Source organism: Arvicola amphibius, chromosome 14 (genome assembly GCF_903992535.2).
Source record: "Arvicola amphibius chromosome 14, mArvAmp1.2, whole genome shotgun sequence".
NCBI lineage: Eukaryota > Metazoa > Chordata > Mammalia > Rodentia > Cricetidae > Arvicola > Arvicola amphibius.
The window spans coordinates 60440982-61564185 of record NC_052060.1 but is presented as its reverse complement, the minus strand read 5'-3'; the positions used below and the strand labels follow the sequence as shown (position 1 = coordinate 61564185).

At 40.9% G+C, this 1123204-nt stretch overlaps 1 protein-coding gene across 1 annotated transcript; it reads right to left on the bottom strand.

Annotated features, from left to right (window-relative positions):
• Positions 1–182179: 182179 nt before the first annotated feature.
• Negr1 (neuronal growth regulator 1) lies at positions 182180–856843 on the bottom strand. The gene is made up of 7 exons (XM_038311658.1): positions 856686–856843; positions 568117–568349; positions 442277–442402; positions 390661–390792; positions 321714–321834; positions 307231–307382; positions 182180–182304 (listed from the first exon to the last, which is right to left on the bottom strand). The coding sequence occupies exons 1-7, from the start codon at positions 856841–856843 to the stop codon at positions 182180–182182; spliced, it is 1047 nt and encodes a 348-aa protein (XP_038167586.1).
• Between the last annotated feature and the right edge of the window lie 266361 nt (positions 856844–1123204).

The window sequence follows — 1123204 nt, the reverse complement described above, 5'->3', positions numbered from 1 at the left end:
GACACCTTTGATAATTGTAATATTTTGGTCATCTCAGTTGAAAACTGTTGGTTATCTTTTTATTTTGATAGTTGTTCACATCTTCCCAGTTATTTTGTATTGTATAATAATTGATTTTTTTCCCTGAATTTTTATCCTGGGTAATGTGGAATTTTTATTTCCTTTTAGCAAGCAATCCTTGCGTTGGCATCACAGGCTCAGGCTTGCGTGTGAGTACTGGTTCTATATCAGTTGACTCCTCTGAGTATTGCTGTGCTTTTTAAAAAAAACATTTTTTTATGTATGGGTGTTTTGTCTGCATGTATGTCTGTGCACTGCATGCATGCTGGGTGCCCTCAGGTCAGGAGTAGGCGTGAAACCCCTGGAATTGGAGTTACAGATGGTTCTGAGCTGGGAATCGAACCTGAGTCTTCTGAGGGAGCAGTCAGTATGAGCTGTCTCTTCAGCCCGTGCTGTGCTGCTCTCTTGAGTCTGTCCTGTACCAAAGCGCTTGGATTGTTTGGGTACCTTTGCAGTACTTTTAGCTGTAGTTTATTTCATGAATCATTTCCATCCTGCTTTGATTTGTTCTGCACACACTCAGTTGAGATGTGAGTGCAGAACTTGAGTGTGAGTTCATACTAGATTTGGAGGACATGCTTTATGCTTTTCCATCCTTTTTTTTTTTTTTGATGCTGCTCACATACTCTGTCTTGCAGTGTTATTTTTTCTGGTCATTTTGTGAAAAATATAAGGTTTCCCTTGAAGTTTTGGTAGCTTGTGATAGCTATGGCACTTGACCAGGGTCCTAACATAAGGTGAAGTGGTGAGGGAAAAGAGAAAGGTGTGGGATTTTTTTTCCTCCACACTTAAGACTACAGAGATTTCCTTTCCTTGCTTTTACATAGAAATATAATTTCTCCTATACTCTCACTCTGTGGATGGGAGGAGAACTGTGAAGCAGTTTAGTATTTCCTTACAAACTGGTAGCTCACAAATGTGTCTTTCCCCAGCTCATATGGCTAGAAAAAGATTATTAATTAATCATTACGGATTGTACTGTTAATACAGACTTACTAGCTGCCCAGTCAACTACAAGAGAGAAAAGGAAATGAAGCAACTGTCAACGAACCCATACCACTAAGTTCTGGCCCTCTCTGCTGCTATTTGCCCATTTTTATTTCCTTCTTGGTGCCCGCAGATAAGGAAGGGCTTTGAGTAGTTTATCCAGGTTTTCCTTGTGATCAATGGGAAAGAGAAGTAACAGTGGGCCTGCCCCATCCTCTGTTGCTGCGAGTCAGGGAATTACAAACTAAACCATAATGAGGTGCTAGTACCCATCTATCAAAGTGAGCAAAGGAAAGCTCAGGTAGCCCAGGAGCTAGAGGATGACTAGAGTCCCCGTGGACTGCAGGCCATGTGTTCCTTCACATGGTACCCAGGGTAGTAACTGAGATAGCATGAAGGTGGAGGACTTAATCTCTACAGTGTACAGTGTTGCTAAGCTATGGTGCTAGTCAGTTAGGTATAGTCAATGTGTTTTCAGCTTACAATAGATTTATTATATGATATTTTCAATCCAGTGAACTTTATGCAACCTCAGAACAAGTCAAGTAGCATTTTTTTCCCCCTCTGGAAAATACTTGTCACACTACTAAAATCTGAACAAATGCATGCACTATGACCCTGAAACTCCTCAGGGTGTTCCCTAAGCCCTGCAAATGTTTCTACTGAAGATGCAAGTAACAGTGTTCATAATTTCATTATTCACGATGTTCCCAGTTGGAAGTTTTCTGCCGTTCTAATGGTAGCCAGAGTAAAGAAATAATAGTATAGTTGTTTAGTGAACTACAACATACAGCAGTAAGAGTGACATTGAAGCCACACTGAACACTGATTGTCACCCAAAATACAACATTGAACTGGTAAATTCAGACACAAAATGGAAAAGGCTATAGCATTCCATTTATGTTAAGTTCAGTAACTTCAGAGTTAGTCTCTTACAGTGCTTACCATTGAGAACTGGAAGGAGATAGTGACTGGGGCTAGTAAAATGGCATGCACTTACTGTAATAAAGGAGTGAGTGTGGCCGGTAAAGCTGGGAGAGTCAAATCAGAAAAGTGGAGCTGGATTTTTCTGTCCCTCCTGCCAGCTCCCAGATCACAACATGAGACCTTGTTAATTATAAAAGTTCAGCTAATAGCTTAGGCTTGTTACTAGCTAGCTCTTACAATGTAATTCATTTTTATCAATCTTCTTTTCGTCTCGTGGCTTTATTACCTTTACTCTGTCCTGCCCACGCTGCTTCCTTTTCATCTGGCTGGCGACTCCCCCCTTCGTCTTTCCAGTGTCCTGTGTGCCTGAAAATCCTGCCTAACTGTTGGCCGTTTAGTTTTCTATTAAACCAATGAGAACGACACATCTTCACAGTGTACAAAAAGATTACTCCACAACAGAAGAGTCCTTTACAGTGAGTCTGGGATAGAATAAGTACAGTTGAAGTGTATGTCTGCCAGTAACTGCAGCAGGTGAGTTCAAAGACCATAGGGGGCTTTTCAGGGAGAGCCATTCCTAGAGTAGAGAGTGAATTTCTTTGTATTAGCATGAAAGAAATACCCAACTACCCATTGCTTTCATTCCACTTCTTTGATTAGTAATTTTGTCCCATCTCCTGGGTACACTTAACCTATCATGGTCAAACATTCAGAGTGAATTATCCATGCAAGTTACTCATACATGAAGCTATATTTATTGATTGATAATTAATCATGTAAATAACCTCGTAAGAGGTTAATCAGGTATGGTGGACACATCTGAGATTGTGAACTTACATAATAAAAAAAGTATTTATACTCCGTTAGGGCTCTCTCTACTTGCCAGAACCAACATCGAATACTACACTTAACCCCCTGACCCCCAAAGCCAAACAAAACAAAACGACAAAAGAGCTGGGGAGTGAAGGTAGTCCTCGTGGAATGCTGAGGCAGAAGCATCGCTCAGGTCTGAAAAGGCTAAGGAGAAGCTCTGGTGCTTTCAATAGCACATTTATCTAAGACAAACTTTTCCATCCTAGTATTACAAGATTCTCAGGGCTGTACTACCATGCTTAGACCCGAGCAGGCACGCCCGTAGCTTGTCCTGACCCCCCGTGGTGGCTTGGAAACCGTCCTTGTAGAGATATCCCGGTCTCACTGTTGTCCTTGGGTCACACAAACTGGTCCTTGGGTTCCTATGTGATAGGAATCCTGAGTGGTAGTGGTGGGGGCACTTAGGTGTGAGGTTCTCTCCCGATGCTCTCTTGTGGTTTGGGGTCCAGCAATGGTCCGTAAGTTCTGGGGCTGGCTTCTGTGAGGTGAACTAGTGATACATGGCCATGGCAGGCCCTGGAGGGAGGCTTGATTAAAGTTCCCACTGACCAGGGCAGAAGTTTTTTATTTGATGGCATCATACAGTTTTGGACCACTGAAATGGTGCTGATTGACTGATTGATAAGTGATATATTAAGAGGAGTGTATAGTGGGCAGGCCACTATACACTTCTGTGAAATACGATTAATAAAAACTCAGAGACTGATGTCGGGGTTCAACCTGAAGATCCAAAAAGCAAAACAGCCAGCCACTGGCTCTTACCTCAACTTAGTCTGAAATGGCGATCCTGCCTCTAACCTCAGAATGAGACTGAGTGAGAGCTATCTCCTCCCGTTTTATAGTCCTCTCTAGGTCTTAGATTAAAGGCGTGCACCACAGTTTCAATGGCAGACTAGTGTGGCTATTGGGATTAAAGGTGTGTGTCACATTGCCTGGTCTGTGAGGCTGACCAGTGGGGCTGTTTTACTCTCTGTTCCTTAGGCAAGCTTTTTTTATTAAAATACAAATGAAATGCCACTATACTGCTGATCTTTGGACCTGAAGTCACCTTTGTGAGGTTGTGTGGACTCTCCCCCTTCCCCAAGGGGAATACAGGTAGTCATAAGTCCCTTTAATTTGCCTCTGCTGCCATTATTTCTGCATCCAGGGCTGCAAGTGGCATGCTGGGTAGCATTTTTTTTTAATGGTTTTTCTTGTCTCTTCCCAGGGCTTTTCCTGACTGTGGTAGTGCAGCAGCTTGCCCCTTTCAGCCATACCTTTTCTTGCTTTTAATTGACACAGTATCTCCCTGTGTCAATTCAAGTCTTGTTCAAATGATGGGCATTGCTTACTTCAATAAGAAAGTGCTTCCTCACCTGCCTAGGGCCCCTCACCTGTCCTTACTGCTGGTAACTGTGGAGAGAGCCCGGCTCCCAATTGGCATTGCAGTATTCAAATTCCAGGGTTGCTGTGAGTAAGGCCCAGAAGGGACAGAAGACAATGTGGATGGAAGATGGATTGCCCTGTAAATGTAAATGCTACACATTCTATAAATGCCAACAATTATGTTTTTGTTCAATCTATGGGTGGCACTTGTATTTGTGGTCCTTGACAGTGTTCTGGAGGCCATTGTAAAGTGGCTCACACACTGCACAGTGGATTTGTGGGGTATGTGTAGTGACTCAGTAGGCACCGAGCAGATGCATCAGAGAACCAAGAGGCAAGCGAGCCGTACTGTCTAACTAAAAGAGACTGTAAGAGGGTGTCACTGGATAACAGTGTCACCATCTTCGTGCAGTAAGAGCTGTGAGATTAACCAGAATGGTATTTCAACAAAAACATAAACAGGTTCCTTCTGGGAATGGGGAAATCTTCATGTGTACTGACTCAACAGATAAATAGAATAGCCATGCAGTGCGTTTTTTCTTACCCCAAAATATGTATAATCAATAAGTGGTACACCTCAGGTGGGCCCCGTAGCTTGTAATTACTTTTAGATAATCAAATTGTTGTTAGAGAGAGCGATCCTCCCAAGTTCGTGGATGTCCTCATAGCATTGCTGGGCAAGGCACGTAATGCTAGAACAGTCTGCACTTCAGACCTCAGTGCAGTATCTTCCCTGTAACTATATTTCCAAAGGTTCTGCTTGCTCTGGTTGGTCTCTGTGTGCACCTGTGACCCAGTTGGTTATGGTATTCAGGGCCACGATAGCCACTAGGCAGTGCCATTTGGGGAAAACCACACAGGGAGAGGTAGCTTGTTTTGTTTTAATTAATTGATCTTTGTGTTTGTGTGCTGAATAGCAACTTAACACAAAATTAGCACAAGATGTTAATCTCACAGTTTTTTGTGACTGAGAGAGGTTGGGGAGGGGCTTATTTGGATTTTCTGCTCACCATGCAGCTATATCAAGCCGGCTGCAGCAGCTGTGCTGGCGGCAAAGTCCGTGGATGAGCAGTTATCTCATGTGTTTGTGCCCCACATTGGGCACAAGTGGATGTGCTTATCTAATTAGTTTTATCAATAAAAGACCAGGAGTCAGAGATCAGGTAAGAACCGGAAAGGATCAGAAGAACTGCAGAGCAGCCCCAGTGGCTTCCTACCTCTTCCATCCCTTCCTCTATAGAGGGCCGAAATCCCCCTCCTAACCCTGCCTTAACACTACTTCTTCAGGCCTCTTAAAACCTCTGAGGTTAACCTTGGTCAGCTAGTGGCTAACTCTGCCCTCTGATTCAAGCAAACTTTGTCAGAATGCAATCAAAAATCACACTACAGTGTATATTTGTAGTTGCAATCCAAGCTGAGCTTGGGGGTCTTTCTGAGCTATTCTGGTTTTTGGTTTTATAGAACTCTGTCTTTGAATACTGAGGTCATCGTTTTCTTTGCAGATTCTGGCCAGGGCTTTCTCACAGCTCCTAGCGACAGACCTCAGCCGTGCGTCATGTGGCCCTCTGAAAGCATGGAGCTTATTGCTCCGAAGCCAACAGGAGAGCTTCTCCCAATTCTGCTACTACTGCTGTTGCAGCTGCTTACAACAGCTATTATTGTTGCTAGAGTCTTATATTCAATGTGATATCATAGGCGAAATGATTCTACTATGTTTGCTGTATTACATAACCCAATAAAAGGAGGGACATCCCGTTAAACTTATACATGTGTCAGGAATCTTAAGAGCCGTTTTTAGGTCTCACCAGCCATGGTTCTTGGATGGTTAACTGAACAGATTGTCTGCTTTTTTTTTGACATTCTTTTGGGAACAGCCACTAGTTTATTAGTGTACTTAGAAAGTATGAATTTCCAATGTGAATCTACATCGACACTCATGTCTCACAGACTTCAAAGGGACATCTCTGAGTATGTTTTGTCTTACAGAGTTTTCCTTACAATTTAAAATAAATGTACTATAAGAAATGATTAAACAGTGTGTATTTAATTAATTTATAATTGACATTTCAGAAAGTCAGTGATAGGAGACTCGAATGCACACACATGCACACACACTTCATAACCCTTCAACTTAACAGCATTTTCCCATTTTGTAGGAATCATTGGTGGAATTTGTTTGCCAGCTGGTGTTTCAGAGTCCTTTATAATTAATTATAGTATTTACTAGCCATGTGGAGGTGAAGAAATCTAATTAGGTCAAGGAGGCTGGCCCTGCTGGAGACCCAAAAGCAAAGCTGGGAAGGTGTCAGCTGCAGATCCCTGTTGTGCTCTTGTGAGTACATGTTTAGGGGGTGGTAGTGGAACAGCAGAAAAGATACATAAAAGTTTACAATAAAAATAGTTTTGATGAAAATGATTGAAGCTGTCCACCAATAAATAAAGAAACAGGCAAAATTCAAAAACCTTTTCGCTACCAAGACCTCAGGTGTTCTATTACAGTGTAAGAACTGGATGTACAATGCTAAAAGCATAGCCATGAATTTGCTTCCTTGGTCAGTGAACACAGAACTGGTTGTGGTAGGTAAAGAGGATTGTATCACAGTCTCCTAAAGGAGTGCAAAGGTGGCAAATACATCTGTATAAGCATGAGGGAACTGGGTTTTAGGCAGACTTAAGGGTAGGGGAGGTTGATGCATTGACTTTACTACATCACAAGTGTTAAACAAACTTTAAAGTGTTGGGAAAGGAGCGAGGTCACTAGAATGCAGAGCAGGAGTGAGCCTGGGGCGCTGATCCTGGAGGCATTGCCTGGTTGCTGAGCCTTTTCCCACAGCTCCCATCCTCTGACACTTCCTCCCCCCCCCCTCTCTCTCTCTTAATGAAAGACCTTTGAGAAAACTCATTCATAGTGATGTAAATAACCTAGTTTAGCATTTACATTCTTATAAGGAATTTCCAAGTTACCAGAAATAAAATCTCAAAATCGGGGGTCAAAACCCTCAAAATTTACTGGGGCCTGTCATCAATATGAATGGCTAAGGGCCCGAGTAAGACACTGGGGAGTGAGGCGGACTGTGACAGACTATTTGATGATGGAGGCGGGTCTTCTATCAATCTGTTGATTTCATTGGTTAATTAATAAAACTGCTTGGCCTAATAGGTTAGAACATAGGTGGGTGGAGTAGACAGAACAGGAAGAAGGAAGTGAGGTAGAAGGCTCAGTCAGATGCCACGCTTCTCCTAAGTTAGTCAGACTGCTGTGCCTCTCCTCAGGGAGACAGATGCAATGAAGCCAGCCACCAGGTCAGACATGCTGAATCTTTCCCGGTAAGACACCATTCGTGGGTGTTACAAAGATTATTAGATATGGGTTAGTCAAGATGTGAGTAAGAGGCTGAAAATAATGGGCCAGGCAGTATTTAAAAGAATACAGTTTGTGTGTTGTTATTTTGGGGCATAAGCTAGCCGGTGGCTGAGAGCAGGGCGGCGGGAAGCGACCCGCAGCTCCACACTACAATTTGAGGACATGAAAGCCTGAAAATAAATGCTGTTTCAGCTGAAGCAAAAGTGCCCACTGGATGATCATATCAGACCAGTAGTTGCCCCTGTATCCTGCGTTTAGTTAAGCTATGTTTCGAACTTGGTGGTAGAGAAACAGATCCAAGAACAGGAGACAGTGTGACAAGCCCTGCATGGCTCTCTCTGAAAAGCCCCCTATGGTCTTTGAACTCACCTGCTGCAGTTACTGGCAGACATATTCTTCCTTCACCTGAATCTGCTGGGGAGGTTCTGGCCAGCATCCCCCGGCTCACTGTCTCTCAGGCCCCCAGCATCCGGCCCGCCTTCCTGTCTATTACTGGTATTTGTTTTTCGTTTGCTGTCACCTGAGAGCATCAGAACAGATATGGAGACTTTTTACAGACAGAAACTACAGGGAATAGATGAACTAACTGTAGGGGTTCACAACATCAGCGTTCTCCAGCTTCTTGTCTGTGCGGGAGCTGTGTGGTCAGCTCCCGCTGAGACCCTGCCTGCTCTAGCAGGACTCCAGGCTGTTCACACTTCTTTAGCCTCAGGCACAGTTTTGGATTTCGGGGGCCCATGAAGCACAGTCAGAATATCTAATCCCCTGATGAGGAAGAGGAAAATTAGCTTCTCCATAGGCCATTCACTTTCTTTTCTAGAAGGGCACCCTAGGGAAAAGAAAAGCAAGCTGACAGCCTGGTTGAATCCTTTGGTCAACAGAAAACCCAGCTAAATCGAAAAATAGTTTTAAAAAGGAGGTTTGGTTTTGTTTTTCCAACACCATCCTGAAGGGGTCCCCTGGAGCAAGGGTTAGTGTTGAGAGATATTTGACTGCACTGCAAAACTCTGAGACTTAAAAAAATTAACCTTGGATTGGGTGTGGAACCAATAAGCAGTTGACAGGATTTAGCCATAGAGAGAATGGAGGAGCCAGGAACACAGATAGAGTGATGCACAGGAGGCAGTAGGGAGGGACTTAGAGATTCCTGTCTTTTTGGTTTGTGATGAGTGGAGAGACACTTCTCTTGTTGGGTCTTCAGCCAAAAAGAAAGGTCAGCTGGTTGCTTCTGGACTTATCTGACTCCAGAGTCTTTAGAGCAATAGAGACTTAGTTAAAACCCACATTTGGGGACCTTAACCAAACTGATACTGGGAGAACAAAAAATCCCACCAGGGGGCACAGATGGAAGTTAAAATATCAGCAGACTTAGGTGTGGCTGCTTAGCTGACAGAGATACAGCATCTTAGTTCTGTATGGAATCTGTTGTCTCATGCAGCATGGCTTTCCTGGAGGATGTCATAGGATGTTACACCACCCTACACCTCTAAGATGTAAAATGGAGAAGTTTCAGGAATCACATGCTCCAGCTTTGTGAGACAGTGTGCAAAAGCTCTATAGAAAACTCGTACATTATTATAATTCACAGGAAGGGAGGATCTGGAAGCCACCTTCTACACTCCAGAACTTTCTCTGCTCTGTCTCTTGGCTGCTAGCACCCCTGAAATGATTATTAAAGCTTGAGGCTGTCTCTGATTTTGTAAGATTGACTTGAAGGCTGATCCAGGAAATACCAGTCAGAATGTAGAATTCTTTTGGGAACATTGGAGAGTTCTGTCTTCAGTGGAATTGCTAAGCTGATGTATGTGATTGTGAAACCTACTTTCTAGAGCGTTTACCCACAGAAGAAGCTATGCAGAGACAGTAAAGCTGATAAATCAAGGAAGAGACACAGGAAAGGGAAGGAGAGAAGGGGGCTTGAATACAGCTCTTGAATTTCTGAATTTAGCTTTGCATAAGTCATGTCTGCTCATTGGATGTTCTAGTCACACGGACCAAATTTGAGTATTTTCTTTTGATTTAAACTCAATTGTACAGGATTCTGCAACTTGGGACCACAAGTTCTGATTAATATTACAATGGCATTTTATATTGGCTGAACTGAGAGGACTTAGGACTTAGAACTTAGGACTTGGTAGCCTGCTAGGCAGGAATGGCTCTCAGGTGATTCTGTGATCTGAAGAATATACATGTTGTAAATATTTCCTGAAACAGTGAGCACGTATCAGATCTAATTCACACATAACCGTTATTGAATTTTAAACAAAATTGCAGGCATTATAGTAATATTTTAAGCATCTTACTCTGTCTACTTATGAAGGAATATTCTGCCTTATTCTTTTGCTAGATTTACTTTATGTGTTAACTTACTTGGGACTATGTGACCAGGTCATGGGGTGTTTTATAAATTTGGCTTTGATTTAGGAAGAAAACCTCTAACAACTACTTTTAAAAATATTTTAATTGTCTCTGTGTGTATCTCCAGTTCCTCATAGACAGGGAATAAGTTTTATGTCCATAATTGTGGCAACTGGAATATAGTCAGTGCTCAACACTTTTGGAACACAAAAGGAGAAGATTTTTTTTTTAACCATCACTGACTTGTAAAAATCTTTCTGTACAGCCAAGGTTTCCTTCACTGTCTTCCAAATGTGCATAATTATTTTACTTGTTATGAAACAAGGTGAAACATTTGCAGCAATGAGCTGGCTCACTCACACTGTCCCATAGTTTGGTCAGTGATTTAAATCCTGGCACTTTGGATCTAGAGAGCTCGTTCTGCCTCCTGATACCCTTGCAGCCACAGCTAAGGTCCAGGCACTACTTCTAAGCCCCCGGCCCGGCTACAGGAGTGGATAAACCCTGTTCTCAGTAGTGAGAACTGTCTGTAGAACTGTTTGCTGAGGATCATCTAGACACAGTCAAGGGCCAGGTAAGTGCCTGCTCTGTGGTCATAGTCATTGTTATTCCCTAGACCTCATGTTCATCAAAGTGAAATGGGAACAATACTATTTGAGTGTGTAGATTTTAAATGAGTAATTCTTATAAAAATGCCTGGCAACAACACACTATTACCAATTTTAATAACCAAAATAGGAGTGTTGAATATTTAGTATAGTACACACTCAGTAACAACCCCTGTAATGTTTGTGTTAACAGGTAGACATCTGTACCAATCTGCCTGGGTTCTAACCCAAGCTGTACTGCCCATTGTTTGAGTGACTGATCCTGATCAGGTTATATAATGTCTCAGGATCATCTGTAATAAAAAGAGAATAATGATAGCATCCGCTTCCTAATGTGGTTTGAGGTTTCATTGCCAAGGTTCCTCTAAAGTAATAAAGGCAACAGCAGGCGAACAGCACACAGCCAATAAACCTGAGCTGTCGGTACCTCTCTCAGCGTCAGCCACTGCCAGTGGAGAAAGTGATTATGTCTGCTTGTCCCGGCTGAGGTGTGGTAAAATCTGATACTGCTCATGGAAATAGCTAGTCAGTGGTGGGCACCTGATAAATGCCAGCTTTCTTTTCCTATTTTTGATTCAGTAGACAATGCAGAAGTTTATGATGCTTTGGGGTTACAGCATGAATGCCAACCTCATCTGTGTGTGATTACAGGACAGAAAAGATAGATGGAATTTTACCAGTGACATGTATTAAACATTGTTCACTCAATGGACTAATTCATTGTCTGGTTTTCTTCTCAAAGTGGCTTCATCAAGAAATATCCAATAATTCTTAATTCTTTTGATTTTCGTCACAGGGTGATTTATTCCCTACAAATAAAGATGGGAAAATAGGTTATTTTTCAAGTTTTTGGTGGCAAACCTTGACACACGGCCTGCAGGAGCTGCAGGAAGGTGCTGTCAATCACAGGGTAGCCAGGGAGCTCAGGACTCATTACTTCTGGTTTACTTCCAAGACTTACACCCGCAGCTTTCTAATGAGCGTGCCCTTTGGAGACAGCTGGCACTCTGCAAGGTGCATGCCTCGCTGAGCTGCTTCTTGTTTCAACTAACTTGTCTTCATGGCTCTGTTGGTCAAAGTCTTAAATGATGTGAGAGCCTTTGGTAAGGCTATAATTGGCTGAAACGGTTTTTAACTGGTCTACAGGAGCACACACTGATGGACCTGGTCTTCAGAAGCACACATTGCCAGACAAAGAATGTCAGGATTCAGGACAGTGTTAACAAAGGCTTGAGCCGGGGGAATCTTCAAGGCATTCATTGAAGAGAGAAGTTTATAGCAGATAATAAGATGTGATAGGCAAGAAGTCCAGCAGGTGGCAGCCTAGTAACATATAATCACAGGTCGTTGTGGGAACTTGGTGTTCAGGATCATCTTTTCTTAGAAAAATCGCAAACTATGTATCTTAAACATGACATATTTATGGTAAGTATGTGTGTGTGTGTGTGTGTGTGTGTAAAAGTTAGCACATACCATCTCTGCCTATGATCTATGCTAGTTTAGAAAATCAGAATTGTCATGTGAAGTAACCCAGCTGAAGTTTTCTGGGATTTTCTACTGTATTTAAACTAACACTCTATTATTTTGAAGCACATACATGTATTTTCCATGTTCAAAAAGATGGTAGACTTGAAATAATTTCTCAAGTAAAATGACATTGTAACCAACAATTGATCACTTGAGAACTTGGCTGTGATTTTAGTACTTCACACATATTTTCTTTAACAGTTGAGGCATTCAGGAAACTAAGGGATACAGCAAAAGAAGCTGAGACGCTTAGGGCAGCAGAATGAAAAGGCAGCTTTCCCCACAAGTTTTGGATATATAAAAAAGAAAGGCCAACTATTCCTAAGATACAAACTCTAGAACTTGGCTTCTTCTTATGCGCATTTACCACAATGTCCGGGTATTGGGGTTATCCTGATTCCAGAGCAGAACCCCACAGCGCCTGCCGAGACAGCATCAGACCATGGCACACTGTGGTTGTTTAACTGAGCTTATGTTACAGCCTTTGCCAGCAAACCTGCACTCTACCCTATTTTACCGGGTGCCAAGGCCTGATAGAGTCCTCACACAAGTAAGGCATCAGAAGTGCTGCGGCTTTGACATGAACTGGGTTTATATTTTGAGAGCCATCAAACAAGGCTTGTGTGCTTACACTTTTCTAATAAAATGAAAGTCCGTCTGTGGAAGGCCATTTTAAAATACATCATAGCATTTTAAGTGTGTAGGTCTCATGACATTCGTTCCAATTTCCTGGTGACAGACACTTAAGAGTTCCCTAGGAGATGTGTGGTTCTGGGTACTCACCTATCTCTCAAGGTGGCCCAGGTTCAGATCAACATCACCATTGTTCTGCTTTTGAGGCTCAGCTACTGCACATAGTTCAGCTTTGTTTAACTGAAAAGGATAAAATTCACAAAGTCCAGTTTATTTAAGTTAATGTGACAGAAGAGGTTAGTATGACCACTAAGTGCTGCTCTGTTCACTTAAAGCAGCCTGAGCCACATAATCCTACAAAAGAGACTTCCATCCGTTTTCAGGACGATCATAGAGTTTGGGGTTTGGGAGTTATGGTGGTTTTAATAAGAATGGCCCCCAAAGGCTCATCTATCTGAAGAGGAATTAGGAGGTGTGGCCTTTTTGGAGTAGGTGTGACCTTATTGGAGAGAGTGTGTCACTGGGGGTGGGCTTTGGAGTTTGAAAAATCCAAGTCAGGCTTGTGGATTTCTCTTTCTGTTGCCTGCGGATCTGGATGTAGAACTCCCAGCTCCTTCTCCAGCAGCTTGTCTGCCTATCTGCCACCATGCTCCCCACCGTGATAATAATGGACGAAACCTCTGAAACTGTGAGCGAGTTCCAGCTAAATTCTTCCTCTTGTAGCAGTTGCCACAGCGTGGTGTCTCTTCACAGCAATAGAACACCGACTAAGAAATAACTGACATTTAAAGGTACTCTATCCTGAGCAATGTATATTTGCAGAGATTGTCTCTTACATGTATCTGTATCTTGATTTCATCATCATTATTTTGTGTGTGCAATAGTTTAAGAACATTCTTCTTTAATTAAAAAAGTTTATTATTTGATAATTCCGTACATGCATATAATGCCACATTCAACCTCTCTCCTCCCCCCAGTTACTCCCAGATTATACCCTGCACTTCCCAACCCCTTCCAAACTTTGTGTCTGTTCCCTCTCTCTCTCTCTCTCCCACATTCAGGTTGTGCTGCTCATACACCTGTAGGTGAGACTATCCACTGGACTGTACTCTACCTATTAGTGTCCACACCCTTGAAGAAAACTGACCCTTAAAGAAAACTGACTCTCCTTCCCCCAGAAGTCATCGACTGTCAATAGTCCGTCAACTTGGGATGGAGGCTGGCAAGGCTCCTCCTCTGTGGAATATTGGCTGGTTTAAGGATGTAAAGATCTTGTGCAGGGAACCACAGCTGCTCTGAGTTCATGAGTCTAGTGGTCCTGTCATGTTTGGAAGACACTGTTTTGCTCAGATTCTCCCTGACCTTATGCTCTTCCAAATTTGTCCCTCAGCTCTTTTGGGTGGGTCCGTGACGTAGATGTGACTTTGTGGCTAAGCACCCCACACACGCTCATCCTCTGCACTTTGACCCGTTGTCAGTTTCTTAGTTAACTGCCATCTACTGTCCAAAGAAACTTCATCGATGAGGTCTGAGAGCTGAACTAATCTATAGGCAGAGAGATAAGAATTTAAAGGGTGGTATGTTGCTATATCTACTGAGCAAATTAATAGAAGTAGGAGCCTATGACCTCCCACACATTGAGTTCTTGACCAGACTTATAGTATCAGATATCAGATGTATATTTCCTTCTGTGAACTTGGCCTTAAACCAATCAGAAAGCAAACTGTTGTCCCCATAACATTAGTCCCACGATTGCACCTATAAATATGTCTTGACATGCCAAGTTCATATGTGGTTAAGACTGTTGATAATATTTTTCTCTCTCAGCAGCCTGCATAACACCTTTAAGTTCTAAAAAAGTAACCGAGTAGGGAGGAAGCTTCTTGGTCAGTGCCAACTTGATTGATTTCTTCTTGTCCTTTGACCAATATGTATGGTGTCTTCAGCAACTGGGTCTTACCATCAAGTTTTGGTGGGCAGCAGAAAGCAATGGCAACAGTCTGTATTGTTTTGGGATTCTTTCAGACTCCCTTGACTAACAACTTGAGGGGAGGTATATCACAGTGGGTATGGGTCTTTTTATTTATTAAACTAAGGTCACTAGGGCAAGCATTGCCACTTTTGTAAGGTAACTCAAATTAAACACATATATGCATCTTTCACGTATGTACATACACACGCATGCACACATGCAGTTTATAGAATAGTAGACTTCCTTTTGGCTTTAGTGTTACTGGTCCCTCTGCCCCACCCTCTCTTTCCTCTGTCCCACTCTCCCTTCCTTCAGCACACTTAAACTTCCCTCCCCATTTTGTCTCCTTTACCTTTTGTCTCACCCATTCTATATTCTCCCTACTCCCTTTAGGTCTTTTTTTCCCCTGTATTCTACAGGGCTCCAAGTTGCACACACAGATCCAAAGATTCCATGGTAGGATCCACATATGAGTGATAATCGTTGTTAATGTTTAATGATAACGGGAAGCATTAAGTTGCAGTTTCTTCATTTGTTCATTCATCTCAACAGACATTTATGAACCATCTCACATGCACTGAAGACTCTAGGAACCATGGCAGGGACTGTTAATGCACAATGAATACCCCACTATGTGCATCTCTTAGAAGGAGCTTGAGTTATGAAGACAGATGAGCAAATTAATAGTTATACATAGAGTGATAAGGGCTATGACATGTTTGTATATAGTTATATACAAACAGACTAACTTTCACACTATGCTCAGGGATAACTTCTTCAATGCATGTACCACCCAGGCCATATCCTTTGAAACACATTCAGGGCTTGTCACTAGCTCCCTATTTCCTATGGGAAAACACACAAAGGAGCAATATGTGTCTCTTGGGATTCTGTGGTGACAACAAATTAGAAATCACATTTGAGGTAGGCCTTGGATTAGAGCAGGAATTCTCATAAGACAAGAGAGCTCAGGTTGTAGGAAAGGGAACATGCAGAGGCAAGAAAGCATGTAAAGCGTGATAATGTTAGACAGGGGAAGGCAGGAAGGCATGGGCAAGACAGGGGAAGGCAGGAAGGCATGGGAAAGATGGGAAGGCAGGAAGGCATGGGCAAGACAGGGGAAGGCAGAAAGACATGGGTAAGACGGGAAGGCAGGAAGACATGGGTAAGACGGGGAAGGCAACCAGCTAAGACCGTAGACATCAAACACTGACGACAGGGCTGCTCTAGGAAATAGGGAGCTAGTGACAAGCCCTGAATGTGTTTCAAAGGATATGGCCTGGTACAGGCATTGAAGAAGTTATCCCTGGGCATAGTGTGAAAGTTAGTCTGTTCTAGGAATGGGTAGCACGTGGTAAGTTCGGGTCCTGTAGCATCACCATGGAGGGATGGTGGAAAAAGACAGATGTTAGAATGGGTTTTTAGAAACTGAAATGACAAATCTTGATGGTCAGTTGCCAGGGAGAGGCAGAAATTAAGGAGAAAAGTCAAGATAAACTTAGCTAGGTCTAGGTCACATGATTAATATTGAAGTTTAGATAGGCATTTACTGGATCATGTTCAAAAGTTTCTGAAAATCATAACACGAGGCCCTCCAAAGTCATTGCCAGTGGAAATGCTGTGAACTCTTGTGTCCTCAGACCATATGCTTGGTTCTAATCCCTGCACAATGGTGTTTAGAGATGAACCATTGAGGAGGTAATTAGGCTTGAATGTTGTCATGGGTTCTCACAAGGGGATTAGTGTCTTTACAAGAAGAGGCCAGACAGACAGCTTTCGCTCTAACATGTCAGGATCCAGCAAGGAGGCAGCTGCCAAAAGCAGGCCCTCGCCAGAACTGGAATGAACTCATACTGTAACCCTGCATTTCCAGCCTCCAGAACTGAAGTCATGAGATGTGTGTTATTTGTCACAGCAGGCTGAGCTGAATAGGCTAGAATTATCAAATTGTTAAGAACTCATGAAGGCCACACAATCTCTGACTGATTCTGAAATCTAACCTCTTCACTGTTCTGCGTTTAGTTCTGTATCTGGTCCAGGGAATACAGGACGAAAAGCACATTTTCCAGGGAGGATAATGTGTTCTTTAACATCCTGAGGCTGGAGGACCTTGTGGGTTAGGCAGTAGATATATTCAGAAGTGAGTCAGAAATAACAATTCAGTTTTGAATCTTAGGAAATAAACAGAGGTCAGAAAGTTAAGGTTTAAGAGATAGTGAACAAAGTCAGAATAGCGACCCTGAAGGCCCAGGAAATAGACTTAAAGTAAGAAGAGAAGGGAAGGAAATTGTTCTGAAAATTCCTGAGGCTGTGGAGCAGGAGGAGTCAGTGGAGTATATTGAGAGGAAACACATAGATAGGAGGACAACTCCCTGTAACTGTGGCACCCATCCATGTTGAGCATAAACTTGGACCAGAATCTTAATTGTCTGCTGTTTCTGTAGGAGCCTTATTATAACTTAAATTTCTCGTCTACAGTCTCTCTTCACATTGAGTTTCCCTCCACATAGATCGTGTAGTCATTTGAGCCCGCAAGCTCACACCTCTTTCATGATCCTCCAACCCTCCCATGAACTCCTTGGCGATATGTGACCAGTTTCACTCCCGCCAATTTCATGTCTTTGTGAAAGCTCAACTTATGGAATGTGTTTGAAATTCCCGTGGCAGAGCATGACGTATCTCTTCCGCTCGCCCACTGTCTTTATTCACAACATACTTCAGATGCATTATCGATATCCTGTCACTGCAACCATGCCCCTCATCAGACACCTCACAGTCAAGAAGGAAGCATGCGTCCATGTGTGATTAGTAAAACGATGGTGGTGTATTGCAGGTGCTGTGATGTAGGAAGTTGGAACGGTTGTACCTGAGTTAAAATGGGAACCGTATCATTTAGAAGTTTATGGTTTGAATTCTGATCCTCAGAACAGGCATTGAGAACGAATAGAGCAGGTCTCACTGTTGAGGGCCTGTGCTGTCTTTCTTTATTCTGCCCAGCCTCTCCTGTGCTCTTAGAAAATTTTCTCAGCCCATCCCCTCTGTGGACATACAATCTCATCACGTTTTCAGCCTTGTGCTTCGTAGATTATTTTTCTACCTCACCAAGACAGTCAGTGTTACACACTTTTACATCTCTGCCTCAAGGTCGTTTACTCTCATGGCTCTGCCCGTCTCCCTTCTGTCCTTGCTGACCTCATCACTGTGACAAGGTGTATCTGACCTCCTACCTCCTCTGAGGTGACTTGCAGCTCTCATCATCGTCATCTTCTGCCCTTCGGACAGTCACTCTGCTTTCTTGACTTTTGCTCCTGTTCCCAAACTTCTACCCCTGGTTAGATGTTGCTCAGAAATTATGCCATTTATTATCTGCTCGGCTTCTGTCTTTTTACAAGTTTCCTTTCCCTCCAAAGCATGTGAAAGTATTCCCTATCCCAGATACATCCGTGTTCCTCCTTAGAACATGTTTACTCCTTAACAGCCTGGCGGTTGACTTCAAGTCTTGACTGAACAGTAACTGGCCAGCACACACACTATGCAGGTATGTGTGTGTGTCTGATTTTCTAGTTGTGTATGTTTTCTCATTTCCATACTGTGATAGAGCTTTACTCTCCATCTTACTTGTAGCGGAAGGTGGAGTACGAATCCAGTCACAAGGAACCTGCCCTTAGAGCAGTGGGAATTGGCTAAGCCGTACTCACCCGAGGGGTGAAGCTGACAAGATGCCTTAAATTTTGAACTCCGTGGGTTTCTTTCAAAGCTCAATTGCATTTCGTGGACATTTGATTTTCAGAGCCTGTGCTGCGTCATGGGTCAGTGAGTTGAATATCCCTATCTCCCTCTTTGCTTATGCCTGCTTCTCAGGGCATAGGCACACTTTGGGAATTATCCCACTGTGCACAAATCATCATTATTTTATGACCTGTGCAAAACATGGTGCTTAGTTGGTCCAGGGGAATCAAAGACTTTAGAGTCTAGACTTTCCCCTGCGATAGACAGATTTCCAAAGCAGTAACTTGGCACAGAGGAAGAGATAGGAATTTTTTTTATGTATTTTAGAGATTAATATTTTATAGGTGACACAGGGAATTCCTTGCACACACACATAAAATATATTTCTGATATTTTAAAAGATATTTGTTATTACTTTTTAAATTTTTCTGCGTCTGAGTGCTTGTCTGGATGTATGTCTGTGCACCACCTGTGTGCCTGGTGCCAGAAGAGGAGTTAGATCCCTGGCACTGGAGTTAAAAGTGGTTGTGAGCCACCATGTGGATGTTGGGAGTGCACCCTGGTTGTTTGGGAGAGCAATAAAGCTTCTCACTGCTAAACTCTCTCCAAACCCTGTTTCAGATATTTTAAATAAAGTATGCAATCCATTGTTACGGCTGAGAATGTTCTAACATCCTGACTGTTGTGCTGTTGTTATTGAAAGGAAAATACAGTCTACAAATCAGGACAGCAATCCACAGGATTTGTTTTCTCTGGTAAATCTTATGTTAGAGTGTTGTTTAAATGCAGTCTCCCCACAAAAACATACTAAACTCATGAGGCGTTTGACCCACAGAAAGAAAGCTAGCTACGAACTGAACCTCACTGTATGTGACTTTCATCTCGTAGCCTGTGAACTCATTTAACAGTAGAGGGGCTGGGATCTCAATCTTTCCACCCCTTTGGGAACTTGGTCTCTAACGTTGACATTCAATACAGCCAACCTGATGCTAAAATGAACTATTATCCTACAACACTGCCGTGCCTTCTATTCTCCTCAACGTGCACACACAAAACACTTCATCAACAATTTTCTACATTTTCTGTTAAATTGTACTTACTCTTCTTACAGGAATTTCCCCCTAGGTACTTTTTTTCCCCCCAAATAAGACATAAAGTATTTGAGATAAACTAAAACTTTGTAATAAGAAACTTTGCGACTATAAAAACTGAAAAAAGAATATTGAAGTACTTTGGAAAAGTTATAAAGCAAAAAAAAAACTAGTCTAAATATTAAAATCAAAATTTTCCAAGAGCCAGTGCTACTTAATGGGGTTTCTTTGGTGCCTACCCCATAAAGTAGCTATTTTACCATCAGAATCATTAAGCAGAGGAGCTGGGGAGCTGGTTCTGATGGTAAAGTGCTTGCCACAAAAGCAAGAAGATCTGAGTTCAAATCCCTTACACCTGCATGAAGAGTTGAGCTGCTCACCTGTCATCCCAGAGTAGAAGGAGGCAGAAACAAGAAAGTCCCTGGAGCTTGTTGGTCAGCAAAAATAGACAGTCAGTGAGCTTCAGACTCGGGGAGAGACTATGCCTCAAAAATAAAGTGCAGAAACAATTGAGGAAGTTAAACTGACCTAATAAGTTAAAAAATTTCTAAATTATGTTCCTTGGAAGTTTTATCTTTTAAACACACACACACACACACACTCAATACAGTCAACCTATAAATACATATTTTATTGTAATGAGATCACTCAAGAAAACAGGAGCTCTAAAACAAAACGATGACAGAGTTCACAGGTACTTAAAGATTGGCTATATTTTTGAAGGTAAACAGCTCTTTAGATGCCCCTCAAAAGAAAGTTATTATCCTTCATCACAGAAGCATCTTGTTATTGTGAGATAGCTAATGCAGAGACTTTCGTATGGTGGAAAAGCTGTGACTACAGGGCAGTGGAGCACTTGGCCCTGAAGGCTTGGGGAGCACTGCAGAGGAGCCGCAGGGAGAGGGGGGTCTTTGTATGTAACACGGCCTCCGCCTCATGGACTTAGTACAGCTGCGGTTACCAGAACATGTCATCACAGAGGGGAAGGCTCATGAATGGACAGCTGGCCATTCATGGCATCTGAGGGAAACAACGGAACTTTCCTCCGTGGTAGAGCCACTGCAAAGTTGCCCGTGCTCGGGTAAAAAGCCTCCCAACCACAGTCATGCAGACAACCCTAATTAAGCTAATTAGTGAGTGAATGAAACATAATTAGACTCAGTGGGGTGAGTTCTTGAGGAAAAGGTAAGTTACAGCAGAAGGTAGTATGAGAGAGGGAAACGGTATGAAAATAACTACAATTCAGTGTGTGTGTGTGTGTGTGTGTGTGTGTGTGTGTGTGTGTGTGTGAATAAGAAATCGAATCCTAGCTAAGTAAATGAGACCAATCAGAAGGATTTTGGTGAAAAAAATTGTAGTAAAGACATTGTCAGAAAAGCACACAATTCTCTGTGAAAGTAGCTCAGCTACATATGTGAAGGTTGGGCGCTGCTACTTTTCAGTTCTGTATTCAGAAAGTCTAGATGAAATGTCTGAGCATAAACGACAAATGTCTCTCGCAGCTGACACTCACAGCCTCCGTGACAGGCGATGGTTTCATGCCTACTACCACCACCTCTCCTTCCTGTGTATTCCCTGGTGGACGATTCCTTTCGTGCTTCTTTGAAGTCAGGCTTTTGAGAAACCTCAGGACATCGTAGGAGGGAGTGCTGAAGCGTCTGACTGTGGTTCCCTGGATGCCATGCGACATGAGGACCTCCGGAGCTCTGCCCGTGCTGTGTGCTCAGAAGTTGGCCCTTCAGCAAGCTTGCAGAGTATGCTGGTGTGGCCAACCTGCTCTGCCCAAGTATGGGAACTGTCACTCCTGAGGCTTTCAGTCTTCATCAGCACCGTGCCTTCTTAGGTCTCTACAAACCATATGTACCCTAGAGACTCCAGCCAAGCCCTCTGTGAGCCCTGTGCTGTCTGCAGCCAGAAAGGCTTCTGTCCTGCTGTATTACTCTCCCCGCTGCTGACTGCCTACTTCTGACCTAACCTGCAATGAAGCCCTGGAGCCCTGCTTTTGGAGTGCACAGCAGTTGTGGTTTGGGGAAAATCAGTTCCTTTTAGGGCCACGTCTATTCATTCATTCATTCATTATTTATATCTCAACCACCATTTCTCCTCCGTCTTCTTCTTCCAGGCATTCCCCCCACCCCACCCTACCCACTCCTCCCAGGGAGATCAAGCAGCCATGGCATCCCAAGTTGCAGGAAGCCAAGGCACCTCCTCTCCTATTAAGGCTGGACCAGGCACCCTGTAGGAGTGGGTCCCAAAAGCAGGCAGCAGAGTCAGAGAGAGACCCTGCTTCTACTGTTTGGGGTTCCATAAGAAGACCAATTACAAAGCTGTAACATGTACAGAGAGCCTATGTCAGTCTTAGACAGCCTTGTGGGCGGTCTTTGCCATTTTGTCCTTGCACTCCCTTCAGCCCAGGGGCACTGATGAAGTCTGCTTATATCTCATAGTTATTCTCTTATCGTAGCTGACAATTTGTTGTGTGAAGCTTTCCTTGTTTGTCTCTCAGCGTGGCTTGTTTCCACACTGGATCTAGGCTGACAGATTTGGTGTCAGGCTTCCAAATGTATTGCTGGGATCAGTGTCCTCCTGGCTTTATCTCCCTTGGGTTGTAGCCAGCTTAGCCAAACTCCCTTCATGTGGTTTCACATTTATTTTATGACTTTGATGAGGTCAACATTCCCTTTTCACAGAAGCCACAAATTCCAGCAGTTTGCCTTGGGTTTCATGCACACCACACACCCACAATGTGAGCCGAGGACTGGACTTCTTCCTCTCTGCTGATCTGGACTCTGTGAGAACCACATTTCAGGGCATGTTACAACACACTGCTTCTAACATCAAATTTTACATCAGTTTTACAACAGAGCTTTACTGTTGCAAGTGGCATTAACTCACCCTAAATCAAAGAGAATTTACTGGTTCATGACCCCGAGAAATCTACAGGTGAACCTGGATTTGTGTGCTGCTTGATTCTGAGCTCAGATGATATCCGGAGGCTCCCCAGGGCTGCCCATCTTCCCATGCTGACTTTCCACATGAACACAAAGGACAGAACAGCTCCAGGCTTCTGAGCTTCAGGCACAAAGCAGTCAAGCCAGAGTTTCCCTTTTCCGAAGTAGATGTCTCAAGGTTTTCTATCGTAAGGTCTGAGTTAGGAGGTCAGTTGGGATGCTGTTATGGTCAGCTCCTAAGAATAATGTGGCAATAGACTAGCTAATCAAAGGTACTAGAAATGGTGGAGTTGAGGCACTAATTCTGTAGCATGTGTCTCCAAGCAGCAAGATTGTCAGTGAGCAAAGCGTGTAGTTGATGCAGTTATCACGCTCGTACTTAGGTAGCAGTCGGGATAAAATCTTAGTGGACCTGAGAAGGTGGAAGAATTTTACTGAGACTGTTTTGATTCTGAAAGACACTTCTTGACTTATTAAGCCACTTACCAGCCTAGTGTTTGAGTTTTTGACCCTTGTTATCTTCCAAGACTAATTTTCACTGTTGGTGTTGGAAGATCATTCTTGGAACATGTGGGGTCTTTCTGGGAAGGAAGACCTAGGGCAGTGATGGGCAGTTCAACCTCCTCTCCCTCAGTGAACTCGGTCTGAGGAGAAGCTTTGCTGCTACCCAGACCTGACAGTCACAGTGTAAGGAGTGACTGTGGCTTGGACTCACCTGGTCTGGGAGTTTGGGGAGCCTCAGTTATGTAGTTGTGAACGTGATTCTGGTCTGCGTGTTTTCTTCTTACACTGACATGAACTATGTTTTCTCCTGTTTTCACAGAGCACTCACTGTTTAGAGACAAGTGCAGAAGGGGGCACAGATCTGCCCCAGGACCAGCACCCACCTTACCTGAATCCCATCACAGCACAGATATGTTATTGCTCTGGTTGATTTATTTGTAGACACTCCGGGGTTGCCTGTCTAGAGGAGTCTATGCAATTATCCGGTGGCCTCATGTGCATTTCAGCACAGCCTTTCAGATAGAGGCTTGGTTTAATATCTTCAGTGATATTTCATCTGCTGCTGTATCTGGAAAAGTATGACTACTCATTAAACTGTTTATATTGCTTCTTCCAATGGGACGGCTTTGACAAATGCTTCATCTTAAATTTGTTCTTTCCAGGACTGTGACTGTGCTTTCATAGCTCACGGGTGACACTAACAAGAAACAGAATTAATAGTATCTTATATTTCCAGCTACTTTAAAATTTACAAAGCACTTTTTACATCCATTATCCTCCATTGCTTCATGAGTGAGGTGCTATTACTTTGTTTCACAGATCAAGAAATGCAAGCTCAAGGACATACACAGTGTCACAGCTACTGGTTCGTGGAGATCAAATCCGATTTCCTAGTGTGAGGCTCAGTGCCACTTGGCAGTGACTCTGCCGTGATTGTCTTTCGTATCTGGCTGCCGATTTTCCTATTATCCTCCCACTGTTAATCAGAAATATATTCTTGCCAGGTGAGGATTATGTGTATATTGAGTACATAGCATTTGGCAACAACAGCAATTCTCAGAATTAACAGGTTAATTTACTAACTGAACGCAGCCACACATTCATCTTCTCGCATGAACTGTGCCTCTTATTGTCTTTCCATTTGCTTCAGTAATCCTTGGACAGTATCAGCGTAACTCTCTGGGCAGTTCGGGTTTGGCCAGTATGACTGAACACCTGTTACGGCTTCTACGTGGCACTGATAAGAGCTGTTACCATGGCCTGACTGTGTCACTCGAGAGTTGGCTTTCATCCTAGTCTAAGAATAAAGTCAACACACACGCAACAATTTTTCTCAATCCTTTTTTCGAGAATAGAGTCTCCTCTCACACAATTCCTCTTGATCACAGTTTCCCCTCTGTCCACTCCTCCAAGCCCTCCCTGTCTCCCCTCACTCCAGGATCCACTCAGTATCCATCTAACTTCAGAAAAGAGCAGGCCTCCAAGAGACAACGAAGCATGGCAAAACAAAATACAATCAGAGAAGGGATTAATTTGGTAATAGAGTCACAGGCTCAGAATAGAGAAACCTTTCAGGGTGGCCCTGCTCTCCTTGGCATGGGGATCCTCTCTATCTTCCATGGAGTAGTAGCCAGTGTCTCTGCTGTGATCTCTGAGAACAGTCCATCGTCCCACTCAGTGGCCCTCACTTATGATTTATTTCTGACAGCACTGCATGGTTTTCTCTGCTGCCTGAGTGTAGAAAGAAGTGGCGGGGCTGTGTCCCGCCACCCGGCCGCCAGCTAACTTTACACCCGAAATAATTACACAGAAACTGTATTCTTTTAAACACTGCCTGGCCCATAGTTTCAGCCTCTTATTGGTTAATTCTCACATCTTTCTTTAACCCATATTTAGTAATCTGTGTAGCACCACGAGGTGTGGCTTACCAGGAGAGATCTTAACCTGCGTCCATCTCGGAGAGGAGAAGCATGGAGACTGCCTATGGCGACTGCCTGAAGCGTCTCCCCACTTTCCCAGAATTCTGTTTTGTCTACTCCACCTACCTAATTTTCTGTCTCTTAAAGGGCCAAGGCAGTTTTCTTTATTAATTAACCAATGAAAGTAACATAGACAGATAACTCTCCTCCATCACCTGAGGCTCAGTGTAAAAGCCAGTCGAGGTCCTGTGGCACCAGCAGCAAGGGTACTGATGAGACCTGTGCTGGATAGGGCACAGTAGTCAGCTTTCTCCCCCGAGAGACTTCGCCTCTATTTCCTGCTTTCATATTCTTTAAATGAATCACCCTGGCTTTTCTTAGTACCAAACCGAGTCTCCATCAATTCTGTGCACGACAATCAACTAGGGAATGTTTTCAGAATGAGAATTTTCAGACTCGCCCTCCTGAAGAGTGTAGTTTAGCTGCATAGGGTGGCACACGAAGCTAAATGACAGCACATTTCACGTGGCACAGATGCAGGCAGAGTCCACGCTGGACTGAAAACTCATGTTCAGATGCTAGAACTCAGATTAAGTTAGCACTTGTGAAAATTGCTGAGGGTAGAGAGGATTACCAGGGACTCCCGAAGGTGTGAACCTCAATTTCTCCCCTCATTCAGTAAGCCACCCACAGACATTAACATATACACTGTGAGCACAGGGTGATAATGTCCTCAAGACTGAGGCAGAGAAATCACATCTGGATTCCTGAGTCTCGTGTATGGCAGGCATTTTCAACAGTCTTCAAAATAAATGGTGCCTACGCTGTATGTCTCTATGTTCCATATTCCTCCAAAGCTTACAGTCTGGAAGTTTTTTTTATTATAGGCATGTTCCTTCCTACTGGTTAAAAACAAATGTAAAAGCAAAACCAGTAGTCTTCGCTCTAGCTGGTTGGGTTTAGAAAAATAATACTATTGAGTCACGCTAATCTACCGGATTTGAAGGAAGAAGTTCTGAGTTTTACTTCTCACTTGGCTCACAGATACACACAGATGCAGAAGGGCACCTGCGGGGCTGGGGAGGACATGAAGAGGTTCAGAAGCATCATTTTGGAGAGTGCAGGAAAACAAGTTCATGTGAAATTAGTCTCAAACTTCATGATTTTAGAAGGGTATTTTAATATAAATATCTGATCTTAAATTTGACGATACACTTATGTCCCTTTTATTGACCTCTACAATTTCTCATTCTAAACTTAAATAATTATATAATGTACAATCTGTGCAATTCATAACACAAAACTTATCTTTTGAAAAGAGTCTGTTTAGGATTAATCAAAGTCCAGATTAAAACACTTCAACAGATTCATCTGTAACAGGCATTGTATATTCCCTATGCCTAAAAGTCCTTCAGGGATCTTCGCCTTCCTGCTGTAGAAAATGTGTGCCCATGAAAAGGAAATTAAAGTCTTTGACCATGAAAATGTAGACGCTAACATTTCCTCTGAATTAAAACTTCAGTATACTTAAATAACACACAGTCTAAACCACCTAAATACTTTTGAATTCAGATAAACATGAAAGTGTATTTCAAACATCCATCCATCGTTCTGACAGTCGGGCTATTTTTGTTCAATAAACATATGCCTCTGAATATCACTTATTGCTAGAAGGAGACAATGACAGCATCAATCTATTCCACTTCTTTTTTTGTGGATATAAGATCCGAGAAGATGCATTTCCATAAATAAGTAGCTAGGAGTGGAACATCGGTTTAGCAGAGCCACTCAAGCCGTTGAGCTCCTTCCAAGTTCTATGCCCACAATCACATCACTATCTATCATCAAAATTATTTTTAATGATCTACCAGCTGTCAGCTCAATTAGGACTTCTCTCAACTTTATTAAAGACAAAGAACTGAAACAATTTCAGAGCCATTATTCAGTTATTAGAGTCGTTTTCTTTCTCAGCACAGTTCCAATATTTTGAGCCGTTCTACTGTTTGCAGCTAGAGTTTTCCCCACTTGCTGTCAACATCCATTAGTAAAGTGGCCAAGGGTATGATACACTCCACCCCTCCCCCTTTTTAAGTGTGACAAAGACAGGAGCAGCCAGCATGAGTATTCTCAAGAACACATCTTAAGTTCATAATGTAGAAGTTAATTTTTGAAATTACTCACACATCCATAGTATACAGATTGCAGTTTGAAATATGCTGGTCTGAGTACAGCCCCTTTGAGTAAGATAGTTATTACTCATATGTGAAAACAGAGACAACTGGGAGCCTGTAGAGTCAAGATCTCCTTTCCCGGGCTCCTCAGCATGTGCTGTTGCAACTAGAACCTGTCCTTCCTTGCTTTGGACTTGTGTGTAGGCTGTGTCTGTGATGTTGAATGACTGACTCATGAGGCTAGGTTATTAAAGGAAAGTTCTGTCTGATCTTGGAGACATACGGCACAAAAGCCAACCTGCAAAGCAAGGATGCCAACAGCTCTTTTAAGTAATACTTTTCCTCCCCTCCTTTTGTATTGACACTCCCTTCCCCCTCACCAATTAAAGGTCCCTTTTCCCCCTTTTCTTCTTCATATCACTTAAATCCTGGTATCCCCCTCTCTATTGTTCTTCCCATCGTCCTTTTTTACTTGCCTGGTTTCTTCTGTTCTTCCAGGCCATATACTCACATCTGAAGATTTGGAGCTAGGAGCTCCAGATGGGAGAGAACATGCTACACTTGGCTTTATGGTTCTAGGTGTCCGTACTCAATATAATGGGTTTTAGTCCCATTCATTTACCTGCAAAGTTCATGATTTTGTTTTTCTTTACTGCTTAATAGTATTCCATAGTGTGTTGACAGAGGCTGCTCATTCGTTTCCTGGCCTCCCAGACCTGAAATAATCCCTCAGAAACAATATTAATTAAAATACCACTTGGCCAATCACTTAAGTGTATTGCTAGCTAGCTATTATATCTTAACCCATTTCTATTATTTTATATTTTACTATGAGTCTTGTGGCCTACAGGCAAGGTTCAGGCTGGCAGTTTGTGTCCTTCTCCTGTGGTGGCTACACGGCATCTCACTGACTCTGCCTTATTCTCCCAGCATTCAGTTTAGTTTTCCCACCTAGAGAGAGCTCTGTTCTGCCCTATCACAGGCCAAAGCAACTTCTTTATTCATTAACCAATAAAAGAAACACATATATAGAAGGACTTCCCACACCAATAGTATATATGTACCACATTTTCATTATCCATTTCTTGGTTTTAGGACATTTGGGTTGTTCCCGTTTCCTAGCCACCCAGTGAACATGGTTGAGCAGGTATTCTAAATCTTTGGGTATGTGCCATGGAATGGTATAGCTGGATCAGATGGTACATTTATTTTTAACTTTTTGAGAATTCTCCACACTGGTTTCCATAGCGGCTGCACCAGTTTGCAGTCTGGGTCCCATTATTTCGACATTCTCTTCAGCACTTGTTGTTGACATTCTGATTAATCTTAAAGTTCTGATTGCACTTTTCCAATTGCTAAGGACAGCGAAATTTTTTATATGTTTATTGACCACGTTTTTGAGAAGTCTCTGTTTAGATCCCAGGATTATTATTTTTAATTAATTAATTTGTTTTTTAAAAAACACTTTTTTTCATTTTATATACCAATCCCCTTCCTCCCAACCCCTCCACTTTCCCTCACTACCTCCACTCCTCATCCGCTCCTCAGGGAGGGTAAAGCTTCCAATGGGGAGTCACCAAAGTCTAGCACATTGCTTTGAGCCAGGACCAAGGCCCTCCCCACTATATCTAGGCTGAGCGAGGTATTCATCCAAAAAGAATGGGTTCCAAAAGTCAGTACAAGCAGTAGAGATAAATCCTGGCCTCACTGCCAGTGTCCCCGTAGTCTGCCCAAGCCATGCAACTGTCACCCACATTCAATGGGCCTAGTTTGGTTCCCCCACTGTCAGACTAGAGTCGGTAAATTCCCATTAATTATGCTCAGGTAAGCTGTTTCAGTGAGTATCTTTTTTATGTGTAACTTTTGAACTCTTTTTGAGTCTTTACAATCTGGATATTGATCTCCTGTGGATGATACGTAGCTGATAAGATTGTCACCTGTCCTGAGGGCTTCCTCTTCCCCGTGTTGATTGCTTCTCTAGTTGTGCCACAGAGTTTTAGTTTTATGAAGTTCCCCCTTGTCAGTTTCTGGCCTTAATTCCTGGGCAAATGAAGCCCTATTCAGAAGGTACATCTGTTTCTTGTAGGGTATTACCTATGTTTTCTTCTAGAATTTTCAGCTTTCACATTTATATCTTTGATCAATTTGGAATTCGTTTTTGTGCAAAGTGAGAGATACTAGTCAAATTTAATTGATTCTATGTTCACAACTTAATTAAAATGCAGCCAGGGATAGAGTTTTATATTAGAAATATTTTTTCCTTAGAATTCAGAAAGCCTTTTCTCTTGTTTTTTTTTTTTCAGCTTTATATACTACAGTCTAGGAAAGCCAAGATTAATGAACTGTGGGTGTATCCCTGGGAAAGTGTCATGATTGTTAACTGATTTAGGTGGACCCAGCCTACTGTGGGTGGCAACATTACTATGGGGTTGCAGATGAAAGCTAACTATACATGAGGCTTTGAGGGAGCCAGTAAGTAGCATTCCTTCATGGTTCCTGCTTGAGTTCCTACCCTGACTTCCCTGGATGGACTATAACCTGAAGTGTAAGTCAAATCAGACCTTCCATCCTGTAAGCAGCTTTTGCTCACTGTGTTTCCACAGCAACAGGATGAAGCCAGGACAGCCTGCTTTGCTAGGTTCTGCCATCTCTTCCTGCAGTTGTTCAGTCTGACGCTCACTTAGATGTCTGATGATTGGTCTCCATTTATGAATTTTTTTGTCTTATCCTTCGTGTTTTGAAACTTAGGAGGAGCTTTGATATTGGTCTTTTAATCATGTACTGTGTTCAATTTCAGTGGTAAGCTTTCAGTATGAAAAGTTATTTTCACTATTTATGAAAACAGTTATTTTTTGTTAAGTTTGGTAACTTTTTCTTTCTCATAAACTTCTTTTGTTTTTAAGATTTATTTATTTATTTATTATGTATACAGTGTTCTGTCTGTCTGTATGCTTGCTGGCCAGAAGAGGGCACCAGATCTCATCTCATTATAGATGGTTGTGAGCCACCATGTGGTTGCTGGGAATTGAACTCAGGGCCTCTGAAAGAGCAGTCAGTGCTCTTAACCTCTGAGCCATCTCTCCAGCCTTCTCATAAACTTCTAGTTGGATGTTGGTCCTCCAGCAACAATTACAATTGCCCGATATAAAAATATATATATTTGTTTTTATACTTTCCATTCCTTTTCCTTTACATTTTCAGAAGAACATCCTTAAATTTATCACCTATCTTTTTATTGACTGTTTTCAATTATTTAAAAATTCCCATAACTATTTCTTTTCTTCAAGCCTTTTCCTCTTTCCCCTCTTCTAGTTTAAGAATCATTTTGATGCTATGTATACACTGATTACTCTTATCCCCCTAGAGATATTTAAAATTTAGAGAGAATTTCTGATTACCTCATTTTCTCTGATTTTTTCCATTTTTTTCTTTACTTTGATCTATGTATTTATTTCTAGAAACTTCTTCCTCGTATCTCTTCATGCTTTGGCATTTAAACCTGTTTGAGGTAGAAAGATCTGAGTAAAAATTTCTGGTTCTCTGTGTGGAGGGAGCTTGTGGACGACTGCAGAGCCATCTGCTTTGCAGGGGGAGGGGAGCTCTAAAATGTCAGCTCAGTGGATATTTTCTCTCAGGCCTCTAAGTTTCCCTGCTGGAGAGTCTTCCACTTTTCCTGGAGGCAGAACCCAGCTGGGTTCATTTGGACAAATTGGTTTGTTGCTCCCTGGGGTTGGGCATGCCGGTGTTTTTAGTATGAAGCATATTTTATCACTACCTCCAAAACAGGCTTCATTCCTAGAGTCAATAATGCCATTGTTCTGGGGTGTGGAGGTGCAGGCTCGTCTCTAACAATGACACAGGCCATGTGGTACAGTGGAAAAGCAAGTCTTCTGAGGATACACTCTGTCACAGTCAGTTTTCAGTCCCTTAGTCCTGCCTGCACAGCCACCTGGTTTTGGAACTTCCTGAGATGGTTTGGGAATTCTTCACTTGAATCTATGACTTCAGATGTTGATACTTAGCTGTGCCTGTCCATGGTTGATATGGAATTCCTCTCTATATGCTGTGAATACCATTGATTAGTAAAGAAACTACTTGGAACCTGTAGCAAGGTAGAAGTTAGTTGGAGGGAGGGATGGAGGGGGACTATGACACTAAGCTGAATGCTGGGAGGAAGGAGGTCCAGTCAGAGAGAAGCAACGGAGCTACCGCTGCAGACAGACATGCTGGAACCTAAATACTGGAAAAGGGTTAATTCTAGATGTAAGAGTTAACTAGCAATATGCTTAAGTGATTGGCCAAACAGTGATTCACATAATATTGTTTCTGTGTGATGATTTCAGGTCTGAGTTGCCGGGCGACCTGTTAACAAACAAGCGCCTTCCTACTACACACGGTGTTAGTATCTCTTGTTTACGATCTCCACTGCCTCACTCCTTCTCCTTCTGTTTTATTTTGTCCATTCCTCATTCCTTATGCTTATGCTAATGGTATTTCTGAATTAAATGTGTTTAATCATGTTTATCTCATATTCTAAAGCTTCTTAGACTATGAAGCCGTTCCATTAATTATATCTCTGTAAGTTACTTTTTAAATCTTAGGATTTTGAAGTCGTCAGTGAGCATGTGCTCCTATGTGAAAACTTAACAGAAACACACTTCTTTATTCTTGTGTCTTGATTCATTGTGTCGGAAAGATGGCTTAATGTTCAGGAGCATTTACTGTTCTTGCAGAGGACCTGAGTTCAGTTCCCAGCACCCATACTAAGTGGCTGATAACCATCTCTTACTCCAGCTCCAGAGCATCAACACCTTCCTTTAGTGTTTGCAGACACCCGCAAACACACACACACACACACACACACACACACACACACACACAACTTTAACAAAAAAGAAAGTGATGATGTAAGTTTCTTTTCAGGAAAATGGGAAAACATTTAAGGAGCTGCAATGATACCTCTAGAATGCAAGTCTAGCTGGACTACTCAGGACTGGATCACAGAGCTTAGAGGTCCCCTGTGACTCTCACATCCCTTCCCAGACAGCCAGATGCCCACACTCACACCGCAGAAGCACAGGGTGTCCTGTCACCGGGAGTTGGGACTCTCTCTGCTTCTGCTGGAGTCAGAGCCCAGAGCGTCACCACGCCTCAGCAGCAGGAGGCACCAGGTCAGCATCACTATGAAACCAGCTGCCTGAGAAGGAACTCCAGCCTGCGCTTGCCCTGGACCTCGATGGCCCTTCTGTGCACCTCCCTGAGCAGAGCACATGTCTAATGCATGCACACACACTTGTACACACTCACACTGACACACATAAACACATATATATTCAAATCCATGCACACTCACATTCATACAGACATTTACACACGCTTCCATATACATACATACACTAACACTCAAACACACTTTCACACACACACACACATATCCCACAATATACACAATCTCACACACATACACACACTCATGCACACTCACACACACACTAGAATGGTACCATGCTGCCTGGGAGGGACCTGTAGGCTGCATTCTTGGTCATCTTTCACACCATCCAGAAGACACACACATTTACACATTCACACACACAAGTACACTCTCATACCCACTTATATGCAATGCATACTGCCCTGCCTCCCATGGCAAAGCCCCATGGAAAAGCAGCTGGCAAGGAAGCCTGTCAGATGCAGTACCCAGGCTCCAAGCCATGCTGTGATACAGAGGAAATTCCAGAAGGCTAGGAAGGCTTCGAGAGCCAAATGACACCCAGCCAAGGCAGACGTTTTAAAGGAAAAGGCAGCAACTGACTTGTGAATCTTACTTTCCATGAAGGCGCGTCTACCTGGCATTTCCTCCCAGCGAGACACATTTCTAAACACATTGTGGGTTTTTTCTTTTTTTAATAGTCAGGGAGACTTTGAGAATAAAGTCTGAACTGCTTGTGGCACCGAGGTCTGGTATTTTTCCAGTTGTGGAGAAAACGTTACTGGTGATGATATTTCATTGATTATTTTAGCATTTTTCAGAACTTTTCTCACACAGGCTGTTTTTATTGACATTTGCAGAATTTAGAGCAAGCATAGCAACTTAACAGGTTGCTAAATGGGATTTTCCCATTGTCTCAGATTTTAGTGAGTTTTAAAAACTGAGTTTAAGAGTTGTTAACTTCAAGGCAGGCAGTGGTGGTGCACACCTTTAATCCCAGCACTTGGGAGCCTGAGGCAGGTGAATCTCTGTGAGTTTGAGGTCAGCCTGGTCTACAGAGCAATTTGTAGGATAGCCAAGGATTCTCTTGTGAGAATCCCTGTCTCCAAAAGTCAAAATAAGGAAAAGAAAAAAAAAGAGTTGCTAAATTCCTCATATTCTAAGATCACTGCAAAGGCAGCCAGAATTAGCTTCAGAAATGGATGACGTCCAGAGGCCTAGGACTGGGGCCATGGCTGTCAGTATATCCTGTACCCTCTCCCACCCCAGAGTGTCCTCCTCTGGCCCCAGCACACAGGTGAGTGGAAGCTGAGCAGGTTTCCTCCATGGGTTTTGTTTTGTTTGTTTGAGGCACGGTCTCTGTGTAGGCCAGGTTAGTCTTAAATCCACAGATTCTCCTGGCTCCACTTTCTGAGTTCTGGGATTATAAGTCCAAACTAGTCCACAGTTTTCCTTCTGACACTTGATTATTAAGATATTTTTTTAGATGAAATATGTGTATTTTTACTACTTAAGCAGATGGTGAATAGAATCCTGATGACCAGCCTGTAATCCTAGAAAACAGAAGTGTCTGAGTGTGTTCCTCACACTCCTCCCTCAGGGAATTCAGCCCACCACCCTCCTGGTGAGAGGCTAGTGCTTTGAAAAGGCAAAGGGGACACTCACTTCTACTTATTTTATATATTATCTTATTTTTGCAATTATGATTACAGCATTTATCTGATGTGAGATTTCTCTCTGTATGCTATGAATATGCTTTATTGCCATTTATTTAATAAAGAAGCTGTTTTTGTCCAATGGCTTAACAGAATATAGCCAGGTTGGAAAAGATACATATAGAGAGTAGGTGGAGTCAGAGAGAAGCCATGTAGCCGCCACCGAAAGAAACATATACCCGAGAACTTTACTGGTAAACCACGAGCCTTGTGGTAAAATACAAAATAATAGAAATGGATTAATTCAAGATGTAAGAGATAGCTAGAAATATGCTTAAGCTATTGGCCAAACAGTGTTGCAATTAATATAGTTTCTGTATAATTATTTTGGGTCTGGGTGACAGGGAAACAAACGAGCAGTCTCCGACAACATTTATCCTCCTTTTTCTTCCCTCCAAACCCTCTCATGTACTCTCTCTCTCTCTTTCAATTTCAGGATTTTAATTTACTACATGTATCACTTCCATTTCTTATCCTTTTTCTCACAGCAGAGGAATGAAGGCTTCTAAGAACCGATATCAATGTGATAAACAGGTGGGGTTTGGTTTGGTCCAAGGCTTATGGTATCTACACCTTGCCTTGCAGTGCCACCCTTCCCTTCAGCATTCTCCACAAGAATTTGTCATACACTGGCTAATAAGGACAGCTAAGCTACACTTACCAGCTGCTTGGGCCTTATTTTCGAGTGTACAGATGAACAAAAGGGAACTAACTGGAGGCCCACAGCACAGTCTGTAGTTTTACAGAGATCTAATGGCTGGGATCAAGGCCCAGGCACTGGTGATGATGTAGATGTGAACCAAGCACTCACACTCGTTCTCCTCACTAGAGTGAGTAGCAGAGGCAGGAGGATGGCTGGAGACAGAGTACTGCCATGTGAAAGAGAAAAAGCCTCCTTCATCCTTACTGCAGCCAGGGCTTCTGACCGGGGATGAGAACACATGCGTGTAGAGCTTCACCTCTTTCCACGCTGTCCTGTGATCCAGTTCAGAAATCAGAGCCTGATCTTCATGACCAGAGGGGAAACTGGGCTCAGCTTGGACATTAGAGTTATCTTCTAAGAGACCTTGCTGTCTGCTAACTGAGCAGTGCTCAGGAGCGGCCGAAAAGTCCAGGCTTCCACAGCGCAGGGGTCAGTGGAGTGAAATCCTTCCTTCCACCCGCCATATAGAAATTGAGATCCTGCTTTGCCTGTCCTGTGGCTGCTCATGTCTGGGTGAGTGTCTTGCTGTACAGTGTGTTCTGAATTTCTAGGAACCACTGAGTCCCACTGGGTCAGGGATCAGAAAAGTCTGGTGATGACGTTGTCTGGTTCGTGGTAAATACCTATGGGTTTCACTATGAGACTTATCCAAAATCACTTAAGAAATGAAAACTGTCTTCAGATGCTTGTTTTGAAAAGGTTCCTCAATATTTTTCATTTCAACAAAAACTGACATTGTTTTTTAATGCAGCTTGATGGGATTTAAATTCCTTCTTTGTCCTCATATTAGAACTTTAGATGCAGAAGCATTCCAGGAAATACCCTTTCTAGACTAACATGGTATCCGACTAGATGGACCAAAAGCTCTTGTTTTGGAGACGTTCAGCCCAGGCAATTGAAACAGGATGACAGGCTGTGTCCAAGGAAGGCCACTCTAACCATTAGCCAGTCTCCTAAGCGGTTTTCCAGAACACAGTGGAAAATAAAGGGAAGGTTGTACGTGCTTTCAGTCAGGATGCTCTTCTGCTGTGCCGCCTCGTTCCACCCACTCATTGGCTGACAGACAGCTGAGGCCCAGAGGACCTAGGGTGTCTGTCCACCTCCCCCATGTCAGACATGGCAGATGTAAACACATTGCGTTCGACTCTCTAGCTCTTAACACTGATCACCACTCTCCTCTGATGGCTGGGGAATGTCTTTGTCCAGGAGAAAAGGTGTCTTTCAGATGAATCTTTGGAAAATAAATGTCTATGCTTTGCAAGGGGGGCTTACAGTTTGTCAGTCTACACTCCTTTGTAGAGTTTAGACGCCCCCAAGACACTCCAGGTAGTACTGTGGCTATTGTGCTTACTATTGGGTCTGATGTCCATTCTCTAGTGAGAACAGTGACTCGCTTGTGTGTGTGTATACATATATACATACATACATACATACATACATATGTGTCTCTATGTATATGTAAATGTATATATATATACACACATGAGACCTATGATTGACTTATTGTTGGAAACAAATTTTAAAATGTTGTAATAAAGCTGGGTGTGGTGGCGCACACCTTTAATCCTGGCACTCAGGAGGCAGAGGAAGGCAGATCTCTGTGAGTTCGAGGCCTGCATGGTCTAGAAAAAAAGTTTCAGGACAACCAAGGCTACTACAGAGAGAAACCCTGTCTGAGAAACACACACACACACACACACACACACACACACACACACACACACCCATCATGTTTTAATAAGTTGACACAGGCTATTTTGAAGGGACTGAAAACCCCAGATCAGGTGTACTTCTACTCTCTATTTTACATATGTGCGTGATTTCATCAAAATTTGTTTTGTTTTGGAATAGTGAATGGAGATATTTTAACTGAACACGAATGTGGTGAGTGCCAGGTGAGAAATCCAACTGAAACGCTGTCACAAGATTCCTTTGTTTTCCTGACAGGAGGTGTCATGTTCTCTCAATTCCTGATGTATGGAGTACGAACTGACAAATAGTTGGGAGATGAAGCTGTCAGTCACCATTATCACACTCAAGCAATTATCTTTTCTGATGGCTTGCGATGTTAGCCATGAAATTTAGGTTCTGAGTTGTGGAAGCGAGTTGTGGAAAAAGTAAATAATAATGATAATAATGATGATGGTGATAATACAGATGTGATCAAAGACGGAATAAGGAGTAGGAAAATCAAGGGCTGCAAAAAAGGAAACAGCGCGAGAGAGAGCTGGACCAGGCTCCTAACGCGATGGAAACAAAAGCAAAGCCTGCAGGGAGACTAAGGACAATGAAGCGATATTTACCGCCACAAGCAGCAGCTCCCGGATTTTCCACTTTGGCTTCTCTCCCACTGTATTTCTCTTTCACGTTTTGGTCCTGTGGGAGCTCCATGCTTGTTTTTGAGGTGAACCTAAGGACGGGTGAGTGGAGTATACGTCTTATTTAAGTTCAGCGGGGGTTGCATCTGTGTATTTCTCATCGTTACTGCCTCCTCACTGTGGCACAGCCATGCTTCCAGACACATTCATGTGGTCAACTTGGTGCGTGCAGTTACTCCCTGGCTGTGGCCAGAGACGGACGAGTATGTGGCATGAGTACACCTTCAGGCTCTGAGCAAGCCTTGAAGGTGTATGCAATAGAACCAAGGTTTGAAATGAGCAGAGCTAGCAGCTAGTCTACGGAATATCTCTCTTATACTCAGATATAAAAAAAACTGTGATTGGATTCCTCAACTCCTATCAGTCATATCCTCCCCTGTCAGGCACATACTTAATAATGCACCATGAAAAATATATTCTTGGCTTTTGGAGGAGATAGGGGTTTATATGAAATAGAATCTGCCAGAATGGCTACAAGCCAGCTTGCCTCCAACCTGAGGCAGGTGGGACAGGAGTGGCAGAACTTTTTTGGTGCACGGCCGGGACCTGGTTTTCATCTGTGGACGGCTGTCTGCGCTTGAACGTGGGATGGGCCACTGATGGAGTATTGTCAGCATGATGGCAGGAGGTGAGTTTATCGTTCTCAGAACAATGAACTGCGCTCAAAAATGCCTTTACAAGGAAGCCAGAACAGGGACAACAGCTTGGTGGGATGCAGAAATGGGAGACCATGGAAGACAGCAGGAAGGGTCATTCATATTTCCGTACACTTCTGCCCACATTGACACATCTCACTACAGAGCAGCCTTCCCAATTTATCTGACACTCTATCGCCAAACCTTGACCTAGTGCTAGGAGGGATTCTCCCGTGCTCACAGGCTACCTATGGAAGCAAGGCCCAGCGTGCAGCACCTTGACCTCTCTATTCTAGGCTTTAGGCTTTCCTGTGAAGATTTGGGCTCCATGTATACTCCAAAGCCACACCAACACTGACTGACCCAGGGTGGGTCCTCTCTAGGCCAGGTCAGTCCTTGTGGCTAGAAGCCCACAGTAGATCCACAATGGAAACCATAGCCATAGGCTATAGCCAGTTAGTTCTTAGGGGCCTCAAACTCCAGTGAGTTCAAGGTTGAGCTACTCTGGGAGGTTCTGAGTCCAGGTTCCACCATCATGGACTCCAGTGTGCCATGGCATCTCCTCCAGGTCTCGGCTTCAGGATCACCCATACACTGCCTTCCTGCAGACCCCACCAGCCCTCACTTCCATTCCTAGGATGGAGTTCTGGGGCAGAAAAGTCTGTGCTTGACCACAGATGCTGAATGACACTGACAAACTAACGAAAGTATACACCTATACTTTACTTCACAAAACCTATAAAATTGCCCTTTCAGGAAGCCTGGGGAGCTGCATAACAACACTGACAGCTGAGTAAAATCAGAACAATAGTACACAAACATAGTGAGAAATTAAAAATGCTAAAATCATATGACAGGACCAAATGACTATTCTGGAGCTGAAGGTCCCAGAGCTTAGGTTGAAACTATGCAGAAAGTGTTCGTTGCCTACTCAATGGGGCAGAAGAATCAATAACTTTATTTTTATTTTTTTTTAATTTGCATTAGTGTTTTGCCATGGGTGTCGGGCATGTGGGTGCTGGAAATTGAACCTGGGTCCTCCAGGAGATCGGTCAGTGCTCTTAACCTCCGAGCCATCTCTCCAGCCCCTTAAGAATCAATAACTTTGAAGATGTATCCCTTGAAATTGCCAGCCATGAAGCAGGACAGGAGGAAAAAAAATAATGAAAAGGTAAAGAAAGCCCACAGAATATACGTGGATATGGAGTGAATATAATCTGCACTATAATCAGACTCAGAAGTAAGGACAGAGAGTTTCAAAAACCAGAGGAGAAAAAGTCATCCCATCTGAGGGAGTGGTCAGCAGAAACCTTACCACCCACAGGCAGAGAGGATGACATCAAGTACCTAAGGGAAAGGATGCCAAGGAAGATACTGAGAAAGTCATCAATCGAAGACTCTGTCTTAGATAAACAAAAGCTAAGGCCATCTCTGGTTACTGGACCTGCGGACAAGAAATGCTAAGTGGATCTCTAGACATGAAATGAAAACATATGTTACGGACATTAAAAACCATGAAAACAAAGAACCCACTTAAAGGCCAGAGTGAAGCAACTTCAGAGCATCCCCGTTCTTCAAGGGCGGTGCCTTCATTTATTCCACTTATAGCCCGAATACAAAAGGTGAGAGACGAACATGTTAAAATAACTAAAGCCACAATAACTTGTAAGTAGATTTGCAATATGTAACAGGCATGTAAACTGCGGGTTGAGGAGATGGCCCAGCGGGTAAAACCACCGGCTGCTGAGCCTGGCAGACTACTGTAGATCCTCAGGAAGGAGAGCTGACCCCTGCAACTGTGTCTCTTGTAACGGGGGGCCCATGTGCTAGTGGGGAGCCTGCACTGCAGTTCCGGGACAAACTGTTCCTCTTGTAGTAGAGACTGTTCCTCTTACAGCAGAGTAACAGAAATAAGCTGTACATTTATGAGGAATGCGACTCGTTATAAAGACTATGCAGTCATGTGTGCTTCCTGCGTGAAAGTATGCCTTGGACGGCTGAGAGGAGTTCAAGGAGCATCAACGCCCGGAGTTCATACACAACAAACTCTCCCAAACTGTAAATGGAGGCTGTTTAGGACCTTGCCAATCCATTTAGTCAGGAAAACTGGATCTCTTCCTGTCACATTTAAAGAAAGATCCTTACTGAAGGCATGGTGTCCTCTTTTTTTTTTTTTTTTTTTTTTGGTTGCCTGAGGAATTAAAAGAAAGTCTAATTTAAGAAAGCTTTTATGTCTTAAGAAAAATCAAACTCTCACTATGTTGGAAAGCATCTTTGAAAAGTGATCTTTATCTGCATTGCAATTTTATTGAAAATATAAAACATTGAGATTTTATGCATTTAATTTACAGTCTACCCACTCTATAAAAATAACATTACAATATATGTTAAACCTAGTGATTTGTTTTTCTCCTAGAGATGAATAAATTATGCTTGGGCAGTTGCCTAATGGAGGAAAAACACCTCAACTTTGTATCGAAGCTATAGTTTGGAAGAAGAGTTCATTTTAAATCCTATCTCTAAATTTGGTAATTGGTTGAATGCTGTGATTAAACAGGATATTTCCAAAAATACTCAGGGCACAGATGAGCTTCTCATTCTGTTTTTAATTAGTTGCACGGTCTACTAATGTCCCAAGGCTTTTCTGTTTATATTCCCTGAGATTTACAGCATACGTTGAAACTGACAAAGGCACAGTAGCTTTTCTGGGTGTGGTTGGGAGGACATGGGAGATCAGCATGATGACCGACAGCAAGACGGTAAAAATATAAGTTATAATGAGGAACAACATATTCTTAAATGGCCTCTCCACTTGACCGTGAGTTTTTTCTTTTTTTTTTTTTTTTGCTTATTTCAGACTCCCCATTTGGTTGTCCACTGGATGAGATTTTGTCTTTATTTTAATATTATTTTTTCTTTCTCATCTGAAATGCAATGTAGTGTTTTGTTGATCCACTTCCTGGATTGCTCTTTTATTGATCCATGCCTTTCTTTATAAAGTAGAGAATCTCTTTTTCCTTTCTCTTCTTGCCTGACTGATATGATTTCTCCTGCTTTGGCTTTTATTTTGAAAGATGGTTGAACCAAGATGAGCATATCTGTCTTCCTTCCCCAGATTGGTCTTCAGACAGCAGCTTCTATTCTGGCACCCTTTGCCTCCAGCCATATGATGTAACTGCAGTCAGCAGTGAGGTAGTCACACACAACAGGCTCACACTTCTGCTTTGTTCCTCCAGTTTCTCCTCAACTCATCCTGTTTACCCTGTATCATTAACTCAGTCCTCTCTAAATGTGATATTTTACAGAAAACACAAGTTGCAAAATAAAATGGATAAATTCCTTTAAAGTTCATGAATAAAATTGCTCCTTGAGAGACATCACTCATAAGATGAAAAGATAACCTATTTGGCAAAGGACTGCTAGCCATAGTAACAGGTTTTTAACTCAATAAAAAAAAAAAAACCACAATCCAACAAGTAAGTAGATAGAACATTTAATACTTAACCAGGAAGATCTACAAATGACGTCACTAATCATAAATATAGTGAAGATTAAGACCATGATGAGTCGTTAGTGTGACTGGACATGCTTGCGTTATTGTAAAAATGAAAACTGTCATTCGTCCTGAGTGTTCAGCAGGTGGAGTGGCCGGGATGCTCTGACAGCGTTGGTGGGAACACAAATTGCTTAGGTCAGGATTCAGAAAGCAGCTTGGCAGTGTTAACAAATGCATGTCATCAGACTGAGAAATTCCACTATTAGTCTTCCATGTAAGAGGAAGAAAAGTGCATCCCAAATTATTACCATTGATGATGACAGCTGAGAAAAAGTAGAGGGGGAGTGGAGAAGAGGAAGTTGAGGGAGATTGGGAAGGAAGACTTCTAAGGAACCCGATCCAAATAAACATCCATTGTTGCTGAATAAAAGCACCATGATACCTCCTTGCTCTCCAGTCCTACTGGGCAACAGCAAGGAAGGCCCATGGCCCATCTTAGAACATCCTGCTGGGCCCCAGAAGCCAGACAAGAATCTGTGCTGTGCAATCTCATTTATACCACGTTTTTAAGGAAGGTAAAACTGTAACAATGGGAAGCAGATTCGTGAGCAGCGTAATTGCAGGGCCCAAGAACACTAGGGAGCTCTGGGGAGATGGAGTATTCTACAGTCTGTGTGTGCTTATGATCACCCACTTTATACACTTGCCAGAATCTATTCAACTGCATCTTTAAAACCAGTCTGTTTTTTTTCTAAGTTTCTCCTTCCTTAAGCTGTTTTGATAAAGGGATTCTTATCATGGATAATTTGAGAAACCAGGAAATACAAAGTGTAAAAGAGAACTTCCCTTTACTGTTGTTTTCTGTAGTGATTAGCTGGGGGCCAGCTTCCCGCCACCGGCTAGCTTATGCCCCGAAATAACATCACACAAATTGTATTCTTTTAAACACTGCCTGGCCCATTATTTTCTGCCTCTTACTCATATCTTGACTAACCCATATCTAATAATCTGTGTAGCACCACAAAGTGGTGCCTTACCAGGTAGATTCTAGTGTGCGTCCATCTTGGGCTGGAGCTTCATCGCGTCTGGCTTCTCTCTCTGAGGAGAGGCACGGCAGTCTGCCTAACTTAGGAGAGGCGTGGCATCTTACTGATCCTTCTACCTCACTTCCTCTTCCTGTTCTGTCTACTCCACCCACCTAAGGGGCGGTCTATCAAATGGGCCAGGCAGTTTCTTTATTAGCCAATGAAATCAACTTAAACAGAAGACTCTCCCACATCATTTCCCCTTTTTCTGTTTAAACAATAAAAGAAAGGCTTTAACTTTAACATAGTAAAATTACATATAACAAAATAGTTATCAAGTAAGAATTAGTTACAATACTTATATCCATTTTATCTTTATCATAACAAAGGAAAACTTTAACTATCTATCCATTCTTTAACTCCATCAAAGACTCCAGAAGGATATAATATTACCTAGGTGAACAAGAAGTAAGCTACTTCCAAAACTCTAGAAATCACAGAGACATCTTGCTGCCTGGACAGTCACCCAAAGTTCCTCTGTACCGTTGGGGCATCCATCTTTGGCCTTCAGGCCCATAGTTTCCAGCAGACATTTCCATGATGCAGGAAATTCCAAAGGCAGTTCAGTCAGTATCTGCTGTGTCCTGCACAATGTCTCACAGACTCTTTCATGTATGAGGAAGCCTGAAAGATCATCTCACCTTTAGGCAAGTTCAGCAGTCCTCTTTCTGTGGGTTCTTTGTGTCCAGTTTATGCCAACAGTCCAGGAAAGAGCAGTTTCTTGCCCAAGTGGCTATCAAACTCCATAAGGATCCTTTTTGATGCCCATCTTCCTCTTGAAGTAGATTGGTGCTGCCAGGAGCTGACGTGTCTCATTGTCATGAAAAGTCCTAAGTTATTAAGACATTTAAAATGCCATATTCTGTAGTCTTTGGAAGATATGAAGTATGCCTATCTAACTGAAATATATCTCTATATATCTAGAAAATCTAATAACATGACTACAAGCTTAACTATTATCAATGATTATCCATTAACAACCTATATTTCCTAATTATACATTACATTTTTAAATGAACTACACAATTACAATACCTTAATCAAGATCAGAAATACATATACATATAACAAATTGACCTTAAAATCCATACCATTGCAAATTATTTATCTCTATATCATATCCCCCTTTAAATGTAAAAGAACATTTATAAACAATATTTGGGAAAATGGGCGCAGTAATTTCTCTCCAAACTGCTTCCTGCTGAATGGGGGCGCTGTTATTTAGGTCTTTCATGGTGTAACCTGTGTGCTAGGTTCCTCTCAGTTGGCAGTTGAGTGAAGTAAATTTTTGAAGATGTTCACAGCAACCTTTCAGGAGGGCGTGGTCTATCATACCATATTGGGATAGAAGCAATCCACATGGTTTCATTTTCTGTAAAAACAAAAGAAACTCCTTTCCAAAGCATCATGTCCTTAGATCCAAATTGTAAAGTCAAGGTATTTTCAAAATATCTATTCTGGAATAGTTTAGCAGCATTTATAAACAAATATCTTTTAGCAGCTGTTGCTCCTTCCTCAGCATTCAAACAATCCAAAGAGAGCATGATAGTATACAGCATCAAGATTCTTTGTGTATTTTCCATCTTTGTACGGCTTTATTTTAACCTCTATTTTGTTTATTTTTACTTTTATTTTTTGAGACAGGTTCTCTGTATATCTTTGTCCTGGAATAACTCTGTAGACCAGGCTGTCCTTGAACTCGCAGAAATCCGTCTGTCTCTGCCTTCCCAGTGCTGGGATTAAAGGTGTGTGCTACGACACCTTGAACTCACAGAGATCTTTCCGTCTCTGCCTCCCAGGCATTCGGATTAAAGGTGTGTCCTGCCACACCTTGAAGTCACAGAGGTCAATCTACCTCTGCCTCCCAAGTGTTGGGATTAAAGGTGTATACCACCACAACAAACTACTTCCTTTTTCTTTCTTTCTCTTTTTTTAACTGTAAGAACTTTAACTTTTAGCCTGCATGTATTTTTAACTCACTGCAAACCATTTAGAGGTTTTCTTTGTCTTTGAATCTCTATTTACTGTATATCTCTCTTTTTCTGACCACACGAGTCTTTAATTTACCAAGCAATATAGGTAGGATTAAAGCTGTGGCTTTGACAGCTAGATCCAGCCCATTCCTTAGCTTTCTGCGATTCCAGCCTTGTGGCTGAGGTACCGGCCAGAGCCATGTTTATCACCACAACTCTGTGGCGGTTCAAGGTCCCTGCCAGCAAGCAAGCTGCAACAGTGTTAAACAGCACTCAAAAGCTCCATAGTCAGGACCGCCTGCTTGAAAGAGTCAGAGTTTGCCCTGGCAGGACGGCCCAGAAAGCCAGTATTTTAAAACAGCACAACTTTTTTCCTGCTATGGCTGAAAACCAAAAAGCACACGTTCAGCTTTTCATCAACACCATTTAAGTGTTTCATGGCAGGACCTCTTAAAAGAGCTGCAGGGTTTTGCAGCTAAAGCTGAGTCAGGAAGCCTCTCTTAGATGAGAACGCTTGCTCAGATCCGAGAAATTGCTGCTATCAAGAAAACATGCTTTACTCTATTCTTTCCCAAGCTTTCTCAAACTTTCTGTGGATCCAGTAATCCACGTTGGGTGCCATTTTGTAGTGATTAGCTGGGGGCCAGCTTCCCGCCACCGGCTAGCTTATGCCCCGAAATAACATCACACAAATTGTATTCTTTTAAACACTGCCTGGCCCATTATTTTCTGCCTCTTACTCATATCTTGACTAACCCATATCTAATAATCTGTGTAGCACCACAAAGTGGTGCCTTACCAGGTAGATTCTAGTGTGCGTCCATCTTGGGCTGGAGCTTCATCGCGTCTGGCTTCTCTCTCTGAGGAGAGGCACGGCAGTCTGCCTAACTTAGGAGAGGCGTGGCATCTTACTGATCCTTCTACCTCACTTCCTCTTCCTGTTCTGTCTACTCCACCCACCTAAGGGGCGGTCTATCAAATGGGCCAGGCAGTTTCTTTATTAGCCAATGAAATCAACTTAAACAGAAGACTCTCCCACATCAGTTGTTTTTAGAATAGGATCATAATATAATTGCACAAGAAGTGCAAGAAAGATCAGTCTGTGCAGCCCAGTGGATGCCCACACATGTGAGATGGTGACTGAACACTAACATATCACTGCCCGCCCCTGCCTGCTACCAGATACCTCTGTGACGTGACAGCACAACTTAGCTTCTGGTTTCTTGATTTCAATTGTCATTTCTGTGGGATTACATGGAAGCTTCATTCCATACTTGGGTCCTTGAGCTGCAAAACACTGGGCAGGGTTTGTTCATTCATTGTCTGAAAGCTCTCTCTGTATTGTTCACAGTATTGATTGCTGTTCAGTGCCCCTGGGATCAGTGCAATGGTCTTGCTTTCATCCCCGTAACCTCTGCTATCTTTCTCTTTCCCTTGCTTAGTGTTGTGACTAGGGGGTTGTTGATTTTACCAATTTTTAAAACTACATTTTGGTTTGTTGATTTATTTTTTTTTTTTTACCGTTGATCTCTTGTTTATAAGTTGTGTCTTCATTTTCATTAGCTACATATTTAAACTTTTTCTTGAGATTTATCATTTGAGTCTCCAAGTCAGGAAATGCCCTAGCAGAGACTTTCCCTGCATTAAAAGGGTTTCATGATGGAAACACTCTTAATATATGATCAATCAAAGTGGTTAACACAGTGTTTGGAATTTAAACCCATATTGTTGTCATCTCCCAGGACTGTTGTGTAGGAGGAGCTTTCCATTCTTCTTTTTTAATTGATTTTATTGAGCTCTACATTTTTCTCTGCTTCCCTCCCTATCTTTCCCTTCATTTCAACCCTCTAACCCTCTCCCATGGTTCCCATGCTCTCAATTTACTCAGGAGATCTTGTCTTTTTCTACTTCCCATATAGATAAGATCCATGTATGTCTCTCGTAGGGTCCTCATTGTTGTCTAGGTTCTCTGGGATTGTGAATTATAGGCTAGTTTTCTTTGCTTTCTATCTAAAAACCACTTATGAGTGAGTGCATATGATGTTTGTCTTTCTGGGTCTGAGTTACCTCACTCAGTATGATATTTTCTAGATCCATCCATTTGCCTGCAAATTTTAAGATATCATTATTTTTTCTGCTGTATAGTACTCCATTGTGTAAATGTACCACATTTTCCTTATTCATTCTTTGGTGCAGGGGCATTTATGTTGTTTCCATGTTCTGGCTATGACAAACAGTGCTGCTATGAACATAGTTGAGCACATGTCCTTGTGGCACGATTGAGCATCCTTTGGGTATATACCCCAAAGTAGTATGGCTAGGTCTTGAGGAAGGTTATTTCCTAATTTTCTGAGAAATCACTATACTGATATCCAAAGGGGCTGTACCAGTTTGCAGTCCCACCAGCAACACAGGAGGAGAGGATGTGGGGTAAAGGGAGCTTTCCATTCTTGCTAGCCCACATTTAATGGAGTTACCAAAGTCATTTCTCCCAGTGGACCAGCCTGGCTCTCAAATTCCTGCCCCAGGCAAGGAGATCTCAGCTGAGATTCCTCCTACTCACCTGACTCTTTATGATCTTAACGGTTTTCCCTGGGACTGTAGTTCAGTGAAGGAACAACAACAAAGAATCCCATCGACTTTTAGTCTGGGTAGCTTTTCTCTTCTAGGAAGAATGGGATGAGGACTTTTAAGCTCAGCCTGATATGGTGCTGGGAATGAGACTGCGGTCCTCTAGAAGAGCAGCAAACATGTTTAACTGTTGAGCCATCTCCTTTTAACAGCCTTGCCTTATTGCTGAGTTTATTAGCAATTAGACTTGCCATTAATTAATCTGGTAAATCCTAACAGCTCCCTATCTGGAGAGACGGACTTGGGCCAGACTCCTGCTTTCTGTGCATATTCACTTCTCTGTCCTCCATTCTGAGAGTCACTGATGCTTTGTTTAGGTGATTTTGTGCCTTGTGATGCAGGGTTAATGAACTCAGCTGTGCTTGATGCAGTGGATTCTTTCTTTTTTGGGGGGATTGGGCTTCTAATGCTATCAGAACTTCTACAGCAAATATATTGATTATATTCCACTGCAATCTGCCAAAACTCTCAATTCTCCTGAAAAATATAAACCAAACCAAATAGAACAGATGGATGAATTTTTCATTGAATTTCACTATTTGCCTGTACCTGGCTAATATCCGTATTCCAACGAGTTCCATCACAACACATCACAAATTCTGACACTTCTTATGGAATAAGAACATTCTTATCTCAACCCTACAGGTAGGGAGCTAGGGACGGAGGCTGGCTGCCTTGGTCAAGGTCAGTAAGTGAACTGAAAGTGTGGTTGGCCAGGATACAGCCTAGGTCTCTTGATCTTGGGGCCCGCGTGCTGGCCTCACTCTGCCATCAGCAAGTGATTGACCCCACTGTCATCATAGCTGGCAGAAGACTCCTGAGCCAATGTCATTTCTGTGACTTTTATATGAATTGTGTTGCCATCCAGCCAACTTTGCAGCAAAGCAATATTTTCAGAATATGGAAAAAATCTTCTGTAAAATGCTTTTTAAAAGATAACATAGATGGGATAAGAGAATTCATAAAACATATCAAGTCTTACAAGGCATAGCTTCACAATAACAAAATAACTCAAATGTGCTTCAAAATAGAGCTGAAAACATCCACGATGTACATACCCCACTGCCCATTATAGATGTGCGAGGCCAAACCAATCTTTCTTTGGAGCATATTAATTATAAATTCCTCTGTAAATATTATGTCCTCACATAAACTCACTTGGTTTAGTGAAAATATTTATTATGGTCCCAATGTAAAACTTCTCTGCAGTGTTTGTAGTTCCTTCATGACCAGGGTGTGACTGGAAGAAGGTGTGTCGCAGGGGAGGGTCTTTGAGGACTGTAGCAGGCTCCGCCCTGGTCTGAGCTAGCTGCTGAGATGGGAGGAGCCCCAGCCCAGAACAGGGCTGTTCTCTCCCACATTGCTGGGAATTCTGCCCATCTCCACCCTGCAGTGTCTTCAAAAGTGACACCAGCACCCTCTTTTGCTTTGGCTTCTTATTCTTTGTCACTTAGATTATTCACGACAACGCCAAGCCTGACAAAGCAGATCTACTGATCTACTGTCCCTACCACCTCAGAACTCACAGGATGGAAAGGGTCATTCTGAAGAAGGGGTAATGAGAAAGAACTTTTAGGAGCCACGGGCAAGGCTGTTAACCTTAACTAGAGCTCCTGAGAGTCCTTGGTGACTTGGTTTAGCTCCTCAGCTAAATCAGGTGTGGTGACAGCTTGATCCGGAGCTGAACGGAGACCTCATGACTGAGGACTTGTTACAACATTTCTGGACTTTCAGAGGCTTAGTTCATAATATTCTCTAGTGGAGAAAACTGATTTTTACTTTAGTCTTTTCACTCAGTACTTCATGAAAATCTTCTCTGTCTTCTTCATCTATCTATCTATCATCTATCTATCTATCTATCTATCTATCTATCTATCTATCTATTATCTATCTATCTATCTATCTATCTATCATCTATCTATCTATCTATCTATCTATCTATCTATCTATCTATCTATTATCTATCTATCATCTATCTATCTATCTATCTATCTATTATCTATCTATCTATCATCTATCTATCTATCTATTATCTATCTATCTATTATCTATCTATCTATCATCTATCTATCTATCATCTATCTATCTATCTATCTATCTATCTATCTATCATCTATCTATCTATCATCTATCTATCCGTTTGTTTATTTATTTAGCACATCTGTGTGGAACCACACTGTGTGGAGGCCAGGTGGCAAGCACTTTTACCTAATGAGCCATCTTGCCAGCACTAAAAGCTTATTTGCAATGTTTTTGTTATTTATTAAGGGAATATGGATAGCATCTTTATATAGCATCCACATGAATCAAATAATCTCTGGATGAAGGCGTTTAGAAAATGGCCTCAGGAACAGAGAACAGTAAAGGGCTGGCCCTGAGAATGAATTCACAGGATGGCAACAATAGCATAAGCCAAGAAGGAAAACGTGAATGAAGTGTAGAGTAAAGGAGAACTGTACCAATTAGGGCTGGCTTGGATTGGGCATCTCAGAACCGAAAGATTGATCGGACCTGGCACACCACTGCAGAGACTGAGCAGTACCAGGACCTGCCATCTACCAGCTGGAGACTTGGGGAAACCGGTGATGTAATCAGCCTAGGAACCATGACCTGGAAACCCAAGAGCTGGTAATGTCACCAGTCCAAAGACAGGAGAAATCAGGCGCTGGGATGTTATATCCTAGGCGAGGAGAAGGTAGAAGGGGTCAGTTTCTTCACTCCCCCCTTGTTCCACTCAGGCTTTCAGTGACCTGGGTGGTGCTGCTTTGGTTCTGAGATGTGCTGAAGGCTTCCATCCTGGTCTGGTGCTATTGAGTGGGCATGGAAGCTTTAGGAACTGGGGCCTAGTGAGAGACATTCAGGTTGTTAGGAACTTGCACTTGAAGAGAGTTTTTGAATTTTTGGTATCTTCTTCATTCTGCTTTCTTTGACTTTCTGGGCATGAAGTAAGCAGATGTCTGCTGGACATTTCTGAGGCGTGAAATCTAATTGGTCCCAATAATAAACACCCAGAGTCACATATAGGGGCCAATGCTGAAAGATCAGAGAAGCAGAGCAGACTGCCACTAGTTCTTACCTTTACTGAATCCTAGGACCAAAGGGCTATCCGTCTCTATAAATTCTCAGACTGAATACGCTGAGCTCCTGTCTCTTCCTTCCTTATATTTCTCTCACTGCTGAGCTATATCCCTTCTTGTCTCTACCTTCCTAGAGCTGGGATTAAAGTCATGTGACTGTTTCTTAGACTGGATCAATCTTGTGTAGCCCAGGATGAACTCAGAGAACTGTCTGCCTCTGCTTCTTGAGTGCTGGGATTAAAGGTGTGTGCCACCACTGCCTGGCTTCTATGGCTAGCTAGTGGCTTAGTTCTGCACTCTAATATTCAGGCAGCCTTTATTTGTTAGATCACAAAAAATCGTCACCATATACTTCTGCCATGAGATGCTGCCTTTCAGAGACTTGAAAACAATAGGACCAGTCCGTCGTGGACTGGAAGTTCTAAGAGTCCGGGTAAAAATAAACCTCTCTTTCTAAATTACTTACCTCAGGCATTTTGTTACAGCAACAGAAAATTAACTAAGAGAAGTCAATCTACTCTGAAGATTCCACCAATTTAAATGCTTCTCCCACTCAAGTGTCCTCAAAGATGCACACATGTAGAAATCATGTTTGATCTGGACACTCCACAACCCACTCAGGTTGATATGTGAACTCCCAAGCCCACCCTTTGTTAGCCTGGCGCACACACACACACACACACCACACCATACCTCTTTAACAATACATAGCCTCCACGTTAATTCAGTAAACTCATGGAATCACCCAGATGATACAACTGTCCTGCGTGAGTTAAACATGTATGACCCTTCTCCCAGAGGCAAAAGCAGAGTCCTTACCTGGTGGTCACTTCTCTATTTGATGTCTGTAAATTAGTTACTACAGTGAAGAATTAACAATACTTAAATTATGTGGGCATAAGACTTTAAACATGCATGTCACATGATGATAGGCCAAGAGACACAGCTGTACACACCATCAGGGCTCCACCGTGAGCCACTGGCCAACAGAATACTGCTCTTATTTCAGGCTGCCATAAGAGAAACTTATTACAGTTGTGTTCAAAAGTGTAAGATGATGTATTTTAAAGGGTTGCTGCCTTGCTCTCTCCAGAGGTCTCTCTCTTTGGCTTTCAGATGGTCACCCTTCTTCTGTGTCTGCTCTTGGCTTTTCCTTTGTGCACACACATCTCTGGTTTCTCTGTGCATTCTGATGTGCTTGTCAGGTTGGGTTAGGGTCAGCCACCTTTCTAAAGGGCCTGTCTCTGATTACAGCCATGTTTGAAGTACAGGGGTTATGTCTTCAGTCTTTGGATTTGTGGGGAGTATGATTTCCTCTGTTATCACAGTGTGGCAGATCTTTGGAAGATAACACAGGCTTTTTCCTTACATTGGGTTATTTCCTCCTTAACTGAGAAGCAGTGATCTGGGACTCAGACCAGCAATGCGGGCTGATGTTGGCCACAATTCACTAGGTTTGCATCTGAAACAAGTATCTCAGTTTCCATGTACAGAAACTAGAGGTGCCAGCAATAATTATTTCCGTGGATTGTTGAGAAGTTTAGGTGGGCAAATACACATAACGTGTTTGTGAAAAGCACACAATGCATTCTCAGCAAGTGTGACGTTTAAAAAAAATCACAGAATCGGTCTTAAAATCCTATACTTTGATACTCATACGGAATAGTGCTCATAAATAAGGATTTGTATTCTGTAGAGTTGTCTCCATTTTTCATCAAATGTCATAATCAGAAAGAAAGATGTATAGTTCGAGATGAATACCACGGCTACTGTTTGTGCCACTCGCTGTTCACACGCTCCCACACGGCGTACATCTGCCTGGCCATCTGTGTTTCTAAAATAAACCCAGTGGTATTTCAGACACCTAATATTGTTAATAATGAGAGCTCTTTCTCTTGCTTCTGTGGCGATAACTTCATGCTTCAGCCCACTGCTCCATAGGCCTCGGCTGCCTTGTCCACCCCCACCCCTATCTTACTAACATAAAATGTTAGCTGTGTGGTCAGCTGGCCACTAGGCACTTTCTATATCTTAAGTCACTCAGTTCTTACAACAGTCCCTAACATAGATGCTATTCTCTCCGCTTTACAGATGTGCAAACTGAGGCACAGAGAGGGTAAGTTACCTGCCCTTCACATTGCAAGTCAACCGTGGGGCCATCAACATGCCTATATAATCCTGGTCATGTTTTAATTCTGGGTACTCTGTTTTTATTTGGCACATAGAATACCACAGCCACATACAGCCAAAGGATATTTCGGTCAATGACAGATCACATGTTCAACAGTGGTGCCTTAAGATCACAGCAGACACTGTCATCATTTCCTAATAGTGCCACTCCCTATGGGCCAAGCATCCAAACACATGAGACTATGGAGCCATCCCTATTCAACCACCAAAGTTGTATGTGCTATGACGCTCCCATGCTGAAGAGATGACCCAAGATCTGATCTCAGAGTGGTGTGTCCCTGTTGGTAAGTGACAGGTGGCAGTCCTCATCCTCCCTCCCTTCTGATCTCTCCTCAGCCTGGTTTATTCTTCCTCTTTAGCCAGCATAGCCCTAGAACACTGGAGCAGCCCAGAGCTCTACTCTAAGCTTGGTGGACTCAGGTGGACTCAGGTGGACTCTTGCTCTTTTGTTTCTACTGCCTGGCAATAAGCAGCACCCAGTCTTTCAGCAAGAAGCTCCCAATGCTGTGGTTAGCTCATCTCTCACCACCAACAGGTTGGCCGAGCCTGTCTTGTCAGATACTTGTAGGTTTTCTGTTACCTTATCCATTAGTGAATTTTCTTGCTAAGTGCTGCCACTGGGATGAGTTCACATTAGGGATCATCCCCTGCAGCTTGAGGTATTCAGTCATTCCTGCTGCTTCTCCATTGTCCCATGCCAGAAGGACTTTCTCTTGGGAGCTGCCTCTGCCTTCTTGCTAGGAGAGCGTTCTGTTCCCATCTCATCTCAGGGATGTTCACATGAGCACAGTTCTTCGAGGATCAAGGTTTTGCGGGTTTTAACAATAGATGGAGGTGTGATCTCCTCACTTGTCATCGCCAATGTGCAAACAGAGGCGGGATTTACAGGAAAGACTATCACCCTTTCCTCTGGACTGGTTCCCTCGTCTGTGAAATCTCTCCAGGGAGAGTGTTAACCACACTGTTATCTCCCACTACAACTCCGGCAGCAACCCCTAGGAATCTCTGTTTCCACTGTTAGCTCCCCTTCAATGCCATCCTCCTACAATGGGGGGCAAAGGTCCACTGCTGCCAGATTAATCCAGCATCTGCTGACTCAGGGAGTTGGACAAGTCACAGGACAGTGACCTCTCAGGCTCTGTCTCCTTCCTAGCCTGGTTCCTGAACTCAAGTTCTTTCAGTACACACCTCCACACATGTGTTTTTCTCTTTCTCTGGTGATGTATGTTTCTTTTATGTCTTACTGAACTCCTGACCCTGACATGACTTATGCATAAAAACCAACCTAATGACATTAACCTTTGACCATTCGTTTTGGGCTAGAACAACTCTGTCCTCCCGACCAGAAGCCTGGCTGCCCCTCACAGCAGATGGAAACTTCCATCCCCGCTCAGGCTCCTGGCACACATGCTTTAATTATCATTTTCAACTCTCCAACTTTACATGCTATGGCCTGACTTTCTTTGCTATTTTTTCAATGGAGTTTTAGTCTGAGTGTATCTTCAGGGTTGTTGGGCAATCGCCACATAGAATCAACTGTGGACATTTCTGTCAGTTCAGAGGCCATTAAAGGAGGGTGTTGAGTAGCAGAACCACTTGCTTCCTTAAGCAACCCCCAGGAATCCTCTACCCAGGCCTTCCCGGTGATGCTTCTTTGTGTTCACAGCCACTGAATGCCTAGGGGCACAGCCAAAGCAAAGAACATGGTTTTAACTTTCCTGACTCCCACTTCCACGGGCAAAGTGCATGTTCTTCCTGGTGAATCCTGCGTTTGTCTTAGCGCTGCTGCCCATTTGAGTGTGTTGTGGTTCCCTCAGCATGCCTGCCCCTGACATGGTTTTCAGAGGATGCCATCAGAGGATTGGGACACTATGCCCAGAAGCCCAGAGAGCCAGAAATGCCTGGGAGTGGCTTTCATCTCAGGTGGCCCTCAGCCAATGGCTGAACACCAGTGAGCACCCCCAGCCGTAGGACACTGAGGTACAGGTGGATACTTTTTGTGACACTTCACTTAAAGCTTTCATGTCTCTCCTCTATGCCTTGCTCCCCTTCCTTGGATGTATCCTCTCAGAACCTTCCTAATAATTTAAACACATTGGGAGCCTTGTTTCAGGCTGGTCTTTGGAGATCTCAACCTAAAATATTGCTCAGTCTCTATTTCACGTATACGTGTTCAATCTCAGGAAGAGTAAGTGAATTCTGAGTACATTCAGTCAGTTCTAATGTCTTAGCGGTCAATCCTGAGTTTTCTCCTTTAAGTCCAGGTTCTCTGTGGAAGTCATGATGCTGGGGATGTTCCCATGTGTCTTGAGTTTGGTGATCCCAGCTGTCAGATGTGTCCTAAGGGCTTGCAATATTAATGTCTGTTTTGGGGTTTATTCTCATCATTATGAATAATTTACAATGCCTAGGTCCTCATCAGTTTTCTTCTTGTTTTTCTCCCATGTCCGTCATCCTTAATTATTCCAGCGTAAGTACTAAGAAAGGAATAATAACTGGTGGTTCAAAGAAATAACAATGCCACATGGTTGTGAACTAGCAAGGCTCTGCCAGTTTCATAGGCTCACAGACAGTGGACCACTGAGGCAGAGGAAATTCTTGATTTAAATTAGTGGAATTTGAACACGAGTCTCCATTTCCCTGTGAATTTTCCCATATCACCCATCCTCGTGATACTGGATGTCATGGTTGTATCATTGTGCCTAGTACTGTGACTTTGTGGAGACATTGTGACTTGTGGAGGAGATCTAAACCATGAAACCAGTCACAGGCCCCATCTTATATGCCTCTTAGGCAAGCAAGGACTCATCCACAGCCTTCATCACTGCTGGAAATGGAAGCCAGCACCCTCCCTCCTTCTGGGATTTGTTGGCATCCTGTCTTTATTTCACAGAGGAACTTGGCATGCGGAAGCATTCCCAGGAGGCCTCCCTAGGAGGTGTGTTGGGGGCTTTGGACCCCCAGACCCTGAATTTCCTATAAACAACTTGCTATGTTTGCAGCTGCTCTGAGCAGAGAGCCTGATGACAGGGGAGTGGTTTCTGGTGTGTTTGGCTGGGATGTGGCTATCGGTTAAGGATCCCTATCTAAGCTGTCCTGGAACACAATAAAAGGGGCATTCTTGTTTCAAGGATGACTTGTGTCCCCATGTGTCTGTCTGTGCGTGTATGTGTTTAAATCTCCAGCTCCCTTTCCCGGCTCATGTCCGGTCCCGTAGTGCAGGTGCTACAGAGGTGGTCACCCATCAGTTCTGATACCATTTTTATTTTGTTGGTAAGCGATCTTCTTTGAAGAGTGTTTCGGACACAGTGGAAGGAAGAATTGAGTCTTTAGGGAAGGTACGAGCTTGTAGGTGGAATCTGCAAAAGCAGTGGAGGATTTATCCCACACTGGTGATGAAGAGATATCTTCCATGAAGGTTTGTGATTTGGACAGTACTCCTAAATTATTGATTATCACAATGAGCAAAGGTCTCTCTCAGCCTAGTACCTGTTCACTCTTAGAAGTTCAAAGTCTTAGAACAGCATTGTCTTGAAGTCTTTAAAGGGCATCTTGGACACCTCAGAGGAGAGGAGGACATATGACCTTGCGTCCCTTCCTGTGTGCAGACCCTGACCTTGTGTGTGTGAGTGTAGAGGCTGTGTGAAGGGTTCTGCCTGGCAGGAGGGAAGAGGGGTGACAGGGACGGCAGCATGGTTTAGTTAATATGCTGCCCTGTCTCTCAGGCACATCAGGGCCGGTCTTTTGTTATTCTGCTTGCTCCCCCTGACAAGGGTGTGATGGGGCAGTGTGGTAGGGAACGGCATGACTCTTTAAAAGAACACTTACCATTTCAAAACTTTTAACTTGAATTAATGTCATGGAGAGTATATTTGTTTTAACCTATTGACTCTTAGCACTTAAACACTGCTGGCAAGATCCATCTGTGGGTATGGAACCTGGAATCCTTCGCGGTTTGTTAATGTGTCTCATTGCAACATTTTGAATGCCATTGTGAATTAAACACAGTAGTATCATCTTATATTCCATTTTGAGATCTTAAAGTTGACATTTGCTTTTTGCATATAAATTTCATTTAAAAAAAAAAACCTGGCCGAGTGCTGAGTGCTTCTCTGCCTTGCACACCTATGCTTCTCTACCAAACACATCTATGTCATTTTAATCTATTCCTTAAAACCCCAAACAGTAACTTGGGGACAGTCGTTTCTTCATAAATGTATATCAGGGAAGAGGAGATGCCTCCGTTAGGAGATATTTAAAAGGTAAATGCAGTTGTCACTTTTAGGACAGCCTTCAAATAAAACTTCAAGCTTAATGACAATTGGTCCCAGCTGACTTAAGTGTTGCCTTCATCCCCAGGGTGACCTTTGTCTCGCCTCACAGCAGAGGATCCTGCTCTGACTGGTTAACAACGCCTATCTGCTGCTGGGAACATTTGCAGAGCGGGGTCCCCACGCTCCAGTTCAGCCCTTCGGTCACCATAACATCAGCCTAAGTGGGTCTAATTCAAAAACCTTTGACTGCATTTGACACAGTGTTGCTTGATCTCATGCTGAAGGGAAATTCATTGTCTCTTTAATGTGTCTCTGGCCTGCTTTTATTTTGTAAACCGGTGGAGTAACTGCACAAGTTTGGTTCACATGCTGAAGGTAGATGGGATTCCTGGTCTGAAGACTGTTGGACTTTCCTTACCTGACAGCAGAATGTAGCTATGTGTGTGTGCGTGTGTGTTTACTTGTGTACAAGTGAGCGTGTACATTTGTATATATATGCATGCAGAGGGCAGAGGACAACCCCTGGTGTTGGTCCTCAGAGAATTCCGTCGTTTGTTTGAGGCAATTCTTTCACTGGCCTGGAATCTCCCTGGGAAGGTTGCTCTGGGCCTCGGCTTCCCATCTTGCCATCTCAGGAATATGAGTGTGAGTTATAGGGATCAGAACTGAGGTACACACTGTTGGAGGCAAGAGTTTTGCCTGCTGAGCCGTAACCCAGACTAAAGTTTAGCTTTTGTTCTAGACAAGTGGCCTTAGGGAGTCCTGATTCATAGATCAGCTTGTCTCATTCAGTTAATTTGGAAAAGTGCCTACTATATGGTCTGAAGTATTGAAGGCATTGAAGTATTGAATGGCAAGCAAAACAGACTAGGCTCAAGCTCACACAGCTCATGTTCTGGTGGGGGCCGGGACCATGTTCAAACTCACATACAGTCACGTTCTGATGGAGCAGGGACCCAAGTTCAGGCTGTCATACAGTCATGTGCTGATGGGCTGGAGACTAAGCGCAAAACTCTGTGAGCAAAGAAGAGGGCTATTAAGGAATAGTTAAGGCAGGGTTCAAACAGAGGTTTTGAATGTGGTTAGAGTTGACGTTCATAGTCAGTGTGACTACGAGTCACACTGATCTGGAATCACTTAGAGAACATGCCTCTGGGCACATTTGTGGCAGCGATTCTAGGCTGGATTAAAGGTCCCTGGCTGACTAAAGGCGAGAAAGTGATCCGGGCACCAGCCTCCATCCCTCCTGCTTCCTGACTGCAGACACGATCAGCTGCCTCACACTCTGCCTCAGGACTCCCCTGCCATGGTGGACGCTGCCCTTGAACGGTGAGCTAGAATAAACCCTTCCTCCTTAAGTTGCTTCTCTCATGTTTCGTCACCGCGGTGAGAGGCACCGCGACGAGAGGCACCGCGACACCCACTGACCAGGGATGACTGAGCTCTACGTAGCAGCCCTTGCTTACACGAAACCTGCTTCTCACTAAGCCTCCACCGTCACTAGAACTCTAGGGATTGCAGCCGGAGTTCTGCTCAGAGATCGTGGGAGAGCAGCTGCGTGGATGTGAACGCAATCTCCCCTCACTCACCCCTCACGGCAAGTCCTTAGCACTCCAGTACAGCTGTCTTCGGCTGTTAAGAATGTCACCATCTTTGCTTCCTGCAAGCTCCTTAGATTTTATTAGGGCAAATCAGCTCCATTATAAAAACCATTTCTGTGGTTTGATCTTTCCCATCTCCTGTCAATGCTACTATAAAAGCTATTTTCACAAAGCTCATCACTTAAATTCTCACTTCTGAAGCTCATTCACCCACTGTATCCTTAGGTAGCTCATCAGAAGATGCCGTGAATTGACCTGCAAAACGATTAGTGATTCATCAGACTGTTGCCTCACACTTAGAAATCAAAGCCATTTAGAGTCAATTAGTTATGATGCATATAAATACTGAAGTAATCTTACATTATGCAAAACTTTCCTCAACCTTACAAAAAATATAATTTTATGGGCTTTTTTCAGCTTTATTTAAATAAGAAACAATAAATAAAGGCATATTTCAGAAGGTTGTTTATTGCATGCAGCTGAAACAGCAAAGCCTGCAGATAGCCAGTTGAGGCAGCGAGGTTCACATAGATTAGGGAAACACAGTATTTTGTGCTGAAGACGGCCAAGAAGTCAGGAACATGGTGAAGAAGGGAGTGTGGTTCAGTCCCCTGGTCACAGGGCGGGAAGAGTCAAGGATAGCAATGCCTCCTAACTGCCTCAAAAGAAAAACATTGAATTCCAGAGCCAAGAAAACACCAAGGACAGGTCAAGCCAAAACAGTTTTCTAGGGTTATGGATTTGAGATATTTTACAATGGAAATTTTTTTAGTGAACGGATTTCATAGGATGTCCTTTAGTTTAATTTGTGTGCGTGTAGTATGAACATGTGTACTTATTCTTGTGTGCACATGCATGTGGGTACATGTACGTGTGCGTGTGTTTACAGGCCAGAGGTGTGGGTGTCAGCTATCTTCTTTGTTTCTGTTTTCTTTGTCTTTTTGAGGCAAGGTCTCTCACTGAACCTGGAACTCAGTTTCACAAGACAGAACTCAGATCCTGATGCTTGCTTGACACTTTACTGAGTCATCTCCCAGCCCCCAAATTCCTTTAAAATGTGAGGAAGATACATCCAAGAATGCAACCTTTTTTGCAAGTATAGAATGAAAATATAGTATTAGAACCAAAAGGAGAAGCCCTCTCCTACCCTCCTGTCATTGAAACCACTTGAGAAAATCTGCTGTGAATGAGTGGAGAGGGCACTGTAAGCTTCACAACCTGATGTAAAATCAAGGTATGGCCAACTACATCATAAAAGAGAAAAATGCAGGAAAATCAGTGAAGCCACAAAATATGATTATAAATTTCAGTGGGAGGACAAAGGGTGAATGAACATTTAGAAAATCAAGAATGGTGCTGGTGACACAGAATTCTATGGTGCTGGAGCAGCAAGATGGGGTGAGCATGAGAAACAGTAAGGACAAGCAAGAGGAAGACGTATGTAGTATTTAGCTCCAGAAATGATCGCGAGGGTTTCTGTGTCCAGATGTAGCACTGTAGAATAAATGTCTCCAATGAGGACCACATCCTGAATGTTCCATGCTGGTGTGGTTGTTCTGCAACCCAAGGCAGTGTCACCATCACTACGGAGAAGGTCAAGGGGCCAAAAAATGATTGAGGAAAATGTAAACTTCCCACTTCTGGTTGTCTCTTCCAGTAAGTGACACATGACTTCATTTTCATTCTCTTGACCAAAGGAAGTCACAGGACTGTGCCATGAGCAGCAAGTGCAGTCTCTGGTGTCTGGGAACAATGATTTCCACATGCATGTTTGAGAACTAGGCTAAGTAATTAGTGCCAAATGGTTATCCCTGAAAATTTACATACAAGTAATATTATATGAGCAGGTTATATTTATGAATATATATATATATACATATATATATATATATTTACACATTCTGCAACAACTGGTGAAAGAAGAGGCCATGAACTTGAAGGAGCAGAGGGAGGGATCTATGAGAGAGTTTGGAGGGAGGAAAGGGAAGGGAGGAATGTAATTGTGTTATAATATCAAAAATCACAAAACAAAGAACCAGGCTAACAGTGTGAGTGACTGAAGAAGGCTTTAGCGCAGGTCCTGGATGTGTTTGAAACAGAATTTTAAGAGAAGCCGAGTGCCTCCCAGATCCGTGTGATGTGCAGGGGCAGCCATGACCCCGCTGAAAGTTTGATGTGTGAAACAGCAGAAGGTAAGAGTCTACGCAGCACATCTTCTGATGCGGAGTTCCCGGCCCCACTTCCTTCCATACAGGAAGCGTGCTGACTGATTGCACAATATGACTTCCTCCACACCCAGCGGTATGCACTCTAAATGACATAGCTGTATGAACAACTTAGAAAGACCGCTTGGGACCCTGTTTGCATTTGGATGCTCCGAGAGGAAGGTGTGCTGGTTTGAATGAGAAGGGTTCCCGCAGGCTGAAAAGCTTCATCACCAGGAACTGTGTGGGAGGGGTTAGATGTGGCCTTGTTGGAGAATGCATGTCACTGGGAGTGGACTGAGAATTTAGGAGCCTCTCCCAGGCCCAGTCTCTTGCCTGAAGATCAGGATGTAAGTACTCAGCTCCATGCCTGTCTGTCTGTCACCACACATTTTGCCATGGTGATGACGGACTAAACCTCTGACCTGTAAACAAGCCCCAACTAATGCTTTCTTCTTAAGAGTTGCCCTTGGTCATGGTGTCTTTCTCTTTAATAAGACAGTGACTAAGACAAAGGTTTTATTTTATATTCAGTAACAACTGTCAGTTCTCAAGGATGGTTCTCAGCATTGGTGCACATCACAGTTGCTTGAACCTGAAAGAGCATACAGGCACTTGAACTCTACCACAATGCATTCTATCAGAATCTCAGCGGGTGTGACGTGTGCACAGAACTTTGGGACGTTTGTGGGGCACATTGTAATTGGTGTTACTGTTTGACAGACACCGGTCTTCAGAGTACGCATGGCTTCAGGAAGACAGAAAGGCCAGGCCACCTCAAGGGGACCTATGTTCAAATCTTCCACCCCAATTCCAAGAAAGTAGATATTGGAATATGGGTGGTGGAGAGTTCACTTCAATACGAGTGAGTAGGGAGAAGAACTCGGAGGTGCCTGGAGTTCCAACGAGTAGTCTGGGTAAAAGGTTAAAATCAGAGTAGTGTTTGGCATTGTTATTTTGGTGATAAAGATAGAATCCATGTTTTTTTGTACTATAAGTCATCCTGGTTAGTCTAGAGACTAGTGAGCAGTTAGGCAGGAGAGACAAAAGGTGGATCTGTTCTCTTTCATATGCTTCAAAGTTGGTACATTTTAGGTGACATTTCGAAGGTGAATGGAGACTTCTGTATGCAAACTTTGGTGAGGAAATGTTAAAGGAAGCTGTGTCGAAAGAGGAAGTGTTGGTTTACAATGCTGGTTTTCAAATGCTTTGCTTTTCTGCCAACCAGTGTGAAGCCCAGTGTCGCTGCCAACCTGAGGTAGAATGCAGCTCACCTCTGAAATAACCTTCTATCCCACTGCTGTGAGCAGCAGAGACTTCCTGACAGCACCAAATGCCGAGTTCACTTTATAGCATGGAATCGGTCAGGAGTGTGAGCAGGAACTGCCTGGGGCTGAGAGGGCATATGCATGGGCCTCGGGTGACCAAGAGCGCCCTGTGCTCGGATGGGAAAGAGTAAAGCAGCACTGAACGATCTGAATGCTCAGCTTTGGGTTTGCCAGGGGCGTTCCATGCAGAATCCCACTTAATCTCTGTAATCACCCTCCTGGGCCAGAGTTATTAACCCCATTCTTCAAAACAGAGAGATGAAACAGATGTCGTTATCCTGGTCGCTCAAATTGTCCACTAGACACAACCTAGAGTCATGTGTGAGAGGAAAACCTCACTTGAGGAATGGCCTAGGTCAGACTGATCTGTGGGCGTGTCTGTGGGGGTTTGTCCTGAGTATAAGGAGAGACAAGAAGGCCAAGCCCGTGGTGGACAGCCCCAGATGGGTGGTCCTGGGCTATGTCAGAAAGCTGGCAGAGCGTGAGCCTACGGAGTGAGCTAGAAGGCAGTGTCCTCTGTGCTCTGACTGAAGTTCTTGTCCTGACTTTCTTCAACATAGCCTGGATGTGTCAACCAAATAAAGTCTTTCTCCACAAGTTTGTTTTGCTCAGAGTGTTTTTTAATCACACCAACAAAATGGGACTAGGACAGTTATGAAAGGAGAATTTGAACCCTGGTCTGAAAGCCTCAGAAGCCAAGCCTTTGCTGCCATAATGCATTGTTTGGAAGAGAAAAAGAGAATACACAGACTCTGACATCATGGTACTGTTGTCACTAGGACTTCCCCAACACTCTGTGCTTTTATTAGATTGCATCAGCATCATCAATGTAATGCAGGACAGTTCCAGCGTCAGAATTAGGTCCAAGTTTTCACTAATCCAGGAAGAAAATATGGCAAATCCCCAAACCAGCTTTTATCTACAGGCTGAAGTGGGTGTGACCAAGCGTGAGTAAACTGTGGCATGGTGACCCAGGAGAGCATTAGGACAACTGGGGAGCACACGCTGGAGGTCCATTTGAGAGTTAAAGTAGGTGCTACAAAATACCCGTGCATGGTTGGTAAATGGGCCTGGCTACAGACACACCAGCAGCGAGAATGTCCCTTTCTCTGGCTTTCCATAGAGATAGCGTTTTCTCACTAGACTTTTCTTGAAGGTACTTTGGAGCCTTCTGTCTTCAGATGTATCAAGGCCAGCATCATCCATGCCCAGCAGGGACACCCTCACAGTGTAGGTTGCCTTTGGCATTGATCAGCTTTCTGCAACCATGAAAAATACTTGGTATAATTAACTTTTAAGGAGGAAAGGCATGTCATGGCTTTAGAAATGCCCATAGATGATGAGTGCTCGAGAAGCCACTCATCCCCATCCGTTTGGGCCTATGGTGCTACAGCCATCTTGGTGGGAGTGTCGATGAGAGAAGGTCTGTCTACTTCATGGTTGCCCAGAAGCAAAGAGAGGATGAGGGGAGACTTAGGGTCCCAAATATCCTCTTCAAGGGCATGTCCTAAAGCACAGGACCTAAATCATGCCTGAAACACAAGACCTAAATACATGCCTCAGACACAGGACAGCGACTATCCCTACGTCCTGTAGGTTCCACCCACTCTCATAGCATCATGAGCTGATATCCGAGCCTTCAATATGTGGGTCCATCAGGGTCAGACCAGATCTCACCCATATCATCTCCTGTAAAACTTTTAACTGTCCTTCCCCTGACCTAGAGACCGGAGCTGACAGTGTCATTTAGGTAGGGTGTCGCATGACTGGATGAGCGGCAGTCCCATGTTTACCTTTGGGATAGTCTCAAATCCTCCTCTTTGACCCAGTCTCTTGATAACTAGCTGCTCTGAGGAGCTCTAGAAGCTTTGCCAGTGAGACCTCATCAGAATTGTGAACTGTATTCAAGACCGGAACGGAGGTGTGGGAAAAATGCTCTCGCTGGAGCAATATACTGTTTTTTTTTTTTTCTAAATAGGATCACATGAGAATATGTGCATGGCTCTTGTAAGTGACATGTGACAGGTCCAAGCTGTGACTGCAGACAGACGTAGGTCCAACTCAACTCCTGCTTGTGCTGCATGCCTAAGTTTGTGCATCAGACCTTACACAACTGTGGTTTAACGTCTTTGGCCTTCAGCACTGGAAGACTATGGGGATGGGGTGGGCATCTCTAACATTGTGTACACTGTATCCTCCCCTGACAAAGTGGTACCCACTTTAACATGCCTGAGTGTCCTGCATCGGGTCCCAGGCAGTCTTCCTGAGGCAACGCTCCTTAACTTCTCTGAGGGGTCTCTAATCAGTGTCTGATTCTGGTCGGTGACACTACTGTGTTCTCCCTAGATAACCTTAAGTTGTGCTTGCTCTGTGATGGCCATTCCTCTGATTAATGGGGTCATTCCTTTCACCTTGCCTGTGGGCTCTTCAAGTGTTCTCCCTGTTGGTGGTACCATGGAAGACAAAAGTGGCAAGCATCCAAAGAAATCACATTGGAAATACGGAAAAATGCTGTAGCTTCAACAGGAGACATGGTTGAAGAAGTATGTTCCTCCCTTTATACTATAAAATTTTGAACAATGAATTTAACTATCCGATAATGAATTATGATCCATATCTCTCTCAGAATTCTAGGTTAAAACCTCATCTGTGACCATCATCCCTGAAACATGCTTTGAGAGAGTCACCGGAAGCCAATATTCACAGGTGGCGCGATGAATGATGGCATTATTACATGACTAATGATGTAACCAACATTAAATAAATGGCATTGGGGAGCTGAAGGGGCAGGAAGATCTATCATGTTTCACCTCAAAAGGCACCAAAGAGTCCAGCACTGTGAGAAATAATAGCATTGGTACATTTTTCTCCTACCTAGGAGATGTGAAATTAACTTGGGTAAGAGCAATCAAAATAAGAAACACAGGAAGTGTATTTCTTGACTTGACTAAGAAGATCTGATTGGGCCTGGACACAGTAAAGAATCTTCCCATGCTCCAGTGAGACAGAAAGATGTTTCTTCCATCTCTGATGTTCTGAAGATAGGTATCTATAGGCAACATGGACTTGTGAACTTCTAAGCGCATTTGAAAGTTAGGTTGTTCTTATTGTGTATAAGGAGTATTTCACAATGGTAACGCACAATTTTGCCTCCTGGATGTGACTAAATAGTCCTGGGTGGAGCTAGAAACATCACAAGAACTGATATATGGCACCAGCAAAATGCACTTTGATGTATCCATCTTGTTATAAAAACAAATGCTTTTGGAGAGAATTAGTGACACCTGATCGGTAAGGTGAGGCATGGGATGAAGAAAGCACTGCCAATCATAGATCAGGGGAACCAGATGGAAGCAGGACTCTCAGTGCCAGGAATAAAAGTGCAACATCATTGTGAGAGTTCCATATCCACAGTGCTCAGCGTCAGTAGAAAGAAAGGAGGTGCAGCAATAGCCCAGACCCTGCTTACCTCTCCTAATGGGAGTGAACCACAGCACAGAAATCTGACAACGTGAGATCATTCACAATGTCTCATTAGCTTTGTGTTTCAATCTCTTTCACAACTGCTCTTCATAAACTTGCTAATGAGGAGTAAATTTGACAAGTTTTACTGCAGTCTGCTCCTTGGGCTAATCTTTAGAGAAAGGGCCTAGGCTGTAGTCCTCATGGACAGCACATCATGGTAGGACTCAAGTGGCTGGAGTTAGTCTGGGCTGTGCCATCCATCGTCTGTGTGGCTCTGGGCAAGGAGAGCAGATGGATGAGCTGTTCACAGACATCTGTCAGGTGCACCCACTCCAGGTCCAGGTGGGACCAGTTGACCAGGTAAGCCTAGAACCTTCCAGAGACCGACGTGTAGAGAGACAATTGGAAGATGTCCCGAGGAAGTCGTTATAGTCACAAGCAAAGGACTGTGGGAGTCCAGGGCATGGGTTGGTGTCACAGAGGGAGAGCACTGACAATGCTATAATGTGTCCTTATGGCTGTCCTTGTGAACAGTGCAAGCCATTCAAGTCAATTTCCACATTTTCAGGTAACATTGAAAACCGAAAAGGCACAGATGAGATTAGCCTCAATGTGTCTTATTAAACCTCATAGGCAATGGATACAAATTGTATTTCAATGTTTAATGTATACCAAGTTCTTCATTGATGAGATAGCTTATGGTCTCAGTTTGGAGGAAACACAAGTCCTGTCAGTAGGGTCATGTGTGCACAGAGCCTCTTGAACAACAGTGAATCTGCACATCTTTCCCAGAGGCCTCCAGTGCATGTGCTTGTTCAGTAAGGACTGCAGGTTTAATGTGGGGGACACACAGAGAAGGCCTGGATACTTCAGTGTTGGGTAGTACTGTTCCAGTTCCTGCCTTCACAGACTCACACTGGGCAGACTCCAAGATCCTAGAGGATATTATGTAAAAGAACTCTTATTATTTCAGGCACCTCCAAATTGGAGAGTATCGGTCAATCAGATCAATAGGAGTTATCTGTTGAAGTCAAGCCTTCATTGTGCATCAGGATTCTCTCAGGAGGGTGTCACACAGCTCTGTCCTGGCTGTATATCACTGCCATCTGTGCAACATGAAGGACATCTTTTAGAGACTCTTTCCATATTTACTAGCAGAAACTCATTGAGAGGGGCCCAGACCTCTCATTTATACACCCCAGGAAATTCTGTGTGTGGACAGATGTTTGGAAGACGATCCCCTGCAGACTTCCAGGGATGTCTGGGGCTGCTGCTTTCTCTGGACAGACTTTGTAGTCTTGTATCACCAAGGGCTGCATGATTAATGGTTTCTGCAATCCTGATTTGATGTGTGGGGCTATGTCTTCTTACCAAGTGTGTGGACTCGTTATTTACTATGTCGGAGTCTCTGTTTCCTCATCAGAAAAATGGGGAATTCAACACCTATCTCTGCTCACAGTGGCCTGGAGCTCATCTTTGTTCTTTCTTGGGTCACCACTATTCAGGAGCTCAGTTAGTCCGTGGCTCTACAGAAAATGACTCAAAATTAATCCTCCAATTTTCCCTACTTTCCTAACTTGGCTGATTGTACATTCCCATTTTTCTTTCTCCTAGTAGACATTTGTTGAACTTACCACTTGGTCTTCCATCTCTAGGAATGTTCCTCCTCATGACTCACATGGTTGTAGAAGCTGTTTGTGTTCGTAAACTATGCTCGTACCCTGTAAATGTGTTGGGATTGGGAGTGAATGTCTTCATCACAATCACTGTTCTCCTGTAGAGTTTTGACTTAGAGCTAAGAGAGCTGAGCAAGATATATGCAGGAACTTCTTGAGCAGATGCAGGTACTGAATTGCATCTGTAGAAAGAAACCCTAACCTCTTACATCTACCAATATGACCTAAATGGGAATTTCTCAAGGATAGTGAAATTAAATGGGGAGGTCTACAGAATAGAGGAAATTCAACACAAGGAAATGATGCTTCCAGGACAAGAGGAAGCAGAGAAGATCTGATGGCAGCCATGTTTCTTTTTTCTTTAGCCACTACTCAAAGTTCCTTTCCCTACTTTTTAAAAGAAATCCCAAAGTAAGCTTACAGTAAGTCTCCAAATTAGTTGCTGTTGGATTTTGTTACTTGCAATCAAAAGGATCTCAATCAATGCATGTGTAATTTAGAGAGAGATTTCATTTGTAAATAAACTTTTCCTTGAGGAATTTTCCATATTTAAAAATATAAACCTCTTGTATTGTCTAGTTTAGCAATACTTAAGCCAAACAGCTTACATTCCAGGACCCAGAACAAACCATTTGTGTGAAACTTGAGAGAGGCTGTACTCTCTGTAAATATTTTTTAAAAGTTTGTTATCACTAGAACTTCTCCAAGTAGCTCAGCTTCTTCAGAGGCATTTGCACAGGAGCCCCTTCTGAGCCATTTCTGTAACTGGCAGCATAGAAGAACTCTCTGTGGACTGGAGGAACACACACATGGATAAGGCACCAAAGCGTTCTCAGGAATTTGGTGAGACAGTCAAACAACACGTGAAAAATTAGGATGAGACAGAAATAGGGCAGATATTTGTTTTTTTTTTTTTTTTTGGTTTTTTGAGACAGGGTTTCTCTGCGGCTTTGGAGCCTGTCCTGGAGCTAGCTCTTGTAGACCAGGCTGGTCTCAAACTCACAGAGATCCGCCTGCCTCTGCCTCCCGAGTGCTGGGATTAAAGGCGTGCGCCACCACCGCCCGGCTAGGGCAGATATTTGTAACCCACACACTTAGGAGGCTGAGCAGGAGGTTACAGATTTTGAGGAAGTATGCGGTCTAAAAACAGCAAAAGCAAAACAGAACCATGGATAGCAAGACAATAAAACAAGAGTGGAGGGCTGTGTGGGGAGTGCTGCCTCCAGTGGCTCAGGGAAGTGAGATTACCGAGAGACAAGTGCACTGACTTTTGTTAGATGGAGACAGCTGGTCTACCTAACTGCAGCCAGCCTAGGTGAGGCTTCCCTGATGAGCACTCACCTGGCTTCCTTCTCTTCTCTCCACTGGACTGTGCGGTCTCTGAGAGCAATAATCATTTTGAATCCTCAGAAAGTGCCATTTGCTATGCTTGGTGGAGAGAAGCAGTCAATAAACGTGTCCCGCATGAATGGATATGTGCAGCTTTGTGAGCATGCCACACACAGGATGGAGCAGGAGGTCCATTCTCTATTTCTATGATGTTAAAGGCTATCAGTAGTGAATGTTCTTGCAGCTTTACTCTTACATTAATATAACTAGCTTGTCTCATGTTTCTTCCTGTTTGATTTGACTAGCAAATTCTCTCTTTTGCTCTCTTCATCCCAACAAAGAAACAAAAAAAGTTTGACTGATTGGCCCATCTTTCCCCATCAGGCCAGAAAGGTCACTGAGTATGTGGGTGTCAATCATGCAGAACTACATGAAGGTTCTGAAGTCCAAGCAGCATGATCTGGATTGAAATAGTTTTACTCAGAAGAGAGAGACAATGAATGATCCTCTTAGACTTTTCTTCCAAACACTAGCCTATATATAAAGCCATCCTATCTCATTAATTTAGGCCCATTAGAGTTTGGTAGAGAATCCTCAGTGAATCAGTAGATAAGCTGGCCAACCTGGATAGAAATACTGGTTGATAGATCAATGTGTTCAACCTAAAATCTGGCTTTAGACCCAGCTCACTCTTTCTCACACATAAGATAATCTTTTTTGTTTCACCCATCTTCCGTGTTTTCTACTCCCTACTTTCTGAAAAAGAACATTTTTTTCTAGATAAAAATATCCTCACCATTTTGCACAATGATAAAAACATCAATGACATTCAGAACTCACACATTAGTACATAGTCAGTTTTGTCCATTCCTGGCTGTGTCTGGCCTTCTCCATCGACATAAGCACATGAGTTCACACTCTGGTGTTAATATGGTTCTGGGTATGAGGGAGTCCATGCTTTCAGGTAAGTCACTGGACGTCTCCTCCCAAGACCACCATTGTGGGGAGGGACTTCAAGTGGCCATTGACTGAGCAAGTACCAATGGCTTTTAGAGATGCTACAATGAAGTGAAGAGGAGGCTGGGCTGCCCTTTGACACACTGAGGAGCACTTGAAATCCATCAGGCAAGCTATTTCTACTCCATAGTTCTTGAGTAACTTTTATTTTTTGTTACAAAGTCTCAAGTATTGTATTCTAAGTTGGCTTCAGATTTCCTATGTAAACAAAGATGGCCAGGCAGTGGTACCCATGCCTTTAATTCCAGCACTCGGGAGGCAGAGGCAGGCGGCTCTCTGTGAGTTCAAGGCCAGCCTGGTCTACAAGATCTAGATCCAGGATGGACTCCAAAGCTACAGAGAAACACTGTCTTGAAAACAAACAAACAAACAAACAATAACAAAAACAACAAAAAACCCAAAGATGACTTTGAAGTTTTGGTCCTGTCACCTTACCTCCTGAGTCCCGCTTCTATGGTGTGTGCCATTGCACCCAGTTCATACAATGCTAGAGACTGAACATTTGCTAGGTAAACACTTGAACAACTGAGCATCCTTTGTCCCTCTGGGTGATTTTTACAAATTCACCTTGTAGGTCTACTGCCAATAAGAAAGCAAAGCCAGTTTCCTTACCCTTGGTCCAAGGCAGCTTGGTCTGGGGTTTCGGTGTTTGTTCGACTAACGTTTTACAGTTCTGCTTGACTATGTTTGAAGACTGCTGCTTCCCGCATCTTGCTATGTGGACAGACTCAGGGTAAGAGAATCATCCTGCGCCACTTCTGCTCACACAGACCATGGCCACAAAGCAAAGAACTGAGATGTGCAAAGGACAGAGTTAGGATTCTCCCCAGTCCAGTGTAACACGGGGCAGTGGCGCTGAGGCTTAGGTTAGGCTTTTATCAGGATAATTTGCACCCCCTTGACTGTGCTCTGTGACTACAGATGCTCCACGGGAACAGTGCTGTGCAATTAATATACAGTTAATTTTTGTTTTGAGTTGCTTTCTTCTGTTTTGATTTTGAAAGATTTAAAAATGAGGACATCAAGGCGTTTGTCTTCTCTGAGTTCCGCATTTCCTGTTTTACTCCATCACCTGCCCTAGATGTAAGTAAGCTGAGCAGCAGAGGGGTGTTTCTCACAGGTAGATATTTTAGCTAATATTTACCTTTTAAAACAAGGTAGGGCAGAGGAGCTTTTCTATGAAAACAAGATCTCAGGCAATTTAATCTCATTTTATCCTCACAGGCGATTTTTGGTGTAATAGTGTTGGCTTTATTTTTGTACTAAATAAATTGAAAAAGAAGTATAAAAATACTGTTTATGAGATTATATATATACGTATATATGAAGTATACATATAAAGATACAGTATGATGCATTTCACAAATGGAAAAATCTATATAAGCAGTCCTACTCTGAAAATAAAATATTAATTTGGTATGTTCAGAGACCTGTTGACTTCTCTCTAATCTCTGCTCTTCTTCTCTACAGAGGACACCAGTTTATACCCAGAATCATTCTTGGCTGTTGTTCTTTCTTGCACGAACCTTAGAACATATGCTGTTTGTGTCATGGTTTTTTATCCAGCATTTTGTGAATTTCACACATATTATTTTATGTGGTTTACAATGGATTGTTTTTGTTGTTCTGTAGTGTTTCACTGAATGACTATATTACAATTTCTTATCCATTTCGCCTCACACTATTTTAAAACATGGCTTAAACTTCTGGACAAATGCTCTCAAATTTGAAAGAACAAAATTCTCATGGCAGAAAAATAAGTGTGGTTGACATACAGGGAAAAAGTTCCTAACTTAGCTCTTGCATTTTTGTTTCAGATGCACGTGTATGTCAGAGCAGTGAAGGATTTGTCAACTATTTGAAGGGGTTCAGTATAATGTCAGCATTCAGCTCCCGATTAGCGTTCAGACTCAGGGCCATCATCATGGCCCACTGAGGGTCCTGTGCTAAGAAGCACCAGGCTGGTGTCATCTCATTCACTCCGACTCTTCTGACAGTCCTCAGCAGGACTGTGTTGATCTCATGCTGTGGGATAATGCTCTTGTACGCCATAAAGATTTGTCACTCATATTGGTTTAATTAAATGCTGATTGGCTAGTCACCAGACTGAGAGAATTCTGGGAAGAGGAAAGGCAGAGACTTAGTCACAAGTCAGACACCGAGGAAGCAAGATGAGATGTCTTACTGAGAAAAGATACCAAGCCAAGTGGCTAAACATAGACAAGAATTATGGGTTAATTTAAGTTGTAAGAGCTAGTTAATAATAAGCCTGAGTTAATAGGCCAAACAATTTATAATTAATATAAGCCTCTGTGTGTTTCTTTGGGACTGAACAGTTGTGGGACCAGGTGGGACAGAAACTTCCATCTATTGTTTTTATTATCACTATTATTTTGCTGTTGAGTTGTAGACATTCCACATATGGTTTTGTTATCAATCCCTGATCATATACATGGTTTTCAGTGTTTCCACCCCAGGCCTTTTCTGTAATATCTTAGCTGTGTTTGTCAGATCCATGTATGAAGCTTTTCACTTGCATCTTCTTTGAAGAGTTTCACAATTTCTTTTCTTGTATCTAAAATTTTAATATGTTTTTGTGTGTGACATGAACACAGCATTAAATTTCATTCTTTTGTATGTAAATATTTAATCTTCCCAGAACGCTCAGTTACAAAACAAAACAAGCTAATCCTGCCATGCTCAGTATGGTGAATGATTCTGGAAGACATTATGGTAGATGAAATCAGCCAACCCCAGAAGGACGGATCCAGCAAGATCCCCTGCATATGAAATATTGGAACAGCCAAATCAGGAAACAAGAAGCGGAAAGGGACAGCTGGACTGGCAGTGGAAAGCAAGGAGTTCATGCGGTGCAAGTTTCAGTTGGTGAGGTGAGTAACTTGTGTAGACCTTCTGGGTGGTGAGGTATGCCTTCTCAACAGTGAGCCATGAATTTAAAACTTTAGGAGTTGGGTTTCATTGTGAGTGAGCTCACACAAAACATGTATGAGGAATGAAGTAATTAATACATCAATTAATTAATTATCCTACATGCAGAGATACGCATGAGGGTCTGGGCCAGAATTCAAACCCAAATACTGTGTTTTTACCACCTTGATAAATGAAAGCTATAACTCATTATGGAATTCATAGGCCCATAGAATGCTAGGAAAACATACCAAAGAGACAGCACTGAGGTGGGGGACACTTAGAACAGAGCTTACTTTCCAAAGATCAGAAGAGGAGTTGCCTGTGCTGAAGCGTTTACTGCGGAGTTGGATTCGTGGCCCAGAGCTGATGCATCATCAGGCTGAGTGACATCATTTCTGAGTTCAGCCTGTTGAGACCTTCACGGTTTCTCTGTCTTTCCTCTTAGGTCTCTGAGTTCCACCGTCTAGATATAAGTGGTGGATTTACAGATAAATAGAAGCAATGCTTAATAAATAAAGCAAAGTTCTGTTCTGCTTTGTGCTTCCTAAGTACTGACAGTTTATAGAGTAGGGGTAGAGTCAGACGCATACAACTAAGCGTCCAGCAGATGTCAGCATTGGGCTGCTTCTATTCATTCAGTGGTCTCCATGTTGACGTCGAAGGACCATCAATATTCAGCGTGGAGCAGACCGAGATGCGAAATAGCAGGTGCAGCAAATCTATGGCAAGGATGCATTTGAGGGTGAAGGATTCAATATTCCATCCTCTAAGCAAACAACTGTATATAAAACCCCATCTGTAGCCTTTTAAACTGTGTCCATTAAAAAACTCCATTTATTTCAAGATACCAGTATCTTATTTTATAGACGATAGCTTTATACAGTTAGGTGACAAAATGGATTAAAGCTATTGACAGAAATATAAATATTTGAGTAATTTTAGATCGCATCTGCTTACACCAGAAAGAAACACAGAAGGATTAAAAAGATCTCTTTAGGATATAATTTCAATCATTAAGTTTTTGGCAAAATGGGTTTTTTAAAGTCACTCTTCCCTCCTCAATACTAAGACTCTTGAGCAATTTGGAGCAGATTAAAATCACTTCTGGTAAAATGCATCAATGAAGGCAAATGGATTGCTGACCAACCTCAGGTGAAATGTTATTTGTATAATCCATACCCTACTGGATTGTTTTACAGGTGGTCAGCACATAGAACAGACGTGTCCCCAGTCACATCTCAGTTCGTGGCTGTGCAAGATCAGGCCTTGCACCAGATGTAATCTGACTACTGTATTCCTTAATTGGAGAGTCTGACGGGCCCAGCTTATGTAGAGTCACTGTACTTAAGCCTATAGCTGTCCATAGAGCACCCTCATATGGACACTGAGAACCAAAGAGGCAGAGTGGCTGGCAGGAGGGTCCAGGGTGGGCATGGGGCACCAGTCTGCTTTCCCTGGCCCCTTATTTTGGAACAAAAGATAAGACATGAGAAAATTCTACTGTTAGTTCCAGGGGAACTAAAAGTTGTCCTTGCACCACCCAAGGACTTTAGATGAAAGGATAATTGAGTGAGTGGAAGCAGTGAAAGTACCTCAAATGGCATTTTTCAACTCCAGCAGCTATGGTACTCCTGGGGTGTAGATCAGGAACACTTGGTTTATCCAGCACCGTTATACCTCCTATACACTAAGCTATTTCTTATTTGAAAATTCTTCCATAAAGCATGTGAAACAAACTCAGAAATAAGTTTCACGACTGGAAGCATTTCATTAGTAAATAGGATCCGAAGTCAAAGTGACATGTTTTACCTTTTTTCTTTTTCTTAAATTTGAGGATAACGCTATCTTAATATTTACCAAATGCTAGTAGTGTCTGTATCACAGTTGTTTCAGGGATTAGGATTCAGAAGATTGGGTGGCCCAAAGAAAAGAAAAATCAACAGTAAAAACATCAATTCCAAGGCACAAAACCAAAGGAACGGCTGCTCTATTCTATAACCATGAGACCAGGAACATGCACTCTGTCACTGTGATGAATGTGATTTCAGCCCTGTAAGAGAACAACATTAGATAGTTCATACAGGAATCAAAACCATAACCATAACCCCATTTCCAGTCTGTCCTCATGCACAAACCCTTAACAATGTGCAGTGACTCCATTCAGAGTGAGTGACCTGAGACGTTAGCAATGTGTATATACAGTCATATTAATATGTTTAAAATGACATTAAAAGCCTGGTCCACTTCACATTTTGTTAGGTGCATTCAATGATCATGCAATACATTGCTTTCTAGAAATGATGGCTTTGTCAATCTTTTTCTTACTTTTATCTGAATGATGGCAAAAAAGGTCCTTTTTTATGGACACTATGTCGTTATTCCAACCATCCATTTTCATCTCCTTGGGGCACTGCCGGGAAACACATTAGGTCATAACTCAGTACTGGAGGGAAATTCTGATGATGAACCTTACTTTCGCAAAGACTCGCTGACATTAATCTGCCATATGTGATCACTGTGTGTGAGATTGAAGATGGTATTTCAGGTCTGTGTACCAGAACAAGCCCATCATAGGACTTCCTCAAACCACAGGAGTTATGCCTCTCAAAGCTGCAAGCAGCAGCAGGAGTGTGGGTAGGTTCCAGGGATGACAATTACCCGTCTTCCAGTTCATTGTGCCAGGATCAGTGACAAAAATTATTTTGTATTTCCTGGATTTCCGTGGCCTGGATTTATCACATCTGTGGGAGGAAGAAAATGTGCTTTAAGGCCCAAGTATATTTGCATTTGTATTAACTAGGAAGCATTCAAAATGATACCTTTGGCACACATTCAACACCTCAGCGTTTGCATGCCCGGGAAGAAGAGTGTGGGTGGAAAGATGAGAGATGGTCGGTTGTGTGGTACTCGTTATTCTTTGTGTGATAGGCTTTTGAAACAAACCAACTTCACATCTGAATGAACTCATGTGGATTTTTTTAAGACTTATTTTATAGGCTTTAAACATTTAACACCTAGGTTTTCTGCATCTGAGTCTATTCATTTATACTGTTCCCATCAATATATATCTCTCTCTGTGTGTGTATATGTTTGTGTGTAGTCATGCATATTTGTGTATAGGTTCTTCGGTGTGCTTGTGTGTTGCATGTGCTATGTGTTTGTGTAGGGCAGAGTCAATCTTTGATGGTTCTCATCCTTCAGGAGCTGCCAAACTTGTATTTTGAGGTAAATCTCTCCCTAGCACCTAGGACTCACGGGTCAGGCTAAGGGTGGCTGGCTGGCTGGTGAGCCTCATGGATCCTCCTGTCTCCATCCATCTCCCAGCATTGAGATTACAAGTGTGTGCCACAAAGCCCTGAGGGATGGACTCAGGTCCTCATAAAAACACTTTACCAACTGAGCCATCTCCCCAGCTACCAACACGAATTATTTCAAGAACTTCACCAATCTTATCTTGTTTTTTATATAGGGCACTTTCTTTTGAATTGGAAACCCACAAACTGACAGAATATTAGAGACTTGGGAGTTAAGACTTCTAGAAATCAAATATTTTCTTACTTGGATATAGCAAAAATTCTAATTCGTATTAATAATACAAACCTAGAATCAGATATAGGGGTTAATGCTAAAGATCAGAGAAGCAAACCGGCCAGCCACTAGAGAGTTCTTTGACCTCAACCAATGCTCAGTCCGAAGGAGCGATCCTCCTCAGACTGTCTTGTTGTGTGATGTTTTACTCCTTTGGTTTTTTTGAGGGGCCCACCACCCAGCTCTCAAATAAATCACACACAGAGGTTTATTCTTAGTTATGAATGCCTGGTCTTAGCTTGGCTTTCTTCTTGCCAGCTTTTCTTAAATTATCCAGAATACCTTTTGCCTCTGGGCTTTTACTTTTCTCTATTTCTGTATACCTTTCTTTGCTTCTTTCTCCATGGCTTGCTGTGTAGCCGCGTGGCTGGGCCCTGATGTCCTCCTCTCCTTGTTCTCTTGTTTTTCCTCATTCTCTCCCCTCCCAGAGGTCTTCTATTTATAGTTTATGCCTGCTAGGCCCACCTATCCTTGCTACTGCCTCACTCTTGGCCATTTTTCTCTTTATTAGGACCATCAGGTGTTTTAGACAGGGATAATAACACAGCTTCACAGAGTTAAAGAAATGCAGTGCAAACCAAAGTCACACACCTGAAAATAATATTCTCCAATGCTGTCTTCTTCATCCTCTGACTGCAACTGTCTCCACCATACCTCAGACTGCACTGCTCTCCTGTCTCCTTCCGCCTTATATTCCTCTCTCTGCTCAGCCATATCACTCCTGTCTCCACCTCCCTAGTGCTGGGATTAAAGGCAAAGGATCCCAAGTGTTGGGCTCACCTTTGTGTGAGCGCTGTGTTTCTTTTAGATTAGATTCAATCTTGTGTAACCCAGGGTGGTCTTTAACTAACAGAGATCCCTCTGCCTCTGTCTCCTAAGTCCTGGGATTAAAGGTATGTGCCACCACTGCCTGGCAGCTAAAGGTATGTGGTTTAGCTCTGCACTGTGGTGTTGTCCTACCTGGTCTCACAGCCATTTAGTCCCAAATAAACACACAGAGGTCTACATTAATTATAAACTGATTGGCCTATTAGCTCAGGCTTCTTATTAACTCTTATAACTTATATTAGCCCATAATTCTTGTCTATGTTAGTCACGTGGCTTGGTACATTTTTCAGCGAGGCAGTCACATCTTGCTTGCTCTGTGTTTGGGTGATGCCTGCAGACTGAAACTTCCCTCTTCCCAGAATTCTCATTGCCCCACCTCTACTTCCTGCCTGGCTACTGGCCAATCAGTGTTTATTTAAAATACAAGTGACAGGGTACAGACCATGGTCCCACAGCACTCTGGTCTTCAGGCAAGCTTTATTTGTTAAAATTTAAACAAAATATCACAATACTTGGAGCATGAATTCCACTTTTTATATTAGATTTTGATTAGCTTCTCACATTCTTGCTCAATGATAGATATTGATTATGAGGTTGGTGACAATGGCTATAATGAATGTAATCTCAAAGAGAATGTGGGTTAGAGCCCATTGTCTCACTGTTATCCAGAGAATCATACAGATACTGTTGTCTGTTGGGATGTTATCTCTAGGATCAGTCTGTTTGTTTGTACTATTAACCAAAGTGGCTTCAAAAGGTTTTTTTTTTGTTGTTGTTCTTGCCATTAACTGGGAAATGTGTATGCATGTGTATCTGTGTTTGTGAATCAATCTCTCTGTGTGCATGTGTATGTGTACGTATGTGTGGTGTCTGCATGTGTGTTTATGTGTTATATATTGGCCTTTGTGTGTGTGCATGTGTGTGTGTGTGTGTGTGTGTGTGTATGTGTGTGTTGGGGTGGGGAGGGGTGGTTCAGGACATCTTATGTGAAATGTATTCATCGTAAAAGCAAAAGGTACCGGCATACATTTTCATTTGGCACTAATTTTTAAAAACTTGATTTTCTTTGCAAATCTTCTGTCAGTACTTCACAATAATGAACAAGTGGTTGACTTCCATACAGCAGTCCAGGTGGCTGTAGTGGCTTGGTGTGGGTGTGCCTTTATAATCCTGAAGTCTCTACTTAGGATAACAAGGAAAATGAATAGGTTTTAAATACATTTTTGCCATGCTTTTCAAACGTTGTTTTGAGAACGACAAACGGTAAAATATTCACCTTGCTGTGGCTCTTTTGCATTGCTGGTTCTGACAAGGCGCCCTTCCTTCACACCCTGCTTCTCTCTCTTCTCTCCCTCTGCCTCTCCACTCCCTTCCGCTTTCTCTCTGTAGAGCTCATTATGACAGCAGCCAGGAGACCTGGCTCTCAAAGCCAACACTCTAATAAGCACCAAAGGGCTGCTCTAAGAACAGACACATTCCTGCACAGTAGATGCAGGAGTGGAAGCCTGTTTTGAATTTTTCCTATGTATGTTCTTTTACAACACCTAGAGGTTGTCTCCTGGGTTTAAATGAGACCAATCACATCTCCACCTATGCTAAACACTGCAGATGACTTTGGAATCATTTTAATGTGAACATGAGATAATTATTTACTAAAAGGATAAAGCAGTGCTGCCTGACTGTTACTATTATTCATTTAAAATACAAAGAGTAGGTGACTGTTTTTTTATTAAAAATAAAAATGGACAATTACTTACTAAGCAGTAAACAGTGATTAGAGCTTTACTGTCAAGCGTAAGGCAACCGTGTGTGGACTGACTGCCTTTGGCCCCAGTCAGGGGATGAGCTAGAGGCCCAGATGTCATTGTTGGGAAATGAAATATATTCTAGAATCAGTCATATGGGGTCCGTAGGCTGCCAAGAACACCCCATGTCAACTGTCACATAGGCGCTCACAGCACAGAGGAGGCGAAGGGAGACCCCTCCCCCACCAGCAGAAGGCTGTGGTGCTTCTTAAATAAAGGAAGCAGATTTCAGAAACTGCTGTGTTTGGTTCTGGGAGTCCTTCTTAATAACAACAGTGAATAGCCATTAACTTTTTCACTTTAAGTCAGTCTTTCCATCTGAGTACTGTAAAATCCTAGGGGAAACTTTGCAAGAAATGACAGCTTTAGAGGAGATGCAACTTTAAGTACCACAAATCCTTAAGTGTTTAATCCTTTGCATTAAAAATGCAGTTTCTTGAACAACATCCAGCAACATCATAGACCCATTAGAGTTCTGTTTGCCCTGGAATTGTGATGGTCTCCTGTATGTTTCTTAATCATCCACCCTCAAGCTTTATGCCAAGAGACTTCACTGCATGCACAGCTTCCTGAGAATGAAGCTTTATGGAGATTTAGATTTTTTTCACAAAGAAATGAACAGTAATTAACTTTAATTAACAGTAATTAATTAATAAAAATATGAAGTAATTAAATAGCTTACTATTCTGTCTCTTGGGTTAGTCTGAGTGTATGCATCAAATATAAAGTTTCTTAGCTCCAAGGGAGGCTCTACACCCATGACTTAAGTTAGTTCAGGGGCCTATTCACTATTCATATTTTACCCATGGACCAACAAACTTGAAATGTAAATTTTTTGAGTTTTTGAATATAAGAGACAGAATAGACATCTGTGATCCTGTAGAGAGACATGTCTTCCGTAGTACGGAAAGCAGCCAAGCAGCTCCCAGACCTTCTCTTTCCAGAAGAATGTGACACCAAGCATCAATTAGAAGTCATTTCACTTAGTCAAGCTCACTTTGGTGACACTGATATTGTTTAAAGTTGTTGACAGATAACATGCTTGGGGACTTTTCGGAGGTTGTGTGAACCTCAGACTATCACCCGTACACATGTTCTCCCAAGCATGCGGTGTATGACGCATATGGTGTATGACTCAGGTGCTGCCAGCACTGAACCCCATGCTCATTTCTATTGTAGCTGCTTTTAGCTTGGTGCTGAGGATGGCGATTCTGTGTCCTGCAGTTAGGATTCCTCTGAAAGTAACTTTTTCCAGAGCCAAAGACTCAAGGGTAATTCACTCCTCAGTGGATCCCAGGAAACACTCTGTGGGGATGAAAAAGGCATTAGACAAAGCCAGTGTGTAAAATCCAGCTTCATCAAGCAAGTTACCATTATTCGTAGTTTGCAACTGTGGGGACACATGGAACATGTACCCCAGAATTAGCCTCTCATCTGTTCTGTCCTGTAGGTCCTTATTACAGGTGCCTCTGTCGTTCATTAATTCCCTTGTACATCTGGCCAGCCCCTGTGCATAAGCCCAGGTTATGGTAACAGCTGCTTCTCGGAGAGGACAGTCAATGTGCACCACATATGGGAGGTCACAGACAGCATCTGCCACCCTGGGTCAGAGAGAAAAGGTTCAAAGACCTTGGCTCCATTTGGTATCAGGATAAAATCATGGTTTATATCTAGGTTAAGTTTCACAACCAGATTATAAGGCAAATGTTACATAGAGCAGAATTACCTTAGGAAATATATAAAGATGATTTGTTTTTAGATATGGGTACATAGCTTTCAATAGATCCAGCTTCTGGATTCATGTTCAGGATGGGCACATAGTACTGTTTCTGCCCCCGAGTTTTGATGAGGGACTTGTCTTCCATATGGGAGCAATGTTATGTGAAAAGAATGCTATATTTGAACACTAAGATCACACTCATTTTGTGAGATGCCCATGAGACCTGAGACTGAAGAAACACCGTAAGTCTTGTTTTTCACACTTAATTTAGGATGTGATTCTTGGGTGTGTGGCAAGTAGAATCACCCTCACTGTTTAACTTCTTTCTCTAGGGGAATGAAGTTAATTAGATGCAATTTAAATATGCGTATGATGTGACTTTTATATACATAAAGACCAAACTTAATAGGATCATCAATGGTTCACTCTGCGGATGTAATTGAAAAAAGTTGTGTGCTTGGGGGTGGAATGGAATGGATTCTAATCACATCTGCTATTAATAACAATCAATTAAAGCTCTTTTTGACAACACAAGTTCAAGAACTAAGCACGTATAAAGGTTTAGCCACTAAGAGGTAAACTTTAGACTCTGCTCTTCAGGATGGAGCAGAAGGATTAGGAATTCAAACTGTTTATTTCCAGTGAGATGTGGAAGCAACCGCAGATTTTAAGGCAACTCTTATTTCCATGAATGGACATTAGGGGAAAGATAACCAGACTGGAGCAGCAGTAACAGAGAAAACAAAGAGAGACAATCAAAGAGGGAAACACTTCATATGCTCAGCACCTCAAGAGTGACCCTGTTGACCTGCTGTTCAGAAGGGGAACCTAAATTGTTTTAAGGAGAAAGATCCTCACATAGCTGCCCAATAGCTTGCACCATCCTCAGCAGTCAAGATGTACTCTGCTAGCTACTTTGTATCCCGGCTGGATTATAGGACAATGGGGTGCACAGCACATAGAGGTTGAGATGGTTGCTTTGCCCCTTGCAGCATTCCCAGGTCCCAGAGCAGTGTTTCTCAAAATGTGGGTTGAGACACTTTGTGGGGTTGAATGACCCTTTCACAGGGGTCACCTAAGACCTTTGGAAAACACAGATATTTACATTATGATTCATAACAGTAGCAAAATTACAGTTACCATTACGAAGTATCAACAAATATAGTTTTGTGGCTGGGGGTGTCTGATTACAGGGGGAGTTAAGAGCTTTTGGCTGGTGTGCTAAGGAGACACCTTGCCGAGTTCCCCAACCCCCCTGTTCTAGGGGTCTCTTTTGAAAAATGTCAGCACCTGGGTATGAAAAATGAGGTTCTGGGACTTTAACCCAGTGAATTAATGCTACAATGTGTCATGGAGAAAAAGGTTCTGTGAGAGGAAATAAATAAAAGATTCAGTTTTCCAAATTCATCGTTGGTCTTGAGTGAAGGTGGTTCTACAAGGATGTGAGACGGAACCTGAAGGCACTTTGCACCGTCTGGGCTGTCTCCAGACCTCTGTGTTCTGTTCTGTGCTGTTCTAACGTGTGCCACTTTTAAAAAATAACTGTCTCTTAAAAATTCTCATTTTTTTGAGATTATAATTGCACCATTTCTATCTTTCTTCCCTGCCCTCACTTCCAGTTTTCCTACACACTCTTTATTGCTCTCTGTCAAATCCATGGCCTCTTTTGTCCATTCATTATTGTTACATGCATATACATACATTACACATGTAATATATATATGTATATATATATTCCTAGATATAACCTGCTTAGTTTGCATGGTGATATGCAAAGTCCTTCTGTATATGTGTTGCTTTTATTGGTTAATGAATAAAGAAGCTGCTTTGGCCTGTGATAGGGCAGAATAGAGCTAGGAGGGAAAACTAAACTGAATGCTGGGAGAAAGAAGGCGGAATCAAGGAGAAGCCATGTAGCGCCTCTGGGGACAGAGGCACAGAAACCTTGCCCGTAAGCCACAGACAGGTGGTGACACAGATTAATAGAAATGGGTTAAAAGATGTAAGTGTTAGCCAGAAATATGCTTAAGCTATTGGCCAAACAGTATTGCAAATAATATAGTTTCTGAGTGGTTATTTCCGATCTGGGCAACCAGGAAAGAACAGCAGCCTCCTACTACAGCATAGTGTTACTTTTATGTACATTTTCAGGGCTACCATTGGCAATGGACAACCAATTGGTATGCTCTTCCATGGAGAAGAATATTTCTGGGGAATGCCATTATTTTTTTGCATCCTTACTTTTGATTGTTGAGATAACTGTCCAGGACCTGGGCTCAAGGGAGGTGACTGAGTGAGCTCTCTAGACACTTTCTAGTTTGCACAGAGGATATTGCCCATGAGGAGGAAGTGTTAAACTTCAAGCAGGCTCTGTCTTAGAGGTGCCCTGCTATTGTGCCTCAGCTCTACATTCTCCCTGGGGAATGCAACACCTCCTCTGTGAGGCCTCTCTGGCTTAGGAGCTCTTCTTGGGCTCTGGCTGCCCAGTACTTACCGTGCTGTGCTGCAACACCATCGTGGTGCTTCATGTCCCCAAGGCTGGAGATCACTGCAAACAGTTGACTCCAAGGCTCACTAAAAAGAATTTCCCCCAAAGTCTTCAGAACTCAGTGATGTAGGTGTGTCTTCTATGTATCAGATGATTTCATTGGTTAATTAATAAAGAAACTGCTTGGCCTCATAGGTTAGAACACATGTGGGTGGAGTAGACAGAACAGCAAGAAGGAAGAGAGGTAGATGGCTCAGACAATTGCCCTGCCTCTGCTCTCTGAACCAGTCGCCATGAAGCCAGCCACCAGGACAGACGTGCTGAATCTTTCCTGGTAAGACACCGCTTTGTGGTGTTACACAGATTATTAGATATGGGTTAGTCAAGATGTGAGTGAGGCTGAAAATAATGGGCCAGGCAGTGTTTTAAAGAATACAGTTTCCTTGTAATTATTTCGGGGCATAAGCTAATCAGGCGGCCGAGAGCTGGGCGGGATGAAAAGCAGGCCTGCCCGCAGCTCATCACTACAACTCAGTATCTGTCTTACAGCAGTATGCAAAATGGAAAAAGTGATCCAGAACCTTGGACCTGAGTTCAGGCTTGAGTATATGCACTATCCAGGGGCATGCCTTTGTCCCAGGTCAGTAACCTGTATCCATGCCTCCTCCAGTTCATGACATTGGTAACAGTCCTTCTGCTTCTGCCTCAGCAGTGATGATGGGAAGTAATGCTTTGAAGTACCTCAGTGCCTCAAAGCCTTCATCTCACCTATAGAAATAAGATCGGTGGCTTCTTAGACTTAAAATAGAGGAAGTTTCCTATTTTAATGGTTGTCTGGACTTAGCTATGTGTGCTTTGGTTTCATGCTTTTTTTCCCTTTTGAAACATGGTCACCTTCCACGTGTTACCTGGTCAATGCTAGTAACTTGTTAAAAAAAAAATAAAAGGCAAAGGAATGTTAACAGTGAGGGATGAACAGGGAGATTCTCTGAGTTTTCAGTCTTACTGCCGGTTGGTGACACAGACAGAGTGGGCCCATGAGCTCAGCTTGCTTTAATAAATAGATAATTAATTTTAACACTTAGAACATTTCTTCATTTCTTAACGGCTGTCAGGATTTGTTATGAGTAATGCTAATATCAGATATGGCGGTGGCCGAAAGACAGGCCCAGTTCTCAATTCCACAGTACCCTCTGGTTCTTTACTACATCCTGGCTGGGGCCGCACTGTTCGAGGGGCATGCTTCTCTACCCTTGGTTGTGTCTTTCCTTGTTCAGCGACTTGTAGGTGGAAAACCCAGTGTACTGCCCCTAAATATAAACCAGAAAGGCTTTGAATGCTTCTGTTTCCTTGAGGACACCACAGAAGATGCTCTTCAGAAGGAGGGACATTCCGTGAGTCTGCATCCCCTCATCTGACAGCAGCCTTCAGGAGTACCAGCCACGGCAGCTCGAATTGGGAGCACTTCTGCTCCCAGGCCAAGGCAGCAGCCCTTACTGCTTCTGATTATCGCTAGAGGATGTGGGATAAAGGGAACACTCCTGCATTGCTGATGGGAGTGCAAACTGGTACAACCCCTTTGGATGTCATTGTGGTGATTTCTCAGAAAATTAGGAAACAACCTTCCTCAAGACCCAGCAATACCATTTTTGGGTATATATCCAAAGGATGCTCAATCGTGCCACAAGGACATGTGCTCAACTATGTTCACAACAGCATTGTTTGTCATAGCCAGAACCTGGAAACAACCTAAATGCCCCTCGACTGAAGAATGAATAAGGAAAATGTGATACATTTACACAATGACACAATGGAGTACTACACAGCAAAAAAAAAAAATCTTGAAATTTGTGGGCAAATGGATGGATCTAGAAAACATCATATTGAGTGAGGTAACCCATACCCAGAAAGACAATTATCATATGTACTCACTCATATGTGGCTTTTAGACATAAAGGAAATAAAACCACCTTACAAATCTCAATCCCAGAGAATCTGGAGAACAATGAGGACCCTAAGAGAGACATACATGGATCTAATCTACATGGGAAGTAGGAAAAAGACAGGATCTCCTCAGTAAATTGGGAGCATGAGGACCATGGGAGAGGGTAGAAGGGGAGGGGAGAGGAAGAGAGAGGATCAGAAAAAATGTATAGCTTAATAAAATCAATTAAAAAAAGAGTTGGGTTGGGCAGTGATTCAGTGGCAATAGCTTACAGACACATATAGGTCCTATTATTTAATATTTCTAGTTTATGGATCAGGAGACTTTGAGGCGTGGGAGGCCAGGCCATATGTAGTTGCAAAGTCATGGGTAGTTGCTTCTGGGACTTGAATTCAAGTCCACGGTGAAGAGTTCTTCATTTGTCATTTATTAATATTAATTCTTTTTTTTTTTTGGTTTTTCGAGACAGGGTTTCTCTTTGGCTTTGGAGCCTGTCCTGGAACTAGCTCTTGTAGACCAGGCTGGTCTCGAACTCACAGAGATCCGCCTGCCTCTGCCTCCCGAGTGCTGGGATTAAAGGCGTGCGCCACCACCGCCCGGCCTATTAATATTAATTCTAAGGCTAAATTTAATTGTTAAGAAATTCTTTTTGATAACAGAAATAGAAAGGCAGAAAGGAGTTTAAAGTTATGTGTTCCCGGATTTGAATCTCAGCTCTCACACATTGTGTGAATGTTCTGATGTTTGCTAACTGTTCAGAAGAATGACAGGGACATGGGCTACATCATGAGTATTAAACAAGTCCCTACCATAGAATACTGACCAGTGAGCTAGGGCTCTAGATGCTCACCACACTGATGTGAGTAACATTCACTGAAACTGCAAAGTCCAGAACAAAAGCAAATGGTACCCAGCAAGATAAAGAAATGGAGATGTGTGGCATCAGGGTCCTAATCCGCATTAGTTAGAACCTAGTAGGCAGCCTTGCAGTTTGCTTGCTTGCTTGCTTGCTTACTATAGAGATTTGTCTGAGAAGTCTGCACTCAGCCAAACTAGAGTAGAAGAGCTGGGATGTGCTTTCCCCCGAAAGCCTAAAGTCCTGAGAACAGTCACACCCATGGTGTGAGCTCCAGGGTCCCATCGTGTGAGTTCCAACCTGCGTCTGAGCTCCATGTTCCAGCTTAAGACAATATACCAGAAATCCTGCCTTACCTTTCCCTCAAGTGATCACTCTATATGAAGTTCCGTTGCATGGGAGAGAGTCTACAATCCAAGTGTGAATCTTTCTTGGGGTTGGGGAGATGGATCAGTCAGCAAAGGACTTGATGTACAGCTTGAAGACCCAAGTTAAGCCTCCCAAAACTCTGAAAAAGGCTGGATGTCAGTGCACATCTGTAAATCCACTCTAGGGAGGCAGTGACAGAGAGATCCCTGGAGTTTGCTGCCTAGTAGGTCTTGCAGAATTAGTGAGCTCTGGGTTCAGTGAGAAACTCTGTCTCAAAAAATAATATGGGAACAATTGTGGAAGACACATGATGTTCAGCTCTGGCTTCCACACACAAGCATGGACACACACACACAAACACACGTGCGCGCACGCGCGCGCGCGCACACACACACACACACACACACACACACACACACCCCAAAACCAAAACTCAAACTCAAAAGTCATCTTATGCAGAAAACAATCACAGTTACATGTAGAATAATGTTTACCCTGGTCCCCTGGCCTCCCTGTGGCCCATGCAGACTGGCATGCAGAGGGACCCATCACTCTCTGACTTGGGAAGTAGCCAGAGCAGGCTTTCCAGAGGGAGCTGAGAGTTATATTGAGTCTTAGAGAAGAGAGCATAGATGATATACTGAGTACTCAGTAAAGGTGGCTTTCTTTCCTATCTCCTTCACAGGTCATGAGAATAAACGCTACTTACTGCCCAGCGAGAACTTTCTGGGACACAGAGCATGGATGACTTCCCTGCCTTCTTTCTATGACACAGGAAAGAATTTCTGACTCCCGTTGTGGGGAGGGTGACTTCTGTGGTTTGTTTATAATTGCTCATCATAATTCCACCTCAAACAGTATGCTTTCTGGTGTCTCAAAATCTCCAGTTGCTTTTTACTTACGAAGAGAATTTACGGTGTATTATGTTATCAACTAGTCTGACCTGCAGAGACGTACCACACTGGACATTCCCAGACACGCCTTTGCTCCCTGGAGGGGAAGCTGTGAGGGTAGACTGGTAATCGCTGTAACAGGATCAGCATGAGGGAGATTGATCACACCTAGGAAAGTGACCTCTTTGAGGAACTTTGCAAAAGGCACACCTTTCCTGTTGATTGATGACACATCAAGGGGACCAGCCCTGGCTGAGAGGCTCAGTGTGCGACTCACCTTCTGCTGGCACATGCACTTTTTTCGGTTGGTGGTGTTCATGCAAGATTGATGTGGAGCAGCTGTGGTCGGAAGGGCCCAGAAATTCATACCATGAAAACACAGCCAGCTTTGAAAGGAGAAAGGAAAGGAGATTTATTATCCACAAGCACGATTACAATAAGCTCTGTTTAAAATGACGATTAAATTTTAATCAACCTATAGAGGGTGGTCCTCTTGCTGAGAAAGGGAGCGAGGTGGATTCACGGGAGAAAGTCTGCTTCCATCTATATCCTGATACACAGCTCTAGATGTATATCATGTCAGTGGCTGTCTTGACTCTCCAATTCTCATTCCAGACCACAGCTCCCATTTTCCTATAGAAAGTCTATTTCCCAAGGCTGCCTCCACCTCCCACTCCATGTCACCAGGGTCAGCATCTAACCAGCGGCTGCTTCCTCGTCCCTCTCTGGAAGTCGACATGGTCTCCACAGCCTCACCCACGGGCTCTATTTCTGAGTAAGGCCATGAACACAGGTGAGTGTCTCCAGGTGGCCTGGGCACCTTGGCTCCTCAGTGCAGTAATCCTTACCTCATTGGCCAGCTCCCTCAAGGGGTCATCTCTCCCTCCGTCACTTCAACTGTGCAGTTCTGAAATGTTAACTCTGACCACATGTTCCCTTCCTCTCCGATCCTAGAGTCTCCTGCTGTAACTGTCTTCAGATCTGGCTTGGAAGTCCTTCCGTCTACTCCCTTTCCTCATTTTCTTCCCTCCGTCAGCTCCTCCTGCTGTCCTTTTCTGCTCCCAATTTGTTGTTCTTTTCCTCACACCCTCTGTTTTGCTTTCTAACACCTCAGCCACGTGAAAACCTTCAACTTTAGATCAATCTGATATCACTTTCTTTCCTTCCACTCTGCTTAGGAGCTAAGTATTAAAATTAAAAAAACAAACAAACACACACCAGATCTCAGTTCTGGAAATCAGCTTGGTTTGCCCGTCATCAACAGTACTTAATTCTGTGCTTTCCCAGTTCCTGTGGGCGGTGCCATCTGACTCCCCACCTAAGGATGTCTCATCACCTGTGCTGGATAGTTTTATGTCTGCTTGACACAGCTAGAGTTATGTGTAGGAAGGAAACCTCAACTGAGAAAACGTCTCCATAAGATCTAGCTATTAGATCAAGCTCAGGCTGTCATAATAAACTACCAGACGTGGCGTGGCTTAATAACAAAAGTTCACGGTTATGGCAGGAGGAACTGGGGGAAGACTATCTTCAGGGTTGTTGATGGCTGCTATTTCCCTCCCCACATCATGGTCTTTTTTTCTAAACATATGCATCTTTCCTCTTCCATAGAGACATCATCTCTAGGCAAAAGTTCCACCTTTATGATCTCACTTAATAACCTCCTAATTATGGCACCACCAAAGACAGTGGCACAGGGGGACTGGAATTTCAACATGTGGATTATGAAGGAGCAAGTTCAGTCCACAGCAGACTCTAAGTTGAATCAACCAGTTAAAATGTAAGTCCAAAGTTTAATTAAAGCAAATACTTTACAGAGCAATATTACTTTTGAAAGGAGAAAGAATAAGTTACATGTGAAGATAGAAATGCCCCATGTGTTGGTTCTTCAAGGAAGGCCCAGCCGCTGAGTGCTGTCTGCCGATGGGCTCAGCATTAGAGCATTGGTGCTTTTTCTGCAGAAAGCCTCTTGTTCAGGTTCCTCAGTTACTAGGGTGGTCAAAGTTCAGAGGCAAAGGGATGGCTGTTTGGAGATGGCAGATGATGGCTCTGGAGGATTCCCAGTGGTTTTAGGACCTTGCCTCAGCCTCTGCTTTCTGAAGAATTTAGCCTACTACTGGTTTAATCCAGTGTCACAAGACTTATTTTTACATACTTCTAAAGGATGATCAAACACCAAAGAATGCAGCCACGTCTGCATCTTCACTAACACCGCTATTGCAGCCTGTTTCGCTGGACTTATCACTGTTTCCATGAATTCTACATTTTTTTAGTGTAAAAACTCACTGTGGTGATATTTTGTTTCTGAGAATCAAAGCTTGCCCGGAGATCAGAGGGCAGAACTAGCCACCCGTCAACCATAGAGGCCGCAGCACTTGGGAGGGTGAAGCAGAAAGATCAAGGTCACCTTGGACCACACAAGATTGAATCAGTCTGAAAGAGAAGCAGAGCTGGGCAGTGGAGGCTCACACCTTTAATCCCAGCACTAGGGAGGTGGAGCCAGGAGTGGTACGGCTGGGTGGAGAGAGGAATATAAGGCAGGTGGAGACAGGTGCTCAGTACAGTCTGAGGATTCGTAGAGACAGGATTTTGTGCAATTTAGTTTAAGGTAAGAAGTTTTTCTAGTGGCTGCTGCTCTGCTTCTCTGATCTTTCAGCTTTCACCCTCGATACCTGACTCCGGATTTTTATGAATAATTCTAGTTAGGACTGCACTACAACTCACAATCAACATTGTATAAAATTTCAATGTGTACATAGCCATTTACTTACATATTTTGATTAATACTGGACTTGTTTCTTACCAGTTAGTACATGGTTTCATGGGATGCAGGCAGTTTCTATTTTCCTTTTATTCTCCCCACTGCTTTATCAGCTTTGTCAATGTTAACTTGACAAACACAAATTTGTATACAGTCATTTTATACTACACGATGCTCTGCTTTATGCATATGTGTATAAGGATGATCAGGTAGATTTTTAAAAAAAAATCATTTATTTATTTATTAAAAATTTCCATCTCCTCCCATCCTCCCATTTCCCTCCCACTTCCTCCATTCTCCCTCCCCCTCCCTCTCCAGTCCTAAGAGCAGTCAGGGTGCCTTGCCCTGTGGGAAGTCCAAGGCCCTCCCCGCTCCATCCTGGTCTAGGAAGGTGTGCATCCAAACAGACTAGGCTCCCAAAAAGCCAGTACATGCAGTAGGATCAAAACCCAGTGTCATTATCATTGGCTTCTCAGTCTGCCCTCATTGTCAGCCACAGTCAGAGAGTCTGGTTTGATCACATGCTCATTCAGTCCCAGTCCAGCTGGCCTTGATGAGCTCCCATTAGATCAGTCCCACCATCTCTGTGGGTGGAAGAAACCCCTTGTGGTGCTGACTTCCTTGCTCATGTTCTCCCTCCTTTTGCTCTTCATCTGGACCTTGGGAGCTCAGTCCAGTGCTCCAATGTGGGTCTCTGTCTCTATCTCCATCTATCGCCAGATGAAGGTTCTATGGTGATATGCAAGATATTCATCAGTGTGGCTATGGGACAAGGCCAGTTCAGGCACCCTCTCCTCTGCTGTCCAAGGACCTAGCTGGGGACATCCCCTTGGATGCCTGGGAACCCCTCTAGAGCCAAGTCTCTTGCCAACCCTAAAATGGCTTCCTTAATTAAGATATCTTCTTCCCTGCTCCCATATCCACCCTTCCTCCATCTCAACCATCCCATTCCCCCAAGCTCTCCCCAATCCTCCCCTTCTTCCTTTTCTCTCCCCATCTCCCCTTCCCCCCACCCTACCCCCACCCCTGTGCTCCCAACTTTTGCTTGGTGATCTTGTCTACTTCCAATATCCAGGAGGATAAATATATGTTTTTCTTTGGGTTCACCTTCTTATTTAGCTTCTCTAGGATCATGAATTATAGGCTCAATGTCCTTTGTTGATGGCTAGAATCCACTTATGAGTAAGTACATACCATATTCATCTTTTTTGGTCTGGGTTATCTCACTCAGTAAAGTATTTTCTATTTCCATCCATTTGCAAGCAAAATTCAAGATGTCATTGTTTTTACCGCTGAGTAGAACTCTAAAGTGTATATGTGCCACACCTTCTTTATCCATTCTTCTATTGAGGGGCACCTAGATTGTTTCCAGGTTCTGGCTATTACAAATAGTGCTGCTATGAATATAGCTGAACAAATGCTTTTGTAGTATGATTGGGCATCTCTTGGGTATATTCCCAAGAGTGGAATTGCTGGATCCTGAGGTAGGTTGACTCTCAGTTTCCAGATCAGGTAGATTTATGACCTGCCATCTCACATTGTAACCTGTTATCTGTGTGTGACGAGGATATTTAAGATCAACTCTCTCAGCCAAATTCAAACACACAACGTATCTCTACTAAGTCTACACAGCATGCTGTCAAAAGTCTGTGTTAGTTATCTATCCTACAACTGACAGCTTGGGTCCTTTGATTACCATGTCTGCACTGTCCCCTAGTCCCAAATCCTATAACCATTTTCTCTGTTATCTTCACTTTGATGTCTTCAGATCTCACACATAAGTGAGATCTCACAGTACATACCTTTCTGCTTAAGTTTCCACCCATAGTAACACCTTCTGGGCTCATCCACGCTGTTACAAATAACAGTATTTCTTTTTTCTTTTCTGAGGCTAAAAGATATTCGATTGCATTCACACATATTTCCTTGTGATAGTTCCTTTATCCACTTATTCGTGGACTGATACTTAGGCTGTCTTTACTCTTGTGAACGGTATTACAATGAGCATAGAGGGGAAACTACTTCTTTGAGGTAACAGTCATATTCCTTTGGACAGACATACACGGGATTGAGATGGCGTGAGAATGTGGTATTTCTGTTTTCCAGTATTTGGGAAAGTTCTCTATTGGAAACATGCATTGACATTCACTGCACACACCTTTAGTCTTTGAGGGTAGTTTAACATTGTCCTTTATACTCTTCCTCAGGTTCTTTCGTCTTTTATGAAATCACCCATGCTGAAGAGTCTAAGACAAATTGTTTTGCCAAATGGACTTATATTCATACTTGTTTCTGGTTATTTCTTTATAATTAGTTGGTATTAATGGATAGCATGTGTCTCTTTGACAATGTTAATGAGCAGTAAGTCTTTCTGCAATAAAGACTTATTTACACGAATCAGGTTTTGGTAAAGATTTACAAAGATGAAAGCTCTTTCTCTCACATCTGAAGAAGTCCTTTGTTTTATCTCTCAGTTTCCCTCCTCAAGTCATTCCGCCACATCTCCTGAACATGATGGAGACCTTGACAGAAGATCTGGGGACAGTGAGCTTACAAATGGGCATCCTTCCCCAGTGGAAATGCTTGACCTTTAAAGTAACATCAAGTCATCTTATCTTTATATTGTGGCTGCCTTTCATCTGATGGCATGCAGTCTGACTAAAGATACTTGTACCTTTTCACCATGGATTTGAGCTTGTCTGACCTCCTGCGACCTGAGATATTGCTTGCATCTGTACATGTCCTCCACAGTATTTAGGAAGTCAAAGATCAGATGGGCATCCACATCACATAGGTCCTTTGTGTCCCTAGAGATTTATGAAGCAAACCTTAAGAGGGTGAGAGATACTGCAATGCAGATTACACCTGTGGCCTGCACCAAAGTCAGGGCTACAAGGATGCTACAGATGATCAAGGAGATGAAAAGTGGAAGCATGCACGCTTGCATGTGTGCCTCAACCTCCAGACTATCCCTTCCCAATGCCAGTAGTCTATTTATTTTTTATTTTCATTAAGTTTTTTTTTCATTTATTTTACATCCAAACCACAGTTTCCTCTTCCCTCTTCTGCTCCAGTTCCTCCCCCCACCCACACACACATCCCCTCTGCAACCCCAATCCACTCCTCTGTTTCTGTTCTGAAAGGGACAGGTCTCCCATGGGTGTCAACAAAGCATGGCATATTAAATTGAGGAAGGACTAAGTTTTTTCCTTTGTATTAAGGCTGGACAAAGCAACACAGTAAGAGGAATAGGCTCCCAAAAGCCAGCCAAAGCGTTAGGGAAAGGCTCTGATCCCTCTGTTAGGAGTCCAGCAGGTAGACCAAGCTGTACAATGATCACACATATGTAGAGGACCAGGTCTGTCTCATTAGGACTCCCTAGTGTCAGTTCAGAGTCTGTGAGTTCCTATTAGTGAAGGTTAGTTGTTTCTGTGGGTTCCCTTGTGATGACCTTGACCTTCCTGGCTCATACGAGAGCTCTGGTCAGTATTTGGCTGTGTATTTCTGCATCTGTTTCCATCAATTCCTGGATGAAGGTTCTCTAATTGCAATTAGGGCAGTCATCAATCTGATTACTGGAGATGGCCAGTTCAGGCACCCTCTCCATTAATGCTAGGAGAGACTGAGTTGGACTCAGTCATTTTGGATTCAAACTTCTGACTTTTTCTTTCTATAGATATATGAGGCTGGACATAATACTTATTAACTCAGAGGCTCTTTCCTCATCTCCTAGATGGGATAACAACACCTACACTATGAAGCTGGAGTAGATGCCCTATTCCTTGTTCTAGTAAATATCAGACACACAGCATCTACCTTAATCAGTATAAAGGAACCTTTCTATGGTGTTTGCAATGTACAGATAACATTCATGTTACATCACATTTAAGTCTTGCAAAAACGCCGGGCGGTGGTGGCGCACGCCTTTAATCCCAGCACTCAGGAGGCAGAGGCAGGCGCATCTCTGTGAGTTTGAGGCCAGCCTGGTCTACAAGAGCTAGGTCCAGGACAGGCTCTAAAAGAGCTGCAGAGAAACCCTGTCTCGAAAAACCAAAAAAAAAAAAAAGAAGTCTTGCAAAAACTACAGTAATAAGTGGATTGCTAATATTAGCAGATTGCCAAGTCATGTGTGTACAGAGGATCACCTCTGACACTCATGCTGTTCACTAAACTCCCAAGAATTCACTGAGTCATGGCATAGTGTTATCTTTCGGCAGGAATTGGTTTAATATCCCTGAAGTAGATCAAGGGTTGCATACTCTACGCAAATACCAACATCACTAAAAGGAAACCATCAACTCTAAATCAAAGAAAAATAAACCATCAAATGGAATTGTAAGAAATGATATTTCTTAGATGCAAACAATTATATCAACACCGTATCACAAAAGACATGGTCCTCCAGTGTGTCTGCAGACCAAACTGCCATTCCTTTGTCTTTTCTATGAGCTACAAGATAGTATCAGGAACATGAGTATTGTGTCCTAGATCGGCTTGGCAGTTTTTCATGCTTATAACAAAATCATCTGCTGTTCTACTTGGCTCACTGGGTACTTGTTTATACAAATAGGAATTAATTAATTATTCAAGCAATTAACTATTTTAATACATATATGCTGGCCTCTACTTCTGTAAAATTGTTGTATCTACATGGTTTTTAAATCTACCAAAAGATATATATGTATGTGTGTATATATGTATATGTATATATATATATGTGTATATATATATATATATATATATAAATAATTAACCAAGTCTTAACTGTGTTTTTGTGCTGTGTTCAGCCTGAAAGGAGACATAGCTAAAGTGATTGCCATTCATCAAGGAAAACATGGATAGATAAAGATGCAATTAAATGTACAAAGCACAGTGACAGTTAGCTCATGACAAATGCCCACATTGTTTCAGGACCCCAGAGCACTGGGTTGGGTAGAGAGCTACTTCTACCAGTAGGTGTCAGAGTCAATAATAATGTGTCACCTCCATAAAAGGGAACAGCCACTCTGTGAGGCGTGCTCTTTGGATGCTTCTCCACCTGTAGTCCTTTCTTTGTTGCTAGGAAGGAGTTTCCTCTGGAGAAAGCAGAAATGACTCTAATCCAGGCTGGTGCTGCCTTGCTCTTCAGATGGGAAATTTTGGGTTATGTGACTTCTGAAAGATTCATCAAGCTGCTCACCTTTGAATTGGTACCAAATGAAATAATTGCTTTCATAGCAGGTTTTAGGTCTCTTGATTTGCTTTTCAGACAGGATAAAGATGGTATTGGATAAGGGTACTCACCGCAAATCAGGTGCCAGTGAAGCGTGTTCTGAGGGCTGGGGCTGCAGCTCCGTGGATGAACAGTCAGATTTTGTGTGCAAGGGAAGAAAGTATTCTGGTGTCTGGACAGAGGTGTCTCTTCCATATGATTTTTTTCTTCAATCACACACTTTGACAAATCTGCCAGAAAATTAGGATTTCTGTGTTGCAGTTCTCAAGAGTTTATCAAATACTTTCGGGGATTGCCTAAGCTGTCTAGCAGGGAAAGTAGGGTGTGCAGCCTTTGCTTCTGAGAGATGGGGAAATGAAGGAAAGGCTTATTCAGTTCACCAACAACTACATAGAGAGGAAAGCTGAGCTGAGAGCAAACCTCATTCAGGCTCCAAGCCCAGCTCCACACAGTGCCTCGAAAATGCCATGGGCTCAGGGTCTCTACTCCACTTTCCCCCAACTCACCTTTCCTCTCATTCCCCTTCTCTCTGCTCTTCTTTGCATCCACACTGTGTTCTCTACCCCAATCCACACCTGTCCTCTTTTCTTTATTTTCCTCCATGATCCATCTGCTTGGGGTGTGTGACTACATCGTCACTTGCCAGATAAGGGCAGGGACCTCCATGAAGCTGTCACACCACATGGTTTGAATCTGGTCTCTAACTTATAGAAGCATGCGGGGTGTGAGGTCACCTTGTAAATAGTAAATTAGCATATGGGAAACATAAGGCACCTTCTATTTCCATATCCATGCTCCCTATCTCTTTAAAATCAGCACTTGTTGAGATTTGTGTTTGAAAGTATTTTTGGAAATAACGGGTGCAGGCAAGAGCTTGAATAGCACACAGCCCTATCTCTCCAGAGTTCTGGAATCAGTTCCCCTGGAGCGAGCAGCTCCTTTCCCCATCTGTGCATTTGGTCCCCAGACACCAGTGCACTGCCAGGAAAGGGAGATTCACTTCAGGAGCCTCCATCCGCCGAACACAAAGCCACTGGACACTGAGCGAGAGAAGCATCTGGATTCTAAATACAAGGTTGTGCACCCTCAGGTCCTGGATGAACGATTGTTTCTCAGAGAGCCGGGACTAAGACATGGCTCTGAGACACTGTAGGCAACGTCTGTAACTACAGAGCCTGTACCTGGCCCTTGGGTGGATGGGAATTGTGTTCCTGCTTTTCTTTCATTGCTCTCGGCAATGACATGAGAGAACAGATGTTTTCCAGGACTGAGGAACGATAGACCAAATTGCTATAATAATGTTGCTTTACCATTCCATCCTGGGCCATTAAGTGTCATTAAGCACACCATGTGCCTTGTGTTTTGCCTGTGCTGTGACGCAACTGCCCAGGCACTGTTTCCTTCCCCCGACAAAGTTCCCTCAAGCCTGTCATTTGAGTCAATGGAAGTGTGAAATTTATTTCCAGGCCACTTGTGGAGGAGACCACAAGGTCATTGGCTCTCATCGAGATGCATGGCTGCGGAAGTCAAGACACAGAGCAGAAAGAGGAGAGATGATTCCCACTACACTTGAGTTTAAACAGTCCCCCCGTGGTCCTACCTTCAGCTCTGTTCTGCTTTCAATTTAAACATTCTCTAGCAGGCAACTGAGTTTTGCTTGTCTCTTGGGTGGTTTTCACCGTCCTCTCCCCTTGCGAAGGCACTTAGTTCCCGTTAGTGATAATGGGCGCTGTTCATGTATAGTGCCCATTAACAATAATGGAAGCTCTGCCTGTGTATCCACAGACTGTGTGTTCTCCGGGCTGGGACATCTTCAGAAAGACAACTCCTTCCCAGGCATTTGCTATTATCAGGTCTTTACCGTGGTGACAGTTCGTGCTGTCAGGAGTGACCATGGTACAAGATTCTACGGCTTTTCCATGGGGAACCTGCACAACAGACTAAAGAGTCTTGGTTTATAGTGTGTATGTGTGTGTGTGTGTGTGTGTGTGTGTGTGTGAAAGAGAGAGAGAGGGGAGAGTAAAACACATTTAAGCAAAAACTTGTTAAGAAATATAAAACAGATCCAAATCCCTTAATTCAGGGCCAAGAGCTGGCTGAGTCAAAAACTTTAAGGCTCGTAATTAGGGCAGATAATATTGCCTCCTTCAGGGTAATAAATAGCACAGATTTGAACAGATGGAGAAAAAAATCCATTAAAATATAACAGAGTGCTATTTATGTCGCAGTAACGACATCTCTGCAGATACACGTGCCTCAACCCATAGAGACTATTTCTACCACAACGCGTCGCTGAAAAATGGTGGGCCAAGGGTGGTTTTACAAGGGGCATGAATCACCAGCTCATTACACTTAGAACGAGCTATGCAGAAAGAGAATGATTCATCACTGTTTGTAGGAGTGTCGGATGGACCAGCATCAATGCATCTCAGCGGTCTGAGCATTCACCTCTGCTGCAGGCATTTCCCCAATGTCTGATCATAGAAAGTCTCAGGCCCCTGGTCTGGGGGCGGTGTGTCAAGCATTGGGGTCTGGGTGCTTCGGAGGAGCCCACCTGGGCTCAGATGTTGCTCCTGCCTCCGGGGACCTTTTCCCACTTCTGAACCCATGCCATCTCGTTTGTGAGGTGAGGATTTTAATTCTCAGCTTGTGGTTGTTGTGAGGATTAAATGATATCAAAAACTGCATTCGCAGAATTGTTATCAGCAATTACCTTTTTCGGGGAGATAAACTCCTGCAGCACTGGAGCACCGGTTGTCCTAATCTGTTGTGGATTTTAAAACGCAATTTTAATTTTTAATTGTTTAACCATAGACATGCCTGTCATAGCCCCTGTTTCTGCTTTCAGGGAAAGATCCACATAATATTCCCAGGTAAGGAATCCCAGTACTTAGGTTGATGCCTGTCCTCTGCTCTATGTAAGTAAGAGCTTGTATCTCCTCCCTTTCTAAACAGTGAAGTTCTTTAAAATTTGTCCCATCATCCCTCAGCCCCTGTGGGGAATGGCTACTAAGAGTCCCCTCCCTGCCCGCGAAGATACTCCCTTCCCATATGCAGAGCAAGACAGCATCTAAATCCAACCCACCCACAAGCTCTATATGCTGTCCATCATCTTTGGTTTATTTATAATCCTGAATACAATTTCAGCACAACATGAAGAGTTACCAAACTATATTGTGTGGGGGAACAACAAGAAAATATCAGTGCTTAATAAAGATGCTTAGTAAAACATAAAAATATGTTTTCTAGCATTACTTAGTTGAACTCATGGACACATGGAACTTATGGGAACAGAGGGAACTAACTTTGTGTGTGTGTGTGTATGTATGTATGTTTTTATACATACATATATATGCACATATCACATGATGTATCATATATAACATATAAATGGCACACACATATACATATATGTATTTAGTTACTCCCTTAGAGATATTGAGCTGTCATTTAAAAATATTGAATGAAACTGGGCATGGTGACACACAGCTTTAATCCCAGCACTGGGGAGGCAGAAGTAGGTAGATCTCTGAGTCTGAGGCCAGCCTGGTCTACAGAGCGAGTTTCAGAACAGCCAGAGTTACACACAGGGAAACTCTATTTTGATAAACCAAGAATCTATCTATGTAACTCATGGAGATCCTCATGTCTGAGCCTTTGGGCTGCTGTGACTCCATGTGTGGGACGTCATGCCTGACTACTCAGTTAACTTTTGGTCACTTAGCATGTGATAGCGGAAAGGTGGCTACAGGCATGGCCTTTGGTCTCTGTAAGCCCGAGTCTCTCAATCTGCGATACGAGGACTGTAGTATGTCAGGGTTTACTTGAGCAAACTAAATTTCAAATAACACAAAAGTACCTACAGTAGCCCTGATCATCTAAAGAAGCTTTTGAGATTGGAGTCAGCAGCCTTTAGAAGGTCCCAGCTTCACCTGATGAGGAAATCAGGGTGAATGAATAAAGGGTTGTGTGAATGAGGATGGTTCTAGAAGGTGGCAAAGGGCAGGCATTTTACTGGTTACTTCTTCTTTTCTCTTTGTTTGTTTAGGCCAACATCACCAGCTGTAATCAGTGCAATCTAAATTTTAGATGATGCCCCTGAGTTTGGAAGGATAAAGCTCATCTTCAGAACTTCTCTGCTTGGTCCCAGGATAGATGGAAAATAAATAGAGAATAACCACTTTCTCATGGCAGTGCCTACCCTTAAACCCCTCAGTTTCGGAGAGATGGATTTTATTTTCTATCAGGAAAATTGCATTTATCGGCAGTGGTTGGGTTTTTCCTTTTCTGACATGTCTATTTGTTGAACAGGAGTTATCAAGATGATAAACAGCTTCTACATTTGATACGGTCTGTTTTAAAAGTTTGTAAAGGAGTTAGTTTTCTTTTAGGAAATATTCAATTTATACTTTTCTGTTTAATCGTTGAAAACACTGAATGTAGCTTTTGCATCTGTGAGTTCAGGCTTCTGACTACAGCTCACAGGATTCTGCGTGTTATTGCTGTGTGTTCTGACCTGCTCAGGAGGAGACAGGGTCCCTCTGAGACAAGTAATTGCTACCCCATCTCCTTGTTTTACCTTTTGACTTTTTAAAATTAAATTTTGTTCAGACAAGGTCTCACTGCATAGCCCCTGCTGGCCTGGAACTTGCTGTGTAGATAGGCTGATCTGGATCACTGACCAGCACACAGGAGGCGATCCATTTTCCGTGGGGTTGTGTCTACTTCATGGCACAAGAAACCACCTCAGTCTGCTGGACAGATGCAGGGGTGAGACTTGCCTTTTCCGTGAACTGTGTAGACATGTCAGTTAAGTTCCACAACCTACTTCCCCTCCACAGCACTGACTTCCCAGTTCTCTGTAGACTATGTTGTTGATCTCAGTTAAATGCAGTGAAGCCTACATTTGTAACAACTGCGTCTGCCTTGTTCCGGCAGCTTTGCCCAGTTATGGCTTTGCTCTAGTGAAGGTCACTGAATTCCAGTCCTTGCAGGCAGACAGCAAGTCCGGCCAGCTGCATCTGACCCCACAAGTATACACTGATCCTTCCTCTGAACCATCCGACCCCACAAGTGTGCACTGGTCCTTCCTCTGATCCATTTAGCTTCCACTTTCAGATCCTTTGGCACCAGAGCAAAGATATTTTTAACCTGTCGTGGCACACAGTAAATGTTGGAAGCCTAATGAGTTCATACATAGTTTTCTATCTTTTGTTTGTTTCAAATTTCTTCATACTATTAACAACTGTTTTACTTCCTCTCTAATTTACGAGTATTGTGTTGTTGTAGATCATTATTTTAACTGTGTAAAGATGTGTTACATTTGTTTAGGCTGCAGAATATTACTTCAACTGTGTAAAGTGTTTTACATTTGTTTATGCTGCATTTTTTAAGGATGTGAGAATGTTTTGAATGCAGATAAGAGAATGACAGTTGCTGATTGGCATGAGATTGTAACAGGGACTGCTAAATTAAATCAGCCTAGACACTTTAGGAGTGCCTTAAACTTTAAAATGGAGTTAAAAAATTGTATTGCTCTGGGGAAGAGGTTATGCTTTTGTTTCCACAGGAAGTGAAAGGCTTTGGGTTCATCCAAGGTTGGTAGAGATCAGGTTTGACTGGGGGAGATCCCCTGAAAATCTTGGCTACAGACATAAAGAAATAACCCTAGAAAGCTACAAGAGAGCTGATGTGTATTTTTTTTTTACCTGCTCAAATATAAAACAAAAAATAATCTTTAGCTGCTTGTGTACAACTCACAACCCATATTTGTGTTAATGCAAATATGTATGTTACCTTTGAAAGTTTGAATGCTTTCATAGCAACTGGACCACACACCAGTGACAAGGGGTGGCTTAGGTGATCCATCTCCTCAGAGTTCTGCACGCAGAACAACTCTGAGGCTGCTGACTGAGATGGTCCAGCCTCCTAGACTATTCCATCCAGGACTGCAAAGCCTTGTGCTTTCCCATTGCACAGGGACTGGACAACAAATGTTATAGCAAGTTTCCTTCAGAATCAGGTTTACTAACAAGGTGCCTTCACCCACAGACAACAAGCTGTCAAGAGAACACAATGCCCATACTCCCATGTAGTGGGTGATTTTTGGTTATTCAGTGGGTAATGAATGTTTATCAGCACTTTGTGGGAATATAGGATAAAAAAACAACTATCAAACTCAAATATTTTGCATTGGTTTGGATAGTTGTATAGTGATACAAATTTAAAGTTATTTTTGTTTTACTGTATATGTGTTTCTAGTTTAAGGTATTGTACTTAAGCAATTCCTTTAAAATAGAATATATAGTTAAGAAATGCAAGTTAGTAGTTAGTCATCTATAATAATGAAATTTGTAGTCATATTATTATGTTTTCAAGGTTAAATAGATATATTTAGATAGATGGTTTTCAACACTTCTGTATGCTGTATTTGTTTAATGATGTAAGGATGTGTTTCATTATGTAAAGATGCTTGCATTTGTTTTACCTTGCCTGCCTAAGGCACCTGACTGGTCTAATAAAGAGAATGTCCAATAGCTAGGCAGAGAAAGGACAGGCGGAGATGGTGAGCAGAGAGAGTAAGTCAGAAGCGAAATTGAGGCTCAAACAGAGTGAGAGGGAAAGAAGAAGGGGAGGAGAAAGAGGGGGAACATGCCCAAGAACTCAGGCAGCCATCAACAGGGCAGACATGAGAATCAGTGAAAATTAGATATATAGAAGAACAGAAATGTAAAAAGCCCCAAGGCAAAAGGTAGATAAGGAGAAACAGGTTAACTTGAGTTAGAAGAGCTGGACAGAAATGAGCCTAAGCTGGGCTGAGCATTCATAACTAAGAAGTCTCTGTGTCATGATTTGGGAGCTGGTTGGTAGCCCACAAGAAAAAGCCTGGTCCATTGCATGTTTTACATTTATTTATGGTGAGGATGGCGTGGGAGACTCTGCTCTCTCCTTCCACCACTGAGTTCCAGGATGGAACTCATGTCATACTTGGCAGCCAGAGTCCCACCCTTGTGTTCCTCTCCAAGATTTCCTAAAGGGGTTGCACAGCCCAGGCTGCAGAGTGGTGTGCTGTGGCAGGGTCCCCTTCTTACTTTCCTTGCCACAATTTTTCTGATAATTTCCCAAATGTTTTTCTCATTTTGAATTTAATTAACAAGGCAACCTCTTCCCCCAGGAAAGTGTCCTTAGTTCTTAATTTATTTAGATATAACCACATCATTAGAGATTTAAGAAATACAACAAGTATGAATGACAATAATTTATGCTTTGTGTGGATTTCTTCCCAACGTGGTGTTTAAAATATTTCATAGAATACATTTAAAGTCATTTCCTTGGATATTTTCTTGAGTGTTTCCTAATCCATCTCACTTAATTTTAGACATGAGTAAGATGAGACAAACGTTCATTTAAGGAATTTTTATTTATGCAAAAGTAGACTGTAGGGGGCTGGAGAGATGGCTCAGTGGTTAAGAGCACTGGCTGCTCTTCCAGAGGTTCTGAGTTCAATTCCCAGCAACCACATAGTGGCTCACAACCATCTGTAATGAGATCTGGCGCCCTCCTCTGGCATGCGGGCATACATGGAGGCAGAATGTTGTATACATAATAAATAAATAAATTTAAAAAAAGTAGACTGTACAACAGCTGGGAGAAAACTCAACATGAAGAATTAAAATACCCTAAATAGAAGGATTACCTGCTTTCTAATAGCTTGTTTTGGTTTCAAAATGAGCTTGTACTTCTTCTGAATTTGGTCACTGGCGGGAATGACACACAAGGCCTTTGGCACCCTGAAGTCAGACTCACCTCTGGTGGTGCGTCTGTCAATCCTGAAGTGGGCCACCTTGAACAACATATTTAATGGTCCTGCCCTGAGATTTCTCCTGCGTGGAATGTATCTACTTTCATGTGAGATTTCCACGCTTTAAACAGTGTTAGCAGACAACAGCACTTGGCACAGATTGAACACATGCCAACCCCAAGCCTGATGCTCTTGTTTCTACATGCTGACTAATGCCATATCAGCAATTGCTCCTTCTGAGTCAGGAGCCTGAGCCTTATTAACTGAACTGCTTTCTGGTATCTGTAGGACTCCATGTGAACTAGAGGAGAAATGTGAGTTTTGGCCATAATCAACACCATAAGGAGACCATGAACTTGTGCTCTCTTCAGCCTTTTGCCCGAGTGTGGGGCAGCAGGTGAGTTTGTTCTGAACTCAGCTCATGGTCAAAGATTCAAGCACAATATCACAACCAGATGCCATGGATACAGTGGCAGGGGAACATTCCAGAAGTCTAACACTCTTTATCTGCAGCTTATTTGCTCATCTATCTAGTGATTGTTGGGGACCTTCTGCGATCTTAGCACTGTTGATGCCTAGATATACAACTTCATGAGAAGGGACAGAATCACCTGCTGTGGAGCTGAGATGCATAAAGATAGGTACTCAGAAAGAGAGATGGGGGCAGGGAGGAGGGCAGAAAACAGAGCAAGGGCAAGAGGGAGCACCTTAGATACAGCCAAGTGGAGTCTCTTTAAATGAGTGTTATTTAAAATAAATAGGGAAGAAGGGGGTACAGCTGAGTTCTGAAAGAAAGAGCCCATTAAAGTGGAGGCTGGTGTGGGCACACTGGAGACGAGAGCCCCGAAGGCATGCTAATATTCTGTCACCTCTTGGAATGGATATTTCAAAAAAAATGACTTGCTCAATATTTATTTCTGTGGGCCGGGGGAAATTGACTTTTCTATTAAGAAAAATTATATGCAAAACACATTCAGTTAGTAATTCGCCTCAGCTGGGTCAAAGCAGGGGTGACTGTGGAGCTATTCAACAAAATGTTCCCGGTTTTCTTCTCATTCTTCAGTGTGCTTGCATTTTCAACTAGGGAACTTTTTGGCAGCTGCATTAAAAATGAACAGTTTGATAATGAAACAAATTACTGGCCACTGATAAACACCACTGTGTCACAGGTTATTTGGTTTTAAAATCCAGCTTCATGTCAGCTTTCAACAGTTACTATAGGTTTGTTTTGCTGAAATACTAAATGAGTACATTTTGGGGGACTAGTGGGATATTTTTATTGACTTTTAGGGGTGCTGGTTCCTTTCCCAGCAGCAATGCCAAAGTCGATTTTGTTAGAAATAAGTGGAGACTTACGTTAGCACCACAGCTTGTCTAGACCCTCAATCAAGTTCTTAAATAAAGGTCCTGGGTGATGGTGGGAACTGGGTAAGTGGAGCCTGGCTCTCAAGGTTCTTATGTGGTGTAAGTGGATTTTACCATAAGAAACCTGAGACCCCTGAAGAGTGTAGAGCAGGAATACTGAAACAAATCCCATAGAAGGATCTTGTTTGCCTCAGAGTGGCCCAATCACTGAGGGAAAGCTGGATCTTTAAAGGGAAGATTTCTGAGAGGATCTTTGGGATAAAGGAGGGAAGAAATGACAGTAGGTGACATGAGGAGTCCAGATGTTTTGATGCAGGGTGCTGTGACCAGAGGAAGGCATCATTGGGTGGAAATTGTAAGCTGGTAGCAAAACTCCAACTCCCACATTGGAGTTCAAAGCAAGACTCCAGTCTGGGTTGTAGGTATATGCTAAGATGATAAACCCCCAAAGGGTTCTTACAGGAGCCCTGTGGTGGACTGGATATGCCAGGTGAAGACTGGGTGAGATCTAGAATTACCTGGGTGTCAGGTTCTGAACGTTCTGGGGAGATCATTATGTTAACTGAAGTGGGAAGACCCATGCACTGTAGGTGGCAGCATTATGTGGGTGGGATCCTCGGCTGTATAATAAGCAGGAGATGAGTTTTCATCATTTATTTGCTTCTAATAATAGATGTGATGGGACCTAGGATCTAGCTGCTATACCTTTTTTGCAGTGATGCACTAGAACCTCACCCTGTGAGCCTAAGTAACCCTCCCTTTCCCGGGTACTTTTCTCAAGATCCTTTGTCATAGGGGCAGAGAAGTAATTAAGACAGACTTTTCAGGAGAAAGCTAGGAGGAAGACAGATGAGTAGAGGAAGTTCTAGGTTCTGAGAGGATGTGGGTACTCAAGGGACTCTCTGTCTGAGGACTTCAAGGCTCACATTCCTGTATCAACAGGTTGAAAGAACTGGAGAGACTAGAGCATTAAGAGCAGACAATGGTCAAACATTGTACATACTCAGTCTTTGCTTTCCTTCACAGAGAAGCCAGAATTGGACATGATCTTTCCTGCCTTTGATCTAAATGATGGGGACTTTCTGCTCCATCCATCAGGTTCAACCCATTGCATGTTCAATGACATCTTTACAGTTCGGTGCCAAGGTAAAATATTCCCCATTTTAATGTGTTCAGATGCATTTCTTTCCATGTAAGAACCCCACTCTACCTTCGAATCCTGCCTCCTCAGGACATTCTCTACCACAGCTTCCATAGCTCTCTCCATTTCCTTTATAACTCTTGGCATTGCGATTAATCATTTTGGAAATGATTTCTTCATTTTTGAATTTTTGATTCTTGAAGACATTTGTCTTCAAGAGCAGATTGTAACCCACTCTCCTGGTCTGTTTTCTAACCCTATGATGCATGCAATGACTGGAGTGGCTTAAATGGGAATGGCTCCATAGCCTCACCTACTTGTGTGCTTAGTCCCCAGCTGATGAACTGTTTGGGAAGGATTAGGAGGTGTGGCCTTGTTGGAGGAGGTGTGTCACTGGGAGTATGCTTTGGAGTTTCAAAACCTCACATCCTTCTCAGTCTCCCCTCTGCCTGCTGCCTGTGGATCAGGACTTTAAGTTCTCAGCTCCTGCTCCAGCTCAGTGCCTGTCTGCTACCTGCCATGATGGCTAAGGGCTAATGCTCTGAAACTGTACTATAGGCTTTCTTTTAGAGAATTGCTGAGGTCATAGGGACTCTTCACGAGAGAATAAGAACTAAGACAATGACCAAACTTGAGGAGGAAAAGGATTTATTGAACTTTGCAGTCTATCATGAAAGGAAGTCAGGATGAGAACGAAAGGCAGGAACCTGGAGGCATGAACTGAAGCAGAGACCATGGAAGATGTGCCTTACAGGCTTGCTCCCCATGGCTCTCTCAGTTTTCTTCTTCTTCTTCTTCTTCTTCTTCTTCTTCTTCTTCTTCTTCTTCTTCTTCTTCTTCTTCTTCTTCTTCTTCCTCTCCCCCTTCCTCTTCCTCTTCCTTTTCCTCCTCTTCTTCTCCTTCTCCTTCTATTAAAAATATGTGTCTGGGGGCTGTGGAGTGGTGGCACACACTTCTAATCCCAGCACTTAGGAGGCAGAGGCAGGTGGATTTCTGTGAGTGAGAGGCCAGCCTGGTCTACAGAATGAGTTCCAAGACAGGCACCAAAGCTACACAGAGAAACCCTGTCTCTAAAAACAAACAAAACAAAACATGTGTATGAGTGTTCCACTGTATATATGTGCATATGCCACATGTTGCCTGGTGCCTGGGAAGGCCAGGAGAGGATGTAGGATCCTCTGGAACTGTAGTTACAGATAATTGTGATATGACATGTGGCTGCTAGGAACTGAACCCATATCCTCTGGAAGAGTAGCCAGTGTTTTTAAGTAATGAGCCACTTCTCCGGTCCCCCAGTTTGCTCTCTTATACACCCCAGGACCATAAACCCAGGGGTGGGACTGCCTATGTAGTGTGGGGGTCCCTTCCACATCAATCATTAAACCAAGAAGGCCGCACAGGTGACTGACCAACGTCATTTTCTCAGTTGAGGTTTCCCTCGCCCAGATGTCTCTCTTTTGTGTCAAGTTGACAGAAAAAAACCAGTACAGTCACCATGAAGGTCCTGGGTTTGCTTATTGTTGGTCTCTCACCAGTGTGGTGTATGACTTGTGTCTGTCTCCAATAAATACTTCTAGAGGGAATAGCTGAATCCTTGGATATTTTCATATACATTGTAGTCATAATTTTCCCTTAATATTCCTTTCCCTGAACAGGGCCTAGGGTACCATCACGAAAAGCAAGCACCTCTGGGTATGGCCTTTTCCCTGCAGATATTATTTTGAATCAGTGTTCAGCCGCTTGCTTCATGTGAACAGAATGTCTTCTCTATTTCACAAAGAATAAGTGGATGGCTAGGACAGAAATGCACCCAAATCTCAAGTTACATACTGAGAAGAGAGTGAGTGGGCAAGATCCTGTATTTCTTGTTTCAAGTTAGTGAAATCTCCAAATGCAAATATTCCTAAGCCTAAGAAAGCTATTGGTCAGCGAGTTTGTTAATATGGGTATGTTTTCCTGAGATGGTGAAGTTTCTCTTTGAAACTTGGTGACTCTGTTCCTGATGCCAGCGGATGACAACTTCGGCAGCTCCTTGGCAGACGTTGGGCCGTGGTTTGTGACTTCAGCTTCTCAGAGCTTCCAGCTTGCCCCCCACCTGGTCAGAGTTTTTTTTTTTTTTTTTTTTTTTTTTGGTTTTTCAAGACAGGGTTTCTCTGCAGCTTTAGAGCCTGTCCTGGAGCTAGCTCTTGTAGACCAGGCTGGTCTCGAACTCAGAGAGATCCGCCTGCCTCCCGAGTGCTGGGATTAAAGGCGTGCGCCACCACCACCCGGCCCTGGTCAGAGTTTGAATAGAGGGCATTGATGTTCCTGTGTGAAGCCAAGAGAGATAGAAGGTTCCTGATGGGGTGAAATAGGAGTTTTCTCATGATCTGGGTTCTTCCACATCCACAGCCAGCGGTCAGTTGTGAGGAACATCGGCTAACGAAGAGGAGGCCTTTAAAGGAGGTGAATTTTGTTCTGCACACCAGCTGCTTCCAATCTTTGTTACAGATGTGTTTAGAGCAAGACTGTTGCTACACCTGATGAATTTGCTTCACATAAAAATGAGAAACGAATGGGCAAAAGGTCTATTGTAAAAGTGATAGTGGAATACTTAAATAAAATTTAAACATAATATCACACAGGCAATTGACCACAATCCAGTTTCCTATTACCTATTTCGAATCATGTCTCATGGGAAGGGGCATTGTGTATTGTAGACATTGTTCCATCTGAAATTTGTGGATTATAAAGCATTGTGGCCTATTTGAATAAATCCTCTAACTCTCTAATTGGAAAATCGCACAATGCGGCAATACTGAGCCAACAAGTTTTTACATATTCCAATCACAGTTCATTGCCCATCCTGTCAGAGATAAAAGACAAATACTGACAGATACTCACAGAAATGGGAAGTGAAAGGTTGGTTTTATCCAGAAGTCCCGCAGACGTCTAATTACGCAGAATGCCACATGATTAGCAAAGAGATAGGATTTCATTTGCTCTCCAGACAATCTGTGCTCTAGAGAGTTTGTCAAGGGAGCCACTAGGTAGAGAATTGCAGGTACAGGGTTCTTGAAGCAAGAGAGAAACTGAACTCCAAAGGGTCTTTTTATTCAGAATATGGTTTTGGCTCACATCTTGTCTAGTTAATTTATATTCTGATTAGAAATTTGTTCTGATAATTCTGCTTTAATTGAGTCCTTTCTACCAAAGAGATTCCCAAGAATGCTTCAGGTCTCCTGTCTGCCACGGGCCCCATTGAGCTTCAACCTTCCATGTCTAGAGTCTGGTTAGTGTGAGGACTCACGTAGGAAGATTCTGGCCTCCCAGGGAAGGACATACGGATTCCTCAAGATTGCTTCCACAAAAGACTGTCCCCTTTCCTCTGGGTTTGTGGGGCCCTGGCCTGCTGCCCATTCAGATTGTGCTGGCTCCACAGACTCTGTTTCTGCTTCTTCTAGGTTCACCTTCCCGAGATTTTGCTGACTTGGTAGTTTTCAACTCTATGCATTTTCTTTTGCTCAACAAAACGAGTTTAAGCACCTTCCGCATTTGGTCTGAGAAGGAAGATGTTTAGATGGAAAGAGCCTGAGGAATTGAAAACTATGAAATTATTTATAGAACGAGGCAGGTTCCTAACAACATTGGAGTGTAATGTTGTCAACATAATTCATCCACTGGGGATAAATATCATTCCCACAGGTATAATGTTTCCAGGGATGACTCTCTTGGACTAGGCTCAGCTGAGAGAGGGAGGAGGCTGCCAATATTCTTCCTACCCACAGTCTACAAGTCTTGGGAGAATAATTTTATTTTATTATTTTATTCATTGTTCTGTGTAATTTAGATTTCAGTGCTGAAGATGCCACTTTTTAATGGACAAGAATGGATGATTGTTCCTTTACAGTTTGACAAATTACAGCTAAGTGGGTTAGTTGGTCTGAGCCTGTTTTGTGTGTAGGAGTGGGGGTGAGGGCGGCTATGAGGTAAGTGTGAATTGTTCTCAGTTTTAAAGAAATTGTACTTAGTCTAGAGAAAAAATGTCTAGTATTGTGCACTTTGCTGACTCTTGCCTTAAAACAACTGGAACAGGAATAAGGGCTTGGCTTAATGATGACATCTGGACTAGCACATTTAAGGCTTTGGGTTAAATCCCTAGAGCCCCAAACAAATAATCAAAAATTGAGAATATAAAAATTCAACAATTTTCTGTGCCTTAGGGATCTCATGCATATTAACTCACAAACTTCTTGAAAAACAAAACAAGAAAGAAAGAAAGAAAAAAAATAGAGCAGTTTTGGTTCCATGTCTTGGATTCCTTCTAAGGAGCAAAATCATGAGTAGTTTATAGAAGAGAGACAATGGGGCAATAAAGAATACAGAAAAAAGTAAAAAAAAATTCCTGTGATTACCCTGTGATTAGGGAGGGTTCAAGGAGGATCAGGGAGGGTAAGGGTATTTTCAAAAACAAGTCCAGGTCATAGGTTGGGGAAGGTCAGATTCCAGGAAACAGAGAGCAACTGGGCTCTTACAGTAATAGAAACTAATTGTTTAACAATACAGCATAATGGCTCCTTCCTTCATAATGGAGTCAGGCAGGTTCCTCACTATATCCAGTACTGGTAAGTAGAATCCATCAAAATTTTTGTGGCCAGCAAATAAATACAAGAACATACCATCAGGTTTCTAGCAGTCATGCTTTATCTTACTTCTTCTCTAACTCTTTGGGAGGTCTTTCCATCGTCTCTGAACTTATGACAGAAAGAGTATGCAAGCAGGAGCCACATGTATAGCAGAAAACATTTGGGCAAATACTGTATTTTTTGTCCCATGAATAGGTAGAAGCCTGTGCAGTGAGAGGGGAAGAAGAGGCATAAAGAGTATACCATGATGCCATGGTCAGGCCAGTCTAGCATCCCCAGTGGCTAACCCCAGGGGTAACTGGGACTTATGGACAAAGCTTGGCATCTTCAGTCTCTAATTTAGAGTGGCACCTATTGATTATTTAGGCAGCTCTTCAGAGTCTCTCTGGTTCATAACCATGAAGGTTACCCATTGGTAGCAGTCAGTGGGTGCTTGTAGATCTTTCAGAAAGTTGGAGCCCAATGGTTTGTTTAGTTTATAACTCATCCAGTCGAAGGGAGTCTTGTTTTTGTGGCCCAGAGTGGGCTCTGTCCACACGAGAGAACTGGCATAAATATAACTGTAGATCAGTGAATGGCAGAAAACAAGCAGTTCACTTAGACGGTTAACATTTAGAGTGTTTTACACAGTTTTGAAGGCTTGGACAAGCTTAGAAGAAAGAGTTCACAGAAGATAGCAACAGCAGGCTTTACCATTGAAGAGCTGAAGGGTCAAGGGGAGGGGGAGGTCCCCCCCCCAGTTACCTCAGGAGGGGGTCAGGGATCATTTGACAGCAGCTAGTTTCATCAATCTGCCCTCACTTCTCCCTAACCCTCTGAACTTCCTAAAGTCAGTTCCTGCCATGACTGTTTATTTTAGGAAAGAAATATCATACAGCTATAAACTGTCTCTCACAGGATTTGACCTAGAGAAGTCCTTCTCTGTTCTGGTGGAGAGGGGCCAGTTCTTCAGTTTCCAACCTACTGAGAACGAACGCTGTTGTAAAATTAAATCAAAGCTAACAATAGAGAAGAACCAGGCATGCAAACAAAGCCCGGAGTGTTTCCCCAGGTTTTTGTGATTAGATTCATAGAGACAGAATCACTCTGAAAATATTGCAGAACACAGTCGCGCAGCTTGTAAAGTCTGTTCTCAGGAACATTTGATAGATCATACAGCAGGGCCCAGCAGTGGCATTTAGACAGGAGACCACAGCAGGATAAAACAAAACCACAAAAAGGGACATAAGCAGTGTCACCAAAGGCTGATGTTCACTTTTCTTTATCGGCGTTCTTAGAAACACAACAAATTCCTGGTTTGATATAAATACCACAGGTAAATCCCTTCAAAGTCCACAGTGGACTCCTGCTCAGTACAGGTTCTGAGAAGCCTAGCACTGGAGAATTTTTGTACAAAGCCAGCATTTCTCAAGCTTATGTAACTAATGCTTCTATTTATTTGTTTGTTTGTTTTATGGAATTAAAAGCCATTATGAGCTTTGAGAAATATGAGGATACACAGACTCCTGCCTAAGGAGGGACAGCGTTCTCTTGACAGTATTCCTAATTTCATGAATCTATAAAATGTTCAGAATTAGACCTGTCATCAAAGATCGCCAATTTCTTAAAAGCAAACTTGTTTAAACTGAATTTTGCATTTCATATCCTCCACTTTGTATGCATGCTGTACTGGGGAAGAATCGAGTCAGATATTTGTCAGTGCAACAATTTCCTAATTCCTCATTATTGTTTCTTTGCATAGAAAACCTGTGATTTAGGGATAACCTCAAATATATTAGTAGAGGCTTGTCTGTTGGCATGCTTCATATGTGTCCGATTCTGAAAATGTATCTTTTCTTAACTGTCTTTGAAAAACAGAACTGTTGAAACAGCAAGTTGAAAAGGATACACCATTCACATCACGCCAGGAATAAACCAGTGTGTGGCTCACTTGTACAGAGGAAAAGCTCTCAGGTCAGGTGGGAGTGCTTGGGCCATGTGGGGGCAGAGGACAAACCTTGGCAACCAAGTTCAACCAGTCAATGTGGGGAGACAGTTGGAGGATGTTTGGCTCCAATTCTGCTAGTTACATCTTAATACCCAAATCCTCCGGGAACAGTCTTGGTATAAAATCTTCAACACATTTCATCTTAAGTCTCTTTTGGGCTGCTATAACTGTTACTTGAGACCGAGTAATTTATGAGCACCATAAATTATTTTCTTACAGTTTTGGAATCTAGGTGTGGGCAGACTCTGTATATAGTCAGGATCCCACTCTGCTTGGCAAGGGAACACTGTACCCCCTGGGGGTTGTCACTGTTCCCCAATATAGCAGAAAATAAAGGGAAGGAACACTCTCAAAATCCTCTCCCTTGTGACAGAGTGGGCATTAAAAAGACACTCCTCCATCAACAGTGCCACAAAAGAAACTGATATAGTTTTCAAAAACATTACATTGAAATATCAATTTCCCCCTTGCTCAGAAAGGCCATTTTAGGGGCACATCAATCTCTCACTTTATTGACCCCTATTAAGTAATACTCTTAGTATATTTAGGCATCTGGAAGTCTGTAGGAAGCTGGAGAAAGTGTGCTTATTTCCCTGAGTATGTGACATGTAAGGATGTGTGAATCCTTAGGTCAAAGGGGTGAAAGATTATATGGTAGTGATTGTTGCAGGAGAATTATCCACACTGCTACCTTACTGTGCCAATAAAGCCACCTTGAATCATGAATGGAGTCAATGATTGGCTGACCAGGATCAGCCATAGAGCTGGAAGACTGAGAAAGTCAAAGAGAGAGGGACAGGAGAAGAGAAGGAAATTTCTGGGGCTTTGAATGGGAAAAACATGGAGAGTAGGGTTAGGGCCATTATGATTCAGGTCAAAATTATCAAAATTATATGCTATTCTCATGATATTAGATTTTTCCAGAGCATTTTAATATAGTCACTGCCTGTAAATATGCTAAAGAGTTGTTTTACATATTGAACCAGTAAACTTATTCCAGATTATTCATAATTAACTTTGTATTTATTCAATCAAAAAATAACCAGGAATAGATTTTTTTCTTATATATAACCCTTACTTTGTGCTTAGACAAAAGGGGAAAATATTGTGGGAGAATTGTTCCCATTGTCACCCCCACTCTGCCAGTGATTGGCTGACCAGGATAAGCCATAGAGTTTTTGGAGGACTGAGGGGGTTGAAGAGAGAGTCATAGAAAGAGAAGGAGGGGCTGAAGAGAGATTTCCAGAGATTTTGGATGGGAAAAGTGTGGAGAGTAGGGTCAGCCAATTTCCCCTCCTCTGTTTCTTGAATTTATCAGGGTTTTGTCTCAATTTCTCATTCCCGGGTTTTTGTTACTACTAGACCAGTTTAGGAAAATGCTGCTAGTGATTCGATCACCCACAGCACGAAAACTGTGGTACTACACTTCCACAGCGAGAAATGGCATCATTTAAGGGCAGAGTGTTTGTAATAAAGAGTATAATCCTTAGTAACCAGCTTGTGTGTGATGGTGGAGGGGATGATAGCTAATTTTCTACTGCAAATACTTCCATCATGGCTACTTTCAGAAGCAAACACAAGGCTAATGAGCAGTTTTAGGAAAAATGTCTTCATTATCAAGGTGCTCTCTTGCCATGAAGGAGAAACAGACTCAGAAGCTCTGACAGCGATATAACATAACCAGATACATGGATAGTAATGTGCTTTTAGTAGGTATTAGCAACCTTTAACTTTTTAAAGTTGGCTCTGGGTGTCAGACTCAGGTCTTACAGATAGCTACCTTGACACACACTTTTCTACCAGCTGAGCCATCTTCTAGCCATTCCTACATTTTTTAATATGACATTTAATTGTAAGCTTATATAAAATTTTTACTAACAGCTATGTTTGACGTACAGCCTGGAACATTCCTGAAAATGGTTGTCTGATGTGGGATTCCCCTTTGTATGCTATGAATATGTTTTGTTGGCATTGATTAACAAAGAAACTGCTTTCAGCCAGTGGCTTAACAGAATATAGCCAGACTGAAAAAGATATATATATAGAGAGAAGGCGGAGTCAAGGAGAGAGGCCATGTAGCCGCTGGAGAATAAGATGCCTATGCATCTCGTGGTAAAATATAAAATAATAGAAATGGGTTAATTTAAGATTTAAGATCTAGCTAGGAATATGCTGGAGTCATTGGCTAAGCAGTGTTGCAATTGATACAGTTTCTGTGTTATTATTTTGGGTCTGGGCAGCCAGGGAATGAACAAGCAGCCCTTAAAGGGGTCCTCATATGTCCCTGGGTAAGAACACAAGGCTGAGGTTGGTTGGATGTGATTGAGAGTCTGCTGTTTGGACCTGTGCCGCCAGGGGAAGTCTCCTTTTCTTTTTCACACCTTAGTTTTCTTGTGTGGGAGATGAGAGCAGAAAGTAAGCCTTTGGGTTGTCTTTAGCATTAAATTGCATTGATCAAACCTGCTCTCCCTAGAAAGTACGGTTCCAATGCTAAATATTTCACATAGCCCATGCATGCTGGAATAATGCTATGATGCATCTTTTTCTTTTTTATTAATGAAGGACATACGTCTTCGTAGGTCTAGGCTCGGCTCTACATAATGATGTGATTTACATAATTCAAGGGAAGAGAGGTTTTCTTAAAGGGTGAAGACCGTGTTATCACTGAGAACAAATATCTTTCCTCAGGATGTGTTTGGTTTGGTTCCAGCAAGGATTTCTTTTGCTCTTAGAGTTAGAAATGTAAAGAAGGTCCTAATTATGGGGGAATTTATCATTTCTTGAGACCAGAGACCCACAGGTTCCTGGGTCTGATTTCTTTGTGGACTTAGAAAAAATAGTTAAAATGTGAGCAGAAACAAAGATCATGTTAGAAAAGGAAAGGGGCAGCATGAGGATGGTGTTAACAGGGAACACAATGAGGAGCATAAAGTCAACACAAGAGGAACCCAGTGGAGGGTTCTATTCCTGGGTGTTGGGCTGTTTCCACAGTTACAGACTGTGCTTCTCATAGGTTTTGCACTTGGCTTGTGAAATTAGTAAACAAATATTCCTTATATACTGGTGAGTCTGGTTATTTGATGATTCCCCCTTTCCCTGTATTCAGGGAAATATGGCTCAGGACATAGCTAATGTATCACCACTGGAAAGTGTTTGGATATCAAGAACCTAATGGGAAGTCCTGTGATTGGGTGTGTAGCCTGGAAGGGGACTTAATGACTCTGGTCCCTTCCTCTCTCTCTTTCTTCCAGGCCACGTGTTGATGTTTGTCCTGCTACACTCTTGTGATCATTGCTACCCCTCCCCTGCTTTACCCACTAGAGAAAAAAAATTAGCAGTTGTCTGACTCACTGAGTTAAACTGAAGCCTCGATACAATGAGCTAATATAAACCTTTCATCTTTATAAAGTAATTTTTCCAACTATTTAATTGTAATGATAGTAATTTGACTAATATGAACCTACTATGTGTTATACCTGGTGAATAATAGGAAGGACACTTGATACTAGTGAACAGAGAATGACCCTCATCTGCACTGAGCTTGAATTTACTGGAAAAATGGATTATCAGCAAGTAAATTGATAAAATAATAATTGCAAGCAGCAACAGGTGCTTCGAAGAAGAAAGATTTTGTAAGATTGTGAAGGACTTTATCTTCTAAGAGCAATGAATATCACTAACAGGTTTAAAGATGCCTTGGACTTTGGCATCGATTTTGAGTGAAGAACTGGTTGGAGGGAGGGAGCACTGTTGGATGCACAGAGACATCGATGTTGAGTGAAGAACTGATTTGAGGGAGCACTGCTGGATGCACAGAAGCATTGATAAGAAACTATTGTCATGATCCAAGAACATTTCACAGTGAGCTGTGCCAGTGTGGCCACCAGAGACAGAAAAACAAGTTGAGGGAGACTCAGACAAAAGCGCTGGAAACAGGAAAGGTGACTCAATTAGCTTCAACAGTTTTGTAAACAACTTGAGCGTTACCATAGAAATTATATCCAGAGGCTTACTTAAGAAGCAAAATATTTTTGTGTAGGTGCCTACCAGAAGCTTAGAAAGACATCTAGAAAAATCTCACAAGGTCTTTTATTTGTATTGGTTTGTGAAAACATGGCAGTATTTACCATCCCCGACTCCATATCTCCTTTGTTGCATACCCCTGAGGAGTCTGTGCATTTTGGATATGGAGGCAGAAGGAAGTTTGACTGGGTATGGTTGGGTTCAGTGATTTAAAGTTATGACAAGCTGCTCTTGCCCTGTGGAGCTCTAGAGAACCCCACCCTACACAAGGACAGGTTAGAAGTATAATGTTGTGTGAAGTTGCCCTCCAGCATCAGCTGGAGAGGTACTGCAAGATACTGTGAGAGTCAGGCTTGAACACGTGGAAAGCTGGGCTATGGAAAGCTCTTCTAATCTCAGTGCTATGGAATAATTCTTCTGTACACTGTGAATATATAACTCTCATTAGTTAGTAAAGAATTGACTGGTGAGTAGCCAGGCAGGAAATATAGGTGGGACAGACAAACTGAGAATAATGAAGAGAGGGTGGAGTCGGGGGAGTTGCCAGAAGACACAGAGGGAACAAGACATGCTGGAGGACAGGTAAAGCCAGAAGTCATGTGGCAGTACACAGATTAATAGAAATGGTTTGACTTCAGATGTAAGAGCTAATTAGTAATAAGCATGAGCTATCGACTGAACATTTACAATTAGCATTAAGTCCCTCAATGGTTGTTTGAGAGGAGCTGTGGCACAGAAACTTTCACCTACGTATCAGGCATGAACAATGGTTCTAGTGACAGAATTTCATGAATATTTACCAATAATAAAACATCCATATTATAAGGAACCTTAATCTACATAATTTATTTTTAGCTCAATGCAATAGAGTTGTCATTTGAAAAGAACATTTTAATTTAATGGGGAGGGCTTAGTGGTAGCCAGAGACATTAGTGGAAATGAGCAAAGTGGATGTGATGTCACCATTTTGAAAATTCTATCATAATATTACCGTAGGAGCAATGACCTCACTGTAGAGATTATGGAGAAAGAGAAAGAAATCCGACTGCGAACATTTAGATGTTAGTGATGTCATTCACTCTTGGGAGGCTGAGGCAGGAAGATGGAAGGGTTAAGTCCAGCCTGAGCTGTGTGAAGAGGTCTGTTTCAGGCAATAAAGAGAGAAAGGAGAGATGAAGAAACAACAAATGAAAGGGCATCTCACTAAAATTATGAGGGTTGTAAAGATGGGACACCTCTCCACAAAAAAAGCTGGCCACCAAAATCTCCAAATCAGAAAAACTAGTAATGAAAAGTAGAATTTTATGATCATGAAAAGCTACCATGCTGTTTTGGTGAAGGAGTCTTGTTTATAAGCACAATAAGCTCTTATTATGGTATGTCCTGTTGAGAAACGATTTTACTCAACCCTGTCTAAAAGTATAAGCATATATTTCAAAATTATTTCCAGTAACTTGCTAGAAAATCGGTCTAGATGGAAGCAAGTGCCGCTCAGACAGACGTTCATGAGCAACAGTTAGGATGCTTGTGGACCCAGACTGGTTCTTCCCACAAGAAGAGGTCTCATCTAGTGTGTTTAAGTTTCTTTAAAAATGTGTGTTTTTACATTTTTATGCATGTGTGCAGGTGCCTGTGGAGGCCAGAAGTAAGCAGAGATCCCCAGGAGCTTTCGTGAGCTGCCTGATCTCAGTGCTGGGGTCTGAACCTCATGATTGAGCAGCAAGGGCTCTTCCATGCTGAGCCCTCTCTCTACCTCCTGGTTAAGTTGCTTTTAAGGACACAGGCTAGGGGTGCTTCCTTTGAGAGAAGAGCGTCCCCGCTGGATGTGTAGAACTAGATCCCCTGAAAGTCCCAGGGACTCTGCAGAGCACACGAAATCCGTATTTACTGGGATCACAGGTAAAGCAATCACAATGTCTCTCACCTGTAGCTTGTCCTGTGTAAGAGATAAGCAGGGAAGAGGATCCGATAGAGGATTAACACATTCTAAAGTGGAGCACACTCTGTCAGAAGAAATAGGAAGACTGGATTTCTTCAATTTAATAAATTTGATCCCATTTTTTAATTCACAGTTGTGAAAATGTCAAAATGTAGATGTTAACACACCCAACACAATTCAAGAATTATTGCTAATTATAAAATTATATGAGAAACGAACTAGTTGTTATGCCCATATCCGCGAAGCCCCACAAAAGCCAACAAGGAAACCAAGAGTCCTGTATGTAAAAGCAAAGAGCCTTTATTTTAATCAAGTTTGCAAACTCGGTCTGTTTGCATGTCCAACGTATTGGAATAACCAGACATCCCCGAGCTCAATTAGAATTGGGTTTTTATAGTAGTAAAGGTGGGGATGAGGGACCTCTGAGGTTCAGGACCCCTGCTTGGTTGACATTTGTCTAGAGTTTCCTGGTGAATGTGCGCTGGCAGGTGTTTCTATCTACAGTGGTTGGAATGCCAGGCATTTCCTTTGAATGGTCTGCTCTTGGGTGGGGGTTGGGTTATCTCAGCTTGTGGTCCCCCCCTCCCCATCAGGTATTGCTTCAGGGTAAACTACTGAGACTTGGGTCTCTTATTAAATTTGTCAAGGGCCGAGTTCTCCTCTGGCAGGTGATAATAGTTGGAAGTAAAGAATTTCCTTTGGGTGACCTGTGCATACTTAGCTGGTCCCCACCCTAGTAAACGTAAAGACACAAATGTCAGGTCAGTGTTTCAGAACTGAACACAAAACTAAATTGTAAACTTCAACTTGAATAACTTTTAAAATCTCTCATAAGTACGTGGAAAATGCCTGTGAGACAGGGGTTGCAGCTTAGAAGGAAGGAGAGAGCTCATTCCAGCCTGCATCAGGCTGTGTAAGGCTGGAATCATCCTTGACCAACCCAGAAAAAAACAAAAGAAGAGGAGGAGAGGAAGGAGGACGAAAATGGGGAAAGTTCTGTAATTTTTAAGTTAAAAAAAATGAACAAATTTACCAGCTATTGGAAGCTGAAGCTGTAGCGAGCATCTCAGAACCTGTTCAGAGAGGTGGGGGTGGGCGGTGGAGGGTAGGGAGTGGAGGCTAGGGAAGGGCTGATTCCCGAGTTCCTGAGGAGCCTGCAAGCTCACTGGCATTTGGCTGCTCAGTCCCTTCCCTATCAGATGGTAAGGAAGACCTGTGACTTGGTCTGAAATTGCTGACGGCTTCAGTTTCAACAGGCATGCTTTCTTTCAAGATTTACTTCATAGATACAGTATTGTAAACAAGGAAATGTTGAATCAGTTTATATTTTTCTACTAAGTCTCAACATAAAAGAATTTCTGTCATTATAAAGAGGCTTGAGCTTTAAATGATTGATAGTTTTTAAAATCTACTTTCCCACCCCTTAAAAGTTTTATGTAACAAGCTGATCTAAACAGCTGATGAAGCTTGATATGCCATTTTAACCGTGCTATTGAAGGCATTCTGAAATGTTTCAATAAAACAAGCAAGAAAATACAGCCTCTTGATTGGGGAGCATGTAAGATGCACCATATTTTAACATCTAAGTTTTTTTTAAAGTATTGAAAGAAAATTCTGAAAAAGACTTCAAGGAATCTGACAATAGCTGAAGGATGCCGTTCGCAGAAGATTCTCTCTTGTACTGAGAGGAAAGGCAGAGCCCCCACTGTCAGCTCAAGCCCCTTGAGGGTTGGCTGACATGTTCCACATTTGAGCCATTTCCTCTCCCCAGCTCATCTTAGACGCTGGGAAAAATAAACCTTCCAGGCAAAGGCCCCAGGATGGAAACCAAACTCACCTCCTGCTTTCACCTTGTCACTTCTCCGTCATTACCTCCTCCTGCGGAGACCTGTTCCTCCCCTTTCTACTTTCATGTCATATATCCGAGTATGAAAACTTAAGTCTAGATGCCACATTCATGGGGAGCAGGCACGGCTTGTCTCTCAGAGTCTGACTCATTCTTGAGTTCTGGACTTCATACACATCTTCCCTTGCTGCTAAAACGATGTGTTGAAGGACCTCCAATCTCAGAGGTCCTTCAGAACATTCCATCAGATGGAGACCACACAATCCATCAGACAAGAGGCTGCCCAGGGGCCATTCACAGGTATGACTGATCTAAAGCACACAGGGGGAATGCATTAAAAAGGGTGCAGGTCGGGGCTTGAAGTAGGTTTTTCACAGCCCTCTTTCTGAGATAGCAGACCTTTGTAGGAAATGGCCCTGAATCTGCTCCCATCAATAAGAATAATAAAACTTGCAGCCAGCTGGCAAGGTCTCTTGGGTACATCTCAGTCCTCTTTGTGTTCCTGCAGCCGGTTCTTGCTCTGTGCTCTTTTGCAGGAGGCTTCTTTTGGTGCATAGTGAGAGACACAGATTTAATAGCTTCTGTATACATGTTTCTGCCTGGTTTATAATTTTATTTAATCTTTGTCAAACTAGTACCTTCATACATTCCAATAAATACTTTTTGGTATTAAATCATGAATATTTCTTCATTCTCTTAGTCCCTTTAAAATATAGCCACACCAGCAGTAACTTCTGTATGTAAGAAATTAGCGCTTGAGGCTATAAGATTCTTTAGTGGGATAGGGGCTTGTCACCAAGCCTGATGCCCTAGATTTCTAGGATCCACACAGTGGGAAGGGAGCCCACCCCTGAAAGCTGTCCTCTCACACAGTGAATAAATAAAATGTAATCAGTTGAAAAGAATTTAAAGATACTTCAGTATTTGGGGACCAACACGGTTTTAGACCTTTCTACCATATTCTGACTATGGCGTCACCTTCTCGAATGCCACCACTACTTGGCAGTCTGTCACTTGCCAATGGGCTGCTGCTCCGAATGTAACAATTTGTCTAACATCCTTTCTTTGGTTACTGTCCACCCCTTTCAGGTTAGTCAGCCTCCAGACAAACTTAGAAATTTATACCATGCTCCAGGCTCACATCAGAGAAACAGGGAGACCCTGAAGTTTCCCTCATCAAATTGAATACATGCTACATAAGTAAAAATAGCTACAGTTAATTATAAACTCACATTGCAGTTAAAAATCAGTTCCTGCAATATTATAGAAACCAGGGCGAATATCTGAGAGAAAGAAAAAATAGATCAGGGACTGCCATGAAATTCACAAAATGAACATGATTCCGCAATTGAGGCTGCCCCACTGAGTTCCCTGCAGAGCTGCTGTCCTCAGGTACGTGAAATAATTAGGATTTCCTATGCAAAAGCATTTGCAGACTCCTGGGATGCACCTGGCAGACTGGGGGAGTGTGAGCTGAGCGCTTTGTTTCCTGAGTGCAGCAAATGGCTTGATAAGGAGCCTGTGCCATGTAGTCACGGAGTGTGAGAGGAGGAGGTACGTAAGGGAGAGTCTTTAGGGCTTCATTCAGTCCGTCTGACACGTAGATACTCAGTAAATACAGGTCTGTCAGTTGAACCGAGCTGTACTGATTATGCCCATATAAGAGGACACAGTGAGGTAGCATGCTGTGTCTTGTCTCTCAGCACTCTGGTGACGGACAGATGCAACTCTCTGGAGCTAATTCGTCATTGAACACGCCTTCATTCAAACACTTAACTCGTTCTCTGGAACGCTGAAATCTGGGGCCCACCTCATTTCTGACACATAACTTTCTTCTTTAATTTCACTAATTTGTTGAAAAAGTTAGCTGCCTGGTGCTTCCTGGGGAAAGGTGAATAGCTGTCCATTTACCCAACACAGGGTACCAAGGACAGACCAAAGGAATGCTTCCTTTCCAATCTGCCATGCTGGCCCAAGGAGTTTACCATGGTCACTTACAGGACCACTGGGTGACTGGGCTAGCTTCTGCTTCCTTACCCAGTCCCAAAGGCTGCATCCCAGAATCATTGCTTGCAGGCAGCTCCATGGAAGTCTCTTCACCCTCACATGGTACTCATTGTTTGTATAGCTCTGGTGAGGCCCTCTTACATCCTTTCTTGATTTTAGCTTCCTGGGGGAATCTCATGAGTGTTCCTCTTCCAGGAGGGAATGTTTCAATTCAGAGGGGAAAAAACCCTACAAAATATACTCAAAATAAGTTATATGACCTTACTTTTTTTATTTAACATTTAGAATAACTTATTAAAAAACTTTGACACTGAATGTAACCCCATTTAATATTTCTGAACCCATCACTTTATAGTTATGCAAGCCAAGACACATTTCCTAGCATGCATATATCAATTTTTTTCTTTGTTATATAACAAATTGCCACAAAATTAGAGGATTAAAGAGTCCACATCCCTATGGTCCAAGTTCCCATGGACTTCATGGAAGACAAGGATTGCCAGGTAGGGTGTCTGGCAGGCTGTAATGAAACTTTCTGCTTGGGTTTGGTTCTCATCAACCCTTCCTAGGTAGGGATTTGGTTACAGAGTTTATCAGATTTTGATGAAACAATGGAACAACTTGTTTGTAAAAGTGAAATTAGGAAGAAGGCACAGATAGCCCTGGAAAGAAGCTGTACAATGTGAACACCTGGTGTGCAGTGCAGAAATCCGAGGGGCTTAAGCTCAGGTCAATTGTTTTGTATGAGGTTATGTTAAACACTGGTTCATGTTCCATTTTCATTGTGATAAGCAACAGCAACTTTCAGAGATCATTAAGGACCTTGATAGGTGCTTCTGCCCTTGGCATGCAGAACACGAGGGCCTGAAGTTGTCATCCCTAACCAGTGCCTATGGATTTCTATTACAGAAGTTCATCCACTCATTCATTCATCGGGTTCTTATGCTTTCCTTGAGGGAGGAGTTGTCCCTCGTGATGTCTCATTGTGAGCAAACAAGGACCTCAGTTCCAACAGGGGCATCTCCAGGGTGTTCAGGAGCACTGCTCTCTCAAATCCCTCGGAATCTAAAGGCCTCTCTATCTTGTCAACAGGAAGAGTACTGAGGTGGTGAGGGTGATATTAGAGTCATCAAAACCTCTGTGATGTAGAACTCTATATCTGAACTTTCTTACCCCTTCTCAAGTTCCCCAAAATTCTAAGGAGGCCGGCCACAACTACCTCGCAAGAATTTACACAGCTGTGCACAGCCCACTTCCTCTCTAAGGGCTGCTGACAACTCGCCAGCCTTTCCTTGTCTATTCCTCCATGGGACTCTTGGATGAAACCATCCACTCATGGAGAAAGGTAATCTGTGACACACGTGTGAAGCTCCCGCCTTGTAGAAGGAGCGGCAGGGTGCATCCTGCCACCCGGCTAGCTTTATACCCGAAATAATTACATGGAAACTGTATTCATTTAAACACGGCCTGGCCCATTATATCTAGCCTCTTATTGGCTAACTCTTACATATTCGTTTAACCCATATCTAGTAATTTGTGTATCACCATGGGGTCGTGGCTTGCCAGGAAAGATTCCGCGTGTCTGACCTAGCCGCTGGCTCCATGGTGTTTGCCTGACTCTGCTTCTTTCTCTGTTCTGTCTACTCCACCTATCTAAGCTGCTATCAAAGGCCAAGGCAGTCTCTTTATTTGACCAATGAAAGTAGCACATAGACAGAAGACCCTCCTACATCTCTGCCTTATCACTTTTAAATTTTATTCTTGGTCCCGGAATAATTACAGTGACAACAGTCCCATTTGCTGCAGAAAATAAAGGTGGGGGAGGGGGGATCTGCCTTTGTATGATTACATGTGGATTTAACCAGTGTGCAGTGTTTCTACTTTAAGTTTTCAGGAACCTGAGAGCATGGCCTCCATGTTATATACTTTCAACCCCTTCCAAACCAGCAGAATTGCGTATTTATTAACTTACGTATATCTTATGGGTTATTGTTGACCTTATCACACCCGCTAGACACTGAATAGGTTCTAGAGATAAGTGCTACGGATCTGGAATCAGAACCTGAGGTCCAATGCTAGGCCTGCACGTACTGGTTCTGCGCAGGGTGTGCTCCCCTGAGAGTCAAGGTCTTTGCTTCCTCACCAGCTAAACAGTGAGATGTGGAATCAATCAGAGTTCATGTCCCACTCCCTCCCCTGCTGCTTAGCTGACCTTCTGTAAGTTAATTCACATAAAATGTCTCATTTTCTTAAGTTGTTATTTGGCTAATTGTTTTTTTTTTTTTTTTTTTTTTTTTTTTTTTTTTTTTAAATATTTATTTATTATGTATACAATATTCTGTCTGTGTGTATGCCTACAGGCCAGAAGAGGGCACCAGACCTCATTACAGATGGTTGTGAGCCACCATGTGGTTGCTGGGAATTGAACTCAGGACCTTTGGAAGAGCAGGCAATGCTCTTAACCTCTGAGCCATCTCTCCAGCCCTTGGCTAATTGTTAATAAGTTTCTTATTTTAAGCTCCATGCTTGGCATTCAAATCACAACCACCCTGGGACTCTGTGAAGATGGCTCCAGAATCCCTGGGTGCCAAAATGTAGGTGCTTAAGTATTACACAAAATGGCACACTATCTGCACATAATCTACTATCCTCTTGTGTGCCTTAACTTTTACCTGTATTATTTATAGCATGTAATTACAATATACATGCTATGGAAATACCCAATGTAGTATTTATGACACGTGACTATTTATTATGCCATATTGTTTATGCAAAAATGACCAGGACAGATCCGAACACTATACGTTTGTATACTTTATACATCTTTTGGCCTCTTATAGACTTCTCTTACACAGACACAGGGCGGTCCTTCCCATCTTGGAGTCATGTGCTTGGTTTTACACATTGCATGTTTGCCTTCAAAGACTACACCATTCTTCTCTCAACTTTCTGTCATGATAATTTTGTGCTTAGGAAATGCTTTCTTTTTAAAATATCTGCAGGGCTCACTGTGGTAAACAAGAGCGCTCCCCAAACTTCCTGACGAGACCCATGCTGGAGCAAAGCAGGCTTTCCTTTTCCCACGGGGCTCCCACCTTAGTGTATGAAAACTCCCTCCCAGAGCGAGCGGCAGCAGGAGCCTTTTCCTTGCTGATCTCTCTCACATGGGGCATGTGCACAATCAGGGGCCGAATAAGAACTTGAATTGTATTTGAAAATATGGAAATTGACAAAGCAATAGCTTGGTGTTTTGCAGAGAATCGACTCCTGTGAAGGGTGTGTGTCACCTCTTGACATTTTGAGATTGTTAGCTCTGCATTCACACAAGCCAGATGATCACACAGAGTAAGTGACCTCGCTGACCATGATCCCCTGAACTTGGAAGAGTCACTGAGAATCTGTGCCCAGGCTGTGAGAGGGGTAATGGGCCACTTGAAAGAATGCAGGGAGAGGAGCGGCTGTGTGAAGTCTGGGTAAACAATGCTTTCAGTCAATCAACCTTTAGAAGGAGTGAGATCGGCCATAGCCACCAGGTCTCAGATTATCAAGCAATAGATTTCCTATGAGTGACTTCACAAAGAGCTCTCCTGCCTCGGAAGAAGCTTAAGAGAAAAATCCCACAAAAAGAGGACGTGTATCTGCCAGGACAGATTTCAGGTGGTAATTACTACAATAATTATCACACCTTCTGGAGCAGACAGTGGACAAACAGCAAAATAAAAGCAGGCAATATCAGAGAAGGTGAGGGGCAGGCGGTGGCGGCTGAGAATCACTTGGCGTGTAATGAGAACTTTCATGTTCATTAGCTTATTAATTCACACAACAAATGCAAAGATAATGAGCATGTAACAGAGACAAGAGGTGTGAATCAGAGGGATGCTTTTCTGAGGCCACATTTTGAACCACAATATCTGTTGCTGTGATGGGGTAGCATGGAAAGGAACTTAGGGAGTAAGAGACACTTCATCATGGAAGGCAGTTAGGACAGGAACTGGAGGCAGGAGCTCATGGAGAGGCCAAGGAGGGGTGCTGCTTACTGGTGCTTAAGGGTGCTTGCTCCTTGTGGCTTGCTCAATCTGCTTTCTTATAGAACCTGAGACCACCAGTCCCTGGGTGGTACTACCCACAGTTGCCTGGGCTCTCTCACATCTGTGGTCAATCAAAAAAATGAACCACAGGCCAATCTGATAAAGGATTTTCCTCAGCTGACACTCTTGACTGTCGGGCTGACAGGGACCTGGCCAGTACACTATCCTATTTCTTCTGTCTGCCCGTACTACTGGTGCTGGGTGAGGCAAGCCCTTCCCCACTCTGTAGCTCAGAGAGCTGATGTGGTTGTTTATCTTTCCTACATCCCCGATTCCAGCAAAGGATAGGGCCATGATGCCTTGTATGTGGCCCTTTGAAAACCCATCACCTCACAGCTTCCTTCCATCTTTCAATGGCAAGAAAGTTCAGGCAGTGAAGTAAAACCCACCCAAAGCAAAAAAAGAGTAATCTTAAGAAAAAACCCCAACATTTTCTTCTCAGGCTTGCTCTATGCTCATCAGTCACTTTGGGGGGCCATTTGGGCCAGGACTGTTAAAGATAAAGTCATTTTCTGTTCACATTCTGGATCTCCTCGGGGTTACCTGGCTGGGGTGGGATTATGGTAACTGGTTCTCCCATTGCCTTTGCAGTTTTCAAGTCTAAATCACCCGGAGTGGCGTGGAGGCTGTGGCGCAAGTCAGGAGAGGGAGGCAGCTGGTGCTGGGGCTGAAGGGGGAAGAAGGGGAGCGTCTGCCGGGCGAAACATTCTAGATTCCTTCTTCCCTGGTTACGCATTCTCTCTCAGGGAGGTGGCCATCTTCCTTTGCCACTCAGCATCATCCCTGCCATGCAGCCCATGTCTGTGTACAACTGCAGTGTACTGCCCGCCTGTACTATGTGACAGTGCAGTACTACTCCGGTATTGCCGTGCCTGCACGACAGGACCATTCGCAAGCTGGGCAAGGGCCTAGAGATTTAAACACAGAAAGACACCCAGACAGAGACATGGGTCATCCTTGAAACAGGAATGCCCCCTTTATTGTGTCCAGGGGCAGCTTATATAGGGATCCTTAACTGATAGCCACACTCTAGCCAAACCCACCAGAAACCACTCCCCTGCCATCAGGAACTCCTGAGGGTCTCGTGCTCAGAGCAGCTGCAAGCATAACACGCTGTTTATAAGAAATTCAGGATCTGGGGGTTCACAGCTCCCAACACTACAGTATGCACAGAATGGTCTCACTATGTAGAAAGCCATATATAATAGTTTTATGTCTGCAGTATATTACATGGACTATGTATTTCACACAGACAAATTGGGGGATCTTTTATGTATATATCTTTATTGAGGATTCATTCTCTGTGGTTCCCAAATGCAGAGACGACTTTCAGAGGATTAAACTCCATTGGCCTTTTAAAAATTGTTATTTTTATATTTTTCATGGTAAATCATCCAAGACTGAAAGAAGCAAGCTTGGAGAGTGAAAGCTTGAGTCATTGGACATTTTGAGTTGCTTTTTTCCTCCCCTGATTCTACATGAACAGTGAGCTACCATGTTAGCACTCTGAGATTCCAGCGTGGGAGATGCCTGTGCCCTGGCGGGGATGGCAACCTTCTTGTCCCTCCAGCGCCTTCCTCTCACTCTCCTTTAGATAACCACAGACGTCAAGACACATATGTATTTTTAGGATAAACAGTTTACATTTTTTTTATTGGCAGAAGGCATTCTGAACAGAACCTTGTCTTGAACAGGCCTTGGTGCTTTGGCTGCACCTGTCTGTCTGTGTGTATGTCATTTACTCATGTATGGGAAAATATTTTGACACCATTTTTCTCTCTTTTTTTGGCTTCTTGAATCATTTTATTACCAGGACGACTGCTCTCCAGGCTTCTGTATAGCTCTTGATGCTTGTGTTTTTCTGGTCCTGGATTTCTAAAAATTTCTTTTTGTAAATGGAAATAATATGGAAGTGACTTATTCAGTCTGGTTTTCAAGGCCCATTCTGTATAGTTGCTGCATCTGAACCTTCAAGCTCACACATTTAAGACAAATCAAATTTAGATTCCTATTGTAAGACTCAAATAAGCCAGTCATTTCCGTAGCTGAATCAGGTCATTCAGGGAAGCAGACTCCCTGGCCTGTGAGATTCTTAAATGTGTTTTTTTTCCATCAACAAAGGATGAACAGAGTACAGGAGGCATTGCATGTGCCTGGGTGACACCTCCTTGACACTCTCACTGTTGCGCAGAGATTTTAAGTGGAGAAGCAGCCATCAGGATGTGAACTTATGGAATAGATTTTAGAAGCTTCCGTCTGTTCAATTACTCATGTTCAGATGCTAAAATCAGCTGCTCTCACAGGGCAGTGCCTGCCCCTGGAGATGTGGCATGTCTTCACCCATTGTACAGCATGTATCCTGGGCCCCATCTCCGTCCATCCTGATGAATCACTTCTGCTTCATTTGTGTGTATATATTTTGTGTTTATGTATTTTTTATGTCAGATGCCAGAGGCCAACTTTCAGAACTCAGTTCTTGCTTCCCCTGAGGATCCTGGAATAGTGATCTCAGGTCATTAGACTTAGAGCAAGTGCCTTGACATGCTGAGATTCCTTCTTATAGGCTTTGGAAAAGCTTCTGTCTGATGGGACATTTAAAAGTCCAACACAGAAAAGCCCAAAGACCTGTCTTAGTTTTCTTCTGGTGTGAGGAGGCACCAATGATCAAGGCAGTTTATTTTAAAAGTGTTTAATTGGGGGCTTACTTATAGGTTCAGAGGGTTAGTGATCATTGGAATGGAAAGCAGACAGGAGCTGTGGCCATCAGCCCACATTTTATCTGCAAGTTGGAGGCAGAGGCAGAGACTGGGCTTGGTGTGGGCTCTTGAAACCTCTGTAACACATCTTCTCCAAGGTCACATTCCTAATCCTTCTCAAACAGTTCTACCAACTGGGGTAGAAAATATTAAAACACACGAGCTGATGGGGCCATTGTCTCTTGAACTTCAACAGCTGTGTTGACCAGTCAGGCTCCCACATGGTCTCCTGGAAGCACCTTGGCAGCCATTGCTGCTAGGGAACATTCAGAGAGGCCACGGGGACAGGGTGCTTGACATTTGGCCTATAGAAAATTCAGGAAATGGAAGTTCACAGAGATTTTTATCAGGCTTTACTGGAGCTGCATTTGCTATAGTTGCAAGATTTTATAAGTATTTCCTAAGACATCGATCTTATCCAGACGAGCCCATTTTAAATTGGACTCATTAAATCATTTTCTGTCACAGCCAGCAGCTGTGCGGAGGCTCGTTAACAAATGAAAAATGAGCCTTTTGGACTTGTTTACTTTATATGGACGCCTTTTTTTAAATTTAGTTTTTCTTTTTTTTAATTGTTGTTTCTTCTTTTCTCCGATAACACATCCACACAGGGATCTTGTTACACTCTTACCTGCAAGAATAAAAAGTGTGGATGTTGGAGATGCTCTCCCTGTTAGCTTTTGTTTACATTGTTTTGGCAATTCTGGAGCAGAAGGAGAATCTGAGCTTGCCTTCTCCTTTAAAGAAGGGAGCCAGTTGGAACCTCATTTACCTTGCTGAAAAACTCAAGAAAACACCAGATCCTTGGCACAGGAAACAAGGAATGATGATTCCACATACATGTTTGAAGTTTTTTCCTCCAAGACCTGGGTTGGGATGGTTGCCGATCAGGGCTTTTGCTCATTACCTCCTCCATTAATCAACCCTTGTGAGATGCTTTTGGTAATGTGGTGTTTCCCTTCACTACCTATGATAAGTTAATCTGGGTTTGATGTTAGCCTAGAAGGTTCTGTTGCCCTCGGGTTCTTGCTCCCCCAACCCCGCTGCTTTTTTTTTTTTTTTTTTTTTTTTTAAGAAACACGTGCTTACTGCTAGCTCCATTCCCTTTCTCAACCTTTGCTCTCAGGTAGTTAGAAGGCTGTGGCCTCAACCAGACATCACCTCTGTTTTCAGTGGGAAGAGAGATCTTCCCTAGGACACTACAAATTCTTTGGAGAACCCCACTTTATCTTCTGGCCTCTGTACTCATGTGCCCACATACAAACACACGTGCACAAAACTGGAAATAAGGCTTAAAAAAAGAGAACTGATCACCTCCTCTTGGTTTGACGCTCATATGGGTGGCTTTAGTGTACTTGATGGTGGATAGGGCTGCTTTGTGTTCATACTGTAGGAAGGAGCATCCGTGCATATGGTACCAGCAGCTTGATATGTGCAGTGGTAGCAGTTTGTTTGCTCTGAGTCAGCCCTCCAACCTGGTGATGCCAACCAAAGAGGACATGAGGGAGACGTGTGTGTGTGTGTGTGTTTTGTTTAGGGGCGATGAGGGGAAGGCACCATACCATGAGCCTCAGGAGCATTCTGGAAGGATTAGCTGTTTTGTGCCCTTCTGTGCATAACCTTCTGGCTGGAGATGAGACACAGTGGTTTATTTTCACAGGTGTATTAGCCTTTCACCTTATTGTATCTCAGTTTTTCTCCGAACAAAATAGCTTCAAGATTTGAGTCCTCTATTCACTGGTATTTGTGGTGATGAACGGTAAGAATCTGCCGTTCTGGTTACATATTGTGAGGTGTCTCCTACATTGGAGGAGATGCACCTTCAACTCCAATGTCACACATGCCCTTCTTATCTCTCTGTTCCCAGCGTTTACCAACACTTTTTGATGCAATTGTAAGCTCACTGCTTGAACGACAAGTAGATCATACAGAGAATTTTTCTGTCCTTCTCTACTGACTTAGAAAGGAAAATTTGTTTGAAAATGATAATTACAGACTACCCAAATAGTATAAAGAGGAAATTGCCGTTAGTCCCTTGGCTTCTTGAAAAGGTCTTATGAGTGAAGGTTTTGGCCTGTGGTTTTAAAGTTTGGGTTCTTTCTGAATTTGAATTCTTTCACCTTTTGGGTTGGAAATAAACACTGCGTTTCCCATGGCGTTTCAGGGAATCAACTTGATAATTCTCGGCAGTGCTATTTTGCTCTCTGAAGGCATTCCACAGCAAACACAAGCCTGTGAATAAATATTACCATGCTTGAGATTTCTATCAGGATTCGGTGCTGGCATCGGGAGAAGAAAGACTGGATTTGGCAGTTTCTCATTGACCTACCTCATGATAACCACTCTGTCCGATTTTAATGATCCCAGCTGCCATTCTGGCCTTCTAAGGGTTAACTGCTCAGTTGAGATATTGGACAATGGGTTATAAACGGCTCCTTACCTTCGTGCTCTTTCTGTGGAAGAAAATGCAAAAATGGACGGCTCAATCACCCTTACCTCACAAGTGGCTGTGAGAGCCCAGAGCAATGAAGGCTCATTCAGAGGAGCCGAGAGACTGTGGGAAACACAGCATCTCAAACTCTGGAGAATATTCTTCTGCCATTTCAGCTCATTCTCTGTAGCTGGAGGGAGATGGGTGAAAGGAAGCACGGCTCAGGACCAAGACCAAGTTCTCATCGCAGCAGAGATTTGTTTGCTCCAGAGGGGAAAAGGGCAGGAAATAAACGACAAAGACAGAGACGGAGGAAGAAGGGAAAAGGAACAAGGGAGAGGGAAAAGGGGTATTTGTTCAGGGAGTGGAAGGGCAAAGGACTTCCTCTGGGTAGAGAGAAGACCCACATGGCCTACAGTGCTCTTGTACACTGTAAAGATTTGTCTCTTGTATTGGTTTAATTAAACACTGATTGGCCAGTAGCTGTGCAGGAAGTATAGGTGGGGTGACCAGACTAGGAGAATTCTGGGAAAAGGAAAGGCAGAGATGTAGTTGTAAGCCAGATGCAGAGGAAGCAAGATGAGAAGGCCTTACTGAGAAAAGGTACAAAGCCACATGGCTAAACATAGGTAAGAATTATGGGTTAATTTAAGTTGTAAGAGATAGTTAATAATAAGCCTGAGCAATAGACCAAACAGTTTATAATTAATAATGGGAATGGAGGAGAAGGGCAAAAGGTAAAAACTGTCAGTACCATGTTTGCCATGTAAAGTTCTTCAATGGGCACTGTGTTTTGTTGTGTTGTTGGCGTTTTAAGGACCCTTGTTCCTTCTAATCTGTCTGCCTCAGAGTGTTGGGGTTGAGTACACACACACATATATCCCTATGATGAGCTTATGGCAAAATCTACACAGTACATTTATCTGGATGAATGCTTGCAAAACTGATTAATAGCAGAACGGGCTCCAACTGATCCGAGCAATAAGCAACGGCTTCCCAGTTAGCAGCCATCCTGAGGACCCACAGGTGTGTGGCATAAATCACTACAGTGTTCCCTGAAAGAGCTTCAAAGCTTCTCTTACTGTCTTATTAAACGGTGCCATTTACAATTCAGTAACATAATCAGAACACTCATTAATGTAACACTTAAAAAAACAGAAATCAATTACATGTGTGAATATGTGGAGTTAATGATTGGCATTAAAGGGACAGGTTGTCCCTTCATCAGCTCACATTGAAGCCAGAAAGAGGACAACGTGGATACTTTCAGGTGAAAAGGTGAACAGAAAGCCACTTGCCGACACATCTGGTTCTCGCCTGCTCCTGATCTGCATTTCTTGCTGGGCTTTGCTTTCATAAGTGATGCTCAGGTGTAGGACAGAAGGCCACAGAGTGAGGGTCACCTCACCTGCACCCTGTGAGTCCCTGGCCTTAAAGTTTCCCCCAAGGCAGAGCCTTCTAAAGGGTGACTTTGGAACTGAATTTGAACCACAGCTCGATTCTTATTAGTACTATGACTTTGAGCAAAGACCTTAAATTCGCTGACATTTGGCTTTTTTATCTATAAAACAGAAGTAATGATTACCATCTTGCAGGGAGCTTGTGGGGATTAAGTAGGATGTAAAAATTCCTTTTATATTATAAAGGTTGAACCCAAAAGAGAAACCACTGCACAGCGCATAATTACAGGAGTGCACTGTACAGGGAGTCGCTTTCAGAGAATGTTCTACTGTGTAATGGAAGAGCCAAGGAGCCTCAGGGAAGGTTTCTAAAACTCGGTTGATTGCATCGTCAGGCTCACACTAGATAGAGAGGAGTCCAGACTCTGAATTTCCCTGGTTTCAGAAAACCAGAACTACAACTGGGTGAGTCTTGGTGCAGACCAATACTCCTAGAAGGAGATGGAGAAGAGATTTCCTATTTCATTCTCATCCCACCCCTAATATCCTCAGCTGGGACCCAGCAGATACTGAAACCTGCTGGACACAACTCTCTGAGATGCAGAGAGGATTCTGAGAAGGAAGGGCATACAGACTCTGACCACATAGGGGCTGGCTGCTGTCCACGTAGCCTTAAAGGTTGTATCTGATTGAGGTGACATTTCCCTCAGAGGAGTCTTCTAGATCCCCAATTTTTATTGTAAGTGTAGCAGATTTACGTGAACAGCAGGCACCCCAAACATTTGATCACATTGGGAGTTAGAATGCCTTCTACAAAACAGTGCCACTTAAAAAATGTGGCTTCCCAGGTCACCAACAGCTGGTGTTCATAGTTTACATGTCTGGCTTTTCTACCTTATGCAGGTCATCCAAACCCACTGTGTGTCTGAGCATGAGAACAAGACAAATACACGTGTGTCTTTACAGGCACGCCAGTTTTTCCTTGGTGAAGTGCACAGTGAATGTTCCATGTGCAACCATAAATGTCTTTCTGATGCCAACTGTAATTCCGTGGAGCTGATGAAAGCCTATATATTGTCTCTGGCTGATACGTAACCCACTGCATCACATCAACAGCGAGGTGATTGCAACCAGGCAGTCCTTGGTAGCTTTCAGTTCCTGCCCTGGCTCATGTAGCTTGGTGTAGCTCGAATTCTAATTAATCTTAGCAATAAAAATCTGAAGTCAGGTATTAGGGGGTGAAAGCTGGGAGATCGGAGTAGCAGAGCAGTCAGCCACTAGAGAGTTCTTTCCTCTACCAACGTTCGGACCAAATGGGTGATCCTGTCCCCACAATCCTCAGACTGCATGCTGTCTCCACAAAACCTCAGACTGAATCTGAGCTCCTGTCTCCTCCTGCCTTATATTCCTCTCTCCACCCAGCCATATTCCTTCCTGTCTCCACCTTCCTAGCACTGGGATTAAAGGCATGGAACTCCCAAATACTGGGATTAAAGGTGTGAGCCACTACTATCCAGCTCTGTTTCTCTTTTAGACTGGATCAATTTCATATAGCCCTGCATGGCCTTGAACTCACAGAGATCTGTCTGCTCTGTCTCTGAGTGCTGGGATTAAAGGTGCATGCCACCTCTGCCTGGCCTCTATGGCTAACTAGTGGCTTAACTCTGCATTCTGATCTCCAGGCAGCTTTATCTGTCAAAACATAAACAGTCTGGCAAACCCCACATGCTTGCTGCTCCCAAAGGTGCCCCTCGCAGTTGGGTCCTGTGCTTGCCTTGGCATCTTTCCCTGCTAGTGACATTAGACCTAGCTGTCATTTTCCAGAGCTCCTTCCAAAGCAGCTTTTCCTGGTGCTCTTCACTGGGCTTCTCCCCTCCCCAGTGTTTGTCCTTCTCTCTGGGTCATCACTTGACTCAGGCTTATGTTCAAGGTAAGCCTGGCTTATCTTTTTTTCTAGACTGTAAACACCTTGAGACCAAAGTCTTCGTCAATTCTTGTTTTTAAAAATTTCCTATAAATTCTAAATGTATTTCTATGCATTTAATAAGACTTTAAGAATACTGGTTTGAAATTTGAAATGCAAATCTCATTGTAAAAATTATGTCAATGTCTTAAAATTTGATTACATGGAGTCACAACATTTTTAGTCTAAATTTAATATACACTTAACAACTTGTCTGTCTCTAAGTGAAGAAGACCCACAAAGTCTTTGGTTATTATTAGCATGACAGAAAATGAAGAAGACATCTGCTTAAGAGACATTCCTGCAGAACTCAGGCTGAACTTGAAGCAGAGATCAGCAACTGAGCAGGAAGAGAACAGAGACCGGGTCTCCAACAGCAAACCACAGTTCTCAATGCCCTTCACCCATCCCCTGCCTGGCTCTGGGCTGAGAAGATGGGTTTATAATTTTTGAAGATTTGACTTCTTTGAGACCAACACACATTTCCAGGTAACAAACAGTATTTCTCAGCATCACGAGGCAGAATGAGACCGGGAGATTTCTTCATCCTGTTCACTTTGTGGCTGCATCAGCAGGGAGAATGAAGCAAATCTCCCCTCCCCTTTCTGCACACGGTGCACATGGAGGGCAGCACCCCGTCACAAGTCTCCCCCTCCCCTTTCTGCACACGGTGCACATGGCGGGCAGCAGTGTGTCACAAATATTTCCCTTCTTTCTGCACATGGTGCACATGGCGGGCAGCAGCGTGTCACAGAGAAAACGAAAACATTGGAGAAAGTGGCTGAGTGGTAAAGAGTACTTGCTTTTGCAGAGGACCCACGTTGAGTTCCAGTCATACACGTGGTGGTACATACTGTCCTATAACTCTGGTTCCAGAGGATCTGATGCTCTCTTCTCTCCTCCACAGGCACCTGCAATGCGGTGCACACACAGACATAAAAACACATAGATAATAAAAGTAAAACTTTAAAAAATATAGAAAGATGCAGGAATAAGTGTTTTAAAAAATTAAGCAAGGATAGATCCACATAATAGATGCTAACAAATATTCACTTAATAGGCAGCAATTATTGCTCTAAATCTAGCCCTTGGTGAGTACACGCTAGTTCATAGTTATAAAATGACCCAAAGAAGCATTAAGAACTAATGAAGCCCAGCAGTGGTGGTGCATGCCTTTAATCCCAGCACTTGGGAAGCAGAGGCAGGTGGATCTCTCTGAACTTGAGGCCAGCATGGTCTACAGAGAAAGTTCAAGGACAGCCAGGGCTACACAGAGAAACCCTGTCTCAGGAAAAAAAAAAGCTAATCAAAATACGTTTGGGGGCGTTCCAGGATCCTGTCCATCATGTAATGTAAGTAACACATTAACACGAAGTTACTTTTATTCACAAAAGTACCTATCAGGAGGGCTTTTGGGTTTCAGAACCTGAGCCTCACTTATGCTAGGGAGGACCCTGTCACTGAGGAACATGCCCAGCCCTATGTACTGGGGACCTGACTGTTGCAATTGTAGAAGTGCTTTGTCCAAAGACAATCAGTAGACAGTCAAGACTCCAATTCCAGGGTGGTTTGTCCTCCCACCTTGCTTCTCTCTGCACTAAGCACAGAGTGGCCCTCTGAAGCTGGTTTCAGTCAGGATGATGCCCAGAATTCTCTACACAACCCTGCACAAGCTTATCTTATCTTCTCCACACTACAAGAGTCTGCCTTGGTCCAGCTGCTGCTCGTTGGCCTGTCCCCGTGGTCATCACCACAGCACTGATGAGCGCAGGCTCATACAAACGCAAATGCAGATGCTTCTGGAAAACAAATAGGTTTGCTAGACACAGCGCACCGTTCTGTTTTACTTGACAGCTTTTCCTTTGCTGCTTTCATAATGACCAATTTTCCTGACACTTACATCAGACACCTGGAGACCGAGGGTCACAGAGGCCTCTCACGTGGTCAGTATACCAGAATCACACTGTTTCAGGCAAGGGCTCAGACCCAGGTAATTACAGAGGCGATCTCTAGGATTTTAAGGAACACTGTCCTCAAAATGTGTGAGAAGGTAGATCTTAGTGGTTTACCCCTTTCCAGAACATGGCTGTTGGGTAGTGATGATTCTGGAGTTTTCAGGGACATTGTGCCACTTGTTCCTTGTAGCTTTCATGATTATTAGGCAAAGGCATAAGAGTCATGACTTTGCCTTTCTGAGTGAGTCTCTAGGTGGTTTAGTGTGGTTCACTGGGAGAGGATATAGGATTGAGTTGTAGTAAACCTAAACAAACCGCAGCAGAAATTGAAATGGTCGTCTGTAGCCCAAACTGTGTCCCTGGATTAAGCTAAAATATCACCAATGTCCTTGAGGAGACGACAAGAGAGTTGTAATCTCAGATTCAACCGGCTCTGCCCCCAGCGACCTCTGTAAGGAAAGGAGGTAACTGATGCCTCCTGAGGAAATTCCAGTGAGCAGGGCATGCAGTCCATGGCAGCAATAAAATAAAGGAGAGGGAAAATTATTTGCTATCTAAATTATAAAATTATGAAAAGCTGTTGTCAGGGAAATGACCCTCCTCGCAGAGTAACAAGCCTGCTTGGCTCTCCTTCCCAGTTCGCACTGAGTAAGCCGAGCTCACACTGTTTCCAGACACACACTTTATTGTTTATTTCTATAACTGGTGAATAAATAAATTTTCCCGAAGTCTGCGTGGCCTTATTTAGTACATACATATTAATGCCTTAAATTACATTTCTGCTGCATATCCAATGACTACACCAATAAAATCACAGTCTCTTCAATGCATGTTCAATGTTCTTGAGCCTGAACCTCAGTCCTTCACTGGCAGAACTTAAAACTGAATGTAGAACAGGCATGGAGAAGATGGCCCAGGAATAGATGATTCAAGGCATACACTTATCTCTGGGAGTATATGCTCCTGAAATGTTAATATTTAAATGCACACTTTCTGAAAGAGGTACTCTCCAATACTCTGTCAGCTAACAGAGTTTTGCAAGCTGCCAGACCGCTTGACTCAGCTAATGTCTGTAAGAATGACCACCAATCCCAAGATCCTTGATTCTCCAGCATGATTTCCATGTACAGCCAGAACCCTCATGCAATCTTCAGAGTGCTGGGAAGAGAGGTGAAAGGTGAGACCGAGTGACCAGTCCTAGAACTGCAAAGGTGCACAAGGGCCAGGGTCAGGAGCTGCAAAACCAAGAACCCAGTGTCAGAGACGCCAGCTTTGGTTTCTAGTACTGATGACTGGGGCTGACAGGTGGAGGCACTGAAGCCCCTCTAATGTTTGGTACTGCACTATCTGATGGAGCTATTTCCCATCCCAGGAGTTGGGAAGGAGGTGCCAAGGCTTGGTTTGCGACTGATACAGCACACAGGTCCTGGGTTTAAATCACACTTGTTACTCAAACCGAAAGAAGAGGACCAACGAAAACCGGAACTGAGGCAGCTCTGAGGTGGAGATGGTTTTGTTTCTGCAGTATTCCTTCTGATGACCCCTAAGCCACTGCCCCTCAGCGCCCAGAAAACCCTGGGAAGGAAAAGATCCACTCTGCAGAGACTCCTGCTGGGGAAGCAATGCAGGAATGTGTGTGTGCGTGTGTGTGTGTGTGTGTGTGTGTGTGTGTGTGTACGTACATGCGTGTGTAGCACACGTGAATGCGTCTGTCTGCCCTTGCATTAAAGCCAGCTATAAGCGTGATTTCCCATCTTTTCCCAGCCCTGACGCTTACACTGGGGGATTTTGAAAAGTGAGCAGATAAAGAAGCACTTTCTTGGTAGTTGGTTTTAGTCCATCTGCTGGTTTGAAGAAAATGACAACAGAATAAGAAAAAAGGATGTTTTCCAATTATTTGCATTAAGCTAAAACACCATTAAAAAACCTGCAAGTTATGTTCTGTTTAAGACTGAAGCAGACAAGATGGAAATAGAACAAGAAATAAATTAACAAGATCTATATTTGTCAAAGAGGAAGGAGACAGAAGAGAAGGAGTGAACATTTTGGGTACTAATGTGTTCTGCTTCTAGAAAATTCTGAACTAAAACCTCACTGACTATTTCAGACCTAAAAGGGTATCAGAATTATTTTATATGACAGCATCTTCGTTTGACTCCAGGACTCACAACTTTTTATAGATTAAGGTTACAGATGTTGGAATTTTGCTTACAATCAAAAATATCTTACTGACATTGTCTCAGATTTATAATAGATAGTAATCTTGGGAATCATGAATGAGAAATCATAATTTCTTGGAAAGAATGATTAACCACCTATTTTTTATTTTCCCTACATGCTGGTTTAAATAATGTTATATGACCACAGTAATAAGTAGTGAATTCTTTTTTAAGTTACATTTTAAAAAAAAATTTACTGGCATCATAAAACAAGTTTGGGGATCTTTCTTCCTTTTATTACTTATTTATTAGTTTTTTAAAGACAGGGTTTGTTTGTATAGCCTTGGCTGTCCAAGCTCTGTAGACTAGGGTGAATCTTGAACTCATAAAAATCTGTCTGCCTCTGTCTCCCAAGTGATGGGATTAAAGATGTGTGCCACCATCACCCAGCTGACTTTTCTTCTTCTACCCAGTGGTATAATGTGAGCAATATCTGTTAATCCTTTGAGGTTCTTGTAGAACCCAGAGTCCATCTCATCCTGGGCCTTTTCCCTTACTTAGTCAGGGGATCTTTTATTTTCCTTACCTAGTTAGGGGATCTTTTATTAGTGCCTTTCTCTCATAGCTGGCTATGGAACTGTTCAAATTATTTATTGCATCTTGGTTTAATTTTGGCACATTGTATGCATCTAAAAATTCCTCCATTTCTGTTAGATTTTCTAATTTCACAGAACACAACTTTTTAAAGTATCCTTATGAATTTCTGAACTTCATCGGTATCTGCTGTAACCCCTTCTCCTCTCGTCCTCGTCTTCCTCCTAGTTTCTCCCACGTCCTCTCCTATCCAGATTCACCCCCTTTCTGTATCTTATTTAAAAGATCAGTTTTCTAAGAAATAACAACAAAGCATAATAAAATAATATAAGATAAAACAAAGACAATCACATAAAATTGGATATTGTAAATCAACAGAAAATAAAAGGGTCCCAAGAGAAGGCACAAGAATCAGAGACTCCCTTGTTTACACAATCAGAAGTCCTATAGAAGGACTAAACTGAAAGTTATAGTATATGAACAGAGGACGTGGTGTAGACCTGTGCTTGCTGCTTCGGTCTCTGTGAGTTCATATGAGCTTTGCTCAGTTGTTTTAGAGGTCCTTATTCTCCTGGGGTTCTCTGTTCCCTCTGTTTCTTCCACTCCTTCTGCCTCCTCTTCCACGGTGTTCCATGAGCTCTGAGGGGAGGGAAGAGTTTGATGGAGACAACGCTTTTAGAGCTGGATATTCCAAGCTCTCTCTCTCTCTCTCTCTCTCTCTCTCTCTCTCTCTCTCTCTCTCTCCACACACACACACACACACACACACACACACACACACACATGCATCCACACACAGGGAGACACACACACACAGGAAATTTATTGTAATGACTTACATGATGCAGGATGCAGTCCAACTAACCCAACCTTGGCTAGCAGTAAATGGAGAGTTCAAGAATTCAGTATTAGCTCAAGCCCTAAGTATCTCAGCTGGTCTTCTGTTTATGCTGGAATTCCAGAGTAGGTTCCAGTGCCAGTAAAGGAATGAATGTGCTGGCAAGGCAAAGGAAAGCAGGCACAGAAGGAAACTTTCTTTTTCCTTTGTCCTTATATAGGCTTCCAGCAGAACATGTGGCCCAGATTAAAGGTGCGTCTTCCTGACTCAAGACCTGGAATAAAGGAGTACATCATCTGGACTTGATGATCTGGATCAAAAGCCTATGTATTCCAGTCTTAAGATCCAGATCACAGGTGTTCTATCCATTTCTGGATTGTAGTTCATTCCAGATATAGTCAAATTGACCACCAAGCAGAGCCATCACAATGCCCAAAAGTGGTGTAGCTGAATCTTGAGGTAGATCAATTCCCAACTTCCCGAGGAACTGCCATATTGATTTCCAAAATAGCTGTACAAGTTTGCATTCCCATCAGCAGTGGATAATTATTCCCCTTGCTCCACATCTTCATCAGCATGAGCTGTTATTTGAATTATTGATCTTAACCATTCTGTTGAGTGTAAGGTTAAATCTCAAAGTATTTTTGATTTTCATTTCCCTGATGGGTAAGGACGTTGAATATTTCTTTAAGTATTTCTCAGCTGTGTTACTTTTCTTTATTGAGAATTTTCTGTTTTTGTACTCATTTTTAATTTGGTTATTTGGGTTTTTGACATTAAGTTTCTTGAGTTCTTTATATATTTTAGATATTAGCCTTGCATCAGATGTGTAGTTGGTAAAAATCTTTTCTCATTCTGTAGACTGATGCTTTGTCTGAATGATAATGTCCTTTGCCATGCAAAAGGTTTCCAGTTTCTTGAGGTCTCATTTGTCAGTTGTTGATCTTAGTGCCTGTGCTATCAGTGTTTTGTTCAGAAAGTCTACTCCTGTGCCTATGAGTTCAAAATGATTCCCCACTTTCTCTTCTATTAGGTTTAGTGTACTTGGTTTTATATGGAGGTCTATGATCAACTTGGCTTGAGTTTTGTGCAGGGTGATAGGTATTTTCACTCTTCTACATTCTAACATCTAATCATGTCATCACCATTTGTTAGAGATGATCTTTTGTCTCATTGTGTCCCCATTGTTTAATTTTAGCTTCTTTGTGAACAATCAGGTATCCAGATTTATGTCTGGGCCTTAGATTAGATTCCATTGATTCACCTGTCTGTGTTTATGCCAATGCCATTCAGTTTTTATTACTATAGCTCTGTAGTTCAACTTGAGATCAGGAATGGCAAGATCTTCTACAGTTTTTTTTTTCTGTTCAGGATTGTTTTAGCTGTCCTAGGTTTTTGTTTTTTCTATATAAAGATGAGAATTGTCCTTTCAGGATCTCTGAATTCCATTGGAATTTTGATAGGGATTACATCGAATCTGTAGATTGCTTTTAGTAGGATGACCATTTTTACTACTTTTTATATTTTAATCCTACTGATCCATGAGCATGGGAGATCTTTCCATCTTCTGATATCTTCTTCAATTACTTTCTTCAAAGACTGAAAATATTTAATTATACAAGTATTTAACTTGCTTGATCATAGTTACACCAAGATATTTTATGTTTTCTTTGGCCATTGTGAAGGGTTTTGCTTCCTTATTTTTTTTCTCTGACTGTTATTGTTTTTTTGTGAGTTAATTCTGTGTTCAGCTACATTGCTGAAAGTGTTGATCAGCTGTAGGAGTTCCCCGCTGGAATTCTTTGGTCACATAGGTATTCTATCATATTACCTGCAAGTAAAGATACTTTGACTTCTTCCTTTCCAATTTGTGTCCCTCCAGTCTCCTTCAGTTACCTTATTGCTATAACTAAGAAAAAGTATGGAGAGAGTGGACAACCTTGTTTTCTTGTTCCTCATTTTAGTGGGATTGTTTTGAGTTTCTCTCTATTCAAGTTTATGTTGGCTATGGGCTTGCTACATATTGCCTTTATTATGTTTAGGTATATCCCTTGTATCCCTGATCTCTCTAAGACTTTTACCATGAAAGGGTGTTAGATTTTGTTAAAGGCATTTTCTGTATCTAATGAGATGATCATGTTTTGTTTTTCTTTCAGTTTGTTTATATGATGGATTATATTTTCAGATATTCATATATTGACCCATCCCTGCATCTCTGGGATGATGCCTACTTGACCATAGTCAATAATATTTTTGATGTGTTCTTAGTTTCAGTTTGCAAGTATTTTACTGAGTAATTTTGTACCTGTGTTCATAAGAGAAATTGGTCTGTCATTTTCTTTTTTTGTTGGGTCTTCATGTTGTTTGGATTCCAGGGTAAATGTGACCTCAGAGAATAAATTGAGCAGTGTTCCTTCTGTTTCTGTTGTGTGGAGTGGATTCTAATTTTTGTTGTCTTCTAGATTTGATAACACCTCTGTGGTCCTTTAGTTCCCTAAAGAACATGTGCAAAAGTGTCCATCACTTCAAGTACAGGCTTTAAAAGAATTGGAGGGTAGATTCCTGTTCCTCCATGGGCCTCTCTTGATCATGTTCCTGAGTTTTAGTGAGGCTACATATGTTTAAAGGTTCTGAAGAGTGATGGAGAGGCCAGAAAGGCCTCTGACATAAAGAAGTCACCTCCAGAAAGGAGAGAGTCACCCATCACAGGTCAGCCACAGCTGTGAAGAAACTTTGGAATCAACTTCCTTTGCTGTTTTGTGACTTTAATGAAGTATCTGTACTTTTGTCTTATTGTACTGTTGTGTGTTTCTGTGTGTCTGGACTGAATAGTTCCCTCCCTGTGTCCATCTGGGAGACATGAGGCCTGGAGGCATCTGCTAGAGTCCTCCAACTGCTCAGGGAAGCTTCTTCCTTACTGCAACAGGTGCTCACAAACCTACATAGATGTCGCTCCCCAGTCTGCCTGTGTCTCAGAAGCCCACAATAAAGTCTATAAGTTCTTCTAAATTTAGGGCTCATTATGGAGGTAGCTATAGGTTTGGGGGGAGGGGCTGGCTTGTAGACCTTGGGAGGAGCAGATGCTTGTCAATACAGCATCTTTGGTAGAAGCTGCATTTGAAGAGGTAGACTCAGCTGGGCCAAGGGCAGCAAGGGAGACAAATGATGCAGGAAGGAAAGCCTGAAGTTCCTACAATACTACCTGCCAGAGGCACCTCACTCCCAGAACTCTGAGGTGCTCAAACTAATATGGTCTTGCCTCAATTAAACAAAAGATTTGTTCAAAGAAGAGGTAGATGAACCCACAGTTAGAGCTGAGTGTGGAACAGCTACTAGGAGGCCAGGGCATGGAACAGCATTGGGGCCATTGAGAAGACTCAGAGAATCTGCATGCTGCATGCTAGATGCTGGAATAACAGACTGTGAACAGATAGCTGCAGCGGGTCATTTGGGGAGCGAGGGTGAGGAATAGAGAGGTGGAGGACCCAGCACTGCACTACTATTAGATAGACAATGGCATCATTGAGGGATGCAGGACACCAGACCAAGGAACATGGGAGAGAGCTGCATTTGGGAACATCTTCCTGGAGCAGGTTGCTGTGTTGTGTGGAATTTTATTAGCATGGGAGAAACACCAAGGGTGGTGGCAGATGAAGAGTTAATACTGTAGATGGCTAAGAATAGAAGATGGAGAATGTCGTAAGCCTGGGCATGAAGAGGATGCAGGAGATGTGGTGAAAAATAAGGGGTAAAGCAGAAGGGGGAAGATCTGGCACTGTGTGCTTTGTGCTTTGTGGAATTAGGAAATTGTATCTCAGAGATACTACCTACTGAAGGGATACACTAAGAGTAGGGTTATCACTGACTAAGTCTATAGTGAGTAGGACCAAAAGAAGGTCTTTACTGGTCCGTGTTCATTCACAGTACGTAGGAACATATCTGAGTATCAGAAACCATTATGCATGAGGATATTGGCCATGTAGTTGCATGTCCCAGTGGCCCATGAAGGAGGTCTGCTCTTAACACCTCAGACCAACCTGAAGAAATGAACACGATGATCAACAATGGTCAGGGATGACGTGGCACACCACAGCCACCCACTCTGTTCTTGACACTGTCTGAGGGAATTGTTTGGGGGGCTTCAGTGGAGCAGTTGTGCAAGAGACAGGTATGTGTAGGTGGCAAGCTCCCCCAGGAAGCTTTACCACATATGCACTTTGTGGCTGTGACTGAGATGTTCCTGCGAGATTCTAGGTGTGGGCACTATTAGGTCAGCTGGAGACCCCAAGCAGCCAGGGGACACTGGTGCCAGGCATGACTCCCTTGGGTGATGATCCCTTTAGCCTGGCTGAGAACCTGCTAGGCATAGGGCTCCTGCTGGCTCACTCAGCTGTGTTGCTATTTAGGAAAACGACCCAGTTTCTTCTCCTTGGTCCCTTTCCACGCCCTGCATAGGACCTGCTGTGCTTCTGAGGAACTTAGGGAGGGAATCTGGCGCCTTGCCCACGTTCTTCTGCACCCATTCTTTCCCCACAGCACACAGAAACTCAGTTACTTCACAGAAATCCCACTCTGCCCTTCGTTTTGTCTTCCCGGGCTTTCACAAACAATCCCATGCTGTTGCCTCCTGTTCTACCAGGCGCACCGTAGGGAGGTGAGCAGGCTGGGCTGAGGAAGCTCCTGCACCTGTTTGTTGTTCGAATGTGGAAAACGGAGGAAAAGGCCACTTGTAATTTCCATCATGTAGCCTTTGAGTAGCTTCACTTTTCTTGCAAATGATGTTCTAGCTGGTTTTCGAACCGCACCAAAGCAGAATTTATTAACATTTTCTGTCTTCATTTTTAAATTAAGGCTTTGTTTTCAAATACACACGAGACCTCTGAATCTATTAATAACCAAAATATATAGATGCTATCATGAGTACATTGTAAGTAAATCTCAAACAAATGACCCTAAAGACACAGGAGAACAGCCTGATAAAAATCAACCAAAAAGGTTCACAAGTGTCTCTCTTGAGCGAAAAGAAAAGCTAACTATCTAGTGATTTAAAAGCCTTGGGCAGAGTAAGTAGCCCTAGCTGGAGGGTTTAAGTCCAGTGGGCTCTCTACAGTGTTTTTAAATAAGAGAAGCATTAGCAAGTAAAGAAGCCCTAGGAGACATGCAGAATTAGGTGGAAAACAGGATGATTTCCTTGTTTATAATGAGGAAGAGAAGGGTGGTCTTCCTTTGTCACTCACATCCCTAACTGCTTTCATTAAAGCTGAGCTGCTTTCATTTGCAAGGATTTTTCACTTCTGATAAGAGCCCACTTTCCCTTCTCCAGTTCATGGAGCACAATGGAATGGAATCTTAGAAAGTGTCTGATTTTAAAAAATAATATTTTAACTTGACGTTCTGCAAAATAATAATTTTTCCGTGATTTCCCTTTTTATTTTGCTTGCTTCTTCCCCCTCTACGTCTCCTCCTTCTCTGCCGTCTTTCTCCTTTTGCTTTTTAGCAGATTTATTTTTATTTTTTGTTATGCACATCTGTGTCTGTGTGTCTGTGCACATGAGTTTGGAAGAGGGCACCAGATCTCCTGGAGCTAGAGTTAGAGGCAGTTGGGTGTGTCCAAGTTGGGTGTTGGGAAGTGAACGCCAGTCCTCTACAAGAGCAGCACCCGTTCCCAGCAGCCTATCTATCTGTCTCTCCAGACCCTTAGACTCTTAGTTCATGTTTTTAAAAAGGCTCTTGGGATAATGTGCAGGTTGACAGGACCAGAAACTCATCAGCAAAGGGCTTTCATGTTCATGTGTCTGGGTCGGGTCATTAAAGGAGGAATTTAGAGGTGACCAGACCTCAAGGACAAAGGATGGAAAAGGGCTAAATGAAGACCCCAGTGACCTTTTATAAGTCGTCAGCACAGCACTCCCTTCTTCAAAGTTCCTATACCCCACCCTTACCCCAGCTTTTCAGAGGGAGCTCCCTTGACTGGTAGACTGCAGGCTACCCATCCTTCCCCCTGATCCTCCCTTGCCAACCTCTGAAACATTCTTCCTTACGGTTCTGGGTTCTTCTGCCTTAACCCTGCCTGGACACCCCTAGTGCTAGAGTTGTTATGTGCTAGAACCATTTCGTTTAACTTTTTAACTCTACAAATGTTGGTTGAGGCTTCACATTTTTTGGGCACTACAAGCAGAATTCAGTTAAAAAACAAAAACAAGCAAAATAAAACCACTCGTTTGTTCTATGCCAAAAGCTACCAGCAAAGCAATTTTCCTGTCAAAATAGTGTGAGATTATAACTTCTTTCTGTTTCTCCTGCTGAAATACTTTATCATAAACATATTTTCACTTTTGACAAAAGAAAATAGGTTTAATTCTCACCACTGACAACTCCGGAGCTTCTTCTGAGGCTCTCGGATTTGTTTGCATGTGGCTGCTTAGTCTCTCAGTGTGCTTAGCTCTGGAGGGAACCTCCTTGTCTTCAACCCCTCCCCACTGCCCCTTGCTTTATTCTGTTTCTTTCTTTTCTAGACATTTTGCCGAGAACTCACCTGACTGAAGACAGCAACTCCGTCGATCTTTCTAACCTTTTTATCAGACGCTAACAACAGTCACACTAGAGACTGTCTTACCCAGTGCCTTGGTGGACGGCTGAGGACTCTGGATGCCTCCTTAGAATGTGTAGAAGGAAGAAAGCAACATCTGTTACATGAGGTGGGATGTAGCATGAATAATACAAATCCAGAGACAGAAAATGGGGTTCATTCCCCAAACAAGAAAAACAGAGCAGCTAAGCTACTAGAGAAGTCTTACCTCTACCCAGGCTGGGTGACCACAAACTAAACAGCCTAAGGCCCTCTCTCCTCCCATTTTATATTCCCTCTAGGGATGGGATTTAAAGTGTGAGCCACCACCACCTGGGTTTGTTTTTGCATTGATCTTGTGTTGCCCAGGGGGGCCTTGAACTCACAGAGATCCATCTGCCTGTCTCCCAAATCCTTGGCTGGGCAACCAGGAGTTTCCCTTTCAGGCTCCACTGAGACGAGTCTAGCGGGAGGAATTCTGGATGGCACTAAAGTTCCCTGTGTGGTCCTCCATGGATCATCTGTGTTCTTTCCACCTTACTTTCTATACCAACAAGAAAGTTTCCATCCTGATTTTAAAATTTATAATTTTTATACATAAAATTTTAGTCTGTATATAGCTCCTTAAACACTGACTGGATATAAATATTATTTTATATGATGCTATTTATAGATGAAGGACAGTATCCTCTAAGTATTCACTTTCTCCTTATGTTGGTATTTTTATGTCCTTTGCTTTGCCAGCTCAAAAGGTACCTGGGTTGTTTTATTGGACGTCAGGTTGATCCTCTCTAGTGATTACTGAGGTAAACCATCTGAGAGAAATTCTTGGCAAATATTCTATTTTATCCCTCACTTTTAATATTAATGTTGGTGTGTTAGTTTGTAATATTCTGGCAATATCTTGTTTCCTGTTACATTTTGTTGTAAATATGCCTTCCAGGTCTGAGTCAGGCTTCTCATCTTTAAATGTCTTTTGACTCATAAAGCTTAAAAGTGATGAGGTCACTAAATTTAGCTATAATTTTTCTATGGCTTTGTGTCCTCTAAAAAGTTTTCTCTCTTGAAATTATGATAGCCTCCATGTAACCCTCTAGAAGTTCTACAGCTTTGGTTCTCATATAAAGTTGTATATCCGTTGGTGTAATCAGAGAAGCAAGGTCGCTAAAATTGTTACAGAGTAAGGGGTCCATTTAGGAATCTTACCTGTGTCATTATGGAGACTGATAAATTAGTCTACATCTGCTTCTGAGTCCAAAGGCACAGGGAAGCTATGGAGGGGAGGTAGGAGAGAGGGAGGGAAGACGGGAGAAAAGGGAAGGGAGGGTGGGGGAGGGGAGAGGGGGGAAGGAAGGCAGGAGGAAGGCAGAGGGAGGGAGGGGAGGTCAGGAGGAAGGACCAGGTGAGATTTCTCACTGTGAGGACCCATCTATCATGGATGCCTTCAGTTCTCAGTGGGTCAGTACTGGTTTTGCCACATTTCCAAACCTCTAGCCTTGTAGGTAAGGATGTCCTAAAGGAGATGACAGTCACCCCTCCACAGAGTTTCAGGGCTGTCGGATGGGATTTGGGGGCCATTTCTGCCATTGCCCTTGCCTGTAAGGCTGGCCAGTGATTGCAGAGCAGGGACCATAGCTGGGCCTAACCACGGTGTCCTCTGGCTTCGGGCACTGATAGGGCACTGCTGCTTTCTTTGTCTCTGCCATCTTGGTGTGCAGACTTAACTACCAGGAATCTACAAAGAAGGAATTCTGGGTAATAGTTTGGCGTAACCATGTCTGGCTTTATAAAACCATTCACGAGATTTATCCTGTGTATTTAAATGCTGAATAAAGTATTTTCCAGATACTGAAGATAAGTTCCCAAAAACTCACACTGGAGTCTCATAACCGAAATGGATCTGATGCTCTCTTCTGGCTTTCTTAGGAACTCACATGCATGTACACACACACATACACATATGCACACACACACACACACACACACAAACTTTAAAAGAAAAAAAGCTCACTATATTTGTCCTTCTGTGTGTTTATGCTTACTTATTGATTTCTGTGCTTTTGAATCTATTCTACCTTCTTAAAAAGCTTTATTTTTAAAATGTTCACTCATGTGTATGTCTGTCTGTGTGTGTGCCTAAATGTGGTGCTCGTGGAGGCCAGAAGAGGACAACAGGGACCCTGAACCCGGAGTTACAGGTGGTTGTGAGCCGCTGACATGGGAATGGAACCCTGTCCTCTGGAAGAGCAGGAAGCCCTTGTCACCCCTGAACCATCTCTCCAGCCCCATCTGTGTGACCTTTAAAACATTGCTTTATAAATGCAGCACTTTCAGTAACAAGTGCTGAATATTGATTTTCAAATATGTGCAAGACTTTCAGTATGTAGAACAAACTGTTTCAAAGATTTACTTTTACCTTATAGAGACATATGTAATAAAAAGCAACAAAACTATGTTTGTTACAAATTTTTACAAATTTTTATCCTCAAGTATACCTTCATGCACTATAATAAACAATTTGAAAATAATTTACAGTAGAGTCTATGTTTTATGCTCACAGCAACTACTGGATTTGGAGATTGGCCATATTTTACTAATGCCACATCATTTGCTGCTGCTGAAAATACATGTTTATAAAAGGCCGTACTTTGCTTCAAGCATGGACCTGATAAATTGTCTATGGTCCACTCAGTACATCCTTTTAAGTGTTAAGCATCACTTTGAAAGCATGGCATGCTGACCCCCTTTGTATCTCGAGATGCAATTAAAAATAATGGCCTAAATATTCATGTCGCGGAGAAAGTTGGCAGCCTGACTCCAGCGCTACCCATTTGACCTCTTCTGTGGCTTGCAGGAGTGCAGCTTGTTTTTAAATGGATGGCGTGTTTAAGATCTGAAGTCACGCCATCTCCCCCTGACAATTAATGAGATAAAGAAGGAAAGTTTCATGAAGAGAGATTTCCAGCTGAGCTACTGTCTGCCAATCAATAACACCCAGTCTCCCACAATGCAAATAAGTGGGGAGCCCATCTCCAGGGACTGTTCTGAGTCCCTGTCCACCAATCAATACCCTCCTGTCTCCCATGATATAAAGATGCTAGAAGCCCATCTCAAGGAACTGGGCCAAGGCCGGCTTTGCAAAAACAGAGGTTTTTTTTTTTTTAATTGAGTAGATAGTCCATGAAGAAAAAGTGTTTTGTAGTTCTTCATAGCGCCTCTGGGGGTTAAAAATGAGGTTTGTAGATAGAATTTATTAATCATGTTAGAAGAGAGGACTTTGAATGTTTTCCTATACGGACACCAGACATGTTTAAGAAGGATTATGCTAATACCTTGATATGATTATTGCTCATTGTGAATGCGAATTGAAGCGTCATATTGTACTTTGTAAGTATGTAAAATTACACATCAATCAGAAGAAAAGAGAAGAAAGTAAAGCGTGCTGGGTCATGCCTTAATCCTAGCTTTTGAGAGTGGAGACAGGAGGATCAGCTCAAGGGCATCCTCAGCTGTACAGTGAAATGAGGGCTAACGTGGGCTACATGACAGAAGAAAATCTGCCCAAGGGTAGTTACCCTAGAACCCTGGAACATTCTGGTTAAATGTCGTTCATCACTCATGTATCTCAAAGTTTCTGGTCCTATGTTCAATGCAAACCATTTTCATCTTATATTCTTACCTCTTTTCTCTTTTTACGGTTCACCATGACTTAAATGTACGTTTTGTTTGGTTTCTGATCATATGAATAAAGATTAGCTCCAGACCAGCATACATGTTGCTAGTTTATCTATCTAGATAACTGCAAAAATTAGCACAATGGTTGCTAAATAAATATAATGAATTGATGAAAAAGGACGAGCAAATAACTGGTGTTGTTAACTGGGAAGTAGTTTATGTTTTTAATCGCAGTAGCACAAAACCTCACTGTGGTGGAAACCTTAGTGCCAACGAAAGCCGTGCGTAGACGTGGGCAGCTTCTAGGATCCTTGGGCGACTGAGCTCAGACTGACTTAGAACTCACTCTGTAGCCCGGATGACCTTGGCTGTGCAGTAGCCCTCTTGCCTCAGCCTCCCCATGCTGGAATTACAGAACCATAGGCTTGAGACTCCATGACTGGCAACCTGAGCTTCGTAAAACTATTGCTTTCTTTGATTACCCTCCTCCATCCCTCTTCTTGTCCCCACCCTTCATGCCTCCATTTTAATTCTGAGTGGTCCAAAATTTGATCTCATGGTCCAGATGCCATTTTCCTAATGGTGTCATTGTTTGATATTTGAAGAAACAAAAATACAAATCCACCGAACTCTGGTAGGTTCTATAGCATTCCTCACATCTCTCTTGTCAGCTTTTACTAACAGCAAAGGAGATACTGCTCCGTCTTGATTTCATTCCCCTACTTACCTATCAGACACAGTCTTCCTACATCAGAGAAAGCAAACGCGTTGCTGAAACTGCCTTCCACGGCAAGGTAGGAGTTCTATCCTCTGATAGCTGATGTGCTTTCTTCTGTTCTTTAAGTGCCCACGTGGCCTCCTCAAGGCCATGTGCGTCCTCCCTCCCCAGGGTATGTGCAACTCATTGACAATGATGGTCTCCTCAAGGCCCGCTCTCTCAGTCCCGGCACAAGTACACACAAGTACACACAAGTACACACAAGTACACACAAGTACACACTAGTACACACAAGTACACACTAGCATCTGTCTCGTCTCCCAGCTTCACAGTTTAAAGCAACGGAAAATACATATTATCTTGCTTTTCAGCAAATATGAAGAGAGATTCATTTTGGGGCCATGGAAGATCATTATTCTGCTGCTGAAAGATGTTTATTTATTTAATTCCTTTAAGATAGCCTGGTAGGTATCCCAGGCTGGCCTAAAACTGTGGTTTTCCTACTTCAGCCACCAGAGTGGTAACAAATGTGTTGCCCATGCCTGCCTCTAGAATGACTTAAATTTCTTCTGAGGAACTGGATTATTTGTAGCCATAGAGGTATATGAATTATAATAAATTATTTTAGATCCATTTTTTTCCCATAGGAAGAAAGTCAGAGAAATGCAAAAGTTTTGTTTGTCAAGAACTAGAGAGACACAGGTATTATTCAAGATTAAACTTTATAACTTTAGGTGAACCTTAAAAAAAATTCTGTGTTCATTTTGTGTGCGTGGATGTTAGACGAGCTGCTGATGATTCCGTCTGCGTTTGCTGAAGGAAAGCCACAGGGGTCATTTGCTAAGAACTATCTACTGGTTGACTGAGAGAATGGCCAGGAGTTCAATGCAGTTTTTTTGATTCTGGATTTGGTCATCGCAGATGAGGGCATGGATAGGATGCAGTGGAATGATGCGGATAACCTAATTAATTAAATTTAGCGGCCTCTTTGAAGAGTGAGTGCAAGGCTGGTCTTTTGTCTCTCTCTGGAAGCTGAGACGCCCTGCAGGAGCTGAATAAGAACAATAGATAGTTCAGGCTCATCTCATCTGCACTTCCATCTGATGGAATGGGAAGATTTAATTAAAGCTGGACTTCATTCAAAAGGAGGGACTATTGAAGCAGGCGTAATGAAGCTGCTTTCCCAGGGTGCACGGGTCAGGCATTGCTCCCTTTATTGTGTTTTACCTTTAATATTCCTGATTGCATATTCATAACAAACTATAAATTTTCTACCTCTGTACCAGGTGTTACTCATCAGCATCAGTGCAGATCTCTCTAATGATATTCCACCTTTAGAAATCTCCAGAACCTTTCTCTTCCCTAATCATTCTCATTTTTTTAATCAAGTAGTAGATAAGAAATCATTTTCTTTTTTGCAAAAAGTGTGTGTTACAAAGTTAAATAGTGCTCTGTGTTTATTTTCCTTTCATCAAAATAAAAATTAAGTAACTATGGATGCAACTAATTAGTCCTCTTACTTTCACAAGGAATAGCTACTAAAAACAAATAAAAACCCTAGAGATGTATATAGCAATTTGAATTGTTTGAAGGCATGGAGTACAATTGTAAAGAAAAATATTAAATAACAATACAACTAGATCAAATGATAATGCCTTTTAATTGAGGTAATCTTGTCAGAACATATCTGTATGGAATAACTCTCTGCGATGCGGTGCAAGCTCTCTCTGGCTGCTTGTCGGGGCAGGGCTGGGCTGCACTCCAGGTCCTTCAAGGTAGACTGTTGGTTGTTTATTGTTTATTGTTTTCTTCTCTATCCCTGGGTCCTCCCCCTGAAAGTCATCTTCATGAGAATTTCCTAATTCAATTACTCGGGGGTTTTAATTTGGGGTAAAACATGTAAAAAGACAACACAAGGTTCTCATAGTCTCCCCAGTTGTTCTTCACATCCCCATTACTGTTTGACTCCCTCATAATCAATATGATGATGCCATTCCCAGTGAACCTGGCTGTTTTGAACTTTGTAAATTTGGCCCTACTTTTTGATTAGGAATATTTCTTAGAAGACTAGTTATAAATGTTTGAGAAGAACATTAATGAGTACATGAATAATTGGTCTTGTTAGTTTAAAACTGACTTAGCATTTGATTCTAGACATGCTCCCTTGGCTGTATTAAAGTAAGACAATTATTTCTCTAAAACATACAGTTTTATTGTGGAATGTGTGTGTGTGTTAAATATAAAGAAAAATGGGGGAAGACATGAGATTTTTTTCTTTTCAGAGAGATCCTGTCCTATTAACTCTAAGGTTTAATCAAGTAAGGAGGTCCCTCCCATAGATGTGTCTGAATTACATAGACTCCAGTTTAATATCTTTCAGTGTCATAGTGATGTCTTTTGGCCATACCCTTTGGCCGGTAAGACATCAGCAGGATGGATACAATTTAAACTCTACCTCCAGGTGGTTGTCCTTGGGAGCTTATGTGTTTAGAAGGTCCTGCTCACATGCTGGAGATATAGGCCCAATGGACAGGCTTCCAGTGAAGCAAAATTGCAGGGTGCCTTGAAGCAGTAAGAATAACTAAAGCCACGGGCATCTCAATGTCAAGGGCCAAGGTGTGAGAAAGTGTCTGGAACCTTCCATCAGCTTGTTCTGCTCTCTATAGTCCGAGAGTGAGCCCAGTGGTCAGAGCAACACAAGCTCCTAGGGTTTGTAAAATAATGAAAAATAATGTTTTTTTTCGTTTTAAGTTTTGTATTTATTATATGTAAAAATCCTTTAGAAAAGTTTATTTTAGACTTCTAGGAAAATTTCCTTTTTCACCTAAAGTCATTGTTATGTAGGAACCAAAAATGCATACTGTGTTCACTCTACAATATAATTCATTTCCAAAGTATGTGAGAACAGACGTTAAAGTGTGGAATTGAGACCCTTGCCATACCCTTTCCTTCACCGATATACAGTAACTGTAATGAAACCGTTTGGTAGAACTCAAGTCATTCTTCATAGTATTAATTTGATCCGTGCGAAGTGAAGTGCTATGCAAGTGTCTACATTACCTCCTCAGAATGGTCACCAAAGGATGTATATCCTAAACTGGAGGAATAATGCCAGGCTGTGACTCGGGTCCATCAGTTAAATCCCGGCCTTTTGTAATCTTCAAAAACAAACAAAAACCAAACCAACAACCACAGCAAAAATTTCTGCTTGTAGAAATTGAGATTGTGATGAATAATTCTCAAACGGTGGGGGAGTCCCAAAGTGCAGGGTTGGCTGCACCTGGGGTGGGGAGCATTCAGCTGTTTGCCCGTTCACGGTACAGCCCTGCCAGTGCCGTTACACAATGTAATTGTAAACTCACGTCGTGTAAAGGCCATGCATGTTAAATATACAAAAGCAAATGCTGTGTGTATTTAAGGTTATACTCACTAAACACCGAAGTCCTCTAGAGCAATGAAAAAATAGTCTCAGTTACAATTAGTATTTCTATTATTTGGAACAAGATTTTATAGTGTTTTATTATTCTAAAAGAAATATTATAGAGTTTAAAAACATGTCTCTATATCTTGGGATAACCCACTTAGCTATTTTTATCCTGTTAATGAATAAGATTGATTACTCTAATTTGTATCTGTTGTTTTCTTCTGAACAGCTTTTTTTTTGTGTGTGTGTGTGTGTGTTTTCTTGAACAGTACAACCTGGTAAACAGGTCTTTATAGATCTTTGAAAGGCGATCAATTCTTTGAATTTTAGTGTGTTAAGTGACATAATAGATTCAAACTCTTTGATTCAAAATATGTCTCTCTATAGTCCTAGAGCCTGAATACTGAAAAGAAACCAGTGTATCTAGCTTGGTATTGTGTTAGGTGTTGCTAGGATAGTTATTCAAAAAGATGCTTGTTGAGCTGGGGAGGTGGTTCAGATCCTTAGCCATGGAAAAGCTAGGTGTGGTAATATGTTTCTGGGCTGACTAGTTCTATATCAACTTGATACAAACTGAAGTCACCTGGTAAAAAGGACCTTTAATTGAGAAAATGCCTTCATGCAATTAGTCCCTGATTAAGCCAAGAGGAGCAAGCCAGTAAGCAATGTTCCTCTATGTACTCTGCTTCAGTTCCTGCCTCCAGGTCCCTGTCTTCAGCTCTATTTTTTAAAAATATAACATTTTTATTGGCTTTTTGGAAATTTTACATCATGCCCCCCATCACCCTACTTCCCAGTCCTTTTAGGTCCACCCTTGTCCTTGTTCCACCTCCCCCACCCCCCCCCCCCAAAAAAAGAGAAGAAAAACGGTTTAATTTGTGTTATCTCCATAGTCACTGGAGCGTAGTCAAACTTCCAGAGGCTGGTCCTTAAAGAAAAGCGAGTCCTTTCCCACCCGGATACCTGCCAGTAGCCATGGACTGTGGAGAGCTACACATCAGCATCTCTGTCACAATTTTAAGAGTTCTCTCCAATGGCTTCCTATCTAAGTTGTTAGTTTTGGAAGGTGGGGTGAAGGTGGGCGTTGTTATAGAATCCTTCTATGTCTCTCAACTGTGAGTCTGTAGTCATCGATACTACTGCAAAAGAAGCTTCCTTGTTCTTCACAGTCAACAGGAGCACTGGTCATGGACTTCCACATGGTATTTGGCGACAGTATGAACTGCAAACATTCACCTGGCTTCCAGCATCAGCATGTACCTCGGACCTCAGTGTGGTCCCCAGTGGCAGTATGGGCCACATATACCAACATAGCCCTTAACTGCAGCGAGACCAAGACTCAACATAGTCTACATCAGGGACAGGACTCATGGACATCAACATGGCTTCAGGTGGCAGCATAGACCATGGACTCTAGGTGATAACACAGGCCATGGGCATCAATGTGGCCCCCCAACTGCAGCAGGACATTGGATCCAAACATGGCCCCCAGTGGCAATATGAGGTCACATACATCAATATGGCCTTAGGTAGTAGTACAGGCTGTACACATCAACATGGCCTCTTGGTGGTAGCTCAGACCTCAGACATCACCATGATTTAGCCTCTCTCCACTGGATATGCACCACTTCATTTCTCCATCCTTCCCAGTCCTCCATTGCAAATTCATTTATTATGGTGGCATTGGAAGCTGCGATATACTACTTAGTATATTGCTTGCCCACACAGCTCTCTATAAAAATACTCATTGCTACAAGTCATTGGTCTGTCTCTCATCTCTGAAGCACCATAAATATTGGACCATTACCAAGGCTTGTTTAATTACAGCAATACTTTAGGTTTTCATCTTTAGTGTCGATGAGGTGATCATGGATCTGATTCTGCAGCAGCACTGGCTCCTCCCTGAGAAGCAGCAGCTTGTAGATGGAGTATGTGTTGGGGTTGACTGACTCCCAGTGCTGGGTTTGGGCCCAGATGGCTGTTGAGTTGGTCAGTTTACCCCAGGTGGCGCCCTACTGGGTGGAGGGCTCTTCTAGTGCCTTGCTTGTGTTTTTATCTTGACTCCCCTCTGTGAAGGACTGTGATGTAGAACTATAAGCAAAATAAACCTTTTCCTCCCCAAGTTGCTTTTGGTCACTTTGTCTTAACACAGGGAGAGAAACCCTAGCTTGACAATCTCCTCATCACAGCACTGGGGCACAGGGCAAGAGGATCTACTGGACTCCATGGACAAACAGTCAATCCTAATGAATAGGTGAGCTCCAGGCTAAGTGAGAAACCCTGCCTGAAAAATAATGTGTAGAGCATCTGAGGATGATTCCTAGCATATGTGTCTTTTGTAATATGCAGATGCAACACACACACACAAACATATACACACACATAGAGATTCTTTTTAAAATGTAGTTAATTAATTTTTTTTTGTTTTTGAGAATATTCTGAAGTTGGCCAGGTGCTGATATACATCAATCAGGAGACTCAAGCAGATCAATGACCTACAAGATAATCAGGAGGCCACTGGTCTCTGTGTTTAGAACATGGCAATTTTCTCAGAGTTGCTTAATGTTCCAAAGACATAAACTTTCATTTAATGGTGAACATTTTCTACCAAGGAGTTTCTTAACAAGGGAGTTCTTAATATGACCTTATGATTCAAAATCTTAGGTACATATCTTCATATCTGAGAAGAATGTTCAAAACATCATGAAACTCTCAAAGTAGATTATTAAAGTAGTTGACCTACTCAAAATATATGAAAAACTCTCCATTTAGAATGACATTATTCTAACAATTAGGAGAAACTGGACAGTTCTGGTGGTTTGAATGATAATGACTCCTTTAGATTCATGTGTTTAGTCACCAAGTGGTGGAGCTGTTTGGGAAGGATTAGGAGTTGTGGCCTTGTTGGATGGGTATATGCCACTGAGGGCAGGCTTTGAGGTTTCAAAGCTCACTCAATTTCTAATGTTTTCCCTCTGCTTCCTGCTTGCGTTGAGTTATGAGCTTTCAGATGACCCTGCTGCCACCTTCACTCAACCATTGTGGACTCCAACTCTCCGGAACCACAGCCCCATTAAACCCTTCTCTCCTAAGGTCATCTCCGTGATTTCTCACACCAACAGAAAAATAAGGAAGGCAGAAATCAAACAAGCTGAAATAAATGAATAGGGAAAATCTTTACATTTAAACAACTTGAATTGTTACACTTGTCATTGTTTAAGCATTATTTGTGAAATTAGTGAAAACGATTGGGAGTGGCAGAAATATGTCCATCTACAGCATGAATGCATTGCTAACTTTTTTCCTCTATCTTAAATTAAAATGGAGATGGAAAGCTCTGGGTGTGATCTTGTCAGAGGTTTTGTTTCACTGAAAGTATTTTACCACTGATTTATGGCTCAAAGATCATCCCAAAAGAAGTCTCATCCATATCCTAAGTGACCCCATTACTTGATTTCCTCCGGCTCTACTGCTAAGGACAACTCTAGACACTTCTTCTTTAGCCCTTTCCTTGGAGACACGATTCACCACAGACCTGACTCCTGCCGTGGGTACAGTAGCATTTGTAAGGCACACACCCCAGAAACATTCCTTCTCTACCTTCACTTTGTGTCTTAGCACACTCATTTGGTCAGTGTGACTTCCTTTCTGGACCTTAGTGTTTAAGCAGAGACACAGTGCTGCTTGCTGTTGGCTGGTGAAGCTGTCAGTAAGCACAGAAATTCTCAGCCAAGAAGAATGATCTCTGAACACTTCTGTTTCCCCTCGATGGTCTTGATTTTGTAGAGAATCTGAGGAGAATTGAGTGGAGGGTCTTGATTTGAGAAGTCTGGGCACAGCTCTCTGGTGAGAATGAAGACACGTGAGGATCTCACCATTCATGTTCCTCTAGGACATTCTAAACCAGGAGAAAGTGCTCACCGTAGCCTTGAGTAACTGGCCAAGGCATCAGAAAGCAGCGGAAAAAGGAACTACGAGCAACACCTGCACCTAGAGCAACACACTTAAGTTCCTTGCACAGCAGTTTACCATCTGATTAGAAGAGAGTCACGGCCTGTTTCCGCACGTCTCACTCACTCACACTCATCACACGGAGACTCTGGGGCACAGGGATCACATGGGTTTCCCAAAGTCTGAGGTCTCTGCAATGCAGTATGGCCATGGTTTGGCTCATGATATCTGAAAACTTACTGTGTTCATTTGCTCTCTCTATACATTTTTCTTTGAAGCTATACTTTTAATTAAATGTAAAGATTAGTTAAAAATATAAAGGGAAAGGGATGTAGGTAGATGCTAATAATTATTCAGAAAATTGAAACGTATTATTTTTTAAAGTATTAAAAAAACACCAAACCCTTGTTACAGAGTACCTCCAGCCATTTTTCTTGTTTTGAAGCATCCCTCGGACACAACGCCCCCAGTAGGGACTGCTGCTGGAAGTGTATTTGTGGATGTGCTTGGAGTTCACTCCTCTCTTCTGTGTAGCATTGTTTGTGTCAGAATCCAAGCTGCACCACTTTCAACATTTAGTGAAGAAAATATTCCACAAAATACCCTTAACTACTGAAATGTTTTTAAAAATGTTTCACTAGGAAGATTTACTATTTCTGGGCCTTAAGCAATACAAAGAGGCTTTTGGAATTACTGTAGCTCTAGTAGTTGATATTAGAAAACTTATTTACGTGTAACAATGGGAATTTTGACAGAATATAACATGGTATTTTGGGGATAGACAAAGTCATCTCACGCGAATATCAATATTTAGTCGGGACCTTCCCAACAATAATGTCCATAATAAGTAATATATGAATGAAACTTAAAATTTTAAGGACATTTTCCCATAGAACAGCAGCTCCTTTGTTGTCAAGTTGCAATACCTTTTTGTTGATTTTCATGTTCTTGACATTTCAAGTCTTTGTGCCTGAGCTAGACAAATGACAGATCCGCAGAGGTCTTTACCCTGCTTGGTAACCACCCTAACGACACTGTGTACGCAGTGAGGGTCAGAGGGATGTGCCAGCTGAGGAGGGCACGGGGTGTGGGCACTGCTGACAGAGAGCCCTGTCTTAGGAGGTTAACAGTGGCTGTGAAGCTGGCGGTGAAAATCAAGGCCGATGCCTAGAATAATGCCTCAAAGTTACCCTTCACTGCCCGATTAGAAGGAAGCGTAGCCCGTCTCTACACTGCTGACATGGATTCTGTTTAAGGAACAGCTCTCTTTCTCCTTGAGCTGTTTCTGGAGTTAGGTGAGGCGTTTGTCCATCCCATATTTGACAGTGCAAGGAGGCTTGCTTGTTATGAACAGTTGTTTCCATAGACAGAAAGCTCCTCCCGTTGTTTCTCGTGTGACTGCAGCCCTGAGCTCAGAAAGGTCAGTGTAGAGAGATATAAAAGCAGCAGAGATGAGGTAAGTGTGCCTTTTGATAATAATCTTGACTCTTGCTGTCCAAACTCAGCAGTGATATCCCACCCTAGATATAGACTGCTTCTTATACAAAAAGGGGTCACTCTTCCATGATGGCTGCCATGTAACCCCAGTTCTCAAGCCAGCCTGACAGAAGTGAATGACCCTCCCTCAAACCCTCCCCACAAACAATAATAACACTCAAAAAAATTAGTCTTTTGATTCACTAGTTGATTTGTTATTCCGGAGGAATAAATTGGCTAAGATTCTGCCTTGTGAGTTGTGAGTCTCTTGGAATGGTGGCGTCTTACTCATACGAGAGCCCCTCTTAAAGCACAGCACTCTCTGGAGGCCTCGGTCCTCACGGCCTTCGTGCACGGGCTCCAGGTTCTGGCCTGGGGAGCGGGGCAGAGGCTTGATGATGTTTCCTACTCTCCTGAGTCACCTGGATTCTGAGTCTTTGCTTTATCTTCACGGATTACCTCCTCCTTGATTCTTGGCTTTTCCTCTCTGCTCTCCTTGGCACATCATAGGTATTCATTCTGAACTGGTACACTCCCTCCTGAAGGAGGAAGAGAGCGCATATGATTCAGAAAATGAACAAAACTCTGAACCTCTGGAAGTTCATGAAGGTAGAGATTCACAGGGGTGCTCCCTAGAGCACACTGAGAAAGGAACTGTGAGAGAGGAGAGTCTCCGGTGGACTGTCTGCCGGATCAAGAGGGTGCTTCAGGGTGGAAGATTTTATACATTGCCACCAATTTTAGTCATCTGGCTGTCTGAGTCACAGGTTCTCCTGTAAAAACCCAAACAAGCTCATTGGCTATCCACACTGTCACTGGTGCCATGTTTGAGGTAAATAAATGTCCCTCAACATCTCTGTTCTTGTCATTGCTAGAAGAATCTCACAGAGCACTTTTAAGTAAGTACTACCTCACTCCCAAGTCTTGCATTAAACATTTTTAGGACAAGTCCGTGTTTTTGCTTATCCTCTTGGAAGAAATAAAATATTGTAATGAAAAAATAAACCTTCTTGATTTCTGTAGTGTGCCTTGGAAAAATGTTGGGTGGTTCACAGTAACAAGGAAAGGTGTTTGTTACATCAGACATATCTGCAGAGGAAAATGAAGGCTTTCCTTTTTAGATCTTCAAGGAAGTACAGCCACCATTTTGGTAAAACAGGGGCATGTTGTTTAATTTTATACTTGGCAGGAAAGACTGGATCTCAGTCTGGTTATCTGATATAAGCTATTGCAATATCCATTAAAAAGTCGTTCTGCTAATGACAAGGAACGTGAAAACGCTCCTTCGTTTACAAATGATGAAGCGCTTGTGATTATCCCATTAGCCGGGACTCCAAGCAGTTTTTATTTTGTGTTCTTTAAAAAAATAATCTACTGTTAATTCAAGACCAGGCTCTCCTGGACATCTGCGAGAATTCTGCAACAGGAATGCTTTTATTGTCTTAATGGTGGTAATTAATCAATCTTTTTAAGGTGCTCAATTCAGACTTGATTTTTACAATGGAATTGATGAAAATTAACATTATAATTGAAACATAAAAATATAACTGGCATCAAAACTAATTTGTAGCATACTCTTTCATTAGACTTTTTAGTAATAATAACAAAAAAATTGAAAAAGAGCCCCTTAATGCTCTTAATTCATGTTATGATTTTAGTTTTAAATCTGATTGGCATGAGGTGAGGGTCGTTATTGCAAAGTGAGATGGTCTTTATCTTTCTTCTGTTTTAAAACCATGGACATTTGATACTGAGAGTTTGGGGTGTGTGGGGGAAATGTGGTGTTCTAGGGTTGTGACATGGTGCTGTGGAAATGGTAGCACTGAACTTCCATTTAAATTCCAAAATTTACATTTTAATTTCACTTGTTGATATATTTCGCTGTGTGTGTAGAGAACGTAACAAAAGCAGAAAGCATGCCACTTTAAATGCTACATAATTGCCACCTCCACCAGCGTTCCTGAGAGAAGGAAGAATGGCGCGTGAGCTGACTGCTATGTATTTTGCCTTTTAGTTGTTGCGCCCAACAGTGAAAATCATACTATAGTTATGAAGGCATTTTTATAAAAATCTAAGTTTTACGTCAATTCTAAGTCATGTTTATAAAAGAAGACCATGGGTCTTAAAATTATATAGATGAATATTTAATGTTATAATTGCATGGTATTCATGTGGCATTTATTACATCATGTTTTCATTGTGTTGCTTTTCTTAAATGCTAATAGAAAATTGCACACAGAATACACAGTGGCAGAGCTGTGTGTGTGCGTTGGCAAGGACTTCTGTATTATTTTCCAGGTGTCAGCTCAAAATAACAAGTGTATAGTCTGCATTCCAAACTCTCTGTTTCTAAAACTTAATTTTAAGACGAAGAACCACATAATGATGCATTTAGAAATGAAAACCACTGGGAGTAGACTGACCACTGCTCAAATCAACCAGAGAAACTCTTTTCTAAAGAACAACGTAAAAAACCAGGGAAGAAGGAACATGGGAACAGTGGAGGCTTGAGTTGCTGTCACAGGGTGCGGGCTGTGCTGGTGTGGAATCACAAAAGTGTTGCTTTCGTCCGTAAGAGGTTCTAAAAACCGGTAGGTTCCCAGCCTTTCCAAGCATAATGGCTCAAGATAAGGGGTGCTCATGAGTCTGGACACTGCTGGAGCTGGGTCAAGACAGCTGAGCATACTGGGGTGCTCATGGTAGTTGTGTTGGTAGTGATTGTGGTGGCAGCAGCGGCCTCTGTTGGTCTCCATCCTTGACAGGTCCAATGTGGCCCCTGGAACTCAGCTGGCCTGGGAACTGTTTGTCATCGTCCTTAACAGATGAGGGCAGAGGTCGAGTGTGGGCATCCATAGCACCTTAGCCTTGTGGCAAAGTCTAAATGTGACCAATGGGATTTTTGTCACTGGAAAAAAATATTTTAATTGAATAATTAAAATAATTGAACTGTCTTATGTATATCTTACTTTGCATTTTTTGTTTCATTTTGTAACAAGTGATTTTCATCGCATTCTAATATAGTAATGATCAGAGTGTTGGAAATGAAGAGAGAGACATAAAGAGGGAGAGAGAGAAAGAGAGAGACAGTGAGAAAGTTCTCACTATAGATGGCTTTGAGAAGAGCTAATCGAATGCCAAACTTTCCTGGAACCTTTCCAGGCCTTTCCTGGAACCTTCAAGTCCTAGTCTTAGTGGACATGTCAGGGTTGTCAACACTGAAACCCTGGCTGGCTGGCTTTATGCAAGATGTTGCTATGGTAACAACGGGGGTTGCCAACCCTGTAGCTCGCCATTTCTCCCCAACTGATTTCTGGTAGAGTTTACCCTGCTGTGATGGTGGGAAGTGCCCGATGGAATCTGGAGCCCCCTAGTCTAGGGTAGCTCTCTCTTCCCAGCTCATCCTTGGGGATCCATGTCTGTAGCACCGCCTGTGTAGGTTGTGGTGAAGACCAAGAACTTTCCAAGGACCTGACACAGTAAGGATGAGCAAAACATCACATTTTCCTCCTTTCCTGGTTGAGCATGCATACAATGGTCAGAGCTGAAACTGGCTCAAATAATCCCAACTAACAACTTTTACAAATGCTAATTTCTTTCCAAGTGGAAATGCTATATTTTCTTGATTTTTTTAAAAGGCAGATTGCTGAGAATACACAACTGAATGAAAGATTGAAATCTGTTAGACTTTTTTTCCTGCCCGCTGAGCCCTACTTGAAAGCCACGACAATGGGCAGGGATAATATCATAAGCCGCAGCTATGATCTCATCAATGAAACAATATATAATGATCAGGGGGCAAGCTGTGTGCTAATGATGGAGTCAGCCATGCAGTCTGGAACAGCCACATGTGGTGAGGAGTCACATCCTACTGTTCTTTGCCTATTTATAACTCAATTATCTGGTGTTGCTGGCAAGGGGGGCTGTTTTCTGATTGAACAATAGCTGAGCTATGCTGATGGCAAGAATAAAACCTGTACAAATGCATTTATTGGTTGCCTTATGTCTGACTGTGCAGCCCGTGCATTTGCTTCACCAAGGAACTGGTTAAATGAAGTGTTTGCTTTCCTTTACTGCCTGCGTATGAGAGGATGCCGAAATCTGGTGTCCCCAGTAAGAAGGTGGCTGCTCCATCTGGTGGAGGAATGATTAGCTCTGCTGAAAGAGATGCTGTTGGCTACTGCCATTATTATATTTGATGCCCACAGGAGTCTTGGTGCTGGGCACAGTCCCTGCCCACTTTTTCAGTGGCTCACTGGACACGGAGGTGGGCAAATGTTCACTCCCATTAGTTCAAACCCTGTGTTTCCCTTTAGTCTATTGTATGTTTGGGCACACGTGTAATACAGATTTTTATTTTAAAATTTTATGTATCTGTATAAAATCTAGGATCCACAAATGCTAAAAAAATTGACATTTGTGTTTCTAATACTGAATTTGCTTAGCATCTCCAGGTGCATCCATTTTCTGACAAGGGATAGGACTTCATTCTTCTTTAAGGCCAACAAACACCCCACTGTGTGCATAATTTATTTCCTTTCCCATCCCTTCATTGATGGGAATCCAGGTTGGTTCCACAACTTAGCTCTTATGAATGAGCAAGTGCTCCATGTTGTGTTGATGTAGAGTAGATGAGTGTGCAATGTGTACACTTGGGTCATGTGGTAGCTGATGAAGAAAACAAATGAGAACACATGCTGGGGGCGAAATGAAGAAGATAGAGTTCTTACACCTGTTCGTGGGGACATAAACTAGTTAGCACAAAGGGTCCTCAATGACAGAAATAGGCTTCACATATTTAACAGCAACTGAAAACAGTAACTTTGAGCATTAACAAATTAATTTTTTTAATAAACTACCAGTTTTAATATTTTTCTGTCCTATAAGATTATTTGGCTGTGAAGTTGAGTAGCAGCAGCAGGGCACTCGAGAGATTGGAATGCTCTGGAGAAGGGTTTTCTCCAAGAACAGGGAGGCCACTCAAGTGCCTTGTGCCGTGGCACTCTGAGAAGCCGTTTCTCATGGAGGCACACAGTGTCACTTTGGTCTCGTATAGCTCAGCTGGAGGAAATGCTGTAAAGCTTGCCGTACAAACAGATCTTCAGAGGCACTAGCATCTGACCCACAGAGGAAACTGCCTTAGTTGGGCATGGGTAATTAGAGTCAGTTAAATAATGACTCATTCATCAAGCCTTAAATTAGAATACATTTAAATAATTTTGTGTCTTGGAAGTGCTTAATACATTAAATAAACGATGTCTAAGTCCTTTAAAGTTTACTTAAAATTCCCCAAGACATAAAACACTAATAAGGAACAATGTTGGAAACCTGGACCCATTACCAGACTGATAAATGAATCAGCTAATCAAAAGTTTGAAAGATTTTTAAAGCAAGTACTTATTTATGTTAAGCTTTGTTCTGCCAAATTCGACGGGAAGGCCATCATTTGATTCAACTAAAAAATGTCACTTAGTGTACCCTAGATGTTAATGACCCACACGCCAAGTCATGGTCTCCGTTATGTTGTAGCTCTGGTATCACTGGTATCAGAAGTTTCTGCTTTTTTGCCTTTATGGCTGACAGCAAACAACTTGACAGAGGAGTCATGGAGTACAAAAGAGGTACATATGCCCAGGGCAGGGAATGGACTTGGTGGGGGAGTGGCCATCAATTTAGCACACCCTCCCTGCCCCCCAGGTTCTTTTGTGTGTATGTTTTGGTTTTTCAAGACAGGGTTTCTCTGTAGCTTTGGAACCTGTCCTGGAACTAGCTCTTGTAGACCAGGTTGGCCTCGAACTCACAGAGATCCGCCTGCCTCTGCCTCCCAAGTGCTGGGATTAAAGCCCCCCCTTCTTACCCTCAATGTCTGCATCATAATGGGGCATCTGCTACAGTGATGGTGGAGTTTGGAAAGCTTATAGTGACCTACCCATCATGTAGCAACATACCAAAAAACGTTACTGCCCTAAAACTCCTTTCTCTGCCTTCCCCACCAACCTGTGGGACTTCCACAATTTCACGGGTTCCTTCTACTGGAAGAAGAATCCATTACACTTGGACTTCTCTCACTTAACAATTTTCATTCAACTCTTCTTTATATTTCTTCATGACTGGATAACGTGTGTGTGTGTGTGTGTGTGTGTATTTAGAGGTCAGGTGACAAAATTGGATATGGTACCTTAGGAGCTGTCTACCAGCAATGGAATCCCAATGGTCTTCCTGTTTCTGCCTCCCTAGGAAGGGGATTTCAGACATGAGTCACCTCCAGTTTGTCTGTTATTTTTAAATAGATGATTGTGATTTGTTGGAATGATAATTTAGTATTGAATTTTCATAGATGCCATTGAGCTAATGATACTGATTTGAAATATGGCACACACAATAAAATTGTTCCAACTTCTTTCGAAAGTTTGCCCAAGACATCTAAACTGTAAAACCTGTGCAAACATTTTTTCATTTTAAACGTCATGTTCATCCTAAACAAAGTACCTGATATCGACGGAAGTTGGTGCATTAACATAAAAACTGTGATGGCCTCTTAATCAGAAAATGTGCAATAATTAATTGTCTCATGCCTTGACTGAAAACAATGGAATAAAACAGCATTCTGTATTTACTCTTTCATTTGCGGAAAGGTTCATATTGGGTTAAAAATGCAATTACATTTTATAGCAATGAAATGATTTCAACAGGACTGTTAAATCACCTCACAATGTAACCAGGGCACTTTACTGCTAGCAACAGCTTGTTTTGCAATTATCACATGGGGCATTTTTCCTAAACTCTAATTCCAAAAGATATTGGTTTAATTTATCAGAATTTCCCATTATAGAGTTTCCAGGTAGCTCGTCAAGTTATTACTCAGACACAATGGTGTCTGGGTCCTTAAGTATTCCAGACTGAATGAGTGGAGAAGAACAGAATCATATGTCATGCTAATGGAAGCAGCGAAGCTTCTTTCACGGCTTCCTGGGGGAGGCCACAGTGGTCCATGCTCGGCTCTCTGTTTGTGTAGTTAGTTAATCCAGAGGAAGCATTCATTAACTTTAACTTTTAAAGTCTGTTTAACTTTAAAGTTCTCTCTTAAGATCACATAGCACCTAGAACTCAAGAAGCAGAAGGAGGAACCAAAAATTTTCTTAAGTGTACGTCGATAAATACCCCTAAGTGCAGAGACTTTTACCTTCCTCTCTCCTCCAACTTCTCTGCTCTGTTTCATTCTATATGTAATATGTACGGGACAGGAAACTTATGTGGTTGCTTCTAGTGCCTGTTTCAAACTGATTGCCACGGGTGTGGTGGAAATGATGCAGGATTGTCATTGTCTGTTATTTTTTACAGTTACAGAAGTCCAAAGTGACAAGTGGGTTTCACTGGGCCGACCTCAGGTACAGTTAAGGTTGTTCTTCCCCGGAGCAGCTCAGGGGGGAGGCTGTTTACTACTAGATTTCTAAACAGCATTAAAGTAAGAACATAAAACAAATTAACTGGTAGCATCTTGTCTCAAATTTCAAGTTTTTTTTTTTAACCAAAAACTCATGATCAGACAGAGTTTCAACGATTCAGAAGTTGGACACTGGTGTTGTAGGTTTTAATGCAGAATAATTTTAAATTCACTAATGCGCATAAAGTCAATGTAGAACCCACTACGACCTGACTCTTCATCTCTGGTATCTATAAACACTGGCCTGAAAGTCACGTATGACAAGTATCTTGTCACCTCAGGAAAAGCTTTGTCAGTGTAAGCTCCTGACATCTGTGACAGATTCCACGGGAGAAGAGCGGGTCACTCTCCCTCAGAAGGTAAAGTTGCTAGCAGGGGTGTTCTAGGGCCCAGGGTGAAGCAGCAGGTTAGGATTTGAAGGTCAGCCATGCAAGGTTCAATACTACCCCATGCACACTTGAATGAATTCTTTTGCTCTGTTTGTCCACTACAGTAAGTTCCCGAGTTCCCTAGAGGTAATAATTTACAACTAACTCCCTGTGGCTGAGATGCCAGCCCTCAGCAGGCTGAAGTGAACTGGGTCAGCCTCGTGATTATTTTAGAAATGTTAGGATTTGCAAACACCCCTTAGGAATGAAACATAGATTGGCAGGATGGTGAATTGTTTGGCCTGCTTTAAACTGGATTAGTTCACTTGCCCAAGTCTTAGAATCTTTATTTCATACGACCCCTCTTAGGAGATTGTAGGGAAAAGAGAAAGAAATTGCCCGTCCTTTGTAAAGACCCCATCCCAAATACTACTATTTCAACGAACAATTCAACATTATTCTGTAATTTTAATCCAGAGCTGATGTGGGATTCCCCTCCGTATACTGTGATTACCATTGGTTAATAAAGAAACTGTCTTAAGCCTGTGATAGGGTAGAGTAGAGCTGGGGGGAGGGAACTAAACTGAATGCTGGAAGAAAGGAGGCGGAGTCAGGGAGAAGCCATGGAGCCACTACCAGAGACAGACATGCTGGAACCTTGCCAGTAAAATATAAAATAATGGAAATGGGTTAAATTAAGTTGTAAAAGCTAGCCAATAAGAAGTTAGACTAATAGACCAATTAGTGATTAATTAATACAGTTTCTGTGAGGTTATTTTGGGAGTCTGGGCGGCCGGGAAACGAACAAGCAGCCTCCTACTCCACAGAGCCAGACCATAGTCAAGTTTGTGCTCAAGAAAAGAAAAACAGTTTAAACTTTTCTTTCAGTTATAGAAACTCACAAGCCAGAAGTAGCTGTTATTTTTAAGACACCAGTGTTTAGATGGAGAACTCCAAGAAGAAAGAAAAGTAATAACCCTGATTTTGTTGTTAGAAGTAGGCAAAGAGACAAGATGTTCTTAAATTTCATTAACAAAATATGTGCATTGAAGAGTTCAAAATTTCAATTCACTAAACTTTGGCTTTCGTACTGAAGTCTGCTTTTGCTTTCACAGAGCATAAATTTAAAAGATATTTGCTTACAGAAGTTGACTCTAATAGGCAATCTGCGTCATTTTGATGCCAGGTGCAGATATTTTTATGGTTAGAACTGCATCTAAGTAGAAAGTGAGATTCTAGATTGAATATGAGTCTTGGTGTGGTGTGAACACCTGAGTGTGAATCTCAGTATAGTGTGAACACCTGAGTGTGACGCTCGGTGTGGTGTGAGCACCTGAGCATGCATCTCTGTGTGGTGTGAACACCTGAGCGTGCGTCTCTGTGTGGTGTAACATCTGAGTGTGAGTCTTGGTGTGGTGTGAACACTTGCAAATCTTAGTCCAAGAATGGCATCAGGGAAGCAGAGGGAGACCTGAGGTGGGGTCAGCCCAGGATCCAGAATCCCCTGGGACTTGTTCTTACATAGAAAATGGCCATTTCCCCTTATCTTGTTGCTGTAGTTCTATCTCTCTAGTTCTGTTGCTGTGACAAACCCCTGGCAAGAAGCAGTTTAGAGGAGGTGGGGTCTGTCTGGCTTCTGATTCCAGGCCATCATTCTGGAAGGCAAGGTAGGAGCTTGAAGCAACTAGTGCATCACATCCACAACCGAGGGCAGAGTCTAATGAACGGATGCATGGACACTTATCCATGAAGCTCACTTCCCTTGTTTTCTAGTCCAGGCGAGGCTCCATGAAATCATGGATCCACGTTCATGTTGATCTTCTCACTTCAGTTAACAAAATCAAGACACATCTCTGGCTGAGGTTCTCCCCCAGGTAACTCTAGATTGTGTCTGTATTGACTGTTAAAACAAACATCAGAACTGTGCTTACTGTGAGGTGCCTGGGTGCCGTCCTGTACCAGACCCATTTCCTTCCTTGTCCTTTTGATCAAGTAGAAAGGTCAATCTCAAGTTCGTCATGAAGACTGTTTTTCCCATATGCCAGAGTCAGTTCGGTATCTTTTTAATCATATATAATCATGTTGTGAGGGGAGATAAAATGGATCCCATCGCTAGCAGAGAGTGGAGCCCTTAATACCAACAGCAAAGGCAGCTGGGACAGGGTGGCCTGGCTGTGCAGAGCTGGGCTTTCAGATTTCTTCCTCATGATGCTGAGTTTTGCTGTGCTCTTCAGATTCTGATCCTTGTGGCTAATGTAGCCATGAAAACTGATGTTTAGACAAAGAAAGGATGTGGGAGATGCATTTGTTCTTTGTGCCAATGGTGGATTTCTCTGGAGAGTCATCTCAGTATAAACACCGTGGGGGAGAAAGTTACGGGTCACTATGAGGCCACCTGTGGGTGCCTATGAGTTGGTTCTATTGTAGGTTTTGTAACTACATAGTTTGACTCTCTTAAAACACATTTATAATTTATCTTCATAGGGCACAAGCTACACTTCTTTCTGCTGTGAAACATATGAATCTCCTAGGTGGATGGAGATCCTTGAATGTGCATCCTTCTGAGAAAATGGCTGCTATTTATCTCAAGTTTATGTTTTTCCCCAATGATAACTTTTAGTAACAAATGGAACTTTCTAGAGAAATGTCATCAGAAACCGTGCTGAACACTGATATAAAGTGCTTAGTTAATTAATGAGAAGCTGTAACTGCAGTGGGCATATGTCTGGTATTCCAATTTTAACTTCTGAAAGAAAAGTTTTATGACAAGTTCTTGTTATACTTAGCTTACCATGTAATTTTATTTAATCTGTAGTGATGTTTTCTAATATTAAACGGTGCTTGGCTTGACCCGTGTCAGATAAATTTCACAGCTAGTACTCTAACAATGTAAAAGCAGGCTGTTTCAGGGTTTGCTTTATCTCCTCCTTCTGCATACTCCTTCCTCTCCTCTTGGATACTGAATCTTGCCTACTTATTTCTAGTTACACTTGAGTTTGTATATCTATAAATAATATGCACATATGGTCCATGCTCATACTGAAAACTACCAATTGTAGTGATGTATTTATCCACTCTGCAGTTGTCGTCCGTTGAGGGGAAAATCTTCCGTGTTCACTTTTTACTTCATCAAAAATCAATTAGAAGATTATTAGGAACCTCAACAGCACATGTTTTCCTGTAAATAGTCAAGCTATTGATCTTGATTTGTGTTAAAGCATCTTGCCAATATTTCCATTTTCATCAACAAATTAGTATCCGTTCTCAAACACAGTCATCGTTTCTGCTGGATGTTTTTAGAGGCCATTTTAAACCAACCTCACTCTTTCTCTTCCACATTGGTTTAAAATCCCGCTTTCACATTCTACTCAAGTATTTATGTGTCCACCTAGGACGGCTCCTTCAAAGTTGGCGCGATTGCCTTTCATGCCACTGGCAAGGTCCGTGTCTGTTAACCTTAGCAGAGCTGTGTGGTTTTGAGAATGCTCTACTTGGATCTGTCGGTCGGCACATGGGCACATCAGATAAAAGCCATCAACAAGTCTAGACGCTCGGCCAATTGGAAGTTCGTGGGTGGTAGCGTCAGCGTATCTGGTACCTGCCATTTGTCAGATGCCCTGGTGTCGACCTGATCCATGAAGCGGCTGGCAGACAGGGGCAGTGTAAGCCGCAGAGTCTAGAATAATATGTTCTCCTGGCACCAGAAACACGCCGTTTGCATCCTTTCATTTGGAGAACTAATTACATAGGATAATTCTAGGCATCGGGTTCTAAAAGAACTTACACGTATAGGGAACTGCCAAGCTATCCCGTTCACATGTCAGCCCTAATTAAGACCCATCTCAAAGTTATTAAAATCTGGCCCAGCTGTTTGACATCTCTTTCAATAGTTCACCTTTAGATGAAAAACATTGTACTTTCTAATTTTGTCCCCCATTTTCACTTTTTTGTTGTCTAATTAATAGGAACCATTAGTTTGGAGAGATGATTTTAAAAACGGAATGAAGGGTATAGCCTTTGTGTAATTCCCTAAAGATTTTCCCATGCCGTAATCAAGGTGAAAAATGCTTATTGCAAGTGTTCTGGCTGACAGAATTATGTGTTTAAAACCACAAAGTCTGTGGTAGCTAGGTTAAATAAGATTTAGAATGAGGATAAAGTAGAATAGGCAGGGCTGGTAGATGACTTACACAAAATGCTTGCTGAGCAAGCGTGAGAGCTGGAGTCCAGACACCCTGTGCAAGATGAACAGTCATGGGGGCCTCCTGCAGTCCAGCTCTCGAGGCAGAGGCGGGGCATTCTCAGAGTGAGCAGGACAGCTTAGCTCGTGGAACCAGAGAGAGATCCTGCCTCAGCACAGAATATGTACAGCATGCGGAAGGCACCTGAGGCCAACCTCTGTTATGCACATGCACGCATGCATGCACAACCACACACAGGGACACATACGTATACATACACATGTGTACTCACACATATGAACATGCACACACTTGTATACACAGAACCAGCTACATATCACACATACATACACACATGCACACACATGCACACACAGATATGCACATACCACATACCACTACATATACAGATAAAGAAAAACGAATTTGGGAGCCACTTGTTCATTTTTCTGTAGTCAAAAGGAATAAGCTATGTGTGTCTAGTACGAGTCTCCAGGAAATACATTCACGTCTTAGCTTGTCCTGGTCATCTTTCTGCTAAAATTCTAGTAGGTACTAGAAGCTTGACCCTTTGACATTGGAGTTCATGCACAGGGCTCTAACTCCTTGACATCTTCCAGCTTTTCCTCCATCTCTGTCTACTCCTTGACTTCTGCAGGAAGAATCTGAGTTCCAGTGATTTGCATGAAGATGGGAGAGTACTTGACTTAATGGTTTATACTTTCATTAAACAAAGTAAATATTGTCATAGAAAGTATTATTATTTTACTGCTTAGTCATCCCTATAAGGACCATAGCTGACTTCTGTGTTCTCATGAATCGTCTCATCTTTAAAATATTCATTTTCTGCATATACTTGTTTAATACTCAGATTCCTGAACACTTACACAATGGAGATTGTGCCATTAACTCTTCATGGATGATGACATCACAGAGTAAAGAAAACTGATTCACAGGGCTATTGGAGAAAGCACGGGGAAGAAGCATTTGCACACCACGTGAATCAAAGTCTATGCCAAAAATATAAGGCACAAGGAATTATTTCTGTCCCTCCAAAGACACTATTTTTCCATATTGCCATTGGCAGTGAGGACAATTCTCAGAAGCTGTTTTCATACTGTCATCGTGACATCCTTGTCTCTCTGTCACCAAATACTAAAGTTAAATTCAACTCCAGCCCATAGTAATCCTTCAGGTTTAATAGTTGTAGCAGAAAATAGCCAGATCCATAGCCAAACTGCGTCGCAGCCTTTCTTGAAGATGGGTGTGCTCACGTGACCACAGTCTGGCTCACCAGCCCACAGGCTGTAGAGGAAGGGACATCTCCCACTCCCAGGTCTTAATCAAGAGATCAACAGAGTGAGGAAACAAAGAAAAAGAAGGTGGAAAACGTGACCCTCACTATCTGTCTGTAGCAAGAGAGAAAGCTGGCATGGTTGGCAAGACTACTCAGTGAGGTTGCTCTATTGTTATGTGCTTCTGCAGGCTGTGTGCTGATGCTGTATGCACAGGAAGTTGGATCCACATTTGAGCTTAACAGGGAGGTTTTGTGTTTACTAAGACACTGAACTTGCATCTGGTACAATTAACAGAAAGGACTTTAGGGGAAAGAAACCTATAAGGCAAAGGGAAATGGCTATTTAGTGACAGAACAGGTTTGGTTGGTAAATCCCACCAAACCTGCCTCCTTCTCTCTGACCTCTAACTTGCAGCCTTATTTGGCAGCAGGTATTGCTGATAGTGTGTGTGTGTGTGTGTGTGTGTGTGTGTGTGTGTTTGTGTGTGAACTCCCCGGGGTGTGAACAGGCCGTAGGCCACACCTTAGACTCATACATGAAAAGTTTCATCCTGCTTTTTCCTCTCTCTCTTTGATTTTGTAGCTAGATGATGTCAGTTTAAACACACATTTCAAAGAAGTCAGAGCTATATACTGGAGTCCTACAGGTCCTACAAGGGGAGGGAACCTCTGACTTCATCTTTGATGAAGCGTTCTGTAACAGGCTGTCTTAGTTTGGGTTTCTATTGCTGCAAAGAAACACCATGACCAAAAAGCAAGTTGGGGAGGAAAGGGTTTATTCAGCTTACACTTCCATATTGCTGTTCATTACCAAAGGAAGTCAGGACAGGAACTTAAGTGGGCAGGAATCTGGAGGCAGGAGCGGATGCAGAGGCCATGGAGGAGTGGTGCTTACTGGCTTTACATGGTTTGCTCAGCCTGCATTTTTATAGAACCCAGGACCACCAGCCCAGGGCAGCTTCACCCACTATGGGCTGGGCCCTCCCCCACTGACCACTAATTGAGAAAATGCCTTATAGCTGGAAGCACTATGGAAGTATTCTCTCAGTTGAGGCTCCTTCCTTTCTGATGATTCTATCTTGTGTCAAGTTGACAAAAAACCAGCCAGCACACAGGCACTCCAGCTGAGAACAGCCAGAGAAGCCAGCATTCGTAAACCTTTTAGCTATAACAGCTAAGAACACATTGCTCAACATAGCTTTAAAAAGACTAAAGAGAAATAGCATTTTAAAAGATTTTTAAAATCATTTTTAATTGTTTGTAGTGTGTGTATGTGTGTGTGTGTGTGTGTGTGTGTGTGTGTACATGTGGGTACATGTGCATGAGTTTAGGTACCTGCGGTCCTCAGAGGCATCAGATCCCCTGGAGCTGGGGTTACAGGTCATTATTTATAAAGTGGTGCTGGGAACCAAGCTCAGGCTTTGGGAGAGGAGCAACTAACCGTTCTTAACCACTAAGCTATCTCTCCAAGCCGAGAATCCCTCAATTTTAAAGTTAAGGAGTCCAGCATAGTTTATTTCTGCTTTTAGCTGAAATTATATTTAAAATTGTGAAACTTGGGTTTTGTGATCCACTCAGATCAACAATTTTCTTCAATATCTAACTATTATTGGAAAAATGAGTATTTTTTTTTGTACCCCAGTGTGCTGTGATCTGAAGGTCATAGTCTCCTAACTTGTATGTTGAAGACCTAATCCCCAAGATTATGGTGGGTGGTGCAAGACATCGGTAGATGATTGGCTTAGTGGGAGAAGCCTTCTTCACCTGCATAGGTACGTAGGAACACTAAGAGGCCTGTGCTTGCTTATTCGTTCATGAGAGGTCACAGCAACAAATATGTGTGAGGAGAATCACTACCAGGTCAGCGTTGCCTGTTACAAAGGCACCAGGAGAAAGGTGCATTGGCACACAAACTCCCCACTTTACAATGCTCTGCTGCTGCACTTCAGAAATACTCAGACAAGGCAGAAACATGGGGCTGCAGAAATGGCAGTGTTACGTGCAAGGTCAATCACGGAGGTCTGTGTAATTTTTTCACTAGGGTAAGCAATGTCAATTAGAGATGTGAATGCAAATGAAATGGGAGATTGATGAGGCTCAGCTGAGTAAGGCTTTACAGACAGAGACTTGAGAACATCTTTCAGGGCAAGAACGCTGACACCTGCTAACATGTCCACGGTCCAGCTAGAACCCCAGCCTGAGCAGAAGGGGCTTGAGTATTTACACTCCAAGGACTGCACTTTGTCATGCTATTTAGAGAGAAAGTAGAAAACGTTAAGAAGTAAGCAAACAGGCATTAAGAGGAATGATCAGAAAGATAAGCATGCAGGCTCCATGGGAGCCAGGTAGATGATTCCGGGAGAGTGTGGGCTATGGTGGCTCCCACTACTGACACGTGGAAGAAGAAAGTTTGAGAACTTGTGGTCAGATTTATCACAGTTCAGATTGGAGACGATGCTGAGTTTTGCCCAAGGAATAATGACAGTAACCTGACTGTAGTGGGTTCCATGGGGGTGAGGATAATCATTGCATTCAGTGATGTAAGGGGTGGAGCACAGGCCATACATTAAAATAAATTTCACTCTCTTGACGTATGTTGGTCCAAATGAAGATTCCAGATCAGGTTTTCCAAATATTTATTACAGTTCACAGGGGCCAGGAACTCCTACATCCCAAGATCTAACATTTGATGTCAACTCTTCACTGAAATTCCTCCTGTCTTCCAGATGGTTGGTTAATCGTTGTTTCTGTCCCCAATATTTCATACACACATTTCCAGAGCTGTTTTGCAGTGGAATCATTTATTTATACACACATCCCTCTGATTCCACACAGAGAGCCCCTCTTTACCCATCAGCCCAGTGTCATTTAGAGTGAACTCTACAGGTGTGGTGCTGGAGGGGACGGACGAGCCTCACATTGTAAGCCCATCTAAAGGACACAGGGCAACCCAGATGGGAAACTGATGAAGTGTTAGGGTGAGAGGTACGTGTGTTGTACTCAAGATAAAAATCCAAGCTAAAACCCCTGTGTGCTAGGGAGACAGGGAGGCCTGTTTTCTAAATGTAGCCTTCCACTGTCTTTATCGATATAAAACAAAAACAAGAAGCTGCCACCCAATACTCTCGGCTTTACATGAGCACGTTCACGTCTGTCCTCTTCTCATTGCGACATTTGTCCACACCAACTCACCATGTATGATAGCAGAGAATCCAGGTGAAGGCATGGAAATCTGGAATTCGGCTCATGCAAATGTTTTAGACTTCTGGGCCCTCACACTAACATGTCTGTAGCTTCACTTTGAAAAGAAAGTTGAGAGGAAATATGAAGCTGCTGGGTGGAGATTCTTTTCTTTTTTTCCCCATTGGCATTTTGCCTATATATATATGTCTGTGTGAGCGTGTCAGATCTTGGAATTACAGACTGTTGTTAGCTGCCGTGTGGGTGCTGGGAGTTGAACCCAGGTCCTCTGGAAGAGCAGTTAGTTCTGTTAACCTCTGAGCCATCTCTCCAGCCCCCCTGAAGATACTTTTTTAAGGTGACTTTTTTTCTTTGTAGATTTGAAAGTTGAAAGTTTTTTTTGCATGTGATTTTCTTCTCTAATAAAAAATACGTTATTAAATTTATAGAACCCTTTCTGACCTCAGAGCCAAACTGCTCCAGCGAGAGGCCTCTCCAGGGCCTCAGGGACGACTTAGTGGGCAACTCCTGCAGAAGACCTCAGGTTTCAGTTCCCAGCTACAGGGTGGGGAACAAACACCTATAATTCCAGTTCCAGGGTACTCAATGCCCTCTACTGACTTCCACGGGTACCAAGTCACATATGTAGTACACGGATACATACAGACAAAACAGACATACACGCATATGTGCACGCGCGCGCGCGCGCACACACACACACACCTCTCTAACACTATGCTCATTCCTTCTGTTTATACATATCTATCTATCTATCTATCTATCTATCATCTATCATCTATCTATCTATCTCTATCTATCATCTATCTATCTATCTATCTATCTATCTATCTATCTATCATCTATCATCTATCCATCATCTATCTATCATCTATCATCTGTCTACCTACCTACCTGGTATTTAACTATATATTTTTACAATTAAAATCTAAGTCTTTATAAGATGTTAACTTTATAATTTCTATCAGTTTTTTTCAAGTTTACATCACATAAAATGTAACATTAGGAGGAGATGCTCAATATATTTATTTGAAGAGCAAAGAATTTGTATATAGAACGCACTAAGCCTATAGGCATTATTGAATCTTTTTCTCCAGTTACAGTTTAGGAAATTGTTACTAAATGATGGAGAAGCAAATTTTGAATGACTTTCTGTGTTCTATCTACTGCACATCCATGTGCTCTTGGGGATAAGTTATGAATAGATAAATAGTAACACAGGTGGATATGTTTGGAAATGTATGTGCATATCTTCTAGCAAGAAAGGGCTACTATCTTCATCTCTAAAGCTAGCCAAAGTCATAGAGAAATGGAAGTTTGCTCTTTTTCATTATCTCTTGTGACTCAATGAACTGTCTCCTTATGTCCTTTAGAAGGAGGTACGACTGCCGGTTAAGATCTAATTTCAGATGAATTAGCAAACTTTTAAGGAGTCAAGGAGTGACATGACGTAAAACAGTACCGACACTTTTTATTCATGTCACCGCGTTTACTAACTGTAAACGTGGAAACTGAAGCCACTTTGCAAAGAGAAGCCTTCGCTTTCACTCACAAAGAGCCACACCACTTACACACCCCTCATTGCTCTATTCCCTCCTCCCTCCCTCTTCCCCTTCCTCTGTCTCCGTCCCTGCCCAATCCCATCCTCACGTCCTCTATCTTCCCGCCCACTTCAGCCTGTCACTCTTCACTCCTCAGTCTTAAGGTGAACTTGAACGAGAGAGGCGGCTGCTTTTGTCGGCGGCTGGGTCTGCCAGGCCACTAAATCATTCTTGATTATCTTTGAGTGAATGTTGCCACAAGAACATTCCAAGTGTCGGAGAGAAATTCAGTCACTTTTCAGCCTGTGTTGGTCAGGGTTTTCTAGAGGAACAGAACTGATAGGATTAATCTATTTGTCTGTCTGTTGGTCTGTCTGTCTAAGGGGGGATTTATTAGAGTGGCTTACCAGCTGTGGCCCGACTAGTTCAACAATGACTCACCAACAGAAAGTCCAAGAATCCATACTTGTTAGCTCCACAATGCTGGATGTTTTAATTGTATTTTAGGCTCTAATGCCAGTGAAGGATTGGAGTTTCTGGTGAGAGCCAGAGCAAGCTTCCTTCTTCTGTGTCCTGTACATAGGCTGCCAGCAGAAGATGTGGTCCAGATTAAAGGTGGGTTTTCCACCTCAGAAAAACATATTTCTCAGTAGCCTATTAAATCAAAAGAGGTCCTCGCCATGATTTGATGTTTTGTTTGACCCTTTACATAGTTCCAATTTATCTGTAGTTTGTTAATGAGTATTTTAGTGTGTGTGTGTGTGTGTGTGTGTGTGTGTGCGCGCGCACACACATCTGTGTGCATGTGTATGGGTATCTGCATGTAAATTCAGTACCTGAGGAGAGTAAAGGAGGGTATCAGATCCTTTGAAGCTAGAGTTACAGACAGCTGTGAGACACCCATTTGGGTGTTGATCATCAGACTTGGGTCCTCCATAACATCAAGCTCTTACCTGCTCGGCCATCTCTCCAGCCCCAACATTCCAGTTTAGTTTGTTGTGATCAGAGCTAGGCAGACTTAGGGAAGAGGGCTTAAGTCCCTCTTGTGGAATGGCCTCATTTGCATATTGTAGTATCCATAGACCAGGTTTTGTTTAGAAAGCAAGATGTGTGAAGAGATTTTACTTAGATGCTCTAAGGGGTGTTGCCTTGTTCTCATATTCCTTAAGAAACCAGGTGATCTACAGGCATTTGACTTGTCAGTTTGCACGACCATTGGATTTTATCCCCAGACTTTACCCAGAGACTTGTGCCTCTTCAAGTAAAAAGTCCAAAGAATGATATATCTCCAAAAATGCTTTTTGGACAGATGACATGCATATTGTCAGACCTTTAGGGAATCATAATAGATCCAGTGTGGAGCCCTTGAGAGCCATTACATCCAAGTTCTCATACCGTGTTGGTTTGCAGTGCAGGACAGATGCAAGACCATGGGGCAGCAGCCTAAGCTACCATGTATTCATTTCTCTAAAACTAAAAGAGTTTAAATGAGTCAAATACATATTTTAATTGATAAACTGACTTTATATTCACCTATTGGAAACAGTACAACATATTTTACATCAGATTATGAAATATGGATTTTTACTAAAGACAGGAAGGGTGTTTTCCAGTCTTTAAAGTAAGTACATTTCAGAGGATCTTAAGGCAATACCATTTATCCATATTCATATCTATTGAGATACTGTACACCCACACACTTCAATAAATAGTTAGAAACCTGACCTCTTTTTAAAATCATTTCTGGATTTCAAAAAAAACACATTTTTTTTTATTGAAAAGATTAAATAGGTAACTTTCAGCTGTGTTACAAAGCTAAGCACAATGGGTAAATTAACAATTATTCAGTAATTTGACCAATATCATTGATTGATTTTGATAGTTCAGTTGCTCAGAGTGTTCAGACTTCACAGATTGGGGTTCTTGTCTATATATGTGCAGTTTTGTCCTGAATTATCTGGGTACTTCTTTGCTCTCCAGTCTACTTTCTAGACATAGCATAAATATTATGAGAAGTAATATTTCAGTCAAGTTATGAACCTCAAAATTACTTTATATTTGAAATACTCTCTGTCAAACCTCAGTGTCTGCACAAAGAACTCAGTAATCTGGCCTGGGCAGTACTGATCATTAAGTGAATTCTGACCAGCAGGATCTCAGGGAATAACAAGACTTAGGTTTGTAATACGGTCATTGGGAAAAAAATTAGGCCATTTTCAGTTAAACCAAGAAGGCAAGCCAACAGGCTCATTATCATCAGAACAATCTGGCTCTCCCTCGCTCCCCTCCTGTCTCTTTTCTTCTTCCAGTCTTTTTTTCCTTATCTCTCACTATTTCTTCTTCTTCTCCTCCTTCTTCTTTCTCAATCACAATTTTCTTTCCTTCTTCCTTTGAAAATTTGGGGGCAACAAAAGGAATCCCACAGATGGGTATTTTGGAAAACACAATGCTCAAGTGAACAGCTAAGAAACCGTATAGATCAAAAGATAAATTAACTTCGTAAAACTGCTGTTCTGAAATTGCAACAATCTTGTACAGTCAGGACTGATAAAATGGAGCAATCAGACATTTCAGATGCCTGTAAATGTAAAACCACCTACTTGAACATTATATGCAATACATCCACACAAAAAGCAAATACTGTAGCCTTATTTGAACAATACTGAACTCATAAATACTCATGATTTCACTCTGTCCAGGAGCCTAAGGACTATGCTGCTGTAACACAGAAAAACATAGTGGATGCCTCCTCTATTAAAATGTCACTCAAGAAAGTCTCTTCTAACATAAAGGCAAATACATGTAGCTACTGAGCTATGACTGTCCTTTGTCACACTCTATGGGAAAAACACCGGACTCCACGAATTCGGAATCATGACGACACTTAGAACTAATTATTTGGTTCATCTGTATTTTATACCTCAGTTTACCTCACATGTACCCTACACACCTTACAAAGAGGAGGCATTTTTATCTCTAGGGAAACGGTCACTGTATAATATGCATTCTCCGTCTTTCTGTCTCCCCGCACAGTGGTGCAGGTGGCCAACACTCCGTGGTAGCACCGCTGTCTTAAGAAGTAGGTTACTGTGGATTGCGCTACGTTAAAGCTGCAATACAAAGAAAGCATTTGTTGCTCGCTCACTAATTCCACAAAGAACATTTTTTAGTAGCAAATCAGCTAGAAATTTAAACGCCATATTTTTCAAAACTCACTTTTAATATACCAGTTGAAATGACACAAATTTATTACAGCTACTAAATTTAATTGCAGAATGCCACGTTATTGCCATTTCATGGGAAGACTGTGTATTTATGTCCCCTCACTTATGATTCATTTTCCTAACTAAAACAGATTTATGGTGTCTTTTGGGGTCTAAATTTCATTTAGAAAAAATAATCACCATTTTAAAGCCATCCTTCTAGGGCAAAACATGAACTATCTAAAATAATCACTGTGAAATTTCTTGCACGTGGTTTTGAGAGTAGGTCTATAGTCAGTGTGTGCAGAAGGTCACCGTAGAAACTTCGGCGTGCTGAAACTAGCACCTTCACCAGATCTGAAAAATGGCTTTCAAGGCTCTGGCCTTTCTTTGGTCAAAAGCAAGACCATGAGCCTATTCCTGTAATATAATAGACTAACAGCATTTTCCTCCAAAAATGTAATTTTGTTCTTTAAATAGAAAAAATGTAATATTCACAATCATCCAGTGGCTAACATATCCCATGATGCCCTCCTTCTGGTGTGTCCATTTGATCACATCTCACGTGTGTCTCATAGGATGTAGGGGAACATGGTTACATCTTCAGTTTTAGCATCCGTTTGAATGGAAATGACTACCAAGATTTTGAATGGAAATGGTTACCAAGGTTTACCAAGGTGAAGAATTAGATCCTTCAGGGATGATCTGTTTTGCACCAAATGTACGGTATGTGTTAAAATGCATCTTGGAATTTTAAAGAACAGAAAATGCATTTCTATCAACTGAATGACAGAAAATCAGGTGGAAAATTAGGGTCTCTGTCATCCTAACTTACTGATGTCAAACCAGATTGATTTGAGCATTCACCACCCCGCATTAGTAGGTGATAGGACCGCAGGTCCATGTGGAGAAGCTCTCTTAGGACATCAGCTTGCCTTGGTGCAGGAGACTGTTGCATTACTAGGGGCCTTTTGAACAGGCTGTGCTGTCCTTGGACGGCTCAGACTTTCCCACAGTGGGCCCAACGTTTCGCCTCAACTTCAACTATGCTACTAAGCTGTTTTATCAAGAAAACTGAGATGCTGTGGGCAAAGTTCTCAGGCTTAGCTTATCAGTGTAATTTACTTTTGCTTCCAAATTGCAAGGTTTAGGAAAACATTACGTGTTTGTCAGAGACAAAGAGAGGATTATTTTGTGAAGGCACACCCATGCTGAACTTAGAAGGAGAAGCACAGCGAGTTATATTACAAGGCTCATTTCCAAAACCTGGATGTCATGCGAGCAGGGACATCTAGATATGTGTTATATTTTGAAGAAATGATTTGAAGGCAATATTATTTGATTTTTTTATCAAAAAAAGAAAAAAATGCATCTTTGTAAATGTGGGTTGACTCTTATTGAAATTGGGCACTGAACCCTTGTATTGCGGCCTTAAAGAATTGTGTGTTCACTGCAATATTTGTCATGTAAACTACAGCCGGAAGCCTGGCAGACCACGACTGAACGCTTTTGAAAAGTTGTAGATTACAAACATGAAATCACAATTAATATCCTCTAAAAGTAAGTTCAGAGCTTTCACATCTTAAAAAAGGACAATGTGCAGTGCTTCACAAGGTCGTGTGTCTAATCAAAAGGAGAGGAGAATGAAAGTATTTACACAACCAGCGATTGCACAGACGGCGTCACCCTTGTACAGACAGCAGATTGTATCCCACGCTGCGTCCAGCCAACCGCACCAGATTGGATCCAGCATCAGCACTCTCGGAGACTCCTTAAAAGCCATTCATGGGTCTTTAAATTCACTGTAGGACGGCGTTCTTCAGGTAGGATATACTGATGACCGAGGACAGTGTCAACACAAGGCTCCAGCAGGAGAAGAGGTCGCAGGCGCTCCCAGTAATTCCATACTGGGCTGTGCTTGGAGCTGGAAAGGAATGGAAAAGATTCAGTCAACGATAGCTCTCATCTTCTGGTGTTCTTGACCATTGCCAAAATAGCAGTGAATGTTTTGGGGGTGGTGCTGGGGCAGAAAGGGTTAGACTCACAGTACCTATTTGGATTAGCCTCTTGAGTTTCCTTTCTCAAGGGTGGAAGAGTAATGATTTAGTTCACCTGGTAGAGCTGTGGTGTGAACTGGAGATGAAACACACCACACTGGTGTAAACCAGAGATGAAGCACATCACACTGGACCTGAATGCTGCTGGACCCAACCAAAGCTAATTGACATTCTTACTCCTCTTACATGTGCTGTATTTGTACTCATGGGCAATGTTCACTTATGCATTTATCTCAAGAGGCGTTCATCCATCAGCCAAATGCTACCATTAAATGCTAGAAAAACAAAAACAAGCAAACAAACAGAACAGATTCTTTTTTTTCCAAAGACCTGGTTTTACATGTGTGTGCACATAAAGACACTTAAAAAACTGTAAATATTATTACAATACCATGCAATATTAGGCTTGCATATGCAGAGTCTACTGATAGAAAAGTATCCTATGAAGCTGCCTGGGCAAGGAGAGTTGCTTTTTAAAAGTTTTATCAAAGGGAACTGCTATTTGGATGCAGGAAGTAACATCCTAATACTATGAAGAAAGAGACTACAGCAAGAGCTGGAGTCTCGACTTAGGTGAATCTTGCTGAGCCATAAAGCTCAAGGTGAAGGAGGTGGGTTTGGAAATGCAGCTTCAGGCAAGGTAACAGGGCCTGTGATGACACAGCTCAGCACCACTGAATGCGCACATTAGACATGGATAGGTTGCATGGGTACATTGGAAAGCACAGCATGACACACAGCCCCAAAGAGCCACCAGGCTTAGGGCAAAACTGTTGTCTGCTAAGCAGGTCCACTGCAGCTCCCAGGAAGGATGTTGTTGTGGGCTGTGTGGATCATGCTCTTCTTGAAATGGCCTCAGGAGTGCTTGGACTGGCTTGGGACTAATACTTGTTCATCCCCATGTAATAGAAGAACATTCCTGCCAGCTTGCTTCTCACTGCCTTCTGATAATGAATGCTGCATTTCGAGTCCTATGTTCTTGTTGAAATCGAATCCTGTAATAAAGATGTATATTTCATCCTAACTCCCACATCTCAAACCCAGGAGCAGTCTCCACGGCTCTGAGTTTGGATCACCAGCAGTACAGTTTGAATGAAATCTTCATGAAGGTCTAGGTTGCCATGGAACGGGAACAATTGTTCTTATACTTCTAAGAAATTATAGCGGGTGAGGGAGACACTGGCTCCCACAGGGGAAGGGCAATGTGGCGAGTGTTGGTTCTTAGGGACCGAGTGTTGGAGGTGTAAGCAGAGATCATGATGCCAAAGCAGCCACTGAGTTCAGCACGTCTATCCCAAGCGGGTGTTTTTAATGAAAAGAGGAGGAACCCAAGTGTGTTGCTAACAGAGCTTTTCCGTGTGTGATACTTAAGATAGCTAACATAAAACATGGAAATCCTTATTTTCTCTTGATGAAGACCTAGAAGAGAATCTTAAAATATCATTATTTAATTGTTATCCTACTTGTGAGGTTTTTTTTTGTCATTACATATTAAGGATGGATCTGCAGAGTGAGTGTGAATGATGCTCAGAGGCCTGTCTGTTCACTCGCACATCAAAGCATTCTTTTCTAACTTTTGACCAGCCTTTCTGTGCAGCATCATATACAATCCTCTATGGCCCCACTATCATTCGTCATTGAAAAATATTTGCTTGTACATTTATTTCTAGCATCATTCCTATTTCATTTATGTTTCTATTGCTCAAAAAGAATCTGGGCACATAACATGCCCAGTAAATTCTCAATGTGCAGTTTCAATGTGTACTTTGACCTTACAATGTTTGTTCTCTTCTGAAGCAGGATGTGTGTTTATATCCCAGATCATAACTGGATGTTCTTCCCTTAATTAATTCAGTATTTTTTAATTGAATCAGGCACCAAAGAAAATATGAAGTGTCTGGGATATAATGGTAGAGTGCTATAGCCACAGTCCTGGGATTAGTTAGCTCTACAAACTCCTATGTACATCCCTATTTTGGTATCTATCTGCGATGCCATCTTTCTTCCTAATGCCCCATTTCTTATTTAGCTTACATCACCTTTATTTTCTTAAACATGACATGTATTTGTAAATCAAATCAACTAGTTTACAATTAAAGCAACATTCTTTTACACACCCTTCATGGCACATAGCACATTTTTACTTTACAACTTGTGAATAAAATAGTATGACTCTCTCTAGAATAAAACAGAGGCTGGCTGTCTCCTTGTCTGAAGAATAGCTACAACCAAAGAAGTATAAAATGGAGGGCAGTTAGCCCAGGACTTTGAGGCATTATTCCTAACTGTTCATGACGATGTCACCATTCAAACCTTAGATCAAGCCCCAAACCTCTCTTTCTTGCTCTCTCATGCTAGGATTGACACATACAAAAGCAACATGTAGACAAAGATATGTAGACTCAATTCTCTCCTTCAAGAAATAGTGCTTGTTCTGGCACTAGTGAGGTGGCTCAGAGGGTATAAAAGTTCTCGCTGCCAAGGCTGATGACCCACGTTCAGACTCTGAGACCCACATGGCAGAAGGAAGGAACAGACTCCTGTAAACTGTCTTCTGATCTCCACACTTGCTATATGGAATGTGAGTGCACACACACACACACACACACACACACACACACTGCACATACACACACACATTGCACACACACACAAATATAAAAAAATCAAGCTTACAACTGTCGCTCATTAATCTTAACATGTCTGCATAGAACATCCCTAATTTTATTAATAATGAGTGCAGAGGCATACGAGATGCATTGGAAGGGACACTCAGGCTTAGTCTTACGTAGACCTCTGCAGGTTAGACTCCTCTTCTAGCTGACCGCTCAGTCAACTACACAAGAGGAGACCTGCACATCATAAGAATTTCACTGCAAAAGACACTGAGTGGGTCACAGAGGGTTGGCACTGACCTGGATTCTGTTGGGTGACCTAGGTTGCTTCTGGTTTAGCGAAGGATGCTGCAGCTTACTAAGGAGAGAGGCCAAATGATCAGAGGCTGAGCTGGGTTGTGTAAAGGGCTCTTATTTATGTGAGCAGCCATGCGAGGGGCCATCTGTTAAAAATCATGATTTTATGACTAGGGTTGGCAGGTTTTCTGTAGGAAGAAAGAGCCCAAGGATACTTTGACTTAAAAAATCTTCCTGACTCCCAGTGGGAATTCTCCTGGGGGAAGCTAAAGCTTTCCTCTTTCCCCACCTCCTTTGCTTCCACATCTTTCTTCTGATTTTTTTCTTGATGGTAAACGGACAGGGCCTTACTAGGTCTAAGTCAAAGCTATGGTCAAGGATCAGGACCGTAGGCCTCTTTTCTCTGGTTACATCTGGTTCAGGCACACACTGAGTGCCTGTCACTCAAGCCTTTTTCTGAAGACATGGGCTGCTTATCACCTCTTGCCGTGTGCACAGGCTGCAGCATTAAGCCTGCACCTTTATGTCCTTCTCATCATCAAATACCAAACGCCACCTCCTGTCCCCATCAGACTTTCTGCTCAGCTCATACCCTTCCGCAGAGCAGAAACCTTGCACTTCATTGCTTACCAACATGTGTTAAAACACTATTTTAACAAAAATGCTCTTTATTGTATTGTACAAAAACTAGCAACTCTTTGAGTTTGTTTTCTTGCGTTCTTTGGTTTTTATTTTAAAAGGTGCCCATTAGCCTGGCTAGTCATCTTCCCACACTACAGGTGGGGCCCATTCTGCTCTAGATTGCCACTTTGCTATAGAAAACCCCAGCACATGGGGTTTTCAGAGAGCCACCCTAGTATGGCCACTCTCAGGCAGGGAGAGAAATGTCCAGCTTGCATGGTGTGTGAACTTGGTGTCTCTCCTCTGTTGTGAACAGAAGGCCTATCCTAGGTTCTAGCTCACCCCACAGCATGTCTGACTAGAATGGTCATAAACAATCACTTTAGCTACTTTGTTTTATTTTCAGCCTTAGTGGTTTTTCTCTTGTATTGCTCCAGTTTTTACTGCAAGGAAAGAGTAGATGTAAGTGAAAAATATTTAGTTTTGGTTGAATACTAATTTACTCATGAGGCAATTTTCTTAACTTACAGAACCAGCTTTGAGTAGATGATTAAGATTCATGTGGTAATCTTGGGATTACTTAAGTCACATGAATTCTGCTTCTGCAAGACAAAACTGGCCTCCACTTATATATTCCAGAGGAAGTTACACCTTAGTGGGATCGAATGATTTACACTTAGTTAGGTCTCATACAAAGGAGAATGATGAGTGGGGACCCAAAGTAGAACATCCATTAGACACAGAAAAACCAGACTCCATTGGGTGGGTCATCCTGACAGCATGACTCTGCCTCACCACACAGTGCAGAGTTTACTCAGATATCATTCTCCTGTCCTAACCCATGTTCACACCTTACACCACCGGCGGGTGCAGGGATAGCTGGAGGTTGTGATTACAGCTGTGTACCACACAGCCAGCTAAACTAGGCTTCTCACATTTCATCTGATAGTTGCAACACCTTGACCTCCTAAACCAAAAATTTACACCTTGGAACCTCTGGAACCTTATAGTAAAGAAGGGTGCTTAAAAGAAATCCCATACTAGCCCAGAATTGAGAATAATATTTATTTAGGGGTAGATTAACAAGTCACAATCCTCTGCTGGAACAGAGAACAGCGACTGAATCTGCAGCTGGAAAAGAGGTCGGATACGTGCTTTACAACGGCATAAATCGAATAAGAAGCCACATCCAAGTAGGCATGTAACTTACAGGCTACTGGCAGTAGGAATTCCTACAGCATGCTAGACATGGTGTTAGGGAACCTACCATTGCAGTGTAGTGGCTGTGTGGTGGAGTTAACAATGGCCGCATTTCCAGGGTTTCAGCCAACACACCATCGTTATACACCACATCCTCACATACCACGTACCACTTTGTAAACAACTCTCAGGTTGGTAGAGTATAGCCTAATTTACAAACCCTAATTTACCACAGAGGGTTCTTGTGGTGTCTAACAAGGTAATGCAAGAAAGAGATACATGGCCACTGATTTCCAACAGCCTCCTCTGGTGTAGAAGGAACTGGGTTGACAAGTTTGGGTTGGTGTATTTTTCTTATATTAGGGGCCTTGGGTCATAGGAGAAGCTCCCAATTCTTTAGATTTTTGTTTTCAAAATGTCCACATGGTCAGCAGGTAATTTTCCCTATAGAAAGACTCAGTATTAGTCACTTTTGTGTCTCTATGGCAGAACCCGAGAACGTCTTATTGAAGGAAGGTTCAGCTCATGGTGGAAGAGGGACTAGACTCTGCTCATGGTGACCAGAGATTCTGATGGAAGGCATCCACATGGTAGTGCATCAGAAAACAGAGAAAAAAGCCAGAACCTGGGGAGCTCTGAAGGGGACCAGCGCAACCTTCCACATAGCCCCAAAGTCAATGACCAAGTAAGTGCTCAGGACAGAAGCCTGTGGGAGACTTCCAGGTTCATATTGTACAGTATTCTGTACTGCATTGAAACAACGTGGAGAAGGTTGGGGGAAATCACCCCATTCCTCTCTATTCCTCTCCTCCTGAGCACAGAATTGGCCTCCCAGCATGTTTCTGGCAGTGGCTATGTTATTGTGTTTCAGATCACTGTCCTTAAATCCCCGTCTGCCAAAGTTCCTGCTGTATCATCCAGTCTCTTGAGTCTCTGTGACACAGTGGTCTTAAACACAAATTCATCTGCATTATTGCCCAGATTCAGAAATATGTCCATTTGTAGATAAATACTTTTATCTACTCAGAGTCACAGGAAACTCTTAGTCTGTTACCTTCAATTTGGAATAAAGAGAATTAAAAAACAATCAACTAACCTTAGACAGGTTCTGCTTATTCTATCCATTCTAGACATGCAAATAAAATCTCAATAGTTTAAATTTCTCCACAACATCCTCTATTTAGGCTGGTTTTTGTTTACTTCCCCAGAACCAGAAGTAATTTATGTGGACATGCTAGCTCTACATAATAGATATATGAAGTGTCTATCAGTGTAGGCTGCTTTGCATAATCCTAAATGGCTCTGAAACTGGCATGGTCCAGTTTTGCAACCTTATGCATCTCAGATTGGCTTGTGAACATTTTTCTAACTGTGCTGTGCATATTTTGCGGTGTGTATATATGTGGCTGAAATGCAGTCTTTATTGTACACATACAAAAGACAATAATAATTGTATTTAGTACTTCAGTACATAGCCTCGAGTTTGGGCCTTTAAGTCACAATCTTGCTGAAAAGCAAAAAGAAACAAAAGAAGACTTTACAAAGACGAAAATAGAAGCCCAGATGTGTTCTTAAGGTCACTGACCATCCTGCCACCGAGCTGTGTCTTCACTGCTTTCATGGGAAGAGTTGGTGGAAAATTCGAACTGGCAAAGAATTTTTTAAATTTATGGGATTTTAAAGAGTCTTTCTCTATATACTTATGGCTTTTGGGATATGAAATTATTGAGGTTATTATATAGTGTTCTGAACACAGAGTCTTAATGATAACACTATCTTCTTGATCATTATCAATGCGAGAAGGTCCAGTCCACTGTGAGTCACACCATCCCTTGGGCAGGTGGTCCTGAGATATATAAGAAACCAACAGTGTGTGAGCCTGTGTGTGGGCCAGCGGGTAGTGTGTGAGCCTGTGTGAGATCCTGTGTGGGAGCCAGCGAGTAGCGTGTGAGCCTGTGTGAGATCCTGTGTGGGAGCCAGCGAGTAGCGTGTGAGCCTGTGTGTGTGAGAGCCTGTGTGGGAGCCAGCGAGTAGCGTGTGAGCCTCTGTAGGAACCAGCCTGCACTATCCTCCACAGTTTCTGCTTCAGTCTCCTGCTTGAGGTCCTGTCCTGACTTTCCTGCATTATGAACTATGACCTGGAAGTACAAACCAAACAAATCTTTCCCTCTCCTAAATTGTCTTTAGTCAGAAGCACAGGAACAAAATGAAACTTGAGCAGGGACCTTAGATGAAGACACTGCTCTTGCATGACAAATAGGAAAATGATCCATGATAAACACTGTCCGTTGCAGTATCCTGCCCGATGCATGGCGCACCACACACAGTAGGGATAGAGTAAACTAATTTTGTGTAACTCAATCAATTGAAATAAACAATTATCTGCTCTTGACAACAGTCTCATTGACTAACGATAATCTTCAGAGCAACCTCGTTTTTATGAGGTCTACATTAACAATGCCCTTAGTGGGCACATGCTCTCAGTCATAATGACAGAGTTTTAAAATTTTAATTAAATCTTATTTTTCCTCATAGACTTTATCCCAAGAATGCCACCCGCTGTTTTACGCTGCATCTCTTTGGTTCCTGCTACCCCAGCAACATTGAATAATGAAAAATCCTGTCTCTTGCTGTATTTCTTAAATATTTAAAGGCACTCATGGTTCTTATACTTTTTATGACTTCAACCATAAAATGCTCCCTTCCTACAACTTTCAAATGCTGGTGCTTCAACGTTGCTTCTGCCTACAGCCAGGTGACTTGTAAGACAGGAAATACAGTGGTTAGGGAGGGAACTTGAAAGCATATGCGGGAGTCAAGTTAGGCAATTTTCATCCAAAGAAGGGGCAGAGATGAAAAGAAGAAGACCCACTTTTTTCAAGGCCCACAGCAGGAGGGGTTCACACTGTGGACTGCAGCTGGTTTCTGTGTGTTGACAGCAAACAGAGCTTATGTGTAGCTCGTGGTTTCCATGGATGATGGTCAGGATTTAGTAACAATAAAAGGGCCTGCCTTTGTAAGCTTCTGTACTGAGATGCCAGAACTCTGAGCTGTCTTTGTGGATATTCAAACTTGGGGGTTTCCAGCACTCTTTAGAAGGTGTTTGGCTGCACGTCCTATATGGGGTCTTCCTGGCTCCTGCCTTCAGCTTTGTACTTATGATTCTTATGTCACAGGCCATTAGGAAAATCCATGATCGTTTATGGGTTTGTTTCATTGAGAGCTGCCTCTGCTTTAGGGTTTGTTCAGTTATCATTCACCTAAATGTGTACCTTTAAGCCTAAAATTTGGAAATTGGGCTTTTAGACTTATATCAGAAAAATCTTCCATTAAAAAATGGCTGCTTTTGATAACTGTGATCACACTATGTGCTTGCTGGGTGCTTACTGGTGCACTCTGTGCCTGGCTCTGTGCCTGCTGTTGAATGTATGGAGACAGGCCAGATTCTTTCTTGGCTTTAAGGAACTTGAACATCGCCGGAATAAAACACTCTTCCCTAGAAGAAAAGGAGTCGTTTAACTCAAGTCACGTGTTACCAGAATTCCAGAGCAGAGATGAACTTTGAGTCTATTCTTTGTCAAAGTACAACTAAACCAGGAATCTAACAAGGAAAATGCACTCTAGACTCAGGTCCTGTCAAAGCATCACGAGTCCTGGAGTGGAAAGGCAATCGTTTCCGTCTGGATGTGGGGTGCGACATCCTTCCCGGGCTGCTGCACCTCCCATACTAACTTATTTAGCATCTTATTTTAGCCTCTCACCACTCTTATTGTTTTTAATATTAAATGCTAGTAAATAAATCTTAAAGTACCTATAAATCTAATATGATCAAAGTAATTTCCGTCTTGTAAATTATCCATCAGATGCGTCTTTAGGGATTTTAAACTATAAATAAAATATAAAATGAGTTTGTTCTATATATTTATATCTTCCCGTTGAATTCAGCTTGGACCTTTCAGCATCTTAAACACAGGAAGCCAGGGACAAGTCTTTCCTGGTCAGGTAAAAGCAACAGCTGAAGAGCCATCCTATTAGACTTTTCCTGTTCTCGATTGTCAGGAAGAACTGTCTTTGTATTGGAGTAGGTCAGGGGCACTGTCCTGACTGATTCATCTGTCTCTGAAGCCCAACAAGACCTGATCCCCAAACTCAGCATGGTGTGCACAGCCCACAGAAGATGCAGCTGTGTTTCATGTTTGTTGTTTTCGATAGAGGAGAAACTTTGTTTTATTATTCATGATGGAGGTCATGATGTGAGAAGCTGAAGAATGGGAAAGGACTAGGGGAATGCTCTGTTCTGGGGAGGAGGGCGTACGTGTGTCAGTCTGGCTTAATTGCAGCATTTTCCACCTCCCAGCCACCAGTAAGGAGTGCCTAAGTGCAATCCTGAACCCAGAGCCAAGTTTAAACACACGTGTTCTAGTGTTCTAATATGCTCTTCATTTCCCACTCACTTTAACTAACCTCATCTTTACAGGGAGTATGTGAAATCGTACATGTTGAAAGGTATTTCCAAAGTCCCCTGTTAGGTTTAGTTGCAAGACTTAAAAGAATCAAATATTTTGGGATAGTCTCAGAAACAAGTCGTTATAAAAAGGTTCGGATTGCATCTTCGTATTTTAGTTAACTCTTTTAAATCATGAAATTAGACTTTTTCTCCCTTCACCAGAAAGGGAAAAGATGTTAAATGTTAGCATGTCATTGCTTTAATCCTGCCCCCACCAAAGATAACAGATGTTAGAAGGATACATTTCCATCCCCTCCACAGATACAGGATCTAAGAAGAGTGCAAGACACCCTGGAAATTTCTTAACAATCTTCTTGAAATTTCCTTTGATATTAAGCTATTTGTTGTCTACGGCATTTCGGTCACTCTTTGAACAGTCTCACGGGAACAGGGTGGTTGTGCGTCTCGTGCAGTGTTCAAGCTTCATGACACCTGTCATCATGACACCTGTCTGCTTACAAAGAGACAGTGGGAACGGAGCTTTTCATCAGGTCCAGTTCCGGCTTATACAAACTAATGTTTTTAAAATTTCAATTTAACACTGGAAACAAATTCCAGTTCCCGTATCTCTTTGGCATAGTTTGTTGTCCTGTGCATGATATATAAAAAATGGCATCGATGTCAATTGTTACTGACCTGGCTTGTCTGTGTACAGCTCTGATCAAATTGACAGGGTTCATAGTGTTTGATGAGATTCATAAACTGACTAGTTCGATATCCCTCAATTGGTCATTATAGTTTTAGCTATTTTTCTTGAGATTTCTATAGAGCAATTTCTTCTTCCTTCTCCTTTCTTTTTGCTTTTGTTTTTTTATCTTACGGGCTCTTTCTGCCAGAAATGCTAAGGAAAGGCTCTAATATCAAGTACAAAGTCTCTTATAGGACCAAGCACATCACAAGTTGAGTTTTACCCCAGCAGTTGAGGGTCTTGCTTAGGAGAGGCCTCCCTGAATTGCTATCACTGACCCTGAAATGGAAGGCAGTGTGAAGGATTTTGCTGCTGAAAGTCTGAGAAGATGAGGAGAAAACACGAGTATGGAAAGATTGCCTTGGGAAGTTGGGAGACAGGAGGTCCATGATTGAAAACTCCATCAGAAACAAACACACTCATTTTTTATCCCCATAATTACAACTTTTCATGCTGGGCCTTCTGAGTTCCTATTGATTACTAAGCTGTGTGAGCCTACTAAGTGTAATACCTTTGAAAGCCCTTAACAACAGCCCACTCTATTGAATTGTACATGGAGGGACATTAAAGGTTTAGTGGAGAATTCTGGCCATAGTATAAACCTGCTTTTATATCTCCATCACTGAATCATGAAAATAAAACTATTTTAAAGGTATCCAGCTATTTTAAAGATAAAAACAAAGCTACAAACTTCACAGAAGAATAGCAAATTTTCACTTCTTTGGTGCCAGCTTGTTTGAGGATGTTGCTTCTCAGTCGCTCTACCCTGGAGGAGAGACTGTGGCTATTTTCTAGGGGGTGAGACAGAAATGCTGAGAAAACTAGGCTTCTTTATATTTTATTCCTGGGGAGACAAATTATCTGTGTTTAGTACAGAGGTGAGACAGCTGTCACATCACGGTTACCAAACTTGAAAGCAGGGCCGGCAAAGCACACTGCAATACAAATTATGCTAGTTCTGTCTTTATGGACAGACCACATTCCTTGTCCAGTTCTTCATCCTTCTCCTCCTCTTCTTTTCTTTTTTCTTCTCTTCTTTTCTTCTTCTCCACTTCTTCCTCTTCCTTCTTTTCTTCTTTGTCAAAATAGGCTTATATAGCAAATTTTAAAAATAAAATAATTAAAAACAACAAAACGCTGAAGTATGGTGAACCTCAAATTTCTACCCCCACAAAGAGGTCACTGATAACTTTAAGTTGCTGTGACTAATGATGGCATTTGTATCCATCTTTACATATAAGGTTTGTAAACGGATCTGATCCTAGTGTGGAATTCTCAGATGCTAAGTGGGACTCTGGGTCAAGGGAATTCCATAAGACCTGGTCCCCTGTCTCTCTGACAGCCCTTTGACTTTTAGTCTCTAGCTCCAGCTACCTAAGGAGGAATGGTCCGTTCTCAGAGACGCCCATGTGAGGAAGCTGATCCTTCCCCCTTGTCTCAAAGTCAGCTTAGACATCAGCAATTACAGGGAAACCAGGACCCTAATCCCACAATCACATGGAGGAATTGGATCCTGACAGCAGCCACAGTGAGCAGGACGGTGAACCCACAGGCAGGAGCAGCCAGGCTTGCGGAACAATGATCTGATCAATCTGTGAGCAGATTGCCTGTGCTGATACAAGAAGCCCTGGGCATGACATGAGCAGGATGTACCTCTGGAGTGAAAGCAGAAAGGGCAGAAGCTCAAGGTCATCTCCAGCTACATAGCATGTTCCAGGTCAGCCTGGGCTACACAAGACCTCATTACTACACATCACACAGTAGCTCTTGGCTCTCAGAAGGAATGTCTTCAATAGATGGCCAATTCTGAGCAATTCTTCCTACACCAGGAAGTCTTGGCAGCTTAGAAATGGTGGCAGGGCAGATATTCTTGTGGTTTAAATAACACCCCATAGCCAGGGCTTTGTTTAGATAGCATCCCATAAATCCAGGCTGTATCTGTCGCTCATGTATTCTACAAACCTTTCCCCACCCATGAAAGTGATATCCATGAAGGTATCCATCAGAGACTCAGATCAAGCCGATGTTCTGTTGAAAAGAAGCAATCACCAGCCACTTACAAAGCCAAGGTTACTCTGGTCCCTTACCACACTCTGGAAGACAGAATGTTTCCATATACACATGTGCTTTGCACAGAATTTAGAGAGGAAGCTTGACTTGAACCCCATAAATCCATACATTCCTGCTCCATGTAATAAACCCATATCTGAACTCTGCTCAATGAGAAACTAACTAATCCTGGTCAGGACACAGTCATGCTTGTTTTTCTAACTCTTTTTTTTTTTTGTCAGATAGCAAATGCAGATTATATAAAAAAATACAGCACCGTGACAAATTTGTGCAAACAGAATTGAAAAAGAATGACATAAAGGTTAGTCAAACATGGTGCTCACAACATAAGGCAAAAATTAAGACAGAAATCAAACATTTCCCAGAGGCTCACGATTGAATAAGAGGGTCCTGGGGATCCCAGCACTCCCTCTTCTTTCCCTAGTGATCACAAGCCTATAACTAAAAGATGCTCCACTTGGAACACTTATTGTTAACAGCAACTAAAGCATCCATTTACAGTGTGAAAGAGGGAAGGCCCTCAGCTCACTTCACACACACACCACACACACAGACACACAGACACACATACACACACACCCTAGAAAGACTCATTCTTCCTGCAAAACCTCAAGTTTAACGTGGTATCTAAATCATCTTTCCATTTCAGCTGCTCTTTAACGCTTTTGGCAGGAATAGAACAGGGACGGAATGAAGGAATGCAGTTTGGATCCCAGTGTTCCTGCCACGTAAAATAACAGCACATAAACCTCACAGAGGGACGTATGGAATCGACCTAAATCTTTTTATGTAGAGGTAAAATGTGGCGTTCTTTAGAATTGTTGCTTTCGATCATAGCAGTGATTACTAAGTCACCATGACGAATGAGCTCATCGTTTATTTTGAGAAGTTAAATTAGAAGACAATGCACTTCTCTGTAGGTGGCATTTCATCTCATCATAATAAACACTCTTCTCAAACATAAAAGATACTATCCACAGTAGAGTTCTGTAAGCAAGCAGAAAATTATGTAAATCTGATTTTCTTACTGTGTGCTTGCTATCTCTTTAAGATTACCAAATCAGATTCAGGTCTGTAAACACGAAAGCTCTGGATCCAAGATACATTAGCTTTGCAAACACTCAGAATGAGAACAGGTATTTTTCGAGGTGTAATTGAAAAAAAAAATCCTATCAGTTTTCAAAAGCTAACAAATCAACGGTTGTGTGAGATGAAGAAAGAAAAAAAAAAACCAAAATACAGCATCACCTCTTAACTTATCATAGGCTTAATTGCCTCTCTTCATTGCCTTCCAATTGGTTAACAGTAGGAGCAGCACCTGCTTTGAAAGCCACCCTCAAAGGCACACCAGTCAGGAGCTGTGCTCACCTTCTCCCCAGCTCCTGCACCTACCGGCTCATATTTACCTGGGGTTTGCTGTCCTCGTTAATCTGAAATGTCACTCCTGCCTGGGCAGGGGCACATGTGTAGGATCAGGTGTCTCTCTGAGACTCTACTCATGTATGGAGTTCCCTGCAGAGTGGAGGAGATGGGACAGGGTACCAGAGACACAAGTTTACATCATCGATCACCTAGCAGAAGGGCTTCTTCTCAGCCTCCCTTTGCTCTGGAGAACAAAGCCTTTTGGTGCTTATGTTAAATCATTCAGTTTGATGCTATTTTAGGCACAAACCAACATATTCTAATTGATTTTGAAATTTGTGTCTCATATTTTGTATTCCTCTAACACTAACCTCTTACCATGTATTTACAGAAGGGCAGAAATACCTGTATTCTTTTGTATCCCTATGAACTGCTGATAAAGTACATTAGTCAATCAGTTTAAACTGTACTGAAATTGCTAGCTCTGCTTTAGTTAATACAAATACACAATGTTTCTTTTTCTTGAGACTTGTGGGAAAAGAAAGCCAATGTTCTCACTCCTGGTGTTACCAATGTAGTTAAATGTGTGTTAAGGAAAGCATTCTTATTCAGTAAACTCAGGAAGCAATACACTTAAATCTGGTTCCATTTTAATGAATTGTACCAACTGTAAGATGAGACTGTGACATTCTAATTTGAACATTCTGGAATTTAAATTAATAGACAAATAATGATTTGCACAGAATACATAAAGATAGAACACCGAGCGTGGTATGGTGTCAACTGCCAGAGACAGCAACCTGCAGACATCAAAACATAGCAAAGAGAGATAGTTCTCATGCATGATGTGCACATTCATACATGGGACACAGAAAGAGCAACACCAGACACACCCATATCCACAAACATGCATAACAGTAAACACGCGCGCGCACACACACACAGATATACACATGTGCCTACTCTTCAGACACAGGCAAGGGGGAGATTGGGACTCATAGCCATGACTGAGGGCAAAAAGGATCTGGATGGTCTCAGAATGCGAGTCTCGGGGAGGCTCTCCAGAGCATGGCAAGAGCCTCCCATGTTCACTGCAGAAGGAAGGGTGGGAGGAAGGCTTGCCCTGGTGCATAGCCTTCTGTCAAGGGGCCTGGAAGTTGAGGGCCACGTCTATTCTGTGGGCTTAAGGTTTCCCACTGGATGCCCATAGAGCCTGTGTTGAGTCCCATGTAATAAGTGTGTGTACACTGCCACGTTTCAAGCCAGTGCTTCACAAAACAATCCAAAACAAAAGCCAGCTCATTTTCATTTGCCCATAACATCCCCTTGCATCAGGTCAGTGAGGATAAACTTTAATAAACCGGGGTATCAGGCATAATTTTAAGGCATGTTCAGTGGAGAGAAGATGTAGGGAGATGGATGGTTAATTGATTGATTGGAGGCGGCTGACATTAAGAACAGATCAGGCAGCTGGTCTTACAGAAACTTTTACTCAAATACTAGTCTAAGAATTCTGCATATATACATGTATTTATGCATGAAAATCCCATGTACAGATAGGAAAAATTGAGATATGGAGGTCATAGATTTAATCCATCCATTGTAATGTTGAGATCTCTGTCTTCACACTCTTAATATGCTGGTCTTTCAACGAGAAGCAGAAAATATAAAAACCTTAAAAAGCAAGAGTAGGACTTTTTTCTGTGCATCCCACTTCCGTTTCCATTGCTGTGATATGTGACCCCGACAGTAAGCAACTGAGTGGGAGAATGGGTTGATGACAGCTCACAATCTGAATTCCATCCATCACTGTGGGGATGCCACAGTGACAGCGGCAGGAAGCCTCTGGCGACATCATACCTACAATGGAGCAGGGAGAAACGCAGGCATACCTACTTGCTGGTGTGTGAGTCAGTTTCCTCAGTCTATTGCAGTCCAGGATCACCCACTTAGGGAATGACGTTGCCTGCAGTGGACAGGATCTTCCCACATCAGTTCACTTAAGACAATGCCCCATAGACCTGCTCACGAGTCAGCCCATTGTAGAGAGTCCCTCACTGAGAGTCTTTCCCCAGGGGACTCTGGGTTTTGTTATGTTAACAAAGACAATCATAGTATTGGGTAATTTAGGAAAACTTTTGATAAACAAATATAATCCAGTTATTTCCAGTGAACTTAAACTCAGGGAAAAATGGTTTCCTAAGTAGAGGGAAGCCCGCATTTTGTATTTAAGTTGGTTTATGTGCTGTAGGAGCTTTTCTTAGTTTGCAAACCATGGCCACAGCTGAGGCAGCCCTCCGATCTTAATGACCACTTCTTTATGAGAACAGCATTTGAAGACATTTCCCTTGGGCTGAGGAAATGGCTCAGAAGAAGAGGTCCTTGCCTTGCAAGCCCGAAGACCTGAGTTTGATTCCCAGAATGTCCATTTTATAAAAAGCTTCTGATGAAAGCACTAAGCATTATTTCTAGAATTTCAGGCCAACTATAAATGGATCAAGAGCAAGGAAAAAAATATATTAAGAGTAGGGAATATATTTGCCTGAAAAAGCTTCCTCATAAAGACCATTATGAAACTTTACAATTCTTTGTCTATGAAATGTGCAGTACAAGCTAACAGAGAGGTAGGAAGTTGGTGACCTGTGACTTAGGGCTATGAGGAATGTGGTGTTAGGGATATTTACAGAAAAATAGTCCTTTTGTAGGTGATGTTTCAAATTAAATGCTGGGGATATTTGCATAGCTTCATGACTAAATTCACCGAATTGTATTTTTTAGTGGGTGAATTATATGTGCATCATATTCAATAAAACCACAGCCCCTGCAAGTGGAAAACCATGAGATGACCCCTCTCCATCAGAAGTCACAGTGATGGCACTGGCCCTTGCTCATGCCTAGTGCTTATGCAAGTTTGTTTAGAACACTTACAAGCTCCCTGTCCACTTGGTGCTGGTGGATCATCATGTCTACACAAGTATTCACATGTTTTGTAGTCGGGGAAATGCGAGTGTGAGGGTCTGGCCAAGTGTGAGATATTTGGAAAGAAGGAGGCTGTTTGTCTAAGCTTTAATTAAAAGTTTTGCTGGCATGTTCTCAAAGCTGCTGCCAAACCAGCGATCCCTGATTAAAATGAAGGATGGATTTCTATCAAGGTAAAGGTAGGAGAACTAAATGGAATATGGATTTCATATTTTAATTATATTTTATTTCTATCTTTTTCTATGGTACTGGGAATTGATCCTTAGCTCTGGGTATGTCATTTAAGCACTCTGAACCAAATTATTTCCTTAGCCCTGAACATCCATTTCATCAAACAACAGGCTTTCAAGGCATGGGTAAGATTCAAGTCAGCAGGGTCTTCCTTTTGGAGAGGCTTTCTCACAGAGGCTGCATGCCTTGTAGCACATGGTGGCTGAGTCCGGTTCTGGTAACTATGGCCGCTGCTTTGCGCTTCTAACCATGCAGCTACTAAACCATGTAACACAATGAGGTTTACTGGCAACAGATAAAGCCATGTAAATTGTCTGGAGGGATTTGAAGGTGAACAAGTGTTTCCTTCCAAGCCTTTAGTCAAAGATTGCTAGGCTAGCAATATACAAATACAATATCACAGGTGTCCTCATATCTGGGGTTGTGTGCAAATTTGGCATGGGAAAATAGATCTTTTGCAAAGATACTTCAGTTTGTATCTTATGAGAGAATCCATCAGCACCGAGACCTCTTTCCCTTGTGAAGCATTTCTACCTAGTTATGAGGGCACTTCAGGAATGATGAGTCCCGGAACCTTTATTTTTTTGCATGGTGTTGAAACAGTACTTTGCATAATAATAAGCTCCCTAAGCAAACATAATCATCCTCATCCCACTGAAAGGAGGGATGAAGAACTTCTTTCAAGGCAATAAAGAAAGACTTTTATGTGTATATGTTTTTTTTTTCAGGCTGAAGAATTACGTAAGTGCAGTAGAATTTTATAGTGTCTTGAAGATTCAGAGACCATAGTTCTAAGTTAAGGATCTGTTGTGAACTGGTGAACCCCAAGCTTATAATTCTGGCTGATGAGAAAGCCTAAAACTTGCATATTATTTTTCACAAGAGAAATGAGGCCATGTAGTCATGAGATAACTTGATACCAGCTAGTGAGTGTCGTCTTTGTCAAAGCCTGAGCATGTTGAACCCAAAGGTATTGGGGTTGGCTGGGCAGTGATGTCACAGTGGAGCGGAGTCCATTGGCATGTAAAGGAATGAGGAGTGGTGATGGCCAGGGAAACACATGGATAGGTGTGGACTCTCATGTTCACTGCCCAACAGCATCAAAGTACCCCACAGCTTTTCAAAGAGAGCACATTCACAAATTTTACTTTTCTCTAATCTCCATTCTTTATTGTGTTCTTATCATTTATTTTATTCTTTTGTGGGCAACAAGCATCCCATTTTCTCAGCAACATACAAGGCAGCAGGAGACTATGAGTGAGTCTCTGTGTATTCAAAGATGGACTTACCTGACAAGCCCCAACACTTCAAAAGGATCCTGGAAGAGAGATGCTCAGGCAGGAACAAAAATGGGAGGTGTCGACTACAAACTATCAAGGGTTTCTTGTGTTCAAACGGATGCTGAGTCATTGCCTATTCTTGGGTACACTTTGCAGTACATGAATGCATGTACCCAAGATGGCTGCACAGGCTTATCTTTGAAATTTTAAGAAAAAGGGCTCTGCTCAGGGATTCTTATATCAGCCAATCTGCCAGTCCCCTGCCCCTACCCCCACTCCTACCACTCACTTTGGTTTGTTCTGTTTTTTTTTATTCACTCTCTAATACTTGCCCTTGTTTAGAACTTGTTTGAGCATCATTCCGAAGGGATCTGTGTGTCACCCATCACCGTGTGATGTGCAGCGCTCTGTCCCAGGAAGCACTCAACATTTCATACCTTCATAGCACTACATTGTACTTTATTCCACGAGTAAATCAATATACTCTTTAGTCAACGTAGCTGATGATTTACTGTGGTTTGAGAAATTACAAACATATTCTGAAAGTTACTTTGTACATTTGTCTAATTGACTTTCTGCATGTAATTCACATGGCTAGCAACTGAATCTAAGATCTTTAAAGTCATTGCCCTTGCATGAATAAGGTGTCATTCTGATAGGTGAAGTGTTCCCAGAATGTTAATTATACTAATTATCAGTGAAGGAAAGTATAGCTGGCCTCTGATACATCAAACGTCTCAGTAGTAATATACATATTGATGTTAATTCTCATGTATTTTTTAAAGTGAAATTACTGTTTGTCTCACTAATTCCTTCAGATCTCACATAGTCCAGGCACCAGCAGCCCTGGCAGCAGTTGGAGCTTGTAGCAAGGGACAAAGTTCAGGTCTCATTCCGATGTTTGCACACGGATCTGCATTTTAACAAGATCCCCAGATGGTTCAGATGAACAAGGTTTGAGAGACCTGGCATTGGTCTGCATTTCTGCTATTGGAACTAGAAATGCCATATTTGTGGACAGTAGTCTTGTGTCCGTGTTTTTGATTGGCCCTATAACCTCAATCAACTTGGCTGATGCAGGTGGGCAGCTTCGTGAGGCTTTGAATATTAATATTCTCAAACAATCAGAGTCATGGAGACCTATCAGTCATCCAGGTTTTAGAACAGGACAAGGCAGTCAGTTAAAGGAAGCAACTGTGGGTTGTTCCCTTTGTGTATTGTATCTGCATTGCTGCTCAGGAACCAGGCAAGTGCATCTAGGACCTGCAGGTTTGTCCAGGAGTCATGTTTCTAGAAATTATCAGCAGGATTGTGTCTTAGCATGTGGCCACACACAAGACCAGAATGTAGGCAGATCAATAATTATTTTAGGTAAAGTGAAGATAGCAACTAATTTGAAATCTATGTGGCTGAGCACACAGAAGACAAATTAGAAGCCAATAAATTCACAGACATTCATATACCATCATATACCATATATGTATATGAATATACATTCTTATACCATCCAGTGGCTCAAGCCTCAGTTTACCCTTTATCTGTGATCTTCCCCATGCACCTTTGAGGACCCCTCCATGGAGAGAAGTGTGTGCTTTTTTGACTCAAAATTTAGTTTAGCTACGAGGCTTCTTTGGCTAAAGGCATGGTAAAGAAATGAGAACTTTCACTTCTCCATCTCAGCCACGTGGAGAAGCACAGTCTGGAAGGTCAACAATTCCATGAATTCATGTTTATTTTCCAGCCTCTATTGAAAGCTTATTTATTTATTCATCAAATGCCCTGTGTGTTTTCCACACTTCACATTCCTTGTGTGAGTTGCTTCCCCACAGGAAGCCTTTGCTAACCACTTTGGGGCGTTGAGACCCGCCATCTCTTATTTTCATCTTGCTTATTTGACTTTGGGCAAATTTCTTGCTTTCTGATGTCTTTTATTCTAAATCTACATAAATTCCCTTCCATTAGTTATGAGTGATTTCCTCAGTTACAGTGTGGCTGGGGGTCAGAGGTCATCCCTTATACGTCTGCCACCTATGATCCTTTGGCACTAGTATGTCATAGACACCAAATGCTTATTACTTTGGGAAGGTGTCAAAGGCAAACGTGAGAGAATGTACAGATTTGTGGCCACCACCATCACTTCCTGAGTGAAATTATTAAATCACTGAGCATACAGACACAGTTGAGCTGGAAGCCTGCTTTATAGCTCAGATTGTCTCCAGAGAAAGCTTGCAGTGGGCTGAACCTTGTCTAATCTTGATAGGAATTTTTTTGTGTGTGTGATAAAGATATTTTCCTTTTCTGATGATCACAAGTAATCCCCTTCTGACTTGTACAGTTTATAGAAGATGATAACCTACAGCCGGCTCATGATCGGCTCTTGTACATCTCCTAGTTTTTGTCGGCACATCTGACTATCAGGATAAAAAGACCGTGAGTGAAAAGTTCATTTTGATTTTTGTGTTAAAGCTGACAGAGACAAGATGCTTGTCCGTCCTGATCACACACATCTTTAATTCCACCTGTCAGCATCATTTCCATGTTTGATTCTTGGATCAATAATTACAGGTAACTGTTTCACTAAGGAATATAAAATAATGTCTTTTTTCTCCTGTATCATTATCAAATTTAATCATAGGATCCACAGTTTTCCCCAGACTAGGGTTTTGTTTTTTATATATTTTGAGGACATAAGGATAAGGATTGTTATGACCAGCGAATATGGGGATTCCATGTCATTTGTAGCTACTTTGTCAATACCGAACTCTACCATTACCATGCAAATGTATTCATAGGCAATATGCAAATGAACAGGCATAGCTATGTCCAGTAAAATTTATTTATGAGCACTGAAACTGTAATCTCATATAATTTTCAAGTGTCATGGGATATTATTCTTCTTTTGATTTTTAAAAAGCATTAAAATGTAAAACCTATTTTTATCTCAAGAGCCATGCAGAAACAGAAGAGGGATGGATGGGTACCTGCCTGCTTATTCATTTACATGTTATCTGTGGCCACTTTCGTGTGACCATTTCAGAGCTGAGTCTTTGCAGAAGTGTTGCATATTTGTCATTGATGCCTTAAGACCTGCAGAGGTAAAGTATTTGCCATTTGGCTTTAGGAGAAAAGTTTGCCGCTTTCTGGTCTAGACACTGATGTCCATTGGTGTTCACCTGCTCTGCTGTGGAGAGTACGATGGAGAAGTAAAATGGCGGAGTATGATGGTGACATTTGGGGTCCATAGAACAGACACACCCCTGACAAAATCATGGTCACAAGCTCAGGTGGCTGTGCTCTGAGCTGCTGCATGGACCATGATCCCAGGGTTTAAGGAGTCACAGCACAGTCTGACAACATATGTGACTCTGCTCTCTCCCTGTTTACACTCATTGACAGGAATATATATATATATATATATATATATACACATACACACACATATTGCCATGTAGGAGCATGGTTCATGAGTGTAGCACTCCACCAATGTGACTTTCAAATGCTCTGACATCTGAACCAGATTGATGTGGGATTCCCCTCTGTATGCTGTGAATATGTTTTATTACCATTGGTTAATAAAGAAGCTGCTTCAGCCTATAGCCGAGTAGAATATAGCCAGATTGGAAGCCTATAGCAGGGCAGAATATAACTAGGCTGGAAGAGATATTCAGAGAGAGTAGGCAGAGTCAGGGAGATGCCATATAGCTGCAGTAGGAGACGGGCATGGGAACATTACCCAGTAAGCCACAGCCTCGTGGCAATACACAGAATAATAGAAATGGGTTATTCTAAGATATAAGAGCTATCCAAAAAGAAAACTGAGCTAAAAAGTTGAACAGTGTTACAATTAATATAGTTTCTGTGTCATTATTCATGTCTGAGCAGCCAAGAAAAGAAAGAGCAGTCTCTATACCAGATGAGATGGCAAGGACCATGGTGAGGGTGTCCACAGACACTAACATTTGTCTGCAGGTTACTGGTCACATTTCTCAGCAACAGCAACATATTAATGATGGAGAATAATCTGGAAGTTATGACATCAGCTCATTAAAAATATAAAAATAATCTGGGTTGCCGAGATCGTCTTAAAGCAATGGCGATTGATGCCAGGTAATATAATTGCAGAGTCTGGAATTATTTGAAGAAATAAAAATCTCAAATATTGTTCCACTCCCAGTTAGCCAAAGATTGATGACTTCTCAGGAACAGGCTGTGGACTATAAAATCCTGATGTAGAAGTAACGTCAGAAAGGAAAGGAAGTTATCCGCACAGATCACTGTCCTCACACAGATGTGGAGCGTTCTAGGGAATCCTCCAAAGGTGACATATTCCCCTCAACTGTGAATCCTAATGGGGAAATTAATTTAAAATGCTGGGAGAAAAAGACCAAGGAAATGTTCACAAATAAAAGCAGAAACCCCTGACAGGCCTTTTCTTATGCTGCAGCAAGCAGGTTCATGGTGAAAACCTGTGGAGACAAGCCCAGTGGCCAAGCCACGCTCAGCACCCTGGAGTCACCTCTGCTACCCAAGCCAGGAGGCAACATCTCCCTGGTGTAATCCCTCAGTCCAAGCCCCAGTCACTGAAGGTCTCAGACTCCTGTGACAAGAATCATAAGAGAGGACAGAGACCATATCCTATCCGAGCTTCAAGTTCTCCCTTACACTTTTACATATTAAATTAACCATGCATAAGAAACTGTCATAATGGCCCTGAGATGAAGACTCCTATTGTTTTTAAAAACCAAAGCAACTCAGAATATGAAATTTGAATCGCACTGCCACAAGACAAACTTCAAACCCATTAGGAGACCCTTTCTGTCTCCTCCCAGAAGCCGCACTGCCTCGATGGAGGCCAAAGCCATTGTAAATCATTTCTCAGAAGCCCACGGGACAGAGGGCACAGGAGGCATCCCTGTTGCTTGTGTGCCAAATGGATTCTGTTTGTCCTAAGAAAACAGACAGAACACAGCTGGAGCTCCCCCGAAGCTCTAGAAACAGGGAAAATACACCACATTTTGCTAAATGTCAGAGGATGGTGAATTATTCCGGGGAACGAGGAGGCCATCCTGGGCGACAGGCTCATTATTTTGAGGTGAGAAGAATTGATTTTGACAATGCTGGCTTTTAAGACTTGTGGATTCTACTACCCAGGAGATGCAGTTCAGAATGGACATGTGGGACATGGGTCAGGTCTTTACGACCAATTTAAGGGGCTACAGATTTAGCTGACAGGTTTAAATTTTAATTAAAGATAAGGCCATTAGGCTGGTGTACATCTGTGAGAGAAGCTGGCCATTTGCATTCTTATATTCAAAGTCTCTTTTTTTCAAGTTTTTAAAATACACACTTTTAAACTGCAGCATGACAGAAAAGTACATAGAGTGTAACAGTATAGCTTGAAAATACAAGCTATTTCACAAAGGAAATGCTGCCACACCCTTCAGTTGCTTCTTCCCCTTCTAGTAACTTCTATTCCAAGAAGTAACTATGGTGCTAATTTTGTCTCTGCTCAAAACTTCAGCAAATGGGACCAACCCGTGACAGCTCGTCGGCACCGAGGCTGAGCTGGGCAGAGGTACCCTAACCACCCCGCAGAACCCCGGGGACTTCCGGTTGTAGGAACCCTGGGGCATGGAGCGGCTGGTTCACAGGCAGGCGCACATGTCCTTGAACTGTTATGAATGTTTTATAAAGTTCAGAGTTGTTGGGCTCTCATTTTTCACTTTAGACAATCCCGTAATGAGAAAAACAGAGATTTCAGGAAAAAGCCTAGTGGAACCACGAGGTGCCCAGCTGAGCCACAGGCTTCGGCTTGCTCGTGGCGCTGAGGGTGGTGACGTTAGGCAGTGAGTCATCACCAGGGCTCAGCCCCACACTGGTGTGCACGTGCGAATTGTAACATGAGCTTTATGGCAAGTCTTTAAATTTCCTTTAAAACAGTATATTTTGTATCCAATTATACCACTGAATGATACGTTAATCCTATTTCACATTCTAATAAAAAAAACTTCATAAAATAGTGAATCTCAAGTGGTTTGATTTTTGAAAGTGAAAATTTTCACTATACATTTCAGGGCAGGGCCATGGTCATATCATACAGGGCTCTAGGCTCATTGAGGCCTTATATCTCCAGAACTGAGAGGGACTTGAAATTAGCTCTGATGAGATATATAAAACTCATTCTAAAGTCTTAGGATAATTCTTTCCTATTACACTGAAAGCAGTTGTAATTTTCTCACAAGGTGACATTGCAACCTAACAACTGTCAGGTTATAAGTCCCCCCCCCCCCCATGGGTGTGCCTGTGTTACACACAGGTAATCGCCAGAGCCACCCTCTTCTAGTTTAAATATTCAATGACTGTTTTCCACTCCCTTAGTTATTTCCCTAAGGTGCACAGGGAGGGGCTCTCAGGGGATGGGAGAGGAGATAGCATTTACCAGCATATAAAGGAATAATGGAACAAGAAGGGTTAAATGGAGGTGGGGGAGTAGAGGGCAGGGTGGAGTAGGTGACGTGGGGGAGGATTAAAAACTCTAGACAGCTTTTGATGAAACACACACACATACACACACACACACACACACACACACACACACACACGTATATGAGCGCACACAAGAGAGAGATTAAATGGAGTTACCCTATACAGGGCAATAATGTGCCTATTAAATACCAGACGTTAACAAATAAAAAACCCAATATTAGAAATGGGTTAATTCTTTTGGTGCTACTGGGCCATAATTCTGCAGACCCCAAACACCACAAGTTATTCCCACTGCTCTAGGTCACTGTCCAGAACACGGTGGTGTAAGACTCCACTGCTGACGCTACCACATCCTTGATTGAGTCTAGAACATGGTGAATTCAGGACAGCCCTGACCTGGACGCTTACTCCTTATGGTTAGTCTTCATGGTGCTGGAGGGTGCTATGCACCCACCACTGGAGAATAACAGCTCTCATGACTTTAACCCAGCTATGAACTCTGAATGCACATTAATTGCAGGCCTGGCAAGACATGGCCAACAGTGGCACAAGCATCAGGGGAGTAAACAACCACTCTATGACTGGATTTAAGTCCTGTTCTACAAGATGAAACCCATCTGTACCTGGCAACATTGTTGGGCTAAGAAGCTGTGAGTGGACACATCATAGGCCCTGGGGAGGATATACCAGTATGGTACAGAATACGTGTATAGTAAACTGACTCTTAATGACTTAGCCTTGTAACACTACCAGTATGGTACAGAATATGTGTAACAGTAAACTGACTCTTAATGACTTAGCCTTGTAACACTAGATAAGTGAACCTCTCAGCCTTCACCAGAGAAGCTTCTATTTGTGGCAGATGGTGATAAACATAGAGACTCAGAACTGGCCAAGGCACAGAGAACAGCAGACCACAGAATGCTCAGCCTTAAAGGGAACATATATACAGTATAGATACTGTATAAATACTGTACCCTTCCCTAAGGCTCAGAGATCATTGCAAAAGAGGGGGTGGAATATTTGAGAAGCACAAATTAGTCTCCTTGAAGGGATTTTTTAAAAAAAGGACATAAAGTTGGGTGGGTCAGGAAGAGGGGCTGCACCTGGGAGGAGCTGTGGGAGGAAAATATGATCACAGCATATTGTGCAAAACTGGAAACTCTCAAAGAATGACTAATATTAAGACAATAGTGATGTACATCATAATGATGCTTGGAAGTAATCCCTAGCTTTTGTAACTAACGTACCAGAGGTTTTCAGTGACCGCAGTGGACCTAGAAGGATTTGCACTGAAATATGCTAAATGAGTTATTTTAAATGTGTTCAGAGAAGACTATGCTGTGAAGGTACATGCCACAGACCCAAGTGATTGTTAGAGCCATGCTCTTGCCTCAGGACCATGTGACATGCATGCCTATTGCCTCCTCAATGAGATTCAGAAGCCTTTTCTGACTAATGTCCCCATGTAAGTATTTCCTAGTTTGTGGATTAAATTATGAGATTTCTGGGGGGTGGATAATGAATTATTAATGATGAAAAATAGATCCCATTTACGCAAAATTACTTGGAAGTATACATAAAATAATTGCAAGAGAAACACAGAAGATAACAGTGCTGACTCTGGGTGCAATGCCACTTGTGCTAACAGCTGCTGTAAAACTGTCTGCAGCAGATTTATTTGGGCATCACAAACACAGGAAGAGCCCTTTGGCTTCCAAGAAGATGAAATAACACATAAGTTGTGAATACCTAAGTTTTATTCCTATAATTGAAAGTATTTCACCAGTTCAAGAAGTATTTATGAGGCAAATTACTGGAAGAGTGCAGAATTAAATTCAGTTTTATATGGCACCTTTCATACCCCAAGTATCTCAATAGCTTTTGAAAGTACAGCAGCCTGGTAACAAGGTAACAATATGACCTGCAGAGGTCATTGTACATCTAGGGGCAGGTGGTACAGGTGTAGGTTCAGAGCCTGGCATTATGGATATAGCATATTTTCTGATTCCTCCCTTAGTGTTTCTATGACATCTTTACAGGTCTGTGTGAGCTTGCCCCATGGACAGATAGGGAGCTGCCAAAGCTTTCCACAGTACAATCTGTAAGCGGGATTCACCTCTGGCATTTCTATGCTAGCAAGCTATTTTTTATCTACTTAACTGGTTTGGGAAATCCTTCTGTATATGTGTTGCTTTTATTGGTTAATGAATAAAGAAGTTGGCTTGGCCTGTGATGGGGCACAGTAGAGCTAGGCAGGAAAAACTAAACTGAATGCTGGGAGAAAGAAGGCAGAGTAGTGAGATGCCATGTAGCCACCAGGGGAGAAAGATGTGAGCTGCCAGCTGGAACCTTGCCAGTGGTAAAATATAAAATAATGGAAATGGGTTAATTCTAGATGTAAGAGCTAGAGCTAGCAATATGCTTAAGCTATTGGCCAAACAGTATTGTAAATAATATAATTTTTGTGTGGCTATTTTGGGAGTCTGGAATCTGGATGGCTGGGAAATGAAAAAGCAGCCTCCCCCAACACTTATTATTAAAGATTTATGTTTTAATCATGTGTATGTATTTGTCTGTGCATATGTGATCAGAAGAGGAGACATTTGATTCTCTGGAGCTGGGGTGTACATGGTCATAAACTCCAAAAGATCACACAAGTCTTAGTCTCTCTCTCTGCCTGCCTGCAGGTCAGGATGTAAAGTTCTCAGCTATTGTTCTAGAGCCTTGTTTGTCTGCTCCCCACCATGATAATCATGAATGACCCTTCAAAAACTATAAACAAGTGCCAATTAAAGGCTTTCTTTTATAAGAGTTGCCTTAGCCATGGTATCTCTTTACAGCATCAGAACAGTGACTAAGACATTCCTTCCCTTTCCTGTCCCTTCCTAATTGTGATAGCCAGACCCTTTAAATCTCTCATAGGATAAACAAATAGTTCTAGGGCACTGAAGAAGGAAGGGGGATTTCATCTCCAGAGGACTTTTTAGCATGCTCTTGCTTTGTAGATGCAACAAGGGAGTGAACATTTCAGAGGTGGGAGGATAATGTTCTGTCCGTTCTATCCTACCATGTAGGTTCTTGTCAATCAAACTCATGTCACGAAACTTGGGCTGTAAGCATCTTTATCTGTAGACCTATCTTGCCGGCCACATAGTTTTTAATCCTCACAATAAATGTGTGGAATTGGATGTGGTTTTATTTTATGAAAAAGGAAATGAAAGTTTAGATAATCTACCTTATCACCAAGCACACAGACAATGCTGCCCAGTGTTTGCAGACTACAGAGCTGGTGTCCAGTCCTTACTCACTAGCTTACTCTAAAGAGTTCAGGCTCATTCCTGGCCCAGGTGTCTTAATGCCTTGGAAGAAGAGAACTCAACAACACCATCACATGGTCCAGCTACAGGTCTAGCTGCTCCCAGAAGCCTTTGTATCTTTTTTTAAAATTTATTTATTTATTTATTATGTATACAACATTCTGTCTGTGTGTGTGCCCGCAGGCCAGAAGAGGGCACCAGACCTCATTACAGATGGTTGTGAGCCACCATGTGGTTGCTGGGAATTGAACTCAGGACCTTTGGAAGAACAGGCAATGCTCTTAACCACTGAGCCATCTCTCCAGCCCCAAGCCTTTGTATCTTGTAAACGCCCTGAGTCCCCATGTTATCTGCACAGTACTACCTTCATCTCCACATTGTATTTTGTCATGTTTTAATCTGGTCATGTCTTTCAGGCTTTCAAGTTCTTTGATGATTGCAACTGAGTTACATGTTTAGCAATAAGCCCTGAAATCCAGCACACCACAGCATTCTGTAAACAGGTTCTCATTAAATATTCATTTTACTTGGCAAATGTTGCATTCTACATGTTGTTATTTAGTTTGTTACTTTGTTGCTTAGTTTTGATGTGGCTCTAATCACACAGAAGTTAGAAATGTCAGGGGGTTGGGACTTAGGGATCGAGTTCCTACCTCATGGTATAGAACATGGGGGGCAGAGCACAGTCACCAAGCAAAGGAGACTCAAAGGAATGGCTCCACCTTATTCCTGGTAATAAGAGACACATTTTCCTAGGGCCAATTTCAAGTGTTAATCAAATACATCTCTGTCATAGAATTATATTAGGCCCAGAGCTTGGCCATTTGTTACTTAAATGACTTTTGCTTTTCTTTATCATGCCTCAGTATCTCCCAATGTCCATTGGCCCCATGTGTCTCTGACAGAGTTATCTTTTCTCTGCCGCTTCGAACAAGTCGTCTCATTACTCAGAGCCTTCCCCTGACGCGCAAATGTCACCAGCTCACAGACTTCAAGCCTTAAGTTCTTTATCAGCTCTGAACATTTTCTTTCTTTTTGCTTCTTACTGTTTGGGTGCTGTGGTTAAGTAAAAAAATAAGCCCTACCTCCTTCACCTTTGAGTCACTGCCCTGAAAATACTGCCTCAACTAACTGACACCTTAACTCTAAACATCAGTTTTGAGATCTTTGAAACCATAAGGTCTTCTCTGACCCTCACAAAAGACAGCAAAAACACATTCTCCCTGCAGACCCCAAGCCAATCCAAGATGGGAGAAACCTCAGTTTCTTTTTATAGGGTTTATACTTCTAAAGATGTGGCTTCAACAGCCCAAAGATGAAAGGATGTTTCTACCCATGAACTTCACCTGATAGTAACCATAGATGATTGGTCTGGTCTCACTTCTGTCTTCTTCCTCCCCTTTCATGCATGACCCAGGCAGCCTTTCCCTGAGCCATGCTGTGAGTCCATATTCCCCGTCAGAGCCAGGGCCAACAACACTCGCTGAGAAGATGGGGTTCAGGCTGAAAGACCCTGTCTATTGATGGCAGCTGTGTCAGCATTTGAGGAGAGCTTGGAGGAGAGTGGAATTCAGGGACGGGAAACAGAGCCTGGATTTCCTCTGAACTGGTTGCTAGAATGGCCAGGCAGACTCCACACTCTTCTTCTTCTAGTTCTTCAGAGGCCCCTTTGTGGGACGGAATCAATCTAAAAAAATTCAAGTCATCATTAAGCTGCCACAGTGAGGGGAAAAGTAGCAGAATGAGATTTGAACTCTTCTATGACACTGAATTCTCATCCTCCAGCCTCACCATCCTCCATGCTGGGATTATGAGGAATTAGGGAACAAACCCAGGCTTTGTACATGGTACATAAAGTGAGCCCAACCCTAGCCCCCTACACCCTGTTTTGGGGTGACAGGGATTGTTTACTTTTGTATGTCTGTCAGTGTTTATTTTCACTATCTGTACAGACACAGCATAAACACATAGTCTGTGATAGCTTATAAATTAATACTCAAGAAGAAAGTAAGATGGAATTGCTTTCAGAAGTCAGGCATTTGGGGTACACATGAAGGTTAGTTTTTCTTTCTGTCAAGTAGACAACAGACCAGCCTAGTAAGAATCCATGGAGAGGCCCCAAGTCTGCCACAGTGTGATGGTAACCTGCCTATACCTGCCAGTTTCAGGTGTCAAAACTGAAAACTGGACACGAGATGAAACCTAGGTGCTCTGAGGCCCATCACTCACCATTTGTTGACTTCAGGTGACAGTGATACCACAGGAGTAATTGCTAATTGAGTCCCTCGTTTCTCAGTGTGCTTTAGGAAAGTAAGTACTTTTTAATATGAAGAAATTTTAACAAATTATTTCAGTTTAATAGAATTTTTTTCTCATTTGCATTTTGACAAATATTTGTGAGTAGCATGGATAATTAGAGGCTGCATTTCCCAAAACCACTGGAGATCTCAACTAAGGATCAAACATTTGTGGCTTTTGACCATTTATAAAATATTATCCTGTTTGAACCAAATTGCTTGTCATCATTATTGCAGTCTGGCCAAGGGGGATCTCCGGTGTGTCCTCAGGTTATTTACAGCATATTTGAGCTGTGGTCATCATTGATGTCCTTGTAAATCAAACTCATTGGCTTTTTTTTTTTTTTGTTTTTTCGAGACAGGGTTTCCTTGTAGTTTCTAGAGCCTGTCCTGGAACTAGCTCTTGTAGACCAGGCTGGCCTCGAACTCAGAGATCCGCCTGCCTCTGCCTCCCGAGTGCTGGGATTAATAGGAATTGTATAGCAGACTGTAGGTAATACATTGTTACAATAGTCTAGTAAACTGGGAGCCATTCATACATTGTTACAATATTCTAGTAAACTGGGAGACATACATTGTTACATACATTGTTACAATAGTCTCCTAAACTGTGAGACGTTCATACATTTTACAATAGTCTAGTAAACTGGGAGACATACATTGTTACAATAGTCTAGTAACATTTTACAATAGTCTAGTAAACTGGGAGACATACATTGTTACAATAGTCTAGTAAAGGCCAGCGGTTCAGCTCGATTAGTTAGTACCCCCCCCTTCTTCTTTTTTTTTTTTTTTTAAAAAAAACACATCTGAGGATGAACACCTCTGGTTGTTTTCCTATAGACTAAAACCAGAATAGGTTACGAAATAATATCATATAATGATAATCTTAACAACTTTAAGTGACTTGGTAACTTTTCCCTCTTTTCTAAATAATCAGAGAGGAGAGGCTGTATATATTGTAGTTGAGTCTTTTTTGTGTGCTTTAAGGAGTCATGTTTACTATTTTCACCTTGTGCTGATGTGTGCATCTGTCTGTGTGTAGGTGCCGGGAAGACCAGAGGCATCAACCAATGTTAAAAGTCTTAATACCAGAACCAAATAAGGTTCATTCTAAAATGGAGTCATCCCTGACCTGGAGAAAAATATCTTGTGAAGAGACCTGGGATGAAAGCATTCCCCCTCCCTGGAGGGTGTGTGGTTCAGTTTGGAGGGGACCTGTGCTGTATGTGTTTCATCTGTGCTGGGATAGACAATGAGGCAGAAGGGCACCACCTAAGTCAGTGCTGTAAAACAGATCCACAGCCCATGGCACACGAGATTTGTCTAATTTATATTTCTTATGAAACTACCCTCACATTATGTGGTTGCCAGCATAAATAATAAAGCATGTTACTTAAGCAATTTTACATTTACTGTATTGGTGAGTAAATGCAACGGCCACCCTTATTCTCAAACAATAAAACCTACCCGGCCTTCTCATGAAAGATGATTGCATATGCAGTAAAAACCATAACTCATCAAAAGTTTAGCTATTTTCTCTTAAGATGGAAGAACATTTTGCTTGAACACTGAACGTGATATTAAATATTCATGGAGCTGAATAGAGTTTAAAGACTCGCTGGAACTCTTAAATTCTTTTCAACTAGATGGAAGCTCTTTGAACCAGGTAAAGGCTGCTGTGAGCCCGAAGCTGGGACTGGACGCGGAGGATTGCTCAGTGCTCTGCAGGCTCCGGCCATCAGGATCGATTCTCCTGAAAAGCCCAACATCCTTTCAAAGTGATTCATGATATCGGCCTCCGTTTGGGTCAAACAGCATTTAACCGCTTGTAAATTTTAATTAAAAGATTTGTCACTTGAACACATAGTTTGTCATCTTGCAACTAAGCGATGTGTCTTTATCGGAAAATGACTCCGGGGAAGGCATTTGTCTAATTTGTCATCTGGACACCCATTAAGATAATTTGGTTGTTGCCTAGGAATAGTTAAAATTTGTGAAATAGAGCCCGCTGTTGTTGGTAAGCAGGACGACAGTGGAAACTACTTAAAAAACATAATTTGTACGCTAATTAAATTCTAATAAGCACCTTACTTCTGGTTATTTTTCATTAACAGATGTTTAACTTTCTCAGTAGAGAAAAATTCTTCAGTATCTGCAGGGGAACAGGTGGCTGCACAAGTTACAAAAAGTGGAATTAGAATTATCTAGAGAGAAGAAACAAGCCCTATTCAGAGGCACTCAGCCCACTGCAAACCGAGCTGAAAATCCGCAGCCTGGGACACAGTCAGGGGGGATTGGATGGCCCAAAAGGGATAACTGAGAAACGAGTTGAGAAGACGATGGAGGTTGGACTTCTTCCTCTAAATTAGTGTATATGTATATGAAGTAAAAATGAAAACATTAAAATGCACTAATTTCAAAAGTAACATGAGAAGACTTGGAGTTTTTAAGCCAGTTGGGCTAAGTCAAGCTAGCAGCTACTTTATGCATAGGGTAGATGTTTTTCTCTATTGAAAAATTAGATATAAAATATATATTTTCATGGAACTTTAAAATGAAATCTGCTTTTGTTGTGTTTCGAGCATCTGTTCCCACTCTGCACGTCCTTTCGCATCGGCCTTCTGCCCACCTTCATACCCGGTCCTCCGCGGCCCCCAGCTCTGGGTTCTTGTCCTCCCTCTGGTCGCACAGCTTAAGCTCACTGTCCATCTACTCAGTGCTCACTTGGCACCCACGCTGAATCCTCTCTGTACCACCTCATATCCATCGGAACCCACTCCGCACGCACTCCGCACGCACTCCGCACCCTACTCTGTACCCACTCCGCACGCACTCCGCACCCACTCCGCACCCACTCCGCACGCACTCCGCACCCTACTCTGTACCCACTCCGCACCCTACTCTGTACCCACTCCGCACGCACTCCGCACCCACTCCGCACCCACTCCGCACCCACTCCGCACGCACTCCACACCCACTCAGCACGCACTCCGCACCCTATTCTGTACCCACTCCGCACACACTCTACTCGCACTCCGCACCCACTCCGCACGCACTCCACTAGTCCCAGGTCCAAATTCTTTCAAATAATCCTGCTCCCTGTGAGCCAATGGTGGTCATTTTCATTCAAACTACCACATGACAGATAATAAAAAAATCATTGTTTATATTTACTCAAGTAAACTATTAGGTAAATTTATCTATCTGAATACTTGTTCATTTATGAGTATAGAATATAAACACGAGTCTGTGTTTAGGTACATGTGGTGTAGGTCATGGAATCAATAACACTGATGGCTTGAATGACAATGGCCCGGTAAACTTGGTCCCTGGTCGTTGGAACTATTCTGAAAGGGTAAGTATGGCTTTGTTGAAGGCGGTGTGTCACTGTGGCCAAGCTTTGATATTTCAAAGACCATACCATTCCCAGTGAGCTCTCTCTCACTCTCTTGTGCTTCCCCATTCCCTCCCTTTCCCTCTCTCCCAACTCTCATGGTTGTTTACTTCACATGTAAACTTCACAACCACGTAAACTTCATGGTTCTTTACTCAGTTACTGCTCCAGCACCTGACACAAACTCCTCTCCATTATGGTGATGGACTAATCTTCTGAAACGGTAAACAAGCCCCCAATAAAACACTCCCAATAAAATAGTGTCTCCTCATAGCAATAGAACAGTAACCAAGACAGAAGTTAATACCAGGACTGGTTATTGCGGTGACAGGCCTGACCACGCTGCTGCTTGGTGGAATGCAGACTTTGCGACTTTGGACCAGAAAAGGGGCTGAATGCTTTAGATGGGGTCTAACGAGCCATCCTAATAGGAGCATGGAAGACAGTAGTGTTGAGAACAATGTAAACTATTGTTTCCAGCTAAGCAAACAATAGTGGCTGGGATAGAGATAACGCTTTTTATATTTTAGTGAAGATGTGGCTGCTCTTTCTCTTTTTTGAAAAGATGCTTGAGGCTTAATTGAAGTGTTTTTGGATTGATATCATTGGCAAAGGGGATTTCAAGACAGTTTAGTATTGATAGTGTCATGTGATCATGAGGAGGTTGAATTGTCTAGGAAGGATTAGGAGGTGTGGGCTTTCTGGAGGAGTTATGTAACTGGGGGTGGGCTTTGAGTTTTCGAAAGCCCACACTTGACCCAGTCTTTCTCTGTCTGCAACTTTCAGATTAGAAGCAAACTTTAAGCTACTGTTCTAGGACCATGCCTGCCACCACACCCCTTTCCATGATGACCACAGACCAATTAATTCTTTGAACCTATAAGCAAATTCCCACTGAAATGCTTGCTTTTACTAGTCGCTTTGGTCAAGGCATCTATTCACAGCAGTGTGTGGGAAGACCATGCTTTTTTTAAAAATAAACATTCATAAATTATTCCTTGTATAGCCTGGTCTAACTTGAAAATAATAATTAGGTGCTGGATGGGTTTTCATTTGAGTGGCAGGAAGAGAATGTGAAGAACATCCTGAAGTCTTCACAGATAGGAGCAGCCATCCCCTCTTCATGAATATCTGTCTTTTCTACTCTCAGCTATCAGTTTTGGCAATAAAAATTAAAATTCAAGAAAAGAAGATACAGTTATTTTTGTGCCAAAAGATGTATGGCTTTCATGTTGTGCTGTGCCAATGTCCTTAACCTTGTGTGGTTCACCAGCTCTGATATATGGCAATAATGTCATTTTGGGGAAACTTTGGGTTACAATGTATCTTCATGACCCCCTGAGGACTGGAAACAGGTCAGCTTTGGGTTACAATGTATCTGCCTGACCCCTGAAGACTGGAAACAGGTCAGCTTTGGGTTACAATGTATCTGTGTGACCCCTGAAGGCTGGAAACAGGTCAGCCTTGGGTTACAATGTATCCGCCTGACCCCCTGAAGGATGGAGACAGGTCAGCCTTGGGTTACAATGTATCTGCCTGACCCCTAAAGGCTGGAGACAGGTCAGCCTTGGGTTACAATGTATCTGCCTGACCCCTAAAGGCTGGAGACAGGTCAGCCTTGGGTTACAATGTATCTGCCTGACCCCCTAAAGGCTGGAGACAGGTCAGCCTTGGGTTACAATGTATCTGCCTGACCCCCTGAAGACTGGAAACAGGTCAGCCTTGGGTTAACAATGTATCTGCCTGATCCCCTGAAGACTGGAAACAGGTCAGCCTTGGGTTAAAATGTATCTGCCTGACCCACTGATGGCTGGAAACAGGCAGCCATGCTGACAGTCATGAGGCTGCTTGATGGAGTCATCACAGTCAGGTGATGTGCCTCCAGGGTTGGCACAGCTCCAGGTGGGCTGGGAAGGTGACAATGGGAAGGCTTCAGGGGGAGGAAACAACAGGAGACTCACCCATGAACTTTCTCTGAATGAAGCCTGCCGTCCTTCCCTGGACTGATTTTACAGATTAAATTTTGTTTCTCCATTCATGTGTCTGGGAGTGGGTTTGCACACAAGAATGTGAGTGCTGGCAGATGCCAGAAGTGGGCAGCAAGGCCCCCACAACTGGAGCTACAGATTGTTGTTGTGTCCCCCATGGGTTCAGAACTCTGGTCCTCTAGAAGAAGAACAGCCAGTCGTAGTCTTTACTGTAGAACCATCTCTCCTATTCTGCCTCTTCATATGTGTTCACCAGCTGTACTAAACTGTACCCTCTGACTCGGCTTCCAGTGAGTCCTATAAAGGATTTTAGTGAGTTGCTAAACCAAGGGTCCAATAGGGATCCTCCAAAGTTATTCAGGCAAAAAAGAAAAATTAATAGTTTCTGCTCATGCCTGGAAGAAGGAGTCCCCTCACAGCGCATGTCTATAAGAAGTGAGGGTTTCTCTGTAATAACTTGATATGAATCATTTAATTTTAGCCACGCTTTTGGTGAACAGCCCATATACTAAAAAACTGCTTGATTCATTCAGCTTAAGAAATATTAAAAACAGGCAGTCCTACTTAATGGTGGTGATATGAGTAACATTTTGAAGACTGCTCTGTGTGTTTTTGCAGTAAGTTTTGTTGGTATTCACTGGAAATCCTATCTTTAGGGCAGAGAACTTGGCAGGTACTTCTGTTCATCAGGGTCCTTGACAACTGGGCATGAAAAGCTATTTTTTTCACCTTTCACAGGGGCTGGTGACAGTGCCTTAATTGTCTCCCTGGAGACTGCAGAGCGCTGAAGGCAGGTTAGCAACTGTCTCCTCTAGAGTCATGCTCCTGCCCGCTTCCTCCGCTGTCATTGCCTGAAGCCAACACTCTCCCTGCACTGGGGCGAAGCCTTCTCCCCACCTCTAGCTCAGTCCTGTCTGTAGAATGGAGGTGTCTGGTCACCTCGGTGTAATTGCTGCAGCTGGTGGCAGTGAGCCTCAGGGAAGGTAGGACTAGCAGGAGGCTGAGCCCTCACTGGAATTCCAGAGCCTTCTGTTTGTCCTTTGGGTCCCTTATGGGTGACTGGAGTCTCACTGCCTTTGTGCCCTGTATTCATTTTGACACTTGTCACAGACATCTTAGAGAAAGATGTGGGAGTCATCCCCATGACCAGATAATGATGGTATTTATAGAAAGTTTCTTTCGGAATCCACAGAGGTAAAGATCAACACCTGTAGGGAGCCTGAGGGTGTGAGACATAAAAGCCACGGAAGCTGTCAAGATCCTTGCTGCCGAATTACAGCCTTCACAGGACCCACAAGACGAATGTATGCTTTCTCCCTCTGTCCCATTTTTCTTTGTTCTAGAAACCAACACTTACTCTGTTGATCCCTTTCGCTATAAAAAGACATGATTACTGCAGCTAAGAGGCAAATGTACAGCTTTGCATGCACATCACTGGGCTACTGCAGCTGGCCCTGCACAGCCTGGAGAGCCTGGGAGGGCGGTCCTTTCGTGATCATCCTTCCAGATCTCCAGTTTGAGGCAAACCCTAGAAAGCAAAATCTAAAAGTCCTAGCATGATGTTTAGGGCATTTCATGACCTGGCCCATGAGGTCCCTTTTCAGCCTGGAGAAAAATAATGCAGTCTGTGGGGCATCTGCCGATATATTGACTCGCCACCACCTACAGCATCTGTGGATATACTGGCTTGCACCCTAGCTTGGGATGCTTTTAGAGGCCATTAGCCTGGCCTCCAGAGGAGGTCCTTGTGGCTACCTAAGTCCTGAGATATAGTTACTCAGGGTTTTTTAATACTTGCTTGGAAACTCAGCTCTCCTGCTCAAAAGGTTGTGCAGAAACGACCCTGCTCCTCATTCCCTCTGCTTGTGGTAAGCAGTTAATGAGCAGGAAAACAAAAGACACCAGCATCTCACCAAGGCCGGCTGGACAAAAGCCAGACATTCTCCCATCCAATGGGATCAATCTGGAAAACAAAGCTATCAACAAAGTGGATCTCACCTGCTTGTTTGTCTTCCAGGCAGACTAAATATTTAATAGGAATCTAGGCGTTATTTATTCACTTTTATTAGATCTTTCTGACATCCAACCTTGCATTGTGATGGGCAATTAAGATAAACACATGCTCTAGGAAGAGCCATTTTCACATCAATCCTGGTCAAGTTGAGCAATAGCTTAAGCAGCTCTGCGGGCAAGCTTTATCTGCTGGATTTCAATGTGGCTTGGATGATCTGTACCCTCTCACTCAGAAGAAAATCAGACTCTTGTAGGTAGGGATTCCTTTTTGGTGCATACATGCATTTACTATTGCCTTTGGTTTCCTTGTCTACAGAGGGTTTCTGCTTCTTAAAGTCTGTTGACTTTCTCGATATGCTGTACATATTTGTAAGTGTCCATGGCTCATGTAGATTTAACTTGGATATAGAATGTTCCAGTAGGATTCACTTAAAAATATTCTCAATTCTTTGTAATGATCAAAATTAGTTAGGTAGAATTGCCTGGAAGTAACAAAATTGCTTCAAACGCCTTTCAGACAATTAAATGAGGAAACTGGACTCATGACAGTGATTACAGCCAATACCCACCGGGTTTCTGTGCCCTGCCCACCATTGTTCTTTACACTCTCTTTCTTTTGTTTATTTATATGGCCTCACACTCCCAAAGTTCCAGCTGCCTCCCACTGCCAAGTGCTGAACTGAAGGCCTGCACCACCACACTGGATGCTTGTGTCTCTTTGAGATGGGGTCTTACATAGCACAGTCTGTTGTATTAACCCAGCATAACACTGAATGCCCGGTCCTCTTGCCTCTGCCGTCAGATTTCTGGGATTATAAACCTGTCCTACCACATCCAGGTTTTACTCTTTTAACAAACAGACACAGCCAATACCACATTAAAAAAATCTGTAGTCTAATAATTGTGGATATTTACGGGCTGAAGTGTGGTGGTTCGATGCATGTGTGCATGATGGAATCAATCAAACTGTGATCTTCCACACATGCCCCCTCACGCCTTCATTTCTTCCACAAGCCCCTAGGGAACAGGTGTCCCTTCTGTCCAACATCAGGCCAGGAACGTTCCATTCACTACAGCATTTGCACACACTTACGAAGCTCTTCTTGGTGCATCCCCACCTTCTGCTCCTGCAGCCCTGGCTCTGCTTCTGTTTCAGCGAAACTGCATATGCGTAAGACTACATTGCCTGCTTCATCTCGTGTCCACTGGGGCGTAAGTCACACCGCAGGTGGGAAGAGCAACACACAGTGTCTGCCCCACAGTGTCTTGGTCTATTTGACTGCTGGCATTTTGTTGGCTCTGTTTGGATTCTGGAAACTTATGGGCGTTTATACGGTTTGATAACAACTAAGCAAAATGGGTGAAATCATACTCACCCATTGCCTTTATGTGACCCTCCTATTTCCTCCTCCCTTGTTCTGCAATAGTGCCTGCTGCTCTTTGCCTGAATGTGGTCCTTTTTATTGTCTGGTAATCTCTGCAGAGAGACCATGAGGGCTCCGTCCACATTCGTTGCTGTTATCAAAGCGCTCAGTGAGGTTGGCACAGGTGGGCCGCAGTGCCTGATTGCTAACGGAATGAATGGAATTGAGGCCCAGAGAGGAAAACATCCACTGTCAGAAACAGGTAGAGTTCCAAGAGTTCCCAGCCAGTCAGGACTATATAGAAAGGCCCTGACTCAGAAACAAAACAAACAAACAACATAAAACAAACAACCCCTCTTTGCCCCCCAAATGAACAAAACCAGGAATCATGCCCACACTGGCAACACTGTATCTTTGGTAGAGGACTGCAGAGCCTCCTGGGAACACTGACAGTGGAATGTTTTTCCTAGATGCCGGTGAATGAAACAGGAGCTTGCAGAGGCCAGACAGCTTACTTGAACAACACGTATTAGGACCAGAGTGGAGATGGTTACATCCTTCCTCATGAGAGTCCTTCCATCACAGCTTAATTCCTTCATTTCAGTAATAAAATGGGCAACATTATTAAAGGGCAACTTCCCCATCACTGTTTTCTGTGATTATTTCAGGTAACAAATTCTGCTTCATAAGTGAATGAGGTATGCATTCTTATTAAACCTTTCTCAGAAAAGGAGGTTGATGTGGCTTTAGTTTAGCTGGCAGACTGCTTGGCAAGCACATACCAAGCCCTGACACAATCTCGAGCACATATAAGCCAGGCATGGTGGGATATCCTGTATCCCCAGTACTCAGGAGATGGAAGCAGATGCATCAGAAATTCCAGGTCACCTTCAGGTGCATAGTGAGTTTGAGGCCCGCCTGAGCTACATTACACCGTCTCTCAAAACAAAACAAAACCTACAATAAAACAAACTACAACAGCAAAGCTAGTCAGGGGCTCTCTTTGGGCCAGTGTTAGTAGAATCTCAGATGATGAAGGCAACCCTTCCCGTGTGGTCCTGTCCTTCCTTTCCCGAGCCACCCTGAGAGCCTGGGCATAGAGCTGGGGTTCAGAGACAGAACATCTACCTGAAGTATTGAAGAAAAGTCTGATAGGAAAAGCTTGCAGTGACAGCCCTGTAACAATGGACATCTTTCCTCTATTATAACAGTCTTTGCTTGCTGTGGCCTTTCCTCTGTTGGTCCACACACTCAGAGGGCCTGTCTGAGTGAAGCTGTCTTTCCCCATGGTTTTCTTTCCATTGTACCATGAGTCAGACGAAGCAGCACTTGAAGCAGCTTGGAGCGTTGCTGACATAACTAGTCCAGGTACCCCTACCAGTGAGCACGTTTCCTGGTGTCAGTAAACATTCTCTAGACACTCACTCAGACATGGACTGTGTTTGTGTGAAAGGCTGCTTTGTGATGTCTGACTTTCCAGCCCCTTAATTTCCATTGTTCATCTGGTGAAGACAGGACCCCGAATGAAAGCCATAGCCATGCTTCTGGCTTACAGTGCTCAATCTTCTCTCCACTTTTCTTTCACTCACTGAGGCTTATTTTCTCTCTGGCTTTATATTTTTAGTGGGGGGGTGGGGTGGGGTTTTCCAGATTCTGAAGCCCCCAGATCCAGTTTCTACAGCCAACCTGAAGTCAGGGCTGGTACAGTCACTCAGTGTCAGACCATGATTGTTAACACGGGGAGGAAAACACCAGCCAGAGATCATCTTTCTAAGCAAAATAGAAAAATTGTTAGGTGCTGAGAGACAGCAAAGAAAGGTTTACTAAGCTCTCTGTCTCTTTTGTAATTAAGAAATACTTGTCAAGCAGAAATTACCATTTTAAACAAATCTGAGAACTGAATGATAAGCCTCAGCCATTTTTATGTTTGATTTTCTATTTTTAATTTTCATTTTAGTTTCTTTTACACAGGGATTTTTTTTTTATACTTGGAGGGTGTTTTGAGGTTGCTCATTATAAATTAAAATCTTTTCATATAAACGATTTCCAAGCCTCAAGTAGAAGGAATGAAGAGGGGACATAGAGAGAAGTCACATTTTTGGGGGTGGTGATCTGATGTTATGCCACATCCAGAAGGGTTAACCAAGCGAGGGCCTGAAGTACACTGGAGCTGTGTAGCAACTTGGGCATGTGCCGTAGACTATAGGCAAGCGACGGGAAGCGGGAGGCCACAGAGCAGAGTCCCTTGCGTGGTCTATCCCTGGACCTGTGCAGAAGCCACCCTGAGTGGGAGGCAGCAGGCAAGGGAAAGGCAATGAAATGACCACGGGATTTGTTGGTTTGTGGCTGTTGCAAGGTCTCTGGCCTCTGTTCCAAGTGAAGTGAGCAGTTCTGGAGATCTGTGAGACAGGAATGGGGTGATAGATGTCAGGTTTATAACTGGGTACTGACTTCAGAGACACGGCAGAATTGGTCTGAGACCCCGTCAAGAAACACCAGAGCCACAGCTGACAGAGAGTAGAAACCACAGTGTCTCCGCCTCCACTGAGGACCAGACTCCAACTCAAAATTATTTGTGGGTTGTGGGTTCATATTCATTGTGAATTGCCAACTGTGGTAGAGTATGCCAGGTATTGCTGGCAAGGAGGAGTGTGGGCTCTCAGAGGGAAAGGACCCAGCTGTGATGACAGTGCCACTATCTCTGTATTCTGTTAGGTGACCAACAGTGTCTGGTTTTGGGGTTTAACAGATAACCTAAACCGAGTTTCCTCATCTTCAATAGCAATTCCTGTAACAAAGATTTCAGATGTCACTCTTATGTAGGGCATCATTCACTGTAGTTTTTACTTCTTTGTAGTAATTCAATGAAAAACCCCCCAGAAAACTACAGATTATAATTTATACTGGAAAGTATCATAAAGTTGGAAATCAAATGAGTGCTCCTCTTTTTCTTTCCTTCTTCCTTCCTCCCTCCCTCCCTCCCTTCCTTTATTTCTTTCTTTTCTTCCCTTCCTTTCCTCTTCCTCCCTCCCTTCCCCCATCTTTTTCCTTCCTTCCTTCCTTCCTTCCTTCCTTCCTTCCTTCCTTCCTTCCTTCCTTCCTTTCTCTCCTTCTTGAGAATTGATCAACTATTCCTGTACCTTCTAGATCATGACTTTGGACACTGACCCTCGGGGGGAATGGTTGAATGGTTTTCCAATATGAAGCATCCACCCTATCTCAGCTTCCCACATAGAGATGTGGGCACTGATTTCCAGGGTGATTTGCCCCTTCTAAAGATGACTATGTTTGGACACATGGATGAAATAGGAGCCTGGTATTAACTTCTAGAACAATCCAGGTATAATTTGCCCTTCATGCAATGTTTTGTTTTTCACACCCCAGTGGCAACTTATTTTATTCATGGTTATTGTCTCTAACCCTTAGACAAACTAGAATATCCACGGCTCTGTATCAAAGAGAGCCTTGAAATGCTTTTCTCAAAATAGGGATCATTTGCATTTAGTTGGCAGTGTAAATTTATCTTTCTGTATAATGCTTGCTCCATCTTAAAAAGGCAATATCATAAATGAGATTATCCCTTCAGAAAGCAATCCCAGACTGGAATAAATCACCATCAGGAAACCTTACAAATGGCCTTTAGTATAATGGATATTACCCGAAAGTGTGTGCAAACTGAAGTGTTCAAAACAAGAATTTATTGCTGGGTTCTCAGTGTGGGCTTCCCCTGGAGGAATGTGCGGTTTGTCTCCACCCAGGGGTCTTAGTAACCTCCCACCATTTTGCATCTGAGAGAGTTGGCAGAGGGTCTCAACCACAGTCTCCCAGTTCAACTCCCTTCTCAGAGAGGAGACACTGAAGGCTACGGTACTCAGAAAAACACAGTCAATGGGGAGAGGAAATCCAGAGAGCATTTTACGGCCACTGTGATGAGCTCCACATTTCCCTGGGGCACTAGAATCTTTGCTTAGTTGTTCCATAACTAGACATGCCAGGAGACCAAGAAATGCAGGGGCTAATGGGGCTTATGTAGTATCCTCTTGCCTCTGACTGCGTCCTTTGCCTCTAATTTCTTTCTTGATCATTTTGATTTTCTAACAGATTTTATATTTTAGAGAAGTTTATTGCTTCAAACCAAATCAAGTGGAAAGTAGAGAAATTTCCCACGTGCTCCTGGTACACATACACGCGCAGCCCTCCCCATAGGTCTGCCTGTTCTGCTTCACAGTTTATAGTTCCCGCATATGCCATGGTCACATCAATTCCAAACGTCTATCAGAAGTAACGTCAGTGCGACACACATTGTAGGTCTGGGCAGGTGCAGCAGCATGTGTGATCACATATGTGTGATCACACGCATCCTCTCTTATGCTTTCTCAGCCCCTGTCCTTCTATGCATGCGGTTCATTTGTTTTGGGGTGGGGGTTGATCAACAACCTACTGTCTGGGAGTGACATATTTTATCATTTGTGAGTGGATTCCCGCTTGCCTCCAACATTGATTACTCATGAAGAAAACTGCTTCAGACGTGGGCAGTGTGGAAGTCTTTTGTGAATATTTTCAAGAGATCAGTGGATGGATTTTAATCTACTTTTATGAAGCCCTGCCAAGCTGTCTCCCAGGGTGACCAGGCCATTTGTACCCCTTAGCCATCAGTGAGTGTTTGTGTTGGTCTATGTCTTGTCTGCACTTGGAATAGCCAGGTTTTGAACTGTGACTGTGGTAACAGGTGCACACCCATTGTATCATTTACTCTGCATTCCTGATGACAAATAGTTTGGATCATCTTTTCATACAGCTTCTTTGGTGTGTGTGTGTGGGGGGGGGTGAGGTCAGTCCTTTTCTTAAAAAGTTGATTTTTTTTTCATGGCTAAATTAAAAATAGCATTATTTTTGAAAGCATTCCTTTTTCTGATATGTACTTCTTCAAAATTTATCCATCTGCCCTCGATCATATATGTAGTGTCCAGCGTGAGGGAAGATAGCACCTACCCTATCTCTTCTGATGTGGGGAGAACAAGAGGGTGTTGAGGCGTGCCCTACTCCTAACTCCCTGGCCCACACTTGTCATGGGAAAGCACATTGTCAAAGGAGGAGGCAGACATTCAAGTCAAACATACCATGTGGTACTGCAGATCTAACTAGCAAGGCTATTTTTCTTTTATTTTAGCATGAGATTGTTCTTTTAAATACATGACTAATAATGCATAGACATTTTAAATAATGTCAAGGAAACAATGGGGCCCTTACCCTGAAGGGTATTTAAAAGCCCTCTCTGTGTCTAAGAAAACCACTTGCAGCATGGGACCAAAATCCAAGCAAGGGTCTGTTATCCAACTCATTATTGTCTAAACAGTGACTTATTATTATTATTACTACTACTATACTAATACTACTACAAATAGTAGTAGTACTAGTATAGTAGTAGTAGTATCCTCCCAGAAGCACACAGTCACTAAATTCTTGAGTCGCTTCTTATCTCCACTGTGCTGAGACAGAGAGGTCAGAAGCACAGCTGTACTGAGTGTCTCATGTAGCATGGAGGCTTCACAGTGGTGAGAGCCTTGATTGATCCCGCTCTACACAGACAGAAATGCAAGAGGAAGAAACAAAGCTGTAAGGAGTTTTATATCTCTTAAGTTATTTGAAAGTGAAAGACTTTCCCCACAGACCTAGCCGCTGGCCAGTCGGACCCTACAAATTGTCCCTTTCTGCTTGTGAGACAAGATCAATTTTTTAATGATCATGCTCTCATTTGAGTTGGAGGTCCTGAGTGACTTTGGATCTTCCTGAAGCTATTTTATTCCCTGGATCCCAGTTGCTCTTAAACATGACTGTGACTTTTGACCTCATTGTCACTTGGTGGATTAGAGAATCAGACGCTTCGTCAAATGTTTGTCTAATTAACTAAATCCGTTCACCATCTTTACTGTGGCTTCCCATGCACTGCCCTGATTCCCACATTCATGAGTCCCTCTTGTCTTCAGACACCCTTCACATCATGTTAGCTCATCCCAGACAACTGTCCTTTGCTTAGAGCCATCGGTGCCACCAGAAATGCTGAGTTCAAGAGTCACTGAAAATTGAGATCCTTTCTTCCACCCCCATAAATACGACATGGTACAATTGAACAAAACTATAAAATGCAGAAATAAATGGACCCAGATTTAGAAACTGGCTTCACCATTATACCATGTGTGGATATTTCCAAGAAAGCGATTGGAGCTTTTCAAGTTTGTCTTGTGAGAACCACAAGCTTTTGTGAAGTTTAAGTGGCATGCTGTCTATGAACACTGGACACACTTCTGCAGGAGAATTGCTTCTCCATTTGTCTTACAGGAAATAACATTTTCTTCTGGCTAAAGCCAGTTGGAGTTGAGTTTCTCCATTGTTTGCTGTCCACAGCAAGTGTTCCATGAAGCTTTGAGCCTAGTGTCTAGTCTTGGCAACTAGCCAACTGGTGTTTATTAAAGGTGGATTACATCTGGCAACATTGCAGACATGAAGAAATACAAAGGCATTCACATTTATGTGTGCTTAAGATGACAACTGTGGAGGGATGTCCTGGGACAGGAGATGAGAAACAGGGAGTTCCTGGGGCAGGAGATGAGAAGGGGGGAGTTCCAGACCCCTTCCGACTTGATCTTTGAGATCACGAAAAACTCACTGTGAGGCCAGTCATCCCTGAATGACACAGCTTGGCCTATCCGTATTTCCAGTTGTGGTTAAATGTTCTCCACCCCTAAAAGATCGCGTCTTCAAAATGAGAGAGTAGGGCACCCATCAAACATAGAGGAAAACAGAAAAAAAATAAAAACAATCTGCATATTTCTTTCTGTCAACATTCTTGCAGGCAGAATGTTTTTTGACCATTTGTTTCACAGGACACTGTGATTTGAACACAGCTGCTCTCTGAAATTCTAACTGCTGAGCCGTCATCTCCGAGGGTGAGGCCTCTGCAGGGCTCTAAGGATACAAGCTCAGATCTGGAGCAAATGAACTGAAAGAAGTTTCTCTGAGTAGTGCCATCCCTGTCACTGCCACTTGAGCATGCAACACTGAAAGAATCCACCCGTAGGGAAAGACCAGCCGTTACCAGGTGCCCAAGCTGCTGGTACATGACTTGTACTTCACCTCACTCATGGTATGCGGTTATAGCACAGCATCAAGCTAACACAAAGGGCATAGATGGAATACAGACCATAGGCTTCAGGCTTTTCAGGTGTTACGTGTCACTCTGGGAGAACACTCCTCACGGGAGGGACTTACCTACCTCTGTGAGTGCCTCTTTGTAATAGAACACTCAAATAATTTACAGGATCAGTGCCCATCAATAGAACTTTATCAAAACACTGCACGTCTTCTCCCCATCCTGATACCACACTCTTCATCAGCCAGTTCATCCGTCTAGGATGGTGTCTCTCCCTCCGAGTGTCCCCAGTTTCTCCAGCTCCATCAGCTATTTCTGTTCCCGTGGGCTCTTGACTTCCTGTGCTTTTCGCAATATTCTCCTGTGTTCAGAGGCATGGTTTCACTCAGATTTTTATTTCTGAATAATTTAGTACATAACATGTACTAAACATGTACCAGACAATGGTTTAAGTTTTGTCAAGGATCTCTGAGTTGGTTTTGAATCAGACATTTAGACAAACTGGTAAAAACTATGGCGAAAAGTTTTCAGCTATGGAGGCAAAACAGCCACCTTCACGAGGGCACTGCGTGACTTATTTCTTACCTGTTGCCCACAAATCTACCTTCCTTCTACTCTCACCATGCTCAAGAAAAAACTCACCATCTGCCCTGAAAAAATTATTCTCATTGTGACAACCTGTCTCTACTAGGGGTTTCCTGACTAGCCTCCTCACCAGAGCATGGGGCTGGATGCCTTGGCATTTTCCATATATTTAAACTCCTGTGAATGCTTAATCACTTTTCTTTTAAAAAACAACTCTTATCTTTCTTGTCATCATTTTCTGTCATTTGTCTCCCAAACTGGATCAACCTGTGTCCATGTCCCTGCTATTGCTGCACTGTCTTAGGGAGGTCTACAACCTCAAGGCCTCCTCTGTCTGTCAGACATGCCCAACCTATGCATTCTGGGATACCAATGAATTCAGCCTAATGCAAAACCATAAACTTACAACCTCGTATGATATTTTAAAATTTTAATTGCATGATTGTTTTTGAGTGTGACCTTTGTAGATGACAATATAATGCCAAAAGGTTGGAGACACCACAAAGAAAATCTCTATGAATCATCTCTGTGTGTAGAATAGCTGTACACAACATGAGCATTTACCGATGGGAAGTCTAGTTTCTAAAACTTTCTCCTTTGGTTACAGATTATTTTAACTGGTGAAATGTCCTCCTAATTGGGTAATTCTGCACCTTTCCTGTTCTGCTTGCCTCCTCAGAAGCATACTAGCTTTGCTAAAGTATTAAACTTTATGCTTTAAAGAAAACTAGTTCATGTCTTGGAGTCAAATGCAGAGGTGTCTTCTTCCCTGCTTTCCTTTTTGCTGTCTGTGGACAGGACCTCCCACTGTCCAGCTGTAGACTAGCCATTCTCCTGTCTCTGTGCCCAGTGGTGCAGCTATGGATGTGTACAGTCATATCCAACCTCTTAGGTGGGTGCTATGTCCAGCTGTAGACATCATTCTGCTGTCTCTGTGCCCAGTGGTGCAGCTATGGGCATGCACGGCCATAACTGGCTTCTTACCCGGGTGCTAGGAATTTAAACTAAGCTTCAGATGCTTGTAGGGCAAATGCTTTTACCTCCTGAGCCAGCTCCCCAGTCCCCAGATAATGAATTTCAGATCTCAGTGTCTGGGTTGCCTCCCTGTTGGTATTTTAGACTTGCCAGTGTTGTGAAAAAATGTGGCATCTGTGGGGCTGCCATGATGACTCAGTAGGAAAAGGAGCTTGCGGCTAAGCCTGCCGATCTAAGAGTGACACTAGGAACCCACATGGTGGAAGGAGGGAACCAAGAGAGTTGAATCTTACTCATTGTCCTTAGACCCACTTCCAAGATAGATGACTGTAACTTTAATTAATTAATTATTACTGTCAGGAAATAAAGGAGCCACTTCCCGTATTCTTTATATATAACTTATAATTCTATTCCCTTCCCAAATCCAGCAGTCTTAAGTGTTTCTAGGTTTTATTTCTTCTGAGCAAAACTATTTTGGCTGAGCCTCACTTGATGTCCTAAGCCACCCAGCATCCACGTCCGCTCTAGCTGAGCTCACTGTCTCTTCCCTAAGCACATTTGACCTTGGCAGAGGTGGGGACATCTCCTCAGATCCTCCTTATTGATTCCCTCACATCCCGAGTGGCTTCTCTGAAAGGACATCTCTTCACAGTGCCTTGATCGCCTTTTATTTCCCTTACAGCCTCACTTGAGAAGGTAAGGAGAGGACTTTGGTTTCACCCCAGGGAAAATCAGACCACTGACTATGTCTGCAGGAAGGCATTTTCTAGCCCTTGTGTAGCCCTTCTTATGGTGCTGTTTTTATCAGGGTCTTTGGCCTCCAGGCTAACATGTGGCTGTCAGTGAGCACCCTCTCTCCAGCTGTATCAGCATTGACGTTGTAAATAATCTACAGTTGAAGGCTGGCCCTTATGAGGGGTGGAAACTCAAGGGCAGCCACATGGGGCACTGGGACTCAGTACAAATGCTGGACAGGGACTGTGATATCTCATTTTCTGATCTTTATTCTGTAATAAGTGCCGAGAGAAGCTTATGCTAGTGTCTGGAGTGCAGGGAGACTCAGTGCTCCGTCTTCATTTGGCCTAGGTAGCAACTATCAAACTCATAGCGTAAATGCACAATCCCACTTTGAGCACCTTGTATTATTTGTATTAAATTCCTTCATTGTTGCAGAATATTTGCTTAAGTATGTAAAGATGTGCTGCTGTTTCACCTTGCTTGCCTAAAGCACCTGACTGGTCTAATAAAAAGCTGAATGGCCAATAGCGAGGGAGGAGATATAGGCAGGACTTCCAGGCAGGAAGAGTAAGGAGGAGGAGGAATTTAGGCTGGGGAGGAGAGAAAGAAAAGAGATAAAAGAAGCAAGGAGACAATAGGGGCCAACCAGACACAGAGAAAGCAGAAAAGCAAGATATACAGAATTAAAGAAAGGTAAAAAGCCCCAAGGTCAAATTTAGATGAATAGAAATAGGTTAAAATAAGTTAAAGAGCCAGTTAGGACAAGCCTAAGCCAAGCATTCATAATTCTCCATGTCTTTATCTGGGAGCTGGTTGGTGGCCCAAAGAAAATTCCAACTACCCTACATTACATATTATTATTAAGAATGAACAACTATGTTAATCTTATTAAACATCAGAAGCTTGTAGAAAATGTAGACCATTGGAGGTAAGTTACTAGGTAGAAATTGCACCAAATGATCAACAAAGTTTAAATTTTGTAAGATGGAAAAGACATAATCTAGAAAGTTCTGAGCTCAGAAGTTTCATGGTTGACCTTGGACATCAACTTGACAGGATTTAAAGTCACCATGGGAACAAGCCCCTGGACATGTCTGTCAGTGCATTTGTAGGCAATTAATTGAGGTTGAATTACCTTGCCTAACTGTGGGCAGTACTATCCTATAGTCTGGAGTCCCAAATGAATACAAAAGGAAAAGCAAGGTGAGCCCCAGTGTTCAGCTGCTCCCTGACTGTGGATGCAGTGTGGCCTCAGGCCCCTTGCCCATACGATGGACTGCATGCATCTACACATGCAGCTATGCTTGTGAAAACCAAGCATTATCTTGACATCTTCAATAGTATTTCCCAAGAAGACCTTGCTTTAAATGAAACAGTTATTCAGCCAGCATTCACTGATCTCGAGCTACCACGTCCCAGGGATGAATGTCTGATTGATGTGTGTGAGAATCTCTTTGCCACTTGTCTGTATGTGACATAAAATTATTCCAGAGACTTCATGCTCAGGAAGGAGATCTCTCTTTTTCCGTATCTCACAGTTGTGGCTGACTAGAGGAGTCTGACAGCTTGGGACCTGTGATGATAGTTTACCTTGTAATTATAATTTTTCTGACTCCTTTTTCCACAAACAGAGTTTGGCTCTGATAGCAAGGGATATTTCTAAGTCATGTGACACACTAAGTCATGTGACACACCCGAAAACAGTGAGAGAAGACAAAGTGTTGCATGAGCCAAGCAGCGCAGGAGCAGAGCTCAGGACCAGGAGGGAATGGAGACATCTGAGGCCAGAAGTGGTTCATGCTAACCTGAGACTAGCTGTGGGACAATTGCAGCAGTTTCAAAGTCTTGGGATTAGAAATGCTGACGAATCTGGGTTTGGCTTCAATGTAGCAGCAGTTGGGAAGGGAGGGGATAGAGAATGGGGTGAATGTGGATCAAATCCTGACATCCTTTCCTTGTCAAATACATCCTGTCTTCTTGGAGTTACTCTGACTTCCTCGTAGATGATGAGGAGACATGGATTCATAGTCTTTTGTGTCTTGGACTATGATGATTATGACTGCATTCTTTTTTCTAATCCAAATGTAATGCTTTCAACAAAGAAAAGCATCTGAAGTAGGCATTCTGCGGGGGCCCTGAAAGACCCTAAATTGGAATAGTTTTATCAAAATGAATATTTGATTATCTTCTATTCTGTTCACATGACAGGAAGATGTGCGGTAACAAGGTACAGATTCATTATCTACCACCAGGGTCTCATGACAACCTGTCAGGGGAACCAGCGCACAAGCTTCCCATCATCATCACAGAAACTCCACATCACACCACCTTTCATAGCCCCTTAAACTGCCTGCGACTTTGCGAACATCTCTTCCTAACACCGGAGAGGAGAGCCAATCAAAACAACGCATCAAGACTCTATGTGCTTAATCTGGATTTTCTTTAACAGTAACTTCAAGGGATCAGACAACCAAAATATGATGTGTCTGGCTTCCATGACTCTGGCATCCCATGTTATCAAGAACTGGTAAGAAAGCTTTTAAAATCAAAAATGCCAATCACCACTGGAGTTCCAGTTAAAGTGGTATCTGCTAGATCTTCCAACAGGGGGCTGATGTTGCCTCGTTCCTGTTTTCAAGTATATACACACAGAGAGAGAGGGGGGAAGAGAGGGAAAAGGGAGAGAGAGAGAGAGGGAGAGAGAGAGGGAGGGAGAAAGAGGGGAAGAAAGAGGGAGAGAGGGAGAGAGAGAGGGAGAGAGAGGAGATATATATATATAGAGAGAGAGAGGAGAGAGGAGAGAGAGAGGGAGAGAGAGAGGGAGGGAGAAAGAGGGGGAGAAAGTGGGAGAGAGGGAGAGAGAGAGGGAGAGAGAGAGAGGAGAGAGGAGATATATATATATATATAGAGAGAGACAGGAGAGAGGAGAGAGAGAGGAGAGAGGAGAGAGAGAGATATAGAGAGAGAGGAGAGAGGAGAGATATAGAGAGAGAGGAGAGAGGAGAGAGAGAGGAGATATATATATATAGAGAGAGAGGAGAGAGGAGAGAGAGATATATATAGAGAGAGGAGAGAGGAGAGAGAGATATATATATATATAGAGAGAGAACATCCTCTTTCTGACCACAAGAGCTGTGTGAACACTGCAAGAATTATTGGCCATTTTTGTAGTTTTCTCTTCTCAAACCATCTTCTGAAATACTATATGTGTAACTGGAAATCACAAAGTTTCTGAATTGCTTTTTAAGAAGAAACAATACCATTCTATAGTTTTAGACCCTTTTTTTGGCAGCAGGGTTTTGAATCTATTCTTATGAATAAATTACTGTCAGTGCAGTTGATTTCTGGGGAAAATGATGTGTTGGTCCTCTAAATTTCATCTTTTAAGAACTCATATTCCTCCTCTACATATATAAAGCGTGGGTCATAAAAAGATAAATAAAGAATAGAATAGAAGCGTAGAATATTGGGATGCAGGAACACATGCAGTGTAGGGGAGACCGTGATGCACACACCTAACAAGCATCTCAAGATCCCAAACAAAACCCCTGCTGTCCCCAAGTTCTTGCTAGAGCACTTTTCACTATGTGTTAATATCTGGTTGTCTTCAAGGTGGGTATGTAATTCTATATGCTTGGGTCTTGTCGACAGCAAGCACCCACCTTATAGCTCCATCTTTCACAGAGACAAACTATAGTTAAAACCTGTTGTTCATGAGCATGGGCTGTCACTTAAACCAAACCATGAAATACAGGAACAGAAGCACATGGTAAACTCTAACAGCCTAGAGGTGGTCCTCACCCCAGGGCCCCTTCCTCGGGAGGGTCCAGCAGGTGCCTGCTCCCATTATGATGAAGTGTATAGCCTTCAGACTCACAGCATTGTAAAACGCACCAGCACATCCTCCAGACTAAGAAGGTTCTAGCAAGGAAGGATGTGTCCTGAACTGGTTGTCATCCATGGGTCTATTAATTTATGAAGTGAAAACAAACATCTCATCATCATAGAGACCTGGGCTGCAGTCATTAGGGAACAGCTGTACATTCTCCCTGCCTGTCTACTGCCCTAAAGAGGGATGGCTGGGATCTGCAGCTCCTGCCTGCAACCCCGCCAAAACCGAGAGATGGGAAGCACAGCCGTGAAAGGTCCAGGCTTGGCTCCCTGTGCCAGTAAATTATGGGAATGCAACTCCTCCAGCTGCCTTGGCTACCTGTCCTCTGCCAGAGCTCCCCACCCCCCACTTTTGTATCTTCTGCCCAATGGGTCTGGCCATTTGTCTCCAAAAGCTAATGTGTAGCTGATCATGGAATGCACCAAGCCCAATCAGTGTGCTTACTCATGGCCACTCATGAGCTCATTTGCCGTAATCACAGGAGACCCTGGGGTCATCCCTCAACCACAGGAACACTTAGTGGAGAGAGCCGTGGGTGCCTCTACCCAGCTGCCTGCCAGGTCTCTTGGCTTCCATTATTCTCGTCATTTGGATGTAGCTGGTTGTACTCAAAGTTGTTTCAAAGGCAAATGAGTTCCTCCCAGTAGAAGTCTTCTGCCCACAGCTGCTTCTGAGGCAGCAGAATAAACAAGAGACCAGAGACACCACAGGATCCGGACTCCTTTGTTTCTCTGTAATATTACAAAATCTATGCAGTGTTAGTTTTAAACAAGAGTTTGTTTTATCTTGGAGAAATGAACTTTCCTTGGGTGACTATCAGAGCAGTCTCTTTAAATCAGGGCTTGATTTGACTTCTGACGCTTCTCTGTACAACAGTTTTTATTCTCTCTCTCTCTCTCTCTCTCTCTCTCTCTCTCTCTCTCTCTCTCTCTGTGTGTGTGTGTGTGTGCATGGTGTGTGTGTGTGTTTGAGAGAGTGCATTTGTCTCTCTGTGTGTATGAGCGTGTGTGAGTATGAGAGACAGTGTGTGAGTTTATAAATAGGTGGAGGTCAGGTGTCTTCCTGTTGTCCTTCACCCTAATTTATGGGAGAATCTCTTCCTTAACCTGGCCTTGCCATGTTGGTTATACAGGCCGGTCAGTAAGCCCAACAATCCTGTGATCCCCTGTCCCACCAGGGCTTGCCTGACAAACTCATACCACCGGGCCTCACTTTCACTTGGGCGCTGAGGAACTGAACCCTGACTGTCCTGTCTGTGCAGTAGGCACATTATCCACCAACCTGCCATGTTTACAGTTTTTAAATTTTGAAATCTCTCCAGAAATGGAGCCACTCATTATATTTCAACCCCCACTCGAGGATTGAGACTCAGTAATTTTGGAAATATACAAGACCCACATCGGAGAAGGCAAAACAAAGTTTCTACCCCAAGGCTCTCTATGTGAGGGTGGAGAGAATCTCTCATTACAGCATCACCTCCCCCTGAGCCTTGCAGGGCTCTGCGATGCTCTCCAATTTTTGCTGTAGATAGTCACCGCCAGTCAAGGTGTTTAGACACACAGATAAAATTTTGGCAATCTCTCACCTGTCGTCATCTACTGCTGAGAGAGGAATAAGTAGCTCACAAAAACAAATAATGCAGTGTGTTTTACTCAAATAAATAAAAATTAATCAAAGTGTTTTTCCATCATAAACTCCAGGTCAGCATATGTGTGGGCCACGACTGTCCGGCATGGCTCCTACTGTCTTATTAACTCAATAACTGTAGAATTCACAAACAATAGCATTCTTGGAGTCTTAATGGTCAACAGAGCAAGTTGTGAATTTAGAAGTGAAGAATCCAATGCACCGAGACTCTGTTGGGCAGGAGTTGGGCTCAGCCTGCGAAAGTGTTGACTGTTTAAGCCTGGTGACTGAGTTTGAATCACCAAAATCCACATAAAAGCTGGCTTCAGGACAGCGAACCTACACAATGGAAGGCAGAAACAGCATCTAGCTGGCCTGGTGTGAGCTGTGGCAGAGACCCTGTGTCATGAAGGTGAGAGTTATAACCCAAGGTTCCCTCTGACTTCCATGTAGATATATGATGTGGGATTCCCCTCTGTATGCTGTGAATAGGTTTTATTATCATTGGTTAATATAGAAGCTATTTTGGTCAATGACTTAGCAGAGTAAAGCCAGGAAGGAAATCAGAACATAGCTAGAGAGGGAACAGATGGAGTCAGAGATGCCATGTAGCTGCCAAAAGAGAAAGACACCTACCAGTAGGCCACATCATTGTGGTGATACATGGGTTGATAGGAATCAGTTAATTTAAAATATAAGAGCTAGCTAGAAATATGCCTGAGACATTGGTTAACCAGTATTTAATTAATATAGTTTCTGTGTGATTATTCGGGTCTGGGCAGCTGGGAAATGAATGAACAGTCTCTGTTTACAGATGTACATGGCCACATTCACAGAGCATACATCCTCCCCCCCCCCACAGAGACCTGCAGAACAAAGTCAACGACCTGAGCTAATACAAACGAGACAATTCTGTAATAATTGCCTCCTTCAGTACCACTCCAAACATCCCACCAGGGCCTTTGTTTTGCTTTCCAAAGGTGAATGCTTGAATTTGTCCACGACGAGGGAAAGATGGTTTTATTTAAATTTCAGGTTTATTATAAGCTTGAATATATAGTTAGGTCCACTCTATGGTTATTGGAGCAGAGGTCAAGTCTTCCAGCAAAGAAGCACTATGAGTGTCTTTGGCTAGCTCACTGTCTCCAGAGGCATAATTTAGCTGTAAAACTCTTACAGCTGGCAACTGGGTTAAAATGAGTCTAGGACCAAAGTTTGGACCTAGCAGGTGATTACAGGTAGAAGCAAGAGTGCACTTTTGAGTTGCTCCTTGGAGGGTAGGGAATCAAATGAAGACAGCATTTTGATTATTTTGTAGTTATTTTTTTTTTTACTCCAGTTGACTCCAGCATACACTAAGTGTACTGTCTTCTGCAAAACTAGTTGTTAGATACTGAAAGGAGGGTATGTACTTGCCATGTCAGTGAGCTTAGAGAATCCCATGTACAATAAAATTTTCCAGATCTCTTTATTTTGGGGTGTGAAACTTGTACCTTTAAGAGAATGATGCAGGGGCTGGAGAGATGGCTCAGTGGTTAAGAGCACTGACTGCTCCTCCAGAGGACCCGGGTTCAATTCCCAGCACCCACATGGCAGCTTGCAGCTGTCTGTAGCTCCAATTCAAGAGACTCTGACATCATTATACCAATGCGCATGAAATAAAGTTAAATAAAGTTAAAAAAAGAGAATGATGCAGAATTCTAGGCCCTGGAGTCTATTTAGCCAATAAAGCCATATTTGTTGAAATGCTCTACAAAAGGAGCATGGTTGTGAAACACACTAACTCTCTTGTGCGCCGTGTAGCCTTTGCTCCAAAACTGTGCACATGCGTTGCTTCAATTGCTCTTTGCAGGGTCAGCCCAGCAGGGTAGGAAATTAAGCTTCCATGCACATGGCAGTCTTGATGGGCCAGTCTGTATGTTGAATCAATATTTTAACATATTTTTCTATGTAGCTCATGGTTGGCTCCGTCATAATGAATTTTTCTGATAAGAACTACAGTTATGGCTATGTTGACAGGAACTGAGATCAGAGTGGCGTGTCCTTTTCCTAATATTCTCAGGCTTGCAAAGTATTACCAGCTGTGTTTTCACTGAGACAGAGGCCTATCAACCCACTGCTCAATAACAACACAGTGAGAAAATTAAGAAGGATTTCTCTTCTTTCTATACACTCAAACTGGCCAGATTATCAGGGTTCATATTATAACTTCATAGTATAGTATATTCTGCCAATATAGGCAATTATTGGAAATGCATCAGAAGTTGCAATTATTAAAATTTTAGAGGAAAGCAAGTGACATAGTCAACTAGTGAGGCACTCGCTAAGGTACCATGCTGTTCTTTATTCTCAGACCCAAATGGTGAGTTCCTTCTCAAAATACAAACATTTCCTCTTCGGAGTATAGTCAAATGTTTAGATTGTTTTTACTTACACTAAAATGTAGCTTTGTTTATGTAAAATGATCTCTACTGGGAATAGTAATGTAAAAAAATGGTTAAATAAGACTCTGGGAATAAATGTATGGATGCTAACATTTGACATGATTATCAATAAATTAGTCAAGTTATTTATATAGTTAAATCAGATGAGAACTATCACATACATATTATATACTAATAAATATAACACACTAATTTCTTACATCAAATGAGTTATAATTCAATTAAAATATACAATTTAGACCCTGTGAAGTCAAATGAGTTTTGTATAAATCTGCTTTATCACTTTGCAGACTTTATACCAGACTCTAAACTCTGAAACTCTTCTATCTTTGTTTTAACCGGCTGTATTCAGTCTGCCAGGTGTTGAGTGATTTTCGTTCTATTTGACTTGTACAGAAACTTACCCCACTCGTTAAAGAGTGTAAGTCATAAGGAAAAGCTCACAGAGTGGTGAGCATCTCTGTGTACCTGCCAGCTCCTCATCAGCATCACGTGTGTGAGTGTGACAGGAAGGAGAACACGGGACAGATGGGGAAGCGGGGAGGTGGTCAGGTACGGCTGTGGAAGGAATAAGTCAGTCAGTTTTCATGTTTACCGGGCTTTGGCAGTCATTTCATCCCAATCTGGACAGAGCTGATGTTCGCACTGGCCAGAGATGAGGGATGCACTGGCCAGAGCTGATGTTAACACTGGACAGAGATGAGGGATGCATTGGCCAGAGCTGAAGGACTCACTGTCCAGAGCTGAAGGACTCACTGTCCAGAGCTGAAGGACTCACTGTCCAGAGCTGAAGGACGTACTGGCCAGAGCTGAAGGATGCACTGGCCAGAGCTGAAGGATGCACTGGCCAGAGCTGAAGGATGTACTGGACAGAGATGAGGGACGCACTGGACAGAGCTGATGTTCACACTGGACAAAGTTGAAGGACGCACTGGACAGAGGTGAGGGATGCACTGGCCAGAGCTGAAGGACACACTGGACAGAGCTGAAGGACACACTGGTCCATGCTCAGATGGACTGACTGCAAATGTCCACATGTGACCCAGACCCATGCTTCTGAACCCACACAGATTAAAAGACAATTTAACTGTAATTTGTCTTCTGTGGATATCCTAGTGAATACCCCTGTAACATGGGAGTTCACAGACTCGTTTCTTCTCTTGTGCACTTGATTCGAGAACCTTTGATTGAGGGGTTAGATATTTGTGACATTCCGAAATCCTAGATTCCATGCAAATCCCTTAGGACACCAAAGTGCTCCGGTCCATCTGACTGGAAACAGTCAATTTCAGTAAGCTCATAAGGGATACCGAGGCAATTTCACAGCTGATTTAGGCTCGCAGAGCTTTTACACCTGCTTTATAGAGCTCTCATAGAAATTAAGAGTTGAAAGGGAACTTTAAGATTATCTAACCTCTCATTCCCCTTTAGGATGCTGTGTTCCCAGGGGAGTGGAGGTTTGCTGGTGAGGAGAGCATCATACTTTGTTCTAGTGCATTTGAATGAGTCCTGGCATGCCTGAAGTTCAAACGGGACTGACAGGACCGCAGAACTTGTGGATGACTAAGGATCCTAATTGCTGTGCTGTATCGCCCAAGTACATCAACCTATTTCACTAAGACTGATACAAATGAAACATTAAATACAAACAGACTGTGCGGGACAGCTTCCTCCACAGTCAGGCAAGAGGACTGATTTTTTCCAGTTTTCATTTGGCAGCGAGTTAGAACAGTTTCAATATGTCACTATTCCATTTATAGAGGTGATCCTTGCTCGAGGGATTAGTGCAAATCACAGGTTGATGAAATAAATGTGGCTGCAGAAGCCGAGATGTTACCAGATCCTAATGCAAACCACAGCTCACACAGAAAGGTTGCTTGTGAGTATTCAGCAGGAGACAGCTCAGAGGTGCCACCTAGTGACTCTGGTTTCCTGGCTGTGAAAAGCAGAGCGATACCTTAGCAGAGATGGTTTGCCTATACTTCAGGCCAGAGTCAAGTGCATAATACCAACAGCCTTTTCGCAGCTCACTCTGCCTGATCTAACTCAGAAGATACCACGAGTACCAGACTGAAAGCATTAGAACGACACAAGGACAACAACTAGCCCCACAGGCTGTGCCTCAAGGGCTTTGTGCCTCACCTGCACACGGCTCTTCAGCGCTGAACAAATACAGCAAACATCATTTCTCCACACGAGATGACAAAACCACATTCCTGACTCCACAATTACATCTTCAGATTGTTTTTTCTCAATGGCTTGTGTATTAGTTATGTTTTTATTGCTGTGAAGAAACACCATGACCAGGGCAACTTGCAGGAAATAGGAGTTTCTTGTGCCTTTAGAGTTTCAGAGGTTGTGAGTCCACAACCATTGTGGCAGGGAACTTGGCAGCAGGCAGGCAGGCATGGTCCTGGAACAGCGGTTTGACAGCTTACTTTATGAGGCACAACCACCAGGCCAAACGAGAGAACTAATTGGGAATGGCAAATTTCAGACTTTCCTTTAGAACCTGAAAGTTTACTCCAAGGGACACACCTTCTCCAACAAGGCCACACCTCCTAACCCTTCCTAAACAGTTTCACCAACTAGGAACCAAGTATTCAAACATATGAGGCTATGGGGCTGTTCTCATTGAAACCACCACAGATCCCATCATGTAACACAGTGTAAATGGTAATTGTGTGTATGCTGTGATAGATACTGTGTGTTTCTCTCAATTTAAGGAACTCCAACAGAAGGAGGATAGTGGACACACTCAAATTATCCTCACTACCTATAAACCATGTAAGAAGACTGTCTGATTACAGTCTCATTTTAAAACCTGAGAGAAATCAGAAATCAAGGGGGTTTGGTGGTTCAAGTGTAAGAGAGGGTAGAAAAACATACAAATCCAGAACTGCATGCTACCATGTATGAAGTAATAAGTCAAGAGCCACATGCTATTAAGAATAAAGTAAAAAGTCAAGAGTCACATGCCACATGTGGATTAACAGGTGGATTCAGTTATGTATAGAACCCAGCCAAGTTGTCATTTTCTCTGGTGACCTGGGAACAAAAGACTCTTTCTGATACCCAAGCAACACAACAGTAAAAATGCACACTCCCATGTATGCATGCTCACACACACACACACACACACACACATACATATACTCACACACTTGGTTAAACAATGGTGGCATCTCACTACTGGAGTGATGGGTGTGTCTTAGGTGGGTTGGGATAACCATAGATCAAGGATAGAAGGTCCATGAGCCACACATCAGCCAAAGCTTTTCTGATGATTACTAAGAATGTCTCTTTAAAACATCTAAGGTACAAGGCATGACCTTAAAAATGGTAGGTTCTGTCTGTTGAAAAGCTACTGATCTACATGTCAAGGGGCTGTTTTTGAGAAGCGCTTTAAATACACTCAGAGTAATTTAAAACTGTAAATCAACTTGAAATGTGGGCACAGATTCTATCACCTTCAAGCAAAGCATAGATCTGCCCTGTCTAGCTTCCTCTTTAATGTCATTATATAATCTATTGAAAAACATCAACAGGGTAAATGCAGTTACTTCTTACAGGTGCCCCTGGTGATTGACAGCAATGGAGATTCCCTCCTGACCAATAAGCTCTCACCAGTCAACAGTGCAACTCCCACTATTGGGAATAAATAGGTAACTTCTTTGAAAATCCCTCGGCAGGTACACACAGGGTTATTGTCATCAGGCTGTTGCAGAAGCAAGCATTTGTTTAACAATTGATCAGCTGGACACTAGATAAGCATTGTTCAGTCTGACCACAGGCACCATTGGGCCTCCCTGCACTACAGTGTGATCTGGGGGATCCTGGCAGCTGCTCCCCGCAAGTCACCCTGAAGTCGTAGTGGAAAGCAAAGACCCAAGGGCTCACCTAATTTTATTCTTTAAATGTAAAATTTCAGCTAGAACATATTTCTCCTTTTTAGTTTGCTTTTGGTATTTCCACAGTTAAAGCCAAGTTAGGATCTTCGCATTTCTACTTAGAACAGCTACAGACAGGCGTCTGCTCACTGGTGTCTAGAATCCCAAGTCCAGAAAAGGAACCATTTCTTACATGTTCTATTGGAAAATGAGCTAAAACATCATCAACTCCAATCCTCTCAAAATTAGCTTGGTTTCTGGTTCTTTTCTCTAATTGATCCATTATCCATCTGGGATTTACCTCTTACATTAAGATTTTGTACTTTTAGCCGGGCGGTGGTGGCGCACACCTTTAATCCCAGCACTCAGGAGGCAGAGGCAGGCGGATTTCTGAGTTCGAGGCCAGCCTGGTCTACAAGAGCTAGTTCCAGAACAGGCTCTAGAAACTACAGGGAAACCCTGTCTCGAAAAAAACCCCAAAAAAAATTTTGTACTTTTATCTTAGTATGGGCAGACACGTGTGTATGTGTGTCCATGCAGTGTGTGCATGTGTGTTTATGTATTATCTAAGATTAGTTTATGTAATGTTGAAATATTGTCAACAATGTAGTATTACAAATACAATCTTTCTAATGTCTTTTTTTACCTTTTCTGCAGTGAAATGGCTGATAATAAATACAAAATATAATTACTAAATACGTAGAAATAATCTGGTCTCTCAAAACTCATGACCTAAATACTGCAAAAATTCAAGGAGGGTGGGTAAGCTCTGAGGCCAAGTTTTAGAACTAAGCTGAGTAATTACTTGTTCTGGTATGAGAGGCAGAGCCGCAGTGGCCAGAGGTTGAGGACCTGACTTCTGGAGCCTGTGGTTTCTCTGCCTTGGGTGGTGAAGAAGAATGGTAAGTCTATTTGGGACTCTTAACCTACTAAACACTGAGATTATAAATCTGTGTTGTTTGATGTTTTCATGGCTATAATCGTTTCTTATAGAACCAAAAGAAAACTCATACATTTATAAAATCACTTGTCCATTTATCCATCCATTGATAATCAGCCAAAAAAAAAAACCTCCTTGTATATTTTTAAATGTAAGGTACAAACACAGACACATATATCTCATCTACAAGAATGCTCATCTTGTTGGCTTCTCGGCCACATATTAAATATCTAGTCAGTGTTAGCTGAGGGGAACTGCCTTGTGTTGCCTTCGCTGTAAAGTAGGAATAATAATATAATGAATAAACTGATTTTCCCTCAGAGATTTTTGGAGAAGTTCTACTTTCCACCTCTGGTCTCTTTTCAGGAGGATCACCATGAACCCCCCTCCCACCCAGTGTAAGCTGGGCTGTGTGCTGGGTGTGGAATAAATGTCTACTATAGACAAAGTACACATGAAGTATGAAGGCAGGAACTTATGTAAAATAGAGACATGAATTCCAACTGTCTAACTCCTCACATTGACCGCTCACTCATCAGTTGGTCCTTATCATAGTCCCATCAGCCTGTCAGATATCCTCGAGAGAAAGGCAGGAAGTGGTGAATGTACAAATCCCTGAAGGGTCTTGCAAACCATGGGTGTGGCAGGACCTCTAATTTCAGATACAAGGTGTGAAGGGTACAATAGATGGATGTAAAAACATAATTTCTCCCAGATCTTGGGGTACCTGGTAAGTGCTTCACTGAGATTCACCATCACAGCCGTGTGTGTTTCATATAAAGAAAACAGACACGAGAAATCACTTGTAACTGTAAAGCGTCTGTGCTCTCTACACACAACAGTGGCCTAACATACTAAGAACATGTGATTATAACAGGCATATTTCATGATGATACACTAATTGATAATGTTGGTGGTACTTAACACTAGATGTAACAGAAGAGTTTAAATTATCCTTTGGGGCAGACCTGAAGGTCTGACAACAGGGCAGGACACAAGTGGAGAGAAGCAGAAGCTAGGGACCACCCTAGTTTCTCATCCTCAAAAGCCATCATGTGCTAAATTATATACAAAATTTTTTCTGTACTTGTATCTGGAAATTAATCAGCTAATTATGGATAATTATAATTAATATCTGAATTCATTATTTTGAAGCATATTAATTGGAATTTGAAATATATTCTGAGCTGTCTTAAATTTCTCTCACGCTAACAATCAGAGAATAATGGAAGCTTGATTGTTTCAAATTAGGAAAAATCTTCCACAAATCTTAAAATAAATTTCAAAATAACACTATGTTTGTTAATGATGCTGTAGGAACCAAGCTCAACTTGCAGGGAGGTGGCCTTCACAGATGGCCATGTTCCTAGGAGATAGTATCAACCCGACTCATTTTTCTTCCGTGGGCCTCAGTCCTCTTCACCCTCATTCTTCATTTTCTTACGTGTGCAGAACTGTATTTACAAAACACATCATTCTATGCCTCTGTTTAGGGCAGTGGTTCTCAACCTTCCTAATGCTGCAACAGTTTAATACAGCTCCCCATGCTGTGGTGACCCTTGTGAAAGGGTCGTTTGATCCCCAGGTTGAGATCCAACTGCTGGTTTAAAGCAAGACAAAGCAAAGCAAGTCTTTCCCCAAACAGAAAGATGGAGTCCAAAGAACCAGCATGATGTCAGGGATGTGTGTGTAGGTATTCTCACCATCTGCAGAGAGAGCTAGGAATAACCCTTGAAGGGGAAGCCTAGCCAATCACCTTGTTTGTAAGGCGTGTCCCCCTTAGGCTAATATTTACTTATAAAATCTTGCGGGACTGTGGCCCGCCAGCACTTTGTTTTCCTGCACTCCTCGCTGGAACCTTGGATTTGTAAGTTCCCTTTTTTTTTCCTTTATTAAAGCTGAATTATATATATATATATTAAAGCTAGTCTGGTGAATCATAACTGCCAGTCAACCACGCCCCTTCAAACCCTGGTTCACCCTGTCCTCCAGAGCTCAACAATGTGATAGGTTTTTCTTTTGACAACCTTCCCTGCTTTCTTCTTGCCCTGACTCATACCACACATCAAGTCTTCACAAGACCATCAAAGTACTGAGCAACCCAACAATCAGCCTGTGCCTGAGGTTGAATAGACCAAGGTTCCAGGCAAGGTGTGCAATACCCTCTGCATCCAGTACCATGGAATCTCTGAGTGCCGCCAAGCTTTCTGATCCATTTACATTCTGAGTGTTCTTTTTTTTATTATTTTTTATTTCTTTTGGTTTTTCGAGACAGGGTTTCTCTGCAGCTTTTTAAGAGCCTGTCCTGGAGCTAGCTCTTGTAGACCAGGCTGGTCTCGAACTCACAGAGATCCGCCTGCCTCTGCCTCCCGAGTGCCGGGATTAAAGGCGTGCGCCACCACCGCCCGGCTTACATTCTGAGTGTTCTTATAGCTCTATCCAAGAATAATGAACTGGTTTACATCTCCTTTGATTGTGTTGAGCGCTCTGCATATATGACTTTCTTCCCTTGTTCCATACTTTACCAAAGCCAGGAATGACTTTGTCTAGAAAACATTTTCTGGTAATCTTCAGGCAGGAACACAGTTCCCCAGTTCATGTTAGTTCTATGATATCAGACACTCATGATACAAACCTCTTCTACATCCCTGTCTCACTCACCTACTAAAGTGTGGAAACGAAAGGATAGTCGTGGGAAAGTCACCTTTGCATGCCTACTGCAAGGCGTGCCATGTGCTTTGCTCAGATGCTCAGTGAAGTCTTAGGAAGCTGGCCTGATTTGTTTCTATCAGTTCCGGAGACCAGCCCTATGCTCCAGATGGGAATCTGTACTGTTTTCATCCAGCCAACCAGCCGTCTGCCATCCATGAATCAGTTCATCTGTTTACTCAAATATTCATCAATTATCCACACACCCATCCACCATCCATCTTTTCATCTTCCCACCCATCCTTCTACCCATCCATCAGTATTCATCCATCCATCATTTATCAATGCACTCACCCATCATTTATATATTCATCCATCTATTAACTCATCTTTTAATTATTTGTCTACTCATCCATCTATTCACTTATCCATCCATTCATCCATCCATCCATCCATCTATCCATCCGTCCATCCGTCCATCTGTTCGTCCATCTGTCTGTCCATCCATCCATCCATCCATCCATCCATCCATCCATCCATCCGTCCATCCGTCCATCCGTCCATCCGTCCATCCGTCCATCTGTTCGTCCATCTGTCTGTCCATCCATCCATCCATCCATCCATCCATCCATCCATCCATCCATCTGTTCGTCCATCTGTCCACCCGTCCATCCGTCCATCCGTCCATCTGTTCGTCCATCTGTCTGTCCATCCATCCATCCATCCATCCTTCCATCCATCATCCACTTGTCACAGGGCTCCTATCCATGGCTAGTGAGGCACACACATTCAATAGAGTCCTTGCAATATATAACTTTTATGTTTAGTAATGAAATGACCAAATTATTAGATTTTCATACTAGACTGAATTTTGATAGATTTTACTGCTCTCCACCTCTGGATGTTTTTACTGAGGCTCCCACGAGATTCTTTTCATGTTCCAGCTTTAGCTTTTATAAGCAACTTATTCATTTGTTCATTCCTCAAGGAACGGTAATTTCTTAATATTGGCTTTTTTTCTACCATAGAATGTGAAGTTGTACCTTACAAGCTTATATAATATCCTACTATAAATGCATATAAAAATTCTAGCGTTCTAGCATAAATAGTATTTTAGGAGCTGATACAAGAAAGTGAGTGTTGGTTAGACTGGTAATGAATTAACTTCAACTTTTGTTGAAATGACTATTTTTTAGATGAGTGTTAAAGAGAAAAAAGTTAGGCATCACCCATTGTGAAGCGAAAGGTGTTAGGTTGGTCATTGTAAGGAATCCTGGGGTGTTTATGACCATGTGTTAGCTCCAATATGCCATTAAAGTGGCTCGCTCAGTGCTTTCATTGATACCATCTGGTGTTTGTGGAAGACAGAGCATGGGATTAGCTCATATGGATGAAGAATTCAATTATCCACCACCCTCTGCCTTCTACAGTCCCTAGCCATTGACTTTAAGCATCCCCTTTACTTGATGTGTGTAGTAATACCCACGTTCGGCATAGCTGTTCCTAATTTGTGAGGATATCTCACTCATGTGAAGACTCTCTCCAGGCAAAATCGTATGCTTTTCTCCCTGAACTGGAATTATGGAATACATTATATTATACTAGTGGTTAATAATATGCTGCCTCCTAAGTGGGCCCAACCACCCTAAGTTATTCTTATGCTCTCAGCACTTACATTGAGCCCAGCACAGTTGTAATTCAATGAATGTTTGCTGTATGTTCGCCTGTGTTGTTCAGAGGAAATGGGAAACTGGGAATTCCTGGGGTAACGAATAAAGGCAATTTCACTTTTGAGAAACTCAGCCAGCACAGAGAAGGTTGATTTGCCAAGTGGATGAATCCAACAGGAATTTATTCAGTTTGGGAGTTGAGTGACCTGGCATCTCCCTGTGATGCAGCCCTGTTTACAAACATCAGTTTTTTTCATGTTTTCACTAATACTTGCTATTGTTTAGAGCTGAGCATGTGCACTTGATGGCAGAGTTCTGGGTGTTGTTAAATGGGGTTCTGCCACATATCTGCTGAGCTCCCTTTGGTAAATGTTTCTTTCTCTCCTTGGCTGTCAATTGGAACAGTTTTCATTAATGGTTGTAAATTCATGTCTAAATTCTAAAATACACTAAGCTTAGCAATAGCCATCTTTAAACAGTGACACTTCACAAAGGTAGTGGGAGGACTGAGTTCTTAAAAATAACAAGTGGCTGATTATTGTACAAAAAATTGTATTTTTACACTTTCCCGTTTGTCTAAGGATAAGTAGATTCATTTTTACCATCAGTGGCATGCACTTATTAATAATAACAGTATTCATTTGATAGCTGCTAAGTATCATTTCCTGGAGCCAAGTGAGGAAGTTTCCAGGTGGGGCCTTGCTGGCGCCTTGAAAACACCCCACCTTGTTCTTTTTCTTTCTCCCTAAGTGTTTGCCTGCATGAATGTTTGTTTTGAGAGATACGCAAAGCCAAGCAGATGCCGGTTTACCTGAAATTTAATTTTCGAGGGGCCACCTTGAGGCTGGGTGGGTGTGACCAGTAAGTGTACAGTCAGTGTGAAGACATCACAGTGGTTGGTTCTGGCCTGGGAACTTCAGCCTTGAGCTGCCAGAACTGAATTCTCAGCAGAGAGCAGTGTGGGCTTAGATATTCAGGCTGCACTAGGAAACCTCTCCTAGTGTTAGGGACAGTAGCCTGTCTATTCATTGCACCCCACCTTATCCTTTTTAAAAAATTAAGTTCTACTATTAAAATATACTTCAAAGATAATTACAAAATGTGTTTGCTTTAAAAACATTAACTAGAAATGGTGTACGTGTTTGAATAGACGCTGCTCTTTCTGCCTAATGACGGGCATGCGTCAGCCTGGACCATTACCCAGAATAACACATTCTTCCAGGCAATTATCATAAAAGGAGACTGGATTCTCAAATTCACCGCACGTCTCCCTCATCATGAAAAATGGCCTTTACCTCTCTGACGCTGAGACTGAGGTGGATCAAAGAAGAGTTTTCTTTTGTTCTTATTGCATCCTCTCTTTTGTGGCCTTTCCTTGAATAATGACGTTAATAATTCAGTTTTCACTCCCGTCAATTGTGACACATTTTGACTTTTCAAGAATATATAAAAATATAAGTTATGACTTTGAGACCTTCATTTCTTTAGACTGTTCAGAACATGACCGATATAAATCTGCTCTCGCCAATCTATCCTCAATGTGCCCTGCATCCCTGCAACTACATCTGCTTTATCTCCGCTTTAACTCTCTTGCAGTGATATCAGGAATTATGAGATCTGCTTCAATTCTGTTTCTATTCTTTCCCCTACTTATGTAGAAGCAGCAAATTGGATATTTCTGCTGAATACTGTAGTGAGAACTTTCGCTTTCTATTGTTCTTTGGAAGGCATTCTCTTAAAGCTTGGTTCATTCAGCTGGGGCTCTCAATGTTTGGCTTCACTTGTAAAAACCTTTAAGGAATGTTTGCTTAGAGCCATGCATTGCCGACCTTCCCCACACCGTGCTCAGCACAAGCCTGTCCTTTTAAGGTCATTTGTTTATTCTTTAGCACCCTGCCAATCCTGCTTAAATCACACAACTTTTAAATCCCTGCCCAACCACTCTGGTCCTGGGAGCCTTTATTAAAGGCACAATTAACAGAAGCCAAGTTTCATTGATAGCTCTGCTTGTTTTCTGTCCTTCAGTTCATTAATTCAATTCAATTCAACATGTATTTATTAACTTTCCCTATAATGAAAATTTTTAAAGCTTACATTTTCCTTCCAAAGGTCACACTGTGGGGGAATTCAATTTTACAGCAATGGTTTTAAACCCAGGCAGCTGGTTGAAATTCTATGTTCTTCAGCATTATATAGAGAGATAGGAATCTTTATACCGATAGAAACAATTTCTTTGTTTGCTTAAAACAGGCTTTTAAAAAATGAGTCCCCACTACTGACAGTGTGTGAAACAGTGCCTGCTGAGAATTACTCTTGGAAGTTTCCACCTCCAAACACAGAAAGGAAGTATGTACTTAAATGGGACTAGATGCCACTTTTCAAAGTGGTTTGCATCCCATGCTTTACTAGAGGGACTGAGGAAAATATCTTTACTTTTCTTCTTTTCTTCTTTTTTTTTTGGTTTTTTGAGACAGGGTTTCCCTGTAGTTTCTAGAGCCTGTCCTGGAACTAGCTCTTGCAGACCAGGCTGGCCTCGAACTCAGAGATCTGCCTGCCTCTGCCTCCCGAGTGCTGGTATTAAAGGCGTGCGCCACCACCGCCCGGCATACCTTTACTTTTAAATTAGCAAGTCTTTATGCAAGAAATAAGGCCATGGCTTAGGAAGGAGCAAGTGCATTTTTTTTTTATCTGCCAAATAGCTGACTGAACTATACAGGAATCACTTAACATCTTTTAGAACTGATAGAGAAAAGAAGATCAAAAGCTTGATTCATACAATTAATTCTAAGACCGCATACACCCTGGGAACATGTCACCCCGTGAAGGTTATGGGTACCCACAGGAATCAGATCTTTCATATGTTGTTATAAGGTAATGGGATGGTCTGGTTCGGATTTACTGTGAATGTTATGCTCAAATTTCAGGGTTATTACTTTCATCCAAAACGGGACACCGTGATTAACACTGTCATGTAAACTTCGCCTACATTAGTGGTAAAATAGTATCAGAAGGTCTATCCAAATACGCTTCATTTTGAGAAGTTAGGAAAATATATCCTATAATTTGAGCAGAAAGTGTTGCACTATGAGACTCTTTTAATCGTAAGTATGATCTAGCTCGTCTCCTTGTGGGGGCGGGGCATTCATAATCACCCAAGCCAATTTAAAGCATTTTTGATTGATTACAATTTGAGATACATTTTTTTCCTTTTCTAAACCTCTCAGTTTCTCAGATCAGCAAATCTCATTTTAGACTAAAATTTAGTGCCATTTATGGAACAAGAGACAAACAACTATTTAACTAACTTATACCTCCTCATGGTAGGAGGCATTCAAAACCCTTTTACTCAGCGGTTATAGAAGTCCATATAAGTTTTCAAAGCTAAATGACTTCAGTATGTTTGACTTTCTTCTTGAAATAGCCGGCAGACAATGTTCAGAATGAGCCACTAAATTTCGGTGTAACAGGATAAAGGTTGTTTCTAATATCAATACTTTTATCTTGATTTTTTTTGTGTCATTCAGAAATGTTCCCAGTTGAAAACAACTCTTAAAAACACTCTTACAGCAATAGCCCATCTTCACAGATGAATGTTTGCAGTTGAATTGGGAACAATCTGAAAATAAAGGCCAACAGCCAAAATCAGTCCTTTTCCTTGACAGTTCAAGAGACCAAAGTCTCCTTTTGGAATTTAGTGAAAATGGGAGAACCTGCCTTCCCTAGATGACTCCCTGTGGAAACACTAAATGCTTTCTTTCCTCATAATGATTTTATAATAATATAATACCAAGCTAAGTAAATAGTTTTTAAATAGCTACTCATAAATCCTTGTAAACTCTCACTACTCTGTTTGTGAAGGCAGAGCATACCTAATCAGCTTGCATGGCTTCAAATGTGACGCAGAGCCTACAACATGAATTAACGATGTACACCACCAACACGTTAGACACCACACACATGACCCAACGTGAGAACACATCTGAGAACCAGAACACATGACAGACACCAGAGCCACACCCATGACTGAAGCCCAGAAGAAACTGGTTGTGTTTCTGTGACAATGTGGAAATCTTGGTTGACGGAAGAAGTACCCAGACATACTTTGTAAATGTATGTGGATACTGACCTGGACTTGTGACAGGACTAGAGGTAGTAGGCTCAATAATTTCTACAAAAAGGGAAAAAGGAAAGAAAAGAAAAACATTGTGTGTATTAATCATACATAGAGACAAACACCCATGAAGACAATCAGCAAGCATGCAACAGGTACTCAGCAGGACTCTGACGTGTGACTTCCCTGAGTGCAGAGCAACTGGTAAAGCCTTGTGTCTGAGGCTTACAAAATCCCTGTGATGCACTTGCTGTTAGGCCCTTTCCTGTCCTGAGCTAACATCCAGGAGACATTTCTAGCTCAGTTTACAGAATCACATTTACCATGCCAAGGGCCAGAACCTGCTCTTGGAGTTTTCAGGCAATGACGTGTGAAGGGTTTTCACATATCCTACATATCATGTTCTGAGAGGGCACACTGGCCCCTACATAGCACTCAGTCGAGATTTGCTTAGCATCTTCTGAGAACTCAAATCATGGGGAAATTCCAAATGATCCCAGCTTGTAATTTTAAAGATTAAACCTCATTATTTCTAAGCACAGAACATGACTGCCCAGTTATTTCCACATTTATGTTTTGGAGTAAAAATTAGGCCTTTACACACATACCCATTGTGGTGGTCAGTGCTGTCCACTTGACTCAAACCAGAACCAGCTGGGAAGGGAGTCTTAGTGAGGGACTGTCTAGATTAAGTTGATTGTGAGCATGGCTATTGCTATGCTCTTATTCAAATTAATTGAGGCAGTGAGACATGTCCACTGTGGGTAGTATCATTCCCTAGACAGAGGATCCTGAGTTGTATAAGAGTAGAGAAACTGAGCTGAGCACTATCAGGCATGCATTAATGCATGGCTCTCCTGCTCTTGACCATGGATGTGTCTCGCTCCTTCAGAGTCTTACCACCTTGACTTCACCTTCATTGATGGTAACCTGGAATTGTGGGCCAAATAAATTCTTTATCCCTTAAGTTGTTTTTTTTGTCAGCATTTTATCAGAACAGCAGAAAACAAGAATAAGACATCCATACACTGTGCACATAGACATACAACACATATGGAACCAGAGTCCCTGAATCATACGGTCCTACCACCAGATGCACAGATAGCTTCCCAATGCAACCTCCTTGCAAGAGTCTAACCAACTGTGTAGCACTAAGATCACTGTCACACCTCCACTCTAGATGGTCCTCTTTTCACCTTCTGTTGAAGAAAGTCTTTTCAGTTGGCATGTGTTGGTGACAATGAAAATAGTTATACAAAGGTCAGCTTTGTCACTGGCAATCTAAACGACAGCAGAAGACCCTTAGTGACTATTGCTGAAGAGACAGAACTCAAATATTAGTGCATCTTGAATTCTTGAGGAACTGTGGCCTGAATAAACAGCCACATTTTATTTTTACTATAGAACTTGGTCAGCACCAATTTGTCACAATATGAAAAAGACAGCACTAATTCTTACAACTGAATACATGGAAACTGACGGTGGGAGTAAATGTAGAGACCCACATTCAAGACCTTGCAGCTGGGAACAGTTGTGCAGGGTCCCTGGGAGATGGTGCTGAGCAGACAGGAAAGTAGTGTCTGTGCATGTATGTATGTATGTATGTATGTGTGCGCATGCATGTGTATAGGTGTGTGTGTGTGTATTTGTGTGCATATGTGAATGTGTCTCTGTGTGCATATGCATACATGTGTGTATTTATATGTGTGTTTGATCTGCCACTGTTTGTGAAATCTCTTTTTCTTATAGGGCAAAGCAAAGCAATCTGCAGTTCTATTCACAGCAAGCATGTTAAAATGGGCAATCTCTATGAGTCTACTTTGGCTATTGGTTTTAATAATGAAAACCTTATGTGGCAGGAGATATAAAGTAAGCCTTCCAAAGAAAACATTTTTTGATGTTTAGCTACTTAAAAAAACCCAAGTATGTGTTTGTCCCATCAGCAGGGTGACTCATCTGGGATATGGGCCATTTTCTGTTTCTGGGCCAATAGACCCTGCAAGATATTCAGACAGATAGAATATATGCTAACCAGATCTGGGAGTGTTCACACCCGTCAACAGAGGCGTCCTCAGATGGTGAAAGACTGTACGCGATAGCTAAAGTGTGGAAGCCTAGCCATCTGTCTGACGGTGGGAGCTGTGCAATTGAGAAGTTTTGAAATGTAAGAATATTTAGCAATTTCATTAAAATTCTGTTATTGATCATAAGAACTAACAAAACCTTACATAAAAATCACAATAGAAGAAAGACAATGCAATGATAAAAATTAGAATACTTTCCTGACTATTATGCTTTTAAATTTAAAATATTCTCCAATGACATCCTGGAAATGTTAGTTTAATGTTATAAAATAAATTCATCAATAGAAACTTATTGTACACACTCATATAAAAGAATTCTTTACATCAAAAGAGAAAGGCAAGCATTACATGGGTCGGACGACAGCCTAAAGGAGTTTTCATGGGCAAACTGCATTCAGTGGGGCAGAAAAGGAGGCTTCTGTGGTCAGTAATCAGGTCAAGTGGACTTTATTTCTCTATTTGTTTTGAGTTTGTGACACTGATCTGTAAATTCGTGGAGGAAGACTAGTGACCCCCAGCAAGGACGTCATCTCAAAGAGAGGATGGGAGACACAAAATGCTATATCCCGCACCATCTCTTCACATGCTTGTATAAAGCCACATTGTCTCACAGAGTGGGTTTGAAAAGAACGCAGGAATTTAGCGCATGAAAAAGTGTTACAGGTAAGTTCTGTCCTGTGGATTCTGCTTCACAGCCAATTTGAGATTTGTTTGTTCTCAAATAGAGTCAGACAAGTTAGGTTCCCTACTGAGGCGAGTTTATGAAAAGAAATAATTACAAGCAGAGAATTTAGTTGAGTGTGAAAAATCTAGAGGTCACATGTATGCTGGGAGTCATAACCAAAGAGAAACCAGGGTGAGACAAAGTGCTAGGTGTTGGAAACCCTGCTTCCCAGGAGGTGAGACCTTGGGTGGTTCCTGTGTGGGAGAAAGCCCATGAGTTACACAGACTCGGCTCAGCTAGAATCATATCTCTTACCTGCCTCCATTCTGCATGTGATATCCAGAAGTTAATGAAACTCTGAGCATAGCTCTCTCACTTGTGAAATTTAGCTAGAATTCCCCATTTTATAGATCCTGGGAGATGGCTAAGGGTGCCCAATAAACAATCAAGCAAGAGCGGGCAGGGTAGGGATGTATTTGACTGGGAATCCGAAGAGCTTTAAGTGAACTTAGGGGCATGAATTTGCCACCGAGAAGAGAAAGTGGGGAGCCTGAGTTGTGAGAACTGCATACATATCGTCTACTCAGAAAGTAGTAGGTGAACTATTCCCAATTTAAAAAGTGAATGTGGTGGTCCACCCACTGAGGCAGTGTGCCTGATCAAATCCAGCTGGACCGGAACTGAACGAGCATGGGATCAAACCGGACTCTCTGAATGTGGCTGACAATGGGGGCAAACTGAGAAGCCATCGATAATAGCACTGGGATTTGTTTCTAATGCATGTACTTGCTTTTTGGGACCCTAGTCTATTTGGAGGCACACCTTTCTAGGCCTGGATGGTGGGGGGAGGGCCTTGGACTTCCCACAGGGCAGGTGCCCTCTCCTAAGGAGGGAGGGGGAGAGAGGAGGGGAGAGAGGATGGGGAGTGGGGGAGTGGGAGGGGAATGGGAGGAGGGGAGGAAGTGAAAATTTTTGGCTGGAAAAAAATAAATAAAAAGTGAAAGTGGGTATTTTAGCAGTTCTGACTGAGATAAAGTTTACATTATAAATTTATAGATCCAGATATAAAAATTGTTTTTTTTTTAAAAACTTTTTTGAAAAAAAATTTTAAAAAACATTTTAACCCGAAAATGGGAGTTTTGTGTCAAATTATAGGGATACATTTCAACACATATAAAACATGATTCAAAATGATACTCTCCTTTGTATCTCTAAACATGGGAACTAGCTGCTGTTTTTTAAAAGGGAAACAATCGTTTAGAAAACCTTTTGAGTAATAGGTGAATTAACTACCTCCATTAAATCTACCCTGGGTTTCTTTACAGGCCATTGATTGAATATTTCAGCAATTATTTATTCTCTATCTGTTATGGTAACAGTAATTACTGTTATATTAGCTAAAATTGGAAAAATTATAAATTCTTAGTATATGGCAGGCCTGAATACATGACATGTAGTATTACATGCTGCTCTCCCAACATCTCTGTGAGGCAGATGCCATCCCAGGTGCATTCCCAGGTGAGGCAGATGCTGTCCCAGGTACGTGCCCAGGTGAGGAAAAGGGGCTTAGAGAGGTTAAAAGTTGAGTCATAGTCAGGACCTAATGAAACAGAGACAAGTTGTGTTTTTGTTTTCTGCTTGCAACATTCAGTTGCATCTGGAATTACTGCAGTAGAGCATTCAAAGCAAAAAGCAGGCCACCACTATGGCCTTTGTACCAATGACTATTTTCACCAGCCTGGAAAACAGGCAGATTCAACCCCTGCCACTTCAGGCAGCTTCCCTAATAGATTTTTGTTTTTTTAAAAACCAACAGCAAGATTTACCACTACTATCCTTTGTACAGTTGCTGGGGCTTATCCAGTTGGCATAAGGCTCAGTGCCACAGAGAGAATGTTCAGTGAGTGCAGAGAATGTCATCAAGACAGAAGCGCACGGCTGAGGAAGGCCTTTGCACTTACAAGCTGCCACTCAGCTCGCAGTGGTTTACTGAGAGTGCTTAGCTTTCAAGAATGTCGCTGTTTTTATGGGGATCAGATGGGAGCCACCGTTCTGCACCTTAGTCATCAACTTGTGAGCAGAGAGATATCTTTCTCAAGGTGGAGAGTGCACTCTCCTGATGAGCCTCAGAGGCCCCACGAGTCTTCTTTTAGCTCATTAGCTGTAGCTTCAGAACGAGCCGGGGAGGGTTAAGGGCTGCATGTATCATCCAAGTCACGGAGGGACTATGGGATTGGCGGTGGCAGAGGGGCAGTTTTGATTGTACATAAAACAGGGTGAAGATAAGTTCACCCAGACAGACATTTTAAGACAGTTATTCAGAAAACAGACAAGGTGTAAAAACAGAAATATTTTTCTTTATTAAATGTAATTTTGTCCAGGACAAGAAGAAATCTCAATTAAGAAAGCACAGAGGACCAGTGAACTACTGACAAAGAATCTCTCTGTAGACTACACTAATTATTGTTCACTACATATGTGGCCTGGTACCAGATTCTCTGGTACCTTCACGTCTACTTATTTTAGGTCCCAATTTGATCCTAGGTTGTTTTTAACGCCTATACTGTGATATCATGGTGATATGTGTGCGCTATCTTTTGGACTGTGGAGAGATAACAAGACTGAGCTGCAGAGACAAGGCAGAAATTAATCCTTTTGGTTGCCATGGTTTCACTGAAAGATCTGATTGCCGTTCTCTGTGGTGCCGAGGCAGTAGGATGAAGAGCATGCAGCTCTGCCGCATCCAAGGTTAGAATTTATAGGAACACAGAAGACAGGCTCTAAGATCGACCCAGAAGGCAGAGCAACCATCGGGACCCACTGTGAGCTCTGGAGTTTCCCCTTGACACACAGGTCTGAAAACCATCCACAGGCTGGACAGAGAAACAGGTGGTGTTGGGACCACAGCTTTACCTCCAGAAAGAAACGCATGAGTGATCTACATTCATGTGGTTTAGTGGATCCCCAAGAGCGGGAGCCTCTTCCCAGTACAGTCTGCAATTTTCAGGCAGCCAGGAGATGGAGCTTTCATCTCTGGAGCTCTGAGGGTGCGACACCATGCCAGCTCTGGGTTGCATGGTTCTGATATATCAATTGGCCTTCCTACTTCCCTGGGTGACTTTGTTTCCAACTCAAGGGGATTAAGTATGGACATTAGAGGGAAACTGACTATAGCCAGGCCTTAGATCCAACACTCTGAAGCCTTCACTGTATGTACGTTTGTGCATATACAAGCACAGGTGGAGCCATTTTCCAGCGAGGAAAGTAAACACACACAAGGCACATAGTGCATTTACCGCAAATAGCTATGTCATTGTGAATGGTAGTTTGTTGACTTTTGGTGTGTGTATGTGTGTGTGCATTGCACATGGGTGTGTATGTGTGTTTGTGTGTGTGCATGTGCACATGTGTGTGGGCATGTGTGTGCGGTATGCATGTCTGAGTATGCATGAGTGCATGCAGGTGCATGTGTGTGTGTGTGTAATTCAGGATTGATATCAAGTATCTTCTCCAGCTGTGCTCCGCCTTATGGAAGTCTAGTCTCTCACTGGACCTGTGCTTGGCACCTCAGCTCCTAAGCTAGCCAGCTTGCTTTACCCACACCTGTCTCTGTTTCTGGACTGATGGGGTTATAGGTGGTCACTGTATCAATCTGGATTTGAGATAAATTCTGGGGATCTGAACTCCTGAAGTGCCCATGCTTGCTGAACCATCTCTCCAGTCCCATAGCTTATTATTCTTAAAATTCAAATGATAACAAATGTCTTTAAAAATCATCGTAGCACTATTAACACTTTATGCTGTTATAAATGACTAGCACAAAATTCAACCTTAAAAATTCATTTTCTCAAGAAAACAATTTCTATTAATGAAATAAGAAGAGTATTCTAAATGTCTGCAGAATAGCAAGGCCTCTGTGTCACCCTCGGCTGCACACACACACACACACACACACACACACACACACACACACACGGATTTCCTGAGATTTAAAAGGGCTATTGACACTAAAATCAGCACAGAAAATTGGGTTGCAAAGCAATATAATTCCTTCTAATCTAGAGGAGATCTGAGAGAATTTTTTTCCCATAAAACTTATTTGATGGTAACTGTAAAAGCCAGCAAAAATCCTTCTACAGACAGGCCTTCCAGCGACGGAACTCAGCTGAGGCCCTGCAAACCCAGCAGGGTCTTCATACAGCTCCCTGAAGAGCTTAGGCTGCACTGGGCACTGTATCCTTCCCTGTGTTCTTTTTCTGATATCTAATAACCAGTAGTCTCTGTGGTGTGTACTAACGAATAAAGGCTGCAGATGGAGCCAGATGACAGCCACCTGCTCACACAGGAGACCTGACCTGGCATACAACATTCTGAACTCTTATCTAGGCCCTGACCCAGCTCCCTTTGGAGTGACTGGTTTGTCAGCTGCTTGGTGTGCTACCCCATGTGTGGGAAGACGCAGCCTTGAAGAGGAATGTTCTCCCCCACTGTACCTTGATGTGTGCTATTGCAGAGCAAACTGAACTTTGGTGGAGTTAAAAACTCTTCTTGATACCGCGTCAGCCTTATCTTGTCAGACTTCTTCCCACTCACATCCCGCCAAACCTTCCATTCTGGGCTGTCACTAGGTAGAAAACAATGATGATTGTAATCTTTGGTACACAATAAACATGCAGTCCATCACATTAACTATCTTTAAAATGCCCATCATGGACCAGGGACTGTACTCAGATCTTTACAGAGATTATCTTATTTTTACAATCACCTTGAAAGGTAAGATGTTGTTTTTCTTGCTTTGCAGCTCGGCAAACTTAAGTTCAGAGGAGTTTAATCTACCTAATATCACCACTGTGGCATAAAGTAAGCAGTTAGGACGTGTTTTTCTTCTTTATGTAGGTGACAAAACAGGGCCCGACGCATGTGTGACTTGGCCACGTAGTCTAAGCAAGTGAGCATGCAAGTCATACTCATACACAGAAGCATCCACAAAAGACACCAGGCAAGTGGTTAAATCACAGACATGTATAGGTGCTTGGCAAATGGGGACTTGTAAGTGGCTAAATGAAGGGTACTTTGACAGTACTCACTCCAAAGTCCAAGTGTGCAACCTCCAGCCCAACATAAATTTTATTTTCTAACACCTATGGCCTCTAGACACATTTAAATAAAAGCTTATGTTAGTTTAGCAAAATACACACTATTAAATGGTTCAGAACAAATGAACATCAGGAAAAGATCATTTACCTAAAAGATATATGGCTGAACATTTAGTGACAACACAGGAAAGGAGAGCCTGTGGTTGGAAGAAGCTTGGTGACTCTCCAGTCTGGGCAGAAAACTGTACAGATAAAGTTGGCTCAACAGCTGCAGCCTCCTCTGGCACAGCCACTAGGAAAAGGGGATTATAAGCACAGTGGTAAAGAAGCCTGCCTTTAGGGATTCTGGATATCAGCTCAGTCTGCACAGTCATGCCTTTCTTTCAGGCATGAAAACTTGAGTTTGAGCCCCAAGTATACATATGAAGCTGGGTATGGTGGTGCATACTTGCAACCCCAGCACCAGGGCCATTGAGTCAACTTACTGGTGAGTTCCAGGCTTGAGAGAGACCTTGCCTAAAAGATCAAGGTTGATACAGAAAAAGACTGGAGGAAGGAAAGGTTAATGGTATGGTACAAGTGATCTGATGGGGGAGGGGTGGAGGAAAAGTGGGAGAAAAAGAGACACAGAAGAAGGAGGGGTGGCTAAAAGAACAACAAGGACTTCTGAAAGAGTCACAAGGACTCGCACTTTTAACAAAACAAAACAATAACAACAAAAGCAACCTTATAATACATGTAACTTTACATGTAGGTGTGTATTTGTAGTTTTAATGAATTTTTCTCATCTGGGCAGACAGTGTTTCCTACAAGAGTCAAAAAACCATTTAGCAAAACCCCAATAGCAGACATGAGAAGCCCTGTTTTGAGTGGTCAGCCAGGGATGTCTAAGAGACCCTAAAACTATGTAGCCTATTGCTGTTGTCCTTGGTTACTCCTCAGAAACAGAAGGTAAGTCCTTACCGCTGTTTCAGAAACAAGGCCCTAAAGCCCAAAACCCTGAGCTGGATCTGACTGGAATTCCCTCTTCCTGAGGACTAGCTTTCATGGTACTAGAAAGCTCCACACAAGTTTTTAAAGGATTGAGGCGACCTCAATTCTACCCATCCATGGTGCCTATGAACAGCATCAATGACCAGCATGGCACAATAAACTTAAAGGTTCACTATTGGCACTCATACCATGGGGTAACCAACAGCTCTCTAATTGGATTTAAGGCTTACTCAACAGGAGGAAAACCATACCTAGAACTCAGAACCTAACCAACTACTCATTGTTAATGAAGTCAAGGTTATTGAAGGGGAAACAATGGCCAGTATTTACTAAACCAGCATAATCCCTACCAATAATCTACAAATATTTACTCTTAGACCTACAGTTGAGTAGTCTTTAACCCTCACCAAAAACCTTCTCCTTGCAACAGAGACCACTTCAGAAAACCATAATCAATCAGCATGAAGAGCTGTGAAGCACAGTCTCCATGGATGTACATACAAACATTCCCACACCTAAGGCCCGGGGAACATTGTTGACGAGGGTGGGGGTATAAAGGAGGATTTGGAGAGAGAAAGGGAAAGGAAAAGTGTTGTAATTAAATTATAATCTCAAAAATAAAAAGGAGAACAATCAATGTGGACCGTTCCAAAAGAATAAGACTGAGATTAATCCTTAGCTGCCACATGCACATAAACACAAGTGCCTGGTATATAAACACATAAGCCCCTGTGCACACATATCAGCACAAGTGCGCGCGCACGCGCGCGCGCGCGCACACACACACACACACACACACACCTGCTTTGACTTCTTATGAGACCGAAGATCTCATGGTGTTCTAAACACTACATCCAATTTACCCACTTGCCCTCAGGTCCCATGAGTTTAATTTTGTGTGCATAAGAAAAACTTGTTTCTTTGAAATATGTACTTTGGGTAAGGATAAATCATCACTGATATTTTGCTCCAGTCAATTGTTTCTGGGATGATTAAAGGTCCTGGAATTTATGGTTTCTTCTGAAAGAATTCAGACCAATGAAAATGTAGATGTGCTGCATTGGATGGAGCGTGGCTCTCCGGGGTCCAGCTTATCTGAGATCATGTGTGTTTCCTTTGTGTCTCTACAGTAGCTTTGCCATTAGGACATGTTTATGTTCAATCTTTATGGCTCCCTCACATCTGTCTTTTCTCTGTTATAACAAATCATTTTATAATTAACTGAAGGGGAATGGGAAAAAAACATGCCATGGCCAGAAGAGCAGCAATTATCTTGGCTAGATGTTACCATTTGAATTGCACAGTGAAAACTGGTTTAATCAGGTCTTTACTTTTAAAAGACACTAAGAGAAGCCCACGTATGTGAGTGCCAGGGCCCGCAGGTGCCACTGTTCATATAACGAGCAATCATCGAGTATTACTGTGCCCCAGGAATATTTCAGTCCCTGAACATGAGATTGTGAAAAAATCTGTTCCTAACTTTGTGAAGTTTGCATGTGGTGAGAAAGAGAATAATAAAAGACAAAGTGACTTCCTTGTCACAGAACATACACATATGATTTCAGGAACACGGAGCACGGTCACCTTCCACACTGGTGGAAAGGTGTGTGTATGGGTTGGTGGTGCAGTATAAGGGAAAGAGGGCACACTGCCCTGTAGTTAGATGTCTCCCAGAGTCAGTGGGTCAGAGAGCCTTCAGCCACTGTTCTTCCAAAACTGGGAGCAACCAATGGTATCACGGAGAGAGATGGTGAATGTTTTAGCCTTGGTGTTTACCATGGGGACTTGGCTCCAGTTGATAGTTAGGGTGATATTGCTGAGTAGTACCCTGTGCCCTCCTCCTCTCTGTTTCCAGCAGCCTAGGAGTGTGGAGATGATGTTTCTACTTCATTCCTGTGGCTCTCTGAATGTACAAGCTGTAACTGCATCTGCCCAAACCTCACTAGCATCATCTGTCAGAGGAAATGGTGGGATCAGAAAAGTCTCTAGAGTTCCTTTGGCACATCACTGAAGACATAGCATCTGCCTCCTGCCTCCCAGCACCCCATACCCTCCAGAGCTCTTACCAGTGCAGCATAGCTGAAGCCCGACTTTTCAGTAGGTTTGAGTAACACCCAGCCAGCATGCGTCTGCCTTCTGCTGTCTCTCAGTATAGATGAGCACATTGTTCAAATACAGATACCATGATGTGGGGAAGTCCTTCTGTCTATGTGTTGCTTTTATTGGTTAATGAATAAAGAAACTGCCTTGCCTGTTGATAGGGAAGAAGTTAGGTAGGCAGGGAAGACAGAACTGAATGCTGGGAAGAGAAGGACGGAGTGGGCGAGAAGCCATGGAGACACTGGAGACAGACGTGCTGAAACTTTGCTGGTAGGCCTTGACCTTGTGGTGATGCACAGATTAATGGAGATGGGTTAAACTAAGATGTGTTAGTCAATAAGAAGCTAGAGCTAATGGGCCAAGCAGTGATTTGATGAATACAGTTTCTGTGTGATTGGAACAAACAAGCGGCCTCCTTACTACAGTACCATGATGTAGGAGGGTCAATTTGGAGAAGTCTCCCTGATCTGGGGCCTCTTGCCCTGGCGTGCCCTGAAGTCACTTCCCACAGTTCTTACCGATGGCCAGCAGGTCACTGCTTTGCTGTTTGAACTTGGTGCCTTTCTCCTTGTGGAGATCAGAGGAAGTGTCCTAGATAGTTCTCCAGCACAGTGTCGGGATGATGGGCCACTCCCCTCAAAGGCGCATTGCAAAGGAACAGAGATCCAAAGACCCTGTGGCCATGCAGCTCCCCTCTCCTTAGTCACCTATTGCCTGGGACTTGGTTATTTTTCTGAAACTAAGCCAAGAGAACAGCTGTCCCTGGCAGACCTGGCTTCCTGCATGCTGCGTCATGGCCTCATTGCTTCAAAAGGAGCTCCAGGAAGCCTGGAGTGATACAGTCCTGACAGCCTGTCCTGTTCCCATGGCTCCTCCTAGAATCTGCCCTTCTCCTCTTGCCTCACAGACACTGTCCACGATAGAGCTGAACCTTCCTGCTCTGAACCTGTGTCCTTGTAACCTGTCTTCAGTAGGAGAGTTCGCTGCCCAGTCTCACACTGGCCAAGAGCTCGACTTGCTCTTCACAATGGGAAGGGTATCTGTGATATTGGGTTTATTTGACTTATAGCACTTATAGCATGAGGGGCATTTTTTTTTTGGTTTTTTGAGACAGGGTTTCCCTGTAGTTTCTATAGCCTGTCCTGGAACTAGCTCTTGTAGACCAGGATGGCCTCGAACTCAGAGATACGCCTGCCTCTGCCTCCTGAGTGCTGGGATTAAAGGCGTGCGCCACTACCGCCCGGCCTGAGGGGCATGTGTTTTTCATTTTGTATTCTCCCATGCATCTGACCCTGGCTTCTTCTGCTGTGCCAGGCAGTGTTTAAATGAATATAGTTTCCATGTAATTATTTCGGGTAAAACTAGCCAGGTGGAGGGAAGCGCCCGCCGCGGCTTCCTTCTACACACACCCCAGGGTCTGCCTCTTGAGACTCATCCTCAGTGCTGATGCCAGGAGTTCTTAGGAGGCTCCAGGTCAGAACAGAGTTCAGTAAAGTAAGTAAAAAGACAGCCATGTAACTTGAACGATTGTAGCACATGCTAACACACAAATCACCTGCAAGTTTCCTACAGAGAGAGGCTTCAGTGGCTGATGCCTCCTGGAACATTTCTGGCCCTGGTCTGTGGACAAAGAAATAATTGAGTGGGACCAGTGAAATTCTCTGGTTAAATCTGCTGTTCCAGATGCTTCTTCTATTTTTGGCACAACTCTTCTGAGCATTTTCGAAGGCTGATATAAACTGGTGGGTAGATGTGACTCGGAACTTTTATCTTTTTCTTCTTGACCATTTTGGTGTTTTTGATGTATTCAACAGCTAAAGTAAAACCACTTTTACTTGAGTATTCATTTCATTGGCTTTGCCTTGTTTGACGCTGCCCATATAACTTGTTTATTGGTCCACATGGTGGACTAGCCCTGGAGGGATTTATCTGGGGTGAGATTGCGAAGGAGAGTACATGGAGACAGGACAGCAAAGTCACCGGAGAGGCTAGCCAATTGGTGGGTTCTGGGCTTAGTGAGACCTTGACTCAAAAGATAATGTGAAGGGTCATAGTGGAAGACACCCAACATTGACCTTGGACATGTGTACTCCTTACCTTTGCACCTAAGTGTACATGCATACATACATGACATGTATACATACATACATACACACACACACACACACACACACACACACACACACACACACACACACACAAGAAAATCCAGCTCAGACAAAGGTAAAGCAGTAGACAGATACCATCTTGCCTTGGCTTCTAAGACAACCTTTCAGCATGGGTCCCAGTAACCACAACTCTTGTTATTTATGATGGTGTAATAGTGTTGATGTGTTTGGTTGATAGGACAGAGACTATGGCTTGTTACTTTGCTGGCGTAAAAGAGACATCACAGCCTCTTATGTCCTGTCGTCTCACCCTCTGATCACTCCCTAAAGAAGTATATTGGGGAAAGGCACCCCATGATCAGCTTTATTATCATGGAAGCATGTCCTCAAAGACTGTTTTATGGCCCCTGCCCCATCTGCCATTGTGATTGCAGTGGTCTGTGTAAGACCCCAGTCCAGAGCCACCCAGGTAAACACTCCTGAAATTTGAACCAAAGGCAGATGAGTATGATTTGAAGCTACTGCATTTGGGATAATTTAGCATGCAGTAAAATATAATAAAAAGGGAATGGAGAAATAGCTTGATGGTTCTTGTTGTATAAACCTGAGATCCTAAGTTCAACACCCAACACCCACACCAAAAACTGATTATGGCAGTGTATCTCTGTAAGCCTAGAAGAGGGGACATGGGGTTAGGAGGATCTCTGGGGCTTGGTGACAACTAGTTTTACCAAATTGGTGAGCTTTGGGTTTCAAGAAATAAGGTGGAAAATGACAAAGCAAGACACCTAATGTACACATGCATACACTAATCAACAATAACCCCAACACATATACATTTTAGCATCTCTTTCCTGGAGTTTGGACTGCATCTACAGACACCATTAGTTTCTCCACAGTAGTGACTTCTCAGAACAGCAGTGTTCTGTGGCCCTATGCCCTACACTTCCCTGCCATTGTTCACTATCCAAGGGCCATAGCATATAAAGGATTGCATCATGGAGGACTTAGGGGCTCAGCTTCCAAGCCCCACTTTGTGCCCTGCATATCTCAAGTTTCAGAGAAGACGACAGCTTTTTAGGGATCGAGCTCCCGTCTGGATTTGACTTCAGCTTTCTGTCGCTGTTGCAACGGCATCTTGCATTCTTGGATATTTTTGACGTTTGAATCATGTGTCAAGATGTTGTTGATTCTGGTGATGGCAACGCTTCCCCTCATATGCAGAGCAGATTGTTAAACATGCCCAGGCTCGGGCTCCCTTCATTCTGCTGCTCCTGATTTTATTGTCACTTCAGAAATAAACCACAACACATAAAGGCGCCCCGAGAAGGCAGCTTTAAGAGCCCTGGGGTAGAGCTAAAAGCGGCTCCTTGATTTTATGTTTGAGCATCTGGTGCTTACATCAGCTACCACTTGTTTTCAAATATATATTATTTGTGACTTTGTTGAGCTGAATAACATGAGCCCCTTCGGTACAGCAAATATTGTCAACGTACAGTGATTTAAATAAAAGAAGTAGCTAGTCATTTCTTATGAGTCTGCAGATCTAAGGAGAAAGCTTCTGTAGACCCAGAGGGTGGACACTCACAGAAGCAGCTAAACCTCTGCTCTCTGGCACAAGACACAAGTTAAGTCCTCTTAGAGAAGGCACTGTGTCTGAGGTCAAGGCTAGCATGTATAGTGTGCTTACCATTTCCTAGGCTTCAACTTAAACACTTCAAATGTTGTATCTAATCAGCCTATGTTACCATAAATCAGACAAAAGGGATCCCAAGTTTTTAGGCATTAACCTAGCAGACCTTTACCTATTTAGGTATGGCTGGACATAAACATTGGCATACACAGAGGCATCCTTCAGAGGCCAGATAGCCCATGTTGCTACTGTCTCCTGTGGAAACTATCACGTTTCTGTCTTGTGTGGGAGAGTAAGGGGGCCCAAGCCATGGCTCATTCATGTTTCTGTCTAGAAATTCCATGGGTCAAATTCCATGTGTGACCAAAGCATTATTGGTCACACCTTAGGAGGTGATTTTTGCAGGCAGAAGTGGGTCACTTAGGGGTTTCCTGATCTGCTCATATGTGACCAGTCATAGACAGAGAGCTCCTGGCTCCAGGCTTTCCTAGCCACGATGAACTTTATTCCTTTAAACCGTGACCCCAAATAAATCTCTCTTCTCCTAAGCTGCTTCTGTTGGACTTTGGTCAAAGCGAGAGGAGTAATTAACACCCATGTTTAACTAACATGTGCTAGGCCTGTATTAACCTAAAACACAAAGCTGGCAGGGGAGTGGTTCAGCAGCTGAGAGTGTGCGCTGCTCCGCAGAGGGCCCAACTTCAGTTCCCAGCACCCACATCGGGTGACTCACAAAGGCCTGTCACCCCAGCTCCAGGGTGACTGATGCCTTCTTGAGGCCCTGATGGGCATCTGTACGCATGTTCATAAACCCACACACATGCACGTGTGCACACGCATGTGCATGCAAATGTGCATGCACACACGCAGAAACACAGATAGATTACACCTTTGAAACTCTCCAGATCCAGGGCTGGAGAGAAGGCTCAGGGATACAGCAACTGGCTGCTCTTCCAGGAATCCTGAGTTCAATTCTCAGCAACCACACGGTGGCTTCCAACCATCTACAATGAGATCTGGTGCCCTCTTCTGACACATAGGCATACCTGCAGGCAGAACACTATATACATTATAAATAAATAAATCATGTTTTTAAAAGTTGAACAGGATTCAAATATATTTTTAAAAAAACCCCAAATCTCATGTTCTTCACTTCCCAATTGATTTGTTGTTACTAATTGTTTTAGTTGGTTTTTGAAATAATGGGTTTCTAAGACATTTCAAACGTACATATTATACTCTGCTTATATTCTTTTGGTACCCAATCCCCGATTCCTACTTCCTCGTCTGGGATGTGGTGGACCCCAGGGTATCTACTGTGCCTGAATACATGCTCTCTTCGAGGACCTCGGGTACTTATTTCACAGTCCTGAGTGAGGACAGGGTCCACTGGCTACCACAGGAAGCTCCAGCTCCCAAGGTAGTGAGTGCCTGGACCTTGACAAGAGTTTGGTGGATTTGGTTGGAGTTTGCTAGTTGGATGCTGCCCTTCTGTAGTCTTACTATGCAGTACCGTGCACAGCAGGGTACACAGCTTCTTTGTGGACAACCAGGGTGTTTCTAATGATAGACACTTCATTTCTTGCTTACACGGCACAACAGTAAAGCCAACCTGCACGACAAACCATTCTCTTCTTATGAAGGCAGGGGCACGGTGACAGCAATCATCTGTGCCGTCCCAGGCAGGATGGCAGAGTCTCAGTCTGAACTACCCATGAGTGGTGCTGGCAGCCTCTGTGCTCAGTGCTGTTGAATTGATCCATCTGTGACATTTCCAACCCTTTTCACTGACGTGCTGTTTTGCAGCCTTTCACAGATCTTTTCCATTTGTTTTAATGTTTAGGTGACATAAGATTTTAAACATGAAGTTGAAGATCCTTCTGTCCTCCTAGATCCTGGTGTGGTTTCTTTCTAGAGTCACTGTGCCAGAAAAAGGGCCTTTCCAACTCCCTCTTGCTTCATATTCCAATTATCTACTGGCCTTTCCCTATTTACTGTTGTAGACTTTTATTAAACCTGACTCTCCAGGCAGAAGTATTGTGACCACAGGTATGGGGCATCCACACTGAAGTCCAGGATGAGATACACAGCGTACTATGTCTTTCCCTTTTCTGTAAAGGACTCTCCACCAACCAGCTTCTCAGATTGCACTATAAACATGGTGTAAGGGATGCCTCCCAACACCCTGCTCACATCCTAAATTCTGCATCAGAAAATTCAGACTACAGAGCAGCAATCTGCTTGTTGGAAGGGATGCATGAAGTTGGTTCTTCGCGAGATATGGAATTGTACTACCTGATGCTGAGTAACGCCTGCTTGCCCAGCTGCTCTGTATGGACACAAGAGATCTCTGAGAATGACGTGAAATAGTGACATTTATTCATAAATGACATGGGCATTTATTCTGACTCAAAGTCCAGTGTTATGAGGGAATCCACCGTCCCTCAGTGTTGCTCTCTACACTTCATACATATTGCTTATAAGTTCTTCAATAAATAATATTACACTTCCCACCACGACTGCCCGTAGAAACATCTACCTTGAAGGAGAAACTTCATGCATCATTCTTCTATAGTATGCAAATGTTACCCCATATATTGATAGGCACACACATGTGCACGCATGTTCCTCGTGTATAGGTATGTGTATAAAGACAGTTTAGGCAGTTTTGTTGTGGTATACAAGAGAAAGATTGTAAATCAGGCAACCCAGAGTCTTGCCTTTCTGTATAATTTTATTCAAGTTCTTAACCGAATGATTTTGTACAGCAGCTATTGAAAGCTAATCAGGAAAAAAATATGTTTGTTGAGTAAAACCTCCCATACCACTAATTAGTATGAGTGCTCATTCCTACTGGCTCGGATGCTGTTCTCAAAACATTTTTGAAGGACTTTGCACAGGTACTTCAGCTGATTTGAGTTTCTGAGGAGGAGTTTCTTACTGAGTCTGGGTCTCACCCATTCAGCTAGGTTGGCCAGTGAGCTCCAGCCAAACACCTGTCTGTGCTGGCCCCACAAACTTGATTGCACACCTGACCTAAAGTTCATCAGCTGGCTCAGACAGAGATGCCTTTGGGTGGGTATTTTCCTCAAGCTCTCTTTTAAGTATACACATCAGGCTGGGTGGTGGTGCTCATGCCTTTAATCCCAGCACTTGGCAGAGGCAGGTGGATCTCTGAGTTTGAGGCCAGTCTGTTCTACAAGAGCTAGTTCCAGGAGAGACTCCGAAGCTACAGAGGAAACCCTGTCTCACAAACAAACAAACAAACAACACAAAAAAAACAAAAAACAAAACAAAAAGAACACACATCAAAACCAAAAAGATTCAAACCTGGAAGGACCCGTTCCCCACGTGTAGAACAACTGAACAAGTGTACAACCTTTATTTGCTGTTTCCATTCTTCTCCTCACCCCAGAATGCAGCAAATGTCTGCGAAATCTCTGGCTGACACCTTCAGGTCTCCACCTTGGCGTTTGTCATTGTTGCAAGGGCACTGGTAGCAAGACTCTTTGGCAGTGCTGAAGATACCTGTTGGTGCTAATGACTTTCCATACCTGGCCAAGTCCTCACACTCTGGTGTTATCTGGCCATCCCTGCCTAGTTTCCACATGAATTCTGTGAGGTCAGCTTAACCACAAGTCCTCACACTCTGGTGTTATCTGGCCATCCCTGCTTACTTTCCACATGAATTCTGTGAGGTCAGCTTAACCACAAGTCCTCACACTCTGGTGTTATCTGGCCATCCCTGCCTACTTTCACCATGCATTCTGTAAGGTCAGCTTAATCAGAAGAGCGGCCCACCTGCTATCCCCGGATAATTTCCAGCCAATGCTATGACACCCCATTTCAATGTCCGTGAGTCCCTGTGCTCAGCAGCCACCCCGTTCCATACTGAGGCCTTTTTCATACTGCCTGGGAGAGATCTGTTTTCATTGCTTCAGCAACTGCCAGCTCTGTTTTTTTCCCCTACCCTTTGATGTATACGTAAGCAAAAATGCATTTTGCTTTACAGCAGATTCTCAGGAGAATTCAGCATCGGAGCTCCCAAATCTCCCCACACAGCAAGAATCACATTGCTGGGAAGAGGCAGTTCATTGCATTTGACCTGAATATGGGATCTGCATTGGGCTTTCCATTTTTAGGTTTGTACAGCACACAATTTTATTTACTTAGCATATATATTTCCAGAAGAGAATCATGTCAGCCAGCTTAAACTCCATGTACTTACAATGTGATTCTCTCTTCCTTTTGTTCACCTATTAGTAATAATTATTAGTATAGACTTTCTAAAATTAAGATTATATTATAAGAAAAATTCTTTTTGATAGCATGTGTTTATCAACGTATGTACCAGAGCATATTAAACTATGATTTTTACTTATTATCCTTAGAATGACCAGTCTCATCACTGTTTTTATGTCTTTAAATAATAAGGCTATTTAAAGCATGTTTGAATGAATAATTAATCACTTAGCCTGGAATCTGTCTGTTACCAAAGTATTAATGCCTGAATTAATTCTCAGCTTATAACTGTTTTCATTTACACCTACTTCCTCGGTAGTTATTTAAGGCAATTTCATCTTCCCTGTCTGGGGCTTATATGTTAATGTATTTCATTTTAATGAACACGTTTAAGCTGCGGAAGTAGGCCAGACGCAACCAGACTGTGTCCTACGCGGGGTCTATGTCTTAAAGTTAAACCCTTTAGATGAGAGTTCTCAAAAGGAATATTTTAAATTAGTAGCTGAGACATTCCTCATCTGACATAGATGGCTGTCAGAGCTTCTGTCTAGTTCTTGGAACTAAACACAGGTGACGATTTGTGTCTCTTATACCTGAGACTCTGACAGGACTCAAGCAGTCTGAAAAAACAAAACAAAACAAAACAAAACAAAAAACCATTTTCTACCTTGACGATTTTTCAAAAGACCCTTTTAACTGAACTTACAGTTTACCTGAGTATATAGTGAGGCCCAAGTATCTTAACACACTTAGCATATTAAAATTATTCTTACAAAAGGCTTAACTAGTACAAAAGGCTTTCAGTAGTGAGCAATCTCACTTTTGTTAATATTGAGTATCTTTCTCTTAGGATGTTGATTTAATAGTAAGCTAGGCTGTGGAGAAGAGCACTTCCCTATACAAACTAAGTCAGCATCCTGCATGAAAACGCATTGTTTTAATAATATTTCAGAGGATTAATAAAAATAGTTTTAATTTTTGGCTTTATCCTTTAAGCCCTTAAATTATTTTAGGTACTAGGGAAGTAAAAATGGTTTATTGTAATAGTTAACTTTTTAGCCTTAAAGGAATTTCATTTTCACAATATAACTTTTTATTATTGAAAAATTGTTCATTAAACAGGCATAAATGACGCAAGTATCAAACAAGTGCTAATTGCAAATATTATTTTGTTAATTCGACACTATTACTTGGCTAATGAAATACAACTCTATTAGGGTGGAATGCGGGTATAAAAAAATCAAATGATAGTATTGCTCTCGCAGGAAATGACACCACTTACACATCCAAAATGAGGTGCCTGTAGAGCTTAGGTAGCTTTCGGTTGCCAGAGAGCTCCTCCAGATAGAGCAGGAACGCGTCACAGGTGTGTCCAGGATGAGGTGTTTGTGATTACAGTCATACCTGTGCTGCAAGTCTTCCCCCTGTACCCTCTTCTTGCCCTGAGGACCCAGCACTGGGCACTGCCTCTCCGCTCCTGGACAGACATTACCAGAGACCCCACTGTGCTCATGTTTGCTTTTGCTAAGAAAATTAGAGAATCTAGAAATAATACTTCAGGTCTGATTTCCTCTTCTGCTGACCTGAGAACTGAACACAACATCGAACACTTGGTTTCTTCTCCTCAGTCACACACAGGCTGCCTGGGCTGCGGATGGAGAATCTGCTAATGGGAACAGTTGGCATATTTAAAGGGGAAGCTTTGGACTTGCAGGCCGTCCAGCCAGGACTGCTATCAATGAGCCAAGCACATGGCAGATGACATCAAACAGCAGGGTCAAAAGTTGTGCACTCGTGAGAGAGTGAAGTCCCAAATGCCCAACAGAGGCTCTCTCCCAGGGGAAAAACCGAAGAGGCTGCCTCAAAATACTCATCTGTCTTGCTTTTTTTCCACTCCCGCCCAAAGTAGTAACAGGAATCTTTTCTTTTTTCTCCAAAATTGACTAGTAACTGGCATCGTATCTCTTTAAGGGCAGACACTCAGAATTTCATTTCAGACTATAGTTAAGTGATAATGGTCACAGGACTTCCATTTGGATATTTTGCCACTTCCTTCTCCCCAATTTCATATTGTTGATGTTTTATGTGGTGTCCCAGTCCCAGCCACCTTCAAAGCTCTCTAAGCAAGTAGGCACTGCAAAAAGAAAGGGTCCGGTTGCTTTGCAGTGAATATGAACCACTGGGTGAAGTAGCATACAGCTCAGAAGTTGATTAGCAATGCCTGCCTGGGTTGAGGGGCAGCAGGAGGCTGTCCCCAAGCTGTCCTCCCTGCTCTTGAGAGTTCCACTCTTCTCTTTGAATCTTGTTCATGATATAATTTGTAACCTAAATTTAGACAATTAATTGTAGAGAACACAGAAAGATGACACAGATATGGTCTCTGCTCTCAGGCACGAAGGACAAATTTCTGAACAACTGATAAAAATGAGAGAAAGATGTCCTCTCCCCTTAGCTATTACCACCTGCTGCAGTTAAGAGAGCTGGCCCAGGGGTCACACGAGTGGGAGACTCTAGTCTTGACCCTCACTGGCTGCAGCACCCAAGAGAGTAGGCTCTGTACCCTGTCTGGGCAGCACACTAGAACTGACCTTTATTTCTCAATCTTAGCAGCCGAGAACATCTTCAAATACTCTTCACTTTCACTGCGGCATCAGCAACAGACGGGCTTGAGGAAGGCAAGCCTCTTTTTTCCTTTGTTTTCTTTGCTCAGATAGTAGTGTATTTGATAATATTCTTACCTACCAGCCAGAAAACTCAGAAAGACTTAAGTCCTAGGGAGAATATACAGCCCATCATGTGTGATGATTTGGGTTCTATTCCCTACACTGAGACATAAATAATTAAATAACAAACAAGCAAGAAAATACATTTTCTGTGATGTTACCTATGCAAGAAAATCTGAACACTGACAGTTAAGCTGTGACTAGATCATGAAATATAAAAAAATTCTGACATGTTTACAAACTATGAAGTAAACTCTAAGATGTCATTTTTTCTAGGTCGTTTGTCTTTAAATGAAAATAAAATATCTTTGGATGAATTCTGAGAGCTCAGATGCATAAAACTTTAGTGTATGCTATCACTCTCACTTTGATGAGAGGTTTCTCTCCTGGGCTTCAGGTTCTGAAGCATAGAGTTAGCATGACCATGAAATACACCTGCACACCTTCCTGCCATCAGTGTCTGTAATCATCGGATCATTTCCCGGCTAAGAGATTAACCAAGAAGTTCAGAGCAACGGTGACACGTGAACTTAGTTTAGTTAGATATGGAGAAGACTTTGTGAAGGCCAGAGAATTAAAACAACGTGACAATAGCATCATATTAATTATGATTTACTTGGTAATCCCAGACGCGTTTGCTGTGATAATGTGTGAGTCTTCATGTGCATTTTCTCTCATGTATACACACCATCCTAATAAGGGCCATGACAGTGTGGTTTACCATTCTGTCTGGATTCTGACAATGTTTAAAGTGGGTTTCTGTCCACATCCTACGAGTTTACATTCGTATATTAACTCATACACAACAAGCAGCGGAAACAATGCACAGAGGCAGAGAAAAGGAAGAGTGGCTTTACTAAAGCCAACCTTGCTGCAGAAGGAAGGGTATGTATTGTTTTGGAAGAAGATAGGAATGTTCGGTTTGCTCATCTCCAGTGCCTGTGTGTGTGTGTGTGTGTGTGTGTGTGTGTGTGTGTTTGTGCGCGCGCGCACGCGTCTACGTATAGTAATAAATACAACCAATGAGAAGGGCCTCGAGACAGCAGATGTGCAGGAGAGCAGAATATGCACATCTTTTATTCTAATGAGCAGTATGTGAAGAGTTCAGCACACTACAGAAACGTCTTGCATTGGGAAAGGTATGGTTTGGAATGGTTCGCACAACACTGTATGGATTCCTTTAAAGCATCTAGGAGGGATGTCCCTGAATACAGACCCTCAAGTAGTCTGAAGCCAGGTGGTTTATAAAGAAGCAGTCACTTAAAGGAAGTGTGGTTCGTTTTCCTTTGGGAACACAGATGCTTTTGGCAAGGATGTGCATGAAGAATATCACAAGAAATCACAGGGGTTGTGGGAAGCCAGGGAAATTCAGCTCAGCTCCAGACAAAATTAGCTCTGTGATATGTAGAATGTGGAGAGGAGGGGCATCAGATGCAGAATGATTTCCAGATTAAAGTCCCCCCATCCCATACATTTGAAGGAAATAAAGAGAGGGAGAAATCCAAATCTGGTACTTCTTAGTCTATTGTGCTAGGCCAACCTGATCTTTTGATATGACATCAGACACCAATACCAGGGTGTTGGTTGGTTGGGTCATTCCTGCTGTGGCAGTGTTTCTGGGTGCTTCAGCAGACAGTGTCAGGAAAGGTGTGTATGAACATTAGCCATGAATAAATGTGTCCTCTGATCTCTACTATCATATGTATATACATGTAGACTCATAAGATTTCATATTTCTATTTCCAACTTGAATCAAGTTCCCTTTGGTTCATTCTATCATCTTCTATTGCTTATTTATAACTTTTACCACAGTAGAAAAATAAGTTCTATACTAGTTATACTATAGTTAGCTATTTATTTGTTCAACCTAATATACAGTTGATATTACTATCAAGCTTGGTATGGATGGGGCTGGAGAAATGGCTCAGTGGTTAAGAGAACCGTCTGTTCTTCCCGAGGACACGGGTTTGACTCCCAGCACCCACATGAACAGTGGCTCACCAGGCACTCCTGTGCCCTCTTCTGTCTTTTGTGGCCACTGCTTCACATGGGGGCACAAACATACATGCAGGCACTTAAACATACACATAAAATAAATCTTTAAAAATTACTAGCCATAATTCTATAAAAATGAATTTATCAACTATGATGACATTTTTTGTCTTCAGTTTGACAATATCAAATTTAAAGACAAATTCATCAAATTGCTTAGGTAAGCTCCTACCTTTTTTTTTTTTTATCTTAGTGCTACACAGCAGGGCAAATTTATCAGGGTCTGAATTCCACCCCTGTTTCTCTGAGATCCTGCTTGATTTTTAAAATTTGCATGCAATAAGGTTTGGCTTCTATGGCGTCCATGTGAATGGGGTTTGATAAAGCAGGGTGCTGTATATCTACCGTCAGACTACAGCATTGGTTGTTTGGTTTCCAGGAGACACTTCTGAGAGAGAGATAACACAGACAGACTCACAACAGTACCTTCAGCTTTCACCACAGCCCGAAAGAGTGAAGAATGTGACGGCATTGACTTACTGACCCCACAATTCTCAGAGTCTAGTAGCCCCCAAATACTGCCAGCACAGTCACCACTAATACATCTTAAATCCTAAGATCACCATTCTAGGACCTAAATGTGTCTATTTCTTGATACTTAAAACAGTCACAAGACCTAGGGTTGGATCTACTTTACCAACCTATTGTTTTAACATCACCCCTCATTGGCTAGTCTCAGAATTGTCAATATTATCCTTCAAACAGCTGCACCACCTCCCCTGAAATCTGGTGTCCATAGTAGTCACCTACGCAGCCATCAGTTTAGTGACTAAGGTTAATGTTGTTGACGATGAAAATATAAACACACCTATGTTCGAAAGTCTTCAGTAATAAAATATCATTACAGGCTTCCAGCCATTGCCTCAGTGATCTTAAAGGACACCACAGGCTCTTACATTTCAATCTCTAAAGGAAAAGATGAGGAAATTGAGCCCCAGGTTAAGTCAAGGCTAAAAAGTTAATAAATATCAGAGCTACAATCAAACCCAGTCTTCTCTTTCAAATTTCTTACTCTGTTCATCATGTATGCTGAAGGTTTCAGTGCTCTTGGGGAAGGAATACATATATGACCCCAAAATGTCCTAGGTGGTGTCATTTTACCCATTATGTTTCTCATTCTCAGCAAATTTTCTGTCATTCTTTAAGAAAAAAAATCTACCTACTCAGAGACAGAACTGTTTGTCACATCTTCAGGCTTCAGATCTTTGCTATTTAAGAAATTTTTAATAAAAAAATAAGAAAAAAAGAAAAAAAGAAATCAATAAAGAATAGTGAATCATATGGTTGGCTGAAATGCTGAAGTTGTTTCATTGATACAGCATGGTTTTCTATATTCAGCCAAAGAAAGACAAAGCATCATAAAATCAGTCAAGTGTTACACTATAGTTGTTATATTCTTTTAGTTGGAAATAAAATACTAGAATTGATGAACAAAAAAAAAAAGAATAAAGTCAACTTCTTCCCAATAAAGCACCCATTTTTGGTCTTTGGTATAATATTTAGTGTTATATTTATCTCTCAAGACCTGTGTTGTTTATTGCATGAGGTCTTAATCCAGACCCTAACTTTACTAGCTGAGTGTGGGCTTGACAGGGAAAGTGTGCTGAGAACCCACCATCTTACCTGACATGGGAAAGAGAATCTTCTAAGATTTGCTTTCAGTCCCCAAAATCTCCCAAATCGGGCAGGGGAGCCTTAGTGAGGAATAGACATGAATCCCCATCCTGTTTGTATATTGTATGGATTTGAACATGTCATTTTGAAGCTCAATAATTATTTAATGCAAACAACGAGAGCCTATTTCAGAGACAGATTAAGGATTAAGCAGCAAGGCTCATGATGTCTGCAGTACATGTCTGTCCCCATCATGAAAGCATGCCCGAGGGCAGTGACTTATATTCGATCTTCCTGTTAACCCACAAGGGGTCCAAAGAAGTTTTGCCTGGTGCTGGGTAACATGGACCTTGAACATGCTAAGCAGCCATACAGCTGAGCTACATCCAAAGCTAGTGCTATGAATTTTGATTCAGCATTAAAATTCTACATTCTCCTACAGTATAACACACAACCTCCAAATACTGTAAATTTACTTATTAGTGGGGGTCACACCATGATGCATGAGACGATCAAAGAACAACTTGCAGAATTTGGCTCTCTCCTTCAACCATGTGAGTTTCAGGTTGGGTCTTCATGCTTGCTTCCTGGCAAACACTTCTATACCCTGAGTCATCTCACTGGCCTCATATAAAAATTTTAAAATAGAATTATATCACTTTCTCCTTTACCTTCCTTCCCTGTTTCTTCCCTCTGAGGTACACTCCTTCTAACCCTCCCACTCCTCCACTCTCATTGATGGCCCCCTTTATTTTTATTATTATTGTTACATATGTATGCATGTATGGTTAAATAGACAAATATAGTTTACTGAATCTGTTTTTGTTGTTTGTGTCTATGGTTTAAAGGCTAATCAATCTGCATTGGGACAACCAATAAGGGAGCTCATCCTCAGAAGAGCATAATTTTCCTTCTCCAAGCAGTCACTTGTTACCTGCAGTTCTTTGTCTGGGGTTGAGGCTGTGAGATTTTTGCCTTCCTCATAAAAATTTTGTTGGATTCTCATTTCCTTCAACATTCTTCCTAGTTGGGATGATAAACTCCAGGATAAAGCAATTAAACGGGGATGTTTTGACCCTGAACTCACTATCTCCACCAAATTTAGCTCCTTAAAAGGAAATTAAAAAACTTAATGCATAAAATTGTATGTATGCTCACACTTATATAATACTAATCTTAAGAGAAACTTGAATGAATAATCCTCATCTTTTTGTTTAAGGAAAATTATATGGTTAGAGAAATGGTTATTTGAGACAGAAGCATCTAAGGCTGGTGCATGTTCGCATCATGATCCTGTGCACAACAAAAATCCTGGAAGCATAAAGCATGGTGTGGACCTGCAGGCTGAAGTCCAGAGTTTCCAGCATTAAACAGATGGCAATGGTGTACTTTTAGTTTCTGTTCTTCCCACATCAAAAATTGGGGGGGGGGTAATCAGTGCAAAACATTCTTTTTGGGCCTTTCTTTCATGGATATGAATAAATATAGCAGTGTGAATGACCCGGTGTAGGAGACTAATTGCATTCTTGTTAGAGTCTTTTAAACACACGAGTAACAATACTTTTGAATCTAAGCAGTTTTGCTTCCATCTTTGAGGTCATGTGTTTTGATCAGTTGCATTGCAGGGTTACAAATGGAAGGGAAAGAGAGGTGTGAAGACAGGCTAAAGACTGATTCTCGCGCTTCTTTCTGTTCTGCTGTGGCTGAAAAGCTTCCAGGGATCAGGTAGGTGCTAAGGCTCAATTTATGTTATTAATAAACATCAGGCAGAATTTGGTGCGATAACAAGAATAACGGGTGTCGGTAAAAGGAAACAATTTCTCCGTAGAACTTGCCCTGCTCCGTCACCTTCCTGTCTTTATCTTGACCCCCATTTCCCAGTGTGAATTGCAGGAGGCAAGGCAGAGATCTTATTTCTTTCTTCAAAATATTGTGCACATGGCACCATGACACCTTGTGGCCTTTCTTGGATATAAGGCAAAAACATTAAGTATACAGCATCATTTACCATGACCCCATCACAGAAACACAGATGTTAAGCAGCTGTCCTGCTGCGCTGACCCATAGTGATCTCTACCCCAGCACCCTGTCCTTCTGACCCACAGTTTACTGTACCCCAGCACCCTGTCCTTCTGACCCACAGTTTACTGTACCCTAGCACCCTGTCCTTCTGACCCACGGTTTACTCTACCCTAGCACCCTGTCCTTCTGACCCACGGTTTACTGTACCCCAGCACCCTGTCCTTCTGACCCACGGTTTACTCTACCCTAGCACCCTGTCCTTCTGACCCACGGTTTACTCTACCCTAGCACCCTGTCCTTCTGACCCATGGTTTACTCTACCCTAGCACCCTGTCCTTCTGACCCACGGTTTACTGTACCCCAGCACCCTGTCCTTCTACAGTTTACTGTACCTCAGCACCCTGTCCTTCTGACCCACGGTCATCTCTACCCCAGCACCTACAGGCTCTTCCTTAGCTGTACTCATGTCTTTATGAAATGTATATCCCTTCCTGAATGTTGATTTACTCAAGTAGAAGCCAGAATGTGACTTGGGGATTATCATTTACTTTAGAAGTCACTGTTGGGAATGACTTAACAGTTAACTAATTCATTTTATTTTCTGCAGTTGAAGGGCTCCCACTTACCTTCTGTAAAGCTAGTTTATATGGACAAATACTGATTCACCATTTGTAACCAGATCGATTTGTACCACCAATCAAAACTCTGTATGTCCAACCATAAAATATACTTCTTGTTCATCTAGTCTATGAATACATGTGTGTACGTGTATATTTGTGTGTGTGCATGTGCACGTGTGCATGAATGCATGTGTGTACGTGTATATTTGTGTGTGTGCGCGCATGTGCACGTGTGTGTGAATGCATGTGTGTTCTGGAAATTGCACTCAAGATCTCACACATGCTGCTCAACTGCTCCTGCACCTCGGCGATCACTGGTCATGTGCAGCTTTGTCAAGATTCTGGTCGTTTTGCACTGGGCTCACATGCACCTTGTCACAACCTTCTTATGGCGGAGAGGAAGTCTGACACACACCGTGAGGAGTTCTGATGGCTTCTGCTTACACGGGGCACGCCTCACTTCTGTCATCTCATTGGACAAAACAAGTCCTCTGACCACTGCGGTGGCAGGAGATCATGCCTATGTCTGCAAGTGGATGGAGATACACTTACGATCCTCTTACAAGGGATTAAGTGATTCTTGTTGTGTAAGAGTCTCACATAGAGCACAGAGATCCTCTGGGGCTTCCCTTCTCTGGTTCAGCACGAGAGGATAAGTCTGAGAGATCCTCTGTGTGAACTCACAGAGGATTAGATCTGCTCTGAGCTGGTGGATGAACGGCCTGTGTGTGAACTCACAGAGGATTTCTTCCCATCAGTGTGTGCAGCTCTGCACCTGGACTCTGGGCTGGATCAGCTTAAGCCTGTGAAACATTTTGCAGGATAATGTCCTAAATGCCACATCATTTTAATTACGGACCAAATGCAAATGGATAATTTAAAATATGTTCCAATCATACCAAGGGAGAATAATTTATCATCAATTATTGGCTGAGGAAAATGCTTGCTCAGTCTTTGCTATTATTTAGAAAAAGAGAGTTTTAAAATATACTCAAATTATGGAAGATGGTAGCAATAGAATTTTTGTTGTTACATATTCTTTAAGACTTAGTGTGTGTCTGTGTGTGTATGTATCTAAGACACATGTGTGTAGGTGCACATAGCGTCCAGAAGAGGGTATTAGGTCCCTTAAAGTTAAAGTGAGGGTTGGGTGCTGATTTGGGGTCCTTTACAGGAGCAGCAGTGCCCTTAAACACTGAATTTTCTCTCTCCAGCTTCTGTTATATTTTCTTAACAGAGTAGTTTGAGACAAAGAAAAGATAATTTTACTGGAAAATACCTGACTAGCATATAAAGAAATGTAGAATTTAACCAATATTTTCAGTCTTTCAACCTGGCACTGATGGCTAGAGAAAGAGACGACAGTGGCCTGCATTAGATCCTGCAAGCCAGAACTGAGGCTTGTAAGTTGTAATCTGATTGTGTTTTGGGGTGCGCATGAGCACACACACATGCATGCATGTACGCATGCGAGCGCACACACACACACATACACACACACACACACACACACACACACACACACACACACACACACACACACACACACACACACACAATCAGCCAACCAATCAATCAGATTTAAAAATTCTAAGGAGCAGCTCAATCAGCGGCTGTTTTGCATGATATTTTTATAATGCGAAGAAGAGTCCTGGGCCCCTCTTCTCAAGGCAGCCAACAGTGCCCTGACTGCAAGGAATCAGGCAGCACGGGCGGGGGGTTGGGTGGTGGTGGGGGACAGCACAGGCCCTCAAGGCTGTCGGGGAGGAAGCTGTACTGTTGTTGTTTTGAGCTCTTGTGTGGGTTTTATCCACATGCATGGCTGGATCAGATTTCTGCTGTGTTGTCACTTGACTTAATCCTTAGCTTGGTGTGACTGGAGAGTTCAGGCACATTCAAAAAAAGGAAAGAAAGGGAAAATAAGCAGCTGGAGTGTGTGCTTGTGCATGCATCTCTGTCTGTGAACACAATTGTCTAGGACTTTTATAATTCATATCATTTCTTGTAAATAGACCCAGTGGTTTGGGGAACAACCCACATCTCCCATTGGGAAGCAAGTGTCTCTCCCTGTGGTTTCCCATGCTGTGTTGGTCTCTGTTCTTCCTTGAGAGCACAGGCTTTCTGCACAGGATGGAGAAGCAATCACAGGCATGCAGGACCCAACGGAGCGGCCGCTAACGCTCAGATTCTTCGCCAGGTACAGAAGAGAGGCAGAAGTGGCTGAGCTCAGTGGTGGGGCACAAGACAGGACAGAGGACTTAGTATTCAGATTGGAAACAGAAAATAATGTTGGCATGAAGGAGCCACTTTAGGCTCAAGGGGTTAATAGTTTTGAGGGTAGGAGAATCATTTTTAATGACTTTATAAAGCTCTGTATCATTTAATCATCTATGCTAGCCAATCTGCTCCCACATAGGTGATGAATTAGAAAACTATATGCTGGGTGTTCATGTTGTGTCTCTCACACGGAAGGGAAGGCCTTATGAGGAGAGTGGTAGAGATAAGACTGGCGTTGGCACAAGCCAAGGAATCCGAAGGTTGTCGGTGATCCCCACAAGCCAGGAAGCTTTGAACCAGTTCCCCTGGGCTCAACTGTGAAAGGATCCAACTATCACTGCCACTTAATTTTAATATTTCTAAATTTTTATTATGCTATTTCACCATTAAAAAGGGTTATGAACGAAATGGAGCAGAATATTCTGCAAGGTTTTGTAGACATTAGACATGGAGGAAGCAGCTGGTTGGATCATTCTTAGCCTACTTTTAAAAAATTATCCACTTAACGCTGTTCTCCATCTCACTGAGCTGGAGGCATTCTTGGATGCCCGGGTGCTCTCCTCCATGAGATGTACTTTGTAAAGTGGACAGCTGCTTGGAAGAGACACAGGGGGAATGTCACAGGCACTGCCTGCAATCATAAAATCGAGACACAGTTGTGGAAGAATCAATGGGCACAGAAAGGCTTTAGGAAACAGAAGGTAGGTGGATGCTGGGGAGAAACCAAGGAAAGAGAGGCTGGCGGCTTCTGTGTTGAGTGGATGTAGCTGTGCCCTCAAAATATCTCCACTGCCACACAAGCTGGTGGTGGCATCCACCAGCACGAAGGAACCCCACTTCCTTTCTGATGACGGATGTTACACTCACACTTAAACCACGAGTTCATGTTTCCACAGCTGTGGAGCTCCATGGGCCTAAACTAGGCCCTCCATATGTAGGAGATGGGGTGAAGCTTGGACTATCTGTGATGAACCTGGCAGTAGGACCAGAATCTATCCCTGGTGCATGAGCAAGCTTATTGGAGGCCATTCCCTATGGTGGGACGCATGTCCGGCCTTAATGTAGGGGGGAGGGGCTTGGTCCTGCCTCAACTTAATGTGCCAAACTCTATTGACTTCCCAAGGGAGCCCTTACCTGTTGGGAGGAGTGGATGGGGTTAGGGTTGCAGGAAGGTGGGAGGAAGGAGGAATTGGGGGGAACTGTGGATGGAATGTAAAATGAAATTTAAAAATAAATAAAAACAATTATACCATGAGTTGATCATTCTTACAGTGAGCCTTTTTAGCTGACATGCACACAGAAGACCATGATGGAGTAAGACATTGAAGGGGTAAGCATCAGGGAACCGTCTCAGTCTATTGGGCTGGTAGAACAGAACCCCCCAGACTAGACATCGTATGAACAGCAGGGTCAACCTACTGCCATCCCAGCAGAAGATGAGTGAGCAAGCAAAAGTAGAGGACTTTTAAGGGTCACCTTGACAGGCAATCCTGTGGCAACGGCAGATAGGGCCTCTTTCAAAGGGGCATGGATTCCATTTGGTATTTGATTGCCCATTGGCAGTCAGGACTCCTGATATTGGTGCCTTGGAGTTGGAATTTTCACACGTGAATTTCAGAGGGACATGAGCATCACATGAGTCCCAAGAGTGTTCTGATTCTTGGAGGACAACTGAGGGATAGAAATCACATATTGATTTTACGTAGGCCATGTAGACCCACACCGCCCTTCTTTACTCTCTTTCCTTTGTCCCTCTTATCTGTGCGTCTGTCATATTTGCCAACTATGAGCTTGGGATAAAACTGATTCAGTATTGTGGAGTTTGGTGCAATTTCAGAAGTGTGTTTTTATAAAGTCTGCTTTAAACGTAGTTGCTGAGTTTTAGAAAAGTATCTTGAGGGAAGATTGTTCTAAAAATAATATTTCTAGCAAAAGGCAGAAATGATACAGGAATTGATAAGCCTTTCTACTGCCTACACTTTAATCTAATGGCCCTCACTTCTTTTGAGCAGTTGAATTCCTTGGTAATAATGCTTATTTGTGACTGTTTTTCTGGTTGTTTGATACGTAGGACAAATTTCAAGTAAGCTGTGCACATACATTTCACGTGGTGGCATTATGTGTATAATATACATTAAGTCTATGTTTATGTGGGAATTCAGTGTTCTCTATTATGCTTTCTAGATTTTTCCATTATTGATCACTTCACAATAAAGAACATCAGTAAAATAAACACCAAATGCTTGCATCACTCCACATTTATGTGTTGAAATCTCAAATCCCAATAGAGAGGTATGAAGAGGTGTGACTTGGGTGACTAATGAAGTCATGAATCTCGGGATTGCAATCCTCGTCTTCCTTGTGTCTGGAGTACTAGAGACCAAACGCAGGGACTAATGCACACCAGGCAAGCACCTTACAGTCCTAAGCATCAAGATTTTTGTCTCTGTAGAAGAAATCTTGGAGATTTCCCTGTCTTCCTGCTGTGTAAGAACCCAACCCAAAGTCAAGAGCCTGTAAGCCAATAAGGGCTTCATCAGAAAGAGCTGTGTGGCATCTCTGTTTCCTTGTCTCGTTTCTCACCCAAAGTTACAGTCTTTGACAGAGCAGCTCCAAGGAAGGTAATAAATTTATATAATATATAATTGCGAAGACTCACAATATGGCAGCATTCCATCCCACCCGTCCAGCTACATCGGACACCTAAAGAAGAGGTCTCTTCTGGTCACTATCAGGTGAATTATTGATTTCTTTAGGTGTGAACGGGGAGTCGCTTTCTTTACTGGCCTGTGAAATGGGTCTTTTTGTGGGAATGTGCCTCCAAATCATTTCTGTTCCATGTCCAGTCTGTGTTTCCTGTTCTTTTCTCTCGAGAGACCCTCTGGAGACAATACCCTGCGTAAACCTGGGAAGTAGGAACAGACCTGGGCTCCCAGGGGTACCAGAGGGCCTTGACAATCACTGTGTCCCAGATGAGCAGGGTCATAATGTAAGCAATGTGCTCATTAGTCATTTAATGCCTATTGGAGTAACTAAGGGATGATTCCCTGACAAGTGTTAAACATTCTGGAAGTGAGTCATCCATAATAAATATAAGAAAAAGTACATGTATGTGTTTGTGTATAATCCCATAGAAATACATATATGATGTGTATATGCACATATGAATATTCAAATTATATATGTGGTTATTTACATAGAATACCTTTGTTAACTTGCTAAAGAGTAATATACACATTTTAGAGAAGTTAATGAATCACTTCATATAACCAATGAGCTGGTAGGTGGAAATTTCCAATGATCTAGTGGTGAGGGGGGAGGTGAGTGGAAAGGAAACAGTGGATTATTGAGCCCGGAGACTCCTTTAGTCTGACAAAAGCCATATATGAAAGGACATAAGGTTTGGTGCAACTTGGGAGGAAACAGGTGAAGTTTATTTCTGTTGCCAGAATAATTTAGCATCTCTCATGCATCCTGCAAAGCTTCACTAATGAAGTAGACTTTGGTTTAATGTTTTTGATTTTCAGATAAATGCAAAATAACCCAGCTTTGCTGGGGTGACACATTCTTGTCCCCCTCAACGAATGCAGAGACATAACAACAAATACGTGGTGCCTGAGCTTTATCCTGGCTCTGTACTGATTCTGGTTATTAGGAACAAGATGCAGTGCTCTCTCTTGGTACACGACAAAGAAGGCATCATTGCAGGGGAGACCACTCCCAGCAGGGATGGAGACTTAACCCACATTTTAGGTGCTGAGTGAACAGCTGAGGCACAGTGTCAACACTAGGGTCTTGGGTTCTTTTCCAGTGAGGGGAGTGAGCATCACACTCACCAAACATACTTTACGTTTTTGCTGGTGAGTTCCAAGACATGGATAACTCCTCAAGAAGCAGTGGTTGTGTGTGTGTGTGTGTGTGTGTGTGTGTGTGTGTGTGTTTGTCCACATGCCCATATGTTTGCTTGTTCATAGTTCATGTACACATGTGTACTTGTGGAGGTCAGACATCAGCCTCCAGGGTCTCTTATTAATATGGAGGGTCCAGAGCATGCTAGGCTTGCTGGCCTTCCAAGCTGTAATTATAAGCACGTACCACTGTGTGAGCCCTGAGTGTTGAATCATTCCTTCATGCTTGCATGGCACACACTTTTCCAGCTGAGCTACCTCTGAAGGTCAGGAAGCTGTGTTTGTTGTTATAGACCTGGGCTCTTTAGACATAGGTGCTCTTTTTCAGCTGACACCAATGGCACCAGGTCCCATGGAATGATATGTTCATCCTTAACATCTCAGACCATAGCTTGTCAACAGACTGAGTTTATGCTCCAGTTATTGTCCATTAACTGGAGTGGTGTCTGATATTTATATGGCTTCAAAGTAAACAAAACTGTCTACATTTAAAAACTGGGAAATTACATGTAGCTACCTCCTGGTAGCTTCTTATTTTACAAAATATAACACAAAGTCAGTATATAAACATCTTTCTTATTTAAAACATATTCTTCTGTAGTTACTTTTATCTTATTATACAGTAATATGTTTTAAAATACTATAAACTTGTTTATAGTAGTTATTTACCATTTCTCAAGGAAAATTCTCTGAGATTTTTTTGTATGTCTTAGCTACTTCTTTTAAAAATATATGAAGATGTTATAGTTAAGTCTAATAAACAAGTTATTATGGGCCTCTAAGGAAGCTAGCCTAAAGTTTAATCAAACTGATGATGATGATCAAAACTCCTATCGTTATTCCTTTGTTGTCAATATCTTTATGCGATTTTCACAGTTCTAGTTGCTTTTTTCCCTTTATTTTCTTTTTATACAATATATACTGTACAGTTTCTCCTTCCTCATCTCCTCCCCACCTCTCTACCTCCTGACCCAAGCAACTCCATGCCTTCTTTCCCTTGTTTTCATAATTTACACAGACACCATGAGGTGATGCCTATTGTCTTATTTATTTATTTATTTTTGATGCTGGGGAATCAGCTGAACCCAGACCAAGAGGCAAAGTCTACACTGCATCATTTCCAGAGCTGTGATACCTGTCATTCTGGGAAGGTACGGTGGCCTAATTGCTACACTAAACTGATGGAGTGTCAGATAGTCAAGGGAGGCTTCCGTTTTAGACCATGTATTAAATAAAATTTATTACTGTGTTAAGGCCTCATATATCTTGTGAAAATTAATAACAAGTAGGATACATTCTGTGAACAGAATTTATCACCCTGTCTTTCTCATTCGTGCATATATTCCGAGACAGACTTATCTAAAGTTTTCTGAAAGCCAAGATGAGGGAGCCGTGTGTTTGGCTAGGAGGCTAGGCAGCCTGGCATCACATTGCTTAGCCCATGCCCTCCAACTTTGTAATTCCCTGAGGCTCAAGTCCATCCACAGTTAATCACACTCTGAGCTGGTGTCACAATTTGGCATTCTAAAAAATACAATTAAAAAATTCAGCAGGAGTTTTCTATACGATCGATCAATTGAGTCTGCCGAGATCCATGTTAAAGTAATTGTCTAAAACACACAGAACTACCAACAACAGTGAGCTTCAGCATCTGAAATGGGCACTCATTATACACGGACGGCACAATGCATTTGCATTTCTCAAAAGTCAATGGTGTGAAAACAGCAAGCGCTCTACTGATCTGTCTCCCACACAGCTGATTGTCACATGATACAGGACAGGGCAGGGTGAATGATCACCCACACTGAATGATAGGGACAAGTCCCAGCCACACTTTGGGGCTGATGCAATGAACTCTAAGGATTAGCCTATCAGCCTATCCCTTTTATATTTGAATATTGGTCATTTCTGGGTTTCTATAGACGTGATTTCAGCCCTACTGCAAGTTATTCATTAGGGTTGAAAGCTCTCGCAAGCCATGGATGCTTTGCTGGCCTCTCCCACCTCCATCCTTTATCCTTAATCACAGCCATGGAAAGCGCCCATTAGGCTCATGACACGCAGCAAACTTCAACAAAGGCGGAAACGAGCCTTTGAGATTCTGAGAGATTCTAATTGTTCTTAGGGAAGAAGTCAGTAAACATCCAAAATGTGAGGCTCTGCTTGGATCCTGACCTGAGCAACCTCTGCAGTGTGGAACTTGAGGACCAGCTTGGAATGCTCACGACTCAAGCGTTCTGACCGGGAGGAGCAGTGCTCCATGGTGCTTCCACCATCATGCATTAACTCTTTCTCATGACGGAGAAAAACAAATCCGCCAGAGCTTTCTACTGCCAGGTGTTGTAAATTGCTGCCAATCATATACATTGATTTCTTTTTCCAACATAGAGCATGTGTGTTTGAGGTTGGACAGCTTTACCTAGCAGGCTTTTTGAGAGGATGGTTGCTGAAACACATCTGTGTGTTCAAGCTTGTTTTGCAAATGCTAAGCACATTAAGCTTCCTCGGTGTTGAAGTTATTGCCATGGAAACACTGCCAGTTAATAACTGTGCCTGACTTCTTGTATCGCTGCATGAGATACTAGTCAATGAATAGAAACGGCACCTTCGTGTTTGCTGTGTTCCATCCTCAGAGGGACCCTGGAGCAGAAGCTAGTGTACACCTGATACAGACTGACCATGTTGGTCTGCTGACTGATATCATCTTAAAAGTGGTTTTCTATTACTAAGAAGCCTGGCAAAGAAAGTACCTTTGAGGAAGCCTGGGATAGAAATACTCAGAGGCCATGTTCTTACAAGGAAAAAGAGATTCCAGACTGTTCTCGAGTCCTCCTGTGTATAAAATTACACAGTGATTCTGCCTCTGATTGAAGGACATCTGGTTGTGTTTCATTGGTTATGGAGTCATCTGCTAAGAAGGAGCAGCTGACGCCTTGGGTTCAAGTTCTGAGGGAACAACCTCTCATGCTGAATCAATAGACCAATTCACACCATGGTGTGACTTCACCTGTGGTTTCATTTTGAGCCGATGGTGCTCATATGTGTATCATACTTTGGGCTGAGCTGCCCCAAATTATCAAACCTGTGCTCTAGGGTTTCTCTGCATGCATGCTTTGCTCTTCTTTACTTTTTCAGGCTGGGTCAGTTCACCACTGTCTCCTAAATTCCAGGGTGCAAATAGAATCCCTGGATTTTTGACAAACATATTCAGAATGTCAGAGTCTGAGCAAGCCTTCTTGAAGAGCCTAGCTGTGTGACTCATTGTGGCTCTGGAACCTTCAGTGTCTCCTTCCCCAGGACCTGAAGGGTAGAGCCTTCTGCTCCCACAAAGAATTGAAGCTTCAGTCTGCATTTTTCACAGAGGCTCCAGCGCATTGGAACAAGAATTAGAACTTGAGAATACAGCCACCATCTTTATCTCCTCTGACCACAGGTGGTTGGGAGCCACTCGTTCCTGGCTCTCTGGCTAAATGTTTTATTGTTACTGATTTTGTTGGAAATGTCAAGTTTAAAAAGTAGATGGCCTGTTTTTCAGGCCATTTCTTGTAAGATGAGGTAATGTCCTGAAGACAGAGAGAAGTCACCGGTTGTTGCCCAGCCCTGGTTCTCTAGATTCTGTGCCCCCCAACAGAACCATCAGCCTGGCAAGTGGTTGCCGAGGAACTCTTGCTGCTCCGTTGGCATCTGAAGCTAGTTCAGAAGTCTCACTCTACTGCAGCTGTTTCTGCTTTCGCTCTGAGAAACAGTATCTGACCCAGGGGTCTTGTGCTTTCTCAAGTATCTATGGGCTTGTGTCAAGAAGACATCACTGTATGGGAAGGGAAAACACTTCAGAGACTCCACAGACACGGGCACAGAATTCTGTGGTCTTCTTAAAACACAGTTATAAAAACAAATGTTAGGAGAACTGGATTCTTATCCAAGTTCTACCATGGATGAGTTACAGCAAGCATGGCTGTTAATCCTTCTCCGTGGAGTAATTTCTTCTCATCTAAAATGAGGGGAGGGCCTAGAAAGTGGACTCACTGATGGAGGTTTTCTGGACAGTATCTTATGGACATCATGCCTTACAAATTCGTTGTTGTATCCTTTCTTCTAAGAGTCAGCACATTTTGTAAATCCCGGCAATATAAATTTTATATTCTACTCAGCCTATGGGACTTGGGAATCTTTTAGCAAACTTTAATAATTTATTTTCCTTAGCACACTCCAATTTTATATCAAAGGCTATGAATATGTTCTCTGTATGTGCGATGCCTTATTTAGTGAGGATAATTTCTCAGTTGATTCAAAATTCAGGACTAATTTTGACTATCTCTAGGGTTAGTTCAGTTTTGATAATTTTCAGATCCTGATATTTGGAGTGCTATATACTGCAGACATGTTTAGAAGAAGAGCTATGTCCTCTCTTTAACACAAAACCCTTCTGAGATTAAGTCTATGGTGGGATAATTCTGAAGAAGAAAAACAGAATTGAGAAGGCTTATGTGGACCCTGAGCTGTGCCATTTTCAGTGTCGTGAGCTATGTGCTGGCTGCTCTTCAGAGGTGTTTTCCTCTAAGGCAATGCCACTGCACTCTACAGTCTATACTGATGGGAAGTCTGGTCATTTATATCCGGAAACAATCAAAAAGTAACTATTTTTATCTCCACTGAAACAATAAAGACGTGTACATAACACAAAACTCAGTATTAAATAACAGCAGCATATGTTCTGTGCAAGCTTGTGGGCTTTGAGGACACAGGCAAGACCAAAGTCACCCTACCCCACCCTCATTATCCATGGTCTTGTTTTCTGATATTTCAATCACCACCAGTCAACCATGGTCTGAAAAGAAATTTCCAGAATGGAAAAGTATTGAAAGAAACAACTCACAATTTTAAATTGCATTTTAAATTGCATATACTGCTGAGAGGATTATGTAAATTTGTGCTCTCGCTCCATCGTCCCAGAGGACTATCCATACCGTGTCCCAACCATCCATAAGTCACATAGATTCTGTTGGTCCCCAGATCTCAAGCTGTTGTCTTCCAGTGATCCCTAGTTTAATTCATGATGGTCCTAAAACTAACACCAGCATATTATCACAGTAGAAGTGATGGAAGGAAGGCATGAGGCACTTCCGTGCAGCTAAGCACGGCCATGCTCCTGAAGATCAGAGATGTCAGTGCTGACTGGAGAGTGCAGGGTTTCCAAGCATTTACAAATCATGCTCCTGAAGATCAGAGATGTCAGTGCTGACTGGAGAGTGCAGGGTTTCCAAGCATTTACAAAAGGAGGGCTGGAAAACTTCCCTCTTCCCTCTTTAGCAAGAAACATCAAAAACAACATCCAGACTGTTATGTCCTTCTTTGACCTTGGTGCGACCTTGGGAAGGGATGCTTGCTAAGGGATTAGGAATGTGGAGATGGGAACTACTGACTATACACTGTGATGTCATTCTTGTGTTGAGCTATCAGCTGTAGACTTCCATGCATGAGGGACACAGAGCTGTGTTTTCCTAGGTCACTATTACTTTTGCATTTCATCGCTTGTGACTCTTGCTAATCTCAGGAAATGCAGCTGTGTTAGAAAACCGGTCTAACGTGTTCTTCACCGAATTTTAACTTCTCTGTCAGTTCTTTCCTAGCCTCACAGGGTTTTAGTATTAATGAATAAAAATGATGAATTAGGTTCTGGAAAATCCCTGCCCTTCTGCTTTGCTTTGATGGAATCTTAGTGGTAAAATAGAATATCCGTAGTAATTTGTCTTTTATTTCTAGACCTTTGGTTTTGACATTGAGAGTCTTAAAATCATTTTAAAGAAGAAAAATGTCAGAATTTTAAAGCTGTACAGGATCACCCACGAAGAAGCCTACGGCATGGGCGCAACCTTCTGAGAGCTGTGCCTGCACTGGGTCCTCAGCCTCTGCCCTGTGAGGTGAGGTGCATGAGTGAGTCGGGATGTGGTGAAGGAAGAGGTGTCGTCGGCACGCGCAATGCTGTCATCCACCTGGGGGACGTTAGTTCTTTAGCGCGCTCTCAAACACATGCACGCACATAGGGCATGGTAATTGGCCCGCTTTCCAGCTGACGTCTGACGTCATCTAACTTTGTAGCTCTGCTGCACCCTCTTCTATCCATAAACAGCACTGAGGATGACGACAAGCCCACTGCCTTCACTACTGTGAAGTCGCCAGTGCTGACTCACTTGCTTGGGTGGAGCCCTTTGCACCCTTGTGGCTGTGCACACCTTGACCTCCTGCAGCCGTGGCTAGCTGAGTCCAGACTGCGTAGTGATTCACTGGGTATTGCCTCATTCACTAACTGAGCTTAGATGGTGAAGCTGACTTGGCACCAGCTCACCTTAGCAGAGCCTTTCCTTTCCCCACCTCGGTGTGTCCACACAGGCATCTGCATTCTACTTAACTAACAAAGCAAAGCAAAAGAAACATCACAACAAACACCCTTTGGCCTGCTTAAAAGTCCCTCTTGGTCTGGATCTGGCAGCAGTGCACACTTGGCCAGAGAATTCTTTGGCTACCATAAACCATAACTAAAATGATAAATGATCTTTATGGACTATTTGCTGAGAGACATAAATAACATTTATTAATCAGCTATATTCTTGTCATTATTAATCAGAGAATTCTTTAATCATAAGACAAGGTGTTATAAATCTACATATTGAGGTTCTCTCTTGATTCGTTCAGGGTCAAAGGTATTGAGTTTTATTACATCACTCATAGATGAAGACTTTTGTGCTTAAGTGTCTTCGGAGGGCTTTGTGCCACTTCCTATATCATTTGAAAGCAAGAAAGACTGCCCCCAACAATTACAGTATGGATTAGTGAGTAGACTCATGGCAGACTTCAAAAAAGTTGAAGAAGCATACATTAGTAAAAGGTTACATAGCTCATTAAGTAATGCAGCATTAATTAAATCACTCTTTGATCAGCATAAGAGTAATATAATTAATTTCACAAAAGAGTAAAATGACTGTCCGCTTTAAGTAGTGATCAATGAAGGCATACACACCGCTAGACCACTACCCGGCACACGAGAGAATTGCCAGAGTGGGACAGAAATGAAGGCAGGGATGCTGTGCCGTGGGAGGGTCACAGCAGGAGATGTCTTAGGAGCCAAAGTATTAGAATATTCTAGCAATTATGTATTTCTATATGGCCACTCACAGTTTGAAAGCTCTTGATAGTATATGAATAGATGTTTAGAATGTGAACATTTTCATAACATTGTTAAAAGCATCATTTCCTCCCAAGGTCATTCACTGCCTTCCTTCCTCCTGGGGCTAGGGCTAGTGTACATTTAGTGAGAACCCTGCCATGCTCAGGCCTCACAGGGTTTCCGTCATTCACTCCTATAGAGAAAATTCACAATGACACTGGAATGGGGAGGTCTATTTCTGGACAGGACACCCAAAAACACAGAAAAGAAAGGAGAAATAGATTTTTGCCAAACTAAGAACCTTGTGTCAGCAAAAGAAGCAACCAAAAGAATGAAGAGACAACCCACAAATGAATGTGTTTGCAAACTACACTTGCAACAAAGATTAGTAGCTAGAATATATAAGGAGCTGGAAAGCAAACAGCGGAGAGAAGCAAAAACCCACAGAGTGGGAGAAATGTTTGCAAACCACACTTCTAACAAGAGACCGGCATGAACTCCCAAATCTTCACAAGCAGAATAAAATGATGGTAGATACTGTTTTCAAAGGAAGACATCTAAATGGCCAAGAGGAATGTTGAAAAATACCCATCACTAACTGCCAGGGGAATGAAAATCAAAATATAAAGATGTACAAGGCCCCTCAGTGAGAACAGTTATTATCAAAGTGAGGAAGGCATTTCCGGAAGACGGCATGCGGAGGAGCCCTCACAAACAGTGAGGCAATGACTCAGCAGCGTCACTGTGAAAAGACTAGCAAATAACTTCACAGAAGCTTGTTTGGAAATGCGTGAAGCCATAGATTCCATACCTAGAAATATGGAGGACAGGGAGGGAGGGATGGAGGGAGGGGGAGAAGGGAGAAGGGAGGGAGAGAGAACCAGGATCACTAAGCGCACATCCTAAATGAACTATACTGGTTTGCTGACTGTTGGTTCATCCTTTACAGCAATGAAATGAATAGAAATGCCCATTGGCTAATAAGCAGATGAGGAAAACATGTATCATATATGCAGTAGAATACAATCCAGCTCTAGAAGGTGGAATCTGCTATCTGTGCCCACATGGGTGGACCTGGAGGTCATTATGCAGAGGAGTGTGGAGTAGGGCAGTGGTCATCAGAAGCCTGGGGGAGTATGTGGCACAGAGTTCAACAGTGGGTCTAAGTTACAGCCTAGGAGAAGCAAGTACTTACAGCAGGACCATGGGGACAATGTGTGTATTCCAGGACACCAGTGCAGCGTAACTGAAACTGACCACTGTGACAGCGGAAATGTGATGGGGGAGGCAAATATTCTTAACCCAACTGAAACATCTATGTTTAAAATACTCATTGGTATCCTATAAACACACATGATATTTATCAGGTAAAAGACACAGCCCTGAAGCACCAAAAGACATAATTCAAGCCCACTTGGCTTTGGAAGAGTGTGGCTGCTCCCTGTGACACTCTGACCACACATTCCAGAGAGGAAGTGAGTGGAGGGTTGCTATGGAGCAGGATTCTGCAGAGACTCCTGGGAGAGTCTCTTGCTTCCATCACAGTGAAAACGATTGCAGTCTGCTTCTTGACCTTCAACCTGCAAGGTGCTATAGTGTCTCCACCTGTGTGATAATTGCACTGTCTTATTTTCCCACAAATTTTCTTTCTACTAGATTTTGGCACATACTTGAAAGGACTAGAAGTCATTTTCTCTAAGTCAGAAAATATTCTCAGCGGGAGGAAAGTTTTATTCAATTCAAACAAACTAAAAAAATAATCTGGCAAACAAAATACCCTTTGGGCAATCAGCTTCATGATGAAGTGAACATTTGAAAAGTAATTCTCATGGCCCCCACCACCCTGAACTTAGGAGAAAAGCTCCTAACACATTTGAAATAAAAACCTAGTCACTTCTCAAATTGGCCATTTGCACTCTAGGGCCAAACTGTGAAAAATGCACAGATTGCTTGGGTAATTCGATTGCTTGTGGGATCAATGCAGGTGTGAAGAAACCTGGTCAAAGGTTGGCCCTTAGGCTGTCACTTAAATCAATTCAGGGTAAGTCAAGTCTGATTACATTTTCAGTGATGAAGCTTCCAAAAACAATTTTGAACTTGCCTATTCTGAGGCTGTTTGGTTCTCCCCAAATCTATACTGCTGGTTACAGAGGCAGTTGCCTACCTGCCTGTCTTCTTTGGAGTTGATTGACTCTTGGAGTTTAGAGAAAATGAAAAAAAAAAAAACAGAACAATGGGAAAGACCCTAAAAGTACCAAAGTTAAACAAACAAACAAACAAAAAACCAAAATAGATGAAACTTTGATTAATGGTATCAGAATGAGGAATATTTTCATCCTCATCTCATTTCTTTTATTAATTTAAACAATGAGAATAAAGAGAAGAAAAGAGAAGGAATATACTGGCAAAGAGAAGTCTAGGGGAGAGTCTCATGAGGGTTTGACCAGTGACACACATTGATCTCGGCAAAGCAATCCTGTTTCTTCAGTTGTAGCTGGCAGGTGATTCTGTGTCACAGTGTCAGAGACGAGCATCAGCATGTGCTCTGCTCTCTGCACAGAGATAAACCCACTCAACATATTCTTCCAGGTAAGCGAAGTTTGAAAAATGTTGCTCACATCTCCTAAATCTTTATGTAAGCCAAATTTGTGCTAACTCACACAACGCCACTGGATGCGTGGCTTAAGATTAATTTGTTTTTGTTTACACGCATGTGCAAGTCTGCTCACATGTGTGCAGGTGCCTGTAGAAGGCAGAAGGGGGCAGTGAGCCCCCTAGAGCTGGAGCTGTAGGCTGACGTGAGCTGCCTCATGTCGACGCTGGGAACCAAACTCTTAAGAACCAGCGACACTCTTGACAGCTGAGCATCTCTCCACTCTGACAATAGTCTTTGTACATTGAACAACACACATCCACCCATAGACCGCCACACTCCTAAAGGACCATGAGTCTTAGAGAAAATACAGGAAATACAAATGTCGCTGGAGTTGTAGCTGGTGATTCTTAAACTGTTGACCAGATTCCTGCTGGTTTCCAAGAACTATGTTGTTCGTTCTTCCTTTAAGAAGTTTCAGAAAACTATAATTCCTTCCATGTGGCTGACAGTGACCTGCTTGGCTCTGGCAGCAATCTCGGTCTGCCTCACTAATTAGGCATTTCCACATGTGTGCTAATTGGATTGAGTCTTTTACAAACTCAAAGGAAGGAAGGGTAGGAAGCGATCTAAAGCCATGTCTCTGAGCTAGGAGCTCAGTTGCTTCTTTGCATTAAAATTCTTGAACACTGAAGCTTGTTTTTTCTTTTAAAGGTAAAATTGGAAAAAGTCCACGCTATCTAAACGCTGGTGATAGCAAGGATAAAATGGCATTTTTTTGTTTGATGTATCACATCTCATTGAAGTGCACACCGGGCAGGAAGTTAACGTGAGTCTGTAGAGAAATTCCAATAGCACACTTTTGCATAAGGATGCCTTGGCCATGCTGGATAGGCTCTCAAGGGAGGAGCAGAGGTCTCCCGTGACCACCCTGGCAGCTGGGGGTACTACAAATGAATTCACGGTAGTCTCCCCTTTCTGCCTTTACCTGGAAATTAAAAAGGTCTAAAGGGAAAACAAAAAGTGAAGCCAATTTCACTCCACTCTGTCTTTCTGAAGAATGTTTGATAATTATGTCATATACTAAGCAAAGTAGGGGTTTGGTTACAGCGGCACCGACAATACTTTTGTTGGCATATATGCCTGGGTCTCTTAGTAGGGGGCCACATTTCCATTTTCAGAGAAAATGAAAACACAGGGGTACAGGTTGAAAAGCTGTTTATCTGCCGCTTGCTGCATGTGGCCATGGTCTTTAGGCCATGCTTCAGGTCTGGTCACAGCTGTTGGGAACATGGTGCATTTTGGATTATGGTGGTGTGATTCTCCGAGATCTCTCATAAATAACAAGAAAGAAATATGGCAGTGTCCTCCAGAAGGACACCCGGAAACGCTTGGCTGTGGGAAGGGTCTGGCTATGCATTGACTATGGACTCAAATGCTGTCATGGCTTCATTCTACAAGAGGCCTCATAGCTGCGGCCTCTTGCATGTTCACAGGGATGCATTTGAACCTCACTGTTCGTGGACTAGGGCTGTGTAAAATGACATAGGAAACCATTAGGTCCAAAGCAGGTCTTTTCAGAGACTGTAGGCTGGCAAAACATCCCAGCATCCCAGGGAACAGAATTCTCTGGAGAGGACAGAAAATTAAGGCTAGTGCTGAAGCCACCCTACAAACCCTGAAACTCACCACAGATTGTAACACATTCAAACGTAAAATATTTTCAGCCAATAAAAGTAATTTTGAGTTCACTGATAAAAACAGTATGGGAAATATTAGTATAAATATACCTTTAAAATAATCAATACATTCTACTCTTTCTCTAAATATTCAGTGTGCATAGCACCTTAGAGCATTACATCTGATGAATACTGAGGTTCAGATAGCCTTATCACTTATGGATGAGGAGACAGAGACCACATAGGTGAACACAAAGGCCTCTTCAATGTAGGGCAGAATATCTCAACAATGGACCTCTGGGATCTGGGTATATGGTATGAATAAAGTCTTACGTTTTATGGTCCTTAATTCCAATAAGTTTGCAGCCTTTCAAGATTCATGGATAACAGTTGGAAAATATCAAAGTTCCTTCTCTCTCTCCCTCCTGACTCTTGGTCAACTCTGGGCAGCGTGTGTTGTTCACAGCAGATTGAAATGCATTTGTCAAACTGCTTCTTAACCCAGAAGAAAAACAACGGTAGAGTAATTAATCTCCTACAGCCCCTCTAATCAACCTGCCCACTCCCTCCACTCATTACAAGTGAATACTTATGTGCATGACTGATTTAATTAATAATTCTAATAAGGATGGTATCATAATTATATGCATTGGCGCATTAAGAAACAAAGTAAAGAACCAGCTTTGTTTGCTTGGATACCTAGAGAGACAAAGTCACAGCTATCCAGCTTATGCAGACTTTAGTCTGTTTATGATTATCCATACATATTTGTATAATTTATAATAAAAGATGAAAAAGGAGGTAGATGTTTCATGCATACTTACTTTGTAATAGGTAGTGTAGGGGCTATTGAGAGTGTTCTGTTCACTTTTATTATTTATTTTTGTGATATATGTAGTGTGTGTATGTGTGTGTGTGTGTGTGTGTGTGTGTGTATGTCTGTAAATGCCTGTGTGCAGGTATTCATATGCATGCATGGTCTTGTTTATAGAGGTCAGAGGTTGACCTTAGGTGTCTTCCTTAAGTTTTATTTACACATCAAAATTTAACCAATTGAGACATCTCTCAACCTTATTCTATTTAATTTTAGAACCCTCCATAAAAACAAGGTGAGATGTATAAGACTCAAAGATTGAGAGAACTGTCGTAAATCCTTCAGTTCAGATCTGCTTAACTCAAAGCGGAGAGTGTGTGAGCTTTGGATGCTTATGTGTGAGCACTGGTTCATCTCCTTCAGTCTCTTCTGTGAAGAAAATGGTTTGTTCTAGAACACAAATTTCCAAATCCAATTCTTTGGAATTTCTTGCATTTTGGCAGGCTTCACTGTCCCGGTGCCTGTGTGAGAGAGCAAGAAGGGAGAGATCTCCCAGGCTTCATTCCACATCAACCAAGCTAGCTCCAGTTCTCTTTGTTGTACATCCTCGACACTGTGACCTTCAGCCAATGTTGGACCATAAGGGAGATGACTGCCCCGTAATTCTATTAACAGTGCCAACGTCTAGTAATGCCAATGTTGTCATAGCATCATCACCGTTTTGCATTCTCGCTGGCTTTTAGTGGTACGGATGGGAAGCACCCTGTTGCAGAGTGACATAAAAGTGTCACAGTATAATGACAAACTCCATAGAATCCTGGAGAATGTTAATGAATGACTGTGCTTCCTCCTCTCTCCCCTTTAAAAATATGTAACGCATATTAGTGTCTTGCCTGTTTGGTATCTATGCACCGCGTGCATGCAGTGCCCACAGAGGTCAGAAGAGACTTTTGCGTCCTCTGAGAATGGGGTTATTGATGGTTGTGAATTATCATGAGGGTGCTGGGTCCTCTGCAAGAGCGGACAGTGTCTTTACCACTAAGCCATCTCTCCTGTTCACTTCTATGCTTCCTAACCATTGCTTAGAATTTACTCCCCTCTACTCAGGAAAAATGACCATAACAAGAAATATTCTGTAGTGTTAGTCTGGCAGAATTCTCATATACATCTCACAGTTACTATGTCTTGATTGCTATCTTAAGTCTTCATGTTTCCCTTGGTTGATTCGATTTAACCTCATGGTTTGTTTACCAGAGTCCTAGGAACAGCATACTGAACCACAGAAGGACTGCATAGCTTAGATGCGTGGTAGCTTACATGACTGATGTTTGTGTGAATATAGCCTGTGAGAGTGATGAATCATGATGTCTTTCTCAGAATTTATCTTCACCATTAACTTATTTATTACTGGACACAGCAAGAATTTGAAGAAGGCTTCATTTGGGAGAAGGAGGGATTCTCTTGCTTCACCAAATGGAATCTGTGAGGTCTGACCCTCCTTGTCTGCATCTCTACAGTTCTACCATGGGTAAAAATGGCTAAATGTTGCCAGCATCTGTGCTTGCTTATGCTGGTAGCAATCTGGTAGCCTGGAGCACCCCAAACTCCAGGAGTCTCTTCTGTTGCCTTGGCTCAGGAGGGGCCATCTTTTTGGTGTAGTCTGCGATGGCTATGTTCACCCATCTTCTTGAGAACTCATCCCAGCTCTAGCCATCATCTGGGGAGAAATGGTCTTCTTGTCTCCATTCCCACAAAGTCAAGTGCTCTCACTGTGTGTTGATCTTGCTGTATGGATCCAGATGCTACGCCATTGCATAGACTCTTGTTGCTATATCCGAGTTTGTGAACAAGCTCCAAACTAATTCTTGTCAATATTTACTTTGAGAACACCTAGAAAAACCTTCCTATTAACATCTCAAAGCCACAAGGATAAAGGCCTTTGAGGTCACACATCACAGTGCATCCTCAGAAGTCTCCAAAAGTAAACTGATGACTTCATCTTTTAGCAAAAATGAAATCCTACCCCTTTTAAGTTGTAAGAGTATTGTTGGGCTTTACTCTTTACTTTTTAGGAGCCCTCCACCCAACACTCAAATAAACCACACTCAGAGAGACCTATTCTTACTTATAAATGCCTGGCCTTAGCTTTGCTTGTTTCTAGACAGTTTTTCTTAGATGATCTCATCTACCTTTTTGTCTCTGGGCTTTTATCTTTCTCCAGCTTCTGTGTATCTTACTTTCACTCTTACTCCATGGCTGACTGGTTACCTGGTGGTTGGCCCCTAGCGTCCTCCTCTCCTTGTTCTCTCATTCCTCCTCCTTCTCCTGTTTGTTCTTTCCGCCTGCCAGCCCTGCCTATCCTTCCATCTGCCTCACTACTGGCCCTTCAGCTCTTTATTGGACAATCAGGGATTTTAGGCAAGCAAAGAATCACAGCTTCACAGAGTTAAACAAAGGAAGCGTAAACAAAATCAACACACCTTAAAAGAACATTCTACACCAGGAGAGTGGAAGCATTAGTTTCCAGTGAAGCTAATCTGAACCCGGCACACCAGGTGACGAGAGCAGCTGCCAGTACCAGTCTAGACCTGGTTGTCACACTCTGCATCCTTATGGCTTCCCTAGAGAAGCTATTGACAGAGTTTTCATTTCAAATGAAGACATTTCCCATCAAATTACATAGGCGGAGAACAAATACTCTCTTAGAGGTCTTCTGGAGAGTGGAAAAGTAATTCTCATGAGAGCATTTAATATTGGAAATTCATTATGGTCTCTAGTAAGGTTGTCGAGGTTGGGGAGTTTTGTTGAGTCTTTGGAGGTTTTAATGTACAATGTTTCTAGAGAGAACACTGTGTGTCTTTGAACAGATGTAGGCACATAGGCAAGAAGGCTCCCTCCCCCCAAACATTGCCAGGACTTATCTTCTAGCATGGGGGTGTTGACACCCACATGCCACAGAAATGTCCCTGTCTAGTCTGTAAACATTTTCTATGTTGCTTTTCAGACTGGGTTGCATGGGCACACGCTGGGTCTCAGAGAAAGCTGTATTGATGCAGACTGGATTTGCCCATGCATGGCCTCAGGAGAAAGCTGCATTAACGCAGAGCCATGAGGATCATGACTGCATTTGCTTCTACAGCTTTCTTCTGCTCCAATCAACTCTTTCCTCAACTTCTCCATAGATGTTCAACTTTTGCAAAGACACACCCTGAAGCCAACATATGCTTTTGGTGAATGCAAGGAGTGAAGTTCTTGCCATGGGTGGTCCTCAGAGACAGGATTATGGAGATGGAGACCCTTCTCACACAGCAGCCAGTCCTTGAGGAATGGGACCCACAGATGGCAGGGTGAGATCACTCAGTTTCCTTCCTTCAAGGAGCAGACACAGAACAATTCTGCATTTCTCAGAATACAGGTGAAAGCCAACAATAAAACATGCGGTTTTGAGTCCCAGAGTCTGCACTTAATAAGAAATTCTATGATGGATACCTGCCACCAGTCATCCTTTGTGAATTATGTTAGAGCACTGAGCTACACAGGGCTGTAGAGTGCTTTCTCTCTCTCTCTCTCTCTCTCTCTCTCTCTCTCTCTCTCTCTCTCTCTCTCTCTCCTGTTTCTCATTTTCTCATTGTCTATTTTCCCTCTCACTTGACAAGGAGTACTCTTGTACCTAAAAGTTTAAAGTAATTTTATTGACAAAATTACTAAAATCTCTGCTTAAAATTATAGCTTCCTTTATAGTTGCAACCTAAAGCCTCAAGAGAAAGGGTTCCGAGAGGGCGACTTGTGGAAATCAAAGCCCTTCTTTATTTATGTTGGAACTCAATTAGGAGAGAGAAGCGTCAGGTGAAAGGGGGTGGATGCAGATAACAGCGCTGATTCTGAATAGGAAACTCACCGAGGCCAGGGCAGCAGCTTTGCAAGTCAGAGAGCCACCCATCCGCACTGGACAGGAGGCCATTGGCCTCAGCAGAGCAGATGCACGGCTGTGAGTCTCCTTTACACAGTCTAACCTCCAGACAGTGAGCATTTTACCCATCTCACTCCCACATCTCTATGTAACCCCAGTCTATAGAAACTTGCCAGCTACTCCCGGATTCCCACAGAAATTGCTCTAGAGAAACTGCTAACCACAGTGGCTCATCATCAGTCTTCCTGGTCTGAGCGGTAGACGGCTTGGCTGCCCCTAGCCTTCCATGGTTCTCCTCTGCCTGGTGCTTCTCCCCGCTGTTCTCACTTTACAGGGATGTTTGGCTATCTTCCCTTAATGTAGTTCAGTGTTCATGTGTTTATGAGCAATCTGACCTGTTCTCATCTCTGAATCTTCATCCTGTCCCGATAACTTCTAGAATGTCTCTTTCTGAAGCTCTAGTCCAACTGCCTACATGATGTTATCTCACACTAAAATGTCTGAAATGAACTCCACATCTTCCCCAGTGCTAAAGTGATGGTCCTCTATCAATTCTCTGCTGCTGGTTAATGTCACCTACACTAACAACCGGGAGTCAGCTAGAATCCTGCTCCCTACCGGTTCCTATTCTCAGCAGACTTGGCCACGACCTCCCACCAATTTATTATCTCTCAATTTGCCTCTTGGCAACTTTGTTCTGCTCTATTTTTCTTTACCCACATTATTTGAAGTTTATGTGTGGCTTTAGAACTCACACCATCTAACAAAGTCTGTCATACAATCTGCTTATATAATTCCTTTCTTACAACCATCCAATGAATCCAAGCATAACGTTGAAACACCTATGCGAGCCTGTCCTTGCCCTTGTCAGTTAGTCCAGGCTTCCTTCACAGCCCCACTGTTCTTACCCTTCACCGCAGTGTCTGGAAAGCACCGGCAAGCTCTCTACTGGGTCCGGTTGTTCCATCCTCCCCACCATCACATGAGCTGTTCCTCATGACTCTCTCTTCAAGACCAACTGAGTTATTGCCCCTAACTCTGGGAGCACAGACTCCTGTCTGGTCTCCAGTCATCAAACTCTCATCTGGGCCATTGTACTCTATGCTCGTGATTATTGTTAAGTGAACTTTTGAAAGTTCTGCCTCGGAGAAGGAGAAAATGATGGCTCAGATGGTGTTTTGAGCTGTATATTGGTTGCTTAAAATTCAAATAGAGATCCCAGCTTCTCTAGGGGGACAGTCTCTTCAGGGCCCTTGGGACTGGGTTAGGAGCCCCTTCTCTACTCCAAGGTGGTACTGCTGAGTGTTCTGCACTGGACTCACTTACTGTCCTGGTTCTCTACTCTCACTTGTCTGAACTCCTGCAGTGGACACTATCAATATAACCTCAAGCGATAAGTATACTCCACTCTCTCCAACACGTGGCCTCTGGCTTTGAACACTGCAGGCTGTCAACACACGTACTTGAAAGTGGTTGCCACGACTGAATCAGCCACATGAGAGCCACAGGAACTGTGGGTTATTCCATCTTCACACTTTGAAAATCCCAGATGCCTGAACTGTTGTGCTGTGGACTGGTCATTTAATGCTGATTTAACATCCACAAATCCCTGTCACTGCATTAAGAGAGCATGAGGCAAGCTTATGAGCTAGATTTAGGAGATTATTTCAAGCCTACTTTCCTCCACCTTCCCACACAAGTGGATTGTTTACCAGAGAAGCCCTCGGGCAAGCAGTAGATAGACAGCCATCAGATGAAGTCGTTTATCACCAGGATGTCATAGTGTTCTTTCAGATGCACTGAACTAAGCGTTAGTATATATAATGATACAGTAAACAATGACTATCTCCTGTGTTCCAGACAAAGGGACTTTAAAGACATTATCTAAATTCCTACCCTGTGAGGTGGGAACTATGATTGTTCTCAATTTAAAAATGAGTTAACTAAGGATCTGAAACCCATGTAACTTACACAGAGCCACACATATCCAATGTGTAATAAAACTTAGATTTGAATAAAATCTGTTTGACCCTCAGGATATAACACACATGCACACATTCACACATATTCTGTTCCTCTTCCCCTCCCCTCCCTTACACATGTTCATGGCCCAGTGCACTGGCTTCCCTCCTACATAGTCTGCCCTATGGCTCACCCTGAACTTTTAGCTTGTCCTGTATCTCTTTGATGATCTGGAAAATGAGAGATTTTGCAAACCAAAAGTAGACTGAAACAGTCTCAAGTTTTATCCTAAAGACTACAGACAGTAGCTGACTAAACCTATAAGAAGAACAGTTATACACAGAGATTATTTTTAAACTATGTTTAAAGTGACCATGATCATCCTTCATCCTGTGGGTGGTTTTATGCTCTTAGATTTAGGTAGCAGGGTAGCATGACTCAGAGCTTTGAGGCTGAGCAGCACATAGCAAGGGGCTCAAGCTTTAACTTCATCATGGTTGAGTCTGACGACCTCGGCCACCTAACATACTCTTTCTAGGTTTCCTTATCTGCAAAGAGGAGATAGGAGAACCTCAGCTTTGAGTTGTGTGAGGATTAAATGGACAAATTCCTGTACGAAATTAGGATAGAATCTGGCAGGGGCCCGAGTACTAATAAATGTCATGGGTTGGCATCTCCAGAGGCTAACGAGGAAGCCCACAGCTGCACAACTGCTCATCCGTTCGTCTTCCTTACTCGGTGCTTAATTTCTTTCTTCATTAAAAATTTACTAATTATCTCATAAATAGTAGGCGCTGTGCTTGATGATATGGCAGCTAAACTGATTGGTGGGACAATGATGTTGTTTAAAAGACCACAGGGCTCAACAGACAGCTACAAAAATGTGTAAAAATAACTATAGCGGTTGGAGGTGTTGCTTCCTAGGATGTGGGAATCATGGATTTGATCTTTATTCCCACACAAAATGAAATAAAGCTTGAAACAAGAACAGCAATTATAGCACAGAATAGAAATGCTTAGTGCAGAAGAGTTTCAGATATTGCAGGGCAGAGTTCTACAGACAGAGTCACATCATCAACTTCCAGGACCGGCTCTCAGCTACAGACCAAGTCTGTCCTTTCTGTCTTTATTAACAAATTATTAGAAACATGTTCATGGTTAGGAGTGAAAGATGTGTGCGTGTGTGTGTGTGTGTGTGTGTGTGAGAGAGAGAGAGAGAAAGAGAGAGAGAGAGAGAGGGGAGAGAGAGAGACAGAGAGAGAGAGAGAGAGAGACAGAGAGAGAGAAGAGAGAAGAGAGAGATATTGATTCTAGCCTCATTTCCATATTTGAATCACTTTTTAAAGTCACATACATTTAAATGAGTGACATTTGTTCCTAATTTGTCAGCATTATTATTACTTGGCTTTTAAAAATAGGCTGTGATTTACAAATTTTGGTAGCTAGTTAATGTACTGTTAACCCTCAAATTTTCTTTGCTTTTAAAATTCACATATTCTTTCAGTCTTTTGAGTATTTGAGCCATATAAAATGTTTATAATATGCCACAGGAGTATGACGATTTACATTAAATCAGGACTCAAATGGCTCCTGATATTTTGTTACTAATCATGACACCATAAAAATTGTCTTCAGGAGAAAAACCTAGGAAGGATTTTACAGAAGGCCATTACATGTCAGAGAATGTTTTCCTTTCATAATCAGGACTAAGAAATATTAGGAAGTACTGAGCTTACAAATCATAATGTAAGCACACTTCAATGTGGTTCTAAGTGAGATGGAACATTTTTATCCCCTTTTGGTTTCTGCAAAGGCGGAATGTCCCTGTGTGTGGCTTTCCTAGGTGAGTTGTCACGACAGGCTAACATAAGTGTGTGTGCCATGCTACAGTTAGAAAGCTAACTTTGGAAGGAGAGGAATTCAGATGACCTTGTGGAGCTGAGGAAGCCATTGGGTCTGCATTCTGCTATGAATATTTTGAAAATGACTCAATTCAAAAATGAGTGGTATTTTATGGCTGTAACCGCTTGTGAATCACTCAGGTTCCAAAAGCTACTAATCACAATTGCTGAGAAGAGCATTAGTGTAGTTTTTGCCCTCCTGCTGCTCCCCAGGCCTGCTGCTCATTCACTTTTAGTCCCTGAGATGCATTAGTGTGAGCTCTGAAGACAGGCAGACACCTTGAGGGCAGATACACTAATATAGTTTCAAAGTATCCCTTCCTTTCATCTGCTACCTTATGGAGAAAATGGAGCATGCCCAAAGGTGCTCATGTCTGCTTCTTCAGTCTTTGGAACAGAAGCCACCGACCCCGAGCTAAGCACATCCCAGATGGGCTCACCATCTTACCTTTAAAATCTCTGACCTTAAGCTGAACATGCTCAAAAGTATTCTGCTCAGACATGGCAAGCCTCAAATTCTTACCCATGTACATAAGTACAGACTCTTTAAATAACAATCTCACACTTCCTTTGTTAGACAGGAGATGCTGCTTTGTGAACGAGCCCACACTCTATAGGCAGCAGTGAATCCATGCTCTTTCCATTTTGACCGCTTGGTCCTGCTTGCTCTTGGCTGAAACTCACCAAGAGACAGCACATTGTGTTAAGATGTGTCTACAATGCAGCATTTATCTCAGTCAACCCCTACATTGTATTTCACGATATAGTTTTGACTAAACATGCTGTGTAGGCAGACTGAATACTTTCTCCATGATTGTTTAGCCATTATTCCATTTTATTTAGAGCATGTGAATGTTTGGTGACGGCACAATGAGTGTCTAAAAGAACATCCAAGAGTAAACTCAAGTCATGGCTTATTCCATGCCTCAAAAGAGAACATTTAAAAACCAAAACCAAAACCAGACAATCCCTATTAACCATGTTCAATCAGAAGTGTTTCAACTATTTCTGTGACATCCCCCAGGGCAGATGTTACAGAACTCTAAGACAGTTTTATATGTAGAGGTTTACAGGTATTCATTATAAGGTCCTCAAACACCCAGATAATTTCAGAACAAACTTCCAGCTTCTAAGGTACTTGTATTAGGATAAGGCCTAAGGTGAGCACACTTCATTCTTGGGCTTCATTTCTGCTCATGCAGAGAAGCCTTGCATTCCTGGAGTATGCTTTATTACTTCATTACTTACGGTTGAGGGGCAGGCTCGCGTTTGTTGTGCCCAGTTTATTGGCAGCCACACAGGTATAGTTGCCGAAATGCTCCTGTGTCACATTGGTCACTGTGAGGATGGACCTTGTGCTAAAATTCTGAATGATGATTCCTTGTTGGCCATTGAAGAGCCTGGAAGACAGAATACACTCTAGTAAGTATGGATCTTGAACATCAGTTTCAAGCTCAGGTTACGCAGAGTTGCTATGGAAACCTGTAAGCTACAGTGTAACCACTTCTACAAGGATCTCAGCAACATGGTGCTAGCTCTGTTCTGTAACACTTCTCTTACTATGGTGGATTTGAAAAAGGCAGGCTTAAGTTCTGTCCTTTGCTCCGATGGATTAGCTTGCTACATGACAAGCCAGACCTTTATCTTCATGTGTACTCTCCCTAGTATACAAATTAACCCAGCAGAGCAAATGATTCTCATCTGTCAAAGCCCAGGAAGAAGAAAAAGGACATAGATAGAGACACTGGCCCAAAAGCTGGGTCAATCACATCTGCATAAGTTGACTGGTTTATAGGAGCCTAAGACATTTTAGATGACATTCATGGGTAACTCCTCTAAAATCATGTTACAACTGTGATAGGATTCAAGTCAAAAGTCAATGCCATATAGCTGTTGCCATGGACAACCAAGGCAGAGATGACATCCTTCAACCTAGAGAGAGAAGCATAGCAAAGCAGAGAGCATCCAGAAGCCAGCAGCACACCCGTCCCATTTTAGGATTGACTTCTCCTTGACATTACTGACTTCCTGAATGTGTCTTGCCAAACACAGCATCTCAGGCCCTCACTCAAGTGAGCTGGCCTGGCTCCATGTTTTAGTAACAGATAACATCTCTCCGTTTCTGCCTCTTCCTGATTCGACCCTTGGTGCTCACCTCCTACTGCTCCTGTTGCTCAGACCTCATGTCATCTGGTCTGTGTTTTTCTATTGTTTCTTAAAGGACTCTCTTCCCTGTGCAGCCTACTATTTCATTGTTCTTCAGTTGGCACATACATGAGGTTTCCTGGACAGACTGAATTTTTTGAAGCTCCTAAAAAAGTCCAGAGTACAGGGGCATGCTTTGTATGATGTTGGAATTGTGCGCCATCCACAGTGGTGTCCCAAGTACGTGTATACATAGGTCAGTGGAGTCGGGGTACAGGAGATGAAGCCAAATGGAAGACGTTTTCTTTATAAATATAAGTTCTGCCTCAATGAAGATAAAACCAGTTTTTACCTTTTGTTTGGATAATCTCAGACTTATGTAAAAGAGACTCAGTAATACAGGGTGGGTAAATTCCCCCTGCAAATGGCCAGGTAGATTTTCCTCTCCTGTATGTTTCTGTACCATACGTGTCTGATCATGAAGAAGCTCATACATGGCCTCCATGGAATATGCACTGACTTATGCTCTCTAGCTCACACTGAATCATCACAAACCATTCTACTGGTAATAAAAATCAGAAGTAGCAAGATATGATTACTCTGGGCATTACTTCAATTTCCTTAGTGGTTGAATTTGACTTATTCAAAATGTAAACTTTAAACAGATTAATAAAACTTTAGTAGAATAAAGATTAAACAAAACTTAAACTTCAACAGTAATAAAGATCCCCAATTCTAAATAAGAATATAGGATGCAAATATTTCAAAACGAAAATGTGTGATAAATTCCTAGTGCCTTATTATAAGCTTTCATGCCTTTAACCAACGGATTAATTAAGTAATATAATTTGATGCCTGAGATTGAACCCAGGGCTAAATGAACACTCTACCATGTTCTATATGCATCCCTTTAAATTCTTTATTTCAAATGATTGTATATAATACATGTTCAGGTCAGTTTCATTTCCCTGCCTGCATTGGTACTGGGGTTTAAGTCATTGTGGCCATGTCTGTTATAGACACATTTTCCAAGGGCTCTGAAATTTCCTGGATTCCTGAATTCCCAATGTGCCCCAAACCAGAACTGTCTTGTTGCTACAGAACTGAGAAGAAATGAACTAGAATCTTCTGCTTGAACTCTGAGATGTTCTCAAGGGAGCGCATTCAGAAGCTCTCTTTCTTATCTTTGCCATGGCTTTCTCTCTGGGTGCGTTGGCTTTCAGTTTCCTGCTCTACAGATGTCGCTGAGTCATGCACTAGTGTGCCCATGCTCTGTGCAGCCCCTGCTAGAACATCCCAGCAGGAGCATCTGCACCGTTACCACAGCAGCATTGGAGAGTACCAGCCCACCAGCCGGGAGATGATGAGGACTTAGAGAGAGAAGCGTCTTCCCTCAGGGCTGTCTCAGGGGGAAGCTGCTTTCCTGAAATCAATGAAGTCTATAGCTAACTTCCTTCTACAACTGGAAGTTGCAGAACTGTTGATCCCGTAAACACCTTTTAAGACATGCTCCTCACCTGGAGTGCTGTGCAAAGCTCTCTCAGACAGTGCAACTACCGAAGTGGTTTGTGTGTCCAGAGGATGTACCTCGGTGATTTTATCACAGGGATCTTGGCCTGAGAGTTTTATCAAATAGTCAATCAATTCTGAAAACATTTGCTAAGTCTTTATGGAGGAGGGGGGTCCTCCTCCATATGGAGTCAAGGGGTCAGAAACTAGATTATCATAAAGTCTGGCTTTCTAAAGGCTGAAACCAAGGAGAAGAAGCAGCTCTGCCACAGATGAACCCTACCCTAGGCACTGAATGCCAAACTGAAAGCCGTCTTAAAAGCTCTAGCATGTATGATATTAATGTGATCAAAACCAAATAGTCAATATTTTAATTGCTGATTTATTTTTCTTTTTGAAAATTTATTTCAAGATGATTCTCTATAACTATATTTTTTTTTTATGAAGAGACTTTCTTAGGTGAGAACCTAGGGACATTTGTAGGGTCTTGCTTGAGAATTCAAAGCTGGGTTTGATCCCCAGCATTTTATAAGAGGGGTGTGACAGCATACACTTCTAATTAGGTGGTGGAGACAGGGCAAGCCCTCTGAAGCTTCAAGGTGATCCTTAGTCATGGAGGAAGGTGGTGCCTAGCTTGGCCAGGTGAGGTCCTGTAGATAAAGAGATAGAGTCAGGTGGTGGTGGCGCACACCATTAATCCCAGCACTTGGGAGGTAGAAGCAGCTGGATCTCAATGAATCTGAGGCCAGCCTGGTCTACAGAGTGAGTTCCAGGACAGCCAGGACTGTTATACAGAGAACGCTTGGGTAAAGCTGAAAGGACAAAAAGAAATGACATAGAGATAGAAATATAAACATTCTCTTATATTGTTTTATACTGCCTGATGATTGGTTTCTTGTACCCTTTCCCTACCAGGAAGAGAATCTCTGCTGAAGGAGGAGTTAACATCATGCACCAGGCTTCCTGTTCCTGACAAGAACAGCCAGAGCCTGTGGTACTTACAGGAAAGTACCTGTCCATTTATCCTTGTTAACGTTCACCAGGAGAACTTGGGTATAAGATCCTTCAACTACTCAGACCCTGCTGTCCTCCACTCCTGGTACCAGGCGAAGTTAGCTTCAAATTGAGGGCCATGGCTCTGACTCTCTGTCTTTTGCCAATGCCTGATAAATCTGTGAGCTGCAGGCTGTTTGCTTTGCCAGCATCTTCTGTGGGCTGCTGAGAACACAGCCCCACAAGGAATCACTGTATTAGAGCAGAGTCCTGTAGTTTCCAGCGCCTGGGGTAACACATGGAAACCAGGGGTACTTAGCCACCACATGATCACAAATTATGGGCTATAGCTATCTAAGGTGACCAGGAGAGCCAGTAGCAACGTCACCAGAGAAAACTCAACAGCACAGTATCAGTATCAATGGCTAAGATTGCAAACACAACTGGGGAGGTGGCATTGTGCCTTGCTCGGTCTCAGGCCTCGCTCTGCTTTTAGGACTATTGTCCGCTCTTTCTTTCCAGGCCAGAATTAACAATAAATGCCATGGGCCCAGAGTCATGGCTGTTTTTCTATTCTCACCATGCATGGAAATGCTTCACATATATGTGGAAGGTGGTAATTGTTCTCAATACATAACCGAAAATCTCCAGCATTTGTATATGAACGTGTGGTGTCAAGATATTCATTCAGTGAAAACTTGCTGAGAATATGAATGGATGTTCTCAGCCACCATGGGAGATAGGTGTTATTAGTCCTAGTTCAGAGAAGAGGAAACAGAAATTTAGAAGAATTAAGCTAATTCATCTTCTACCAATGTTCAAATCAGGCTCTCCTCTGACTGCAGGTGTACACCCAGCACAGCAGTTAGTGTTGAACTCTTCAAGAAGAAACTGGGTGTTGTGTTTGAGTCCAGGAGACAGATGCTTCAGGAAAGCTGAGTTGGGCCATGGAACAAAACCAGCAGAGCAAAAGAACGAGCTGACATGATGCAGTCGTGCCAAGAAAGCTGGGCTCTCTCCAGGTGGAGAGTCTAACGGAGTTGAAAGTCACTGCACAGCAAGCTTTGATTCTGGGGGCTTCCTGGATATCTTTCTGGGCCTCGTGACAAATTCTGGAATTTAGTTTTGCCGTGAGTGAGGCTATGCTCACAGCTGCCACTGGCCTCCCCTGGAGTCAGTCTCTCAGGCTTGGGATGAGGAGCTACAAATGCTCTCTTCCTCCCTCTGGGAGCTGTGCCCCAGCACACACCCCACTGACAGGAGTGACTGCTTGTGGTTTCATCTGTTGGCCCATTGTATAACGGGGGGGGGGGTGGATAATCTCTCCTTATGCAACATGGTCCAGAATGGCAGCAAATCAGTCATGAACCAAAAATGTGACTTCTTTAGTTATTAAAACTGTCCCCAGAGTTCAAGTTCTAGTAAAGTTGTGGTGTGGCTGAGCTCAAACCTGGCCTGGCTGTGTTACCAGATGAACGTCAGTCACCTCTCCTCATGTGGACTTAGCTGCACATCTTCAGACATTTTTGTGCATACTTTGGATTCCTGTCCGTCTTGCTTATGAGTGTGAAGCTGTTTAGTGAAAACATTTCTCAATGCCTTTCTTATGTATTGTATCCTAAGCACGTTGTAGGATAGTGCTGGCCAGTTAAAGCATGGCACTCAGTGATTGTCAAGCTTGGCTACGTGAATTAGGCTGTTATATCCTTATAAACCCCCATGCTTTCATCTGTGAAATGGGAGAAACTAGCCCAGTAGCCAACCATGGGTGCAAAAGTTGTTTTTAAATGGCCATGTGTACTCAAACGTGTACCTCAAATGTAGCAGACCAGAGTAGGACATGTGAAACCACTGTTCAGTGACAGGGTCTGCTCCTATGAGAGGACACACTGCTTCTCAGACCACAGCCACATATTCAATACTGGATATACAGGAAATTGTTTTTAAGTATTTAAATTATTTTTAAAGCCAGGTAAGCGATGGCAAATATCACAGCATTGTGACTTCAGGACATGCCAGACTCAGTATCAGCCATGTGCCCATTATCAATCTCATCCAGGCTTTTGGGAGATCCCCATGGCAGGCAAAAGAAACCAAAAGTGAAAAGAAGGAATGAGAGCAGCAAGAAAGCCGTGGGGAAGGGGGTTCCATGGCCCGCAGCTGTGAGAAAGCCTTGGGGAAGGGGGTTCCATGGCCTGCAGCTGTGAGAAAGCTGTGGGGAAGGGGGTTCCATGGCCTGCAGCTGTGAGAAAGCGGTGGGGAAGGGGGTTCCATGGCCCGCAGCTGCAGCCTCCTGTTACTTTACTATGAGGCTTGACACTTGAGGCTGGAGAGCAGTAAGGCAGCGTTTATTCCTGGGAGCATTCTGGAGACTATTATGCATCACTGTCTGAGCCCTAAGTGATATCTATCTTTAGTTGTGCATCTGAATAAATTAATATTATTATAATACATTAGGATACTTTAATGATTTTAGACTTTATTAAGCTATTTAAAATGTATGCCTTGTTTACTCTATCAATTTTAATGAAATTAATAAATTTAGATCAGAGACTTTTGGGCTGCCTTATGAGGGACAGTTTGATTTACTTTGGGAGGGACCCTTGAAGCCCCACATGGAATAAACAAAGGCTACAGAGAATAACAGTGGGTCCCGTGCCCTTGACAACCTCGGCAATGACTGAATCTCTTCACTCTGCTTGAACTGTTTTCTTTTTTATTGATTTTTGTTGAGTTCTACACTTTTCTCTGCTCCCCTCCCTGCCTTTCCTCTCCCCACTTCAACCCTCTCAAAGGTCCCCATGCTCCAAATTTACTCAGGAGATCTTGTCTTTTTCTACTTCCCATGTAGATTAGATCTATGTGTGTCTCTCTTAGTGTCCTCATTGTTGTCTAATAGCTGCTTGCCCAAGAGTTTAATGCTCAGTTTTTAGTAGAAATGTATTGTCGAGATCACAGTCACACAAAAGGAAGTCACAGGTGAGCAACAGAAAGTATTTTCTTTTTTCTCATCATGTTGGGGTTGGGTTGACATTGACTAAGGCGAGAGGATCAATTTGGATGTACTCTCTTTCCCATTTAAAAGTGACTTTTGAAAAAAAAAAATAAAAAAATAAAAAAAAAAAAATAAAAGTGACTTTTGGGAGATAGATCCCTGGGTAAAGTGTTTGCCTTATAAGTACCAGGTCTTGAACCTGATCTCATAAACCTGTGTTAATAAAACCAACGAACCAAACAACAACAAAAGAGAAACAAAGCCAGGCATGGTGACATACACTTAAAATCCAAGTGCTAGGCACATGGAGACAGGAGGATGGCCATCTAGACTAGACTATCTGACAAGATCCAAACCCCTAAGAGACCTTGATTCTCAATAACAGTGTGGACAGTTTCCTCTGCAGTGATCAACACAGGTGACCTCTTCTCCAGTCACACGTGTGTACTTGTCTATGGAGAACCACACAAATGTGAGCTTGCATACAGAGACGGGGATGGGATGGTGGCCTTAGAATTGCTACACCCATAACTCACTTGTGCAACACATAGTTGCACACACATCATAGCAGGTGCCAGGAAGAGGGCAAAGACAGAATCCTTGCTCACACACACTGGAGCTTAAAAAGAGAAGTTAATACATTGATAGATCTGAGGATGGGAGAACATCCAAGAGTCCTGTTGGAGCACCTCCTCCTGGGGCAGGAGGCATTGTTCTGGAGGTATCAAGGGAAAATGGCTCACAGTAAAACACAGTAAGGTCTGAACAACAAGAGGAGGAATAAGAGGCCTTGAGGGTTGTGGTGGTCTGAAAGAAAATGAGATCACCATAGGGATTGGTACTACTAGCTGTGAATTTGTTGGAATAGGTGTGACCTTGTTGAATGAAGTGTGTCACTGTGGAAGTAGGCTTTGAGTTCTCATATATGCTCAAGCCACGCCCAGTGACACAGTTCACTTTCCGTTGCCTGCAGATCAAAATGTAGGACTCCCAGCTCCTTCTCCAGCACCATGTCTGCCTGCATGCCGCCCATCATGATGATAATGGATTAAATATTTTGTTGAGATTTTTAAAATATAATCTCTTCTCATTTTACATAGCCATCCCTGTTCCCATGCCCTTCCCTCACCCCACCCCATCTACTCCTTAGAAAGGGTAAGGTTTCCCATGGGGGGTCAACAAAGTCTGGCACTTCACTTCAAGGCAAGACCAAGCCCCGCCCATATCTAAGCTGATCAAGGTATCCCTCTAAAGATAATGTGATCCAAGATGCTAGTTCAATCACTAGGGATAAATCCTGATCCCACTGCCAGTGGCCCCACAGACTGACCAAGCCTCCCAAGTGTCCCCCACATTCAGTGGGCCTAGTTTGGTCCTATGCAGGTTCCTCTGCTATCAGTCCAGAATCAGTGAGCTCCCTCTAGCTCAGGTCAGCTGTTTCTGTGGGTATCACCATCATGGTCTTGACCCCTTTGCTCATATTATAAGTCCTCCCTCTCTTGGACTGGTCTCCAGTAGTTCAGCCCAGTGCTTCACTGTAGATCTCTGTATCTGCTTCCATAAGCTGCGGGAAGAAGGTTCTATGATGACAATTAAAGTAGTCATCAATCTGATTATAGGGGAAGGCCAGTGTAGGCATCCTCTCCACTGTTGCTTAAAGTCTTAGCTGGGGTTATCCTTGTGGATTCCCTAGTACCATGTTCCTCACTAGCCCTTTAATGTCTTCCTCGATCAAGGTATGTCTTTCCTTTCTCTCCATCTCTGTTCTTCCCCCTTCTTGAGCATCCCATTCCCTCACATTCTCCTCCTCCCTGGAGAGAAGGGAAGGGAGGGAGACTAAATCTCTGAAACTGTAGGCAGCCCCAGTTAAATCCTTTCTTTTATAAGAGTTGCCATGGTCATGGTGTCTCATCCTAGCAATGGAAACCCTAAGACATATGTAAACAAGACTTGCACCTATATGTGTGATAACTGAGCAAGACACACAAGAAGAGTCTCTCGGTTTCTCTCTCCCATGGGAAACCCAACTCTTAGGAGCCTCTCTTACTTTTCCTTTTTTTTCCTTATTGTGATTTAACTTCAACTTTTCTCTTTTCTGTAATATTCTTATTAAATCCTGTTTCTGCTCTACACACTCCCACAAGGGTACAGATCACTAATTTTCTTTGGCATAACGTACTCAATTTGGAGATATTTTCTAGATTGTCTTTGATTATCTTGTGTGTCCAGCATCTTTGGCCCTTGGGTCATTCCCAACTGGGCATTGAGGATCCTGCTCCATTCAGAAATCCTGCAAATTCCCAATAATGAAAGACTCTAGAGGCTTTGCTGGAGACAGGGGTATCTGCACTGGGACTAGAGACTGGGTAGTGAGAGGAAACATGCAGGAATATCAGGGGACAGGGTATGTTAGTGTGCACATGAGTGCATGTGTATGTGATATGCATGCATGCATATGCATATGTGCACACATATGAGCGCATGTGCACACGTATGAGCGCATGTGCATCTGTTTGTGTGTGCATGTATCTGTGTTTGCATATGTGCATGTGAGTGCATGTACATGCATGTGAGTGTATGCACGTATGTGCATGTACATGCAAGGGTCTTACCAGCAAAGGTGCCAACTAAGGAGAGGATTGTGTTGGCTCAGGTGGTGGGAGGCAGAAGTGTTAGATTATAAAATCTGAGAAGTAAAGTGAGGCCAGACTGTGATGGCCTGTCATGTAGTGGAGAGAACACATGGGAATGTCGTCAGATCAGAGCTTGACTTGGAGTTTATAGCTATGAGTCTTAAGAGCACAGAGACACTTGTTGAATGGTGAACTCTGCACAGTAGTGACGCCTTGATCCACTGTGTCTCTCATCATCCCACGGACAAATCACAAGCCTCCTTCCTGTGTCCCAGTCTCAGATAATGACACCAGATTTCACCTTGATTGTCATATGGGTAGGAAGCTCTTCTTCCTCTTACATTTTATCCTTCAATCAAATTGTCCACTGAAATATTTCTTCATGCATTCTCAGTGTGCGCTCTCTCTCTCTCTCTCTCTCTCTCTCTCTCTCTCTCTCAGATGTGGATCAAGTGGATCAAGATGTGAAATATCCTTTTGTTCAACCGTCATGGACTCTAATCCTCTGAAACCACAAGTCAAATTAAACACTCTCTTTTATAAGTTGCCTTGGCTTGGTTATTGTGTTTTATCACAGTCAGATAACAGTAAGGCACTGACCCTACAAGGTCATCATATGTGATAAGTCATCTATGTGGTTAATTTTCTGCATTTTTCTACAGTGATATCTGCACACATATGTGAATCTGTGCATGCATTTGTATGAGTCTCTGTAAACATGTTTTGTGCATGGAGGTGACTCATCCTTCACAAAAATGCTAAGCTGGCCGCAATGGTCATTTTTATTCTTTGGTGAATGTTATAAATAATACTTACATCTGCACAGACTAAGCTGGGAACGTGTTGTGTAAAAAGACATGATGGTACAGTCCCTAAGGTGTGAAGTCCTAATAGCACAGTTTTAAGAGCACATTATTTTTTTTAACTTATCAATTGATAGTTTTTAATGTTGCACTGTGAATTTCTTTTGAATTCATTGGAGTCATTTGTTTTGAGTTCATTTGTAAATTTTATATTCCTATCTTAAGTTATGGTGATTGGTCAGGAAGGACACACTCCTAGAATTAAAGACCTTAATGCATGAGTAGAATTAGCCCCTGTGCTACATAACTAGAGTTATATTTTTAAAATGCATTTATTGATTTACCATTCTGTTTTTAATTGGTAAATATAAATTTATGGAGTATAGTAGATATTTTGACTCTCTCACACACACATGTGGAATGAACTAATAAATATACCTAACATCTAAAAGCCTCAGGCAGACTAACTGATCATGAGAAAACAGAAAGCACAGATTTCTGGGCTTTGGGCTTGAATTTCAGGAAATCTTGAAAAGGAGGAAAAAATTGTACCATGCAATCATGCAAAAAGTTACGATCTAACACAAGATGTTAATGCTATCAAGACAAGAAATTTTAAGTGCTTGGTACTTTATATCAATTATCTCTAATCCTAATTTTCCCAATATTAAAATGTACATAGAATAAAATTTAGCTTATTAGGATTGTCCCTGGCAGGTTGCTGAGAGTAGGCTGTTTAAAGATGACTACCTTGTTCCACTGGATGATGATTTAATAAAAAGTATATAAATGTAGTCGCTCTCATGATAGTTGCTAAAACAGTGCAACAAACTAAATTAAACTGGCAATATTTCTAGTATAAACCCAACTAGATTATCAATGGGACACAGTGTGTGTGGGAGCCATCTTTGAAGATGGCAACTGATGATCTCTCCTCTTGATGGCATTGCCTGCAAGTCCCCTTCTGTGGACAGTAGGGCTGTCCCATGCAGCTAATAACCACTGCAGTACAGACAATGCCAGTCTAACACAAGGTGATGGGAAGTGTGGTAAAGGTCATGAGAAGCATGGTATCACAGCTTGATTCTGGAGAAAGCCTGTTGCCATGGCGAGAAGTCACTCAAGTAGTCCTGTGGAGATATTATTCACATGGCACAACACCAAGGCCACCTGCCAGGAACTGCCACCAGCATCATCTCCCTGGCCATGTGAATGTATGTGTGCATGTGTGTGAGTGTGCATGTCTCTGTGCATTTATCTGTATCTCTGTGTGTGATTGTGCATGTCTGCATGTGTGTATCTTTGTCTTTGTGTATCTACCTGTGTGTATGTATCTCTATATGTGTATGTTCATGTGTGTCTATGTGTGTATGTGTTTGAGTGTGTGAGTGCATGTGTGTCTTTGCACATTTGTGTGTGGTTGTGCATGTATGTACATGTGAGTGCATATGTGCATCTATGTGTGAGTGTATATGTGTATGTCTCTGTGTGTATCTGTGTATTGTGTAAGTGTGTGCATGTGTGTATACATATGCAAGTATGTTTATCTGAATGAAAATTTATCTTTGACAGTCGTGAAGTAAGAGATATGGACATTTGTAAACATTTTCTTAATTACAAGTAATATTCTGTGTATATTAATTTTGAATGTTTATAGAAGGGTCACAGATGAAAGATTTCTGGGAACCAAAGAACTTGCAAGAACTATTCCATGCTGGTGGAATCTCTGACAGAAACTTCCTCCTGGATAGGGTCCTGGGGGCTCAAAAGAAACTCTGAAACCTGATATATCTGATATGGCATGCACACCTAATCCCATTTTGTTTCTGGGTCCTTAACTACAATCATTGGGAGTTATTAGTGAGTGTTTCTCTGAGAATCAGTAATTGACCTGAAATGGTATTTCTCTTGGTGTTTTGTCTTTCCAAACCATTTCTGATAGACTGCGGAGCTATCTGAGTGTCAGAGTAACGGGGTTGACCCCATGGACCCTTCCTGATGATTTATGAGACCCAAGCTCTGCCACCAACTGCCCCAACTTGTGCAGACACTTAGGAAATGCTTTGCTTTCTGCAAGCAGAAGGAAGGGCATGGGCACCTGCTGGCACTCTCTCTTAGGAACTAGCATCTATTGGCAGCTCAGAGAGCTCCTCCATATGGCAATGGGTGAGCTTCACTCTGATGAGGTGAACATCTGAACAGCCCAGGCTCTCAGGGCAGATCACCTATGTGCAGCCATGTACTGTAGGAAGATCCTTGACTCTCCTGAGTTCCACATAGAAACTGCCTTATGGTTGTTTGAGAGGACATTATTGTAGCATTGGTAGGGAGTTTGAGTATTTCTTTATCTATAACTCCAACAGTGGTAGGTGTGCACTACCTTCTGAACTGTCTGTGTTTCTACCTTTCATATGTGCATCTGATTGTGATATATACTACAGGTGTGTGAGTTTTGGAAACATTGGTGGGACTAAAGCTTCCTGCCTACATTGACTATATCCCATTGCTACATTCGCTATAGGCTGCAAAGGTCCCCCAGGATCACTGGAGCCTTTTGGCTATGCTTAAAGGATTTGGGAGGGGCATGACTCCAGAGCATTAGAGGTGATTGGAAATGAGGTGAGCACTGACAGGACCCCATATTTGGAGGGCAAGTGATTCTTACTGTTAGCTTTTAGGAGCTAATGGCTACAGATCCAAATCTGAGTTTGAAAGACAGGTAAGACAATCTTAATCAGCGTTAAACTACCTTTTATGGAGAACAGGAAGCTCAGGTCTCTGGCAGAGATGTCTTAATGGAAGGAAGAATTGAGGCTTCATTTACTACAGATGTTGACAAGATTGCCTCATGCTCATGGATATTTCTTGGGCAACCAAATGAGATTATATCTGAGCAGAGGGCTTTGTGACTTTCAGAAAGCAGAGCGGCACTCTCCAGGATAACAGTCACACAGATGACCACAAATGAACTTTCCAACCTGGGTTTTCAGAACCACATACAGGCTATCTCAGAGGATGCACAAGCTCAGAGAGTGGAATGAGGGGAACTGCACACCAGCCATGTTTAAGCCTTGGAGTCTCCTAGAAAGTCATTGAGAGGAAGATATAGAATTGTGGACAGCATAAGTTAATTAGCGAAATGATTGAGAAACTGAACTCTCCCTATTACAAGACATGCATATAAAACATTTCCAAACATTGAGGCAAAAACATGGTAGCTTAGAAGGAGTCATGCTGGGGACAGCCTTCATCATTGAGATAAACCTTCTGTTGGGATGGGAGGCTGTTTTCAGCATACCAACTTCTGATTCTGATTTCAAAAGCAGAAGGATAAAGAAACAGCTAAGGGGTAAAGTGCCTGCTGGTCGTTAGGGTCTATGTTCACTCCCCCAGGAAAAGCCAGGGCCGTGGGAAATGCCTATAATCTCGGAACTGGGAAGATAGGGGTAGGAGGCGCCTACCAGCCCAGCCAATATGGCGAATTCTGGTTAAGTGAGAGGCTGTGTCCAAGAAACAAGGCAGAGAGATCTCCCTGCCTCTTCTGTGCAGAGGGAATGAACCTGGGTATAGATATTTGACCTCCACATGTACACCCAGGGGTAAGCACACTACCCACACATGAACATGCATACAATGTTCACGTGCAAATGCAATAAAGCCCAGACAACTGTTTGCGTCACACTCATGCTCATTCACTGTGACCATATGCATGTTCTTGCGTGGTTTCACGCATTTCCTTTACAGATGTCAGCTGAGTAGTTATGATTGTGATCTGCGTGTGTAAATCCCACACACAGTGCTTCAATAGAATGGCAGAGAGTATTTAGTTTAATATTTAGACTTAAAAATGGCAGCTTCACAAAGTTCCACTTACCATTTTTCTTGGTTATATTCTTTAGATTTGGAGGAAAATAAAAATCTATAGAGATAATACACACCCCCTCTCATATTGTAGCCTTCAGTTAACCCACCACTGTCTTCACTTCTGGCTTGGTAAGAGCTACTGAAGAGGTTTGAGTGTATCTACTACTGGGAAATAAAGTGAAATCTCTTGGCTCATATATTTCCTTGCTCAATAGCTCTTGCCAAGATTTCTGGGACATCCCGAGGGCACAGCCATACCAAGCAGAAGTTAAAGAATGGTATTAAACCCCTTGCTTAGCTCTCTGTCTGCATGCACGACTTCTCCTCTACAGGCCTGACAACGAGAGAATATTAACACACAAGCCTATAAAACAAAACATTAAACTTTCACGTGGTGGAATAAGGTAGGAATAAGACTTATTAAGGAAGCAGAGTACAGACTGCAACCCCTATTGCTTTTGAAGTGTCCTTGTGTAATCCATGCCCAGGCCCTTGAGAGGCATGTTGCCTCTCAAGTAAACATGGTTTCTAGGAAGAGAGAGACAGATCAGGGAGAGGTATCAGCAGTGGGACATCTGCAAGCATCTCTGAGATCACAAGAGGCAATGTGGACGTTTCTCCTGGAAAGCTATTAGTTCCTCAGCCCCCGTGAGGGCCCTCCATCCTGCTTGCCCATAGGGGATGCTGAGGTTCATTCAAGCAAGTTGCAGAAATTGCTGAGAGTTAGTATTGGCACACAAACATTAGCACAAAGTGCTTGAAACACAGTGATGCTCACAAGGCCCTTACTTCTTCTCTCCTTTGTACCATTCGAAGGCTGGCGGTGGCACACCTGCACCCTCGCATCTTATCAATCCACTGCGTCCGGGGGTCACGGTGCCAGACTTGATTTCCTGAATCGTAGGCGCAACTGAAAAAGAAACAAAAACACCTTGGTGGGTAAAGAGAAGTAATCTTCGGCAGAGATGGCACAGACACACACACACGCACGCACACACACACACACACACACACACACACGCACGCACGCACGCACGTATGCACACACGCACACGCACACATGAATGCGCACGATTCTACGCCTTCTGTATTCAAAACAATCTCATGCCTGGCAGTCCAGTGCATACCAGCCCCTGTGTTTTATGCTTCAAACACCAGACTAGTCCTTTTCGGCTCCATTTTTTAAGCTGGACAATAGATGAATGTTCTCGGGGAGTACAGAGTAAATGCAATACATTTTGGCTGGGTTTCTATTGGAAAAGTAGCACAGTGAGACGACCACCTCATCTGTATCCCGGTCAAACTGCACTCCATCTAATCCTCCTTTATTGAACAATCACAGGCAGCTGGCACTTGCCAGCTGCTGCAGGTTCTTGATTTCCTCACATAACTCTCTGAGCTTGGATGACATTATTCCCATTTTACCTACATGAAAACCTAAGTGCAGAGACATTAAACACTGAATGAGGGTGAAACAGCTACTTCCATGCTCAATTTGAAGTCGACCATGGTGACTTTCGTGATGAGCGACGTGATGTTGTCTTGTGTATCCCGATACTCTCCATTTCCAAAGCTCTGGAGTCCGTTTTGGATGCTGTGTCCTCCCTACTCCTCACTGTGGCTCTGGCTAAAACAACTTTCTCTTCACTGAGTGATTTATTGGAATTTTTCTCAAACCAGAGACTTTAGTCGCTGAATGGTTATTGAGCCTTCAACATGTGGCAGACAGTTCTCAAAGAGCGACAAAGTCAAATTCTTCACACAACTAAGCATGAGTCATAGGGTGGGTGGGTCAGAACGAGATTACAAAGATTAAATGTCGTAGCTAAACGGCTTAGATAAAATGCGCAGTGTTAGGAATTGGCCAATGGACTGTGGTGTGTGTTGTGCATTGGTAGCACACATGCTAGCATTCGTGGGCCCCGAGTTCACAGCAGCATCACCAAAAAGATATCAAGGAGGGCAGCGCAGTTTCACGTAGGCATCTCAGGTGCTCTTTCTGGTGTGTGTGTGATTGCAGAAACTGCAAGTCCTCCCCGAGAAGGAAGGATCTTGACAGTAGATGTGTGTGCTAGCTTTGTGGATATCTGAAGGAAGCCTCCCAGGTAAAGAGAATCGCTAAGCCGTGAGACCCTGAAGCCACAGTAATTCTCATCTCGGTGAACAGAGAGGAGATAGGGTTAAAATGGGTGCAGGATGGAGGCCAGGAAGGACCCTACAGGGATCTAAAGGAATGGCGCACTGCAATACAGGGATATCACCTGACTTGTGCCTCACAAGGGTCATGGGATGCTGTGCAAAGGAAGGGCCTGTCTGAGGTCAGAAGAGATGAGAAGGGAAGCTCTGGGGAAGGCTGTGGGGGAGGGGCGCGCTGTGCTGACACACGAGGATGGGGAAATAGTTTGGTACAAATTTGCTGGGTTCCATCGAGAAGTTGGGGCCAACAGAACTTCTTGACAGAAGGAAATAAGATGTGAAGACAACAGGAGGCAGGGGTGATTGGCTCAGGACACTGGAAGATTTTCCAGGATAGCTGCTTGGTATGATGGGAACGGTCAGGAAGAAGAGGATATCCACGCAGTATGATGACAGTCGGGCAGAAGGGGATATGCATGCGGTATGATGGGAAAGTCAGGCAGAAGGGGATATCCACGCAGTATGATGGAAATGATGAGGAAGAATAGGCTTAGGGGGATCTTAAGAGCTGAATGAAAATATTTTTTCATGAGTATTTGCAAGGTTTGGATGTAACAGATTCTAGATGACACCACACAGAGGAGGCCCTACAACTAGAAACTTGATGTACAAGTAACTTAAAAGTATGTCCTGGGTAAGTGTGTACTAGCGATACATTTGAGGTTTCTGTAGAAAGCAATAAACTCTGGAGACTTTAATGTTTGATTCCAGAATCTTGTGACTATGGAAACAGTAAGCACTCTTACAAGAGAATATTGTCTATCCTTTAAAAATATCTGCTAAATTCACCATTTTCTGTCTCTGGTACTTAATTTTGAAAGAATAACACCTCTATTATCTGCAGTAATTTTATTCTCAATAGTAAAGTTTAAGTTATACTCTAAGGGAAAAAATGTAAGGTAATAATTTTAATTGCTTTAATAACAGTGAAAATAATGAAAGAATATATATCAGAAATGTTTGAATGAGAAAATAATATGAAATAATATATGTGTGCATGTAATTAAAGATATGAATGTACATGTAGAGGCAGACATACAATATAAGGAGCAATTCAATAATCCGTTACTTTTATTTTGAGTAGAGACGCGTGCTGCCCTGGAGAACGCAGCTGAAGACAAATGAGGCCCCTACCACAGCATCAGGAGCTCCATGCCTGCCTGCTTGAGAGACGTGGAGGTAAGGCATCTTGCCGAGCTGCTTTTCTGAGCCTCTCGTCATCATGATAACAGGCTATAGTCTCTTATGATCTCCAACTATCATTGAAGACAAAAACACCATATTCAGAAGTGGTCAGAAGCTTCTGCTAATGGTAGGGTTAGGGAAATTAGTCTCCCATTTGTCAAGGGGGCCATGACTCATTACAAACAAATGCATGAAATCCCAAACATTGCCTGAAAACCCAGGCGTAATGAACCAAAATAAGAACCTAATTCACCATTAAAAGGTTTTTATACAGTCCAGTGTGCAGATGGCTGGGCACTGGGTGCTTGACAGTCAATGTTAAAGAGACAGTACCCTATCTTGGATTATGTAGACATCTCTGCAAAGACACTCACCATGGCACAAAAATGCATCAATAATTAATAGAAATACACATTAGAAAATGTCTCAAGTACTTACTGTGTGGTTGAGAGACTCAGAACTGAGGGCTGTGGGGTCCTACATGTGTAGAGAGCTTCTCATCGGCATTTTGCTTTGTGTCTACAGCTATAAAGTAAATTAAGTCTCTACTGATTTTTCTTAGGAAAATGAAAATTCATATTACGTTTTAATGCTATTGTGCATCTTTTGCAAAGACTTTGTGGGGAACATGATTCACCTAATTATTCATTTTCCCATCAGTATTAAATTAAATTAAAACTTCTTAAAACAATAAATGATAAAAGTCCCCTTGTACAGCTGGACACAAACTCCAATGCACGTGAAAGCAGTTTGAAGGAAGCTCTTTTATAAGGATCATTACTTGTGTGGGAGGAGTTGAGTGGAGAATCAAACTTTGGGAAAAGTAGCCATGAGTGGGGTCTACACGTAAGTGAAACAGGTATAAGAGTTGGGATTGTCTCCTCAAAGCCCAGAGGATGGTCAATGACTTCCATGGGATGTTTGAGAGGACACAGTGTGCATGCTTCTGTGAGCTGGGTCTTGAAGCATGTGAAAGACCAGCATAGCAGCTTTGGATGCTGTGCTATGGAGACGAGCCTTGGCAGATGTTTGAGCAGAAGAGTGGCATTTGCTTAGATCCATGCAGAGTCATGGGCTGCTGGCTGGAACAGCAAGCCAAGGGAAAGGAACAGAACAGGCAGACTTGTCAGGAGCTGCCCTGAAATGCCTCAGAATGACAAGAAAGCCATAGAGAAGGTAGAATTTGTAAAAAACAATTAACTAGATCATTGGCCATAGGTGGACCTAACTAGTTGTTCAGTAGCAGCTAGATGATCTAGGGAAATTCTAGGTTCACAATGCTTCTAACCCCAGTAGTTTGTTTAGACCCCAGAAATTTCTGGGGAAGCCAAGAAGGATTCATCCCCACAGTGTTTCTTGGAAGTCCCACTGGCAACACAAGTACAATGGTCATAGCATTCCAGAAGGACTTGTATGGGATACTTGTGGGCTTCTTATTTTTTAGGACATATTCTGGCCTGTCGGACCTATACCATGCCATGGGTCACTGGAACCATAAGTTGTAGCAGAATTGGCTTCGATGTGCTTAGGAGCCATGTGGCCTTTTATGACTTTGAGTAAAGAAGAAGTTGCAACTATTTGCGTTGAGGAGGTAGGGTTACCCACTTGCTCGACAAACCTTATGCCCAATTAAATTTCCAACTGAACCTGTAACAGCTGAAATCATAAATATGTTGGGCCAACTTGCCCAAAATAGAAATTCTATACAAAAACGTTCTAACTTTAAGAAAATGGATTTGTCTCTTCCCTGGAGAATGATTAAATGGGGTGACCATTCTGTGAGTTTCTTTCTGTGCCAGCCACGAATACAGTGTCTAAAGAGGGGACACACGTATTGTCAAGTGCTTGTGTTTGAAAACCATTCCTTTTTTCACAGAAACTCTTTGGACCCATTCAAATGTAACATTTCTAAGACCCTAAAGTGTCAAAGAAAGCCAGTGCTTAAGCCCTCAAATGTTATGGGTACAATGGTGTTCCTTGTGACTGCATTAGGCACATTGGAGCACAATGCTCTTTGCCAAGTCTTCCTTGCCTGTAAGCTGGAACAGAAGCGCAGAGAAAAACAACTGATTTCAGAACAATTTCATCAGACAGATGTTAGGTACGCGCTAAGAGCAGATGCTGGGAAAGCCAGCACAAAAGTCAACCAGGGGCCGTTCAACACTTGTATGATTACATGTTCCACAAAGAGGAGTCTTTCCTTTTCATTGTCTCTGTGGGGTTAATTCCTTGTGTTGTGGAGCCAGTCACTTCAAAAAGACGATAATGAAAGGTTCTTCATCAAAACTCCAGGCTGTGCAGGTGCAGAAAGCAGAAATGCTCTACTTGGCACCCAAAAGCCTAATCAGACTCATTTGCCTAGTGGCGTGACAACAGCCCAAAGGCCTCCTTGTCTTTTGCCATCCTCAATTGGTGACCCGGCTACTTATAGCCTTGCCATCAAAAACACATGCATGCCAAATCATCACTTCAGTAGACTTCCTAAGCCAAGGTAGCTGAAATGCAACTTGGGAGACTCAGTGCCCAAATGCTGCCAACTCTCCACATACCTCAGAATGATGAACAGTGGTAAAGGCGGAGTCTTAAATAACTGCAACAAGGAAGCATGCCCAAGGAGGAATGGGAAGTGCAGGTTCACCAAAGAATAGGACACCAGGAAGTATCATTCTGACAGAAGCTATGTAGACAGGAGAACAATAATGCCTTTGACTTGGATTCCAGAATTAATGAATCAAAATAAGGCAGTCTTTGAAAACAAAGTCTTCAGAAATCACTGCATAGAAGACATGTTCAATCCCCCTCCCCGTGTGTGTGTGTGTGTGTGTGTGTGTGTGTGTGTGCGCGCACGCACACACGCATGTGTATGCATGCACACAGTTGTGGAATTCTTGCCGAAGGTTTGGGCAATTGGAAATGTAGTTTAACACATAGCCGTACCATAGCCCTTTGCTATATCACTTATCACAGACAAGGAGAATAATAATTGAAAATATTTTCTCTGAAGACAGCAGAGTCTCAGTGCACAAATACCAACAATATTTCAGTGTCTATTGATCCACAGAGGAAAGAGACGGATCAGGAAACTTCAAAAGAAAATGCATTTTTGGTTTATAAACAAATTTAACATCAAGGGGAGCCAAGAACTAAGCATGTTATTGCTGATGGGTAAAGGTTGTAAAGAATTCATATCATCATAATGGTGACAAAAATCAGATCAAGATACAGCTGAATCTTTAGCTGCATGATCTGAGGACTTTAGCATTATATTCAACCTCTGGTCAGCATTCATCTTCAGCTTTCTAAGAGATTAAACTTACAGACACTGGTGAAGTACGTGACAAGAAACCTCCACTTGCAGATGTATGTGGCCTCATTAAATTAAATGCTTCTAAAGCTTAGTTTCTTCATTTATAAAATAAGAGCTACCCACTTCCCCAAACTGCAGCATTACACGACCACCTCTGAAGAGTTTAGCTGAGTGGTTTGCACTGAGTTAGAAGTAAATAAAAAACACCCAAAGCAGGATTTATCTCAGGGGAACAAGAAACATGGCCACACTCTCTTACTGAGAATGCACTGTGTCAAGATACAGACAGGAAGCAGAGCTGATTTGTAAAGGTTTTCTTATACTAGAAGCCACCAATTAACTCAACTGGAAGGTGGTCTAGGATATCATTTCTTACTCTACCAGAAATCCATATGCATCTTCTTTTTTAGCAGTTGGTCTACTTAGCAGTCAGATAGGGTAGACTTTGCCTTACATTTGTTTGGCCAAGGAATAAGAGATTTGGCTTCAGAACGAGACAGAACACGAAAAATGCATGTAGCTCTAAAGTACACCATTCATAAAAACATGCACAGAGCTGTGGAATCCTTTGCTTGGGCATTTCAAAATCAATGCATTGATTCAGCTAAATATTTGATGAGGTCACTTTATTTTCCACAGGTTAAAAGTATGGCCCTAATTAATACATTTACAACAAAACCCCTACACGTAAGCTTTGGGGAGCATTGTGGAAGAGGAGGTGAAAAGATTTGAAGAGCAGAGGATCAGGACACTCAGTCAAAAGGACACTATGGAAAGCAGAAATCTCTGAGGATTTGGGGGTAAAACATGGAATGCCTACGAATGAACAAAAGTGTTATAAAAAATTCTGCTTATTGTTCTAAATAACACAATATTTTTAATGAAAGACCAGTATCAGTTTCAAAATGAGGTTGGTCTGGATTTCACATATCTAAGATTCTTTCTTGTTATCAGTCTGAACAACGACACCAGTAATATTGGTGATAAATGGACTCCTTTCAGCTCTCCTTTCAGCTCCTCATGGGATCATTTTCCGTCTGACCCCAGCTTTACCCAAAACTGCAAACACAAAATATCAGTGATGGAACTGCAGGCTGGAGTGGTTTCTGCCCTCGTAGAATAAGGACAGAATCAGTTTCTTAGCTGACTGAATGCTTTATTATTTCCTCTGGTTGCTGTGGCCTTCAATAATCTTAAAATAGAACATTAAGAAGTTGATTAAAATTCAGTTATTAAATTGTTTAATTCTGAGAAATGAATAATTCATACTGCTAATGCATTCTAAAGAATCCCCTTCCACACTCAGTCTTACAAGAAAAGAAAAAAACCCTTTGAGTGTCTAGAAAGAAAAAGAGAAATTAAAGAAAAATGCAATTTATATCATAGGAAGGGGTTGTAAACTATTTATTTCTCCCTTCTGCCCTCTACATCAGATGCCTGAGGAAAGAGAATAGAAATCTAACAAGATTACAGAAAATGTGCCCCATGAAGAACATCTCCCTCCACAATAGACACCAGTTCCTGAGGGTATTTGGTTACTTTCCTCAGTTCTGTGATCAGACACCTAATGAAAAGTCACTCTGGGGAGGGGAGATCTCTGGCTCCTGCTTTGAAAGATCACAGTCCATTAAGTGGGTGTTGACATGGTTGTTGGTGGTAGCTACCACTCACACGTGCAGGAATCCAGAACATTGAACCATGAACATTGCAGGCATGAACTCAAGGTCAACTCCACAGTGACAACGAATCTGGCCCTAGGAAGAAAAGGATCCTGTTAACCAGAACCACATTGGCTCCTGTATGTTGAGGGGTAAACTGTCCATCAGCTCATCTCTGTCTTCTTGGGGAAGCTGTCTTGTGGTGTTTCCACGGGTTTGGAGAGCAAAGGTACAGAAGGGTGCACAGGCTTGTCATGAACCCACAGACAAGAATCTAGTAGGAAGTGGGATCAGCTGTAGAACAGAGAAAGAGTTTTTTATTCTCATCTCAAAGATCACATGTTTGCTGTTCTGCCCATATCGGAAGAGAAGCAAATGAGAATAAACTTAGGGAGGAATGAGAAAACAGAAGACAAGGAGGAGGTATGTCACCCATAAATACTGAGTCACAGGAAACCAGAAGATGCGGGAGGATGGTGGGTAAGAACACTAGAATTTTCAAAAGAGGTGAGTTTATTTGAGACTAGGAATATTTTACAAGGAAAAAAAAAACACTCTTCCTACAGTGATTAAATAGAAACATGGCATGACAAAAACCGCCTGACTGCAGAGTAATTTGACAACTGAAGAGTGTGTCAAGAAAGAAAAAGTCTGACTGACAAAAAGAAACCCCATGTCAGCAAGAACAACACATAAATAAGCTGCCGGGAAGTGCCCAGGCGCTGCTTCTCGCAAGGATCTGTGTAATACAGCTGACACCCTCTCCCTGATCTCAGTCTTATTCTGCACCCCCACTGCAAATCCCCAGGTCCTTTGTTCGCTGTTCCAGCTCTGAAAAGCTTGCTCGACAGTCTGTCTGTGACCAGTTCACTGTTACCCTCAGAAAACATTGTTAAGCTCTGAGAGACTCAATTCTTGTGTTTAAAATACAACTGTTTTAGGCACAGAAGGGCAGTGGCAAAGAAATGCTCTTCGCAGGCCTGAGGACTGAGTTAGGACACCTTCCTGGCCGACATCAACATAGCAAGCATTTTATAGAATAGAGAACTGAGTGGCTACTTTTTAAAAAAAAAATCATACAACGATCATGATATATTAGGATTATTCAAGGTCCTGATTTCAACCATTGCTATAAGGACCTGGGATTGAATGAAGGGTCTTTTTCTGTGGACTACATGTTCTAACAAGGGGTAATAACTACTAACGACTGTGATGCATTGATTATTTGTTTTGGGAGTGACTTCTTAGTCAGAAGAAGTCATGGGTAGAGGTTATTGGTGTTCTTATTACATATGAGGGTGATGGTCTTTAAAGGGCAGAGGTTACAAGGAATGAGGAAGAAGGCCACCATGCAGAGACACAAACAATGGACATTCCAGAATGAGGGGTGTCAAGAATAAAGGCCTTGAAAGGGGCTTCTCAAATATCATAGTTTAAATGACCTCAGAGATGGTGCAAGAAAAATGACACAGTGTGGCCATGGGGACAGTGGGCAGCACAGCACTGGGGCATTACAGGTCTCTGTGAACTGAACCCGAGTTCCGAATAACAGAACAATGTCATGAGCTCACGAAGAAGATGGTGCTCTGCAGGGATGGAGGATTTTACACGCGTTAACAGAAAACCTGGGTGTGCTGTGCTGAGAACAGTGTGTAGACACAACAACAAGGTTGAAAGTATGAGGGCCAAGCAGAAGCCAGCAACTCAGGCTGAAACAATGTAACTGGGGAGGGAGATGGAAATGGTGGAGCGGTTAGCATACTGAGTCCAGTTCACAGACACAAACTTTGTGTCAAAGTTTTAAATAAAAACAATAGTGTTAGCTTTCATGATAGCTGTAAGTATCTAAGTGGAAGACATCCTAAGGGCAGTCCTCATGCCTTCGACAAATATTCCTGCTACATTGTGTGCTTAAATAAGCATCTAGTGTTAGACAAAACAAACAAAAACCCACCCTTTCCCAAATTCTCTGTCATTGTGTGCCTTGGGAAGGACCAATGCAATGTTCACATTTTAGTAAGTCTTACTGTACAATAATGTCTTACATTTTGATCTCTTTACACATGCACACACACACACACACACACACATATATATATAATTTAACATATTGAGCATAGCACTTAGGAATGACATGAATCAAAGGATTTAAAATAAAACACCTGACATTAGACTCTTATTATTGTTTCTTACATGCTATTGTATGGAAGACTATCAACGGGGATGTTAGAACACCACACCCAGGTAGCAAAAGTCTAGAAAATTCTTGCACTTTGGTTTTTATATGGTTCCCACTGATATGTTTCAAGAGGAAAAGAATCACAGACAACCATGTGGGGAGAGATGATCTTTAGTCAGTCATGGCCACAGAAATGTGACTTTAGTGGCAGATAATAACCAGAATCTTCCTGTCACTCTGGTGTCTGTGCTCTGTTGCTGCAATGCTGTAGCTAACACATTAGTAGCATGACCAAGTCATCATCTGTGGAGCTGGACGGGGAACAACTCCTACATGTTTGTGTGTGTTTGTGTGTGTGTGTGTGTGGGTGTGCTGGCGATATTTGCCAAGAAATTATGCAGACTATTTTCTTTAGGTAGAGATTTCCAAAGGCACTCGTGTTCAGTGTCTCTTCTACACCAAAGGCAAAGAGATGTGTGCATCTGCCCTCAGAGTTTGTTTTGTTTTTCTGTTACGGTGAAATATGTAAAAGAAATAGTGGACTCCGGAGTAGTTCAGAGTGGAAAATATGTATGTGAAGATGCACATGGAGAACAGCCTGGCCGTGGTGTCAGGAACGACAATGGGTGTGTGGTTTGGGAAGCAGGGATGGTGAGGAAGAGCTCCTGAGGTCCTGGGCAGACACTGATGAGACCCAACATGGGGCATCTTCAGCGCCATGAGATCATGTGGATTGCACTTGCAACGTAAACAGACTTTCATTTCCTCATGTTTTCCAGTAACTCCAAGTTTATTTTGCTTATTCTTATTGCTTTCTTCTCCTCACTTAATTCCTCTGTGGCCAAGGACTAAAGCCATGGCGACCATAGTGAAGCTGGAGGTGCTAATGGGATGAGGGACTTCCTGGTGTGGGCGATAGCTGTGGGGTCATTCAAGTCCACAAAGTGTCAGGAACACTGTAGACACTGTAGGTGTTTGCTGAGTAAGTGAGCGATGAAGGGAAGCCTGCCACTCTGGCTCCTTTTTATAATTCACCCTCTCCAGAACCTCCCTTTTCAAAATTATTTTACATTTAAGTGTGTGTGTGTGTGGTGTGTGTGTACATGCAAGTGTGTGCCTGTATGTAGACACCACACACAGTATGTAGTATGATCTTTACAAAGTGTGTGTGTGCCTGTATGTAGACCCCACACAGAGTATGTAGTATGACCTTTACAAAGTGTGTGTGTGTGTGCCTGTATGTAGACACTACACACAGTATATAGTATGACCTTTATAAACTGTGTGTGTATGTGTGTGTGTGTGTGTGTGTGCCTGTATGTAGACAGACATCACAGACGGTATGTCGTATGACCCTTACACTGTCTGTGGAGGTCACAGATGACTTAAAAGAGCCAATCCTTTTCCTTCCATGTGGATTCTTGAACTCAGGTGGTCAGGCTTGATTAGCATGTGGCTTTATGGTTTGGTCGACTTTGCCAACCCCCTTTCCAGATCTTTTCAACTCAATATATAGCCCAGTTCCCAGAGGAGTTCTGATTACTATAGGCTGTGTTCAGCGAGTAAAATAATAATCAAAGGTACTTTACTGTATGCTTTAATACGCATAACAATGCCATTTTCTAATAATGTACATTTCCCAAAGATGTTTAACTAGTAAAGATCTAGAAATGGAATTCCTTTTTTATTATTAGCCTATAATTTCATCTAAAGCTAAAGCTTTTCCTGACAGTGCATATTATAGACACAGGGAGCAGTATTGCAATTAAATAAATGGATATGCTTGTTAGAGATCTAAAGTTTATTTTGACCAAAAAGTTCTTTTATTAACTGAATCTGAATTGTATTTGAATTTGTGGAATCTACTTCATGTGCAAACAGAAAGGTGGGGTTTAAGCCCTATCTGTGTATAATGAGAGTATTAGAAGCAACATGTTCGCTTATCCAAGAGTCCAGGTAGAGGATCTTGAAGCAGGGTGAGCCATGATGCCCTGCCCTTGACATTCTATTTATGTCCCCAATGTAGGTGTTCTGTCTGGATTCGAGTTCACAGTATTTTAATGTGAAGTTTACAGTGGGAGAGACGTGTGACTATGTTGCAGACAATGAGGTCTGGTTCGATGATGCTCACAGCAAACTTCATCTACAAATACTTTTCAGTGTGCCCTGTGGTATGCCCATAGCCTAGTGGCCCAAGGTGGCTTTACATTATTTTCCTGAAGAATTATTTTATTGTAAAGATTGTGCATGTGTGTCTTTCTGTGTTTGTGCACATGTGTGTGTGGGTGCCCATGGAAGTCAGAAGAAGGCAATGACCACCATAAGCTGGAATTTCAGGTGGTTATGAGCCATCTAGTCCAGAACTTATCTCCAGTCTCCTGCAGAAGGAGCTGGTAACTGCTGAACCATATCCCCAGGCTCTAATTTTATATTCGTCATACTGAGGAATCCTATGAGGTGAGCGGGCCATGATATCAGATAATACATTTTACTGTGATCCCATGTAGAGTGTGTGTGCATGTGTGTGTGTGTGTGCATGTGTGTGCATGTGTGTGTGCGTGTGTACACACTTGCTTGCATGTGCGTGTGCACAAATGCCCACACATGTCTTCTATTTCTTCCAGAATGTAAATAAACCTGTATTTGGTAACTGAACTAAGTGTCCAAATACATAATTCATAAGAAAAGAAAATTCAGATTACCCAGCGCTGACTTACCTATACAGAATAAGCAGGAATGTTGGGTAGAGCAGCTTTTGTCTTTAGCGTTTTTAATGAGCTTTGGGACTTCCGTGCATACTTGTTATGTTGCCCTAATTACTCATAATAATTCTAATGTGCATTTTATATTTAATTACAATGCTTATAAAGATTTGGTATGGACAGTAAGTTATTACAGCAAGCATGTACATAATGATTATGAACTGAATTTATTAGCTTTTACACCAGCACTCAGTGTTGGTGACTTCCAATTTCACCTCAGCCATTAACCACATTGTCTGATTAGGCAAATATTTGTGTGAAATTAATTACAAATGCCAAAGCAGTGTCCACATATTTTTGCTTTTGCCAAACTTCATCAAGCCACATTTTCAGTTTCCAGAACATTCCATTACCAGAGAAACTCATTTCACAATATTAAATATCATTTTTCTCAATTATTTAAAATATCATAGTCTTACACTATTTCAGTAGAAAGCCTGAGATCAGACGTGTAACGTTTTGTGAGATTAGCTATTTATATTCCAAACACAAAGATAAGCAATTAAACAATCCTCCCATTTGTTAAACTCCAAGAATAGTTCATTTCTATCGATAAGAACTCTCTTTCCATCTGGCACAATACATTTCTAGAAATCAGATGGGATCTTTTTTCCTTGCAAAATTGTGCATATGACAAAGCAGAACAGAAGCCAACGCAGATTCATTTTCTGTCCTTGCAGTTTAGTGCAGAGCATGAGACCAGTGGGCATCCAGGACATGCTCTTCTTAATGAGGATTGCCGTAAGACTTTCTTACGACAGAGCCCAGTTACATAGGAAGAGAACTCTGGCCAAAACTAACAAGTGAGTGTGACTGTGCCTTCCCTCAGGTGAGTCTGTTTCTTTCTTCCAGATGGCTGCGTTTGAGTCAGGCAGTAATTAACGTTACTGTGCAGAAGCACATGTAAGAGACAGGAAATAATGCCAGAATTAACAAGGAGATTTTTATCTGAAAAATCACACATATTGATATCTATATAGTATATCAATTAGGAGCTTTGTTTTAAAAATAAGTCCATTAGAACGCCAGCTTAGTGGTGGGAATGCAAGCTAGTACAGCCCCTTTGGATATCAGTGTGGTGATTTCTCAGAAAATTTAGGAAACAACCTCATTTTCTCAAGACTCAGCAATACCACTTTTGGGTATATACCCAAAGGATGCTGCTCAATTGTGCCACAAGGACATATGCTCAATTATGTTCATAGCAGTATTGTTTGTCATAGACAGAAACTGGAAACAACCTAAATGCCCTTCGACAGAAGAACGGATAAGGAAAATGTGGTACACTTACACAATGGAGTACTACGCAGCAGAAAAAATAATGACATCTTGAATTTTGCAGGCAAATTGATGGAGCCAGAAAACATTATTTTGAGTGAAGTAACCCAGACACAAAAAGACAATTATCACATGTACTCAATCATAAGTAGGTTTTAAACATAAAGCAAAGAAAATCAGCCTACAAATCACAATCCCAGAGAACCTAGACAACAATGAGGAGCCTAAGAGAGACTTACATAGATCTAATCTACATGGGACATAGAAAAGACAAGATCTGCCGAGTAAATTGGGAGCATGGGGACCATGGGAGAGGATTGAAGGGAGGGGAGAAGCAGGGAGGGGAGCAGAGAAAAATGTAGAGCTCAATAAAAATAAAATAAAATAAATAAAAAAGGCCAGCTTAGGACATAGGAAGGAATTAGACACAGGCAATCATGTCATTTTATAGTGTATGTGTGTGCACATGCGTATGCACACAGGTGCACACTCAAGTGGAGGTCTGAAGACCACCTGCAGGAACTTATTTTCTCTGTCCAGTGCATGCATCCTGGTGATTAGACTCGGGCCTTTTGGCTTGGTTGTGAGGGTCCTACCTGTTGAGGCATCTTAATGGCCCCAAGTATTTCAATATTTTGGAACTTTATCTCTTTCCTCCACAACACAAGAATGATGAGATACACCCTAAAGACGCGTGGAAGCAGATGAGAGTGTACAAAAAGCAATCATAGCATGTAACGGGTACCAACATCCTGTAAAAGTTCAGTCACCTGTGTGCTCCCAACCACCGAATCAAACAAGCACTTGCTGGTTTGATAGAGGTCAGACGTCACCTTCCTAAGAATCCAAAACAGTCTATGTTGGGCTGGTTGTGATACATGTGAAGTGTGCTTGCAGGTCACACGTAGAATAGTCATATACATATGTGAGTGTGCATGCAAGCTACACATAAATGTTCACATGTACACACAAGTGTGCATGTAGACACATGGTTATCAAGGCCTACCAACTGCTACCACTGGGTATAGCGGTGTCACATAGGATAGGCGTGAGTTGCTAGGCTGCCTTTCTCATACCTTTAAGACCAAAACCATTTATAGAATCACCTGATGCTTACTGACCTATGCATTGAACTGATATAAGGTTTTTTTATAGTACCCCTAATAATAAAACATTTTAGATAACTTATAGAAATTATATCCCAGAATTATAATCATTACTGTAGCATATCACTGCAGTATGATTATTAAAAATTAGAGCAATTGTCTCCTTAAATGCATTATCACCTCTGAGGTTGGGTTTAAGTCCTCGTTATTGGACATTGCCGAATGTCATTACACAGAACAGGTCTTGCTGCTGGAATCCATACATACTCGCCATACAAAGCACACTGATGAACGGATTATGGGGTTTGTGGGATTCATTCTACTGACTTAAGGAAGGATTTTCTAGGGTTATTTTGACTCTGGGAAGCTATGTCTGTGGTAAGATGGAACAAGGAAGGTATCTGGCAAAACAAAAACATTCTTTGATTATTCATTTAGTTTCACCAGATGGCTAAATGCGTGTTTGTATGTTACTATACTTGTATTAGTGCTGCATCCAGCCTTCATCAGAGAGGCTTCTCACTGTGGTGGGTGGGGTTGATGCAGAAACTCTAACTAGCCAACATGCTGACAGTAAGTGGTGGTAGGGTACTAAAAAAAAAACCCCTCCAAGACTCGGGCCATCACAGAAGACATGCTAGGATGAATCCAGGAAGCAGAGGTTGGGATATTTGCGACAAAATGATGTCTTTTGAATATGACATAGTCATCACGTGTATTGACTCAGTGCAGCTGTCGTTTCTTTCACACGATGTGCTCAAGACTGGGTACCTCAATGTTTCCACATGGAGGAGGGAGGTGTGGAACCATGCACACCTCCACTGAAATCATGGGCAATTAAAAGCTGTTGTTGCAGGTGTCGCGTGAGGCAGTCCTATAGCTGTTTGCCTGTCCAAACAGCTCTGAGCACAGCAGTGTGTGCTCCCCATAGGATTTCCACGCTATCTTCTGACAGCTTGTGTCTATTTTATGAGTGGACAGATGGAGTCATTTTGTCCAGGAGTGGCCTGAGCAGGCCTGTGGGCCATGCCTGACCTTAAGTGAACAGCAGGTGGACCCAGTGTGTGGCTTGGCAAATGACTCTGCCTGGCAAAATTGTCCTGGCCAACTGTTTGTGAACACAGACAGCAGGGGGTGGTGGTGGGCACCATTCACACCTAACTCTGATGTGTGGGCAACTGAGGGTTGGCGTTGAAGTTTCCTGGCACCTGCCACCTGGTGGGTAGAGGAACTGGGATCATCCTGTTGTCATTGTATTTTTTCAGCCAAGTCTGCAGATTGAAGGCCAGGTTCTTTGAGCCACAGTGACTCTGTGTCCCCCAAGGGCAAATCCTTCAGTTCCCTCATAACCATTTCAGTTTATATTTTGCTTTGAATTGTTATGATAACTGAAAGAGGAGATTACAAAAGAGATAAGCTAGAAGCATGAGACTTTTTTTCACAGATCTTAAAGGCATTGCTACTGAGGTCTCCACTTCTTGAGCTCTGAGAAAAAACTTAACAACAGAAGAATGCAGATAGCAAGATTTACTAAAACAACAGCATTTCTGAAATCTCTGAAAGATCCATGGAAGGGAGGAACCCACAGCATCTGGGGTTCCTCTACATGTATCTGGCCAGTTTTTGTCTGTCTTATGTCAACTTGCTCATTACTAGTGAATGTTTCCTTCCTACTGTATGCTTGCTCAGAACCAATCTGAACTAGAAGCTGTCTTCTCCCTTTAGACTGTTCCTTGTCTCGGGGTTAGTCCTGTCACTGACTGTTGGTTAGGAAATTGTCACCTCACTGTGAAAACATCCCATTATTTTAAAGTTGAGGCTTTACAAGGAAAGCTAGGACTGGGAATTCAGGAGTTTCTTAGGTACATAAACAGGAAACAGGGCTTGTATTGTCTTGTAGCTACCTCGTTCCTTTCTCCCAAATCCATCACTCAGGTACAACTTCTACCTCCCAGCTCCACATTATCGTGGTCTCCAGTTGGGTCTGTACTTAATCTTATAAGATGGATTTTGATTATTGAGATCCAAATGCACTTTTATTCACTAGTTTGTCTTTATTTCCCTATCAGAAAGAATGAGGATCCTTATTACAAGGGGAACATTCTATGGAGGTAGAGAATCTAATAACATTGCTGCTGAGTTAAAGATTTTAAAGTCAGGCAGAAAAGACTTGGCAGAAGAAAAAAATCAGATTGGTTCGAGTAGTTGGCAAAGAAACGCTAGATCTATCATGTAACCTGAGAAGCAGTAGATGATAAAAACATAGAGAAAGCCTGAAGGATGGAAGAGGGAAGAGACTCTGAACAAGTGTGGCTGAAATTGTAGCAGGTAGTCCAGGCAGGCGTTAAGGGAACAGAAGACACTGGAAGCCAGAAGGCAGTAAAGATGAGGAGAGAGTATCCAGTTCCTGCTGCTCTTAATCAGGAAAGCAGGGATGGGCAATGCACTGGGGCAGAACAAAAGAAACAACCTCCCACAGACAGCAAAAAATAAACCGGCAGAACAGCGAAGATAAAATGGGCCTTTGGATGCAGCTCAGGACTACTCCTGGAGGGGAGGCTGGTACAGAGCTGGAAGCAGGAACACTGAAGCAACAAGCTTAGCGTAAGAAGCAGGGGAGGGTCTAGGGACAGGTATGCAACATGAGAGAGGGCTTAGAGGAGTCAATGAACAGGAAAAAGGAACGGAGTGTGTAGGGGCAGGGTGAGGGTGCAGGGAGGCTGCAGGTGTTATAATCACTCCTGAGTTTTCAGTTGGGTGCTCACGCTGGATCACTGCAGAACACTAGGTCCTCCATGACACAGCTTCAGCATGGAGTCTGACATGGCCTTGAGACACCAGAATCAATATTAGATGAACACACGTGTAGAAGAAAGGTCTGGAGCCCGGATGAAAAGTCTGTCCTGGTGTTAAGACTGTCTGAGTCACTAGTGTTAATTGAAGCCATGGGTCAGATCTCAGGAGTGACACAGAGCTTTTAAAATGAAAAAAAAAAGCATCTTCTATTTATTTGACACATTTAGACTGTCTCATAGTATCTGATTAATTCTTGAAAACTGACAAGGGTTTTAGGTTCTTACACTGTAAGGCATATGATTCTATAAAATCAGAGAATGGTAAAATTTTTTAAGTAAACGTGTAAACACTCAATGATGAATCATCGTAAAGATGGAATTTTAAAGTGTTCTTAACAGCTTTCACATAGTCATAATGATTCTGCTAGACAAATACTGGCGATTCATTTTTATATCTTTTAAGCTCTTTTGAATAGTAATTCTTAGACTGTGGGTATTATGGTAGAATTGTATTACTGTAAGTTTTGAGTAAGATATTGGCTTTAACAAAGGTGATGTTAAATGTGAAAGTAGTTTTACAAAGAGGTATGGACACAAACCATTCTTATTTCTAATTAGTGTCATCCAGATATTATTCTGTAAGCCCACCCTACTTCCATATTAAGCAACTTTTATTCATTTAGTTTTATTTTTAATCATCAAAATTATAGAATTGTTCTTGAATGGGAGGGCAAATAGAATTCCACGGGACAAGTAAAACAAAAACAAAACAAAAAAACTCTTGAAAGTTAAGACTCTCTACCAGGCAAAGATTAATCACTGTATGAGAGACTGAGCAACTGACAGGAAGTAGTACAGTCACTGCCATCAAAAGCAAGTGCTTCAGTTATGAGAGGAAATCCATACCAGTCTGTAGATCTGGACGGCTATTTGCTAAGAAATATCACCGAATAATATCTTTCAGACAGTTAGGGTCCATTTTGATGCAGTTTTATGAAAAGTCCACACCATCTTGAGTAATCATACTGTCAGCTATTTTTTTAACTTGCAGAATGGTTATTTTCATAGATGAACGCTGCTCAGGGGAAAGATTAATAAAAGCTATAAAACATGTATCAGAAAGGAGCACATTCAGTGGCAGACTACATGGTGCTCTTTTACATGCCCTTAGGTCACTGGTTTTCTGACCATATTTTGGTAGCTTGAAAAGGGGAGAACTGAATGAAGCCGATATGTAGACCCATACAAGGGTTTGTGTGGGAGAAGGTGACAAGCAGGGAGAAATTCATGTGTGACATTCATAGCATGGCGAACACAAGAGTGATGTATTTCCTCCCCTGTAGTATGATGGCAAGCTAGACTTTTCAGAGCATACCTTCACTTGGGTGCACGTGGCTGTGGTGTGTAAATCCCATGTGTCCTGTTGGTAAGCAATATCTCACTGTCCTGCCTCTCACGCTTATGCAACAGATGCATGTGTGCACTCTTGGAGTTCATGTTTGCTTGCTGTATATTCAAAGAGAGGCATACATTCTTAGAACTTTTGGCCATTTATGGATAAATGAAGCAGGTTTCCTCCTTCAAAGACCCAAGATTTTCCCCATTGTTCTGCAAGGTACAATTACATCCATTATAGAAAGCTACAGTTCCCTATTCTAAGCTGGCAGTCATTTTGCTTGTCTTATGAAATTCTATTTACCGTTGAAATACAAAAATGTCTCTATCATTTCAAATAAAAATAAAACTCCAAATATGCAAAAATAATTTAATTAAACTCAGTAAAATTAAAGGGTGCTTAATTTAACCAAGGTAGACAATAGGGTCATGACTGTCTCCATGCAGTATGTATTAGACAATGGGATTTATATATACTCCAATGTAGCAGTCATAGGATAAAAGTCTAAAGGGTTTTCCCTATTGAAGTCATATTGAATTGTTCCAATACTATGTGTTATGCAATTACAGTCTTACTGTGATGACCCTAGAAATGATGACCCTAGGAAAGCTGTCTCTAATATGTCACAATGGTTGGTCAGAATTTGCCATGCATATATTTCTCTAAAAGCAGGAAGAAGGAAGAAAATGAATAAGGAGAAGAGGACTCAGAGATTCCCTAGTTATGGGCTTGGGAGAGGTTAGCACAGATTTCCACACGAGCACGACACACTGTCTTTGCACTCACTGTGCCCCAGCTGAGCAGCAGTACTGGTGACTAATTACATGTCAGACCCAGCACTCAATTCCTACAATGCACTTTCTTACTTAGGAGCCTGTTGGGAGCAGTGAGACCCCAGATCCTGAATTTCTTGTAATTCCCTGATCTGAGTGCCTACAGCTGTTCTGAGCACGAGACCTTCAGGAGTTCCTGATGGCAGAGTGGTTTCTGGTGGGTTTGGCTGGGACGTGGCTATCTCTATATAATCGGCCCCTGAACACAACAAAGGGGGCATTCTTGGGGAATTCAAGGATGACCCGTGTCTCTGTCTCTCTGTCTGTATGTGTTTGTGTATTTTAACCTCCAGCCCCTTGCCTGAAACTCAGTAACAGGGTTCAAGAGCACAGAGCGCAGACACGGGGGCGTGGTGCGTGGCAATTGGAGGTCTCCACCAAGATTTCAGAAATTGGATGTCTCCACCGAGATTTCGGCAGGAGCCCATGTGTCCCATGCTGCTTATTTTCAGCTTTAGATGAGACACTAACGAGGTTAAGTCATCCAAGCTTCCTCTGTTGGAAAGATAGATTCACATCCAACCTTATTTCCTCAATATATTCTCACAGTCCTGACTAATGTGGTGCTTTGACACAGGTGCATTTGACAGGGCAACCTCTGCACAGCCAATGCCATCTTGAGAAATATTCTTTCCACCTCAGTTAAGAGCCCACTATTGCTTGGAAGCCCAGCTAGGACCTTCCACAAAGCTCCAAGGTAGCTCATTTGAGACTTTCATGCTGATGGTCTGTTAAGTTTTTGTTTTAGTTACTTCTCTGTTGTGATGAGAGACAACAGGGCCAAAAGCAACTTATGGAAGAATTAGTTTTGGCTTATGGTTCCGGAGAGGTAGAACCCATAATGGCTGGGATAGCATGACATGGCAGCAAGCGCATGGAGCTTGCTGACCACATCTTTATCCACACAGAAGCACCAGAAATATAGGGGACAGGAAGTGGGTTGAGACTTTTAATGCCCAGTCATGTACTTCCTCCAACAAGGCTTCATCTCCTAAACTTCAAGACCTAAAAGGTTGTGTAATCTACCTAAACAATGCCACCAACTAGGGATCCAGTGTTCAAATACATTAATTTATCAGGGATATTTCTCATTCAAACCACCACAGTTTTGGAAAGGAATTGAATGCTACTCAATACTCCAAGCCTTTTCTGTAACTATAATTCTGTTAATTCATTACAAGGTCATTTAGAGAGTGGTAAAGATTATAGAGCAGAGGGATGAGACATTTAAAAGAGCAGGGATACAAGGAAAATACCTAAACATAATCAAGGCAATATACAGCAAGCCAACAGCCAACACCAAACTAAATGGAGAGAGACTCACAGTGATTCCACTGAAATCAGGAACAAGGCAAGGTTGTCCTCTCTCTCCATATCTAATCAATATAGTACTTGAAGTTCTATCCAGAGCAGTAAGACAACAAACGGAGATTGAGGGTTTACAAATCAGAGAAGTCAAACTCACTATTTGCTGATGATATGAGAGTTTACCTAAGTGAGCCCAAAAATTCTACCAAGGAACTTCTACAACTCATAAACACTTTAAATAATGTAGCAGGATACAAGATTAACTCAAAAATATCAGTAGCCCCCCTATACACAGATGACAGGGCTGGAAAAGGAATCAGAGAAACAACACCCTTCACAAGAGCCACAAATAGCATAAAATATCTCAGTGTAACTCTAACTCTAACAAGTGGAAGACCTTTATGACAAGAACTTTAAATCTTTATCTGGCTCTAGAAAGAACCCAAATGAGAACAATATGTGTTAGCGTTGATGCTCCAGGTGGGATATGAGCTACTCCATAGGAACACAGACTGAATCCTTAGTCTATGCCATAGATCTATGTCTTTTCACTTGCCAACTCATTTAGCCTTCACAATCCGCTAAGTACTGTCATAATTTCTATTTTAGCTGAGGCATGGGCATGTTCAGTGTTCAAGCTGGAATCTTAGCCTCTACTGTCCTATGGATGATAAAGTTTTGAGTTTAACAACTTTACATTCCCTGAGGATAATTTTGCTAGCCATGTCTGTAGGGATAGCATTTGTGTTTTCTAGAGCCCTCCTCCCAAGGTATCCTTTCCTTCTATATTATATCATTCAGTAATAATGCCATAGTGATTCAATATGGAGAGAAGACTCCTCCCTCTTAACAGATATGCTTATATTCACTTCATGCATGCAAAATAAGAATAAAATGAATTATCATAGATAAATTAGGCCTATGCTCAAATGCACACCCCTAAGCTGATTCACATAGCCAGTGTTCCTACGCCCATGCTCAGCTCCTCCACCACACGTGCTGACGTCAGGCTAGACTCTGAGTAAACACAAATATCAGCCATCTCTGTGTAGATGAACAGATGTGCATGAAAAATAAAAAGGTCAGCATGCAAGTCCCCTGTGCCCAATCATGGGCTTTGTCACTAGGTGAGTTCACGCTTCATGGCTCTTAGCAGCTGTGATTACCGAGCGCTTCTCAATTCTTCAGTGTGCAGCTACAAAGAGCTGGCTCAACAAAGTCCCTTTTCATCACAAATGTTTGTTACTGGGTCCTTTGTTGTTGCTCTTGCTGAAGGCATTCTGTCAATATTTTCTCAGCGACTGTGTGTCAGATGGCTTACAAAAGACAGTGTATGATGACCTGGTGACATAGTGGCAGGAAACACACACACACACACACACACACACACACATACACACACTGTATATGTCTGTGTGTACACAGACATGTGCACCTATGGAGTGAGTTGGAAGATGGGGGCAGTCCTTGGACACTAGGTATAGTATAATATTTTTCAACCAATATAGTGCTCTGTTGAAGAGGGAGCTAGAGTCACTGACCATTACTCCCTTGTGTTCGGGCTTCAGGCATCTATGATTTGCTAAATAAAGTAGTGTGGGCCCAACAGACCTGTGTCATCCATGAGTCTTGGTACCAAAGTCAGCACAAATGAGAAGCATGCTTTTATTCATTGTACCTTTATGATGTGCAGAGGAGTGAAGGGAGGAGATGGGAAGACATGAAGTCAACAAGATGTCCAAGAAGAAAAATTAGGTCACTTGTCATAGCATGCATTTCCTCTAAGTCCCAGGAACTACTGTTCTTCCATCTCTAGGCAAACATTATGTATCAAAGGCTGAACAATCATGCTTCTTGTTCTGAGGGCTGATTCCAGCCTTATGTGTTACTGGCTTCCGTTCACACTGTATTTTCATTACCAACTGTGGATTGAGGATATTTCCTTTACAGTCACTCTAAGAATGAATAAAGTCTATTCTGAAAATGGTTGCTGTCTGGCCAGGAGTTTCCATATGGGTCACACTGCAGGTATATTATGTGATAAATGTATTCTGCTGGGAAATCGCTCATGCTTGATGTGTGGCCTCACCATTACCATTGTGAAAGGAGGATTTCTGCCATTGAGAGAGCTGTGCAGTGTGCAGGGGTTTAACTATGTGTAACTTGTGTTACAGATTTGCAGCTGCCTGGAGCATGGGGCTTCCTTAAAGCTGAAACAATTTTGGCTTCCAAAAATTCTTGGTGACAGAGAAGATCTTTTTCAGAGTGTCAAAGTGAATTATTCTTCACACCCTTTGCTAGCCTTCCAGCCACCTGAAGCCAGAGAAACAACCTGAACAGAGTATCCTGGCAACAGTGAAAAGTAGGAAGTTTCTCTCTTTGAGAAAGTGGTAGAACACAATGAGCTGTTGGTAGTGGCAAGGGTCTGAACTGGATGGTCTCATTGCTTTAGGTCTTTCCCAGGTTGACCTCTATGAAGACTTTCCTCAGTAACAGGTCAGCATTGGACTAGAGGAGTTATCTCAGGAGCAGAACATAAGTCTCGAACTCAAGCGGAAGAACACTGTCATTTATTACATTTGAGAAGTGCTAAGTGGATTTTGTGGGTTATGAAAAAACCCATGAAGTTGGAGGGTGTGTTTGAGAGCTATGTGGTGAGTCAGAGGGGGAAATGTGGGGTAGGGATGATCATAGTCCTCTGTATTCACATGATAAGCACTTAAAATAAAGACTTCTTCAAAAATTGAAAAATGGAATTTCTGACCAGACAGTGTCTAACCACTGTGGCTTGGTTGTTCAAGTATGTGCTCTGTTTATGAGGCCAATGGGTGAAAATAGACATTTTTATTTCTCTGTATTCATGTTTCCTAGAAGAGGGTTGCATATGTCACAGGAGCTCAGTCCAGGATGGTGGGGTAGATGGCAGATGATGGCTCACCTTTGGATAACTAACCAAAGTATCCACAAGAATGAAGTTCACCGAGAGTCTCCCCGAAAGTCACTGTTTCTGCATATTTTGATTTTGCAGAAACCTTGAAATAAAATCTGAAATTTGCCAACTGAGATGCGGCTTCTCAGGATACTGCTCATTACCACCATGTTATAAATGCGAGCACACAAGTCGCCATTAGCACAGAACAGATTGTTTGGGTAGCAAAGACAGCAGCTGCTGTGGCTTGAGAGTGTACTTATTAGCGAAGCAGCTTTACTGACAGACGCTTGATGGAAAAACCACAGTTCTCTGAGCGTGTTACAGTCAATGTATATACACATACATCTCAAGAAAGATCAGACAGATGCTGAGCACCACGAAAGTCTGTGGAGCCACAGCTCTGTGAACTATGCAAGAAGGGTGAAGTTCACAATCAGCAGGATGCTGACACATACACACACACACACACACACACACACGCACATACATTCATACACACGCACACACATATGGACATACACATATGGATATGCACACATATACATGGGCACACATATACATGCTTATACACATACATGTGCACACATATGCACATACACATATACACATATATAGTGGCTGGAGAGATTATTCAGCAATTAAAAACACTGCCTGTTCTTCCAAAGGTCCTGAGTCCACTTCCCAGCAACCACATGTGACTCACAACCATCTAGAATGAGATCTGACACCCTCTTGAGGAAGAGACGTGGACAGTCACCTCATCAACTTAGACCATGACACCCAATATGGACAAGTTCAACAGAACCCCATATATGGACTACCCAGGCATGCTTCAGCATTGCCAGGGAATAAATTTCATTCAATTTCAGATGTATAAATGTGAACATATATACACACATAAATATGTATGCACACACATGCACATAGGTGCACATATGTCTACACACATGCATACATTAAAGCATGTACCATATATACACGCTTATATGTGAACACACATGCATTGGCATATGCACGTTTACACATACATGTGCACACACATATGCACAGATGTGCACATACACAAACTCCTGCATAGACATACACATGTACCTTACCCGCATCCCCCCTCCAACATACATGGATACATGTGAGACAGCAGCATGGGTGCTGTCAGTTTGCTGTGTGTGCTCTAAGCTGGCTTTCTGTCACAGGGGCTTTATTTGCAACCAAATGAGGCTGAGGTGAACATAAACCCTCAGGAAAAGAAAGCTCATCACACCTCTTAAATCTGCAGACTGTCACACATGAATCTAGGGGGCGGAGGAGATGTCACTCTCAGTATTAATTCTGGAGTGGAGGAGCAAGGGCTTGGTGTGTGTGGTGGGCGGTGGGATGACATCAGGAAGCAGCTGGTTTTTTGGAATGCAGGCAGGTAGCATACACTTGACAGGGCCCTTCAGTGTGGAGCAGCTTTTGCAGTAGCAGCAGCCGCAGCAGCACAGGGCCTGTGCCTGAGTGGAGCCCTGGGGATAAGAATAGTTCAGATGTTCTTGGGTTACTTGAAAAGTGACAGGATGACATGCCACAGGAACAAGCTGGCAGACTTGCTCATTTGGGCTGCTCTGCGAGGTTCACTAATTTGCATTCCCTGAGCTCTTCCTTAGAGTGATCCATATGCTCTGGGCTGTAGGAGATACAGCCAGCGAATGCGGTGCCTGGTCCAGGCTCCCATTTGTCATCATCATATAATTGGCAGCGTTTCTGGCCTCTATTCAAATGATAGGCGTCAGCGGGATAACCAACCTGCCTAAAAGCCTGTGAAGGGCTTCAGGAAGACTGGGGCAGCGCAGGGCCGGGCGCTCAGTTCTGGCAAAGCCAACCCTCCTTAGCAGGCGCTGCTGCTAATAACTGCAGCATGGCTCAGAGAACAAGTGTTTGCATTGACAGCAAACTGCTTCAGCGGTGGGATAAAGCAAAATGATCAAGTTCCACATGCTTTTAATAGTGGGGAATAAAGCACCAGGACTCTATGCAGATCCCTGGATGTTTGCCTCATTTTTCCTTTGACCTGACCTGACATTTCCTAAGCTCTTGCTGTGACATGAGGTTGCGAAAGAATTGCAAGAATGAGACACAGTTGGCAACACATATTAATGCCATCAACCCAAGGCAAGAAAGTCTTAGGTCTTTGACCAAACGGCCTTTTTGAGGTGACATTGGCCATGCAGTGGGTTCAGAGACTAGCTTAGGATAGAAACAACAGAATGTTCAGAAACTGGTAGTAGAATTTGAGAATATAGTTAAAATTTAGGCTGCGAAAATATAATTAGATAAATATTGCTCCAACTTTTCAGCTCCACCCTACTGCTCTCTGAGAGACACCCATCACAGCATCTGGTATGCTGCTGCAAGGTGTGGCCAGGACCTCGTCTAGAAAGTGGGATTGGCACAGGAGAGAATCAGATACAGAGAGGGAAGACAGTCTTGTTTTTGAAATGGTCATGTCTGCTAGCATGTACTAAATACACATGTCTATGCATGTGGGTGGATGCTGTAGACTGTAAACTCTGGGCTTCTTGAAATTGAGGCTCAGAAATACTGTAACTTTCCTAAATTCAAAACAACCTCGCAGAATCCAGAGTCATTTGAGGGTCAGCTGAAAGCTTCTAGGACTGATCCTTGACGTATTTGGGAATAGAAAGTAGAAGTAATTCCTTAGGTTTCCTCGTGGAATTTCGTGGGAAAGGGAATGAAATAAAGGTATCAGTTGCTGTTACAATATGGAAACAGAATTTTAAGTTTCCTGACGAAAACCATTAACTAGCCACAGGAAGTAGCAGCCAACACTGGGGTGTCCTTTTCCTCTAAGTCACAGGTTCCTCCATTTGTCCAGCACTCATGTGCTCCCAGCCACCCAAAAGAGTGCTACTTGATGCTGGGAGCAAAAGCTGAACAGCCTCGCACAAGCTCTCAATCTAGCACTGGGCCACTTATGATTGGCAGCCTCTGATGTTCTTTAGACCTGTTTCAGTCACATGGATCTTGTCTGTGGAATATACCTGGAGGGAATGGTCTCCCTAGATGGGTCACAGCAGCCTCAACTTGTCCCTGCTCACATACAGCCCTGCTCAATGGTTCTGTACTGAGTAGTTCATGGCAAACTCTTTCCTTCTTCTTCTGATAAAGTGAATGTTCCAAGAATCTAGGTTGAGGTTGATTTCTTATTTATACCCTAATCTTCTACCAGGTAGTTACTAAGAGCTTGTTGAGTGAAAATAAAGCGTGTAGGGTCTTTAAAAATGCAATTGAAACCCAGGTCTCAGTGCTTACATTGTTTGCACGGTAATTCCGTCATCAGAGTGTTTCCCCTCAAGTCCTGATTGTTGTCCTGTGGACTGTCGCCAGGGCTGATATTCTCATGCCTGCCCAGCAGCAGAGAAGTCCTTATCCAGGTTCCTTTCTGCTGACTCTCATAGCTCACCATCTATGCAGACACTGTAGATGAAGAGTTCTGGACAATCCCCTATGATGTCCTACTCGCCCACTTGTTTTCCTGCTGACAACTGAATCTGTGTGCAGCTCTGGTTGCTCAGTTTGCTACCTTGACAGTCAGTCCAGCTAGAGGGTTCTCTCAGGTCCCAACCCTCACCTCAACTTAGAAACCACCAGATAGTAATTTTAGCTTATATGGTACCCTAAAGTTTTTCATTTTTTTCAACTTGAGGAGAGTTACTATTTGAGTTATTTATTGAGGAGAATTATTCCCAATCTGGAATTATTTTTAGGAAAAAAAATCACACTTTTTTATTTTGGAAAAACATGTCTTAGAATGCTTCGCACATCCAGTACAGGAAGGTCCTCTTGTTGAGGGTTACGTAGGCTAAACCCTCTGTTTTGAGCACAGTTTGGTGTCCTAAATACCCAGGAAAATGTTAATTCCTCAGAAAATTATATCTTTGATGCAGAGAGCAATTGGGGCTTAGTGAATCTCAGTTGCCTCCACTAACTTATCCTTTCAGGGTACCTTCTTTAAAACATAAGATGGTCCTGAACACCCTGGGTTTCCTTATTCTGAAAGCCTGAAAAATAGTCATCTTTCAAGAATTATTTTTTATAATGCAGCAACAAATGAGGGGAATATATCTTTACCATAGGACTTTCTCTTTTTTGTGTGTTTTTAATATACAGAAGACCCATTTTGAAACCCTTGGTAAGATTTAGTATCTGTCAGAGGAAATGGCGGTGTGATGCTTTTGACTGCTTGAAGAATATACTAGAAATAAGAGGCTCCTATATATCTCCATGATATCCTTAGTCCTCTGACAGATTCCACAGAGCAGGAAAAATAGATATTCAGTTTCCATCAGTGTCAATCAGCTGACACTGTGCTGTGAAGTGCGGTAATGACCGTGAACTTCCATGCTCAATCATTGCCTGGCTGCCTTGCGCCGCATAGGTCACGAACTTTGGGTGTGCAATTCTGGAATGCAATATTAATAGGAAAGAAGAATTACTTCAGAATTTTATGATATTCTTTTATTGCATCCTCACCTTATATGGTGAAAATACAAGCAATGGTTTGCTCATGGATGCGGAAAGCTTGCCATAGCAACATTTTTATCTTTCTAGACTATTGCTGTATTCTTTGTTACTTCATGTCACATGCATGTGTGTCCATGTGTGTTTGTGATGAACATACATGTAAATGATTATGGATGATGTGTGATGACAGCTAAATATTTAGCAGAATTTATTTTTCTCCTGTGTTACTTTATCAGGTCTGAGACCAGGCATAACAGCTCCTTTAAGAAAGGAGAAGTACTAGTGACTGACACCACCTGGAAACTAAGATCTTCCTTACCCTGGAAGATCTCCCAGAAGTATTCAAAATTAACTGATATCCCCAGGTCAGATGGATCTTAGGACAGACATCTTGATGCTGGTATGTGCTGTCTCTTACATTATGATGCAACAAGACAATCTACTGAAGAAGGAATGGTGACCTAGGGGTTTGAAGAGTCAGCTCTCTCATCATAATGGGAAATGCCTGTTACTCATGGAACTAATCAGTTGATCATTGGCCAGAGGTGGAAACAGCTCCAGTGAAGAAGCTCACCTGGTTACAGCTGCATCACGGAGAGGACAGACTTTCTAACATAAACAAGAGCTTATGACGGATGAAGAAAACAATTTCTAGACAATTGGAATGCTCTTTGAACTTATAACATGGTTGCTTATTAATAGTTTAATAATAATAACAATTATAGAAACAGACTGTGCTGAGTTTCATTAAGGCGTGAGTTAGCTATGGCTATGATGCTCAATGTGAAGCAAAGGTATCATTTTTAGAATATGAAGGTTTAGCCTTGTCATCCTAGTATCATGGAAAAAAGATAACTCAAGGGGATGGCTTATCTGACAAAGAAAAAGCTAAGGGAATTAACCCTTTGTGTTCAGGCTCCTGTTGACTGATTCACTCTCTTGTGAGTTCTACCCAGTCTCACATCTCTGCTAAAGGAGACTGTCTTTAGAACACTTTATCATTTCTAGTATGTCATATTGTCATACACACACACACACATATAATATAATATAATATAATATAATATAATATAATATAAAATGAGAGTTATGAATTATAAAATACACCTCTGGTGAACCACAGATTCCAATCAGAAGGAGCTGCCCTAAGGACATAGACAACCACATGTCAAAGAGCAATGAGTAAGGCTTGTCATGAAGTGGCAGAAGCAAATGGGAGGCAACCATCAATTTACAAGGTGAAAAGCACTTGTAAATTCTAGCAGTTACACAAACACTAGTTAGCCACTGGAAAACACTCTCATCTGTGAACAGGATATAAATGCCATCCAAGTAAACAAGGTACCAAGCCTCATGCATAAATGTGCAGGGTCGTAAAATCCAAAAATGTCTATAGGGATTGTTTGGAATAAATAATCTTTTTCTCTTTACCCTCTACTTGCTAAGATGGATAGCGAACTTGCAACAGTAAGAAGTGAGACGATAAACATGGATGCTTTCTTTTTTCCAGCAAACTTTTCCTCATCCAGACAGTCTAACCACTGACTGGGGACTGGGCAGTTTGCACTCCTGGTCCTCCTCCACGTGAGCCTAGGCAGTCAGACAGCCTCCCTGACCTTCAGTCTCTGCTTCTTAAATCGGCTTAGTAACGGATTCTGAATTTTACCTTGATAGCATTCTTAATTCTATTGTGAGAGCCAAAGTTACATTTTAAGTTTTAATGACTGTGTCTTAGAGATCCATGGAACAAAAATGCCTCTGATCTGTAAGCCCCTTGCTCAAGGACAGACGGTTCCTGAGATGGTGGAGGATATTATTTATAGAAGATAACAAACCATATTTTTACTCCCCTAAACAAGTTTGTTTGACCCATCTACACTGGGTGTCCTTGATCACATTGTGAGCAGGAGGTTCACAGGCAGGAAATACATCAGCATATATGTTTGCCCCCAAACTGAATGTAGGCTGTGCATCAGGATATACACTTGCCCCTGACTGGGCATGATGGGAAATGCAATGAATTATGGGTTTTGCTTCTTAAGTTGATGCAAACCATGATACAAGGACATTTCTTAGGAACCTGGGTATGCATCTGGCCAGAGAGCATCCATCTGGCCAGTATTTAATTAAAGCTTGCTTCATATTTGGCTTTAAAATATGGTAGTGTTCTTGGTCTCAATCCAAGGGATAAATACTATCAACCAGCTAAAACCAAGATGTATGATGCAAAGAAGAACATTGAAAGTTACATATGTTCCACACAAGGCATGAAACACACTAATAAACATGAAGGTAGGGGTTGGTAGAATTAGAAAATATTGCATTCTTAAATTCAGTAGTTCAGATCTGTGTATGGGTGCATGTGTACATATGTTTGGAGGCCAGAGGTCAACCTCGACTCTCATTTGTTAGTTTCTACCCCCTTTGTTTTTTTAAGATAGGGTTTTTTCTTTCCTAGCTCTTGTTGAGTAGGTCATCTGGCCAGTGAGCCCCAAGGATCCTCCTAGTCTTGGAATTACAGGTATATTCTACATACCCAGCTTTTCCTGGTTTTGGGGATCAAAACCAGGTCCTTATGCTTGGGCAACAAGCATTTTTCAGACTGAATCCTCTCCTTATTCCAGCACTTCACACCTTAGCCAACTTCAAACAAAACAAATAAATAGATGCACCACACGAAATTCTTGTTCCTGTCTTTCCTGCTCACTAACAAGGAAACTGTAAACTTTGGAGTCAACCCAGGTACAAGGCTAAGGTGGACGGCAGGAACATCAGTGACCCTGGACAGCAGGATCTGTGACCCCCAGGATTTCTGGTGCTGACTGGAAGTGAGAGCTTACACTATTTATGCTGAAATGACTCCAGACAGATGGGGATGTTGGATCAAGTGGAGTCAGAAATTTGGATTCTAATTAGACCCAGCTGTTCCATACACACACCAGATCTTTATCTTCGGGACTTACTACCAGTAAGAACAAGTGTCACATTTTAAAACTCAGTTTGAACCTGTCAACATGGAAATACAGAAATGACAAATCTTGAAACGTAGCTGTGACGGCCTCATTACAACAGAACCGGTCAGAACTAGTGTTCTCATCTCTGTTAGGGAGCAAAGGTCGAGCAAGCGTTCTGCCTGCTGCGTGCTCACGACTGTGTTTACTTTCTTTCCTTTTGGGCTTTTGAATTTTTCAAAAAACAAACTTTGAACAACAGGGCTTTGTTTTTTAAAGGTCTGTTTCCCTCAGCTTTGATTTAAGTAAATGTCCTGTTATCGCTGTGTTCTCTAAAACAAAATCATATTTAGGATAAGAGGGAAAAGGCTATTTAAAGAGTGGATCTCAGCTGACAGTGGCTGTGTGCTCAGGGTGGCTCTTAATGATTCGAGGCTTCTCTGCTTAATATCTTTATTTAGGGAACTGGGGTGATAATTAGGTAAGAAATGACTTTGTTCCTCCAAGGGAAATATTAACATTGTTTAGCTAATGCATTTTTAGCTTGATCTTAAAAATACTTTTCCAAAAAAAAAAAAAAAAAACCAGAAACCAATAACTGTGTGGTAAATATCCTTACCCATTTCCTTTATTGAGATATATCAGTCCCCACACAGTGCCTGGTCCACAGTTGGTGTGGAAATACTTTGGGAATGACAAAGAAAATGAAATTTAAGGCTAGGCTTTTGTTGGGAAATGAATTTGGGACAAATATTTAGAGTGAAATAGAACACTTGACCTCCTCATAGGGATAAACTTCGCTAGGTTCTGAGTGCTCCTCTAATCTGCATGGCTCAAATCAGCTTCAGGAGGAACTGACTTCTGTCAGTCTGCTCATCCTTCACATGACCTCACCAAAATCAGCTGACCCTCACATGACCTCAGCCAGCTAGTCTGTCACATGACCTCAGTACAGCCAGGTGACCCCACGCATGACCTCAGCACAGTCAGCTGACACATGACCTCAGTACAGCCAGATGACCCCACACATGACCTCAGCTCAGTCAGCTGACTTTCACATGACCTCAGCACAGTCAGATGACCTTCATATGACCTCAGCACAGCCAGCTGATCCTTCACATGACCCCAGCACAGCCAGCTGATCTGTCACATGACCTCAGCAAAATCAGCTGACCCTCACATGACCTCAGCACAGTCAGGTGACCCTCACATGACCTCAGCAAAGTTCCTGATCCTATTGGGCAGTGTTGTTTTAAGACCACATAAAAATGTGTGAATTCCCTAGACCAAGAAACAGGCACATCCTTGCACACTCAGAGTAACTTCCTGCTTCTCTTGCCTCTGCCATCACTTTGTCACTGCAGCCATGGTTGACATCTCTCATGTCATTTCTCTGTGTGTTCCTGCTTCCTGCAACAAATGCATTACTGCATCACTGAGTTATGGCATTTGTTGCATGCCGGCATATAGAGTCATATAGAGTCCCTCATGCATACCTCTGCCCTGCACACTTCTCTTTTAGTAACAGCCATGCGACATTGGACAGCATGCAGGGGTCATAGCAGGTGGCGCTAGGTGTCACCTACACATTATCTAACACCAGTGATGCTCTGAGGTGGAACCAATACTTTTGATTCCTCTTTCTCTGTGGAAATCTAAGTTCTTCAACAAGCGAATGATTTTCCTGTAAATTCTTGGAGTAGGGAAGCTATATTCCAGAAATTGTACTGTGGTTCTTAGAAGTTCTCTCATTTGGAGTCAATAACACTTTCGCGATGTCAGCTGTTTTATAGAGAGTGAGATGAAGGCTTAGGGAAGATAACACACTCTTAGACTCCAAATGAAATAAGACGTAAAACAAAGCCTTTCTAGCCTCAGATCTAAGCCTGCACTCTTCTACTGTGCAAAAAGCAGTGCTATCTTATTTCTACCAAGTTTTGAAGACATAGTTATTTATGAGGTTTTATTTCTGTTAGGCTTAGTGGCTCATGGCTGTCATTACAGAACTTGGGAGGTGGAAGCCAAAGGACCAAGAAGTCAAGGTCACCTTAGAGGACACAGTCAGATTCTGCTTCAAAGAACATGATAATGAAGCCTACCTATCTTCTCATAGATGCAACTCTCATTATATGTCATAATATTATCTTTGTCATTATTTACATAAATAATTTGTTAGTCTTTAGTGCCATTTGTCATTTTTTTTTTTTTTTTTGCAGAAAACCGAACAAAATATTTCCTGGTTAATTCTGCTTTTTTTTTAAAGTTCTAGATCAAAAGTCAGCTTATGGTCACATGCAGTGTTTGACAAATATCAATAAATTTTTACTGAAAAACAGCACTTCCATCAGCTTGTATGTTTTTGTGGGTACTTTGCTAAAAAGTTATGAATTTACCATAAAGCATGCAACACATAAAATTGTTAACCATTTGGCCTTTTGAGATGTGGACTAACCTTGGCTCTAAACCATGCTGGGTTCTGTCTTGAGATTGTTTGTGTAAAGTGTCTTTTGTGTAAATTCACTGTTGGATGTCACAATGTCAGAGTGGAAATGAGTTGAGTCGCTGCCATCCCTCCTTCCTTTCTGTCTATGTGGATCCATTAATTCTGGGTTTCAGAATGCAAGACTTTGCCTCAGTTGCTCTAAATATTTGATTGGTGAAAATGTAATTATAGTTTTTGCATTATTGAAACTCATAACTTCGTATGAGAATATATACTCATTAATATGGTCCTGTTATATAACATTTAATGCATATTTATGGCTTCATGTGTTATGCCCAAATCTGCAATCCCCGACAAGCAGACGAGGAAACCAAGAGTCCTGTATGTAAAAGCAACGAGCCTTTATTTCAATCAAGTTTGCAAACTCAGTCTCCTCATATTGGAATAACCGGAGGAGCCCCGAGCTCAATTAGAATAGGGTTTTATAGTAGTAAAGGTGGGGGTGAGGGATTTCTGAGGTTTTAAGACCCCTGATTGGCTGGCATTCATCTAGGGTTTCCTGTTGACTGTGCGCTGGCAGGTGTTTCTAGCTACAGTGCTTGGAATTCCAGGACTTCCCTTTGAATGGTCTGTTCTTGGGTGGGGTCGGGTGATCTCAGTTTGTGGTTTCTCCTGCAGCCTGGCTCACCTCAGGGTAAACAATTGTGACTTCCCCTTCTATTGAAATTCATTGATGGCCAGAGTCCCAGTGATAATGGTTGGAGGAAGTAAAGACTGGGCCTTCAGACGTGCAGTTTTCTCATGGCCTATCACTTGCTGTTTAATGTTTGTGATAAGAAACTCTGTCCAGCAAGCTATAGTTTAGAAGGATGCTTTCCCATCTCAATGCTTTTTACTGTTTGGTTGTCTGTGTCTTGGGATTCTTGGAGGTATTCTGAATTTTCTTTATTGTGGCTGTGTAGGCTGACCATACAGCTTTGCCTGACTGTGTGTGTCATTGCTGGTCTAATCTATGCACACCATAATTGATCTTTTTAACCACGGGCATTTATCAGTCAGAGGCCGCACCCTTGAATGCTGCATCTGGTGTTGCATCTGTACCCTTCACAGCTGCCACTTATGCTGCTGCTGGCAAGGGCTGCCCTGAGTGTTCATATTAATTTCTTATCACAAACATTAAAGTTAGATATGAATACTTTCCATTTGATAGGTGACAACTTACAGGGCTAAGATCTTCAGAAAATCACAAAAACCCACACTGCTAAAACATGCCAAGCCATTTTTTTTTTTTTTTTTTTTTTTTTTGGTTTTTCGAGACAGGGTTTCCCTGTAGTTTCTAGAGCCTGTCCTGGAACTAGCTCTTGTAGACCAGGCTGGTCTCGAACTCAGAGATCCGCCTGCCTCTGCCTCCCGAGTGCTGGGATTAAAGGCGTGTGCCACCACCGCCCGGCTATGCCAAGCCATTTTAAAACCCCTGACTATCACTTAAGATTTTAATTATTCTAGTACAGGGCACAGTAGCCCCTCCTTCTTCACTGTAGAACGTTATTGACATGGACTTAAAAAGGAAGATCCACTGAGACACAAAAACACAGAACAAAATTAAATACATGCCACCAACTGCAAGTAACTGGTCTGAAAAGATTATGTGTGGTTCGTGTTTGTCTGAAGTATGTTCTTCAACACCCAAAGTGGTAAGACTATAAAAAGAGCTGCAAATGGCATATATATTGAACATGTGACTCCCAGAAGCATTGCTGCCCTTTTGTGCACATTGCTGCTGGAAACCAGCATTCTGCCTTCACCAAAACCTTAATAAGCACACCACTAAACACGATTCTAAAATGAATGTGGGCTTAGCTAACACGAATGCATGAATGTCAGTTTACTGATTATAATACTTATGCCACACTGATTTGAGAGCTGATATCTGGAGAGCAAGGAGATGGGATGGGGGTGAAGAAGTTTGCAGAAATTCTATAGTTCTGTAAGATTTCTTCTAAACTGAAAACTTCTAAAAATAAAGCATATCCAAAATAAACTAAGCAAATAAATCATTGATAAACCGAGTCTTCCCTTACAAACTGATCACATTCCTTTGTCTATTTTAGGTGCTCTGGCTGTTGTTTCTGTACCCTCACCATAGTCAGTATTGCATGGAAAAGCAGAGCAAGGCTCAAGTTGGGACAGGGGATTTATGGCAGTTGATGTCAAGCAGGTTACATGATAGACAGTTTTCAAACTGGACCTGAACAGAGATGACACGTGACCCACTTAGAGCAAGTGGGAAAATTCTAAGCATTAGTTGTATATACTCTCAGATGCTGGCTTTCAGTGAAACAGAAATTTCAGAGGGGTCCAACAGGCATGTTTAGAAATGGGACGCTAAGGCCTTTCCTACTGACGAAATGCTCTCTTGATAGGCAGTGATTACGGAGTTTACGGCGGATCCCACGGTGTGAAGTCTGACCTTAAAGTGGCAGTGAAATCACCCATTAATGTCAATCCATCTAGACTTGAATGTGGGCATTTGTCATCATCAGGTCTGTTTTGGAGTATGTGCAACTGAAACTTCACCCACAGAGGAAACGACAGGTCAGCTCCTCTCAGGGAAGTGCACTAAGTTCATTAAGGATGCTTCTGTTCACCTGTTCCAGATTATTAACTGTCTTCATTAAGGCAGAACCCAGAACTAATTACTTTAAAGAAATTATTCCGAACCATTGATGAGTTTTCAAATGAAGCCATGGATCTTTCACAAACAAAGGGGTGATAGATGTCCAAGAAAGTGTGTGCCCAAGAGAGGGGCACACCCAAGACGCTGAACACGGGAGCCTATGAAAATGAAATCACCTTCAACTTCTTCAGTCAGTGTTCAAAAGCACATTCAAAATCTCAGGCTCACTGGAGAAGGAGGTCAGAGGGCAGGAGTCCCAGCTGAGGAGCTGCTGGAGAGGGAGAGGGAGAGTCGGATTCCTTCAGGAAGACAGGCCAGGTAGGTTGAACATGCTGTAGTGAGTGACCCTACACCTATGAATATATGACCAGTACTAACTCGATTTAGTGAGTTAAAGAGTTGGGAGGGAGTTTCAGTTGGACCAATATGTGGAAGGAGTTGAAGTGGGAGAGTGGCAGGGCTGAGTATTCAAAAATATCCATGAAGTTATGTGCAGTTTTCAGATGATAAATGTAAGATGTACTTTTTTAAAAAAAGTATACTTTCTAAATGAAAAGTTCATGCAAACATCTTCCACTTTAAGAAGCTTGATTATCCCTTTTCTTTCTATGGAGATATTCCTTTCATATTACAAAGCCCCTGACATTGCTGTATACAATATGGGATTTAAAATCTGCAAAGAGAACGCATCGATCACCTGCATCATAGAACAGTCTGCCTTCCTTATGGAGGAGGCATGCCTGCTGAGCACCACTCCCTGATTTGGGTCTTGGGAAGGCTCCAGGCTGGATGGAATCAAATTTCTCTGCCTAACTGATCCTGGGGTTAGACATGGCTTGCATTGAGAGCTGGAGTGTGAACCTGATGCATCTATTCACTGAAGCCACTGCCATCGCCATTTCAAGGGTTTGAAGGAAGGATATGGTTTTACCTGAATGGAATTACCATATATATATATATATATATATATATATATATATATATATATGCACTATGGTTGTTTTGGGAGGAATATGATAGTGAGCAATCCAGGTCTTTGATCTTGTGGGGTTCAGAGACTTCAGTACAGGAAGCACAGGAGAGGATCTCTCTCACAATTAGTTACAACATGAATCACACCAAGAGTGAGAGAACTAAGAAAAATTCCGTAATGGTTTATTCCAGAGACTGAGGCTTAATCCTATACGAGATTTGTTACAGGGAATGCAGGAGGAAGCAAGAGTGTTGAGCAGGGATCCCGTGGAGCAGGGCAGTCTGATGAAGGAGATCTGAGACAGCGGTCCACAAAGAGAGTCTTGAAATAGCTTCACACTCAGACAGTGAGTCACAATGGTATAAAGAAAGAGTGAATTCGTCAAAAGGCAAACACAAGCTGATGCTTCTTCACAGGGGCCAGAGCTGAGATTGGGCTTCAACAATGGTTCAAAGGGACTCTGTCTCGACCTTTACAAAAACTGTAATAAGTGTGGAGAAAGCCTAAAGATCAAGAGCAAAATGACATTCTCTGCCAAACATCTGTTCTATGGGGAGTTAAATATTTGGCTTTATCTATAAACACCATACGAGTAAGCAATGTGAGTACACGCTCTTTATTGCCTTGTGTTTCTGGAAAAGCAAATCACAAGCTGTGAAGATGTCCCTAAGTTCTTTGTCCATATTTAGGAAGAAATACTGTGTTTCATTCTCAGAAAATGTTCAACATGAAAAGCTCACCAGGGAAAGCAGATTTGAATAATGGCTAAGATTAAAAAATCATGTTATCATTAGGGTCTGGCTTATATCAACAAGTGGAAAAACAAGTTTAGCCAGGAGGTCTGGGACCCTGTGCACAAGCTTTACAAATTCAATGAAGAGGGCTTGATCCTCCAAGGTCGCTGGCCTCCTTTGGTAATTGATAACAAGGGGAAAGTTTGCTACAAGCTATTTGTACTGCTTAACCAATGCTGTCACTGTAAAAAATACAATATGTTTTCAAAATCTGTAGCTGAGTTTGAAGTACATAATTAAAGCCGCATGGCTGATGTTAACCAGAGGAGTCTAGAGTTCCGTCGGCAGACATAGCTCCTTGATTGTGCTTCCCAATCACAATTCAAAGGTCATCTCTTCCATGACCTCTGCACACCCTATGGAATGCATAATCCATTGCTTCTTACTCCCTGCATCTATTACATCACTGGCATACCCACCTCTATTACATCACTGGCATACCCCACATCTATTACATCACGGGCATACCCCACATCATCTATTACATCACTGGCATATCCCACATCTATTATGTCACTGGCATACCCCACATCTATTACGTCACTGGCATACCCCACATCTATTACATCACTGGCATACCCCACATCTATTACATCAATCACTGGCATACCCCACAGCCCACTGAAAGTTATCATTGCTACCCTTCCCTCCACATTGAGAATGGGACGTTGGGAACAATAATTGTTTATTAACCATTAAATCCACATAATATCATATTTCAAGATGCACAGAACATTAGGTAAGTTGAAAAGATAGTTGGTTTGCTTAAATAAAGTGGAGAAATGCTGAATACTTCACCAGATACACTGCTCTGTAATGGTCTGCTCAATAATATGGCAGTAATTATCTTCCCTGTACAGGAATAAAGCATATCTTTGTTCCTGTGCTGAAAACTATACAGTCCTGCATTTTCAAGACTGCCAGAAATCCCCTCTAACGGTGGCGTCTCTTCCAATCACTTAACATGGGTTCAGGCTGAATTATCCACAAGGCCCAATGGGAGACCATAATCTCCATCTCTCCCACGGACACAATTTACCTTTATTCTGGAAAGAACATTTTAATCCTGATTATGTAGGTCTACTCAATAATTTACTGATGATAATAATCAGCAATTAGAATAGAACAGAAAATTAAAAGTGTAAAATAGCCAGTGTCTCTAGAAAAAGAACAACCCTCACTTTATATATGTGATATATATGTGATATATATGTATATGTATATATATATATATATATATATATATATATATAAAATAAAGCAAAAAAAATAAAACTTCAGAAACTCTTTGGAGAAGTTCTGAGCATATTTCACTTTTCTGAAAGTTTTACACTTTAAAATCACACAAAAATGCTATATTTTTTTTAGCTATGAAAATACTACACAAACTGTTGAAAAACCACCTACAAATGTGAATTAAGAACTCTTATTTAATAAGGAAATAAGGAAAGCCTTTGGAACCATTTCTTTAAGTGCTCAGGCTTCTACCTCTTTAGCTTTTTGCAGTTGCCTTGGCCTGTTTGAAGCCCTGTGGTTGTGGTGGCAGGTCATGCAAGACACTGGCCTGCAGATGCTGGCCCACTCCTGCAGGCCATCCTTCTTATTTGCTAGCAGTTTGACCCAGGTCAAGCCTTGCTATAAATTACCTGAGACTTGTAAGCTTTAGTGTTATTAGAGCAGGTCAAACACTGTGTGCTTATACAGAGGCACCATAAGGAGGATAAGCTATTTGAACAGCAGATTGTTCTTCAGTGGCCAGAGCACCCTTTTGGACTCCCCCACCAGGCACAGAGGGCTGGTTTATTCTGTCTCCTTCTGCCTACTGATACTTACACTGAGGTCTGTGTAAGCATCGCTACACTGGCCAGCTGATGCCCTTATTACGATAAACACGATAAAGAAACAAAAGATGAGAGAACCTCCCTGTCCCCAGAAACCATGACTGTAGGATTCTACACATATGGCACAGCTTTAAGCATCTTGAGCTTTCTGGGACAGTTCATCACAGTGAGCACTACACAAACAGAATCAACACAGCGTGGGGCAGCTGATCAAGCTTTATTCTCCTTGAACAATGTAAGTGATGGTAAGCCCACGGCTACTGCACATTGCCTCTTCTAATTCTGTAAACTGCTGAGTGAACGGTCCAGATGTCTGTCCAAATGATGGGTCAGCAAGAACGCATGACAAGCTGTTACTACGGACCAGGCATTTACAACACACAGCAGGTTCCACGCAGCCCTCTCCAGTGCCCATGAATATCTCCTTGTGTAGCTGCCACTTCGTCCATCTAAGACGGGAGCTGAGCTCAAAGAAAATAAGTAAACACTCACAGGCAGATGGGCCGCGTGTGGAAATGAGAACAAGAAGATACTTGATGCCAGGTTCTTGCCTTTCCACCCTGACATCTCACCAAACTGTTACGAGATCTAAAACGTTTGCCTTTTCTTTCTGCTTTTTCTAAGCTCTATCGACTAAGGTTGGATTTGTAGAAGGAATGCAGCATGAAGCTTAACATTTTAGCATCAGGAATAACTAAGAATTAGATTTAAAGCCTATTAATCAACTGTGTGGCCATGGAGAAAAAACAACAATCGCTTTTTGTAGCTCAAGGACAATGGGGACATTCGCATTTTCGATTTGTTGAAAGGAAAAAGAAAATAGAGTATGTAGCGTGGTTAGCGTCCAGTAGGCACACAATAGGTGGTCAGTGTGCATGTAAGAAAGATTACAATTTGGAGTTGAACTGAGAAGTTTTGGGAGGCTCAAATAACCTCTGCTTAAAATCCACATCTGGCCACTGATGGTGTGAAACCCTGAACAACTCTGCGTGCCCCACAAGACCTGATTTTTCTTCTCAGTAACTGAATTACCCAATGCACCCTACACACGACTGCTTGTGTCTAGGATGCTCCAATCCTGGACACTTTGGTCATTTTCACTGGGGTCAGTGGCAGCAGGAGGGATGTAACAGCAGCCATGTCTGTCACGTGGAACTAATTAAACCTCAGCTGAGAAGGCCTCGCCCTATTACTGTAAAGCTGCAGACACTGTGGGACATTCAGGTGTGACACGCCCCAGATTGACAGGCTGAATCTTTCTTCTACCTCTTCCTAATAACGCTTTAATATTTAATTGGACAAGTGCATTAATAATGGGAGTATCAAGGTAATTAGTCAATCACAACTGCCTTTTGGAGCTCTTTGCATTTACAACATAAATGTGATTATCTTTATAACTTATGAAAATGTACAATAATATTATATATCATACGATAAACAAGAAATGTTCAAAGCCATTTGTGTAAAGTGGCATTTATCTGATGTATGTGTGTTGTGTGTGCCATGTTGTGTGTGTATTTGCTAGTGCACATGTGTTCAGGGTCTGCCGTGCGATGCTTCTGAGCTTTGAAAGTGTGGCCACCTTCTTGTGTTTATAACTTCATTATTTTTCTATTTTATCTTTATTTTTTTCATTTCAACTGAGACTTGTTTGTGACATCCAGCTTGCTTCTGTTCTCCTTTTCATCCTGGGACCCTAATGATTATCACATGTTAGTGTTATATGTGACTTCATTTCTTTAATACTTTCTGTGGGGATTTAAAGAAGAAATAAGAAATAATAGATTGTGTTAGATTTGCTACTTTATACTATATATGAAAGACATTGCATGGTATGCTAATTTTGCCCAAACTAAAAATGTTTAGGTGTCTTAGATGGCATCACTTATGATTATTAAATCACATAAATTAGTGCCATAATCAGGCTAATGGAAGAAACCCAAAACACAATTTTACTTCAAAATTAGATCGATAATTCAGCTGGAATTCACTGGACACAACGCCGATGTATTTTCTGTTCTCCTTACTCTATAAACATAACCAAATAGCATGCACAGGTGATTTAGAAGTATTAAATCTACTGAATTTCCTTTGGTGTATATTTTAAATGAAATCTTGTGAGAATTTGTCAACTTCCTTTTCTTTTGTGTATCAAAACCTTGCCTGTGTTATTTAGCCTCTTAGGGAACAGAGAAGATCCTATCTCCCTGGCAGGCTTGGGTTTATTGTACACAGTATCTCTTTGTGTTTCTGACACTCCCCTTGCCTTGATCTGTCTAGCTTGATCCTATTATTGCCACAGAACAGTGGCCTGCCATTTGGACTTATTTTATCTAGAGAAACTCAAGTTTCTGGGATAGATAACCTTTAATAAGAAAGTATAAACACACGTTTTCTATCAAGCCCTTCTTTGGAATAACTACCCCAGTGTGGAAATGAATGAAATCCAACAATATCAGGCCAAAGGAAAATAACTGTCAAAGGTTAGGTCAGTAAAAGAAAATTTAATAACAGCATATCAAATATTTACCAAAGCTATTTGCAAGGTTAAATCATTCATGAAAACGTATTAAACACTTTAAGATGGGCTTTCATGTGACAAATGAGTACCGCTTAGCACAGTATTCGGTGGTAATAAAACTAATTTTTATAAGCCTATGCTGTGCCCCTCAAGTATGATTTTTATATATCATGACTATCTGGAGGCAAAATACATATGAGTTTAGTTACATTCTTAGCTCAGAGGACTTGCTACTTATCTGCAATAGGGAGTTGGTGAGGCTCCTGGAAGTAAAGCAGGTGTGTAGGTTAAGCAGGGGCCAGTGAGGGGTGCTACAACCACCAGCAAGGCTCCCTGTGATCAATGGTCAATGCTTGACTCACCCCACATACTTGGTTGACTCTTTTTCACTCTGTCGTATGGTTACAGAGGCAGGATATTTCGTGTGCTTTCCTTGAGAGGAAATTGCCTTCAGCTCACCTTGAAAACCCTTAGAAAAGTGATCTTCAGCTCTGGAGTGGAGCCTGCTCCAGTGTGGCACAAATCTAATTTAGAATATTCTTTTTCTTGTAGGTTGAACTCTGTTGTTCTCTATGAAGCTTGTGTTCTTGGTTCTGACTCTTCTTTGGATCCAAATAGATTATTTAGTCTTTGCTTCTTGTAGAAGAACCTCATTTATTTGGAGACCAGTTATCATTTTTAAAATGTTTCTTTTTCTGATAAGTTATTCTGTGTGATTAAATTGTGCCCCCTCAGAATGTGTCTTCTAGAAGCTTGACCACCATGTTCAGTCTTGGCACATGTTTGTATATATGTCTATGAGCTGTGTTCCTGGTGCCTCTGAGCATTCAAATTCCCACAGAAGCTTGTCATTTCAAGTTACTGAGTGTGCTTATTTCATTGACCCTCTGTCCTGAGTGTTTCAGACAAAGCAGTGAGTTGGAGATAGTTTTGTCCTCAATGAGTCAACAGTGGAGGAGCTGGTTGCATTTCTTGTCACATTACAACTCCATGAAGCAGTAATCCCAGTCCCCCCAGGAAACACACAAATATATCTACAAAAACCTTGTTTTCCTAAACATCTCCACCCAGGGTCACACAACAGCTCTATCTTTTACACCAGTTTCCTATTCTGAACACACTGAAAATAATTTTAGAGTTTCTAATACTACTTTTAAGGATACTCATTTGCACTCAGATCATTGTATTTAAGCCAAAATAATTCCTTTATAGTCACATGCTGAAAAAATCTTCTCAAGGGAGATTTATTTGTCTAACTCTGATCATAAGGAATAGAAAAAAGACCCACCATGTATCCAGAAATAGCTAACCCTTTTAGAAGCCTAAGTGTAAGGACCCAATCAATAATGGAAATGAAATGTATGGACTCCAACCAGAATTAGTAATGGGAGGCTGTACATGTGCACATGTGTGGTTTTAGGAAGACATCCTGGACTCTCACAAACACCTGCTCTGGACCAAACCCTGATGTGGGACTCAGTATGCTGTGAATACAATTGGTTAATTAATTAAAAAAAAAACCCTGCTTTGGACCTATACCAGGGCATAACTTAGGTAAGTGGGACAAACTAAACTGAATGCTGGGAGAAAGGAGGTAGAGTCAGAGAGAAACCATGTAACTCTGTTGGAGACAGATGCCAGAACTTTGCTGGTAAGCCATGACCTCGTGGTGATGCACAGACTAATGGAGATGGGTTAAATTAAGATGTAAGAGTTAGCCAATAAGAAGCTAGAGCTAATGGACAAGCAGTGATTTAATTAATACAGTTTCCGTGTGATTATTTCGATGCTAAGTGGCCAGGAACCAACAAGCAGCTCTCTCCTCCTACAAAACCCAAATTGTCATTACATTAGAACTGACCTCAAATCTACCTACTTAGAAGTAAGAGTTCCAATGTCTTTTATTATGCAAATCTATTTAAAAATTGATAGCTCTGGGTGTGGTGTTATCACTTCCTCAGGAGGGATATACAACTTCTGCGCTTCATCTTTCTCTAAAACGTAACTCTGAATGATTTTCTTATTTTAAAAATAAATATATTATTATATACCTACATTGTAGTTTCCCCTCCCATTCCCTCTCCCCCAATCTATTCCCCCTTTTGTTCCTGTTTAGAAAAGGGCAGGCCTCCCATTGAGATCAACAAAACATGCATTTGAAGTTACAGTAAGACTAAGTACCTCCCCATGTATTAAGGCTGGACAAGGTAAGCCAGCATAAGGCCTAGATTCATAAAACTGAGTCAAAGAGCTGGAAATAGTCCCACTCTTACTGTTAGGAGTCCTGCAAGATGGCCAAGACACACAGTTGTAATATATATGTCTAGGGCCTAGATCAGTCCTGTGTAGGCTCCCTGGTTGTCAGTTCAGACTCTGTGAGGTTAGTTGATTCTGTGGAATTTCTTATAATGCTCTTGACCATTCTGGCTCCTCTAATCCTTCCTTCTTATCTTCAGTAGGATTACTTAGCTCAGCCTAGTGTTTGGCTGTGGGTCTCTCATCTGTTTCCATTCGTAACTGAATGAAGAGCCTCTCTGATGATGATTGGGGTGGGCATTAATCATATTTATCATTCTGGGTCAGGTTTACCTCATTCAGGATGATATTTTCTAGGTCCATCTATTTGCCTTCAAATTTCATGATGCCATTGCTTTTAACAGTTGAGTTACACCCCACAGATATCTAAACAGAGAATTCTCAAGAGAAGAATCAAAAAATGACCAAGAAACACTTAAACATTCAACATCTATAGTCATCAGGGAAATGCAAATCAAAATGACTCTGAGATTTCATCTTACAGTTGTCAGAATGGCTTAGATCAAAAACCTAAGAGACAGTTCCAATCCAAGAGGATGTGGAACAAAGGAAACACTCCTCCATTGCTGGTGTGCATGTAAACTTGTACAGCCCTTTCATAAATCAATATGGTGGTTTCTATAAAAATTGGAAATTTATCTACCCCAAGATCCAGCTATACCACTCTTGGGCATATACCCAAAGGATGTACATTCATACCACAAGAAAACTTGCTCAACAATGTTCATAGCAGCATTATTTGTAATAGCCAGAACCTGGAAACAAATGTCTCTCAACTGAAGAATGGATAAAGAAAATGTGGTGCATTTGAATAATTTTCTAATATTGACTTGTAAACCACATTCCATTATGAGATTTAGTTTGCTTCTGGGACAGTTCCATCATTTCTCAACTACAGAAGCCAAAACAATATCTTATGATCTCATATTTAACAAATCCATTTGCAGTATTCTGCAGGCATCTGTCCGCAAGTGTTAACAAATACTTGATTCACAATTAGCATGTGTAGGGTCACCACAAAACACCATTCTACAGCAGGCTCTTCATGATCACGTCTAGCCATAAGTGAAGTACACAAAGCAAAGGGGATGGGCATGGGCTCTTCAGTGTCCCCCAGTGGAGTCATGTGCCTGGCAAACAGAAGATTAACAGATCCCAAGAATGCAGAATGCATTCCAAGAGAAGCCTTTACTACTAGGGGCAGAGGAGCTCCGTCTCTGATGTGACCCTTGGAAGTCAGCTGAAAAGAGCATCCTGAATGTTTTGAGTAATTGATCATGATGACTATTGAAACCAGGTTCTCAATTTCCATGACAAATTTAGTACTTCTGTATAACTACGCTATAAAACCAAGCTCTGTGAAATGCAAGGGAGAATGTGACTATCAACTTTAGAAATATTATACCAGATGGAAAAATTACGACTGCTACTTGGCTTGATGAACAGAGGTTGTGATGGGGTCAGGACATCAGAGTTTAAATTCTGGTTTACATATCCAAGTCTGGGGCAGAGAGAAAGCTGTCTAAATCTAAGGAGTGAGTCCAGGAACACTACTCAGAAGATCTTAAGTAAAACATTATTTTGTTTAAAATCTTGTTCATGGTAGCATTAGCTTGGAGTAATGTGTCTTGAGAGTTTATTTGACAAAAATCTTACAGAAACATTTTAATTTCATTGACTAAGATTGTGGCACTCAAATCAGACTGCCCAGATAAAATGTGTTATGCTCACTGTTGTGGCCACCAGAACAATTCATTTGCCTTATCTTAGTGACACCTGTAATGAAAGGCCAGCCTGAAAGAAATGAGTATCTGCTCTGTGCTCAGGGACATGCTGGGTGGGCTCAGACACAAATGAACTTTAGCTGTTTTCATTATGATTAAGAACATTTATAAAGGTCACAATGGGTTATAACTAAACATTGGGCTATCTTTAATACTTTTCTTCATTTATTTGTTTGTTGCTGAGTTTTTAAATTCAGTTTTTATTTATTTCTTCTTTATTTATACATCTTTAACCTTCATGGTAGGCACAAACATTTCAATTCATTTTTTCAACTGGCGTTAGCCCATCAATCCACCTACATAGAAGGACTTGGGGGTGTGTGTCGTCTGGAAATTTTGCAGGGCTCAGACCACCACACACAGGTTCACATTGGTGGTCTGCTGTCATTTGCTCACCCTTCTCGAAGGAGAGCAATGGATTCTCACTTGACAGGAGAAAGGAGAAACAGACTTTGCTCTATTTATTGGAGGATGAGTACTGAACCTGGGTGTTCCCAGCGCAGAGGTGAAGCTGTCTTGAGTCTTTACTCTTTGGCAGCTCCCTCCTGCTTGCTATTCTGCTCAACTCTTTGGTTGCATTCTTAGTCTGGTAACCTTTTAGTGATCCATGGAGGTCTTTAAAGTTTATTTAACTACTCTCACTGAATTCATTTTTCATTTTTAATTTTAAAGGGAACTTTTTTGTTTTCTGTTTATTTGAACACTTCTTTGCAGTAAATTTTTCACAATGTCCTTGGGTCAGTTGATAAACAGGCTCTATATTTTCACAGAAAGAGGCTACAACAATCACATATGTGTACTTGACCTCACATGTTAACACATGCTTATCTGGTACTTGACTCTGAAGTCTGTTAGATATCCACTGAGTTTAGTGCTAAGTTAAAGAATACTGTAACCATGTGCTGGAAACAAATGTATAGATAGGGTTGACTTGAGGGAGCCTGGCACACAGGACCCTTCCCAGTGTGGTATTTACTGTTCAACACTTTGACAATATGGCTGCCCAAACAAGACCTGAAGCAGTATGCTACCAATAGACATGACATTATCTTTTTTTCACCAAATACAAACAAGCATCTTAGGAATGGTTTATTTTGAATTCTCTGTGGATGTAACACTCTTAATTTATGGAAGCAGAGGTGAATAGAGAGAGCTTTGCAGTTCCTGTTTACATGTGCAGCTGTGGTCTGAAGGGAAAGGTAGGCCTAGTCTGCTCAGTCAACACAGATGAACATTGAGTTTCAAAGTCTTGAGACACAAAATTACATGCTTGAGCCCAGTAACAGGGTCACACCCATCCTACCACCTGATTTACATGTGAGTGCCTGGAAAGCCAGGCCCAAAAGCCCCTGAAAGGAAACCTCCCTCCTGTCTTGTACGCTGAGGGAGCAGTATAAAAAGCTTGGATTGGGCACCAAGCTAGCACCACAGGGGGCTCTGTACCAGGAGCAAAGCCTCTTCTTGCTTCCTAGCTCTCTGTGTTTGAACTTGGGATGCAAGTTAAAATAAAATTAGTAAAAGAAAACTAATGTTTGCTACTGGGAAAACAGCTCAGACACAATAAATACATCCCACGATGCCATTCGACCCAGATTTGAGCGTAGTGTGTAAAATGGGGAAGATGGCTTCCAGTTCTCTGGAGTCTCAGCACTGAGACTAACAGCTAGCTCATTGAGAGCCGAGTTCTCCTATTCATAAAAGAAAAAAAAGCATTGCTTACAACAAATCGCTTTTTTGGGTGAGAATTAAAATAGGTTAATGTGTGTGAAAATGCTTCGTCAGGTCTAAATTTTAATGATTCTTATTTTCCTACTTGAGCTAAGTGTCCCAAGCCACCAAGAATGTCTCTTGTATACAGCATAAAATAAATCATTACATGCAGGGAGATTTGTAATGACAAAATTTTTTCAGGCCTCAAAAGTTTGTTTTTTTTTTAATTATGAAAATACGGGTAATAGATGTACTGTAAGTCTTCTCTCAAATAAATACTGCTGGCATCTGATCAGAGAAGTGGCCTTGGGCTTCCATTCCTATTTTCTCTAAGCCTAAGGCACAAGTGAGCTATGGGCAGCAGTGGCAGCACCAGGAGGAAATCGCTGGCAGGCAGGGACAAGAGCAAGACGGCTGAGTCAGCTCAGGACAAGCAGGAATCCTCCTCTACCCCCAGCAGGACCCTGCTTGCTGCCTTCTGGGGAAACTCTGTCTCCCCTGCCCTTTGAGATATCTAACAACATGGAACACAGCGTAGGAAACTTGACTTTCTCAGACCACCTTGCCAGTCATGAGAGAGAAAACAGACTGGAGAAAGTCCTCCAGAAAGTAGGGTTTTCTCGGCAAGTGACTACACCTTGACTGGAAGAAACCCAATGAGCCAAGAAGAAGGGCGTTGGCATCTGCACCTCCCTTTCAATGACGCAGGAGAAGCTCCAGGCTTGTTCTCTCTGTCTGCACACAGTTCCTGCTCCTGCATGTGGTTTGTGCCGGGTGGTTGCTTCAACTCTCATCCTTTCCTTCCCTTCACCTGTGAGATGCAGATGCGGTTTTGACTGAAGGCTGCACTAGAGATATTCACGAAGGTAATGCATTTTGTGATGCGCTGGCACACCATGAGCCTCCCCGGTCCTGTTGGTGATGCCCACACATGCTTCCGGGGAAGCCTTTGCCATTTCTCCCCATCCTGCTGCTCTCTCTCCGGCCCCCAAGATGCATTACTGATGGTTCCTGCTTACGACAAACTTGTAACCTTCCATCATGTGGTGGCCTCATCCTTACCATACTCCTTTTAGTGATTAACAACTGACTTCAATATCATCTTTTAAATCCAGTTCATGGCACTGTCAAATGATTATGTTCTATAATTAAATTAATGGTATTGAACTTTCGTTTTTGCTGCATGGCTGCCTTTATTTGGTGTCTGCTCTTTAATTGAGTGAGTGAGTACTTGGTACTGGTGTGAAGTCACCGTATTTATTTTACAGCTGCAGGGGAACAAGCCTTTACTATAGTTTTAAAAGGTATCGATAAACAAGATTCCCCCCCACCCCGCATGATCTTATTTGGGAGTTCAGATTTGCTATTCATTAATTTAGGGTTAGACAATTAAACATATTATAAAGTAAAAGCCTGTCTCACAGATTGCACGTCTCACCCTTCTCTATCTCGGCTGAACCACATTGACATGGATGTTCCATGATGTCCTCGACACCCGAGGTGATCCGCAGAGCCAAGGAGGCCTATAAATGCAGCCTTTTGTCCTGTGACACTGAATCTTGTGATTCAGAGAGTAGAGATGTGGAGGAAGAGGGATTATCAAGAAGAAATCAGCATTTGCCTCATCAAACGTAACCAAAAAAAATGCTAATGTGGTTTCCCAACAATAGGAAGGTGGATTATAACTTTATCTATTCATGTCAACTTGAAAATCATCGCTACAACTTCTCTTTTGACATGGACAGGGTCAAGTGCTCCCAGACCCTTCTCACAGAGGGCAGACGTGGGCAGGATAGTTGATTTATGAAGCTCAGTAATGAAATAATGCACACACCTCTAAAACAGTTTATGTTAACAAATGAGGAATATGTATGCCTTATTATATTCCCAGCATAAAGAAAGACAAAGAACCGGTTATTTATATCCAGCTGGAAATAATGAGGAGATAACGGGAGCTTTAAGCCAGATGATTTTTGTATATGCCCCTGAAACACCGTGGGACTGTGACATGGGCAAAAGGAGCCCTCACAGTGGAGGTTTTCCTCTTAGTGTATCACTCTGAGACTCAGCATGAATTTCATTTGTCAATTACATGGTGTGGCAAGAATGTGATTTATTCCATAATGAAATGAGTATAATGCTGGAAGGAGGGAAGGGCTTATTCAAAGGTGTTAAATGCCACACATGAACACCTTCAGAGTGACTGAGAATCAACACGTTTAATAACAGCCCTCACTCACTGGCTGTCAGTCTGCCCACAGCAAGTCTACAGTGGCCACATCAATGTCGAGGTGAGTACACACTGTGCCTGCATGGCAGGTCTTTCCCCTCTGAACCAACCGCCAGGCATGAGCCTCTTTGGACTTACTGCTTCCCTGTTTCACTGGAGAGCTGTTTTCCAAGTGCTGAGGGAGCAGTACAACAGGGAAATAACGAAGGGGATTATTCATCCAAAGGAGAGTTTAGCCCAGGGCAGAGGTCTAGAGCATCAGGAGCAAGGTGAGGGACAGTGAAGGGCATGGAGAAAAGGGCCAAGCCAATCAGGGATTCCAGTGTCTCTCATGGGAAACTATCCTAAAAGCTAACAGGGGTAGGAGCAGGCCCAAAAAGTAAGTGGTAAATAACACTCTGCAAAACGCGTTGAAGGGGTTGGAAATCAAGCCAAGTACAATTTTAGTTTCTGCTGAAATTCCTGCCTGCTAGGTTTTTGTTTCGCTTTACTTTGACTACATTTCATGCATTCCAGTGTGGCCTTAAACTTGTGGTGCAGCCAAGGATGAACCTGAACCCCGGACCACCCTGTTCTCACCTCCCGAGTGCTGGAACCATAGACTGTTACCATCCAGTGTGATTTATACAGTGTCTGGGATCCTGCAGCGAAGCGTCTTGCTAATGGAGCCACAACCTGAGCACCACACCTTGCTTTTCTCCCTGTCTCTATTCTACTCCAGTGTGTCTCCCACCAGTGTAGAAAGTCTGCTGACTTGAGGCCACTCAACTTCATCCATTGCTCTTCCTTCTTCGTGCTGCCTTTAAGGGCAGTTAGTAAAGCTCAACAAAAATACTTGCTGAGACCTTCATCAAAGCATTTAATTTGCAGATTATTTTGACAATTGATCATTTTGGCATTTCCATCAAAAGATTTGGATATACCCACTGTGTAGGTAGGGTTGGTGGCTCCCTTGTGTGTTTCCACGACATAGTCATTCCCCTAAATGCTCTTAGTATCAGTATGGCCACACAGGGACTATGTCTGATGTGCATTCTGCAGGGCCATATGCAAAATAAAGACATTTCTTCTTCCCTTTGCTTGTCTTTTTCCTTTTCTGAGAAATTCCACTGAAATATTCTCTATAATGATGGACAATTCTTTGGTTTCTTGATGTGAAAGGGAAACCACCTAATTCTTCAATAGTAAGCAACATATTTGATGTAAATCTTTTGAATGGGTCTCATCAGGTTAAATTTCATTCTGTTTACATTTCATGAGTTTATTGGTTATGGAGTTTCACCAATTCACCCACTGAATCTGTTGAAATTGCCTATGCATTTTCCTTTGATCTGTAACATCAACCAATTGTTGAGCTTAGGATAGCATCAGCCTGATCGTGATTTTCCTACATTGCTGGTACTAACATACTGTCTTGTGGTTAGTTAATATTCTCTGCTTTCATTTTGAAACAGGGGGCTCGGCAGTGCCCCTGTCTCCTTCCCTCCCTGTGTGATTCAGTTCTGAAAAGCTAGTGGGCTTTCAAACATCCATTTCTTTTTGTACTGTCTCAAGCTCTTTTATGCACATCTGAATTTCACACTGTCATTTACGAAAGAGGCCACAGTGACCATCCTTACAATTCTCTCGTTATTGTAGCTGTTAGAAGATGAGATCTTTAGGATCTCATTCCAGCATTGCCGCATATTCTAGAGATTTCCTCAGGGGCAGCCACTCCAGAACTTCAGAAACCCCAGCTACATCATTCTGCATTCTTTCTTCTTCTCAGTCTTCATTGTGCCACTTGATGGCTTCGTTCACTTTTGATTAATTTCCATTTTGTCTCTTATGTCGGCCCTCAACATAGTTCTTAACTTGCCCTATTCTATTACATGCTTCTATTTTATTAGCTTTTCATCTACAATAATCAACAGGTTTGCTGTTTTCCATAACAAGGACTTTAGAACCCAGACCACCACTCTCCCCCCATCTCTCGTGTTGTGGTCTCACACTGGTTCTGATCTGTTTTGTTCTACAGATTAGACTTCTAAAAAAATGAAGTTGGGAAGGAGTGGGGGTCCTCGGCGGAGTTGGGAGAGAAGAATGTGGGGTGGAAATGATGCAAATAGATCAATCATACACGAAATTTCTCAAAAATGATAACAAAACAAATGTGTATACATATAACTAATGATTTAAGCACGAAAACACTTTCCAATGGCATCTCCTTACCCAGTTATCTGCAGAATTGTCATGCTGCAGTAACACAAATGTCCCCACTTTCATCTGTTGGTTCAGGCAAGTCTCCCAAGAGCCTTCTGTACACAGCACTGTGCCTCAAACTTCAGCTTGTATCACCTCTGTATCAATACACAAATTGATCATATGATTATCAGCTTTGTTCAGGATGGGGCTAGATAGTGGATGCCAGCATTGAACTAATTCCATCTAGAGCAATGTATGCCACTTGTTTTCCTTTAGCAGAGATTCCACTCACTGGAGGGAGGCAGGATAATCTCCCCTAGAATTGCCTGAAAAATGGAATTGGTGTTCAATACAAATGCTCCTGTCAGACGCTGGGGTCATTTCACGACAGTCTTGGGGATCTGCTGCTCCTCTGCTTTCTCATGTATTGGGCATTGTGTGTTCTGAGCCATCTTCTGGGACAGCAGTAGCCGGCTGTCTTGTTGCTGTCTTCTGGCATCTATTGCTGTTCAGCATCAACCATCAGTTAGCATCCTGTTCCTTCCTAGGTCACCAGTCTTCATTCCCTTTGGTTTCCTGTGGCTTCCATTGCAATATCTACACACAGATGTGCCTTATTTATCATTTGTATTCACTTACACCGAGTTAGTTTTCATAAAAATGCTTCATAAATATCTAGTTTAGTTTAATTACTTGTATGTTAGTGTGTCTGTGGGCAACATGTGCATATGCGTGCAGAGCCTACACAGACCAAAACATGTTCTGTTCCCTGGAGCTGGGGTCCTAGGATGTTGTGAGTCACACATCACATAGGAGCTGGGAACTGAGTTCGGGTCCCCAGGAAGTGAAGCAAGGGGGCCTAAACCACATTAGAATTGGGATATATCATGTATTTTCACCAATATTTCCATTTCCTCTCCCGTCCAACTCGTCCGTCTACTCTTACCTCTCTGTTCTTGAAGAAAAAAATAAATGAGTAATGATGAGTATGTAAATTAATACAGCCATTATGGAAACCATCAGGCTATGTGTCAATATTATGTGTTAGATTTCTAGGGATTCTTCAGTTTGATAATTAGAATTTAATAATTACTGTAAAAATTCTATTTTCCCTGACAGTTCCCTATTCCTTCTCTCCTTTTCTCTATAACTTATACATATGTAACCATACTTATGCATGATGCATAGTAACGTAATGTGTCTTGAATCTCTGCAATCCCTTCTCTGTATGTTGTTGGGGATTGAACCTTCTGCACCCAAGCTATGCCTTAGAAGTGTATGTCTCTTTCCAAATTCTGCCTTCAGAATTCTACAATTGTTTCCAGCTACATCTTCCACTTTCTCAATTCTCTGCTCAGCTCCACTGAGCTAGCTATACTGTAATGCCTCTGATTTGCATCTTTGGAAAGTCTATGTGGACACATTTCTGAAGATAACACTTCCACTCTGCTCCCTTGATGTTATACCTGGTAATTTTAGCATAAAAAGTCCCAGTTTAACCTTTTTGTCTGTGTTTTTAATTCTAATTTTTTAATACAAAATATGTGAATTCTGACTCTGAGATTTTTCCGGGCTTTGCCAATAGAGAGCTTGCTATAATTATAAAATTACACTTCTCTAGAGATTTATTTATTTACTAATCTTCGATGGATCCCACTACTTACGTGGAGGATAAATTCAATTAATCATTATAGAATTTTAGAAAAATCAAATCAAAATGTGACTCCATGCTTATTTGGGACCTAAGTTTCAGATTCCACGCCCCTGCAAATCCCCATGTGAAATCAGAGCCTGGCTGGAGACAAGACACCTTACACCCCCACCCCCACCCACTGCCATACACACAACAGGGGGTAGCAGTTGTGGCTGCCAGGGGTGCTGCATGCTGGAGCAGGGTTTCAGGGTGCAGGGCTTTGTGTAACTGGTCATGACTGCCCCAGCTCCCTTTGTCCTTCACTATCATTAGAATGAGTGCATGGGTCTCAAGCCCTTCCCAGTGCCTCTTGAGGAGGAAGACAAAGTCTTGCACTGCCACACGTTGGAGAGGTTTCATGCTGATTAATTTCAGAGCTCAGTGTGTATTTTGTTTTAATTCTATACCTGCGAGGTATTTTCACACATTTCAGTCATTTTATCCAGCTTTCTGGCTGTTTTAGGCCTGGGGACCTAAATTATCAAAGGGGAAAAAAATTTCTTCAGGCTTTGGTTTGGACTTTTCAAGATGAAAACAGGTTGTTTTCTAGAATTCTTCACTTTTTTTTGATATGAGAAGCTAATCAGTTTACAGTTCTGCTCCTGTGGTTCCCTGTAGCACAGCTGTGCTAGGCATCAAAGCCCCTCCCACTGCCCACTGCCTAGGGGCTCCCTCTTTTATTGGGTATGTCTAGTCTTTGTGTCCATGGTCCCACACTTGTGGGCTTTCTCAATTCTCTGCAGCTGGTGTGTTTTATCCCTCATGTAGGAAACTCTTGATTGAGAATTCATGGTTCCTGACTTCTCTCTGTGCCAAAGTCTTGGATCCTGCTTTAAAGTGTAGCATATACAGCCTGATGCCTTCTCTTCTGTCGAACATGGAGGGACTCAGGCCGTTGGATCAGCTTTCACCATAACTTGGTATCCTTACACTCTGCAAACGGTGTGAGTCCAGACCCAGTGAGCTTCATAGCTAGGAACCCTCAGAAAGATTTTTCTTCACACAAGCTCTCTTCCCTCAGCCTCACATGTCACGGTTGGAATGGGTGAAGTGGGACAAAACATTGATTTTTTACCCTGTTTTGCTTCTGGAACATACTGGCCTTTGATTGCCCCTCTTTATGACCGAGACTGACTGATGCCATCTTTCTCTCATAAAGAGCCAACATTTTGCCTCCAGTCTCTCAAGACTGATGAGTTAGCACCCAAACCTGCACCTCCACACAGAACAGCAACTGGAAGATGCCTCTCCCAGTTTGTGTGCTGTCCTGGGAGAGACATAGCCCTGGCCCAATGCAGTTCTCAGCAGTGTGTGTTTAACCACATGAGAGAGTTGTCTCTATTTCCAGTATGGTCTGTGGCAGGAGAAAACATATCATCTTTCTTACTACCACAGTGCATCATTTCAAATATAATGCACTCCTGAGTTTTTCTGTAAGACTTCGATCTCAGTTTCATCCCCCCCCCCCCACTTCATCGCTCTGTTATATTTCTGTGGAGGAAATATCCCCTTGCTTAATACTAACTTTTCTTAATTCTAAGAGTCCTTCCTTTTGCTGCAGTTAAATATGATACTTCCAAGCTTTGAAGAGCCACCTTCTTTCACTGTTTGGCATGTATGTGTGCATGTTTCCCTTGTTCCCACCCTTGGCCTAGTCCTAGTTTGAATGCACGCTCGGCAGTGTGTAGACCTACAGTGTATAACTGCACCATCCTGCAGTTGGTCAGATGCATTTCCCAGACCCAAATACAGAGCAAACCTGTGGCCTATGGCCTCCTCTCTTCTGCATCTAACAAGATTAATTAAGCAGAATTCACAGGACCAACTCAGTTCCTTATTTATCTCTGTCCGCAATGCAGGAGCCAATGGAAAGTCACAGTTCCCAGCATGGTAAAAGCATTCCCCCTGGAACACAAAGAGACGGTTGATAAAGGAGCTGGTGACAGCTGGACTGCCTTGGAGGCTGTGGTCTCACACAGGGGAAATAGTCTGGTTGGTACATTTTTGGAAGTTTCTTAGGCAAAAGAAAGGACCTGATGGAGGAAGGTGAAGTCCTCTGTCTTTGTCAGGGGCAGGGCTTTCTTCCAGGAGGTAAATCAGGGAGGGCGTTTTTCGGTTAAACTCCTGAGCCTTTTGCAGTTTGTCTAAATCCCTCCTGGACTCTGGCTCTGTAGGTTTGGTGCAAGCAAACACTGCTCTGTCCCCTGCGCTTCAGTTTATTTTGTCAGGAAGGTTCACAGAGGCTAATAGTCAGATGTTATTTTGAATCCAATTGTGCTTTGAACAAAATCATACTTGGCTTCAAAGGCTTCCAACGACTCACAAAATCTGCAAACAGAAATTCAGTTGGTTCTGTTGCTCTGAGGAGGCGGAGGGACCTGTGCTCCTCGAAGCTTTTATGGTTTCTTGTAGGCAGAACGTTTGAAGTAGGACAAAAAGCATAAATGTTACATTTTATCCAGGGTGTTCTTTCCTGTATCCTCCATTACCTTAGTCAGAAGAAGCTGCATTCTGTGAACAAAGAGACCCAGGCAGACAATCTGTTGGTAAAACAGCTTAGGGCTCACTCACCTGCAAGTCAAGAATACTTTGTCTCAGCATAGGCGGAGGAGCAAGATGGGTGGGGAATAACAAGAATCCACTTCTCTTTGCACTCAGAGCCTTGGCGGTAGTCTAGTGTAAACTTCAAGTCATGGCTGAGGTCCTTGGTATCAGGAAGGGAACAGCAACAGGGCAGCTCACATAGCAGGTGAGGAGGAGCCCTGCCTTGAAGTGGCCTCCAGGTGTCTGGTCAGGCTGAGGGTCAAAGGTCCTGCAGCCTGGCGAGACTACATAGAGGGCTGAAACAAGACTCCGAAGAGCCATGTGATGTTCTAATGTCACACCACTGCAAGCATTCCTTCACAGTTCTGGATTCTCGGTGTTATAAACACCGAGCAGCAAACACTCCTGACTATGATTCCTTCTCTCTGGCAGAGCAGAAGGGTTAATGAGACACTTTGGCAAAGAGTGCATGTGCAGGTGGATCATATAGTTTCCCAAGTCCATTCCCATCAGCAGAAAGAAACAGAAGGGTTAGTAGAACCAGTTTGCCCACATAGATGAAGCGGCATCATTAGTGAGGCACTGGTGAACTTCTTCTAAATACCAACAGCCCTCCACGGGCCTGCCGTGCAGTGTGGGCCAGAGGGTTGCGGTACATGCATGGGCGCGCTGACCTGCCTGTCATGCAGTGCGGGCTAGTGGGGTGCAGTACATGCACGGGGGCGCTGACCTGCCTGCTGCGCAGTGTGGGCTAGAGGGGTGCAGTCCATGCACTGGGCACTCTCAACATTGCTTAGGGTGCAGAGTACTCATTTGTTTAAAGTCATAATAGGATTATTGTAGAAAAACTCACTTGTGTGAAAGGAATAGATCCTGTTTTGTTACTTAATAACTTAAGAGATTTTATACAAATTACTATCCCTAACTTTGAAACACTTGAGGGTAAACCCACTGTTCTACAATCGCTTCCAATCCACTTCTAAACAGACGATGCCTTGAGGCCATCGGAGCAGAGCAGCACATTCGAAATGACCCACGCTGAACGTGTTAAGTAGGGCTCTGTCGTCTTTCATTTTACCTATGAAATCTACAACTGCTTTATGCTCCTGGCTCAGTGGGAATTTTTCTAAAGTTTTTGTTTTATTTTATTTTATTTTTCAGCACCGCTGTTAATTTCACTGCGAGGCAGCAGGCTGCATGGGGTTGAAGCTTCGTTATGTGCCCCATTATACAAAGGCTCTCATTTCTGGAGATACGTGAACAAAGCTTTCGGAGTGCCACATGATTCCTAAGGATTATTTATTATGATTGTTTTCTTTATTCACGGAAAATGCTCATCTTCTCTCTCTCCACAATTTTTTTCAGCCCCAACCATTCCAGCAGCACCTGTGCCATTCAGAGGAATCAAATCTTCCTCTCGCTCGGCAGTCTCGTCTTCTCTCCTTCAACCTTCATCTTCCTAAAAGTCTCCAGAGTTAGCAATTTATAAGAAATAATTAGGTTCCCTTTTCAATTTCCTTGGAGTCGGGAGTTACAATGAAGGTAGCCACAGCCTTAAAGTCAGGCTTTTAAGGCTCAGTTCCAAATCCTTCTGTACCACCTGAGCTGTGGTTTCGAAAGCTATTAAAATCTAATTGTATCCATCCATTCGATGGAAAAACTTAGCTGGTTTTCAGGAATGTACTTTTTAATGTATGTATTTTTATTTGTCTATTTGGTCTACAGGCAATGTCTAACTTCATGGTGTTAATATCTATATTCGCCGAGTCACGGTGCATGAACTCAGTCAATCCCCACAACCCCAACATTATGGTTGAATAAATTATCACACAAAAGAATCAGTCAGTTCACTTGGTTCCAGTAACAGCCAATGGCAGGACTTGGATTGAAGGCTGAGGTGACCTGCCACAGGTCCTGTGTGTGGAACCCTGTGCCTAACTGCCTCGAACTTGGGGTGAGGGCGTGGATTAGAGCGGTCTCTTTTGTTTTCATATATTTTGCTACTTAATCCTCAAGAAGTTTCTAAGACTGTCACAATTACCTCCGGGTTTTTATGAAAGGAAGCCCCTGGTTTCCTGAGCACTCCAGCGTTAGCAAGCAGCCAAGGGGTGTTGGGTCTATGTGCGTGTGACTCCAAATTCTGCCTTTGTCACCTCACATGCCGCTTCACTGAGAGCTGTCATACTAATTGTATTTACTCTGAACTTTATTTCTCCTTTATTATCCTTGCTGCTCCCAGGAATTAGTACCAGGGAACAAACAGGCTGTCTAAGATTTCTGATGAAACATCAAAGAAGCAAATTATCACACTTAATTTCTCTCTAAAAAGGCACCAAGCAAAATTACAAGGTTAAAACACCATGAAGTTGAAAAGTGTTCTTAAAGCTTTGACTTGCTACCTGTTGGGTGCCTGTCCACGCTTCCAGAAGTATATCAATGCACATCAAAGGAAGACATCAGGATCTCAGGTGTGGGTGAAACCAGAAAAGGGCTCCATTATTTTATAATGGAAGAATGAATTCAGACCAACATGCTCAAATATCTCCTCCAAAGTTGTATGGTCAGTTAAAATACTAAGATAAATATATAATTCAGATGCTTAATTTTCTGCTGGATCTTAATCTCTTTATCCTGAAATCCCCTAATTTAAGATTTTATTATGACTTAGTCAATATTCAAAAAGCAATTGCACCCATTTATTCATAGTAAATATAATAGGATCAATAATTCAGTAATTAAAATAATGTATATTAAATATATTGTAATTCCTCACAGCAAAAATTATTTCCCAGTGTATTTTTAACATTTTTTTTTCACATGTGGGAAGAAATGCGAGAAAAGGAAAGAGGAAAATTTTAAGTGTATAATAACAAAAGAGTGTAATGGTGAGGGAGAGAGAATAAGGATAAATAAACGCCCAAATAAGTGGGGAAGGAGCATGCCAGCTTATGTACATAAAGGATGCTTCCCACCATATGGGTCCTGTTGTACAAGTTCTAATAAGTCTTAATAATAAAAGCCTGGAGTCAGATACTGGGGAAAATGCTAATCAGAGAGACAAAGGAGTAAAATCTCAGCCACCTTACCTACCCAACTTCCCAGCCAAAAGAGCGACTGAGTTTCTGTTTCCTCTTGCCTTATCACTTCCTCTTCCCCTTCCTGTCTGTCTGTACAGACCTCCAGACCTCTATGGCTAGCTAGTGAGTAGCTCCACTTTCTGATCTTCAGGTAAGTCCCTTCCAAACCTTTGGGCACATAGACATTACTGCTGCAGACTCTTCCGCTGGCCATTTAATGACTCCTTCACACACATTCACATACTCTTAGACACAAGAATGTCAGCTATTGTTACAGTGCTTAATCGCATCAGCGTCAATGTAGTGAAGACTCAAGGCTGACTTGGTATCACCCTAGTCTACAAATGGCTCTCAAGTGTTGAGTTAAAAGTTTCAGCACTCTGAATTATGTGGCAAGATACACATGCTTCCAGGGTAATCTGCTGATCAGACAGATTTAAATAAGGCCAGGTTTATAAACTGCTGCTTTGTATTGGTTGATGTAAAGTCTGAGGCCTGTAGGTCTTTGAAGAACTTACAGTGAGGTTATTGGTTGTTTTCAGAGTCTAGCCTTCTGGCAGCGAACCAGGAGACCATACATCTGGATGAGAAGCCCACACTGTTGTTATCTTTTCCTTAACTTTAATATTTCAATTTAGCATGGAATAATTTCCAACCTCAAGCATCTCCCTCCTATATGAAATTGTTTTCTTACCGCTCCTGTTTGTTCTGATGCCGTTACATCTACAGTTTTTTTTTCTGACTTATATATGTCAACCTAAAAAGAACTAGAAATGAAACTAAACACATGTAATCCTCATCAAGAAAGATTTGCTCTTGTACTGAAGCAATAAAATTACTCTATCTTTTATTTTCAGAAAACGTATATTTAATCCCCATAGAAGTGTTCTGATTACAGCTAAGGAGGGAAGATCCTTCACAGGCCTTTATCCCTAGAGACCCTTCCAACATTCACTAAAGGGCTTGGGAGAACACATTTGAGTTCTGGACTCATGTTTTTAAAGTCTCCACATATTTAACTGAATATTTAGCTGCATTGCAGGAATATATGCACGCAATGACCTTGGACCTCTCTCACTGCGAACTCCACAAGGAGAAAAGGGAAAGTTCAGTTCTAAGTTCTCTTCAATATTGTTCTTTGGGGGGAGATTTACTGTTAAAAATGTTCCCTGTGGGTAATGAACCATTCATTGTCAAACCTTCTGCAGTTTGTCCCAGACCCCTTAGCTGCTCACAGCTTGTAGCCCTGTGTTTTGCTCTTAGTATTGCAATTTTGCTCAGCTTTATCCTTGCAATGTCAAACCAGAAATCTCTCAAGCCTTCTCCACAGATGTAGGGAATAAAAACATGTAAATGTACTTACTTAATATGCAGATGTTTCTCTGAATAGTTAATCACCCCAAGTTATTCTTTCTTTGATAGCTGAACACTGGCTCTAAGCATCCCTACTGAATTCACAAACTCCCAGCTGTGTCTCCACTGAGGTGCCATGCTCCTAAGAGGAATCCATCCTCTACTAAGGTACACTTCCTGTGAGGTAGCCATCCTGTTCTCCACTGAGGTTCCATGCTTCTCAGAGGAATCCATCATCTACTAAGGTACCCTTTCTGAGGTAGCCATTCTGCTCTGAAGGAGTGGTCTTCCTCCCTTCTGTTGGTGCCCTTCTACACTACAGCCAGGCCATTGCAGGCTTCTGACAGGGAACTTCCTGTCCCCTGCCTCCTGTCAGGCTAAGCACACACTGCTCTTGCTGCTTTCATGTAGTGGATCCTCTAATTTGTTCTTAATAACAATAATTTATTTTAATGTCAAGTTCAGTTTTGCCCTTCAGGGTCAAGGCCCTTTGGACACTCCAAGGTTGTGTGGTTTGTTGCTAACAGTCATGCCTAGCAACTTAGGATTGGTATAGTAGCACACTTGCCTTGTACTATAAATAACTATTTATAATTATAAATATACTCCCCTTTTCCTCCCTTTTCTACATATTTAACTTCTTGAAGACTTGGTCTTGGCCTGAGCCCTTGACTGTATCACAATAAGTAGAAGTTAAAGAATTAAGTGAAAGCATAGAAATATCAAGGTGCTGAGAAGTTCATAATTCTTCTGGAGATGATACATGAACCTGTACTTTTATTGGGAGATATTCCAATTTTTTATGCCCCAAATTGTTACTGTTAAAAAGTTGGAGTTTATTAGCCATAAATATAAAAATGTAAAATGTACATTCAATTTGGCCTTAATTATCATCAGATGTAAAAGAAGAAATAAATGAATAGGGGCTATTATAGAGGAAGAAATAAAAGCCAAAAGACTAACTAGTAAATTAGTGTCCTGCTGCAGGTATCTGTAGTCTCCTTGCTCCTGTCAGCCCCTGAATGTTGAGTCCTCTCTGTATCAAAGTGATGGCTGTTGACAGCTCCAATTTCTTCCAGTCACAAGTTTGACATCTGCATAAATTGCCCAAGGTTTTGGGAAGAACTTTACAACTAGTCTAAGATCATCAGTTGCATTCCTCAGAGCTTCTTCTACTACCTGTGCCCTGTGGCCCCTCACTACAAGCTTTGGAACCATTGTACTAAGTCAACCTAATTGAAACACTCTAGTCCACATGTTTGGAGCTAGTTATATTGGAAGATAAAGTGCACATTTGCATAAATGAATATGCAGAAGATGCAAAATTATGCACAAATATGCACCTTTGAAATGCTGGATCAAAGCTTGGTACCCAGCATACCCAAAAATGTCTTTACTATTTATTTTTATCAAAGAAGAACCACTCAATTCTATTTACTGCAAATTGTGAGATAAACCATTCTAATACTGACTGAAATGGTCAATACATGAACCTATCTTTGTCAAAACTGAAGTCATAGACAGATATCTTTTCACTTTGATTTGGTTGAATTTTGTATGTTTATAGTTAATCATTGCATTTCTTTATACTTTATATATTTTGTCAGATCAGGAAAGACATTAGATATTTAAATTATCTATGATTCAACTGTCTTATCTTTATAAAATAGAATTAGTGTCCCTTCCCTCTGAACAAAAGCACTGTGTGAATATCAGGGTATCTATATTGACCCCACTTGAAAATACTGATATAAAAATGGTGTTAGAAATCCTTGGTGTTCTTGTGGGACACCCAACCCTTCGAGTGGGATTGTCTCTGACTCTTTCACCTGCTCTTGGGGCCCTTTTCCTTTCACTGTGCTGTCTCACTGGGACTTGACATGAGGGTTTGTGCCTAGACTTGGTATAACTTGTCATGCTGTGTTGGGAGCTGCTCCTTTCTGAAGGGAAACAGAGGAGTGGGTCTGGGGTGGGGCAGGAATAGGAAGAAGCAGAGGGAGGGGAAATAGTGGTCAAGATGCAATAATGTAGGAGAGAGAAATAAAAAGTAAATAAAATAACGAAATAAATACTTGGTCCATATGCTACCTATGTAAAAGGTTCTGGGAAAGCCTGACAATTCTCTTTTGTTGGTAGGATGATTGGACTGGGAGAATCTAGACTAATAACACAGTCACTCAGCAGCTCTGTGCAGGGTCTTTTGTTGGTTCTGTGCTGCGCAAAGTGAGATTCCTGTTCACATAGACCTCACTTTATACAGTCAAACAAACAGTCTTTCTTTCTTTCTTTCCTTCCTTCCTTCCTTCCTTTCTTCCTTCCTTCCTTCCTTTTTTCAGCCCTTTCTTTCTTTATTCCTTCCTTCTTTTTCTTTCTTTTTTTAGACAAGTTTCCTCTGTGTAGGCCTGGCTGTCTTGGAACTCAATCTGTAGACCAGGATAGACTTGAACTCACAGACAACCACCTGCTTCTACCTCCCCCATGCTGGGATCAAAGAGCATGGACCACCATGCCTGGCTCTACAATCAAACCCACATTTTCCTTTTTTAAAATTAAGTTTTAATTTATTTTACACACCAACCACAATTTCGCCTCCCTCCTCTTCTCCTGTTCCCTTCTCCCACCTCCTTTCTACCCCCACATCCATTCCTTCTCTGTCTTTCAGAAAGGGTAACCCTCCATGGGAGTCAACAAAGCATGGCATTATCAAGTTGAGGCAGGACCAAATTCTTCCCCACTGCATCAAGGTTGAGGAAGGCATCCCGCCCATAGGGGTAGATGCACCAGGGATAGATCCTGACCCTACTGCTAGGAGTTCCATGAACAGACCAAGCTAAACAACTGTCACCTACCTATAGACAAACTCTTATTTACAAAATATGCACATAATTTTATATGTACATATTTTTTCTTATAAGTTTTATATGTATAAAACATGAACTACTTATTACAATACATATAAAATACATGTCCTTGATTTTCTAAAAATGGAATTTGAAGCTTAGATAGGTAATATAAAGCTTTCCTACAGGGTCGGAGGTCAGCTGGTCATGGGAAGGCAATTTATCTGATAATGTTGAATCGTAATAAAATTCCATGAACTCTACTGGACTGTGAGGGCTACATTTCCAAGACCATCTCCACTAGAAGATCCCCTCCAGAAGGACAGAGATTTGGCCGTCTCTGCCCTTGCCACTCAGTACCAGCATGGCCAGTGAATAGCAGGTTTTGGCCTTCTACACCCTGAGATCTGAGACCCATCTATTTTTCACCAACTTCCATTGCAATATCTGCCTTGACTCATCTCTATTTAGAGGGTCCACTCTGCTGTTTTCCACATTCTGTTTTCTCTTCTCCTGGCCAGAGTTTCCCTGGTTATGTTCCTCCTTCAGGTCAACCCATGGACTTTCTGAAATTCAATCAGCCTTCTTCTTCATAATCAGTAACACAGGCCTGGAACTTGCTAAGCTGTCAGTGAGAATGGAGTACAAATGCCAATAAGAAAACAAACCTGTCCACATAGAAACTCACCATCTACTCCTAGGTTAACAGTGTCTCCACTCTCTCTGCCTCCCCAGTGGTATTCAGTGCACAAGTGCAGTATGTGTGTGTGCAGGGTGTCACCGCATGTGCATGTGCTTAACGTGTGATACAGGACTCCTCCCGCATGGCCAACGTGTGTGAACAATCATGCATGAGAGGGCACCTGCTGCCCATGCTTCTAGGGGCATCTGCCTCTTATTGGGAGTTTGTGTTTCTATGTCTGCCTGCCATACAGCCCTGCTGGGTCTGTGATTTTGTGAAATGGGCGGCATTGGCTGCTTTCCTGTGTGAAGTCAGCTCAGTAAAATCCACAGGCAGCTTTTGGGTCTTGGCATTGGAAGGGAAAATTTCACAAGATTACTACCTTGGAGCTTTATCACAACCAAGAGACACAGTGCACATATGATACTGCGCACACCTGCGCCTCAGACGGTACACAGATCTGTGCAATGCTGGCTTGGAAAATAGTGAAATTCAACCAAACCAAGGTGAAGCACCTTGATCATGGGACATTTGCAAACATCTGAGCGACTGAAACTATGATTAGAGAGACCTAAAAGATCAAACTTCACAAAGGCAGCAAGGATACAGGAAAGAGGATCCCTTATCCACACTCCTGTGAGTGTAAACTGTTTCCTGTCCCTGCTGTGGGATTCAGTGCAGAAGCCCCTCCAAAGCTAAAGACAGGTTGACCTTGTGACCCAGCCACCCCACACCTTGGCCCATACCCAAGTATTCTTTGTCTAATGTGAGACACTTACTAATCCATGTTCACTGCTTCTCTGTTCATAACAGCAAGGACATGGAGTCAGCCTCAAGGTCTATTGACCCATGAGTGGATTATGAAAATGTAGCTCAGATACACAATGGGATTTTATTTTTAAGTGATAAGATAAAATGCCTTATTAGGTAAATGCTGAAAGCAGAAAATAAGTGTCCCATATTCTCTCATATCCATGGATCCTAGCTTCAGCTCTTTATATTTGTGTGTTTTACTGGATTATCAGAAGTTGGTAAAAAGCGTTAGAGGAAAATGACGCTTTAAGGAATGGGAGATGGGATGACGCTGAGGGGCTGATCAGGGTCACCAAAACCAAGGATGCACGAACAAGTCACACGGAAATTTAGTTTACTTTGTATTTAATTGCTTTGTAAATCAATAAAAATTATACGTTAAAAAGAATCTTGTCAGTTGTGCTCCAAGGTGAAAGGAATAAAGTATTTCTTTAGTAAAAGGTACACTTCTATATCAATGTTAAATTAGCTATTTTAAAAGGATTTTTTGTTACTAATTAAAAACTAGTTCCTCATCTTCCTTCCCAGTTCTCTGTTTCCATCCTGATGTGACTTTTTTTATGTGATCAAAGGTTTTTTTTTTTTTTTTTTTTTTTTTTTTTTTTTTTTTTTTTTTTTTTTTTTTTTTTTTTTGTCCCAGCTGTCCCGAGATCCCTCACACACTGACTCAGCTTCCTTCAGCCCGTGGATTTTTGCAAGCCTCTCTCACTTCTATCTTGTGCACAGGAAGACGACTTTTCATGGGCCCTGTCACTTCTTTATCCATTAAGGGCAGAATGCTGGTTTATAATATACTTCCTGTAACCATATAACCTGGAGACAGTGCTGCTGTCTCTGTGGAGTAAAGGGGAGACCTGCTTGCAGTCTAGTGTAATAAGGACATGACTCTTGGTGCATGGGAGGGTTTTGTTGGTGAACTGTGATCAATCTGTATCCTAAATCCAGGTTCTGTGACTGTGGCATGAAGCGCTGTGTGCTTAGTAATAACCCAGTCTTCCAATTAGTGGTGGTCACAAGAACCAGGGCAAATGACAGGCACTGTCAATACTCCTGCTGTCATAGTGTGGTGGGGAAGAGATCGACTTTGGTTTCTGCTTTCTCCAGCACCCTTGAAGCTGTCAGACAGCCTCAGCTCTGAGTTATGACTCCTGCTCTTTTGCATGGACTGGATCCTTTTCCCCACACAGACTTTCAGAGGGTAACATAGTTTAGTTTCTCTCTAGGCCTAAAGTTTCTATTTGTCTAGGAAAAAAACAGAGAAGAATAGAAGAGTTGAGTCACAGTGAACTGGAGGTAAGGTGGGACAGACAGGACTGTGTGAGGAGAAAGGAGGAGATTATCCCGGGCAATGGGATTGCCCTAGTCCACATAGCCACGGGCCTTCCACATCCTCATCAGAGACATCCTTTCAAAGACCAGGTGGACCAGAGGATGCACTGAGGGCCCAACGTTTCTTTGTTGACAGGTTTGACTGTATTTTCATTTCTTAGCGCTCACTCCTTTCTTGTCTCTTTCATCCCAAACCTGTAATAATCAAATCAGCAAATACAGCTGATGACTTAATCACCAGGATCTCTTGTCTGGTTTGTTGTCTTCCACTCCTGGATTTTGGAGGGATTAAACAGCAACTCTCTGCAATAAAAGTCCTGAAAATCAGTGGGAATCTTCTGTAATAAGAGTCTCAAGAATCTGGGAACTTGTGAAAAAGCTGAACTTCATGGCAACAGCCATGGGATGCTGATTCAGCTGGAATGAGGTGGTGCTGGAAGTTGTGAGCTCCTCAAAGTCTGCTTGAGTGGCTCTGCTTTTTCTCTTCACAGAATTCTAAACATTTCCTCCAGAAACTGCCTGCTGGTCAGGCATGGTGTTCACTTGCTCAGTCTCAGTGAGGTATTTGCCCAAAGAGTGTAGATTAATGGCTAACAAATGCTGGCTAATGACTGTGGTCTGCTTTGGCAGGCAGCTCGGTGCCAGGAGTGTTTAGAGAGCTAGCGTTGGCTTCACAAGACTGAAAGGGTCCTGGTCACATAAAGTAACTGCTGGTTGGCATTAGTGTTTATAGATATGTTTAGAACAGTTCCATGTGATCTGGTTGGCAATCCTACACAGACATTACCAATGGTCATATGTAAAAAAGCACATAAACGGAGTGAAAACAGAAGATAAACCTTGTGTATTTTGGTTAAGAAGCGCTTATCCTCAAAGTACTTTCTTTGAAAAATTAAATAATTAAAAACAAACCTGAAAGAAAGACCTAGGGTATATGGTGGATAAGAAAAGACAGCTTTACTCACAGGTCAAGAGAACTTACAGCTGCTGGTTTTATTTTCCCATTTTGAAAAAGCGTGTGGTGTCACAGTGTTGGTGACTGTGTGTACATCCAGCTCATGTGTACCTTTACAACGATAGCATTTGTGGGAAAATGATTTGTCAGTTTCCCCAGTATCTCCAAGCAAAATTGAATTCTGTATCCACCTGACCAAGCCTTACCACCCTAGTCTTGTCTTTGTGTGAAAGGCTTCCTCCCTGTGCCTACCGGGTCAGACCAAGTACTGGACCCTGGAGCTCAGGACTGGTGTCCAGCAAGTGAGAGCCAGGAGGAAGGCACAGTGTGTGTGTGCAGTGCTTTAGAGACAAGAGTGAGGTCACTTAGAGTGACGGGCATGAAGACGACCCTGGACAACTGCAGTCTGCACAGCATCCAAACCATGGCTGGGATCTGCCGAGGCCATTTCTGTGCAGATATCTGGCCTAGGCAAGTGAAGTCACTGGTAGGACACCCTGAAGGAAAGCAGTCACAGCCATCTCAGACACTCCCCAACAGCTATGGCGATAAGTGGGAGAGACTTACAGTTCACGACCACCTTGACTTTCTTCACGTCGGGGAACGAGACGTCGTTCTGGGCGCTGCACTCGTACTCCCCAGCCTGGTCCCTGGTGATTCCATAAATGTCCAAATACTGTCCATTTTCAAATGGTTTTGCTACAACAACAATAACAGAAAAGATACGGCACATTTAATTGTTGCTGCCATAGGCTTCCGTCAAAGAAAACAACAACCTTAGCAGCTCCTACCAGATGCTGCCAATCAGACAACTCCGAAGGTGGGGGAGGGGAAGCAGCAGCAGGTCAAGGGGCCCTAGAATGGGGTGAGCACGAGTTCTCCTGAATCATTGGTACTCTCCAAGCTCTTCACACGGCGTGGCCCCGAACCACGTTCTTGCCGTGTGGACGGAATTTCACCAGTGGGGCTCGGTGTATGCCGACTCGCATTTGTACAGTGTAAAATCGCAGCTGGACACTTCACCTAACGTAACGTTACTTTTCTCTGCGGGAGCCTTCCCTCCACTCATGGTTTCAAGCCAGATGGTTCGATGAAAATACACAGGCCTATAAAGCCAGTGCCAAGCTCCCCCATCCAAAATTGCCAACGCTCCCAAGCAAGTCACCCTGCAAATGCTATATGCAAATCATTCAGTGAATCCCAGGAAGAAAGCTTAATGGCTTTCAGCTAAGAGTTAAGTGGTTATACAAACAAACCAAATTATCCTTATTTTTTTTATTATTCTGTGGGAAAACATTCTGTGTGGCTAAAAATAACAGTAGATTAACAATATAAAGTCATAATCACAGATGGAGGAATATTCCCAAGTTAGTGAGATTGGAAATCAAGACTTCTTTCTTCAGTAAGAGGGTTTGTACTCAAACAAAAGCAGAGTCATTGGGCAGCCAGGGTCCTGATAGTTAAGAGTCTCAACAGAGAAGCTGTGGTGCCTAAAGTGGGAGGCCTCCCTCCCTGTCCTTTAGCTGGTTATGAAACGCATTCACGTTTCAGTGCCCACAGACGAGGTTGGCAATCAAGGAGTTCTCCTACTAAACAGCGTTTCCCAAAGTCAAGGCTGCCTTTGTTGTCATTTTGCCATGCTTTCAGAAACACAATGATCCAGAAGTAAGAAAGTTAATGGGATTCACTTTCAATAAATCTAAGGAAATTCAGTTACAGCCTTTCAAATCGAGAATGCCTGTCAATTAATGTATCCCCCTGTGGGCTTTGCCCAGGGCAGTATTTGCCATCACAGTTTGCCCTCCGAATGATCATGACTGCCTCGAAGAGAAAGGAGTATTTTCAATAAACACAACTCTTTTTTTCTATTTATCAGGTTTGCAGAAGGTGAGACTTAAACCTCTGAGTTGGTTAGTTGGCTGACAAACTATTTGAGGAGTTAAGATTAAAAAGTAGTAGTTAACTTCACAACCCAAACTGCTGAAATCCAGGCATGGTGAGTATTTGTCATGAAAGCTGTAGCCTTGTCAATCACTCTGTGCAAGGACACAGTGCCCTTTCCCATGGCTCCTTTTCTGTCCTAATCTCCCAAGGCCACTCTGTCCAAACAACTGAAACTTGGAAGACGAATCCGCATCCACACCAGGCACACATTGCCACCTACCTGAATGGTCCAGGTTCACTCAACTCATTAACCAAGCAATTAAACATGGAGTCTATACACACATGTTCTTTGGTTCTTGCTGCTTAACCATAGCAGGAATAAGAACACTAGCCTTTAAAGTGTTGAAGGTTAGGGATAAACACAACAGACCTTTGATTTTCATTTTAATGGTTTTATTAGCATATATCAATTATACATGATAATTGGATTCCTCCACATGCTTTTTTTTTTTTTACATGTATTTGATATATTTTGATCGCATTCACCCTGTTATCCTTACTTGCCCCTCTGCCATCCCTATATGTCTCCTTCTTCCCCTCCTGGTAGCCTCTCCTCTGCTTTCATGCTCTGCGTAACCTAGTGCCCTTCAGTGGGGTTGTTTATAGGAGTGTAAGTGGCGGTTTGCTTACAGCAGCTTGTGCAGCTGTACTGCTGAAAAGAACATCCCTCACTCCATCATTGAACATTATCACTGTGCAAATTCTCATGGAACGGTATATCTCTTGAGCTCTTCTCCCTCCCAGGAGAAGATAACTTTATAGTTTATTTAAAAAAATACATACCATGATCAATAAATACAATGAAATGTGAGAAGCAGTAGGTTCATAGTAAGTATTACAAACAGCGAGAAGAAATATAGGATGCCATGTGTGGAAATGTCACCATTGCATGAGCTGGCTCCAGAGATGCCATTCAAGCCTACTGTGTATGTGTCCCTGGCATGGGCATGGATGACACAGTCTACAGAATCACCTTTGAGGTCTTTCTTCACCCTGCCACAGAGTGAGGTCTGAGCTGACAGCAGCCAGTGAGTGGATGTTACAGTTAGAGCTCAGTCAATATAAAGGTGCCTTACAGGAGGAAAACATAATACTGGGGCATCTTGAGATTCCCACCTGACTATTGGAACTTGATTTTTTTTAAATTAATTTTATTGAGCTATACATTTTTCTCTGCTTCCCTACCTTCTTCTCCCTTCCCCTTCAACCCTCTCCCAATTTACTCAGAAGATCTTGTCTTTCTCTACTTCCTATGTAGATTAGCTGCAAGTAGTGTGCAATACCAGTCCCCTGGTCATGGTGCCTCCCCTCCCACCAGGGAAGCTTCTGTTCTGCTCATTCTGTGTGCTGTCATGTCATTCCATGTGGCATGTACTTAACACATATCTATTCAATCAGTACTTATAACAACAACTGAGAATTAAGTCCTGTGCACTAAAAAGCCACATTTGAAGAACTCCCCACTTCACTTTCACAGTCAAGCAGAAGGAAAAGAATCTTCCAAAGAGCTGTCATGTTGATTGACATCCTGACATGACAGAAAGTGACCAGTTGAGAGCAAATCCTGTAGAGTTATTGTCCGTTCTTTATAAGATCACAAAGACAAGCAAAATATTAAACACCTCACTGTGGGATGAAGATAAGAACTGACTGTAGGGGGGGGAAAGGTTTACTTGCATATAATCTCTTCCAAGTAGGGACATACTTGTCTAAATAATAGATAAATTAAATAATGAATGAATGAATAAACAAATAAATAGATAAAGGACAGGAGAGATGATTTTTTGGTTAAGAGCACTGGCTGCTCTTGCACAGGAACCAGATTTAGTTCCCAGCATCCACACTGTGGCTCATGACTTTCTTATTCCACTGGCTTTACCCCTAAGAAATTCTCAAATCTCTTCTAGGAGCCCCCGATTCATCTCTCTTTAAACACAGTTAATATTGTGGTGCAACAGTAGCTACAACTTTAAACAGTTTCCAATTTTTTTTTTCTCAGAAACACTTATCACACTTGTTCAGGGTTTCTTGCAGAGAGATATATCATTAGTCTTCCAGTCACCAGAATTCAATGAATTTGTAAAATATCTTTAGAATAGTTCATTTGCCCACAAAGGAATAGTTATTTCTCAACTGCCTGTTATCTAACCTCATATTTGAGGTCATGAAGTGTCTCTTATAGGCAACATCTCACGCTGTATAGTCAGGGATGTGGGCCAATATCCCAGCTTCATCATTCCTGAGCTATGTAACTCATCTATGGATTCTTCACTATTGGTTAACCCATCAGCGGTGTTTGAGGACAGCGATGGATCCTGCCTTTTCAGGTCATTCTGTGGAGCGAGTTATACAAATAAATCATTTACATCATTGTATGGCACACACAGAGGGTAAAATACACATCATCTCTTATGATAATGCACAGCATTGGGTGTGCAAGAGAGTTTAATGTGGAGATTGTTTCCACACTGGCAGGTTACAGTATTTAAAGACTGACTTCTGCCTTATCAGGGTTTTTAATAGATGTGAGAATTAGGAGGCTGAGCAGGAGACACTACAGCAATGACCAGCCCTGCTCACCTGTAATCTCAGCAGTTAAATAAACACACACATCTTGTCAATCATCTGTTAATAGGACTGTAGGCTTACCCATCCTTGGAGTGACTTCTCAGGGACTAGGTAGTCTTCCCCATTTTTGTATGTGTGTTTATGAGTTTGCATCTGTATACATACATACGTGATAGTCTAAAAATCTTCTAGTATAAAAATAGCACCTTGAGCAAAACAAGCCTGGAAGCATTGCTTTTCTGATAAGACTGGTAGAATGATTTATCAGGCAATAGGGTCCCCACCAAAAACCTTTGGCTAACAAATAGCAATCCAGTGCCAGAAATTGACTATGTCACTTGCTGTTGTTAGCTAGTGAGATCCCAATGACTATCAAACACTACAGGCTCTGCCACTCTTTTAGCTTCCCTCCAGATCTGAATCATAGCTGAAGCTGTTATGTCTTCAAGTCATAGGACACGGAAAACTGTCCTGAAAACACTATCCCATAGTGCTGCGAGGTGCTTTGCTGTTTGTGATCTTGGAAAAGAAGTCACCAGTCTTGCATAGCTGTGTGCCCTTTGAGCCACAGTAGAGTCTAAATTGCCAAGTTAGGCAACAGTTGCATCATGGAGTAACCAACCACTTCTGATAGGAACGAAGTCCTTTTTCACAAGATGGAACCCATACCATGCACCCAGAACTTATGGCTCCAGAGGCCATAAGCCCTAGGGGAGAAGCTAATTCTATTATTCTGCTCCTCCATGCTCCCAATTTTCTCAGGAGACATTGCCTATTTCGCTTTCCTGGGGGATACATGTATGTCTCTCTTCCATTTTTCATATTAAGGCCAAAGTTATTGATTATGTTTTCATGGGAAAACAAGAAAATAGAAAGTCCTGAGCAGTTACTATTTCATTTTAAAAGATGTTATCGTTGTTATTAAAAATATTGTGAAAATCAGCCAGGGCATTCTGGATTAAAGCACTGGCATGCTTGGTGGCCAATGTTCTGGCAAAGTTTTCATTACACCTTGGGAATCTGCTTCCACATCTACACTGTACTTTCTATATAATTCTCAAAGACAGTAGGAGATAGAAAAGTTCTCATGGTGTAATTTATGAAGTTGCTGAGGTCATTAATCCTTCCGAATAATACAAGTGGGTCTCAGAAAAAAAAAATGAATTCAAAGAGAACATTCTTTTTGAAGTGAAAATCTTTATGAGAATGTACTAAAAATATATCAGTTAATGCAATTCTGGGAAGTGTTGTTTGAGCACAGAAATAATGGAATTTGAAGGTGCAATAAGAGAAGGGTTATTAGGAAAGATGAAATTATGGAAGTTACCCCCCGAGATGATTCTAACAGGGTTCAGAAGCAAATAAAACAACCAGTAAATAAAAAGCTCAACTTTTTCAGTTTTTTTTTCTTTGACATTTTCATAGTCTACCAGACAGTGGCGAGGGAAATCTCAGGGCACAGCCATTACTTTCCTTTCCTTCCAGATTGGCATTTGCTGCTTATGGTTCCACCATGCGTTCTTTCAGACTACGGTGATTGCACCCCGACATCTGGGAGGTAGACAAGAGTCTTTTACTTCAGGAAGTGCACAGTTCATTGTGAAAACAAAGGATACAGAAGGTCATTTTAATAGAGTCCAGTAAGTGCTGCCTTTGACATAAATGCAGGGTGCTATTCGTCATCATCGTGAGAAGAAATTATCCTGAGAAAGACACTGGAAATTGGATTAAGTCTGGAGATAAGCTTCATGAAAATGGACATGAGTGAATCTCAAGCTGTAAGTAGAAATCATAGGCTAGAGGGACTTAAACTCTGCAAAACTAATTCGCATTCCAGCTGGGAGAAGTATTAGATCTGTAAGAAAAGGAGTGCTTAATATATTTAAATATTCTAATTTTAAAATTCTACTTCTGGATTTCCATTCCTTACTGTGTTTAGGACCAATGATCAAGGATATGATCTTAATATTTACCCCTCCATGAATGATCAAAACCTGAAATCCGAAATCCAAGTCTTTCATACCTTAGACAACAGAAAGCATCAGGTTAGAATCCCTTGGCAAACACAGTTGTCTTTCTGGAGGCTAACTCTACTCTATGGAAGCCTCACTGCCTTGTTGAGGAGAGGAATGAGGAATCAGGCAGCATGGGTAACATGAAGGTTATTCTGTCTGATGTGGCCATCAAATCAGCAATGTCTGTTTGTAAGAGCTCATCATGAAGCCCAATGACTGCTGGCATCCACTTAAGGAAGTGAAGACTGAGACCCTTTGTCCATTCCAGTCATTCATAAGTTGATATTCTCCTTTTTTTTCTTGGCCTTCAGGACTTGGGAAATGCTGTGCTGATAAGCTGAGGAGGTTAAACAAGGGAGGAGGCTCCATCTGTGCAGCTGTAGGGAGACCATAATCCACATCGATGGAATCTTACTTTGGGTTATTATTGAGACCTTTAGGAAGAAGGAGGTATTGTTTGTATCTACCTAGGGAAGGGATTCTCATAAGTTCTAAGGGAATGAACCTACACAGGCAAAAAGTTTGAGAAATCAACAGGTCATGCATATTTTTTTTATTAAGTGTTGTGTAATAAAGTCACTGGGAGGAATTCTTCAAAGCTGAGAAAAGATAAGATTGTACCTTTTTGGTTTTTGTTTTTGTTTGGGTTTTTTGAGACAGGGTTTCTCTGTAGTTTTGGAACCTGTCCTGGAACTAGCTCTTGTAGAACAGGCTGGCCTCGAACTCATAGAGATCTGTCTGCCTCTGCCTCCCGAGTTCTGGGATTAAAGGTGTGCACCACCACCGCCCAGCATCTATCGTGCCTTTTTGTAAGAATACAGAAATAGGAAAAACTTCTGATTGTTTGTCTGAAACTATGTAAGCCAATGATGGTGGAACACCATCCCACAAGCACAAGATCCACTATGAGTGTGGTGAATTGCAAATTAAAGCAACAACAACAACAACAACAACAAAAAAGACACACTTTCAGTCAAAATAGATTTAATAATGAAAATAATAAGGAGAACTAATAAATAAAATTTAAATGGACAATCAGCAGAAACTAAATGGAACAAAAGTTGATCCTTTAAAAGATCACTGAGATAAATCATTCTCGACTAGACTGGCAGAGAATAAAGAGGAAGACAGTCAGACTATGACCACTAACCACGAAGGAGACCAGCACCGCTGTCCCAAGAAAGTTTGCTTCTGAGAAAAGAGATGCTGATGGGCTTCATGGGCCAGATCAAAGGACTTCTTGAAAAACAAGGAGGACATAGAAATCTGCATATTTAACAGATTTCAAATGTAAGAAATCAAATTTCCTCTTAAATAATTTTGAGTATATATATATATATATATATATTCAGTTTTTCAAAAGAAGTAATACATAACTCACAGAAATTCTTTCTGAAAGCCCAGAGGACCACTCTCTAACTCATTATATGAAAATGTTTTCATACAAACATCACAACAAATGACATAAGATGCTAGTCATGAACACGGGCCTGAAAGCCTTTGAATAAATATTTAATAACAAATCCAATACTGAGAAAAAAATTATGTGACCAGACTGTAGATTATCTGAATGAAAAATTTATACAATGTGATCCCCTATACCACCAAGACCACCACCACCACCATGACCACCACCACCATGACCACCACCATGACCACCACTACCACAAAACAACCACTACAATAAATTTTGTATTTTCATATAGATAAATCATTGAAAGAATTCAGTACTTAAGTAAAGAAAATAAAATTTCAGAAAATGGAACAGAGCTTTCTGGAGTTGATGGCTTCTATGAATAAAGGACCCTTCCCCAGGATGTGATGACCAAAGGCTAAATGCTTCCCATCTCCTGTGATCAGTTACTGGGGTCTACGCCAAACCCACTCACATTCCACTTTATAACAAAAGTGAGCATTCACCATTGAATTCTGACTCGAATTCTGACAGAACTTACTAGGAAGAAAGCAAGGGAGATCACTATGTCTTTGCGATGGGCAAAGAGATCTCATAATCCACCTGAGAGATATTGTTAATCTAGATTCCATCACAATTAATAAAACTTGTTTTGGAAAGGACTCAATTAGATTAAAAATCCAAACCACATAGGAGAGATAACATTGGTAAATCACAATGTCAGACAAATGTCAGAGAAATCACAAATATCAGGACTTGTATTCACAAATGTTAAAATAAAAAGTCACATAAGAAACCTTCAGGCCAGGTGGTGGTGACTTATGCTTTTAATCCTAGCACACAGGAGGCAGAGGCAGGTGGATCTCTGTGAGTTGAGGTGAACCTGGTCTACAGAGCAAATTCCAGGACAGGCTCCAAAAGTACAAAGAGAAATCCTGTCTCAAAAAAAGACCCCCAAACCAACCAAACAAACAACCCCCCCCCCCAAACAAACCAAACTAAACCAAACCAAACCAAACCAAACCAAAAAAACCCTTCAGAACTCAGTAGAAATAATGCAGGCTTAGTAATGTGGCAGAAGTGTAGTCTTATGTAAGTTATGTGACCTCACTAGCTCTGGGTGGTAGGCTAGGTTTCCAGCACCAGGAATTATTTACCTCCTATTGAGAAGGTCACAAGTCCAATTAGACAGCTGCTAGTTACCACCATCATGTACCACATTTTGTTCTTTGAGAGATATCTTGCCATGCTGGTCACTGCTATGGTTCATAGGTATCACAGCTGGAATATTGGTTCCTTCCCTCCCTTGGCAGTTTACATAGTATTTCTTTTTTTTTTTTTTTTTTTTTTTTTTTTTTTTTTTTTTTTTAGCTTTCGCTATAAAAGCAAGACTGCAGGAACAGGAAGAAGGCTTTCAGGTCAGATTCAGCTAAAGGCATGCAAGTCCTGTGTCTTCAGCAATAGGGGGCCCTCCTCAACCCCTGAAAGACAAACAAGGGGAAAAGACAGTCTACGTTATTTTGGAAGTCGCTTGAACTACCCGACTAAGTATTCAAACAGACGTTTTTCATGCCTGATACTGGGGTTTTGTTAGTCTGTGGCTTTTTGGTAGAGCATTGTCAACTCTAGTAGTTTAACTTCCTCTCTCTCTCTCTCTCTCTCTCTCTCACGCGCACACACACACACACACACACACACACACACACACACACACACCATGCATAAATTCGGACCAGTGTATTTCTTTACTACACTGTTACTCTTATCTTTACCTCACAGGGGATTGTAGCTTCCAGTCCTCACCAAAGCAGCCTCTCTTTACAGCAAATAGAGATGATCACAGAAAACCTCAATGGGGCTGAATGCAGAGAACAACAGAACTAGTCCAGCGACAACAGATACATCTACACCACAGATTCTGCATATGTGACCCAGAGAGCATTGTAGAAGAAAGGACAGAACACCAGGAAGTCTGTTTTGAAACAGTTTGTCCTGTCCTTGTCTGCATCAACAAGGCTGGAGCAATGGCAATAGCGATGGACATGGTAACATGGAAGAGATGATTCTGTGGCGTCTCACAGTGGACAAAGAAATACGGGAAACTAATTACTCCTGGGAGAGAGAGAATAGTCTCTTTCAGGAATAAGCCCCAGGGTTTTGGTTACCCAATGCAGAGTGAGCAGCCCTGATACCATGTTCACACAAGCAACAAAAATGGGTTAAGCAGATTATATTTACATGTTTGTACATATTTATGTATGTAACAACTATAATGAAAGAAAAAGAGGCTGTTGATTTAAGAGCGAAAGTCTTTAAGGAGTTGGGGAAGGAAACCTTAAAGGTCTGGGAGGATAAAGGCAAAGGAAAGTGATGTAATTGTATTTCAATTAAAAATGTATAGAAAACTCAATCTTTAAAAACATAAAATAAAAATTTTAAAGCCTCAATAAAAACACAACCCAGCCAAGAAATGGATAAAATATTAGAGTAGAGACTTATTAACATGGCACTCATGTGTAGGTAGTACTTAGCTTCATCAGTAGACATTAGGATGACCAATCAATCACTCTGAAATCAATCATCCGGAACTCATGTATAGGTAGTACTTAGTTTTATCAGTAGACATTAGGATGACCAATCAGTCACTCTGAAATCAATCATCCAGAAATCTGATGGTAGTCACACATCATATGGTAACTGACTAGGTTTATCAATAGACGTTATGATGATCAATCATTCTGAAATCAAAGATGGCATTCACATATCACATAGTAACTAGGTTTATCAATAGATGTTAGGATGACCAATCATTCTGAAATCACAATGTCAAGGACAAAGAAATGCTACCACAAGTGATTTTGAAAGACTCAAACAATAGACAAGAGGACTAATGTCCCCAGACAATAGAAGTCTTCTACACTGTTGAGTTGAAGTCAACTTGGAAGGCTGTCACTTAACAGATCATCTAATACCTTCATTCCAGTATCAACTGAAAGCTTTAATAGTTAAACAAAACTATACATGAATGAATAATAACATTACTGATGATTGCTAATAGCACAAACAGCCCCAATACCCTTCAACCTATAGGGACTGAGGGAACTATGTTGCCTCCTTTTCCCAGCTAACACATTATCATTTAGCTATAAAATTATCCACTCATACATCATGGATAAATTACAAACATACTTCACTAAATTGAAGAAACTAGACTCAATGGACTATATATGATATAATCTCACTTACATTAGAATTTGGAAATTAGAAGAGTATCAGGTTGAAAGCATTAATTTTTGTCAGGTGCAGGGGTAGGCAGGCTGACTGACACTAGAAGGGACATCATGAGGGGGTTTCACGACAGCAAGACTTGAGTGACTCCATCAGAGATGTGGGTGCATGACTGCACCCCTGTCGAAAGCCTCAAACCCACCCACTTTAAAGATGACTTAATCAGACAAAGGCTTATGGAAACATGACCTCACATCCACTAGCATCCTAAATCGGAAAGATTTCAAACTTCAAATGTTGGTTAGGATGCAGAGTTCATAGCACAGATCTTCTAAGTAACAGGATATCCCCCCTGCCTCGGTCCTGTTGGTCCCGCAGGCAGTGAGGGGATTTTTAGTATTCTAATTGGTTTTTGGTTAACAATGCTTGAGACGGTCTACAGAGGCGATGTGAATTACAACCCATGTCAGTATCTGTCGCCTCAGGATCCAGAGGTTTCATGGTACTGTCCTGCTGTATTAGTTTTGTGACCCAGGGCTCTGTGTGAGTGATGTGCTCTGCTCTTTGTGGTACACCTGGATAATGGAACCCGACCCTCTGCTGCTCTGTTTGTATCGTGAGTTCCTGTAGAGAAACAAAATCATTGGAGATCGCCTGTAGGAAACCCACTCACTTCTTTACCTATTTTAAATTTTCTTTTCAGGGTATTAGAAAACTGTGACCTTTGAGTGCCTTACTTAAGGACACTTAAAAATTATCTTTAAAAGGCTGGGTCTGGTGGCGCGCACCTCTCAGCCCAATATCCAGGAGAAAGGGCAGGGTTATTACAAGTTTGAGGTCAATATGTGCATAGCAAATACAAGGTCAACCAGCGTTACCTTGTAGCAAGATAGAAAGTCACTGTCTGAAAAACTAAATAAATGAAACCACATGCTGGGGCCACAACTAACACCACACTACATTGCCCTTGTCACACGTACAGAGCTCTGGGCACTATGATTAGCATTGAAGCAGGTAAAAAAAAATCTCTTTTTAAACAATTATTTCAACAAAGGATATCCCTGTGTATCCCAGGTGGGCCCCAAATTCTAGCTCAGCCTGGCCAAGAATTCACTTTAATTTTTTGAGGAACATTCTGACACTGAACCTAGGGCTATCCAGTTGTATCCAACTGAGTCAGGTTGGCGTGCAGACTCAGGATACTCCACCCTGATTTCATCCCATGGTATGGGATTACAAATGTGTACTAGGACCATTGCACCTGAGTTCTTGTGTTGAAGCTGAGCATCAGACTCAGGCTCACAGGTACTTAACAACTGAGCCACCTTCCCCACTCGTGAGCTAACATTTGACCTCCTATGGTCACTTTCTTCCTAAGGTCAACATCTACTTTATAGTGTCATTATGAACATGGAACTTGAGAGTATTATAAAGCCCTAATTAGAACTTTTTTTTTTTGGTTTTTCGAGACAGGGTTTCCCTGTAGTTTCTAGAGCCTGTCCTGGAACTAGCTCTTGTAGACCAGGCTGGCCTCGAACTCAGAGATCCGCCTGCCTCTGCCTCCTGAGTGCTGGGATTAAAGGCGTGCGCCACCACCGCCCGGCCCTAATTAGAATTTTTATTGATATAAATATATTGATAAAATTAATGGTGAACTTAATGCAGTTTTGTGCATTGGTTAGGGCGTCTGCATCTAATAGGTTAGAATTGTGTTGTGAAAGCACCCAAGAGAATTTAATCTGTGTCAACCAAAGCAGCTCAATGGCTCCCAATTCATGCCAACCCTCTAACTCCAGGTCCTAAAATCCCCCTGTGTCAACTTCCTTAGGCTGGGTTGATGGGCATGAAATGTGCACAGGTCTTTCTCTGTTTGACTAGAGCTTCTGATTTGTGAACTACGTCCATTGTAAGCTTTTCTGCTTCTACACTCCCTGCTGTTTAAGAGTACTGTGGCTGGAAGCAGCTGTTGTTACAAACCCTCGTGTCACATGAAGGAACAATGACAGTAATGCTATAGCCTGCTGTATGCACTTCCTGTAAGGCCTGGCCAAACACCCTGTGAGGTAAGGAAATTATTGACTTTATTCAACAGCCAGGATGTTTATCTTTGACACATTTGTTGTGCCCAAGGATCTGTTCATGAGAGACAACATTTGGCAAAAATAAACTAGGCCCATATTTCTTATGTTGTTTTGTTTGTTTGTTTTACCAAATATATGTTTGGGTGTTTCTAAAATTCAAGTTTGTTGTGATTTGTATAAATGTGAGCACAGTTATTCACAGTCTTTATGCTTCTGCATCTTTTTGCTTCATGAAATCAACTGTTAAAACTATTTCCGTGGACCTGGGAGATGATTGCTAGTAAAGTGGTTTCCATGATAGTGGGAGGTCTGGGTTACCCAAACCAAATAAGAGTCCAGGCACAACAGCACATGACAATAACCCAGCACTGTGAAGCTGGAGATGGGAAGTCCAGCAGGTGACTTGTCAGAGACTCTAGCCTAACTGGTGAACTTGAGGTCAGAGAAAGACCCTGCCTCAAAACACGAAGAACAAATAGAGGAAGATTCCTGACTGTCCTCTGGCTTCTGTGTGCACACAGGTGTATGCATGTACATGTACATACACATGTGTGCACACACATGCATGAATGCACACGCACACACACACACACACATACAGAAACAACAGAGAATTTTAAAATGTATAAAAAGTTCCCCTTGCTTTTAGCAATGGGGGCCGGCAATTGGTTATGCAAAGGAAGAATATCTTTTCACTGTTGGAGGTGAAAGGAACCTAGGCAGGGTGGGGAAAAGTGTTAATTTATTTATGGATGACAGAAGTAAATCAGAAGCACTAATATCTTACTAATTTACACAAAAACCACTGATCCTCTCAGAGATATAAGTAAGTCTATTTATCTTATAAGCTACGAAGAGAATTTCAGTAACAAAATATGTGTTTATAACCCCCATCTTACAGAATGCTGATCCCAGTATCTGCACGAACTTTCCTTTAAATCTGTGTCCCTTATTCTCACACCATACATGGGGATTATGTAGTTCAGTGGCAGAGGAGAGCTGCACAAACTCCCTCTAGGTTGTACCTGACTTGACATGGTAGGTGTCAGGAAGCCATCTCAAAACCCTTACTGATAAGCAATCTGTCCCAGTTTGGGCAAGATCCCTGAGTGCTCTCACCACAGGCACAGACAACCAAGTGAGAAGCACAGGCTCTTTACAGAGATCAGGGACATGTTAATGTGTGTCTATGTGGGTACATGCCTGTGTACTGGGTAAAGTGAGTGTGTGTGTGTGTGTGGTGTGTATAGGTATGTGTGTGTATGTGAATATGTTTGTGTGGTTGCCTGTATGTGTATCTGTTTATATTGTGATTCTGTGCATGTGTGCCATTTGTGTGTGTATGTGTGTGTATGTGTGTGCACTGACCTGTATATTACAGTGTCCACAGCATTTTTGGTTGTAACCCACTAACGACCATCTTGTTCTGTCCTTGTTATCTCCAGTGGTCCCTGGCCTCTACTTTCCTCTGACTTGAGGGACAACAGACTGATCACCTAAGCAACGCGAGGGGTGATGGCCATAAGGGGTCACTTTGTTGGAGATCTGAGCATCAAGGTTGGGGTACCTTGTGAAGACCACAGGGAAAGGGCTCAGAGTCAAACAGGGGGCAATGTAGGCTCTGCAGAAGAGCAAGAAGGAGCATGGGGGGGCAGAAGAGCCATGAGTGGGTGGATGGCTGTTCACATGCTGATTATACCAGGGTAAGATGTTTGCAGGCTCAGTGTTTTCACTGGGTGACGTGTAATAATGTGGGCTTTGATGGGCATTGTTTTCAAAACCTTCTTGGCTTTTAAATGCATTTAAGTTATTTGAAAACTGGCTTTTAAGATTTTTTTTCTCCAGTGGGACCAACATAAAGGTCAGTCTAGACCTAGGAATCCCCCTCCTACACCAAATGACACAATTTAGACCCTGCTGTGAGTTTCTTCTGCAGCCGTTGTCAGTGAAAGGGGTCATTCTGCAGGTGTCCACCTGTTCACTTTAACCTCGCTCCCTGCCTCTGTCCCACTGTGTCTTTTCTGCTACTGTTATCTGAAGTCTGCTCCCCCTGGATTCTGCTTTTCCCCTCAGAGAGCCTCAGGGGTCTGTCTGGATCTCACTCATTACCTCACAGGCTCTCAGTACAGGAAGCTGTGGCCACAGGAGTCTCATTTTTTCCCTGCTTCTGTGGAATCAGCATCTTCTATTACTAAGTCTCCAGTGTCTCCCAAACTGGTATTTTAGATGTTTGGCCAACATTTTGGTTATTTGATTGAAACACTATATATGGTTTTTGTTATTTCTTGGCTGGGAACACAGCAGGGTGTTTTGAAAAGATGCAGCCTAGGGAAGCTTCTCAACCAGCCATAGACGCCTCAATTCAATATGGGCCAGGCCCAAAAGCTTGGTCTAAAGGACACTAGCCTCTTTGTGTGCACAATACTTTCTCCCAGTGTCCCATTTTCAATGATTCACTCCTTACGAATGCAGCCCCAGCATGATGGTCCCGATGAGAGCTCGGGAAATGGATTGGCCACTTGTCACTTGTCAGGTATTTCTGTGACCCTTTTAGCTTTCCACATAGTCTTTGGTTAGGAACATGTAATTGCATTATGAATAAATCGACTATGGTTAGCTTTAACAGTAAAACAACCTTTGGTTTAATTGGCTTTTATTTGGAATGAAATCAAAACACACTAGGGGCTGGAGAGCTGTCAGTGCTGCTCTGGCAGAGGGACCAGAGACGCGTTCCCAGCACCAGATCAGATGGCTCATAACCTCCAGTAATGCCAGCTCCAGATGACTCTGGCCTCCGTGGACACCAGGACTCACATACAGACACACTGAAAATTAATTTTAAAAGTAGTCTTGTAAAACGCAATGGTAGTTTGTCCAGGATCTCTCAAAACTTCACACGGAGAGCCTATTCTCTGAGATCCAGAGTTTGGGTTTCGTTATTATTGTTATTGCTCTCTCAGGAGATAATTGCTGTACTGGTCAAAGCTCATCATCCTTTCTTTCTGATACATCCCTTAATTAGTATGGGCTACAACACATTTTTAATAGTTGTAAAGTTTAGCTGAATGGTGGTGGTGCACACCTTTAATCCCAGCACTCAGGGTGTAGAGGCAGGCATATCTCTGAGTTTAAGGCCCGCCTGGTCACAAGAGAGCTAGTTCCAGGATAGGCTCCAAAGCTACAGAGAAACCCTGTCTTGAAAAACCAAAAAAATAAATAATAGTTGTAAAGCTTTGGAGAATATGCCAAAGGAGGCCAGTGTCTCTGTTGTCACCACAATGATAGGGGAGCTGACTCTATCTGTTCAATGCCCCTCTTCTTTTAATAAATGGCATTTGCTCTTGTGTCTGTCACCTTCTAATCTGGAAAAAAATACCAGAAGGGCTGTCATCAGCAAGTGGACATGTGCTGCAGAATGTAGTGAAGTCAGCATCTGAGTACTGATGTTCAAGCATAATGTCTGCAGCTTGGAGGTGACTTGGGAGACGCAGAGAGAACTCACGGGGTCTGTAGTGAACTACGGCTGTTTCTGTCAGGCGTTAGTTGGACTGTGCTCCTGTTTCTATGAAATCCAGACTCTGAGATTCGCTCTTTTTTGTCAGTAATCATACAGTATGGGCTTTCTTTTTTCCCTCTGTCTAGTTTTAGTGAGCAGAAAGTCCTTTTCTGAGCCTCTCTGATTGAGCTCGAGTGCTTTCGTGGAGGGTGTGATTCCAGGAAGGGTGTGATGCAGCAGCTGCTCAAACTACAGTTTTCTTCCTTCAGAAAAATGTTATTTTCATTTTGCTTATGTGGGTCTGTGTGCTCACTTGTGTGCAGTGTATGTGCATGTGATGTGCATGCAGCGTGCATGTAGGCCCTGTGGATCTTTACATTCAAGATATACTAAAAGATACACAGAACCAGTAAATCGCGGGTCCACCTTTCTGAGGAAGGATTGGCTCCACCTTCACACTGTAGGCACCTGGTAAGAATCTAGGAGGAGCTGGTAAGAATTTAGGAGGATCTAAATACAGCACTAAGCTATTGGTGGGAGCACCAAGAGATGTCACTACCTACATCACCCTCAGCATGATCATTAACAGATCTTAAAGATGCATAGGCCCCAAATGAAGCACAGGGACATGAGGATTTTGCCAGTCCTTTCTTGGTGCTGTGGTATAAGAAAGAGTGGCCTGCAGTAAATTCATAAATGGATGCAATTCTCATAGTGGGCCATCACAGTAAGCACAACAAGGCTTAAAAGACAGAGAGAGATGCACTCACGACACAATAGGGGCCAGTGGCCCTGCTTCACTTCTGCTCGTTGGAAGCTCCGAGTCTTGTAGAGAGAACTCTGGGTGTTTGTGTGTGAAGACCACACAGAGGGCTTCCGGTAGAACATGAGCCCTTGTCGGTATGAAAGCCTTAGAAGTGACAGGACTGGCCAAGATTACAAAGAGATGGGGTGGAAATAAGAGGAAACAGGGAGCCAACAGTCACAGTCGGCTTCTCAGGATTGAAACATTCTCTCAAGTCCAAGCAGAGACCTAAGCACAGCCTCTCAGTGCCCACTCAGAGCGGTTACATCCAGACTAGAAGCACCTAGTGACTAGGAGGCACTGGCTGTGGGTGCTTACAGGGGCAGGGATCTGAGAAACCCACAATCGATCCAGTTTATCAATGGGGCATCCAGGTTCTGGAAGGAACAGAATTGTGAAAAAAAAAAAAACCCCGGAGACAGTAAGAACGACAGAGCGGGACCCAGGCAGAGGAACCTGGAGAAGAAAGAGAGCTGAACAATACAAGGCAAGACTGCCGCTGCCGTGGAGCGAACGGTCTCATTCCTATGTTTCCTCTTGGCTGCCTTCTCCAGAAATGACACGGCAGTCCCTAAGGAGACCACAGACCTCCTACCCTAGCACAGATCTGTGTTCGATAACCTAGTTTTCACACATGTTCTCAACATATTTTTATTGATGTTTTGTATAAAAATCTACTATTATCCATCTTTACCACACCTACCCACACCCACTCCTTGATGTCGAAGTAGCTGACTGACTTTGGAGGAATGGTGCAGTCTCCTCTGGAGGGATGAAAACCTTGGCAAAGAGAGACGTTCAGAGCAACAAAGCCACGCTACGCCCTAGTGCACAGCACCAGGCTGCACACAGTGTCCATTCCCTCCAGCTCTTCACGGCTATGCTGTCTCCTCCTCACTTCCACTCACTGACACTGAGTTCAGCCTGGCAAGGGCCGCTGAACCCAGCTGCCCTTTCTATGAGTCTGTTCCTTCCCAGAATGAAACCCGGTGGAGAGATCACCTGGGAGCCAGGCGAGTTTTGAAGTGACAGCCTGGGTAAGATGTAATGCGAGAGAGACTGGAAAGTTTTCCCCAAGGCCCAAGGCCTCTTGATCAGCCTTGTGCATTCTCTTGGGTCGCTGCTGCTGTTCAGACTCTGTCCCTTCCCTTCTACTCCAGCCTCCTCAGCATCTCCATCCCTTCCCAAGTGTGAGGCTCCTGCATCATGGGCCAGCCTGGCTGGTGTCTCTGTACTGAATGCTTCCTCAAACACCTGTATGCCTGAGTCTGTTCCTGCACATGGTTGGCCAAATGCCACCTCCTATGCCGTGCAACCCTAGAGCCATGTTTAAACAATAGCTCTCTCACCCTTGCTCTCAGTTGCCCTTCAAGACGTCACCACCTCCATTCCCTGTCCCTTCTAACATAGCACGATTCACTAGAATACTAGGCATTATCAACAGTCTTCCCTACAGCCATGAAATTTCCACGAGGAAGGGAGCTTTGCCCATTGTGTTCACTTTACAACTGGACTTTGACTGTAGGTTCTCACACACTTATTGGATTAATAGAAGATGTGATTGACCGGAGAAAGATGAGACCTTTACATTAGCAACTTTACAAAACCCATTAAGAGAAGAAAGGAACAGTTTCAACAAAAAATTAAAATTTGCTTTTATTGATTTCAAGATTCCAACGCTAACTTTGAAATCAATCTGATAAAAGCCAACTGAGATGTTGTGGTAGAAGGCACAGGAGATGCTCCCGGAGATGGGCAGAGACTCTGAAGTCGAGGGTCACGGCTTTACTATAAAGTCACACAAGCAGCTCTCAATTATCTGTTGGAAAAGGAGCTGCATTGTGCATAGTTGAATGTGTATGGTTTCTGTAGAATAAATACGACGTGGTCCAACAATGAGGTGTCAATGGAAGATGCCAGTGCTTGCTTTTCACACGCACAAGGGAGAAAGTTGACGATGGCGCTGTCATACTAAGGTATGATGTTGGCAAAGAGATAAAATCACAGCCTGTGCATGTGGGGCTACACAGCTGACCTGCAGCTCCTTCTGAAGGGGTCATGGTTGCTATGATTTTTCAGTACTCCTTTGAGTAAGGCTCGCAGGCTGATTTTGTCTTCTGCCTGCATCAGATGTGGATTTCACACAGCCACCCTTTTTTACATATATTCAGACACTATCTGGGAAATACATAAGGCTTCTCAATCTTTTAAGGTATATTTGAAAAGTTTTTAAGTTCTTCCAAAATGTTACAACATAGAAAAATTTATGTATTGTTATTATGATAGGTCATGAAACATAATAAAAAGTTTTCGGTTTTCACAGATGTTTTAATATAGTTTATTGTTTAATTATATTTAAATCTCGGTTTTCTTGACATGTGTGCAGTGCATGTGATTATGTCTCTGCATGTTTCGGTGTTGACTTATATGAGATTGTGTCTATGCAAGTGCTTTGTGTTGAGTGTGTGTGCATGCTTGTTGTGTAGTGTAGGTGATTACCCCTGTGCATGTGTGAGTGTTGAGTGTGCCTTTATAATCTAATTATATAAAAATAAATCATATAAAAACTTGATCATGAAAAGACAAAGATCAGCAGCAATTAAGCATGCTTTTTGCCATGATTAGAGTTTTCACTTCTGTGTTTCTAAGAAACACTGGGGACCAGAAAATATGAAGCTGTCGGATTTTGTTCTTTACAAGGATTAGTGATTTCAGGAAATTAATGAAGAAAAGATCACGGTTACAGTTCATGTTAATGAAGCCTAAGCCAGGAGGTGACTTTGCTGTTTGGTCTTCACGTGGTCTTATTCCCCAGCCTCCCTTCTGGTTTTGGAAATGACTTAGGCTGTTTGGTAGAACAGGGCAAGCATTGGTGCACAGCACCAACACCTGTGGACCGTAGACCCAGCTCTGTGGTCACTGACACCTGAGATCCGAAGACACCTGTTCCCGAAACCACTCAGGGTCTTCTCTAAGAAGCAGAGAAAATGCAACAGCTATGCTTTTGTGGTTTCTTTTTAATCTGATACAACTGTTGCTAATTAGGGATAATACTTTTGGTTAGAACGATAATAGAAATAAAGAACAATGTATTTGTGTTACAGGAACATAAGTTCTTGTGTTTTTTTCTTCTCCTTTTTAAATTTATATTTGTATATACTTTTAGGAAGAAATTTTATTTAAAAATTATACTGCTTCTTTGTTGGCTCCAGCCAGTGGAGCAGGCAAAATTGGATTTCCCTCTAACAATTGCTGCCGGAGTCCTTTGCAGGGACAGGTGGCTATGACATACTGTTTTCATATACGGGGTCTCCCGGAGGCTTCTGCTCTGCAACACACACAATGAGAGAGCCCTAAGGTATCAGCTAGGACTTCACACCAGGGTGGCCTGCAGGTCAAAGCTATAACTCCGTTGATAGTTCAGTGTTTTATTGTGCTTATATGTGAACAAGGGTGAGAAAAGGGAGACACACTTTAGACAATGATCAGAGGTCTGCTCTACACCAATCATGAAGGTATCAATAAATCAAGCTCATGTCTCCAGTCTTTGTGATACCTGGGTATCTATCAGTAACTGTAAAGAACTGAAACTCCACAAATGTGGTGCAGTGTTCAGCTTGACAAGGACATCACGTGCTCTCCTCCAGGCTCAACAACCATCATAAAAGCATCAATAATGCATCAGGTCCACTTTACTAACTTCCACTCTATCTGGGCAGGCAACATTTGCAGCTCTCACATGCGAGGCCTGGTGAAGAATAAAGGCATGTCTGAACCAAGGCAAACTGTGCTCAGAAAACAGACTCTGGGCACAGCAGGACCTCTGAATGCACACACGCACATCAGCTGCCATTGTCTGCATGTGAGCAAGCCAGTCAACATTCTAGCTGCATGTGGAAAGAGGCATCACTCCTAGCTGAGAGACTACAGACAGTTGGTAACTTCTGGGGGGCCGGCGAGTCAGTTTTCTTAAGTGGTATGACTTCTGGTAGTTTGATCATGCTCCAATAGATGACCTTATCTTCATGTATATAAGGGCAGCACAGATTGGACTCATTGAGGTATAAAAATATGGGGACGGCATGAATTTTGGAGAGGGACATGAGGAGGGCTTCGGAATTTAGAGGGGGGAGGTAAGGAGGGGAATATGATCTAACTACATTGTATGTGCCTATGAAATTCTCAAAGCATAAAAAGTAGTATAAAAGAACCCCAAGGCAAAATAATATAACCATCCATAATATTTCAGAATTCCATATGAAACTGATGATATCTGGGTTTTACTTTTAAATTAATTATTTATGATTTAGTAAATGTGTGACTTACAAATATAATATAGAATTGATGAGTCAACTTTCTTCTGATTGTTGTATCAGAAGCACAGGGCCAACTGACATGTTGGCTGCATGCTCACCACTTTTTCTCCTCTTGCATGTTGGCTGCATGCTCACCACTGCCTGCTCTCCACTGCATGTTGGTGGCATGCTCACCACTGCCTGCTCTCCTCTTGCTGGAACCATGTGCAACACACAGGACTGGCTGCTTGGCATGTGTGAACCAAATTCTGTGTCACATGCTAGAGACATGAGGCATGGCACATTGCTTACTAAGTTAATTGATAATTTGGAAATGCATGAGGGGACAACCGAATGCAATATCTCCCTATGAAATTAAAACTTTCTGTTTAAATTTTATTAAAATTTCTGCTTGGTGTCTCTTTGTTTTTTTGTTTTTTTTTGTTTTGTTTTTGTTTATTTTTGCAATATGATTCTTACCCAGGGCCCTAGTATGCCAGTCAAGCATCTGAACCCCTGAGCTGCATTTCCTGTCTACGAGCTTCAGGAGAAGCTCCTGTGCCAGCACTGACAGGCTGCAAATAAACTCCAGCTCACTGTCCTCACAGGTCTCTGAGGATTTACTGCTTTTTAGGAGAAATCAAGTTTAGGTTTCTGACAGATGCGTTCCAAAGATTTACCCATATGCTATAGCTAAGGGTGTGCATTGGTATGTCTGAGAAATAATACTGAGGGCTGTTGGGTTTCTTGTTAAGACCAAAGACTGCAACAGGATAGGCAGGTTGAGAATACAACCAGCAGCAACTGATTTTATAGGATGCTTATATCAAGATTACAGAGAGAGCAATTTCCAGAGACTCGCAAAACACTGGATTAAGGAGAAAAAAAATCACAGCTCCTTATTGCTAAACTTCCAAGACCATAAGAAGCTGCTGAGCTATGGGCATCTTGAGGACAGATATGCTCAGTTTCTCAAGTCCAGTATGTCTCAAGAGAGCTCTTTATTTCTCTGTTTTGTGCAGGGCTCCTGTTGGAATCATGGCTAAAAGGATTCTGAAATGCTGTTGAGTTCTTGTAAAGATTAGACAAGGACTTAAAAGGCCAGTGTACTTCCATGTAATACTCCAACATCTGATACATCTGGTTTTCTTTAGAAAACATCATCTTTGGGGAAAATGATCAAAATCAACAAGAGTTCTGCAGGGGGCGGGGTGTGGACTCCACGGGCACAGACTACAGATGTGCATTTTAACATCCAAGTCTGGATGTTTTGACTGTGAAGCTGAATTGCATATATTATCCAGAAGAGAGGGAACATTTCCTTGGGATTTTAGTCTGTTTTCTGAGCACAGTTTGCCCTGGTCCAGACATGCCTTTATTCTTTACCCGGCCTCCCATGCAACAGCTGCAAATGTCGCCTGCCCAGATAGAGTGGAAGTTAGTAAAGTGGACCTGATGCATTATTGATGCTGCAGCTTCAGGTCACACTGCCACCCACAGGCCCAAGGCGCTGAGAATGTTGCAGTAAAGCAAAATTCCTATGAATTGTTCAGATAGAAAAACAGATGAAAGAGTCAGGATTTTGGAAAAAGTTTACTAACACAGACACGTCTATCAGAATTCATATGCTAAAAACCAATGCAGCCTCTCTCTTTTAATCTGGGGATCTCTGTACCCTACATCTGACTGCTGGGGTATCGATGGAAGACTCTAGTAAAGTCACCAGCATGCACTTGACTTCCGGTGCGATGGCCCAGAACAGTCCTGTCCTCAAGTTTCAGATGGTCAGAAGGCACAGCCATGATTGCTTCTCTTGCTGCCACCTCTTTTCCAGTAATACTGCCCAGCTTTTTTCCCATAATTTCACCTCTTTAACAGTCATTTCCCCAAATCTCCCCCAGAATCTTAATGAGTATACATTCGACCATCTCAGTGCCCCCTCAGTTGTACTTTGTCAGCTTCTGCACTTGCATCACCAATGCCAGATGCGTCCTGCTTCTTGGCTTTCAGTTAGATTAACATGAAGTTTCCACATTGACACTTGACTGCTACCTCCAACTCAGCATGAATTTATCCATTCTGGATATTCTGAATCATCCACTACAATGATAAATTTATTTAGTCAGCTATGTGTGTTTATATTTAATCTGTGTGATGTGTATAGTATGCATATGTTGTATTGTGAGCATATGGCAATCAGATATGAATGTGTGGATGTGGGTGGACACCATGTGTGCACGCCTGTGCACAAATATTCAGAGACCAAAGGTGGATATTGGGTGTTTTCCTTTACCATTATATTTTGAGACAGCATTGCTCACTGATCTGAAAGCTTACAGCTTTGGCTAGGCTGACTTGACAGTGATTTGCCCATCTTTACCTGCCAATATTAGGACTATGAGCACACAGAGTCAGGCATTACTTCATACATGGGTGCTTAGAATTTGAATATATCTTTATGCTTGCAAAGAAACCACTCTTAACTACTGAGCCATCTAGCCCAGTTCTAATGGTATGTCTTATTATTTATGTTTCAAAAACATATTTCATTTTGAATCTCCATCACAAAGACCCCTCAGTTTCAAGTTAAATATTATAATTACTACAAAATTTGCTTATTTATGGTTATTTTTACCCATGCAGTAATTTTAACCACTGGTAACTATAAACTGTTGATAAATCAAGACATATGATGTAATTTCCAAAACGCTTAAAAAACGAAGTGAACATAAATTTGATGTGCAATGAGAGGGTTTGAATTAGATGAACCAATGAAGGAGACATCCTCTCCTGTGATGATGGAGAAGATGCACCAATTACGTGATTTGTGCAAAAAATGCACTGGAGCATGATAATTGCAGATATTAAAGTAAAAACGTAAGCAAGATTTTAGTGAAGACTGCCAAGTGAATATTTTACATGGCATATCTACATAAAATTAACTGTAAAGTAAACAAAACACCAATTAGCAATACACATACATGAGTGAATACATGTAACATTTAAATTTTATTTGAGGTTGCTTAGATCCAGCCTCTGTGTTGTTTTTGTGAGCACAGTGCCAGGGGGCAGTAGCTGAATAGAGCTCACTAAACAGTAATGCTTTGAGCTCACAGGCATCTGAGAAAAATTACTTCAGGATTGTTCCTGTGAATCCGGGGACTTTGGGAAAGATGGGGAAACTCATCCACTTTGGGTTTAAAATTCTTACATTCCATTCAAATGACCAAATCCGAGGGGAGGGTAGCCACAGAATGTCTGCCAATACACTTAGAAGTCTACCTCCACTGTTACCGCTTAAATATTTTCTTCATTTTCAGTACAGAAGGCTCAGAATCATCAAGAACAATGTTCAAAGTCAGTTTCGCTAATGTACAAAGTGTCTTCTATCTCATATTAGCTTAGGAATCTATTATAGTATGTTTTCTTCTGTTTGTATATCTATTGAAAATATGTTGCTCCACCACAGGATCTAGGTTCTGATATTTAATGGTCTACATCTTCATGAAAGTCATTTTGTCTTCTTTTGTTTGCATAAAGTCCACAACCAACACTTTCCCTTGAATGAGTCCAGTTCCTTCAATCATCATTTTATGTTTCTCTGACTCACACCGGTAGCGATACTGGGAAGGCCAGGATGCTTTATGGGATTCAGTAATGAGCGAAGAGTGACGTAATTAACACAGCACACAGTTTCCTGAGGACTTGGATTTCCTGTGTGGGCTGATGGCAGCTGCCACCTCACTGAGCAGGCTTACAAATCCCTAGAAGGACGCTTGAGTGGAATGGAAGGTCCTGCTGGACCTGGGGTTCCCCGAGACACAAAAGCCCCACTTTTGCCCACACAGTTCTTGTCAGTGTCAATTGGAGAACTGGATATTTGTTGAGGAATTAAATGTATTTTGAGACACAAAGGAGAAAATAAATATGAACAAATATCTGCCTCTTTCACAATCAAAAGAAAAACAGAATTCTGCAATTCTATTCCAACCATGGTAAAAAAAATACAAATGATATTCAACACCACAAAGGTACATTTTGAGTGGACTTTGTCAAAGGGGTCAGGTGGGAAGAGCAGAGGAAACAAAATGATAAAGTTACACAGGATGGGAAAAAAACCAAAAACCATTCATGCATAAGTTAAGGAAAAAAATCGTATGTAAAAACTAGTCATTTGGTTGTAATGATTCTTAAGAGACGTTAGAGGAGAAACCTGAATTTTAAAAGAAATTTCTTTTCTTTGATTTTTCAGTTTATGAGAAAAGAAATGAAACAGCCTGGACCATATTACAACCTCAAATGACTGCTAAATCCTACTCTTTTATTTAAGCAGCTTTTCAATCGTTTTAGAACTTAAAATTCATGTCTTGCTTTCCCTGTGTATTTCACAAACAATCTCGCCCTAGGGCAGAGGTGAGAAAACTGTTGTTTTTTTCTTTCTCAGAGGCGAATGTTAGGGAGGCTGTTGTTCCTCCCTCGCAGTGGACATGAAGTCACTGGATGGTCCTCTGACAGAACCACGGAGGAGCACACTGTGGGCAGTCAGAAGAGTCCCCTCATACTGTGAGGGGCTCATCTATCATGTCTTCAGCTGGCTTTTTATGTTTTAATTGGGAGGCATAAGCACACCAGGACGAAAAGAATGTAAACACATTTTTATACATTCCAGTCTCTGTCCTCACGGGTGAAGAAAAGACAGAAATAATTTCCTCATGGACCTGTGTCTCTGGAAGTTGCAGTTGGATTCAATCACAGGCTGGTAGCTTCCCTGTACTTTTCTGCCCTGCTTTAGGCCCTTGCTGGCTCAGATTCTTGGGCCAATGGGTGACAGGGACTGTAAGTCACTTAGCCAACCCTGCTCTTTCCCAAAGCTGAGCTTGCTGAGCAGAGTGGTTGCCTGGCAGGCTCACAGCCACTTCCCAGCCACTGTGCCCACTCACTCTCCTCTGAAACAAACCTCTGAAAAGCTTGTCTGGGTTACCTGTCCCCTTTATGAATTTTGGGCTTTCCTTACTTAAAATATTTATGATGGCATGATGCAATCTCTCTTCTGTTCCAACTCTAATCTGTGTTTATAACTGGGGGTTAAAGCCAGCAGCACACTGATGCGGGAGATTTGAAATAACCAAAAATAGTCTTTTCAGGATAAATCAATTTTAATAAAAGGAGAAAGAAAGACACACTTACAAAGCCAAGGCTCCAGCGAAGCAGAGAGTCAAGCCGGGGGAAAAAACAGGGTATCTTTCCCCAGCCCGGTTCTTTTTAAAGGTACCTCTCTCCCCTGAGGCAGCCATCCCCCTGAACTCAGGGATTGGGCCAGCTGCCCCAACAGCACACAACTTAGCAGAGCACAGGTTTTCTATGATCATTCTCTGTTCTCTCCACATAGGTGGCAGTTCCCCCCACCTCTCCACAACTGCATTTCTCCCACGATTTATAGTTATATCTCAAATAAAAGTTGACTTTCCTTCCATGGCCCTCATAGAACCAGGAAATTGATTCATCCACTCAATAAGGATTTTACTGAGCGCCCATTGAGATCTAGGTGACAGGAGAACAGGTGGACCGAGCTGGGAAAAATCACCGCCTTTATAAAGTTAATAGATTCTTGTCTTCTGGTACCCACGTCTCTGCAGGTTTGATCTCTATAAAAGCGTGCTTCTGCTAATACTATTCAATGCTCAGAAGCCTTTAATGGCTTTCAATCTTCACTGCATAAAAAAAACCCAAAGTCTAAAATCTCCTCCAAGCACTAAAACCCTCATGCTGTTCTCTAGCTCTCCTATATCACTACTCCTTGTGCTCAAGCTCCAGACAGTCTGCCCTTTCTCCTTACCATCTTAGCAAATTTCATGATGCCAGACTTACATGTGCCTTATGTGGACAGGGTCCTCTCACCTGTCATAAGACTTGGAACATTCATTTCTTCAGCATGGGTGCTTACGCCCTTATCTTGCTACTGAAGCGGTCAGGTGTGGCTTGTTTCCTTCCACACTCCTTTTCTCTATTTGGGTCTCTGATGGAGAACGATTTTTGGCAAATTAATTCACCATTACAGTGTAATATTTGAAGTATTCTTTAGGCATTTTTGTCCACTTGTGCCTTGAGCAGTTAGTTATCTGACACTCGGGTGAACATACATTTTAAAAAGAAATAATGGAAATTTTAGAATTTAAGTATCTACTTGAAAAGTGTTGGGGCAACATTGCATTTTGGACACACGATTAGTTTGGCTCAGAGGCTCGGTGCTGGAAAGATTTTCCTCTGGGAAATCCCACGTCAAGTCTTACTCATGTTTGATTAGAGGCACGTTTAGAGGGAACTATGGACTTTAGGCTTAAGAGTTGACCTTGGAACAATGAAGTCTTTGGACTCTGTTGAAATGAAAGAAATGAATATAGCTTCCAAGCATGAAGGGCATTAGCATGAACAGCACATGTGGGATGATTTTATACCCAGATGTTCACTGGGGAGGTTCTAAAGCCCCAATGGGGACATTTCAGAAGCTGTAGCTCATACGCCACAACTAATCCTTGAAAGTAGTGAAGAAGAGTCAGGGGGAGATGAACCCCCTCTCTAGAGCATGTGGATCTAGCAAGAAGGTATCCTTGGAGAATCAGGAAGACTCCACCAGAAATATAGTCAGCCACACCTTGATTGAAGCTTCCTGCTCTCCCCAACTCAAGAAGTATTCATGGCTGAAGCAACTAGTCTGTGATATATATGTGTTAACGACAGAGGCCAAGAGGGGCGGGGCCCATTGCTTCTGAACCAGCAGTTAAGAGGAAATCAGAATTACATAGAACAGGGCTACTATTCTCTGAGGGAAATACAGCTGGATATTCACATAAAAACACAGTGTCTGGACAGCCTGAGCAGCCCCAGTGGCTCTTGTGACCTACCCTCCAGGGAGACTTTGATTCTTGTTATCTTCAGCACTCGGTGATTCTCCCAAAGGCTTGAGGAAAATTTCACCCAGAGTTTTCCCAGCATCAGCCTCTCTGCTAATACAGGATTTAATTTTAACTGATGCTGAGCACTTTGGATTGGAAAGTGTCTGTGAGTATGTTGTTTTCAGAAATAGTTTCTTCCATGCTGAAAACAGAATCTTATTTATAGAGTGCCTTGAACGGGCACAGTGGCACTTCTGGGTTCTGCTATGGGGTCCTCATTCTCTGGGTCGACTCTGTTCCCCATCTCTGTGCTGCTGTGGCTGAAGCTGGAGGCAGAAGGTCTCTGCCGCCATTGCAGATTACCTTTGGTCTTGAAATGGCTGAGACTCTCCTCTACATAATCGCTATGGAATCCTCATGAATTGAGTTCTCCTTCAGTCAGAAACTGAAGGCTTCCACAGACTCTGCTGCTCCTTCCTTACACCGGGAATTTAGTATAAAATGAATATCTTTTCTGTTAAAAGTTGGAAACATGTTTGGCATGATGCAGATACCTCTTTTCTTAGCTCTAAAATCTGATTTTACATTGGATTTATGTGGCCTAAAGATTAATTGTCAAAAAAGTGATGATGGTGTGTGTTTTCAACTGTAGGTCCAATGCTGTCAAAATATGGCAGGGGGGCATTTGGACTTATTATTTCATTTTCTTTTCTATTCTCAAAGTCTAGCATGGAGTTTGAGAACATTGCCTTTATACCAATAAGGCTTAGGGTCCATCACTAAGTGCACTCTTTGGCCTTAATTTTCTCTCTCTAAAAAGAAACCTGTTCATTGTATGTTCCAGGCGGTTAAAGAAGATGTCAGTACGTCATTCCCGCAAATATGGCCCCACAAAATACTGGCAGAGAAAAGGTGCTCTGCAAAATAAAACCATGCAAATAAATTGCAGACACCCATATTCATGGCACACAATTTAGTAGGCCCATCACATTCTCATAGTTCATCCAAATCTTTAAAATCCAGATGTGAAATTTCCCACTACGAGCCAGTGAGCAAATATAGTAAAATTTGAATTTGTGAGGTATGTGGTATCCACTGTACTTGAGTAGGTAGCTGTACAGCGAGAGTGGGTGGGAAGAATATCCAGAACTGGCCATGGATGCCCGTTTGTGGATTGGGACTTTCCTTGTTGGTGAGCCTCCAAGATGTGTTTTGCCGACCCTCTTCTAAATCTCTGGGCAACATCTGCAAAAACCTCTAACCCACCAAATGTTCCTAGATCCAGTATATAAAACGGCTAATGCTGGTCCATTACTCTTCAATTACAGAAAATAAGTGAGGTGAGAAATTTATAATGATTCCTTTCAAACATAAAATTTATTTTTTTTTTTTAGCATTTAGCAATTGGCCTCTGATAGATTCTGGGAGAGGGAAGTCATCTTCTTCACTTGCGGCCCTGCCACTGAGCCCACCAGACACTAATTGGTGACCTCATACCCAGGGCCACACAGGCGGCACTGGTGATACGGTGGCTGGGAAGACCAAATGGGTGGACAAAAATATGAGAGAGAGATTGGTGTGAGACCCATGAGACGGGAGAAGTCAGGTATGGAGGGGGAACTGGAGAGGGTGGGGGTGTGATGGCCAGTGTGTGTTTACCTAGTATACGTCAACATAAAGACAAACTCAGGAAAGACATGTTTGGGAATGATGGGGGAGGGGACAGGACTGACGTGGATGAGGGCGAGCAGGGTGTGGGAGCAATCAGAATGCATTATATACACGTATGAAACCATCAAAGAACAAAGGAAGTTAACTGAAAATAAAGATTAATTGTGTAATATTTTCTTTCCTCTGTCTTCTTTCTTTTCCATCCTGTTTAGTTAAAACATTTAACCGAAGAACTGCTGTAGGTTATTTTGAACAATTTGACTTGGTCCCATAAACTCTGCCCATGCAATCATCATTGATGATAAAAACAACCCATACAAATTCAGGACCCACAGAATACAAATTAATATCTGACTCTCTGAAAGAAAAACATTTCATTACTAGATGGTAATGAAAATCTACTCTGGCATTGGCTAGAGCCTCGGAGGACTTTCAGTTCAGCTTTTATGTCCAAATGGCTGCTCTCCATGCCTCATGTGTCCCAGACGAGAGGAGCATTAAAGACCAGCTAGAGAAGTGGTAACTTCCACAAGGGCTGGTGAACTGGGATAACCTGTTTTTGAGAGTACAAAATAATCTCTGTCTACTAATCTGACTGTATCTGAATGCTATAAAATAGCCTAGTTCATCATTTTTAACAAGAGGAAATGCCCTTGTGTCTGTCCACCGCTCGTTACTAAAGACCATTGGGGACAGCCACCGGACACTAGTCAGATTTCATCACAGCACAGACACCAGTTTCCTGTCTCAGCTCTATCCCTTCCGTCAGAACCAAACAGTGTCACCCCTCCAAAAGGAAGGCGCACATGCAAATACATCCCCAAGTTTCCCAGATTTAAATGTGTGAGCTAGCGCTTCCTACAGTTCCATTTCCCCTTTAATTGCACAGCAAGTTCCGCCTCCCACGTGCCTCTCAGGCAGCCTGGATATTAGTCACGAGGGATGGAAGAGCCCTTGTCTCAATTACAGAGAGAGCTTATCTGATTGTAAGGGTCACTGGAGTTTTCAACCCTCTTCTGAAAATAACGGCTACAGCCGGTGTGAAGTTTCCAGCCACATCGCTCGCTCTCACGTGACTATCAAATTGAGCGTGGGCGGGGAGGATCCTTCCTTAAGACTAATTCCTCCAGTGAGCAGTGAAATACCTAAGCTTTTTATCATAGGAAGGGGCAATTGACTCGGTGACAAATAGATACTCTGGAAGAGAGCTATTCAGAAGTCAGGCCCATAAATCTTAGCAGCAACTAAGAGAGGATGGAGCGTTTCCTCAGTGGGCAGATATTTCCTGGATGGGATGAGACTCAGAAAGCATATCAGTCAGCCTTCTTCCATTAAACCCACCTTGTGAACAGCTCGGGATCGATAGGAAAACAGAAACAAATACCAGAGTTATTTAGCGTTCTTTTAAAGGCCAAAATTTCTCAGAGAAATTTCTTAATAATCATTATAAAATAATAGAAGTAGTGGACCAGGAGTGACAATAGGCTCCGTCTGTCCACAAAAGTCTTGTTTTGCTTCCTATCATTCTGTACTCTGTTGTTATTCTATATTTGACCAGGAAAACAATAGTTTACAAAGTTTAAGGGGAGGGATGGAGGGTTGGTAAAATTAAAGGCATGTGCTATTATTCAGGGCCTTTTAAAATTTAAATGGCATAATGAGTCTACTGGCAATGTTTTTAAGACATTTCAAGTCTCCTAGGTCTGGATGTGTGGTAAATGACTGTACTCTTGATTTTACAAATGTATCGATGTCTATTATGGCTGATTGCCATTAAAACAATCTGGAGAGGTAAGTGTGACTTTGCATTATCAGAAGATAAAATCTCATGGATTGACACCATAAAGATCCCCATGAAAACCCGAAGGCAGCTGCCTCTAGTGTTCTCTTTGCTTCCCATCTTTCCTGGTGAACAACAACGTATTCGTTTCAATCTCTCCAGTAACACTGATAAAGATTGTATTGATTCACAATGGAGTTTCTTTCCTGCAGGAACTATGAACTTCAGTATTGATTAAAACTACATGAAAGCCAGCATTACTGACCCACTAACGTGTGTGTGTGTGTGTGTGTGTGTGTGTGTGTGTGTGTGTGTGTGTGTGTCAAACTCACTCTTGTTCTTTTAAATGAAAAGGCAGATTGTTAACTTCTGGTGTTTTAAACCAATGCACATGTGCAGGTAAAGAGAAATGATATGTTGTATTCCCATCTTATCAATGACTTATGGCCTCTGTATTCTGGGAGGGAAATAGATGCAAAGTTCAGAGGCTGTGTGCATGGTTTGATATTTCTGCTTTCTAAGTAAGCACATAATATATATATATATATATATATATATATATATAGCACCTCTTAAAATATTTTATTATCATTTTCAGAAAGAAAAAGCATCTATGTGGTATTTTATGCTCATGTGGTGACATGATTTAAAACAAATGAAATCAAATATGAATTCTCTTTGACATGAAAAATGGACAGCATGCCTGAAGCTTTGATACACTGAGAGACTGAGTCGTGCAAAGGCAGTAATACATTTCTTACGATTCAGTGCTGGAGAAGCAAAGAAAGCCATTTAGAGACTGATCAAAGAAAATTATCTAAGGAAAATAGGACAGAAATATTGCATGTGGAGATGGAGGCAGTGGGAAGAGGTTTGTGTAAACAGGGCCACAGGATCATAGCATTCTACATTTTCTGACAATCAAAGAGGTTTGTTTAAAATAAGAACAATACTTTCGTTACACCCCCACCAACACACATGCTTCCACAACCAAAAACTACCAGAATAATTTTGCTTATGACCCAGAATCAGGGACTGAGTCCTCTGAAGCAGGTATGTGGGGGCATATTTAGTCTTGGGAATTGGAGTGCCACTGTATTTACGGATAGTTGTTTAATTTAATCTCGGGTAAAACACTGAATGCAGTATAAGTCATTCCCAATGAAAAACTTATTGAAATTTTATACAGAGAAGTGCTATATAGTTTCTGAGTTTAATATTTTTACTTAGTTTTTTAAAAATAAATACAGCTTATTTTTGAATAAAACAGATAGGATGATAAGCCACCATACTTCTATACTAGCCTGTGGTATATGACATTGTTAACTACTTACAGGTTGCCTCCTCCTTTCCCTCAGCACAGGACTCTGCTGTGTGATTAGTCACGAATCCTGCCTTCTAATCTCTGTGTCTGATCCCATTCTCTCAGCTTGACTAACATTACTGAAGCAGTTACCCTGGGCAGGAATTCCCAGCTCCTGCTTGTGTTATGGAGCCTCCAACTTCACCTCTGCTCAGAGCTTGCTACAGACCGCTGTTGTGTTAGCTCTTTATCCCACAGTATCAATATAGCTAGCTGCTCCCCCTTAGCATCTACCAGGGATTCAAACAGCAGTCTCAACTATGCTTTGCTGACTGCTGAGTGTCCCTTGTGAAATGCCTCTGTTACATTTCAAACGTTACACAAAAAAACATCTTTTCTGATCAAATGGACAATGCACTAATGCATAATTCTGTGCTCCATGGACCAGTGTGTTTCGTACTGAGCTTCTGATTATCCTGGGAAATGAAATGTTATTTAATTTTGTATTTAAAAAAATGTTTACATGCACTAAACCTGAGATTTCGTTAAATGTCTGAACCTCTGAGCATATATACACACAAAAATAAACCTAAGTTTCTATATTTAGGACAGTGCATTAAGAAGTGATGCTGTATTTACAGTATGAATTATATATTTCCAGAGTCACAGAATTAATGGATTTCTAGGTACCTTTGGAATTGTTTAATTTCTTTGTTTTAGGTGTGAGAATGTGTTTGCTATAAATCTACCTATGTTTCCTTTTTTCTGATATCCTGGGTAGGAAGCAGCACCCACCTGACTGCATTTCAGGTTCAGGTTTATGCTCTCTCCAGAGAAAAACTCAGCACCGAGGTCAGCTCAGCCCCAGATCTGTCATCTTAATCTGCCAGTTCAAATTTATTTATATAGTTTACTCATTTCACCCCCAAAGCATGGAGACGGTGCTTCCTGCAGGTTAGATTGCAGTATAATTTGAACACATCAAGGGGAGTATCGGACTTACGGGACCGTGAGTGATGAACATTTAACACAATGGGTTCCTGAGAAGGGTGTAAGCGGCTTTGCCGAGGACATCACTGAGGATCAATACTATTAAATCACACATTTTTCCATTGTTTGACTTCCCAAATCCCAGGCAGAGACCCTATTGATTTTATTTGACAGTTTTTCCCCCTGCTGTTTGTTTCTTGTGCTTTCTCTAGCCAGTGGGTGTTATTCAAAGAGTGACTTTTATCTTACTTTGCAGGAACTCTTCAGCCCAGTGCTGCTTTGGTGGCTGTCACTCAGTGGAGCCGACAGGCCTCCTGGGCAAATGTGCTAGTTCCCAGCTCCTTCTCTAGCAAAAAAAGAAACAAAAAAACCCTTCCTAACTCATAAGAGGCTACATAAATTGGCTCAGAGCAGCACTGTTCCTTGAGAGAGGTTCAGTGATACATTTTATCTATCAATAGAAAAATACAATCAACGATGTATCCCTTTAGAATTGTGTAATAAAATCTACCCTCCCCCCACATAGGCATAGAGAAAAGTGTATGAGGGAAATATTAAATATCATTAAAATAACAGGAGAATATGAAATCAGATTCAGAAAAGTGGAGAGAAGTGGTCATTATTATGAGGTTTGCTAGTTAAGTTGAACTTGGCAAAATAAAATGATGATTTATTTAGTGGATTTGTTGTATAACACTTGGAGAAGTAGATTGTTGCTGAGATTACAAATACAGTGACAATTCTAACCATCCAAATATTGGCCTTGTCAGATGCAGTGGGAATTCAAATACTGTGTAAAACCCAGATGGGAACAAACTGAGAATAGGGGTGGGGACTTTGGTTATCTGCAGGGTAAGTCAGCAAACTATTTTTGCGATTGCAGGACAGTGTATGTCTTGAGATGTGCGGGTTCCAGGTTACTGTTGTAATGCACAACCTGCTGCTGTAGCCTGAGGTCAATGAGACCAGGGACCTGGGGCTTCGTCAGTGGAACTGTTTATAAAGCAGGCAGGAGAAGGGATGTGTGTCACAGACAACACTGTCCCCAGCATAAAAAGATACACAGCTCCTGTTTAACTGCCTAGCTAGACCAACAAGATGAAGGGAATCATCTCCCTCTATGGCCACTCCCATTTAAATTTGGATTTTCTAAATGCAAGCCCATTTCTCCTAGCGCTTCTGCATCCTTTGTTCTGAAATGTCATAAACTAAGGGAGAATTTTTGTTTAATAAATTACTTTTCTTGCTATTATGAAGGTTTTGGCCTCTCTCTATAGAAAAATTCCAGACATATAAATCAAATGCCATTGAGCCCATCACTGATGGACCTTCTGTGTTTCCTAAGCACCAGGACTCAAGAAGGCAGCAGTCCAGATAGGGCACATGCAGCCTGTATTTCCACATAACAGTAATGGCTGCCATATTAACTGGATTGCAAATGTATTTTGCACTATCTCTCATTGTTGGAAAGTAAGAAATCTCGGCTGCTCTGATGTCAGCATCAATTCATAATATGGAGTCAACATGCAGAGATTCTCTTCTACTGATCAGGGTTTGGATGATGTTACCACCCCATTAAAACTCAACATTACCCATCACACTTTGGTATAGATAGTGACGAACTGTAGTGACGAACTGTAGGTTCGTCAGTTGTAGCTAACAATTTTTATTTATTTTTTTCCTATACTCAAAGAACAAAGAAGCAGAGAGGGAAATCAGAGAAACATCACTTTTCAATATAGCCACAAATAGCATAAAGTATCTTGGGGTAACTCTAACCAAGGAAGTGAAAGATCCATTTGACAAGAACTTTAAGTCTTTGAAGAAAGAAATTGAAGAGGATATCACAAAGTGGAAGGATCTCATGTTCTTGAATTGGTAGGATCAACATAGTAAAAATGGCAATTCTACCAAAAGCAATCTATAGATTCAATGCAATCCCCATCAAAATCCCAACAAAATTCTTCACAGACCTTGAAAGAACAATAATCAACTTTTTATGGAAAAACAAAAAAACCCAGGATAGCCAAAACAATCTTATACAATAAAAGTACTTCCAGAGGCATTACTATCCCTGACTTCAAACTCTATTACAGAGCTATAGTAATGAAAACAGCTTGGTATTAGCATAAAAACAGAGATGTTGACCAATGGAATCAAATCGAAGACCCGCATATTAATCCACAAACCTATGAACACCTGATTTTTGACAAAGGAGCTAATATTATGCAATGGAAGAAAGAAAGCATCTTTAACAAATGGTGCTGGCATAACTGGATGTCAACCTGTAGAAGAATGAAAATAGATCCATATCTATCACCATGCACAAAACTCAAGTCCAAATGGATTAAAGACCTCAATATAAATCTGACCACACTTAACCTGATAGAAGAGAAAGTGGGGACTAGCCTGCAACACATGGACACAGGAGACTACTTCCTATGTATAACCCCAGTAGCACAGACAATAAGAGCAACAATGAATAAATGGGACCTTCTGAAACTGAGAATCTTCTGTAAAGCACAGGACACTGTCATTAAGATAAAAAGGCAACCTACTGAATGGGAGAAGATTCTCACCAACCCTGCATCAGACAAATGCCTGATCTCCAAAATATATAAAGAACTCAAGAAACTAGACATTAAATTTCTGAATAACCCAATCAAAAAATGGGGTACTCAACTGAACAGAGAATTCTCAACAGAAGAAGTTCAAATGGCCAAAAGACACTTAAGGTCATGCTCAATCTCCTTAGCAATCAGGGAAATGCAAATCAAAGCAACTTTGAGATACCATCTTACACCTGTCAGAATGGCTAAAATCAAAACCACCAATGATAACCTATGCTGGAGAGGATGTGGAGTAAGGGGAACACTCATCCATTGCTGGTGGGAATGCAAACTTGTGCAACCACTTTGGAAATCAGTGTGGTTGTTTCTCAGGAAACTGGGAGTCAACCTACTTCAGGATCCAGCAATTCCACTCTTGGGAATATACCCAAGAGATGCCTAATCATACTACAAAAGGATTTGTTCAACTATGTTCATAGCAGCACTATTTTTAATAGCTAGAACCTGGAAACAACCAAGGTGCCCCTCAATGGAATAATGGATAAAGGAGGTGTGGCACATATACACTTTAGAGTTTTACTCAGCAGTAAAAAACAATGACATCTTGAATTTTGCATGCAAATGGATGGAAATAGAAAACACTTTTTGAGTGAGATAACCCAGACCCATAAATATGAATATGGTATGTACTCACTCATTAGTGGATTCTAGCCATAAACAAAAGACATTGAGCCTATAGTTCAGGATCCTAGAGAACCTACATAATAAGGTGAACCTAAAGAAAAACATATATTTATCCTCTTGGATATTGGAAGTAGACAAGATCACTGGGCAAAGGTTGGGAGCATGGAGGTGGGGGTAGGGTGTGAGGAAGGGGAGATGGGGAGAGAGAAGGGAGAAGGGGAGGATTGGGAAGAGCTTGGGGGAATGGGATGGTTGAGATGGAGGAAGGGTAGATATGAGAGCAGGGAAGAAGATATCTTAATTAAGGGAGCCATTTTAGGGTTGGCAAGAGACTTGGCTCTAGAGGGGTTCCCGGGTGTCTAAGGGGATGTCCCCAGCAGCAGGTCCTTGGGAAGCAGAGGAGAGTGTGTCTGAACTGGTCTTCTCCCATAGCCACACTGATGAATATCTTGCATATCACCTAGAACCTTCATCTGGTGATGGATGGAGATAGAGACAGAGACCCACATTGGAGCAATGGACTGAGCTCCCAGAGTCCAGATGAAGAACAGAAGGAGGAAGAACATGAGCAAGGAAGTCAGGACCATGAGGGTTTTTTTCCACCCACTGAGACCGTGTGACTGATCTAATGAGAGTTCACCAAGGCCAGCTGGATTGGGACTGAACAAGCATGTGATCAAACTGGACTCTCTGAATGTGGCTGACAATGAGGGCTGACTGAGAAGCCAGTGAAAATGGCACTGAGTTTTGATTCTACTGCATGTACTGGCTTTTGGGTAGCCTAGTCTGTTTGGATGCACACCTTCCTAGACCTGCATGGAGGGGGGAGGGCCTTTGACTTCCCACAGGGCAGGGCACCCTGACTTCTCTTAGGACTGGAGAGGGAGGGAGAGTAGGAGGGGGAGGGGGAGGGAAATGGGAGGAGGGGATGAGGTGGAAAACTTTAGTAAATAAATTAATTAATTAAAATATAAAAATGTAATGTATAATTAAGAAATACAGGTTAATAGATAACCACCTGTAATAGTCAAGTTTGTAGTCATGTTAGTTAGCTTTTCTAGATGTATAGAGATATATTTCAGCTAGATAAGTATTCTTCAAATCTTTCAGAGAGCTTCAGAATATGGCATTTAAAATGTTTTAATAACTTAGGACTTTACATGACAATGAGACACATCTGCTCCTGGCAGCACCAATTACTTCAAGAGGAAGATGGGCATCAAAGATGCTCTTTATGGAGTATGTTAGTCATTTGGGCAAGAAACTGCTCTTGCCTGGACTGGACATGTAGAGCCCACAGATAAATGACTGCTAAACTTGCCTAAAGATGAGATGATCCTTTGGGTTTCCTGCTTCACGAAAGCATCTGCTAGACATTCTGCAGGACACAGAAAAAAGTGACTGACAGACTGCCAATATGATTGGAACTGTCTTTAAAATTTCCTGATTCATGGAAAAGTCTGCTGGATACTATGGGCCTATAGGCTGAAGATGGATGTCCCAAAGGTACAGAACAATTTTTGGTGACTGTCCAGGTAGTGAGATGCTTCTGTCAATTCTAGGGTTTTGGAAGTTGCTTATAATGCACCTCCTGTTAACTTAGGTAATATTATATCCTTCTGGAGTCTTTGATAGAGTTAAATTTATAGTTATAATTATAGATTTCCTTAGTTATGATAAAAGATAAAATAGATATAAATATTGTAATTGTAATTATTGCATGATATCTGTTTTGTTATCCATAATTTTACTATGTTGAAGATAAACCCTTCCTTTTCATTTAAACAGAAAAAGGGAGGTGATGTGGGCTTTCTCTCTGTATGCTGTGATTACCATTAATGAATAAAGAAACTGCTTTTTACCTATAGCAGGGCAGAACTAGTTAGGTGGGGAAGACAGAACTAAATGCTGGGAGAAAGAAGGGCAGAGTTAGAGAGATGCTGGAGATAGATGCAGGAATTTTAGCCAGTAAGCTACAGCCACATGGCCAAACACATATTAATAGAAATGAGTTAAATTAAGATGTAAGAGTTAGTCAATAAGAAGCTAGAGCTAATGGACCAAGCTGTGATTTAAATAATACAGTTGCTGTGTGATTATTTCTGGACTGAGCAGTCGGGAACCAAGCCCTTCCCCCAACAAGGTACCTTATTTTCCTCTTTGTTTCTAGAATTTGCTACAGTTGTAACTTCAGCATCCTTTACTGGGTACCCTTCAGATCTGTGAATGTTTGGAGATATACATAAAATAAAAATGTTTCATTAATGAGTGTGAAAACCCATCTTCAAGAAAACTGACGTAGAAGGACAATCTGAATTGCATCGTAATCTTGCTTAATGTTTAGTCTAGACACCATAATTAAAGATGATTATGTCAGGGCCTTAACAAGCCCAACATATGCCCTTCAATTGTGTGGGTTTGTAGAAATCACATTCTATTCAGCCCCATCACATCTGATTACCTCCCCATGTAGGAAGGAATCCTAGAGAGGACAACTTACAAATTGAAGCCCAACAAGGGTTGAGATAGGATTCTATTACAAAACTACCTATGTCAGAGTTCAATTTCATCTTTATAGTTTCAGGCAGTGTTGTAGGTCTGACATAGCACATGGAGGAAAATGTTGGGACTTTCAATATGACTTTAAAGGTGGAATGGACACACCAGGTACACTGAACTCTTTTTTTCCAGGTATGAGTGAATTGTATTTAGCTAAGAACTTTTGTCTTAGGATGTGTGACTTTTCTTGTACCTGCGTACATCTGATTCCACAGGTGTGAGGCTGGTCGGACACATCTCACCTTGGTGTTTATCTACAGGCACCTGTTTCTTTTCCATCTTTCTATTTAACATTTTGGAGTATCCAGGGGGAGCTGATGGTTGTACTGATGGCTGTAGACGACAGAGAAAGGTCTCTTCTTTAGAAGGTGTCACTGCTCACCACAGATCGTAGGGACAGAAGGGGCAGAGACTCATCTTGGTGGTAAACTGACAGATGAGAAGTGGTGACCCCAGGGCTATGGGCCGGGCATAAAGTATGCACCTCATCTAAAAGAAAAGAACATGGGTCTGGAGATGGTTCCGTGGACATGAGCCCTTACAGAGGACCCAGGTTCAGTTCCTAGAACTCATAGGGTGGCTTACAACACTCCATAACTTTAGTTCTAGGGAACGTGAGACACTAATAAACTCAGTGGCTCACTAAACAAGACTTGGGTGTTCTTGGTTCTACTGTCTGTCATCAGTACCCTATCTGGTGTGAACATGTCTGTTCACACCTCCCCTGGAGAACTCACAAAACAGTTAAAGATAAGCCCTCAAAGCTGCCCTGTTTAGAGTCCGTACTTAATGTGTAGGTGTCTCGCTTTCTTGTCTGAAGCTCAGACATTGTAAATTCTTTGAAAACACTAGCTGATTTTCTTCTTGGCACTGTGCTCCTATCCCCTGTGGTCTGAGGCGTATATTTGGTAGATAACTTTGGAGGAGAATAGATGCTGCAAAACTGTCTATGATATATATAACCTCTCTATGATGATTTTAATTTCTTTAATAACATAGTTGTCTTTTCTCACAGACTTGTAGATTAGAGGGAGAGCTGTATACTATATTTGTATCAGGATGAAATTAAGCCGCTCTGCTTTTTAATATACCAGAGACATCTAAGAACAATTTTCACGAGCAACAGGAGTTATTGATCACTCCTGACAGCTCAGGCTGGAATTAGCACATGGCTGGAGAGTATATGGGTAGAGCTGGTTGATTTGTTGTGGTGGATCACATTCCAGTCATCTTTTGTCTCTCTTTCCTTATGTCTGGATATTGTAAAATGTCACCCAGGAATTTACTTTAAAAGATTTCAGTCCTTTCAGCCCATCACATTTGAATACAGTAATCTGTTGGGCAACAGCAGAATATAGGTTTATATATTAAATAGGTAGAATCGCTCATATGCCCTTTCTCTGAATCAATCCAGTGCCTCAAAGATGTATCAGGCCTGCACTGAGTTACAGGCAGAGGTCCGGAAACAACATCTTATCTTTCAGATGTGTCTTTAAAACCCACAGTTATTCCTTATCATGCTACAGAAGGAAAACGCAGAAGAATTCCGCGAGGCGCCCGGCCTCACAGAGGCTACTGCAGGGTGGTCTTTTCTTCCCCTGCACTAGATTTTTTGTCATGTAATTGAGTTGAATTTGCTTCTCAAGCCAATCCTCCCCGACAGCTCCTCATTTGAGAGCTCTGGAGATGTATTGCCCTAAGACATCGTCCGGATGACGATGTTACGATGATGCATGGGAAGGATCCATCTTGAGAGCTCCAGCCCAGAGACGAACGCTCGCTCGGCAGCACAGGCCTTCAGGCCCATCGCAGACAGAAATGTTTAAAACTGGCCATGAGAGAAAGGGGGAGGAACTTTAAAGGAGAGAATTCTTTTCACGAATCCCATGATCCTCTGCACGACCAAGACCAGTTTTCAAGACAGTAATGTGGCTTGCTACTGGTTGGTGACTTTATGAAGGAATGCTCTCTACACACTCCTGAGGTCTGTGATGAAATGCAGCTATAGTTACACACACACACTGCCGCCCGACCTACCCCACTCACCCCACCACTCACTCACATCCGTCCCCACACAGTACCCATCCCATTTACATCCACACCCATCTCCCACCCCACTCCCACCCACGCCTCTATACCCCCACATCCATACACTCCCATCCACACACTCACACCCCCCCACAGCCCACACTCACCCAGACACACCCCAGAAGTAAGAAATACAGATTTTGAAGTCACAGTATCTCAGGCAAGATTTACACACAAACTTTAGTGCAATCAATGTTGTAATTTAACCTCCTTGGCCAGCCTGCTAAAATTAGTCTTTTCCTACTTCATGAAACATTTCATTTTGTTGGGAGACATTTCACTAATCTTGATCCTTTTGAAAAAAAAATCCCTTTTTAACAATTGCAGAGAAGGTGGAAAAACTGTATCATGGTAGAAAATGCTCACTCTTATGGTGCATAGTAAACTGATATCAGATCATTTAGAGATGAGGATAGCACAGGGCTGTGGTTGGCCTTGCACTGACATCTGCTCGTGCGATTCTTGCCATCCCCACACATTAGCCCTTTCCACCGTTAAGGACACAGAAACCTTAAGGAGATTTGGTTTCTTACTCCGTTGTTTACCCCTCAGAAACCTGTGTGCAAGAATCTTTTCTTCTTTATTTTATATTTTTTTCTTTTCTACAATACAGAATAAAACTTGGAAAATATTTTCAACAAAAATGAAAACAAAAACCGACCCCAAACAAACAAAATTCCATGTCCTTGGTCAGTCTTGTCCTGTCTGTTTACTCATAGACTGTTAGATCTGAATGAATAACACAAAATTTATTTCTCGAAGTTATTCTGGACCTTACTCAGTATACCTTTTGTCCTCCAATTTATACTTAGAAAAGACAAAGTTCCAGATACTACCTCATCAGCTTCTAAATGAAATTGCTGCTTCACATTGATCTATTTCATCATACAGAAACATTGTATTTTATTGCTCCTCCAACAGCTTTGAGGGAAAATGAAATATATGAGAAATGCTAACAGTGAGAGTTGATATTGTAGATTCTTAGTTGGTCTAATTTTATTTACGTTGATGTGGTAAAATATACTGACAAGCAACAACGTAGGGAAAAGGGGGACTTATATTCCAGTTTACTATACCAGGTTACAATCCATCATGGTTGGGAAGCCAAGAAAGGAACTTCAAACAGCTGGCCTACCTGATCTGCCGTCAACGGAAGAGTAAAATGGATTCATGTGTGCTTGCTTGCGCTAAGTTTTATTTCTGGCTTTCTCCACTTTTATATCTTTCAGCGGAACTCTCTGCCTAGGGAATGATGTTGCTCACAGTTGGCTTGGTCTTCCTACACCAATTACACAATTAACATAACCACTCATTGGCCAACCCAATATACAGAATTATTTATTGAGACTCTCTTCCCAGATTAGTCTAGGTTGTGCCAAGGTTGACAAAGTTGACATTCGTTTGGAATGAATGTCCTTTTAAATTCTTTGTCTATAATATCTCTGGTATAATTGTCGATTTATGATATTATCATCTCCATTATGTAGATGAAGAGACTAAAGATACAATCTACTTTAAAAACCCTTCCTAAGTTAAGCCCTGTGGAGTGGCATGGGAGGGAACTGAAACCATGTGTTTAAGTATTAGCAAGGTTCTTCTAAGCACTGAGTTATGCTGTCTCTTTAAGAAGATCTTGGTAATTATAAAAAACAATGTTTGCTCCTCTACAGTCTTATTGGGAAAGATGTAGTCACGTATGTGCTAAACGCAAAATTAGCTCTCCATCACATTAGCTTTGAAAATATTAACCACTAAATGTAGGTTTATAAATAAATGGTAAAACTATGGAGTCCTGAATATTTATCACTTAACAAATTCAATCAACAAATATTTATTAAACGAGTTCTCTGCAACTATAACTTCCTGAACCATATCCAAAACTGAGTATGAAAAGAACAACATAAAAGTAGGGTTTATTAGAGAGTCAATGACCCAAGATGATTAGAGCCATTCCAATTCCCTAGTACTGATATTGATTCCTAGTTGTGTTTAAATAAATGTGTCATTTAAAACATGTCAGAGTGCAGTTAAAATTCAGAATTGATGTGTGTTGTTCATTTGAAGAGAAGGAAAATGGGCTTAGTTCTCTTTTTAGGAAAACTGCTCTAATAAAATCCTTACTCCAAAGTGATCATATGACCTTTCTACCATCTATTGTCTACTGATGACTGTCTACTGTTCTATTGGCATGAACACTTTGGGTCTGGAGCTTTTTAAAAAATAAAAATGCTTGTTAAAGTATTATTTCTTTATTTCTCATGAAAATCTCAGTGTAGAATTAGGAACACTGTAGATCTCCCTGGCAATTCCATTGTTTCTTTACTAAAAGCAGCTTTGAAGAACACAGTCTTACATTTATGAGGGTGAAGGATCAAAGTGTATGTTCTCTCATTGTATTGACCAGTGTACCTTGGGGTCAAATGGACAGTCTAGGTGCTTTTCTCTGTGAGCATGGCCCATGATTTATAAGACTATATGAAAATCAATGAGCAGATGTTATGCCTACGTGTTAGAGCTTTTCCTGGAATCAATGAAGTAATGAATAACCCCTGTTAGATATCAGCACCGCACACATGGTTTTTGTAGGGTTACTCTGTTTTCTCCAGTTCTTCCTGAGCCTTAGAATGTCTTTTTCCCATGTAATCTGAACTCAGCTTGAGTTAAAATAAGATAACTCACAAGAAAATAAAATTTAACCAAGTTAATTACTGCTTTATACATACTGACCTATGACCTAAACATATAATTTTGAACATATAAACATGACATTGAAGTATCAATGGGAGACTCTGGCAAATGCTTATTTTTTTTGCAAATTTCCCTTTATCTTCTTTTCCAATCCAGGACATTGAGGAGAGACATCACCTCTGATGTCTCTTTCTTTTATATTACCCTGCTCTTTCAGCCTTGTACAAAATCAAGTTCCACAAAAAGGGAAGAAAAAAGAAGGGAAAAGAAAAGAATCTTCTGCAAAATGCTTGATGGGTTTGTTTTCTTGTATCATGTGGATAAGCACTTTCCTCTGAGAGAATGGGAAATTATTTTTATATCAATCCATTGTATCATCAGGCCCATTGTTTGGTCTTATATATGTGTTAAAATACTAAAATTTTCCTGCTTTCTATATTTAAATAGCAGGCATTAGCAATTCTGAATACAAACAATCTTGCGCAACCCACCAATAACCAGAGGAAAGTAGCGGGGACTTTGCAAACAGACGAAGTTAAAATTATAAAGAAAGTCTCAGAACAAAGAGGTAATTTTAACTGCATCTATGAATTATTGGTGTGCAATCTTATGGTAAAAGTTTAACTTGGCATCATTATGCAGATTCATTCTTTATATAATTATCCATTATGCAAAGCCATTATGGAAATTCACAGAAGCCCCACATCCAGGCTACTCTACAATGGAGCTGGAGCCACAGCCTGCAATCTGAAGATCTAGTATTGTTGAAATATCATCAGCATAAATTGCTAGTTTTACTGATTTTTTTCCCCTTCCTTTCGAACATCAGTGAGCAAAGTGCAATGTCAGGGCTGCAAACCTGAAACGGTGTTTGGATGACAGGCTGCACCTTGTCAGAGCACACGAGGCTCGGCAGAGTGCAGCCTGCGTGGTGTTGGCCCAGGACTCTCTTCCACAAAACAGAAACAGAGGATTGGGAACACTAATGAAAACTAACACTTCTGGATTGTGCCTGGGGTGACTTGAGCTAATTTCACAATTATTTTAGATAAGATATTGCCATAGTGTATATGGTTTTTAAGGAATCACTTTCATTTTTTTTAACAGTCTTCCATTTTTCTTATAGCTAGTAATTTGCATCTTCTGTCCTTGGGTTTTATATTATACAACTTTGGAAGCTGATATGGGAGAAACTAGAAAACAATGTTTCATGCCCAAGTGTCCTCTGGTGTGAGAGCCAACATATCTTTAAATTTTTTCAAAGATTTATTTTATTTTTAAACATGTGTAGGTGTGTGTTTCTTTGTAAGGGTGTATGCTGCAGTATTCATGGAGACCAGAGGTGCTGGATCCCTGGTGGTTGTGATCTGACCAACTTAGTGCTGGGAATCAAACTCAGATCTTCCTCAGGAGCTGAATATGCTCTTGACAGCTGAGCCATCTCTCAGCCCTGACGTTTTCTTAAAGCCTAAGACAGTAAAGGTTGCTGTTTCCCAAGTGTTCTACTCCAGTACACACAGTCGCCAGAGTCACAAAGAAGGTAAAGAGCCACCTACACCTTACCAGTAGTAGTAGGAGGAGGGCAGGTAGGCACAGAGAGGTGTCCCACCATCTCTCACACAGGAATTCATTCATGGTTTATCTAGAAAGTGCTCTCAACGGTACTTTTGCCTATGCAGTAGACACCTATCTGGTTCTATGTGCTATATGCTATTTTGCTACCCCATCCCATGTCAACTTGACACACAAACTAGAGTTACCTGAAAGGAAAGAACCTCAATTGAGAAAATGCCTCTATAATCTGGGGCTGTAGGCAAGTCTATAAGGCACTGTCTTAATTAGTGATTGATGAGGGAAGGCCGTGGTTGGTGGGATCACCCCTGGACTGGTGATCCTGGGTTTTATAAGACATCAGGCTGACAAGCTATAGGTTTCTGTCCTGTTTGAGTTTCCATCCTGACCTCCTTCAGTGATAAAGAGTGATCTGGAAGTGTAAACCAGATACTCCCTTTACTTCTCAAGATGCTTGGGTTATGGTGTTTTACCACAGTGATGGTCACCTTAATTAAGGGCAACTCTATGCTGTCTGCAATGGACTCATTCAAAATACCATGTCCAGATTTAAAAATAAACACAATACTTCATAGATTTATTTTTATGTGCAAAAATGAAAAACGCAAATATTCTACAATAGGTGTTTAAAACTGCACCTGGAGTCCATGATTCATCCGGGCAGGTTGCTGTGCACACCCTCAGGGCACTCCTCCCCGGCACCAGTATCACATGCATGACAGCTCTGTGTGAGTTCAGGGCGCCCCAACCTACATCCTCACGCTTGGACAGCAAGTATTTCACTAATTGACCCACCTCCCAGAACTAAAAGTAAGTTTTGAGTTTGCAGTCTCATTTGGGTGAAGCTGTACACCCAAGAGCCACCAATTGGCTGCTCAATTTTAGGGAACTGATGGGAATTCTATGTGGCCCAATGTGTCTGCTCTCAGCCTTGTGGAATGTTTCCTCAGGTCATGGCCTCTGTCGTGTGCTCTGAACTTGTCATTTCACTGGCTACTGTGATTTGTGTAAAAGTGTTACCAACATCTTATATTGGGAGCATAAACAAGTTCACCCGTTAGCTTATAAAACTAGTGTTGGTCAGAGGAAGTGCTGGCTCTCAAGCTCAGTGTTAGTGAGGCAAAGTGCAGATTCTTGAGCTCCCTGCTGCGTGTGCCCTATGGTCCTGACAACTCTCAGGAAAGGAAATGGCCAAAGAGTGGAGGGAGCAGTCACATCATCCGCATACATCCACATCAACTGTCTATAGCGCCAGCAACTCCTTTCTCATGTTTTCTTCACCTTCACATAACAGTTTTTTGCTTGTAATTCCACACATGCTTACACAACACACACCACACACACACACACACACACACACACACACACACACACACACACACACACGTCCCTAGGACACCCTTTAGGGCTTTTCTATCAACTAAATAAAATGCTTTTCTATGTTTTCTTCCTTTATTATACTTCAATTTTTTCCTTCCATAGCCTTCTCTTTCTTTCTTCCTTCCTTCCTTCCCCCCTCACTTTTCTCTCTTTCTTTCCTTATCTCTCTCACACACCTTTCTTTCTCTTTAGTTTAATTAATTAATTTTTACTGAAAGAAAAAGCAAATGCTTGATTCTGGATGGCCTCCTCCCACCTCCTCCTCTCCCTTTCTGCTTCACTCCCAACCCCACTTAAACCCTCCCTTCTCCCGCACTTTTCATGCCCTGTCCTAAGGTCATTTACGTTCTGCGTTGTACTAGAACTTCAGAGGAACTCATCTGGAGAGCCGATTCGCTGATTACTTTACCATTAGAGATCAACGGTGCCCCGTGTGTATCCTGTTAGTCAGAGTTAAGTACCTGGTTTATCCCAGAGCTGGGGCAGGACATAGACAAAAGCCCAGCACTCTGCAATGCCAGGTCACACAGACATATGACAGGCACATCATATAAGATCATAGACACACAGACACACCCCTCAATGGCTAAGTAAAGAACAATTTGAACATCTAAATGATTAAACAGCAATGAATTATAAACAAACATGAACAATTTTCTAAAAGTTGCTAAGATGCTGGCTGCACTGAGTGTACCTGGTTGTACGATGTGCTCTTCCTATGACGGGTGATCTGAGTGTAATGCTCTCATAGGTTTCAAGTTAGCTTTTTGTCAGTGTGACACAGCTAGAATCATCTAGGGAAAGGAAACATCGCTGAGGAATTGCCTCCTCAGATTGGCCTGTGGTCAAGTCTATGGGGGCATTTTCTTTAATAATGATTGATGTGGAAGGACTCTTAGCCCCTGAGGGCAGCACCACCGCTGAGCAGGTGTCCCTGGAGTGTATAAGAAAATAATCTGGGACGGGAGCAAACCAGTAAGCAGAGTTCCTTTGTGGTCTCTGCTTCAGTTCCTACCTCCGGGTTCCTGATTTGAGTTCTTGCCCTGGAGTCCCTCAGTGATGGAATGCTGAGCCAAATGAGCTCTTTTCTCTTTCAAGCTGCTTTCAGTCACAGTGTTTATTACGCCAGAGAAAGCAAGATGAGGCATAGGCTGAGCAGCTTGCAGAGAAAGAAGCCATGGTTATAAATGAATTAAGAAATTCATTGATTTAAAATCTCAGTGAAGCACACAGCAGATGGAGGTACAGGAAGGTGGAGACTCCTTCTGCCTCCAGGGCTGCCTGGGGCATGATCATACCAATACACAGCTATTGATCAGGGAAGATCTAGAGGAAGCCACCTTCCTGAGACCTGTGAGGAACCATTCAATCAATCACGGATGCGACAGTGGGAATTATTTAAAAACTAGTAAACAGAACAAAACAAGTGTATTGCATGTGTACAGAACCCAGCCATGGCTTCTGCAGAAAGCACCAGAGCTGGTCATGGGCTGACGGCTGTTTCAGGTGTGTACTCTTCTGTTACACAGTAAAGCAGAACAGCAGATAATGCAGGACATTCACGTTTTCCAGATAAAACATAAATAGATAAGTGAAATCCACTTTTTGCTTTCAAGTATAAATATATAAGATAATAGAATTATTAGGCATGCTTCCTGAAGCAGCATTGGAATATAGAACCCTTAACACATTATAATTCTAAATTTATGAAAATATTCTCAGAGTCCAGCTATTCAAAGATAATTATTAATGTTTATGCTAATTTTACTCATTTTCTTGGTATGCCAGAATCAGAAAAATGAATCTGTGCTGTTTAATTTATAAACCAAATCTGTCTTCCTTTCAGTTTGTGATGCTATCTGTAATCTTTATTCTAATAACTTCAGTAACTGGCATTCTTGTTATTTAATTAAACTAAAGTATATCTAAGGATGTATGAAAAAGGCAAATGTGCACAGCGAGCAAGCACAGTGAAATGGGAGCGTTAAGTCCAAAATATTAATCTAAAATTATATGTGATAGAAATTGTGTACTTCGTTCTTACAAAACCCATAGTGCCATCAGATTTTATCCATGGAGAGATGATTAAGAATTATTCGTACATTTGAATATCACCTTCTAGTTCTCAAGGCACAATTACGTCTCTTATTTCTCTCCAGTCCCATCATATCTGGGACGCTAAGCTGGAAAAAGAATGCTGGGTACTGTGAGACGGGAGGACAAACACAGACGTCCGCTGCACACTGTAGCATATTCATGTTCTGACGTCTTCCTTTCAGTCTTCCTTTCCTACTTTAAAATGTATTTACTTTTTAATTTTATGGGCAGTGGTGTTTTGCCTGCAGGTAAGTCTCTGTGAGGATGTTCGTTCTTGGCATTACAGACAGTTGTTAGCTGCTATGGGGGTGTTGGGATTTGAACCTGGGTCATCTAGAAGAGCAGTCCGCACCATTAGCCGATGAGCCATCCTTCCAGCCCTGGTACTGTTACATCCTGCTCTTAGACAATGCAAAGGGAATGGATGCTGTGGTTCTCGTGACGAAAACAATGGCAACACACTTATTAGCCGGCTGGTTCTAACTCTTCCAGGATGCATATGCTTCAAGCTATCGCATACCTGATAAAGACACGTGATTCTTGTCAATGTAAACAATAACTAGAGATCATTGCTATACAGTTTTGGAAAGTAGGAAACACCTGAGGACATCGGAGAGCCAGTCAACGACTGGATGAATGCAAGCATAAGCATTTTGGGTTAGAAAGTGGTGCATTTGATGCTGGGTCTCAGTTTCTGCGTCCACTTCCGGCCTGTAGAGAACCTGCCATGTGTTCGACGTTCACATATCCGTTTTGTGGCTTATGTCAAGGGAGGTGTTGTCAGTCAATGGTACACTTGAACTTCAGAACTGTTACAGGAGCTTAATGCATGCCACATAAATGTGTGATGCTAGTATATTGATTTTTCTCTCCCATTAATAGCAATACTTAGCACCCGGTGTGGGTGATTCTCATTAGACCCACTGCACAAATGAGGCAACTGGAAGGCACTTAAGGAATGAGCAATGTTAAGTAAAGCATTAGCAGATGAAGTAGATGTTCCAAGTGTGCTCTTTTCTACGCCTACATACAATGTTCCTTTCTGGTTTTATTAAGAGCAGTCTCATTGTTCACTCCAGCTTTGTGGAAGTTTTTTTTTTCTTTCAAAACTAAAAGGAAAACAATTGAAGTAAAATTGTATTAATCTAAAAATGTGCTGTGTTCCTAGACAATAAAATAATATCGTCACTTTCAAGAAATTCTCAAAGCTACAGGTGAAAACTTTTATTTCTTTTTTTTGTTGTTGTTGTATCTATTTGGGGTGGGGCTGTATGCACAGACACGTGTACACACCGAACTCAAAGGAAGAGTTTTAGTGCTTGCTCTATCACTGGCTTTCTCCTCCCTAGAAACAGGGTCTTTTGGTAAAGCTAGAGCCAGGCCCTTGTGAGCCTGGGCTTCTCCTATTACTCCAGACTCCCAAACTGCACTCACGCTTTGGCATTCCAAATACAGACACGAGCCTATTTGCATGAGGATTGACTGTCACTAACATGCTAAAATTGACTTCAAGTCTTCTGGGTGATGTGCACAGTGTAGTCGTAGAAGCCACTGGTACCTAGAAACATCCCACAGACCTCATGCCACCAGTTACTTGATCTCTGTGTATAAATCACTTCCATGTGAGGACTTTTGGATCCCTTCATCAAGTAAAGATAATTCTAACTCCCAAACCCTTGATTCTGCACAGCGGCTTGGAATCAGGCCTAGCAACTCACAGTCTGTATAATTCCATTCTCTCCTGATTACCTCAGCTGTGCCTGCTGGCTATCAACATGTGGATGCTGCTGAATAAGTCCTGCACACATTTAAATGAACAGGTTTTTTTTCCAGTAGTAATAATTCCATCTGAGCCTTTCGAATTGATTTGTGATTACTAGAATGTTACAATGAAAACAACGTTGCCTAGGAATCAAGAGGCCTTATTATGACGACTTGGGCAGTTCATTCCTTCAGTTTCCTTTAGCCTTGCTGTCTATAGGTACCATCTCATGAAGGAAGAGGGAAATGAAAGGGGGTTCACTCACTATCTGAGCCGCCAACGCAGCAGGTCAACACTCACCAGATGGGGAGATATGCCTCCAGGAAATGGCAGGCTCTGGCTTCCCGGTGGCCAAACAAGTGAGGGTGACATTGGTCCCTTCATTGATGGTCATGTCATTTGAGATGTCATATATTTTCGGAGGAACTGGAAAGACAAACAAACACACATAGGTGAGACTCAGTATCTGTAAGACATTGTTGGAATACCCTTGAGTAACCCCGAGAGGTTTGCTGGTCACCATACTTCAGTCCTCTGATCTTGTCTCCTGGAGAAACATTGGTTAGATTTATTTTCTCTAATTTTTGACATTAAATGCTTCAATACAAATGCAACATTTAACCATAAAGTTTTAGTATTCACTAAATTTGTACTAAGGATGACTTGTGCTGAGTGATTTAGAATCTGGGCCCATCCCCCTAGTCTACCTAGAATCATGACCATCATGAGGGCTCTGCTTTGAAAATGGATAATAACAGACCCACTATGCCAGCTTGCTAACTTCTGAGCTGCATGGAGCAGTGTGGGGATGAAATGGAGGGTTGTCTTAGGGCCACAGAGGTGTATGCAGCTTCTGCTGTGTACTGAAAATCATGGGGCTGTACATTCTTGGAGCCAGTGTTCTAGGGAGCACAGGTTGTTTAGTAAAGACTCATATCAGTAAGATGAGTAGGTCATGCCAGGGTTTGCCTGCCTGTCATGCCCTTACACATGGGATCTTCACAAGAGTGATGGGGAAACATACTGGGAGCTTTCTGATGCATTAGACTTGGGAAACTTTTATCCCAGACTTTCTTTGTGAAGTAAAATTTGTTAAATGAAAAGAAAGAAACTTTAACTAAACCATTAATCAAAAAATAAAAGAAATCTTTTAGGATTAAATTGTCCTAGTCTGACTAGCCAGTTGGTCTGATTTAAGACTCTACAGTATAGATCTGTGGTCTGAGCTGGTGCCTAGTCTTGCAGAACAAGCACTGTGAACTGTCTTAGCCTCAGAGTCTTCAATGAGACTCAGAGACAAAATTTGGACTGATAGTCCATGGCCATGGTGGGAGCACATGGGTCAGCACAGGTTCAGAGGTAAGAAAGGAACCTGGCATGAACGTCATGTTCTAATGGAATGGTGTGAAGCACACATGTGCCACTGGGGTTCTCCAACATCACCATCCTGGCAGTGATGATGTCATCGCTGTGACAATATCATCATTATCACTTTGGCAATGATGTCATCGCTCTGACAATGTCGTCACAACTTAGACAATGCTATTTTCACGTTGACAGTGACGTCATCTCTTTAATAATGTACACAGCTGTCATGTAGCAACGTAGCTTATGCTTGACTTTAAATAACTGCAGTATTTTGATGATGTCAGGGAAATCTAAGTGAAAGAGAATTAGCCACCCTGATGGATTAGAAAACTGTCCCTTCCTGAAGGGTTATTTGAATTATTCCATTCTTGCCTATATTTTTCAACAGTTATTTTAAAGTCCAGTAGCTAAACATTGCAATTTTATAACTTATCCATATTTTTTTATATTATCTTTGATTACTTTTTAGAGAACCAGAGCTCGACCACAACAAGAAAATCAAGCTGCTGTATTTGTAACCATAAGGCATTGGTTCAAGTGACTGAGGAAGAACATGGCTGCTGAGCATATACTGTGTGAGCGTGTCCAAATGATACATTTTAAATACATTATCATCAAGATCTTTACTTAGCTCTTCTAAGGCAAACAACAACAATAACAACAGTTCTAAACTGACTTTTATTTTCAGTTTAACTGGAATGAACATAGAGAACAACGTTCTAGAAAGATGAGAGGCAGAAGAGTTACTAAAAATGAAGCTATAACACCAAAACCACGTCATTCGGGGTTCTTGAGGTGGCTCAGCTCTAAAGACCTTGCTGTATGAACAGAAGGAGCTGAGCTTGCATCTCCAGCACCCATGCAGAACGTCAGGCATGGTAGTGCATGTCTCTAAATGCCACTGCTGGGGAACAGGAGACGTGGGGCTCCCTGGGGTTTGCTGCTTACTGCAGCTGAATTGTAAGCTTCAGTTACTGTGGAGAGGGAGGGAGGAGGGCACTGGAAATGAACTGCTGGCTCTCTCTCTCTTTCTCTCTCTCTCTCTCTCTCTCTCTCTCTCTCACACACACACACACACACTCACACACATACAAATATATACACACACACACAAGTATATGTATATATTCACATATACATATACACACAAACAAGCACACATATATAAAACACATGCACACTATGAATAATATGTAGATATATTAGGTTTAGGTATAAGTTTGCTAAACTATGAGATATTTGTATATATTTATATATATATACATACTTATATATAGGCATAAAATGCCAATGTCCTCTACAGAAAAATGCAAAATAGTTCTTACACAGAGTTTTAATAAACTATGGATAACTTATTTTACAAAGTCAGATGTGCTAACTGATTCAGTGTTGGGCCAGGGTATGTATATTTCATAAAAATCCTGTTATCCTGTCAAAATCATGCTCTCTCTTGTCCTCTACAGTGTCCCCTTTCCATCAGTGCCATCTGAGCCTATATCACCCGCACCTCTGGTGTTCATCAGCCCACTGAGTTCATGCCAAGCATTAGTGTTTGACGAACTGGGAAGCAACCCAGTCTCTTAGTCACACACTTTGAACATTTCACGGCTAGACGTCTGTGGTGAGAGGAGGCGCAGACCCATGGAGTCACCTGTCATTTCAGAGATGGCGATCGCCCCCCAGTATGTGCTACAGAGAAGGCATATCTGGAATACGGGTACTAAGAAGAAAAGAATTCTCTGGCTGAGTTCTTTCCTGGGATGTGTCTAACATCAACAGCAGGTGCCTTGTGGAAATATTGGTGACCCCCGTCTGTGTTGTTGCTGGTGGAGGTGAAAACAATTGGGTGAGTATTGTCGCTGAGTATTTAAAACCACTGCCTATCCAGCTTCCAAGGCTTCCAGTTTCTATCAAAGAGTGTGGAGAGAATCAGTCTAGACCTACAGAAGATGCAGGAAGTTAGGAAGATAATCGCCAGCCCTAAGACATTTAAAGGAGAGAGCGGATAAGGACATCGCCGAGAGACTGGCTTCCCACATTGCCTTCTACATCTTTGCCAGTGCTGGTTTTTATAAGTCAGTTGTATAACCATTTATGTAGCTCACGCTTAGCCTGTAAGGGAGGAAATGTGAAGGATGGGTCAAATGGAGGAAAGTCATAGTGGTCAGCTCTGTGACAGAAATAAGGTGCAGAGAAGGGGTCAGGAGCGTCACAAGATGCATCAGCTAAGGAGGAGGAAGGGAAGGTCGCTAAGGCTCGACCCATGATCAGAACAGGGCGGAATATCACAACCCTCTGAGGCTCAGCTGTGAGAGACGATTCCTCCAGCAGCCTGGGTGTCTCGGTGACAGAGGCCGCATGTGGGAGGAATCTTGAATCTTCAGAATATCTGTGAGGCTCATAGTGAGCCCAGTATTCTAAGTGCTTACCTGCTGCCACAGAAAAAGACAAATAAAAGACACTTAATATTCTTCATATGCCTTCTTTTCGTTAGAATTTTACTTAATTTTTATTTTTTTTGTTCTTATTTAAATTATCAATAATTCTCTGGGAATTTTACAGCATGTGTTTGTATCCTATATACCTAGTTTATATTAACTCAGGTTCTTTCCTACAGATGTACTCAGTCAATGAATGATTTCGAAAACATTAGTTACATAGCTATAGATTTTAAAAAGTATCTTGGATTGCTATGCACATTGTTTCTAGATTCATGATTTGAAGCACAAAAATAATTTATCTTTGCAAAATTTATTCTTCTAAATGTGAACCATCAAAGCATGGCAGGCAAGACGCACGTGGGGGTGCACACCAATTTCTGAGCCATGTGGAGATCCATGGGCCACTTTATCTTCCTCCATTTAAAACTGAACTCAGGTCATCAGGCTGAGGCCAGTATCTTTATATATCTCTCGCGTCCAAGGTTAAGTATGTTTATTTTTTTTTTTAAATTTATTTATTTATTATGTATACAATATTATGTCTGTGTGTATTTCTGCAGGCCAGAAGAGGGCACCAGACCTCATTACAGATGGTTATGAGCCACCATATGGTTGCTGGGAATTGAACTCAGGACCTTTGGAAGAGCAGGCAATGCTCTTAACCACTGAGCCATCTCTCCAGCCCCGGTTAAGTATGTTTAAACTCACATCCATTTACAGTAACATAACCTGTCTTGTCCCTGTGTTGTGTGTGGTCCTGGAACTCAGTTGCTCATTTATACCCCTTCTTCAACTGTTCATTGGCCCTCAGACAGGAGATGAGTCATGTGTAGAGGCCTTTCTGGATTTGGATTTTCTAAAGGTAATTTACTTCCTGTTGTAGGTTTCACTTTACCAAAACAAATGAGTCCATCTGTCCTGCTGCTGCTGAGTCATCTGTCAGTGTTCTTGGCAGGGCATTTGGCTCGGAAGAGTTCCCAGCATGCACATTAAGACTGGGAGGTCACATGCTCCACACAGACTTGGGCATTACCCCACTACTTGTATTGAATTCATGAATAGATGTCATTTCATGTAATATACACATTTTTCCAATTTTATCTCTCTTGGGGGTTTGATACAGGACCCTTGTTTTATTTGTGACAATGGATACAAGTCATGGTGTTCATCCTCATTGTCTCTGTAATGCCACTCACACTCCCGAGCCCCTTCCCTGAGAGTCCCTTCCTACTTCTTTGTCCATTTTGTGAGTAGCTGAGTTTAATTAGGGTGCTTATATAAACACGGGTGGGAGCTTCTTGACTTTACACAGGTGATTCATTTCACATGCTCGGCATGCACTCTGTCACCACACTGTACTACCGGCCCACGCTTACTGACACATGAATAAACATGTTTTTGTAATGACCATCCTTCATGGATGCAATGCAAACTTCTTTCATGAACTCAAAACAGATCAGTAGTGACTGGAGAACCCCTATGAGGGCGAATTAGTCTGTGGATCAGTAGAGTATTTGTGTGTTTGCAGATGACATTACAAGCCCATGCAGACTTTTCTAGAAGGAACGAATTAAACATTTGCTCTGAGGCAAGGTTACATGACACATGAATCTGAGTCACGCATGATGCTGAGAGCTCTTACTAAGCACACGAGATGGAGATTCTCACTGTTGGCATGTCATGGGGACCTCCAGGGTCTGGCTCATAGTGTTGGGTATCTAGGGACAAGTCAATGCCCCAATCAGTCTTGTGCTGTGAGGTCACAGCTCCCCACATAACTTCATTAAAGAATGATGACTTCGAAAGTCACGTGACTACAGATTATCTGGGGCACTGTCCAGTGTTCACTGCAACAACCATATCCGTGGCATCAAAACCGTTCCTCCTACTATTACCTAATATAATCAGGGCATTGTTTCATAGACAAACACACTTCATCATCTAATTATCTGAGGTTACAAGCTCTTCTCCAAAATCCTCAGGGTCACGATCCCAATGCCTCTGATGCGACTGCCAAAAAACACTATCTAGCTCCTCCTAACTTGCTCGCCAGAACAAATAAGAAATATAAATACAAGTGATTCTGTCTCTTGTCACCATAACTTATTTCATTCTCTATACCTTTACACGTTCTACCCTCAAAACATGTCACATGAACAGTGACGTGAGTTCCTGAGAGGACTTCTGTTTTTTGAGACAGCGTTCCTCTGTGTAATAGCTTTGACTATCCTGGAACTAGTTCTTGTAGACCAGGCTGGCTTCGAACTCAGAGAGATCCGCTGGGATGAAAGGCGTGCGCCACCACCGCCCGCCTCTGAGAGGCATCTCTGAGTCATTGACATGATAGATGTGGCCAAGTGCATGCTCCTGCTACATGTTTTCTCCTTCCTCAGATTTGCACACTGAAGTTGTAACTCCATAGTTGATGGGGAGAGGAGGCACTTCGCGAATAACATGGCCATGAGTGTGATGAGGGCCACTATAAAAGAGACCCTGGCAGTTTACACCCTTGCCCTCTAAAAAGATGCCACATATGGGGAAGGGACCCTTTTTACCACACATGTTAGCATCTTTGGCCTTCTCAACCTCCAGAGAAGTAAGAAATAATTTCCTGCCACTTACAAGTGACTCTTTGATCTCTGTTTGTGCCATTGGTATTCTATCTATCTATCATCTATCTATCTATCTATCTATCTATCTATCTAATCTATCTATCTATCATCTATCTATCTATCTATCATCTATCTATCTATCTATCTATCTATCTATCATCTATCTATCTATCTATCATCTATCTATCTATCTATCTATCTATCATCTATCTATCTATCTATCTATCTATCTCTTTATTTATTTCCATCTTCCTTTAGTAGAGCAGAAGTCAAGGCCTAGAGTAGAACCCTCTTTATTTATGTGTAACTGGAAAAGCTCTGGCATCTGTAAGATGAATATCTGTATTTTTCACCTGTATAATAAGCTAAAATCTCTTCAACTTTTCTGTGAAAATTCTCCATGAAACTCTTACCAGAAGTTTTCAGTCGGCCTACAGCTCCCAAAATACCAACACAGAGGCTTATATTCATTATAAATGCTCAGTCAATAGCTCAGGCTTAATTCTAACTAGCTCTTACTACTTAAATTAACCCATTTCTATTCATCTACATTCTACAGGTAGCTCATGGCTTTACTTGTCCTCCAGCATATCCTAGTCCTTCTATGGCTCCTGGTGACTGCTCTGATTCTGTCCTCAACATCCCAACATTCTCTGTCTTAGGCTGTCTCTCCCAATCTCTTCCTGCACAGTTATTGGCCAATCAGCTTTCTATTAACAATAAAATCAATACATATTTACAGTGCACAGAAATATTGTTCCACAGAAGAAACCTCTGGTCATCATGAGAAAGACACAATATAATTTTGAGAACATGCTGAGGAGGCCAGTATCTTCTTATCTTGTGGATGAGCCGAGCACAGGGTCCCCTTTCAACTCATTCATTCACATGGTTTCTCCTGCTCAATGCCTGTCAAATCTTTGTCTCTCAACCTCTGAGCTGAATGGGATGTTGAATTTTAGGCAGTATTATCACTAGCCACAGTGATTTTTGTTTATTTGGTTTGTTTTTGAAGCTGTGCAATGGTAGACTAAGAAAGCATGCTTGGGCTGGGGAGATGGCAGCGTGGGTAGAGTGTCAGCTGTGTGAGCATGGGAATAAGAATTTGATTCCCAGCACTCATATGAAAACGGTGTGGTGGCGTGTGCTTCTGTTCTCAGAGCCGGGGCAGAGATTGAAAGACCCCAGGGGCTTTCTGTCCAGCCAGTTTATGGAATCAGCGAGGTCCAGATCCAAGTCTCAAAAAACCAACCAGCCAAACTCACAAAAATGTTGGTTAGTGACAGAAGAAGACCCTGACACTGACCTGTGCCCCACATGTACACACAGGTCCAGAGCACATGCATGCCTCCACGTAAGAACACAGCTAACAACTTCATTGTGTATTCTCTGCGCAGTGTAGCGGCTGTTAGTTCAGAAACTGTATTTCTGATGCTTTTCCAAGCCTCTTGAGTCAACAAGCTAGACAGAGCCATATATCTCGGGAGAATTGAATTTTTTCTTTTCACTCTTGTATCTGGCAATGTCTGGCAGTATCAAAAGAACATTCCTCCTTCCACAGGGTTGGCACCTCCTTTTCCCTCTTGGCCAGTCCCCAGAAGGTGCAAGCCCATCTCCGCTTCACAGTCAACCTTCTGGAAAGGTGTTGTTCTCAAACTGAGAGAAGAAATTGCTTCATGACTTCTTTTCAAAATGTGCTTGCGGGTGCTTGATGGCTTCATGGCCCACATCTAAGCAGCAAAACCACTCTCCCAGCTGACAGACTGCAACTGACTTTATAGTTTATGGCATTTCAGAGACGTGTGTGGCTTCTCTCCTCATCCCATCACTCAAAGATGGTGAAAAGAAGAAAAAAACCCACCAGAGCATAAGTTATAGATGTAAGCGTGCCAGATTCATGAATTGCTTACTGATGGGATATGCCAGAACGACTTAGGAGGTAAAGAACATGTTTGAGAGAAATACGTCTACCTCCTCCAGCTCCAACTTTGAATCATGTTGCAAACTTTAGTATTTTCCTCATCTAAAAGTATGCTCAACTATTTCTCAACCTATCGTGTTCTTCAGCACACAAGCTATTAAACAAGACAAAACAGCAATCACAAAAGCACCCAGATGGCCACCCTTACAACTCACCGGTGGATATTTCCCTAGTACCTGCGGCATCAGAAAGGCAGTCTCAAAAGGTCTATTTCTGTGGCATTAGAAATTCATATCGTTAGTAATTATGATATGAAGCCACAACACCTACAAAGAGGTGCCAGCACAATGTTTTGGGACTATAAAATTACAAACTGATTTTTTTCTGAAGGTGAGAATAGGCAAAGATGCTAATATTTGACCACATTTTGAAACAGAAGGAAGAGTGAAGAGGATGTGCTGATTAAAACTGTATTGTCTTGTTCTCTCTCCTTCTGCTCCTCATTTGGACCTTGGGAGCTCAGTCCAGTGCTCCAATGTGGGTCTCTGTCTCTATCTCCATCCATCGCCAGATGAAGCTTCTATGGTGATATGCAAGATATTCATCAAAGTGGCTATAGTATAGGGCCAGTTCAGGTGCCCTCTCCTCAGCTGCTCAAGGAACAAGCTGGGGACATCTCCTTGGACACCTGGGAACCCCTCTAGGCACCGATCTAATGGGAACTCACCAAGGCCAGCTGGACTGGGCCTGATGGAACATATGATCAAACTGGACTCTCTGAACATGGCTTACATGGAGGGCTGACTGAGAAGACAAGGACAATGGCACTGGGTTTTGATTCTACTCCATGTACTGGCTCTGTGGGAACCTAGTCTGTTTGGATATTCACCTTCCTAGACCTGGATGGAGGGGGGAGGACCTTGGACTTCCCACAGGGCAGGGAATCCTGACTGCTCTCTGGACTGGAGAGGGAGGGGAAGGGAAAATGGGGGGGAGGGTAATGGGAGGAAGGGAGGAGGTAAAAATTTGTAATAATAATAATAATAATAATAATAATAATAACAACAACAACAATAATAACTGCATTGTCTTATATCCAGGTAGTGAAGGGATAGAATCTAGTGAGCTTTTCCCAAACCTGAGTGGGAGGAGTAACAAACAGAAAGATCTGAGAACATGGGTATGTGGTCTAGGTAAGGAGAGTTTGATGCAACCAGATGGCTTCTCCTTAATATCTGTCCTATGGTAGGACACTCATTTCTCTGTGACTCCTGCCACTGTTCCTTGTGTTCATGGTCTAGACTGGAGGGAGCTTAGGTGTTTGCGATTTGTTTTTGTTTGTTTGTTTTTGTTTTGTTGTTCAAGATAGGGTTTCTCTGTAGATTTGGAGCCTGTCCTGGAACTAGCTCTTGTAGATCAGGTTGGCCTCAAACACACAGAGATTCACCTGCCTCTCTCTCCCGAGTGTTGGGATTAAAGGTATGTGCCACCAACACCTGCCTGGCTCTGCAATTTGTTTTTAAATGGTAAGATTAGCAAGGTACACGAGGAAGGGCAGCCACCTGAAGATCCTGGGCAGCTTTTCCCATTAGGTTATTTCCTCCTGAGCAGTCAGGAACAGGTCCTCTGAAGCAGTACAGAAGGTGTGGGTGAGGATGGGAGGGGGTGGGCTCCATGCAGCATGGAGTGGTAGGTAAACCCAGCATGCACATCACTTTATCTTCCTTTCTTGCCCTTGTCTCTTGCCAGTTTAACGTGGGGACAGATAAATTCTCGGATAAGAACACGAAGGATCTTTAAATTTTAAGACACTTTCTCCACTGAAAATGTTCTTAGATTACAGCTCTTCAAGGGCAAATTGAAACAAAACAGGCTTAGGAGAAGGTTGAGTATACATGGAAACTAAACATGGTCAAAGAATTTGAATAGTCCTTTGGTCTTCAGAAGACTAGAAGCAGTTGAGTAACAGTTTTCGTATTTTTATTGAGAGGCAGACTTCATACTTGCTTTAAAATACTCAAGAAGTAAAATGAAACATTGCCACAATTAGAGTTTTCATATTTGGGTGGGTATAGGATTGTTATTTTTGTTTCATTTGGATTTTAGTATCAATAGCGGCTGGCTCCTCCAGGGAATGTTTGCCCACTGGAGTTCAGACCCCTGGTGTACCTCAGGGCGGCATCAGCATTAGTAGCGTCTTGGATGTTCAGACATAAATACAGGATTGGAATTACTGCAGCAGCAGCAGCAGCAGCAGCAGCAGCAGGAAGGCCAGGACACACTGGGTAGAGCTGGTGTCACAGGCTCAGGGAAAAGCCTGTGAGTCTGGGTGACCACTGAAACTGCCCGGGAACCAACCCCAAGTCTCCAAACCTGCTGAGATGGTAACATTTTATATAGAATTGATAATGAGTATTTTCCTGGAAACCATTTGGCAAAGTATTTTAAGAACTTTAGAAAAACTGTCTGGGTAGCGATGATGTGTCCCTTTCCAGGAATTTAGATCCAGGAAAGAAGGTGCCTGTTTTTAGTATGGTTATTCTTCCCATAAACCTGCTGACCAGTTTTGGAGCAGAGCCATAAAGTGCCCTCTGCATCAGCTGAGAGGACTTCTTGCCTCCTCCTTGGTACTTGGAGTGAACCATTTTCCTAAACCAGAGAAAACAGCACATTTGTGTAGAACTAGAACCCAGATGCCTGCTTTGCAAATATTTCCCATAGCAGAAAGCTTGCTTCAGGCTTTTTAGAACCCAAGGGCCCGAATGCACCCTTGGAGCTGTGGGCTACTTATGTACCACCTGCCTTGATTTCATGAAGAATGCCCACTCTGCTTCACTGGGTTCAATGTGCACTCCTCACACGCCCAGGGCTCGGTAGCTGCTTTATTTTTACGCTTTTTTTTTAAATCAGACTCTATGTCTAAAAGCTGCTGTGGTGTTCTTTTGCTTGCAAAGCAAAGGTGCCATTTCAGCACCATTAGACAAATAATGTCTTCTTTGAAGTACACTCATTCCTTTGTTCTTTGTAAATAATATTTATTATCCTAATTATGAAGATGATACCTATTTGCTGAAATTAGTGGGTGAAAAAACATGTAAAGAATACGAAGGAAAATATCATAGATTGTAGCATCTGAGATGCACTTTGGTTGTTAAAACAAAGTAGTGTTGCACTGTCATGTGACTGAATATCATACCACCATTAGGGGTGATCATTATCAGTAGCTTAATGTATTTTATGTAGGTACTTTCAGGAATCCATTTTTACATAGATCCTCATTATTTCCATGGGGCCCAAAAAGCTCACTGGGAATGAAGCTTTGGGTGAAAATAAATAATGCCTCCTCTGACTGTACAGTTTTGAAAGTGAGCTGGAGTGGTATTGGGTAGAAATTGAAAATGTTTGCCTTGGCTCTCTGCCTTTCTTTTTGTTGGCAAAGTGCCTGACAGAGGGTGCCTACAGCAAGGGTGAAGGGCTGGTAGCTGGTGCAGCATGTGTCACTGATCAGGGTTCTCGGCGCCCAAGATCCTACTCCTTCTACGCACTCACAGGCCATGGATTCCTAAAACCCCTCCCCTAAGGATGGGCTTCACCCATCCCCACTCTGCTTGCTCTGAATTTGGTTTGCTACTGATGATTCCAAAAGGAGAGCTGGAAGCTGAATGACTTCCAAACTGGGTTATAAAGTAATGGCATTTGTCTCCTGTCCTGATCTCCAAGAACACTCATTCTTGGAGGATTGGGAGACTGCGTAGCTCGTCTGACCACCCTGGAGCTACCCAGCTAGAGACAGCACATGGAGACGCCACATGTGAAAGCCACATGGTGAGATTCTAAGACATCGGGGGGTATAGCCCATGATGGTTTACAGCTTATTGAGGTGGGAATTAGCCAGGTCAGCCTGGTGAGACTGTAGATGATAGAGGTCCAAAGAGCTCAGACTGTAGTTTTGCTTGCAAGACAAACTGTCCTCGCTCTTTGTACGCATTCAATTTTAGAATGGTTTTCAGATTAACACAAGTTGGAAGGTTTATGCTGCTTGACTTCATGGCATATGAAACTACCGCAGAAGAGTGTTTTCTGTAATATAGGCTGTAGAGAGGAGACTCCAGAAATAGATGCTCAGAGGTGGCTTGGTCAAAGCTGATCACTCACAATTGGAGTAAAAGTAGTTCTTGTAAAGTAGGGTGCACAGAAGTTGGTCATGCAGAGTTCATCTTCAGACCAAGCTGTAGCTGCCCAGTGAAGAATGCTACACCACAGAACAGCAACCACTCGTGATTGCCATCTGAAGAAGGAAATCTGACTAGGTCCTCCTGCTTAGTTTTTATTGTCAAGCAGACACAACCTCTATCACCTGGACCTTTGTTAAGAATTGTCTCCATCAGATTGGCCTACAGACATGTCTGTGTTATGGTAAGTAGGAGGACCCAGTCCACTCTGGGTGGTACCATTCTTAGGCACTCAGTGCTAGACTACATAAGCAAGCTGGCTAAGCATGAGTCTGTTAATAAGGTAGAGAGACAGACAGAAAAAGACTGTCCCTCCTTGAATTCTGCTTCCTTTAAGCTCCTGCATAAGATTCTGCCCTGGCTTCTCTTGGGGAATAGGCTGTGATATGGAAATACCAGCCAAATAAATCATTTCCTCCTACGTTGCTTTTGATCAGTCACAGCAGTTGAGAGCAAACTAGAACCCTCAGTGCTCTTCCGACTTGAAACTTTGTGCCCTACAAACCCCATCGCACTATCTATGGGATTAGCCTGACATCAACTCAAACTGCACCTTCAGTGGCTTCGAGAAGAACCTTGCTCTAACAGAAGACCCTCAACCTTCACACCTGAGACCATTCCTCATTGCAGAATCTTCCCGTTCTCTGAGAATAAACAGCACCTATAGAGTTATGTGTAGAAAGGTTTCATCATATGTTCTTTGCCCCGTATGGTCTAGACGCAGCTGGGAAGTCATAGTCTTCCCACCTCTCTTAAATTCATAGAAGCGTTTAACAGCTTTCACCCTGGAAGACCCAAGAACCCATTTCCACATCACAATTACCTGACTTCTTATAAAAGCAACACTTGCACTATACACTGGTGTTGTGGCTCACCTGTCAGGGAGTGTGTGACTCGACCCCAGGTGTGACTACAGCATCACCTAAGGAAGTGTTAGGGAGTGGAGTTTATTCAGAAACATGAGTGATAAAACCATGGTTGGTTCCAGTTAATTTTCTGCTTCCAAAAATAAATATTCCTATACCATTTTCATGATTCTTCTTATCTCCTTTTCACAAAGATAATGAGTTGTATTTTTTTCTTATGTTACAACCAAGCGTTATCAAGCAACCATATGCCCACAGATAGCAGTGCTGATGGCTATACGCACAGATCTTCTACAAAATTGGGTTAAAAGGTAATTTTCCATGCTACTGGCCCCCAGGTCATTAGCCACAGTGGCCTAAGTGCGTTCTCTTATAATTCAATATCAAAGAAATTGCTTTTCTGGCATTAACTGTATTATATTCAAAATTATATAAATTATTGAAATACTATGCCTCTGCCAAGATATAAGACAGTTCACATGGGAAAAAGAAGCTGAGTTCTAAATTACTCATTGGGGAAAAGTCAGTCTCCCGACAGAAATTGTTTTATACCAGGGCCAGCTTCTGGGACTCGCTTTAGGGATGAGTCACACAGCTGAGAGCTTCTGGAACTAATGATTTTGTTAGCCTTAAACAGGAACTTGTGTGTCTGAATGCTTGGTTTTCCTGTGTGAGACAGCATGACACAGAGTGTCTTGTGCCTCAGGGCTCTTTTAGGAGCATTTTCATTGGTCATACGATCTCTGATGCAATCATGATAAGTCATGGTTCAATGCAGTCAGGGATCTGTCCAGAAATACTGAAATTTGGTGATGTTGCTTTAGTATTTTGACTGAAATATAATTCAGTTACATACGTATACCTATATAATTAATGAATTAAGTATGTACACGTACTTAATACAGGCTTAACATATGTATAGTTCTGTGGACACATGTGTGTGTTAGTGACAGTTGAACATTTATTATATACTTATTATATTGAAGTTGGTCTTTGTGCTTCTGTCTGATAAGAGAAGTATAGTATAGGAGAGTCATAAATCATAAACAGTGTAACCTCGAAAGGGCTCTCTCTTTTATACTTGTAACACATTCATTTGGGTTGAAAATTTTCATTTATCCCTTGGTATGCACTGGGGATTGCTCTAGATGTTAGTGATTTCAAATTTAATAACAGAAAGTTGCTGTTTTCTGGCAGGATACAGACTGTGGGAGGAAACAAACACAGAAATAGATTAAAATATAATTATAGCAAGCTTTGCGAGAAAAAGGCATGTGAGCTATCCTCCTGTTAATGAAAATTCATCCAGACCGTATACAGATGGAGGCAAAGTGATGGCAGAGACACACGGGGCCATTTTTAGAATAAGATACTGAAACCATCTAAATGTAGATGCGCGCATAGGTGGAGACACCTCACTGTTGGGAGACGTCAGACAACTCAGTGACCCCTAAAATATACTTATGACCCGACACACTTAAACTTAATTCCTTTTCAATTATACTACTATAGAATTATATCCCTTTCTAAAAAGAATAAGTTTCTTCTCTTTCTGCCTGTCTGTAGAGAGCAACACAGAAACCACTGAATGTTGATTCCCTAGTACTTAGTAGGGCCACACTTCGCACACGGTATCATCATTTCTAAATTTGTCCTATTTGAGGATTTGGTTCTTAATGCGATGCTAAAATATAGTTTCCCCTTCTATTCACTACATTCTGAAACACAAAAGGTTTTTTAACAAATTTTCCCTTCTGAATTAAAAGCGCACCATATGTGAGGACTTCCCAGGGCAGCAGGATGCTTGGGTTTTCTACATTCCAATCTCATGTGTGCCCAGTGACAGGCTCCCCAGCTACCACCTAGTGAGAAGCTCGGGAGGCAGGAGCCACATAAATTTAGGGCTGACGGTGAGGACAGGAGAATGTCAAGGGCTATGTCAGCACAACCTAATTTACCTTTTTATGGGTTACTACTTAGTGGATAAATGGAATGCTGTGAGCACAAAGAGTGTATCTGATTCCAGGGCATTGAGCACCAGTTCCTGATTGTCTGATGGAGGCCACGCAGCAAATGGAGTCATTTCTGACATTTTAATATAGGCAGCACTGGCTGTGAGTGTTTCTGGGAGCTGAAAAGATCTTCGAGGCATTCCAGGGCAACTGTGGGTGGTTTCTTCCTCCACTCAACTATAACCAGTTGTGGGTGTATGGGAAACAGACTGACAGGACTACCCTAGGGGTTTGGGTTCATAACAACCTGTTTTGTAATGAGAGGCCATCACCAATGGTAAAAAGTTCAGAGACAACGAGATGCAGGACACCTATGAAGGAAGTGGGGTTACTGACAGAAAGCAATGCTCAAGGGTGACAAAGCACGGTTTGTTCTGTGCTAACCTGGTGGACATAACGAAGGTAGATAATGAGGCATCCTGAGTAAGAAACGACATTCTGGAAAGAGTATTTACAGAGGATGCAAGCTCCTTGTGAGTTTCAGACATAATGGAAGATTGTGTAAGGAGAGAAGGGATGGCTAGATGCGGCCAGGGACAGTGATCTCAGAGATTTTCCACTGTCAGGTCCTGGATCCTGCTTCACTCTCTGGATGTGTAAAGGAGGAAGAAAACTGGAATAAAATGTCACAAGCACAAGGCCAAGGAGATGAAGTGACTGAGAGTGTGCATGAGAGAGGTAAGTGATGAGAGAGAGGGAGACAATCCATCGCAGGCTGGTAGAGTGGTGGGTGAAGAAGAGGAAGAGGAAGAGGGAGGAAAAGGGAGGGAGCGAGGGAGGGAGGAAGGGAGGGAGAAAGAGAGGGAGGGAGGGGTGGAAGGTGGGAGAGAAGGAGGGAGAGAGGGAGGGAGGGAGGGAGAAAGAGAGGGAGGGAGGGAGGGAGGGGGAGAAGGAGGGAGAGAAGGAGGGAGGGAGGGAGGGAGGGAGAAGGAGAGGGAGGGAGAAAGAGAGGGAGAGAGGGAGGGAGAAAGGGAGGGAGGAAGGGAGAGCCGAAGCCCTTCACACGCCCCTGGATTTCCTGGCAGGTCCTGTCCCCTGCCGTATTCCTATCACACCGACATAGCCTTGCATTTCTTCACCAACAGCACATGAATGCAGGTGACAGCTGCATCAGGAAGCTAATGCTTTGATTTTTAGTAATTTTGTGACTCACATTTTAAGCATAGCCATCACTAGACATTAAAATGATATTATATTAAACTTAATATATATGTAATATATTAAAAATTTATTAAAGACAAGAGTTGTAAACACTCAACAGTTGGAGGCTGGGGAGATAGTTCAGAGGCTACGAGCCATGGGTAGTCTTGTAAAGGACCAAGGTTCAGTTCACAGCCCCCACATGGTGGCTCACAACCATCTGCAACTCCATTTCTAGAGGTTCTGATTCCCTGTTCTGGCCTCCCTGGGCAGCAGACATGGATGTGGTTCACATACACACATGCAGGCAACACACACACACACACACACACACACACACACGTTAAATAAGGTGAAAAGAAGTTTTGGAAAACTGTCGCAGGTACCGCTGCTGACACTGTTACATCTTATTTTATCTGCTCTCTGTGTCCTCCACACGTGTGAGAACTACGCGGTGGGAACCACTCCACCACTTCCCTCTTCTCAGCCCTATATCCGTGATGCCATGGTGATAGCTGTGGAATCAGGGAGTGAATTAGCATATGCTACACTTCATGACATTTGTTGAACTGCTTCTTAAATATTGATCAACAGCCTAAGGACCATTACCTATCCATATGCAAAGGCTTCACCTACGATGAAGGTTGTTTACAGAATAAGTATTCAAATGTCTTATAGCTAGAGTATTCTATAGTGCTTCATCTCTTTCTTTCTGGTACTGAGGCGATAAAATGGAATCAAAGATACATGGTTGCCTTCAAACAGCTCTGGGCTTAGCTAGGAGGGATGAGGATGCTAACACCTGTATAACCAAGTGTGAAAGCCCAAGATGATAGGGAAGTGCCAGAAACAGAGATGAAGGCAGGAACAGCAAGACTTTATGGGTAAGAAGAACAGGTGGGGTGGATGATGGGATAGACTTGGAATAAGATTTGAAACTTAAGACTCAACTTAGAACGATGGAATCAGTTTCCGAGTATGGGAGTTATGTGACCACTATCTGGGATGAAAAAGAAAGGTCACATTAGCTGTGGAGGAACGTGGATGGAAACAGGGAAATAAGGATGGGAACATCTTGGGGACAAGATGGAGACATCGAAGAGCAGAGGAATCACAGAGGAGTTCGAGGCAAGCATGACTAAAACAGACAAGTGCAGATACAGGCATTATACATGGTGATTTACTGTGTTCTGTGAGAGGTTAAAACTCAACCGCTCCACAGAAGTTCCTGCTTGATGCCTAGACTGGAAATAACATCTTAAAATTGAGTTAACAGATTAATAAGCCAATTAGCTAATTAATTGCTTGTAGTGACGTTTCAATTGTATTTTAATAAATGAAGACTGCCTGAAGATCTGAGAGTAAAACAGTCCCACTGGTCAGCATTATAGACTATATTATGGTAACACACACCTTTAATCCCAGTAGCCACAATGACACGCAGCTTTAATCCCAGTAACCACCCTGGTTGCCATAGAAATCAGGTGTTACATATCTTTAATCCCAGTGGTGCGTGCCTTTAATCCCAGGCCTAGAGATGGATATAAGATAGGGGGAGACAGCTCTCAGACACAGTCTCATTCTGAGATTCCTGGAGGCAGGATTGCCATTTTTGGATTGAGGTAGAAGTAAGAGCCAGGGGCTGGCTGTTTTTCTTTTCAGATCTTCAGGTTGGACCCCAATTTCTGACCCTGAGTTTTTATTAATTGTGTTTCAGTTGTTGTGTGTGCCCGTGTGAGTGTGCCATGGCACAGGTACGGAGGCCAGACGACAACTTTCAGGATTTGATTCTCTCCTTTAACAAGTGGTTCCTGGGATGGAATGAGGTTGGTGGGTTAGCAACAAACACTCTTATCTGATAAGCTGTATCACAGGCTCACAAATGACAGTTGATACACATCCGTATAGGAGATTATTTTCTGTCCTTGGAAACTCCACTGGCCACTGTCCTTCTCATTCATCTTTAACATGAATCTCTTACACTGCTTTTATGCCTAAGCAAGTTAGGATTCATTGTATAGCTCACACTGTATGGATCCAGATTGATGTGTTAGCATAAACACAGGGATGTGTTCCTCCTCTGATGAGCAACACACAAGGCCTTCCGATCCCGCTTCTCCAGACACCAAGCCCACACACTTTCTGCTCATCCCTCTTTTTCTCTCCACTTGCCTCTGAATCATTTTGAGTCTCCAGGGGTGGGCGACAGACAGTCCGCCTTGCAAGCATCTTGCAGAAACAGCACTGACCGCAGTTGCTTTCAGTCAGTTGCTCACTGTTCGGAAGAAAACAGTAAGCGGAAGACAGCCAGTCCCTAGTCGGTGGGATCTGGTGTCTGGCAGGGAGGGCTTTGCATAGGGAGATGGCAGAATTATGCTGTGAGGGTTCAATCTGCCGTCACTATCAGGCTGGGGGCACACACAGTTCAGGAGAGCCCTTGGGAAGAGAGTCCTTTGCTTGCTACTGACTGGTATTTTATTTTTAAAAGGATTAAATAAGTTGTGGGGAAAGCAAAACCTTCTGTAGTAGATTTAGAAATGTAGTCTGTTCCCTTTGGGGTAAGTGTTCAAGATCACTCCCTCTCTTGGTGCACAACTAGACAACTAGATTTTGTTCTTCAGAATTCTTTGTAGTTTCTCCATACCCAGTTTCAATCAAGGGGTTTTGAGCAGAAGTGTTTTGTGATTCCCTGTTCTAATTGCCATGAATTGTGGCATGTGAGCTTGGAAACCACATACTGAGGAGAGCAGAAAGTGAATGTAGAAGGTGGTCAGTCTAGACAGCATGCAGGCTGCCTGCAAGGAGCACTTGTTTTGAATGCTCGATGAGTGAGAAATATGTGTTGGAAATGTTGAAAGAACTAGCATATATATATATATATATATATATATATATATATATATATATATATAACAATTCATGTGAAAAGGAGTCAGAATTCAAAATTTATGGCAACATTTTTATCTTATTATCCTCTTCTCCAAAGTATAATGAGGAGCACACTGCCAATTCATCTGAGATAAAATACGTAATGTGATATTAAATAGGTAAAAAAAAATTACTGTAAATGAAAAGCAATTTCATTTGAGAATACAGAATAGTTATTTTTCTGACCGAAGTCAGCAACTGACTCCAGCGAGGTAGATAAGCATGGAGTCTAAGTAAGATGCCTCACGTTAAGGGTGAGAAGAATCTTTAACAAGTCATTAACTTAATGCTTTATAGAAATTGATCACAGGAGAACTATAAACATACAATCATGTCAACCCACGGGGGAAGCATTAAATAAGAAAGAATACTGTCACTTGTAACAAAATGGAAGATTGGCGGTAAAAAGTCCTTGTCGTGTGGTAAAGAGATATAAACTGCACAATGCCTGTCCCCTGGGATTATGGTGGTGGAGAGATGTCATTAGAAGCAAGGCCAGCCCACATTCTTTGCTCATCTGAAGTTTCTAACCAATGAAAACTCTAAAGCAAGTCAGAAACTTAAGGGTCGGAAGTTGAGCAGATCAGCAACTCAGTGCATAATGTAATTTCAACAGAAACCTCAAGCCATCACCAGGAGAATTAACTTAGATTAGGATGTTAATTCTTCACAAAGTAAATCTATGTGTTTGATCTAATTATGATAAAAATGAATTTATTAACAGAATCAAACAAGAATAATTAATACTGTAAGAAGAAAGAAAATCTGAGACTGCCCTAAGGAAGAAAGTACAGAGAAGAATTTATTCTGTGATATCCTGAAGACTAACACAGAATCTCAGGTCTGGGCTAGAGAGATGCTGGCTGTTAAGAGCCCTTGCTGTTCTTGCAGAGGACCTGAGTTCAGATCCCACTACCAAACTGGGGAGCTCACAATAGCTGTAACAACAACTCCAGGAGATTTGAAACTCATTTCTATCCTCCATGGCACCTGTATTCATGGACACACATTACCACTTAGACATACAGAAAAACACACACTTTTAATTAAAAATTTAAAACAACAATAACAAGATTTCCTCAGGTTTGACACTCAGACTAGAATGAAAAAGGTATACACACACACACACACACACACACACACACACACACACACAGAACCGTTCAACAGAAAAACTATGGGAGTAGGATAGGCAACAAAATTTTGAATAGAAAATTATTTGAAATGCTGGTAAGAAAGTCTTTGCTATTAAAGCACTTAAATAATTAAAAATCACCTTGAAATCTATAATATTGCTACAACTTTAAATATTAGATCATACAGGATAAAGGATATCAAAAGATGAAAAAGAAAACCATACAATTGAAAGCAACCTAAATCTTCAAATAACTGAAATCAGGAACTGAGACCAAGGCTCAGGTGTGACACTTCACTCTCAGTGTTTGCTGACGTACAGCCTTGCTGCCCCACCCCTTTAGATCATCTGCTACTTAGCAGCCTCCCAGGTAAGTCTCGGTGTGGACAGGATCCCCTGGGATGTCCTTAAAATTCCCAGTGGAGATGTCTGCCGCAGACAAATGGCGTTGTATCCACACATCCGCGCAAAGCTCTCTAGATGATCCCACTGTGTACCCGCATAGCAGTGGCTTGCTTCAGTACCACCATTTGTCACCTCAGGACGCGAAGACACTCTGTAAGATGTGTGTAGGGAACACCGTCAATGTGTGAGCACCAGAGACCTACAGACACAGGACTTCAACTCTCAGTTGTTGAAGGGAGGAGCCACTTGTTGGTTCCTGGCTGCTTGGCTAGCTTAGACGTGAAATAAACACACAGCAACTGTATTAATTAAATCACTGCTTGGTCTATTAGCTCTAGCTTCTTATTGGCTAACTCTTACATATTAATTTAACCCATCTCCATTAATCTGTGCATCACCACGAGGTCGTGGCCTACCAGCAAAGTTTCAGCACGTCTGACTCTGGCAGCTCCGTGGCATCTTTCTAGCTCCGCCTTCCTCCTCCCATGCTATAGGCCAGCCAGTTCTTTATTCGTTAACCAATAAAAGCAACACATAGACAGGAGGACCTCCCACAACACTCATTGTCATCAGATATGGTCAGCACACCACGGATGGGGCCGCCGTTGACATAGCAGCTACTGCATTATAATCAACATGCTCCTAAATACAACGCTCACAAATAGTTAACGAAACCAGAGGATGGAACACATACACAGGGTGGCCTCCTCTCTTGGAGTCGTCAGGTATGATGAAGCACTGAGCACTGCTCTGTAGCTGCAGCTTCATCTAGCGGGCAGGACGGGAGGTCTGGTTCCTCACCATGTGTGCTGCGAGGCCATTTTCCAGCCAGCACAGCTGTAGTCTCACTGTGGAGACAGAGATGCGGACACCCTGCTGGAACCTTGCAAAGCCAGTGCCGTCCGTCTGTGCAGCTTGTCCTTGGGACAGATGGCCACATGGCAGAGATTGCACACTTTGCAGAAACTGACACCTGCCCTGTGCTAAGCATCTGTGGAGCTGCACCGTGTCAGGGTCCACAACCAAATCTTCAAGCACAGATGAATGCAGCAACTGGGTCTCTGTGAATCCATGTTAACTATTCTAAAAAGAAAAACTCTGTGGGTCAAAGCCAGTTAGGGTTCCCGAGTGTAAAGTGTGATACAACTTATGAAAAATGGAACACTCTAAGCTCTAGGATGAACACCCAGTCTCTTTTCCTTCCCAATCCACCCCCACCATATACAGCTTTTCTAGTGATGACTGAGTTTCTCTGTTCTCACAGCAGGGGGCAGCACAGAGCCTCGGCGTGAGGCTGGACAGTCACACCACTATGGGAGATGGGTAGAAAGAGGGGACACTCTTCAGTGTACTGCAGATGTGATCCACGAGGTGTTTGGGCTTTGAAGTCTTGCAGGTGCAGACAAAGTTACTTTTTAAAAGGCATCAGAAATGCATTTCATTCCAGTGTGCATACGACGGTTTAATATTAGAAAATAGCACGGTATCAGAAGTCAAAGGGTCAAACCATGTGGATGCATGATAGACTATGAAGGCCAGATTGCTCTGCGATCGCAAACACAATGCTATGTAGATAATATGAATTGGGGGAGTTGTCAAAGTGAATTCAAGAATGACAACCTCAAGCCGGGCGGTGGTGGCGCACGCCTTTAATCCCAGCACTTGGGAGGCAGAGGCAGGCGGATCTCTGTGAGTTCGAGACCAGCCTGGTCTACAAGAGCTAGTTCCAGGACAGGCTCCAAAGCTACAGAGAAACCCTGTCTCGAAAAACAAAACAAAAACAAAAACAAAACAAAAACAAACAAACAAACAAAAATGACAACCTCACAACAATTTTCCCCAACAGAATGCTGGCAAATATCTATGTGAACAAAGTCGCCCAATAATGGGTCCAGTGGCTTGCTCCTTCACTGTCCGCCTTAAAGACTTGGGAACTGTGCCCGTAAAAAGAGGCAGCAGGAAGAAGCCAAGAAATTCAACAACTAAAAAAGCAAGTGGAGAGTTTGTTCTGAAAGAGTCCAGACGGAACTTTTGCTTGGAGTGTCAGGAAGGTTCAAGCTGGGATCGCGGAGATGCAGTTGTGGGGTTTTCGCTTTTAACACAGGCACTTACAAAACTGCCCGTTATTAAATACTTGTCCAGTGGCAAAGAGAGGATCTGTACCATCAAGGAAAAGAGGAAATAGCTTCAGAGAAATCCCCACAATTTCCAGCCACAAACCTCACAAACTGTTTTCATGCTGTAAAGGAGGAATTATCAAAGCCATTCTAAGACAGGTGTGCGGCATGGTCAGGCCACACCTGGACTGCTTCCCATGGATGTGCTTGGTATAACATGCATGTAACCTCTCCTGGGATCCCGTTTCCATGCAACGAAGTTCCCAGGGAACATGTACTGCTGACCCAGAACTAGGTTCCTTGAAATCTTATTACATCGCTTTGATACAGGGAAACCAAGGTCCCTCTTCAGGGTTCCCTTCTTTATGTTCATGACTAAAAGAATTTAAGAACAGAAGTAAAAAACACGAAGCCTATTTTTTCAGAGTTTGAAATGAAAAACCCCAGAGCAAGCAAACAGTATGCCTCAGCCGCTTCCCACAGGAGGAGAAAGAAGGCAGGGGGAAAAGCTAATTCACTGAAGCAGGCATGGGGGTCAGAGGCAGACAAAAAAGAAGCCACTCAATGAGGGGGGAGCAAGGCTTCAGAGCAGCGAATCTCAACCTGAGCGTCGCAACCCCTTTGGGGTCGAACGACCCTTTCATAGGGTTGCATATCAGATTATTTGCACCACGACTCACTGCAGTGGCACAATTAGTAGTAACAAAAGTAATTTTATAGTTGGGGGTCACCACAACATGAGGAGCATTAAAGGGTCACAACTTCAGACAGGTTGGGAGATTAAGTCTCTACCCAGACTGTGGATTCTATTCTTTTGACAAAGAGTTTTTTTTCTACTCCAATATCATTTGTGGCTTATATTTTCTGATTCTTCATCTAGTTTGTAAAACACAGATAATTGCAAAATATATCATGACACTTTTGCGAAAATATGTAATGTAAGGGCAGAAATAGAACATCACTTGACATGAATTATAGACATGATAAATGATAGCTTTGTGGAGGCAGAACTTAAATACTCTTGCATTAGACACCCCCCATTCTTTCTTGGTTCTATTTTTTTTTTTAAATTCACAACAGTTCTGAATAACCTATATATTTCTCTTTATCTATCCAGCTGTTTTTATTTCAATCACACTCCTCAGATTCCACTCTTAGATTTGTCATAAACAGGCATTTTAGATCTGTACTTATCATTTTTATTGAACACCAAATAGGACATATAAGCAGAACTGACTTTGTTCAGGACCTGGCTGTAGAAGTTGTCTGAGCAGAAAGTCTTTGCTGCTGCATTGGTATCTTTTCTTTTCAGAATAAAAAGCCTGAGTTCCCCAAAATAGCCAATCAATAGACGATGTCAAGGGATACAATAGACAAACACCTAGGAGATTTCTCCTTATATAGAACAAGCAACACAGCTGGAGAGGAGAAATCGGCAGTGAAGGCAGGTGCTGAAGCTGTAGTTAGCTTTTCAATAGCCTAGCAGAGACTCTATCAGAGACTCAAGGATGGTCAGAGACCTGAGAACAGGCAACTATTGAGTGGTTCAGCTTTAGGAAGCTTTAGCATGCATGAAACCCTGCTCCAAGGGTCAGAAACACTGGACGATGCAGCAGAAAAATCATGGGAGCAGGCTAAGGTGGAAGAGGGTAGGGAAATGCGGCTTTAGGAACATGGTGCCACCATGGTATGCAGAAAGTCAGGGCAGCTGTGGCCGTTTGCACAGGCCATGCAGGAGACCAAGGCTCCACACATGGTGTCATGACACTATTAAATTTTAAACACTTAACCTGTTTCGCAGATTAAATTGAATCTGACCTCAGGTAGGGTTCTAACTAGTGTCTTGCCACCTCAGAATTAGGTTTTATGTAAATGAGACATTGAATTTAGAACTGATGCTAGCTAGAAAGAGATGATGTGGGTGTTGAAATGGGGTGAACGCCTTTCAGTGTGAGGCATATGGTTTTGGTGAGGGTTGGGGGGGCTGTGGGAAAGATTATAGACTCAACTTTAGTACTTACTGAGTCTATGTGCTAAGGCTCCCATCCTCAATATAGTTTCTTTTATTTTTCACCTTCCTTCCTTCCTTCCTTCCTTCCTTCCTTCCTTCCTTCCTTCCTTCCTTCCTTCCTTCATTTCTTTCTTCCTTCCTTCTTTCCTTTCATCTTCTTTTTTATTTTTAAAGACAGTTTTACTATATAGCTCTGGTTGTCCTAGCACTCACTCTGTAAATCAAGGTAGCCTTGAACTCACAGAGATCTGCTTGCCTCTGCCTCCCAAGTGCTGGAATTAAAGGTATGAACCATCACCGTCAGGCCCCAATATAGTTTCTAGATTAAAGACAAAGAGAAACTTTAAAAGATGAGGTTACAGGGGTGAGAACCTAAACAGAACATGAGCAGGGATCTTAAAAGATAAGGAAGAGGAGGTGTCAGAGCTTTTCAGAATGCATGGAGGATGTGCTAAGCAAAAACACATTAAGAACAGGATAGCATGAGAGACCTAGAGAGGAGCACCAGGGTCCATCTCTACAGCCCTCTGGTCTTAGAACTCCCTCCTCTAGAACTGCAAGAAAACAAATGCCTGTAGTCATAGTCATATACCAAGTAGACTTCTGCAGACCCATGGCCAGAGAGAAGGAAACATTCCATCCAATGACAGGCTGTGTCTTCTTTCTGCTTTTCACCAGTCCACGGGTGTCCTGAGCTTCTCACATGGCCTTTCCAGGGCCAGTAGCATTTCCTCAGCTTGGACTCTTCCTTATGAGTCATTCATCATTTGTCCTTCAGTCTCTTAAAAGTCTTTATACAAACGTCACTTCACCAAAAGCCAGTTCCCTGCTCACCCTATGTGTGCACGTGACCTGTCTGTGGTCCCTGAGAGATCATTTTGTAGAGCTCATCAACTTCTAATGTATCATAATTATTGTTTAACTTTTTTTTAACTTTTTCTTTCACACCCATTAAAATAAAAGTTTCTTGAATCACAAATCTCAGCAGCTTGGTTGCTGTTAGCTCCACTGAACACCCCACAGTTTCTGTCATATGTTGGGTAAGATGCCAGTGTAAATCATTGAGGTGCATTTATTTTTTTCTTAATAAAGAACAACAGTCTTTAAGTTAGCATTCATAGCACTTATATAGCAAATATAAGATGTGTTATATTTGTTAAATTTCTTATGTATTTTAAATATAATTGGACTAACATGAAATAATAAACCATTAGCCTTAAATATTGGAGATTCATAATATGAGGGAGAGGAATTAGAAGTCGAAGACTCAACTCTACCATTTTAGCCATTTTTTTCTATTTATGTGAATAAGTTTTATTACTGAAACAGTTGGAAATCATTGCTAGGAATGATGGCACTCACCTTAGGCTGTGTTTGCATGTACATGTGCTACAAACCTGGTGACAGACAACCATCAAAAGTCCTGCTGCCAATACCCCACCACTGGGAATGCTGCAAAGTGAATTAATTAGTGAGAACAGATGTCGGAACACGTTCTAGTCGATTCGGGCAGGGGTCCAGTGTCTGGCCTCACTTAGAGTATGTACATTCTACACACAGAGATGCCATCCAACTCATGCTCACATGTGAACTGTAGAGATGGAAGCACACACAGAGATGCCATCCAGTTCATGCTCACATGTGGATTGCAGAGAGGGCCTTTCTCTCATTAAGACTTCACTTTCTAGAATAATAATACATACATAGCAAAGTCTCAGCAATAACTGCATATTGTATATCACTAGAGATTTCACTGGTCCTCATCAAGGTTTGCAAACACGACTTCTAGTTTCTCATGTTTTGAAATGTGTATTCACTTGGTGTATTTAAATGGAAATTTTTTTTAGTCTACGTTCTAAGTAGCAGGCATTGGAAAAACAACCAGAAATGTAATGGCTAGTGATAGAAGAACAACAGAGGAATTATTAGAGAAAATATCTCCACTTCCCTTTATTCAAATAAAATGATAGAAAATAAACTCGTTATGATCAAAGGATATGAATTTATTTCATTTTTCACACAGAAAGTTGTGAAAATTATCCACATCACATTTACCAAGAAATTTCCACTGTTGTTTCTGAAATCAAGCAAGATATGAAGAGTCAGTAACAACAGCAGTGGTGGGGGCCACGAAGAACCACATAGTTTCGTGAAACACCAAGCAGCAGCAATGAAAGCTTTTGTGTTCTTTTGTGTCCAAGACTGAGTTCTCTATAGTGTTTAGTCAATTGTTGATTTAGTCTGGCTACAATGATGCTGAAATTCTTAGATAGAATGTTGTTTTAAAAAAATCTAAATTCTGAGTTTCATGGGAAGTTCTCTTTTCAATGATAGGGCAGCCAGTGTCCCAATGCAGCATCTTTCCAGTTTTGCAAAGGAAAAGACCATATTAGCTGTCTCTCACTACTCCACCTAAAAACATCTCCTACTCCACTGTGCACAAGTGGCTGAATATTATCCTTTAAATATTTTAAAGATGTCACTTAGTTTTTCCAAACAGATCATGACTTAAGTGACTGTAAGAAAAACCTTTGTCCCCTAACATACAGAATTATGAACAGCGTGATGAAACCGAACACCCACCTGAGCCCCAGGAATACGCCTGTAAACACTAAGACGGAGTCTTTGAAAGGAAATTCACGGTGAGCTCATCCAGAACTGAGGACTCGTCACCTGGACTCGTCACCCGGCAGAGAAGGCCGACACACACACACACACACACACACACACACACACACACGTCATGACTTTTCAAACTTCACGCAACTCGTTAATACTTCAAATTCTCCACCATCTATGGAGGAGGCATCTCCAGACCCTGCTAACAGCTCATCACAGGTAGGTTCTCTGCTCCCTGTCGTTGGCTGGTTATGGTGGAGGCAGCATACATACCCCTCCATTACCTGGGTGATTTATGCCTTCCCAGGATCGTAAGCTCAGCTCAAGGAGAGCGGCAAGCCTGTCAGCACTGCACTCGGTTCTGCGGGGTCATGCTGCAAAGAGTGTTTGTTATCTATGGGGTCACATGCCTTCTGGAAGACAGGAGAATGCACCACTTGCTACCATCCCAAGTAACACCAATCTTGAACTTGAAAACGAGCAGGACTTTGTCTCCTTATTACATATTGTCAATGAGAAAAAAAGAGAGATTTCCTCAGTGCGGTAGATGCCCCGAGAGAATGTGTGATTTCCCCCCTCTTAAACTATCTAAAGCTTTTAAATCAATGCTCAGCAAATTAGCTCAAAGCAAATAAAGATGACAATAGCAGCCCCTGTCTGGCTGTCGCTGGCTTCCTGTATGTGCCAATTCGTCACCGGCTTGCAAACCTAATAAGAGTCTGTGTTTGGTTTTCTCCATTTCCATAATGAAATCTTTAACAGCGCCGTGATTGAAGAGCGTCCTTTAAGGAACTGCACCTATTGCCTATTAAACACACATCTCCGCGTGTGCGCGGCTGTGGCAGCAGGGCACTGACAAGATGAGTGATAGCTGCACAGAGAAGAAAAATAGCAACGCCGCCCTCTCTAGTCTGTTTCCAATTTATCGGTGTTGTGGGAGCCCGTGGGCCCAGGTAAGAAGTTGTGCTTCTGAGAGGTTCTGATTAACCTGTATCATCCGGCTTCTCCTGTCATCCTTACACAAGGCGCCTAAGTAAGCAGGCATAATAGACCTCAGTTTCATCTCTAGGAATTTACTGCCATGTAAATCCACCCATCTCTCTCTCTCATTTGTCTCACTTTTCAAAGAGTGATTTAAGGGCCACCCACGTGGTAAAATAACATAAGCTAAATTGCTTCCATGGTTCATTCATTCATAAAAGGGTTTCCCTCCACATCGTCTGTTTGCCAGGTCTCGTGCTAGGCACCAAGGCTATAAAGATAAACGTGCCTCTCAATTCCTTGCAATGCGATAAATCTAGATCATCAAAATATACTAATTAATATCTGAAAAATCATTGTATTTATTGACGGCATCTGTAGCAATAATAGGTAGCAATAAATCAACACATGAGAATGCCCCTGTTAAACACACCTTGTTCAGATGGACTCCATCATTGCATTTGGCATGTGACTTTCTCTTAACACAAAGCCAAAGTGTATAATTTGGTGTGCGTGTGCATGTACATGTGTGTGTGTGCGCGCGCGCGTGCGTGTATGTGTTTTCTGTACATGCCCAAGACCTAGAAATTATTGAGTAATTTGTATGCAAGCTTGATACAGGGAAACAACATAACATAATTTTCTAAAATAACTTTTCTTCTTGTGATCATGAAGTAGTGCTTGGTTTGAACAAGCCAGGTGAGCAAACACAAAAGTGTCCCATGTTGAGAAACTTAAACCTTCTGAGACACAATCTTATAAAAGCTTTCGAAAAGGGTTTTATTGTCAGTTAAGTGGGGCAGGTGAGCCAAGCAGTTTGCTCATGAACCAAGAGCTGCTTTACATCGGAGGAAACGAAAAATCTTCACTTATCCAAACTTCAACGCACCATTATTAGTTATAAAACACACCGGGAACCAGCAGCAGGAGAGAGTCGTGGCTCTAGCGGGAGGGGAGAGGGTCCTGCACCTGTGTTAGCTTTGCTCTGCATCCTAGGCCTTCACAGCTACTCTCTGACTCAATGTAGATAAAATAATGTCCATTTCTACCCGAGTCACAATTTTAAAATCGGTTTTCCTTCTACTGAGAGAACACAACTGTAAACATAATACACACCTCCCTCTCCCTCTCTCCGGCTTCCTGTCAGTCATACACCTGAGAGTGAATTTAGGTTCTGACCGTGCTCAGTTCCCAACACAGGAAAAGATTCTAACCGCAACACCATGTCAAAAATAGAACAAGGAAACGTTAAATACTTAGCAAGAAAGACTATCATTGACATCCTGTTTGTTTCCTGGCAACAGATGCACTGGACAAAAGATTCTGCTCTTGGCCCTGAATCTGCCCCATGGAAACCCCAGTGATAAAGTAAGCAAGCAGGCAACTCAGATCTGTCTTAAAACTTCCCAAGAACCTGACACGCACAAAAATCCAAACTCCGGAGAACTGGGTCACATGCCTTTCACTTTTTATAACAACATTTGGGGGCATACAATCACCATTTATTAAGAATAAATGAACAAAGGCACAGAAAATTTCAGTTAGTCATTGGGGAAGGCAGATTCCCCACGCTGCAGCACCTGTTGGCATTGGAGGCTGCGCACTGTCAGTCAGCTCTAAGCACCGCCTTCTCCTCCTCAGCGTTTTCAGGGTTCTGCCCATCGGAGGAGGCCTCTTCTTCCAGCTCATTCAGTATCTCAGTACCGAGTGTGTGATGACCCTGAGGCGTTTCTGGCAGGGCTCACAGGTGTTGCACCGCGAGACGTCTCTGTGACCTGAGCTGTTGACCCAGAGTGTGCACAGTTGCTCTCAACTTGTCACCCCACGTGACTCCCGCGAATGCTGCCTGCAACACCTGCAGCAGGTTCAAGACTACTCAACGCTTACCGCATACAAAAGTTGTTTCTGTTGTGTAGAGGCCTATGGTCTAGCGCAGAAGAACAAGGATTTTACACACTCATCGTTCCTCAGCTTTTAAGTATTAAATTATCGCATCTTTGTATTGCATTATGACAGAATTCAAATTTTAAAAATTGTTGTTTGGATTGTTGACTTGATTTTTAAACAAAATTATTAAATGAATTTCGGCATGATATTGAGAAATAATTTCCAACTATCTATGAAGTGGCGCTAAACACGCGTGTTATTTTATACCACATATTTACATAAAGTGGCATTCTCAGCACGACAATTAGAAAATGGAAATATTAATCAACCTAAAAAATACCGAAGATGTTCTGCACCCTTCAGCACCAAAATTCAACTGGGAATTAATTCAATATATAAAAGTAATCATGCATTTCTGCCTTAAGAATTCAAATGCCCTTTTATATTTAATAAATGGTAATTTTATACATATACCAAAGAATTGTTTCAAGGTAAATTTATCCCTAATTTATTGTCAGTCAATATTTGATTTGCATACCTATCTGTTATGCACTATTTTAACTGGGCTACATGAAAATGTCTGGGTCAAAGAAGGATTGGTAACTGAAAAGTCTGAGGCCCTCTGCTCAAACCATGTTCTCCCACAAACCTCCTGGATGTCACCTGCCACTTGCCACTGCATTCCTCTCTGTATTCACCTGCACTTTCATGTCTGGCTCTGCAAGTTCTCTCCTGTCTGCAGCAGAGCGCCCAGACTTCTCTTCAGGGCACACACGCTTTCTAACTTCCTTTTACCAAAAACACAGCATCTTTTTCCTCTATCGAAGTCCAGCTTTTAATCCTGCTTGTACTACATCCCCACGTCTTCCCAGAAATGCCTTCTGAAATCACTTTTACATCAACCAACAGGACTGTTTCTTTTTCTTTTTTTCCTTATTCTTTAAAATTGACAAAACTGCCTTGAAGCTGCCTCCTGTCTTCTGTCCCGCTCTTTTTATTTGCCAGAGTAAACTGGCTTTCTGAGTTCTCTGTTCCCACCTCTCCCCAGTCAACTGCTCGTGCCTGGCCTTCCTTTCCTCTGGTGGACTTCACATCTGAAGACCCACTGGCCTCAGAGTCCACACGGGGAAGTCCTGCCTCTGTTCTTCAAGCGTGGGCTCTCAGATTTCACAGGCACAGATGGAATAAGGAAGTCTGAGATGGTCTGTATTCATAGACCCCAGACACAGATGGAATAAGGGAGTCTGAGATGATCTGTATTCATAGACCCCCAGACACAGATGGAATATATTCACTGCAGTTGGATAACTGGTTTGCCACTGGACTCCCAAGACTATTTTTTTTCAAATGCAGTAGGAACATAAAATGGAATAAGAAAAGATTTATTGACCTGGGTGTGTCTTCTTAAGGTACCAGAGCTAAATAGTCAGCATCCACCCCGAGGGATACCATGAATTCTATGTCAGGATGACTCCTAGAATCTTGGCTAAAATGGTGGTATAAACTGAGCGAGCAGACATAAAATGTTGATATTGTCACACAGACTATAGGGAAAGGAATCAGACAGTCATGGACCAGCTGGGACAGATATCAGATGCATCCTTGATAGACCAGTAGGTGATTTTGTTCCACAGAAAGCTAAAGGACAGACCGAACAAGGGGATGCAGCATGTGCCAAGGGGCAATGCCAGTGTCAGCATCATGTGGCAGTTCTCTGGACCAGGAATAGAAGAAGCTGTTATATATTTTGAATCATTAAATTCACTGGGAATTATGACTTCAAGATACAAAAAATGAAGTTTTTGTAATGAAAGTTATATCTGAATGATAGCCAAGGAACTCTGACCCATACCAAGTTATGAAGCTTTAGCAGAACACAGCACCCACAGGGGAAATCGCCAGATTGCCAACAGAGCACTGCTCAGCTATGCCAGCGAACATCTCCAGCCTGTATGACCAGAACGGTGAGAACTATATCAATAAAACTCATCAAACTTTGCCAAGTTTCCAGAAGGAGTCAGCTTTCAATCAAGTCCTGCTACATCCGGCAGGAGAAAAAAGAAATCCCACAGTCTAATCAGCACAGGAGTGATTCCTATAGTCTTCCCTAAGTGGACTGTTCATTTCATTTCAGAAGGCAAATACACAGTTGCTCATGGGACTACTGGGCACAGGATGGAAGCTGGTGTTAATAATCCAAAGACAGTCATTATGGTCTCTCTCATAGTTAGAGGATGTAAAGGAAGCAGAGACGGATAGAGCACACTGGATGTGGTGACTGCCAATCTTACAGTTTATATTTCTCTCATCTTTACATGTGCAATCAGGAAAACCACTAAGAAGTCAGTAAAACACCTGCATCGCTCTTAGTAATAACTACATAAGAACTATAATCAGACAGGTCTTCAACTTCTTCCCTCCTTGATAAGTCAAGATAGAAAATCAAATTTAGCAATTTACCCTGGGAGTGGGAGACAGATTGGACATTAGTATTACCTTCACAAATAGAAATATTCCTGAGGTATTTCTTCTCATTGTATCAATATTTAATTCAGTAGTCTGAACTCCAGATAAACAGGTTGGGCCTAGGAAGATAGCTGCAGGCTTGCCCCAGTAAGAGTCCCTCTGCAGCTGCTCTGCCAGATGTGGTACATTTACTGGAGCAGATTCATGTAGCCTCAGGATTTTTGGATGAAGCCATCTTTCTGAAAAAAAAATCTGTTCTTTTCTATCTCAATCAGGAAAGACAATCATAAACAGTTCACATTTATATGATTCAACCATATTAATTTACAGTTCTGCCCTGGGGCTGTGTGAACTCTTCTTCCCTCTGTCGTAATATAGTCTGAGGAGATTGGCACCATCTGCACAGCCATGGCACTTCCCATCAGTCTGTTCCTCTGCTGGAGCTGAACAGGCAGTAGCCAGCACTCTGGAGGCCTTGTTAGAACATGCACATTCTAGAGGGTAGGAGACAAACCTGTGAAGGTTTGAAGCATGCCAATCATGGGCGAAAAGTTGCTTGCACCAGTTTGTCCAGCCATGTAATCATGGTATTATAATAGGGTCTGTTGTGTCCTAGAAATGAGCCTATTGATCTCATACCTACAAGCACATGGCTTAGCATGGCAATTTGACTCAGACTCTAGTGAAGCTCAGAGCAGAAACTCTTGGGGTTGTTGCATAATATCCCCCACATGATGGTCCCATGATTGTATATATTTTTGTGGTAGGAGATCTATCAGAGGTGGGGAAGGATACTACTTGGAGTTTGCAGTAAATCCTACTGGGAAGATCAGAAAGCATACTTATAGTGTTCTGATAGGATGGAATGAAGACCACTACATTTCTTGCGGTTTTATAGGGTTCTAGTATATGCAGAACACCTGGCCATGATATACCAAATAATGCTGACAGGAAATGACATGATTATGAATTTAGTTCATCCAGACTCAACATTGCTGTTGCATTCCTTCCCACAATCTTTGTGCAGAGTAGTTCATTTCAGATAGAGGAGTAGCAAGGCTGGAAGACACAACCAGTCTACATGAGGAGGACCAGAGTCCAAGGCTACATCAGTACACCTCCCTACACAACAACTAGGCTAGTTAGGAGATATTCACATAGGGGAGGAAGCACCAAACTGATTTCCTTCCATAAGAATTCTAGCCCCAGACTGACAATCTCTACAATGTGATCCTGTCACACACCTGGATAAGCAGTATTAAGGAAATATTTGCTGCCTTAATGAGTATGGCCTTCAGGTATCAAGTGTGGCCATTCAGTTCATATAGGAAAAGAACTACTCAAAAAATGGAGAAGAGAAAACCCAGACAAATGGCCCAGAAGTAACAAACTAGGATGGTCCTCAGAGAAGCATGGAGACACAGGCTCAAGGATGCTATGGGAATCTTTGAACAACAGGCTAATGTTCACCCACAGGACTTATTAGTAGAGAGACACTAAAGAACACAGCAGTTAAAGTGATCTGGTCAGATATTGCCAGCCAGTTCCTAGCGCTAAATGAGCATTGGCCTGATGAGCACAAAAACCAAGGATCATGCTGGCAACAGGAGTGTAATGTAGGTCTGTTAGTACCACTTACCACAATTAATCTAGCTCTCTTACTGTCAAGAGCTCAACAGACCACAACAACCAATGCTGAGCCCTGGATCTGATGCCTTGCTGTTAAAGACCACTCACAACAAGGATGGACTACAAGGATGCCCTTGTATCCTGAGAAATCAGTGGTTTATTCCCAAAGAAACAGACACATGTTCCTAGGCTGACTCTCTTGACTTTCGTTGGCATATTGACCATTTATCGTGTGTTCAGTCTACTTCCATGGAACTCTAGTGAACAGGAAGGCTTCTAATGGCAAATGGGACATGACCTCATCCTTGGTTAGGACCTACTGGCTTTTTCAAATTTTTTCCTTTATTTAGACCTTCTGATCTGTTGGGACAGCTCACTGGGGCAGAGGAGAGGTAACAAGTTATAGGAAATATTTTTGAAGGAGAGGTGCCATTCCCTAGGACCCAGGATCTTATCTGTATTGAAAACATTTGTTGCAGAGTCCCATATGGAAAGAATACATGGGTCTAAGAATCAAGAGACTGAGTACTTAATGTTACTTTGTGAGAAACTACAGTTCCCTGTGACTGTTACTATGTATCTTATAGGGTATGACTCAAACAATATACTTCTAAAGAGTAGCAGAGGGCTAAGGGTATAGCTCATGGATACAGTGTTTGTACAGCATACCTAAATCTTTGACTTCATTCTCAGGCACAACCAAAATTAATTAACGAGTTAAAGGTTAGTGGAGACATTTCCTCCAAAATCCAAATTCCCATGACATTTCTAGCAGCATTACTATTTCTATATAGGACAATAGACAGTAAATATATGCAAACATATTATATTATACATTATATACATATATTACTATTTCTACATAGGATAATAGATAGTAAATATATGAAAACATATTTGTACCCATAATGTCATCTCTAAATCATCTAATCTTTCATCATCCCATCCTGTATAGAAGCAATTATGATAGGTAATAAGAGTTTGAGTATAAATAAACTTTTACTATTTAGGGACTATTTGCTTTTCTGTGAACAGAGAAAGAAATCAGACACTGTATTTCAAGGGTGATTTTTTTTTCTGTAAAAACTGGTATAAAATGAACTTGACCACTTTTATCTGCTTTTCCTTCTGTCCTCAACCTCCTGATATTCTCCCCTCTATTTCATAGCGTCTGACATCTCAGTCTACAATACAAGGATGCACAATCTGAATTTTAGAAACCTTACAGCTTGAGTTTGCAGGCTGTGTTTTGTTTCTTCTACAATATTTCCAGAATTTTTATTTCCTTAGGAAAAGGCTGAACAGATAAAGTGTTGAAGAAGCAGTCATAATGATAGCAGACTTGCACCTGCCCACGCTCGACTGCAGATTTATGGCCAAAACAGCCGATTTTGCCATCTGGGTCAAAGTCATATGTTCACTGGAAATATTTTGGTAAGTTATTGCTGGTGTTTTTCCACATTGCAGGTGGTGATCACATGGGTTTATGGTACTTTCGTGATGGTGTGCCTGCCTGGGGTACTCAGAATTTGTGAATGCTTACTGAAGCTACCTGAGTAGATGAAATGTGTTCTCTTCATCCTGTTCAGCCTCATGAGAGATACTCCCTAAATATAAAATCTAATCCTGAGCAAGGTGTCAACAACAAAACCACCAGTTACTCTACATTGAAGAATTTATCCAAGAGAAGAATTCAGGTAGGAACTCATACGTCTGCTAGTACAGTGAAACACAATTAGTTACATTTGAAGGTTCAGATTTTAAATTATTCTTAAATGGAGTAATTTTTGTTGCTGAAAATACTATAGGTGTTTTTGTTTATTTTGTTAATTATATTAGTATATTGGGAAGGAGGAAGAGGATTATAGGAATAAAGCTAGAACCAGGAAAAGTAGGAGAACACACAGGGCCTGAGTATGCTGGTGTAAATTCTACAGTGCGCTTCTCAGCATAGCCACTGTCTGAATTGGAGGATAGCAAATACACTGTTTTGAAGTGTAATTCCAAGGGACCTATTTTATGCTGTAGGCTAATGAATCCTGACAGCAGCAAGCACACTGCTGCTCACCCACTTCCCACAATGATGTTTGGAAAACTCAGCAGTCCCAGAGTTGGCCAAAGTGCTCTCTCTCTCTCTCTCTCTCTCTCTCTCTCTCTCTCTCTCTCTCTGTCTGTCTCTCTCTCTCTCTCTCCCCCCGACAGGGCCCGCCCTCCCACAAACACTGAGGTCTGTCACAGTCATTTCCTTATCTCGTCTACCTGTGAGGCTTTTCTTTTACAATCTAATATTTACTTATTCCCGTTACTGAGTGTTATACGAATATAGAATATGCAAGGATCTGCTAATCCCGTTCCACTGACGGGAATTTGAGAGGAGCTGTCTGAGTCTCTGTTATTGTGTTGGTATTCATTCATAATGTTTTGTGGATACGAATTTTCATTTATCTTCAGGTAGAGTTTATGTGTGGAAATTCTAGGTTCCAGGGTACATGTCTGATTGATGTTGTACGATACTGCCAGACGGCCTCTACAATGACGGACAGGGGTTCAATTACTGTGCATCAGGCTTCCTCTGCTCCACTCTGGAATGTGTGCGACTCTACCTCCTTCTGTCCTGCAAATGCGTCTCCCAGACCACTGTGAGACAGGAGCTTCTTCTCATGTGCATAGCACACAGTAGACGCAGGATAAGTGTGTTTTGCTTTCCCTCAGCAATTTACAACTGATCCCTGTGGCTTCTGAAGCCCACAGAGCTTCAGTTGCCCTTACAATTCAGAGGACCTAGGGTTGGTCTTACTTGATGAAAGATTCTGATTCAGAAATGAGTTATAGGCTTGTCCCATAGATATCCTGTAGGTTTAGGACTAACATTTTTGTTGTCTTATGGAATGGGAACATGGAACAGTTATGAAAAGTATTGATTTAAAGATAAAGAAGAGAAAATGCTAGCCTGTGTTGAACCACTAGGAGATTTTGGGATGAACATCTTTGACCTTCAGCCTCTACAGTTTCCTCAAATGTGCCTATAGGCTTACAAGGGCTGTCTGTGCATTTAGTGCACACAAACTCTTGCATGTACATTTAGTGCATATGACAAACCCCTGCCTGTAAAACTAGTACACACCACAGACTTCTGCCTGTACATCTAGTGCACACCACAAACCCCTGCCTGTACATCTAGTGCACACCACAGACCCCTGCCTCTGCATCTAGTGCACACCACAGACCCCTGCCTCTGCATCTAGTGCATACCACCAACCCCTGCCTTTGCATCTAGTGCACACCACAGACCCCTGCATCTTCATCTAGTGCACAACACAGACTTCTGCTTGTACATCTAGTGTAGACCACAGACCCCTGCCTGTACATCTAGTGCATACCACAGACCCCTGCCTCTGCATCTAGTGCACACCACAGACCCCTGCATCTTCATCTAGTGTACACCACAGACTCCTGCCTGTACATCTAGGGCATACCACAAACCCAGCGCAGATCAGAAGAAAGGGAAAATGAAGAATTCTAATTCTAATATATTAATACATTTAATTCTAACATATTAATATATATTCCTAATTAGGGAAGTGGTTGTCACACAAGAGTTTAATTGTAATGTATTAATATATTTTTTTAAAAATTACACCTGCTTGGGATTTTAAACTAATCACAGACTCTGACCAGCTCTCAACCAGCCTTCTGTAACAGTTTCATCTGACTTGTTCACCCATAGTGTTTTCCTAGGTCCAGATCTCGACATTCTCAAACTTCACAAACCAAGTAGACAATGGGTGAGAATAGGTGGTCTGGCAGCTTTGTGAAAATAGGGATCTTAGGATAATCTCTGCCTTCCCTCAGGTGGCTGGTCTAGTGTTGCAGGGTCTGTGCTGCTGGATTCTCTCTGACCCTCACCTGCTTCTATCTGTTCTGTAGCAATCCTCACAGTGAGAGTTTTGATTATGAACTTAAACTTTTCTTAACACAAAAACCATCCCTCTACCTGCTAACCGTTCCTTTTACTGAAACTTTCCTCAATATTTAAGTGAAAAGAAGTCATTAGAGCTTCCGGCAGCATTTCTCTTTTTGCTCTTTCCTGCTTTGTGATCAGCTGCAGGTTCTGAAACAGGCCTCTCATGCTTTAACAGCTCTTCAAAAACATCGCTATGCATGCTTGCACAGAAGAGGTATGGGTTCATTTCTGTCACCTTCTCATTTCAAGAGACTGCAGAAGTCAGGAAGGAAAATGTCTCAGGCTTCTCTGTGAAAAGGAGGGATGTGAGGCTTTGGCTATAACATCACAAGACAGCGCACGGCCAATCATCCTTGTTCAAGGGATATACCTCAAAATGTAAATTGGTTTTGAGTTGTTGAAATTTCTGCTCATTGACAAGGAAGGGGTTAGTTCGTCTCTAATGTAACTGCGTTCCCTCAATGTCAAAATAAAATGACTTTTTTCATAGAATATTTTGACACATTTGTGAGACGTGGGATAACGACCAAGGTAAAGAGAACACCAATTAAACTAATTGGACATTTGTCTACAAATAAGCCTTTATCATCAATGACAGTTAACATCCCTTCAGTGAAAAAGGGTGCAAACATCCGGCTTTCATTAGTGGGGACCTCAGCAAGCCTCCCCTTCGAAGCCCACATTTCTGCCCAGAGCATTTGCTGTCATTGGCTTTTCTCTTTGGACAAGGGTTTCTCAAAACACAGGCTGAGATGCATGGTTACTTACAGCAAATAGCCAGTGGTCACACTAAAAAAAGACACAAAAAACAAAGAATCTTCACTTCTGTGCCCCATTGTATCTGATTTTAAGGGCAGATGGAGCAGAGGAAATAAAAGAAAATCTCCCCCTGGAAACACAGGAAGCCCTTTGCTCCTGATGGACTCCTCCCTCTCCCAATTTTGCCCATGAGAGGTGAGACCTTGCAGGCTGTTGGAAATTCTCAGGAGAATGGCTGCCTTTTATTTTATAAGTGAGTTTTGGGGTCCAGCACTAGGCAACAGCCATTCTGTCAAGCGACCCTCTCAGTCAGTGAAGGAGCTGGGATTCTAAGGCAATTGTCCTCAGTTTCTTTACCAGCTGTGATTCAGGTTTGTACCAGAACCCAAGAGAAGACTGGGGCTAGCACTTACCTAATGTTTCTTTAATTTCTGTTGTGTTTGTTTCAGGGTGTGTGTGTGTAGCTATGCCTGTGGAAGATTCGTGTGTGTGTGTGTGTGTGTGTGTGTGTGTGTGTGTGTGTGTGTAGAGTGTGTCCAAGCTGCACAAGCCAGCAGTAAATATCCATGCGTCCTTTCTCAGGTACTCCACACCTTCTTTTCTGAAACAGGGCCTCTCACTGAACTTGAGCTTCCCTCATTTGGCAAGGCTGGCAGTCAGCGATCCCCAAGGCCCTCCTCCTCTGTCTGCCCCAAGCAGTAGACCTAACTTTCTCCATGTGTCCCGGGGAGAAAACACAGCTCCCAACACTTACGCAGTCACTACTACCCTAATGAGTTCTCTCTCCAGCCCCTAGTTCTTAATTCATAACTCAGAAAAAAAATAGAAAATGAATGCAAAAGAAAACATTTATTTCAAGAGTAATTATCTCAAGTGAAACAACAGAAACAAAGCCAAAGCAACACAAGACCTGCACACACAGTCCTTCCCTTCTTTGCCCTCAGATGAGAAAGAAATTTTATGTAACCAAACCCAAAGGTAAACAGGAATTTAAAAGGTTTTTTTTCTTTGTTGCAACTAACACAGGTAGAAATAGAAATCTTATTTCAACTCTAAAGATACAAGAGGAAAAGAACAACATCTACAGAGTCAAACTAAAGCTTAAATAACGAAGACAAAAAAATAGGTATTTTACTGTTGTCAGCCACTTCAAGAAATTCAGATTCCTTTGTAGCACACCGGAAATCTCAGCATCAGACAAAAGGGCAGAGATCCGTGCAGTCAGAGGGCTACTGGATGATGGGAACACACCCCGAAAGAGTGTGTAATGAGTACGACGAAGATTATGTGAACTGATATTTTGGATGAACAGAAGTAGGATAAATCCTACTGCCCCACCGTTATCTTTGCTCACTCCTCCATGATGCCAGGGCTGCTGTATATGTGTGTGTGTGCGCGCGTGCGCGCGCATATACATATATATGTGTACATATGTGCATATATATGTTTGCCTTTTTCTGTTTTCACTGCTTTCTTGGTGATGCAGAAGGCAGGACTACTAAGGGAGGAAGGAAGAGGAGTTAGAGCTGTACTTTGACTTCAGTAGTGAGCACCATGGAGCACGGGGCATTGTAACACAGGCTGTTGGTCTTCTCCAATAACTGACCGTTTCCCTGACCCTCTTCATTGTCCCTCTACCCTGGGGTCTCTCCCTTTTCCGTCTCTCTCCTCCTTCCCCTCCTCACCTCTCCCCTTCGGTTTCTACTTCTTTCCCTCCCTGTTTAGTCTGCAGCCTTCACAGCTCCCCACATCTTTGCCTGTCTTTTCCTTCTCCCAAATGTTAGTCATATGTGAGTGACACAGTGAACCTTCCTAGTGTTTCCCTGGTAACCAAGGCTGACTGACACCAGGCACAGAGTGTCTGGGTTTCTAAGTTTCTAGTGCGGATCTACTTTTCTGCCAGCTACAGTAGCTGTGGCTTCTCCCAATCTGGTGCCACTATTTACCACAGTGGGAACTGTACTCCTTCAAGGAATAAAAGGTGTTAGGTCTAAATCTCCTTCTCTGAACAGAGATGAGACAAGGGTGAGAACAGAGAGGTCTCTACTCACTGGAGAGAAGGAAGCATGGTCACAGCTGGACATTGAGTGACATATGACATTCCCACCTCGTATCTCTTGCTGATACCTGAGGTCTGAACCTCAGGGAAGTTGGAGCAAGACTCAGTATACTTTGTGATCCCTCCCTCTTTCCCTTCTCATCCCTCCTATCTCTCTCCCTCCCTCTCTCTCTCTCTCTCTCTCTCTCTCTCTCTCTCTCTCTCTCTCTCTCTCTCTCTCTCTCCTTTTGATTAATGGCTCCTGAGTTAGTTAGACACAGGAGTTTTTTATTTTGACTTGGCAATTCGGTAGATTCAAAATGAAATCAATTAGTATTAAATCCCCAAAGATGTTTTTTTTGTCATATCACAAATTCCTTCTGGTTTTTCCTGAAAAATTAAACTGCCATCTCCATCTCTTTTGAGGTTTAACAGATATTGGATCCAGTGAATCTCTGGCATCACCAACCAGTAAGTAAGACCCGATACATTCCCAGTAGTCTCCAAATCTCAACGCAATAAGCTCCTATCAACTTGACAAGGCAGACAGCCAGGCCTTCTCGGAGATATCACACTCCAATTATTTCAGGCAGGAGCTCTGGTATGTAATCAGGACTGCTGTGTGCGGCTCCACAGGTCCTCAGCTTTTTGGTCTAGGGTTCTGAAGATCCTTTCTGCTTCAACCTCTACATCTAGCCCAAGCCTAGATGATTTCTACCCAAACCAGAAGCCATAAAAGCTTCTTCTTCTCTGTCTATCACAGATGTCAGAGAACAGACGGTTGTGTTGGTCTGCTGTGAAAAGTCAGGAGTTCTCCATCTTTCTCAAGCTGGGAGGTCAGGGATATATAAGCCCAACCATCTCCTTTCTGGGCTCATCCCCCTTTAGTCTAACAGAAACAGGCACTTTCAGTTAAGAGAATTTTATTGAAAGAAGGTAATTAATCATTTCCTCCAGGCTGATCACTAGGACACTAGGACACTGTGAGAGGTTTATACAAATCAATCCACAGTACAGGTTAAATTCTCTTCCATAGCACTAGCCTTTATACATCAAGACATGATAGCATCTACCTCAGCATTTCTGAGCGTTTCTAGACACAAAAGACACCTGGGATGGGGTGGTACAGTATCTGCTGAGTTTTCTCTGACTCATTAATTGTTTTATCTCATCCATCATTTACCGAATCTACAGGTGTGAGAGATCGCTTGACCGAGACTTGAAGATTATTTTCTTGAAGTGATTAATAATAAGTATTTTCAGCTCCATGGGGCATAAAATCATTGTTACAAGTGTCCAATTAGATATTGCTGAAGCTGCGAAAACAATATCTGATATAGGAATAGTGATAATAGTCAGTAAAACCCTAAGGAAAACAAACAGGCCTTGGTCAGAGCTGGCCCATAGTATCCTGTACTGGCCTCTGCTTTCTACATCAGTGGCAAAGAAACAAACACCCCTGTGATGTGGGCACTTGGCATCAGTTAAGTATAAAGAAAAAATAGTCACACCACAAAGTGCCTGGAACCATGACTTCTCCAGGGCGCCCTATGCCTTCTTCTGTGCTGACACTGCCGTCTCTCAGACACCACAAAGTTTTGCTCTTAGCTTTGCCTTTCACTGAGAACATATCAACTTTGTATTTATCATGTGCAAGGCTTTTATATTACGCGAAAACATAATTACATGAGCCACATTCCTAACCTTTAAAAGACCACATCATCAGTGCAGCAAACAGTCTGTGTACCACCAGCATAGTCTGGATACACATCTAGGGATTTGTGAACCTGCTGAGTTAGGAACAATTTCTAAATGTTGACGTCTGTGCTCCCTAGTGTAGCTTTAAACCCACATCCATTACATCGAGTAATAGAAATAAAACATACTATAGTTTCCTTTGATTTGACGAATCTATGAACATAAATGAAAAGCCTCACTGGCTCTCCTAGGACCTTCTGTCGGCGAGGCTGCTCTCCTTCCTCCTCCTCAGACTGCCCTACCCTGCCATCTTTTACCAGGGTTCCTTGAGAAACCTGCTGCAAATTTTGTGATTGGTGCTCAGCCCTGAGACTACTCATAGCAAGAGAACAAACTCATTATCACTCTCCCTCTGCTTTCCTGACCCAGGGATTCTGTTCATGCCCTCGGCTCTATGACATGAGACCTCCTCAGCCAACTTTGACTCAGGATACGAGGCTGCTTCCCACAGTGAAAGGCAAGAGACTACTTGCTTTAGTTCCACCCCTCACCATATCTCCAAACTGCCCACCCCACTGTTCCAGTAAAGACTCTTTAGTTAATCATGGGGTCCTGGTGAGAGATCTGTTCCCCTAGCTCCAATACTTTGGGATAGCCTGCCACCAAACCTGATGATTCTGATATGATAGCTTAAAAATTTATATCAAAAGACATAACCAACAGTCCAATTCTAGATACCCGAATAAAAGACAATATGTAACTACTAAAGACCACAAACCAAGTAGTAATTGTCCCCAGCTGGATCAACTTTAAAAGACATTGATTTCAAAAGAACAGTTATAAACATGTTTGAAGGATTAAAAGAAATCAAAGAAGACATGAAATAACATCTGAATGAAATCAGAGAAGACAAGAATAAACTGAAGCCCAGGAAAATACAAATGGATGGCTGAATAAATAACAGGAATAATGCAGGATATAGGAATGAATTTGATAAAGAAAGAGAAAGAAATATTGAAAGAAACTCAAACTGAAAATAAGTTTAAATGTGATATATTTAAAGACTCAGTGGAAAGCCTAACCAACAAAATAGATTATGTAAAAGACAGAGTATTGTGTCTTCAAGCCATGTCATTTAAAGACAATGGTGAATTTAAAAATATGCCCCTGAATGGAACACACAGAAAAAATAAGATACCATAAAAGATGGAATCTATAAATTATGCACTTGGAAGAAGAAGAGTTTAAGTCTAAGGCAAAGAATGAACAGGCAATGGAGACATAGAAGAAAACACCCCAAATCTAGGGAAAGAGATGAAGTGCAAGCATTACATATAAACATATACTCATTGTGGCACAAGCATTACACAGAACGCCAAGTAGTAAGACCAGAATATAAACTCCTTTTGAAACATCACAGTTACAAAACACTAAATATAATAAAACAGGGATGGTGTTGACAACAGCAAGAGGGAAGCCCAAGTCACATGAGTGTAGTCCCATCAGTATAATCCCCGATATCCCATGGAAGCTTTAGGATCCAGAGGAGCATAGAGTTTTCAAATTCTGAAAGAACACAGATGCCTGTCCAGACTGCTTTGCCCTGGAAAACTATGCATCATGATAATTGATTAGAGAACCATTGTTCTGTGTAAAAACAGGCGAACAGGAATTTACAGACACAAAGCCAGCATTATAAAAAATTCTAGAAGGAACACTCTTCACTGAAGAGAAGGGTAAGTGCACCCAAGAAATTGTACAGAGAAAGAAATTATGCTAAGATACAGGACTGTGGAATTTCAACAATCATTGGAATGTTAATGATATCAATTTTCCAACCAACAGACACAGGTTAGCCAACTGGACCAGAAAACAGAGCCCACATTTTTGCTGTCTACAAGAAATACTCTTCACCCTCCATGACAGAGGCTACCATATAAAGAAAGAAGGGAGAGTAGTACTCTAAACCAATGGGAGCTGCCAGCAAGCAGGTGCCACTGTTCTAATAGCCATTCACTACCACTTAATATTCCACACATAGATATGGAAGAGAAACTTCCCAACTTTCTCCAGAGGGTGAATTACTCTAATAATAAAACCAGAGAGAGACACAACAAGAGAACTATAGCTAATATCTTTGAGGAATATAGATGCAAGTATTCTCAATAATACACTTGATAAAACAAAGATATGCAACATAATAAAGATCATTTTTCATTGTTATAATGGCTTTATCCCAGAGATGCAGGGATGGTTTAATATAAAGAAATCAGTAAGCAATAATGAATCATATACATGGACTTAAATACAAAAATCATATGATTTTATCAGTAGATAGAGAAAGGTCTCTTGGCCAAAATCCAACATCCCTTCATGATAAAAGTCCTAGAAAAAGCAGGATTGGAGGGAGCATATCTCAACACAATACATTTATATATGACAAACCCAAAGTCAACATTCAAGTCTCCAGACGCCAGGGTTCCTTCACACAGCTAATTGCTACTAATAAATCAAGTCACAAAACATGGTTTCCACACCTAGATAGTTTTAGAGACTAGTCCCTTAAGTAGGCTGAAACTTTGCATGTAAGAAAGCAACTTTCATCTGAGGTCATGCATGCTGACAATTGCATTCATTATCACACAACATAAAGCAAAGCACTTCTGTTCTCTTTCAGGGGTAAGCATTTACAAATGGGAAAATGTACTAAACCTCCTTATGTATTTGTAAGGAGAATATTCTGGGAATCAAAGGCCTGTTTTGAATGAAGGACACAATTCTGTAAGGGAGCATTCCCAGGATCATGTAACATGGCCTGTGGAAGCAAGCATGCCACCAAGGCAGAGTGCTGGGATCCCACACAGCTCTATTCATAGACATGAGGAGGAATGTGGCATGCCTCAGTCACCAAGCACTCATAAGCTTCTATCAGACAGGGAAGACAAAGAAAATCTGAAGGTGGTGAGAAAGCAGAACAAAAGAAATGCAAGAGAGGTGAGCATGCTGCTTTTGAGTGCAAGAAATGCAGCAGAGGTGAGCACGCTTGCCTTTGAGTGCAAGAAATGCAAGAGAGGTGAACAGGTTGCCGTTGAGTGCAAGAAATGTAAGAGAGGTGAGCAGGCTGCTTTTGGGTGTGGCTGGCAGCGTCAGACGAGTAAGACCCTGGTATGCAAGGACTAAGATACCAATAGAGATCAATTTTGGCAGAGTACGTGGTTCTGTGTAGCAGAAGTGGGAGCGGGCAGGAGGAGCCCCAAGAGTCTGGACTGGCATGAATGTAGAAGTCAGGCTGCAAGCACAAAGCCCCGTGAGAACAATTGTTCAGCCACTGCAAGCCTCCATACCTGTGACCACAGAAGGAAGAGAGACACACACGGGGACTGAAAGACAGTTCAAAGGCAAAATGACAGGACCCGATGACAGGCTGAACGGTAGGCTTGAATGAGAGGGAAGAGCATGAGATAGTGTGGAAGCATGGTGACAGCAGTGACAGAATCAACACAGCGCTCTGAGCTGACAAGCCGATGATCAAAGTGACAGAGCGCTCCCTCCTGCCATATGTCAGCGCGCCGGAGACGCCCAGCTGAAAGGAGTTTTTTTTCCCCCTAGATCCTTCTTGCTGGGGAGTACATGGGCGAATGGCAAACTCTTACAAAAAGAAGCTCTCTCAGGTACTTGCTGATGTGACCTCGAGTGTCAAAACAAATTAAAAGCCCACAGAGCGAGGGTCAGCTCTGATGTCCACACAGTTTAGAACTGCAAACGGCCGTCGCTTTCCCCTGGCGAACTTTCCCGAAGCTCACCAGCAAGCCATAACAAGGATTCAATAACATTTGGTTGCTTCTCTGTGAAGATTTGCTGAATGGGTGTAAGGATGAGGGGGTTAACAAGAGGCCAATGAAGACCTATTCTCCACTTGTGTGGGTCACCATGTCAACAGAGTGGAGAAGATATGTAGCAATTCACAAAACCAAGGTGCGATCCTGCAAACGGGACAGCTACTTCTGAAAGTCCCACGCCCAGCATGGTGGAAATAACAAACAGAAACATGACTATCACCTGATATCATTTAAGGACTTAGTGCAAGCCCCTATCCTGTTCTTATCAATGCACACAGCTACAACAAACTTTCAGCCATGGCCGTGGGTTTTTGGGGGCAGTGCCAATTGGCTGCACTATAAATAAGCATTGCAAAAACAAACGGCCACCTTGTCTTGGGGTTTGTTTCAATTTCCGTATCCGTGGATGGCTTCCCTGGAGCTGCACTAATTGTAACTGACAGACCAAGAGCAGAGACTAATAGTAAATAGCTGTGTGTCTACTTGTGAGAAGAACTGAAAGGAACCAGCCCTACCTTGGGCCTTGACGTTGCAAGGATAATTCATGAGAGGCTGACCTGTCCGCATGACTCGCAGAAAGATATTCTTACCATTTCAACTAAGAAGGAGCACACCTGACCTCCTCAAAGCAGAGAGCAGAGAAGACAAAATTATTGTTTGCTGTGCACTAACACCAGTAATATAACTGGAAGTCAAATATTTATCAAATTTTATTTTATTTTTTTATTTGAAAAAAGTACTTCTGTATCTGTCGGTGATGAGGTGCTGGGAGTTTTAACAGAGAAATAAAATCAGCCTCATAAAGTTCTGAGCCAGATAGTATTGTCTAAAACAAACACGGCTAAGTCTTCTCACAGAAGCCTTCCCTCTCCAGGGCACTAGGAACATAGCATTACACACCAATGTTTTTCCACGGTTGGTCAAGCCTGGTTCTCTAGAGCAAAGTTTTTCTGGAGGAAACCTGTCCTTGTATGAGCTGCAGGTCGTGGAAAAGAACCTAACTCTGAGGCCAGATTCCATGGCCAAAGTCACTCTGCACTAACCCCATCCTGGTACTTAGGGTGAGTCACTCTGGAGCCTGTTTGATCGTTGAGCTCTTGACTTTGGGCTCTTGACACGGACCAGAGCTATAGACCAGTTGTTCTGATTTGTAGCTGGTCTCAAAATGGTGTCTGAAGAAATGGGGATCCACGTATCTTTTCCCCGTGGTGGGTGAGACTAAAATTTTCCTGGACCTTTAGATTCATTTCCCCCTAGATCTGTGTTCCCCTCATTTTGGTACATGCATAGATTCAGCCCTTATTCTGTGCATCTGCTTCAGGTTTCTGCTTAGTCTGTATTCTCAGGATGAGACTACATCCCTGTGGATGAATCAGAGTAAAGATGTTCCTGAAATCTTAGGTTATTTCTAAATGAACAGCATCTCAGGACAAGCACTGGGATCAGCAGGTTGCAGACACAACAGGCCTGTGGGAGATAAGCATGTGTCTTTCAGCTCTGTGCTGGGTTTGTGTCCACCTCTCACACTGTGAACCTGACCCAGGGCCATGTGTTTGGTGTGATACTGCCTTCACTGGTATCAACATTCACTTAAGACTTGTCTTGATTCAGAGGTCAAAACTGTTGACTGGCAATGAAATATGGGTTGAAGCCATCCTTTACTGATCTCCTGTTTAATGTTTTCCATTAAGGCAATAGGATTGAGTGATGCACAAATTAAATATGTCTAGGTGTATCAATGGAGGTTTTTGGGAAGAGATTGGCACTCAAATGTAGGGATTTGGTTAATGAGCTGGTTCTTCCCAAATGTGTGTGAGGATGTTCCAACCCATCTGAGGCAAGCATAGAACCAAAGCATGGAAGGGAAAAATCCACTCCCTTTTCTTTCTCTCCTGCTTGAGCTGGGGCAACATTTCCCATCTTCTGTTCTCAGAATATAGTTGAATCACGAGTTTCTTTGGCTCTCAGGCCTTCAGACTCAGGGATTCCACTGTTACTTTTTATCACCGTGATAACACGCAATGACCACGGCATCTTATGGAAGGAAGGGCTTATTTGAGGATTAAGGTTCCCAATGAATAACAGTCCATACCATTGTGACAGTAAAACATGGCAGTCAGTAGAAATAGTGACCTGAGAAGACTCTAAGAGCTCACTTCTTGGCCCTCAAGCATGAGTCAGAGAGAGCTCATTGGGAATGGCATGGGCTTTTCAAAACTCGAAGCTGCCCTGGCAATACAGCTCCTCCAACAAGGCCACATATCCTAATCATTGCCTCCAAATCCACTAGCTGAGGACCAAGTATTCACATATCTGAGACAACGAAGGGCATTCACATCTCAACCACCACAGGCAGGATTGGGACACTTGTTTTGCTGGCCTCCAACATTAAATATCAAGTCAGCTAACATCTCAGATGACAGCTGTGTGTGCCACCCTGCACTTGTCTCCTTGTGAAGTCTGCCTCTTTGGAGGACATTGACCATGACCAAGCAATTGTTTGACCATTCTCTTTGAATCAAGAAAAGACCTGGACTTAAGATTCAGGCCGCATGATACTAAATATAGATGCCACCCATTGCTGTTAGTCCAGCAGTGTTTGCTTGTTTGATATAAGGGTGATCATAATTAACCTCTGTGTTGATTTATGACTTCGTGAGACAGAAGACACATCTGATGTTTGTCCCTAAAGGAAAAAGCACCCAGCAGGGCCACTCATCTCTATCTTCTCAAAGCACGTGGCCAGCTTTGTAACTCTGCAGGTCTGATGTTATAGAGCAGTCTGGGCGACTTCAGCAAGGGTCCTCAAGGTCTTTTCTCATTAGCCAGCTTACTCATATGCCATGTTTGGGGCTGTCTGCTAGATAGAGTCATGGTGCTAACGGAACATCTTGTTTCTGTATTACTTTTGCATGACGTATAAGCGATCATTAAAGAATGTGTGGATATTCCTGACCTCCATAAACCAAAGGGAAGTTGATGTAGTTTTGCTTCTGCTGCCTTGTGTTGGTTAAAGCCAATCTCAATGCAGGCAGAATGAAAGGACCGGGAGACAGACTCTTGCTCTGAACAGTAAAGTTGCAGGGAACCGAGGATAGAGGGGACAGGGGAGAACTCACACTAATGCCTGTCACTCACCCTGGCAGAGCACACAGGCATTTAATACATAGCATTAGTTATTATCATCATTAACTCTCACTTCACTTTCATCTCATTACATTCATGTGTGCAGCACCAAAAAGAGGGTGGCTGGGCTGGGCCTGGTGACACCAGCTATTGCAGCACTCAGGAGAGTAAAGCAGGAGAACTGCAGGTTCAATGCCTGCCTGGGCTACAGAGTGAATCCCATGAATCTATAGTGAGATGTAGCAATGGGAAACTCATCAAGACCCTGTCTCCAAAGATAAAAGAAAAGAGAGCATCATCGTCGACTGCGTCTCTGTGGTAGAACACTGACTTCCAACTGGGTCAGAGCTGTTTAAAGACAAAGGTCTCTTCCCATCACGCAGTCCTCCAACAGCCAATTCAAGCAGTCGTGGCCACGGATTGCTTTTAGAACTTCATCGGATCCTATGCTTTCTGAATACGCTAGCTGCTTATTATAGACAAGGAAGACAGAAAGTCCTCGTGGTTGGAAAGGTATTACCTGGCATGATTTGTCTGAGTTATAACTTGCCCAGTTATAACTATAGAACAGGCTTGTCTGCTTGTATTTTGGTCCCTAAGTAATTTGTTTGTTTTTTTTTTTTTCCCCTTAAATGCAGTTGTGAGATACCACAACCGTAACATCCACGTCGGTCACACACGAACTGTTTTTCTGTATCCTGTGTTGGGCAGTATGAGCTGTGGTAGAAACCATGAACCCATGCCAATTTTTGTCTAGTTCCCGTCATATTGTCTCATCTCTCATCTGTGCGTCACAGGCTGCTGACTGCCGAGTTACATTACCTGTGCATGTGAATTGTTAGTGTGTGTGTGTGTGTGTGTGTGTCTTCATTTTAAGTTCACACATGTGTGTGTGGGTACCCATGGGTGCCAGAAGAGTGTATCAGTTCCTGTGGAGATGTAGTTACAGGCAGTTGTGAGCTGCCCTGATGTGGACACTGGAAAGAAAACTTAGGTCTTTTTGGAAGAGCAGCAGGCAGTTCCTAACCACAAAGTCATTGCTGCAGCCCCTTCTAAAGCACTTTCAAGTGGAAGCAAACCATGGATATTAACTCTATAAACCTTTTAAAGGGCATTCTGGGTACATGATGAACTTACTGCTTTGTATTTTGTATTATAAATTATTTTGGTATCTCTTATTGTTCAGATTCTGTTTTGGTTTTTATAGTCATGGTCTTATATAACTCCTCTGTAAAACCACAGAAATAGATTAACTGTATAATTAAATAGCACATAAACACGTTGGCCCAGCCAAAGAAAAAGCAACTTTGAGCAATTAATTAACTTGTAGAGTAGCAAAAAAATATTTACCATTACTATCTGAAATAAACACTCCTTTGGCACAGAGAGTCGTAGAAACAATGTATGCTGGGAAATGTTATTTCTCCTGGTTGCTATCACAAGTGATTGTGACAGAGTGTCGGTGTGCCACTAAAACCTAATACTCGGGAAGTACAGCCAGCCCCAGCTACATACACACACAAAAAAAAAATTTTAAATTGTCTATGAAACATCTCACTCTTGTCTAGGCAACCCTGTGCTAATATTTACGCCCACATGAAAATGTGTACAGCACTCCTTGCTGTCGGTCACAAAGAGCAATAAATAAAACATAACGAGGTGGAATTCCTGGCTTGTTGCCTTTACTGCACATCTTAGAAAAGACAGAGTGTGAAGTCAGGATTGATAGCTCAGAGCCCTGAAGGGTCACATAGCTGCATCCAGCAACGTTTCTAAGGAGGAAGGATGGAGGGGGCTTGGTAAGAGGAGGGAATCTAGGGTGTGACACATGAATTTCTTGGCAAAAATCTGAATTGTGTTTACCATCGTTCTTGCCTCTTCTGTTTCTCTGTTTTTCTACGTCCATCAGCACTAATCTACTCATGAGGGACCCATGGTTAATAATCACCCAAAGGGCTCTTGGAGTTGGCTGGGTAATTGCTTGTTCAAAAAGTCTGATAAAACCACAGGATAACTACAATTTAAATAACAATGTCCATGCCAGGAATGCTATCCTGCCACCCTTGTTCCCAATCATTATAAGGCAAAGTGGATCCCTATTACTCCACTTTTCAGACAAGAGAGGTCCCTGTTGGCCCAACTGGGAAGAGGATCTGGGGCCTTCTGAACTTTGGCTCTTTATCATTTGGACATTGGTGCCATATCTCCCCTCAGCCTCATTCTTTAGTCTTACCTAGGACACCCTGTCAGGCTTGGTGCCTCCTTAATACTTTCTACATTTTCTGCTGTAATAAAGATTGTTCCAACACTCTGCTACCCATCTATATTAATGGTGGGGAGATGACTCAAGCATTAAGAGTACTGACTGCCTTTTTAGAAATCCCGGTTTTGATTTCTAGTGTCCATAATGTAAGGTGACTCACAATCACCTGCAACTCTAGTTCCAGGAGATTCAGTGTCCTCTTCTATCTTCCACAAGAATACAGATCCATGCACAAACACCCGTATCCATAAACTAATAAATGTTGAAAAGAAGTAGACAAGATCTCCTGAGAAAATTGGGAACATTGCGGGTGGGGAGAGAAGGGAGGGCAGAAGAGGAGGAGGCAAAAAAGGAGTGGGGAGAAGAACTCGGGGGAATGGGATGGTTAAGATGGAAAACAAGGAAAGAGATATCTTGATTAATGGAACCATTATGGGGCTAGCAAGAAACCTGGCACTAGAGAAATTCCCAGAAATCTACTAGGATGACCCTAGCTAAGACCCTAAGCAATAGTGGAGCAAGTGCCTGAGTTGGCCTAGCCCGGTAGTCAGGTTGATGACTCTCTTAAATGTCATCATAGACCCTTCATCCATCAATGATGGAAGCAGATGCATGGATCCACACTGGGGCACTGGGCTGAGTGCCCAAAGACCAGTCAAAGAGTGGGAGGAATGAGAATATGAGCAAAGACAACAATACCATAATGGGGATACCCACTGAAACAGCTTATTGGAGCTAATGGGAGCCCACCACCTCCGGCCTGACAGTGAGGGGACCAGCATAGGGCCAAACTAGGCCCTCTGAATGTGGGCGACAATTGTACAGCTGGGGCAGACTGCGGGGCCACTGGCACTGAGACCAGGATTTATCCCTACTGCTTGAACTGTCTCATCTGAGAACTAGCTATAAAACTGCAAATAAACTCTTTCTGTAAAGGAATGCTCTCTCTTCTCCAAACTGTTATGGAGACAGTGCTATATCACCAAATAAGGACCTCGTAGCTTTGGATAAAGTAAGCACATTTATATATCAGGAAAACGAGGACTTTCAGTATAGAACTGAGGTCATGGCAGTGGTTATATGAAGTAGGGCTGTAGGCCAGTTCTGTGGGAAATAGAAAGGGATACTGAGAGCTTATGACATTGAGCATGAGGTATTTTGTTTTGCTTTTAAAGGTCCTCAACTCTACTGTGCTAAACATCGTCACATATGGCATGCATTTTGTTTGTTAGTGACATTAATTAAATTATTAGATGAGACAGAATATCAATTGATGAGATGTCATGTAATTGTACAAATAGCTTGGGAAACAGGTTTGAAATTAATCAAAAAAATTAATCTTGAATTTAAAGCCTGGTTTTTAATTAAAAAGATCCAATAAAGGTTGAGGTCGCATTAAAATTGTTTTTGATAATAATATATTTCCAATATCTAATATAAAATTGATTTGATATTTTGTAATGGGATTGGAGTAAAAGAAAGTTGCTTTAAAAACAACATGGAAGCTGGGCGGTGGTGGCGCACGCCTTTAATCCCAGCACTTGGGAGGCAGAGGCAGGCGGATCTCTGTGAGTTCGAGACCAGCCTGGTCTACAAGAGCTAGTTCCAGGACAGGCTCCAAAGCCACAGAGAAACTCTGTCTCGAAAAACCAAAAAAAAAAAAACAATGGAAAAAAAGAATTTGAAATTCTTATAATTATTGATTACTCAAAACAGCTCCGGTGGCTGGTTAATCAGATTTCGAAAGGTAAAATGCTATAGACAGATTTGTGTCTTAAGAGACTACGTTGTGGTTAGATGTCCATATGACAGAGGGACAAGACCTGCAGAGAAGAGCAAATAGAGCTGGAAAGGGAGCGCGGAGTTGGGTGAGGAGAAAAGAGACTTGGCTGTGGCAATCTCTACAAATTCTCCACCTAAAGAACAGTAGTAATTAAAATTATGGGACACAGAATGAGAACAGCAAAGCTCCGTGTCTTGGATGGGAGGAAATGATTGTGCCTGTAATCACACAGGGTGCTGTGGTGATATTTTGATTGTGATCTAACAAATAAAGCTTTCTCGAAGAACAGAGTGCAGAGCTAGCCAGCTGTAAGCCATAGAAGCCAGGCAGTGGTGGCAAACACCTTTAATCCCAGTACTAGGGAGGTGAGACAGGAAGAGAGAAGGTTGGGCAGAGAAAGGAACAGAAGGTGGAAGGAGGCAGGAGTTTAGGATTCAGTCTGAGGATTCATGGAGACAGCCCCTTTGTTCTGAGGATTTGGTAGAGGTCTCTCTAGTGGCTGGCTCCTTTACTTCTCTGATCTTTCAGCATTTATCCCCATGTCTGACTCCGGGTTTTATTACTAAGACCAATTAGAATTTGCGCTACAGGCTGCTTCTTCACAGAACTCACCACATTCTTAGACAGCAATTCAGAGGGTTTGATTCTAACCAGGGCATTTAAACTTTTCTCATAATGGAAACTCCATCCACATTTCTGTAAAACTGATCTATTCTCACAGAAAATGTATTCTTCAGTGTGCATCCCTCACAACCAACATTCCCAGAGCCCTGCATTGTTCTTTGAAGGAGACTCTGAAACTAGAGTTACATAATTACAGTTTGGAAAATAAGGCCGCTATTCTGAGATCCTTGCTGGCGATTTCTCCCTACTGGTATTAGAAAAACGGCAGCAGAATTTAGCTGCAGGTGACGATGTAAAAAGATACCAAACAAGAATGTAATGAGGCTTTTCCATTTTTAGCAAATGTGATTATGTGTATTATCTCTAGAGTGGATTTCTCTTTTTTTTCTGTAAATATAATTCCTGGAAGCGCTTGCTTTAGGGAAGGGTTATAGAAGCAGCTGAGTTGAGCTTCTCTATAATGCCTGATTTAAGAAACCCAGGAAACACTGTGTGTCAACATCCACTGGATGATGCACAGAGCATAAAAAGCCACTAAACAGATGCAAGCTTGTTAGGCATTTGCCTGGATAGCATTCAAAGATGTTCACAACTACCCCATCACTACAAAATGTTAAAACTCATTACTTTTATATATCTCAAGTGAAGAATGTATTTTCAACAGTTCACTCTGGTGCTGAAGAGGGATAGGTCTGTTCTCAGCGGCACATGTGTGTCTTTGTTATTTCGTGTATGAAAACAAAGGTTTTGTCTGTCTTTGCTGTTGTATACTGAAACACAATGCTTTGATATTCACAGCTTATTTTGGTTGAAGAATGTGAACCCTACCAATGTGAACAACACCAAGGAATTTAGAAGACTTGCATATTTTGACATTAACTACAAATCTGCAATAATTAATTTGCTAGGTCAATTTGGCTGGGCTGTGGTACCTACACATTTGATGGAATAGTTCAGATATTTCTATAAGAGTGTTTTAGATGAAAATCATATTGGTGAATTTTGAATAGTACACATGCTTCCCGTGCTGGTCACTTGAAAGACTGACCAGAACGAAAGATTGACACTCTTGCTCTGGAGGGAAGTCAGAACATCTCTAAGACCCAGATAAGTGCAGGAACTCTCTCCCAAGTCTCCAGTCAGCCAGCAGCCAGTCTCTATAATCACGTGATCAATCACTAAAAATCTTTCTGAACATATGCAGGCTCAACTGATTCTGTTTCTTGTTGATTCCTAACTGCCAAATACTGCATAGCTGTAGCACACCACGACCATCCGCGCTCTATGCGCGACCATACAGTTCGTGAACAGGGCGAGGGGCTGGAGATTGAAACACACAAAGACATACAGACAGAGACACGAGTCATCCTTGAGACAAGAATGCCCCAAGAATGTCCCCTTTATTGTGTACCAGAGACGCTTATATAGGGATCCTTAACTGATAGCCACGCCCCAGCCAAACCCACCAGAAACCACTCTCCTGCCATTAGAAACTCCTGAGGGTCTTGTGCTCAGAGCAGCTGCAAGCATTATAGTTGTTTACCAGAAATTCAGGATCTGGGGGTTCACAGCTCCCAGCACATAGTCATCAGACATCTGTACAATGGAGTGAGCAAAGGTTTAACTTAGGTTACCGGGCTGGGATATTGATCTGGTCCATTAATCTAGTAACAGTGGATGAAGTCACCCTATCACTTTATTTTTATGACATATGGTATACTTCACAGAGTAGACTCTTAAAATTATCACAAGGTTTATCGGAAGAAGGTACCAATGTACCCACCCACAGGAGGAACCTGAGGAGACTTTAAGAATCAGCACTGGAACGGTACGCTGGGCTCCACAACAGTGATCTCATTGGACACCATCTGAAGCATCTGAAGGGGCACATGAGCAATCTTTAGTGGGGTGAAAAAACACAATCACTCTTCTGCTTCTGCAGAGTGACAGGACTTCAGGTGTTAATTTACACTTCAACCTTGTGTCATGTTCAAAAGACAAGGCTCTCCTTTGGGTGTGGAGGTAGGATTAGTTATGACAATTGTGATATACAAGGAATGGTTTTCAAAGATGTAACTCACCCTTGGATTCTATTCATTTGTTCTATAAATAGAATTGTATCAAATCTTGTGTTGATTAAAAGATATTTCCTCATTTATTATCCTTTTCAATAACTTGTGTGTGTATATATATATATATATACACACACACACACACACACACACACACACACACATGTATACACACACATATATCTGCAATTGGGAACAAAGCACTGTTAAGTTAGTATAATGTCTTGGCTCTAAGGAACTATTCTGAGCACAAGCAATCCCTGAGTGCCTGGGGTTCATCATCTGCAGAATACAAACAAGACACCGACCTGAAATGGCCAACATAAACACACACACCACACTCAGCATCCCCCACTGCAGGACTACAGTCCCTGCTGTTATCCCCCTTTCCAGGAAATTTTCCAGCCCACACACCACCTAGTTTAGGGATATTTATCTGTTTAATTTGTTGATAACTGTTGATAATAATTCTCAGCTATTGTGCTCTTATAATACACGGAGTGAAGCATTAATACTGTCCCCAAACTGTTTTGAAATAGTCACTAGTATCTTGCTTTTGATTGAAGAATTTGAGGTGATGACCTATGATAGAGACAACACTGAATTCAGGTCTATATCAAAACTATTTGAATTTTACTCTGCACCTGATTGCCGGCTTTCATTGTTTGATTTGTTGCAGGCATTTTCATCTTGAGAAATTCTACAGGAAGGCCCCCTTTGTCATGGTTAATTTTCATTGTCATGATGGAAAGATCTACTCTGAATGTGGCTGGTACCACCCCACAGGATTTGGCCCTGGACTAAATTAGAAAGAACCATGAAGGATTGAAGCTAAGCTGCAGCATTCATCACCCAGCTTCCTGGGCACAGACAAAGTGTGCCTTATGCGCCTCTGGCCACACTGTCCTCCACAAGAGATTGAATCCTCACATATGAGCAAAAACAAACCCTTCCTTCTTTCCATTGCTTCTCCGGTGATTCACCAAGGCAATGAGAAAAGCCATGAACACACCACTGACCACAATGCTCAGGCCTTTCTTCCCTCTGCACACTGCTCAAGGACCTCCTGTTGTCACAGTCTGGGGGCCAGACTGCACCTGGTCTGGTTCCTCAGATAGAGGGACGGAGTAAAACTGAAGGTTATGGAAGCCTGGTCCCTGCTGATCCTCATGAAGGAAAAAGGACTCCCTACCCCTTAAGCTCAATTTGAGAAGCACCGTGGACCAGTCATGGGTAACATTCATCTCTCAGTGCCAGTTTCCTGGAACAATAAGACGGATTGCTCTGAAGAGTCGTCCAGCCTCTTGAGTTTGAGAACTTAACCAAACCAGGAACCACCCAGAAATGTGCTTAAAACTTGAAATATATTTTAATATAGGCGATAAAATCTTTCCTAAATATGCTGACAACATTTTTTTTTTGCTTACAGCAATAAATGTGTCTTTCATTTTCCCATTACATCTTCTTGGATGCAGCCTCGTCCATGGCATCATCAGAAAATTCATGCCAGACATAAATACTTTTGCTCGATCTCCACTATTATACCGTGGGATGACTTCATACATCATCAGATACCCTCCAAGGCAACTCGAGTCTGCCATTTGAATTCTAGGATGTACTTAACCTTGTGGTCGCTCTGTGGCTATCATTATCCTCTGGCGACGCAGGACAAAGTGTTGTGGTATTTACGGACCGATGCTTTGCAACCCGCAAGATATGTCATCCTCAAATATGGAATTATGCTGCTAAGCTAAATGTGAGATGATCCTAATATCATTTGTGAGACGGAGGATTATTGCATTTTCTGAAAACCAGCCTAATACTGCTTGCTATTTTTAAAACTCCATGACTATGGATAGAAATTCTGCCTTTTTTATTTTGTAAAATTTTTGATACTTTTGTTTTTAAAAAAGAAAGCAACCTGAGCATTGCCTTGGGTGTCACACCAGGTGGGAGCACATATCAAGTGGATTTTAGCGGCGCCCATTAGGTAGCTCACCCTGACGAGAAGACTGAGATAGTGCAGCTCTAGCTACAGACATGCAAAGCCCTGTCCTACAGAACGTAAGCATGGGCTGTCTAATCGTGGGATTCGAACAGTAAAATGAGAAGCCAAACACGTGAGAGAAGTGCAAGCAAATGGGAAGGAAACCTGCGACTGGCGGAGAGATCCAGATAAATCAATTTACGATAAGGCAGTACAAGAGCAGACACCGAGCACATTCATTGCCTCCCAAACCCTGAAATGGCACCAAACAAGGAGACTTTGGCACTTTCAAACCAAATGACATACAAGGCAAGAGGGTGCCCATGACCAGCTGTCTACCGTCTGTGTGTTTTGAGAATAAAGAGGACTCAAAAGCCCGAGTTATATCCAGAGATTGTAACAGACAATAGCCACCAAAGGTAGAACATCCTTAAAAATAGGTTCAAGCCCAAAAGAAGATTGGGGGAATCTAACTGGTGAGGTCAAAAGCCTATTTGAAAACTCCAGAAACTTCTTTATATACATTTAGGTTTGACATTTGAAAGTTTGAAATTGGCCTATTTTCACACCTCATTGTTTGTCTAATTGGAAAGACAACTTAGAAAGCTACCAGGGATGACACCGTTCTGTTAGCACAATATTCCACGGGAAGCAGGACCTGTCTAATTGACAGGAGACTCGGAGTTTAAAAGCGGTGGCTGTGGTCCCGTGCAGGGATTTTCACAGCCTCTCGCCGCCTCGCTTCGGTTTCTCCCCAAAGTCAGGCCATCTTTTTAATTGAACTGAGAGGGAGGAAAGATGCTGTCTGGCTGTCTTCTCTGATGAGTTTCTTCTGTGGCTGTCACTCTTTCCATGTGGATGGCAATGGCGCTAAGGGGACAGGTTCAGTATTTTAAAAAATTACCTGCCATGTATTTTTTTCCCCAAATGTCAGGTGGCGGCCTCTATTAGAATTATACCATTCATCAAATTAATGAGAACTATGGATGTAACCAGCTCCCCACAAAGACACAGTACTGCAGCGGGGAAAGGCAGAGAATGGAGGGGCTTTCTGCAGCAGCCTTCCCTGGTGGCCACTTAGGTTTGAATCACGCCTCTGTCCATGAGGGGGGGGGCCTTTTGTAGCAGTTTAGTGCTCTCTAAAGGGCAAGAAACTATTGCCAAATCAAACTCAATTTCACTTATGTTTAAGGGAAGACCATCCCACTATCTTTGCCATATTTGGGCATCACAAAGCCAATCATAACGATCAGCACTTGATGATCAAAATCTTAGATTCCACAGAGTCCTTTAGAAAAAGGGGGAATCTGAAAGGAACCGTGAGATTGTCCTTCAGTATTTGAACATGATCAACATGTTTGAATTCTTCCTAAATATTAAATGTAGTCTAATAGGGACATGTAAAATGAAGACCCATGTTTTAAGAATGAATAGGATGAAGAAGTTCCTTGACAGTATTTTCGACATCTCGTAGTAGCTTATGAGGGTTTGAGAATGGTTAAGAACACTATAGAATGAATATCTTTTTTTTTTTTTTTTTTTTTTTTTTTTTTTTTTTTTTTTTTTTTTTTTTTTTTTTTGGTTTTTCGAGACAGGGTTTCTCTGTGGCTTTGGAGCCTGTCCTGGAACTAGCTCTTGTAGACCAGGCTGGTCTCGAACTCACAGAGATCCGCCTGCCTCTGCCTCCCGAGTGCTGGGATTAAAGGCGTGCGCCACCACCGCCCGGCTAGAATGAATATCTTATACAAAGAAATTTTAATGGAAATTGTTCTTATGCAATAATCACATTATTTTAATTGTCGAGTATTCAGCCATAAAGGAACACATGCTGTGTTAATTTCCAGATAACATTCAGAGAGGGTAGCTCATTTTCTATCCTATGTTTTGGTAACTGGTGGTGTGGTTTCATATATTTGCACAAAATAAATTTCACTCCATAAAATCATTTTGTATACACATAAGAAGCTATAAACAATAATCAGATTAGTTGATAATTGAAGTGAAAATTACTGTTACTATAAATTCAGATACGGGGTGGGGGCTGAAAGAGCATATAGGAAATGAAATCCTGTGTTAGCGAGCTTGTTGCTCTGGGGAAGTCACTAGACTCACCAGTTTCTTCATGGTTATCACCAGAACTAAGTGAAGCACTGAGAAATAGTATGGGCTATATTTGCCCTACACCTTACTCTGCCTCAGCTACTTGACATTCAGCAGTCCCACGGTGCTCCTGGGAACAGGCCTTCTTATGCCTTGTTGGTTATGGAATGAGGAAACTGAGGCACAAGGAGATGAAGCTGACCCAGTTCTCACAGCAGAAAGGCAGGAGATCAGATTCAGACAGTATTGTCCCACAGCCTCATTCTCTTTGCTGGAGTTGGCACTTAGAAGAGTGATTCCTCCTTTCTCTCTGGCTCTCTTTGAATGTGCAGCTGAATGGAAGGAACGTCTCTCTTCGTTGGTAAAAATTCTTCCCACAGAGGTGATTTCTAATCCTCAGAACAGAAGTGTTCCATCAGCCTTGTCTATCTAATTCAACAAGGACTCTTTAGAACTTGAATTGATAATGACTGAAGCCATACGGCTGGCTAGAGAAAGCCTGCATTCGTGGATCTTTTATGAGGGGAATCATCTTGAATAAGAAATAAGGCATATCACTATTTATTTGTTATTTCCTTTTTTTAAATTAGAGATTGTGCTTATTCATATAAAATATTGTGTGTATGTGTTTATGTGTACAGGGACACACACATGAGTGTGTTTGTGTTTCTGTGTGCAGGGACACACGCATGAGTGCAGTGCCCATGGAGGCCAGAAAAGGACGTCAAATCCCCTGGAGCCAGTGTTACAGGAGGTTATGGACAACTCAATGTGTGTGCTGGGCTCGGAACCCTGGTCCTCTGGACGTCACCATCAAGCCATCTCTTCAGCCCTCACTTCCTCTTTCTTATGTGCTTCTGTATCTGTCCCATCTTGTCACTGGGTCACACAGCCCTGAAGGACCTCGGACATCCAGAGACTGACTAGCCACCTGTGCTTCCTTACAGCCACACACTTCATCATAGTCTCTTTGGCCTGTGATAACAACAGATTTGGAGTGATTTACAAATAATAAATTTCTCACAGTTCTGAAATCCAAAACAATGCAAGGTCAAAGTGATGTCAAATTCTGTATCTGGAGAGTCTGTTCCTTAAGCCACCATCTGTTGGACCCTAACACAGTTCACCAGGACACTGAAGTACCACTGGGCCCCTTAAAGGGCTGCAAGTTCATACCCATGGGCAGAGCCCTGACCCTTTGAGCTCCTTTAGAACTAAGGATTTGAGAGGAGGTTTTCACAGCCGGGCTTTTGGAAAACGCTCCTATCCAGGAAGCACTACACTCTGGAGCACCTCACACCCAACGTGTTCCCCTCACCCAGTACTCCACTCTCAGAAAATGAATCCACTTCATTATCCGACACCCCTCCTTCTCCTCCTGACTTTTAGTATCAACAAAATCCCCCAATACTTAGGACAAGACATATGCTTTAGATCCCAAATCAACAGCATAAAGCCAAGAACAGTTAGCTACCACAGGGAATAATATTGTGACCTCATTATTTCTGTTTAGATTGTTACTGAGAATTTATTGTTCTCTTATTTTGGGAAGATTTTTCTCCCTGGGGAAACATAAACATGTAATCCCTCCTCATATGGCCCTGACACTAAACCAACATATGATTTCACCAGAATTCACCTTGGGTCTTGTTATAGAGCATAAGTAAGGTTGATGGACAGGAACATGGGGGACCCCAAGGAGCTACATTGGAAGATCTACACTCAGGATGAATGATGTTTCCCCAAAGCCACATTGATGGAGCCCTATCCCCTATCCTTTCCCAACATATATACTGGAGCTTTTCTCTGAGACGTAGAACCATGTGTAATTAAGATAGCCATGCCAACGTCTGGGGGGAGATGCACAATTAGGATAGCCATGCCAACTACTGGGAGGAGATGCACAATTAGGATAGCCATGCCAACTACTGGGAGGAGGAGTTGGGCTCTAGGTGCTCAGGGTCCAGTGAAAGAGACAATGATATCAGTCCACACATCCATGATGGACTCTTAAATTAAACATAGCTCATCTCCTGATTATGGTCATCAGTTTAGTTCACAGGACAGCACCAAAGATCACTGTTACATTTCAGTTGACAAAGATTTGCATATATTCCAAAGGCAGAGCAAGACATCCTGACACCAGCAAACCCAGAGGAAGAACTGAGTCAATCTAGCCAGCACCAGCTGCCGTGTGTATGGACCACATATTTGCATCCGATGAGAACACTGGCAGTATACTGCCTTAGCACAGAACTTGTTAATTATACAAAACAAACTCCCGCACTCCCCAGCTGGGGCACTCTGTACACAGCAGTTTTTAGGGAGCTCACGTGCAGTTGCCTACATGTAACTTATTTACCTCATTCACGCTGGAGCAAAACAGAACGATGTAGATTTATTTCAATTCTCATACATTTGCTTTTATAATGATTTCTCTATCTCTCTCTTTGTCTCTGTCTCTGCCTCTCAAGAGAGTAGCAAAGTTGGATAGATTTGGCATCTGGCATTCTGGCAGTTTGACTTGAGGACACCTAGGGGGTATAATCTTCATTATTATCCGGGGTAAAGACCATGACAATAATTGGGAGACTTTTCCTGTATAAAGTACACTTCAAAATCAGTCCAATTCTGAAGACCTCAGGCTGAGACTTCGTAAATACTCAGGGTACAGTTTAAAGTCACTTGTGAGTCAAGGTCTGGGACGGTGCTAAGGGCCCAGGGGACAACCGGAACCTCGGTTTATCCTGAGGGTTTGAAATGAGCCTGGTGTCTGGGGTACTCTGAAACTGCAGATTGTTATTCCCAAGGAGAAGGGAACCCTCCGCCCAACAGATAGGCTGGCCATCTGCGTGACAGCAAAGGAGGCTTTGGCAGCAAACCACACAGCACAGCAAGGCATCCTGGTTTGAACAAAATGTTTTCATGCAATGTGTTGCCATGGGGACTGTTTGGCAGTTGACATTACCGCCCACTTGTCGGCCTGGGTTTACTTCCTGACCAAATGAAGGTCTTTGTTTTTTTATTCCTTCTTAATATTTTAGAAATACATAGTGGTTCTGTTTTCTAAATGACTTAATGAGCAATGTTGATGGATTATACTAATTAAGACTTTCAGTCACAATCATTCAGAAGGGGCTGAGGATGAGGCGTTTTCTTTAAAATGCCCTTTATTTTTAATTAATATTTTACTATACTTAGACACAGCACACTGCTTCTATCAGAAGGCAGAAAACATTTAAGTCGTATGCATTTTGCTAATCTCATTCACTACTATTTTGTCAGGGTCTGTACGCAAGTGTCTGTCCGTGGGCTGAGAAGCTGGGTTAGATATGCCATGTGGGTTTAACAGAACAAACAGAGAAGTTCAGTAATGTTAAAAAAATAGGCTCTGGGAAAGGGGGAGAAACATCGAAACAGATTGCTGTTGACTGATTTTGCAGTCTCGAAATCTAAGCAACAGCAAAGGGTCCAGGACCACACACCCTAAGAGCTGGCAACCCGGTTTCCACATTCTATCTGTTCCAAATGACACTTGAAAAATTAGAAAATTAAAAAATAATATTAAAAAGCGTTTTTACAAAAAAAAAAAAAAACCCAACTATATCATTGAATACAAAAGCAATCAGCGTGAACTAATCCCCCACAGAGATCTGCTCTGGCCCATGCCAGTGTGGCTCTCTTATTCCCTGTTGCCTCAGCTTTACCTGATTTCAAGCATTTTGTTACCAACATGGCCCAATTAGGTTCTCAACAATGGGCCTGGCCTGATTGCTCAGCATGAAAAGCACAGGTATTTCTGGAAATGTTGCCCCTGCGCTGGTGGATTCGGTCATAGAGGCGCTGGAGTGGGCAGGTAAACACAGGCTTCAGGTTAGTGCAGGCAATGCCAGAGAAGGAGGTAGTATAAAAGAGAAAGGCTTGAGAGGGAGAGACAAATAATCACCCTAAAAGATGGGGTCCTATAACGGTGAGAGCATAAAGAAGGGGAGTCCATAACACAATGGTGTCATCCAGAGATTAGGCCTCTCTGTCTCCTTTTAAAACTTGAGTAGGGTTGCTACTCTACAATTCCATACACACATGTGATGCCTCTGCATTACTCGCCACTACCGGCTCCCATTGGCCTGCACCCCTCCTCCCGACAGACCATTTCCCATATTCAAGTCGTCCCTCCTCCCGACAGACCATTTCCCATATTCAAGTCATCTTGCTTTGCTCGATGATCACTGAGTTTAACCAGGGGAGTGTAGGGTCACGCCCTACTCACAGCCTATTGCTTTTTTATCTTCTATGTGGATGCAAGAGCTCCATTAAGTCCTCACAGTGACTGGATGAGGCAGGGATTGCACGTTGGGGTGGAGTCAAGTTGCGCATATCAACTCGAGGAGACTTCCAGGAATCATGAGTCATGATGGTAAAGCTTTGCTGACCTCTCCGAGACATCTGCCAGGACTGGTCGATAATGATAAAATGAGAATCTTCAGAAGGAAGATGAAAATGTGTCTATTACTGTGATTTCAGAGCTGTGTAAAGATGTTCTCCTTGGTGGATGCTCCCAAGGCAAACTTGGGGGACACAGATGAGAGACAAAGCTGCATCTCACTGATGACTCCGAAAGACTTGCTGCTTCTAGAGCTTAATGAATTGTCTGGTATTGCTGTTCTTTTGTTAATTATTCCAAATCAATTAAATAATGGGAAGTTAATGTGACTTTGGTGAACAATAACTCCTCAAATACCAAGCTATGTTTAAAAGCCCTCTAGAGACATGCTGGTGTTGAAAGTTCATGTCCACCATAATGGGGTGTACTTCCCCCAGATTCTGTCTTGGAAGTTCTAGAAGGCACGAAGTATACCAGAGATTTAATTCACACAGAGTAGCCTGAAAGGAGGGAAACATAGGTGCATTCTCTAGAGAAAACAGATGGTTAACTGCACACCCTGTTTTGATTCTCTTTAGTACATTCTTTGCGTCTCTGAATTTAATGACTTTTGTGCATAAACAGCCAGACCTATAAACGGCTTGTGACTTTGTAGAAGAAAACAAGTAGGTTTATTAAAGGAACTGTCCTTATAGGAACTACCAAAGTCTCCTGTGACTTCTGGAGAGGACCCCTTGGTAAGCCCGTTCCTCTGGGCTGCTACCACTGTAGGAGCCACGTGGATGTAGGAGCAGCGGTCAGTTGTACAAAGGCAATGGCTAAGTGGTGGACTGATTCCTCAGCATGAGTGTCTGGCATGGAGCTCTTGAAAGGAGCTGAGGATTTGATTTTTCACTGGGATGCTTTCTGGGAAAGTTGATCCATCCTGGAACTTTTTGTGCATTCATGCTGTGTTCATTCTGCTTTGGCCCATCCTGTTAGCCTGGAGAACTCTTACCCACCCATTAGGAACAGGATCTGAGACCCCGCTTTTGTTATGAAAGTTCCCTTAACTATTCCTACCAGCATGTGTGGGCACTTTCCCTATGCCCTTACTTCTATATCTAGTGTGCTGAGTTTTTGACTATTAACCTATTAATAGTCTATTGATCTCTCTTGTGGGCTCTAGAATCACTTCTAATTCTGAGCTTCCATTGTTCAGTCCAAGATTTTATTTGTCTCTATATTATAAAAATGGATAATCCTACCAAGAATACATTCTCTTAGAATAATTTAGTAAATCAAATAAAAACATATATGCACACAAGATTCATGTTTCTTTGCAGCACCTGATGTGTAGCAGACATTAAATGTATATGAGACCCAATACCATACATAATTTGGCCAGTCAGGAAATTTTACAAACTGTATTCTTTTCTCTGAACTGTGTCCTCAGTCTGTAGCCCAGGCTAAGCCATAAATCACTATGGAGCCTAGGAAAACCTCTGTCCCGAGAACATCCTTCTGTCTCAGCTTCTGTGGTTTATAGACATAAACTATCAGGTCATGTGTCTGTGGGAGTTATATTATTAAGTATCCATATAGGACTTTCCACAGACTGTGTTCACAGGCCTCAAGTTTCAACAATTACTGTATAGTAGCACAGGAGCCCTTTATGAATCCTGGAACCCACAGTGTGCTGGGGCTGGGATGTAGGCTCTTCCACAATTACCTTTCAAATCCTCTGAAGTGAATGCACACTTAAGCACACATAAGTTCTAGAAATTGCTTTCCTTGCATTAAGTCCCCATCAAAAAAATGTGACTTGGATATATACTTCTTCCTGTGTAGCCTGTCAGGTCAGATGGCAATCCGTTTCATTTTCTCTCAATAAACTCAAACCCCTGACTTGCCAAGTTCCTCCCAGGGAGGTGCGGCCATCAGGAAGCGGACAGAGTTATTCAATCGATACACAGTTGCTGACAAACAACATTTGGATAATCTCTGGCTTTCCTGAGCAGCCCAGGATGGAACTTCATTTTTTATCCAAGGGTGAAACTATTAGGAAGTCCCTCCATTCTAAAACCGAAATGATTGAATCTGGGGACTTCTTTGGTCCTAGAAGAAGAGCGGTTGATTTACCAAACAAAAATAGCCAACTCCAGTCTGGAAGAAGGCGCCATAGCCATTTAACCTCTAAGGAAAATTAAAATGTCCTTTATAAGATATGTGTATTGACATTTGAAAAAAGCTAGAAATTAATCGAAAAGATGCCTAATTCTGGACCTGAATGTTTTAAGAACAATAAGGTTGTGATTTTGATTATACCAATCATCTTTATGCTACAGTAACCACAGCTCTGAATTATTCATTCTTAGCAGTCTTGAAATTAATATTGCTCTCTTAAATTAGCATTACACTTTTCTGTTAAGGTCCTCTAAGCAGTTTAGAGGACGCAGGCAATACTTGTGGCACCATGAAGAAAACCCGCTGTTCTAAAGGTGAAGAGTAGTGTCTGAAGTCACAGATTCAGGAGTCTTCTGCAGGGATGTGCCAGTGTCCTGTACCATCCTGGGTTATAGGGATCCTGATTCGGTACCCAGGTCTCCCAGCACCAGGTTCCAGCCGCAGAGGTGCTTCTCAGCTCCATGTCCTGTCTGCACCTGTGATCCCAGTCAGCTCTGACTTCCAATCTCACAGGGCTCTCTGGCTGTGACTAAGCTGGGGCAGAACCAAGGCTAAAGTTTATGAAGTATCTGTATTCAGAGCACTGAGCTCCAAACCTGTGAGAAATGGTTATCTCTAGTCAAAGAATGCTTGATCTATCGGGGAGTCTGTCTCCTCAGGGGACACGTTGGTGGGCAGAAGAGCAAAGCACCCATAGACATAAGGAAATGCCCCCGTGCAGTATCTGAGGGGAAGAACAGAGATAGAACAATGGTTGTAGACAGAAGGGATGCACCGTTTATAATGTCCTTCAGTCTCATTATTTTATCTGCTTACTTGCTGATCCAACCAACATTTTTTGACGTGGTCAGTGATCAGCAAGATTTAACTCCCTGTTTAAAGAAACTGACAGTGGGATACCCTTCACACTGTGGAGATAACCCTGAAGCTGGCAGCGCCGGCTTCTGCAGGGGAGGTGGGGAGGCAATAGTGAGTTGGACAGAATCCCCCACCTGCTATGGACACCACCCCACTCCAGTCATTTACTCTTTTGTGCATTTAATGATTCTATTTGACAGTGTGCCAACTCTTGTAGAAAACATATAAATCTACATGATACAGTTTGGGTTTTATTGAGGGGAAATGTGAGGCATATGGGAGACCTTCAGAGTAGGAAAGGATGTTTTATATTTTGTTAAAGTTGCTATCTCTTGGATCCCTGCCATACATGGCAGGCATCTTGGGAGAAGTAAGCAGATATAGTTTTTTTATTATTATTTCATGTGTGGCTTTTCATGGTGTGATAGAAGAAGTTGGGCCTTTGAAGTCAGAAAGCCAGAATTCCAAACCTCAGAGAATATCTTGGATAGAAGAGGGAAGAATTCAAGAGTCGGAGGATGGGGAGGAGTGCTGAGAGATGCTGGTTTGTGGACTGAAGTCACAGCAGCTGGACATGGTTTAGCCATTGAACCCACACAAGCTGGAGGTGACTTAGATACTGAACTCATAGCAGCTGTGGTCACCTGAGTAAGATCAAGCAAGATGAGCCAACATTCCAACAGAAAACACTAACTAGGCTCTCTGGGTTACAAAAAAAGAAAAAAAAGATAAAATAGGACTTGAAAGTGGTGTTGGGGGTATTGGGAGAGGTCATGGAAGTGGCGGGAGGAGTTTGTGCTCATATGATCAAAATGCATTCCTTGTATGTTTGGAATTGTCAAAGAATTAATAAAATGATCCCTTCAAAGGTTAGAGTTATATTCTTCTCTACTCCTGACAGAGCACCAAAGGCATTTTCTCACATTGTAAAATGGACAGAGCCCATGCAATATGTGGGGATCCGGGGTACTGCTAACCCATTGCTTATGGGCAGTTGCAAAAAATACAGTACTGGATATTAGCATAGCCAGCTTCTCTGACAGGATAGGAAACACAGTACTAGGATTACCTGATGGAGGGGATTTCAGAAGCCAGGTTCTAGGACTCAGCCCATAGCTACGCCACAGTTCCCTGACCCATAGACAACAACTCCTGTGGAAAACATCTGTACGCACAGATGTCTTTGGACTCCCCAGGTAACTTATATGAAAAGCTGAGTAAATTATAGAGCTCTGTAGGAATACACGGGATGATTGTTTGTCTCTTGGTAATGACATACCATCTCCACGGAGCTAGTTTCCACACGGTGTATACTCTCAGCCTACTCACATGTTTGTAAAACTCTGCACCAACCTATAATTTCGGTAGAATAACTGATGGTTTTAAGGATTTCTGGGTGAAGCCTTTCCCTCTTTCTTGGAAGATGGGTGAGTCTGTGGCGCTAGGCCCCAAGTGTGGCAGTTTTCTTTCTTTGGCTCTCTCCCACCAAGAGTTGTTCTTGGTTTCTACTTTCCTGTGGCTGATTATCATCTCTGTAAACATTCCTCCCAGTGCATGACTGAAGTAGCCCTCACAATGGCCACTCTGGCAGTACAAACACGCTAACGCCTGCTTGATCCCTCACCGCCCACAGTCTGCAGAGAACAGCTGAGGTCTCCCTCAGTTTCCCAAGATAGAAGATGGTAGTCTCACCTTTCATTTCCTTTTTGAAAATATTCTTTTGTGAAACTCATACTGAAGTTTCCAGTAATCCTTGCAGGTGGACACTGAATGCCATAGCATCTTCCACACAGGATAGTTTGGCTGACACAGAGCCACACCTATGTATAACCCACCTCTGAGCCCATCATTCAAGCCCTGGAGCCTGTGGGTTCTAACAGGAAATTATTACAGTGCAGCCTTGTTAATTTATGCCAGTGACGGAGACTCCTACTCCAAATTGATGATTTTCTCAGTGGTAACTGAAGAGACGGAAAGAACCTAAAGCAACTGAGCTGACGCTTCCTCCAATTCCAGGCTGCCTGAGTCCCACAGTGGGTATCGCTGTCCCATGATCCTTAAGGAAAACAAATGAACAATTTTAAAACCCTGATTAGAAATGCCTGATTGTTGGTCCAGACATGTGTGTATAAAAATTATCACATTCAAAATGGCATGATTTAACTATCCAAGCTGAAGAAAAGCTGCATTTAGCCATTTTTTTCTATTTTTCTTTCTGTGTGTATTCAATAAAAAAATATGTAAAATGTAGCATTCCTCACTACGTGGGTTTCTACTCCACAGGCCAGCATCATCCAGGACCTGGATTGCCTAGACTTTTGCTACAAAGTCTCCTCTACTCAAGCCTCCATCCGGACCCAACCCTTCAATGACTGCACAGCTGCCTGGCAGCACAGACCCAAGAAACTGATGACCCAGAAGGCCCAGCTGCAAAAGTCTGACCCTTCCTCCACCTTCTGCCCTTCTTCTGTTCCAGGGACGCTGGCCTTTCTTCTAGATATATAAGACTCTGAGCATTCCCCTGTCTCAGAACTGTGAACCCAGCTTGCCTCCTTTGTGGTTTGCGGTCTTAGCTCTCAGCGGCTTGCCCACTGGCTCTCCTGGAGCATTGCACTCTTTAGGCTTTTTCTCCTGATGTTATTCCCCATCATTGCATTCAGAGGACAGCAGAGAACACAGGTGCAGTCATGTGCTTGCTTTTGATTATGCACTAACAAATTTCCCTTAGCCCTGCTTGGGGTTTACAGATTTGGTTCATGATTGTATTTGCTGATCTCAAATATAACGTAGATAACTTCTTTATCTGTCTTATTGTAGTCATATGTTTCATGAAGATTCCATAAGAAGGGTTTGGTTCTCTACAACAACACCTAAATCATAGCTGTTATGCAACAAAGTGGCACACTCACACACACACACACAGACACACACATACACACATACACACACATACACACATACACACACATACACCAACATACTCACACATACACATACACACACACACACACACACACACACACACACACACACACACACACACACACCAGGACATGTTTTAAAATTTGTCCTTTTAGTATCAACATTACGAACACACTGCAGAGGAGAACATTAGACAGGCCCCACCTCCACCACCTGCATTGGCTTTCCCTTGGAACACAGACAGGGGCCATCTGCCACACTCAACAGTGACTAACAAAGGAGAACGAGATGCCAACAGTCTGTTTTTAGAGCCTTCCTCTTGCGTGATCACGACTGAGAGTACTCTTCCAAGTTCAGGTCAGCCCTTCCGGGACACACATGGTCCTGGTATCCTTACAGGTAAGTCAAGAAATCCCAGGAAGATGCACTGAAGTGTAGAGGGTGTGAAAGACTCGTCTCCCAAAGAAACAGCCCCTTACGGGAGAGACAGAGCATGCTGCATTGCACGGTCAGAGCTGCCTCAACCCTGTGTCCTGAGGTCCTCATGAGGATTCAAGCTTGTTTCCCGTTATGTCCTCTAGGCCTCACCAATGAACACGTGACTCATCAAGACCAAGAGAACAGACCTGTACACTACCCTAGCCTTAGCTTCAGTAGCATAATACGATAAGCAATGTGGAAGGAATAACTCATGCTCGTAAAGATGGCTAAACTTTTTAAATAAAGTCATTGTTTTCAAGCATAAAATGAAATTAATTTTGTTTTATTGCAGAGAAGACTTGAGTAAACTGGTTATTAGGGTTTAAAAAACCAAAGTAATTCAAGCTAATAATTATTACCACCCATCCCCAACTTTCTTTTCACCATGTGACTCTTGGCTGGATGGGGTGAAAAGAGACCCCACCCCATAAGGAGAAGCTGTCTGTTTGGATGGAGGAACCTTTACTTCTTCCTCAGTAACAAGTGCTCCTCACATACTCTGGTACATTCCATGAGTTTACAGACACAGAAGTAAAACACTGAAGAAATAATTTAGTTGTTTTAGACAAGGGTCAGAACACATCCATATCTCAATACTTTAATATTTTTTCTTTTACATTTGTGTGTATTTTATGACAACCTACATGTAATCCATGATATTGCCTTATTTTTCTCTCATTATAAGCAATAGTTATCTTTTCTGAATCATTATTTTATGAGAGTCCTCTTCTGGTCAGAAAAAAATAAATAGAAACTGTAACTTTAAATCTTTGACATTCTAATTAATCTTTAGTAAAGGAAAGCTGAATCAAAAATAAAAAATAAAAAATAAAAAAAACAGCTGAAAATGGATATGAGTAGGAAGGAGGGTCACCTAATCGCTTGCCCTCCCAACCCCCTTCTCCCCTCAATGTCTCTTTCCTTTACCGCTTAGCAACGCTGGCCTTATGCGTTTGTGAAGAAGCTTCCCCAGGAAGTGGGTGCCATTCTCTAAGGGGGTTGGTGGCTCTCATTTATGATCTGTGCACTATGGATTATATTTCATTAAATTCAATCTATGTCTCTATGAGGAGGGGCCCACTGTCTCCATTTTTGAAACCCATCGTTTGCACCCACAATTATATTTGATTATAAGTGACTAAAAGACATATAATTTTATTGTCTCTCTCTTTTCAACTAGGTATCTCCGACACCACATATTGATGGGATCCTTCTCTACCGAGGTATTGAAGTACCACTTTTTCACAGCACCCCCAGAAAACACAGCACAGAATACAGAGGACACAGAGTGATTTTTGCCCACAAAAAAAAATAGACACTGAGTTAATAGCACATTAGATTACCAGTTTCACATTGATATACTTAGAATTTTATAGCTACAATAATTTTCTTTTAAATTTGGCATTTTATTTTGTGTGTATGAGTATCTTGCTTGCATATATCTGTGCACTGTGCGTGTGTCTGGTGACCGTGGAGGCCAGAAGATGGTTCTGTAGCCCCTGGAACTGGAGTCACAGAGAGCTGTGAGCTTCCACATGGGTTCTAGGAAGAGAAATCTGGTCCTCTGCCAGAGCAGCTGGTGTCCTTACACTGAAACACCCGTCCAGCTCCTTTATCTACAGTCTTACGTAATATCCCCCCATAGCATTAATGTAACATTGTTTTGACTGACATGATTAAAACTAAGAAAAAATAAGTGACTTTGCTCAACAATACAGAGCAGGGCTCAGAAGTCATGCCACATAGTTTTTGCAAGAAAGTTTGGTCAAGAATCACCGTGTTCTGTCCCTTCTCGGTGGTCAGCGCCAAGGGGCGCCACCTGGCCGTCAGTAGGAGAGAACACAAATGCTGCAGGGTGCACCAGATCCAGGAGTCTTCCTCCGTATCAGTCACCGTCAGTCACCTAAGTCTGTTGGACTCTGCATGTGGAAGATAAGGCCATGCATCTCCTTCCATTGACCATTGGAATCAGGCTTGTCCTTTCCCCTCTCTCAGACTGCCTGCCACTCCAAAGGGTGTTTTGTCATATTCCAAATGGGTTAGCATGTCTGGATCTTGAGACACCATATGTGTATTTCAGGATAGTCTGATGACACCCAGAAGGAGGTCTGAGTAAAATGATCCCCCCCCCCCCCCCACACACACAAATCACTGACAGACGTTGTGTTCCAGGCAAAAAAGTGGCAGATAGCATTTTTCATACCTTAACTTCATGACTGGTGCCCCCCAGCCTCCACAGCACCTTCATTTGACAGAAGCTAAAGAAAATCTCAAAGCAAAGAGCAGCACAAGACTGGAGCTGTTTCTAGTCTAAGCAAGAATGGCAGCCATAAAGAGAATACTCCCTCCCAGAAACACACAATAAATAAAACATCAAAAGCACAAACAGAAGAACTCAATTAAAATATAAAAGTTTTCAGCCCTTCCCTGAAGGACACAGGCATTATTATTTATTATTTATACATTGTTCCAGGTGTAAATGGCTTTCTGTCCCAGGATGAATGTCATCTGAGAAACAGAGCAGCGTCTTGAAGGAATGATTGAGGGAAACAGCCAGGACAAGATTTGACTATTTTGCGAAAAGATAGGAAAATGCATACAACATTTCTGTTTTTAAAAAGTTTTGTCTTTAATCAGGTGTATATGTCTGTGTATACATGTGTATATGTATGTGCATGTGTGTATATGTACATGTGTGTATGTGTGCGAGCATGTGTTTGCATGTGTGTGTGTTTGCATGTGTGTGTGTGAGAGAGAGAGAGAGAGAGAGAGGGAGAGAGAGAGAGAGAGAGAGAGAGAGAGAGAGAGAGAGAGAGAGAGAGAGAGAGAGAGAAAGGAGAGAGAGAATTGCCAGCAGAGGCCAGAAGAGGGCATTAGACCCCCTGGAGCTGTGGATACCATTTGGTATGGGTGCTGGGAACTGAACTGGGTCCTCTGAGAGAGCGGTGCACACTCTTAACAACTGAGCCATCCCTCCAGCCTCTTTTCAACACTCTTATGCGACAGTCTTTAGGGATAATATCCCCCGTCCTATGTTCCAGTGAAGAGCTGGCCATAGTCAGATCAGGATTGGGTGTCTGTGTTACTTTGACAACTAATCACATGCAGAAAAAAATGATTAACAAGGGCTAAGGTTTTTGACTTCCACTGTGACCTCCTGATATCCTCTTCAATTATTCTCAGTTTTAGTTGTCTGGTGGGTTAGATTTGAAATGTTCTTCTAGCCATTTCTGGAAGGCAATGTAAAACATGTCCAGCAACATTTTGAGCACTTAGGACCAGTATAAGAACCTTTCAGTGACAGAGTGATCTTCTCTATGCATGACAGGCACCAAATGCAGTATGACTCATACAAACCCAGAGACAGATATTGGGGTTCAACCTGAAAACCAAAAAAAGCAAAGCAGCTAGCCGTTGGGTCTTGCCTCTACCTCAGTCTGAACATGGCGATCCTGCCTCCAGGATTCCTCAGAATGTAACTGTGTCTGAGAGCTTCCTCCTCCTGCCTTATAATTCTCTGTAGTGCTGGGATTAAAGGTGTGCACCACTACCAACTGGTTTCTATGGTGACTGGGATTAAAGATGTGTGACACCATTGTGTAGTCTGTACAATTTACCAGTGTGGCTGTTTTACTCTCTGATCTTCAGACAAGCTTTATTTAATAAAATACAAATGAAACATTACTACGCATGAGGCCCTAGATCTATATAGAGCAAAATCCCTCCTTGCAAAAAAGAATTAAAGAATAGCTTTCATTAAAAATTACCTTGAACAGTTTCTCTTGCCCTTCCCAACAATGCACATGTACATCACATGTCTTGTAATAATTACTATATTGTTCTTCTTTACTTACATGTGTATGCATGTAGACGTCAGAAGACAACTTTAGCTGTTATTCATACATCATAGTCAATATTGGTATTTTGCAACAGGGTTTCTTACTTGCCTACTGTTAGCCAAGTAGGCTAGCTGGCTGATCACCAAACTCCAGGGAATCCATCCATCTTTGTTTCCCAGCACTGAGATTACAAATGTGCAATACGGCACCTAGCTTTTTACATGGCTCTGGGAGTTGAACTTAGATCTCCATGCTTGTCAGGAAAGCAGTCAGCTCAGTGAGCCATGCTCAGGTACCGCTGTTTCTATTCCATCAGCGGGTAGTCTTCAGGAGGACAGCATTAAACCACCCTGACTGCTAAGGTCTGCCTACCCAAACCACATGGACTGATAGCAGCATTTAAAAAGTCAGTCCTAATTAGGAAAAGTAGCCCTCTGAAGAGGAATACATTGATTCTCAGGAGAGCGGATATCACAAAGCAAAGACACCCCTAGTGATTGAGTGTTCTGTGTCCTTATCTCCCCACACCTCTGCAATCTTTCGACTCAACAAAGGAAACTCCACCAAAGCCAACAAGCAGCTAATCTGATTTTAGGCTTTCAGCTTCTGAAAGTCTGAACTACACAACCTCTTTCCTTACAAAGGGACAAGCTAAGGCATTTTGTGATAGCTACAGAAAATGGACTATATTGACAACCTGATTTGAAATATCTCCATTTTCTGCCATGGGAGTGTGTGTGTGTGTGTGTGTGTGTGTGTGTGTGTGTGTGTGTGTGTTTGTACATATAGATGTCTACAAACAGAAACCTGCCATTCCAGTTAACATAAAGAAAGCTGAGAAAGAGAAACTGGCTGAGGAGAAAGACCATTAGGTACAGTACTTCTGAAGCAAAAACTAGAATCTGAGGTCAGATCCCAAGACCCAATAAAACCCAAGAATGCTCGGTGTGGGTACCTTGTGCACATAATTACAACTGATAAGCTTCATGTTCAGAGAGAGACACTGTCTCAAAAATAACATGGAGAGCATTTGAAAAAAAGACACGGACAAGGACCTCTGACTACCATACATGTGTTCATCTGTGCATTCTTATTCAAAGAGGCACACAGAAACATGAATGTGCACATATGTTGATACATGTAAATTCCCACACATTCTCATAGATATACACATACATTCATACCATGCCATACATATACACCAAAATAAAATGAGTAAGATACCTTAGATACTCAACTGTGTGTTACAAAATAGATTGGAGTCACTTTTAAATCTGCTTTGAACAATAACTAAAACTAGCTTAAGGATAACAAAATATCTCCTAAGTTATCTGCTGGCAATTGGGAACTGGACTTCAGTCAATGACGCCATGGTTTCTGACATTGTTATATAACATATCACCGTTGTCAATTCCAGTGACAAATAGGATGGCATAATCAAATCCTAACAAGGAGAAGATGTGCCCCCACCTACTCAATTCTTTTAGAATTTTAATGCTTGAAAACCACAAGAATCCACAGCTGCTGTGACGAATGTCAGCTGGACTTTTAACGTCAGGAGGTTTCACACATCTTCATTAAGGGGACTGCAATGCTATATTCTTCCACCACATTTTTTCTGCAATATTATTTTAGAAAGACTCTTGTGAAGCCCAGGCTGGTGTAGACTTCCTCATACACCTGAAGACGATCTTGAACCTTGGGCCTCTGCCATCACACTTGGTTTTGCTCAAATAATTATAACTCCAGACTTACTCTTCCTAATCAATCCCTTTTCAAAATGAACCCTTCCTCCACCCCATCCTCCATCATGCTGGCTTTTAAAATATCTCTCAAAGGGTAGTTAACTTCCTTAAGGTTATAGGGAGGCACAGGTCTGACCTGAGAGGAAGGAGTGATCTTGCTCCTTAGTTCACAGGGGATTTTCTGCAAATAACGGGGTGTCCTTTCAGGAGATAAGTCAATGTGTCTCATCATCCAGCCTCTCCGCGTAGCAGGTGTGCTCTGAAAACAGAGACATCTCCCCAAGATGTGGGACCAGGGAGCATCATGGCAGAAATCAGAAGAATGCAAGCGTCAGAGGAGGGAGATGAGTGATCTGGACAGTGCCTTCCAGACATGGAGTGGCTGCTGTACACATGAACTCACAGTATGCGTGGTTAACTGCACAATACCGATACAAGATCAAGACAGTCAAAAATTCCAGCATGGAAAGCAAAGGAGCTACTGAGGTTGCATCGTAGTTGAACTATTGTCATCTAAGAGAGGTAGAGTCACTTCTCTTTGGGGTTTGGCTACCTTAGTGGAAGACCTAACACCCATGTGCACACGGGTGAAACTAATTGGACTTAGTAGATTTTTTTTATTATTAGACACTCTTATTAAAGAACTAGGATAAAAAAAATGCACAAAATTCAGTAGCACGTTTATATACAAATGACAAATTTACTAAGAAAGAAACCTGGGAAATAACTCTAGTCACAACAACCACAGTAAATAATACCCTGAAGTAAATATAACCAAACAAACTAAAGACTTGCATAATGGAATTGGAAAAAGAAATTAAAGAAAACAGAAGATGTAAACACCTCCCATGATTGGTAGGATTAATATTGTGAAAATTGTTAATCTACCAAAAACTATCTACAGATACAATGTAATCCTCATTAAAATTCCAACACAGCTCTTTAAAGAGATTGAAAAATATGATCTTTCCTCCATTTTAACAATAAACTATAATAAGATAAAATAAGAATTATTACATTGGAATTAGACAAAACAAGCAGCAGGAAGACAGCCTAAGAGAAGGCACAAGAAAGAGGTCCACTTGTTCACACACAAAGGAATCCCATAAGCATACTGAAATAGAGCCATAATATTACATGCAGAGGACCCAGCAAAAATGCATGCCATCCCCGTGAATGCTACCAGAGACACAGCTCAACCATGCTCATGGATGGTTTCTAATCACAGAACAGAAACTGGAGCCAATCTTGATGTCCCTCAACAGGGAACATCTTGCTGTTGTCTTGGGCTTTTTTTTTTTTTTGAGGTTTTTTATTTTTTTTTTTTGAGGCATAACTTAAAAGTGGGTGGAACAAACTTGGAAGAAAGGAAAAATATGATCAAAATATATTTAAGTTTATAAATTATTTTAAATAATTAAAGTGGTACATTTACATAATAGAGTATTACTCAGCCATTAAAAGATAAAATCATTAACTTTTTTTTAGGTAAATGGGGAAAAATCATCCTCAGTGATGTTCATTAAAATTAAATAAATTAATATTAGGTAAACAATTACAAATTCTCCAAGCCTTGATTATATGAAGAGTCAAGTAGATATACATTTAAAAGGGTGAAGTCACAAATTAATCTTATGCTAAAAATAATTAGTGATTACTCATGAAATAATAACTTGTATAATATGGCTAATAGTTAAAAAAATAATCCTGACAGGAACTGTTGCAGGCAAAATTAACCGCCTGATGGAACGCTGGGAGAGAGAAAATAGTCCACAAGGAAATGCAGTTACTCTCCATCCTATTTGGTGTGAAGGACACTGACTCCCTAAGGATAGGACCACTATTTTAAGGTATTTCATTGTGGAAAAGGTGGATGAGTGGAGCAAAGGTTGGGGATTTTTCCAGATCACATTTGTGTAGACAGAGGTCAAAATTTGATTAAAAATAAAACATACAGATTTAATAAGAAAATATTTTCTGTAAAGAATAATTAATCCTTTTCCTGTCACCTAATGATGTTGAAAACTGTTAACATCCTTACAATACACTGTTATATGTCACAGTGACCTTGAGTGCTACTGGATTACTTAGGCTCGTTCTGAGAGTTTTATAGCATGCTTATATACTACATTTTTAACTTATTAAAACCAAAACCTGTATCTTTTTGGACATAGTAATCATATTGACAAAGATTTGCTTGAAACACTATGGTTTTATAAATATCAATTTTTCATGCAAGGGATTAAAATAATTAGTGCATAATTACATTTAGAATGTCATTAATGGAGATAGGATTGATACATTCTTCCCTAAGAGCAAGTGAAAAAGCCAACATCAGTCTGAAATCATCACCCCTAATCAGAGAAAATCTTCCTAAAATTTAGAAATCTGTCATGAGACTGAAAATCACGGACTGAAACAAATTCATCCTTTATTTGGGTCCCAATTAAAACTAAGATGGAGGCAGGCAGGGACTGCTACCCGATTCCTAGTTCTAGAATTTGCTATTGTAAGATATGAAGAATTAGGTGATAATTTTATCATCCATTCTGTTACACCGTGTGAAACTATGTTGGCCTGGAGCGAGGATGAAGAATCAGCCTATGAATGTGGCTATTACCTGTCTCTGCAAGTCCCTTTTTATTCATTCAAATCTGTGTGCAAAGTGAGCTCATCTCAGGCTCACGAGAGGTTTTGTAATGAATTGCTAACCTGGAGGGGTGAATGCTGGAAACACTGCAGAGGCAACATGCGCCCAAAGCGCAATAAACCAACACATTTGTGTGTGTGCCTTGCCTAAGCAGGATTTTGAAAATTCACCCTGGAGGCTGGACTGTTCTGTTTATAAGAATCTTAGATTGCCAATGAGACCTGGGGATAAGAGACCGGCGACAAGCGCAGCTAACAGGAGCTAAATTCTATTTCAGGGTTGCGTTGAGTAGAGGGCCCTTGGAGAAGTTGCATTTCTGCCTTTTTTTTCCCCCATTGCATTACAAATATCAAATACTCTATTTATCATCAATGTTTCAGTAACTCAAGGGTGAAGCAATGTCTTCTAAAAAGTCATTTTTTTGAGGCTTACTAATGCAGGTGATATGTCCGTTATACCGAGAAAAGAAAACACAGCCCTGTAGGAGCCACTCAGAAGAGAGTGACAGTCATTATCAGATCTTCTCTAAGCCTGGGATCTCTGAATGAAAGGTCAGTGTCTCTGTATACGCTACATTGACGGAGCAGCAAAGCAGCATTTTGGTAGATTTTGTGATGCTGTTGGAAGGTTGACGATAGTTTTGCCTTGTTGAGGAGTTTTAATGGCAGGATTTTAAGTATCACAAGAAATTTAATATCAGCATTACTCATAACCAAGCCCTTTCTCTTGTCACTTCCAGGGGGTAAAGGTCACTGAATGTTCATTTCAGGGTCAGAATGGTACTATCAAAATGCCCCATCACAGCACAGCCTGAAGACTGGTGTCATACTGTCAGAGGAAATAGCATGCTTTATATTGGTGTGTCAGTATAAGTTAAACCAATCCACTCATGTTAATAAAATCCTATCTGACTTTCAAATGGACAAGGAGGGATTTAACTCACATGATGTTCACACTGTTATGATAAAAATATTTTATTGAGATTCATATGTATTTTTGTTTACTTAATTTAGAAAGTGTCATATACTCTACCACTTAACCCAGTTCCTTTTGCTACACTGGGGCTATCCATTTGGTTATGCACCGAGGTTTCCCTCACTACCTAAGATGGTTGATTTAGATTTAGGGAGAGCAGAGATAACAACTTCTCCCGGAGAGGGGAACTGTGGGAAACAATCTTATCAATGCTTGGGTTTGTTTACACTGGATCCTCTGCAGTCCTTCAACATTTGGACTGTGAAGCCAGTAAAGTTGCTGCTTGGGCCAAGTAACAGAGAGAAATGAGGGCAGTCATAGACAAGTTTAAAATGTTACTAAATAATGATACAAATTGCCCCGCACCACGCCCCCGTGTCTGTGCTCTGTGCGCTATTACCCAGTTACTGAGCTTCGGGCAAGGGGCTGGAGGTTAAAATACACAAACACATACAGACACAGACAGAGAGACAACGACACGGGTCATCTTTGAATTCCCCAAAAATGCCCCCTTTATTGTGTTCAGGGGCAGATTATATAGAGATAGCCACGCCCCAGCCAAATCCACCAGAAACCACTCTCCTGCCATCAGGAACTCCTGAAGGTCTGGTGCTCAGAGCAGCTGTAGGCACTCAGATCAGGGATTACAAGAAATTCAGGATCTGAGGTCTCACTGCTCCCAACAACAAATAATGTTACAAATGTTTCTAAATAATGTTACAATAGATTGTCTGAACGCTGGCTAAAAGTCACATCAAAAGAGAGACTTTTTTTTGAACATTCACCTGTGTGGTGACAGCTTTTATGTTCTCTGCCCAGGTACAGGAGTGCCTACTCTATTCACTAACGCTGCATCTCAAGACCCTTCCTGCAGGCTTCAGACTGCCTTCCACACCATGCTTCCCATCCCCACTGAGCACTGGACATGTATCGGAGCTCAGACGTGTGCATCTGGGGTATGACAGCCAAGCTAACATGAATTATTTTTTGTCCCTCCTGATGTCATGAAGGGCCACCATTACAGATGTTCTTTCAAGTTCTCAGAATATGCTCGTTCTTCATTAAGTGAAGAACTCACATTTTTTTTCTCCTGTGACAGAAAGCCATGCCTCACTTCTCTTGGTAAGCCACGGATCACTAACACATCTAACGCTGTGCTTTGGAGTTACTGAGCAAGGCTGACCTGAAATAACTGTGATGCCGTGAACAGCCTGTGAGCTGAGGATGAAGAGTGTAGGCAGACTACCCCTTGCAAAGGCTTAACTCTGCAGGCTGGACAGAGATGGGGGTCCCACCTAAAAAGCCATGAACACTGTATTTCTGATATCACAGAAAGCAAACTTGAACAACCCCCCTCATTCTTAAAGGTCTGTGTGTTCCAACACACTTGTACCCGCTGTTCTGAGAACTACAGTGGCTCTGCTGAGCTGCGGTCTCTGGCTCTGTGTGCGTATTCTATAGAAAGTCCATTACTGGGATGTCGAAATTAGACAACACAGGAGAGTGATGAGTGCCCCTCCCTTCTTTGGAGGAGTCTAAGCATTCCCTCCTTTTCTGACAATGGGGTGATGGTTTTCTAGCACCCAAAGCTCAGAAACTCTCAGGAATGAAGGTCCTTTGTGCATCGTGGTCCCAGCACATCGAAGTAACACTGAGTATGAGCACAGACCGTGTATGAGTATTAGACCATGTCAATCCTCAGTGTAGTGCTCCTTCTCATAAGAATGGCAGTGGCGTGTGGGGATGACGGTGAACTTGGCAGATGGCCACACGCTCTTTTCTGTGTTTCTCTGTCTATACTCCATTTTGTCTCTATATTTATCTTGTTGAGAGTTAATGGTAACTGCAGCATCCACGGCTCCAATGATGTTTTATGTTCAAAACAAAAACAACCTCCTCTCGCAGGTCAGATTCTGCCATTCCTTGCTATATCTCTGTCCCTGTAATTTACAGCTGAAAGACTGAAGTACATTGAATTTCTAAATGAATAAAGAATACAGGATGAATTGAAGGTGCTATTTTTTAAATTTTTTTTTCCAATGCAAGTGTTCACACATCCACTTCCACAGAAGAACAACCGTGCCCACAAAGTGATTTGGGCTTAAGTCTGAAGAATATTTAAATATTTGAACAACTACACAAAGCTCATAAAGCCCATGGCTGAAAATCATACCTGCATTTTGCCTTTCATTGTTAAGTTATCAAGTACATGCTGGTAAGGAAACACAGCTGCTAAATATTTTTAAAAAGAGATTTATTGAAATGTTTGGGGTGCAAACGCTTTGTTAAATTTTAGCAGTTGGGTCACTTGAGGGACCTTGAACCAATTAATTAAGGCATATAAAACGGTGTCTTTCTTTGTACTATAAGGAAACGACATCGAGATATTAATAAGCATAGCTACAATGAAGGCTGCACATAAACCTTGTGTTCTAAACAACCTGCACACCCTTGTGCAAGTGTTTCCGTGTGCTGCTGTTGTGCATGGCTGCCATTTCCACATCAACCTTCTCACACATCCTCCTCCTCCCAAAGCAGTGGCAGTGCCTGGGGAGAATGCGATGGGCGACTCCGACAGGGAGTCAAGTTGCAGTGGGTGTTGCTGCAGCTCCGCCGCGGCGGCATTCATCATCATCGCTATGGTTGAAGATGTGCATTTAGCTGTGGCTGAATTGTTCCCATCAAAACAAAACCTCATCTGTATTACAGAAACTCTGCTGTGTTGGGCTTTGAACATAATCCAAGACACTGACGATGGGAGCAGAGTTGGGCATTCGGAGAAACCCGAGTGAGGAAGGCGTTCTTCATTTTTGGTGCTTATTTGCTTCAAAGGGCGCTCTGATTTTGCTAATTGCTCAAAGAGCGCTTCGATTTGCTATTTTCTGCAAACAGTATTCTAATCCAGTTTAGCTTCTGGGTTGCAGCTGTGTTCAAGTGGCCTAATAGGTTTGCTGCATGCCGCACTACGCCGCAATTAATTCACTTGGGTTCTTCATGTGAAATGATTTACACCTATTTAGAAGTAAATTGGAAGCCATTCCACTATTGCATCTGAAGTCATTAACACAGCTTTTAGGCAACATTAATATGCACTTAATCCTTTTCGGATAAGGATCTCAAAGCGCTCCGAGTTCATTATCATTAATGTGGAGAGAGAAAATTGAAAGCTGTCTTCAGAAGTGACTTGAAAGGTAGGAAATAAACAGAAATTCATTTTTAAAAGTATGACAGTTATGGTTAATTTTATTTCCTGCAACTCCCAACTTCTTGCTTTCTTGAAACTTGGCCGTCTAAGTTTGTGAGTCTGCTTCTTCAACCAAGTCTTAATGCTCACATCAAACTTATGGGCCCATATTGTCTGAGTTTTGAACCTTATATCTTCCTCAATACCACTTCCTGACTTGTCTCCACCTAATATTATAATACTATAATTTTCGTGACAGCACTGAGTAGCAACGGGCTGAGAGGGCTGAAGCGGACCAGTCTGTTGTGTATGTGGTTACCATGACAGCAACTGTTACTGACATAATCTAGAATCGCCGGCAGACGAACTCTGAATGCGTGTTTGACAGTTTCTAGGTTGTGATTGGAAAAGTTATTAAATGACATAACTCAAACCTTTGAGTGAGGATCCTGGGGCTGCCTGCATCTTGGAAGGCAAGCGGCGATGGGAGGATGCTTAGAGCAAGCAGGCCCTGCAGGAGGAGTCTTACAGTAGGGTAGAATGAGGGGCGGGCAGAGGGGTGAGGGGCGGGCGGAGGGGTGAGGCGCATGTACTATCAGAGCATCAAAGAGTTTTATAGGGATTGACAGGATGTGCATCAGAAACAAGAAGCCTGGCCAGGCAGTGGTGGCCCATGCCTTTAATTCCAGGATTTGAGAGGCAGAGGCAGGCAGATCTCTGTGAGTTCGAGGCCAGCCTGGCTTATAAGAACTAGTTCCAGAACAGGCTTCAAAGCTACAGAAAAACCCTATCTCAAAGACACACACACACACACACACACACACACACACACACACACACAGAGAGAGAGAGAGAGAGAGAGAGAGAGAGAGAGAGAGAGAGAGAGAGAGAGAGAGAGAGAGAGAGAAAGCAAGAGAGCAGGAGAAAAGCTTACATAGCCTAGACCAAGCAGAGACTCCAGGGTGCAAGGGAGAGAGATGATTGGTCCATTAGGGCTGACTGACACACAGCATGTTTTCATTCCACGTTCTATAAGATTAGGACATGGGGACAGACTTGGGCAGAGGACTGTCTCTCAGGCTTATAGATGTGTATGTTTTTTCTTTGTGACATATAGTTGTCCCTCTGTGTTGGTGCATGTCCTCATCTCCTCTGACAAGCTCACTGTCATACTGATTAGAGTTCACTTGTATGGGTGCCTTAAATTAAAACTAATAAATATTCTATTTCCAAACACAGCTATATTAGGACAAAAGGATTAAGACTTTCCAGTATAAATTCAAGGAGAGCACAATATACAGTGGCCAACAAAATCAAATGAAAAAAGAGGAGGTTGTGGTTTCAGTTTTATTAGTATTATAGGTATAGTATTTTATTAGTATTATAGTATATAGTATTTATAGTATTATATTAGTATAACCAGGATCATAATGGGTTTGGGGACCAATGGTCTCCATCCAAAGATGGTACTCATCCTTTCCAGTGGGGAAAGACCAACTCATTTGACCTAGATTGACATCATCCTGTTTATTTTATATCATAACTTAAGAACTGCAGAAAATATACTGCTGCCTCTCTGGCCCGAGCTCCATTCAGAGATGGCAGAGTAGGACAGAGGGGACTAGAAAATCTCACCCCGTGGAGATATTTCAGGCAAATGAGAAAAAGCCTCCTCTTGCCATTTGAGTTTTCTATTCTGAATGCAAATTTTCTTAGGTACTTCAAAGTGAAGTTGATGAAATCGATGAAATATGTTGCATCTCTTAAGGAATTTTTAATAATATATCTGGAGAATAAATGGCTGTTCATAGATAAGACATGTGGGTTTGAACAAAAGAAGCAGAAAAGTTGAAAACAGAAAGAATAGGGGACGGCACCTTACCAGTTGCCCACCCTTCATCAGATAAATAATAAAAAGTTCAGGATGATAGTGAGATGTGCTTTATGGTCTCTAGCTAAAGACCAAGGTGAGGAAACTAGATATCCCTCCTAACCCTAAACACCGAGGAATGGGAGGGATGGAAGCATCCCCTTCGCAAGTAAGTGAGTCTGTGCATGAAAGGGGCAGCAATTCCAGAGACTGAGGTGCCTTTGGGAAGTCGTGGTCTACCAGTTAGCTAGGCTGGATGAGCTGAGTGTGTGTGTAGCTGCTAACATGCTGACCAGATAGCTTCAACACTTATGGAATACACCCTGACAGTCGCACAAGAAACTCCCAGATTTAAGAGTCTAAGATCCCTAAATTTTCACAGACTTCTAATTCATACACAAGCTATGAAGAATATCTTCTTTTTACTTTGGGAAAAACAATTTCACTTTCTCTTCCCTGAGGAAAAATAAAAGTCACAAGAAAAGATCTTAGAAATGCCAGTGTTTTCATGTGACATTTGCAATTTTCCTTGAGACTGGATGTCTTTGTCTCTATCTACATTCAGGTGGATCATTGAATAAGGCTGTTTTTTTTTTTTTTTTAAACCTAAACATTAGTTTATAGGCAATAGAAGCATAAAAGCATTAAAACTTGCTTTGCTAACGACCCACTTAAGAAACATTAGTCTAACGAATAAAACTCCCATGAGGAACCATGTTGACAAACACATTTTATAGCTGAAGCTGTCGTGGAACTTCTGCAGGAAATCTTACCAGGGTGGAGAATGACGTCAACGCATTTCCTCCTTGGTAGTTTCAGAAGTATATGCTTTCCTTCAATGTAACCTCAACATGAAGAGATACTTCAGGGCTTGTGTTTGAAAATACCCCATATATAAGGGAGGGAATTTTGATTATAGGCTTCAAGCTCATATAATAGTTTTATGAATAAGACTGTGTATAATTTTAAACATTTTATTGGTATATTTTCTGAAAAGTAGACTGTTCATATTTCAAGGAAGTATCCTGAGTTTTGAACTGATATTTGGTACTACCCGCTTATGATTTGATAAAATTATTATTTTTAGTATGTTTAAAGAGCTATATTTTTGACAAGCCAGCATCAGTGGGTGAGAAGGCACTTAGTGTACTATTTTGTTTGTTTTTTCCTGTTAAAATCTAAGACATCCCTTGCTTCTCTTCTGTAAATGTGTTTAACTCCTTTGAAATGAACTCTGAGCACTTTGATACAGAAAGAGCCTTATACTTGAATGGACCTTTGCAAAAATAGTCTTTCACCCTCTGGTAAAATATTATTTTTCTGGTGTATATGATGATAACCCACTGCCTTCAATCCCGACTGCATGCATAATTTTTTTTCATACTTTTAAAATGCAACATTTCAAAGGGAGTGAGGAGCTGTGAGGACAGAGTGCTTGCCTGCTGGCAGCCGCTGCAGCTCCCTTGAAGATGCACGTATCACCGCACTGAGGGCTACATAGGTGGAGAGGATTAATATTTATTTAATTATTGACTAGTATTTTTAGATTCAATTTATGGCTTGGAATTAAGCTTCCTGGAATTCTGTAAGAGTGATAGGCAATTTATTTAGTCAGCGCAATAATAATGTCAAGCATGGAAGCCAAAGATGAGTTGCTGCCAGGTTCTTATGTAGGAGAAATTTATTTCCCAGACTCGCACCCGCCTGGAGTTTCACTCACAGTTTTTTTTACCTAAGAAGGATTTTTCAAAGGAGTTCTGGTTACTCAGAATCCCTCTACAGTGTGGCATATTTCAAGCCTCGAGGGAATCGTTTCTCTAGAAAATTTAAGGTAATGGGATCTTGAAATATGCAGATGTTTTGTGAGGAGCTTTTGTCATGGACAAAAGGTTCTGATTCAAAAAGGAGACATGAAAAGGAGAGTGGTGGTTCAGGGGCGAGAGCGTCTGCCCTGCAGCAAATTCAGCTTTTGATGAGGATGCTATTGATAATTTCTTTCTTCCTGCGCCAGTGACGTCACCAACTCTTTTGACACTTGCACACAGATTCCATGAAGAGTCTTAAATCTCGTTCTAAAGTACATCTTGTCTGCTAATTGCCAAGCAATTAGTTCTTCCGACCAGTTCTGCACCTGTATTTCCCAACTCATCTCCAACCATGCTCACCTGCTTTTAGAGTTACAGTATGCTTCAGGGTAATGTCATGAGCAAACCACTTCCAACAAAGGCTCTGCATGACGGCGTGCTCCCTCTGTTCCCATTTGCTTAGCCACTGCTACATTTATTGGTGTTTTCCTGAAGATGCTGTCATGTGACTTTTCTCATTGGAAATGATGTCAGATCTCTCTCTCTCTCTCTCTCTCTCTCTCTCTCTCTCTCTCTCTCTCTCTCTCTGTGTGTGTGTGTGTGTGTATGTGTGTGTGTGTGTGTGTGTGTGTGTGTGTGTGTGCTCGCGCGCATGCACATGTGTGTGTGTGTGTGTGTGCGTGTTGGCCATATATTCTCCCTGAGTATCTGTCCTCCAAACTGCTTTTCACTTGTGCTTTTAAGGGCACATGCTTATTCTTGCTCTGTAGGCTACATCTGTTTACAACATGAAGCAACAGACTCTTGCCTGGCTGATAAGCTGGTGGACTACTGTAACCTCCATTTTAGAGAAATACATTTTAGCTGCAGATGTTTCCAAAGGTAAGAGGATGTGTGGGGAAAATTAATCTGTACCCAACAGATGTGCTCCTGTGAATACAGTTGCGGATGCACCTTTAGAAACCCATGCCTCCCTGTGTAACTCTACATCACTGCCTCTCTGTGCATTAGACTCTATCCTTCTGCCCAGCACGGACATGAAGAGGGTGTGTCACCAAATCAAGAGGATGCCAGCCTGTGGGCTTGTAGGGGACACTTAAATCTACTGATTTTACACCCTCTTCTTTCTATTTAGCAGTGTAGCTGATGATGAAATCTTGGTCATTCCTTACCTAGTGGATCAAGTTGTCCATATCTAAACCCAGAGAAAAGATAAACCTTGGCTGAGGATTTCGTCCTGAAACAGCATCTTCGGAATAGCCTCTTTGGGAATGGTTCCCCCACAGGACTTTTATTATTAATGGGAACTGCCCACACGCTATGAGGGAAGAATGGACTTCCTCAATCAGAAGACCTTTTGAGAGCATTAACAGGGAATTTATTCTTTCATTTAGGGAAGAGAATGCTTCCCATGAGAACACTGAATCTTTCATGGCTGGCGTTCTTGCAAATACAACGTGTAAAACTTTCAGTACCTTAAAAATTAAACAGACACTGTGAAATTTAATAAGACTTAAAGGGGACCTGTCTTTAGCTTCCCTGTGTTCTCACCGCCCGATTTTTTTTTTGACAACAGGGTGTGGGCTTCACAGAGTGAAAGATCTTCATCTTCAGGGGGAAAGGATGTTGAGCACTCCTAAAGGACTCAGTCAGAGCAGGTGAGGCTAGTGAAGGATGAAGGGATGCCCTTCACTTGGATTTACTAGCTATGGGATTTGTGTACAGTTTCCTTTGCTTTTAAAGGTTCTGAAATTCCATTTGGGAGGCAAGCTACCTGCTCTGTAGGCTGAAAGATTAGAGAAAATATATGTGAAATACCAAGCACATATGTAGGTATTTACATGAACACTTTGCAATCATGTGCTTGTTGGCACATGTTTGCTTATATTTAATATAATATACCATATGTAAACAAAATACTGTAATTTGTTCTTTTACTATGCAGCCTCAGGGTATTAGTCTTTCTGGGCCTCAGTTTCCCTATTGACAGAGTATTATTAAATGGTCAGAAAATCACATATGCTTACCTGGTAACCACCACTGCTGTCAGATTTACTAATTATGGAGATATGTTTTCTCACCTATGTTCTGTTTTGACACAAAACTCACATCTTGGTTCTGTGTTAATATTTAATATTATAGAAAAAGATAATGTTGATGTTGTCCCATACAGAGGAAGGCCCAATATCTGTAGAATTGATTAATATCCTACCACTGTTGATAATCTTCATGTTTACAAACCCTGGATTTTTTGTTAATAGAAAACAAAAGGAATAATTTTGTGCTTGACATGAAACTGTGTTACAGGCAGATGCCTCACACAGAAATCCTCAGCAATGGCATTGTCTGACTATCAGAGAAATAATGACAGGCTAAGGTACAAAACCATATATTTTTTGTAAAGCAACTTTAAGGAAAAGTTTTCTTAAGCTCACTTCAGATCAGTTTGATTAGCACAAACAATGCAGAATGGATGGCTGTTTGGAGTGAAGGTTCCAGCAAGATCGATGTTCTGAAAATACTTGGCAAAGCAGTTAATGAAATTAAAATGGTTTTCCCTCCTCTCTCAGGTTCATAACTCTTGTGTGTCCTCAACCACAGCACACTTCTCTCTTTATGCTTTTCTCTGATCAATGAAATCAAATTGCTCACTCTGTCTGCAGGGCCCCTAAAGTTTCACAGAAAGTGTTTGAGCCCACCCCTTCCTGCTCTGCACCATTCTATAACTCTGTCTTGGTGACCACTGTCCCCTTTCCCCTGGGTCATCTGCAGACTATACCTTGCTTTTCTTTACTCTTATCTTTGTTTCAAGATTGATCTTTCCTAGTGAGATGAAACTTGGAATTTCTGATGTTTCGGAAATGACCGTGCCTACAGCACATGCTACCCATCCGTGTAGACACTCATAGTCTGAACACAGCTTTGTGTGACTACAGCACATGCTACACATCCATGTAGACATTCATAGTCTGGACACAGCTTTACAGGCCACTAAGCGTGCAGCAACTAAAACACTAGTTCCTTTGGTCAATTTGCTTTTAATTCACTCAGTTTTGGTATTTGGCTAGTAGGTCTATAGAGATACAAAATAAATACTAATTAAATGTAAAGAATTATATATGAGGAGGAGCAAAATTAAATGTCAGTAATCAGTACCAACAATATATGTCTCCCCACATGAAAGGCTTTGGTTTCTTACTGAAGATCTCTGGTACCCAAGATATTGGCATGTGAACCTGCAGGCGGAGTGACACAGTCTCCACTTTCAGCGTGATAACTCTCCAGGAGAAATGGAATCGGAAAGAACATTTAATGACATTCAGCAGGGACAGGAAACTTGCCACCAGCCGTGATACTTGAGGATTCAAGGAAGTTGCTGATAGGTGTTTTAAACGCACATAGACAAGGTCTAAAATCTTCCTTCATTTCTTCCCATCAACACTTCTTTTTGTATCTGAGACAAGAATGCGAAGGACTTGGAAGCAAATTCCAGAGGCTCCCTGTTTTACTAAGGTGTGTCCCCCACCAAGCATTAACCTTAACCTTTTGCTGTAAACCTATGATGGCTTTGAGGCCTGCCTTAGTCAAAACAGACTCACAGGACAGCAATGGGAATTCATAGAAGTAAAGGTATTAGTGATTTCAGTCTGATATCCCCCACCTGGGTGATTTGAAAGATGTCACCGAGTAACAAGCACAGCAAACAATTAGCTTCATCCAAGAAACAATCCTCAAATAGTCCACAGCATCTGTTCGTCCCCAGCTCCACAGCTAATCAGAGCCAGGACTCCCCAAGGCATCCTGCTTCTCAGCTTTGAGTCTAATTACGCTTCCTGAATTCCAAGCCAGTGAGGTGCTTGCGGCTCCAACTGGAGAAAACGTCCATTATTCATAGTAGAAAAAAAATTGAGAATCCCTGCCTAAGTGAGAAGAACGCCGCTTGCAAAATCTCCCCAAAGACCTGATGCACAGAAGCCATGCTTCCTGTGGGATTTCTCCTTGTTCGGAGCCCCCGCCCCAGTCAATGTTTTTTTTTTTTTTTTTTTTTTTTTTTTTTTTTTTTTTTTTTTTTTTTTTTTGGTTTTTCGAGACAGGGTTTCCCTGTAGTTTCTAGAGCCTGTCCTGGAACTAGCTCTTGTAGACCAGGCTGGCCTCGAACTCAGAGATCCGCCTGCCTCTGCCTCCCGAGTGCTGGGATTAAAGGCGTGCGCCACCACCGCCCGGCCCCAGTCAATGTTTTTATCATAAGAAAAATCTGCACACTAGCTGTGTTTAAGTTTCTATAGTAAAAAAAAAAATAGAAATTTAAGTAAGAGAGTTCCAGTGAATTAAAAACACATGCAATTCACACACGAAAACTGAAATACGGAATAAAATGCATAAATGTCCTAACGAATGGTTCACAAGAGATTAAGTAATCTCACGAGCAGAATGTTTCCTGTTCACACACAGAACACCAGAGAATAGAGTGCTCATATTTTAGGGGATTTTTTGGTTGATTACATATATTAGCATTATTGCAATTTATCCAAATATCTCATGAAACAGTATGGATTTCTTTTCATTTGTGTCTATTCTGGAGTTGTAAGAAGACTTCTTTATTTTACAAACCAATATCTTACTTATAGTCATTGTGGAAGTAGATAAACCATGTTTAGAGCCATGTTTTTCACAAAAATATCTTTATATGATAAAGCATGTAGTATATAGAAAGGCTTTTAATAAGCAGGTCAAAGACTCAGATGAAAAGATTTGTAGTTAAAATGCTAATTAAATCTTGACATAGGTTTCTATGTCTGAAGCTGACAGCTTTTTTACTTCCATGCTTCAGGGAAAAGACTACCAAGCATTGGCAGTCCCAGGACAAGCATGAGCCCTAAGGTCTGTAAGCTTTCAAAACAGTTGATAATTACATATCAAGCAACTAAAGTTATTGAGGTTGGGAACAAAAGGGCTCAGAGTGGTCCAGGGACACTTCCTGACTTCAAGTTCAGCTAAACATCTTCTCCCCAGAGAATCACAACTGTTCTTTAGGCTCTGAGAAGAATAGCCAATGAAAATCTGTTGGCTTGAGAAGTGCCTAAGAACAGTAAGGCACAACAATTCTATCTTCATTTCTTTTCATAGTATTAACCTGGGATTCCTATGAGAATAATTGTACATTATTCTCATTGGAGGCCTCAGACTGCAGGGTCCACATTAAATTAAAACTTACTGAAAGGTGAAGAAGGGAAGGAAGACATGGAAACAGAATGTAGTTGTCAGCGGTGGGTTGGTCCTTATTTCTTCACATCCAAAGAAGAAAAGATTTTATTTTATTTTATCTTTTTTCTTATTATTATCCTGTCATATCTCCTGTTTCCAAGGCTCCCTCAAACTCACTATGTGGCAGAGGTTGGCCATGAATTTTTGAGTACTGACTGAGGGAAGAAGACTAACTATAAATGTGGACAACACCATCCCCTTGGCTAAGTCCTGGATTAAATCAAAAGGGAACAAAGGAGAAAAAGGTGGCTGAGCATCAAACATCCACTATATGCTCGACCTGCAACAATGTGAGCTGGCAGTCTCACGCCTCTGGCACCGGAGTAACGAGCCAGGCCCACTGTCAGCCTTCCCCTCTGTGATGGATCGTGTCTCCTGAACTGTGAGCTGAAACCACCCTTTCCTTTTTAAGGTGATTCTTGTCAGGGATTCGGTCAGAGCAGTGACAGGACTAACTAACGAGGTGTGGAGATTTCCTATAAAGCAAGCTAGTACTATTAATTAGACTGGCACGACTCTTGTTTTCCTTTTAAAAAGCTTGCTGCGAAGCAAACACACACCCCCCTCCTCCCCAACATGAACGTTTTAGAAGGAAGCTCAAAGTGACATAAGCATCAGAGAGGAACCTATACGAACAGAAGAGAAGCATTCTTGGCTGGGCACAGAGTGGTGAGGATAGCTCTCTAATTACGGTCACGTGTGTGCTTGTCCTGAGATAAATTCTTCAACTCCGTTCTCCTCCTCTTCCTCCTCCTCCCTCTCCTCCTCCTCCTCCCTCTCCTCCTCCTCTTCCTCCTTCTCCTTGTCCTCCTCCTCCTACTCCCCCCTCTCTCTCTTGGTTTCTCGAAACAGGGTTTCTCTGTGTAGCTTTGGAGCCTGTCCTAGAAATCACTCTGTAGACCAGCCTGGCCTCAAACTCACCTGCCTCTGCCTCCCAAGTGCTTGATTAAAGATGTGCACCACCACTGCTCAGCATTTTGTTTTTAAAGGAGATGTCCAGGGAATGGGGAGTAGCGTGTTCAGTAAAATGCACGCAATGTTTGGAGGTTTCCATGGGAATGGCCATTATAGGCACATGTGTTTGGATACTTGGTCCGCAGTTGGTAGAACTATTTGGCAATTATTACTGGAATGATTTGTTGTAGGAGGTGTCAGTAGGGGTGGGGTTCAGGGTTTCAAAAGGTCATGCTATTCCCAGTGAGCTCTTGCAGCCCCACAATTGTGGCTCAGATGTGGCCTCTCAGCTACTACTCTTGCCTGCCTGCTTCCATGCTCCCTGCCATGATGGTCATGCACTCTAGCCCTCTCAAACTGTAAGTGCCCACCCAGACTCTTTTTTCTGTAAGTTTCCTTGGTTAAGGTGTCTTAGCACAGCAATAGAAAAGTAACTATGACATCATGTAAACATGAGGACCTAGAATCCTCAGGGAGACAGGGAAGTTGAATTCCTGGAGATCAGTGACTGGGCAACTCCACCTAATTTGGAGATGTAGGTCCATTACAAGACCCTGTTTCAAACATAAGTAGATAACACACAAGGAAGGAAGCTGATGGTGACTAATGCCTTCCAGACGCAAGATGCATATGTTATAAATGCACCCACACCGACATGTATAATACCAACTTGAAGACAAAAATATCGTAGGTACATCACACACACACACACACACACACACACACACACACACAAAATGATACTGAAATATTTAATATCTACACTTTATATTTAACTCTAATTTGACAGATATTTTAGTAATCTTATAAATTTATATTTAGAGTTTATCTGAAATAGAGACAAAAGCATACTAGCCCTACAATGTTAATGGGATGGATTCAGACCTTAGATCACAGAATGGCTGCACAACTGTGACTGACAAGAAGAAAGGTGGATCTACAAATGAAGACATACGGAGGACCCAAAGGACTCACTTACCTTTTTTTTTACTCAAAATTTTGTCAAACATTTGTGCTAAGTCCATATAAAAGGTTGCAGGAATGTTTATCAACAGACATATTTAAGTAAAAGTTTCATCTGGCAAATTTTAGTGATACTAATTTTCGAAAAATTTTAATCAATATTGAATTTTTAAAGAACTAGCCACAATTTATCCATGAATCCAGGTGAAACAAATTCCAGTGTATTAGTTTTAAGTTAACAGTACTAGTAGGAAGTCAGTGGACAGTGTTTGGTTGGGAGTAGCGTCTTTTCAACAATATGATGTGTAAGTTCTGTAATGTCACAATCTTTATTGACTCCTGGCCTTTGATGGAGGGCACTCACTAAGTAGGTCTCACTGACACTATGAGTAGATGAGACACGCAGTCTGACATTGTAAAATCACCCTGGTTTGTTCACAACTTCCGTTTTCAAGAATGTTAATAAGTGCCCTCTCAGTAGAACAGCTATGCCTTTTAATTTTTCATCCCTTGATGCATTTTTACCCAGTCGGTCTAAAATGGGATCATCTCATAAAATGTTTATATTCATCAAAATCACAGGCTTTCCTCAAAGAAAAAACTGTCAGGCAGCTTTTGTAAAAATAGAAGTCTTCGTGTTCTAATAAGTTTTTGAACATTGTAAACATTTCCTACAATAATTGAGACTAAAAGTTCTATTCTAGTGAAAAATAAAGAACGATCTCCTCTCTAAATGTCCAGAATACACAGAGAGATGCTGGTGATGCTTTACACAGTCCCTTAGGGAGGACATTCGGCAGCTTTCAAAAAAATTTAGACATTAAAGTTTTGTCTACTGCACCAGTGCCTGCTAACAGTGCCAAGTGCTAAAGCATTTCTCACTGCTTTGTAAACAACGTATACAGATGTGGGACAGGTAACAAATAGACATATAGATGATGCATGTCAAGAGACAGGTGATAAATGATAGACAGATATATAGGATGATAGATGAAGGAGAGGGAGAATACATATATGAATACAGTATACAGATCCCAGCTGGACAGGAGAAAACATGGGTTCATGGCTTAGGTGACACAATGAATTTCAAGATATGGAGGGTTTGGGCCGGGCGGTGGTGGCGCACGCCTTTAATCCCAGCACTCGGGAGGCAGAGGCAGGCGGATCTCTGAGTTCGAGGCCAGCCTGGTCTACAAGAGCTAGTTCCAGGACAGGCTCTAGAAACTACAGGGAAACCCTGTCTCGAAAAACCAAAAAAAAAAAAAAAAAAAAAAAAAAAAAAAAAAAAAAAAAAAAAAAAAAAAAAAGATATGGAGGGTTTAAGTAGGCAAATGATAGAAGTAGGGAATCTTATATAGGATAGTTCTGTGGAGGGCATCAGCTCTTAGAAGTTCTTGTACTAGGCAATATCAGGAAGACTGGTAATCAATGGCCAGAGATTCATTTGTAAAGATTCCATTACTATTTTACTCTCAAGATAGACTGGGAAAAACACCATGACAAGTATTACCAGCACATGTGCATTGCAGCATGCATGCATTGCAGCACACATGCATTGCAACACACATACTTTGCAGCAATGCATTGCAGTGCACATGCATTGCAACACACATGCACCATAGCACAATGCATTGCAGCATGCATGCACTGCGGCACAGTGCATTGCAGCAATGCATTGCAGCGCACGTGCACTGCAGCAAATGTGTTGCAGCACACATGCATTGCAGCACATGTGCATTGCAAGCTCCAGCTCCTTGAAGGGTTTGAAATGCATTTTAGACTTCAGTATCTGCAATGAGCCTGATTTACCCAAATTAAGAGCAATGTTTATATTCTAATTAAATGTGATATAGTTTCATTTGTGGAAATGCTTTTGAATTGTGTGGGGATGTGCCTTTTCTAAGGATAGGCTATATATAATTATAAAGGACAAAATCCAGTGGAAGCAGAAAACATATCTTCACAGAAAATTGGTTCAAAATATTCCATTTTTGCCTGCTAATCTCATCCCAAAATTAATAAAGATGAAGTATTTCACCATATGCCCAAATGGTAGAGGATGCTGTTCAGGAGCCTCTTAGTGACTGATGATCACCTTCCAGTCTGCATTTCTCCCTGTCCTTCAGATGGAGCACTGGTGGGAGTGTTCACAGTACAAATATGTCCAGGGGAGGAAAGCCCTTGAGGTGCACACAACCATTAAACCCTAAGACTGATAACGGGCTGCTCAGAGTTTCCATTTCTCCTTTTAGAGATGAACAGTACAGTGGCCCACTGAGTATGAAATCCTGCATATGGAGGCTGTGATGTGATGTGGTTTCTTTGGTTTGATCCATGGGGCTTTTGTCACGTGACATATGGGGGATTTGTGATCATATGTGGATGCCAAAGAGGGACTGGGCCGACTGAGCTACAGTAAAGTGTGACAACCCCTGAGGTAGAAGCTTAAAAGCATAATAATCCCCCCATTAGTCTGTTTGGTATTTATACAATCTATTCTTTATCACAACCATGCAAATAATTCCATTACTTATTGTTATTATGACTTTATTTATTTTACTCATTTCATTATATTGAATTGTCCAATTATTTGTTGAGGCAATTTCACAATGTAAAAATCCCTCAGCATATTTATTTAGTTTTTTGAAACAGAAATAGTTCATTTTCATTTAATAATATTCAAATCATCTTAATTGCATTCACTGATACATGTAATGTTTTGAATCTTAATAATTAGAGTTATTTAACTTGCAGGGTAGTTGACTATGCGCTGGAAAATGAGGGCAGGCCTCTAATTAATGGAGGAGAAGAATGTTTGCATGTTTTAATAACTTTTAAGAGGAAATATAAGATTTAAGCTGTTCACTCAATTATAGATGCTAGAGACAGAGGCACATTTCTTTGCTTAACTTGTCTTTAAACATGCACAGAATTATTCCATATAAAATAAGGTTTTCTTTAATTAACATTAGTTAAATATTGTGCCAAGGAAAATACATTGGAGAGAAGAACTCTGTAAAACACTGAGGAAGACCTATAATGGGCTATTGTTGTACTTAGGTATGCAATTAAAATTAAAATAATGTAGATGCCCACTACCATGGTCATTGTATTGGCTAGCTGAACAAAGTTTCAGTGATCCAAAAATTTTGTTTTGTCAAGTACTGGGCTGATATATGATTCAATTATGTATCCATCTGAGCTAAAAACTAATTTTTTGTAGGATAAACTCAATTGTGATGATAGCATTGACACTTATTGAGGATTTGCTGAAGATCCATGTAGAATCTAGCAAACATGTTTCAAATTCTTTTTTTGAGAATAATAGAGAGTTTTTATTTAGGGGTAGACTTACAAGTCACAAATCCTACACTGGAACAGAACAGTGACCGAATTCCACAGCCAGAAAAGAAGCTGAATGCTTGCTTTACATCAGCATAAATAGTATAAGAGGCCACTTCCAAGTGGGCAGGTAAATTAAAGGCTTCTGGTTGTAGGATTTCCTACAGTATCTCCGCTTTTTTGTTTAAATAAGAGAGCTCTAAGCCTAATACAAAATTATATACAATAAGAACAAATATATCAAACAAGAAACATGTGATAAATGTTTAAATAATTATCCTATCCTAATGAGTGTAAGTCTTGTATAATAAATAACTTGGCAAAGTCATGAGAGGAAAGTAACTACAACTATCTAGTCTTCAACCCCATCAAAGATCCGAGAAGGGAAATAATATAACTTGAGTAAGCAGGAAGTGCAATCAAGCAACTTCCAAAAATGTACAACAAATGACAGAGACAACTGGCTACCTGGGCAATCGCCCAAAGACTCGTTTGCAACGTTGAAGCAACCAACTTTGGCTAAGGTTTAGCATAACTGACAGACCATTTTCAGAGGCAGGAAATTTTTCAAAACCATCTTGCCCTGTTTTGGCAAGATTTGACAGTCTTTTTCCTTGTGTCCTGCTTATCTATTTCCAGATACCATGTACCTTGTCAGTGGTAGAGGCATAGGCAGTTCCTTGCCCAAAGGCCAATTTTGCCAAGAAGAAAACAAGCTCCAAGTGGAGTGTCATCAGTGCTCAACATTCTCTTGGGAATAGATTAGTGCTGCCAGGAGCAATCGTGTCTCATGTCAACAGAACCTTAAGCTGTATAAATGCCATGTTCTACAATTCTTTTGATGTGCTTGAAGATTACCTATCTATGCAGAATACAATCTCTATGTGTCTAAAGAACCTGATTAGTCTAACTATAAGTATGACAAACATAGATGAATATTGATCTGTAATTCTGAATACCTATATAAGTTAAGACTAAGACTTCATATTAAAAGATCATACAATAAACAACTGTGCAACAAATAAGGACAATGACCTCAAAATGTAAACAATGTATAAGTACAGAAATTTAAAAACAATACATGCGTTCCAGAAAAAGTAGGTAGAACTAAAATGATCCAAAAACAAGGAACAAATTCTGCACTTATTTTTAGGCTGAATATCTTTGACATTATTGGTACTGCTAACCACAGTACCAGAATTTGCCTCAGGATGAAAATCTCTGAACATTTTAATAACTTTTTAGAGAAAAGAAAAGATTTAGGCCACTCCCACAGATACAGATGCTAAGACGGGAGGCACATTTGTTGGCTTAATAAGTCTTTAAATATGTGCAGAATTATTCCACTTAAAAAGTTCCAACATCTTGAGGCGATTGCTACAAGCTGATTTCCTTTTTGTCCTACATCTATTGCTGCTGAAATGTACATCCCACATAGGCAGGCTCCTGGGGGTTTCCTGTAGAATGCTAAATTAACAGCTCTCACTATGCACTGGGTAATAGTAAATGATAAGTGATAAATATGTGGTCATTGGTAGCTTGGTGAATCTATAGCATGAATGACTGGATTTCTGAAGATCATCAAGATGTCTCACCAAGATCACAGTCCTCCAAAACAAAATGTGATAGTAGGGTTCTGATGACATCCTGTGCATAGGTTCCTTCCCTAGGAATGAGATACAGATACTGTATATGTGATTCATGAACATAACACACAAGAATGGAGAGAGAATTCAATAATAATGAATCTTCCTTCAAAGTAATTTTTATCTTAATAATTATATTTACAGGGAAAATTAAGCAAGAAAAACCTTATTTTATCTCACAGACTCAGAAATGTGAATCAGGCCCAGAGGATGATGTACCACTACCACCACCACCCACCGTTGATCTCCTCAATGATAAACAGGACCACAGTGCCTGTAACTGTATGATTTGATGTTGGGCAGGCATCAGAACATATGTCAACTGAAGCTTGTTTGAATACAAGACACCTGATAGCTCATGGATTTTTATTAGCACTAAAATGTTGACAAATCAACAAAGTTGAAATGCTTTTTTTTCTATAAGGTTTGTTTCTTAAGTTACATTTTAAATCACCTCAATATAATGTACTGGACTGATCCAGCATACATCATAGCCAGAACATTTATGTCCACTGGCATATGAGTGGAAATATTGACAAATATTTACCAAGATTTTATGCTCATTAATCCATGCCTATTTAGTATCTACACAAATTTTTAGTTACATTCAAAATAAACATTGTAAATTTTAATTTTATGTCAGGAATGCTTTATTGCTCCCTGATAGGTTATCTAATACTAAGCAGTCAGCCCTAAACACATAAACATACAAAGTAACACTCAGCAAGCTGTATCTATAACTATCTTTATCTATATCCATATCTATCAGATCTGTCTCTCTTTGTGTATGAGTGTTCCTGTGTGTGTGTGTGTGTGTGTGTGTATGGTGATATTACATAAAGAAAAGATCATAAATTTGAGATGTAGTAGGAGGGTAATGGGAGAAATTGGAGAGGGAGAGGGTAAGATAGGAATCATGTAAATATATTACTCATATATGAAATTCAAAAAAATTAGTCAGTAAGTTCAGCATTGAAGTTAACTCCTGTGTTCCATTCAGTGCTCACAGGCCAAGTGCCACAACTCTGATTACACTTGAAAGTTTTCTTGACTGGTTATTCAACTCATATGTCTTATAAATTATTTTTAAAAATCTACATGTTAAATAACATGTTCATCAACTGATCTTATTGGTAATTTAAAAGTATACTTTTGAGGGAGCATGGGGACTATGGGAGAGGACCAAAGGGAGCAGAGAGAAAGGGAGGGAAGCAGAAAAAAAAATGTATTGCTCAATAAAAATTAATAAAAAAATTTTAAAAGGTATACTTTCGAATATAAATTAAAGTACAAAAAGTTATTACTATTTTCTGGGTTATCTTCATGCAGAAGTTGTGATTTTTTTAAAACTCTTTTTTTTCATTAGCAGAGTCATCAGAATAAGGAGTATTTGTGATGATGAATTACTGAAATATTGCCCTTCCCTCTTCTTATTTTCCATTGTTAGTTTATCTGTTTGTGATCTCCAGGTTTTAAGTGTAGGGATTTTCAGATTTGATGAAAATGAAGACACTTGTTCAAGATCAGAAAACGCATCTTACTTCAGGGCATTGTGACTCAAGCCCACGTAGCCCTGTCTACCAGCACAAGTGTGACTGACTTTTGAGGCCACTGTGATGGAGTCTAACCAAATTTTTAATGTGCTTAAGTCATTAGTGTGCTTAATAAAAAATATTTATATGCTTTTGTTTGAAAACTATAGAGAGGACTTTAGCTTTGACACTATTTCTATGTACTTCACACTAGAATACTCACTAAACTCATCAAAAAAGTTTTCTACATTAATGGCAGCTCACTAACTTAGTATGTCTGATACTATTATCTTCAAATCAGCCAATGAGCATTGGTGTGATTTCAGGCTTTCACATAAAAAAGCCCTAGAAGCCCGTGGCTAGGGCGAAGATTTAATCCTGCAGTAAAAGTCATCAGCTATAAATTTTGGAGTGTCCAAATTTATTCCACATATATATATATATATATATATATATATATATATATATATATTCTTAGGTTTTGTTATGTAGAGTAAGATCTCAAAATGTGCATGTATATAATCTCCAAGTATACTGGCATATGTAATATTTTAATTCCCAACTCTCTCTCATGTCTATCTATACATTTATATTTATGTCACCTTTCTCAATGTCTTCTCTCTGTCTCCTGTATGCCTATGTATACAAAGCATTTTTTCTTTCCATTACTCAGGGATACATATAATCTGCATGCTATTATTTATTGACTTTAAAGTTAGTCCACAGAGCAGATTTCTGCACTTATAATTTGTATGAGTCTCATTCTTTCATTTAATAAAAGTTGATTTATTCCTTGGCTGTCCCTATCTGCACAGGATGAGAGCTCACACCGATCAGTCCATGTCATCATATTATATTACAGTCCTTTAGTGTATCTTTTATCTAGCCAAAATGAAATCCACTCTGAAGCTGTGCCTCAGGGAACAAAAGCAATTGTGGCTTTGCTGAGGGGAGGAATTGTATCCATCAGCATATACAAAACCAGGGAGATGGAACTTGTTTTTTTTTATTAATAACTGGTTCTCCAGTAGATACTGTTTAATGAAATTAATTTATATTGTTAATCAAAAAATGCACTCTAACCCTGTAGGCTGTCACTATTAATGACTCTGACATGCCAGTTCCACCCAATGGACAACAATATTTGAGATTTTTAGTCTTGCTTTCAGAACACAGTTGCCTGGTTTTTGGTATTCAGCATCTGGACAACTTTAAGATGATGTGGCTGCCACAGGACAGAGTGTGCTGTCAATTGATATGAACTTAGAGAAGCAAAAATTTTCCTAAAACTTTCAACCGCTGCACTGAGGATTTAGCTCCCCTGTCTTCCAATATGGGATCTGGCGAGAGAGGCGAGGTGTCTTCTCCAGAAGATGTGTGAACATCTGCCCCGCAAAGGAGGCGGAGTCGTCACAAAGCAGCGCAGTACACACCATGACTGACAGTTTGCCTGGAACTGCAATGACGCCCTAGTGGATGGTCACATTTGGGGGCGGAGTCATCACAAAGCAGCGCTGTACACACCATGACTGACAGTTTGCCTGGAACTGTGATGACTCCCTAGTGGATGGTCACATTTATTGGGAGCTCAATGCATTTGCTACCTATCCCTTAGCTCCACTTTATAAAAATTCGACACCAGTATGCAGTTGAATGCAAGTATTTGCTACCGAGGTACACATTTCACAGGACACAGAAATGAGATCTGACAGCAGATAGCATGCATTTTCGTGTTTCTTGTGCCTAATCTCCCATCTTGGAATTCCTTCCCTTCTGGTTTTGGTCAGTTCCTCTCTACTGCCACCAATCAAAGAACACTGCACTGGACAACTCAGTTCTCTACAGAATGAGAATGTTCTCAAGACACTGAGAGGATTTTCCCTTTAGCCAAGGCATTTTCAGATTCACTGGCAGGTGTTTTCCATTATCTGTGTTCTGAGTATAAAGATACAAAACCAACATTTAACTTGAGATGTTTGAGAAGGTGCTCATGTGGATCAAGTATCTCAACTCAAGCAAAACGCTTATTGATGGACAACTCAAAATGCACTTCAGCGTTTCTTTCTTCTGCATATGTACAGAAATACTTCATTCATTTTAAAGTACACTTTCAATGAGATATATCATATGAACCAAAAAATAGAACTCCCATGTCATAATATTCTAGGTAAATGATTTTACTCATGTTTATATATCATTCAAACTAAGGAAATTATTTCATGGTAATTCTGTTCTTTCATTGGCCCATCGTAAATAGAATCAGTAGAAGTGAAAATCATGGCAGTTATTATTGTTACATCATTCATATACTTTGATGTCCAGCTGAGAAAATCTGTGATTCAAGCTGCACACAGGGAACTCTGCAACCTGATAAAGCTGCTGTGTTGACGAGCCCTTCTCTATTCAAATAAGCACTATCAAATTTAATTTGTATAAGGATTTTTCCTTTAAGCATTTTCACTGGAAGTATCTGTCCTATTAACTCTTTCCAGTTTACTAAGAGACGTGAGATCAAGAGAAGTGATTATTTCACATTCTGCTCCCTTGGTTGCTTAGATTCAAATGGCTTTGCCTATGAGCTCAAACCAGCTTCTCTTTATACCCTCCTCATCCCCACACTTGGGGGCAGTCAGTGAGGACCTTCAGGATGAGGCTGGCTGGATTTATAAAGATGCTGATTTTCTGTCAATTTTAGGAGCCACCAGTCTTGTCCTGGCACTCACTCATGCATTTCAATTCTGATGAAGCACATGGCCCAAAGCTGGCATTTCTATGAAGATTTCACTATAAAGTCTAGGTCTGGCTTCTGCTTCCTTGCATCTTAGTCTAGAAGGCACAGGGCCCTTACTTAATCACAGTCAATATGTTAGTATGATTGATAACGAATATTGAATTTGGTCATTATTGGAAGCATCAAATGATATATTTGGAAGATATATAAAATTATGGGCCGAGAGTATTTGAATGAACTATCAATTGGTCCCGCAGGGAACACTCCCCTAAAGAAGCACTCCTCTGTGTCATCTACAGAAGCTGCCTCAGCTCTTCTCCAGAGTGACCAGCACTCCAGTATACTGTGAACTCTTCAGAAAAATGAATGCAAGCTACAATACTGAATTATGGCAAAATATAAAATGCTGAAAGAAGTTTAGAAAATGTGTCACAACTGAAAGATGAAATTCTAGAAAACAAAACACAGAGTAACGGAAACTGCCTGGAGTTAAAGGGATCGAGGCAGTGTTTTGTGGACTTTCATGGACTCCTCCAAATGCCTTGGAGAGGGGAAGACCAGGAAATGACCACATTCTCAACTTCCTGTCTTGTTAACTGTGTGAGCCTCCAAAGTCAGCCAACTGCAATGGGACTCCCTCTAAGTTTAGAAATGTCCATTCCAAACCTGCAACTGCATTGTAAATTATTACAATTATTAACTACCTGTGGAATCATATAAATGATTGGTACTCTCACTTCTACATAAATTCATGTGTGTTTTGTGGTTATTAAAGAAAACATTATTTTCTTAGAATGTGTTTCTATTATTTTCTTTCAGCAGGTAAATGAGCCAACTGATTTTTTTAATGATGTGTGTGTGTGTGTATTCACATATATGTGTGTGTGCATGTGCACATGTATGCATGCAGGCATTTGGGGGCACACATGCATGCAAGAGCAGAGATATGAAGATCATAGGAAGAGTGGGGTTACAGAGAAATTCTTTGACACATGATGGTTTACATGTGTTCTAGGGATTAACACTCAGATCCTCAAGCTTGTACATAGAGTGTTTCTCATATGGAGTCATCTCCCAGGTCCTCCTCATTTATTTATTGTATTTTTTTCTTTAGAGAGTATTATATTTGAAATTTTTGGTGAGAGGTGCAATCAAGTTTAAAAAAACATACAACTCTCGGTAGAGTAACTGGTTCAGGACTCTGACCTGGAGAGACACTAAAGCTCCCTCTAAAGAGCTTGCAGGACTCTCAAAAAACATTAACTTTTGCCACAAGTCTCTATTGGCACAGTCCTAGGGGAAGTAGTCTGCTAACAGAGAACTTCGTAAAAGCACTGCTGTGTGCTGTGCAACACGCAAGCATGATCTCCTGTGGTAGATGCTTGCTTTCCTCCCTCAAAGAATTTTCCAGGAGCCTGGAAGATGAAGGGTGTGGAGAAACTGACCAGGGTCTTGAATATCCCATTTTCAACACCTTTGCACACACACCCAGCATGTAATGCTCCTCAGCTTCATCGATGATAGTAGTTTTGTTACTGATTAATCGCTACAAAACAATTCTGAACTTGGTATGGGAAGTCCTTTTATATATGTGTTGCTTTTATTGGTTAATGAATAAAGAAGCCCCTTTGGCCTGTAGTAGGGCAGAATTGAGCTAGGCAAGAAAAGTAAACTGAATGCTGGGAGAAAGTAGGCAGAGTCAGGGGAAGTCATGTAGCCCCACCTGAGACAGACACCTGACAGAACTTTACCCAGTAAGCCACAGTCACATGGTGATACAAAAATTAACAGAAATGGATTAATTTAATATGTAAGAGCCAGCTAGAAATATGCTTAAGCTATTGGCCAAACAGTATTGCAAATAATATAGTTTCTGTGTGATTATTTTGGATCTCAGAAGACGGGATCTAATGAGCAGCCTCCAACAACATGAACTCAAGAGAAATTTCTTCTTTTTTTCTTTTGTGTTTTCCCCATTGTTTTTCTTCTGAGGCTGGACAGGATGATGGCTGTAGCTAGAACAGGTGGGTAATTTTACAACCAAAACTGACATCATATTCAAGAGCTTGCAGTTTAAGAGAGTGACTGCTGTCAGTTTTAACTGGAAAGGGGGATGCATGCATTTAAATCTTTTGAGTATTTACTTTGTTCCACTTTGCACAAATGTTCACATGATTTATCTTGTTAGTTCTAAATGTAAATCTTCCTTGGACAGATTTTGAAAACAAATTAGACTTCACAAACATTATAAAGACTGGATCAATATAATATTAAGGAGGCATTTGAAAGATCTAATAACTGTAAACAGCAAATATTGTATCTGAAATCGTAAACATGCTTGGGAGGGATCATCAACTATTGTTCTGTACAGAGGTGGTTCAGTGGTTTGCCACTGAGTCAGTCTAGTCCATCATGAGATCAGGGCTTAGAGAACAATACAATTGGGGATGGAAAGTGAACTTAACCGATGGAATTGAACAGGATCATGTTTTGAAAATTTTCTTTCCTTCATCATTGATTTTATTCCATGTAACCCATGAACACAGACACAAAAAGCTTCCCAGCTGACACTCAGTGGAGGCTCTCATTCATTCTGTGATAACTGAACAGGCTCTGGAGGCCAGATACCATGGTAAATTCTCTTTAAATACAGCATCAGTCTCAATATTTTACAGACATTGATTCTAGTGCTGAGGACATTCACAAGCAGGGATATCTTATAAAGGCTTTTAGTTCTAACCAGTTTTGTAATCTAGGGTCAATCAAGTACTTATATCTTCATGGAGGACCAGCAATCCAAGGTCAAGCAGAATATTGTCATTTTACAGCAGAATGAACAAATTCGATTGATGGTGCTTATTCTAATTGTTTGCCCAAGATGATGGTATTAGCCATGGTAGAACGGAATTTAGGCCCAGACATTTTAAGTAGCAAAATTAATTATAAAGGTTGACAACAATGTCCACCATTCAGTTCATTTAAATGTTATATCCAAAGTTGTATTTGAGTTATCTACCAAAGTCCTAAGCTTCCAGAGTAGGTTGAGAGATCTTATGAAGACTTTCTGGAGCTTTGGATAATGGTCAGGAGTTTCTCTCAAGCTTTCAAACTTTAAATATCACTCTGATGGGAGAAGTTTATTTTATGACTTTCTTAATAGAATAAAACCATTTTGGTTGATATGTAAGATACATACATACATTAATTAAATAATTAATTTAAAGAGAGAGGAGAGAGAGAAAAGAAAACATAGATCTCCAATGTGTCTCATTGAATTGAATATTGCCTGTTGCATACTACATCCTTCAGCAGACAGAAATAAGGTCTTAGTAACCACTGTGTACACTGACCTGATTATAATTACATGGAGCACAGTGAAATGAGCTGCATGGGAGGCAGAGGACACACAGACCTGGCTCCTCTCTGCTACTTCCTATTTCTCTGTCTGGGCAAAAAGTCCAGCTTTTCCTCACTTATTCTTATCTGAAAAATGGGAATAGGATCCTTACTCATGATAATTATAGATGGATGATCTATAAACAGACAGATGATTGATCGTAGATACATCATTGATGATGGATGATAAATAGAAGATATAAAGAGACAGTGCCTAGATGATAGACAAATGGAGTGATACTAAAGTAGACAGATCAATGATATATATTTGAGAAATTAATGATCAATAAACAGGTATGCTATGTGCACATCTCTCTGTATCAATTTACTCTTATACTGAACATCTTTATAGAGTTTATGATAACTTTCATTTTTTTTCTACCTAAAATCTTGTTGTCTAACCTTTAAAATATATTAACTGATTTAAAACCATGTTCTCTAACCTTTCATTAAAATATATTAACTGTTTGATTTTAAAGCATCTTCTCTAACCTTTCATTAGACCATATTTCACTCTTTTATGCTTTGTAGTTCTCTCGTGTCTTGGTTTACATGTGAATGTCTCCCGTAAGTTTCCCATAGTTGGAGCTGTTTGGGGAGGATGAGGAAGGGTGGCCTGGACGGAGGCTGTGTCACTGGGGAGGAGCTTTGGGGTCCAAATGAGTGGCGCCATTCCTGTGTGTCTTCTCTGGTTCCTGTCTGCTACCCGACGTGATAGGCATCGAGTTCCCTGCTCCAGCACCATGCCTGCCTGCCTACACCACCACGCTCCCTGTCATGATGGCGATGGAATCCTTCTGGAGCCATAAGCCTGAATAAACCCAACCTGGTCTAAGGTGTATGAGTCTTAGGGTTTTATTCCAGCAACAGGAAAGTAACTAATATGCTTGTGCACACTGGAAACTCCATCCATGCATTCTCACAATTCTTTCTTGCATGTCCTGCTGCTGTTTACTATCCAAAACAAAAGAAAGGCATCCTGCATGCTGTCACCTCTAAACTCATAACTGTGTCTGACATCCCCATGCTGTTCTTGCATTAATGGAAGGAAGATCCAAGGCCCAATAGCTTCCTTGGCCTATTAGACTTTTCCTTCTATTATCTTATCCTGACTCAAATTTTAATTGTTTTCTTTTTAATTGTTCAGCACTTTCTAATCTTCTAAGAGAAACAAATAGATAATACACATGCAAAGTAACAACAACAAAAAGGAGCTGGCATTCCTAAGGGCCATTGTTCCTGAGTCATTAATGCATGGTTGCAGAGCCGAGTAACACAAAGTATTTCCTTGGAGGAAACAGAAATGAAGGCAGATGGAGCCTTCATCTGCACTCCCCAGTGTTTGCAAGACAGTATTTTCCCAGCTTGTCCCAGTGCCTCTAATCCCTCAGTGCCAAGTGATTCTTTTTGAAGGGTTGATCACAATACCATCATCTTCTGCCATTAACATAAGAATGGTTAAATTTGAAACAATAACATTCTAATTTCAACAATATAAGAAGATTGTGAGATATTTTTGGCTTTGGAGACTAGTGCTCATGGTCAACCTACTGCATAATTCTGAAATGCCAAACCTGAGTAGGAAATTAACTCCTTCTGTGCCAGACAAACCATGTCACATTCTGTGTCCACGGATGATAGAGGCAGAACAGTCCCAAGAACAGCACAGCAGGAATATACTGTTTTCCTTTCTTCATAACAATCCCAGTTTAATCTCACCATAAAAAGATTAACCTTGATTTCAGCCATTAAAATTGAGCTGATGTGTTACTAATTTTGCTAATTTAATGAATCCCTTTTCTTTTTCGCTCCCACACTGAATATAAATGAAGATAACCTGAAGCTGTTGGCTCTAAGTAAGTTAACTGGAAACCCACTTGCAGGAAGTTATAGAGTTAATAGAAGCAGCTACTTGCTGACATTGTCCACAAGGCTACCTCAAAAACCACATGCTTTTGCCATGATGACGAAGTTCATTAAAATCAAGCCTATGTAAGTGCACATTTTTATATTAACTGTGTATGTACTTGCGCACACTCTACTCTGGTTGTACATGCTCTCCTCATCCATAAAGTTTCCAGGATTATTTGAGACCTACACGGATGTCATTCTGGCCACTAAGTACCACTATCCTGGGACTATTCCACCATACATGAAACTTGCCTTAGGTACACTCTTGGTGGCACTGCTCCCACTAAATGTTCAGGTACTTTTCTGTTCAGGCAATTTATAGTTCATGCCCTTCTTCTTCTCCACAGAAGTGTGGAGGTGTCTGCTTCCTCAGGTCCCAGTAAGGTTCACAGCAATCTATTAACTACATCCAGACCCAACAATCAAATCATAACACATTTTAAAAGCAGCACTAAAAGACCTCCCTGCTGTGTAAGTCTCGAAAAACCGAAAGAAAAAAAAAAAAAGAAGTACATCACAGACACAAAGTCATTTAGGCCTTGAGCATATGCCATGTAAACTTTAGCCAAATCTAAAAGAGTAGGACATTTTCTGCCCTAGAGACCAGGGAAACCTTCCTAGGAGTGTGGAGTAGACGATGCTCCAGGCAACAGGTGAGCCCTGCAAGTCTCCTGCCTGCTGGCAATTGTTCCAAGCATCACAAGGCCTCTTCATTAGCTAAACAAATGCCTTTGATCAAAATTGTTTCTGTTTTTTTCCATTTGTCTAGACAGACTTTCAAGGGAAGTATATCCAGGGATCTTAGTAGGTCAAAAGCTTCAAGGATGACTCTATGGCACTTTGAAAGAGCACACACGGAATTGCTGGTAATGCGCTGTCAGAGTGCTATCTGTACCATCCAGTGAGTTTTCTGCTTCCTGTGGGCCTGACATTCAGTCTTGGTCACTCAAACCGCAGTCCACTACATATCCAGAGCCAAGGTCACTACACTTCATTCTACTGTTCTTTCAGTGCGGACCATATGACAGACAAGGGCTAAGGTCAAGCTGATCGATTAAAATTCACAGCATCTGCATCTCTAGTAAGCCAGGGTAACTGACTCCCACACCGCCTAATCCAAAAGAATTTTTCTAGATGCAGCAAGTTTGACAAAATTCATTAACTTTGCATGATTTCAGAAAATTACTAGGTGTAACTGAGACATTGGTGCTCACTTTTTTTTAAAGAAAAGTTTTATATGTATTTATTCATCTACTGTTTGTATGCAGACACATGCATGCTATAGCAGGACACACATGTGAAAGCCAGATCACTGTAGGAGTAAATTCTCTCCTACCACGTGGAGCCTGGGATGGAGCTCGGCTCGGCAGGCTTGGCAGTCAGCATGTTTCTGTACCTGTTGACCAACATCCCAGTTCATCAACCCACGTTCTCCTTCAGAAGTTACACGTCTCTGTCTTACACCTGTTCCCCACTTCCAAGGTCTGTACACTAACTCTCACACTACTGTGCGGGTGGTTGGCCAACTGGGACCCTTTCCTCAGGAATTTCTACCATAGACTTTTATTCTACCCACATCAAAACAGTTGACACACTGCTCCTATTCTAGGCTCATGTGAAAAGGATACACACGGAACCCCCTTTAGCCCAAAGCTCCCTCTGTATCGGAGAGCTGAAGCAGGTAGTGGCATCCCTTGCCGAACTAGCTCTGTGTACACACCTAATGTGTGTCTCCTTGATGAGATGTTCACTGTTACCAAGTTCTCTCTTGGCCCATATTCTCTTCTTCCTTCTTAGCATAGAAGATTTAAATTGAACTTATTGCTGGAAGCTTAGAAAGCATCTCCATCATCATCACCATCATCATCACCATTAAAACCATAGCCACTTAGTTATGGAGAAAGAAACTATCAAAAAAAAAAAACACTGCAATTTACTTACACTTTAACATACTTTTTGGCTAAAGAATCTATTAATTTCAAGTTAAATTTCCTTATTTGGACCAATATAGAGCTTTTTTGTAGTAATTTTTTTCTCATTATCTGCAATAAGAGATACAGCAGCAATCAAAGAACCTCTATTTGGGTTTGAAAAAGTTGTTTACAATCTCAGGTTTATATTGTCGCCCTCATCCGTGTCCCTCAGACCCTCACCAGCATCATGATGTCCTGTAGCTATGTGTCTGGGCATTCCTCTTGCCGTGATCTTGTACACACACCACTAACGCTGCTGTTGCCCATGCCTGAAGAACCTTTATTGTCCCCAGTTGTCCCCAAGCCCTCATCCCCTCTGTCGGTGTGATGTCACACTTCCAATGTTTCCTTGGTACCTTCAGGATATCAAAGTCTTTGCCTATTCAGCTTTGTATCATTTATTATCTCTAAGGGTGACTTCCAAGAAGAGCCTAGACTTTCATTTATTATAATTAAATTTCTCTCTCCACCAATTATTTGATCACAAACATTGGTGATGATGCTGTGATAAAAGACCTTGACCAAAGGAATGTAGGAGAGACAGGAGTTTGTTCCTATTACGATGCTAGGTTACAACCTATCAGAATGAGGAGAGGGCAGGAGTTACAGTGGTATGGTCTTGAAGCATTCAGTTACAGTGAAGAGCAGAGAGAAGCGCACATAGAAAGGTCTACTGCACTGATGGCTTCCATTCCTAGAGTCCAAGGGATGCTTCTGTGGCCTGTGTTCTATCCAAGTGTCCTCACACTGGTAAAGATAGTTAAGACAATTCCCTTAGGTAGGTCCACAGGCAGGCTAATCAGTTCTACACCATCTTCTTGGAGACTCTCCTTCCAGGAAATTCCAGGTTGTTTGAAACTGACAGTTAAACTAACCATAATGAAGACCCTGCACCAAATGTGGTCTACTGCTTGTCTCTGTCCTGCCATGACACCACTTAGTCCTCTTCACATCCATTCATTCACTGATCTCTAGCTCTAGGAATCATGCCTGGGTTTAAGCTCCTTGAAAAGAAATATTCAATCTGTATGTTGTGTTTCAACACCTGCAGCAACACCCAGCACGGGAAAACATCCAGAGAATGTGCGGTGGTGATAGAGCTCCTGCCCAAATTCAGTTAGTCTCTTTGCCAGAGAAAAGTCCCCAATTGCTCTTCAGTGTTTTACCCAGAAGGCGCAGGTGCAGCTGTAAAAACCATGGGCCAGCATATTTCTGGTCAGCCCCAGGTTCCAGGTAGATAACAGACTTACAGTCACACTGTGTTGGCCTCTTGGGGGATTTTTCCTAACGTTGCAGTCAGGGCATATAATGGAAGACTTCTTTTTCTATTCATACCACATTGTATTTGTATCTCAAATATTCATTAAAGAAGCGACTGAAATGCTAATGATAATTATACCCAGAAAGGTAATAAACAGAAGCCCAAGGCTCACATAAATGCCAACACTTAATAATTATGCATACTTTTAACTTTCCTCCTACATTTATCTTAATTTCTGATAATTAGTTTAGTAAATCTGAGTTCTCAACATATGTGTACTTAATTTTAAGATTTGTTTTTAGGTTTGCTTATTAGACCTAGGAACAATATATACTTTTCTTTAATGTGAAAAATAAATTACCTTTACATAGAACAGATGCCTATATAGAAGGTTTAGAAACACGACTGTTGAAAACAGTGACAGGAAGGAGATACCAAAACCATCAATCACTACCAACCAGAAGTCATTTAGCCAAATAGAAACAACCCAAGTATTAATTAAAAGGGAGCTGTTTCTCAAGGGAAGAAAACCTCCAAAGACCATCCGTGAGGGAAGGACAGCCTGGGCTTGCTGACAGGAACAGTTGACATCCCTGAACATAGGCAACCCAGAGTCCATAGGGTAGGTCTGCCCAGGGCTCCATCCTTAGTCCAGCATGAGTTGTGCCCGAGGCAGGATGGACTGTCCAGCCAGAGCTGGGGCTCAGCACAGTCACGCAGGAGCCCTGTTTCTCAGGGAGGAGGCAAGAACAGGCCTCAGAGTTTACTTCCTCCTGCCTGCCTGTCTCCTCTTCTGGGTGAGACTTGCCCAAACCCAGAAAACACTGTAAGCTGAAGTCTACTCTTGGCAGAGACACAGAGCAAGAGAAGAGCGCAGGTGGGTCCGAGAAGTAGACGGAGGTCAGTGCACAATAGCTTTCTCTAATTTTAGAATAGTAATTTGAGTTGAAAATATGGAATTATTTCCAATTAGTCTAGCTCAAAACCCTAACATTAGTATGAATTTATTACATCCCACTTTTACATAGACTTTCCCCAGGAGAAAAGAGAGTAATTAATTTTACTAATATTTTAGTTTAACTTTATTGTCTATCCTGGTAAATGGAAATCCCTAGGAATCAATGGGGGCAATAACAATGGCATCCTGATTCACAGAGAAAGAGGAAAGGGCTTGCTTGCACGAGGCTCCCTCTCTCGCGGGACAAAGGAAACTCTTAACATTCTCTGAATGTGTTCAGTGAATGGGAAGCTGCTAGAAACGTCTTAATGCCCAGCTCTTTCTGACATTTCCACTGCAAACCCGAACACTGGCTTGTGTTTACACCTCGGAGAGACAGGTGCTTCCAGGCAGGAGGTTGGCATGCCTGTTGCCTCACACGACGTTATTTGTGTTTGTCAGATAGCCAGACGTTATTTGTGTTTGTCAGATAGCCAGATGAAGGGGTGTGGCATGGGTGCTTACTAAATTAAACACATTTTCTGGGGTACTTCTTGGCAAAAGCAGGGAGCAGGTAATCACAGGATGCACTGGAAGTGGAGCCTGGAGATTAACATCACGGCCCTTCTTCCAGTGAGGCTCCTGGCCTTAAAATTCTACTCCCTTCACACAGCAGCAGCAGCAGCAGCAGCTGGGGACTGAATGCCCAGCACCTGAGGTCATGGGGACCCTGTTCATTTAGACCATAGCAGTGGGCTGTGTTGCTTTGGAAGACCCCTAAGTAGAGCAGACACAGGCTGCAGTGCAAATTTGACAAATGGATTTCTGTGGTGACAAATGGCTCAGGATTCTGTCCCTTTTGTCTTCAGCATCCTGTCCCCGGGTTTTTAATGCATTCCTCCATCCATGTGCTTAAGCGAAAACTGCAATAATGAGTAGAACTGAGAGAAATTTTAATTGTGTGTCTTTGGCGTCTTTCCAATGTAAATCTCTTCTTGTGTTTGGTTCTAAGGCCCTTGGCTATGACCTTTCAAACTAACTCTGTTTTATGTAAAGCATTTCTTTTCCCACCTAAAGAAAACAGCATTGCTAAGACATTTTGTCAAATGCTGGTATCTCATTTATTATTTTTTTTTACTTCAATGTGCAATCACCAGTCTGTATTTGTGAATAGCTAAGGATTAGCAGAGGATAAAGATGCAGGACCCGGAGTGAAAATAAGCAAGTCGAGTCGTAAATGCAAGGCTAATCCCTTGAATTTAAATTTTTCTTGTTATGTCAGCATTCCTGGTACTAATGCCTTAAAGATAGAATCTCTACATTAAGTCAGCTTAAGCAATGGTCTGGCAAAATGCCATCCAGGGAGGAAAAAAAATATACCTGTGCCCAATCAACGAATGTGGCTGAATCCTTGCGTTCCCAGGTCCTATCCTACATGTTTTGAGTTAAAAAGGATCAGAACCCTGGTTCCTACCCAACAGTTCTGACAATGACAGAGCAGGGTGTTTTGGAGGTGCGTGCCAATGCAACATTTGAAATGTCTGCTAAGAACACAGAGACAGGAGACACAGGTCTCACACTGCAGATTAGTTCATGACCACAGAGGGCCAGGGACGCACTGGGTGGGAGAGCGGGCAGCTGGGTTCCTGCACAGCCCACCTTCCCTGAGACTTTCCACTGCTCTGTCCACGTCACCCTGAGGCAGAGGTCACCCTGACTCTCCAAAGTAAACTCTGACAGTGGGCATTTCTGCACATCTTCTTTTTAAAACTGCACACGGTAAATCCTTATTTGTCACAAACCACGAAGACACACTATATATAATTAACTGTTTTTATCCTCTCATGTATTTTATTTTGACCACCAAATAAAGGTTATAGGAGGCCTGGCGTTAAAGATTTAACCAAAGAAAATAGCAAGATTCTAATCGCCTCCAGTAACAACTTAATTACACATATGAACTGAGAAAGAAAGACAGATAGTATTTCAGAGATGAAATTATGTTACAGTGATCCTAGGAGAAGGTAATTTATTCTCCTGACTTAGGTTTTATTTGCAGAGTTTCTTGAAATAAGGGCAGGTAATGTTTGGTAATGTTTTATTTATGCAGAAATTTTCATAGCAATAGTGCACTTTGCATTGGGATTTGACAAGTATAACATGGTTATTTTTCTCCTTTATAGAAAAAAAATAAGATATTATAAAATGAGTGGAAAATAACCATTGTAGAATAGAAATGCAAGACACAATTAGTGTTAACACACACAGAGACGTCACACATGCATGCACGCACACAGACATAGACACAGACACACACATGCATGCATGCATGCATGCACACACAGACAGACATAGACACATATGCATGCATGTACACACAGACATAGACATAGACACATATGCATGCATGCACACACAGACATATACACAGACACACAGAGACATCACACATGCATGCACACACACAGACATATACACAGACACACACATTCATGCATGCATGCATGCACACACAGACATAGACATAGACACATATGCATGCATGCACACACAGACATATACAAAAACACATGCATACATGCATGCATGTACACACACAAACATATGTACAGACATACCCAAAAAACACACACACACAAGAATGTATACATACAGACATATACACAGACACACATACACAAGAAGACACACACGTGAACCCATGTTCTAAGCATAAGAAACTTTCTAAGTCATGAGTCTCAAAAATTGTCATAAATATCCACTTGCCATTAAAAGGTTTCAATGGCCGAAAATATTTCTTGAATATTTAATCTAAATTTCACTGAAAATTTTATTTGAAATTCATTTTATTTTGTTTATATAAGTGTGTACCTGCATGAATGTCTATGCTCCCTGTCCATTCAGTGCCCATGGAGAGCAGAAGAAGCATGGGATCCCTTGGGACAGGAGTTAAAGACAGCGTGAACCACCATGTGGGTGCTGGGAACTATGTCTTCTATACGAGCAATAAGGGCTTTTAATTCCTTGGTTCTCTCTCCATCCCAAGTCTAAATACTTTAAAATATATTCAAATGCTACTCTGAAGTACATGTTATCAGAAATGGCAGCACCATTTTCCTTGGTCTCTAGATGAATGAAGGCTGCATCACGATCCCTCTCTGCACACCCATTCCCAGATACTGTCATTTCATTCTAGCGGAGAGACTGAAAACTTAAAGAGAAGGAAGACACAGGCAGAACTTCTGATCAGCCCTAATTACAAATGATAAAACCCACTGGCCTCTGCCTCTGTCACTTCCACTGTCTATTATCCAGCAATAAAGGTGCCAAGGCACTGAAGTGTGACCTTTCTTATTGGGGCAGTTCCTAGTTAGCAAAGTGATGTTGAGAAAGCTCTGTAAAGATTTGTCACTCATATTGGTTTAATAAAACACTGACTGACCAGGAAGTATAGGCAGGGTGACCAGACTAAGAGAACTCTGGAAAGAGGAAAGGCAGAGATAGAGTCACCAGCTAGACGAAGAGGAAGCAAGATGAGAATGCTGCCTGAGGAAAGGTGCCAAGCCACATGGCTAAACACAGACAAGAACTATGAGTTAATTCAAGTTGCAAGAGCTAGTAAATAATAAACCTGAGCAATAGGACAAACAGTTTATAATTAATATAATCCTTTCTGTGTTTCTTTTGGACTGAATGACTGTAGGACTTGGCAGGGCAAAAACTGTCCGCAGCAAAGGAATTACTTTCACATATTTTGCATTATCTCCACTTCCTTCTATAAAACATCATATGGGAGCTGCACTGTGTATTGTCTATTTATACAGTTTGGATTGCTCCATTCCAATGGCTCTTGCTGTCAAACGAGTACAAACATTTGTAACAGTTTCCTGCACTCTTTATACCACCTAGGGAACAAGGTTTATAAGTAGGTATATAATTAAACGTTACTGACAACAAATTACAAAGAAATTCACTTTGAAGGAATTATTAGTATGACCATAATTTCATCAGTTTTAAGGACTAAACATCATATACTAATGAGGCAGATGTGTTTCTTAGTTTTGCATAAAGAATTAAAATTCAACTGAACATTTTATATGCCAGGTGTGTGTCTTCATCATTTTTCAGAGTTGACCGATTCTTTGACTCTGAATATGTTATCCTCCTCATACAAGTATGTAGTATAAAATGGCAGCACCATACTTATAAGATCTCAGAAGTTGTTGGAGAGTCTATCCAGATTGCAAACTAAGATTCATCTATTTAATGGTTGTTTATGAAGCTTAAGCAGGCAACACTAACAGCACTTTCATAATCAAATACTCAACAAAGTTCAATCCACAGATACAATAATTTCGCACTTATGTTCTGAAGCACAAGGTAGTAGTCCTGGTCTGAGCTGCATGTTGTGTGCTCACAACAAATGCTGATGTGAACTCACGTGATGCAACACAGGCAAAAACACTAGATCATTATGAGATTTTTTTTTTCTAGAATTAAGTTTTGGTCATTGCACATTCAGAATCCTTTTGAAGTCTGCAAGGTTTTCTCTGACCCCACTTTCAGCTAAATGATTCAAGATGGGCCATGGGAGCTAAACTTATAAGAAATCACACCATCACATGTGCACTTTGCGTACAGCAGTGGTTACAACCTGTTGGTCACAACCCCTTTGGCAAACATCTATCTTCAAAAATACTTGTGATTAGCTACAATTCATAACAGCAGCAGCATTACAGTCATGAACTAGCAACAGAAATAATTTTATGTCCAGGGGTTACAGCAACATGAGGAACTGTGTATACTAAAGGGTTACAGCATTAGGAAGGGTAAAAGCCACTGGTGTATGGTGATTGGTACATTATATATTTTTAGCAAAAGTTTTCTAATATTAGAGCTTTTGTTACTATTTAAATTTTTACAAACTAGTTTTTGAGTGGGGAAAAATGATCACAGCACTTACAGAAGAAAAATTTTTGCAAAAGAAAAATATCAGCTATTGATATAAATACCCTTTCAATTTTGATCTTTTATCTCAATTATAGAAAACTAATGCTTAGTAATCCTACTTTCAAAAATATAAAAGAAATAATATTTAGAAGAATGTTTATCTTGTGGATAAAACCAATGTTTGAATAAGGATTTTACTAAAAATAACCCCACTAACTGTTTTCTTTGTGGGTTGTTCTAGTTAAACCAAAAACTTCAGTGATGTAGGTGCATTTGAATAGACGGAAGAGAATGTTTCTTAGAAGCGGATCTGGGCAACCTGCCTTACAAGCATAGCTATTCTCTTAGGGTGGGCTGTGTGAAAGGGAAAGCCATAAATGCCAACCAATGCGTTTTACATTTTAGTAGTTATACAAAACGCCACTGCCTAAGAACGCGAGCTCTTTCTAAGTGCAGATGATAGACCTGAGCTAACTAGGAGGGGTTTAGAGATAGCTCTGCTGACGCAGAGTTCACGAAAGGACTGAAAAGACACTACCCAAAGATTCATAAGTCAGGCATCATTTATGAACTGTATTGTTATCTGACATGAGCCCAACAACAAGGTCCCAGATATTTCAAATATTCAGTATTTCATAGGAGTCCAAGAACCTCAGAATGCAGGTGGGGAGGCCATCACATCTTACTCTACTGTTTTACCTTTTTAACTAAGCTGTAAAGATGAGGATGTGATCTCATTATGGGCAGGGGGCATGCACAGACCATCACCAACAGTTACTGGTACAGAGAAAGCTATCTACAAATACCAGAGTGCCAAGGCAGATGCATCCCCAGTGTTCACTTACGGTTAATCCACCAACCAATAACCTTTTCTTGTGTCTAGGAGTCTACAGGGTAAGTATGTCATCTCTTTGGCACAGCATGAGATTATAATGCTTAAAGGTAAAGGATCTAGGGGTAAACAAATAGCATTCAGCAAAGTTATGAAACAACTGATATTTTTAACTTTTAGCTATTTGACTGTTTGCTTTTACACTGAAAATACTGTCTTGTCTTGGGAATATTTGCCCATTTTTTGTGTTTCAAGTCATATCTAACCTCGGCTCCTGGGCATGAATATCTTTTCCCCATATATATAAACTAAACTTCAATGCGGGGTCATGTAAGTGCCATCCACGAACGTGGGGTCTCTAGTATGCTTTCCTCATGCTGGTAAGTTTTCTGTTTCTTCTTGTTATTTGTAGAAAAGTTTGAGGAGTTGGCTGCTACAGAGGACAGTCTGCCACGACCTGATGCACCCAGCGTCTACACCTGTGGTTTCAGTGCTAGGGTTTTCTTCCCAATTGAACCTCTCAGGAAGGCAGGCCATGGCACTAGGTTGCTCTTTGTGTATCCACCTTACCTAGATGTGTGCTGTCACTCATCCTGCTGTGCACAGCCAAGCTTTTCACATTCATAAAAATGTTGTTAGCATTAAGTTTAGAAGGGCTTGTCTTTAAACACCATGGGTTTACATCCATGTCCACGCTAATAGCGCTTTTCTGAAGCTTGATGGTTAAGCAGAGTTTTAAGACACCTGTACTTGGTACATGGAAGAATCACTGAGATAAATGAGCTGCTGGAAGGTCACCTGGAGAGCATTAGGTTCTGAGATTTATTTCTAGGTTAGGACAACAACCAAAAGATATCCGTGTGTTATTAAAATGGTATCTTATTGAATTTTACTTATTTAATTTTTCACTTCTCTGCAATGTATGACCCAGGGGCTGACACTGTGCATCCTGCCTTCCTTACTGCTGAGATGGTCCTGATTTCATGAGAGTCTCCGAGAAGTTTCTTTCTCTCTGAATAACAGGATCAGGGAACCAAGAAAGTGTTTAACCTTATGGACCATGAAATGAACAGTTGATCTTGTTTTCCTCCCTGTACTGACTGCTAGGAATTTCAGGGCTAAATATTTTATGACACTCTAATATATATACACACATATATATTCATAATGCATGTATTATATATATATATATAAAATCACACAGATATTTTACTCTGTAGGCGATAATGCACATATAATATATATGTATATATAATCACGCAGATATTTTACTCTGTAGGCAATAATGCACATATAATATATATGTATATATATCACACAGATATTTTACTCTGTAGGCGATAATGCACATATAATATGTATGTATATATATCACACAGATATTTTACTCTGTAGGCGATAATGCACATATAATATATATGTATATATCACACAGATATTTTACTCTGTAGGCGATAATGCACATATAATATGTATGTATATATCACACAGATATTTTACTCTGTAGGTGATAATGCACATATAATATATATGTATATATCACACAGATATTTTACTCTGTAGGTGATAATGCACATATAATATATATGTATATATCACACAGATATTTTACTCTGTAGGCGCACCTCTGATGACATCTCACTCTCACTTCCCTTATCTTGGCTCCTATTTTTTCTGTTTGTTCTGGAAGAATAAATACTTCTTGATAAGCCACTTAAAATCCCTTCCATAATAAAAGTGTTAATAATGCATGGTATTTGAATTTTCTATCTTCCCAAATGCATTTGCCAAACATTGTCTCGGCTAAGCACAAACCTCACGATTGTTATAGTTTTGGATCCCGGTGTAGAACTCTCTGAAAGAAGGGAGAGCAGTGGTATCGAATGGGAAGACCCTTGCACCTGACCACTGCAACAAAAATGAAGACACAGACAGAGCTACAGAGACAGGGAGTAGAGCTGCTCTGTGCAATGGACACTCGCCAGCTGCTTCAGAAGGCGCTCAGCCTGACACTGCCAGGATACTGATCTCACAGTGTGCTCAGGAAAAATGTCTTGTGCTCACTGCCTTAAATTCATGCATTGACTCCTGGGCCCTCTAAGCAGGCTCTGATGAGTCTGAATTGGAAATGATCCTCGAAAGTGTCCCACCTCCCCCCGCGCTGTCTGCTGCCTGCATTCCAAGAACCCAGAGATACCCATGACAAGTGCCTTTTGCCATTCTAACAAAGATTTACGTGTTTTCACGAAGGCACCTAGAATATATCCTCCGGAAAGGGTGAAGAGATTGTTAATATTTTGGGACAGTTTGATCGGATTGACAAGAACCCAGGTGCTTAGTGAAGCCCATCTCTGGTTGTGGCTTTGAGGGCATTGTTTAGAGATGATTAGATCGTGAGGACTCTGATGTAGTGGATGGTTCAAACCATTGATGGTTTGTAGCTTTATGAAATTCTTGAGGAATAATGAGACCTATTTGGTGGATATGACTCACTAGATGTGTCCTGATGGAAGGCATCTTTCAATCCCTGTCCTCTGGTCCTTGAATTCCATGATGGGAATGTTTTTGTTCTACCAAGACATCCCACAGTGAAAGACCCATCAACCTTTGAAACTGAAAACCCAAGTGATCCCCCCACATGTTTCTCTTTAGCCACAGAGATGAGTCACTAATGTAAAAAATTGGCTCCAGGAGTTGGATCATTGCTGTTTCAGAAGCTGTATAGTGCTTTGTAAGAAGGATTTTTAAAAAATTCAGGCTAGATAAGACCTAGAATATCTTAAGGAGGGGTAACATGAAATTTTAGGATATTCAGAACCCAAATGCTGACAGTACTGGGAACAATAAAGGTTTGTGTTCACAGAGGACAGAGAGACAGCCCAGCAGTTAAGGCATACCCTGATCTTGCAGAGGACCTAAGTATGATTCCCAGCACACAGGAGGGGGAGGGGCAGCTCACAAACACCTGTAACTCAGGTTCCATGGGATCTAATACTTCTTACCTCTGTGGACACTCCACTCACAGTTTCAAAACTTTTAAAAGCTAATGTTTGTTCTGATGGAGTTTTGGTCAGCATAAAAATCTTAGGGAATTAAACAAAAAGTCCATATTAAAATGAGGATCAGAAACTATCTTTTCCATGTCTTAGGTGGGTCTTTTATTTTTAATTAGATTGAAGTTAAATATAGAACTCAAGAAAACATCAATTTGAATAGAATTTGGGACTTGGTGTAGTGACTGCTCTCCACTTTCAGACATGTTTCTGGTGATAATTGGGTTTAAAAAGCATCAAGTAAATGACAAGCAGTGTGCCCAGAAAATAGGTGGTTGGAATCTGTGGACACGGGATGATGGCTGACAAAGAAATTAGTTCAACAGAGGAGGATCCATGTCCTTTTCATGGGAGTACATCAGAGATGACTGAGGTGCACTCGGGACCTGAGCAGACCCCATCTAACGCAGGATGCAGGGTGCAGAGTTTTCGGTGCATGTGGGAGCCTTTCCCTCTGCAGCACAGACTGCCTGGATTGCCTGTCTTGACAAGTGGCTGCCTTTACATGACTGTTCTGGGTCCTATACTCAGATATTCAGAAACTCAGATAAACAGATATTCAGAAATTTAGCCTTTTGGGAACAAGAAGCCACCACTTCAGTGAGTCTGTTTTCACTTTCTTGTGTACCTATGCTCCTCTATGACCCCTTCATTTATCCATTTTGGAATGCTCAAAGTAGAAAAGATTAAGTCATATATCCAAAATCAACAGATTGATAGAACACCCGCCTCCATCATAGAGATTTCAATTTATCCACACTATATTGTATATAATCAATGAAAAATTAACTTTTTATTGTCCACTTTTTTATTTGCTACTTTTCTATATTAATATCAACTATGACATCACATTCTTTGAATTTCATGGGTGTATGAGTGTAACTCAAGTGGCTTGAATAGTTTTTCAATTCAGAAAACTGGCAGTCATTCAGTTATCCACTTTTTAAGGGAAATTTGGGATTAGAATTCAGATGTGCTGAGTTTTACCTCTGTGTGTTGTAGGATTCCCCTCTGTATGCTGTGAATACTATTGATTAATAAAGAAGCCATTTTCGGCCTGTGATAGGGCAAAAAAAAATGGCGTTAGGTGGGGGAAATTAAACTAAATGCTAAGAGAAAGGAGGCAGAGTCAGAGAGAATCCATGTAGTCCCACCGGAGACAGACGCCAGAACTTTACCTGGTAAGCCACATGGCGATACACAGATTACTAGAAATGGGTTAAATTTAGATGTAAGAATTAGCCAATAACAAGCTATAGCTAATGAGCCAAGCAGTGATTTAATTAATACAGTTTCTTTGTGGTTATTTTGGTAGTCTGGGCTGCCAGGAAACAAACAAGCAGCCTCCTACAACAAATTGGCACTCAATGTGGGGCCAACATGTGCTCATTCCTCTATTGTTCATATACATAATTTAAAGGCAGCAACAGCATCAATAAATTCCTCATGTAGTTTCTGTGTTTATAAGAACCTCTATTTTTTAGTCTACTTTCTAAAATAATGTTTTAAATCTAGGTCTCCTAACTACAAGGCTACACAATGAAAATGAGGTTTGCTGACAGGTGTGTGACAGAGGAAATGGATACATTCTTGCTTCAGTTGCTCAGTTTCTTTATTTTGGTGGATGAAGGATAGACAAAACATTTGGCAAAGGGTATATCCTTCAAAATTATCCAGATAAGCCCGAGTGTCTATGACTATCCATTTATTTTTGCTCATTGAGAAGAAATGTAACTTAAGTAGGATTAACATTTTATGGCATTTATTTAGTTCTGGAGTTGACTGACAAGCCTATTAATGTGTTCCATGAGCTTTATTACTGTAATTGGAAAATGGCCCACATGTCAATCAACTTATAATAAGTAATTACGTTCATAAATGCTGTAAAATTATTAGCTTTTAATTTGATCTCATGGAATACCTTCAAAACAGTTGCATGGATTTTTTTCTATTTCTAAAGGAACAAAATATACTGACAAACACTCAGCAAGCTCATTCTTAACTGCTCAGAAGTTCGTGATCATCAAATGACCTACAGAAACTATCTGAGAAGGCAGTCAAGCTCTTTTAAAGTGCTTAACTGTGTAAAACAGTCTCTGCAATTTGAAAATAAACACCAAGGGAATTAAATGGGTGCTGGGAAAGGGCACAAGTCCCCTTGTCCAGTTTACACACAGGTGTGTGACATGGGAAGATAGAGAATAAAATCAGGATGCATTTCCTATTGAGAAATGCAGCGTGGAAGCCTACAGGTGGTAAAGGACAAGCCAATGTCACAGCTTCACTGCCTTATGCATTGCCATCCAAACATTTACTCTTTTTCCCCACTGGAAAAAGCTGAAAGGTCAACAGCTAGGCAGAGGACGGATAGTCAGGTCTGGTGAGTAGAGAGAAAGCAGAAGCCATGTAGACAGCTGGAGGAGTTAGCCAGACATGGAGGAGGCAGGGAAGCAGGATGGGCAGTACATAGACTAATAGAAATGGGTTAATTTAAGTTAAAAAAGAGCTAGCTAGCAACAAGTCTAAGTTAAGGCTGAGCATTAGTAATGAGTAACAATTGTCCACATCATGATTTGGGAGTGAGTTGGTAGCCCAAAGAGAAAAGCCTACACATGAGTAGACCTTGTCGTCATCCATCCCATTACTACTTTTACTCATGATTATCACAGCATCATTTTGAGATCCAGAAAGCAAAATGTTTTCATGCAGCCAACACATATAAACTTAAGAACAAGTGCATTATGTAAGGTGCAAAAATATGCAAGTTTCACCCTCTCTGATCATGGTCCTACGTTTTCTTGAAGGATGTTTGCATTGGCAAACTCGGGCTCTCACAGTTAAATATGAAAGTTCAAAAAATATGTCATTACAGATTACTGGTTGACCAGCACTGTTATCCACTGAAGTTCAATCAATCAGAAGGCACCAGGGAATATCTTTCCAATGACTCTGTATTTATATCTAACTTGAGTTATTCCAGAGAGCTATATGTCACATTGTCACTCAAATGCAAGCAGAGAGGCAATGTGTAGGAAGGATGGGGAAGGTGACTTTTAGAGTTACCACCCACAATTCACAAGGCTTTCACTTTTCAACTTATCTGCTCTGGGTTTTTAAGTATTTATTTTAATGCACCAATTACGGGTTCCCCAAGATTTATCTCAGAGATGACTCCAGGGAGGATATGTAATATATCATATACAAAAACCGTAATGTGGCATTAATGGCCATTGCTTGTTCTTGTAAGTGGGGATTCCTGGATCTAAACAGCTATTATCCTTTAATGGCTCTAGAAGATAATTCATAGGATAATGACAACATTTTCAATATTGGTAGCTGCTTCTGAGTCATCTCGATATCAGTGTTAAATATTTCACACATCAAGTTTCACAGGGCAGCCCTCCTGGAAACATATAAGACACACATTTTTGGTATCTTAACAATAGACATTTTGAGCTCAGCCCTCCACAGCGGCTCATCAGGAATCACTCACCTTGCACAGTGAGGTGGACCTGCATTGTCCTGGGTGTGTGCTGGGTCTGCACAGAACAGGTGTATGGGCCATCGTCCGTCACATCCACATTCTGTATCTGGAGGCTGTAGTCTCTTTTATTCAATGTGGAAATGGAAACTCGAGGATCCACCGACCACTTGTCACCTCCAGCAAAAATGATACTTGACCTGTTGAGCCAGGCACCCTTTGAAGCTCCATCCTCCAAGTAACACCTAAAAAGGGAGGGATGGGGGAAGGGTGAGGGTGATGGAGGGAGGAAGGAAAGAGGAGGGGGAGGGGGAAGGGAGAGAGGGGAGGGAGGAGAGAGAGACGGAACTGTTATTCAAAATGAGAATGGATAATATCATCTTTGTTATGTATGTCCTTTCCACGCAGTGAATAGCAACAGAGCAGCAGATGTAATAGCATACATTTAGGAGATGTGAAGCTGCTGATGCTCACCCATCCTGGATGCACTGTGCACTGATGCTCAGTACAATTCTCCGTGTTTATGAAATTTATTATGCATGTGTGTGCCTGTCCTTCAGTTCAGAGCCACACTCTCATCCCATTCCCTCTGTTTATATAATGATTCCAAAATATAAGCAAAGTCCACACACTTCTACATGAAATACTGCTTCTTTGACACTATAGGAGGAGAAGAGGTCTGAGTGAGAAAGCTCTGAGCTGGTCTAGCTCTGAATAAAATATACCATCTACAGAAAGCCGAAGAGCACCACAGAGCTGATAATCCTAAGAAAAATCTGCTGAGTAGCGAGCTTGTAAAAACTTACTATGACCTTCAATTTACAAGATATAAGCTGCTTTTACCAAACAGCTGCTGTCATCAGTGTGTGGCTGACTTTAGTGACAAAACTGTGTTTTATTTTCAGTAAAATGTCAACTAGGTTGATTTTTTTTCCCCTGTAAGACATTTACTTATCAACAAACCACTATGTAGCTGGGAATGTGCATGGTCCTTGTTCTCTAGAAGTTGGCACCCAGTAACAAAGACAGGCAAGCCAGTCTTTAGCGGCTGCACAGAGGAGAGGAGGTATAGATGAAATCAGACAAGGTACACGAGAAGCCCAAGGTTCTCAGGCAAACAGAGGGTGTGGAGAATGGATATAGCAAGACTTTCTGCAAGGCGGGCCGAGATGTACAGAGGGGTGTGGAAGTCGTGGTAGCACAGATATCACTCTGTGGACCTTAAGGTGGGAGAACCAGCTTCACAGAAGCAAGAGGTGTAGAGTAGGAGAGCAGAAGGATAGGACTGGGGACAATCCGGAGACGGCCAGTGGCGACAAGCTTGATACAGCAAAACCAGAAGCTTGCTACTCAAAGTGAGATTCTAGAACAAATGCCTAGGAACCCAATTCTATGTTCAATAGAAAGCGGCAGGATGAGACAGGAACAGAAGGCTGGGGTCATACGCCAGTGATTTTGCTGAGGCCTGAAATTCAATGTTTCATTTTGAAAAAGTTCTGTTACAAATTAAAGACTAGTTTTCTTAAATGAGTACAAAGCACTGCTACAGAAGGAGAACACATTCATCCGATCAGTCTGACAGCCTTTCCAACGGAACACCTTGGGGGATTGAACACAGAGTCTGAGATTGCTACAAAATTGCAAGCTGAAGGCAACTGGCAGCCACTACCAAGTTTATGAAACTAATCAGGGGGCGAACAAAGAACAAGGTTCCAGAAGAATCTAATTTGCAGCCAGCTTCCCCATCTACAGAATCCAAAGCAGTAGGGTTGTAAAGGTCATTTTTAATTGAAAAGCTATTCCTTATGTATTTAATGAAGAAAATAAAACCCCTTTAATGCTATAATTAAACATTTGTAGTATGTTATTAATTCTTAATAATATACAGAAAGAAGATAGAGGGGACATATTTCTCATTAAACAAGATCATATCCATGCTGCTGTCAGGTTGAACTCCCTATATTTATTAAGTGGGTCCTTCAAGTGCTCCTTGTGTGACCTCTGCATTCCTGGCATTTTATATAGTAAGGTGCTTATCATAGCCCTGGAGGCCATGGCTTGCTGCACCATTTCTCCCTATAAAATAAATAGAGATGTGGAGGTTATGAGTTCCCCAAGACACTCCATTGTTGGGTGGCAGGATTGCATTTGCAAACAAGTCTTTTTAAAACCCACATCTGATGCCCTTTCCACAGCAATGCAGATCAAAGACTTAAACATTTTAGATATGGAAAGAAGATTAGGATGTTGCAGATGTTATTGCGAGTAATTTCTTATTTAGTGAACGTAACAGATTACTTAACCTGTCTATTCTAAAGGAAGCAGAAAATTCATTAGGGATGGGTATTTTGCCATGAGATTTGGAGACTCTGCTGGGCAGTTCTCTTTCTCTGGAGACAGGCAAAGCTTTGCTTGCATCTGAGGTCAAGAGGACCCCCCACATTAGCTAGCACAGTCAGACATAAACGCCATCTCTTGTTCTGGAGCTGCAGAGGACACCACAGAAGAACTGGTTGGCCTTTACCAAGGAGAATAGCGAAAAAGGGTTCTGTTATGTATCCTTGGCTGGAAGAGTAACAGACCATACCTATCATTGGCTCCAACCCAATGCTCTTCAGGGAACATGCTTAGAAAATTGTTCAAATGAGAATCAGACAAAAATACAGCTTTTGATCATTTCCATGTATTTCTACACCTTTATTCTCAATCACACTTAACAGACCCTCATAAACTAAAATTACTGTATGTGGAATTTTACAAATTGAGGATAATCAGGCTTGGCAAGGCATGGGGTTTTCTAAAGCAACAGGCTGCAGGTAGTAAATGCATGTAGCGTTAAGGCTAAGGCAATGGCTACATGAAATACATTAAATAGGCCAAGTACACAAACACACACACACACACACACACACACACACACACACACACACACACACTTGTTTTTTCGAGTATTATTATATGGAGTCCTTGCAAATATCGACATTTCATAGTCACGCTTATTTGTCTTCCTCCTCCACCAAAGCAGTTTCCTTTACAACACAGGGAGCTATTTTTGAGTTAACAAATCCACTAAGGAGTTGAGGTACAGTAGGTATAGTGGGATGCGGTTGACAGCCACGTGAGGGACTGTTATAAGTATCTATTTTTCTGAACTCTGGTGCTTTAATATTTTGATGTTGTTGTTACTTTGTTTTATGATATCTGGAATCCACAAATAAAAGTCTCCATAAAACCTGATCTATATAGGATTTATAATGTGAATGGCACAGCACGCCCTGAATTGTGAATGGTCCAGAACAAGAAGTGGGAAATATCATTCTGACCGTGTATCCCTGCCCCCAACTGACAAGCAGCCTCCTCCAACACCCAACACCTGTAGCCAGGGCCCTTTTCCCCCTACAGAGGGAACTTGTAACACTTCAGTCAGGCCAAGTGGAAGCCTCCTATTTCACTCTAAAGAAAAACACAGTTGCCTGTGGTATCCAAGACATTCTGGGTAGTGAGGTCCTCCTTGAATTTCTGACCTGGTTGTTTCTCTGTAGCTGTTCTTTGCTACTTAATAACTGTAATTTTGCTATCATGAATTGTCATATAAAGAATCTGATATATAGGCTATCTCATGTGTGAACCCGAAAGGGGTCATGACCCACAAGTTGATAATCACTGCTCTAAGCTGATGACATGCTTGCGAATATACACAAATGCACTGTTTGACTTAAGGAGCATTTCCAAACCACGAGATGCTGTGTGGAATGTTACAGACACTTCACACCATCAGATGTGCGAGACCTGCCATCTTTGCTTCACAGATGCAGAGAGAAAGAGACAGATGGGTTCTGACCTAAGCAAACGAGCCACGAGCCACAGTGCCATGCTTGCCCTGTGGCATCGTGGACAGTTTGGTTCATTCTGCAGGGACATTCTTACAAAGGACACACGGTAAAGTGAAAACACAAGGTTGAATAAAAATGTGGTGCAGACCTGGACAGAACTCTAAATAGAGGAATCCAAAATGGCTGAAGGACACTTAAGGAAATGCTCAACATCCTTAGTCATCAGAGAAATACAAACCAAAACAGCTCTGAAATTCTATCTTATACCTCTAAGAATGGCCAAGATCAAAAACACTGATGACAACTTATCCTGGAGAGGTTGTGGGGTAAAGGGAACACTCCTGCATTGCTGGTGGGAATGCAAGCTGGTACAGCCCCTTTGGATGTCAGAGTGGCAATTTCTCAGAAAATTAGGATACAACCTTCCTCAAGACCCAGCAATACCACTTTTGTGTATATACTCAAAGGATGCTCAATCATACCACAAGGACATTTGCTCAATTATGTTCATAGTAAGTAACATTATTTGCCATAGCCAGATCTGGAAACAACCAAAATGCCCCACTACTTAAAAATGGATAAGATAATGTGGTTCAATTACACAATGGAGTACTACACAACAGAAAAAAGTAATGACATCTTGAAATTTGCAGGCAAGTGTATGGAGCTAGAAAACATATTGAGTGAGGTAACCCATACCCATAAAGACAAATATCACATGTACTTACTCATATGTGACTTTTAGACATAAAGCAAAGAAAAACCAGCCTACAATTCACAATACCAGAGAACCTAGACAACAATGAGGACCCTAAGAGAGACATATATGGATCTAATCTACAGGGGAAGTAGAAAAAGACAAGATCTCCTGAGTAAATTGGGAGCATGTGGACCATGGGAGATGATAGAAGAGAAGGGGAGAAAAATGAAGGGAAGCAGAGAAAAAATATATAGCTCAATAAAAATAATTAAAAATACATATAATGGAAGAGGTAAAGAAAGAAAACATCAGGGTTTTACTGGGGTGAGATAAAGCCCATCCTCTGATCAAAGCCCATCATTTTACCTCTCTTGATTGCAGTCTCAGAATCTCTTTGACATATAGTCCAAATAAAATGCTCCATACTAAATGTATATTTTTTTGAGTATAGCATGTCTTTTCTAGAAAAAACATGTGTTTTTTTTCATTTAAAAGAAAACTACTAGACTACTGGCTTTGTGGGGAGATGAAGAAAGACACTCCCAAAATACATTCATCAGCACAAGCTGTGTTAGGGCACACCAAACACGAAACAGAGGCTGGCGTTTCCAGTCAGTCATCTGCGTGTTTCATATTCACAGTGACAAACATCTGGATATTGGGAAATGTACAAAAATTAGCTCGAAACATTTCCCTTTGCCTCATGGTTGTTAATTGTACAAACCCAGGCTATGCTTCCTCCCTCTGAACTCTTTTAGGAATCTTCTTTGCAACTGTTAAGATAGGAATCTCCAGGCTGACTGGGTATGAAATGCAAGCTGATTCCACTAGTGTAAGATTCTAACAGATATCAACTTTGTGGGGATCAAATCCTGATGGCAAACATCAGGGAGCTCAGAGGAAATTAGCTTAATGTGTTATTTATGGCTTTCTAAAATTCTATTAAGGAACAGCCCTGTTATTGCTGAAAAACAACTTTGGCAAACTAGGTCTTTTCCTTAATTTCTGTATCACATTGTCATGATGAGGTTTCCCATCATACGATCCCATGTAGGAAGGCTGCCCAACTCTGGGAAGATAGTTTCCTCACAATGTGTTGACTAATGAGGTCATCTATTAAAAACAATAATTTATGAAAGAAGGAAGGAACAATTCCCCCCAACTCAGATCTAAGCTATGTGGAAATAAATTTCTAATGAATGGATATGCCAGTTACCTAGGCTGTTCTCTGCACCCTACCACAGAGTGCCTGCCACATAAACACCTCTCTGTGTCTGTATTACAAAACCCATGTGTCAGATAACTTTCAAAGGCATACCAAAAATTTCAGAACCCTATACAATCTCCATGGAGCTTTTCTCACACGGAATTATATTTTAATTAGAACTAAATTAAATTAATGAAAAAATACCATGATATCATGACAGTTGGGCCAAACTGGAGTAAAGGAAATAAAAGGGAAATGAAATAAAATAAATTCTAAACTCATTCCTCTTCCTCTCCATTTTAAAGGTATACCCTTCTTAATGACTTTCAAAATCACATATCTGCATGTACATGTAAGTTTGTACACATCTGCCTGTCTATCTACCTATCTTCTATGCATAATTTACCTCTACATTAATGTGGAATTCCCCTCTATATGCTGTGAATATGTTTTATTACCATTGGTTAATAAGGAATCTTCTTTGGGCCCATGGCAGGGCAGAATAAAGCTAGGCAGGAAATCTGAACTGAGATATAGAGAGAAAGTAGGTGGAGCCAAGGAGACACCATGTAGCTGTGGAAGGTGCCAAGATACCAGAACTTTACCTGGTAAGCCATAGTCTTGTGGCAATATACAGAATAAAAGAAATGGGTTAAACCATGATGTAAGAGTTAGCTAGAAATATGCATAAGCTATTGGCCAAGCAGTGTTGTAATTAATATAGTTTCTGCATGATTATTTTGGGTCTGAGTGGCCAGGAAATGAACAAGCAGCCTCCATCTACAAAATGGCACCCATACTTAGGCTAAGCAGCATGGCCACACACTTCGGGCCCGGGTGCTTGTATGCCTGCTTGGGGTCACTAGGAAAGTAGCTGAGAGCATGCCAGCAGCTCAGCATACCCATCTGGGTAAACAGCTGGATTGGATCTGCTCAGCATACACAGGCAAGAGAGGATGGTGTATTCCTGCTGCCATACACAGAGATATTTCCAGGCCCTGAGGTAAACCCCATGGCAGATTTGGCTTTTACTCAGATAAAAAGGGTTTACATGCTGCACACTCCTTCCCCGAATGAAAGTGGTGAGCATGGCCCCTACGTGGCAGTCTCAGAGCTGGCAGTAAAGGTAATTCCACCATATTGAAAGTCTGAGAGAGACAGAGCCAACATCCAGGGCTACTGCAACCACACTCGATACCATTTTAAAAGCACTCCTGATCAGAAAATGAGTAGAGATGTGCAATAAATACAGATTCAGACAGAAATAAACCTCTGAATAGGTCACAGTATATTTAAAAGTGTGTGTAGGCTTGGGAGAGAGAAGAAAAAGAATATAGACAGTTACAAAAAGAAATAGTTTAAAAAAATAGAACAAAGTCTTTATAGGGACAGAAAACAGACAGTCATATTTTAAAGCAGTAAGGAAAAATAAGCCACTTAAAGATAGAATATTCGCAGAGAGTCTGGATTATGTATATCACTGTGTTTTCTTTGAATTTGTTTGACTACAGAGAGATAGTTGTTTCTGGGGGCTGCTAAGCTACAGTAACATAAAGATATCTTGACTTCAAAATTTGAGTATAAGGGTATGTTGCTGTAGAAAAGAGGTTCTGCTTTTGTTTCTACAGGAAATGAGAACCTGTGCATTCCTTACCAACTAATGTGTTTGATCAAACAAGACCCCCTGAAGCAATGGTCCAGATAGTTCAACATCCAAGACAGCTTCAGGACTGGTGGCTGAGATGGACCTGCCACACAGGATACCTATGAAAGGCCTGATGTATAGTACCCCAATCATCAGGAAGTAGTCTAGAGATCAACACACAAATTCCGTAAATGATTATTTACAAATATTTGTTTACATTTAATGGGGGATACAGAGATAAATAATTTGCTTTGGTATAGATCTTTGTTTATTGATATACATTTAAGGTCAATTTTGTTATATGTATGTTTCTACTCTTGATTAAGGTATTGTGTTTGTGCAGCTTATTTAAAAATGTAAAGTATTATTAATAAATACAAGTTAATAGATAGTCATCTATAATAGTCAAGTTTGTAGTCATGTTAGGTCTTCTAGATGTACAGAAATACATTTCAGATGAATAGGCATTCTTCAAACCTTTCAAAGATTAACAGAATAAGGCTTTTAAAATGTTTTAAGAACTTAGACTTTTTATGACAATGAGACACATCTGATCCTGGTAGCACCAATTACATGAAGAGGAAAATGGGTATAAAAGAGGCTCCTTATGGAGTTTGTTAGCCGTTTGGGCAAGAAACTGCTCCTGCCTGGACTGCTTGATGTTATGCTTCATTAACTAGACATGCAGGACCCACAAAAGAATGACTGCTGAACTTGTCTAAAGCTCAGACATTCCTTCAGGGTTCCTATTTCATGAAAGAGTCTGCCAGACATTCTGTAGGACACAGAAGAAAGTAACTGACAAACTGCCAATATAGGTGGAACTGTCTTTGAAAATTCCTGCTTCTTGGAAAAGTCTGCAAGATACTATGGGCCTGTAGGTGAAGATGGATGCCCCAGTGTTATAGAAGAACTTTGACTGTCCAGGCAGCAAGATGTCTCTGCCAGTTCTAGTGTTTGGGAAGTTGCTTACAATGCTCTTCCTGTTAACTTAGGTTATGTGATATCCTTCTGGGGTTTTTGAAGAGTTGAAGAAAGATAGTTATAGTTTTCCTTAGTTATGATAAAGGATAAATTAGTTATAAAACATTATATTCACAAAGATAGATGATAGAGTACTTTCCTTAATTTGCCAAATATAAATGAACTAAATATTATAACTATATTCTTGCTTGATACCTGTTTTGATATATGTAATTTTACTATGTTAAAGTTAAAACATTCCTTTTAGACAGAAAAAGGGAGGTGATGTGGGATTCCCCTCTGTATGCTATATATATGTTATATTACCATTGGTTAATAAAGAATTTGCTTTGGGCCTATGACAAGGCAAAATAAAGTCAGGTGGGAAATCAGAACAGAGATACAGAGAGAAAGTAGGCAGAGTCAAGGAGACAGAGGCCAGAACTTTACCCGATAAGTCACAGCCTTGTTGCAATACACAGAATAATAGAGATAGGTTAAGTTAATATGTTCGAGCTAGTTTTAGATACACTTAAGCTATTGGCCAAATAATATTGTAATTAATTTACTTTCTGTGTGATTATTTCCAGTCTGGGTAGCCGGGAAATGAATGAGAAGTCTGAAGTCTCTGCCTACAATAAATTAACTAAAATGCAATTATAAAAAAACTAAATCATACAATTGGTTGTGGATTTTGGGTTTTCTATAACTGCTCTCTGACATCATCAAATAACAGATACTTTTCTAAGCATATTATGTATTTTTTTTTCATTTAGACATGACAAGTCTTTAAAGTATTTAGGTCTAGCCAACACTATTATGCCCATTTACAATGAGTAACATAGTCACAGAGCCAGAAGGTGACTTCTAGGTGGCATGCGGTCCCTGATCAAGTGAGTAACACTGAAATGTGTGATGCATAAAAGTGGCATTAATACTGCACATGTATATTAAACCTCCAGTTCTGTTCTCAGTGTTGTTGATAGGGTCACACACATACTGTCCATGGGAATTACAGCACATGAACTGTGTGTTTGCTTCAACTAGAGTATCAGGAAATAAAAACATACACTAACACAAATAGCATTGGTTTCATGTTCTGTGAAGGAAGAACCTATACATTTTATTCAAGACCTTCTTTGTGATAATGCTTTAAGTATAAATTGAGTAAAAGATCAGAAGCCACCATCCATCTACAAGCAAAAACAAATTTCTAAACATCTGAAGCATTTCCCATTGTGCATTAGAAGGGACCGTGAAAAAATAAAATGTTGAAGGGTTTTCTTGATTTGTTTCATTTATCACTCTATATCATTAACTTTAAAAAATGGTGGAAAATAGATTTGTAATCTTCTGCATCACTGAAATGTACATGTATAGGTATTTTGCAGGTAACACTTTGTTACAGCATTTCATAATTTTCAATATTTAGAGAAGCACTGACGTTTTATTATGAATTAAAACCATAAATATTCAATCTATGTTTAACTAGAATAACCATAGCACACAGTGAAGAATTTTACTTTAATTTTTCTGTATTTAAAAGTGATAATGTCAATGTCGTAGAGGTCATCATGCATTATTTGCAAATAATTAATACAGCATTAACTTCTCTTACGTAAAATGACAGTAAGTGGTGGGAAAGCCTCATATGCTAAGAAGAAAGAACTCAGGAAACTCTGGATGAGCAAACGTATTTTCTTTCTCCAAACTGTGACAGAAGAAACCATCTTGTCCTGATAACAAGGATGTATTTCATCAGGCGCGTGGCCACCGTGGGCAAAGATACATGGGAAAGGCTTTCCATATTATCTCATTTGACGCTTGCAAACAAGCTGAGAAGTGACTCTTAGCACCCCAGTTTTCAGGTTTGTGTGCTCGAGCACATGAAATAATCTTCTAGAAGGGGAGGCCTTCCATACGGAAAGGCCCACTCATGGCTTCTAGTTCTGATGGCTTTACACATGCCTCACGTCAGAAACACCTGTCATTTCCACACTTCAAATGTTGGATTCAGTGAAGCCAGCTTGCCTTCTCCCCACGTGGACTCAAACGTGAGATATTCAAATCGGGAAGAATGTCTAGTCTTTTGCTAGCTGGCAGGTGCTCCAAACTTCTGTGGGGATTTTTGTCTGTATTGCTGTCTCCCTGACAGATGCTTCTGGAAGAAATTGGACTTGCACCTCACGCTCTATAATGGGGATGAATGCTGCATTCAAAATGCCTGCAGGAGGGTTTGAGGTATCAGGGACTGGCAGGAGAGATGGAAACTCAGAAGACTGAGATTTAGTTCTGGTCTGCAGGGCAGCCTCGCTGTTCCTCCAGCCTTCTCTGTAGACCTCACTCCAGAAGCAAAGACAAAAGCAGGACATGTACTTGCAGCAGCTTCTCTCACTCCCATCAGCCACCTTTATATCTAAACCATGAGATGGGTTGCAATTGCATATAAACAATGCCGGTAAAGCAAGCAGTTTACAGTGTGTGGAAAGCCAGATGCTAAAAACCAGCAAGAAAACGCTGCTTTCCGGTATCTGTGAATATTGATGCTTGAGAACAAAATGAATTTGCTTTTCTCTCCTACAATTTTTCAGGTAAAAAGTATTCTGAGTACAGATTTCATTTTTTTTTTGTTTTGTTTTTCGAGACAGGGTTTCCCTGTAGTTTCTAGAGCCTGTCCTGGAGCTAGCTCTTGTAGGCCAGGCTGGCCTCGAACTCAGAGATCCGCCTGCCTCTGCCTCCCGAGTGCTGGGATTAAAGGCGTGCGCCACCACTGCCCGGCCAGATTTCATTTTTAAACAAGAATGGCTCACAGCACAAGTGATTAAGGCCAGCTTTGTAACTGCTAACTAAGAGGCTGCTAATCCATATTTTTCTGTCCTTTCAAGAAAATTAAATAAGCCATAATTCAACATGAGCTTTGTCTTAACATATAAACGAGGGGTATCACCCAGAGGAAAAAGTGAGTGTGCTTTTTTTTCTATTATCTCAGACATCATCCTGGAAACAGTTTAAAACTAAGTATATCCTCTCCCAGATAAAAAATAAAAGTTGAAAAAATTCCAAATTTAAGTTTTATTATATTATTTTTTGACAAAGGCAAACTGTACTCTTTAGTTAACACAGAGGCTCAAATATCTTTCCTATGTTTTAACCTAGAGAAGCTAATTTTCCCTAGTTTTCTCACCTGTGCAATGGGGTATGATGCATTGCTACCAGACAGTATTGTCATGAGGACTAAGTATATCAGGATTGAGCCAGATGTATGTATGAATATAATTAACTATTATTATATTGCCTTACTGTTGCCAACTTTACGCTTCAAAATATGACAAACATGACTGTTTAACATACAAGAAAAATGATATAAATATCATTAGAACACAGGAGAACACTCACAGAGCAAGACATGATTCCAGGACATTTGCTCATTTCTACGGAACACAGGTCTGTCGGGTTTAGCACTTCTTGTCCTCCAAATTCCTGGAAGAGTATTTTTGGTGCTTTTCTACTTTCTATGCTAACTACATAGACAAAGGCACCATTTTAGCCTCCTCCAGTTCAAAACTTGCATAAAGAAAATAGCACCTGGTTTATAAGCAGTTGTTTGGGGCAAGCCCTTCAATGTCTGCAAAGCCTTTATTCCTAAAATAGAGATAACATACCTTTTAGTAAATAACTTTGCATTTGGAATGGGATTAAATAGTATGTAAAAAGAGTGTGGTTCTTAGCGTCAGGAAGTCATAAAATGAGTTATGAGCATATGTACATTATCAGGCTTTGTGGCTTAATTCTTCCTAAACCTCAGGCTATAGTCAGGAATCTCCATTCACAGAGGGGATGGACAGAAAAATCTCAGGTACCCTGAGGTGAGCTCAGGAGTTAACTGTTCTTTCTCTTGCTTCTATGATACATGACATAGGTCTGCAATCTGTGCACAATTATAAACTTGACATCTGGATTTTACACCATATTTTGGTCTTTTCAAACCTATAACTTCATATTAATATAACTATCTCCATTTAAAAATTATTTATTTCACTTGAAGTAAATCCAAAGAAATCTGAATAACTGTGATTTGATGTTTATTTAAGTTATTTTGAAAAGTATATAGATTATTTCCAATGGAAATGCTAGATGGTTTATTTTTTGCCTCAAACTAAAATGACTTCCACTCTTAGCACATAATTCATTACCAAGTTAATTGTTTAGTATTTAACACCTTTTATTGATAGGACTATCTTCTCCTCTTAAAATTAAATACACAAGCCAGCATAAAAATAACTGATCATAAAAACTGATAATATTGCAAGATAAATATCTTATTATTAACAGTACGTAACTAATCAAAGCACATATATTACGGTAAATATTTGTTAAGTATACTTGTGCTTTAAGAAGTTAATAATGTTTGTATTAATGATGACATTTATCTAGACACATGGAGAAAAAAGATCTAGATTTTGCTTGTACAAAAAAAAGGGCACAGAATCAAATCTTCCTAGATTTTGCATTCATTATTTGGAAACTCGGAGGAAACCTGTTTTCTACCGATACACCTGCCACGACACTCGTCATTCCTTCTCCCTTCTAAGAGCGATGAAGTAATAGCTCTGCTGTTGGTGCCCACTGCGGCATGGGTGCGCCCTTCCAGCTGAAGATCCCATTTTATTTCTAAAGGGATTCTTGCTAAAATTACCCATAGTACAAAACTCCTCACAGTCTCGGGTATTTACCATATTCTTTTTTTGTTGTTGTTGTTGGTTGGTTTTCCTTTTCTTTTTTGAAACATGGTTTCCTCCGTGTGGCTTGGAGCTGGTCCTGGAACTCTAGACCAGGCTGGCCTGAAACTCAGAGAGAATGATCCTGCCTCTGACTCTCGAGCGCCGTGACTAACGGCCTGCACCACCACCACCCGTATTTACTGTCTCAACCACAGTGTCTTCCGTAATCTCTGCTACATGTCCATCTGTTCGTCTGGCTCCAAAATCTTTGGACTGGGGTTCATAAAACCCCTTTCTGCTCCAGAGGTTTTATGAAAAATGACTCTGAAATAGCATGTGAGAGCACTAGCCACCACGTACAGGTGGACTTCCAGGCAGGCGGTGCAACTTAGGAGCAAACCTTCCCTTTGCCGCTCCCGCAGTCCCCAAGAAAACTCCCTCACCAAGGAGCAGTTGGTGCTCCGTGCATACTGCTTCCTTCTCTACGTTTTTTGCTGTCCCTATATTTCCCTCCAGACTTCCCCCCTTCTAGGGTATAGTTTCAGCCTACACAGGGGTTTAAAAGTCATGTGTGGGAATCAACATGATGTCTACACACAGACCAAAGCAGTGCCGGGAACACTGTGAAGGAAAAACATGGTAGCTCACTGCTCACACCATTCTGACCTAAGCCTGTGTTGAGAGCCGCATTTCTCAAAATTCAAACACAGCAAACAGGGTATTGCAGCTTCGGCTGTAATTGTCCATGTGCACCAGCTACTAAAACCTAATCTATTTGGATTCATATTTGATTCAGACAATGTGATATTTTTATTGTTTTCCCCATGACCTCCTGAAAGTGCAACTTGGTAGAATAGTCGTAATAGTGTGTCTCTCAGGGATCCTACTTTATGGGTCAAGGTTCAGTCATTCATGAGAACAAGGTAGTTACTCAATGTCTTCATGTTCACCCACTTTCCTTGCTAAACTCACCAGTAATCACTTTAGCATAATTTATAATTAGTATTACATATATCTGAGCAATGTAATTAACTGTAAATTAGCAAATAAATGATGTTAGGGAAGAACAATAGACTTTCTTAAAATTAAAAACCACAAAACATCATTCCTTAAATTTAAATTCTTTTTCCTTTGAAATATTCTTATCCCCAAATGCTGTTTTATTGTTGAACTGGTTTCCCATGTAAAAGGCCCACACTGTATTCTCAACAATTCCCTACCTCAGCCATTAATCTCTCCCGGGAAGCTGTCAGAATCCTTTATGAAAATCGAAATGTACTGTATTCACTTTTCTTATCTTTCACAGTGTGTTATTTTGAGCAGCCTGGCAAGTTGGTTAAGCACAAACCACAGTGTAAAATTACGTTAGGAATACATCCACACTCCGATTCTGCTTCTACACCCATGATGGTCTCAACGATCGGTGCCAAGCATGCAGGTCTATTGTTTCTTGCTTTTCTTTTCTCCTGGGCTTCTTCATTCATGATTTTGTTTATTTCAAAATACTCCATGGATGCTAAACTGTTTAGACACACTCATTTTTTTCTTTCTCTAATTGGCCTCTGTAATTATGTACCCTTGGAAGAAACATTGTATTTCCTTCTCTTTTTTTCATTAAATAATTAGTTAATTATTTCTATGTGTTCAAGATTTCAGATCAATTGTGTCCAATTCTTTCAAGGCCTATCTTTTTTTTTAATGTGTATCAAGTTCAAAGGAAGAGAGATAGGTTATAAAATATAGACTTTATGGACAGCTAATATATTTTAAAGTGGTATTTTATTGAGTTATAAATAAGTGGATGGATAAAATTTTCATTTTTAAATACACACTAGTCCAATAATTAAAGGAAATGGATTTTGGCAGATTATGCTTTTGATTTTGCCAAATGCCAAATTGTCTGACACATAATGGGAAACATTTGCTGCCATCTTTAGCAATGGCTGAAAGTCATCATTATCTAGCAGATGCGGGGTGAGCCTGGAGAAATGGGTTGGTCATCATCATGAGGATCTGTGGACAGAGATCCTCAAACTCCAATTTTATATTTAAACAGAGAAAACGGGGTAAATCAGATGCACTTTTCTTATCTACAAAGAAACTAAAATGTTCCAAATGAGTGAAATTGCTCTCTGTATCCATTCCCACTTCAATTTCCCTCAAGTACTTTCTTTTTGAGACCTCTGTGAACAAACCAGAAGATTAAAAGATGTAAGAACACACTTTACTTCCAATTTACTGGCAGTCTTAGAAGAACTTAAGCCAAATATACCCATATGACCACCATGCTACAAGAAGCATCCTAAGATGCTCCATGGTTGATGAGCACCAGGAAGACAGGTCATGTACCATGGCAGCAGAATGAGAAAACTAACTAGAGAATGAACATGGGAGGTGGCTTATGGTAGACAGGAATCACCTTCAGAAATACAGATGAGCGTGGAGTGTGAAAGACGGGCAGGAACACAGAGTGGTGGGGAGAAATATGAAGGGCAGCTGTTTAACTGCAATATGACTGCACACAATGGTGAAGAAGGGGAAAGGAAGCAGCGTCCAGGTCACTTCTGTGTGTGAAAGTCGGATGGGTGCACATGTCACAGGCTTAAAATGCTTTCAGTAGGGACTGTAGGGACAGTCTTGGAAAAGCATTTATGAAGACAGCTTTTAGAAAATACATCACAGAAATGGGACAGTAAACTAAATAGAATTTTAAATTTTATATAATCTTTTTATAAAATTAAATTCTATAGAATCATTAAGTGTATTACCATTGTTTGTTTTCTATGCTTACAGAAAACAAGTCTCCAGAGCTAGAAGGAACTTCCCCCAGTGTAGGAGAACCAAAAGACATTAAGGCTGTGGAAGCTTTCTTCATCTACCTAATCCATCCATTCATCTACCCACCATCCACCCGTACATCCATTCATGGCCACACCTATCCATTCAGTCATCAATCCACCTACTCTCTCTCTCTCTCTCTCTCTCTCTCTCTCTCTCTCACACACACACACACACACACACACACACACACACACACATCCAGCCATCCATTCATCAATCCTTATTCATTCATCCTCCATCCATTCGACCACTCATCCATCAAACATGCCATGTGTATCCATCCATCTACCCATCTATCTACTTATGAATGCACCTATTATCCCATTTATTTAGTCATCCATCCATCTACTGTATTATTATTTTTACCCAATTCCTGTTTGCTGAAGTAGAAATGATCCCAGAAAAATCAGGAAGTCAAAGAATAAGGAGACTCATATGCATAAATATATCATAAGAACATCCCAATGAAGCAGTATAATTACACAGCTTCACATACAGTCTATGATGAAATTAGGATTTTTAAAAACAGAATATTGACTTAGAAGAAAGGGTGATCATCTTGGCCAGTATCCATGACAGCCTTGATTGCTTTGCCAACAACAATGCAATTATAAAAAAATTTAAGGTTGGAAATCCATAATCAAGATCCAATGTCTTGTCCTGAAAGCAAGTAGAGGTCTTTCCAATCAGCAAAGTGTAAATATGCAGACGACACCAGTGCTCCTTAAGTCAGAATAGGCCAGTGGGGTGGATGCCAGGCACAGACAATGGCTTTCTTCTAAAGCATTTCCTGTGAGATACAGGCAGCATCACCAAAGGAAACAGTCATCAAGTAATTATGAATCCAGTGTTTAGTAAAGAGGAAGGTGTGGGATTGCCTAGGGTAGACATTAGTACAGTGATATCACACACTAGAAGCCTTACAAACAGAAACATAAAGATCCAGCAAGCTTTATGTTGAGAACAGGAAATATCTTTCAACATAAAATCCAAGTTTTAAGCAGGCACACTGCTCCTCAAGCAGAGGAGCCAGGAGATTGATGGCATCAGTCAAAAGAATCCATCTTGTGCAGCTTCCCAGAGCACTCCCAGTGCATGGGTGACAGAGTGAGAAAGGAGATTTCAGGGAGGGTATGGAAGGCGGGGCAGGGACAGGAATACCTGCTCTCACAACTCATCAAGCTTGGTCTTTTTAGGAAGGAGGAGAGTTGTGTACAGTAGAAGGTTTTAATAGTTTTACAACCTCAGCTGGTCTCACTGCATTCTAATGAGTCTAAGTTTGCTTCCTCTGCTGTGCTAGTGGCATACAACAGGTATTATTTAGAGATAAAACCAGCTTCTGATATTACCTTTGTAATTTGTGGTTTGTAGTATTTATAGTACTGAAATCACACATTACAAATGTCCTGTTTGCCTTTTGTTGAGTTGCCAAATGTCATTTGATTCTTGAGAATTTCATGTTAAAAATTTTGTTTACAGTGTATCTTCCACACCTGATATTATTTGCACTAATTGATGCTTTGTTATCAAAACACAGTTAAGAAATGTTTTTCTTCCCCGTCTTTTAGCTTCGGTTTATGCAGACATGAAGCCACCTGATACCATGGGATCTCTCTGAAGAAGTTCAGCATTTTGGCTGTTCCAATTTTCAAGCCGGTTCTTCAAGTCTGCCTGTCTTCACTCTGCCTGCAATCAGGATTGCCCACAGCCAGGTGACTAGAGCAATCAAGATGTTTAAAACAAAATCTATATCAGCACACCCCTGCAGGTACACCGTGCAATCATAAACCACTTACAATAATAATAATAAAAAAGTTTCAGTCTGGTAGCTGTCAATCACACATGATGACTGAATGAAGATTACCATTAATTTTTCTACAATTTATCTTATGAAATGTACTTTGTAATGCTCTAGACTCTATTCAAATATACAGAAGCATGTTATAAACTTGGTATTGTTGCTAAATTTTACTAAAGAACACATGCCTCTCAAGAGAATTAATAATCAAAGAAACAAACTGGGTAGAGCTAGGACAGGAGCCTAAATGGAAGGACAAAGGAACCAGAGTGACCCATGTTTTCTACCACTGTACAGAAGAGACCAGAAAATGAGAAAGGAACCCTATCTACCTTCATGCCATCGAGAAACTCACTGTCCCGAGTAACAACTACATCAAAGCTTCTTGGAATGAAACCAGGATTTTCCATAGTTGGTCAGTTCATGAATTCCATGAAGACATCACACCAAGGAACGGGAGAACACAGCTCCGCACGAGAGGCAAGCTTTGAAGTCTTCAACATTCCCTGTCCTGCTACAGATGTACCTCTAACAGGTTCAGAAGCACCTCTGACCCTGGGCTCCAGGCCTTTATAAGGTGACAGATCTCAGACTCACTGAAGCCTGGACAGAAGCACCATAGTCGCCAAAGAATGAACATGCCTACATATGTGCAGTCACATGGATCTGCATGTTGCTTGCCTGTTCACCTGAAATCTAAGACACCGTGGGCAGTATCTATCCTTCATCCTCCCCGAGGGACAGCCATCAGCAAAGGCATAGAGGTCTGGCTTTAATTTTACCATTGAAAGAACAGAATTCAGACATCTATACACTTTTAATTTATCACTAAAACTGTCAGCGTCTGTCTGAAAGAACATTCCAGAGGCATATCAGCAGCCACACTGGACATCATACACAACTTGCTAAGATTCCTCAGGTCTCTTTGTGGCTGAGGGCACAAAATTATTTTTCACAGAACCTCCCACCTGGGTCAGTCAACTGTGGGCACACCAGGCACGGTGTGGGGACCTATGCATACAAACACTGAGCCCAAGTCACACACACACCGTGAGCAGGTAAGCTGAGGACACACTGAAATGGGCCCATCAGTTCTTCTCAACAGTTGTTCCCAGTGAAATAGTGTTAGAGACAGACCTGTTGCCTCACGGGAGGCTCTCTAGGGAAAGGCAGGCCTTCTCAGACATAACAATAATAAATGGACATAGAGTGGGTAATAAGATTCGATTCATAAATTTTGCCATCAAGTCGAGGTTAGAAGTGAAGACCAAGGTCTCTAAGCCTCTGAACTTCAGGATCTACGGTGAAACCAGCAGCATATCCCGCTGTTTTACCTTCTGTTAATTTTTATGGTAACATAAAGCAGGAGGTCTAAGGAACAACTACAGGGAAGGGGAACCTTCAGTAACACAGCCTGCTACAAAGCAGCTGAAGAGTTGAACCTGAAGATCGGGATACTGTGGAATTCTCACTATGGGCTTTGCGGATGCCAGCCCTCCACAGGTGAATAGGACCAGTCTTTTCCAGAGGATGCCCATGGACCAGCACCACTTTAAACTATCCCTTCAAGTAGACAAGAGAATCAATGATGCTTCCTCCTTATGGGAATACTCTCCTCATTCAATAGGAGAAGATCTATGCAGTCTCTACAAGAGAAAGGAATAACACAAACATACCCTCTTATACCCTAGACTTCACACTCAGCATCTGAGGTTAATCTAGGATTAGTTTCTGGGGCGACTGTGCCCAGCGCACACTCCGGTTCTGGTCTCACCTTGTCCGTTACACTTCATCTAGAGATTCAGTCTGGAGAGAGGAGTGAGTGGAGCCAAGGGTGCACCAGGACTAACCTCAAGGTAAGCAGCACGTCATCCCGTGTGCTGCACACAGACCATCTCATCCTGTGTGTTCCACACATGTCACCTCATCCCATGTGCTCCATACAGGTCATCCTAAGCACTGACATAACCCAGACACTTCCAGGCAAAGCATTAGCTCATGATCTACGAAAAAAAAAAAAAAACTGAGCCAAAGTGTGTGCTATTGCTTGTTTTATTAATTAATGTAAATCGTGTATTATTGCTTTGTTTTACTAATTAATGTAAATTAGTATAAGGATTTATAGTAAAAAATGTAAAATAGGCTTAAATATAATACTCTGGCAAATCAGTGGTCTAGTAAAGGTGAGCCCCTTGGTTCAATGTGTATGTGTGGTATTCCTCTGTGTGTGTGTGTGTGTGTGTGTGTGTGTGTATTGTAAGGACTAAAGTTATGTTTTAAGTTTAAATCACTGTGTTTAAGAAATGTATAAATATATAAAACAAAATACCTCTAAGCTTTCAGCCCCATTTGCCCAAGGACAAATAATTTCCTGGAATTCTGGGGGCTGTTGCTCATGTAAGGTAACACACCACATTGCTTTCATGTCTGTAAACAAAGAATGCTTGCCCAACTGCGCAGAATATGCTCAATTGCACGTAGACAGGAGGTACATAGGTAGGAACTATGCCAGGATGCATGCTTGCCTCCAGTGGAGAAAGACAGGGAGTATGGAGCCTTCTCAGTTTGCCTTTATAAGCAATGGACTACAGAAATTCATGGCCATTCTCTGGGAGTCCTGGGTATGGACCTGGCCAGTGTCTATCTTCCCAGCCAGGAATTAGTAATTGCTACAAATTTGGCTCAAGAATTGTGGTAGTCATCTTATTCTAATCTGGTGGAATTAATTGTGTGTGTGTGTGTGTGTGTGTGTGTGTGTGTGTGGTGTGAGGAAGGGCAAGAGCAAAGATGTAGAGTCTGCAATCCACGTGTCCCCACATTCCTGCATCCCTCCCTGCCTCTCCTTGTTGGATCTGGCAGCAGGCACCTTTGCTCACTGAGCCATATCTCCAGCCCCAGATTCTATGTTCCAATATAATAGCTGTGTAAGAGCGATATATAACTAGGAAGTGCTCATGCTTCTGCAGTTGAGCAGAATAAAGTATGGACTTTAAAAGAGACTTAGACTACTAATACTTTGCCCCTGTCTGTGGTTAAAACTGTTCTCCATAATTATGCTCACACAGTCACCACACTGAAAATGCTAATTGGGTTTGAAACCAATTGAACATATCTACTTATCTCATTGTTAATACAAAATTATTTAGCATGGATCAAATGTCCGCGTGAATAAACTATTTCTGGCAGATCTTTGCGTGTCTGGACAAAAATGCTACGCCTGACTCTGCTGCGCTCAAGGGGAAAATTCACAAATAAGACACCATTTCCACAACGGTCCCCCCTTTCTCGCCACCATTCTGCCCACTGATTAATTGTCTTGAAATTCTACTCTGGTTACACAGTAACTGCTAACCATCAAACAACCCCTCTTAGCATAGAGAATCAAATTCAAGGGCGTTGTCCTGGAGATGACGCTATTTTATGACCTGACTTCTATTTACTTCTGATCCATTTTACCTTAGAGCCGTTCCCCACGACCTTTATGTAACTCAGTCCTGCATAGTGACCACCCTGAGCTGCTAACGATGGGACTCAGTTCTGCATAGTAACCACCCTGAGCTGCTAACGACGGGACTCAGTTCTGCATAGTGACCACCCTGAGCCGCTAACGACGGGACTCAGTTCTGCATAGTGACCACCCTGAGCCGCTAACGACGGGTTTACCTGAAATACCCTCATCCTATTTGCCACACTTTTGAGTTTCACGGGCTTCTTTTAATGTCCATTTTAAATTCCTCTTTGACGTTCTCCTTGCTCATTTTGCCATATGGACAGCCTTTCTGCTGAAGTATGTGTAATTAGTACAGGTCATGGAAGACCTTTCTAGAAGGTTTCTCTCCTCCCACATCCGCGTAGCATACATAACCAGGACATTTTAAAAACGGAATCATGAGATGCGTTTAATGCTTGCACACTCCTTCCTACCACAGTTCCCTTATGGCCACCATGCTCTTAGCAAACGCACGGCCGTGGTTTGAATGTGAAATGTCCTCTACAGACTTCAGTGTTTGGACACGGACACTGGTTCTCAGAGGACAGGATGGTTTAGAAGACTGGGGGACCTTTCAGGGGCAGATCCTTGCTAGAGGAAGTGGATCCTGGGGTGGGCCTTGAGATTTTATAACCCAGCTCCTCTTCCTAGTTACTCTCTGCACCCTGACCAAGGGTGAATGTGACTGACTTCCACCCTCTCCCGCTATCAAGCTCGCCACGCAGTGGGCTACTTCTCCTTGAGCTGGGCGCCAAAGTAAGCCCTCCCTTCTTCCAGGAGTTTTATGTCAGGCAGTTTGTACAAGGAAAGTAACTAATACACAAGTCTTCCTTTTCTTATCTCTTATGAGTCTGTATGTTAGCCAGGCATTTGCTGTTTATGCTTAATGCATAAATGGAAGTATGGTCTGAATGGAAATAAACATTTTGGGCATCCTTAAAAAGGTCTAGATAAAAAGAAATAGAAGAATGGGAAGGAATAAAGAGACTTGAGTTCCAGGGAGTCCTAGCACTCCCATTGTGGTGACCTAACCATAGCCCTGATCCATCATTTCTCGCATCCGGGTGAACAGAAATTCCAGGAGCTTGAATTCTCCCAGCATGGTCTTTCCCTCAGGGCTGCTCTCAGCTGACAATCTCCCTTTATGCTTTAGATGCAGCCTCTTGGATATGAGGCTGTTATCTGTGTGAGGCCATCCTTGCCCCCAGCCTTGCCCTCCACTCTTGAATTAACTCTCAGTGGGCATTTCCACAATACTGTTAATTTTTGTCAATACAATAAAAGTCAGTTCTGTTATGTCAATAAAATGACAAAGCTCTCACCTCTGTTACTGTTGATAACATTTTGGTCTCCAGTCCATGCTTGCAGCTAAAATCCCCTTCAAGTCTAGAGCCCTAGACAGGGGCTCTCAAATCACAAACAGAGTTAAAGATCTCACCACTGTTTCTGCCGTCTAACCTTCTCCATCTTCAAGATTCTGCCAGCTGCTATAAAAGTCTACCATTTCACATAGCACTTTTTTTTTACTGGTTAATTCTTAATCAATTACAAATATCAATAAATCTAAATTATAAATATTTTTCTTCCCCAAACCTCCTCTTTTGGGAGGGCAATATTCTTTACTGGAGAAAAGAATTTTTTTTTGGTGAATAATAAATTATTTTAATATAACCCATTAGTTAAGAAGGCACTAGACAGAGTTTTTTGTTTTTCTTTTGTGATCTATTTTAGGTTTAAATAAATTGAAGTGACCATTTATTTTTATGATAATTTTTAGTATTTATTTTATGGGTGTGTATATATGCCTGAAGGTATGCCTGTGTACCATATGCATGCAGGAAGTCTGCAGAAGTCAGAAAAAGGGGGTGGGATCTCCTGGAGTTCCCGCCCTCATAACAGGTGGTTATGAGCTGCCTTCCAGGTACTGGGAGTGCATATAATGTTTGGGTAAAAGGGACACCATGAGTGGATTCTACCACACAAACTTCTAAGTGAATCTACAACAGATTTTAAACAGCTTTCAAAACCCCATATTCCCACAGTGACCTTCATTGTTTCTCTCTAATCATGTGGACCCCAGGGACTGAACTTGGATCCTTAGGTTTGGCTGTTGGTGCTTTACCCACTGAGCCATATCGCCAACCCCCATCACTCAGACTTCAAGTTTATACTCCTGCAAAATGTCACTATTAACATATACCTTAAGTACTTGAGACTCTATGAGATAATATACACGAAAACCTCCGGCAAACGACACCTCCCCTCTTAATAAAATGTGGTGAACAGCAGGAGTTTGAGTTCAGGAGATCCAGATGGAGATCTTATTTTCCAATTATCATTCTATGCCTTAGAAAGTCATATGGCTTGTCTGAGCTCCATGTTGTTGTTTTTGAAAACCACACAATTGGGCTAACTTGGCACCATGCTCCTGATGTCATGGTGATCTCTGTTTTGGGGATGTTTTGATTCCTTTTATCCACAAGTAAGTCATGAGAACGAAAGCAACAAAGCTGACACATCAAGTCAAAGCAACGGTTCCATGAATGCAGCGATGTGTCTCAGAAAGTGATGAATGCCAAAATGTCAGGACCGACTGAGGGAAGCGTTTCATATTACCACCCCTTTCCTGAGGTAGGAGCCAAGTGCACACTTGTCAACACTAAAGTTTAGTGAGAACATGGGCATCCTCTAAAAGGTTATTAGAAACAAATGAGAAAGCATGAGTTTGCTCCGGTTTTGCATGATTATGTCACAGGGTTTAGGTGGGGGAAGTATGTAATCAGTATGACAGAAACCCACAGGGTTTCCTTTATAGACTGTCTCTTTAAGATGATTTCTTCCCTTATTAAACTACCATTTTGCATTCTCTTAAGTAAAATGAGCAGGAATGAACATTTACAAAGGAAATTAAACCCTCTTGATCTAGCCTGGTCAGTGGTCAGGCTGTATAAGTGGGGAATTAGCCTGCAATCATAGATATAATGATACTGCACTATAATGAAAATCTGCCCTGGTTGGCTCCTTTCAATATACTTAAAAATCCTTTAGAAATTAAGTTGCACCTATCTCTCGGATAATGATATGTTAAATCAGATTTGATTATTGCATTTACAGATGCTAATTTGGGAGGATAAAAGTGGCTTCTATGTATTTTTCTCAAAGGATCCACTGTTTAAAAGCCCAGATTTCTAGTCTGCTCTTTCCAAATTTTCCACATACTTTTTCTAAGCCTGTCTTTTATCCCCTCCTCTCACTTTTGAAATGCGTTGCCTCACTAACCCCAGTCCTAAAGGGACATCAGAATCACACATGGTTTAAATAATCCCTGCTGCAAAGTAGCCTGTCGAAGGTCTGGTTAAAAAATGAATGCCTAGGGCTGGGAGGATGGTTGGCAGACCAACCGTCCACGCTGTCCTAGCAGAAAACCTGAGCTCTGTTTCCAGCACCAAGTCAGGCAACTCCCAACCTCTAAGGAATCTTCCGGCCTCCATGGGCACCCAAATGCTGGTATAGACAAACACACATGCACATAAATTTTAAAATCCTTTGAAATGCTGAAGGCTCATGATAAGAAGAAACCATGTAGGCAGAGCCATCAGTTAAAACTTTTAGTGCCCTTTCAATGAATTGCTTACTATTTCTTGCATATATTACTAAAAGTTATGTGAACAAAATATTCTTCCACATGCACACTCATTTTAAAACATTAGCATAATAAGAATATCTCATGTGTAATGGACGGTAAACAGCTCACTTTTCTCCTTGGTACATCCAACCCAATGGTGACCGCCATCATTCTGAGCTGCCTGTATGTAGGGATCCTTCCTTTAATGTGCTTGAGTGCTCACCCACAAACAAATGCAGGAGCCAATTGAGATAATCCACCTATTGAGCAGGGGGCACAACCAGGAGGCAGCTGCCTCTGAGGCTATCCAGAATCATCCTGTCTAGGATGAGGAATGAAAGGCACTGAGAATCTGCATTCTGTTGATCTGAGACTGTTTGATGTGCCATCAACAGTAGCCGTGAGGCGACCCTGCAGTCTAGGGCAGAGGGGTGCTGCTGCTTTCTGAGGCTTTGTAGACATTTCCCTCTCTTAACTGACTTCTCAAGTGGTATGTTAGTTAAAAGTCCTGTCAGCCTGGCACTTTTGGAGTAATTTATGAAGGTATAAATACACACATATATACTCTATTGCAAGTAAATACTTTTGTAACTTATTGTCTGGATATTTAGAATTGTGTGTGTATGTATGTATGTGTGTGTGTAACACCAGTTACAAAGGAAGAGGTAATGAATTTGAGAGTGAGTGAGAGATGTGGAAGGGAAAAAAGGAGGGAGTGCTATAAACACAAATATAAGATTGTCCCCCATAGGCTTCCATATTTGAACACTTAGTTACCATTGGTGGTGCTCTTTGGGGAGGCTTAGTAGTTGTGGCCTTGCTGGAAGAAGTGTGTCACTAGGGGCTGACTGTGAGAGATTCAGGTTCTGCTCTACCCCAGGCTGCCCTTCTGCTTTATGCTAGATGTTCCAGATGTATGCCCTGTTAACTGGAATTTTGCATATAACTCTCTATGCTATAATATAACAATTCACCTCAAATGAACAAATATTCAATGCTGCAACAGAATCCAACATAATAAATTAGGGAGAATTTGAAAACTTGCCTTTGGGAAATGACTTGAGCTCAGCTCAATATATGCTGGAGAGTATATCAGGATAGTAATAGTTATTTCTGCATTAGATATCAGTTCCATTTGATCATGAGGAAAGGCAGAGAGAGAAAATTAAAAAAAACCATCTAATATATTTATGGGGTAAAGGTCATGGCAGCGTGGACATGGAGGGGTTATGTATATGTAACATGATTAAAAAAAGTCATTCCGAGAACAAGGCATTGTATTTGTTGACATATTAATTCAATAGCCATGTACAGCACTGTTGCAGAACACTAATATGATGCTATCAGAATCTAGGACTCAATATCAGCCATCCAAATATTAGATTGAGAGAGCAGAAATAGTGTTCCCAGCCCATATGTGTGCTGGATATTTTAATCTCAAAATGAATACTTCTCATAATACCCAGGCCAGTAACTCCTTGCAGCCTGTTAGTAAAACAACTCTTTTGAGTGACAGCTACATTTGTGAACTTATTCAAGTTAAGATGTAAATATGAACTTATTAATATATATTCCCTAATGCCATAATATAGATCGTATATGTGTATAGGACTGGAGAGACAGCTCAGTGGTGAAAAGCTTGCTGCTTGAGCATGAAGACTAAGTTTGACCCTAAAAGACACATTAAAAAGTTGGATATGTGGTGGGTACTTGCAGTCTCAGAACTGGGGACACTTCTGGGCCATAGCCAAACCAGGTATCCTGAGAACCTCAGACTCAAAAAGCACAGCGGGAGGTGTTCCCACAGATGACATATAAGGCTGTTCTTTTGCTTCCACATATATGCGCACACACAAACACACACACAAACACACACACACATACACACACAAAAGCATGCAAACATACATATGCAAATGCACACGCATATGCTCACACACACACACTCACACACACACACAAACACACACACAAGCAGGAAGATACATATGCAATTGCACATGCATATACTCACACACACACACTCACATACACACGCCGTGTTTATAGATGAAAATTTCTTAGATATCAAGAGCAAAATATCAGAATAAGTCCCATCTCCTCCCCAAGTCAGACCAGGAGTTCTGTTTCTACCGTGGGGCTCCTGGACCATAATTTCAATTCTTCAGAAACTGAAGTCCAATTGTGAATCCCCTGTTCAGATGTCTAAATATGAGCTTGCCTCCTGATTCCAACCACAGGGATTACAGGTGCTGCTACCATACCCAGATTTTCTGCATGTGTTCTGTGCAGTCAAACATTTACAGACTGGGCCATTTCCTCATCCAAGTGTGTCTATACAAAGCATTTGGCAAATTATAAATATCCAATTGTTTATAACTTACATAAAATAATCAAGTGGTTATTTAACAAGCCAAGTGTGATCACAAGATTTCAAGGCTAAACTTCATGTGGAATAAAGACATCTTTTACGGCATGCTGAAAGTCAGCCCTGCCTCAGTCCCATGGGAGAGAAAGTCAAAAGTCCCTGCCAATGATGCCTGCTGATGCAGGTGGTGGAGACTCAGTCTGACATTCTGCACTGTTGCAGAGAAGCAGAAACTAATGCAGGCAAAAGTGACATATGGTTTGAAAACATAGAAACATGGCTGGACATGCATAAAAGACACAAAAGCAAACAGTCTTTAAAAACATACATAATGGGCAGGCAAGGAAAGATGCTTGTCCCCACGTTTGACCACTTGAGTTCAATCCCTGGTGGATTGAGTTCAATCTCCTTCCACACGGTGGAAGGAGAGACCTGACCCCTGCAGGCTGTCCTCTGATTCCCGTTTGCATGGTGTGGCATGCACATAGCCACACACATTGACACCCATGTGCATACATACATATGTATGCACACAAAAAATGAGTAAATAAGACCCTCATGATGCTTAATGTGATTATGCTAGCAGAGACCGTGTGAGTGATTGTTACTTACTTTATTTATATTCTATAGGCTAAATCTGGGCTCAACCAACTGGGTTATTAATGCAGGTCTTGAAATAATTGGCTCCATTTGTTTGTCTTTTAGGAAATCCAAATGGAGTTGAGAAATGTTTGGGGCTGAGAAAGAAACAAAATTTCTCCACAGGTGTAAGAGGGTCTGACTAAACCCAAGAGCAGAGAGTTGCAATTGCTGTGCTGCAGTGCACTTATGAAGAAGTAATGGATGGATAACTGATATCATTCTAGAATTCACAGAGATGCCACAACCCTGCCGGAAGTGTATGGTGATGGCAGGGAAAGGCACACGGGGGTGTTCCCTATCACAGCACAGAGTCAGGAGAAAGCAGAGAGCTCAACCATCCTCCTCTCCTGGGCCACACACAGGAAGGTCTGTCTCCATCAGCACAGAGCTGTGTGGGAAAGAGAAACTTAAATTTTTTAATTTTGAAGAATAATAGCATATTTTCCTTTGAATTAATTTAAAAGATGGGCCAGTTTCAGAAGTGACAGATGTGCATGATTTAAAATTTTGCCACACAGAAAATTAATAATAGTTTATAAAATAAATAATTATGTTTTCTCAGTAACTAATAAGCCTAGCTTGGTAAGTTCCCAACGAAACAAAAATATGCAAAATGGTGCTCCATTCTGAGGCTGTGCTTGCCAGTATTCCTCCTCTGTGCACGCACTTCATTTCAATGTGAATAATTCCTAAGTTTCATATTTTTCCTGAGTGTTTGCATCACAAACATTTGATGGTCTGCACGGGTGGTTAGAGGGGAAACGGCAGCAGGGACTATACAGAGTGTTGACGGCCAGTGTTTTCAATGTCGCACAGCACACTGCTGTCACTCAGAGATCCGTAGGCTGAGATGGAGCCACTTTACAGGACAATTGCTGGTCAGGTGCGTAGATGACACAGCCAATGGCCTTTAGTAAGGAGAGAGACCTCAAGCAAACATGGCAGATTTCTCAGGCTGTCATGATCAAACATGTTTCCCACAATCTCCGGTTCCCCCACCAGCCTAATATTTTACCACAGTAGTCTGCTGCCCTGAGTAACCATGGGACTTTACTGGCGCCCCCTTCAGAAACTGAGTATAATCATACCTTGCACAGCAAGGGACTCAGACACACATCATCGAGCCATCAACTGTCCATTTTAACAAAGACCCACAGAAGAACCCACCCATGTCACCCTCAGAAGAACCCCTCCCATCTCCACTCATAGGTCAAGCGAAAACACAGCCTAGTTTAAGTAATGCATAATGTGTGCTGAATAATAAATATGAAATAATGCTGGTATATCAATTTACTGTGTTTCTCAGTGAGTTATAATTTCAGTGCATTTATTCCATAATTATTTATTTAATAAAATATTTATAGGGACTCATTAAATACTCACTGTGGACACTAGAGGCAGAATTATGGGGCAACACATAAAAATGCAATGACATTGATCCACTCAGAGATTCCTGATTCATGTTATAGGGAAATAGTCTTTGATGTGTTCCTTGATATTATTAGGGACAGAGATGTACCGTATTGAAAACCATTATGTAAATAGTCTAGAAAAAATACAAATATTGTGCTTTTTGTTGCTGGTGTTTGTTTTGTATAGAGGAAGCTTTACGGATTTTAGTGCTAACACCAGACAAAACATTGCTTAGCTAATGTTTAGGAATGCAGACTGTCTCTATCCAAGCTTATCTGCTATCTCTAATTGCAAACAGCTCTCTTTTAATATGTGTAAAATTTCTGGTTTAGACTTGTGGCCACTTTGCAGTTTGGTAAAGCATTTTATATATTTAATTTTTTTTGTCAAGAGATCAATGAATGACAGGCCGTGCTTGGGGCAAATAATTTTGTTTTCTCATGAAAAATGAGCTTGCTGAATTGAAAATGCCGTATTTTAAAATGTTGCTCTCTAGCACAGAAGAAAAAGGCTTCCTAAGAAGATACTTGGAGAGAATGATCATGAGCTGCTATACACTGGGGCTCTGAACCACCCATGGAAGGCTGTGTGTACCACACTGCTGCATGGACTGATATTGTCCCACTGAGCTGCATCATACAAACCATACTGTGTCTGCCTTCATATGACCTCAGTGAATACTCCAAGCATATGCCATGTATGGACGGGGCTTCTGCACAGTGTGACGTGGGTGGCCCATGACCAGGAGACTCAGCCAGTCCAATTCTTCCCTTACTGCTCTTCCATGAAGATCCATTTCTCACCTCTATGCTCTGGGCTTGGTTTTTCAAAACTTGCAGTTGGAATGGAAATACTCGGCATGAGAAAAAACAGCATTGTTCCATAATTCCCACAGCCTGATTAGGAGACTCAGAGCTTGTGAAGAAGCAGTGACTAGTAGATGAGCCTTTGGTTCTCAGTTGCTCCCTGGGAAGCCCAGATGTTCCTTCCTTCTTGAGGAACAGAGAACCAGAAACTCAAAATAAGCCCCTCCAGCACCAGATGACGATGTGAGTCACGCTAGGAGCCATGCTAGTTACTAGGAGCATATATAGCGAGATTATTCTGGTGTCAATTGGTCTTTCATTCTGATCATTCTTTATATGATATGTATTCTAGTGGCAGCTGATGCCCTGTCACACAGTACTTATTGGAATGTATCGAGCAGCTATGTTAAGGATGCAGCTGAGATAGGAGGCAGGGCGGGGGTTACTCCCATGCATTAGAAGGCCATTGTGCATGGCAGGCAACCACAATGGTCAGGATAGATATTACCGCCACTACTGTGTGAAAACAAAGGCCATTCATCAAACCTATTGCAAAACACCAGAAGAGACAGTCCTGTTGAAGACAGTGTGTGAAGAGACAGAGTGAAGGGTATTGCAGGCAAAGGGAGCACCATGGGAGAAAGCTTGAAGACCAGGGTGGGCAAAGCATAGACGATACTTAGGAGGACAGACAAAGTATAGCATGGGAGGCCAGCAGAAGCCAGATCCTCCTGGGTCCTAATGACCACCCCATGTTAAAGATGGTCCCAGCACATCAAACAGTCCAGTCAGGGAGCAGAGGTTACCCTTTGGGAAAGTCACTCTGAATTTAACAATAGAGCCCAAGTCACATGATCTTGGACATTCTTACATTCAAAGGGAGCAGAGTCACCTGGGTCACTGGGATAATTTTTAAGTGAAATGTATCCCAGAGCAGTCACAAACAGAGAGGGAACAGATTCTGAGATGCTTCGTGTTTGAATTTAGAGTCGACATTCACTGTGGCAGTGATGTGAAGCAGGCCGCCAACCTTCACACTAAACTCTGCTTAGAGCTTTAGATCAGCACTTGGTATAGAAAGGGGTTCTTATGAGATGTCATTGCTTTCATTTGCTGAGATAAAATGATTCTGGTTTTCCAAAGAACAGGTACCAAAATACAGATGCGTAAAAACTAAGGGAGAGATCAGAATTATGTTGCCAAGGGACGGGAACCTGCAACCACAGAACCAGAGATACAAGGGAACATTTGTTCTCATGAGCCTTGGGGGGGGGGGGGGGGCACCAGGATAATGGCAGATTTGTGCCCTGTGGATCTGACATAGAATAGTGCATTTCTGCTTGTTTAGGTCTTCTGATGATGGTATTGTGTTCCACAAACCTCAGAACCTCAAAATACTCTTGGTGTTTGCTAGAATAACTTAAAGCTTTCTTTGCGTCACATTGGTAAAACGAGAAAACGACTTAATCCCCAGTGAGTGGGGCGATTTGGGACTATATCTGTGAACTACATAGAGCATGTGTGTAAACTAAGCAAGTTTCCTTATTGCAACTGGAGTGGAATGCACAGGCAGGAAGTGAACAGAAATGATTAACAATGGTGCTCGATCCCAGCCAAAAGGCCAAGGAGCGGAAAAGTCCAATGGTTCAACACATTGTTGCTTACCATCCATCACATCTGGTCTGATACTTTGTAATTAAGTTCATTTGCCAATGACACATTCCATATTATTGAATGTGGGAATATGCGGTTTTATTGTCAACTTAATAGATAAAGTACTTCCAGTCTTTAATTAAAACATGACCATGCATTTTTAGGAGAATCATTGGCCCCTCCCAGCTGTATATTGAGCCTCTAGGGCCACACTTCACAGTATGTCTGCTAACACTGAATCAGTCACCCTTTTGCCCTCCCCACCCTGTAAGGACAGTCTCTCCCAATGTCACACGTCACAGAAATCCTCACATTTCTACATAACCCTCTTGAGGTTGTTTTTAGGGAAATAATAGCATAGATGACAGAAATGAACTACCCACTGCAGCACAATTTGCCGTGGAGGGTTGCATGTCATTACCTCAGGAACACGCAGTGTGGCAATCACCCTGAGCAGTGATAACGCATAATTGTATGCTAGTCATAAATTATAGGTGAATGGCAGCTAAGGAGTGCCAAGCTGCAGCGTCGGTGCTGTAGTGATTAGAGGAGATGTGGCTACGAATGCATTAATTGCTGATGTATTACAAAGCTTTTCAAATACAAAATGGCAGGTTACATAAGTAGACACTAGGCTGGGTGGACACTTAGATGAACAAAGTGTCACACCTCAAAAAGCCTTGCCCTCTTGTGGCTAGGAGGGGCTAACAATGTAAGGAAGGCTGTATGAGACAGAAGTATCAGCTGAGACCCAAACACCCCATCTGTGGAGAAAATTTCCTCAAAAAAATTCCTGCCAGATTTAATTTATTTTGAGTCAATTTAGAAAGAAATTGGATATCTTTAATCTCACTTCTGTTTTCACCTTCTTTTACATCGTAAATTTTATTTATGTTCTTCTCTAGTGAGGAAAATACCATTCTTCACCGACTAGCAGTCAGTACCTATTCCTCTAGAGGAGATTTCAAAAATCTTTTTTTAAAAAAGCTATAATTTTATCATTTTATTTCATGTTTCATAGATATGGTATAAAACTGGCATGCTCAGGGTGCTACAAAATTTCTGTTTATCCTGAAGCAGCTAAACTCTGCGGTAATTTATGAGTTAGAACTGAGACTAACGATCTCACGACTAATCTCTCCTCCCCAGTAGACAGATCATTGTAAGATACATTGCAGAGTTTAGCACCTTACTGTTTGCTTTTGCTTCGGATTCGGAAATGCAATAGCTGCGTATTCCTAATGTTTGAGATTTTAAAAAGTTTTCTCTGAAGTCTCGTAGTAACAGTTATCACGAGATGACTGGAATCTGGACACAGCCAGAGCCAGGCACACAGAGTGCTGGGGATGTGTAAAAGTTCCTCTCGTGTTGTAATAGAACAGAAAGTGTCCATAGATATACCTAATCAGTCTGAGTTGTCTGCATCAGGTAACATTTCCTATCTAATTCTCGTAAACTGCTTTTCTGGGATATTCAGAGTCTCTCTAGTAATCGTTTGTGCAAAAAAAAAAAAAAAAAAAAGACAAAGAAATATGTCCCAGTAATAATGGCTTTCCTGGGATTTCCTATGTCTGTAAATTAGCCTTAAGTCTTCAAAAGCTGTAACCTTTTCATGACCTCACTGGAAATGCTGCTGCCATGGGTCATGTCTTTATCAAAACACAGTTTGGGAACTTTTATTCAATGTTTTCTTCATCATAAAATACATAAGAATTCTATCATAAAATAACCGATTTTAAAATAATAAATTGATTTCTTTTTCTGCTTTGAGTTTCTGTGTGCCAAGAGATCACATCTCCCTGTGTTCTTCTCTTTGAAATATGACTTTCTCATCACCAGCCCCTTAAGGACAGAGCTTTGTTACCGGAGTGCCTTTTCCTGTTGAACACAGCATCTTCAGCATCAAGTGTCTCATATTATTTATAGAATGAAACATTTAAAGTACAGTTAACTTTTAACAGACACAGAGCTCCCCAAAGCTGACATTTCAGGAGACTGAAGGCTGTTTCCTCTTTTCATCTTCCGCCACACAGACTAATGTTTAAAATCCTTGCTATCAAGCCAACATACACTGCGGGGGGTGGGGGGTGGGGGAGGGTCTTGTCTTCTCCAAAGCAGAGCAGGAGAAAGCAAACATTTATGTCACCTTCATAACATATATTCAAGACCATATATGAAGGTATTTTGAATTGTTTAATAGAAATCACTACACTGGTGCTAGTACATTTATAACAAATACTATACCTTGAGATATGTTTTACTCATCAACTTGTCTAGTAGACATGGTACTAAGATCCTTATAGTGGCTCATTTAATATTTGCAACTGCCTTATGTTATGGGGAGTTGAAGACATCCAATGTCAGGCCTTTATCATGCCAGATCACACATAGGGAAAATACAGAAAATTGTGTGATCAAGAAATTCCTTGAAGCCACCACAGATGGTAAGAACTGCATGAGTCTGCAAGTGTGTGCCAGTGTTCTAACTTTGCAATGACTGTAGGTGATAACATCACACATGCTCTAAAATGAATGTTTTCAGCCATTTTTGCACTACTGCCTCCTAAGGTATACTGACAGCATCTCATTAGCTTGGATATAAGAGGAGAGATTTTGAATAAGAAATCCAAATGTTGGTCTCTAAAAAGACTTAATCCCTAGACTACAGGAATAATATATCATTTGGACAAAGATTCCATGCAGATAAATTTAAAGAGTTTGAGACACAAAGATCTACTCTCAGCTGATCTGGGATTTCCCTCTGTATGCTGTGATATCTGTTAATGAATAAAGAACTTCTTTGAGCCTATGGCAGGAAAGAACAGGACTAGGTGGGGAAGACTAGGCTGAATGCTTGGAGAAAGAAGGATGGAGTTAGAGAGAAGCCATGGAGCCACTGGAGAATGGATGGCAGAACTTTAGTCAGTAAGCCACAACCACGTGATGATACACAGATGAATAGAAATGGGTTCCAACAAATTGGCACCCAACGTGGGGCATCTAGTGGACCCGGGATGGAATGGCAGCATTTTATAGAGTAGGTTCTCTCCTTGTACCAAAGCGAAAATGGAGAAAAGCAAAGAAAAGACTGAATATTTGACAGAGCAGTGGAAGGATGTTCCAGGGAGGCAGAACCAATGAGGAGAGGGCCCAGGCCAATGTACAAGGAGGGCAGCAGAAGGAAGAGGGACTAGGATAGTTTGAGGAGGGAGTAGTACTCGGGCTTCACTTTGGTTTTATACAAAAATACCTGTATAGTTTAAGACAATAGTGGCCTCCACTAAGGCTTCGTTAGTAGGACTAATGAGGAAATACACTCCATAGCTCTTCTCTCTTCCTCTCTTTCTCCCCCACTTTCCTTGCTCCTTTCTCTGTCTTGATTTCTCCCCTTTCTCTCTCCTCTTCTCTAGTAGGTGATTCTAAACTTCATGCTATATTTTCTTTTGGTTTGCTTGTTCACATTTTATGATAAATAAACTTTACTATATGAATCTATCCTTGCCCAGAAGGCAACCGCAGCAGTGAACTTAGCAAATGTGTCCTCTCTCCTCATCAGGGAATTTTATCTCCTCCCTGCAGACACTCACATCTCCTCCTAGGCAAAACCTCCTGAAAAATATGGCCCAAACCTTAGCCAGGTTCCCTCAGAATATCCAAAATATGAGTTTCCACACAGTGATTTTTTTCTCTTGAAAATTACCCATTTTCTGTTTTGTTGTTCAAGATAATTTTGGAGTTTTCCTATCTTAACAATATTTCAACCTAATTACAGGACCCCCTGATGCATAACATATTCTTATGTGAAGAAATAAAATGAATAAAATAGCAATTATGTTTATTTACTTTGAGGATTATAAATGCTTTTGTATAGATTCTGAACTACATTATTAAATTTGTTTTTCTTAGGATTTTAATAACTATTAAATATAACTACTTTAATAATAGTAGTATTCAAAATAAAAAATATATTCTACATACCGACGAGGTTTAAATTATAAGCACACACCACTTCCTAGTTTTGTATACAGCACTAATGAAATAATCACTAAAATTTATAAACTTAAGGGTGGCATATCTCAATCTGTTAGCAGTATTTAATAATTATTCAAGAGCAAGATACTTCTCAATCTTATATAATTAATCGTTCTTTTAAGAAGAAATTAACCTATTTAGTATGCAATGGCAGAAAAATCATTTTCGTGAAGTTCTACAACTGATTTCATTAAAGATTAGCATCTCTGTGTATTCTATAAATATGACAAACTAATCCTGTGACATATTGAGCATGTACACCTGGCTCATTCTGCTCAAGTTCTCACTGAATTAATGGTGGCTGCAGTGAGCATCAGAACAGCACTGGCAGAGATGATGTCTTCATGGTGTTCTCGATGTTCAGGGCGGAGAGCAAAGACGAGACATCAGATTTACGAAGCTCCAGTAGGATGCCTGACATCAGAGACCGCATTTCCGTCCTTCACTGTCTGTCATTCCCTAAAGGGCTGTTTTCTAAGAGATTTAAGTTGGATCATTCATTACACAATAATTATGAAGTTTAGTTAAAAGAGATTTTATAATTTTTTTCCAGAAAAGCCCCTAAAACACTTCAAATGTTTTTGATGGTAGGGATGTAGTACATGGTCATCATCATTTCAAAAGCTGAAAACTAGTGGGGCTTTGTATGGAAGGCACTGGGAAGCCATGGAAAGTTCCTGCTTTCTTAAGTCTTATGTCTTCATAGATACATCTCCTTGTTCCTCAACCACATCATTAGGGTGATTCCTGATGAGATTAGAATGGATATCAGGAAGGATACTTGTTGTATCACAAAACCCAAAATAACTTCAAATCTTCCAGAAGGAAGTTGATGTTTTTTTCCCTATCTTTGTATTTGATTGTTTGTTTTTGTTTTTCTGAGACAGGGTTTTTCTCAGTGTAGCCCAGGCTGCCCTGGAACTCTGTAGACCAGGCTGTCCTGGAACTCTGTAGACCAGGCTGTCCTGGAACTTGTAGACCAGGCTGTCCTGGAACTCTGTAGACCAGGCTGTCCTGGAACTCTGTAGACTAGACTGGCCTGGATCTCTGTAGACCAGACTGGCCTGGAACTTAGAGGGATTCACCTGCCTCTGCCACCCAAGTGCTAGGATAAAGACGTGCACCACCACTACTACCCAGCAACCTTGAAGGCTTTATAAAAAAAATGAGTCCTGCCTGGCGGTGGTGGCACACGCCTTTAATCCCAGCACTCGGGAGGCAGAGGCAGACGGATCTCTGTGAGTTCGAGGCCAGCCTGGTCTACAAGAGCTAGTTCCAGGACAGGCTCCAAAGCCACAGAGAAACTCTGTCTCGAAAAACCAAAAAAAAAAAAAAAAAAAAAAAAAAGAGTCCTTAAAGTTTATTTTCTTGGTATGTTTGGCATGTTATACTAGAAAGGATTTTGTCCCAACCATGGGTTTCTCTGTGTAACAGTCATGTAGACAAGACTGGCCTCGAAATCAGAGAGATTCACCTGCCTCAGCCTCCCAAGTGCAGGGATTAAAAGCATGTACCACCAGTGCCTGGCTTGAGAAGTTGATATTTTCATTCAAACATTTTTTATTTAAGTGTTCTCTTCCACTGTTTCACTTCAAGAACTCACATGAACTCAGTATAAACCCCCAAACAGTCAAGAGTCAGCAACTCCTCCACCCTTATCCGCTTGTGGGAGGCACCTGGGAACTCAGAAAAGAGCGGCAGCTGGGGGGGGGGGATAATCCTTCTCTGAAATCTCAGCTTTTTGAATTATAGATAAATTTACTGGAAGATTTCCTGTGACTATGCAAAATCTAGACACAGGGTTTTCTTGGTTTTTATTTGTAATACCTGACAAGTAAATTAGGTGGAAGGAAATTGACGGGCTATTGGAGATGCTGGCAGAACTGGGGCGAGGTATACAGAGTGTTTGCTAATGTGTGTGTATGTCTGTATGTGTATATGTGTGTATAGTGTGTGTTTGTATGGTTTTGTGTATGTGTGCTTCTATGGTTTTGTATGTATGTTGTTGTTGTGTGAGTGTGCTTGTATGGTTTGTATGTATATTTTTTTGTGTGTGTGTGTGTGTGCTCCTTATGTTATCTCAAGTGCAGACAACTATTTATCTTTCAGTGTTTGGATTTAGGCTGTTTTAAAATTTTTTCCTCTCAGACATAATTTCTCTATGGTTTGCTGTAAAATGAACCTGCCTTCAGGTCTGTGTCTGTGGTGGATTCTATTTTGTGCTGTTTTGCTGGGAAGCCTCCCCTTCAAATGTTCTAACTGCATCTCCTCTGAGAGCAACAGATATATTTTGAGTGAAAAGTCACTAAAATAAAAGGAAACTTTCAACATATTTTTTAATAGATTTGAATGGAAAATTTGTGCAAATTACTTCAAAGTTGAGGGATAAGGTTTGCTCAGCTTCCTGTTTGGTAAACTAATTCTGAAACCAGTGCTAAAAATTGAGTTTACTATGGAAAATTTATAAGATAATTATAGATGCCAAGGCCAGGGAGATATAAAGGCTAAAACTAGAAAGTTCCACTTTTCCCCCTGAATTTCAAAGTCTTTGGGATAATGCAGGCACATTCTGCTATCACTGAGATAAGCCCACTGCCTGAGGAGAATCTGTGAACCTTCAAAATGGTCCGAGAGGAGTGTCACACCCTTTGTAGCTGGTCTCTAAAAAACTCCCCGGAAGAGCTGCATCTAAACGACCTCCCTTGGTAGTTATCTTAATTTCAGGTGATGGAAAGGTAGCGTACGCCCACATTCCCCACCACCCCACAACAGAGCATTATCAGGTTGCAGAATTTTCCCGTCTTATTAAAAACTTAAAAAAATACATACTAAACTCATCTTTTTTGGGTCTGGGTTACCTCACTCAGAATAGTGTTTTCTATTTCCATCCATTTGCATGCAAAGTTCAAGATGTCATTATTTTTTTAACCACTGAGTAGTACTCTAATGCGTACATATTCCACTCTTTCTTTATCCATTCTTCCACTGAAGGGCATCTAGGTTGTTTCCAGGTTCTGGCTATTACAAATGCTGCTGCTATGGACATAGTTGAACAAATGCTTTTGTAGTATGATAGGGCATCTCTTGGGTATATTCCCAAGAGTGGTATTGCTGGATCCTGGGGGTAGGTTGATCCCGATTTACTTTGTAAAAATTGTAGTGGAAAAGATTATAAGAAATAAGTGCAAGGTAAAAGACAAAATAAAAACAATTCTTAACAGTAGGATAAAACAGAAGAAGAAGAAGAACAAAGGTGGCAGAGCATCCTCAGACCACACAGCCAGTGTCAAGCTTTGCATGAACACAGTTCTCTTAAGAAGTTTCTCTTGGCTATTGCTTGGAGTGAGGTGGGGCAAGCTTGAGTGGTTAGGAATGACAGGACAGTCCAGGAGAACCATCTAAACTAGCCTCATTGGCCCTTAATAACCTAGTAAGTACCTTCAGCTGCAGTAATCAGGGCTGCTTCATCATGGTGATAGAGAAAGGTCCGGGCGTATATGTGATTTGAGAAACTATTTGAAAAACAAAGACCAGTGCATACAGGACAGAAACATTTCATGTTGTTTCCTTGAAGCAATGAGGATTAAATGTAAAATTTAGATGAAATAGATGTATCTTTGCATTTATGAATTTTTCCTTTCTTTCTGATGCTAAATTCTCCCCCCCCCCCACTTTGTGTTGTTTGGTGATGAGTTCCCAACATCATGTCCGTTTTCTACCCTGGCTTCTGTAACACACTTCAAAGAGAAATGGAGATGAGCTGAAATGTCAGTTCTGAGTGAGTATCTAATACCCACCAATCTCAGCCTGAGAAACCGTTTCCTCGTTCACCACAGAGACAGTGCCCACTTGGTGTGCCAAGTGGAGGTGAGCTTCAGAGCAGACAAACCCAGCAAAGAACTGTGAAACTTTTTAGTTCAGGGTTAGAATTCTGAATTGCCCAGGAGCACGTTACTAATGAATCTCAAAATTAGGTGAAAATGTTAATAAAACAAAAAGAACAAGAGTAAATAGAACAACATGAGCAGGACAGCTCCATACGATAGTGTGATGGCAAAGCCTGATCCATACAACAAATAAATTAAAATGAAAAAAAAATTCTTTCAGGTTAGGAGGAGATTTTGGATCCATGATGAAAAGTTGCTGGATGAGAACAATACAGTGTTTAAGGAAAATAAACAAAGCATGCATAACACAAGCAGAAAAGCCTGAAGACAACTTAGAATAAGATTCTATACACAACAGTGCAAGTGAACATGTAGCATTCATCAAATTGGAGGGTTTAAAAAAGCTTTAGTTTAGTTGTGGTATCCTCTCCTTATTACAAGTGGTTTATAGCAGTGATATTGAGGATGCTGGCATCCGACAGCAAATGGGACAGGAAATGAGAAGAGCTAACTGCAAACAGGACAGCACAAGACAAAACCAAAAGGGCCAGTGGAAGAGTAGATATGTTGATTCTTATCGTTGTAACACACAAGAAACGCTTGAAATTGAAAAGTCCCTAAATAGCACATATGCTAATTATTTCGAACAAGGTGTCACATGCAGGAAGAGACAGAAACAGGTGTTGCAAGAGTAACTTCTGAGGAGCCCAAAGTAGTATTGGGAAGGCTTTGATTAATGTATGTGGATTGCTTTGATAAAAGGAAATTTTTATCTAAAAATAAAACAAAAATTCAGACGTAAGCTGTTACTATTTGTGACTGTTCATCGTGGGAGCTGTGCTGCTCCACAGAGACTATGGTTTATGAAGATTACTGTAAATGCTCTGTGTGTTAAGTGTGTGAAGATTTGCTGTAAATTATAGCGGGGAAGACACGATCTAAATACCAACCAAAGCATGCTACAACCTCCGTGTGACGTCATCCAGCTCTCTAACAGTGAGTGAAAGACCATAAAGTGTGTTTGAAATAGGGTCACCTCCTCACCCCCAAAATAGAGCATATGGAAATATAGGACATCAACACACCTGTGCTATGAGCCTTGCATTGTGATTCCTGGGCATGTCAATTACAAAATGAGGTCCAAGTCCCTTATCTCACAGGAAAGTGTGATGAGGTTCAACTTCCAATAATCCAAATACCCAACTCTGTGCTGAAACTTTAATGTTCTGTGATCCAGTTCCTCTACTAAGTACCAAGCACCCATCCTGAGCCCAAGGCCTCTAGTCTCCAGAATAATCTTACATCATTCCTCACTCTGAAGGGCTTTCCTGTCCTGTACTTCACTCTCCCCAACTCTATAACATTTAGATATCCCTTCCAAGATCCTCCTGACTCTCCCACTGAGTTTTCCAACCTGTTTCTTTTAGCAGCAAAAGATGTTAAATTTAGTGTTTTTCCCCAAGAACTTCTGTGTACAAACTTGCCTTGTTCTTTGCTGTAGAGAACATAGAAACCAACAGATAGCACAAAGATCACAGGGAAGCTGTCATTCTAGACAGCCATAAGAATTCCCACAGGAAATGGAAGGTTCTCATTCTTCGAGAATGTGTAGGAAGTGGTTATTGCATGAGGAGCTTCTCGGGAAAGCTTGGGGGTCCATGATGCAGTGTAACCAGAGGATGCACAGCTCCATGGAAGACACAAAAAGGTCTTACAGGGGAAAATTAGCTGCATTCTGATACTATGTGGGGTGAGGAACTGACCTTCATGTCCTGGAGTATCATTCACAGAGTTGGGCATCTGAAGAATTATCTAGAGGGTATACAGTGGATAGCAATGGAGCAAGTGATAACAGAGTTGAAAAGGTGATTGAACAAAATATGTGCAACATCACCATATCAAATGCAGCAGAGAGAATCAGAGGAAGGCTATGGAAGGCCCTCTTACTGGTGAGGGACTTGCTGAGGTTTGGAGAAAGCTGGGGATGGAGAGGTTGCCATGGCTGCAGTGCCTGAAGGACACAGCATGTGGCTAAGAACCTGGTCCGTGTCCAGTGGCTCCAGTCTCAGTGGAGCAGGAAGTAGAAAGTATCTGCTGAGATCTGGACAGTGGAGAAAGTTTTGTAGAGCACAGGGGGAAGATGAGGTACATGTATGCTTGTTCCTGCAGTACACCTGGGACAGGACCATGCAGTCTTCAGTTGGGTTAACAAATCATGTAAGGGCCTTCTTTACACTGGGGGTCAGCAATAATATTTATATATTTTTATGAAAAAAGTTCTATAATATAGTTAATTGTGATATTATTAAAATCTAGCTCTTTAAGTCATAAAATGTATACTTTTAAACACTAAGAAAAATGTAAAAGAATTTCAGGATCAGTCAAATATTCAATACTATTTAAATCTTGAATTCCCAAAGTGGAACCTTTTCTTCTTAAAGCACTAAAACTAAATTTCAACTTGCAATATGGGATTATTGTCCAACTTTGTTTTTTTTTTTTTAAAGATTTATTTATTTATTATGTACACAACATTCTGCCTTGATGTATGCCCGCACGCCAGAGGAGGGCGCCAGATCTCAGTACAGATGGTTGTGAGCCACCATGTGGTTGCTGGGAATTGAACTCAGGACCTCTGGAAGAACAGCCAAGTGCTCTTAACCTCTGAGCCATCCCTCCAGCCCCTATTGTCCAACTTTGAACTTCTAAAGTCAATACTGAACTCACAAATACTTCTGTGCCTTTTTCTTGTGGGCAACTTCCATCAAGCAAAACAGTGCTCTCTTGCACTCCTATGCCCTTAATCACAGAGCCACAGTTCCTTCACCGTGATACATTGTGTGGGCAGTGAGCAGAGTGTCTTTAGATTCTGGTATGCCCAGTCTAGAGTTCTGACTCTGTTCACCTCAGTTGAACATTCCATGCCTGAATTCACACAGCTATTAATTTTAAAATGTCTGGCTTTTGTTCCCCTTTGTTTTCCCAGCTTTGTAAAACTAGCCATGGCATCTTTGACTTCCTTCTAACAATCCCCAAATTCCTTCGTCAAGGCTGAATGCTTATCTGAATTTCATAAATGGTGATTGATTAGCCTGGAACAGGCTGCACAATGTTTGGATACAGTTAAATCTCCAAGTAGTTTCAGACACTCAAACAGAGGGACATAAGGAACAAGACAGAATTAGCTCACTGAACTTTGTTCAATTAGAAAGTGCCTGTCACTGAGATTAATTTAGGAAGATAACAGCAATTATAAACAAAGTGTAATTTACAAAAGTATCTTTTAAGGGGAGAAACCCTTGAAGGGATTAACATCCAGCATGAGAACATTGTCATCGTTTATTAGTACAGATGGAAAGATGAGTGTTTCTATCTTGCTTGTGAGCAAGGGGCTGGCATGCTGCCTTCAAAGAACATTCATTTCTATCTCTGCGGATATACATGCAGTCTTCATGAATTCTGAGAATACATCAAGATCCATGTGCAAGATACAGGCATTTGGAAAATCTGATAGAACTGTGCCATCATGCAAGAAACATGGGTCATGATGATCCTTAAAAAAACCACTTTGCTGCAAAAGGAGTTTTTCCTGCTCTTCTTGGGAAGTGTCTGCAAAATTCAGGCAAAGATGGATTCAAAACTGGAATTATTTCAAAATATAAGTTACCATTTTACATTGATAAAGATACAGATAATTTGACACATGTAGCCTGAAAGACAAAATAGCAGAAAATACTTATTACCACTCCACAGCAGCAAAATAAACTATTAGGATTTAAAATCTCAGTAGAGACTCACGAGAGTCTTGAGGATGGGGGATTGTCCCTTTGGATCATGGATAAAGGGTGCTTTTCCTGCATTTGCAGGGCACAGTAATGTTCACTGCCTCCAAGAATCTCTGCGCCTGGAAGTTCAGTCAAGTGTTCTATTCAGCAACACAATCAAAAGCAGTCACGCCATCTCCAGAGGTTTAGTCTGTACATTGAACACATCATGCTTCAGACACAAAGACCTGGACAGAAGGGTCACAGTGGAAAGTGAACAGTGGAGACCATGTGTAATGACAGAAGTGTCTCCACACATGGGAAATGCTGATCTCAGCTGTGGCGCCTACACAGATGCAGTGTGCGTACACAGTGTCTCCACACATGGGAGACACTGATCTCTGCTGTGGCACCTACACAGCACACCGATGAAGTGGGCGTACACAGTGTCTTTGTTCAGGAGTGGGCTGCACTTCCACCATGTTTGTTTGTGATCAATTAGCTTTTCCTCTCTCGGTAACTTCCTGCTATCTATAACTTATCCTAAGGAACTTCCCTGTCTGTCATGTATTTAACTGAAAATAATCAACTATTCTTCAAATAGTTGCCACTTAAGGCATTCATGAAATTATTCTATGAGTCACAGACTCACGATGTCAAGACTTCTATAATGCATCCTGGTTGACTACGCTGTGCTCTTCCACTGAGGTACAAGTGTCATTGCAGCCACCACCCATGATTTATGCATCTTTCTCTTCATCCCTGATCCATCCTGTTTCTACCCCGTAATCTGGGTCGTCCTTTCGCTCCACAACTGAGCTTCCCTAGAATGGCCCTAGTCCCCAGAATTCTTTTGCCTAGCAGAATAATCAGCTATACTCATGCACACATGTGAGTGCACTCTCACATATAATATACATACATATACAGACATATACACATCCAAACACATACATATAAAAATACAGACGCACATACATACACACATGCAAACGTACACACACGTGCTTTTAAAACTAACATACATCCATAATTAGCAGCTCAAAGGGCAAAGAGAAAAACAACAAAATTAAGATTCACACAATTCTAATGGCTGCTTTGGACTTGGACCAGTTTGAATGGAATTTTGGGAGCTTTGGCAAATGTTTCAGTCCTTTTCAGTATCAGTGAGATTAAATGAGTACAATGTCTCACCTCACCTATCTTCAAAGAAAAGACATCACAGAATTCACAGAAAACACTTGAGAAAATGCCCAGAGTGAACTGAGCATCCATTGAATGTTCCATGATCTTATGAGGGAAATTTCTCAACACTGATGTTTCTGAACACTAATATTTTTCCTAGCAAGGACATGGTTCAGATCTGTCTTAACTATGCTCTGCTATTATTAACATAATTATGCTAGATGATAATGATAATCATATCAAATTTAAAAGTACATGCTAGAGTAACCCCAACATTACTATAAACCTGTATTATGTTTTTAGCTATTTATACTCTCCTAAAAACCACAGAGGAGAAGCCTGTCTTCTCCTAACATTGTATAGGAAACCTCTAGATAGAGTAGTTTGGTGACCCAGAACTCCTATTTAATGAGTGCCATGGCCAGAGTTGGACCCAGGCAGTTTGTCTACTGGAGCTAAGCTCTCAGTATGTGTTAATACTGTGAGAGGCACTTGGGCTCTTCTCCAAAATATAAGAATAATATTTTCTTCATAAGAGAAAGCATAACCCTACCTACACATCAGCATGAGTCCTAATTGTCTGGGAAGGACCAGCTCTGCTAAAGTGTTCGGAACACTACAAAACACAAAGCGTGCTGAGTTTCCCTTTTGAACCGTCTCCATCCCTTTTCCTTTTATGTCTTGAAAATATTTCCTTATGAGTCTATGAAATAAAAAAAATTCTCACATCAGTGTGGTAAGCACTTTCTGTGGGGAAGGTCGTTTAATCTTCACAGGGTTATTATGTAAGGAAACTGGGGAATATGGAGGTTAAGTAACTTGCCCAAGGTAACACAAATAGACATCCCTTTAATTGGAGTTTAAATACAGACAGACTAATTCTGGATTCCACATATGGCTGATAAATTTTCAGGATTTTTCACTGTGGTGAGGAAGGATGCTCATTCATGAGTTTGTTAAAGTGGCAGCTTTGAAAATGTATAGATGAATACAGTGAATTACATATATGCTCATATGTTAATGACTTTTTATTTCCTGCACATGAATATCCTGCCTTTGTGTATGTTTGCATATCATATATTGCCTAGTAATTTTAGAGGCTAGAGATGGAGTTGAATTCCCAGAACTGGAGTTACAGATGGCTGTGTACCACCACGTGGGTGCTGGGAACTGAACCTGGGACCTCTGCAAGAGTATCCAGTGCTCTTAACTGCTGAGCCACCTCCCCAGCCATATGAACAGTCTGATGATGTCTAGACAAGGTCACCATGGTGGAATAGACGCAGTTAAAAGCAGGAAGGATGATGTTGAAGCTATCAAGGATTCCATTTATTTTATATCAGCAACTCTCCAGACGCTCTAGGAATATGGGTATTTAGAGATTGCTTAATCACTCTCTAATTGGTAGACAACTGGCATTGTTTTAACATCCTTGTCAATGTGATATACTCAATAAAATACATTTCTTTAGCCATCAGTTTCTTGTGTTTAAATAGGGGTAATTTCCTGCTTAAGAGGGAAATTAGAATGGGAAACAGTTGGAACACATTAGCTAATGTAGAATAGAAAACACTGCAAAAGAAGAAGGTGGGGAACCTGCAGGATATAGGAATCCTGAAATACTTTGTATACTTCTATTCTTTCACCTCAATCTTATCTGAAGAGACACAGCTAATTAAATTTGGTTTCCATGTGTGAGAGTTCTGTATGTGGAAAAGGTAATTGTTTTTTATCATTTCATAAAATATAGCTCAGCTACAAAAACATTTAATCCTCTAAATCCAGGATATTTATCACTGGCTTAAAGTTGGGCTCCAGGCCTTCCCCACAGCTGGCCATTAATCTCCTAGATACGCTCCACACAGCAGTGCATTATGGGACTTTAAAGAAGCATTTGTCTTGGCTGAGGTAACGCTAAAGTGAGACTCTCCTCTGCAGTTCTTTCCTGTCCCCCGAGCATGTATTCTACCCCCATGTCACCTGGCTCCACTTTTTTTTTTCCACTTTTATTTTTAAATTTCCTTCCTGGAACATATGCCATGAAGGATTTTCAAATTCCAGACACAGGCAGAGAACTCCAGGATTGTGATGTGTGCTATCGAGATGTTCTAAGAAGGGTGCTTCAAAATATCCCATCCTCTCAATTTCCTGAGCTACCTCTAGTCTGAAAGAGATCTCTGGCAACACCCTGGTGTTCCAAAGATGCTTCCCTGGAGGATGCAGAGGATCCTCTGTCCACTCAAGGTCCACTCTCTTGTTTTCTAGTATTGTGATTCTTCCACAGACAACTCAGAACCCTTCAACAGCTGCAATATCTGAGGAGCAGGAAAGGAATAGTAGACCCGTAGCAGTGGGTGGCTGGAAGAGTCCGTCAATACAATAATCTGTATGATTGAAATCCAGAATATATGTTTTGATATTATCATGAGGCAGAAATATTTTATGAAGTAAGTTTAGTGCAATAGAAACAGAAGTTTTCATGTTTTGGGGTCATGTAATTTCCAGAAAGAAACGATTTTACTGTCTGGGAGTCACACTGGAAACAGCAGCCCTGCCATTTTGGTAAAAAAAAAAGCCTTGTTAGCCTCGAAGTCTCAAAGAGTTAAGGTCCAGTTCTCCCCGATCTGCTCAATCCAATATGTTCTTAAGTATTAGCTAGCTGAATCCAGAACAAAGAAACAAAACAGTGTGGGCAGGCACTGAAAGAGCTTCTTGAGGGTCTCAACTGAGGCCTGACGTTAGCTTCATGTCTGACACAGGAGATAAAGAGGCAGAGGAGAGAGAGACAGAGACAGAGAAAGACAGAGAGGGAGAGACACAGAGGGAGACAGACAGACAGAGACAGAGAGACAGAGAGAGAGAGGGAGAGAGAGAGACAGAGAGAGCCGGGAGTATGAGGAAATACAAATCAGTCACATGGCAGTGATCCAGAGATGGGTTTGGGAATTGATGAGTATACAACTGACCAAAGATGGAGGGAGTAGGAGACAAGGAGCCAGTGGCCTCCACACTCCTGCTGCGGGGGCAGGGATGTGCCTAGAGCGTTCCACAACCCCCTTTTGATTGAGCAGGGATAGCACATGTTGGAGAAGACACCAGCTGAAGTAAGTTCCCCACAACGATGCAACTACTGGGTACCAAGAAAATAAACAGCCCTGTTTGTGGCACAAAAGGGAAGAAAATTACATCCATTCCTGGCCAAGGGAAAATCTTGAATGTGGGGATGAATCAGAAAAATCAGGAGATTTCTATAAAATCTGGTTTATCAAAGCCATTTATTTTCTGAGTCTCTTAGCTGCTTTTCTGTGTAATTAACTCTCTGTGAGTTTGTTTATAACATAATCAGCTTTGCCACATGGAACTTGAAAGAGTAGTTATTCATTCCAAAGACATGCATCTTGGGTATTTTAAAATCATTAGGAGATTCTTTTCCAGTCCTAAGCTGCTAATGAGAAAAGACTCGTGTCTTGTTCACTAGGCCGCTCTGTTCCAGGCCCCAGATAGACGTGAACAAAAGAGCAGTTGGACTCCTGTGGACGATGCCCTGTAATAGCAGCGGCAACTGTGGTCCGCCCAACATAGCACGTTGGCCACCCAGGCATCGAGGGTCTGCTGGTCACTGAGATGCTCTCAGGTTGACCCCAGTACTCACCCTAAATCACAGAACACACAGAGGTCAGATGTCACAGCCTCCTTTGTGAAGGAGAAATTAAACACAAGTGAGTATAATATGAAAGGAGAGAACAAGAGAGAGAGAAAGGGGACGGCATTCAGGTTAGGATACTATAACAGGGGTGGGAGCACAAGGTTAATGAGGAGAAACTGGAAGGTCCAACATATACTACTACATTTAATATATGTACAGATCTTGCCATGCAACACACACAAAATGTGTCCATTGTAAGTCTCCGAGGGTCTAGGGAAAGCAAAAGAAACACAAATCTGTGGTAAATGAAAATAGCAGAATGTCTGAGGCTAGTGACATCATAGTGTCAGTGGAGAACCAATAAGTGACATAAACCACAGACTCCCTAACTACTTTCTGAACGTTTGCCCTTATACCCACAGGTGTGGCTCCTCACCCTTCATCAAGGAATCTTCTCTTTGCAACAGATGGAGATCATTACAGAAGCAGAGTCAATGAAATGCAAAACTGTGGGGCCTAGTCCCAGTGAATACGGCTACAAAACACTCTTGCACCTAAGGATCAGGGATCCTCGCTGAAGAAAGAGTAGAAAGGTTATAAGGGCTCAGGGGTTGGGCAGTTTTCTGTTAGACCGTGTCTCCTAGCAATGTAAGAAATTATCTCACAAAGTCTTATTATTATTATCTCATTCCTAAACATGAGCTGAGTGAGGACAAAAGCCATCATGCTCACAAGATTGGGGAAAATCCCACCAGGCCCCAGCCCTGGTCAAAAACTACAGACATCTATGGAATTCAGAGAGTGGGGGAAATAGTCTGCCCCAGGGGACAGTGTACCCACTGGTTTCCAACACCAAATGACAGCTTGTGTGGTGGAGGAATATGTATATGTGTATATGTGTTCTGTATATGTGTTGCTTTTATTGGTTAATGAATAAAGAATCTGCATTGGCCTGTGATAGGGCAGAGTGGAGCTAGGCAGGGAAAACTAAACTGAATGCTGGGAGAAAGAAGGCAGAGTCGAGAGAAGCCATGTAGCTCTGCCAGAGACAGATGCAGGATGCTGGACAGAACTTCACCCGGCAAGCTACAACCATGTGGCGATATACAGATTAATGGAAATGGGTTAAATTAAGATGTAAAAGCTAGCCAATAAGAAGCTAGAAATATGCATAAGCTAATAGGCCAAGCAGTGATTTAAATAATATAGTTTCTGTGTGGTTATTTCAGGGCTGAGCAGCCGGGAACAAACAAGCTGCCTCCTACAAACATGCATACAAGAATGTATATATATATATATGAAAAAGAGGCCATTAACTTGAGGGAGTGGGTAGATGACAGGATTTGAAGTGAGGAAAGATAACAAAGAAATAATGTAGTTATTGTTTCAAAAGCTAAAAAGTTGTAGTAAGATAATAAGAGATAATAAGGAAAGGGTACATAACCTCCTGTCAGGCTACACTTGAGAGTTGAACTCATGTGAATCACTGCTGCAGTGATTTCTGTGTGTTTTGAAGTTCTTAACTATTTCAACCATTTATAACATACATGAAGGACCCAAAGGCTCAAGCACGAATTGATTAGGTGCAGAGAATTGAGTTACTGAATTCAGAGAAGAAAGAAGACAAGTGTGGCTGACAATGGCAGAAGAAAATGGCATTTAAGAGTTTAAAATCCCTAGAGCAACACCACAGCTCCCTCCGGTGAAGCTGCGCCCTGGTCCTCGGTCCTGCTGCTTTATGAAGGCAGCACTGACTGCAGGATGTGGACTATCAGCCCAAGGCCACACACTCCACCATGCTCAGAAAAAAACATTTCCACTCACTATGAAAGACTTCTAGAAGGCAAAGGAAAAAAAAAAAGGTACTGCAGTTTTCTTCTCATTTCAAGTATCCAAATTATTCGGAACCAAGTGGCAGGAAGAGGAAGATAATCGGAACATGTGGGTCGGCTCTGAAAGAGAAAGCAGTGGATGGAAGCAGCAGAGGTGCCAAGCACTGCCTTCCTGTCTAGAGATGTTTGCCTGAGCCGTTTCTGGAGGAAGTTCTCAGAGTGGACAAGTCCCCAAGCGCACACGAGCCTCAGCCCTTGTTTGCCGGCTTTCCACTCACAGATGTTCAATGAGAACAACATAAATTAGATCCGCATTATAAAAATGCTCCCAGTAGCTGTTTGCAGGGGGAAAGCAGACAAGTGGCTGTTTCGAAATCTGATAGAATGGGTCAGAATCCTCAACATATGATAAAAACTAATGAGCCGCTAAGATCCAGCTGCAGGTTCGATCAATCCAACAGCAGTGTTTTGTTTCCTGAGTGGGACGAATGAGTAATGACAGCCCCTAGCTGTCACGTACCAGACTGCAAATGTTATTAATTATTTTAATACATCTTTTTAAAATGACCCAAGTCCATTAAATATCCTACCAGCTTGCTCCTTAAATTTCTGGGGAAAAAAATGAAATTTACAGCTGACCATATATTGCACCAGTAACTACATTACAGAGAACATTTAATCATATGTTCAGTGGATGAGTCAGTATATTTCCCACCAGCCTAAGGAGAAGCCTCTACTTTTCTTTTGTAAAACATAAAACAAAGACAAATTGGAAGCATTTTATGATGTAGCAACTACATTGGTATTTCTCAAGCAAGGTTGGTTTTCTCACTGTTATATCTGAGACTGTTTTTCTAGATTGTAGTCACACGTAAATCCTAACATATGTCTAAGTATCCTGGCTGTTTTCTCTGACCCTTTTTGATCTCTGATGTATACATTAAGACCGATTCCCTGAAGTTGGACCCTCCACTTAATGTATGTACATTGTGTCTGCACAGCACAGTGCCCATGCTAACAACTGGGGTACAGTCTGCATGAGTCTCCAGTGTGTTTGCACAGCACAGTGCCCATGCTAACAACTGGGGTACCGTCAGCATGAGTCTCCAGTGTGTCTACAAAGCATAGTGCCCATGCTAACAACTGGGGTACAGTCTGTACAAGTCTCCAGTGTGTCTGCACAGCATAGAGCCCATGCTAACAACTGGGGTACTGTCAGCACGAGTCTCCAGTGTGTCTGTAGCACTCCGTTTTCTGTCAGAGCGAAATAGCTGTGATGTAGTTGCAATGGCTTTGTTGACATTGGCTATCCAGAAGTTCTTGGTTTCATATAGGAAAATGAAATTAAATCTGTCAGGGATACTGGAATACATTGAATTTGCAGGGGAAAAGATGTTACTGTTTAACAGAGATAAACAAAACTGCTGCTTTTGCCTTGTGACTTGTGTGAAATAGTTTCATTCATCGAGTTTAGGCAGCAGTTGTTACAACTTGAGTGGTACGTACCCACATACACTCCCATTGAGTCCATCGTCTCTCCCACTTGCTTTTATAGGCATCATCATAACTGATGCTCATATCTATTATGGTACTCTGCAAAAGCGTGTTGGTCATAGACTAAAAATTCCTGCCCAAATGGATTTTTATAGTTGATTTATACAATTTTGAATAATATTGTGTTTCTTGTCATTTATCACTTCTGAAATGATGATAATTTGGTGAAATTATATTGTAAAATATGTCTTTTATGACAGCCCTGTTCTTCAGGGTCAGAGCTTAAATTGGTAATTTGATAAGATAGACAATCAGAGTTCTGACTGGATATGTCATTAATAGTCTTTTTATTTTCACCAGAAGGTTTAGTTCCCACTAGGGTGGCTGACAGGAAGATCAGGGACAGTCTCAGCTACATAGCCTGTCACACAGACAGGCCTACACAGACCCTGCCTGAGAAACCCAAACAAGGAAAGAAGAGCTTAGTTCAAGGCTGCTAAGTCCTCTCTGTTTTGTTATGATGGCTAAAGAGTTGCGAGTGTTCTCGTCACTTCACCGTCATGTGACTTCTACAGTGATGACGCTGTCCTTTGGCATGCCCACGCCATCATCGGGATTCACAGCCAGATGGCTCATGGATTCTCCTGGTTCACTTCATACCCCCCAACAGTGTTCTCTGGAATCAGTATTGTTTATTTCCCTGTGTCTATCGTCTTTAGAGCTGTTGCCATATTAGAGAGACAAAGAGCTGGATTGCCGTGCACCGCGCCCCCCGTGTCTGCGTTCGGTGCGCTGGCACCCAGTTACCGAGCTTCCGGCAAGGGGCTGGAGGTTAAAATACACAGACACACACACAGAAAGAGAGACAGAGACACGGGTCATCCTTGAGTTCCCCAAGAATGCCCCCTTTATTGTGTTCAGGGGCAGATTATATAGAGATAGCCACACCCCAGCCAAACCCACCAGAAACCACTCTCTTGCCATCAGGAACTCCTGAAGGTCTCCTGCTCAGAGCAGCTGTAGGCACTCAGATCAGGGGATTACAAGAAATTCAGGATCTGGGGTCTCACTGCTCCCAACACTGGATACCCTCTCCATTACAGTGTTTGATTGTTCCTGCCCACTCCTAACAGAACACAAACTTCAAAATTGCTATCTGAGATGCTGTGGTAAGCTCCTGAGGAAGCTGTTCACCTCCACACCCGGGTCTCTCCCGTACTCTTCAGCTGGAGTTAGCACAGTCACATAGCCAGCCTCATCTCAACTGCCGTCTCGGCTATCGTCTATGTCCTCCTCTGAGGACCAGAACAACCTTATTACACCACACAGCACATCTCACTCCCGACACATCATGTTCTGACCTTCTTCCCTGGCACCTTCCATACCTGGGCTGCCTTCCCTGCTCATGTGACAGTTTCCAAGGGTTCTCAGACCTCTAAGGAACTGGGTTCTGCTCTCAGGATGAGTTATGTAGAACAGAACGAATTTACCTGCACTCTATTTACTCATTTATTTAACTCAATGGATTACAAATGATAATAATAATAGCCAAATATAAACCTTTATATTCCAAAATGTACCTATTAATAGCTGTTTACTGAATGGCAATAAATTAAAAAACAGGGGAACTACTACGTTTATAGCATTATTCTTCACTTACTACAAAAATAACTGGCTTAGGTTTCATTTTGGGGAAGAATATTAAAATCATAGGTTATATTAGTTAAATATTATAGGAACACACCTAATTTTATTGTAGAAAATGAATTGCATGTGATGTTTTGCAAACATGAAAAATAATATAAAAATATGAGATTTTATAAACAATTGCAGGATCCAAAGACTTTACCTTTAAAAACATTTTAAATACGTGAAGGATACACTAATATGTGATAGTCTTCAATGTGCCTGTAATTACATGTAGAGAGTCTATTTATATAGACTCATGCCATTTATGTAGGCATGAGTCACACTTCTAATTTTAAGATTTATACTAGTTTTGGTTAAACCACAGACAATGAAACAATTCAGGTGACATTAATTTTCGACAATACACTTTCTTTAGCTCAGTATATCTAAAACATTATTTCAGCATGTAATGACATAAGATTATTGATGAATTAATGAACTAATATAAAAACTATTTTTACATTAGTTCTGTAAAATATAATGTAAATTTTACTGACACTGTGTAGTTCAGCTCAGAACACCCACCTATTTAACACTCAGTCATCACAAATGTCAGTGGTGTTTCAGAACACATGAGCAAAACAGTGTTGTTAATTACATTCCCAAAGAGCATGTGTCGAACACCCGAGGTCTATAGGGTGTTTATAACAATAAACTAAAGTCACGTCACTCAATTGTGCTAATATCTCAACCCCTAAGTCTATCTTTCTCCAAATTGTTCAGTGCCAAGTGTGCAGAAAAGTTTTTTTGTTTCTACAGAGTTTGAGGGTGACTGATTTTCCAAGGTGGCTCCTGTCCACATCCTACAGAGGGAAGAACAGTGTCAGCAGAGTTCCAGAGCCATGTCCAGTGAGACTGAGTGCCTAACACAGTGCTTGCTGTGGATTCCCTGCTGCAGAGTCAGGTCCTCCCCGAAGGAGAAGTCCTTGGGACCTGTTCTCATGTTTTCACACTTGCCTGTGGCCTTGGTCTCTGGCCCTTTTCTCACTATACATGCCCTGTGTTCACACGCCAGAAGGCATCCAGAACAATGTGAGCACTGGAGAGATACCAAGACACACAGAGACATCATATTTATAAGAACAATCTGCTTGGATCCCTGGGGGCTCCCCTGGAAGTATGGTCGGGGTCTGGAAGAACATCATTAAAGTCAAAGCCAACACATGAACTCAAAGGAAAGTAGTGCATCCTAAAAGGCCATGGCTCAGGATAAAGCCATCTCTGTTCACAACAAAGCCACACCCAAGAGCTAGGATCAAGCCTTTACAACAGGACACAAGTGGATAGCCCTTGAGGAGGCCTGTGACTCCAGTGTGAGAGATGGAAAGGAGCATTTAGACTCAACAGAGAGTCCAGAGTGCCATGGATCCAGAGACCATGGGGGCAAAAATATCAGTAGGCATGTGATTTAGCCTAACTGTAAGAGAGTGCATGTCTTCTGAAGCAACAGACCATGTGTAGGGCTATCCAAGCACATCTGAGCCCAGCTCACACCACCATGTCCTGGATGGCAGCGGTGGGGCTTCACAGTGTGTTGTTTTTCCTACTGCATGCTATGGATGTTTATGAAGATGTCTTTTCTAACAACACACCTCATGCCTTGCTTTACTTTGTGCCAGTCTACATTGTGGTTTGGTTTTGTAGGGCTCACAGTTAAGTGACCATATCTCAGAAGACAATGAAACTTAAGCATGGCTCAGACCATAAGAATATGGATACTTGAAGTTGGATGGTCAATGTAACGTGTTTTGGACTCACCCGGGAGACTGATGCAAACCTCTGGCTATGACTAGGAGGCATTTAAGAGATTAACTGAGCATGAGGAAGAGCCACTCCACATAAGGTGGGTTCATTTCATGGACTGGGGACTCAGTTATAGTGAAAGAATGAAAAGGAGTCAGTCAATAACATGTATGAAGTTGAGTCCAAGAGGGTCGGGTAGGTGGGAAGACAATTATGGGCATTTTCATCAGAGTGTACACCTTCTTGATCTCCAGTCAGTTAATGGGGAATTGATGAGGTAAACTCTTTTGGGCAGTATTGCCAAAGAGTAGCCCAGAGACGTTGTTCTTGGAAACACCTTATGTTTGATATCACACTAAGAATAACAATGCTGTTACACACATCTCAGAGGTGTATTAAAATCAAAGGAAGGAGGGCTGGCAAGATGGCTCAGAGGTTGGGAGCATTGCCTGCTCTTCTGGAGGTCCTGGGTTCAATTCCCAGCAACCACATGGTGGCTCACAACCATCTGTAATGGGGTCTGGTGCCCTCTTCTGGCCTGCAGGCATACACACGGACAGAATATTGTATACATAACAAATAAATAAAATATTTTAATAAAATAAAATAAAATCGAAGGAAGATTTGAGATTAATATTTTTGAAGAAAAATCGGGATATAAGCAAATATATCAGTTAAATAATCAAGTAATTATGTATATGAAGAGGTGGGGATTACTAGATTTATAACCTTTTCCATTGACAGCTTCACCCTACAGAACCAATAGAAATCAGTTCACAGCACCAAAAGCCTTAAGATGTAAATTTGTGTGTGGTGTTGCCCATCTTCCAGCATTTGAAAGGAGTAAGGTCATCCTCTACCACTCAGTGAGTCAGATGCCAGCACAAGCTACATACGACACCACTATAAAAACTGAAACCCACCAACCTAAATGTAAACGTTTTATCTTGCCTTTTTTGATCTGTTTGATCTTCCATGCTGAAACAGTTTCAAACAAAAAAAAAATACTGGAAAGATACAAAGCCTACTTTCTCTGTGTAACTAGTTATACAGGAAGGCTCATCTCATTTCCTAATGCCATTGACAGTCAACAATGTCTTTCTATGGTCACTTCATCAGCCACCAATTTCAATTCCAGCATAAGATTCTAGAACAATTTTCTAAATGAAATTAAACTGAATTTCTGTTTTAATGGTATTCATGAAATTCTAATTTTATTTCCTGTTCCTACTAGCTAGCTTTAATCTCGGTGGTTTGGCAGTGATTTTTTAAAAATAAATTTCCTTTAGATTAGAAATATCTCTGTACGTACATCAGTCAGTTTTGCAAGTTATAAAAAGAGGTGGGGAGCAGCCATTAACCCGAGGAAGGGATAGTACCCAGTTGAGCCACCAGGGAAGTCCTGTGGACAGGAAGCTCTTCCGTGTGTCTTGGAAGACGGCTTTGGTTGGGTGTGTGTAGTAAGGGAGTGAGCAGCAATGTCAAAAACAAGACAAAAGCAGGGAGTCTTTAGACAGCAATCAGTTCACTCAACTCCAAAACATGTGCTGTGCTTGTTTAGGTCAGGATGTGAGATTCTGCCTTCAGTCAAATCAGCTGTAAGACATACAAGACACAATATTGTTTTCAATGAGATGTTAAGACCGTGCTCTGCTGCAGGACTGGGTCTGTGCTGTTTCTTCGAAGGCAGGGGCTCTCAACCTTCCTAATGCTGCCCCTTTCACACAGTTTCTCATACTGTGGTGACCCCAAACCATAAAATTATTATTGTTGCTACTTCATAACTGGAAGTTTGTGACAGATAATGAAAATATCTGTGTTTTCAGATGGTCTTAGGCAACCCCTGCGAAAGGGCTGTTCACCCCTCAAAAGGGGTCTTGACCCACAGGTTGATAATCAATACTCTACAGATCCCCACTTAGAATCTAGGGCTCCACTTTGCTCTTCCTCACACTTCCTCATAGTGATGCTTTGAAGCTTACCTGAGACTCTGGTGACCCCAACCACCCATCACAGAAAATGTTGTCGTCCTTATGCTGAGTATGACTCCCTTTTTAATCACCTCAGACACATCTTGCATTTTCCCAAAGGCTCCCCTCAAGCAGCTATCACCCTCTTTTCCAAGGCTGGGGTAATCTCACCCCCACTATCTTTCTCCTCCTCAGCAGTCCTTCCCTGGGTGACTCTTTAATCTTTTATCCCCACAAAGTTCCCGGAACTATAAAAGGATCAAGAGACAGGACAATAAATAAGAGCATCTTTGCTTTCAGATGGGGAGCCTGCTGTGCCACTCACATTCTTCACTGGTGAGCTTTGACCCCGTGCATTCTGGGTAAGTGCTTTCCAGAGCTGGGGCTGGGCTCCCAGCAGACCTCTCTCCAGTCTTTGTTTTCCTTGATCCTTTCAAAAACCCGTTTCTCCTTTTAGTCTCGTAAAACTGCATTTTCTAAATTATCACCGCTTGCTTCCTCCAAGATGATCGTGTTCTCTTTCCCTCTCACTCCGATTAATCCTAGAGGACAGCTGCATGGCAGGAAGGTCTCCTCTACTTGATGTCTCTCAACACGGAACTCTTCTGTTCTTCAGTTCTATGTTACAAACAAGTTTCCATTATCAGTCAATATGGCTAAAATCAAATCACTCCATAATTTCTTTACTTTTGAGGCTTCTAAATATCAATACGGTCCCAGTCACCCAACCTGGAAATCTTGTTGCATAACATGAATTTCTGAACTTTTAATCTAAAAGATTTTTTGCTGTTGTTTTTTTTTTTTTTTTAAAAAAAAAAAAAACTTATTACCGTCAAAATTGTTGCAAAATGAACAGAAGAGATGCCAAGTAAAGGAGGCCTGGCTGCCATGCAGATATCGTCTAAGAATAGTCTGATAATTTTTACATAAGCTCCAACACCATGCCTTTACTTCTCCATGGTTATATCAAGTATTCCTCTTTAATTAATATTCTTACATTGAAACATTTATTTCATTTGTAGAACTTAACAATTTTAAAATAAAGGTTTAATATCCTCAAATTTAGAAATGAATATCAGGGCTGGAGAGGTGGCACAGGTGTAATAGAGTATGCTAATTTTGAAGCAGACATAGGTTCAGTTCCTAACACCCACATGGTCACGCACGACTAACTGTAACTTCACCTGTGGGATCCAACACCTTCTTCTGGCTTCTCCACGTTCCTGCATGTATGTGGTACACGTATAGTCATAACTCTCTCTCTCTCCCTCTCTCTCCCCCATGTGCGCTCTCTCTCTCTCTCTTTCTCTCTCTCTCTCTCTCTCTCTCTCTCTCTCTCTCTCTCTCTCTCTCTCTCTCTCTCTCTCTCTCACACACACACACACACACACACACACACACAATACAGCTTTTAAAAAGCAGAAAAGAGCCGGGCGGTAGCAGCGCATGCCTTTAATCTCAGCACTCGTGAGACAGAGTAAGTTGGTGGTAGATCTCTGTGAGCTCCTGTGAGTTGAAGGCCATCTTAGTCTAATTCCAGGCTCCAAAGCTATAGAGAACCCCTGTCTCAAAAACAAACAACAACAACAAAGAAAATTCAAATTGTAGAGGGTTTCTATCCGAGGGGTAAACACGAGGATGTATTTTTCAGTGGAGTTTGAGTCTATATTTAATCACTTCATATTCAAATCTTACATTATATAATGCAGTCCATATGAAATACAGTTTGTGATTACATTATAGAACATACATAAATACTATGCCAATTAAATGCATACATATTATACATGTCTATCCAGTATTACATATTATTCCATATGTCTAACAAAGCATATCCACTTGGGATGACATAACTCAGAGGAATGACTCTTCTGTTTCTGTGCTCTGTGAGACAAACATCTTGATGCAGGATCTGAAACATCACATGATCAGGATTATTTTCTCGAATGTGGGAAACATGATTGAATGGGTTGGGTCTTGTCCTTCCCATCTAGGAAGCGCACATATGGCAGAATTTTATCTCCTTTTCAGTTTTGCATCAATGGCGGAAATAAATTTCTAAGACATTCTTTCTGAGTTCCAATTATTTTGACAGCACAGAATTACAGTGCTAGAAAAGAATCTAAGAATGCCCACTCCAGGATTCAAGGAGGCCATCATTACTCGGGGAAATCTCTTCTATTCTTAAGAATTCAACTTTGTGATCAAGGTATCTCCCCTGCCAGGTAAGTATATAGGGTTTTACACCCTATCCTATTCCCTCAACTTTTCAGGTTTAATAATACCCATCAATTGTTCCTGCAGACAGTCTGAAGATGACTTTTCATGCTAATTGAACCATCACCCCACCCTCGTCCAACACCTTTTCTGCCCTTTTCTTTTCCAGAAGATGACACAATACCAGAAATTCTAGGAGATGTGTATTGGCCAGAATATGCAGCAGGGACAAGTGGGTCTGAGCTCCAGCTCAAAGCTGTGTCTATGTCTAAAGCATCTGTTTTGCTCACATTAATTCTTCCTTCTGATAATGTCTAAGGTTTATGTTTCCAGTTTCCATGGGCCGAGTGTAGGTGTACCTAGAGCCCATGGCTCCCCTCTCATCTCTGGGCTGAGGATTCATTCCTCAGAGGTCATATATCAACAGACACTGACAACTTCCTTGTGTGTGGAATCCAAAACATTCTCCCTGAGCTCCAGGCATTGGCTATAGACCTGGTATGCTGTGGGTTGTGACTAGTGAATCTGTTTTCTTTGTGTCTCTGTGTCTGATTCAGTCTGTTTTTGTTTTTGTTTTTTTTTTTTGTTTGTTTTTTTTTTGTTTTTTTTTTTTTTTTTTTCAAAGTCTTCTGTTGCAAATGTCAACTTCATGACTGAAGCCTATGGTATGTTGGCCACTGTTATGTGAGTTGTGTGTACTCTGCATGCCTTAGTTATCGTGGTGCCAAATTAAGATGAACCCAGCACTGAAGGCAGCACTCACAAGAACTGTGCAGCACAGCCTAGGTCTTCAATGTGCATTCAAATCTAAGCTTGAGCCTCTGATTCTGAGTGTGTGCCTCATTCTGAAAACTTCAGCATCATTTTGTCCACTCTTTGAAAATGGTTGTGACTTGTGGTCATTTTCTTCATAAACTGTCTTTAGTTTCCATGTAACTTTGAACTTTGGTGTAAAGTTAATTAAATATTAATACAATTAAAACAAGTATCATTGATTGCATCTTTAGTCAATATTAAATACTTATAATAATTATGTTTGATTCTCTGTAATAATGTTTTCATTTACAGATACAGTAGATCTGGGAGAAATTGTTTAGAAAAATTACACCTTTTAAGCTCTATCAACTTACTGTAATCAATAATATAATTTGAAACTTCACTTCCTCCAAAATATATTCCATTGCTTTTAGATTTAAAAGCACTTTTTGTTAAGGTAAATGGTTACCACCATACATCAGAAGGGGAATTGCATTTAATTTTATCACACCTAAAGTTTGAAAAATTACTTTATTAATTTTTTAATGTTATATGTCACAAAGCCCATTTTCTATTTAAATAGCACCTATCAGGGAATCGATGAGAAATTTGCCAGGCCATGTAAAGGTGATTTTTTTTTTCTGCAGAATTTGCCATTTGCTTTAGTGTTTGCTTTATTCTTGGGCTCCATTGGTTTCAGCACGTCCAGCCTTTGAGACCCGATCCTGCTCTGAGAACAGAACCTGAAGTTTCATTCTGGAGCAGAGTCTGCATTGCAGGAAATCAGTGTGCCTGTTAATACCGAAAAGCTTTCTTTCAAGCGTGGTGCTTTGCGAGATCACAGCACATGGTGTTCTACAAACAAAATCCATGGAAATGTTGAAAATAGAAATATTAATAACATGCTATCTAATAGAGGACAATGGAAATAAAACTTGATGAAAAGCAGGTACTGGGCACTGGCCAGCTCGTTGGCAGTGCAGAAGCTTGCTGCAAACACTGATGGCAGTCCATGCCTGGAACTGTCAGATATCAGGGCCTTGAAGGGATGGAAAGCCAGCTTCCAGGGGCAACAGGGAAGAGGGAGGGAGAAGTTCTGGATTCCGTGGACTCATGCTCCATGGAAGATGTGGCCTCAAAATACAAAACATGCCTTTTCCCCAAATGTCCTCAATGCAAAATCAACATTAGAATCCACACTACAATTTTTCTAGTTGTAGAAAATATATAGCTTTTAAAAATAAAACTTTTGACTTTGAAATTAGGAAAGTAATAAAAAAAATTCTATTCTCTTCTAGTTAAAGCTTTTTTTCCTTTTTGTCACAGGTTTTCTAAGATTAACATGATGTTTTTTCTACCTGCATTAAAAATTAGCTTCTTTATAAGAAGATTAATTTGAGCCTGCACTTATACTCGCCCCAACTTCACATCATTTTACGTGGGAGATAAGCCACATTAGGAACTGTCAAAAATCATTTTTATCGATGAACAATATTTTTTTAGTGAAACATTTTTTAAAGATGTGGAAATTGTTATGAAATCATAAAAAAAAATGCATCCCCGGTATTTTAAAATGGGCTGGATGACTGCTGACAACTTCTGTGGTTCACAGCATCCTGTCATTACCTAGCTGTGGATGAGGAATGCCACCTCAACAAGGAAAAATCCTGACTGACATGAGGGAGCACAAGCTACACATCTCCTCATGCCGTCTCCAGGGGCCTGCGGTCCAGTGAAGATGCAGACATGGTTTCTGTGAGAGACTGGAGAAACGTGCACCTTGGAATAAATGCTCCTTCCATAGGAGCCTGAAGGATTAGGTGGCAGAGTGCTGGAGTCACAGAACCACATAAGATAAGGAAATAATATAAAAATTTCATGGCTTTATTACTAATCAATAATGCCATATTGATTGTCTACTCTTAAATGCAAATCGATACTAACTTTTAAAAATGCAACTCAGCAATTCATTAATTATTCTTTGCAAATGGCAACGGAGAGTTTACCACAGATCTCTTGTGGCTTCCTCAAGCCAAGGCAAAGGACGCAGTCCAGAGCTGTATGTCCCTAGGCTTGCTAGCAGTAATGGCTGCTAATTGGTCACAATCTGAGAAAGCACATGAAGAAAAAATATTGAGGAAGTTGCACCTGCTATTCACCCATAGAGTGGTTTGCAAGTAGCACTTAGGAAAAGACAGAGTTCAAATAGCTGCTTTTGAGGTTGCCAAGTCTCTCTCTCTCTCTCTCTCTCTCTCTCTCTCTCTCTCTCTCTCTCTCTCTCTCTCACACACACACACACACACACACACACACACACACACCAGTGATGCAGAGACAGAAACTCAGATCTGCACTCAGATAGTCATGTGCACAGAGCTATATTTACAGAACACTAAAAAGGTAGATCTTCTTTCCTTGGTGAGAGTGTCAGGCTGACAGGTCAGGCTTGACAGCTCGGCCTCTGTTCTGCTCTGCTGGGTACAATATTGACTTTTGCAGGGAGCCTTGTAAATATCACACTTGTGTACCCGAACCCACGTTGAAGCAGTGTGGCGGCATTCAGACTTCCAGCAGATACCAGAGCCACTCAGAGAGCAAGTAACACTTAATTAGAAAGCCAAATAACCAAGGGCTGGCGGTGGTTGTAGACAAAATAAAACTCAAGGAAAGAAAGTAGGGTCAGTGTATTAAGTAACCTTAACAAAACCTAAAAGGTAAGATTTGGTGTTTTTAAGGAGGTGGAAAATAGGAGGCTTAGGAAAGGAATGGTCTAAGGAGAGGCAGTGATGGCTGCGCTGCAGGACTGAATTTTCACTTGCGCACACAGATCTCCCCCTCATTTGGAGCAGGTTCATATAAGCTTGGGGCAGAAATGACATAAAACCAGCATATGAATAGATAAATAAATAAGTAATCAAAACCATGTACTCTGTGGAATTTTCCAGGCTCAGTTTAACACAGAGGAAACTCAAGTGTAGGAATGCCAGAATGGAGTGTTTTATTCTATTTCATGATTGTCATAAAGCCTATGATTGACTTTTTTTTAAAAGAATCTTATCACTATCCTGGTGCTCGAGCCCCTTTCATGGAGTTACAGGTCAGTCCACAGACCAATGAATCAGAAAATAATGGGTAGGAAATAAGGGCATCCTTTATCTCGTTTATTGATTTCTGGGTGACCAAGCAAAGCTGAGACAGTAGAGAGGAAAGAAGCAGAGGGGACCATTGGGTGACCAAGCTTCCCATACCAACAGCGGCTTTACACAGCAACCTCCGTGTCCCTTTCCATCCCTTCTTTGTCCATTATATATTATATTCATAGTCATTTCAGTTATGGCTTATTACATATATAAGTTTTATATATACACACATATTGTATATGCATGTTTTATATATACATATATAAAAACATAGAGATGTATGGATTCTGGACAGCAATAAAAAGACGACAATTTATAATAACTGGAAGCATTTCAACCTGCATTATAGAAATTTTATGACATTTATGTAGACAGTTGTGATATACACATATACCATCACCTACTTGGTATGATAAAATTTAAAAAATGTTTTAATATCTGGAAAAAAATCATCAATAGTGCTTTGGTTTAGAATATGGCATTTGGGAAAAATGTGATTCCATAATCATTTCAATGCCCTGGAGATCTGTGTACTTTGAGTCTAAGGACTCAGCATTGGATTAATAAGAAGGGAACAAAGACAGCTTACAATGACTGTCGATGGCACACCTAGACATAGACTCTAAGGTGGTTATATGAAGAAGCACTCACAACTCCTTCTTCATCCTGGATCCTGGATTCCAGGTAAGAACAGAGATGAGTGGATTCCTGTTGGCCTCACGGACTGCTCTGTGAGGGTCAAGCCCTGACAGCTAACACAGCTATCATTTTACAGCATGGTCACGCCAGGAACAAGAACGGATCTGAGTGCTGACAGCCAGCCTCTGTGCTTCTCAGCTATGTTTGCTGGCCTGTGACACTGGTTCTGTATAGAGAACTAAGAAGAGTGAGAAACAAGCAGGACTATACGAGCACCGTGAATTCAGGATATCCAAGACAGAAGGGATGCTGCAGTCATTACGACCAGGACGCCTGCGGCAGGACGGTGCAAACGTAAGCCAAACTCACATTCTAACAGAAAAGATGCTATCTGTCCTTAAACTACAATTATTAGAGACCATGCCAATCCACCTTATCAATGATTTTTAAATTTGGTAATTCATGTTTTAACCTTAAATAGATATAAAATTTCCTTTTTCAGAAATATATAATGTGTGGTGATATATTGTTTGTGCTATAACAAGTAGAGTTTGATTGCAGATCTGAGGGTGGAGCTAGTCACCAGTTAGCCATAGAGGCCAGGCAGTGATGGCACACACCTTTAATCCCCACACTTGGGAGGCAGAGGCAGAGGCAGGTGGATCTCTGTGAGTTCAAGGCCATGAAATTGATCCAGTCTAAAAGTTAAAGAGAGTTGGGCAGTTGTGGCTCACACCTTTAATCCCAGTACTTGGGAGTCACATGCCTTGAATCCCAGCACTAAGGAGGTGGAGACAGGAAGGGATATGGCTGGGCAGAGAGGGGAATATATGGCAGGAGGAGACGGGAACTCAAGGAATTCAGACTGAAGATTTGTAGAGGCAAAATATTCCCTATTCAGTCTGAGCATTGGTAGAGGTAAGAACTAGTGGCTGGCTGTTCTGCTTCTCGGATCTCACAGCTTTCAGCCTTTAATATTTGACTCTGGGTTTTTATTTAATAAAAGCAATTAGGGTTGTGTTACAATAAATGACTATTTTAAAAACACAGAATCTGATTGGTTTGATGAGTTATCTTCCATGTAGTTTTGTAAAGCTTGATTGTAATGAATGTTGAGTAAATCAGGATTACATATCACCACCATTTGTAAAACAACTTAGTGACCCGTGAGAGGCTTTCAGTGATATCAGTGATGACGTGATTTTGTCAGGAAACAACCACACATATAGATTCAGGAAAGATGTTTGGAAGGAAAATCACTGAGGAGACCCAACTGCATAATCAACCGCCTCCATTGTCACCACTTCCCTGTACCTCTCGGATGTCCCCTCGTGAGTGAGTGCTGCGTGCGGTTTTTATCAGTCATGCCTTTCCGTTCCCAGCCATCTCCTGTGCCCTGGTCCTCATTTTCACAGGGCAGGTGTCATTATCACCACACATATCAAAGGTTTAAATTCCTTTGGAAAGCTAAATTCACAATGGGCTGCCAGGTTTGCCATTATTATGTCTGCCGTTTAATCATGTCATTTATTTAATTTCAAACCTCTCCCAGCGAACTCACATATATTGAAATAAAATATGCAAATAAATTCCATCTCTGGAGAAGAGTAAATTCACCCGTGAAGCAGAATGGATTTCCATTTCCCTAATGCACATTGGCACTTCTGGGCGTCCACTTCCATTAGCCTATAAAAGTGTCCCAGCTATGTCAGCACCAAGAGCCTGTGAAGACGATAAGCTTACCTAGCAAAGGACTTCCAAACCTCACGGGCAAAGAAGAAACACCCAGTGCATTTAAAGTCCTAGAATTAAAATTCTCTACCACAAATGTGATACATGTTCTACTAAAATAATTACTTTTCTTCCTGAATGTTAGCACCACAAACCAAGTGGCCTGCTTATATTCAGTCCTGGCAATACATGGCTCAAGAGGGTCACCTCTGTGTCAGGGAGGAAGGACAGGGCCACATGTGTCAGATAGGTTGTCTGTTTTGACATCAATCTCCAGATAATTAGCCAGGAGTCTAACTGCATAATGAGATGGGGAGTGGGCATGACAATTACTCTCAGGAAGCCTTTCAGAAAAGTTCCACTGAAAATGGTAACATAGCTACTCCAATCCTGTGTGGTGAGTCCAGTTTCTATTCTCCTGACTTCCTCTGGACAACGATGAGAAGATGTGTAGTGGGGATGCTTGCCATAACTGGACTAGGCTGCCTTTAAAGAGTTCCTGCAGACCTGGATTAATTGCCTCTCACAGAGGCTTGAGCATGAACGGATGATGGCTCCTTCATGAAGGTAAAACAAGGCAGCGGAGGGTTGTGATGGCCAGTGTGGGTCGTCAGCTTGACTATATCATCTGGAGTCAACTAAAACCCAAGCAGCGGGGCACACCTGAGAGGGGATGTGGGTCGTCAGCTTGACTATATCATCTGGAATCAACTAAAACCCGAGCAGCGGGGCACACCTGAGAGGGGATTTTTTTTTTTTCTTGATTGGATCATTTGAAGTGAGAAGACCCATACTAAATCTGGCCACACCTTCTGGTGGCAACCCACATAAGAAGACATGCGAGAAGGAAGATTTTGTATTCTGACTCTTTGACATCATTCATGTAGGCAAGTTCATCTATCCTGACACTGAGACATGCCTTTGCCGGAGTTAGGAGCTGACAGTTGAAAATATTACTACAATTGAGCAAACAACTACTGGATTCTTGGCCTATCCATCAATGATGACCATTTCTGGACTAGTCGGACCATAACCTACAAGACACTCTAAAAGGATCCCTTTTGAGATACACACACACACACCACACACACACACACACACACACACATCAGAACTAACAAATATATTAGACCTTATATATAGTATATATATATTCTGATATTAGTTTTATTGTTATTGTTAGTTTTGATATATTTTATGTATGTTCTCTAGAGAAACAAAACTAATATGTTATATATATGTATATATATATATATATATGATTATACAAGGGGGTTAGGGCACAAATTTTGCTTTAGTTTTATGTATTTTAATGAGCTTCTGCTTCTCCATATTTCTCTTCCCCTTCATGGGATCTAACTCTACTCCTTTCAATGTTCAAAATGTTTACTCTAAATAAATAACCAGTTATTTGCACTAAAATGGACTGGAGAAGCTCACAGTTAAGGGAAATGCATGTTCTTACAGAGGACCTTGCTATAAAGGCTTGCATTGGTATGGATCTTGGTTTATTGATACCAAAAAGTGATTTAAGATCACTTTTGTTATACTGTGTATATGTAGTTCTGATCTTGATTAAGGTATTATGTGTGCAGCTCACTTAAAAATGTAATGTATAATTAAGAAATATAAGTTAATAGGGAGTCATCTATAATAGGGAAGATGAAGTCATGTTAGGTTTTCTATATATATGGAGATATATTTCAATTAGTTAGATATTCTTCAAATCTTTGAGAGACCTCCAGAATATGGCATTTAAAATGTTTTAAGAATTTAGGTCTTTTCATGACAGTAAGACACATCTGCTCCTGGCAGCACCAATCTTCTTCAAGAGGATGATGGTCATCAGAGAGGCTCCTTATGGAGTTGTTTAGCCATTTGGGCAAAAAACTGCTCTTGCCTAGACTGCTTGATGAACTGGACATGCAGGACCCACAGAGAAATTACTGCTAAACTCAGGGTTCCTGCTCCATGAAAGAGTCTGCTAAACATTCTGCAGGACACAGAATAAACTGATTGACAAACTGCCAATATAGGCGGTCTTGTCTTTGAAATTTTCTGCTTCCTGGAAAAGTCTGCTAGGTACTAGGGGCCTGTAGGCTGAAGATGGATGCCCCAATGGTACAGAAGAACTTTGGGTGACTGTCCAGGCAGTGAGATGTCTTTGTCAATTCTAGAGTTTTGGAAGTTACTTATAATGCACTTCCTATTTACTTAGGTAATATTATATCCTTCTAGAATCTTTGATGGAGTTGAAGAATTTAGTTAGAGTTATAATTTTCCTTAGTTATGAAACAGATAAAGTAGATATAAATATTGTAACTGTAATTATTGCCTGAAACCTGTTTTGTTATATGTAATTTTACTATGTTAAAGTTAAAAACCTTCCTTTTTATTTAAAAAGAAAATGGGAGGTGATGTGGGCTTTCCCTCTGTGTGATGTAAATACCATTGGTTAATAAAGAAACTGTCTTGGGCCTGCACAGGAAATAGAGGTAGGTGGGGAAAACAAAACTGAATGCTAGGAAGAAGGCAGAGTTAGCAAGAAGCCATGTAGCCCTCTGTAGACAGACACTGGGAACTGTACCCGTTAAGCCACAGCCACACGGCAATACACAGATTAACAGAAACGGGTTAACTTAATATGTAAGAGTTAGCCAATAAGAAGCTAGAGCTAATGGACCAAGCAGTGATTTAATTAATACAGTTTCTGTGATTATTTTGGTGCTAAGCAGCCGCAGCCGGGAACTAGCTAGTGGCCCTATCCCAACAGGACCTGGGGTAGGTTCCCAGCGCTCAGGATGGATCACAACCAGGGATCCACCACCCTCTTCTGGCCTCGGTAGGTACTGTACAAAGATGGCACACAAACACATGCAAGCAAACACCCACACATGAAAAAGAATGAAATAAACAACACAGGGGATGTTTAAAAAGATACAATTTTTAAACAGAAGTTTAGACTGCATCATATCTCATTTACATGGGTTCATATCCTGGAGTTTAAATAGACAGACTGGCCATTTCCTACCTAACTTTTTACACATTTCTAGAGTTTGGGGTTCCTTTTTGAAAAGAGTGTCTCAGAGTGAAGACAGGCATTAAATCCTTTTAAAACTTCTTCTGCTCTTTCTAAGTCCAAAGAGTGAAAAAGTGCACAGAAGAACGGGGGCCAGCGGGGGAGCAGGAAGAAATTTTCTCTTTTCCCGTGTAACCGATTTTCTGGGTCAAGCTCAGTGTGAGCTTTGCTGATTGGCAGCAGGGAGGCCAAGGTGCTCGGAGGAGGCTCTGGTCTCCAGCCAGCACAGGTTTCTTCTGGCTGGGCCATGTTAAGCTGCAATTGTCTGACGCCACTGGCGTGCAAAAGTCAGGTATTGTAGGCGGCAGGAGAGAGGGGAACAGGGCAGAGCTGAACAAGTTCCTACACAAAAGTAAGTTTTTGAAGAATCCACTATTATTCCTTTTTGTTAAAATCCTGTATGTTTGGAACTGATAAGATAAGAATAATTCTGTTTAATTTGTCCAGGGCATATTTTGGAGATCCCAGTCATTACCTACCCATCTAGGAATATTTCTGGTTTATTTTTCATAATACACATTAACATCATTAATTTGATACTCTTTGCTTTGCTTTTTTTATTCTTTCCGTGGCTGACAAGTCCATTGGACGATTTATTATTGAGTCATAGGAGGCTTGTGGGACAGAGGGGAAGTGTTTCTGTGTGGGGGAGAGAGAATGAAGGAAGCACACTACGTAGGTAAATGATCTAATTGCATAAATAAATGGAGACATTTCACCTATAATTTCACTAAATGGAACTGCAACATCACTCTATGTAAAACTGGGGTGTAGATGTCTGAGTTCACTAGCGATTTGAATGGATGCCGACTGTTATGAACCACCTCTATAAAAGAGTGTAAACTGAGTTTAGCAGACTCACTGTACCCAGGTCTCAGCTTAAAAACAGACTTGTTAGAAACGTCCTTGCAGTGGCCCCAGCCCAAAGACGAAACCGTCAGAGCCTCTCTGCTTCTCTGTTATTAGCATCTTTCTCTTCTAACACATCACTTTCATTTCCCTCTCACGAGTCACCAGTACATGTCAGCACACCCCATGTGTTCTGTGCAACAGTCTGAGGCCCAGGCCGAGCAGCTTGACTGCTATGAATGCTGGGGAGATGGCGCCTCCTTCACTGGGAGGTTTGGAGGATGCAATGAGATCACAGATCTGACTACAGGGCCTGTTGTAGGGTCACAGCTCATGTACAGAAAGACCATGGCTTTGGGTTTCTCTAAGATGTGCCATTGTGAAGTGGCTAAAGCTGAATGGTGGTCTTTATGCTGCATTGTGTGCAGCTCCATAATTAACCTGGCACTTAGCATAGCTTGTCCGGAGTGAGAGGTTCATGGTAACTCTGAGAACAAACTATTTCGCCCTGGGCCATTTTCAGTATCTGCCAGGTGACCCGCTGGGTTGAGTTTTGTACCCTCAGCAATCACTTTGGGTAGAGTACAGAACTGACAAATCTTCATTGGAACCTTTTCCTCGGGCACACCACTGCCAGGAATTGCTAAACCCACCTGCCTGCCATGCTGTGTAACAGACCATCAGCTGCTTTCACAATTCCCTGTTGCTGCCGTAAGAAAAAAAAATGGAACTCAATTACACAGGCCCTTCATCATCATCATCACCTCAGTCATCAAGGTAGCAAGTCATCTCATGTCCCTCACATGTTAGGGACGTTGCCTTTCCTGGGTGCTCTATGCTCGTATGAACACTCACATATGGATTCTTACATAAGATTCTAATTTTAGTTTCACTTAAATCCAAAAGAAGCATACTTCTTCCAAACTTCTGTTTTTCTTCCTTCTTTTTAAAAAATCATTCCACTTTTAAATGCTGTTTTGCTATATTTATCAAAAGCACAATCTTCAGATTAAAAATAAACTCTACATAGCATACTCCTCAGAGTGCTTACCAGCTGTCATCTGGGAATGGACATGTGTGTCCTAAAGTCTGAGGCACTGTGAGCAACCCATGAGGCTCTCCATTCAAGACCCCAGATTCTGCTCCCATTTGCAGTCCACTAACGCTTTGGATTTAGGAGGTGTTACATGCCAAGACACTCAATAGTGGCAATCAGGTGCTTTTCCTGTATTTGGCCTCAGCATCTGCCAACACAGACATATCAAAGGCATTGTGATCTTAGGGCATTAATGAAACAAATCCAGATATTGTAATTTAAGGACAGATCTAATTGTAAGGTCAGGCACAGCAAGCTACTGCTAGTAAATTTGGGTAGGTGAAGAATTCCTGTCTCCTAAAAGCACAGACTAGATATACAATAAGAATCAGCTGTCAAAAGACACATAGAGGAAAGACAAGAACAAAAGCCCGTGTGTGTGTGTGTGTGTGTGTGTGTGTGTGTGTGTATGTGTGTGTGTGTGTGTGTGTGTGTGTGTGAGAGAGAGAGAGAGAGAGAGAGAGAAAGAGAGAGAAAGAGAGAGAGAGGTATTTAAAAATATAATGAATGAGAACTAAATTTCTTATGCCACCCTCCTGCCCACCTGTCAGTCTTATTTGCCACTGGACAAAAGGAAGGAACAAGAGTCAAAACGGGTGTTTTCCATTTAATGGCAAAAAATCAAATGAAAGCCAGTCTCTGACATCCATGAAGAACTCTGACCACATAGGTAGGCCCACATTGTACACTTGTAAGTCAGGTAAGATGTAGTTAGAGAAAGATGAAAAATGATGCTCTCCTCCTGTATATAGAAGGGGAACACAGGGTTACTGGAAAGTAGCAGAAGGGAAAAAAGAAAAAATGGTGTCCATAAAATGTTCAATTTCAGAATGCCTATTTTTGTTTCTATCTTTTTAATTAGTATAGTCATACTCTTTCTGTTTCCTCCTCCTGTTCCCTGATGAGAATGTGATGAAAATGGATAACAATGCCTCTCTGCCATACGTGCAGTAAACAACTCTACATACCTGCCAGGCTCAACAGAAGCACTGTGAGTTCTCCCCTGGCTAGTTATATTTCCTCTCTCGGAGGATGGTGGGGGATTTTCTCTGCAAGCAGGGCTATCTGCAACTCTAAAGAAACTTAGCTTAGGCTAAGGGGGTCAGTCTTAGGCACTAGAGGGACTGAGGTGTGGCATGGCAAATCTTGAAAACATATCCCTGGCTTTCCAGCCTTGCCGCAAGGAGGTGCTAGTCACAGAAGCCCACTGCAACAGATAAAACACATTGAAGAGAAGACCGTGGAGTCCTGAGACAACAGTGAGAATTCAGAGGAGCTCAGCACATCCAAGATGTTCATTACAGGCAAGGGCCTATGTAGCATACAGTGGATATTAGAATAATTGAAAGAAAGCAGGGGTGGAGATAGTTCCAAGAATGGAGAGTTTAATTTTATGTAATAACACTAAATTTACTTATTGATGACTGAGCAGATCAAACACTCTCAGAGACTAGATGGTAAACCTGGAAAGCTCCCATACCTTCAGGCTAATCCCCTGGATGGAAATACTTCCTAACAAACACACAATGAGGTCATCACATCCAATAAAAGAGCTCAAGCAAGAATCCACAGACATGCCAGGAATTAATGAGCTGCAGTGTTTGCCGTCAAACATCCGACACTTCCAGGCATAGAAAGGAACTCCTACAGATGACTGTACAGAGTATGTGCTCTACAGATTGTAGAAATTAGAGCTTGAAACATGGCATGGTGGAACTCGATGGCATCCTGGTTTACGTAAGGACAAATGACTTATGTTCTATAGACAAAACCATGGGACTCAGAGAAAATCAACTTTGGCTCCAAATCTAAGGAGCTTGGATGCTTCCAGAACTGGCAATGGTGAAGTGGCACCCTGAGTGGGAGATCAGGTACATGAGTGCTCCCAGAGGAATAGATGTAATTACGATGTCCTGGAGTAGGTAGGGACGCACAGGAGTAGGAATTTCAGGACTTTGGAGATGCTTTGGAGCATAGAGCATGCCCAAGGCCTTACTGTGTTAAAGAACTTGGAATAACACTGAAAAAAAAAAAACAACCAATCAACCAACCAATCAACAAGCAAACAAACTACTGTCTGTACTTTTGCATTCATAGTGAAGAAAGTGTGTTTTCCAAAAGTGTAGATCGCTAGACCCATTACACTAAAAATAGGACAGAAATAAACTGGCTTGTTACTATATAGCCCAGGGAAGAAAGCAATGAGAAGAAAGGTCACCACTTGGATTGCTCTGAACTGAACTTTAACCATGGAAAGACTTTGACGCAAAGAGAATGACTCAAGATCTAGTACATTCTTGAGGCAAAACAGACTTGGACATACTTTGTTATCAACCTATCTTTCCTTTATTTAATCACTTCCTGTTCCCATCACCCCCTGAATTATTCTTAAAGCATTCTTTACCCACACTCCTCTACGCAGAGATTTTCTGCAGCTGTGAGTTAATAAATTGCTTTGTCTTTTCTCATGTAATCTTTGTCCTTTTGTCCATGGTGGGAGGGAAATTTCCCTGGGTAAATGTCCATGCTGAAGTATATGTATTTTTGATAATATATAGTGTTTGCAATCAAACAGATCTACAAAACCAACAGTAGCAATAGGTGATATTACAAGTTATCAGTTAGAGGTTATGTTAGAACATCTGGAATGTCCTGAGATACAGTGATTTTGATGGAATTAAAATTTTCTCTAAAATAATCTGGTTCCCTGAATAACATCATCATGACCACTCACTTGTGAACCATCCTCTACTCTGATATTTGATAACTAGCCTGCATTTTGTTTAATTCAAGCAGTTGAAAACTAAGCATTCTGAGTTTTGCATGCATGGTGATAATAGTTATACGTTTTCTTAAGGAATCATTTAAAAATTATGGGGGATGCCCATTACAAGAGATGTTTTGTGGGGAGAAAATGGTGTAGGGTTTTCATAGTTAAGTAAACTTTGAGACTAGAATTTCAAGAGAGTCACAATGCATGTTAACATTTTTAAAGCTCCAGGAATCACTGAAGGTGGTTTTAATAAGCAGTTCTACTATCCCGTAGGCAGCATTTCTTAGATGTACCACTTACACAACATCTCCCTCGGAAATGGTATTTGTCAATACTGTCATTGTGATAACTGGTGTTTATTGATTGCTTAGTGTGTGCTGTTTAGTCTGCACTGTAAACACTATACTGGTTGGCATTTCTTCTACATTATTTTACCTGGTTGCATCTAAGGAAGGCTTCACTATAAAAGAAACTACTAGAAAGCCCCCAACTTGAAAAATGATAAAGTTTGACTCTGTTAGGAGCTCCAAGTTTTACCTAATAAATACCATTATTATTTTACACATTTTCATTTCTTTTCTACCTTACCAGCACATTAAAAGATGTGGAAGGGATGATATCAAATCTCAAAGACAAGGCAGGAAAAAAGATACCTCAGTCAAAGAAAATATTAAATTAAAAAAAATCAGGCACGAAATATCTAGGAAATCTGGAACACTATGAAAAGACTAACTCTATGAATAACAGATATAGAAAAAGCAGAAGAAACCCAGGTCAGAGGTACAGAAAATATTTTTAACAGAATTTTACAAGAAAGTTTTTCTAACTTAAATAAAGAGATGAATATCAAGATGCAGAAGGCATACAGAAAAGCAAGTAAACATGGCCATAAAAGAAATTCCCCAAAACGCACTATTAAGAAAAACCATTAAATGTACAGAAATAAAAATATTAAAGAATGCAAGGGAAGGGGCCCAAATAACATAAAAGATGACCACTAAAATAATACCTGATTTCTAATAGAGACTCTGAAAGCTAGAGGGCCTAAATGAATGTTCTACAAACACAGATGCCAGTTCAGACTACTGTACCCAGCAAAACTACTTATCTTTAATTAAAGGAGAAAGAAAAACATTTCACAATTAAAACAAATTAATTCACTGGAAAGAAGGTATTCTTAGACACTGATACCGTAGTCTTTAGCTGGCATTGTTAGTACTGTTTTAGACTTGAGTTTAAGCTCCTCAGGAAGCAGAAGAGGGATTATTTTCAATTCCCATACTTGATACCAAGGCTATCCAGGAAGACCCCGTCTCCAAAACCCACAAATAAATATTAAATAAATACTTGTATTCTTAGGTTAATTGTTATGTCATCTTGCACAGGAATATCTACTAATTATAGGGGGTCTGACATGTAACAGCTCTTTCTATTTGCCTGGGCTTAAGCTGTCTAGAACAAGCCACAAGGATGAATTCTTTCACACAGCCCAAAGCACTGGCTTTTAGCTGTCATTTACACGATATTACAATGCTGTTTTGTAAGGATGTATTCTGAGAAGTTCAAGTTAGACTGGGTTGCACACAGTACTATGAGTTCTCAACATTGCTGATATCCACAGAGAAATCTCAGACAATCATACCAGCGATTTTTGCTTCTCTTTTTTTAAAGAAGGAAACACAATTATATACACATGTGTGTGCATATGAATATAACGTGTATATGAGAATTTGTCATATGAACATACTCAGAAGCTACAATTACACTCATTTGGTACTTTTAAGTGAAATCAGAAATTTATTTTGCCTTAAAACAGTATGAAATATGCAGTGTATTAGTGTGTTTATCTTCTTTTAAAATAAACATATTTTTAAAATATGGTGATAAAATACATATTTTATTATCCTATAAGCCTGAGTGTCCACATCTAGAATGTTCTAAAAGCCTGTGATGGGCAGCCAGCACACTGTGAACATGCTCAGCCTGTCTTCTCTTCCCATCATGGGCAAGATGACCGGGGGTTCACACTGTAATGTCAGAGAACTATGGTGGTCTCCTACTGAATACTACAGACCAAAGTGAGAAAATGTCTGGTTCATAATAGAGCAAAATCAGCAACTGGGACTTTTATTTTAAGCCAATTTTCTCTCAATTTAGGGAATTTGTCTTCATTTTGGATCAATTCCATATTACAGTTTTATATTTAATATCTGTTTAAACCCAGCAAGTTTTTTTGTAATGTTCCCCTGGCTGATTTGGTTTTGTACTTACATAAATAAACAAGCTGACCTGATGAGAAGAATAGGAATTTAAGCTGAAAGGTAAGAAATAAAATCCAAGGAAACAGAGCATGAGCAGGACTCACACTGGCTGGTCGAAAGGACTGGCAAATACTTTATTACAATCATTAAAGATCTGTCAGTGCATGACTGAGTTATGGCAGTGAATCACTGCTCACCATATGCATGCCCTCTCACGGACAGAGAAACTGATTTGAGAAGTTGGCTTGCCCAGGTGATCCAAGTTTGAGAGTGATAATCACACTACACACTAAGGCCTAGGTGCCTCTGCAACCTCCTCTCCCTCCTACAGCCATTGGCCCACAAAACACAAAAGGCTTGATAACCACCTGGAAGATGACACACACGGGGAGGCTGTGGAATTTAAAATTCACAGAGCTGTCCCTATCAAGATGAAGGTGGGATAACCATGATATATGATGCTTTAACATCTAAGTGCTTTTACCTATGGGGACATTAGCCCTAACAGTGGGAAGTTGGTAACAGCTGCTTATAGAAGCTTACACTCCTAACCCTGAGGCGTTTGGGTTCAACTAAAGAGTGTTTACTGTGTACTATAAGTGGTTTGGTCTTTCTAGAAATTCCATTTTTGTGCCCACTTAACTTTAACTTATGGTTTTGTTATTTTTTATTGTTTTTGTTTTGTTTTGTTTTTGCAATTAACTAAATTATCAACACAATTATTCTTAAGAGGATATTATTAGCTTTTTTTCAGCTTTAAGTGTGAAGGACAAAATAGTGATTTATTGAATGAAGCGTTGCATGTCATATTGCTGTAGGTATAAACTCCCATTGTTTCATTTTATAGGGAGAACATGAACACTGTGCCATGAGTCAAGAATACATACAGCTGTAAGTTTAACATATACATTGACATTCAGGTAGAAGTCAAGGGGATTTAGAGGAGTGGGAAATACAAACAGATAGATGGCAAGAATGAAAGCAGTGTAGGCCGGCTGGTATGGAGCAGCCTCAAAGCATGCTGGGAACTGGGGGGCTGCAGGGCAGACAAGAGTCCGCCTTTGCCAGCCTGCTACATTGTACCAGCCATCAAAAGGCCTTTGACTTGTGTTTGTCACCTCGATAGCTATGCTAGAAGACACTCCACAAAGGCACCAAATGTGGGAATGCCTTAGGGCTTGACAGGGTACCTGGAAGCTTTTCACTTCGAAGAATGTTTACTGAGAAAATGAGTTAAAAAACCCGAAGAATCGGTTTTTGCAAAATTCAAATAAAGTTTTATACAATCCAATATTTTTATCTTCTACGGTACCTTAGGAGTTTCACCTCAGCAGGATTTTTCCCCTGTGGAAAAGCTCACAGCAGACACATGCAGTCGTTATTTCTAGCGACTCTATCACAATCTATTCTCTTTTGCACATAATTGGTTTTCTATTAATTAGTCATAGTTTAAAGGGAAAAAAGTGTCTTCTGAAGTGACTCTGAGATGTTATTTTAAACATCTTCACAAAAATTGAAAAAATAAGTTTCAATTATATGAATTAAAGAACAGGGATTATTTAATTTCACGATGATTCCCAGATTGGCATAGATATTCCTATTTACAAAACAAAACCACAACAATCTATAGGAATTCACCACTTTGGTGAGAATGGAAGACTCTTTAGGATAAAATTATTTGTTGATCCCTGAGTTTTTGACAGTTTATATTTGTGTATAGTTCATTTGATATATATATATATATATATTTATATATATATATAAAACACATGAACAACTGGATGTAGAAGCACAAATTTCAGAGCTTTTCACAGTCACTAACAATGCTGCACATTTTTTTGTTTGTATTCTGTGTGGAATGGGAAATTAAGGGTTTAAAATTGTGAACAACCTGTATGAAGTCTACTATACCACAAACAATGCTCAAAGTCTAGTAATAGAGAACAAACATTCACAAACATGGTTTGCTGCATGTAGAAGAAAACAACCCAAATCAATCAATGATCTGTACTCCAGAGCCATTAAAAAAGAATTAAAGGCTGAGTTCTCTCAAACTCCTTTCTATTGAGTTATTATTGAGTCTTTCCTGGAATCAGGTACTGAAATAGTCTACTGTGTTACACACACAAACACACACACACGAAAATACACATACATAATTTTCATAACACCTCAGGCAGTTGTGATGTACAGTTATTCTATGAAACATCTAAAATAAACAATGTCAAAATGATAAAACAAAAATCCCAAATACGGCAACTGTCATGAAGAAGCTAATGCAGAATAAGAGAAAACTTATCTTGAGTGGCTGAAGAGCAGATGGAAGATGATATTAGAGAGAAATCTTGGAATCCTGGGAGGCTGCATGGCTGTCGGGGACATATTTTGTCATGATTTCATTGTGCATAAGAAGGCATTTGGAATCTAAGTGGAGAACAGGTAAGGTAGCCTCAGTTCCCAACACAGTGTTTAGTTGCAAAGAGCATGGACCGGGACTGGAAGCAAGAAATCTCCTTGGAAGACAGAAGGAACAGGCGTCAGTAAGGCGTTTAAGTACAGAGGGAGCCTGTCATCGTGGACCAGATATGATGTGTGGGAAAAGCAGAAGTGCTGATGTGGATACTGTGGTCTTCACTCTAAGCCATGAGACAGTGGGTATGAGTGACAATGTGTGTCTAACTTAAGAGACAGAAGATGGGTCTCGGCGACTATAGCACTGCATGACAGTCACATGTGAACCTGCAGCATTCACCACAAGGACACAGGATACAAGGCCATCAGCATTAGCAAATCACCCCTACACACTAAGAACAGAGAAAGCAGGATGGAGGGCAGTGACCACACCTGTATCAAATTAACTAAGAATAACTAAATGGGATTCTTTTACAAGTAAAAGTACCATTGGTGGAAAAAATAAATCTAAATGAATACATCTCCACCAACAGGGGAGTTTCAGGCAGAAAAGGCATCTCTGAGCTGACTCTGCCGAAATGCTAAATTTGGCACTTCTTTCAGGAGATCTGGATCAGTGGTTCTCAGCCTCCCTGACATGATGGCCCTTTAATACAGTTCCTCAGGATGTGGTAACACTCTAAACATAAAATCATTTCTGTTGCTACTTCATAACTGTAATCTTGCTACTGTTATGAATCACAATGTAAATATTTTAGAAGATAAGGAGTTTTGAGAGGGGCCACCACTCACAGGTTGAGAACTATTGATCTGGATGGCCATTCAGATTCATCACTCAGTTAAGAGGCCATGAATCACATTTCTGCACATGGTCCCACACGTCACTGTAAATCCGAAGGGGAACACACTTATTTAAACTATTTCCAGAGCCATCAGCTTGCTTCTTCATAATAGTCATTCTTTGCCTAACTACAACAGGCTCCTCATGGATGTGAGCTCACCACTTCAGGTACTGAAGCTAAGTCACAGACTTCATGCTGCACAGGACTCGTGGAGTCCCTGCTTTTCCAGTGAGTACACCGAGGGACTAAATCAATAGAAATCAGAGGAAGGCACTTACAAAAATCATTTGAATGCAATGCTATGTTACTTGAAAGGCCTTTTCAATATTCCCTATTTGTTTCCAGCAAAAATTATTACAGATTGTGAAGAAAATAATCCCCAGGTAGAAAAGATAAAATATTTTAAGTATAGTTTAGCAGGAGGAAAGAGAAGGAAATCCTCAGAGGCCAAAATCACAATGCTGTATAAGGCAAGGGAACTGTCTCCACATTGTGAATATCACAAAATTCCTAGGACCTGGGAAAAATGAGAGGTCAAAATGAAAATCAACTCCCATAACATAATTCTAAAAAGAGCACTTTTATTACATTTGCCAGAAAAAAGAAATGTCCTTCCGGATGAAGGGATGGTGAGGGTGTTTTGCAGCATCATCCATAATCATAGGAAACAAAACTGTAATAGATAAAACCTCCTTAGCCATCAGGGAAATGCAAATCAAAAACAACTTTGAGATACATCTTACACCTGTCAGAATGGCTAAAATCAAAAACACCAATTATAGCATTTGCTGGAGAGGATGTAGAGTAAGGGGTACATTCATCCATTGCTGGTGGGAATGCACACTTGTGCAACCACGTTGGAAAGCAGTGTGGCGGTTTCTCAGGAAATTCGGGATCAACCTACCCCAGGATCCAGCAATACCACCCATGGGAATATACCCAAGAGATGCCCTATCATACTACAAAAGCATTTGTTCAACTATGTTCATAGCAGCATTATTTGTAATAGCCAGAAACGGGAAACAACCTAGATGCCCCTCAATGGAATAATGGATAAAGAAAGTGCAGAATATGTACGCATTAGAGTACTACTCAGCGGCAAAAAACAATGACATCTTAAATTTTGCATGCAAATGGACGGAAATAGAAAACACTATACTGAGTGAGGTAACCCAGACCCAAAAAGATGAATATGGTATGTACTCACTCATAAGTGGATTCTAGCCATAAATAAAGGACATCGAGCCTATAATTTGTGATCCTAGAGAAGCTAAGTAAGAAGGTGAACCCAAAGAAAAACATATAGTTATCCTCCTGGATATTGGAAATAGACAAGATTTCCAGGCAAAAATTGGGAGCTTGGGGGTGGGGGTGGGGTGGTGGTAAGGGGAGATGGGGAGAGAAAAGTGAGAAGGGGAGGATGGGGAGAGCTTGGGGGAATGGGACGCTTGGGATGGAGGAAGGGTGGATATGGGAGCAGGGAAGTATATATCTTAATTAAGGGAGCCATTTTAGGGTTGGCAAGAGACTTGACTCTAGAGGGGTTCCCAGGTGTCCATGGAGATGTCCCCAGCTTGTTCTTTGGGCAGCTGAGGAGATGGCACCTGAAATGGCCCTATCCTATAGCCATACTGATGAATATCTTAAATATCACCATAGAACCTTCATCTGGCGATGGATGAAGATAGAGACAGAGACCCACATTGGAGCACTGGACTGAGCTCCCAAGGTGAAAATGAGGAGCAGAAGGAGGGAAAACATGAGCAAGGAAGTCAGGACCAGGAGGGGTGCGCCCACCCACTGAGACGGTGGGGCTGATGTAATGGGAACTGACCAAGGCCAGTTGGACTAGGACTGATGGAGCATGTGATCACACTGGACTCTCTGAACGTGGCTGACAAGGAGGGTTGACTGAGAAGCCAAGGACAATGGCACTGGGTTTTGATTCTACTCCATGTACTGGCTTTGTGGGAGCCTAGTCTGTTTGGAAGCTCACCTTCCTAGACCTGGATGGAGGGGGGAGGTCCTTGGACTTCCCACAGGGCAGGGAACCCTGACTGCTCTTTGGTCTGGAGAGGGAGGGGGAGGGGAAGGGAAATAGGAGGAGAGGAGGAGGTGGAAATTTTTAATAAATATATATATGTACACATCTCAACCTTACATTATAACAAAAGACAGACATAAATTTGGAGAAAGGAGAGGGTTAAGGATGTACTGAAGGATGGAAGGAGGGGAGGGGAAAGGGGAAGGAACAGGAGAGGGGGAGAGAGAAAAGAGAAACCATATAAGGACTTTGGTAATTAAAGTCAAGATAAGAAAAACGTTAGGTAAATTCTTAAGAATATGCCATAGTTAATACCAAATAAATCGAAGATTAAGAAACAAATCAAACCATCACATTACCACCAGCGAAGCCAGAGAGACTGAGTTTGTATTTTTAGGTCTGCAACCCAGAAAATATACAAAAGGTCTAACTATGTGTGGAATAAAACACAGCAGGGGGAGATTTAAACATCAGATTGGCACGGTTCCTACGATGCAATAATAAACACCATGAAAGCAGTGGGTGCCTCCACACTTATTCTGATAATTACCAAATTAATCAGATCTGAAAAAAAATCAGGTAAGTACACAAAGATGTGAATGAGTTAATTAATTAATGAGATTTAGTCAGTGGTTATAATTGATCAGTGCTTCAAACAGAAATAAAACAAATCCCCAAGAGTCACGGAGACGGTCACAACTTCAGTACACCCTCTCCCCAGGATGTCCGCAGGAGACCGACAATGGGAAACAAACTGGACGCTCAGCTCCACAGATGTCCAAATCTCTTAGATAAATGACATCACGTTTGAACATAACCTGTCCACACACCACAAACAGCTCTACTTCACGCAGTCTACAGTTGTGCAAATATAACCAGCCCATAACATTCTTGTTCTGAACTCTACAATTGATCTTGCATACACAGAAATGCAAAATAGACATCCCCAAAAGTTCCCAGGGAGAATTAGGGACTACAGCTGACGTCAAGTGAGTACAGTTGTCTAACAAAGAGACATAAGATTCTATGCTGCAATGGACAACAATGTATGCTTAGGGCAAGCACAGCTTCACAGAGCATGACACACTATTCCCCTGTTATCATTCCCAAACAATACAATATCCCAGCAACTTACAAAGCATTCATGTAGCACTACATATCACGAGTAATTAAAAGATTATCGGGGATCCATGTGAGAGTGAGCAGAAGTTGTTTGTTAATATTAAATTATTATATATGTGAGGCTTAAACTTTGGAGTGTGGAATCCACAAGGTTCCTGAGGCCCCCTCTCCTGCACAGCTGCTGAGAACCTGCAGTGAATGTACTGGACATCTCCTCTTCCGAGCACATATAACCCTTGTAGGTATAACTGGACATGCCACTGAAACCGCCGCGCCAAGCTTGCTTTCTTTGCAGGGGCACCATGTAGCTAGCCTGGTGCTCAGAGGGTGGCAAATTCAAGTTTGGAGTGTCAGAACCGTGTAGGTCATAGTTTCTCTGGAGACTTTAACCCACAATTGGTTGAGTCAATAGTGTGTAGTGCAGAGTTATTAAGTGCTGACAATATTTATTTATTATTAATATTCTGGCAACAAATAAATCTTGAATAAAAAAGAAGTTACATTTGTAAAACCTCCTTTGTATTGAAGTGTCATAACAGAGTTCTAACAATATATGATCAAGGAAGGAACTATAATGGGAATTTAAAAATAAATAACTGAACTCAGTAGCCAAACAAAAACAGAACCTATTGCACCTGAACATCATATTATTAAAGAGAACACTTTGAGAAAACAATCATTCCCTAATCATAACTGAATACTGAAAAGTGATGGCCCAACATCTATATCCATAAAGAAACATGAGATAATAAATTTGAGGGAAGCAGAGACTGATTTCAATAGCAGCAGAAAACGAAGTATTAGGAAGTCAGAAATGAGAGTATTGTAACATCTCAGAGCCTAAGAGACACATGAATCTGCTGACAGGAAGAAGTTATCAAAACCATACTGCAACTGAGAAAGAAACAATGAAAAATAAAACATTTTTGACAATTTCAGGAACTCACTTTAAGTACCTATTTAAAACAATAGTTGTTCTATATTTTTTTAACTCAAAAAAAGTTCACTCAAAAGGAAGCTGAAGAAAACTAATAATTTTCACTGAACTGAAGAAATTAAATCATAACCAAAGGTCATGTTGGAAGACTAGCTGGCTCTCTGATTTATGGGAAAATCCCATCCATTATTTGAAAAACTCTAAACCATTGTTAAATGAATTCAATTAGATATAAGTACAAGATTGTGCACTTGTGCTTTGATTAACCATAATTTGGATACCCAAAGCAAACAAGGAAACAATAAGAACAGGAAATTATAAATAATTCTTTTTATAAATGTAAATTCAAAAATTCCACAGCAAAGTAAATCAAGCACTACAAAAAACAAAATTCAAATATTTATAACCTAGTTCCAGATTCATTTTAGATTAGTTAAGCACTGAAGAAGAAAACAAAAAATGATTCATTCAACAATTCACATTTATTTATAAGAAAAGATGTGCAAGCTTCTAGGAGGCACACTGTTGATGAACAAAGGCTTTCCTTCAGAGAATGGCATGATATCTGCCATTGCTTCTTAAATGCTTGGAGTATTTCATCCATAGCAATATGGCAGGAAAAGTAAATGGGGACTACAGCATCATCAGTATGCAGTTTGTTGTTAACTCAGCGATTTTGAGGCACTATATGGATATGTATTTTCATAATTAAATAAAATGATTACTTCATAGGGCTGTTGGTTATTAATTCAGTACAAGAGAATCCAAATAGCTTTTATATAGTTGCAAAAATACGTAAATTAATACTAAAATGTGACTTACATGACATAGATATTAATCATAATACAAGGCATCTGAGAATAATTTCACAGCATATCTAAGAAACAATAGTCTTACTTTTCAAGGCTAAACACTTAAATCTACTGATCTTGCAAGATTCTTGAGGTCTAGCAACCACACCTAGGTCTTTAAATTTTATCCAAATATTTGGAGACAGCAAAGATGATATAAGATGATAAAAATACATAAAATTGTAAGAATAAATTGCCTGCCTACCCCTTTTATTAACCATTTTTCATTTCCACAGATCATTTCCTCTGGCTTGTGATGTCCTGAGACAATAAAACACCTGGAGATGTAAGAATGGAATAAGGAATAAGGTACCTTCTGTTGCTACAGGAATTCATGGTCTGTCACGTGTGTCCCGCCCCTGTGTACAGCAGTTTCTCTGCATTAGAAATCAGCTGTCATACCAGACCCTGTGCAAAGACCACTGGTTTCATCTTTTTCACGGTGGGATTGGAACCTGAGCAGAGCTCAGCACAAGTCCGACTCACATTAAGCCCAAACCCTTCACACAAATAGAGTTCCCTCACTTTAATTTGCTCATGTGTCTGTTACCTCAGAGCTAAGTGTTCACAGCTTCTCCCCGTGTCTATCAGCTGAATGAATCCTAAAAGTTGATGTATCAGGGGAATATTAAAGAAGCTTACTGGTCTTTAAAATGCACATTTCTCCACACAGAGAGGCGGAGAGACTTGTTTTCCAGTAATGAGAGTCATAGCACTTAATCCCTCATAATAGAATTAGAAACATTTTGTAAGCTAAAGCAGGAGCTTTTTTAAAGTTAATGTAAAGCTTGCATGATAGATTATACTTCATGTTTAAAACACAAAGTGAAAAAAATTAATAAATAACAACAACAGATATTAGAATAACAAATGAGAGTTGAGCTATGTAAAGCTTTAAAGTGAAAGGGAAAACCATTTAATGAACCAACGAAAAGAGCATCCTTGGGGTACTGGAGCATACCACACGCTGGTATGTGTTATTCTATCCTCCTATAAGATCACACCATGCTCTCCTGCCCTGACACTCTGAGCAGAAGAAGGATGTGCTCAGTCCAAGACAGAGGCAGAGTCAGGAGGATGCTGGCTGACAACCAGGGTGTAGGCCGCTTACCTTTTCATGTTGCAAATGATCCTAGGGTCTCACAGATGTCTCGGTAGATAAAGGCACTTGCTGCCAAATCTGGCAACAAAGTTCAATCTCCTGGACCCATGCGGTAGAAAGAGAGAGCCAAACCCTGCAAGTTGTCCTCTGACCTCCCCAGACGCTCTGTGGCACAAGCACACCTGTCTACACATCTGCATGTCTACAGGCATACACACACATGAAATAAGATAAAAGAAGGAAGGAACAAAGAAAGGAAGGAAGGAAGTTAAGAAGGAAGGAAAAAAGGAAGGAGGGAAGGAAGGAAGGAAAAAAGGTAGGAAGAAAGGAAGGAAGAAAGGAAGAAAGGTAGGAAGGAAGGAAGAAACAAAGAAAGGAAGAAAGAGGATGATGATGTTAAACATAATCTTTAAAAACACTAAATATGTGCTGGGCCATGGTGGCACATATGCCTTTAATCCCAGCACTTGAGAGGCAGAGCCAGGCAGATCTCTGTGAGTTCGAGGTCAGCTTGGTTTACAAGATCTAGTTCCAGAACAGGTTCCAAAGCAACAGAGTAAACCCTGTCTTGAAAAATAAAAAAGCACTAAATATGCTAACATATAACCTAAGACATTTTTATAATGTGTTCTTATATGAATGCATTTTCTTTCAGTGAGAAATTATCATTGCAAACTTTAGATTAAACTATTTTATTTACATAGGTGATTCTCAGATATACCTGTCTGGCTACATGTGTCATGGCTACATGGCCGCATTTACTTGTGGTTGCTCAATTTTGAAGCAAGTTCTTTTTAATAAACTACCAGTGAACAATAGAAGCAAAGCAACAAAATAATCATGAGAAATAAATGAACGAATTAAATAAAAATTTCTTGGTACATGGTGTCACAAAAGAAGACAATACTGTAGTCCATTAAGGATATATCCTTGGGAAGATTTTAATTTACTGGTCCACTTTCACACCCTACAAGCACAGTGCTTCTCAGTTCATTTCTTAATGACTATGTTTCCAAGTATTTTCCCAAGGTTGGTATGAACTTCATATTATAAGTAAATAAATAAATATAATGTTCCCAGAGCCATGCTGTATTACAATAAAACAATTTCCACACCCATCTCTGTGTTTACTCAAGGGGAAGAGTCTGCCATCATGAGATTTAAAAAGCTTTATATGTCCCAAACCTGACACTTACAAATCTCAGGAACTTCTCCTAAGGCAAAACCTGACAGGTATAAATTTACCACTTAGTTTTTTGTTTTGCTTTGTTTTTTTTTTTTTTTTTTTTTTTTTTTTTTTTTTTTTTTTTTTTTTTTTTTTTTTTTTTGACCCAGGGTTTCTCTATATAACAAACAGCCTTGGCTGTCCTGGAACTCACTTTGTAGACAAGGCTGGCCTCAAACTCACAGAGATCCACCTGTCCTTGCCTCCTGAGTGCTGGGATTAAAGGCGGGTACCACCACCACCCTCTGTGGTTTTGGGTTTTTTGAAATTTACCTGTTAGAAAGACACTCTGTACTGACATTACACAATGGAAAATATGTCTCTGTGATCATCATATCCATGTGAGTATGACATAACTAGATCTCCCTTCAGGGCAACCAGTCAGCTTACGTTAACATGCCTACAAATAGTTTCTTGAAATGATAACACTTCAGAGATATAGTGACAATTTTAATGTACTTTGATGTGGATGAGCTATGATCTAAATCTCCAAATATATAGATGACTCAGCATTTAAAGGATATGTGTCAGTTTAGACACCAAATGCTACTCGTGATCCATCTGGTACACTTTTCTGCGACATAATGACTTCACCACATTAGCCAGAATGTACTTGCATTTCTGTGTATGTTTAACATTTAAAAATATTACTGTAATGAAAAGTAGCTTTAATACTGAGCTAAAATGATTATAAGCAAGCACAATAAATTATTGTTTGATTCAATAAATAAATAGGGAATGTTTTTCTGTTTTCCGATTATATGCTTATCCATAGGAATAAAAAGTTAACGGAATTAGCCTAATTAAGTTCAGAATCAACCCCAGACCAGTCAGAACACCGTACTCATGTGTTACTAAAGTTTGTGTTAGTCATGGTTGAAACCTTGAGAATGAGTCAGGTCTGATCCCCTCTGTCTACCTGCAGACATCTGCCCACTTCTGATTCCTATTAAAAACCTTGTAACAAATTACTGGTGAGAAAACATACTTAGGGTCTCATAACTTCCTGCCAAAAATCATGGTTCAGTCCTAAGGCCCAATCTCCCTGCAAGTCCTGATACACAATCTCAGGCAGTCACCGAATGCTTCTAAGACTTCAGAACTCAGCGAGGTAATCACACAGTCTCCACTGGCCGCCATCCCCACCATCAGGGCTGCACTCAGATCCAACTGTATCCCCCTTTATTCTAGATTATCTTCCGCACTCTCTGCAATTGTTTCGAAGAAAACAATCTTATTTTTATTCTCTTGAAGAAAGGATTTTGTATACAGGATCTATTTTGACAAAGCAAAACCAGCATCCATGTAAAATTTGCAGTTGGTCTCGTCAGAGGCTGGAGAGCTAGCTGGGCCTGAGTACATGAGCACAATTATTAGTTTTCTCTTCCTATAGGATAAAGGTGAAATTACAATCCTTCCCTTCACCCCTGTCTACCTCTCTGACCGCGTCACCCCAAATTACAGCTTCCTGAACACATCACACTGAGTTCATGTCATTAAGTGATTTCGGGTCACTGTCCTTACCCACACAGACACCTTTACCTAGAGGGACTTCTGCCCTCTTGCATCTGCAATGTCTACATAACCTTCACAGTTCTCCTCGGAGAGTTCCGACGCTGCCAACTGGGATGACCTTCTCAAGTCCCCTCACCACTTACATCCTGGCACCTCACTTTTCCTGCATTACCCTATTAAACCAGTTTGAAAACTGCCAGAGTTTCAAAGTTTCTTCCTTTGACTGAAGCCATATTTAAAGGTATGAATCATGTCTATCTCTAACTCAATGGGTTATTTCTTAATAAGAGAAGTATTTAAAAAATAAAGTAGAATGAAGAATCGGATAAGCATTAAAAATATAAAATGTTAATATGAGCCCTTCTGAAACAGCCAATAACAATGAATAAAATAATCCACTAAAGAGTACCCAGCTATTTACATTGACATGCAAAGATTGGTGCTTATAATTCACAAATATAATTTGAAAATACAGAAAAAGAGCTAGTGATAAAAGATAAAGATTTGGAACATGAAAATATTCATTTGGGGACAGATGAAGAAAAGGAAAAGATCAGAAGCACTTGGGGTCTGAACCAAGGAGGAGAGAAAACAGAGGCCACAGTTTGGGCACCTGCAGCAGATCTGCAGCTGGCATGGCACTCAGAGCAAGGTCTTAATGATCTATTACAGAGTCTGCCTATTAATTGGCAAATAATTCCATATCCTAATGAACATGAGCACATTAGAAAAAATGGCTATTTCAAGAGAGAAAAATGCATCAAATTAAAAAATTATTCAAACCATTACTCTGTATAACAAAATGGAAAATAAAGGGGCTATGAAGGTATAGAGACTGTAAGGTTAGTTGGTGTCAAGAGATTGCCAACAACATGTGGAAAATTAAGGCCAAGTAACATCTTGTTAAGGAATTAAAAACACCTAAGAGATAAATAAGTAATAAAGTCAAATTTGAACAATTCTAGTCCACCTCTATTATCTATTTGTAAAATAACATACACAAATAAAAAGGTTTTTTATTGAAAAGTGTAAACTCCTCTTAATAATTGATATGATTTGCTTTCTTACCCCTGAGAACTCTGTAATAATATGTGCTCTTGAGTCAAGTGGGAGCATTGCAGGGAGGGTGGGAGGGGTGGGGAGTGGAAAAGAGGAGTGGGGAGAACATGAAGGACTGGAAAAGTTGAGCTGGGGAAAGGACAGAGACGGAGAGCAAGGAAAGAGATGTCTTGATAGAGAGAACCATTATGGAGTTAGCGAGAAATGTGGCACTGGGAAAATTCCCAGGAATCCACAAGGATGACCCCAGCTAAGACCCTAAGCCATAGTGGAGAAGATGCCTTAACCGCCCTTCCCCTGTAAGCAGATTGATGACTACCTTAATTGTCATCATAGAACCTTCACCCAGTAACTGATGGAAGAAGATGCAGAGATCCAGGGTGACGCACTGGGCCAAGCTCTTGAAGTCTAGTTGTAGGGAGGGAGGAGCAATAAAATAAATGAAGAGGTCAAGACCAAATTGGGAAAATCCACAAAAACAGCTAACCCAAGCTAGTGGGAGCTCATTGACCCTAGGCTGATAGCTGGGGAACGTGCATAGGACCAAACTAGTTCCTCTGAATGTGGATGACAGTTGTGTGCCTTGGAAAGATTTGGGAGGTCACTGGCACTGGAACCAATATTTATTCACTAGTGCATGAACTGGCTTTTTGGAGCCCATTCCCTATGTAGAAATACCTTGCTCAGTGTAGATACAGCAAGGAGAGCCTTGGCCCTGCCTCAAGTGATGTGGACTGCCCATGGGAGGCCTTGCCCTCTCTAGGGAGTGGATGGGGTGTGGGGTGGGAGAAAGTGAGAGGGGAGCAGGGGAGGGAGAGAGGACTGGAATAGTATGTAAAATAAAAATGATTGATTTAAAAATTTAAAAAAAAGGAGTGGAAAAAAGTGTGGAAACGTGGTATAGCCAGGCCCAAGTCACTTGGGAATTCCTGCACTGGGGAATGAAGAAAGAAAGACAAACACAGAGCTTTGGCTGAAGTCTACCTACATTCTAAGAAAGAAACCATTGTGTAAAACAATAAGGAAGAATGGCTGAAAAGTCTGCATACATACCAGGAAAGAAACCATTGTGTAAAGCCATAAGGGAGAAAGTAACTTGTTAAGAGACAGCATTACCCAATCTTTGTGTATAGCTTCATAAAACTGAGCCTTTTTAAAAGCTCAGGTGTGTTCATTATTGCAACGAGTTACCTGCAGGCTCTTCTAGACGACTCTCGACAAGTCACCAGAGTCCTCAGTTCTGTCCACAGTGCAGTCTGCATCTGCATGGACAGGGCCTTTTCTGCCTTGAGCTGCTACAGAGAGGTGCTTATGCCACTTGCTGGAGTGATTGCAAGATTGTCCTTAAGTAGCAGGACTTGGCTTCCTGCGGTGGGTTTAAAAATATATCTGTGAATCTCAAGTCTCCATGGAGCTATGGAAGGACCCCTGGCAACAGGAATTGTTATGGGAAGAACGGATCTGATATCAAGAAAGAAGGAAAGAAAGGTCCTCAGACTGGACCCCTTAGTCCAACCCTTTTTACTCGGGGGCTGTTCCAATCCATGAGAGTTACTTGTTAAAATTCTGCTTAAAATTTCATTTGAAATTGAATTCATATTTTACTGGAAACATGATCTTTAGAATTGTCTGCCTAAAGTAACTCCTGACATTAAATGACAACCAAGTTTGGAAGGAAAATTCCTAGCTGCATGAACACTACTTAGGACTTCAGAGCGTCTAGTAAAAAGGAAAGACTCCAGCCAGTGAGTGAAAAGCAACCCCAAATTTCATATATGAGAAGAGGTAAAAGAAAAAAAATCTTGTGAAATCTACTTCATCATTTAAAGTTTGACGAGGGTTTGTAGTAGTTTGGCAATTTGGAAAGGGCTTTGTAAGTCAGGCCCAGTTGGATACAGAGGTGAATGAGGAACAAGAGACATGGCCTGGACAAGGTCGGTAGAAGGGAGGAGCATATCTAAGAAGTCTACGAGATGTACTTTCAATAGAAAGACCTAACTCACCATGAGGCATTGCTTCCACCATAGGAAATATTCAAGAAAGGCTGAAGGATTTTATTATGGAGCATCTGTAACACATCTGTAAATTCACATTCGGCTTTAACATTAACATCCACAGATCAGTTAGCTGTGGATGTGTCTTCATTCCTCACATCTAATTTTATGTAACCGACTAGAGCAGTTTTAGGTAGCTGGATGCAAGAACTCACAAATCTCTAACATCAAGATTCAGAGTGTGAGCTAAGTACAGTGGGCCATCCTAGCTACCCCAAAGAGAGGAAATGCAGGTGATGAGGACGCCGGGATCTGACAGAAGGAGGAAGGGCTGAGGAAAGCTTAGTGTGGAGAACAAGGAGCAGAGTATGCAGCTGGAAACACCATACGTAATACCTTCTAGCTTCAAAATCATGCCTATCATTTCCCTCCCTAGCTATTCCCAGGGTATCTCAGAGAAGAGGCTACAGAAAACACATATCAGCAAGCTTCTCACACTCTACTAATCATTAAAGAGTCTTTCATTGACACCCCCAACATATATATTTGGTTATTTGAGACAAGGTTTCTCTGTGTACCTTTGGTTGTTCTGGAACTCACTCTCTAGGCCAGGGTGGTCTCAATCACACAGAGATCTGTATGCCTTTGTCTCCCAAGTGCTGGAATTAAAACCACATGCCACCACACCCAGCTTGACTTAAATTTTGAAATCAAGATATTTTTAAAATATGTAGGTTGGTTTAATACAGTCACACTTATAATCAAATGTCTTTAAGTACCTGTTGCTCCTTCCTCAGCAATTGAATAGTTCAAGTACAACATAATAACATATAACGTCCAGAGTCTCAGTGTATTTTCCATCTTTATTTTTTTAAAACTCTATTTCTTTTATAATGACTTTATCCTTTTTCTTTTCTCTCCCAAAGCTATGTATATTTTTACACTCACTGTAAACTGTTCGGAGGTTATTTTTAGTCTGAATCTGCCTTTACTGTATATCTCTATATTTTTCTGACCACATGAGCTTTAATCTGTTAAGCAGCATGGCTAGGATTAAAGCTGCAGCTTTGGTGGTTGGCTCTGTCCCTGTTCTTAGCTTCCTGAGAGTCTAGCTTCATGTTAGATATACAGACAGGAATCACATTTATTGCCACAACTCTGTGGGCTTCCTAGTTCCATGCCACCACCAAGAAGAAAGCCACTGGCTGCTCATAAGCACCATTTAAATGTTTGGTGTCCAGCCCTCTAAAAGGAGCCACGTGCAGCTTTTGCAGCTAATGATGAGTCAGGAAGCCTCTCTTAAAGGAGCCACACCTCTACTAGTTGCCAGCAAATACATCCTACAAAAGTAAAGACAGTTACCCAGAAGTTGCCCTTGACTCTGTTCTTATCTGTCTAGAATCCCTTTTTAAAAGGCTTTATATGGAAAATCTTGCCAAAAGTTTGGGCACCATTTTTAGACAGAAGTTTCTGTCCCACCAGGTCCTGCATCCATTCAATCCCAAAGAAACACACGGAGGCTTATATTAATCATAAACTGTTTGGCATATTAGCTCAGGTTTATTACTGACTTGCTCTTACAACTTAAATTAACCCACAATTCTTGTCTCTGTTTAGCCACATGGCTCGGTACCTTTTCTCAGTAAGGCATTCTCATCTTGCTTCCTCTGCCTCTACCTGGTGACTGGATTACTGTTTTTCCTCTACCCAGAATTCTCCTAGTCTGGTTGCCCCAGCTATACTTCCTTCCTGGCTACTGGCCAATAAGCATTTTATTAAGCCAATATAACAAATCGTTACCATGTACAGGAGCATTATCCCACAGCTGACAGAGTGTGCCTCAAAGCCTGTTGCAAGGTATTTAAACAGAGCCTTGTATATAATACTCACTGTGTGTTAACACTCTTATTCAATAGTTTATTCTTAAACTTGTACCAGTATTCCTAGAAATCACAAGGAAGACTGTGCAAAGTTTCTGAGGGTAAGCAACTGGCATAATCAATATTTTGTTACCACCTAAGAGAGAGTCTGAAAATAATAGCAAGGGCATTTCCATAAGCACTAAATTAAACTCCAGGCTTTGACTCCATTATAAATTAATATATTTACTTAGCTTAAGTAACTATGAAATCTCTTAATATATGTGTGGGGCACGCCTGGCATGAAGAGAGGAACGTCGTTTTTCAGAATCACATATTTTATTGAAGAGCCTTTAGGCTATTTTAATATTCAAATCAGCTGCATATTAGCAGCAATAATGTAAGATGAATATTTGTGCAGGCACCTGTTCCTCTAACAGCATGCATTACAGCTATTACCCTGCGATAACGGAGGGAGGTTTAAAAGCTCTGCTAAAGGGAGATCTTGGTGCAGGTCGGACTTTTATTCTGCCATGAGTGTCGTGCTAACGGCACCTCGTCTTCAGGTGAAATACACACATTGCCGCTTTTTTAGTTCTCCAGGTGCCTGTGGATCCACACCTCTTACATTTTACCACATTACTGGAGATAATCACTTCAGAATCAATGGCTTAGCTTTTATCTTTTAATTGGTTGCAAGAAATCTACCAAACTTTTGATATATCAAAAATAGACATCATCTAATTGGGTTTATGAGCAAAGTGGCTTTCAAGAGCTGGTCTTTCAAGACTCTGTTGACACAGGGCTGAGTGCGCTGCCTCACAAAAGCCTGGACCAACTCAGGCCCCTCTATTTGTGAACTCCATTTCAAGATAACTAATGCAGCCATTCCAGGAAGCGCATCTCCAGATTGTCTCATGCCACAAATGTGGAAGAAGACACCTGAACTCAGCTTAGAAACAACCCCCAAGCTGTGCTGTGATTATCCAATATTACTGACTGCCCAGAGATAGTGAGATTTTGTTTGTTTGTTTGATTTTTTTTGAAAAAAGCTTTCTCTGTGCATCCATGGCTATCCTGGAACTCACTCTGCAGACCAAGTTGGCTTGGAAACCAGAGATCCACCTGCTTCTGCCTCCCAAGTGAGAGCATTAAAGGCATGCACCATCATAACTGGGCTGAGAGTTAGTGTCTAATTTTCACATAATTTTTACTTTAAACAAGAAAAACAACAAAAGGAATTTCCTCCACAACAGAATACATGTTTCAATCATGGTAAATATCTCAGGAGGCTTGGTTGAAGCTGAGTTCCCTCCCTGTGTCTTTTTTGCTTTTTAGCTGTGAGGCTGAGGGCCTCTCAGAAGCATGCAGGGTGCAAAGGCAGGCCTTGGTTTGTATGTAAAGATAGATTCAGAATACTCCTGTTTGGAACACTTGGCCATTGAGTACACAGATGTCTTGCCCAAAAGCACACAGGTGCACTGCCTCCATCTCTTACTGTTTTATGTCTTCCAACCTCAGAAAACACTAGAAGGGCTCTACTGTGCATGCAGGTGTGACCATCCACCATGCTGTACAGACTGCCTCTCTTCAGACTAGCAGGACAGGAGGTGGAAAACATTTTTCGATATTTACATCTTGCCTTGTCTCTAATTAACTGGGTGATTACTTTGGAAAAACACAAGCTGTAACTCTTTCTCCTCTCTCTCTCTCTCTCTCTCTCTCTCTCTCTCTCTCTCTCTCTCACTCTCTCTCTCTCTCTCTCTCTCTGGCTTTCCCTCTGTATGCTGTGAATATGTGAATATGTTTTATTACCATTGGTTAATAAAGAAGTCACTTTGGGACTATGGCAGGGCAGAATAAAGCCAAGCAGGAAATCTGAACAGAGATATGGAGAGAAAATAGGTAGAGTCAAAGAGATACCATGTAGCTGCTGAAGGAAACAGGCACTGGAACTTTACCCAGTAAGACACAGCCTTATGGCGATACGCAGAATAATAGAACTGGGTTAATTTAAGATGTAAGAGTTAGTTAAAACAGGAATCCTGAGCTAATAGGCCAAGCAGTGTTATAACTAATATAGTTTCTGTATGATTATTTCTGTTCTAGGCACTGGTCAATGAATGAGCAGCCTCTACCTACATCTCTCTGTGAAAACTTCTTCACGTTTTATGTTACTCACCAGATTTTGCTATGTGACAATGTTAGACAGAACAAGCTGAGAATCTCACTGGTCAGGAAACTGAACACTTGAAAGCTCATGCTGCCCCTTACATAGCTAAAAAGGCCTTTGGGAGAGTCAGTACAGGCATTTACCATACTAGGCCCACTGCAAATCAAAACTAAAAAAATCAGGTGGGTTACATTTTACCAGCAATTTCCACAAAATTACCAGCATCAAGATCTGTTTACACTGATCACCTCCCTGACCTACATGTTATGTTCCCTTTTCCAGAGGATCTCAGTCTTAGCAAGCCCAAACGAAGCATTTACTTAAACTCGGGTAGTCAGCAGATATAAAGTTCAAACTCAAGCAGCTTACGGTTCCATCATGTCGAGACATTTTCCCACAAAACATAATGCTAAGGTGAGGACAGGTGACCGTGATGGGGACCCATGGACAGACAGGGGAGAAGCAACCTGCTCCCATCACAGCATTTGATAAAAACAAAATCATAAAATCATTGCAGGACTCAACAAGTCCATGTCCTCAAACACAGGGTATGCTGGGCAATTTGTCAACATTTCTTCACAAACCTCAGCCGCTTTTTTTGTTTCTGTTTTAGCCTACAGCAAAGACAGAGCCTGAAGGCAAAACAAGTGTTAGAGCATCACATGGCCATGGAGCCTGTAGAATCAGCTGTACCTTCACACCACGTCCTATGAGCTTCAGAAGTCACACACTTTTAAAATGACTTTGAACGGAAGACACCTCGTTGCTGTTGAAAATATTAAAGGTATCTGACTCAAGACTTGGTGAGATTCCTTCAAACACCAAGCCAACAGCTTGTTATTTGCAAACCGCTGTCAGGGTTAATGTCCGTGCTGAGGAGCTGAGAGGAAGGAACCTGCCCCTGCAGTCTGTCCTTCCTGACAGATGATGCTAGGATAGCCTGTGTAGCTTCTGCATATGTTTAGGCACAGACTTAGCTTTGTAGCTCAAATGTCCACAGAAAAATCGGGAGAATTCTTAATACATATGTAACATTTGTGGATTTCACAACTGTTCAGATGGCCCTGTGGCTACCTAGGCTATAATAGAAAAAAAAAAAATACATACCTAAGTCACTGTTAAAACAATACTAAAGTAAAAATTTGCAAAACGTTAAAGATCGTATTTGAAAAAAAAAACGTGTCTATTGTGACATAATATTTAAGGAGAAAATGTGAGTATTTTTAATTGATTGCTCAGCTGGAAAACTTAATACTCGAAGAAAATGTCTCCCATAAATAGGACAAATAACTAAATAATTAATGTGACCTTTTATCATTTTAGTCTCTGTTATAAGATGAATTAAAAGTGGTCATAATTGTGGAAAGACCATAGAAAGCTGAGACAGACACAGGAAAATCAAAACCTTTAAACAAAAATGATGTTATTTGTACTTGAAGGGATGCTTGTGAGCCAGCTCAGGGCTCTACCAACCATTGCTGCAAAACCCATTGCTCATAGCCTGCCTCCTGGAGGAGCCCCTGCGGCCCTGAGCAGCATCTGCCTCTCACACCACTGCTACCGCCACCTGTGCGGAGCAGCTCTCACACTGGGCTCTGCCCACATTATAAATCAGATCAGACTAGAGTCTTTCACCTCATGTCCCGCCTCTACCTCCGACATTTTAGACTTAAAATCTAATATACAAAGAGCAAGACTGACTTTGAGTAGACAGGTTATAAATATACCTAGGAATATATATTTAATATGAAAAATGCAAAGACATTTGAAGAACCCATTTGACAAGAATAATAGTCACATTTTATTCAGCACTTTCAAAACCCCGGCGCGGCTAACAGGGTATTTTGTAGTTTCCTCACTAATAGCTACAACCCCATCAGAAAATCAATAGCATTGTTATTGTTACTTCTCAAATGAGGAACTGTGCATGAGCCATACATCCAGTAACGAGTTCACCAGGAGATGATCGGAGACCCCTGCCGAATAGGCCGGGGTCCTCTGTACACACTACACCTTACTGTGTTCTGTCAGCTTTTTGGAAAGCTCCTGGCTTTTCCATCTCTTCTTTAACTGCTTAGTGACACTCATTTTCCGGGGCTTCTGCTTCTTACTAACACCAGAGACAGAAGCAATAGGATGAAATAACTGAAACCAGCCAACCATTCCCTGAATTTGTGAAAGACTGGCCCACTATGGAAGCATCTAAAACATCCTCACTATGTGTGGTAAGGATGTTCAGCACTGCATAACAAATATCAACAAAGCAGAACCTCACTAGTAAATGTACAATGAGGATATAAGTTCTCCAGGTCATTAGTTGTTTTTACTCCCTAGATACTCTGGAATCAGCTGCTCTTTCCTGCGTTCTGGTGGCCCCACAGTATCACCACTATCTGCTTTGTTCCTCATCGTGTTTTCCATTATTAAAGAATACTGGTCATACTGATCATTTTCTAGATGCTAGGGCCACGTATACCTAGTTTGAGCACAGGTAATTGGTAAGTAGTCAGATTTAAGTGTTTTAATGCAAATTCAAGCAACACTGCACCCCAAGTAACTCAGAGGTCTCCTGCTGTGAAACTCCTTTCATCTCATTGGCTCCCAGGCTTTCCAATACTACCTCTGAGTGCAGGAGCAGGCTCTTCACACAGCTGTGGGATGACTGTCCTGGAACATCATTCCAAGAAGACTCCAGTGAGAGACGTCTACTTAAATTCAGCCATGGTCACCTAATACACTGAGGGTTTATACGCCTGGATCTGGAACAAGGTCCTTTCCCAAGTGAATATGAAGTGCCTTTCACTAAAGCCCTATGCCTCAAAGTACAATCGCCAAGGTCAGGGATACAGAGTGGGTTTGCACCCAGTGAGTCTGCACACAGTGTGGGTCTGCACACAGTGAGTCTGCACACAATAAGTCTTTACGCAGTGAGTCTGCACACAATGAGTGAGTCTTCACATAGTGAGTCTGCACACAGCCTGAATACTGTGCTTGACACAGAAGACACATTATTTCTAAATCTCTTTCACACAGAGTCACCATTTGAAAATTTTTCCTGTTCACAAACCATCAAGGACAAAGGATAGGAGAGAACATCCCAACCTCCCCAAAGCTTGAGACCTGTTTTTTTTTTAATTTTATTTTTAAATTATTTTTTAGAGACAACAAACTATCTTTTTTCATTATACATGCTAATCCAAGTTCCCACTCCCTCCCCTCTTCCCAGTGTCTCACATACCTTCCCACCCCACACCCATCTAATCCTCAGAGAGGATAAGGCACATTGCTTTGGAGAAGGGATGCATGCTTCAAGGCATTGGGGGCTTTTTGACTAACAGACAGCAGGAGTATCTGACTGGCATATCAGCCAGACTGTGTTAAGTTCTGTTGTGATGTAAAGAGAAGCTGGGGTACAATGAAAGAGAAAGCTTCCTCTAAAGGAAAGCAAGGAGGGAAGGCAAAGCTGATTCAGGGAACCATCATGAGGTGACAGAAGAAATGGCTGTCTTCAATGGTCAGCAGAGAGTGAGCCCGGGAACCCACAGGGAACAAACAGAGAAGTGAGGAAACAATGAACCCTGTGGTGTGTGTCTGACTCAGTGATTACCCAGAGTCCAGTGGGCAATACCATGCCAACTGCTCGCTATGAAGGAAGTGGAACTTTAGTCTCTGAAATCTTCCAGAAGCAACTCATTGGGGTTTCTGATAAGGACAAAGGCCTATGCAGTTCCAAGACTCAAGACTGTGAGGTAAACAAGGTACCAGGTGGACCAGAGGCAATGCAGGCCTCTGCCCGAAAGCACACACAAGACTCTCAGGCAGAGAGACAAAGAACCAGCAGGAAAAGACACATCCACCTAAGTCTCACACAGGAAGCAACAGATAGAGAATTATGATTCTCTGGCCTGTATATTACAATGTTAATCTGCTTTGTGCCAACAGTAAGAACACAGTGCACACTGGGGAGAAGAAACATGGAAATCCTATGTGTTACCAGGCACAGGCCAACACTGAGATCAAGACAGAGAGGAAGACTAGGACTGGGACTTTGCAGAGAGCCGGAAGGATGTGAAGGAGGCAGGACAACTGCTCAGCTGCTGGGTAAGGGGAGCAAACACTCAAGGCAGATCCTGTGGGGCAGGGAGAAATTACACTGGTATGCAGAACACAGGACGTTCTGCAGCTTCATTCAGATCGAGTCCCTTGATGGCTCCACGGCCCAACATTCACTGAGCTTTTACTAAAACAGATGCCTGCTGATATTTCTAAAGTATTTAAGAATATATATCATGAGATACAGCCTTGATATTATGCACTTCATAAAAAAAGAGCATTTTTCACATATTCCAAAGTGAAAGAAACAGGCAGAAAAAAGCACACAGATGTATAAAACAGTAGTTTATGCCTTCGGTGCAGCTGAGAAGACGTTGAGAGATGCTCAAAGCCTCTGATAATTTCAAATATGAAAAATTAAAAAGAAACTAAACATCTATGTAACATATTACTTAAAGCTGTCTGGAATATATATGAGCCTTTGTTCTATTACATGTAATAGAACATTTCAAGCCCCAAAGGCAGGAGAAGACCCTGATTGCAAAGACTTTGTCACGGCCATCACCTAAGTGCCACATCGGAGCTTGCAAAGTGCTGGGTAACACAAGCCAGAGAAACACTTTTCACAGGAGAGGTAAGGGAAGTCCCTGACGAGTCTGCAGCAGAAACGACAAGAGCTGGAATCACTGTAGAGGACTGTCCTCAGCATTCACACGGGGCAGAGCCAGCACTTAAGTTCCACTTAAATAAAAACACTTTCTTGAGTGAATTGACAACAATAGACCCTGAGTATGAGATGGAAATGGAGTCGATGCTGATTATGATGGACCTGTCAGCCTGCTCTAACCCTTGGCAGTCAGACCGAAGTAAGAGCTCTGACAAGAAATCAGAGAACAAAGCCATTGGCTGGGAACCTTCTTGAAAGGGAGGAAATAGAATGTGTGTGTGTGTGTGTGTGTGTGTGTGTGTGTGTGTGTATGTGCGCGCTTGCCTGCCCATGCATGTACAATTTGTGCGGGAGACATACAAACAAGAAAAGTAATATCTTATTATCACAAAGCTCTTTCTGTAAAATATGCACCTGAGTAAAGCCTACGATGAATATCAAATGAATTCCCATGCTGAAATCTATAAAAGTGCATGGTAAATTTGGTCAAGAGTAAAATCCAGATCCTACTACAGCTGGGAACCATCTCCAGGACATGAATTTCACAATCTTTAATGTAATATTTTTCTACTAAGGGCTATGGACTAAAGGTAGATACAAATGGGAGGGATCTAGCCCTCTCTTGACATTATATAATAAATAGGGTTCTGTTTGGGTTTCTCTATATGTAAGGACCATGTTCCAGGTACCAGATGCCAGTGATGCCCAAGTGCCACTCACTACAGAAGAAAAGTGTGATTGCAATGATGAATTGCCCCACATGTGGGGTATTACTAATTTAATCTAAAAGTTAACTCATTCATCAGACATTTTAAGCATCCCTTGAATATGCCATCTAAGCTTTGGGCCCTAGATCTTTCTCACACTCATTTGGGATGTGTTTTTGACTCTTGTGCCTAACCTCCTAGTCATCTGTTCCGGGCTTCCCTCTTCAGGCCCCTTAGGTCTCACACAAATGCTTATCTTTTTTATTTTTTTTCACACGTAGTTACAAAGGTTCATTGTATCAGCAATGCTTACACTTTGATTAAAATCTCTCAGATTAGTAGGCATTGTTTCTCTTTATACATTTCCTGCCCCGTACCTTCTCATCCCCTCTGAAAGATTTTCTCCATTTTGTCACCTGAAGCACATACACTAATGAAGTTTTCCCTATATTGCAGTTCTTGTGTTATCCAAGTGTAAAGACAGGAGCCTGGCTAGTGAGGGCACCCCTGATTTCCACTGTGAGATGCTGACCACCCCCACTCACCAGGCAGATTTTCCTAAGGAATAGTCTAGTGATGCTATTAGACTTTGTCACATGCCTAACTCAGAGTCACTAAAGGGTTGGTGAAGATAAAGCCTGCAGTGGGTGGGGAAGGGGACAGTCTCCACTGCAGGTCAGGGGACAAAGCTTTCACTTATCAGAGGTCAAGGGGTGGGTCTTCAAGCCACAGAGATGAAGGATTGCTAAGCTGCCATTCTGTCCTTCAAGGAGACAGTGTGGTTAAACTAGGAACCCTGAACACTTTTTCAGGTTGAGTTTACTTCAGACAGACCTCTTGTGGCCTGGATGTAGACAAAGACAGCCTGGTATGGCAGTCAAGTTCTCCCTCAGAGAACTGCCCACTGAGTAATGCAGGAGGTATAGAAACTTCATGATGCAGAGAAACCAGAGGAACCCAGCCAAGAACACTCATCCTGCACACAGAGAAAGGCAATCGGGTATTTCAAGCACAGATATGTCTAATAAATCTGAAGTGTGAGCTTCCATTGCCTGCCAAGACCCGAGCCCTCATATGCAGCACCGAGCACAGATTTAAAGCTCTTGCCTCTTTTCCCTTCTCGACTTGACTTCTGACCTCTCCCCTGGTCATTTTGGGAAGTTCAGATGCTATGAAGGTGCCAGTCACCAAGAGGAAAAGAAATCAAAGCTGTCTCCCTTCTTAGGCACACTGCAGATTTTTGAAAGAGGCCAACCTGGGGATAGAGATGGGAATTTAGCCCATTGAGCCTTGCACTGCTTTGCGTTGCCAACACATCTGAGTTGTCCAGCTGCTACCTACTCTCATTGTCCTACACTGTCTAGAAAACTCTACTCCTGCTTCCCATCATGGTCCTGATTCCTCTGGCACTTCTAGCCAGATGCACACAGAAGCTTGTTTTCTGTTATGGTGTACAGACACTGTCTCTTTCCAAGTGTGTCCACTTATATACAGAGATTAGCATTTCTCATTTTGGGTCAACCTCATAGAACTCATACCTCTTAAAATTGGCATTCAGCACCAATCTACCCTGAATCAGTGAGGACGATGCCTCCTTTTAAGGGTCAAAGACTAAGGCCACATATATCCCCACGCTTTTCTTTTGTAACTGCTTCACCTTGAATTAATTATCCTTGATTTTCGCATCTGCCTCTCTTTCCTGCTCTACTCTTTTAATACTTTTATAAAATATTAAATGCCCCCAACTTTTCTCTGCTTCTGTTTTACTGTGGCTTAAATGATGGTGCACCCTGGATCACTCATATCTGAGTAACAGCAGGCTCCAGAGAATATAGTTTATAAGCATGTACTGAGACATTTTTCTTACAGATCATTCACAAACAATTTAAAATGACTTCAGGATAAATATCGAAAGACTAATTTTAATTCATCCTAAAAATAAATAAAAGTCACATCATAAGCTACACCCTCTGAAATGAATTGGAGAGTCTGTAATAAAAAGATGGAGTAATTGTTTTGGCATTACACAGAACCAGATGGCTATGTGTTTTCAATTACATATTATTTAAGGCTTTTAAATGTGGGTCTTCCATCACATTCTGAAATGGTCTGAAAGGCACTGGATAAATGAGCCCTGTATTGACTTTCAGGGCAAGGTGCTTGTAGCATTCAATGGGATGTGCACTGTTCACCACCGGAGCTGCAGGTACTAAATCTGGCAGGGTGACCTAGCCCCGAGACGTCTCTGTTGAGTTTGCTGTGGTTCTTTCACCACAGATTAAAGTAAACTACCTTCTTCTGGGGTCGGGGAAATCTCTGTTTCATAAATACCTAAAACTAAAAATTAACCTTATAATAAGCAGAGTTAAATGTAATATAAATGTCTTGTACTTGTGTGTTGTGACGTCTCTCACCGTGATTCGTGTACAAGAATGATTTCACGAGCCAGGCGGTGGTGGCGCATGCCTTTAATCCCAGCACTCGGGAGGCAGAGGCAGGCGGATCTCTGAGTTCGAGGCCAGCCTGGTCTACAAGAGCTAGTTCCAGGACAGGCTCTAGAAACTACAGGGAAACCCTGTCTCGAAAAACAAAAACAAAACAAAACAAAACAAAAAAAAGAATGATTTCACAAATGATGCTTCGAAAAAATGTTGAATCTCTCTGAGCTTCAGTTAATGCACTTTGTTACAACTACAGTGCTCACTGGACAGATTCCAATCACTTGATATAGAATGGCTAATATGGATAAGATTTGATGACTGAGCATGGGCTGAGAAGAGAATGGAGAAGAACAATGTCCTCGGAAGGGAAAGGAGGGCTATGGTGCTCTCTGCAATGCAGGCTGGTCCACAGACACATAGTGATGGCACTCGTGCCCACAGCACTCTATGTAGGTCTGGATTTCACTTAGGCAACACACAGCAGTAGGCATAGATGAGTTGTGTCAATGACCACTCAAACAATTCAGTTATTATGAGCAAGTCACAGAATCATGATCTCACTCCCCAAAGAAGCAGAGACCAATGTTGGCCCCTGAGTAAATTCCTTAGGTTCAAGGGAAAGCACCGCCTTGTAGACATCACCGACTAAGCCCTGTAGTGCTTGGTCATAGAGGGGAATTATCAGATACATGTGGGTCTTTCAGTCTTTCAATGAATGACTTCTGAATAAAGTCACTTGATTCAGAGTTTTCCACCAGAAAGAACAGCAGAAATGAAGAACTATTTCCTAAAAACACACGATTGCCATCCCAGGGTACTCAGAATCAGGGTAGGCACAGAAATCTGGAGTCCGGGAGTCCTACTGTTCCTCTGACAAGAACCAACATCATGAATGTCTCCACAGTACTTCCTGCTCAGAAGGATTAGTAGTCTTGTCTAACACAGTTCTGACATCACACCACAACATGTAGCTCTGCTGGGATCCTGTAACTCTGACATGATTTCATTTCACAAACAAGCTGGGAGGTCTTCAAAGTCTCTTCAATAGTTTGTAGGTAAAAGGGTGCTGTGAGCTGGATTCCCATCATGATTCACATTGTGGGGTTTCCATCAAGGTCCCAGACATCATGGCACTCTAGGAGGGGTCTCAGATTGTCTTCTGGTTTCAGAGGCTCAGCACCCTGTCCATGGACCTTACTCGGGTGCAGTCTGGGTCCTGAGGCTGAGGTGAGGATACACATGAAGTATGTGGAAAAGCCCACTCGCAGTGGCCAAGAAGCAGACAGGGAGACAAAAAGAGCCTGTGCAACAAGACACCTTGGAGGATTTAGCCTAGTGTGACTCAGTGACCCACCTTCTGAAGTTCTTGAAAGACATGAAACATTATTTTGTAGATGGGGACTTTGTGTTGAGAACACAGGCTTTGCCCAGAACAAATACCATATGTGAGATATAACCCTCAGCCTGTAGCCCACTCCTAAAACGTGAGTGCACAGATCTACAGTTGAAAGTATTTTCCACAGGAAATATAAAACAAAACCAGAGATTGACTCCAGAGAAAACAGTCTTTACATCATCTCAGTGACTTTGAAACTGGGGCATTCTAACTCCAACACAACAAATAAATCACTGGGTCAAAATTGTCCCCTGACACATGACTTAAAGCAAGTGGCGTCTATTTTAGTTTAGATTAAAGCAGGAAAGGGATTCATGTATTCATCAGAAAATGAAGTCATCTTAGTTGTTTAAAAGTTTTGGCCAATAAATTAAGTATATCAGAAGAGGGTAACAAATACACCTTTTTTGAAACAGAAAGAACTTTTACAGAGGTCTCTAAGTAGTTTGCCTGTTTCTGAGTTATTGCTGAGTTTCTGGAAGTTGGTCAATGAGAAAGTGGCCTCCTTTCAAACCTGAGGTGTGCTGTTCAGTTACAGGAGGAAATGTGTCTTCTAGAACAGTACGCCATCTGTGATGTCCAAACACAGGAATTGGTCATCAAGAAAATACATCTTTAGCATAACTTTCTAATGGTTTGATAGCATCATTACTGGGATATTAGTGAACTGACATTTCAGTTGTTACAAATAAGCAACTAAAATGTAGACGCTGTAGATTATAATAGTAAATCTTCTGTGGACCAGGCTGCGTGTTTCATAAGGCATAGGTATCATCCTCCAAGCCAATGGCCTGAGTTTGTTCTCCAGGATCCCCATGGTGGGAGGAGAAATGGCTATCTGAAAGTCATCCTCCACAGCCACTCAACAGGATATGTGCCTCCTCCACTCTATCCCTTCCCCATTACACACAAATAAAGGAATCTCATATTTTTTAAATTATGAAATATATGTCATAGTTCTTTTTGAATGACAAGTCTTGGTCAGTGTTTGTTTTAAATCCATAAGCAGTTATTTCTGTCTTAACCATCACTAAAATTCATGAACTAGCAGTATGAAAAAAATGAAGAAATACAATCTTCAAACTGAAAAGTCTATATTTTTTACTGTGTGAAAAGTTCTTATTTATTGGTAAGGATTTCTCTTCATATTTTGAAAGCATTCTTTATCAATTTGTATCACTAAGGTTTTATTACACTTTGGTGTGCGTATAGTCTTTTATTCTTCAGCAGGGGAAGTAAAATGTAGGATTTTATTTATACGCAAAGAAAATAAAACCCAGTCTTCTGAGCTTGACAGTCTCTGCGATCCAGTGTTGTATGTAACACAGGAGCAGGCCACAGTGAGACAGCTAGGGCTTGGGCTTCTGCTTCTCTCAAATAAGCTTCTGTCATGGCATGAAATGCAAAATTGGAACCAAGTTCAAAGCACATGACAACTAGAGGACCAGTCGCCAAAAGTAAATTGCTAAAGCATGCTCTTAATAAAAAAGGAGACTCTACCCATTCCATTTCCTCACAGTCCTTTCTACACTGTATTTTAAGGTTAATAAAAAATCAGTGGGCTCATGTGTGTGAGGCTCATGTGTGTGTGTCTATGTATGTGTGCACACATGACTGCAGCTGACCATGGAGGACAGAAGAAGGAGCTAGACACACTAAAGCTGGAGTTGCAGGCAGGTGTGAGCTCCATGTGGGTGCTGGAAACTGAACTCATCTTCTCTGCAAGAGCAGTAAGTGCTCTTGACTTCTTAACCAGAGTCATCTCTCCAGTACCACTCCTCCCGCCTCGTGTGTTGAACAGGATCTTCCTATAGTCTATCACTGCTGTAAAAGCTCCAGCTCCTTCAGGCTTCACGACACATCAATACATGTTTACAGAGGGACATTCTCACAGAAGACGACAGTTGATAGAGTGGTGAGAAGCTACATCAGGAGCGACGGCTAAGGGCAATAGACAAGATGCTTTCTCAGGCCTCTCTGGAAACAATGGTCCTAAATCCTAGCACATCTTCAAAGTGAGCACTCAGAAGTTCAGTTATTTTCTGCCTTGACCATCTTCTGTACACACTGAAATTGAAATCAAGCAATTAAGTAATTTTTATAGAAGCAAAACAAGAAGTCTGAGAGTAAGGGCATGCTATGATAAGCATCTTCATATGGCTTGCCCCAGTCCTATATGCTGGTTTCACTCTCGGAGGAAGAAACCAGCAAAGTGCTCATGATTAAACAAAAGCACAGTTTATATCATTTTATTAAATATATACCTGATAATTAAATAACACATAGCTATGGGTCTACGTTAGAATTGTCACTAAATGATCCCTGAGGAACATACTTCAGGGGACACTGGAATATGAAGTTAACCAGCCTCAGGGCACAGATGGGGAAGCCATGTCAGGGATTTTGTTGTGTTCAGGCAACCATGAGGAACTGTGTAGGTTTGACCAGAACCTGAGGATTCCTAGAGTCTGAGATGAAAGAAAAAATGCACACTCTCTCACTTGGAGGCAGAGACAAGCTTTTCCTCCATCTCCCGTGTGAATAAACCAGCCTCTCAGTCTCCCCCACTGAGGATGAACTCTTGCAGATCAGCGCCATCTCTTCCTGCTTTTTGCAGCTCGGGTCTTGGTAGATTGTGTCATTAATAAAAGCTGAATTGCTTTACTTTTAATGTAAGGTGGTCTATTAAATACAGACTGGTTGAACCTTTCAAAATAGCAGATTGGAAAATCTAAGTCAGTATCACCTTCTTGATAGGGTAAGCTGAAGGGAAGGTCTTCTATGTCTTCTCTGCATCTTTTGCTAATTCATATGTAGTTTTGGACTATTTTCATTGAGATGAAGAAAACTGACTGTTAATATAGGATTAGAAATAAATGATAATACTTACTCAGATAAGATAATATTTTCAATACTACGATAAAAAGTAATAGTTTCAGAAAGTAATAAAAACTCAAAATTAAATAGTATGCACTAAGTGAAAATAAATTTGTCGATAAGGTTTAATATTAAAAACCATCTCAGTCAGGCATGGTGCTGCACACCTGTGATCCTAGAATTTGGGAGTCTGAGGCAGACAGACAGTAAGGTCAAGGCCAGCCTGAGCTACATGTTAACTGAAGAATCATCTGAAAAATACATTAAAATCCTTAGCACACTGAATTATTGCAACAGAGCTAGCAACACACACACACACTATTCACCCACTGAGAGACATTATTTTATAATAGTAATATTTTAATTTTTCTGTTAATAAATGAGAATCTTATCCATGTTATGCATGCCTACATATACCAAGCTTGCAAGTAAAGAATGTCATTTAAATTTATTTAAGTCACAACTTGAGGTCAACCACTCTGTCCACACATCTTCACAATAATGACCAAGTAGTTACTTGGCTGCTCCTGTCTCTGCAAGTTCTCTAACACTGACTTAACCCACAGCTTAAAGAACTAGATTATCCTCTGGAGATGCATCTTTTGTCCATTTCAACTGCAGTTCACTTGGGCAAAAGAGCATTTCTTACCTTCTGCCCTTTCCTCTAGCTATTGGATTGTATAAAGGCAGCTCTGTATGTCAGTCATGTGAGCCAGACCCCCAAATCTCTCAGCAACACTTGCCTTCTGAGTTCATGGCTTTCTATCTCACCCCATCTCAGGTAGCAAAGCTGAGGGGACACAGCAGGATATCAGGGCAAGGACCACAAGTAATAAGACACATTGAGTTCTGCATTGCTATGTTGAATTGCTGACTGCCAGGAGGAAGCAGGGGCCATGGAGGCATGCAAGCCGCCATGAAGAGAGGTCAGCACAGAACAGACTGGGTGCCTTCTATGAAGATAGCACCTGCTGTATATGAGTCATTTTGGAATTGCTTCGGATCCTCAGACCAGTTAGATCTTGAGCTTGGAAACTACACAAAACTAGCTATTCTCAAAATATACAATACAAACAGAATCACATGCTTGCATAATACAAACCCACTTTACCCAGCTAAGGGAAGTAAAAAAAAATTATATACTTCATGGATAGACTCTTGGTTCGTGGATTTCAGAAACCTTTCACTGAGCTCTGATTCTCGAATTTTCACTTTTGTTCATTTTCCCTAAGATGTAATTTTCTACCCCATCAGTCTTCTCACCGTCTTTACATTCCCAATGTACTTTTCATTTCTCAGTATTGATTGTGATGTTACCTAAGTGTGTCCAGCTTAGGTCTTCTCTGACCAGACATTCATCAGTCAGCTTCAGGGAACATAATAGCATCAGTGCACAGCAAGGTGCAGATCAAAGATCAGACAGTGATACTACACCTTTGCTCGTTAAGAGTCTATAAATAAAATCTTGAATGCTATATCAGAACAAGACCACTTGCTTGGAGAACAGTATATTTATACTTGAATTTACTTCTTTTGATTTTTAGGATCTAAAGCATGTTTGTTCTCAGCATTATATTTACAAACAAAGGAAGAAATAATTTTTGGGTACGATCATGACCATGATGTAATTCCTGCTCATTAATTCATCTTACTGAAGATTTTATAGTTTCTAGGGACCCTTTAAAAATCATCCTTGAGCATTTAAGAACTTTCCTGGCCCAGGAATGACCAAGCTTGGAAGCAGAAGCCCTATAACTCAGAGCTCTCAGTGCATTCTTGAAGCTTGGAGATATCTACAGCTCCCCAGCTTTGGAGAAGAAAGGAATTTTGCACTAGAATCAGAGAATACTGCCAACAATGCTTAGGCACTTTGGCCTACTGTCCTGTTGGTTTTCAGGGGTATGAGAGTCAGGCTGTTGAACAGTGACCTTCAGGAACCATTTCAGGGCTATAGAAATGGAATACAGAGTACTCCTGTCCTATGTAAGTGTTAGCACCCTGACCAAGGCTGTGGCTCACCTTCAGCAAAGCATCCAAGTCATAGAAATCATTTTGGAACCATCTATGAACCAGTCTGTGCCAGGAGCAGAAGTGGCTCTGTGAGTACTGAACAGTGCTTCCTAGATAGAAGCTGCTGCTTCCAAGGCCAATGGTCTAATTACAACGTACATGATTCTTCAGGGTCGGAAGGGTCCAGAGTGAAAACATTTTGAGCTATTTTTAGGCCGCTACAGAGCCATATAGTCTGACTCTGTGTGTGAGTCAATGTCCTTGTGGCTAATAGGCAAGTCCTTTGGAATATATGACAGACACTTAGCTTCCAACAGTCCCAAATCTAAGAGCCTCACCAGCTAACAACTGAGACCTATAGCAGAGACTATCTGCTTTAATATAACATCCTACCTTGTGATCACACCAACGGGCTAAGAGTGTTGATTCCTGAGTTTCTATGTTATGAACTGTAATATCTTCATGAAATATCTGCCTCTCTGAATCATGGAGTTAGTAACAAAGTAAATCTTTATTCTAGGGCCATGGTAACTCCAAATTTGACCCAGAAAAAAAAAAAACTATCTCCTATATTCTTATATCTTTTGAGGTGAAAGCTGTTTGTTTTGTGTGTGTGTGTGTGTGTGTGTCTGTGTGTGTGTGTGTGTATGTGTGTGTGTGTGTGTGTGTGTGTGTTTTGGCAATTGCTTTCTTGGCATGCAGGAAGCCTTAGGTTCTACCTCTAGCCCCACACTAACCAGAGCCCACATTTTCATTACAAAGCTCAACAGGTGGAAGCAAGAGAATAGAGGTTCAGGTACAAGAGTGAGTTCTCATAGTAGCCTACACTAATGGAGACCCAGCCTCAAAATGCACACATATACACATATTCACTGAATATACACATGCATATACACATTCATATGTATATATGCATATACACACAAGCCTATACATGTATGAAGGTACATATATAAATGAATAAAATAAATAAAAATCAAGAACTTCTTGATGTTTTCATTTACTTAAAGGCTTTGCTATATTTCACAAAGAAAAGATGAGTGATATCATTGGGCTCAAATCTGACCCTTATCACTTGCTCAATGAGCACAAATGAAAATAACCTTAGAGAATGCTTCTGTCCTGGAGAAACAGCTGATAAGAGACATAATCTCCTTCAGGAAAACTGACGCCCAGTCATGTCCTCCCAGGCTCACGCATTTCTAGTCCAGAGAGACAAGCACATAGATGTCAAGATGATGTATGCATTACCAGTGCCCACGATAAAGCACAGGCTCAAATATATAACCAAGCAGCCATCTTATAGAGAAAATTAACTTTAAGCTGAGTTAAGGTTTAATTTATTTTTAATTTGCATGAGTTTGACTTCCTGTGTTTTCATCTTGTTTTTAGAATTGGGCCATTAACTTTTCCAGAAGAAAGTGTGACAGTATTCAAATAGTTCAACATGGTATGGAGCTAAGCTAACGCGTGTGCTAATCCATCACAGATTTCATCATGGTCTTGCCCTTGCACTTCGGCTTCTTCCTCTCTAGTGGGGGTCTCCACAGCGACTCCACCACAGTCCCGGTGGGTTTGGCAGTGGCACTAATTAAGAACATATATCTTAGGCTTTGCAGTGTTTTCCTTCTTCCCAGACTGAGCCCACACGGCCTATCCTTATATGGCCATCACTTTCTCTCTCACTGTGTTGTGGTTTTCCTTTTTATGTCACAGGACTGAGGTTTATTCAGGACTAAAAGGGCCTATTTCTGTTTTGGTTCATGCACACACTAATGAGTGTTTCTTGGAGATGGTGAAGGCTCACACAGCCAACAGGTGGATAAACACAAGTAAATAAGCCCACTTCTTTGTTTTGATATTTTGGGGGGAAAGCTTGTGTGTGAGAGACAAATGGCTTAAAGCAGGAAGCATTTTCCATCTTCTTGTTTAGTGAAAAAACATTCAGCTGGAACTCAGGTATAGCCGATATGCAAGATGCTTGAAATAGTTTAGGCTTTCAGGACATAATACCAGACAAACTATCACTTTTAAGTAAAAAATATACTTAACATAATTTTTAGGTTAGATCCCAATGGCTCATATCAAATATAAACAGTGATTTTACTATTGCCAATTAAACTAGGACTCTGTACAGCTTGAAGGTGTTTTTAAATCATCTTTTAATTTTAACATCATATAAATCACACTTGGCTCTGGATATAGTCAACCTGATCAATTCTTTAAAAGCAATTGCCAAGAAACATACAAAGTAATTAACATTAAACTCAAAGGCCATGCATACTCAGCCAAATTCTAACTATAATTAGGGAACGTAGATAAATTAGAGAAAAAATAGAAATGGTTATTTTCTGCCCTCATCCACTCAGACTTTTCCAATCAGATGTTAGTTCTGGGCTTCCTATTTACAGTGTCAAAGGACGCCAAGTGAATCTAAAATTAACACGAACATTTTTCCTACTTTAATTCTACTTAAGGTTTTCTCCACCTGAAACATATTATAACCTCAACTAAATGTTTGCTGAACATGATTGAACAGTCCAAATATTCAGAGTGAAGCCATCTCTTTTGACAGAAGGCGTTGTTCGAGCAATTAGAAGAACATGAAGCCTTAAGATGGCAGGCTACGATCTAAGCCTACTGGAGTTAATTAGCTCTGGGGAATAATTTTGAAATAATAGGTACATTAGGTAGAGAAAATTACAGCGAAATATCTTCTGCATAAAAATAAAGCTTCTGCAGCAAAAAGAAAACTAAAGAAAACTGCCTTTCAGTCTTTCTGCTGATACAGGAGCCATGGTGTTGAAGCTGAGGTCTACAGAAGTCAGGGCAGGACCTATGGAGGCTAGCTTCTACTTAGGCATTTAGTTCTAGCTCCAACTTTCAGATTTTCATATCTCTTTTTTCATGGTATTGCAAAAAATATTATGGGAACTTTAAGTTTTAGACAGCAGACTCTGGAAGAGATGATAGATGGTTACTTCCCTTGCTGAAGTCTACAAGCTACAGATTGTAATTCTAGACATCTTATCTGTCTGCCTGTTTTTTTGCAGCCCAGGTTGGTCTCAAACTCTTTATGTGATTAGTCAGTCTGGAACTCCTGGATCTCCTCCCTCCAGCTCCCAAGTCATGGCACTGCAGGTGTATCTTATTATGCTTGGGCACACAACTAATTTTTGAAAGAGAATTTTGTTTTAAACATATTTAATCTATTGCTGCAATGAATTGATAGTCCACTTATCAATACAAATATACTGCTTTGAAGACAGACTTGTCCAAATCATGCTACTATGGGCCCATGTCCACATTATATTCATAGTGACTATTCTATTTATCTGCATCTAATATTTGACTTCTCATCTGTAGTATGCACATAAAATGGTTTTGAAATACTTGTCCCTTTCCTTATCCATTTATAAAATAAAATTCTCCCTACTATCCATACAGATAAGAATAAACACAGAACATAATCTCTGTACAATAGAACAGAGTCCTGCTATAAACTAAGGAGCTATGGTTTACAATTTCAAGAGAGGGCAGGTGGACACTAATTATCCTCTGAGATCAAAGAGATGGCTTCATCACTGCAAATTCATTCAATTCAAGGTGGTCATAGTATATAATAATGATAAAGCATATGGCAGCATTCATCTTCAAAGGCTTTTTTCAAACACGAAGCAATTAGCAAGATTGCACATTCTGGGGGTGACACGAATTTCATAGTTTTCTTCATAACATGATTTGGCTATGGAAATCAGTGTATATAAAAATTCATTGTTCAAGACCAGTACTTGCTAAATATTTTATCTCTGTTTCCTGTTGTGAATAGTTATACAAGCTATATAAATTGGAAGAATATTTAAAACTTTAAAGCTAGAGATTTATACTGAAGACAATGTTTGCATCTTATCTTTGATGATATAGACTTGCTATTTTGAAGGAGAAATTTTCAGTCATTTTTTTTAGCTATTTGAAAAGATAAAAAAAATTTTCCCATTACAAACAAGTGATTATCACTTTTGTCGATGTCTGTCTTTATTCCCCCTCTCCTGATTCCCACTGCTGTGTAGCTTCCTCTAGAATTCACGACTGTTTAAATACATTCTTTCTCTCACTGTGTACTGGAGACAAATGCAATCTTTTTGTAACTACATGGGAAAATGACAATAGGCAGAACATGACTGATTATATAGATTGTACCTTGTTTTCTGAATTTATAAACAACATTTACAAACAAATCTTGGATAAAAGTGTGCTAGGCTATCACTACATGCATGAAAGGCATATGCAAAAAACTTGGAAAATTGGAAAACAAATATCAGTTTGGATGGGTTGGGGAAGTTTTCAATACAATTGGGTCACAACCTATTTTTCAGCAGTATTCACATTATACACAATCCCTCTCAGTTTTAAAAGCCCCTTTGGAGACATAAAATACAAGTACAGAAAGAATGATTAGGAGCTCAGTCATGCCCCTGTGCCTTCTGTGTCCTTTTTCTGAAATGGCTGTGCGCCCTGTATACTCACAATGCTGGTTACCACTCCCACTGGTCCTACGATTCTGAGTTAATTCTACTGCGTTCTCATTGGAATGCTTGTAACATTTTTTCAATAGGTTTCATGCCTGTTATTCTTGGCAACTGGGTGCATCAAAGGGTTCTTTGATGCCTAGATACAGCCGAATCCCCTGGTTCTGTTTGAACAAGGACCTGTCCCTATAACATATCCATCACTTCTCAGAGTCCACATCCACAGACCAAGAGATCAGGCCACACATCTGTAGCTCTTTCTGAGGTAGAGTCAAGAAATCATCTGTGCTGGAGCCTGGTGGCAGGTCTAATCTGTAGACCTAACCAGCACCTGGCTGTTCTGTGCTTTTTTTCCTGTCATATGGGCTATGTTAAATTACATCATGTGAACAAAAACTTCCTGCTGACCCAAAACTTATAGAAGACTAATATGCCCATATTCGTTGGATTGTTGAGGATTTCTCAGAAGGCTGATCCCCTTGCTGCATGGGTACTTTTTCTGTCAACATAAGGGAGCTGAATTTGCTTATGACTATGCAGAATTTTGTTGCCTTGGGAAAAGAATCTAAAAGGGCAATTTCCCCATCTCACCATCCCAGTGTTAGTCCTGCTGGCATCCTTCCCCAGGCCTGTGTAAACCAGGGTAAAGCAGCTGTCTGTCACTAAGGCGCTGCGGGACCCACAGTGATGGGGGCGGGAAGCTCAACATTATCGATGACAATGTAAGCTTTTCACCGTATTACCATATTAAGAAACAAGTGCTCCTATTGTTCATTAATAACATTATTCTCACTGATCTATGTCCTTAGATTATATTTAAACTATAGCTCAGTAGCTAGTAATTTGTTTTTAGTAAATTAGTTCCTTTTCATTACACACAATACTGTTTTACATATGAACTAATAGATTGTCAAAGTTAACTTTGTTTTGAAGTCTATTTACACTCTACTTCCTCTATTTACCACTAATAAGTTCCATCAATCACAAGGTTTCTCCTGCCTGTCTGCACACTGATGGTCTGATTCCAGTCACATGGGGGTCTTTCCATGTTCACAAACTACAGGACTCACAGGCCGTTCGGTACCAAGCCTCTCACCGTCCACCATGAGAAGGCAGAACCACATTTCTTTATATCTCAAAGTTGTGGACAGGGAGTGTTCATATCAGCAGATTCTATCCTGATCCAAAGTTGCCCTGTTTTCCTTCAATTTCTAGGATTTCCCAGCAGCCATACCAGTGTATTATGAGCTTACCACATGCTCTGGGGAAAGAGGCTCCTTGGTGTGTAATTCAGTATTTAATGATAAAAGGAATGAGAAAATAATGAGTGGCGCCATCCACGCTAAGAAGCGAATTCCTATCTAAATGCTGGAGCTGGAACGAGGGCTCATTGACTGAGCGCACAGGCTGTTCTTTACGGGGCCCAGTTCACTTCCCAGCAACCACATGGCACTCACACCATTTCATCCAGTTCAGGGGATATGATGCTCTGATGGAGGAGGGTCATCTGCAAGCTGCCTTGGCCCTTTGATAGGACAGGAAATTAGATAGGTGGAGTAGACAAAACAAAATGCTGGGAAGAAGGGAAGTGAGGCAGTCGCCATGATTCTTCGACCAGAGACGGATGTAGGCTAAGAGCCTTCCTGGTAAGCCACCACCTTGTGGTGCTACAGAGATTACTAAATATGGGTTAAAACAAGATGTAAGAATGAGCCAAAAAGAGGCTAAAACTAATGGGCCAGGCATTGTTTAAAAGAATACAGTTTCAGTGTAATTATTTTGGGTAAAGCTAGCCAGGTGGCGGGACGCAGCCTGCTGTTCCTTCTACTGAGTGGCGCCTCAATGTGGTAAACTGGATCCATGCTGCTCCTTCTACAATGCTCTCTCCTGGTGTCTGTGGGCACTGCATGCATGCAGTGCATTTATGCACACATACATACACACATACATGCATGCACTGCAAGCATGTGGTACACATACATGAATATATACATATATGCCTGCACTGCATGCATGTGGCATATATACATACATACACATATACACACATGGACTGCCTGCAAGTATATAGCACACATACATACATGCACACATACATGAACACACTGCAAGCATGTGGTACATATGCATAATACATATATGCATAAATGCATGCATGCATGCATACATACATACAGGCAAACCCTCATATATAAAAATAAAAATAAACAAGTCACTTAGCTGTGCCATGTAGATGGTACATTATTGGAGTACCTCTTATACTTCTATTTAGTTTCCCCACTTGAGATTGGCAAGGATGCTACACTGGTAGCAGACTTCCTCACAAACTTTTCTTACACCTGTCATAACTTCACAAATTCTGAGGTTCTGATTATGAGAAAGAAATTGTTTGCAATTCACTTAGCATAACATTTGGAAGGAAGAAAAAGATCCATGTCGTTGCATCCTCAGGCTCCTTCACTCTCAGGCCAGCCTTACAGGACGAGGGCAGAGGAACGGGGAGACGCATTGCTGTGGGTGTCCCACAGCTCCGAAGCTGGCCTCTCTGTCTTGGCAGCTCTTCACACAGTCACGGAGTCTCCTGGACTGGGTGGGGGTGGACTGAGAGGTTTGACACGGCACATTTATTTTCTCCCCGGGAACTGGAAGGCTTGGGCACTGTCTGGTGCCTTGGGGACAGGTGCCATCCCTCAGGCGGAAGGCACTGCTTTGTTTGCCTGCTCACGGCAGTCAGATCTCTTCTGTCCTCCTTGAGATGTAAGGCTGCCATCCTCCTGTGCTGGGACTCCACCCTGCTGGCCTTCTGCGGAGCCACCTCTTCAGTGTCTCACCTCAGCAATCCTACTGGGCCAGATTTTGTTGACAGATGGTTCCACAGATAAAATACTACATGTGTTCTCCTGGATAGTCCCGACTTCTGTGGATAGACCCACATACTATCAGCCTAAAGAACCAAATTCATTTTACCCGGGATGCCTTTCTCATTAAAGCTGGGGTCTTGTGACTCCCTTCATGTGAGTTTACACCAGGCTTTCTCCAGCAGAAGCCTCTCTGTGATTTGACTATCTCCATGGGTGCATAGCTGGGTCATGTCAGCAACATCATCCGTGGTGCATGCTGCAGGTGATATCTTACTGTTGGGGCCTGGCCTGGTTTTACATGGGGATATGCTGAGGCCGCTGTAGGCATCAAGCCTGGAACTAAAGCTCACGTCAACATCCTGTTATTCTTCTCCCGACCTGGGTGTGTCTGGCAGCCTTGCTTGTGATTTTGTTATGAGGTTTGCAGCTGACTTAACCATGCGAGGTGAGCTATGCCCCCAGCAACACTGCCTTTTTATTGTTCTCAAACAAATCAGTATATATTTCAAACTACACATATAATTGTTTTGTGTTTTGCTGTCTACCTCTTCTCCTTAAAATGCATGAAAAAAATTAAAATGTTTAAATTGTTTCCTTTAATTCCCTCTATGCACTTCAGTGGGAGGAATTAACCTAAGCACTCTTTAACGGGACTGCGTGTGTAATATTAAAAAACAGATCATTTCCTTTCCTTTTTATTTCTGCTGTGGGGATAGTGAACACCAGAGGGTCTAATGAAGACTCTGCTTTCATAGCAGCATGGAGTGAAAAAGGCAGACTGGAAACAAAATGGGAAGCTTGTCCAGATTGGTCCCAAAATCTCCTGCAACACACTTTCTTCAGCCTTCATTTTCCTCTTGGCCTTACTCTCGCCTCTGAGGTTGTGAGCAGAGACGTCAAGGCAGTAGTGTAGAGTCCAGCATCTTCCTCCAGCCTGGAGCTCTGTGGTGTCCTCCTCTGATACGCAGGTAAGGGGGTGGACACAGCTGACGCCAGAGGGCTGACTGAAGGCAGGATCAAGTTCAGAACGTGGTCTGAGCATCATGGTCATCGTGGGCTGTGTGATTCTGTAAGCTGGTGTTCTGGGGCATACAAGAAGGACTGCCACACATGACAGAAGCCAAGACGCAGGGGCTACTCAGGCCAGAGCAGCCCCAGCCTGACTTGAACCTGGAGGACATCCAGGGAGCTAAAGGTCTTTAGTTCAGATTAGGGACCCAAAGGAGCTGGGCTCAGACATCAGAGAGGGGATACTGTGGCAGCAGAGGAGAAAAGTTGCCAGCTGGAGTGAGGACAGGCAGACAAGGAGCATGGAGGCTCTCTCTACACTTCCTTTCCTTTGGACTCCTTTGTGTCTTTCTCCACTTCAAATAACCTGATCAAGAAAATCTCTGACAAGAGTGCCCATGGCTTGCCCTTCAGTGGACCCCAGATCAAGTCACACTGTCCATGGACTGTCTGTCCTTCAGCTGACCCCAGATACAGTCAAACCATCCTTGGCCTGTCTGTCCTTCAGCTGACCCCAGATACAGTCACACTGTCCTTGGCCTGTCCTTCAGCTGACCCCAGATACAGTCAAACCGTCCATGACCTGTCCTTCAGCTGACCCCAGATACAGTCAAACCATCCTTGGCCTGTCTGTCCTTCAGCTGACCCCAGATACAGTCACACCGTCCATGACCTGTCCTTCAGCTGACCCCAGATACAGTCACACCGTCCAACAATCATGGATAGGTTCCACCATCTCCTTACTTCCCTCCATCCTTCCTTAAGCCTCCCTCCCTTCCTCGCCTGCATCTCTGAGATAGGGACTCACTTGGTAGGGCAGTCTGGTTTAAAAACATTGGCAATCCTCCTGCCTCATCAAACCAAAGATGTCATTGCAAATACAAACCCCCACTTCCAGCCACAAATCTATCCTTTATCTCTTTGTTTGCGGATTCACAGAGCGCTCCACATTTTGTGAGCAGGGATCAAATGTCGTTTTTCATGACAATTTGTTACGTATTCAATCCTCCTTCAAATGAAACCTTACTTTCTTGAGTTAAGAGCTGTAGAATTTAGTCAGTGGATTACTTACACAGTTGAACATTATATGTATTTTTATAGCTTATATGACAATGTACAGATCCACAGAAAACAACAGCCCTCTCTATTTGGTCTTTTTCTCAGACACAAACAACGCAGAATTTTCGGCTTGACTCTAAAGCAGATTGAAAACTCTCATGAATATTCATTCAACAAGCAGGCCTCAATCATTATGAAATCAAGGACTAATACATTCAGATACTATGGATGTTAATTTCTTTTTTATTTTTATTTTTTATTTTTTTAAAAAATAAGATTTATTTATTTTTATTATGTATACAGTGGTCTGCGTGTGGATGTTAATTTCTAAATCATATTTTTATCAATGGATATTCTATACATAAAACAATCTGAAAAATGCCCATGACAGAGAAGAAGGGATGTCCCTACTAGACTTTAAATCTTTGTTTCTGTGTGGCCCTGTGATCTCCAGGACAGCACCTTAAGCATTTTAGATTTTATCATGATTTGGTCAGAAAGTCAGGCTTAAAGAATCCATCTTGTAGTCCTCTGACAAAGTAATTGGCTAGAAAAATTATAATAAAATTTTCATAAAGTTCACATTCATGAAGTGGCAAAAATTGCTTTTAGGAAATTACCATATTAATAATTTACACCCTTGTCAATAGCATTTTCCAGATAACCCCTAGCTCTCTACCTTCACGACTAGCCGCTTCCTTGACCCCAACACACACACAGTTAAATACACCGAGGCACACTGAGATCTGCGTCCTGATTACTCACTTAAGACAGCTCCTTGTTTAATTAGAGATTTATCATTTTAACTAGCCACATCACTGTTCTGAATTAGTTTTCCAGGGTTTGTGGAATTAAGGATGGTAAAAATTGATGAACACTGACTGCATTTCCCCCTAAAGGGTACAAACTTTTATTACATTTCAGATGCAAAACACTGTTAGCCTGTAACCTCACCCAGTTAATCTCCTCATTTTGGGCTTATGTGTTTCAGCTTGGCTTGAAATTTTTAATGAAAGATCTGTGACTTTTACAGGCAATTTTAATAACCTCTTTATTCACACCACTACCCTTGTTTGGAAGAATTAACACAAGAAGATCCTGGATTAGAGAAAACTTTTAAAATCGGGCGTAAGTCAAACACCGTGACATTCAATTGGGGAGTTGTACTCAGCTTGAGACAGACATGAACAATGAACACTCCGTTTCCAGAAGTTTCCATGTAATTAACTAAGAAGGACAGAGGAGTCATCTGTTATGCTCAATCCTGTGGACTACAGATGTCTGGTCAATAAGCTGGACTCTTGATACAACTAGATTCAAAAAGAGAACAGATTCATTTCCAGCATTAGGAGCTCTTTAGAGGCTGAAGCTTCCTTTCTTTCCCCAATCACAGATTAAATGCAATTTGACCTGAAAATTTCCATAGAACAATGCACCCCACTCACAAACTGTCTCTCCTTTCACCTCCTCCTCCTCCTCCTCCTCCTCCTCCTCCTCCTCTTCCTCCTCCTCCCCCTCCTCCTCCTCCTCCTCCTCCTCCTCCTTTTTTTGTTTATGTTTTCCGGTGTGAGTATGTGCACCTGCCTGCTTGCCTGCTTTGTTTTGCTTCTTTTTTTGTTTGTGGCAGGAGTCTTTACATTGCCTGGATCTCAGCAGGGAGCCCAGGATCCTCCTGTCTTTGGCTACCCAGAGCTGGAGTGTCATGTATTTTACCATGCAGCGTGTTTTGCACAGTTGGAGGACTGTACTTGGGTCCTCATGTTTGACAGGAAAGCACTTTACTGACTGGCATCTCCCCGGGATTTTAACTATACTTTTCTGTTGAACAGAAACTATGTTGAGCCAAGAAGAACTTGACCAAAAGTGGATAAAGTCACCTTTGCATGTTCAGTCAAGGTGGGATGTATACAACTCTGGCACACAGTGAATTGCCTGAATGTCATCTTGGGCCACTGAGTTTTAGATTTTAGAAAGGATTTAACTCAGACGAAAGAAAAGAAAAGAATGCCTTCTCTTTCCATTCTAGATGAGGTATTTCAAAGTTGGCTTCTGTGGTCTAGAACTGCCTAAAATATAGGAACACAGTGACACATGTAACCTCTCTCTGACTGTAGGGATGGGCTAGTAACAATAACAGATTCATTAGAGCTTACATCTATATCTATATATATTATATAATCCAATAATATATGATTACAGATATAATATTCAATATATATCAAATAATATATATTCAATATAAATTAGTAACAACAACAGCTTCATTATAAGCAGTGTATGAATATTTAATGAAATTAAATACAGAGACTCTGCCTCAAAATTGCACTTATATGGATTACCTTGGGACATTCAATGGAGATTGTCTTCTCCTAAAATGTCAATTTTAAAAATAGAACCACTATGGTTTATCTTAATATAGGCCACTATAAAGTGAGATGCTCATAGGCAAAATGGACCTCCAGCACACAGTGAACAAAATCAAATACATGGTTGAATAGACAGCTTTACCCACTGACATACATGTAAAAGAGTAACTTAAGAAAGTAATCACAAACCACTGAGTGCTCACCTTTGAACTTAACATGCAATCCACCCTTTCTAAGACTCACAGAGAGGGTGTGGAAAGAATAAAGTACAGAGCAGGGAGAAGGGCTGTGAAATGCTGTGTGCTGGGCATGGCACAGCCAGTGATATCATGAAGCTGTGGATGCTTGCACAAGATCAACAGCCAGTCATGGATGGGGCAGGACTCATGGGGCCCTGATGTGGGGGTCCCCTCTATGTGCTGTGATTACCATTAATGAATAAAGAAACTGCCTTGGACTGTTGATAGCACAGAACTTAGCTAGGCGAGAGTACTAGACTGAATGCTGGGAGAAAGAAGGGTGGAGTCAGAGAGACACCATGGATTCATCCACTGGAGATAGACATGCTGAAACTCTGCTCGTAAGTCACAACCTTGTGGTGATATACAGATTAATAAAAATGGGCTAAATTAATATGTAGGGGTTAGCCAATAAGAAGTTAAAGCTAATGGGCCAAGCAGTGATATAATTAATAGAGTTTCTGTGTGACTATTTTGGTTCTAGGTGACCAGGATGAACAAGCAGTTTCTTGCAACAGTCCTTTCTCAGAATGGTTTAGGATTTCTACCCCCAGGGTCCTTTCCCTTCTGTCTCTGCTTCCCAGTGTTTTCAGTGATCATTTTCTGCTGACTGGACTCAGCCTCGTTGTTTCCTGATGTCTGTTTCCAAACAGCTCCCATGTCACTGCTCGAGAAACAAAGTCCAAATTACTGTGTGTTATTTGATGTGTTTGTTTCCCAAATGGCTCCTGAATTACCACTCCAAGTGATACATGTTATGTGCTTACAAGGGGGTGGCCCAAACCATGACATTGCCATGACACTGTTTTTCTACCTTTGGTATGTCTAGGAAGCATTTTTTCTTTTTATATGCTGCAAACCTCTTGCAAGGTCATCCATTCTTTAAAGGCTTTTAGAAGATCACAGCCAGAACTCACCATTCCTTCATTCTGTGATGCCATACTACACACTAGGTCCATTCATTTTTGAGCACAGCTATGACCTGCATTATTAGCTGGAGTTACTTGGTGTTATATTGTATACACTGTGTCATTCCCTATTATGGCATGAAAAGTATATATTTATTTGACTTTAAACATCCAGCATGCAGAGTGGTGTAAGGAAGCAGAATTAGTGCAATATAAATTCAAAAAGAGAATGAAATAAAGTTGCTACAGAGAACTTTGGGGACTGGAGTGACAAATCACCCAGATATTTGTCTCCCCGTATTCCTCCACCCCAAGCACTGGGGCAGGAAAGCTTGGCTCAGGTCTTCTGGGACATTATTTTGATCTGAAGTGAGTTTAGACTTGCTGATTCTTCTATATCCAGTGATGGCCCATGAAAGGAAGTCAACAAAGTGGACTCTGCCTGCCTGTGAGATCCCAAATTGCTCTTTTAATGGACACAGATATCAGTCATAGATCAGGATATATTATTTGTTTTGAAATAAATGTCATCTATTTACTCTCAGATCACTTATCAAACTGTATCAATAGAAATCATTTTATAGTATCTATTTGTGCATTTTGAAGATAAACACCTTCCTTTGCAGGTCCCCTCTCCCAGTGGCATGACAGATACTATTTTACATGCACGGTCTCTAATCCTCTAAAATTTTGTAGGATAGATGACAATCCGGGGACTCAAATGACTTAGGAGATATGTCCTACATCAGACAAGCTTCATTGATTTTTGAGATCTTTTCCCCCAATACTTTTTTTTTTTTTTGGTTTTTCGAGACAGGGTTTCTCTGCAGCTTTTTTAGAGCCTGGCCTGGAACTAGCTCTTGTAGACCAGGCTGGCCTCGAACTCACAGAGATCCGCCTGCCTCTGCCTCCCGAGTGCTGGGATTAAAGGCGTGCGCCACCACCGCCCGGCTTCCCCCAATACTTTTTAAAGTAAAGCCCGATAGCTGTTATTAAGTTAGCTGTGTAGACTTGAGACCATATATCAGAACTCAGCTGCTCCTGAAAGTCTCTCACAAGTCTAGGGACATACCTCACCCAGGAAAGTCCTACCTTGCAATTCTGAACACCAGAACCCACAATGAAAAGCTGGGTATGGTGACAGACACTTGTAATCCAATTTCTGGAGAAGCAGAGACAGGAGGGTCCTTGGAATGCATTTTGCAGTCAGCTCAGACTACATGGTGAGTTCTAGGTCTATTAAAATTCTGTCTTAAATATCAAGGTAGACACTGCTCTAGAAATGATGGCTGGGGTTGAGTTCTTTCCCTGTGTGTGTGTGTGCAAAGATGTGTGTGTGTGTGTGTGTGCGTGCAAACACATGAATGTGCACACTTAAGTATCATATATACTGTTACAAAGAGGAACCCAGAACTAACACACCTTGTATACCACTATATGATTTTTCCTCTTCTGTGGACTCTGTCTACAGTGTTCCTCATGCTGGCTACGTGTTCTTCCTAAGACTTAATTCTCGCAGAATCCCTATAGAAGATGGAGTCTCCAGAGTGTGAGGTTTAATGCAGTTTTTGACAGCTACTATACTATAAAGTAAGGCTTGGTGATGAAATGGCTTACACACTCAATTTCAGCTTAAAGAGCAATCCAACAGGCACATTCTTATAAATTTTTCTATATTGGAACAAAAAGACATATCTGACAAGTATATAAAAAAGAAAGGATCATTCCTTCTTGCATTTGTTTTACTCAAAGGTGCGTTAGGTAGAAGAGCAGGGCTTTGAGCCAATGCTGAGAACTGGTGGGTAATTAAGATTCTTCCACTTACTTTGTGGAGAGAAGAGTTTATCAGAAATCACACTGCCTCTCCAGGCTCCCAGGACGAACAATTTTACAATGCCTCGTTCTCTCCATTTATTAAAAATAAACCCTCCGTGTAGAGAATTGAATCCTTTCCCTGGGCGTGTTGAAGAAGCAAGGGTCCTTTACCTTCCAGTTTTTTAACTTCACCAATAACTGGAGCAAGACAAACTCAGACTGAACAAGGAATGTATAGACAGTGTCTAAGCCAACATCTCGTGGCTCAGTCAGCTGGGCTTGAATCACAGTGCCCTGGCCTTGAGCTCCAACAGCGCAATGTATATTGGTCCTATTTTTCATCACTCATGACAAAACATGGGCATTCTTGCAAATGTAACAAAGGAATTGCTTAGTTTAAATATCTTTCCAGAATACACTTTCAATAGGCCCTGTGTTGTCAAAAGATGGGTTCTATGAAAAAAAGTCGGGTAGACACCAATTCCCAGAATAGGAAACAGGACAATATTTTATGCTTAAAACTGAATCTAACATGAGATACTTGGGCCACTCTTTAAATTTAACAAATTATTCCAACATGGTCACTGTTGCTTTGGTATATGCTGATCTGTGTATATGCATTCCATGTACACACATAATGCAAGCAAGTGTACAGAAACTACCGTTTTCTAGTGTACAGAAACTACCATTTTGTACGAGGCTTCTTCACACATGAACTCAGAGTAGTTGTGACAGCACACACCGGGTGTGTGCAAGCCCAAGACAGACCAAGTCCCAGCACGAAGAGGAAGTGGACACAAAATTCCACCCTAACCATGGAGCGTCATATGGGCAACTGCTATGGGCTGGAAGAAGGAGAGACAGTTTTTTTTCCTAAGAATATGGCTCTGATATATTAACCACTCTCCAGTGGAAGATCACAAACCCGAGAATATTGGGGCAAAACAAAAACAAAAACAGAACAACAAATCATAGACATAAGGTTCAGTGTTTATGGAGTGGGGAAAATCTGGAAAGAGATGGACATCTCAAAGAACTAATAAAAATTAGTGTAAAAATAATTGTAGTATACATGAAATTGTTTAGAATAAGTAGAAAACACTGTACTACTACTACTAATAATAATAATAAATAATAATAATAATAATAATAATAGTTTCCAGGAAACTTGGAAGACTAATTTTCAAGGAACTAAGTCTTTCCAGGAGACTTCTGTAAAAAGTTCACACTGTGAACTACATTTTGATTCCATGAAAAGATGAGATTCATCTCACTGAACCTCTGCCATCAATCAGAAGACAAAACAATATTTTAACAGCATGATCATTTCTTACTGCATGAAAAAAACTTGCTTAGATGTCAACTCCAATTTTAAAAATTACAACTTACTCAACTTATAAAATTTTGAAGGTGCTAAAATTTACCATTGATTTACTAGCTGCAGATCCTACACGAACTAAGGTTTTACACCCAGTGATTTTTCCTCATCTTAGCTCTAGCTTGTCAATTTTGTTGTCCATTCTAACAAAGAACATAGTCAGTGATGCATAGTAATATCAGCTTGGTGGATTTGATTAGACCACATCGGAAGAAAAAAACTGTTCTTAAGATGTTTCATTTCCATAGACCTGTTAACCTGTGTATTTCCTCAGCACAGGAATAAACAACCAATAGTGCTTTCGAATAACTGACATGGATATAATTGCAATAAGTAATTTTATCATTCTCAGCATTATAGTCATCACAAAATGTTTGGTGCACACATCTTCACAGGGAATGTGGCTTCCTCTTGTTCTTAGGCATTTTGGCCCTAAAATGGATATGGGAAAGTTCTTTAAACATGAACAATTCAAAGGGAATGCGCTTTCACCTGGAAGACTGTCTCTTGGCAGCTACTTTAAAAGCTTAATTAGCGGCTCACTGGCTACTGTTCCATGGGCTGTGGCATGTGGATGGACAGGTGGACTATGAGAGTGATGGCCTGAAAAAGGCATGAATGTTTAGCGTCATGCATGCACATCAACGTTCCTAAAAGATCTCCCATGACAATGTAACTGCTTAAAACAATTCACTTTAAGTGAGCAGAGCCTACTCTATCAGGGTGATTGGCAGTGTGGGAAGAACAACCAACTTCACCTGCACTGGTCGGGATGGATGGTCATGTACTAACAATTATACAGTCATTTTCTTATCAACAAACCCTGAAATTCCCATTTGGGATTACCATTTAAAATGTTTATTACAATAATTTGATTTATGGGGGTAGGAAGAGGGGAGCAGAGAGAAATTGACTGATTGATTGAATTTTTGGATACATGTACACAGGCCATGAACCAAATACAATTATGGAGGTCACAGGACAACATGTGGTATACAGCTCTATTTATCCATATATGGGTCCCAGGGACCTAACTCAGGTCTGCAGGCTTCGCAGTGAGTGTCTTTACCTACTGAACCATCCTGCTGGCTCCTATTTGGGATTATTCTTGAGCGATTCACTAACTGTCTGCATAAATAGTCATCTAAATAATTCCAGCTGTGGAATGATCAATATCTGTTATCAGAATCATATTATTTAACAGTTAAAGCTAAAGATATATTATTCTCAAATAATGATTTTGCTTAGAGAGACCACCATATTTCTTAATACAGAAAGCTGAATATTTTGATCATTATCTAACCATTATTTAATTAAATAATTAGCCTAAATAATGCTCACATTTCAAGTATTGCTGAAGGGCATAAACTATGTTTGTCTTGAAGAGAAATATTAACTAATGAATTTATGTGGTGCTTGATATACATCCCATCCAATGGACCTTCTGTCAATGCCTGCCTGCCTGTGCCCCTTCTTCCAGCACACACAGGACACACCCACCTCCCTTTCTGACACCTTTGCTCACTCTGTTGAGAGGCCTTTCCCAGAACTCACCAAAGTGACATCCTACAGCCAAGGAAATTGATGTCTAATTAATATTAGCTGTGTCTGTGCCTATATCTGACCCCAGTGTCGTGACCCTGAAACTGCTTTGGAACATGTCTTTGATACTCTGGAATTCATGGGGGGAATACATGGACCGGAACAATCCAGGCACATCAGAATTAAATGTGTATCTTTCCACATTTACTTCAACAGTTTTGATCAACTAGACAGGATTTTAAAACCAAGATGGTGAGTTCAAGCACTTTTATCTTTATGTTTCATCCCAATAAAAATAGAGTTTTGCTAATTTTTCATTACCATATGTAATTCTTGGTAGTAATATTATTCATTTATTTCATCTACATTTGATGACAATTAAAACTGAGTCTTATGCCATAGATATAACTTTAGGTTCTTTTTTATTTCATGGAAAATATACAGAGGTTTAAAAATATACATTGCAAAATACCATAAATGATGAAAGTTGATTCTCAGGTTATGGATTTTTCCCTTTAAATATACCAAAAAGTAGATTGCATTAATTAAATTGGCTTCAAGCTTTCTAAGGTCTCTAACAACTTCTGTAATTATCACTTGTGTGTTTTTCCTTGCACTTGCAAAATTAAAATCTTAGTCCCGATGGCTGCTCTTGAACTTGGCCTCAGTTTTCCCCAAAGAGTAACTCCTTTCCCCAAACAGGACTCTTGTTCCAAGTGCTGTCGATATTAGCTATCAGGAGTGATTCACTCAAATATGGTTTTTTGTTTTAACACTTCAATTTCCTGTGCTTTCATTTTATTGTTCTATATGGTGGGAGTCTGGGATGTGATTAAAAAAACTTTATGGTAAGTAATCAAATATACAGGCTCAAGCATCAACAGCCAAATATTGAGTTGGGAACACTAAATCATAAGGTATTTTTATTAAGTTCCATGCCACTGTGACGTTAAAAGCAAACAAAAACTGTGAATAGATGCTGGTGTCAGTGCTGATGGGCTCCGCCAGAAGGAAAATAATCACTCTCACCTACCACACACAACCACACTGCCGTAGATACTGGATAAAAGAAAATTATTTGATAGCATAGTTATTAGCATATTAAAAATTAACATATCTCCTCCAGAGGCAGGGCAGAAAGAGCTCCGTGAAGTGATGTTTGTCTGTTCTATGCAGTGAACTACAGGGCAGCCAGGGCCACATAGTGGAACCTTATATAAAATAAATACTAAAACTTAATGTATCACAAAATATAAAATCATGTTATTAACCTAAACATCTGATGTAAAATTCATATCTTCATCAATAAACTGTTCTTTCTAATTATCTCACATTTACCCTCCATGTGTTTTCTAACATGTAACTGTAAATAATCACTCTCTTAAGCACTGCTGACATAATGTGAGATTACTAGGGAAGTTGCTTTTGTTAAGCAGTCGGGACGAACATCCAGAGCTTGAAGATACGACATATACCTATGTCCACATTGTCATCAGCATCATGAGAAATGGGCTCAGATGGAGAAACTATGGCAGGTCTGACATCACTGTTCTCTCAGGACAAGAGTACTAAAGTCTAGAACTGCAGTTATTGAAGCAAAAGAAAAAAAACGCACTTCATATCTTCCAAAACCATATTAAATTCAGCTGAAGAATAATTATATAAGTTTAAGATATAGATCTAAAGAAATTATTCAGTGATCATCAAGAAGAATCAATGGGAAACATTACAGAGAAGCTTAAAGACGTGGCAGAAAGGAGTACAAAATCCAGAAGCCTAAGAATGAAAATGAGAGAGGAGAGGCAACATTTGACCAGATAATGATCCTTTTCCTCATTGGTATGCAGATCTTTAACTCCTAAGTTCAAGACACACAACATATTCCAAATGCATAAATAGATAAAAACACACCTAGATCCAACACTGTCACACCAGAAGACGCCACATATTTCAATGAAAACAAAAGGAGAAAAATACCATCAACTAAGATTCTGAGAATCATCCATATTCACAAAATGTGGCACAATAACCCCCAAAGCCTGACAAACCAAAGCAGTACTTTACAATTCTAAGTACCAACTCAGAATTTACACCAAGAAAATATGGCATAAAGACTGTTTGGGTCTGGAGGATTTAGCATAAAGCGATTTTGTTGAAAAAAAAAAACATACAAAGGGTGATCTTCAAGAAGAAAATGATTCTAAAACTGCATTTATCTTTTGCTTCTGTCTTGTTTCAGCTAAAATAATAAGAGACTCCACATCCTCCAATTCAACATCCTCCCATCTACATCAATAACTGACTCACGAAAAAAGAAAATACAGCACACACACAAATGTTGACATTTTATTTAGCTAAGAAGAAAAATGAAAGCAAAAGATGTGCTGGAAAAGGAACTGGAAAAGAGTCTTTCCATATACAGTGTCTTTGTTAGGAGTTGAAATTTTCCCAAGGGCTCTTGAGCCTGACTGAGATTGGGCTCATGGTGGCGTTAAAAGGTATTATGGCCCTTCAATAGAAGGGGCCAGGAGCATGGCCATGGGGGGAATTGTAGACCCTGCAACATTCCATTCTACTGAGTTCCTGGTCCTGAGGTTACCCCATCTGCTACGTTCTCCTCATGTTTTTATGTAATGTCTGTAACTACGGCCAGAATCTCATCATGGATGAAATCTCTAGAGCTGTAAGCTAGGGAAACCGTGTTTCTTTTGAATTAATTGTCTTAGGTATTTCATTACATTAATATAAAGCTTGGTGCCTAAGGTAAAGCTAGGATTTTGACTTTCATTATTTGAGATTTGTGTGGTTAAATCTTGTGAAACCAGTTGAATGACAATAACCACCAATTTTATTCATTATTACATATGTTATTGGCTCTCCTAAGATACTTTTACTTTTTAATTCTATAATTTCAAATTATTTAAGGCTTTGTGTATAGGAGGTAAAACTACATTTTTATGATTATAATATAATTACGTCTTTCCCTTCTTCCCTTTTCTCCCTTCAAATCCTCCACAAATTCCTTCTCACTTCCTTTCAAATTCATGTCCCCCGTTTTCATCAATCACACCCTAATAAAGTCTTATTTACATGTATATATATGTACATATATAATTCTCAATATAACCTGCTCAGTCTATATAATGTTAATCTGTATGTATATGTTTTTAGAGTTGATTGTTTCTTATTGGAAAAGCAATTAGTGTGCTTTCTCCTGCAGACAACTATTTCTCTTGCTCCCAACACTCCTCAGCTGTCTAAAGTACTTTGTGAGGTTGAGATCTTGTGGACTTTCTTTCCTCCCTCTGCTTTAGCAGGTCAATTGGCACCATCCTCATACAGTTTACATCTGAGCAGTCAAGCTGCTGAGACTGTACGGGTGTAGAGACTGACGTTACAAGGATATAAAACCTCACACCAAACTCCCTGACTCTCTTGTTTTACAGTCTCTGCATCCCCTGTGTGTAATGTTCCCTGAGACTTAGATGTGAGAGTATTCATATGTGTATCCAGTGGGACTGGGCTCCAAAACTCTGCAGTTGGTTTGGTTGTGGTTTTATGTAATAATCTCCATATTTTCCAAAGGGAAGTTTTCTTGATAAGGGTTGGGGACTCTGTTCACATCTAAATATCTAAAGCTAGCCTCTTACATACAATGCGATTTACAAGAGAGATTAATATTCACATATTGTAAAATTCAACAAATAAGATTTCTCCATTTTTGGGCTTACAATATTTAATTCTAAATTAATTTATTTATAATTTCCATGGAAGTCTTCCTGTTTCTGGAAGAAAATAATCTGATAAAAAACAACTTACAGACTGAGAACGCGGCCAGTTATGGCAAGGAGGTGAAGGCGGCTGGAGCTTGAAGCAGCTGGCCACCAGGCATCCACAGTCAGGAAGTGGAGAATGAGGAGTGGTGGTACTCAGTGATCCTATCTGCATTCCATAAAGTCCAGGATTCCCATCCAAGGAATGACCCCACCCATCTTCAATTAACCTACTCAATATAATGGTTCCAAGCAACACTAAACTGACTCATGGGCTGTTTTTATACATTTTACTCTCTCTCTCTCACTCTCTCTCTCTCTTCTCCTCTCTCTCTCTCTCTCTCTCCTCCTCTCTCTCTCTCTCACACACACACACACACCACACACACACACACAAAGAAAGAAAGAAAATGTGGAAAACAGCATACATTTATCAATTTGAGAGAAAGTGGGGGTATGGGGGAAGAGGACAAGGAAGGGGTTGGAAGGAGGAATGGGAAGTAGGAAAATGCTATAATAATGTTTTAATTAAAATAAAACTTTAAGAGATAATTCTATACAACCACCAGAGGCTAACTTTAATCTAAATAATCACTCCCATGTGCGCCTGGAGGCTTGTCTCCTGGCTATGTCTATATTCAGTCAAAATGAGAATTGATGATAGCCATCAGTCCTCTTAATGTTTCTAATTTAGGTGAGAGTTTATTATTTCCAGTCATGTATCTAAAACACACATTTTGTCTGACATCCCTATGTTTACCTTTAAGGACATAAATGCAAATGAACTTCAGCTTCAAATATTGCAGTTGGTTCCATCCCTAAATATAATCCCAAACCACTGAGCATGTTTTTATTTTTTTTTTGATGAATTATGTTAAAGCTCTGGATATTCTTGAAATTATTATCATATTCTAGGCAACCAAACAGTCACAGGAACACTTAACAAGCATTCAGTTTTTCGTATTAGAGACCAGATGATTGCAGATGAAGCATAGGCAGCATCGAGGCAGCGGATGGGTTTTCCTGGATTTATAGGGAAGCTTGTGTTCTAGCTGTCTGCCTATAGCATACCTAATTCAGACAAGTGGTTTAGGTGAAGTAGACTGTGTTCATTTAAATCCTGCCAGACACATTTTTCCATTCTCCTGCACCTAAGGCTCAGAGAACACAGCAGAAGAGAAGGGAAATATTGTAAGAGCCAAAGGATCAGGTTATTTGGAGTGAGGGTGTGGTTCCTAGTAATTTCAAAGGCTACACCCATAAAAATCTCACCAACATGACTACGCAGTCTGAGCTGGACAAAGATAATAAGAGGCATGACAAAGTGGATGTGGCAAAGCCCATGGAGCCCAAACCCAATAGAGAACAACAGGAATCAGGGAATGCTGGGACTGAACAACACGGTCCCCCAGAGAAGAGACTACTAATTGGCTGTCCAATACCAAATGCTCAACCCTGAAGACAAATATATGAACAGCATTATACAGATTGAGCAGGTCACTTGTAGAAGTATATGTGACATACATACATACATACATACATACATACATAGACACATACATACATAGATGCAAGCAATAGTGATTAATGAAAAAGGTCATAGGAGAGGGTTTGGGCAAAAGAATCAGAAGGGAGAGATTATATAATTATAACATAATTTCAAGAACAAACGCTTCCAATAATAGCTTACTAAGCATCGTGCAAGGAAATCACGAAGAATATTAACTGGAACTAAAGAAAACGTGTAGCAGACTAGCTTTTCTCTGTTTCAAAATAATAAAAACTCTGAGCTTCAGGCATGATTTCTGAAATTACTTTAGCAGTGTCAAGCTGTGAACCTTGTATAGATCATCTGCATATTCTAATTTTCATCCAGATTTTTACGATGCTGACCATCTGGAGGGATGAACATGAGTGGGGACCACCCGAGTCCTTTACACAGAGGCTAAAGGCATGCCTAGTCCTTGTAACCATCTATCTCTGCTGAGCCTAGGAAGTGTCCTCATCACTGTGATGGGAGATGGGAGCACGCTGGTGTGTTCTGGGCAGCACTCCTCCTCTCCGAGTTAAATCCCATCAGCGCTGTGAACAAGAGTAACAGTTCCCAATTACTAAAGAGAGAGCAAGAGGCCAAGATGGGGTCAGCGTGCTAGATTTTGGACGATGTTATATGGTTTTCCTGATATTGGGTTTGTGAATCTTTATTTTCATGAACTCTTGTTTTTTTTATTACTCATTATTATCATTTATTCGCTCACCTATTCATCATCATTATCACTTGTACGTGTGATAACTGTAAAGAATTAAAGTGACTTATTTTAAAGCATAAACAGAGAACATTATAGACAAAGTTATCCTGGAGTGGCTAGGAAACACACATTAACTGTCAAATATTCACACTTGCTTAATGTTAGATTATATGCCTCAAGTATATGACATTATTTTTTGTTTAATTTGTTACATAATTTAAGCAAGAGTAACCTGTAGAAGCAAAAAGAGCTACAAAACATATGAGCGGGAAAGAGTCATCCATTCATAGATGTCTAAGTTGATGTGGGGTGGAACAGTCATTGGCAGCAGCCCACACTATTCAAGTCTAATTTCTACTCTCCCTTCCTGGGGAACACACATAGGTCCAAAATTTTATGGACTGGGTCCAAAGTACAAAGAACATTTTTTTACATCTTTCTCTCTGAGAGAAAGAGAACCCCTATACATTTCTAGAAAATAGAAATCATATGGTAAGAAGGAAGGGCCCTCTCTTGTTAAGGAGATAAAGCAATTGGCTTGGCGGACCACAGGCATGGCAAATACTGCATCACACTGGAGGGTAAATGTAGAATTAAAGTGTAAACAGAAAGAAAGAAATGCACCACACTCCCACACAGCACCATCGAGGATGGAGCCTTTTGACGAAATTCCAGTCTGTAGACTTCTTGGCTGATTCCTCTTCCTTGGGGACCACTAAACCTGTATAACCCAAGGAGCACCTACTGCATTGGTAACTTCAGGCCTCTCATAGGGTACAACTTAATTAACAACTTTGCAGGGGGCCCTGATCTGCATTATTGCGGTACTGTTCATGATAAATGATTTGAGAGAAGTCTGCCCGGTGGGACCATCCCTGCCCAAACTCATCTAAATCTCTCTACCTTAGTGTTCCAGAACTGAGCCTAGTGACAAGGGGTCTGCTTACCCAAGCCCTTGATCCCAGTGAAGAGGGAGCTGGTGAAATCACTTCCTGTTTGGGCTGCTCTATGTTCTGAGAAGAAACCTTCTTCCCTATCTGATGGAATCCTGAATGATCATTCGTTTCCCTCTTCTAAGGCCAGCACAGATTCCACACACTCCCATCTCTTCCCTCTCAATGGTTAGCAGAATGGTTAACTCACCCTCACCAGCACACAGCCTTACACGGGGTCCTTCAGAAGATAGGCTGCAGCCAAGGAAAAAGACTCCTTTGCTGTTCTCCACAACTGTCACTCATCCCACTTCCCCACACTGCTTTTTCTAGCTTTTTACTCATCCCCATTAAAGAGAGTCTTTTGTCTACTTACACGTTGAGATATTGGAAGGTGTAACAGCTTGTGTGCATTTTGCACAAGTCCCTAGACTTTAGGAAATGGTTCACATCCCCTTATTTTGTAATGATCATTTGATTATCCAAACTTGGCCCTGCCTTTCCTCTACTGTCTGTCACAGAAACCGCCGTCCCCCTGCCACATTGCTCCTTTTCCTAGAACCTCTACCTGTGCAATTTGAAATTTAGTCCCAAAGCCGGGCGGTGGTGGCACACGCCTTTAATCCCAGCACTCGGGAGGCAGAGGCAGGTGGGATCTCTGTGAGTTCGAGGCCAGCCTGGTCTACTAGAGCTAGTTCCAGGACAGGCTCTAAAAAAAGCTGCAGAGAAACCCTGTCTCGAAAAACCAAAAAGAAATGAAATTTAGTCCATATTTCTTATCATCTCTTACAACTAGTAGTACCAATACAAAACGGATTTGCTATTTATAGTCTCATAACTTTTACAATAAAATTTACCCCCAAGTTGAAAGAATAAGGTGGAAGAAGAAACTATTGGGAGGTCATAAGGTTATGAGAGTATGGGTCTCATTATATGACAGGGCCCTTTTAAAAGACACCAGAAACTAGGCAGCCTCTTCTACCTAAAGAGGAGAAACATGGCAAAATATAAAACAGGCTCTCACAGATAAAAAATCTGTTGGCATCTTGAATCTGGATTTACTTTTTGCTGTCCAAAATTGTACAAATAAACATCTTTGTTTTTACGATACATAGTTTATGCTATTTTGTCCTAGCATATCCAATACACAGAGTAAGAAATCTGACCTGCTTTCCCCTCTCCAATATCATGCTCAGACATGATTGACAGTGGCACCTATTCCAGATTTCCATGATATTATTCACTCAATAAATAATTATAATTGCGCAAATATTCCATCATTCATAATTGTACACAGAACATATACATATATTCATATTTACAGGATATGCATGTAAATATATGATAGACAATTGATGGATAATAGATGATTGATATATATTATGTAGGTTGATAAATGGATTGATGCTAGGTATTGCAATAGCTTGAGGTGCTAGATGATATCTGATCATGGATGATAGCCGACTGATGATAGCTATCTAGCTCGCTCGTCGCTCTCTAGCTCGCTCGCTCGCTCGCTCCTCCTCGCTCGCTCTCGCTCGCTCGCTGCTGCTCGCTGCTCTCGCTGCTCGCTCGCTAGATGATAGATAGATAGATGATAGATAGATCGATAGATAGATAGAGACAGTCAGACAACAGACAGGTGATTGATAGACAATTGATATATAAACAATAGATAGACTGTATTTATTCCTTTTCTTTAGAAATCAAGACTGACACATGATAAAACAAATCCTGGTCTATGAGAGCTAGGCAAAGCTGTTATTCAACATCCAGACACTATGAACCAAAGGAAAAGTGTACTTTCCTCATATCTTCTTTGCTGTTGTTGTTCACAGTCCCAGAATGCAATGTCTGCAGTTGGAGCAGTCACACTGGACACCAAGATGCATTCCCTGTGTATGCACAGAGAGGCAGGACAGAGAGGATGGAGTGAGGCCCCAGGGAGCAGAACTAATGCTGGTGGCAGCACACGATTTCAGCTCTTCTTTCTCCACATAAGATCACTACTAAACTGTTGTGAAGAAAAAAATAAATCAAAGCGCCTATCACCTCGGGGTAAATCTTACTCACTCATACTGAGAAAATAATTTTAAAACCATTCTTTCTCAAGCTGAGTATAAAGCAAATGGAAATGATCTGAATGGTGCACGGTCCTTAGAAATTAAGATAAAGTGGCAGTTCTTTTAAGCCTTTTTCTATAGTTCTGATGTGGCAAATGATTTCAAATAACCACAGCTGAGTACAGATATGGGGCAGACACCTGCCCTGTTGAAAAGATGAATTGCTTACTAGCTCAAAGTTTCGTGGTCTGGTTCTAATAATATAATCCTGACATCTCTCTCCATTATAAATTGTTTGTTTTTGTTTTGGAGACAGAGTCTTGTAATACAACCCAGCCTGGCTTCAACAAATCTTCCCCAGCCGCCCAAAAGCTGAGGGCAGTACCATCTCTACATCTGGGAAATTTTGATCTTTAAAGTGAAATCTCATTATAGTGCACATATAGTTTTTTTTAGAAAGTACACATGCACAAATACATGTACACACATTTGTGTACACAATTGTGCACATGTATACATAGGCATATTCTAATATGTACTAGTTCATAGTATATATGCACTAGACAATCTTCCTACAGTAAATGACATATATTTAGAACTAAAGGTACATAAATTAAAATATGTCATTCATTACCGTATTTGAGATTATAACTGATTTCTGTGTGACATTAATTTGTTCATTATCAGAGTTAAGATTCACAAACAACTTCACACTGTCATCTCTAGACTGCAGAATTTTTACCTAATCATTTTGTCAGTGAGAGCAGAAATCTACCAATTAAGTCTCTGTCCCAGTGATTAGAAGTCATATAAAAACAATATGCCAGGTGACTTATTAGTATTTAAACCAGTATCAGATATGAGTATCAAGGTCTCCCATTTCAAAGTCTAAGTTAAAAAGACAGGAGAGAGAGAGAAAGAAAGAAAAAAAGGAAGGAAGGACTCCAGAAAAGTATAAGATTTTCCTGAAGACTGTGAAAACATAACAGAATCAAATATTGTAATAAATATGTATTTCATGTCTAGTATTCAGCCAATACAGATATAAGTTGGATAGGTCACCTGTGAGCTATTACAGAAATAATCAAAACTTGTTCTGCCCAATTTTCTTTTACATTTAGAATAATGCAAAAGAAATGGCCACACTATATACCCCTGTGATCTTCTATTATATTGAGGAGAATCCTAAATTTTTCTTTTAGATAAGAAGAGGTGCTTCTTTATTTTTTGATGTAGTCCTTAATGGCTTAAAAATTAAACATGAAACATTTGAACTATGTGACTTGTATTGATGAATCAATATCATTTAATCCCTACTATGGTTCCTTTCTTCAAACAGAAAACCATTGTTTTTTTTTTAAATCAAAACAAATAGAAGGTTTCGCTGTGTTCACTGTTGAGCCCATATTCCAGGGTACAAATGGCTGTCCTCTGAGGCAACCCTGTGCAGAACCTCTCAGTGCACAGAATGGGTGGGGGAGGGTCAAGGGAAGAGAAAGAAAGTGAATTGTAAAATAGTCTTCCTTGGAAAGTGGAGGAGATCTGCATGCATGCTCACTCTCTGCCACTGATACAACATTCCTAAGAAAATGCCAATTATGAAAACCATCAAGACATGGGATAAGGATAAGAACAGCTTCAACACAGACATGGAGACATGAGCTGATAAACACAGGTGTGTTTGGGAATGCTTATGAAGGCTCTAGCCCATGCTGCTGGATGGCCATGAAGTGGTATATCACAGAGAAACTCCTGATAGTGTAAATCCACTCTCTTCATCAAAAGGTGATCCAAGATAGCACCACAGCCTTTGCATGCCTACATCTAAGTGCCAGTACCTGCTACGGGATGCCAGCTCTCAGAGATTATACTACTTCACAATAATACCACCCTGGCACCAAAACTCTAACATATGAACTTTTGGAAGAACATTCACAGTCAGAATTGCTATCTAGTTGTTGTGATTCAGATATTATTAATATATGCAATATCCACATGCAGATTCTCATTCATAGTAAAGACATAGCCATTATTCTCGAGCAACCATACCTTAGCTAGAGGCTACAGCCACAGAAATGGCTCGGTCAGCAAAGTGCTCGCTATGCAAACAGGAGAACCCATGTTCTAGTGATCAGCACCCCACAGAGAAGCCTGGCTCTGCCTGCATTTATTACCATCAATTCTAGGTGCACAGAGAAAGGGAGTGCCTGGTGGTCACTGGACAGGAAGTTTACTGACTCCATTTTCCTCTCTGTGCCATTGTACATTTGTGGTACAGAGAGTAAAATGAGAACAGTATATCTACTCTTAGTGTCTGGTATTAGCATGAGCAGACATCTACACAAAGGTATGCATGCACACACAAGCACATGCAAACTTCTCATCTGAGGACATACCAAAGGAAAATCCAGAGCAAAGAAACCTCACATCTATAATATCAGTGTTTTATGTTCTCAATGAAACTCCTACCTGGGTTAACCTCAGATAGAAATGGATGCAGGAACTTCTATCAGACAAATACAATATAGAAAAACAATATAACTGAAGAATCACAGTGCAGGAAATGTAATTCTCAGGGACTTGTTACACTCTCATATTAACATATGGTTTCCTAATGGTTTCTTGACAAAATTTGACATTAACTACAAACCTAACCTCCCTCACAGACAAGAGACATGCCATTAAAATCAAACATGTGACCTGAGGGTAGAAACACAGGCTTCCACACTGGACTGGGGGAATGTGGGGAGCTCCTTTGAGGAGAGTGACCATTGCTTCTCTACCAAAAAGCTCACCCCAATGCAGAACAACTATGTATGTATTTCAGTGTTAAAAATAAAGTAAAATCAATTGAAATATCAATATTGCATGATTTAAATTTCTAGGTTCAATATTTCTGTATTATAGAAACAAATCAAAAGTACTAGTGGTGTCCCCTATGCTATTAATTATGGTTAGCATTGTTTGTATGGATTAAAAGTCAAGCAAAAAATTTACAGAATGACAGATCTTGTACATTTCCTTAAAAAAATCTACAATAAAGATCATAATAAACTATCGAACCAGATTGAACAAACATAGTTTTGTCCTTCTTTATTTTAAGCAATTACCATGCAAAGGATTGCTTCTTCTGTGTCTCTTGTCCTCAATATGTCCTACTCTAGGTACCACAGTGGAACATTCTTTAGACTTCATGAGCCCACAATGTTGTCCTTACCCCTCAATGACAGCTTCCTCACTGGGGTACAGTGTTGGTATACATTTTCTGGGTTAAATCCACACAGACAAAGTTCATTTATGACAGTGTTTCAGATGATTGTGCAAAATGATAATACACACACGTTTGCAATGAGATAATTTTTATTTATTATCAAAATGTTTTAAATAAACATCGTACATGCTACTAAATAGCATGTCATGGTTAGTTGGCAAATCATGAGTGTGTGCACATATTCACAGATTTTTAGGTGAATAGTATTTATTGGTAGTGCTATTTATTAACAGTATTTAGATACAAATTACTTATAAAGGTGTCAGAGGTCATCTTTCAGGAAAAATAGAAATAACAGCAATACAACTCTCAGTGTATCCTTTCAGTATGGTTTTAACTGACTAAATCATGAAAAGTAACATTTCCCCTACAGAAAAATGTCTAGTTTAAAATTAGTGGAACAATAAAGTTAATTCCTTTATGGGAAATGGTCTGACTTCAGACTCAAACTACATGTTCTTAGCTCTTAATTCCATATCCATCAACAATAATGTGTAAAATTTTCACACACCCCTCTTACTTTTTCAGATATTCTTTTCTATAATTCTCATTAGTTTTTACCTGTGCCTACTTTGAATGATTTAAATAATACCCTGCCCCAGAGACACATGATTAAATTATGGACTATTAAATATATGTAGCTAATTAGCCAAGTGATTACTTTTAAATTTGGTTGAGATAAGAAACACTGAGTTATATCTAACCTTGGGGATATGCGCTATGAAGATTAATCCTAATTTTCTTAAATATAAATGATTAGTATCACATTTTGAGGCCAGTTTCATTGTGGGTTGGTGAAATTGAAAACTAAAGTTGGGTTGTCTAGAAAACCAACAGCAATTAGGTTGCAAATTCTACCAAAAATTAGAAATGTAAAATGGGCAATGATTTCTCCAAACAACTGACCCACATAGTATTAAAGCAATGTTTGTGACACAGACATGGAGAATTGCACTTGTAAGCCCATTGCTTGAGAGGATGAACAGGAGTTGATGCTATTCTGGAATACAAAATGAGTTCCAGACCACACTAGGCTAGACAGCAAGACCCTGTCTCAGAAACACCCAACAAAGAAAGAGGGGATGAAGGGGAAGGAATAAGAGAAAGGGCAAAATGAGATGGGTAGAAAAAGTGGGTGGAGGGCCTGTGCAATATTCAAATATACCTATGTACAAAAGACCCAAGGACTCAGTCTGTTTGCCAGGACCTTGGCACTGAATCCTACAGAATGACAATAATTGTTACTAGGATGCCAACAGCTGAACTTCATCAAAGAAAGTTCTGTAGCTGAGGCCAGACAGGGCAAAAACAAGAGGAATATAGGTATTCACAATTTAGTTTTCTTTTCTCGCTAAAAAGCACAAGCTTCCATGATGGATAATGCAGAGAAGGCTTATTCCATAATTAATATGCATGTTAATTTACACCTGCATTTACAGGAATTACTTCTGGCTTTCATATTGACAGAAGAGGTTTCTTAGTTTTATGAGCCCAAGAAGCCCATCTATGTGTCTAGTTTTTCTCCACTGCCTTTAATTAAAATAATTCCAGGATCACCTACCAGATAATTTGGATGATATTTAAAAACAAAAACAGGAAGCAAGCATACTCCTAAGCTTTTCTGACACCAACTCTTGGTCCTTGAAAATAAAGTAATCTTGCTCTCAGCAGGCCAAGGCCCCACCCCAGAACTCTGGAACATCTAGACGTCTGTGCTTCTTTGGTAGACAAAAGAGCTGCGAGGCTTTGGGAAAGCTCTGCAACCCCCAGATCCAGTTCTTCTAAGAAAGAAATGCCCCTCTGATGTGGGATTCCCCTCTGCATACCATTGGTTAATAAAGAAACTGTCTTGGGCCTGGCAGGGTAGAATAGAGGTAGGCAGGGAAAACTAGACTGAATGCTGGGGGAAAGAAGGCAGGGTCAAGGAGAAGCCATGTAGCTGCTGCCAGGAATAGATGAGCTGGAACCTTGCTGGTAAGCCACAACTACGTGACAATACACAGATTAATAGAAATGGGTTAAACTAAGATGTAAGTCTATCCAGTAAGAAGCTAGAGATAATAGGCAAACAGTGATTAATTAATAGTTTCTGTGTGGTTATTTTGAGTCTGGGCAGCCAGGGAATGAACAAGTAGCCTCCTTGTTCACACACCTCCCTGGACCCAGGAGGTCAAGGCCAACTCACATGCTGAAAATGAGTTCCTGCCATTGACACACATAATGTGTCTTCATGGAAGGTGATGATGCTCAAAACCTTCCTCTTCTCATCCCTGTTTATTATTCTCTGCTCATTACTTCTCCCATTTTTCCTCTCTCTCCTTTTTCCATTTCTTCCTTCTTTCTTCATTTATGCCTGTGAGAATGACTATAAGTTTGGTATTGCCAAGGACATAACAAGAGGAATGAATAAATAACACAGCGATCAAAGTGTATCATCACACTATGTTTGCATGGAAGCTCCATAACGGTGTAGAACACAGAAGAGATCCCTGGATTAACCCCATGGTGGGAAAGGGTCTTTAATCTTTTTTTTTTTCATTTCTCATGGTTTATTTTTTTTATATTTAAAAATTTCCATCTCCTTCCTCCTACTTCCCCCCTCCCTCCCCTCCTTCTCCCCCTTCTCTCCCCCCCTTCTCCCCCCTCCCCCCCCCTCCCCTCCACCCATACCTCCCCTCCCTCCCTCTCAAGGCCAAGGAGCCATCAGGGTTCCCCACTCTATGCTAAGACCAAGGTCCTCCCAACTCCCCCCAGGTCCAGGAAGGAGGGTCTTTAATCTTTATGGAGAAGTTTTATTCCATTCTGTCCAGAGATTCAGTGATGATATCAGTCCCCGTAAGACAATGCACCACAGACTGCGTAGATTAGCAAATTTAACTCTGTTCTCCCAGAGATTAACTGTGTAATGTTTTGGTCTGGTGGGACCTTTACAAAGTACTATAGATTGAAAGCTTAAAGAACCCAATGAACTTCCTGAAAGTCAGGAGGCTGAGCAGTCCTCTGAAAGGTTTGACTTAAGTACTTAGGTTCAGAAGGACTTCTGTTACTTTGTCATTGACTGCTATCCCCTGTGTTCACAAAACCTCGTGTGTGTGTGTGTGTGTGTGTGTGTGTGTGTGTAAGTGTGTGAATGTGGACACGATCAAGAAGCACAAACAATATTACAGTGTTTTGTCTCATATTCACTCCATAACACATGGATCAAAGCACAGATTATCTTCTTTTGATCTTACAATGCAACATTTCCTCAGATTCTTATCATCACTGATGAGCATTTAATATTCTCTGGGATCATTGAAAAGGCTTGTTCCGCCACTAAAGTTCGTTAAAGCAAGTAACTCATATGTAAAAGCAAATATCTAAGTATCTAAATATTATGCAAGTAGCCATTTTGCATCTTCCCTCAAAAAGTTGCAAAATTGGCTTCTAAGTCTTCTGGATTTGGGGAAGAATTTATTTGCAAATCTTATTACCCACCATTCAGTGTTTACAAATGTGCAAAGTCAAGATTATTCTGTGGTCATTATGTTTTATAATGCCAGGTATTTATTATTCTGAATATAAGCTATATTTACATATCAAAACCTAACGGGATATGAGAACGTCCTGACATGGAGTTATATCAGTAATGTGTTTTTTTCTACCTAGAAAGATGCTTACAAATGGGAATCTCATTTAGGCCATTACTTATAAATCAGGATTTTTACTAAAACTACAGCTAGGTTAGATCAAATTTATAAATCTTGTCAGTAAATATTCTCAGCATAACCTTCTGATTCTTTAATGAGCTTCTTGCAAAAGAAAGGCTTGGATAATTAGCATGCTGCTTCTCAGGCAACACACATCCCAGTGTTTCCAGGATGATGGACTTCAGGCTTGAAAGTATAAAGGGAATCAGACATGTGGGTAGACTATTAAACCCCCCCCCCAAAAAATTAACAATATAATGCATTTTGTACACGTTTGCTAAAAGTCGGTATTCTAACATGTCAAATTTTAAGTATTTTGAATTCTTTCCTACATTTGCCTTGTATTTAATGATAAGTGGTTACTTCCCATTAAATAAAGATCAGACAGTGCTATAATTCAAAACAGTATGCACTTCATTTCTGACGCTCTCCCAGCGCTCACGATCCACATTTCTAATGATTTCATAACTGCAGATTAAAGTTGAAGGATATGGTGAGATAGGTATTAGTGAATAGGCAGTACTTGGGAAGGGGCAAATGCTTGTCCAAAGGCTCTGGATCCAGTCAGTGAGGAGGCTCCTCATTCTTCTATTTCAGAGAAACCATTGTAGGGTGCAGAGACTGCATATGCTGTGGGTTTCCACAATGTGAGCTGGCAGACACCCCACTGATTAATTATGGAGCGTGTTCTCATGATGGAGTGTAGCCCTCATCTAGACTGACAAATGAGAACCCCAGACAGAGTTATTAGGCTGGCATCTCGATTACTTTGTCTGGAGAGTTGCTTACTTATTGGGGATATGGACTTTAAGAGAAAAGAAACTGATGCATTCTAGGGCAAAGGCATGAGGGGATGAAAGAGCAGTACACTGGGGTGGGGGCAGCCATGCCTAGGCAGTGACTTGGCCCCTTTCCTATTAGTTCTAGATGCATGTTGTGGTCTCTTTGTCTGCAATCTCCTCAGAGAAGAGAATGTGCAATAGCAACTCTGAGAGTCCATGGGTGCTTTCTAATTGCATCTTCCTCATTAAGACAATAGCTTCTGGAAGGATTGATAACTTAGAATCCTTAGAAACACGAACACACTTACTTACAATTGGCATTTGGTCTCCAGGTGACCTCTCTTGACTCAAAAGCCATACCAGAATAAGATCTAAGACGCTTCCCGGGATGAACCATGTTTCCTACTGACTGGATCCTCCCCTGCTCTCCTGAGAGTCTGAAGGTCACAGTTAAGAACCATGGGACATCAGTACTCTACTCATCTGCTCCTCTTAGCGTCTGTTTTTCAAGTATTCTGTGCTACTGGTCCCTCCTCCTCTTGTCCCAGGAAACTGTAGGTGCTCCATCCCCTCCCTCCCTCCCCTGGCCAGTCCCACCCCTGCTCACATCTACCTTCGCTGGGTCCTAGTCACTGAGCTGAGAACTCTTTGCAGAGCTACTTTCTAACTCCTGACAGACTATCTTTTTCCTGACAGAGTTCACCACACCTATGCCACAGCAAATGTCACCATGAATTGTTGGATAGTCAATTAACTCTTGGTAACTTTTTTTAAAAAATCAAAAAGCAAAACAGTATAACCATAAAATGGGCTTCTCAAGAGATATAAGTATTCTTCTTAATCAAAATTAAGTCAAACTGATGGCAATAGCAGTAGAGATATTTTTGCGGCAGAACGCAAGTGTTTAATCATAGCACACTGCACACATTACTACAGCAGGATAAATGAATAAAGTGAGCAAGACATAATTAAAACCTGATGTCATAAAGTTCATACTTTCTCAGTGCCCACGACTGATGCCATACACCTCTCCTGAACTTGTCCAGCACTGACAGGAGATTGGTCACAGTGTCACAGAGTGTCTATGGCTGATGTTTTTTCTCAGTCTCTCTGTCTCTGTCCCACGCCTTACGCGCTATGACAGGGTTACACCTCGTTAGCCCAGGTGGTTTCAGAGTGCCTCAGTGCCCCAGGCTGCTCTTTTTCTTAAGATCCTCTTACCTCAGCTCTCAGAATGCCAAGATTGGTTCGGTAATAATAGTTTAATAATAATCCATGTTTATTTTTACTCCAGAACATAAATGCTGCCTTGAAAATCTATTTTCTGCTGCTTATAATAATTAGACTGTAGTCATATTTTTCTTACTTCAGAAGTGATTTCCTACTTGCTACTTTACTGGGCAAAATTATTCAACTTTTCAGAGTGTAATTACAGTAGGAATCAAAAGGAATATTTAAGAACACTTCTCCTAATTGAGTAGAATGGTATACTTCCTTTAAATACTTTATATTAATTAGCAGTCTCTTGCTCAGTACCCACCATGCACTAACAATAATTTATATCTACTCCTGGCATTTTGTGAATGCTAACTTTAGTACATTGGTTATATTTCTCAAAATCAGAATATGTTTGTTGTTTTTCAGACTGTTGGCCATAATTTTACAAATTTAGGAATTAAAAAGAAGCTCTTGTTTTAGGTGGTTGTCTATTTCCTTGGTCCTTTCTTATATAAATGTTCATCTACTAAAGCATGTTAGGATGCTACTGCTTTGAATGTTGTCCCCAATCCCAGCCAGCCTCAGCAAATGATGTCTGCGCAGGTTTGATTTTAAGTAACAGGACTTGGTTCTTTCCAGGCCCTGAAAGTACTTCTATTTCACATTAGCCTTCCACTTCTCATTCTGTTCCTACATTCTCACCCTTACTTTTAATTCTCAAAATAATGTATTTAAATGTCTGTTTGTGTAAACTTTGACCTTAAGTGTCCGATTTTCCAAGAGTCTGGTCATTTTGTTAAGAGGAGATACACAGCACAGGACTTTCTGTGGATCTTAATTATTCACACTTAAAATATGAGCCTTTCTTGTTTTGGTTTTTTTAAGACAGGGTTTCTCTGTAACTTTGGAGCCTGTCCTGCTGTCCTGGAACTAGCTCTTGCAGACCAGGCTGACCTCAAACTCACAGAGATTGGCTTGTCTTCGCCTCCGGAGGGCTTGGAATAAAGGTGTGCGCCACCACTGCCTGGCTCAAATATGAGTCTTAAGTGATCAATTTTTCCGTAAAGGCTGAAAATACTCCAAATCAGTAGAAATGATGTCTGATGCTCCAAGGTGAACCTGAACATGTCATTTTAAATATTTTTAAAGAAGCAAATGTCTCCAACAATTTAAGTTTTAAACCTTCAAATTATTTTACTCTGAACTTATATTGGACCAGAGTTTTGAAAAAATAAGCTTAGATAAAAATGAAGCAATTGACTAACTCAGGGCAGGTAACAAGGAGAAGAATAACTCTAAAGTCCGTGTCACTAGGAGCTTAGGAGATGGCTCAGTGAGAAAATTACTCACCCCATGACTATGACTTCACACTCTTTCAAGCACATGCATAAAGGGCTGGGCAGGAAGAATGTCCTGATGTGTCAGAGGCCATGGGAGTTCCAGCAGATGACAATTAGTGTCCAGATGTCAAACCACCAGAATGATTCTCTGACGGAGGAGAATTCTATCCAGGAAAGGCTAACGGGATCACTGAGTCTGGAAACTCTTTGTCATGTCTGTAATTCCACATGTGCAAAAGCAGCTCTGGAGTTTCTCCAATACCTACACTGTAGTGTGTAATTTCATATGATATGTATATGTAATCTCATGATTGATCTCAATCATATTGGCACATTTATCTGTGGATGGTCAGAAAGATGACTTCTCACTAATTGTATGATATTGATATGTAGAAAAATACTAGGATATGCTTCATAACTAAATCTATTGTCCCACAAAGACTATAAGACATTTAAAAGTCTCTTTTATTCCTTTTATTCATACTAACACAAGAAAACAATAATTTCTCCCAAGTCTAAGACAAGTTACACACAATTAGCTCATTTTCGCGTCAGAGCAAGTTCAAGCTAGACTGAATGTTTCTGTAAATGGGTAATTAGTTAAAAATTTCACAGATAGGCACAAGGTCAGAGTTGTAAATGCCTAACCAAGGTTACTAGCACAAAGCAACCTAAAACTATCAGACCAATACTTTGCTTGCTAAAATCTGGCTGATAAGGACCTGACTCTGCAGATCTCTCGGCAGCTTGTCTCACCAAGCACTGTGCCCCAGCCTCTGGCCACAGTCTCATACATGGAACCTTGATACCTGGCATTTCCATGGTAAAAGCCTTGGATCCTTATCATTTACCAAAGGAATGTGCCATAACCAATGAGATGCTACTCTGGTAACTTTTTTCTTTTTGCCAAGCTTCCTGTAAAGAATATATTGAAGCTAGGTGAATGGAGAAACAAGAGAGAATTGAAACAGAGAATTTGAACCAAGGATTTAAGATAGAGAGAAATAAAACAGGTAGAACTAGGAAGAATTAGAACTTTGGAGAAAATGATAGGGCAGGAGAAAAGACAGAAGAATAAAAAAACAAAATTCGAACAGCATGTGTGTGAATTTATTCCATAATCCCTCAGATAAAAATCCTAAGCTTGGTTTTGCTTCATTGTGGACTTCTACCTTGAACCCTGGAGGTTTTTTACAGAGCTGGACTCTCAAGCTACCATTGCCTATGATTGAACCACTAGAGAAGCAGAGGCAGGATGGTCCCTAGAACTTGCTTACAGCCTGGGCAGCCAGATCAGTGACCCTTTCTCCAAAACTAAATGAGATGGACAAGATATTAAAACCTAATATTGATCTCTGGCCTCCATATTCACATACAAACATCTACATACATGCAAAAATGTGTACACACATCACTGTGAATGTACATGTTGTAAACTGATAATTTTAAATAACATTTTGTATAGTCTTCCATAGATGCTCACAGTCTTAAATTTCATTTTTTGTGTAAGGCATTACTCATATTTGTGTGTTCATATTTTATAATAGTTAAAAATAAATGCTATAGTAGACTGTATTTGAAACCTGTTCCAGCCACCTTGAAGCCAACAGGCATTTGGGAATTAGTGAGCCTCTCTCTCTAGGAAGGCAGGTCTACAGCAGCCTCAGTCTCCTAAGGGTTTGGGAGGATTGACATGGAGGAATAACACCCACATCCAGTGGGAGCAGTGGGCCAGGCCAGGTGTCACCAATGTGGTAGCCAACTTCAGCAAGACTGGGGAAAATTTCTGTCCTGCCCCTGACTCTTGATACACAGGTCTCCAAGATCTACCACTGGAATATCCAATGTTAAGACACCTATACTTCAACTCATCAAGTATCTTCTCAGAAAGTCAATCTGAACTACTTAATAGGAAGGGAGGTGAATTCAGCCATAAGCTGAGCTCAGTAACGTTAATCACAGATGGAAATTCAAAATGGCCTCAGCTCCAAAATGTGCTGCCTTGTGCTCTACAAAGGGCTCATGAAGCGGGGGAGCTGTCACTGGCTTTTTTGCAGAGAATATCAAGGGACAGCAAATAATTTCCCTAAAACCAGACAAAGCATCCCAGAGCCTGCACTCACATTCCCCAAGCTGCTCTACACTTGACCTGGGGTGCACAAGTTGACTCTTTATGACAGCAAGAACATTACCCCACCACCCTAAGAAGATCTCTAGGATCAAATACATGGACAAAGAATGAAGACCCCCTTTGATAGTACCCTGTTTCTTCATAAACTTTGCTCTTGTTAAGAGGGCCAGTGTGTCTGCTCATTTGGAGCAGGTTTTACTGGTCTGTGACTTAGCCTACCATTCTCTTCTCATCTGCCTATATTGGGGGACCACTGTGACTCTTACAGACACCACTGTTTTGTTAAAGGGAGGGCATATTCCATCTGCCTGTGCTGTGGAACAAATGTGATTCCATTTATGGACACCACTTTCTTGTGAAATGGGGGCATAATTGGTCATTTAGCGGGAGAAAGAACAGGTGGGGAACACAAATACCTTTAGAAAGTCACCTATCTGAGACACTGATATATCAAACATCAAACATCCGGTACCTGGGTGTGTCCTGCGTGAGACCTGATTGACTCTTTATCCACCTCATCGGCGACCTGGAAGAATCATCTCTTATAGATGCAGGAATTAGGGTCACTTGGCATCACTCCTTTGTACCAACTGACCTTCAGTTTTATATCAGAGCACCACCTGACCTGAATGGATATCTATTATTTGAGATTTAATTCTCAAGTCACTCAAACCAGACTCCTTTGTAGGCTCTTTCTGATTTTCTCGTTCATATTTGAATGAAATCTAAACTTTAGCTTTACCAGGCTAACAATTTCCCTAATAATTCAGAGGGCAAAACTTTATGGACATTAAAATGTAATAATTACAGATAAGCCAAGAGTTCTACATGGATTCTAGAGATCTGAGCTCCGTTGTTCACACACGCACATTAAGCAGTTAACTCCCCACACCATCTTCCAGCGGCTATGCTTTGTTATAAAACCAATCTAGTCTATAAGGCTGTCTTACGGATGCTTAAATAATCTCCAAGTGCAGAGATAGGACAAAGTTCATCTTTAGTGGAAGAGGTAGCATTTTATTTTCATGTAAATCAAAATCTGAAAATTAAAACTAAGACAACTAAGTATTTCATTAAATTCTCCCAAAGCATTTCATTTTAAAAGTGGCAGCAAGATAATAATCAAAATTTCAAATCTTATCATTCTCTCCAACTCTTTCACACTATTATATTTATTATAGAACTCTTAATTACATAATACATCTTCACTATTACATTGATTCTGAACTAGAAAGTTTGCAGTGATAGAATGATGTCTTTAATTTCATTTTAAATTTTAAGTATTAAAGTTTTATCAGATAATTTGCAGGAAGCTTGGGATATTTTGAATAATGAACTTCTTAGCATATTTTTCTATCCCTCCTCATTTCTCACTGAAGCAGACTTTAAAGTTCTTTTGTTATACTTAAGATGATTTTTCTTTTGAAGTAAAATTGCTTCTTAATCTGACATACATTTACTGTATAGTATGATGCAATTTGTCTTAAATAGGAGTGAGAAGTTTAAGACATGTCTAGTCCACCATTTGTAAAATTTTGAAATTTTTCTTTTCAGGTGGAAAGTGCAAAAGGCAGTTGAGTCTAAATTTTGACCAAGCTTACCTAACTTGGTGATTTCACAAAATGACTGAATAAACCCTTTCTGTACTCATGAGTTGTCTTCTTTATTAGCGTAGAGAATCTTCTTCACCACTCACTGTGGTCTTTATTAACGGAGTTGGGGCATTTTTAATTCACTGTATGAAGTTAGCTTTTTCTTTTGTTTTCTTCTTAAACAGGGATGCGGTATTCCTATCCTTTTAACTTTCACTTTCTCACCTAATAATTCTTGTTGATAAAGCTAGCATTCAACTGCCCTATACATTAGGTGTTACTTTAAAATATAATCTATCCAATTGTCTTGTTGTGTTTCTGAAAATGCTCCCAATCTCTTTTGGTTGATATTGCCTTAAGTAAATAAGAAGACAGAGTATCTATATGCAGCCATAACACTAGAATTGGGCATGAAGTTGACAATGTTTGTGTCTGTAACTGCATGGTAATGAAACATAAATAAAACAAAAATAGTGATCTCTGAATTGCCAATATAGAATAATAAAATTTAAGCAGTGTAGTGCCAGAAATAAAGCAATTTTATTTTCTTCTAAGGACTATAAAAACTTTTAAAAATACACTTGTAATTTCCATCTCATTGATTCTCGATTTTGGAGAAATATAAAGAGTGATTTGGAGCTATGGTATGAAAGGACCTAAGAACAGAGCTAAACACCAGATCAATACTTAATTTCCAAACATCCATGGGGAAAGTTAAAAAATTCGACCCAAACTTTCCACAGTGGCCATGGCAGAGAAAACCACATGCTGGTGTCCTTGTTTAACTTTAAATCGATTTTCTCTGACTTCACAACTCCCTCCTTTTCTATTACCACAATTACACTACAGCCTTGACTCACTATACCTTAAACCCATACAAAATATCTACAGATGCACCTTCATTCAGGGATTCAGGGCTTGTGTAAAACCCACCTAATACAACTGCATTCATCTGAATCACAGTTCACTGAACTTCAGTTGTCCACAGTCTGGCATGGTCACTATTATAAACACAGATGAAACAACTCTAGGCTACTTGTAAACACACCCATTAATGGTATTTTGTATGTTGTGAGCATGCTATTCTAAGAACCAAAGGGGCCAAGGAAGGAAGGAAGGGCCACCTCTGGGTTCATGTGTAGCCTCACACAAAATGGTTACTGTCATAACAGAGCTGCAGAGATTGAGCTTCTTAATAACAAAAATTATCTTTTCTCAGTTGGTGCTTGTACACACAAGGTCCTGATTGTCTTCTTGGCTTGCAGAGGCCACCCTTCTCTAGCCCTCCTTGGCCTTGCCCCTGTTGACATATCTATCCATCCTGCTGTGGCTATCTAATTCCTGTTATTTCTCCCAGGATATTTTATGACTAGCACTGGCATGGGGCCGAGGACTTCAGCCTGTGGAATCTAGGCACACTATTCAGTCCGCAACACTTCTTAAGCACTGTTTTTGAAGGTTTTGTTTTGGTGTTTGTTTTTCCTGTAGTGATGGGACTTGGTAGTTACCCTGAGTTACATATTGAGGCCCATATTGAAGGAAAGAAAGAAGAAAGGAAAAACGGGAAGAAGGAGTGTAAAAGGGGGGAGGGAGAAGAGAAAAAAGTTAAATGGTTCTAAAATTTCTTCACCCCTAGTGCCCTAGTTTTCTTGACAGCTTTCTATGAATCCTGCCCTATGGTGACACCCACAACAATCTCCCTGCAGCAATCTCGGGGGGAAAAAAACTACTAAGAAATTTGACGAATCTGATGCCAGTGGTGGTATTTCAAGCTCCCTCTCAATTCAATTATGTTCTAAAATATTCAGAACCCAATGGTAGGAATGTTCCATGGTCTTTGTGATTATGACCTTTAAAATTAACATGCTAATTACAAAAGAAATCACTGATTTGCATAAATATTGCAGTCTAGCTATTTTATAAGGACTTGGCAGCAGGCGGCAGCCTTCCGTATAGCTGTGGCCTTTGCAGCTGCAGCGTGAAAACACCTCAGGTTCCATGTACATTCACACTTGCACACGACTGAGGTCAGCTTAGCTTTGTGAATAGCCTGCGGGTGGTGAAGGCTCAGAGAAGGGCTATGCTAGTGAGGGTTTGGGGTGGCTGCAAGCATTCCCAAGCAAACTAGACTGTCCCAGGTTATTGGGTTGATAAGACTTAAGATGTAGTCAAAATACCATCTACTAATCTTTCTCCTGCTGATTCTTGTAGCTTGATTACAGAAAACTGCCTAGATGTCTATCCATGGGTAATGGACATAGGCTACCATCTGAATATCACATGCCAAAGGCTCGCCATGAAGCTGCAGGCACCCGTGCTGTTAACTCTGCCTTGGGTTTAGACAAGCTTCCGTTTGGAATGCTGACAACGGGGTATGGGAAAGTGAGGAATTTCTTTCCATTTCCAAGGCTTAAATTATTTCTCTTCTCTCCTCCCCGCAGTGTGTGATCCAGCCTGAGAGAGGTGCGGGTGTGTGGAGAATGACAGAAGAAGGCAGGGGAAGATTCTCAAAGCAATTTAACCTCTGGGAATGCAGATCATAACCACAAATCAACAGAAAACTGTTCCACACAGAAGAGATTTAATGAAATGTTAGAGATTGTGTATCCTAGGAAGGAATGCCATGTACTTAATTTTTAAGTCACAACATATTATTTTCGTAAAGGACTAATAATGACTCTAAATGTCTTGGTGGTCCCTGGACTTAACATTAGGTCGACAGATTCCATTCTTCCTTCCTTCCTTTTCTCTACCCTCCATCCTTTATCCTCCCTTTGCTGGGACCTTTCTTCATTCCTCCTTCCTTCACTGTACCCTCCTCCCCTTTGTTTCCTTCATTCCTTCCCCAGCCATACTCACTCTCATTTTTCCCTTTTAAAACAATGGCATAACTGCAGGAAAAAAAAATGTGTTTAGATAAAAAAAAAAAAAAAAAAAAAAAAAACTTAAAATTTGGATTGGGAATTCCAAGGAGGATCAACAACCCTCCAAAGAAATATGTGTTTAAATTCTCTTAAATCATATGTGGATACAGTAAACGGTGAAGGTTATTAATGCAACAGTCTCCAAACCTGGAGTTACTCTTTTGGACATAGCCTAATTATAGAAGTGTATTAAGTGAAAGGCCAGGGAGAAGACGTGGAAGAGCAGATGTGACCACCAAGCAGAGGTACAGAGACTCAGATGGCCTGGTGGCTCTGAAGATAAAATGAGGCCATCTGACAAACACATGGGTAATTTCCCAGCGTTAGAAGAGTACTAGGGCTTCCTTGGTTTCTTACAGGAGTGTGTCCTTCTGACCCTGACCTCCCCTAAGCCTCAGGCCTGACTAAGGATCCTGATGGCACAACTGCACCTTTTGTTCTGAAGTCACACACGCGTGGTTGTGTGACAGGCTTACCACCCGCAGCCAGACCCACAGTCATCACAGCTGCACCAACGCTGATACATTCTTGATGGAGCCCTGAATTCATATTTCTCAACTGTTTCATTTAGTTTTATAGAGCAACACTCTGTCTCCTTTGTCTTTATATATGCTCATTTAAGATTATTTTAAATTAAGTTTCCTAATTACAAAGACAATTAAATTGGCATCTGTAAACAAATGCAACTATTCTTTATAAACACAACTCAGCCAATAGAAAGAAATATGTCTGAACTCATCAGGAAGTTTGCCCAGGGATACTACCACAGCAACACCGAGGATGTGGATGAGGGTTGGGACCACCACCCCTCCCACAGGAAGACTTGCAGCAGGCTTGTCTCAAGATACACCACTAAGAACTAATAATTATGAGACAATCAATGCTCTATTTTGCTTTCATCTGTCTCTCTCTACATTTTGTATGTGTTGTGTGTGTGTGTGTGTGTGTGTGTGTGATCACCTACCTACTATCTATCATCTACCTCTCTACCTATCGGTCATCCATATAGCTATCCACCCATTCATGTGTCATCTGCATCTTTTTACAAAGCCTCCCATTTATCTTCTATTTTTCTTTTCACCACAAATCCCATCTTTTCAGATTTCAAACTCTTTCCCACACTTTCTCCAGAAGTCTTTCTAGATGTAGCTCGGATCTGTTTTGTTGCCATCCTCAATCCTTTCAAATTAATCCAGCTTTTTTGGAGGCTACCACTGGTTTTAAAACATGGCCTGTCCTACACAAACACACTATGTTCCAAGTCTCCCCTGACACACAGAGCCTTGATCTTGCTGGGTTTTCTGAAGATCTCAGAACGGGCCTCTTCTTACAATGTCTTTTAAGCCTGTATATTTTATAGCCAATGCCTTACTCCTCGAGTTACATGTCTCTCATCTAGAGGGTATTTCTGGCTTTCTTTCTAAAAATCTTTAGCCAATTTGATCCCAGGCTGATCCCTACTATCAGGGTTCAAGTTTACTCGTCATATTCAAGGACAATGAATCTCAAGGTTGGTGGGGCAGTGTTCCTGCTATTGCTCAGGACCAATCCAGCTGTCAGTCAACATTTTAATCAATTTATTAATTCAGCACATTTATATGAATACAAGTATGTTCCACCAGATCTAACAAATATTTGACAATTTTCACTCAAACACTTAAATAGAAATAAGTAAATATGTATTCTGCATATTTCTTAATAAATGTTGGCATTATAACTCTGCACCCTTCAAAAACATGCAGTTTCTCTAGAGAAAAATACTTTCACTATGCAAGTTTCTGTTTCTGAACAAGATAAATACTAATTTTAAAACTCATAAATTCTCCATGAATAATTATTTCAATACAATTAATTTATTTTCATTAACTATGAAATGTGTGTTTATCCTATACCAGAAGCAACACAGGAGTTAGAGCACTGGGAACATTTTAAATTACATGCAGTGGTTTTCTTGTCCACGAGATGCTGGTCACCACTGTATGCCAAGCATTCACAGGAGCGGAACACCCACAGGCACCCAACAGTTAACCTGATGACAAGACCAGCTTCTGTTTGAATTTCCTCCATCCCATCTTAAGGGACAATTAGCCAAACTCAAAGCTCTCAGAATATAATATCCCAAATTGCAAAATGGAGAAATAACAATTATAACCACAAAACCCCTCATTGTGATATTTAATAGTTTTTTTTTTCACACAGTCCTCACTCCTGGGAAGAATGTACTCACTAAGTAAGAAATATTCAAGGCAAATTCATTCTCTGGGCAAAATGCATTTATTATATGAATTTCCAATAAAACAAACCTATAAGTTCGGATTTTCAAATATGACCTTCTTAGGCCTTTTAAACTTTCTAATGGCAATTTTGCCAAGCAGTGTATATAGGGTTGGGGTATTGACACAAAGATATGCCTTTCTTCACATTCATCCTTGCAGTAACTTAGGAACACAGTCCAGGGTACAGAGGGCAAGCAGAATGACTTCAGTCAGTGTAAATCATAGTAACAGGACTGTTTCCTTTTACCCTGGCAATGGTCAGTTCATACCTCTAGCTTTCTTTTCAGGCCAGGTCCCTGGGCCCTCTAAATGTAGAGCAAGATGGTTGAAGTAACATATTAAAGGGCAGTTCTGTCAGAAGTAGGTTAGGGATTACCTTACAATTTCACTAGTGAGGTTTCAAGACCTTAAACAGGTTGAAGACTGCAGAAATGCTAAGAGAACCCTGGGCACTCATTAAAGACAGGAGAAGGAAACCAGAAAAGAGCAACCATGGTGCTCAGTTTCTAATTGGTCTTAATAATAAAAACATGGAGTTAGATATTAGGAGGGTGAAAGCTGAAAAATCAGAGAAGATCATAAAGCCACTAGTTCTTACCTTGGAGAGAATGGGGTATCCTGTCTCTCCAACTGAATGCCCTCTCTATGAATCCTCAGACTGAATGCATTGAGCTCCTGTCTCCTCCCGCCTTAAATTCCTCTCTCTGCCCAGCCATATCCCTTCCTATCTCCAAGTCCCTAGTGCTGGGATTAAAGGTGTGAGCCACCACCACCTATCTCTGTTTCTCTTTTAGAATAGATCAATCTCGTATTGTCAAATTTGGCCTTCAACTCACAGAGATCAGTCTGCCTCTGTCTCCCAAGTTCTGGGATTAAAGGTGCCACCACTGCTGGCCTCTATGTCAAGCTAGTGGCTTAGTTCTGAAAAGTGATCTTCAGGAGAGCTTCATGTGTTAGGTCACAAGCAAAATATCACCACATAAACACTCCATGATTATTCTGTATCTTAAGAACAGTGGCTACATAGCAGGCAATATGACTTTCAGGTAAGGTAACTTGCCACCAAGCTCAGAACTTAGGTTTGAGCCTTGAGACCAATACAGTATAAGGAGAGAATTGAATCCTCTAAGTTGTCCTCTCAGGAGACATGTTCTGTCTGTGATAAGCATGGATACACATGCACGCATGCACACACACACACACACACACACACGCACACACATGCACGTACACACACACAATTAAAGACACATGCGTGCACACATATTCAACCGCACACACCCGCACAAAGCACACACATGGACAGACACGCACACGCATGCACACACACAATTAAACAGATACACACACAACTAAATGAAATGGGAAAATTAAAAGAGTAGCAACTATAGTAATAATTCCACTATTCATAATTTTCTGAGGGCAGAGGTAGTCACACATACCAACCAGAGATATAACGAGCTGTCACAGTAGTGATATATTGGCAGAACAGTGAACTAAGTTTGCAACTGCTCCAGAGCACACCCTCAGAATGCGCAATGCAGCAGCACAGGAAGGCTCTGAGCACAATGACTATGGCTGCTCTGCCTGCGACACAACTCATTGAGCATTCCATGTGCTCTTCACTCCTTTTCAACAGGTGAGGTCACATAATCTCAGCAGGAGAGCAGATGTCTAGCCTTGCAGAACCCCTGGTTGACATTGTTAAAAGCTGATAGCTAAGCTCCAGTGTGTTCTCTCAGGCATCAGCCGATGTGCCTTCTGTGTCAGTTGACATGACTGTGTGGTGACAGATCCTGCTTCAGCACGGATGCAGAGCAGAGCACGGCCAAGCACTTGGCTTGCTCACTAAAGCCAAGCCAGGGCCTGAGATGGCTGCTTCTCTCCCACAGTGGTCTTTATCCTAAAGGGTAGCATGTGTCAGAAGACTCATCAAGTCTGTAATTTGATAGGAGAAGAAGATCCTGCCAAGACTGTACTAAAGATGAGAGGGCACATAAGGATGAAGGAGGCAGCATCTGGTACCCAGAAGAACAAACGTCAGAGATTAAAAGTGAAACCTGACTGGAGATTGAGCAACTGCAGGGTTTTGTAAGAACATGGGTTTCTTGATTTCAAAAGTCTTCAAATGAAGGAAATACTCACAAAAAGAATAACTCTACCATTCATATCACACAGCCAAGGAAGGAGAATACTGTATAGGCAGGTCTGTGTTAAAGATCTTTAAATGGCTTCACAGAAAGCTGATTTTCATAACTATAAGGGGGTAGGTGGTTTTACATGTATTGAGGACAAAAACATTCAGAAACATTTAAAGAAAACACAGTCTAAAATTTGCCAGAGAAGCCAGATGGATGTTAAAACCTAGATGCAACTAAGAAAAATATGACTGCTCTAGAATAGTTTGGAGCTAAACTTAATTTCTGAGCAAAAGAAAAACAAATTAGTTCATTTCTTTGCTAAAGTTATTTTATTGTTTTGAAAAAAATATGTTAAGATGGGTGAAGACGAATAATTACTGTAAACTAGTTCCAGTCATAAGCAGTTACCAACAGCAATGCTAAGGAATGTTTGCGAAACAAGATCCTCGCCTAGAATACTGTCAGAACAGCCCTCCCAATGGAGCATATCAAACGCTGGCTACCAGGCAAGGACAATGGACGTGTGGGGTCTGGACAAAGACTGGACTTCACAGTCATCGCTCCCCATTATACTGCTCTGTAGCATGGAAAGGAACAATGGGGCTAGGATCAAATTAGGGAAATCACTGACCGGAGAACCTACAATATGGAAATTTCACTGTCTATTGTCCCAAAGTTCTTTGCTCATAGATATACCTCACTGAATAAGGAAAAGTTCAGTAGATGATGTTGCTAACTACATCCGCTTAAGTTACTCATAATACAGTTGAGATAGCAACTTTTAATCACGACTATGAAGCAAGGAGGAGGTGAGAAATAACATAGTCGTAAATAACAAGCAGTTGGTTTTCAGGACGGTTGGTTTACTCCTCTGCACTAACAGGTTATACGTGTCTTCCTGGGTCCTAGAATGGAAAATGTCAATGGAAACGTGACCAAGGAAGATGGGGATGACTTTTGAAGAATAAACCTCTTGATGTTTTTTAATGGAGAAGAGCTGAAGACCATGGTTATATGAGATGGCAGATTAATTTATTGATTCTAAATTTTGGATAAAGTCTTAGATATAATTTGTAAGCAGCCAGCACTTACCTAGTGAACCAGGGTCTCCTGATATGTTTGATGAGGTTAGAGTGGTCTCAGCAAGATGGAGGCTAAGACACATTCATTCCAACCAATCAGACATTCTACACACTTACCAAAGCAGCATACCATGGCGCTCGCCATGCTAGAACTAGACAGACTACACAAGATTAACATCCAAGACTAATTGTGCTGCCGAGCATCCTCATGTTGCACCAAACCTTGATGGAGCACAGAGCAACACAGACGGGCTGAATGCTTCACTACTCATGGGAGTACCTCAGTTTCCCCAAACTGAAAAGCACAGAGTGCTCCAGGAGCCTCTAATCTTCAACACCTCTAACACATGCCTCTCAGAGCAGCTCAGCAGGACAACGTGAGTCCCTGCAATAACTGGCTGTTTTCACTAGCACCGCAGTGTTCTCTGCCTAAAGTTAGAGGCACAAAGATTCCGTATTTCCTGTAACAGCAGCTGAGAGGCTCATAAAGACTTAACACAAACCCACAAGTCTAAGAGTTATAAAGGGTTCAAAATTATCTGCAGCACTCTCGAGGAACAACTTTTCTCAACTCTTGGACCTCATGGTAGGACCCATGCTCACAATAAGTCAGTCTAAGACACAAGAGCATGAAAGGGAACACACAGTCATGCAGTCTCATGACCCTGACACATGCTATACTGTCACCCGCGTTTTCAGTCTTTTAGTTCTTGTTTGCTTTAAAGGGTAGAGCCAGAGGCTGATATGAAGACTTTCTGATGTACGCAGACTCGTCGAGCTCCAGGATGTGCTGAGAGTCAGTGAGGACTTGAGGGTTCTGACCACCCCAGCCTGATTTGTGTTTGCCACACAACAAGGAGGACCATGATTTGTAGTGATGATTAAGTTTCCTAAGACATGGAGAGGCTAGTGCAGGAGAGAGAAAATTACTATTATTTTATTATTATTATTATTATTGTTTCTTCATCATCATTACTATTGTTACCTATTGTAAAACATTGCAGATTATGGAGATATTTGTATTCTTACATATTCCAATATTAAAGCATTCTAAGAATATAATTAAAATGTTTCCATCATTATGATTTTAACTGTCTCTATTTTACCACCTCACCCTAGGTTTTAAAGGCACTAACAATTTAATCTGGGTGCTTCTTTTCTCCCCTTGAAGTGAAGCAGTACAGGAAGTAAAACCATGTGAAAATAAACAGAGCATGGTGCCAGAAAGGACACGTAAGATTCTGTGTATTTCAGACATGCTTAATTATTAAGCTTGGTGTTTCCCACAGTGCGATCTGTAAACAGGGCTGGAAGGACACAGTCGGGGCAATGAGACTCGCAGGACACCCACTTTCTCTCTTAGCCTGGAAGTCCTCTTGTTCTTCCCTAAAGGACCTGGACCATGGGAAGTAAGAGGGCAAACAAGAGTTGGGTCTGCAAGCAAGCTCCTGGGAGAGGTGTGGGGGCTGGGAGAGGCCACGGGACACGAGGAACTCTGTGCACACAGCATGCAGGGCAGTGGAAACACGTGAGCCTGAGGGTGTGAGTGCCCATGGGCTGTGGGAAACATTTTCTTCCACATCTCCGGATATTTTACAGCATTGGGAAGCCCAGGCCACTTCTTGGTGTTCTTTCCCGTCTATTAGGAGGGGCAGTCTAATTCCTCACACCTGCCCTCTCTGTCTCTTCTCACCTCTCTGTCTTATTTTTCATTATATTATAACCTATAAGTACCTGAAAATGCAAAGCAGTTATGAGAGTCCATCCACATTATATCTCCATTATAATTTATCTCGTCTTAATCTTTCCCCTCATTCATAACCATTCTGTATAATTGACTCATTCGGGTTTTATTTTGTAGTATTGCTTTCCTCTCCTGCGGACTCACCTGTCCCTCATAATTAACCAATTCACTAGGGCTCTGATGATACAGTATGTTAATGACCGCTGTGTTCCACCCTTTCTGAAGGAATTAACCAATGACTTCAAAGAACGAGAGACTTGGTCCACAACACGGGGAGGTTTCTTTTTCCAGGTTTTGAAGTGTTTTTCTCAAGGTTTTAGGGAGTTAGAAAGTTGGAAAATGATGTACAGAGTGAGGGGTCTGTGGTAAATAAAGATAACGGTTCCTCTGGCTTCCTAAAGCCAAGGAATACCAAGACTCCATCTCCCAACTATAAAAAGAACAGATTGCATTGCATTGGGTTCCTATCAAAGTGTCTGAGACTGCTTTTCAGCTCCACTTCCATGATTGTTCAGTCCTGCTCTGGAAAGGTCCTCTCCCAGGAGAATGTGCTTTGAAAAATATGCAAGAGTTTTAGATCTCAGCTGTCAGCATACATTCTGATTAGTATTACTGATCCTTTGCATATTGACTTTCTGTCCTGTGGCTGCAATGGGGGCCACTGTTACACCATGATCTTTTTCTCATTCCCCCTCCTCACAAGTCGAAGATGGTATTCGACTCTTAAGTGTTACAGCCCCACACGCTGCTTTATCAACCAACCCCTGATGCTCATGAGTTCTCCAGGGGACCTGCTAAGCCCCTTGCTGTTCCTGTGTATTGACACTGCATACTATTGTCCTCTCACATGCTTATCTATGAGAAATTTGTGTGCAACTGTTGAGGGTTGGAGGGTGCACGATGTTGCAGGCTTCCTCCAAGATAGGTCTAGCATCATGTTCATGATCCCTAGGCACAAATTCCTCCTTTAGGATCTTGAAGATTTGTTTTTGGTAACCCATCTCCACCCTCGTTCATATTTCAAATTTGAATAGACTTCTGGCCAGCAGTCCTGGGCTTCTGCATTGTGAACTCAACCACGTCCCATTATGCATCAAGAGAGGTAGTGACAAGGTCAAGAGTTAACCCAATGTGTCAGTCCTGTTGTGTCTGTAAGACACTTTCTTTGGTGTCATCCATTCCCAAGCAGAGACGATAACCCACAAGAGCTGAGAAACTGACCTTGCCCAGAAAACCATGGCCCAGTGTCTGCCCAACCCTCTGAAATTGTGAGCCAACTCAAGAGCTATGGTATCCATGGAAGTTGTAGGCCAGGTTTCTTGTTAATAAGGTTGAATGGAAACTCAAAATCTGAAATAAGTAGAAAAAGAAAAGAGTAAAATTGTACTTCAATGAGGTAGTATTGTAACAGCTAATCAAAGCAAGAGTGGCTGGGAAAATAGGAACAAGCCTTCATAGGAAAAAATGTGGATTTGTAAATTATAAAAATTATGTAAATATAAGGTTGTTAAGAAATATATGTTTAAAGGAATATGGTTATGTTTACAAATGTGTGTATGAGTGTTGTATATACATGCATGTGTGCATATTTGTATATGTGTGTGCATGTGTATACATATGTATTAGTGCATGAGTGTGAGCATGTATAATGCATGTGTGTATTTTTGCATGTGTGCACATGTATATGTTTATGGTTTTGTGGACGTTTGTATGTAGATTTTGTATGAGTGTGCTCATGAATGTATATGTGCATGAGTGTTGGTTTGTGTGTGTGCATATATGTATCCATGCACATTTATGTGCATGTGTGTGTGTTTCTGAGGGCTGTCAAGAGAAGAAGAAGAGAAGCAACATCAGAAGGGGAATAGTGGCAGACAGTAAGTAAGTGGTGGGGAAGGGTGGAGAAAGGTGAGGACAGCAGAGGACATTGACCTACTCTACAGCGTATTTCAAATGACTCTGCCTGATCTGATTCAGACTGTGATATTTCTCTCTATAATCCTGGATTTTGTGTGGAATTTGTCCTCTCACAGTGAGGTGGCTTTCATTTTCCTCAAATACCACCAGACTGACAGTTTCTCAGTCAGATACTGCATAGTTCAATTCTTAAGATGGTATTCGACTCTTAAGTGTTACAGCCCTGCACGCTGCTTTATCAACCAACCCCTGATGCTCATGAGCTCCAGGGGACCTGCTAAGCCCCTTGCTCTTCCTGTGTATTGACACTGCATACTATTGTCCTCTCACATGCTCATCAATACAATACCATGTGACTGTCTCTGACAAATGCATCACAGTGTTCATAATTGTCTGTTGAAGCAGGTATTTAACAATATACAAGGACACACACATAAGCACATACACACATGCACACACACACTCACGCACAAGTACACATATGCACACACACAATAGCATACACACCTAATCACATATAGGCACACAAATATGCATACACATTCTTTCACATACACAGACATACATGAACATGCACACACACACACACACACACACACACACACACACTACTTCTGCTTCCGTGGACCACCTTCTCTAAGATGCTGAGGATGATGTGGAGGACTCAGAATCATTACCTAGATAAAAATAGTCTTTTGGTTGGCATTTTAGAAGGTCCCCTCTGTTTGCCTCTTCAAAGGGAAGTCTGGAAAGGTGAGACCATGCCCTTTATTTAGCTCTACCTCATCATGCACGGAAGAACCAAGCACACATTTTCTTAGAGCAAACTATTCACACAAGAGTCAAGTTAGAAGTTGACTGTACCACACCTGTAATCTATAAATATTAAAATTATTTATGTGTATTCATGAATACACTCTGCTTCTGAACAAAGTCTAACCTTTTTTAAGGGAATATTTATTACTCTTGATTTTTATGTCCACGTGGGGTGTGAGCTATTATTTATAGACAATTTACAATGGTATAGATTCTTGTATATTGATACAAATTCAAATTATATTGAATATGTTCCTATTTCTGTCTACAATATTTATATACCTAGGCAAAGTTATTTTGCCATATTGTATGCACAGATGCTTCTAACTCTGCTTAAGACATTTTGTATATTGATATAATTTTAGTATATATTTATCATATTATACTATACATTTCTGCCTCTGATCAAGATACTTATACATTGCTTACATTTTGAGATCATTGTCCTCGTTTGCTGCACAGTTGTTTAAAGATTTTTTTAATAGTCTAATATGAAGCCTTACTTTTTAAGCTATATAGGTATTAAGAATTATACGTTAATAGTCATCCATGTTTGTCATACTTATAGTTAGACAAATCAAGTTCTTTAGACACACTGAGATTGTATTCTGCATAGATAGGTAATCTTCAATCACTTCAAAGAAATTTAGAATATGGCATTTAAATAACTTAGGGTTCTGTTGAAATGAGGAACAATTTCTCCTGACAGCACCGATCTATTTTCGAGAGAATTTGAGCACTAAGGAGATTCCACTTGGAGCTTGTTTTCTTCTTGGCAAAACTGGCCTTTGGGCAAGGAACTGCCTATGCCTCAACCACTGACAAAATGCAGGGTGTCTGGGCAGGACAAGCAGGACACAAGAAAAAAAACTGTCATATCTTGCCAAAGACAGTGTAAGACGATTTTGAAAAATCCTGCCTCTGAAAATGGTCTGTCAGTTACTCTAGGCCTTAGCCAAAGTTGGTTGCTCCAACGTTGCAAGTGAGACTTTGGGTGACTGCCCAGGTAGCCAGTTCTCTCTGTCATTTATTGTGCATTTTGAAAGTTGCTTGATTGCACTTCCTGTTTACTCAAGTAATATTATTTCCCTTCCAGGTCTTTGATGGGGTTGAAGATCTAATAGTTTAGTTACTTTCCTCTCATGACTTTGCCAAGTTATTTCTAATGCAAGACTTGGACTCTTTATAGAATAGGATAATTATTGGAAAATTTATCATATGTTTCTTGCTTGATATTGTTTATGCTAGTTGTAATTCTAATTTCTATACTTGATATTTGTTCTTATTGTATATAGTTTTGTATTAGGCTTAAATCTCTCCTATTAAAACAAAAGGGGGAGGTGCTGTAGGAACTCCTTCAGCGAGTAGCCTTTAAGATATCAGCCCACTTGGGCATGGCCTCTTATACTATAAATGCCAATGTAAAGCGTGTGCTTGCTCTCCCCAGTTCCTGTTCCCCGTTCATGCAGATGACTGTGATCTGTGAGTCCACCCATAAATAAATAACCCTTTATTATACTCAATTCTGAGCTAGTGTGGGATTTCTTTTTAGCATCCATCTTCACGTGGGGTTCATAGAATCATGAAGTAGTTGGTTTCCAAGCCTAGATCATTTTATTACGTTTACATAACTTATCTCTGAAGTGGGTCCTAAGAAGTCCCATTGATCTGGACATGAAAAATGCTTTTACATGCTTCCTAAGTTTAAAGACATGTGGAAATTTATCAGCCTCAATAAAACAGAAATATAAATGTATACATATATACATACATCTATGTATATATACACAATGAAATTTGGGAGTTGCTGATAATCCATTAGCATGGAGGGTCAACAATAGGGGAGATGAATGTTTCCATTCTCAAAATATAGATCAGAAATCCCCCTCTGGGAATTATGTGGAGGTGGCAGTAAGGGATTTTTCCCCTGGCTGTGATGGTGCACTCCTATAAATCCCAGGATTCCAGAGGCAGAGGCTAGTGGATCTCTTTGAGTTCTAGGCCAGCCTAGGCAGGAGAACAGACAAGGCTATATAAAGAAATCCTATCTGGAAAAAAGGATTTATTTAGTTTATTTTATGTGTGAGAGTTTCTGTGTATTACTTGCATGCCAGCTGCACAGGAGCCTGGGAGGACACTGGATGTCCTTACACTGCAGAGGCAGATGCTGTGAGGCATCCCCTGGGTGTGGAACTGAACCTGGGTCCCCTGCAAGAGCAGACAATGCCCAGAACAGCTGAGTCATCTCTCTAGCCCAGGATTTTTACTTTTTGTGTGCTTTTTACATTCTGTGGTTTTGTGTTGTCCTAACTGTGCACATTAGAAGATACAAAGGATGTGAAGCCATAAACCATAAGCTAAAATACATTTGTTCATCTCATCTCTTTGCTAAGTACCTGTGATCTGCAACATTATATACACATTGGAGCTGACATTTGAATCTGCTCTGTAAATGACGACCCCTCTCAACTGTGAACAAAACCATGCAATTTACAATGGAAGATTTAACAATCTGGATTCCCTGAAAGCCATAATGATTTAACTTTGTACTCATTAGCACAATTGTAGTGCATATACAATATAATCAATAAATATTTGTTGAATAAAATGGGCAGAAGTGGTTCTCAGCTAATTACAGCTAATTTAATCCCTACTTAATGAAAATAAAGTTTCCCAACATAATTTCCATGGTGCACTTCCTACAAAGTTGTTTTAATTGGTTTGCTTTATGCAGAATATTTATGCCGACTTTTAGATAATAGCTTAATTAAAAACACATTTAAATTACATAAATAGAGATAAACACTTAAATCTTCAAATGAAGTAGTTTTCAAAAGTGGTGGTGTATTATTTATTTTTATCCCTTTCTTTTGGCAAAAAAATTGCTAACACTCTCCCCCGATATTCATATTTGCAGATTTTTTCAAGAATATTAATTTAAGTGTATCAAGAGACTTTAAAATAGTTCACTAATAGCTGAGCTCTGAGAACATGTTTGATCATTGCAGGGCTCAATGCAGGGCTGGAAGCTTTTGCTGTTTTCCATGAACTTTGGCTCAAACAGAAGTGAAGCAAAAGAAAAGCCATTTCGTCTAATGTTTTTTCTTCTCTCAGTCTTTGTAGTTTTATCTCAGTTGATGAGTCTGATTGATACTTATTAAACACGGGTGAACAATGGAACCCATTTTTACATAGTATAACATGGGCTCCTAAAACACAGCATTTCCTCTTTATAAGAATTGTCTAATTAAATCTTTCTTTTATTAAAGCTGAAGCTGTTTACTCATGACTTTTTATACATAACAACCCCAGCCACAAGGTTTAAGGGATGTATTTGTGTGTCTGCTATTTATATATAACAGCAGGCTTCGAACACACACCGAAAAGTTACCTCTTTGGAACTAAAGACTGAATGAAGGGAAAGCAGAATTTAGCAAGGCAAGTGGTTAATTCTGTGTTGAAATTTGTCTGCTTTCAATGCACAAAAGAAGCATGCAAGATATGTCCTCACAGGGAAGTGAGACAGAAAAGACAGAAATACATGGACAGACCTCACCCCCAGACAACTATAGCACTAGGGACAGACTGTCTGCTTGACACAGGATGTCCCTGAGCTGGTGACAATGTAAGGACATTTCCCTTTGCTCAGTCCCAGAAGCCAGAAGCATATTCCCTGAAAGCAGGAAAATTCTCCTGGGGAGGGAGCTGAAGACAGAATGTGCTGGGCATGGACACTTGGTGGTTTTGTGTTCTTAATACAGGCCAGGCTGTGAGCAGGATGCTCACTTGCCTTGAGGTATTTTTGATCCCCAAGTACCACCTGCTCTAGAAATTGCAGCCAAGTGTTATTTAAGAGACATGGCAGAAGGTACAGCAAGGAAACCTTGAGCCTCCACAGTACTGTCTAAACATGGTAGCTGCTCACACAGAAGGACACCTGCTCTCTTTTCTGGGACTCCAGTGAATAGGGTGCAGGGCAAGCGTGGGACAGAACTGGAGACTCTTGAGTAAGAGTTTCCCTTCTCCTCTCCTCTCCTCTCCTCTCCTCTCCTCTCCTCTCCTCTCCTCTCCTCTCCTCTCCTCTCCTCTCCTCTCCTCCCCTCCGCTCCCCTCCCCTCCCCTTCCCTCCCCTCCCCTCCCCTCCCTTCCTATCCTCCTCCTCTCTCTCTCCTCTCCTCTTCCCTCCTATCCTCTTCCCTCCTATCCCCTCCCCCCCCTCTCTCTCTCTCCTCTTCTCTTCTAACCTTGTTTCTCTTCTACTTCCTTCCCCTACCCTGGTCTCACTCGCTTTCTCCTCACCTCCTCTTCTGGAATTAATGCCCCCAATCACAAGCACTTAACAATCATTTAACCCCTCTGCAAATGAAAAGTATTAAAATGCATTATTAAACACAGTGGCTTTTTTTTTCTTCCACAAATTATAAACTGTGAACTAACCAGGCAACGAGTTATTAGATAGGTTAGCTGAGAAGATCACCAGAAAGTTGAAAGAATGGTGCGCATTGCATTGGTTCTTCTTCAGTTCCTGGGATAGACACCAGTGCCAAGGTAATTTATAGAAGGAACTGTTCATTTAGCTTAAGGTTCCAGAGGGTCCATCCTGGCTGGGAGGAGTCACAGCAGGGGGCAGACACCATGGCTGGAGCAGAAGTTGGAAGGTCATTTCTTGAACCATAAGCAAAAAGCAGAGAGTAAACTGGGAATGTTAAGTGGCTATTAACCTGAAAGCCTGTCCCTCCAGTGACATCCTTCTTCCAGAAAGGCCCCATTCCCTAATATCCCCAGATATTGCCACTAACTGAGAACCAACAATTCAAACACTGGACTCTATTCTACGTGGGAATTTCTCATGCAAAACACCACATATATCAATTGCATTTTCTCCTTTATACCCTGCTACTATCAACTGCTATCCATGAATTGATTCAGATTTGCCGCCATATATAATGGCATCTGTAGCAAGAACTGAGGAATAGGGAATATATTTCATCTTTGTGTGCTTAGTCCATTAAGAATGTTAGAAAAGAAAAAAAGATGAAAATGTATCCTTGGAGTCCAGAGGACTCCAAGAAGTGGTTATGCATTTCTCTACGATGTGTGGTGGATGGGATAGGGGATGGCTTTGAGGGATGGATGGTGGTGTGAAATAAGTGAATTACAAGATGAAAATACATGTCAGTTCAGAAAAGCCAAGAATACAGATGTGCAGTACAACTAAGTGCCATGAATTCAGTGCAAACATTAATAGATCACCGTTGGGTAAAAATGATGTCAGGATACTGACTATATAATTTAAAGAAAAAATAATTAAATAATTATCATATATTTTTCAATTACAATGATGAGCTAAATTTGTTAAGAAATAAAAGACAAAGATGCACTAATAGATTGATGCAGTTTAAAATGCATCAATAGCTTCCAAACCACCTTTTAAGTAAAAAGGAGGACACTATCTCAAACTGTAATAAATATGTGTCTGAAAACACAAGGGTAAGAAAAAGTAGTAATAATAAAGAGGCCTCTTTCTGTTTGTTCAGTCAAAGAGATAACCTGAGATATCATCTCAGAGCTAGCCTGGGATGTCATCCTGGAGTTAGAAGGGGGTATCATTTGGAGACAGCCTGGGATGTCATCCTGGAGTTAGAATGGGGTATTATTTGGAGCTAGCCTGGGATATCTATCATCCTGGAGCTAGCCTGGGATGTCATCCTGGAGTTAGAAGGGAGTATCATTTGGAGCTAGCCTGGGATATCATCCTGGAGGCAATCTGTCACTGGGCTCTGTTTACCCTGCTGTGGGTCTCAGGATATTTCCATGGTCCTCAGCATGTTACAGTGAACTCTATCATACTGAAAGCAGCTGACAGCATATGGGGGGAGTTAAGCTTTCCAGCCTAAGAGACAGTTAAGATGAGGAAGCCTGGCAAGAACAGGATCCTCTGAATTTTATATAATTTAGACACTTCAGTTTTGTTTCTTGGCTTCCACAAAGCCAGAAGAACACTGAAGATAAATAGTCTAGATGAGGGAACACTTTGTGTGGAGGTTTGGAACCAAATTCATGAACATAATAGACTTCAGGAATATTGGGAAGGGTGGTTAGCTGTGAGTTCTTCACATACAAAGTCAACTAGCTGCTTTTCTGAAAGCAAAATCTAAGGTCCAGATTCATTGTGCTGACAAGAATGGTTGGTTCGTTGGTGAAAGAGAATCCTTTAGGAAACTCTGCCATTCAAGGGTAAAGCTGGAAAAATAGAAAACATATGCTCCGGAAATAAACTCAGAGCTCACAGGTAAAATCCGCTGCTGTGCCAAGACTGTGTTAACACTTCCTCTACCTGCATGCAATTTAGCAGTTCACGAGATGCCCCATTAACAAAATCCATACTTTAAAAGATGAAATTAAATCATATTATAAATTCATTTCATTTCCCCCTCACACTGGGTAGCTTTCAGTGCCTGCAGTATCATTTTGAATCTGTATGGTTTAAATAGTTATAGTTCGCTGTAATGTATGATGGTATAATACAAGTTTTTGTTTGTTTTTTAAAGATGGGCATTGAAGGTGCCAGCCTTGAAGCCCTAGTCACTGTAAAGGCTTTAGACAGGCTCCTAAGTCAGTGTGGACACAAAAACTAAACTTCAGTCTAAGTTTGGTGTGATGGGATCGCCTTATTTTCTTATTAAAGTCATTTTCTTATATTTCATTTATATAAACTGCTCTGGGTCAGCCCAGTGCTGTGAAACATTCTCATCTTGACATTTGCAAACAAACCCTATGTCCTACGCGTACCTTCCCAACACAAAGGTCAACCTTTGGGGGTGTCATCACACATCTGAATCCCTTCCAGCTTTTTTTCCATTTCTGAAGTTTTAAAATTAATGGCACAGAATTCTCAGTTGACATTTAAAAATATAATACAAGCAGGGTTGGGATGATTGCTTAGTGGTTAAGTGTGTGACTTCTGAGCCTGAGACCCTGCATTCTGATCCTCAGAAACCTACGTAAAGGCCAGATGGGTGTGGCAGCCAGCCTGTCACTGCAGACTAGGAAGGCTGGAATGAGATGTCTGGAGCGAGCTGGGTGTCACAGCACAAGTCTGCCAGCTCCAGGCTAGGTTGGGAGAGCCTGCCACATTGAACAAGCAGAAGAAAAACAAATATTCCCTGATATCAATTCTGTACTCCAGGTACACACACAAGAGCTCCACACATGTCATGCGTGTGTCATACATGCACATCACACAGATGCACTTTCACAAAACATGGGAAAATACTGCAAGCTTATGAATTATGCTCTAGTACACTCAAGCTTGTACATTAAGCAAATACAAAAGTATAACAATATACTTTCCCGACACATAGTGCTCCTCATCCATTTACCGGAATGGAGATGAAGCTGGGACTTGATTTTCCCCCAAAGCTGGTGGGAAATATCTTTGAAGATGGAAATTCTCTGTGACTGTGACCCGTAGAAGTTCACAAATGCACAAAGCAAAATATGTTGGTTGGTAAAGTCCAGTGGACCTTCCTTCCAGAAAACAAAACAGTTCTTTTCTAAATATTAGTTCAAAATCTGTCATGGTGTAGAAAAAAGATTATGGCCTCTTTCAAAACAGCCATTGAAGTCACAGAATTGCGTGTAACTGCTATTCACAAAAGTGACAAAAGAGAGCCCAGCTGTGTCCTGAAGCTGGTTTGCTGGAGCCACACAGAACTCTCTGCAAGGGAGCAGTCATCCCTGGCCAATGGAAGAAACACACCAAAGATACGAACCCTCAATGTCTAGCCTGAATCAGCACCTGACTGATGATGTGAACTGAACACACAGTCATCCATTTGCAGAAAGTGAACCACAGCCTCTATGAGGAGCAACTCTTTGTAACTCCCGTTATTGGTGGTGCCAACCATGGGGCTCCACACAGAGCATTGGTGGTGACAACCATGGGGCTCCACACAGAAGTGGAGCAACAAGGAGATCCATCTAGTGTTACTCTCCCTGGGACTCTGTGTGTTAAGTAGTCTTTGTACCAATAGCCAAAGTATATAAGTTTCAAACTCAAGAGGATAAAAAGAGAAATAATTTGTGAATTTTACTCCCAATGCATTCAGTAACTTCTAGTGCTTTTACAAACACAGGTAAACAGAGCCTATAACCTTGATTGCAACACGATCTGTGTGTGTGTGTGTGTGTGTGTGTGTGTGTGTGTGTATGTGTGTGTGTGTGTGTGGTGTGGTGTGATATGGATATATAGGCAATAGATTAAATTCTATTTAAGTCTTGTGAAACAGAGAAAATACACACGCATGCTATGGCAGCAGCTTAAGAAGACAGTTCCTCAGACTGCAGTACAGTTCCATGACCCTGACATACACACTGAGCCTAAAAAACTCTTTTTGAGGCAAAACGACTCAAAAGTCCATAAGGGAGATGCGATTTTTAGATGTCATTTCATGGTCGATAAGCATAGCCCTTGACCCCTCCTGAGAATTCCTACTTAAAACTTCCACCAGTTGCTATTCGTGTCATTTAAGACGCCTCACGCAAGAGCATTTATTTTGGGAACACTATTCAATCTCTGTGTAAAAATTCATGTAAATTTGGAATTAAAGATTCTGTGGCCTTTTCTTAGATTGTTTACTGTCTTGAACATGTACATCCAACTCATGAACATTTTAATTTAAAAACCAGTGGGACACCAGACAGAATCAGCTACACACTGCTGTACAAGATAGCATTGCTAGAGCCCCTGAGACCACAGCTCTTTCAAATTTCCCAAAATACAGAGAAGCATTGCTATTGAATAAATGAAATGCCTTTATGTGTAACATGGACTTCAGCATCTAAAATGAGTTCCCCTCCCCATCTATGCTGGGAGTTTAGCTGGCTTTTTCTTATGAAGATTTTCTACCTGCAGTCACAGTCACTGTTACCTCACAAGACAACATCCCTGCGTGTCATGGTTGACAATGCTGTTTGCTTGTAGGGTCTTGCTCTTATAATTTCTCTAATCCCCTTTCCCCAATGATCCCTGGGGGAAAGAGCAGAAGGGTGTGTGTGTGTGTGTGTGTGTGTGTGTGTGTGTGTGTGTATGTATGTGTGTGTATATGTGTGTATGTGTGTGTATGTGTGTGTATGTGTGTATGTGTATATGTGTGTATGTTTGTGTATAGGTGTGTGTATAGGTGTGTATGTGTGTATCTGTATATGTGTGTAAGTGTGTGTAAGTGTGTGTATGTGTGTGTTTGTATGTGTATGTGTGTGCATGTGTATATGTGTGTGTATGTGTGTGTATGTACATATGTGTTTAAGTGTGTGTAAGTGTGTGTATGTGTGTATGTGTGTATGTGTGTATGTGTGTATGTGTGTGTATGTGTGTATGTGTGTATGTGTATATGTATATATGTGTGTATGTGTGTATGTGTGTATGTGTGTGTATATGTGTATGTGCGTGCCATTTAGAGCTGAGCACTCTACATTCTCTCATTGTCTGCACTTCTGCAGCTCTGTGTATTAATCACTAACTATTGCAAAAAGAAGTTTCTCTGATGAGGGTTGAGAGGCGAAGTAATCTATGTATATAATTTATATGCCTTCAAAATATATTCAGAATGTAATCATGTTTTACCATAGAGCAAGAACCAATTGCAAAATGAGCCAAGATATTAACCTTGCCAACAGTGACCTGGGGCGATCTTCAACAGAAATAAAGTCACCAAACAATAGGCGCCATTATTACAGAAGCCACCCCCTTGCTTTCTGCGATGTCTTCACAGACTGTCCTCACAACCTAGCTCCAGAATAACCAGTGACTCAGACGTTCTCTCTTCTGTTTAAACATCCGGTGTTTCCCAGTTTACTCAGACACAATTCCACGTTCCTACGCAGTGGTGGGCGGCTGGTGTCCCATCCCCAGATTACCCTTGTCTTCTTTGGGCTAAAGGAGAGAGTACTGATTATCTGGTCTCCTCCATGGCCCTGCAGGCTACACTTTTTCCCTTGAAGATTGGTCCCCTGAAGACCCAGGCCTTGAACATTTCCTCTGCATGGTTGACTCTGTCTGAGCTGTTGTTGGAAATGTTGAAGGATTAAACTGTCAAATACACAGAAACTTGACTCAACTTTAACCAGCATCCTTTAAGCTCCATATAAACCAACATAAAGGCATAATAGGTACAGCTTTTCCGTTCTGTCAGAAGACTGGTGTCCTCTGAATATGACTTCCTTTACTGAACACTTTAGACAGGTGCTCAGTGAATCCAAATTGGGTGGTTAGGGAAGTCTTATAGAAATCATTGTGCTGTCACTTCCCTGGAGACAGTAAAAGTCTCACACCTAAGACTGAACTCCTCAATCTGCAGGGCTTTTGCTCTCATGACCTGATCTGTTTAACTGCTTCGATGTCTCTAGTAAGCCTGGAATTCCCTAAAGACTCATCTGTTGTCCCCACCATGGCATGAACAGTGTGAACAAATCTCATGAGTTGCATCCCAGACACCTTGCTGATTTCTAGAAATGCCACACACTTATGGCTGGGTGCCATGGCAAATTCTTGCCACCCACAAAGTTGAGCATTTGAAACAAATGAATCATGAGTTTTGAGAGTTTGAGGCCAGTTTGGGCCACATGGTATGCTTCTACCCTGCCTATCTTTAAAGAGAGTCCCTGTTTCCAACACAAAATAATTTGTAATTAGCAAATGAAAAAAATCCAAACATTGCAGAATAGGTGGCAGGATGAGTGTACGAGCCAGCGGACTAGGGCATCTGCTACCAGGAAGTGACTCTTTGTCATGACACTGATGCTGCACACATGAGGACTCAACGTAAACAAGACCTGAAACATGACCACACCAGTTAGCACAGCAGTTCAGGCGTGAAGCCTCCCAACGCTCCACTCCTAGATGAAGAGCTACAGGCAATCAACGGCTGCTGAAGAGAGGGAGAATCCATCTTCTCCTGGGAATAGAGCCATGATCGGTGTTCCAAAATGGTCAGGCCCAAACATGTGTATGTACAAGCAACAGTAAATGGGTTCAGGAGGTTTTATAGATGTGTGTAACAATAATTATAGAAGAATATGCCATGAACTTGAAGAAAATTAAGGGAATGTGGGAGGAGCTGAAGGAGGAAATCAGAAGATTACAGATGATGTAGTTATGGTATTCATGTATAAAAATTTCAAATACTTAAATAAATCACAAAAACACAAACCTATTGTGAAGGGTGATAGTTCTTTGATTTTTTTCTCAGCCCATTTATCATCTGTGTAAAGAAGGGGCTACTGACTTTTTGTAGTTAATCTTGTATCCTGCTACATTGCTAAAAGTGTTTATGAGTTGTAGAAGTTCCTTGGTAGAATATTTGGGGTCACATGTAAACTATCATATCATCAGCAAATAGTGAGAGTTTGACTTCTTCTTTTCCAATTTGTATCTCCTTGATCTCCTCCTGTTGTCTTATTGCCCTAGTGAGAACCTCAAGAACTATATTGCAGGCAAATAGATGGATCTAGAAAACATTATATTTAGTGAGGTAACTAAGGCCCACAAAGAAAAAACATCACATGTACTCACTCATAAGTGGCTTTTAGACATAAAGCAAAGAAAACCAGCCTAAAATTCACAATCCCAGAGAACCTAGACAATAATGAGGACTCTAAGAGAGACATACATGGATCTAATCTACATGGGATATAAAAAATGTCAAGATCTCCTGAGTAAATTGGAAGCATGGGGACCATGGGAGAAGCTAGAAGGGGAAGTGAGAGGAAGGGGTGGTAGCAGTGAAAAATAGATAGCTCAAAAAATCAATAAAAAAAGGAAAGAAAAAAGAGGATAAAATTTTGCAGTTTGAGAGACCTATAAACTCACAGATCCAAACAAGTCAAAGAAGTAAAATAAAGTGATAAATATATTCTTAAGACCCAAAGTACAACCCTAAGGGAAATGAATATAAAGAGTTACAGTCAGACTGCCGGAGGCAGAGGAAATGCGAACTCTCTTACAGAGTAGTATATGCCCTAAAGAACAGAGGACATCCTTCTGGAACAGTAGGATACAGGAAACCCAAACCTTTAAGGTAAACAAAGTCACCAGACTGGATAAATATATACATGGATCTGAGCCAGCATCCCTGTCCCTGTCTCCTGCTGCTGATGTGTTGAGCAGAGCATCCCCTGTCCCCACTCAGATGGAATGGACAGTCTGTCTGTTCCTTCAAACCACTGTGAAAAAGAAACAAACCCCCAAAAATAAAAGTATAAAGGAAACAAAAACAAAAACCTCATGTGTTGTTTTTGTTCTGTATCTTCCTGCAGGAATGAGACAAGTAAAAAATACTTTGTAGTCTCGGAATGATAGGGCATTTTACAAGGAAATTAAAATAATAGACATCAAAACTTCACATTCAATAAACAGGATCTTCCATGCAACTTTATGGCATGTAGCCTCCTGATCTACATTTGGAAAGGTTATTAAAATTTGAATATGTTGCTCAATTAAGTTGAAACTACAATCAGACATAAATGTCCTTCAATTTATTGGTACATTTTTATTAAGCTTCCCTTTATTAAGTCACTAACAAGAACAGTGGTCAAAGTGTGACAGCTTAATTCAAGCAACATAGTTCTCCAAGAATGACTGGCTAAACTCTGTGCACAGAGGATAGTAAAACACCCCATACAACAATGGCATCGCCTTGAGCTGAGACCACCAAAGCAAAGAAGCTGTTTCTTCAAGGCACTGACTGCTCTGTGTAGTTTATGGCCATCTACCATGCTAGGCTTGCAGAAGCAAATCCTCCTAACTGCTAGTCAAACAAGGACAGTTTATAGAAGCTTTACTAGAACCATCAAGGATATAATTAACAATTTATAGCAGAGAGAAAAAGACAGTATAATAATAATAAAGCAGTCAGCTGCTAATAAAAAGGAATGCAGTAAGCACACGGACAGCACATCCTGAAGAGACCATAATGAGTTCAGAGACCCCTCTTAGACAGCATCGCTGGGGCTGAAGGGGTGACGCTGAGGTCAAGAGTGCTTACTGCTCCTGCAGGAGAACCCGTATTCAGTCCCCAGCACATACGCCTTTAACTCCAGCTCCAGGAGGTCTGATACCCCCTTCTGGTCTCAGCAGGTACTGCACTCACGGGTGCACAGTCCACTTTTATTGAAACATAATTAAAAGTAATGTAAATAAATCTTTAAGAGAACACTCTTTGATAAGAGGCCAACTGCAGGTGGGAAGAAATGCATTCCTCATTTTCCATACTTTGCTTCTCCACACTCCAGCCTTGGGCCCTCCTGTCTGTGGAACTAATTAGTACTTATATTTTATAATTTAATGGTTCGTTAGGCAGGGTTCTAGTCTGTCAGGATATGCTATTTTTTATTTCTTTCTAAGCAAAAAGGCAATTCTGAATGATTATCAGAGACATTTAGAAAATAAAATACATGACCATAAAAAGGTACTTCTGTTTCCAGCATTGGCAACTGCTATTCATTCACTGAATGGTGGGTGGCAAAAGTCCACACTCCCACATGAGGCCTGTATTTCTGCAAGAGAGAGAATTTTCCAGGACAGACACTGTAGTTAGACCAAGAGCCATGAGCATTAGCTCGCTGGTGTGTATAATGGTTTGGGAAGGTGTTCTTCAAGATGTATTTTTAGCAGAGCCAGGTAGATTTTTCCTGCCATGCTCTAAGCATCTCCATGGTGTTTCCAGACCCCTTCTACTCTTTTGCTTTCAGAATAATTAGGCCATTTCTATCCAGCCTCCTGTAGATTGCCATGAGAGGCCCACTTTATCCATGTCCAAAATCAAAGAGGAAAATCAGTCATAAATCTCCAAAGTTAGATGATTAGACATCAGAAGGGGGTGCTGTTCTATTTATAGTTATAACACATAATGGTTTGTTTTAACTGGTTCTATATTTAGACCAAGTCTGTACACACAGGGGTATACTAGCTATATATGACCTCTGCATGCCTTCCTGTACAGTGTAAACCATCTCTAGATTGTTTCCAGTGCAAAGTACATGATCAGTGTATATAAGATTATCACATTGTATTCTTCAGAACACAACGATGACAATTAACTTCCTAGATTCCAGTATCAGTGTGATCTAACCACAATTTTCCATCCACTTTACATTCTGACTGTCTCTAGATCATATAGGAGACTGAAGTGGTAATTATAATTTGGCATAACATACACTCATTCTTTAAAATGAAGAAACCCCAATTCTCTGTATATTTCCCAAATCTTACAGTCTGGGACCTCAGCACCCTTCTTTGCCCACTTGATCTGTAGCTCAAACACTAACACATGACAGACAAGGTGAGCAGACTGAGAAGAATGTCTGTAAAGCCATGTGACGGCAGCCAGTACTAGGCGGCTCCATGAAGCTCCTTACTTGGAAGCAAACACTTCTATATTAGCCATTAGCCATTAAAGAATATCAAAAAAATACAAATATGCCTAAACAAACAAACAAAAATGAAAACAGAAACAAGGAGACCATTCCCCACCCATGATCATGAGCTTCTACTCCCAAAGGCTCTTCCTGGTCACTCTGTGTCGTCGAGTTACAGGCATCAAGTCCAGGCTGCTGGCCCTGACAGTGTCCCAGACTCAACATTTGGTGTTCTGCAAGGCAAGTCAACTTATTGACCTCAAAGTGGGCTCTGCTTCTCTAGTACAGATTAAGAGAGGGTCTAATTTAAAAAGGGGATTATGATAATGTCTGTCACAGATTTTCAGGAGGATTATAGAGATAATATGGAGGATTTATGTTCAGCCAAATAAAGATTTATTCACAATGCATACAGGATAAAATGGAGGCTTTACCAAGGTATTGGTAAAGCTACTGAGATTCAACGGTGAATAATCAGCATTTTGCAGCTGATATGAGTTAATTCTCACCGTGGATTAACAGTAGAGTAAACTTTATTTGTAAATTGTTTGTTAAAAATATATTTTTATAGACATGCTGTCTTTAGGTTGGTAGAACTGCTTCCACATAAGAATTCAGAAACATAACCTGTGAAACAGAAAAATATTCCCATTTACAATCCTGCCAGAGAAGTGGTGGTGTAGTGGGAGCTGCCACCGCAGCCCAAATCCTAAAGACCCCACTTGGGTAACCTCCTGTAGGAGCAGTAACCCTGCTGCCTGTCTGGAGCCCCTGTCAAACATGTATTCAGTGTCTTGTCATGTCATTGTGCCCATAAACAACCCATGGCTTACAAAAGTGTTGGGAGTCATCTTACCCTGTAATTAAACAAACACATAGTGATGGCTAATCATGGGCCTGAAACAGAGAAAGCATTCTGTCTGCATTTTTAAACAGCCTTTTAGACTGTCATCAGCTCAGTTACAGAAAGAAAATGAGAAGGTATATTGTATACTTATTCCCTACAGTGAGAGGAGGTAGTTTTGTGAGACATGAAACCAGGAAGCTGCAGAAAGGCAACCTTCCTTATTTCTCTTTGACTAATGCAGCCATGACCATTAGCACCGGTGGAAGATACAGGCACACCTCATGCATGAGCTACAAACCTGAGCACGTGTGTGTGTTTACTGTGAAACCCAATAAGTAACATTCATAAAAAATGTTTAATAAAATATTCAGAAGTTAAATTGAAATCAATTTGCTAAATTTGCCCACAGTTATATTCTGATTAGAAAATAAGATGAAAAATTAAATTCTTAAAAAATAAACCATTTGTAAGTGCTGGCAGAAGTTTTTGTTGGGTGTTGACGGTCCTGTCTCCCTGATTAAGTCTAAAGCACCAGACCACAGTCACAGCCATGGCTTCAGATCAAAAATTCATTTTGAGGCTAACTTTGAAGTAATGTTTGCTCATATATGACAGCAACATACTTTCGATCTAAAAGAACCAGTGTCTTTATATAGCTTTCCTCACTGTAGAACACAGTCCTTCACCCACAAAGACCCTCTCAGCTCCCCAAATGCAGTCAGACCACTTTGTATAAAAACAGAAATCCACAGTTGTCTCGACCTGGAGGGAACAAGGTGGATGAGATTTCAAATAAATGAAAAGTTATTTAGCTTCTAAATTTTGTATAGTTCTTAATAATTTTACTAATGTGTGAATTTTATGATCAATTTACTTACAGATCTTTTTAATAATATGATTAAATATTCATTTTTTTCATACCCACAAGAGAATACTCTCTGAGGAAGATATTTTTCATCAAATGGAAAATATACTTTAAATCATTACGGAAAGGAGTAGAAAATCATTCCTTTCCAACATACAGATATACAGAAGAATATTCAGTAACTCTCTATTGTAAATTGAGGTTGCTCTGTCTTTATCTATAAAGATGCCTTGACAACTGAGAAAACCATGTTAAATGCCCATAGTCGGTTATTCAGGGGGCAAGGTGGCCAGAGGGGGACTTGCAGATGGACCTAGAGTTTTCTCCACCCTTCTCTTTTTGCATAGATATTATTTTTGGTGAAAATCCTATTCCTCAGTGTTCTGAAGACTTAAATAAAAGATCACTGCTACCTAAGGAAATGGGATTCTGATGAGACAGAGTGTGATGTGAGGGACAGTATCCCTCAGGACAAGCCTCTGGAGAGCCTGCGAGTGGGGATGTCATCCCTAACATAGGTGGCTCTGGTAACCTAGGTGGGGCTGATGGAGTAAGTGAGAGGGATGAGCAGTGCCCCCGGAGCCACCTCAGGCTGGAGGTGACCCGAGACACCTAACTGCTCAGAGCTCCTGTTGCCTGACAGGACATTGCAGTAAAGACTTCCTTCCTTGTGTGGCTTATCAGCGTATTTTGTCACAGCCCCAAGAAATGGGACAAAAACAATGGACACGAGCAAGTATGAGCAGAATGTTCCAGAAACACATGTGATGTCCCAGCTCAAAGCACAGGGGTTTATCAGAGAGTGTAAGTTATAACCTATTCATTTATTGAGATGACAGACACACATCTGCTCATGGGGAAGACACTGTATTTTGTGGTTCTAGGAAAACATGATCATTCAACAGGACCTTGAATTTTCAGCATTATTTGTGTTTGGGTTTTATTTTTTTGCTCACATAAAGAAGATAAAAATCTCAAAATTATAAGCAACACTGTCATAAGCAGGTCAGCAGTTAGTCATATATATGCATGAAGAGAATCTGCCACGGGGTGTGAGAGGGAAGTTCAGAATCTAGCATTTATACACATAGCAAAGGCTCCTCTTTGCACAGATAGACATATCACATGTGGTGGAGTAAACAGTAATGTCACAGAGTTCACTCAATTGGCGACCTTTAAGACCAACGTGCAACAGCCAAACACATTTCTTCATGTCAGCCTCTGCTTTTGCACATTAAATCTCCTCTGGATTCTCTCACTACCCTCTGCCCGCCTAAGAACCAACTGTCTTTTTTTTTTTTTTTCCTGATTTTTGTTGTTAGATCTCTCCCCTTAGCAAATTGCAGCAGATGTAACTCTGGTCTTGGGTGGTCCTTTTCTGAGTGGTCATTCTATCAACACACAAGGTAGACTAATTCCTATAGAAAACAGGCACCGGTTATGTGGTCACAGAGGGAGGAGAGTCACTAACATATCTCTTGTGACAATGACTCTGGGTTTTATAAAGAGACACAAGGTGTGTCCGGGGCCTTCAGAGAAAGAACAGAGAGAAGTAATTCAAGACAAAACCTCTTCAGTCTCATGGGATAATAATGAGAAAGACACATGTAAAGGGCATCTCCATGTCAACACCAAAAGGCCATGCTATGTGTTCCTCTGGGTCAATGGCTGTAGCCATGTGGTTCCCGTGCTATCCTGAGCACTTTAATACAGGTTCAGCCCAGTGAGTGTGAGGAGGCAGCATCTACCCCTGATAGAAGAACAAGACACAGAGTGTACAAGGGCTCAGGAAGCACAGGGTGCTAAGCAGGAAATGGAGGAGTCATGTACACATTTCAGATGGCAGACACCCTGCTACTCCAACATGTATGTTTCCTTGCTTCCTTGATGCAGTGGATGGCTTTGACATCATGTCTCGGTGCGATGGGGTTGTGTATCTGTCTCCTAAGTAAAGAGGCATTTTCAAAGTTCAAATCCAATACACTTGAGTTCATTATAAATAACAGTCATTCGAGAGATATTTAAATTTAAAATTGACGTAAAGAAATAGTGTGTTTTCCCCACAAAATTCTTTGTGAAACAGTAGTCTATTCACTCAAGCTAATGGGTTTAACCCACTCTGAGACCAGTCAGCGGTCTCCACCGCTCTCCAAAGGCCTACCACACGTCTCTCTGCGCTATTCACTCCACACAGCACTGCTCTGAAGGCCCTCGTGATTTACACAGCAATAATTCATTTTTATGATCATTAAAGTTCCAGGGCTGAGTGTCTTTGGCCAGCAAACTTTGCAGACTTCTGTTTCCTCTCCTTTATTTCTTTTTAGTATTCATTGGAGCCATCACCGGCCCTGACAGCTGTCAGGAGCCAGAGTCTTTCAAGCTATGAGAGCACTATGAATTTGTATCTGACACACATTGACTTGGAAGGAAGAGTCATTAATCACTTCTTTTAAAAGAATTTGTAATAAGAGTTGAAACCTGGTTGAGATTTCCCATTAACCATGTGAAGCTGAGTAACTACCAGAGAAGGCAAACTTAAGTACTGCAAAAAATGAACTGAAAGAATAGCAGAGAAAATACTATCAGAGATATTTGAAGACTGGTGAAGGAAGCCAAGTGAGATGACTAGAAACTGATGGAAAGCCAAAGGCAGGCATCAGAATAAACGGCTTATTTAAAAATCTTACATTCAAAACAGGACATTTTGGGTATATTTGGCTAGTATGTACATCACGGAAAATGGGGTCATGGTTTTAAGCATCTGAAAAAACAAGAAAGTTGGGCACATGAAATTAGTGTCCAACTTAAGAAATGAGACAATTCAAAAAGTCTGACTGGAAAGTGAATCTACAAAAAGATAACAGAGTACCAAAGATTCTGTGCAGACTGTTGATGACACCAGCAGGTCCCTCAGAGGTTTGTCAAGTGGACTCACCTGTAAGGACTATTAGAAAGACTGGAACACACATCACGTAAGGAAGTAAAGGTGAGAGCCGTACATTTCTGAGAATACATGTGACATTATTTCGAATCTATTTTATGGTATATAATATTGTCAGAGAAGAATCAAGTTCCAAGACAGATGATGGTTGAGTGCTCAGCCCTAGAGAGGATATTCATACAAACCCTCTAAGGCCTGGGGAGCATCACAGAATGCTGTGGGACAATAGTCTGTACCCTGTCAATTGTATTTTAATAAAACGCTGTTTGGCCAGTAGTCAGGCAGGAAGTAGAGGCAGAACAACCAAGCAAGAAGTAGAGGCAGAGCAACAAGAACAGGAGAATTCTGGGAAGATGAAAGCTTGTTCCACAGTAGTGACCCAGCCACAGAAGAAGTAAGATGTGACTGCATCACTGAATAAGGTACCATGCTATGTGGCTAACATAGACAAGAATAATGGGTTAATACAAGTTATAAGAGTTAATAAGAAACCTGAGCTAATGGGTCAATCAATTTATAACTAATGTAGACCTCTGTGTGATTTCTTTGGGACTTAATGATTGCAGTAACTGGGAAGGACAGAAACCCTGACAATGACAGAAAAGACAGAGAAGGAATCTAAGAGCTACAAGATAGACTAGCTATAAAACACTGTTACCAGGATGTCATTACCATTGCAACCAAGATACTATAGCTGCTGAGCTGCCTGCCCTGCCCTGCCATGCAGGAGACAGACCTGTCAATAGCCAATCATGGATCTGAGAGGAACTCACAGAGACCAACCCCTCCCTGATGAATATTGGCTATTGAAGGATTCTGGGGAAAGAGCAATCATTGGCTCCAGTGATGTGCCCACAGGTGAGCCCAACAGACAGTTCCAAACCCATGGTCACGTAGACACCCAAGGTTAAACTCAGTGGATCAAAAATAGCAAGAATGTACTAATATAAGAAAATGATTATAAGGAGGGCTTTCTTGGAGGGGATAGAAGGGGTTTAGAGCAGCAAGAATGCATTATACATACATTTAATAAAACATTACAATTATAAAATCAGTTTCTGGGGACATTTTACTATCAATGTTTAGATACATTCAGAATGATGTTTTGATTTGAATGAATATTTCAAACATTGTTAGACATATGTAAGTGGAGAAATAAATTGAGATAAAACACAGATGACAGATGACCAATGCCCGAGAGCTTGTGTGTGAGAGGCAAGAGGTGTGGCTGGAGGTTTCATGTCGATGTTGTGTGTGAGAGGTGAAAGGTGTGGCTGGAGGTTTCATGTCGATGGGATTGTGCCTTAGGGTTTATGGTAGTCCTTCAAGTGAAGAAAAATTTGAATTAAGCATAGAGCTGATGCATATCATAGCTACTAAAAGACAGGTTAAAAACATTTAACAGACAGGAAGAAATCCACGGCCAGAGACATCGTGAGTACCCGACCACTAAGCAGAAGTCACAGGATAAACTCACTAGAGGTCAAATATGTGAGTGATTGGCAGCCATCCATCAATTCACAATGGTGAGGAGATATATTATCTACTTCCATGCTCCCATCATCAGCTTAACATAGGAAGCTTCCCTCAGGACCCAGGGGATACAGGCATAACAGGAAAAGTTCTACAAAATGATTCTTTAGAAATTATTTGTATATATAAATGTATGCATGCATGTCTGCTTTCTTTATGTGCATAATACATGTGCAGTACCCAGAGAGGCCATAAGGGAGCACCAGATCCTCCCACAGCTGCTATGAGTGAGCTAGGAACTTAACCTGTGTTCTTTGTAGGACTGGCAAGTGCTCCTAACCATTGAGCAATCTCCCCAGGTCCTACGAAAATCCTCCTCATGAGAATATTGCAGCAATGCTCAACTCAGGTTAGAACACATCAAATCTTAAATAAATTTGCAGCTGGTGAAGACATCAAAATAACACTGGTGTATTTTATGAAAAAAAATGATAAAATTCAGAATCTGAACTTTCAAAGTGACAATGGACGCTTGCAGGAACATTGGAGTCACATCCTAAAAGGACCTTTAGGATAACAATTCTCCACAGGGAAGATCTGAGCCCTGCTGCTTTAACAGTTACCATGTGTCTCCAGGTCACAGAGTATATTAATGCATTAATAAATTAACCTTGGGATGAATGTCAGCAGACCATGTTTGAACAGGAGAGATTAAAATGAGGCTGTTGGAGGACAGACCGAGTTCTGCATGGTTTGGGTGTGGCAAGAAATATACACTATATCACATGCAAGGACACGAATCCACTGGAGGAATAAAATGCCATGATATAAAATGCTAAGATTTAATTCGGTTGGGGATTTTAAATATCTTTTCTCTGTTTTCTGAGTGACATATTAATGTGTGCACGTGTACATGTTCCTATGTGTATTGGTGCACACAAAGCCCAGATGTCCACATTGCATGGCTTCCTTGGTCGCTGGCCAATGTCTGTTACTCCACCTGCAGTTCACTGATACGGTTCTCCGGCGTGGCCCCAACAACCCTCCTGTCTCTACCCTAGCACTTGAGTTATAGGTGAGCACTGAGCATCCTCCCCAGCTTCTCCTGTGGGTGCTGGTATCTAACCCCCTAGAGAGACATCATTCTGACTAAACATCCACAATCCCTTTTACAAACATTATTCTACTTCGGCTACAGAGGTTTAAAAGTTTTAGGATGTTCCAGAAGAATAATGCCTCTCAATTATTTCATGAGAACCCTCTAATTGTTCTAACCTTTCAGTCATTGCTGAAGCCATGGTGACTCCCTGCCACAGTGTCTCTGAGAGCACCTCTCAGGACTGAAAGGGCTTGCTTCAAATGTGAACAGGCAAAGGATGCTGAGAGGTGAGCTATCAGCTTTGGGGATAGACTCCATCCCTAATGAAATCCCTGAAGTCACCATTTAAGGGAAGAAATGTCAGGAGCACCCGAAGCACGTCACCTAGTGGTTCAGTCAATTATCCTAAAAATAATCCAATTTCCATTTTGAAATAATTAACATTTTGGCAAGGATGGTGTCTCTTCATAGCTAGTCATTTTATTGTGACGCAGGTTATTTAAAAAAAAAAACGAATTGTTAACTGTGTGGCAATTTTATGTAGTTTGAGTGCTGTCACTAATTCAGGGTATAAATTCAAAATACAAAATTTATCTTCATCTCCATACCCTATTAAATACTTTAAATATTGTTGATAAGTTGAGCATCACACCTATGTATAGACCTGGCTCAGTCATTGACTCTGCAGTAACACCTGGCTTAGATGTTCTATGTACAGTAAGAACAGTCCATCAAAAATATGATTATAGACTTTTGCAAAATCCCATGTCTGCTCTAACCCTTGGTTTCCCTACATACCTGGTAAAGAAAACAGAAAGGTTTTTTAACACACAAGGAAAGAAGAACAAAGCTGATGTCACTGTGGTGTCTAATACAAGAACAAGTCCGAATGAGCAGGATTAAGCAAAAACCTCGGACATTAGCTTGGCAGAGAGTCAGAGAACCTATGGGGAAACAAGTTCAACTAAACGGCCACACTTAGTCCACCCAGGAGTTGGCCGAGTTTACATCAGCCTTGGTGGGACGTGCATGGAGCTTCCAGTGTAGCTCCAGCTCACGACCTGGTCTTCTGCACTCTGTGTCATTAGAATATTCACTGACAGAAAACAGAAAACGGTTCTAGCTTCTTCCATTCTCCAGCTCCCAGAAAATCTAATACAGAGGCAGGAATTTCATTTGTGTCAATTTACAAACCATGGGGTAAATATCCATATCCTGAATATCCAATATATTCAAAAAGATTCAAAACATGCGTGTTTTACTATACAATGATGTGTGGAGAATAAAAATGTCTGTGTAGATACTCAAGGAATGAGCATAAAACTCCTGAAAGCAAGAACTTTTCTAACCCCAGAGGACTTGGATGAGTGGTATTCAGTATTATCTGTTTTGTGCAAGTCTGCTGGGCTATGTGAGGTAGATACGGCCATAATCCTTACCTTTAGTTCTTAGTTTATGTGAACTACAGAGCATCAGTGTGCCTTTATTTTCACGCACTCCTCCAACCAAGGGGAGATAACTTAATCCACACAGGCTGCACTAAGAGCACTGAGATGGACAAAGGCTTGACAGGTTGAAGTAGAACCAGAGGTTTCTTCAGGAAAAAATTTGACATGTAGGAAAAGTACCTGCAGTCTGCCTGAATCATCATACATATACTCAGACACTGCACGACACTGCAGATGCTTGCACTACCATGGGGTGAGTGTCAGAGACTGCACAACACTGGAGATGCTTGTACTACCATGGGTGAGTGTAAGATCTAGCGTTGCTTTTTATTATCTTACCTTCTGAACAATCAGAGTCACACTGTAAATTTCCATTAGCATAAAACCCACTCTTAAGCCTTTGGCTATTTGGGGCTTTTGGAACCAAGGAAGTCACTTAACTCTGTTGTATAAGCCTTCAAAGGAATTGCCTAATGTGTCTGAAGCAGAAAAAAGACCTCATTCCATTTGCTTATTTATTTATTTATGGAAAGTGATACAATCTTCATCTTATTGTTACTGGGAGTGTATTTTTATATTTTAAATAGACTTCACTGTTGGCAGAATGTCATTTATTCCCAGAGTGAGTTTGGCTTTTCTAGATAGAACTATGCACTGTGGAGATGGAGAAGGCACAGACCAGCTCTCCAGGAAACTCTCCTTGTGCATCGTGCGTGCGTGTGCGTGTGTGTGTGTGTGTGTGTGTGTGTGTGTTTCTCACTGTTTTAACCATTGTATTCTTATTAACCAAGAACTACAGCAAATCTGTGGAAACTTAACCTACGTTTTACAACACATGTCTAATAAGAACCAGTTAGCATCAAAGGAATACAAAGTGTAGGAGTATAAAATCTCACACTTGTAGGGAAACATCATGGAAGTATTTCCCCTTTCAATTCTGAACAACATTATTTCATTTAATTTGGGTACTTTAAAAAAATTTATAATGAAACACTTTGTAAACTTTAATTCTTGGAAAATGTTCTACCTTTTAATAGCTATTATTCTCCAAGTAACTAAGTGCTTAGATGTGCATTTGTTTTTATATTGCATTGATAAATGGCACTGGCTTCCAAAACAGAAAGACATTAGATCCATATATCAATGGTAAAAATTGTGTGTGTGTGTGTGTGTGTGTGTGTGTGTGTGTGAATGCAGTTGTGTAAGTGCGTGGTGTGTGAGGAGGTCAGAGAACAACTTTCAGGAGTGAGCACTCTACTTCCTCCTTATTGCCAAGAGTCTTTCTTGTTTCCACTCTCCTATGTCCTCTCTGTCCTCCCAACCCCTCTCCTCACTCTAGGGGTGCTGGTTGCAGGTTTAAAGGAGACTCGGGGACTGGAATTCAGATTGTGAGGGCTGAATTTCAAACACTTGCCTACTGCACTACACCAAGTTTCTGGACCAGTATTAGCCTCTCATAAAGAACGTTTAGTGGCCATGTTCATCAATCCCAGGCTTTGCCGCCACATCACCAACTGTGATGTGATTTCCAGATTCAGATGTATGGTTCTCATGCTTCCCGCACATGGATTTGCACGGCAGACTAGAAAACTGAGCCCATGATCCCTCTCTGCCTTTACCCTTACAGCCGGTGTATGTTCACAAAGTGCCAGCTTCTTACGCAGAGACGGTTCTCTGAATCTGAGCTAGACTAATAACATGAGCATGCCAGCTGGGCTCTCATGATGGAAACATTGACAAGGAGACTGTGGCACTTGGGCAAGAGTAACTACTTGCCACAAATCCATGGTGTTGTGGGGTTGTGGCTTATTAACAATGACATATGAGAAATGAAATTCTGTTTGAAGACAGTCAACACTGACACACACTTAAGAACAAAGCTGCGCACACACCAGGCCCTGAGAGCATAGGAAGTGGTCACCTAGGAGTGAATGTCAAGGGTAATTTGCTTGAACACATCTCTCTATTTACACTGTCTGATCACGGCAGTACTGTGAAAGGAGTCAAAGTCTCCTCAAAGCCATATGAGGGTCAACATATGGAAATCATGCTGAAATAGACAATAGAAATGACTAGTGATTTTGGAATATTGCTCCAGTAGCACATTTGAGAAACCACTAAAATCCAGACATTCTACATCACCTCAGAGACTGGTGGAAATCAGGGAATTATGGAGACTACAGGGTTGAATCTATATCTAAAGACATGCTAGGAGTATTTTAATGAAGGTTATGTGCTTCAACATTGGTAGCGCTGAAGGATTCAGGATGATGGTGCATTTCGGGAAAGACCATATGTTTCAGTCACTGATACTTCTGTGAGGCTCTGAGCTCTAGGGACACTTCTGCCAAACTCTCCTAAGTACACAGAAGCCACCTGGCTGTGCTGCTGTTGAGGGGTAGGGTGGCCCAATGACCCGGCCAATGTATGTGTCACCAATTTGGTGACTCCTGCCACCATGTTCTATCTGTCCTTCCTCTGATAATCCATTTGCTTCTAGAGTTATGCGACGCTGCTTCAAATAAGTCATACAGAAATGTTAAGAGCGAAATCGCAAAAACAACAAAAAGGAATCCTGAGCTCTGTCCAGGTCGCTGCATTCCGGATTGGAAAAACATTTGTATAATACACTGAGCTACTATTTAGAAATGAACAGCAGGGAGGATAATAAATGCTCCTCGACTGTCTCACGGTCCAGCCTTTATCCGTATGAAATGTGCGATGATCATCACGATGAAGATATTCCTGGTTTTAAGTACAGCGACCTGAAGTTTCTGAGAATTCAACTGGTGATAATGAAACCAGGGACACTTAGGTCACAAAGATAAATGAAATGAACCTGTAATCAAACGAAACACAGGTGTAAGGCGTTCGCAGGGCTGAAAACGGTCAGGTCCTTGTGCAGGTGGAGAAAATCTCCTGTGTAATGTAAACTCAGCCTAATTCCTCCTAAGCATTTGCTGACGGTCAGACAATCACCTCCTCGTGCACTCACAGCCTCCAGGTCCAGCGGTTTGCTGTAAAAATCTACTAAGTTATAGGCTCAGTTGTAATTTCTTATTCCTGGCACAGATCCCGAGGTTTAAGATACCGAAAAGTGCCTGAGTCCCCTTAGCATTTTTCACTTCCCATCCTTCATAGACCTCTATCTCTAAGAAAACAAAGGCTGAACGTGGTTGATTAAACACAGTGCTTCGAGCATTGCACTGAGGTACAGCAGGTGCACAGAGCATGGGTGCAATATTGGGGTCACATCTCTAAGTACATGGGTCACTGGATTCTGCACAACACAAAAGTTTCCTATTCACCTCAAGGACAGTTCCAGGCATCAAATGTATCCAGTATTACAGAACTACCCGGAGTGGTATTGCTGGTTGTCACCAAGCAATAATGTGGCAAGGCCATATATCTATTCTCCGCAAGCTAGACACCTGGTGTTCACAAGATATAATGGATGAACTCAAAGTTTGTACTTTTTAATGTTCTCTCCCTGATCCTTTATTTGAATATAATTCTGATATTTTGAATGAAATTTATGAGTGAATGCAATTATGATTGTTTGCATACAACTTATTTCCTGTCATATTTATTTTGTTTTTCATTGTTTTGGTGAGATATTATTGGGGCAAAAGTTAGGTGATGATGCAAAAGGAAGAGAGGAGCTAATATGCCTTATCCATGGGCAGAATTTACATCTTCTATGTCTGAATAAATTTAGTTTGAGAATTAGAATAAATACATGGTAACCATCTTGAGCAGTTTAAGTCTCAGGAATATCAGATTGGCATGAAATATCTGGAGTCAATCATAAAGTCCTTCAAAACCATATTTGAATTAATTGTTTTGTAATCTATTCATCTTTTTTTTTTATTTTGACAACTTACATTCATGTTTGTGGTGGCTTTTTAAACAAGTGACCAAAATTTCTGCTAAGTGATGTTTGCCCTCTGAAAGACAAGCAGGGCTCTCAGACACTGGCTTAGCTGTTTACACCACAGCATTGAGTGCTAGGTATAAAGGTTTCATTCCCTGTTCCAACTCCCGCACCTGCTACCATCACAGAAGGAGCAGGTGTCCAAGTGGGAACAATATTAGCACTAAAAAGATCAGGCTGTTTGGTGATGGGGACTCTTCTCAATGGAATGATATATCAAAACACTTCTAAATTCCCTAAAGTGCCAAAGTGGGAAGGCAAATTAAACTTTAAAAAGTCTAGAAGTATAAGTACCTCTGAATTTTGATTAATTTGCATCCATAATACAGATCCAATATGCAATTGTGAAGCATTTATAATGGGAAGTTGGATTTGTACAGGACACCATATGAAATATTTTTAAAGAAACATGTTCACTTCAACAGTAATCAGACCTCAAAAGCAGCAGACATGAGGTAGATAATCTAACTACTAGAGTCTAAAATTTGAACTTTTAAATAACCCAAGTTTTAATGATCTGTTCTGATTTCATTAAGACAGAATCACTGAAAACACTAAGGAAAACAGATTTCATTTGAACTTTTTATTCATGCAAGAGGTGCTTGAAAATCCACTTGGGGAGGGGGTTGTGGAGAAGGCTCAGCATCTGAAGGCAGTCGCTGCCATGCTTGATGACCTGAGTCCACGTCCTGGGATTCATGTAACAGAAGGAGAGACTCAGCCCCTTCAGGTGTCTCCGTCCTCCATACATGTGCCCTCCCAACAAGCTGCCACGATGCCGACACTATACACGTTGTTCCCAGGAAGCTGTTCTGCGTTTCATGGTAAATGGAATTCTGGACAGGGACTGGAACAGCTGTATCCATTGACGTCAGTGTGGCAGACGCTCCTGGGCCATGTTCAGAGTTGCCGGCTTTTGCTCTGAGCAGTGCTCCAGAAACTGCAGGACTGTGACCAAGGGTGACCTGGGAAGGCTGTCCCCTCACAACAGAGTGCCCGCCATTGATCCTCAGACTGGTGCACAGAGCACACACTCTCGGTCCTACTTTTTGGAAGCTTGCACCTACACATCCAGACCTGCATGTGTGTGGAGCAGCCTGAGTGGCCGGGATTTCCCCAGGGGGAGTTTGCAAATGTCTTAAGACAGTTTCAGCTGACATGACTTGATGGGTACAATGCGCATCTAGAAGGCAGAAGTCACACACACACACACACACACACACACACACACACACACCTGTACACCCTACAACGTGAAACATGTTCACCTGTTCAGAGAATGAACGCCAACCACAAACTCAGCACTTCAGATGCACCGCTGGCCTGGATGCCCCTCATCGTCTCCGAAAGTTTTTTATTGAACTAGGGTTATATATTCCCGATTTGTCTCAATGGTGATATCAGAAACTATGGAAGAGTTAGTCACCACAACCAGGCATAGGTGATTCAATTTCGTTAAACTAAACAGTATACTGGGCATGTAAGGAAAAATCAGAGAAACAGAAAGGCATTTTGCAGTTGTTCAAGTCAAGCGAGAGCTCTCAGTGCAAAATGCTTTGCTCAGCAAACTAATGGCATCCTGTGTGACTCAAGCAGGAAGCACAGCTTTATGGCCATGGAAAATGAAGCAAAGAACATAAGGACAGATCCAGGACATCCCAGAAATCATGAGGAGATAAGTTGAGCCCTCTAGACGAGTATCTTGACCAATAATTCAGGGCTGCATCCCCATCCAACGTCATCACATAATCTTGCATAGGGTGCAGTGACCTCACGCTCTAGGTAACACTGCACTTGGTAGCTAATATTTATACACATATTCCTACAATACAAAGTGAAATAATAAGAATGGCAATGCTCTGAGCCCCGAGAACATAGTGGTCTAAAATCACAGTTTCTGCTCTCTTAAAGATAACATTAACAGGCCATTGCAATAATGAACACCTAAGTGTTTTAACACCTTGTCATACTTAGTGAGGAAATTATTAGTGAAAATCATTATTGCTCCAGGAAGACACATTTTCGTGATAAGATGGGAGGCCGCTATTTCCCAGGAAGGTTACAGGGAGTAAGTGGTTAGGAAACACGGATTTACATTGCTTTCGATTTTGACATTCGTGATGTATAACCAAATTATAATGTTTAATAACACATCACTTATCTCTGGAAAGGATTAGAAGGCCAGTATGGGAGCTCCCGTGGGGCTGCGAATGCCCAGCACAGTCTTGTCCTGACTGTAACTGGATGCTCATCATTCTGAGCCTGTCATTTACCATATCAGATGAGGGTAAGCACCTCTCTTGGGCACTCATGAAATTATCGTTTAATTACTGTACTGGACAAACACAGTAGTTAGTAGGTGAAGCCTATGTAGGACTGAGATTGAGGCTCATCTCTAAATCTGCAGGTCCAAAGCCAACCACACATGATGAGAAGTTGACTGTGAAGGCTTGTGTTGAGTGTTTGCCACCCTTCATATTTATGTGCATACTACTGTTTGCTTCCCAGTGTGTCTGAACCATAAACACACAAACATACTTGGGAGAGACTAGCTACTAATATAATTAAGCTAGAAATGTGAACAAAATGTTAGCTAAATAGAGATAAGAAATGTAATTGCAGAAAGATTAAATTCTTAAGGGAGGATTCACCATAGAGGTAGAACACTTTATCTGATTTAACTACAATACCTAAATGGGCTGCTGAAAAAAATCCAGGTTAAATTTTTCTGAAATACAAAGCCTATGGAAAGATACCATCTTATAGCCAAATATAAGAATACAATTTTTATTTAAAAAGAGTTTGGAGGGAGATACCACGTGGGGCTTGAAGAAAGAATTCCTAGGAACAATGGGTTATTGCATTAAAAATACAGTGCACAGTGCTGAATGCCTCCTATGCACTGGTGGTCACCAAAGCCCTCGAGGCCTCCAATAGTTCAGGCCCCTGCCATTCTTCTCAGATGCCCAGCAGAATTAGATGACAGGACCCTATTGTTGGAAACGCAACACTTCCTGGTTATGTAATACAAGATATCAATTGGAATAAGCTAGAAGCTTCCTCGCTTCTAGCTAGTTTCCATTATGTCAGAAAATGCAATTCAGGCTGCTGGGGGAAGAGGCATCACTCGCCAGTCTTGTCCAGCTCTGGACTCTACACACTGTGATACCAAAGGGACAGGCAAGACGGGTCCATCCGAGCAATGGTGAACCTGCAGTGCAGGGTGACCAACCTCTTTCTCCACCAGAAGGAAGTTATGCTTGGTCTTTAAAACCCATTATGGGAAGGCCACAGGCTCCACAGGGGTACTTAATTCTTTCACTTAGCTAAATTGATATAACACTCCAAATATTTGTTTATACCTATAGACAGTTGCCACTCTCAACCTTAATCAGAGAAGTCCCTCATTCCAGTTAACTACAGGAAGGCAAAAATTCTGATTACCCTGTTGCTGAGACTAAGTGGTTAATTCTAAATAAAACATTTATCACCCCCCCCCTTTTTTTCCTGTGTCTGAAGAAAATAAGAGGATGGAAAGACTGCAAAATTCAGAAGAGTAGGGGTCTGGGAATGTCATCATTTGGGAATGACGGGCATTACACTCATGAACTCTTAACAACTGCGGGTCTGTACAAGAGTGGCCCATGAATAGCCAGGCATTGGTGGAAGAGAACACCATGGACCCTATGTCACTATTTCATACAGACTTGGGACAGAGGAGTCACTGTCTTCAAGGTGAACTCACTCCCACTGGTGACCCCACCAAGTTCTAAAGGAAAGTTCTAATCCAGTGGTCATACAGATGGCCCTGGTTAAACTTTATGGAATACAAATCAAAATCAAATGCCATGAATCTGCAGTTCAGAAAGGTAGGAAGAAGGGGGTTGACGGAGGTGGGAGGAAGGTGAGATAAAGTTGTAGGGGAAGAGGAAGAGATTAGAATGTCTTGTATACATATCTGAGATTTACAAAGAACTGACTTAAAAATTATTTTCCGAAACAAATTCTGTCCTCTGACACCAAATTAGGACAGAGGATAAGCTGTTTTCTTGACTGAAGTTGGTAAAGAAATGACAGATGAAAGATAAATGACAGAGGATAGGTGATAGATTAGAGCTTTGCAGATGGATCAAATACGGAAAAATAAAGAAATAAAATAAGTATATTGCTTTTGATAGATGGCAGATGATAGATTGTAGATAGCTATACATATGGATGACAAAAAGATATGGATAGATGATTGATAGCTTATATATTAAAGACAGATCTATAGATGAGTAATAGATGGTGGATTATAGATTAAGATGATGTATAGATGATACATAGATTGATAGGTACATAGGGGATAGGCAGATGGTAGATGATGCATGATACACAGATTAATCAGTATTGACAGACAGAAAATTCAGAGATGTACTTATAGATGTGAATATAATCATAAGTAGAAATAAAATGTGTTAATTAACTCTGGCTTCCTGGGTTCTGTTTCTAACAGAAGCTGGCAAACAAAGACTATAAAAAAGTAATCACTCAATATATATGTGTATATGTGTGTATGTATATATGTAGCATGAGATGAATTGAGAAGAAGGTATGTATGTATGTATATATGTATTATATATAATGTATGTATGTATATACATATATACATACACATATAAACAAAGAAAAAAGCCAGAGGCCATGAATAAGAGAGAGGCTACATGAGAAGGTGCATGAGACGGGCTGGAGGGAAGAAACAAGAATGACACTAGAGAAAATGAGCGTTTTCTTCCAATTTAAAGAAACACTTTATACTCAGATCATGAACGTGCCAGCACTAAGGACAAAGGAACTACAGTAACTCACTCATAAGCCTAGGGCAGCATCCCTTCAAGTTTAAAGCCATGGACAAAAATAGAAGGTCTTGTCTGAAGAGGCTTCTGTCTGCGACTGCGAGACAAGCAAACACGAGTCTTAGGTGGCTTCAGTGAGCCGATTTGCTCTTTAACTGAGGCTTGCTGTGTGCTGAACTGCCGCACTGAGACCCTAAGTGACCATTAAAAAGAAAAAGAAAATATCAAACAAAAAAAATAACCTAACTCTGAAAGAAAACAGCTTCCACTTGAAGCATAGCCAATTGGAATCGTTTTTCTTTATTTTTTCCCCATCTTTGGCTAAAACAGGCCTCTCCTTGACTAACCTAAAGCAACCCGTACATCTTCTTGTCGTTTGGCTGTTTCCAGCTTCAAGATCTGCTGGCCCCCAGCGCTTATCTCGCACACATCGGACCAGATCTGATATTTCACCTAATGTCTCCTTTATTCTTTGTTCTCCCATTTCAGATGATAGCCTTCTTTCTTCAGCCTTCTCTGCCCTGCTACGAACAGGGAGGCCTAAGGGTGAAGTGAAATCCCTGGGAAAGCAGGGGACGGGATGCAGTTCAGGGAGTAGCACTTGCCCAACCACAGATAACAAACAACAATGAAAACAAAACAAAACAAAAATAATCGACCTTCCTTAGAGTACTCCACGGTTAGCGTTTTTGATGCCAGCGTCTTGGATGTTTGCATTCACAGCTGTGTTTATTCTCTTGTCTCTCCTCTTTGTATTACAGAAAGAAAACCAGGCTTGAGAAACCAAATGAAGTTTATCTTCTTGGATTTTTCAGGCTGAGAGAGCAGTTATGTGGACGGATACAACACAAACAATCTGAGAACGAGAGACATGCTTTACAATTATTCCTGGCTTGGCAAGATGGCTAGGTAGGTAAAAGCACTTGCCGGATAAGATTGACAACCTGAATCTAATCTCTAAGAACAACATAAATCATTCGCAGACATCTGTAATCTCACACTGATACGAGACGGGAAAGGGAGACAGGAGAATTGAATGGAGGCTGATGGACCAGCTAGCCTGCAGTTTGCAGCATTGTGGCCAGAAGGAAAAGAGACCCTGCTTAGAACAAGGGGACAGGAGAAAGCAAACCGTTTATCCACAATTGTCCCTGACCTCCAAATGCTGACCATTGTACACATGAGTTCACACACACACACACACACACACACACAGAGAGAGAGAGAGAGAGAGAGAGAGAGAGAGAGAGAGAGAGGGAGGGAGGGAGGTACAGGGAGACAGAGAGACAGACAGAGAGACAGAGAGACAGAGAGAGACAGAGACAGAGAGACAGAGAAAGAGACAGAGACAGAGAGACAGAGAACAATAACATGTAATGAAAAAATCCTGGAGTGAGTTAAAAAATATCATTAGGAAAACATCCCAATCAAATGCAATCTAATCTTTTCTCTACTAAAATACCTCTTTCCTGGGTCCTTCATCTATTATGTTTCCCATAGTTCATCACATTAAGCTTAGCTCGTGGCTGTTATGAAGTAATTACAATTTATCAGAACATCTCTCTGTAAAATCTACCATTAAGAAATCAACCTCTATAAAGGGAATGAGGGGACAATAACACTTGTCTCCAACTATAACATTAGAGCCCAGCGGGGTAAGTTCTCTAATTAGGAAGCTCAGCCATGTTCAGAAACCACTCAGAGTGAACCATGTTTTGATAAACAGAAGATATCCTGTAGGCAGAGAAAAACCCTTGGTCCTAACTCTTAGTAAATACACAGACTGACATGAATGAGATTTCACAGAGACATCAGGAGAGCGAGTACAGCATTCAGGACTCTACCACAGATGGGTCATTTAGTTTCTGAGAGCTTTGTCCAGCAGCACCCAGAATGTTAGAGAGTGCACAGCAGCCCAGAAGGTGCATCTGTGGTGCACTGTGTACGTGTTCCTGCAATAGTGTAGGTGCCACTTCCTGTACACAGCACACTGACACATCCCACTCTGCTTTCTAGTCTGGCCATAATCTTCTCGGTCGGCATACACACATACTTAGAGACAACAGGGTAAGCACATACACACATATATACATATATATGTGTATATATTGTCTCTATGTCTATATCCATATCTATATATCCTAAGATGTCTTTAAAGAAAAGATGGTTTCTGGGTCTGGAAAGATGACTCAGTGGGTAAGAGCACTGGCTGCTCTTCCTGAGAACCAGGGTCCAATTCCCAGCACCCATGTGTTGATCCAGATAATCTGATGCCCTCCTGATGTCTCCACTAGCACGATGCACGATGCACATGTACATGCTGATAGACAGAAGGATCTGAGTTATTTGAAACAGAATGGGCAATAGTGGAGAGTACTGAGCTAAGAGAACCAAGTCAGGAGAGAAAACGTCCCATGTAATCTCTCATCTACGCAGTATATGAAACAGTTGAACTCACAGGCGTAGGGTGAAAAGAATCAACCCAGACAGTTGAGGAAGAACTCACAGAAGAGAGAAATGTGAAATGATTTTTAAACACTTGTAATATATAGCCGGTTGGAGGTTGGTTGAAACCAGTATGGGAACATTGTAAATTTATAAAACCATGACTAGTGACTGAGAAGCAACATTTTTACACGTATTCTGTGTTGTTCTTTCTGGCTTGTGTTTTCTAATACACATGTTCAGAGACCACAATGAGGTAGTCCTACCTTCAGTGATGAGCTCATGTTAGCTGTACTGGCTCAGTGCACGGCCTGCTATTTCCACCACACATGTATCTAGTCTGGCATATTTCCACCTGGATCCCTCTGGCCCAGCTCCTTCCTTGGTCCCTAGAGTCCTTTAGTTTCTTTCTTTCCACCAGACTTCCTAGGCCCAGTGCACATTAAAATCAATAATTTCCAAACTCTTAGGTTTTTGGTTTTGAGCCTAGCCTTTAATGGCTGAGTCATCCTCATATAAGGGGAGGCACTCAGCCTTACTATAACTTGATATGCCTTGTTTTGTTGATATCCATGGGAGGCCTGGCCTTTTTTGAATAGAAATGGAGGAGTGGATCCGGAGGGCAGAAGGGAGGTAGGGCAGAGGGACTGGGAGGAGGGGAGGGGGAGGAAACTGCACCCCAGGTCAGGATGTAAAGAAATAAATAAATAAAAGGGAAAAAAGAAACTTAAGAAATACTGGTCCCAGCTACCTGCTGGACGGGTGTGACTGTGGACAGGACACTAAAACTCAATAAAGCAAATGCCCACACAGCAGCGTTTCCATTAAACACAGAAAGTAGATAGCTTCAAGATGACACACATGGTGGCTTAGTAAATAAGAGAAATTTCCCCAATACTTTTGAATCTCTAAAGCAAACAATACAAATTCAAGTATTTTTTAATTTGTCTGTTTCTTTTCTCTGTATCTTTGCATCTTTTCATTTTTTTTTCTTCTTCTCAAAGCCACGGTTTATTTTAATTTAGCTTTCAGGATAAGGTAAAATTGAAATAAACCTTGACAGAAGGAACTCACTTAATATTCTTTTAATGAAATGTCAAGGGTTCCATGTAGTTCTCCTGTGCAGTTGGATTATATGAGTTCAGTTCCCAGGCATTGACTTTCCAAGTTTGCAAATGAAGTTTAATAAAAGGTGTTATCCAAACATCTGAGCTGGAGATAAACAAAAATGTCCATCGCTGGGGAGCAGGCTGGAGGAATAAAGGGAAGTTAGCTTCACTTTCTTTTCTCTTTCTTCTGTTGGACACATGGTGTTGATGCATCCACAAAACATGGAGGATGGAGCAGACGCTGGCTCTAAGTCTGTGCAGCTCTCACAGGCTGGGGTAGAATCATTAACAGAGTATTTCCAAAGACGGAGGGGTGCACATCTGCCTAGACCGCAGGTCTCTTCAGAACACTGACAAATCCACTGACCACAGGAAGACTGATGCAAAGCCAAGAATTTTTAAAAAGATTTAGAAGATCGTAAAAGGTTTTTAGAATTCAGAAGCTATCAAGTAAGAGAAAAATTCCCATAAGTCTGGGTTATAAGAGATGAAGAGAACAGAGTGGACGTAAAAAAATAAATATAAAAATCTATCATAAGAAAAACTATTAACATTATCCTTCTCAGTCAAACAATTGAGGGAATTAGCAGGAAGCTGCAAGGAGTTAGACTTCCTTGCATATTCAAAGCTCATTAACAAGGGAGGATATTAACTGTAAGTTTCTCCTCATCCACATTACAAAGGTGATGGATGTAATGGGCGTTTAAATATCATTTACATTTTCACATCATCTTAAAATACTCTATTTTCATGAAAAAAATCAAGGTGTGTCTGTCAGTATATTGTGTTCAATATAACCACACTGAATTTTTAAAATATTCACAATTTATTAACAATTTATTGTATTGAATACTAATTTGCTCATACATATACTCCTTAAGTAATTTTCATTCTGATTTTAATCTCATCTACTATATGCTATTTTGCCTCGGGCCTAAACTTATTATATAATCTCATAATTTAGGAATTAAGCAAATTATCTCCACTGAGTCCTTTATGGTTTTTAATATTATTTCTGCCTCCGACCTTTTGCAAGATTCAACAGGTTAATGAAGTATAAATTCTTCAATGGTAACCCTTATGCAAATACCGCTTTGCTTCCTGCAGGTCTCAGCATGAAGCCAGCTCTCCACTGAGTGGACAAGTCCTGATAGCTCCCTTCCCCCACTGTTCTTAACATAAAATTAAGCCTGAAGCTTCTCAATCCTGGAGAAGAGCTTCCAAATTTAGTGAACTTTAGCAAATGTCAGATAAAGGTTCACTGACAAATTAGAGGCGAGCGGAAGACAAATTAAATACTTCACAACTGTTCAGCATGAGAGAGCGGGGCTGGTGCCTGAGTCCAGTCTTTTAGAGTGTGTAGCCACGTGACCTACTCACCAGATTTCAGGATTCACAGATTCCAAAGGTCTGTTTGTGACTAACCGTAAAACAACTCACAGAGACACTGAAGACTCAGGAATGAACTGTGTGTTTACAGCTTTCTTAACCTGCTACCCAGGCATAGCCTAGGCCTACACAGAGACAGAAGCACCCAACCAAGGCTCAGACAGAAGAAATACTTTTGTTCATGCTTTCATTCTCCCCAAATGCCCAAAGCTCACAGGTCAAAGGCATCTGGCTATTTTTCTAATAGAATGGATGTTTTCTACATCTTTGTTGCTTTGTGTGTGTGTGTGTGTGTGTGTGTGTGTGTGTGTCTGTGTGTGTGTGATATGTGAATCTACTTTTTCAATACAATATTTTAGTGCAAGCACTCCTGGTGGACGGACCTCTTTGGGATTACAGTGCCACGATTATTCCTCTGGACTCATTTCATAATAATACTCACTACTCTTTGACAAGCTGGGTACTGATGTGTCTGTCATTGATTTCTCTGTTTTCTGTCTCCAATCTAGAAGTCAGGCTCCACAAGGGCTGGGGCATGGAATGCTGTTCTCTGCAATAAAGCCAGTGTCTAGCGCTGAGAAATTATCTGTGTTATTTATCCAGGGATGGGATGAACTTCCAGAGTGGAAAAGATTAGGGAACCCATAAACCTTTCAGCTCAGCAACTGCTGTTATCCATTGGGATCATCTAAATTATTTAACAAGATAACTAATAACTCCAGATCCATCTATTTTACTTATGTTATTTTCTATCCCATTTCATCCACATTTTCAGAGCAGAATATGTGTCTTATGTCACTGATGTAGATATTCCAGATCACATCCAAGACATATTCATTCTACTAGCTTGAAAGTTTTTACATCATCAGACTAGCTGTGAAGAAAGAGAAGTCATAGCTGATTCTCTGAGGATTTCCCTCAAAGTAAACAAGGTAATGAAACTGTCCTCTGTGTTGAAAGGGGGAAGCAAGTCTCTCCCAAAACTATTTATAGTGTGCTACATGAGAAATGTTTACAAAGAGATTAGCTATGCTTGCTTTATTTATTTTTGTTTTTATTCTTTGGAGACAGTCTCACGTAGGAAAATATTTTTATGGATCCTATTACCTTTATAATAGGACCAGAACCCATGGCTGCATTTCTGCAATAGGGCTGGGTATTTCCTGCAATGATGTGAGGTATAAAAATTTGTTTATGAAACCATTATGTAAGAAAAGCCTGGTTCTTGGGACAGACATCACTATAGCTGTAGAGGCCACATAACAAAGGTATTAACCACATCGTATCTGTAAATCTGAAAGTACATGTTGAACATCAACACTGGCTTCTGCTTTACATATGGAAGCACCTTAGCATGTGTGAGTGTGTGTGTGTGTGTGTGTGTGTGTGTGTGTGTGTGTGACTTTTGGCATTAACATGCCAAGTAAGTATATCTTCAACTGAGAGAAGTTTTACTAATGTTTTACACTTCAGTTTTAGAGACAAGGTCTTACTTTGTAGCCCAGATTGATGTCCAGCTATGGCAATCCTCCAGCCTCAGCCTCCTAAATGGTAGGGTTACATGCATTAGCCACCACACCTCTCAGCTTTAAGTATATTTTGACTTAGACTGAATATACTTTTCTGTTTTCTCTGAATAAAGAATAAAATTAAACTATGTTTAAAATGTCAACACTCAAACCTTAACACATGTAACTAGCCATCAGTTTTGTACTTTGTATTAAGAGAAGCTAAGGATATCTCTAACACTTGTTTAGGGCTATTTCCTGAAGTTTTATGAGAAAATAGCAAAGTGGATGAAACATTCCCTGTCTTTAACATTAAAATACTGTCTCAACAACTGGACATCTCTTGCCAAGTTATTGCAACCTGGATTGCTTTGAAATACAGTCCAAAGACAAGTTAAGACCTAAGTTGTCAGACAATGAGTTTGGAAGTACGACTGTCTCCAACAGACAATGACTGGGGAAAATAATACTAGTGGGCTGCAGCTAAGGACTTTCAGAGTGAAAAACAGTCATCAGGAGTGGGTGGTGGCAGAAGTGGTCACCGCTTATGATTCTGTCATTGTTTACATTGAACCAGGGTGATTTATTTTCAATAAAAGCGTCTCTCATGTGACCACACACTAGATTTCCAGTGTGATACCCATACTGGGGCTTCCTTCAGATCAACAATTTCAGCTGCTGTATCACTATAATCAAATGTCACAAGTGCCTGACATTCTACCTCCAATAATGTCTTACTCTTCTATATTCAGGGAAGCACAAGAAATCAAGGGGGCACCACCATGAAACTTCATAGAACTCTTTCAAAGATTTCCCAATCAGCTGCAAGGTAAACACACACTACTGATAGCCATGAGGATATGTGTAGAAACTCCCCATGTCAAATGCTACTTGCTCAAATGTGCCTTTAGTCTATACTCTGGAATTCTCAATCATTTGGCATTAAAAACGATAATCTTTTCATCTTTCCACCAAGGCTTCGTCTCCTAAACCTTGGTTCTCCCCACACCCCTGACCTGTCAGGCTGTTTGTTCCTTCCCTTTCCTGCTGCTGTTGACGCCACTGACCAGCTTCCAGTACAAACCTAAGTTTTTCTAAGTAGAAGCCTGATTGTTCATGAATCCTCTTCTCATCTTTAAAGATGAGATCTATGGGATGCGCCCACCCACAGCCCCCTCCTTCTCTCTGTCTTCCACCTGGAGGAAGCTTCCAAATGAGTCCCTGGATTACCCGGCATCACTAGGTCCCTTCACCCTGACATAAGCTTTTTACTTACACTGATACCATTACTATGTCCTTTTGTTAGGAAAACTAACATATTTGTGTGGTTCCAGACTTAGGTTTATTTCAAGAGAATTTAACACAACATTCAATGTTTCAAGGAAAACTGGAAAAATCTATCCTAAATTATGATTTTAAAGGTTATTTTTTAAAGAAAGAATATAGAGGAATTGACTTGACACCCTTCTCTCTTTAGGTCACTCCTATTCTAACAGGTTCATCTGTAACTCTACCTCAAATCTTAATTATATTTCTTATTTGTATTGCTATTCCCATTCTGCCAACTAATAAAACATAGGTGAAAAAAATCAAATAGTGGAAATAATAATAAAGTTGGAATTATCTAGAATGCCTCTAATTACTAAACTATTTCCAATTCTGTAATTGTTTTAAATGATCTTTTAACTTGGGTATCATGAGCTGTTTTAGGAGATAAAATTCTTAACATTTAGTTTTAAGATTTAATGAGATACTGTAGTACACATTATTATCCAGGTTTTATACAGACTTTCTGGTAGGGAAGTTTTAAACTCAGAAAAAAATTGAGTGGCTAGGCCAGAAGTTTCCCACAAATTCCCTACCACACACACAGAGCCCCTTTCCCTGGTGACACCCACAGAAGGAACACATGGAACGGATCAGTGCCACGTTCTGCTCCTCACTGCCACTCAGACTCAAGTCCCCATCACTCACTGTTGCCATGGCGACAAATAGATGACACCCAATAGATGACGCCCCATTTCCCTATCCCAGCTTCACAGGACGGCCTCCAAAGGCCTGCGACTCTCAGCCTTGGACGTTCATGCCCCTCTCTCCTTACTCCAACCATCCATAACTTTGCTCTCTCTAGAGTTTGCTGTGTTTGATGACTTTAAACCCTGTGACAAGTGCATGCATAGGCCTTTCCCGAGCCACCGACTCAGTCAAGTGTGGGGATCTGAGTTTAAACCAAGATTTTCTAACACCTCATGCATTTTAAAATCACCATCATCCTCTTCGCCATTGATTTTCTTGCATCCTTATGTTGATGGATACAAAAGCAAGAGACTTCTCTTTTTTAACAGCTTACAAAACAGAAGAGTTGTAGTGCCTTAAGACTCATTTGGTTGCGGAGAGGCAATGTGGAAAGTAGGGAAGAGAAAAGGGAAAACGTTCAGAGTTAGAAGAGATCGCACATTGTTAAGGGAATGTGACTACAGGTAGGACTTAATCACCTTATCCGTCAGGTGTATAACATTATCAGCGACCAAACACTGTAAAGGCTAGGCTCAGACATCGCAGACTGAAATCATGCCCACGTGACAAACTTCTTCCAGCTGCAACAGAGCCCTTCAATCACCACAGGCCGAGAAAAAAGCTACTTAAAGGGATGAGGGTTTATTTTGACTTACAGTTTAAGGAATCTGCAGTCCATTGTAGCAGAGAAGACACACAGAAGCTGTGTCTATCCACAGTGAGGCATCAGAGAGCAGGCGGGGGAAGGGGGAGGGGCTTATTTAATCCCAAAACCTACCCATAGCTCTCTCTTCTGACTCCAAAGGTTCTACAACAGCGCCACCATCTGGGAACCAGATACTCAAGAACTTCACATTCAGCCAGTGTGAACAGACGCATGGTAAGGTGGTCCAAGTTTTCTAAGACCTTCAATGTACTCAGAGTTATTTTCACACCTTACAAGTGTGTCACAGAGAGTGAAAGAGCCAGTGAACCTCTGTCAGAGAAGTTGCCTGATGCATGGAAACCAGGCTGTTTTTTTCTTCCTCTCCATGTTCTAACTGTGGGCTTTGATAATTCCACTTGCCAGAGTGTCAGAATATTACAAATGAATGCAAATATTAGCTTATAATTATTTAAAATAGAAAGATCATTTTAGCCTCCCATGCAAAGAATGAGACAAGAAAGCTGGTAGTGGAGGATATTAAATTACGTTTTTCTCAGTCGGTTTTCCTTTGTTTAGAGAGAAAGGCTTCGACTCCAGGAGACAGCTTATCTGTGTGGTTGGAATGAAGGCCACTGCTTCTCTTTTTGTTTTATCCTCACTTAACTTTACCCTCAACATAATTTTACTAAAAATATCACAGCTGTTGGATGTGTGTCCTTACCCCGTCATATGTGGTGACTTGTATGAGTCACTCCCACACCATGTTATCCTGTCAGCCGCTCCCTTCCTCTCTGCCTCTCAGGCGCCCACTGGGTGACCGAGGCCCAATTAGCTCTTCTCAGAGGCGTCTGTCAGGGCCCTTCTTTTGTCCTCTACTGCTTCTGTTTGACAGTTTCTATGACCCAGCAGGTTGAATCAGGACAGCAGCGACTCACCGAGGCCTCTTCTAGCTCAGACTGTCTCTAGGAATCACAACTCGCTGCTTTTCCCGAGGCTAAAAGAATTCTAAGATCTTGGTATCACCTGCTCATTAACCTTGGGCTGGATTTCTGATTTTTCTTCCAGATGCAGTCTGTGTTGAAAATTTCAGATACAAGAAAGAATGCTGTGGAAATGCATTGGATACATAATTCCCTGAAGGTTCAGGAGCTGACTGCAAATATCCCCATTCTTCTCATCTTTTCTATGATGCAATAATGGTGTCTGAGGATTCCTTTCTCTTGTGGCATGCTACTTCCACACTGTGCTTAAGCTGGAGTCACATTTTGCAATGTTTTTAGCCAGGCATAAAATGTCTTGCAGGATATGGAAGACCTTAATTTCTTATGCCTCAGTTTCTTCCTCAGAATGAGATGGGACTCATCTCATCAAATCTGCATGTGGAGATTGCTACTCCTCATGGATCATCCTTCCTTGTAGATCACACTTTCAGAAAATCCCGTGGTGGATACGGCCTCCAGCACAGCACCGTGTCTGCATTCCCTTGCTCTGGCCCATGAAGAGTCAAACACGTAACACTGTCAAGTTTAACATTTAAATGGACTGACTCTAGCACTCTGATTTGGAGTCTGGTGATCTTGAGATCACTAACAGAACCCCATTCCTAGCTTACATTCTGTAAGATGCCCAATGAAGGAACCTCAATCAGCTTCACGTCCATGATCTAGGAATAAACCAAACTAAATTTGCTTATTGTAATTTCTGGTCAGAGCTGAGTTAACTATTATGGATTTAAAAACACATTCTGAAGGTATGTAGCTTAAAGCTATGGCAATATGGAATGTCCCTTATTTTTGTTTTGTGTGTTTTTGTAGAAAATCTATTTTCTGGAAATGGTTGTTGCACACGGTATTTTGAAAAAAACAAAACAAAACAACAACAACAAAAAGAAACAAAAGCAAAAAAACAAAAAACAAAACAAAACCCATCAGTCTGAGTGAATTACTCACAGTGATGCTAGGTTCGTGGAGTACTGGGCCTGCAGCACATGAAAGGATGAAGCTATTTATAAAGTGCTTGTCATAGAGTCTTGTAGATTCAGCTTAATTTACACAACCCACATGGACTCCTGCAACCAGTGTCAAATGTTTGTAATCCTAGCGCATGGGGGGTGTTAGAGACAAGCATGTTCTAGGGCTCTCTAGCTATCCAGCGTAGCTGTCTTGGTGAGATCCAGCCAGTGAGAGTCCCTGTCTCAGAAAGATGGAAAGCTCAGGAGAATCAATACCCAGAGTTGTCCCCTGGTTTCTACATGTACACACACAATCTTTTAGTCAATGTCTAGGCATAGGATACAGGTTTGGTCCAGAGTTGTGACACTGTTCTGGGTAATTCTGGAAATTTCAGGCATGGTGCCTCACCTGGAGAACTGAGGTCATGCTCTTCAAGGGTGCACTTCATTTCAGGCCCCTCCTTCTCATTTCCTCTATCCATGTGAGCTGTGGAGCCTCTAGGACAGGCTCCAGACTCTGCGATGTTCTGATTCACCACGGGGAAGCATGCACGCCTCCAAGGTCAATGGCAGAATCTTCTGAGCCCAAGGGTCAAAGTAAATAATTCCTCTTTGTAAGATGTTCATTTTGTGTTTTGGTGACAGCTCTAGATATCCTGTGCACTGTCTGAGGTCTATCCTAGTCATCCTCCTTAACGTTCTCTAAGGTCACCTACAAACATTCTGCATCCTATCCCTGAATGATGACCAAATCTTCAAAGATCTAAGCAAAGCAGCCATAAATCGAAAGTGTCTGGATAACGCCAGGGGTGAAGTGTGTGACAGTAGGAACACCTCTAATTTCACATTACAAGATCCAGTCTTGGTGACCACTCCATCACCTCCAGTGCACGTCTCTATTTCCTGTGATTGAGAGATCTACAAGGTAGAGAAGAACATGACACTATGCTATCTATTGTGCCAGAGGATAAACTATGAATGATTTTACAAATAAGATGACATGACATTTGAAATTAGAGTTCAAGTCCTAGTAATATACTCTGAAGAAAAAAAGGAAAAGAAAAAGAAGGAGGTTGGCAGGTGGCATTCCCAACAGCAACATCAGAATGGACATAGACATAACTGTGTAACATTAGAAGAATGTTCAAGGGCTCTTCTGACACCTTAAAAGTCTGTCCCATTGCAATTGAGCCATTGTGTAGATGATACCTCTGGGGCTAAACTTGGTCAATTCTCTTTCAACATTTCTTTAATTGTCTTGACAAAATAAGTATACCTCCTTTCTGCTGAGCATCCTTCCAGTCCGGGATAATGAAAACCACCTAGACTTGTTGGGAGGAGATAAGCAGATAAGCAGGTAAGGCAACACTTAAGGAGATGTTGGAGCTCCTCATGCCATGGTTGCACTGGCAGAAACTATAACAGAAGACATTTGAGTTCCTTGTGCTCATAAAGTTGGGGAGCAGCAGAAAACCCTCTGGCAACATCAGAGCACTCAGAAGCTGAACATGGACGCAGTTAACAAGGGGCGACAGGACACCTAGAGGAGGAGACAGCGGACGAGTAAGCTGCAGAGAAGAGCAGAGTCAGAGACAGTGCCCAAGAGCTCCAGCCAAAAGGTTCAGAAAACAGGCAGGAAAAATAACCATTGTGAATCTTTCTGAAAGGGTAAAACTGTTTCTGGAAAACAAGTCATTGAGGAGACAGAACATGGGGTTGGGCACCAAATGCCAAGTTCATAAACCTCACATGGTGCTCTGAAAATGACAGAACTCGTGGCATATCCTGACCACGGCCTCAGTCAGAAAGGCTGAGTTTGCTTCCTTTGTCTGTATTTCGTGCATGGATAAGGTCATTTTCACTAGTTTCTTTTTTATCAAGGACACTGGAGTAGACACCCTAATCCTCATGTCCATTTGACCCGTATACTGAGCATCCTTGTATGGACACAATTAGTGAGTTCATGCTCCACCTTGGAATTCTGTCGATTCCTTGCCAGTTTGTCAAAGTTGTCAATTCTTTAAATCCTTCACATGGCGCTTCTTTACCACAGGTGTATGGAAACAACACCTCTTTGCTCAGGAAAGTCCTATCAGTACCTCTGCAATACTTCACAAGTTTTTCTGCAAGATTTGAGAGCTAGACTCCACGCGCCAGTCAATCAGAAGCCAGTACACCTCACGCAGCTGACATCATAAATGCAGCCATTACAGGGCAGCTCTGGAAATTGAGAAACAACAGGCTTCCTTCCCCAGGTGAATGGCAGAACGGCTGAGTGCTAAGTCAGGGGGAAAGGAAACTGCACAGATGGAAATGGAACTCATTGGAATGTTTCCATGCATTAAATAACATTTTCTAACATTAAGATGATACTTTCTACTCTGGGACAACAAAATAGGGGGAGAGACAAAATGAAAAGTATGAAAATATACTTGGTATTTTATTAGGTCGGACACTGAGGAAAAAGGATGCATCTGGCGGAATTACTCTCTAAGATAATGGTTCTCAACCTTCTTAATGCTACAGAGCTTCAACACAGTTCCTCGTGTTGTGGGGACCACTCAACACAAAATTATTTCGTTGCTACTTCACAACTGTGACTTTGCTACTCTTGTAAATTGTAATTTAAATATCTGATAATCTGGATATCTGATATGTGACCCAAAAGGGGTCACAACCCAGAGGTTGAGAACCCAGTGCTCTAAGGCCGTGTGTATGCATCTCAATCAGCTGTTCAGCTTTATGTGTAGAAGACCAACATTTATGCTGTTTTCCTGCACACAAGGCAACTGAACAATACATACAATGAGAAAAATCCATAAAGTCTTATAGCTGTGGTCAAATAAAATGCTACACACATTTTCATCGAGGCAGGAAAAATCATGACTCTTCAGCTTTGGAGTTTTATGTGTCATGGTCCTCAAGATCTCATTTTAAATAAAACTTTAAAAAATCACATACAAGAGTGTTTTATTAAATGTGTACTATACATTATAACCTTCACAATAATCAGATGTAATTAGATATTAGTCTCCGCAATCCAGGGATTCTAAGAAAGGAAGACAGCAGATGTACCTTTATACAGTACACAAAGGTCTTTCCTATCAAGGCGGATTACTATTACTTGCTGGGGCACTCCCTGACAAGATCCATCCGTCTTGATACCTGTTGGTCCCTCCCAGTACAACACGCTATTTTGACAGCTTCCTAGATCATTTTCAAACTTGAACCATAATCATTTTCTAGGAGTTAACTGTGCAGATGAACTTTTTTCCCTGAGGCTCACACATCCTTCCTGTGCATACATAGTCTCTTTCTTGTGTCTTTGTTCTCCTCTCTGTTCAGTAAAAGTGATTTTGTCCCATACTTGCCTGCCACAGATAGTTCATGACTCTTCCTCAGCTCAGGTGCTGTGTGTGTATCCTAAGAATTAAAAATGGCCAGCATGGTGTGGGGATGAGACAGTGGGACAACGTGGTACAGGTGAGCAAGCCTATGTGCAGATGCTAACAGAGTGAGCACAGGCTGAAATCACCTTATAAAATAATGGGTCTCAGCACAGCATCCAGCTTCGTCTATCTCATTTACTTAACCTTGATAAACTAACACGATTAGTCCCAATCTTAAATCCTATATCTGAGGCTGCCTGCGACTTAATGAATTACTCATGGAATTGTGTTGTGTTCTGTCTTAAGGATCTGACACCTAATTTCAACTCAAAAATGCAAACCATCAACGAGATCTTTGAGCATGCAACAAGATTAACATTTACAAGATTTACAATATTTTCAAGAATGAGCAGACAGCTCTGAAATACCCATCAAGATCCACCCAGCGACAGAACTTCACTGCAACGGCAGGAGCTTGACTCACCGCTAGAGGGCAGTGACACGCGCAGTGTTCTTTCTGTCAGGGCTAAGTGTTTGGCAAATTTTCTCAATAGGAAAAAAACCTGGCTGAGTTTCCTCTTTTCTCCACCCCTTAAGCATTCACCTCCTAACTTAACGGACTTCTGTCTTTTAATGTAAGTTCAGCTTGAGCGCTTGATGAACTCTCAGCTAGGGCCAGGTTTATGCTAAGACAGCAGAGAAGAACGGAGAAGCCTCTTAGCGGTGTGGGAAGCTGTGCTGTGTGGATCTGTACACGATGTTTAAGGTTTGCTTAGAGCTTGTCTTCACCTCCCTGGTGGAGTGCAGCTGTGTGAAATGTTCTTTAATCCTTGAAGGGTCATCTGCCCTGTCTGGAGCTTTTCCCACCCAAAGACCACTTGCTTACTTGACATTTCTGTGAGACTCTTCCCAGAAACAACTTACTGAAACGGTGGAAAAAATACAGCATACATAGTACTTGGAAGATCTTCACTATCAAATGTTAATTTTTAAAAACATAATTCTAAATATTTTTTTGCTTTGACCAGTTGAACCAAAGATTTGACCTCGGGCCTTTAGTGACTGCTACTTAAAATATCCAATTACTTATTGATTTAAGTTATCATGTGCTTTCCCTATGTTTTTCACTTTTTGTTATTGTTGTTAATTATTATCCAGAACCAAACAAACTGGGGGGAAAATCAACTAAACAAACAAAAAAACAGTAACAAAAAAGCATAAAATTAACAAATGAAAACTTGCAAATGTTATTCTTAAAACCATCATGCAACTTGTAATCCTGAGCTAAGTACATTTTTATTTTTGTATCTCTGTGTGTGTGTCTGCTTGCCCATATGGGCCCCATATGCACGCCGATCCCTTCAGAGGCCAGAGCTTCTGTCACAGGTACTATTGAGAAGCCATGTAGGGTTAGAGAACCAAACCGCAGTCCTCACTCAGGAGGAGCAAGCAACTGCTGTGAACCACAGAATCATCTGTCTAGCCCCTCTCCAAAGAAAAAATAACATCGTAAGATGTGGGGGGGGGGTGTTTGTGTGCATGGTCTTAGCCAATCTGTTTCCAATTGATTCAGCATCATCTTTAATTCTAGTTTGAGGATGAGTTAAGGAAAGATAGAGCCACATATCAAAGTCAAGCATGTCTGGCTGTGGCATATTAAATGGGATAGGGCTTGCTTACGTGTGTCCTTTGGGTGGTATTGTTTGCATTGCCCCATTGTGGTCCATTTAGTAAAGGCATAGGACAAAGCTTAACGCCACCACACATATGTAAGTTGTTTTACACATTAGAGTTGTGTGGGTTCATGAACCCCCGGAAGTACTAAGTGGTGTGAAATGCTGACTGACTCTCTTGAAATGAATTGGAGTATCAGGGTCACCTCCACAGTTCCCATTTGCACCTGTATGTCAAAACAGTCAGATTGGCTCAAAGTCAGATTATCTGAAAAAATGGAAACGTCAAACTAGAAGTGGGGAAGCTGGGTCTCTCTCGGGATCTCTGGCCTTTCCCATTCACTGTGCCCATTGGTGTCCCTGCTTTTAAATCTCTGTATCACCGTAGCCTGCAGACACTAACCATTCTAGGATGGGAACTGTTTAATTTTTGGCAATAGTTAATTAACTGGAGTAAAATAAATCATACTTTTTTTTGCTTTTAGGGCTGTTTGCTTTAAAATGAGTTTTCTTTCATATTTCTGAATCCATAGAATTGATTTCTGTTGAATATCCAAGATAAGATTTATAGCTTATTCCTAATGAAGTGTCTTTTATAATTATTATAACCCTCCTGTTTCTAAACTGTGTGTTATTTGCACACAAAACACAGAAGTCTCAAGACATCATTTGGTCAGTATACAAAGTAAGATTTTGTTTCTTGTTTTGCACCTTTCAAAACAATAGTTTCTTTTAAAATGCTATAATCTTATTTAAGTGAAGCTCAAATAGCAAATCAGGATAGACTCTTCAGCTTAGAATGGTTCAAAGGTGGCTGTGGATAGCAGACACAACGAAACAGGAAATAAATTTACCCACATTTGGTTTTGCACCAATATCGGCTCTTAAACACATGGATACATTTCCATTAGTACAAATTCCTTAGAGACTGAATCCTTTGCTCATACTTGAGACATACTCAATATCTGAGATTCATTTGTTTATGTTGCAGAATATTTGTTTAACTATGTAAAGATGTGTTACATTTGTTTAATTATGTAAGGAGGTCTTGATGCCCAAGACACCTGATTGGTCGAATAAAAAGCTGAACAGCCAATAATGAGGGACTGAGGATAGGTGAGAATTCTGGGCAGGGAGAGCAATGATGAAGAGGAATTCAGGCTGAGGGAAGAAAGAGAAAGAGATGTCGGGGAGCTACCAGGGGCAAAGCAAGTCCAACATGGAGGTAGCAAGAAGGTAGGAAATACAGATTGAAAGGTAAAAATCCCCAAAGCCAAATGTAGAGGCCTAGAAACATGTTAAATTAAGTTACAAGAGCTAGTTAAATTAAGTTACAAGAGCTAGTTAAATTAGGTTACAAGAACTAAACATGTTAAATTAAATTACAAGCCTAAGCTAAGGCTGAGCATTCATAATTAATAATAAGTCTCCACATCTTTATTTGGGATCTGGCTGGCATCCTGAAGAAAATCCCAACTATTCTTATTAAACACTAATTCTAAAGTAATTTGATTTGACCAATTAGTGAATTTGGCCTCAAGAACTTTGCAAATGCTGCTTAAAGTATCTGATCACTTATGATTTAAAGTAAGTTATGCTTTCCTGCGTTCTCCAGGGTTCAAAGTGCTCAGAGAAGTTCTGAACACCCTTGACTATTCTCTAACAAGGAAACAGTATTTTGCTGACATAACACATTGTTACATTCATTTTTCATAGCTTTCCAAAACCCAGCTTAATTCTTGTAATCCCCCAAGACTCTCCCCTTCAAACGAGAAGCTGTACTTTCATTGCATTCTGAAAATCCATGATTGTAATTTCCCTTTAAACATATACATATCTTGTAGACCTGGAATTAGTCTTTGAAATACTCTCCGCCTTCCATAAAAGGGAAATACTGAATTTCAGGAGAGTCACATGTGTGTGTCATTTAAACGACGCTCAGTGACCGGTCAGTGGCTGGGTTGGTGACTCTGTGTGCGATCGCTCACATAAAGCAGGTCTGGCACTGTATCAGAGGTGTTCCTACATCCGATGCTTCCTCCATTTGACAAGGAAATGTCACAGAGGCCCACGCACATACACTGTGCGACTCACGGCTCTTCCTCAGCTATCCCTGAGGGCTATTCCTCGGCTCATTTCCTGACCTCTGCTCAGAGTTGAGGGGTAGAAAAGCAATAGTCGGTCACCTGGTGCAAGGGTCTCCCAGATGAAATGTGCAGGACATGCAAGTCTTTTCCCTCCACTGAAACTTCTCTGATCTTCACAACTTTCTTCCATTGTGCATTAGCATTAAGCAGCCACTTCCTTGGAAGATCTTGGTCTAGTAATTACCTATAATATTCTACCGAAAGAAACCTGGCACAATGACCAAACAACGTATGAATGAGTAGAGAACATGACTTCTGTTTCAGCAATAGCTATATTAAGAATATATGATTCTGCACTTAGTATTTATTTTATTATATTGAACCTGCTTCTTGACTTTTATAATTCCAGTTTATACTGGATCAATTAATTGTATGATGCTCTGTCGTCTTAAGAAATGGTTTGCCGAGTAAAAGTTCGATGTGACGACTCAGAAACCGTCAGCCTTCCTGCCTGCAGAATGACTGTTGTGGTTTTCTCAGATCATCAGTACACATGCAGGCTCCCCACACCCGATGAGCAAAATCGTTCTAACAACTTGAGATCACAACATTCCTGTATCCACTTCAGACTCCTTTAGTAATGCGCACATATACCATCAGAATGTGGGTTCGCTTGCCTTACACTTTTAGGTTGTTTTTTTTCTTTCAGTTTTCACAAATACTTTTTAAATTTTACTTTATTTGTTTATTGTGTGGGTGTGTGTTCCTGTGTGTGCGCAGTGTGCATGTGTACACCACAGTATGTGTAGAAGTCAGAGGACAACTTCAGGAGTTGATTCTCACCTTCCACGGGTGGGTTGCAGGGATAATGCTTTGGGCTTGGAAGCAGCCATCATTACCCACCTAGCTTTGTCTAAGGCCGTTTTTAGCTCACAATGTTTTTTTCTCTGTGGCCAAAAGTTCAACAGCTATGTCTTAAAATAAAATGTGAACATTATGAAGCGTCACGTGATGATTCTGTTGAGAATCTCTGAAAGGACTGATTTACCCGTTCCAGCAGCCTCATTTCTCGTGTTTATACTCGGACTCACGGTCAGCGATCCCTTCATAGAGAATTTTCTTTCACAGTGAGAGGCAAAGGCCACATTTAAACAGAATATCGATGGAGAAAAAAAAAAAAAACATTTTACCAAGTTCGTATCAACTGTCTTGCATCTCAGACTACCTTGGCTACAGGAGATGAGGACTCAGGGGGCTCCGTGAACCCCTTAAGGGAACTGGTGACACGGGGTGGGGCAGATGCTGCCCTACTCTCTCGATTTTCAGGAGCCTCTAGCTAGCCCCGTGGTATCCTGGGAAATCCTCCGCGAAGATGTCCCTGCTTATCAGTCAATGCAGATACGATTTTATGACACTTGAAATTATAGAGTTTACTTGTTTTATCTTGAGAAGGTGCATTTACAAAATACTTCTCGAGCACTACAGATATTTTATTTAAATGGGTGACTCAAGCATGTTGGTTTAAATTAAACCACATGTCTGGGATATTTGTGGAGCGGTGCGCAAACTATATTTTATGAAAATGCTGGGTGCTGAGCAGAAAAATTTAATCTGCAGGGCACTTGTCCGCAGTCACCCGCAACAAGATGTATTAGCCCTGAATGACTGCGGCAGCACACTGGGTTTCTTTAATTTTCTGAACCGAGACTGTAAAAGTTACAAAACAGACTCCCACCAGTTGTGGCAAAGATGTGCTCAGAGACAAAGAATAATTAATCTTCCACCGTGAAAGAGCAGTTTTGGCAGATAGTAAAATGCATCCCAGTATCATATACTTAAGGAAGACTATCACAAAATATGGATTTTCCCCCCTCTTAAAATTTTAAGAGAACTGAATAAGTATACCTCCCCAAATAAAAGGTAATGATAGTGCTAATTTGCAAATTACAAATTTTAAAAATGTAAATTACAGTCTAGGAGGGCATATGCATACGTCTCCAAGAGATATTCCCTAGCAGTGATTCAGTAAGGAGAATAATATTTCACTTAGGGAATTAAAATAGTAATTAAGCTTCAGGTATTCCAACTATTACAGCTGCTGCGTTAGATGGGGCCCTGCCAGATAAGAGCAGCGTGGTAGCTTTTCCAAAATGCCTGGAGACTCCATCCTTGCATGGTGGGATGGTTTTCACACAGTTAGGAGTTGCAGCATTTTGATTTCTACTCTGCCTATAAAGAATTAATGTTTTGTTCTTATGGCTCTCAGCACACTTTCTCTATTCTACATATTAAGATGTTTTAACTTTAACATCCTGTGGATGATCTGTGTGCCTCTTGTATCTGGATGGACGTCTTTCTTAGTTTTAGGGAAGTTTCTTCTATGATGTTGTTGAAGATCTGATCTATGCCATGAACCTGGGATTCTTCTCTCCCATCTAGTCCCATAATTGAAAGGTTTGACCTTTTCATGTGGTCCCATATTTACTGTTTGTTCATTTTCTGTGTTTTGTCATATTCCTTGCTCATTGGGACTAGATGTTCCATATTTGTTACCAGATGTTCTGTCTTCCACTTGATTCCTTTAACATTGTTCCATTTAACATTCAACCAATGATCAACAAGAAAAAAAAATTTTCTTTAGTTAAAGAAGAGAGTAAATGTTCGGGGAAGGGGATGAGATACCCTAGCTGATGCTATCAAAACTCAAGCCATAGTACTATAAACAAAAATTCCAGTCCATGGTGTGAGATTTCTCCAGTGAAGTGCTGAGGTAGAGGTCAGGAGCTTCCCCCAAAACTCAGGTTTTGCTAATACTGTGGGACAATCACGAGAAGTAGACAGTAGAATACCATTACTGAAGACATCACAGATTTTGGTTCCAGCACACAGATACATCAAGGTGCAATTAAGCTGGAAACCTCCTCCACAATGGCTAGTATCTTAGGTAGGGTTACTCTTGCTATGATGAAGCACCATCATCAAAGCAACTTGGGGAAAGGGGGATTTTTGGCTCACACTTCCATATCGCTGCTTGTCACTGAAGGAAGTCACGACAGGAACTCAAACAGGACAGGAACTTGGAGGCAGGAGCTATTGCAGAGGCCACAAAGAAGTGCTGCTTACTGGCTTGCTCCCTTTGACATGATCAGCTTGCTTTCTTGTGGAACCCAGGATCACCAACCCAGGGATGGAATTACCCATAATGAGCTGGGCCCTCCCTCCTCAATGAATGATTAAGAACTGCCTTACAGACTTGCCTCATCTCATGGAGGCATCGACTCAATTGAGGTTCCTCCTCTGAAATGACTTGAACTTGTGTCAAGTTGACAAACCTAAGCAGCACAGCTGGATCTCACAGTGCTGAAGGTGACGTATAGGCTGCTAGGGGTCAGGGTGAGGGACGTACTGACTATCACCCCACTTCAGCTCTGACATCCAACAAAACTAACTTGTGGGCCAAGATAGTGGGGCAACATTAGGCAACAACAGTTGTTGCTGCAACAGCAGGACAGCAGTTCTGGGGGGTAACCGACTGCTTTCCAAAAGGAAGTGAGGCTTAGGCCATAGGAAGAACTATGTGCCAGGTCACAGTATAAAGCACACTACTGATATTAATCTAAACAAAATGGTAGCTCAACTGCCTTCACAATACTTACATTTATGCCCTTAGACTAGAACTACACTCCCCCTTGGATGAATAATCTTTCAGCAGCACATGAAAGCCAGTACAGAGATCCAAACCTGGTCAGAATGCTGAGGATAGATGACGAACTGATGAAGAACCAGCCCAAAACAAGACATCTATGCAACACCCAACCCAGCCAAGAGCAAGGAAACGTCATTAGACAATATCCCAAGAGCTGAGGTCTGGAAAGTTCTGTGGAATGCTGTGTTTTGGATACGGTAGCAATGACTGCCTTCACAAGCCTGCATACTTACAAGCAATCCATGAGAGTTGGGAGAAGACTAGTTAGAAAAAAAGGTCTGCACTTTTTTACAAGACATAAAATCAATTGTAGCTAAAATTATTCTTCCAAGATACAATAATCCAGCTTCCTTTCAATTACTATGTAATCTATTCTCTTAGTTAAAACAGTAGCTGCCCTGTAAAGCCAAGATGTAACCTCTAAAAACAATGGACTTTACAGGTGTGAGCTGTATGTTTTCATTAGAGCTCAGCTCTCCTTTCTTTTTACTCTGCATCATGATTCCCAAATCTCATGTCTCACCATAGCTGACTGTAAAATTCAGGGAGACATAAATAGAAGGAGGAGTGATTGACAGCTTCCATTGACACTGTGTGACATCACGTCTCAGACGTAGCCTTAAATTACATGGTGCTACACACTCTGTCCTGAAACGCAACGTGAGTTGCTGTTCACTCTGGCGTGGTGGTGATTTAATTTGAAAGATCCTGAAAGCAGTTGCATTTCAGACATCCGCTCACAGAAAATTAATGCTTTCCTGGTGTTCCCGTCTCCCCTCGCCTTATCCTCTCATCAAAAAATTTAGCTGAATATTAGAAGAAATAACATAGCCTGTTAAGAACAAAGGTCTCTGAGCACTAAATGCTACCTCTGGGACGTGAACAGGGCCACAGGGAATTTTTAATAGTGACATGTTTAAGGTATGAGCCTTAGTTTTATCTTAATGCATGCTAAAATCCAGAATATGCATGCTTGTGAACATGATAAAGAAAGAGAATTCTGTATTTAGGAGTGATCTGCGTGGGAGAGAAAATGACACACATGTAACTACAAGGGAAAGATTTCTGGCAAATGGAGACAATAAAACATTGTCCTACTGGGAGACATTTTAAAAATTGGAAATGAAATTAAAAATTTAATGACTGTTTCTCAGTCCCTGTGTGCCATATAAAAGCGGTATGCAACAAGGACATCCTTACACGTAATTGGAAATAATTAATCAGCAACCTTAGTTGGCTTCAAATTTCCATTTCAGTAGAATATTCAATACTATTGCTTAGTTTATGCAGCTAAAAATACTAAAAATCTGGGATACATTCCTCAATCATTGGTAGATGAAGGAAACAGAAAACACACTATTGAGAGCCAGCATTTTATTGCTCTTCCCCCTAAAGTGGCAAGGTAACCAAATATGAGAAGGCAAGAACTCACATTAATTTAACCATGCGACTGTTAAAAATAGAAACCAATTATTAGTATATAAGATTCTATTTTCGTTATTAAAAATTCCATACCATGAAACTGTGTATAGGGTCTTCATTCATTCTGTTCAATAATCACCAAGTGGAAATGTTCAAAGGTAATTAAAATACACCAAGTGGCCATCATTTTGCTTTTTGAATTCAATGTAATATATGGTATATACCGAACCTTGCAAAACTGGTTTTAATCAGCGAACTAAATCAATAGCTAATGAATTATCAGTTATTGAAAATATAGACTATTGTAAGCTAAAAATCAAATTCTTAAAAATGTTTCCATAACGATCAATCATTTTAGATGCAACTACTTCATCTATACAGGGCCATTGTCCTTCCTGTCCTGATTTTTTTTTTTTTTTTTTTTTTTGGTTTTTCAAGACAGGGTTTCTCTGCAGCTTTAGAGCCTGTCCTGGAGCTAGCTCTTGTAGACCAGGCTGGTCTCAAACTCACAGAGATCCACCTGCCTCTGCCTCCCGAGTGCTGGGATTAAAGGCGTGCGCCACCACCGCCTGGCTCGTCCTGATTTCTTGACCCAACCACTAACAATGAAGATTAACCACCACAACACATCTTGCTTAGGTAAAAAAGTAACATAAACTACACAATTACAATGTGTTTTGAATATTTAGGAGATATAAGCAGATGAGGATGTTGATGTTGGTATAAAATCTAAGTGCTACTATGAGTTATATGACCTTTCAATCTAAAGTCAGTAAAGAATAATTTCAGTAGTTCAATTTATATGATAAGTTACATGAATTTTCTAGATTATCTTATTCATAAATTCTAAAATGATTTTAATTACAAGATTTAAACCAATGGTAAAAATCCTTCCTATGTACCAATAGAGGATTAGAAAGAAAATGTATTTGATACACTGATTGATTGGCCAATGCATTCTCTACTTTCTTTGAATGAAATTGGTAGCTATAATTGTTTTAGACTTGTATTTCATGGAAACAATAGATAATTATGATAGTTTTGATAAAATGGCTGCCCAGGCCCAGAAGTATGACTTGGCCCTTCCCAGCATCCTCCCCATCTGTGATCTGCTGGAGAACATGAAGGGACCAGTCCTGCAGACCCAGAGCTGCAGGATCTCCACCACAAAGGGTAGCAACAGGATATTCAAGAAGAGTCCCTGTCAGGGCCCAGCATCAATAGTGCAGCAGAAACCAGAGACCATTGAACCAGACGAGTGACTCTTTGCAAAGAACATGAGCAAGTAAAGATACGTGGACAAAAGGGGGTCCCGTGTGACTCACTGAGTCACGCTGCAGTTTCTGTGGCGAGATTTTTAATTTTTTCCTGTTTTTTTCTTTTATTTCTCTTAAATTTTGTTTCATTTTTTTTTTGTGGGGGAGCATGCCAAAGACAGAGGGAGGATGCAAAGGAAGAGGGAAATAAATGGGATCAAGAGGCATGATGTGAAAGACACACAGAATAAATAAAAAGAAAGTTGAACAAAAAGCATGTCCTTATCTGACAGACTGCCCTTGGATAAGTTTCCTAAGTATCTATGTATATATACATACATGTATATATACATGTATATATGTGTGTATATATATATATGCTACTGCCAACCACAATCAACGATTGCTTCATTGGAGTCCAAGTTGCAGCTTTGTTGTTATTTTCCCTTGGGGTTTCCAGAGAATGAGATTTTCCACTTTCATTGACCTGTTAGTTGGATATTTGAGGGAATCTGTGAGTTCTTAGCATTTTCTTTTTCTCAGTACTGTAGATTAAACCCAGGACACTGCTCTGGGACTCTCTTGCTGAGTTAGAACTCTCTAAGTGGAAGTGAAAATGGCCAATTAGCTATCTACTGCTCAAAAATGCTTGTGATTCCAGGAAAGGGTTAAACTACAAAGCACTCCAAGGAAAACAATCCACATCCCTGCTGTACATCAAGGCCAGGTTTTTTGTTTGTTTGTTTCTTGTTTGACTAACCAGAAGAGTGAGGTTGCAAAGACTATACTGTGTTAAAATTTCAAAGATTTGTTTTGCTGGTTTTTTTCTTATTTTACACCCTAACCAAAGTTTCCCCTCCCTCCTCTCCTGCCAGTCTCTCCCCCAACAACATCTCTCCACTACATCTACCTGCCTCCATCCACTCCTTTTCTATTCAGAAAGGAGCAGGAATCAGATCGCTGTCAGCAAAACATGGCATATCAAGTTGTAGAAGGACTAAGCACCTCCCCTTGTATTAAAACTGGTATTTTCAAACCAAAGAAGAGTAGGGAAGTTTGTTAGAATTGATGAAACCCTGAGACTAACTTTTCACAAAATGGTCGCCTCATTTCATGCGCCAATGTCAACTGAAAGATTCTGCCGAGTCACTCAATTATCACAGGAAGGTGTAGAAAACGAAGTGGGAATGGACACAGTCATGAGCTTTCTGGCCTTACCGTGACTCTGCCGTGGTATTACAAACATTCACAGAGAGAAATCATAGGGAAAAAATGCTCAGATTTCCAGACTGTAATCTGTACAAAGCAAAGCCACACAGTGAGCTCTGTGATTGCTTGGGTAAGTGTAGGATCATATAATGCATTCCTGCACTAGACTCACAAAGCCCAATTTGTTTGATGCAAAGATCTAAACCCCTTTCGCTCTTTAAAATTTTTATTTATTCCTTTCTCATACAATACATCCCGACTCCGGCTTTCTCACCCTTCATTCCTCCCAGTGCCTCCAACTCTCCTCTCCCCAGATCTACTGCCTTGCAATCTCCCCAAGAAAAGAGAAGGCCTCCCAGAGATATCAGACACAGCCCTATGTAAAGAAACAATAAGATTAAGCACTACTAGTCAAAGCAACCCAGGAAAGGGGAAAGGGTCTCAAAAGCAGGGAAAAGAGTCAGAGACACCACTACTCTACTGTCTGGAGTCCCACATGGACACCAAACTACACAACCATATCATACATGCAGAGAACCCAGCTGAGACCCACGCAGGCTCTGTGATTGCTGCTTTGGTCTCTGTGAGACCCCATGAACCCTGCCGAGTTGATTCTGCGGGGCTCTCCCAGTGTCCGCAACTCTTCTGGCTCACAGTTATTTTCCCACCAACCATTTCCATGTTTTCCCTAGCTGTATGCACCAAATTAATTTTAAAAAAAATTCTTTCTAAAAACAAAAGACTCATTAGGGAGGAGAACCATAAGCCAAGAAACGCTTATGCATCCAGCACTTTTAGACGCTTGATCACTTATCGGTAGAGCCCTTGTGTTTTTCGGTTCCTTGGACAGTGATATCTTTTGAAACTGAAGAATGCTGGACTTCAAAAGGGAAATCTGCTGATGCCTGCCATCTTTCCCAGCTCTGCGGATCCCTTGGAGTTCGCAGCACAAGAAACAAGGCAATCTGTTTTCATACAGCCACACTAATTACATGTTGATTTCCTTCCAGTATTGTTACAGCCTGGGTTACAAGGACAACGGAAAAGCAATATAAAATAATTGAGACCGTGTTAATGAGCTGTAATTTATACATACAACCGAATATGGATTCTCTTTTCTCCTTCAACGCTATTGTACAGAACAATCAAGAAGCTATGTTTAATTCTCCAGTGAGAATATGTGTTACATAATTAAAGATGTTGGTGGGTGACAGCTCCTAATTCAGATTTGTGATCAACACAAAAATTGTCTCCAGGTTCCCTTCTACAGCTTACTGTGATAAACTCAATCAGACGGTTAGATCTGTAAGGGAACGAAATGATGTGTCCTTGTGTGATAAAGCAGAGAGCAATAAGCAAATATGAAATGGTGTTGATGACGACAGAAGGTTTGGGAAAACTTACTCAAGTATATTTAGGTGAAATTTACTTTGTAATAGAAAAACAACCTTGTGGGGCAAAACAGGTGATTTTGAGTCTGGCTCAGTGCGGAGAGGCCAGGCGACTCCTTTAACAGTCTATGATTCTCATTCTTTTTGTTTGTGTTTTCTGAGACAGGGTTTCTCTGTCCTGGAACTAGCTCTTGTAGACCAGGCTGGCCTCAAACTCACAGAGATCCACCTGCCTCTGCCTCCTGAGTGCTGGGATTAAGGACATGCACCATCACTGCCTGGCTATGATTCTCATTCTTACCCAATCTAAGCAGCAAAATCTGACCCCTTCTCTGGGTAAACCACTAACTATATGGGTTTTCAGGATTAGAGAAAATGAATGAGGTTGATAATTGTAAAATTCTAAGAGCCAAGAAAACGAAGGGCTTGCTCTCACCATCATCTACACAGTGCTTCTATATATTTACCCAAATCTGTGAGGAAAGCACAAGTTCGTGGTGAGCAATGTTTCCAGAAGGGAGTCCTGTAGTTAGGTTCTCATTAGTGTTCTGGGATTCTCTTACATCCACAATCCCATGGGGCATTTCAGTAATTTAAGCATTAGAGCCTGATAGGTAACAGGTGAATTTTGTTAATTAAAAGCTACTTCCATTCATTTTCTTGATTGCTTTTCAAAACAATACGGATTCTGTCTTACTGAATGCCTGCGACATGTCAAATACGATGTCAGTTGCTGGGGATGTGGAGACAAAGGAGACATTTCTACTCTCGGGGGCTTGGGGTTTGGTGGAGAAGACAAAGAGTCGTAGAATAGATTCTAATAGGATGTGATATGGTAAATGTTATACTAGATGTGTAATTAAATCCTATGTGAGCCCAGATGGGATGATTAATTCTGTGGGGAAGATTAGTCAATTTCATATGTGTGCATGGAAAATGCTATTTTTAAAAACATCAAACACCCATTATTAACAGATGATTTTAACTGAATCTTGGCGCAAGTGCGTTTCAGAATCCACAGAAAACTATAAGAACAGTACAAATAACCTCACCATTTATGACATTATCCTCACCAATGACTGATTGGGTACTGAAGAAACCCCAGTGTCCTGATCCTCACAGCAAGCACACACTCAGACAGAAACTGCATGACCAACAGACTCTTGTCGTTAACTCCGCTATTAAGCTGGCCCGGTGTCTTTCCACACTATAATCTATGTTTATACAGCGTAATTTGTATGTGTGGTGCTGAGGATCAAGCCCAGAGCCTCATGCACATTAGACAGGAGTTCTACCCTGAGAAACAGGCCGGGTCACTCACCCATGACCTTGAGATATTCAGTTAACAGTCCTCAATGCAGTGACCTAGTCCTTTGTCCATGTTCCTGCACACTCGTATTTTGAGACATTAATTAGCCTGAGCCTCTCTAGACCTGAAACTTGTCCTGTCTCAGCTTTCTGACCACTAGAACAGCAGGTGTGTGACACCTTGGCTGACGTTAATAGCTTCTTTCTCAGTATCTCGGGCTGATAACAAGTGAGAGGCCAGAGGCCCAATCCCCATCGTTACAATATTCATTAAATCTGGAAGTGAGGTAAGTTGCATTCTTTTATGACCTCGGTTTCACTTTCTACTCTTGGGAACTCCAGGAAAAGAGAATTAATGGGACAGATATAGGTGCATAAGAAGAGATTTATAGGAAGAGCCGGCTGCCATGATCGAAAAGCTGACTGAATCCAGGATACGCTACATGTGAGCTGAAAGGCCAAGGAACCTAATATAATTTAGCCTGAGCCTAAATGTCCAAGATCCTAAGTGGCCAGAGACATAGAGACATTGGACCCAAACTTACTGATAGTGTACACAGGATTTAAATAGTGAACTTGGAAAAAAATTAAAAGTTACAAAAAGGGAGTTAACAATTATGTTGAAGTTAGTCGCTAAAATGTAAAAGTAAAAAAATAAAAATAAATTTAGAGTGAATACTTTTTGTTCATTATTCAAAATGATCATATAAAAAGAAAAATATTAATACGCAAAATGTTTTAATAACAGTAAAAAGATACAATAATAATTCACCAATTAACATAACATAATGAGCACACTAGTAGATTATATTTATATTAACCACAAGTTATTAGGCCAAAGTAAAAATTCTAGAAATATGTATTTGCATTTTCTGAGTGACTCCATCTATGAAATCTGAATTAGAAAAACATTTTACGTTAGACTAATATTAGCACTTTGAATATATACTATTTGAGTCTATGTAAATTTGTGCATGCGTTCATTTTCTTATGAGATTATAAAAGTGTCAATAATTTCAACGTGCATTCTTAATTCACCTTAAGCACTAAATATAATTATATAGAAAACAAGAGATTTTGTGAATGATACCAAATGACAAAGCTTTACACAAAGGTCAGCCAGCAGGAACAAAGCTCCAGACAGGAGCCCTGCAGCCAACATTATGCTACTTACTACTGCATTCATTTTCCAGGGCCTCCAAGGGCCTCATCATTGGAAAGTGAGAATGCAAACATCTTGGAGAAAATTATTTAGACCTTTTTGAAGACAATGGTGTCATTCACTTGGAATTGAGTACTGTTTAACAAAATAATTACATGTATCCACAAATATAGAGTTTCTAAATATCGATATGAATGAGAATTAAAAATGACTACTCTGGTGAAGGTGGACATAAGGCTAAAGATGGGAATCTGGGGACACCTAGGTTAAAGGTACAGGTGGAAGATAACATAGAACAGAGTGAGTATCAAAGAAGACAGACATGGAATGAATCCAGGAAGAACTCATGACATGAATAATAAAGGCATCCAAGGAATATGAAGAAATATATCCAAGGAATATGAGTTTACAAAGTGTAGGCACCAGAGGAGCAAGTCCAAGAAAAACTGAAGATATGTGTTCCGAAAGGCAGTGTGGGTCAAGCTATGCATACAGAAGCAATAAGAGAAAAACATCCAAACAAACAGGTATCAAACAGGAAAGGTGCAGCTGAGAAAGAAAAAATAAGCATAAGAAAAGCAAAGAAAGCAAAGAAGCAAACAAAAATAGGCACCAGGGAGCTACTTCCCTCACCTTATTACAGAGTGGAGGAAGAAAGAACAGCTTAAAGAAGAAAATGTCACAGGGATGAGACCACATCCTAGACTGCATTCACACAGAATTTAACACCAGCAAGTGCAAGAAAGGGTGCTCTCACACAGACGCCTGTGATCCTATCTTTAAAATAAACTCCTTTTCTTTAAGACATAAAATTTGTAAAAATGTGCTAAGCTGGAGAATGAAGAGTTTGAAGATGTTCATAGATAAAAACTATAAGAAGCAGCAAAACAAAATTTTCATCCAAAGCATTGATAAGCAATGATGATAGGTGCCTCACCCATAGTATGGTGAGGTATTCTGCATAATATTTCATGTAAGAATTTTACAGATACTGAAAGCTGATGGAGGGCAAACCGGATAACACATCCTTCTGACACTTGCTTTGGAAAGTTGGCTGTTGAGGAAACAGTAAGACAGAAAATATTGATGTCTTATGCTGCTAATGGGAGGTCAACCATAGCAGAGGACACAGGATGACATATAGAACATGTACTCCAAAATCTAATTTTTAAAATCCTTAGGAATAATATCACAGCCAGGAAAGATATAGCTTCCAACTATGAGCTGCCATGTTTTATAGAAGCAATTTTCTATTCTATCTCCTTGGTGTGCTTTAGAGAAAGTCTAACAATTTCCTTCATTAAAAACAAAACAAAACAAAACAAACACCACAGTAAAATTTTTGGTTATATTACTAACTGTACAATAGAAGTTAAACCAAGTATGGTGGTGCACGCCTTTAATCCCAGCACTTAGTAGGCAGAGGCAGGAGGATCTCTGTGAGTTTGAGACCAGCGTGGACTACAGAATGAGTGCCAGGACAGCTAGGGCTGTTACACAGAGAAACCTTGTCTCAAAAAAAAATGTATAAATTTAAGAAGGTAGTCAAAAGAAAGTTAATTAAAAGAAAATTTATATCACCTAAGAGTAGAAATAATCCTATATAATCTCTGAATACATTAGACTCTTCCTTGTAGAAAAAGATGTGGATACCAGGCTTCAGAGACCATTTGGCAGAATGCAATAACATGATAATAAGATAGATGTGTGCTTTCAAAGATCCTCCACATACTACACAACTGATATAAATTTCAAATATTGGTTTATGAAAATGTAAAGGTCAGGTACAGATAAGCCATATGAAATGCACCTGTAGCTTTGCATGAACCTGTTTCTGATAAACTGTGCTGAGATGGTGGCCATTGCCTAAGTCACAAAGAGGGGCTAACACTCGCTTCCACTTTGCTCAGTTCAGCGGCTAACATAAGTCAAGGTTTTCGCATTTATTTGGAGAAATTTTAGTATTTAGGAAAATATTAGCAAAAAGAGTTCTTTAGAAAGATAATTCCAAAATATTTTTAAAAATTATTTATTTTGGCTTATATATATGAGTGTTTTTCCTGAAAATATACATATGCACTACATATATGCCTTGGACCCTCAGAGGTAAGAAATGGGCAGTGGATCCCCTAGAACTGCTCATGATTCTGAGCCACCATGTGTGTCCGGGGTAATGAACCCTGCATGTGCTGTGAACCCTCATACCCACTCTCCAGACCAAGAGAGAATTCTAGTTTTTACAAATGATACATTTGACACAATAAAGATTGTTATTATTTAAAGAATAGTAAGAAAAATTCTCTTTAATTTAATTTGTATTAGTTTTCTGAAAGTGATCATATTTCAATACAAAAATAAATTTTATTTTGAACCTCTGCAAAAATTTACAGGATTTTAATCTATTTTACGTGATCATGAAATTTAACATATTGAGGTATTATTTATAGTCAATATTATCCTATAGGCACAAAATCATGCAGTCAATTTCAATTTAACTTTGAAGTACATATTGCCAGCATGCTAAAAAGACTATATATATTTTTTTAAGGTTAGGTGTTTGCAACCTGGATTTTTTTAAATCTGCCCCAGTATAAAACTATACCAAATTATTTTTCTTAGGCTGACACTTAACATGCAAATTCAATTGCAATCCAAAAAGTACCCCTAAAAATCTCATTAGCAAAAACAGGATAGGACAAGGCTATGAGCTTCCCCCCCACAGCAATGCTTTACTGTTAAGTGGTTTCTAAATGTTTCCTTCAAGTTGTATCTTTGCATCAATCTTGAGAGTCAAAAGCCAGAAGAAAGGAAGAATGCACTCCTGCAATCAGACACTTGGTTTCAGTCAACTGTGCTGAAATGTCATGAGTCATTGGGATTCAGGACCCTGTTGTGTGCCCTTCTCACTTCCATCTTGTAATTCTACTTAACTGTTTAATTTTCATCAAGGAACGTTGGAAGATATGTGAATTAGGAAAATAGTCCTTGACATTTTTCTCATAAAACATTTATAAGAAACCATCCTCAAAGTCTGAAAATTCCTATGATTTTCATAACTCCCAGAGTTCATCAAAGTCTTCTCATCCTTTATCGCCTCTTCTTCATTAACCAGGGTCTTCACCACTAATACCACGGTCACCGTCAGACTCCAAAAGAGCCCTCTAAACACTGTCCTGAGCAGTCTCCTCCTCCTGTTCTATTTCTTGGATGAGTTTTTCCTCTCATATATCAAGCAGTCAATCAATCATCAATCAATCAATCAAGACACAAATATTTCTGAAAGTTTGAGCATATGCTCCACCAGTTCAGTGAAGATCCAATATGACAATGAAGTCAGGAATTTTCTTCAACATTTCTTGACATGTAGAAACAAATTGTATTTTGATACTTGTATGGCATTTTGACAATAATTAAGTATTCACATCTAACTGCCTTAAATGTGTTTCTAAGTATTAAATTAATATTTTTAAGAAAATAGTGAGTGTCTGGATTTCTGAGATCATCTCTCTTCTTTAGACTTCTACATGTCAAAGTGGGATAATGGCGATTATTATAAAGAAACATTGACTTTATAGTATCGGGTCATGTGTCAGACATACTAGGTGCAGCTATTATAACTACTTGTTTTTACTTAGGATATTACCCTGTATTAACCAAAACATATAAACGTGATAATTAGAGAATTTGGTCACTAGATCTTATATTTACTCTGAGAATACAAAATGAAGATAATGAAGAGTGAACCAAGTTTGACAATATGTTTCTAAATATATACTATATAATACATTCATAAACATATACATATAAGTGATGTAGCATTTCTAAAGTATAACCCCTATTAAATAGCAGGAACCTTGGTATCATTTACCTAATAAGTAATTTTACTGACATTCTTTGTGAATGATGGTTTCATGACATGGCTGTCACAGTCATGAACTCATAGTCATGAACACAAACTGCACGAGATCAGATCAAGCCAGCCCAAATCCAGGTACATATCAGGTTGTTGAATTCCCAACCCCACCCCTTACTGACAACTTATTGGCAGTGGATAGTTGTGGGAGGCTATTGCATTGGTAGTTTTCCAATGATCAATAGATGTACCGTTACTATGCATATGTGGGTAATTGGTTTTAGTGGGTTATCCAAATAATTTAATAATAATAACAATAATAATAATGAAAGACAAAGTTATGGGGAGTGGGGTATTACTGCCATATTCCATTATATAATATGTGAATTTCTCAAAAATGAGGAAAAACTAGTGATTTAAAGTTAATAATTTCATTTACTTACATTTCATTACTATTTACTTCATAACAATATCTATATTGCCACAGAAATTTTTTTATTTTTCACTATGTTGACATTTGTTATTTTTCAGTAAGTAACTCCATGACATTGGTCTCTCTGGTGTTTTCACTGAATATGATGGCAGACTAGCACCAGACAGTGTACATTTTGCTGTCCACTGTATGAACAGAGCTAATGGGCAAAGCTCTTTATTTTAGTTACTTTCCTCATCTTCTGACAAAGTATCTGATAGAAACAACTTGATGAAAAAGAAATACATTTTGGCTTGAATTTGGAAGGATGCAATTGATCATGGCAGTAGAGCCTGGGAGTGGGTTTCTATGGTGTCAGGAGCTTGCATCTCTACACATTTTAGCATCATGAAGCAGCATGCCACACACACTGGAAGCTGGACCAGTCTGTAACCCTCAAGCCTCATGCCTAGAGCCCAACATCTGCCAGCAAGGCCCTGTGTCCAAAGGGTACAAAAAACTTCTGCCGTAGCACCAGCTGGGGACCAACTGTTCAAACTAGAGACACGGAGGGAAATATGCAACCTGATAGACACTTCTTTTGTGTATTTAAGATGATCCTGAAATAGCCTCTGGGTGATTGAGACAAAAGCTGAATTAGCCACATTTGCAAGAACAGCAGTTTACCTTGAAGGAATAATGGAAAGAAAATATTTAAATTAAATGAGGACAAGTACTTGTGGCATATTTTTTTGAAAATAAACCTTCCATGGGATTCGTCTTAAGATGTTGTAAGCTGGTGACAGCTGAAGTCTGTGACCACGACCCAGTGAATTTCAAGGTGATAGAGCAGAGAGCAACTATTAATATGCTTTACATTCTAATTGACCATTTAAACATCATTGAACATTATAGCTGGATTAACTTATTATCTTGATAGAGAAGAAAGGGTCATAGATGTAGGCATTTCAAAATTCAGGAAGTGGGATCCATCCTCTGTGTGAAGCTTTTTTAGTTAAAATACCATTGCAAAACTTAACTCTTCCCTTTCTTCTCTCTAGCGCCTTCCATTATGGCCCTCTTTGTCTTTGGTTATTATTGTTACATACGTGTGCATAACTACATATTTAAAACCTGCTGAGTTTGTTTAGTGTGGCTTGCATGTGAAAGGCAAAACATGTGAATTTTAAATGTATCAAATATACCTTGATAAAGCTGTGAAATTCCCAACAAAGAATCACAGTGATCTGATAAAGCTTGTAAGTGACTCCTTTTTAAAACCTGCAAACTAGAAGGCAGGAACTCCTTCCTGTGCACAAGTCATTACTGCATCATCACAGGCAGAATGCAGATCGGGGCCTAGGAGAATCCAGCTATCTCTATGACCACAGACCCTGGTGGGGTGGACAAGAGACAAGACAACAGCACCGATGACAGATGTGCTTGACTGTTACATGTTACAGAGAAACTGTTACTTACAGATTAGTGGTGGATGCTTTTTAATGTCTCGGTTCTGGTCTCTCATAAACTATGCAATGATAAAATCGAAGCTACCTAATTTTTCATGCCTAAATGTGTTTTAAAAGTGTGAGAAAATCAGCAGAAGTCGCTCTGCACAAACTGCTCACTCTAGATATGCACAGGCAGTGGTGGACAATGCCTCATAAAAACAGCCAGGGTTTCTCACCACCTCCTAAGAAAGGTGTTTGTTAAGTGATTTATCTGATGAGGAGTGGAAGATCGGCCTGACAGAGCTTGAGGACTCTTTTTTTTTTTTTTTTTTTTCAGTCAACCACTGCTTTAGTGGGATATAAAGAAAAAAAAAAAAAAAAAAAAAAAAACAAGGGATCCTCCAAAGGCATGCTTATACCTAAAAGGCATGGCTCATCAGACACGTGTTATGATGGCTACCATTAAGCAAGTGGAGACTTTGCGAAGATTTTTATATAGTTTTGATTCATCGAACTTTAAGTGTGCTAAAGAATCATGGTAAAAATCTACAGAGAAAAAAGATTAATAATTTGTATTGGAGTTTTCTCTGCCAATTTGTCATTGAAGATCACAACCATGCCACATAACAATGTTTTATTCAAATGTCCTGCAAATTCTATAATTTCTCTTCACAGTGTTATGCTTTGAAATAACTTCTTCTCAGCCTTTCTATGTTCAGAGTGGCAGATGGCACACTGTGTAGGTGCTGAAATGGACAGGACCAACTGAACATATTTGGCTGGATTTCATCTTAGGAAGCTAAGTTTGGTTGTGGGCAGCTGGACACAAAAGTTATCCAAACTTTAAGAACACTCTAAGTTAAGACATTTGTATCTCAGGACACAAATGCTCCATTTCTAAGGATGGTCTCCGATTTTGGAGCACTATTTATATTATGCTTAACTGCCATTCAAATTCAGAGAACATAACTGTTTACAGATTTTCTTATCTCACTACATGGAACTATCACAAAGGAATTGGTAACCAATGCGGCATTACAGGTGAGGAAGGATTACAAAATATGTGGTACTACCTCTGCTCTCTCTTTACACACAGGTGGATAAACAGTTTGCCATATGACACAAAAAAGAAAGGAAATGGAAAATACCATATTGCCTGAAGCTAAAGACAACTAATATGAAGGGTAACACATACTTGCCATTGAGAATATAAAGACAGAGGTCTGAGAAAAAAAAAGAAACCAGGCTGTGTATCGAGTGTTGAGTGCAGTACGGATATTGTTGAACACCCAGAGAAGAATGCATGAGAAAAGTCAACTAGGAAAACATAAGAAGGCAAAGGAGGGTTGATGGAAGGCCCTGGATGTGGTGTGGACAAAGACATAGACATAAGTGGTTCTGGGAGAAGTCAATACCTCAGGACCAGCCACGTCTTTCTTGCCACACTGTTGAGAAGTGGAGGACGTGTATGCAAATTTGTAACACTTTGACTGGGAACCAGTGTTCACACTGATCAGGACCACATTTTATATCACTACAAAAAATCAGCATCCTGAGAATGTGAGGCATAACTGACCGGGGTAACTAAAAGTGTACCCAGTGTTTCCGGAGCCAGATATATATTTATCCTGTTGATTTCTGTAAAACATTGCAGAACTGACTTGGTCCTTCCATATGCTTGGAGGATTTATTTTTCTCGTTTTTGTTCTTCCTAAGGAAAACATGCATAGATTTGATATGGTGGTAAATCATGCACTTCAACAAATTCTTAATAAGATGTTCCTGTGGGGTGGTGGGAAGATAGTCAATGAAAGCAATTCATGGGAGTCTGTTCACAAGCATATCTCTGGGGCACACCACATCTTAAGTCATTTTTCTACCAGAAAGAACCAGCTATCATGTATAGTTCAGTATGTGAATGGTGGGAGGAGTTAGCTATTCGCATATTTAGTATTGATCTGTAAATTGGTTTGCTAATGCAGTTTCATTCAACACTTTAAAACAAATAATTTCAGATATATCCTCCATAAAGCTATGTTTCCAGATAAAACTGTAGCCTCAGTTTTATCGATTTAATGTCACATCCTTTTTATATATCTGAATGTGATTACTGATAACTTTTAGGTGCTATGAAATCATGTTATTATTAATTTTATTGCCAACAAACTCACGTAGCTGTTTTTCTCTAACAGATATAAAACCTGATTCTGATATTTTAATTATTGCATTTAGTTTTCCAAATTCAAGAACCCATTTGGATACTTTTTCACATTTCCAACTAAATATTTTCAACATAAATATTTATAATAAAAATACAACTTCCTACTCCTGAGGGGTTATTGGTGATTATTAAAGTAGTAGAATTAATACAAGTTAAGTTTCCTTGGAGATAGGTTAATGGCAATGGGATTTATTTGTACCACATTACTAATATTCAGTCTTGAGGGAAAACAAGAAAATATTTGGGAATAAATATATTGGATTGAGTTATTTTTTTCTGGTTCTATTTTGTAATATATTTTTAATTGAAACATAATTTCTCCCTCCATTTCCTTCTTCAAGTCCCTCCCAGCTCTCCCAGGAACCCTTTGTAACTTAATCTATTTATGCAATGTGTGTGTGATGATTATATTCACCCTGCTCCTCTCTTGTACTCTTCCCTGTCTGATATGGGAAAGAAAAAAAAATAAAGGACTAGTTTATAGCCACTAATCTCATAATTCTTTGGTTCTATTTCTTGAGGTATAAATATTATCTAAAATTTATAAGATTAAATATATACTTTAAAGTTTTTATTGTGATATTAATGGTCATATAGAGTACTAACTAACTTTTAAAAATACTTCATCTAGCTTCTTGTACATGATTTTGAGTTTGATTCTCTATCAGGTAACTAGGATTTAAGTTTTTGTACTCTAGATATACATAACAAATATTGATCCCTTAACCTCTTTGAAATCTTCTTTACATGACATTTAAAATGTTTACATTTTCTGGAGTGAACTAAGACCATGCCTAACAGTGGCATTTGAAGTCTCCAAAAGGAGTATGGAGCCCTACATTGGTGATTCCACTAGGACCATGATACCATGACAAAACTGAAAACACCAAGGAAAGATAAACTTTGGACTAGAAACTACTCAGGACAATTCTGAGGTGGCTAACTGGGATAATCCAGCTTCACAGACTGCTCTAGCCAGGACGTGAGACAAGCCCTGCACTTTCTCACTATGCAGAGACTGAAAAACAGATGATACAAGCACCCCTCCCAGCACTTGCCAATTAACCCAAACTCTCCTTTTCAGAAGCTTCTAAAGACGCTGTTGCCCCCAGACAACAGGAAGTAAATTTAAGAATAGGATGCCCACATTCCCAAAAGGTGAGGTGGGTGTTTTTAGCTCATTCAATAAGTTATGCATATTTATCATAGTTTAGGGTAATGGGTTAGAAGTTGCTATTGGTTACAGCCAGGAAGAAAAAGTTGAAAAAAGAGATTAGAATAAGAGTTCTTGTTTTGAAAAAAGGGGGTAGGATATAGATATGATAGAATATAAAGGTAGATTATTGAATCTACTCTAAAATAAAATAAGGTGTATAAGGGTAGATTACTGAATCTACTCTGAAAAGAAATAAGGGGGAATATAGAAGCAGGATTAAAAGGTAGACATTAGAATCTACTTTTAAACCAAAAAAGCAACTACTAATTTTAAATATTTACATTGGCTTGTGTTTCTGTGTATTGATACAAAGTTGATATTATTTTTGTTATAATATACTATGCATACATTTCTAATCTTGTTCAAGGTATGGTACTTATGCAACTTATTTAATGACATAATACAAACTTCTTGCCCTTGAAAGTTATTATTACCAACTATTTAAGATAAAGCAATTAGTTACCCTATAACAATTGAACTTGTAATAATATTAGGTATGTTTTCAGGGCTAAGTGGATAGACAGGTCATCTTCAAACACTCCCAAGATCTACAGAATATGACATTTAAAATAATTTTAATAACATAGATTCTTTACGTTTTTATGACAATAAGACATGTCTGCTTCTGTCAGCACCAATCTACTTCAGAGAAGATGATGGGCATCAAAGAAACTCCACATAGAGTTTACTTTCTTTGTGGCAAAGGTTAGTCACTGGGTAAGAAAGTACCCTTGACTCAACTGCTAGCAGCAGGATACAAAGGAATGGATTGCTGAATTTTGCCAAGACAAAGTAGAACAGTCCTTCAGAATATCCTGCTTCACAGAAAAGTTTATCAGATATGCCAGGTCCATATGCCAAAGATGGATGCCTCAAAGTTGCAGAGGAACATTGGGTGACTGTCCAGGCAGCCAGCTATTTCTGTTATTATTTTGGAAATCACTTTCTTGCACTTTCTGCTTTAGCATTAACATTATTTCCTTCTCAGGTCTCTGATGAAATTGAAGACTTTATAGTTATAGTTTTCCTTGTTACCAGATTCATAAGAGAAATTTACTAAAGTATATAAGATTGAGAGAAAAAAAGAGATAGTTTTGGTAATGTGAGTTAGAATAGAAAGTGAATTAGGTACAACTTTTGGATTCACCAAGATAGAAAAGATATGGAATATTTTCTCTGGATTTGTCAATTGTTAATGGACTAAACATTTTGATGTATTTATTACCTGTATATATTGTATATAGTTTATGTACTTATTGTATATAGATTTTTTATATGAGTTATAACCTTCCTTTTAAAAGTTTTAGACAAAAAAAGGGAAAATGTGGTGATATCTTGTTTGTACAAATAAAGCTTGCCTGAAGATCAGAGGGCAGAGCTAGTCACTAGCTAACCATAGAGGTCTGGAGGTCTGTATAGAGAGACAGGAAGTGATATGGCTGGGTAGAAAGAAGTGATAAGGTGGAGAAAACAGGAACTAGTCCCTTTTTGGTTGGGAAGTTGAGCAGGTAATGTGGCTGTTATTTGGCTCCTTCATCTCTCTGATCTCTCACCATTTTCTCCAATATTTGACTCCTGGTTTTCATTATTAAGATGTATTAGAACTAGACAGCAAGAGTCTCTGCTTCTTTCAGGAAAGAAAAAATGGCTTTCATTTTCCTGCTTTCAAATCTCTCTCTCTCTCTCTCTCTCTCTCTCTCTCTCTCTCTCTCTCTCTCTCTCTGTATGTTTGCATGTGCACACATGCAGGTGGCCTTTTAGGTATAAAACAGTTCACATAAATTTGAAATAATCATGCATTGTTTGATCTGTTTATATTATAAGAAATCTTGATGCTCTTATATTTTGTGTAACACAATGAGAGTGAATGGTAGATAGCTCCTGATTTGGTTGGTTATTTCAAATTATTGTTTACACACACACACACACACACACACACACACATACACACACTGAATTTTCACACCTTACCAGGTTGCTGCCTCTCCCCCTTTGACTTTCATGTTGTATTTGTTGTTGTTTTCTCCTACTGAGTTTAATTACAGTTGTTCACATGACATGACTTGGGTTATTTTCTGGAACGTGGGTTAAACCTTAATGACTTGATTTTGCACAAACAGTGACATAGTGTGAATAACAACAACTGAACTCCCTGAGAGAGGCAAAGTTTTCTTTCAACACTTAAGGAATAAGCACATATTTGTTTTATAAAATGTTTTCTACTAAAGTATATGACAAGAAAACATGATTAACTTTTAGTCTCAAATTTCTACAGCTAGATATAATCATGTGAAGAAAATCAACGAGGAAGTATGTAATGATTTTTGAGATATTTACAATTTATATAAAATATAAGAATTTAGTTACAGAGAATTGATGAATTTTGAAGCCTAGGAAATCTTCATGATTTCACAAGATAGTACAGAATAGTGTTGGTATCATCAACATTTTGTTTGGACAACTTACTTCATTAAACTTACATTTAAGAAGAAGTCGTGGTTTAAGAATTTTAGTTTCACTGACATTATTTAAAACTAAATTACAATAAAATTAATTGCATTGAAACTCTGTCAAGTTTAATGGAGTACATTCCTTTTCTTTGGTTAAAGACACAGTATTTCATAGAATATAAAATCAGAATGAAAGTTGACTGAGGAACCAGTTTCTCAGTCATCCTTCTTCATCTCTTATAATGTGTGTGCTTGCATCTCACGTAAGAGAAAGTGAATTCTTACTTCTTGTGTAATAGGACATACTAAGTGAGGGTAATGGCTTACTGATATTTTAAGAATGTGCTAAGAATACTGGGAGAATATTATGAACACAAATAACGAGTGGTCATGACTTCCATCAGTTTTCAATATAATATTTACTAATTTAATCTAGATATGTTGTGAATTTTAAGACCTATTATCACAGTATTATGAGATTTGTGTTCAAAAATAATTGGATAATAACACAGGAGTTCAGAGCAACTAGATTTACAATCAAATTAAAGCTTCAACAAAAAGAAGTATGAGAAATCAAGAACTAAGTCTCCTTTATCACACATTCTATGCTTCTCAGTTGTTCTTTATTACTGAAAAACTCTATCGATTACATTTTAATTTGAATGGAAATTAATTCACTCTTATGAAAGACTGTCCTAGACCTGTGGATCCACACATGCTCCATAGATTCCACTTCTACTAAGCAAGGATTCATCCAGCAGTCATCGGCCACAGTCCAGCTCATAAACACAGGTTCACCTGTGTATAATCTGGTCATCAATACAGCAGGTGAGAGCACAGCCTTCAGTCTGACCTGTGCAGGTAAATGTTACTAACCCAATGCTGGACCAGCCCTTGTGCAGCCAATTAACACAAATGCAGAGTCCTTCATTCCTATTTCTGCAGACTCATGAAATGGGCCGGTTTTCCCAAGCATTCTAACAGCAATTCCACGAGATATAGGTTCTGGTGGGCTTGCTGCTAAGTTCTCCCATAAAGCAAGGCAGTTTACAGTGGCTAAAATAATCTCTTCTTCAAATGTGTATGCATAACTATGCACAGGTGAGATGGACAAGCTGGGAAATATGACATGAGTTAAAAGGAAACAAGAAACAGCAGCCACTACCCCCACAACAGTTGATAAGTGTGATCTGCTTGACAAAGAATTCAAAAAATACATATCTTGTAAAATTTAGCACCATGTTTAAAATGGGGTTAATATCTAATAGGCCACATATTGGGAGTGGTCTTATTATTATATTCATAGTTGAGCATGTTATTTGTTCAATAAAGTATTTTGAGATAGCTTTGTGTGCCTTTTTAAGAGGAAGAGACCCGGTCAGTCATCCTCATCAGCTTAGATTATGAACCCAATATGGACAAGTTCAACAGAACTGCCATACAGGGACTGCCCAGGCATGCTTCAGCATGGCCAGGGCATAAATTACATTTATTTCAATAGTGAACAGATAGTTCCAACTTACCTTTCTCTTGAAAGATGAGTTTTCCTCTCTTCCATCTCAGTTTCTAACACTCTCTGGAATCACACATTGTACAGTGATAAAACTCCCATGCCTACTTTACTCTCTGACTAGGTATCCGCCTATCTGCTCCTCTTGAGCATCTAAACTGTAGATGGCGAGACTAAATGTCTTAGGCTCTCTAGTGCTGTAATAAAACAACATGACCGAAAGCCCCTTGGGAAGGAAGAGGTGTGTTGCTTCTTATAGCTTGTAGTCCATCATCAGGCAAACTCACGGCAAGATCTCAAAGTAAGAACCTGGAAGCAGGAGCTGATGCCGAGGCCATGGAGGGGTGTTGCTTACTGACATGCTTTTCATGGCCGCTTAGAACCCTGGACCACATACTACAGCAGCCTGAGTTCTCCCACATCAATCATTAGTAAATTAAACTCCACAAAGTGTTGCCTACAGGCCAATTTTATTGAGGCATTTTCTCGATCAAGATTATGTTTTCTCAGGAATGTTTAGGTTTGTGTCGAGTTGGCAAAACCCAGCCACAGCACAAAAAATTACTGTATTTCCAGGTTTACTCCCTCCACAGCTGCCTCAGTCTCTGTTAATTTGCCATGACTGAGAAGCAAAGGCGAGCAGCCCTCCTTTCCCTTGTCCATTTTCATAACCTGGAGATCTTATAGGCACGATCACATCACTTAACAAGGTTTGCGGCAATTTCTTATGCAACAGTAGCTGACTGCAAAAAATTCACCTTCTTAAAATTAAACAAATGAGCTCCAAAAATGTATGCTTGGTGCAAAGGTGTCTATAAAATCTATAAAAAATATACAATACAGAAGACATTTTAAAAATTCCGGCATATGCTTTGGCAGGCTATTTGGGAACCTATTCCTAGCACTAGGTTGACTTACCAAGCCTTAATATGAGAAGAGTAGCTTAGTCCTACCTCAACTTGGTATGTCATGCTTTGATAATGCCCATTGGAGGCCCACCCTTTCTGAACAGAAATGGAGGAGTAGAATAAGTGGGGGAGGGAGGGAGCGAAAAAAGGGGGGAGGAAATGGGAGGGAGATGGGAGGGGAAATTGCAGTCAGGAGGTGAAATAAATTAATAAATTTATTTTTGAAAAAATCCTGTCAGAAAAACATTCTTCTTGCAACAAAGTATTAAATTCAATAACTGAAAACACAATGAACATGACATTTCCTTCCGATGTGATTCATTCCTAGAGGATGCTCGTTAAGTGGCCTTCAGAGTGACTAATGCTATAGGTCAAATAAAGATTCTGCGTACTTTATAATACTGCCACTGGTTAAAGTAAATATTTTAGGAAAGCGTTACTTATACATGAAATTCACAGTGATGTATATTTGCTAACCATTGGCAAAAACATAGCAATACACCATCTCCTTAAACTTACTAATGGACTTCTCTCTCTCTTAAAATTATGACTTATTCTCTTTATCCATTGGCCTTGCCTTGCAGTCAGATTGATGACTATCTTAAATGTCACCACAGACCCTTCATCTATCAACTGATGGAGACGGGGCAGAGACCGTAGTGGAGCTCGAGGCTGAGCACCCAGAGTGCAGTTGAAGAGTGGGAGGAGTGAGAATATGAGCACAGAGGTCAAAATTACCATGTGGACACCCACTGAACAGACTACCTGAGCTAATGGGAGCTCACCAACTCCAGCTGGACAGCAAAGAAACCATCCCAGGACCAAGCTAGACCCTCTGAATGTGGGTGACAGTTATATGGCTGAGACACACTTCAGGGCCTATGGCAGTGGCACCAGGATATATTTCTGTTGTTTGTACTGACTTTTTGGAACCCATTATCTTTGAATGGATACCTTGTTCTGCCTGGTTATAATGGGGAGGGCCTTGATCTTTCCTCAGAGCAATGTGCCTTGCCCTCTCTGAGGAGTGGATGGGTTGTTATATGGGATGGGAAGTGGAGGGAATGGGAGGAGGGAAGAGAGTACCAACTGGGATTGGTATATAAAATGGAAAAAGATAGCTCGTTTTCTTTTGTTAAGACATAAATGATATGATTCATTTACCAATTAAGTTTTTGATATGGTTTGTTAAAATATCCTTTGCATGTTGAAACAGTCACTGAGTAAATTAAAGGTATCAGAAAATGAAGTAGTAACATAACTGGAAGATCGGTATCGCCTTGCATCTTAACAGTGTTGTTAAGGCATGGAGTTCCCAAGGGAAGCCTCATCCCCAAGATGCTGATAGGCACCACTGTGTTTTCTGAGGAGCTTTTAAGGATGCTGTTCTTCCAGCTCATCAACACCCTCTCAGTAGGATGTGCTTTCAGCTGCAATTCATTAGAGTGACAAGTAGCAAGATCACAGTTGCATGACAGTGGCTTCAATCAAAAATAATTTTTTTGGCCAAAATAAGAGAATGATTGTAAGATTAAGTATGCCAATATGACTATAGAACTGTCTGCGCATAGAATTCTTGCTCTTACTGAAACATGTAGTCCAACATTTTCTGGGTTCTGAGGAGGAGAGCCCCCTTCCAGAACGTTTCTCTAGAGAACTATGCCAGCAGAAATGGCCCTGTATGAAAACTGGTTAGGGAAGCTGTCAAATGCCTTGGTTCTTTTTCCTAAAAAGCAACCATATTATTTGAGACGGAATGAAAAGAGGTGGGAAAGAGGTGGATGTTATTTTAAACAGGTTGGTAAAATTCCTTCTTACGGATATCTCTGGAGGGTGTGGATACAGAAATGCAAGTGCCTCAAATGATCTGTTCTTTGCATTCAGTGTTTAAAGAAACCTCATAACTTGTGGTCCTATTGCTATTCCTTATTACTAGGTATATGTCTGGGGGATATGGAGGCCGATATAATTAACCTGAATATTGCCCAAGGATACATAGGTACATATGTCAGAGTCTTTCAACTGAGTACATTCTCCTAAATTCAGAATAGCACAACCAGAGGGTGTGTGGGGCTGACTGCCATATTCTATATATATTTTAATATTTTGACCTAGTCTAAAAAGAGATTTGTTACTAAAAATGTGACAGGATCCACATGTTTGATTAACTTTATCGCATAATAAATGTGTATTTATTTTGTGTATTGAATTAAAATTTTTCCTTATATCTCAGGTTATAAGACATATGAAAATGCTATCTTCTGGACATGACTGAGATATCACACTCATGATCTCACAGTCTCTTTGTTAGCTTTGAAAAATCCACTAGCCCAAACCTTGGTAGAGGATAGATATTCTCCAGGCCCAGTCCCGTACTGAGGAGCTACTAATGTACATAGTAGCAGGAGGAGAAAGGGTTGTTCTTTTGTAAGGATGTGTCCATTGGCAGGCTTCCCATGTTCCAGTGGCTGCCCACACCCACGCACTTGTGTGCAGCATGAATTGGATTCAGTGAGTTAACAAAGCAAACGAAAAATAGGCATGAAGTTGGGAGGTGAACATATTTGAGGGAACATAGGAGGAGTTTGAGGCAGGAAATGGGGGGTAAATATAGACATAAGGAATTTTCAAATACAAAAAAAAGACATTAGAAAATAATTTTAATTCATTTTAGGATTTATAGTCTCCTGCCAGTGAGTGAATATAAAGATATGAACAACTAAGGGAAGACTTGTTAAGAAGAATCTCTCAGTTAGGCCGCAGATGTGAAAGAGATATCCATTGTAAAATAAATGATCACTCACTTAGAAATTTACTATCGATATTTAACAATTATCTTAGGCCAGAGTCCATGTATAACAGCTTGGAAATCTAGATGCTTCTTATTGGAATTATAAGAACATTATTAAATCTTTTGAACAAGATTACGTGATTATGTGGTAATAAAATATATAGCTACTGTCTTGATCAGTATGTATTCAAAAGCTTTAATCGATACATATATTTTTCTCTGAAAACCTGATAAATGTTGATGAATAATCTAACTGGATTACAGGTATAAACCATGACTCCTAGCTTAGAAATTCACATTTTCATCACATAAACAACACTCAGGATTGACTAAAGTATAACTATAAGCTGGAAAAAAACACTGAAACCAAATTTTAGGACATTGAGTATTGAATTCAAGGTAATTAAAATGCATTTTAGTTATTTGAAAAGTTGATTTATGAAGAGAACTAATAAAGTTTCTAATGTATTCTAAAAAGTGCAGAATTGAAATGGTTTAGGGAATTAGTCTCATTCTCTCATTTCAAAGATGTTTTCCCAAATAAGTAAAAGCTGTTCAAACAAGTGATGAAAATTATGCTTCTAAATGCCACATTCTTCTCGGACCCTCTGCTGCCATCAGAAAGCAGATTTTGTACAATGGATGGAGGACTGTGTAATTTCTCCACTCAGTCCCTTCAAGAAGTTAGTGAAATGAACAATCAATCCACATGATCTTTGCACAGTGGCCCAGAGTGTTGGAATATATCATACAGATAATCACAAGGACAGTAGGGGTTCTCTGATTGCAGAGGATTGAACTGTCTGAGCAGCCACATTGGGTAGACTCCTCTGCAGACCTCACTGCTGGATATGGTACTGTTAAGTCACTTCTCAGTTGGATTCTAGCAAAGAAGGCAGGTTAGAGTTCATGCTGAAAGTCTTGTCCTTAAAAGTTATTTATATTTATATTTCGATCAGAAACTGTATTAGGTTTAATATGATACATGATTGCTAAAAATTATTTGCACCTAATACCTAAGTTAAAGAGAAAGGTAGGGCTGATTGGTCCAGTGAGAGGGATGGAGGGATTTTTTGCCCTTGTTACAAATGGATATTCTTATAGAAGTAAACCTGGATAGATTTCGAGTGCATTTACAAATTGTTAAATATGTAAGTTAAATTATAATATTCTTCATCACAAATGGAAATCTTAACTCTTGCCTGATACACATAAAGAAATTACTAACAGCCACGAGGAGTTGTTTAGCCTCAGATTTTTTTTTATAAAGCTTGGCTCTTCACAATTTTCCACCTTTCCATTTCTCTTATAGCTGAAGTTGACCAGTCTGATTTATCAAAGATAATCTGAATTCTAACCATATCATATGAAGAATTCTATCAGACAAGACCAGCGTTCTGTTATCCAAAATTTAATAAGCCCATTCTTGCTGAACCATATCCACTGGTTAAATACACGAAATAAAGCAGATTCTGCAGCAAAATCTTTCCAGATATCAGATAGCATGGTCATTGGGTCAATGCTGAGTTGTCCATAAGCATACATTTATTAAGTTATTCTAGTAATTCTTAACCATCCTCAGGTTTTCTGATTTTTTTTCTCTGTCATTTGTAAAGGTCATGGAAGGAGCCCAGAGGTAGCCAGAAATGCTTTGTCTCTGCCTAGCATTACACAGTAAGTTCCAATAAATGCACAGCTATTGCTGGTTAGAGAATCAGCCCACAGAAGTCATAGTCAGAAGAAAGTGATGTCATTCACAGTGTTTATTCCCATTTCACATCTATCCCTTCAGAAGAGCCTTGTCCATCACTTTCACGGCTTCTTTCCTCTTCATATACTATACAGCTGTGATGCAGACACCTGCCTTACACACCTAACCCTCCATAGAAAGCATTTAAGATATTTACATACAAGAAAATGAAGAAACATAAAATAGAGAAACCCCCTACTATTCCTTTCTTCTGTCTCATGACTTTTCCATTCTTTTCTCTACCAGATAAAAAATTGTATTTTCCATGAAGCAGTTTGATTGAGTACTAGTTCAAGACTAGGGTGCCTGCATAGAATGCCTTTTCCATAATTAAAGAATTACGATCATGTCCAAGTGTTTGACCTAGCTTAGCTCCTGTCTCTTCAATAGAACTAAGTTCAAAGGCACTCTGCATGCTGGCAACTTCTGTGTCAGAATGGTTTTGAAGTTTTTAGGTTATTTTAAGCCTATGAATGCTTTGTCTGTGAACCATGTGTATACCTGGTGCCAAAGATGTCAGGGGACACTGTCTATTCTACACAAATTGGAGTTAGAGATGGTTGTGGGCTACCATGTGTATCCTAGGAATGGAACCTGGATCCTCTGTAATAGCAAGTGAACTTATCTCAGCCATCTCTCCAGCCCCATGGCTGCTATTATTGCAATTACTGAAAACGTGATATTTTCTCTACCTTGACAGAATTCTGTATAACCTTTATTGACAAATGACTTTTAATCTATTCTGGAATACACGCTTTCATAATTGTTGCTAATTTGTGTGCCTCTCCGCTAAGGACACAGTAAGAACAGTAGCCATATTACATTTATGACATGACCTTTGAATGTCAATGATGCTTATTTAATCAGCTAATTTCATTTTTTTAAAGAATGGAAAGTTTAAGAAATAAACAGGGTAGTGTTTATAAAGTAATTCAGAGGTTGGCCTTGTTTCTGCAATACAGTTGGGAAGATTCTCAGATAACTCACCGCAGTTCTTTCTCACTCACGGATGCAGGAACAGCAGTGTGGACAGGGTGAGAACACACCAAGTCAGGACCTCTTGGCATTGATCTTTCAGCCTTTCTTTGAATGAGCCCCCCAGGTACGTGCTGTGTGCAGTCTCACACGCCACATACCTCCTCGCGTTAACCCTTTCAGTTGAATCCATCTTGATTATTTAAGGAGAAGAGACAGGGAAATCATTTTAGGCTGATACTGAGCTGTGGTATCATGACTGTAACTGTGTTATAACCTGGCTCTGACAGGTCACACCCAAAATATGTCCCATTTATCATTTTTATAAAGTGCTTCTTGTGTGTGTGTGTGTGTGTGTGTGTGTGTGTGTGTGTGTGTGTGTGTGAGATAAGCAAAATTCCTGAATTTTTGGCAGCCCAGGCAAGGGAAACACAGAGAACACAGTTGACTAAATCAGTGCAGACCATTACAAATCCACACATCTGCAAGTACACCATTTGTGCCTCAGAGGATTGAGATATATAATACAACCTCCTTTATGCCTTCCAGCGAAGTCACTCAAAGTATATGAGATACCTAGAAAGGGAGGAAGACGGTGTCATATTAAAGTGGCACACAGTAAACTAGTTATGAAGGACCATTTTCAGCTCTCATTCTCTACAGCTACGGGGCAAATGTCTGTCTGACACACCCAGCCCTCTTTAGAAAGCATTAATATGATATTTATGTACAAGAGACTGTAGGACCATGAAATAAGGAAACACATAATATAGTCTACATCTCAGAGAACCAGAAATCTACAGAGAAAAAAAGCACTCATAAGGTTATATACCAATGTGCAAAAGGCAATCTTTAAAGGCTGAGATGGCATGGGACGATAGTAGCATTCCATCATGGCTCTTCCAGCAGAGAAACTTTGATGGATGAAGCTACTATTACTCATGACCCAGAAGAAAATGTTGAATATGAAGGATAAGGAGAAAGGGTGGAGGCAGAAAGCAACCACCACACTTTTCAGAGATAGAAGATGGCATGGTAACTGCAAAGCAAAGAATTTCCGTTTTAGAAGGAGAGGGGAAGTGTGTGGCCCAGAGTACCAGGAAGTCTGCTGGGAAACAGTTTTTCTTGGAAATACGCATTGACAAGCCAGGACTACGACGGTAGCGATGGACATACTGATGTGGGAGGAGGGACATTTGTAGATTGACACCTGGACAAAGGCACCTAGTAACTGCTGGGAGAGTGAAAATTAGCCTCTCCCAGGGACGAGTCCTTTTACTGGTTGTTCAGTGCAGCGTTGTCTAGTTTGAACCAGTATACAAACTAACTACAAAATGGACTCAGCGTGGTGACGTGTGTATGTGTGTCTGTCCTAGATATGTATTATGTATGCATGTACATACATATATTTGTGCACACACATATATGTGTGTATAAGAAGTAGAAACATAGGGAAAGAGACTATCAGCTTGGGAATGATGGAGGGGAAATGAAACGGCCTGGAAGGAGGAAAGGGAGGGCAAGGAGAAAGGATGACAGTGTGGAATGAGTTGTTCTAATTCCATTTCAATTGCAAACATTTTACAAAGGAAGTTCACAGCCAGCACTTTAGCTGACACTCTGGAGGGTGTGTGAGGGCTACTTTGTGAAGACAGATTTGCTGAAGCTGAGGGATAGAGGGGAGGTTCTTTGCAAGAATAACCTAAGGAAATGTGTATCGTGTCAGACAGTGGAAACTTAGTAATATTTTATGAATGAGAAAATAACAGGAAGAAGATGGAATTTTAAAGAAGTCTCTGGAAGGAGGAATGGATTTGAAGATGAATAAAGAATACACAAATTGCAACTGTGTTTGTGGATGCTTGTGTTAAGTATGAAGCACAATGCACACATATAATTTGCTCATTTTTATACTAAGGGGTAAACAGTGAGCATGACCTAAAGGCAAGAACTTTGGTAAACAGAACTGTGAATTACTTATTGAAGATGAATATGGTGACAAAGAATGCTGGGAGACAAGAAGAAAGTGAATTCTGAACCCATGAATCATTTTATTCATAGGAAAAAGCCAGTCCAGTTCACACGAAAATAACATGGTTAATATTATCTGCTTAGAGAAAAAGTTGAGTGCAAGCTAAAAATCCAACATAACCAGTGAATAGAAAATAATTTCAGTTATAGGGCAGGAGAATTTAAGACAATGTAAGCCTAAATAGTCATGGTCTTCTTAAGTGAGTTTGAGTAGTGACTGAAAGGCCAGTCACAGACACAATCTCAATGTGCCACAGGGTACCCAGAGCATCCCTGGAAATAATCCTATTGGTTTTCTATGTGTTTCAAAGTATGTGCAGATATTAAGGTCTTCATATTCCAGTGTCAACTATTGACTATGGGCCATTTCTTTCTTCAAAAGTGTCATTTGTGCTGAAGAAGCAGATGGAAGAAAACAAAGGCATTAATAAAGGTATCTTTCTCTGTGTTTGCTTTCCCTCTGAGATGAGAGAGTCCGAAGGAGTCCCTCTCAGTAACCTGAGCCATCTGTGAAGAGATAAGATTCACTTCTGTAATATTTCAGAGCATACTAAGTATGTAAAATAATTATAGGAGATTAATGTTACAAAGAAAGGGCTATTAAGATTCAAGTAACGCTGTGTGCTTGAACACTAAGCCTAGGCTGAAATATTTTATTAAAGTTTCATTTTCTGTTTGCTCAGGAAAGTCAGAAAATATTCTCTATACTATAGGATTTTTCATTTAAAATACATTATTGACTTTAAGTAGAAAGAGAGACTGTTTCTCTTTATTATCCACATTTTCTTTTTCATTGTCTTCAATTTCATAAGATTCTTCACATTGTCACACATTACATATATTAAAATAGGGAACATCATGGTTAACATACATGTTTATCAGTGTTCTGTTCTTTGGTACCAAAGAGTTGCTGGGATTTGAGACACATATGGAGATTCAAAGAAAACTGCAGGATATTAAAGCGTGTTGTAAGGCAAGCATCCTTTTTCACTGTAGAAGACTTGCTTATGGGATGCAGGGTTAAGACTAGGATTACAAATGTTATAAAACAAGTGTAACGTCATCATTTCCCATAGAGTTCATGCTTTCTCACAGTATCCTAGTCTCTCAAATCTGAAGACCTTTGTATAGATCAGCACATCTCAACCCCTTTGGCAAACCTCTATCCACAAAAATATTTACATTACAATTCATAACAGTAGCAAAATTACAGATATGAAGTAGCAAAAAATATAATTTTGTGGTTGGAGGTGACCACAATATGTTAAAGAATCACAGCATTAGGAAAGTTGAAAACTACTGGAAGTAGATAAACCAGCGACCAATGAAGATACAAGGGTAGGAATACAAGAACTGGGCTTGTAGGGAGGAGGAGGGATGGCCATAGGAGTTGAAGAAAGGCTAGAAAGGATGGAGGTTTACAGAGATCAAAATGCATGTTGTACATGTATGGAATTGTCAGAGAACAAGTTCAGTAAAAATTACATGTAAAAAGATAGTCTTAAATCCATTTAAAGCAGACTAATATAACTTTCTGAATGTAACATTGGGTAGATTGGATTGGTCATTTACTATCACAGAAGGAAGAATCAAGAAAGCCCCAATGGAAAGGCATCAGTAAACACTTCACAGACTCTCTGGCTTGGCCAGTGGAAAGCTGGTCTTGAGATGTGTGTATCACATTCATGGATACACATGTTATTTGTATTGTTTTCACATGTTTATTTGGAATGATAGCTACTACATTTCACGAACATGCTATTATATTACTTGCTTTTTTATTATCATGTGATTATTGACATTAATATTGTAGTTATGTGAGTCCTTTTGTCTGACTTGACCCTCTTCTAAAGATGAGCACAAGTGATCCTAGTGTCTGTAGTGTGTTTGGGGGCTTTCTCATAGTGAGTATTACAATATGTTCATCAGAGAAAAACACATCTCAGGTTCGTTATGCCTTAAGATAGAAAATATTCACTCCTTAGTTTAAATATTTTCAGAAACAGCTAAGCAGAAAAGCTTTTAGTGTTTTTCATTCTTGGTATACTTAAGAACAGCACCCCAAATCAATTAAAGATATTATTAGTTACATAAATTCATCTTTTGGGGGAGCTAGAACTAAGGGAATTAAGGATCATGACTTTGCTTAAACATTTTTGAAAGTTCAAAGATTTATCTGATAAAACTGAAAAGTTTAACAAATGGAGTTTATAAAGACAGAAAATCACATCATTAAGGGCAGAACCAATTACTCTGTGCATTTGGACAGTATAACAAAATACTATAAACTGGATAGTTTCAGAACAAAACAATAATAACAAAAACTTCAACATTTTTTTAAAAAAAACCTGACATATAGCCTAATACACCAATTAGCAAGGTGGCTGCAGACTTAGGGCAGCAGGGTCTAACTTACGCTTGGAACCACCTCAATGCCCCTTCTTTTTGTTACTGGCAACATTGCTTTTGGAGGCTTTTGTAGGGTCACCAACCTTGTTCATAAGAATCTCACATTCATTGCTTTGGGACTTTCCAAAAGACTCCACCCCAATACCCCAATACCATCATACTCGGAATTGGGATTTGCTGGCTGTGCAGCAACCAGTGCATCAATTACAGTGCACTAAGAAAATGTGATTTACACATGCTATAGATGACATGTGAACCCATGATGTAGTTCTTCAGTTTAAGAACCCACAAAGGTTCTTTCACATACAAACTCAGACTAAAGCTTCCTGTGTGTTGAGAGGATTCTGAAAACATACCTTGGTTAGCTATCTGAACCAATGTCAAGGCATGACTGTCGAAAGGAAGTTATTGTATGTTTGAACTAATGTGAATGTCCAAATCATTTCCCCTAAATATATTACCTTACCCAGAAAGCACTCGGCATTATAAATCCCTTTCTTCATTAAATGCTGAAAAGGAAAAATGAAAGCACAAATCTAATAAGACATTAAATTTTTAATTAATTGAGAACCAGCTACAAATATTTAATGAAATAAGAAGTAACTAGTTTAATAAACCCTGGATCTACAAGTTTATTCTATCAATGAATTACTAAGTAACCGGTGGCAGGGGTGTTTACTGTGCTCTTCAGTCAATGGCAGACAGTTGTACGTCTGATCTTTCTCCTCCTCCCTCCCCAGTGTTCCTGTTTATGGGTGACACCAAATTCGACAACTTTATTGTGGGAGGATGCACCCTACAGGTGTGCACAGCAGCTGCAGGTAGATCATCTCTGTCAGCTGGAAACATCACATGGCCTCGTTACATCTCTTTGTCTACCTGTCGATATTTTCATGACAGCCAATGGGAAAGCCATTGTGGTAACTGACAAGGATGGCCCCTGGAAGTACTGAGAACAGTACTGGATATGCACTAAGTGATCAAAACACAACCGGACAAACAATGGTGAGGACGGTTTTATGTGAAGCATTTGCTTATAGGTAGGGCATCTGATGGCCGTGATAAACAGACCCAAACGGACAGGGAGTATAACGATGTATTTTTAACACATAAGCTATTATTACAGAGGTGCGGATAGAACAACTGCCAATGCATGATATTTGGCCATCTTATTCTATATATGCCACTCATCGATCAATAAAAGTGATTATGAATTAAATATCTGTCCTCTTGAACATCATTCAGTTATAAACCATACTTTTCTACATGGTTATTTCTTTAAGGTAACAAACAGATCCTCTCAAAGCCAAGGATAACTGTCCAGAGGCCAGAGATGACTACAAGAGTGACTTCCAGACACAGCAGGACAGCTGTACTTGTGAACTCACAATGGTTGAGAAAATGTGCACAAGGCTTGTGTGATCCCTGGAAAGACACAGTTCCAGAATGGAAGGAAAGAGGAGGGGATCCCAAATGCTCCACCCCTAGCCAAGGAGCTATGGGAAACTGATGGCTGCTGGGAGGGAGAGAGTAGGTGTTCTTTTCCGAGGTCCTGCCTTGACTTCCCTTCTTGATGAACTGTAAGCTATGAGATGAAATAAATATTTTCCCCCTAAGTTGTTTTTGGTCAGTATTTTATCGCAGAAAGAAGAAACCTGACTAGAACATGTATCAAAACAAAATAAAAACAACAAATGGAAACGTGTATTTATTAGAAAGAAAAAAAGCTTTTAAAAAAGAAAGACATGCTATCACTAAAATAAATGTTGTCTTTATAAAATATCTTACAGAAGTACTTGGTTGAAATTAAACTATGATCATTCATAATATCGTACAAGAAAATGTAACATGTAGCAGCTTAGCCATTTTTGATGTAGAAGTAAAATTGTACTAGAAAAAGGCTGAGATTTTATGAGGAAATAAACATGTATATACAAAAAAAAAAAAAGAATGTAGCCCTTGGTAGGTTAACCACATTCTAGCTGTAGGCCACACACCCAAAGGTATACGAGCAGCACAAAATAAATCTGATAGGTTTTTAAAACAAAACTGTGTAGGTGAGGAAGGGGAGGTGGGTGTGAGAAGAAATGTGGGAGGGGGTGATAAGATCATAACACAGTGTATTAATTTCTGATAGGTCTAATAAAAATGAGGGGATGAGAAGCTGAGGTGTGGAATCCATTCTGTTATGGGAATATTAAACTACAATATATTTTTTTGGAATCACATATAGCAAATAGAATTATGTGCATGTTTAGACTGATATATCTCATCTTTTTTGAGTCAGAGTTTAAATCATACTGCTAAAATAGGAAAGGCTAGGTCTGACTCTCTGAGACTCAGTGATGCTCATTGCTCTGGACCGATTTTAGGTGGATAGGATGGTGGAAGCATTTATCTCCTCATTCCAGAAGCTCTTCATTGATATATCTGTTCATCTCTACTCCTCCCGACATATTCACGCTCTCAGGCAGGTGGTCTCATACTGAGTTCTTTACTCTGTCTTTACACTTTAGGTGTGCCCTTTAATCCCCAATGCAGAACTACACACTACTTTATGATTTTCAGTACTATCATGAGCAAAAGGTACAGAAAAGTTAATCATATTAGTGAGGGCATTCGATTAGTGATAAAGCTGAGAATTGAACTCAGGCTCTTTCTTCTTCATACTGTCCTACAGTATCACAGAGCACAGAAAAGGGACGTTGTCCCTTCCTGTAGTGACACCATGAAATAGATATGTAAATACTTGGCAACATATTGCTTCCTGGTAAGATATTATGATCTATAAATGAAACTCAATTTCAATACAAATAAAAACTACCCTTCCAGTAATACATCTGAGAACCATCATCTAATGGGATTCCTAAAGGTTATGTTTGGGTAGATGTAGTGGCCTATGCCTGAACTCCCAGGAGTAGGGAGACAGGGACCTGTGGATGTGCAGTGAGTTCCAGACTTGCCTAGACTACAGAGTGAGATTTCTGTCTCAAAAACAAAATCAAACAAAACACACAGGTATTCTACTCATAGTAAACATGATTTAAAATTTAATATATATAGTTATAAACTAAGATAAATAATAAAAGTAAAATACCATTCATGGATTATATTTATTAAAACACCTCGGTAACAAGATCTACGTATTTGTAGTTCTGACAATATTTAATGATTAAGGTTTATTAATCAGCGAAAGCCATAATATCTTTTGAAACATTATCTATGCAAACTAAATGTGCACATTTCATCTTGGAATCACTGTTTCCTAAAATACTAAACTTAAAGAGCTACTTTATTCCTGTTGAAGTTAATCATCTCAGGTAAGATGAATATATCTTTCTTCTCTGTGAGAGAGACATTTCTTGCAGGATTGTTTTGACACTTAAAGAAACAATATATTGAATTTGTGCCTTCTTAATTCATCTATTTTTTATTGACTATAAGTCAAGTCTAACAGAATGGAATCCCTATGTTCCTGTTCAGGCAGCTGTGAGCCTGTAGACAGTCCACTCCGGGTAAAAAACTGAAGATCTAAGATCAGAATGATATGTACAGCACATGCTGTAATCTCATGCAGCTTATAATAATATACATTCAGAAGAAGAACAGAATACAATGCAGGTGGAAGGACTTTCTCCCCATAGAGTGATGTCAACATAAAACTGCACAGGTTAGGAAGACTCAGTAAAACAAATAATGAGACAGAATTTCCTCGGGATCAAGGACTAAACTTGGCGAACTAGAAAATCTGATTAGGTTTCTATTCTTGGATAAATCTGAAAGGATAAATCTGGCTTTCTCTATAAATCACCTATTAACCCAAAACAAAGAGAATTTGATTTCCAATTCGAATTGAAATTTAAAACCTTGTTCAAATATACTCTAATGGAAAACTGCTATTTATGTAAACTGCACATGCCACAGATAAATTACTGTGTATAGACCTGAAATAATTTCATTTAATGTCAACTGACACTATAAATAATATAAAATTTTAAGTAAATGGGTTAATAATTGTAACATGAATAAACCAGAAAATGGAGACATCCTAAGTTCCATTTGTCTAGGCTGTTATGACATGGTCACTAAGGATATTTATTGTTATATGGTTTCTCATGAGAATGAAATGTATTGCATTTAGGAAATACCTACACTGTTTCTTTGTGGCCACACTGTCTTTCTTGACCCTGGTCAGGTCTTGCTCATCTCGTCACAGCCATAGTGAGTTCTTGCATATGACTGTCTTGCTATATGTGGAAGACACTATTTCTCTATATTTGTTCACTGTCTCTGCCTCTTCACTCTCTTATATAATGATCTCTGAGCCTTGGAAGGGTGTGTGAGATAGATATCAAATTTAGGGCTGAGTACTCTATAATCTCTTATACTCTGTATACTGAAAGCTCTGTATTTCTGTCTTAATTGTAATGTCTTGCACAAAAACCCTCCTTGATAGGGATTGAAAGATGTAATAATCTATAAGTATAACAATAAGACATTGGGAGTTGATTTAATACAATGGCCAAGTAGGAAAATAACAGTACTGAGCTCTCCCCTAGGAGCTTGGACCTATGTAACCACAGGTTCTTGGTTCTGATACCAGCACTGGGTTTGTGCTTCTACTTTGTGGAATGGGCCTTAACGTCTATCAGAAAGTGATTGATTGCTTCAAGATCATCTGGGCCACTATTGTACCAGTGGGCATCTCTTGTTAGGCATGTGTGTTAGCTCACATGGTTCACAGCTACATAAGACTGGTAATTATTTTTCTTTCCAGCAGTGTGCATAGTGCCTTCCAGCCCTATGCAGGCTAGCCAGCAGGGAAAAAGCACCTCCTCTGCAGCACCTTGTTTTCTCTATGTTCTACAACTCAGGTATGTAGTGTATCCAGCAATAGGGCATGTGTGTGTATATTTAGGAACCTTCTACAGAAGGTTTCCTTGTAGCATTTCCAAAGGTCTTTAATGTGAGCAATCCTTCCCCGATTCTCCCTCCTTCTCCCCACTTCCCACTCATTTAACACTTCTTGCTCTGTTCCCCTTCACAGCACTTCCATTCTATTCCCCCACTACTCCCTGGTTGTTATTCATTTCCTATCTTCTCTGCCTGAATCCAAAGTAAACGCTCATATCAAAAGATTCGAATCCAGCATCCACACATGAGAGGTCATCATGTATTTGTCTTTAAGGATCCAGGTTACCTCATTCAGGATTATAATTTCCAGTTCCATACATGTACCTGCACATCTCATAATTTTGTTTCTCTTAACAGCTGAATAAATCCATTTCAGAAATGTACATTTTCAAGATCCATTCCTCAGCAGATGGACAAGTGGACTGTTTCCATTTCTTGGACAATGTGGATGAAGCTATAGGTGCCATGGACTTCTGGATATATGTCTGTTTGATACAGAACTAAGATTCAAAATTTAATATGAAAGTGGGGGAACTCACTATCCACGTCTCTAACAATCCTGTTTCTAGAATTTTTCAGAGTTTCTTTTTTCATTTTGTAGAGAATGTTGCACTTACTTCATTGAAGTTGAGCCATGTAGATCTGACCACTGCTATAATCTGCAGGGTTATCAATCATGCATCTTCAGGGACAGCAACTGTGCATCTGCAAGAATAGCAACCATGCATCTAATATCAGGGATATCAACCGTGCATCTAATGGGATAGCAACAGTGCATCTGCTGGTATAGCAATGGTGCATCTGCAGGGAGAGCAACTGTATATCTGCAGAGATAGCAATCGTGCATCTGCAGGGATATCAACCATGCACCTGTAGGAATAGCAACCGTGCATCCGCTGGGATAGCAATCGTGCATGTGCAGGGATATCAACTGTGCATCTGCAGGGAAGCAACTGTGCATCTGCAAGGACAGCAACTGTGCATCTGCAGGGAGAGCAACTATGCATCTGCAGGGAGAGCATCTGTGCATCTGCAGGGAGAGCAACCGTGCATCTGCAGGGATATCAACTGTGCATCTGTAAGAATATCAACCGAGCATCTGTAGGGATATCAACTGTGCATCTGCAGGGACAGCAACCATGCATCTGCAGGGATAGCAACTGTGCATCTGCAGGGACAGCAACTGTGCATCTGCAAGGACAGCAACCGTGCATCTTGTGGCTGCTCACTTTTCCCCACGCCTTTCTTTTCCATAGCATACTCAACCAGATTACCTTGATGCTGGAATAATCCATGACCCACAATGAAACACAAACTGTTTCCACTTGTCTTAACCATCACTGCACTACATCCTTCTCTCTTCAGGCCCTTCCTCCTCCACACAGTGGACACCAGCATTCAGACAGCTGTATTCATTCCCTCCACACCCAACCTCAACATTTCCCTTTCCTTAACCCCATGCAAAACCTTACCACTTGCTCTAACATCTCCTGTGTTCTCCCCTTTGGGAAGCATTGATTGTTTCCTCTTTAAAACATTTAACATCAATTTGTTGTCTCCTCATTATGGTGGAATAAGATATCAAACAACTCACAGTACTGTACTACTCATTAATATCCTTCATTCTGTATTATGCATTTTAGAAAGCAGTCAGCACTGTTCTTAACTCAAAGCTCATGACAATTAATTTCTTGCTGAGAGTCAAAAGAAAATTAAAAGGTCCTTTTGCTTATCCTATATTCATTGTCAGTCTTGCTTAATACACAACATATGGTCATGTGATAATTTCAACACCTTAAAGCTCAATAATTATATTGGAAACAGAACTTAGTTTGGTTATGTGCATTAGCAATCTACAATAAAAGAACTAAAACTATTGATAATTTGATAAGAAGTTCATTATTAAATATCATTAAACTACTTTAGAATGTATATTTTGATTTTGAGATTTTCCAGTTTCTGCTTTCAGAACTCTTGAGCATCGAGTCACAAAAAGTTATATGCAATTCAATATGAGACAGACACAGTCATGGGTGAGTGTTTCTATCAGCTGGCCAACATAAGTCATTGAGCTATATTAGTTTATTGCTCCTGGCATGAAACAGATCAGTGTTATTATCTCTATTGATATGAGAGGTAAATATATTAAAGACAAGAAGTTAAAAAGATAGACAATAAAACACTTCTTTAAATTACTCTGCAACGTGGAGTAGCCATTACCCATAACCTCCTGATGTCAGGTGAGAGATACCAGACTCTTAGGAAACAACCATTGGACTTGAGCACAAAATTGTACTCTCCCTGGTTTTGATTCAACTACTTTATAACTGGTTTGTTCAATCTAGGCCCTCCCAGTCTTACACATTACAGATCACTTGCAGTCTTTATTAATTTTTCTTAAATATATAGAAGTTATGCCTTCCAGACATAATCTTTTCCATCTGCACGGACACAGAATACAGATATAATATTTCTGGGAATTTTTTCCAATCACAGTTTTTGGATTTGTATAGCAAGATGTTTTCTTCTGATAAACATTTGGAAAGTAGAATTAGACAACAGATGACATGGGTGGCAGACGTGATAGGTAATAAAAGAGATGGACAGGTAGATGGCAGGTAAGTAGTTAGGAAGACAGATATTGACTGTCCAGAATAATATTAGAAGGGTCGATTGAACTTATTAGCAAATCTCATATAATCTGCATATTATGTGAGAACATTCAAAGCTAATCTCTGCAAATTTCAAGGACATAATTCATATGTTGTATCATGAGGACATGGTCACAGATCTGGATGAAAGATCTCTTGGTTATCGTGATTTGCTCAGTTTATTTCTACCATCTGTACTTCCTATAAATACAAAACTAAGTAGAAAGCCTTAGGAGATTAGCCACCAATATTTTGGGAAAAATTTCTTAGTGTTTGAGACTAAATACCTCCTCCTGGATTACATTAAGTACTGATAAACTGAATTACATCCTTTTGGTGATTGTTTCAACTTGGCCTGGTGTTCACAGTGGTTTAGAAGAGCATCCTTAGTTATTAGTGATATTGCTCACTCTTATGTTAGGGTTTTCCTAAAACTAATTGTGGATGACTTAATATGATATGACCTTTCAATCATTTTGTCAAGAGGAAATCTGCTTGTAATTACAGCTCACAAGGCTTGCAAAATGTGTCTTGTTACTAAGGTTGGTGATAGGCCTAAGGGAGTTAGCTACATTATCTTTAATATTGGAAATATTACCTCAAAAAGTATAATTATTAAGTGTAGATTTTAAAAAACAGAGTGCTTGAGAAACGCCCTCTGTTGTAATTCACAATAATATATTTTAAGTCCTTAGTAGTCTGACTAAAATGAATGTTGGGGTTGAAAACATGAGGACCAAAGCACCAGGCAGCAGATAAGAAAGCTTTCAGACAGGAGCAGCAATGCAGAGAGATAACAGAAGGGAGAGTCTGGTACAAATAACGGAACCAGCTGTGGCTGGTTCTGACTGGTACCAGGAAGAAGTCCCTGGGGTCTCTCCTGGTAATCTCAGCTCTGTGGGCAACTACATCTTTATACATATTCTCTCATCTAATTTCAGCAGACTGAACTGTGTGTAGGATGGCATCTAAGGAGATCTCTGCACATTCCAGGAAGGAAAATCACCCTAAGGGAGCATAAGGATGGAGAAATGGTAGACCAAGATGTGCAAGTCCAGACACTAGAGGTGTGCCACCTCTGAGTACACCTCTGAGTACACCTCTGACAGGTGTACTGCACTTGAGCTTGCTAGCCTTGAATTATTTTGGAGGTGCTTGTCCCTGTGTACATTCTTCCCTCATGAACAGTCCACCAAGAGTTTTTTCCTATGGTTGAGAGAGTAGGTTTGTCTCCTCATCCATAGTTACCAGGACTGTGTATGTGTGTTTAAAGAAAGCAATAAAGAAACCTATGTTAGTGTTTGATTTTAACTCACAAAAGAAGAAAAGTCCTCCAGCAAAAGTATCAATGAAACAATCTGTAAAGATACACCGAAATTAACCCTTTTTCCATGAGTGCACTAAGTGAATGACTGACCAGAGGATCCAGTCCTAGTGTAAGCTTACTGTGTCTGTACATCTTGAGTTTGGACAAAGGAGTGAAGGGATTTACCACATGCGAGAAAAACACATGCTCTTCAGTAGGTTACATGGCGTTCTAGAAGGACAAGTATCTTGTGTATTCTTTTACTAACACTCACCTTTGTGTTGTTCAATGGCTTTCATGCCGGTGAATTTTATTCTAGTTTGTAAGTGCTTCCTTAACTTTCTATGGTCTGTGTGGATGAAGCATTAGGAATGTAGGTCAAGGGATCCGCACCAGCTCTTCCTCTGAAGGTGCTTACAGAAGGATCGGCTAATCTTTCAGAGGCAATCCACATTGGCTCCTCTAGGCCACCTTCCCCATGCTCATTCATATTCTCCCTTCTCAATGGAGAGCTCACAGGAATATTATCACTTACCTCAGTAGAAACCGGGTAGGATCCATGTCAACATACAGGCTTTTCACGGGATCAGAATTCAAGCTGTAAGCATACTCAAGACGCTTCCTGACAACATCACAGCCCTGTGATCATAGGCAGCTGTGAACAGACTTCTCACGGTGGGTGTGGGGGAACCACTGTATGAGACAGCTTTGCTTTCTCTCACCCCAATTTATTAGGACATTCCCTGGGTCCTTTGACATTTGAGAGGAGAGGGGTGGGTATAAAGTAAAGCCTTATAAAAATGACATTTTATTAGTGCTACCCAGTTTATAGGAGCAAAAAGGATGAACACTGATTTAAATTTTTATGTTCTGTAAGGTTATTCTGAATTGCTTCATCGTGTGTTGGGACCATTTGGAGTCCTGGCCTCCAGCTGCTCTTCCTTGCTAGTGATCTTTACTTTCCTTCTGATTTGAGTTACTGAAAGCTGTGTCAAAGTTGTTTGCCAGCTCTGCTTCATGAGCACGTGTCGCCTTACCTTGAGGATCAGAGGATAAGGTTTTCACCTGTTGGCCTACCTGACTGTGTTGGGTATACAAGCCTCCGTGGTGCCATTGAATAAAGGGCTTCTTACCAGTGACTAGAGGTCCGTGTCTCTGTCTGTCTGTGTGCCTTTGTGTGTTTCAATCTCCAGCCCCTTGCCCAAAGTTCACGAACTGTATGGTAGCACATAAAGCACAGACGGGTGCCGAGCGCTGCACTCATGAACTAATGTTAATACAGCACATCCCATTGCTAAGACCTAAATGCTAATGGATCCCAAATTTCTCATTTTGAAACCGAACGATAAATGTGGTAGTGTTGTAAAATGGGGTCACTGAGAGGGAAATGGTTGAAGGAGAGATCTCCCTCCATACCACAGACCTGTGTGCGATGCGGTCCCTCATCCCCCTCCCTGTGTGCGATGCGATGCGGTCCCTTCACACAAGCTCCCTCTCCAGGTCATGTGAGAACACATCTTCCTGTCACTGAGAACCAAAAAGCCAGGAACCAAAGCCTGGCACCAGAACATGAAACTTCTTGCTCATCTGACCTACGAGAAGTAAATTTCTATTGCGTGTGTGTGTTTGTTTGCTTGTTTTGACTACTCAGTTAATGGTATTTTCACCATACCCCATCTGGACTGAGAAACGACATTTTCTTGTAATTAGTTTTAGTATCCTTAATAGGTGGGAAAAATCTAACTCATTTGCCACACTGATTTTCTGGTTTCTGGTTGTGAGCTTGGGTATACCGAGGAAATGCAAGACTCTAGAAAAAGAATGAAACAGAGATCTTGACATGAAGTACTTCTCATTCTACCAGGTAGATTCTACTGTATTAACATTTTTTATTTCTTTCATTTTTTTGAGATTATAATGACATCATTCCCCTTCTCTTTCCTCCCTCATAACCCTCCCATGTTCCCCTCTTTGCTTTCTTGTAAATTCAGTCTCTTCATTCATCAGTACTTGCTAAATGTATCTTCCTAAATACATAAATACAGCTGACTCTATAACATTATCTATATAAGATTATACAATATATAATATATGTTGTATATTATATAATACCATATATTATAACCATTTATTAGATATTATTATTTAAATAATTTAGTCTACATTTATATACAAATATATAAATTCTATATAAATTTATTGTATATTTATGTGTATAACATATATGTGATTATATATAACATATGACATATTATAGATATTTAATTATATATGATGTACATGTGATAAATACAATGTAGGATGAAACTATATATGATATTATCCATATATGCTTCCAGGGCTGACCATTTGGAAAAACCATAAGAGTCAGAGAATGTCAGAAGCTACACCCATAAAGTAAACTAACACAACTGCACGAATATGAGCTGACATGCTAACATGGGCTGGGTAAAGCTCATGAGGCCTCAACTCTACACAAAGAACTAGAACTGCATGGAATTGATGAGAGCTGTGAGCAGGAGAAATGGTCTTCCTCAGGGAAGACCATGCTAATTGGCTATCCTGTAACAAATGGTGGGTAAGACTTTAAAAACCTGAGTGCTGAGGATTGAACTCTGTGGCGAAGAGTGTAGCTATTACCTGGCTTCCCAAAGAGATGAATGTGAGCAGAAAACATGAACTGAAACTCAACATTTACACTGAGACTTAAATTGGGTTGAGCTTACAGAATCTAAGCTACAGAAAGGAAGAAGAAATGCTCTTCCAGACAGAAGAACCAAACACCAAAGGCTGAGAAAGCTATGTGGCTGGGGAGGGGCACACTGTTGCCTTCCTCCACAAAGAAGCTAAGCTCTGACTTTCCCTTGATTAACCTCTTATAAACACAACAGGTCTCAGATTAGGGGATCCCATGATTAGGGGATCTGCAGAGATGGCAGTAATGATGTCAAAGTGGCTTTTTTTTTTTTTTTTTTTTTTTTTTTTTTTTTTTTGGTTTTTCGAGACAGGGTTTCCCTGTAGTTTCTAGAGCCTGTCCTGGAACTAGCTCTTGTAGACCAGGCTGGCCTCGAACTCGCAGAGATCCGCCTGCCTCTGCCTCCCGAGTGCTGGGACTACAGGCGTGCGCCACCACCGCCCGGCTTCAAAGCGGCTTTTATTAGATAGTGGCAGCTAACTCCTTGTCACCTTGGCTGGGAAGAACCTCCCAGGCACCAGCAAAGCAGCAGTCTGGGCTGTTGTGATGGCTTCTCAGGTTTATTCCCTCTTAAACTGCTAGAGACCCAGCATGGTATGCATAGACCTCCTCAATCACCTCCTATCAGTTTAAGGCCTTAGCAGTTAACACAGAAGTGTCCTGGAGAGGGAGTCCTCCTCAGCACTGTAGGGATCAATGCTGTTGAGGGTCCAGCCTGCCTGCCACACTGCGCACTGTTGACTGGTTGGTCACAATGGACACAATCCTTCAACAAAGCCCTCCATTTCTGCAATCCCCCTAGTGTGTACCTGTGTGTGTACATATGTGCATGTATATGTGTATATGTGTGTGTGTGTGTTTGCGTGCATGTGTGCATGTGTGTGTGCTTGGATCTTATTGAATCAGTTTTCCTGGGGAATTCTGATTGATGTATCTTCTTTATATTCTTATCTAAATACTTTTTTTTTCTGGCTCCTATGAAAAATAGTTCTTAAAGCTTCCCAAGTACAGGCACATTGAAATATAATGATAAATTATTATAGAACTGGCTCAATGTAGCTACATTCTAAATGGGTGACAACAAAATACTCAATATTCCCTTTACATAAAAATCATTCAACATAATAGAACTATGTAAGATTTGGTGAGAATTTCCCTTGCATTTGCTTGTTTGCCTACAGATACAGTGCACATTGCATGAGCCACTTTCTGATAGTCTCAGGACCCTGTGACACGTTCAGAGGCTAGAGGGCTTTAATAGGAGCAGTCTACATTAGCCAATGAAATCCCTTTCCTTTGTCCATTTTTATTAGAAACTTAATAATGATCACATGCGCTCTCTTGACGTAATTAAATAAAATCATAGCCATTGAAACACATTCAAATGATACAGAAACCAGAAAGAGTGTGATTTTCTGTGCCAGTAGCAAGCTGTAACAGGCCATTATCTACAGTCTGAAGAGCTCTCCCCACTGGGAAATCACCACTGCCCAGATATGGAGATGCCATTATCTCCAGGATGACCGGCTCCTTGTACTGTCATTCAGCATGTTGGTCAGAACTCTCAGATAAATCGAAAGGACCTAAAGATTTATGAACTCACAAATTCCCTCATTGTGGGAAACCCTAGTTGAAAAACTGGATGGTTTCACGCTACGAGAAAATACATCTGCAAAAATAGAAAAAGTACGTGGAGTAATGGGACATTAAACCTGACCCTTATTTAGTATAAATTCTCCTGTAAATGGGTCTAAAAGCTGAAGTCTGAGAGCACATTACACCTTGTGGGGTCATACTATGCCTACAAGGGGCATTTTTAAGTAGCTGAACACCATACACTGTCTACAGTAATTCATATTTGTGTATTTAAGCAAGGGTTTGTTTTAGACAAAACATGCTTAATTCATCCTAAAGAATTTTACTAAAAACCATGTTTTCTGTGAATGCTACTCCAGTATAATTGTAGATTATCACAAAATATATTTTAAAAATATATGTTCAAAAGACAAAACCAAATTCACACTCCTTTAAGTTCATTATACCTGTGTAATAAACTGTTTTCCTTAAATCATTATATAAATTAATTTCCTTTCCTTTAAAATTATACATTTTAGTCAAATGTAGTTAAAGACTTAATTTAGAAGATTTTTCACTAATTCTTTTTTATTCTACAGACATCAGGGGAATTTGTCTGTAATAATTAACTTTACAAGTATAAAAGTGTGTTTTCCTTGAAGATCCATGTTTTTTTTTTAATCTTTGTAGAACAGCAGTTTCCTATTTTTTACAGAGAAACAAGCTACTTACTATCTTACAGATTAGGCTAGTACAGTCAGATCTCATTCAATAAATGGTATGCCACATTCCTTTGTCTGGTTTCTGGTCACTTCCAGAATTTAAAATACATCTGCTTTAGCATAGTGATGTGCACAGCTGTGCACTATGCACAGATATCAATAATTGATGCAGGATGTTCTTCTATATATGTGTTGCTTTCATTGATTAATGAATAAAGCTGCTTTGGCCTATAGCAGGGCAGAATATAGCCAGGCTGGAAGAGATACAGAGAGGAGACGGATGCCAGATCCTTACCAGTAAGCAACAGCCTCATGCTGATGCACAGATTAATAGAAATGGATTAATTTAAGATTTAAGAAGTAACAGAGGGTGGGAGGTCAGCCATGGTGGGAGAAGTGAGTCAGAAATGGGGATGTTTTAACTTGAAACTTCTGTGGGGTTTAATTATTTAAGGAGTATGCTCACTCGGGGTCTTTGTGTGTTCGTTCCTGAAAGTACTCTTGACTTTAGTGATAACTGATTCTCAGTCCCAGTAGAAGACAATACAGCTTCACATTCAGCACATTGCTGGCTGAACATGAATGATCAAAGACATTTTCCAAGAAATCTTTATGTAGCTATGGAACAATAGTTGGTGTTACCTATCTAAGAGGTACATATATTTTTAGTTTTTTTGTTGTTGTTGTTGATGCTTTAAAGACCTTTCTATTTCTAATAAAGTAACAAGCAAAATACTGAAGTTTTCAAAAAGGGATCCCTGGCAATGGAGAAGATGAAAAATGTGGGAATAGTTCAATTTATTAAATTCATTTAATTGGCACTCTTGCCTCAGAATTTACATTGAACTTGACAGCAGTGAATTTTGCTTATGATATCGAGCAGTGCCTTTCCATTAGTCATCTGCATTCATTTTTCTCTCTTTGGAAAACACTTGAAGAATTAGGAGGCTTATGTTAAGACACTCGGGGACTTTTAGGAAATAGTTCCATCTCATTAGGCGAGATGCCCAGAAGTTCAGGCAGGAAAGTCAGACAGTGAATTTGAGATCAAGCCACAACACTAGGATATTTTTACGGAGTGACAATGAGCCTTCAGAGGGGTTCCATGATAAGTCAACACTCATCTTTACTTCAATATATTAATATTTCTGCCATCTCTTGGGTCATAGCCAAGAGGAATTTTTTTACATTTAGCTACAAGAGAGGGGTGTGTGAAGACCCATGGGAAACACAACAGAATACCGCTCCTCCTGTGAAGAGGAGAAACACACCTAGGGAAACTGTCGGAGTTCACACCCGCTATTGACCAAGGGAAATGGGGCTCAGGAAACACTAACCCAGCTGCCTGTGTCCTCACCTGCAAACGGTGTCATGTTGATTTCAGCAGTGTTAACACTGGGAGTTTTCAGCAAACCTGAACTGCATCAGGGAAACTTATTATTAAGGACTGAAGTCAAGAGTCGAGATCGATTCAACAAGAAAATTTGAAAGATGATCTTAATTTCCCACTACTTGCTGTGTTTTTTTTTTTCATTTGAACTTAAATTTGGTAATTTCACATATAAGTACTGTGTCTTCCTTATAAAAATGGAGCAAAATGTGAAAATCCTGAAATGGTTGTAGATGAATACTCATGTCTAAAAAACAGATATGCCCTGCGTATTTTTAAGTAACAAGTGGATGTATAGAATTCTATATATTCTGGGGAGCGGGGTCTCTTTACTTCTACAAGAAGAGAAAGTGACCATAAACAACTGTCCCAAGGCAGTTTCCAAAGCAGAGTTCATTCTTAGGAATTTAAATTCCCAAATAGTGTCCTGTACACTCCAGTTAGCATGTATGAGTTGTTTGCTGCCTTTAAAATCTATTTGATTCACCGTACAACTCTTGGCAACTCTTCCACAGCAATATTTGCAGATGCTACAATCATGTTGTCTTTTAATAGCAAAATCTTTATAATGTTCCCTCAATACCTACTGGTAAATGAATGATTTCGGATACAATCAAAGAAAATTCAAAAATGGGATAAAATGAGTGGCAGATATTGCTTCCATCCCACTCCTCAAGCAGAAGTCTTAAAAGCAGCTGAATTTTCAGAATGATATCTTAGTTCCTCCTCTATGCATTTTATTAACAAACAAAATATTGATAAATTTCACAGATGTGCTGAAGTCAAGAAAAACCCTTTCCTCTTTAATAACTACCTCACCTTTATGTCTGAATTCCCCAATGTCTGACTTCTAAAGACTTGTAAGTGCAGCTCTACAAAAGTAGAAACAAAAGATGCATCTTCTGGGATGTTTACCAATTCAGTTTTCAGTCTATGGAGTTCTAGATAACCTTTCATTATGCCGTATGCCAGTACCACAGGAGGGTCAACACAGTAGCTTACCCTTTGTGAGATTACTCAACAAGGAAAACAAGTCAGTGAGTGACCAGAACCCCTTCTAAAGAGAAAGAAAACTGAAACCTCCCTGATACAAAAATTCAGGGCCCAGCCCTTATGAAATGAAGGTCCCTACACTGACTGTGGGGGTAAATGTCAGTCAACAGCAATTAACAAAGAACTATTGTAGTGAGCTTTGACTGTCAACTTGACATGAACCTACAGTAGCCTGGGAACAGGGAAGCTCAGCTGAAGAATCGCTCCAGAGGACTAGCCTCTGGGCATTTTCTTGATTGCAGAAGACGGAAGAAGAGTCCTGCCCACTGTGGGTGGTGCCAACCCCTAGGCAGGTGGGCCCCCATCTTTGTAAAAATAGTAGCTGAGGAAGCTAGCCAGAAGCATTCCTGCATGGGCTCTGCTTTAGTTCCTGCCTCCAGGTTCCCCTCCCTGCTCCCTTTGATGTTGAACTGTAAACTGTAAGATGAACTAGCACTTTTCTCCCCAGGTTGCTTTTGGTATTTATTATAGCAACAGAAACCTAACTAGGAGAAGAGCATTAGTGATGATTTGGATCATATTCACGAACGCCTGTTATTTTACTTCCAGCACCACGAAGGGAGAGTTGAAATGTCTAAAAAAGAATAGGTGCTGGATTGATAATGAATAGAAGAATAAGTAAACAGGTGTTTAGGGAACAATGAAATCAGGACATCATAACTTGCCCTGGATACCAACAACATTGCTGAAATGACAACAGCCAGGAAATGAGACAATCAATGTCACTCAGCCTGAATGAGAAAGCAGAGAAACATGTCTCCTCGACAAAGGGTGTTGATGGAGCGCAGAGACAACCTCTGTCTCTGGCTTCATCCAAATCTGAGGTTTGATTTGCTTCTGGCAACCACACTGTGCATGAAAGAAAGTGAGCTCTCCTCTCACTCATTAGGTGTTGTGTTCAGCGTGAGCCAGTGCCGTCTCTGTGCAGCTCTGTGCAGTGCTTACAATTGGCTGATTTAAGCCCACCTGCCATCACTTTTCAAAAGTACATCTCAAGTTTAAACATTGAAACTTTCTCTGAGAAGTGGCCAACGTGCATGGTCTTTTCTCTGAAGTGAGTACCCAAAGTTACCTTGAAAACCAACTTAGACATATGTACACATGTCGCATTTCAAATAGCAGTCACGCAACTACATGAACTGTAAGGAAGGTCAGAAGATGAACTCAATAAAAATATAGACAATGGAACCCCATCACTGGCTCATTTGGTTTAGAGAAGAACATCTCACAATCTTTGATGCAGCTGTCCTATCAAACACCAAAAACAGGCTTGGTCGTTCGCTTTATTAGATTAACAGTTACATGCACATTGCACACACTGAATAGATTTTCACTTTTTTTTTAGTGACATGTTGGCCAGATAATAATTCGTATTTGTTGCGTGCTCTTCAGACGAGCATGATATCATGAAGAAACATCCAATGTTGACATTATGTTCTTCCTGCTGAGCTCCCAAAAAGTCTGTTCCCACTTCCCTTCACCAAGAGCTCTAGCTGTACAAGCACTGGCCTGGCCTTTTTCCTTTACCCCACCCACCACTAGAAAACAAAACTGTGCTTTCATTGGCCTCTTTATGTAGTCTATCTAGCTTAAATTGATGATGAGGTAGAAAATACATATTCAGAATTCAAATGAAATTATGAATTGTAATGCCTCCAACTATGAAGTATACACATATACACATTATACACAACCAAACATTGTTTCCCTACTTCTATTTCATTGTATTGTTTACAGAAGGAGAGGAAAAATAATGATTTGTAATTTGTGTAAAAGGCTAGACTATAATATTCTGTGGAAACATAAAATTTTATTTTTCAACTGTCATGAATCAAATTTTGTTTACATGGTTAAAGAAACATGACAGTTTGGCCATAAAATTGTATTTACCTTAAATATTAACATGTTAAGTGAAATTGGTGTAACAGAGTAATTAACAGAGCAGTGTGCAGGGTAGAGTAGTGATCCAAGGTCCATGTGAGAGTTCTGTGCATTTTCCAAACAACTAGGTGTAGTGCTTTCAGAGACCCTCATAGGACAATGTGGGGACTGAAAAACAGTCAGCCATGGTTCAGACGGGGACACTTAAAGATTTGAGATTGTTGCAATTTGAAGAAAGTACCATGTGAGAGAAAGAATCCATGTGACAGAGCTCAGGTGGAAGGTTTTTTTTTTTTTTTAATTGGGGGAAAGTGAATGGAAAAATGGGGAGGGGAGAGGGAGACCAGCCTCTAGGGACAGAAATGGCAGAAGTGAAGAGAGAAGAAGAGAGAAAGACAGGCAGAGACAGAGAAAAGGAGGGAGAAATAGGAGGTGGGCTGGACCCTTTTAAAAAGGAAGTAGGGAATGTGCACAGGTGGTGCTCTTAGTGGCTACAGCTGAGGACAGGCATACCCCAAGGTCAGGCCAGACCAGATGCCGAAATACAAACAGAGATAAGATGGAAAGACTATGAACACAGTTGACATGCAGGAAACTGCCCAAAATTAATCAAAGAAATTGAGAAGCTTTAAGGAGGCATTCTGTGAGCTTGAGCATGCCCAACATTCTCATTAAGTCTATCCAGGCGAGGGTGTGGCTTCCCAATGGCATAAACCCAAACGTTAGCAGGGAGGAGTGAGGTTGGCACTTAAGCCATGGTGTCTACAAGACTACATTAGTTGGAACCATGACCTTGAAGCCAGCATCAACCATGGGTTTCAGTGAATAAAAAGCATGTCCCAGATATGTGGAATTCACCCCCCAAAATTAAGAGAAAATCTCTTAAAACTACTCTTTTAAATTCTAACTAAAACATCTACTCTAAATACAAAACTAAAGATAATCTCCTATATGAAATGCATTGGCTTATTTTGTGTTTCTTGAAGACAGCAGTGTCTTGGGAATACCTCTGGGGGTCCCTAACAGTGCACTCTAATATGGAAGTCTTCTCTGCTGACCTCAAGGCTTTGGTTTTCACTCTTGCCCACGTTTAAGTTGCTTTTTACTTTTCTTTTTGTATCATGTAACCTGAATCAAAAAGACAAAATAAAAGGTTCCAAGAAGAGGTCCCAGGATGCCAAAATTCCCACAGCATAGCTTGTTAGTGTTTACCAACTTGACACAATGACTATGAGAGAATTACTAAGACCCATAAAGCATTGTGTGCTCTAACCCGTGATCAGCCAAGTTCACTTTATCTGAGATCTGGCAACGCCTAGAGGCTGAGGATGGCTGGGAAGTCATGGCATCCCGTAGCAATAGCCACAGAGACCAGGACCACAATCAAGATAACACCCCATTGGGTCAGGCCAAATACATTCCCTATCTTCTTTCATAATAGGTGGAAGTGCATTTATTATTTGTTCTGAAAAAAACAATTCCTGAACAAAAATCCACGTAGCCTCTGAAGATGTGGTTGGGAACCAATAAGGTATCACCTTAACTATGGTTCTAGTCTGTTCTATAGTATTTAAACACTGCACCTCAAAACTAAATTCATGAAGGTGAGCAACCAAACTGACAAGGCTCACACAGAGCCCGTCCATGTCGTAGAGACCAAGCCCATCACCATTGTCCTTGGCTCCTCGGTCAGCCTCCACCATCAGCCACTTTCAGAGAGTCCGATTTGGTCGCATGTTCCATCAGTCCCATCCCAAGTGGACTTGGTGGTCTCCCATTAGTTCTGTCCTACCGCCTCAGTGGGTGAACGCATCCCTCATGGTTCTGACTTTCTTTCTCATGATCTCTCTCCTTCTGCTCCTCATCAGAACTTTGGGAGCTCAGTCCGGTGCTCCAATGTGGGGCTCTGTCTCTATCTCCATCCATCGCCAGGTGAAGGTTAAGGCTCACAGTGAGCCCGTCCATGCCTGGACCTGGAGGGAGTTGGGAGGACCTTGGACTCAACATAGTGTAGAGAACCCTGATGGCTCTTTGGCCTGGAGAGGGAGGGAGTGGGGGTATGGGTGGAAGGGAGGGGAGGGAAGGGGGAGGAGGAGGGGAGGAGATGGCAATTTTTAATAAAAAATAAATAAACTGGAAAAAACCAACATAAATTAAAAAAAAAAACAACTAAATTCATCCACGATGAGACCAAAAGTGTTTAGTCTGCAGTTATTATTTATCATTCGGAGAGACTGGTCTCCTGCTGTGATGAACCTACCAGGGACAGGGGGCATCCACGCTTCCTTTTACATCTTAAATCCTTTCTAGGTTTCTGTTTGCTTATTCTTGAAACAGGCTCAACCTTGCTTTGTAGCTGAGGATGTCTCCGAACTTTTAATCCCCTGCCTCCACCTCTAGGATGCTGTATCACTCCACCTTGTGCATGAACTTTCCACAGGCTGATTAATCAGCCAACCCACTGAGGCACATCTCCAGGCTTTATCATTCCTTTTAAGGGAAAATTTTGTCTCCCCTCAGAACACATCATCAGACTGTGATGGGGAACAGCCGAGGAAGCATCGCTGACAATAATGAAACACAAAGAACTTTATCCCTGTATATGAATTGTCTCAGACACATCTGGAATATTGTGAGTCTATCCTGAACAGCCACTTATTTTATTATTTTTATTTTCCATTACTTCAAAACAATTATTCATACAACTATTTCAGTCACCTATTTGGTCAAAAATATTTTAGTCATATAATTTTCCTTGGTACACGTGCTTCCATTTTAAAAGAGATTATTTATAGAATAGTTATAATGCAAAGTTTTGCAATAGCATGTTGACTGTTTTCCATGTACTGCACATAGGACTAAGTTAGGTATCCAGACTATTTTTATCTTCTTATCCTCGGGGATCCCCCAGTCTCATTCCAGCTTTGTGGAAGACCTATTTTGAGAGGCCAAGTGAATGGCCTAAGATCATAATGTGTGGGAAGGGAAAGTAGAGCCTTTGCTCCTTGAAGGGAAAGTAGAGCCTTTGCTCCTTTACACAGCAACTAAATGCTGAAAAACCTCACCCCACAAAGATGTTTGTGTGATAAACAGGTGTCTTCCACCCAAATCCTAGACTTGGTTTCTATTGTTAAGCCTGGTTTGCTTGACAGATTTTTTTTAAAGCATACTTTACGTTCACTTATTAAAGTGAGTCTGAGCTCAAACACATACCAGGGAGCCAGGCACTGACCTTCACAGGTGCAAACTATGTGATGCTTGCCAAGGAGCAGAAAAGCGGCTTGAATGGAGCCTATTTGTGAGGAAGCAAACGTGACGGAATAGAAAGCATTTCACCATAGAGACACAACAGGCTTGCTTGCCCCATCACCTCTGTAAGATTCTCTTTGCACTAACTGCCCCAAATAAAAGGCTCCAAGTCTACAGCCAGTGATGGTTCAAAGAAATTGATGGAGTTAGGGGATGTTATGCTGAATGAATCCTAAACAGAATTCAGTGGACCTCATACTTGAGTGAGTACTCCACCAGGATGTGAGGGAACCTGTAAAGTTCCCAAAAGATGGCAGTAGTCACACAATGTGTTCATAAACGCCATCTTTCCCCCAAAGAACATCAGGCAATCAGTCTCTTTTATCTGTTGTAAGCTTCAATTATAAAAGGACATTTTAATTAATCTTCATGAAATTATATTTATTTATGGAGAATTATTTAAATTTAACAATATCCAAAGTGGTCCCCACAACTTCTTAAAGTATGTTTTGAAAGATCAGAAGATCTAGTAGAACAGTTATAAAAACGTAAATTGCTATACCCAGACTATAAAGACATTGTTTTCACTTAAATGTGTAAATGCATGCTCTCAAGCCCACTGTGAAAGGTCTGGTAATATACTCTTAATAAGTAATATTGTGGATGAAATCCTGCACTGTCTTTCTTGTATTGTTGACACATTCCACCAGGCTTTACCCCCAGACAAAGAGCTACAGACAAGCAATGGCTGCAAAGTGGGGGACCAGGACTTAGGTGAACCAATCATAATGGTCAGTTTTAAGCACAGGTTTATTAGTAGTACTGAATGGACTCCACACTGTGTAAGCATGCACATATGTGTGTGTATAAAACAGTAACAATTCTAGAGGAGGAGGACAGTGGGTGCTCAGAAGGTATTAGGGGAAACAGAGAGATGGGCATGATGTAAATAAAATACTCGTGTATAAAATACTAAAAAAAAGTTTCAATGATATTAACCAAAAGAACAGGTTTTCAATTTCCATACTTCAAAGAGAACTAAAAACTGTTGATATAAACAGATTCAAGATCAGATCGCAACTAAATTGTAACTATTTTCCTCTAAACATTTTAGTCACTGCACCCACATCTGCTTAGACATTCGTATCAATTGCTTTTCCCAAATGTCTTGGAGGCATTACACTTCATTTTTGCAAAGACAGCTTTCCCATCATACTCAAATGTTCATGGAACAACCTTAGCATTCAACTGACAGAAGCAGAAGGCCAAGGGCCTATTAAAGAGATGCTTACTTAAATGCTAAAGGCACCATCAGAATTAGAAATAGAAAATAATGGATCAAATGTAGGGTGATTCTCAAGACATCTTTGGTTCTTCTTTGTCTTGTTTGGTCTGATGTTTTGTAGTGGTATCATACTGACAGGTTAGTGTTGTGTGGATGGAAAATATTTTAACCGTCCATAGAAGAATGGTCGAGAAAATGTGGCATGTGTCTAAGATGAGGTTCTAACTAGCTGTAAGGAAGAATAAATCTATGTCATTGGGAAGAAAAAGCACAGAAAAGGTAACCAATGCTCTTACAGACACAGTGATATATTTATCCTTGGTTTGTCGTGTATCCATGTATCCACAAACATATCTATCTACCTAACTACCTATATCCACATATGTCATGAAAGTGGATGGGTACTGTGACAGAAGAAGCTGGGTCTAAATAAAAGAAGAGAGAGAAATGAGAGAAGTGGAAAGTTAGATCATATTTTCACTCGCATGCGGATCCACACTAACACACATGCACACAGACTCACACACACAAAGAAGCATGTATGACATGGAAACAAGATGCTGGTTGAAGGGAAGAAGGAGGAACAGTGAGAAAAAGAAGGAAGTGGGAATGGCAGCAGTAAGGTGGACCAACTCTATCATTAATGAGTGAGAAGGGTGCCTTTACTCTTTCATAAACCCTTGCTGTTTTATTATAAACCTGTGATATTTAAGTAAGACACCACCAACATATAACATTAAAAATGAAAAATTTGACAGTATGAATGAACTATTAAGATTTCATAGTCACAGTGAACAAGACATGAACCAGGCTGTCTCCACATCCACTTTTTGTGTTTATCTACAGTTGGCTGCTGAGTAGTGAAGGGTTTCCCCAGAAGGGATTGAAAATATTTTAATAATTGTGTCACTTTTTGTTGTGATTATCCTAAAATATATGCTGATTATTCCAAGTATAATATATATGTAAACTAAATAGCCATCACAGAATTTAAATAGCATCACTAATTGAACAATATACTGTTTCACTGTGGCAACATTATGAATGCACAGAACATGCTTACACCAATTTATTTTAATTATAACTTACATTCTACTCAGATTCATAAAATTTTGGTGATTAGAATGCTTTCTCATCAATGATCATTTTAATTTCAATATTTTATTTCTTACAAAAGTCTCTTCAACATAAAAAATATTACATTATAGCAAAGGTCAGTTCTGCAGCTGAGGAACAGCAATATACATTGTATTCATGTTTGTTCTTAATAAGGGTAGCATGCAAATGTATAGTTTGGGCAGGCGAGACAGCTCAGCAGTAAGAGTGCTCACTGCTCTTCCAGAGAATAAGCGCTTGGTTCCCAGTATTCACACCCAATGCCCATAATGTCCTGTAATTCCAGCAGCAGCGAATCTGACACTCTCTTCTGGACTCTCCAAGCACCTGAAATCATGTGCTTTTTTGTGAGACAGGGTTTTTGGTTTCTCTGTAGCTTTGGAGTCTGTCCTGGAACTTGCTTTTGTAGACCAGGCTGGTCTCAAACTCACAGAGATCTGCCTGCCTCTGCCTCCCAAGTGCTGGGATTAAAGGCATGTGCCACCACCGCCTGGCGCCTTTGTTCATTTTTGAGTGTGCATGCAGACATACACACATACATATGATTTTAAAATATTAGAAATAAATCATAAAGATTGAATCCCCATTTCTCAGAAACCCTTAAGTGCCTATAGCTCTTTGCCTATGGGCAGGCTTTTATCTATACATATGGGTTTATTTGTCACACTACTTGCTAAAGAAGAAGAGGTAATCAATTTGAGAGAGACTGGAGAAGGACTGGAAGAATCCGGATGCAGGAATGATGCTAGTATGGTAGTCAAGTGTGAAATTATCAAAAAAGGTAAATAAAAATTCTAATACCAGACATGTGAAATTTATTATAAACAACTATGATGAAAGAATTTTAAGTGAACATTCAGTTTTTACTCTTTCATTTAAATCATTGCACAACATATATGTGCCTATATATGCATATGTGTGTGCACATCCCACCACTTCCTCCTAAGTGAAGCAGTTATATTAGTGCCATAAAATAATATGTATTCCTATGTTAAGTTTTGTTGGCTCTCCTCCCACTAGGCTCTCCGGCAATAATTTGTTCTAATTATGCAGGATGTGGGAGAGCTGTTTGCTTGTTTGACCACCAACTTATTTGCTGATACCAAATGAAGATAATTTAAAATAGATAACAAATTGAATCTTTCATTAAGAAGGGAGTTTTGTCATTCCTTAACTGTAATTAGTTTTGTGGTTATAATGTACATTTCCACTTAATCTTCGAACACATCCAACTTCCTCCTTTGCATTTTTCTCTAAGGGAATTGCTTGAGATGCAAATGCCAGTTTTAATTGGACAACTAAGAATTCATTTCCATCCTGCAGCCTGTCACCACTTGCTGTTCAACAACAAGTCAGGGGTGAAGAGTGGTTCAAACATTCAAGGAAATTCAAAGCAATCAATCACAGAATTGTTCATTGACTGTCTTACAGACTAGCAGTACATACTGGAGGACACCCAAACGGAAATGTTCTTTGTCTTTGAAACTAAACTAAGGACATTTTGTTTCTTGAGCCGCTAAAACACTTAGAATTTAAATGCCGATCAGAAACGTACAAAATATTTGGAAAACCTACAATGAAATGTCTTTTGCATGTTAGAATTTTAAAATAATTTTCTTAGGTTACAGGAAATGCACATAGGAAGACCACTGCCATTTCATATTATTCAAGATAATTCTTCCTTCTAGAATTCATTTGGCTAGTCCTTTCAAATATGAGCTTACATTTCCCTTCTTGCACATGGCCTCTTATTGTATGATCCTCTACTCTAAATATAAAGAAATATAATCTAATTTCAGGAAATTTATTACTAATCTAAGCCAGAAATAATGGAACATACCTGCAATTCCTCCCCTTGGGAAGATGACACCAGAGTATCATAGGTATGGCTTGCCTGGGTTAAATAGACAGATACAATTCAACAACAACAAGAATAACAAAATGAACAAACAAAACAAAAGAAAAGTGCACATTTATCAAAAGCTGAGAGGGCTCATATTTACTATTTAGTAAACAGTGCATTCCAACTTTCTGACAGTATTCTTGACAAGAACAATTTGGATCCCCGTTGCTGTGTCCTAAGATTATTGACATTCATATTTTCTTCTACATTGGAAAAAAATTTAAAAAGAAGTTATGTCCCCACTTTTATAAAAGATGATGTGTGACCTCCAGAATTCCAGAATTAACTGGCGATGAGGGCACATGCATTCAGAAAGACAATCTATGTAAAAATAATGAGCATTGGTAACAACAAATTTAAAATGCACTTGTCATAAGCAGATGCTCAAACATACGTATATGTTGTAGGATGCATTATGAAACTAGTGAGGGAAAGAAGTTTGTTTAGGTTCCTTGGCAGTAGGTCAGAGGACATCTTTACAGGCTTGTGGTAGACACCTGCATCCTCTGCAGATAAAGAAAAGCAATGTATTTAAGAGCTATTACTGCAAGTTTTCAGACTAACAAGTGGATTGTGCAGTTTACAGTGTGGGTCCACTAAAATTAAGGAGTAGGACTGGGTGAAAGGTCATGACACTGTGCAGAGGAGTGTAGTTTAAAACCTGTGAACTGCTTACTTCTGGAACTATTCATTGATGTTATTGACCCACCATTGATCATATACAGCTAAAACCACTTACATTGTGTACTATAGGTTATTAATAGGTACCATTAACCAGTAATATAATATTAGATAATCCATAGAGATAATAATAATAATATAGAGATAGCCTTCACTATTATTGTTCTAAGCATAGAGCAATGACATGAACCAAATCTGGGTTTTGATTACTGTCAGTTGAAGAAATACCAGTGAGGGTTTATTTGTTAAAATCATGATGATCTACAAACACTTACTGTTCATTTGGGGCCAGGGATGATGCTAAGGTGTTTGGTTTTTTTTCCTATTTTCATAATACATAAGTGAGAGACTACCATTAGTTCACTTTACAGTGAGGTAAAAAAAAAGTTAGTCCATTTTCCAAGACATAAAAAAAATTTCAAAGAAACAATCAACTATTTTTAAGGATCGTGTGTCAACTACATGTGAAGGTACATCGCTGGAAATATGAAGGCAATGGATTCACTGGAGTTTTGATCCATGATTTATAATATCACAATATTCTTAAAGGAAGAAAAGCAAAATAGATGCAATAACATGAAAACATGACTAGGATTAACATTGCACAGTAATAATAATACTATCAGAGTTAAGTGAGCACTGTGGCTTAAAGGTGCATTGGTACAGAAAAGGCTAACCACGTGAACACGTGGACTGGATACCAAAGACACTTTGGAAATGTCAGAAACTCAACTTGCCAATGACGGGGAGTATGAAGAGAATACTTCTCATTGCTCAGCAGAGTCCAGAACCACGGTGACAGAGGTGTGTTCTTGCTATTCCAGGGAATTACTGTTTACCCAAGAATTGCAAATTCATTTGCTTGGTAGTTCAAGGAAGCATGGGGTGAAATCTGTGAGATCTGCCTCATAGTGACCATTATCCCCACCAGGTAGAAAGATGACCTATGTAGACAGGGTAAATGCAGGGTTTTAGAAGAAGCACGTCATGCAGGCAGAAGAAATAATGAGGATACAAATAAACACTTCATAGGCATTCAGAGCAGATCGCCATCTGAGACAGAAGTGTTTGGAATCTATGGAACGAGTTAACCACAGGGCATGTGAAGGTACATCCTCCCAGATATAGAACAAGGAGCCAGGAGATGGAAATAGGGCAGTGGCAAGTTCACCACATCTCCAAAGGCCTCTGCTCGTCTCACCAGCAAGAGGACCTTTGGGTTTAAGAGAGCTAAATTATCCAGCAGATACATGCCACCCAAGAAAAAAACAGATTGTTCTCTATACACGCTCCAGGATTGGGGAACAGAAGTCCTAAAGAACATGTGAACCTATGAAAGTAGTATAAAAGAGGAGCAAAATTAGATTCCCAGATGAAAATCATGCAGTGATTTGTGATTCTGTTGAAGATTCACAACTATTTAGCTCAAACACCTGCTGTGGGATGATAGCCCTTCTGTCCACTGTAAATATATGTTGCTCTCATTGGTTGGTAATAAAAGCTGCTTTGGCCTATAGCAAGGCAGAATACAGCTAGGAAGAAAAGCCAAACTGAATACAGTGAGAAAGAAGGGCAGAGTCGAGAGAGATGCAAGCCAGATGCCTCAGAAACAAGATGCCAGCAGACCAGTAAAAGCCATGGCTACATGGTGATGCATGCATTAGTAGGAATGGGTTATTTTAAATGTAAGAGCTAGTTAGTAATAATACTGAACTATTGGCCAAGCAGTTTGTAATTAATATTAAGCTTCTGGGTGATTACTCAGAAGCAGCCACAGGATGAGGGCATGACCAAGAAACCTTCATTTACCCGTGCCATCACGTGAAGATGATAGAAACACAGTAGAAAGAAAGAGCGCACAAACACAGAAAGAGAAGATCTGCAGTTGAACTTGGAAAAATTGGGAATGTTCTCAAATAATTTGAGATTTTAAGACAGGACTTTGAACCCACAGTACCTTGGCTCTGCAACATGGCATGGATATGACATTGTGCTCCTCTTTGATGGCATGTAGTCTGTAGTATGTAGACATGAAAATACAATATGTAACAAATAGCTCCAATATAAGAAAATCTGAAGAAGCAAGTTTCATTTGATCAGTTCCATCATGGAGCATTTCTTTCACGAGCTACTAGAAAAAGCATGTTGTTGATGTTACTCATTGACAGCAAATAGTAGAACATAGAATTTTGTAAACTATATATGTGCATGCTATGTGAAGCCAGGGTAGTCAAGTTTTATAGATCTGAGATATTGTTTTACCTTTCATTTGTAGTAAAAGCTCAGAGTGCTCCAGCCTGAGATGCCTTCTGTGATGCTTCAGTTGTGAGTGATGCAGAATCAGCTTTCAAAGAACTGGAACCTGGCATCTGTATCAGACAGAGACTGCATCTCCTTCAAAAGCTGAGCACAGATTCTGGAGTCCGCAGACCAAATATGAAGCCCACCTTGGGCAACTACTTCCCACAGAATAAGTCTAGAACATTTATTAGCATCTCTGGGATGCTTTTCCACACCATAAAGCAGAAGTGGATGCTTTTGCAATGATGTTTTGAAGTTTCTAATATATATAACAATAACAACATGTATAAGCAAACTGGTATCTGTTAGAGGAGCGCCCTATTATTTAAATATTATATAGATGTATGGATGCATGGCTCAGTGGTTAAGAGCACTGACTTCTCTTCCAGAGGATTCAGGTTTTATTCCCAGGCATCCATATGGTGGCTCACAACTGTCTGTAACTCCATTTCCAAAAGGATTTGGTGCCCTCTCTTGGACTCTGGGGTTAATGCAAACAGACAGTGCATAGATATGCATGCAGGTAAAACACCCACCCAAATAAATAAACATATCTCAAAAAACTTATTTACATACATTGTCCTGTTATTTTGTTTTTGGAGACAGGGTTTCCCTGTAGTTTCTAGAGCCTGTCCTGGAACTAGCTCTTGTAGACCAGGATGGCCTCAAACTCAGAGATCCGCCTGCCTCTGCCTCCCTAGTGCTGGGATTAAAGGTGTGCGCCACCACCGCCCAGCTCTACATTGTCCTTTTTGCAAACATATGCCACCAAAACAAACATCAATCACACTCCAAAAGCAAAATATTTTAAAAATAAACACGAGCATATCTGTAACTTGAAAGAAGGACATGCACCTATATGGAAAACATAAGTTTATAAATTCAGTGTAAGGCACAGACCCCTCGTCATCAAAAGGACGATGTAGATTTTGGATAACTTACAGTATTAATTCATTCCCTCTCAGCATAGCTCTAAACAGCACAATTGCCAAGCTTCATTTTATGTCATTCCACATGACCAAGGTTTTAATTAGTATTATTTTAAGCACATTCAAACACAAGATTGCATTTTCCCATTTCATGTCCTTTCTCTTTCCTTCTGCATCTCCCCTTGCACTTCTTCACACTGTGTTCAGAGTTCAGACATAAGCCATGTGACAAAAGATGTCATTGCCAGCAGAGGTAACAACTTTAAACAAATGACCCATTACTAAATTATTAATTTCAAACAAGATTATATACAAATCAAATATATTTTTCTGTGGAAAATATTGTATCTATAAGATCAAAGAACAGTGACTTGAATATCCCATGGAAGAGTGCCGTTTGACTGGACAGACAAGCATGATATTTTATCGAACCCTTACATTTACAAATAAATATTTATTTAGAAAGCCTGGCTAGAGAGCCTAAAATATTCACAACAGTCAGGGGAATGTTATGACAGACACACTTGCAGGCAACGCCAGCTTTGGCACTGCAATTCAAGGCCAAGTTCACTTGATCTCCTCCCTTATCCCAGGTCCTTTCTTTAGCCCTGGTGCTTTAAAGCAAATCCAAGACCTCACACTCTTTCACCAAGACCACTTGACTTGACAACAGTTCCTTGATTGGAGCTCACAATGGAGCAAGAAGGAAGACATAGGAAGAGGCTAACTGAAGAGAGGTATTTGCCTGTTTACAGTTTGTTGAGACCTCTGCCAAGAAGAAAGAGATAATATGTTCATGTAGACTAGGCTAGCCTTCGGTTACTATGACTGTTCTCTGGAAAAATAGGCTATTGAAAGAGTTCTAAATAATAGCTCCTAAGCTTTTTCACTAAGATTAAATTCAATACAGCAGCACAAGAGAAAAGGATTTTTGAGACAGGGCCCTTTCCCACAAAGTGATAGTGAACCAGAATCTGTATATGGTTCAAAGAAGTATCCAAAACTAAATGTTTTTAAATCAAATTACAAAACATACAAAACAACAAACAAACAAACAAAAACTTCTCAGCCCTGGAAACTGAACATGTGTCCAAAGACTTAATGAAATTACATAAAAAACAATTTAGTTCTAAACTGAGAAGGGTTAAAAAAAAACCTTCCTTAAATTGAGCGAATTTACTAGCTATTTGGAAAGTACAGTGCGCTGGCTTCCATTCAAAAGCGCAACACTTAATGTTACTAACACTGCCAAGTCCCTTCTTTGCTCTCTCCTGCTTTCAGAGAAAGTGATTAAGACCAATTCCCCTGCCAGCTGGATGCTGGAGAACATCAAAGGTTCTCCGTCAGGACGCAGAACTTGGTGTGGTCTGGAAAACACAATGCTGCTAGATAACCCCTTGGCATCATAATCAAACCACACTAAAACCCTATCAGCTCCTATCACTGCCATGTGGTTTACAGAACGGTCAGCCTAGCTCTGAGAAAAGGCTAGCATCATGCAAAATGCTGGTCTTTGGGGTGCATAGCTATGTTTCACAGTGACAACTATTCACCTATTACAACAGTCAATTTGCTTTGCTTCTGTTGTGTCCACTGATTTTATTTAATTGTTGCCTTAGGGGAAAGAAAGAAGAGTTTCCTTTAGACATAATATGTCTCAACTCCGAAGAGTTCCTGCTATCTGCATGGTGTGGTGTGGGCATTCTTCTTGTGTGTGTAGTGTAGTTATGGGGAGTGGGGGTAGAATGAGGGCCATCTATGTGGTGAGTGTTAAGGATAAGGAGACCTTCTGGGTCACTCAAAATCACAGGTCTTCTTTAGATTAGAATACAGCTTAAAATCTTAGCAACTAGACCCCTGTAACCTAAGACTTTTTTCTACTGAAATGTACCTTTGAAAATACATATTAAGTCTTGACAGCTCATACATCAATCAAAGAACAAATACATAATAAATTTGTTATTATGTAAAATGATTTAACATATATCTTACATAGGCCATTTTTTTTTCTGAAACACGAGGAAAGCAATTCCACACACTTCTCTTGAGAATCCTCGTGTAGATTTTTCCTTGCAATTAAAAAACCCATCCTGTGAAGTGCTGTGCAAGCTATGGGAGAGGAGCACAATCGTCAGTCACCCAGATTGGAAGCCAGCAGGTGACAGAGATGACTTGACTGTCTTGAAAAGCCTCGGCATTGGTGCAACAATGGTACAAACATACTGGACAAAACCAATCACATTCTTGCTGGATTTAAGGCCCACTCCACAACATAAAACCCATACCTGGCAACACTGTTGAGCCAAGAACCTATGGCTAGACAGGACATAAGTACTAGGCAAGAATCTGCTACTATTTTTTGCTAAATAGTCATAGCATCAAGCCAACTCCTAATGGCTTATTATTGTACCCATAGATTAGTGCATATCTCAACCCTCATTAAAGAAGTTTTTATTTGCAATAGGTGGTGATTATCACAGAGACTCACAACTGGCCATGATACAGAGAATAAGATATCATAGAATATAATACAGTCCTATGGGGAGCATCTACACCACCCTCTTCATTGCAGAAGAAGCTACAGAAAGTACAAAGACCAGAAGTGATGGGTGACTCCAAGGAAACAGACTCTTCTTGACACAGCAAGGCAGCTGCAGATATGAACCCATGGTGAGTACAACAGAAAGCACTGCAAGCCCAAGTCAGACCAAATCCCAGCATGAAGATGGAGTTCAGCACACAGTGCCACCCCTAATTTTAGAGATATTGGGAATTGTTAGCTTCCAGGAAAAGACAATCAGTTTTCTCTAAGAGTGTAGACCCTGATGAGCTAACTATGCCCCAGTGGAAAACAACACAGATAGGAATATTTCACAGCATAAACTGCTCTCAATATCTTAAGAGAAAAAACACAAAGTTGAGTGTGTAAGGAAGAGGAGTGGATGTGGGAAGAGTTGTAGGATAGGAGTGAGTATGAGCAAACCATGCAAAAACTCTAATAACCAAAACCAATAATTATTTTAAAGGCTGTGAGTTTTAAAAGCTAATACCTACTTATAAGAGAAAATGTGCAATATGTGTTTTTCTGGGCTTGGGTTGCCTCACTCAGGATGATTTTTTTTCTAGTTCCATCCATTTACCTGTGAATTTCATGGTTTTATTTTTCTTAACAGCTGGATAATATTCCATTTTCTAAATGCACCATATTTTCCTTATCCATTCATCAGTTGATGGACACATAGGCTCATTCCAGTTTCTTGCTATTGTGGATAGAGCATCATTGAACATGGATGAACAAGTGTTGTTGGGTAGGGCAAAGCATCCTTTGGATATATGCCCAACCTGACTAACCGCACATTATATCCATAGTGATTGTACAAGTTCTCACTTCCATCAGCACTAAATGATTGTTCCCCTTATTCCACACACTCACCAGCCTCAGCCTTCACTTGTTTTATTGACGTTGGCCATTCTGCCTGGTGTAGGATGAAATCTCAAAGTAGTTTTAATTTGCATTTCTCTGATGACTAAGAATGTTGAACATTTCAAGTGCTTCTCAGCCATTTGTGTCTTTTCCTTTGAGAACTCTGTTTATCATTACACCTCGCTCTAATTGGGCTATGTGATTTCTTAGTTCTTATATATTCTAGAAACCAACCCTCTAACAGACATGTAGTTGCATAAAAAATTTTCCTGACCCCTTTCTTGAATAATGTCATCCTTTGCCACTCTGAACATGCTCAGCTTCATGAGATTCTGTTTGTTATTTGTTGGTCTTTATGCCTGTGTTCCCGGTAATCTGCTCAGAAATTCCTTCCCTGTGCCAATGCTTTCAAGGCTAGTGCTCATTTTCTCTTCTGTCAGACTCAGGATATCCATCTTTATGTTGAAGTCTTTGATCCATTTGGAGTTGAGATTTGTACAGGTTGATAAGCAGGGATCTGTTTTCATTCTTCTTGTCAGCTAGTTTGACCAGCATCATTTGTTAAAAATGCTGTCTTCCAGGGTGTATTTCTGGCTTTTTCATAAAAATCAGGTGTCCGCAGGTGTGTGGATTTATGTCTGCATCTTCATTTCTATTACGCTGATCAACATGTCTGTTTTGTGTCAATATTTTGCTCTTTTTATTACTGTAGCTCTGCAATACAACTTGCTTTGTGGGATGGTGAAACCTCCAGCAATTCTTCCACTATTCAGTATTGTTTCAGCCCTTAAGCTTTAGGTATGTGTGTTTCCATAGCTACATAGGTTAGGTAACTAGTAAAGAAACAGTGGCAATGACAGGTTTTCCAAGGAAGGAGAAAGATAATATAGTGTCATAAGAAGATAAAGTAGAAACTAGAATAGGACTATTAAAAGGGAAGGGGAAACGGGTTCCGAACACTCGAGAAGAAGGAATATGGGGAAGTATAACTAACAGCAAATCCATTTGAACACTAAGTACTGTAGAAGCTTCCATCACTCTTACAGACCAGTATTCATGGTACTGAAGGTACTATGTGTATGACTGGATGAGAAATGTAATCAATATCACCCAGATATAAGCCTCGCAACCTAAAAAAGTGACCAACCTGCAAGGTAGACTGGTACAGTAATGTCACAAATCTCATGGGAGTGACCAATGGGTTTAAGGCCTGCTCCTTGAAATGGAACTCATACCAGATACTGCTAAAAATGGCCAAGAATTTGACCCTGGAGAACTCATGGGTCTCAGGGGAAACCAAATACTAGTAATATTCAGCTAAATGAATGTAGCTATAAAATAACTACTATTGACAATCTGTTCAATAAACACATAAATCAGTGCCTCACTCGGCCACCATTAGAAAAGCTTCTTCTTTTAGTAGACAGCAACTAACACAACTGTGTAATGTGCAGAGAATGGGAGATTTTGGAGACAAAGTCCTAAACTGAATGTTTTTATCAAAGCCTTCCCCTTTAATGTTCAGGAAACTATTTAGAAGAGGAGGAAGAAATATCATAGGAGCCAGAGGTGATGGGTGACTCCAAGGAAACAGTGTTTTCCAGACACAACAGGACTAGAGCACCTATGAACTCAGAGAGACTGGGGCAGCACCCGATGTCTGCACCAATTCAAACCACACTAAACCCCAGCCCTGAGAAGAGAAACTGAACGCAAAGTCCACTAAAAGCTATTTGCAACTCATTCCTACTGGGGAAGGTAAACTTGGTTGTCTTCTACAGAGTGACAGCGGTATATCAGCCACTTTCCAGGATGGGCCCCATGGCCAGGACTAGCTAAGTCAACACAAAATGTACCCCATGATCTTTGTGTGTGTGTGTGTAATCATTGTTTTGTTTGTGTGTTTTTTGTTTATTGGTTGTTTGTTTGCATTTTCTTTTTTCTTAATATAAAGAGATAAAGAACATGAAGTTATAGAAAGGTAGAGAGGAGAATCTAGGAAGTGTTGGAGGAGAGAAAAGAATTTGACCAAAATATACAAGGAAAAAATAAAACAAAAATAAAATTCTGAATCTTTCCAATGAGCATGTGAGAAACTATGAAGAAATTAACTAAGACAAAGACTTCCGTTGATCCATAGATTCAGTACGTGAAATATTTGCTTTCTGTCACCAGGAAAGTCCAACAGCATTAAAGATATTGTTATGGCAGGATGGTGGGGGCACAAGATTTAACCCCAACACTTGGGAGGCAGAGGAAAGTGGATTCCTGTGAGTTTGAGGCCAGCCTGGTCTACAAGGCAAGTTCCAGGACAGCCAAGGCTACACTGAGAAACCCTGTATGGAAAATCAAAAACAAAAACAAAAATATAAAGATACCGTTACTAAAACCTGACATGACTCACTAACACATAAATGGGCTCATTTTTCATGTATTAATTCCCTGACTCATGAATTTACATTTCCTCTGTGTTGCCCTCTCCTTTACACACACAGAAGAGTAGAGGTCACACAGAGTCACAGGTGACCTACACAGACCATACTGTAACCATTGGGATACACTTTTAAAATCAAATTATTAATTCTCACTCCATGAAATAACTAAATTATAAAAACCAGTTTTTACAATAAGTTCATTAGTAGCCTTATATGCAAAGAATTATACAACCAAAATAAATTTTGAATTATTCTGAACTCATTAGGTTGGTCAATTACAATGATCTGGACCTTTTTTAAAGGCACTCTATTTTTCTGCAGTTAATACATTGTTTAGGCTGCTGTGCCATGTGGCATACCAAGGCATGGAACACCACCACACATGAAATCCCACCACTATTCAGTTCTATGCTGGGGACCCTTTTCCCAGCTCATTAGACAATCCATTATCCTGGCTGTCCTAGTTTCGCTCTGTTGCTATAACGACGATCAAAAGGAACTCAGGAGAAGATATTTGCCTTACCAGCTGCAGTCCATCAACAAGGGAAGCCAGCACAGGGGCTCCTGGCAGGAACCTGGCGGCAGGTATTGAAGCAGAGACCATGGAGGACTCTTATTACTGACTTGTTCCCCTGGTTTGCTAAGTTCCCTTATACAGCCCAGGCCCACCAGCCTGTGGATGGAACTACCTCATGTGGGTTGGCCCCTTTCATATCAGTTCCCCACAAACACCCCCTTGGGACAATCTGATAGAGGCAATTTCTTCACAGGGTTCCTATTTCCAGGTGGGTCAAGTCAAAAATCCCAAATATGGCACCTTCATTCCTGAAGAAGAAATCAACATAAGAGCTTTGAAATTATGTTTTACATACTCTACTAAATCAGAACATAAGCATTTAAACAATATCTAAATGTTATGAAATGATGAGCTGTGTACTGAGAACAAGGTGCTTTGGTGCACAGGAAGGACTTGGCTTACAAGGAGACATCCCAATTGCCTTCCCAAAGGACATTTAATTGAGTTATTTACTGGTGATTCCACATCCTCCTACATAAATCATTTATTACAACCTACAGTATGTGTTCCAAAGGAGACTACTTAATGTGGAATAAAAACAGCAAACGTGTTGGCCTACAGGAATACATACTCAAGGCACCATTTCTAAATCTACTGGCAAGACTGTATGGTTTGGGCAGAACTGTCCTCTGTGGAAGCATGTATTCTAGTGCATCTGCATGGCCCACTCTCCTCGTTACCCAATGACTGACAGTCAAGTCCAGAGCATGGGAAAGCTGAGTTGTGTTCGTTTTGTTGAAGTAAGAGAATGGATCACTTATCAGGGAAGACTTTCCCCTTCCTTTCTTTGACTAAAAGCATGAAAAACATAGACTAAGTTACCTTGAATTAATATCAAAAGTGGTTGAAAATATGCAAAATTCATGCCAAATGGTTAAATGAGAAACATACTGGAAAAAAAAAAGAGTTGAAATGAAACGTGTTTTAAAAATGCACAGCTCTGAAGAGGCTACAAATGAGGATGTTGTGGGACTGTATACAAAGACCAGGAAGTATCTTCGATCTGTTTATCCAGCAATACTTGTCAAAGAAGTAGGAATAAAGCAATTGGTTGCTGTTTTAGTTATCACAAACACTGAAAAGCAATCTGACTTGTATGTAAATTTCAGAAGTGTATCTCAGCTCTTCCTGTCTAGCAGCCCTGGGACCTAATGCAAATTCACTAGAGTTCTTGCCTTGATTGCCCTCTACTTCCTCACCAAATGACACCACAACTCAGACATGTCACACACAACAAAATGCAACCTGAAGACTGGAGGGGAAGTACACCGTCCCATTTATCAATTGACACAATTTGTTAGGAACAGAAAAACGTGGTTAAATCTCGTAAGGATTGATGTCTATATTGACACAACCGAAGTAAGTGTATATTATAGAGAATGACAACGTATCATAGAAGGCCATGTGTCTTTTAAATTTAAAGTTTAGGTAAGAGTTACTCTGCTAAACACATGTATTGTTAAGATCCATACAGGAAGGGCCAAACAGTTCTATCTAATCTTCACAGGGTCTGCGTTGCAAAGCCTTCACCAGCCTAAAAAGGCAGAGGGAAGGACGGAAACCTTGACAGACTACCCTATAGCTCATTGTATATTCTGTCGGTGACCTAAACGGTGATCATCAACTATAAGGTGGCAGATGGAAGCGGCAAGATGGATCCCTGTGTGTTATGGCTCCACTCAAGGGAAGTTTCTTCTTGTTTGTTTACGTTTTTGTTATTCCCTTCCTAAAAATGGACTCCCTATCACTTTGGAGATGGAAGGGAATCAGCTGACCTCTCACCATGACCTTCATTAACAGCCGCAAGACCCAGCATTACTGAGTGGCATGTTTGAATTGCCAGGTCTTTAGCACTCCAGGACACTGGATAGCTGTTACTTCACTGTTCTCTCTCTATGAGATGCTTTGAGGAATGGGTGTGACAAAAATCGAATACATCGTCCCCTCATTCGATTAGGTGTTGTCTTAGGTATTCAGTTCACAGACTTCCATGAGGTGGGGGTGTGCGTCTGCAGGATCGAGTTCTGTTTTTCTAATGACTTATATATAGCCTCAAGAATAATTTGAAACATATATCTCCCATCGGGTTTACTTCTAGTGAAAACATGCCCTCACGTCGGCCCCATCTGCTGGTTGCCCAAGGCCACCTTATCCACTTAGGAGCCCATCAGTGCCAGAGGCTGAAGAAGTCACAGAGCACCAAGAGCAATCTTCAGTTTGTGATTGTGTCTAACGCTGCTGTTCAAACTTCTAAAAGAAACCAACAGCAGGAGTAAAGGGGGGAGGTTAATCCACAGCTGCTTCATGATAAAATGTCTATTACCTTTGTCAAAAATAAAAAGTTTTTTTTTATTTTTGTGTGACAATATATATTATATATATATATATATATTTTATATAGTGTGACAAAAATCCATTACTCTTGTATTCCCAGGTTCATAACAAGAATAACACCTTATTAAAACATGATATTAACATGTATTAGAATGTATCTGACTTATTCAGATAAATTTATTCAACTGAGAGCAATTTTAATGAAGATGCAATTTCCTGTAAATAAATAGATCATCCCCAAAACTTGCATAATCTAAAAGTCCAATAACTGGAGAATTCCTAAAGACTTATAAAATTAATATTAAAAAGTAAAGCAGATAAAATATGCTCCAAGTGACAAAAGAAAATGGCACTGAAGACCCCGGAGCTCTACTCTGTCAGAGTAAAGGTCTCCGGGAAGCAGAACATGATCCCGATACTTTAATCGACCACACCACTTATTAAACCGCTCATTAGGAAAGGAATTGCCAAGATATATCACCAGGGTGAGTGACGGCTCCAAGCCTTCAGGCTGAAAATGGTGCTGCTTGCCACAGGTTAGACATTTGCTACTTCAAGCACAAACCTTTCAGTGTCTGTCAATTGAGACTGTGTCTAAAGCTGCTGCTCAAACTTCTTAAAGAAACCAACATCCCAGTCAAGGGGGGAGGATGGCATGTCTGCTCCATGAGAAAACACCCATCGCCTTTGTCAAAAAAAAAGTTGTTATCCTACTATAGTGTGACAAAAATCCATTACTTTTGTGTTCCCAGATTCATAACAAGAATGATATATTCTTAAAACATGATATTAACATGTACCAGAATGTATCTGCGAAACTGGCCTCAAGAGCACGTAAAAAACTTTGTCATACTCCAGCTCACACTGTTAAATTTAAAACGTCGCCCGTTTAAGCGGAAATAGACGCCACTCTTCCCCACCTTCGACGTGCATTATACTGGCTCTGTGCAATCTGTACTCATAAGCAAACTACCACCCAGTGGAGAGAGCGAAGATCCTTCAGGAAGATTGGAGAAGCCAACCAGGTGGGGGTGCCCGTGTAGGTGGGTCCATGTGAAGTGAAGGAGCAAGGCCGGTTAGCGAGCCCAGTTTAGCTCTAAGCAAGACCGGTCATCAATTATTCATATCCAATAGGAAAAGAAATCTTTCCCAGGCACACTTGGCAGTGTGGCTTATGGGGAAAACCGGGCTAGGATATCCTTTTCAGTCCAACACATCGCTGTTCAAGCTTAGTGAAAATAAGGGGAAGAGAAGAGGTGAAACTGAAGAGAGAAGAGGAAGGGAAGTGTGTGTGTGTGTGTGTGTGGCGGGGTGGGGGGAGGATGAACGTGTGTGGTGAGTGCGGAGTGCACCTTTAAATGCTGTGGGAGCATCTGAACGTGAAGTGGTCCTTACAGTATGGAAGTGCCAGTGTGTGAGAGGACCAGAGAGCTGAGATGGAGTGTGCTCCTAACACCGAGGTTTATGAGGGTTTGCAAATGGTACCGGAACATGATGTGGGTGTGACAGAAAAGTGTATGGGAGATGAAGCTCTGTATGAGAGTCTGGGAAGGGAGAGATAAGGGCTATGGTGAGGACCGAAAAGGGAAAGCTGGAGAAAGGGGCGGAGGGGGGGGGGAGGATCAGAAATGACAGCGGTGGAACTAAGACCGAGTGTAAAACAGTAAAAACATAACAGAATGGGGATAAACGAGAGAGTGAAGGCAATGAGCAGTGAGTAAAGAAGAGACAGAAAAATGAGGAAGGCAAAGAGGAAAAAGAGAAAGGAGGAAGGAAAACCGTTAAAAGAAAAAAAACAGAGAGCAAAGAGCGGAACGGGGCGTATTTGGATCTTACTGTTCAACTGAGAGGGAAAATAAATGGAGCATACAGCCAGCAGTTGGGAAAAGTCGCTTACGGAGTGAAGCCGAAACAACCCCTGTAAACTTGTCAGACTCCAGGAGTATCGCTGGCAGCAGCACAGAGACACAGATCCAAAGTGGCACCTGCCCCTCCTTCAAGCACCACGCTCCTCACCCCGGACTGCCCAGAAAGTGTCTCCATCCCTCCCCAACCCTGCAGACCCCTGCCCCGGGGTCCGAGGAACCCACGGAAGGGTCATGCGTGGGTAGCCAGAGGGGTGGTGTTTTGCTAGTGTGCAACAGCAGGATTCACGCTAGGTGTGAAACAAGGCAGAGAGAGAGAAGGGGACAGAAAGATAGACTGAGGCAAGTGTGGAGAGGGCGCACGGTCCCTACCTGAGCACCGCCGTGTCACCTTTCCTCACCAACATGTTGTCCACGGCCGCCCAGGGGAAGTCCACGCTCTGCCCAACCGGGAGGCAAGAGCACAGGCTCAGAAGCACCGCCGCCAGCCACTGGTTCGAGCAACAAGCGCCCTGCGCCAGGAGCACCATGTCCGTGCCTGCCAGGCTGCTCGCTCTCCGGCAGCGTCGGCTCCCACCCCCTGCTGCTGGCGAGGCTGCCCGGTAACCAGGCGGCGCGCCACACGAGATTTTTTTCCTCTTTTCCTCTTTCTGAGTGGGTGGGTGGGTTTCTTCTCTTTCTCGCCCCCTCCCTAGTTGTCGGGCGTAGTTTCCCTCTTTCCCCGGCCTCGCCTCCTTTCTGCTCGTCTGCAGCTCGCCTTCCCTCCCTCCCCTCCCGCCCCCTGGCACCGCGCTCCACCTCCTCCGGGGCGCCCGGCCGCGTCCGGAGCGTGGCTAATCCCCGGCGGCCGCACACTGTCCTGCGAGGCAGCGAGCAGAGCGCGGGAGGCGGTGCAGGCAGCGCGGGGCGCAGCAGCGGCCGGCGGCCCCCGGGCTCGCGCGCGTTGCCAAGCGGCCGTTTCCGTAGCAACCCCGCCCGGGGATGGAGGACCAGGAAGGGAGGGGGGCCGGGAACCAAAAGAGATAGATCAAAAAGAGGGAAAGAGAGGGACAGGGAAGCTAGGGGCGATGGGGGCTAAGCCGAGGTATGGTCCGGCTTGGCAGCACCAGCGAGAGAGCTGTGCTAGCTACTGCTCGGCTGGGAAGTCAGGGCTAGGGGGCCCGGCCTGCCCTCCGGTGCGTTCAGCTCCGGAGCCTCCCTGGGTCCCCGACTTTAAAGTGCTCAAGTTGGGGTCGGCGCCATCATGACGCCCGAGACTGTGAGTGAGTTGGCTTTTTGTTGTTGTTATTGTATGTGTGTTTTTAAAAATCCTGACTAGCTAATTGCGCTGTTAATAAACTGCCAGCTAGTACTGCTCTCTCTCTCTCTCTCTCTCTCTCTCTCTCTCTCTCTCTCTCTCTCTCTCTCTCTCTCTCTCTCTCTCTCTCTCTCTCTCTCTCTCTCTCTCTCTCCTTCCCTCCCTCCCTCGCTCCTCGTCTTTCTCCGTGCGTCTCTCGTTCCTTCCCTCTGTCCTCTGCTAATTTTCTTTAGGGGCTCCTCTTTTCACCCTCCTTTGGAGGTGGGCAGGAACAGTGGCGGCGCTGCTGCTTTGCGGGAACAGTAGAGCGATCTGGGCCTGAGGGCTGAGAGCTAGCGCGTCTGTGGGTCGCCTTTGCGGACTGGAGGACGCCTGCCCTTCTCTGTGCGTCTTGATACTAACTTGTGCGTGAGTGTGTGCGCGCGTGTGCTGTCAGCACAGAGTGTGCGCGTGTGAGGGGGTGATGGAGTGTGCAGGGCGCGTGCGAGACCAGGGCGCGCGCAGCACGCAGGCGCACTGGGAGGGATGGGCGGGCCTTGCTGGGATGCAGAGTTAGAGGAGGCTGCAATCAAGTGTTTTAATTGTGTGGAGCTAGGCGGTCCTGTTATGTAAGAGGCAGTTTAACCCATTTGAGCCTATTGGGTGGAAGCCTCGTACATTCGGATGGAGTCAAGACATTCCTTGGCTTTAAGGATTCCCAGTTGTATTTTCTTCACAGCCTCCTAGCTTGAGTGGACCCGCATCCCTTGAGATGCGACCTCAGCTCCCCAAGCCGCAGCCCCGCATCTGCTAGCCCACGCCCAGGTCAGGGTACAGCAGGGTCTGTGGCATGAGTCACCCCACAGTTCACTCATTTTGTTTATTTTTAATTTTCTTCCCTCATGGCACTCATTTTCAGCCTCCTAGAGCTCTTCCGGGCGACTTGCAAATCAATGAGAGAATCTGAGTCCAGAGCAGTGGTTCCAGTCTCCCTGACGAGTTTAGGATGGAAGTTGGGAGGAGGAATGGGTAGATAGAAACAACTGACCCTCCTCACCTGACTTCCCCCGCCCTCCGCTTGTAATGGTATTTTAAAGATAAATAAATAATAATAATAATAATAATAATAATAATAAACCACATCCTTCTTTCACTGCTGCTCATTTGAACTCCTTTTTTTCTGAACGCCTGCAGGGCCCCGCGGCAGAGCGCGCTGGAGCAATGATCTCTGCAGGGGACAGCATCCGGCTTCCTCCCCAAGCTGAGCTCTTGACGAGGCTGGGAGGGAGTCATAGTTGTCGTTGGTACACAGGGCGGCTTTTTAATTTTAATTTTTATTTATCACCATGTCTAAGGATAGATGGGATAGGGTCAGCAATTCCCAGCCCGCCCGAGACCACCCAGACTGACTTATCCAGGAGCCTCTAAGCAACATCACCTCCCTGCGGAAGATTCCCTGCGAGGCTCAGCAATTAACCACGGGGTTTGCAGCAGGAACTACTGAGGTGATTAGTATTCAGGCTTAATTCTCAGAACCCGCTCGGGAATTCAAAGTGCGGTAGTATTCAGCCGCATTTCGAAACATCAATAAAATGTTAGTCATTTGCGGATGAATGAAAACATTTTTCTTTACCGTCTGCTGTGCTAGAGAAATGATTGTCAAATGGCAGCCTCTCGCTAATACTGATGCCAGACACCTAGAGAACGTTCTCCTCTTGTTGACTTCATTTAACATTCTTGGCGGTGAACTCCAGATAAAGCCTAAAATTATCGAGAACAAACGAGGTATTAGAAGACCTGACTTCCCACTACGTGGCCAGCCAGGTCCATGCGGTATTATTTCGCTATCGATAAACTAGACGCCAATGAAAAGAGGCAGAAGGATCAGCTTCTGGCGTTGAGCCAAAGTTTAACGATATTGTATGCAAGAACAGGAGAACCAGCACCTTGGTGTACAAACCACCAAAAAGCATCTTTTCCTAACTGCGTTCCCAGGAGACTGACATCCCCGTACTTGCGGGGGGGGGGGGGGGAGAGGATTGGAGGGGGGATTTCAGTGACCAAGGACTGAGCTCTGCAGCAATTTTAATATGTACCACAACCCTGCGGGCTTGTAAACCGAAACTGGAGCCACTTCTATTTAAAGGCAATGAGTTTCTTTACCGTGTTTCTGGTTCCTATCTCAGGCTCTATTCGATAATCAGAAAATATTTAATTCTTACAGAGACGATCCGGGTGATAGGTGCAGGGATTTAGAGTTACTTACAGGTCTGTCCCAATTAAGGAGCACAAGAATGCACCTCAGGCAGCTGCTCTTGCCCCCTGCACTTCCGCTGTCCTCAACTAGAGGGGGAATTAACTTTAACAGCTTATTTTGACAGGCTTTCCCCTTGACCCTTCTGAGAGTTCATATCCAAGTGAATTTTACATGGTTTCCAGCATTTGCTTCCGAGGTCCCAGAATTCCTCTCATCAGAGATAAATCTCAGAATTCTTGGCTCTTTTTGAGGGAATTCTGGAGCAAAACCAAATAAGAAAAATGAGGACGGTAGGCAATCCTGCTGGTAGAATAAATAGGAAGTCACACCATCTTAAACATTTTAGATTGTGAAGACCCTATGGTTATAGTGGGTGGGACACAGGCTTGGTTAGAAGTTTTAGAAAGTGACAAAAATTGTATGTCTTACTTTGTAACCATGTGCTTTGCTATTTCTAAATCTCAAGTTGTCATATTTGAAGGCTCATCATGACCAATATGGAGTTGATTTGGAACAGAAGAGGTGGAGCCAGAAAGCGATGACAAATAACTTTACATTGACTCACACTTTTCTCCCCCTAGTGCCCTCTGACATACATTTTGAAACACAAAATTGTATTGGAAAAGAAGCTGTTTGGAGTTTTCCTCTAGAATTCAGTGTTGCCAATGAGATTGCTACTATGAGAATATAAGATAGAAATTCACTGTTTTATTTGCTTTTGCCAATGGTGAGTGAAGCCAACTTCAGCTTCTACTTCATTACTCCCTGTGCATAAAAATGTTTAGGCAGGACAGGACCTAGGATCTAATTTAAAGAACTGAAAATAAAAACACCTTTGCACCTTTGTAATTCCTGCAGGAGTCAATCAGAGCACTATCTGTCCAGGAAATAGTCTAATAGCTCTCTAACTTGCCTAGTGATTCATTTTGAGTTAAACCAGTTTAAGTCTGAAGCGTTTTCAAGTCATTGTGAAACATTAAGAAAAATAAAAATAAATAAATCTTCAGGGAATTTTTAAAAGAGATTCTCAGCTTAGCTTCTAATATTTTTGTTTTTGTTTTTCTTTTTATTTGTTTATTAAAAAGAAAACAAACTATCTTTTTTTGTTTTACTTACCAATCCTAGTTCTCACTCCTTCCCCTCCTCCCATTCTCTTCACCTAACCCCACTCCTAACCCCATCCACTCCTCAGAGAGGGTAAGGCACATTGCTTTGGGGATGGTCCAAGGCCCTTCCTACTATATCTAGACTGAGCGAGGTATCCATCCAAAGAGAATGGGTTCCCAAAAAGCTAGTACAAGCAGTAGGGATAAATCCTGGTGCTACTGCCAGTGGTCCCTCAGTCTGCCCCAGTCATGCAACTGTCAACCACATTCAGAGGGATTAGTTTGCACCTATGCTGTTTCCTTTCCTGTCTGGCTGGAGTTCATGAGCTCCCATTAGCTCAGGTAGACTGTTTCAGTGGGTGAACCCATCATGGTCTTGACCTCTTTGCTCATATTCTCACTCCTCCCACTCTCCAACTGGACTTTGGGAGCTCAGTCCAGTGCTCCGATGTGGGTCTCTGCCTCTGTTCCCATCAGTTGCTGGATGAAGGTTCTATGGTGATGTTTAATGTATTCATCAATCTGACTACAGAGCAAGGCCAGTTTGGGCACCCACTTGTCCATTGCTTAGGGTCTTAGTAGGGTCATCTTTGTGGATTCCTGGGAATTTCTCTAGTGTCAGGTTTCTTGCTAGCCCCATAATGGTTCCCTCAATCAAAATATCTTCTTCCTTGCTCTCACCTCTGTCTTTCCTCCATCTCAATTATCCCATTCCTTCATGTTATCCTCCCCCTACACTTCTCCCCTCACCTTCCCCTTCTATCCTCTCTACTCTCCTCACCCCCAGGCTCCCAATTTTGTCAGATGATCTTGTCTGTTTCCCCTTGCCAGGTGGATCTATGTATTTTTTTTAGGGTTCACCTTGTTACTTAGATTCTCTAGGATCGTGAACTATAGGCTCAATCCTTTGCTCTACAGCTAGCATCCACTTATGAGTGAGTATTTGTTTATTTTTCGAGACAGGGTTTCTCTCTAGCATTGGAGCCTGTCCTGGAACTAGCTCTTGTACACCAGGCTCTGCCTCCTGAGTGCTGGGATTAAAAGCATTCGCCACCACTGCCCGGTGACTCTTAACTTTCTGAAACCAGGTAACTGGGATTGCCTTGGCAGATACTCAACAGCACCCCAGCCTCAACAGGTAGTGGCCAACAGCGTCAGGAGAGGACCAGTGTGCTATCATTCCCTGACATTACTAAATATTCTGCTATACAGGACCAAGTCATTCCCAGGTAAGAACTGACCCTTAGGGTGGGAGTCATTAGTATAAACACCTGTCTACATTCCTCCTTCTCCTCGCCTATATTAAGGAGGCAGAGCTGTGGCCAACACCCCATACTGCTTTAAAGTCTACAAAATAGAAGTGGCTCCTCTTTAAGCCCAACTCCTCGCTTGGTTCTGATTCGTTGAGGAGATACAGTTGGGGTTTAGTTATCACAGACAGATTTAATAATTAGCTCCAACTGAACACCTCCGTGTGGGAAGAGGTGTGCCAGGCTGTGCCATACACAGTGCCCAGCTCTTCGCAATGCTTTGCTCATGTGTGGCTCTGTGGCAAACGCTGACGTGAAGTAGGTTTCGTGAGAGACTCTTAGATTTAGGTCAGAGTTGAAATGACAAGTCTCACCTTTCAGAGAAATTTAGCATTTTGTGACTTCTTAATAAAAGTATATTTGACGTGGTGAGCTTCCTTCCAGGAGGAGCAACTTCAGGCCTCTGTGTTCCTTACATTGGATCAAAGCTCCAGGGTAGGCAACGTGGGAAATGAACATTGAATAAAGCTGAGTGGAGCCACTGGCCTGTGGATCCATTTGATCTAAGCAGTGGGTAAGCTCACCGTGGTCTCTGTGCTGCAGGGCTGGGTGGGGACGACGCCTCGGCTGTCCCTAATATGTTCTCCAGCATTCCCCAGAGAGACTCCACAAATGTCACCCAAGAGTTAAACAGGAATCCTCTTAGTGTGAGAGAAAAATTGTTTTTCGAACACTAAAATCTTTGTTCTTTTGACTTTTAAGATGGGAGATTTAATTAACTATATGTCATCACATATTTCCATGGGTTCTACGAAACTGTAACTTTCATTTAATAGTCTCAATGATAATCTCATTTCCGAAAGTCTGTAGGCACCTTCAATATATGAACTAAAACAAAAACATCAAACTTGATGTTTTTATTGTAACTGTGAAGAGAAAAAAAATCCCCAAATCCCAAATTGGCATGTTATGTTACTGTCTTTCACGATTTGTTATCAATGCTGTGTGTGAGAAGGCACTGATGCTGCCAACAACTTCTCCTCTTCTACAGCACCCAGGTCTCCAGCCCATGGATCCTGCCATCCGCATTCAGGAGAGGTCTCTCTCCATCAGCTGACTGTCTCTGAAATACCTTCATAGGCACATTCCTCTGTTTCCCATGGTTCTGTACCAAGTCAATTGACAACAAGGTTAAATCATCACAACTAACAAATGTTGGGCATGGAAACCAAGTCAGGTCCTGACACCTTCTGATTGGAAGTTATAGGCCTGTGCCAATGAAAACATTTAATGTGCATTTAATGTGCATTTAAGCACATTAAATAGTGTAACCATACAATGTCTAGAAACAAATCTAAACAAATACACCTAGGTAAGTATCAACAATGGTACCCACAAATTAAATAGATACTGCTGGAAACACTGACTTCTGACATACAGCAGAATATAGCTGGTCTTTATCCTACAGTGTACAAAATATCAATTCAGACGGATGAAATATCTAAACGTAGAACCTTAACCTGTTTCTATCCTTAGTGAAGAATATGGAAGATGTCCTTGAAACTGACTTTGACATTGATTGAGACAGCACACCGAAGTCTTAGGACAAATCAAAGCTGCACAGTGCCAGTATGTCACTCTAAGAAGCTTTCAAACTAAAAGTTATCAAAATGGAAAGTAGCCTACGGAATAAAGAAAATTTTTTCAAGTTGCATACTTAATGATGGATTGATATTCTAAATTTAAACTCTTCCAGTACAATAGCAGGAAAAAAAAAGCTGGATAAAACTGGCCTCAGGGTGAGCAGACCCAGACCTCTCTCCAAAGGAAACCTAGGATCGATGCTGTCATTATCATTATCATTTACTACTCCTTGTTTCTGTCACTCTTGGTGCTTGTTTTGTGTCTATCATCATAGTCCTATTTCAACTCATCTGTAACCATGACTACTTCAGGAAAGACCCATTCCAGAGAAAGATGAGGAAGTACAAGTTCCAAGTGGTGAAGCAAAGTCAAGTCAGGACCTCCAGGAGGAATGTTCTCCACAACCGACTGCGCTAGAGGACCCGTGTACCGAAGCCTCTGGTCTCATCACACTCACCCACTCCACAATGAAGGACCAGGGATGACTATGGCTTTGAGCTCCCCTTTAGCTCTGGCAAAGTGAAAATAGGATACTGTGCAATCTCTAGGACTTCTTCCAGAATAATCTGATGCACCCTATATTTAATAGCTGAATGTTTAGGTTTGCTACTGCAGGTCATGGTCAGTACAGATCTCATCAACAAAGGAGGTTCATTCCTGGGCAGTCAATATTAACTCTCTAGCTTCCAATTCTTCTGGACAAGGCTCCTAAACACAGGCAATCCTGACAACTGTTTCCTGTTTCATTACTATAAAATATTTTACATCTATGCGACTCCTGATTTTTTTCTTCCCTGGTAATTAAAGGAGAAAGTTATCAGAACAGTAACATGGGTTTGTATATAATACATGGATAAGTTAAAAATAATAAAAGAGTCAAAAATGTTGTCAGAATGAAAATACTTAGAATTTACCTACAATTTTAATTTTGGTAGAAAACATAAAGCTTTACTTTATCTTGTCATTTTTTGTTATATTCACACATGCTATTTTTAATATGTAATATTTAGATGTATTATTGGGCTCAACACACTTTTCTGAATTATGCTTATTATAATAGCCTCACATTGGACACAAGCACTCACTTTATGTAGTATTTGCAAAGAACTCACAATTTATGCATGAGGATATAAAGCATGATTTTGAACAAAAACTAGTGCTCTTTATTTCTGTAATTATCACCTTGAAGTTACTCTCACTCTGGCTTGCCAGTTTTATTTAGATTTATGAGTTATAACTGATCTTCCATCACTTGAGGGTAATGTAATTTGCTGTTACCCAGAGAGCAAGCCCTGACGCCATCAGAACTCTTGATGCTCTTCTGTTCCATATCCCAAGAGAAAGCAGAGAACGACTCATTTTACCAAATGCGCTTTCTGTTCCAGGTTATTGTTTCAAGACCAATCTTGGCTTTCTCAAATGACTCACTTAGTTGGGAAATTTGTATATAATTGTATTAGTTTCCAGTGTGGCCTCATGTGGATTTTGAAGATGAGAACCAAATTTTCGGGTGAATTATTTCCACAAACTTTTCAGTGGAGTGTGGAGGGACAGCAGGGTAGTAGGTAATAATCTCCTCCCTCACAAGATCTATATTAATGTTTTCATGATTCAATATCACCTATGTACTCCTCCCAAACATATTTGTTGTAAATGGCTAGCAGATTCTTTAAATCAACTTGTGAACTATAGAACAAATGTCACCATTTGTAGAAGCAATTAGAATTATTCAAATCAGGTGACGTGACAAATAAGGAGGATTTAAGCCAAATCAGATACAAATGTGTGGGAAAATTTCAAAACCACCACTTCCTCTGACAACTTATGTGCCAAAATCTGTAAGTTTTAATTTTCTTAACTCATTTGAAATATGCTTGCCTTCGATAAACATAAGCACCAAAAACATTTAAATACATTTTCTAATCCAATCTGTGTTATACAGTCTTTTAAAGCAAGTTAATAGACAGGATTTGACATAACATCATTTCATACCCTATTCATTTCTTCCTGTTGAAATCAAATATTAAATTATCATTATTTGATTTATCTATTAATAGCAAACATATTTCAAAACACTGTTTGAAATTGTCGAGGGTGGTAATGTTGCAGTTAGGTCTCACGTGAAAAAGGCTAGCCCCAAAGTAACTGTGTAGTTGAAGATTACCTCGAACATCTAACCTCCATACTTCCAATTCAGGGAAATGCTAAAAGCACAAAAGAGTACAAGAAATCAAACAGGGTTGTGTGTCTCAGTAAACATTCTAGAATCAAGCTTATCTATCCCTAGCCCCAAGTTTGGAAATCCTTGATTGATAATATATTACATCCTAAGATGTTTTAAGTTACTTTCATTTGTTTATTTATCTTGGTGTGTGCATGTGAATGAGAATGTGTGCTCGCAGAGGACAACTGGATGGCATCAGCTCTCTTCATCTACCAAGTGAGTCTTGGGATCAAATACTGTTAGCCACTGTACCATCTAGGTAGCCATGTCATAAGGTTTCTTCTTTAGGAAGAAAATAATAAATCCTTCTCTCTCTCTCTCTCTCTCTCTCTCTCTCTATATATATATATATATATATATATATATATATATATATATATATATTTGTGTGTGATTTTTACCTCATTTTGTCAAGGAGGAAATTTTAAATTCAGCATTGCTTTTAACTAGAGATTCATGTCCTAACTCCCCTTGCTTACATTCAGTCTAATACTTCAGAGAAATCTTTTAAACACACAAAATTATTCTACGACATATATATTTAGGCCACACAATACTAAGAGGAATGACGCAAATGGTAGACGTGGGTCTGAATCCAGGATCTGGCTTCTCTCACCCCTATTAGGCCCTCAACCATGGGGTAATATAGTCATTTTCAAGGGTGACTGGTACAAAGTTTAAGAAACAGAGACACACATTTTTTCATAGTTTGGAGACTGAGCATCAAAGATACAGGTCTTACAGGGTAAGTTTCTCCTGTGTCTTCCTTTATTTACTGGCCTTTGACATACCACAGGGACAGATCATATTGCTTAAGAACTGCTAATTATTTGGAGCCCTTTTGGTGGCTCTGTGGATAAATACAGACATTGGAGTAAGGCATCAGCATAGGGGTTTTAGGAAGACAACTTTCTGGCCATAATAATCTTTCTCCCTTAAGACCTAAGCCATGCCGGGCAGTGGTGGCGCACGCCTTTAATCCCAGCACTCGGGAGGCAGAGGCAGGCGGATCTCCGTGAGTTCGAGGCCAGTCTGGTCTACAAGAGCTAGTTCCAGGACAGGCTCCAAAGCCACAGAGAAACCCTGTCTCGAAAAATGAAAAAAAAAAAAGACCTAAGCCATATCCATATCCCCCAATCTACATACAACAGAGGGGCTGGTGATGCCCGCTGACATAACAAATGTAATCAACATGCCTCATAGATGTCTGAACATCCTAAAAGAGTTCAGAAACTGAAACACACGGCTCCCATTTTCACTGTGACCTGTTCATACACACAGCATGTTTCCTTTCCATGGCTCTTCGTGTTACACTCTTCCAGGTTCCATCCTCCCGTCTCCTCATTCCTTTTCTTCTAGATTAAAAGTCTATATTTTGTTTTCATGGCACCTTTGCGTCATTCATTCCTCCTAAAATTTAACAAGCACAGTTACCTACATATCCATTTTCCCTGAAATTACAAGATTCTTTTCTTTTGTAGCCTTGAAAGCTACTCCGCCATGCCTGTGCATCACAGGATCTTCACATATGTATCTCCTGTGGGCACTACGCTTAGGGGGCTTCATGAAAAACGTGCCTAGGCAATGTCTCGTGCACATAGGTTCTGGATATTCCTTGAAGAATTCGTCCTCTTATGGAAATGAAGTGATATGCTCTCTTCTAACTGAATTTGGCTTGAGTTCTGTCTTACTGGTTATGGGCACAGCTGCTCCACATTGCTCTGGATTCTGTTATTTGCTACAGCATTTGTTATCCTCTTGCTTTCTGTCTTTGTAGCCTCAGACTTGTTTACCTAGGTGAATTTCTTGTGGGCAGCATATGGTTGGGCCATTAAAAAAGTAAAATCAGTCAGGGTGTGTCTTCCTTCCTTCCTTCCTTCCTTCCTTCCTTCCTTCCTTCCTTCCTTCCTTCCTTCCCTCCTCTCTCTCTCTCTCTCTCTCTCTCTCTCTCTCTCTCTCTCTCTCTCTCTCTCTCTCTCTCTCTCTCTCTCCCTCTTTCTCTTTCATGTGTTAAGGGGCTGGAGATATGGCTCTGTGACAAAGAGTGTGTACTCATTTTGTAGAGGACGAGAGTTCAGCTCCCAGAAACCTTATTCCACAGCTCATAACTATCTACAACTCCAGTTTTTCCCTTACAGGTTAATTGTGGTACATCAAACATGTGGCTGATCATGACCTAGCTAGTTGTCAACAAACATCAATTATTATTATTAATAATAATTATTATTATTATTGGCATATTCTAGTCAAATCCATAATGAAGATCGACTCATACTATATGTAAGGCACCAGGGAAGGAGCTGACTAGCTCTATGTACTTACTGTATACCCGGCACACTCTGGCTCTGTAGCAAGCGGCTTCTCGTTTAATTCTTGGCTAATTTTAACCCCCTTGTCTTGTTTTAAAAAGAAAAAAAATAGGTAAAATGATAGAAGAACTCACTCAAGAGTCTGCAGAGAGGAGCAGAGCTTCTGGTGGGAAGCTGGGATTGTCTCATGCTAAGGAAGTTCTCTGTCCATTTTGTTCAGAGGAAGGCTGTACTGGAATTGTGTATCTTGCTTGGATTCTGAATCCAGTGTGGGAAGTCAAGTGTTAAGATAATTGTCAGAAACCAAAGAGCAGGAAGTTCCACAGGGTGAGATTTAAATATAGTTTAGTTCTCCAAGTCCTGTGTGCTCTGCTGGTAAGTTTGTCTGTTTTTAAATGATATCTTACGTTAAGAGCATGCGTTACTTTTAATAGCAATCTTACTTTCTCTCTAGGGAAAACAGGAGATAGGAGATGCGTTGCATTCTGAAAGACCACAGCAGCTGCTTTCCAGGCGTCACCGAGGGATATTGGTAATGTACTATTTCAAAACCCGAGCAAAGTCTACTCATAGTCTTGATAATTGCTCCGCAGGATTAGAACAATGCTTTCTCATACAAAGCTCTTTTAAAACAATGCATATTTATGTCCCTGTATGTATAAATGAAGCTGTCCAAGGCATATTAAATCCTGATGACTTTGTTAATTACATATTGGACTATGGCAGAACTTAAGCCTAGGAATAAAGCCAGGTCTCAGTCAGAGAACTGAATTAGAATGTGCGACGTGGTCAGCAACTAATCTCTTTGCTTTCTTTTCTGGTATTGATTTTGTCAAATAACTTTCTAGTGAGATATGGCAGCCTAAAAGGTCATAAATGTGTCTGTTGTATTATGTAATAAGTAAAGCTTCCAATGCCACCCATTTAAAATCTGAATACTAGTTCTGAAACAACAGAGAGGATAAATACTTTACTGTACACTAATATTCATTTGATCATCACTACTATGAGGTCAGGTGAGATATAAACCATTTCAGCTGTGCCAGCTTTGGCCAGTGGGAATGTCTCATGATGTAACAGGCACCCCAGACTTTAATAGGTCCCCAGACTTAAACGCAACTAACTCCACAACGGAAGTATCATTCAAGGCATAAAACTAAGCACATAGACTACAACACCTGCCAAAATGAAAACAAATAATCAAACCCATAATTCTGAGAAAATGTCTAAATATACTAACCTTGCTTTTTGGTTTCTATAGTTCTGCTTCTTGCTAACTGTTCTTGTTAATTGAAGTATAGGAACTTGGGATATGGTTTCTGTGCTTAAGAGCTAACACTGAGAAAGGCTCATGAATATAGTGGAATCCTGAGCATCCACTGTGTTTTCTAGCTTCTAGTCAGAAAATAAAGACATTCTATTTGCTTAAACCTGAATCCAAGTAGTCTTTTCTGGTGGACACTCCACAACAATAGGAGGGGAATCTTCTGAGATGAAAGCAGTCTACACATCATGACTTACACATTATCATTCTAGGGGAATTACTAACTTTCATATATTCAGAGTAGAAATCTTTTTAAACCTCCTGTTCTACATAGGCACATCTTTCCCCACAACTATCTCCTCCCCCTCAATAATTTGTGTCAATTTGCCAAAGTGGGATATGTTGCTTAGGTAAAGGAGGGCAGAACACTTGTGCACTGGAATGCACCTCACATCCACACTCACGTTGTTCCCGCAACACAGCCATTCATTTGACGGCTTGGCTTCGGTGAGCACATGAGTGCATACTGTGAGCTGTGACGTGGTAGGTACCAGAGATGCTGAGTAAGGCCGGTGACTGGCCTCCCTATTAGAGAGTAGCTTCCTCTCTGGGCTTGCTGACAGACATTTACAAGGATGCCTTATAAGGACTGGTGATCTCAGCTTGATCGAATCCATTGATTTCTGATACATCCCCTTCCACTAGGATATTTATACACAAGTCCACAAACTACTGTTAGACAAGAAGGAATTATATATATTTTAGAAATCAAATTCCTGGAAATGTTTGTTTGCTTTTCTAAATTAATACATTTTATTATTCCCTGCAATTATACCGGAGCTTTTATGTCAAAATACTAAATTGCTAAAAAACAAATTACTTATCACATTAAAACCTAAAGTGTCATGTTTTTAATGCTACATATATCACAAGGGCAAAATTAATTTTATGAGGGTAATGCTCCTGATATTTCCATGAAATTAATTTTATTCAACCACTATATATATATGTGTGTGTGTGTGTGTATGTATATATATAGTTAAATATATACAAACATATATATTTTACAGATATACATGAAAATTTAGTTTGTAGCATAGTCGCCAGACTTCTTGTTTATTTTTTAGTTGTGAGGTAACATAGACATTTGCATATAGACACAAATTTAACTAGGACCCTGTACAAGTCAACATCTGTAACGGGTTCTAGATTTTAGAGAAAAACTGTAATTTTTTCCTACCAGTCACACTGATAATCTCCGAAATAGTTTCTCCAGCTGCTGATGACAGATGCGTTTTGCAGGAATGAAGAGTCATCGTCACATACCTGACAACAAATGAACACACTGAACAATTCACACACGATATACAGTGCCTCTTGTCACTAATAAGACTAAAATGATCATATTCAAAATGTAAAATTAGGGATGGTACTAGCCAATAATTGGTGATAAGTTAATAACACAGCCAGTAATAAAGTAATCAAAAAGTAATAATATATTTTAGAGAGCAATGCTCCTCCAGCTAATATATTCATTTCTATGTACACCTCATTGCCTAACTGCCATCTCAAAATTAAACTAATTATTTTACTAATGAACATAGCTAGAATCTGAAATAAGGATATCTATCTTTTGTAAATTAGGAATGCTTGCAGTTTGAATAAACAAAAAAAATCTTGTTTTAGAAACAGCCCATTTATCCTAGAGATGTTTAGTGAAATTAGAGTCAGAAAACAAGAAACGAAATTGATTTCACATAAGAGCAGGCATTTTAAAAAACAGGAATAGAGCTTGTAGTTTGACTTCTACATAAAGTTGTATCATTTTGAAATTTGTTTTCTTATCTAGAAGAGAATAGCTAGTTAAAATGATTGTTTTATTGAAAGAAGAAAGTAAAGATTATTCTAAGAGTATAATAATGAACTTTGATTTTTTTTCTGTAAAAGGACAGCATGAACTGGAAATGATTACATCACTAGGATGTGTATTTAAGCCACTGACTCTTCTGTGAAAGCAACAGTAAATTAACAGAATTTCAGGGTCAAACAACTCACAACTGGATCGGTAATTTGTTGTGATGATCCATTCATTGACTTGACTGTCCTGAAGGATACACAGACCATTGGGAAAATGTGGTTCTGAATGTTTTCCAGGTTGCCTGTGGAAGAGGCTAACATCTGGATCAGTCGGGGGAGGAAAGAGACCCAACCTTACCATCATGGATGAGCATCAGCATGCCATGGTGAGATCCCGACCAGCAAGAGGTGGGAGGAGGGATTTGCTCTACTTCTGACTCAGGATTTATGCCAGGACAGCACATTCCCCTCACACCAGGCTTTCAAACCTGTGACCTTAAAATCAGAACCAGATTACTGACTTCCCTGGTTCTCGGGGCTTTAGACTTTGGCTGCCTTATGTTGGTAGTTTCCCGGGCTCACCAGTTTGCAGACAGTAGTATTTACTTTTCAGACCCTGCAAGCATGGTGTTCACTTTGTAGTAAATCCTCTCTTCATTGTCTGTCTGTCTCTCACCTACTTATCATCTATTATTCTCAGTCCTTGCCCATCTACTGATCCTATTTCTGTGGAGAAATATGATAGCAGCCATATACAAGGAAAAAATACACATCAAAATTCAAAATTATTTATTATGTTTCAGCACTGTCACAGACTCTTGGATATCTTCTGTAATCATAGTCCTAAACACTGACTGACACAAAATTCAATTATATATTGTGCCAAACAAAAAAAGAATTTGATAGCTGTTCTCTATGTGCTATCTACATGCCCTCCACATGCCCTCTACATGGTGTACAAGAGGGGATCAACAGTATCAGTGATAGAGGAATCCTCTTCAGAGACCATCATAGACAAGTTTCCAAATGTGTAAGAACACAAACACCCAGGTACTGGAAAGATTAAAGTCATGGTCATTTTTATCTCATCCAAGTCCACTCCAAGACATGTCACAATTAAATTCTCATGGTAAGTACATAGAGAAGATTCTCCAGGTCAGAAATGGCATGCATATGCATAAAAGGCCACACAGTAACTGTCAACGTATAAGTATACTACCCAGGAAAACTATCCTTTAGAAAACAGGAGAGATGAAAACACAGAAGGAAAAAAAAAAGAAAGAAAAGGAAGGCATCCCCAACAGATTCCTATTATAATCAGCACCGAAAGGAGCTCATCAAAAGAAAGAAAAGAGATGTTAGTGAGTAGGATGGAGGCCTTGGGGGATATTAGTTATTGGCCAGAGTAGACAGATAATCTCAGAATGTGCATATAGTATGTTAAACTCATGTGTTTGCTATGAAGACTTAGAAGCAAAACACTGAACCATAATCTAAGAAAAGCCACTTGATGCAAACGGTTCAGAAGTATTGGACCAATTCAATGTTCATTCATAAATGATTCTTGACAAACTCCCTCAAATTGATAAAAATTCTCATTAAGAAATTAAGTATACTTTCTCCAGTCTACAAGGAATATACCTATAATTTAGTGTGCTTTCGGTACATTTCCAGAGTTCTGCATACCCAAAGCTACCCCTCCAAGATGTGCTGCAGGTTGTTGTGGGTAGTGGTTTGAATGTAAAATGGTCCACATAGTCTCCATCACTTGAATACCTGGTTCAAGTTGGAAGTGCTATTTAGGGAGATATAGGTGTTGAGACTTTGTAGGAGGAAGTCAGTAGGGGCTTCACTTTGAAGGTAAGAAACTTTACATCCTAGCTTTTTGCCCATTCTGCTTCCTGTTTGTTATAAAGGACGTGAGCTCCCAGCTTCCTCCTCTCGCCACTGTGTGCCACCTGCTGCAGTGCTGTTTTGACCATTGTGAACTCATCCTCTGGACCCTGCAGTGAAGATTCACTCCTCTCTAAGCTGCCTTGGTCATGGTGTTTGATCACATCAATAGAAAGGGACCTTAGACCCCGGGTCCTCTAGGGGACGGACACTAGTAGAGGATGCCTGTGCTATGGCTGACTTTGTGGCAGAGGAAGGAACCCATGATGTCTCATGAGAGGTCTGAGTTCTCAAAGAGCAGGTTAGTACATCAGCAAGCAACTGGCCTTTCGCCCTTCTCTTAATCTCCATCTGCCATGGGCCAGAGGTCTCTCACTGAAGATACCCACCCAGTAACCCATAAACATACCCACACAACACCCCACAAACACACCCACACTGGGTCCTCCAAAGACAAGAGCAAATGAGTCAGCCTCAGATATTTTATGCAGAGCAAGACATGATGAACTGAGATCAATATGTTGAAATATTTGAAAGCCTCTGCCACTACTTCTTAAGATTGCATAGCTAATTAGAAAAGAAGAAATAAAACTTTTTATTTGATTATGGCATGACAGTCAACATAGAAAATATCAACAAAAACACTATAAAATTTAAGGACAGGAGGTTAACACTCCTAGGAAATAAGTATTATTTCATCTAAAGATGCAATATCATTTACATAGTACCTCCAAAGTAAAATACTTAGGCTTCAATCTGACAAAGCACGTATTACAGCTAATGAGAAAATCCCTGAGATGATGCAACTATTTAAAAAGGAAAAGCTGAAGGACATTCATCTTCACAAATTCATAATTTTGATATTGTAAAATGTCTTCATGACTTAATCTACAGTTATAGACGAAGTGATTTTAAAGTTTACATGCAAAAGCAAGGAGTTGGAATATTGACATGATGTGAGATGAGGAAATAGCTTCTGAAAGCTGAGCTGCTCAACATTTAGAGATATTTGGGTAATTGAACATTAATATGCAAATTAAAAATATGTAAATGAATTTTTAAAATCAATTCAACATTTATACAGATAAGTATCTAAAAACTTAGACATAACTTCAAAATGGAAAAGCTAAAATTTCTGGGTCTGCTTTCTGCTTTGTATACCTGTTTCTGTTGAACTTGGTAGAATTTCTCCCTCTACCTTAAAAACAGCTTAATATGAGTAATGGGATAGTAACTCATCATGCCCCCGAGCACCATGGTTTATAGTGGTTTAATTCTCCTACATGACTCTAGTTAGGTCTGTTTTCACTTCCTTGCCAATCAGTTAAAAATAAAACAAATCTTTAAAGTTCAAATTGGCAATTCTCTCTCTCTCACTCTCTCTCTCTCTCTCTTCCTCCCTCCCTCCCTTCCTCCCTCCCTCCCTCCCTCCTTCCCTCCCTTCCTTCCTTCATTCATTTCTTTTCTTGGAAAATTGATATAACTCCTTTAAAAGAAGAAGAAGCTGTAAGCCACAGATAGAGTCAAGGATTGAGAAAGCCATCAAAAAGCAATAATCACTATAGAAATGGCTTGACATATTGAGTGTGTCCCCTGAATAGTGGATCTCATAAGTGATTTCTGCTTACACTTATTTTATTTAGCCCACACAGTAGGATCTGCAAGATTTCCACCAGTTGAACAATTATGAACATTTTAGTGGAAGACTTGAGACCCATGCTTACACATCACTGGTCTGTTTGCCTGGCTAGTGAGTGACTTAGAGACAGTTCCAACCAACGCACCCTGATTCCAAGGGCAATGTCATCCCCACCCACTTCACCTTGGCTTTTCTGGGGAAAGGTAGAATCATCTTGAAATTAGCAGTTTGTGAACAGCGTTAGTAGGTGTATGGATTCTTAAAAATATCAACCTCTAAAATACGCCTCTAAAATGATCTTCACAGACTACATTGTACACTTTGGCCGAGACAGTGAATGGGACAGTTTCCCCTGGTGCTTGCACTGAGTACTAAGTTGCAACACACATGGCTGTATTTTAAAGGGTTGCTCATTACAGCAGGATCTGTCATATTCAGACAATTTCGAATGAAGAATGTAGCATGTGGGCCCAATCCTACGATGCAGAATGGAGTAATTTGGTCCTTACCAGCTAGAATTTTGCTTGTCCTAGGATTTTTCCTGACAACTATTACTGAATCCAATGATAGCAATTTACCTCCTTTCTGTATATGTGTTATTTAGAGAATGACAAATGCAAATCAGAACAAAGGTGAGTGCTTCGTGTTCCAGCCTTGACTCCTACACACAAAGCATATCAATCACGAGTAATTACACTGTCAGTTCCTAATTTAGCAAGAAACTATTCCATTCTAATCCAGCAAATGCAAATATCAAAATAAATGAAGTTTTGGGAAACAGAACACAATGAAGACGACCTCTATTTGAGCTGTCAATCAGTCAGGGTCCCTGTTCTCTTGTTTGTTTTCAAAGTGAAAGAAGCAGGGACTGCATCAGCTGAAAGAGGGAAGGTGTCTCGTGCAAACCATTTACACAAGGCTTATGTCCAACCTGCTTGGTGCCAATATGATGTTGGTCCTTGGAAGCAACACATGGTTGACACTGACCACACACTTGAGCTGATGTCTCCTAACACACAGGGGCGAGTCAGACAAGTGGAATAGACACACACAGCCACTCAATTCGATATGGTGCTTTTTGGACTAGTCACATTATGGAATTACTTTTATTGACTTAACCACTTTCAGGTTAGAGCTTTGGGAGAGCCTGATTACTCCATATGAAGCTGCTAATTACTTCTGTATGGTTGTTTATGCTGCATCAAAAGACAAGCGTAGGAATCCTTACTAAAAACCCCTCAAAAGCTCCTGAAACAAAGTTTGAGGGTGTTAGAATTTTTTTCTCTAAGTGAACTTTAAATGCATGTATTTTTTTTTTTGGAATTATTTACTGAGAACGGCAGGCAGGCAAGGTACAGTTTCATGTTTCTGCATTAAGGGAATGAGTATGTTTTAATACACTATCTAGAATAAGCAGGATTGGAGATAACAGAAATCTCCCAAATATGTAAAGGTTCCTCTGTAAAAATGAACCTGTGTCTGGGGATGGGGGGGTCTTGAATCTCTCTCTGGGGGGGGGAGTCTTAATGTCAAATATTGATTCTATCTTGCAATTGGCTATTGGAAACAAGGAAGGATTTAAGTCAGGTGAGAAGATGTTTGTTCGGAGGCATTTGATAAGAGTGAAGTCATCACTTCTGAAGGATATTAACCAAATTGAAGGGAAATTAAAACGTGGAAAGGTTGGAATGGCGAAAACCAGGAAACCTGGTCTCTGTTGAAATTACAATCGCTTATTCCCTTCATGAAGAAGGAAATGCACAGAAGATAACAATCAGGCTGTAGATGAGGCTGAACAATGCCTAGACTTTAGAGGGACTGAGGCAGAGTTTGTCAAAGCCACACAGAATTTCCCTCCATTTCAGTGGAGCTAAGCATCCACAGGGACCACGATGACTCCTGTATCACACACAATGTCCCCCCAGTCACTAGGGAGAAAGAAGACCCAAGAAACGAGTGCTTCTAGTTGTTTTCACCGGGGAGATTTAATTTTTCTCAAAATTGGTGAGATTTAACCATCAAGTCAAAGAGTCTTCCAGTGTTTGTAAATGTTATTTCAATTGATTTACCTGAATGAGGCAGCTGAGAAATAGCAGGCGGAGCCTTCCTCATCAAAGCATGCAGTACTAATTTACGGGAGTGCAGGGGAACACGTATTCCACAGTGACTGTATGACACTTTCTAAGACAATATTTTTATGACAAAAATTCATCTGGTCATCATAGAGAAATAATGATGGATGAAAATCTGACATGAAGATGCTTGTTGCTGTGTGAAGCTTAAGTGTATTTGAACTGAAATCAAGGAAGCAGCATAAGCTTAAAATGAACCCAGAAATATGGCCTTCCTGTTATAGTTCTAAATCTGAGTTAGCTAATCTCCAGAAAAAGTCTGTCTGAGCCTTGAGAAATTTTAATAGTTATGCCTTCATAACCATCAAAACTCAGATTTGCATCTTATTCAGGACGTACTTGTTAAACATAAACATATATAAAAATCTATGAAGACTTAAAAGGTATGTGTGTGTGTGTGTGTGTGTGTGTGTGTGTTCATGTGCGTGTGTGTTCAGGTGTCTGTGTGTTCATGTGTGTGGTTGCATTTGTGGATGCCAGAGGTGAACCTTAGCTGCCATTCCTCAGGATCTATCTTCTTTATTTTGTGAGACAGAATCTCTCAGTGGGACTTGGGGTTCGTGACTTGGGCTAATCTGGCTGGCATCTTCCAGTCTCTACCAGGATGGCATCAAGCTTTCAAGTACACACTACAATGCACAGCTTTGACATGGGTTCTGTGGCTCAGACTCAGGACTTCATGCTTGTGTGGCAAGTGCTTCACCAACCAAGCAATCTCAACAACACCATTACAGTTCTCATTGTGTGCCCTCAAACATTTTTAGTAGGTCTGATGGTATTGATGGAATCAGGGTTTGCCTTGTAAGCTAATGGTCTCAAAGCCCTAACGGTCTGAGTTTCGGGCTCTGCTTAATTAAGAGCAACATTTATTGACTTTAAGAAGTGAGGAGTAAGATCCACATGTGGGTATGAAAAAAAAAAAAACCCGAAACCCTTAAGTTCTTTTTCATACTTTTAAAATTTTTAACCTTCTTTCTTCCCACTGAACAATTGGCAGTGTGGACTTCAGTGTGAGTAGAGCAAGAAGACATATATAAAGTGAGAGACTGATGGGAAGCTGGATTGATGTGGGAGTCCCCTCTGTGTGCTGTGATTACCATTAATGAATAAAGAAACTGCCTTTGGCCTGTTGATAGGGCAGAACATAGGTAGGCATGGAAAACTGGACTGAATGCTGGGGAAAAAAGGGTGGAATCAAAGAGATGCCATGGAGCTGCCAGAGTCAGACATGCCAAATCTTTGCTGGTAAGCCACTGCCATGTAGCGATATACAGATTAATAAAAATCGGTTAAATTAATATGTAAGAGTTAGTCAATAAGAAGCTAGAACTAATGGGCCAAACAATGATTTAATGAATATAGTTTCTGTGTGATTATTTCAGGGCTGAGCAGCTGGGAGCTAACTAGTGGCTTCCTAGATTCAAATGGATATTATTTAGGTTCACAAAGGATATCCTTTATCTAAATATGTATGTTCATATGTTGAGCTATGCATGTGGGGGTCTCTATGTTTATTTGTGACTTTATCTTCTTTTTAAACATACCATTTTCTTCTCAATACATTGGCAGATATTTACATTTAATAGGAAAATTAGGGCTGGGTATCAGTATGTAATTATCTGTACCAATTATGTATCTAGTTCTGTGTAAGATACTAAACATCAAAGAGTCAAAGACCGCTGTGGACACTGGAGATTAAAACTTCAGGTCTAGCAGAGACAGACAATACATAATGTCACGACTGTCAACTGAAACACATGGTATGGATACAGATGGTGAGGCTGGAGCATGCAGAGCAAAGGTATCAGCTAAGCAAGTGTGGTCAGGGAAACTCCTAGCCTGAGAGGGGATTGTGTGGGGTTCTGTCTACACTGTGACTGACTAGGCATTAGAAAGTGCTGCTCTGTTCATAGCAGGCACTCTGAAGAAGAGTTTGAGGAGGAGAATGGCTGTTGTATGGAGACCTGAGAGGCAGACTCTGCTAGAACAACAGTGATGGATCCTATGCATGACTCGCTACCTTGTGCCCTTCTGTTCTTAGCCATTGACAGCAACAAATTCCCGTAACTTACGACACAAGTCATTTTCACTCATTTAAACCACAAATTCATTAAAATGCGATTCTCACACCTACAGATGCCTCTTTCCCTCTTCATTCTTAGCATGCTTTAGACTGTTTGAGGTCTTGTAGTCGAAAGTGGAGTTTGGGAGACAGAATTCTAATATAGCCCATCAAGGCTTCTGGGTCCTGTTTGTTCATTAAAACATCAATCCAGATGCTCCTCTGAGGAGACCTAGCAGGTGTGATTACAGCCCTCGCTCAGTATAATTTCAGATTATCTCAGTGGGCTGTGCTGACTCTAGGAGGTGTTTATCAAGACAGATTTCTTTGTCTGGTTGCAGAAAGAAAGAGTTTTGAAACGTAAGAAGACTCAGAATTTCTCCTGTATTTGACTGTAGACTTGAAGGTAGACTGTAGGGTTTAGGATCAAAGGACAGTTAACAGTCAACCAGGAAACAGAGCTTCCACTGAACAACCAAAGAGAGCATCTTTTGCCTACAATAACTTGAGCACAAAACGGCACCATTGCCACCCAGAACTTTCCCACAAGCTAGTCTGTGCAGATCCTGGATTTCTACCTTGTGATGAAGAACAGAGAACAAATCACGGTCATTGTCAGACTCCAACCAAAGCATCATGAGATAACATAGGCATCGCTGCTGAGGTTGCATGGACAAGCAGATAGCCTGCTGCTCTTGCTTTGGGACAACCTTTAACTTTCTGACTTCTCTGGAGTATACAGACTTTTCAGGTACTAGACCAAAGAAAAATAAAGACACAAAAATCATAAAATAGATAAATTATTTTGAAACTGACCCATATTTAGACACCCTGAAAATGGCAAAAGAAGGAAGCCGCTGTTTTGTTCTGCCAAGTAGTGTTACTTGAGCTTTTCAGATGAAATGATTCTCATTGCTCCCTCTCAGAATGTGAAGAGGGCCTGTTGTTATAACCCGTGGTTGCTGTGGATGCCCTGCTTGCTTCAGAGGACTCAGGTCAGAATTTCACCATTACCTTTTAATTGTCTTTGCTCTGTACTGTTAATGGTAAGATGGTGTTTAGTATTTTTTGTTTTTCCTGAGGCACTTCTGACTTTTGTTTAATTTTCTTTTCTTTCTTTTCTTCATTTATTTTTTTGAGATAAGGTCTTACGCAGCACAGAGTGTCCCTAAACTTACCATGTTACTGAGGCTGGTCTTGGGTCCACATCCCTACTGTCAACATTGCTCAGCGCTAGGATTACAGTGACGTCAGACAAACCGAGCAGTTCTCCTGGATCTTCTTTATGTTACAAGGAAACAGAGCATCTCCCAACTCCAGAAAGAGAATTACCTGTGCTTTCCTGGACTTCCTTAGCCTGGAGTTTAATGTCCAGTATCCAAATTCAGTTCATAACAACACTAGAAGGATCAAGGCAAGTCTAAATGACTCTCAGAGATGTATGGAGCTCTCATGGGACACTGGTCTATTTACCATCCCTGGCTTTGCCAGGTGAACCAAGAACAAAGAACATTTCAAGTCTGCTACAAAATTACTTTTTGCTAGCTGGGCAGTGGTGGCGCAGGCCTTTAATCCCAGCACTCAGGAGGCAGAGTCAGGCGGATCTCTGAGTTCGAGGCCAGCCTGGTCTACAAGAGCTAGTTCCAGGACAGGCTCTAGAAACTACAGGGAAACCCTGTCTCGAAAAACCAAAAAAAGAAAAAAATTACTTTTTGCTGACAGAGTCATATAACTTTGATTGTGAATTCTAATGATTGTTCCAAGGTGGCCAAATGCTTGAAGGAGCATAAAACAGTGCTTGCCAAACATTAGGAATGTGGGGAAATGCAGAACATACTGCTTAATGGTTACCTTAGTTAGGGTTTCTATTACCGTGATAAAGCCATGACCAAAGCAACTTGTGATGAAAGGGTTATTCTGACTGCTACTTTCATATCACTGTTCATCATCAAAAGAACTCAAACAGAGCAGAAAGCCAGAAGCCGGAGTTGATGCTGAAGGCACGGAGGGATGCTGTTTACAGCCTTGGTCTTATTCATTACTGCTTACTAAGACTGGTTTATCATAGACTCCAAGATGCCAGCCCATATGGGGCATCAGCCACAATGGGCTGGACCCTCCTTCCCATCAGTTAACAATTAAGAGTTGCCCTATAACCAGATCTTATGTAGGCATTCTGAACTGAAGTTCTCTTCTTTCAGATAACAGATAACTCTTGTTTGGGTCAAGACCACACACACACACACACACACACACACACACACACACACACACACACACAAAAACTAGCCAACATCTTGTCAAGTTGACATGTGAACACATCAGTGCTAAGCCATAACCTTTGCTTTCTTCTTATTCTCCAAGATCACAAATTGATATAAACATTACATTTTTAACATTTCAAATCACAAAAGTCACACAGTTTTTAAAATTTCAAATATTTAAATATTCAGTCTCTTTAAAATAGTCTCTTTTAAAATCCAAAGGCTTTTAAAGTTTAAAATATTTCAACTGTGGGCCTCTTTTACAGTTTCCTCAAAAATCTACATTGAGGACTGAAGTTGTAAGTCACAAACAATCCCACACCAGTTTGGAATTACGATTAATAGAATAATTATTTATTTGAAGGGGAAAACTTACAGATCACCGTCCCAGACAACAGCCCTCTGCGCAATCAGGAAGGGAGCCTAGTTGCCAAAAGTGGAGCCGGAAGCCAGAGCACAAGTGGAAGGAAGTGGCCGCGTTTTTTTTAAAGAGAGAGACCACGCCCCAATGGGCTGGTATCTCAGTGGCTATTGGCTGAAGGAGCTCCTGCAACAGAGGACAACTTCAGAGCTGCTGAGAGGGTTCAGGCTCACAGACTGCTCTCACCAGGACTTCAAATAAACCCTAAACTTTAACATTACACAAAGACTGGACAATAAATGATACAACTAACTTTCCCAGAACTTGACCATCATCTCTATTTTCTCAGGGTCTCCTAAAGATGCTGCTGCCCCCAGAGAGCAGGAATCAATCTAGAGAACACGACACTCGCATTTTCAAGAGATGGATTTTTGGTCATTCAGCAGGTGATAGGTGTTTATTATCATCTAAGGGGTTAGTTGCAAGTTGTTACTGGTCATGGTAAGGGAGGAAACTAAGCAGCAGAGGTTAGATTTAAGGACTTCTTTATGAAAAAAGGGGGTATATAGGAATAAAAGGAAAAAAGGGAAGATTATTGAAACAAAAGCCACTCTTATTCTCAAATACTTTAAAATGGTATGAATTTTTGTGTATTCATACAAATTTAAGGTTATTTTTGTTTTTAACATACTGTGTATGTTTCTATTCTTTTTAAAGTTATTGTACATATGCAACTCATTTAATAATTAATGCATAATTAAGGAATTCAGTTTAGTAGTTACACATCTATAATAATCAAATTTGTGGCCATGTTAGGTATGTTTTTAAGATCAAACAAATATATTTTAGATAGACAAGTGGTCTTCAAACACATCAGAGACCTTCAGAATATGGCATTTAAGTTGTTTTAATAACATAAGTCTGTCAGATATTCTAGGCCTTTTGGCAAAAGATATATTACCCATTGTTACAGAGTAACATCACAGGCAGCCAGATGTCTGTATTTTCTATAGTTTTGCAAGTTGTTTGCTCTGTACTTCCTGATTACCCACATAATATTGATGTGGGATTCGCCTCTGTATGCTATGAATATTTTATTACCATTGGTTAATAAAGAAGCTGATTTGGTCTATGGCAGGGCAGAATAAAGCAACACAGGAAATGCAAGCAGAGATGAGAGAGAAAGAATGCAGAATCAGGAGACACCATGTAGTTGCTGAAGAAGAAGGATGCTAGAACTTTACTGGTAAGCCACAGCTTCATGGTGAAACACAGAATAGAAATGTATTAATTTAAATTAAAAGAGCTAGCTAGAAATATTCCTAGGCTATTGGCCAAACAGTTTTGTAATTAATATTGTTTCTGTGTGATTATTAAGGTATGAGTGGTTGGGAAATGAATGCACAATCTCCATTTACATAATATTATATCTTTCTTGGGTCTCTGATGGTGTTGAAGACTAGACCATTATAGTTACAGTTTTCCTTTTTACAAAATTCTGACAAGAAACTCATAAAGGAGATGCAAAAGTGTATAAGGTTAAGAGAAAAAAAATTTAAGTTATTTATCTAAGAAAATGTTTCAAGGTCTAAAAATATAGTTTAGGATAGTAATACAACTTATGATAGAAAGTGACTTAGGTATAAAACATTAGACTCATCACGATAGGATAAACTTATTTCTACAAATGTGCCAAATATAGATGGATTGGACATTGTGAATATTGTCTTTTCTTGACAACTGTTCTTATTGCATATAACTCTACTGTGTTAGTGTTGAAATCTTTCCTTTGTATTTAGGAAAGTAAAAAGGGAAAATGTTGTGAAATATTTTAGCAAACTGTGTAAGTCCAACTGCAATGGCATCAACAAAATGCTGGGGTTTCTGTCATAACTAGTCAGCACTCTCATCAGCCTCAGCTGCTCTTCATAACTTATTCATACCTTCAAAACCAGTATCACCTGGGTGACTCTTACACTGTCAACTTCTGCTTACAGCATGAGGTACAATGTTGGCTACTTCAGGAACACAGCTTCTGTGTACTGACTCCAAGGAAACACTTCTCAGAAGTCTTACCTCGGTGATGCCGGTCTCTTGTTAATCATAGCTGATTCTTCAGTTCTAGCTGAGCAGACAACACAGTTTCTTCACATTAAAGACCTTCTAGAGTCTTTGGTTCCCCCTAGAACTTCATGAGCTAGGACTACATCGTCTGCACAACTTGCAACATTCTTATCTCCCATGTTCTTATAAAACAGCTGAACCCTCAAAATTTAATTTCTATCCTAAATTTAAAAAGTTTTTACACAATTCTCCCAAAACAACCTGCTCAGGATGTCATATCCAATATGATAGGGCAGGATTTAGATAGGTGGAGTAGACAGAACAGAATGCTTGGAAGAAGGGAAGTTAGTCAGATGCTTCAGGCAATTGCCATGCCTCTCCTCTCTGAGACAGTCGCCATGAAGCCAGCCACCAGGTCAGACATGCTGAATCTTTCCTGGTAAGCCACCACCTTGTGGTGCTACACAGATTACTAAATATGGGTTAAAGCAAGATGACTCTCTGAATGTGGCCAACGGTGGAGGCTGACAGAGAAGCCAAGGACAAAGGCGCTGATCTTTGACTCTTCTGCATGGACAAGCTCTGTGGGAGCCTTCTCAGCTTGGTTGCTCACCTTCCTGGACCTGGGGGGAGTTGGGAGGACCTTGGTCTTAACATAGAGTAGGGAACCCCGATGGCTTCTTGGTCTGAAAAGGGAGGGAGGGGAGGTATGGGAGGAGGGGAGGAGAGGGAAGGTGGAGGAAGAGGGGAGGAGATGGAAAATTTTAAATATAAAAAAAAAAACCAAAAAAAAAAAGAAAAAAAGAAAAAAAAAAGCAAGATGTGAGAATTAGCTAATAAGAGGCTGGGATAAATGGGCCAGGCAGTGTTTAAATGAATACAATTTGTGTGTTATTTTGCAGCATAAGCCAGGTGGCTGGGAGCCAGCCTGGAACCGGGTGGGACGAAAAGCAGGCCTGCTCGCTGCTCATCACTACACTTCTGAGATAAAGTACTTGGTAGAAACAAACAAACAAAGGTTGCAATTTGGCTGCAGCAAGCTAAATCTTCCAGGACAATTCCATGTTGTGTGCTGGCTCTACAGTCCTCATGTTGTGTGCTGCCTCTACCATCTCCATGTTGTGTGCTGGCTCTACCATCTCCATGTTGTGTGCTGGCTCTACCATCTCCATGTTGTGTGCTGGCTCTACCGTCTCCATGTTGTGTGCTGGCTCTACCGTCTCCATGTTGTGTGCTGGCTCTACCGTCTCCATGTTGTGTGCTGGCTCTACCGTCTCCATGTTGTGTGCTGGCTCTACCGTCTCCATGTTGTGTGCTGGCTCTACCGTCTCCATGTTGTGTGCTGGCTCTACCGTCTCCATGTTGTGTGCTGGCTCTACCGTCTCCATGTTGCCACGTCTCTTTTCCCTTTTCCATCTTCTGCTTTTGCTTCACTGAAGAAACTATGATTTCAAGTTATTACATCATTTTAAGGAATCTTTTGACTTTTTATAATTTTTAATTTATTCTTTGAAATTTTATACAAGTATTCAGTGTGTCTTGGTCATATCCATGCCTTACTCCTTTCCCTCCTCTAGATAAAGATGTAGCTTGAAAATCACTTTTTATTTATTTTTTTCTTTTTGCCAATTTACTGCACTAGCATTTAGCTGATAGTTATAATTTCATCCAATGCTTTGCCATCTATAAAATAAAAATACTTCCCAACCTCAAAAAGACTGTTGTAAAATTTACTTTTAATGAGTATTTTAATTTTAATAAGAAAATAACCATGTTATTTAAAAAATAGGCAAAGAAAGCAAAATGGGAACCAAGCCCTCTGTGTCACCTATGATCTCCTTTTTCAATGCAGCCTTCAGAAGCAGGAGTAACAACACAAGACAGTCCTAGATCTGAAAGGGTTAGTTGCTAATTCGCAAATACCCACTGGTGAATGTGGGCGACCCTCTCTAATTGGAATATATTAGACTGTACATCTTTTTAATTGCTATGTGTTTTCTGGCTTCCTGGTCAACAAAGCAGAGACACTGATCTAACACCCAATGAACAGAATCCATCACCATTGCCAGGGAGATGTCACTGGGATGAAGCCCCCAGGCAGGGCATCTTAAAGATTTGTGATTTCCGTGGTGACTGAGGGAAAATTAAAAAGAGATTCTCTAAGGTGGGATGAGAAGGCTAAAATCTTATTAAAGACTCCGTTCTGTATGCAGCATTTTATTAATGCTGTGCCTTTAATGAGCTTTCCTCTATGGGCTCAGCAGCCCTTGTTTAGAAGAACAACACAGATGGTCAACTTGGCTTGAATAAATTGGCCACAGTCGGTCATGATTTAATACATTAAATGGTAGCATTCAAAGACAAACTTTAAAGCACAAACACTACAGCATCTGATATCGATTAAAGTATTATTTGTATCCTAATTTTCAGACAGGTAAACAGTTTCAATGGTCTAATCTCTTTTGCTGAAGATCATTTCATAGAGAGTAAGCCAAGTTGGAACTGAAAGCCTCTCCCCCTCCATCCTCCCTCCAACCATCATTCCCTCCTCACTCCCTCATTTCTCTTCGTCCTGTATTTCCTTCTCTCTTTGTCTCTCTTTCCTTCTCTTCATATCCTCCTCCTTTCCTTGCTCCCATTCCCCTTTCGCCGATTCTCCTCTCACATCTTGTCTTCCTCACAACCTCTTTCTTGTTCTGCCTTCACAAAGCAGGTACAAAGTAATTTCACTGCCATTACAAAATTTTATTCCTTTAGAAATGTGCCCTGATTTGCATGTCACATTAGATCAATTTTCATGATTATATGTCTTCCTGTCAATCTCTCTTCTTAGCAAGCAACATGCAAATACATACAGTTAGCATACTTTGCAATTATGTGATGAGGTCTTATGCTTGTGTTCATGATTTAATGATTGTAAATAATATTTATGACCATTCCCTTAGATCTTTATCTTTTAATTAGATGCAATAAAAATCTCTGCAAATATTTTGGCTGACTAATCTCTGCCTTAATGATTACTGCATCTGTTATAGCAAGGATAAAATATAGTGATTCCCGATAGATTGGTACAGTTTTTCTAAATTGCATCATGTTTTCTAGAACTCTTAACAGTACAATATATAGGCTGGTTCATTCATATCAAGAAAAGCTCCTTGGAATAGTTACTGAATTTACAGACTATTTTCTCTCTCCTAACCCTACCCTGCATTCAGTCCTCCAGCAGCGCTGGATTGGGAGGGATACTTAGTTTGTATACAGGGCAGTTACCATTCGTATTAGTCTGGCTTCTGTAGACAAACACAACAGATACAATAAATGTAGACATTAATAGAGTAGGTATGGTGTTCCACAACCTGTCTGGGTAGTCCAACAATGATTGGTTTCACACTGGAGAAGCCAAGAACCCAGTAGATTCTCAATCCAAGACGCTGGATGCTCAGCCTTCCTGACCAGGGTCTGAAGACTTGGGAGATTCCTGAAGAGCCACTATTCTTTGTCTTCAGGCCACAGTGGGAACCTGGAGAAGCTGGATTCTGATGTCTATAATGAACAGTGGCTATAGAAGCCACAGGAGTGGCAACACCCCAAGCATGCTAGAAGATCCCACAGGCTAGTCTGGAATGCTCTCTGGTCACTAATACCCTCTCTTTTCATTCCTCACACCCACCAGACCAATTTACTAATTTCACAGAAAACTCTCAGAAAGGAGAACAGGTTATGAGATTTTAAAAAGGAATGAAAAGAAGCCAGCACTAAGCCGCTCCAGTCTGCAGGACTTGTGCAGACATCCACCTTTGAACTGCAACTTCTTCTTTTCTTTTAGCTTGTTGTGGTAAGAGAGGGTCAATGAAATGTTGCATTGTCTTAGAGCCACAACAGAATCCACAATGCGCTTGTGCCCATTTCTTGTCCAGGCATGTTGTAGATCCTCCTCCCCTGTCTGGACCCCTCTCTGGAATTGTTACAGCTACAACTGATGTCTGTGGGTCATTTCCAAGCAAGAAGACAGGGAAGTATGAGTCTTATTAATTTGTTTAATTCTTATAATTAGAGCACAGTGAGTATGTGGGCTGTAAATATTTTCATTTGCTTTTTGAAAAGTACAGAAGTCTCCAGTTATATTTAAAGCCAAATCCTTAAAACACAATATATTTCTTAACATTTCTGAAATTATGTATGATTCCAGGTGTGGTCTTCCTTACAGTGAAGTCACCTTGTACATAGAACTTCAGGCACTTGCTGTTGATATATTTTATATTAATATTATGAGAGAATGAACCAATATTTCATCAACTCAAACTACTGCTGAGTGCTTCTTAACTTTTTGAATTTTGCTTCTCCCTCCATTCAATCTAGTTTGTGTCACCCAACTGCACTTGGGAGCGGGGCCTACCTGGAGCTTTGCCAGCCTAGCAGGAGTCACAACATTAAGCTAAACTGGTTGTCTCTTTCTCAGGAGCAATCATAGGTCAATAGTTTCTCAGATAATGTTGGGACTTCATGCCCACTTCCCCAGACTCTCCATGCCAGGAGTTCGTCTGGTGTGAGCTGGAGCAGGTCTTGTGGACACTGTTAGGATCGCTGTGAGTTCATATGGGTAACTGACTCTTAAAATCTTTCCTCCCCCTCTTCCATGAAGATCCATGAGACTTGGCAGTACAGGTTGGAGTTACCTGGCCTATTTAGGGTTGAGCACTCCATATTTTATTCTCTGTAGTTGGAGGTCTCTGTGTTAACTGTCAGGTAATACAAGGAAATGCTTCTCTGCCGAGAGTTGTGACTCGCCAAGCCATGGGTGAAGCCACCTCTTCAGAAAAGTTTTGACGTACTCTCTACTTTAAGGTTTATCATAGAACCTAATGATGGGTTCTGTGAAAATCCAGCTTATAAAATGTATTCGTTGAGATGTGTTTTCATTTTGTTATGTCTCAATTGCAGTGAAGCAGTTGAACTCCTAACAGTAGTGTCAACAAAGATTTTATTAGATTGCTCGTTTCATGTACAACTGAGAAATCTTTAAGTACTTTAGGAAATACTTACTTTAAACCAGCATTATTAATTTGTATGAGGATGTATAATTTTGGTAACACTGCTTTATTATTTTAATTTTTAAAGAGTGACAGCCATGTTCCAGATATTGAATAAATTAATGGGAATTTATATTGCTGTCTGTTCATGTTCCTGCTAAACCAAGTTTGTGAGTACATCAAAAATTCAGATGTTGTTGTTGCCATGAGAAGCGAAGTTGTCCTCTGTACTCAGTGACATTCTTGCCCTGACCTTGGTGCCCGTGGCTTATCCTCATACTCTTCACATGTCAGTACTAAACTTCACTGTAGATGTTGGCCTCGTTCAGAGCTGTTTTCTTCTAGCTGAGTAAGAACAAACATTCACAACATCTAAGAGCTCCTCATGCAAATCACGAGCCTAGTTTAGAGGCCACATGTACCCTTTCACAAGGTTTCTTGGGGCCGTAATAATGTATTATTATAATATTACATTAATTAATAATGTATTATTAATATATATCAATTATTATCTATTATATATATTATATATATTATATTATATTATATATAATAATGTAATAATACATTCAATGTATTATTCTGTGCCAGGCACACTCATTTACACCTCTGCCCCGACCAATGTGAGCAAAACATGTTAGTCTCCAGAGCCTGGCACACATTGTATCACGAAAGGACCCCAGGGCATGACCTACAGTAAGATGCTACATTCTGGCAATGAGAACTATTCCTCAGCTAGCTTGAAACAAGACCATTTTCTAATAGCATTTTAATTGGAGACTGGCCTACTGATACAACTAACTCCCATGTCTTGGGAATTTAAACGGGAGACCAAAAGACTGTGGGGATCATACAAGGAGGCCTTAAAAGAAACAGTAGTCATGTAGGTTACTGCTACACTCTAGTCCTTAAGTCTGGGTCCTTTAAATTGGAAGTAGAGCTATTTCTTACAATTTTAGGAGACAAGAGGTCCAAGATCAAGAGACCAGTTGGGTGTAGGATGTTTAGTTTCATGAGAATATGAAAAGTGTAGGCAGGGGGATGCCATGGGTTATGTCCAGTCTTCTTTCCTATATTGCTTAACCCTATCATTACAATTCTACTCTCAGGACCAGTTAATACTAATCACTTCATTAACACCCTGTCTTCAAACACCAGCAAAATATGAATCTGGAGGGGTAAATTTCTAATGCATAACTTTTAGGAAGTTGATTTTAAGAACAGCAAGAGAAGAGCAATAACTTGAGTTTGGAAGAGTCGAGTTTGGGAGTGCATCAGAGAAGGGAAAGTTGCAATGACCGATGAGCCTGGCTGGATGCCCCAGAATTTATGCTTCCTGAAGGGTGGCAGGCTGGCCAGAGAGTCTTATCATTGTCTATTCTTAGGCTCAGTTCTTTTAATATTGCTTTATAAGGACTTCTTTCTATAATTTAACCACTTCCAGTCTGTCCTATCACATCATCTGAAATCTAAACCAAAAAAAAAAAAAAACAACAACAACAACAACAAAAAAAAACACTACTGCATATTTCATTCACAAACACAAGGTCTTAAAGCTCTATCTGTTCAAATACTTGTGAGTTCACTGCAGGCCTCAGGAGAGTCTAGATGAATGACTGTGGTTTCCCCAACTCATTTCATAGACTGACTTCACAGGTAATCTTAAATTCATAGCCCTGAAATCTTTGTAGTTGGAACTGAAGATTTTAATTTCTTGTTTTAACTAAATATTATCAATCCAAATGCACAGATCAATAGAAAGATATTTGTAGCTAATGGTACACTTCATCTTTAGTAAACTCAAGTGTATAGGTGAGATTTTGCTCTTTTCAAGTAGACATTACCGGTAGTTCACTTGCCATTCTGTCTGTGACACTCTACTCGAAGAAGCACCACCACAAAACTATGTAGAGGCAACAACTTCTTGTCATGTAGAGGCAATGACTTCTTCCATCCTTGGGTAAGAAATATACATACATTGCAGGAGTTTGATTCTATACTTAGAGAGTATGCAGAGGTCTCTAGATGTCCTAATTGGGCAGGATGACACAGGAAGTAGTACCGGACAATAACCTCTGTTATCTCTTTGTGCTAAATCAATCAGGCTCACTGTGTCACAGGCTTGGTGGGGTGACAGGAGGTTTCTCAGTTGCTAGATAGAATTCCATCTCTGGAGTCCATTGTATAGGCTGCTGCAGAGATGAGTAGGTTTCATGGAAAACCTTCTAGGCTATTTTTTAAATAAAAGAGCAACACAGTGTTATGGATTTTTCACAGCACATCTAGTTTCAGACATTTTATGTTATTTTTTTATTTGATATAATTTTGTCTTTTGATGGTCAGTATAACCTCAGTCATAAAACAAATGAAAATTTTTCATTAATTTGCAAATATTCGTGTAGATTTGAGATATAATAATCATCTATGTTGGCAGTTTCTTAGCTAGGAGGTTCCCATGTACCTGTTTAGAAGGTACCCAGATATTCAGTTTATTCTTCCTGAGTGAGTGTCAATGTTTTAAAATATGATTTATTCATCTTACATACAATTTCAAATTTATATCATCATGATTATCCTGAACTATGCTATTTTGATTTGGTGTCATGCTGTATCTGTATTTATTTCTTCCTATTCATGATACGTTAAGCTCAAGGTTTCTTAATTTAATTGGCTTAAAGAGAATTTAGAATTTTCATTTATTTTCTATGTTCTTTAAATTCACTGACTTCATCTCTTTTATGCTCCCTTTGTCTCTAAAAATTACTGTGAGATTTAAAGTATTTTCTATGTTTTTCATTAACATTTTAAGCAGGTGAATAACAATGACAGTTCTGTGTTGTTTATTCTCTCTACCACCTGTGTTTGTCCTAGGTGGATATTCTCCTACTTTCTGCAGACTTTATGAGTGTTCACCCTCCCTTTAGAATAGGGGCTAATTTCATATTCCCATAATTGGTTTTGAACTCTTGTCTAGGACATAGTTGAGTAACTTGAACATAGGTGAATCTTTTCCAGCTCTGTTTTTAGGATTTGTTCAGAAGATTGGGAGCAGGGCTCAGTCTAGGGTTAGTGAAGGGTCTGCAATTGACTGGCCCTCTTGGACATTCTACCTCACTACCTCATGCTGCCTCTGTTTTTGAATTTTATCTAACAGTATCATGAAAATACATTTATAAATCTGAATATATATTTATGTAATTTGCCATGTCTTAGTTAATGGCGATTGGCTATTTTTCTTTTTATTTCCAGGATTTTGAAAAAAATCAATGTTTTATATACTTTATCTGGCATTCTTTTTTTTTTTTTTTTTTTTTTTTTTTTTTTTTTTTTTGGTTTTTCGAGACAGGGTTTCTCTGTGGCTTTGGAGCCTGTCCTGGAACTAGCTCTTGTAGACCAGGCTGGTCTCGAACTCACAGAGATCCTCCTGCCTCTGCCTCCCGAGTGCTGGAATTAAAGGCGTGCGCCACCACCGCCCGGCCCTTTATCTGGCATTCTTTCAGCAGGCAGATAAACCTGAATTTTGCTAATTCATCTTGGTTAGAAACAAAATACTGCATCATACTTAAAATAATATTTATTCATACAATTTAAACTCAAAGTTTTAAACTTAGATTCAGAGCTATTTAGATGTTTATAAAGGTGCACCTAGAATAATAAAAATAGAAAAATATGTAAATCTTATTCATTCTTCAAAGGAGTCTTCCTGTGACATAGTGTTTTGAGTACCTAAATCACAAAGTTTTGTAACGGGTTTAAATAAAGTTATATTACAGACAATTAAATGTATTGTTACTATTAAATTATATGTTAGTGTGAAAATTTGCTTTGATACTTTTTTCTTTATTTGCACATTAAAAATCAGTTCTTCGATAACATCATACAATGTATTTTGATTGCCTTCACCCCTCCCCCAACATTTCCCAGATTCATTCATCTTCCCTAACACTGCATTTTGTGTCCTTAAAAAAAAATCAAGCCCAATTTGTTCTGCCCAATTGTTCTTGCCCACATCTACTAGAGCTTGGTTGATCTGTCAAAGGGATCCTACCATTAAATAAGACAAAAAAGAAGAAAGAAAAAAGAATGAGAGAGATAGAGAGAGAAAGACACACACAGGGGGGGGTAGGGAGGGAGGGAGGGAGGGAGGAAGGCAGGAAGGGAGGAAGGGAGGAAGGGAGGGAAAGAGAGAGAGGGAGGGAGGGAGGGAGAGAGGGAGGGAGGGAGAGAGAGAGAGAGGGAGGGAGAGAGAGAGAGAGGGAGGGGGAGGGAGGGAGAGAGAGAGGGAGAGGGAGGGGGAGGGAGAGAGAGAGAGGGAGAGGGAGAGAGAGAGAGGGAGAGAGGGGGGGGGAGAGAGAGGGAGAGAGAGGGAGAGAGAGAGAGAAAGAGGGAGAGAGAGGGAGGGAGGGAGAGAGAGAAGGAGAGAGAGGGAGAGAGAGGGAGGGAGGGAGGGAGGGAGGGAGGGAGGGAGGGAGGGAGGGAGGGAGAGAGAGCTCACTCTTCTCTCCCAGAAACCATCAGTTTTCATTAGCTCCACAGCTTGGGGTGGGATTTCCACCTCCCCTGTCCATGCTGGGATTTTGTCTGTCTTAAGCCCAGACCTCATACTTGGTGTCACAACTGATTCATATGCATAGCTTCCTAACTGTGTCCAAAAACCACTATTTCCTTGGAGTCACCCACTGCCTCTGACTCTTACAATCTTTCCACCTCCCCTTCCACAGAGTTCCCTGAGTGCTGAGTTGAGGAGATATGACATAAATGTCCCGTTTAAGGTTGGGATTCCAGTCTCCCGTTCTCTGCCTTTTGAGCACTTGTGAGTAGGTGTTTATGGCCATCCACTCCAAGGCGAAGCTACGGTGATGAGGACGGAGACAGGCATGGACCTACGCATATGTACACGGATCTACACATATAATGATAAGTCCTTAGTAGTAGATTTACTGTTCTGTAAATAGTAAGAGTAACAATAGTATTCTGTAAATAGCAGAGTAACAATAGTAGGACCTCCCTCCATGGCAGATGGCTCAAAGAGGCTCTCGTAGTTATAACCACCATTATGGGAACTTCAGAAGAATATCGGTGATCAGGAGAAATACATGTAAGTTATATGCTTGCTGAAATGATGTTGATACACAACAGAGACCAAAATTCACATATAGCGATTTTGAAAATGCTTTCTTTCCATTTAGATGTCTTTGTTAAGTTTGCTTTTATATGGTAGTTTTTATATTAATAGTGAGTAGTTTTAATACACGCAGAAGAATTCAGCTAGTAAGGGACCTCCCTTTCAAGTCCTTGGTGACAGGTAACATATAAATACTTCATCAAGTGTTGACAGTTAGCCTTGTAGATGTGTACCCGTGCTTCCTGCTCAAAACAAGATGTTGCTCAGAGACGTGTTTGCTAGCTATAGCAGTTTGATGTGTGTGCATTTCTTTTCTGCCTGCAGTAACATAAAGCATCAGATTTAGACAGGTAGAAAGTGACATCACAGGAGCAAAATATGAGAATGAGCATTCTAATAAAAATACCGCATTCGTCTCTCATTTTTATTAACAAATAATGCCAACAACTTTCTCCATTATTTTGCTCAGATTGAAAGTCACGAAGTGAAAAATGCTTTTCCCCAAACAGTGCTGTTTGGGAGAACAATATTGCTATAAGTGAGAAAGCTGAAGGTAACTGTCAGATTCTGACAGCATAGTTTCTAATATATCTCTTCAAAGGCGAAATCTAATCATGCCCTCTCTTTCCCCTGCTATTTAATCCCTCTCCTCAATGCTTCCTGCCTCCCAAAAGCTGTAATGAAAACCCTCATTCCTGGAAAAGCTCTCAGCTCCCTCACCTCTCATTAGCTGAACCCAGCTTTGTCAAGTTTTATTTCTTCAGCTCTCTCCCATGGCCAAAGTGAAATTTATATATATATATATATATATATATATATATGAAATATATAGGAACTAGTGGGCTATTTTTTTCTCAGAAGAAATATATTGCAGCTTAATAATATGTTGGGAACAAGTAGCCAGGTCAGCCTGTTATTTATATTCTTGGTTAGGGTGTTTTGTTTAGAAGTCAGCAAAATGAAACAACAGCATTCTGCATAGAGTCTACTGACCCATTATGGCTGTCTATATTATCAAAAGGAAGAAGGAAAAAAGAAAGCCTCAAAGAAATTCTTTCACACTTTTACCATTTCATATTGCTTCACCTCTAATTTTCTTGATAGAAATTGGGAATAAGATGGAAGATGGAAGGGCTCACATAAAAGAATAAAATATACTTTCTAATAAATAAACTTCTCCGCAAACAGAATAAGTTGTCTGCCAAGAGTAAGATCTATCAGAAGAATTCTTAAACAGCTGTCACGGGTTCTATGCTGGTCAATTTGACACAAGCCAAAATCACCTGGGAAGAGAACACCTCAGGTGAAGAATTGCCTCCATAATTAGCCTGTGGGCATGTCTGGGGGCCCAGCTTACCAAGGGTAGTGGCAGCCCTGAGTAGTTAGTCATGAGCTGTAAAAGTACAGCGGCAGAGCAAGCCAGTGTCGAGCAGAAGCAGCATTACTCCGTGGCCTCTGCTTTGGTTTCTGCATCCAGGTTCTTGACTTAAGTTCCTGCCCTGATTGCCTTCCATGATGGATTAATGGGAGACAAAAGACAAACTAAATCCTTTTTTTGCAAGTTGGTTTTGGTAGTATTTTACCACAGCATCCGAGAAACTAATCTAAGGTGCAGTGGTCACCAACCTAAGTGGTCACGTCTTATTTTTACCCCTCACCGTTTCTCCAGCATACAGCCTTCCTCAATCTAGACACCCAATGCAAATATTTAATTTATTAACAGCAAGATTACTGTGTAGAATTTAACAAATAGTGTTTAATATTGATTCTTAATATGTATTAATGATTTTTCTCATTGAATATTTGCAGTATCACAACAAAACAGTACAACTCTCCCTATGTTCATTAAAGAAAATTAGCATAAACTCTTTTAACTAATGGTGTGCATGTGTGCATAATAAACATACATTAACCAATGCGTATAGAAGAAATAAATATAAGGACAAACACACACACACACACACACATATATGTATATATATGGAAGTTGGACTTGGTAAAATGTGAAATGTGTTCTCTGTCAATGACTCTAGGATATTTAGCACCTATGTCTATATATTTAAAATAATAAATACAGTAAAATTGTATTTGTTACTCTTCTGGCTTGCTTTTGTTGATGTGAAACACCTGGGAAAAGGTAACTTCAATCAAGGAATTACCTTCATCATCATCATATTGGCCTATTTGCCTGTTTATGGTGTTTTCTTGATTAATGGTTGATAAGGGAGAGCCTACAAACAGACTATGAGCAGCAAGTGCCACCCTGAAGAGTTTGGTTCTGGGCTATCTAAGGGAGCAGGGAGCAAGCCCCAGGGTGCAAGCCATTCTGTCATTAGGAAGCATTCCTCTGTGATCTCCACTTCAGTTCCTGTCTCTAGCTTCCTGCTTATGTCCCTGCCACAGCTTCCCTCAATGATGGACACCATGTGTAAGTGTGTGCTAAAAAGCCCCTTTCCCGCACAAGCTGCTCTTGGCCAGTGTTTTCTCAAAGCAACAGAGGAGTAAACCAGGACAGCTGCCATCACCAGCCATTTAACTGTTTTCTAGGCACCTTTTGCCGTAATTTTCTCAGGTAGCACCCATCAGTCATTTCAGTTTCGTTGCTATGAATACAAGAGGCAAGAAAAAAGATCTATTGTGTAGAAACCTATTCACTTGCAAATTTAATTTATCAACAGACTTTGGGTTCACAATTAAACTTCTTTCAGTAAATAGTGGGCCTCAGCATGACCAAGGAACACAATGAAACATTCTTATTTCTGGGATAAGTAGGCCATAGACTCACTGAAAGGGCTTCTTCCTAGCTGTATGTGACATCAAGTGTCCCTGCTGATATGTTTTACACCAAATTGCCAGTTACATAGCATTATTAAAAAGCTAGGAAATGATTATCTACTGAGACCAGTGTGATACAATGGAGAAAATACAACATTGTAGTGTGTAGATCTGCCCCTGAGGAGATTTAGATGTTATATTTTTGTTCTATTATTAAGATTGCGTTTCTATGGTTTTATACATAGGGATTGAATTACATATAATTTTTGAAGGTTGTATTTTGGACTTCAAATATTCCCTACTTATTTAATCCCAGAGCAAAATAAGATTGGGGAAATAAATATATAATGTACAAGTTATAATTAAAACAAAGGCATGTGTTGGTAGGACACCAGTAGTTATGAGTAAACATACATTTTATATAGTAAATTCTGCAGTATGAGATCCACAAGACATTAAGCACTGTTTTTGAATCTTTCCTGAAGTCCTTAGTGAACTTAGTTTCGTGGCAATGTAGGTGGCAACATCATGTAGTGAACACACAAGCAGCAATAAAGAAACAAGGTGGAAGAATCAGGCAGGAAATGGAATGAAAATTGCTAACTACTTAGCCTCGGGGTTTCTTTAATGTGTTCTTTACCACCCATGTAGGGACAGTAAGGTGTTGTTTGCATGGCTTTGCAGCTCAGCCTCCAAAAGGAAGGCAATGCAAAGAGTCTGTGGGTGAGAAATGAGCGACCCCATCCTCATCTGTCTTGTGTAATTGTGCTCACCTTGAACTCTTTTCTGATATATTCTGTGATGAATTCATGCATGTATGTAATACACTGTGGTCACATTTATTCTTTTATCTTCTTCTCTTTTTCCCTCCTACTCCAGTACCCCTCCATCTCTTCCCAACAAATCTGAACCCCTGCCATGACTTTTGGTTTTGTTTGGTATTTTGCTTTGTGACCATAGTTTAGTTAAACCTGTGGTACGAACGTGGAGTTACCGAGGACAATGGCTTTCGCTCCTCCATCTGCTCTGCCATTGGTTGCTCTGAGCAAGGTGAAACCACACGAAGCCTTCTCCATCTATGACTGTGTTTTTAGATCCAGTCTCATGTACACCCTATGCAGTCAACCACAGCTACTGTGGGATGTGAGGGCCATGGTCATATCAGGTACAGAAGACAGAATTCTGGAGCCTTCTTCCACATTGTCTGTTGTTTGTTTGTTGGACCTTTTCTCATCCTACCTTCTATAGTGTTCTCTGAGCTTTGCAGGGCTCATCCTTCAGCAAGCCCTTGTTATTAACACTTTGGCCAACCATGAGTCTCTCTGATAACTACTGAACACTTTAAATAGACATTTCTTTGATCAGAACAGATACCAGCACTACTACGAAAAAAGCATAAATATTTCAGAACTATCTTGGCCACACATCCATTCAGCAGAACAAAACCACTCACAAATTGTACTCCAACTTGCTCTTACCTCCATGTCGCTACCTGTTAGCTCCTAACTAATGTGGTCCCTGGACTCTCTCTCAAACCATCAGTAGAGAATAGCTTACGTAATGCTCTCAAGACGCCAACTGAAAGTTAAGTTTTGTGCTTTTGACAAGGCAGCATGAAAGTGGTTTTAATTAGAATGCTGGGGGAAATGTAGAGTTCACAAGCCATTAAAATATATTAGGAAAAGAGATGTCCCTTGCCATAATTTTAAATAACTGTAGACATTGAAAGAATAAGGGTTTACTAGAGTTTAATAGAGAATAGTAAGAACATTAAACATGATTTCTTCAACTGTGGTACTGAGTTTATCATGTAAAATATATATAATTAGTCATTTCAATGAATATATCATAATAAGAGTGTTATATACATTTTGTAATAATGATTGTGATGTGGCTCATGGTTGGTTATAGGTGGGTAGAAAGATGTATAGCCCCCAGTTTTTTAAATGAGCCCAGCTTGGCAAACATCACTGAACCCCCAAAAATAAGGTTGTTGAAATCATTTTATTTTGTATCAATGATTGGTCAACTTCTCTGCTCATATTTGTACATACTTTATAGTTTCTCATAAATCTTACATATTTTGGACATAGTACTATTATTTTATGTTATTGTTATTAGAAATCAATTTCGATATTTCTCAAAAAAATAGGAAATTAGAACTACCATATCATCAAACTATTCCACTCCTATACATATACACAGAGAACTTCATATCCTACCATGGAGATATTTATATCCCAGGTATATTGCTACCTTATTCATTGTAGCAAAGAATTAAAATTCGTGTAATTAATTATTTCATTATTAATTAATTATTCATGTAGTCTATCTCTAGCCTCTGATGCTTTAGATTCCCTTTGTTTAGTTTATGGGTGATACTTTCCAATGAGGGTGTTTCTTTGTTGGATAAACAGATTTTTCAATTCTAAAATAATTTTTCCTGCATTATTATTTCTGTAATTCATCTCCTATTTCCTATATTGACTTCCTTTTTTCATTCAGATGTTTGTATCTATTTTCTTTGATTTCATTAAGGAGTTTGTGTTCTCTTCAATTTCATTAAGTATTCTTATGATCATTCTTTAGTTCTTTGTCTGGGATTTAATCCTGTTCTCTATTCTGTCATCCATCACCACTGCATTAGTAAATTTAAAAAAGTTATATCGTCTTGGTTTTCTATGCTTCCTGCATTTCTGCATTGGATTTCTGTGTAGAGTACTTGGCCTCCATTAGTTTGGCTGTTTTTAATCACCGTTAGTATTTCAATCGCCAGTCCAAACCCCTAGAGATCACTTTTCATTAAATTCCTTGTTTCCCTTCTAAAAGAATTCCAATTGATTTCAGTGTTTCCACATCTTACTCTACCTTGCAGGCAGTTCTGTTTACAACATGCAAGAATATTCAAATATTAGATCTTTTCGATTTCCCAATTAAATTCTTCTAGATGTCCATTCTAACCCAATAAATGTTCACTCCCTGCTTCTACTTCCCGAAAACCTTCCCTCTCAAGTTACTTATGAGGCTCTAAGAATATATACACTTGGTTAAAATTGTCTCTGTCTTTAGAACATCTCTTCATCAACCCTCATGCTCTATACCTAGTCTCCTTGCTGTGTTTGGACCCAACCTCCTGGCTCAAGGCCTCTGTGCTCATTTCTTCTTCCTGAGCTGCTCTTTGTAGTGAGTGGTCTTGTTACTTGTGTGATTTACCCATTGTTTCTTTCCATTATCTTTCAACTACTACTTTTCCAATAGCTTTTCAAGGCATCACAAATCACACCGATAATGAGATCATTCATTATACATTATGATGAGAATTTAGCAACAATTTGAATTATGCACCTTGTATGAAAACATATAGCAAGAATTAGTATTTTGTAACAATTTTCTTTTTGTAAGTTTTATTGGCAAGAAACATTCCTTATATCGCCCCTATGTGTCTGGAACAGTGAAAACTGGAAAGTTCGTTTCTACAACACCTGTCTGCCCTATGCTGACATCCTTCATCTGTTTCAGTACATTTGACTATTCTTCAAATTTCTTTTCTCACAGTTTTAATTGCCTCTTGAACTTCCTTCAGAGTGTGTGTAAGTTCTATGTGCCTGGACTCCTCCGTGTTTAGTTGCAGCCACGTTGCCTGAAACATCAGCATAGGAATGTAGTAAACGCTAGCTGAACAGTGAGCAGCTTTCTTTGATTGCCCTGTGCGGTCTCTATTACAGTGGCATTATCCTGTCTCGGTTGCTTCAATTGCTATTCCATCATATTTTGAGAAACTTGCATGTGTTCTTCCTCTGTTTTAAACACAACACGTGCCCCAGAATATGTTCGGTCTCATTCAGTTCCGTCCATGTTCACGTCAGTGCGCACCCGTGCCTCGGCTCCAGAGAACTTACCACACCGTGGGTACTCCACAGATGCCCTGGGACATCCCATCGCTCTCTCTGCAGTTTGTCTGTAAGCGGTATATCCCAAGTAGGTAAGTACTCTCTCACAGATAATCAAATAGATGATTTCTATTAATAAATAAAAGAGGATCAGGTACTAGGGAAAGTTTGCCCTAGAACATTAAAATAAATTGACTATTTGCTAGAGGATTTTTAACAGAATTTTTTAAATTAAAATTCTTAAAAATTTTTAAATGTAAAAATTAAAATTCTTAAAATTCTTCTCAAGGAGGCTGCAGCTGGGATATAAGATAAACTGATGAATAAGAAATAGTTAAGGAAAAGAAAACAGACTTCAAAAAATTCCTCTAAAAGTTTTTGGGTACATTATCTCTGAACAAATGTTTAAAATGCTCATAAAATCCATCAGGTTTTGGTGTTACTATCTCACAAACATTTTTTTTTTGTATTTCTATGCGTCAAATGGAATTGGATTAATGGAATATTTTGAATGGGTCTTCACTCATTAATTTAAAAGTAATCAAGTAACAGTGTTCTTTGACCTCTCATGAGTTGGTATGAACCATCATTTCAAGGCTCAGGGATCACTGAGGAAGGGGAGGTTGAAAGTTTGCAAGAGTCAAGAGTTGTGGATGACTACAATAAAGCAGTGATTTCTAGACACAGCAGGGACACTGCACTATGAAGCCACGGCGGTGGTGACAGCATGCACAGGACCTGTGTGAGCGTAAGGCGTACAAATACCAGCATGGAGAAGAGACATGGATATGAAGTCCTACGCCAGCTGAAGAGCTTTAGGCAACCAAAGGCTGCTGCGAGACGGACAGTCAGTTTCCTTTAAAGATATGGCCCTGCTAGTTCAACCAAACTCCAGTGGAAGGCCCCACACCAGCGAATAAGTGGGCAACGTTCTTTTTTTTTTTATGGTTTATTTTTTTTATATTTAAAAATTTCCATCTCCTCCCATCCTCCTCCCCCCTCCCCCCCCCCCCTCCTCCCCCTTCCCTCCCCTCCTTCTCCCCCTTCCCTCCCCTCCCCTCTACCCATACCTCCCCTCCCTCCCTCTCAAGGCCAAGGAGCCATCAGGGTTCCCCACTCTATGCTAAGACCAAGGTCCTCCCAACTCCCCCCAGGTCCAGGAAGGTGATCGACCAAGCTGAGAAGGCTCCCACAGAGCCCGTCCATGAAGAACAATCAGAGCCCAGAGCCATTGTCCTTTGCTTCTCAGTCAGCCCCCGCTGTTGGCCACACTCAGAGAGACGGGTTTGGTCGCATGATCCATCAGTCCCATTCCAACTGGAGTTGGTGATCTCCCATTAGTTCTGTCCCACCGTTTCCATGAGTGAACGCACCCCTCTCGTTCCTGACTTTCTCCCTCATGTTCTCGCTCTTTCTGCTCCTCATCGGGACCTTGGGAGCTCAGTCCATTCTTGATAAATTTTAAAATTCAAAAAAAATAGAGAAAGAAAGGGCAAGACAAAGAATTAGGTGTGGAGAGATGGTGATACAGATCTGTGAGGAATTAGGGGAAGACTGGCAAATATAGTCAAAATACAGACTTTTTCACAAAAGTCTCAAAGAACTGATAGAATAATATATAAATAAATGAAATACTAACGTGTCTTATAAAACTTCTAACAGCGTCGCTTGCTAAGTTATGTTTGAAATGTTTTCTTCCTAGTCTGTAGGTCCTATCTGTAGAGCAGAGTCAGTTGCTGAGAGAGTTTTGCAAACTTCATTTATGCTTTGTTTGAAATTGTTAACTCAAGGCAAGTGAAAGAAATGCGCTCTTGTCTATGCCTCCCGTTTATGAACCGAGTATACTGATCTATATTTAACTCCAAACACGTATGAATTTATACTAAAGAGTAAGAATATTGAAATTATAATTATTTGACCACTCAGGGTTAATAAAGACATAGTTAAGACATAATATTTGCCCCTTCTTATTAGTATTTTTCAATGAAGTACATTGGAAGTGATAACTAAGATTTCTTCATTTAGGCTGCAAAGCTTTACCCAAGGCAAAGGAGAGAGAAGATGGAACAATGAACTCAAATATAAGATACAAGCAGAAACAAGCAATAGACGGCAGTTTGGCACCTCTTCCCCACATCCTTGTCTGCGCAGAGAGGGCCCAGTGCAGTGTGGTCTGGATTTCAGTCTGCAGTTTCAAGTGGTTCTATGTGCTGTTTGTTCCTCTAGGCCACTCAAGGCAGCTACACACAGCCGAATTCTGTGTGTAGCTACCTTGTTGAGGCCATTGGAGAAAAAAGCACAAGCAGGTGACTCCAAGCATAATCCCAGATTGGCCTCTCCTGTTTTTATTTTGCCCTGGGTGTTGACCAAGGCATTCTTCTCTTTCTCAATCTCCCTTTTCTCTCTGGATTAAGTCAAAGATGTCTTTGTGAACAGGTAGACACTGTTGTATTCTGGCACAGGGAGACTGAAGTTTTCTGCTTTTCTACTTTCTTTTCCAGTGTGCCTTGTGGCTCTGATATCACACTGAGATCTCCCATCGCTGATTTTAAATATACGATACAGAACAATATTTTATACAAAGATCCTGCCATGACTTGCTTAAAGGACTCCCATAGTTAGGAACAGATGTGTCTTAAATAGGTTTGATGGTACTTGTCTGCACTTCATGAGAGGTGAATGTTGGACTTTGTCCTTCATCTTAAAAGTTTTTTCCCCACTAATTATACATGTCTATTGAATATTCACAATGATAGACACATCATTACCAACACTGCCAGGAGTATGTCTATAAAGTATAATATACATAAATCTATCTACATAATAATACATATAGTATATATTAGAATATGTATTTTCTATGTTATTATATGATATAGGGCATGAATTACATGTTTTATATATTCTATATGTAATAACACACACACACAAGCAATGCAATTCTAGAGTTCAGAAATTATTCTACCTAAAAGAAGAGACATCCAGGTAGCTGCAAATGCACAAAACACTTCACAGACTTCATTTTAGATGTAGAATGATTCAGCAAAGGAAAAGAAATATAGCAGCAACAGGAGATCACAAAGGAACTCATAATAAAAAATGAGTTTGGGGTGAGCGTCTAGTGCATGTGAGGGGACTCACTTCAAGGCTTGGTTGATTATCATTTTGGAAAAGAAAAAGACTTGGAACTTGGTGTTGGACGCAGAAGCCATGTTAGCTACTGTGCCTTCACTAGTTAACAGGTTTCAATGGAAGCTGTGAAGATCATATTAAAATTCAGAACCCAGGGCTGCTCCTCCTATGCCTGAGGTCATGAATAGGACAATATACAGCAGTACAAAGGAACCAGTCACTGTGAAGCAGCAACGTTCCCGAGAGGTGCTTTAATTAACTGTCATTTAATTATTATAATCAGACTTAGAAACATTTCACAGACTAAGTCACTGTGAATTCATTTGGCCAATAAATGCAACAATTTATATAAAAGTAAACCAAAGATTTGCTTGGAAATTATCTCATGATCTTAATTTAAAAAAAAAAACATTTATTCCCTAGTGTTCACGTTTTATAAATTATTTATACAACACACAACACCATGCAGACCCTTTTGGTGTGATGCACTTTGTAAGGTGCTCTTGTGTTTGCTAACTTAAGATGACAAGGAGATATTGTCAAGCTTTTGAACTTTTTATTCAAGACAGAGACAGGTTTTCTCCATTAGCCCAGGCTGTCCTGCAACAAACTCTGTAAACCAGGCTTGCCCTGAACTCACAGAGATCAGCCTCCCGCTGCCTCCCCAATGCTGGGATTAAAAGTGTGTGACCCACAGCTGAACCAAACTTTACTTGTTAATGTAAGTTTTCAGAAAGTACTTTTATGATTGAGAAGATTTTCTTAAAAATATGACCTTAAAATGCTTTGCAAATAAATCCACAAATCTATTCAGAATCTGTCAATCAGATGCAAACAGCAATGGTGGTAAAGTTTGGTAAGGTAGCTCTTAGAGAACACTAAAGTTTGAGAGACATACTCTGACACATTCAGCATCTAAATTCTTAACTCTCTTTCTCTTATAGGTTCATGAGATGGACTGTTACCTGTCCCATCAATCCCAAAACACAGGCTATAAATGCAGAGGGCATGACCATCCCTGAATATAATCTAAATCTGGGCAAATTGTGGAAGCTGGAAAACAAACTCTATTTTATGTTTTAATAGTTCTCCCCTACAGCTTAGAATATTTGATTATAAATAACACTAGAGCAAAATCGCTCAAAAACAAAGTTTGAAACTCTAACCATTGGTTCAATTCAGATATCAAAGAGACACCCATGTTCTGTCAAACAACTTTCAAATCTACAATTCCCTCCTAGCACTAAAAATCTCCTCTATATTCTTTTTGCTGGTTTGTTGTTTGTCTTTTTTTTTTTGAGAGAGAGAGAGAGAGAGAGAGAGAGAGAGAGAGAGAGAGAGAGAGAGAGAGAGAGAGAGAGAGAGAGAGGAGAGAGAGAGATGGTTTCTCTGTGTAGCTTTGGAGCCTGTCCTGGGACTTACTCTGTAGAGCAGGTTGGCCCGGAACTCACAGAGATCCACCTGCCTCTGCCTCCCAAGTGCTGGGATTAAAGGTGTGCACCACCACTGCCTGGAAATTGTCCTCTATATTCTGCTATAAACTTTTGATTTTATGCTGCCATGGCTAATGTTCTTCCAGAAGGTTATGTGGAGGGTGCAGCATCTTTTACATGTGATAACACAGATCTTACTCATCTGCTGCACTCCAAAGATAAATTTGCTGATATGCAGGTTTGGGAACATGAGGAGGACTCTAACCAAAGTTATCTTGCCCAAGCAACATAACTCTCTCTCTTTTTTTTTTCCACAGAGTTAACTAAGATATATAAAGGTCTTGGCATCTTCTGAGCATGGCCATCTAAATACAATAATTAAGGTTACACTGTGTATATTGTAAGTATGTCTGTGTGTTGCGTATACTCTTCCCCACTGCTGATCTTACAGCTTTTACAGGGGCACTGGGATTCTGAACTCAGAGTTCCATGAAGCCAGTACTTTCCTCACTAAGATATTTCCCCAGCTGGAGTATTTCTTTTTTATACTTACATCGGACTTTAATGACAGACTAGAATGAAGATACTGCATGACTAAAAAAATATTTTTTTCTTGTTCTTAAACTTTTGTGTGTTATTTAAAATGCATTCAGATTTAAGTTATTTGCTTTTTCTAAATCATTTAATTGTTCTGTAATCAATGATGTGATATAAATCAATGATTTACATTCAAGAAGTAGTAATTGGCCACTGATATAACATAATGCCAGTATACAATAGTCAGTTACTGAACTGGTCATACCAGGCTGAAGCTATTGGTCTCCTCTTAATCCCAGAAACAGATTTTGTTTGGCTCAGTATAATTTAAGAATAAGATTGGTTCTTAATTAGATTTACTTCATGGAAAATCCTCTTTCCTCCCTCTCTTTTGTTGAGAGCAATCTTTTTGCTAATTCATGCAGGTTCTTCTTGAGTTCTTGCTTCTTCTTGCTACCATGTAGGGCCAACATACCCAGGCACAAATAAATTTTCTGTCATGAAATTTAATAATAAAATGCATATATATGAAATTATTGTCATAATAATGTTTTATGATAATAAATTCTGTACTACTGTTTTCTGCAGATTTCTATTAGAGGGCTCGAAGGACAGGTATTGTAATGTATCTCTTCAGGTGTTCTCAACATTCAGAAAAAGGTGTTTTTAGTTTGGAGGTGTTTACTGCATTTTGATTGGGCAGATTAAAATCTAGATAATAGATTCTTTTATTATGGTTTTAAATATTTTGAGAGAAAGTATTTTTATGATTACCTATACTATTTCAAATAGATCAAAATAGTCCACATTAGGATTAGCAGACAGTTATGAATCCTGTTAGGAATTTCTTCAGTGTTAACAACCATCCTGAATCAAATCTGTGTCAGCTTTAGGAAAGTCACGTCTATCTCTGTACCCAACAGTGATGTCAGGATTACAGCCAGATATTCTCCTAGCTTCTCTGCCATTCAATATAGTCTATATACATAACCTCCCCAGAATTTCTTGGTGACTTGATTTTATTTAAATATGTCTTCTTAAAAGTAAATCTTGGTTTCAGAACTTATTTAATATTCACCTTAGAACTGTAAAATGTGTGTGGATATTAATATGAAATAGAATGTTACTCCTTGGCTCATGGAAAGAAGCTGAGAAACAGAGGTGATAAGGGGAGTGGATAGCGTTGTAAGTGATGACCATCAGCCTCGCTGCCTCAGCCCTTCCTGGCAGACAACGCTCCATCATGATGATGACCTTAGTGGCTATTCTGGAAAAATGAAATAAAGACCTAAATATACTAATGTCAAATCCATTCCTCTGCCTTGAAATTATTACCAGCAGATAATACATAAAACTTTCGTGATGCAGAATGCACTGTCTGCTTTCCCTATAGTGATGGGGACCTAAATTTAGCACTTTGGTTACCTTTTCTATGGATGCGAGATAAGTGTATGACATTGTATGCTTGTGATCTGTGGGTTTTTGTAAAATTATACTTGTTTGATGCTGAATGTCTTTCCATAAAAGTGTGATTTCAATACTTTTCAGATGCATATTCAGTGAATATTTTGCTCAATTCTGTAGGGCTGTGGCTTTGCTTGAAAGATGGTGTCCTTTGTCACACAAAAACTTTTCAACTTTATGAAGTCCCTCATATAACTTGTTGATCTTAGTGCTGTGCTATCAGTGTTCCTTTCAGGAAGTCTTTCTCGTGCCAGTGAGTTCAAGGCTATTCCCACCTTCTTTTCTATCAGACTGAATATATCTAGTCTTATGTTGAGGTCTTTGATACATATGCAGTTGAGTTTTGTGTAGGGTGAAAAGTATGGGTCTATATTCGTTCTTTTTTTTTCATTAATACAGCCATCCAGTTGAACCAGGACCATTCATTGAAGATGTTGTCTTTTTTTTTTCAATGTGTTTTGTTGGCTTCTTTATCAGGTGTCCGTAGGTATATGGACTTATGCCTGAGGCTTCAGTTGATTCCATGGATCCGTGTGACTCTTTCTATGCTGATACCATGTTGTTTGTCTTGGCATAGCTCTTTATTACAGCCTGAAATGGAGGGCTGTGGAACTTCCTGCAGGTCTTTTATTATTTGGGACTGTTTCAGTTAGTGAGCCTTGGTTTAATGTGTTTCCATTTGAAGTTGAAAGTTGCTTTTCAATTTCAGTGAAGTGTTATGTAAAAATTTTGATGAGAATTGCATTAAATCATACATACGCAACTTCAAAATTATATGTAGCTTACATAGGGGAATATCCATACAACATTAAATAATTAATATAGCATATTTTAGTTTATGGAACAGAGAAAATTTTGAATTTTGGTTACTCAGTTACATTTCTCTCAATGTCATTTAGGCTTTACTAAAATCCAAGTTGGCAATATTTTGTACTAGTTGTTAATCTCTAACATTTCAGCAGTTTTATATTATAATTTGTATTTGTGTTATGCTTTTCTTACAAGTTTACTATTGTCTACTGTATCTTAAGTATTACATGCAAGAAAACATTAAATTCTAAGAAATAATTACTTCAAATTTAAAGTATACATATCATGTATAATATGTCTTACTTGTTAATTAGACTCTCTTTAGTGGTTCCTATAGTGTCTAATGTTTGCTGTCTTCAATACAATAAAATCCATATTTCTTTGTAGGTTTAATGATCTTGATCTTATTTCTAAAGTCTGCAGATTTCCGGTGCAGAGGTATTCCATCTGGGCAAGAAGAAAATTATCTTGTTGGCAAATTATACAATAGCTAAAGATAAAGATTTCATTCTGTTCTCTTTCCAGATTTAGATGGCACCTGTCTTCCCTGTTGTGGCCACAGTCACTACAATTTCTCCCAGGGAATTTCGGGAAGCCATTTGTGCTCATTCTGGAGACAAAGAAGACTGTAAGTAACTGTGTATTTGTAATAACAGATCTACATGTTACATGCAAATTAGTAGTCGCCCAGCTTTATTAAGCAAAAATATGAATTTTTGATTAAGAAGCCAATTGTGCTTTTCGTAACCAAATGTAATACACAGAGAGAAAGGGATACAGGCAGCACATGAAAGACGAATGCCAATTACCACCCAAAGGACCAATCAGAAATTTCAGAGTGTAATGTACAATTAGGAAACCAGAACAGAATGTGTTTTCATTATAGAGAAAAAATGGAAACCCCTACATTTCCTTAAGCAGGGGCAAAACACGAAGCTGACTGGATCAGAGCAGTGGACTGCCTATGGATGAGGAGGACTGGGGGACTTTAGTGACTCATCTCCTTCCTCTCTAATGGGCTGCATCGATGTGTCTGCCTTAACAATGAAATGAATTCAGGGAATCTGGAACTCAAACACTAATTCTAATTTCTTGTGTTTATGTACTAAATTGCACTGTGTGTTTATATAAACATACTATATTTTTCTACCAATTTTGTGCCTACATTATTGGAATAAGTAGAGCATGATAAATACTATACAAATAGTTCACGATCCATATATTTATCATGCTCCTCTCTAGGGCATAAGATATTAAAATACCAAGACTGCTGAGGCTTGGGGTGAATGTCTTTCCAAATGCACTCCGGATATTTACACAGCTTTTGAAGTCCAGAGATATGTATGAGGAATTATTTAAAAAACAAAGACCTGATGGTTGTATATGCACACCTGTAATCTTACAATCAGGAGGCAGTAAAAAGGGGTGGGCTGTAACTCAACAGAGTGCCTGATTAGTTTATAGGAAGCCCTAGGTTCAGTGTTGAGCATGGTACAGAAGGTACATACCTGTAATCCCAGTGTTGGAGAGGTAAGGCAGGAGGAACAGAAGTTCAAGACCATCCTTGACAATAAAGTGATATTGAAGTCAGCCTAGGATTCATGATAGCCTGCCTGTCAGTTAATTAGTTAAGTAAAAAAAAAAATCAAGCCACACCACCAATTAACTACATAAGCTGTAAAAAACATTTGGGGGTGTACAAATTAGAAGACAGAAGACACAGACTAATTCATGTGCAGACTCCATGTACTTTGCATAAATTGTAATAGTCAGATTTCTGATCCACAATATTGTATTTAAATTGCAAAGCTGTGTTTATCAATTTAATCTTTGTCAACATGCTCAGGGAACAATTGTAGCAGACAGTGCAAACCCAACACCAAAGATAAAAGAGTTAAACTCAATGCAAAGGGCTTAGAGTCACAAAGTTCGTATGACACTCTGGGAACCTCTCATATGTGATTTGAGAGCTTTAGATCATATTTCCAGGGCCACCTATTTTCTAGCACATAACCCAAATGGTACAAACTGTACATATTGTTGGGCTTCTTGGTAGAATTTAAAAAGCTTAAGTCTAAGTAATAAGAGAAAAAGAATCCTTGTTACAAACTTATTCAAATACCCTGACCTTACTCCAGTTCCTATGGAAAGAGGGGCATCCCATTTCAAATCTGAGACTTGGGATGGTTCAACTGTACATAGGTTGTTTTCAGGAAAGTGATGCTAAGATTTTTATCCTCGTTACAAACTAAGGAGCATTTTCCCCTTCTACTGTCTCACAGGTTCACAGTATCAAAACAAAGCCATGTCTCAAATTACAATTCTCCCTTGGAGAAGTCACGAAGTAAAAGGAGGGTTCAAAGGGTTCTCAGCTCTTGCTTGAAATTTTCTGGAAACAGAATGCTGTGGGTACTGAAGGCATATTTCTTGCTATCCCCAGATGACTAACAACAGCGGTAGCTTTTGATGTCAGTCCAAAGACTTTTGATCGTAGCTCAGATCTTGCTGGTTCTCACAGACAACAGTCCTCTGGAAGAGCTGATCGAGCACTGGCGATGCAGCCAGGCATTCAGTGTATCTCGCTGACATTCTCCGGATTCTCTCCTCTGTGCATCAGTTTGCTGTCGCAGATGAGTGATTTGGTTAGTACTACATGTTAAACACAGATTCTTTTTGGAGAGATAAGGTGGTCAGTAAATCTTTTGAACTGCTCTTAAAAGACTCTTCCCCAGATCATTTTTTAAAGATGGTTTTGGAGCCCAGTGGTGGTGGAACAAGCCTGTAATCCCAGCACTAGGGAGAGAGAAGCAAACAGATCTCTGTGAGTTTGAGTCCAGCCTGGTTTACAAGAATTAGTTCCAGGACAGGGTCTGGGTCCAAAGCTACGAAGAAACCTTGTCTCAATAAAAAAAATTACAAAAATGGTTATGGAAATTTATAATATAATCATGTTTAAAATAAAAAGCAAAATTTCAACTGTTATTTGATTTAGGATCACAAGAAGTGATAGGATTACCTGGAGGGCTAGGACATGTTCCTTTAGTGGCTGTCATAGATATAACAGAGAAAGCGCCATGTTTCATGTCCTTATAAAAAGGATTGTTCAAGGACTGAAGAGATCATTCAGCCACTAAAAACACATTGCTTTTCAAGAGGAACAGAGTTCAATTCCCAGCACCAACATCAAGCAGCTCCCACACTCCAGTAACCTTAGCTCTGGGGATGCAATGACCTATTTTGGCTTCCCTGGGTACACACACTAAAATCTTCTTATAAAAATATGACATAAAATAAATGACACTCATTCGTTAAGACTGTTTCGTGACAATATTAACATATTAGTTACTAACTAATCTATACAATGATCAGATTTTGGTGAAGGTTGGAAATTATTTTATATTTTTGACACTGGATTGTATAGAAATCTCTAGCTTGAGAAGATGTTCTATTTTGTATATACATTTCATTCTTAATTACTTTTAGACTTCTTCACCTATTCTATTCTGGACTGACCTTCCCTTCTGTTAACTGCTGTAAACATGGACTAGAAGACCTGTGTTCACTGCTTCCCAGTCTTCATGTCATTTTTTTTCTCCTTTTCTCGCCTCGTGGAGGCATCAAGGATGATCTACTAACAAGTGACGAGTGGACCTGGCTTCTGCTGCTGAGCTACCTGGCCATTGTCACGCAGGCCTTGTTCTCTTAACCTCTATGGCTCTCCAGATTTTCCTTTACCACATTCTCTGTAATTACCCAAGGCCCACACAGATTACTCTGGAGAAACAGAAGAATCTTCAGTGAGCCACATGAGCAAACTCCCTTAGCCATGTAGTGTAAATTATCTATAGGTTTCAGCAGAATGTAGACAGCTTTTGGGTCCATTATTGTACCTGATCAAGGGAGGGAGATATGGAGCAAAGAGCCTAATGAAAGAATAAAGAAGTCAACAGCTTACAACTTCTTCTGTAGATTTTTATTTATATTTTATAGAAAGTATTATAATGTGAATTTTTAAATGTTTACATTGCCTGGCTCACAATCTTGTTTTTTTACGTTTCATCCACTTACTTGATTGCTTCTTTTTTGTTGATTTTCTCAACACTTTGACATTTGTTTAAAGGAAGGGCACATCCAATTTAGTCAGAAATGTAAAAGATTCAGATAAAAGTTAACTATAGATACTTTGGAGATTAGCTCTATTACATTTCATTTTCACAGTCTTTGGAAAACTTGGGTAAGTAGTGAAAAAAAATGCATCTTTTATATATTTGATTATAATTTTTTCTGGGGTGATAAGCTCTTGTTTTTGGAGCTATGGCTTTTTTGTTGAATAAATTTCCTCTTGCCTTGACGTGTTGTGGATCTATGACTGTGAACAGTACTGTTTTAGTTTAACACGGCCATTACTTCACTCTTCACACAGCAGAGAGAGGTGACTCTTTATCAGCCTCTACACCAACTGGGTTTTTACACCACAGTCTACGTCTATCATGTTCAGACCACAGGATAAACAATGAGAGTTATGTCAGATGATGAATGCTGTCGAAGAATGTCGAAGAAGGTTTATAGTTCTGTTACCTGTAAACTGCATGTTGGTTTCCCAGCTGCCCAGACCCTAATACTCATACAAAACTATATTAATTACAACAATGCTTAGCCAATGGCTAAGGCAGACTCCTAGCTAGCTCTTATATCTTTAAATTAACCCATTTCTGTTGATCTGTGTATTGCCATGAGACTGTGGCTTACTGGGTAATATACTGGCTTCTTTCTCCTTCAGCAGCTTCATGACATCTCCTTGACTCCACCTACTCTCTCTATATAATCTCTGTTCAGATTTCCAATCTGGCTGTACTTTCCTAAGCCATTGGCTGAAACAGCTTTAGTCATCAGTCAATAAAAGCAACACATATACAGAAGGGCATCTCACATCATCTCCCTTTTTCTGTCTACTTAAAAAGGAAGGTTTTAACTTTAGCATAGTAAAATTACATATAACAAAATAGATATCAAGCAAGAAGTACAGTACAATATTTCTCTGTGAGTCTAAGTTTTCATATCTAATTTATTTTTTATCATAACTAAGGAAGATTATAACTATCTGCTTTCAACTCCACCAAGGACCCCAGAAGAATATAATATTTCCTAAATAAACAGAAAGTACATTGTAAGCAACTTTCAAAACATTAAAATTGATAAAGACATCTTGCTACCTATACAGTAACCTAAAGCTTTTCTGTAATGTTGGGGCAGACTTTTCCATGGCATAGGAAATTTGAAAGACTGTTTTGCCTATATTGGCAGTTTGTCAGTCACTTTCTTCTGTGTCTTGCAGAAAGTCTGGCAGACACTTTCATGAAGCAGGAACCCTTAAGCACCATCCCATCTTTTGAAAAGTTTTACTTTTCTGTGAGTCCCACATATCCAGTTTATACCACATACCATCAAGTAGTATAGGCAAGAGCAGTTTATTGCTGAAATGGCTAGCTTTTTCACTTTGAAGGCAAATCCCATAACGAGTTTCTTCAATGCCCATCAACCTCTTTGAGAAGTAGTTAGTACTGCCAGATGCATACATGTCTCATTGTTGAGAATATCTGAGTCATTAAAACATTTTAAATGCCATATTTTGTGGGTCTTTGAAAGGTCTGAAGAATACCTATCCATCTAAAATATATCTCTATTCATCTAGAAAACCTAACATGACTACAGTTTAAATATATAGGTGACTATCTATTACTCTGTAATTTTTGATTATATATTACTTTATTAAATGAGCTGCACAAACATAATACTTTACACAAGAGCAGAAAAACATATACACAAAATTGACCTATTTGTATCAGTAGACCAAAGTGCATACCAATGAAAAGTATTCATTTCTACATCATATCTCCCTTTAAATGGAAACAAACATTTATAAACAACCATTTTGGTAATTTGGGAATTCTTTTCTCCAAAATGTTTCCTGCTGATTGTTGGGTGAAATATTTTTAGGGTTCATGGAGACCTTTTTGGGGGTCTTGTTCCATCAAGCCACATTAGCTCAAAAAGAATCCACAGGTTCTAATCTGTGAAAACAAGAGCAGAACCTCTTTTTCAAAGTAACATATCCTTAGACCAAAATTTTAAAGTCAATATACCTTTAAAACATGTATGTTGGTTTAGTTTAGCAGTCCCCAGAATCAAATGTCTCTCTGTAGTTAAAAAAAATTCAAAGAAAACACAATAATATATATAATCCAGACTCTCTGTGTGTTTTCCATCTTTATGTGGCTTATTATTATTATTATTATTATTATTATTATTATTATTATTATTATTTTGGTTTTTCAAGACAGGGTTTCCCTGTAGTTTCTAGAGCCTTTCCTGGAACTAGCTTTTGTAGACCAGGCTGGCCTCGAACTCATAGATCCGCCTGCCTCTGCCTCCTGAGTGCTGGGATTAAAGGCATGCACCACCACCGTCCGGCTTTGGCTTATTTTTTTTAACTTTATCTTTTAATCTCTGTGACTGTCTGCACTCTTTTATATTAATTTTACTGTCTCTTTAAATAATTTGTTTTATTTTTTAAAACCATTTCTTTCTCTAACTGCCTTTTTTTAAGCCTACATATATTTTTCAAACATGCTGTGACCCGTTCAGAGGTTTATTTCTGCCCGCATATGTCTTTATGGCGTATCTGTAAGCCTTTTTTGATCACTGTTGTAAACTGTAAGCAGCCATGACTAGGACCAGAGCAGCCATTTTGGCTCTTGGTTCCACCCTTCTCGGCTTTCCAACATGGCAGAGGTCCACTTACGGCCAGCTCTGGGAGCCATGTTTACCACCCCAACTCTCAGAAGCAGTTGGTCCATGCCACCACCAAGTAAATTAGAACATGATGCCCACAAATCCTATTCAAGATCTCAGCTTCCTGAAAGAGTCAGAGCTATCTGTGCTGCTGTCACAAGCCAGGAAACTGTCTCTCAAAGAAGCCACAGAGTTTTTGTGAGTAATGCTGAGTCAGGATGCCTTCTCTTAAAGGAGCTGAGCCTATCTGAAAAATATGCAGCTACCAAGAAGCTGTGATTGGCCCCTGTTTTTGAGGGTCTAATAGTCCCCCTCTTTAAAGCTTTTTAGCTAATTTGTGGATCCATGCCCCTGACAGTAGGTGACATTTTGTAAAATGACCCTGTTCATTGGTTTCGCAGCAAATCAGACTTGAATAACCATACAAAACTTTACTAATTACAGCACTGCTTGGCTAACAGCAGTTGGCCTATTAATTTGTGTATTGTCATGAGGCTGTGGCCTACTGGCTAATGTTCTGGAGTCTTTCTCCTTTGGCAGTTCCATGCCATCTCCTTGACTCTGCCTATTCACTGCTGGACTTTGAGATGCTGGACCAGGTTGGGTGTGGCCTTGGGTATCAAAAAGGTGTGTGTTCACACACCGGCTTTCTCCTCTCTCTCCTGGCTGCTGGATTTGGTTCCTGTTACATGTTCATACAGAGGACTGTGATCTTCGAGGTCCCCCTAAATAAAGAACCCCTTTATTATATTCAGTTCTGAGCTAGTGTGAGACTGCTTTATTCGTGTTCACCTATATCTGTCACCCAATGTGGGTATGAGCCCACACCTACTGGGACTTTCTCATTGCTTCCTGCTGCTGTGTTCCACCCACAGCAAGCTTCTGCAACCTCTTCAGCCGACCTTTAATTTCAATTTTTAACCAATAAACTCTTTGAACATATGGAATTGCTTTGTTATTAATAATTGCTCTTAATTTGTCAAGCAAATTATATTTGTCAGTATTTAAGCAGGCACCAATGCACAAACGATGCAAGACTGTTTATGCCACTGCTGGTCATGTTTCTCAGCCACGTGGCTGCAAATGTGACACTTGCTGGTCAATAAAGATTATTACACCAACAACAATTCAGCTAACTTTTGATGGGGCCCCACAACAATGACTCCATCTTGTTAATATGATGTCATGATGTTGATAGTGCTACTTTAAGACAGTTTTGGGTACCAGCTGCTCAAGATGGTTCCTATTTGGCTAGCTGAGATGGTGCAACTTCTTATAACATTCTGACCAGAACTTCAAATAAAAACTTCAAAAAAAAAAAAAAAACCCTATAGACTACTCAGAGACTGCTTGCAACTCTCTCCATATATCTCTGTTCAGATTTCCCACCTGGATTTACTCTGCTAAGCCATTGGCCAAAATAGCTTTATCCATCAACCAATAAAAGCAACACAATATACAGAAAATCTCCCACATCAATGTCTCAAATATATCAATTCTGTCCATGTCTTTGCATAAGAAATACAGGAAGTAAACAGACACCAACTTTGTCAGTGTAATAGGATAACAAACATGCTACATGCTAGACCATAATATTTAGAAAGCTCTAAGCATCTATCCATTCAAGTTTCAAAAACAATCACACAGGGTAGACTTTTTCTTTCTTCTCCTTAAATTTCTAGAAATTGGGAGAAATATAACTCAGGAAACTTTCCTAAACTCGTGTTAGTTTTCTATCGACACAGAGGAATGATTTGTGCCGAGTCACCCAGTTTTTCACACAAACTCACATCTTCTTGGTATCTCTATCTATTAATAAATAGGTATACTCGAAAGAATTTTCCTTCTTATATTCTGTCAGTTGGCCATCATAGTGAAACATTTTTGCCAGAGCACCAAACTCTCAAAGTCTGAAATAATCACTTTTCAACACAAAGCACAAAGAAATTGAGATGTCCCTAAGAATTGCCTGAAGTTTAAAGACAACATGTCATCATGACATTGCAGAGTCTGCAACTGTTGCAGCCCACTCAAAGGCTCAGAGCCGAGCAATGAACAGTGAAGGAGGGTGTCCCTCATTGCTGCTTCTCCTTGAAGAAGCCCCCATGCTATCAAGTCTGAGATAAGTCATGTAGGATCTCCTCACAGTCCTAAATGATTTTGTTTACAGTGATTATTTCCAGCCTTTAATTGTCCAAACCATTGTAATTATTACTCATTTCACCTAGAACTGAGGGGAAAGGGGGGAAAATTCTCTGTAAATGCTGTGGGACAAACCACATCACAGCCCTTGCATCACTGAGAGGACCCTCTGCCTCACCCTCACCCTACTTAAGAAATTTAAATTCTCCCTTATTGTCTTGTATGTATGTATTTTAAAATTGATCTTTCAGTTTATCAATAACTAAACAGATCATGCAAGGATGGCTCACTGGGCAAAGGCTCTTGTTACCAAACCTATTGACTTGAAATCCATTCCTTGGGCCCACATGTAGGAAGTAGAGAATCAGTTCTTACATGTTTTCCTCTGACCTACACACACACACACACACACACACAAAAGGTACATGTGAAAAGACAAAACACAAAATAAGTTCCTAGAGATGTGGGGTCCTCTTCAGTACTCCCGAAACCCGAGAAGTAGAAGAGTGGTCTGATGTGAGACACTGCTGTGTCCTGGGCCCTAACTGCTCTGGGCCCTTGATTGGCTGGGCTGTCTTTCTGAGCACTCTCTTCTGTGAGTGGTGCCATCCTCTCACAGTGTAACTGAATTCAACCCAACCAGCATTTTCTGAGTGTAAAGTGACATCACCTGCCCCGGTGCTGAGCGCTGACTCATTGTTTATGTGCCGTGTGGCACAGATGCAGTGATTAACCCTATGTTCTGGTTTGCTCATCGGTACGAATACAGCAGCAATCAGGAGGAAAATAGAGAATTGGTGCCCTAAATGAGGCAGATATGATATTATAACAGGCCTGAAATTTTTATAGATTCACACATCTTCTCTTTGGTGGTTGTTAGGATCTGGCAACAGGAGTCTCATGTCTGGTCTGATACGGGACCCAGAAATATTTTAAATCATACAGGACAGAGAGGAAGGCAGTCAGTGTTGGTACTGAAACAACAATGTTGGGGGACAACATAGATAACTGTGACGTGCTCAAGATATTTGTCAAAAAAAAAGAAAAGAAAAGAAAAGAAAAGAAAGAAAAAGGCAGGGTTTGGAAGCCAAGTTGAGTTACCAACAAAAACAGGCAAGTGAAGAAGCCCCAGTTGAAGAATGAATAACTAGATCTACTGGTGCCAGCTGGCAGCTTTGCCTAGAGCTGTTTAATGAGCCTAGAGATCATGACTTTGGACCCTTCTGTCAGGAGCCAGGTAATGTGATCTCCTGCGTCATACAGTCAGGGTGCTAAAACCACGGATGTAGAGAGAAGATCATGAAATCATGGAAACTCTTGCGGTTTCCTTTCACATTGATGCACCCACTTCTATACTTGGGGAACACATTTAATTTCTAAGGTGCTGACCATTCTAAGACCTGTTGTGAGACATAAATAAAGGAGGAGCTTTGATCTATGTACCATGCCTTAGCAGAGATACATTTTACCAACAAACAACAACAAACATTTCTATTTCTTCTTAAAAAAAATAAGACACAAATTCCTGAAATATAAAACAAAGAGGCATTTTTACAAAATGGCTTTGATTACAAATCACAGAAACAGTATCAGAATCTTATTTTATCAGGTAAAGATCAAATGTTCATTTCATTAATACCAATAATACCAGTTTTAGACTGTGAGCATGTGACTACATCTTTTATAAAAAGTACAAAGAGGAGATGTGAGATCTCCTAGTTTAAAATCTTGCCACTCACATGTGGCATTCAGGGAAAAGGGTGTTTTGGAGCAGTGAGAATAGGCATGAGAGTTCCCCATAATCACCTTAAAGTGTCAATGTCAAACCATACAAACTTTATGAGCAAGCAGCTCCCACTATTTCTGAAGGCTATGCTAGAATGCTTAAGGCAGTCAGTTTCATTCAGGACTCTGTTTTATCACGAAATCAAGTAAAATATCCATGCAGTGGCTGGAGTGTGGGACACATTAGGCGTGATTAGCTGTATTCATGAATCCACAATCACACCTGCAAATGAGGAGGGAATCTATAGAAATAGGATGCTTTTCAGGGCCATGAATATGCATGCAGCAAGTACTTCCAGAAATATCATAATAAAAATAGTTTGCAAGTCTTCAGGATCCAGCAAACTGCTTTTATTTCCCAGATGTTAGAACTCAGCCATTTTGACAAAAACATGATAAAGCTGAAGCTCAGTGTTTAGAGGTCAATACTCATCATCTTCATTTCATGATACTTTGTTTTAGATGGGCCTGAGAAACTCAGAAAACCTCAGGTAATTGTGTAGCCCCAAGGGCCCGTGAAAGAGGAGAAGTGAGAGGAGAAAATAATGTAAGAGAAGACTGGAGAGAGGAAGGGAAGGAGGGGGAAGAAGCGTGGAAGCAAACAGTAAAGGAAGGAGAGAAGTAAGAGAGGAAAGAAAGGAAATAGGAAGGAACCAGAAAGATAGAAAAGAAGAGGAAAAGCAGGAGACAGAGAGGCAACAGAGGAAGGAAGGGAGAACTGGAGGGAGAGAGGGACAGAGAGAAACAGGAAGGAAGGATGAATGGATGTGTTAAGAAGTCCCTGAGCTTCCTTCATTATTGCTGTAAGTTTATTATATCTTAATTTGGGGAAAAGCATATCTACAAATTTATTTAAAATAATGATGTAAATCTCCATAAGTCTTTTATCCTTTAAATAAGGGAACTGCAGATTTGTTATCAGAGCGATTTTCCATTGAGAGTAGTAGATGCCGTGTATATAGCATACATAGTGCTGGGACCGCAGTCAGATGTCAGTTGGCATTCTTGGAGACCAGTAGCATTCTCCAGACCCTCCACAGTCTGTCCATAAGAATACTTAATATCTCCCGATTAACAGTAACAGAGAATTAAAGGTGTAGGAAATCCTGGGGCTTTTTCTGAGATGAACAGGGGGCAGTTAATACAACAGAGACATTGACAAATTAATTTTATCTTTGCTAATCACATTGATTTCTTCTTTCTAGATTTAGGGCTTATATCACCAGCTTCTTTGCGTATCACACATCCCTGTCATCTATAATCATTAGCGTTACAAACCTCTGGGGCAGAGTGGTAGCAGTACTGCCCAGAATGCATGCTACTTTCTGGGACATTGATTAACCCAATAAATAGAAGCCAAAGGGGAAGGTTTCACTGGTTTCATTAAATGTTGTCTCATTACCATCGGTACTTTGTAATCTATTGAATCACCTCGCTACCTGGAGAAGACATACTAATTAAAACAATAGGAACTATTTCATCCCCTTAGCAAGTTAGCTGTTTTTAGAGAAGGTGTGTCTGTGTGTGTGTGTGTGTGTGTGTGTGTGTGTGTGTGTGTGTGTGTGTGTGTGTGTGTGTTTGTATACCTTCATTTTATTTTGTCTAATTTAATTAGTGGTAGATATTTAGGTAATGATAGAATGTGATTCAAACATTGTAGTGCTGAGATGTTGGGTGATCCTTCTCAAAATGACGTCATAGGTGAGAAAGATGAGGTACTGGTTAGTTTTAGTCAGTTTGACACAAACCTAGATATATCCATATGGGAAGACAGACTGTCTCTTTCAGATTGCCCTGTAGAAATATCTGTATGGCACTTTCTTAATTAAAGATTGATATGGGAGAATTCATATCGATAGTAACACCTTAGGGGTGGTGATCCTGAGATGTATGATAAAGCAGACTGAGCAAGCCACGGGGAGCAAGCCAGTAAGCAGCACCCCTTCATGGCTTCTGCCTCTAGGTTCCTGCCTTGAGCTCTTCCCTGACTTGCCAACAAAAAGAACTATGAGTTGAAAGGAGCCCTTTCCTCCCCAAGTTGTGTTTGGTCATGGTCTCTAACAAAGCAATACAAAGCAAACTAGGAGGAATGCCAAACAGTTTAAGGAAAAGACATTATTAAAGACCTAATCTAGACTGTTTTACTCAGACGTGCTACACTGAGCAGTCAGTGATGAAGGGAACCAGATTGCTCACTGCCTGTGGGGAGAGATGGCCTGGGATTGCAATCCACTGTTTCTGATGGAAACCCATGAAAAGACCAGTCCCTACACTACTGATCAGCTGGGGAGAATATGAAAGCAAGGCAGGAAGATTTCCAAAGGATCTCTTGAGTGCAGTAATTTCAAAGGAGTTTAGTGATATGAGGTGGGCCTTTTAGAATATACTTTGTAGGTTATTAGTAAATAAAAAGTACATTTTGGGAGAAGACATCAAGAATTTGGAAGAAAAACATGGGATATACTATGGATAGCTTCCAAAAGGCATATTTGACTGATCCGTTCATGAATAAGTGACTCTAGCAGATCCCATGTTTCCTCATGACTGTTGACATGTAGCAGATCCCATGTGCTCTCATGACCACAGAAACTGACTCAGAAAGCTGTTTTTTCTGCCTACTCTGGCAAGAGCAGTTGGCAATATGTCCCCAGCAATGCTTTATTTTTGTGAGTTTAGGCCACCTTCTGGGCAGTGCTGGCAACTTCACCCTTTTCTCTGAAGTGGCAAGAGTTCTTACAAGAGTCCAAAACCTGTGATGACCATGTTCATAGAGGGTATAGCTGAGCGTCCCTTACTGTGTTAACCTCACACAGGTCATGGTAGATCAAAGCACACACATCAGGAAAGGCCAAGATGTACATGATAAAGGTATCCTTGGCTCTTGCTACATGCCCCATAGAAGAATATGGTCATCTGAAGGTCAAAGTCTAGGAAAGCCTGTAGAAACAACTCCTTACATTTACATCGGAGGCCAAGGGCCAAATAGGTTATTTGCTTTGCTCATATCAATGGACGAGGGTATGTCTCCAATGGCTGTACTTTCAACATATATACAAACTGCTGAAATCAGGGTGTTAGGCACTATATAAAATTCTATGGTTCTAAAACTTTTGTTATGTGTCATCATTTAAAAAGTCCTTACAAACACAAATTCCACCTAAATATACCTTAACCTTCATGATTATTTTCAATAGTCCCTGATTTTTACTTATTTACTTATCCTGACAAGTGTATTCAGTGCTCACTTGCTGTGTATGAAGCATCGGGACTAGATATAAAGCATATACTAACGTATACTTGGTTCCTTCAAGGAGCACACAGTTCAACATACAGTAAGTGGGGCCTGGAAGAGCATGTCTTCACTGCCTCTGGCATCATTCAGGATGTATTTATACAACACTGACATCTTGACAGTAAAAGAGTAACAGTTCCAGAGCTAACTGATAAGGGGCAGAATTAAATATTATTTTTTTCATGCTAATAAATAAAGATACAAGACACTCTGGTACAAGGCACAGGTACCAGTCCTAGAGTAAGAGTGTAAAACTGCAGATTACATCACACTTTGACACGTCTTCATTTGCTGGCCGCCCTGGTGAAAGCCTGTCTTTAGCATCAGAAACAACAGGCTTATCTCAAGTGTCGTGCCCATCAGTTACAAATGGCCAAACACAACAGGGAAGAAAGCTAACCTACCATCCTTCAAATTTAACCTGCTGACATCTGCCAAATAACATACCATTTAATCCAGTTAAATACAGTGTGACTGCTTTCTTCTTTTCTATTTTTTTTGAAGTAGAAATAATATAGAGAATGATTGATTGGTTTCAAATGAAAAAAAATGAAGAAAACAGTTCAATCTCAACTTGTGCCACTGCATAACAATTTAAATCACTAATATGCCTCAGCCGTGTTTCTTTTTAAGCGTACTGAGAATCGGATTTTCATGAAGGAAATAGTTTCCACAATCCAGTAACTATATCCAGATGGAAGAAAAACAAGAATATGTAAGTATTTGTACTATTTGGTACAGAATTGTAAAAACAAATCTCAAACTGTTTCTACAAGTAATAAACTGGAAAACTATATATGAACACTTATTACTTACTGTGAATTTGATCATTAAAACCTTCAGAGTCAGAAAGAACAATGGCAAATTTCATGCATTTGTGAAATTCTCAACAAATGAGATACTCATTAAAAACGTACACTCAGAATTACATTGTGATTTGCATAAAAGGAAATAGCCGATAGCTTCTTTTTTTCTCAAACCTCACTGTGTGCTGTGCCCATCCACGTCTCAGTGCTTTACACGCACACACGGACATCTCTAGGGATGTGGAGGGAAAGTATCCCTATCATCTTTATCTAAACGGTAAGATGAAGCAGGGACCAGGTGCTGGATCCAAGAAGTCACAACTCTAGTGTGGCCTTGACCCTAACATTAATGCCGTCTACAGTGCTGGAGCTCAGAGAGCTTCCTTTTCTCTTGGGTTGACTACTTTCTCCACGTTGTTCTGACTCCTAGGAGCACAAAGCCACAGCGGCTGTGTGGTTTCCAGCTGTAACCACTGAACGTGGCTTCCACATATCATGATAGGCAACCCCAAGACCATAAGACATCCAATCAACACAGGGCCTGTGTAAGCCCGGACATTCTAGAACAACACCTATGCAAAGAGTAACTCTTATAGGGTCATTTTGAAATTTTTTAAATATTCAAAGCTGCAGTCTGACTTGACTTTATTTAATCATTTTAATTAAATATGAACTCAGTTTCCTTAATCATTTTCCTGAAATTAATTGAATTCTGATGAATTCACATTCCGTGGGATAATGTAAGCTGCTCCCAACAGCTTCTGCATCCTCTCATTTCACGTGTTTAGGAGACAGAGTGGTCACTCTAACGGCTGGGCCCTGGCTCTAGCTTCCTTGCTGCTCTGTCCGCTGTATTTTAGAAAATTTTGATGTCGCTCCCATCTTTAACATTCCACCATCGTATCTCCCCCTATTTTGTTAGAAAACAAACCTTAAGGTCTGTATCTCTAAAACTTTATCTATTGATAAAACTTGGATATATTCTTTTTAGTTTAATAATTATACATATATTATAAATTTAAATGATGAATACTATACTCTTATATTTTAAAAATTACATAATTATATAGAAACAGGTGTATTGCTAAGCATAGCTAATTCTAAATTATTTTTTAACATGAAACCAACAAAAAATTGAGCAATAATTATCTAATTTTACTTTTGTTCGAATGTTTTAATTTAAATTTACACCCCTATTTACGATGACTAATGTTTAACTATATTTTATTATCTCATGTAATTATATATAATTTGCATAATACATAATTTTTTTCTTTAGTTCCTAGTTACAATTCTTATTATGAAATGTATCATGAATACTGTTATTTTATCTTTACAAATTCAATTATCTCATATAAATTTATTTTGGATATTTATATTTATTTCATATTTACCAGTTTTTTTAAATGCCAAGCATTTACTAAAATTTATAAATAATTCTAATTTATTCCCTAAGTTACACAGTTTAAAAGACTAGCAATGCGGTTTTAGTGAAAAACATTTGCAATAATTTAGGTCAGCAAAGAGTATGCGCTTTTGAGAAGACGCCTTTGAGAACTGACAACATGTTTTCACAAATATATCTTTACAAATTACTCACTAGACAGTTGTTATGAGGATGGTGTTGAAAACGGTTGAATACTTCATTTCTGTTTGTTTTTTGAGACAGGGTCTCATTTGTGGCCTGGACCCTAGAGATCCTCCTGCCTTTGCCTTCTGAGCGCTGGGATTAAAGGCGTGGTGGCAAGCCTGGCTCTGGACACTTTCCAGCATCATGCAAAGGTATCTCAGTGTTGTAGGGTAGGGCTGCTTGTTCCTTCTGGCTGCCCGGCTAGCTTAGCCCCGAAATAACCACACAGAAATTATACTAATTAAAACACTGCTTAGCCTATTAGCTCTTACATTTTATTGGCTAACTCTTACACCTTGATTTAACCCATTTCTATTAATCTATGAATCGCTACATGGCAGTGGTTTACCAGGAAAGATTCGGCATGTCTGATTCTGGCAACTCCATGGTATCTCTCTCTGACTCTGCTTTCTTTCTCCCAGAATTCAGTTCTGTCTTCTCTGCCTATCTAAGTTCTTCCCTATCAACTAGGCCAAGGCAGTTTCTTTATTCATTAACCAATTAAAGCAACACACAAACAGAAGGAATTCCTGCACCATCTCAGGACATCCTAGCAGGGAACCTAATGCAGTCATGCGTGGCTTGATACAAGAAACTATCTGGGACCTTGCTGTGATGTATGATGGTCTTCTGCATATGTGTTGCTCTTATTGGTTGATGAATAAAGCTGTTTTGGCCAAAGGCTTAGCAGAGTAAAGCCAGGCAGGAAATCCGCACAGACATATAGAAAGAGAGTAGACAGAGTCAAGGAGATGTCATGTAGCTGCTGAAGGAGACAGATGCTAGAACTTTACTGGTAGGCCACACCTCGTGATGATACATAAATTAATAGAAATGGGTTCATTTTAGATGCAAGAGTTATCTAGGAATATACCTAATCTATTGGCCAGTGTTGTAATTAATATAGCTTCTGTGTGATTATTTTGGTCTGGACAGCGGGGGAGCAAACGAGCAGTCTCCTTCAACATGGGTGCAAGACTTCATGGTCTTCTTGCTTGTGAACTTTACAAAGTCAGTCCGCCACTGCTGTTGTTGTTGCTGTTGTTGTTGTTTTTGTTGCTGCTGCAGCTGCAGCAGCAAACCTCTGCCCTAGCTGGAGGGCCTGTTTCCCTTCCAGCTTGTGTGCTATGGCTGCTGTGTGCCTTTCCTGCTGGACCTGGACATCATGCCACTGGGCAGCTGTTTGCGAGGAGAGAAGATCATCTACTGAATTCAGAGCTCAGGTTTCTCGCTCCCAAATAATTTGCTTTTTTTTCTTCTGGGCTTTTATATCACAGATCTCATTCTCAGGGCACCAAGGTATCAGTTTTTTTTTTTTCTTAGCTGTGCTAATTGCCTTTTGATTCAGTCCAGGGCCATGACATCCTGATGATCAGGGTGCCTTTAGAATGGGTCTTGTCTCTTCATTAAAACCTCTCTAGAAAGAGCCTCACAGCTCCACCCATCCAGAGGTCAGTTATGATTGCAAAAATTGTCAAGTTCACAATGACAATCAGCATCCATATTTTATGTGCAGTGCTATTTATCAAGGTCAGCATGTTATAAACCAATAATCATAAGATAGTAACTACTGATGCAATTAATAAGAGACAGACTGAAGAAAACTGACAACTGTTATTCACAGGGCTTGTGCATAATAATTGATGATTTATGGGATACTATCTTTACTCTTTGAACATGGGAAATATAAAAAAAATCTTCAAGATATTTAAGTTTAGACAAAATAATTTAGATATGGCAGTTCCTATACATAACATCAGTTGTACAATATTTATTTTCTGAAAATAAAGAATATATATTAATACACTGGTATTTCTATTTAGGGAGAGTTTTTTTTAAAGGCATGTATTTCATAAAATAGCTAACCTCTAACTTCTACATGTGATGTTACAGTAGTAAATTTGAATATTGATAACTGAATGTCATGGGAAAACCACCACATCCTCTTTGTATTTCCTCTTCATTGGCAAAGACTCTAGAGTCACAGTCCAGTGAGGACAGTCTCCCAGCAGTGGTTTGGTGGGGCTGACATCCTGTCTACTGCTTCTGGTCAAAAGAGCTATGTCACTAAAGCTAATCTCAGGTTCACTTCGGGACTAGGTCAGCTTCTTTTCCCTTCTGCTTTCTCATTTCTGTTTTGAGAATTGGCACCTACACACAAAGAGAATCATACAAACTGTGCATCTCTTTCTATTCTCTAACGTTCTGAAGTTCATTTCTAGCGGCTGACCTTTACATAAACTGACAATGTTTGCTGGAAAAGGATCACTGGGAGTCATAAACTGGAACGAAAGGGGGCTGTGCTGTAAATCTGCGGTGACTTAAGAATTCCGAAGCAAGTCTTGCATATAATTTTATGCAAAGGAGTTAACCATGGTGAGCATATACATCCATATAAGTTTAAAATGTATAATTAAAGTAAACAAGTTTTACACATTGCTGGAATATTTGGTTTTGCAGTTTAATTGGTAGGTTTCCATGTACTGGCTGTTGGGATATACTGTGTTACAGTTTGTTTTTCATGTACTGCTATTTCATAATTACAGGCATGATTTATAATCTATGGCACTTTAGATGCTGTAACATCTAAGCACAATGTCTAAACCCATCTAGACATGATGACTCTTGAGCGAGAGCTTAGCAGGTAGGAGCACTTGTTTTTGTTTGTTTGTTTTTGTTTTGCAATGGACTTGAGTTCATTCCCCAGCACCTATTAATCACAACTACCTGCAACCTCACCTCTAGTTTCTGGCATCTGTAGGCACGTGTACACACACACACACACACACACACACACACACCTAACAATAAATATGAATAAAAAAATAAACTTTTCCTCCTGGTAGATAGAGGGGAGGACTAAACATGGAAACTAATAACTAGCAAGTGACTTGTAAAAGTGCAGGTGGGCCAAGATGTTGAGTCTAAGTGAGGCACAGTAGGGATAGAATCATGGAAAAAGCCCATGAGAGACAGCTAGAACGAAGTGAAAGAGACAGTTCACTGAGTATTCATCTGTCAAGGGGAGAGAGAAAAAAATTATAAAAATAGTTGCCAAGGCTGTTGATAATTGCTGGTTCATTTCTAAAGCATATTGTGATTGAGATGTTAAGAGTTTGGGAGACATAATATGAGAAACTGCTCACAAGTCAAAAACAAAGGAGCAGAATATTGTCAGATATGTATGACTGTGGATCCACAAATGTTGCAGGGGGAAGGGCCCACTGGTTCATCTCAGCCACCCTGCTAGCTTAGCCCCAAAATAACCACACAGAAATTGTATTCATTAGAACACTGCTTGGCTCCTTAGCTCTAGCTTCTTATTGGCTAACTCCTATATTAATTTAACCCATTTCTATTAATCTGTATATCATCATGTGGCAGTGGTTTACCGGGTAAAATTGCGCACATCTATCTCCAGCCGGGCATCCATGGCTTCTCTTGACTCCGCCCTTCTTTCTCCCAGCATCCAGTTCTGTGTCCCTGCCTACCTAAGTTCTGCCCTATCAACAGGACGAGGCAGTTTCTTTATTCATTAATGTTAATCACAGCACACAGAGGGAACTCTCACATCACACAAATGTCACATGACCTAAGTAAACGTAGAAAGCTCTGCGTGTGCTGAAGTGTATAGAACACTGAAAGAAGAATGCACTCACAGAAAACCTATGTTCATTGACCACATCTATATGTGTGGGTGTTTATGATGTTCTAAATTAAAACTTTTTTCTTGAAATAATAAATATTCCCTCAGTCTGAGTTTAACATCTCTAGCCCTGTTTCATTAGCATCTGGAAAGGAGGCACACAGTTGCTTTGTTGAACGACACTCCCTGACATATGCACACATACACAGACACACATGCACACAAACATACCACACTCACAAGCACTCAGCAAACTCATCAAGTAGATTCAGCCAGGGCTTTTCTTGGTACAGCTGCAGCCCTTTGATGAAAATATATGATTTAGTCATCGCGTTCATGTGGCTGTGAAGTTTGCAGACTTCTTTGTGGTTGAAACTACCTGTTATTTTTATTTTATTTTATTTTATTTTATTTTATAGGGGATTACAATTAAGAGATTGCAAGACTCTCAGAAGTGACTTCACAATTAATAAGGAATTAAAATGGCATTTGAAAGAATGTTGAACCTCAGAGGTTTTTCTTTATGCTAAACATCACAGAAGTTGGAGAGTTAAATTTGGGGAGCATGTTAAGTATTGACTTTTTATATCCACAATTTATTTAGCTATCTTGTAATGATCAGTAGTAGTTATAAAATTTGAACCTCTTTAATTTTTGAAAGTGGGAGTTCAATGTCAAATGTTCAAGTGTCATAACATAAAAGTGTTCCCCTAAAGTTAAAAATAAACAAACAAAAGTAAAGCCCAACTTTTTTTTTTTCTTAAAAAAAATCTAGATTGGTGTTTATTGTTTTATATAATATTGAGGTGTGTTAGATTCCAGTTAGGGTTAGGGCTGTCCTTATCCTGGGTTAGAGTTAGGACTATATCTATCTTGCTGGGGATAGGGTTAGGGTTGGGCTTGCTAGGGTTAGAGCTATGTTTATCTTGGGTTATTGTTAGGGTTATGGCTGTGTATAAATTGGGCTACCAATTCCTCAGATCTGCCTACTACTATACTCATTAAATTACTGTAAATTAAGGCATTTTTTATTTTGTTTTCACTAGTGTTTCCCTAACTTAGATGTCCATAGAAATTATGTATACCTATTTCTGTCCTATCAGTTATCTGTTCATTCAGTATCAATCTGTCATTTATCAGTCTATTATTTAATAATCTATCGCCTATCATCAATATATTTATGTTCATAATCCATTTTAATCAAGACTTATCTATCTGTCTGCCATCTATCACCAACCCTCATACATTTATCAGTAACTTATGTGTCATCTATCAACTATCATATAATCTAATCTATATCATTATCCTCTTATATCTATATGTCTATCTGTATGGATATACCACCTATCAATCATTTATTTATCTATCACCTATCAATCATGCATCTATTTCTATCATCCTTTCTTTATCAATCATTTATCTATTATCTATCCATCTATCTATCTCTATCACCTATAAATCTATCCTTTATATCTATCATCCATACATTTATCATCTATTTTTCTATCTATATGTATCATCTATTTGTCTATCATCTATTATCTATCTACATATTCGTCATCTCTTTCTATTGCTCTATCTATCTATCTATCTATCTATCTCTATCTATCTATCTATCTATCTATCTATCTATCTATCTATGTACCATGTATCTATTTCTAACATCTTCTCTATATCAATTTTCTATCGGCTATCATCATCTATCTACCCATCATCTATCCTCTGTTCATCAACCATCTATCATCTTCCTACTCATATCTTAGCCATTAAAATAAACTGATTTTGTGACCATGGCAAGGCTGTTCATACTCATATTAAGGTACAGGATGTATGTATGTACATACACTTGGGGGATGTACATACCCTTTGGGGGAATCTAAGTACATACACTTGAAAGAGAATATTACTGATTGACCTCAACCCCAAACTTACAACTTGAATCAACCATTTCCTAAAATTAAAAATCATATTTATATTAAATCTACTGATTCACTGGACTAAGATGTATTGCTTAACATCTGTATCCATCCTTTCAATTTTGATGCTTTGCTGGACATATCTAAAGGAGTGAAGACAAAGACCCTCATTAAGGCCAAATTAGTGTTCCTCTAAAGCTTTTCCTATTTTATGATATTTTGATACACTTACAAATGGAGTAAATTTGAAGAGTTCTTCAGTGTTTCTGATTCTAAAGATGGATAGCTAAAGCCAGTTCTCAACAGAATTATGGTGGTGAAATAATCGAGCAATTATATACTGCTTGCGCGCATGTATTTCCATGTTCTTCACAAAGGTTGCCTCTGAAAAATAGGCACTTAATGAAATTCTTAGCTCAGGCCACAATGACTTCTTTGACAGAGTGAAGCTGTTAGGGAGATGTAAGCATAGCCATTATAAGCCGGTCATGATTAATAACAGTGTCTGATGAATACATAGCGGCTCTTTGCTGAACTGATGGTGGGTGATTATACCGTGGGACTGTTGTCGAACGCTCCCGTATAAATTAGATGAATGGATTCCTTGTTAAGAATTTTAAAAGGCAAATGATATTGACTACATTCATATGGCTAGAGGCCAAAGAAATGTTATTCAAATTCACAGCTAATGGGATATTCTAAGAACAGTACATTTCTAGATGGGCATGTGAATGCTGGACAAAGTTTTATTACTTTTTCCCCCTTTGAGGCATCAGACAGAGATTTTGTTCTGAGTCACAAGCAATACATACTACAAAAATCTCTGAACATATATTAAAATATCAGTCACATGACACATGAACTTACAAAATGCCCTTATTTGTTTTATTTCTTTAAACTAACTAACTTTCTTAACTTATGAAAAGCACAGTGAACTTCAGTGCGTCTTCATACTCTGTTCTTCCTTATCTGTCTCCTCCACGGCCTTCTCTAGTCTGAAGCTCAGTCTCCTCTTACAGCCCCCTCCCCTGTAGCTCCCGTCAGCTCTCACTTCACACACATAACATCAGCCATCTTTTGCCTTGTTACTTGACCTTCTGATGCTTTGAGAAAACACCATGACCAAAGAAGGCTTTGTATCTTATCATTTCAAAGGAAAGGAGTCAACAATGGGGCAGCAAAACCAGGTGAAACTTAGAACAGGAAGTGAGTGAAGCTACCAACCCCCACAGCTCACTCCTATTGATGCACTTCATCCCTCCAGTCCCAATGATGAACTTCTGTCTGCCTCCACCTCTGAAGAGCTCCATAACCTCCCCCAACAGTGTGATCAACTGAAGGCCAAGGGTTCAAACTCTTGAGCCCAAGGGGGACATTTCTTTTTTTTTATTTTCTTTGCAAATTTTTATTATTTTTTTTATTAAAAATTTCTGCCTCCTTCCAGCCTCCCATTTCCCTCCTCCTTCCCCTAGTTCCCTCCCTCTCCCTCTCCAGTCCAAAGAGCAGTAAGGGTTCCCTGCCCTGTGTGAAGTCGAAGGTCCCCACCTCCATCCAGGTCTAGGAAGGTGAGCATCCAAACAGGCTAGACCCCCCAAAAAGCCAGTACATGCAGTAGGATCAAAACCCAGTGTCATTGTCCTTGGGTTCTCAGCAGCCCTCATTGTCTGACATGTTCAGAGAGTCCAGTTTTATTCCATGCTTTTTCAGTCCCAGTCCAGCTGGCCTTGGTGAGCTCCCATTAGATCAGCCTCACCGTCTCAGTGGGTGGGAGCACCCCTCAGGGTCCTGACTTCCTTGCTCATGTTCTCCCTCCTTCTGCTCCTCATTTGGACCTTGGGAGCTCAGTCCGGTGCTCCAATGTGGGGCTCTGTCTCTATCTCCATCTATTGCCAGATGAAGGTTCTATGGTGATATGTAAGATATTCATCAGTATGGCTATAGGATAGGGCCATTTCAGGCTCCCTCTCCTCAGCTGCCTAAGGAACTAGCTGGGGACATCTCCCTGGACACCTTGGAACCCCTCTAGAGTCAAGTCTCTTGCCAACTCTAAAATGGCTCCCTTAATTAAGATATATACTTCCCTGTTCCCATATCCACCCTTCCTGTATCCCAACCATCAAATGGCTCAACCCTGCCCCTTGGGTCAGATCTTTTCTTTCCCTCCAGTAGTCCTAAGAACATGTTTCCTGACACACACAAATACACACATAAACTTTCAAAGACTCAAAGTGGTTAGCAAACCCTAAGAAGAAAATATTAATAATGAAAGAGAATTAAAAAGCAATCAAATAGAGATATAAAACTCATTGGAGAAAGGACACAGGGCCAAAAAAGTCATGAAAATTTTGAACATTTGTTGGAGTCTAGAGTTTTGTTCCTTGTGTAAGCAAAAAAATAAATCACTAGGGTCTTTTTTGTATTTTTTAATTCAGCTCAATTCAGTTAATAAGTTGTTCACATATCACAGTAAAGGTAATGATTTCATCTTTGCAGATGAATAAAATTCCATTTTGCATTTGCCCCATTTCCTTTTCCACAGATAGACATCTGGCTGCCTCTGTTTCCTATCTATTGTCAGAAGCTATGGGTGTACATGTGTAAACGTACCATACCATAGACTCGTGTTCTTTGAGGAGAATCTAGAACATAAAATGATATGGTAGTTTTATTTGTAGCATCTCCAGAAGCCTCCAAACGGGTTTTCCACAGTGTCTACACAGTTAACATTTTCACCAGTAGCGAACAAAAATCCTCCCTGCCCACTTCTTTACCAGCACTTTCCATCCTTCGCTTTCTTGGTTTGAGTCCACCTGAAGTGAGACGGACAATCACGGGTGTCAAAACCAAACAATGGGAAACAATGACACCACCATCCCCAGGCTGGGAAGACTTGGTATCCACATGTACAATGAAATAAGGAAACTGTAACCATAGCGAAGAAACGGCCCACAGAGTGGAAGAAACGTCATTGCAATTACCCACATGGCATCAGGTTGAAATCTGGAATCTATATAGAACTACAAAGATAAACCACCAAAAAGGAAAAAAAAAAAAATTCCAACCCCCAATCCCAATGAGGTTGATAAACTGAGTATACATTTTCAAAAGAAAAATCACTAATGGCCAATATAATACTTGTAAACAATGTTCACTCTCTCTAGCGTCAGGGGAATGCAAATTAAATATAGATATTTCTTAAGGTGATGACCGACTCTCAGGCTGCTAAGTCTCCTTGTTGCAGAATGCTTATAAGAACTTACCTCACAGATTAGATATGTGGGACATCCTGCTGTTTCCCAACAAGCAAAACAAGAGAGGTGCTTTTCACCTGGACCTTGGAGACTCAAAGAAACCCCATGGACCTTGCTTCAGAAATACAATAACTAAATTCTTTCACAGGTGTGATTGACACGCAGGAGGTCGCTCTGTAAGGCATCCTAAGCATGAGCATCTCGCATACTCTTCTGATAACATGCTCTGTCTTTGGGAATAAATGAGCACCAAACTGTTCATAAAGACAGTTCAGTAGGGAGAGAGCAAAACCCCAAGAGAAGAACTTGTATCCTATGGATAGAGGTGGTGCATAAACTGAGCGATGCGCACTGTAAAGACGTTAAACCATTAACATTTCAAGCCGTCCTACGTCCTCAAGAGTTCCTGCTACCTACGCCTTCGCCCTTCAAGACTGAAGATAGATTCTCAGATTAGTTCTCTGCTACAGGGGAAGCCTGAGCTTCCTGCAGCCGCACATGCGCAGATCCACAGAGGCTGCGCTGGCTCTAAGGCACCTACCTCATAGGCTCCTTTCCCCTCCCGAGGCCTTTAGGTCTAGCTTGTGTCCCAAAAGCAGCTCTGAAGCCCTCTCCTCTGAAGCCAGTGTTGCTGGGTGTTAATCCTGTTTCAATAGCTACCAAGGTTGTTTTATTTTTCTTTGAAAATGTTTCCTGTACTTTTCTGAAATTCAGTTTCCGTCAAGTATCCTGATGTGAAAACAGTTAGCCTAATGAGCTTTAGCACCTTAAAGCCTTAAAGTAACATCTTCCAGCTGGGTGGTGGTAGTGCTTGCCTTTAAATCCCAGCACTCAGGAAGCAGAGGCAGGTGGATCTCTGTGAGTTCCAGGCCAGCCTGGTCTACAAGAGCTAGTTCCAGGACAGGTACCAAAGCTACAAAGCTACAGAGAAACCTTGTCTCAAAAAAAAAAAAAAGTAACTTTGGTCTGGTTCTCGGTAAGGAAGCAAGAGTGGCAGTTTCTGTAAGGCTGGGAGGTATGGGTTTATCTAGCTAATAATCTGAGTTTAGGAAAGGAATAGAGGAACAGATACTAAATCTTCCTTCCATTTGTTATATAAGAAAGTTCCCAGACTCTGTTGACATTTAGATGAAATGAAGAAAACAGAAGAGAATCGTAGGTGAACAGCCTGCTGGGTAACCAGGGGCAAGCGTGAGCCCGAATTCTACATTATCTTTTTGTTCATTTCCTTTACAAACGAAAATTCCAGACATAAAGAAGAGGAATAAATCAAGGGAAGAGTTTAAGTTTCATTATTACATAGGAACGAGGCAGGGGTTTTATTGTGTTTACCAACTAAACGGCGACATCCGTCTATTACTTAATATTATTCTTGCTAAATTGTGTGGAACCTAATTGCAGCCGTAGGTAGGCTGCCTACCTCTTTTCGCGGCACTCATGAGGAATAGTTAGATGGTTGAGCAGATCCCATCATTTTCTTGTTTTCAATTTCCTCGCCTACTTTTCCTCTAATATCGTGACTAGAACACTCATTGTCTAATCTGGCCTTCATGACCTGGTTCACCTTTGCCTGTGCATGCTCTGGATGGAGAGAACATGCTATACTGTGTGGGCAGCTGCCCTGTGGTGGAAGTCGAAAAGCCTGGTTACACCGCATAGCCCCTTTCCCCATGTTTGACCATAGATATGGTCTCGTCAACAGCTTTAATTGAAGGAGTGACCACCCTCTGGCTCTAAGGGCAGACAAACTTAGTTTATAATTGGTCTTCTATCTTCACGGTTCATTAAGTACAATGTAGAATCATTTCACTGTAGCTGGTGACCCTCAGAAGGGTCTGACTATGACATGGATGCCGTGGGTCTTATGTTTGTCTGAGACTGGCCATTTGAAGCAGTGCCTGGAAAGGAAACTAGCACTGAGCTCTCTGTGCTAAACAAATAAATATAGAGTCCTTGAAACCTGGAGTAGAAGAAGTGGGCATTTAAATAGCTGTCTAGACAAACAGAAGCCAGAGGTAATAAATCTATAATGAACAGCTTTTAAGAATTACAACTGTGTTTTGCATAATAGATAAGTGCTAAAGCTGCCTTCCTGAATTGATGAGGAAGAATTCTGATAAGCCATTTCAGGAAGAATGGCTACCGAGGATGGAACCGGCAAGAGGAGCTCACCAAGTCTAGGGCGTTCTGTATTGGAAACGTAAAGAATTAGAGACAGTGGCTCTCTTTGAGTATTCATACCCAAAAGTGAGGAGGAAATAGATTTCTGTTTTATTGATGGTATGTTTTTTAAATTAACATGCCCACTAATAAAGTACTTTTTAATTCAAAAGCACTTTTTTCTGTTATCATTTAGTCCTTCTGACTACAAAATTAAACTTATTTTAAAATATTTCCGTAGGTGAAGAAAGGCCTATTTTAATAGTCCCTATATTATTTACACATGCACTCTGTATTTTCAGTTATACGTCTCTACAGTATAACTGTACATGCTTAAGAAAACGATGCTGAAAACTCCCTTCCAGAACTCTTAAGTAATTATGAAAGTTGGCTTTTGCTGTTGTATCTGTCTGGGTCATACATTCTTCTTTACATTCATTCAAATTACAGCAAATACAATCTACCACTTGCACTGCTTGAGGAAGAGACGATGTGGAGGAGACACTCCTGCTTCTGTCACTCAAATGAAGGCATATAACTAGCAAAGATCATTTATGAAAGAAACTGCACTGCCTTTTACATTTCTTCAATTTCGATAAAATTATTTTTTAGATTTTATTTGGTTTTGTATGCATGTGTGTACAGTTTCCTTTGGTGGACATAAGAGGGGTCAGATCATCTCAAGTGGATGCTAGGACCTGAATGGGGGTACTCTAAAATAGCAGGAAGTACTCCTAGCTACCAAGTCTTTTATAACTTTTGGTAAAATTATGCCAAAGGAAACATCAATACATTTGGAATGCATAAGTGTTAACAAGCTATCAGAAAACAGTCCAATTTAAACTACATCTTCAGGCTTTCATTTAGAAGAGATGCCTGGAGGAACATTCTTAAACATCCTGTGATTATTTAGGAGAATGTTCATTACTGTTCATTCTTCACAGTCAGTCACAGAGTCTCAAAAGCTCTGACGTTTGAGGGCAGCACTGCCCCACAGGTGCTCCTCATGATTGATGAGTTCATCACCAGAACCCTTCAGGGATGCCACAGTTACTGAACAATCGGGGCATGTCTGGAGGCACCTATGATGAGGATTTCAGTTTTATTGATTATAATTAATATAAATATAAATGTTGGGCTAGAGCAATGATTCAGTGGTTAAGAACACTGCTCTTACAGAAGACCTGGGTTAGATTCCCATCATCCACACAGAAGCTTGAAGACATCTGTATCCCTAGTTCCAAAGCTGCTCTTTACTGGCCTTCATGGGCCCCAAGGACACACATGGTATATAGATATTCATGCACACAAAACATCCTCCACATAAATTAATATTTAAAAATTTAAAAATGAACATAAATATTAAGCATCTCATATATCTAGTAGATACAGTATTAAATAGTGCATATTTAATCTGATCAAGGTAGAGTAATTCACATGGTCTACTTCCAGCTAGTCATCAGGAATTGCTTTGTTTTGATGTTTCACGACTTGGAACCAAGTGCAGTCCTTCTAAAATTCCAATGTCACTCAAAGGGTTGTTGGCTGACTTAGCCAATTGATTCCTGATACCTTGTACTCAAAATACTCCATGAAAACAACTTGCCATACTCAGTATATTAGTTGGGGTCTCTGAATACTTCCCAGCAATGCCAACTGCTAAGTGACTTTATTTGTATGTGCTTTGGACACAGATGTAGACATTACAGCTTCGTAGCTGGAGCTGGCCTTGAGGCCATTAGAGAGAGCAAAGCCAATAGCAGCAGAAAGCCTGGAGCTGCTGCCAGCACGGCACTGAAAATATACTTCATGTGTTAAAAGATAAATGATATAAAATAAAAGTATAGAATGGTCAATGTGTAGACTAATAGCATACTTATCATTATCACCATGGGCAAGCATTCCACACTGTAAGGCATTGCGTGTGTTATACTCTTCTTACATAAGGGCAGCTCCATGGGCTTGCTCATACGCGCATCCACACTAACACAGACATAACTAATACACGGAGTGCCGTATGATGGCTTGTGGTCATATCACAGAGTTTCACAATAGCCCCGAACAGAGTGTAACAAAGGTTTGAGTATAACAAAGATTAATTTATTTGGGGATAAACTCAAAGTAAGGTTGGCGATCCACAGTCCTCTGCTTGTGCTGGGAACGGGAACCGAATCCAGCAGAGAAAGGGGTCCAGCATCATCTGTACTTATAGTATATGAGACCACGCCCAAAGTGGGCAGGTATCTTAAAGGCTATTGGCTGAAGGAGTTCCCACAACAATGGCTGTATGCCAGCTTTGATACCACAGCGTGACAACAACCTTTAACTGATTATTATCTACTGGGACCCCGCATTAGGTGCGCACTCCATCACTGTCCAACATGTTATTATGTGGCTACACGGATGAAGATTCGCATGATAAGCCTCTCGTTCACAAATGACAAAAGTAAGCACTTCATTATCCGCCCTGGACATCAGAGAGTCAGAGGAACTCGCTCGAGTTCAAATCGGGACCTGAGTAGCAGGATTTCTATGGGTGTAAATCCACTTCATATTGAGTCCTGAGCTAGAGTGGCTGAAGTCTTAGCCAGAGTGGGGCGAGAAAGGCAGAGTGAGTCTCCCTTACTCAGCTTTGTCATTCTAATCGGCCCTTTCAGGGGTTTGATGAATGTGAGAGACTGTGATTGTCATCTGGTAACAGCCTCACTGCAGATGCAATGACGTGTCCCCAACCACATGGACACTCCATAACCAAGTCTACACAATGTTTACCGTTACACCTGCCATTAAACAGTTTCTGTACAAATATATACAACCCCTCCCTGCCATGACCAATGATTAATATTCAAGCTGAAATGTCCTATTTATTTATTATTATAATATTTATTTTTCATTAATTAAAATTTTTAATTTATTTTACATCCCATCATAGTTTCCCTTCCTTCCTCTTCTTCAATTCCCCCCAACACACCTCTTCTATACCTGGACCCCCATCTACTCCTCCTCTGTCACTTTTCAGAAAGGAGTAGGCCACCCATGGGCATCCCCTCTGTATGCTGTGATTACCATTAATGTGAATAAAGAAACTGCTTTGGACCTATAGCAGGGCAGAACTTAGCTAGGCGGGGAAAACTGAATGCTGGGAGGAAGAAAGCAGAGTCAGAGGAGAAGCCATGGAGCTACCAGAGACAGACATGCTGGAACTTTGCTGGTAGCCCATGAGCCTCGTGGTAAAATATAAAACAATAGAAATGGGTTAAATTAAGATGTAAAAGCTAGCCAATAAGAAGTTAGAGCTAAAAGCCCATGCAGTTATTTAATTAATACAGTTTCTGTGTGGTTATTTCAGGTCTGAGTAGCTGGGAACAAACTAGCTACTTTGAACCTTCTTTTTGACATTTAAAATTATTTGAAATTACAATCAAAGTACACAATTTCACTCCTCCCTATCTCTACGTCCCTCTCCTCACATGTAACTCCCTTGCTTGCTGCTTGCTCCCTTCTAAAACCATGGCCTTCTTTTTTCTTAATTGCCATTACATCACACACACACATACACACACACACACACACACACACACACACAAACACATGTTAATTTGTAAAACTTCAGTGTGTGTGTGTGTGTGTGTGTGTATGACACACAAAACAAGAATTTATAATCTGTATTAATTCCTTTTCTTGTTACTGCTAAAAAAAATACCAGATTGAAGCAGCTTAATGGAGGTAGCTTTTATGTAGGCCCATGGTGAGGAGTCATGGAAGAGATCCAGGAGAGGATGATGGATGTGCCACTAAGATCTTCCTGGCATCAGAAGACAGCATGACCTTCAAGCTCACCCTCAGGAGCCTCCTTCCTCCAGCTGGGCCCAGGTCCTGCAAATCCCCCAATCTCCCTAAATAATACCACCCACTGGAGGCCCACGGTTCAAACATTTCACACTAGAGCTATCACAGGGTCATAGAAAAAAGTTTCTCATGTGAGAAGATGAATAGCTTAGACTAACTGAGAAAAGGTACAAAGATGGTGCAGGGTCAGGGTCTCCTGATTGCTGCTCAGGGAAGAGTAGAGTCACGTGACATACTCTGCTCCTTTAAGAACTGGAATAATGGCACAGTCTTCTCTGATGGGGACAGCAAACTTATAAAGCCAGTACAGCTGCTTGACAAAGATCCAGCAAAGCTGAGCTCCATCATGGGTGCAGAGTCACTTGTGTTCCTAATCCCCACATGTTGCCTGCTTGGGGACTTGTAATATTTATACAACCTGGGGATATTGGATTGATGGGAAATTTCTTATAAATCATTTATGCCTTCTCCCAGGAGCACTGCTTCTAAACTTTCCTAGGAAAGCCTTGAGTATGCTGCCCCTCCTGGTTTTAGGGAGATATCCTTATCTTTAAAATCTTCCTTACTCATTGGGGGTTGTGACACACATAAAGAAGCAGGAGATCTCATAATGAGGCTTTGAGATATTATTGAAACATCTGCTCCTGTTCTTACTCAGGAACAAGATAATTAGAACAAAATAAAAGTCTCTTTCTTCTATGGCCCCAGGCAATTATGTGGTATATACAGCAACAAAGATTAGCAGTTTACCTCTGCCCTATGCGGGAACTTATACTGATGGGCAAAGAATGATGTGGAAAGCTGTTAGAATGAGATGACAGGGACTCCCTCTCTTGGAGAAGTTAACTTGGGCAGATCCATTGTGGCATCATGTAACCAAGGAGCCAAAGAATGCCAGGATTAGACATGTAATTATATTCTATAAAGATGCACTATGTAAATATTGTATTATGCCAGAAATAGTACAGAAACTGCAACACCTGTGGCTTGACCATTAAGAATTGATAATTCACTGTCTTCACAGGACACGACAATCTTCCAAGGCTGGATTGGAAAGTCTTTCTAACATGCTTGAAGCAGCAAGAGCTACCTAGAAGTTAGATTATGGCTTCGTGAGTAAAAATGGCTGGAAAAATAATTCTATTTTGTCACAATTTTTTTAATAATGACTAAAAGGTATGAAAGAGGAAGTGAAACACATGCTCAAAACAGAAATGATATGATCTATGTTTTGGAACAACATGACTATATCCCTGCTTGCTGAATTCTGTAAAAATAAGAAGAGCTTTGTCTGTTAGTCAGTCAGATGTGAGATCCTCCAGACCAACATGGCCTGGTTTACTTTCCCTTACCAACTCTTGACCTCCACTCTGGACCTGGCCATTGCCAGGACCGAACCCCAGCATATAGCAGAGGATGAGACCCTGAAATTGGATTTTAATTCTATTTGTTCATTGCTGTTAATATCCACTATAGCATTCTCTTGACAGGATTTATATAAAAAGAAAGAAAGAAAGAGAGAGAGGAGAAAGAGAGAGAGGAGGGAGAGGGGGAGGGAGAGGGAGGAAGGGAGGGAGGGAGAGGGAGGCAGGGAGGGAGAGTGAGGGAGGGAGGGAAGGAGGAAGGAAGGAAGGAAGGAAGGAAGGAAGGAAGGAAGGAAGGGGGGAGGGAGGGAGGGAGGGAGGGAGGGAGGGAGGGAGGGAGGGAGGAAGGAAGGAAAGAAGGAAAATAAACAAGGAAGACCTATCATGATGCTCAGGGTCATTGCAATGAATGCCAGAGCAGTAAGTTGTCCTGTTAGTCCTAGTGCAGGAGAATGTACAGGAGACATGTTGGGAAACAATGGTGATGTGTGAACACTTTCATCTAGTAATAAGCAATGAGTATGTGAACTGGGCGGTTGCAGTGCGTCCTTTAATCCTAGAGGTAGGCAGATCTCTGTGAGGCCTGCCTAGTCTACAGAGTGAGTTCTAGGACAGGATCCAAAGCTACACAGAGAAACCCTGTCTTGAAAAGCAAATAAACAAATAAATAAATAAAATAAAATAAAATAAAATAGAGAAACAAGTTCACACTCACCTCACTCATCAGCTGAGCTTTCTTGTCCTCCTGAATGAAACTCCAGCCTACAGCAGCAGTGGCCCTCAGCCATTTCTTTCCGTTCTTGAGATATTCCAGACTGACCTCAAACTTGTGCTTTACTACTGATCTGAGCCACAGCATCCAACTTTCTCTTCCATCTGAAGAAAGAACAGATAAATTCATAGCAAGCTTAACTTTCAAACAAGTCATTTTCCAGAGCAGAGGATCCACAGGCCTGGAATGCTCATATAGTCAAGACTCCTGATATTCTGACAGCTCCTATAGATTGACACTTGGGGTGGGTATTTTTCTTAAATGAAATTTATTCATTCTATTTTACTTCAGCCTAATTTCAATTACTACAAGACCCCTCCCTGCCTCAGTTCAAACCGTGTATCTCTTGAGCATTGGTACCTGATGTCCTTTAAAGTTGTGTAGAACTCATTTTAGAACCATAGAGTTTTTAGGCCATGTGTACTTTTAAACACTGAGATAAATTTAGCAATTGTGTGAAGTTTGTGTTCCAGGCTTGCTTACTACATTCCTGGCAGGCATTTATAGAACTATCATGCTTTCGCACATAGCTTGTATGGAAAGCCTGGATTCCTTGACACGATTCTCGCAGCTCTCTCCAGCATGGAGTCAGAGTTAGACTCCAGGCAGAGCATAGAATGAATACCCCAGGAAGGTAAAATGCCAGTGAGAAGCACAGCCTTTCACAAACATTTAGACAACGCCACATTTTCTCAGCAGCAATTTTACAAATAATAAAAATAGTGTAAGATGCTTGTAATCACAGTTGTTCTTATAAAAGTAAAAGGTATTAAAAATAATCCAGTATTAGACACAAGGAACAAGAAGGAATTGAAACAAGATGATCAGCAGCTCATAGAGGTGGCCAAGAGGGGCTGAAGATCATGTGCTTCTCCTGTGTTGCAAGGATTATACTCCAAGACCCCAAGCCACACACAGCCCTGATCCTGGTGCCTGTTTACCTTAACCAGACATCATCACACATAACACTCCTGTCTTCTGCTATACGAAATGAAACCTGTTTGTCCTCTTTTTCTTTTCATAATTTCATGAATGGATTTGTGTTGATTACAGATCCTATCAATTTCATTAGACATGGTTTCTGCTTCTTCCTCCCTCCCTCCCTCCCTCCCTCCCTTCCTTCCTTTGTTCCTTTTTAGAGACAGCAGTTTATGGCAACATTTTAATCTGGCTTTGAACTTGTGTTGTAGCAAAAGCCAAGGAAAACCTTGAACTCCTGATCCTCCTTCCTCCAACTCCCAAGTGTTGTCGGTAGAGATGAGAGCCTCTATGCCCCTTCTTTTCTTTATTACAAAGATAAGTTTCACCTTCTCCCTTAAAAGAGAACGCCAGCGCTCCTTGCAGGTGTATCTGAATTGCTCCCACTGCCTTCTGTGGTCATTGGAGGAGTTTTTATGTGCAGAAGAGTTTGCACAAACACCAGCAGAGTGAAAGGAGCACTGTTGATTTGTTTGGAGCGTGGACACTCTGTAAAAGGAACGATTTGTGACCTCAGAAGGAGAAGCCAGTGGGGGCAGGGTGCGATCGTTTTACAGCAGACAAAATGAAATGACTAATTGATGAGATGTTCATATAAACTGTGGCTAGAGAGGCTATGAGTAAAGAGAGACTCTGCTCAGGTATACGGGCAAGGAGGGGCTGTGTTTCTTTGTCTGTGTGCCGTGCCCAAGCAAAACCAAGCAACCAAAGGCTTCACCAGATCAGAGCCCTTCCTTATCCCAAGCTGCTTTTCCTGTACTTACAGACCTCACGTTGCTTTCAGACACAAATTCCTTCCCCCCAAAGAAAACACATTTCATAGCCATGCCATATTCACAGATAAAATGTGAGTAACAAAACATCTGCTAGTTGAAAACAATATTTATGTAGTGGGGCAATTATCCGCACATCATTTAAAACTCCTGAGCTCTTATTTTACCTGTCTTCAGTGTTTCTGTTATTATGCCAGATCTGGAAGTTGGCAGGCTTAGGAGAGCTGTGTATCTTTCATACCTGAATAATTTTAATTTCCTTTCACTCTCTCTGTCTCCTTACGTGTGTGTAAATAAGAGAGACATAGTTTTATCAAATGTTAGAATATTAATTTGTTTGTTAAGCTCAAGACTCCAACACTGAATAATTTGATGGAGATATATTTTTGTCTGATAGATTCTAGTCAAATGCCTCACTGATAAGATTAAAAAAAAGTATGTTTTCCTGTTTAAAATACAGCATCTTTCAAGTAAACATGAATGTCTTTCATGTGGCCTAAGATCTACAGCAAACAGCTTGAGCTGTGGAACCTTCCTGCAGCATGGCCTTTCCTATAGCATCTTTGATAACAGGTCTTGAGTAGAAAGTGTCCTGAGTCTGTCTGCTAAGGAGTGGTAGCACTGGACCATGAACCAGATACCCTCTGATCTCAGACTGTCACACTGGGTCTCAGTGATCACTAAGGCCCACACCTTAGAGAAGGTTTGAGTACTGAGACATTTAATTTGTAACAGTCACTCACCTGTCTCTTGGTACTTGTAGAAACACACTTAACAGCGTCATGGTTTCTCCGTCCTTACCAGGGTCACTATTGGTTACAAGAAGACAGAAGGCAAACAGGCACGTGGTGGAACTTCCACACACTCCTGTGGCATTGCCTTCTCCTCAGTTACAGAAATGGAGGTCAGAGCTGAGCGCTAAGTAAACAGACCTTTTTTGTTTCATTGGTTTTGATGTAAAGCAGGGTCACCAGAGGGCTTTGTAGAAACAACCTTCATTTTGGAAAATGAACTTCTTGAAACACTATTTACAAAATATAGAAACACACGCATAGTAGGATTCTGCATTACACACAGACAGACAGGATTGCTCACAATGGGATGTGATGCATTGAAGGATTCCAAGACATGGGGGATGTCCTCCAAAATTGTTTTAATATGGAAGATATTTTCTTAGCACTTCTTTCTTACAGGTAATTTACAGAGTTTCCAGATCTAAATACTTAGACACATTACTTTTCTTCCGTAAGTTGACCTCAGCTTGCAATGTTCCTGTCTCTGCTGGGGTTGCAGGCATGTGGCATCAAATGGAGCCACAGTTTGCCTTGACTTACACGTCTTTTATCTATCAATATGAAAGGTAGGCTAAAGGAAGAGCCCAAATGCATTTGTTTGGTATTAAATAATAAATATATTACTGTTTATTAAAGAGGCAGTTACCCTGCAGTTTCTGCAGGGCATTGGAGAGGGTCATTAAGGAAAAGGGAAACAGAGAGCAAGAACCAAGTGCAGTATATTAAGCCCACGGCGTTTCGGTCTCCCCGGGGGCTCCACAGACAGAGCTGAGGTCAAGTTGTTGGATTAAAAGAGTATACATCTCTTCTACCTCAGTGAGGTGACAGACACTTGCAAGCAATAATTGGCAGGGTTGCGCTTCCTCGGGGAGTGGCTTTGCTAAGTTCAACCGGTGATTTATGAGAGGACAGTCTCTATTTCCTCTCCTCTTACAGAATCTCTTGTGTGTCCGTCTTTGTGTGCCCTCAAAAACCTCACTCTTCTCGCAGTGATCCTGCTAGATCACAGGATTCATTCATAAGTTTATTTCTAGGTATTTAACATGTTAGATGTGAAAATTTTCTACTTCATATTAAGGTCACACACTGGTTCCCGATGAACTCTGTGTGGGGACGGTACATCTACACAAAAAGTATGGCTGTGGTGGTCTACATATTAGAAAGGTACTGTATTTCATATTTTATAAAGGATTATATATATATATGTATGTATAATATATATAATGTTAAAGCACATTTAATTGATTTCTTTTCAATGGTTTTACTTTTTATGATGGGCATATGGAAAGTGTATTCTGATTTTAGAAAATAAACTAAATAATACCCTCATTATAGTCATCTGGGATCAATGTCAAGTTAATCATGATGGCTCTTGCTAAAAACAGAGGGGGCTGAGACTCAACATTCAGTTGGAATTAGCAGGTTCTAGACACAGAGAACGCTCCACAGCTCCTGCCATAGCACTGTCCCTATAGTGGAGGTTGACAGAAGTTACCAGTGGAAAGACATGGTGGGAGCCAGTCTCGAAGCTCCTACGACAAAAACCCCACAGGAACATATGCCAAACAGTACAGTGTCTCCTCAACAGTCTCTATGCACTGCCCCTTCAACACCTTTCTGAGTCATAAGGAAACTGCCATCATCAGCTCTTCGAGGACAGATATTAAAGACTGTGGCCATTTTATTAGGCAATTGAATTAAGTTATACCCTTAGAAGGGTGGCCCTAGTATCTTGAATTTGAGTTAAAATAAGTATGCTACATGGGCATAATTTGTCAGGACATTGCAAGGTAGCAGTTTATATTTAAGACATGTGGCGTTGATTGAGCCAAAACTGTGACACAGTCTTCAAGAAGGTGCCACTGCTACAAGGAGAGTCTAGCTCTCTTAGGGGAGCAAAGGGCTTCAGGGAGAGAAACCTATACAGCACTATGTTTCTCCATAGGAAAGTAGCAAGGCACATTTTCTAATTTCCCCTCCACCTTCCTAACAACACATCAATATGCAATAACTGTGTCATTTTGTATGAAGAGATTGGTCTTATAAAGAGGGTATATTGAGGTTTGATAAGTTGTAGTAATTATGTCGACCCTTCTTGAGACTGAGATTTTGAAGAATATGATACTGGAGTGTAGCTGCTGGTTTCCATAGCCATCTGATATTTAGGGCAGATATCTTTGGATTATACACAGATCTCCTATTCTACAAGTTCAACAAACAAAACAGAATTTCAGCATTTTGTGATTTATATTTCGGCCTCTTACATAAGATAAGGGAGTTTATAAAATATGCCGCTAGAGACAAAAACAGCTGTTCTTTTTGCCAATTTAATCCAGCTAGTATTGGCACACAAAGTTAAGACCAGAGAAACAGAAGGTACCATGACCATTTTTGCCTTCACAAAGTGAGAGGGGATTAGGGGTGCAGCTACTGAAGACAGAGTTTATGCTGGGGCCTGGGCTTCTCTGGGCTTTTAACAGTGATGGGGAGGCGGACATACTCCCCATTGGCTAAACAAAAAGTAACGTGAGAAAGGGACACATTTCATCAGGGGAAGCATATGCTGGGCAGCCATTGACAGCTCCAAACACTTCTTGATTGTCAATATTAACACTGGAAAGCCTTATCATGGGACTCATCAGAATGATAATGACAGATGTTTCTAAAGAGATAAAATTATAGTGACGCTTATGTAACTCAATTGAAATTTTCTCTTTTTTCATAAAGAGGGTTATTATCTTAGCTGTTTTCCCATTTATGTAATAAGGAACCATAGCCAAGATGACTTACAGAAGGGTTTCTTTGAGGCCTATGATTCCAAAGTGCTAGAGTCCATGACTGGTGTAGTGGGGAGCAAGGCAGCAGGCTGGGGGTCATGGTGCTGGAGTAACAGCTGAGAGCTTATATCTGATCCTCAGGCATGAGGCAGAGAGCAGGAGGACCTGGCATGGGCTTTCAAAATGTCCATTCCCCTTCACCCCAGTGACACACCTCCTCCAACATGACCACACCTCCTAATTCTTGTCAACTGTTTCATCAACTGGGAACAAAGCCTGAGGATCATTCTTACTCAAAGCACCATGAAAAAAGCCAAATAACTGCTACACATACTTATTGCATGGCTGCTGCATGCAGACTGCTGTGTCTCCCTTTGGGAGGTAAGGCATATCGTGGTAATATTGCCACCCTGGCGTGAGAGCATTCACAATTGTTTGTTGTTTGTTAATTAGACTGGAAGTAAGCTTAAACATAAGATGGTGTTTTATTACATAAATGGGAAAAGAGCTAAGATAATAACCCTCTTTATGAAAAGAGAGAGAGAAAGAGAGAGAGAGAGAGAGAGAGAGAGAGAGAGAGAGAGAGAGATACAGATATGGTATCCCCAGGTACACATTAACAATGTCTGAACCAAAAGAAATTCCAAAAATAGAAGAATGACATCTTAATAGAAGCAATTATGAGGATTATCATATCACAAACATGGAAGCATTTATGCAGGACTTGCAATAAAGAAATACTGTTGGAGAGAGAGAGAAACCAAGACTGGAAGAAAGAGACCAAATAGCATACAGCCACCTTGGAAGAGGGCCAGTAGAAGGTTTGGCAAAAGACCTCACCATGAATTGTATTTCTATCAATAAAGGCAGCATTTTAATGGAAAGACAGACAATAAGCACAAATAGTTAATGTCAGGTGTTCAGCAGCATTCTGAGTAAGAATAAAATAGGCCATACGGAGAAAGACTGAACAGCAACAACAACAAAAAGAGTAAAGATCGATCTCACTCCTAGACAGTGTTGTGCAGGAGCCACCTTGAGCCTAGACGGAAGTGAAGTGACACCATGTGTTTTTGGAAGGCCTGGGGATGGAGCGTCCAGGTGTAGGGTGTGCAGTGTGATTTGAGGGTAAACTGGAACCATAACACGGCCAGTTCACTGGAAGTTGCAAGAGATCATCTCAGAGATGCAGGGATTTGGAGGGTCACGAGAAGTACAATGTAGGATTATAGTCTTATATTTGCCTTTAAAATGTGCCTGAAATGTCCAAATGCATGTAGATATGTTGGAGAAGAAGTTACGAAATGAGGCCCTATAGGTTCACAGAAGGGTCAGGACTGTGAAGCTAAGTCTAGCTCATTGCAACATTGAGAGTTATGTGCTCTGGAATTAAATAAACGGAACAAAGCACCTAGGGTACTGTGCAACTTTTTCAGTTTGGTCAAGGATAGTGCTTAACCATCTGAAAAATGAAATTAATTTTCCCTGAAAATGAATCAGGCCAGGTAAATCAAGTATATCACTTCCCACTGCATAGCGGTTATGATTTTTTATTATTTATTCTTATGAATAAGCAGTGATTGAAACCATTTCATTAGATGACAGAAATCTAAAAATTGAGGACAAGCAAAAAAATCATCTTGTAAGTATCAAAATCTTTGATATTTAGAAATGGAGGAAAGGTAAAGGTGAGTGATGGGTATTTAGAAAATATGGAGGAGAGTCGGGGTGCATTGCCTTTGCAAAGGTAAAGACTCTTCCTTAGATGAAAGGCAGATCAGCACTGAAAGGATGGGCAGGAGGGTGTTCTGAAGAGTGATAATGTTGGGTGTTACTGCAGGATGAGTTCAACTTCACGATCTCTGTCTCAGAATCTTTGGGTTATGTGCGGTGACAGAATAGAGGCAAGGCTGTGGGGTTGGGGTACCTATGTTTTTCCCTGATGCTGTGTGACTTAAGCAACATGAGGGGAGGAGTTTATCTGTGGTCAGATCCATCATAATGAGAAAAACATGGGGAGTTTGGGGTGGCCGGTTAGTGTAACGGCTGTTATCTACAGTTAGGGGCAAAGTGTGATTAACACTGGGGCACAGCTCACGTTCTCCTTTCCCTCCAGTCCATTCATGGAATATGATCATCTCACCTCTATCAACCCAAACCAGGTAATGCCTCACATGCATACTGGAGGCTAACTTACCCTAGGTAATGCCTCACCTGCATGCTGGAAGCTAGCCTAATCTACATAATTTCTCACAGGCATGCTGAAGGTGAACCTAATCTAATTTCTCACGAGCATGATGAAGTCTAAACTAATTTAGGTAATCCATCAAAAGTGTTCCTGGTGACTTATGCCCTGAGAAATTCTAGATCCTATCATTTGACAGTCAATATTTATAATCCCAAGATGCCCCTAAAGGACAGGTTGGAAAGTGGCCTGTTGTTTAGCTCTTTCTTTCCTTTGAAGCTGTGAACAGGTCTATGGTGGATGTAGATGCTGTCTAAAGCAACAGAAACAAGGTTACTGGCATGCTGATGATTAAACCAGACCCAAAACTCAAGTAGAAGGCTGGATTTTAAGTAGAGATGTAATGTATGTGCTGTGAGCTTGTGAATGTAGGTAAGTGTGTGGATACAAGCATTGCTGTAGTAGAAAAATATTCCTTTTTTTGTTCATTGCTTATATTTTCTTAGTAAAATAAGGATTCAAGCAAAAGCCAGAAATTTGAATCTGACAGATGATTAGAATAATAGGTTTTCTTTTAAACTGAGCCGAAACACATTCCCATAACTCTCTTGAATATGGCTATTATTTTCCTAAAATGTTATGGGGTATATGGGGAAACCTAAGGGTTAATATGCACATGCAGATATCATGTTAAAACAAACACACTCGTTACATTAATGAGAGTGTGGAGTAAATGAGAGATGACATGGGAACGATGCCAACCAGCTCCTCCATGCGGGTGAATCTATCCACAAATAGGATGTCAAGAGAAATGAGGTGAGAGCTGGATAAAGCCCTGGAAAAACACAACTGAAGAAAAGTGAATCATGTTAGGACGTGAGAGCATAAAGCTCACGGTGCAGTTCAATTATAAGTCAAGAGAGAAATTTCATATATGGTTCCCTGACATATTGAGCTTCTAAAGTGGGTCAGACAGTAAAGACAGCGCACAAAGTCTTATTCATGCCATAAGAAAAGTCTGGAGATGTGTAAGATCAAGACACATCACCTGCATAGTTTGCTGGAGTCTTCAGTAGTCAGGGAAAATTGTCAGTTGCTGAGCTTCTGTGAGCAAATAAGGGAAAGTGAGGTGTCAAAGAAGACTCATGAGTCAACGTGATGGATGGCTGTAGGGTCTTCACTGAAGGCCATGGTCACAAATGTGCTCAGCAACAACTTATATGAATAATCGCATAAATTGTTTGCCATTGCCATGTAAGTATCACATTCAAATTTATTTGCTGTCAAACCCTCGGGAAGACAACTTTTATAAGTAATTCTGAAATTAATCAGAGTTCACGACTATATCTTAAAATGTCTTCTGGCCTTAAAAATCCAGAATCATTCCCTTGGAGAAGTACCTGTCTACTCACTTTTTTTAAAATTAATGACTTGGGTTGACCCACGAAACAATGAGTTGTTCATCATGGCATCTTCATGCACATGTATCTCATGTTTGTCCCTCTGTAACTTGGAACCTGTGCCAATAAGGACAGCTAAGAACAGTCTGGGTATTGAAGAACGGAGATAATTAGACACTGTTCAGGAAAGGAACCCACAAAAACGTGGTTATTGTAACTCACCCTTAAAATAAAGAGGACATATTATGTTAAGTTAAATGTACTTACATAGTTCAGGAAAACATAAAACCAGGAAGGTATTAAAACTTCCAGTAAATTGATAAGAAATACTGATTTGAGCTAACCAGACCTTATAAATTACTTCCTGAAAACTCTGTGATAAAAGCTGCATCTTAAAATTAAATGATGTTCCTAGCTAAAAGGGAATGGTTTGAATTGTTACATAGAGGTTAAGTGCCATAAGCAAGCATGATGGCTTAAAATATGTATTCCAAAGAAAATTAATAAAATGCCATAGATTATTTGAGTTGCTCTTTTCTATGGAGTCTTAACTCACAAAGATGAGATAGATAGATGATAGGTAGATAGATAGATGATAGATAGATGATAGACAGATAGATAGATGGTAGATGATAGATGATAGATAGATAGATAGATAGATAGATAGATAGATGATTGATAGATAGATAGATGATTAGATGATTGATAGATAGATAGATAGACAGACAGGCAGACAGATAGATAGATAGATGGTAGATAGATAATAGACAGACAGACAGCCATATAGAGATAGCTATATAGAGAGTGCGCTTAAATTTTATGTCTTCAGCTAATTCAAGCAGAGTGAAAATGCAGGACACAAAGAGGCTTCTACAAATAAATTCAGAGTGTATAATATATTGTCCCAGGGTTGTACCATATATTTTTGAATATGTTCAGAGCATTCTGAGTTCACATTAAATGACAAGGCTTTTAGGATCATATTTGTAATATGTCATATATTGTGGTCTTCTCACTTTTGTGTTTATGTGGAAAGCCCGTAGAGAGGTTTGTGAGTTAGACTTATTCAGTTCCCAAAGTGGATGAGCATGGATTGTTGAAAGAGAGATCTAGTGAAGCATATGCTTTTGTGATTAACGGGCCTACTTCAGGCAACTGTCTATCTATTGCAAGACTTTTGACTCATCATGTTACTAACTGGTCATAAGCGACTATTGAGTTCTCTGCCAGAAAAGGGGCGGTGATGTCATTAAGCCCTTCAGGAAGTAGTGCATCTTGGAAGAGGGCTGCCGTGATGAGAGGGGTGTATATGACTGGCAGAGAATGTGGAGGTTGTAAAATGTCTTCTAGACATGACAGGGTCATTGCAATCATGAAAAGATCACAGCTTCGGATTTCCAGGTAATTGTAGTTACACGGGAGGGGCATGTGAGGCCATACCTGTCTCTTCCTGAGGAGTTTTGATGGTTAAAAGCTGCTGAGAGAGAGGTAGTCCTATACCTCAGTCACATAGCTACCATGTTCCAGTAATAACCCCACCCTTGCTCATGCTAGTGGTGGATTCTAGTTAATAGTAAAAATTCCATTTTTCTTCCCGCACGTTGTGCTCTGAGCTGTTACCCAGAATTTCTTGTGGATAGGCTACAACCCACAACTCTATATAGGTATCAGTCCCCTTCTTAGAAAAAGGTCAAACCACAAATGTTCAAACCTCTTCTGAGTGGGCAGCCCAGAACAAAGTCTGAACCACCAAATCACATGACCCCTGATAGGATAAAAATGTACCACTATGGCAAGTAGCCAATCACTACCTTCCCTGTATTACACTATGATTGGATGGGAATTTGGAACCACATTTTTAGGTTTTATTTTCCTTTCAAACTGACTGCTGCCCCTCCCTTGTTTGAGGGTGTGGTTTTGAACCCAAACCCTGATGCCTCCTTGATATCAGTTTTTCTAAATAAAACTTTTTGCTTGCTCAAACTCAGTCTTTTTTGGGGGTGAATTATTCCAGGATTTTTGGGCCCTAACACAAGTTAATTTATACTACCTCAGTAAATTTTTTAAAAAGACATGAGAGTAGGAAGGGACTAGTTATAGAGAGAAGGGACAGTAAGCGTGGGGAGGGTGGGAGAGACAATAACAGGTAGGGGCCATGATCACAATGCAACACATACACTTATGAAATTGTCCAAAATACAGGAATAAGAAACAAAGAGAAAGGAAAGGTGTGTAGGTTCATCAGTGTAGATAACTACATATCCACTGATCTGAGCAACATTAGAATATTGTTTTGATTATCACCTGACTAATAATAATGAGAATTAGAAACCAAGACTCACTTAGGAACCAAAATGAAGATCTGCAATAAATAGAAAGGAGAAGGACAATGAAGGAAGAAAATACACATCATGCAGTCAAGGTTACGAGGCCTTTCATAAAGGGTCCTGCAGTAAATGTCTAGGGACTAGAGCTGTGTGCCGTTTTTGTGAATCCCTAACTCAGCTAAGTGTGTAGGTGTCAGGGACGGAAATCACAGCAGGGAGGATTTAGCTCCACAGCATTTGTAGCCCAGACATTGATAAATTAGCCACATTATTTTCATTAAAGATCATAGAAAAGTTGTGAAGAATGCCACAAAAAAGATTACACTATTTGTTCAAAGCCACAGAACTAGAGGTGATGAATTCCAAGACCTTCTTGATAACACATAAAAGAAAATTGAAATACTGGAGATCAGCTCAGCTCCTCATCCCTTATGATAAGTTATATAGGTCCTATCATGATACATAAATTATTTCTAATTAATTAAAGGCCCTGTGGTGGTTTGAATAAAAGTGGCCCCATTAGACAAATAGGGAGTGACACTATTTGGAAGGATTAGAATGTGTGACCTTGTTGGAATAGGTGTGGCGTTGTTAGAGGAAGTATATCACTGGGAGAGCTTTGGGGTTTCAAATGCTCACGCTAGACCCAGTGTCTCTCTTCCTGCTGCTTGAGGATCTATATATAGAACTCTTGGCTCTTTCTCGAGCACCATGTCTACTTCTGTGTCACCATGCTTTCTAACTATGATGATAATGAACTAAATTCCTGAATGTAAGCAAACTCCAGTTAATTGCTTTTCTTTAAGAGTTGTCATGGTCATAGTGCCTCTAAACAGCAGTAGAATAGTGACTAAGATAGAGCCCAAGTTCTTAGCTAAAGACATGGGAAGGTTTGTGGAATTTTGATCTCTAATTTTATATTTTCTGCTATTTCAGAAGTATTGGTCTAAAGCAACATTTGTGAGTATTTAGAAATACAGTTTATCAATCATTGCTCTTTCTTTTGGTCCTGTTAAAAACATCAGGCAAAACACCAACTTAACTGCCAGGAGGAAGTGTGAGTGTGTGATTCATAAATATGCTTAGTACACATACATACATACATACATACATATGCACACACATAGATAGATACATACATACATACATACATACAGACAGACAGACAGACATAGGTAGCTACATAAATAGACAAACAAAGAAATTGTCTAGAGACAAAGAAACAGGAAGAAAGACTCTGGAGTTTATATATTATAATATGTATAATATTTAATGTATAGATGTATAGAAATTTGCAATAACATTTTAAAAAAAAAGGTTTCAAGTTTTGGGAATTGTTGCAATTTTATATGTGTATGAATAATAAGAATCTAGAAGAAGACACAGAGCAGTAAACAGGAAGGGTGTTAAAATACCTCAGATAAAAATTGATATCCCTGACTGGTTATAGCACAACCTATAGAGAATGGGACCCTCCCACATCTGTCAACAATCATGATAGTTCTCCACTGCCACAAAACAATCAGATCCAGGAAATCCTTCATCTGAAATTCCCTCTTTCCAGGTGACTCTTGGTTCTATCAAACTGATAATATGAACACAAGTACAGAAGTCCTAAATTTGAATTAAAAATCTTCAAAAGTAATGAGCTCTTTTACTACTACAGTTGGGTTTTTACGGATAAATCATTTTAAGCCCTTTGTCTTATCTGCGCGCAGGTAGAGATCTCCCAATGCTGTCGTTCTGGCCCCCACTGAACCTACCATATATTAGGCCAACTTGTTCATTTTCTATCAATACAGTTGGATAATGCTCGTGTGCCCTCATCACTAATGACATAATGCTTGCACTGTGCTAAGTTTTAGGTAGAATTGATTGTTGTGCTAGTGAACAAATGAGATGTGATCATTTGATACCTGTTACCTCACTGGAGTGCAGAGGATGGATGGTCCCGGCAACTGTGAGAACTGAGGTCACAAACATCTCTTGTAGCCTTCAGAGTGGAGCTAGTGTTTGGGGAAAGCAAAAAGAATAACAGCTGTGGCAGAGTCACTGAAGAATCAATGTTGTGTGCCCACTGTGTCAGCTGGTCACACACAATTAATATGTTTATATTTGTAATTTATATATCATACAAGTAAAACAGAAGAATATTTAGACAAGAGAAAACTTTACAATCTACTTTTATGTGCAAGAACTTTATCTGTTGTGGGAGCTCCTTCAACCAATAGCCTTTAAGAAACCAGCTCACTTTGGCATGGTCTCTTATACTATAAATGCATCTGTAAAGTTTGTGCTCACTCTCTCGCTTCCAGTTGCTGAATTCAGTTCCTGTTCCCTGTCTGTGCAGAGGGCTACGATCTATAACTGTGTTTTGTGAGTCTACCCCTAAATGAATAATCCTTTATTATACATAAAAAATAAAAAATAAAATAAATAAAAAGGGGGAATTTTAATTAGATAATAGGTAGGGAAGTATGGACTTACACTAATAATGAGTAATAGAGTGAATACTTGTGAGATATTATTTATTGACAATTTACATTTGCATTTTTGCATATTGATACAAGTTCAAATTATATTTGTTATATTGAATATGCTATTTCTATTTACAATATTTGAACACCTGTACAAAGCTATTTTGTCAGATCATATGCATTCATATTTCTACCTCTGTTTAATACATTTTATATATCGATACAACTTTAGGATATGATTATCATACTGCATTATCCATTTCTACCTCCGATCAAGATACTTACATTGTTTACATTTTGAGGTAATTGTCCCCCTCCTTTAAGGCAAGTTGTTTAAAGATTGTTTAATATTCTGATATAAAGTCTTAATCTTTAAATTATGTAGGTATTAAGTATTATAGGTCATTAATATTTGTCCTACTTCTAGTCAGACTAATTAGGTTCTTTAGAAACATAGAGATTGTATTCTGCATAGAAGGTAATTTCAACCACTTCAAGGATCGGTAGAACTTGGCATTTAACTAACTTAGGGTTCTGTTGACATGAGACATGATTTCTCCTGGCAGTACAAATCTAATCCCAAGAGGATGTTGATCAATGAAGACACTCCACTTGGAGCTTGTTTTCTTCTTGGTACAACTGGCCTTTGGGCAAGGAACTGCCCATGCCTTGACCACTAACAAAGTGCACAGTGTCCAAACAGGACAAGCAGGATACAAGAAAAAGACTGCCAAACCTTACCAAGACAGGGTAAGATGGTTCTGAAAATTTTCCTGCCTCTGAAAATGGTCTATCAGTTACTCTGGGCCTTAGCCAAAGTTGGTTGCTTCAACATTGCAAATGAGGCTTTGGGTGATTGCTCAGGCAGCCAGTTCTCTCTGTCATCTATGGCACATTTTGGAAGCTGTTTGATTGCACTTCCTGCCTACTCAAGTAATATTATCTCCCTTCTCAGGCCTTTGATGTGGTTGAAAATTAAATAGTTGTAGTTACTGTCCTCTTATGATGTAGTCAAGCCATTTTCAATACGAGACTTAGAAAACAATTAGCATATGTTTCTTGCTTAATATTGTTTATGCTGGTTATAATTCTTATCTTACACTTGATATCTGTTCCTAGTGTATATATTTCTGTATTCAGTTTGGAACTCTCTCATTTAAACAAAATGGGGAGGTGTTGTGGGAACCCCTTCAGCCAATAACCTTTAAGATACCAGCTCACTTGGATGTGGTCTCTTATACTATAAATGCAGCTGTAAAGTGTGTGCTCTCTCTCCTGCTTCCAGCTGTTGAATTTGGTTACTGTTCCCCATTTGTGCAGAGGACTATGATGTAGGACTGTGATCTGTGAGTCTACCCCTAAATAAATAACCCTTTATTATATGTAATTCTGAACTAGTGTGTGATTATTTTATCACACACTTCTGTCACCATCTATCTTAATTTAAAACCTCCTGAATGTGATATAAAAATGTAACTACTTCGGGGGAGCCTGTGGGAAAGACTGACATTTTTAGTTATTATACAGTTTTTATGTATAGGGTTTGTTTTCATTCAATATAAATACATTATCTTAAACACTGAGGAAAGTTGAGATAGAGAATAGTGACATCTTGTGTGTTTAATCAATGCTAAATGCCTTCTTAAACACTTAGCATGCATGATTTTTAATTTTAAAAGAAGTTAGTTCTTTATTATTCCCATTACATTCTATTAATGAAAAATCCCAGGTTGATGTAGGTGAACTAACATCATCAGGGTACAGGTATTAAGGGCCAGGCTGGGTACCATGCTCAAATTTCATCTCACCATCCTGCACTCAGTGGCTCATGATCTCAGCCCTAGAGACTCCTGGGGATGCCAGTGGTTGTTGTTCCAGTCACATAACAACAAGGAGAGTAGACTTCTGACCAAATCAGTGCAGTAATTCCCTCTCAGCTGATGTGAATGACGGACACCACTGAGAATTTGTTTATGCAGATATCATAAGTGGTTGTTACTGAAATTTGATTTTCTACTTGGTGAAAAATACATATTTCTACAAAAAAAACTATTAAAAGATGACTTATTCACTAAGAGAACATTTTTTCCTTACTGTCCTCTTTTAACAAACTGTCATACTAAACTGAACCATTCTCCAAAACATGAAACTAAGCCTTTTTGAGCAATTTCAAACATTTCCACAAATGAATAGACACAGCAACATGTCATGAAATATTTCCCAGTTACGATGCCTACACAACTTCACAATAATGTATTTCTTTATTTAAAAGCAATTTTATTGCCTCTTTACAATGTTTGACATGTCTTTCTTTCCTTGTTATAAAGAGCTGTAAAGTGAGGGAAGATGTGGGCTGAAGCTCAGACTGCAAGGCTTCCGATTCCTAGAGAGCCTGACAAACCACACTGATCACAACCATCTATGGGTAAAGGTTCTGTAAAATTACTTTTTTGCATGTGTTTAAATATTACTCACAATGGAAATTTTTTTCTATAGAAATGCTTTACAATGATATGCCTGCTGTTACCTTGTGGATGCTTATTTGTTTTAACAGAGGCTTTTATAATCCCATATACTCTTATCCCTTTCCATTTCAGTTCCATCATGGCAGAAATGTACAAAATAGAAAACTCAGTATAATTTTATCACTCGCATTAGCAAGAGAACAATGGTGAGCGACTGTGAACAGCTCTTCCATCTGGCGTCTCTGCAACTGCTCAGATTAATAGATACAATAGCAGTTGAAATTTTCTGGGCCAGGGTTCAATGAGGTTCAACACCCCCTTGTGAAAAGACTCATCCACCTGTGGACAAAGAATCCTGCCTGTTACCATGGCTTTGACCAGAGGGCATGATATGGCAGAGAGTCTGATTCAAGTTGCAAAAGGGAGGACATACAATCCAGTTAACTACACTGTCTGCTTCTGGCACGCACTATGCCAGCAGAGATAATCAATGGCTTAGGAGCTTGCAGGGAGCTCCTTAGCATGCTGTTAGCTTGCTAGCAATCAGTGGCAGTATTCTAGCAGATGAGAAACTTAGCATATTCAGCTCAATAATAATAAAATAATAATCCTTGTCTCTCAAGATATTAGATTGATGTTCATTAATGTTATGATTTATGAAATCTACTCTATCAGTAAAAATAAAAACACATCTTGTTCATCCTAGATAAGGAACGTCCAGAGGGACTAATGGCAATTATCAGTCCTTGGGGGAGGGGTGCTATTTTCTTCAGTGATAAGCATCCTTCTTCATTAAATAACACCCCACTCATGCTCAGGTAAGCAACTCTTAATAAATTCAGAGGGTCGGTCACACAGAGAAGGAAGACATGGAAGTGGGAGGGGCTTGTACAAGAACATTTCAGAGGTAGAGAAAGGGGTGAAGGAGTAGGTACTGCGAGGGGCACAATTTCTCTTCTACTTTATTTTTTGTTGCTGTGATAAAAAAAAAAAATCAAACCCAAAGCAGCTTAGGAGGAGAAAGGGTTGATTTGGTTGAGTCCAGGTCACACTCCTCACTGAGGGAAGTCTGGGAAGGAACTTATGCGGGACCGTGAAATGCGACTGTGCAGCCAATGTACAGCTTAGGGCTGAGCTAAGATCCTGCAAGACGCAAACGGCGTTTGTCTTAGTTAGGGTTTTATTGTTACGAAGAGACACCATAACCACGGGAACTGTTTCAAAGGAAAGATTTAATTGAGGGGACTTGCTTACGATTTCAGAGGTTCAATTTATTTTCAGGAGCATGTTGGTATGCAGGCAGATGTGGTGCCGGCTACATCTTGACATCAGAAGGCAGCAGGAAGCTGACTAGCAGTAACATGGAGGGAAACCTAAGCAAAAGGAACCTCAAAGCCCGCCCCCACAGTGACACACTTTCTCCAACAAGAACACTTTTTTTTTAAAAGTGTCGCTCCCATTGGGGGCCTGCTGTGGGATAATGCTCTTGTACCCTGTAAAGAATTGTCACTGGTACTGGGTTAACAAAGTCCTGATTGGCCAGTAGTTAGGCAGGAAGTAGAAGTGGGGTGACCAGACTAGGAGAATTCTGGGAAGACGAAAGGCTCAGTCTGCAGTCACAAGCCAGCTGCAGAGGACGCAAGATGAGAATGCTGCACTGATAAAAGATACCTAGCCACGTGGTAACACAGGCAAGAATTATGGGTTAATTTAACTTGTAAAAGCCAGTTAATAATAAGCTTGAGCTATTAGGCCAACCAGTTTATAATTAATATAATAAGTCTCTGTGTGTTTTATTGGGAATGAATGGCTGTGGGACCAGGAAGGACAGAAATTTCTGTCTACAGGCATTATTTTCTTTCAAACCACCATAGCATTTTCATGGAATGGTGAACAAAAGCATATTTTAAAATAAATTCTAGCGATATAATTCTGGAGAAAAATGTTGTTATATCATTTTAAAAGTTATGAAGTTATTGGATCTATGCTGTTGATTTTCTTTAATCATAAATAAGAAAACTGAACAGTGGCATGAAGTCAGTCCAATTGGATGTATCCCTCCTTATCAGGGGCAGGATTTGCACCTGGCATCCAGATATTCACTAAATTTTTGACTTTCTGGTCTTGATGTGTCATTCTGCTGTGTTCTACCTTAAGAAAGAACAGCTGAGAGAAGTAACAGAATGCCTGTCTCAGTCTGATCCCACTTTGGGATGGTGGTCTTGCATCTGTGGGATTTAAATGTTATCAGGAGTTGTCAAGTTTAATTGCTGAGTTTGCATAGTTCCAGTTTACTGGCGGCATCACACTACCGAGATCTTTCCTCTTATCACTTCATGTTAACTCTGAGATTTAAATATTGCCATCTGTGAACAAAGCCTGCAGAATTAAGAAAACAGCTTCGGTAAATTAAAATCCTAACTGATGCATAATTTGGAAATTGCAGCCATGTCTGTTGGACATGTGGTGTGTTCATTGTTTTTCCCTATGGCAGTCATCCTGTCTGGGGTGTGCTCACTAGGAGGGGACACCTTCTACAGGTTAAGAGGTTTAAAGATAACAAAGAATGGCAAAACTGAAAGTGTCAACTTTTAAATAAAGCCATTTTAAGAACAATAGAAACAGCACAAAAATATAGGCCCTGAAGTGTTAGGAGAAGCCACTTGTTGGTTCCCAGCTACTCAGAACTGAAATAATCATACAGAAACTATATTATTTGAAATACTATTTGGCCAATAGCTTAAGCACATTTCTAGCTAACTCTTATATCTTAATTTAACTCTTAAATATTAATTTAACCCATCTCCATTAATCTGTATCACCACGAGGTCGTGGCCTACCAGCAAACTTTCAGCACATCTGTGTCCAGCAGCGGCTCCATGGCTTCTCTCTGACTCCGCCTCCTTTCTCCCAGCATTCAGTTTACTTTTCCCTGCCTACTTCTAGTCCCTGTGCCAGCCCAAGACAGTTTCCTTATTAGCCAATGATATTCACAGCATTCAGAGGGGAATTCCACATCACTAAAGAACTTGATTGTGCCCCTAAGAACCTCACAGAAACTGCCGTTGCACACCAAGTTCTCTTCCAACACACATTTCCTTCCACTTCCTGTCATACACAGAATCTCCTGTCCATTTGTTTATTTTTCTCTTTATGGGTTTTTTTGGTCTGGGTATTAACTAAAATGTCTCTTTAAAAGCCACAGAGGGTCTTTCAAAACATCTTGAGTTTTCCCCCTAGTTTTCTCATTTATTCCTCCAAAATGTTTCTCCTTGAAATAGTTATCAAATTAATACAACTATTTAACAGCAAGAAGAGCACATCTTAAAGCTAACATCTCCAGTTCCCGAAATAAACTGCACACTCCCTCACTTGTTCTTAACGTAATCCTTGGTGGGAGATGCTACTCTTTCCGGAGATCGGTCTGCCAAGGACTGAGGCGCAGAGCTTAAGTAACTTATGAAGTCACAGAATTAATTACTTTGGTGGCAGGATTGAAACCTAGAATATCCCACTCCACAGCCCAAAGAAAAAGAGCTTGTTGGAAAGTATTATGAATAGTGGCAGAAGACAGAAGGCAGGGAATAGGAAGCCGGGTGAAGGAAGGAGGGAACAAGGGAAGGGTGGAATGGATGGCCCATGGAAACCTTTATTGTATTGCTGATCATTTCCCCTTCAGTGATTTAAACATAACACTGCATCTGTTAACAGCATGGAGCTATTCCTCTAAGCCAAATGGGATCACAGGTTTTCCTTTTCTGATGTCCTACTACGTGATTAGACACAGTACTACAAGGCTAAAGGACAGCAGGACTTGACTCTTGATTCAGATGGAATCCCACACTTCGATCATGTGGCTCTTAAGTCTCCAGTGGCCAGGGGTCATCTCTGAGTAAAGATCTAAACTGTGGAGCTAGGAAAATGATGCACTGTGGGATGTAGAAGAGTTTGCCATGTTCATGGTTTGCCCCGGGGAAATTCTCACAACTTTGTATGACAAGTAGAGGAATGAAACTCATACAAGCTGCGTGAAAATTTAAACAGCTGGCAAATGGTAGGGTCAGCATTTGATCTCAGGTTGGCTCATTGAACACCAAAGCCTTCACATTGAACACCAAAGCTTTCACAGGAAGTAGACACAGTATGTGATTGATGCATTTCCTGGATGCATCATCTGAATGCAGTAAATCTTCACAATGTTAACGTTTGTTAGCTTGCACTTGGATTAGTGATTGCTTTCTTACACTCAACATCTATGTGTTAGGAGTGTGATGTGCTAGCAGGGTCCCAGCTGATGACCCTGAGGACCATCTATGCTGCAGGATGTCAGATTTCAGCTAAAATGGACACCAGAGCTTCCTCTGTACAAAATGATACCCCCAAAGGCATTTTAACCACAACAACCAAATATTTGCTCATGACTATCAATCAAGTACCATGGGACTGTAGTATGATAGAGTGGACATACAAGTCCTTAAATAAATAATGAGGTTTTTTTCAGTTGTTCATAAGATACTCTTTGCACAATGACTAAGCACAGAGACTCAGCCTCAATGATAAAATGTACGAAGCCACATGGCTAATGCAAACAAAAATTATGGGTTAAAATATAAATGTTAGTTAATAAGAAGTCTGAGCTAGTAGGCCAGCCAGTTTATAATTAATGTACGCCTCTGTGTGTTTCTTTGGGACTGAACTGTTGTGGGACCAGGCAGGACAGAAACCTCTGTCAACAGAGTTAAAAGCAGATCTGATGAGCAGCTCCCAGAAGCCCATTGTGATTCTAAACCTGGAAGGGCTCTGACTTCAGTCATTATCCTCTTATGCAAATGGAGAGCTTCAATACTGACAGTTCAGTGTCTTCGGCTATTATACGGAACAACGTAACTTCACAAAAAAAGATTGGCATATAGCCAACACTCAATTAATAGACGAGCTCATTAAAAGTACTTTGGATTTTCTTCTTTGAAAACTTTCCAGCACTATGAGAAGTGAAGACAGAACCCTTGTTTTGTTTATCCCTGTACTCTCATGTTTAGAGATTGTCAGAAAGTATTCAATACAGCTTTGTGTACTAAATTTAAATAAGGAAGGAATTCAATGAAATTTGGAGTCCAAGGTCCAATGCGGCAGTATTCTAACCTTCCTGCAGACCCAACGCTCACTGGAACATGTAGGTATGTTTTAACTAGTCATGCCAAATTCTTTAGAGTATGTCTTCTTTCTGCAAGTCAAGGAGTCAGGCATCAGCGTATCTACATTTCTCTGGATGCCAGCAAGTGCGTTTTGCTCTCTCTGCCTTTGACAAGGCAGCAAAGGGAACTCTCAAACATTTTTCCTGCATAAGGAAATTGGGAGGCCCTGCTTCTGTTTTGTCCTCCTGGCTATTGCTATAAAGATGGAAAATCCTTGAAAACCCTCTCCTTCCTGCCATTAACGCTCCAGATCCACGGTAGACCTGTATTTAAGCTATGTTTTTCCTTTCATTATACTAACTCTTATAGCTTGCTTTCATCCTAGAGGCTGTGTAACCTCTGCAACTAGCAAGGAGCTGTGACTGTCAAGCCCGCTGATGGGTACACACTGGGGTAAAGGGGAATATTCTCTACAAAGCTATTTGAGGTAGGAAGGTCTTTTAAGTCCCAGGGAGAGTGTAAAGAGAATTTGCATGGTGGCCTTCAGAGCAGATACTTAAAAAGAATGCACCCATCCTTCGAAGGGAGGAGTGTGCACAGCTTCCTAGTTTATACCAACTAAGGTCAGGCATGCAGATAGGATCAAAAACCTGATAGAGGGGAGGGAGGTTGGTAGAGATGGAGGAGAGATGTTAGAGGAAGGGAGACGTTAAACAAAATGCAACATAGGCATGCATGAAATACACAAAGCATAAACCTAGAAAAATCATTTATAAACTTAAAAATTATTAATTTGTAGCCCAAGTCATCTGCAACTAACTATTCTGAGGCAGTCTTAAAATCCCAGTACTCCGAGGCTAAGAACTGGTACAAGTTGGCAGGCATCCTTGACTACATACTATGTTTCAGGTCAGTCATGGCCATACAGTGAGACATTATCTAACATAAAATAAGCAGGAGGGGCCTAAGTCTATGTAAATGACCAACGTCATCATCTGCTTTTCTCTGTCATGTACAGATGTTCTTAGCATGGTCAGAAACGTTGGCACTTTGGATCCTCCAGTTCATCCGCATCTGAAGATGACAATGACAACAAGAAGTGTCCTGTTTGCATGTTCTTACCTTTTGCTTTTTGCAAATCTTAACCAAAATATGAAACAGTAACTTAAGAGTTGATTTGGCATGTGTTGATAATCTCTGTATTAGAACATACTTACTGGAAACAGGAGTGAGATGGATTTCATAGTTTCTGGTTGTCTCTTTCCCTTCATGACTACTCTCATAAAATGGTGGAACACAGCTGTTATGTCAGAAAGATTTGTGCCTGGTGAGATCCTCTAAGCCAGATTCAATTAGGGGACATGTCCATCTTCACAAACTTACCCATGAGTGATTTGTCTCTTAGAGAAAGAGTCATAATATGTCCCCAAGATCCAGACTTCAACTCCAACGGCTTTGAGGAACTGTAGTGACTGGCTCGATACTGAGAAGAGGGGCTTGTGGGTGTTTCACTTCCCCGCCACAAGGACTGTGCGCTCAACCTTCCTCCACCCTTTCCCAGGCTAACCTTATTTCAATGATCAGAATCAGGACCTGAGAAAGGGTCTACACAGAAATGACACGGTCTTTAACCTGTTTGTGGTTCGTGACAGGCTTGTGACACATCCGGACTAACCCATGAGGGAGGAAAATATCTGTGGAATTATAATACGACAGCAATCTTTACACTTAGTCAGCCATGTGCTTTGCTTCATTCCTTCCAATTAAATACAAATTGATAGAACAAGAAAGATATCCAAGCCAAAGACACGTGTTTGCTTAAAGTAAAAGGAATATTTCTTGTCAAATGAAGTATAGTAATAGCTCAAATAGTGTTTAAAGTTTAAAATTGAATCTACTAGAATAACTTTTAAAATTTAACCATTTTTTTTTTGTTCAGGAGTATTGTGTGTGCTCATGTGTGAGTGTGTGAGGGTATGAGAGTATGTGTGCTATGACTGAGGGAGAAAACAGTGTAAACCACCTATGCAATTTAGGAAATTTCAAATATACACGGAAACAAGCAAATAGATACTCTCGTGTCTCTATCTATAAGCTCTCAGTGATTCTCAACTTTCCTAATGCTTTGACCCTTTAAGACAGTTCTGAATGTTGTAGTGATCCCCAGCCATGAAATTATTTTCATTGCTACTTCATAACTTTAAGTTTGCTACTGTTGAGAATTGTAATGTAAATATCCGTGTTTACTTTGGTCTTAGAAAACCCCTGTGAAAGGGTCATTTGACCACAAAAGGGGTCAACAACCGAAAGGTTGAGAACCACTTCTATAGGTGAAAATGTTCTCACAGATGAAAAGAGTTTGGGAGTGTTTATTCTTCCATTATTACATATCCGGTATTAATGCAGACCCATCATTCATGTAGCTACCAATAATTTCAGAATGTGGGTGAGATACAAGGTTTGCTTAGGTTGACACTATACTCAAGATACAAGGTTTGCTTACGTTGACACTATACTCAAGATACAAGGTTTGCTTAGGTTGACACTATAGCAGAAAATGGGTCTTTTAGAATCACTATGCCCACCTTTGGGGGCTTTCATTGATTGGATAATTGAATAATAATAATTATAATACAAACTATAGGATGTTTTGTGTAAATTCAGCTCAGTTATTTCTCACCAAAGAGGAAAATGAATCATTTTCCCTCTATTAGACACCAGGCATCCTAAATGCACTGGTTTACACTGGCGTAAGACTTTAAACATTGAAGTGCTAATCCCAGTCTCCTGTATAATTAAACAAGAACACTTGCATCTTTTCCTGATTACTTCAGGTGACAGTCTCTCTGAGCTTAGTGCTCACGGAGTAACAGGGTCTCTCTCCCTTGCACATTGTGAAGTTAGCACATATGTGTTTATAGCTGTGGACTTTATAACCCCCTGGGTGTTGAGTGCATGTCACACGCAAGCCACGTAGTGATGCGTCATCCCGAAATCATGAAGAAATAACATTTTTGTGGAGATATTCTACCTGGATAAAACAAATCACAGTCACGTTCCTTCTGGCAGCTTCATACAGATTGTCTTGTTATTGTCTCTAACAGAATTAATGCAGGTGCTCTTTGCCCTGCTGACTAAACAGCTGAATTATCCTTAAAGGCCCCTCGACACCCATTTGTCTGACATTTATATGAATACAGGGTGAGCCCATTTTGTAATTCAGAGCCTTTGCTCAGGTATAAAAAGGTTTTAATGAGTAATTACTTTAGACCTCATGCCTTACCATTCACATTCAAATGGAGGCTGTTTTGAGTCTGATTTTTCACCTAATATCAAACACCTGTAAATTATCAGCTCAGTGCATGTTATGATTCTAAACTAACATTTGATTTATCAGAGGCTTTTGCTTTATTTTATTTGGAATTAATGTATAAAATTATGTACTACTTTCTAACGTCAAATGACTTCCTAATTATGGAGTTTGAATTGTTGAGTTCTATAATATAGTGATTAATATCTGTTTTTTTTTTGTTTGTTTTTTTTTTTTTTTTTTTTTTTTTGCTAAAGCGCAGTTAAATTCAGAAGCAATTCTGTAGAATACTGAGAGATTCTACTTGTTCACTGTATCCCTTAGGGATGTTCTTAGAGATATGTAGGTTCTTAGCAGAGAACATTCTGTGGAAAACAGAATGATACAGAGTGTATTTCCAAGGACAGAAGCACACACTGGTGTTATTTATAGCTCACCCCATGAAGGTTTCAGAAAAAGAATGGAGCTGTGTTTGATTCTCATGCTGAGTCACATGAGTTATCAAATGGACTCAGGCTGCAGACTGTACAATGTCTAGCCCTTCAACGTCTGGTTTAGCTTTACTTTGGGGAAATTCTGTTACCTTCAGTGTATCAATTAACTTTTTCCCCCACAGATTTTTTTATACTTCCATATGTTGTTTTTAATGAAAATGGAATATAAACAAAATAAACTGGGAAAATAGTTATTACAAATAGTTCTGGAAAATCAACTTTAACTTATTAATTTTTGAAAATTTCACATTTACAGTACTTATTTACATGATTTTATCTATTACCCCCTCCAAGTTTTCCTGTGTTCTCCTCACTTTCTCTCAACTTCATGTCCTCTTCTACTTTAAATATTTACAAAAAGAGAGCACTCACACACACACACACACACACACACACACACACACAAACAGTTGTCTATATAAACTCAACCTACTGAGTTCATTTAGTGTTGTTCCTGTATTTTATGACTGATCACTTAGGACTGGATGAACTAGCAGGAATCTGGTCACTGAGAGAACTGATTGCCCCTCCCTCAGAAGCCATTTATCACCTGTAGCTCTTAATTAGGGGTTTAGCTTCATAAGATTTGACACGTCCACACCGGTAGGACTTTTAAGTGCTTTTATAAACTGGTAGCTTACTTTCGGTCCTATGAAAATAATCTTCTGGGAGAAGTTTTCCAATTCAGTTTCAGCTTGATTCCTCCAAGTTCTGTGTCTAATTCATGTGGTGTCTTCAGGAATGGCAGCTGACCTTCACATTCTAGGAAGCAACCAAATAGAATGCCAATGACCTGTGTTGTTTCTGAAATGGCTTAGGCTCCTCTGACATCATTCAAAGGGAGGTTTCTCATGCCTGGCAGTGGGTCTTTTGTTGTTGTTGTTGTTGTTAAAGAGTCTATGGATCTTCAGGGTAGTATTAACACTGCAAATGGTATAATTTTATTTTAAATATTTATATGTGTATTCACAAATATTATCTATGTGTTTTAAAGTAAACCTAATCTAATATGTCTCCTGTAGCCCTTGGTTTTGAAAACAACCCATGTTGACCCCATGTTGCTCTTTGGTCTCTGAATCTAGTCTGAAATTTCATACTGAATCATTAACACAAGTTTCAGACAGGGGTAAAGATTTAATATTGAGCTAGTTTCCTCTCTAATTCCTATTACACATTCTGGGACAGCCTAAATAAATAGAATACGTATAAAATGGCATTTGACCAAGCAATCTTACAGTGAATATTCATATTTAGATCAAAGTCTCCTTCGTGAGAGCTCTAAATCTTTCAATATTGCTGTATAGTAGGCCAAGAAACATTTTTCAGTCCCATAAAAGAAATGTGAATAGACGTGTAATTTGGTTGTGGGCCAGGCTTCTAACTCTTCATCTGAAATATCTGCTGTATTGCTGGGATTTCTCTGTGGTCTGCCATCAAGGTAAGAGAAGCAATGGCTCCCTCGCACATGTTTCAACAAATGGGTAGCACATGAAAGCTCACCCATTTGAGATGAATTAGTAGATATGGGTTCATCATGCTCTTGGTGATACAGCTGTCTGGATGTCATCACAAAGGAGCACTGAAGGTTGGACATAGGAGACAGAGATTAGTGTTGCATGTTAGCTGAGGGGAGGCTGAGCTTGATTTGAAAATTATAACATTCTGTGATCAGAAGATTCCCTAGAACGAAGGTAAAGAAAACAATGCCTGGCATGGGAAGTCCTTCTCTCTGTTGCTTTTATTGGTTAATGAATAAAAGTGCTTTGGCCAGTGGCTTAGCAAAATAGAGCAAGGCAGGAATTTGAAGCAAATAGAAGAGGAGAAAACAGGCGGGGTCAGGGAGAAGTCACGTAGCCGCCACTGGAGACAGATGTACGGGAACCTTGCCAGTAGGCCACGACTCTCAAGGTAAAATATAAAGTAATGGAAATTGGTTAATTTAAGTTATGGGCTAGCTAACAATATGCTTAAGCTATTGAATAAACAGTATTACAATTAATATAGTTTCTGAGTGATTATTTCATTGTCTGGGCAGCCAGGGGCCAACAAATGGACTTTTACTACTGGCATGTACATGAGGAAGAAATAGCATGCTATTAGAAAAATGTACTTTTTATGGTTTCAAAATGATAATTTTTGCATGTTTAACAGAAATGCAAAGTAGGAATAATAATCTCTCATTTTGTAACATTCTGGAACTTTTACTTCTTTCTTCTTGATTTATCTTGTTTGTTTGTTTTTTTTATATATTTATTTATTATGTATACAATATTCTGCCTGCAGGCCAGAAGGGGGCACCAGACCTCACTACAGATGGTTGTGAGCCACCATGTGGTTGCTGGGAATTGAACTCAGGTCCTCTGGAAGAGCAGGCAATGCTCTTAACCGCTGAGCCATCTCTCCAGCCTCTGTTTGTTTGTTTTTCCAGACAGAGTTTCACTATGTAGTCTTGGCTGTCTGGAACTCACTATGTAGATCAGGCTGGTCTGGAATTCACAGAGATCTGCCTGTCTCTGCCTCCCTGAGACAAGGATCAAAGGCGTGAACCACCACTGCCGGGCTTATCATTGGCTTGTTGCTCGAAAGTCATCAAGGTTGTCTTAGATCTGTTGAGTCAGGACCAAGCTCCACCCCCAGTATCAAGGCTGAACAAGCTATCTCAAAATGTGCTCATCTTAATCCAGTAGGAGTAGCTATTATTGAAACACAGACGAGGACAAATGCCACAGAGAATGCAGACAGGTGTTGACTGAATTTTCTGTCCCACCTGGTTCTGCAGTCATTCAGTCCCAAAGAAACACACGGAGGTCTACATTAATCACAAACTGGTTGGCCAGGTATCTCAGGCTTCTTATTAACTCTTATAACTTATATTAGCCCATAATTCTTGTCTGTGTTAGCCATGTGGCTTGGTACCTTTTTTGGCAAGGCAGTCACATTATGCTTGCTCTCTGTCTGGGTGATGACTGCAGACTGTATCTTTCTTCTTCCCAGAATTCTCCTGTTCTCATTACCTTACCTCTATTTGCTTCCCGGTTGCCCCACCTATACTCCCTGTCTGGCTACTGGCCAATCAGCATTTTATTAAAATACAATTGACAGGGTACAGACCATTTTCCCACAGCACACTATATATTAATGGTAGTAAACAATGTCGGCCAATACAAAAAAAATAGCTGAACTTGTAGATGGAAGTGTCTGTCCCAACCAATTCCACAGTTGTTCAGTCCCAAACAAACAGAGAGTCTTTTATTAACTGTAAACTGTATGGCCTATTAGCTAAGGTTTATTATTAACTAGCTCTTACAACTTTAATTAATCCATAGTTCTTGTCTATGTTTAGCCAAGTGACTTGGTACCTTTTCTCTAAATTTGTCAAATTCAAATGGACTACACATTGTTGATATATTTATCTCCTGTATATATTGTGTATAATTATTGTACTTATTGTATATAGTTTTTTTATATTAGTTATAAGCTTTTTTATTTTACACCAAAAGGAAAACTGTAGTGGCGTTTCATCTGTATTTTAATAAAACAAAAATCTCTGAAGATCAGAGAGCCAAACATCCCCACTGGTCAGTTTTAAAGACCAGGCAGTGGTAACACACACCTTTAATCCCAGGAGCCACACTAGTTGCCATAGAAACTGGGCATGACTTGAATCCTAGTGGTACATGCCTTTAATCTCAGCACTAGAGAGGATTGTAATTTGGGAGGAGACAGCCCTCAGACACAGTCTCGTTCAGAGATCCCAGGAGGCAGGATCACCATTTTCAGACTGAGGTTGAGGTCAGAGCCAGTGGCTGGCTTTCCAGAAACTCAGTTTGAACCCCAATTTCTCTCTCTGAGATTTTATTAATCGTGCTTCAGATATGAAACTGTTTTTACAGGTACAAATACTTTCCTCTCTTTCCTTTCTCAATAACATACATCCTTTCTGTGATATCCCACACAAAGTCATACAAGACTTACTTTCTTATATTTCACTCATTTATTCTTATATGACAGTTACTGTATAGAATTTCAGCATAATACTATTTGAAACAAACAACAAAAAGGACTCTGCTTGTCATTATTAAGAATTTCTTCTGAACTGGGTGGTGGTGGCACACACCTTTAATCCCAGCACTCGGGAGGCAGAGGCAGGCGGATCTCTGTGAGTCTGAGGCCAGCATTTAAGGCTGCCTTGTGACATAATGACAATACTACATCATAAAGAGCTTGGACCTGTGGATCAGCATATGCTCCTGCACCAAGAATTTGATCTTGGGAAACCTCCACACCTTTTGCTCTTCCTTGCTGTTCCATATGTTTGGATTCTTCTCTGAAATAAATTCCAAACATCAAGGAAGGTCCACCATCTAAAACTGCAGACACTGACAGAAATCATGGGGGGTAGCTCTGACATTAGAAGCCCAAGTCCTTATCATTTCTTTAACAAATGCAGAGTGCAAGCCATAATTGATAGCTTGCTTGATTTCTTTTAGATCATTCATTTCTATTGGCGTCCATCTAGCTTCTTTGACTCCCTTTGTGCCTTTAGAAGTTGACGCTTTGTCAGAATAAATTACAGGGTATGTCGCTAAAACCCTGGGTAAGCCAGTTCTAATAGCTGGTGGTGGCATTGTATCCTATCCTTGTGCCTCCTTACATCTTGATTAACCCATATCTAATAATCTGTGTAGCACCACGAAGTGATGCCTTACCGGGAAGATTCTAGCGTACGTCCATCTTGGGCTGGAGCTTCACGGTGTCTGTCTCCCTGAGGAGAGGCATGGCAGTCTGACTAACTTCTCAGCATTTTGTTCTGTCTACTCCACCCACCTAAGGGCCGGCCTATCAAATGAGCCAGGCAGTTTCTTTATCAACCAATGAAATCAACTCATACAGAAGACCCTCCCACATCACAGCCTGGTCTTCAAGAGCTAGTTCCAGGACAGGCTCCAAAGCTACAAAGAAACCATGTCTTGAAAAACAAAACAAGAATTTCTTCTGATGACCTATTAAAAAGCGAGAAAGTAAATAGCAGTAACTAAACATATGCAGTATATTTCGTGATAAGGCTGTATTAAGCCATTGTGATTGAGTATCAGAGTGGTTGGTGGCAGTGGCCTGCCATTATAAAGAAGCAGAGAGCTGTGAGGGATAAAGGGGGGCATTCTTTTGAAGACAGATTGGAACAGACAGTGCTACACACAGGGACCAGAGTAAAGGCCAGAGTGGCTGGTGCAGCTGGAGGCAGAATGTTTTGAGATCCGGTGGGGAATTAAATAGTGATGTGGGTCTCGCAGGAGCACAACGGAGAGTTTGGATTCCTTCTGTCGGAGAGATGATGGTAGATCCGAGGACTGCTCAGGCAGGATGTTGACACAATCGGACTCTTGTTGTTTAATCGATGGCTCTTCCTGCAGCTCGCAAAATTGGCCTTAGGAGTGTGAGTGAAATCAAAAGATAAGCACAATAGCGGTGACCGCTGTGAGGCTTTCCAGTCCCTGCGTGAGGACGCCGATGGAGACCAGAGGGCCGGTTTGTCAGAGCCTTGGGAGCTGGAGCCGTGAACCTCACAGAAGGAACTGGTGTGACGTGGAAGGATCACTGCGTTTTAGATGAAACAAACAGTGGGCAGAGGAGCGATTTTAGATGGGGAAGCAAACAGGGAGCTATGGTTTGCTCACAAAGTCAGTTCCTCAAGTGTCTGTCAAACAGACTGAGTCAGAGGGAGGAAGAGGTGCGCTGGGCACCATGGGTTCAGCTTCCCACGGAGAGGAGTCAAAACCTCAGAGAGAGGCACTGACAACTGGGCTATGGAAAGATTCCAGAAACTAGAATTCAAGATGGACACTGAATTCAGATGGTGAGGCGGAAATTAATCCAGGTAATGGGGATTCCTAAAGGTAAACTCAGGACACTGTTTATGACCGATGGCATGCCCATGAAGACAACTTTCCCAGTGTTCCTCTGGCAGAAAGCTGTTTCCGGGATAGGGTTGACATTTTTGAAACATGTCCCCGTGTGTCAGCAAAAAAATGTGTGCCACTCATGTTACTCCCTTCCGTTTTTATTTGACAATACAGTTGTATATTTTCCTTTTGTAATATTAGAGTATATTTTAAATTTTAATTTATTTACTTTTATTTCATTTTACATTCCAACTTCAGTTTTCCCTCCCACCCTTCCTCCTGTCCCACCTCGTCTCCCCTCACAGCCCACCTGCCATTCACTCCTCCCAACGGGTAAGAGTTCCCATGGGGAGTCAACAAAGTCTGGCATATTAAGTTGGGGTAGGACAAAGCCCCTCTCCCACCTGCATTGAGGCTGGACATGGCATCCCACCGTATGGAAGGGGCTACAATAAGCTAGCTCATATACCAGGGATAGATCCTGGTCCCACTGCCAGGTGCCTCACAGATAGTTCAAGCTTCACCACTGACTCCCTACATATGGAGGGCCTAGTTCAGTACCATGGAGTCTCCATAGTTGTTGGTCTAGAGTTCCTGATTTCTACAAGCTTGGTTTGGCTGTCTCTAGAGATTTCTGCATAATGATTTTGACCTCCTTTGCTCATATTTTCCTTCCTCCCTTTGAATAGATTCCCAGAACTCAGTCTGGTGCTTAGTTGTAGATCTCTGCATTTGATCCCATCAGTTACTGGATGAAGGCTCTATGATGATAGTTGGGGTATTCACCAGTCTGATTTCAGGTTGAGGGCCAGTTCAGGCACCGTCTCCTCTGTTGCTAGGAGCCTTAGCTGAGGTCATCCTTGTGGAATCTTGGGAATTTCCCTAGCCCAAGGTAATTGCAGTGGGAATTATGAAGTCTAAACTCCTTGAATGCCTTCCTCCCATCTCTCCAGGTGTCCTAAATGTGAAGAACTGCAGAGTTATATTATTCAGGAAATTCACGTAACTTAAGTATGCTTGCCAGTCACGCTTTTTAGTATTTTCTGTCCATGCAACCTCCTATTTGGAAAGTTGCACTTGTGCTAACCAATCCTGATGGCCCATTATCTTAGATTTCCATCTGGGATCCAGACAGGAAGTGTAATTCTTGGTCATGGCAGGTCAGCAAATGTTAAATTCATGTTAAGACACCTGCATCTAGTGTGTAACCCAGCCTGGGCTACCACAGTAGATTATTTAGAGTTACTCTACCACTGGTGAAATTTCTATTTAAAATCTGCCTATCAAAGAGAGAGCGGAGGTGAGAGAGACTGCCATGGTCCCTTCCCACTTTCAGGGAAAATGTCCTTCTGGTCATGCGACAGGACACAGAGGGTGACGACAATGTCTGTGGTGACGGCAGAGATGAGCAAGTATGACTGCACGTCCACTGGACGTCGTAGATGACTCTTTTTGTTGTTCTATTTTCATTTTTAGGTGACATACCTCAATCTGTATCCTTTTAAACTTTCCAATAACTGTAACTTTGCAGTGGGCTGTATTTAAACAAAGATCTCTGTAGAGGAGTATTTGTTTCAGCCTTAGATTTGTGAGTTGACTTTATCCATGTTGTCCTTACTGACCCCATACCCAGGGTTTCTTGTGTGTTTTTTTTTTTCCCCACTACGTGATTTAACTTTCCTTGCAAGGGTGTAAGTGGTTGGAAATATCTGGCTTTAGTGCTTCTTAAGTAATCTTGGGACGAGTCAGTTTCTATGTCTGCATTTGGTTTCTTTTCTGCCATATTAATGTAAGAAAATAAAAGCCTGATGTTCTTAAACCACTTGAATCCCCTGATTCTCCATCAGATCTTCAGTGGCACAAGCTGTGAACTTGTAACCAATGACTGCTGCTTTTGCCCTCCTACCTCACCGTCAGCTTTCCGGCTCAGTGTGTGAGTGCTTTTCATTAGTGCCCATCCTTAAATTACTGCTGCAGAATTCCTTTGACATTATATGATACCTGCATTGCCAAGTGGCAAGATATGCATTCTGCCTCTCTGCCCCAGGACTAAAGAAAATGCCAAACAGAAATGGTTGACACCTAGTATTCATGGGGAGACATGCTATCATACTGGTTTGCAACTCAAAAATAATGTAGCATTATTAAAGTATTGGGGCAGAGAAAGAAAACAAGTCAAGGGTTCTAAATCAAATCTTCCTAATCTGAAACTCTCACTCTCATGCATGACACCCAAAAGAGATACTGACCCACATAGGCTGACAGTCAAACAGATGCAAGGGAGGGGTAATGGAACCTTGTATTGATACCTTTATGTGTTCACTATGTGATAATGATAACCATATTATTTACATTCTACAGTCACTGTACATTGATAATGACATCTGTAGATGTTGAGTCATTCCCTGGTGCAGAACCTCCCAAATCTCAGCTGCTTTGTCTGTTAAGTGTGGTCTATCGTGTTGGTCTAACGGGAAGTCCTATCTGTAATGGTTTTTGATGGCCTCTGTGCTATAACAAGAAACATCCTTTCTGCTAGACTCTCTATGCTTTGAATATAGAAAACCAGTTGTGATATTGTGTATCACTCTGGCCCAAAAATAGAAGTGAAGGGTTGACATCTAAGGGTTTTGTGTGGAAAGCAGTTTGTCCCTGTTAAATGGAGGCCCTTTTCCACCATTCATATTTTTGTTCCACATCTATATTATAAATAAATGGAAAGATGCTTTTTCTTACAAAAAAAATGTTTCATGTCAAATTCTTCCAGCCGCATTTGGGAATGTCATTGAATAAAATAATAGTAGGCTTCCAAGCTAAGAGTAATTATGTTGCATTGCTCTTTTTTGGCAGGCAGCTATTTTTCCTTGTAAATGAGGCACTTTAACACAAGCTCACGGTCTCACGGAGAAGTGGAGGAGGGTTTGATGCAGATGTCGTTCAGCTAGGTACAAGAACATATTCTTCCCACTTCCATTTAGTGTAACAAAGTGATCAGTTGTCTCATTAATCAATCCCTTGCTTTGGAGATGATCTCTGTAGCAGATAGCAATTGGCATTTTTAAAGAAACACAGGCTTAAAGTGGGGCCCACTCTTGACGCTTGAACATTGCACAATGTTTTTATGTAGAAAGTACTTTAATATTGCTCTTACTAGCATATTCTATAAGCAATTTTTTTGAGAAAAATCTATTTTGTTCACTGTCATTTTTAGAGACATAAACTAGTTCACCTTTTTGAGCAAAGGCTTCCATAGAAGATGCACTAACTTCATTTTGAATTTTTGATAACAGAGGCATTTAATGGCATCATGTATCTTATGGAATTTAATTTAGACCATCTGAGAGTCAAGAAAAGTTGATATTGTAAACTGATATCGTTTTAAAGTTTAAACTATGACTAGAAACATCTAATATCTATAGATGAGGGAACTGAGCTTTTTCAAGATATGTTTCAAATATGTAACACTTTTGAAAGCTATGTGGAAGAGGAAATTTGTAGATTCTCTTCTATGAAGATTTGATGAAGCTAACCATATTGACAGTTCATGAAGCCTGCTGCATGTCAAACATTTAAGTCTCATTTGTGTCTCATTAAGCACGGAAGTAGTAACATCATGCTTTTGAAGATGAAGAGACCAAGGAAGAACATGATTTCCTAAGAGTCACATAGAAGAGGACTTGTAGCCAGGCACCAGAAAAGATGTATTTATTGCTTTAAAGATTACACATTTAAGCTCAATGTACTGTGTGTCTGTGCAGTCTAACTTGGGTAAGTAATACTTTGCATCAATACCAACATGGATAAAAAAAGGTGAGACACTGGTTTGTTGTTCTGAATGAGTTTTTAACCATATGAATAATAGCAGAGTACATTCCTGACAGGAATGTATTCAAATATATATATATATATATATATATATATATATATATATATAGTTGTAAAATAACACATCAAAAAAGGCAGACTCTGAAATCAGACCTAACTCATTCAGGAAATGTTGGGCATAGCATGACACACTCAATATTTAGCTCCATCAGTGGAGACTCAGGAAAGGTGTTCCCTCCCTGCTACAAAAACATTTCCAGTTCTTCTGTGCGAAGAAGACAAATTCCCATTCAGGGTTTTCTTTGTGGTGCCTTTTCCTGATTCCTGGCACATCATTGGTTACCAGATTCCTGATTCCTGGCACATCATTGGTGACTAGATTCAAAGACAATTTTAAACTCTGAGTTGTGGTAAAATTTGGAGGTACATTTTGTAAAAAGTTTTCTGTGGAGATACTGAGCAAAAAAAATTTATCCTTTATGAACCACATTGAGTGCTAAAATTATCCCAAAGCATGGGGTTGGGTGGTGAAAGCCAGCCAGTAGCCCAAACACGGTGAGCTTCACACCTGCCATTTCACCTTGTATGTGATTGTTTAGGATGGGTGGGGAAAGCCAGCCAGTAGCCCAAATGCTGTGAGCTTCATGCCTGCCATTTCACGTTGTGTGTGATTTCCTAGGTTATTGGCAGTTGATGGAAACTGGAGGTAAGCACACTCTTTGGTGCAGACAGAAATGGCCTCTGACTAAGTGCAGCCCTTCACAAGAGTTTATTGTTTTATAGGTTTCTAGAAATCTTTCAGTGACCAGTGTTATGAAAAGCGCTCTACAAAAATTTCACTGTTGAGGAAAATGGGTCCTCAGTAATACCACTTTGGGTATATATCCAAATGATGCTCAATCGTGCCAAAAGGACATGTGCTCAACTATGTTCATAGCAGCATTATTTGTCATAACCAGAATATGGAAACAACCTAAATGCCTCTCAATAGAAGAACTGATAAGGAAAATGTGATACATTTACGCAATGGAGTACTACACAGCAGAAAAAAAAACGATATCTTGAAATTTGCAGGCAAATGGATGGAGCTAGAAAACATCATTTTGAGTGAGGTAACCCAGATCCAGAAAGACAATTATCACATGTACTCATTCATAAGTGGTTTTTAAACATAAAGCAAAGAAAACCAGCCTACAAATCACAGTCCCAGAGAACCTAGACAACAATGAGGACCCTAAGAGAGGTATACATGAATCTAATCTACATGAAACAGAAAAAGAAAAGATCTCCTGAGTAAATTGGGAGCATGGGGACCTTGGGAGAGGGTTGAAGGGGAGGGGAGAGGCAGGGAGGGGAGCAGAGAAAAATGTAGAGCTCATTAAAAATCAATAAAATTTAAAAAAAAAAACAAAAATTCCACTGTAAAGGCTGGAGTGCCTTCCTCTGGCCAGGGAGGCTATGATAGGCCAATGATACTCCCAACTGCATTGTCTGCAGCCACTTGGTGAGACCCTGGCCCTGAGGATGCCATGTGCTATAGTTGCAGAACATGGAGCAATCAAGCTCAATCACACTCAAGCTCCTCCTCCCTAGTGTGTCCTCATGGGGCCTGTAATAGACATACGAGTTGCTATGCACAACTGACAACAGCTGCTGAGTCATGGACCTGTGTGTAAAGGACGAATGTGCCAGGAAGAATGAGCCCCCTGGGAGATAATGGAAAGTCTGTTGTGGGGACAACGATCTGCTTTCTAAAGAGATTCAAGTCCCCATCCATAGGAAGGAATTTGCATTTGGTTACTGCAAACTCTGACAATAGTCCATGACTGGCCAAGTCAAAGAGGCAACTGGAAAAGTCGTTGTAGTTTTGGTAAACAGACAAGGTGTGGCTAACAAAGTCCCCTTTAAAAGTTATATTTATGCCACAGAACAGTACTGCTCTTAGTTTTGGTTGGAGCCACTTTTCCTTTATTCATTCATTTATTTATTCATTGGTAGCAGTCCACATTGACTGAGAGACATAATTGTTCAAAGTACAGAAATTCAATATCTGTAGACTCCACACATATAAAAAAGATACCTATATCTTCATATCCACAGTGCAGGGAACATCACAGAACCAAGACCAGAAAAACATAAAAACCAGAGGCATGGGGAAAAGTGGGGTAGACCACTGACATCAGTCTGAAGTCTTGAGTTCACAGCATCCATGATTGCATCTATAAGATCTGACCATACTCTCTGATTAGGGAAGAGGGATGGGTTTATGGAACCCCCCCATACTCCCTGAGGTTTTATACACAAATACTGATGGGGAGGGAGAGGCATTTTCTCCAGTATTGCAAGCCACCGGCAAAGGGGTGCATACTACCGTAAACAGCTTGATGAAATGGGATGATGGTTCACATACACAGAATAAATGAAGCAGAAGGGAGGCTGTCCGGGAAAAGGAGGAAAACTAGTGAAGAGGGACAGGGGGCCAGAGAGGGCAATGGTGGTGAATGTGATAAAAAAAATACCGTGCACATACTTGGAAAAGTCAACAGAACCCATCATTGAACATGCATATCTGCTGAGAGAAGCGTTTCAAAAGATTCATATCGAGGGCCACTTTCTGATATTTTTTTTTTTATATCCAGAGAAGAGGAAATAAAAGATGTACTAGAATCGTCATCGACAGAATTAATCTCATGAATCTCTGTAGGTGCATATCCTCAATTATGTTCATCTGTCTGATACCAAGGCAAACTCCAGCCAATACTTGATTGCTTTCTTGTTGATTCCAGGAACTGAAATCTCAATTGGGATTCATTTTTCTATTTAAATGCAGATGTGACTTGCCACCTGAAGGGGAAAGAATCATTTTTTGAATGAAATACTAAAGGCCGTATCATTTACATGAATGCTTCTTTCCCACAAGGGAGGGCCTTTCCTTGTGCTATCTCGAATGTTCTTTGCAATAATTTTACCACCTTTTTCTATTTGTTTCATCATTATACATTACAACCTCATGGAACTAAATACAAATCAAGCTTTCAGTAAGTGACAGAAAGATGTAAGAGAGTTTTAAATTAGAGGGGATAAAACAACACCAACCAGCCTAATAAGGGGTGACATATTGTCAGGAAAAAAAATATACAGAGCTGTCTTACATCTCTCCTTTCTGTTGCCTTCTTTATTCTTTAAAATTGGAATCCTACAAAGAGTGTTTTAAAATATAGAGCTTTGGGCTACACACATTTATGTCATGTATACCTGAGAGGCTGCTTCCCTCTCTGCATTGTGGATATTTATAACCTAGCAAATCAGAATGGGCATAAATCACTGCTAAAGAGCAGGGCAGACCCCTATCAGATGATTCCATTTTTAGTTGATTATTAGTCAATGATAACTCCATCTCAGAAGAAATGTGTGGCATTTTCAGCATGTTCAAATGCTATGGTAATCTATCATAGTATGGTTATGTGTGTTGAATTAAGTATTAATATATAATAACCACATTGCTTGGATAATGCATATGAACAAAATTTAAAGTTAAAAACTTATATTTACTTCAGATCTTTAATAGAAAATACCACAAATTTATTTAAGATCTATCTTCTCCCTCAGAAGCGCTCCATTTGAAATTATCCTTTATCATTTATGATAAATAACACATCTTATCATTACTGAGACTTAAACATTTGCACTTATTTGACAAACAAACAAAGTCAATATAAATACACAAAGGATACATGTTTTCTATGCCACATATTTGAGAGTGGGAGACTAAGTAGCCAATCTCTGAATCTCATGGCCTTACAACTGAGTGGAGAAGCCAATACCCAGAGTGTTTTATGAATTTTAGTTTGGAACATGTAAACCTGAAGAATACTGTCCCTGGTTTGTCTGATGTGTTTCTTGTTTTTTTGGGGGGGGGGGGATTTTTTTTTTCTGAGAGTTACTTGCTAGTCTCCCTAGAGATCTGAATCCTTTTGTTAGTATCCATACCATCTAAAACCCAGCCAGCAGTCATCCTGCCTGCCCTGAGTGGAACATCCCTTACCAATCGTCTGTCAGGGATTATCACAGTTCAGCATGCTAACACTGCACAGGTACTCACTTGTGATAAAGTCAGACTTCGCATACAGTCAGAGATTTCAAAGTAATTCCAAGTAATCTTGTCATGGGTCATTTGGAATATAACTGCAAGAAACATTCACACGAGAGCCAGGAAGATTTCCTATTTATTGCTCAGCAGAGCTCTTCAGAAATTCAGGGGCATTTCACCAACAACCAAGTGAAATGACTCTAGGTTGTATCGAATGCTCTGTATTCCCCCACATCATGAGCATGAGTCCTTGACAGCTCAAGGAAGGCACTCTCTTGGTGGTACCTCCAACTTTTCCCAGAGTTTATTCCTTTTGTCTGTTCAGATGCCAGCCCATCTTTGGTGCCTCTCCTCTTATCGCCTCCTCTACTAACCTCACGGCCACTTTTTATCACACAGTCTTCAGACCTTGCTTACTATTTATATATTGATTCAATAATTTGTTCTGATCCACCTGAATTAAATTTCCACTCCACACTGTAATTGAGTACTATCCTCACTGTGCCGACAACTCCACCTTGCCATATTGCCTTTCTTGCAGTCCTGTTAGATGTGGTATAGCCATCAGACTCCACTGAGAGTAAAGAAGAGGCCAGGGCAAGAGTGTCCTAGAAGACAACACTGGGTTTGTGGCGTCTCCTTCCTTTTTGCTTCTTGGTTCCCAGTTGGTTGGTTTCTTCCACCACCTGCTTAGGCCAAGAATCACGGCCTGACCCTAGGCCCAAAGTCACCAGGAACCAGCCATTATGGACCAACCCCTCTGATAACATGATCTAAAAACACCTTTCTACCCTTTGATCTGATTTCCTCAGGTGATTTGCTATGATGGTAGAAAGCTGATGAAGGCCAGAGAATACTTTGCATGTCTTTCCCTCACTAACCCAATGGCTTTATTGTTGTTGATATTTTGATCTCTTCCAACTCGTTTGTCTCATTGACCCAAACACTGGGTGCAAACTTCATGGCATTTCTCCTCTGTCCTGTCTCCATTCTCATAGCTGAGAGCAACTGGCCTCTTTACATGTTCCCCTGAGGTGAAGAGTGCTTTTGGTTCTTCTTTGTCTGTTGATGTTCTTTGAGACAAGCTTCCTGTTACAGTTTCTAGCTGCCAGTACCTGCCTGGGATTTCCCCTCTGGATACTGTGAATATGTTTTATTCCCATTGGTTAATAAAGAAGCTGCTTTGGCCTATGGCAGGACAGAACATAACTAGGCAGGAAAACTAAACTGAGTGCAGGGAGAAAGAAGGTGTAGTCAGAGAGACACCACATAGCTGCCAAAGGAAAAAGATACCAGAATATTACTAGTAAGACACAGCCTCAAGGTGATACTTATATGAACAGAAATGGGTTCTTAAGATGTAGGAACTAGCTAGGAACATGCCTGAGCCATTTGCCAAAACTGTGCTGTAATTAAAATAATTTCTGTGTGATTATTTGAGTCTAGGCAGCCGGGAAACAAAAGCGTGGTCTCTGATTACAAGTACCTGTGCTCCTTGGAGTTCTCTAGAGCTATTTTCCTCTTTGGATAGGCTTCTGTTCTTTTAGCTCATCTCTTTAATGATGGTCGACTAAACTCCTCACACTGACCTTGCTGTGCCAATCACATTTGCTTCTTGCTTCTACACTCCCTCTTGACCTTTGTTTTTCCATTCTTTACCAGGACTCCACATAAACTCTGTATTTATCACAAAGCTTTGCTCACTGGTCACTTTCCCCTCCTTGAATAGACTACATATTCAACAAGCTGCATCTGTTTGTAAACAATAATTCTGTGGCTTTTCTAAGCTGATGGCATCACTTGGGATTTACCAAAAGCATCGTGATGTAAACCTCATGCTTTTTCCCTTCTGTTGGGAGCTCCCAGATCCTGAATTTCTTGTAAATAACTTGTTTTCCCCCTAATCTGAGTGCCTACAGCTGCTCTGAGCATGAGACCCTCAGGAGTTCCTGATGGCAGGAGAGTGGTTTCTGGTGGGTTTGGTTGGGGCATGGGTATCCCTATATAAGCTGCCCCTGGACACAATAAAGGGGGCATTCTTGGGACATTCTGGCATCAAGGATGACCCATGTCTTTGTCTGTGTGTCTTTGTGTGTTTCAATCTCCAGCCCCTTGCCCGAACTGCATGGTGGCGCATAGAGAGCAGACAGTCTTTACAATAGGAAATCTCTCAGGCAGCAAACACATGAGTGACAGCTGGAAACAGGTTTATTTAGGTCTCTCCTGTTTCCACTCTCATCACTCTACTCCATAATATGTTTGCCACCAAATTACCAACACTCCCTAGGTTTCTGCAGTGAGGGGTTATGCTTGTGCATCATAAATCTTCAGGAGCATCCCTCAGAGCAGTCAATGCTCTGCTGTAAAATGACCAGTGGACAATCTTGTTCACCTGTCTTGAGAAATGAGTGTCCTCAACACAGCTGTCCAGCAGCATCCACTGGTGTCTGTGGGAAGTTATTCCAGAGTTTGCCTGTCACCTCTGCACATCTTCCGTGCACTTAAAGTCACAGCTAAACTACATACAATGCTGCATACACAGTTGATGCTAAGCACAGAGTTGTCACACTGTATTGTTTAGGAGATAGTGGTGGAGACTGCATACATGTTCCCTGTACACTCACAGTCATCAAAGGTGTCTTTGATCTGGACCCAGTGGAACCCACAGATGTGCATTCATGAGCATATGTTGACTGTGTTAATCACATGAATCTTTCTGGAAACCCTGAATGTCCTGTTGGTCTTCCCTGGATCATCACATATGATTCTACATATATATGTACAGGATTAAGGTGTATTTTAGTTAAGGATTGTTATCTTCACACACTATGTAATAAATTATTATATGTATACCACTAAGACTGAATAACACGGGTGTAATATAGACATTGAATAATATGGGCCTGACACATAAATAGCTGATATTATTCATGTGTGTTCTTATAACCTTAATCTTTCAGCATTATAAAAAAAAATGGTTAGCTGGATCAGTATGAAAAGTACTTCCTACCAAGCCTGGGGATCTGAGTTTGGTCCCTGGAACTTGCATGGAGGAAGGAGAGTGCTGACTCTCAGATGTCCTCTGACCTCCATATGCATGTGCCCACGCATACATCCACACAGCATCACTCACAAAATAAGGTTTTTTTGTTATTTTAAAAAAGAATGGTGTCTGCCCCAATTTGAGACACCAAGCCGTTTCTCTGCTTCAACTCGCAATTCAAATAACTTCTTAGTTTTACTACTTAATGCAAGTCTACATGCCAAGATAGAACAAAATGTGGGAAATAATTGACAAATATTTTAAAGGAAGAAACTTCTCATGTTCATGACATTTTAAATGACTCTTTTCTTGCAGAATATTTAAAATGCAAAGTAGATAATACTTTTCAACATTTTGTTTTAAACCAAATACATTTTCAGAGAAGTCACAGTATGTTTATATTTTAATGTCTCTTTCTCCATCAACTAATGCTGTTTTTGTAGCCCAAAGCAGCTTTGGAAGAGTGTAGTGTGGTAATTGCATTCTTCCGACAGCAACTCCCATATGCTGAAGATGTGAACATCCCTCTGTGATTGGCCCACTCAAATGTGAACATGCCCAGCGGGAAAAGGAGCTCAGCCTGTTAATCATTTTGGAATATTTGTTGTTTGTGACATTGTTAATGAGGTTGTACAGTTTCTCTCCTCACGCCTCTCAGAGATACCTAGTCAAGGTCTGATGAAGCTGTACGATAAGTCAGTTCCTTCCACTGCTAACCCAGGGCAAGGAGGCTCTTTGTCAACTTTTGGAGTCATTTTCTTTTCTTCAGGGCATCGTCAGCAGTGCGGTTTACAGGACATCTTGGCTTTTTCGTGATGGACTTCTCAGACCCAGAGGCTTTGGGAATGAACTCACATTTACATCCGAAAGGCTCCTTCATCATATTCTCACTCTGATTTTTCAATATGTTAAATTTGTGTGTTGCACAAAGCAATAAAATGATTTCTAGCATTCTTTTAATTGACTTTGTTCATATAATTATTAAATTAAGATTGCCACGAGTGTTTCTTCATCTGGAATGATAATTTCAAAGATGGCACTTTACAAGCAATTTTAGAAGAGTGGCGTTTTAAACTCAATTTTGTTAAATAGGTTTTTTTTTCTTACTGTAGGATATAGTGAAGCTGTATTGAATAAATAAAGTCAAAATGAACTCATAAAATGTTCAAACTCTTGGATATTTCAAGAGAACTAATTTGAATTTTAACTATAGACTGAGGGAGTTCGTACCTTCCTAGGCACCAACTGTGACACTAGCAGTGGTTAGTAAAATATTATGGCCAGCTAAAGAACTCCACTCAACTTTAGTGTGCCCTGAGCACTGTTGGGACCAAGCACTTCTTTCTTTTATAAGTAAATGATCCCTATAAATGAAAAAAAAGGTGGTTTCTTCTCTGAAAAAGGCTTCATGTGTTTTGAATTCCTAAACAGACATCTTTCCTATGCACACAGAGCAATCTGACTATGGTTCCCAAACAATTGAAAGACATAGAGTTTGTTTGGGTGTTTATTGTGACACTTCAATAAATACGACAGGAAGTAGAGTTCTATAGTTTAGTTTATATTGCAATATTTCCATTGATAATACATTGATTACAAAGCAAATAGATTAAATTTATAGCCAAAAAAAGCACTATGGTCAACTTAAACGTCCATTTAAAGGGAACCTACCTCTGATGAACATTAATGAGGTATACAAGGTCTGACTTCCATTATCGCTGATACGAGCAGAGCTTTGACCTTCCAGTTTCTCAGGAACCTGAGATAAAATGGTATTCTTCAAGTATGCAAGATAACAGGGAACAGCTTATGTTTCCCAATTCATCTTCTGTGACCTGTCAGAAGTGGTCAATTCAGGATTATTAAGGACTCATTTTAATCTTGATTTCAATTTCTTTTCCCAGATGCATTTGCCACAGAAAGCATAAGTAGCAAAGATTCCTGATAGGATTTGCAATTTGAATCTCATTCTCTCTCTCTTCGCATCCAGACTAAGGACTAAATCTAGAAGTCCTTGGAATGATTGCTCATTGCTTTCCATTTCCAGTGTCCTTTGGACATGAAAAGAAATGAAATAGAAGACCACCAGTAGACTATGCTGCTCTTCAAGGTAAGTTGACTCAACAATCCCAGATTTCTGTTTAGAAATCAGTTATTTGTAACTTTGATACCACTGTGTGTGGCTTTTATTACCCGCAGCATTCCATGTGGGAACATCCAATATGCTGTCCCTCTCCCTGATGACCTCAGTACTTAGTGTTGATGACTGGTTTTGCTGTCAGCTCAAAGGTGACTGGGATTATCCTACGGATGCCCTCCGGGTGGTCTTTGCCAATCCAGAACACAGGCCTGGAAACTTTGTCCTTTTTTTTTTCCAAGGAAGATTTCAAGGCAAGTTATTTGCATCTACTTTCTAGCTTTTGTGAAAGACTAGGGAAGTGACCCCTTCACTGCACTGCCTGCTTATTACTTCTGTTCTTGAGTTGACCTGAGGGGCTTTGCCTTCACACTAAGACAGGAGACTTCCTTAACCAGAAACCTCCCACCTCCAGCAGCTACTTTAGGCTGTACCACGGCCCTGTTTCTTCACAGTGAAGGATTGCCTGTCCCGTCTTCCAACTCCATAGATGATCCACTGACTTTTGCTCTGTGTGTGTGTGTGTGTGTGTGTGTGTGTGTGCATGTGTGTGTGTGCATGTGTGTGTGTGCATGTGTGTGTGTGTGTGTGTGTGTATGTGTATGTGTGTGTGTGATCGTGTCTGGTGTCTGTGTTTTTATTCTGGTTACACACTGCCTTAACATTTAGAGCCATCCTTAAGCTGTTGTTGTTTATAAATTTGGGGCAGTTGTCTGTTAACTCCTGAACACTTACCCCAGCACTTGGACTAAGAATTTTCAGCCTACTCATTGTCTCATCTCCTTTCCTGCCCCACCTGTGAACTGTGTTTCCCTCTGCACTAGCTTGCATTTCCTGGCACCCTCAGTGTTCTTCAGGTCTCTTGGTGCTCTTGTCTCTATTGTAAACTGGAGTACCTTACCAGGACCTCCTGCTCTTCCAGATAAAAATAAAAACAGCAGACAGCCACTGGTAGAGCCTCCCCAGCTGTGTCTGAGCACGAGCATGGCATGCCTTGATGCGGTTTGTGTATTAGCTAGCCTGCTACTGTGTTTATCAGACCTTTGTCCTTTTCCGACGAGTACCCTTGCTCCTTCATGTAGCCTAGTTCCTTTCTCATCTCCTCAAAGATCCTAACAGTCACTGTTATTTAAACAAATAAACACAAATTAAAAACAGACACTGCGCCGGGCGTTGGTGGCACACGCCTTTAATCCCAGCACTCGGGAGGCAGAGGCAGGCGGATCTCTGAGTTCCAGGCCAGCCTGGTCTACAAGAGCTAGTTCCAGGACAGGCTCTAGAAACTACAGGGAAACCCTGTCTTGAAAAAACCAAAAAAAAAAAAAAAAAGAAAAGAAAAGAAAAATACAGACACTGCATTCTTCAGTGCATTTCTTCCACTAGATCTAGCTTCATCTCTTCCCTCTAAAAGCCAGTGAATCGGTATCACCCAACACCACATAAATGTTCATTGTGCCTACAAGATGTTAAATTCTTTCAGCGTGGATTCCATTATAATTTTTCCATGACATTGTTCTTTGGGTTAAACCAATAACTTCATATTGATAAATCATATCAGTATTAAGAAGTATGTGTCACATTGAAGACAGTAAAGTTTCATAGTTAATATGGTTCTATTAATTTTTTTTCTGCTTATATTTTCTTGACATGACATCTTCTTGACTTTTTGTCCCATATCTGACTTTTTCCTTGAAATTGTTTGTAGCTTGATAATTGTAAATCTCCTCAATTTTTCAACCCAAATCTCTCTGTCCTCTTATTTCATATTATTTTCCTTAGAAATCCTCAGCCACACTCAAGCGTCTACACAAACTATGCTTGTTTTTGTGTCATTTCTCCCTGAGTTAGGCCTTGCAACTTTGAATCTCCAATCTCTTTCCTACAGAGATGTAGGAAAATTCCTTTGAATAGATATTGCCAATGTCCTCACCACAGATTATTTGATTAATAACTTTTTCTTCCTAATACTGTTACAACTTTTTTGCTTCTATTTTTTTGAGGGGGTGGGGAATAAATCCCAATATCTACATAAAACCTAATATAAGAGCAGGTCAACACAGATGTATAGCGCAGGAATACATAGATGATAAACTCCCTTCCTGCTGTACTGACAGCCACATTCCAGGGAGAGGGGCAAGCTGATTGGTAATAGTACTATTTTGATTGAATGATAGTTGAAAGAAAATAAAAATAGAATAAATCTGCAATTTAGAATAACACATTTATAACCCATACTACTCTGTACTTGATTCTTTTCAGACTGTTTGATCTAGCATTTGAACGAGCCAGGGAAATTCGTTTTCCTTAGATTAAGAAATATGGTGTGCTGTCCTGCAGATCATTTATCAGTGCCTCTGATTAAGGTTGGCTATTCTAGTTTCAGGAGAAATTGGAATGTCACTTGATTGTACACTTGTGTCTGACCCAAACTAAATAATCATTTACATTTTGCACTATATTAAACTCCAGATGCTTGGAATTGAAAAGTTCGTCCTGTCTCAGGAGTGTGGTACTGATAAGTATATTTTCCATATTCCACACAAAAAGAAATGGTAATAAATAATATGCCATTCACTTTCCTAGAGAATTCTACAGCCACTTGTCGAAGGTGGCTGGCAAACAGAATCTAAAAAAGGTTGTTTTTAAATGATTATTCATTTTAACACATTTTAAAGTTATCATTAGTTTGTGGCCTGTCATTATTAGAGGAGATTAGAAACCATAAGCGTTAACCACTAGTCACTAATTAAAGTCACTGATGGGAGAAATTTGGAAAAAAATACTGTGTATTTTTGCTTTGGAAGAAAACTCAAAAGTATGGCAAGTCTTTCATTAAGGTCCCACATTTTGTCTGGTTCAGGATGACTAACACCCAGATTGTATACTCTGTATTAATTACCACTTCTGATTCAAACTTGAAAATACATCATTGCCTTTTTATTAAAAGACACTGAATGCCAATCCCCATTAATTAAAAGAAAGCACATTATCACAGGATGGGATTACAGAAAGCCCTTAAAAACTGCCACATTGATTCTGAAATAAATATTTTAACACAAACATCAATGAAATTATATTAAGTAATTAAAAGGGAAATTGAGAACTGCAAACATTGCTCTTCATGCTGCTGTAGAGAAACCATCTCTGGACTCATCTACCCAGCCTCCATCTGGCTGTCAGAGCTTGGTGTGTTAGGCCTTTCGGTCTCTGATCTCTCTCTGTGATGGGGAAGTTCAGCCAATCACATTATGTTTAGGGTGTGTCCCCCTGGGGCCAAAAAAAAAAACCAGATAAAAGATCCAAGTGTGCTCCCCTTCGTCTTGTTTGTTCCCTGCTCTCCTGTATCACTGGAACCCTGGTTTTGTAAGTTCCCTTTCTTCTGTTTATTGAAGCTGAATCTATTATATTAAACTGGTCTGGTTAATTCTAATTACCGATCGACCACCCCCATTATCTCCCCCTTTTGTCTACATCCAAAACAGAATGTGATTGGCTGAACTTCCCCATCATCTCTGGAGCATTCAGTATCTGGTTTCTTCCATCAAAGGCAGCAGTCAGCCACTCGTGATCTTGATAGGCCTGCCTACTGCTCTAGCTTTCATTAAAGTTATTAGTGAGAAATAATTCTCTTCGGTGAATCATGATGACAAACTTTTCACCCCACTCCTTTCAGTCATAGACTACAACATAACATTCACAGATTTTATTTTGTTCTCTTTTCCTGGTGGGCTAAACTCCTGCTTGTAATGTTTGAGGAGGTTTTATCATTTCTTGAATGAATTTCTAGTTAGTATTAAAAAGATTTCCAATATTGAGCAGAATTATAGTCTGTTCACTACCAACTTTGGCTGTATACTGACTTCTGATATCCCAATTTCTTTAAAAACTCAGAGCAGCTAGCAGCCAACCCTGGCCACAGACCATGATCATACTGTCTGCCTCTGGAAGACCTTTATTCTTTGAGAAATAATTTTTTTTTGTAATTACCCACTGGCCCCATCATATTGGATTTCTTTTTCAAATACCTACCTAGTCATAGGCACAACGCTATTGCCATATCTGGCAGCTACGGACGTATCGCCTCATCCTGAAGAAGTTGAGTTAGATATGAAAAGAAATGAGAGATAATAAACAATTCCTCATTCAAATAATATAGAAACATCACCTTCAAAATTACGGGTGAAGAAAGCCAAGGTCAGCAATCACAAACTAATGGCCGCAACGAAAACCCTCCGTTGACCCCTTTTGCCTTTACTTCCTTTTGTATGGTTTCTGTTATCATAGTCGATTACAGTCCAAAGGTAAATAATTTCCTAATCAAAACTGCACATAGTTTTAAAGGTGTTGATAGCTCTGGTACAGACCTGCTCTGCCTGTGAGCAGGTCATGAACCCTCAGTATCCATGTGACCCTACTGTGTGCAACTGAGCAGCTGTCTAGGTTACCTAATGGATGGAGAAGTTACGTCACTTGTGGTGATGTTACTCTTGTGTCACGAGGGCTGCAGCTTCCACTTCACTTAACACAATGTGACAGCATTATGCTGCTTTACAGCATTTCAAGAACAATGAAAACAGAGAGAGAGAGACAGACAGACAGAGAGAGATGGAGATGACACAATTTTTACAGTAATGTGTGATTATAATTTTGTTGTAGTATCAATTTCTTACTGTGTTCTATTTTTAAGTCAAATTTTATCCCGAGCACAAAATTTTGTAATTTTAGAAAAAAATATGTAAGATTTAGTCCTATGTAGTATTTTAGGCATCTATAGGGAGGTGTCTCAGAATGCATGCTCCATGGGTATAAGAGGCCAGGGTATTATATTTTAATGTGTTGCTAGCGTGTGCAAGCTATACTTTGTATCTTATAGGTTTAAGATAATTCCATGGGCCAAAAGTAAAGCTCAGTCCTCTTTCCTCTGTTCAGTGTCAATTTTGATGACAATATAGCTCATAAACTACATGCTAATTGCAACTTAGATTTCAAACATTAAGACACAACCAGTTACGTTGATAAACTCATGAGGCATTTAATGAGGACACACTTTCTGGGAAGGAAATACACAGCTAGGGGGCTTAACTGCTTGTGGAAATTAGTGAGTGTACAAGCAGAATCCAATCTCCTGGTGGTATAGCATACTTCACACCTGGCTGTATACTACCATTGTATATGGGGCCCGCTCTGTGCATGGAAGGTGACTCACTACTCAGAAGTTATTTTCCTGTCTACCAAATATTCTTTTTTTTTTTTTTTTTTTTTTGGTTTTTCGAGACAGGGTTTCCCTGTAGTTTCTAGAGCCTGTCCTGGAACTAGCTCTTGTAGACCAGGCTGGCCTCGAACTCAGAGATCCGCCTGCCTCTGCCTCCCGAGTGCTGGGATTAAAGGCGTGCGCCACCACCGCCCGGCTACCAAATATTCTTATGTAGCACAAATAATAAAAACTCAGAGATAGGTATTGGGGCTCAACCTGAAGATAAGAAAAACAAAGTAACCAACCATTAGAGAGACCTTTTACCTCTACTTAATCTTCAGACCAAAAGGATGAGATCGTGTCTCCATGAATCCTCAAACTCTACACTCCCCTGAGTTCCTGTGTCTTCCCAGCCATCTCACTCCTGTCTCCACCTCCCTACTGCTGGAATTAAAGGCGTAGGATCCCAAGTGCTGGGATCACCTTTGTGTGCGCTCTGTTTCTCTTTTAGACAGATTCAATCTTGTGTAGCCCAGGGTGATCTTGAACTCACAGAGATCCCTTTGCCTCTATCTCCCTGGTCTGTAAGGCTGACTAGTATGGCTGATTTGCCCTCTGATCTTCAGGCAAGTTTTATTTATTAAAACACAAATAATATACCACTGTATTCCTAGACTGAAGTTTTATTTTTAGAACAATAAGGTCCCAGGAGACATCTGCAGCATGCAAGTGTCTGCATGAGGGTACAACTCATTGGAAGAAGGGAGAAGGTTCTATGAGTGCTATCCGGTTAGTTAACATCATCCATTTCCTGTCCTGGACTAGAGGGGAAGACATTTGATTTGGCCCACAGCTTCCTCTAGAAGACCACTAATGCGATTACATTGCTCCAAAGGGAAGAGATGTGCTAATGTGTCATTTCCTAAAGTCATATCAAGTTCAAGATAATTCTCTCATTATGTAACTCAACTCTAGCAGGTTCATCCATCAGCTCACTTGGCTGGCTGAGCATGGGATGCTTGGATGGCTTTCTTGACATACTTTAATACACAGTTGCTAGAGATAGTCAGTGTTCTTCTGTTTATATTTTATAAATTTTGTGCAAATACTGTCATAAGAGAAAACTAGCTTAGAAACATTATTTTTTCCACAAATCTCATTCCTTTTATGGGATTTTTGAGTAGTTTTATTTTATATACTCATTCATTTTTGGATGGCAAGGACTGTTACATCATGATGCCTTTTTTGAGCTTCCTAATCCATTATTATAAAATTATTTTAATCAATGTGAATTATATGTCAAAGGGTGTTAAGGGCACATAGTTGAATAAGTGCACAGATTAGGCAGATCCTGAATGAAGGAAACTCTGGGACACTGTATTTTCTGAAAATTTGGTGTTATTCCTGGACTTCTTGCTTTTATTCTCGCTCATAAGATCCCCAAGATAGACGAAGAGTCTCCATGTCAGGCCTGTCAATGGATGACTAGACTCACACAAGTGGTGCTGAAATCTCTAGCTGAACATTCTGGCAGGAACAATCTTTGTGTTAAGGGAAGATTATGTAGAAAGCAAAAAGCAAGGAAGAGTTGGGGAAGTAGACATTTGAATACTGCCCTGAGCACCATTGCAGGGGTGTGACTTTAAGGTACTCTCAGAACTATGTCCAGAGAAGATCTGTCTGATTTTCAGCTAGCAGTTGGCAATCACCCTGATAAGCCAACTACCTCTAAAGACAACTCTTCATTTTGAGATTTTTGAGTTATTCAAATAACACACCAAATGTTTTATTGCACTTTATGGCTGTTGAAAATAGCTCACCTGGAATTATTAGCTAAGTTGAAATGAGCTGTTACTAGTTTTATTTTCTCAAGGAGAAGCCTTAGGCCAATTAGGAAGTGCACAAAAATCACTAACATCTAGGCATGGAGTATGCCCCAACTCCATCAGCCTATGAAGACATTGGATCTACCTTATATACAGATATCAATATATAAGATATCTCACTTGATCTCAATGATTTATTTAGCTATGAACTAAGGATCCCTTTCTCTGACTCCCATGTTCTAGAATTACAGTCAGGGAGAGTCACCTGCATGGTATTTGAATAGGTGTTGAGGACTTGGACGCCAGTCCTCACCCTTGAATGGCAAGCTTTTTACAAGTCGAGCCTCTTCTCCAGCCCAGGAGTCTTACACTCCCATTACTCCTTTCTACTTCATGATTGGCTCTTGAATATGTTTGCATTGCCACCAGCATATAATCTCTCACATTGTATTGGTATTGTTTTTCTATTGCTTGGTTCAGTTGGATAATAGCTTCCAAAAGATGGAAATGTTGGAGTACATGGAATTTTAACTCACAAAATTTCACCTTGTATTTTAGTAGTTTTTGATGAGTGTGTTAGTGAAGGTACACATGAGTGCCTATATTTGTTATGGAAATAGCTCTGGTTTGGGATGTCTTTCAGTGTTTGCACACTTGTCTACCACGTGTATCACTGGGTCTAATGCCAAGCAATACACAAAAGGAAGAACAGAATATCAACCCTGATTTGTATTTTTGTACTTGAAATAACACCATTGTTTGTATGGTGAGACAAAACAGTTGAAATGGAATATACACTTTTAAAAATAATTATTTCAATATATTTACTGAATGAATAAAACTTAATCATCATGAAGTGACCATTTCAGCACACACGGATATTTGTATAAGTGCAACATATGTGTTTATCATATATTTATATATCATATATACATATACCAATCAAGCATATGTCCTGACATGTGTGTATGTTTGATTGAACCATATTTTATTTTATCCTAAGATTAAACACAAAAGTTTCTAAAGATGTGCATTTAAAACACAAATTATTATCCAACTAAGTCAGAAGCAGTTCTTTAAACTCATCTTGAGGAATAACCAGGGAAATTTGATTGTTTTCTTTGGAGATTTTTGCTGTGTGAATGGAATGTAAATACGTCTCATTTTTTCCCATCTAACTCTCACATTTTTACTGAAAAGTAAAATTTATTTTTGTAGCAAAGGTTGTAGCATTGGTCAGAGCATATCCAATAATTCCTGAAAGTATCTTGGTAGCCCAAGTTTACACTGTTTGGAAATGTTGGGTGTGCACTTGGCATTAAGTGTATAAATATCATCTGCATCCCACTCAGTAGCCAAAGTGGAAAGTAATAAGTTTCTTTCCCAATGCCTTCCATTCCTTTGGAAGTGTCAGCTCAAGTCACTTAGAAAACATTTACCCTTACAGACCACAGTTCCTGGTGATACTGTATGCGCTGAAGTGTGATCAGAAGAGGTGCAAGACGTGCATTAAACTCTAATTCTCTCATTCCTGTGGTTTTCAAAGTAATGTCTTTTCCAGAACCAGTCCCAGTTATGCGTTCATCTGCGTGTGTCACGTGTTTTCACATCAAAATCTTCATTGCTCAGTGAAGTGTCTGTGAGATAACAAGATGCGTGTGCAATTCTCAGGACCTCTAAATATTTCAGGTGTGATTTAATATTGATCGAACTTGGAAATACACTCCAGTGCTAGCTTTATGATACAATTGTTCTTTCTTCGAGGCATTTTCCTTTCCTGGCAGTATCTTTGCTAGTCAAGTAGTTCCGCAATGGCATAGACGCACTGTGCAGGCTTCAGGTAGAGGTAGAGGTAGAGGGTGCAGTGTACTTAACAAGATTGGTCTTTAAATCTGAAGACATCTGCACTTTCGGATGCATCAAGCAGTAATTTGTAATTGACAGTTTTCTTACTTAAAGCCTTCTCAGTCAAGAGATTGTTCTCCAAAGACAGTCAGCTGGGTAAATGTCAGAAGCTTAGAAAGTAAATTATAGGGCAAACAGCGTTGGTATTTCTATGAAATGGAAGAAAGGCGTATTTATTTTTAAAATATAGAATTTTATTTAAAACAAGTGAAAACCTTCTCTCTGTGACCTTTCCAAGATTCCAAACAGTGACGAATTTGGTCATTACAAATAACCTTTTCCAGAAAGGACCTAAGCATTCAGGACTTCCATTTGGTAATGTACATGAATTAATTTCTTTTCTACAATATGACTCTTGACATTAAATTTTTATATTTTATCCCTGATAATACAGTTTTAAATAAACATTGAAAGGGGAAACATGTATGGAAACAGCTACATGGCAACCCATTGCTTTAACTACTGTAGGGTAAATCAGTCATGCTCGTCAATGTAGATGGTTCTGTTTGTGTACATTTCTGCAGCTTACTGCTCCCCAGTTTTTCTTGCAGATATCAGAATTCTGCTAGGAAGCTCCATGGAAAGTAGTTTCCAATTCAACAAACAGTTTATTCTGAGTTTGTTGATTGGTCATTTGCTTGAAATCTAAAACTCTTTTTTATAATATGAATAATATTGTGATTTTCAAATTGTTTCCCAAGTAAATCTTTACTGGTTTTAAACTTTTGGGGAATTAAAAGAGAAAGTGAATGTAATATTCATATCATACATAAATAGGACTTCTGATTGTTTATATAAGATTATGAGGACAGATTAAATGATTAGAAAACATTGTTGCTCAGTCCTGAACGATGATGGTCTTGTGTCATGACATCTCTATTCAAATACAGGCTCTAATTTTCAGCTTAGAGTCCTAGGCCACACCCCATCTGATACATCTGCCCAGAATGCTTTCTTTCCAATCCCACATTTCTGAATCAACAAAAGCCAAAATAACACAGATTCCATTTTGTTCATTATAGATTCTTGTGCCTTCTCTGAATATGTCTGAATGGCAGGATACTCACAGAAGCCACAAAGGAAGTTGAGGTTTGGAACTTTCTTATGTTATGCATGAACTTGTTTGACTACATAGTAAAGCAACAAACTAATTTTCCATTATGTTTAAATTTTTCAATTAACAATTTTGTTACATTGTAAGGTGCTGTGAAAAAAAAACTTTCTACATTACAAATATGTATTGCTCTTATTATTAATGAAAAACTGATTGGCCCATTACTAGGCAGGATTTTGGAACAGAGAGAATGATCTGAAGGAGGGTGGAGTCAGGAGTCGCCAGACAGACAGAAAGGAAGCAGGACCTGCAAGAGAGGTAAAAACCACAAGCCTTGGGGCAGCACAGAGATGAATAGAAATGGGTTAATTTAAGTTGTAAGAGTTAGTTAGTTTAAGTCTTTGAAGAAAGAAATTGAAGAGGATACCAGAAAATGGAAGGATCTCCCCTGCTCGTGGATTGGGAGGATCAACATAGTAAAAATGGCAATTCTACCAAAAGCAATCTATAGATTCAATGCAATCCCAATCAAGGTCCCATTAAAATTCTTCACAGAGATTGAGAAGACAATAATCAACTTTATATGGAAAAACAAGAAACCCAGGATAGCCAAAAAAATCTTATACAATAAAGGTACTTCTGGAGGCATTACCATCCCTGACTTCAAACTCTATTACAGAGCTACAGTATTGAAAACGGCTTGGTATTGGCATAAGAACAGAGAAGTTGACCAATGGAATCGTATAGAAGACCCGGATCTTAAACCACAAACCTATGAACACCTGATTTTTGATAAAGGAGCCAAAAGTACACAATGGAAAAAAGAGGGCATCTTCAACAAATGGTGCTGGCATAACTGGATGTCAACCTGTAGAAGAATGAAAGTAGATCCATATCTATCACCATGCACAAAACTCAAGTCCAAATGGATTAAAGACCTCAATATTAATTTGAACACATTGAGATTGATAGAGGAGAAAGTGGGAAGTACTCTACAACAAATGGGCACAGGGAACCGTTTCCTATGCATAACCCCAGCTGCACAGACTTTAAGGGCAACATTGAATAAATGGGACCTCCTGAAGTTGAGCAGCTTCTGTAAAGCAAAGGACATTGTCACTAAGACACAAAGGCAGCCTACTGACTGGGAAAAGATCTTCACCAACCCTGCAACTGACAAAGGTCTGATCTCTAAAATATATAAGGAACTCAAGAGACTAGACGGTAAAATGCCAATTAACCCAATTAAAAAATGGGGCGATGAACTGAACAGAGAATTCTCAACAGAAGAAGTTCGAATGGCCAAAAGACACTTAAGGTCATGCTCAACCTCCCTAGCTATCAGGGAAATGCAAATCAAAACAACTTTGAGATATCATCTCACACCTGTCAGATTGGCTAAAATCCAAAACACCAATAATAACCTTTGCTGGAGAGGTTGTGGGGTAAGGGGCACACTCATCCATTGCTGGTGGGAATGCAAACTTGTGCAACCACTTTGGAAAGCAGTGTGGCGGTTTCTCAGGAAATTCGGGATCAACCTACCCCAGGACCCAGCAATTCCACTATTGGGAATCTACCCAAGAGATGCCCAATCATACAACAAAAGCATATGCTCATCTATGTTCATAGCAGCATTATTTGTAATAGCCAGATCCTGGAGACAGCCTAGATGCCCTTCAGTGGAAGAATGGATGAAGAAACTGTGGAATATATACATGCTAGAATACTACTCAGCGGTAAAAAACAATGACATCTTGAATTTTGCAGGCAAATGGATGGAAATAGAAAACACTATTCTGAGTGAGGTAACCCAGACCCATAAAGATGAACATGGGATGTACTCACTCATATTCGGTTTCTAGCCATGATTATAGGACATCGAGCCTATAAGTTTGGGATCCTTGAGAAGATAATAAGAAGGTGAACTCCCAAAAAAGATATAGTAATCCTCCTGGATATTGGAAGTAGACACGATCGCCAGGCAAAATTGGGAACTTGAGGGTTGGGCAAGACTGGGCCAAGGGAAGATGGGGAGAGAAAAGTGTGAAGGGGAGAGCGGGGGGGAGCTCGGAGGAATGGGGTGCTTGGGATATAGGAAGGGTGGATATGAGAGCAGTGAAGCATATATCTGAATTTAAGGAGCTACCTGAGGGTTGTCAAGAGACTTGACCCTAGAGGGGTTCCCAGGTTTCCAGGGAGACGCCCCCAGTTAGTTCCTTGGGCAGCTGAGGAGAGGGAGCCTGAAAAGGCCAGTTCCTATAGCCATACTGATGAATTTCTTGCATATCACCATAGAACCTCCACCTGACGATAGATGAAGAAAATGACAGAGCCCCACCTTGGAGCACCGGACTGAGCTCCCAAGGTCCTGATGAGGAGCAGAAGGAGAGAGAACATGAGAAAGAAAGTCAGGACCGTGAGGGAACCTCCAGCTGGCGACAGATGGGGAAGGTGACTGAGCCCCACATTGGAGCACTGGACTGAGCTCCCAAGGTCCCGATGAGGAGCAGAAGGAGCGAGAACATGAGGGAGAAAGTCAGGAACGAGAGGGGTGCGTTCACTCATGGAGACGGTGGGACAGAACTAATGGGAGATCACCAACTCCAGTTGGAATGGGACTGATGGATCATGCGACCAAACCCGTCTCTCTGAGTGTGGCCAACAGCGGGGGCTGACTGAGAAGCAAAGGACAATGGCTCTGGGCTCTGATTCTTCTTCATGGACGGGCTCTGTGGGAGCCTTCTCAGCTTGGTCGATCACCTTCCTGGACCTGGGGGGAGTTGGGAGGACCTTGGTCTTAGCATAGAGTGGGGAACCCTGATGGCTCCTTGGCCTTGAGAGGGAGGGAGGGGAGGTATGGGTGGAGGGGAGGGGAGGGAAGGGGGAGAAGGAGGGGAGAGAAAGGGGAGAAGGAGGGGAGGGAGGGGGGAGGAGGAGGGAAGGAGATGGAAATTTTTAAATATAAAAAAAAATAAACCATGAGAAAAAAAAAAAATTCGATCAGGAAAAAAAAAAAAATGGAGAGCTTGGGGGTGGGGGTGGGATAGGGGTAAGGGGAGATGGGGAGAGAGAAGTGAGAAGGGGAGGATGGGGAGAACTTGGGGGAATGGGACAGTTGGGATGGAGGAGGAGTGGATATAGGAGCAGGGAAGTATATGTCTTAATTAAGGGAGCATTTGATGGTTGGCAAGAGACCAGACTCTAGAGGGGTTGCCATGTGTCCAAGGAAATATCCCCAGCTTGTTCCTTGAGCAGCTGAGGAGAGGGCGCCTAAACTGGCCCTACACAATAGCCACTCTGATGAATATCTTGTATACCACCATAGGACCTTCACCTGGTGATGGATGGAGATAGAGACAGAGACCCACATTGGAATAAAAAAAATATAAAAAAAAAAAAAAAAAAAAAGAGTTAGTTAGTAATAAGCCTGAGCATTTATAATTAATAATAAGCCTTTGAGTGATTATTTGTGAAGTGGCTGCCGAGACACAGAAAACTTGACCTACAATAAAGTAATGGGATTTTACTGACATTTCACACACGTGTGTCACCACACTCTACACTCATTTGGTAGCTGTTACCCCCATGAAGCATGTACTCCATCCTGAACATAGTCATTTACCAGGTAGTGTTTTTTCCAGTTTTTACTACTCCACTGGAGTAAATGTACCTCTGATGCAAATCCATTTCCTGTGTCCTAATCCCCAGGAGCTAGGATTAAAATTGGCCTAAAGAAGGTACCAAGGTTGGTATTTTTAGAGAGTGAAGGAAGAGGTGTATGACTTCATGCTAAAATGATGACTTCATTTGAATTTGAAGCGTGCTTTACCCTAAAATGCTGTTTATTTTCATTTTATCTTACACCGTGCAAAGAACAAATGAATACTTTTTCATTTGCTGAACATTTTGGAGTGCTGATTAATGACTGGTAAAGAAGACATTGATGGTCTAAATTAGTACTGTCTTTTACAACTCTTTATTCGGAGAAAAATATCTGTGGGTCATCTCACCCTGTACCTGACTAGAAGGCTACTGCTCACATTTCGGCCTCCTGATTTACAAATCAGCAAACAGGGACAGGATTGGTGTGCGGGGAGAGACACTGAGATAAGATAAACTGAAGAGGAAAACTATCGCAAAGCCTTTCATTTGCATTGCCAAGAGGAAATGTCTCAAAGAATAAAATCAGAACAAAGGAATAAACTACATTACAAAAGGGGACTGTCTTACAAGAGGGGAGAGGAATCTAAATATGTTAATTAATGCCTGAGTGTGTCGGGAAGGATAGGGTAAGTTGCAGAGCATTCTCCTTTGGAGGTGACGTGCTCCCTATGGGCTCTTTGTTGAATGTTTGGTTCCTCAGCAGGATCTACTGAGTAGGTAGGGCAGACCTAGGATGTGCCAAGGATATGTGACTGTAGATCTTGTTTAGTTTGTAGTCCTATCTTTGTTGAATGTCTCCTGTGTACCTCTTTGGAGACTCTCACTACTAAGTGGTCACCCCATACTAGAGGCTAAAAGCCCAGCGCCTAAAAACTGAAAGTGATGAGCTAAAAAGGCCACGTAATATGAACATGAACTGAACTCAGATTAGTTACAAGCCTGAAACATTTATTAATCACCAGTTACAAATAAGAAAGAACTCAGTAGAAACATAAATTGTTCTGGAATGTTCTAGAGCATCTGAAATGTTTTACCCATTAGAACATGACATAACATGACACAAGAGTTTAAGAAAACTGCCGTGTGACACAGAGAAATATTCCTGCAGGGAATTTTCATCTTCTGTGTGATAATTCTTTTCTCCTTCTTCTAGATGAATCAGTTTGTCCTTGTACCTTGAAATCATTCTCTAGCAGGGAGGTGTTGGGCATGTTTAGTGTCATATACTGGCTGAACAACTCCAAGTCACAGACAATGGCACAGTTCTAATATAATTACACACATGTGTAGTTTTTGCATGTAAAATGATTTAAACTTAAATTCCAAAGGCATCAAATAGTTTGAGATATTTTCTGCCAGTCTCCAGTGAGTATGATGGGGCAGTAAGGACAGTAATTAGGATATTAACAAGAAAATAATGGTGTTTGTAGGCCACAGACATTTTCAGAGCAAATAGCTTGCAAGCCAAACCTCACACAGTTGGGTTTTGACTGGGAATAAACAAAAGGTACTTCTCAATGGGCGTTAATTTCCTCTCAATATAGTCAGCAGATCACTGAAGTACCCATCTCCAATCCCACAGACATTTCAGGGTTTAAGTGGTATATCTATGCCTAGAGAACTTATATTACAATTAGAAAGGTTGGACATTTTTGAAATTGAGGAAACCAGCAAGTTTTATATTTAGTACTATGGGTGTCTTTAGCAGTCTGTAGTCTTTCCACAATACTATGCTGACTCAATTTACAATCATGGGTGACACTCAAAACCAAATCACTTAGAAGTACCCCTTTAAGAACAATTTTCTTAAGGATGTGCGGCTCCCCATCAGACGTGATCTTCCTACTTAAAAATTCACGTCATTTTACAAAGCCTATCTCTTTAACACAAAGTTCATTTTGTGGAGTGACTTGTTCCCAGTCTTGGTTCTCTTAGTAAATTGCAATATGCAACAGTCGCATAAAAGTTAAGAATGTACTAAGGTAAAAAGCAAAGAAGCCCCCCTTAGTTAATGTTCCATTGCTGTGATGTAACATCATGACCAACGGATCTTATTAAAAGAAGAATCTGATTGAGGCTTGCTTACAGTTTCAGAGGGTTATAGTTCGTGGTCATCATGGTAAGGAGTAGTACAGTAGGCAGGCAGGGAACTGAAGCGGTAGCTCAGCCCACACCACATCACAAGTTGCAGGCAGAAAGGGTGAGCCTGGGTCTTGAGTGGACTTTAGAAACCTCAAGGTCTACTCCAGTGACAGACCTTTTCCAACAAGGCCACAACTTCTAAACCTTCCCAACTGGGAGCCAAGCATCCATACATATGAGACTATTGGTGACATTTTCATTATATAGCCCATATAGGTCTGTAGCACAGAAAACTGCCTATGTAAAGGACATACACATGTTTTTGTAACTGGAAATTAATGCTGAATATGTAACTTTAAAGGCCATACATTTCTCCCAATTCTTTCTAAATCACACATTTCTTAATGGTGTTACATGAATCCCTCTGATTAAGAAGGAACGTTGTTACTTGGTCTTATCTGCAGGCTCACAAGTTCTTTAAAGATGAAATCCTGTATGGTAGCCAGAGCATGGACACCCTCTCCATCAAAGACATCTGCGTCTTAATTCCAGAACATTGCACTTCTTGCATTGTCTCTGGAACAGAAACAGGTAAGAAATTCCTCTTAATATCTCAGAAAATCAGGAATTTATTCTTTGTAGTCTTGAGGATTATTTGAGAGTGTGGACCTCTTCTGTTTCTCAAAGTCCAGAGACTTTGATTTTCAATACATGCATATTTTTGTCCCTAGTAAAATGTCCATCTTAAAATAAAAGCCTCAAAGGGATATAAGAATACATTTCTTGTAAGCGCTGATTTAGATACTGACTTTTGGCTTCCCAATTCAGGATCCATGAATTTACACACCTATGTTTATCTAAAATGGAAATAAAGTGATGGGATTACTCTCTCATTGAGCACACTGCAGGGAAAACAAAGCAAATAAAACAAAACAAAGCAGGCTAATACAGCAGGAAAGAAGATAGGACAGGATGTCACATGACCCCTCAGTCTTAGTAGAAAACTAAGACCCATCATAAGTGGTTGGAGCCAAATGTTTCACAGAGGTGACCTTTATCTCTATGTCTGCATATGTAATTGTTCACACCTAGGAGCTGCTGATTAAACTTGTGCTTGGGAAAGTGTCTCTCTCTCTCTCTCTCTCTCTCTCTCTCTCTCTCTCTCTCTCTCTCTCTCTCTCACACACACACACACACACACACACACACACACACACTCCCAAGCAGAACACTAATTGTCTCTGTTGATTGACTGTCATAATCACAAAAGTACAACAAACCACCTCACCCCTTGTTGACAGTGTCTGGTCACTTAGACACAGAGTAACAAGAGAGGATTCAACAGAGAAAACAGACACCGGGCAGGCAGAGATGGGAAACGGTGACCGGTAACAGCATGGGGTGTTCTTGTTTGTGGAAATTAGGAGCTGGGATATTTAGAAAAGCTGGAAAAGGGAATGAGAAGCACAAAACAATGAGAGAACTAGAGAGAGTCCTGAGGTCTCAGATGACACCGTCATAAGGACCTCGTTTTCTCTGGTGATTTATCATGGTTTCCTCCCTGGCGTGTGTTTAGCTACCTCACTGTGAGGGTTGAAACAGCAACACAGGAGCCACTGCGTAGAGCTGTAGAAACCACTGTTACATCAATGAAATAATTAAAGTCAGGTAAAAAATCCTGCTGCTTCTCAACAGGTGCTTCCAGAAGGACTCGACACAAATGCTTGTGTTTCAAGTCCTATGCGCTTTTTTGTTGGCTTAAAATTACACCTCTCAAGAAAGTTTGTATTGACTTTTTTCTTTTATAAAGGAATTAAAATCTATATGGGCAATTTAGTAGAAACCTGCCTTTTAAAAATATCAATCTCAAATAGGGAATGGATTTTATTAGGGCAATTCCTGCGCAATACGCAGCAGTGATATGATATGTTACTGCTGCTTATTACCATGAAAGAGAAGTAAATCTACCCAGGAAAAATCACCAATAATGAAGATAAAAGACAAAGGTGCCCAGCCCGGAAGCTGTCTCACATCTGCCTCCTTAATGGATGTGAATTATTGGTTTCAATGAGTGGGCTTTTTTTTTTTTTTTATTAGTTTACACCCTATTTTTTAAATTAGAGTCAGCTTGGATTCCTTCAGCCAGTTCTACTACCTAGCCTGACAAGGGCAATTAAATGTGATTTTTGTTTTTTCATTGGTTGGTTGTTTTTTTTGTTTTTTGTTTTTTTTTGTTTTGTTGTTTTGTTTTTTGCTTGTTTCTTTGTTTTTGTTTTATTTTGTTGTTGTTTTATTTTCCAGTGCCAGAGGACAGAATCCATCTGGGCAAGGAAGGTATGACAACCAATGGGGAAGAAAGAAGCATGGCAGTAGAAACTGCAAATACACTTCTTTATCCACACCCAGGATGCGGGGGGCAGGGAGGGAGGGAGGGAGGGAGGGAGGGAGGGAGGGAGGGAGGGAGGGAGGGAGGGAGGGAGGGAGGGAGGGAGGGAGGGAAAGGTAGAGGGGGAAAAAGAAAGAGTAGGAGAGAGGGAGAAAGGAGGAGGGAAGAAAGGGAGCTTCATAGCTGGATGGTGGTGATATCCATCTTCCATGTCCCCTGTTAAAATTTCTATAACCTCCCATAAACCACCACTGAAGGGACATGATCCCATTTGAGCATGTGGCTCAGCAGGCAGGTCTTACCCTTCTCTTATTCCTGCTAAAAAACCATTCCTAATGCTAGCCAAGGTCTGTTTCCTTATTTGGTCACTTCCTCCACCTGAGGCTGACAACCAAGGTCAAGCTATTGAGGTGCCTCTAGCAACTACAAGCCCCATTTGGTTCATTAAATTAACATGCCCAGTTAAAATTAAGCACCTCATACTAACACAGGTTTTCCCTCTTTGCCTTTATAAACTGCTATTTGCCTATGCGACACATCTGTCTTCCTCTATCCAGAAGCAGTCTTCTGTCCCTCAGGGGAAACACCTTTTTCTCTTTCCCTTGTTCCCGTCTTTTTTTTTTTACCACAGCAGCATCCTAGCCCCTTCCCCCCTTAAAAATTACACCTGCTAGTCATTTGCTGCTGTTTTCTGCCCAAGTCAGAAAGCAGTGACTTTAACTTTTCTTCCCTACTTAAAAAAAGGATCTCTCTGTAAAGACATGTGTTTGGGTGTGGTTTGTGCCTAATTTGGGGTCTGGGATGAGGTTCTCACTGTGCAGGGGGCTCCTTCCACCACCAACTCTGGACCACACCAACTGGGGACCAGTTTTTCACACATGTGAGCATACAGGAGGCATTTCTCATTCAAATCACTACACCCACATAAGGACAGAACTTGACAGAAAGAATGGGAGATATAGTAAAGCACTGAGCCTGGTCCCATACCTACTCAACAAGAACCTCTTGTGGGGATTCCACGTACTATCTACTTAAAGCTCGCCATATGAGACTTTCATGTCCATTCAAGTCTGAGAACCACAGCCTCAACCAATACTTTTTTTTATTTATTTATCTCTAAAGATATTTTCCTTCAGAATGGTCCTGAGAATGTCTGACCATTATAAACCCCAACCCCTACCCCGGAAGATAGGGTGACTGTTACTGTTCTACCAAGAAGCTCTAGGCTGTTTACAGTAGTAGTTGTATACAAAGGGAGCCAGATTAGCCTATGAAGGGGAAGAAAACAAAAGGACAGTCTGAGTGTGGTACCGCAATGCGTCCTCGTGATCACATTACCATGACTGTTTTCTCCCACAATGTTTCACTGCTCATTACGCTAGCGTCTCTTCTTCAACACACACAGGCGAGCATGTGGTAGCTAAACTTCAACAGGCAAAATCCAATACAATAACCTGTTATCTAAGCAAACACAAATTTTCTTCGTGACCAAGAAGAAATCTTTGGGTCTTTCTAAATGTTATTTTCCTCTAACGCTGAAATTTTCTTTCTTGCAGTTTTTTTTTTTTTTAATAGCATTCAGGGAAGGTGTCCTTTGACTCAAGTGAAGACTGTTCCCCGTTTCCCACAGCTCTGTCAGTATTCCTAGTCTCTGAGCCAGCTGCTCCAGAGGCAAACATCACCGTGTGTCATCTTCTAGTCTCAGCTCTATCCTGTGTTAGCTTTGGTCCCGACTCCTGTATGGAAGGTATTTGAGGAGTTAGAGCCTACGTTTAGGGGGGCCTGTCAGGAGAGCTTCATCCTGCTATGCCTCTGAATGTGTGACACATTCTAAGGCCGGGCCTCTGCCTCTGCTAGCTGCACATCCCCTGGCCTCTCCGTGCATTTCCTTGATGATCTCTCTGCCTTCTCTGCTGAAGATTCTGGTTGCTTGATGAGTAGAGAAACTGCACAGCTTCATTTTTCATGCTGGCCTTCTCTGCACTTGTCTCTCCTCTTTACTGTTTATAACAGTAAACTGGAAGCTAAGCTGACCAACTGCCAAAGGAACCTTAATATTAGTACCCAAACAGGTCCACCAGGAACCAGCACACCACAGTCAGCAGTGCTTGTCTGGGTTTTTGTTTTACATGGTACTCTGAAATTCAGGCAGGGAAGAGCCCAGCACTCTGAAAGTATCAGTGAAAGGGAGTTCCCAGATACACAGTATAGTTTCATTCCCTACAATAGTTAGAAAATAGTATTCATCTGTTATTTTAATTAAGGAACTTTATTAATAAATTTATCTGACACATTATAGAGTTAGTAGCTAGATAAACTTCAAATTATGGAGAAATACAGAACCATTTTAATTTCTGTATTTTAGGATGTTGTAGACTAGCTGCAGAGGCAAAGAAAACAAATATACCTGCACACGGGGGCTTAAAGAATATTTGGCAGTAAAAATGTAAGGGTTTTCATGTTGAAAAATGAAGACACATCATCCTTTGTGTACTATGACGGCAGGAACGGAGGCACAACATTCATGATGAGAACAAACCATAACAACTTCCTTTCGATTCACTGTGTCTCATGCCTGCTCCTTTCGTGAACCAGAATAAGGAGACTGGCAGGCAAACTGCTTTTGTTGTATGTGGACTTCCTCTCTCCTGTCTGAGCACCAGGACCTTTACAGAGATTAAAGCAGGGTTAGCACCAATACTCAGAGTGTGCCATCCACCGGATATGTGAACTCACACACGATCAATGCACTTGAGCTAACCTGCTCAACAGTGTTTCGTCTTCAGTATCTTAAATCCATCTTGTATCTCAGGCAAACATTATTAGCCTAAACTACAAGAAATGCACAAATCCTAGCATCTTGAGACCTTGGGAAGTAAACACCACTTACACGGCAGCACTGTGTTCTTCTAAATACTGATGATAATGATAAAATACAGCTGGAATGGTGAATATTACAGCGGCATCTGTAGAAGCAAAGTGAGGCCATCAGTACCTGTCAGGGACACTTGCTTCTCTCCTCCAAGTGCAGTAATTAATAAGCACCCTGCCAAGATGCCAGACATCAGTGTCTGCCACAGCAACAAATAATAGCAGAAAAGAAGGCCCAGGAAGCCAGCTGGTGCATCAGGGAGAGACCAGTCCAACTTACAATCAGAGAAGCCCCTGGGGTCCCAGAGAAAGAGAAGCACAGCTCCCTGGGAGGAGCGGTGACTTGATTCAACACTGCAATACACAAGCAACACATTGAGACTCCTTAAGTTCAGAGAGCCTGCTGAAGAGCTCAGACAGGCTGCAGTGGGCCTTTTCCTGCTGGAGTTGTGCTGGCTTTTACTTCCTTGTCTTCATGTATGGTGGTGCAAATAAGAAATGCCTTCCAGAGGCACATGTACGTGAACGCTTGGTTCCTAGTGAGTGGAACTGTTTGGGGAGGTTATGGAACATTTAAGGTGTGGAGCTTTTCTGGAGAAAAGCTCAGTTTACTGTCTGTACCACCATGGTGAGGATTAATCTCTCATACTTCCTGCTCCTTTTGTTTCTGTACTTGCTACTTGCTGCCACGATAGGCTCCTACACCACTGGAACTTAGACCTAAATTGACTCTTTATTCCGTGGTTTGCTTTGGTCATAACATTTTATCACAGTCACAGAGAAGTAACTCGTAGAGCATATGAGTTTCCCACACAGCAGTACATCAGGACCTGGTAGAGGAGGGATCCTGGTACACCAGCCTTCTTTGATACTTTTCTTCTCATAAATAAGGCAAATCAAAAACACTGTGTCATAGGGTGTTGTGATTGTTAAATGAGAGACTGAATGGGACATATGCTGTGGTGCATAGGCTGTGGTAAATACTTAGGAATATGCTGACACTGCTACCAGTGTGGAGGCAGGGCATGCTTACATAAGTGGACATAGTGCAGTATTTCTCTCTGCAGAACTCTAAGTCATATTATGAAATTAACATCTAGGTAGAACAAGACAGTGTTACTCCATTACCCTCAAACCATCCTTCTCTGTGATAAGTTAAAAGGAAATTGATGCTTTGCAGTGTAAGTTTTGTAACATTATGCTCAGAAAAGTATAAAATCACATGGTAGAGGATTACTAATTTTCTTATGTATAGATTGAAACTATTTGAACATAAAACAAAATGTTTACATATAGCCATATATTCAGATACCAGTCAGTATCTGGATGAGTATGGGCCATGTCTGAAGAAATTTAATACAATTCATAGAAGGCATTATAGATCATCATGTATACTATTTTGCTGTTACTTACAGCTGCATTTATAGTATAAGAGACCACATACAAGCAGGCTGGTATCTTAAAGGCTATTGGCTGAAGGAGCTTTCACAACACCTTCCCCTTTTGTTTAAATATGAGAGTTCCAAACCCAATATAAAACTACATATACTAGGAACAGATATCAAGTATAAAAATTAGACTTATAACCAGCATGAACAATATTAAGCAAGGAACATATGCTAAATGTTTTAATAAACAATCTATCCTAAGGACTCTAAGTCTTGTATTAGAAATAGCGTGGCTAGATCATTAGAGGACAGTAACTATGACTATCTAATCTTCAACCCCATCAAAAGCTTGAAAAAGGAGATAATATTACTTGAGTAGGCAGGAAGTACAATCAAGCAGCTTCTAAAATGTGGAGTAGATGACAGAGACAACTGGCTGCCTGAGTAATCATCCAAAGTCTCATTTGCCATGTTGAGGTGACCAACTTTGGCTAAGGCCTAGAGTAACTGACAGACCATTTTCAGAGGCAGGAAAACTTTCAGAACCATCTTACCCTATCTTGACAAGGTTTGGCAGTCTTTTTTTTTTGTATCCTGCTTGTCCAGTCCAGACATTGTGCAATTTGTCAGTGGTTGAGGCATGGGCAGTTCCTTGCCCAAAGGTCAGATTTTCCAAGAAGAAAACAAGTTCCAAGTGGGGTGTCTTCAGTGTTCAACACTCTCTCTTGGAAAAAGTTTTGTACTGCCAGGAGCAATTATGTTTCCTGTCAACAGAACCCTAAGTTATTTAAATGTGATGTTCTACAGATCCTTGAAGTGGTTGAAGATTGCCTATCTATGCAGACTACAATCTCTATGTATCTAAAGAACCTAATTAGTCTGGCTAAAAGTATAGCAAATATGAATGACTATTGACCTATAATACTTAATACTTGTATAACTTAAAGACTAAGACTTCCTATCAAAATCTTAAACAACCTTTAACACACTTTAAACACATCCACATCTTTAAATAACTGTGCATTAAGGAGGATAATGACCTCAAAATGTAAACAATGCATAAATAACTTGATCAGAGGTAGAAATATATAATGCAATAGATCAATAGATCATAAAATCATATCAATATACACAATGTCTTAAATAGAGGTAGAAACATGCATGCAAAATAACTTTGCATAGGTGTACAAATATTGTAAACAGAAATAGGAGCATATTTGATATAATTTGAATTTGTATCAATATGCAAGAATCTATATCAATGTAAATTGTCCATAAATAATAGCTCACAAGTATTCACTTTATTACTCACATTATTATTATTAGTGTAAATAAGTTTACATTAACCTACCTATTATCCCATTCAGTTTTACTATTTTTTTGAAATCTCTGGGCCTATATATTTTCACCCCATCCCCCAGTCCTATACAAGTAAAAAATCAACCCTGAAATGGTATCTTTAACCATGAGGACAAACTTTGTTAGGAGAGGGGATTTCATCTTCTAGAATTGCTTCCAGCTGTCATGGGGGTGATGTTCTTTCTATTGGATCCTGTAAAAGTAAAATGACTGTTAAGTTTCAAGATTGCTGTTTTGTATAATAACAAATGGTCTCTGAGTAGTTGATACGTTTTTTTCTGAGGTTCTTATTTGTCGATCTGGCAAGAACATTGCAAGAAGGTGTACCATTTCTGCAGCTGGTATTAAAAAAACTAGTCTCCTAGTAGCACTATCAGCATCATGACATCACATCAACCAGGTGGAGTTGTTGTGGAAGCTTCAAAGGTTACTGCAGGAAAATCTACTGTTTATTGTTGAAAAGTTAAGCATCATTCATATAGACATATATTCAATGAAACATATGATATAGACAAAATGGGCATGGAGAAAAGTAAAATATTTTCTTAAAATCTATCTTCTTTCTTTTCCATACCAGACGGCTCCTGGCATGAGACAGAAATTCTGAAATTTTCTTTTAACAAAATGGTTGAATTTAGGGAGGGATAGCCATTGTTCAACTCTAAAGTCAACTCTAATTTTTAAGTAGAGATGTATACATGTCCACATAATCAAATTTTACCATGTAGATAATGCACCATTAGAAGTCAGATTTGTCTTTGCTTGGCAATCCATACTGGATAGTTATCTTTTCATCTTTAGGCATCTAGATGTCCAAGGTCTCTTGACTCTTTGAAGATAAATATTTTCCTGCAAAGGTAAGAATAGACCCCTGCCCCAACCCTTATGAGGTTTTCTTACAACCTGTATGATTGTCACCTCTGTGGATCAGCTGTCATTTATCTTCTCAAGATGTTTCTTTCTTTCAAACCAAATCTTTATTAATTTTGATGGTATCCATAGCTTTTATTCTCCCGTGGAAACAAGAGAGAAACCCCTTTCCAAATGTAGCACATCTGGTTTCCATTGTGAGGTCAGCACTTCCTTGAAATAAACTGGTTGATTTAACTTAGAAGACTTCTATTATCCAATGTCTCTTTTCTGCTATTGTTACTTTCTCATTGGTATTAAGAAAATTCAAGATTAATAAAGCATTATGCAATTGCTGGGGTTATTTTCTATCTCTTTCTGTTTGTTTAGCATATCCTTTATAGTTCTCTTTGATCTTTCTATAACTGCCTGACCTGTAGAATTGTTTGATATACCTGTAATATACTTTATATTATAATAAGCAAAAAACTGTTTCATTTTCTTAGACATATATGCTGGTCCATTATCTGTCTTTAATTGTGCAGGTATACTCATGACAGCCATAATTTCTAATAAATGTGTGATTACTGAATCAGCCTTTTCTGAGATCTATGCAGTTGCCCACTGGAAACCTGAATAAGTGTCAGTAGTGCCGTGTACATATTTTAATCTTATAAATTCTGTAAAGTGAAAAACATCCATGTGCCAGATTTTATTCCTTTGAGTACCCTTTGGGTTACTCCTTCCAGGTAATGGTATTTGGTTATAGAAAGAGCAAGGAGAACATCTGTTTATAATCTCCTTAGCTTGTTGCCATGTAATAGAAAGCTCTTTCTTTAAACCTGTGCTATTGAGATGATGTTTCTTATTGAAATTCTGAGGTCTTCAACACATTTCCAATCAATTTCTGCATTACCTTGAGCTAGAAGACCTGGAAGACCCACATGAGATCGGGTGTGTGTTATGTATATGGGACAAAGCCTATTCCTTATTATGTCTTGAACCTGAATGAATAATGAAGTCAATTCTGTATCATCTGGTATAAATTCAGCAGTTTCAATATGCAAAACAATTCTTTCTGCATATTTCAAATCAGTAAGTACATTGAGAAGTTCATTAAAATTCCTTAGTACTATGAGAATAGCATATAACTTTGCCTTTTGGACAGAATTATAAGGGTTTTTTTGACAGATTTATAAGGGTTTATTCCACCTTACTTAATTCTTCTGATTTGTAACCTGCCTTTCCTGATTTATTTGCATCAGTATGAAATGTACAGGCTCCAGTTATTGGTACATCACGTACAGTTCAGGGAAGAATCCAAGTAGTTATCTTTATAAGGTTAATTCTATCACTTTTGGGATAATTGCTATTAATTTCTCCACAAAATTAGCACAAACTTTTTGCTATGATTCATTGTCTTCTGATAATTTTTTAATTCCATTAGTAGTGTGGGTCTTTACCTGTTAGTTGGGTCTATACCTGCTAGTTGGGTCTATACCTGCTAGTTGGGTCTATACCTGCTAGTTAGGTCTATAACTGCTAGTTGACAAAGTCTCAATTTTCCTTTTATAATTTATTTATAAATGTCAAAAAATGGTACCAATGTGGATAGTTAAGTCCACTTAAAACCAGAGAGAGTTTGGGAAGTAATTCTAGACATGAACAGAATTAAACATAACTTCTTGGTAGCAGCATTTTCTCAGGTAAGCTCTGTTTGCTAGCACAATATCATTTAAGAGAGGCTTCCTGACTCAGGTTTAGCTGTGAAAATCTTGCAGATGTTTTAAGAGGACCTGCCAGCAAAAAATTAAATGATGTTTATGAAAAGCTGACAGCATGTTTCTTGGAGGCAGCAGGGACCTTGAAACTCCATAGAGTTGTGGCAATAAACATGGCCCGTGCCAGTACCTCCTCCATGAAGCTAGACTCTCAGAAAGCTAAGGAATCAGGTAGAACCAGTCATGAAATTCACAGCTTTAATCCTAGCCATATTCCTTAGCAAATCAAAGACTTATGTGGTTAGAAAAAGAGAAATGTGCACTAAAGATAGATTCAGATGAAAAAAAGCCTCTAAACAGTATACAATATGTTTTAAAAATATATGTAAGCTTGGGAGAGAAAAAAGAGAATAAATTTCTGTAAAAGTGTGTGTGTGTGTGTGTGTGTGTGTGTGTGTGTGTGTGTGAGAGAGAGAGAGAGAGAGAGAGAGAGAGAGAGAGAGAGAGAGGGAGAGAAGTTGGGTATGGCTGCACACACCCTTTAATCCCAGCATTTGGGAGGCAGAGGCAGGCAGATCTCTGTGAGTTCAAAGACATCCTGGTCTACAAAGTGAGTTTCAGAAGAGCCAAAGATACAGAGAGAAACTCTGTCTCCTAAAACCAAAAATTTAAAATAAAAAGAAAAGAAATAGAGTTTAAAATAAAGCCACGTACATATGGAAAATACACAGAAAATCTGGATTCTATATGTTTTTGTGTTGTCTTTGAATTGTTTGGCAACTGAGTAAGAAACAATAACTGCTAAAAGACATTTGATTATAAATGCTGCTGGATTAACACAACATATATATTTTGAACATGCTTTGACTTCAAAATTTAAGTCAAAAGATATGTTACTTTTGAGAAAATGTTTTGTTTTTGTTTCCACAGGAAATGAGAAACTGTGGATTCATTCTGGGTTAAGAAAAATCAGGGTTGACCAAGGAAGACTCCTGAGAAATCTATGACATGAGTGGATGGCCCAGATATCTGAGTTCTGAACAGCCTCAAGATTGCTGGTTGAGATGATCAAGACTCACAGAATATTCTAGTCAGGACTTGGCCATAATTCTAAATTTTCTTTGTGTCTCCATAAGATTATCAAAGCACCCAATCATAAGAAATTACCCTAGAAAACTATGATCCCCCCAAAATATATTTTGGATGTTTGTCTTTGTTTAGAGTGTTGGTTATAAGTTGTTATGGTTAGAAAAAAAGCTAAACACTGGAGATTAGATTCACAGTTCTTGTTTTGAAAAGAAAGAGGTGGGAGTGCAGTGGGAGAGTGGTCTTGTACTCTGTCACTTGTACTACTTTAATAAAAGGCTGATTGGCCAGTAACCATGCAGAAAGTAGGTGGGGTAACTAGAACAGGAGAATTCTGGGAAGAGGAAAGGTTTAGTTTGCAGTCATCATGTAGATGCAGAAGAAGCAAGATGAGAATGCCTTGCTGATAAAAGGTACCAAGCCATGTGGCTGACACAGACAAGGATTATGGGCTAATTTAAGATGGAAGAAAGAGTTAATAAGCCTGAGCTAATAGGCCAACCAGTTTATGATCAATGTTGACCTCTGTGTGTTTCTTTGGGACTGAACAACTGCTTGACCAGATGGGACAGAAAACTCAGTCAACAGTTACTTAATCATTTGTTCATAAACTTTTAATACATTTAATATCTTTATAAATGCTTGATTTATGGGTTAGTAACATGTTTTGTAAATGATCACAACAAGTGGCCAGAATCTAAGTCTTGCCACTTATAAGATAAATATTCCCAAAACACCCCAACTCCCCTCAATGACCAACCAACCCCAGAGGTTGATGGAGGAGGAGTGTCTAGGGGCAGAAAATTAGGTAGGCAGAGTAGACAGAACAGAATGGTGGGAGAAAGGAAGCAGAGCTGGGGAGATACTTCAGGCAGTCGCTATAGTGAGTCGCCATGTCTCTCCTCTCCGAGATGGACGCAGGTTAAGATCTCCCCTGGTAAGTGACCACCTTGTGGTGCTACACGGATTACTAAATATGGGTTAATTAGCCAATAAGAGGCTGAAACTATCGGCCAGGCAGTGTTTTAAAAGAATACAGTTTCCATGTAATTATTTTGGGTAAAGCTAGCCGGGTGGTGGGACACAGCCCCGCCATTCCTTCTACAAAAGGTGGTCACTTTTCTTATTTCCTCTCATGTCTGAGGTTGTGGTCAGCATGTCGATGAGGGTGTTTTTTGGTGTTGTGTAGTAGTTCATTAGAGGAGTGTGTAATGTATGTAGTCACCAATGCTACATGTTCCAGGATATTAGGAAACATACTTGGTGATCATGTTCATACCTCTACACTATATCTACCAGCTTCTCTTAGGAATGTAGTACAACAATGAGCCATGTTATAGGGCACACTTGTTTATGGATTCACTTCCCATCACGTTAAACACTGGGTAGCCAGTTTTCATCAGTGTCTGGTGTGTGTGTAAGTGAGTCTTATTAACCTCCGTCTATTTTGGTGGTTGGCTGGCTGTTAGAATCACTTACCATTGTTTTAATTTACATTTTCTGGTGATTGTTACATTAAGTTCCATTTCATATGCTTACTGGCTGCTGCATTTCTTCTCATGTTGAATGCCTGCCCAGGTTTGCCCTTCCATTTGGGAAAGTTGTCTGTTTCTTACTAATTTGTTTTATTTGTTGAATTTGATTTGCAATGTGAAGACACTCTCAGAATCAAAATTGACTCCTTTTGGGCATCATTTAAAATTTGGATCCCTTAAAAGCACATTTTAATAATTAGTAGTTTGATACTCTAAAAATCCCATAATCTTTCAATATTTACTATGCTGTAAGTTGAGTTTTTAAACCTTTTATGAGAAACCCCTTCAAGAATTTATTTATATATTTATGAATATGTATATTGAAATATATGTGTTTATACACATATATTTACACACACAAACACAATTAAAGAAAAGAGACCATGAATGTGAGAGAGCTAGGGTCTTTGAAGAAGGAAAGGAAGGTGGGAAATGGTGTAATTATATTATAATTTTAAAAAATAAATAACTTAAAAAAGAACCCCTGTCAGTATCAAAGTCTTAAGGAATGACACATAATGCTTGTCAAAAGATTTCTTCATCACCTTCCACCTTCCTCCTGGAATCTCCCCTTAACTGATTCTCCAGAATGCAGTTTCCAGTATCGATTGAGCTCCACTTTCTTTCATGAGAATACAATTGTAAATGGTTTATCAAAGTCCAGTCACATCTAAAGGCATTCCCCCTCTTTCTTTTGATGATTCTGTCCTAAGTTCTTTCATGGTTTTAACAATATCCCTCCTGCAGATCTTTCTATAAATGTGCAGTTCCAATTACTAAGATTATCAATTTAAGATATCCTTCATTTAATCTACTCAAAAATAACTTCATTTGGGTTTGTTAAATAAATGCAAGGAAAAGAGAAATAATTATTCATGGTGATTGTGTTATCCTTTTAGCGCGAATGGTATATTTATTTCATAGAGGTGGCCCAGCTTCTCCCCGACAGGAGACATACCCTAATCAATCCTGGTTATATATGTACTTTGCTAAACATTGCTATCCACTCTTGTTGTGATCATTTACATCTGCATTTAAAGTTACTAGAAGGGTGTATCCCAGCCTTAAGCAACAACTGTTTTCTGGCGTTTTGATTTGTTATTATTTTCACCTGAGCATTGACTCCACAAACATTTTAAGCACTGGCTCAGTGTAAGACTCGCATACATTATACAGCGGACACAGTACTGCTTTGTGCTTCAGGAGAGTTCAATATCCCTGAGTGGCTTATCATACATAATTTATATATTACCTTCTTGTACTCTTTAACTAGGGAGAGACTGGCCTTCTATTTTCATGTAAGTTTGAAACATAAATAATTAATGAACCATGACATAGCAAATCAATAGCATCATGAAAATTTGATAGCTTTTTTCTTGTTATTGTTTGTTTGTTTTCATTTTTTGTCTTTTAAAAAAATATTCCTTTTCTGTGGAACAAAACCAACAAATTGGAAATATATAAAAGTGGCCAGGTTAGTTTTTTGTCAATTTGACAAAAACAAGAGTCACATCGGAGACAGGATCCTCAAATTGGCCTGTAAGCAAGATTTGGGGGGCATTTTCCAGATTGAATATTGATGTGGGAGGTCCCAGACCATGGTGAGTGCCATCCCTGGACACACACTTGGTCCTGTGTGCCCTGAGTAGGCAAGTTGGACAACCTACGAGGAGCCAACCAGTAGGCAGCATCGCTCCATAGCCTCTGCTTCAGTTCCTGTCTCCAGGTTCCTGCCCTCAGTCCATACTCTGGCTTTACTGAGTAAAGGACGACAGTGTAGAAGTGTAAGAAGACATAGACCTTTTCTCCTCAAGTTGATTTTGTTTTTTTTTTTTTCACAGTGACCGAAGAAGAAACTAGGACAGAAAGACCTGCAAGGTCTGCTGCAATTCTTTGTACACATTTGAGTTCTGTGTCTCATGAAAGAGCTGTACGGTGTTGACTGCTGACATTGTGATTGAGAACACAGATGACACAGAATCAGTTCAGGAATGGAGAGATGAACGGTGACGTCAATGTGATAACAACTAAAGTGTTAGTTTCTCAGCTGTGGATGTGTAATGTCATCTAGTGAGTGATGCTGCTTTGTAAGCAGGACCAGAGAAAGATGCTTAAAATTTATATGCAAAACAGAGTATGCAAAACAGAGGCAATAATAAGAGATTAGTTTAATATTGCAGGGCATATTGCAACAAGATACTTAAGTAGGTAAATCTCAGCTTAATTACAGCTTAGCCAGTAATTCCTCTTAGCTTAACCAAATAATATTGCTTGAGGAAAACTGGAAATATTTATTCAGTTACTTATTTTTGATTAGCACGTATTAATTGTATATATTAGGAGGACATAGTGCATTAACTCAATATATGCATGTGGCATGCACTCATAATTCTAGCCTTCTTTTATCTGACATTGTTGCCCCTCACCACACAGCAACCTCTGCCAATTATCTGTCTGATTTTAGGTTAACATTAATCTTTAATTTTCATACAGAAGAAGTGAGCAAGGATTATTTGTCTGTGTCTGGCTCATTCCACTTAAAGTAATGCCTACAGGTCCCACTTGATGCAAATGACAGGATTAATAAATACCCCATTGTGTAGAGACCAAATTGGTCTCCTGCCTTAGCCATGTTAAATATGAGAATGGGGCATTCCAGTCATTATGACCATTTGCCTCACAAAAGGCAACTTGAGAGAGAACAATTTCCTTGATGAACAGTGAGGACTATACTTATTGGGTATAAGGACAACTATTTAGATTGCAGCTGCTAGGAATTATGCTATTTTAGTAATTGGTGGTTATAAGTTCTCCTCCAAGATCCATGACTTCACTGGTCCTCTGTGATTGACTAAGTTTCCCCACACTAGGCAAGGTTCCCTCTTGTTGACCAGGTCTTAAGACCAATTGAAGAACAGTTGGTTACTGAGGTATGTGTGTCACTTGCACCCTTAAGGATATTGTTTCCTGTTGGTCATTGTTGTGGTTCATAGGCATCCTAGCTGGATAGGACTATTGGCTGCTTCTCTCCTTTAAATGTTTGCACAGTGCCTCCTTGTATCATTAAAGCTGGTCATCAGGGTGGAGGCTTTCAGGTCAGATCTGTCATATTCTCCAGCAGATAGGGCTAAGCAGGATGGTGAGTGTCGATGACCCAGACCTCCCTCCTGGCTACCAGGGATAAACACACAATGAGTTGGGAGTCTGTCAAAGTAGGATCTCTCTTTATTGCATCAGGCAGGAACTTATATAGGGCTGAGATGGGGACAGGAGTCTTGGGATGGGGTGAGGTAAAGTAAGGAATAAGAGCCAATAATAACCTGCCACATCTGTGGTGGCTGGGCAGAGGCAGGCCTAGGTCAGACTGTGCTGAGTCACTCCTATGCAAAATTTATAGCCAGAGACAGGTCACCAGACTCAGGTTAGGCTCAGGAAGTTACACTGGGTCTCAAGCCCAGGCCTCATGAGGCCCAACAAGATCCAGCTCAGGGGCCTTCTGGAATCTGTGTCTGCAGTGCGTGGTGTCTTCATCAATAGGGACTTACCTTCTACTTCTGGGGGTAATGAGGGGCAATGGCAATAGGCTATGTGTTTTAAGAATCTCAAGGACAACACCGACCCACAACTCAAAATAGGGCTTTTCATGTTTGCTGTTGTGATTTTGTTTGATGGCCTGTGTTTCTTTGAAGAAGCATTATGGAAAAGGACAACCAATCAAAATGCAGAGTGTGGGAACTTATTCCCAATGCATACATCTACAAAGGAATCCTACACCTAAGGATGCGACATTGCAGAAGGGGTGGGTGTGACAGAAAACTTTTTGTAACTGGAGGATCAGGGAGTTTACTGTAAGATTGTTTCTCTTAGTTGTAGTGAACTGTGGGCTGCATTCCCGCCGCCCTGCTTTCGGCCTCCTGACTAGCTTATGCCCCAAAATAATTACACAGAAACTGTATTCTTTTAAACACTGCCTGGCCCATTATTTTCAGGCTCTTACTCACATCTTGACTAACCCATATCTAATAATCTGTGTAGCACCACAAAGTGGTGCCTTACCAGGTAGATTCTAGCGTGCGTCCATCTTGGGCTGGAGCTTCATCGCATCTGTCTCCCTGAGCAGGGGCACAGCAGTCTGGCTAACTTAGGAGAGGCGTGGCATCTAACTGAGCCATCTACCTCACTTCCTTCTTCCTGTTCTGTCTACTCCACCCACCTAAGGGCTGGCCAAGGCAGTTTCTTTATTAATGAATGAAGACAAACAGAAGACTCTCCCACATCACTTAGTAATATAACAAGCTATATGCATAAAGTCTCACCACCATGTCTTCCTAAACATGACCTGAACAAGGATACAAACAATAGACATGCTAACATATATTGAAGAAAGCATGTGAGGCCTTAACCCTTACATGGAGAGCTACAGACAACTAAAGAATGCTAAGAGGAAGAGAAATATATAGCATGATTAATAAAAACTCATAGATAGAAATTGGGTTCAACCTGAAGACCAGAAAAACAAAGCAATCAGGCTCTTACCTTGACCTCAGTCCAAAGGTGACTTTATTCCTGCCTCCAAGAATCTCAGAATGAGACTGTCTGAGAGTTCTCTCCTTCTGTCTCATACTGCTCTCTAGGACTGGGATTAAAGGCATGCACTGCCTGGTTTCTATGGCAGACTAGTGTGGCTACTGGGATTAAAGGTGTGTATTATTCCTAAGGCTGACCAGTGGGAATGTTTTACTCTCTGATCTTCAGGCAAGCTTTATTTATGAAAACACAAATGAAATGTCACCATAGAAATAGTCTTCCCTGGGAAATAACAACACACAGCTGATTATTGTCTTAGTTACTGTTCCATTGCTCTGATGAAACACTATGATCAGGGCAATTTATAAAGAAACACATGGCAGAGAGTGTGGTAATAGGCAAGAACGATGCTGGGTCAACAGCTGAGAGCTCACACCTGGTCCTCCCGCTGCAGGCAGAAGAAAAGATAGGCTTGAGAATGGTGTAGGCGTTTGGAACCTCAAAGCCCATTCTTGGAGACTCACTTCCTTCAGCAATGTCACACTTCCTAATCCTTCTCAAACACGTTCTCTCTGGTGACCAAGCATTGAAATATATGAGCCAATGGGCACCATTCTTATTCAAACCACCACAGTTTTCTGATACCAAGTGGTCAGCCCTGAAAACATCTATACAGATAACATTATACAGGCTGCTTTGATTGTCTTTATGAATGTATATGCAACAATAATTAATGAATAAAAAGAGGTCAGGAATTAGAATGAGAGCAAGGAGGGGAATATGGGAAGGTTTAGAGGCAGGAAGGATAGGGAAGGGACAAATAGACAACTATATTCTAATCTCAAAAATGAAATAAATGGTGAGAAAGGAAAGAGAGAAAGAGAGAGAGAGAGAGAGACAGAGACAGACAGAGAGAGAGAGAGAGAGAGAGAGAGAGAGAGAGAGAGAGAGAGAGAGAGAGAAGCTTATTTTGATCCATGCTTCAGAAAGATGTTGTCTGTCATGGAGGGAACAAGGAGAAGATAGGGGCAGCATGGTCTTCAGTGTCTTCAAGAAAACAGAATAGCAGATGCAAACAGCCTGCTGTGTTTCCTCTTTTTATGCAACCCAGGACTCCAGCCACATCCAGGTATATTTTCCCAGCTCAGTTATGTGTCCCAGGAGACCCCTTCACAAGCACTTTTACACCTTGTATGTATTAGCAGGATTACTGCTCTATTTCAAACAAATGAGAGAGCTTTCCAATTTCCATTTCTGTGGCGTCTTCAAGCTATTTCATTAGAGCATTGTTGTTTCCATTGCAGAGGTCACGGCATCTTTGAATGAATGTATACCCAGATCTCTTATTGCAGCTTCCATGAGCAGGATTGGCTTCACTAATTTTTTTCTTAGCAATTCCCTGTTGGTGTACAATCTGCTTTGAGTTTTGAATTTTATCTCAGAAGCGGTGACATTACTGAATTTGTTCATTAGTTCTATTGACCTTGTGGTGGAATATTTAGGATTTCCTTGACATTGTACCATACCTTCTGAAAAGAGAAGGCTTGTCCAACTTCCTTTTTTAAAATAAACTATTTCTTTTCCTGCTCTGACATCTTTCACAAAACTTCCAGTCCTTTCTGGACAAGAGTGTTTAGAGTGGGCATCTTTCTGTGTTCCAGAGCGTATATATACCCAGTTTTTATACACTGGGTAGATGGCAGCTGTAATGTAAATTACCTTGGTAAAATATCAAGTGCTATTTCAGCTCACTGATAGCCTGGCCCTGAATGTGGTTTTGCATTTCCCTCCCCAACTCAGACCTAAGAAAGCTCCTCTCAAAGTGTCTTCCAGGACTGCCTAAGGAGCAAGGGGTCAAACCAGGAAAATAAAAAACAACCTGAAAGTAGTGTTTCCAACATTGTGCAACGGGGAACAACCAGCAGGTGAGCAATTTCTAAAAGATGTTACTGAGTGCGAAGAGAAGCTGGAAGCTCACCTGCGCTCAGAACTCTTCTGCTGGCAGCTCCTGGTGAGGAACTCCAGTGTGACTGTTTTGGGCTTCCCCAGTCAGCTTCTGCTCTTGTGACCTTTTGTTGACTCCCATCTGCTAGACACTGTGGAGTCCAGTTGGCAGCTGTTTAGCTGTCTACTGGTTCTGCCATCATCTACTTGCTGTTTATTCTGCTACTTTGCTTACTCTATGCCTAATAAACTCTCTTGACCTAAACCCACGACACAGTGATTATAAATAATTTTCTATACTATCTAGAACAATGGCTGTGGAATATTGATATTGATATGTGATTTCTAATCTTGACTGTAATCTTGGCATATTTGAGAAGAGAGAGCCTCAACTGAGGAACTGACTCCATCATTTGGTTAGATTGATGACTGATAATGCGTTTATGAAATGTTTCTCTACATCCAATGCAGTGATCACTTGATCACCATCCTTCATCCTGTTGATATTGTGTGTTATAATTATGAATTTTCTGGTGTTAAACTAGTAGTAAATTTGGGGGATAAACTCAGTTTTGAGAATAATCCTTTTCACTTGTTGAGGGTTTCAGTTTACTAGTATGTTTTGTTTCAAAGTTCGTTTTTTGTTGTTGCCGTGTGTGTGTGTGTGTGTGTGTGTGTGTGTGTGTGTGTGTGTGTGTGTATGTGTGTGTCTGTTCAACAGGGATACTGGCTCCTGGTTTTTGTTTGTGGCCTTTGTCTCTTGTCTTAGTTTTGTTTCAGGTAATATTTGCCTCGCTGAATGAGTTTGCAAGAGTCATTTCTCTTTTAATCCCTTGAGTAATTTTAGGAGACTTGTAAATTCTTCTGTTTTGACTCTTTCTGCAGTGAAGACAGCTGGCTCTTTCCTTTATTGGAAGACTTTTATAGTTGCTTTAGTCTTGCTCCTCATTATTGGTCTGGTTAGGATTCCTATGTTGCCCTTCCTCTATTTCAGTAGGCTATTTGTATGTAAATATTCACCCATTATTCCAGGTTTTCCGAGTTGGTATGAACTAAGTGTCTATAATTGTCACTAATAGTCCTTTACATATCTGTGGAATCTTTTGTGACATCTCCTCTTTCATCACTGATTGTGTTTATTTGAGCCTTTCTCTTTTTCTCAGTTAGTCTACATAGAGTTTTGTTGATATTATATTTTTAAAAATCAACTTATTTATTAGTATTTTCTATATTAATTGGTATTATGTTCATTTCTTCCCTTTGTCATTTCTTCTACTTTTGGGTTTGCCTTTTCTAGATAATAGAATGGGCAATAAATTTTTTACTTTAAAACGTTTTGGTTTGGGGACTTTTGAGACAACGTCTCATTTTGTAACCTAGGCTAGCTTCAAACTCACAGAGACTTTGCCTCAGCTTCTCATCTATCTCCCACGTACTGGTATTACATAATCTATTTTTTGGCATAGTGATTTATTACTAGAAATTTACTGCAGTTGTGTTTTGTTTTGCAGTTCTCTGTAATTTGGAGATTTTGTTTTTACACTTGTATTTAACTGCATGATTGCTTAGTTTTTTCTTTTGTGGCAATGACTTGCTATATTGTACAGGATGATCATGGCCTCACAGGTTCAGACAGGACTCCTGTCAAAGAATCCCTCACTGGGCACTAAGAGTTAGCCTTTGTTTCTATACCTAACTACTTGTTTTGAGAAAATTTAAATTCTTTCTTTGGAATTCTTTGAAGTTATCATCTCTTTTGTTCACAAGGATGGTCTTAAGGATCTATGGATCATAGATTCTATTGTTTTTATGCTGTTGTCTTCGAGTTTTATCCTACTGTGATCAGAGACACAATTTTGTAATTTATCAAAAGTTGTTTTTAAACCTAATATATGACTTTTCCTTGAGCATGTTTGATGAGCTGCAGAGAATGTTCATTCTGTAGTCATTGGATGCAACATTCTGCAATACTGTTGAGCCACTTGATCTACTGTAAATGTTAACTGGTCTTTTCTCATGAACCAAAGGCTTTGCCTTGTCAACTTACTATTTAGTTCCCACCAAATGTGAATATCTCCTTTCTCAGCAAATCATTGCAGGAAAAAATGGTCTTTGATCATTTTTCTACATTGTTTTAAACCAGCCTAGGCAAACATACTTAATATAAAAAAATCTGATTCCAATATGGAATTATTTAGGAAAGTTAGAAATTATGTAGACTATACAATGAAGAAATTGTAGAGAAAACAACAAACATGTCAACTGGTGAATGACTTGGCTAAGTGTTCTCTGAGTCACCCCCTTTCTCCTGCAGCTGACTAATCTTTAAACATTGGTAATTTCCAGCTTTTGTTCCTTCGTGGATCCATCAATAAGTCATATGTGAGGCTCTCTGGGAAAACTCTCTGCCCTCTACGGACCCCTCTGGTTAGCTCGGCCCTTGTCTCTTGCCATTCCCCTTGATTTCACAACAGTTTGACCAAACGATTATCTTGTCACAGTTTTGAAGGTTAATTTCTCAGAGGAGACAATTATCATTTCCCTGTTTCTGTAGTCCCCACCTTGCTTTCTTGTTTTATTTTACCACAACTCATCTGACGTTGCTGACACGTGGTTTCTACTAAGAACATGGCCAAATGACTCTTTCCTCTGCATCATTCATGGAACTGATCAATTTTGCTATGGATTAATCTGCTGCCTTTAGGTGATCATGGTGTCTATTGATTCCCCCTAATAGCATTTCGCTGTGAAATGTATTTTCCCCAAACAAATTTTGTTTTATAATTATTCAAATATAATGTTTCTTAAGTAGGCGCTACCGATTATTCTTCAGTACAACCTTTTTATTGTTACATTTTCAGAAATAATAGCTATTGATTTCTTGTGTAATAATGTATCCAGGTCCGTTAATGCATCTTTATTAGATTTCCTGCCCTATTTTGTATGCAACTCTCCCCTTCAGTCCATCATTTGTAGACTTCAGTTTTGTGTTCATTCATTTTACTGGAAAGTCAGAATAGATTATCAGATGGACCAAGGCTCTGTCGCCATAACTGGAGCTTCACTTGGAATGTCGTAGGTGACACACAGAACAGCCACTCTCAAAAGCACACAGTTACGTTGTATTCTTTTCCTATGGTTTCCTCAACATAGCATGGCACACCAAATAATGGATAAACAAAATATACCATTTATGAAGATTTGAATATTACTCATATATAAAAAATAATGGAATCTTATTTTTGTGTGACATGATGAATATGAGAGATACATAAAGACGGGTCCCCCATGATCTCACTCAGATGAGAAATCAAAAATGTTTATTTCATAAAATTTGATAGTACGGTGGTGCTTCTCAAGAGCTGGAAGGAAGAGTGGGGGGGGATGGGGAGAGGTTGATTGATGGGAACTAAGATGCCATTGGGTGGAAACAGGGAGCCCTGTGTACTGCTGCACAGCTGCACAGCAAGTTCTTTATATGATAGCAATGTAGTTTTCAAACAGCAGAGGAAGTTTTGAAAAGTTGCACACAGGAAAGGGAGAATATTTGAGGTAATAGATACCTTTGAGCTGATTGTTGCATTGTGTGAGGTATGCAGTGTCTAAACCTGGACTGGTTCTCCCTGAAATGCTCATACTTGATCTTTTAGATGCAATTTACATCAATTTAACTTTAAACGTCTAACCAAATAATAAACAAAAGCACAAGTTTATTTTAGTCAAATTTATGTGTACTCAGATACAAAGTGGTTTAGTTGGGACTTTTGCTGAGGTTGCCACAGGAGAAAAGTCAAAGAATTAACAAGGCCAGGCCAGTTATACTTCTAGCTTCACACAAGCTGTTCTGATAATTCTGCTACTTGGAATCTCTGAATAAATTCCCCTTTCTCTTGGCACTTCATCTTTAAATCAACAAAGCATCAAATTCTTCTGCTTCAAACATCTGACTTTCTTTTACATTGCCATCCAGAGAAATCTCTGCGCTTCTGTGGATATTTGCACTATACTAACCCCACTGAAGCAACGTGAAACTATCTTCTAATTTAGGCTCCTTTGTTTTCATGTGCAAAGCTGTCTGTAGCCAATGTAGCACATTCAGGTAAGGATCACACAGGAGCAAATACCACAGAGTGTAAAATTCTGCCTCACACTCTTATAAACCTGGAAGTCCAAGAGATTATTCAGTACATCATTGGTTACAAGAATAAGAATTTAGAAAGAACACAGATACTCACAGAGAGGAAATTTGCTGCATTTGAAGACCAGAAAATCTTGTCCTTAATTAAAACCAAAACAACCAAAGCAGAGCAGCAAAGGTGCAGAGGTTTAAACCCAGATTGAACTAGAATTAAAACTAAAAGTGAATGTAGTCACTAAGAAATAAAAGTGAACATGACTTAGGACAGCAGTAAAGATGGCAAGACCCAAAAGGAAAACGGACAAGGACAGATATGAGGTGGAGCTTTCTGTAAGATTTTCAATACTTTCCTTAAACAGCCACCAACAGCTCCTGAACAGGGAAAGACATCTGAAAGACCATCAGGGCCTCGTAATGAAACTCGTGAAAGCATGTATCTTACAACAAAGATTCTGAATCCAGAAGGACCTACAAGCAGTCTGTGTCTGTATGTAAGGTTTGCAGCAGAAATGTATAAAAAGTGTATGTGGTTCAGAATTAATTCACGGGAATGCCAGGGTAATGGCTGTACAATAGTGCTCGGGAACATGGACAAACATGAAAATGACTTCCAATTATGAATTTGAAGTTTTGTTCCCGAAAAAGTTAGAAACACAGAAATTAATTGCATGGCTGGCAAGAGATGAGACAAAATGATAGTATGTTTTGACAAAAAGTTGTGAAGATGGTGCTGTAATTGAGGGCTCTTTCTGCCTTTTTAAAAAACTGTTGTTACTTTGTTTTCTTAATCTTGTCGGAAGTGTGGGGTAAGAGTGGTCCTCATCTGAAGGCATCTTCTCTCAGGAGGGAAATGGTCTCCTCGCAGAAGAACTAGGGGTACGTGGATGCACATGCAGTTAAACTGGAATATTAGTGTGTGCACACATGAGCACTTGTGTGTGCACATGCATGTGGGAGTGTGCATGTGTGTGGCTGTGGGAATATGCCATTCTGTGCAAGCATTGGAAAGTCTGATGCTACTGGGCGTCTCCCTGTACCACTCCCATTCTCCTTCACTTTAGTCAGGTTCTCCCAACAAACACTGCTACAGTGTCCTCTGGCTGGCAGCCTGCAAGCCCTGGGATGCTCTGCACCGCCACCCTAGTGCAGGGGTAAGGGCAAGCTAGCGGCCCTGCTGCCTCTACACAGGTATTAGAGATCCCCACTCATGTTCTCATCTTTTACCCATAGAATCAACTTCCCAGCCCTGCATATTTAGTTTAGACAGCACTGATAAATCCCTACATTTCAATTTCATTTTCTCTAGTATACGAGGAAAACATAAAAACCAAAAGTTGTAATATCAATAGTATATTGGGAGTTTGAGGGACTTCAGAATGGGAAAAAATGGATAAAAGTAAAATTTATTGGGGTGCTATGTTTAGATATCCCAGTGGCTTTGGGGGGTTTAGTTGTGGCCAAGCTTATTTCTAACAAGTCACAGGTTATTCTGTGCCAACTGATAATTCCGTATCAGATCTCAGACATGTCTATAATTTCAAATTATAAAGTTGATTCTTAAAATGTAATCAAAATCAGAAACGACACTGACTAAGAGAAGAGGGAGCTCCAGGTACTGTGTTGGTCATTTAGGAGCACCCACAAAGCTGGGCGACAGTGTGAACTCCATCTTCTTCAGTGAGACAGATGACATGGGAAGTCGGAGTTGGGCACATTTGATTTTCATCATCTCCATTGTTAAACAGAAAGTGCTGTTCATCACTGTGAGCTTTGCCTCACTCCAGGCAATATTTCGATGAAGACGACCATTCTAAGCCTTTGATGGAACTGAAGCAATTTCCCACTCTCTACCTTCAAATCCAGGATTAAGTTGCCCACCATTGTGGACCATGAGAACAAGTCTATTTAGGGGGAGCTCCACGGTGACCTTGATCTTCATGTATTGTCCAGCAGGTCACATGGTCAGGGGAGGACGACTGAGCATCCTCAGAGTTCCTTCTGTGCATCCTTTCCTGAATGGCACATTTATGTTATTGAAACTATGGCATGATAAAACCAGACTGAAATCAATTGTAGGTTTTGCCAAGGCACCTGGCAGAAATACATCCAAAGGGAGTTTGTGATCGGATGCTGGCTTTCATGTTCTGTCTCTTATCAACTCAAGTTGCTGTAGCCGGGTACCATGACCTTCGAGCCTGAAGTGACAGATGCTATCCTCACAGCACGAGAGGCCATACTCCTGGGATGGGGACTTTCTCTGTGTCAGATTAGCATACTGGTCGTGGTTTACAAGCAGCTGCTTTCTGACTGTGTCCTCACATAACAACTTACTTTCTTCTGACAAAGACACCTGCTCCATCATGCACTCTATCCCTGCTTTCTTTGCCAATTCCTGTACCTCCCATCACCATGAGATGTGCCTTCAGCCTATGGATTTGGGGTGCTCTGGTTTCTTCTAAGATACCCCGAAGAAGCACCTTGTGGAATGATGCCTGCATTCTTTCTCACAATTCCTGGTTACAGCCCACCACTGCAGGCAAGATATAGTAGCAGGAACCTGAGACAGCTGGCCACATAACACCCACAGGCAGGAACAGAGAGTTAAGGGGTGCTTGTATGCTTGCTGCTTAGGTAAACTTCACTGCTCTAATACAGTCCAGAAATAGTGCCATTCATGCTTCTTCCCACATCAGGTAACTGTATGCCACCCCTAACATGGCCACAGTCCAACCCAATGTAGGCAACCCTTCAATAAGAGTCTCTAACAGGTGTGTCTAGGTCATGTCTAAATGGCAGGTAACCCTGGTGAGTGTGCAGTGTTCGGTTTCTCAGACTGTTCTTGCTTTCTTTTCTAAGACTCAAGCCACCTGCCTTGTTTCCTGTGGTTAAGATAGCCGTGTCCAGAGCAGATTTCTTCCAAGTTTTTAACTGAATTACAGAGGTTTTCAGCCTACTTTGATAATGAGGTAAAATTATATAGTGCTTATTGGAAAAAAGTCACAAATGGAAACTACAAAATCCTTTGTGTGTTTTCCAAGAAGAAACTTTCCTGTTGTCCATTATCCAAGGCTTTTATTGGTCTCCATTATCCACCAAGAAATGTACTTAGACTGACCATATCTGTGATGACTACAGACTCCAGCAGGGAAGACAAACTTTCCTGATTGCCTGTTTATTTTTAGGGAAACAACTCAGTAGTCTAATTGAGTTATGTAAGTGGGATCTTACTTGCCAGTGAGCCTTTGGCACTGAGCCATTGATCTTAGTTTGCCTTTCTTCTGGGAAGACTAAAGTTCGTCTTCTGTCAGCAAGCTGCCTCCTGACAGACGTTAGATTCACTATGCACTACTATGTAAACACAGTCACCAGGCCAGGAGTGTGGCAATTGCTTCTAGAAAGATTCAAGATGTAGTTTGGGATTGTGTTCCGTGAAGCTGGGGCCAAGACTCCAAGCCCTGCTTTCTGTTTTGTCCCCTGGTTATACAGAGATGGAAGAGGGAGAAAGGCTTAACTTTGTTCAGATTTGTGCTTGTGTATTCCTAGAATGCTTCTTGTTTCTGTGGACTTCATACTAATGACATTGGCAGTTTGCCTCATAGCAGCAATGGGGCATAGGGCAAGGTTTACAAAACATAGCACACCAAACCCTAGCCCTCAGCCAGGAAATATCAGCACCTTTACCAGAGTCTGTTCCTCGGGTTTGAATCCCAGACTCCAGCTGTCTCTCAAATTCAGTGTGCAGACACTATCCCCACAGCCCCCACATTAAAGTCTCCATTCTTGAGGCCTAACCTCAGGCTTCTAAGTTTGATTATTCCAAACTTCTCTCTCATTCCTTTGACCAGAATGCTGTTATCCTGGTTGCTGTGGAGGATATGTCCATATCGAGAGTTTGCTTTTGATAGTTTAACTCTTATTATTAAAATGATGGCATTGGATTGAGGGTCAGAATTTGGGGTGGAAAATCATTCAGCCCAGAGTGAATTCTAGTATAGTTCTCCCCTCTCTTAGTAAACACTAATGGAGCTGCTTCAAATTAAAAACAAAAATGTAGGCTTAGTTTACATACATGATCGTTTACATGTATGTATGCACACTATGTGCGTGAATGTTTACAGAGCCCAGATGAGGATATTGGATTGTTGACAGAGGTTTCTATCCTGCTCAGTCCCGCAGTTGTTCAGTCTCAAAGAAACACGCAGAGGCCTACATTAATTACAAACTGGTTGGCCCATTAGCTCAGGCTTCTTATTAACTCTTACATTGTACATTAACCCATTATTCTTGTCTGTGTTAGCCACGTGGCTTGGTAACTTTCATCAGCAAGGTATTCTCATCTTGCTTCCTCTGTGTCTGGTTGATGACTACAGACTGAGCCTTTCCTCTTCCCAGAATTCTCCTGTTCTAGTTACCCTGCCTATACTTCCTGCACAGCTACTAGCCAATCAGTATTTTATTAAACCAGTATAAGTGACAAATCTTTACAGGGTACAAGACCATTGTCCCAAAGTACTTCCCCCCTCCCCTGTTTTTTTTCAAAACAAAAACTCTGAATTGAATCTCCTTTGTTTAGCTTTTTTCCTGATCATTATCCATAAAAACTTGTAACTAATATTCTAAACAATGACAAAAATCCATAATCCATTCTTTGGGAATGTGGGCATAGTTTTCTAGGCTACTTCCTGCTGATTGTGGGCACTCATAATCTTATGGGAACCAAAATAAAACTGAGAATTATGGTCAAGTCCTGACTAGAACATTCTGTGATGCTTGAATATCTCAACCAGCAGTCTTGAGGCTGTTATGGATGTAGAACTCAGACATCTAGGCTATTCACTCCTATTGGAGATTTCTCAGGTGGTCTTCCTTGATGAAACCTGATTTTTCTTACCCCAGAATGAATCCACAGTCTCTCATTTCTTATGGAACAAAAGCAAAACCTTTTTTTTTCAAAGTAACACATCTTTTGAATTAAATTTTGAAGTCAGGGCATTTTCAAAACATATATGATGAATTAATCACCAGCATTTATAATCAAATATCTTTTAGTAGTTGCTGCTTCTTCCTCAGTCATCAAGCAATTCAAAGACAACAGAATAACATACAGTGTCCAGATTCTCTTTGTAGTTTCCATATTTACATGGTTCTATTTTAAACTCTATTTCTCTTATTTTTCCTTTTAAATTTTGTTTTTTTGTGACAGAGTTTCTCTATGTATCTTTGGCTGTCCTGGAACTCACTTTGTAGACCATGCTGCCCTTGAGCTCACAGAGATCTGCCTGCCTCTGCCTCCCAAGTGCTGGGATTAAAGGTGTGTGCCCCCACACCCAACTACTCTCTCTCTCTCTCTCTCTTTTAAGGATTTTATCCTTTTTTCCTCTCCTGAGCCTACATATACTTTTAAACACACTGTAAACCATTTAAGGGTTTTTTTTCCCTCTGAGTCTAGTTTTTACAGTATTTTTCTCTTTTTTCTTAACACATGATTCTTTAATTTGCTAAGTGATATTGCTAGGATTAAAGCTATGGCTTTTATGGCTGGATTCACTCCATTCCTTAGCTTTCTGAGAGTCTAGCTTTATGGCTGAGGTACGGGAAGGATCCATGGTTTTTTGCTACAACTCTATGGACTTTCAGTGTCCCAGTCACCACCAATAAGCATGCTGTCAGCTATTCATAAACACCATTTAAGTGTTTGGTGGTGGGGCCTCTTTAAACAGCTGCAAGGCTTTTTGCTGGTAAAGCTGAGTCAGAAAATCTTGCTTGAATGAGACTCACTTGCCCCTAGCAAACAGAGCCCAGCTGAGAAAATGCTGCTTCCAAAGACCCAATCTTAACTCTGTTCTTTTGTGTCTAGAATCACTTCCCAAGCTTTCTTAGGTTTTATATAGATGTAGTTGTCCACGTTGGCACCATTTGTTGACAGAGGTTTCTATCCCACCGGTCCTGCAGCCATTCAGAGCCAAAGAAACACACAGAGGTCTACATTATTTATAAACAGGTTGGCCTATTAGCTCAGGTTTTTTTTATTAACTAACTCTTACAATGTACATTAAACCCAGTATTCTTGTTTGTGTTAGCCACATGGCTTGAAAGGCGTTCTCATCTTGCTTCCTCTGCATCTGGGTGACGACTGCAGACTGAGCCTTTCCTCTTCCCTGAATTCTCCTGTTCTGGTTTCCCTGACTATACTTCCTGCCTGGCTACTAGCTAATCAGCATTTTGTTAAACCAGTACAACTGGCCAAACCAGACAATTGTCCCACAGCATTGGAGTGAAAGTCTGATCTGTCAGAGTAGAGTAATGATCATTAAAACAGTATTCCTATAATACAAAGAGAGAATGCGAATTTTGTGTTTGTATCAGAAACATGGATTTCATCTGTGCACCATGGATTTAGTGTACACTGCAAAATCCTGATTTTCAGACAAAGCACTCATTTGTAGAGTCATGCCCATTCAATTAGCTAATGCTGGATAATGAAAGCATATTCTCCACAAATCCTGCCTTTCAATTATTTTCTGAGATGATTGGGTGCTAGATTCTCTCCTGATAATGACTCAATGGACACATTGCTTTGTCTGCGGTGACATAATCAAATCTGTTTATGTTGCTAGACCTTCGAGGTACATTTGTTCTCGGTGACTGGCAACATGCCCTTCTTGTGAGAGGAACTGTGAAGTGGTACCGGGACGGGGTGCCCTTGTGTAGAGCTGGGTTTTCCCATAGCCATGAGGGACACAGTGCCCAAATGAATAGCTGAGATGCAGAGCAAACACGGCGAGGAATTATCGAAGAGACTCCGTGGAGGACAAAGGAAACAGCAGCTCTTCCCCAGTCTACTTTGCTGAGAGTAACATGTAAGAAGGTATGTCTCCTGAACTTGCAGTGAGAAACACCCACGGAGCCTGGAGAAAATCTACTCTGAAGATGTGTATAGAAGTTTTAAAGGCTGTGAATTCAGATTCAGGAGAAAGGCTATTTTTCAGAAGCAGAGTTCAAACCTGCCCCAAATTAGCTGTGGAAATCATCATGGCAAAAGTCCCCCATAGGCTCATGTGTTCCAACCCTTGGTCCAAGTTGGTGGTGCTGTTTTGGGAGCTTATGGAACCTTCAAGAGGTGGAGTCGGCTTGAGGAAGTACATCACTGGGGGCAGATCTTAGGGGTTTACGGTTTTTCCCTACTTATGCCCATCTCTCTACTTGTGGATGAATGTGACCTCCATGCTTCTGACTGTCAGAATGGCTGATTGTGTTCCTGCTACTTTCCCCCCATGACCCACATCCCGTCTGGAACTGTAAACTCAAATAAGCCCCTTTCCCCTCTAAGTTGCTTTTAGTTATGGTACTTGACAATAACAGAAAATTGGTTAATGCCTAACCCATGTTACATTCTAGATCATAAAAGAAATAGATCTGTATGTTTGTGGCATGACTTCTTATTTCTGTCCTCAGTTGAAAACAGTTTTAATTAATTAGAGAACATGTCCACTCCTCTAGGGTGCTAAATATTGAGTATTATGTCTAAGTTAATATTTATATGCATCAATTTTGCTTGTTTAGTTTTCAAAATGTCTAATTTCATTTTGGGGGTGGGGCAGGAAAAACACTTAATTCAAAGTCTCCTTGAACTTTAAAACTTTCATTTGCCTAACACTGGAACAAAACAATTTAATAACTCAGATTTGAATTTAGTGTCTCTAACTTCATTTTTCCGTGGAAGTTTTTTAAGTTAAATATATTGCCACAAATTAGTTTGTATTTTGATTAAACTTGTCAGTACATAAACATTAATAGTATCAGGTCATTCCCAATAGGTACTTTAATCAAATAATGAATATACTTTAGAAAACCATGGCTTTTAGCACATTATCTAAAAATAAATCCCAGAAAAGGATTTTGTTCAGTGATGTTTTGACAACTAAAGTAAGAAGCAATGTTATATTCCAAAATATATATAACAAAAGATCTGTGCAACATTTTCCATTTGAATTACAGTTAAAAATCACCCTTTTCATGTAACATTTCATGATTCCAGAAATGGACATTGAGTCTTCTCTTAACCATGGAGCAGTAATGCTAGACCAACTCCACAAAGTCTACCAAGGTTTTTCCCAAGTTAGAGTTGACACAATTAAAAGTACCATTTAAGCATCATGGACTTAACATGTCAAAAATTACACTCAAAGATATTTCTAAGATGAGTAAAAATTTAAAATGTAGCTTAATAAAAATAAATTTTATCTTCACATCTGCAGAGCTATCAAGACCATGATGCCTAAATGATTCTTTTGTTGCATTTCTTTGGTCAATATTTTGACACCTATTTTAAGTTCCCACTGAACTTAAGTAGCTGTGTCAAAGAAACCAAGACATCTCTTTAGATTAAAATTTGGCAAATATGTTCTTCCTATTCCATTTCTGCATATTTTTCTGTGCTAGGTTCTCTGGCTGGACGATATTTTTTCTGCCGCAGATTGTCACATCTTTTAATCATACTCCAAGACACAGTTTTAATGTGACCTCCTGCGTGAATTCTTTTATTTCAGCATCTGGGACAGCATTGTCCCCACTACACTATCTAGTGTTTTCTGTTCTATCTCACAGCCTGAATGGACCCCACTGTACTGAATGGACCTCACATACTGAGTTTGGCAAATGAGTATCAATCAGTACTGAAAAGTAGCTATGTAAAAAGCTAAAGATGGAAGGGCTGTGAGGTGTCCTGAGAATACAGTGTATTTACTCACACAGACATTGGCCCTTCTTGTAATTTTTGTTTTCTTTTGTTTCTCTGTCACAAAGAAGCTCAGAATTACATCTAAGCTTCATGTCTGCAAAAGGACAGAGGACTTTCTGAACATCTGAAAAATTGGGAAATGATTCAGTCTTCACATTTTCATCTTTTCCCCCATCCTTGGTCTCCCTTTGGTTCAACTGTTTTCATTTGTGTTTCTGGAGAGCAATATTCTTCCAGTTTCTCTATATGTCACCTTAAAACCCCTTTAGGTTAAGTAAAATATAAGTAACACAAGAGTAACTTTGTGAAAATAGTTAAGTTTATTTTGAGGATGAAGTTTTAGGTCTGCAATGCAGAAGAAAATAAGAATCATGAAAATATGTTTCTAGTCTGTATTTTCGAAGTGAAGAGAAATTAATCCTAATAGCCTATAAACTAAGTTTATACATATAATTTAAAATTAATATATGCATGTGTACATTCTTCCTGGTTAAGTGAGAGATTCTGTCTCAATATGACAGATAAGAATGTCACAGGACACTGGACGTCCTCCTCTAGCCTCTCTGGGTACATTGGTGCACATATCTACACATATGTATGTGTACGCACCACATAACCCCCCACACTGCACATGTATACCAAAACCATCATACACGCACATCATACATACTAAACTCATCCTTATACATACACACACCATTTACACCAAATTGCACACAATCATAGACAAACGCTGCAAATGTGCTCAAACACCCCAAACACAGATACACACACACACATACACACACACACACACACACACACACACACACACTCTTAAACGCACAGTCACACACACATGACTAACACAAACAAGCACACAAACAAATGCTCACACAGAAACATACACACACAGAAACATACACATACAAGTGTTCACACAGAAATACACACACATGTTCACACAGAAACATACACACAAAAAGCCTGAATCACCCTGCTTTGAACAATTGATGCTTAAAGATGCTACTTAATCTATATGAATCACACATATAATAATGAAAAGTAACAGACTTATATTGTGATGTAGCAGATGACAAATCATAGACCAGGAAGTTTCTTGATTAAAGTATAATAAGCCTGCTATGATGAATTATAAGCCTAAATGACTCTATAAGCCAAGGAATGTGGGTTTATAACCCATTTTATTTTGTCTATCAGGTCACAGTTGAATTTAGATACATGCTCTGGATAACATAGATATTATAGAAGTGTAGTCCCCATTTTTAAAATAAATCTGAAAATTCTTATAGACTTTCACTAAAGGGAAAAGATGATGTCTCCATCCTAGTGAGAGTGGCATTCTTTGGAGCTGTCAAGATACAGATCATGTCTGTAGAAGCCCCTTGTATGCTACCTCTTGGGAAAGCCATGGCAGTTTTTCTGGTAACCTTCTCTGGGTTAAGTAGAGAACTGTCTTTAAGTTCAGTATCCTAGAGTTCATCTTGCATGCAGAGCTTGGGTAGAGGAATGACATGTGGGAGAGAGCGCTTCTCTGAATCCAACCTGTTCTCACTTTAGCTGATGGGAGCCAGACGTTCAAGCAAAGCGGCTTCACAATGGCAGCAGAACCTGAGCAGGCCTTTCAAGTTGACATTGTCAATTACTGGGCAAAATGAACAAACCTCCTTAATCTTATATCTCTCTTCACTCTTCATTTGCCTCTGCAACATGAGGTAGCTGCATACAGTGTGGGTCCTTTACTTCATCATACATCAAACCTAGGGCATTGGTGCACACATGTCCTCACAGTGCACAGAAGGTAGATGCAGTAGCATCAGCATTCAATATCATACTCAATTCCGTATACGTTTGAGAACAGCCTGGGCTATACTACACTGTCTCAAAGGAAAACAATATTGCAACATTCTATTAGAACTTTTATTATTCCTTTTTGTTGTTTTCAATTCTACTATCATAATGCAAATTTTTCTCTTTTATTTCATGTGTTCCTACGATAATCTATTACCCTAACATACACCCTTCCCCCTCCTTTCAAACACTGCCTTTGTAGTTAACAAACAGTGGAACGTTTCTTTTATCTGCATATCCTCGTCAATTATTCACTGCATGAGATGAGACGAGGTGAGCTATTTTGATTAGAAAGTCAGGAGTGTTTTTCTCTTGGGGTCTATAGAAGTTCACCTCCTTGTTTCTGCTATAACTATTATAAAGTAGAGAGGGGGCATATCTCAAAGAAGAAGAAGTTATAAGTGCTTCTACACACACGGTGTAGTTTAGTCTTCTTCGTCACAGAAACATGTGAGGAACTTTTTGGAACATTGCAGCCATGATCACCGCGCCATACCTCAGACACTGTGACAGCTTAAGACATTACACCTTCTCCAGGGCAGAAATGCAGTCACATGACCACCAGCAGAACATTGATCTGCAAATTAAAACTTTACCCAGGGACACTGGGCCCAGTAAGTATCTCCCATTTTTTTTAATGGAAACATGTATAGATATAATGATATAAACAAAGGGAATTATTCATTACATTTTTGTTTTCTATGGAAATTAATGTTTGAGATCTTTATTCGTGTGATGGAGGGGATAGTCTCTCAGTGTATTTTTTTTCACAAAGTCTCAGCACACGCTTTTAAAATATCACTCAGTAGACATTTCTTTAAACAATAGTAGGCAGGAGATGAGAATTCTATTAAGGGAATAATGGCATTTTAATTTGTTATAATTATGTATCACTCCTGTTTTAAACCAGCCCATCTTTATAAATGAATTCAAAACTACAAATCTGAAATCTGAAGGCATTTAGAAGGAGTCATTCACACACTGAAATCTCTTTGAGCTTTGGTTTGACACCTGTGGAGAAGTAAGTGCAGTTAAGTGCCACTTAGGATGGTTATCCTCTGAGTCACGGGGTTCAAGCTTCACCAGTATCGTCTTCAACTTTTGACACTGCCATGTTGTTAGGTAATGCCCGCGACCATGGGTTGAACAAACAAGAGAATTCACTTATCCAGTACGAGACAGACACATTGGCAGTGGAAGAGAAAGGCTTTTTCGGGAACACAAGTTAACATGGCACCCCACTAAAGCAACTCAGCAGCGAATGGGAGACACCTGGGTATTGAGAGTGACATCTCCTTATGCAGAAAAACCTACAAGGAGAGAAGAATATTAAAAGCTTCTTGACGATGTTTGAAAATTTCTTTCCTGTCTTCCTTCTTAGCTTAAAGTTTATTTTGGTGGTTAGGACATCCCAGTGATTGATCAGCACTCAGAAGCACAAGTGTTCAGTTGCATTTATGATCCTCCCTCTTGGAGAAACCAAGTATTTTTATGAGGAACAACGGTAACATTCTGTCTATAATTGCCTCAGGAGTTTATGGCCTCAGACAAAGACTGAAAGTAACAGATACAAACCCCAACTAGTGAGGACAAAGACACTCAGGGAGCATGTCTTCACCAGAGTGTTCCGCTCAGTTCCTCTCTCTTGGGGATTTCTGATTTCTTAGAATAAAATGTGTTTTTCCCATACTTTGTGTTTTCTGAGCTCTTCGTTAAAGTCTTGATTGTAGTAACTTGCTGTAGTACCCAGCCAAATGTATTGGTCATCACAAAAATAACCAGATGGGCTGGTAAGCTAGTGATGCAAAGCCTGGGACACAACTGGTTTCTAAGACAACAGCTTTGTAAACATTCGTGCTTCTGTGAAGGTGAAATGCCGGTTCTGTGCATCGTTCACACTTGGAATTTGGGGGCAGAAAACTTTTCTTTTTCTCTAAGATTGGCATGACTCCACGCGATGTGCGAACAATTGTCTCATTAATTAATTTGTTTGCTTGTTGTTTTCATCATGTGGGAACTCGGGTAAAGGTAGAGTGTGATCATATCACATTTCTTTATAAGAAGGCAGCCATCAATACCAACTTGCAGCAGTATACACCATCAGGGACTGGCAGAGGTGAGTGCCATTTAAGAAGCTCCGTTGTGGGAAATGGATCTTGAGCTGATACTTGACTTCTTCCTGGATTTTTTTTTTTTTTTGAAGAGGAGAAGTGGACTATCAGATATGATCCTTCCATTTTATTTTGTTTGTTTGTTTGCTTTTACAGAGTTTGTGTTCTTTCTGATCGATGTGGTAGACTATCTTCTCAAACAACTCTTAAGCTGCCCTAAAGTAATTATTAGTTGGTTTATTGTTGGGTCCTTGCAAACACAGGAAAGAAAGTTGTCATTAAAAATACAGTCACACTCAAAAGATTTTGAGTTCTCTGAATGAAGAAATAATACCATGTGCTTGACACTGCACGTTATAATTTAACACCTCAGTGATTTTAATGTAACGAATGGCAGATGTGTAATTTCTACTTTCATCTTCAGTAAGAGATGGGATTTCCTCTGCCATTTAGAATTTGCATTCATGTCTGTTGGCTCCAGGAAAGCAGTTCTAATACAGGAGGCATGCCAGTCATCAAAATATTCCAATTTATATGTGATCGACTGCGTAATTTTGTTCTATTTAGGGTGTTTATTTTCTTGGTCAATGTCAAATTGTCATCTAAAGCTCCAAAGACATTCTCCTTAATGTTGATTGAGAGGATTTATTTCAATAAACAGAGCAAGCCACTTTTCTTTTTATTTAAAAATGCTTCACTTTATTTAATAGTTATTGCCCACAAGGAGTAATACTCAAAATGTGGTCCATAAAATCAGCAAATTCATATCAGAGAATCTGTGAGAAGTGACAATTCTCAGAGCTGACCAAAAGTATTGCCTCACCCATGCAGAGGTGGGCTACAAGGTTGGAGTTTTAATGAGATGTCTGGATAATTCTGGTCCTGCTTTTGGAACAACTTGTATACAAATACAGTACAGCAAAAATTAGTAGTTCAAGAAGCAGATAATACAACAGGGATAAGAAGATTCCAGGCCATTATATCTGCACCATTTTAACCATATAATTTTTTCTGCATGTTGGTATATGCATTTGTAGTCTGTTGAAATTCTCAAGATGTTTCATCCAATAGCTCTTTCATGAGAACCCTCAATTAAATGCCATGACCAACTCTAATCTCCTATACATTAGAATACTCAAGGATTTGAGTGATTCCCCACCCCCCCAAAGTCACTCAACTGTAGATATTACTTGACATTATTTCTTGGCTATGGATTGTTCATAAAATTTATAATATATTTTGACATTATTAAAAGACCCATGCAGAAGAAGTACTAATGAAAGGTATGGCACCTTTCTCACTTAGCTCTAAGCTCTTTTCCACTTTGCTCTGAGAAGTTTGCTTCTGTCTGTCTTTCTTCCCACCAAGGCAGTTCTCACTCTGGTTTACCTTTCAATAATATTGACAAAGATCATATTATGGACCAGTAATGTGAAGTAAGCATTCAAATGTTCAAATTAATGATATAAAACAGTGATAACAGCACCATGCCTCAGAGAGTGGTAGTGGTGGTTATAGGTTAACTACTATTAGTGAATTTGTGAATGGGTTTGAGATACACATTTTCTGACTTATCCTTTAGCGTAATTACCATGACCAAAATTCAATATGAATGGTTTTACTTAAGTTCATGATTAAGTAGTACATAAAATTTATCCTCCTCCCCAAATCCTATGAAGTTAGAACATTGTAAACAATAAAATGCAACATGTGGAAGCTTAGAAACCAGAAAAGCAATCATGTTATCTTTGGAGGAACATTTCCGTAATTTTATCATCTACTTGGTGTGTTGTAGTCAGACTTTCTTTGGATCTCCAGCTCCTAAATAATGCCATGGAGACTTCTTATTAAGTTTGAAAGATTGCCTATAGCTTAGTAGCTTAGGCTTGTTCCCAACTAGCTCTTAAAACTTAAATTAGCGCCCTTATATTAACCTAAAATTCTGCCATGGGAATTGTATCTCCCCTCCACACTCTACTCCTACTTCCCCAAGCCTCACTGGTGAAACCGCTGCTCTCAGATTCCTCCCCTGAGTTTTTCTTTCTCCCAGGAAGACCTGACTATCCTCTCCTGCCTAGCTATTGCTTATCTGGCTTTTTATTAAACCAGTTGGAACGTGCCTTAAGTAGATAAGTTACAACATACACATCTTCACAGTGTACAAAAGATTCTATCCCACAACATCATATCATTTTCAGCACTCCAAGTCAGTGCAGCCTTTAGGGTTGACACACGTAGGCAAAAGACTCCAGTTTGCAATCATTGCTATTAATATTGGCAATAGTTTCTGTTATTGGATGAAGAACATGCATTTTTCAGTTATACCCATGATTGTATGTGTGCTATCACACTGGTCTTCACAGGCTTGTGATCTGATTACTGACAGCTTCACTACATCACCAATAAGATTTTCATGGTGTTCAGAGAGGTAACTCGACCCTGAGGACAGGCAGGTGAAATGGGACTACAGCCTAGGTCTGTCTGTCACCAGTTCTACAGATTTCATATAGTCAGGCTGGAGGGTACTATAAAGCCTCCCTGTTAGGTTAGCAGCTTTCATCTCTCTTTGTTTCATTGAGTGATTTATTGTACCTTAAAAACTCAGAGGACCCCCTTGCCTGTTGTTGTAAGCAATAAGGTACGGCAGTAAACCTATGTAGTCATCTTGCTAGGAGCCGGCTCATAGCTCAATTCCAGAGCGCCTAATGCACTGTGGCAGCTAGGAGGGAAGAAGGCTACTTGGGCATCCTGACAGAAACTAGTTTAGCATTGAGTAGCAGCCGCCTGGGTGAGAAATAACACAAAAGCTATCCCTAGATGCTACTGTGTGGGCACCCGAATGGGACATGGATACTGAGGTACTGCCTTGACGTTGTCTTTACCTGGGTGTAGAATCAAAGTGAAGAACTCGAGGTGGGGTCAGGATGGTCTTTTTCTCTACACTTCACCCACCTGAATTCTTCAAGGTAACAAGGGATGTATATTTCCCGTATCTTTTTCTTCTTTACCCAATTTAGAAGTCTTTCTTTTGCCATAGGAGATATTCACCTGTTACCTGATGGTATAAGATGCATATGTCCCCAGACATTCCTGTTACCCAATGAAGAGGGAGCCCTAGGTAAACAGCGCTCTGCCTGCTGGCCCAGTGTGATGATGTTACCTATGGGTACACAGCAAGATGCTGAAGAGTCTCAGGAAGACGGAGGTGCTATTGGCCTTGTGCACACAAACCGCAGTTCAACATCTCTCTGTGTTTATTGTTCTGTTGACAAAAGCAAGTGGAACCAGCCTGGATGTCAAGCTGAAGGTGGACAGGGATAGTATTTCTTTCTCTTTGTTAGTACCGAGGGTCCATATTTGTGACGTTTTAACTCTCTTAACTTCCACACATTTATAAACTGGCGTTTACAGGACTTACGTGTAGAGGTGGCTCAATGTTTCAAGCATGAGTTAGCTTCTCTGTAAATAGCCATTCTATATTTTTCACTTGCTAACATTGGGAGGATTTAATTTGGGTCATTGCATCTCCTCCCAAGGAGCATGGGTTTTCCGGCAACGTGATGAGTGACTTCTCCTGAAAACAAGCTTTAGGAACCACGATGTAATGGGTCTCCACAAAGATATTCTTATGAGCTTCCTTTTCATATTTGATCCTGTTGAAAAGAGTTATGGTGTCCTGAGCATAGCATTATTCTGTTGGCCCATTTTCTTACATGGAACAAGTATTTCTCCTTGAACAAATACAATTCCAGCAATAAAACAAATACAGGAATCTTGGTAATTTTGTTAAAATAAAAATTCTAGAGTTCATTCCCCTGAAAGTAAAGATGCATGTATGTGCATTTGTACATACAAACGGGGAGGCAGAAGGACGAGGCTTCAGTGAAATGAGTCTTGAAAGCCAGTGGGCCCTGAAGTAAAAGACTCTGTGGCGGACTACATAAAGCAGCACTATGGATTTGAATCCTTGCCTACAAGACTCACAATTTGAAATTCTGTTTGTATTGTGAAGCATCACCTATGAGCAATGCATTTTATCTGTTGCTTCTGTTTATTGGTGAATTTCTTGGTCACCCTCTTCTTCCCCGAAACAGATGAAAACCTATACTAAGCACTGACAACATGTGGGTCAAATTATGTCAGTTCTGATCCAAGAGGGAAACTGGTTTCCAGACGGTATTCCAGCCAGCAAAGCCCGCACCCAGTCCCCAGCCCCACCCCATCCCTTTGAATTCCCCTCTGGTTCTCCACTGTTCCCTTGGCTGAAAAGAAGTCTTGCCATTGAAAACTCATTGTCTCTGCTTTTATTAGCTGTGCTTCACTCTTTTGTATCCACTCAGTAAAAAACTATGACAAAATCTAATCAAAAGAGTATTAAAGGGAAATTGTCGTCCTCTTTTCTATAAAATGTGAAACAATTGCTCCTGAGTTGTGCAGTGATTTATGGTATATCTGAGTGAGTGGGCGCACTGGAAGAAAGATGTGTAAGGGTGATAAATATTCATGAGCGTAGTTAACACTAAAGCATTTCTTCTCTGCTATGAACCCCACTTTTCTTATTTCTTCTTGCTACAGTGGGAGACATATTAAAATATTAATTTTCCGCTTTGCTGGAATGATTTCAGAGTTGAGCGCCATTAAGATTCTGAAAGTAAATATGAGAACTCAGGGATTGCTCACTCTAATACTCCTCCGTGCTTCTTCAAACTATTTATTTGCTTTTTTAAAAGGAGCCATTTCAAAAGTTCTGATTGCTCGGTGAGATGTATACCCAGGCCAGAGTAAGCATCAAAGTCCCGTGAGAGAATGTGCCGCTTGGCAGGCAGCACCGGCTTTTAAATCAAAGGCAGTGTTCTGCAGGCAGGGCAGTGTGTGGTGGGCAGGCCCCGGTACACAGCCATAGAGAGAGTCTCTGCTAAGTTAGTGCGCACTTCTGTGAGAGGGACTGACTACTGGAAACTGCCACACAGGTTATGGCTGTGTGAGGAAAGCAATTGCTCAGGCTTAGAAGGGGATGGATGCACAGCAATTATAGGGTTAACCACTCTAAAGAGGCTTGTGAGTCATAAACTGTGAATTTGACAGAGGGTGTGAGAGAGACACAGAACAGTCCTCTGTTGTTCTTTTATGTTGATATTTCTTCACTTTAAAACCTGACTTAATGACTTTTGAATTTAATTACAAATGGAATCAATTGTTTAAGCACACATTCACAGAATTATAGACCACCGCATTTTATTATTTTTAATTGTACACACACACATATAAATGCACATATTCTACTTTGTTCTTATTCTACATAACGACTGCCCATTTCCTCATCTCTGCCCTTTCTGGTCACTTGCTCCCTGCAAACAATTCTTCTTCTGCTTTCTGGCTGTATATTTCCTACCAATTTCTCTTGTCCCTCCTTTGAGCCCAAACTCTTCCGTCCTTCCAATTGTCTCCTCTCTACTTTTCATGAGCATAGATATATATATGTATATATATGTATATATATATATACATATACATATATATATATATACATATATATATATAAATGCAATCTGCACTTTGTGTCTTTATGCGATGTCCGTGTACATGTGGACTTGTCTTTGGAACTATCCGTATGCTTCTTGTGCTTTTTTTCCTATTCCTTTCTTTAAAATTTGTTTTGTTTTTAGATGACTATTTTCAAGTGAGAGAGAGCAAGAAAGGGTATGGGATTTGGGTGGGCAAGAAAGTGGGGAGGAGCTGGGAGGAGTTAGGAGAAGGGAAACTATAATCACAATATTTTTATTGTATTGGAAAATATATTTTCAATAAGAAACAAAATTTTAAAAAATCATTTAAATATCCTGCTTTGGTGGCAGCCCTTGGGACCTGAGTCACCATAGACTATTTATCCACCACAGACTGTTGAAATGCCTTCTGCTCAGGGGGAAACTGCCAAGTTCTGAACTAGGCCTGGCTTTAGTGATATTTTGTTTGGATTCTGACAAATAAAGCTTGCCAGAAGATGAGAGTGCAGAGCTAATCCACTAGTTAGCCATAGAAACCAGAGGATGGTGGCTCACACCTTAATCCCAGCACTAGGGAGGTGGAGACTGCACTGATATTACTGGGTGGAGAGAGGAATATAAGGCAGGAGGAGACAGGAGCTCAGTGCAGTCTGAGGATGCAGTCTGGAGATGCAGTCTGTCTGAGGATTCATGGAGACAGGATCGCTCCTCTGGTGAGAGCATTGGAAGAGGTAAAGGTCTCTCTAGTGGCTGGCTGCTCTGCTTCTCTGATCTCTAAGTTTTTACCCCCTAACATCTATCTGACTCTATGTTTTTATTATTAAATACAATTAGAATTCATGCTGCACCTGGCTGAGGAATGTCTTAACAAGGACAGACAGGGGAGCACACTACAGTGAGGGCCCCAGCTTCCTGGCTTTCCTCTGTATACCAACCAAACTTGCATCCAACTGAAAATAGGCAGCAAAAACTTTCACATGGTCATTCTAAAATAGGTTCAGAGATTACAAGCTATCATTGAACTCAATTCTCATATCTAGTTTGTAAAACAGGCCCAGTAGATATAATTTAATATTATAGATGGAGCCTAGACTTTATACAGTGGACTAGATAGGTTTTGTAAATGCAACTGGGACCTAAGGATCAGAAACCCAGCAACCTACACAGTAGTCTTGGTGAGTTGATCTGCTGGAACAAGTGTATACAGAGCTTTGTAGGGAAAGGCATTCCCAACTTTGCTTTGGTCAGGATCTGGGAAGTACTCATAGCCACCATTTTGGGCTTCCTCTGCTAGAATTTCCAAAACACAGGAGATAAAAAGGAATTCTCCATGCAAGAGATTTCTGGAAGAATTACTAGGGAGAGAACATGGAAGACAACCCAGTAACAGAAAACTGCTAGAGCTCAATGCATGTTTTCAGGGGAAGAAGGCAGAACGATAACAAGTCACAGAGGTCAGAACAGGGAGGGAGGGAAAAAAGGGTGCATGCAGACTGTGGTGGCTCATGCCTATAATCCCAGCTTCTGAGAGGGTGAGGCAGGAGGGTCTGAAGCTCAAGAGAGAAGATGCTGTGGAATGAGCAAGCCCTGCCACCTGCCGCACCCCAGGACCCAACAGAACAGAAATCTACAACTAAAGCGTAGAAGTCCTTCTGTATTTGTGTTGCTTTACTGGTTGATGAATAAAGATGTTTTAGCCAGTGGCTTAGTAGGGTGAAACCAGACAGGAAATCTGAACCTAGATAAAGACAGAGAGTGAGCAAAGTCAGAGAGATGCCATGTAGCTGCTGAAGGAGAAGGACAGGACATTCGGGATCTTTAGGAACCTTACCGGTAGGTCACAGCCTAGGGGCCATACACAGATCAGTAGAAATGGGTTAGTCTAGGATGTAAGAGCTAGGAGGGATATTGACAAACTGTTGTAGTTAATATAGGTTCTCTGTGATTATTCAGCTCTGGGTGGCTGGGAAACAAACAAGAGGACTCCTACTATGTATACCATTTTATCCTAGTGGCCAAGCTTAATTGTCGGAAGCTCTGTAAGCAGTTAACTAATTAAGCTGTGTTTACACAACTGCCCTTACCTGTCAGTGCTGCTTCCTGCCAGTGTTATGGGAGGCAGGTCCTGGAATTACTCAAATGAACTATAGTAAATTGTTCTAAGGAATTTTCTACTAAGCAATGCATTAAGGAATTAACAATCATTAGGTTAATAATAAATAGCTACTATTATCGCAATAGAAACTCATAACCAAACTTGCCCATCTTTCCCTAGTTACTGATATCTCTTGTTAATGAATATTCTAGAGAACCAGAGAAATACCCAACTGCCTGTCTCAAGTTCAGCTGTATAAACATAACATTTTCATGTACCATCCTGCCATATAGCGGAGCATTGTGATTAAACTTTCCGTTAAATGGTTTATTAATATTGTGAAAAATGATCCTGTATTATTAAAATAAACAGTGCTTTGAAAGACTGCTACAAAAATCTTTAAATACTGATTTTGAACAGAGTATGAGAGAGCAAAAAGATACAGGAAACGTTACAGAATCTTATATTTTGAATCTGAAAATTTTTAGAAGTATGTTGAAATTCTTACTTACTTTAGCAAAATGAATTAAACCTCATGGAGTGTGCTATAGTTTTCTCTGTAAGAATAAAACTAAAGACCCTAGCGATTGATGTTCCAAGCCTCTGTCCCAAAAAAAACACCTTTACTTAAAATCAAGTTTTGAACTTATGCCCTGATTTATATTATTATTTATAATGACAAAATATTTTACAATTATAGTTATTTATATAATTGTCATGTGTGGTTTTTACTTTGACGCCTATCAACATAGCATCTTGTGGCATCTTTTATGAAAGAAATTTGTTAAATCACAGTGAGTCCAGACTGTCAGTGACAGAGCTGACTGCCCTGGGTGCCAGAGGAGGATTCACAGAGGATATCCATCTAGCATCATCCTGAGGTTTGGGGCAGGGGATGTGTGCAGACTCATCTTGGTTGTGAGTGTTCCTTTGATATTATTATCCATTTAATATTTTTCATCTTCCTAAGCTTCACACAACATACTTTTCTGTCTTCCTTTCCAGATCTCTTACCATTATATATAAAGCATTAGTAGGCAAAGTTTAGTTTCTCTTGGAATTTAATTTCCTGCCTGAGTAGTTGTTGACCCTAAGGACAAATTGATTAGGTCAGACTGGAATAGTGATTTACCATTAAACATTTAAAAAAATGAATGTAAACAATTTGTTTATTTCCTCCTGGTGATTCAATAATTTCACATTGTCTGGTAGGATGGCTCAGTGGATAATAATGCTTGCCACCAGACCTGATTGTTGACTGAGATTTCTGTCCCACCCAGTCCTGCAGCCGTTCTCTCAAAGAAACTCACAGGGGTCTACATTAATTACAAACTGCCTATTAGCTCAGGCTTCTTAACTTTTACATCTTAAATTATCCCCTAATTTTTGTCTGTGTTAGCCACGTGGCTTGGTACATTTTATCAGGGGGGCATTCTTATCTTGCTTCCTCTGGGTGATAACTGCAGACTGAGTCTTTCCTATTCCCAGAATTCTCCTGTTCTCATTGCCTCCCTCTACTTCCTGTGTGGTCGCCCCGCCTATACTTTCTGCCTGGCTCCTGGCCAATCAGCATTTTATTAAAACAATACAAGTGCCACAGTACAAGACCATTGTCCCACAGTACCTGGTGACCTGAGTTTGGTTACTGAGACAATCATGATGAAAGAAGAGAACCAAAACCCACCCATGAGTTCTCTGTCTTCCACACATGAACTGTAGGAATCATTTGTGAGCACATGTGTGAACACACACATAAACAAATGTACATATATGTACATGCACATGCATACATGATAGATAAATTCCACAATAAAAATATTTTAAAATAATATAGAGATTCAAGGCTATTTGTTGGTGGATTTAGGGGAGCAGGGTATAGAGCATCATTAATTATATTTTGTCTTTAAAACTATATAATTTAAGTAATCACCTACATTTATTAAGTCCTATTTGGTAGCCAAAAGTACTGCTTTAGCAACAAATTTTAAAATTAATAACAAGCTTGATTTTATAAAATGTTAACATTTTTAGAACATCCACAGTCAAGTTATTATCTAGGTTTGAAGAAATCAGGTCCATTCCCAACCTCCTCAGATAACTGGCTGAGTACTGACACTTGACAAACTTGGATTAATCAGCACTAAACATTTTGCAAAATCATGTTAAAACAGAAGTATCTAGAAGGAACTCAGATACTCAGGTCAAAGAAAACAAAGCCGCTCATTCTGGCTGTGGTCACATTACTGAGATATATTTGGTCATAAATGCTTGGCTGTCAGCAGAGATTGTATTTCCAGTGCATACAAGAGGCTTTTTCTGAGCTAAAAATCCTATCATCTTATGTAATAAGGGTCCTCTATGAATTTTATGGCTGATTAAGATGTATTTATGTGGCTTGTGTGATTGCATTAAAACCATTTTGTGTAGAGATGGCTTGAGCATTTTAAAGGAGAAACTCCCCAACAATTAGTTTATCCAAAGAGGTGTGCTGCCATCAGTTTTAGCTTCCAGTGTGTTGGGTTCCTATTGCAGTTTGCCATTAAAAAGCCATTTTCTTTCTATGATTCTGTGGCTCCTAATAGACAGATATTGAGATATTTATCTACCTGGCAATTTCAGGGATGTGTGTGTGTGTCTGCCTTAGTCTGCACAATCCCAACATAAAATGATTAGAAAGAAAGAGAACAGATGCCCAAAAAAGCAGCTGTGGGCTACAGAATGGGATGTTTTCGGTGTCCTCTGCTTTTTTTTTTTTTTGCTTACTTCAGGTGTTCCTTTCACATGGTGATATTTCTTACAAATAACCACATAGTTCCTTCACTTGTGTGCAAGATTGTTTTCTGAAAGGCCCCTCACATCTCTGCTTGTGACAGGGCAATAGAATAAGAATGAAAGAGAAATTATGTGAAAGCAAGATTTCAGAGTATTGAAAGACTGTCGCTGTCTTCAAAAGCTGCCTAGGCAGATGAATTCTTCTGCAAGCTAAAGGAAGCTGGAATGCATCAGTGGCGTCTCTTGGAGCTCTCTCCTACGTTAAACTGCAGGTCTTGGAGGCTGAGGCAACGGAAAGGGGAGTATTTGTGGCTATGATTGTGGTCCCTGCTACTGGGGGGAAATTTTAATCCTAAGTGTCATTAGCCGAGCAGTAAAACTGCTTAGCTCACACGACAGTCAAATTTTCATGATAGTGAAAATGTAAAGTATCTCAGAGAGAATAACTTAAGAGAAGGGAGTTTTTCTCTTTAGTTTTCCATAGTTCTGTGGGTTCTGCCCATGTTTTTGGGGGGCCTGTGATGGGTACATGGAGAGAGTTCTTCACCTCACGAAGATGGGGGTGAAAGAGCAGCAGGAAAGAGTATCCTTCACGGGGAAAACAAACAAACATCTGTTCACCAGAGAAAGTCATTGTGGGAGGCCAAAGAAACTATCCATCCAGATCTAGCGTCCAGGTACAGAGTTCACAGAGGTCCCTTACCAGGGAATTACTCAATGCCAGCTCTATCACCCAAGTCCTGCAGCAGTGTGGCGAGGCTTCACTTGCCTGCATCCCCTGAGCTTCAGGCCCATCTTTTGAAAAACCCTATTAACAGCTTGAGATTCCTCTCTCCTGTAATTTTCCCTGATTTTATCTTCTTGCAAAAGGGGCCGGTAAGTTCCTTAAGTCTGCCAGCCCTGGAATGCTCATGTGCTCTATGAGTGTTTCCGTGCCTCTATTTCAGCCCATAAAGAGCTGAGAGCTCCCCTCTTCTCTTCTGCAGGGCACGGGGTGTTTCCAATCCACAGGAGATAAGTTACACAGCACTATCCCTGGTGGCTACAAGCTCTCAGTTCTGTGAAGGGTCACACCTCCTCCCAATTTGTCATGGGCCAGTGCCCAAGTGTTTGAGGTTATTTCCTTTCAGGCACCTTAGCCTGACCTTACAGGATCTGTCCATTTAGAGATTTAGAAAGAAAATATGCTATGTAGAATGTTAAGGTGAAAACAGACGTTAGAATTAAAAGGAAGGTTAAGGTTGAAACAACAAAGCCGGAAACATAAGACGGAAACAAAACGTTGAGAGCATAAGTGGTTTGAAATGTCCAAGCTGATCATGTAAGTGGACATGCAGGGCTACAGAAGAAGCAACCAGTCCTTGTGAGTTCTGATGTGCTTCAAACCATACCCAAATAGAGGAAACAACTCAGACTTTTGGGAAGATTATCCTATTACATTTCTTTAAAACAATTATTTCCTTTTATTATTCATGTGGGCTTGTGTGTACTTATTGCTAGCTCCTACAACTAGCTGCTATATCTCTGGGTAAATTGGCTGCAGGGAACCAACATCCTCTCCTGGCCTCTGTGGACACTGACTATGGACTGTGGACACTGACTATGTATTACATATGGAAACACATAAAGACACATAAATACACACAATTAAAAAATTCTAAGTCTTTACAAGTTAAACTTGGAAATATTTGTAAAGAATATTCAAACTCCAAAACTATTGCTCTAGTTTTGATGTTCTTGAAGCAGAAAAAAGCCAAGTCACTGTGTAGGAAATAACAAACATTTTGGAATTTCATTCATTTCACGTCCCTTTTTCATGCTTTTAAAGTGGAATTTTCTAATCAGAGTTAAGTGGTGTGTCGCAGGTGTACATAATATTTTTGGATGAAGGTGTTTAATGAATATGGCATTTATTAAGACACAATTCATTAAAAGTGCTGTGCACAATTGTACCAATTCTTTCCTTGGTTTTTATTTCATGTGAGAATCAGACTAAGGATTATTATTATTGCCCGCAATAAATCCTCTCATTTCTACTCTTTAATTCTATAACAGAGACCTTGTTTATTCTTGTCTGTTGGGATATTTTCTGTACTTAATCTTTGTATGACCCTGTGTAGACATTAGAATTTAGAAACAGAGCATTAGGGTTAGCATAATAGTACATACTTAAGGGTCTCAATGTCAAAACATTCGAATTTCTCTTGTACTTTGTCTTTTGGTTCAAAATGTAATTTTGTGACAGAAAACATACATGCACATATGCACACAGACACATTCATGCACACACATATGTTCACACTTACACACATGCATATTGCAACATGTGAAACTCCTGTGTAAGTAGGAGAATGTCTCCACATAAAAATAAAATTGCCCGGGTGACGCAAAGGAACAAGTCAACTGCCCAGGGAACTGACTCAGTTTACCACTTCACTTGTGTAGAAGGTGTATCAAGTAAAAACTTCAGACAGAAAACATACCACTTAGTAAATGAGAGTTACTAGGTTCTGTCTGTGACTATCCAGCTATCAGGTAAATGAGAGGGCACCAGGAACCTGCCAGTCCCCTATGCTAGCATTGTAATTCTGAGCTGATTTGTAACCAGAGGAAACTCTGCTGATTGAATAGGAATGATGTATAAAGAAGGTTACTTTTGCCAAAATAATTTTATTATTTTAATTTTTATTATACTTTTACTTATTTGTCTTGTGTGTGTGTGTGTGTGTGTGTGTGTGTGTGTGCCAAAAGAGGTCAGTGGGCAGAATGGGTTCTCTGCTTTTGGCCCATGGGTGCCAGCGATCAAACTCAGGTCGTCAGACTCAATGGCAAACGCTTCTACCTGCTCAGCCATCTCATCTGTCCCTGGTTGATCTTTAATACGTACACATGAAATGATGGTCTAGCAAAGTCCTCACCCTGATTTCTTCAAGCAGTTTGAGTATAGTATGACATTAAAATTGCCCTCTTAATGAAAAAAAACAATAATTAAGTGATAAAAACCAACAAAATTGTTCTGTATGGTATCATACTGGCAGGTTTCAGTGCTATTAACCAGACTGAACTTCTGGGTCTCTCCTGACAGACGGAAGGAAGGGCCCGACTTCCCCTGTGATGACGGAAACAAATGGTCATACTCAGAATGAAGGGTTTGGTAATTATCTTGAAAGCAAGTCTTATCGATTGTGTCATATTAGGAAAACTGATACCAACATGTTCAAATATTTATAAATTATAGTTAATGATAATAAAATGAAATCAATAATAAAATAATTACGAAGCAGATAGGCACAATTTATATTAATTATGTGAAAAGAAAACAATGGCTGCACAGCTGTTTACCAGGACCGGTTTGAGTTTACTGAGCACATCAGTCGTATGTCTAGAACGTTCGATGATCCTTAGAGACCACTCCATAGGAGTGAAGCGCGGCAGCGGGTGCAGAGAAGCAGAGGGTTAGCTGATCAAGTCACTTATTTCGGGCCTGCCTGATCAGGATTGTTTCTAGTGCGCTCCTGGCTGTGCCTGCAACACAGCAAGGACTCCCCAGCCTGCACTCATTTCTCTTCTTATCATTCTGAGATGCCGTGGCTCAACATCTACAGAGTAAACCCTAAACTTTCAAAAAGAGGTTTCAGCACTCGAAAGCTCTACTCTCAAGACACAGATCTCTCAGCCATAAAGTAATATGTTTCTCTTTTATGAATGTCTAAGTGTCAAAGAAACAGCCAAACACACACACACACACACACACACACACACACACACACCTTTTTAGCTTTGCTTAAGAGAGAATAAAAGGGACTGATTTATCCTCTTACTGTGGACAACGGTTTAACAACTTACAATTAGAAAAGAATGCCATTCAGGACATTGATCACCAGTCTGTTACAGACTTATAACTTATATAACTATCCCTAAATATCAAAACAAAGGAACAACCTCACAGCCTGGCTAACATAGTCCCTGGATAAAGACACCCTGCTGTCCGTCATGCATAAGAAGCCCAGCAAGAGTCACTCAGGTTCCTTGAGTTGAATGAATCTGATCCTTCAGACGCCCAGGCTGTCAGGCCTGGACTGACACAGAAGGGAGACTACCACACCAGGTGAGACTGTGGAAGACCTCATGACAGTCTCCTTAAAGATCCATGAGGAGATAATGGAATTGGAGAAGTGGATTGCTGGGGGATTCATTTTGGTTCTTAATGGTCTATAGAGTAGTTTCAGCAATTGCTTTACAGGAGTGTATTTTAGAGAGTGATCTCTTGTTCATATTTAAAGACTTTGGTGTATTAAATTGTGTGAGCTTATCTATCAGCATATGAACCCTCCGTTTAGAGCATTGGTAATTGCCCGTGTTTAATCCGTCATCTAGAAGTTTCCATCTTTGTGTTTACTATCTATCTTATCTTACCGTCCCTCTAATTATTTAAGCCCTTTATCTCTGGGAAGGGTTGCGTGCTCCTTGACTAGACCTGTATTGCTTTCCTAGCATCTGCAGCTACTAAACAACCACAGGATTCTGGAACCGACATACATGGCGACTGCTTCTAACAGCCTCTCTATCTTCTGTAACCAAGAGCGACCCATCAGTTAAACTCACGTTTTCAATCTCTGGTGCTCCTAGCATTCAGTATGTAGATGTGGGATTACCTCATCTGTCTCAAAGAATGAGATGCTTGTTCATTGAAGTGAAGTTCAGAGGAGCCACTGAAGATTGTGGATAATCCATTTGTAATCTTTGTCATATCCTTGCAATGTTCTTCAATTGTATTGCTGTTAGTCGTATAACTAACTGTCTCTTCTCCATAGATAACTTAGTTGTATTTGTGTTGATTAAGAGGATATTGATTGAGAGAAAATTCAAGAGGAATTGTAATCACAGTTATTTAGGAGACAATGAATAAGGAGTCTGAATAGCACATTAAAAATATGGAAGATGCTGAAAATATGGGCTTTAAAGGTGTGAATTCAAACACAATTCAGGTGGAAGATAATAAAAGATGTTCAGGAGTTTTTCACCAGGATGATGGCTATGAATGGACTTCAGTAATGTAGTGCAAGTTGTGCTGGGAGGCACAGAGAAAAGCATTTTGCAAAACCAGTGTCTAGTATTACGAGATCATTATTTATGGATTAAAGTTTATCTTTAATCCGTCTATCTACTCAAGTGAAAGATTTCGACTTTTAGCCTAATCTATTTTACTTCTCTCTATCTAGAACAGGTCCTATATTTTCTGGCTTTAAAATCTAGAGATGGAAATTCTCACATTACTTCCCACCCTAGTCAATGGAAATACTGTGTGTTGGGGCGGGGCTTCCATTATCTGCTTCCTTAGGAAAGGTTAGCAGTTTAAGTGCCATCTGGCTACATAGTGAGTTGTAGACAAACAAGGACTATAAAGCAAGAGCCTGTCTGAAATCAGCAGCAAAATAGGAGGGCAATAGTTAAAGAGGGGCTCTTCATCTGACATGTGTGCATGCTCGGTCACTAATTTTCAAGTATTTGCATTCATTGTAGTTATGTTCTGTTTCATAACATTGTCAGTCTTTAACCCAAAGCCCAGATGGAAGAAATAAGAAATTAATAATAACAAAAGCTGCATGCAGAAGATACAGTTGAACATACTAAATACTCATTTCAGGAGTTCCTGAATTCATAGCAAACTGCTTGCAGATTAGGTTTGATAACACATAAAAAATGTGGAGCCTTGTAAGGTCTGTATTCAGAGTTTCTAGGGAAGCCAAGGCAGGTGGGTCACAAACAGAAGGCTCACTTGGCCTTCAGAGGATGCTGAGGTTGTTTGAGCCATTCAATGAGCCCTTTTTAAGAATTAAAAGTGATGGGGCTGCAGATCAGCAGTAGCTTGGTTCTCCTTCTTCTTGGCCCTTTTCACAAACGCATGTCTTCCATATTGTGCAGTCCAGGTTTGCCTCTAAGTCATTAAGGAGGCAGGATACCTCAACCCTCTGCTCTGCAGTGTGTTCACAACCCTCCCTGCCTGACTGTGGGTGATTTCCATTGCCACCCCAAGTGCATGAAGCTGCAGAGACGGGAATAAGTAAGGACATCACTGCAACCAAGTGGAGAGCTCCGTGTCCTCAGATCAACTTAAAATTTTATTTTTAATTCTGTAGTCAGTTTAAAGAAATAAATGACTTAAAACAGTGTGTTTAGGGAGGAATAATTAAGGTCGATATTTTAAGAGTGTGATTGCTAAATGCAGACTTATAGGTGACTATATACTTAGTTTGATGTTGAATATTTATAAGTTATAAATAAAAGCCTGTGGTTTCAAAGGTGCAGGAGAAGTCTGTGAATCTATCCCAATTCTACCTGCCACAAGAGAAACTTGGGTCACACTCGGTTTTTCGCAAGTTAGGAACCCAGGCTCTTGAAATCTCATGGAAAGACAACGAAAAAAATGCAAGTGTTGTCAGGAAATATTTAAAATGCCCTGGTTTAGCATCATGTGTGCGTATGTCGGTTGGCAGAATGAAGGGACACTGTTTCACAAAGACTTCTAGAGGGGAACGGGGCTGGTAGGACCTGGGAGGTCTGCATGGCTCAGAACACAGTGTGCTGAGAGCAAGCACAGAACCAAAGACTGTCCTCCCTGCCCACTGTTATTCACAGCATGGTGTCTCTCAAATATATTGTTACCATACTGATTTTGCTGTTCCAGACAGAGTTAATTCTAAGTGTGCTGTGTTCTCTTTTCGTAGTAATAAGCGAAACAGCATTTAAATTAGGAAAACTCTGCTTGTGAACTTTTGCGTTATACTCAAATTTACTTTCGACCTCAATAACAAGAAGATTACATTTCTGGACAATTATATCCTGTAGCATAAAAGCTGAAGCTAACCAATGGTAATTACTTGGCTTGGTATTTTAGTATCCAGTATGTCATAGGCCTTGTCATATGAAACTGGGGGAAATTTGTGTAGAAATGAATAAATTTATTCTGTAAACTGTATTATTGCACTTTTAATTACATTTATTTGAAAAAGGAAGGGGGAGGGGAAGACCCAAACAACCATGTCAGTGTTTGGGAAGTCTGATAAATACATGACTTTAAAATTCTGTCACTCTGTATTCAAATTGAGAGGACTAAATCTTGGGTAATAACACACAAGTCTATTTGAGCAAAGTTAAAAATCACATATGAAATCTAGATTTTTACAAACAGCACGTATAAATTTGCTTCGAATTGCCTTGACATTACGTTAACAGAGTGTATATATGTGTGCATGCGCACACACACATACACATGCACAAACACACACCTGTCTAGTTCACACTCAGATGGAGACCATTAATTATTTAGAATATTTTGGATGTTATAATGATGTATAGAACTAGAATCCACATATAATTAACTGAAGAATAACACAATTTCCTTACTTGTTTAATAGTTTATTCAACTTTAGATCTACTGGAATCAAGATATAAATTTTCATGACTAATTAATGAAAATGAATATTCTTGATATACTAATGGATCATTATAGTTTATTCTTTGTGTAAAATAGAATCTAGGGTGTTTTTTTGTAAACATTTTTCACTTTAGATTTTTTTCCAAGATGATCACAATAATGATTCAACCCCAGGTTCTCTGCCTACTGCCTCAGTTTACTTCTCAGTCATCTTTAATGCAGGTTTGTGTGTCTGTCTGTCTCTATCATCTATCTATCTATCTATCTATCTATCATCTATCTATCTATCTATCATCTATCTATCTATCTATCTATCTATCTATCTATCTATCATCTATCTATCTATCATCTATCTATCTATCCATCTATCTATCTATCATCTATCTATCTATCTATTCGATCTATCTATCATCTATCTATCAATCTATCAATCTATCTATCTATCTATCTATCTATCTATCTATCTATCTATCATCTATCTATCTATCTATCATCTATCTATCAATCTATCTATCTATCTATCTATCTATCTATCTATCTATCTATCATCTATATCTATCTATCTATCATCTATCTATCTATCTATCATCTATCTATCTATCAATCAATCAATCTATCTATCTATCTATCATCTATATCTATCTATCTATCATCTATCTATCTATCTATCATCTATCTATCTATCTATCTATCTATCTATCATCTCTCTACTATCTATTTATCTTCTTTTATTTATCTATTTCTGTGTCTATCTATGTTTTGAGACAGGGTTTCTCTCTATAGCTCTTGCTACCCTGAGCTCAAGATTCTTCTACTTTAGTTGACCCAGGGGTTTAGTTTCTGTATGTCACCATACCTACTGTTGGAAAAATGATGACTCAGATTGTAGGACTGGATGTTGTAATCCTCAAAGGATTGAGCATCTTCGTGTTATACTAATGTTTGGTGAATATGGTGCCTAGATACTTCATTATAAAAAAGGATCAAAATTTTGATCACTTATTCCACCTGGCTCAAAAGATAGGTATCAAATGACAATATCAATAATTTCAATGTTTAAGCAATGCTCATTTTTTTGCTCTCTTTATGGATGTGCCAAATCCATGAATGAAGCATGCTGTAGTGGCGCAGGAGACTATGAACTTAGAGTCTCACAGCTGGTTACAAATATGGTCTTGTATGCCATCAAACACCGCATACTTTTTCCAGGAATAAAACTCTGTACAAAACCTCACTTGTGTAAGTATTTTTTAAAGTACTAACTTGTTTATTAATCATTTTGAAGAGGCAGTTTCTGCACTCTCCTTATCTGACTTGATTCCATTTGTTAAAAATTTATTTTGTAATCAATAAAAATTGAAAATTATCACTAAAATATAAATAACTGTTGTTTCATGAAATTTTGTTTATAAAATTTGGTATATTTCTTGAGCACAAATTGTTCCTTACAGAGTCACAGGAATTACTAACAGAAGGCAGTACATTTTTGTTGGCTCTTAAATGTGACAGTTTGGGAGGATGCAGAGAACTTTTCTCCCTGGGACTAATGTCACTTATTCAAAGAGAAGTTGAAGAAAGATCTTGGAAGGGATTTTTGAGTAACTTGGCCCTTAGTGTTTAACTTGAGTCTTTCATACAATGTGAAGCCCCACATTCTGGTTCCATTTCTGGCGGATATTGGGAGCCCTGCTTGTGAACAGCATCATTTCTTATGATTGACACCTGTAGGGTGTCAATGGCACTGTAAGGCAGGAAAGACGAGTTCAGATTTCAAAGTGACAGGCTGTTTACAGAGTGATGGATGAGGCTGTGTCTGAGCATGCATGTGGTACATGGACTTGACGGGAAGCTAGGGCACGGCGAACACATTATTGACAATTTGAAGGAGGGTGAATTTATGATTCTTTCAGAACTTTGCCTCTTTCTACTGAAACCCAGTCTATGATGATTCCTTCTCAGTAGGTGAACACAGTAGAGTACACCCAACTGTGAATGTGTTTAATCTGCTCGCTGTTCAGGGCCAAACTCCAACATCATTGATAGTTTTTACATCTTGTTGGGTTTGAAATAGTAACTCAGTCAGTCAATGTTAAGAATGTTTGTTTTTCTTTTTCTTTTTTTTTAAATTTTACTGAGCTCTACATTTTTCTCTGCTCCCCTCCCTTTCTCTCTCCTCTCCTTCAACCCTCTCCCATGGTTCCCATGCTCCCAATTTACTCAGGAGATCTTGTCTTTATCTACTTCTCATGTAGATAAAATCCATGTAAGTCTGTCTTAGGGTCCTCATTGTTGTCCAGGTTCTCTGGGATTGTGATTTGTAGTCTTCTGTAAAGCAAAGGACGCGGTCAACAAGACAAAACGGCAGCCTACAGAATGGGACAAGATCTTCACCAACCCCACATCAAACAGAAGTCTGGTATCCAAAATATACAAAGAACTCAAGACATTGATCATTAAAAAAAATAATCCAATAAAAATGGAGTACAAACCTAAACAGAGAACTCTCAACAGAGGAATCTAAAATGGCTAAAAGACACTTAAGGAAATGCTCAACATCCTTAGCCATCAGAGAAATGCAAATCAAAACAAATCTGAGGTTCCATCTTATACCTGTATGAATGGCCAAGATCAAAAACATTGATGACAACTTATGCTGGAGAGGATGTGGGGTTAAAGAGAACACTCAGGTATTGTTGGTGGGAGTGCCAGCTGTAACAGCCCCTTTGGATGACAGTGTGGAGATTTCTCAAAAAACTAGGAAACAATCTTCCTCAAGACCCAGCAATACTACTTTTGGTTAAATACACAAAGGATGCTCAATTGTACCACAAGGACACGTGCCCAACTGTGTCCACAGCAGCTTTGTTTGTTATAGCTAGAACCTGGAAACAACCTAAATGCCCATCAACTGAAGAATGAATAAGGAAAATGTGGTACATTTACACAGTGGAGAACTACACAGCAGAAAATAATGATGACATCTTTAGAATTTGCAGGCAAATGGATGGAGGTAGAAAACATCATATTGAGTGAGGTGACCCAGACTCAGAAAGATAATTATCATATGTACTCACTCAGAAGTGGTTTTTAAACATAAAGCAAAGTTAAGAATGGTTTTATATATTGTCATCATGATGGATATTGGTGTCAAGCTTTCTTTTAGCGTAAGACAGCTTTGCCAGCACCATGGCTCACACCAGTAAGAACTGCTTCTTGTAGAGTATGGAAATATGCATGTGAATTCACAAGTGACTTTAACTGGGCCTAGAGTTTTATTATAGATGAAGTTCTGAACCTCATATCATTGATTTTATTCTACAACTCTGGAGGTTTTCTGGTGTCTGGGAGTGAACTGGGAACATTTGTCAGTCTGATAACTTCCCCTTCCTCTAAGTCAAGGAACAACGATATCCTTTTTTATCTTGTGTTCAAATTAAAATCTGCAGTTCTGGATCGCAGACTCAGCAAACATAATTCTGCCACATCAACGTCTCTTCCTGTCAGGCTCTGTGGAGACTGTGCCTGGGAAAGAGACTGCAGGTCTCCCAGGCAGCAGGACAGACGCTGCCGACTATAGGATTCTATTAGCATTCTCCTTCTGTGAGTAACAGAGCAACACTCTAAACAGGCCCGTGTTCCAGCTGAAATCCTTTCTATGATGCTAAGAAAACCTGATGTTGCCAGGGACTTCTGTACGAAGCCTGCTGAACGGTGCTCACCATGCCTGCAGGATGCCCTTCATCTCATAGAAACCACTTCTAAGCCCTTTTAATAAAAGTCTGGGTTTCATCTCCATAGGATCTGTCCAACAAGCCCATAAATTTAATGATTTTGAACTCTCTGTTTGTTCTCCTAGATGCATGGCACTCTTCCTGCGAAGCTTCCGTGTGGCAGTTCAGACTTAGTCTCATCAATGGGTAAGCTCTTTAGTACTTAGGTAAGAATCATTTACATTTAATAGGATTTGCTCAAAAACTAGAACTATTTTTACACTTTACCTCATATTTAAATATGCTAATAAGCATATATTTATTTTTATTTTACTAAAAGTCTCACATTTGTTTCAACTTCATCATTGAATAAGTTATAAAACCAAATCTCAGCTACATAAAACTCACCTAATTTAGTTCAGGTGAAACAGTGTTTCATTTTGGATGTATGGGAAGAAGTGCGATTTTTTTTTATACAGCCCATGACCTTAATATATTAAATAAGAAAATCTGACTAGCAGTGGTCAAGGCTTATGTTTAATGTAGCAAAGGTTAGATATGGTGAGCCCAAATGTTTAAAACATTAGAAATCAGCATTGTATTAAACAAAACTTCTGTATTGTTTCCCAGATTTGACCTGACGTGTAAGACCGGTTGAGTCCCAAAGAACTGGAGGAAGCGCAGCTTGCCTCTAATTTTTTGCTGATCCCCATGGTTAAGCTTACATTTCAAAGATTTCTTTCTGCTAAGGCTTTGACATTTATTGCTTCTTTTGGCAGTTTGGTATTTCAGGAAACATAGAAATAGCTTCATAAATTTGTGCTTCCTGATTTAGGTTTTTTTTTTTTTTTTTTTCCTGCTTTGATTGACAGCCCGTGTGTGGGTTTGTACAGTGTAGCAAATGCATGGCAAGGCTCATGATATGAGCATTGTCTTTTCTCTCTCCCCACCCCAAACCTCCTCTGTGCGTGCGCGCGTGCGTGCGTGCGTGCGTGTGTGTGTGTGTGTGTGTGTGTGTGTGTGTATGTATCATCGTGCCCATCATGGCACTTGTTTGGATGATTTTATTTTCACTGAGGGATTGTGGTCAAATTTTCTTTGAAAACTGTTTCCTGAAAAGAACTCAACTGCTTCTGTCTGCTTCTGCCCCATCAAGGGGGCAGCATGCTGAAGGCTAGCTTTGTGGGAATCTCAACAATGAACTCACCACCCTATGAAACTGGAATAGAGAATACTTTAGCTCAATAGCAGAAACTGGGAAAAAAATAAAATAAAGTAAAACTGTCTCAAATTTTTGCTGTGCAGACCCATTGCATGAGCAGAGCAGAAACCATAGATTCAGAGAAACCAAAGAGCATTATCACATTATATGTCCCATAATCATACGATTCTAACCCCTCAGATAAACTATGTATCCATAAACACCCTTGAATTCCTGACTCTCCTGCCTCCCTCCCCAGAGCCTGCAGAAACGGACTCCCCAACCCATCTGACCACCATCGTGAAGGGAAATCTTGCTTTGTTCTGTGTGGCATGTAGCCCTCTGTACAATGTTCTGAACGTCATCAGAGCTGGCCATGGTGGATCTACTCGCTGTGTAGTGGCCGGTGTTTTAGAACCACGATGTGCTGTGCCCTTTAGTTCACCTCTCATGGGGAGCTTTTGTGCATGGTCCTCAGAGAAATGTTGAACACTGATACCAAGGCTTCAGGCAGGAAAATACTGCTTTGGTGCCACTGTCAACCAAAATAGCAAAATCGAGATTTATTTTTTAATTCCTTAAAATTTTCAGAAATATAGTCTTAAGATATCTTTAGAATTCTACTTACTGATCATTAAGAAGATTTACCAAATGCTGTCAGCCACAGGATCCAATTTCTAAAAAAGCAATTTGTCAGGTTTTGTTTTTGTGTTTTGTTTTTTTTTTTCAGTATAAGATTGTAGATAAAGGGAGTGCAAATGCAGCTACTTCTGTCTGGGGAAGGTATTTGGGGATGCCTCTGTGTTTTTTATAATTGATTTCTGTTTCTAATGGGACAGTTTGTATTTATTTTGATTATTCTTTTCGGGTATTCAGTCATGGGCTATGGAAACAATAGTCATTTTCTGCTGTTTTAATTACCCCCTGTTTTTAAAAACTGTGTACCATTTCTTTGTGTTTAATTTTTTTTTATCATTTTCCTATTTTTCTTCTTTACTAATAACTTTACTGTCCTAAATGTATCTACCATTCTAGGTAAGCCTCAGTTTGACCACCAGTTTTATTTATATTGAAAGTAATGTTCCCTGTATTTATAGTGAGGCAGCAATATTGTTGATATTATCAGTATGATTATTATAATAAAATATTTAAGATGTTAATGAGGATTCTAATTTGTTGGATGGGGATTCAGCCTAGACCGTGTGAGACCATGGGCTTAATTTCTAGTACACTTAACCTGGATTTGGTGGCAGCTTGTGTCTGAGAAGTGAGAGGGAGGGATGGTTGAGTACAAGGGCATACTTAGTGACAAGTGAGTTTGGGTACACCATAGCTCCCTGAGACTGTATCTCAAAAAAAAAAAAAAAAAAAAAAAAAAAAAAAAAAAAAACCAGAAAGAAACATCAGCAAACAAAGGCTTCTGATCTTCTTAGGAGACACCAAACACATACATGTTAAGAATATAATAATACAGACCAGGCACAGAACAAACAGAAATGTGCATGTGATAATTTATATATCATAACACTCCACAAGGAGGGTATTGTTTTTCTTGAGCTACACCCAGAAGATTACGGGATCAGACAAGCTGTAGACAATAGATGCTAGTCACATAGGCAATCAAACTGGCAACATTGTGAACATTCAGTTCATCACTGTATCGAGTGCCTCAAAAGAAGTAAATCCATTCTGGAAGCCTCCGGGGTTTAAGGTATAATGCCAAGCTAGATTTCAGAGGTGGTTTGAATCTTTCTAGGATGTGTGTTCTCTTCACACTACCCCACACACTTCTTTTTCTTTATTCGCCACAGGTGCAGAGGAGGAGTAAACATACTTGTACTTTTTTTTTTTTTTTGCCAATTACAATGAAATGAGACCCCCACATAGTTTCCTGGGGATAGCACCTTCCTTCGACTGAGTTACTTTTTTTATGCATTACACATTTTCTCTCTTGGCATTCCTTTAGACTCTTTCTCTTGTTGCTTTAAGTCAGATAAACTGTGAATATCTACTTTCTTTAACTGTTTCCCAAATCTCTATGAAGAGACAGAAGTACAACCCTGGTTGAAGGCTTAAAGGTAATGCAATTCTATTTTTTTTTTTTTTTTTTTTTTTTTTTTTTTTTTTTTTTTTTGGTTTTTCGAGACAGGGTTTCCCTGTAGTTTCTAGAGCCTGTCCTGGAACTAGCTCTTGTAGACCAGGCTGGCCTCGAACTCAGAGATCCTCCTGCCTCTGCCTCCCGAGTGCTGGGATTAAAGGTGTGTGCCACCACCGCCCGGCTGGTAATGCAGTTCTTGTCCAATCTTTAGGCCAAGGAATTTTCTACAGGATGGGTTTTTTTTTTTTTTTTTTTTTTTTTTTTTTTTTTTTTTTTTTTTTTTTTTTTTACAAATGGGATGTGAAGTTTGAACACATTCTTTTGAAATTGTGTGTGGGAAAGAAAATAATTCTGTGGGAAACTTACGAACACTAAAGTGTTATTTCTTTTCTGTGGGACTGTTTGCTCACCTTTGGGGATGACTGTAAGAACACAACAGAATGCAGTACCTCTGCTTGCTGTCTTCTTCTGCTTTATTGACTTTCACTACATTCTAGAAAAAGAAAGCACAACCCATAATACTGAGGTGCATATTGCAATATTATTTTTGTATGTCATATTGTAAAGAGCTTCATGTTTATAGGCTGGTGATGTCTGTAGAAAATGGAAAAATAAACTACATTTTGTTTACATTTTATTTGATACATCAGTCTTTCTGTTTGCCTAATGAGGATGAAAGTTTGTTTAGTATGGCTATTTTATTAGACTATAGATTATTAATATTTTACTTTATGTAGTTGTGTCTGTGTGCCTGGATGCATGGTTCTAGACCAAATGCCTGCAGTACCCACAGAGGTCAAAAGAGGGCATCAGATCCTTTGGAAATGGAGTTACACAGTTGAGAGTCTGGAGTGATGCTGCGAAAGAAGCTCAGGTCCTCTGTAAGAAGGCCAAGTGCTCCTTCTCCCCAGCCACTATTGATTTAATAATCTCATTTTAAAATAGTACCATGGAGCCCAGGCTGGCTTCAGATTCCCTATATAGCCAAGAATAATCACTAATTGCTGCTTCTCCTGCACCTACATCCCGAAAGCTGGGATAGCAAGTGCCTGGTGTAATCGTGTCTGTTTATTAAGGGGATGATTTCAATTTCAGTACACTTTTATTTTAGCAAGTTCTGGAATGGCTTAAACCCTAAGTCTAATTTATTTCTATTTATACAGAATCTTAAAGTTTCCCTCTCATATATGTAATTTTGTAGTCAGCTCTGCCTTTAGTTGCTGCTCTGGATAGAATCACATTCTGACAACTTCATTTACATCCAGTCATTTAGAGAGCACATTGGTTTACTTGGAAGTAATTGACCAGAGCAGACCTTATGAACATTTGTGGAGATTTAAGGCTTCTTATTCTCTTTGAGTTCTTTAATTTTGCTTTTATTGACCATGAACACACTCATTCAACAATCAGATTTAATATCTTCATGTCTCAAAACTAGAGATTTTCCTGAACTCTTAGATTTATAAAGATTTTTGTCAATCTTGGTGTAACTGTGAGCCCAAGGCTTGCAGTCCTAAATTAACTACAATTAAGCCCAGTTAAAAACCCTTCATGGGGAGCAGATTGTTTTCTTATGCTTTCTCAGGAAGTTCTTATTTCACAGGAGGTGATTTCTCTGATCCCCGCTCACTCGTGAGGAAGTATGGGTAAGTTCAGGGAGACTGGGCAGGGCTGGAGTTCTGGTTCCAGCACCATGATGGAGGCTTTAATTGAAAAGTTGCCTTTAACTGGCATTAAACCCAGTGAGTGGTTCCAGGCAGCAGCTTTGGAACGCCTCACTGATTAATCAAAACTCTCACATCATAGGGCACCTCATTCCACACTGACTGAGTCTGTCAGTCTGACAAGGATTTAATTTCATAAAAGCTTCCATAAAATGAATAATTTGCAATTCAAAATTGAGTTCACCTTTTCTAATTAGGTGAAATTACAGTTGCATATTATAATTAAAGGTTATGTGACAGACAGGAGTGTTTATTTGGACTATATCAGATTACTTCTCCAGAGTTCTGAATGCTGTAGCTTCTGCAGTGTGTGAGCTTTTCAACCTCCTGAAAAAAAATACTTATTTTTCCTTAGGAGGAGAGTGACCACCTCACTGTGAGCTCAATATGCAGCTGTGATTGTCTGCATTATAGGGTCCCTATTCAAACATCCCTCTACTATCCTGCCTACAGGTGTTGATATCAGACTATTTTCTTTTTACTGAGTGCATGGTGTCTTTCAGAGAGCCTATGAAATCCATCACTATGCTTCAAGTTGATTTACTGTGATACAACTTAATAACGGTTTTGCAAATGCCTCAATTCACACATCACAGCTGTGTGAGGGTACCGCCCCTCAGGAGCTGCTCTGCGGAATAGGGGCATGCAGCGCTTCTTCTCCCCAAATGGACGACTGAGAAAGAGTATGAATAAGTGTTTCAACCAAAGCTGTGAACTTACACCTTGGTTCTCCTTTCCTCTACTTCCCCCTCTTTGCCAGGGTAGAGCAGGGAGATGAGTAGGATTTAGGACTAGGTTACCTGGAGCATGACGTGAAGGTTGGCCTCCCCATGTGAAATGGGACAACGCCTGCACTGTGGTAAGGATTTGGGGCAAATGGGACAAGTCTCTATAATATCTTAGTGATTCTACAGCAAGGACAATGTGTGACACAGACATTGGCTTCTACCAAAGTGAACAATTCATCTTTTATTTTGTTAAAATAAAACAGCATAGTTTTTTTTTTTTTTTTCAAAATACTACTTTTCGTACCTGTACTGTGAACTTGGTGAGAAACTAAATTCACTCAGCTTTGCACAGCTTCCATCCTTTTAGTCCCTTAGGTTATTATCGTTATTTTGCCTTTAGCTCATAAAATAGATTTATCTTGAGTTCAGACGATATCCAGCTCAAATAAAGAACTATGAAATTCATTGCCAAGTTTCACACTAAAAATGTATCCATGTTGTAGAGTTCATGCTCATCGCCGTTGTCCTTGGTTTCTCAGTCCTCCTCCACCGTCAGCCACATTCAGAGAGTCCGGTTTGGTCCCCTGTTCCATCAGTCCCATTCCAACTGGACTTGGTGGTCTCCCGTTAGATCTGTCCCACCGTCTCAATGGGTAAACGCACCCCTCACGGTCCTGACTTCCTTGCTCATGATCTCCCTCCTTTTGCTCCTCATCAGGACCTTGGGAGCTCATGGACGGGCTCACTGTGAGCCTTGTCAGTTTGGTTGCTCACTTTCCTGGACTTAGGGGGAGCTGGGAGGACCTTGGACTTAACATAGTGAAGGGAACCCTGATGGCTCTTTGTCTTGGAGAGGGGCGGAGTGGGGGTATGGGTGGAAGGGAGGGGAGGGAAGGGAGAGGAGGAGGGGAGGAGATGGAAATTTTTAATAAAAAAAATGAGAAAAAAATGTATCCATGTTAATAGTTAAATATGTTTAATTATCAAGATGTACTAACTTAGATTTTGGAAAGTAGGATGAATAGCACACATACATTTTGAAATCCATGGCAATGAGGACAATGAGCTTGGGTGCAATGGAGATGGGTTACATATCCATCATACACAGTGCACAGCACACTTCTCACCCAATATTAGGTAGATTGTTTACATGTTACCAGAAGTTGTGGTACTTTTTAGTATTGTGTTTTCTAATCATGAATGCTTTAATGTGTTCTTACAATATAATTATTAAGTCCCTAATTCCTGCACATGTTTTAGGAGGTTTGCAGCCTATTTTCATATAGGGTTGTCACAATATGCTACACACTTGCAATGCACTACTCCCCATGATGACAGTTTTCCCCAGGATTCAAAGGCTTTTGGTATAAATGAGCAGCTACTTTTTCTAAATGTGTTTTTGGTAACATAGCCAGATAATGATAGGACAGGGTTGTTGTGATGATGTGAATTTTGAGGTAACTAGACTATGAAGATAATGTATCTTCTCTACTTTAGAGATTGTGTATCATTGCTAAAAAAAAACACCTATTTTGACAGCTATTGTGAACATATTGTTATACATTAATTAGTTATTGTCTTTGGACTCTGTTGTCACCTCTTTATAATAAGTTGCATTATATATAATCTTACAGAACACTCTCACTTGATTCTTAACAGATTTCTTGTTTGAAATTTTATTGAATGTTTTTTTCTGTCTTGCTATGTTTTTGCAATCCATGGGTAGTAATAATAATCAAATTAGGAATTATCTTATTTTTCTCAGACACAATGACATACTAGGGTCTGAGTTTTGAGATATTTTGCCATTTTAAGTTCATGCCAATTGTTAAAGCATGTGTGTCATTTTGACTTTCACAACATGTTTAGGTTACTCTTTTGTGTATATAGAGAGGTCACCATCCACAAATTCTATGGTCTGAGTTGTTGGGTGATACTGAATCTGGGAAGAAGAATTCTCAAGGACTCATTTACCTACAGATCTACTTTGTGTCACTTTACTGTCACTGTGGTAGGGCAAATGTAAACAAGGGTCTGACAAACACTTCTGAGGCCACATTCTTCTTGGGATATTGAAGTTGCCTGGAGAAACATTTCAGTTTGTTATTGAAACAGAGTTACCAGTGTTGGGAGCAGTGAGACCCCAGATCCTGAATTTCTTGTAATCCCCTGATCTGAGTGCCTACAGCTGCTCTGGGCACGAGACCTTCAGGAGTTCCTGATGGCAGGAGAGTGGTTTCTGGTGGGTTTGGCTGGGGCGTGGCTATCTCTATATAATCTGCCCCTGAACACAATAAAGGGGGCATTCTTGGGGAATTCAAGGATGACCCGTGTCGCTGTCTCTCTGTCTATATGTGTTTGTGTATTTTAACCTCCAGCCCCTTGCCTGAAGCTCGGTAACTGGGTAATAGCGCAGAGCGCAGACACCGGGCGCGGTGCGTCGTATACCAGTTCAGACGGAGCTATTAAAGGGTCATGGGCTCTAAAGTACAGGAGAGGCTACCTACCATGTGAGAGAAGACAGAGCTCTGTAACAGCTCTCACCAACCCACATGAGGTGTGTGTGTGTGTGGGGGGGAGTATTCTACCAGATGAGGGACAGGAACAGGAACCAAACAACCACGATTAATATTCCTGGTAACCACTGGCAGACCTGTGTTATTTATCCTTAAAATAACACATAGCAGATTGTTTTCTTCTTGACAAAATTGGCCTTTGGGCAAGAAACTGCCCATGCATCGACCACTGACAAAATGCACCATGTCTGTACAGGACAAGCAGGATACAAGAAAAAAGACTGTCAAATCTTGCCAAGACAGGGTAAGACAGTTTTAAAAAATTTCCTGTCTTTGAAAATGGTCTGTCAGTTACTCTAGGCCTTAGCCAAAGTTGGTTGCTCCAACATTGCAAATGACACTTTGGGCGATTGCCCAGGTAGCCAGTTGTCTCTGTTATTTGTTGCACATTTTGGAAGTTGCTTAATTGCACTTCCTGCTTACTCAAGTAATATAATTTCCCTTCTCAGGTCTTCATTAGGGTTGAAGATTAGATAGTTGTAGTTACTTTCCTCTCATGACTTGGCCAAGTTATTTATTATACAAGACTTAAACTCATTAGGATAGAATAATTATTGAAACATTTATTACATGTTTCTTGCTTGATATTGTTTATGTCAGTTGTAATTCTAATTTTTATACCTGATATTTGTTCTTATTGTATATAACTTTGTATTAGGCTTGGAACTTTCTTTTTTTTTTGACATAAAGCTTTATTAAAGGAGAGAGAGAGAGAGGGAGAGAGTGGGAGAGAGAGAGAGAGAGAGAGAGAGAGAGAGAGAGAGAGAGAGAGAGAGAGAGAGAGAGAGAGAGAGAGAGAGAGAGAGAAACAGAGAAGAGGGAAGAGAGGCAGAAGCGAAGCTGCCTCTCCGTGAGGAAGATGGAAAAAAAAAGCGGAACTTTCTTATTTAAACAAAAGGGGAGTTGCTGTAGGAATTCCTACTGCTAGTAACCATTAAGTTACCCGCCCACTTGGGCGTGTCCTCTTATACCATATATGCCCATGTAAAGCACATGTCTGGCTTCTTTTCCAGGTGTGGGATTTGGTTGCTGTTCCTGTTCCAGGAGAGGATTGTGATCAATGAGTCTACCCCTAAATAAATAACCTTTTATTATACTCAATTCTGAACTAATGTGGGATTTCTTTTTTAGCGTTCTTCCTCATGTGTGTATTTGTGTGTGTGTGTGTGTGTGTGTGTACCAGAGCTAGTAGAAAGGAAGTCACAGGACAACCGGTGAGAATGAGATTTTTCCTTCCACCACATGGATTCTCAGGATAAAACTCAAATTGTTAGGTTAATCACATTTACCTACTATACCATTTTGCTGTTCCTTAACCCCAATTGAGTAGGAAACAGTTTAAACTTTGGTGAATTCTGCTCTAACCCTCAGATTTCTTTTCCTTTTGCAGAACCGAGTATCATCTCTGAAGAGAAATCTTGCTGCATGAATTGTGAATTAAGATCTTTACACTTTGGGTGGTGAAGACGCACACACTGACCTGTGCTGCTCTGATTGTCTGAGCTGCCCCTTTCTCTGCCTTGGCTTGTTTCCTTGAATAAATTGCCACCCACTTTCATCTGGAAACTGAAGTCTTTCTCTGTTCTGTCCCTGTAGGGAGAATGACACACCCAGTCTTGAGTCATTCTACCTGTTTTGGTGTCTGGGAGACTGTCACTCATTTCTGACCCTGGCACAGAAGTCTGTAATTACTTCTCATGAGTATGAGTACTCCAATTAAATCTGTACTCTCTGTAGGCATGCTATCAAATCCAGAACTGTGTCCAATTAATCTTTATCGAAAATATACTTTGCTAGATCTGTGTGATTTATTTTAAAATAGAAAAGGGCTTCTTTTATTTGACTTTTACTTTTTTACTCTAATTCTATCATGAGTGAGAATAGACTGAAGTTTACAATAAAAGTCCTGTCCTTGCCTTGGGCTTTCTCATGCTTTCTTTCATTTCTTGTTGCTTTCAACTGGTTCAACTCAGCTCTGCAAACAGAGCTGAGACAAACACACAACATCTCTCCAAGGAGCTGAACTAAATATACAAACAAAACCAAATGTTAGAATAAAACCCATAACTTCCACAATGAGCCCCAGAAATCCATCGACAGTCTCTGTGGTTTTTGGATCCAACAGTCAGGACTGCCCCAACAGCCTTGCCACACTTGACCAGGTTTTTAATTCATGCCATCTACACTGTCTGTAGTCTTTGGATCCAATAGTCAGGGCTGCCTTGGCAGCCAATAGCCTCCCCACACTGGGCCAGGTTTTCAGCTCATGACCAACTATAGCAAGTCGAATAGACTTCTCCAGTCAATCTCAAATAAGAGCCTTTCTCCTCCCTGTATCCTGAGCTCACATCGGTGCAGGACACAGCTGATAAATATCTCTTGGGTCTTACTGTAAGAGGGTCCTACTTGGTCTACCAGTGAGTCTCTGTCACCTGCAAGTGACCTTGGCTCTTTTGTCAGTTTAACGAACTCTCCTCAATGGGATTTTCTTGTTCTCACTGAAGCAGCAATCTGTTAAGAGAAATCCACTGTGTGTGTTTAAGGGGTATCAAGGATTTATTAAAATACGAATGGGGAAACACACTAGTGAATACAGGATATGGTAAATCCAGTTGCAGAGTCCTTGGAAAGCTTGGGACCAATCACACGCTGCTTCATACTACCTGACTAGGTCTTCACCAGCCAAAACAGCGTGACTACCCTTCCTTATAAAGGGTCATGTAGGCAGACAAGAAGCACTGCCTGGCCAGAGAGCTCAAAGTCATAGACAGTGTCCCTTTGGATTCACAAGGCTACAGTTTAAAGAGACCTACTCCAAGAAATATGAAGTATGACCAATTATGAAAACAACATCTATAAAGGAGACCAAATCCAAGAGTTTAGATTAATAGAGTGTGCAAATTCTGAGTTTAAATATTTAGAGACAACCCTACTCCCTTATCCTCCAGGGGCAGTTACTTCTCTTGTCTTTCTAGTACTGAAAACATTTTTCAGGCCCTATGCACTGCAGAGACCAACATGGCCTCTTTCCTTGGCACACAAAACAACTGGAAGCTTGGGGCAAATATTATTAATCATTTCCCATTATTCCTCTCCAAACTTAACTTGAAAGCAAATAGGAAATGCTTGTGCTGAGTACTAGACTGATCTCTGGGACAGCACTGGAGCCTGCTTACTTATTTCTCTGTGTGTTAGACTTCACCTAATTCTCACAGATATCATATAAGGAAGTATGTTTATCCCATGTACAGTGAAAAATAGAGACATAAAATACTAATAGGTAGTAACTTACCCAAGACTTCAAAAGGGGTGAAGTGCCAAATCTTGGTATACACAGTCTGCTGAGAATCTGGATGTTTTTCTTGCTTGGAGTCCCATGGGCAGTGGAAGTCTGGCAGTCTCTCCCCTGGCCTGTCTATGGGGTTGTCAGACTGACTTGTCATTCATGAAAAAGAGGAGGGGAAAATGATCAAAATAAACCATACAAAAAATTAAACAATAAGAATAAAAAGTATATCCCCAACTGATAGCTATAGCCTCTTGGACACAAAACTGACCTGTATGGAAATCAGTGCTGGGGATCACCTTCTTCTCCTACCAACTTGGCATCAGCTGACTACTCCTTCATAATCTACCGTGTCCATGATATGTTTAGTCAGTTCCTTGAAGCATGTACACACACACAAAGACATGCATAAACATAGACACACACATGCACTCATGCCATATAGACAGAGATATATACAAATAAACAAACATCTGTATAGACACAGGCAGACTCATGTGGAGGTATGTGCTCCCAGAGACACACATGTATGTGCACAGTTACACAAACACATTTACATACACGGGCACACATATAAAAATGCGCAAGGTCTGTCTCTCTGTCTTTGTCCCCCCTCTCGTGCACGTGTGTGTGTGTGTGTGTGTGTGTGTGTGTGTGTGATGTTCTCACTCTGCCTTCAGAATCCCCCATACATCTTTAAAATCCCTGATGGAGTTAGAATCAATTCATTTTCAGCAGGGGCTCTCATTTAGGTATGTAATTTTTATCCTGGGAGTGGATGTGTTTAACAAGACTGCCAAGAAGAAGAAGAAGAAGAAGAAGAAGAAGAAGAAGAAGAAGAAGAAGAAGAAGAAGAAGAAGAAGAAGAAGGAGAAGAAGAAGAAGGAAATTCTGACAAAACTACAAGAGCCGATTATTGTCCTTTAAATTAGTGACCAGTTCCATAGGGACCATTTCTTTGTTTTCTGTAGTGAGGGGCTGTGGGCAGGCCTGCTTTTCATCCCGCCCAGATCCCACTTGGCTAGCTTTACACACAAAATAACATCACACAAATTGTATTCTTTTAAACACTGCCTGGCTCATTTGTTTCAGCCTCTTACTCACATCTTGATTAACCCATATCTAATAATCTGTGTAGCACCACGAAGTGGTGCCTTACCGGGAAGTTTCTAGCTTACCTCCATCTTGGGCTGGAGCTTCATGCGTCTGGCTTCTCTCTGAGGAGAGGCACGGCAGTCTGCCTAACTTAGGAGAGGTGTGGCATCTTACTGATCCTTCTACCTCACTTCCTCTTCCTGTTCTGTCTACTCCACCCACCTAAGGGGCGGTCTATCAAATGGGCCAGGCAGTTTCTTTATTAGCTAATGAAATCAACTCAAACAGAAGACTCTCCCACATCAGTTTTCGGAGCCTTTCAATGAGTCAAAGAGAGGCTCTGTTTTCCTCCCACACTATTCTCAATCACCTTCCTGATTCTACCCCCATCTTCTCCTTACAAATGCCTCTCTCCTTCTGGCTCTCTAGCTTTCTCCCTTTCTCCCTCCCCATCCCCAGGTTTCTTGCCTTCTCAGCTCCTTGCCAGAGCAGCTGTCTCTCACAGTCTTTGATGCCTTCCTGTTATCTCTGGCCACAGCTCACATGCTCAGGTCTGCATTTGAAACAGTTCCATCCCTGTTCTCATGTTTGTCCTACAATACAGCTCTCATGAAGGACCCTCTGCTGACTCCCAGTACTAGAGTGGGTGACCCTCACAGGGTCTGGTGTGCAGCCAGAGCTACGTGAATGGACATCTCAGAGGGAACCCCTTACTGTAGCTACACCACCTTTTCGTCAAGCACACACACGTGGAGTTCTGAGATGAATTCCTCCTTCTGTCATTTCTGTTAGCAAACTGCAGCACCTGGCAGTGTCTTCAAGAAAGTACTTATCGTCGAAAATCAGAGTGACCTAAAACTATCCTGATTTCACTACACCACAAATCATTTTCCAAAGTCCAGGGTGTGTGCCAAATATTTTCCCGCTGCCCAGTAAGATTGAGTTGAATAAAGAGATGTGAAAAACCACAAATACAAAATACCTTTTTTTCCCAGACTAATTCAATAGCGCTTTAAGCTTACTTCCTCCTCTTGAGAATTTGTTCCCTACGTAGAGGAAAATAGAAGTATATTAACTTTGAACCTTGGACAAACTCTGTGGTAAGACAGAATTGACAGAATTGGCAGGATTGTACTTAAGAACCAGAATGTACTGTGACCCATGGCATCCTAGCAGTGACTCCCAAGAGGTTCCTGAGTTTTTGAGGGCATAGAGATATTAGCGTTACATACTCCTCCACTTCCACATAAAGTAAGGGGTTCCTGGGGAGAAAAATGCAATTTTAAGCAAACCATGGTTTTGCTGCATAAACACGAAAACTTAGGAACCCAAAGCTTTTGTTCCATGCTGCTAGTACAAAAGATCTTTATCGGGCTCATTCTCGTTTGCTGTTATTCTGTGAGGAAAGCCATGCTACACTTAGTCCCATTTGCTTATCCCACTATGCAGCCACCTGCTGACTGATTATTTCCTTTTAAAGCAGGACTACACTCTCCACTTGCCTCCCTCCTCCAGGCAGCTTCAGCACAAAAGCAGCAAGTACAATGATGCTTTGTGGAGAATAGATCCCATTAGCAACAACAACAACTCAGATTTATATATCGCCTTATCACGGGCGGCAAAGCCACTCCAGGCATCTTGGAAAATGCAAGCCATTTCCTTTCAAGGCTCCCAAACCCATATTAAACAGCTACCACGGAAAGACTAACTAGAATGCGTGAGTGGGTGTAGGGGTGTGCTATGTTCTTCTTACTCGAAATGAAGATGAGGCCAGCTTCCAGTTGGACGTCCCACTGCCCCATGCTGTAAATAGTTAATAGGCACGCACAGGCCTAAGGAGTAAGACACCTGCATGTCGAGAAGCCTGCCCAAATGGGAAGCCCTCGGCGACTTTATCCTACTGCTTTGCTCTGCTCAGCATTTCTTTGCCAGGATCAGGAAGAGACTGAATTATCTGTGGTGATACACAATGGTGTTATCTTCTAAACCAAATTTAAGGAAGAAATCTGAACTTTATTCACTTTTTGATTACAAAATTTAAACTATTGAAAGTTAGTCCTCTTTAAAAAGTTGGTTTGGGGGGACTGGAGAGATTGCCCTTGCAGAGGGACCCAGTTTGGTTCCCAGCACTCACATGGAAGCTCACTACTGTCTGAAATGCCAGTCCCTGTGGCATCTCACACCTTCTTCTGGCCTTGCTGAGCAACAGGCTGTGAGTGGTGCACATGCATACATGCAGCAAAGATCCATACACATGAGAAAAGAACAGAAGGAAGGAAGGAGGGAAGGAAGGAAAAGAAATAACCCCTTTCCCTTTAGAACCCCAAGACTGATTTCCCGAACTGTCTTCAGCCAATATATGTTTATTGAGGAATTTTACCTCTGTATTTCTGCCTCCATGTAGCACATGGGCAAGCATGTACACACACACACACACACACACACACACACATATTCTGATTTTTGTCTGAAGAATCCTAAATACTTTTTAAAGACTTTAATTTCTCATCTCTGTTTATTGCTTAGTGGTCAAATTCTTCATCTAGGATACGTTCATCATTAAAAAAAAATGGGCCATACTTTACCCACATTAAGGAAACATAAATTACAATAAACTCTTTTCTTTCTTTTTTTATTTCCGCAAGAGTGCTTCAGAAAACACGTATTTCCTCTACATAGCAAAAATCTATTCTATATTTGGCATCATCAAGTCTATTTCTCACATTTGTTTCTTTATTTTCCTTCATGAATATGCATGTGGGAAGCAGGGAGCACCTGTGTGGTGGCACAGGTGTGGAAGCAGAGGACAACCTGAGAGAGTCAGTGCTCTCCTTCTCTGTGGTTCTGGAGACTGACCTCAGGTCTTCAACCTTTGTGGCAGGCCACTTTAGCTGCCAAGCTATCTTGCTGGCTCTCTTAAGGTCCCTGATTACCAGTTCTAAACATTCATTCCTTGTTAAATCTCCTCAGCTTTGAACTTTCTGCTGCTACAGAGTAACAGAGATCCACAGAAATTTCTGCCTTGACAGAAAGCCTGGCTAGTTTTCTTTTCCTGTTTATTGTTACTGTAATTGTCATTCACCACAGCAGAGCATCTCTTCCTTGAAATAAAGAACTGTTCTTATCTTGTAGACTCCTCCACATTTGACTGTACACTGCTCTATTCTCTCATTTTAAACTTGCAGTATTATTTAATGCCCAGTCTTAGAATATGAATTTAACTAGGATATTTCATTCTGAATAATCTATAAAGGCTAAGACCGGAACACAGAGTGGGGTTGAGAGAAAGAAGTGAAAACAACTTTTAAAAGATTTATTTTTATATCTCTGTGTGCACCTGTGTGTGTGTGTGTGTGTGTGTGTGTGTGTGTGTGTGTGTGCATGTGTATACCTCGTAGGGATATGCACCTGTGAGTTCAATATCCAAAGAGTCCAGAAGAGGGAGGTGGACCCCTGTGGGTGGAGTTACAGGTCTTGTGTACCACCCGATGAGTGCTGGGAAGAAAGCTTGGTTCTAAGCCATCTCTCCAACCTCAAGGGAGCAGTTCTCTTGTTTCTCTCAAAAAGTTATGGGCTTGGAAAGGTCATGATGAATCCAGAATGTGGGTTCCTTTGTGCCAGAGATAGGAAAATGTTGTCTCATAACTCACAGAACACAGCCAGGGGAGTGATCTTGTGGAGGGATTCCATCTCGTCCACATTCACGTTGTCTCCCTTGCAGTCCAGGACCACAAAGACTTTGGTCCACTCACACTATTTCTAGTTGCCTTCCACATCAAGAACAAGAGCATGTGGCACTCACCGAGCTACTTCAGTAAATACATTTCTCAGGTCCACAGGCAGTCTCCAGAGACAGTCCTCAGAATGCATTAAGGCTGACAGAAATATGTTATGGTCTATGTCTGCTTAAACATCATAAGATAGGATTTTGTTTTAGTGTTTAGGGCTCACTAGGCCTGGTGAGATTCAGCATCTAACTGAAAGGCCTGTGCTGGACTGTCATTGGGTACTCCATATGTTTTATCTCCTGCCAGATTTCATGTTTTTGATGATGCCGTAATTCACATTTGTAGTACTGCTCCTCCACCTAAGTCATATAAGTCAGTATTGGCAAAATACTAAATACTTAACAAGTAATTTCTGTATTTACACATAAGGCTCGTTATAAACAACTTGTGTGCAGCAAAAATAACTGAGAAGAGGGGAAAATGTGAAAATCCGTGCTGAGGTCAAAGCTCAGAGAGAAGGCAGGAGGGTGTTCAACCTGGAACAGTATGAAGAGACAGCTCTGGAAGGGGGCGTTATTGGCTGTGTCTGTGCCAAACCTCCACAGCCAGCTCCATGGGAAGGCCCAAATCAGCAGCCTCATGGACATAAATTAAACATTTCGCTAATATGTAATTCTCTTCTTTTTATCTAATTTTACTCGGATATTAAGAAAATCAGATGTGGTCAAACCCTTAGCCAAATCAGTGAGTAGCTGTGGAATAACAAAATGCTGATTGTCTTCTGCACTGACTGCAGTGTGTTAAAGGTGAGCAAGACCTACAGCAAGAGCACTGGATGTTCAGCTTCCTGACAACAGTTGAGAGGGTCCAGTTTCCAATACACCTCTGCAGACGTGAGGAAAAGAGGACAATTTCAACACCGAATTAACATTGCTAATAACTTCTACGAGGAAGAATAGAAATTAACCCAGTGCTTTCATCTATCTGATAAAATATATTACAAATACTGTTTTGGTTTCCTGTGGCATTCAGTTTTTGGCATGTGGGATTTTAGAGGTGCTGGCAATTGGGAAATATGCTTTTTTCCCAAAAGATTGTTGTCACCCAATTCACTACTATTGCTCTGGGTACTTGAAAGATACAAGGCAAAGTCAACTGTAAATCTAAAATGTCAAGCCCAAAGTCAGTTGAACTTTGTGTATCCTGAGCAGAACAGTGGTATTGTGTGTTCTGTGCAGTTCTATTTTCTTTCCGCACCATTCACAATGAGCCGGAGCATGCGCTCGCTCGCCTATTCAGCATCTCCTTTAATTTGTAAGCAGCTCCATAAATCTTTCTTGGCTTCTAGGGACATAAAGACTCCTATGATGAAGTAGCCAGCACGGTGGCTTAATAAGCTGAAAGCGGCGCCCCCACCCCACCCCACCCTAGGTCCCCATTCTAGGGATGGCTGCTGCACTCCTGGCAAAGGAGATGCGGTATTGAATTCCAGCCAGAGTAATTAGCACACTTCAGGATCTCAGCACACAAAGCAGGATAGTCAACACAGGCAAAGATCTAGTGAGTGTTTTCAGGTAGTAGAAGGGAAAGGAAATGGTCAGCAGCTTCAGGTCTTTGGGGCTCTCATGAAAGTGCCTCACCGAGAGCATCCCCGGTTCCTGAAGGTTAAATATGTCGGCATTCTATAGTCTGAGGTAATATCTTTGTTACCCTTCCTCAACCGCTTTAGGAAGTAGTAACAAAGTAACTGGGCGAGGTTGTCTCTCACATGCCCAGCTGTGATAGAGAGTTGCAGTCCCTAGAAAAATCGATACAGATACAAGTAATAGGGACTCAGGCAGTTGCAAAGATTGGCACACACTAAAAATGCAGGCATGAAGCTTTCCGAAGGTAGGCGTACTTCCACAGACCATGCAGCTGCATTCTACATTCGTGCTCACAATTTATCACAAAGGATTTATTGCCTTCTTTGTGGAAACTGGGGAACTCTGGTAAAAACCTTTGAAGTTCCTCGGGCGTCTTGACCCATGTTCAATAGCCAAACACAGTGTTTTAAGTTAGTTATTTTCTAGAAAAATTTAAACAGACATCTCACTTGTTCAGAGTAAAAATTTTCTCTGAGACAGATAAGTCAACACTGAGTAATTATGTTTTAAAAATGGATTCCCTTTTTTAGAGTCATTTAAAATTTACAGTTAAACAAAGTAGAAAAATATGGTTCTCCTCCCTTGTGTCCTCTGGCTCCTGGTAGACTTTTTAAAATTTTTTTTTTATCAACAGTCACGACCAGCATTATCACCATCCAGATGTAGAAGTGATGTTTGTATTTACTTACCCTTCGAGTTTTGCATTGCCCAGGTTTTGATCCACGTGTGACTAAGTAGCTACATTACCTTAGTACCTCCAGGCTCTGTAGATTACTATTCTCCCCCTCTGTCACAGGCTACTCCTTCCACACTGGGCCGTCTGCTGCCTGTGCATGAGCTTTTTTTTTTCAGGGTTGTCTCTATGGAAGTTTCTCTTTTGTTGTTTATTGGTTTTATGCTCATATAATGTATAATATATACACACACATATATGCATATATACATACACATACATACATATACACATATGCATATATACACATATATACATATACACATACATGCATATATACCATATAGTGCAGGATGGTTTTCCCTTGTGCAGATAGATAGGTGACAGTTTATCCATCACACACTGAAGAACACTTTGGCTTCCTCTGAAATTTGACAGTGATGACTCAAGCTGCTTTCCAAGACTCTTACTGAACTTCTTGCCTGTCTGTAAGAGTCCAACTCCCATCATAAATGTCAAGGAGTAAAGCTGATACATTGCAAAATTAGAGCTCTATAGCAGAACTATAAACTGTGTTACAAAGTGGAATGTCCCTTCTTGCAATCCTTCCACCAGCAAATAGAGGTCCAGGCTGCTCCAAACTCCCCTAAGCAGAAAGTGTGCTGGATTTTGTCTGTGAATTATAGGTTTGGGAGAACCTTTTGTGCAACACACGAAACAGTATTGATTCCACATTGATCCCATTGCTTTCAGTAGTGAGAGCTAATTCTACTACAACTTAAGTATATGCCTGGACATAGGTACACACCTGTGTGCCAAGACAGTGGGTGTGTTTGGCTGTGTGAATGCTAAGGAAATGAAATTACGATCTTCCTGTTAGAATACTTTGGCATGCAAAAAGATAGACAGTTATAATGCGTATGTCATTTTAATTGTAGAAGTTGTACTTTGTGTGTGTGTGTGTGTGTGTGTGTGTGTGCGCAAGTATGTGTGTGTGTGTGTGTGTGTGTGCGCGCAATGTGAGTGCCGAGGTTACAGCACACTTCTTAGAGTTGTTGCTCCCCTTCTACACTATGGACCCCAGGGCTTTCTGCAGTATGGCAGGCTTGGTACCAAGTTCCTTTACTTTCAGACCATTTGTTGGCCTAATACTGTTTATTTCACCAATAGTAAAAGAGAAACTTGCAGTTCTCTGGTGTATCTGACCTCAGGGTCATGCATCAATTCATCTTATAGTTACATCAGGTTTTGTCAGTCTTTAAGGTCCAAACAGTTTCTTCTACTTACTCGCATCTCACATTGTGTACTCCCTTCGAGGAAAGTACTGGGAAGCTAATCCACATTATTATTTGTCTGAATGGGAAGAAGCAGAACAGATCTTCTCATGACATTTTGCGTTGGTACTGTCCGCTTCCCATTAACCTCATGGTTAAGTAGTGAGAGTCGCCGATCCATGCAGCAGAGAGGAGTAAAATGTCATTCAGCCACAAAACTGAAAAACACACACATAAAACCAATTTCCAGAAACCCAGAGGAAGTCATGGTTTTTAAGACTTCAGACTCATCCCATTGATTATTTCCTACACTTTTTTTATAGATAGAAGGCAAATCAAATTAGATGTCAAATTCAAGCCAAGATTATTCCTTTAAGTATAATTTTAAATGAAAATTAAACCCTCTTGAGAGCATAGAAAGGATTTGTTAAAGACTATTGGTAATAACTCAAAGACGAGTGCTTGTGTTTTTTGTCTTTTTTTGTTGCTTGTTTCAATTATAGTACATTTACTAACACATTCAGAGACAGTGTCATTCTTGGTGTGCACACTCATGCATATATGGCACATACACTACACAGACACTCCTAAATATATCTCCCCCTTATATCATTTCTAAATGATTTATTTATTTTTGAGTGTTTTGCCTACATGTGTGTCTATCCAGCAAATGTGTGCAGTTCCCAACTTGTGCAGAGTAATTCACCAAATACCCTAGAACAGAGGGCTGTGAACCTGCATGTGGGTTCTGGAAACCAAACTCAGGTCCTTTGTGAGAACAGCCAACACTCTCCACCACTCAGACACTGATCCAGCCTCGTCTTTTGTCACTAACCATCTCCTAGGCATGTTGGATGTATCAGTCTTTGGGTTATTAGCTTATTGATCTCATTTGTATGTATATTTTTAAAACTGACTTCCCAGGGGTGACATACATCTGCTACAGGAAAGTAGGTCTCACCAAAGCAATATGAAATAAATGAAAACATCACTCATTCTCCACAGATATTTACTATTGAAGTGTTGATGAGTACATAGGAGTAGCAGTTGTGGTTGGCAGTCAACACAATATGGATTTAAAAGTTGCCTAGCAGACTATGCCATCCATCACTGTTGGTCAGTCTATTTACCCAGCCAATGATTGTTGTCATCATCAAAAATAATATATATTTTTTTCAAAGATGAAGAATGTACTAGCTTATTTGTTAAAACTATTTTTCTTATTATTAGATTTTCCTATTATAGAGTACGGATGTAATCAATTTACTTAGAACTATGTGTTTTCTTTAACAAATTTTAAAATACATTTGTGTTTTCAATTTCCATTTAACTTTTAATAATGTATCTTAATAATTTTCCATGCTGATAAGAATGTTTAGGCATCATTGTCAAGAGTTGTTCATTATAGAGTGAAAAATACAGGGGGAAAGTAACATTCAAAAAAATGAACTGGAGGCTGACTGTAAATAAAGCTTATTATATTCAAGATTTCAAGGTTCACCTGGAATTCCTCTTCCCTGTGTGCATGTGAGCCTGGCTTTCGAATGCTCTCCTCATCCTAACAGGTGTCTTGGACTCAGAGGGCACTTTCATAGACAGCGGGAGGATTGATGTAAATCGGGATAATGGTGATAGAAGGCACTTTGAGATGTCTACCACATTATGCAGCTTGGGCTCGGCCAACCCTTTATACTGCCTACTGTCAGGAAGACCATTTCACCATGTGTCCTGTGGACACATCAGCTTAAGGACAATGGAGTCTTTGCATTCTAGACAGAAATTAAGATTGTATAAGATTTATTTCCTCTTAAAAAATCATGTATGTGTAGAGCAAGAATAAGACCTGTTCTATCTCTGACCATATTTGTTACTTGCTGAACTTAAACAAATAGGACAGTCAGAGATAGAACAGATAAGTCCATGTTTGAGGGTGGATCCAGTATCCTTAGGCATTCACAGATTCAACTGATTTGTCCAATAATGGTTAACAGCATTGGTTAGCCCCATCTTGAGATGTTTACCACATTACTTCTCTCTGGATAGCTTCTACTTTGTATTCCAGTTTCCGTCTCTTCTTGTCTGGACATGTGGTCAAAAGTACATGTTCCCCTAAGTTTCTAATGTTGATACCTTCATCATCAAGGCACCAGTATTAGGAGATGAAGTGTTTAGGGTTTGATCAGATCATAAGCATTAGATCATCCTGAATGTAACTAGTTAATTCCAATATGACAAGAACCCTAGGGAGCTCAGCTGCCTGTTCAGCATCTAAAGACATGGGGAAGATCCATTTTTGAGAACGACAGCCCTCACCAGACCACCAGGCTACCAGACAGCCTTTTTTCTTTTCTTTTCTTTTCTTTCTCTCTGTTTCTTCCTTCCTTTTTTCCTTCCTTCCTTCCTTCCTTCCTTCCTTCCTTCCTTCCTTCCTTCCTTCCTTCCTCTTTCTTTCTTTCTTTCTTTCTTTCTTTCTTTCTTTCTTTCTTTCATTCAATATGTGGTCTTGAGCCTTCAGCTTCCAAGTCTGGATAAAATTAATTCTGATTTCATGAGTAATTAAGTTCATATCATTTTGTTTTTGTTCTTCCATGCTTAACTCTCAACACTGACAAAGGGAAGTGTTCTCTTTTTGTTTTTGAATTGACTCTTCCTCATTATCCCTCCTAAAATGGTTTAGATACATGTAGATAGTCACCATCTGAGAAAGTTAAAATAACACAACTACCAAAATTTCATAAAACTCCTGTCATGTACACAATGTAACCTCAGAGACAGCAAAGCTCAAAGGTAGTGAGGTTTTGCCCACATAAACCACACACATCACATCTAAAATCCTAGGCTGTGAGACCCAGAACCAATGTTGTCATTGATACAGCAAATGCTCATCTATCAGATGTAGTTGTTTGATAGTATGGAACATAGTGTAAGACGATGCAAGACACTTGAGTGTCCTATGATAATACTGGAATTTGCCAAATATGTTTATTTTTTCCTGAAAGGAACCACACTGGTTTGTCAGTGCCTAGTTCAGTGGGACATGCATTTCTGTAACTCAAGTACATTTCTTAATGAAATCTCCTTGTGAAAGATTAGCAGAGATTTGAGCCAGCTGCAAATATATTGTGCTTGATTTTGTGAATTAGCTTGGAGACTAAAATTCCTAGAAAATTGATGGTTGTTGGAGTTTACATAATTCTGGTCATATTAAGAACGTCTTGTTATTTAAATATAATTTACCCCTTTTTGCTGTACTATCATTCTGGGATTTTTTTTTTGTAAGATGAAGATAGCATCTGAGGTCTAATTCATTTAAATTCTGTTGTACAGTGAGCAATAGGCTAAGACCCTCTTGTCTGATAAAGATCCCTTTGAGACCATGTCCTCTAAGATAATGCAGCTTAGTAATGTTCTGGCCTTTCAGAGATCACTGAAGATTTCCTCATGTCTTATTTTTCTATAGCAAACCCACTGTATGCCTTTTCTGTCTTGTAGATATTTACATTGTGACACTCATCTCTAGTACGAAGACATGCATGTGAAATAATCTGTTTCTTGATTTTCTAAATTTTCTTGAAAATTGATTTTGTTCTTATAATATCATCTCTACATCTGTGCTATGAGTTATCTGTATGTGCCCTCATTCCACCATTTTCTTACTGTTTTATGTTCTATTTATTTCTTCATTTATGCAAGTACTTTCACTTAACCCTGAGTTTTACTACCCTAAGTCATCAATTATTTCCTATTAATCTCCAATCTTGACCTGTGTATCTGAGCTTTCCTCTTAACATGCACCTCATTTCTTCTTTTGGAGCCTCAAAGACATTCAAATCTGCTTTTATACAATTTCAACTTAAAAATACATCAGTGTTATCTCCAGTAAACACCTTCATTAGATTATAAAATTTTCTACAGTCATGTTTTCTAAAGCTAATTTCTCAACCCTAATATTCCTTTTCCTTCCAACTTTTCTAAGGAAATCTCAAAAGGTCTGTGATTTCAAATACCATGTACAAAGTGGTATGTATGCAAATTAGCTTCCAGAAAATAATTCTTTTGAGTTATAAACCCATACACAATTCATACAAAATAGTGTTTCTAGAGCCGGGCGGTGGTGGCGCACGCCTTTAATCCCAGCACTTGGGAGGCAGAGGCAGGCGGATCACTGTGAGTTCGAGACCAGCCTGGTCTACAAGAGCTAGTTCCAGGACAGGCTCTAAAAAAGCTGCAGAGAAACCCTGTCTCGAAAAACCAAAAAAAAAAAAAAAAAAAAAAAAAAGAAAAAAAAAAAACAAAATAGTGTTTCTATTAGATACCATCATATGTTTATATTCCATATTTACTATATATGTGTGTGTATAAAGTCATATAGATATAGAAGATTTTTTTATGTCTCAAATTAAACCTATTCCTCTTTTGACATTTCTATTGCTATATCTATAAGTTAAATTGTTAGAAATATATTAAACACATAAAGTAGGACATTGCAAACTGTCTTAGCAACTTCTTTCTCTCTTGTCCCTCTGGATTCTATAAATAGACACAATTATCGTTTTCATTTAGGAAATAATAATGCTGGAGTCATGGAGGTTAATTAAGGGTCACAGAGCACAGGATGTCGTAACATTTATTTATTTATTTATTTATTGTGTGTATGTAAGTGAACATGTGGACAACCTGCAGGGATAGCTTCACTTCCTCCATCATGAAGTTTGTGGAATCTAACTTAACATGTTAACTTTCTACACTTAGGCACCTTGCCAGCCCAGGAATGGTGACTGTATGTGTTGGTATTTCAGTGGGATCATGGCAGAATTCCATGCATATGTGAGTGTCCATCAATGCTGGTATTCCCAGTTTCAGAAAAGGTTGAAAAGGCATTGGACACTTGTGTCCATGATTGTACTCAAGAGGCTTTCTCTGTGTTGATTGAGTTACACTTTTAACATGAACAGCACAGTACCAGGAATGGTCCCAGCCAGGGAATATTAAGAGAGGCTATAAATTGTTATGGACTATCTGAATATTAAAACAAAGAATAATAATTCCATTAGAACAGACAAACTACTATGGATAGGTTACCTTTTCTGCAAGATTCCTCTATGTAGACTGAAAATAAAAATAGTGTATCTTACACTGTACTATTTCAAACTTGAAGTTAATTAGCTAAATTGCTCATGGAGCATGTGACACATGTTTGGGGTGGTGGTGCATGGCTTTGATGCCAGCACTAGGAGATGGCAGATGTTTCAAGAGGTCAAGGGTAACCTCATCTTATAGTGAGCTAGAGGTCAGCCTAACAAAAAACCAAAAAACAAAACAAAGTGAAACAGAAAACAGAAAGAAGAGATAAATATGTATGTATGACAGAAAGGCAGAAATTAAGTTGTATTAAATGACCTCTGCCTGTCTTCATCACTATTGTTGAACACATCTGGGAAACAGAGCCTCGCTTTCTATGGCCCTACACTGACCATCATAATCCAGTGACCACTTGACTCTGAACACAACTGCAAAAGAAGAATAATGGCTTTTCATTAAATTTACAAAATTTATAAAGAAAATTTTGGTGTTGAGGAAATGTCTCAACAGTGAAAAGCATGTCGAGTTCTTGTCAACAGACAAAATGTGATGTCCAGCACCACATCTGCTAGGTCACAGTTGCTGGAAATTCTAGGGCCAGGATATCTGATGCCCTCCTTTTGATTCTACAGGTAACAAAATTCACATGTGCTCATGTGTGCGTGTGTGCATGCACCCCCCCTCCCCACACACACACCAAGGGTGGGGCGTGTTTAAAAAAGAAAAGAGAAAAATAAGAAAAGAAAATCCCTCTGCAACATGCATGCTGCATGGATCACAAATTCATGACACTTCATTTTTTTCTGTTTTTGCCATATAATGAATGTCTTTGTATAACAAATACAGATCCTGCATATTTTGGCAAAAAAAGGAATTTTGAGTGTTTGTGTCTTTTCTAGGGCTTACTCCATGTGGTGTTCTCTTATAAATAATTACTTGAAAAGGAAGCACAATTTTGTTTCCTAAGCAAATGGCAAATATAACCTAAGTTTCAAAAGTTCACCCCAAATAACCCAACTTCAACATGGCTAATCTCAGCTAAAATTCCCATCATGGAAAATGTCTGAAATCCACAGCAGGCTGAACATTATATTCAGTTACATCATCTCAGTAAGGATGGGGGTCTTGTTCAGTGCACATATCTTCATGATGTTCATGCAATAGGAGTATAGACTTTGGTATCCTGGCACCATGGACTTTCTCCCACATAGGAACTCAGAAGTCTATCCGAAATCTCTATTGGTAATGAATAACTGCAGATCAATGTGTCATATGCTACGGGAGAAAACTTGTTAAAACTGATTGCATTTGGAGGCTTGTCATTGGAGGTGAAAAGCAGTAATTTGTCTTCTATGCTGTAGATATTTATTCTGCATCTAGATTTGATTTCCCTTTCCTGTTAATTGTCAAGCTTATCAAAGACCTGTGTGATAAAATCAAGATCATCATATTGATGAAGGCCTGTCTGACAAAACAAACACCCTAACGATGACCATATTTCACTTAGGATTCTAATTCCAAGTTGAAAATGCAAACTCTATTGCATGGAAATTAAAGTAATAGTGTTAGAAGCCAGACTGTAGACATGGCTTCAGAGTTAACTAAGCAAATGATGTCAATAATAGCGAACCTACAATAGGCCACAAAGAACAACAAATGGAACTGTCCATGCAGAAGTGACATAAAGTTGAAGAAACACAGGTGGACTCTGTACCTTCTGGACATACTATTAAAAAGTAGGCAGATATGGTACATGCACACAGAGATACTTTTCAAAAGCTATGCTCCCTTCCAGAAAGAGGTGCAAAGGAAATTGCTTAAGAAATATAAGAGCTTTTACTATACACATATTATAGATAGGGAGATTGATTGGTATATATATATATATATATATATATATATATATATATATATATAGAGAGAGAGAGAGAGAGAGAGAGAGAGAGAGAGAGAGAGAGAGGGGAGAGAGAGAGAGAGGGAGAGAGAGAGATTGATCGATAGACATACAGATATTTATTTTAGAGTCCAGAGTCCCTTGATCCAATGACCTCAAAAATGATTGATTCCATCATACTTCATCACATAAGCCTTATGAGGAACATTTCACATTTAAAGAAAAATAATACCTGTATGTTCCCCAAATAGGTTCATATTGCGAAGCTCAGTAGAGACATCAACCAAGATGTGTTCTTCCAAAACAGAACAATTGATGCAGCCTTTAGCAGCTTGGAAGAGGTTCAAAATAAGAAGGGCTCAGGAGAAGAACCCCATCATTAATCCATGATACTTATAGAATATTTCCCAATTTGGGTATATAAACTTATTTGAGAGAAATAAATCAAAAATATCAAGCTTCATGTGGGCAATGACTACAGTAGGTTAAAAGTCTAAAGCTGTCTTCTGATCACATAAGATATGATAGGGTCTTGTTTTGTATTTATCATGGCATTGTAATATAACACATTCACACAGGTATCAGCCACATGATTCAGGTAGAGATGAACCTACCATGCTTCCACATATTACTGAATATATAATTTTATAGACTGTAGGCCCATAGCTTGGGTAATGTATTCTATGGCATTCATACAATACCAATATTTGTTATTTTGGAATTTGTTAGCATTCCTATTAGGTGAAGTATGATTGCACATGGTTGTATCTGAATGTATATGTGTATGTAATCTACATATTTATATACATAATGGAAAATATTAGTGGACTTTCTTCATGTGGTAATGGAGGTTGATATAACAGCCTATCTGAGACTTGTTGTCCCTCTGGTCTCTGTAGATCAATTGGATCCAATTACAAAGGACTTAGGACCAGAGACACTGATGTCACACATTCCATCTGTGGCTAACGGTGTGAGAACGTGGGAGGTACCAAGGAGACCAGAGACCTGGGCAGTAGAGAGTCTCAGCTATGGAAATTAATTCATCCTGTGATGGGCAATCTTTATTGTCAACTTGACCTGGTTTAGAACCACCAAGGCAACAAAGTCCTTCGCATGTCTCTGAGACATGTTTTAAGAAAGGTGTAGTTGAAGAGAGAAAACTCACTCTGATGTGTGTGTGACATCAACCCTTGGGCTGGGGCCCTGGGCTGACAAGGATAAAGAAGACGAGCTGAGCACTCAACTGTAGACACAATGTGACAGCAGCTTCCTTTATTCAATCCCTCAGAGGAGAACTGTATGCCTCAATTTGTGAGTTGAAGACCACAAAACCCCTTCCTTTCTTACATAGCTTTTGTCAGGTATTTGGTGATTAGTGAGAAATACAGCCAGAAGACATAACCTGACCTCTGTCCTTGTTCTCTTGGTATCTGACTTCTGAATATGCATGCTGTAGGACACCTTTCCAAACTGAGGCTCAGATCTACCACCTTGTCCCTCGTAGTCACAGAACACTGCTCTGGAAACTTCCTCACAGGCTTGCTCACCAACAATATGCTCTCTTACCTCTCTAGTGTTTCTTAATGCAGTCAGGCTGACATTGGTAATCACCCATCACCTTCTCTGTTACTTCATATTCAAATCACTCACTCAGATTTTTATTTTCTTGTGAAGTTATGAACTTCTGGGGGTTGTTTTTTCCTTTGTTGCTGATGTGTCCACAGGCAGAGACACACAGTGCTCGGTGTCTTTATTGGCACACACTTTCTTTGTGCAGTTAGATTTTCTCCATGACAGGTTTTGGACCATTGGATAACTCAGCTGCTCATTAAAATACAGTGAGTTTTTGCTGAATCCATTGAATACTACTTATGTTTTAATGAGCATTAATGAGCTCTGCGATTGTCCTGTGGAGCAAAACTCACAACTCATTAGGTGGATTCCCAAAATGCCTAAAGGTGAGCGGGCACCGTTTTAGATATATAAGGTAATTTCATACTTAATTAGTTCCCACCTTGCTACAGCGCAGATACAAACACAGAACTATGGATTAAAATGGCAAACGTGTTGTTTTCTGTGACAAGTCAATGAAATGGTAGAATTCACAGAGAGCCCGTGTGAGTAGTTCCAGGCCCTTTTCTATTATGTTAATAAATTGGCATGTTATGACTGGATTCACAGAGAAGAGAGAAGAAGGAGAGCAGCTGAATGATTTCTAAGTGAGCTGACGTTTCTCTGTATTGTGTGCAGAACACCTCTATGTCTGCATTCGGATGCTCCCATCAGGGATACTGACTCCCATTCGCTGAGGGTTTATCCTGGAGAAGGGATTCACACATAATGCATTTTTCCTCCTAATAGGAAATCTGAATTATTATTTTACTTTATGAATAAAACAGTGGAAATACAAAAATTATCAAGCTACTGGCCTTTGAAGTTAATTAAAACTCAGACATTTGTCAACAGAATTTCTTTGGTTTCTAGTTCTGGGGTCAGGAAGTCCAAAGCAGATATTTCAGCTGGAGTCTTGACACTCAGCTCTCTTTGGCTCAATGGTGCCATTGTTCTGTCTCCTCATATACCCTCATATCAGAGTATACTTCTATTACAGCTCTTCTTCTTTTTAAAAAGCCAGTGTTGGAATAGATGACTGTCAAAGACTTTACCTAAAACTATCTCTTTAATATCTATAACTCTAAATATGGCTATGCTTGCTCAATATGTTAATGTCACCTCTGTAAATGCCTTTTACGTTTTCTTCTGTATTTCTCTCTGATACCTCTCTGTCCTTGACTGTAGGGAAACCGACTTGGTCTTACCGAAATAAAACCATTGTAGCCACAAAAGAGTCTCAAGAGCAAGAAGCCCAGCCAGTGAATGGGACCCAGGCTGTCTCTGTCAATCAAGTTGTTGTCTTTATGATAGGAACCTAAGGAGGACAATCAGAAAATCAAGATGGCTTCATACCTGCTTGGACGTAACTGAAGCCAAGCACATTTAATCCCAGCCTCACAGGCATAACACAGTCCCAGGTGATGGTGAAAACTAACTGCCCTAGTTAAGTTGTGTGGGAGATCAGTTGTTCACAGGTCTCTGGGACTCTCTGAAGCGCAGGAGCCAATATCATGTCCTCTGCAGTGTCTATTGGAGTAGAACCGGTGTCCCAGGATGAACAACTACGACATGTTGTATAAAGACACAAACACAACTCCAAATTGTTAGTACATGCTGAACGTATGTCTAGAGGGACAGCATTCTACCATGCACAGGGATTCCAGGGGGTTTTCTTAGGGACTAGTCAGTTTTATTTCGCTTTGCTTTGCTTATAGCTAAGGCTACGGAAATCAAAATTTACTGCCTGACATCAGGCAGGAGGGTTTGGCATATATAATGAGCAATATGTGAGGCAGTAACTTTGTTATAAGGAACTTTAAACTGAAACCATCAAGGTGTCAACCTTAAGTGGAGGAGTAATCGCTGAGAAGTTGAAGACGGAAGAAGGCTCTGAATGACGACTAAAACTCTTGACTTCAATTATTTCCTTAGTCACACTTGATTTCCACATCTATCTTCCCCAGGCATTCACTAACCCTTTTCTTCATACAAAATAACAGGAGAGATCAGCCAGTAAAAGACTGAATTTGCTGTAAGAGAGGACACTGGGTTAACCTTGTAGGGATGCAAACCTGACAAACTCACCTAGGAGAGCATTGCTCTGCTCTAGGTCAACACGCCAAACATCCTGAACTTGGATGGGATTAGCTATCGCCTCAGAGGAAAGACATGTCAATTTGAATATCTTGTTGTTCAAGGTAAGAAAATATTATTTTTGAATTGGCAGGCATGGGTATTGTCACAACAATAGGAGCAACATTCTTACGTTATCAACTATGCAAAGCTTATCTCGTGCATCCCCTGGGAGGCTTTTCATTTCTACCTCAATGAGCAAGGGGCTGGGGACACAGCCACAAGGGTTAGATGACTTGCATGTGGGGGGGGGCGTGTAGTTGGGGTGTGTGTGTGTGCGCGCACGCTCGTACAAACGTATGTGTACATGTGTACAAACACAAATCTCAAACAAGCGTAACAAACACAAGGGGCCAATGATAATGGCACTGGGGTTTGTCCCTACTTCATGTACTGGCTTTTTGGGATCCTATTCTCATTGGATGCTCACCTTCCTAAGCCTGGATGTAGGAGGAAGGGCCTTGGACTTCCCACAGGGCAGGGTGCCTTGCCCTCTTTTAGGACTGGAGGGGGTAAGGGGAAGCGTGGGGGAGAGCAGGAGGGAAAGAAGTGGGAATTTTCACTGGTATTATTTATAAAGTAATAAAAGTAGAGGAGAAAAAAATAAAGAAAAATCAATCAGTGATAAAATATCAATACAATTTACTCAGGAGATCTTGTCTTTTTCTACTTCCCCTGTAGATTAGATCCATGTCTGTCTGTCTTAGGGTCCTCATTGTTGTCTAAATTCTCTGGGATTGTGAATTATTGGCTGGTTTTCTTTGCTTTATGTTTAAAAACCACTTATGAGTGAGTACATATGATATTTGTCTTTCTGAGTCTGGGTTACCTCACTCAATATGATGTTTTATAGATCCATCCATTTGCCTGAAAATTTCAAGATGTCATTACTTTTTTCTACTGAGAAGTGCTCCATTGTGTAAATGTACCACTTTTTCCTTATCCATTCTTCAATCGAGGGACATTTAAGCTGTTTCCAGGTTCTGGCTATGACAAACAATACTGCTATGAACATGGTTGAGCACATGTCCTTGTGGTACGATTGATTATCCTTTGTGTATATACCCAAAAGTGGTATTTCTAGGTCTCGAGGAACCTTGTTTCCTAATTTTCTGAGAAATTGTCTTACAGATATCCAAAGGGACTGTACCAGCTTGTACTCCCACCAGAAATGCAGGAGTGTTCCCTTATTTTTATTCTTTTTATTGCATGTAAAAAGAATAAGATTGAAAAAAAAGAAGCTTTTTAACATGCCGAAGAAGATTGAAAGTATCTAGCATTTTCCATTCAGTTAAACTGACTTTAGAATCAGTTAACAACATAGCAACCTAATCATATTTTCAGTCTATACCACTTTCAAAGTTTGATTATAACAAATTCTACAGTAAATTCATTATAACCATTCTTCTGTGTAGAGACATGAACCATGAGCAGTCATATTGTAAAGCTCTATGCACAACCACACTGATTTAATTTTTCCTTTTCTTCCACTGATATTTGCTGAAGTGGGGACGTGGCTTAGGTGGAATCAGCTTGGAAAGGGGAGAGCAGGGTCATCTTACACAAACTCCATGTCCGTGTGTAAAATGTCCTTGTGTATCCTGTCATAAATGCAGCCATGGCCTGAGTGCTTGAAAAGTTCAGCATTTGTACCTGTTCATGGTTGTTCATTGCTCTTTGTGTAATAAATTCACTCCTCGAAGGGGGGCTTGGCATTTGTTTAAACACATTTTTAGAAAAAGCTAAAAACAAATATTTTGAAAGAAAATCTTTCTGCTATGCTTTTCAACTAAACTGAAAGAGAATAGTCCAACACAGCTTCTCACCTCAGTCTTGAAAGGCAGAGTAGAGTGTTCCCAGAATTTTCCTTTGTGCTTGAGAAAATAATGACTCAATCAATTAAAAACACCTCAGAAGCAATCTGTGAAAGTCACTTTCTTATTCTGCCATCAGCAATGCTGATCAATAATTGAGCTCTTTTTATTTTTCTGTTTTCTTTGGAGCTTCATAAAAAAAGCCCGTTTCTCCCATGCAAAATAAAATAAGGGAATAAAAAGAAATTCAAAATCACTGTGGAAAATTTGTAACCTTTCCCCAGCAGGAGGGAAGTTAACTGTGCAAACAGGTCATTTAAAATGACTAAGTGCTGGCTTGCCTCTATGCCCCTTGGATGGGTCATGATTGTTTACAAAGCAAGTTTACCCTGGCATGGACCTGGATGTTGACTAAGAAAACACAAGGCGGCTATGACAGGCCTTTTATTAACACCAAAGTGATTATTTCAAATGAGAGTTCCATTCTGGAATCAAGAATAGGAATAGCATTTACCCCAATGCAGTGTACAGACCTTGGCGAGCATCATAAGGACAAGATCTTGGGATGCATTCAATTTGCATATTACTTTATTAACATTTATATTGGCCAAGCAAATAAAGGTCATATATGGAGCCGAGAAGCCACCACCTGCATGACAGATATTTGATTTCACCTAGCTGGATTGAGAAATAAGTAAGATGAGATGCATGGGCGGCTTATGCGGGCTGAATTCCCATTGTCTAACCATTGTCTGACCACTCAGCATTCTTCCTGACTTTCACTTCAGGAACCATCTCCCTTCTTTATTCCTAAAAGCTATTGTGCATTGAGAAACTGTCCTTTTTGACCCCGCATGTGCCAAGGCTGCAGTGAAGGGTGGTAGAGTCTTCTGATGAAAGCAGTAGGCACTGGAGACTGCCCTGTGTGTGGAAGATGCATTATAAATGCATCCTTCTTCTGGGGGAGAGCAGTGTCAGCTGGCACGGCATGCAAAGATTAATCTCTAACTCCTCCTCTAAACCCACTCTATTATCATGAGTTTATTTTTCTTTCTAGATCTTTGAAGTATATCTGTAATTTTGTAAATGCCACTATCCTAGAAGGCTTAAAGTGTCAACTTGACACCATTCAGAGACTCAACTGGGGGGGTGCCCAGTTAGATTGATCTATGGCTGTGTCTGTGAGAGATTGTCTTGAATGTTGATTGGTGTGGGAGAGTCCAACCCTCTGTAAGCTGTACCATCTTTACCCAGATGAGCCTGGCTAAATAGAAAACAAAGCTGAACATGAAGACAAGCCAGTAAGCCAAGTCCAGCTATGGTCAGTGTTTGAGTTCTTGCCCTAACGTCCCTCAATGATGCACTGTGACTTGGACATACAGGAGGAAGTAAACCCTTTCCTTAGGTTGCTTTAGGTCATGATGTTTATCATATTAATAAAAAGTAAACAAGGGCAACACCATAACCCTGATATTTGTGATTTCAAATAACCCTGCCTGTAATGCTCATATGTCACGGGACCTATGTTTCCTTCTGCAGAAGAGGTACTCCAGGTAAATGCCACAGTAAAATGGAAATTACTCTCAGCTGCTTCTGAGAAGAGAAACTTCATTGGTGCTGATTCCCCTAACAACAAGCACGTAATAGTACTTCACATAGTCATTTGCAAATTAAGTTACAATAGAAGTCATTTAAAGTATAACATTTATTTCTTTATGTTGGTGTTGAGATTTTAATGGTCATGATATCAGCAATGTTGATTTCATATAGAAAATCTTGTTAGTCCTGTAAGATAGAGGCTTCCAAAAATTTAAAGGCTGTGTAATAATGCCTCAGGATAGAGAATGGGTACAAAGAGAGCCGTGAAACACGTGTCTGGTGAGATGCACACTGTGCGTTAATGTGTGGTTGAGATGGCCACCTTGGGCAGATGTGGAGGAGGTAGAACTCCATGATATTCTATTTGAATCCTTTTGTTACCACATCCTTAAACCTCATCATGTTAGCTGAGCAAAGCAACTCACAGAAGAAAATAAAGTTATTTTGGCTCACAGCTGTCAAGATTTTGAGGGGAGACAGGAAGCCCTCTGGGAAATAGAAGATAAGCAGAGAGAGATGCCTGCCTCACGGCAGCTGGAAACGCAGAGAGAAGAGCAGACAGGTTGAACTTTAGATCTGTGATCTCAGTAACTTGCTTCCTCCAGCCAGACCTCATCTTAGCAAGGAACTCTGTTGCCATGAGCAAACACCAAGACCACAAACAACTTGAGAAACAAAGGGTTTATTTATCTTATAACGTTGAGGTTGCAGTCCATCACTGAGGAAAGTGAGGAGAGGAACTCAAGCAGGGCAGGAACCTGGAGTCAGGAGATAAAGCAAAGGCCATGGAGGAAAAACTGGTTATCGACTTGTTCCTTGTGGCTTACTTAATGGTTTTTTTTTTTTTTTTTTTTTTTTTTTTTTTTTTTTTTTTTTTTTTTTTTTTTTTTGTTAATAGCACCTAGGACCACACCATGTGACTCACATTCGGGTGGGCACTCCCACACCAATCACTAATTTAAAAGAAAATGCTTTACAGGCTTGCTCCTAGGCTGAACAGTTTGGGGTCATTTTTGCTTCTCAGAGATGACTGTGGCATGTGTCCAGTTGACATGTTAGTAGCCAGTATAACCAGCTTCCTACTTTTCATCTTCTTCTAATAAGGGCATCAAATTTTGACTTCCTTTTTGGATTAACCCTTCAGTGAACTCAGAGACCACCTAGTTGAACCATCCCTCAGAAACCTTACCTATTAGCAATAGGTAAGAACAATAGGTAGAATAGGTCAAGAACAAATCCTTCATTTTATAATCCATTTAGAAGACATTCTGCTGTCCTTAAAAATTAAAAAAGAAAAAAAAATCCAAAGAATAGTGAGATGGTTCAGTGGAAAAATTTCAGTTGGTTAGTTAGCACCAAGCCTGATGACTTGATCTAGATCCCTGGGAACCCACGTCTTTGACAGAGAGAATCAACTTCTATAAGTTTTATTCTGACCTCCATAAGTATATCATAAATAATTGTAATAAAATTAGTATAAAAATATCTTGCTAGTGGTGAAGAATATGATCGGCTATGATGACAGACTTCTATTTCAATCAAATGGGTTTTTGAATGAAGTGATATTGTTTGAACAATTTGACTTTTTGTTTATTTGCTATGTTGAACACTAAGAAGATGGGCATGGGTATAGCAGCGATAATATCCGGGAGAAAAATAAACAGAATAACAATAAGATAGTGAAATTCTTGAGTGATACTTCTATTGTCATACTGAAAAGGCTTGTCAGTGTGGTGATGGGTGTGAGCTGGATGTCTCCTGTGGCAGAGTCAGACCACAGCAGAGTCACAAGGAAATAAGGGCGAAGATATTCAGGGAGAAGATGGAGGGAGAGGAGGGGTTGAAAGGGAGAGGGAGGAAGAGAGGTAGAGAGAGGGAGAGAGAGAGAGAGAGAGAGAGAGAGAGAGAGAGAGAGAGAGAGAGAGAGAGAGAGAGAGAGAGAGAGAGAGAGAGAATGAGAATGCTAGAGATTTTCCAAGTTCAGGGTAGATGATCAGATTTAAAAGCACTAAGGAAGGACTGAGGTTTCCAGTGTAACTGTTTAGCATCTTCTCAGGGCTTCGTAGGAGGTGATGCTACTCAAGAGTTTCTGAACTTCCTCAAAGTCAGAAATCCGGTGAAGGGCACAATGACACATAAGATGAAATGCTGTATGACCAGGAGAAAGACATTCACTGCTGTGAGAAGGGGTGGTAAGGAAATGACAGTCCAGAGGCAGCCCAGGCAGTAGACAGAGGATGACCAGGGATGCAAAGCCCAAGTACCTCTTACACATAAAGCCAATGCTAGAAATTTGCTGTAGTTGAGAACTTTAATGGATAAATGGCCATGGCATGATGAACCCATGAGCATGATGGGTTTATTAATCAGGGCTCTCCAGAGAAACAAAACTGATAGAATGAAGTTACAGGATTTAATAAAGTGGCTTTCACGTTAGTCTGAGTATTCCACCTATCCTGTTGTCTCCTGATGGACAGTCCAAGAATCCAGTTGCTCAGTCCATGAGGTTATCTTCATGCATGCTCGAGAATTCTGAAGAAGTAATCCTAGTGAGGGAATGAACTTGCCTGCAAGAGTGAGGGAGAGCAGACAAAAAGAATTCATTTCCTTCTCCCATGTCTGTTATATAGTCTGCTAACCAAAGGTGTGGCCCAGATTTAAGATGGATCTTCCCACCTCAAAAAAAAATGGGTGAAGGGTGTGTCTTCCCACATCAAATGATTTAGTCAAGGAATGTCGCTGCAGATATACCCAGCAGCTTGGGTTTTTGTTTCTTCCCTGTGCGATACAGCCAAGAATAGCCATCAGGGTGTATCTCACCACTTCATGCAACTTGTTTAGCTTGGCAGTAGCTCGTATTCTGATTTTCCTTATTCTTATCAGTGAAACTGGAAGAACAACCCACACCTTCCTTTTCTCTCATTCTGTGTCCTTTCCAGGGTCTAATGACCCATGAAGGAGACAGACATCGGCACGGATTTCAGTGAAAGAATTCGGACAGTGGTGATATCAGAGAGCATAAATCACAGTAAAATGAGCAAACACGCAGGGAGAGATTAAATCAGACAGGAGACATTCATTAGAAAGTCATGTGGCTATTCACTTACTAGCCATTATGCAAGGTGCAGTGATATTTATCAGTGATTCAAAGAGGACTAAGATTAGGGAGACCGGGAATAGCTCATGAATAAACATTCTGCAGGTGAAGGCTTACCCTGGGGTCAAAAGCTGGGAGGCTGCACAGGCTTCTTAGCATATTTTCACAGAAACTTGTAAAGTAGCTCATTCAGTAGTAAATTTTGGAAGACAACTGAACAAGGCAGGCGAAGGCTGAGCCCAGATCACCAGATTCTAGGACAGCACTTTCTTCAATGTCAACAGTCATGTATGGCAAGGACTAATTCCAGGCAGCATCTGAGGTGGTTCAGAAAGCAGAGCATAATTTATGTGAAGACCGTATTTCTGAGCCCTGTTAGGTAAATGACGCTTGCGTTCTTCAAGGGTGGGCAGTGTGCTTTATAGCAGTTGATGAGCCTACGTCAGGGGTTTGTGCATGGAGCTAGCAAGGTGGAAGGACAGAAAGAGGATGCAGATATAGAGAGAACGCTATCAGAGAAAAGTTAAAAAGTGTGTATTTATGCTTTAACTTCCATGACATTACCAAGGAGAAATAAATGTTTAGAATGTGAGGAACACATTAAGTGTTTATGGGAAGAGAGGTGAGGTGGAACAGATCCAAAACCACATAACTAAGAGAGATCAAAACCAGCAGCTGTGTGTTTATTCATTTTACCAGAAGTACAAGTTACATATGGAAATCATTATGTAGAAAAAGTATTTTAAGTTTTAATTTGTAAGAAAAATAAGAGAGAAGGTGCAGGAAAAATAAACTTGGGTTAGTGTGATAGGGGACTCAATAGAGCAGCAATGTTGGGGAAGGCACAAGGTAAGCACAAGAGAACACAAAGCCTGGGCCGAGTCAGTGTGCACTGAGAAGGGTGGAAGAGCCACTGTGTGATGCACAGGTGGGTGTGGCCTTTCCATTGCCTTTTGCTGGCTCTGAGGGAATGAGCCCTTGCATGGTGACATGTGACAGAGTAAGGCCTACCAACAAACAGCCCAAAGAGATAACTGAAAGAGACTTTTTAAAGGACAGGCTGTTGTCCACACCATTCATTTTCAGGACCTATGTTAGCACCCACTGTATTACACTGAAGATATCATATATATATATATATATATATATATATATATATATATATAGCCTTGGTTAGCACACAAGGCATGATCTCATCACCTTTTATAGATATATTTCATTAGGCTTTATTACTATAGACCCCGTCATTGTCTCTCCAGCCACCTTGCTCCCCTACCAGCTGCCTCTTCTCCCAAGTAGGCCACCCTGATTTTACAACAGATCCCATTCCATTGCTCCTTATCATTTTTTTCTTTTAACTCCTGGGTCACATGCAACCATGGATCACTACTTATCTGGCCCAACACAAAAATTATAAACATCCTTAAAATAGATTATTATTAGTGGAAATTTGTGAACATTTATGGAGTGTGAGTTTTGTCAAAGTCAGTGCTATATCAGAAGGCTGGACATACCTTGAGCTGCTCACACATGTGGGCACACTCAGCCACAGCCATTTCCTCTCCACATGGCCCTCTCAGTCACTATCAGGATCTCTCATAGGCTCTGAATTCCCCTCTGGTTCCCTCATGTGTGGTTTTCTGATCTAATGCAAAGACAGTTAACCTTCGGATTTCCTCATTTTTCTTTTCAGAGTTCACGCCAGGACCCAGCTTAGCAGAACAAGGCTGAGTAGAAGTGGCTTGAGAGAAGGTGACAGAAGCAAACTGTTAAGATTTGCCCCTCGCTGTGGGTACACAGGATTGCCAACACAAAATGTGCTTCTGCAAAGAATTTTTGGGATACCTCAAGTACAGAACTTAGTTAAATATGCAAGTTTAAGTGGTACACACAAAGCCATTTGATAAATATTTCTTTCAGATGAATTACTGTGGCTCATATGACATGTTCCTGAAAATACAGTGAGCATAGCTTCAGAGGGTTGCCAAGGGTAACACGATTGATGTGCGCTGAAATGGTCAGAATGTCCCAGAACGAGCCATTCCTTCCTTGCACTGCATGCACGCTGGCATAGATAGTTGGTGCAGAAGGACAAGTCTAGGTTTCCTTTCTCGATTTCAGAAGACAGAATTGTTCCAAATCTGTAATGCATACAGCGTGGCGATAATGTTTGATGCAAAATGTGTCTGGTTATGTTGTTATAGATGATTATGTATATAATACCTGTAATTGAATAAGGCATGGACTCTACTATGTGCTTAAAGTCATTGTTCAAGGAAGAAGCACCTAGTAGGATGGTGTTCTGCCAGGCCGTCTTGCCTGATGGAAGGTCTAAGACAATTATGACTTGAAATTGATTTTCATTTGAACTTCGCTAAGAAATGGAGTAACCTTTTAAGTGAAAAATAACCTAAAGCTAAGAAGTGATTGCTAATATATGAAAATAACAAGTACAACTTGATAAATATTAGAGGAATAATAATTTTAATTTTATTTTCCTCCAAAATTGTTCTAGCCAGCATTTATATGTGAAATGGAATCTTTATTATTTAGATGTGTCCTTTGAAAGACCAGTGCTAGAAGTCTTGTTCCTTATTGTGTCCCAAATAATCCTCACATTGTTACATTTAAATATATGTTAATTGGAAAATACATAACAAAGATACAAAAAAATGGTCTGAGTACAACCGTTTTCTATTACAGAAATCTTGACTAAACTGCTTGGATGTGGAACCCTTAAGCATTTTGGCCTAGAACATTTTGGCCTTAGCATTGGGAGATACCTGTTTCAGTTGACTGTGAACATCAAATACTCTCTCTCATGATTGACTGTATTAATCTGTTTGGCCATCATTGGTCAATTATGAATCTGCTTTTTGCCCTTGTTAATTTTAGTCTCTGAAATGTTAATTCCATAGGACATTCTGTCTCATCATTTTAACTATGTGTTGACAATATTTTCTTTAGCAAATAAGCTCAGGCTTGAAGAACTCATACACCAGAAGAACAGATTAGTACTGACCACCAAGTGTCTCCTGCCTTGGCAACTGGCTACCTAAAGAATTCTTTTAATCTACTCTGAATGTCCAAGTAATAACATATGGGTAACACAGGGAAGAGGTGGAAAGACAGATGTAGTCTTATTGTAAAATCCAGCCTCTATTCTGAGTTTGAGAATAAGTTGTAAAAATGGAATCCAAAACAGCATTGTAGTGAGACTTCTATGATTTTAACATGGTTCTCCACGTTAGTGCCTGTGGATCCAGAATAAGGTGTTTAAACCTTCTATGATGAGTTTCTCAAAGTTGATAATAATAATCAAAACCTCATAAAATATTTTATGTGTAAGGATGCACGGAAAAGGTCTGATGAGCTGCAGGTACTTTCAGAAGCGTTTGTGATTGTATTCACCTTGAGCAGGTAGAGCATTTGTTTGTTTGATACACCAACTAAAATACTACTATTATTTAGGTGTTTTACACATATTTTTAATTACTTAAATACGTGCATACTTTTTTTTCCCAAACTGATTTTTTCCCAAACTATTTCTTCTATGTATTGTAGCTTGGACTTCATGGAAGCTGGCTCTCATAAAGTCAGTAGAAAATAGGAAATTTGTTAGACAGCATGTTATGGAAATGAGACCTGCAATTGGACAAGCTGGGAGGGGTGATGTCACAGCACGGCTTCTACCCAGTATTGGAGTTCTGCAGCTGGGCCTCTTCTGGGTGTCTTTTGTGGTTGACGACTGGTCTCTGAACTCACATGAACCAGGATTTATTTATATGTAAGCTCTCCAAGGAGAAGGCCTGCATTTGAGCATGGCAGCTGGCTGCAGTCAAGGGCAGTGTCCCAAGATGACTTGGAATTTTGCATTATCTTGCAGCAGCTGCGAGTACAAATGCTCCTGACCTTAATAGGTCTGAGCAGAAGCTCACAGCACCCATCCCAAACCTTGTTTTCCCATTGGCTGCCTGTTTTGGAGACCCTTCAGAAGCATTATTCTGTGTTGTTTTTTAGTGGCCCACGATGACTATATACCAGAATGTTCCATGGAATGCACATTTCAGATCCTTGCTGTGTATCTGGAATTTAAGGGATTTGGGTGCAGTGGGCTTTACTTAAAAGTTTAGGCCCAAATCCTGAGTATTAACAGGTAGTCTAGTCTTAAATAAAGTGAATTTTTTAATGTAAAAAAAAAGTAATGATGTAGGTGGGTCTTCTGTCTATGTGTTAATTTCATTGGTTAATAAAGAAACTGCCGCCGGGCGGTGGTGGCGCACGCCTTTAATCCCAGCACTCGGGAGGCAGGCGGATCTCTGTGAGTTCAAGGCCAGCCTGGTCTACAAGAGCTAGTTCCAGGACAGGCTCTAAAAAAGCTGCAGAGAAACCCTGTCTCGAAAAACCAAAAAAAAAAAAAAAAAAAAAAAAAAAAAAAAAGAAAGAAAGAAAGAAAGAAACTGCCTTGGCCTTTTGATAGGACAGAAAATTAGGTAGACAGAGTAAACAGAACAGGATGCTGAGTAGAAGGCAGTGAGGCAGACGCCATGGAGCCAGCTGCCAGGTCAGACACGCTGAATCTTTCTTGGTAAGCCACCACCTCGTGGTGTTACACAGATTATTAGAAATGGGTTAATCAAAACGTGAGAATTAGCCAATAAGAGGCTGGAACTAATAGGCCAGACAGTATTTAAATAAATACAATTTGTGTGTTGTTATTTCGGGTGTAAAGCTAGCCGTGCGGAAGCCGGGTGGGACAAAAAACAGACCTGCTCTCCTCATCACTACAAAGTAATACCAAGGACCAGCTGTCCTTGTTTCTGTCTGTTTATATTGCTAAGAAATTTTGTTCCAGAAATATTGGGGGGGTGGCAGTTAGGAGCAGGATGAGTATAGTATCAAGATACACTGTATACATGCAAGGAATTTTGAAAGAATAATAAAATATAATTAATAAAATGTAAAATACTGAACTAAAAGAAAAGGAAAGTTGGGGTCATATTAATTTAGGGAAACAAATGGTCATGAACAGACTAAGGCATCAGCTTCAAGGCAGTATGTCAGAGGTGGGTCACCTACTGTGTGCAGAGAGGACAAAAGTAGGCTGAGTCTTAGTCACAAGAACTTCAGCTGCAATTAACAGGTTGTAGTGGATACTAGGATAGCCCAAATCCAGTTCTGGGCTTGTCTGCCGAGTCTTAACAACACTGAGAGAATGGGATAAAAGCGTCACACTGTATCTCAGGGAAGACTGCAGAGGACATGTGGTCTCTGGAAGACAATCACTACTGTACCTGTTCATAAAGTCAATGCAATACATGATACATGTGATTTCCCCTGATCTATCAGGCATGAGATGGAGGAAATTCTGATTTCTAAAACACAGAAACACTGGAGTGTGCTTATGCACATGTAGATGCATATATATATATATATATATATATATGTGTGTGTGTGTGTGTGTGTGTGTGTGTGTGTGTGTGGTGTGTGTATCCCATTTCCCCTCTTACTACGTTCCAGTTCTACTAATCTCCTTCCTTCTCAGCTCATTCTCCTTCCCTCTTCTTTCAGTATGGTCTTGTTTGTTTGTTTAACCTCTTGAGTTCACTGAGGCCTGATCATATGAGCATGGGAAATGGGTTATTTACCATGAGTGGCTTATCAATGCCCCCCCTACTGAAGTAAATGTCTCCTGCTCCTTCAGCAAACATTAACTGCCAACAGATCGTTTGAGAGCAGCAGTCCATTGTAGGGCCTTCCTCCCCGCAATGCTATCTATAAATCCTCATGGAGGGGCAGACTATCATCAACTAATATTGGTCACCCATGTAAAGTAAAAGAAATCTTAGTTCCCTTGTTCCTTAAGCTGTTTATATATGTATACAGATTTCATTATCCTCTTCTTTGGATTCTCAGAATGTATCAGTGCTGTATTAGTTTAAAATAAGTACAACTTACTGTTGTTGGAGGCTGTTCATTCATTTCCAAACTGCCCTGACTTGAAATAGTCACACAGAAACTATATTATTTGCAATATGTTTGGCCAATAGTTAAGTATATCTCCAGCTTGCTCTTATATTCTAAACTAATCCGTCGCCATTAATCTGTGCATCACCATGAAGTTGTGGCCTACAGGCAACTTTCAGTGTGTCTCTGGCAGCAGCTACATGGCTTCTCCCTGACTCTGCCTACTCTCTCTTCCTCTGTTTGCTTGGAACTCACACACCTTGCCCTATTCTGCTAAGCCACTGGCCAAAACAGATTTATTCATTAACAATAAAAGCAATCAAAAGACTGAAGAACTTTCCACACCAACTTACTTTAGAGGAAGAAGGCCTAAGGACTGGGTAACTAACTGCGTTGCCAGTTAATTATAATTCTGATCCAACATAAAAATGTGTTGCAATTGTCTTGTTGAAAGTTTTTTATTCTTCAAGACACTTGGATTACGTACAGTCTCTAATCCTCAGTCTATTTACTCAAGGTTGTGGCCTCCTGATATACAGAAAAAAATGTATGTCAGACTGTTTCCTTTCATTAGTGTGTTAGTCAGACATTGATTATCACATTGAAACAATGTTGCAGATCCTAGTCTCATCATTCTGGCTCAAAAACTGCATGCTTCCTCTATACTCCAGCAGTATTCTGGTTTAATATTTGGAATTAATTTATAAAATAGCATAGACAAGCTCAGTGTTTCGTCTGTAATTTTCCTAAATCAGATAAGATGGGATAATAAGCAGCTGAAACATTCTAGAACTACCTTTCAAGCTCCAGTGAGCACAAGGCTACATCCCCAAGCCCAGTCTCTCTCCTAATATGCCAGATGAATTGCTTTTTATTGACAATTTTCATATCCAGCCCTGTAATCCTACTCTGTGTGTTTACTTTCATTGTTATTTTTCTGTGATGTTGAGAAGAAAACTGGTCCAAGCATTCCTGCTGCTTCTGTCTGTAGTCAAAGAGGGGTGCAGCTCCCTTGACTGGGTCTCTGTCTTGCCAATCTTTTCCTGGATACCTGATTTCTGAGCAGATGCTCTTTTTAATTTCATCCCATGTTAATTTTAAATATTTATTCATCGAATGTTTCCAGTCTCCTGCAATCCACATCCATAGTGCTCATTAAATTGTTGCCTCACGGCTGTTTCTTTCAAACAGGGTTAGCTCAAAGAGGACCAGCAGAGTGGAGGCGTCGAACCCAACACCTTATGAATGCACAGAGACGTTTGGCTGAAGGAATGAGCCATAACAGAACTTGACAGCACAGTTGTCATGCTCGTGGCTTTAAACGAGAGAGAAGAATCGGCAGAGAATGGATTGCCACTTTGTCTCTGGTTTGCGGAGAGCTTCATAGAATTAGCCTTTTGTGCCCAATATGGTTTGCCTCCTTGTCCTTTTTAGAAGTATTCTGAAGCAGCTAAAGTCCCAAAGGACAGTTCTTTCTGTCCTTTTGCTGTTCGTGGCAATTCATCCACACCCTTGTTGGGATTAATGGTGTTCTTTTCCTTTTCTCTCTTTGCTGTGGTTTGCTAGTCTTCTGACTCCATGACCTTATTCCTGTCCCATTCCACCTGCCTCCCTGCCTGCCCAAAGCTTTTCTGGTCAGCTCACTGGGCTCTCACAGACAATCTTTCATTTCCTGATTTTACTGGTTCTTCGTTGCTTGTTTGTTTGTTCTTAGAAAATGTGAAGCTCAAGCTAGGCATCTGGGGAAGTGACCACCCTCAAGACACGACTACACATATTTTACTTAAAGGCATTAGCCTATATTCTGATGAAACGGCACCTAAATAACTTACCGAATCCTTGACAGAACTGTAAACTCAAGCCCAAAGCGTCACGGGAAGGATGTGGAGAGTTGGGAAACACTGAACCATCTTTTCAGGTAAACATCGTTACTCACCTTATGTTCTTTGAAATATCCAGAGGACAAGATCATATATTGCCTCCTTCCAGATGGGTGAAGTGTGCAGGGCATCAGTGCCTAAGGCATTTGTCCTCCTGCCTCCTATCACTCCCTCTCTGACCCTGAAGATCCTGAATCTGACTTGCTTCACAAGGCGTCAAAGCTCTTAAGTATAAACGGAAACATTTTATGGCTATTATATAGGAAACTGTCTATTAAAATAGCCTTTTCATGTTTCATGTAAGACATAGTCTTGTTGTGTAGCCCGGAACAGCTTCAGACTTACAGTGATATTCCTGTCTCAGTTACCCGTATTGAAGGATCACACCTGTGCCACTCAGCTTAAGTGTATTTACTAATTATATATGCAGGTCAGTTGTGTTGGTCAGACTATCTGTAAGCCTTTCTGTGACTTCTCTCTCAATTTGTCAGCCATCTATAAGTTTTCCTGAGTCTCTTCACTTCCTCAGTACCCAGAACTGCTTAATCATTTAGATTTCTGAAAGCAGATTGCCTTAGTTCCTTATAAACTTGATTATTATTAATTCCTTGTCAGATGTGTAGTTACCTTTTTTCCCCTTCTGAATGCTATATTTTAGGCTTTATTCAGTTGCTCCCTAGCAGTGGAGAAGTATTTATACTGTAATTCTACTAGCCAATTCTGGTTCCCACGCTTCTGGAGTCACCGCAAAAATGTCCTCACCTGGGCAATGTCCTGCAGAGTTTCTTCAACTTTCTTAGAAGAATTTAACGTTTGTAGATTTCTTTAATGATTTTTAGTTGATATTTGTAACTTGTAAGGGGTTGGAGTCTAGTTACATTCTTCTGCAAAATAATAGAAAATTTTCAGAGAATTGTTTATTGAGAGGTGATTTATTATTCTTCAGTGTGTATTCATGCCTCCTTTGTCAATATTCTTATGGTTGGGAATGATGTTGAATCTCAGTGGCAGAGAGCCTGCCAAGAATATACGCAGTAGCCAGGTTCAATCTTCAGCACTGTGCTAGTGTGCTCAAGCAACCCCCCCCTCCCTACACACAAACACATTAGTGTAAATGTGTAAAGTTATTTTTGGATTTTGTATTCTGTCCTGTTTTTCAGTGTCTGTTTGTCTGCCAATGGTTTGTTATTTGAATTTGAATCCAGGTGCTGTAATGATTCCCATTTTCTGTTTTATATATTTCTGGAAATCTCTCTCTCTCTCTCTCTCTCTCTCTCTCTCTGAATTCAATGGTCAGGGTAAGATGTGCTATAGGGAGTATGTCGATTCACATCCTGTGACATTACTGACTTGCTTTAAATACCATTTGAGAGCTCCAGAAGCGTGTATTTCAGTAGGAAAAGAGAGTGAGGATTGTGGTAGCAAAAACTCAGAGTTAGAAGACAGAGGCAAAGATTCGTCCTCAGGGAGGTGTGGTTTTGTTGTAGGAAATGTGTTATCTGGGTGAGCTTGAGGTTTCAACTGAGGCTTTTCTAGAGGAATGTGTCACTTGGGTGGACTTGAGATTTCAAACACCCATGCCACATCTAGTCTTGCTCTCTTGCTTGTGAATTAGGATATATCTCTCAACTCCTTCTCCAGCATCATGCCTGCCATGACTGTCACCATGTTCCCTACCATAAAGATAACAAACTAAACCCCTGAAACTCTAAGCAAGCCTCTTGTAAGAATTGTCTTCATCTCTTCACAGAAAGAGAGCTGTGACTAACCCACATTGTACGCTAGGTTACTCATTCCTTGCCTCGTTGGAGAAGAGAGAGGGATTCTTAACTCATCACACTTGTACTTGGTTTTCCCTTTATTAGCTGTTGTTTCTCACAACACAGTCGAGCTCCAGGACAAAATAAGAGCCTCCTCAAACACTAGCCCTTTGGTTTTAATGTGTGGGAAGAAGAAGACTCAGAAATTTCTGTATGATTCCTACTAATGTTGACATTTTATTCAAATGTATATACTGACATCTTATTAAAGGAAAAGAACTGTCTACAAAGAGCTTCTTGCCCATGTAGTTATTATTGAAATGCAAATTTATTTTATCTTTTCTCTAATGTCTTTGTAAGTAACATTACTGATAGACACAGGATCCTCTTGGATAGTTTTTGTCATGGTCTTCAAATGTCAGAAGAATCATAATGGGAGTTTGGTATCCATGTCCCTTCTATGGGAAAGTAATCTGTTTTTGTATTCAATCTGCTACACAAATTCACATCTTTAAGATTGTCATTGTTTCCTTGATTTTTAATAATTTACTACTTCTATTATGTCTTCTCATAAAAAAAGAGACAATTGACCTTACTTACCAAATGAATCTATTTATCCTAGAAAACATACCTCACACTGATTTCCATAAATATAATAAATCTGAAAGATAAATAGCATTGATAATTTTGTATCAAATACAATCAAAGCAGTTGAAAATCATCCAGTCCTGTAGAGTAGAGTCAATGCCGTCATCAGACTATTAGATTCTGAAGGTCATGAGTCTTTGCTCTAAAGCATCACTTGTAGGAAGGAGTTTGAGCAAATAATATTGTATTGTCATAGACCCAGCAATAATACTTTGTTTCATGCTGTGTCAAATGACTATATTTTTGATATATAAAACAACATGATATAGCTGTCATAGAATCAGTTAAAGTGTTTGTAAAGTCACCATGAAATTGCCTTTGATAATTTCAATAGTAATGGCAAGAGTTAACTCTTAAAGTGTTAAATTATATTGTGCGGCGACCCTGCCAGCGTATTCCATGCCCATCTATTTCATGTAAAATAGATAACACACACATTGAAATATTTGCAAGAGCCCTTGCTTTCACTGGATTGAACTGTCAACTGGTCTAATAACGTGAAACTCTTATTTCACTCCAACGTCAGAAACAATATCATACTCGGGTTTCTTGACAAGCTGTGTTTTCGTCTTCTCAATTATCCTGGAAGATTCAAAAACTGACTCCAGTGGCTTTATAAGACAATAAGTGAAGTAGAGTGGGCCAAGCATGATTTTCATGTAATGTAGAACAGGCTTCCAGATGATGGAGTTATAATGCAAACTTGGCCCCTGCATATAACTCAGAAACTCATAGTGAACCTTGATAGTTGGAAACGTGTTTAATTCCCTGAATTGATAAAGTATACTTTTGTGTTTGTGAAGCAGATTTTAAACAGTATATTTCCTGCTTCAAATACCTGAAAAATTAGTTTAACATACGAACAACTATATACACGGGTGTATGTAACTTAGTGAGAACACTGTGTTATTCTCATGACAGTGTATCCCATTACTTTGTGGAAATCTTACTAAGCATTACTTTTCATTGCACAGAACAATGAGTTTCACTCTCATGTGCCCAATTCTGTCACTCAACAGCCCCTTTCCTTGTCCCCCAGCCAGTCTGTCCTTTCAAATGTCCTGTTCATCATGACAAAGGCACCTCATTGTGTTCATGTTCATATCTCACACTCCAAAAGCTAGATTGCACTCACAGCATAGAGCACATCACATAGGTTTAACGGTGCAGGCATAGATGTCTGAAGGACAGTCTCCAGTTCTTCCTGACCTATCCTTCTGCACAGAAAGATGACCTCCCAATGAAACAAGGAAATATTGATGCAATTCTGTTTTCCGCAGAAAATGTCTCAAATATCAAATACCATTCTGTTACTATTGTGGACATAGGGAAGGGTGACTAATGGGGAGAATAAGTAGGTAGGCATCAGCCTCCTCTAAATATAAATAATCTTCCTTTCTTGTTTTTCCAAAATCCACAAAAGTAACCATTTAAACACCTTATCTAGGATTCCATGTGGCACTTGGAGTCTACTGATATTTATGATAAAATTAATTCTTTTCAAAGTATTCCATTCAGGCTGTCTCATCCAATCACATGTTCACAGATGCTGATGTGCATGTGCACAGATACACAGACATTTTCACAATACTATGGCTGAATCCATCCACACCCAGTGGACCTTGTTTACCAACACTGAGACACTTGTGCATGTCCACGATCTGTGTCCAGAGCTTCTGTATTCACAATAGCTCAGAAATGGAATCTACCTAGCTGTTCATCAACTAAGGAAGGCATGATGAAAACGAGGTTCATGGGTACAATGCAGAATTCTATAAAGCTTCAAAGTAAAATGAAACTTGCAGAAACATGAATGAAATTAGAAAATATCACAGTGAGATAATTCAGGACAGACAAACTTCACATGTTCTCTATATTTTGTGGGTTCTACCTTCAGAACTTCAGACTTGATTTTACGTTGGAGTAAATGTTTGTAGGACCCACAAGGCTGTAAGAAACCATGATGAGAAAAGGCCCTGAAGGAGGTAGACATGGTTGAACACATACAGTTTGTGCCATTGGTGCAGTTGAGTTAGATATCCAAGATAAAGGGTGGAGTAAGAGTGGACCTCCACTGCTGCAGTCTGAGGGCCTGCCATCTGCAGACAATCGAAAGAGATGAAAATCTGAGCTGCTCTGCTTGTCAATATATCTGCTATCTGAGCAAATCTTACATGAGGTTAGCAATATGGGCTGGAGATGCTGTCATACCACACACCATCTTCCGCATTCCTCAGTTGTTCAAGCTTAAACACTCCTACCCTCCTTTTAGAAAACGAGTTCTTTAAGAGGTGAAAAATGATAATAATGTAGTTTTTAAAATATGTTGGTCACACAAATCCAAATATTCAAAACGTGAATATGATTACTAAATTATTTTTTACATAGTTCTGGTTATTGACAAAATAGAATAAGAGAATCTAATATCATAAATTAAGAAGGAAGCTGGCAACACTGAGTTTTTAAGAAAACTGTATTAGTGACATTGTTTGGAATTAAAAAGAGAACAATTTACCATAAGAGATGAAAACTAAGATAATTACATGGCAAAGGCAGTGGATTTAAACAGAATTGCTGGCTACAGTGAGCGATAAAGATGAGTACCCCAGAGCTCCAAGACAGATACACAGAAAGCTCAGATAAGATTTTCTTACTTTTATTTTTAATTAAACAAATGACAAACTGCTTTCAATGATTGTCACTACCTGCTTAAACAGTAGATTTTTGCTGCACCGCGTGTTCCTCCCTTCTTGATCCTAAGCATAAACCCTACAATACTGTGAGCGCCGCCTGAAGCATAACACACTATCTGTGTGCAGGTTGCTTTGTTCCCTGTCTATAGATTCTGATATTTTTATCTTAAGTGGCCATCTGTGTGTCTGATAATAGGTTGACGAAATACTTATAAAGGCTCACACCAGCCCCTTTCACAACATGATAGAAAATGATCCTTTTAGCAATAAAAATCAAAACCTCAGGAAGCAAACAACTTTAGTGCAACTGCAACCCCGGGTTGCTTTCAGTATCCTTTCCTCTTCTCTCAAAAGTGAGCGACTGCATCACATTCGTAATAAGATGAAACCAGGCCCAGGAAAGGCCCGGTAGTTAAGAGTTCTTGCTACGTTTGCGGAGGACCTGACTTCAGTCCCCTGCACCCGAGTCATTCCCTTGTGTGGAACATACTACACATGGTACCATAAGAGGTATCCCACCTATATGAACATACGATGGCAGCAACTAAATGGAAGGGATTAAGTTAGAGAACTACCTAGGAAGTGAACCACATCTTCAGAGATTCTCTGTAGACCTGAGAAGTCTGTTTTACCAAAGCAGCAAAGCACTAAAGAAGGGCCTGTCCCAGAGGGCTTCTCAGCTGTTGTGGCTGCGTGTTAGTTAATTCCGTTCCTATCATGTCACTCCTAAGTGCTCCTCAGTCACCCCATGCTTTGGCTGTGCACACATGAAATACCAAGTCAAAGACACTCACTGGGAAAAACCTGGGGAACAAGATAATCTGAGGAAACCTTCCTTCACACAAACTGAAGTTGAAATTGTCGGCACCAAGTATTCCCCACTTTGGCCAGAGACACCAAAGGCAGAGCCCTGTTTACCAAATTTTAGATAAGATGACTAAGCCCTTTTTTTGTAGAAAATATATAGATTTTCCTTGTCTAACAATTCTGGTATCTTGAATAAATAGACTATTCATTTAATCCACAACAACCTTTGCGAAACATTCTAGAACAGTTTTACATAGAGATATTTAGGCAGGTTGAATGGAATCATGTAACTACAAGAGTCATCACAAAAATATTGTTCCTTTAGAAGTTAATGGCTCGTTTACAACATCTCTACCAGGATACAGGGAAAGAAACTAAGTGGAAAGTGTCTTGGAGTTTAATTACCAAATAAATCATTTAGTAGCTCAGTTAGTTTAAAAAATAGTTCAAGATTTCAAGAGAACTACGGAAAGTTACATATATAAAACTTTGCTGTGCACACTTCAAGAGTGGTGGAACCCAAGATGCCTCCAGAAACCTGGGAATCATTTTCCTTGAATTGAATTGCTGTGATCTCGAGTTATATTGCATTAACTTCACTGGAGTCCAATCAAGTTGAATTGCCATAGACATGTGCTCCTAAATTCTTTTCTCCTCCATATTAAGCCAAGATATGCCTTGTCTCTGTCAGGGATTGAAAGCACTTGACAGAACCAAAGCAGACAAGGTATAGAGGTAGACCATCTCCTTTCTTCGTCAGACCCACCTCCTTGTTTCTTGGGTAAAATCTTCCTGACCTGCTTTTTTTCTGCAAAAAAAAAAAAAAATAATTAAAAATAATTTGCTCCCTGCAGATGTCACAGTGTTTGAGCTAGAACGTCAAACTTGTCTCGTAAGCCTCCCAGGAAGGCACTTGGTATATGATGGAGTGCTGCCAATCAACACTAAGCTTTTAGGGAGCCAAATTAGACACATTTTCTATGTCTAAATGGGGATAAGGCTGCAGCTGCCAAAATTGTACTCTCTTGTGACCTAAATATCCAGAAAAGAGAGAGAGACACTGTCATTTAAATCATGCCCTCTCCTTGCTGTGATTCAGAAAGGAAGTAAAAGTCGGGCTCACAGTTGCTAGCTACTGCCCGTTTAATCACTGTAAGTGTGTGCCCAGTGTCCAGGCAGCCTAAATGGGAAAGACATACTCACTGCGACTTCAGCTTTCTCCCACCAATAACTCAATCAAGACAAAGAGAGGAAGATGCCGGTGGACAGCTCTCCGACAGAATGTCCATCATAAATGAGACATCATCGGCAGCGTAGGGCACAAGGCTACCTTAAGAGTTGAACAATGAAGGGATCTCTGATGTAAATGGTGGTTTTTACTGACAGGCATTTCACGAAGGCAAAGGGGAAAGTCCCCACTGTCTTGAAGCTGCTGTCCTGCCTCGGCCTGAGTTCCGACACTTGAATTGATTGACCACAGCTGCGTGAGTCTCAACTTTTCACGGATAGCATTTCTAGGCTCTCTGCACAGGGCTAAGGAAGGCTCATTGTTTTTTTTTTATCATCTTTTCCCAAGAGAAAGATCATTGCATAAAACATGATTTTTCAGATCAATGGAAAGAACTCTACTAACTTAGGTGTTACCGGATAGATGCTTTCTTCTTTGCATAAACCCAGAAAGAGAATTCTGCCTTTGGTAGTAACAGGCAGCAGCCTTCCTTCCTAAATCAGTGTGTTAGCAATATCCTTGCGTAAACATACTTTTCTTTTTAGGGACTCCATTATCTCAGTTAATAAAGCTGATTAACATAACCCGATTCCATGTTTCTTCTTCCAGACCAAAGCCCACCAGTTATGTATCCACCGTCCTTTCCTCTTCATCTTCAAGACACTGTCCCAAATCCTCATCTCTTGGTCTGACTTCATCTTCAGTGAAACGATGAGATCTGACTTATGATTTTAGACTATAGTAGGAGCAAAAGTACTACGTATGTATGAAAATGAACACATTTGTTTCCATATTGAGTCTCTATAAAATAGTAGCCGAGAAGCTTTTGTTTTGGAGGAAATGAAGTCCTAGGCAACCAAGCACACAGTGCAGTGTTTTGCTCCAGCTCTCACGTAAGCCATAGAAGGACAGAAACGCTATGGGAAAAGGAGTATAGCAGTTGGTGATTAGGGTCACATCTATGCTTAGGGTGACATATTTTACACAAACATCGCCATGATTTTTGCAATATTAACTCTTTACCTTTCCTTTCTGCATTTTTAAACAATTATGTGTGTATGTAGTATATATGTGCACATGTGTTTATGTGGGTGTTCTTGTTGTGCATATAGTTGTGCAAGCCAGAAATATAGATCAATGTCTTCCTCTATGGCTTTCTACTTTTTTATTTTGGAAGATATGGCCTCCTTATATAACTTGAAACACGTTGTTTCTGATAGACTAGCATTTCCACAAGTCCCTGGGACCTGCTTGTCTGTCTGTTATATAACCCCTCTGCCTGCAATACTAGGGTTACAGAAACATTCTGCAATGCCTTTCTTCATGTGTGATGGGCATTTGAACTCAGCTCCTCATGCATGAGCAACAAGGACTTTACTAACTTAGCCATTTCCCTTATCCTTACTTTTAGCTCTGTTGGAATAAATAATTCTGGAGCACCAGGCAATGAGCACACAGAAATGAACTGACTTACCATGTTTACATACAAGCAAAGATTATCCCCCAACTAATAAGCATGTCACATCATTCCAGAGAGGAAATGCTCACGATATATTTTTGTATTAACTCTATTTTCACACACACATGTGTATATATATATATATATATGTATGCATATATGCACACATATACACATACATATGTATACATATGTATGTATATATGTGTGAAGATGCACATATATGCATATATTTATATATGTTTATATATATCCTCTATTTTAACATGCATGTATATTTTATATTTATTTTCACACACGTGTGTATATAAAATACATATATATATATATATATATACACACACACACACCCATATATACGCTTAAAAATTATCTAGATTCTCTTTACCAGGGGAGCAATGGCTGGAAGTTGTTATGTTAATAACAAGGATGCCTGAGACTTGACTCTTAGTAGTTGTTAAACAGAATCCAGCGTTGGGGTTCTATTAAGGATGCCACAAATACCTAAAAGGGGGCCAGAAATCCCAGAGGTAAAAAAAAAAATCTACTCACAACAGAAATCATCCATCCATACTTCTTTATCCTTCTTTCTCTTCTTTATCATTCCTATCAATTCTCCCTTACTCTCTTGTTCTTGGTTCTACCCGTAACAAATGTTCCCAGTCATATATGTCCTTAAAACCAGCAAGTCCCCAGCCATAACATGTTCCAGGGAGTTATTTTGCCCCAGAGGAAATAAGATAAGGCTTTTCACACACACATAGATCCCTGTGAGTGGCTAGTACACGTCCAATGAGCTCCTTAACAGAGAAAGTTATTTAAAAAAGGAATTAAATCATCAGGGAATTCTAGAAAGCAAGGTTGGTATGCTATACTATGCTTTTAGGTGGTTAGTTTAAAGCTAAACGTTTATTTTCAGTAAATTTATGAATAGGGCACGGATTGTTGAAAGCAGCAACCGTTTCTTTTCTCCCAGCAAGCACAGAGGCTCCCAGGTAACCAGGCAACCTACTTAAGCAATCCAGTAGAAACTGATGGCTCTTGATCAGATAACACATACAGCAGACACTGTAGTTTCTATGGGTCTAGGGCTGTAGTTAGACTTACTGCTCTAAGGGAAGAAGAGACCCAGGCCTCTAAGTATCAGTTCCGGACTATTCTGTTATCAGCTGTTATGATCGTTGTGGGTGTTGTGGGTCTTCTCTGAGCTGCAGTCAATTATCTCTTTTGCTGTCCTTGAGAGTAAAATAGAAGCCATAAATTTCCTGAACTAAGGTCATCAGTAAACTGAGGTGAAAGTGAGCGTAAGGAGTTAAGAATTCAGTTAAGTTAAGTAAAACCAGAACAGCAGCTTTGGGCAGGGAGTAATTTTATGTCCATGAAGATCGGTAAGTATCTTAGATGGGATGCTCTATGTCTGGACCCTAAGCATTGACCAAATGCCTGCTGAAAAAGATAATTGCAGGAAGGCAGATCTCTGTGCTTACCTACAAGAGAGAAACAAGACCTGGCAGAGGGAAACTGTTTTCACTAAACAGTTCTGAACTGTGGGAATGAATTCCCAAGGGAGTTAGCTACAGCAAAAAGAAAAATCTACAGCAAAGGACAGCTATTTTTTTTTCACAAAGCAATAACGCCAAAAAGCCTTGCCTTTGGGTTTAGCCTTTAGCAGATCCCTTGGCTCTGATGAGTCGCTTGTGAAAAGATGACCGAGCAATTACTGTATAATGTTGTGGCTTGTAGTGATCCTGCACCTACGTTACAATCAAAAGCAGAGCAGTGTGTGTACCAAGGGTTACCTTTGCCCTCCTGCTAAGATTCTCTACACGGACTAAACTCTACTAAGTATCAAGTATAGGTACATAAAAAATGTTTTTGGAGAAGTGCTGGCCCCATGCATCAAGGTAGAATGACTTAAAAGCAACTTTTCTGAGTTCCAGGAGAACTTAGATGACAGAGTGAAGGTCACATGTCCTGCAGGGGCTGCATTGTGGAGACTGGTCTTGCCACAGCAGCAGAGACCGACAGCGTCCCATAGGACAGGTCTGGCAATGTGGATCAAATTGTGGAGAAACCCTCATAAGGACTGACCGTTGTCAGATGAGCTCTACAGGATCACCCATTTCCTTCACCCAGATGCCACATGGAGGGATTTGACAGGTAAGAAGTCATGGAGGTATTTCTTTCTATCCCAAATGCCTTTAAATTATATAAATGTCTGAGTGTTTAAGAAGAGGGTTGAAGTGGGGAGAAGAGAGGCAGCAGGGAGGGGAGCAGAGAAAAATGTAGAATTCAATAAAAATCAATAAAAAAGTTTATCTTCAACAAAGACATTGAGTATTACAAAGTGAAGTTTTCTTTGTTCAGAAAAACTGATTCTGAAGGATTTGTGCTTTCTTTTCTAGGATTTCTGACCTACGGAGACTCAGAGAAAACAAATGTTACAGTTTAATAGCACTTCTTCTAACCAGAGATCTGCAAGTGCCCGTATTTTATTCACAATGACTGACAGGACATGCAGTCTCCAAGCGAGTAGATCTGTCCATTCATCTGCACCCACCACAGCCCTACTGAGCGCTCAATATGGCACTTCACACCTTTTGTTGTTGTTTAATCAGCTGATGCTTGCCTGCCAGGGATAGTAATTCATTTTTTTCATTCCAGCACTCAGGAGGCAGAAGCAGGCAGATCTCTGAGAGTTCAAAGACAGCCTAGTTTATAAAGTGATTTCAAAGCCAGGTAAAGATATATAGAGATACTTTGTCTCAAAACAACAACAAAAAATAAAGAGTTGACTCATTTTTTGCCATTTTACACTATTTTATTCTTAACTGAATCAGTATTAGAAAAGAACTCTGCTGCTCTGACTGAAGATGCACAGACTTTCCAGGAGTGTTCTGTGTCCTGGTAATTAAATCAGTATGGATGTCCCCAGGAAGAATTTCCTGAGCCTGAAGAAGCCTCTATTTTAAATTACAAGCCTTACTAATTTCTAGTCTATAACATACACACACACACACACACACACACACACACGAGAGGGGGGAATTATAAGAGCTAATAAAAGTCTATTAAATCCTTTTCTATGTTTGTAATTTTTTCTATATTTTCCACTAATCAAGCATTTGAAGTTCTTGCATTTTTTTTCTGGATTTTTTTTTGTCTTAGAATGTATTGTATCTTTCAAATCTAAGAATTTTAAGTTCTTAAATGCCAGACATCTTTCAAGAGACCTCATAAAACAATGCTAACGTGTTTGATTTCACAAGACCTTTCAAACAGCAAACAGGCCTCTCCCAAAACACAACTATATATTAATCAGTTTACATAAGTTAGCAAATATCTACTGGTAGTTGGAAAGACATTCAACTTTTAATCAACATACCTGAGTTTTCATTTTGCCCCACTCTTCAGACACCAGGCATGGTAGACATGAAGATATGACTCTCCGTAGTCCCATTCCCTGACCTCCAACCATACTCTATTTGAAGCACGTGTACAAATAAATTTTCATATGACTCATGAAAGGTGACTAGCCCAATTGGTTAAAACCAAGTGTCCTTTGGCTGAGTGTGGCCTCAAACTCCTGCATCTGTGCTAATTTGTTATGCAACATAAGAAAAATAACATACAAATCAGCTACAGTTATGAAGTTAACCTCTTCATCCACATAATTGTGGAGATTATTTTAAATACAGATATATGCATGAAGGATGATTAGCTTGAAGGATAATATAATGTTCTGAGGAGATTGAAAGAAAATAGAATGTAATCATCATCATCACTACCATCACCACAAACAAACACTTATCACCACCACCAGCATTACATCACCACAGTCACTATCATCTTTATCATAAGCACCACCATCACCATTATCACCATCATCATCCACTACTACCATTACCACCCACACCACAACCACAATCATCACCAAAACCATGATTATGCCACCATCACCGCTACTGCCACCAACAAAATTATTATCTGTTATTGTATTTGGAACCTAGTGGTACGTAAACATTGCTGATTTTATAGTGAATATTTTTGGGGGGGGAAGGCGGTTTCAAGATAGGGTTTCTCTGTGTAACAACCCTGGCTGTCATGGGGCGAGCTCTTTTAGACCAGGCTGGCCTTGAACTCACAGAGATATGCCTGCCTCTGCCTCACGAATGCTAGGATTAAAAGCGTGCATCACCACTGTCCTGCCCATACTGAATATTCTTATATGCTGTTATTATCTTATCCCTGAGTTCCTTGGTAGAATCTTAGAAGTATCCCAATTCTCCTTTAGACTTCTAGAGCTTCTTTTACAGTGAAAAATGAGCACATATGTTAAAAATCTTAACATCCTTTCTGCTTCATTTTTATTTAAATTTTTTCTTTATACTTTTCTTTATTTGCTTAACTTTTAGTTCTGTTTATTGGAATCTTAAACTCTTAGTTTAAGTGAATGCAATTATGAATCAAGCTTCTTTATACATGAGCATGCCCACACTGTGATGTGGAATGTGGCCATTTCTCCTAGTATCTCCACACAGAGACTTGCGAATCCACAGCTGAGTTGGGGAAGTGTTTCATTATGATTGAACATTCAAGCTCCTCAAGCTTCCTGGGAGCACCAGGAATATAAACAAGGGAAGTGGATATTGTTTACCTACCTGAAAAGTGCTAGGCTAGAACCATTAGAAAATTGGTATCTTGACTCCATAAAATGTACAATGTTTATTAATGTTGGCAGTGCCATTCTTCTGACATCATTTCATAAATATCTCATTATGCTTATGCTTCACAAAATGGCTTACACATTTTATTATTGTAAATGTTGATTCAATCTGTTTTAGTATAGAACTGGAAATTGCAAAGTTGTAAACATATGGATATAACTGTGTCATTATTGAGCCAAAAATGTTTATCCTACTTATAATGAAGCAGAAGCATTCTCAGTCAGGAGCCCACTCAAGGGAGGGAGTCAGCTTTATTTCTGTGTAGCAAAGCTTTTGTTCATAGGTGCTACTTCTGAAAACACACAACTGAAATCACTTAATCTGAAAGAACTTTAGAAATCATGAAAACTCATGAAAATTAAATCTCAAATATGAATGCTGTATTTGTTTCCTAACCATTACTAGAAATTATCTTCCAGAGGAAGGAGTACAAATGTTGGACCAGTTGTGTTTTCTCTGTTCAAATTAGTTTTGTGTCTACAACTTTAAATTGCCTCTAAATCAAAACTCATTATCAGAGAGCTTTTAGGGCGAGTCTTTCCTAAAGTGTGTCTTTCTTGTAATGTATCTCTATATTTTCCAAGCTCTGTCTAAAGAGGTGAGAAACTCAAATTGTATGATTGATATAGCTATCATTTCAGACATTCTAAAGTATACCACAAAAAGTGGACTACATGAAGAATACATTGACATTTGTCCTGTACTCTGCCCATTGTGGTGTGTGTGACTGCAGTCTGGCCTTCATGAACAACTCTGTTAAATTTTGATATTATCATTGATAGTGTGACAGTTTTGAAAAAATTGTCCTGAAAGTCAATTAAACTTTTAACTGTTAACCCTTTGATTTGAGGGACTCTTACACTACGTTATCGAGCTTATTCCCTGACTTAGTGCAATTTCTTGACGATTGACAATCATTAACTCTGTATGTTATTATACCCCCTCTGGGCACAAACACAGTTCTAGAAGAGACTAGCTGGTCCCACAATCCAACGTTCTGGATTTTCTAGGTTAACACTGAAGAAGAACACAGGAACTAGAAAGAACAGTATTTCATCACCTTTGCACATTCACCAGGCCATCGGAAAACAGGATCTAGGATTTGTGCCTTTTGACATAGCACCACAATATTGAGTTTGTGTTCCAGAAATCACACAGTAAGTAATGTCGCAGGAAGTCTTTTTCTGTGTTGTGGCTTTCCTGGCAGACTACAGTGCCAGAGCCAAGAGAATGAAGATGCAGCCAGAAGACCCATAGCTGGGGGCCCTGAAACTGTGCACAGCAGTCCCACATTTGACTTCCCAGCCGATCCTAGAGTTTCAACCACACTGAATACTATGGCCCCAAGCAAAAAAGACAGCACAAGATTTCTCCTGGCACTGCTTATAGTTCCTAATTTTGGACTTAAATGGAAGAATAATTGTGGCTATTATGAGAAAATAAAGAACTAATCTCTTACCCCTGTATATAGATGTGATCATTTGTGTTTTCTTCATGAATGAAGCATTTTTCACAACAAAAATCATAACAAAAGACAATCACACCATTGTTTATTCTGCATACAGAATAGCCACACTAGAAAGTTCTATAGACTGCATACGTATGTCATTTCCTTCTTGAAGTAGAGGAATGTATGGATTGTGAATTGTCCAATAAACTGTACCAAGCCTATGGATCATAAGAATGACTTCTTTCCCTGATATACATTCCTTTCTTTGCCTGCTTTAGAAGACATGATGGACTACTCTGCACTTTGTCAGCGGTGTTTCTTTGATGTGTGTAACTGTTTCCAGCAGTCTTTCTCTTATGTCTTTATGGAATGTTCCTACTCCATTCAAGACTGAGCTAAAATATGCTATCAATCTGAAAGTTTCCCGAACCATTCAAGGCAATATTTTCCATGTGTCCCATTGTCTCAATGGTTATTTTATCATGCAGTTAAATTTATCACCGACAGTGGGCCATGTTTCTGGCGAATTCATTAGAGGATAATGTTATTTAGGTCAAAGACTGTTTTATTTATCATGTGCACTTCTCTAATTAATGCACAAACAAACTCATTTTAACAAAGATGTGAGCTCCAAGGGCACCCTGCGTGAGTATTACAGAGGCTAATTTATTTTGCCTGGCACAGTCATTGTGACAGGTGAAGGTGATCAGGGGACCCAAGTTTCATTCATGGCGTTCCCTGCCTACTCATTGGATGTCAATCACACATATGGGTGGAGATGCTCTTGGCATTATAGTCCACAGAATGGAATGAGGCAGTTTGGGATGAACACTGCATACATGCAGGTTGCTGCAAGATTAAAGGTGGTGTGTACACTGGGGGGATTTGTGGTGACATCCATTCTATCTGGGTTGAAGGTTTGACGTATGGTGGTTTCATGAGCACCATTTAGTGACTGAATGAGTGACTCAAGAATGAATAAATGGCTGAGTGAATGTAATTTCACACAGAAATGGAATAAAAAGGACTCTATGTCTTTTCCATATTTAACGGAATATTGACGAATGTACAGGCAAAGTTCTGTAGGTTAGCATTCACAGTATTTTAACAGAACCCAATTTTTGTTATGATCTATTTCAGTTCAACATACTATTGTCACCCAGACATTACTTGTGTACTGTAAGACCCCTCAAAATAGCAGTGAGTGTTAGTGAAACTGATCTGTATTGTGCGCATAACACAGTTTTTAAGCGTTATTAAGTACCATCCCCCTACAGGCACCACACCTTTAGGCATCTTAAATGCCGTAGTGACTGACTTAGGAAAGTTAGTCACTATATATTTCTTTCTAGGTAAGGGGAATGTTCTAGATAAATACAGCACAAATCTAGAGATTTCTGAATCACAGAAAAACAAACAAATGCTTTCTTGTACTGAAGACTAAACATGGTTATACAATTGCCATTAGGTTCTAATTCAAAGGTTTGTTATCTGCCTGGGCATTTCCAAGCCACTTTACTATATTGCAGGAGGCATATTTATATTTAAATATCAATATAATCGTTAAACCCCATGTTTCTGTTACAGTGTGACAAGAAACTCATGTCGATTGGTAAATTCTATTTTTGAAATGTTTTTTTATTATTAACTAAGACTGACTACACAAACTCATCTGTGATTGACACTATTTACAAACACTAGGTGGCACTGAGTTATTAAAAGGCCAATATCAGTGCTGCCATATTGTGTGTGTGTAATGGGGAGCGGAACTGTGCAGGGCACACTGAGGAAGGATCCTAACTATGTCTGTTTACAATGAAAAGTTGGAATATAGATCTTATGTATGATGCAATGTTCTTTTCATAATTTCATATCAAAGATTCCACTAATAATCACCTTCCATAATCCCCAACCTCACCCTCCTTGAGACCACATTGCTTACAAGCAGCAAATCATAAGCATAAAAGCAGACTTTTGAGCAACTTAGTTGCACTGATGGTATAAACATGTAAGATACTTCAGTAGTCGTGTGGCTCTAAGTATCCTGCTGTGGAAAGTAAAGAATTTTCACTTATATGCAGTCTATGAAGTAGGCAAAATACATACATATTGTGTCACACAAACATGATGGAGAGACAACCAAGGATGGCCAATACTAAGGGACAGAAAGCTTCTTAACAGAAGTCAAGGTCTCAGGAGGCTTAGCTTTGCCTTCTCATCAGCTTAGTATTTAATATCTTTTCCTCAATGATTTTGAATAATTCTAACAATGCAACTTCACCTCCCTTTATCCCATTAGAATTGGGGCGGGGAGTATGCTCTATCTACTAATCAAATAATCCAGAAGTTGGAATTGCCTTATAGATTCAATCTGTTTAAATATCTGCATGAAGTTGCTTACTTGGTAACATGTACTATTGACACTTCTTATACATGCTGTAAAGTAGTTTTGCTAAGTTTCCACAAAGTCATGTAAAGATTGCATTTTCTACTCCTCCTTTGCTTCGATGATAATATGACTAAACTATGTGCTTGAAATACATATGATGCATTTAACTTCCTTTCTAAGACCTTACAGCTCTAGGACCCTCACTCTCCAGGCAAACTTGCTGACTATCTCAATGCAGATATGAACACTGGAGCTACAGCAGAGTCTATGGAGGATGTAGAGCAGTATCATATAGATGAGGAGAAAATAACCCTTTTAATCAATCAACCAATCAATCAATGAATAAATAAAAACATCTACCATGTTTAGTTGGATAATAACACAGAAAGAAAAAAAACTTTCAGCACGCTTTGAGCCTTAGTTTTTATTTTTACAATCCCTCAAGTAATGACCTAATTACTATATGTTTCTTTTTAAAAAAATTATTATGTAATATTTTGCTCTTATTTTGTGAGAAGTTTTATTTCAGGATAAAACAAATTTAATTAGTGGTGAATTTTTAATTTCTTCTAAGCCTGTAAGACAGTTATAGAGAGACAGGACCTCAGTAAACATCCTATTCAGCTGCATTTATAGGAAAAATGAACAATGAAGAAAATTAATATAGTAATTTCATTTTGGTAATGTTTTTCATACAAAGCAGAACAGCGAACAGAATACAATAGAAAAAGGAACTTCATTTTGTCCCCATGCTGTGCTATTTTGCCTCCTTAGTGTGTCTTTCTTAGTCACCCATTTTTGCTGGTCCTCTGAGTTTTAGGAAGGACCAGGAAAGTTGATAAATGCTTTTATGACATGACATCTTACCTGCCTCTAAGCAACAGCAAGCCTTGGTGAGCAGATCCTCCCATGGATAGGGCAATGATGGAATGATTGTATCCAGAGCAGCAGCCACATCCCAGGAATAAATCATTGCTTAGGTGGTGACAGTGACAGCTTTTTGAGAGCCAGGTGCAAGACCAGAATTGAAACAGCAACAAGCAATCAGTTTATTGTCCTAACCAAGACGACCTAGCTGATTCCTCAGATATATATGCCCAATCTCTGTATTTCTTCCCTTTTCTATTAAATCCCATGCTTCTATAAGAACCTCAAACTGTGTGGTCACTTGAAGCCTTCCTATGCTCACCCAGCATGCCATGTAGAACAATGTTCAACTCTGCCCTTCACCACTCCTAGGCAAGTATGAGAACAAATAGCCAGATCCAGTATGAGCACAAAGCAAGGACTCCTCAATCTCTGGTTGCATCTTCAATGAGGATTTGGTTGACCTCCTGCCTTCACAATGACTCCTTGTCAATAACCAGACCCTGAAAGTTCTAGTGACCACATCCCTACATCAGAAACAGTGGTGCTCCAAACACTCTTGTGAGAAGGACAGACATAATGCCAGTGAACAATCAGTGCCATTCACTGCTTTTCATTGCCAAAAAAAAGCAATAAGCATCACAGTCACCACAAGGCACCAAACACTGGCACCATCAATGTTC

Coding starts and splice junctions, on each gene's coding strand:
- Negr1 (XM_038311658.1), bottom strand. CDS start 856,843: ATGGTGCTCCTGGCGCAGGGCGCTTGTTGCTCGAACCAGTGGCTGGCG. Junction 568,350..856,685: donor GGTGACACGGCGGTGCTCAG/GTAGGGACCGTG, acceptor CTCCCTTTTTAG/GTGTTACTTGGAGGATGGAG. Junction 442,403..568,116: donor GGTCCACCTCACTGTGCAAG/GTGAGTGATTCC, acceptor TTGTCTTTCCAG/TTCCTCCGAAAATATATGAC.